Source organism: Ornithorhynchus anatinus, chromosome 18, assembly GCF_004115215.2.
Source record: "Ornithorhynchus anatinus isolate Pmale09 chromosome 18, mOrnAna1.pri.v4, whole genome shotgun sequence".
Classification (NCBI taxonomy): Eukaryota; Metazoa; Chordata; class Mammalia; order Monotremata; family Ornithorhynchidae; genus Ornithorhynchus; species Ornithorhynchus anatinus.
The window spans coordinates 35,487,215-36,630,123 of NC_041745.1; the positions used below are offsets into that span (position 1 = coordinate 35,487,215).

Below are 1,142,909 nucleotides of genomic sequence, written 5' to 3' on the forward strand. Positions count from 1 at the left end.
TACATTACCTAGGTCAAAGGTGAAGTCCCCCTGGATGGGCCCAGGGGACCACTTTCATATCAGGGTGGCTCAGTGGAAAGAGCCTGGGCTTGGGACTCAGAGATCATGGGTTCGAATCCAGGCTCTGCCACTTGTCAGCTGTGTGACTGTGGGCAAGTCACTTAACTTCTCTGTGCCTCAGTGACCTCATCTGTAAAATAGGGATTAACCGTGAGCCTCACGTGGGACAACCTGATTACCCTGTATCTACCCCAGTGCTTAGAACAGTGCTCTGCACATAGTAAGCGCTTAACAAATACCAACATCGTATCATTACCCAAGACTGACACCTACCACCTAATTCACCATGGCTTGCCTCCGATTTAGAGGACTTGCGGGGCGATCGATCGATCGTCGGTATTTATTAGGCACTTACTTCGTGCGGAGAAACGTATTAAGCACTTGGAAGAGTACAGTACAACAGAGTTGGCAAACGGGAACCTGGCCCATAAGTTTACAGTCTGGAGTGGGAGACGAGTGTGAAAATAAATTAGGGGAAATGACAAGAGTGTAAGATTGTGTGAGGGCTCCTACTGCGGTGTGGTTGTCTTCTCTGCCATGGGGGTGGGAAGCGGGATAAGAGCAGGTCATTCATTCATTCGTACTTACTGAGCGCTTACTGTGTGGAAGGGTCTTCTCGAAGGTGCGGAAGAGAGGCCGCATGGCCCGCGGTGGCTCTAGAGTGGGCCGGGGAGGGGGCAGAGGAGACCGCCGGGGAGGAGGCAGAGGAGACCTCCGGGGAGGCTGCTGGGGAGGAGCCTTGAAGGCAGAACAACGGCTTGCATACCCGAGCTGCCACCCAGGGCCCACTGGGGGCAGGTTTGATAGGTGATGGCGTGGGCCCGTTGTTGTGTAGGGATTGTCTCTGTTGCCGAATTGGACTTTCCAAGCGCTTAGTACAGTGCTCTGCACACAGTAAGCGCTCAATAAATACGGCTGAATGAATGTGGGGAAGAGGGGGCCGAGCGTGCACAGAGATTGCGAGGTGTCTCATTCCGCCGTGGAGGGGTGAAGGTGGAGATTGTTGCTCGGGAGGCAGGGCGCACCACACCCAGGCGGGCCGGGAGGCCTTCGAGGAGCTGACTGTTACCGACTAACTGAGGTGGGGTGAGGCTCCGCTTTGGGACATTAGGAGCTAAGGGCCAGGCTTGGGACGGAGAAATACCGAGGAAGAATCGGCAGATGTCGGAGATGGTCCCTACGCGGGGACGGTGCAGGAGGGACTGCAAGGGTTGAAGAGAATTCCCAGGTTGCCAGTTTGGGAAGGGGTGAGGATGGTGCTGCCAGTTGCCACACCAACTCTTCCCAATTGCTTTTCCAGGCAGCGCACTTGAGCGTCTTCAATCCTGCCAAGAATCCTACCTCGTCAACCCCGACCTTGTCCCCCCAGCCTTCCCTTACGCCCCAGAGGCAACGCGGTCGAGGGGAGATCGAGGAACTGGGAGCCAGGAGACCTAGACTTTGCCACTTGCCTGCTGGGTGACCTTGGGTAAGTCATTTAACTTCTCTGGGACTCAGTCTCCATCTGCAAAATGCAGATTCATTTCTTCCTCCTATTTAGACTGTGAACCCCATGTGGGAAGCCTCATTAACTTGTACCTGCCCCAGTACTCAGAACAGTGCTTGATACGTAGTAAGTGCTTAGAAACCATAAAAAAAAATCAAAATTAAAATAAAAATAATACATAATGGAGATTAGAGGAGACACAACCCATCTGAAAAGGTCAGTGGCAGTATAATGGCCGGCGATGCTACGCACGTGATTTTAGTCCAAACCCTTAGCCGACAGTTTAGCCCATGCACACAAGGTTCAGAAAACAGGAGGCAATAAGTAGGTTTCTAAAGATATATTTGCCATGTTAAGTAGATCATATCTGATATATTAAATTTATTCATTTACAAAGTTTTAACAAAAATATTTAGACAGAGTGGAACGCTTAAAAAGACGTGATCTGTTTACTCCGATCTAGTCAGTTTAAAAACTAGAAAACGATGTACGGCACATTACTTTTAAGGCTTGGCCAGTTAAACGAAAACATTTTTCCACAGACCGAGAGCAGCGGCACAGCGGCAATTCAGAAGTTCTCAAACATTTGGGGGAATGATAAAATACAAGCATTTGGAAAAACTGAAGAGGCTGTTGTACTCGATCCTCACCAAAAAGTGCATTTCCTTTTGGCCCCAACTTTTGAAGGTATAAACTTTTACTTAGAGGAAAATGTGCATTCAAGTGATTGTGGCGATTCATTAGAAGAATGTAGTATAAGATTTCAGTTTGCAACTCTGTAAATTAAGGCCTCCGAGCACAATGGTGATACCCATTGTGGAGTGTGGTTTACTTTCCATTTTTCCAGTTGATGATTGAATGGGTTCATGCAGTGAATAATGACTATTTCAGTGTTCAGTACCCAGTGCACAAGATGGGGGGATCTTTGGTGCTGGCCAATAAAAACAAGCACTCCCCATATTTCCTTCTAATGATTCTTTACCTCAGAAAGAAAAAAGGAGTCGTGTCTGATGCTCTTCAAAGTAAAGCATGCAGAGTTCGCCAGAAACCTCTGCTCCTCCCTCCCAGTGACCGCACGGTGGGTTGGCACTGCAGGCCCGGCCGGCCTTCCCCTCTCCCCACCGCTGCTGCCCGGCTGGACTAGAAAGGAGCTCTTGCCCTTTCCAACCTTCCCACCCCGCCACCGGGGGACGAGAGCCCAGCCCCTGAAGCCACGGCAAAACGGCAGCCCTCACACCTGCTGCGCCCAGGCTAACAGGCCACTCTTCCACCGTGGGTCTGGCCCACGTGGGCCATCTCCACATATCTCTAACACAGATCATCACTGACCAACGCTCCCTAGCCCGCCTCTCCTTCCGTTCCGTGGCATAGGTACTTCAACCTGTGTCCCTGAAGCTGTCGTGGGGGAGAGGACGCCGAGACCAGAGTCCCCTCCCCACGGACCCCAAGGCGGCTGCACCGTAGCTCAGCCGCCGACCCGGCCGGCGTGAGCTGCTCTTCTCTCTGGACGGCGGGAGGCCGCCCGTCTGACTGGCGTGTGCTGATGCTCGGCCGGCCTCAGGCTCTGCCGACTCTCCCCGCAGGGTCTTTGCCAGTGCTGGCAGCGCTGGGCACGGCAGACCCGAGCTCAGCGGGAAGCGGAACGGTCCACGCCTCACGGAGCCTGTTACCCCACACTTCTGCCGCCTTGATGAATTAAGCAGAAGGGGACAGAAAGAGATGGGCACATACTGCATCCATCTCAGGTAGTAAGATCAGAGAGGGGTGGACTCCTTAGGGCAGGCCTGCTCTCCAGATGGGAGAAGACACCCAACGGTTGAGGAAAGGGGCTCCTACGATAAGAGGTCGAAACCGTTTGAGGGGACGTCAACGGTCACCGGCAATAGCTGATGACAGAGCATAATCGGGCTGGGGTCGGGCCAGCCTGGGAGGAATGAGTTCTGGCAGAAACATAAAAACAAAGAATACCCAGAAAAACATGTCTGCGAGGGGGCATCTCTGAGTACAGGGGACTGTGTATTAATCACTCTTTCAATTATTCTTGCGCCTGCTTCTCCGAACAGAGTATACAGTCCCCAGACAAGCACCAAAGAAGTGGTCTGTGCTCTCCGTATCCCCCATCACAAAATAACTCCTCTGAGGAACAGTCTTCAAGTTTCAGAGAGAGCAGCTGTTTTTTCTCACAGCAGAGTAAACTGAGGTTACCGAAGCCCCTCGGGCCAGCATCAGGCAGATGCGGTCTCAAAGACCTTTTTATTACCAGAGGCAATTTAACCTATGTACTCCTTCGCTCAAAGAGGAAAAAAAAAAAAGAAACAGCAAAGTGAAGCTGTATGTTCTTGTATGCGCTGTGTTCTTGAATTCACACTCAATTATAAACATCTCAATTTTCTACTTTATACTCCAAAGCAATTACAGCCATTTCAGCAAACATAAACTGTAAACTTTCCCTTTAAAGTAGTAATGACCCACAATAAAATATTTACCTTAGAAAAATACAATATAGACAATAGGTCCTTGGTTATTCCCTGGCATAGAAGTCACCATTTTGGGGCATGAAAACTGTAAACTTTGATCGCATTCAACATCAAACTTCCTAAGGATTTCAGGTATCTGAGGTTTTGGCAGTTGGAGTTCTTGGGCTACAGCAGGTTTAAATTATTGCAAAAGTCTGATATCAACAGATAGCTGAATTCCAGGCAGGAGTTCCTTTCTCTGGCCCACAGGTCCACTACCAGGAGGAAAAGAAAGGTTTCCTGCAATGGACAGTCTGAGTGAAGGCGTTAGAATTGCTCAGCTGGACGATCCGGCCCTGGCTCCCACTCTGACTTCGCTCCACGATCACTCGAGGCATCTGCACGAGCTGAATGGGACTCTTCCCGTCCTTCAGGGCCTGGGTGAGGTTCAGGATCTAAGGAGCACATAAAAGATCGTCATGAGTCCGCGAGTCCCCACCTAAGTGGAGACTTCTCTGAATTTCAAGGTCTCCCAGCCCCGGCGCCAGAGTCCTCCTGGTGTCAGTGATCTTTATTCTGTTGGTCGCCTCTTTTCAAAAATGGAAAGTTGACCCATGTAGACGCTGGAAATGTATAAACAGCGATGGGTGGTCAAGTGTGACCGAAAGGGAGATGCCAAAACTAATAATACAGGATTCTTCAAATTATGCCCAAAGTTGGAAACCAAGTTAGGGAATCGGTGGGGCCACTTGAGACTGTGGGAGGAATAATGCCCTCAGGGATGAAAAGGAGCTAGTCAACAGGGTCAATGAATGCTTTTGTTCACTTTTTTTTTTTGGAGCAGATGGGTCAGAGGAACTGGAGCAAACTGAGGAGGCCGCACAGACTGTTTTAGATTAGATTAATAAACTAAGCGTAAACACATCACTAGGCCTGGATACGATCCCTCCGAGAGTTCTGGAAGAATTGGAAGGGGAAGGCTGAGAAGTCCTGGTGAAATCAAGTAGCCTAAGCATTCGTTACCAACAGTCACTGGACTAGAGGGCTGGTGGATTGCCAGTAGAGCACTCATCTGTAGAAAAGTTTCCAGAGGTGTTGCTCGGAATTACAGACTGCCTCATTCCTCTCCCTGCAAAACTGTTAGAATCTCTAATTACCTTGAGGATCAAAAAGCCCTTAAAAAAAAAAGTCAGTCTTTTGGGGTTTCAGTCAGGGGATAAACACATACCTCACTAATCTGCTACAATACTTTGAGGGAATCAACAAGCATATGGGAAAATGGAATCGGTTGGTCTAATACATTTAGGCTTTCAAAAGGTCTTCAAGTTACCTAAAGGACTAAAGAGGAAACTGGCTAGGAGATGGAAAACCAAAGACCACTTTTCAGGATAAAGTTGCTACTCATTTTCTTAGGGGAGCAGTTTCGTTTCATTCACTCCACTGCTTCTCCCAGAGGGAGGCCAGGCCGGTTTATTAAAGAAAAAAATTTTTAAAAGGGCTGAGAATTTTTTTTTCCTTCTGGCATGACAGTAGTATCATTTTGCTTTAAAACCAGTAGAGAGATCAAAGAATCTCCTCAGACTACTGCCCATATCTGAAGCTGCACTGTTACCACGAGTGGGCTTGGGAAGTCTTATCATGTTATTTGTAGCCTTTTAAAAATGCTGGATACACATTCAGTCGCAAGTTTTTGAGAGGTGGAGAAGAGGACACCAAATAAACCCAAAACTTGGTTTCCAGCTTTTTAAAGTCCCTTAGACAGTAACCTTAGCAGGGCCCATATCTCATCTAAATTTTGCCTCGATTCTAAAGTGCCTAATGAAGTTCTATTTACCCAGTGGACGCTCATTAATTCTATTTAAAACCGCACAAATCAAAAAGAGTTTCATCTACACCAGTCCCTTCTCCAAGAACACTGCAGGTTGATATACATTTTTGGGACAGCAGCCCAGTGGGACCTAGGCAAATGTAATTAGTTTCCAAGGTTAACAACTACTTGAACTCCAATATCCCAAGATAGATGGAAACTAAGTCACAGAAACTACTTCCAAATTCACCGTACATTGCATAAGGTCTTTGTTTTAATGAAATCATAATGCAACACCTAAGCCCACAAGGTTATTGTAATTAATTTGAAAGATGGATGAGAGCTATTAAAATTGCTTATAAAAATGCAGTTCTTTATATTTCAGAAATTAGCATTTCAGAGGTCATGCTGAAAGGACCAAAAGGGTGTCCATCTGTCAGCCGACGAGACACTCCCTAAGCCCTGGAAGTCCAACCCGTCCTCGGTGATACCCTCCTGATAATGGTTCGCCCCTGACCTACAGGATCCACGGCAGCATGAGCCAGTCATTCCATCTCCCGGCCCCTAATTCCTACCCACACATCCTGACGAGTATAAAAACCCTGGCACCTAAAGAGAGCTTATTAGCTGAGATAGAGTCCCAAAATGGTACACAGCTAGCTTCACAAAAACAAAAAGATAACGAGCTTCGATCACCCCCTCCACGGACCCACCGCAGTATCGGAGGCCATAAAAGCGCCGACACCATCCAACACCTGAGCCAGCCCGAAGCTGCCAGGTTGCAAAATGACCGGTCGGATTGTGTCAGAGGGAAAAGTTGCCGGCTGACCGATTCCCAAACTAAACTAAAAGAATAGTTTCTCCCAAACGCTTAAGAATAGTGTTCTGTACACAGTAAATATGCTCGATAAATACCACTGACTGTATGATCTTCCCCTTGACGCTGTTTAGTGCCATTGTTCTTGTCTGTCCGTCTCCCCCGATTAGACTGTAAGCCCGTCAAACGGCAGGGACTGTCTCTATCTGTTGCCGACTTGTTCATCCCAAGCGCTTAGTACAGTGCTCTGCACATAGTAAGCGCTCAATAAATACTATTGAATGAATGAATGAATGATCTCCCTGTAAAGACACTAACATGCCCTACTGGGATGCGTCGATTGTCACCTAAACCCTAGCTAGCAAGCAGCAGGAGCAGCAGCAGCAGCTTCTAAACCCCATCCTAGCCCTCCTCACAGGTCCCAGTGCCTTTCCAATGAGCTACTAACATTTTCCCCTACCGCCCACCTCCCGGATTCCTGACTCCGCAATGCCAAAGCAGAAGGGATAGCTGCTTGGGAGTCGAGGAAGGGGGTACGGTTGGTGGTAGGATGGGTCAGGCCCGTCAGCAGCGGAACCGTGAGCCTCCCACAGAAATGGTTAACCCGATTAGACTGTGAGTCCGTCATTGGGCAGGGATTGTCTCTGTTGCCGAATTTTACATTCCAAGCACTTAGTACAGTGCTCTGCAAATAGTAAGCGCTCAATACATAACTTTGAATGAATGAATGAGGCAGTATGGCTGGCACTCTCCCCTAGCTACCAGCAGGGGCCTGGGGGAGGACACGGGGTGCCACGAGCCAGCTGGAAGGCAGGGGTGCAGCACATTGTGAGGTGTCTGTGAGAATTTCATGTGCAGAATGCTTTTACGTCCAAGTGACCACGGCATCTGACTGGACACCAGGAACCAACAAACTGGGCAGTCTTCCCCGCCCAAGTGAGCCTGCTCTGTTCTCGGATTCCCACTGCTCCCGGGATGCTTTACGTGGTTCTTTGGGCAAAAACTTCAGCTCTAAAGGAAGAGCCCCAGCAGGCACTTCCTCCTTACTGATCCTCTTAATGCGCACTAGATACTCACCTGCCACCCAACACATAATCTTACGAGCTATGTGTTTTTTCAAGCCACCACAGGCATGCAGATGAGAAGGTATCAAAAAATGACACAACATTTACCTAAAGCACTGTGTAAAGACGAGCCCATTAAAAAATTTTAAGAAGCAAACATACCTGCCCTCTCATCACAGACATCTGATTTTCGAAGGTAGCCTTGTCGAATCCTTTATCGGTCTTTAAGAGGCAAAAGGAATTATGAGATCTTAACGTTAAAATCTTAGAAACAAACATTTCTGTGAAGTTCTGCAATTAAAAAGCACTATTTTGGTGCAGAAAAGCCTTCCTCTGTCAGAGATTTCAAGGTTTATCTAAATTAATTCACACGCAAGGTATTTAACTGATCAAGATGAATTCGAAGCAGCGTGGCCTAGTGGAAAGAGCACTGGTTTGGGAGTCAGGGGACGTGGGTTCTCATCCTGGCTCTGCCACTCGTCTGCTGGGTGACCTTGGGCAAGTCACTTAACTTCTCTGTGCCTCAGTTACCTCATCTGTAAAATGGGGATTAAAAGTATGCGCCCCATATGGAACAACCTGATTACCCTGTACCCACTCCAGCTCTTAGAACATTTCTTGGCACATAGTAAGCGCTTAACAAATCCCATAATTATTATTAGTACTTATTTAAATTGATGCAACCAGTGTATTTTGCTTTCAACACAACATTCAAAAGAACCAACCGCTCAATGAAAGTACTGTAAAATACAACCAAATAAAGAGGGCACTTCATTTATTTACTCTTTAAATAAGAATTGTTACTCCGGGCATAATGTGTGTTTTCATGGGAGACCCCAAGTCGGACAGGGACTGTGTCCAACCTGGTTAGCTTGTATCGATCCTAGAACGGTGTTTGACACATAGTAAAGTGCTTAACAAGCATCATTAAAAAAAAGATTTGCATAGAACACTACCGAAGAACTACGGAATGTTCTCTGCACAGTGTCTGGAAACAGACTGATCCAGTGTAAAAGACATGGCTGTGTGGATCTGAGAAGTATCAGTCAAGATCCTATTGCATTATAAACTCCCTGAGGGCAGGGAACGGGCCTAAATTGTACTGCCCAAGCTCTTGGTGCTCGACCCACAGAAGGCACTCAAAAAATACCACTGATTGACTGATTGATCACGCCATGAGTAGTAAAAAAAAAAAAAAATCCTCAAAATGAAACTAAGGACACCCAATTACCCTGCTAGAGAACTGACAGTACTTTAGTTTTTAAATACATTACACATTTTGCTAGATACCTAAAATAATCTCTTCATGAGGAAATCCACGGCCTGGGGGAAGGGGCTAAGAGTCAGAAGACCCAACTTCTAGTCCCAGGTCTGATCTTAGTCTACTGAGTGACTTGGGATACGTCACAAACTCTCCAGGCCTGTTTCTTCATCTGTTTTAGGTCCCTATTTTATAGGGACAAGATAGACTGTAAACCCTACGGGGGATAAAGGACTGTGTCCGGCCTAACAATCTTGAATCTACCACAGGACCTGGCAAATGATAAGTGCTTAAATACACACTATTATTATTTTTAATAACCAAGAGAAATAATCAAAGTCTTATTCCTAATACGTCAATGTTTTCCTCAGGGCAGTATAAGGGCACTCAAAAATAAAAAAGAGTGAAATCTTAAAAAGTAAATAAAATGTGACTAGCTCTATTTCAAAAACTGCTCACCTTAAAAAGCTCATAAAGATCTTCACAGAGATCCTGTACAAAGTTCATGTCAGAGATTCGTGGGAGAATAAGGTCTCTGGTTTCTTCAGAAAAGGGAACTTTGGCTTGCGAAAGCCAAGCCCAGTGAAATGGATCTGAGAAAAGAAAAACATTTTTTTGTTCTTAACCTGGGGGTGGGGGAGAAGGGGAGGGACGTATGCTCTGGGGGAGTCTTCCTTCCTTCCTTGATGTAATGGAAGGAAGGTTATGAGCTGGAAATGACGGCTACTAGGCCCCTGCAGGTCTGTCCCTCTAGCTGCACTTAGTATAGTTCAGGATGCATTTCCTAACTGGAAGGAAGGGTTGTCGGGGGATAACGTAATGCTGCCGAGTCTGAGGTGCATATTTGGAGAAACACCAGAGGGGTGTCGTTGGGGCGTGTCCTGTCTAAAAATAACCAGGTCCCTCTCTGGGCTTGCAGCTTAGTTTACAGCTGCAGAAAATCAGGGAAGGGCTTAGCTACTTTTAGCTACAGTTCAGAGACACTGGTGACACTTCTTTGCCTCTGAAAGTAAACTCGGTGCCACTTTTGCAGTCTCTGCCCCGGCCACCTCTCCCTTCCGCTCACCCACAGGGTGTCGGTGACTTGGAGACTCAATCTAAATGACCTGTTATACATCCACAACTGGTTTAACAGGAATCCGTGTTCAATAACAGACTCTGAGAATGCTTGGTTGCGGCATGTGTCTATTGCGCTTTCTCAGGGACATGAGCAGGAGGAAGTACAGAGAGCTGGTCGTCGGGACAGGGCCAGTGAGAGCTCTGAGGACGGGCCCACAGGGACCAAAAAAGAAAACTGGAATAGCTTCCTCCGGGGTGGTCCACGCCATGGAACTGGGCACTCTTCACAGGCAAGGCCACCTGGTTTTACACTGGTCAGTCTCCCTTCTCCACCAGCCCTTTCTACTTTCTCCCAGCTGGGTGCGGGGGATGAGAAAGGAGAGGACTCTCAGAGAGGATTCTCTGAAGTAGGACACAGAATGCAGCCCCACCCTTCAACTGGGATTTCAGCTCTGTGGTTTGGGTTGGCCACAGATTAAACAACTAACACTTCTAGGGAACGGACCCTAATTGCGCTGCATGTCGGGCATCCACATTTAGAGATCACGGCTGCAGCTGCTGAAGTTGGCTATCCAGTGGCTATCCAGATTGAACAAATGAAACGATTTACAGCTTTAGGACTAGCTGCTTCCCTGTGGCACTGAGAGGCTTTTCAAGGTCGAGTGAGCAAGTGGCCATGGGGGCTTGGAACTGCACGGGTGCAAGAGAGCCACTACCAAGCAAGCTGTGCTTTGGGCCTTGGAAATGTGTCCGGGGCACTTGGAAACTGCCCCCCCACTTGTTTTCCCAAGGCTGAGGACAACTCCGAAAATACTAAAGGACCGAGGGAGGCAGGGAACAATGGATTTTGGGGAACCGGGGGTGGGGGGGTGGGGTGTTAGGCTTCATGCTTCATCTGACCTAGGGCACTTGCACATGAAGAATTTTTTTAAGAGGAGCCTACAGTGAGGGCTCCGGTCTTGCAAGAAGACTTCAAAGCCACCATCAGCCAGGTGACTCCGGATGAGATGGTGGCAAGGCAGGGGAGAGGAGCCCCCGAACCCACCATCGCTCATTTTTGGGCTCTCCTCACTAAACACGGGAGGGGGACACTGAAATGAGGTGTCCTCTTCCACTGACTCTTCCTCTCAGCCCCTTCTACCCCCATTTAACGCTCTGCCCTTTGGGGAAGGAGTGAATGGCCGATACTAGGGATAGCCACAAAATACTTACACGCTCTCCATTCATCCGGATGTTTAAAAGGAAATGCTAGACCATTATCAATCGCAGCAATTTTAATAAGCGATTTTTTACTACCCATCCACTCCTCGTCCTAGGGAAGAACAAAATGGTTTCACCAGAAGATCCTCCATAAGTCCTTTCAAACAATACTTCACTTTGCAATAATTAACTTTAGGTCAGGCTGAATTTCCGCTCTGAAGATCTGAATATACTAGAGTCCCAAGTGGATTTTTATTCCTTCAGATGGAGGAGGGAGAGGAATCTGATGTTCACATGGTGGGGAGGTGGGGCGAGGGGGCAGGTTAAATTAAAAAAACATACAAACAATAAAAAAAGCGAACTCCGGGAACCACCAAAATTGCTTAAGACTTGTAAGGTCATTCTGTGAGCTTTTCCAAATAAAACACCAGTGAAAAGCAGTCTTATACATTATATGTTCCATGATGGTTATTTATGGTATTGCCATAATTAACTTGAAATTGGTGAGCGAACAAAAATTGGCTAGGAAATGGCTCAGAGACTCATGTCAAAAGTATTAATCAGTTCAATTGAGTACAGTAATGACTCATAGATAAGGTAGCCTGGACCTCAGCATATTTCAAATAATGGCCTAATTCCCAACAGCAAAACTTGTCAAACAGAGCTGGCCACTCATTCCAGTCCACCGAAACGGGGGTGGGGTGGGGTGGGGTGGGAGAAATCCCAGCTCCCCAAGGAGCAGTCTGAGCTGGCTTCCCCTCCTAGAATAGATCAGGGGTGGGGGGTGAGGAGGGTGCCCAGGGGAAGACAGAAGGAAGGAATAACGAGATCTAGGAAGAAAAAAGTGAGGTTCCAGAAGAGAGGGAAACCACGTCAGGTGGGAAACGAGGCTAAAGCAAGACGGAAGAATGCCTGAGAATGGAGGAAGAACTAGGCGTGGGTCAAGCCAAAGAGGCTCACGCAGACATTATAGAAACTGACAAACAAACCTGCCTGTTTTCTTACCTTGTCAGAAAAGTGGCTCCCATCACTTTGTTTCTCATAACGGACTAACCAGTTATCATTGCCCCTGTCTTTTAATTCAAAATAAGAAGTCTATTACTTCACTGTTTGGACCAATATATTAACTCGCTTAATTTCAGCAAAAGATCGCATTTATTTAGGTTTGAACTATCAATGTACGAATTATGACCTAAGACAATGATTGGTACCTGAGAAACATTAACAGGCCAAAAACATAGAAGACAACATTCTTATTAGTGGGTGTTCGGAGACTGATACGGTACCAGTATTTCTGGTGATGTAATCCAAGGCAACCAATTTCTCAAACTGCGACTGTAGTTGTTTCCTGGTATTTTCAGGTAAGGGATCGGCTTCAAATTTTCTAAGCCAGTAATCGGCCTCCTTATAACCTTCTACAAACATCTGGAAGGAGCCAACCTGTAATTTTAAGAATATTTAGAGAGAAAAGGTAATGAATATAAGATTGCTTTATACGCTGGACAGTAACGATGTTAACAGAAAAACAGACCAGTGAACATTAATTTAGATAAGCTCTATTCAGTCAGGCACAAACAATTATATTATTTTTCTTACAATGTATGAAGAACACCGAGCACTCAAGAGTGGACCACAGGAGCCCAGTCACTTTTATTAAAACTTTTATTAAACAGGACACCAGTTACTTTGAGACAACGGGAAAAACAAAATTCATATTTGCTCTGTAGTTTTACATTAAGTAAGCTATGAATGTAGTCACTGAAAAGAATCAAGTTATTGAAGCAGCAGCAAGCAGCAGCACGGTCTAGTGGACAGAGCGGGGCCTGGGAGTCAGAAAGCCCTGGTTCTAATCCCGGGTCTGCCACTTGTCTGCTGTGCGACCTTAGGCAAATCACTTCAGGGTGCCTCGGTTACCTCATCTGTAAAAATGGGGATTAAGACTTGGAGTACCCCGGCGGGACGGGGACTGTGTCCAACTTAATTAACTTGCAGCTACCTCAGCACTTAGTATGGTGCTTAGCACACAGCAAGTGCTTAACAAATACCATAAACAACAACAAAAAAATTGAGTTTTACTATTATTTAGCTAATCCAAGCTTCAATCAACTGTATTTACTGAATGCCTATTATGGGCAGAGGGCAGTACTAAGTGCCTGGGAAGGTAAAACACAGCAGAGTTGGAAGGTGTGATGCCTGCCCACAAGAAGTTTACAGTCTACAGGGGGAGAGAGACATTAAGATAGATTACATAGAGAGGGATTAGTACAGCATCATAATATTTACATAGGCTCTGTGGGGCTAGGGTGAATATCAAAGTGCTCATGGAGTACAAAGCGAAGTACACAGTCAATAGAGGGGGAAGATGAGCAGGGGAAGTAATGGACTTAGTGTAGAAAAGCCTCGTGGAGGAGATGTAATTTTATGTGAATATTACAATTGCTTCAGACAGGGTTAAATGAAACATAAAAGATGCTTTGCAGGGTAATGCTGAATTGAAACCACAAACTACTTGAAATCCAGATAACATTAACTGGGACAAGCTGATTTAATGCATCTTCATTCTTGTGAAGGCATCTGTGTCCCCAAAACATTCATTAGGCTCCATATCACACCCACATCTCATTTTGGTTATTCCCTTGCAGAAAGGGGCCTCAGGGCCCAGGTCATACACGGCCCTTTCACACGGCAACTTTACCTTAGGAGGCAGTCCTATTCGATGAAATTTTCTACCCACTGTTGGCACTTTTTCTAAAGCGTATTTTTTGCCTCTTGATTTTGCACGATCTATTGCACTATAGTTGAATGTTTCACTGACAAGCCAGACGATCTGGAAATACACATACAAGAACACAGCTCAAAACCCAGGAGAAGAAGCATCACCTAGTGGAAAGAGCACAGGTCTGGGAGTCAGAGGACCCGGGTTCTAATGTCCGCTGCGTAACCTTGGGTAAGTTAATAATTTCTCTGCACCTCAGTTACCGCATCTGTAAAATGGGGATTAAATCCTACTCCCTACTACTTAGACTGGGAGCCCCAAGTGGGACAGAGAGTGTGCTGAACCTGATTACCTTGAATCTACCCCAGCGCACAGTGCACAGTGCTTGGCACATAATAAGAGCTTAACAAGTACCATAAAAAACCATTATTATTTTCCACCATAAAACAATATTCCTACCTATATAAACCAAGATATCTCAGAGTACTGCATATGTGCACAGTATTATGCCACAGAAGACCTTCACCAAAGGAATCTAAAAGGCAAATAAAATAACAAAACAGGAGACTCTTAAATAGTAAGAATTCAGTTGGCTGATAACTGGAAGACAGATCTATGTTGAAGAAAACATAAGAATAATTCCACAGTATTGAATGGGGTTAAAAAAAAAAATTAAGTGAACAAAATCCTTGTGCAGAGGAGTAAACGGGAATGATTTTGGAAAGAAAGATACAGGAAGGGAAAACTTTGTAGAAAAGGAAAAATTAATTTTGAAAGCTTAAAGCATGTTCATTCTTAAAATATCCTAACAAAAATTAAATGTACTACTGGGAAATTGTGAATATAGATTTAAAAATCCAAAGTTTCTATTTTATGATCATTCTTACAGGTTGCATTTATCCCTGAAGAATAGTGTCACAATTGTTTCTTACAAGAAACCAGTTTAACAACTGATAACTTCTGGGATCCCCTTTGGGTATCATGGCACATTTTATGCCTCAGCGTGATGGTTATTTTAAGTTTGACCCTAAAATACTGTTAGATGAAAATAAAGAGATCACCAATTTACTGTTCTGATGTATAAAGTGAGCCAGTAACCCTGAGTTAGAAAAGGGACAAAACCCATCGGTGTGCAGCTATTCACTTTATTCATAATAATAATAATAATAATAATAATAATAATAATAAAAGGCTTAGGCTACTAGACTTCCAAAGAGCCCGCATACTCCTTTCACTCATATCCCCAATGTCAGCTTCTTTACTTTTCCCCAAATCCTCAGACCTCCGCTTTCCTTCACACAGTCAAATCATCGATTTTCTTTCAAAACAGCGTGCTTCATTCACGTAGGCCTTCCTTCAGAAGCTTGGTCCCAAGACCCCTCACTCATCATAACTCCCTAAGCCCTTAACACAAGTTTTAGACAATGTCAGGATATTTTTATTTCTCCTCCCATTTCCCATTCTCTTCCTCCCTCACCTCCAGTCTGTTGCAAAAGTAGCCAGGCAGGCTAATTCCCACAGATGACTTCAGGCAGTGCATCTACTTCCATTTACCTTGGTTTTAGGGACAACTCCCAGACCGAGTTTCTCATCCACAAGAGACGCACCCGCCTCAGAAAGGTATCCCTGATTAGGAACAAGGCAGCCTCGGCCAAAACAGCATGGGCAGCAGACTTTATGAAAATATTTGGTCCATTTGGGGTTCAGGTGACCATAAGGCTCTTCAGATTTTGGCTTAAACACTCCAATAATTTTCTGAGGAGAAAAAAGGCAAGCGTGAGGTAAATTAGGCTTCGATAAATCCATCATCATATCTATTGAGCACTAACTGCACGCAGAGCACTGTACAACACGCTAGGGAGAGTTCCATATAACAGAGTTGGTAGACATGCTCCCTGCCCACAGGGCAGCCTATAGCGGGGAGACTGACATTAAAATAAATTAGGGATATATACCTAAGGGTTGTGGGGCTGAGGGTATGGCGAATAAAGGGTACAAATCCAGCGCAAGGGTGATGCAGGAAGGGGGGGGGGGGGAGTAGAGGAAATGAGGGCTTGGTTGGGGAAGGCCTCTTTTAGGAGATGTGACTTTAATAAGGCTTTGAAGGTCGGGAGAGGTGGTCTGTGGGACAGAAACGGGGAAGGAGTTCCAGGCCAGAAGCAGGATTTGGGTGAGGGTTCGGAGGTGAGACAGACAGTCTTGGTATTTCAAATCCATCGAAAGGACATATTTTAAAAGGACATATTAGGCATCTATATGCAGAGCACTGTATAAGGCCGTTGTGTGAGTACAACGGAATTAGTGACATGATCCCCGCCCTTGGGGAGTCTAGCGGGGAACACAGACACAACATTAAATGACAAGATAGGAGGAGGAAGTGATCAAGTCTTGAAACTTTAAGTGCTGCGGCAGAGTGTGAGCACCCAAATGTACTGAAGGGCTGAAGAGGAGGGATAAAATACATTCTTATCCTTCCTCAGGCTCATGGCTCCTCATTCTTCAAAACCACCAGCTGAGGACTCATACCCCCAGGTAAAAAAGAATCTGGACTAAGGTTAGCTTCTAAAATTTGATACTTCAAAATGGAAAAATACACGTACATAGGCTATTATTCATGCGTATTCTACTCAACTCTCTGTAGCTCTGAGCCTTTCTCCTTTTCCTCCCTTAAGAGATTTGTTGAAGTGGGGATTCCTTCGGCCATTCTTTTTGCCTGTTACTCATTCCTTCTGAATGGCAGCAGAAAGATTTCTTTTACTTTCTTTCATTTCTTTTACTTTCTTTTATGTATTTGTTAAGGGCTTACTGTGTGGCAAGCACTGTTTTGAGTCCTGGAGTAGATACAAATGAATCATTCGCCTGGCTTTGCAGAAGGGGGAAGAAGGACTCCGCAGTTCTAAGGACTGCCAAGGTTCTCTATGGTGGTTGATCCAGTAGAAAGAGCTCTGGGAATCAGGGCACCTGGATTGTAGTCCCGGTTCAGCCACATATAGAGTTCAAAGTGTGCTGCCTCCCTGCCTGCCTATTTACCTGTTGCACTCCGTGCCTCTGTGGGAACATGACTGGCACAGAATGAAGAACTGGGATATCCCTTCCCAATTTTAAAGAGGACCAGATGAATGGCAATTCCACCACCAGGGATTTTAGCGAAAACAGAAAAGCAAAGCTAAACTGGCCTGTCTCTCATAAATGTTAGGAGGCTCTCCTATTAACAACAAAAGGCTTTGAACATACTGTATTCTGAGGCTAATTTTAGAGCACATTCAACCTCCTGCAGCAGACCAATTGGATAATATCCATGAGAATCTGAGTAGCCGTTTCCAGAGGTAAACATTCAGTACTAAACTTGTGCACTCTTATTTGTAGTCCTTGAAAAATCTGACTTGTAACTTGCAAGGAGACACGCAGATTCAAAAGCACACTTGCTCTATTAGATTTTAACAGTTATTAGTGTGAACATGGTATTCACACTAAGATTCTAGTAATAAAGATAGAAAGGGTTGTGTCGATTCATAAGTCAGTTTATCTGAAGCTGTCTGTGTCTCGCAGAGCCGAATATACAGATTGTTATGGAATAATTTGAAGGATGCCCGACTATGGTCTACCCAAATAGATTTTCTTTTATGCTTGCCCACACTCTCCAAGACTGCTTTTAGTTTGGTGGAAACATCTGCTGTAGAAAAAAGTTAGCCTGCATTACTTGAGAAGCAGTGGCCTACCGGGTAGAACATGGGCCTGGAAGTCAGAAAGACCTGGGTTCTAATCCTCACTCCACCACTTATCAACTGTGTGTCCTTGGGCAAGTTGCTTTACTTCTCTGTGCCTCAGTTACCTCATCTGTAAAATGGGGATTAAGACTGTAAGCCCCATTTGGGACATGGACTGTGCCCAATCAGATTAAGTTGCATTTACCCCAGCACTCAGTAGAGTGCCTGGCATGTAGTAAGTGATTAACAGAAAACACTAAAAAAAATACTCGGGCATTACTGTAGCCTCTGTTTGCCCCGCAGAAGAGACAAAATTAGCCAGACAGCTCTGAAATCAGAAGCCTCTAAGCCATTCACACTTGTTAATCTGCTTTTGAAAGAAAATTGCGACACCATCCCAACCAAGAAGGCGTCTAACCTTACCCTGATAGTCTCTAAGAAGTAACTTGTTCCCAACTTTTGGCAAAGAGTATTCCCAACAGCTAGAATAACCAAAAGACAAACACACTGCTCTTCCACTGTTTAAAAACGCGGGTTTCCTTTCTCACTTCTCCAGGCTTAACCGAGAATTGATAATCTTTTGGATCTTTCTGGAAATTCAATCAGAGGGTTCATTTCAGATCTGTTATTCTAGGATTCCCCAAGACAAAATCAGTTCCAAGATTTATTCCAGTTCACCTGGAACTAATTCCAAAGCCAACAAACTTTCAGGGAGCTTGCCCAAAGTAGACAGACTGGTCCTCCAGTTTTTCTTCTCTACACTAAAGTCCTCAAGGCCAAAACACCCAATTGTCAATAATTTTCTCATTATAATTCTCTGGGGGAACACAGTCTTGTTTAGAGTGCTCAGGGAGAAAATTAGTTACAGAAGCCTGCTACGAGGGAGAGGGAGCGGTTGCCTCCCACCTCCCCCATACAGGTTCCAGAATTGTTTATTTCCAGGTCTGAACCCAGTTGGGAGAACTGGGTAACCTTGATTCAATGAAGCCTGGAGAAGGGAGCTTTGAAAAGCCATTGGACACAGGTGGCTTTAAAAAAAATAAATCTCCCACCACTTAGCTCTTCTTAGCCTATGCATTAGTCCTCTTGCTGTTAACAGCTACTGTGAGTTCATTACCTCTCCTACTACCAGATGTTTGGAAATGCAATTCCTTTGCGGTTCCTGGCAGGGAGAATGATGAAGAGTGAGTATATGTTGGGAAGATTTATATGGTGGCGACCCCATTTTGCCTATAACATTTGCAGAACAACTTAGCTGCTGAGAACTTCTCAGAAGTTAAAGTAAGAGGAGCTCAAGAAGTCATTGAGCCCTTTTAATCTCTCAGCGGATTTTCAGACAGTGACACACCAACCACACAATAAGAGTCTCGACTCGAGTCCCAATCTAATTTCGACCTCATTTCTCCAAGTGTCTGGAAATGAAAGACTTGCTCCTACGCTCTTCTGTTGAAATTGTTTAATGACCCTCAATTTTTCATTCGCAGTTTACCAACAGCATTCACAACTGCTTTAGCATTATTAATGCCAAGCGTTACCAGAAGGAATACATCATTTCAGTTGTGGGGCCAAGGATTAGTCACGAAGACATCCGACGGGCAGAAACCTTATGCCACGGCCCCTACTGACGGATCCCGTCGTACTGCCAGATGGAAGCTCGTTATGGTCAGGGACTATTTTTACTTATTGTTATATTGTACTCTCCCAAGCCCTTAGTACAGTGCTTTGCACCCAATAAGCGCTCAATAAATACAGCTGCATGAATGAATGATGGTGACAAAACAAAAGAAGCTACTTATGGTCCAGCAAGATTTCTGAAAAAGTTAAGCAAAACTCAGTTGAGTGACGGGCAAGACCGTATCAGGACCATTTTTTTTTCTTTCCAGGCTATTTCCAAGGGAAAGGAAGGGAAGGGACATGATGGGTCAATTATATTTCCTTATTCTAACACCTGCCTCCGCCTCTAGACTTTAAGCACCTTGTGGACAAGGAACATATGCCCAACTCAGTTGAACTGTATTCTCCAAACCTCTAAGTGGAGTGCTCTGCACACAGTAGGTGCTCGATAAATACCACCGATTGAATGCTAGCTCTGGATGGCAGTGCCTACCTATGTCATAGAACCTCATGGTTTTCCCTAGCTTCAGAGTTCCTTAGCTGGTGCCTCAGTGTTGTCTTTGTTGCTCTGGAGTCTGGGGCCTGTCGAGCCTGCGCCATCAGGGCCGGGGGAGAGGGAGAAGGTGCGGGTGACAGGGCAGAGACCCAAAAGTTTCAGCCCGAGGAGGACTGCACGGATCCACAGAGCTGGCATCTGAACCGGCACACTAACCTCCAGCGTGCTGGCCACAAACTGGTGATGCTGCTCTAAGTTACCTAGTGGAAGGGGCCCAATTCACTTCTCCCTCCCTCTCTAGGATCTCAATGATCGAATTAATTTTACCCATTGCTTGCTCTGACCCCTCCAAATGGGCAGTAATATGGGGATGGTATAAGACAGGCTAGATATCTAATTTAAAGAAGGTTAAAATCTTTGGGGTGATGAGGCCAGTATAATCGCATGCCATTAATTTAAAAAGATCGGCACTTTGACGACAAAGTGTTTTTAAGGCAAAGTGGTTCCTTATTATACAGACTATAAACACTAGGAGATCAGGGATCCTAACAACTTCCTTTGTACAGCACTCAGTACAATGCCATTTAGATTACACAGGCCCTTCCTTAACTGCTTTTTGGTGATATGGTAAAAGAGCAGAAATGACTACTCAACCCGTTTTAAAGTGATATAAGATAGAGAGATGCTAACCAAATAACCCAAGAAATGTATTTAAGAACTGCCTGAATTTCTATATTGAAAGGGATGGGACAGGTACACTGGAAAAACATCTCCCAGGGGCAAAAAAAGTTAATAGGGGAACCCTATTTAGGGTCACAAGCATTTTGACACAATGATGTCATTTTAGTGTCGAATAAACTTGCTCCAAAGAAATATAAAAAACCCCCAGAGTCAATGTGATATTCAGTATGTCAAGAAAGTACTCACCCCTTTGGGATCTTTAACAAAGTAACTGCCACTTGACCCTTGAGATATTCTTTCTGGAAAGACTCCGCCATCAATTGCTTGTTCTGCCCGTAGAATAATTTCAGCAAATTCTGGATCTTCCAAGAATATGTTCATCTCTGCAGTTCCTCCACAATGAAACAACCAAATCAGAGTTCATACATTCTACTGCATCAAACCGTTCTAAATCAAAAACAGGGAACACAGAAGGCAAGAAGGCCCTTGATCTGGAGTTCAATGGGGGTTGGGGGCAGGAGCACAGAAAAATAGCTTGGGAAGCATTTCCTGCTTAAACCTCAAACCGGCTTTTTCTCCAACTTACTAAGTTTTGGCCATTGACACTTAGGCACTTAACTAAGGCACTGTGACGCTTCCTGACACCTTTGTCTTCTCCCACAAAACTTCTCCACCCAACACAAACAGGCCTGGCTGACCACTCTCTCTCTCTATTTTCTGACCAGTGTTCTCAAGAGGCGTTGATATTAACTATTCCTAGAATTAATCGCTTACTCCTGGCATTAGCCTTCATCTCAACTGAAAAAACACTTTATATTTAATGCCCACACGGGATTTCTTTTGCCACATTAAACAAAAGCACTTCTAAATTTAGTTGAAGGGTAAAGAAATACATTTTCCTAAAAAGGCAACTTCCTTGCCTTAGTTCCTTGAATAAATTTGCAGATAAAACTTGGTGTCAGCTTTGAAATCAGACGTGTCACCCACCTATCATTTCACATGTGAATTGAGAAAAAGGCTTGGAACTTCGCTTTTCACACTAAAGTTCTCACTGAAGGAGGCAGACTGGAGACTCGGGAAAAGATTATTCCTCTAACCTAATTTTGCAAATTAAGTTTTACCATTTCATTACTACCTCACCATCGTTCTCCATAGGACTTTACATGGATCCTCACCCTTTCCTTTAAAGTCTTTCAGAGGGAAGTTCAGACTCTACCTCTCTTCCCTGATTTCCTTCTCCTTACTCGCCTCTTTCGGAGCCCACTTACAGCTTCAAACTTTCTCCTTAGCTGCTCTCTTTGCTGGAACAGTCGTCCACAACCCAAGTTACCAAGCTCTCTCCCTTCCAACGGTCATTTCAGCTTCCAATGGTCATTTTTCTATCCCCAGGAAAATGGGATATCAAAGACGCCCAGCCTCAGCTCCAGTTCTGATAAACCAAGCAGGCTAGTTTCTTTTTCCACCTTGTCTGGCTCAACAAACACATACACTGTTTGGGAGATAAGGTAACCGGATTTTCCCTTTCAGAAAAATAAATGTGGATAGAGCTCCTGAATCCACTGATGTAAAAGCAGGAAAGCTCAACAAAATGGCCCAACTGAGCCCTGGGGGAAACATTACGTCCCAATGCCGGTTCATTTGCTGGCAAGTCGCTTCATCTCTTTACAGATAGAAAAGCCATGCAAAGACTGTAGATGGGGAGAGGGTGAGGTAGAGATGGTGTGAGGCCTATAAATAACTGACGCTTTATGGTCAAAATATTATCATTCCACATTACAACTCCATATTCACACATATGATGGACACTAAAAGGAAGATAGCTCAATATGTTCATTTTAAAAAGATATAAATGGGTCAATGTATTTGCCAGATTTTTACCATCTGTCTACTTGAGTGAATGCAACTGTTCAATTTAAACTGAAGATGCAGCATAAACTTCCCCCCTCAAAAAAAAAACAAAACAGTTTAGGGTTTCCTTAAAGTACACCAAATAAAATTCCCCAAGTTTATCAGATGCTTTGGGGAACCTGTTAAAACGGGATTAAATTAAAATTACAATTCCCCTCCTAGACTGTACACTCCTTGAGGGCCGGATCACTTCTTATTCTAGTATTATATTCTATCATACTCTCCCAAGTGCTGAATACAGTGCTCTGCACAGAGCAGACCCTTAAAAAAAATACTATTAATTGGGTGAACGATCAACTCCTAAAACAAGAGTACACGTGTGATTTGCTGACACGGATATTCACGCCGTCGTGAAACTGCTGTATAGCCCAGGCCACAACCACCCGATGCAAGAATTAGGAGGTTCAAGCCAGGGGTCCCCCAAAATTCAGTAGTGGCAGGGGAAAGAAGTTGTGGGGATAACTGGCAGTTCTGGCCCAGCGTTCTGGGCTCCAGAGAAGCGGGGAGTATAAGTCCTCCGGCCCTCCCTCACCTATTGCCAGAGTTATGCCACATCAGGGCTGCATAAAATGCAGTGAAAACTTTGAGGTTGGAATCTTTCAGGCCCACATGGGTTTAGGATCATTTTACATTTCCTGCTGCAGTCTCTTTTAGCCCCTCTTTTGCCTTCTTCTCTCTCTCTTTTTCGGTATTCCTATTTCCCACTTTTCCCTTCGCTAGCCGGCTTTCAAACTCGAGATGTTGGATGCAGAAAGTTTTAAATTTTCAGTCCAAGGCCCTAGGAGGAGCAGAAAACACAACTCTAAGACTCAAATGTTTTCCCAAAACACCACACCAGTTCCGGGTTTCCTCCTATCACTACATTAAAAAATAAACCTTTATAAGAGGAGCACTAATTCCTTGATGTTCAAAAAAAGGACACCGGTCACCAATGAATGAGGTGCTCAAGAACTGCTGTCTTAGGTGGGACAAAAGCGTGGAGGTTTGATAGTAAAAGACCCCAAATGTCTCAAAGGAAAAGGCCAGGGCTTCTAATCCCCACTTTTTCAGCCAGGTGATCGTCAGTGGTGCAAGTCGGGACTCTCAAGAACTGCTGCCTTAGGTGGGACAAAAGCGTGGATGTTTGACAGTAAAAGACCCCAGATGTCTCAAAGGAAAGGGCCAGGGCTTCTAATCCCCACTTTTGCAGCTAGGTGATCATCCGGGGGGGGGGGGGGGGGGGGGGGCAAATCAGGACGCTGAATAGATGTTGATTTTTTTTTAAAAAAACGTAATTCTTATTGACTGTGGCATCAGGGAAGGACCCCACCTGCTCCAACCTTGTCTGGCTCGGTCTTGACAGACAAAACTGGGCCGAAGGTTAAACTAGTTGGGGGGGGGGGGGGGGGGGAACGACCTGTGGCTATTGGTAGCCCCGTGACCCCCTAGGCCTCAACTAATCACGCAGCGCTTGGCCCAACTTGAAAGTGTGGCTGTTGCCCTCGCTCAAAACGATCGCCTCCCCCCAATCCAGAAGCAGCAGGACCCCGTGGCGAGAGCCCGAGCTTGGCAGTCCGAGGGTGTGGGTTCAAATCCCTCCTCCTTGGGTAAGTCACTTCACTTCCTTGTGCCTCGGGGACCTCCTCTGAAAAAGGGGGGTGAGGACCGTCAGCCCCACGTGGGACAACCTGATGAGGTTGTGTGTGTCCCCCAGCGTTTAGAACAGTGCTCTGGCACGTAGTGAGGGCTCAGTGGCAAGAGCCCGGGCTTGGGAGTCAGAGGTCATGGGTTCCAATCCCGACTCGGCCGCTTGTCAGCTGGGTGACCCCGGGAGAGTCGCTTCACTTCTCCGTGCCTCAGTTCTCTCATCTGCCAAATGGGGATGAAGCCCGTGAGCCCCAAGTGGGACGACCTACCGACCTTGCATCTCCTCCGGTGCTTAGAACAGTGCTTGGCATAGAGTAAGCGCTTAACCAATCCCACCCTCATTATTATTGTATCATCTCCCCCAGCGCTCAGAGCAGCGCTTGGCACGGAGTACGCATTTAACCAATCCCACCCTTATTATTATATCTCCCCCGGCGCTCAGAACAGTGTGTGGCACAGAGTAAGTGCTTAACCAATCCGCCCCTCCCTCATCAGTATTATTATATCTAACCCCGGGCGCTCAGAGCAGTGCTTGGCACAGAGTAAGTGCTTAACCAATCCCACCCTCATTATTGTTATTATTATTCTATCTGCCCCGGCGCTCAGAGCAGTGCTTGGCACAGAGTAAGCCCTTAACCAATCCAACCCTGATTATTGTTATTATTCTATCTTCCCCGGTGCTCAGAGCAGTGCTTGGCACAGAATAAGCGCTTAACCAATCCCACCCTCATTATTGTTATTATTATTCTATCTGCCCCGGCGCTCAGAGCAGTGCTTGGGACAGAGTAAGCCCTTAACCAATCCAACCCTAATTATGGTTATTATTATTATACTATCTTCCCCGGCGCTGAGAGCAGCGCTTGGCACAGAGTAAGCGCTTAACCAGTCCCACCTTTATTATTAAGAGAGAGCAGGTGGTCTCGGGGTCCCAAAGGCCGGGCTTGGTCTCCTGGGTGTGCGGGTTGCGGGGAACCGGTTTGGAGGGTGGGTCCCTTCCCGGGGGGAGGGAGGGTGTTTGGGGGGGGGGTGTTGGGGTGGGGGGGAACCTCCGCTACACACTGGGGAGAGGGGGCGGCCGAGCTGCGGGGGCTCCGGGGAGGGACCAACGGCCGAGCCCGGGGGTTGGGGGGGGGGTGTCCGGTCCTGCGGGGGGGGGGGGGGGGTGTCCGGTCCCGGGGGAGGTGGACGGGGGTCCGGTCCCGGGGGGGTGGAGCGGATGGGGGTCCGGTCCCGGGGTCCCGCTGGGTACCTGCGGTCAACAGGGGGTCTCGGGGGGCCTGCGGGCCGAGTCCCGGCGGCGGCAGCAGCAGCTCCTCCTCGCCGTCCCGTCCGGGCGGGCTCCCTCCTCCTCCTCCTCCTCCTCCTCCTCCTCCTTCTTCTCCTCCTTCTCCTCCTCCATGTTGTGGGGGTGGGGCCGGGAGGCGCACGGCACCCCCGGGGGCGGCCCTCCCGGCCCCGCGCAGCAACGGCTGCCGCTCCTCCGGCCCGCCGGACTCCCCCGCACCCTCCGCCATCGACGCCCCGCTCCTGCTCTCCCTCCCTCCCTCCTTCCTTCCTTCCTTCCTTCCTTCCCTCCCTCCCTCCCTCCCTGGCCCCTGCACTGCCCGGAGGGGGCGGGGACGGACACGGGGGGAGGAGGCACGGGAGGGAGGAGGGAGAAAAGAGGAGGGACGGGAGAGGAGGATGGAGGGAAGAGAAACAGGAGGGACGGGAGGAGGGAGGGGGGAGGAGGGAGAAAAGAGGAGGGACGGGAGGAGGGAGGGAAGAGAAAGAGGAGGGAGGAGAGGGGAGGAGGGACGGAAGGAGGGAGGAAAGAGGAGGGAGGGGGGAGGAGGGGGAAAAGAGGAGGCGGGAGGAGAGAGGGGAGGAGGGAGAAAAGAGGCGAGAGGAGGGGAGGAGAGGGGAGGAGGGAGAAAAGAGGGGGCAGGAAAGGGGGAGGAGGGAGAAAAGAGGAGGGGAGGAGAGAGGAGGGGGGAGGAGAGGGGGAAGAGGGAGAAAAGAGGAGGGAGAAAAGGGGAGTGGGAGGGAGAGGGAAGGGAGGAAGGAGAATAGAGGGGAGGGAGGGGAGGAGGGGGAAAGGAGGAGAGGGGAGGAAACAATAATAATAATAATGTTGGTATTTGTTAAGCGTTTACTATGTGCAGAGCACTCTTCTAAGCGCTGGGGGAGATACAGGGTCATCAGGTCGCCCCACGTGAGGCTCACCGTTAATCCCCATTTTACAGATGAGGTAACTGAGGCCCAGTGAAGTGACTTGCCCACGGTCACACAGCTGACAAGTGGCAGAGCCGGAAGTCGAACTCGTGACCTCTGACTCCGAAGCCCGGGCTCTTTCCACTGAGCCACGCTGCTTCCAAGAGGAGGGAAGGGAAGAGGGAGGGGAGGAGAGGAGGAGGAAGGGGGCAGGAGGGAGAATAATAATAATGTTGGTATTTGTTAAGCACTTACTATGTGCAGAGCACTGTTCTAAGCGCTGGGGGAGATACAGGGGCATCAGGTTGTCCCACGTGAGGCTGACAGTTTTCTTCATCCCTGTTTTACAGAGAAGTGAAGTGACTTGCCTACAGTCACCCAGCTGACAAGTAGCAGGGGCGGAATTTGAACCCATGATCTCTGACTCCCAAGCCCGGGCTCTTTCCACTGAGCCAGAGGAGAGGGGAGGAGGAAGAAAGAGGAGAGGGGAGGAAGGGGGCGAAGGGAGGAGGGAGGAGGCGGCCGCCGGAAGCTTCCCACCGTGAAGGGCCCGCACCCCCTCCTGCCACCGCCTCCCCAGGCCAGACCCTTTTTTATTTTTTTGATTCATTCATTCAATCGTCTTTATTGAGCACTTACTATGTGCAGAGCACTTAATAATAATGTTGGTATTTGTTAAGCGCTTACTATGTGCAGAGCACTGTTCTAAGCGCTGGGGGTGGTACAGGGTAATCAGATTGTCCCATGTGGGGCTCACAGTTAATCCCCATTTTGCAGATGAGGTAACTGAAGCACAGAGAAGTGAAGTGACTTGCCCACAGTCGCACAGCTGACAAGTTGTAGAGCTGGGATTCGAACCCATGACCTCTGACTCCCAAGCCCAGGCTCTTTCCCTAGTTCGGCAACAGAGAGACCATCCCCGCCCGTTGACGGGCATGGTGTCGGTGCAGCGCTCACTCTGTGCCAGGCACTGCCCTAAACTCCTGGGGGTACTTTCTGAGCGCTTAGTATGGGGCTGTGCTCACAGCGCTCGATAAAGACATTTGGATGAATACGGGGTGATGGGGTTGGTTCTGATGTCTCCCTCCCCCCACTTCTGGATTGGGAGCCCTGTATGGGACAGGGATCGTCTCTTTTATTCATTGAGGCCTCAAGGAACTAGCGATCCAGGGGAAATGCTTTAGAAATGTTTCCGGGGTAGAATTAAGAAGCAGAGGGCAAACACTGGGCTAAAATCGCTTTCCTCCATCCCTCCGGCCGAGGCGACGGAGGGCTTCGACACTTGAGTTCAACAGGCAGTTGGCGTACGTGGGTTCAATGAGGTTTATTTATTTTATGGTATTTGTTAAGCGCTATGTATCAGGCACTAAGTGCTGGAGTGGATACAAGTCACAGTCTAAGTAGGAGGGAGAATAGGAGAACTGAAGCCCAGAGAAGTTGTGACTTCACCCAAGGTCACACAGCAGACAGGTGGCACAGAGCCACGTGGTCCTCCGACTCCCAGGTCTGTGCTCTTTCATTCTTTCGCTTGTATTTATTAAACGTTTGCTCTGTGCAGAGCACTGTACTAAGTTCTTGGGAGGGTACAACACAGCAATAAGCAGTCACATTCCTTGCCCACGATGAGCTTACAGTCGAGAGGTCAGGGAGACAGACATTACTACAAATAAAATTACAGATATGTTCACAAGTGCTGTGCTTTCCACTAGGCCATGCTGCTTTTCCAATATGTTCCATGCTTCGGGGAACTGTCCATTTTACAGATGGTAAATTCTGTAACTGGATTCTTTTATACAGTTCAGTAGAAGAGGTAGACCCGATCTCTGTCCTTGTAAGGAGCTTACAATCTAGTGGGGAAGGCAGACATCACACAGACATCACAATAAAATACAAGTAGGGGGAATGGCAGAGGGTAAGGATATGTACATAAGAGCTGGGGGCTGCAGGTGGGATGAGCATCAAAGTCCTTAAAGGGGTCCTGACCCAGGGCATGGTTGTAAACTCTTAGAGGGCAGGAAATGTCTCTTTTATTTATATTATACTCTCCCAAGAGTTTAGTGTAGTACCCTGAACAAAATAGGTATTTGTTAAGCGCTCGCTATGTGCCAGGTGCTCTTCTAAGCCTCGGGGTAGATACAAGGTGATCAGGTTGTCCCACGTGGGGCTCACGGTCTTAATTCCCATTTTACAGATGAGGTAACTGAGGCATCGAGAAGTGAAGTGACTCGCCCAAAGTCACACAGCTGACAAGGGGAGGAGCCGGGATTAGAACGCACAGCCTCTGACTCTCAGGCCGTGCTCTTTCCACGAAGCCACCCTGCTTCTCAGCCCAGTAAATACCAGCACATATAGTAATACTAATGTTGGTGTTTGTTAAGCGTTTACTATGTGCCATGCACTGTTGTAAGCGCTGGGGTAGATACAAGGTGATCAGGTTGTCCCACGTGGGGCTCACAGTCTTTATCCCCATTTTACAGATGAGGTGACAGGCACCGAGAAGTGAAGCGACTCGCGCTAGGTCACACAGCTGACAAGCGGCGGAGCAGGGATTAGAAACCATGACCTCTGACTCCCAAGACCGGGCTCTTTCCACTGAGCCACGCTGCTTCTCTAATGATTCACTGATCAACTGATTGACTGATACACCAGAGAACCGGATGTCTTGTCCAGCATTTTGGCCTCTTGCGTTACGAGACTGCCCTATACGCTGAGAGAGGTCACTAAGCATAAGGAAATAAAAAGGATTCGAATAGCACCGAGATCATAACACTGTTTGACTTAAACAACTCCAAATGAATTCTAATGGTGCTCGATCTAGAAGTGATTTCTATGGAAACGGACAACTAAGTTTATTTTTTTCAAGATTTTAATCTAGTCTCGTAGGCTAGAAGAAAATAACTCAATGTTCTGAAAATAAATTTCCCAGGGGAGGCCATTAAAGCAGCCTTTTGGTTTCCTGTCATACTCCAAATCAGTTACAAGGACAAACTCTATTTGTTTGGGTACATTAATTCTGCTCAATGGCCTTTGTATAAAATGAGGATCAAATTGATGGGACTGGACTCCAGTAATGAAGAAGTTCCAATTTCCTTTGGATGGATTGTCCTGGACATGCAGTGGAAAATTATTATTAATAGTGATTCTTGTTTATTCTCCAGCAGACGCAAGAGAAAAATGGAGGCAGGGAATAGAGTGGTGACAGGCCAGACACTAGGTGTTATGTATGGGATGAAAGTCTTGGAGAACAGGGCCCCACCCTAACCCTAACCCCCACCCGAAGGCCTGTTGCGATCTGGCTCAGCTTCGGGGAAGGGGGTGGGTACCATAATAATTGTGGTATTTGTCAAGTGCTTACTATGTGGCAATCACTGTACTAAGTGCTGGGGTAGATACGAGATCATCAGGTTCCCAAGGGGCTCACAGTCTAAGTAGCAGGGAGGAGGATTCGATCCCCATTTTACAGATAACTGAGGCTTAGAAAAGTTAAGCGACTTGTCCAAGGTCAAATAGCGGAGAAATGGCAGCGTCAGAATTGGAACCCAGGTCCTCTGACTCCCAGGTCCACGCTCTTTCCACTAGGCCACGCCTGGAACGAGCGGCCCGAGAGGCCGGAGTGTGTTCCCGGTTGATACCAACCTGGAGAGTCTAAGGCGGATGGGTATCCTTTGCGGGGGCAGATGCCCCAATCTAACGATCCTGAGAATAACTCTAACGATACCTTGAATTTGTATCACGGTTTTATTTTTCCAAGGTGCTTTCATCACTAATCTCATTTTATCCTCACACCTGGGGATAGAGAGAGATGGAGGCTATTAGCCCCTTTTTGCAGGTGAGGAAAGTAAGACATAGGGAGGTGAAGCAACTTGTTCGTGGTCACCCGGCAGGCTGACAGCAGACCAGGATTTGGAAACTGGACTCTTGCACTCCTGTCATTTACCTGACCTGACAGGAAACTCAAGGAACTTCTGGGCAGTTCAAGTAATTAGTTTTCAGGCAGATAAGGGTCAGGTGTGGGTAAAGAGTAAGCGATGGATACTCACTAAATTGCAGCCTAGAGCAAACCCCAATCCCCTTCAAATGAACAAAGCGATAAAGAGGTGGAGGTCGGAATTCTCTCTCTTGGGGAGAAACCAGAAGAATTGAATGACTTAACTTCGGACATCCTCGCACGGCAGCTTGGCTAGCGGCCATCCAAAACCGAGGCCAGGTTGGGGAAGTTGACCTTTCTGCGGTAACAGGTTGGGTAAGACAGATGTTCTGTGGGTGTGGGTTAACTACAGGCACTGTTTGGGACCCAGTTAAAAACCACATTGATCAACTGAGTGTGACCCTGCATCTTGGGTCCCACTGCACAAGATGGGCCTTGGCCCACGGCTCCCAGTGAACAGGGTCCCTCCCCCGTTAGCCGCCCCCTGCCCAAACTCTCCACTCCCTCAGGGCCCTCCCTGTAGTCCACAGCAGCGGTTTCCTTTCCGCCTCCCTCTCAGGGGAGGGGCGGGCCTGGATTAAGCCACCTCTCTCTTTCCCCTGTGACCTGATCCCCCCCCCCCCGCAAGTTGAGAACTGGTCAGGCCGAGAAGCAGCGTGGCCTAGTGGATAGAGCACGGACCTAGGAGTCAGAAGGACCCGGGTTCTAATCCTGTGCCACTTCTCTGCTGTGCGACCCTGGGCAAGTCACTTCACTTCTCTGGGCTTCGGTTACCTCAGTGGGGATTAAGACTATGAGCTTCCTGTGGGACGTGGGCTGTGTCCACCCCGATTTGCTTGTATCCACCCCAGCGCTTAGTACAGTGCCTGGCACAAAGTAAGTGCTTAACAAATATCTTAAAAAAGGACCCCCAGGGAGATGGCAAGTTGCTCCCAGTCTATCCATGACATTTACTGATCGCCGACTGCATGCAGAGCACTGTACTGAGCGTTTCTCTGACCTCACATCTTGCTCCAGTGTCATTGTTTGCCCATCCTAAGATCCTATGAACACGAGCTCCGCTTCTGAGCAGCTGCAGAATTGGAATTGGAGTCAAGGAGGAAGGAGGCTGAATGTCCAAATAGAAATTCTGGACAGAAGGACATCTGCGGAACAATCGACAGGGGAAAGGTCACCAGAAAACCGGACTGTCCAGGGTACAGCTGGATGCATGGCCATCCTTCCTGCACTAATGATAATGATTATGGCATTTGTTAAGCACTTATTATGTGCCAAGCACTTTACTAAGCGCTGGGGTAGGTACATGATAATCAGCTCAGTAGGAGGGAGAACAGGTGTAGAATCTCCATTTTCCAGATAAATGAGGCCCAGAGGAGGGAAGTGACTTGCCCAAGGCCACACAGCAGGCAAGTGGCAGAGCCGGGATTAGAATCCAGGTCCACCGACTCCCAGGCGCGTGCTCTTTTCACTGGGCCATACTGCTCCTCGCACTTCCAGGGGTGCTTGGGAGCCGTAAAGGGTCAGAGGGTCCCTGAGGTCTGGGCCGGGGCCATGACGCCACCGTTTCGCCGGAGTCCCAGGCCTGATCGAAAACTCCGGAGGGGTAATGCCTCCCCACAGGGGGAACCTTCCCGACGTGGTCCTCGACAGCTGAATTCCCCATCGGAAAACCTCTCCATCTGCATCAGAAAAACGATGTTTGTTCTCTCTGTTTACTCGCTACAGTCTAAGAGATCCATTTTTCCTTCAGTATGTGCACAAAATCCTCATTATTGGGAAAACGTCCCTAATGCCTGATGCAGGGATAACATCAATCTGCCACCAACTTAGTATGATGTATTTTAGCATAATGCAGAGGATTCCATCTAAGAAGGCTCTTTCTTTTCATTTTGTAGTGACTGTTATTGAGCCGATTATAGGATAGTATGTCAATCCTTTCCTCCCACATATGCATTAAAAGAACTTTTATGGAACTGCAATTGTCCTGTCACGGGGAGATGGATCATTTTCATTTTTCAATTATTTGTGCTACAATTTAGGACTTTGGTTAATGGCTTTGCAAGGTCCTGATTACAGAGGTCTTTTTCTTTCTTGATTGGTGGGATAGATGATGTCTTCTCTCCAGCTATCTAATATTTGTATCTCCTGACTGTGAATCTAAATGAATGCCAGAGTCCTCTTTCAGATGCTACGTGAAAACAAAATAATTTTAAAAAAATCACTCTAGTACATTGCCAAAAACCCATGCAGAAAACCAACAAGGATCTGGACAGGTAAAGGTTTATACAAAGTAACTCCAAATCATTGCTGAAAGCAAAAATCCTGTTCCATAGTCTTGCCAGTATTTCTGAAGAAAAAACTTTAGGGTTTTGGGGCAGGAGATCCAGTCAGCTACTCAGACAGGAGAGATTGTGGGATGTTGTGGGGGATACAATACAAGCAGCAGAGCCTAATGGATAAAGCGTGGGCCTGGGAGTCAAAAGACCTGGCTTTTAATCCCAGCCCTGCCACTTGCCTGCTGGTTAACCTCGGGTGAGTTACTTAACTTCTCTGTGCTTCAGTTTCCTCAACTGGAAAATAGGGATTCAATACCTGTTCTCCCTCTACTCATCTACCTCAATGCTTGACACATAGTAAGAGCTTAAGAAATACCATTAAAAAAAAACCAGATTGGACATGCCCTACAAGGGGCTCAGATGACTCTATTCTCTTCAAACTCCAGGGGTGACCCACTGCAGAGGAGGGGGAACTGTCCCCTTCCAAAACCGAAAGAGCACTTCTATGTGCAGAGCACTCTCTAAAAACTTGGGAGAGTATAATAAAATAGAGTTGGTAAACACAGTCCCTGCCCACAAGCAACTTAAAAGGAGCTTACAGTCTAGAGTGGGAAACAGACATGAAAATACATTAAAAATAGGGGAAATGGCAGAGTGTATTTAAGTATCGTGGGACTGAGGCTGGGGTGAATATCAGAGACTTAGAGATGACTGGAGCACTGGATTGCTGTAGAGATGACAAAAGACCCTGGGAGATGGCAGAGGTGACCAAGGAAGAACATCCTCTCCCGTCACCCTCGAGTTAGTCCAATGAAAAGAGCAATCGTCTGGGAATCAGGAGACCTCCGTAGCCTGTAACTGGCTGATGGGGGCGAAGAGGGCGCAGGCACTTGGCAGTGAGCGGTATCCTTATCCACCTTCTCATTTGTTGCGCTCTCTGCCGCAGCGCCAACACACACAGCAAGGACAAGAGGATGTTAATTAATGCTGCAAAACCTATAAGCTCTAAAATGAATCCTTCTGTGTGGGTTGTCAGTCCTGAGCTTTGAAGCCTCAAAGCCTCAAAGGCTCCTGATGAAAGTTGATACCCTCATGATCCTTCTTTTCACCCTCTCCCTACTTCCTCCTCTTTCCCCATCTCCCCTCTCTGGGTGTAACTAATAATAGTAAGAATAATAATAATGTTGGTATTTGTTAAGTGCTTACTATGTGCAGAGCACTGTTCTAAGCGCTGGGGGAGATACAGAGTCATCAGGTTGTCCCACATGAGGCTCACAATCTTAATCTCCATTTTACAGATGAGGTAACCGAGGCACAGAGAAGTTAAGTGTTTTGCCCAAGGTCACAGCTGACAAGCGGCGGAGCCGGGATTCGAACCCATGAGCTATAACTCCCAAGCCCAGGCTCTTTCCACTGAGCCACGCTGCTTCTCTGAAAAAGACCACAGCACGTCTAGCAATACCTGTCCTTTCCACGTAGGCAATCACCCCGTGACTGGAGTTTATGCCCACCAAACCCCATGATAAGCATTATCAAAGACAACAGGCAGATCGCAAACAGCCAATGGGGATGGTTGACCTTTGTCTTGGGCTCAGCAAAGATTAGAAAGTCCTTACGCACACAAATCTCTTCCAGAAGCATAAACACCTGTGCTCAGAGTTACTCTGATTGGACCAACCTTTCTTTCAGCAAAAAGCTTCTAGGTGGGCAGACTGCCAACACACTGAGGGCTCAGGAAAGTCAATGGCATTCACCCCACCCTCAGCCCCTCAGCACTTACGTTCCTATCCATAATTTAATGTCTGTCTCTTCCTCTAGACTGTAAGCTCCTTGTGGACAGGGAACGGGGTCGACCAACTCGACCTACTTGCGGTGTGCTCTCCCAAGGTTTTAGTTCAGTGCTCTGCACACGGTAAGCACCTAGTCGATACCACTGATTGATTCATTCGGTCAGTCAGTCGTATTTATTGAGCGCTTACTGTGATTGAGCGCTTACTGTGTGCAGAGCACTTTATTAAGGCTTAAGGGAGTAATAATAATAATAATTGTGGTATATGTTAAGTGTTTATTGTGTTACAGATACTATACTGAGCTTTGGGTTGGACACAATCCCTGTCCCACATGGTACTCACAATACAACAATAAATAGACACATTCAGTGAGTTTACAGTTGAGAGGGGATTTGCTGGTGCCGTGTAAGACTGACCTTGATCCTGTGTCCCCAGGACCCTTAGCACTAACCCACCCACCCAACTGACAGAGCCTCTTTATGCCTAGACTCCCCAGCTCCCCCGAATCGAGCCGTTAGCCCAGAAGGATCGTTCGGGAGCCTATCTGTGGCTGCATTCCCCGGGTTCCAGGCACCTCAAAGGGAGGTGGCCCTTTCCCGGGCACGGGAGTGGGTGGCCGCTGTCTGGCTGTGTAATCCAGACTGGGAGGGGCCGGTCTATGGAGAACATCTCTTTCCACTTTTGACATCTTCTCCCTCAGCCCCGTCCAGCCACAGCGCTGCATCTTGTCTCAGTGCATGGGGGTCATCACCCCTAGGCTCAGGGGTTCCCGCCACCAGGCCGAGTTGCTTTGGAACCAGAGGGAGTGGGCGGCAGTGGTCCCGCCAGGGACTGAAGTGGATTTGGGGAGGGGGGCAACAGCACAGACGGTCAGTAGGTAGCATCGCTCTGAAGTCAGAGGAGGCTCCGTGCAACCCCTACCCTAGGGCTGGTGATCTCGCCATGGCTGTTTACCTCAACTTGCACTGCTGGATTTGGGGTGCAGGGTAGGTCTATTTGGTCCCCTCCTTGCCTTCAGGCTTTAAGCGCTGTGAGTGCATCATCAAGTCTAATGCCAGTAGCCCGGAATTATCTGTCCATCAACTGGCAGCAGCTGCCATTTCAGCCAGGCCACGGGTCCTAGGGGACATACAGGAAAAGGCAATCTCAGTCAAAAAACCCTTCAAACCATCAGCTTCCAGCCAATCTCTATATAATATGACAAAAAAAAAAAACTGATTGCGCATCCCCATTTCAATCGAATGAAAAGAAACAGTGAACACACGGGTCGGTGATTGATTTGTCAAGAGCTGATATGATCAGGGTGACAGCCCTTTGGTTCCCTTCTCCAGAAATGGAAGAAAACAGGCATTTTTTGACAAGGACAGTACTTTCTACCTCTTGAGAGGAAGGTGAAATATACTGAGCGGAGACTATTTCTGAGCAATAACGACTGTTAATTGATCAGTAGAGTAGCCTAGGATTTGGAAAAGATTCCAAATCTTTTTCTAGAGTGATTCTCACTGATCCAAGAGGAAATTACATTTCAAGTAAACAGGTTCCACCCCACCTCCATCCAAATCATCTGAAAGCAAAGTCATTTTTGAAATATTGCCTTAAGCCTTGGGGAGTAAAATCCACAGGGGAAGCGGGAAGCTGGAAATCTGATAGATTATAAGATCCTTAAGGGCAAGAATCATGCCTACTAACTCTTATGTACTCTCCCAAGCATTTAGTACGGTGATCTGCACAGAATAGGTGCTAAATATATACTGATTGATTGAACTCTCTTTGTAAAATAAATGGCCGTCAGGCACGGACAAATTGCAACTCTGAGTGTTGTCTGAAGGCAGCAGATATAACATTAATAATAATAAGAAGAAGAATAATAATTGTGGTACTTGTTAAGCACTTACTATGTGCCAGGCACTGTACTAAGCTTTGGGGTGGATACAAGCAAATCCGGTTGGACCCAATCCCTGTTCCACTTGGGGCACACAGTCTCAATCCCCATTTTACAGCGGTAACTGAGGCCCAGAGAAGTGAAGGGACTTGCCCAAGGTCCCACAGCAGACAGGTGGCAGAGCCAGAATTAGAACCCTGTGAGGGGCAAGTTGACAGGGAAACACGACATCAGGAAAAATTTATTTTACAAACCCCATTACTTAATTCCAAACACATTCATATCCACTTTGATTTCTTCCTCATTATTTTTATGGTCTTTGCTAATGCTTGCTTTGTGCCAGGCACTGTACTAAGCACTGGGGTAGATCCAAGTAAATCAGGTTGGACATAGTCCATGTCCCACGTGGGGCTCACGGTCTTAATCCCCATTATATAAATGAGGTAACTGAGACACAGAGAAGTTAAACGACTTGCCCAAGGTCACAAAGAAGACAAGTGGAGGAGCCAGGATTAGAACCCAGGTTCTCCTGACTCCCAGGCTCATGCTCTTTCCACTGGTCGGGCTGCTTCTTGTCGGTAACTTAGTGGGGTGTCTATCTACCCCCACTAGATCGTAAATTCCTTGAAGGTAGAGATCAAGTCTACTAGCACTAGTTCACTCTCCTGAGCAGTTAGCACAGTGCACCCAGAAGGGGATCAATAAATACTACTGATTGACTGATTGATCCTTGCCCTCCTCCATCCTGACCCATACAAATGGCTGACCCAGTCTTCCCCTACTGCACGCAGCTGACATTTCAAGGGACTCTGTCCCTGAATAATGATGTTGCTCAAATTACTGTATCGACCCAATGTAACTCAGGAATATGTAACAATTCTGCAAGTATTAAGATCCCCAAAATACCAGAATATACAGTGAATTAACCTGGATTTAAAAACAACTTAGATTTTTGAGATTGAAGATGAAATGGAAGTATTCTGACAAGCTCCTAATACACGAAGCTCCTAATTATTTGACTATTCTTTCTCAACGGGACAGAGAAGCAGCGCAGCTCAGTGGAAAGCGCACGGGCTTAGGAGTCAGAGGTTGTCGGCTAATCCCGCCTCTGCCACTTGTCAGCTGTGTGACTTTGGGCAAGTCACTTAACTTCTCTGTGCCCCAGTTACCTCATCTGTAAAATGGGGATTAATACTGTGAGCCCCACGTGGGACAACCTGATCACCTTGTATCTACCCCAGCGCTTAGAACAGTGCTCTGCACACAGTAAGCGCTTAGCAAATGCCAACATTAACATTAATATCCGACTCAATTCTCTGAAGAACAATCACATTATAAAATCACATGATGCATGAAGCAGTATGGCCTAATACAAGAACAAGAGCCCGGGAGTCAGAAGGACCCGGGTTCTAGTCCTAACTTTGCAACTTGCCTGCTGTGTGACCTTGGGCAAGTCACTTAACTTCTGAGTGCTTCAGTTTCCTCATCTGCAAAATAAGAATTCAATAACTGTTCTCCCTCTTACTCAGACTATGAGCTCTATGGAGGACAGGTACTGTGTCCAATCTGATGATTTTGTATCTTCTCCAGTACTTAGTACAGTGCTTGGCACATAGCAAGTGCTTAACAAATACTATTTGTTAATACTATTACTTGTTAGTACTTGTTAGTACTATTAATGTTGTACAGTGATATTTGTAACAGGCTACTTAACACCTGCTTGGTTTCTAATATTAGCAATTCAGCCACTCTCAGAAATCCCCAGTGTGGCCTAGTGGACAGAAAGAACACAGACCTGGGAGCCAGAAGGACCTGGGTTGTAATCCTGACTCCGCCACTTGTCTGCTGTGTGTCCTTGGGAGGTTACTGCATTTCTCTGGGCCTCAATTCCCTCATCTGTAAAATGGGGATTAAGACTGTGAGCCTCACATGGGACACGGACGGTGTCCAATCTGATTAGCTTGTCTCTACCCCAACACTTGCATGGTCCAGAGTAAGCGCTTAATAAATCCCAATACCAAATCCTCCGATTATAAATCACTGATTGCAGCATTTTCCTAGCTCCCGAAGATGTGTGGAGCTAGTTTTCAGAAATGCAATGGAAAATCAGAAAAAAGAGTTCTCCAATATTTTCCTCCTTGGCTAATGAATGGACTCTCCTAATGTAGGAAAAGTGCTGATTGGCAAGCAGAAATTCTGGCACTCGTGTCAGGAACTTCTAACTAATCCTACAGTGGCCTGGAAGGCGAGAAGGGGAGGAGAAACTGGGGAGAGACCAGGTTGTGGGACTCCCGGGGGAAAATTTCTTATCTTGCTCCAAGTTTGCCCTGATCAGCTGTCTCTGGCCACTCTTCCTGTTGCCTCTGACACAACTCTCTTTCTACCCTCAGTGCCACCATTCATTATTTCCCAGGGCTATTAGACCGGTTTAAAGACGCTGCCCATTTGATATCTTAAATAGTAAAATGTCCTAGTTCTGTAGCTTTGAAATTTTTGCCAACAAAACACTTGCGTTTCCCTATGGCGGGGGAAAGACTGTTGGGAATGGTCAAGCCAACCTGATTGGAGTTCGCTGGATTCATTAATAATTTTGCGATACATCCTATTAAAACTTGGCCATTTAGGAATTCTTGAACCTTCTCGGTCCTTGCCCTAACAAAGGCATTACCTGAAGGGAGGTCAAAATTTTGTTAATGTTAAAATGGTGATGCCATCTACTGGTTTCAGGACCATAAAGATGGTTCAGTTCCAAAGCAATTCACTGGACATTGAGGTTGATTTATTGCTCTTCAGGAGCAAACGGTGACCTGATTTATAGGCCTTGTTGTTTGACGAATTGAAACGTTTTTTCCAAATCTTTGCATTTGGTAAAACTCCCCCTAAATATTTTTCCACCTGCTTTTCATCTTGATTTTTAAATCCATGGAAAAACCGTGATTTTTTTTTTTTAGGTTACATTTTACAGGGACAAGAGAAAAGAATCGATGAAAGATAACTTTGTCCTCCTAGCCACAGAGGGACACGAAAGGTCTTGGCTCTTTCTACTCCATCATTTATCCTGGTTATTAGTTCCCCACGACCCGGGGGGTAGGTCGGTAAGCCAGCATTACTTTCATTTTACAGGCATGGGAACAGAAGCACGGTGAGATTAAGTAACTGGCCAGCACCGAGTCACTAACAGGGCCCCGGCGTCAGGTCTATTATCAATTTCACCGAGGCTCTCCATTCCGTCACTGATTTGTAACGTGACTCAAGGCAAAGGCATCGATCCTCTCTCTGCCTCATCAATAACATACGGTTAATAAAACTTTCCAACACCCCCTCCCGGTAGTTTGTAAATGATTGAATAATTGTAGTTTCTGCTAAGAAGCTCAAATCAAATCAGAGGACTGTTTAAGAACTCAGGGGCAAAAATTAAGCCAGCTGGGTTTCCTCTCCCTGTTTCAAAAAGACAGCGCGTGATTCAGTTCAAACTAGTGGTACACTGCAGAAAAGGGCTGATTCGGTGACTGATGGCTTAGGAGAGAAAACCACGGCAGAGCCCTCTTAGGGAGGTTTCTCAACACTGGCGCACTTGCAGATAGAAAGCTGCTTCTGATGGGGAGGGTGTGGACAGGGAAACCGAATGAACCACAGCCAGTGAGATGTCCGAGTATCAGGAATTTGCCGTGAGCTATTCTACCTTGCTGAATGGTCCTGATTGCCTAAATCCCATAGCACTCAGTTATACCCTGCTTAGTGCTCAGGATACGCTTCTGTAAGCCAGAGCCGTCACTGAAACAGAGCTCCTGGATGTGCATGTGTTTCTCTGGTTACCCGATCTCGATTTGGTCCTCGTTGCTAGGCCCTTATTTATGGTTGGTTTGGCAAATTACCTCACTCGTCTTCCCTACAAGACGCCAAGCTTCTCGAGGGCAGAAACCGGAACACTTATTTATTCATTTTTATTTATTATGGTATTTGTCACTATGTGTCAAGCAAGCATGGGGCTCACAGTCTAAGTAGGAGGGAGAACAGGTATTGAATCCCCATTTACAGTTGAGGAAACTGAGGCAAAGAGAAGTTAAGTGACTTGTCCAAGTGGACAACTGGCAGATCTGGGATGAGAATGCGGGTCCTGTGGCTTCCAGGCCCACACTCTTTCCACTCGGCCACGCTGTTTCCAAGGGCCTAGTACAGTGCTCTCCACATAGCGGGCCCTAAATAGAAGCTGCTGTGGAGTCAGCGGGAGAGCAGCTAGTGGCGGGAGCTTACTTGCGGCAGGGTCGCGAGGCCCACCGAGCCCACGAGCACCTTCTGCGATCGCTGCTGGAGAAGGTACCCGCAGGGTCGGGCCCGTATTCCTGCCCACAGTGAGCTTATAGTCTAGAGGGGGAGACAGACACTAATTTAGGGTCAGAAACATATTCTAATACTGGTTTCTAGGGTTCTCATTACATTCTGAGTACACTCGAGTACTCACCCCACTTTCCCCAAAAACATACAGTACATAAGATTAATGAAAAGGAGTACTGTATTTAGAATTTGCAAATAATGAATGCAACAATAGAGCATAGGATGCTCATTATGTGTGGATGGGTGGTTATTGTACCTGCACACAATATATATTATAGTCATTACTCAAATCTATTAAGCACTTACAACGTACGAGTCTATAGTAAACCTTGGGATAAATACATAAAAATTAATTGAGACATGGTTACTGGCCCACAAGGAGCTCCGAATCTAAACAGAGGACAAACGTGTAGAACAATGGGGATATAATTCTATCAGCAACGAAACAAATTGGATTCAACAATCCAAAAAATTGACAGATAGATGTGTAAAAACATTAACTTCTGGTAACTTCAGCTCCGAGCACAGTCTTTGGTGAGAAACTGCCTTACCCTTCCCAAACTTTCAACTGCAGAGTGTTTCTTTGTTTTGAAGATGTTGCTGCTGCAGATGCGATTCTATCCAAGCTGGTGAGTGTATTTGAGGATTGTTCTCACATTTACACACAAGTCCATGAAAATACAATTGCTCAGTGGAAAGAGCACGGGCTTTGGAGTCAGAGGTCATGAGTTCGAATCCCAGCTCTGCCACTTGTCAGCTGTGTGACTGTGGGCAAGTCACTTCACTTCTCTGGGGCCTCAGTTACCTCATCTGTAAAATGGGGATTAAGACTGTGAGCCCCATGTGGGACAACCTGATTCCCCTATGTCTACCCCAGCGCTTAGAACAGTGCTCTGCACATAGTAAGCGCTTAACAAATACCAACATTATTATTATTATATGTTCTCTGGTCCCTTATCATTCAGGTGAGCATCATTCAGGCTCTGCAGGATGTGCACTTGAGTAGTTTTTGCATTAGCGGTGGATTATTTGTGGTAAGCCACCCTCACTTTCTTGTTAGGTGCCCCTGTGCCCAGTGGTCCACAATGCAAAATGGTTGGCAGGGAAAAGGGGTGCAAGTCTTCAGTCACAGAAGACTTCTGAAATCTCAACAGCTCTGAAATCTCAACCGCTGGTTCCTCCCCGATTTGATAAACCACTTGTAAATATGATACTCAAATTACCTCAGTAAAGGTTCATGGCGGGGGGGGCTTTTCACCTGCTTATATAAACCAGAGGAAAAAGAAAAACCAATGGAGGCTTTGGACCGTCAAGGTTTCTGCCCACCTTCGATTCCCGCACATTCAAGTACTTTTTTAAACAAAAAAGTATTTGTTAAGTGCTTATGATGTGCCAGTCACTGTACTAAGTGTTGGGTAGAAACAAACTTATTTAGGTGGACACAATCCATATCTCAAGTGATGCTCAGTCTTAATCCCCATTGTACAGAAGAGGCAACTGAGGCACAGAGAAGTGGCTTGCCTTAGGTAATAATAATAATAATGAGGGTATTTGTTAAGCACTTACTATGTGCCAGGCTCTGTACTAAGCACTGGGGATACAAATTCATTCACTCAAATCAAGATGGACACAATCCCTGTCCCACGTGAGGATCCCAGTCTCAATCCCCATTTACAGATGAGATAACTAAGGGCCAGAGAAGTGAAGTGACTTGCCCAGGATCACACTGCAGACAAGTGTCAAAGTGGGATTAGAACCCAGCTCCTTCTTATTTCCAGGTCCATGCTCTTGACAGCTGTTCAGCACCCAACAGCTCCTTGAGTACTCTGCTAAGGTTCCCCTGGTCTGGCATTAAGCGCTTAGGACAGTGCAAGCGCTTAGTACAGTGCTCTGCACACAGCGAGCACTCAATAAATACGATCGAATGTTGTCAGTGGTATGACAATCACTTCAGTCTACCTGTAAGCACCCATACAACTAATAATAATAATGATGGTATTTCTTAAGCGCTTACAATGTGCCAAGCACTGTTCCAAGCCCTGGGATAGACACAAGGTGATCAGAGTGTCCCACGTGGGGCTCACAGTCTAAATCCCCATTTTACAGATGAGGTAACAGGCACAGAGAAGTCAAATAATAATAATGTTGGTATTTGTTAAGTGCTTACTATGTGCAGACCACTGTTCTAAGCGCTGGAGGAGATACAGGGTCATCAGGTTGTCCCACGTGGGGCTCACAGTCTTCACCCCCATTTTACAGATGAGGGAACTGAGGCAGAGAGAAGTGAAGTGACTTGCCCAAAGTCACCCAGCTGCCAAGCGGCCGAGCTGGGATTCGAACCCATGACCTCTGACTCCCAAGCCCAGGCTCTTTCCACCGAGCCACGCTGCTTCTCTGAGAGGAAACCTACGATTCAGAAACCACGGAAAAAAAGCCCAACTAAGAGAATTATGAGACACGAAGTCCCGCAAGGTCCAGGTGCGGCCCTCTTGGTCAGACTCCTCCACCGAGGCCCGCTGTCCCCGCTCACTGACCTTCCCGCCCCCACCAACTGCACACGCGCAGTGAGTACCGTGCGCGACCGGCCGGGAGTGGCGCGCCGCCCAGCCAATCAAATCGCGCCCTTGCGGAGGGGGCGGGACTAGAGGGCGGCGCTGTCCTATCGCGGAGCGGGGGGGGTGGGGGTGGGGGTGGGGGTAGGGGGGTCCTCTTTTCCCGAGTTGGCGAGGAGGTCGGAGTAGAGGGGTTGTGGCGCCTGCGCAGTTGGAGGCGGTTGGGCGCCGTCACGTGCGGGATCCGGATCCGCGCCGCGGCTGGTGGTGGTGGGTGTCCGCCCGCCTGCCCGCCTGCCCGCCCGGCCGGGGCCGCTGCCGCTGCTGCCGCCGCCGCCATGAACGACCGCAGCTTCGCGGCGGGAGAGCGGCTAGTGGCGGGAGCTTACTTGCGGCAGGGCCGCGAGGCCCGCCGAGCCCACGAGCAGCTTCTGCGATCACTGCTGGAGAAGGTACCCGCAGGGTCGGGCCCGTATTCGCCGGCCAGCCAGCCAGCCAGCCAGTCAGTCGTCTCCGCCCTGACAGGACCGGCCGGGGCCCGCCATCTCCGCCCTGACAGGACCGGCCGGGACCTTCCATGTCCACCCTGATGACCTGACCAGGGCCCTCCATCTCCAATCTCTAGCGTGACAGGACTGACCTGGGCCCTCCATCTCCACCCTGACAAGACTGGCCTGGGCCCGCCATCTCTAGCCTAACGGGACTGGCCGGGGCCCGCCATCCCCGCTCTGACAGGACTGATCGGGGCTCGCCATCTCTAGCCTGACGGGACTAGCCGGGGCCCACCCTCTCCACCCTGACAAGAGTGGCCGGGGCCCGCCATCTCCGCCCTGACAGGACTGGCCGGGGCCCGCCATCTCCGCCCTGACAGGACTGGCCGGGGCCCGCCATCTCCGCCCTGACAGGACTGGCCGGGGCCCGCCATCTCCGCCCTGACAGGACTGGCCGGGGCCCTCCATCTCCACCCTCACAGGACTGGCCGGGGCCCTTCATCTCCGCCTTCACAGGAATGACCAGGGCCTGCCATCTCCGACCTGACGGGACTGGCCGGTACCCTCCATCTCCACCCTGACCGGACTGGCCGGTGCCCTCCATCTCCGTCCTGAGGGGACTGACGGGGACCCGCCATCTCTGCCCTGACGGGACTGACCTGGGCCCGCCATCTCCGCTCTGATAGGACTGACCGGGCCCCTCCATCTCCACCTCGACAAAAGTGGCCGAGGCCCTCCATCTCTAATCTCCACCCTGAGAGGATGGACCTGGGCCCGCCATCTCCTCCTTGTCGGGACTGGGCGGGGGCCTGGGGGACAGGGGAGGTCGCTGCCCCCCGAGGAGGTGTGCTGGACCCCCATTTCACACCACAACCCTTCCCACGACAGGGCGAGGGGAGCCGTTCTGCCTGATGGCGCTCGGGGCCATGAGACACTTCAGCATGGCTTATTGGAGAGAGCCTGGGCTCGGGAGTCAGAGGTCATGGGTTTTAATCCCAGCCCCGCCGCCTGTTAGCTGTGTGACTTTGGGCAAGTCATTTCACTTCTCTGTGCCTCGGTTACCTCATCTGTAAAATGTTACCTCATCTGTAAATTGCTTAGAAGAGAAGCAGCGTGGCTCAGTGGAAAGACCGAGCTTGGGAGTCAGAGGTCATGGGTTTGAATCCCGGCTCTGCCACTTGTCAGCTCTGTGACTGTGGGCAAGTCACTTCACTTCTCTGTGCCTCAGTGACCTCATCTGTAAAATGGGTATTACTCTGAGCCTCACATGGGACAACCTGATTACCCTGTATCTACCCCAGCGCTTAGAACATTGCTCTGCGCTTAGTAAGAGCTTAACAAATACCAACATTATTATTGTTAAAATGGGGATGAAGACTGTGAGCCCTACATGGGACAACCTGATCACCTTGTATCTATCCCAGCCCTTAGAACAGTGCTCTGCGCTTAGTAAGAGCTTAACAAATACCATCCTCATTATTATTACTATTACATCCCCTCCCTTATTTCCCCTCCCTGAGCACTCTGAGGCCTCCCCCAGCTCAGACCCAGGTGCCTGGGCCTCGTCGCCTCTGCCAGACCGCCCCCCTCCCCATTTCCCATTCCCGACCACCAAAGTGCTTGGCACGTAGTAAACACTTAACAAATACCATTATTATTATGATGATGATAATAATGATTGTTTTTGTTAAGCACTTAATATGTGCCAAACACTGTTCTAAGCATTGGGGTAGATACAGGGTTATCAGGTTGTCCCACATAAGGCTCATAGTCTTAGTCCCCATTTTACAGATGAGGTAGCTGAGTCACAGCAAAGTGAAGTGACTTGCCCAAAGTCACACAGCTGACAAGTGGTGGAGCTGGGATTCAAACCCACAATCTCTAACTCCCGAACCTGTGCTCTTTCCACTAAGCCACGGATCTTCTAACCTCAGTGATGGGAAGGTTTGCCCCTGATTTAGCCCATCTCCCTGAATGCGACCTTTTAATATTGAGAGTAGTAATAGTGGTATTTAAGTGCTTACTCTGTGCCAGAGACTGTCCTAAGCACTGGGGTATATACTAGGTAATGGGGTGGAACACGGTCCCTGCACCACATGGGGCTCATAGTTTTAATCCCCGTTTTACGGGTGAGAGAACTGAGGCACAGAGAAATTAAGTGACTTGCCCAAGGTCACACGACAGACAAGTGGCAGACACGGGATTAGAACCCATGACCTTCCGACTCCCAGGCCTGGCCTCTATCCACTAGATCATCTTACTTGTCTACTGTGGTCTTGTAGTCTCCCAAGCGCATAGTACAGAGCTCTACACAAAATAAGCGCTCAGTAAATACGATTGACTGACTTTGTCATTTTAATCTCATCAGAAGCCCAGGGTAAAGGGGCTAGAGCAGAACCTCCGGCCTATACGTGGTGACAGTGGTGATTTTGTTAAGTGCTTACTCTGAGCCAAGCAATGAGCACTAAAGTAGATAAAGTATTATCAGATTAGAACTTGGAATCCTCAGAAGTTTAGATGCAGCATGGCGCATAGGGCACAGAATTGGAATCAGAAAGTCATGGGTTCTAAACCCGGATCCCCCATATGTCTGCTGTGTGACCTTAGGCAAGTCACAACATTTCTTTGTGCGTCAGTTATTGCATCTGTAAAATGAGAATTGAGACTGTGAGTCCTGTGTGGGACAGGGACTTTATCCAACCTGATTTGCATCAATTTACCCTAGCGCTTGGTACCGTGCTTGGCACATAGTGAGCGCTTATTAAATACCATCATTATTATTATTAAGGGGAAGGGAGAACAGATATACCCATTTGGTAATTGAGGAAACTGAGGCACAGAGAAGTTAAGTGACTTACCCAAAGTTATAATGCAGGTGGGTGGCCCAGTCCTGCAGTTTTTCCACTAGGCCATGCTGCTTTCCTCTACGATTCCTTCTTAACTGCTTTGAAAACCCCTCCTGTGTTTGTGTGCTTAGTCCCCCCCAAAGCTTGAAATACAGGATCATGAGAGACAAAGGTTTGGATAGTTAGAAGGATTAGGTGTGGTGGTTTGCCTTGTGATTACAGCAATTGACCTCAAGCAGCCACCTTCGAAAACAGACCAGGCAGGCTCAGTTAACCTATCTTGTAAAGAAGTCCCGCTGAAATTTATCTTTTTTTTTCTTTTCCCCAAAGGGTAAGTGTCCCGAAGATGGCTGGGACGAAAGCACTATTGAACTGTTTCTCCATGAACTTGCCATTATGGACAGTAACAACTTTCTAGGCAACTGTGGGGTCGGAGAAAGGGAAGGCCGAGTAGTATCTGGATTAGTTGCCCGTCGTCATTTTCGGTATGTTTACACAGGAAGTATGTTGCTATTTCGCTAGGCTTTTAAAGAATATTTCAGTAGGGCTCAGGGCAGAAAAGTTTTATCCTAGTAAAACTAAAGTATGTAAAGATTGACTTTAATTTCCCTAGGTAATCCCCTCTTGGTTTTCTGGCCTAGTATCAATCAATCAATCAATAGTATTTATTGAGGGCTTACTGCGTGCAGAACACGGTACTAAGTGCTAGTAATAATACTTAAGTGACCCAGTTGCAGAGTGCTGAGTTTTGCTACTGCAAGTGCGATTGTCAGACTCAAGTTTGTGTTCTTATTTCACGGCAGTCCAGTAATGGAGAAGACATTTCCTGGTTTTAAAATTTCCTATTCACATTTTATATGGAAAGTTCGCTTTGGGCCACGCAAAATTCCTTCATCAGATTTGCATTTCAAATGTCAGGCAGCCTTTGTAAAATAAACAACCAAGTTAAAATTCTATTTTCAAATGGTAATCTGGATTATCTTTACAACCATGTCTATAGCATTTAGCGGAGTTTCCCACAGACCCTGCTCAGACCCTCCTCAGATGGAGGCTACTCTGTCCCCTCATAGGCTTGGTTGCTCCCCTTTGCACCTTTATACTTAAGATACAGTGACCAGAACAGGTCACAGTAGTCTAGATGTGGGCACACTGTGGTTTTATTAGACAGCCTAAGTATGTTTTTTTCCTATCTGTAGCCTACTTCTCGATGCCCAGCATTTAACTGGCCTTCTTGCCTGCTGTCGTTCATTAGTTCGTTTGTTTATCCATTAGCTCATTCTTTTGGGTCTTCATAGCCTTATTAAAAACGTATCTCCTCCAAGAGATCTTCCCTTACTCAGCCCTCATTTTCTCCCACTCTTTTCTGTGTCACCCTTGCACTTGGATTTAAACCCTTCCCTCAGCCCCGTAGGACTTATGTACGTATTTTACTTTCCCAAGCGCTTAGTACAGTGCTCTGCACACCGTAAGCGCTCAGTAGTTATGATGGAATAAATGAATGAGAATCGATAATTGTATAAATGTCGATCTCCCCCTCTAGACTGTAAGCTCGTTGTGGGCAAGGAACAGGTCTACCAGTTCTGTGATATTGTACTCTTCCAAGTCTGAGTTTAGTGCTCTGCACCCAGTAAGCACTCAGTAAGTATGCTTGATTGATAACACTTGACAGTATCTCCAGAATCTTTCTTGAATCGTGAGTGACAGTTGAGGCTTTTCATTATATAATTGGATTGTTTTTCCCTAGAGAATAACGATGCATAAAATAACTTAGAAGTAAATAAGGCATACTCTAAGGCTGTAATTATATTGACTAAATCTGTCTGAACCATCTAATCAGTCATCAATCCATTGTATTTTTTGTATGCTCATCAGGGTCAGTTTTGTATTGTGTGTTTTAATGATTGAGCCCTCCTGTACTGTCTGTCTCCAGTCCGTTCTTCCCACTTAAACTCCGAGATTGTGAGCCCACAAGGGGCAGGGACTAAATTTAATCCTCCCCTGTGTATTTTCTTCCGGTGCTTAGTACAGTGCTGTGCACACCGTACACACTTAAATATTACTGCTTCTACTATTACTAGGGTCAAAGGAATTCACCTGATGATGTTGGTATTTGTTAAGCGCTTACTATGTGCCGAGCACTGTTCTAAGCGCTGGGGTAGACACAGGGGAATCAGGTTGTCCCACGTGGGGCTCACAGTCTTAATCCCCATTTTACACATGAGGTAACTGAGGCACCGAGAAGTTAAGTGACTTGCCCAAAGTCACACAGTTGACAAGTGTCCCAAAGGCAAAGCAGTAGCTATAGGGGCCAGCTTCATCTGCCCTCCTCCTCCACCCCTGGAGCCCAGTGCTCCGGCCACAGTATCAGCCAATTTGGCCACCGAGGAGGGACGGGGAGAACAGCAGGAGGTGAGGGCTGTGGCAGTGGAAAGAACAAGGAAGAACATTTTTTGCAGGGATGACTAATAGATTTGTTGAATTGTGCTATTTCTGTGGATAAACACTTTAAAAAATGCAGTTGATTTCTTCACTCCAATCTTCTGAGTCTCTTCTTTATCTGCTTGTTTCGTTTAGGTTAATTCATGGAATCGGTAGATCAGGTGATATTGCTGCTGTGCAGCCCAAAGCTGCAGGTTCTAGCCTTTTGAACAAAATTACCAACTCAGTAGTACTAGATATCTTAAAGCATGCTGGTATGTACAAAATTCATATTTTCTCACTTTCATCTGACCAGGAGCAAACCATCTGAATGAACTAATTTCTAGAAGTTTTTTATTTACAGGTGTCCGTTCAGTAGCCAGCTGCTTTGTTGTTCCTATGGCCACCGGCATGAGCCTGACGCTATGTTTTTTAACGCTGCGGCACCGGAGACCAAAGGCAAAATATATTATTTGGCCACGGATTGACCAGAAATCATGCTTTAAATCCATGATTGCTGCAGGTAAAGGAAAAAGATCTAATGTTTTGTAATTGGTTTTCAGTGCATTATTGCTATTGCATATTCAGTGGTTCTGGAGTATTGTTTCAAGTGACTACCTATGACTGAAAATTCAGGTTTTAGTAAATGGGGATGACAAGAAGAACGCACACTATTAGGCTATACGAGGGGAGTCCACCTCAGCATATCATTAGCATGTATTAAAGGCCCACATTTTGTAGACATGACATAATTGAAGACACCTAGTGAGGAGGGAAAATAGCAGAAATAGGAAGTTAGGAGGAAAGTGGCCAATACAAGGAGTAGATGTGACCAAAGTTTATAAAATATGAAGATAATTTCTCTATATAATAATTGCGGTACTTGCTAAGCTCTGAGTATGTGGCAAGCACTGGAGTAGGTACAAGATAACTAGGGTGAATACAGTCTCTGTCCTACAAGGGGCTCCCTGTCCAAGTGTATATTGAGATCATTGTTTGGTCTCCAGATCAGGAGCATCGATGGAGGTCCCCTCTATTTTGTCGCTTGCTTCAAGCCAGCTTGCATCACTAGGGAGAGAACCTGGGTCGTTTTTTGGTGACCTCTTTTAAGTAAACCAGTTCTCAGTTTGATTACTGCTGTCGAGTGTTAGCCAGTGAATAAAATAAAAGCAGCAATGCTTTCCTTCTGGAAAGGAATGCATCTTGGCTGTCCACTGCCATAGGCAGTCATCTGGGTCTAGACCGGCCCCACCATCGCTATGTTCCCAAACTTCGCCTTCTCTTCCCCTTCAGCGGGAGGCATCTGAGGCATTGTATCCTTACCTGAGTGCTATTGTGTAGGCAGGCTTAGCCCCTTTACTGCTGGAACCACACTTCGTAGGTTTACAGTGCCTTTCTCCCTGCCTCCCTCCAAAAGTAAAGCTTGGTTCCCCTTCCAATCTCAATTAGACATGAGTGTTCTTGAGTTCATTGATTTATTCATTCCCTGGAGCCTCGTGGGCAGTGCAAGGCTGTACTGGCAGTCAGTTAGTCACTCACAGACATGTTTTGGGAAGAAGGTGGAGAAGAAAGGAGGACGAAAGAAAGAACTGTGGAGATAGAGGATAGAGCTTGAGAAGAGGTGGGATGTAGGGAATAGGAAGAAAGGCTGGTTCTATGATCAAGAGAATGACAGTTCAGAGGTCACTAATGGCCGCTTAAAATCTGAAGGCTTAAGAAAATTGCAGTGCCAGTCTAATGTGAAATATGAAGAAATGGGCAGGATATGAGGCCTTCCAGGGCAGGAATCATGTTTTTTGCAAACAGTCAATGGTATTTATTGAGCACGTACTCTGTACAGAGCACTGCACTGTAAGCCCTTGGGAGAGAGTACAAAAGAGTAGGTAGACACAGTCCCTGCCTTCAAGCAGTTTACGAGCTAGTGGATCTACATGCATAGGCAAGTATGTAGGAACAATGAGCACAGGCAACATGTGGAATAAATCTGCTAATTTCACCCTTCTGATTTTGTTGTTGCTGATCCTTACTTTTAACACTGGGACAGAGGTAGGACGTAAGGTATGTGTTGTGGCAAGGGGGGGCACCGGCTTTTGTCAGATTTCTAGGAGGGCAATCTTCGAAGCCGGAATGCCAACGCAATAATAGTTTGACCCAGCAATGGCATTTCCTCCATTCTTGAATCTACAATGATGAGACACTAGAGGGAAAGTTGGAGCTGTTAGTTGACACAGCCTTATCCAAGAGGAAAGCCTTTGAAGAGGACATTCCAAGTCCTGTTTCCAGGGTTGGAATTCTGGCTGGATGGATCGCCGAGCTGACCCAGTGATATCGTCGATCACGGTCTTATGTTCTTATGTAATTGAAAACTGTCTTTAGATATTTCACTGGATATTTTGAGCATTTTATTATTGCTGTCTTTTTGGAACAATGTGTAATTGAAAGGGGATCTTCCATTTTCTGAAAATTCAAGTAGATTCCAGTGTTGGATATAGCTCCGTCTGCAATAGTTTGTACCGAATTGCCAAAATACTAAATTGGAATTCCCCATTATCCATGCCTTACCTGATGCCATCTAAGTTTTGATGACAATGATAATAAAATTGTGTGTATTAAGGGATTATTATGTGCCAAGCACTGGGTAGATAAATCAGATTGGACAAAGTTCCTCTCCCACTTGGGGCTCACAGCCTAAGTAAGAGGGAGATCAGGTATTTAATCTCCTTTTTACAGTTGAAGTAACTAAACCACAGAAAAGTCAAGTGACTTGCCCAAGGTCACACAGCAGGCAAGAGACAGGATCGGATTTGGAACCTAGGTCCTCTGACTCCCAGACTCGGGCTTTTTTGAATCAGGCCACACTGCTCCTCATGATATCACCCAAGTATAGTAGAACCTCATTTTAATGTCCTCATTTAGAATGTCAACTGAGTTGGCATTACTAAATGCTTGGCCCTGACAAAGATGCATACTATTTTTATCCTCAGGTAACTTTGGCTAAATAAAGAGCCTCTTTTCCGGTAGCATCAAAAAAAAAAAATGAATCTTTATTCAAGATGCTTTTTCTGGAAATCCCAACCATTGTCGTCCGCTCACTTCTCCCACCACTCCTCCTTCCTTTTCATCCACCAGAAGGGCTGATAGAGGTCAGGTGGAAGGGATAGAGGGGGCTTCTCCCTCATTGTTGACTGGAAGGAAGCAGAAGGACTATTGGGAAGAAAGAGGTAGAGGCAGTAAGGGGAGGAAGATAAAATAATCCCATAATATTTCTCGGTCTCCTGAGTGTCATTATAAGTGGATCAACTACCCTCGAAGAACTATTGAATTTTTTCTAGCTTAGTAGTTTTTCTACGATCAAATAATGATGATTAATTTATTAAGTTCTTACTCTCTGCCAAGTCCTGCGCTAAGCACTTGGGTAGAGACAAGATAATCAGATTAGGCTGCTCTTTGCTCTGAGTTTATAATTGTGTGCTAGTAGAGGCTTTGTTGCAGAGAGATAAGCTAACTTAAAGCAAGCACCTCATATTTTTTCAGTGGCTCTCAAAATCTCAAGGCTTCCGGGTGCCATTCTGAAGTCGTGGTGAACCAAGACAGCAGTAAGACTTAGAGCTGGTATTTCTATCTACCAGCTCTGTGTTCTGTCAAAGTTAGCTTTTCCCAAAGAATTCCAAATCTGAATAATAGTACTGTTTTTATTATCTACATTCTTATTTATGCTCATATCTAAAACACTCCAAAGCCTTGTTTTCTGGCTCATTTGTAGTCTTAAACTGAAAATGACTAGGTGCTATTCGGCAGGTAACCTCCAATTCTCCCTCCTTGGTCGGATGAGGAGTTCAGGGTATTTGACCTAGCTGCTGGCAAAGTGACTTAGCTTGTCTGTAAATCCATCCCGGCTTATCTCACAGGAGTGGTTGAGGGGACAAAAATGAATTAACTGATGTGGTGTCAAGATATCATCATCCTAATCAATACTATTAGAACAGGGTCCTCCTCATTCTCAATTTACTTTTTTTTTTTTAAATCCGAGTTTCATTCTTCTTGTCTTTCAAAGGTATTCGTATAGTTTGGAGAGCATAATTTTGCTTAGATCTGGCCCTAAATAACAGTAGCAATTAATGTGGTTGGTCATTTTCGCAATGTGCTCTTGATTCAATAAAGATTAAATGGGAAAGTCCTTTGTGGCACATACTCTGAGCCCTGCCCTCTGCCATGGCTATTTCATAGTCTAACAATGTTTACACTGTGGTTGACTTGGTTAGGTTTCGAGCCTGTGGTAATAGAGAATGAATTAGAAGGCGATGAACTGCGAACAGACCTGAAGGCAGTGGAGACCAAAATCCAAGAGCTTGGAGCAGAGAACATTCTGTGTCTTCATTCTACCACATCCTGTTTTGCTCCAAGAGTGCCTGATAGGTAAATAATCCATGCATATTATTATCCACTAGGTCGAAACAAATCTTGCTAAAAGATTGCAGATATCCTTTTTTTAAGATGTGCTCAATTAACTCTTAGCAGTAATTGGGTGGAGAGCACAAATCAAGTTATTTACCCTAAGAGCTGCTTCTGAGAGGTGGGGAAGATCATAATGAAATAAGAGAAGAAAATTTATTTTACTTTTTTTTACTATATTAAGTGCTTACTATGTGCCAGGCACTGACTAAGCACTGGGGTGCTACTTCTCATTTTGAGAAGATGTAATGTATATTCATTGTTGCCTTTAACATTTTGGTTGCTTTTTAAAAAAATGGTATTTATTAAGCGCTCACTATGCCAGGCACTGTACTAAGCTCTGGGTAGATACAAGATAATCAGGTTCGATCCAGTCCCTGTCCCACATACGGCGCCCAGTCCTAATCCCCATTTTACAAATGTGGTAACTGAGGCACAGAGAATTGGAGTGACTTGCCCGGTGTCACACAGCAGACAAGTGGCAGAGTTGGGATTAGAACCCAGGTCCTCTGACTCCCGGGTCTTTCCTCTTTCCACCTGGCCCACATTTCTCTGCTTTTTCTCTGATGGATTCCTTCTTCATAGAAAAAAAGTGATCCCTGTCATATTACTAGTACATAATTCTCCTTGTTCTGTCTAATAACAGACTTTTCTTAGGGGCAGTTGTTTCTGCATCCATTGCTAGGTGAAGCGACCCTTCAGTTGACAATTTTTGTCTTTTCACTATTTTCCATAGTCACGGACGAAACCGTTTTGTGATGGGCCGTCATCAGAATTAAACACACACTTTAGGATTCTAAATGCTAACATCCTTCCTCCCAGTTTTGGACCTGCCCAGATGAGGGAGAGCTGCAGCTCCTGCTGCCAAATGGCAACTGGATACTGCCACCCACATGCCAAGAATTGTATGTGGAAGTCCCTCAGAGGGACGGAGGACAAACTCAGCTCTCCCAGAGTGTGTGGGCTTTCGCTCTGAGATCTGGGTGGAATGTGATGGCAGAATTAGGGCACGTTGTGTCGCTATCGCACGATCTGGGTATCTGTAGAAAAGGTGGTGTTCCAGGGTCTGGGCGATCACAGTTGTGCCCTACCTCCTTAGCACGGGATGCTGCGAGGACCAACTCACTTGCCCTAGGAAACTTGGATGTGCCCGTTCTGATAGCCCTCATGGCCCAGTGAGGCTGGGCCCAGCTGAGTCACTCTTCAGATTTGGGCCCTGGATTTTTCATCCCGTCAAGGATTAGGAATCATTTACCTTGTCCCAACGCTGCACCTCTCCACTCGCTGTGGATTGCAGGGCAGCTATTTTTGGGTACCAAAATCTTTTGTCGGCTAGAAGAAGAAAGTCACGTATTTAATTTTGCAAAAAGTAGCACTCACGAAATTTTAATTGGTTCTTAACAATTAATTAATTAGCCCTAAATATGTACAGTTTTGACTACCTCACTTGTCCTGTGTTTTTTTAATATTCTCCCAGCACCTAGAATTAGCAGTGCTAATAACTTGAAAGGGTACAGTGACCTTTTCTTTTGGCATAACACGAAGACATAATTTTGGTTTAAGCACATAAAGACCACATAATTTAACAGTAATGAATGCACTTAAAATTTTACTACACTATAAACAGCTTTTAGTGAAATACTAACGGAACTACCTGTTCTTTTCTTGGACTATATAGCCAATTATTACTTTGCTTCTCTCTACTTGTCCCTCTTTCTGTTTTTCTTGATTTTTTTCTTCCTTCTTTTTTTTTTAAGGTGCCCGTTAAGCAGTTACTATGTGCCAGGCACTGTACTAAGTGCTAGAGGTAGCTACAAGACAGGTTGGACACGTGGGGCTCCCTCACATCCCACACTTCTTTATTCTTTTTTCATTCTGCCACTTTTCATGTCTCCTCAATCAAGCAGTGGTATTTATTGAGTGGTTACTGCGCAGAGCACCGCACTTAAGTGCTTGGGAGAATTTGAAGGCATGTTCCCTGCCCAAAAGGGGCTTACAGTCTCAAGGGGAAGGCAGAAATTAATATAAAGTACAGATTTGTAAATAAGTTCTATGGGGGTGAGTGTAGGGTGAACATCAAGTGCTTAATGGATTCAAGCCGGGGTAAAGAGGGCTAAATCGGAGAAGGCTTCTTGGGGGAGATTTGATTTTTAATAAGACTCTGAAGGTGGGGCAAGTTGTGGTCTGGTGTATACAGAGGAGGAGAGAGTTACGGGTCAGAGGGAGGATGGGGGAAAGGGGTCAGTGATGAGATGGAGACTCCGCGAGCAAGCTGGTGCTAGAGGTGTGAAATGTGAGGGCTGCGCTACAGTAAGAAATCAGCGAAGTAGAGTAGGAGAAGGTGAGCTGATTAACTGTTTTAAAGCCAGTCACTAGGAGTTTCTCTTTGATACAGAGGTTGGTGGGCAGCCACTGGAGGTTCTTGAGGAGGGGGGAGATATGGACTCAGTGGTAGTTTAGAAAAATGATCTGGGCAGCAGAGTGAAGAAAAGACTGGAGCGGGGAAAGACAGGAGGCAGGGAGATCAGCGAGGAAACTGATGCAGTTGTCAGGGCAGGTCCTTCTTCAAAGAGTGTTGTACCTACCCTCTCTTTATTTTAGTTTCTTTTGGTGTTTTCTCTCTGTTTTCCCCATCCTGCTATCTGTTTTCCCTAGTCTTTCTCCCTAATTGGTTCCTCAGTCAGCCATTTTTTATCGTTTCTCCCCGTAATAGCACTAGGTGTTTGCTGTCCACCCACATCCTGCGTTTCTTTTAGACAGCCTAGTTTCTTTCTAGCCGAAGGCCTCTTTGGCATGAACTGTCTCTAGGTTTTAGTTTATTTATTGGTTAGAGGGTTTATGAAGATGAAAGTGTGGGGAAGAAATGCTTTTAAGAAAAAGTGAGATTCATAATTCTCCCTAAAACACATGCCTGAAGATAGCTTATACAGTTTTCTGTGTGGCTTGGAGCACATTCACCCAAAGTATTATCTTTGTTGAAAATGATCTTCCTTTCTCATTTACTGCTTTTCTTCTTCTGCCTTTCATGTTAGGCTTCCCTGTACCCTCAAGCTGTGGATCCTAAATTTTAGTTGGCAGAGGCAATGTGAAGCATGCCGTATCCCAGAAATGTTTTTGGCATTGATTTTTTCTTTTCTTTAATGGTGTTACTTTTTATTACTATGGTCCTTTTCCTCTAAAGAGCACTTCTGAATTTTACATCCATCTTTTCCTTCATTAAAAGAAGGAAGGAGCTTGTAAATCCCAGAAGATCTCATTTTATCTCAAAGTATGCTAAGACTTAACTTTTGTTTAATCATTTAGATTGTGTAGGTTGTTGGCTTTTGGTTTGTTTTTAATTAAATTTTTATGAAAGGGGCCTGTAACTGAAATAATTAAAATACAATCTGTTGGAAAAAAATTGGTCCAAGTAATCTGGTAATATTTAGTTAATTTCAGTGGTTCTCTTTGTATTCACAAGATATAATAATGGATGTTATATAACCAAATGCTTTGAATTAATCAGAAGAGTCAACAAAGTAGATTTTTAGTCTAAATGGTCTCCTGGCAATTTACCTACTTAAAAGTAATGTCACCCTATAAAATCCCTGATTTCTGTTTTAGTGTAAAGGCTATTAATGAAGGAAACATTCAGAATATCAAATTGAGTCGAAATAGGTAAGATTAATGCAAGAATAAGTTCATCCGTGGTATACGTTCTGGTCAGGGTATAAATATAAAATCAAATGATGATATCAGAACTTTAACTTTTTTGCACGAGGTGAATTGTTCCCTTATCTATATTTTATGTTTGTAGATTGGAGGAATTAGCTGTGATCTGTGCTAATTATGACATTCCGCATATAGTCAACAATGCATATGGAGTGCAGTCTTCAAAGTGTATGCATCTCATCCAACAAGTAAGAGACACTTAATATAGATGGTGCATGGAAAAATGTGAATTTATAATATAAAGATTGTGACTTCATATTAAAGAATGTTATCTGTTCTGAATTGTATCAAAATATCCAAATTGCAATGAGACATCTCAAAAGCCGAGTTGGTCCTTCATCAGTACCCTGGACAAGCAAGTTCTGACAGCATTCAAACTTACCTTACCTTCTGGATTCTAAAGTCAGAAGTTTTCCTGTTGCTTTTTTGATTTTCTATAGGAAGTAGATTAGAGTTGTGAGTCTGTTCAAACATATGTTCGGATGACGTGAGATATACTAACTCTGAGTAGTTGGAATCAAGATCATTCCTTCTCTCACCCTATCCCTCCCTCTCTTTTATATCCTGGATAAATGACTGAAGTTTTTGCTGGTGAGTGGAAAAGGAATTGTGCCTGGGTGAAAAGGACAGCTAACGATCTAGGCAACTGGCCACTTTTCTTCCCTCTCTCTGTATAGTACCGAGTGAGGGCAATGACTTGGAGTACGTGACTTGTGGGGCACGTTCCCAGTTGGAATGTCTGAAAATTTGCACACAGATTTATGGGCTTATGGGAAACAAATATCACTTAATTGCCTCCATGTTTTTGCCCCACTTCTTCCACTGCTCCTGTAGGCATTTCACTTTCCTCTCCCCCCTTTTGAGGGTCACTTCTTTTTTACAGTCTCTGTAACGCCCCTTTCTTATTCTTCCTCATCTTTTCCCTCTGATTTTTTTTTCCTCTTTGCCTCCTCTTCACAAGGTGGGCTGGCAGTGATTGGACTATTTGTAATCAATCAGTGGTATTTATTGAGTACTTAGTATGTGCAGAACACTGCACAGAGCATTCGGGAGAGTATAATACAACAGCTAGCCCTGCCTGCACTGAGCAAGTCATTTAGCTTCTCTGTGCCTCAGTTACTTCATCTGTAAAATGGGGATTAATAACGTGAGCCCCATGTGGCTCATGGACAGTGTCGAACCTGATTAGTTTGTGTCCACCCCAGAGCTTAACACAGTGTCTGGCACATAATAAGCTCATAACATAAAACAGAACAAAAAACAGCGGTCCTACGTCTAGTCCTAGGAAGGTTTCAAAACTCTGAGGAGAAATCTGACTTTTCTTTAGCTTGGTCCAACTCTATTCCCGAACTCTTGGCTTTAAAAAGTAGAATATACTTGTTGCTCCCTACCAGCCGACAGTGGTCATCTTATTTTTAGCATCAAGGGGTTTGGAAGCCAGCCTGGATATGGTAGTGCCAGCATAATGGCTGAGATTTGCATTTCATTTTTAGCCTAAAATGACATCTCTGGACCATGGCATTTATTATCCTCATCATCATGAACGTTGTCTTCACCTGTTCATAGTGCTATCTTGAGCCCTAAACCCATTCAGCCTCTGACTTCTCTAGAAGTCTTCACCTCCTTTTAGGCATGAAGATTGTAATGTAAGCTATCTCCCTGGATTTGGAAAGCATGACCGAGGAGAAATATGGAGTGCCCTTGTCCAGAGACCTTTAAAATGGTATGTTAGGTCCCTATACAACTTCTCAGCATTTCTTCCAGCGTATAATTTTTCCATTCTGTGACTTTCCAGAGCCCTGAGGAATGCTCGGAAGCGTTTCTATGTAGTCAGGTGGTTGGGGGGAAAAAAACACATTTCAGACTTTCTAGGAAGGCTTGTACACTGCAAATTAAAGATAGTTTGTTAGGGAAGATCGCATATCCATTAATGAGGAGCATTATTGATCCTCAGTATACCTGGTATTATTATTTTCATTATGTTCCCCTGAGGGAAGTAAGGGATTAAATCAAATTAGTCAACTTTCTCTCTCTCTCTCTCTCTCTCTCTCTCTTTCTCTCTCTCTTTCTCTTTTTTCCTTCCTTGACTAAGCCTTCACTTCCTGAATTTGCCCTCCCTTTTGTGTCACCTTTATAGTCGGTCCACTCTTTAGCTCTTGAGAGTTTCATCCCACTCCACTGCACTTAATGTTCATGGCTATCTGTAATTTATTTCGATTTCTGTCTCCCCCTGAAGTCTGTAAGCTCCTTGTGGGCAGGCGTGTCTGCCTGCTCTACTGTATTGTACTTTACTAAGCACTTAGTACAGTGATCTGCACATAGTAAGCACTCAGGAAGTACCATTGATTGATGGAAGGGCAGCCTTCCTTTTGAAATCCACTCTTGGAGATTTTTGCTGATGCTTCCATCCTCAGGCTGATCTTTTGGCTTTTGAGTCCTCACGGATGTGGAGATAAAGCACATGATAAGGTGGGTTGGATATATTAAGAGCAATAGGTATTGTGGGCTAGGAAACCCAATGATGCAAGTAAGGCAGACTCTCTCTAAAGTGGACTCTAGATATTATCTCTCTTTTACAGCTGAGAACATTGAAGCGTAGAGACTTGCCTAAATGCCCAGACAGCCCAAGGAAGAACCCTGTATGGTTGTTTTCTCACTGGAGCGTGTGCCGATTGAATTTTCATTGAAAGTTTTATTTTATTGGCAGTGGATTGAGAGTATTTTAAAAAATCTGGACTATGGAGGTCAAGAGTTATATGCGTTTAGAGGGGGAAAAAACCTTTTTTAGGAGTTAGCCAAAAATGTGTTCATTCTCAGAGATAGTTTACAGGGTTGGCTTTTTTTGTTGTTGTTGTTTTGTTTTTTAAATTAAAGTCCACTTTAATCACGTAGTTAAAGCTCAGTTCAATTCTTAAAGCAATTATGGAAAGAGTCAGTGTGCCCCAGGGTCTGGACAAGTAAGGTACCAGTGAGTCAGTGAGAGGGTCATTCAAGGGCTAGCTAGCCAGCCGGGACCCATACAGAAAGAAGCCCTCTGCCTCCCCCGGAGTCCATGGAAACAGTGTCATCATTTAATCCCAAGTCTGCCAAGGGCATCCTGCAGCACTTCTCCTTTCTCCCATTTTCTTAGATCAATTCCTAAAAATATCCAGCCCTAGCTCTGCTGGGGCTCCAGCTCCGGCTAAGCCCCTGCAATAGGGCAGTTCTCAGCTGGGAATGGCCACGACGGACAGCCGTGAAGGGCACGCGTCGGATGCACGCCTCTCTCCGGCCCGACGACAGCGTCGGCCGTTGTTTCCGCGGCCCCAGAGAGACCCTCTGGGCCTCATCTGGATTCTGGGATATCCACCCATCCTTTCCCGCTTTCCACCGTCGAGACCTGCCCCCCGCAACCCGCCGCCTCTTCGGCTACCACTCCTCAGTTCCAGTGCGTGGCGACGGCTCCCGAAAAAGAGTACCGCAGATGTCCCGGAGGACACAAGGATGCTCGCTGGAGGGCTGGAGTGGAAAGGGGCCGGGTTCCCTTCTTGCTCCTCAGAGGTGAAGGAAGCAGAGAGAGACCACCCTTTCTACTACCTACAAGTAGTAGAGGGTAGTGATGTTAGTGGAATGGCAGAGCACTCGGTCACCCTCCTTGGACTTGCCAGATTTCATTTTGGGAATCGGCGCTGCAGGCGCCCTTTCACCGACTTAGCTCCTTGCGGGTAGGGAACGTCGTATTATGTCCTCCCAAGCGCTTAGTCCAGTTCTCTGCGCTCTTTAAGCACTCAATAAATACCATTGGTTGAACGATAGCACGGGATTTAGCAGTCAGATGTGGCTTGGTTCGGTTTACTCGATCGGGTGGATGTTCCATTAAAGCTGATAGGCGTGCGTTTCATTTCCGCCGCCCCTAACGAGGGTCTAATGTTTTCGTTCATTTCCAGGGTGCTCGAGTCGGTAGAATAGACGCTTTCGTTCAAAGCCTGGACAAAAATTTTCTGGTTCCAGTAGGTGGTGCTGTCATTGCTGGCTTTAGCGACGCCTTCATTCAGGAAATCAGCAAGATGTACCCGGGTAAAGAATAAAAATTCAACCAATGTCTATGGAGACATAACTGGGACTATTTGGGTACCATGCTAAATTTATTTTCCAAATATATTTTTATGGGAGTAATTTGTCTTATTTCAGGAAGAGCTTCAGCTTCACCTTCCTTGGATGTTTTTATTACCTTACTGTCACTGGGGTTAAGAGGCTATAACAGACTGTTAAAAGAAAGAAAGGTAAGCGTCCTCATCACGTTGCTTTTTATTGAAAGTCAAGAATTGAAAACTTTACCACCAAAATTGTTTGCTTTCGTAGAAGCCACCCGAATATTATGCGTGGAGTATAAATTACTGGTTCGCATTTTGTTATTCCTGTAGAGTAAATAGGGAAATCAATATAAGTAGACAGCTTTGGATTTCTTGCATTGGTTTGAATAGATTTTGTTTCCCGATTAACCTCTCCTCTTTCCACCCCGTGCCCCCAGTCCCCCAAACTGCCCATTCAGTGCTTCCGCATCACCGAAGCTCTCGAGAGCACTTAGGTACATATGTTTATGCTCTATCGCTTTCCCTACCCTGAATGCATTTTAGTGTCTGTTTCCCCCCTAGATTGTAAACTTCTTGAGGACCGGGATCATGCCTATCCATTCTGATGCCTATTACAGTGTCCTACACCCAGTGAGCCCTCAGTAAATACTATTAATGGATTTGTTTTTGGCTCTCACGACCCAGTCCTTATCAGTTCTCTAGGGAGGAAGAGAGGTAAAGCATTTTGATTTTTTTGACCCCTGAAGCCCCCCTGAGGTTGCCCAACGTTGTCATTGAGCCTTCTGCTGCCTCTCTAAAGTGAGACTTTGTGAGAAAGAGTATATTGGGATATTACAGGCACCCATGTCTCCTTGAAGACTGTGGATTTACTTTGACTAATCTGGGCGTTTACAAACACTTTTAAACTCTTGGTGGTTTTAAAAGAAAATTGTGGGCCTGGAAATGTAAATTTCCTTTGTGAAGATATCTGTGGGAGGTGGTGGCTTGATGTCGAACTTCTTTCCTCCTCCTACCTGGTGGAGTCCCACGTGGTTGTGAGGCTTGAGTTTCTGCTTGTGGGCCGTAGTCTACCCTTTCGGTGATGCAAGCTGTCAGATATCCCCCTCAGGGGCTGCTGCACCCCTACCTACGAATTCCAATCAGTACTCCAGCCTCTTCAGCCTGCTTCCCTTGGGTTTAATGCAGCAATCTGTATAATCAAGTGACTTCAACAATAACAGCATGGACTTAATAATAATAATGTTGGTATTTGTTAAGCGCTTACTATGTGCCGAGCACTGTTCTAAGCGCTGGACTTATTTCCAGACATCGGGTTCCCCAGTCAACCTGTACAAAAGGACTTTTCTCAGTTTCTGGTAGGCATTTGGATCTTTCTGGAGTTGTAATTGGTCCTTTCTGTCAGTCCTCAAAAGGTTTCTCTCCATCTTTGTGTGCTCCTGACTCCAGGCTCGTCTGATAGGGCGCCTGGATTCCTTTGAGGGATTGGATTCCCCACTGGTCCAGGAGAAAAAACAGTTATAGGTGGTGAACACCTCACTTGCTCTTTCAAGATGGAGGCCTGCCAAAAGACACATTCTTCCCCCATAGCCCCAGCCCCTTTCAGTAGACTAATTCAGAGGGGCGAGGGAACTCTTTAAGGAGGTTCAGATAGCTGGGCGAGGTGAAGTGTCAAAATAGAAACCCACACCCTTGCCAGTGGGATCGTGAGCTTTGTGCGTCATTGGTAGGGCTTCAGGACAGCGTCCTTGCCCATCTAGGGGGTGGTTGGGGAAGGCTGAATGTGTGCGGGGCTCAAGGATGCGGTTCCCGCTGAGAGAAGATGGTGGCCGGGCTCAGAGAGGGAGCTTGGAGGGAAGTTAATGGGGATTTAGATTATTCGCCCTTTCCTAGTGTTCATACTTGCCATTAGTACGGGTATTTGCGAGTACTTCACTGAATGGCAGGTGGCTTTTGTGTATGAAACAGAGAAGGAAGCCTACTTGAACTGAAGACCAGGGATAACAATTGTGCTTGACCAACCCAGATACAATGATAATTTCTTGATTGCCTAAGCGTGTGTTGTGACTTTTGCAGTTCTCTATGTGTTTAAATGTGTGCCAGGATTCAGAAGCCTCCAGTTCTATTGGCCTTTCTCTGATTTTGATGTTCGCTGACCTTTACGAGTGTTAAAGACTAATTCTCAGAGGACATGACTTTCGAGCATTCAGCAAACAAGCTCCAGGTTTACATGCAACTCTAGAGTTCTAGTCCATATTCTGTGGTCTGTGCAAAGTTGTACATTCTCACGGGCCTGTGGGAGTCCTAATAGAACAGAGCTGTCTGAGTTTTAATCCTTTGGGAAAAAACATAGTATCCCTTTTGACCCTACGTCCTTACCGACTGTCTCAGATTTTCATACTCTTTTTTTTCAAAAAAAAGTCATAGGTTCAATTTGTAAAACAGCCTTTCCGATTTATTCAGAATTTATTTCCACAAGAATGTTCGTTCGTTAGTCTGCAAATTCTCTTTGTGCTTATTCATATTTTCTATTCCTATCCCTCGCTACCCTAGCCATTCCAAGCCTTTTCATAAAAATAGACAAAAGTCAACCATCTGTTAGCCAGTTTACATAAAATCAAATTCCTACGTAACTGGTAAAGTTATGAGAAAATAGAAATCTAGTTCAGTAAATTTTTTTTAAGCATTTGGTGTATAAACAAGTGCTAAATTGCAAGACTACTGTAAAAACCTGATAGGTGCTGGTCCTCTCCAGAGCTCTTTCTCGACTATGCCCAGCTCTTCATACATCTTTGGTGCTCTTTGCCTCCTGAAGTTTTATCTCAATCCTTCTGTGATTTTTGTCGTTGTTAGCTGGATGTCATCCAAACTGCCAGAGATTTCTAGTATGTATCCTATAAATGCACTGATGGAGTGCTGGATTTTTGATATTTAGCATTGTGGATATGGCACCTGTTTTTAAAAAACAACCAGACAGACTTGCAGTATCTTTCCATGGGAATTGGTATCTTATTGTAACTTCCTTTTTCTCATAATGAGCATGTTCTTCCTTTGTCTGTTTTCATTGGCTTTTTGCTCTTGAGAATGACTGATTGGCTTAAGTTATCAGACACTGTCCCCACTCCTTAGAGGAACCACGTCTGAAAAGGAAAATGTTTTGTGTGAACACATTTGGCTTCCTTACATTAATGTGCAGGCCATTCATGTAGACCTTGAGACTTTTCACAGTTTCTAAGGAGTTAAAGTTCAGTTCAGGTTTTGAATAATCATGTAAAATGTTACTCAGCAGCCATTTGTCATAATCGAAAGGAGAAGGCCATCTTCTTGTTTTGAATTCTCTCCTTGACCCCCTCCTATCTGGCTTCCGCCTGCTTCACTCCACCAAAACTCCTCTCTCGAAGGTCTCCAATGACCTCCTCCTTGCCAAATCCAACTGCCTCTCCTCTATTCTAATCTTTTGAGACCTCTCAGCTGCCTTGAACACTATGGACCGTCCCCTTCTTCTGGAAACACTGTCTAACTCTGGCTTCACTGACACTGTCCTCACCTGATTCTCCTCATGTCTCTCTGGCCTCTCATTCTCAGTCTCTTTCTGTTTCCCACCTTCTAAATGTGGGAGTCCTTCAAAGGTCAGTTCTGGTTCCCCTTAAAGTTATCCATCTATACACTCTCCTTTGGAGAATTGACTTGCTCCCATGCTTTCAGCTACCAATTCAGTGTGGGCAATTCCCAAATTTACGTCTTCAGCCCTGATCTCTCTCCCCTGCAGTCTACCGTTCCCACCCGCCTTCAGGGCATTTCTACTTGGATACTTGTATGTCCCGCCAACACCTCAAAATTAATGTGTCCAAAACAGAACTCCTCATCTTCCCACCTAACCTTGACCTCTCTGGGACTTTCCCATCACTGTAGACAGCCATCCTCCAGAGAAACCATCCCACCCCACCCCCGGACCCTCAGGCAGCCAGATCCATCGGATGTGCCCGGGGTGACTCGATTCCTATGGCCTGGAGTGACCCCCTTTATAAAGGATAAATAGTCACCTATATAGAGGAGCAGCATGGCCTAGTGGAAAGAGCGTGGACCTGAGAGTCGGAGCACCTGGGTTCTGATCCCAGAAACACTCTGTACCTGCTGTGGGCCATTGGGCAAGTCACTTAACTTATCTGTGCTACAGTTGCCTCATCTGTAAAATGGGGATTCAATACCTGTTCTCCCTCCTACTTAGATTGTAAGCCCAGTGTGGGATCATCTCGTGTCTTCCCCAGTACTTAGAAGAGTACTTGACACATAATAAGCACTTACATTATATATACCACTTCTTATTACCTCCCTGTCTCACAGGCCCGTAAACTTGGCATTGTCCCCAATTTCTCTCTCTCATTCAACCCATATATTGAATCTGTCACCAAATCCTGTCAGTTCTGCCTTCCCAACATGGCTAAAATTTGCCCTTTCTTCTCCATCCGAACTGCTGCTACACTGATCCAAGACTTATCCTGTCCCCTCCTTGACTATTGTCAGTCCTCTTGCTGACCTCCTTGCCTCCTGTCACTCTCCACTCCAGTCCACACGTCACTCTGACGCCCAGATCATTTTCTAAAAAAGGTTCAATCTAGGTATGCCCATTCCTCAAGACTTCCTGTGGTTGCCCATCCATCTCCACATCAAACAGAAACTCCTTACCGGTGACTTTAAAGTACTCACCTTACCCCCTCCTATCTTACCTTGCTGATTTCCTACTACAACTCAGCATGCTCACTTCACCCCTCTAATGCACACCGACTTGTTTTACCTCAATTCTGTCCATCTCACCATTGACCTCTTGCCCACATCCTGCCTCGGGCCTGAAACTCCCTCCCCCTTTATATGACAGACCATTCTTCTCCCCACTTTCAAAGCCTTATTCATTCATATTTATTGAGCGCTTATGGTGTACAGGGCACTGTACTAAGTGCTTGGAAAGTACAATTCAGCAATAGAGATAATCCCTGCCCACACCGGGCTTACAGTCTAGAAAGGGGGAGGAGGGGGGAGAAGGACATAACATAATAATAATGTTGGTATTTGTTAAGCGCTTACTATGTGCAGAGCACTGTTCTAAGCGCTGGGGTAGATACAGGGTAATCAGGTTGTCTCACGTGAGGCTCACAGTCTTAATTCCCATTTTACAGATGAGGTAACTGAGGCACAGAGAAGTGAAGTGACTTGCCCACAGTCACACAGCTGACAAGTGGCAGAGCCGGGATTCGAATCCTTGGCCTCTGACTCCCAAGCCCAGGCTCTTTCCACTCAGCCTTGCTGCTTCCCATATAATGTTGGTATTTGTTAAGCGCTTACTATCTGCAGAGCACTGTTCTAAGCGCTGGATAGACATCAAAACAAGTAAAGAGGAATCAATATAAATAAATAGAATTATAGATATGTACATATACGCACAAGTGCTACGGGGCGGGGAGCGGCGATAGAGCAAAGAGAGTGAGTCGGAGCAACACGGAGGGGAGGGGAAGCTGGGGAAAAGGGAGGCTTAGTCTGGGAAAGCCTCTTGGAGGAGGTGAACCTTCAATAGGGCTTGTGATTGGCGGATTTGAGGAGGGAGGACGTTCCAAGCCAGAAGTAGGACGTGGGCCAGGGGTCGATGGAGGGACAGGTGAGAACGAGGCGCAGTGAGGTTAGGAGGTTTAGCGGCAGAGGAGCGGAGTGTGCGGGTTGGGATGGAGAAGGAGAAAAGGGAGGTGAGGTAAGAAGGGGCAAAGTGATGGAGAGCTTTAAATAATAGTTATAATAATGACGGCATTTGTTAGGCACTTACTATGTGCAGAGCACTGTTCTAAGCCATCCCCTCTATGAAGTCTTCTTTGACTAAACCCTAATTCCCCCTATTCCTTCCCAGTCAATCAGTCAGTTAATATGTCCCCTTTGCACTTGGATTTGCACCCTTTAAGTACTTGATATTCCCCCTACCCTCAGCCCCAACAGCACTTATGTACGTATAAGTAATTTATAAGCTTATATAATATATAAGCTCCCTGTTGTATTGTACTCTCCCCAGTTCAGTGCACTGCACACAGCAAGCACTCAGTAAATACCATTGATTGATTCCAACCACTGGTTGACCCTAGGCCAGCGGCTTTGCTCGTCATATGACACCAAACGAAAACATTTTTACATCCCTACATCCACTTTCTTTTCCAGTGAGAGCGATCTATGGAATACGACCATTCAAAGCCCGTTTGTATTTGAAAATAAGCGGACGAGGGAGAGGACCACTGGGCCCTCAGCCTGGTTTTGTAGCCCAAGTCAGCAGGATGCGACGGGAAACTCCCAGCTCTATACGCTCGCACGTGCGCTTGCTCCAGTCTGTGGCCCTTTTGAATCGCATCTAATTGCATTCCCGGTTTAGTCCCTGCATCGAAGCTAATCGAAAGGTGCCTCCCTCTAGACCGTAAATTCATTGCGGGCTGGGAATGTGTCGGTTATATTGTTGTGCGTCCTCTCCCAAGGGCCCAGTACAGTGCCCTGCACACAGTTTGCATTCAATAAATACTACCGATTGATTGATTCTCTGTTTTTAAAGGAATGGGTGAGGTGGGTGGAGCTGGACAGGCTTGGGGCCTAAGCAGACCCATCTCCTGCCGTGTGCTGGGAGTGCAGCTGCAGTTTGTATTGTGCAAAAAGGACCTGGGACAGATCGGAGGGGAGGCACATTGGCGGGACACCCCCGTCCCCCCTTTAAGGAATATCAGGAATTCCACTAGTCGGAAATAATCTGGCAATCGTGTAGCAATTAGCTGTAACTAATAGGAGTAATTCTTATAAGAAATGAATAACTTGGGTTGGTGGGGGGACTCTGCTTTTTGTCCCTGAATAGAACATGAGCCTTTAATAACTTCATTCAATAAGCAAGCCTTTTCATTCAAAATCTGGATATTCTCCATAAACCATCATTGTATATATGTAGCATAAGTATTGTTTTTTATTGGATCTGTTGCAGAAATAAGGACCTCTTTTGTTTAAATGTACTTGCTCTTGAACTGTGCAAATTTAATAGTGGTGCTTTATTGGTTCAGCTTTGGAGTAACTGATGCAGAGCTATTATGCTCTCAGCTAGAGCTATTTATATACCAACACTGAGAATTCCTTTTTATGTTATTGGTCCTATTGCCTACTGAAAAAGGAGTCTTAAAATGAAAACAGGATTCTTTTTTTAATTCTCTGTCCTTATTCGCACCAGTGCTATTTTTAGAGGTTATCAAACCCAGCTAGGTCTATACCGAAAAGGCTTTATCTTTTTTCAGTAAAGCCAGACAAGGACTCAGCTTGAAGCTCTCTCTTCCTCACTTCTTCTTCCTTTTCGAGGGGTGAAAGGGTTACCCGGACTGGAGCTTCCCATGTGCAGGGGCTCGAACCCTCTCACCCTGAACCCCCTCGCGATCGAGAGAGACGCATCCACTTCATCGAGGGGAGAGTCGACTGTGAAGTTGACTGAGAGCCTTTTGGAAAGGGAGGTTAAGCTACAAAGCACTTTCCGGCTAGGTGTCAAGGTATTGAGACAAGGGAGGGAGCTTTTCTGGGTGAATAAGCTTTCGGGGAAGAGTTCAGGCAGATTTTTTGCCTTTTTTTTTTTGCTGCAGCACAGTTCTCCTGAACTGGTTATCAGTCAGGTTATCGGCAGTATTTACTCAGGGCCTACTTTCCTCAGAGCACTGTATTAAATGCTTGGGAGAGGACAGTGGGATTATTTGGCATAGTAGACACGATCCCCGTCCTCGGTGCCTTTAAGGTCTAGCAGAGGAGGCAGCCATTAAAATAATGCACTGAGAGGAGGAAGAGGTAAAAGTGACAATAATACAACCTAGATGAGAATCTGCTCTGTGGTGACTTCAGTTGAAGTGACAGCCAGCAGAGCGGATGGATCAAACAATCAGTGGCATCTATTGAGCCCTTACCGTGTGCAGAGCACAGTACGAAGTGCTTGGGGGAGCACAGTACAACAGAGTTGGTAGACACCATACCCACACGGAGCCTGTAGTCTAGAGGGAGGTGAAGAGGGTGGCTTCTCCCATCCAGAAGGGCAGACCAACCTCAGTCTTGAGATTTAAGGACCAAGAAGCTGTGGGAAGGAACCTCTTCTAGGGAGAGTCTCACACCCCACGCAGGACCCGTTTACGACCCAAGTGCCCTAAGTAGAGTGCCAGTGTTGCGCCCTAGCGCTGGAACGTGGCAGGCGGTTGCCCGGCTAGCCGTCGTGAACTCTGCTACTCACGGTAGCCAGTTCTCTTTCAGGACTTCCAGCGGCCCTGTCCACCTCACAGAGTGCCCTTGGTGTTTCTCCGGTCGGAAACCTTGCCGCCTTACGGTGCGCACGGCCCCGGCAGACCTGCCCCTGTCTGCAGAGCCGGGACTAGAATCCAGGGTTCTTGATTCCCGGAGTGTCCTCCCTCCACCGGCCAAGTAGCAGCGCCAACGAAGACTTGCCGGAACACAACTCGAGACGGTGAGGCTTAGCTGCAGGGTCCCGGTAACAGCGGGGACCGACTGGTTAGCATTCAGCTGTCAGGACTAGGGTGGTCCCGTTTGAAAAAGGCCCCCGGGCGTCTCGCACGGCACAGAAGCAGAACTGCGGACGTGCCTCGGCCGCGGGAGTTGCAGCGGCAAATCAGAGCACAGCCTCTCTGGGTTCCTAAGGTGGAAAGAGCTGCTAGCCTTATGAGATCACGAAACAAGAAAGGCAGTGACACAGCTCTCTGCCTCCCTCCATAAATAGATTTAGTGACCAAATCAAGGTCACCTTTAATGTCTTAGAGACTTTAAAGGCTTTATGGTTAGACTGCGCTGTGCTACCTCGGTGGTCTGTTTTGCGGTCTGATGTGAAGTCCCGCTTTCAGTCTCACGTTAGCCTAAGATGCGAAATAGTATGTTTTTCAAAACGACACATAAGAGATTGTGTTAAATTCTGGAAGAAACCTACTTTGGTTCAAATTAGCTGAATTCCTTACATTTCATTTTCTTGTGACTACAAATCAATTTGTAGAAGGCCTGCAGGAATAAAATACCGTCACGTAATTTCAGATTTTCTTCACCCAGCATCCTAAACTGTATTACGTTTGTTTGTTTCAGAAATTTAGCTGACATTTAGCATTGAAGGATACAGTTCAATTTATCTCTAGCGGGGTAAGAGTCTTTTAAAATCAAGTTAAATATAGGACATAGGGCATAAAGAAAATCAATGGCGTTTCATTTCTTTCAAGTAAGAGTTCACTCTCTACATTTGCTTGGGGGGCTTCTAAATTCCCCCATTACAGAAATATTTTATAATAGATGTCAGTTATAGATTTGACCAGAACAAAAAATATTGCCAGTCCTGAAATACCATTAATCTATTTGGGTAGAAAACTGCTTAGCCAACCATTTGTATAGGGAATAGATTTGTGATACATTGCATTTGAAAGGTTATTTAAAAAACAGTATGTTAATGGGAGGGTGGTCGAAGCCTTATATTGTAGCGCTCCGTAAGTATCCCTTAAATAATTGAGACCGGCTCCACTTACCCGATGTGCTCTTAAACTGACGAATGTTCTCCTTTTTTCCTGCCGCTCACGTACCCATCAGCCGTAACAGTATGCTGGATTTTAGTTATTTCAACATCATCTTTATGGTCTAAAGGTTTACAGTTAATATTAGCTACATTTCAAATGGAATTACCCGAATTCAAGGATCATTGCAGTGATTTCATCAAAGCAATATTAGCAAGTGAATTAGAGAAATAGTCAGAAGTTGATCCACCAAAGTGTTAGAAAATCGAGTGGTGTGGAATTCGCAACTTTTTAATGTGCCGCTTTAGCATCGGTAAGTTCAAAAGCATCCTGCAGGGATTGTTACTGTAAGTCTTTAGAGTCATTTCTTCTCCTACAGAAGCAGCCAGCCAAGTGAGCACAAATTAACGACAAATCATGTTCCTGGAACTGTGCTGCTATGACCACATCGGGGAAGATCGTGACAAAAAAGTAAATAGAGTGATATTTTAGTTTCCACTCCCTCTGTGGGGAAAAAGAACACCGAAGCAGCTTTGCGCTTGCCATTTTTATACACTGAAAGGCAAGGCAAGGGATGGTTACGTGCTTTTGGGGGAAGGGGGGATTAAAGGGGTGACGTCTGTAGAAAGCATTCTGGACACTCTCTGCCTGGGTAGGTGTATATTTCTGCCGATCAACACGAGGGGTGGTTGAAAGCGTGAAGGAAGGAGGGCTTTGAAGGAAAAATCGAGCAAATTTGCCTAAGGGGAATGAAGGTCACTTGAGGGGAAATAGGAAGCAAGCGAAATGAAGTAGTCTAAGGTAGTCTGGGGTGAGGGCTTCGAGTAGAGGGTGGAGATCAGCCGATCATTGGAATTTACTGAGAGTTTGCTTCGTGCAGAGCACCTTACTGAACGCTTGGGAGAATATAATTAAAATCCAGTTGGTAATCATGATCCTTGTCCTCAAGGAGCTTACAGTCTCGTGAGAAGCTAAGATCTTGGTCCAGCTGTCAAAAGGAAGTCACTGTGGGCCTCTGACGGAGGAGAGTAGGACGGACGTATTCTATTCCCGAACGATCTTTATTAAGTTGTAGAGGAACCTTTTTTTTTTTTTTAATGGCATGTCTTAAGCACTTACTGCGTGCCAGGCATTCTCTTTAACTTGTCACAGTTATTTTCAGTGGGCGTCTCCTGAAGATTTATCAGCACATCCAACCAGCTTCCATCCTACTGGTAGCGAATAGGTGTGCTCTTTATCATCCCAGTCCTCGATATTCCCGTCCAGCCAGCTAGGCTATCCGCCAGTGCCATTATTGTCCAGTTCGAATATCCCGGAGTTTGTTATTCTGTAGGGGAGAAGAGAAGAGTTCTGGGCAGTTTCTGGGGAAGCCACAGTGAAAATGGAGGTTGGCAGTAGCTGCCCAGGGTTCCCTGGTATTTCTGCTGCTGCCTGTGGTCTCTCCAGTGACATGGCTCTGGGATTTGGGGTCTGCACGGGTTTCCTGCCGCTCAAGCATAATCCTGGGCGGCCAGGGGAAGTGGGGGCGATCGCAGGATTGCATTAGGGGTCCACATACAGGGGAGTGAGAGAAGCCAACGAGAAACAGCAGCCACTGGCTTTCTGCCCGGAGTTGGCAGTGCCTGGGCCAACCTATACATCCCAACATTTTGATAAAGTCCAGATTTTCACGTATTTCCTCTTTTATATTTAATGCTAGTCATGATGATAGTTGTCCAGTTCTGCCATATCAGAGGCATTTCGACTACACGATCAGGGAACTGGGAAACATTTTACCGAGAGCTCGAGCAGGTTGGAAGAAATGGTCGCCCTCTCTGTGGTCTCTGAATGGTTTAAGTTGGAGAGCATACGTTTTCCTAATCGCAGTTTTGTGAGAATGCACTCTCTGTGTAATAGGAGAATTATTGAAGATGGGTGTCATTTATAAACTATACTTCTCTGGAACCAGGATGATTCCCCAAAATAATTTTTCATATTCAAACCCTTTTGCCTTAGTCTTTGAGCCTGGTGCCTGTGAGCCTGGTGACTGTGTCTCTTCACGACCCTTTAAGTGCATGGGCCCACTCTTGCCGCGGGCGCCCTGCATGTGAGTTGTGGTGTTCTGTTGTTGTTTTTTAATGGTACTTGTTAAGCGCTTACTATGTGCCAAACACTATACTAAGCTCTGGAATAGATACAGGGTCATCAGTCCCTGTCCCACATGAGGCTCGCGATCTAAGTAAGTGTTCTGTGACTTTGTGTTTTGACTCTCTAGTTGTTTGCCCTGCTTCATCCTACAGTGCTTCCACAAAGAGTGGAGGAGAGAGACTGAACTGACAGGGAACGTGTCTGTTATATTGTTATAGCGTAATCTCTCAAGCTCTTAGTACTGTGCTCTGCACACAGTAAGCACTCAGTAAATGCCTTTGATTGAGGGTCTTTTCACCTTCCCTCCCTCACTTATTGTTGCTGAAAGTCCACATGCTCCTTGACACTGGAGACATTAAAACTCCTAAGGGCCCCAGGTGCAGGTTGGGTCGGGGGGCATGAAGGCGTTACAGAGGTTCAGGCCGCCTTGTCTTGAAGGACAGTAGGGATGGAGATGGGATGGGCTGGCAAAGGGCAGACAGGGCCTGACAGGAGAGGACAGGGCCTGTGCACACTTCTGAAGGCCTGCAGATTTGCCAAGGCCCCAGCTCTAGTCAGATGAAATCAAACCAACTGAGGTGGATGGTTGTTTAGGCGTAGTGGCTGGGACACCTCTGGATTAGAATGGCCTGGGTCTCACTTCCGAGATGGGATGGCCACCCACGCTCAGAAGGAGCGTGGCTTAGTGGAAAGAACCCGGGCTTGGGAGTGAGAGGTCATGGGTTCTAATCCCGGCTCTGCCACTCGTCAGCTCTGTGACTTTGGGCAAGTCACTTAACGTCTCGGTGCCTCAGTTACCTCATCTGTAAAATGGGGATGAAGACTGTGAGCCCCATTTGGGACAACCTGATTGCCTTGTGTCTACCCCAGCGCTTAGAACAGTGCTTGGCAAATAGTAAGCACTTAACAGATACCATAATTATTAATAGGATGCTGGGAGATCAGTTCCCTGTAGTCCACTGGCAACGGCACATTCTGAGACCACTGTCTAGGGCTAATACCAGAACCCGAATTTCCAACACTTGCAGAGCCCTGGTTTTGAGTGGCCCTAAGAGGCCCGGATTTTAACAGCCTGAGTTTTTCAAAGTTTGCGCGGTTTTTGGAAGTGGTTTCACCATGCAGCTCGGAGTTCCCTAAATATTGATTTTTAAGAGGGCCCTTCACTTTGTGACATTAAAAATCGGACAAAATATGATTTTTGGAACAATCTGACTAGAATTTTGCCCATATGAAAATAGTGTGGTTATAAATCTAAGCTGAGAAAAACACCAATTTTTCTGTTTTTCTTTGTCTCTGTTTCCCTTGCATTTTGTTTTGCCCAGGTAATTTATGAGCAAAGATCATTTTAATAGGTTTTCTTTTCTTATTTACTGCACTGCTCTTTGAAGATGGGGAGAGTGGTGATCTGTCATATGAGGGAGGAAGGAGTTCCAGCCGAGAGTTCGGTTGAGGGGGGCGGTCATCTATCTTGGAAGAACTGTGTGATGGGCACTCTTCTAGGCATCAAGGATAATGTTTTCAGATGTACCACCTCATGTCCCTCACTTTCTCCTCTGGTCACCTGTTATGGAATGCATCTCCATAAATATATCCATTGTGTCGGTCCCTGTCAGACTTCACCGGGGATCCCTTCTTTCTCATCACGTGGAATTTGGCGTAGCCAACTCCGATCTCCACAGTAAGTGCTATGATCACAGGTCAACCGCTGGAGTGTTAGGCTCATGCCTTGTATCGAGATATCAATTTTGACATTTTATATTATGTATTCTTGGAAATCGATTGTTGTGGTTCTTTGGCTTGAAAATGGCTTTTTCTGTTTCAGGAAATGTTTTCATATCTGTCAAGGGAACTGAAGAAGCTTTCAGAAGTCTACCATGAGAGGCTGTTGAATACCCCTCATAATCCTATATCTTTAGGTAAATTTTCATTCTCTTTGAAAGATAACTCTGCTAAATATTATTTGTTATTTAAGCCTGGTTGTGTGTGCCGAGGGATAGTGGGCATATTGTCGCTCAAGCATACTAACTCACATCTAGTATGTGATCAAGTGCCAAGCCTTTGCGGCATAGTGGGCTCACTTCCTACCTTACGGGCGGAATATGGACCTAGTTTCGTATATCCCCCCATTTGAGCTATCATTGCCCACAAATGAAAAATCGACCAACCAGTGGTATTTATTGAGCACTTACCTTTTGCAGACCACTGTACTAAGCACTTGGGAGACTACATTAAAGTGGATAGACCCAATTCTTGATCTCAAAAAATGATTCATACTCGAGTATTTCAGCCTTACCAAGTTATCCTCCCCGAATATGTGACCTAGTAAACCATGACGGGAAGACCCCAGGGCATTTGGCATTGTGGAAATGGACAGCACTGAAGTGCCAATAAGCCACGGTTCAAGTCTCACCAACAGAAATGGATTCTGTTCTTTGACCGTTCTTGCCTGGGTGACACAGAGCTTCAGTGACTTTGTTTACGTTTTCAGCTATGTCACTGCAGACACTGGGATCTCACAGTGACACGGCGGTCACCCAGCTTGGCTCTATGCTTTTTACCAGGCAGGTTTCTGGAGCCAGGTGAGTATAACTCCACTGAATGCTTTGGGGTTTCATTCATTCATCCATTCGGTCGTATTTATTGAGCACTTACTGTGTGCAGAGCACTGTACTAAGCGCTTGGAAAGTACAATTCAGCAATAGAGACCATCCCTGCCCACACCGGGCTTATGGTCTAGAAGCTTCTGTTACAGAAGTTACAGTTTCTGTTTAATGGCATTTTTGTCCTTGCAAATTCTATTTTACAAACCAGATATAGCCACCAAAAAAGTAACGCTCAAATAATACCTAAAACTGCAGAGAGTTCATTCTGAAGTCACAAGATGAAAGAGCCAAAAGAGGCTTTGAAAGATGATTGAAGTTTATCTCTTCTGCATTCAGGAAAAAGGTACACTAAAGACATTCAAAGAGAAATGAACATCTCCAGGCTTAAAAAAGAAAATTCCAGAATAGGACTCTGTAGTCTCTTTTGGTATATGATGATAATGATGAGAGTTGTATATGCTAAGTGTTTTCTATCTGCCCAGCCCTGCATTAAGCACTGGGGTAGAAGCAAACTTATGAGAAGAGACTCAGTCCCTGTCCCACGTGGGGCTCACAGTCTAAGGGGGAGGGGAGTCTCCATTTTTAAGATGAGGAAACTGGGGCGGGCAAGTGGCGGAGTCAGGATTAGGATTCGGATTTTCTGATTCCTGGCCTTGTACCTTTCCACTGAGCCGCGTTACTTTTTGAGAGTATATGAGGATGTTCATTTGAAAACTTTTACGTAGGCCATGATGGTAGCTGCCGTTCAACTTCAAAAGGCCGATGTTTCCGGTATTTAAGCACAGAAATCTGAAGCTTACAGGTAGCATTTGGTAAATAGGCCCAAGCATATTATACTGAGATTGGTTTCTGATTGTTAATTATTTCTTTCAGGGTGGTCCCACTCGGGTCAGTGCAAACTGTAAACGGCTACACTTTCAAAGGTTTCATGTCGCATTCAAGTAATTATCCTTGTGCTTACCTCAATGTTGCATCAGCAATCGGAATGTCAAAGCGGGATGTCGACTTGTTCCTTAAAAGACTTGACAGGTGTTTCAAGGCCTTTAGCAAGGAAAAGAGCAAGGAGAACAATGACCCGGAAGTTAAAATTAATGAAGCTACAGATGAGAAGCTGGAAGAGATGGTCTTAAAAATGGGTGACGTAGACCTTGGCGGACACAAGGATGAGTCGTCTTAATATGTACAGAATTTCTTTCTGTGGCAAAAAGGAGCCGAGAATAATACATTATCTCATTTAAAGTGGGGAAAAAAATGAAGAATTTTGAATTAAGAATTGCCTTGAATTATGTTCAGGGAATGGATTTGGTTCAGCAAATGATGATTTACACGTTGGTTCCTGAGTTATTTGGTAATTTTCCCTTAATGCTTATGAACCTCAAAACGGAGTGGAAATTCTCAATATTTTTCTAATTATTTGAAAAGTATTCAGCTATGCACACTGATTGTAATAGTCCTTCTAATGACTATAAAATTGCCTGTGGTTCTCTTGGAAATTTCAGCTGCTTTCTCCCTGACCACCCTCCATCACTCACCCACTGTGCATGTGCTGGTGAAAGTTCTAAATTGGGAAGGTGCACGGTCACTAGCAGATCACCTTCATTTACTGAAAAGTGGACAGAATGTCCACATGAGAAAAACGTGAATGAATTTTTGATTTCCAAAATAATGAGACTTTCCCAAAGAGGGATTTTTTTGGTGGGGGGGGGGCAGGGGGGAGAGTGCTGGGATTAACTTTTCATGGTCCAGTTGCCCGCCTAAGGAAGCTTTAACCTTGAATGGCACTGGGGCAATCCGGTGTGCTAGCCCCTTCCAGAACATTCCTCAGGGTCTTTCCCAGGGAGAAACTCTTTTGCATGAGATGTCAAACACCTGCTAGTAAGAATAATAATAATAATAATAGTACCTACATTTTCTACAGAGCCTTTCTTCTCAAAGTGCTCGCCCGTTAATTAGTTCATCACCTGCTGTCACCAGTGAGAACACAACCAATTGCAGGGAAGAATTTGGATTGGAGGTGGGAGCTAAAGGAAGTTAGGAGAAAACTCCAAAGAGGGGTGTCCACGTTGAGCAATCTGAAGGGAACAAGCTGTGGGAAACTGGCATTTGTCAGGAAGATTGTGGTTCAGCAGAGTGAAAGTCCCTGAGAACACCCACAAAAGAGCTGCCGAGGGAAGCGTAGACAGCGGTGGGTTCGGAGGGGCAGTTCCTTGCGTTTAAGGTAGGAACAAGTACGAGGTGAGGGAAAGGGGGTTATTTCTGGAGTTAGTTTAAGATTCTCCTGTGCCCTTTGAAACCTTGAACGGAGTGAGTATTGGGATCTGTTCAGAAACAAAGAGTGTGCCAGCGGGATCTGTGCCGATGGAACCTCTCGCTCTCGCATCCTCCTGAACCCTAGCGGCCAGCCCTCACGGGGCAGCGATGGCCAGCTGATCGCCAGATGTTTCCCGTGCCTTCCGGGTGTTCCAAACCCGGGTCAGTCGGCAGTGACGGCAGACTGCCAGAACAGTCACGGAGTGCTTTCGTCTGGAGACCCAACCAGCTCCCTATCCTGGTGGAAATTTGCCGGCGGCCCCGGGGCCCCAGTGCCGTCACGGAGCGTCCGACCTCAACGGCGCCAGAGATATAAGTCGAATGACTATGATTGTCAGCCTTCCCCGAGAATTGCACATCCCAAATCATCGAAACTAACTTCACGAAGCAGCCGTCCCTGCTCCTCTTTTTAGACAAATTGTCACTAATTGCAATCCGCTTAATCGCTCCTTTTGCCGAAGTGACACGGTCCACGGCTTCTTTTCGACTAGCCAGGATCAAGACTCTCTTTTCCTCCAGGGTTTTGAGACTCCTCCAACAGCAAATTGGGAAAATACTCCAAAATAAAAGTAGAAATCTGAAATTCCTAACTGAACGCTCATGAACTTTGTATAAATTGAGAAACTGTGAAAATGCAAAATTTTACAAAGCTCCTACAGTCATCGGAAGCTCGGTTGTTAATGAATAGTTTATTAGGAATTGTGAATAATAACCAGGTTATACATTTTAATCTTGCATATGTATGATTCAGTGTACTTAAGGCAGGCTCCAATAAGATTATTGCATTTTTAAAAAGTAGTAAATCTCATTCCAAACAAACAAATGAGCTCTTGATTCAGGAACAAAAAATGCTATAGTCAGTCCCATGGTTGTTAAATACTCTGTATTACTGAAATGGTTGCAGAGATGTTGAACAGAGTCTACCAGATGCAGCGACATCTCTAGAGTTTAAAATAGGGAATTAAGTAACGTTGCAAATGTACGTGCTGGCATTGCAACTTAATATGCGGGTAAGCCAAAATGGTTTTATAGGAAAAGCGATCCGTGCTGTGTGATCACCGTTTACTTCAAAAAAAGTCCGGAGCCCAGAGACTTAACGAATGTTGTCATCTGTGATGTTTCAGCAGTTCTTGGTCTTCTGTTGCTGAATGGATGATAATTCTAATTGAAGATGAATTACATGAACCCACATGGGAACGATAGATACGATGCAACATTATGCCCGTAGTGCACGGGGTTTGAGCTGCCCTTCGTATTATAAATTTGGGTTTGATTTTTCAAAACAAATTTTAGAGGTGTGGATTTCTGCTCTAAATGTTGGCCATCTTAAAACTTGGTCTCAAGGCCAGAGCTGTGTGAATGGGTGTGTGTGACCTTTGTGTGCCCAGACACACCCCATCCCTTAGGCGGTGAACATGCAGCTCTATTTTCTATGTAAAATTAGAAGTGAAAAATGGGTTCGTCCAGTTGGGACTTTTGTGAGTCAGCATATGGATGAAGGGGCGATAGAGGATATTTCTCCCCATCCCGAACAGAAAGGCCTATGGCATCATGGCTTGGGTCATTGAGTAGGTAACTTCCCAGGTAAAGATGGTAAAAGAGGCTGCGGTCGAATGGCCTTGGAAAGAAAATTGAAGTCAGACCAAATGTTCTCGAGGTCGTCGCTTGATGTCCTTTTCCTTAGAAACCTGTGGAAGATCAGACAGCAGTACGTATTGAGGGCCTACTGAGTGCAGTACACTGCACTGACGGCTTGTGAGAGGACAGTCAAGGTCAAAGACGTGATTTCTGCCTTCAAGGAGCTCTCATTCTTGTAGGGTGGTGCCAGGGTCTTCCTTCTCGGGTTTTGCCGGGAGGAGGATGGATGATGTTCTCCCCACCCCTGAGGTTGTGAGTAAACCGTGATTTGTTTCAGATCTAGGGGATGCGGTGGGCAGCTCAAGTCAGGCAGACGGGTTTATTATAGCTTCACCGTAGGTTATTGAGGGAGATGAAAGGAAGAAGTTTTCTGTGGCGCTGGAGAGCAAATTATCGTGCCCTTTGGACGGTCGGTTCACTGGCGTTTATGGGTCAGAATACAATACTGTTATGGAAGTCCACTGTCCTACATTGCAACTTATTTCACTTGACTTAACTCTTGCTTTAGCAATTCAGAGAGGACATTAAATGGGAAATATTGTCCACCCCAGTGCCATTCAGAGAGTCACTATTATCTGAAAGTGAATATCGATTGGTGGCAACTGTGTTGAATTCTAATGTTCACGAAACTCTTGACTCGCCTTGAAATTTTGATAATCTTCTGAGGTCCCTTTTATTTACTGTGCACAAGCGTGATGCCGTCTCACTTCTGAATGCCTGGGAAACTCAAGAAATACTTGCTTTTTCAGAATACGAGATAGAGAATGAGTGGTGGCTTCCCGTTCAAACACGTCTCCGAAACTTTTAACCCTTTAAAAAGTCAGCTGGATTTTAAGGTGGCTGTGGAGTTTGCAACACAAATATTTTTCTTCACCCTCCTTTGATCCTCATATCCTATTAAGATTTTGGTAATTTTTCTCTAAATAAGATACTTTAAAATTCAGATCTTCAGGAGCAATGAGGTTAATGCACTGATAAGATTTTTTCCTTTAATTTCAACCCTCTTATTTTCACACACTTTTTTTTTTTCAAATTACCCCGGCCTCTAATCTGCCACACTGCACTTGATTTGTACAGAATATACACTTCTGTGTGATATACTCACCTAAAACTGATCACCTCGTTCTTTTGTGCCTTAACTTTCCTTTCGTGCTCTTTTTGGTTTCCTGTAGTGCATTTGTAAAATGACCGCGAGATCTCAGACAAATGAGTATATTTTTGTAATTCTTCACTTAATCTATATCTATATGTATGTTTGTTAATCTCAGGCTTTTTGATAATTTGGGGGATGTTTGTACCTCTTATTTTTAGCAGTTCGTGTCAAAAGTTTAATGTTAACTGAAATGTGCAAAGAGATATTATGTATGTGTGTGTGTGTGTTTACTAAAATCCGAAAGGGTGACAGAGCCTGGCTTGAGAGCTGCTTACACACTACTCATTTTACCAAAATAAAATTTGACGTTCCCCCAGATTTTCTGTGAATGTTGTGTAAATGGATAGTAAAAATGCAACTGTTTATAATAAACAAGGAACTTTAATCTGAATACTGGTGAGGTCAATTATTTTAACCAGTAGTACATATTGAGCACTTACTATGTGCAGAGCACTATACTAAGTGCTTGGGAGAGTACAACAGAATTGGCAGATATGTTCCCAGCCCAAAATGAGCTTACAGTCTAGCTTGCAGCCTGAGACTTGAAATCTACAAATCTTGTAAATCCACAAAGTACAGTCAAAAAGGACATTCAACGATCATCAAAATCTTTGTTCTACTCCTGTCAGAAAACGCAGTTTGGGGCTAGGAGGTTGAGGCATATCCAGTTATTTAGCCTGTCACCTTGCTCAGAAATCCCCAAAAGAGCCAGGATCATCACTTCCAAATAAACGTATATGTTTTCCTTTAATGTGTATTTTCCCTATGTGATTTGGGGAATTAGGGGACATTCTTCTGACAACATGCTTAGAACATGATGCAGTTTGGGAAGGATTAGATGTGCACACGCTAGTCAAGGCGTGAGTATCGTCACAGGAGTTTTCCTTAAGGTGAGATTTGTCAAGAGCGTAACCCTTCCACTCTAAGAGAACTGACTGTATTTAGTCACCACTTAATCACCATTTAGGCACCACTACTGGCAGTGTTCACCATAGGGGATTGTTATCTTGGCCATCATGAGATCCGGCAGCCAGGGGTTTTAGATAAATGCCCAATAGGTGGAAAGCCAAATTTCTGAATGAATTAGAATTAACTCTTGTTCATATAATCGAATAATTCGAATAACCAGTTTATTCAGTTTCATCATCAATGACGTCAACCAATCAAATTTATTGCGTGTTTACTGAGTGCGGAGCCCTGTACTGTGCTTTTGGGTGAGTATAATATAACAGAGTCGGTAGATACGTTCCCTGCCCACGAGTTTGCGGTCTAGAGATTCCTGGCACTGTACTAAGCGCTGGGGTGAATACAAGCAAATCAGTTTGGACACAGTCCCTGTCCCACGTGGGGCTCACAGTCTCAATCCTCACCTTCCAGATGAGGTAACCCAGGCACAGAGAAGTGACATGATTTGCCCAAGGTCACACAGCAGACAAATGGTAGAGGCTGGATTTGAACCCATGACCTTCTGACTCCCAGGCCTGTGCCCTATCCACAATCCAAGCGGCAGAGTTTTGTGCCAGGTACTGGAGGTAAATATAGTTCCTGCCCTCAAGGATCTTACAATTTCTCTTAAATTGTGAAATCAGATAATCCAAAAATTGGTCAGTTTAGCTGAGGTGTTTCATGATGATAAAACACTATAATAATAAAAATCAAGACAGTGTCAACCCTCTTTGAGTGATTGTTGGTTGTAGAAGGTTCTAAGCCTTGGAAATGTCTGAAATAGCTAATCCCTGCCTAATTGAATAAAGGTTATAAGCAATATAGCTCCCTTTGCTTCAGATTCAGAGTTTTTAATCATTTGAATTCTACAGGTTTCATTTTGTTTCCACAAAGCAATCGTGAATTTAACTCGGTTGGATTTGTATTGACACATATTCATCATCGGAATCCAATTTATCTAGCATCAGCCTGGGACCATTAATTCTTGCAGTTCCCCTGTCCGGTTTTGAAATTAGAACAGTATTGATTTCAAGTAACCGTCGGACTGCTTTCTCAATAGACTTTTTTTTTTCATTTCAGAGTTTTTAAAGTTTGAGTGTTCTGTTTTCCTTTGTCTTGAGCTTTCATTTCAAAGTGTTTTTGAAATTCCTTAGGAATCATACCTCCCTGTTTGTGTGTGTGAGTGATCGTACCACAATGAGCAGCCAATTCAGGGTTATTTAGTGAGCACTCTCTGAATGCAGAGCACTGTGCGAAGCACTTATTGATATGACCAAAGCTTCTGATAGAAGTGAACACGACCATTATATTTTCTCTCTAGGTTTGCCAATATTCAGGTTATTTCACAGTAGAATATCGGGTTATTTGTGATCCATGGAGATTATCAGAGGAGAGATTTGGGTTTATCCATTTGGATGGACACAGCCTGAGAGGAGACATGAGTGAGGTTTATAAAATTATCAAAATGGGGACGGTGAACCCAGATCTGTTCACCGAATGTCACAACAACAGAACTAGGAGACACCGGTTGACATTTCCAAACAAAAGGAAAATAGATCACACAGTGGGAAGTTAGTAAAAGGGTGGAGTTTCTTACCTCAGGGAATTATGCAGGTTCAAGAAGGGGTTGCAGCCAGTAGTGAAGGTGAAGCCCATCATAGATTATTTAAAGGAAAAAATGCATTAGCAGGCACATATCTAATCATGAGGATAGAAGTCAAGGAGGGCAACCACCACGTTGTTCCTCCAAACGTTCTTTTGTCATTGTTGAAGATGAGTATTGGGCTGGATGGATATTGATCAGCTCCAGTGTTATTAATTGTATCCTATACAGTCACAAGGGAGATACGACCAAATTCGGGAGCTGATGTTTAGCATTTTGGCCTCTTCAACCTGGAACTAAGTTCAGTGGGTTGAAACCTTTTTACTGAAGTTTGCAGATGTTTTTTTAGTCACTAAGTAATTTGAAAATGGCAGTGTAGGTTTTTAGCACTGGCGACCATTTATCTATTATCTATCTATTTATATTGATGTCTGTCTCGCCCTCTACACTGAGCTCATTGTGGGCAGGAAGGTGCCTGTGGCTATAATGTACTCCCCCAAGCACTTAATGCCATGCTTTGCACACAGTAATTGCTCAGTAGACACGATTGAATGAATGAATGAATTAGTGCTAGTTTTTTTCAGAAACCTCAGGATATCAAGGAGATCGTCCACCTCACTGTTCTTCCATCATCCCGTTGGAGATATTGAGCCATTAGTCTGATTGACCCAATTTATCTCTGATTTTCTAACCCTCTCTTACCAAGCACTGGGTCCCTGTGGTTAATGGACAGAGGGACCATGAGAGAAAGAAATAGAAATAGCATGAATAAGAACTCATAGATAATCCAAAACTTAATTTGAGTTATTTTAAATTTCTCCTAATAAGCCTTTTTAGCAGAATTAATGAAATGATCAAAATGTTGGCAGCAGAACGGGAAGGGAGGTCCAGGTGAACCTAAATTGGTTCATTAACTCTTGGATTAGCTATATTTGAACTGCCCTTGGTTTCAGAGTGGCTCTGTGGATAGTAAGTTTGGCTTGGCCTTATGCCTGACCTAAGTCTAATATAAATCCAGGCCTCTGGAGTTGAAACATAGATTATCAGATATAAATCTAGATTCCCTTTTCATTTGTCTTTTCGTTTGTCTTCATGCGACTGGGGTGTTGAGAAATAATCAGGAAAGGCTAACACGGATTGCAAGCCCCATGTGGGATAGGGGCTATATTCATCCTGGTTGTCATCTTGTTTCTAATCCAGTGCTTTGCACAGCGCCTGGCACATAGTAAGCGCCTAACAAGTACCATTAAAAATTGGTTTCCCCAAGAAGGTGGGGTTTGGGGAAGGTTTTGAAGATTGGGGAGTTGTGTGGTCTTGGGGATTTGGTCAGGAGGGAGTTCCAGAACAGGATGAGAAAGAGGTTGAGGGTGGGAGAGCTGAGAATGAGATACTATTAGAAGTCAAGTGCAAGATGGGTTGAAGAACAGTCATAGATAAGATGTAGAAAGTGTTTGGAAAGCCTTGATACCAATTTTGGCATCTTAATACAGAATGTTTATATTCTAGGTCCATTTCTGGTCATCATGTGGGCGTCTTCCCACTCAATTTAGTATTGCAAGATTTTGTGTCTGAATTTCCCTAGATCAATTAGTGGCATCTATTCAGGGTTTACTCTGTACAGAGCACTGTACTGAGCACTTGGGAGAGTACAGCACAACAATATAACAGGCACGTTCTGTGCCCACAACGGGTTTACAGTCAAGAGGGGACTGGCCCTATGCTGAAGGGTATTCTCCAGTCATCCGCAAACCTTTCCTAATAGGAAATGAAAGAGCGACCACGCCAATCATCCAAAGAGAAATGTAGCCCAGGGAGAAAACTTCAGACTTCAGACATGGTTCGGCTGATCGGAATTAGACACGGAGGGTTCTGAAGGCACCGACAGGAGCCTGGCCTCTGGGAGAGGAGACCAGGTCCGAGCAGGATTCTAGAGTCATTCCACAGGGAGGAGTGGAAGAGGAGTGGGACTTGGAATGGAGCCCTGCTGAGATCTGTGAGCAGAGGTCATGTTGGTCAGAACTTTGTAAGAATAATAGTCGTATTTATTAAATTCTTACTATGGTCTAGCACTGTACTAAGTGTCGTAGCTGTTGGGGCCGAACAGCTTTCTGTACCTGCCACAGTCTTGGAATTTGCGGCTCATTCTGCTAACGTATTGAGCACCCAGGGTGAACTGGGCTAGCTGCTTGGGAATGTACAAAGGAGATATACGTTAAGAATGGTCCTTTTCCTCAGGGCATTTACCATCTAGGGGAGCTTTTCCTAGTGGTAAAGAGCACGTCTTGGGAGTCAGAGGACCTAGTTTCTAATCCCAGCTCCGCCACTTGTCCGCTGTGTGACCTGGAGCAAGTCATTTAACTTGTCTGTGCCTCAGTTACATCGTCTGTAAAATGGGGATTAACTCCTCCTCCCTCCGGCTTAGACTACGAGCTTCATATAGGACAACCTGATTATCTCGTATCTATCCCAGCATTTAATGCAGTGCTGGGCACAGAGTAAGTGCTCAATAAAAGACAAACACAAACAACTAATAATTAACCATCCAGGATAAACACATCAGTGTGGGAATCCATGCTCCTCAGCAAAATTGCTCACATCATCACTTTGGGGGCAGTCTCAGCCTTCTCCCTTCCCCATCTCTATCCGTGAAATCGAAAATTCTAGGGTTCTAAATTGCCCCAAATTTTCAAGCCCGCTCAAGCTTCTCTGGAGAAAAATAGTGGCGGAAGGTGAGGGACATTGGAGTGATGAGACAGAAAATTCCAGAGCAGGAGGTAAGTGAGGTCGGCTGAAACGTTAAGAACTGTACCACTGGGTCCTTTACGGCCACCTCACACTGGTGATTGATGTTCCTTTTCTTTTTTGAATGGTATCTATTAAGCATTTGCTATGTTCCAAGCACTGTACTAAGCGCCTCCTCCATCTCCCATCCCAGCATTCAGTAAAATGCGAGTCACCCCCGCTCTCCCTAAGGGACGGTACCCCTCTCCACAGTGACCTCCCCCTGGAACCTTCTTCGCTGCAAAGCTTGGACGACTCATCTTGGCTTATGTTTCCTAATTATGTGCAGATGGGTCTTCGGACACTAGGAAATGCTGCATTTTTAGTTTGTGTTTACAATCACGGTCTATTTTTCCTTTATGCCTTTCTGTTCGCTCTAAGTGTATTTTTGAGCCAACTGGGTTGTGCGGCTCCCCACGGAGGCCGGCTTCCTAGCCATGAAATTGACTGACGCACACAAAGGCTGCAGGTGCCTCACACATGCCACCAGCTGCTTTTTTTTTTTTTCAGTGTGAGTTTATAATCAGTAAATGGATGGGGATGTTTAAATGCTTCCCTAATACCGATGGAGAGCGGATGCCATTATAACTCGAACTCGGATGGCTACGCAGATGGTGGAAAGAGACATCCAATTTTGTACCCGGCTCTGTTGGCTTTTAACTTTTGAAAAAGATCAGCTGGTGGCATTTGCGGCCATTCCCCCGCGAGGAGCCTGGGTGGGCAAGGGTTCCCCCAACCCCCAGGTCCCGACAGCTTCCCTCTGAATGGGATGCCGCAAGGTTTCTGGCTAGAGTGTAAGCTCCTGCAGGGCAGCGATTGTGTCTACTCATTCTATTGAAGTCTCCCCAGAGCTCAGTACGGTAATCAATCAATCAGTCAATGGCATTTATTGAGCGGTCACAGTGTACAGAGCACTCCATTAAGTGCTTGGGAGCGTACGCTAGAATTCAGTAAAATCTGTAGACACGATCCCTACCTGCCCTGCAGAATCTTCCAGCCCTAGGGTGGGGTAGATTCTGTCAGCTCCTGGAGGTTCTGGAAAACCTAAGGAGCTTTCCCAGGCTGAACCAAAGACTCATTAGGTTGTGAAGACCTTGGAACAGTCCCTGAAACCTAGGACCTTAGTTTGGGCTGCTGGGAAATGGGCAGACAAATGACAGTTGAGTAGCTCTTTTTTTAAAATGGTATTTGTTAAGCAGTTTCTACATGCCAAACACTGTTCTAAGTGTTAAGGTAGGTACAATTTAATTAGGTTGGACACAGTCCAAGAACCACCTGGGGCTCACAGACTAAGTAGGAGGGAGAACAGCTATCCCCATTTTCCAGCTGAAGAAATGGAGTCACAGAGAAGTGATGTAACTTGCTCAAGGTCACACAGCTAGCATATGGCAAAGCTGGGACTAGAACTCAAGTCCTCTGACTCCCAGGCCCCTTGTGCTCTCTCCACTAGACCACGCTGCTTCTCCGCGGCTGTTTCTCGGGGAGCTCGGGGGCCCCGACCTGCCTGGGGCAAGGCGGGCAGGAGGAGGGAAAGGCTTGCCTGCAGTGTAGACATTCATCTACACTGGTATGTGGTAAGTGTTTAACAAAGACCATAATAATTATTATGAGCAAGCGTTCAGAGAGACGGAAACTGCTTCCTCCTTGATGTATCCTCATTCCACCCAGTGATGCCCCCAGCCCCCCCCCCACACAAGTGGATATGGGAATAATAATAATAGTGACATTTAAGTGCATTTCTATGTCGCAAATAGCGTACCCACCTCAGAGGTAGGTACGAGGTAATCGGGTCAGGTTGGGTAATCTTGATTCAACTCCATTGCTTAACATAGTGATTGGCATATGGTAAGTGCTGAATAAATTCCATAACTCTATTGTATTATGCTCTCCCAACCACTTGTTAAAGTTCTCTGCACACAGTAAGCGTTCACTAAATACCACCGACTGCTGTCAAAGGTCTGGGGACCCTGGACCCTTAGATTCAGAATCTAAATAGGAAGGAGAGCAGGTATTTAAAATAGAGTCCCCATTTTACAGGTGAGGAAACTCAAGCACAGAGAAGATAGATTACTTGGTCAAAATCATATAGCAGACAAGTGGCAGAACCAGTTAGAACCCAAGACCTCTGGTAACCTGCTTTTGGAGTTGGGGCATGTCAAACATTCTCCAGGCTTAGCTCCCTGTGGGCAAGGAATGTGCCTACCAACTCTGTTGTATAGTACTCTCCCAAGCGCTAAATACAGTGTTCTGCACACAGTGTAAATGTCAATAAATACTATTGATTGATGTCAAAGGCTCTGGGAGCTCGGAGGCAAAGTAATGATATTTCCTCGGGAACATCTCTAGCCCAGGCCTCAAGCTTGTCCCTGAGCAGATCCAAAATGCTTCTGGGACGACCGTTCCCTGATTGGTCACTGACCGGGCCCGGCTGGGCCCTTTGTATGCCCGGGACAGCTGGCAGGCCTGCAGCTGAGTGAATGAATGAATCATCATCGCACAGAAAATACAAAATGATTTCAAAAGTGGTCCATAGGGAAGAGATAATGATTGGTTTTTCTTTTAGCCCTCGCTTCTCTCCCTCATTAACACTGTGGGTGGAGGAGGGGGAGAAGGAGTAGACCTCATTCCTTCTAAGCCAGCTGTTCCATGAGAAGCAATCAATTACATTTATTGAGCACTTACTGCGTGCAGAGCACTGTACTAAGTGCTTGGGAGAGTCACTATATAACAATATAATGGAGTTGGTAGATACATTCCCTGCCCACAGTGAGCAACCTAGGGGGGTAATAATAATAATTGTGGAATTTGTTAAGCACTTACTATGTACCAGGCACTGTACTAAGCACTGGAGTGAATACAAGCAAATGAGGTTGGACACAGTCCCTGTCCTCCCTGGGGCTCACAATCTCAATCCCTATTTTATAGGTGAGGTAACTGAGGCACAGAGTAGTGATTTGCCCGAAGTCACATAGCAGACAAGTGATGGAGCTGGGATTAGAACCCCTAACCTTCTGACTCCCAGGCCTGGGCTCTTTCCACCAGGCCGGGCTGCACAAGCCTGAGAGTCTGTTCTCATCCAGGCTCTGTCACTTGCTCTGCTGGTGACATTGGCCAAGTGAATTGTCCCCAGGCCCAGATAATATGTGGGGCAGGGCAGGAAGTTGACTACACAAGAGGCCAAGTGGACGGAGGAGGCGGCAGAGGTTCCAGAGGGAAATGATCCAGTGGGGATCACCCAAGGTGGGATCTCTGTCAGCCTTTGGAATTTGTCTTTCCAAGTACCCATGGTTATGGAGAAGAATCTTTCCAGGCAGGACCTGCAAGAGCACTGGTATTGGCCAAAGCAGGAAGAGTGGGCCAAAATCTCCCTTTGCCCCAACCAGGCGTGGTGGAAATAAAACACTAAAAATCTCTGATTTGACACCGGCTTCCTCCCAAGTTCTAGAAGCGATGGACGAGTGTACACCAGACTGCAGAGAGAGGGAGAGACAGAGAAGGATACCAAAATGTGCTGTTTGCATTTTGGAAAGATTTGTGCGCGTAAGTGGAGTGGAAAGGAACATCGAGCATTTCCAGGGACAAGCCAAGAACAACAGAATCCCAGTAGGCGCTCTCATTGCAGGTGCGTTTTGCTATCCTGTTGTACTTGGCTGGAAACAATTTTTAAATAAAAAGGAAAGTGGAGAAGCCAGTCCTCACCACCAAAGAATCCGTCAGTGCATTACTGATCTCTGACTGCATTTCTATTCTGACTTGCCAGTATTAATCCTGGGAATATCTTTCTGAGAATTCCAAGCAGGTGAGCATTTTTTCTTTATGTTTCGGCCCAACATCCGTAGGAGACGGGGTAGGGAACGTGTCGCCTCTCTATTCTGGACTTCTTAGACTGTGAGCAGGGGCGGGGACCGTGTCTAATTCCCACTGGGTATTCTGTCCCAGTTCTTAGCACAGTGCTCTACACACTGTAAGCACTTAATAAATCTTATTACTGCTTTTACTGCCACTGCAAGTCAGTCAGTCGATCATATTTATTGAATACGTACCGGGTATGGAGCACTGTACTAAATGCATTGGAGAGCACAATATAAGAATAGACATATTCCCTGTCCACAACGAGCTAACAGTCTAGAGCTTACAGTCACTGCACCAAGTGGGTGCTCAAATGCTGCTCTTATTACTGGTACTATTACTAAAAACTAATAATAATAATGGTGGTAATTGTTAAGCGCTTACTATGTGCAAAGCACTGTTCTAAACACTGGAGGGATACAAGGTGATCGGGTTGTCCCACGTGGGGCTCACAGCTTTAATCCCCATTTTACAGATGAGGTCACTGAGGCACAGAGAAGTGAAGTGACTTGCTCAAAGTCACACAGCTGGCAAGCGGCGGAGCCGGGATTAGAACTCACGACCTCTGACTCCCAAGCCCGGGCTCTTTCCACTGAGCCACGCTGCTTCTCACTGGTACTATCTATCGTTCAGTCGATCGGATTTACGGAGTGCTTACTGCGTGCAGAGCGCTGTAATACCGATACTGCAATTTCAAGACTCCATTTCACTGGCGCTGGAGAGGTTAAATAGCAGCCCCTAGCCAGCCCGGTGACTATCTGGCAGAGTTGGGTTACGAATTCAGGTTTCCGAATGTCCAGCTCAAAGCTCTGACCATGGGGCAGCTCTTCCTCTTGGTCACGGAGGAATTGTGATCAGATAATCGGAGAAGAGCGGGCTTCAGGATCGGGTCCGGCAGAGACCAGGCGCAGGTACCATCTCTGGCTCGGCCCCGAAGTCCATCCAGCCCGGTGTTCTGTCTCCACCAGTGTCACCCAAGGAGGTTGGCCGGAACCAGAGGTGATTCCCTCCTGGGCCCCCACCCATCATCATGGTTATGAAGGTGACATTTAACACCCCCCCAATTCCCCTGACCTCATGGATCAGTGCGTTTCCTTCCAGAATGGCATAGTGGATAGAACGTGGGCGTGGGAGTCAGAAGGACTTGAGTTCGAATCCTGGCTCCACCACTTGTCTGCTGTGTGACCTTGGGCAAGTCTCTTCACTTCTCTGTGCCTCAGTTACCTCAGCTGTCAAATGGGAATTGAGACTGTGAACGCCATATGGGACAGGGACTATGTTCAATTTAATTTGCTTGTACCCACCCCAGCGCTCAGTACAGTGCCTGGCACATAGTGCTTAACAAATGCCACAAATATTATTACTACCCCATTTTTCCATTTGACCCATTTTCCTCTCATAACTAGCACTAAGAGCCATAAAAAATGGCTTTCTCAAACCACCCTTCTCGTCGATAAGTGTCTATTGGCCACCAGTCTCATTTACTGACTGTCCCCACCTTGGGAGGGGCTTTTCTGCCTGTCTGGGGGGGATTTTGAAGGGGGTGGTCCCATAGGTGAGGGCCAATTTAGATGAGAGAACCACCTCAGACAGGGAGAGATGGGGGGCAGTTGAAAATCAGAAAAAAATCACAATTGTGGGGATTTTGTTTGTGAGGAAGTAGCAGTTGATTTTCCTGTCCCTGGACCACCAAATGCCTGAAGCTGGCTCTGGCTGCACCTTCAGGATTTAGAAAGACAGGAAGTGGGACAAAGAAGCTGGAAGTGGCGTGCAACTAAAGTTGATGTGGAAATTGCTTCAAACTCATTAGTAAATCGATTTGTGGGCCTGTTAAAATCAGTTTTGCCTGGTTTCTTTCCTTGAGAAGGCTCCCAGGATTTCTTTCCAGATTTATTCTTTGTTTTCTCTCCACTCTAATCTTCTTTCCCCTTCTCTCAGTCTCATTTCCTCCATGCTGCTCCTTTCCTCCTTCCCTTGCACTTCCGCAGAACAGTCCAAGACAGGACAGGCAAAGGCAGAATAGCCTCACCCTGGGCCAGTGGGTCTTACCTTGGGAATCTCTCGTTTCCTGGATGCAACAGATATGAAAGGAGGCCAGATAATGCGGGTGCCGCTCAGAGCTCCAGGTACTTCTGGGACACACAGTCTTGGGACAAAGTCCCAGAGATAAAGTATGCACGTGGTGGAATCCACACACAAGTGCTCCACAGTCAGAGACAACTGAATCCCAAGGCCTTTCCAGGACAGTATGTTCAGGTCCCTGGTAAGCCAAGATTCTGGGAGGCCTGGGCTGCCGAGTCAGAAAGGCTTGATAGCGTGCTCCAATATCGCCCTGAGCTTGGACTCCCCTCGTTCATCTTCTCATCCTGGCTCCCATTCACTCCTAATCCCACCTGGTCTGCCTGGCAAAATTCCAGCCAGAATTCCCTGCCTCTCTCCTTTCTCCAGCCGGCAGGGCTCCCATTCCCAGAGCCAGAGAGGGTGAAACAGGCCCTTTCTCCAGAATGGTGGGTCCTGAGGAGAGGTTGCTTGGTTTTCTCGCAACATCTCTGGGCACTCCAGAGTCATCTGTAAAATGGAGATTCAATATCTGTTCTTTCTCCTATTCAGACTGCGAGCCCCATGTGGGACATCAGGAACTGTGACTGACCTGATCAGCTTGTATCTGCCCCAGGGCCTAGTACAGTGCTTGGCCCATAGTCGGTGCTTAAGAAATACCACTATTATTATTATTAGGACCAGGGACTAGATGCTGTGGCCACACCAAATCAGGAACCAGAAGCTGTGGTCACTCAGGAGTAGGGACCGGGAACTGGGGCCTCTCTGGACTAGGGACCAGAAGCTGTGGTCAATATGGAGCAGGGACTAGAAGTTGTGGTAACTCACGACCAGGTATTGGACACTGTGATCCCTCTGTTCTTTGGTCCTTCAGTTCTTCCTCCACAACACTTCCAGAACCCACCCCTTCCTCTCCATCCAAGTGACTCCTTTCTACCCGCACGGAGGTGGACGCCAAGTCTCTGCCTTGGCCTGGAAGGCAGATCTGGAAAGCTGTGGAAGGACAGTGTTTCTCCATGGCTTCCCTCGTGACTGTGGACAGGGAGACACGGTCTATGCAGACTGCCACTCCGTAGTTTTCTGTTGGAGTGCACCTCTCAGCCACTCATCTGAGCACAGACGTGCCAGTGGGCATGGAGAGTTCTTCCCTCGGGGAATCCCCTTGATGCAGGACCTAGATATTTCCCACTGGGGTGGGGTGAGTGGATCCGGCTCAGTTGGGAGGAGCCGGTACCAGGCATCATGGGGGAAACTGGCAAATTCTCCAGCTGCAGCAGTGGAAGACCGAGGGGGATGAACCGAAGCAATTACTGAGCTTGAAGGGGAAAATCGAGCTGGACAAAATCGCTGAGCACAGTAACCACAGGCCTGTGGGAGTTGGGGCTCCGTATTGGGTGGACTCTGATGGATACCTTCACGTTTAAAGTCATTTTTTTCTGGCTTTAAAGCTGCCATTTACTGGCAGCATTTGAACAGGGACATTTTAAACCCTTCCAACCGCTCCACAAATGAACCATGTTCCTGAAACAAACGGTGAGTCGTGGCAGGCACTGGGCCCTCACTGTGTCAATTAGGCTCAATCCGTTTGGCCACCTCTGCTCGTTTCTATGTTGGCTGGGCTCGTTGTGGGTCGGTCATTTATCCTGTAGGAAATTGTGGTTTCTCAGATCTGTGGAGGAAGTTCACGCGGAAGAAATTGAAACCAAGCTGAGCCGTGCCATGAAAGTAAGCTAGACGTCGGGGCCAAGCCATCAACTGCAGGGGCACATTATGCAATTCCTCCATCCACTCGGGAGGCAAAAAGCCCACTCGAGGTGCCCGATAAATGCCAGTAGTCCTGGCAGGAGGGCAAACGCCTCAGCTCGGAAAAGATCAGAAAGGGAAGGAGGTTTTTAAGAGATGGGGGAAGCGATAGAGATGTCCACAAGTACTATGGATGGTATTTAAGTACTTAGGTGATGAGAAAGGGCTGAAATGGTGGCTGGAGGGATATAGCTGTCAGGGTGATGGGAGATGAATCAGGGAAGGCCTCCTGGAGGAGATATGATTTCAGGAGGGCTTTGAAAACGGGGAGAGCAGTGGTCTGCCGGATGTGAGCGGGGAGGGGGTCCCAAGCAAGAGAGAGGACGTGATCGAGAGGATGATGGCAAGAGAACTTTCTTTGCTCCCCATCAAGTTCTTTTCTCTGACCACTTTGAGTGAAGCTCCAGGGCCCATGCATCTCCCCACATCGATTCCCACAACCACATTTTGATTCCCAGGATGGGCCTCAGGTGCAAATATGACGGCCAGCATTTTTCGTGGTCATTGGTTTCTCATCTGGGGCTGTCCTATAAAGTCAAGACCGGGAGGCCAGAAAATCCGTGATTCCAGCAAAATGAATGGATGGCTGCCAGGATCACTCCTTTCTCCTATGAAAAGCCCGAAATTGCTTTGTGGAAATGTGTGGAAAATGCTGATGTTCGGTTTCTATAAATACCTCGCCTCCCGAGTGCCGGGTTTCATTTGAGCTGTTTCCTAGGAGAATCTGAAGGCTTATCGCTTCTATCCAGGGTGCGGAATACCAATGAACTTCTCTTCCAGTCTACCCAGCAACCAATATTTGGAACATTTGTGGCTGTTATGCATTTAATGAGGGAGAGGAACGACTGAATGAGACCCAAGATTGCCCATAAACACGGCAAGACAGGGACCGTTGAAAAGACTCCATTTAGAAAGAGTGGAGAGGAAAGGCTGGTTCCCTCCCTTTATGTCTGGGTGTGATAGGGGGAGGTGTGCGGGTACCGCAGAGATCTATCTATAGCTTTCTATTTATAGCCACCTCGCCAGCAGAACCTTGACAAGCCCCATTAATGACAAGGAGGCATCACCGCATACTCCACCACGTCTGCGAATTACTAAATAGTCGAGTGGATGCGGCAAAACCCAAGGCTACTGTGTCCGGAGATGCCTCCCTCCCCACGCCACCGCCCGGCTCCCTAGGCGAGGGCCGTTTAGCAGCACTCGTCTGTGACGATGCCCGGGAGGACGCTTGACGAGTGGCGGCTTGGACCGTCTCACGAATGGGTTGTGGAGTCACAAGGCCTCAGCCCTGCTCTCTGCTGCTGGTGCCTCTTTAGCCGAGGAGTAGAAAGATGTGGGAAATGGAGTCTGGTTCCCGGACTCACCCCTCCCTCCCCCAACTTCCATCCCACCCGCCATGCTCTGTGCCAGGAAATCCCACCCTCCGTGCCAAGATGTCCCGTCCTCCACAGGAGTAGAAGGGAGGAGGAAACCGATGTCCCCAAGCTGGGGGTGGTGATTCTCTGCTCCGTGGTCTCCCTGGTCCACTGTTGGAAGAGAGTGATTGAAATGGCAGCTCAGGGAAGGGAAATTCACTTGTTTAGGGTCTAGATAGGCTCTAGATCTCACTCTAGATCCTTTGAAGCCCCCTGGTTTGGAAACAGAACTTTAATTCCTCTAAGAGGTGTTGCCTTGGAGTTCAGTCTTCCAGGGGAAGTCATACGATTGATTCCCTTCAAGTGAGAAGCTTTGGCCCACCCACTGTCACCATCCTGAGGGCTCAGGGACAAGGAAGAGGGTTTAATATGTGCTACTGCTTTGAACTCCCAGGCAGAGCCAATCCAGGAAATGGCAAGTATCATCATCATCCTCCATGGTATTTGATGATTGTGGTATTTATTAAGTGCTTACTCCATGGCAGGCACTGTAAAGCACCGGAGAGGGTACTAGGAAATTGGGTTGGACACAGTCCCCGTCCTCCATGAGACGGTCTTATTCCCCATTTTACAGATGAGGTAACTGAGGCACAGAGGAGGTTAGGGACTTACCCCAGGTCACACAGCAGTCATGCGGCAGAGCCGGGATTAGAACCCAGTCCTCCTGCCTCCCAGCCCGTGCTCTATTCCCTGGGCCACGCTCTTCTCTGTTTATTGAGTGCTTACTACGTGCAGAGTACTGTAGTAAATCACTATGGGAGAGTACAATGAGCATGGCAAGCTTAAAGACTGGAGAGGGAGGCACTCGTTAATATAAATAGATAATTATATGCCTGAACCTCAGGGGTGAAAAAGTATATAGACGAGGTGGGAAAGGGTGGGAGGATCCCACCACCATCGGCTCACCGGCTGGGCAGCAGACTGCAAAAAAATATACCCAGGAGAGTAGAGCAAACAGGGGCCCATTTATTCTTCAGTCACTTCCCTCCAATCCAGTGCTTAGAACAGTACTTGGCACATAGTAAGTGCTTAAGAAATACCATCATTAATATTACTATTATTATTAAATTTCTGTGATGTGAGAAAAGAGAGTCCCAGAGGTAGACGGGACTGGGCCTAATGTGCTAATTATTTAGATACTCAGGCCTGGGCTGGTCTCCTGTTGAATGATGATAATAATAATGAAAATTGTATTAAGGGATTATTATGTGCAAAACATTGAACTAAGCCCTGGAGTAGATACAAAATAATCAGGTTAGATATAGTCCCCTTCCCACGTGGGGTTCAGAGGAGGAGGGAGACGGCTATCTTATTTCTATTAATGTCTGTCTTCCTCTCCAGATGGTGAGCTCACTGTAAGCAGGGAATGTTTCTACTACCTCTGTTGTATCGGACTCTCTCAAGCGCTTAGTATAATGCTCTGCAGTAAGTAAATGCCACTGACTGATAGGTTGATGGAATCTCCTTTTGACGATGGAGAAAATGAGGCACAGAGAAGTTAAGTCGCTTTTCAAGGTCACACAGCAGGCAAGTGGCAGAAGACAGGCTTGGAGAAACTTGTGGAGCCAGAGTGTCCGCCTAGGAGATGAAGAGGCCTGGGCATTTCGACTATTCCAAGGTGGGTGGTGATGGCTAGGTTGCCAGAGGCAACAGAGTGGTGAGAGGAGTGTGAGGAATAGTAGCGTGGCTCCGTGGAAAGAGCATGGGCTTGAGAGTCAGAGGTCATGGGTTCAAATCCCGGCTCCGCCGCTTGTCAGCTGTGTGACTTTGGGCAAGTCACTTCATTTCCCTGTGTCTCAGTTACCTCATCTGTAAAATGGGGACTAAGACTGTGAACCTCATGTGGGACAACCCGATTACTCTGTATCTACTCCAGCGCTTAGAACAGTGCTTTGCACGTAGTAAGCGCTTAACAACTGCCATCATTGTTATTAGTAGTAGAAGTAGAAACCCTGAGGCAAAGGAACTACTGCGATCCAACCCTTTTCTCCCACATCCCATCGGCTCAATTCTCCCTTCCCCTCCAGTCTGGGGCAGACCCACCGAGTAATGCCCTGGGGGTGGGAGTGGGGAGGCGGTGCTTTCGGGACTGACCTATGAACGGAGTGTCAAAGAACGGGACGGCAGTCTTAGCCCCTGACCAAAAGGGGACATATGGAGAGGGGGAGAAGCTCCAGTGGGTGCCGCTCATGGAAGGGTCTCTCTGGAGAGACTACAGTGAATTCATTCATTCACTCAATCGTATTTCTTGAGCACTTACCGCGTGCAGAGCACTGTACTAAGCACTTGGAAAGTACACTTTGGCAACAGATAGAGACGATCCCTACCCAACAACGGGCTCAGTGACTGAGTGGGAGGGGAGGCCCCCTACCCCTACTGGATGCTGGGAGCGGCAAATCAGGAACCAAACTCTCTGACAAGACAGGGGAGGCACACATCTTAAGGAAGGTGGACAAACATCCTGTTGCCATTGCCTGGAAGCCTAAATCTGGGAAGTATAACACTATGCAACTGGAAGGCAACCTGGCCTAATGGAAAGAGCACAGGAAAAGGAGTCAGAAAACGCGGGTTCCAGTCCCAGCTTTAGCACTGGGTCACTTAATTTATCTGTGCCTCAGTTTCCTCCTCTGTGAAATGGGGAGTCGATACATGTTCTGCCTTGTACTTGTACATGGGGCCGTGAACCCCATGTGGGACTGGGAGTCTTTCGAATCTGATTATCTTGTATCTTCGCCAGTGTTTATTCAGTGCATTGCACATAGTAAGTGCTCAGTAAGTACTATCATGATTATTATTATGAAGGAAACTAAAGGTGGAGCTGAGAGACCATGTCACGAACTAGATTGGAAGCAGCATGGTGTAGTGGATAGAGCATAGGCCTGGGAATCAGAGGACTTGATTTAGAATCCCGGCTCCTCCGCATAATAATAATAATAATAGTATCTGTAAAGTGCTTACTATGTGCCAAGCACTGTTCTAAGCACTGGGGTAAATACAAGGTAATCAGGTTGGACACAATCCCTGTCCTGAATAGGACTCTCCGTCTTGATCCCCATTTTACAGATGAGGTAACTGAGGGCCAGAGAAGTGAAGTGACTTGCCCAAGGTCACACAGCAGACAAGTGGCAGAGACGGGATTAGAACCCATGTCCTCTCCCAGGCCCTTGCTCTTTCCCCTAGGCGACTCTGTTTTTCCACACACTTTTCTGCTATGTGACCTTGGGCATGTCACACGCTTCTCTGGGCCTCAGTTACCTCATCTGTAAAATGAGGATTAATTCTGTGAGCCCCATGTGGAACGTGGACTCTGTCCAACCTTATTAGCTTGGATCTACTCCAGTACTTAATACAGTGCCTGGCACGTAATAAGTGCTTACCAAATGTCATTTAAAAAAAAAAGGAGGCTTACCGAAATCTGAGCTACACTTTAGGAAATATTCTTTATCACTTAATTCATCTGAACCTAGTAGGCATCGTTAGAGAAGACAATCAATCAGTGGTATTTATTGTACTCTTACTATGTGCAGAGTCCTATACTGAGTAATGGGAAGACATTTTATACTCTTAATCAACATCAGCCACTCTAACAATAACCGAGCAATAGCTCTAATGTGTGATATTGAAAGGACATTTGATGGAGCACATTTATGATGACCTGTTTAATGCTCTAGATAAACATAGGTTTTCTAGTAGATCAAACTTTAATTCACAGTCGTTACGACGTCATTTTCTACAAATGGTACACCATCCAGCTCTTTAGAACACATAAAATTGCTGTATAAATATGCCCCATTTCTTATTTGACTTATTTGATTTAGTTCCAGCACTCTTCCCTACAGACCCACATCTAAGTAATAATATGAGAGAACATCAGGAAATTGTGGGAGAGGGAGATTTTAAGGAAATCCTTTTTATGGCCCATAGACAGCAACTGCAGAATTATTTTGATGGACTTCTGAAATTTAATTGGATAATTATTCATATCATCATCCATGACGTTCAGAGCCGCCTTCGGGTTTGAAAACAGGAGCTCCTGAAGACAGGAGTGGTTTTATGCATTTATTGCCCTTGGGTCAGAGAGTAAAATCAAAGTAAAAACTTTGCTGTACTGAACCAACCCTGTCCTTGGAGAGAGATGCAGGAAGAGAAGCAGTCGTGGACTAGAGGAAAGAGCATGAGCCTGGAAGTCAGAGGCCCTGGATTCTAATCCCGACTCTGCCAATCGCTTGCTGTGTGATGTTGGGCAAGTCACTTAACTTCTCCGTGCCTCCGTTTCCTCAACTGTAAAGTGAGGATCAAACACCTGTTCTCCCTCCTTCTTGTAGTCAGTGAGCCCCATGCAGGACTGGGCCTGTGTCCAACTTAATTAACTTGTACTTACCCCAGCACGTAGAACAGTGTCTGATGCACAGTAAGCACTTAACAAATACTATTAAACAAAAAAAGAGCAGGAGTGGGACTGGAGTCTCTTGGGAAATGTAGTCTTCCAAGATACCTGTGCCTAGCAATGTGGCAAAGGGGCAGGGTAGGGTAGGGTTGCCTAGAGGAAAGAGCACAGAACTAGCAATCACGGGACCTGAGTTCTAATTTCAGTTCCACCACTGACCTACTGATTGTCCTTGGGGAAATCACTTACCTGCTCTGTGCCTCAGACTCCTAATCTGTAAGATGAGATATGTTACCTGATCTCCCTACCTCTTTGACTATTAGCCCCGTGTGGGTTAGGGACTATCCAATCTGAATTGTCTTCGGTTCACTTCAACTCTTTAGAGCAGTGCTTTGGAACAAAATAAGTGCTTAGTAAATATCACTATCATTAATACATTTGCTAGCCGCAGCCTGGGTGCCGGTTACCCAAAGAAACTTCAGCCTCTTTACAAATCAGGGGTAAAGGAAATTGCCCAGGAAAATAAAGGGACAGATTTTAAAATGACCTCATCTTCCAGGTATCGATTGTGCAGATGACAGTGAGCTATTGACAATTCATTTCCCAAGCACACACGTTAAATCTACTGAGGTTGAATTAGGATGGATTAATATATTGACTGAAATTCATTTTGTCAGGGAAAGTGTTAATAAAAGTGTAATTAAATTCCATTTTTGCCTTTTTTCAAGCTGAACCCTAATTTAAAAAAGAATTTGTGTTAAATTGAGTAAAGCCCTGAAAACCCTTATGCTCACCATTCTGAAATCCACCATTAATTTTATCCAAGGATGATTTATCCAAAGACTCGGATGGACCGTCAACAATATCTCTTCCATTCCATACTCGGGAAAAAAAAATCACTCCTGGGCAATCGTCGGTTGCCCCGGCTGCCGCTTTTGATTTTGATTTTTACTGTCGCGATCTTAATGAAGCCCCTATTTTGAATCAATCAATAAGTGGCATTTATTGTACCCCATCTGAGGGTCAAACACTGTGAGAAATATTTGGAAAGAACAACAGAAGCAAGGCATGGGTTTCCAGCCCTCAAAGAGTTTATAATCTATTAGGGGAGCATAGACAAAAAACATCCCCAAAGAATTAGAGCATGAGGAAAAACAAGGATATAGCTGGGAGGAGTGCAAATAAATCAGGATAAAATAGTGGAAACAATAATTGGATGTGAAAATAAGTATATATTTGTATAGTGGTGGCCCACCCTCCTCTGCATCCAACAGAAACTTCTTTCCATTGGCTTTAATGCACTCAATTGGCTCACTCCCTCCTACCTTGCCTTGCTGATTTCCAAGAATCTCATCCACCCTCTTAATTTCTCTAATGCCAATTTAATCACTGTACTCTGAGCTCGTCTATTTCACTGCCATCCCCTGCCCAAATCCTCCTCCTAAAATGGAATTCCCTCCCCCTCCATATATGACAAACCTCCACTCTCCCCACCTTTAAAGCCTATTAAAATTCCATCTCTTCCAAGAGAACAATACCACAATAAACAGACGCACTCTCTGCCCACGACCCACTTACAGTCTAGAGGAGGGGAGACAGACATATATATATAAATAAATAACAGATATATACAGAAATGATGTGGGGCTGGGTGGAGGGAAGAACAAAAGGAATGAGAGTGATGCAGAAAGGAGTGGGAGAAGGGAAAGTGGGTGGGGGGAGGTGGGAGGATTAGTTAGTAAAGACCTCCTCGAGGAGATGTGCCTTCAATAAGAGTAATTGTCTGTTTGATTTGAGGAGGGAGAGTGTTCCAGGCCAGAGGCAGGAGGTGGGCGAGGGGCGGTGATGAGATAGGTGAGATCGAGGCACAGTGAGAAGGTTAGCATTAGAGGAGTGAAGTGTACAGGCAGAGTAGGGATTGTCTCTATTTGTTGTCGAATTGTACTTTCTATGCGCTTAGTACCGTGCTCTGCACACAGTAAGCACTCAATAAGTGATTGAATGAATGAATGAATGAATGAAAGTTACAGTAGAAGAGCAGCGAGGTGAGGTAAGAAGGGGCAAAGTGATTGAGTGCTTTAAAGCCAATGGTGAGGAGTTTTTGTTTGATGTGGAGATGGATGGGTAACTACTGGAGTTTTTTGAGGAGCGGTGGGATGACATGTCCTGAATGATCCTCTGCTCTGCACACAGTAAGTGCTCAATAAATACAATCAAATGAATTAATGTATGGTTTGTTGACCAGGTGTAGTGATCAGGGCTTAGAGTTTCGGTGGCTTTGGCCAAGGCCCTGGTTGGCTGTGGGACATGGGAACAGAGGCAGGAAAGCCCGGTTTTAGCTTTAGCCCAGTGGATGCCCCACTATGTACCAGTCACCCAAAAAGCGGACAGCAGATTTCTCAGTTTTTTGCCCATTTTTGTCTTGGCCTGAGCCCCAGGCTTAAAGCTGGATGGCAACTTCCAGTTATATCTGGTGGTCAAGGTTTCGCTGGCAGGTCGGTCTTCTTCGGGCTGATTAGCCATCCAGACCCCGGCCAGCTCCGCGAAGCGAATCGGTCCAGGGCCGAACATCTGGTCTTTCATCCCATCTTCTTGGATTGTGCTTTCAGGAGGCAGTCATATTCATTGGTGTGCGAATGACAGCGACTCTAAAGCAGCCATCTCTCTCAGAGATTCTGGCAACCAAGTGTTCAGAGCCAGAGCCAAGACCCCGCTGACTGGACCAAATGTTTGCATCCAGCTGATGAGAGCAGTCAGAGCCGAGATCTCAGGGCCTTTGCGATCCCTGCTCTAGGAGAACAGCTTATGCACTAGGCTGCAACCCAGAGTCACAGTGAAGCATCAGTTATGTGTAGTTGGTGGCGCCAGGACCTGTTGAGTGATCAATCCTAGAATCACAGAGCTGGAGGAGATATCGAGAGATCATCTCGTCCAGTCCTCTGTCTCCAGGAAACAGTGATACAGGACAGACGGTGGCTGTTTTTGCTTCAGGAGGAACAGTATGGCACTTTAATAGATGTGACGGTCAACTTTTCAAACATTATGCCCGTGCAGATGGGAACAAGGGCTGAAGCATCTCCCCAGCATTTCACAGGTGGAGTCAGAGTTCACTTGCCTATCTCCCCGGGAAGGTTTCTTCACTGCTCTGTGAGTCTGGCCCTTTCAAGAGCTGAGAATTCTAAAAATAGTATCTGAAAAAACCAAAAGTCACTGGAGTAGCCTTCACCTCTAGGGTAGTCAATTCTGCCAGTACCCCAGGTCCTGCCTGCTCTGAATACCTTGTTTTAAGCACTTTTATTTTTCCAAAGGGCTTTCATATCAATGATCTCTTTTCATCTTCCCAACATCTTTGTGAGGTAAGGAAAGGTAGGAATTACTACTGCCATTTCAATTGTGAAGAAACTGCGGTCCAGCCCCGTAATCCATATTGTTATGTTGATGATTATCGATCAATCAATTAACGGTACTATCGAGTGCTTACTGTTTGCAGAACACTACACTAAGCACTTGAAAAAGTACAATACAACAGACTTGGTAGACACATTCCCTGCCCACAGTGAGCTTCCAGTTTAGATATGGCTGTAAGTCCTCCATAAGTATGAACACTTCCCCTCTTTTCTCCTGCCAAGAGAAATGTCCCACTCTGGGAACGGCAGTCAGGTAAGCTGAGGAGGAGATAGCTAACAGAGTGTGTGCGTGTTTAAAGCCGACAGTCCACTGGACTGGGCTCTGACACCAACGTTGGATGGATTGACCAGTGTCTGTCTCTTCTGGCCCTATCTGGGGACCTCACATAGACCTGCATGAAGAATGGCTCTTGTTCCTCTGGATTTATCTGATTTTATGATTTGTAAATACTCAGAGAAATGCAATGTCCTGCTGCAGATAAGGAAACTCCAGGTGAAGGGTAGGGTTTTCCTTTGAAAGGATGGGATTTATCTCACCCCGGCACGTTAGGCAGATGGAATAGGAGAGTGTGAGTAGATTTGGTATTGAGACAGCCCCTTGTATTGCCATGGTTCATGGGTTTGCCTTGAATCCCCTTGAATGTGTAGTAGGGGAAATTTGGTGCATTTTATGTGAAGAGAGAAAGAGAGAAAACCTACTTCTGGATCTGAGATTGATGCTCAGCTTTAACTGAGAAGCAGGATGGCCTAGTGGAAAGAATGCAGGCCTCGGAGTCAGGAGACTGAGTACTAATCCTGGCTTAGCCATTTGCTGTGTGACAAATGTTGAGCAAGTCACTTCTCAGTGCCTCAGTTTCTGCATCTATGAATTGGAGATTCACTATCCTTTCTCTCTCCTCTTTAGACTGTGAGCTCCATGTGGGACAGTGATTGTGTCTGATCTGCTTATATTGTATCCACTCCAGTCCTTAATACCATGGTTGACACTCAACTGTAAGCTGCCTGAAGGCTGGGATTGTTTTATCTATTTACACTGTGCCGAACAGAGTGCTTAATACAGTACTCTCACACACTAAGCACTCAATAGCTATCTGATTGATAATAAGCCTTTAACCAATACCACAATTATTATTACTATTATCATTGGTCCCAGTAGGCAGAGAATGTGCCATTTTCTGTTGTGCTTTCCCATGGGCTTAGTAGAGTGCGATATAGACAGTTATGGTCCTCTAGACTCTAAGTTCGTTGTGGATAGGGAATGCGCCTCCTTATTGTTCTTTTGTACTTTCCCAAGCATCAGTATAGTGTTTGGCAGACAGTAAGAGCTCGGTAAGTACGACTGAAATATCGCTGAATGAATGGGTGCTCAGTAAGCACTGTGATAATTCACAGGACAAGATATGCTAGATCCAACGCTCAGGGTCCGCCGATGGGGCTGACGGTATACACTGTACTCATGGCCACCCCAGGAGAGCCTCTGAGGATTGAGACGGGGGGAGAGGGAGGCATCGGCCACTGTCAGAAAGACGTCCAGGTTTACGGAGTGTTCCGCAATGGCACTCAGAAAAGCCAGTCCCCGAGATGCACCTGACATGACGTTTAGTATGCCGAGTTGCAATGGGACGTATTGATGTCATACCATCTCCTATTTTGCAGGAATCTGCCCGATTCTACCTTAACCCAGAGCACTGGTCCCAGATTCCCTGATCCCCGATCTGCTCCAGAGCTGCTGAGATTCCTTCCAGGGTCCCGCGATGCACGCCTGCACTTCCGGGTTGGGGAATTCGGTGTCAGAAGATGGCTCAGTGCTGAAAATGAAACTACTAGACAGAAAGGCTTCCGGTGCTTAACCTGTACAAAGCAGGCCTTAGTTACCTCATCTGTAAATGGGAATTTAGATTGTGAGCTCCACGGGGGACAGAGATTGTGGCTAACAGGAGTATCTTGTATGTACCCTGATGCGTTAATACAATGCCTGGCACCCTAGTAAGTGCTTAACAAATTCCATTTAAAAAAGCCCCCCCAAATCTGCGGTTAGACCACCTAAAAACCAGATGGATGGACACCCTACACATGTCTGCAAGACTTGAAAGGCACATTAGTCTAGTTTCATGGAAAATGGCCGTGTCCGCTGGTATATAAGGGAACAATCATTCAATCGATAATATTTACTGCTCCCATCATGGGCAGAGCACTATACTAAGCACATGGGAGAGTACAACAGAGACACAGTACCCTGCCCGCAAGGAGATTACAGTCTAGCATGGGAGACAGACTCTAAACCAAATTAAAGATAAGGAAGACAAGACTTTGGTTTATTCTCTGCTCATTTCCCCACTTCCTCTTCTCCCACTCCCTTCTTTGTCACCCTGACTTGCTCCCTTTATTCACCCTCCCCCCCCAGCCTCACAGAACTTATGTACATATCTGCCATTTGTTTATATTAATGTCTGTCTCCTCCTCAAGACTGTAAGCTCACTGTGGGCAAGGAAAATTTCTACCAACTCAGTTACATTGTTATATTGTACTCTCCCAAGCGCTTAGTACAGTGCTCTACGTGCAATAAGCACTCAATAAATAGGATTGATTGTATGATTGATTGATTGGTTCCTGTAACCCTCCTCACTGTTTTCCAGGGCCCCCATCCCTTCACAAGGCAATATTAGAGACAAGTGGAGATAAAGTCCAAGCTCTCTGCCAACATCTTCTTTGACAAGGTAGAGATAGGGTCCAGGATCTCCCCCATCCTCATCTTCTGTGGCAAGATAGAGATTGAGTCCAGGCACCCCCACTGCCTCCTTCCACCCCCCTGCCATTTTCTGTGACAAGGCAAAGGGAAGCAGGATTAGGACTGGGGTCCTGGATGCGGCAAACAGCCCCGTGAAGAGGCAGAGTAGTGGCTAATGGGATCAGACAGGAGATGGGCAGACAACACCCCTCATTCATCCATTTCACAGAGGTCCTGGCAGGCTTGGTTGACTAATTTTGGTCAATCGTTTTCAGCCAGAATTTCACCGTGAAGTGTTCAAATCTCTTGGGGAAGCCCTTTCTGGCCTCCGTCTTTCTTGGCCAGAAGGAAAAGGTGGTTCATCATCCTCTCTTACAAGATTCCCAATTCATCTGACAGTTTTTAATCATAATTGTGATATTTGCTCAGCACTTACTACATGCCAAGTACTGGGGTAGATACAAGATAACCCAATCCCATACAGCAATATTATAAGATTTGCTCATTCCCCTTGTGGATCTTGGCTTTCTCTCCCTATTGCCAGAGACATTTCTTGAATTAAGTGTAAAGTGGATGCACTAACTGACACTACAGAATTTAAACATTTTCACAAACTCAAATTTGGCTGCTTCAGTGCAATGAAGTGCCTGGTCCCTAATGGTCTGTTTGCTTCTCTTTTTATGTCTTTAAAACTGCAGGAGATCTTGGAACCAGACCTGAGTAGTTAGAATTTCCATCGCTGTGTTGGGATGTATAAGCAGCACTGTTTAACTTACAAACCCTCTCTATTAACTCTGCCATGTTCTCAGAGGCTCAGCAAACCCACACACTCTTCCAGGACTGCAGCCTGTTGTTCAAGACTGAACCAGCCTGTAACATCCTAGAGTGTCTCATTTACCGGGTAACCATTCAATCAATCAATCCATGGTTTTTATTGAACGCCGACCCGTGGCCCATGTCCTACCTCTGGCTTTGAACGCCCTCCCGCCTCAAATCTGCCAGACAATTACTCTCCCCCTCTCCCTACTTCAAAGCCTTACTGAAGTAAGGCCTCCTCCAAGAGGCCTTCCCAGACTAAGCCCCGCTTTTCCTCATCTCCCACTCTCTTGCACATCACCCTTTGCTCCTCCCCCCCTCCCTGCCCCACGGCACTTATGTATATATCTGTAATTTTATTTATTTATAGTGATGTCTGTCCCTCCCCTCACCCCCACCCCTAGACTGTGAGCTTGTTGTGGGCAGGAATTGTCTCGCTTTAATGCTGTATTGTACCTTCCCAAACGCTTAGTACAGTGCTCCGCGCACAGTAAGCGCTCAATAGACACGACTGAATGAATGAAGAGCACTGCAGGGAATGTGTCTATCAACTCCATTAAATTGAATTCTCCCAAGTGCTTAGTACAGTGCTCTGCACACAGTAAGTGCTCAATAAATATGAATGATTGATGAACAAGTACAATAATAATGATAAATGGAGGGAAACCCTTTCCCAACGCCCCAAGCATATCTGTCTTCATTTCTTCAGTATTTGTTTGCATGGGTTTTTATCATTTGAATTTAGGTTTAGCCTTGTCAGTCAAGCAATCAATTGTATTTACTGTGTGTTTACTCTGTTAAGCACTACATTAAGCCCTTGGGAGAGTACAATAGAGACAGTGATAGTGGACACAATTTCTGCCCTCAAGGAGCTTACAATCTAGAAGGGGAGACAGGCAATAAAATAAATTACAGGTAAGGAGAAGATGTGTATAGAAGTACTGTGGTGGACAGTAAGGGCTCAAGTGCATAGGTTATAAAGCAGAGGGGAAATAGCATGGGAGATGAGAGGTTATTCAGACTGTAAACCCGTCAAAGGGCAGGGACTGTATCTGTTACCCATTTGTACATTCCAAGCGCTTAATACAGTGCTCTGCACATAGTAAGTGCTCAATAAATACTTTTGAATGAATGTATGAGTAGATGGGATTTTTATTCCTTCTTTGAAAATGGGGAGAGCAGTGGTAAGCTGGATATATATATATCATATACATATATATATATACATATATATATATATGTATATAGGGTGAGTTTCACTGTTTACAATTTGTGTCTGCTTGTCTCCCTTATTGGATTGTAAGATCTTTCGGGCAGGGCCTCTGTCATTTCTCCTACTGTGCATTCCCAACACCGAATACAGCGAACACTGTGCACCCAGGACCAAAGCAGGACAGCAGGGCTCTGCAAAAGGCTGGTTCTCAGGTCAGGTCTCTGCAAGCAGTGGAAGCTAAATAAATGCCACTGATGATGATGATGAGAAGAAATACAAAGTAGAAAACGATCAGGTGAATGGAACATCAAAACCCTTCTGAATGGCAGATAAAACCTTCCTTTGGTTTCTTCCCACTCTTGTTTGTCGAGAATCTCAGTCAAGCAGGTCCAGACCTATTTGGGCTGGGGATTGGGCTGGGGTAGTAACTGGCCCTAGCCGGAGCCCGGGGGAAGGAGTTCGATTGGTCCGCCCTGGACTGTTGCCGAATCCACCCTGAAGCAGATATGAACCCTTGGGGTATGTTTGCAGTACACCTGGCACTGGGGCCCCGCAGGTCCAGCAACCTGGAATCTGGCTCCTGGTGTTGCACTCCCAGGGCTGGCTGGCTGGCCGCACCGGAGCCGACCCGGCCCCGGGGGGCAGGGAGGCTGGTGGCATCCTCAGCCTGGATTTCCACTGGATTCTGTGACTCATCATGGACAACTCCCACAATGCTTCCGTTTTTTGACACTGTTCTACCCAGGTTTGTGGTGTAAGCACAATAATAATAATTCGTTACATGCGTACTATATGTGTCAAGCACTGTTCTAAATGCTGGGGTAGATACAGGCTAATCAGGTTGGACAAAGTCCCCGTCTCACATGGAGCTCATAATCTTAATCCCCATGTAACAGATGAGGGAACTGAGACACAGAGAAGTTAAGTGATTTGTCCAAGGTCACACAGAGGACAAGAGGTGGAGCCGGGATTAGAACCTAGGTCCTTCTGACTCCGTGGCCCGTGTCCTATCCACCAGGCCACGCTTCTTCACTAATCATCTGGAGGACGGGTCCAGGTCGGGCAACGTAGTCCCAGGCCCCCTTCTTCTCTCCCTTCTCTTCCTCTTCCTTGAATTTCACTAAGAGGGAAATTAATAATAATACTGATAATAATCGTAGTATTTGTTAAATGCATATTAAGTGCCAAGTATTGTACTAAGCACCGGGGTAGAGATAGTCAGAACTGAAAGCATCCCTGTTCCGCATGGAGCTGGCAGTGTAAGGAGAGAAAACGGGTAATTATTTCATCCTCTTTTTGTAGGTGAGGAAATGGAGGCACCGAAAATTAAGTGACTTTCCCAAGGTCATCCGGCAGGTAAGTGTGAGAGTCGGGCTTAGAACCCAGGCCCTCTGACTCCTACTGCTGTGCTCTTTCAACTGGGCACCTCGAATGCAACAGCAGCAGGGGCAGCAGCAGGAGAAGAGGTAGCAGTGAGGGGGGGAGGAGGAAGAGGACCAGCAGGAGCTAGAGGAGGAGGAGGAAGAGTAACAGAAGGAGCAGGAGCAGAAGAGGAGGAGAAGGAGCAGCAGCAGGAGGAGGAACAGCAGCAGGTGCAACAGCAGGAGGACCAGCAGCAGCAGAGGGAGGAGGAGGAGTAGCAGGAGGAGGAGGAGCAGCAGCAGCAAGAGAAGGAGGAGGATCAGGAGGAGAGGAGGAGGAGGAGAAGCAGCAGCAGCAAGAGAAAGGGGAGGAGGAGGAGCAGCAGCATCAGGAGGAGGACCAGCAACAGGAGGAGGAGGAGCAGCAGCACGAGGTGGAGGAGCAGCAGCAAGAGAAAGAGGAGGAGCAGCAGGGGGAGGAGGAGCAGCAGCAAGAGAAAGGGGAGGAGGAGGAGCAGCAGGAGGAGCGGCAAGAGAAAGAGGAGGAGCAGCAGCAGCAGGAGGAGCAGCAGCAAGAGAAAGAGGAGGAGCAGCAGCAGCAGGAGGAGCAGCAAGAGAAAGAGGAGGAGCAGCAGCAGCAAGAGAAAGAGGAGGAGCGGGAGCGGCAGCAGAGGGAGGAGCGGCAGCAGCAGGGGGAGGAGCGGCATCAAGCGAAAGAGGAGGAGCAGCCTCCCAGCTGCAGCGAAGACCCCCTTCCCGGGCCCCCGCCCTCCCCCGCCGGTGGTGAGGGGAGCGCAGGGGTGGGGGTCGAGGGCAGCATGCTCGCCTGCCGACCCTGCTCCAGACACCGCGCTTTCCTCCTGCTGCTGCTGCTGCTGCTGCTCCTCCTCCTCCCGGGCGGCGGCGGCGGCGGCGGCGTTGGCGGTCCCGTTAGCGGGGTGGGGGGCGGCGATGGGTGTGCTGCGGGGCGGGGGGTCGCTGGTGCTGGCGGTGCTGGCGGCCTCGTGCCTGCTGCAGCGCGCCCAGCTCAGGAGGCCGGGCCGCTGCCCCGCCACATGCAGCTGCACCAAGGACTCCATCATCTGCGTGGGCTCCGCCTGGGTCCCCAGGACCGTCCCGGGAGACATCACCTCCCTGTGAGTCCCTCCCTCCATCCCCCAGCCCTCCTCTCCTCCTCCCATCTCATCTTTCTCTTCCTCCCCCATCTCCCCCCTCTTAGTCCTTCTCTGCCTCCTCCACCTCGACCCTTTCTCCTCTTCCTTTTCCTCTTCCTCCCCCTCTTTCTCCCATAATAATAATGATGGTATTTGTTAAGCGCTTACTGTGTGCGAAGCGCTGTTCTAAGCGCCTTTTTCTCCTCCCCCTCCTCTTAATCCTCTTCCTCCTCCTCTACCTTGTCTCTTCCTCCTCCTTTCCTCCTCTCTCTCCTCCTTTACCTCTCCCCCCTTTCCTTTTTACCTTCCTTCTCTTCCTCCTCTACCCTCCCCTTTGAGCTTCCTCCCCCCCCTCCTTCTCCCCCCCACCAAGGTTTCTCCCCTCTCTTCTTCATCTTTTCTCCCTTCCTCTTCTTTGGAAGTTTCCTCCGCCTGGGAAGCTGTGGGATGCCCCGTCCTCCTCCCACTCCCATCCTTCCACCCCTCTGGATGTCTTTGAGTCTTTACTTTTCCTGGGGGAGAGCGACAGAAGGGTGAGGGCATGGAATATGGGTGGTGGTGGTTGGATGAGGGGTGTGTGTGGGTGGGAGGGAGAGAGATGGGGGTTGGGAGCCGCAGCAACCTGGGAGGAGGAATCACATCGAGGTGCCCGTGCGTGTGGAAGTGCAAGATCACGAGTGCGTAAGACTGTTCGAGTTTAAGTTCGCGTAAGTGGATGTAACGGGGTAGGGTCTGTGTCACGGGAGTGGGTGTGTGACTTCGTGTGCGTGACTGAGTTTATGACGATGTGAATGCGTGAGTATGAGTTTAACGGTAGGTGGGCGGTCGTGAGTTTGAGCGTGAATGAGCGTGTATGCGGTTGAACCGTGCTATTGAACGTGTGTCACGAGAGTGTGGTTGGGGTGGTACGCGAGAGCCTGAGTCTGAGTGTGTGTTTATGCGTACAACTTTCTGGACCTGTGGCAACGTGGATGCGATCGTGGCTTGGGGATCTGATCCAGCATTTCTCCGGCCCCGACTCCCCGCCTTTCCCCTGGAAATCGGGCCCCAGGCTTGATGGCACCCTGGGGTGGCAGCTGCCTCCAAGCAGATGTGTTACAAATGCGGGGTCACGGATGGCCAGCTGGAGTGCATGGAGGACTACAGGATGGGAGGAGGGAGGATGAGAAGACCATTTCCTGCCAGGGAGGTTTCTAGTACTTCACCAGCCCCCCAGGGGTCCTCTGGGGACTGTTGGGACCTTTAACCCGCTTTTGCTTAGAAACCCACTAAATTGCATATGCGGACCCACTCAACTAGCCGCTGGAATCCCTGACTAGCTCTCGTATTGACTGGAAATTCTCTTTTTCCCCTTCAGGCCGGTGTTGCTTCCTGCTACAATAACTCACTTGTTCACAGTCCAGGATGCCAGTAGGAGTAGTAAGGACACCTACTAAGTGCTTGGGAGATGAGGCATTGCACGGGGATTTCGACTGAGATTCCTCAACCCTCCAACCAGTCAGTCAGTCGTCTTTACTGAGAGCTCACTGTGTGCAGAGCACTGTGTACTGGGTGCTTGGGAGAGTACAATATAAGAGATTTGATAGACTTGTTCCCTGCCCGCGATGAGTTTACACTCTAGGATGTTGGGGGAGCAAGGCTATTAAAAGGTGCAGGTGTTATTCTTGGAGATCAAGGAGTGAGAAGGTCATGAGAAGCAGCATGGCCTAATGGTTAGAGCTAGCGGTTAGAGTGGTTAGACTCCCATGGCCTAGTCGAGTCAAAAGGACCCGGTTTCTCATTCCGCCTCCGCCACTTGTCTGTTCTATGACCTCGGGAAAGTGAACCCAAGTCAGTTCACTTCTCGGTGCCTCAGTTACCTCATCTGTAAAATGGGGATGAAGATTAAGCTCCATGTGGGACATGGACTGTGTCCAACCTGATTAGCTTGATATCTACCCCAGTGCTTATTACAGCACCTGGCATATCATAAGCACATAGCAAATACCATAAATAAAAAGGATCAGGAGTTTTCCAGTTGTGATGCCCATTCCCCTTTGGGCCTGCATGGTGGGCTGGCCGATTATTTCTTCCTTTCTCTCTGCCTCTTTTTCTCCCTGTCACGTTGGAGCAGTTGTACTAGTCAGTGTGGAGGGCGCTTGGATCAGGGAATGTTGGGAAACTGCTTTGGAAGCCCAGGGTGTTGGGTGGGACAGGGAAATGAGGAAGAGTAGTAGGGAAACGAGGAGGAGTGGGGGTCAGGGAAAGTTGTGTTGCTTGCTCTTGTCATATTACATCATGTCTGACTGAGTGTCCTTAAGGGGAAACAACTGTCTAATGTACAGATGTGGAGTCCGAGGTCCAGAGCGACTCTGGGGTGGTGAATGAACCAGAGTCAAAGTCTCCTGGCTTCCAGTCTGTTGCTTCGTCCACCTGTTTGCACTGCCTTCTGTCCCTCCTCTCTGTACTGTCGGGTTCTGTTTTCCAGGACTCTGCCTCAATGAACTGTTTAATCTGACCTTGCGTCTGCCGGCGGTTTACCCAACTTGAGGCAGCGTCTTCACTGGCCAAATGAAGTAGATGGGGCATATATCCCTAAAATTCAAGACACCCCCCCCCAGACCCTGAGCTATTTAGAGAAAAAGAGGATGAGCTGTGGGATTGAGTGATCCCGATTGGCTGTCTACATCCTCCAGTCTGTAATATATTTTAGTGTGTCTATACCCCACTAGATCGTAACTCCTTGAGATCAGGGATCATGTATACTAATCCTTCCATACTCTCTCAGGAACTTAGTTCTGTTCTCAGTTCAATAAATCCTAATCATTGATCAGTTGGCTGGATAACTGCTCACTTTTCACTTTCCCCTAGAAGACACAGGTGATGACAGAAACAGAGCTCAAGAGGAATGAAATCAACTGCCCAGCTTCTCCCATGCATCCCTCCTAGCACGACAGCGGAGACAAGCATGTCTACTTCTTTGATACCACTTCCCCAGCCCCACTGTACTTACATACGTATCCTTATACTCCGCTAGTTCCCCCATCTGTAATTTTCCTGTCTTCCCCTATAGATCGTATCGCCGACTCTGTTGTACTGTGCTTTCCCAAGCGCTTAGAACAGTGTTCTGCACACAGTAAGCACTCAGTAAATGCCATTGATGGACTGATCGATTGATAGTTCTTGAGTTTTGTTGAGCTTCTTTCCCCCACTCTTTAGGAGCCTGGTGAACGGAACATTTTCTGAAATCAAGGACCGAATGTTTTCCCATTTGCCTTCGCTGCAGCTCCTGTAAGTATGACACCTTCAAGAACTCATAATGTCTATCTAAAACCATTCCCCTCCATATTGGGGTGTCACGCTCTGATACTCTGGCCCCATTAGCGGAGGCGTGGACACGCTCTGCGATTCTGTTTTGACAAGGTGTTCTCCCACGAGTGCCAGGCATCTCTTTGGTCTTTCTTTTCATCTTTCCCAAAGCCCTTTCCAAATGAGCTTGGAACTAAATTCTTTTGAGTGGAGTTTCAGTGTCAGCCCTCCTTGCCAATGCTTGGTTCCTGCCATCAGAACCGAACTCCTCTGGCACCCACCGGCATCGTGGCTAGGGCGTCGAGTCGAGGTTGGCTCAGGAAGACTCATTCCCCAAATAACTCACTTTTGTTTTTTGACCTTAAAATTGGAGTTGGCTGAAAGAGCAGCTCTGGACCATTTTTGCTGATGATGAGAGTGAGATCGTAGCTAGCTCCTAGACCAGCAGTGCCCTGCTCTCTTTATGGAACCAGTAAAATCGCTTCACTCTGCAATCTGAGTAAAACACAATCCTTTGCATTATTTTCTGTTTTGAAATCAGTGACTCAAAATAGAGAAAGGAGCTAAGTGAAGACAAGCAATAAAGATACCATAACATATAAAGTGATTGTTTCAGTGAAATATCAAGAATTTGAATAAAGGCAGACGGTAGGTTCAAAAAGCGTTTGGATTAATTCGTGAGCAAGGGGAAGCAGCATGGCCTGGTTGATAGAGCACAGGTCTGGGAGTCAGAAGGACCTGGGTTCTAATCCTGGCTCTGCCACGTGTTTGCTGTGAAACCTTGGGCAATTCACTTTACTTCTCTGTGCCACAGTTGCCTCACCTGTAAAATGGGAATTGAGACTGAGCCAATGTGGGACAGGGACTATGTCCAACCCCATTACCTTGTATCTATCCCCAAGCTTAGTACAGTGCTTGGCACATAGTAAGCGCTTAACTAATACCGCAGCTACTATTATGTATTTGCCACTGCGCTCTGATGTCTAGCATGATCTTGCTATTCCTAATCATTTTATCATAATTTTGACATTTGTTAAGCACTGATTATGTGCCAAGCATTGTGCCACGCTCCGAGATAGATTCAAGATAATCAGGCCAGACACCGTGCCGTTCTGACACAGAGCTCACAGTCTAAGGGAGGAGAATGGTATTGAATCCTTCTTTTATAGATGGTGAGGCAGAGAAGTTAAGGTGATTTGCCCAAGGTCTCACAGTGGGCAAGTGGCAGATGCGGGATTAGAACCCAGCTCCACGACTCTAACCACCTTGTTGTCAGGGTTGGTTGCTAATTTGGATCATGTAGACCTTTTTTCTCGATTCATAAAAAGGACACACAATGCTTCCACTAGGAAAGAATGAGCTCTCTGTGTGTTAGTCATAATCTTAAACCTTACCGGAACATTTTGTTAACAGTGGTACTCGTTTGCTATCTAATACTTTGAAACCATGAATAAAGCTTCAATTTCTTGGGCCCCTGCTCTCCAGAATTATTTGAGTGGGGCATCTTGCACAGTTCCACTTCAGAATCTGCCTTTAAAAATGGTTGACCTTTGGCTAAAGAATGAAGACTGAAGATTTTCACCACTTGAAGGTGTTTCCAGGTGGGATTTTAGGAACTTCCTAGGATGATCAAATCTTCAGAATGTCAGGCATGACAGTGCTGATCATTAAGCAGTAGATACCAACACTTGTGACCCATGAATTAGGTCCTATTCACAATGTATGACTGGGCTGGTTAGGAGAAATGCCAGCATCTTTAGTTGGGAGCCTCTTGAGTCAGTTTGAGTGAATCCATGATGCCAGTTGAAGCCGCTGGTTATGGTTTTTTTTTTATCTACCTTATAGAAAGAAACTAGATATTAACTGAGCCAGAAGGCTTAGTGTCCTTGGTTCAGCTGCGATGTTTGCTTTTCACTTTCAGCTTGCTGAATTCCAATGCTTTTACAGTCATCCGAGATGATGCCTTCGCGGGCCTGTTCCACCTTGAATACCTGTAAGTTCTCTCATCTGCTCATCGGCAGTGGGTCAAACTAGACGTTTGGGTGAATTGCAGAGATTTTTTTTTTTCTTAGAGAATCTGACTTTACCAAGAACAGGGCAAGGGAACGGTAACTGAGCTGATTAAATCCCTGAATATACTTCGGGGTTCCGTGTGCCCACTTAATTATTGATGAAGGAGGGCTTCAGGGAGGGAGGACAGGGAGCAAAGAAGATGATTATGCAGCATCAACATTTAGTTTTCGGGTCAATATGCTGTAAGCAGAATAGGAGCCCAGCATGGATATATTTAAGCCTCGGCAACTAGCCTCAGATTCGCTGATGCTGGCCAGAAACGGAGACCAAGGCCGTATAGGAAGTGGTGCCTCTTGCATCAGTTCTCCCTTTTGGGGGCTTGAATCGGTCAATCAGTGGTATTTATTGAGTGCTTACTTTGTGCAGAGCCCTGTGTTAAGCACTCCGTGTCCAAGCACTCTATAGAGAAGCAGCATGGCCTGGTGGAAAAAACACGGGCCTGGAAGTCAGAGGACCTGGGTTCTAATTCCAGTTCCACCACTTGTCTGCTCTGTGACCTTGGGCAAGTCACTTCACTTCTCTGGGCCTCCTCTGGAAAATGGGGTATCAGACTGTGACCCCCATGTGGGACAGGGACTGTATCCAACCTGAGTATCTTGTATCTATCCCAGGGCTTAGTACATACAGTGCCTCGCACATAGTAAGCACTTAACAAATACCATTAAAAAAAAGGCCTGGTTTTAATTTCAGTCATTCACCACTTACTTCTTGCTGGTAGGGTTGCCGCCTCCGAACCGTGTCTCCACCTCCTTTTGTCCCCCTTCTCCGAGTTTTTCCCTTCCCCAACTACACACTTTTTTTTATGGTGTTTGCTAAATGTTTACTATGTGCCTAACACTCTGCTAAGCACTGGGGTAGGTAAAAGTTGATCAGGTTGGACACAGTTCCTGTCCCACATTAGGCTCACAGTCTGTAACTGAGGCACAGAGAAGTGAAGTGACTTGCCAAAGTTCACACAGCAGACAAGTGGTGGAACTGGAATTAGAACCCAGGTTCTTCTGACTCCCAGGCCCGTGCTCTATCCACTAGACAACACTGCTTCTCTATCCTTTCCCTGTCATCTTCTTATCTCTTCTTTCCCCTTTCTTGTCCTTTCCCTCTCACACTCTTTCAACCTCCTCTCTCTTAAATAACACACATCCTCTCATCAGGTTGTTTTTTTTTTTTAATATAACATTCAAAAGATTTTGAAAACCTTGCCTACTTTCTTATCAGAAATTTTATTTTTGAACTCTAAACACATCCTGGCTACAACTTTGGCCTAGCCTCTAGTTTTCAAAATGCCAAGAGAGGCAAGTTCCAAGGTAGACTTCTTCCCCGTCGTATTACTCCACAACAGGAGGAAGTGTCATAGGAAAGCTGTTCTTCCCCAGGTCCTGAGTTGCTGGTGGGAGCAGAGTAAGGCAAGAGCAGAGTTTATTAGAATAATAATGAGTACGCTGTGGGCAGGAATCGAGTCTACTAACTTTTCTATTGTACTCCTCCAGGCACTTAATAGAGTGCTGTGTACTCAGTAAGCTCCCAAAAAGATTATTTAAGTGCTTACTATGTGTGAAAACATTGTGCCGAGAGTTTAGGCAAGTAATAGGTAATCAACCCTCTACCACAGAGTATTCATTCTAAGAGATAGAGGTTTTTACCCCCATTTGACTTAAACCCTTTTGACTTATCCATATTTGACAAATAATGAAACAGGTCCAGGGATGTTAAAAGACTTGCCCATGGTTTCACAAAGGGTCAGTGGCAGAACTGGGACTAGAGGCTGGGCCTCCTTACTCCAATTTGATGCCCTCTCCACTATGCTATGCTGAGAAAAGCAGATTTAAGCAGGTGGTCTTTTTGCTACACCATGGTTCTCTTGCCCTTGGATGCTTTTTAAGTGGCAGAGGAAATCTTTATTTTTACAAAGGAGAAAATCGTGCATTCAGCAAATGGAGGTGCTGGAAGAGCAGGTGCAGGGCCAACTGCAGACTTTGTTTGCAGCGTCCTGCCAAGACCCAGCAGTCGCCCATGTACAAAACTGCAGAAGTAAATGAATGTGAATATTACACCACAATTCTTTTAGACCCTTGTTTAGTGCTAGCTGATTGTGACACCAAATGGCTGGTGATCCAAAGAGAGCCCTTGTTTTTTAATTTTTTATTACTTTTTATGGTATTTATTAAGCTCTTACTATGTGTCAACCACTGTTCTAAGTGCTGGGGTAGATACAAGTTAACTCTTTAATTAGGTTGAACACAGTCCCACTCCCTCATGGGGCTCATGGTCTAAGTAGGACTAGGAGAACTGAGGCACAGGGAAGTTAAATGACTTGCCCAAGGTCACACAGCAAGCAATTGGCAGAGCTGAGATTAGTCCTCTGCCTAACAGTCTTGTGCTCTTTCAAACTAGGCCATGCTGCCTCTCACCAAAAGATTTGGTTCCTCTCTTCATGATTGTTTGAAAATCCTGATTGCCCCGATGTTCCGGCAGCTGGGCCAAGCATATTCTGAAGTGATGGACCCAATTCTGCTGGCACTGAACCCAGGCCGTAACTGGCCTCTCACATGCTTCCACAGCGAAAACTCTCCACGCTTTTCTCTCCCTCCTTCCCATGGAAAACTTTATATCAAAATACAGAAGGCTGTCTGCTCTTACCTTTGAGATCATATGAATGTAGGAACTCACCTGTCATATTAGGACTGTATCTAAAAATATCCAGGAAACCTTACTTTATCATCTATGACACAAGTTTCCGTTCTGTTTCTGAAATGAAACTCATACACACACAGACACACCCCCCCCCCCAGACTCACACTGCACTCTGGACTCCCAGTTAATTTGTAGCACCTGTTTGGCTCCCTAATCTATAAATGCTACTAGTTATCTCCCTCTGTACTCTCTACCTCTGTAACTTGCAGTTTTCATACTCTTGTATTTTGAACTTTTCAGATCTGTGATTTGGATCTTCTTCAGATTTCTCTAGATTGAAAGCTCTTTGAGGGCAGGGACTGATCATGTTTTTCTTCTTTGCAATTCCCCAGAGAGTCCAGGCCAGGGCTTCGCCCACGTGGTAAGCTTGAAAGATGGTGTTGCTTGAAGGAACAGGTGAATGAACAGAGACCCTGGCACCACATCCACACCACTGTGATGACATCTCTCCAAAGCCCTTTTTTGTTCAAAGATGATTTCAGATTTGGTTTGGATACACGTTAGTGAAACAATGGGGAAAATATTCGAAGGAGGGAATGACGCTAATGCCGTTGCTTTTCTTCTCAGATTTATCGAAGGAAACAGAATTGAAACCATTTCAAGAAATGCGTTCCGTGGTCTTCGAGACCTGACACACCTGTAAGTTCTTAGGGCATTTTGGAATTCTCGGGCAAGGCTAACTCCCCGATGTTTCTTTGTGAATATTTCTTCCCCGGGCTCCAATCCCTGCTCTCCCTCTCTCAGCCAACCGTCTCTCTGGCTCACAGGTAGGGCTACATGGGAATTCAGACAGTCAGGGAAGTCAAGAGACCGGGATCGAGTAATAGGAGTGGAAGTTTGGATGGTTTTCTCTCTTTTCGGTAGGACCAGACTTGGTTGCAGCACCCGAAAGGTGTATTTGTATGGCTTCTTTAATTTAAGTGAAAATGGATTTATTCTTCTTTTAAAGTGGTCTTAAACTAAATTCCCAGCAGGTGTTCTTAAGTGAAATTAAGGGATTGGAGCTGTGATTCAGTAGGGTAAAATACACTCAAGTTTGCAATGTCACGAAACCAAGTCAGGTGCTAGGAAATGGTAAAGAATCCGGTTGTCCGACTGGGTGAGCTCCAATGGTGAGGAAACACAGTTAGGGCATCCCTATGAGCTGAGTCAGATGGTTCAGTCCCAAGAAAAGCACCCGAGTGGATCCTGCCTGATTCTTAATGACCCAAGTGTTCCTAACCTTGTTGTCAATCTGTTGGCCATTTGGGAGCCAATGATATTCACTGCAGTTCATCTCCTTGAAGTGGTCTATTCGGGCTCAAGAAAGCAAGGCAGATGGTGCCTGTTATCCACAAAATCGGTCTGTGAAGATTGTTGTTTCAATGGGAAATAGTGGTTTCAATGGGAGTTATTGTGTCAAAGCCTTTCAACGCGATTGGGAAGTTCCGAACATATGCACATTCATTCTTTTGGGATGCCACAGTTCTGCTTTTTGGGGTGCTGTATATTGACAGCACTGTCTTAAAAAGCCAAAGCAATCTCCTGTAAAATGTACCTGTTTACTGACAAGTTCAGGCTTCACTCACGCATATTACACTGGCTTTCGGAGGCAGCTGAGGCAGAAATCTCATACGGAAGTCCTTCGGTACTGCAGCTAAAGTACTCAGTGACAAGCTCACCGTGCAGCAGTTCTTTGCAATTAAAAAATTGTATTCTTTTGATTAAATCTGTCCCTTTTAAAATGGTATTCGTTAAGCGCGTACTCTCTGTCAAGCACTTTGCTAAGCACTAGGTTAGATAAAGTTAACCAGGCCAGATACAGCGCCTCTCCCACTTGGGGCTCACATTCTAAGTAGAGGGAGAATACATATTGAATCCCCAGTTCCATAGGTGACTCCTCTGTGGTTTTCATGAAGATTTGGAGTTAAGAGAAAAATGGCTCACGGGTGAGAACAGTTTCTGAGAGACCCCGTCCCTGTATCCTAAACCCCTGAATGGTAGAAAATGTTGTCTTTTGCGTAAATTAAATAGTAACTGAATTCATATTCTCCTTCTGGGCAGATATAAAGCCAAGCTGAAGAAGCCAGTTGAGGAATTAATTGATGAATTTAAGTAGATGGTCGGTCTGGCTCCCCAAAACCAGAGTGGCACTCTACTCTCTCCAAATTCACTGGGTAGTGTTTCAATTGGTTTGGTCATCTAAACCCAGCCTCTATCGGCAACTTTCTCCTTAGTTCAGTAGTGTGGCTTTTTGCCAAAGCAAAGTGGTTTCTTGAATATGTGCTTTACAAGTAGTAAGCACTCAATAAATGCCATTAAATGCCATTGATGGATTGATTGGTCCCCTACCCTTTAGGAACAGGGTGATTAGTCCTCAGCTTGGGGAATGGTTCTTACAGTGTGGCCTGTCTTCCTTCCCTGCTTTGTCTTCATCATGTATTTTCTCTCCTCCACTAGCACAGGTGATCAAGGCTGCTTAACCTACCAGCTTTTGACAAAAGCATAATTTAACCAGTCAATTCAGAGTATCTACGGAGCAATTACTCTGTGCAGAGCAGAGTACACTAGACATGATCCTTGCCCTCAGGGAGTTTACAAGCCTTCCTCTGTAGCCATGAGAAGGATTCATTTAACATGTTTCTTTATGAATTTTGGTTCTGAAAACTCAAGACCTTAAATTTATGAATAGTGAGCTATACACTGTATTCTGATAAATGCTGTGATTAAAGATTTTTTTCAAGTGAAATTATTGAGGGAGCCTAGAAAGGAGATCAGTGAGGGCTTTGTTAAATAACTGTGTTATTTGCTAAACACCTGCATTTTGCAAAGCACTATGTTAAGTGCTAGTATAGATACAAGACATCAGATCGGACACAGTCCCTATCCCACATGGGGTTCACAGTCTGAGGGAGAGGGAGAATAGTCGTTTGATCCCCATTGTGCATAGGAAGAAACTGAGACATAGGCAAGTTAACTGACTTGCTCAAGATCACACAGCAGGCAGGTGGCAGAGCTGGGATTAGAACCCAGATCTCCTGACTCTCAGTGCTGTGCTGTTTCCACTAGTCCATGCTGCTGCAGATATATTTCCAAATCCATATCACAAAGAGTGTGGGTATAACTTCACCCCAAATTTTGTCCCCAGACACCTCATATTTGGAATGCTAAGAAATGGCAGGCTGTGAGAATCATTTTTTTTTGGACACATTTTTCAGGATGCAGTCTGATAGGAGTAGACAGTTGAGACTTACTTTAATACATTCATTCAATCATATTTATTGAGTGCTTACTGTGTGCAGGGCACTGTAATAAGCATTTGGGAGAGTATGATACAACAATAAGCAGAGGCATCCCCCGCCTACAACGAGTTTACAGTCTAGATGGGGCGAGACGGCCATTAATATAAATTACAGATATGAACATAAAAATGTGGGGTTGGGAGGTGGGAAAGAACAAAGGGAAATAGGGAGACACAGAAGGGAGTGGGAGAAGAGGAAAGGGGGGTTTAGTCAGGGAAGGCCTCCTGGAGAAAGTGTGCCTTCACTAAGGCTTTGTGTGGGGGAAAGTAACGATCTTTCAGATTTGAGGAGGGAGGGCACTTCCAGGCCAGAGGCAGGACCAGATTTCAAAAATATCCTCCCATCTGCTCAAAGAATGGATGGGCAATTTTGGTTCACAGCTGATGAAACTGCCATTTCTTAGCATTTGACATATAGGTCTTATGTCACAAATGAGTTTAAACCCACAGGCCCAACCTTCCTCTGCTCTCTGAGAAGCAACATGGCCTAGTTGAATCAGAGGACCTGGCTTCTAATCCCAGCTGTCACCTGTCTGTTGTGTGACCTTGAGCAAGTCACTTAACTTCTCTGTGCCTCATTTACCTGTAAAATGGGGTTTAAGACTATGAGCTCCATGTGGAACATGGACTGTGTCTAACCTGGTTATCTTGTACCTACCCCAGAGCTTATTACAGTGCCTGGCAAATAGTACAAGTACTTAACAGATACATAAAGTGTGCTCAGTCTTTTATTCCAGGGACCTTGGGCCAGGCCAGGAATCGTTCAGGGCCAAGACAAAGAGCCCTGTTTTAAATCATGGGTTTTTGAAGCGCCTTTACACTGAGTGGAAGATCAAGGTGAAGACCACGTTGAAATTGAGCCCTCTAACTTTCCTTTTCTAGTTCTTTGGCAAACAACCACATAAGAGCCTTGCCAAGAGATGTCTTCAGTGATTTAGATTCCCTGATTGAGTTGTAAGTAATGAACATCTTTGTTACATTTGCTTGACATCGGGACTCAGTTAATCATGCTTCCCATCCCTTCTTTGTGCTGGAGCCGGAATCGGGGATAAAAAACAGTGCACGTTGTGTCTAATTAGCGGTTGCTATTTACAAACAGACTTTTCAATGGGATTACATTAAATTAGGCTTCCCTGGCTGCTCTTCCCCTCAATAATGCATGGTTCGTCAGCTATTACTTATTTTCTGGTGTTTGTCACTGTTGTGCTACTCTCCCCACGCGAATTGGGCTTGTGAAATTTATCTTTCTGTAATGACTTGTTTTAGGGCAGGAGGACCTTTGTCAGGCAGGTTCCTAGGCCAGGCAAACCCTCTTTGCATGGGGCTCTGTCTGTTTTGATGGGATTTGGCGAGAGGTTGCAAACTGTTACGGGAGAAAATTTTGCGCTGAATCCCGAATGCCCGCTGCCTGCCAGAGAGCTGAAATGCCAAACACAGAAGAATCTTAAATACAATCCAAGCAATGAGTGCAGCAGTTTATGTTGAATGCTCAGAATGTTTAGAATCATAGCTCAGTTAAATGTGACAGGGTGCTGACAAGTCTTCAGTTTTGTTTGACTACCAACCATTTCAAAAAATGTCTATTTCTATGTGTTTTTTAGAGATTTAAGGGGCAATAAGTTTGAGTGTGACTGCAAAGCCAAGTGGCTGTATTTGTGGTTAAAGATGACAAATTCCACTGTTTCTGATGTCCTGTGTATTGGTCCACCAGAATATCAGGAAAAGAAGTTAAATGATGTCACAAGTTTTGATTATGAATGCACCACTACAGGTATTCAGACTGTATCTTTCTAAGATCACTATAAAGACAAACACTTAGTCTAACTCCATTTTTTCCATCTCATCCTGACCTGGGGATTGGGCCACACAGGGTTAAAAATGATTCATTTCAGCTCCCTTTGGGAAGGCAGGGTCATTTTTAAAATGGAAACCGCAAGCGTGGAGGAGAACCCACAGGTAAAGTTTCATTTGTGGAGAAGGGAACGCCGGCTAAGAGTGGGCTTTTCAAATTCTGCAATGTTTATTCATCACCTGACTCAGATTGCATTAGGGACTTGTCCGGAGTTTGGGACGAAGCTCTGCAGATATGTTACAAGAACAACACCAATCGATCTTACACAGGAAAACGGCGTGTAGAGAGTTGAAAAACACTGTCCTGGCAGAGCCCTCGTTCAAGAAGCCAACACCGGATGAATTTTTTACTAATCAGGGCCAGCTCTGAAAAGCAGTCAAGTGTTGGGAAGTTTTTGGAAGAAAACATAACTAGGAAATTGGTCTCAGATCATGGTGTTTGTTGTCAAAAGGAGGCAACAACAACCACAAAAAAACCCAAATTACTCTGGGGATAGAAAATCTTCAGGGGAGGTTTTTGTTGTTGGTTTTTAAAAATTCAATCCTGGGCAGAGGTTCCAATTCGTATATTTTTGTTCTTAGAAAAGAAAGTGTAAAGATAAAGATTTCACCTAATAATCAAAAAGAGTAAACAACAGTTCACTTGCTCTTGCTGAAAGGGACCCAAGTTTTCACATCTTTCGCAGCAGATCCTGAAGGCAGAGTGTGCTGACTGGGGGACATATGAAATTGCTTCTATGAATAAAAAGATATGTATTGAGACTGATATTATACAAAGAAGCTGAGGTGTGATCATTTAGCAGAGGACCCAGGTCTTCAGAAAAATGGTAGGGAGTGAGAGGTTCCCATTCAGACATACTGGATGGAAAGATTTGACCTCACTGATTACCTTTCAAGTCAGTCTACCAAAAGCAGAAAAAAATGGATTCTAGAAAGATTTATAGGTTTCTGCACAAGTTATGTCTGTGTCCAGCCTGGAAACCAGAGTTCCAGAGAAAACTGTCGCATTTTGCTAGGGGTGCCTGTACTTAATTGGGTTAAAATACCTTGTTTGAAATTATCCAGGATAAACTATCATGTTGCCCATACCTGGGGAAGTTATATGCAGCTTGGAATGACTGTCAGCGATTTGAAACTTCCCCTAAATCTGGAATAGGATAAGGAGATATGGAGATGGGGGGAGATTTTGCTGGCTTCCCAGCCACAGCTAATCCCTTCTTTCTGGTTAAGGAAGGAACAGTTCCATTGGTGTGCTTCGGATTATGACAGTGGTCAGCATGGCACTTCCTGGTAATAGAGAAATACAGTGATTCATCGAGGGTTTTTTTTCTTTCTCCATTATAAACCCATTAACCTTCACAATTTCTCCTGTCACGGGAGCCCACAGCCATAAAGACAGCCCTGTGTCAGGGAGAGGACAAGAAATAAGAAGTTAATGGAACCGAGTCCTTGGAACCAGCCATGCCTTCGCCTCTGTAGTGTTTTATTAAAATTAATGGCTCGAGGAGGAAAATGTATGAGAGGGATGCCAGGAAGGGCGAAAAGAGACCCGTTAGTATCCTGACCACCTTTGTAAGTGTCGGGAGAGGGGCGTAACTTTTCCCCAGTAAACTGTTTTGCTCCTCATAAGGAACGATGATAGAATTTTTCTAGGGGTCTTCGCTCTCCTCGGCTGCTAGACTAGGGAGAAGAGATGCAGTTCTACACTTTCTGTCCTCTAGCCTGAAGACATAATCAATACTATGTTACAAAGTCATTCTGTTCAGGTTTCATCTGTTCCCATTAACCATCCCCGCCTTCCTTTCTTAACCCCAACTTCAGGTCTAATTTTAGGTTGCTGAAAGTAATCCACATCCCTGGAAAGGAGGAGAATTCACCCCCTCTGAGGGAATGAAATTTCAATCCTAATTGTTTTCTGAGGGCCCAGAACTGATAAAATGCAGAAAGAATCCAGAGGCAAAGGTGCCATTTCTCTCTCTCTGAGGGATTAACGTCTTGTATAATTTATTTTGGAAAAGAACTACCAGGAGGCACTGTCCATTCTGTTGAGTCCAGCAGGAGTAAGGGTTGAATTGAAACAGTCTTCACTGACATCATTAACTTAATCCAATGTGAATAGAAGTGGCAGGTCAGACTCCAGAGAACTCTTTGAATACTTTACTCCAGATAAAAGAATTAGTAAATTGCCACCTTGCCAATGGCCACATTCTTTGAGGCAATCTGAGAATAAGTGTGTTCATGCAAAGGGCAGTGTAATTACTAAAGAGGGATTTATTTCAATGTTTCCAGTCTTCTCCCTCTTCCCTATTCTCCCCTCACCCCTTTTCTTTCTTCCTTTATTTATGCCCCCCTTAAGAATTGCACTCACATTTGCAACCCTAACAGACTCTGCAATTGCCAGATAACAAAACAGATCAGATATGTGAAACCTCCTCCTTTCCCATTAACCCCAGGGCCTAGTAGAATTGGTACAGGGTAGAGCTGAGAATCTGAATCTTTTCAGGCTGGTGGATCTTTAGACCATTTAAATGGTTGGACCACTGTGGGGCTGGGGTTGTATATTTTGTTTTCGTTTAGATTTCACTGCACTCTCTCCTTATTTTTGGCAGCTGAGCGTTCTTAGCCTTTTTCTAAAATCTAAGATTTTCTCAGCCAGCTTGAATTGCATGTGGATGGAGGTGAGAGTTAAAGTGTTCAGGGTTTTTTGTCTTGTTTTGTTGTTAATGGGATTTGTTAAGCATCGACTATGTGTCAAGCACTGTTCTGAGAGCTGGGGTAGATAGAAGATTAATCAGGTGGGACAAGTCCCTGCCAACATGGGACTCACAATCTAAGTCAGAGGGAGGAGGATTTCATCTCTATTTTACAGATAAGGTAACTGAGGCACAGAAAAGTGAGGTGATTTGCCCAAGGTCACACAGCAGATATGTGGCGGAGCTGGTACTAGAACCCAGGTCCCCTGACTCCCAGGCCTGAGCTCTTTCCATGCTGCTTCTCATCGGATCAAAATGTGAACTTGGAAAAAAATTAATTATGTGCAAGACTTGTCTTTGGAGACTAGCATATTAGTTATGAAATGGTCCTGGAATTCTCAAGCCATCTCAGAAGTAATTTAAGAATCCAGCTGTACCTTTCATTCAATATTCATTCAATAGTATTTATTGAGCGCTTACTATGTGCAGAGCACTGTACTAAGCGCTTGGGATGAACAAGTCGGCAACAGATAGAGACAGTCCCTGCCGTTTGACGGGCTTACAGTCTAATCGGGGGAGACGGACAGACAAGAACAATGGCACTAAACAGTGTCAAGGGGAAGAACATCTCGTAAAAACAACGAACCCCAGCTCTAAACAAGACATTCATTCCAGTTTTCCCCTCCTTTTCCAAATAGAGGAAAGGTCTCAGCATCATCCTGTTCTTGTTCATGCCCTTCTGTGGTACCTCAAGACCAGTTTAGCAAGGCTGAACCCAGTTTGAGAGGTTGATTTGTACTAGTTCACTGAGCAGGAGCAAAGCCCAGTCGCGAAAGTTCTGATGGTTGTCCCTGGTGTTGCCTGCACAGCGTGTCGACCCTAAGAACCCCATCTTAATTCTTTCCCCGGTCACGAGTCCCGGCTCATGTTATCCTTAGCTCCCCATCACAGCTCACCACACTCAGTTGCCCCCTTCCATCCAGTCGTGGTTCTATCATCAGCTTCCTCCCGACTCTAAGGCCATCTTAGTAGAGGAAGTAGTGGTAATAATAATTATGATGTTTGTTAAGCGCTTACTATGCGCCAGGCACTGTACTAAGTGCTGGGGTGAATACAAGCAAATCGGATTGGACACAGTCCTTGTCCCACGTGGGGCTCAAGGTCTCAATCCCTATTTTTACAGATGAGATATCCGAGACCCAGAGAAGTGACTTGCCTCAGGTCACACAGTAGACCGATGTTGGGTAGGGATTGTCTCTCTCTGTTGCCGAATTATACTTTCCAAGAGCTTAGTACAGTGCTCTGGACACAGTAAGCGCTGAATAAATACGACTGAATGAGTGAATGAAAAGTGGCGGAGCTGGGATTAGAACCCATGACAATAATAATAATAATAATGTTGGTATTTGTTAAGCGCTTACTATGTGCCGAGCACTGTTCTAAGCGCTGGGGTAGACACAGGGGAATCAGGTTGTCCCACTTGGGGCTCACAATCTTAATCCCCATTTTACAGATGAGGTAACTGAGGCACCGAGAAGTTAAGTGACTTGCCCAAAGTCACACAGCTGACAAGTGGCCGAGCAGGGATTCGAACCCATGACCTCTGACTCCAAAGCCCGTGCTCTTTCCACTGAGCCACGCTGCTCTGACTCCCAGACCCGGGCCCTGTCCACTGTGCCACACTGCTTCTCATGTTTCTCCTTTATGCTTTTATTACTTCGACTAGTAATAGCAGTACTAGAATACTAGTAGTAATTGTATTTATTAAGCACTTACTGTCTAGCACGTGCTGTTCTGGGGCCTGGGAAAGGCTGAATGGTTGTCCTAGGGACCTGCGGGATTTAGTCGTCAGTTACCATGTTGGGGCTTCCCCATCATTCTCCTTTTGAACTCCCATGACCCTCTTCTCTACCGCGACTAGGTTCCTTGTTTCGACTTATGTGGATCTTGGCACTTGCTCCTCCTTGTTGTCCCAGCATACATGATCTAAGTCCTGCCTGAGATGAACAATTCTTCAAGGGCTTTTGGCCTGTAAGCTGCTTGGACTGCACATGCACATTTATCTTGGAAGGGTCCCAATCCGAATCACTTTGCAGTCCCAACAAATACCAGAGAACAGAACATTTCATTCTTTCTCCTGTTCTTCCAAATCCAGAATGCACAAGGCCAAGAGGCCACCACTTAAGACTGGGTCCTGTTGAAGAGTCTCCCAATACCTGGGCAGTTGAGGCAAAGACTTGCTAGGAAGTTCGGTGTGGGCAGGAAACGTCTATCAACGCTATCGCATAGTACTCTCCCAAGTGCTTAGTTTGGTGCTCAGCATACAGTAAGCACTCAATTAATACCACTCATTGATTGGTTGAAAGATAACATCATATGGAAGTGTGTAAGTGTGTGTGTGTGTGTGTGTGTGTGTAGAAGCAGAGTAGCTCAGTGGAAAGAGCCCGGGCTTGATAGTCAGAGGTCATGGGCTCTAATCCCAATTCCACCACTTGTCAGCTGTGTGACTTTGGGCAAGTCACTTAACTTCTCTGGGCCTCAGTTGCCTCATCTGTAAAATGGGGTTTAAGACCATGAGCCCTACGTGGGACAACCTGATGACCTTGTATCCCACCCCCAGTGCTTAGAACAGTGCTTGGCACATAGTAAGCGCTTAACAAATGCCATCATTATTATTATGTGTGTGTGCAATAGTTATAGATATGTAATAATCTGTAGTATTTATTGAGCATCTACTGGGTGCAGAGCACTGTACTAAGTGCTTGGAGGTGTACCATGGAGTTAGAAGACGTGATCCCTGACTTCAAGGAACTGTCTATGAGAGGAGACATAAACAAAAGGCTACTCTGAGGAGGAACTCAGTTAAAAACCACTGAAGTTCACTAGTATGCACTGAAACTTGGTAGAATGATAAGAAGAAAATGATTCCATGTGGCTACCAAAAATACCTCTGTGATAGAATCTTCTCCATCTAAATCCACCATCCTCCCTTTTTGTGTTCTTTCCATTCTGGATTTAATTAATTAGCCCAAAGTCTCGTCTGGAAGAAGGGGGGAGGTGTGGGGAGGAGGAAGGTTTGGGAAGGGAGGTGCCATTGCCATTGAAGAGTGTTTGTACTCTTTGCTTCCATTTAAATTTCACAGCAAATTGAGTTGAGTAAATAACAGATTGCACTTGGAGTCTGTAGGGTATTTTAAATTCCTTTTTGAGAGATATGGGTGTAGTAGCAGATTTTTCAGTTACCTAGGGATAGCACAGAGTCCTTGATTCGATTCTTGATGTTTCAGGCCCCTCCACTAGATTCAAAGTGGTTGTTTCCAATTTCTTCAAAAGATTTGAGATTCCTTCATTTTATATGTGATTTCCAATGAAATGGCCCTTTTCTTCCTTCCCCTTTCACTGCAGACTTCTCATTCACTCGCAGTCCGTAGTGAATTTGAGCTGCAAATCCTATACCAACCATTGTCTTGTCAGGATCCCCCATACTGAAATATCCCACTGTGATTTTTAGGAATACCAAACATCTTGCCCTTCCTTTCCCCTCCCCTTCTAGAGTACTGATGATAGACTGGGTTGCAGAATATCAGTTTGACGGTCATTCTAGGGGATCGATTTTGGTCACTGTCTTTAAAATGTCTGTTTCTAGATTTTGTTGTTCATCAGATTTTACCCTACCAGTCGGTTTCTGTGGATACATTCAACACAAAGAACGATGTCTACGTGGCAATTGCCCAGCCTAGCATGGAGAACTGCATGGTATTAGAGTGGGATCACATTGAAATGAATTTCAGGAGCTATGACAACATTACAGGTAGGTTTGTGGCTCTATTGATGATGATGGTGATGATGATGATGATAATTTGTAGTGCCTCCTGAGCACTTTCTAAGTGCTTAAGAACTATGCTAAGCACTGGGGTACACACTAATCAGATGTCTGATCTGATCCACGTGGGGTTCACAGTCTAACAGTCTAAGAGGGTGGGAGAGCAAGTATGTAATCTCCATTTTTAAGTGAGTAAGCTGAAGCATAGAGAAGTCAGGTGACTTGCCGAAGATCACAAAGCAAGCAAATGGTGGAACTGATATTAGAGCCTGGTTCTTCAGATTTATGTTCCCTTTTAAATATAGGCTGTTGATTCAGAGGAGGAAGTCTCCTTGGGGGCAGCTAAGTGTGGTGAGTCTCCCTGCTTTCTGACACCTGGGAGAAAATGTGTCATGAAGAATGCAGAAAATGCTATCTAGAGGCAATCTGTATCCTGTGGTCCCTTTATCCAGGAGTTGTGAGCCCTGGGCTGATGCTTGATGACAAAAGACGACTTCCAGACAATCTGATTTAAACATATTAAGCCCCCATTCCCAAGTAATTTAAACCAGAAAGCATTTAGTATATCTGACTTGAACAAGCTTTTGGAAGAGTTGGTAAAATTTGTAAATATCCCTTCAGGATATCTACCACCAACCCAATTTAAGGAGGATGAATCACAAGATTCCCTTCCCAGCTTTGTCCCCTCGCTCACACTGTTCCCCTGTCCTGGAATTCGCTTCTTTCCCAAATCTGATTGACCACAGCTCACCCCACAGTCAGTGCCCTCTGAAGATCCCACCTCCTCTAGCAAACCTTCTCTGATTAGTTCCTGGCCTCCCAAATCATTCAAATCCACCTGCAGTAATCGCCTCTATAATCGCCAGCAATTATGAACTTCTTTATACCCATCCTGAGCACTTTTTATATATGTTTTATTTGTTGATTCAATTCCTTACTTTTATTGCTCTAATTCTAAATGTTTTTATGTCTTTCTACCATGAAAGTATAAACTCCTTGTCAGCAGGGAGTATGCCACCTCCGTGTTTAATACTTCCCAAGCTCTTAGTACAATGTATCACACCTTCTATTACTACAACTGCTAGTTCTCCAGCCAGTAGTATTACTGCTAGAGCATGGGGTAGTGGATAGAGCATGGGCCCGGGAGGCAGAAGGTCATGTGTTCCAGTCCCAGCTCTGCCACTTGTCTGCTCTGTGATATTGGGCGAGTCACTTAACTTCTCTGTGTCTCAGTTCCCTCATCTGTAAAATGGGGATTGAGACTGTGAGCCCCACGTGGGACAGGGACTGTGTCCAACCCGAATTGCTTGTATCCACCCCAGTGCTTAGTACAGCACCTGACACATGGTAAGTGCTTAACATTATATTAGAAGATAAAGTCCTAATTTCAGTATCCTCCAGATACTATCAATCATCAGTATCAGCAACATTTTTTGAACATCTGATGTGTTTGCAACTCTGTACTAGACTCCTGGGGATGTATAAACCCTCCCGTTGAGAAATCTTCACTCCAAATAGGATGCTCCAGACCCCACTGGGAATGGGGTACATTCAGAGGGAAGACAACAAGTTGATTAGGAAATGTAGTCCGGCACTCTCGGCAGTATCTGCAGTTCTTTTGATTCCCCTTAATTCTCATGGGATCTCAGAGATGTTTCTGGAGCAGTTTGGGGATCAATCAATCAATCAATCAATCATCAATCAGTGATATATTTATTGAGTGCTTATTGTGTGCAGAGCATTGTACTAAGCACTTTGGAGAGTGCAATATAACAATATAACAGAGTCGGTAGACACATTCCGTGCCCACAACAAGCTTAAAGTCTGAGGGAGAGAGGGAATGGCGGGGGAACGAGGGAGACATCAATTCCAGAGGCTGGGACGGTAGCATCTCTGTCCAGGAGACAGGCTGTATTTCCAGAAGCACTCACCTCAGAAGCACTCTGGATACAGTCAATCAGCTAATCGTATTTATTGAGTGCTTACTGTGTGCAGAGCGCTGTACTAAGCGATTGGGAGAGTACAATTCAACAACAGACACATTCCCTGCCCACAACGGGCTTACCGTCTAGAGGACACAGGCTTACACTCTGGACACAGGCCATCAGTGATTTCCTGTGGGGAAACGGGGGCAGGACAGCCCGGGCCTCTGCTTTAGTCTGTGCCCGCAGTGCGTCCGAGGCAGGGTACTGACCGCGGGGATGTGGTTGGTGGTGAAGGCCCCCTGTTTTGTCCTCCCTCCAGTTCTTCTTTCCCGGAGAGAGGTGAGTCAGGACTGAAGCTCACACCGAGAAGACTAAAGCAGCACAGTAAAGTCAGGTGCTTTGCCCAGGTTCCCAGAGCAAATTAGCAGAATCATCTAAGCGGCGCCCCTCTATATGCATTCAGCTGTGCTTCCCCTTCACACAAGGGAGCAGAGGGGGAGACCAGTTTTCCCCAGCCCTCCCCCCAAATCACCCACCCGCTGCACAGCACCCAATATCACTCTCGGGCCCTGAACGAGCGACACGCCTCCCTAAGCATCTTACCGTGGGACACCGGGTGGCAGTCTGCCTTGATGGGTTTATTAGCGCTCTGCAGCTGCAGCTTCCAACTCCCATCTCAGTGGCATTTCGAGATGGGAGACCCCCTAGGAATTTCCCGGGAACAAACCAGCTTCTGCACAGGTTCCGGGACACCGGGCCGCCCAGAAAGTGTCATTTCGCCCCCGAGGAAGAAGGGCCAATAATTACCCTCATCTCCGAATATTGAAAGTTCCCGAGCCCCGGTGCTCCAGAGATGTCACTTCCAATAAACCTCCACTCATCGTCAGACCATCTGGCCTTTTTGTGCTGAACTGACATTCCTGGAAATCATGGCTAGGTGGTTCTGCAAATATGCAGTCAGCACTCTGAGGGCCAGGTGGGAGTTGAAGAATTTAAACCAAAAAAAAAATGTATTTTTTCAATGCACAAAGTAGGGACGGGAGATAAGGGCCACATGCCCACAAACTCGGCCCCTTCGTCCTTTGGTTCAATGCCAGACGGGGACTGTCGAGCTTCCAGAGAACCTCCTAGGGGCCATAGTGATTAAGATTCCACTCAGATTATGCTCGTTGTCTCCAACCTGCAGGGTTGTCTGCCTGTTGTAGTCACCAGTCTGCTCTTTCTACTCTTGCCGCGTATCTGGTGGCACTTGGGGCTTTCTCTGAGTCCACCGATTTACCTCTGTCCCAATTCCTTTTTTTCCTCCTATATTTAAAAATGTTCATATAGACTATTTTTTGCCCCGTCAATTATAATCATGGTATTTGTCAAGTGGTTACTGTGAGCCAAGCACTGTGCTAGGTGCAGTATGTGGGAATTGGACATAGTTCCTTTCCCACAGTCAAAGTAGGAGAGGGAACAGGCATTGAATCCCCATTTTGCCGATGAGGAAACTGAGGCACAGAGAAGCTAGGTGACTTTGGTAAGATCACACAGCAAGCAAGTGACAGAGCCAGGATTAGAAACTCTGACGGCCAGGCCCGTGCCCTTTCCAGTAGACCACACTGCTTCTTGCTTCCCCAGCTGCAGATAACTGCAGAGAGGCGCGTGAGCCTGTCGGTGTTTGAATGGAACAGGTCTCGCCAGAGTGTGGTTGATGGGAGAGGTGCTCACAGTTGGGGCAATCTTCCCCTGGAGTCAGCTGAGCCAGGCCGGGCTCTTTGTTGCTGCAGGGCTCCGCTGACTCAGGGCAGGCTGTTTGCTGAGGTTGAAGGGGTGTTGGCCTTCATATGAGGACTCATCATTGTCATCATCAGTGGTATTTATTGAGCACTTATTGTGTGCAGAGCACTGTACTAAGTGCTTGGGAGAGTCCAAACCAACAGAGTTGGTAGACATATTCCCTGTCCACAAGGAGCTTACATTCTACAGGGAGAGACAGACATTAATATAAATATGACAAGCTGACTTTTAAAAGGCCTTGACAGAAAAATTTTCTCTCCCCAGCCCAAACTGCTCCAAGAACTGTGGCAGTTTTGTTGTTTTTTTTTAGTGGTATTTGTAAAGTGCTTACTATATGCCAGACACTACTAATCCCTGGGGGAGGTATAAGATAGGTTGGACACAGTCCGTGTCCCACATGGGGTTTACAGTCTTAATCCCCATTTTACAGAGGAGGTAACTGAGGCACAGAGAAGTGAAGTGGCTTGCTCGAAGTCACACGGCAGATAAGTGGGAGAGCCGGGGTTGAAACCCAAATCCTTCTGACTGCCAGGCCATGCCCATTTTCTTAGCATCTAAAAAAAAAGGAAAAGATTTCAATGTTAAACATTCTGGAACTTGACAAAATGATCTCAGGGATCCAAGGGGGGAAAGGATCTGTTTCCAATTGAATTCTCAGGATGATTCAATTGAAGGAAAAGAACATGCTGTCAAATCTATTGTATTATGCTCTCCAAAGTGTTTAGCACAGTGGTCTGCATACAGTCTTTGTCAGTCAAACGTATTTGTTGAGCCCTTACTGTATGCAGAGAGCTGTACTAAACCCTTGAGAGAGTATAATATAACAATAAATAGAGACACATTCCCTGCCCACAGTGAGCTTACAGGCTAGAGAAGGCACTCAAGAAGTGCTCAGTAAATACCATTGATAGATTTAAAGAGTTTCCCCACCCCCCGCCCAGGTTTACCAGGTTAACTTCCTCAATGAAATGAATTTAGTTCATTTCAGGTTAATGTGGGGACACAAGCGCCGCCCCCCGTATGATGCCCCCCAGAGCTCCGTGGTCCCCGGCGGTCCCCGGCCCACATTCCGCGTACCTGTACCCCTCGGGGCCTGGCGCCAGTCTGCCACACACTGACCTCCTTCCCCTTGGTTTGGAGAGCAGGCCAGTCCATTGTGGGCTGCAAGGCCATCCTGATCGAGGACCAGGTCTTCGTGGTGGTGGCCCAGCTGTTCGGGGGCTCCCACATCTACAAGTACGACGAGAGCTGGACCAAGTTCGTCAAGTTCCAGGACATCGAGGTGTCGCGGATCTCGAAGCCGAACGACATCGAGCTGTTCCAGATCGACGACGAGCGCTTCTTCGTCATCGCCGACAGCTCCAAGGCCGGCCTGTCCACGGTGTACAAGTGGAACAGCAAAGGCTTCTACTCGTACCAGTCCCTGCACGAGTGGTTCCGGGACACCGACGCGGAGTTCGTCGACATCGACGGGAAGTCTCACTTGATCCTGTCGAGCCGCTCCCAGGTCCCCATCATCCTGCAGTGGAATAAAAGCTCCAAGAAGTTCGTCCCTCACGGAGACATCCCCAGCATGGAGGACGTGCTGGCGGTGAAGAGCTTCCGGGTGCAGGACAGCCTCTACCTGTCCCTGACCCGCTTCATCGGGGACTCCAGGATCATGAAGTGGGACAGCAAGCAGTTTACGGAGATCCAGGCCCTCCCGTCTCGGGGCGCTATGATCCTGCAGCCCTTTTCCTTTAAGAATCATCACTACCTCGCCCTGGGGAGTGACTACACCTTCTCCCAGATCTACCAGTGGGATGGCGAGAAAGAGCTATTTGAGAAGTTTAAAGAGATCTACGTGCAGGCCCCTCGCTCCTTCACCGCCGTGTCCACCGACCGGCGAGATTTCTTCTTCGCGTCCAGTTTCAAAGGGAACACGCAGATATTCGAGCATATCATCGTGGACTTGAGTTTGTGAGGGGGCTAGGAGGGAAGGAAGCCGAGGGGCCGGACCTTCCTCCCCTGCCCGACGAGGCAGCCTAGAATGCACCTGGCTGGGGGAGCACTTAGAAGTTACCCGAGCTTCTGGAACTCGCATTCAAATAAGGGATTGCATCTGCGTGGCTGGCAGCATCCCAGGCCCAGCTCCCCGTTTCTGAAGACTTTAGAAAATGTAATTACGGAGAAAAGCGTGCAGCGCGACAGGGTCTGCCCTTGCTAGGACTTTTCATGAGGACATAAGAAATTGGATCTGGAGGGCAGGGGCTGGGGAGAGCAGATTTTCAGAGCCATCTTTTCAGCGAGACCGCTTCAAGGGACAGTCAAGCGATCTCGCCTCTGGTGATGATTCGGCTGAAAATAGCCCGCCAGCCCCTCCGCAGAGCCACCTCAATCTCCTGAAATGGATGTCCCGGCCCCTCTCTCTTCTTCCTTAGTATAAAACCAAGACTGTTGCTTTAACCCACCCGCCCAGGGGATCACGATAATGGTAATTCACTAGAGCATATTGGGAATGTCTCCATTCGGTTGGGAGTAGAGGGCCGACTGTCGGGCCCGTTCGAGGACTGGGGATTCAGGGTGAGGCCCTTCACGTCTGACAAGGGTTGAATCGCTGGCCCCGGGGAGGGACGGGGGAGTCGCTATCACAAAAAGAGCCACCAAGGCCCTCTCTGTGGGCCTTTGTGGGCTCTTCTCTTTGTGAAGACCACCTGGTTCTCTTCCACTGTGGAGGCTGAATCCTCACAGAGCAGGAGATGAAGGAAAAGCCCGACGCCGCGTGCATACGCACAAGCAGCTATTTCCGGCAACGCCCAAATAGGCTGGCGTGGTCGGAAGAATGTTCCCTATCTCCCTGGCGGTGATCTAGTCCCGCCGCAAAACTCAGTGCGGGGGGCTTCAGCCCAGTGGCTGGTGACCGACATCTTCCCTAGAGCTTGGAGTTAGCTCAAGAGGGAAGCCAAAGACTCCCTTTCCTTCTTCCTTGGGAGGGTCTCTGGGTCAGCACCTCCCCCAGAGGGGCATCTAGTGGAAAATCCACAGAGTCTGCAGATCATAATAAAAGCAGGTGGCTGAGTCTTGTCACTGAGGCATCTCTAGCCCCTGAGTCCTGTCACTGAGGCACTTCGCGCCCCGTTTCGCTTGGGAAGCCAGCACAAGCAGCATTATGGTTTTGCATGCTCCTGCCCTGTTGAAAGATACAAATATGCATCCAGGCAGACTACTGACCTATATCTAATCCTGCGTAGTATTGGACAGTGCTGTAGTTTCTAACGCCCTGCCGCCTGACGCTTTCCACCAGCCCCTGCTTCGCTCATCTACGCCGTGAGGCTTCAGAGCTCGAGAAGTGCTGTACGGGTGGAGCTGGAGCTTGGCTATACGACGGCAGCTACGGCCCTTTAGGGACAGAAACCTCTGGGTGGGGGGGTCGTTCACACCATGTCCCAGGGCAGATGGCGGGAGCCCCAGCAACACCCCGGCCAGATGGGAATGACCAGATTGACTTTTACACCCCATTTCACCCTCGATTCCTACCAGCTGCCCACTCTGTGTGCCCCATTGGCTGCTGATTAATAATAATAACAATAATAATAATAATGATAATAATGATGATATTTGTTAAGTGCTTACTATGTGCCACGCACTGTTCTAAGCGCTGGGGTTGATACAAGCTAATCAGGTTGTCCCTCGTGGGGCTCACAGTCTTAATCTCATTTTTACAGATGAGGCAACTGAGGCACAGAGAAGTTAAGTGACTTGCCCAAAGTCACGCAGCTGACAAGTGGCGGAGCCGGGATTAGAACCCACGACCTCTGACTCCCAGGCCCGTGGTCTTTTCACTCAGCCTTGCTGCTTCTCATACCTCCCGGAGGTGGTCGGTCAGGGCTTCGCAAGGGCGGAGGGGCCAAGGGGGCCAGTAGCCACTCGCCTCCAGGACCGAGCGTCAAAGTCTCCCAGCCCTGACTAGTAGCCCTGCACGCCCGGTCCCTGAGAGGCTGTTTCCTTACACCAAGCTCCCCGGAGAGGTGGGAGTGATGTCACAAAGGCCTTGGGCACCCTGAGTCCCTGCAGGTGAATCCCCGTGGGGGGTGGGGGCAATGTGCTAATGAGCCAGCACTGGTTTCTCATTTTCTCTACGCCACTGGGGGCATGCAGAGAAAGCAAAATTCACTGGAATTTTTCTAAATGCATTTGAAGGTTTGCTCGTTTATCTTTTCAGTGGGGTGATCCTTCTCGGTTTCTTTTACCTTTTACGATCGTGGTGTTTGTTAAGCGCTTACTATGTGCCAAACGCTGGGGAGGTACAGGATAAGCAGATCGACCACAGCCCCTCCCCTACATCTGTCTGGGTTTGAGTTTAAGCCCTAGAGGCCAGAGCAAGTACAAAGCCCCTCTTGGCCGGACGTCAGCCTCCAGTGGGATGGTGACCCACGGGGCCCGAGAACCCTGGACACCCCTTTGCCGAGCCCCCGTGGTTTCAGACGGGACACTCAGGTGAAATCCGGGAAGAGGCTCACCCTCTCACCTAGGCTGAAGAGCAAGCCGGGTAGGGGGATAGTGGTGGGAGTGCCGGAGGTGTGCGAGCGGGAGGTTTTGCATTTCATTAGGTTACACAAGTTCGGTTCTTGGCCCACTGTGGTCTAGGTGCTCCTGAAGGATTTCTCCATTCTCCTCTGATGGCGGTCTCTAGCCACCTCCCTCCCCCCCACCCCCAGCTGCTGGCCGGCACCCGCAGCCAGAAGGGTGGCAGCGAAACCTGGGCTCCCTCGACTCACTTGCAGGCCAGGTTGTGGTAATTACCCCTTGCCGGTCACCCCAAGGACAGCAGACACGGCCTACTCTGGAGCAGATGTCAGAGAGCACTGTGAAAGCCTCCAGGAAGCTTTTTGTCTGTTTCTGCACAGAATTGTTCTCTTTTTTTTATGAGATGTATCAAGCACTTACTGTGTGTTAAGACCTGGATACATACAAGATGATGAAAAGGCACAGCCCTTGTCCCACCTGGGGCTCCCAAATCTATTTTATCCCCATTTTACAGGTGAGGAAACTGAGTCCCAGAGAAGTTAAGTGATCTGCCCAAGGTCACATGGCCGACCAGAGGCAGAACTGGGACTAGAACCTGGGATTCCCGGTCCCGCGAGCTTTTCCATCAGGCCACGCTGCCTCAGACGTAAGAGCTCTTCTGTGCCGGGGAAGGGACAGACTGAGGTTCTGCCAGGGTGAGGTGCTTCCGGTCCTTTATCCTGCTGTCTGATTTCTGGTCAGCCACCGGGAAGAGGGCAGAGGAAAGGGAACTTTGGGCTTTTCCTCTCACCAAAAAGTTTTGCAGGTTCTATAGGGATAAGGTGCAGCTGCCTTGGTTGGGAAAGGTTTTTGCAGTTGCAGAATAATGAGAGAGAAATCAAAGACTTTGGGAGGGGTGCTGATTTATATCTGCAAATAGCCAGAAAATTTTAAAGACATTTTGGACCCCCTGACATCACAGCGTCCTTCCGTCATGATACGTGATACCAAGCATTCCTCCAGGAAATGCATAGCGAGGAAGAGGACGAGGATGATGCGGAAGAAAGATTCATGGTCCTTGAGTGGTGGAGAAAACTCCTCACTGAAGTGAAAAGGCAACGATTAGGATTAGAGTGGGGATTCTGCTGCAGAGATACAAAGCACCGCTTTGACACAAAAGAAGTTTTCTCCCGTCAGTCCTGTCGTCCCTTAGAGATCTCCATTGCCTGTAGCATCTCCTTTCTGTTAGTAAATAAACTATGCATTCCCTCCCATTTCCCTGAGACTATCAGGAATGTATAAAGACTGTGGTAAAATAGCCCACCGTGCCATTTGGGACAGTTTTTATGTATTTTAAAATGCATCAACTTAGGTAAAATACTGTAGTTTATATAAAAGTACATTTTACGGTGTACAAGCTATAATGGGCACATTTTAAGTCTACATATATATATATACATATATATGTGTGTGTGTATATATATATATACATATATACATGTGTATACATATGTAGGTCTTTTTGGTAATTAGATTCAGAAGACTCTTAAATCTGTGTGCTGTTTAAGAATATGAATAAAAAGTAGCTCATGACTAAAATGGCTTCATTTTCTGGTCTGAATGGGCATTAAAATGTCAGTTTTGCTGGGAACACCGAATGGGGTTCAATTTGATGAAAAAAGTGACCCTGGGAACTATTATTACTACTACTAATAATAATGGTATTTGTTAAGCGTTGACTATGTGCCAAGCACTGTTCTAAGCCCTGGGATAGATATAAGGTAATCAGGTTGTCCCATGTGGGGCTCACAGTCTTAGTCTCCATTTTATAGATGAGATAAGTGAGGCACAGAGAAGTTGTGACTTGCCTAAAGTCACACAGCCGACAAGTGGCGGAGCTGGGATTAGAACCCGCGGCCTCTGACTCCCAAGCCCGTGCTCTTTCCACTGAGCCTCGCTGCTTTTTATTATGCTCATTATTATTATCATTTATTGGACAATGAAGGCCTGCATGTGAGATCAGTAAATGATCTTTTCATCCCAGCAGTCAATGTAATCATCTGGGCCCGACGGTGCATCATTTGGCCCCCGAATCTGTGATCGGGTCCCCCGTGAACCTGCAGGGCCTCCTTTGGAGACAGCACAACTGGCAGAAAAGGATGAATGCTCTAAATCGAATAGGATCTCCAACTCCCAGTTCCAGGGGGGAATTCAACTGAATAGAACGAAGGCAGGGAGCAGAGTGGGAGCCCAGTTTTGTTGGACAAAGGGCAGCTTTGTTATTACCTGAGCGACTTGCAAATCAAGTTCCGTTTGTCGATTTTAATGCATCTTTCTCTCTCTCTCTCTCTTGCCCTCTCGTGGCCACTCTATCCGTTCCTGTTCCATTTCCAAGCCCAGCCACGGGAATTGGCAGCGATGGGTTCCTAAGAGCACTGTACTGGGTACTTGCTGAGATGTAGAAAACACAGTCCGTGCCCCCAGAGGATGGGAGAAACCGACACAGAAAGATAACATTTATACAGGAGAACTAGAGTAAGAGCACGTGCACAATAGTGTAATAATAAAAGAATCCCGCTCAAACCCATGAGCACACTTTCATCTGCTCACACACAAGCACTGCAGAAAGCAAACCATCAAAAGTAGTGGAGCTTGAGGCTGACCTGGACTGGCAGTGGGTCACCCTGGGATCCTCCTCGGAAATCATTCCAAAGATCTGTTCTTTTGCTGTGGCTTCATTCTACCCCAGAAAATACCCCCTAGAAGCTGAGGCGCAGCTGACTACAAGCTATCCTCGAAACCGTCTGGTGCGCAAGTCCAGCACGTGCTTGAGGTCACTGGTTGTGAGGTCAGAAGTTGGCTAGGAGTTGTGTGTGTGTGTGTGCAGAAGAGAGAGAAAGAGAGAGTGACAGCAAGGGTGAGCTCTCAGAATGAAAAATTCCACAGGCCCATCTCCAAGTCCCTAATGCTTTGCAAGTGACATCTGCAAACTCACTTTAATAAAACTGCAAAACCTTGGGTTTGTATGTCACGTCATCCGCCTGGGGAATTCAAACAACTGCTCTCTTTGTTTTACAGATGGAGAAATTGAGGCTCCCGGGGCTTCAGTGAACTGCCCAGCACCTCGTACAAGAAGAATCTAGTGGCAGAGCTAGGACTCGAACTCAGGGCTCACGTGGCCCTGGACTTGTCCTGGAGGGAGGAGGAAAGGGGAAGGGCTCGACTCCCCCCTTGAAGTTCGGGCGGGGGGGGGGGAGTGAAACCATGCCCATCCTCAGGGGTGCAAGGGGCAGATGAGTATCCCGGGACATCGTCCCCCTCCCTACTGACCTGGTATTCTCCTCTCCAGTCAGAACTTTAGCAGATTGGATGGGAGAATGGCCCAGTAGCCAGCAACTAGGAAACAAGGGAATGGCTTTTCCCCTTTGGGGAGGCTGAAATGGTAGCCCACAGAGGACTTGCTGAGCTACAGGAGAATTATTGGTCTGTCCCTTCTTAATAATAATAATAATAATAGTTCTGGTATTTGTTAAGTGCTTACTGCATGCCAGGCACTGTCCTATGCGCTGGGGTGGATACAAGAAAATTGGGTTGGATACAGTCCCACTCCTATGTGGGTCTCATAGTATCAATCCCATTTTACAGATGGGGTAACCGAGGCATTGAGAAGTGAGGTGACTTGCCCAAGGTCACGAGCAGACAAGTGGCAGAACCCATCCCGGCCTCTTCAGTCCCAAAACTAGGGAAAAGAAAAAGAACCAAACACTGGGTGTCGACAGAAAGCAGATTCCTGGCAAAACCAAAGGCAGAGTTTAGCTACAAGATGAACCCGTGGTCCACCTACTCCTGAAGCATTTTGTGCAGGTCTGGTTGCTCTGACTAGACAGGGCAGATCAGAGCTGGAGAAACTGCAGCTAAGAGCAGAGGGATGGAGCAGCTCAATCAGTAGCATTTATTGAGCACTGACTCTCTACAGAGCACTGTATTTTGCACTTGGGAGAATAATCAGACTTGAGCCCCACCAGATTAACTTGTGGCTGACCTGACTGATTAACTTGTATCTACCCCAGGGTTTAGAACCTTCATCATCAGTGGCAGTTATTGGACACTTACTGTGGGCAGAACACTGTACTGAGTGCTTGAGAGAGTACAATACAATAGAGTCGGTAGACATATTTTCTGCCCATAGCGAGCTTGACATATAATAAATGCTTAACAAATCCCCAAATCAAATACAAATACCATCCATAACGGGGTTGATAGCTACAGTTCCTCTTGGGGAGTTTACAATCCAAGACATTAACATATATTACTGGTAGGGAGCAACGGAGTTTAAGGATATTATCGTTAAGTACTGTGGGGGTAGGAGTGGAACGACTATCCAGGTGCTTAAAAAAAATGGAATTAGGTGTATAGATGATGCAGAAGTTAGGACGAATAGAGGGGGAAGATCAGAGGTCAATCAAGGAAGGCTTCCTGGAAGAGATCTGATTGTAGTTGGGCTTTGAAGTAGGGAGAGCGGTGGTCCTGTAAGAGAATAGTCTGAAAAGATTTGAGCTCTTCACTCCAGAAGAACATAGGGTAAGTGGAGACCTGTTTGGAGCTGACCACTTCACAAGAGGAGTGGGCAGGGAAAGCCTGGGATTATCATTGTTATTTTTTAATGGTATTTGTTAAACACTGTGTCAGGCACTGCTAAGCACTGAGGTAGATACAAGCTAATCAAGTTAGAAACAGTCCCTGTCCAACATGGGGCTCACAGTCTTAATCCCCATTTTACAGAAGATGTGACTGAGGCACAGAGAAGTGAAGTGACTTGTCCAAGGTCACACAGCAGACAAGTTGGTGGAGCCTGGATTAGAACCCTGCACCAAGTCCTAGAGCGGCAGGATGAGGTACACCCATTAACGCTCAAGGTACAAGGTTCAAAACTACTTCCTAGTGGTGAAGTAAACAAATGGATTTTTATTCCCACAAGATCCAAGGAAGAATAAAAATATCTGTAGGTTCTTGAGGAGTTTGAAGTATTTCAAAGATGAGCATTTGCTAGGGAAACGCCAAGGATGGAGAGGGAAAAGTTAGGGTTGTTAGATAGCACATGCCAACCACGAGGGCTGGGGTAAGCCACCCTCAAGTAGGTCTTTCCAAGGAAAGCAGCATGGCCTAGTGGAAAGACCAGGGGCCTGGGAGTCAGAGGGCCTAAGTTCTGATCCCAACTCTGCCAGTTGTCTGCTGTGTGACCTTGGATAAGTCACTTAACTTCTTTGTGCCTCAGTTTCCTAACTGTAAAATGGGGATTCAACTTCTGTCCTCCATCCTACCTAAACTGTGAGCCCCATGTGGGACAGGGACTGTGTCCAACCTGATTGCCTTGTATCTACCCCAGCACTTACAACAGTGCTAGACACATAGCAAGAGCTTAACAGATACCATAATAAATAGAAAAATAAAAATAATTGTCCCGTGGCCACTGCCGGAAAGAGGATACCGGACTGGATTGTCAGCTGATCTGCACTTGGGAACGGCCTTATGTTCTTATTATGCCCAAATACTGGGGCAATGCAGAGAAGAGAGACAGATCCTGGGCCGGAGGGAAGATTCCGAACCGAAAGCGGGAATGGACGTAAATAGAAACCAGGATATCAGAGACGTCAAGAGGTAGAGGAATGAAATAACCTTAACCTTGAGAAGCAGCGTGGCTTAGTGGATAGAGCATGACGCTGGGAGGCATAAGGACCTGAGTTCTAATTCCATCTCCACCATATGTCTGTTATGTGACCTTGGGCAAATTATTTAACTTCTCTATGCCTCAGATATTTCAACCGTAAAATGGAGATTATTGCCGTGAGCCCCATGTGGGACATGGACTGTGACTAGCCCGATTAACTTGTGTCTACCTCAGTGTTTAGTACATAGCCTGGCACATGGCAGCACTTAACAAATGACGTTTAAAAAATGCAAAAAACCTTAACCCTTTCAAACCCTGATTTTCTCCTTCGTTTTACTCAATCATTCTTCTCCTGACAGGCCGAAATCTCCCTGAGGACAGGGATGGTATCCACTAACTCTCTTGTTCTCTTCCAATGTTTGTTTTGAGACATGTGGCTCAGAGCACAAAGTTTATTCCATGCATCTGCCGTCCGGGCTCTGGGGAAGGCCAGCATATGACTGGAATATTAACATCCAAATTAATAATCATAATACCTTGCTCTTAAGTAATGCCTTTTCTTGAAAGGCCTCGAAATGCCTTTATTATTTACCATTCTTCTTCAAACCAACTTCCTCCCAGTAACCCTGGGACGTCTAAGTATCCATAGCACAGATATAAAAAGAAAATATTTTAAATACATTTGCTATCTCAGGGGTATTCTGTATGGGAAATGTACTGGGGAGGATAAATTGTTATCAGCAAGGCTTTCCCCATCTTGTTTCATTTTTATAAAGCTACCATAAAGAACCCAGAGTAAGTTACCATGAAAAGCTATAATAATGCTAATTTTGTTCCCATTTCCTGGTTTTTTCCACTAGACTTGAGGCTCTTTAATATGACTTTACAATTTTTTTCCATTAATAATACCCTTTCTTTTGGGCTCGATCCTTTTGAAGTTGCATTATTATTTCCCTCTATGACTGACTGCGGCACATTTTGCTTTTTAAAATCAACTCCTGATGCATGAAAGCACGTTCCCCAGAGTCGCGCTGTCCACCCTGAAGTCGAAAAGCTTCCGGAGAGCTGGGACGCATCGCAGCAAGAGAAAACCTCCAGGGTCGGCTGGCCCCCACCCTCGGGGGAGCTGAGGGTCCGTGTGGTGAGGGAAGCTCTGAGAGGAGGAGCCGGGAGGAGGGGGAGGAGGGAGAGAAGGAGGAGGATGAAGACCAGGTAAAGGAGGAAGAGGAGGAGGAGGTGAAGGGGAAGGGCAAGGGGAGAGAAAGGAGGAGGAGAATGAAGAGGAGAAAGAGAAGAAGTAAGAGGAGGAGAATGAAGAGGGGGAGGAAGAGGGATGAAGAAGAAAAGGAGGATGAGAAGAAAGAAGGAAGAGGAGAAGTAAAGATGAGGAGAAAGGCAGAGGAAGAAGAGAAGGAGGATGACCAGGAGGAAGAAGACAAGAGCATGATGAGGAAGAGAAGGAGTAGGACATGGAAGAGAAGGGAGAAGAAGAAGAAGATTTGGAAAAGAGCTGACACTGCCTCCTGAAGCAGAAAGTCGTCCCTTTGGTGAGTTACAGGGATCAGCTGCCTCAGCCCAGGAATCCACGGGGGCAAACCAGACTCTTACCCAGCAGGGGAGGGTCAGAGACAGAGACATAGGCTTAAGGGAAGCAATCAATCAATAGTACTTACTCAGTGCTCACTGTGTGCAGAGCAGTGTACTAAGTACTTGGAAAAACACAGTGTAAAGGTGTTGGTAGACACAATCCCTGCTCACAAGGAACTTATGATCTATAGGGAAGCAGAGAGAAGAAATAATAGTAGTAGCAGCAGCAGCAGCATTTACTGAGCACCCCCTTTGTCTGTGCACTGTACTAGGTGTTTGGGAAACACAGAGTAGCTAAGTGACCCATTCCTTGCCCACAAGCGGCTTACGCTCTTACAGGAGAGACAAATGTCAAACTATTTAAAACTCGGTGGTCAAAAGAAATAACTGAATACACATATATACATTGAACACCGAGGAGAGGGTAAATAAGTTCTTAGAGGAGACAGCACAAATTTCACTTAACCCGATGGTCAAGATAGCTTTTACTGAGACCTAATGTGTACAGAACACTGTACTAAGCACTTGGGAGATTACATTAGCTTTAATAGCCACAATCACCGCCCTCAAGGAGCTCTCAGGCTGTCTGCCAGACCGTGGCAAGGCCAGCGAGTGCTCGGTTTCCTGATGTGGGTAACCATGGTCCAGGAAGCTGAGTGTCTTGGCCCAGAGGTAGAGCCCATCAGGCCCTGCCCCCTTGCCCCAGAGCAGAGCTCTCATGGCATTGACTGCCCCAAGCCCTTCTCCGTGGCCCCGCTAATAATTGTGGTATCAGTTAAGCATATAGTGTGTGTCAAGCAGTGTTCTAAGTGCTGGGGTAGATATAAATTAATTAGTTTGGACCAGATCCCCGACCCACATAGGGCTCGCCGTCTAAGTAGGAAGGAGAACAGGTATTGAATTCCCATTTTACAGATGAGGTAACTGTGGCCCAGAGAAGTTAAGTGATGACAAGTTGTGACTTGCCCATGGTCACACAGCAGACAAGTGGTAGAGCTGGGATTAGAACCCAGATGCTCTGACTCCCAGGCCGGTGATCTTTCCACTAGGCCACGCTGCTTCCCTATCCGCCCCCAGCCCTTAACCCAGCTGTCTAAAAAATTTTTTAGAGCATTTGTTAAGCACTTACTACATGCCAAGCACTGTATTAAGCACTGGGGTAGATAGAAGCTAATCGGGTTGGACACAGTCCATGTCCCACATGGGGCTCACAGTCTAAATCCCATTGTACAAATGAGGTAATTGAGGCCCAGAGAAGTTAAGTGACTTGCCAAAGGTCACAGAGCAGACTACTGGTAGATTTGGGAATAGAACCAGGTCCTTCTGACTCCCAGGCCCTTATTCTATCCACTAGACCACACTGCTTCTTGAACCTGCCTGCATGCATTCTTTACCCTTCTACCTGGTGGCCTTCGGCCCACACCCAATCACAGACACTCCCAGTGTTCCCCCCATCCCCAAAAGAATCTACTCAGGCCCTCCCCTTTCTGCTGGTTCCCTCACTGGATCAAGGCATCAGAAACACTTAGAAATTTTTACACCAACCCAAATTTCCATGGAAACCTAATAAGAATGCAGTAGAAAAGAGGGATATTTCTTTGGTAGCCAGGTGAAGTGTTCTTTGAGGTTCTTAGGCATATTGATTTGTGCTAATTTGCGTGTGTGCATTATTAAAATGACCCGATTTTCCCCTGACTAAAATGGGACATGGGTAGGGGTGCTGGGATTGTGGGGGGATGGTAGGAACAGGGGAGGGACTCTTAGGAAGGAGCCGATAATCAGGGTGAGGCGGGGAGAGAGAAAAACCGGAAAGGGAGACAGTCAGTGGGGACAAGAAGAATCAGAGTGACCTAGTAGAAAGAGCACAGGTCTGGGAGTCAGAGGACCTAGGTTCTAATCCCTGCTATATCTCTCGCATCCTGTGTGACCTTGGATAAGTCATTTAGCTTCTCTGGGCTTCAGTTTCCTCATCTGTAAAATGAGAATTCAAAACCGTTCTCCCTTTCTCTCAGACTGTGAGTCTCACATGGGACGGGGACTGTTTGACCTGATTATCCTATATCTACCCCAGCATTTAATATTGTGCTTGGTATTGACAAATTAACAAATATCACAATTATTATTTCAAGGAGAGAGAGGTGGTGGCAGAAAGCAAGTCAGAGAGAAAGGCAGAGGCATGGGCAGGGGTGACAGACACAAACCCTCATGGACACACACTTATGAAGACGGACATCCTTAGTGGTTGAAGAAGATACCGCTGATGGTGAAATTCACCCGTGAATGCAGTATGACTGAACAGACCAATGTGTGACCCACAGACCCAGCCCCATTGGGCACACAATAAGATTGTCCCTCGTCGTGTTGTCTTGCTTAATGTTTGCAGTACCACCGCTCACTCCGTGATTTGGACCTTAATAATAACAAATATGGTTCTTATCAAGCACTTACTATGTGCCAAGCACTGTATCCAGAGCTGGAGTAAATACAAGTTAGGTTGGACACAGTCCCTCTCCCCCATGGGGCTCACAGTCTAACTAGGAGGGAGGAGGATTTAACTACCATTGTACAGATGAGGTAACTGAGGCATGGAGAAGCTAAATGAGGTAAATGAGGCACAGAGAAGCAGCCGAGTGGCGGAGCCAGGATTAGAACTCAGGTCCTCTGACTCCCAGACCTGTGGGTTTTCCACTAGGCCACACTGCTTCTCTCCCTTCTTCCCCCATCACCTTCCCTCCTTCTTTTTCTCAGTTTCCACCAGCGATTCTGACAATAGGCAGGCTTCTCTTGCGTCCCCAGAACAACCTTCTAACTTTGGTGGTGTTGGGGTGGTGGGCAGGGAGGGGCAGTGGGAGGGTAGGCGCAAATGCCCCTGTGTGGCCGACCTGAGGGTGGCTGCTCCCCAGCCTCGTGCTTGCTGATCCCCTGGGCCGGCCTCTTAAATCATGCCGGGACCGTGACCCCCCTGCCCTGCCCTCCAGTGCCTTTGGATTTACAGTCCCAGTTAAAGTCACATCCGTGAAGGAGGAGGGAGAGAACCCGACTTCTCTCCTCAGAAGCCCCCAAATTGATTTGGCAGTCTGAGTCCTTGTTATATTTTATACTGAGTCTTCTGCGTCAGTTCATTGCATTTTAGCAGTAGCTATATAAAATCCTATACAGTGAAATTATTTGGCCATATTGCGGATGGGTCTGCCACGATCCATCAATGCCACTAACTACCAGCAATAAAAAAAAAATCCTCTTTCTTCCCTTTTCACTGTAATGAATTTTCTAAACTCTGATTGAACCTCAGGAAGGCAGTTCCCTGGCTTTTTAATTTTTAAAGGTCACGTTGTGGAGTTTTATAGAAAGCTCATAGGATTGGTGGAGTTTTCCAATCCTTCAGGAAGTGAGGTTGGGAAGACCCAGGAAGCTCAGGGATCATCTTTAGTGAAAAGGAAGATAGGTGGTTTGAAACGAGCTGCATGAGGGCGGGAGGAGTGCTTTTAATCTCTATTATATTCTCCCATGTGCTTAGTACAGTGCTCTGCACACAGTAAGTGTTCAATAAATACAACTGACCGACTGACATATACTCCCACTGTGTCTGCATTCTTTAGGCGCTCAATTAATGCCATCCATTAGGTGAGTTGTTTAGGGGAGATGTGTGATTTGGTTGGGGGATCGCCAGCAGGGACTTGTTAGAGGAAGATCATATTTGGAAAATAACCTTGGGATTATCCCCGTGCGTTACGGAATTGATAAAGGGAAAAGAGTTGGCATAATTTATCTATCTTTTGAGAAAGTGTTTGTTATGGTGGTTCACAGGAGACTGATTTACAAGGTCAGAAAGCAGACTCCAGAAGACAACTTTTGAAATGAATTACAAATTGGCTTAGGCAGGGGAAGCAGATGGTGTCAGTACGATGAAACAGTTAGGAGTTCAGAAAGGCAGCATTGGAAGTGCAATCTGAAATCGCCAAAAGGGTGGGATTAAAGCAGTAAATCATAAAAGAAAGACAAAATGCTGGCTTTGAGGAAAATTAGGAAAACAATGCCTGAGTTTACACTGTCATTTACTGAGGCAGTTTGGAGGAAGCAGGAGAGAGTAAACTTCCCTAAAGCAACAGGTGTGTAAGCGTGGCAACCTCATGGACAAATTAAATGCCAAAGAGGAAGTGCTGTATCACTAGATTGGATGTTGATTGGATGTTCAATTCCAGTGGGCTGACCTTTGGCTTAAAAAAAGAGGACAGACCGTGTAATCCCACCCCTTTGATCATTTCCCTGTAATTGCACATGCAATTCTCACTTCCAGGGCTCCAAAACAGTGAACAGCTACACAATAAGAAAGGGAAAAATGTTCCCTAGCCCCTGAGGACCTGGATCTAAGTTTTTCCAGATAGAGAAATTAGAGCTCAGTTCCATTAGAAACTTCTCAACTGCAAGAGGTAATTTTCTTTAGCCAAGGCTTGGGGTCTAGGAGAGTCTTAAGTAGCATGTGGATTCTGGGAAACTTTCTTGCCTGATTTTCCAACACTTCAGGTCAATATTAGTGAATTGAGGACCACAGGAGCTGGAATATGAATAAAACTATGATTTTGAGCTCCGGGCTACAGTGTCCAGCGCTATCTTAGCAGTCAGAGTCCTATAAAGCTTCCAACGTCACGGTTATGGCACCTTCATCAGATGAATAATCCACCTGCTCCTACCCAAGCCACGGACAGTCCTGAGAAAATTCTTTCAGGAGATGCTCCTCACCACCTCTGTTCTCCCATAGGCAAGCTGACCCCACTGAAACTCACCCCATCGCAGGCAAAGCTAACCCATCCTTCTCTGTTTCATTGGCAATCCAGTGGGCCATAAAGCCCGGATCTGTTCACTCTTCCATTCCCATTTAAACAGCAGAGCACGGGAAGTTTTTTCCCGTGATCTGGGGTTGACGATTTTGCACTCATTCCCTGCCAATGGGAGCTCACCAGTTCTTCGTCAGGGCCCTTAGAAGCCGCCCACCCTATCGACGTAACAGAAGAAGAGCGTGTTCTGGTTTCCGGAGCTGCTGACTCACGGCTGCTCACGATGCACAAGATGTCAGGCGCTCCCCGATTTGGGAATGACTCTTTTTTCTGTAATTAGGTCCGCTTTGATCTCTTTCATCCCCCGTGGAGTGCAGAGCCCTAATCCGAGGAGCGATTCCCTCCTGGATCACTGCTCTGACCCTTCTAAATTTGCTCATTCTCTCTCAATTCTTCCCAAGTGCCCGAGGCCTGTGTCTCTCCATTCCAGAGAGCGAGATTGATCACCTGGTCCTGACACTTCCCTTGCGCTGGCATTTCCCTGGTGTTTCCAGCTGCCCTGTTGTCTCCATTTCATTCGAAGAGTCACATTGCTAGGCTGTAATTGAATTTTCTAAATTTAGTCCGCAAGAGGCCCAGGACGGCACCTTCACAAATGGGAATCCACATTTAAAACCCTCTTCGGGGACTGACATCTATTTGCAGAGTTGGGGGACGCAAAGTAAGACAAAAGAGCGTCACCCACCATCTTCCCCGCTTTCAATTTAACAGTCTCTAGAGCACGTGATCCAACATGATAACCATAAAGCAGGTCTTGGCCGTCCAGAGCGGCTCAGCGTCCACCAGCTACCTCCCCTCTGTCAGTTCGCCTCAAGTCCCAGAGGGACCCTTCAAGCTTTCCTCAAAGATGTCAAGGCAATCAACTCCACCCTTCTTGCCCTGTTCACTCAGTGGGGGAGGAAGCTGTTTTCCCTTAAACCAAAACCACTGCTGTGATGAAGAGGCCAGGTTGACCGTACGTCCTGGGAAAGCTACACTGAATTCTCCTCAGCCACCCAGGAAAGGGGGGAGACAGGCTCAGGGCCAACCTTTCAGGCTGCTACAGCCAGTATCTCCCAGTGAGTTGCGGCAGAAATGCTGGTGCCTGACACACTGAAGGAAAGCAATGTGGCCTAGTGAAAAAAACACAGGCCTGAGAGCCAGAAAGACCAGGGTTCAAGCCCTGGCTCCACCACTTGCCTGCTGTGTTACCTTGGGCAAGTCACCTAACTTCTCTCTACCTCAGTTTCCTCCTCCAGTGTAAAGTGGAGATTCGATACCTATTCTCCCTTCTACAGTTCCACATCCCGATGTGGGATGGGATCTGTGTCCCTCCTGGTTAGCTTGAATCTACCCCAGTGCTTACAACAGTGCTTGACAAATGCTTAACAAATTTAAAAACCATTAAAAAAACCAAACCAAACAAAACCTGGTCAGTGTCTGCAGGTGCAGACAGAGAGCCATGTTAGGTGGGAGGGGAACTTCCCAGAAGGCAGGGAAGATCTGGTCCTGGCCCTTGAGGAGTTCTCAGGATAACAGGGGAGACAACCAACTCTCACTGAAGAACGTCCTCTTGGAGAGTGAGGGAATCACAATCGATCAATTTTACTTAGTGAGTGCTTACAGTGTACACAGCACTATAGTAAGCACTTGGGAGAATACAAAAGAGTTAGCAGACATGATCCTTGTTCTCAAAGAAATCACAGTCCAGCCAGGGGAGTCAGACACTAAAATAAATTACAGATCAGGGGAAAAAGTAGAACAGTAAGGCAATAGCAATCCAGATGAAGAATCGACTCCAGTGGATGAATATGTAAATAAACAAATGCAGAAAGCATCTGTCTGACCCAATATGGGAGTTTTGTTACTGAAGAAACTTGTTCATGAAGATCGGGGTGATAATGACGTTGGAGCCTTCGGTCGTAAATGATGGATGACAGAAGTTTGGTTTCAGAGAAATAATGATGATGGTGATTATTGCTATTATTAATAATAATAATGGTATCAGTTAAGCGTTTTACCGTATGTCAAGCTCTCGGATAGGTGCAATACAATCAGTTATAGCCCTTTCCCGCCATCGGGCTCCTAGTCTAAGTAGGAGAGAGGACAGTTATTAAGTCCCCATTTTACAGATAAGGGAACTGAGTCAAAGAGAAGTTAATTGACTTGCCTAAATTCACATGGCAGGCAAGCGACAGAGTCAGGATTAGAATCGAGGTCTCTCAACTCCCAGTCCTGTGATTTTTCCACTAGCTACCCTGCCAAAAACCCGTTCAAAGGAATCGAGTGCAGTGTCGTTGGTTTGCACGGTGCCACTCCCATTCTCTCATCCCTCCCAGTTGTGTTCCCGCTGGGAGAGTTGTGTTGTAGTGTTTATACTGTGTTGGATATCATTAGCCTACTCAAAACTGTTTCTTCTGACTGAATCGTGCTGTGTCCACATGGCTAAAAGAACAATCCATAATTCCTCAATGGTGTTCTAGCCAGAATGGTAATGGAAACTCTCATTATGGCAGAATTGACTATAACTATAAAGATAAGCTCACAAGTGCTTACATCCTAGCATCCTTCTCTGCAGTCTTGTATTTTCTTCTGCCTTCGGGACATCTCTACCTGGATGTCCTGCCAACGCCTCAAACGAAACAAGTACAAAACAGAACTCTTTATCTTTCTACCCAAACCCTGTCCTTCCCTTGTCTTTTCCATCACTGTAGAAAACCCCACAGTCCTCCCTGTCTCACAAGCCCATACTCTCAACTTTATTCTTGACTTATCTCTCTCACTCGACCCACATAATCTGTCGCCAAATCCTGTCGGTTCTACCTACACAACATCGCTAAACTCTGCCCTCTCCTCTCCATCCAAACTGCTACCCTGCTCATCCAAGTGCTCATCGTGCCCCACCTTAATACATCAGCCTCCACACTGACCTCCCTGCCTCCTGTCTCTCCCCACTTTAATCTCTACTTCACTCTGCTGCCTGGATCATTTTTCTAAAAAAAAGTTTAGTCCACATCTTTCCAATCCTCAAAAACTTCCCATGGTTGTCCATCCATCTCTGCGTCAAATAGAAACTGCATCAAACAGAAACTCCCTACTCTCTGCTTTGAAGCACTCAATCAGCCTACCCCTTCCTATTTTACCTCACTGATTTCCTACTACAACCCAGTCCACACACTTTGCTCCTCTAATGTCAAGCTACTCACTGTACTCATTCTCAACTATTTGGCTGCTGACACCGTGCCCGCATCCTCTCCTCTGACCTGGAACTCCTTACCCCTTCATACAGGCAGACCCCCAGCACTCTCCCCAGCAGCAAAGCCTCATTAAAATCACATCTCCTCCAAGAAGCCTTCCCCAACTAAACCCTATTCCTTCTCTCTTCATGTCACCTACACACTTGGATCTGTTCCTTTCAGGCACTTGATAGTCACCCTATCCTCAGCCCCACAGCCCTTATGCAGATATCCATAATTTCTTTATGCGTATTACTGTCTGTCTCCCCTTCTAGACTGTGAACTCGTTGAGGGCAGAGAACTTGTCTACCAAATTTATGGTACTGTACTCTGTGCTCTGTGCACAGTAAGCACTCAATAAATACCCTTGATCGATTGATTGAGTGAATGAGTGAAGAAAGAGGGCACCTATCCTTGTCATTTATCTAGCCTTGGGGTTTCTCAAACAACTGTCAGTCATACTCATCCTCCCTTTCTGCCCTATCTAGCGTGGTGCATCTGGTTTTATTCTAGTGAATTGGGGTCTCCATTTTGGCAGCATCTTGCATAAGGAGAGCTAATAAATTAGGATAAAAAAGGATCAGGTGCTTCTGGCCCGGCAAGAAATCTTCAGAACAGTCATTCATGAACTCCTGGGTAGTTATGACAGTGCCTTGGGAGCACACATACACACACACGCATGAAAAAATGTTACAGAATATGGAATGTTTTTCAGAATCAGCAGAGCATGACAGTTTGACAATCATTCTGGAGGAGGCTGAAGTCTCACATCAGCTAGGATTAAGCCAGTTTTGTACAGGGTCAGCAATCTTCATTGGAGCATATGGCTGGAAGTTATCCATGGCTTCTTCTACTAAGACAGCATCTTGCCAAATGATGCACTAGTGGACAAGGAAATGGAAAATTGTTTCGGGTTGACAGCGAATCTTTAAGCAAACTGGAAAAGAGGAGGAACTTCCAATTTAATGGAGTCGTGTTTCAGATCAGTCTAACACTCCACCAGGCAAATACATTGGTCACCTTTAACATGAGGCGATCTGAACCTGCTTTCCCAATTCATTTTGCTTCTCAGTAAGCTTTCTCTGCAGTGTCTGGGCGTTTGGAAACAGGAAACAGCTATTCTACAGTGAACTGAAAGGATCTCAAAGTGGATGAAAGAGACACTTTTGGGGAACAGTGAAGCCCGGTTAAAGCCTATTAGTAGAGGTATGGACATAAGGAATTAAGACAATAATAATAATAATTCTGATAGTTGTGAAGTGACTACTATGTGCCAAGCACTGTTCTAAGCGCTGGGGTGGATACAAGTTCATCAGGTTGGAAGCAGTCCCTGTCCCGCATGAGGCTCACAGTCTATGAAAGGAGGGAGTAGAATTGAATCCCCATTTTACAGATGAGGGAACTGAGGCCCATAGAAGTTAAGTGACTTGGCCATGGTCACCCAGCAGACACGTGGCAGAGTCAAGATGAGAACCCAGGTCCTCCAACGCCCAGACCCGTGCTGCTTCCACCGGGCCACTCTGCTTCTCTGAGATCCTAAGCAATGTCATTAGCGGGTCCGATCCATGGTCCGACCAGCCCAGGATTCTGCCTTTGACAGTGGTACCAAAGGCAGCAGGCAGGAGCACCAACCGGGATCCAGAGAGCAGAGCACGGAGAGAGTAAGTGAAGGAAGCCTGTCAGCATGCTTGACATTCACACCTTGTCACTCTGCCCACCCAGGTCTCAGGTCTTCCTTCTTCTGGATTCAGGCGTTCTCACCTCATCGGCCCCCTGACGACTCCCTAAGGGATCTGTCTACACACCCAACTTTCACACACCCTATCTCCCTTCCTGGAACTGAAGAGTCCTGAGCCTTTCTCGGGCCAGAATTTGTAGGGAGGGGCTTAGTGCATCTGGAAAAGATGATCGCAAACCCCATCTCTCCTGGGGTACTCAGGACTGTGTGGGGGTAGGCTCCTTACAGCTTTCAGAACTAGCCAGTGAAGGCTTTCCCAGGCTGAAGTAAGGCCTTTTTTGGTTCGTGTCTGGTTTTGAGGACTTTAGGCGGTCCGTCCTCAGTCCATCTTCCCCTTTCTTGATGAGATTGTGTGCAGTTCACTTGCACACAGTCACTCAACACACCTGCCCTCCAAAGGGATGGTCTACAATTCTATCGATATTGGCACAAATCTCCCTGATAATTAATCAATCTTATTTACTGAGTGCTTACTGTGTACAGAGCTGGAAAACATGTTCCCTCCCCACAAGGACCTATAGTCTGAAGGAGGAGTTTACTGGCCAAAGGGGATTTACAGCCTAAAGGAAGAGCTTAAAGTCTAAATGATGGGCACTGTACATTCCCCACCTACTGGGTGAAGGAGTATTTCCTAGGGTTTGTTGTGATCCCATATGTCCAAGCCTCAGTGAGTTGCTCCTCCCACTGAGAAGCAGGCTGACCCAATGGGAAGAGCCTGGGACTGGGATTCAGAGGACCTGGGTTCTAATCCCAGCTCAGCCACTTGCCGCTGTGGAAACTTGGACAAGTCATATAACTTCTCTGTGCTTCAGTTTCCTCATCTGTAAAATGGGGATTAAATTCTTCTCCCTCCAATTTAGGCTATGAACCCCATGTGGAACAGAGGCTGTGTCCAAACTTACTGTCTTGTAATTAGCCCACTGCTTAGTACAGTGTTAGACACATAATAAGCACTTAACAAATACAATTATTGGTTGATGCCCTGATCACACCCTTCTTAAGTTGGAAGGGTACATGATTTCCACAACTGGGCAAGACTCCCAGCTATGTAATAATTATGGTATTTTTTAAGCGCTTACTGTGTACCAGGCATGGATTCCCACCCTTCCTATGTGACCTATAGGTCCTATGTGACCCATAGGTGACCTATAGGGTCCCCTATGCACTTGGTTGTGTATCTCTTAAGCACTCTGATACTGCATCCCCATAGCACATATGTACATATCCTTATTTTCCACTATTTCCCCCTACCTATAGTCTATTTTAATGTCTGCCTCCCCTTAGAGACTGGAAGCTCCTTGTGGGCAAGGATCCTGTCTACCCACTCTATTGTACTGTACTCTTCCAAGCACTCAGTACAGCACTCTACACTCAGTAAGCACTCAGTAAATAATAACGATGGATTGACTGTTCAGTGACTGGGAAAGGGCTGGGGAGTTTTCCAGGTGTAAGTGCTTACTATTGCTGCTGCTAATAATAGTGTAGTGATTAAGCACTTACTATGTGCACTGTGCTAAGCACTACAGCAAATACAGTACAATCAGGTGAGAGATAGTCTTACCCACATAGGGGCTCCCAGTCTAAGGGGGAGGGAGAACTGATCTTGAATGCCGATTTTACAGAAGAGTTAACTGAAGCACAGTTAAGTGGTTTTCCCTCTATCACAGAGCAGGTAACTGGCAAGAGTAGGATTAGAATTTGCAACTTCTGGTTCCCCATCCTGTGCTCTAACCATAAGCAGACAGATTCACACAAAAAGCACCAACCACCTCCCCGCCCAGCTTTTTTTTTTTTCCAAAAGGAAAAAGCTCCAGTGAAATTTGATTTGCAGGAAAAATTTCTCCTTAAAATTTGGCAGTTGGGTTTTAAAGAAGACCTGGTTTATGGACAAAGACATAAAGATGTAAGAGCAAGCCTGTTGAAGACCCTCCTGTGGATTGTAAATCTTAGGGAACAGCTTCTCTGGGGGAGATAGAGGATATTATAGATGGGGGAAATGGGGAGAGAGTTAATAAAGCTGTGCAGGTCCTTTTTCTTCCAGAACAAAGCTTTATTCTTGAACAGAAGTCAGGAACCGAGTTAGAATAAAATAGAAGACATAGAGGGATGGTATGTTTGCTCTTCTTTAGTAATACTAGTTGTGGCAGTATGAAAGAAATATGTAAGTATGTATGTATGTATGGATGGAAGGATGAATGAATGTATGGCCTGATCCCCACTCATTGTTTTACACCAAACACTAAGTACAAAACAAACAACACATTCATTCAGTCAATCAGTCAATGGTATTTTTTTAAAAAAAAACAGTATTTGTTAAATACTTACTATGTGCCAGGCATTGTTCTAAGACCTGGCAAAGAAACAAGATAATCAGGTTGGACACAGTCCATGCCCCATATGGGGCTCATAGTCTTAATTTGCAAGTCCAGTTTGCAAGAGGACAGAAGGCAGAGCATGGCCCGCCGTGGGCCCGGGTAAGGAGGGGGCTCTGGCTGTTCCAGCTGTACCCACCCCTTTTTTTATTTTAAGGGTGGGTGTGGGACTGGGATTGCTGTTGCCTATTGTATTGATGATGATGAAGGTGGGGGAGGGCTATTAGGATTAGGCTGGTGGGGCAGAGAAGGGGGTAGAAGAGAGGTTGATTCCAGGATTTCAGAAATGACTTGAATATACACACGGGCGGGGGGGCAAGGGAAGGATGTCGGGGTGTCTAATGGGTTATGACATGACCAGTGATGTGAATATGTTGTGCACTGCTTGGGGTAGGGAAATTGGGGAGGGAATGTCGGGGGCTGATTGTTCTGAGGGTTCTGATCGGTTTGGGGCTGGGGAAGGGTCTGAGCAGGGAGGGGCTTACTGGTTGGGGTTAGGGGAAGGTTTTGGGTTCAGATGGTCTCGGGGAAAGTCAGGCCTGATTTTGGGGTGACTGCTGGACCTAGGGTGAGGATACTGAATGGCTGGGACAGAGGACGCCTTACTGACGGACGCATTGGGCATGTGGGCCTAATGTCGGGTGGCGCATGCTCACCGTCTGTCTGTCTAAACCTCTGTGTGTTTGGATGTTGTCTGTCAGCCCCGCTTCCGCTAGTAAGAGGGCTAGGACACTGTCCTCTCCACCCAGAAGAAGCAATGTGACCTACTGGATAGAGCACAGCCCAGGGAGTTAGAAGGACCTGCATTCTAATCCCAAATTTGCCACTTGTCTGCTGTGTGACATTGGGTGAGTCACTTCACTTCTCTGTGCTTCAGCTAGTTCATCTGTAAAATGGGGGTTAAGAAGGGGAGTCCCAGGTGGGACATGATCTAATAATAATAGTATGTGTCAAGCACTGATCTAAGCCCTGGAGTAGATACAAGGTAATCAGGTTGGACGCAGTCCAATAACCTTGCATCTATCCTGACACACAGGAAACATTTAACATGAGAAGCAGCATGGATCAGTGGAAAGAGCACAGGCTTGGAAGTCAGAGGTCATGGGTTCTAATCCTGACTCTGCCACTTGTCAGCTGTGTGACTTTGGGCAAGTCACTTAACTTCTCTGTGCCTCAGTTACCTCATCTGGAAAATGGGGATTAAGACTGTGAGCCCCATGTGGGACAACCTGATTACCTTGTATCCCTCCCAGGGCTTAGAACAGTGCTAGGCACATAGTAAGTGCTTAACAAATGCCATTATTACTATTATCATTAATAATTTCCAATTTTCAGATGATGTAACTGAAACACAGAGAAGTTAAGTGAATTGCCCAAATCACGCAGCAGACAAGTGGTGAAGTTGGGATTAGAACCCAGGTCCTCTGACTCTTAGGTCCATGCTCTTTCCACTAGACCGCACTGCTTATTGTACACTTATTGTGTGCATAAATTGCAATATAGACAGAGCTGGTAGTTACGATTCCCTGCCCACAAGTAACTTATAGTCTACAGGGGAAGACCGACATTAAAAGATGTGAAAATATTTACAAGACTCAACCCGAGATTCGCTGGGGAATTTCCAGCTAATAGACTTTCTCTCTAAAGAAAACATTTTAGGTTTATGGATGAAAAAGCCCAAAGAATGCGGGGGTGCTGAGTTAAGCGGAATCTATATGTAAATTGGTGTTTTTGCTGGTGATCAATCTTGTGCTAAAAATGGGCAATCGATAAAAAAAAAATCTAAGGGAAAAAACAGTGGTAGACGTTTTTGGTTCAATGAGTCCCCGACACCGAGGACACTGATTCCAAGGCAAGGTTAGCCACCGTTCTGAAAGGACAGGCAGACAAGACACCTGGCCATGCTTCCTTATCTGCCCAGCCTCCCCCCTACGGTTCAGTGCCCCCAACCCTCCAGAATCAGGTAGTCCCCCATTTCAGGGTATCCCTCCGGCCAGAAGGGATTCCAGTTTAGGGAAGAGCCGCTCCGTGGATGGGCCTGCTGCTGCAAAGGTCTCATTCTCCCGCTGCTGGGGCCGGGCAGGCCAACCCTGGGAGCCCTGGGGCATGCTTGCAATGAGACGGAGAAAACTGAAGAGAAATCAAATGCATTAAAAATGGAACAAAACCCTTCCTCCTCAGACTCGATACCAAGACTGGAAGGCACAATGGAAGGAGATAGGATGCCCGGGGGAAAGGCTATATCAGCACAAATGCAGGGCTCGGCGGCCTGCGGGGGGTGGGGGAGGTTTGGCGATATGAAGCTGTTCATCGGCAGACTGACAGATGTATAAAATGTGAACTACTCTGAGATAAGTTCTCTCCACCTACTAAAATGTCCTGGTAATTCATAGGAGGGTGAAATTGTCAAAAAGGAGGAACGATATTTAAGCTTCCAGGAGAGAGCCTAAACTCTCTCTATACCATTCTGCACACACACACACACACGAGCGCGCACACCCCCTCACCCCCAACTTTTATTTATGAAGAGGGTTCTGTCAAAGAGGTTATATGGGTGGGAGTTCCCAAAGAGACCAATTTGTGACAGGCCATTCTTCTTCTATTTATTTTGGTGAGTGTTTACCAGTCTTGGCTACAGGAGGGAGAGTCAAGCAGAGACCTACCCATTCCATTCCTAACTTGGGCAGTGGCTAGCGAGTGGAAGGCAATCTACAACAAGTCAAAACTCACCCGTGCTGGGCAGCAGCCACATGGGAGAGGGTCAAGGGCAGAGACCCGAGTTTGCACTCGAGTTTGCTGCGCGGAAGGCGGGAGTGGTAAACCACTTCTGTAGTTGTATCAAGAAAACTCCATGGATTCACTACCAGAACGATTGCAGATGGAGAGCGGGGCATTCTGGGAGAGATGTGACTGTGGTGTCGCTATGGATCGGAAATGACTCGATGGCATAAGAGAAGACAAGAAGCGCTTTCAATGTACCGAGCACTGTAGGAAGCACTGAGGTAGATTCAAGTAACCAGGGCAGACACAGTCTCTGTCCCACATGCGGGTCACAGTGTAAATGGGAAGGAAACAGGCATTTAATCCCCATTAAACAGATGGGAAAATAAAGCACAGAGAAGTTAAGGGACTTGCCCAAGGACACAGAGCAGCAACTGCCAGAGTCAAGTTTAGTCTTTCCACTAGGCTACTCTTCTCATTTTACACTGGGGACGGGCAGAATGTTCTTTACTGCATCAGTGAGCTCGCCATTCCTCCTAACGCTTTTGAATCGGCCACTGGTCTCCTGATCTTCCTGAAGATCATGGAAAGCAGAGAATGACTCTAATAATCTTGGTGGTATTTGTTAAACTCTTACCAGAGCCAAGCACTCCACTAAGGCCCTGGAATAGATAGCCAGGTAGGACACAGCCCCTGTCCCAAATGAGGCTCTCAGTCTAAGATGGAGGGAGAACAGGTTTTTTATCTCTATTTTACACATGAAGCCCAGTTAAGGTAAATGGCTTCCCCGAGATCACACAGCAGGCAAGTGAAGGAGCCAAAATTCTGACTCCCAGACCTATACTCTTTCCACGAGGCCACATTGTTTCCCAAAGTCTTCTGATGAGTCTTCTGTAGCTTGTAGAATTGGAAGAGTTCTCTTGTGGCTTAGAAGCATAATCTAACCCAGTTTCTAGGCAATAATAATAACTGTGGTATCTGTTAATTGATTACTATGTGCCAGGGTTTGTACTAATAGCTGAGGTAGATACAAGATAATTGGGTTGGATGCAGTCCCTGTCCCACATGGGGATCACAGTCTTAATCCCCATTTTATAGATGAGGTAACTGAGGCACAGGCAAGTGAAGCGATTTTCCCAAGGTCATACAACAGACAGGCAGAAGCTGGGATTGGAACCCAGGTCCTTCTGACCTAGCTCTGTGCTTTTATTCATTAGGCCACGCTACTACCCATGCTGCTTCTAGGTCTGTTGTACACTCAAGCATAGAAACAGAGAAAGGATTTGAGTAAACTGAACTCAGCACGTGACCCTGCTTTGTGCAGATGGAGAAGGGGAAAGGGTCCATCTCCATCGACGAAGCTGCCTTGGAGAATCCTAAGGATCTCAGTGAATTTCTTGGGGGAGCCAATTACACTTAGTAACGGTCAGAGCCCTGGTCGTTTAAACGTCAAATGTCATTTAAACGTCTCGGTGTTGCTCTCTGCATTTCTCTTCTATCAGTCAACTGGCAAAAGCCGTCGTTTATTTATTTACATTAATGTCTATCTCCCCCTATAGACTGAAAGCTAGTTGTGAGCAGGGAACACGTCTACCAACTCTGTTGTATTGAACTCTCCCAAGTGCTTAGTACAGTGCTTTGCAGAGAGTTCAGTAGCGTTCAATAAATGTTCAGCAAATGTTCAATAAATACCATAGATGAATTGATGGACAATTGCTGGATTGCATTTGGCCTGAAGCCACACTGTGATTCAGGGAGTACGTGGCTGACTAGATACTTCTGTAGCCTTCCTAGAAGGATTCTGGTTTGGCTCTTTCTTCCCAAAGAGACTCTTCTTCTCAAAGAGACTGATGAGAATATCTCCACCAGCGTAGAGTGTTTCATGTGGGGTCACAGTGAACATTCTCTTCTGCTGGTGGTGGTCATGAATGATGTCATCCTGGATCTTGCAGGGTTGCAGTAATAATAATAATAACAATAATAGTAATTGAGATATTTGTTAAGTGCTTACTATGTGTCAAGAATTATACCAAATGCTGGGGTAGATACAGCATAATCAGGTCCCACATGGGCCTCACAGTCCAATTAGGAGGAAGAACAGAAACAAAATCCCCATTTTGCAGATGAGGGAACTGAGGAACAGAGAAGTTAAGTGACTTGTCCGAAGTCATACAGTGGGTAAGTAGCAGACTCAGGATTAGAGCAGACTCCCAAGTCCGTGCTCTTTCCACGTGACACACTGCTTCTCTGAAGAAGCGCTGTAGGAGTAATAATATTTATCACTGTGGAGAGATAGCCAGCTACCTCAGTGGGTATCGTTACCTATCGTTACCTTTAGTTTGCCAGATGATCTGGTCATTTCTGAAGGCTTTGGGGGTGGATTGTGGGCCCATGAGGGGAACTGAAGAGCACTATTCCAGCATGGTACTCAATGGTCCATCCTAACCTCCCAAGTACTTAGGACTTACAGAAGCAGCGTGGCCTAGGGAATAGAACTAAGACTTGAGAGACAGAGGACCTGGATTCTAATCCTAGCTCTGCCATCTGTGTTTTGTGTGACCTTGGGAGAGTCACTTCACTTCTCTGTGACACGGTAACCTCATTAGTAAATTGAGGATTTAGACTGTGAGCCCCACGTGGGACATGGACGGTGTCCAAACTAATTAGCTTGTGCCTACCCCAGCGCATAGTACAGGGCCTGGCATATAGTAAGAGCTTCACAAATGCCATTTTAAAAAAAGAAGCACAGAATGAATAGCACTAAGTGATGTCGCTCTAAGATACTAATAAATTTGGCATATTCTGCTGGTGCTGAAGTGGGGTCATTGGAGAGGGGTGTGGGATTCTGAGGTTGTTGAACCATGGTTCGTTGATATTACCTAGCCATGCCAAATGGTAAGCTGTTAATGCAAAGTATTAATGAAAACTGTTAATGCAAATATTGTTCTGAACTACAAGGATACTGATGATGGCTTTATGTTCTTATATACATATGTTCTTGTATCCATAAAACCATCATCAGTGTCCTTCAGAACAGTGTTCCCTCCCAACCAGTATTTTCGTTCTAACAGTGGAAACAGGATGTTAGGTAAAACATGTGACGTTTGCCCTCCTTGACGCCTAGCTCAATGGAAAGAGATCACTCAATCGATGGTATTTATCGAGCACTTACTGCATGCAGAGCACTGACCTGAAAGCTTGGGAAACTACCATTCATTAGAGTTGGTAGACATGATTTCTGCCCTCAAGAAACTGAAAAAAAGACATGTCCTAGAATCCCTTCCCCAAAGCATAATATAGCAAGGCACGCTAATAGCTATTTATTGAGCACCCATTGGTTGCAATGTACGAGAAACAGTGTGGGTTGCTCCTGGGTTCTAAACCTGGCTTTGCCATATTTCTGCTGTGTGGCCTTGGGCAAGTCAAGAAAAAGGCTCCTGGAGAATCAATCCATCAGTCAACTATATATGCGTGTTTACTGTAAGCAGAACGCTGAACTAGGCTCTTGGGAGAGTATAATACACTAAAGTAGGTAGACATGATCCCTGCCCCTAAGCAGCTTTCACTTTAGTGGAGGAGCAGAAGTATTTCCTTTTGTTGGTTTTGATACCCACCCTCTTCCAAGTGGCATGGGATCTGGTGAACAATAATGGGAATTCGGTGAGCAATGATTGTTGTTCACTCTGTCCACCCATTTCATGATTTTGTAGACTTCAATCACACTGTGAGTAGGGAATGTGTCTACCAAGTCTGTTATATTCTACTATCCCAAGTGCTTAGTACAGTGCTCTGCACACAGTTAAGGGCTCAATAGATACGATTTATTGACTGATTGATTGAGCCTTTTTCATTTCAGCCTGAAGAATCCCAACTTTTCCCTCCTACCTTCGCTAGGATGATCTTCCGTTTCCCCCGTCAACTTTAGTGCCTTTCTCCATCCCTACTCCAGGTCCTTTGGAATGCACAGCAAAATGGGATATGTCTGCATAGAATTCAGGGTGCAGACATAGCATGGTTTTAAACAGTGGCAAAATGATCCCTTTTGTCTTTTAATAATAATAATAATAATAATGTTGGTATTTGTTAAACGCTTACTATGTGCCGAGCACTGTTCTAAGCGCTGGGGTAGACACAGGGGAATCAGGTTGTCCCACGTGGGGCTCACAGTCTTAATCCCCATTTTACAGATGAGGGAACTGAGGCACAGAGAAGTTAAGTGACTTGCCCAAAGTCACACAGCAGACAAGTGGCCGAGCCGGGATTCGAACCCATGAACTCTGACTCCAAAGCCCGTGCTCTTTCCACTGAGCCACGCTGCTTCTCTATCTTTTCTATCCATTCATGAGACAGGGTCACAGCACTACCAAGCAAAAAAAAAAAAAACTTTTCGGAAGCACCAGCCAACGCACCATAAATATTTCTTGGATCCTGATCATTTATTTGGTAAGTCACCTTTTCATCCTCCCTTAAAATTTCTTTTTTAAAACCACATTATTCTCCCTCTCTCAGGATAGGATACAGCTGCAATATTCATATGACTAAAGTGGAAAAATAAGTTCCATCTCGCCTAGAAAATAGCCCCCACTACCCCAAAATTCAGAATGACAGGCAGGCACTGCGGCAGTCTCACGCAGGAGCAAAGAGAGGCTAGTGAGTTTTCCCGAATGACAGACAGGGCCTTCTCCTTTTCTGGCCTGAATGAGAGGTGAAGAGTCACAGAAGCCACAGACTTTTCCATTTTCAGCCCCTGGAGTCCAGCAGTCCATAACCTTTGTATCACTGACGGCCGCTTGGGCGATTTTCCAGAGCCCTGGGGCTGTGCCTATATTTGCATAAATTTACATGAATTCTGTTCTGATTCATAGCCTCCCCCCCACCATGCAGAAGAAATAAAATACATATCAATAAAGACGATGGATTTGGATAAATTTAAAAGTTGTATGCTGTTTTCTTTCCCTTTCTCTATTTAACCCCTTCCTCCTGAGTTTAGTCATCCTGTCTTTCTCCTTTTCTTTGTCTCTCTTTCTCATCCAACTTGCCTTTCCCTCCATCTCTGCCCATCTATCTCTCTCTGTCTCTCTCACTCTCTCTCTCTTTCTCTTTCCCCATTTCCATCATTTTCCCTTCATCCCACTCGCTTAATAATGATAATTCCCCCCGTAAGCTCTTCATGGGCAGGTTAAGTCTACCAGTCCTGTTGCATTGTACTTTCCCGGGTGCTCAATACAGTGCTCTGCACGCAGTGAGCACTCAATAAATACAGTTGATTGAACTGTAGTATTTGTTAAGCACTTTCTACGTGCCGAGCACTGTATTAAGCACTGGGATATATTCAAGGAGATTAGGTCAGATGCAGTTCCTATCCCAAGCAGAAGTTCAAATAGAAGGCTAAACAGATTTTCAAACCCTATTTATCAGATGAGGAAACTGAGACGTAGAGGAGTTAAGTCACTTGTCCAAGATTAAGCAGCAGGCTAATTTTTTTTTCTTCTTCTTTTTTTCTTCAGGAATTTTTCTTCCTGACCTGACAGAAATGAGGAAACCAGATCTGAAAGGAAAGAAGAGGTAGTGGGATTGTGTTGGGTAAAGGCACTAAAGCTTGTACTCTCCTGTGGGTGGAATTGGTGGAATAATGGAACTAGGATTAGAATCCACATCTCCTGACTTCCAGGCCTTTGCTCTCTCCTCTAGGCCAAGCTGCTTTTCACTCTGGTTCTCCCTCTCCCCCCGAATACCAACACCAAGTAGTCAGCAGAAAAATATACCTTCTCCTCCCTCCTCCCCCTTGCTTCCTCTGTCCTCTTCCATTTTCCCTCTTCCCTCTTCCCTCCTCGGTTCTCTTCCATTCTCCCTCTTCCCGCCTCCATTTTCCCTCCTCTTTCCTCTCTCCTCCCTCCTTCTCCCTCTTTCCTCTTTCCTCTCCAACGCCCAAGCCAATCACTGCCCGAAGCCGGGAGCTGTCTTGCTCCCTCTCAGGATGACAATCGTCTCCCCAGCCTGCCAGCCAGTTATCAGGCCTCCTCAGTCAATTTGAACACCTCGCCTGTTCAGCGGGGAGCGAACTTCCTTCCACTCCCTGCTGAACTGCTGATTGGCAGCCTGCGGGGCAGGAGGGGAGCTGCGGGCTGTTGATTGATTGCTGCTGGGCGGGAGGGATTACTGAGGTGCCCAGAGGGTGGTGAGGAAGGGGGAGCCTTTGGGGGCTCTGAAGGAGCATGCTGCAGAAGAGCACGAACGGCAGAACCTTTGGCTCTTGATAGAAATGGTTTCCTGGACTTACCAGGAAAAGGATGGACGAGGGGCCTGCCTAGACCATCTTAACCAAGTGAGGGGGAGGAAAGATGGGGGAGAAGGGGGCAACTGCTCTCTATTTCCAAAGGAAGTGGCTGCTAGCAGTCTGTGAGGACTGCTGCTCCAAGAACTGTGTACTATGTCTTCTGGACTATAAGCCCATTGTGGAAGGGAACATGGCTGCCAACTGTATTGTACTCTCCCAAGAGCTTAGCATAGCGCTCTCTGATTAGTAAGTGCTCAGCAAGTATCACTGAGGTGGAGGAGGATGATGACTTGCCCTCCAAGAGCATGGCATGCTGGGATGGGTAGTTTCTGCACCATCGGACATAAAAATGAAAGGATTTTAAACCAATTCCAGCGTCAGGGTCATAGTCAATGTGGCCTCTCAACTGTGCTGTCCAGAAACTATTCTGAATAGCCATTTCTAAAAAAAACACTCCTAGTCCTAAGACGACCATACATCCCACCTACTTGGGATGGTTCCTATTTCATCTCCTTGTCCTGATTTCCTGGAGATGTCCGCCAGGAGGATGCTCTTTGGTCCTCCACACCTGGGGCTCATGAGTCCACTTCCTCAAGGAAGCAGGAATCATATCTCCTGAGCGCTTACTTTGTGCAGAGGATTATACTAAGCCCTCAGGAGAGTATTCATTCATTCACTTGTATTTATTGAGTGCTTACTGGGTTCAGAGTACTGTACTAAGCACTTGGGAGAGTACACTACAACAATAAACAGACAAGTTCCCTGCCCTCAACGAGTTTACAGTCTAGAGCGGGTAAGAGAGTTGGTAGACATGTCCCCTGCCCACCACAAGCTTACAGCCTGGGGGGGGGACAAGCAGACATGAATAGAAATAATTGAATTACGGATATGTACGTAAGTGCGTGGGGCTGAGGGAGGGGTGAATATAGGGTGCAAATCCAAGTGTTAAGGCAACACAGAAGAGATTGGGAGAGGAAGAAATGAGAGGGGGAAGGCCTCTTGGAGGAGATGTGCCTTCAATAAGGCACATAAGAAGGAAACTAGACTGTAGCCTCTGGCCGCGCCAGAAGATAGGGAGCAAGAATTTTTCTTCCTGACCTGACAGAAATGCGGAAACCAGATCTGAAAGGAGAGAAGAAGTAGTGGGATTGTGTTGGGTAAAGGCACTAAAGCTTGTACTCTTCTGTGGGTGGAATTGGTGGAATAATGGAAAAGCGGTCATTCTTTACGGTTGACGGTGTAAACGTATCACAACTCCAGACTCAGTAGGAGTAGTACTTATTTAAAAGAGACTCACTTACCTTTGCCTGGGTGAGATTTAGTTGTAAACATAGTTATTGAGTACTTACTGGGTGAAATGCCCTGGGCTAAGTGCTGGGAAAGGACAAAGAAGTGGCATGTTCCCTGCCCACGAGAAACTTACACTCTAATGGGGGAGGCAGACATAAAAACATTTAATAATAATAATGTTGGTATTTGTTAAGCGCTTACTATGTGCCGAGCACTGTTCTAAGCGCTGGGGTAGACAAAGGGGAATCAGGTTGTCCCACGTGGGGCTCACAGTCTTAATCCCCATTTTACAGATGAGGGAACTGAGGCACAGAGAAGTTAAGTGACTTGCCCACAGTCACACAGCCGACAAGTGGCAGAGCTGGGATTCAAACTCATGAGCCCTGACTCCAAAGCCCGTGCTCTTTCCACTGAGCCACGCTGCTTCTCTACAAGTAGAGTAATCAAAATAAATAATTGCATGCACCTCTGAACAAAACATATATTCAAAAGTGCTGAAGGGGGATTATAAAAAAACTTCATAAGCGCTCGTGAGGGCTGATGAGTTTATTTAGTTTGGGTTGCTGGGAACTAATCAGGGAAGGCTGATGAGGACAAAAAGAATTCCTAAAATAAATTTCCAGGCTCCATTGAGCACTCCTGCCTCTCTCTCCTGCAGCCCAATCCCTTCTCCCCTCTCCCAGGACCTCCCTCTTCATTGGCGCTACAATTTTTCATTTTTCCAGGGCTCTGCCAGTCTTATAGTCCATGCCCAACGAAACACCTGGCCTGCTTCCCCTGAGGGGGAGGTGTGGCGAGTTTAAATGATGACTTAGCCGGGGATGGGTGGAGGAGCCATAACTAAGAATTCGGTCCTCACAGACCTGACCTGAGGATACTTTTCTCTCCCGATCTCCCAGGAGGTTTACACCAGCACATATTAAGTTTCAACTTCTTAAACTGGGCTATTCTGGAGTTATCCAAGCCAGAAAAAAACTCCAACTGTTGTTAAAGTGACGAGCATCTCTCAAAATCATCCAAACATATCTTCCTCACGCTGTACAGGATATATATAAAATAAAAGGCCCTGGGCTAAAACTTCATGTAGAAAATCTGGGTCCCTTAGGAGAGTTTCCCAGAAAATCAGAACAGAAGTTTCTGTGTAAACTCTGTTACCTTGGGTCCATTTAAAACAGGCTAACTCTGGCGTTGGATGACATCTGTATTGCCTTGCATAACTATGCTTTTAGGCCAAAGAGGAGTGTCGGGGGGGTTTAAGGATTTTTTGGCGGGTGTGGTGAGGAGAATGACTTTGAAAAAGCTACCGTATAATTCATTACACTTTTAGTTATTTGGCGTTGTTTTTGACGAGGCACGTAGGAGCTTTCTGGTGGAGGTGCCTCAACATTTGGACTACATTTAATTATTATTATTAGTCACTGTCAAACTAAATAAATGGAGATAAAAACATGGCTTGCAGCTACATCGCTTTGGTGGATGATTTCATCACATCTCACAAACTAAGCAGGTTTGGATAGGGATTTGGGGTGTAGAATCTCCAAGGAAAATGCGGGGTGATGGAGAAGGTGACTCAGTAGGTGGTTTCTCTGGTTGGTTTCCTAGGGAACAGTGGCGCCCCTTTGCATGCTGGAAGGAGCATATCCACTCCCTGTTGGTTCTCCCAAGTTCTTAAGAAAAATGTAGAGGCTCGCATCAAGGAGGGAAGTCGTCCTGCTAGGATGAAAGAATGAGGAGGGGGGCTGGGGAATTGTAAAGAGAAGACTGGCCTTCTTATTTCCCTTGTCTGAGGCCAGTGAGGCAACCAACCGTAAATAACCGGAACCACAGACCCCAGGAACATGGAAGACTGCCAACCTGCTGCCAACCTCCTACTCCTGAATTTCTCCTTTTCCCTCCTGCCTTATAATAATAATAATGGCAATTATTATTATTAATAGTAATAATTGTTAGGCACTTACTCTGAGCTTAGCACTAGGGTAAGATTCAGAATAGTTACAGAATAGTCAGTTCAGACACAATCCTGTCTCTCAGGGGGCCCACAGTCTAAGTAGGAGGGAGAGTAGGTAGCAAATCCCCATTTCACAGATGAGGAAACTGAATCACTGAGAAATGAAGGGACTTGCCCAAGATAACACAGCAGGAAAGTAGTGGAGCTGGGAGTAGAATCCAGGCCCTCTGACTCCCAAGCCCATGCTCTTTCCATCAGGCACTGCTGCTTCTCCGCCATTTCCCGGCAAATTAATCCCATCCCCTATCAACATGTCCAAATCACAGTCCCAGTGAAGGCTTGGGTGGGGAAGAAGGTGGAAACCACAGAGGTTTTTCAGTTATCTGAAGATTTGTTCTAGACATACTAAACTGCATCCCCAGAGTGACAGAGAGTTGCGAGTTTGGGGCTGGTGCCTCTCAGGGCAGGTGGCTAGAGGCGGCCCAGGATGTCCTTTGTGTCAGAGGGGATGGTAGTGGCCAGAGTTCTCTCTTCTCTGGACTCGGGGACAATCGAAACCGTGAGGAGGAAAATGGCCAGTGCCGCTCCTTATGGAATGGCCAATTGGAGCAATTATCCTGTGTTCCTGCACCCTGGGTCGATCAATCTATCAACCAATCAATCATATTTGTTGAACATTTACTATGTTTAGAGGTCTGGTGGGGAGGGCATAATAGACTTGATAGACATGATCCTGCCTGCTTATGATTAATAATAATAATTGCGATGCTGTTAAGCGTTTACTATGTGTCAAGCACTGGAATAAGCACTGAAATAGATATAAGATACTCAAGTCCCACGTGGGGCTCACAGTCTAGGTAGGAGGGAGAACAGGCTTCGAATCCTCATTTGACAGATGAGGGAATTGAGGCACAGAGAAGTTAAGCGACTTGCCCCAAATCACAAGGCAGGTAGGTGGCAGAGCCAGGATTAGAACCCAGGTCCTCTGACTCCCAGGCCTGTGCTCTTTCCACTAGGCCACTCTGCTTCTCTGACTGTCATCTGGTGGAGGTCCATCCATCCATCAATCAATCAGTCAATATATTTATTGAGCACTAACTAGGTGTAAGGCATTGGTCTCAATGCTTGGGAGAACTCATTAGGGTTGAGAGACATGTTCCCTACCCTCAGGGAACTTGCAATTGGGTGGAGGCCTTTCTAGTTCAGTGAGAGGAGTTCTGTACCCCACTGTGAGCATTTCACCATATTCTGCACCTCTGTCCACTTATTCACATACTAAATGTCCTTCACGCCTCTGCCAGAACACAACTGGCAAGGGACAAGAGAGCGAGAAGGGCGCCGACTAACATGAACATTCAAATCAATTCCTTTGTTTGAGTTCTTGGTCTTGAAATCTCAGGACTGAGACTTGTGTTTCTCGAAGGGAGGCTCTAACGTGTGTACCGGGGCACGTTGAAATTCACCTCTGAGTTTATATGATGTAAAAAGGCCATCGAGGGGCCCTTAACCCCGGCTACAACATATCTGCGAAAATGCCGTCCCTTGTCACGTCATGTTTGATGTACGCAGAACCTGAACACTGTTTTCTCTTTTGCCTCCTTGTCTCTCCTCCTCAGGAAGCTTTTGCTAGAAGAGTGGTCCTCCCTTCTTGATAGCAATGCAGCCAAACTGGTCTATTGTTAGCAGTTGACTCGCAGTTTTCAGATGGGATGCAGCACTGTCTGAGGCTTTTGTTTTACCGTGACCTTAACAGAGCTCCTCTGCTCTTCTTGCTTTTGATTTTCCAGTTTCAGCCCTTCCTCCAGCCGTCATCTGGGCAAGCTGCTGTCGCTCATTTTCCTCTCCTGTCCCATCTCTCCCCAGAGTATGGCTTGAGAACCTTCCTTATGCGAGCAACTGTACTAAGATGTTCGACAAGTAATAATGAAAGTAAAAGACAGAATTCCTTGTCCATAATGTGCTCGGAACTTACAGGGCACCACTGCAAAGGAACCGGGGGGACCAATGTGGCCTAGTGGAAACAGCGCTGGCTTGTGAGGTAGGGACCTACATTCGAAGTCGGACTCTGCCATTTACCTATCGCATGAATCTGGGCATGTCGCTTAACTTCTCTATGCCTCTGTTTTTTCATCTGTAAAATAGAGATTCAATACCCGGTCTCCCTTCCCCTTAGATTGTGAGCCCCATGTGGGACAGAGACTGTGCCTGACCTGATTATCTTGTACCTACCCCGATACGTGGTATAATTCTTGGCATACAGAGAGTGCTTAACAAATGCCACAATCATTATTGCTATTACTAGAAAAATTTATTTAACTTGGCATACTCTTTAAGAATTGCCAATCTCTCAACTTTCCTCCTTCATATTTGCCTATAGGACCTGTTGGGAATTCTACTTTTCTTTGTTGGTTAATGGTATTTGTTAAGAGCTTACTATGTGCGGGGCCCTGTAAAAACTACTGGTGTAAATACAAGATAATTGGGCTGAACACCATCAGTGTCCCACATGGGGTTTACAGTCTTAATCTCCATGTGACAGATGAGGTAACCGAGCACGGAGAAGTGAAGCGACTTGCCCAAGGTCGACCAGTAAACGGCAATCGGAATTAATACCCAGGTCTTTCTGTCTCCCAGACCCTTGCTCTATCCATTAGGCCACGCTGCTATCTGTGGTTATGTCCCCGATTTCTTGAAACATCTTGGTTCTTTGGAACGATCCGCACCCGCGAACCGGCCGTGTGACCTAAACCGGGGAAAGCAGCATAGTTTCCGACGATCTTCCGACCGATCTCACCGCCCGGCCAACACCTATTGCCCTGTGGATCTCCTCACCTGTAAAAATGGAGGTGGATCCTTTAGGAAAATACTAATGAACAGGGTACTTGTTAAGTGCTTACTATGTACATCGTTCTAAGCACTGGGGTAGATACAAGTCAATCGGGTTGGACACAGTTCCTGTCCCACAGTTGGCTCACACTCTTAACCTCCACTTTACAGATGAGGGCCCAGAGAACTGGTGACTTGACCACCGTCACACGGCAGACACGTCACACAGCAGACACGTGGCAGAGACGGGATTAGATCTCAGACCCTTCGGGGACTCTCAGGCCCGGGCTCTATCCACTAAGCCACATGGCTGGGTGGGCTGGGATGATAATTACGATCCTATTTGTTGAGCGTTTATTATGTGGCAAGCACTGCCCCTGGGAGGGACCTGGGGGGGGGGGTGGGAGAGGGAGAGGAGGAGGAGGGGAAGGGAAGGGGGAGGAGGGGGAAAGGGGAGGAGGATCGTGGGGGGAGGAGGAGGGTGAGGAAGAAGAGGAAGGTGAGGAAGAAGAGGAGGGGAAGAGGAGGGGGAGGGGAGGACGGGGGGAGGAGGAGGAGGGAGTGGGGGAGGAGGAGGGAGTGGAGGAAGAGGAGGGAGAGGAGGAGGGAGTGGAGGGAAGGAGGAGGGGGAGGAGGAGGGAGAGGAGAGGAGGAGGAAGAGGGGGAGAAAGAGAAGGAGGGGGAGGGAGGGGAGCAGGGGGGAGGAAGGGGAGCAGGGGGTGGAGGGGGAGGGAGGGGAGGAGGGGGAGGAGAGGAGGAGGAGGGAGGAGGTGGAGAAGGGAGGAGGAGGAAGAGGGGGAGAAAGAGAAGGAGGGGGAGGGAGGGGAGCAGGGGGGAGGAAGGGGAGCAGGGGGTGGAGGGGGAGGGAGGGGAGGAGGGGGAGGAGAGGAGGAGGAGGGAGGAGGTGGAGAAGGGAGGAGGAGAAGTGGGGGGAGGAGGGGGAGGAGGAGGAGGAGGAGGAGGAGGAGGAGGAGGAGGAGGAGGAAGGGGAGGAGCAGCAGCCGCGGGAGGGGCCCGGGCGAGGGCCTCGGACAGGTGCGGAGGGCGGGGGCGGCGGCTCGGGCTCCTCCTTCTCCTCCTCCTCTTCCTCCTCCCTTCTTCCTCCTCCCCCTTTCCCTCCCCCTCCTCCCCGGCTCCCGCCGCCGCGGCCGCCGCTCCGGCTAAGGCTGACGCCGGGCGGGCCGGGCCGGGCCGGGCCCAGGAGGAGGAGGAGGAGGAGGAGGAGGAGGAGGCGGAGGAGGAGGCCGCGGGCCCGGGATCTGCCCCCGCCCCCTGCACCTCCTGCCCCGTCCTCCCCCTCCCCCCCCAACTGCGGCGCAGAGCTTAGGGGGCAGGTGTCTGTCCGGGCCCGGGGCCCGGGGGCCGCAGCCATGAGTGTCACCCGGAGCGACAGCGACTGGCAGGGGCTGCTGAGCGAGGTGAGCCCGCCGGGGACCGGCCGGCCGAGGCCCCACACCACCGCCGCACCCCCCGGGGCCGGGGCCGGGGCCGGGACAGGGGCCGGGGCCAGGAGGAGGACCAGAAGGATGGAGGAGGAAGGGCCCTCCGAGCCCCGCCCGCCCGCCGCGCCGCTGCCCCGAGGGGAAGGTGCGGGGACAGGAGGACGGGGCAAGGGGCTCCGGGGGACCCGCCCGGCGCTGCCCCCTGCCCTGCCCTGCCCTCTCCCCCCTCCCCCGCAGCTGGCGGGCAGGGGCCCGGGGCCCGGGGCCCGGCCGGGGGGCAGGGCGGGGGGCTTGCCAAGCGTCTCCCCGGGCCCGGGCCCGGGGGCCCAACCTAGGGCCCCAGAGACACCGACCGACCGGGTGGCGGTCACGGGGTGTGAAAGAGGGAGTGAGTCAGTGAGGTTGCCGAGGGGCAGGGGGTTGGCCCTTCTCTTCCTGCCCGGAGTTTCCATCTCTTCACCCCCAAGCCCCCACAGCCCGGGGAACCGGGACCTCCCGGTTTCAGGGGTGTCCCTGAAGGTGATCACTAGCTGGCCACGCCGATCGCTTTCCCTCCGGCCACGCCGACCGCCTTCCCGCCGGCCACGCCGACCGCCTTCCCGCCGGCCACGCCGACCGCCTTCCCGCCGGCCACGCCGACCGCCTTCCCGCCGGCCATACCGATGACTTGCCCGCCCGCCATACCGACGGCCTTCCCGCCGGCCATACCGACCACTTTTCCACCGGCCGCACCGATCGCTTTCCACCGGCCACACCGACCACTTTTCCACTGGCCATACCGATCGCTTTTCCACCGGCCACTCCGGTCGCTTTTCCCCCGCCCACACCGATCAGTTTTCCTCCGGCCACACCGATCACTTTTCCGCTGGCCACACCGATCGCTTTCCCCGCTGGCCACGCCGATCACTTTTCCGCTGGCTACACCGATCACTTTCCCCGCTGGCCACGCCGATCACTTTTCCTCCGGCCACACCGATCGCTTTTCCTCCGGCCACACCGATCGCTTTTCCTCAGGCCACGCCGATCACTTTCCCGCTGGCCACGCTGATCGCTTTCTCGCCGGCCACACCGGTAGACCTGTAGCCCCAAGGAATGGCCCTGGAGAACCAAATCCAGTTCTGTTGCAAAGTGGGTAACTGAAGCGACCTCCTCGGCCTCACAACCACCCTTAATAATGACGGTATTCGTTCAGCGCTTATGACGTGCCAAGCGCTATACGAAGCGCTGGGATTGATACAGGTTAATCAGGTTGGACACAGTCTCTGTCCTACATGGGGCTCAGCCTAAGTAGGAGGGAGAATAGGCATCCAATCCTCATTTTACAAACGAATAAAGTGAGACACAGATGTTAAATGATTCGCCCAAGTCACCGACAGGCAACTGGCAGAGCCAGGATTAGACCCCGGTCCTCTGATGCTCAGGGCCTGTGCTTTTCCAGTAGGCCAGACCATTCGCAGTCAACGCAGGACCTCTGTGGTGGTCGGTGGGCGGGATTTAAGAGGGAGATTAGGAGGTCAGTCAATCGATCAATGATCTATATCGAGCGCTTACTATATGCAGAGCACTGTACTCAACGCTCGGTGAGAGTTCAGTACGACAGAATTAGCAGACACGTTCCCTGTCCATAATGATCGTACGATCCAGAGGGGGAGGTAGACACTAATATAAATAAGTAATTTATCATATATAAGCTATGTTCAGCAGCTGGACCTGAGTCTTTGTTTTGTGGGGATACTTTCCTAGGAACCCCCACAACTTTCTCCCGGACAGGTACCTGGGTGGAATTAAACGTGGTCCACGTCAGAGCGGGCCCCTTAGTCACTCACTTAGTGTGTGCTAAAGGCCAAGCAGTCCATCCCCCTGCCTTTGGGCTGGCCCTCACCTAAATTCCCCCCAGAATGATGGATATCTCTCCTGGTGTTGAATGTCCTCCTCACCTTTCCAACCGGAAGGAAAGTTCACTCCAGAAAGTCCACGTTTTCCAGCCCAGCCACCCTCTCAGCACCAAACAGAAGTTGGTTTAAAGTGCAGCAGGAAGGATTTGGGATAGACATTATATATATATATACATATATATATAAACGTGGCAGTTGGAGTAACCAATCTGCCCCTCTCTGGACTTTATGAAGATTTTTGTACTCCCATTCTACTGTGTTTTGCTTTTCAGTCATTCGGTATTTTTGAGAGCTTACTCTGTGCAGAGCACTGTACTAAACACTTGAGAGTACAATGATTAGTAGACGTGATCCATATCCTCAAGGAATTTACAATCTAGTGCCTTTTATACTTTTCCAATTCAGCAGGGTAAAAATAATAGTTGTGGTATATGTTAAGTGCTTACTGTGTGCCAAGTACTGTACTAAGCACTGGGGTTAATACAAGATTATCAGGTCCCACAGGGGGCTCACGTAGGAAGTAGCACAGGTATTTAATCCCTATTTTGCATAGGAGGGAACTGAGGCCCAGAGGAAGTGAAATGACTTGCCCAAGATCACACAGCCAACAAGTGGCGGAGCCGGTAGCAGAACCCAGAGCAGAGCCGAGCAGCCCGGAGAGGCAATCAATCAGTCGATCAACTGAGTTGATGGGGAGAAGCCACTCCTGCGATAGTAGGGTCAGAATCTGGGACGACCCTGCTGAATTAGAGAAGTGTCAAAGACACTAGATTGTAAGCTTGGACCTTGATTTACCCGTGTACTTGCTGGGTGTAGCAGCAGTGTACTAAGCAAGTGGTAGGCATGATCCCCACCCACAAGGAGCTTTCAGTCTCGAGGCAAAGCTTCAGGGAGCCATGAAACTGGGAGAAGCCACTGCTTTTGATTGGCACTTCCCGTCTCCTGCTTGGGATGCCCCAAGTCCTCTGCCTGTTTTCTCCTTTCCCACCCGATGCCGATCCATTGATGTGGACGAGTCCCACATCCACACTGACCTTTTTCTACTCTGCAGGCACTCATAGTCTTTCTTGAATGCTCATTATTTTCATTCGTCTTTCTCTTGTTCCTGTTAAGTTCAACATATATTTTCATATTTTCCTTAATGCATTTTACAAGCTGTATCTTAGTCTCTGCAGAAGCTTTTCTCACCTGGCCCTTCCACTCCTTTGCTAATTTTTCCAACAACTCCTTGTTTTTGCCCCAGCTTTCACTTTTGGTGACTTTCCCTCTAGATTTTCCAGCTCCTTCTGGAACTCTTGGTTTAGCCAGCTGTCTTCCTCCCACCTTTCCCAGGTTTCTTATTTTTCCCATTAATATTATTTCCTTGAGGAATGCCCGGTTCTCCTGGGTTTGTTTGCTCTTTATCACTGTCTTCTCTCTGTCTCGTGAGCCCGGGTCCTCTGAGTCGGTTGAAATCGGTAGCCTTAAAATTAATTTTCTTTCATTTGGTCGATCTCACTCCTTCCTCTTCTCGGAATCCTGAACCGTGGCACTTTCCCCCAAGGTCATTTTCTTTCTTCAGCTCCTCGATTGTTCCTTTTTGGCAAACAGTGAATCAAGTTATGTTCTTTCTCCTGGTCCCCAGGACAGTCCGCCCACATTCTAGGAACTCATTGGATGGGGAGGAATCTGCTGTGCTTGCTTTTCCAGACAATGTCAGTCAATCAGTGGCATTTGTTGAGTGCTTACTGTGTGCAGAACACTGAACTGAGTGTTGGGGAGAGCACAATACAACCGAGTTGGAAGACTCTTTTCCTGCCTACAATGAGCTTATAGTCTAGAGGTAGTTCTGGGACCTAATCAAGGGTTGGGGAGAGGTAGTTCTCTAGAGAAGCAGCTTGGCCTAATGGATAGAGCAGTGGCCTGGGAGTCAGAAGGACCTGGGTTCTAATCCAAGCTCCACCACTTGCCTGCCAAGGTCAAGTCACTTCACTTCTCTGTGCTTCAGTTACCTCATCTGTAAAATGGGGATTAAGACCGTGAGCCCCATGTGGGATAGGGACTGGGTCCACCCGACTGGCTTGCATCCAACCCAGTGCTTAGTACAGTCAGCGCTTACCAAATACCACAATTATCCTTATTATCACTGTTATTATTTCCCTCAGCACTACACTCTGCCAGCTTTGCTCAACTGCTGATGAAATCTAGCCAGTTTTCTCTTTCAAGAATAAGGGCCTAGCACGTATACCCACCGAACAGCTCCCTAAGGAATCCTTTAGTTCTCCTTCTGCCCTTCAGGACCAGTGGGTCTCTGCATCCTTCCTATACCTACTACTACTTCCATTCCCAGAGAACTGTAGATCCCCCACCACTTCCCTTTTCCCTGCCCGGGTTTGCCATGGTGTGCACTCAGTACAGTGGTCTGCAAGCGGAAAACGCTCGAAAGAGAACACTGATTTTTTTTTTCCTTCTAGTCTTTTGGTTATGCCAGCCAAGGACTTGAGTCCTAACCCTCTCTTCCTTCAATTCTCAGGTACTGGGAGTAGGGGCTCAGACATTGCTAGTTGCTCTAGATTTTACCCCTCCTTCCTCACCCGACTTCTTTGCCCCTAGTTCATGATCTGTTTCTTTTTTCAGCCCCTGTGCACAGTGCTTATCTGAGACACATCTGGAAGCGTCCTCAATCATAAAAACACCTCGAATTTGTAGCGAGCTTTCATTTGTCCACAGTGCTATCACATCAGTTAACTCACTTTACTTGCAGCACCCTGGTGGGATAAGGAGAGGCAGGTATTGTTATCCCTATTTCGCAGATGAGGAAACTGAGGCCCTGAGAAGTTAAGTGACTTGCTCGAGGCAAGTCACTCCCCACTCAACCCTCCTTTATTCTGTCCTTCTCCAGCCTCTTTCCAAAGATTTTTCCCCCTCCTTGTGAAGGGGAATTGGAGCCCAGAAAGTAGGATGGCTTCCTGGAACAGCCCCTGGCCCAGAGCCTGCTCCAGTTACCTGACAAAGATCCCGGTTGCTTACCTAACCAGACACTCCTCATGATTTACCAGTCGGCGTCCATCCCTGCTGCTTCTGTCTTCCCACCACAGGTACCATGTTTTCCAGCACCAGGCCTGTCCTTCCCTACCAGCCCGACCCTTGACATATGACAGGGACTTTAAGGTTAGCCATGTTTGAAAGTGGGCCCATCCACCCCTCTCCTTTTGAATGTTTGCTTTCCTGATTGCTCAGGAAATGGTTTCTATTTTCAATCATCCTTCATAACTCACTTTGAGTCTTCTGTTTCTCGTGTAGCACAAGGAAACTGTATCTTTGTTTTAAGCCTTATTGCAGTGAACGAAACACATCCGGCTTGGTCTTCACAATCAGAAAATGAGAGTTCTGGACTAATCTTGAAATTCGGAGACAAAGTGAAATAGTTGTAAAGTGAATTTGAAATATGGATGTAAAAGCCTAGCACATGAAAACGTGGCTGGCTTTCGGCTTTCCAATAGGTAAAAAAAAAATAGGCCTAAAAATTATAGAATGTTTTAACGACGGAAAAAATTGTATAAAATTCAAGCAAAATATTCCTGAGTTTTTTTCAAAGTGAAAAAGGCTTCGTGATTGTTCTTGAACTCCTGTGAGGTGAGCTCAGAGCTCATTGTGTACATCTTTGTAGCTCAAACGTCTTATGTCATAGCAGCAGACTAATTCCAGAGTAAATTCATTAGAATTAGTGCGAGCGGGAAAATGAGCACCGCGTGCTATTTTTAACTAATGGAATTCATGTTCTCTCCTGAACTGGGAGATTTGAGTATGCTCTGCTGGCAGTGACAGTACTTGTCTTTCATTAAAACAAAACAACAAGCCCTCACTGAAACCAGAATGATTTTTGCATCAACCATATTTGGTGGGTTTAAATTGAAGAGACATTCAGGGAGCTGGCATTTTGATGTCTTCCAAGAGCTACCCTCCTGGACTGTGATTTAGTAAGGAATTGCCATCCTGTTTGGTGTGATTCAGAGACCATCACCTGGCCCCAAGAGACTGGAATACAGCCACTTAGTTATTCATTCCTCATTATTCACAGAACATTGTATTCGGTACTTGGGATCATACAATAAGAGTAATATAATAGCACCTTGCCTGTCCTCAGGGATAATCCAGTGGGTGCCCAGAGTCACTGGAGAAAGACGAGGACCAGTTTAGAGGTTTCCCCTGGTAAACGGTGGAGCCAGAGGCCTCCCTGGGATCCTGGGTGGATCTGGGCTAAGGATAAGAGAAATGATTTGACCTGCTGAATTGCAAGGGAAGCTAGATTGAAAGCAACTCGAGGGAAGGGATCATGATTGTCAACTCTGTTGTACTCTGCGAAGTCCTTAATACAGTGCTCCTCACATAGTAGATGCTCAGTAAATATTATTGATTAATTAAAGCCCTGGAACTCACCCCACTCTGGACCTGTCGTATATCAGGGTTGGCACCCGCAGTGCACAGATGGCTGGCAAGGTAGGACAAGTGAAGGTTCTGATGGGGAGGCCAGTGGGCATCTGGAGTGGTTCAAATCACCAGGAACTTAGATTTTGGGATCCCTCCCTTACTGTTGGTCTTTGAGCCACATGAAGGCAGGGACGGTGCTTGACCTGGTTAACTTGTTACCCACCCCAGCGCTTAGCATTGTGCCCGACACATAGTAAAGAGTTAATCAATACCATCTTTATTTCAATTAGAAACAAGCAAGGAGTCCCCATTGCCAGTAACAGCGGTAGAGTAGGGCATTTAAGATCCATCCTTCGGATGATATTAAGTGGCTAGTAACAGAGGGAGGCACCGTGGCGAAGTCAGGAGTCAGGAGACCTGGGTTGTAATCCCAGTTAGGCCACTTACCCGCCGTGTGCCGTTGGGTAAGTCACTTCACTTCGCTTTAGAGAAGCAGCGTGGTCTAGCGGAAGGAGCGCAGTCCTGGGATTCAGAGGACCAGGGTTCTAATCCTGACTCTGCCGATTGTTTTTTGTGTGACCTTGGGCAAGTCACTTCACTGCTCTGTGCCTCCGTTTTGTCAAGTGTAAAATGGGGATTCAATGCCTATTCTCTCTCAATCAATCAAATTTACTGAGAGCTTACTATGGGCATAGTGCTGTACGAAGTGCTTGGGAGAATACAGTATAAACAGAGTGGGTGGACATGTTCTCTGTACATGATGAGCTTACAGTCTCCCTCCTACATGGATTGTGAGCACCCTGTGGGGCAGGTACTGTGTCCAACCTGATTAACTTATGTCTGTCCCAGCACTTAGAACAGTGCTTGACACATAGTAAGCATTTAAATACCATAAAAAATTCAAAGTTTCTCTCATCTGTAAAATGGAGATTAAATTCCTATCTTTCCATTGCTTTGGCTGTGAACCCCATGTCTGTGTCGGATCTGATTGTATTAGGTCTATCCCAGCCTCTAGCATAATGCCAGGCAATAGTAAGTGGTTAACAAATGCCACATTTAGTATTATTATTATTATTAAGATGGCTGAGGATGTCCCTTAACTTTGATCTGGATATTAGCACTGTAAAAATATACTCAGTATTAATTCCAATCATCAAGAAGACTAAAGGAGGCACTGTTTTGGAGTGCCTGAGGTTAGGAAGTATGTTCCGTCCAGAGTAGATGGTGTCGATGCTGTAACATCTCTGTTCCTTTGGAATGCGCTACGCCGTTATTTACATCACTGATTTGCCTGTACAGTAATTAACTTTGAATATTCCTATAAGCACACCTGCCTGTGTTTGTCGGTTCTGTCCCCGAGATCACACTTCCCGACGGGTGTTTACGGGAAAGCAGAATTTCAGTTCAGCGGTATCTTCTTTAAAGGGAAGAAGAAAAAGGAGCAAGGAGATTTAGTGGAAAATTTAAACACCTGTTGTTTGGAGAGAGCACCTTTAAAGATGACAGGGTGAATAGGGAAAATAGCTGTTTTGATTACGGGAGTCATTCACCTGCGCACCCGGGAGCCTGAGAAGGCTTCAGACATCCGTGCCGGGCGGCTTGATGCCGGCAGCTTTCGGGCGTTCGGAGGAAACGGTTATCTAGTTTGTCGATCGGACTTCAAAAGCTCAAAATGCATGCCAGGCCAATGGCCACTTTTAGGAGTTTTGTACAGCCCATTGCAGCCATCTTTAATACAAAAATAGATCGCTGGATTTCAGCTTCCTATACTCTTGCTATTGCCAGTTCATCATCAATAGTATATATTGAGTGCTTGCTGTGGGCAGAGCACTGTAATCATCATCATCATCATCATAATAACTGTGTTTTTTTTAAGTGCTTACTTTGTGCCAGGCACTGTTCTAAGCCCTGGGGTGGATAGAAGCAAATCGGGTTGGACACAGTCCCTGTCTCACTAAACACTTGGGGAGAGTACCATGCAACAGAGATATTAGACACGATCCCTCCCCACGACGAGCTTACAGTCTCGAGGAAAGAGGAGGATTCGCCCCATGAAGAGAATCACAGTGTCCTCCTGCCGTATAAATAGTCCAGGCTCCTTATGGGGAAGTATATACAGGGGGAACCCCCTCCTTAAAGTCAGGAAAGCAGAAGAGACAAGGGAAGAAGGAATGAGCTGGTTTTTAAGGTAGGAGATTGAGATGGTGAAAGACAGCATCAAGAGGGGAGGAATTGAAATATATATTTAGCCAAACCTTAGTTATTCAAAATCTCAGTTAACCAAGACTGTCAGTGAATTTCACATGTCCCCCAGCTACTGTATTTCACATGATAAACTCTTCCAATTACCTGAACTCTCGCTTAACTTAAATTTCAGCATATCCCTGGGGCGTTCAGATAATCAAAGTTTGGCTGTCTAAAGAAATACCAGAGAGGCGAAACAGTAGTGAGACAGGGAGAGGGGGAGGAGTAGAGCGGGAGAGAGAGAGAGAGAGATTAGGAAAAAGATGCCGTGAAGAATGGTCTTAAAAATCATTCCACTGCTAACTTTAAAATTGCTGAAACACTGCCTAAAATTTACAAAAGGAAAATCGTACCTGGGAAAGGATGGGGGGGAAGCTCACACCTAGTTTAGGGGATCGTAAAGGAGAGGGGAAGGGATACTACTTGTGTAGTAGTCCCTTGTTTCCGAATGCAGACCGGTGGGCCTGCTCTCCGGCCACTCTGCAGCCCATTCCTGACCACTCTTGTTTAGAATCATGCTCTAGGGTGACTTGGACTTTTTCTGCTCAGTCCAGGAGAGTCAAGAGAGAATCGCTTACCCGCTCGCACGCTGCAACCGTGAAAATACAGTGGGGCACCACTTCTGCCCCCTCGCCATTCTTGGGTGAGCATTGCTCAGACATCATTGCTGTCTTTCTGTCAGTGAAAGGTCACCATCATCATCAGTCATCATCGGTATTTTTTGAGCACTTACTGTGTGCAGAGCACTCTGCTGAGCGCTTGGGAGAGTACAGTACAACAGAATTGGTAAACATGTTCCCTGCCCACAGAGAGCTTACAAGCTAGAGAAGAGCCAGCCAGAGGGTGTGGTGGTGGGAAGACTGGTGGGATCCAGATTGGGGTTGAGCCGGCAGAGTCAGGAATGATCCCGTGGCACCCTCATCCCCAGCTCTTAAGCTTCCGGTGTCAATGATCCAGTGAGATTTGTGAGGTAGGTACCGGGGCTGTAAGCCCTGGAAAAGATCATTCCCCAGCTTTTGGTTTATTAATACTACTATTATTCTTTTCATGCATGATTATGGTATATGTTAAGCGCTTACTTTGTGCCAGGTACTATACTAAGCCCTGGGCACTGTACTAAGGTCTGAGTATTTACTCAGGTGGGGTAGGGTCATCTGATTTTGCTCTCACACATATTTTCATTGCACAGTTTGGGTACAGCCTAAGAGGAGAGTTAGGTAGCGTTATTTATGCTGGTATAGCCAGGAGCATGTCTGTCAACTGTGTTGTATCTTACTCTCCCAAGTGCTTAGAACAGTGCCCTGCCCACAGTAAATACTCGATAAAGATGATTAACTGATTGATAGGTCAGTGGCAGAGCTGGGATTTGAACCCAGGTCTCCTGCTTCCCAGTGCAGCGTGGCTAAGTGGAAAGAGCACAGACCTGGGAGTCGGAGGTCATGGATTCTAATCCCGCCACTGCCGCTTGCCAGCTCTGTGATTTTGGGCAAGTCACTTAACTTTTCTATGCCTCAGTTCCCTCATCTGTAAAATGGGGATTAAAACTGTGAACCCCACGAGGGACAACCTGATCACCTTGTATCTCCCCAGTGCTTAGAACAGTGCTTTGCACATAGTAAGCGCTTAACAAATACCACCATTATTATTATTCCACTTGGTCGTGCTGCCGGTTTAATTTTAAACAGAGGCTTGCAGGCAGGAACAAATGTAGTGTCAGGTGAACAGCAGTTTCATTGTTTGCTCTGGGCAGGCAATTGTTATGGGTACACAAGGAAACCAAAGGGAGGAGACCCGGAAAGAAATATTGAGTCTTTTGCAAACCAAGATACCGGGACCATTTCTAAATCGGTTTCAGGCTTGAATTCTTCATGTTGAGCGAGTTTATGGCAAGCTCGTGCATCCTTCCTGAAGAACAAGCTCTTAATGAGTTATCAGGCATTATCTTTGCAGTGACTAATGAGATCTAGTTAGGCCTACTGGGAAAAATAGCCCCTGATTCATTAATTCATTCATTCCATCATATTTACTGAGCACTTACTCTATGGAAAGCACTGTACTAAGCGCTTAGAGAGTACAATATAACAGTGAGCATTCCCTGCCCACAACGAGTTTACGGTCTAGAGGATGAGCTTGCAGTCTAGAGGAAGCATGTGACGCGGAGGGTTGCCTTAGGGTAGAATCCCTTTCTTGCAAGCCTCAATTCACTCCAACTTCCTGAGACCACAGTGTGGGCTGTCAGCTATCCATTTAATTATTATGATCTTCCTTGTAGAAATTATGAATTTATGGCTGATAGTGTAAATTGGGAGATAAAAGCCACTAAATAAGGAAAATCGTGTGTTTGGGCTCCTTTTATGTAAAAAAAAATATAATTCAGTAAAAAAAGGGTTCAGTGGATGGGTGGATGTGTTTAAATTAACATTGGAAAAATGACCTACGTGCTACTTTAAAAAAAAAAAAATCATATAATTGAAATACAGTTCCGAAGGAATCCATTTCTGCGAGCATGATAAAAATATTTCACGATAGCTAATATACATGCCAAAACCAAGATGTATTTTTACTGAGTTCATTTTATTCATGTCTCCAGTGATTGCCCATACCACACGATAAACAGTTTTTCTTCCTTCAATTAGCAGACATACCCAGACCCAGGGCAGCAGTGGAAAGCCTCTGTTTAATAGTGCTTCCCCAGGCCAGATTGCATAAGACGGTGTCGGTAGATGTGCTATTTAGCCTTGTGCAGTCATCGAGAGGACTGATCTATTTATATCCATCCTCTACATTTGAGTGTATATGTCTATTTGACTGAAAATTCAGTGAATCGATTCTGATGCCACTGCTCGTATTTAATTTCCTGTCTGTCTCCCCCACCCCGGTTCGAATGTAAGCTCCTTGTGGATAGGGAAAGTGATTTGTGTTTCTGTGGTACTTATAGGTCTGAGCCATGAAGAGCCTGAAATCCTGCTGCTGTCTTTGTTTTATTGTCGGTTGTTCTTGCGTTATATAGTTTTGTCTCCTCTTTCCCCCTCTGTCTGTCACCAGTCCCTTTCTCGACCCTTATTCTTAGATTGTGGGGACCTGGGGATCCAGGGAACGAGTCTGTTCATTAAGTATGTATTTCTTTGCTAACTCCCACTATTATATGTATTGAGTGCTTACTCTGTGCAGAGCACTGTATTAAGTGCTTGGAAAAGTACAGCAGAGCTGATAGACAATCCTCGCCCCCAAAGAGCTAACAATCTAGCAATTTGCTTCTACTACTGGTGATTTCCCAAGTACTTATTAAAATACCTTGAACTCAGAGATGCTCAATCAGTACGATTACCACTTCCATTACTTTTGCTACTAAGAAGGAATTGATCTGGGAGAATGTGCAATTAAGACATCCGTTTGTTTTCACTCTCCGAATTTCCCTACCAAGCAAAGGAAGCTTTTGCCTTGAACGTGTTTTCAGATGTGAAAAGCGTGGCCCAGTTTGGTAGATGGTGCCGTATCCTCTGGCTTTTTCCCAGGCGAACCTTTCCCTGACCACCTCCACTTCTCCCAAATGAATTTCCCGAGGGAGGGGAGAGGCTGCCGGTCCAGGTACCCCCACCCCCATCAAAACTGTCAGCCTAACGCCAGTGAGAGGCGAAGGGAGAAGGGAGAGGGGGGCACCTGCTGATGTCGCAGAGGGACCTGCTGATGTCGCAGAGAGACCTGCTGATGTCACTTTGAGTCTGGTGAAATCCTTTCTGCTGATTCCTTGGAAGTCAAAGAATTTATTTTATCCTCCATGTCCAGACCTAATGCCCACAAAAGGCCAAGGCACAGCAGTGCAGCCTGTGTTGTGATGGCTTGGCAGCACTATCTCTGAGAAGTATCTGTTCCAAAGGGGGTGAGAAACACTATTAGGGAGGCCAGGTTGCCCTCTGTCAGACAGACAGGAAAAATCTGCTTCATTCTAATTCAAAACCAAAAGATATTTTTGGTACAGGAACAAATCTTGCTCCTTTCCTTCTCTGTTGGTTCCTGGACATAAGGAATCACCAACTCCACCCTCGTATTACTAATAATATAATCGTGGTATAAAGTGTTTATTATTTACCAAGCACCGCGTTAAGCCCTGGGGTACATACAAGACAACCAGATTGGATACAATCCATGTCTCCCATGGGGCTTACAATTTAAGGGGAAGGAGAACAGGTATTTTATCCCCATTTTGTAGATGAGCTAACTGAGGCACAGAGAAGTGATTTACCAAAGATCACACAGCAGGGAAATGATGGAACCCAGAGTAGAAGCCAAGTTTCCTACCTTCCAGGTTTGTGTTCTGTCCACTGGGCCACGCTGCTTCTCACATATGTTATGTGACTCCACTGTGTGGGACAAAGGCTTTAATTGTGGAGGCTTGGCAGCACCACTATTTGGGGAGCTGAGGGAAAGGCTGTAGAAAATTAGCACAGGGGTTGGGCCCACCACCCGAGGAGCAGGGATGGGCGGCTGGAGATCACCCAGGTGGCTGTTGGGCAGTGACCTGGAGGTGGAGATTTGTGCGCTGGACAGGGAGAACATCTGCATCCAAGTGACACTGGGAGCATCACCATCCGTCATGGGCAGAGACGTAGTTAGATGGGAAACAGGTAGGGACAGGCTACAGCAGTCCAAAAGGAGTCCAATACTTGAGTAAGATGACCAGTATTCGACCCCAGTCCTAGTGACCACAGTAGTTTGCAGTTGGAGTCAGGACTTCCTTGGGGCTTCATAATAATGTTGGTATTTGTTAAGAATTACTATGTGCCAAGCACTGTTCTAAGCGCTGGGGTAGATACAAGGTAATCAGATTGTCCCTTGTAGGGCTCACAGTCTTCATCCCCATTGTACAGATGAGGGAACTGAGGCACAGAGAAGTTAAGTGACTTGCCCACACACAGCTGACACAGCTGACAAGCGGAGGAGCTGGAATTAGAACCCGTGACCTCTGACTCCCAAGCCTGCGCTCTTTCCACTAAGCCGGAGCTGCTTCATGCTAGTGCCCCCCAAGATTGCCATAGTAGTTTGCAGCCACCATCCCAAGACTCTGAGATTTGGTATCCCTGAAAGGTCTGGGGAGCGTTCAGGGTTCAGCGACCAATCCTGCAGCCCAAAGCCAGGCTGAGGGTTAGAGGGAATGCCAAATCCTCACTAGCTTCCTGTTATAGCCCATCTCTCTTTCTTTCTGAATAAGCAGGGCACATACGCATACGTTGGACAACAGCATGTAAAAGTAGATGCAGGGATAAATACCTGTCTCTCATCCTGGATTTGTTCTTAACTTTCCTCTCTGCTGAAACGGAGGAGCTGCTAAGGGAATAATAGCAATGTTTTAGCGTATGTGTCTGTGTATGTCACCTTCCCTGATGGTTCACTCTGTTGAAACTCTGCCTTTCTGGCGAGTACCACTCCCTCCCTCCCCTTCTTAGTGAGGGATATGTTGTGTCAAAGGGCATTCCATCTAGTATCTCTCCTAAGTGAGCGGGACCTTTCGGGAAATGATGGACCATTTCTTCCTCTACATGTAAGGGCTCAGCTTAGCCTGGAGGCTCACAGTTCCCAACTAGATTCTGCACTGGCAGGTGTGAGGGGTCGGGTCTGCCCTCGATGCACCCTACAGTGGCCGGTCAACCCTCTTCAATCAGTTAATCAATCAGTGGTGTTTAGTGAGTGCTTACTATGTGCAGACCGCTGTACTAAGAACTTCGGCGAGTACGATTCTCCAGAATTAGCAGAAACATTCCCTGCCCGGAATGAGCATACAGTCTAGAGGACTAGTGGGCCTAGTGCTTGAAATGATGACCCCACCACATCACTCTCATCCCATGTCCTCCCTCCAGCCAGTACGGAACTTGAAACGCTGTCTGTTCTGCTTCCCCAACTGATGAGGATGAGGGCCGGTTGGGTTCGTCTCTGCTTCCCCACTACACACCGCCGCAGCAGAAGCAGTGGCCCCGTTCCTCAGAATTGCCAGTTACCTTGCCTACACTCGGCCGTTTGAGCCCCGTTTTCCCCAGTTATTAGTAAACTAGGAACCGTCCACAGCAACTCCTTAAACAACAGTGCGCAGGGAGATGGTTCCCCTGTCACTTCACCTCCATTGATGTATCGATTGATTAGAGTCAGTTTATTTCTTACTGGGAGCCGTAAACTCCAGTCTGTGATTTGGCAAGTCAGGGTGGAGCTGATAAATTATAAGAAAGGAAAGTTATTGGGCAGGTGTCAGGGTTGCTCTCTGTCTCTTTCTATCTCTCTCTCCCTCTCTAGATGTACATTTAAGAAGGGATGAGAGAATAAGAAGATGTGCAAAAAATGCCAGTAACTGATATTTTTTGTCTTCTGTGAAATCTCAATGGCTCTTCTCTAGTCTGGACATTTAGATCCTGAGCCCTTTCTTGAGGTATTTACCAGTTGGGAGTTTTGCTCTTGAGAAATCAGTATTGAAGCAGCCCCGTCTGCCTCCTGGAGCTGACGACAGAGCAGCAGAACCCAGAACATCTGAAGGCAGGGTTCCAACCTCATTACTGCCAGGGATAAAATTCACCCAAGGTGGAAGTGTCCTCTGTGGGAGCTCAAATCTGGCTTGGAATTGCTTTTCTTTTCCCTTTTGTTTTTAGAGCTAAGCAATTACTTTAACCAAAAAGAAAAAGGCGGGCCTGCGAATGAAGCAAACTCTCCTTTTTCTCTTTCATTTATTTGAAATTGAACTTAACAAAGTCAATTCCAAGCAAATACTATATATGAGTAATGCGTTTTGTCCATAAAGCAGCATCGACTCAAATGGTTTGGAAGTGCTGAAGCTCTCTCTGCTCTCTATGGATTTGTATGAGAGTCCGTAATGACAAAGTATTCATGTCAGAGGGTATAATGAAACTATAAATTGTTTTCATGAATGCTCTGAATTTGGTCCTTTACAGGACAAATTCAAGAGGTATTTAGTGCCACATTTCACATATGTGAATCACATCAGCCTAGGCTTTGGATTCAATAAAAATAAAGCAAGCCAGTGCTGGCTGTTCGGTGGACAGTCGGAATGGAGAGGCAATTTCGTAATTGTTTGAAGCACAAACTCTCATCAACTGCACCAGAACCATATTTAGGAATCTAGAGTTGGGCAGGAAAATGGATTTTTCAGCCATTATTTTGGGCGGTGTAAGCACGAACATGAATTATCAGCATTTGAAGTCGTTGTTTGGGATGGGACAGCCGGGGATCAATTTCGAGAGATGGTGGTCAGTTAAACTTTTGAATCATCCTGGGGTTTTACTCCAACCGACGTCAGATCCCATGCAGACAGACAGGCATGCACTTGTCTGAAGACTTCGCATAACGTTTCTGTTTGCTTTACAGTATCTGGTGTGTAAAAGGAAGCTAGAAAGTAAGAAGGAAGCCCTTCTAATCCTTTCCAAAGAATTGGATACATGCCAGCAGGAGAGAGACCAATACAAACTCATGGCCAATCAGCTGCGAGAGAGACATCAATCTCTGAAAAAGAAATACCGAGAGCTGATCGTACGTAGTTGTTTGGCAATTTTTCCTAATAACCAGGTGCGCCTCCTTGAACTCTGAGAAGACAGTAGGAAAGATGGGTTCATCTGGAAATTGTGTGTCAGAGGAGCAGTGTTTGTTTGCAGTGTGTCTTCTGTTTGTTGCAATCATTTGAAAAAATTGCTGGTGGGATTAATAATACAGCACAGCTGGGCCAGAATAATTAAGTGTTCTTGGGGAGGCAACGCCGCTGTGAAAGATTTTCTGGGCTAAACCTCACTGACTTCAGTCTGGCCTCCTGTGAGTGGATTCTCAGACTGGGGGCCCTGTTGGGGAGGAGGGGTGTGAGCTACAGCCGAGTCCTTGGGGGACAAGGAGATGGAGGGACAGCATCCTTGTTTAGCAGACCATAGTCTTGTTCCCAGTGCGGGCTCTGCGTGCAGCTATGACTGTCGGTCAGTACAGATCCAGAGAGCCATGTGAGCTCTCCCTTTTGGTTGACACATTTGCAAAATCCTGTTTTTTGTGTTTGTTTATAGGATGGAGATCCATCTATTCCCCCTGAAAAAAGGAAACAGGTAGGACTTCATATTTGTTTCATTTAGTGATTTCTGAAGGAATTGACTCGGTAGACCTCTTTTGCCATGTTACCTCTGATTCCCCCCAGCAACAAATCATTCAGTGGAATTTATTGATCCTGTACCGTGTGCCAAGCACTGTACTAAATGCTCGGGAGAGTGAAATAGAGTAACTAGACTTACTGCCCTCGGTGAATTTACAATCTAGCAGGGAAGAGAAGTGCTAAAATGCATTACAGGTAAGAGAAGCAACCAAATATGCTGGTGTACATAAAGACTGTGGGGTGGGGATAAGGGTGAGTACCTGTGGGCTTAGGGGTCTGGACTCAAGTGCGTGGGGGGATGCAGTAGGGAAGGGAGATGAGAGATTAGAGATGTGATTTGAAGATGGGGAGAGAAGCGGTCTGTTGGATGTGAATGGGGAGAGAGGTCCAGGTAGGAGAGAGGTCATGAGCGAGAGGTCGACGACGAGAGGGATGAGAGCAAGGCGTAGGTTGCCGGTTGGTGTTAGAGGAGCCAAGTGTGCGGGCTGGGAGATAGTGAGAGAGAAATGAGGGTATCTTAGGGGAAAGAGGAAGCTGATGGAGTGCCTTAAAGTTGATGGTGAGGAGCCCAGTGGCCCAGTTTTCAGCCATGCCTTCGGCGGCATATACATGGTTAGCAATCAATTGATGGTATGTACTGAGCGCTTACTGCACTAAGAGTTTGGGAGAGTACAGTTCAACAGAGTTGGTAGTCAGGTTCCCTACCCACAAGGAGCTTAGAGTCTTGAGATTGGTGTGGTTTTTGAGCAGAGAATGTGTCTGTCTATTGTTACGTTGTACTCTCCCAAGCTCTTAGTACAGAGCTCTGCACACAGTAAGTGCTCAATAAATTGGATTGACTGACTTTCTAAGAACCACTTTTAACCACTCAGTTGTTCATCTGCGGTTACAACTGAGCTTTCCCCTCCAGGGAACTTGGGTTTAGACTCCGTTTCCAGCTTAATGAGAGAATCTAGGGTGAGAGTTGGTAGGGTCGCATGGACAGGTAGATAAGAGACAGGTGGATTGGAATGGATACCTTTTCTTTCTCTGTTGTAATTTTCACAGCATCATGACTAGCTAGAGTTAATAATAATAATAATAATAATAATGTTGGTATTTGTTAAGCGCTTACTATGTGCCGAGCACTGTTCTAAGCGCTGGGGCAGACATAGGGGAATCAGGTTGTCCCACGTGGGGCTCACAGTCTTCATCCCCATTTTACAGATGAGGGAACTGAGGCCCAGAGAAGTTAAGTGACTTGCCCACAGTCACACAGCCGACAAGTGGCAGAGCTGGGATTCGAACTCATGAGCCCTGACTCCAAAGCCCGTGCTCTTTCCACTGAGCCACGCTGCTTCTCCAGAGTTCTGATCTCTTAGCATGCCCTTCAGTAATCTCTTCCAACTACTGTTGATTTTTTATTATTGAACACCTATGCATGATGTGAGTGAGTCTGTATACATAGTTACACTCAGAGCTGTGGTCCTTGCCTGCTAGGAGAATGGACTTCAACCTGAACAGTAGACACAAGGTGGTAACAGAAGTGTTCCATTTTCCTTACATAGGAGCACACGTTTGCTCACTTTTTAAAATGTTTCTGCTCACATGCTGCATTTCCATGGCCCGTGACTCAACCTTCAGTTCCAAGTGACATTTACAGGACATTTAATAGAACTTCCTTACAAAACCACCTTGGTGCGGAGAAATTAACTGGGAAAGAAAAAATCTGGAAATGTCGGGATTATGGCCAACTTCGATTGGCTATCAGATTTCACTCATTTTGTTTGCTAGTCTTTGGTGAACGGTTTTCCAGTTTTCTCTGAATTCACCTGCAAGAGCTTTCCGATGAACGGTGCCCTGACCTAAGAAAATCTCGGAATTCGGTGACTCCTGTAGACCTTGACAAGGTGCCTCAGGCACTCTGGAATTACAGAACCAGCGAGGGGGCTCTGTGACTTTGAATTTGGCCCTTCGCCTTCCTTCTTTTAACCCTCTTCTTTGTTTCTGACGTTCTCGAGACTTATTAAGAAGCATCAGTGTTCCATACACTTGAGCCCGCACAGATGGGAGCTGTAGATGGAGTCCCTGTAAGCCTCGGCATTGATGAAGATGCTTGAAAAAAGAGTCCCAGAGGTCTGAAAGCAGGAAGCTTAGAGTCTCTAGGAGAAGCAGCATGGCTTAGTGGTTAGAGCATGGGCCTGGGAGTCAGAAGGACCTGGGTTCTAATCCCAGCTCCGCCACATGTCTGTTGTGTAACCTTGGATTAGTCACGTAACTTCTCTGTGCCTCAGTTACCTCATCTGTAATATGGGGATAAGAGTGTGAGCCCCATGTGGGACAGGGACCGTATCCAACCTGATTAACTTGTATCTACCCCAGCACCTTAGAACAGTGCTTGGCACTTAATAAATGCTTAACAAGTACCAAAACTTTTATTAAATTATTATAAACCCATGCCATAGCTTACATGTCTAGTGAAGGTGGACTGTTCTGAAGGCGAGAACAGTACATAGCATTTACATTGAAAGCCTTTTTAGAAGCTTTGTGAAGGAGAAACACAATTGTTGACTCAACTTTTTCCATCAACAGAAAGACTCCTCGATTCTACTGTCAGGCAGTCGGTCAGTCATATTTATTGAGCACTTACTGTGTGCAGAGCACCGTACTAAGTGTTTGGGAAAGTACAACGTGTTTCTCTAGAGGCAGTCTTGGGCGAGGGGCTTCAACTGGCATATGGTGACCCTCAGCCGCGTGTTCCATAAATAGAATGGTCCTTCGTAGTTGAGGACACCTTGGATGGTGAAGTTCTCCCATGAGTATACAGGTGGTTGGAAAGGCCAATGTGGAACCCACAGTTCCGGTCACATTGGGCACACAAAAAGCCTGCTCCGTTTTGTGTTATTTGACATTTGCGACACCTGACACTTTACCTCGGTCTGCTTGTCTCTCTCTCCTTGGTGTGTTTAATAATCCAAGGAATAAGGACCACTAGGTACAAGAGCTGGGAATAAAGAAGATGCCAAGCTGACCGGAACACTGAGTCACCAATTCTGCAAGGTGTGGCATTTCCCATGTCTTCCGCAGGAAAGGGTGTCAGGAGGAGTACGTTCTTTCAGTCAGTCAATCTGTCAATGGTACTTATTGAGTGGTTCCTTCCCTAAACCTGCAGGAGGTTTTCCTCGGTTTCCAGAGTCTAGCAGGTCGAGTGGCCCTTCTCACCTGGTTCAGTGCTGTGTTTCCTGGGGCACTCAGTAAATACTTCACCAGGAAGATTCCTTTTCAGATGTCTTCATTTAAGAGAATGTAGATGCATGTGTGTATGGACACACTTTTTCATGGTTCTGAGAATAAGGATCTGTGCGAAATCAAAGAGAAATCAGAACAATGCTTGTGCTAATAGCTCCTTATAGGGTGTTGAAATTAAATTTTCCCTTTGATGATAATACGAGCAATACCTCGAATTTGTAGAGGGCTTTCATTTTCCCAAAGAGCTTTCTCGTCAAATTTTTCATTTTGTCCTGACAGCATTCCTCTGAGGTAGGAAGAGACCGTTATTAACCTCTCCATTTTACAAGGAGGAAACCGAAGCCCAGAGAAGTTAAATGACTCGCCCAAGGTCACACAGCGGGCCACTGGGGTTAGCACCCAGGTTTCTTTCCCCTAGACCACACTGCCTCCTGCAGGGGAGCTCTGGGAGGCATAGGGCAGAATGCCCTTGGCCTTCAAACTGTCATAGGACCAGAAATCTCCAGCAAACCTTTTAAAACGTTTCTGTCTCTAAATGGCAATTTCCCCCAATTGAAGGGTACAGGATAGGCTGCTGTCAGTTTCTTCCACATTCTGAAAATAAATTCAGCTCAGTTTTTATAATAAGAAAGCTGTAGGGTTAGCAGAGGTCATCAATTGGCAGCTTGCTGTGAAAAAGGGATTCTTGCAAAGCAAAGCAGCTTTTACCGTATTACTATTATCTCAGCCGCCACCATCCTACAAAAGCAGTGGAGTAGAAATTGCAATTAAATTTGCTATCAATCACCCCTCTCAAGTGTACTTGATGTTTCATCAAACATTTTTTCCCCTGGTTCTCCCTTAATCTAGGGCTTTTCTTTATTGGAGGTGTGGATTTAAGAAGCCCGGAATTGGAAAACTTTTATCACTTGTAGTTAAACATTATTTTCACATCCAGCTTCGGTAATTTGTAAAGATGGCCTTTAAGTCTTTACTTCCCCCTCTCCCCTACTTGAGAAGTTTATTATTATTTTTTTCCGGGTACCCATTCCGATCTATTTACTGGGTGCATCATTTTGACAGCAGTATGAAGTGGGATAACTTTTTCCATGGCTGGATTTCAGAGACGATGTGAATGTAATAAAATGCCGGGATTCTGGAATCAATCCGTGGCATTTATTGAGCACTGACTGTGCGCATAGCACTGTACTAAGCATTTGGGAAAGTACAATACAACCGAGTGGGTAGACCAGTTCCCTGCCTGCAAGGTGCTTGCAGTCTAGAGGGAAAGACAGACTTTCAGAAGATCAGAAGACTGGGCACAGGGAGTCTTATGCTTTCCCAGCTAGTTTTTCCAGTGTGATTTTCACCCAGGTACATAAGAAAATGAAAATCATTAGCAGCAGTGAGACATCTATAGGGCACTTGGGCTCACGGAGGGAAGGTTTCCTTCAGCCTTTTTGAGGCCTCCTCTCTTCCTCCCTTTTCTTACCTTTTTGTCTTCCTTAGACACCCATGTTGGAAGTCAGAGGGGGGAAACGTTTTTCTGCCATTCCTTTTTCAGATATCGCAGGGCTGGTTTGTACATTCCCATTTCTTGATTGGCCGTGGTGGTTGTCGTTATCATCTATCATTTATGAAAACCATCTTCCTGTTAAATCACAGAGGGAAAGGCAGGCTATTTCACGTCATCACTCTTGCAAACTTGTTGCCACGAGTGTCCTAACTAGGGGCAGAAGCTGAAAATCCAAAAGGTTCTTGGGGAAACTGAAAGCACACAGGATCAGGTGCAATGTGAAGCAGGATGGACAACGAGCAGGAGATAGGATGGTCATCCCCCAGATAGACCGACTGCAAAGAGGTTGAGTGCCCATTTCTGCAAAGAGAAGTGGGATCCAAATAGCTATGCTTCAGTCCCTATCAGTCAGTCAATCATATTTATTGAACTCTTACTGTGTGCGGAACACTGTACTAAGCGCTTGGGTTAATCAGTAGTATTTACCAAGTGTTTACTCTGGGCAGAAGACTGTACTAAGCTTTTCCGTGAGTACCGAAGAAGACAGTCCCTGCCCTGAAGTTGCTTACATTCTAGAGGGGAGACACACACTAAAATAAATTATGGCTAAGGGAAACAACTGAGTAGAAAGATAAGTACTGAAGTGCTGAGGGAGTGATGGGTGGGATGACTATCTAAGTGGTTAGTGGGTTGGGGTGAACGTGCATAAGTGCTTCAGTAGGGAGGGAAACAGTGTGGGGAAGTGAGAGAGTAGTCAGGGAAGGCTTCCTGGAAGAAGTGTGATTTTAGCAGGGCTTTGAAGATGAGGAGAGCAGAGGTCTTCAGCATGTGAAGGGAAGGGGAGTTCCAGGCAGGAGAGAGGGCATGAACAAGAGAGAGATGGCAGGAGAGATGAGAACGAAGCACATTAAGTAGGTTGACCTAAGAGAAATGAAGCTGCCGAACAAAGCAGGCAGACTGTGGTGTAGTGAGAGAGGAGGAGCGGAGACAGAGTCCTGGGCCTCGGCACTGACAGCAGAGGAGGGAAGACTTCATTCATTCATTCATTCATTTCAGCGTATTTATTGAGTGCTTACTGGGTGCAGAGCACTGTACTAAATGCTTGGAAAGTACAATATAGTAATAAAGAGAGACAATCCCTGTTCACTACGGGCTCACAGTGAGTCCTCTGTCCAAATGTTGGGGAGTAGAACCTCAGTTCCTGTATAGAGGGAAAGCCCCTCAACAGCTGTGGTCTAAAGACCGGAGACCCTGCTTGGGTGAGGGTACAAACACAAATCGTGAAATCGTATTTGAGGCTGCCCTGGGGCGCCTACTCCAATGGGGGCCATTCTGCTGGGTGGGAGCCCTCTCTCTGGAGTTTTGGGGGGGCCTCTGCTGTGTTTAGCTAGAGAACATTTCCAGCAGATTGATCCTTAACTGAGCATCTTCTAGGACACCGGGAGTTAAAAACAAACACCGTAATAATAATAATAATAATTATGGTATTTGTTAAGCGCTTAACTATGTGCTAGGTGCTGTACTAACTGCTGGGGTGGGTACAAGCAGATCAGGTTAGACACAGTCCCTGTGGGACTCACAGTCTCAATCCCCATTTTACAGATGAGGTAACTGAGGCCCAGTGAAGTGACTTGCCCAAGGTCACACAGCAGACAAGTGGTGGAGCCAGGATTAGAACTCATGACCTTCTGACTCCCAGGCCCGTGCTCCATTACGCCACTGTAACATTCCTACCAAGATTGTGGCTAAAATGACCACGCAAGCGATGATGTCTAATGGGAGAGTACTGAGTATTTTAAAAATCTCTTTTCTAATAAAAGCAGCCCGTTTGTGATGTGTCATGTGGCGTGCACCCGACCCTAGAGAGTAAAAGGAGGAACTTTTGTTTTTCCCTCCCGGCAGACAGTCTGCCAGTTATTTCCTGACATTTCTTTTCCCGAGTGCTGCTATTTTAGACTGATGGTCACGGAGTCCTTCTCAATATCACCGAGACAAAGTGCTCTGCATAGCTGATAAATTATAAGCAGGCACTGCATGTTAGCTTGATAGATTATTATAGTGAATGCGGGTGAGTCATGATTGTTATTTTTGGATAGAAGAATTGTGTGAACTTTTCTCCTCTGTTTTGAGGGCTTTCAAATAGGCTTTTCCTTTTTTTTTTTTTCCTGAGGTGGGTGTCAAGGAATTATGCACCATATCAGAGTACTTATTTTCCACTTTCTAAAGCTACTGTTTTGGAGTTGAGGAGTTGGAGGGAAGGCATAGGTGGGGATTTTCCGTTGATAAGCGATCGAGTCTGTAAGAGAACATTATAAATTCATTTCCTTTAGAGATTCTTTTTTAGACTCTCAATAGCCCTGAGACAGATTTATTCATGAACTTCGGGATTTACCGCCATGTGATTTTTAATTGACTATTGTTTTGCAGATAATGCAAAATTATCTGACTTTATTTTAATAGATTTCTTTTCAATCAACCTGCACGGTAGATAATGTTCATTAATTATCTTACCTGGGACGCTACCTCTCCAGCGCTAGTCTGATGGCTTTTCCTCATATATCACCAGAGACATCTATTGATGTATTTTACCTGGTGCCAATATCACTGGAGTATCTAAATACCCAGGCAGTCTGATTAAGCTACTTTCAATTACCTCTGTGAGGGAGAGTGACAGATTTTGTCTCCACCACCCCCTGAGCTCCTGCCGCTATTGATTAGAAGGAGGTGAGAGGCTAGCGAGGTCTTTCACAAAATTAGGGCGCCGATGAAGAGAGGGCTTCGGCGCAGAAGATGAATACTGCATCATCTCCTCAAGATGGTGATGCTGAAGTGAGCCGGCTGGCATGCCTTTTCTCAGGGACCTCTGGGCCCTGGCCCTCATCAGGCAATGGGTTCTTGGAGCCTGGTGGAAGTGTTTAGTCACCTCCAGACACACGTTCTCTTCCCAGGGAGCCCATCGTGGTTCCACTTTGCCTCTTTTATTTTTTATGGCATTTGTTAAGCACTTACTATGTACCAGGCACTGTACTAAGCGATGGGGTAGATACGAGCCAATCAGGTTGGACACAGTCCCTGTCCCACCTGGAGTTCATAATGTTAATCGCCATTTACAGGTGAGGTGACTGAGGCACAGAGAAGTGAAGCGATTTGCCCAAGGTCACACAGGTGACAAGTGGCAGAGCTGAGAAGTACACAGGTCCTTCTGACTCCCAGACCCGTGTTTTATTCACTAGACCACGCTGCTTTGATTTCCTCAGGTTGCCTCGATTTCATGAGAAGTGGAGTAAAGTTTTTGCTTGCTTTCTCTCTGCCCCACCAGGAAGTGGGGAAGGGTCTACTTGATAATGTCTAGACAATGGTTGGGGTGTGGTAGAGGAAAATGGGAGGATGCAACCCATTCTGGGCCGTTGTGGGGAACATTTGAAGATAAATGGAATCCCCGGTCAAACCTCCACCTCACCAGAGTCATCGGTTTCAATTTAACTCCTCATTCCTGACCTTTAAAAGTCTCCTCTCGGGCTCTCATTTGGGGCACAGAAACGAAGGGCTTATGACTAAAAAGGAGGAGGAGGAATAGCAAATGGCAAGGATCTCTCAGGCTTGTGTTATTGAATGTCACCGTCACAAGGTATGGAGACCCGATCCCTGCCCTTAAGGAGCTCGCAATCTGAGAGGGAAGACAGGTGCCAAAATATGGCACAGGTAGAAGGAAGAAATAGAGAACAAAGATATGCATGTAAGTGCCATGGGGGTGGTGTGAGTGATGTAGGTGAGGAGATGTCACAGAGGTAATGAAGAGACTGGTCTCTTTTCATTGGGGGAGGTGGCAGATTTAGAATTTGGAGGTGAGAGATGAACTAGGGAAGGCCCCCTGGAGGAAATGTGATTTCAGAAGGGTGTGGAAGGTGGGGAGAGCAGTGGTCTGCCGGACACGAAGGTGGAGAGAGTTCCAGGCAAAAGGGAGGATCCTAGCAAGAGGTCAGCAGCGGGAGAGGTCAGTACGAGGCCCGGGGAATAGGCCTCAGAGTCAGAAGGCCACGGGTTCTAATCCCAGCTCTGCCACTTGTCTGCTCTGTGACCTTGAGCAAGTCACTTCACTTCTTGGTGCCTCAGTTACCTCAATCTGTAAAATGGGGATTGAGACTGTGAGCCCCGTGTGGGACTGTGTCCAACCTGATTTGCTTGTTTCCACCCCAGCGCTTAGTACAGTGCCTGGCATATAGTAAGCACTTAACAAATACCACAATTATTATTGTTCTTATTAAGAACTGGACCGTAAGCATCTCGTGGGTAGGGAACATGCCTACCAAATCCATTGTATTGTTTTCTTGCAAGCACTTAGTACTGCACTCTGCACACAGTAAGTGCTCATTAAATACAGTTGATTGAGTGATGACAAAGTGTGCAAGGTGGTGTGAGGTGGGAGAAGAGCGAGGCTAAGTAGCGGGGAGAGAGTAGATTGATTATATAACACTGATGCTCTAGCACGGGACCTTAGACCATCAGACGGTTGCCAGGGTAGCTGCTTTGGTAGCCTCCGCAGTCTCTCTCGCTCCCGTTACTAGCTATTTTTTAAGCTTCCTGCTGAGCTTCTCCATCTGGAGAGATGGTTAATTGGTCAGAACCTTCACCACCGATGGCACAATCCCAGAGGACATTTTCCTATTTCTAGCTGTTTAATCCCTTCCCTGCAATGAGAGGGAGATTGGAATTTGAGGGAGGCGAGGAACAGTAAAACTGTAATAGCAAGACTGGAGGAGGTGCAGAGGGAGGGCCTGGTGACTTGTGGGGGCATTTTTGGTGGGCCTAAACCCCTTCTAGGAAGGCCAGAGTTGAGTTTCTGTTAGGAAGGGGTGACTCCAGTGGGTTTGCAGCTGTGATGTGATGCAAAATAGACAACCCCACCCCAGTCAATATTAAATCTACCCAGCCAACACAAACATTTGCTGGGCCTGGGGATACTGTTGGAAAACGATTCCATTTAGGGCTCATTCGGTTCCATTTAAGGTCTCCCACTGCTGTTCTCTCTACCATCCTCCCTCTGTCCTTCCCCAGACCCAGCCTCGAGCCTACAGTTGTGATCATACCATCGGCGTGCCTCTTTTGGAAGCAGCCATTTTGGAGTAGGAAAGGCAAATTAGGGTCAATTTATATAGAAAGGACCTGGGGAGAGTTTTTCCAGTTTAAGGCCAGGTTTTAGGAGGGCATTGCCCTGCATTCAGGGTGAATTTCCCAGGTCCCAAAGCTTTTCGGCAAAGGAGCTGAGGTTAGATTTCAGGCTGCTTGGCTCCTCGCCTTTGCTGTGTTCCCAAGATCAACTGGGACACTCACTGCGATTGCTCTGTCAGTGCCCGATGTGGCCCTCTGGTGTGGAGTTCACTGCCCAAAGAGTGTTATAACAGGATGTGAAGCGGAAGCGAGGACAGTCCACAAGCTACCTGGGCCCATAAACCGCCATACTGATGCTCTCATTCTCCCTGCTACAAATCTCCCGATGCATAAATTCCTGTTTTTTAAATGAAACTCATTTTCCTGTAACTGGCTTCTAAATATCCCAGGGCGTCCATGGCTAAGAGCATCTGCGACTGTGAGTTTTCCCTGCCAATTTCGTTTTCCTGTCTGCGGTTCTGGTGGCCGACTCTTCACCCTCTGCTGCCGGGCAGCCTTCGATGTGTGCGTTTAATCTCACGGTCCTTCTGTAGTTCGTTTGTGTTCACCTGCCAATGTCCTTAAAAGCAAATCCGTTATTTTGTGGGTTCACTCTTCTGTTTCCTGTTGTGTTTCATTCTGTGGTCACATTTCCAGGCTAACCTTGTACAACTGCTGAGTGACTCTCGGGACCGAAATCATCATCTGGGAGAAGAAATTAAGGAACTTCAGCAGAGGCTGGGAGAAGTCCAGGGAGACAACAAGGTATTTTGAGACCATTTCAAAGAATGCTTCTTTGGGAGTGTGAGTTGGGGTTTGGGATTTAGCGCATCAGAAACATGTAATGCAGTGCTTGACGAAAATTTGTCTTGGGACTTTCTTTTTGCAGTGACAGTTACTGGCTTCACATTTTTTTAATCTTTCTACCATTTCCTTTTTGGGGTGTTGTGCTAAAACACTGTTTTAAACTTGTTTTCAAAGTTTCATTACGCTCAACTCAGTGGTGAATTGCTTGGTGGTTGAAAATGAAATGACATACAGATTCTCATCCATTTGCTCCCCTGTCCCCCTCTTCCCTCCATTCCCCACCTACGCAAATAATGAATTCGTGGCCCAGATGATTTGGAATTATTCAGATTCCGTTTTGAATTTTAAGTAGTCATCCCACTAATTATGTTCACATAACCAATTTATTTTATTGCTAAATTTGGCAATTTGTATGGAACATTGCTCAAAATCCACTGCTCGGTATTAATCAAACTCCCCTGTTGGCAACGTTAATTATAAAATATGAACTCATAAACTCCAAGCTAAATGTGCGCTCGCACTCCCATCTGAAGCTGTGCACAAAAGTACAATTTAGAGAGAGAAAAGATCTAACGAAGTCTGACTCGCCTCCAAAATATGTTGGCCCCCCTCAGCTCGGAGAGTTTAATTTTCCCTTTGGCCAAATCGTGACATCCTATTGGAAGGAAGGAAGATCTCTTACAGGATGACCACCTCCCTAATTATCAGGAACGGAAGATGGTGTTTGTAAGGAAATTGCCCAGTCGGTTCTCCCAGCCTCAACCGGAGATCAAAATTGGTGAATGATCTTTGGTGCCTTTCTGGACTCAGTTGGTAGGACGTTGTTCGGAGTTTTTATTGATTTCCCCTCACCCAGCATCTACCATGACAGTCTGGGTTGACGAGGATTGGCTAGTGGGACCCCCGTAGGCTCCACTGGGAATGTACAAGAAGGCGGGCCAGAATAAGCCACAAGTAGGATGGCCTATGGATAGATCACGGGCCTGGAAATCAAAAGGACCTGTATTCCTGGTTCTGCCACTTGTGTGCTGTGTGATCTTGGACAAGACACTTCACTTCTCGGTACCTCAGTTACCTCATCTTTAAAATGGGGATTAAGACTGTGAGCCCCAAGTGGGACAGAGTGTGTGTCCAACCCGATTAGCTCGTATCTACCCTAGTGCTTCATACAGTATCTGGCACATAGTAAGGGCTTAACAAATACTATCATTATTATTATTATTATTATCTGGCATCAGGGGGAAGGGGTTCCAAGCCAGTAGGAGGATGTGAGAAAGGGATCCATGGCAAGATATATTCAGTACTTAGCTGGATGCTATCAAGGGCTCAACCAATGCAGAATGTTTAGACAAATGTTTCCGCAGTTTGATGGGTTAAAATAGCTGAGTGTGCTCTCTCTTCTTCCATGGTGGGAATGGTGTTTCCCCCGTCGGAAACGTCTGAGTGTGTTGTTTTGGACTCCTGCTACATAACTGAACAAAACCGTTGCCTCATTGGAAGTAGCGAAAAGGATCTAAGAACTACGTCACCCACAAGCCTGTCAGTTTTTCCGTAAACGATTTGAAAACATAAATTTTAAAATAATATTAATTTATCATTAAAGCTGCCACTTGGAGGTTGGGGAGAGAGAAAAATTATGGTTCTGCGAGCCATTTGAATTCACCTGGGCAGCACTCACCATATAAATCAAACACTTCCCCAAGTAAACAGAAATCTCGCCCGTAGCCGGTGGGGGTGAGTTAATGTCAGATGCCCAAATGTTGGTTCTCTAAATTTCATCATTTTTGGGTGATTGAAATTGCATCCAGATTGTAAAGGGCCCTCTGCTTCACCTTCTCCCTAGATCAAGGGGCCGACTCTGGGCTGATAAGTTCCTTATGGGGAGGGATCGGGTCTCCTTCATCAACTCTCTTCTCTCAAGCCCTTAGCACAGTGTTCTGCACACAGTAGCTGCTCAATAAATGCTACTAGATGGATTGATTAAATGTTACTGATTGAAGGTGGCTCTCTCCCAACATGGGCCATGACTCCTGTGCTCCGGTTTGGGTTAAAATCAAATCCATTCTTCAGCTGGAACCCTCCTCTCCCATCGTAGCCTGTCTGCTTTTTCTACTAGCGCTTCTCCCCAGAGGCACCCTTGGGATCTGCCATCGGACCCTCTCTGGCTAGCCGAGGTCTGGACCTGGAGTTTGGGGGCTCTGGGTCAGGGTCATTCGGCGATGGCATTTATTAAGCGCTTACTATGTGCTGAGCCCTGGGCTCGATACTCCATTAAAATGAATTTAAAGGCAGGGCCGGGGTTCTAATCCCCGTGACTGACCTCATAATGCTAGGGTGGGCCTCACTCTTTAAAACACACATTTCCAGAAGGCAGTTCCTGAGATTTAATAGCCAATATTGTATGCACATTAAGCCCCAAATGATTGTTAACATATTTATGGAGGCTTAGCATGTCTCCCTTACATGGCTGTCAAACCTCAATAAACATGTTTAATAATTAATAGGCATTAAGCAAACATAATTGGTTGAATCTAAATTAAACGTTCAGTGGAGCATATTTCAAATAGAGGTGAAACCGCAGTGATATTTTATCACTTAAAGTTCAGGCTGTCAATTCTGCCTTTTGAATTAGCAGAAGAAAGGCATGTGGTAAAAACAATACATGTAGCATGTGGTTGCTTCTGCATCTCGGGTTCTGCTTAGGCTCTACTCTGTGGACCGTGTTTTATTGTATGTAGGTAGGCTGTAGACTGTAAGCCAGCCCCTCTAGACTGTAAGCTCACTGTGGGCAGAAATGCGCCTGTTATGTTGTTTTATTGTATTCTCCCAAGTGCTTAGTACAGTGCTCAGCACACAGGAAGTGCTGAATAAGTATGATTTGTTTGAATGATCGATAGGCATGTATATTATACCTTCAGTTGGTTCTGGCTTAATCTTTTTTTGTTTTGTAATGGTTATTGCTTCCTCATTATAACTGACAACATCATCATCCTACCTATCCCTTAGGCCCAAGACCTGGACATTATCTTTGCTTCCTTCCCCTCTCTCAACCTTTATACTCAATCTGTCACTAAACTCTGTCCATTTTTCCTCTACAACATTTCCAGAATCTGCCCTTCCCTCTTCATCCAAATGGCCACCGTACTGGTCCAGGCTCTTGCCATATCCCGTCTTAGCTACTGCATCCGTCTCCTCAGTGATCTCCCTGACTCTCCAGTGTCTCTCCCCCCTCCAGTCCATTCTTCACTCCATGATTGTCAGGATCATTTTTCTAAAATGTCATTCTGCATAAATCTTCCCGCTCCCCCAAAGCCTCCAGTGGTTGCCCATTTCAATCAATCCATCAGTGGTATTCACTGAGCGCTTACTTCATGCACAGCATTGTTCTAATCCCTTGGGAGAGCATAATAGACTAGACCAGGTAAACACGTTCCCTACCCAAAGGAGTTTACAGGCTAGATGGGGAGAAAGACATTAAAATTCACTACTTAGACTGTGAGCCCCATGCGGCACAGGAACGCTGTGACACCTGATTATCCTGTGTCAACTCCAATGCTTAGAACAGTGCTTGTCACATAGTAAGTGCTTACAAATACCATAAAAAAAGTGTTGGGAGAAAGTTTTGTACTTGTGCATGAGCTCAGACATGTCTTGAATATCATGATGCGAGTGCTCTTACTGTGAGGTTCTTCAGGGCTACAGCCCCTACATCATAGAGAACTTACTGTATATACTCATGTATGTATTTACACATTTTTGACTTAATTAGGCATGAGTCCTGCTGTTCATAAATCTGTTTTGTTTTTCATGTCTCAGACATTTTGAAACTTGGCCTTACTGCCGTTTACTGTTTTTAGAGTAGGGAGGAAAAAGACAATTGAAACGATCCGGTGTTTAGCCTCTACTGAACTATTTGTTAAGCACTTATGATGTGCCAAACACTGAACTAAGCGCCGGGGTAGTAGGTACAAGCTAATCTGGGTAGACAAAATTCCTGTTCCGGATGGGCCTCACAGCCTATGGGGCCATGAGAATGGTCTGAAAGGGTTTGGACTCTCCAGTGTGAATCAGTGCAGGCTTATCACGAGGGAGAGATCCTTCTCCCCTTCAGTAGGGGAAATTCAAAGGGCTTATCTCTGACCAGGACCAGTCCTCACTGTGGTGCTAAATGGGGATGGGTCAACCCCTTTGCTTCTTGGGAAATATACTGTCTCCTTTCCTTCTCTGCATTTCTCTTGCCAACAACCTTTAATAAGACTTCTGGATGTTTTGCACACATACAGCTCTCACCAAAGTCTAACCGAAATACAGCAAAGTCTAGCAGACAGGTAACTCTTCCTGGAACTAAACAGGCAGATGAAGAGAGAGTCCAGAGTCCTGTCTTCCAGCTCTCTCTCCTTCCCTCCATCCACGATTCCCCCAGCTGGAGCTTTCTGAGGTTCCACCTACCTACGCGTTTCAGCTCCCTGCTCTGTGGTGGCTGGCTTGTCTTTAGCTTCTTTCTGACTACTTGTTTTTTGCTTCTTGTTCCCCCCCCCCTCCCCCCCCCCCGACACAAACTGCAGCTCCTGAGGATGACAATAGCCAAACAGAGACTGGGAGATGAAGAGATTGGGGTCCGGCACTTTGCCGCACATGAGCGGGAAGACCTGGTGCAGCAGCTGGAGAAAGCCCGTGAACAAGTAACCTCATTCTCATAATAATAACAATAATAATAATGTTGGTATTTGTTAAGTGTTCTCAGCGCTGGGGTAGATACAGTGTAATCAGGTTGTCCTACGTGAGGCTCACAGGCTTAATCCCCATTTTACAGATGAGGTAACCGAGGCACAGAGAAGTTAAGTGACTTGCCCACAGTCACACAACAGACCTGATGTGGGGGTGGCGGGCTGGCTATGCTCTGCTCCGGGAACCCAGGCAGCTGTTACGGTGGAGAACGAGGAGGACGGTCGAGCATCTTTACCCCTCCCCCTTCTACTGCTTCCACATATGCTTGGATTTAGGCTTTCTGTGGATGGACTGTAAGCTCTTTGTGGGCAGGGAATGTGCTGTTTATTGTTGTATTGTACTCTCCCAAGTGTTAAGTACAGTGCTCTGCACATAATAAGCACTCAGTAAATATGGATAAATGAATGAATGATAGTGGCTGCCCTCACAAGCATTGTCTTGTCAGTGAAGATGGCAGCTACCATTCTGTATATGGCTAGGAGTCTCCTTCCTCCCCTCTACTCCTCCTCTCTTCTCCTTTTTTCCACTTCCCCTTTCCTCCCTCCCCTCTTCCTCCCTTCAACAATGACCGACTCCATCACTCAACTTCAATGCCTCCCAGCCTGCCCCTCTACCAACTCCCTCAACTGACTCCCCCCATACCATGACTGGCAGCTCTATTTGCTTTTCGGTGTTTATAATGTAGTTGGGAATGGTAAGCTCCTTCTGGACAGGGAATGTGTTTACAAACTCCGCTATGTTGTTCTCTCCCAAGCACTTAGTATAATGTTCTACACACAGTAAGACCTCAATAAATATGAGTGATTCATTAAAATACAATTGGTTCTCCCTCGGAATGGTAGGACCAAAGCCAATAGGCATCTTTTGGGTGGTCTGGTATGCAGACCTTGAAATCACTCCATGCATTGATAATAATGATAAAAGTGGTATTTATTAAGCATTCACTATATGCTAAGATAATGAGAACAGACACAGTCCCTGATCCACATAGGGCTTCTAACCTAAAGGGGAGGGAGAACCAGTCATTTTTTTTTCCCATTTTGCAGTTCAAGAAACTGAGGCCCAGTGAGGTTAATTGACTGCCGAAGGCCCCACAGCAAGCGAGTAGTTGAGCCAGGACTGAATGGCAGGTCTCCCTTTTCCCCATCTAGTGCTCTTTCCACTAGGTACTCTGCCCCTTCCAGGTCCCCGGCAGCTGTTCCTCCACCGAGTCGGCGGCACGCCCCGGTTCTCACCTGGCTCCAGCTCAGAGGGTTTCCTTCCCCTGCAGATTGAGTCTCTAGAGCACGACCTGCAGGCCTCTGTGGATGAGCTCCAGGACGTCAAAGACGAGCGCTCTTCCTATCGGGACAAAGTGGACCGGCTGAATCAAGAGCTGCACCATATCCTGGGCGGCCACGAGAACCGCATCATTGACGTGGATGCCCTCTGTATGGAGAACAGGCGAGTGACCGGCTGCGCCCTGGGGACTCCAGCCCCCTGCCCACCTAGGGTTGGAAATGTGGTTGGAACCCTAGTGATGATGATGTTGATAATTAATCGATAAGGTATTTTATTAAGTGCTAGCTATGTGCTGATCACTTGCTGGGATATAGTCAGATCAGGTACAGTCCAAGAGGGAGAGAGAGGATATTTTATCCCCATTTTACAGATGAGAAAACTGAGGCACAAAGGTTAAGTACCTTGCCCAAAGTCACATAGTAGACAATTGGCAGAGCATCCAGGTCTCTTGACCCCTGGCACCATGTTCTTTCTGCTAGACCACACTGCCTCTCCCTTCATGATATAGGAGAAAAAGAAAACCCCTCTGGATAGGAAGTTTAAGGACTTTAAAGAGGTAAGGAATTTGGGAGATTCCTTTGAACACCCAGAGTTTCCTTCGGAAATTTGCTGAGAAGTGGGGAGGGTGGTAAGTTTTGGCAGTTTCATCTCGGTTTTCTCTCAATTTGCTTGCCACAGTCATGGGAATCAGGAGTGATTTGGATTGGTCTCTCAATCAATCAGTGGTATTTATTGAGCATTTACTGTGTGCAGAGCACTATACTAAGCACTTGGGAGAGTACAATACAAAGAGTTGATAGATATGTTCCCTGTCCACAAGGGGCTAACAGGGAGACAGAGATTGATATAAATAAATTGTGAATATGTGTATAAGTGCTGTGGGGCGGGGGTAGGCTGAATATTGGGTGCTCAAGGGATACAGATCCAAGTGCATAGGTGACACAGAAGGGAGAGGGAGTAGGGGAAAAGAGGGCCTAATTGGGGAAGGCCTCTTGGAAGGGCTTTGAAGGTGGAGAGAGTTGGTGATCCCATGCAGACCTCTTCTCTGAGCTCCGCGTGGGATTGTTTTAACGAGCGAATGTCAGGCAACAAGGATGGCTTCCTTTAAAACAGCAGAAGGTTGTAGGGAAGACGGGATTCCTGGATGCTTTGTCTTACAAATACGGATATATTTTTTCTGCATCTCCTTACCTGCTATACACATGCGTGTGTGCATACACACATGCACACACAATCTCTCCTCTCTCTCTTTTTCTTTTTCTCTTCCTGTCTCTCCATGGCATGGCTACATCTGTATTTATCGCTATTTTATGCAAACTTACATATACATGGGGTTTCCCTCCAGATACCTTCAAGAGAGATTAAAGCAACTTCATGAAGAAGTCAATCTACTGAAATCTAACATCGCCAAATACAAGGTAAAGGATTTTTTTTCTCCCTCCCATAAATCTACCCGCTAAATTTTTAAATGTCATAACTGAATTCTAGTGGAATTTATGCTAATCCTGGTTCTTCACAAAAGAAGAAACTTTAGGTTTCACACACATGGCCGTGAAAACTCTCACTTGTGCTTTTCAGTTCAATTCCTCTCTGGGGATTGCATTCCGGACTCTTTCCTTCTAGATTTCCCTGCCATTTTTTCCTAGTTAGGGGTCTCTGTGGTAGCAAGAATAGGCATGTTTCTTGATGTTTCTTGATGCAGAGGGAAAGAGGGAGTGTGTGTGAGGTGGCGGGGCATGGGGAGCGCTGAGATAGCGTAGCCTAGTAGAAGTCAGAAGGATCTGGATTCTAATCCCAGCTCTGCCATTTATCTGTCACTTATCTCCCTCTTAAACCTCTTGTCTCCCATACCCTCCCCCCCCCCCCCCGCCACCCTATCTCTTGCCCCTGATGACCTGACCACCTACTTTATTGAAAAAATCAAAACTATCAGGCATAATCTCCCTAAAATCTCCCCAGCGCCTCCTTCCTCCTGCCCTTCCTTCAATCTCCCATCTTTCCCAGCAGTATCTCAAGAGATCTCCTGCTTTCTCTCAAAATCCACCCCTCCACCTGAGCATCAGACCCCATTCCTTTGCACCTTATCAAAACACTTGCCCTTTGCCATCTCCCTTCCCTACCCGTTACCTTCAACTGTTCACTCTCCAATGGCTTCTTGACTTTCAAACATGCCCATGTCTCCCCTATCCTAAAAAAACCCCTCCCTTGACTCCACAGCTCCCTCCAGTTTTTGCCTCATCTCCCTCCTACCATTCCTCTCCAGATTTCTTGAGTGAGTTGTCTACAGCCCACTTTCTTAAATTTCTCTCGTGCAGTTCTCTCCTTGACTCCCTTCAAACCTGGCTTCTGTCCCTTTCGTTCTATAGCAACTGCCCTCTCATAGGTCACCTATGATCTCCTTCTTGCCAAATCCAATGGCCTCTCCTCCATCCTAATCTTCCTTGACCTTTCAGCTGCTTTCAGCACTGTCAACCACCCACTTAACCTGGAAACACTGTCCAACCCTTGGCTTCACTGACACTGTCCTCTCGTGGTTATCCTCCTATCTTTCTGACCTCTCATTCTCCGGCTCCTTTATGGATTCTCTCTCTGCAATCTCTCATTTCCTCCTGCCTTCAAGATAGCTCTACTTGGATGTCCTGCCATCACCTCAAACGTAACGTGTCAAAAACAGAATTCCTTATCTTCCCTCTCAAACCCTATCCTTCCTGTGATTTTCTCATCACTGTAGACAGCACCACCATCCTTTCTGTCTCACAGACCCATAACCTGGGCATTATCCTTGACTCCTGTCTTTCATTCAACCCACGTATTCAATCTTTCACTAAATCCCGTCGGTTCAACCTCCACGACATCGCTAAAATCAGTCCTTTCCTCTCTATCCAAACTGCTACCACGTTAATCCAAGCGCATATGCTGCCCCACCTTGATTACTTTGTCAGCCTTCTTGCTGACCTTCCTGCCTCCTGTCTTTGCCCACTCCATCCATACTTCACTCTCCTCCCTGGATCTCTTTTCTATAAAAACATTCAGTCCATGTTTCCCTACTCCTCAAGAACCTCTAGTGGTTAACCATCTACCTCTTCATCAAACAGAAACTCCTTACCATTAAATCACTGAATCACCATATTGCCTCCTACCTCACCTTGCTACTCTCCTACTACAACCCAGCCCACGCATTTAGCTCCTCTGTTTCCCTACTCACCGCACCTCCATCTCATCTATCTTGACTCTGACTTCCATTCCATGTCCTGCCTCTGGCCTGGAGCATCCTCCCTCCTCATATCAGACAGACAACGACTCTCCCTTTCTTCAAAGCCTTATTAAAGGCATATCTCCTCCTGACTAAGCCCTCTTTTCCTTTTCTTCCACTCCCTTTTGCGTTGCCCTGACTTGCTCCCTTAATTCATTCCCCTTCCCAGCCCCACAACATTTATTTACATATCCGTAATTTATTTGTTTATGTTAATGTCTGTTTATCCCTCTGGACTGTAAACCCCTTATGGGCAGGGAATATGTCTGTTATATTGTTATATTGTACTCTTCTAAGCACTTACTACAGTGCTCTGCACATAGTATGTGCTCAAAAAATGTGATTGATTGCTGCGTGACTTGGGCAAGTCACTTAATTTCTCTATGCCTCAGTTACCTCATCTATAAATTGGTGATTAAGACTGTGAGCCCCATATAGGCATGGACTGTGTCCAACTTGAATAGCTTATATTTACCCTGGTGTTGAGTAAAGCCTGGCATGTAGTTAGTACTTACCATATATGATTTTTTTTTAAAAAGGCTAAAACAGACCCAAAGCTTCAAGCCTCTGGCACCAGGAAGAAACACCAATCGAGTTTAACATTAGCACAACCCCATATGGTTTCCCAAACTAGTCCTCCTGCTCAAATTAGTTAAGCAACTTTAGTTCTGTTCAGGATTACTACTCCTGCACACTAGTCATGTATAAAACCAGGTCTCCTGCATCACATCCCTTGAACACCCACTGGTCCACATGAGATATGTTTTGCCCAACATTGAGGCATCTGGCCTGCTGTTTGACCTCGGGCCAGTCCCTTAACTTCTCTGTGCTTCAATTTCCTCATCTGTAAAATGGGGATGAAGTGCCCATTTTCTCTCATAGGCTGTGAGTTCCATTTGGGCCTGTGACTGATCTGATTGCCATGTATTTACTGTCTTGTATTCAGCGCTTAGCAAAATATTTGGCATATATAAAGTGCTTAATAGTCGTCATCATTATTTCTGTGCTATTGGCCAGTCTCCCATGGGTGGGGGAGTTTAACTCCTTGTTTCAGGGGTCTCATTCTCCCCAGTCGTAAACCACACCCATCCTGAGGCAGAGACTCCCAGAATGTTGCAAGTGTTTTCGCCAAGGATTTCGTGTACCTTTTAGTGTTCCTAGTTTTCTATGGGAGACTAGGAAGATGTGAGGGCTAATCCCTCTTTTACCACTCACTTGCCGGGTGACCTTTTGGAAGACACTGAGCCTCATTCAGTTCCCTGTAAAAAAAGAGCGGGCGAGAAAGCTGGTGGGAGACATGCGGCCAATATTCGTTCCAGAAATGCAGCGAGGAATCTGACTCTCTTTGCTGGTTGCGGCCCAGTTCATTGTTTTTTCAAGGGTGTGGGACTCAGTGAGCTGGCCGGCCTTGCATAAACTGGAGACAGCCCCACCGGCCCTCCGGGGTCCTGGGGGAACAGCTGAGGTTTGAGACGCAGTTCCACACTCTCTCAGATGCGGAGAGTCATGCTGGTGCTCGCCCTACAGCCAAGTTGAGAGGGGAGAATTTTCATCAGTTTCTAACCATTGTCATTTCTCCCGCTAGCTCGTTGTGGGCAGGAAACATGTTTGGCAACTCTGTTGTATTGTACTCTACCAAGTGCTTAATACAGTGCTCTGCACACAGAAGCCCTCGATAAATACCACTGATGATGATGGTGATGAGTATCATCTTCATCAATGGCATTAGAGAGCCCCTTTGGATACTGAGCTCAGGTGGTAGCATACAAAAACGGCAGACGATGATGCAGTCCCTGAGGTAAGGAGGGTGGCTTACGTCTGCTTGGCAAGTTGGGAAATATTAGGCCGTTTCAGCACCCAGCTTCTCTTCTCCCAGGGGCTCTGTTCTCAGTGATAAGGTTTCTCATCATGCATAGGACAGTCTTTTCTGAGGCCTGTCTCTTTTTGCTGTTTTCCCAGAGCGCCCTGGAGAGGCGGAAGAACTCAAAGTCACAGGGCAGATCCAGTAGCAGCTCTCTGACTGGGGTCCTGTCAGCAAAGCAAGGTACAGCGTGAACCCCCGTCCCTTTCCTTAGGGCCGAGGACTCTAGCCAGAATAATTTCAAGGTCCTTTCTGACCCAAGCCCAAAATGGAGGGCAGAGTTCAGTCCATTTCTCCTGAACCTGAACTATTTAGGAAACAATGGCTCATATGGCCTGGTTAGATTTAAAAGGAGCCCTGCCCCTTAAACGGCTAAGGCCACTCTGAGCCTCTTCTTCTGTGTGATTGGTTCCTTGGAAATGAGTTGTGGATTTCTCAAACAGCCACCTCGGAGCTACTCCACTTGATTCCTGCAGCTGTGGAGGAAATCTGTCCTGATTTTTCAGTCAACCCCTTCCGCTCTCCCACTCCTGTGTCTCTCTGATGCCAAGCTGGGGGTCTGATGCAGCATGCATGGTATTGGATCCCATTTAACTATGTCTCTTGTTCACCTGGAGTATCGATTGTTTGAAGGTGCCCCCTGACACCAAGAATGATTCAGGTTCTACTGTGATGGGTTTAGTGTCGGAGAGTTGCATGTGTTAGAGATTCAAATTCTGACCCTGCCACTTGCCTGCTATGTGATTTTGGCCACTTAACATCTTTGTGCCTCGGATTCTTCATCTCTAAAATGGAGATAAAATTTTTATTCTCCCTCTTCTTTAAACCGTAAGCCTCATGTGGGACAGGGACTGTATCCAACCTGATTATCATATATCTACCCCAGCACTTAGCATATTTCTTGGCACATAGTAAACACTTAAATGCTATTATTACTGTTATTTCCAGCTCACACCCAGATCTGCTCTGTGACCTTAGGTGAATCAGTTAACCTCTCTGTGTTCCATTTTCCTCATCTGAATAAAGGGGATGAAAACACTTGCCCATCTCTGCCTCACAAAAAATTGCTTTCCGATAAATGAGATAATTGGTGATGTCTGTTATGTCAGGTGGGGACAGGGACTGAAAGCACTGTACAAATTTAAGGTATTAAAAGCATTTCAAAAGGTGACATTGGGAGTGCAGGTCCGGAGAAGGAGATTCTACCTAGGTATTGTCCGTCGGTATGGCCACAGTGAAAAGGGAGGAAGAACCCAAGGGGAATGTAATAAAATGAACACAGAGAAGCAGTGTGATTAGTGCCAAAATGAAGCTGGATTTATTCTCACCCACGGGAAAGCTAAAACTGAATATCTGCTTCTCTATTCCTTCCCTCAGTCCAAGATTTATTATCCGAAGACCACGGATGCAGCCTGCCTGCCACCCCTCAGTCCATTTCCGACCTCAAATCTTTGGCGACTGCCCTGTTGGAGACAATCCACGAGAAGAACATGGTCATTCAACACCAGAGGCAGACCAACAAGTGGGTAGTCAGATGCAAAATAGGCCAAAAGGTTAATTCCAGTGGCCATGTGGCGGGAATGGAAAAAAGGATGTCCGGATAGCCATCTCACCTGGGTCTTCAGGACCCCGGATTTGGAGCCTGGTTTCTGGGAACAAGCTCGTTTGGGTGCTAGAACCAGTCGCCGAAAATTAACCATCGACGGTTCGAGCACATCAACCTCTGTCTGCTACGTGACCTTGGGCAAGTCACTTAACACCTCTGTGCCTCAGTTACCTCACCTGTAAAATGGGGATTAAGACTGTGAGCCACATGCGGGGCACCAACATGATTAACTTGTATGTACTCCAGCGCTTACTATAGTGCCTGGCACATAGTAAGCGCTTAACAAATGCCATAAAAAAAATCAACCACATCAAAGCAACTAAAATTGACTGATCCAATCCCTGCCACTTGAATCCTGCTCCAGCCTCCTCTGCCCAGCAGTTGGGGCTCAGATGGGAACAGGGGAAGCTATTCCTATTGTCGTGGGCCTCTCCTTTGGGCAGCGTTTGGTTTTCAGCAACGGGCAGATGGGTGGCAGAGGTGGCTGGGATGGGGATCCCCTGCCCCCTCTGCGAGATCAACACCACCTCCTTCAGAATAAGGGACTGTGAAGGGAGGAGGAGGTGGCTGCCCGTCTGTCCATTTCTCAACTTGTGCCGATGTCAACTTTTCAGGCCGAAGTGGGTTGGCTTTGATTCTTGGGAACGGTGATGGTTGGGAGTAGTCAGCTATTTGCTCTGAGATGATTTACTGCTCTCAGTCCCTCTCTTCCCCCTTCCCTCCCCCGTCCAACCTGGCCCTTCTGTTAGCTGCTGATGCCTCAGGGGTGGATTCTGGCAAGAAAGAATGTGTGAGTTTGAACTGTTTGGTGAATTCTGTGAACTCAGCATTATCAAATTCCCTAGTTTGGTCTCCCAGGGGTTGGGGAGTGGAGCCAACAAGAGGAATTGTTGTGGAAAGGAAGTGTTTTATGATGTCGTTAGAAATATCAGGCCCTCGTTCTTAGTTATGTAGAATCCGCTCCTCGTACCCAAGAATGTCAGCTTCATGAAAGCAGGGATCATGCTAACTAACTCTGTATTGTGAGCACTATACTAAGCGCCTAGGAGAGTTCAGGCTCCCCCCGCCATGCTTGGTACAGTCGCCTATATAGAGTAAGCACTCATTTAAGTACTGTTGATTGATTCAGACTGTAGGAAGCACGGGGCGATGGAAGCTATAGTGAAAGTGGGTCTGTGGAATGTGGGTGACTCAAAGTTTGACCTTTCTCCATCTCCCACCAAAGAAAGGGAAAAAGTAAAACAGTTGGAATTGAATGATTTTTGAAAGAGTGCCCGCAGCTTTGGAGGAAATCAGAGCAGGAGGTGAAAGCACAGAGGGGAAAATGGGAAGCGGCCAAAGATTGACAAAAACATGATAACTTGAAAGCACTTAAGCCTTCCTCCCCGACCTCAGACTCTGGCGAGATGACGGGCAGAGAGGATCCCCAGCTTAACCATGGCCATCGGGGGGGTAGATGGAAAGTGATGGAAAATGCAAACTAAGAAAATTGAGACTGGAAGGAAGATTTCAGCAGAGATGCAAAGCTTTTAGAAAGAAGCCGGTGGCCAGCGAAGGGAGAAGGGGCAATCCTCAAAAGCTGATGGGTAAATCCTTGACAGAAGTTTAACAATTATTTTTCAAAAGAAGAAGGGAAAAGAATCTTAACCAAGGAACAAAGCAACCAGATGTTGAAATTATTACTTTTTCTCAAGGGCAAAGGAAGAAATCAGCATCTCCCCAGGATAGGGAACTTTTTTAAAAATTGTATTTGTTAGGTGTTTAGTGAGCCAGGCACCGTACTAAGTGCTGCGGGTAGCTACAAGTTCATCTGGATGGATACAGTCCCTGAATCGCATGGGGCTCACAGTCTCTTAATCCCCATTTTACAGGTGAGGTAACTGAGGCACAGAGAAGTTAAGTGACTTGCCCTAGTTCGCGCAGAAGACAAGTGGCAGAGTTGGAATGAGAACCCAGGTTCTTCTGACTCCCAGGCCCGTGATCTTCCCACTAGACCATGCTCCTTCTCTGCTGTCTGCAGTGTAACCTTGGGCAAGTCACTTAACTTCTCCGTGCCTCAGATACCACATCTGTAAAATGGGGATTAAGACTGTGAGACCCATTTGGGATAGAGACTGTGTACAACGTGATTATCTTGTACCTACCCCAGTGCTTAGTACAGTGCCTGGCACACAGTGAGTGCTTAACAAATGCCAATTTTTTTTTTTAAAAAAAAAGCCTTTTCCCTGAAGTCTCCAGTTGCTAGGCAGTTTTGAAAGGGGCACATGGCATCTGCCTTCAGCTGCAAGATTTGCAGTGAAGGATACACAGTTGCCTTCATTAATAATAATAATAGTAAAGATGATGATGATGATGACTATGGCATTTGTTAAGCATTTACTATGTGTCAAGCACTGTCCTAAACGCTGGCGGAGATATAAATTAATCAGGTCGAACTCAGCCCCTGTCCCACAAGAGTTCACGGTCTGTGCAGTGCAGCAGGAGAAATGTAGCAGATCCTAAAGCAATCCAGTGGTGTCCTCTCCCTGAACTTCCTGAGTGTGAAACTCTCAATAAGGGGAGAAACGCTTTGGACCTCGACAGCAAACAAGGTCCCCTACCACTTTGTCCTTCCCAGCACGCTCTGACTCCAAGGGTAACTTCCCCTCCGGGAAACGGGACAGGCAGTTTCCACCCATAGAGCCACTAAAGAACCAAGAGATTAATTGCAGGTAGCTGGTGTGGCTGAGTTTTTCGTGTTCAATGCTTTCATTTTTAATGCTGTTTAAGAAGCCCCAAATTTCTTATTTTCTATGGGTCCGTGGTTTGTGACTGGGTGGTTCAGGTTGGAGAAATATACCAAGAATTCTAATGGTTGGCTGTTTCTCCCAGTAATGATTTGCATTAGCAGTAGTGGTCAGATCTGGGGGCAAATTCTATCAAAGCCACATTTCCAAAGAGCACATTATAAATATCGGGGTAGGAGGTGATTGAAACAGCTCTCTTATTAACGCTTGTGTCCCCCTCTAGACTGTTCCATTTTAAAGTCTGTCTCCTCCTCTAGACTGAGAGCTCATTATGGGAAGAGAACGTGCTGCTAATTCTGTTCTGTTGTACTCTCCCAAGCACTTAGTACAGTATTCTGTACATGGTAAGCACTCAGTAAATACTACTGATTGATTGAGTGAGCTCTCGGAATCATTCTTAGCCTGGAGTTAGAACTTCTTCACTTATTTCCAACTACTTGCCCTTCACCCCTTCTTGAAATGGTGACGATCCAACAGGCAATCACCCTGAGTCTCACTAAGAACTCTGTATCCTGTTGTTAGGAATGCAGATTAGATTGGTAGGTAGAGAGACAGACATTAAAATTAGGGACAGGAGAAGTAAAAGAATGTTTATTCAAGTGTTGTGGGGCTGGGTGAGCATCAAAGTGCATAAGGGATACACAGACAAGTATATGGTCAACACAGAGTGGAGGGTGGATGGGGAAATAAAGGGCTTAGATTGGGAAAGCCTCTTGGAAGAGATGAGATTTTAGGAAGGAATTGAAGGTGGGGAGAAGGGTGGTCTGTCGGATATGAAAGAGGGAGGGATTTCCAGGCCTGAGGGAAAATATGGGCGGTGGGTTAGACGAGATTGAGGTACAGAGAGTATAGGTTGGTGTTAGAGGAGTGGACTGTGTAGATTGGGTTGTAGTAGATCAGCAAGATCAGGAGAGAGCTGATTGACTGCCTCCTTAAAGCTGATGGTAAGGAGTTTTCTGTTTGCTGCAAAGGAAGGAATGGAGCTGTGCCCCTTGGGGTAGAAATGGGGAGAATTGAAAGCCAGGCTTCGGGAACAACTCAGTTCTTTATTTTTAGGTTGAAAAAGAGAAGAACTGATTTATTTGGAAGAACTGCTCCAACACCTCACAGAGCTGCCCTAAGCTTGTTGTAGCTCCATCTCTCCAAAGACAAAGAGTTCAACCTTTTTTGTTTTTTAAAATGGTATTTGTTAAGCACTTATGTGCCAGGCACTGTACTAAGCCTTTTTCCTTGCCTCTTGGGAACAGTGTTCAAGAGCATGTAGCGTGTCTGAGCTCCTTAAGGAACTGGCATCGAAAATGGGTGTTTTGATGATTGGATTGCAAACCCATCAGTTGCGGAAGGAGGAATTTGTATCCCAAAGTTGTCCTTCGTAATGGAAGAAGATGAACACTGGTAGTGAAATCCACCTATCAGGGCATGTGAAAAGGTCGATATGAGGTCCACACTCCTGGCTACATTGTGCAGTGAGAAGCAGTGTGGTCTAGTGGAAAGAGCACAGGCCTGGGAGTCAGAGAACCTGGTTTCTAATCGCGGCTTCACCCCAAACCTGCCTTGTGACCTTGGGCAAGTCACTTAACTTCTCTATGCTACAATTCCCTAACCTGAAAATGGGGATTCAATACCTGCCCTCCTTCCTCTTCAGACTGTGAGTCCCATGTGGGCCCTAATTATCTTGTATCTTCCCCCAGCGCTTAGCACAGTGACTTGGACATAGTAAATACTTAACAAATACCACTATTATTACTATTGTTGCGTACAGAAAGTCTGCCCCTTGTTGTGTTGTCATGCGAGACGCTTGTAGAACCTGGTGCTGTTTTCTCTTGCTTCCTTGGTCTCGTTCCTAATGGAGTTTTTGATCAGAGTTGTTCTTTTCTCGCTAGCAATGTACCATGTTGTCTACCCTGGGCAACTGGATCCATTTCCTGACTTTGTTTTCCTGTGTCTTTAAAACTTTCCTCCACCCTCCTTGCTTTCAGAGGTAAAGAAAACACTGCGTGAGATTACTAAGAGCATATTTATTTAAGGGTCGGGAACTTGAAAACAGAGGAATCCCAACAAATAGAGTGAAAATTGAAAGTAATCGGTAAAGACTATGCAGAATTTAATACTTCACTAAGGGCAGGCAGGCAAAGCTGTAAATACCATCCTCAGTTGAAAGAAATCAAAGTTGGCAAAGTCAAAGGGTTTGCCGAGCACTTAGAGGGAATATTAATTAAGAAGAAGCAAATTGATTCAGATAAAGTTAAGAGCCTGGTCTCCCCCCATACCCACCCGGAATTGTCTTTTCTTTTTCCCTTTGGAGTCTGGAGGAGCTGGGTAGCATCACTTTTATACTTCTGATTTTGGCTGTGACATGAATTGTAATCCTGACAATTAGGTTGATTCCCAGTCACCGGAGACCAGAATGTCAGAGAATCTCAAAAAAAAAAAAAAAAAAAGCACACACCCCTTCCCCGCCTCCCCTCCTCCCCCCTCCAAAAAAAAGATCGGCTGAGATTTTTAACCTAGTTTCTAGACTGGAGAGATTTAGCTAAGTTGGAAATGACAAGAAAATCACTTCCCAGCCACCATCGATTCAGATGGGATGGAGGAGAGGAATGAAATGCAGGGTGGGGGTAAAAAGAGTGCCCTCTTTGAGGCCTGTACCTTTTATGTAATCCCCAGAAGATGCTTATCCTAGGGTAGAAGCAGATGTTGCAGAAACTGCGTGCGTTTCTGCTGATAACCTTGTAAATTGGCTGCTAATCAAACATTGATTAGTAATTCATTTGAATCGTCTGGCCCTTTTTACAGGATCCTTGGTAACCGGGTGGCTGAACTGGAGAAAAAGTTGAGAACTTTGGAAGTTTCTGGTTTGTGGAGTCTCCCAGGTGAGTCAAGTGTCATGAGGTCCATTCACCTTGTACCTTCTCCTGGAGACCATCGAAGCGTTGACCTAGAGGCACTTAGGATTTTTCATTTACTGAACAAAGGCAGCGTTGTCTAGAGGGTAGGAAACGGGTCCGAGATTCAGGGGATCTGGATACTGGTCCTCGGTCTGCTATTGGCCTCCCGTGTGTCCCTGAGCAAATCGTTAACATCTCTGTACCTCAGTTTTCTCACCTGTAGAATGGGGATAATAATACCTGCCTCTGATTCACAGGGATATTGGGAGGTCAGAATGACATAAGTAACTTAGGAGTGCTTTGGGAAAATCTAAAAAAAAAAAAAAGCAATCTACAAATTCAAGGTATAATTTAAGCAATAATAATAAGAATGAGGTTGGGATTTATTAAGTGCTTATTACATACTTAGTGCTGGGTTAGATACAAGATTATGAGATCAGATGCAGTCCATGTCCCACATGAAAATCACAATCTCCCTCAACCCCATTTTGCAGATGAGGAAACCGAGGTCCTTGGAGGTGAAGTGGCTTGCCCAAGGTAGAGTAGAATGGAGGCAGAACTGGGGCTCTTACCCAGGTCTCCTGACTCCCGGTCCCAGAGGATATGAATTTATAAAGCCACAGAGATGGGCTGAACAAAGATCTTGTGGTAAATACCAGGACCATTCACATTGATCACCACGATATGAAATACTTGATGTTTGCAATGTCATTAAATGTAAGCGGCAAAGAGCCACAATTCTTTTATTTATTCTGTCGTTGATTTGTGGTTTGCTACATTCTGTTCCTTCTGTAAATCCTGTGGGTCTGCAAGCGCTTGAATGTGTTTGGCTCTCTCTGTCGTCAGAGTCATAAAGCTTGGAGCGGAAACTCCTATTAAGCTATCTTCTGCCGGCAGGGCCGAGAACACTCCTGGGGCCGTTGGAGCCTATTTCTCCATTCGTCCCCGAACTCCGGTTTGAAGAAACTTGTCCAGTGAGTTCCACTCTGTGTCCGGTGGAGATTCTCCATCAGGCATTGAGGAAGCTCCTTCTCAGGCCTGGATGCTCCCGGGAAATTAATTCTACGATCTCCATCCTATTGTGCTCAGCCCAGGGTTCTCCCTTCCATTATTGGCTTTCACCCTGTTTAGAAATGGGGGTTTATCGCCACACCTCCACTTTGCCAGCAGGATGTGAGGTTTCAGTTAACACTTCCCAGTCAATCTCTGTTTCACTTCAACTGTATCCACTACTGCCCTGTTACAGTGGTGATCTAGGCAGTAAGCAGCCCTCTAAAGTTTCCATAATATAAATCCTGAGGTCCTCCAGCCTGGAACCCCCTCCCTCTTCATATCTGACAATCACTCTCCCCACCTCCAAAGACTTATCGAAGGCAGATCTCTTCCCAGAGGCCTCCCCTGACTAAGCCCTTATTTCCTCTTCTCCCATTCCCTTTAGTGTCCCCATTGCACTTAGATTTGCCCCTTTTATTCACCTCTCCTTCAGCCCCACAGCACTTATATATGTATCTGTAATGTATTTATCAATCAATCAGTCAGTTACATTTATTGAGCACTTACTTTGTGCAAAGCGCTGTACTAAGCAGTTGGGAGAGTAAAATATAGCAAGGTTGATAGTTACGTTCCCAGCCCACAATGACCTGGCATTCTAGAGGGGGAGACAGATATTAATATAAATGTAGTACAGATATTTACATTAATATGGGAAGTGGGAAAGTGTCTGCTAATTCTGTTGTACTCACCGAAGCATTTAGTTCAGTGCCCCACACACACTAAGTGCTCAATAAATACGATTGATTGATTGATTGATTGAAATGGGCTCACATTGGATTGGATGGGGGTCCAATGGGCAGAGCAAGGCTCTGAGAGGATACCCATTCTACCATAAAAACCCAGGCTGTGGGCTTTATTGGAAAACCAGTCCATAAGCCATCAACCATCTCCACTAGACTGAGAACTTCACCATCAGCAGTGCCTGTCTTCCCCTCTAGACTAAGCTCATTGTGGACAGGTAGCATGTTTAGCAACTCTGTTATATCTTACTATCCCAAGCGCTTAGTACAGTGCTCAGTAAATACAATTGATTGTGATTGGGTTTGTTTCCTTCAGAGCTATTTCCAACAGAGCCTCCAAAATGTATAGCAACATCAATAACCTAGCAATCAGAGGATCCCTGCCCTGCCACTTGTCTGCTGTGTGATCTTGGACAAGTCACCTAACTTCTCTGAGCCTCAGTTACCTAATCTGTCAAATGAGGATTAAGACTGTGAGCCCGCTGTAGGACAGGGACTGTGTCCAATCTGATTAGCTTGTATCTACCCCAGCTCTTAGAATAGTGTTTGACTCATAGGAAACACTTAACAAATACCATCGTTATCATCATCACCTCCAAGCTCCCAGTTGTCTCTGTTGGCAGACAGAATTCTGGGCTGGATGGACCATTGGTCTACCCCAGTAATGGAACTGTTGATGGTTCTTATCTCTTAGGAGTTCTAATAGTTTGTTTCTCCAAATAACTTTTCTTCGGTGTAACAGCAATGCTGTCTTCTGGTTGCTTTTCTTTTGCTTTTATTGCTTTCAGTTTCAACATTTTCTGTGACATCTCCAGGTAGGTAACACTGCCTTTGCTGTTTGTGCATTGGGGTCCTGATTTATTTAGGCAAAGAGTGCTTGGGAAAACCCATAGTCAATTGGTTTTGGCACAGTACATTAAAAAATGAAGTTTAAAAAATGAACGCTGAGATTTTCTTCTCTGACACTGTCATGCTTAGCTAAGGCACCGAATGAATATTTATTCAGTAACGATTCTTTCTTTCCTTCTTTCTGCTGCCCGAAGGTCTGAGCTACAAAGTTTCCGTGGGATTTGGGAGTAGGTTCTGTTTGAAATGCATATTTTTCTAGCTCATTTTAGCAATGCCCAAGTATTGTCGCTGCATGTAAATCAATGGAAACTGGGATCCTGGACATTCCCATAGTGGTCTGGTTTTGATATCCAGCGGTTAGAGAGCCATAGGAGGAGTGGCTGATTTGTCCAGAGCATTATTTTGTAAAGTAAAACTGGATTTGAAGCATCTGGCAAAACACTTTATTCTGGCTGTGGGTCTTTTACTGACTCTCCAAAATGTGTGGGGAGGAGTCGGGGGAGGAATGCTCATTGTGGGCAGGAAATGTCTGTTTTTTGTTATATGGTAATCTCCCTAGTGCTTAGTAAAGTGCTCTGCACACAGTAAACACTCAATAATAAGATTGACCGACTGACATAGGATTCATTTATTTTATGCATATTTGCAGAGGCGGCTCCCCGTCCATTTATGGAATATGGGCTTAAAGAGGCTAAGATAACAGTAGGTTGTTCAAACCTGGGGGAAAAGTAGAAAAAATAATTCTTTTACCTTCCAGTGCAAGTGCAACTATATTCCAGCTGAGTGGTGCTGTTATGTCTCCATTTAACCTATCATAGAGAAAGTTAGAAGCAAGCTTTTTGCTTTCCAGAGGGGGACAGATTCCAGGTTTTAACCAGATGATCCTTCTAATGTTCAGGAATTTTTTCCGAGTCTCTTTTACCTCCCTATCCCCAGCTGGATTTTGAGAGAATTGGTTTGTCCATTAAATCAATCATTCAATCAGTCAATCAGTCAATCAACCAGTGGTGTTTATTGAGTGCTTATTGTGTTCAGAGCATTGTACTAAGTGCTTGGGAGAGTATAACACAACAATATAACAGACACTTCCGTGGCCTACAACAAACTTACAGTCTAGAGGGGGAGAAATCCATCAGAAGCCCATTTGACCTGACTGAAACCTAGGGAAAACAGGGAAGCCCAGTGCAGTGGGCTTGGAGGGATGGATAAACTTGAGGGTGAAAAAAAAAAATCACAATTTGATTCCCCCTCCTCAGTGGAGGGTGGAGGTCTTGATGTCATCTCGTTGAGATAAAAGATGGTGAATTTGGAATCTACATAGGCTGGGGACAGAGGCCAAGCAAGTTGGGCAGTATGCTGTGAGGAGAAATAGCTTGGGTAGCAAAGGGTATGCTGAGTGATTGGCATCTGGTGCCAGAGGGTAGAAGACAATTTTTCAGGGGCCTTCTGGAAGCATGGTTTGAAGAGAATCTCATCTCCACATGAGTCTCTTGGGCTTCTTGGGAGAGGGCCTTTTAAGAGATTGCAGCCTTGGATTATTTGAAAACCATAGGGAACACAGTTGAGGAAATGAATCGGAACTCAAGCCAAGAGGAGGGACCCAGGGAGCACCACCACCACATCGTTCCTTCAAGCATCCCATTCCAATTGATGGAAACAGAATTATGGGGTGGATGGACTATTGGTCTGAACCAATAATGCCTTGTTCCTGGCCTTTATGGCATGACACATAGACACTTATAGAGTTCTTGGGAACAGAATTGGAAGGACGTGGTGTGTCCACTTATTTCCTGGGATTTTAGTCCCAACCCTCTTGACTGGGCTAGGAGTTCCATCTTTGGGAAGCAGAGAGGCAGAACAATAATAATAATAACAATAATTGTGGTATTTGTTAAGCGCTTACTATGTGCCAGGCACTTCCTAAGTCCTGGGATAGATGCAAGATAACTGGGTTGGACACATTCCCTTTCCCACATGGGACTCACAGTTTTAATCCCCATTTTATGGATGAGGAATCTGAGGCACAGAGAAGTGAAGTGACTTGCCCAAGGTCATATAGCAGACGAGTGACAGAGCCGGGATTAGAACCCAGATCCAGATCCTTCTGACTCCCAGGCCCGTGCTCTATCCAGCCCCTTCTCCCACCCCACCTTCCATAAAAAAACTTCCAGGTTTGGACCACAAAGCAGAATAGGAAGGGGAAGACAAGTGGACTAACTTGCCAGTGACCCAGCTGGCCTTAAAGACCAATTGGCTAGGGGAATTGCGAAAGAATGAACTGCAAACTTCCGGGGGCGGGGGCTGAGTCTACTAACTCTGCTCTAATCGCCCAAGCCCTTAGTCCTGTGCTCTGCACAGAGTAAGCGCTCAGTAAATACCATTGATTAATTGCCGGACTGACCCACAGGAGAGAATGGGGCGGTAGGGCCCAGAATCGGGCAGCAGGGTGCAGCCGCTGGAGCGCTCTGATGGCTGGGTTCTCCGGGGAGAGGCTGGCATTCAGTGATAGGGGGCCTGCAGTTCCCATGCAGCTGGTATGGGGCCAGTCCCGTCCACAGCCTTCCAGCCTTCTTGTTGCCCCCTTTGCCTCTGCCCTCATTTCCCCTTCCTCAAGACATCCTTGGCAGGGCAGGTGGAGCTTTAGGCAGGAATGGGGCATATTTAGATCTGAGGGAGAAGCCACGTCCCTTCTATGTGACCCTCATATCGCCTCCGGGCCCACAGCCCTGTGCTCTGACCTGGAGGGAGCAATTGAGCACAGGAAAGAGGCTTCATAGGGTGGAGGGGCATCGCATTTGGGGTCTTTCAAGGAAGTGGCCTTTCTCCGGGGTCAAAAGCAGGAGCTCATCACTACCCGTTTGTGATTTGGAAGTAACCCCCTCCAGAACAGGGCTTCTGGATCCTGTTGCTCTGGATTTATGGAGGGGGCTTCTGAATCTTGTTGCTGACCTTTGACCTCAGTGACAGGGCATCCCCTGGATTCTTTTCCTTCCCCACCCCTCAAGGTCAGAAAGGGAGCACGGGCCTCTCCTGCTTTACTCTGGTTGGATGGCAACAAGGGGTAGGGAGGGATGGCAGAGCTTCAGTGTGCAAAATCTTCATCACCAACAGAGCAGTCGGCCTATGTCCCGGACAGAGCCCTGAGCCTCCTTCCGACAGGGGGATTTGGCTAACGGCTTGGGCTGGAGGAGCCAGAATCAGGGCGGAGGGGTTGCCTTCTTGGATCTTTTCCCTGATATGGGCAAGAAAGTTCATTTACGTGACGACAGAGTCTTAGCCACCTAGTTCGGGGAGCGGGGTGGATGACCCTGTTGGCTGCTGGGAGCGGAACAAGCCCCATTAGTAAACCGTATCGTAGGTTAAGAGAAAACTCAGCTCCTTCCAAGAAAGAGTTTCCATCTGTTTCCTCTTCCTTTTTCTCTCTAGGAGGTAAAGACACCATTTCATTCAGTGACCCCTCCCTTCCGGCCACTGAGAGATCGAGGTCTCCGCTGCTGAGATTCCTGGAGAGGCCAACCGAGAGTAAAGTGCATCCCAAGGATGGTGAGAGAGAAAGGGACTGTAGGCTGGCAGAGCCCAGCGTGCAGACTCCTGGCACTGAGGGATCGGTGTAATCGGTTCTCAATGCAGACAGATAATTGGCAATGCAGTTGGCCAGTGCAGCTTTGCAGACTGGTTATATGTAAAACCTGCTCACCGCCTCCCTGTCCAAGAAGGGCAGTGGGTGGGCATGTCGTTATGGGCAGGGAAAGTGTCTGCTAATTCTGTTGTATCGTACTCGCCCAAGCATTTAGTTCAGTGCCCCCCCCACCACAGTAACTGCTCAATAGATACGATTGATTGATTGAAATGGGCTCACATTGGGTTGGATGGGGGTCCAATGGGCAGAACAAGGCTCTGAGAGGATACCCATTCTGCCATAAAAACCCAGGCTGCGGGCTTTATTGGAAAACCAGTCCGTAAGCCATCGGCCATCTCCACTAGACTGGAAACTTCACCATCAGCAGTGCCTCTTTTGAATATGAAGGGAGACTACATTTATATAATATTTATATAAATATATTTATATTTTATATTTATAAATATTATTATATTTATATATATAGCCTGGAACCAATGGTGGTAGCGGGTAGAGGGAAATAAACCCCAGCTGGAAACTGTCAGGAGCGCCTAGTGTGAGCCCCCCCAGTTCGCAGCATGAGTTTACTTTCTTTGAAACCCCCATCCAAGGGGAGATCTTGTGGTGGGGAAAACCATGAGGTGCCCACTACAGGGGAATCTGCTGATTAAATTGAGCCATAGGTGGGGGTCTAAGTCCAGCAAAGATCATTAAACAGAGGAGAGGCTGCCCTGGGATTAGCTGGAGCAGAGAAACCAGTTGGAAACAGATAACACCTGGAATGTAGAACTATTGTTTTTTATTTGCCCCAAAGCACTTTCAAATTCTTCGTCTCATTTTACTCTCACAACATTCCTGGGAGACAGGGAGAATCATCAGGCTGTATCGCCCCCATTAACAGATGAGGAAACTGAGCCTCAGGGAGGTTAAGTGGCGTGCCCAACTTCACACAGCAGGATAGTAGTTTAGCTGGAACTAGACCCCAAGTAGTAATGCTACTGATAAAGGAATTTTTATGTGCCAAGCACTGTGGTACTTACAAAATAATCGGATTGGACACAGTCTGAGAGTTCACAGACTGAGTGAGGTAGAACTGATTTATAATCCTCATTTTTCAAATGCAGAAACTTAGGAACAGAAAGGCTAATAGCTTGCCCAAGATAGTCTCTGAGCAGGCATGGCCTAGTGGACAGAGCATTGGCCTGGGAGTCAGAAGGACCTAATAATAGGAATAATAATCATAGTAGGAATAATAATAGTAGTACGTGTAAAGCACTTACTATATGCCAAGCACTGTTCTAAGGCACAGAGGAAGTGAGGTGACTTGCCCAAGATCACACAGCAGACAGATGGAGAATCTGGATTAGAACCCAGGTCCTTCGAAGTCCCAGGTCCGAGCTCTCTCCACTAAGGCACACGGCTTCGACACTTGTCTTCTGTGTGACCTTGGGCAACTCATTTAACTTCTCTATGCCTCAGTTACCTCATCTGTAAAATGGAGATAAAGACTGTGAGCCCCATGTGAAATAGGAACTGTGTCCAAACTGATTAGCTTATATCTACCCCAGCCCTTAGAACAGTACCTGTTATATGGTAAGTGCTTAACACTTACCATTATTATTATTAGAACTGGGTCTCCTGACTTCAAGGCCCGGGTTCTTGCCACTAGGCCACACTGCTCCTAGAAAATCAGAAGACCTACTCTCTCTGTCTCTGAGAGTAGCTCTACAGTTTTGTTTTGCTTTTCCAACTGTTCATGCCTCTAGTCTAAGAGGTTAATCCATTGCTAGGCTGAAAGCTAGGACTCTCATTTTCCAAATACTTCATATACCTGAGGTCCTCTTCCTTTTTCTCCTTTTCTTAGCCAACATCCCCCAGAAACTCTGTCATTTCATCAGCTCCTTTGGCAGCGAGATAGAGCGAGGCCAAATCTGTCGAATTAACCTGACGGCCTCACTGATACAACAGTAACCAAGGTCCCAACCTGTTTCTGCTCACCCGAGGAATTCTGAGGAAAGTCTCATCTTTCATCTCACCTGGACCTGGTCCAGTGATCAGAAGTGGTCGAGAGAGCTCTTTGGGGTTGCCACGGCAATAGATGAGGGGTCTCACCCAGTTCTCTCTGTTTGCAGTCTATTTGTGTGCAGTCTGTATCCCCTGTTCTCTGGCCCAGTGGCAAGGCGTTCATTTGGAAGCTGCCTAGACTAGTGTAAAGAGCCTGGCCCTGGGGGCCAGAGCACCTGGGTTCGAATTCAAGCTCCCCCATTTACCTCTGGGTGACCTTGGGCATGTCGCTTAACTTCTCTGTGCCTCAGTTTCCTCATCTGTAAAATATAATGTTTTTAAGTGGTATTCGTTAAGCACGCACTCTGTGTGAAGCACCGTATTAAGCCCTGGGGTAGATGCTAAATAATTAGGCCGGGCAGAGTCCCTGTTCCATGAGGGGCTCAACGCCCAAGTAGGACGCAGTAGGATTTAGACCCCATTTTACAGATGGAAACTGAGGCAGAGAAGTTAAATGACTTGCCCAAAGTCACACAGCAGGCAAGTGGCCGAGTCGGGGTCGGAACCCAGTTCCTCTGACTCAAAGGCCCGTGTTCTTTCCACTAGGCCGAGCTGCTTTATTACCTTTCTCCCTCCTACCTAGACTGTGAGGCCCAAGGGAGACAGGGACTGCGTCCTTCCTGATTATCTCATATCTACCCCAGTGTTCAGTACAGTGCTTGGCATTTTGTTTGTACCTAACAAATGCCAATGTATTATTATTATCAGACTCTCCTCACACAGCCTTAATCTAGCCTGATACGAAAACCCAAGGCAAATGGGCCTGACCTTGTGATGAGTAAAGTCCTCGGGCCCGTAAAGTGAATCGGCTTCGGTGGCAGCAGAAAGTCCCGTACGTTCAGTGCTCGGGAAGGAGTTGTTTCTGAGGAGCTCCCTGGCGAATGGGGTGGTGGGAAATCAAGAACCTCAGAGCTGATCAGGCGCTGAGGGCGTGCCAGAGGTGGCCAGTGGTAGCGGGCTTTCCGCTCTAACCCGGCGACTCTGGTCTCACACCTCCCGATGAACCTGACACTAGGGAAGAGCCCACTTTGCTTGTGTTCATTCATTCATTCAGTTGTATTTATGGAGCGCTTACTGTGCGCAGGACGTTGTGCTAAGCGTTTGGGAGAGTACAATCTAATAATAAACAGATACATTCCTTGCCCACGGAGAACTTACAGTCTAGAGTTCGGTGCCCCTGTGCTCCCCCAGGTACAAAATTAAACATCTTTTTTTTTTTGTCATTTGTTAAGCACTTACTATGTGCCGAGCACTGTTCTAAGCGCTGGGGTAGACATAGGGTAATCAGGTTGTCCCACGTGGGGCTCACAGTCTTAACCCCCATTTTACAGATGAGGGAACTGAGGCACAGAGAAGTTAAGTGACTTGCCCACAGTCACACAGCCGACAAGTGGCAGAGCTGGGATTCAAACTCATGAGCCCTGACTCCAAAGCCCATGCTCTTTCCACTGAGCCACACTCCTTCTCCTGTGTGGCGCTCCCAGGTAAAAGACTCTTCCTTCCCCGTGGAGTTGTTTAGTCCCAGGGCAGGGGGATCGCGCCTTTTGCCCAGGGACCCTAGGAATAACAGTGTATTTTGCATTTTGAAGAAGGCGGAAAGAGAACAGGGAGACCTTGCCTTGGTGAGACCACACAGTGTCACCAGTCACAGCAATCAGTCAATAAATGATTATTTATTGAGGGCTTAGCTGTGTGTAGAGCACTGCTTGGGAAAGTGCAATATAGTAGACGTGATCCCTGCAAAAATAGACTGAGTCTCAGGACTCCCTCTCCCCAACCTCAGTGGGTACAGCAGTCTGGCTTCTTTCTCCAGGCTAGAGGGGACCGCTGGGGCCAGTTCTTTCTCCAACGGGTGTCATCGCTGCCTGGCACAGTTGCTTCCCGGGGTTTTCTAGGGGGCTCTGCACACACAGGGAACCCAGAGTAGCCTCCAGTTGGGACTGCAGGCCAGTAGACTCTTGCCTCCTGGTGTCAGGCTGCCAGCAGGTTTAGGGGAGAAGCAAATTCAGCTGCATTGTCCTCCTCCTGCTGCTCTTTCTCAAACAGTGGGGCCTAATGGATAGACCGTGGGCCTAGGAGGGAGAAGGACCTGGGTTCTAATTCCATTTCTGCCACTTGTCTGCTGCGTGATTTTGGGCTAGTCACTTAGTGTCAGAGTGCCTCAGTTATCTCACCAGTAAAATGGGGCCCTATGTGGGACAGAGACTCTGTCCAACCTATTATCTTGTGTCTTCCCCAGCACTTGGTATATTGCCTGGCACATAGTAAATGCTTAACGAATACCACAATTATTATTATTGTTAGTAGTACACAGAGAGAGAGAGAGAATGTGTTTAGAGAGTGCTGGGGAGATGCCTGCCATAGTTTTGTCACTTCCAAGCACTTAGTACAGTGATCTACACACAGTAAGTGCTTAAGAAATGCCATTGATTGATAGATTTCCTCTCTCCCCAACCTTGCATGTCCCCAAAAGTCCCCACACATTATTCTTTTATCAGCTAGCCATGGACAGAAATTCTCTTTATTTTACTGGGTTAGAGTGCCACTACATTTGCCAAGAATTCATTAGCCCTTTGTGGCTTTGTGGCCCACATTTTTTTTGGGTAACCTCCCGCGTGGTCCATGCAAAAGAGCGAGCGTAACTGACCGATCTCCAGTTTCATCCTCGATCTCCACCGCTCCCCACTACCTTCCTGGGGATTCACCCAGGCTCCACCTCCAGGAAATTCTCTTGTACTAATGTTCCTTCTGCACGTGGGCCCAGGTTTTGTTTTTTAATAATGATATTTGTTAAGTGTTTACTATACGCCAGGCTCTGTTCTTAGCACTGGAGTAGATACAAACCAGTCAGGTTGGACACAGTCCATGTCCCTTATGGGACTCTCAGTCTTAATCTCCATTTTACAAATGAGGTAACTGAGGTATGGAGAAACTAACAGGCAACTGGTGGAACCAGAATTAGAACTCGGGTCCTTCTGACTCCCAGGCCTGTGCTCTATCCACTAGACAACACTGCTTCTCAACCATGCTGTTACTGGTTGTGCCAGTAGCTGACTCTTCCCCGGTGCTACTCTTGGCTCTCGACCAACGTTCAAACACAATGAATCCGTTGTCTGAAAGTGTGTCAGTTGTCAGCCAAGAGCTTGAAGGGAGCCGCCATTCCAGTCACCCTGGGCTGGAGGCGTCACTTCCTGGAGTTTCTGAGAACACCTGTGATCGGCTGAGAACAGGGGCCTCTGGGTCCACCTTCAGCCACTAGAGATGGGGATGGGTTATAAGGAGTGTCTGCAGGTCAAGCAGCAAGTCACTATGGGAATCCAGTCACAGCCCTGGTTAAAGAGCTTCCATAAAAGCATTAGCAGCCTCCAGGAAGTGAGGGTAAACTCACATCTGAGCCTTCCTCAAGGTAGTAACATGATGCTTATGGCCACGTTGTTGGGTCCCTGTCCGGTAAAGCGTGACCTTTTTGGAACAGGGTAATGGTAAATAGGCCACAAGTCACTTTCACTGTTCTTTGTTTCAGTTTCCTGTGCCTGAGGGTTCCACCGCCTCTAATTCCAACACTTAGGCACATTCCAAGCCTAGGAACAGGCCCAGCACATGGACTGGGCAATCAAAGATGGTGGCCCCCAGAACCTGGGATCCTTGGTTGATCTGGGAACTGCCATCTTGGATGCCACCAGGCTTCTGTAGTACCCCTTTGACACCCAGGAAAAGCGCACACGTATGTGTGTGTGTGTGTGATCCATGATGGTGATGCTTAGAACAGTGTGCGCTAAACTTGTAGTGGTTGAAAAGCTGATTTATCCAGGGTTCAGCTCTGAACCAAAGGCTATTTCATGCCCCTGAAGTAACGGAGTTGTGGAACTGAGTGTTTTTCGAAGAGTCCTTGGCCTCTCTCCTCTCTTCCCCTCCATCTCCTCTCCTGTGGAGCAGGGCTAGGGAAGGTGTTGATCTATTTTAATTGGGAAGGGATGAATAATAATAGTAATAATTAAGGAATTTGTTAAGCATTTACTACATGCCAGGAACTGTACTAAGCACTGGGCTGGATACAAGCAAATCAGGTTGGACACAGACCCTGTTTCACATAAGGCTCACAGTCTTAATCCCCATTTTGCAGATGAGGTAACTGAGCCACGGATAAGTGAATTGACTTGCCCAAGGCCATACAGCAGACAAGTGGCGGAATCATGACCTTCTCACTCCCGGGCACATGCTCTATCCACTACACCATGCTACCGATTGGAGAAGAATTATGGGGACAACCTGAATGCTTCCCTCTTGTTTGGGAATAATGTAGCAGCTCCGATCACCAAAGGAAGATCATGTGGTCTTGTGGAAAGAGGTTGGAGCTGGGTTTCTTGTCCCATCTCTGCCACTAGCCTGCTGTGTGGCCTTGGGGAAGTCATTGACCTCCCTGTGCCTCAGTTTACTCATCTGTAAAATGGGGATAAGATAACCTGTTTTCCCCCGCTATTAAACCATGAATCTCATGTGGGACAGGGCCTACACCCAATCTGATTGTAGTAATAATGATGGTATTTGTTAAGCGCTTACTATGTGCCAAACACTGTTCTAAGCGCTGGATTATCTTGTCCTACCCCAGCATTTAACACAAAGGAAGCAATCAACCAGTGGTATTTTTGAACACTTACTCTGTGCAGAGCACTGTGAAGCACTTAGGTGAGTCTAACTGGCAGAGTTGGTAGACACGTTCCCTGTCCATCATGAACTTACAGTCTAGAGAGAGAGACAAACTTTAGTATAAGTGAATGCTACGGATATGTTCATAAGTGCTGTGGACCTGAGGGAGGAATGAATAAAGGGTACAAATTAATTAAAGTACAGGGGCAATACAGAAGGGAGTGGGGAAAGAAGAAATGAGGGCCTAGTTGGGGGAAGGGCTTTTTGGAGGAGATGTGCCTTCAATAAGACTTTGAAGCTAGAGCTCCTCGGGATCTGCACCCTCCCCTCCACCACCCACTCCCCGTCCCACGACACCAGGTAAGTGAAAAAATGATGTTGCACCTTATAAACGTCGTAACTGAGAAGAGCTTTCTTTGTTGCTGTGCTCGGTTGGATGGTACGTCCTGTCTCGGGTGTCTAGTATCGTTATTTTCTTTTTCTAAAGGTCCAAGAACAGTCCTCAGGCAGAGCTGGACCTGGGGGTGGGGCGGAGGGCGGGGAATCTTTCATTTACTTTCAGTGGCGTGATGGCGCTCTGCTTCCATTTCAGCCGAGCACAAGAGAGAGCCAGAAGACGGTTGTGCTGCTGTCACGGCGGAGTCGAGGGCGAGAACCTTTGGACATTCCTTCACAGAGCAGGGATCCGGTAGCCAGCAAGACTGCTCTCACCTCATGTTGCCCCAGCTGCCTCCTGAGAGAGATGAAATAAACACGCTGGGAAGCGAAGTCATAAAACTGACAGAAGAGCGGGCAGCTGCGGACCCGGGAAAGGAGCGGCTGGAGGATCCCGGACTTCGGTCATCGGGGTCCGATCGGCCAAGGCCTGGCCCCCCTAATGAGGGGGAGACCCCTCCTGCCTCCAGTCCCGATTCCCTTCCCCTCAGCACGCCCTCGGATTTAGGAGGGGGGCCAACCGGGGACGGCTGTCCGCCGGGAGAGGACGAAACCGTCCCAGGGGAGGGTTTCTCGGACACCGTGAACACGTGAGGGATCAGAGAATCGGAGGTGGTGACCGGTGGGCCTCACCCTAGAGGGAGAGTCTGAGGCTTAGGAACGGGCCAAAGAGGCCTCTGATCCCAAGAGCGAAGCGCCTCCAGTCCTTGGCAAACTGTGTGTTTTGATGGTGGCAGAGGCACAGCCCGGTTTAGTCCACACAGGTCTTCCAGCTCCTCTCTGTCATCTCTCCTGTCCACAGCTGAACTGCTGAGAAGACAGGGGATTCCTGAGACTGGGGCTGCCTGTGGCTGGTGCCTCCATCAATCTTCCTGTCACCATTTGCTTAGTTAGAGATAAGATGTTTTTCTGTTATCGCTTAAGGTGATCAATCAGGATTAGAGAAAGAGTGTGAAGCGGGTGGGTGTTAATCAGGGCTCTGGATCCAGGAATGATTACGATTGGGGGGGCTGCGGGGAGTGGGTGTAATCGGACATGAGTGTCTAGGCTTTCTGGTCACCTCTCCAGTAGGAGCTCAGGATGATCATTCCTGGCCCAGGACCTACAAACTCAGGGGGAAGGGCTGGAAAACGGCAGGGAAGAAGGGGTAAGCAGGCCTAAGTCTGCATCCTCTGTTTAGAACTATCCACTTGAAGGGATAGGTGCCATATGTGGGAGTTGTGATTTGGGGGGGGGCGGGGGGTGTGTTTGTGGGGGCGGGTGCCCTGTGTATATACAGTTTGGTCTGTGCAGTGGAATTCAGAGAGGCTTTTTAGAGAAGCAGCGTGGCCTGATGGAAAGAGCACAGACCAGGATTCTGATCCCCGTTCCACCACTTGCCTGCTGTTTGCGTGACCTTGGGCAAGCCACTTAACTTCTTTGGGCCCCAGATTCCTCGTCTGCAAAATGGGGTTCAAAATACCTGTCTCTCCCTCCTCCTTAGTCTGAGAGCCCCATGTGGGATGGGGACTCCATCTCATCTGGTTGTACTGTATCTACCCTAATGTGAACCTCCGGGTGGCTTCCGCACATGACCTCCTAGTCCAGGATGTTTTGAAAAAGAGCCGAGAGCCAGGGGCATGCTTCTGAGGCACTTGTCTGGGAAGAGGCGGGGCAGAAATGTGAAGTGGTTGAGCTTAAAAATTCAGCATATGTGTGTGTTTGTGTGTGTGTGTACCTGACACAGGGAAAGGGAGAGGAGAGACTAGGACTCGGAGTAATAATAGTTGTGGAATTTGTTAAGTGTTTGTTCTGTGCCAAAGCTCGTACTAAGCGCTGTACTGTAATGTATGGAAATAAGTAGATTGGATTCAGTCCCTGACCCATAAGGGGTTCAGGGGAGGGAAAACAGGCATCTCATTTCCATTTTGCAGTTGAGGAAACAGACACACATTAACTAGGGGAGGGAACGCAGGAATCTTATTTTCATTTTACAGGTGAGGAAGCAGACACAGAGAAATTAAGCTACATGGATTTACGGAAAGAGCACTGGCCCGGGAATCAGAGGATCTGGATTCTAATCCCAACTCTGACACTTGCTTGCTGTTTGACCTTGGGAAAATCATCTCTGGACCTCAATTTCCTCACCTGTAAAATGGGGATTAAAAAGTTGTTCTCCTTCCCGCTGTGAGCCCCTTGTGAGACAGGAGCTCTCTCTGACCTGATTATCCTGTGTCTACTCCAGTGCTTAGTGCATAGTAAGCACTTAATAAATACAATTATTATTGCTATTGTGTTCTTCCTGTAGCTTCTGGGGAAGATCATTGAATAGTATGTATTGAGTACTTTGTGCAGAGGACTATTCTAAGTGCTTGGGAGTATACAGTATGGTAGCTTGCCCTCAAGGAGTTTACAGTTCCAATAAAATCCTGCAGCCCCACAAAGCCCATTCCCATATTCCTTCTGTGGCCCCAGGGCTCGCGGACACCGACAGTATCCAAGGAATCTTCCTGCTGCTGGATCAGGCCTTTACTGCCTGCAAATGTTCCGAGTCCCTAACCAGGAATCCGAGCAGCCTACGTGGAAGGAGCCAAATTAAATCAAATTCAGTAAAATGGTAATAAAAAGAAAAATCTCCCCCAGCCCGAGCCCTGCTTTGACACACAGCCTGCCAGGTGCTTGTCTTTCCGGCTCATTTATCAACGGCTGGGATTAAAATCAGCACCGGGACATGGGACCCGGCTCTGTCTGCGCTACGAGGATCACGAGAGTCAGTGTGTGTGCCGGGGTGAGGGATTGCAGGAATGTGCGTGTTTGTGTCTGACTGAAATGCCTGCCTGGGTGTGCGCTAAACTAAGCTGCAAGGTCTTCGGAGTGGTTGCCATGACGTTAAAGTTCTCTCTCTCTCTCTCTCTCTCTCTCTCTCTCTCTCACACACACACACACACACACACACACACACACACACGTCATACTTCCTGCTCCCACCCACCTTGGTTCAGTTGGTACAATGGGAGAAGCGAATTCTCTTTCCCTTGAAACAACTCCATTTGTCTAAAGCTTGTGGCCTGCTGGGTTCTTATCACCGCTGATTTTCACTGGAGACTGGAGATGACTTCATTCTGATTACATCTTCAGGGGAGGTTGGGGAGGGGAGGGGATGGAAAAACACACAGTCCCAAACTCCTTCCCTTTTCCCATCCCCTTCCTCCCATTGTTCCTGATCAAGCAAATCCAAATAGGTTTTTGTGGTTTTGAGCCTAGGTTGCTGGCTTCTCACTGATGGGATCTCATCAGATGCTTTGCTTCTCAGAATCAGCGTGGTGACGTTTGTAGTTGGAAACCCAAAGAAAGTTCCGTTACTAATGAGTTCCTTTTTTGTTGTCTTAAAGCAGTCCCACAGCCATCCCCTGCTGGCAGGAACCGGTCCTGGGTAGTTAATTCTGTTCCACTGGCTCCCCAGGAGAAGATGACATGCAGTGAGAAAAGTTCCAAATGGAAGGATAGGTTTTTTTAAAAAAATTGATGCCCAGGGCCACTTGCTCTGTTTTTTTGGAACAGTCTCGTGCTGCCCTGCCTTGCCCATGCCCTGCTCACACACTTTCCTGTGGCCCCTAGCCCAGCGCAATCCAAGGATTGATCCCTCCACCCCTCACCCATGGAAGGGTGGGGGCTGGAAGTTGCTGTGGCATTTGTGGATATTTTAACTGAGGTCCTATTAGAATGAATTTTTAAATGGAGTTTTCTCCTCTTTCTCCTCCTTGAAGGTCTCCTCTCTCCTTTCCTCTTCTCAGTTTTCTCCTTTCTTCCTTACTCTGTTTCATCCTCCTCCCTCTTTTTTTCCTGCCTCCCTCTCTTCCCTCTCACTTTCTCTTGTCCTCCTTTTTCCTCCATCTTTCTCCTGCTTCTTCTCCCCTGCTCTTCTCCCTCTCCTTTTTTTCCTCCCCCTCTTCCATCTCCCGTCTTCTCCATTTCTGCCTCCTTTTTTCTCTTCCTCTCCATCTCTCTCTTTCTTCTCCTCATCACTCTTGCCTGCTTCCTCTCATGTTCCTAACAACAGTTCCCTGACACTTTCTCCGGCCCAGGAGCTGCCCAAGAGCAATCGTCTCTGTGCCTGTCAGCAGCCCAGTGGCTGGTAGAGTGAAAACCCTCCTTGCTTGGGGGAAATCAGAGCCTGTCTGACCCCCTGGGTCATCACCCTTTCCCTAGAGCTCAACCTTGCAACCTCTGACCTCTGAAGAGCAGACTGTCCCAGACCAATTCTTTGTGGTGCTTTATTTCTGACTTGACTCCGATCAGTTGCCCATTCAGACTTTCCTTTCCTCACCCTGGGCTCTGACTGCCAGACAGCTCCGGGAACTGAGCTGAAAAGCCAAGTGAAGTCATGCACGCAAAACATTTGCAAATCCCCAAACTCACTTTATTTTAAGGCTGGTTCAAGTTTCTAAATTATTTCAAGTGTTGTTTAAAAAATATCAGAGCTTCTCTGGGAAACCAACGGTGAACCTAATTCCTAATTACAGTTTCCCCCACAAAAAAAGGTGTAGCCTCCTCCTCTCCCCCAATCATCTTTTCTCTGGTGCAAAAAAAAAAGTTGATACTTAAAGCATAAAGACAATTTAAAATGTTCTCTAATTTTTCACATCTCTTTACTAAATGAGCATTTTTGTTGCATTGGGCAGTTTGCATAGCAATGAAAGTCTGACTTTTCAGAGTCTTTGTGAATGCAGGGACATATTTTGGTCCTTAGATGAGACTGGGGAAGGACTATTAAATCAAAGACAATTTTTTTTAACCAGCTACTAATTTGTAATTTTATTTAAGGGCAAGAGGTCACTTTTACTTATTTGCAAATTTTGCTTTCCTGGATTCTATAATCACCATGTAACATAAGTATATTTTTGGTTACCTGGAATAAAAGTGTAATTTTCCTGGGATGAGTGATTAATTGTCTTTATTAATTCTGTCAGTCTGCCTCTCCATCCTCCTTCTCGACAGAATAGTGTTAGCATATTGCAGCCATTTATCAGTTGCAATCTGTCCCGTGAAATGATTTGATCAGATGGCAGATGGGAAAACTACTGAAAATGTAAAGATATTATGCTTCCAGAGTAAAGCTTCCGATCCGAAAATCAACTGGCTTATTTGCTGCGTTCTGTTTTCTGACGGATTTCGTCCTTCCTTCTATCGTCCCCGACAAGCCTCATGAGGAAAAATTTGCTGCAGTTTCCGAGGACAGCATACCCTAAATATCCAAACCGAACTCTCCCGATCGTCCGCTGCCTAGTGTTTGCACTGTGCAAACTTTAGCATAGCCATTCCATCAGACACTTCTAATTTTACCCAAAGAAATCAAAACAAACGTGTGTCCCGGTCGTCGGGACAACTGCAATCCCTCTGAGTCAGGTGGGCAAACCAATCAGTTCACTGTCTGGCAAGTCGGAAGGGCGAACTGAAGGAGCTGATCCCAGTGGATGTGAGACGATGAAGATAAACAGGTCACTGTGTGGGCCGAAGGGACAGGCGGAGTTGTGGGAGGGTCTTTCTTGCCCCCACCATGACCCGGCTTTCTGTCCTTTCACTCTTCTTCCCCTGACAGTGTACGTGGAAATGAGGGTTTGGGGGAGGCCCAGCTAGGGACTCAGGGTTTAGAAAAAGGAGGGTTAAAGTACATCAAGAGGTGGGTGATGATGACTGGCTATTCGGATATGGGTCACTGTTGAGAAGTCTCCCTTTCCTCTCCCTCTCCCCTTTCCCCTCACAGGTCCCCCGTCCCAGAGTTCCCCTGCCAAAGATCCAGGCAGGTGGCAGAACCAGGAGGAGCCTTCAGCGGAGAAAAGAGCGCCCAGTAGGCAATGCTTCCCACTCACAGGACCGAGAGTGGAGGAATACATTTCTCCTGGTCCAACCCGCACCTGGCAGAGACTGGAAGGTGTCGGAGGCGGGGCCCAGACAGACTGGTAACAGTTTGATCCGGTTGGAACTGGTTCATGAGGGAAATATGGTGACTGTACATCCCTCTCTAGACTGGTGGGTCTAGACTGGTGGGCCTAGTGGGTAGAGCATGGCCCCAGGAATCAGAAGGACCTGGGTTCTTGTTCCGGCTCTGCCACGTCTGCTGTGTGATCTTGGGCAGGTCGCTTAACTTCGCTGTGCCTTAGTTACCTCGTCTGTAAAATTGGGATTAAGACTGTGAGCCCCGTGTGGGACATGGACTGTGTCCAGTCTGATGATCTTGTTCCTACCCCAGCACTTAGCACAGTTCCCGGCACATAGTAAGTGCTTAACGAATAACCATTAAAAAAACAACTCTCCCAAGTGCTAACAGTGCTCTGCACACAGTAAATAGTACCATTGTTAAATATCGCTGCTTTTCAAACCCAACTGGGTCCAATCAAAGATTTTAAAATAACAGTTGAAGTTGCAGTCAGTGTTAAAAATAACCATTGGTCCTGGTTTCTGACTGGGGCTCAATTTGACTGACGGTTTGGGAGCCGTCGAGAAATGTAGCTACGGAAAGAAAATCGGTGCGAAAGACCGGAGCTAGGAAGTAGTTCAGTGAGGGCACAGAGTTCCGGGTTTTTGAATTAGACAGAACTGAGGTATGGCTGAGGATGATTTCTACGGTCTCGCTCGACAGCGAATCTTAATCTGAGTCTGTAGCTACCGTGTCTCGGCTCTCGGGGCCGTTAGATGCCTCGACTCCCTCAGGAAGCAGGGGCGGGATGTGAATTCAGCTCCAACCAATACTTAGATTGTGAGCCCCGTTTTGGTCGGTGACTGTGTCTGATCGGATTACACGCGTATAACCCATCACTTAGTACAGTGCTTGGCGCAAAGTAAGCATTTAACAAATACCAGTTATTATTAGGCTTGGAGGCTCAACGGTTCTGTTTCTAAACTTATGTTTGGCCCAGTCTGTCGGCCCGCCCTTGGTCTTGCCTTCCCCACCCTTAAAACGGGCAACCTGGTCCTATTTCCCCAACAGCAAACCCTCCTCTTCTCTCGCCTCCGTCCTCCTCCCTGCCCCACCTTTCCAAGGAGACCCTAGGGAAGAGCATGAAACATGGAAATGCTCAGCAGTGTGCTCTGTCAATCCATTTTCAGCCCACTGCATTCCACCCTACCTGAGTAGTAAACACACTCAAGAACCTGACTGAATTGAAAGGTTTAGGCTTGGGGGAGGGAAGAAATTTTTTTTATAACCTTAGGTGCCTACACCTTAGGGGAAATGCCTCTGTTCCCCCCCTGTCCCCAGCCCCCAGACTTTTTGAGTGGGACTCGCAGCCTCGCTCCTCCCAGGTCTCGAATGAGATTTGAGAGTTTCCGTGTCGTGCTGAAAAGACCCAAAATGGTGGTGGCTTTCTGGCCTACTAGCCCCTTGAAATCTGACCCGCCCCCCACTTCCCAGAGAGTTGGTACCTATGGTCTTCAGCCTTGAGTATGTGGTAAGGTCCTCCAGGGTTTCCAAAGAAAAACTAAGTCGAATAAACTGTAAACTCGTTCTGGGCAGGCAACACTTCTACTAACTCTTGTACCGTGCTCTCCCAAGTGCTTAGTACAGTGCTCTGTCCACAGTAAGCACCCAATAAATACCACTGATCAATCGATAGATAGAAACTCTCTTTAATTGTGGGTGAGGAGGAGGGAACAGAGGAGCAAGTTGCCATTTCCATTCGATGCCTTTTATCGTGCAATATAGGGCATACGGAGTTTCCTAAGAAGCAAAGCAGCTCCCAGTGCAGAGGTGAAAGCAACTATTGAGTTGAGTTGAGCAACTATGAGAAGTGCCGCGGGTGGGCTCAGGCCGTCTTGCACTCGCTCTCCCGCCTCTTCTTCCTCCGCTCGTTGATCTCGAGGGCCTTTTTATCCCACGACTCCCGGCCGCAGATCCCGATGACGCAACAGGCCAGCCGCTTCCCGGCGTTCCCGTGCTCCTGGCTGCCCTTGTTCCCACCCTTGCCGAGGTCATCATCCCGCTCGTGCACCACGATGGAGCGGCCCAGGATGGAGTATGGGCCGAAGAGCGAGGCCAGCAGGTTGGTCCGGTAACGCTTGATCTTGCCTTCCCTAGGCAGGAAGTTCCCGAAGTCCCCCGGGTGCTGAGGGTGTGGTTTGGAGAAGGGGTTGTAGTGACTAGAAGCCCCATCACAACCGTTGCTCATATCCCCAAACTTGTGGACGTGGATGGCCCGGCCGGTCCCGTTGCCCACGGTGGGGAAGCCGTTCAGGTCGAAGATGGCCTCCAGCCTTCCGTCCGGGTACTGTTGCCTGAAGAGCACCCGGCCGGTGACCCGCGGCTGGTCGGCCTCCAGAATGGAGGACGGTTTGACCTCGCAAGCCGCGTACACCGGATCCTCGTCGCTGCCGTTGGCCGTCACCGGCTTCACCATGTACAGCTTGTTCCACAGGTCCGTCACCTTCTGGTAGATGGCGTTCACCTGGTTTTCCGGGTCCTCCCCGTTCGCGCCCTGCCCTGCGGCGGCCCAGAAGGCACAGGTGGCCAGGATGAGGGCGGGGCCCAGGGTGGGGGACATGGTGAGCCCCGAGGGGACCCTGCCAAGCGCGAGGAGCGGACGGGACGGGCGGGAGCTCCTGTGGGATGAGGAGGAAACTGGATTTGGAAACGGGGGCATCCAATCGACAGCAAAGAGATATTAACAAATTGGCAGAGGTACAGCTGGGGTGGTGGGCAAGCCCACCTTTCTAGGTTGTCCTTAACCCTCCTCTCTTCTCCTACTTACATTTCTTTTAGTGTGAATCTTCCCCGCCAGTTCGTAAGTCCCTCAAGGGCAGGGATCCTGTCCACCAGCTCTATAATAATTGCGGTATTTGTTAAATGCTTGCTTTGTGCCATACACTGTACTAAGCGCTAGGGTGGATCCAAGTAGATGGGGTTGGACACAGTCCATGTCTCACGTGGGGCTCACAGTCTTAATCCCCATTTTAGAGATGATGTAAGTGAGGCACAGAGAGGTGAAGTGACTTGCCCAAGGTCACGCAACAGGTAAATGGCAAAGTCAGGATTAGAACTCAGGTCCCCTGACTCCCAGGCCCATGCTCTATCCAACAGGCCATACTCTCCCAAGCGCTGATAAATACCATCGATCAATTCTTCACCCACAAAGGTCTTGGGGGCCGTGCACTGGCTAACACCTTCCACGAGCCCTTTTGGCACCCCGATCCTTTAACCATTTTCTGCAAACTCCAAGAGGCCCCTCGCCTTGCTGCAGCTTCCATAGCTGGGATAGGCTCTGCAATGGAATATTCTTCCTTGGGAAATTTCTTTACCTCCCTTTGTAAAAGCCACCCCCTCTGGGAAGTCTTCTGCGATTGCCATCTCCCTGACCGCATCGCTCTATCCGTCTCCCTTAACATTTTCAGTTTTATCGATTCCTTTTCTCTGCACTTGGGCCGTCACCGGTGGCACCTGTGCTTTGGCTCTTGTTCCCGTTGGACATATACACAGTCTGGGTCTGTCCGACTCCCCCGTTAAATTATAAGATCCTCAAGGGTGGAGACTGTGTCCTCTCCTTTTGATCTCGACCTGCACACCACACCACTCAGTCGCCACACGGATGATAGCCATGTGACTGTTTTCTGGATAAATGATGCACCTAGCGGAACACACGAGAACCAACTGCCCTCTCCACCGCAACGCTCCTGCTTCAATAATGCTCCAAACAGGTTGATGTCAATAAAGTGAGTTTTTAAAAAAGGAAAAGAAAGGACAAGAATCCAGTGGGGCTGAACACTGCCGATCGAGAGACAGAAATGGCTACTCTTTCTCCCTCCCTCTGCTGCCCCGGACCAATCTCTCTTTAAAAATCTCTCCCGAGCTCCGCGGCCAACCCAGTGAAACCTCTGACTCAAAGCAGGAGAGCAACAGGAAATATCCCTGTCCTGTTGATTTTCCCTGAGGCGCCGCCAGTGCTCTGCTGGGAAGTAAAATCAGCCGGAATGGCCGGCTTACCTTTCTAGCTCTGGCCGAGGTGTGCTCTCCACCAGGCTGCAGTGGAAAGCAAAGGGCGCAGTGGACTTTGCCGGTTGGCTTCCAGGCGGAGTCTGAGGGGGTCTGGCTGCTGGTGCAAGTTAAGTCACACTGGACCAGGGGTGTGGTCAGCAGGCGGAAGCCCAGCAGGGAAGTTTCTAACTGGACTGCTCCAAGGAAGGAACTGCTGCCTGAGTTCTTGCTTGGCCTGACTTCCTGTTCCCCCTGAGTGGACAGTCTGTTGGGCATTTCCCACGCATGAATTCCCCGGTGTTTGATCCCGGGGTCAGCCTGTGACCTTCAGCGAGCTGGCAGGGAAGAATGTGGCAAGCAAAATACCTTGCTCTGACCTGGCACAATGGCCTCTTTATTGAGGGAGCCTTCATTTCTTCTGCTGCTGAATTCTTTCATTATTGAGGTGCTCTTCAAGATGCCACAGCTTTCATGTGGAAATATTTGCCCCCTCCCAGCCCCCACTGGCATTTTCTCACTGACAGTGATGTTGTTTTGCAGAAATGTTAAATATTATTGTGAAAGACCACAGCAGGATGCAGGGCCCCCCAACAACGTCAGGCTGAGTGATCTAGTGAGGAGGGTCTGCATCTGGAAAAGGGGATTCTAGTCCCAGCTTGGCTTGCTCTGTGCCCTTGAGCAAATTACTTAACCTCTCTGGGCCTCTATTTCTTTGTCTGTAAATTAACATGAGGTGAAAATAAATAATGCCTTTTCACGAGGATAAATGAAATGTTTTGAGCTAAATGAAATGATTGATGTGAGATGGTTTTGGAAAATTAAAAAGTACTATAGAGAGTCAAGGCTTTATCATTATTCTTAAATTATTTTTATATTATTATTATATAGAAGAGGTAGGGGGGTTGGGAATGCAAAAAGACCCATCTCCCACACCTCTGATTCTGCCTCCACCCTGGATGATTGTGGTTTTTATGGTTATGGTATTTGTTAAGCACTTACCATGTGTCCTCCTAAGTACTAAAGTAAATAGGTAATCAGATTGGATACAGTTTCTGTCCCGGATGGGACTCACGGTTTAAAGAGGAGGGAGAACAGGTACTTGATCCTGATTTTAAAGTTGAGGAAACTGAGGTATAGAGAAGTTTAATGACTCGCTCAAGGTCATCCAGCAAGCAGTTGACAGAGCTGAGGCTTGAATCCAGGTCCTCTGACTCCTAGACCCGGGCTCTTTCCACTAGGCCACGCTGCTTTTCCTTGTCCCCGCTGACAATCTCCCTTTCTGGTTTCTTTCCTCTCCTCTCCTCACCCTGATTATCAGCTTTTCCCTGAGAGTCCATTCCCTCTTTCTACCCTCTCCCCCCACCCAAGTACCGTTACCCAAATTCCACTTGAGCCAGAGTAGAGTCTTCAGGAGAGTTCAGCTCACTCCCCACACTCCATTATAGGCTTCCCTGAATGTGAGGGATGCTGGAAATCATCAGTCGCCTTTCCCAGGGAGAAAGGGATATTTGATCTGCTCTCGTGTCCCCAGAAGCCTGCTCAGGTGCCCTGGAGTTCTCAACAGAGAATAGGAACTGTCAGAGCAGCGTTAGCATTTCCTGTCATTTTCTAGTCCTCCAAGACCCGAGACAAGGGACTTCCTGTCACCCACCAATTAGGGAGCCAGTCATCTGGCCTCTCAACTAGTCCACCCTCCATTTCATATGGATCTGGCGCCAGATGCCTTTATGACCTGTATTTTTATTTCCAAACACTGGCATCCCTCTGTCATGGCTCCTGCGCCAAGTTCCAGGCTTCAGAAAGAGCCACGAACCATAAAGAACCATTTTGTAACCTGCTAAATGTATGCAGCAAAACGAATGTCAGCTGCTTTTGACTCCGCAAAGGGAAAGTCCAGCATTCTCAACTGCCGGGTGTGGGTACCCTGATCTCGGTTATAAATTGGGGATCTCAGAACCAGGGGCCAGGATCCCTCATTATATGGGATCTCAGATGAGAGTGTGTCGACTCGGGCATATGCTTACTCTGGCCCGGGGCCCTCGACTACATTCCCAGTGCTTCCCAGGCTGTCCATACGTGACATCAGAACAAAGCCCAGGTTGGAATGATTTAGAAGAGAGGTTTGGTGGTGAGGAGGGCATGTTTTTATCGGGAGAACAACCAGCTAGCTTCATTCCTCCCCGACAGGACTGAAAGAGAAATGGGTTTCCCCTCTTGTGGAAGCAGTGAGGGTTAGTTCTCTGGAAGGGTTAGTCATTCCCTGTGTGTCAGGAGAGTCCTGACTAAGCCAATGAGAGGTGTTCACTCTGGAACAGATGCTGAAGGAGGTGGATGGGTTTTCTTCCCTGCAGCTCTTAGGGGAGAAATCCTCATCTGCCTTGGGTGATTTCAGTTTAACCCTTCCTGATGTCAGAGGGCTGGTAGTAGGTAAGATCACTCTGGAACATCAATAATGATCCATCCATAATTAGTCAATAATAATAGTGGCATTTGTTAAGCACTTACTCTGTGCCAAGCACTGTGCTAAGTGGTGGGGTGCATTCAAGATAATCAGACACAGTCCCTGTCCCACATGGGGCTCATAATCTAAGAGGAAGGAGAACGCGTATTTAATCTCCAGTTTACAGATGAGGAAACTAAGGCACAGAAGTTCAGTGATGTGTCGAAATTCACCCAGCAGGCAAATGGTGGAACCAAGACTACAAACCTAGTCCACAGGATCCACAGGATCCACAGGATGATTTTAGGGCAGATTGCTGGCAGGGGAGAGAGAAGCAAAATCCCCATCTCTGTCCTTTCATTCACCATCGCAACCTTCCCTGCAGTTTAAACGGATCCCAATATTGAGTTGATTAAGTGCTTTCATTGTGTGAAGCTCTGTACTAAGTACTGGGAAGAATCTGTGGGCATTGATTCAAATGCTCTCTCACCCTCAGGGGGCTCACCATCTAAGAGCAGAGAGGGCAGGCAACCAGGGGGAAATGACAAGCTAAATTCAACTATTTAGAAGAAATTATAGTTTATTCCTCAACTCCTTCTCACTGTTCTGATCTGAACCAGCCCCTTCCCTTGCCCATCTCAAGTGACAAGCACCGAAGGCTTCCGGACAGACGGCGCCTGCGCTTTCCTCAAGTGCAAGACTTCCAATAATGGGTGGCCCACACCTTCTCCTGGTGGCCCGTTCCAGATGTCTGTTAACTCCAAAGCCATTTCCTCCATTCAGTCCTGGGCAGACACGGAGAGTGTTGACTCCCTCCTGATGAAGCTATGCTAGAGGCGGACTGGGAGATTGGGGTTGATCGGGCTATACATTCTCCTCAAGCCCCAGTCTCCAGCTGCTCCTCAGCAGCCAAGAGACAAAGACAAGTAGTACAGTTCTGCTTCTCCAGGAGCCTGTCTGTGGGGTTTACTTCCCAGCTGTGCTTTAACCACTTTAACCAAGAGCTGAAGTCTGCTCTTGAAGCATTGGTGCTTCAGCCAAGTAACAGAGTTAATGTAATAAAGCCAGGGGACCCTCAGTGTCTAACTCTGGCTGGCTAACATGGCGTAATGGGAAACTGGCGTCAGGGCAGGCCCAAATTCACCCCTATCTGGGCACTGTAGGTTAAGGCTGGGCATTTGCATACCTCCTCCCCTTCCTCTTTCTCTGGAGCTACTGAGAGGGCCTCTGTGGGTGCGGGTGGTCCCCTCATGGCAATCTAGCAGTTCAAACGAGGTAATGCCCAAATTTGGCAATGCCCAGATCCTGCCAGGGACCGTGAGACCTGGTCCCCTGGATTGTAAGATTCCCTGAGAAACTGTAAACTTCCCAACCTGATTGTAAATGCCTAGATCAACTAGAAGTTAGTCCACTAGACTGAAAGCTCTTCCACTAGACTGTAAACTCTTCAGCCAGATTACAACTCTCCTTCTCGTCCTCCACATTCAGAATTGAAACTCCCACTCAAGACTAAGCTCCTACATTAGATTGTAAATTCCTCACGGGCAGGGATCGTGTCTACCGACTTGACTGTACTTTCCCAAGTTCTTAGTACAGTGCTTAGCACACAGTAAGCGTTCAATAAATGGCACTGATTGATTGATCATTCACTAATAATAATTGTGATATTTGTTTCCTGCTTATTATGCGCCAAGCACCATAGTAAGCACTGGGGCAAATGAAAGATAATCAGGTGGGACATGGTTCCTGACTCACATGGGGTCCTCACTCTAAAGGGGAAGGACAGCATGGCCTAGTGGATAGAGCACAGGCCTGGGAGTCAGAAGAACCTGGGTCCTAATCCTGGCTCTGCCACAGGTCTGCTGTGTGACCCTGTGCAAGTCACTTCACTTGTCTGAACCTCAGTTACCTCGTCTGTAGAATGGGGATTACTACTGTGAGCTCCATGTGGAACACAGACTATGGTGTGCTTAGCTTGTATTTACCCCAGAGCTTAATACAGTGCCTGGAACATAGTAGGCACTTAACAAATACCAAAAAAAGCAGGTATTGAATTTCTATTTTGCAGATGAGGAAACTGAGGTACTGAGAAGTTAAGTGACTTGTCCAAGGTCACATACGCATTCGCTCTCAAAGGGACCTTGCTTCCCTCTAAGTCAATCAATCAATTAATCAATCAACTGTATTGAGTGCTTACTGTGTGCAGAGCCCTGTTCTAAGCGCTTGGAAGAGCACAACAGAGTCGGTAGGCATGTTCCCAGCCCACGATGTGTTGACAGTCTAGAGTCTGCAGTTTACAGTCAGCTCCCTGAGTGCTTGCTGAGGCTGTGGTTCAGAAGGGAAAGGCCCTTCCTTATCAGTCCGTCCCCTCGTTCAGCTATGGTCACTCATGGCCACTCCCACCTTGGGGTTCCCCATCCCTCCAGAGAGCTTTAGAGACTATTATAGAAACCAACCTGATCATTCTGGAGAAAGCACCCCCGACCCCACTGGCACCCAGAGGGAGGGCTGGCTTAAGCTTCTATTTCCCCAGCCCGGATTGGGACCAAGAGAATTTCTCCAGGCAGAAGCCTGAGTTTCGTTTCTAGGCCCCAAGAGGCACAAGTTTCTTTTGCAAAGTCCCTACGTCATACCCGACCTCAAAGGCCGGGACGGCGTCTCTGAAGAGAAGGTTATGGAGAATAATGAAACCGCAGGCTTCAAAGCGAAGCCCTCGGCCACTCCAGCGCGCTTGGCCGGCCACGGGAGGAGAATGGATGGCTCCCGGATGCCAAAGCAATTGCTGGGCAGTGAACTGGAGGAACGGCGGGTGGGCACAGACTTTGCCTCCGGGGCGACCCGCCTGGGGTCGGAAGCGGCGGGGGGGTGGTGGGGGCGGCAGTGCTTCCTTCTCATTTCTCTCCCCTGCTCATGGCTGGACCCCTGGAGTTGGGTGATGGGCACAGCTGACATAATGGGAAATAATAACGATGACATTTGTAAAGTGCTTAGTATGTGTCGAGCACTGGAGATACAAATTGATCAGGTTGGACAAAGTCCATGTCCCACCTGGTGCTCGCAGCCTTAATCCCCATTTTGCATATGAGGTAACTGAGGACCAGAGAAGTCAAGTGACTTTCCCAAGGTCACACAGCAGACGAGTGCTGGAATCGGGATTAGAACCCAGGTCTTCCTGACTCCCAAGCCCGAACTCTATTCACTAGGCCATGTTATTTCTGGATATGGAAATGGAAATGGAAGCCAGAGATCAGTACAGTCCCTGTCGAAAGGAAAGTCCATCACCGCTGCCCAGCCCAGGCTCGTTTATGGCTCTGGTGGGCCCAAGGCGGTGGATCCAGTGGTGGAGAAGTTTGCATCTGCCCTCCATCAGCCTGCTTTCCTCCCTCCAGTGGCCGAGTTAAGAGCGGAGTTGGAGACGGGGTGGGCGATTGGGAGGAACTCTACAGGGAGCCATGACCCTGAGGTAAAGAGACCCCGCTTTCAGCAGTCTGCATGTTTCCCCACCCCCAAAAAATATTAGAGGGAAAAGCTGTTAAATCCTCCGGTTATACAGATTTCCATCCAGTTCCTCTATCAACACTATTATAATGTATTCTCCCAGTGTTTAATACAGTCCTCTCTATACCATAAGCACTCGGGAAATATGATTGATTGTCTTAAGTAAAGATGGAGAAAGGCAGGCCTCAGTCTCACTGCAGGAATCATTCAGGGATCTGAAGATGAGGCTCAGAGGAAGAGGCTCTCTGGGGGAAAGGGTTAGAACCACAGATTCAGGCCCAAGAAAGAGAGTCCGTTAGGGAGAGGGGCCAGACCTAGGAGTCTCAGTGTCCAATAAAAGGATGTCAACGTCAGGGATCTGAGGAGATCGAATCAATCAATGATGTGGAAAGCAGCGTGGTCTAGTGTAAAGAACAGAAAACTGGAAGTCAGGAGACCTGGTTTATAATCCCGGCTCCACCACTTGCCTGATGTGGAACCTTAAGTCACTCAATTACTCTGTGCCTCGCTTTCTTCATCTTTAGAAAGGGGAGTCAATACTTGTTCTGCCTCCTACTTAGACCATTAGTGCCATCTGGGACAGGGACTGTGTCTGACCTGCTTATCTTATATCTAACCCAGGGTTAGTACCGTACCAAGCACATAGTAAGCACTTACTAAACAAATATTATTATTGTTACTGGCATTTTTGAGCACTTACTCTGTGCTGAGCACTGTACTAAGCTCTTGGAAGTCCCCTCTTCACTACTGATATGTCACCAGACATCTTTACGTCTGGTCTTATTTTGAAAAGCACAGTCGCTATTTAAATTCTGTGAGTTTCTGCGAAGAACCTTCGCACATATGTCCTTATGACCCTCTGATTTGCATAATAATAACAATAATAATAACAATGTTGGTATTTGTTTAGCGCTTACTGTACGATAGAGTTGATAGGGATGATCCTCTCCCTGAAGGATTTTACAACCTAAGAGTTAGCAGTCAAGACAAGGGAGGATCTCCTCAAAGCTCAGTTCTATCATCGCTTTTAGGAGGCTTTGAAACACATGTCAGTTTGGCATTATAAGTGGAAGGAGGCAGTGTCCTATAAAGAACAACAGAAACCTATTTGGGCACTGGAGCCCTGAGCACTGATGCTAAAATATACACTGGGTAAATGGGGTGTGGAAAAATCATGACACGGTCGTCCTAATTGCTCTTGTCACGTCTCATGGTCTAGCTCAGGTCCCCGGTCGTTGGCCCCGCTTAAGGGTCTGATGTAGTGAGTCGGCCTGCAGAGGATTCTAGGATGTCAGTCGAGTGGCTGTGTTTTCTACTAGACAGTCCATGTTTCAGTTGGTCTGTCCCCTCTTCACTATTGACATGTCACCAGACATCTTTACATCTGGTCTTATTTTTAAAAGCGCAGTCGCTTTTTAAGTTCTGTGAGTTTCTGTGAAGAACCTTTGTGCATATGTCCTTATGACCCTCTGATTTGCATAATAATAACAATAATAATAACGATGTTGGTATTTGTTAAGCGCTTACTATGTGCAGAGCACTGTTCTAAGCGCGGGGGTAGATACAGGGTCATCGGATTGTCCCATGTGAGGCTCACAATCTAAATGCCCATTTTACAGATGAGGTAAGTGAGGCACAGAGAAGTTAAGTGACTTGCCCACAGTCACACAGCTGACAAGCGGCAGAGTCGGGATTCGAACCCATGACCCCTGATTCCCAAGCCCGGGCTCTTTCCACTGAGCCACGCTGCTTATGTTATGTCTGTTACTCCTGCTGAAGTAAATGCAGGGGTGGGTGTCATCTGATCAGTTCAGAAACAAACAAACAAAAAAACCCAAAACTTGAGAGAATCCAGGAACGGACAGAAATAGAAGCCCTCTTTGTTTCCACAAGGTAAATACACTCAGGTTTTTATTTTTGTTATTTGAAAGAGTTATCATTACTTCCTTATTTATGCAACTCGGGGGTTGGGGTTGGCAAAAGGGTTTCTGCATTTCTCTTGTGCCTTCTGTGGCCGCCCTAACAGTTAATGAGGAGTTAGCCATTAGGACCATAAGCTCCTCATGGTCAGAGACTGCATCTACCTTCTCCTATTGTATTCTCCCAAATGCTCAGTACAGTGCTCTGCACATTGTGAGCACTCAGTAAGTGTCACTGACTTTTTATGGTATTTATTAAGCACTTACTTTGTGCCAAGCACTGTGCTAAACACTGGGTTAGATACAATATAATCAGGTTGGACACCGTCCCTGTCCCATATAGGGCTCACACTCTTAATGCCCATTTTAGAGATGAAGAAACTGAGGTACAGAGAAGTTAAGTGACTTGCCCAAGGTCACCCAACAATCAAGAAGCAGCATGACCTACTGGATAGAGCACAGACTGGGGAGTCAGAAGGATCTGGGTTCTAATCCCTGATACGCCACTTGTCTGGTGTATGGTCTTGGGCAAGTCACTTAACCTCTCTATGCCTCAGTTATCTCATCTATAAAATGGGGATTAAGATTGTGAGCCCAGTGTAGGCACTGATTAGCTTGTATCTACCCCAGCATTTAGTTGCGGTGCCTGCCACATAAGCGGGCACACGGTAAGCTTTTAACAAATACCATTTTTTAAAAAGTGGTGGAATCAGAATTAGTACCCCGGTCCTCTGACTCCCAGGCCCGTGCTCTTTCCACTAGGCCACACTGCTTCTTCATGGATTGGTTGACTGAGAAGGAGAGACCTTGGCTGAAAAAGTTGGGGTAACCACAATTATCCTAGTGGCATATAAATCTTTCTTCTTAAGATTAAGGCCAGAGTGCTAAAAACCGCCGTGCTTTTTATTTTATTCTGGAGAAGGCCCTATTGTTCTGGCTGGATTACTGATCAATCCCGAGAAGGCAAAGTGCAAGTCTTTCCCAGGGATGGGCACACACTTGCCCAGCAGATGTCAACTCCGATTCTCGGGGAAATAAACTCTCTAGGATTTCACCACTTTCGGAGTTGCGGCTCAGACAATAGTGTCCGACTCACACTGAAGTGGGTACCTTCTCCAGGTGGATCAATCATTGCTTCTGGGAAGGGTTTTACTAACTCTGTTTTCTGGCCTTCCTTGCCCCATCTCCACCCTACTTCTCCCAAGTGCTCAGTACAGTGCTGTACACATAGTAAGTGCTCAGTAAATACCACTGATGGGCTATTTGAAATGACGAAGGGAGCTAGTTTGGGGATTAAATCAGAGACTAGATGGGTCCCTGCCCTGTCCCCAGGCTCCTGACTAAGGACTTCGATTGAATTCAGGATGCACGTGAGCAGTTATAGGGAAGTTAAAAAATCCCTGAAACCAGTTCCCTTACATAGCCCTCTGTGAGGCCTGGGGGGATAGATGTTCTATTAGCAGTAGTAATAGCATTTATTGAACACCCACTGGTGGCTATACACTCTACTAAACCCTTGGAAAGTACAGGTGGGAGAAGAGACATACTGCCCTGCCCACAAGGAGTTTACACTCTAATGGAGCAGGTAGACATTTTTATGTAGAGAGGAATCAAAATACATAATTGAATGCGCAACTGAATAAACATTTCTATATAAGTGCCAAGGAGAAGCCTAAGAAGGAACATAAAGGCTAGGGGTTGGGTGATGGGCTTATATGACCCGGGTGCCGGGAATTGATCTGGGAAGGCTTGCTGAAGGAGGATTTCCGGAGGGCTTTGAATATGGGAAGTGTTATGGTTTGTCGGATTTGGGGGGAAGTAAGTTCCAAGCCAGGGGAAAGCAGAAATGAGGTGATGGAAGCCAGAGTTGAGAGCAAGGTAGAGTTAGAAGGTTCACTTTGGAGGAATGAAGGTTGGGGAATAGCCAGTGAAGAGAGCAGATATGTGCGATGAGTTGGTGGAGCCTTGAAACCAGCTGGGAGGAGTTTTTCTTTGATGTGATATGCCAGCAGAGGCTTTGAAGAAGAGAGAGAGGATTCTCTGCCTCACACATTTCTGGATCATGTAGTCCCAGAAGCACTATTCAGTGGACAAATAGCATAACTAGGACTACAGCTCCCAGAAGCCCTGTGGGGGAGCCACGATCATGGAGCTCCATGCCTCTATCACTACTGATGTGAAGTGTCCCCCACTAGGCCTGTGCCATAATGAGGAAATCTGCAAAGGTGGGGAACCTCTCAATCAATCAACCCATCACTGGTATTTACTGAGCACTTACTACGCGCAGAGCGCTGTACTAAGTGTGTGGGAGAGGACAAGCCAACAGAATTAGCAGCCACATTCCCTGCCCATAACGAGTTTACAGTGTAGAAGGGGAGCTAGACATTAACATGCAAGCTAGACATTACTATGCGCTCTCAAGAGTGTGCAATTTCACAACTTCCCTCTCTCTGCGGTGGCCTCTATCTCCATGGGAGCCACCGAAAATATCCTTTGACCTCTCCCCTGCAGGTGGAGGAACTGAGAACTAGAAAGGTCAGCAGAGTGCTGGAACACCCATTTCACTGACTCCCAGGCCAACCAGCCATGTGTTGTGGGCTAACACTGCCTCACAAATACTGCCTTACCAGAGTGGGGCTGGGGTAGAGTCGTCCTCTCAGATCAGTGACCTTTGGGCCCAGAGAAATCTATTCCAGAAATCTGAGAATGTCCCAGATGGCATTCCTCTTCCCAGCACCAACACTCAAACCCGTGTCTGTTCTATTTGTCTTTTATCTACTACGGGACCTGACACAATCCTTGGCACAAAGTAAGTGCTTAAATACCACTATTATCATTACAATCATAGTGTATCATAATATGATTCATTATTATAATTATAAAATAATACCGCTCATTGTACTCTGTGCTGTTTGCTTTTAGACTAGAGGAAATTTAAAAAGGCACAAGTGTTTCTCCATGGCCTAAGAAGCTTTGATGGCCACCTGTAACTGGATTTTGACATTATTTAATCTAAATATGCTGATTATTTTTTATCATGATTTAGGCCCCGGGATCCAGATGAGGTGTTAGCTGTGAGTCTTAATTATGTGATTTTTGTTGTCTTCATTAAGCCCAGATTCTAAATCTTATTTGCCCCCTGAAATTCCAGAAATTCCCATTACTCTTCTGACCTTAACGTCTTTGGGCTTCCTGCAGTTTTCACAATCATATCAAGGAAGTGAAGTGCCCCCGCGGAGAATCAGATGAGAATGACTTACACACTCGGGAGAGTTTGATTCCTCTTTGAAATTCTCTTCTATTTTAATATTTGGTATTTAGTCTCAAGCTCTTAGAAAGTGCATTTCACGCTCCAAGCGCATTACAAACACTGACTAATTTTTAATTGTTGAAGGCAGATCATCTATCAGCAGAAAGTTGTGGCTTTGACAGGGAAAGCGAAAATTGGAAAATAAAGCAGCTATCATTGCTCCTTAAAAGTATCTCAGCTAAGCAAGGAGTTACGCTGCATACACAGTGCTCTGATCGTTTCAATAATTGGGTGTACTCTGCCTCTTTCCTCTGCTCAGACTGAAGAAGCAGAGACTGTACCCTTTTCTAAAATCCTTCTCTTTATTCTTGCCCTGGTTTCTAGTACCAACCCCAAGTCCCACGCCAAGATCGATCAATCAATCAGTCAATCAATCAGTGACACTTATTGGGTGCTTACTGTGTGCAGAGCACTGTACTAAGTTCTTGGAAAAGTACAGTACAATAGAGTAGGTCGACATGAACACTGCCCACAAGGACATTACAGTCTAGAGGGGCAGACAGACATTAAAATAGATTAGGGGTAGGAGAAGTAGTATTAAGCATATTCATTTAAATTTTTTTATGGTATCTGTTGAGTGCTTACTACATGTCAGGCACTTTACTAGTCACTGTATTTAGTGGGGAAGAGAGACCTAAACGTTTGGAAACCTGGATCCTTTTCATGTTCCACCTCTGGTTTGGTGGGTGATCTAAACAGAGGCCTGTTGCTCAGTGCCTCTCTAATCCGGGCTAATTCTCTGGCGCTGAATCCCACAGGAATGTCCAGGGTACTAGCAAGAACTGAGAAGTCTCCTCAAAGACAGAAAGAGAAAGACAACTTAAATATGAGGAACAGGTATTTCAACAAGCACACTGATTGTCCTAAATGGTAGCTGTAGACAGTCAGGTTGGCGAAAATCCAATTAGACCCAATTTCTAGGAAATCCTGCCTCAGGGACTTTAGTAAGAGGGAATCAGAGAATTGAAAAAAGCCTAAAAGCACCTTCCTTTCCCCCTGACCCAAATTCTTAATTGGATGTCTCGGGATGAGGGTATAGAAGGTGAATGAGGTGTCACACAGAAATGAGGGAAAACAGGAAACTTGGAAAACAACTAGCAGTTGTAAGGGGCTGAGGAGGAGTCGTAATCATCCCTAGGCCCCCACCAAGTCCTACCAAGGCATATGCTGGGAATTCTGGATCTACAGTTTATCTGAGAGTCACGTTTGTCTCACGCTGTCACAAACACATCTTCCATCTGTGACTCTTCGGGACAATCTCCCCCAAGTCATCAACAGCCTGTCAAAGTGGAGGATTATGAGGTTACGAAATGTTCTCTACAAGTCATCTTTGGATTGGATTTTTTTTATGAGATTATTGAATTTTTGTCAACAGGAGTGAGTATTAATAATTCTGTTGGATTTTTTTTTTAGTAGGGAAGATGCGAGGAGTCTTTCCCAAAAGATGTCACCTTAACAAAATGCAGTTCTCATTGTACTAGGGAAAAGACTCCTTTGTCACGTAAATGTACGAGTATTTTCGTCATAGGATCAATGGAGAGAGAAGAGGCCGTTAGAGCTGACAGACAGGCATTCTTGGTTGTCAAGAAAACAAGGAGGCATCCAGTTAACCTGATGATTTCACAGTCTATCCCTGGTTTTGTAGGACTACATTACTTCAGACCTTTTCCCGGTCAACAGCATAAGCCACCACTTCCAGAAGTGTGAGATGCATCTCTTTTCTCCCCCTCCCTACCCCTCACCTCTTCCCTCATTCCCTTCTGGACCCTTCCCCATCTGAGTTGTCGATCTCCCCCCCTCCGCAGCCCTCTACCAACCTGCTCCCATGCCCTGACCCCTGATTCATCCCCAGAAAAGAAACCAAGTATTCAGGGGTTGTAGGTGGGGATGAGGGGATAGGTGCAGGGAGGACAGAAGGACAGTCTTAGAGAAGCAGTGTGGCCTAGTGGAAAGACCTTGGGCCTAAGAGTCAGAGAACCTGGGTGCTAATCCCGGCTCAATGCTTTCTCTGTTGTGTGATCTTGGACAAGTCACTTAACTTCCCTAGGCTGCTGTTTCCTCACCTATAAAATGGGGATTCAATACCTGTTTCCCCCTTCTACTTAGGCTGTGAGCCCTGTGTGGGAAGGGCTATTTCTGTATCTGACTATCCTGTATCTACCCCAGTGCTTAGAATATATAATAAGCACAGTAATGTGTTTATTAATAAATCATCATCATCATCTACTTCATTCCTGAAACCAGTGGATTTTTGTCCCAGGAGGCTGGAGGGCCATCCACCTTGCCCTGATTTGGGGAGCCCACTTAATACTGAGTGCCGGGGTTCCTGTTTACAGATGAGAAATGGAATCTATGGATCTAGGATTCAATGGTTTATCCAGTCATCCCAGGATTCCTTGAGCCAAATCATCCCTCTGTGCTTGAGCACAAAGTGGCCCCTGGCTTTCTGGATGAACACCCAAGCCTCGGAAGGCAGTGTAGGGAAATCAAGAAGTTACCTGGTGTGTCGCACAGCTGCCAAGTGCCACGCTCTGATTCTTGGGTACTATCTCCAGTTCCTTCCAACCAGCTGGAACGGATGTCTGGAAAAGCTAACCCTTCTGGGAAAAATACCGGAAGTCAGCCCACCTTGTCTATCTGGGGACGGAGGAGGAGGGTGCGGTTTGGGTTGGATTCTGAATTGCTCTGTCGGGGAATCAGATGGAATCAATCGTATTTATTGAGTGATAACTTTATGCAGTGCACTGTACTAAGCACTTGGGAAGACACAATATAGCAGAGTTGGGAGAGACTTTCCCAGAAGTTTGCTCTCCAAGTTTGCCTTTTGGATACTGGATTGGAATGAATCAAGAGATGGTCACTGGTTCCAGAAGGGAAGGGAACCTGTCACAGATAAAGTGACTTCTCATTAGGGAAGCAGTGTGGTTCAGTGGAAAGAGCATGGGCCTGGGAGTCTGTATACCTGGGTTCTAATTTCTGCTCTGCCAGTGGTTTCTTGTGTGACCTTGGACAAGTCACTTAACTTCTCTGTGCCTCAGTTATCTGCAAAATGGGAACTAAATACCCGTTCACCCTCCTACTATAACTGTGAGCCCCATGTGGTACCGAATTATCTTGTATCTACCCCAGCACTTAGCATAGTGCTTGACACATAATAAGCACTTAACAAATACCCCATATTATTATTATTATTGTTGTTGTTATTATTATTATTTATGCAGGGCTCCCAGTCTAACAGGGAAGGAGTGCAGGCCTTCACTTCCTCTTTTATAAGGAACTGATGACACATTGGAGCACAGAGACATGAAATGACTTGCCCAAGATCACACAGGAGACACGTGACGGAACTAGGAGTAGAATCCACGTCCTTCCCACTCCCAGGCCAGGGCTCTATCCATTAGGTCACATTGCTTCTCTGATTTGGGAAGCAAGACTCGAAAGATCATGAACATAAGAAGGAGTAATGCATAGTGGACAGAGCATAGTGGGTACATCCATGGTATAGTGGATAAAGTGGATAGTGAGTCCTGGGAGTCAGAAGGTCATGTGTTCTAATCCCAGATCCTCCTCATGACTGCTGTGTGACTGTGGGAAGTGACTTTACTTCTCTGGGCCTCAGTTACCTCATCTGTAAATGGGGATTGAGTCTGTGAGCCCCACATGGAACAGGGACTGTGTCCAACCCGTTTTGCTTGTATCCACCCCCATCGCTTAGAACAGTTGTTGGCACATAGTAAGTGCTTAACAAATACCACGGTTGTTACTGTTATTATTATTACCTCCTTCCCCTTCCCCTTGGGCATGTGGACCATCCATTAGATGCCCCTGCCAATAACCAGCATCTGACCACTCCTCGGCAGCTCTGGAGCCTGTGGGCTTTTTTGCCCCTGGCTCTTTTAAGCAAACAAAGGGCGGCACACAAGTTATTAGTAAATACCAAGGCTTAGTTTATTGTAGAAAACTTCAATCCAACAAATAAATGAGCCATCAAGTTTGAATTTATGTAGCATTCAAAACACATTAAAGCCATTTGACCATGACAAAGGCCTTTCTGGCTTTGAATGATGAGGCCAGCACGGCATAATATCCTTCGGATGAGGCATCAAACCGAGGTCCTTTCTGTTTATCTCTGTCCCCCATCAGGGCGGGGGTTGGGTCTGTCGCAGTTTTCCGTAGGGGGCCTGGACAGTCCCGTTCTGCTTCACACTTCCACCCCCTGACACCCCCAAACCACCGATTGCTCTGTTGACCTGAATGTTGATCCAGGTTCCCCGATATCCCCATGTGAAGAGGCTGGAGACCTACGGGGAATCTCAGAGCTCGTTGTGGGCAGGGAATCTTTCTGCTTATTGTTCTATTGTACTCTCCCAAGCATTTACTAGATGCTGGGCACACAGTAAGCACTCAATAAATATAATTGAATGAGTGAATGAGTGAAGGTGTAAAGAATGAAGGTGAAAATAGCTCCAGAAACTCTAAGCATTCTATACTGCTGAAGCTCGTTGTGAGTAGGAATTGTGTCTGTTTATTGTTATATTATACTTTCCCAAGTTCTTAGTACAGTGCTCTACACACAGTGAGCAGTCAATAAATACAACAGAATGAGTATATGCTCTCCTCAGCACTGTTCTTTCCCTCTCTGGACTCCCCACCCCGTCCTCATCTGTCACCCCAGGCTGGGTCCTGCTGCCTCCTCTGAAGGCTCTACCATGTTGCTGGGGACCTTTCGACAACCTAGCTGAGCAGGGCAATCCAAGGACCAGGCCAGTGGCCAATGCTCTGGGCTTACTGGAAGCCCACAGCCAAACCAGCCCAATTTTCACAACTCACTTTAGATTGTGAGCTCCTCGTGGGCAGGGAATATACCCACCAATTTCTGCATTGTATTCTCCCAAGCACTTAGTACAGCAGTACTCTGTGCACAGTAAACACAGAGAAGTAGCATGGCCTAGTGGATAGACCAGGGGCCTGGGAGTCAGAAGGACCTGGATTCTAATCCTGACTTCACTATTTGTCTGCTGCGTGACCTTGGGCAAGTCTTTTAGCTTCTCTATACCTCAGTTACCTCATCTGTAAAATAAGGATTAAGACTGTGAGCCCCAAGTGAATATCTACTCCAGTGCTTAGTAGATAGAGTGCGTGGCACATAGTAAGTGCTTAACAAATGCCACAAAAAAAGTGCTCAGTAAATACCACTGATGGATTGATCTTGCTCCTGCTTCTCCCCTAGTCTTGAGAAGAGCGTTTATATCCCAAAAGGGCTCACGCTTACCAAAAAGGGGCATGTCGGGGGGCATAGCTGCGGGCTGCTCACTGGGCCGGCTCTACAGCCAAACCAGCTTTCTTTGCATCCGAACCATCTTCGTCAGACCTGTCTGCACTGATGCCGCAGTGGAGCTGGGTTTAACGCCATTCCCGGTTAGGCAGTGGAGTTACTGCATCTCTGCCAGTCGGACCAGGCTTCCTCTGATATCCTGGTGAATTTACGACCCAGAATGTTTATGCTTTCTCAGCTCGGGTCACTTTTTAATGGCTTTTATTCATTTATTTTCCACTTCTGTTCATCTGGAACAACTAAACCAGGATTGGGCTCTTAGCCAGAAGAGCCAATGGCCTCCAGTCTGCCTCCAGCCTGCTGTCTTCTGGGATGTAGAGGTGGGTATCTGACCCTCTGCTTTACCTGGGTTCTCCCTGCCCCTTCTTAATGCCTCTGGGCCCCCTTGGGCCTCCCTAAATTTCCGAGCTGTGAACACCAAGACCTTTTTACAGGGGACTTGGAGTCTTTGAAAAAGATAAGAGAGCAGAGGCACTTGGTCCTTAGGGTAGGAGGCCAGGCATCAGAGTGGAGATGACCGGAGGCAGTAAAACTAAATTGTTGGTAGACTGTGGGCAACCTCCCTCCCTGCCACCAATGCCAGTTTCCAGCCCGTCAATATTTCTGCCTTCTTCCTCCTTACCTTCACCACAAGTCTTCTTCCCTATTCCTGGGTCGGGCCCACTTGCTCACATCCTTCCTCTGTCCTGGAATGCCCTCCTTCCTCATATCTGACAATATCTCTCTCTCCCCACTTCAAAGTCTTCTTGAAGGCACATCTGCTTCAGGAGGCCTTCTCTGACTAAGCCATCCTTTCCTCTTCTCCCACTCCCTCTGCCTCACCCTGACTCGTTCTCTTTATTCATCCCTCCGCCCAGCCCCACAGCACTTGTGTACATCTGTAATTCATTCATTTATATCCATTCATTCCATTGTATTTATTGAGTGCTTACTGTGTGCAGAGTGCTGTACTAAGCACTTGGGAGAGTATAATACGACAATAAACAGTCGCATTCCCTGCCCACAACAGGCTTACAATCTTAATGTCTGTCTCCCCCTCTAGACTCTAAGCTCGTTGTGGGCAGGGAATGTGTCTGTAAATTGTTATATTGTACTCTCCCGAGTGCTTTGAACAGTGCTCTGCACACTGTAAGTGCTCAGTAAATGCAACTGACTGACTGGTGACAGGAACTAGGGAGAGAGAAGTGACCTGGGCAAGAGATCCTATCCTGGCCTTGCTTATCACTTCCAGCCAGTAACGCTCTGACTCCCTCTACAGATCTCTCAAATAGGAATCCTTCAGAAATGTGTCTGGGCTTCGGGTTTCCTGCATTTCTTTTTGACTTTGCCACCCCTGCAGGGTAAGGCTAAGAAAAGCGTTGCCCCTAAAATCTCCACAGTTCCCATGACACTGACAATGGATGCCATGTTGGAGGTAAACAAAGCCTTCCATCTGACCTGCTGCTGCAGTGTCACCTGAATCTTTAGTGGGTTTCAGCTCTATCACTGGAGATCATTCGGTGGCTCATTGCTGACCTGAATCTCTCCTTCTTTGCCAGAAAAACAGTCAGGAGGGGGAGTAGGAGTGAAGGGCGGTTGGGAGGAAGCGGAAATTGTATTGAACTCATCCACATACCCACAGTGAATCGCTATCCACACACCCTCTCGAACCTGCTGATATTTTTGTCCTACCCAACTACCTGTGGTAACATTTTCCATCTGTGTTACCAAATTTGACTCTGATTGGCCCCTGATTACTCACTAAATCCCTTTTTAGACCTCCCTTATCTAAGTGTCAACTTCTGTAACTGCTAACTGACTTCCAACTCTTGACCCTGAGCATCCTGGGTTTCCAATCCCCACATCATCCACAGGAAATGGGACTTTGCAATGTCCCCCATCAGACTATCAGTTTATGTCCATAGTGTTCTCCAAACCGCAATCCAGGAGTTGCAGTGGTTTGCATAGCAATGGAGGCCATCGCTTCCCCAGTCCCCAAGGCTGTGAAAATTCCTGTTTAATGTCAAATTTATATGAATAATTGCAATAACAACTTTGATTGTTTACATACAATACATATGTAAAGTCTGAGATAATGGCTTAGTTTACCCACATTATTGAAGTATTTACATATTGAAGGATTAGGCAAACTGAATATTCAAGTAAACTTCTGGTTGTTTATTATTGTCTTTAATATGTGTTTTAGCAAATGAACTAAATTATAGCCAAGTCCTCTAGTATGACCTCCACAAAAGATTCTGTGAATTTCAAGAGCAGTTTTAGTGGAAGAAAGATGAGTCATTGGACCTCTTTGTGTGTGGGGAGGGCAGGGGAGCGGTCTAGTAGAGATTCTATTCAACACAGTCCTGGGTTGGTGATAAAACCCAGACTTGGACAAAAAAATGCAGAAGTGAAAGTTCTAATGCCCTAGGCCTAAATTTTCTTTATAGATTCTCAGGGCTGGAAAGAGGCTAGAGAGGTCATCAGGTCCATTCCCCTGCTTTCAGTCAGAAGTCTCTTCACATTCCAGCTAGATGACTCAGCACTGAGTTCAGAATCCTCCAGAAGCCCCCCTACCCCTTGCTAACCCATATCCAGGTCTTGAAACAACCCTCATTGTCAAGAAAGGCCTCCTTCATTTGAACCTGAAACCCTCAATCTACATTAGAAGGAGTCTTTTTCTAGGCTATCCTTTGAAGCTTCTGGTTTTCACAGGCTTCTCAGCTACAAGGCTCTGTATAGCAGAGTGTCAGCCCGAGAGTTTTATGACTGCTCCGGACTGTAATGACCAGTGTGATTTAAACAAACTAGAGCCATGAGAGGAGGCATAAAGGCAGTAATGGTAACATATAGCAGGGAGTTCCTAGGAATCTGGGTAGGACACCAGTTAAACCTTGGACAAACAGGGCAAGTCCTCAAACCCAAGGACCCAGCAAGGTCATCCTTTTCACAATGCCCTATTCTCCATTCTCATTCACCACAGCTCTGTGCTAAAGATAACCCAGAAATGCTGGAGAGGGAAAGGGACACATGCAGCGTGGTTAAGTGGAAAGAGCACGGGCTTGGGAGTCAGAGGTCATGGGTTCTAATCCCGGCTCTGCCGCTGGTCAGCTGTGTGACCTTGGGCAAATCACTTAACTTCTCTGTGCCTCAGTTACCTCATCTGTAAAATGGAGATGAACACTGTGAGTCCTACTTGGGACAACCTGATGACATTGTATCTACCACAGCGTTAAGAACAGTGCTTGGCACATAGTAAGCGCTTAACAAATACCAACATTATTATTATTATTATGCAGCTACAAAGAGACTCTTGGGAAGCTGTGAAGGGGATGAATTTTGTCTTGGCCTTGAAGAAGCCAAAGACATCCACTAATCAGCACTCTGATTTAGCCCCAACTCTGAAGAGCTTTAGAAAGTTGCTTAACTCTTGTCCTCAGCTTTTTCCATCTGTAAAATGGAGATGTTTGCTGCAAAGTTCTTGGTGATATGAAAAACACACTCTTCTGGAGGAAGAGCAGTTTGACTATCAGAAGTCAGAAATTCTAAGTTCTTTTCGGCAACTTGGGATAAGCCTCATATCTGAATCCATCTGTTTAGAGGGAAAGTCAAAGAAAAGGAAAAGACATTAAGAGAATGTTAGAAGGCTCAAGTAGTGTGACTACGAAACAAGATGGATTTTTATGGGAATTGTTAGATCAGTCCCTTTTCCCCATATTCTCCTTGTGACCTTGATCACCCTCCCCCTATATATACACCAGGCTACCACTCTCCCCACCTCAGAAACCTTATTAAGTTCACATCTCCTCCAAGAGGACTTCCCTGATTAAGCCCTCTTTTCCCCGACTCCCTCTTCCTTCTGTGTCATCCATACACTTGGATCTGTACTTTCGGGTATTTAGTATTCACACCACCCTCAGTCCCAGAGCACTTACATACATATTTGTAAACTATTTATATTAATGTCTGACTCCTCTCTAGACTCTAAGCTTGTTGTGGGCAGCGAAAGTTGTCTACCAACTATCTATGCTATTGATTGAACGTTTACTGTGTGCAGAGCACTGTACTAGTGCTTGATGTCAGGTTTTGTTAGATGTTAGATGAAAAAACCCTAATCAAGAGGATGGATGTTGAAAAGGTGATCAGTACACTGTTCCTCCAAGCTTCCTTTGATGTTGGAATATTGGGCTGGATGAGACAGTGGTTTAACCCAGTAATGGCACTGTACATGGATTTGTGGTCAGACTAATGATCCATCAGCCCAGTATCCTGTCTCCGACATTTGTCCCAAATGATGCTTGAAAGAACCGTCTGATGGTTACCGTCCTTGACATCCATTCTCAGAATGAATGATGCACCATCTAACATCCCTAAATTTCCTCCTAATCATTCATTATGGACCGTTCTTCCCAGGATTTATCCCTACCTTTCCGGCACCTACTGATATTTGACCTGCCAACTTCCTGTGGTAACAGATTCCATAAATTTACCACCTGCTGCCTGGAATGGCCTTTCTTGTAGTCTGTGTTTACCACTAAAATCAATTCTCCCTCTCAGGCATGAGGAGAAGCTGTTGTTTGTAAAGTGCATTGAACCCTTTGAAAATCCCAAACTGTTCAGCAGGTTGGGTAGACTCCGGGGGCTCCTAGATAGCAATATTTCAGGGCGCCGAACCCAGGGGGGTGAGGAATAACTGCAGAACTGTGCTTTGAAGCTTATTCAACACCTGCCTAGAGCACTCCTGGGTCTTGCCACTGTGATTGGAAACACCCATAAAATCACATCTTATTGATTCGAGAAACATAATGGCTTCTCACAAGGAGGTCGGGTATTTTGTGCAAGCATAGTATTCCCAGGTCTCTGCCAAGAGATGGCTGATCCAGAGGCTTTTAGTGATGCCAGAAGGTATAGTGAAGCCTGTCTTTGGGAAAGGGTGGCTTTGCCCGGGCATTATACCCCCATTTACTGCCCAAGAAGGGAAGACCCTGAAAATGGCTGATGAGGCAGTCAGTCAGTCGGTCAGTAGATTGTATTTATTGAGCACTTCTGTAGGCAGATTGCTGCACGCTGTGCTTGGGAGAGTACAAAATCACAATGTGCTATACATATTTCCTGCCCACAACGAGCTCAGAGTCTAGAGGGGATAGACCACGGAAGGGGCATAGGAATACCGGATGTTCAGACACACAAGGAAATCAGATGAGGTGTGTGGAGCACACCCAGAATGTGCCAAGATCGCACATTCCATTTTGTGCAACTGTTCTTAGTTCAGGTCAGCTCAAAGCAGTTGCACAAAATGGAACGTATGATCTCAGAACACTCCTCCAGGGGGGCCGTGACACCACCTCCTCCCCGCCTCGACCCTCACTGCAGAACATTGAGCCCCATCCAGGTCCCCACGAACAAGAGTGCTGCATTCCGGCCATAGCACTCACCAGCAGGAGCCTTGGTGGGCCTGGAAAATAAAAAATACCACACATAAAGTCACCGAGCTCTATCTATACCACCAAACCGGCTGAAATACAGGCTGTCCGGGATAAAACTACAACTGGCCACCCTAACTAAGGACCCCACATATGCATGAGGAGGTGGTGGCGGGTGGGCGGGGGAGGGTTGCACCCTCCTGCTTCCTCCTTCAGAAGGGCAGTCACACACTGGCAGCCTTATTACCCTCATGATTCCGCTGCCCAGATCATTTACTCATATGTTGTACTGTATACATCTCACACCTCAAAAGCCCATTCCTCTCCACATCAACCTGAAAAAACTCCTTACCATTACCTCACTTACCTCTGTCCCTCTCACTTGTTCACTCTTTTCTCCCACCTCACCCCAGTTCGCACTCTTCATTCCTCTGATTAGATCTGAGTGCTTCTGTGTAGGACTACAGACCCCCCAATCCAATCTTTTTCATTTATTAGCTCTTTGAAATCTGCCAGTCACTCCCAAATCTTGCCCTCGCATTCCTCCTCTGAAACCCCCACTTCTCTTTGGCTCCTTTTAGCCCCTGTAATTAATTGTCAATTAATTAATTGTGGCATTCTTTAGCCTGTGGCTAAGCCCTGGGGGAGATGATATAATCAGATAGGATACAGCCCCATTCCACATAGGGCTCTCAATCTAAGAACAGGGATCTAGTCCCATTTTGCAGATAGGGAAACTCAGGGCCAGAGAGGAAAAGTTACTTGAAAAGGTCACAAAGCAGGCCCATGAGAAGTCTCAGGTCTTTTGACACCTAGGCCTCCTGCTTTGTCCATTAGACTGAGCTATCCGTAGGCCACGAGGGAAATAATTTCATTTCTAGCGCACACCAGAGCTGTGGCAGGAAGGATACTTTTAGAGATCGTCCATTTTTCAGACTTCAGAAATTAACTTGTTGGGGCAGCTGGATCCCATTTTCTTCATCTGAACCGAGAAAATCCATATTCAGGGCCCTCAAGCTGACAAAGATCATCACAGTCACTGTAATAACCCATCAGGACCACCTGGTAGCATCCCAGCAGATTCAAATTTATGAATATTGGTTGGTCACGTGCCTCTTCTAATGGTGGAAGAAGAGATTCAGACATCTTATCTCTGGCCCAAACTTTAACTGTTTTATCTATTCTGGGGAAAGAGAGATTTCCTTGGAAACCAAAAATTCGATCTAAGACGAATCCCTCTTTTTGACTGCATTCATTCATTCACTCAGTCGTATTAATTGAGTGCTTGCTGTGTGCAAAGCATTGTACTAAGTGCTTGGGAGAGTACAATATAGCAATAAACAGACACATTCCTTGCCCACTATGAGCTCACATTCTAGAGGGGGAGACAGACAGTAATATAAATAAATGAATAAATTAATTAATAAATTACTGCAGTGGTAGAGAGAGGTAGAAAGGGGCTTCATTGAAATGCTGGGAGATGCGTGAACGGTTCTGGAGTCAGATGATTCTCTGACAGACAGGAACCTGCCCCACCACGGTTCCCCAGCCCAGCCGGAAGGTGGGCCACAGCTTCTGCTCCGTGGTCTCTCTCAAAATGACCAGGTTTAGAAACTTAAGCCGCATGGGCAATCAGGTGGAAGAGATGAAAGTTCTTCTGGATTTACAGGGGCATTTTCCCACATTCAAAGCACGGCAGGTGGCAGGAGAGGATGGGGAGGCTAATTTAGCACAGACTTTCATAAGCAGCATGCGGGTGAGACCCAAAAGGATTGAACTCAGTGGAAAAAAAATAATCTCCAGCAATTTTTTTTAAAGGTGGCTGAGAAGAGATTATTTTATCTTACATCTCCCCTGCTTCTGAGGGAGCAATTCCTGAAATCTACCAAAATGCAACTCTGTGAATTTCAACTATTTTCAGAAACACTTTAATCGGTATCAGCCATTCGGGGAGCAGGAAGAGGAAAAGCATCAGTAAGCTTGTTGTGGGAAGGGAATGTATCTACCAACTCAGTTATATTGTAGTCTCCCAAGTGCTTAAAACAATGCTTTGCACACAATAGCATTCAATATGTACCACTGATTGATAAAATGAAGAAGCCCCCTGTTTCCTGAGGATTTACCTATTTGTGTCAATATAACAAGGAAAATAGAAGACACTGCTGCTTGGCATCCATCCTCACAGACAGGTGGCATCTGCTCCCAAACTCAGGTCTCTGCTCTGCTTACACTGGACCTACTTTCTGGCACAAAATTCCACCGCAGACTTACCAGGAACTGGAAGAGGAGGCATCAGATAGAAGATAGACGGACAAAGCCACACTAGTGTGACTCAAGATAAAAATAATAATTACAGAGGTATTTGTTGAGCGCTTCTATGTACCAGGCACTGTATTAAGCACTGGGGAGGGGTCGACACAGTCTCTATCCTTCAGAAGCCTCTCAATCTCAACCTTTATTTTACAAATGAGGCTACTGAAGCATAGAGAAGTGCAGTGACTTGCCCGAGGTCACCCGGCAGACAAGTGGCAGAGCCGGGATTAGAACCCAGGTCCTTCTGACTCCCAGCCCCTTGCTCTATTCACTAGGACATGCTACTTCTCTCATTGACCCAGCAGGCCACAGGCGAAGAGGTCTGGAAGAAGATGGTGGGCAAGACAGTAAAGTACAGAAACAGATATAAATCAGTCAATAGTAGTTATTAAGCAACTACTTTGCTAAGTGCTTGGGAGAGCACAATAGAGTTAGAAGACAGGGCCCTGTCCTCGAGGAGTTTATAATCCATCAGAGGAAACTGATGCAATCTGAGTTACAAATAGGATAAAGAAGGGAATGGAAATATATGGATAAGTGCCTAAAAAATGACATATGTACAGTGTTATGTGCAGAAGAGTTACAGGAGGTTGTGAGGGCATAAGTGCAGAGGTGAAGCAGAAGTGCAGAGGTTGCAGTTGGGAAGATATGGCCTGAGGAGAACAATTAATTAGGGAAGGCCTCCTGGAGGAGGTGGGCTTTCAGTAGGCTTTGAAGATGGAGACAGCTGTGGACTGGTACAGTTGAAAGAGTAGGGAGTTCCAGGCAGGAGGAAGGGCCTGAGCAAGTGATCAGAGGTGGGAGAGAGAGATGAGAATGAGGCACAGTAGCTTAGCTTGAGAGGAATGAAGACTGAGGTAGTGGGTTAAGAGAGCCGAGAGTAAGGTAAGAGGCAGAGAGATGACAGAGTGCCTTAAGGGAGTTTTGGCTTGATGCGGAGAGGAACGGGTAATGCGCAAAGACTTTTGAGGAGTGGGGAGACGTGTTCAGAGCAACCTTTTAGAAAGATGATCCAGGCAGGCGAGTGGAGCCTGGATTGGAGAGGGGAAAGTCTACAGACAGGGAGACCGGAGAGGAGGTTGACACAGTAGTCTAAGCGGGGTGTGAGGAAGGCCTGGACTAGGGTGGTGGCAATTTGGTTAAAGAGGAAGGAGTGGATCAGGGCAACTGACCTGTGAAAAAGACAGTTGGCAGAGAGAAGTCCGGACTGGCCCAAAGCAGACAGGAAATGGCAGAAGGCTAGATTCAGGGGAGAACCTCTGTTGCCTGGCACTCGGAGCAGGGACCGAGAGGTAAATCTTGGGCTCAGTGCAGCCTGCCAAGCAAAGAATCGCTTCTCGGTCCAGTGAATCCCTAGAACTTCCCCAAATCCCTCCTTGCTGACTAGCTCATGATCTAGGGGAGGGGTAGTGACCAAGTGTAACAGTCACTGAATGAAAGCAGCAGCCCTAGCAAGGAGATGGAGATAAATTCAAAACTCACACACACCACACACAGACACACACATACGCACACCATGACCATAGGGTAGACCAGGGCATTTTCATTCAGCAACGATACAGTGTGATCTTTAAGAAGACAGCTATTTTGTAGGTTTGTCAATTAATCAGCTTCCCCAAGGTCAACAGGGACACCGTGCACTGGATCTGGGTACGAGAAGGTTGGAGGAACTTGTTTTAATTAAAGGATTTATCCCATAATGGAATCCTCAAATCCTGTGAGCGATGTGGCTTGAATGGGACATTTCAATCCCCAGGGGCCTTTTCAGTAACAGCAAAATGACAAACACCTTGACCAAGCAATTCAAGGGAGGCAGCTGGAAGACCAATAATCTCTGCTCCTGGGAAGTCCCGCCCCAGGCCCCCTAGCTGAGGCAATAGAACAGATCAGAGATGGGAGACTCTTTCAGGCTGCTGCTTCCATGGTGGATGGAGGTATGGCTCTGTGATATCCTTCAATGGCTGGGTGAAATGTTTCCTGCCTCGTGTGGAATTTTTTACAGTATCTGTTTAAGTGCTTATAATGTGTCAGGCACTGAGGTAAGCACTGTGGTAGATAAAAGCTAATCAGGTTGGACACAGCCCATGTCCCACAAAGGGCTCACGGTCTTAATTCCCATATGACAGAAGAAGTCACCGAGGCGCAGAGAAGTTGTCCAAGGTCACTCAGCAGACAAGTGGCGGAACAAAGATTTGAACCCAGGCCCTCTGACTCCCAAGTCCATGCTCTTTCCACTTGGCCAGACTGCTTCCACAAGGTGCTTCCATTTACTTAAGGGGAGGCAGGTGAGGGATGACCATCTTACCAAAGAACTGGTTTTGCTGGTTTTCATATCATGCCATCTTCTATCAGGAAGTGATCGAAGGTCGTTGGTATTTCTGGAGTTACCTTGTAGGATTTTTTGGCACTGAAAAGCCGCTTCCCTTTTGTTCTAATGGTCCCAACTTGGCTCGGGCCCAGCCTTAGAGGAGGAGGTCCCCGGAAGGTGATTAGGTTTGGCTTGCTGATTACTTGGAAGCTGGCAACAGGGAGGGAGCAAAGGAGATGGGAAGCCTGCTCTTCACTCTGAAGTTCATCCCAAGGTCCTAGATTCTAGTCCTTCTTTCACAGCTTTCCCCAGAGGCCCTTTTCACTTAAGCCAGAGGCACCCATGTCTGTTTATGGCCTCACCGGCTGAAGCTCAGAGAGTAGGTTCCTTCCCTTAGCCAGTCAACTCCCAGTTGAATACTGGCATTCAACTCCCAGAGGTCTCTCTGTGTGAGGTCCTGAATGTCTTCCATCTTTGGAACTGCTTGTCTTATCTGAAGCCAATCTAGGGTAGTCAATTTGGCTAAGGCTTCCAAAGCTGCTCTCCAGGGGGGTGAAGGAAAGAGGCTTTGTCTTATCTGGTATTTACTAAGCGCTTACTGTGTGGTCAACACTGTGTCTCTCTACACACACACCCCTCCCCAGCTTCCTCCTTCTCCCTGTCCTCAGCTTGTGGCCACTGTGTCTCCTGCTATAGCAAAAAGAACAATAATAATAATAATAATAGTTATGTGCTTACTATGTGCCAAGCACTGAACTCAGCACTGGGGTAGATACAAGATAACCAGGTCCCTCTTGGGGCTCATAGCTTTAGTAGGAAGGAGAACAGGTCATTTTGAATTGTCATTTTGTCATTTTGTCAATTTGTCATTTTGCTGATGAGGAAACTGAGACACAGAAAAGTGACTTGCCTGAGGTTACACAGAGGACAAGTGGTAGAGCCAGGATTAGAACCCAGGTCCTCTGACTCCTCATGCTCTTTCCACTAAGCTACACTGTTTCCCCACCCCTCCTTCCTCTCTGCCCCCTCCTTCCTTCTCCCTGCAGTTGTCCCACCTATTCTTTCAGCTTCAATCTGGAGGTGGGAGCACAAACCAGGAGGGGCGGGCGAGTTGGGGGTCTTTTAATCCACCTTAAGAGCAAAACCTTCATCATTAACCCAGAGAAACAAAATTGTTCAAAGGTAGTAGAGCCATCTCCATCCCCCGGAATTCAAAACCCCAGAGCTGTGTTGACTTGCATCATTTTAAATTGGTCACATGAGGAGCAAATTGTTTCCCTCTCGCCACCTGTGGAGGAAGAAATTCGATGCTTCTGAGAAAAGATGTTCATCTGGCATTTTGCACTCTGAAACAAATGTTGCCACAGAACTATAATCCCCTGGAAATAGAATCCGAAGCGGGAAATGCTGACACCCCCTAACTGGGGCAGTGTGAGCGGCATTGACAGAATATCTCAAATGAATGGATACAGCAAAAAAATGCACTGAGTTATGGCTTTTCTTAACACAGTAGAACCATGTGGCTCTCGGCTGTCTGGGTAGAGGGAAGAAAAATAGAAGAATATCCAGCATGTGGTGGAAACGACTTTGCTGACCTTTGCAGAGGACTGTGTTGTGCCAACTTTGTATAGCGGGCAAAGCCACGTCCCTTGCAAAATAACATGAATGAGAACTGTGTCACATCTGTATAACGAGGCCAACATCATAGCTACATTGGATGTTCCTTCTGGCTTCTCAGCTCCCCAGTTTCCCTACCTCACAGTTCATCAGTTTGTTTAGGATAGTGTAGTCTTAGTTATATAGAATTCCTAATCACCAGCTGCTTCCTCTTATCTATTTTTCTCTTCTCCTGCTCCAACCCAGTACATTTAACCATCCCTTTTATTTTTTGTTCTTTTTTTCCATAACTCACAAGTTTTTTCTTACATGGAAGTTGTCTCTCATTTCCTTTCATCAAATTCTGCCATCCCCTGGTTCTAAAAGACAACCTCCTCTAAGAGGCTTTCCCCGCACCTTTCTAGTCATTCCATTCCCTCCTCTACACTGGCATTCTAGGCACAGATTATTACTCATTTGCTATTTTCTGACTTGTGTTTGAATTTCACCTAACCTTATGCTCTTTATATTCTTAGATATCTATGAATTTAGATTGCAAGCTTTTCAAGGATGGGACTGTGTCTTTCATTTCTCTATTCTCCAGCTGCCTGGCACGGTGTCCTGTACTAAGTAGGTACCCAACAGCTGCTTTTGGTGATGATGATGATGTTGATGATGATGATTTATTAGTTCCTATTTGGAACAGTAGGGAAAATTAATTTGATCCAAATAGAAAAGGTTTAAAGGGCAGTGAGTTTTCCCATTTTGTTTTGTTGTTGTTGTTGCGGTTGTGTGCTTTTTACCTCTAAATGCTTTTGGTAGACTTTGGCCCTTCCCAAATCTGAACTACTGCTGGTCTGAGTCACAGTTACATTTCACTGCCCTGTTTGTAGAAGTCTTTCCAAGTCCACAAACACTAATCTTGTTGGATAATTAAAACAATGTAAATGTCACTTTTCCCATCTTTGACCTTTGGTTTGGGCCTGGGCAGAGGGCTCTGAGTTGCAGAGAAGAAACCTTCCCACACATGTCAACAATTCCAGAATAATTCATTAAGAACTCGACTGCTGATTTTGGCCCTCATGATCAGCGGTATATATCTCTGCTCCAAACATAACCAACCTAATTTTCACGCCGCTTCGGTTTCAAGGCCGTGGGTCTCATCGAGTCTTGGCGTTCTCCTAGCAGCTCTCTCTCCCTCCCATCTCTCTCTGCATGATAACCTTGGTGCTCTCTCATTTGGAAGAGACTCCATTCAGTCCTCTAGGGTTCCTCTCCTGCAGAATTCACTCCCCCCGCCCCCCATCAGGACCAGGGGGAGTCAAGTTCTCCTCTTTGGAACAACTTTCCTCTAATGGGCTGCAGTAGGAGCCAGAATTGGAAGTGGCCACCAGGTCCCCAGCAGTTGAGCAGTTCAGGTGAAGACTATCATATCTGGTTTGGGAAGCCATGGGGATTGCAGATAAAGATGGATGAGAATTGTGACTCCCCTAAGGCGTCCCGTGGGAATTTTGCCCCCAAATCGTGTGTGCGTATTTGTGTGTTTGTGTGTTTTCAGAAGACAACACCACCTCCAGGATCCTAGTGCCCGCTCTTCGCGGAGGGCCACATCACTGGCTCAGCGTTGACTTGGAAGAAGAGCGCCACCTACCGCATCCCCGACCCCTCTTGGAGTTACACCTCAGTTAGAGACTTTCTGCTCACCTTTTTGGGAAGATTTGTTTCCCCCCAGTCATCCCAGCCATCCGGAGAAATAAAAAAACCTCAAAGAGCTATTGAGGCAAGGGTCCTTAAACGTAAAAAAGTAATTTCTCCCAGCTATAATCTCAGGTTTGACCTCTGACCCCTTCCAATTCCATCCCCCTGGATTGTCAACAGAGATGGTGTCTACTTGCTCTGTTGTACTCACTCAAGCGCTTAGGATGGTGTTCTGCACAGAGTGAGCGCTCGACGAATACTCCTGATTGATTGATGAGTAGAGAGGCTCACTTAATGGAAGTGCCCAACTGTTTTTTGATGGAATGAGGAGAGTAATACAATTAGGTAAGGTTCCTAATATTTGTATCCAAGCACTGGTGTGCTTGTATCCACCCCAGTGCTTAGTACAGGGCCTGGCACATAGTAAGTGCTTAACAAATACAGTCAGATGAGCTCCTGTTTATTCCATTATTCTGGGAAGGTATCCTTCCACTGGTTCTTGGACAAGAGAGGAGGGTGTGAACCTGGCTGCCTCCTCCAGGCTATACTGAACCTTGGGCCTTGCTTTTCCAATTTTGGATCTACTCACAAGGGGACCAACCCTATTCGGGACAGTGTGTCCCTCTCTCACATTAAATATCCAGAAATTTCAAATTAACTCAATGATCAGATAAAATGCCCAGCAGATAATCCAGGAGGAACTATCTACAGTGGTCACCAACCTTTAATCTTTAATAACCCAAATACAGATGTTGTAGCAAAAGTTCGTTCATTCATTCATTCATTCGTATTTATTGAGCGCTTAGTGTGTGCCAAGCACTTAGCTAAATGCTTGGGAGAGTTCAATATAACTATAAACAGACACATTCTCTGAGCATAATGAGCTTAGAGTCTAGAGGGGGAGACAGACATTAGTATAAAGAAATAAAAGTGGAAGTGAAATGGCAAAATCTTCCAGCCTGGAGTACAGTGGGGCTGTGCAGAACTCACACTTTTAGATTCCAGAGAGGACAGCGACTCTTCATGGTTTCCATCTCCTCTTCCTCCTCTGTCTCTTACGTCTTCATCTTCCTCAACTTCTTTGAATCCATCTCTTCCTCTGCTTCCGTCTTCATTTCTAAGCCCCTCTCTGCCCTTCCAAATGGCTTGTAATTCATTTTTGTGTGGTCATTGTGGCTGAACAGACACTGACTTTGTGATAATGCCTACTTCATGTATCTAGGAGTTGATTTAGATGAATTGCTGTGGTGTCACAACGGCTTTTCCTCCTGGTGACCAATCGCGCCGTGACCCTTGAGAGAGCCTTGGGCTGAAAAGATAACACACTTGTTTTTGCTAGATAACTCTGCACATCCTCCCTGTTCTCAAGGACATCTCATACCACAGCATCCATACTTAGTTCCACTATTGATCTTCCAGTGTCTTGTCTTGTCCTGTGATTCTGGTGTCCAGATTCAGTTCTTGCTGAGCTGCCTCATCCCATAGTTATCGAGGCCTGCAGTTTTTGCTTAGGTCTAACAGTTCCTAGCCTGACAGACCACATAAGTACTCTTGGGGGCCATGATTCCTCCCTGAAAATCCTGTTGGTATGACATTTTTCACACACCCCACCTTCAAAGTCCTCCTAAAATCACATCTCCTACAGGGGACCTTGCCTGATTAAGCTCTTATTTTCCCTATCTGCCCTCCTTTCTGTATCATGCAGTCAATCGTATTTATTGAGTGCTTACTATGTGCAGAGCATTGTACTAAGTGCATGTATCCAATCACTTGGCTGTGTACTCCTTCAATACTCACCCCAGACCTATAGCACGTATATAAATATCCTTACATGTTACTATTTTCACTACCCGTAGGTTTTTTTTTTAATGCGTCTCCTCCCGTAGAATGTTAGATTCTTGTTGAAGAGATCATGGCTACCGATTCTTTTGTATTCACTTATTCAGTCGTATTTATTGAGCGCTTACAGACCACCTTACTTAGAGCTTGGGAGAGTACAACGCAACAATAAACAGTCACATTCCCCGCCCACAATGAGTTTACAGTTCAAAGTGGGGGAGGCAGATATCAATACAAATAAATAAAATTATAGATATAGATATGTTCATAACCAAGTGTTTGGTATAGTGTTCTGCACGCTGTAACCGCTCAGTAAATACCATAAGTTGATTCAGCTATTTTCACCTTTCTGAGAAATTCAGGTCTGGCGGCTTACGCCCAGGAGGCCAAAAATTCTGAGTTGTGTGACTGATAAGTGTCTGTTAAAGGTTGTATTCTGGGTGTGCTGTAGGCAAAAGTCACTCCACCAAAGGCAGGGATTGTGTCTACGAAGTCGATTGTAGTATACACTCCAAAGCGCTTAGTACAGTGCTCTGCACACAGTAAGCACTGGATAAATACCACTGATTGATCGATTTGGTGCCTGTAGACTTTATCCCGCCTCACCAAAGATGACCCTTTCCCCACCCCAGACCCTCCTTGGCAAACGACGTGACAGCTCAGTGGTCTGGCCTCCCAGCTCACAACAACTCACTCCTGGGGCCTCCCCACAGACAGAAGGAGATTACTTACCTCTTCCTGTTTCCTCACTATGTTCTTCTGAGGTGATGCTGCCCATGGTGAATAGTAATAGTAGCCGCAGGAGATGTATTTTCACTGCTCTGTAACCAATGGACACTCAATAAATGCTACTACTATTAATAATAATAATGGTAACTTACTCTGTGTCAAGGTAGATACAAGGTAATTAGGTCGTCCCACATGGAGCTCCCAATCTTAATCCCCATTTTATAGAAGGTCATCTGGGCTCGGAGAAGTGAAGTGACTTGGCCAAGGTCACACCGCAGACCCAGGATTAGAACACAGGTCCTTCTGCCTCCCAAGCCCTTGGTCTTTCCACTAAGCCACGCCGCTTCTCATGGCCATCACCCTACTACAGCCACAACTGTACTAAACACTTGGAAAGTTCAAAATAAACCCTGGGAGATTACATTCTAATAGCAATACCTTATCACCTCTTAAGCCACCCGTAATTTCCCACCAAGTGATGGGAAAAAAAAATACTGTCCTCTTTGCGCTTACATTTCCCAGTGCTTTATATTAACATTTTTGGAACGAGACACTCCTAGGGAAGAAACGGACACATTTTCTCATTGGTAGTGTTTCCTGAGTTGAGGTAGCTGAGGACAGGATGCATATACAAATGTATTAAATAGATTTCTCAAATCCCTATCTTAGCGTGAAGTTACGTAAGCCCAAGAAACCATCAGCAAAGCTATTATTGGGTCAGAACTGCAGTCCATCTTTCCTGGAGGGACAAGAGGATATGCTTGGGAAACAATGTCGCTTAACGAGAAGAGCCACTGAGAGTCAGAGGACCTGAGATCTAATCCTGGTTTTATCTAAACACTTCATTCATTCATTCAATAGTATTTATTGAGCACTTTGTGCAGAGCACTGTACTAAGCGCTTGGGATGAACAAGTCGGCAAGAGATAGAGACAGTCCCTGCCGTTTGACGGGCTTACAGTCTAATCGACTGTCAAACACTTGTCAAACACTTGTCAAACAATCGACAGTCAAACACTTGTCTGTTGTGTGACCTTGGGTAAGTTACTTAACTTCTCTGTTCTGCAGTTTTCTCATCTGTAAGATGGGAAAAAATCCTACTCCCTCTACAAAGACTGTGAACCCCATGAGGGATGAGGACTGTTTTCAATCTGTATATCTTGTATCTACTGCTGCTCTTAGCACATAATAAATGCTTAACAGAAATAATTTTTATCATTACTATTAGCGGAGAAGAGAGACGACACCTGAAATGTTGGACATTTGTTTACTTTTAGGTTTTGGCTTTGGTTTTTGAATTTCTGTGCGGGGAAGTTCTTTTTCACCTGGCCAAATGTGGCTCCCTGATTCTGGGAAGAAAAGGAGCGGAGAAGGTTGATTACCGAAAACCTATAAGACTTTTTGGACATCGAATGAATTAGGCATAGGTGAATCAGAAATTAGGTGGATTCAATTTTCCCTAAAGTACTATAGAAATTCAATAAATAAATCAAGACACATGTGGGGTTGAAAATTAAAGGAAGAAAATGCTTGAAGCAAAGTGCATTTGACATTTACAATAATGGGGGCTGAGAGGTGCCTTGTGGCAGAATTTGCCTGGACCCGGTTATAATAGCGAATTCTTTGGGTCACTTTATTTGACTTGCTGTATGTTTACAGTGTGTAATGGTATTGGGATAAAATTCAATAAAGAGATATTTGGACGCCAGCTGTGACTTCAGCGTGGCCATTTAGAAGACAAAGTGAAAGAACTGCAGTGCAGCCTACAGCCCAAACCACGCTTGAGTGGCAATTTTGCTGCAATTGTGGCGGTTTCGATTTCTTTCAGAGTTAGCGTTCTTGAAGGGTTCACTTATCTCTCACGATTCTACAGAAAGCTTTTGCTTGCCCAGACCTGGGACCTGGGACTCATGACTAGAACCTGAATTTCTAATCTTCCCACTTTATATCCTCCAACTCTCCCTTCAGCATTTTCACACTCCTTCGGCACGCAAGAACTCACAACTCCCCGTAGCACTTACGTAATTCCTCCTGCCTTTAATTTTCTCAAATGTCAAGTTCTTCCACTAGATTTTATGCTCCTTGAGAGCAGGCACCGTGGCTGCTAATTTTATTGTACTCTCTCAAGTGTTTAGTTTGGTTCCCTGAAGACAGTAAGTAGTTCAATAAATATGATTGATTGACTGATTGATTGACAGGGCCAGTTCTATTAGCCTAGGCATCACTGCCGGCCACTCCCCAACACCCACCTTCAATGCCTCATCTTACCCACAGTGCTTCATCTCCCTCTTCCCTTTGTCATCTCTCAACCCTCCTCTCTTGGCACCTGCTTGGCAACTACTTGGCTCCTGTTGGTCTAGTGAAAAGAGCGTGGGCCTGGAAGTCAGGATATCCAAAATTCTAGTCCCAGCTCAGCCACTGCCTTGATGTGGGGTTTAGTGTTTTACAGTTGTATCATCCTCTCCCAAGCACTTAATACAGTGCTCTGAACACAGTAAGTGCCCAATAAATATGATTGTCTGACTGCGTGACCTTGGACGCATCATTTAACCTTTCTGTGTCTCAGTTTCCTCATCTGCAAAATGAGGATTAGATCTCTGTGGACCCTGCCTCTTAAGCTGGGAGCCCATATAGGTGAAATTCCCCTATAAGTGTGTTTGTGTGACTGAAGAGGCTAATGTGGGCTGCAAAGCCCCAGCTGCACGCTGCATATACAAAGACTGTCCTTTGCTGTGCTGCCGTGTTTACGGCTTGCAACATCTGGTGTTGTTTTCACTTTTGCCTTCTCGTCTCTTGAACCCGCTGAAGATTTTGCCGACAAAGAGCCCATCCTTTCTCAACTGCAGTGAGGCGGGCGGGTCTATCTGCAGACTCCCAGTTTTCAGCTGAGCTGCAGCATCGTCTAAAGCTTTGTTTTACTGTGTCCTTAAAATGCTCCCTCTCTCTTACTTGTTTTCAACTTCCCCAATTCAGCTGACCGAACAGCAGCTGTGCGGGTGACCGGCTGTCGTCCGTTCTCTTCACGTGTCCCTCCCAGCACAGTGGTGTTGCGGTGAGCGTAGCTTCGATGCCAGGAGAATGACTTCATAATAGGACTCGGTTGTTTGTCTCCGGCCATTTGATATTGAGTATAGTCCCAGCGTGACAAGGATGGGACTGCTCAAGAAGCCATGGGAGGCAACAGGCCACTAGAGTATACCTTTCATTCACTCATTCAATCGTATTTATTGAGCACTTACCGTGTGCAGAGCACTGTACTAAGCACTCCTCCCTCCTGTACAGAGTACATGGGAGCCCCATATAGGACAGGGAATGTGACTGATCTGATTAACTTGTATCTACCCCAGAACTTAGAACAGTGCTTGACACAGAGTAAACGCTCAACCGGTATCATAATTATTCATTAGCGTCGCTCTTTCATTCGATTGTATTTATTGAGTGCTTACTGTACTAAGCGATTGGGAAAGTACAACACAATAATAAACAGTCACATTCCCTGCCCACAATGAGTTTACAGTCTAGAGACCTTTAAGACCTTTTAGTTTGGTCTAAAGCCTGATCCCGACTTGCCACCCTTTCCAGCTTGAATGTCTTCTATAATATTTATTGGCCATCTTGTATCTACCAAAGAACTGGTCCCACAATAAACACTTAATAAATATCATGTTGTGTTTGCTCTTTCCACCCACTCTCTACTTCTTCTCCTCTTCCTTCTTTTCTTTATCCTTCTCTTCCTGTTCATTCTCCTTCTATTCCTTTTTGCCCCGGTCTGATTCCCTCTCACTATTCCTACCCACTAGAGTCCTGAGCATGCCACAGAGCATGGCTCTGTTACCTTGGGCAAGTCACTTAACTTCTCTTGCTTCAGTTTCCTCCTAGACTGTGAGGAGCAGAGACTGTCTGACTTGATCATCTTGAATCTTGCTTAGTAAAATGTTGGTACATAGTAAGGGCTTAACAAATACCAATTATTCTTATATATTAATACCAGTAATATCAATAACAAAGTAAATATATTTCTACTACTATCACACTCTCCTTGGTTCACCTGTGGGGAGAGGGAAAGGGTGGGGAGGGCTGAAGACTCCAGGGACAGTGCGTGATGGGGGGTGATAGGAATGGGAAGCCAAAGAACAGAGGGAAAGATAAAGACATGTGGGAACAGAAGGGAGAGGCTGGGACAAGTGGGGGTGGGAGGGGGACCCAAAGTCATCACACTGCCCAATAAGTCCCCTCGTTGTCAGTTAACTGGCCAGGTGTCTGAGCATTTCTCTCCTTATCTTTGAACAAGGCCAAATTCAGGTACCACATAACCAAATGCTGGAAAGAAAGGAGCTCCAGCCAAAGAGAGGACAGCTAAGCACTGGTTTATGGTGTATTCACTGAGCTGCAAAATATGCTTGTTTGTTTGTTGGTCATACCAGCTGCGTTTTACAAAACACCTCCAAACTGCCTTGATTATACACAAACTAGACAGGGCTAATTGCCTATGCCTATTCAATCGCTTCAGAGGAAGCCAAGCTACAGCCACAAAAACTTACTTTGCTTTCTGCAGACATGTGATGCCCTAGTGTGTTTGCAAACACACCAATACACAGACTCTGGAAGCCAATGCTGCCTACCTTGCAGAAGAAACAGTAAATGTGGGATGTCATTCATTCATTCATTCAATCGTATTTATTGAGTGCTTACTGTGTGCAGAGCACTGTACTGAGCGCTTGGGAGAGGACTAAACAACAATAAGCAGACACATTCCCTGCCTACATTGAGTCCGAGCCAAAGGTAGAAATCAATTAATCGATGATATTTATTGTGCAGGGCACTGTTCTGAGCACTTAGAAGACCACTTGGGAGACTTGATCCCTGCCAGATTCAATGAATCAGTGGTATTTATTGAGTGCTTTCTATGTGCAGAGCACTGCACTACGCATTTGGTAGAGCACGGAACAACAGAATTAGCAGACACATTTCCTGCCCATAACGAGTTTATGGTCTAGAGGATCTTAACACCTCACAGCGTCTTTTGATAGTTGAAAAAACAGGGGAACATTCCAACAGTGGGGGAAAGACATAGGAGATTGTAGATTTTTGTCCACTCTTTCGATGTTTTCACTGTAACTGGGGAATGTAGTCTTTGGTAAAAAGGAGGCTGAACCAGACCTTGGACAGCAACTTCTGAGCTCTTTCTCCCTCCCTACCCACTTTCCTTCCTCCCTCTCTCCTTAGCCATTTGAGAGATCTGCTCTCCAGAACTGAAACTAGACCACTTTTTCTATTGTGTTTATTAAGTGCTTGTCACATGCCACCACCGTAGTAAGCACTGGGGAAGATACAAGTTAATCAGGTGGGACATAGTCCCTGTCCCATGTAGGGCTCACAGTCTTAATCCCCATTTTACAGATGAGGCAACCGAGGCACAGAGAAGTTAAGTGACTTGCCCAAGATCGCCCAACAGACGAGTGGCAGATCTGGGATTATAACCTAGGTCCTTCTGTCTCCCAGGCCTAGCATGGCTCAGTGGAAAGAGCCCGGGCTTGGGAGTCAGAGTTCACGGGTTCGAATCCTGGCTCTGCCACTTGTCAGCTGTGTGACTGTGGGCAAGTTACTTAACTTCTCTGTGCCTCAGTTACCTCATCTGTAAAATGGGGGTGAAGACTGTGAGCCTCACGTGGGACAACCTGATTATCCTGTATCTACCCCATCGTTTAGAACAGTGCCCTGCACATAGTAAGCGCTTAACATATACCAACATTATTACTTCTATCTACTGCAGCACTGTTTCCAAGACCTAACTGTAGCGCATGAAGTGCTGTTCCTCTGTGACCTTGGACGAGGCTCTGATCCGGGTGTTCCCTTTTGACCGTGGCCAGACCCTGAGCCAGGCCGGGACACCGGAGTTTGCTCCCTAAACCTGTCCTGGCCCCATCTCACCCTTTGTGGTTTTCTCTTGACCCAATCACATCTCTCATTTTGAGCTGTAGCAGTCAGGTGGTCCCAGGTCTGAACTGGCCTCTTAGGGTTCTTCAGCTGGGGACATCTCTGAGGTTATTGCAGCAGACCCTTTAAGTCTGCCCTTACTTAACTCCATTCCTAGGACGAGGGAGATATTTCCATAACTTTTCTTCCTTTGGGAAGTCCTTTCTTTCTGCTGTTGCCATTTTTCCCAGCATCTATGGTGGTTTTTGTCTTTAACAACATCCATCTCTTCTGTCTCCCCCATTCTTTATTCTCCCCATTTCTCTCTTCTCCCCATTCCTAAATTGCTGCTGGATGGTAAGATCTTTGACGGCAGAGATTGTATCTAACTCTACTGTACTTTCCCAAGTGTTTAGTATAGTGCTCTGCACAGAGTAGGTACTAAACAAAAGCTATTGATGAAGTGCCTTGCTTCCTCAGGATGAATATGCCCAGAGAAGCAGCGTGGCGCAGTGGAAAAAGCACGGGCTTTGGAGTCAGGGCTCATGAGTTCGAATCCCAGCTCTGCCACTTGTCAGCTGTGTGACTGTGGGCGAGTCACTTAACTTCTCTGTGCCTCAGTTCCCTCATCTGTAAAATGGGGATTAAGACTGTGAGCCCCACGTGGGACAACCTGATTCCCCTGTGTCTCCCCCAGCGCTTAGAACAGTGCTCTGCACATAGTAAGCGCTTAACAAATACCAACATTATTATATTTTTAAGAGGGGTCTGTAAGATACTAGAAGGCAGTGGAAAATGTAGGTATTCGCTTGCCTTTGGTTTCAACTTTCTGGTTTTACATAATTTGTTTTTGTGTCGGGATGCCCCAGTGGGAGGTGGGCATTCAGTAAACAGAAAAATAACAGCAGAAGGTAAAACTAAATTTGCATAATATGGATCTTTTGTATTGCTCTCACAAACAGGAAATTGTTTGCCTCTCTGCTTTTTTGGGGAGAGCTGAGAGCAACCAAGGAGCAAATGGGGAAGGATTTGGATTATTATCGGCAGACAGCTTCTTTGTTTATCTTTGGGTTCTTCTACTCTCAAATCGGACTTCTTCTGACCTCAGAGGATTGGGACTTAATAGCTGGAACACAGAACTAAGGGCCAGGAATTCTTCAATTCTAATCCCTACCCTCAGACTGGCTTCCTCTGAGGCTTTGGGTAAATCACACTCTGCGTCAGTTTTCCCACCAGCATTGCAGAAATAATGCTATTTACGTACCTCATAAGAGGTTTGAAAGGCTTAATTAAGCAGCTTGTAAAGTGTTTGGAAGATGGGTGGTGGCTATTGTTCTGATTATCTCCCACAACTTAAAATCCTTTCCTTCACCTTCTTCCAAGCAAGCATTCTTTTTGTCTCAAGTCAAAGTTAAGAAGTCATCTCAGGCTATTTCAGAATGGTCTAGTTGTGTCCCTGATTATGGGAAGAGCTGGAGGTGCAGGGAGCATTTTGGTTCAGTGACCCTCTTTAGAGTGGGAGAGGAGGGGAAGCATCAGCTTCTCCTCAAGCAAGGAAAATGTCTCTCATATTGTGGCTTCTCTGGTCCTGCAGCTGGGAACTCTCTTCCTCCCCTTAGCCAACAGATCACAGCTCTTCCCACAAATGAAGCCCTCTAAAATCCCACCTCCTCCACCAAGCCTGCCCTGATTAATTTCTCAGGGCCTTAAGTCACGTAAACCCACCAGCATTTATGTACTTATTTCTTCTCACCTTCAAAATTAATGAACATATATACTAATTTGATCTTCTTATCATGATTATCCTATGTGTAAATTTTGTTGTGCTTGTCTTCCCCATTAAAGCGCAAGCTCCTTATGAGTCATTTCTTTATCCTTTACCTCTAAACGCTTAGCATAGTGTACTGCACCAAGTGGGCACCCAATAAATATTATTACTGCTGCTGCTGCTATTAATATTACTACCAATAGCAGATGTCATCCCCCAACACTTCCCCAGGCCCAGATCAGTTCTGGAGGTGGCCAGGCCCTGTGGAAGCAGTATAAACTTCAGAGGAGACTCGGTAGAGAAAAAGTCAGGTCCCCCAAATTCCTAGGGTACAGGTTCCAGCTCACTTCTAGTCTGCCAGGCTATGTACATCAGTCGTAGCAGGCCACTTCTTACGGTCCTGGAAACTGTCGAGAATTCTACCGCTGCACCTGCTCATCTTTCCAGAGCCCATTTCGATCTAGAGATGGCTACAACTCACTTGCAGGGGGAGCAATAGACACAAAGACTCAGTCGAAGTATGGGATGGAGATATTGGTTTAGACTGTAAGCTCTTAGTGGGAAGGGATCATGTCTACCAACCCTATTGTACTGTACTCTCCCAAGCGCTTAGTACAGTGCTCCGCGCACAGTAAGCATTCCATAAAAGCCATTTAGTGACTGTGGGGATTCAGGGTGGAAAGGACATGAAATGTTGATTGGTCTGAGGGTCCAATCCCTTCAGATGTTTGAAAATACAGTTCATGCTATGTACCACAGATGAATTCCGTACAGTGCACCTGGAAACCAAAGAGAGGAGGAAAGAGTGAGAGAGGAGGTCAGAAGAGAGCAAGACAGACAGAGAAGAGCAGCAGAAGACAGAGAAAATGATCTAATTTTTGCCATCTCTTTGGAACAAAGCTTTGTTGTTTAAATGAAAGTTCGTCAGGGCCAGCTTTAAATTACAGCCTTCACTGAAACAATATGATAGAGTGATTCCTAGCTCCCTCATAAACAACAATCAACAGTGAAAAACCAAAGCAACAGTGTCTTTTGCTACACACCTGGTTGTGGCGCATACTGATGATCAAGAGTCCTGAAAATTAGGGACTCTCAAGGACACACAACACCTTCCCTCTCTGCAATCCTTTGAAAGACATAAACACAGGAACAGGAACAAATTTCCTATTTAAAATATTTCTGAGACACAGTAAGACTAAGAGACTAGTCAACATTGAATAGTAAATAAGTGATAAGTTCCCTATGGTGGTTAGGATTGGTGTCAGACGGAGCTATGGTCCAAGCAAGTTTTCATAAAGGCACATTGAAAACGAATGCTGGTTGCTTCATTCACTTTGAGCTGATATTCACAAGTGACTCGAGATGTTCTTTCCCTGAAGGTGGGGGAGGTTGGCAGAGTTTCAGCAGCCAAGAGGTCAAGGGTTGGGATGTTAGGCATTATTCTGGGCAGTTACAGCATTCTGTGTCCTCAAGATAGTAAGCTCACTGTGGTCAGGCAATGTGTCTACCAACTCTGTTGTATTGTTCTGTTCCAATCACTTAGTACAGTGCTCTGCACACATAAAATGCTCAATAAATACCACTGATTTATTGATTCATTGATTGAGCAGTGTCATTTAACCTCAAGATCTAAAAGCACTTCTTTTGGGTGCCTGCCCTGGATGCGGTCTGGCCTGTAATCATGACGGTCCCTAAGACGATCTGTCCTCGGGGGATCCCAGCCGTCACGAGGAGAGGGAAGAAGTGAGCCTGGACCATGTGACTCCCTGTTAGCACTTCCAGAACCCAAAAGGAATCCTCTATCAGGGTTCAAAGAACTCTTGAAGCTCTAACTTAACTGTACCAACCCATAGCCTGGTACAATTAAGTTAGAGCTTCGAGAGTTCTTTTCTTTAACCAGGCCAACACCAGTAAAAAAGATTATGTCTCTTGGGGTTCTTACTCTTACTACTGTTCCCCTTGCATTGAACATGTCTGGTTGTTTGTCGGTTGAAAAAATCCTTGCCCCCTATGCAATTCCTTACTTATGAGGAAGGTTGGGTCCTATTTAGCAGCTGCTCTCATACTGTTAGCGGCAGGAATTCAGTAGGTGGTATTTCCCCCCACCTCAGTCAATGAATGAGTAGTATTTACTGAGCATGTATTCTGAGCAAAGCTGTGTGCTAAGCATTAGGGAGAGTACAACATTCATTCATTCATTCAATAGTATTTATTGAGCGCTTACTATGTGCAGAGCACTGTACTAGGTGCTTCGAATGAACAAATCAGTAACAGATAAAGACAGTCCCTGCCCTTTGACGGGCTTACAGTCTAATCGGGGTAGACGGACAGACAAGAACAATAGCAATAAATAGAATCAAGACATCAACAGAGTTGGTAGCCACGATCCCTGCCCACTTTTCCTTTGAGTCAGAATTGTAGGGGAAGAATAAATTCTACTTCATGACCATACGTGAATGTGCCAGTCAGCAGAGTTCCACACTGAATCTGTGTACAGTCCCCAAGGGGTGGACTGGAAGTGTTTAGGAACCAACAACCTCCAGTTTCTGATAAAATGGACCACCCTAAGCTGCTGAGACACCCATGTTCAGCAGTCTGTAGGGAAGAATTGAATTAATTAAGATCAACTCATGGATAATACTCATGTCACACACACCCCTCACGTAGGGGAGGGGGCAAGGTGACACTCTGTTAGATGTTTGTGTCCCAGAGAAGCCAGCTGCACAAATAGATCTCATTCAGGCAGTTTGAGAACCATCTTTCCAGTACACCATCCTCAGAGCGGGCAGTGGTGACAACATTAAATAGGAATTAAATAAGAATAATGTGGGAGCAAGAGGTGAGGTCGGGTTGAGGGGGAACCCAGGATTGGGCTGCCTCCATTCAGAATCAAGGCAATTTTCTACAGTGCCGGGCCATTGGGTGGAGCTTCTGGGGACGGGACTTCTGGGAGTCAGCGCCATTTTGTGGTGTGACTGGGGGCCCAGTCAGAGTTCTGGAAATGAGTAAAAATTTCTGCTTAGCCCACAGACAGTGGTCTGAATTTCCTGGGAGGTAGTAATATCCTGGGTAAAGCCAAACACTAAAGTGGTAGCTGACAGAGTGATTTAGGGAAGAGAGGATGCTGACCACGCTGCTCCCACTGACAGGCCTTGTCCATTTCTCCCCAATCTCACCAGGAGAGACACTAATTAGCTCCTGCAGCTTGATTGCTTTCACCATGCAGTTTTGTGTGTGGGTTTGCTTGCTTTTATGGTATTTGTTAAGCACTTACTATAGGCCAGGCACTGTGCTAAGCACTGGGGTAGATACAAGCTTATCAGGTTGGACGCAGCCCGTGTTCCACATGGCACTTATTGTCTTCATCCCCATTTTACAGATGAGGTAACTGAGGCACAGAGAAGGTAAAAGTCTTGCCCAAGTTCACACAGCAGGCAAGCAATGGAGTCAGAATTAGAACGCAGGTCCTTCTGACTCCCAAGCCCGTGCTCTATCCGCTAAGCATACGGCCTTAGCTACTACTCTGATGATAAGCTTATGTAGAGCAAAGCACTTTGAGTTTCTCAGAAGGAAGGTGTTCTATAAAAGTGCCTCTAATGATGATGATAATGATGATGGTGATGATGAGGTGGTTGCCTCAGCTGAACAAGGGAGAGACGGGCCTCCCCACCGCATCCCGGAAAATAAAAAAGATCGGAATCTTGATGAGCAGTCTCCATGGTGCCCTGGAAGTGCTCTTCCCCTGGCTTCAGATCGGTCCCTCTACAGCTCGGGATTGAGGTTGAGATGGCTCTGCGCCAGCCTTCCCGGGCCACCCTGGAGACAAGAAAGGAAAGTGTCACCCTTCAGATCACCAATTTTGCATTAGCGAATTGCCTGCTGACAGCTTGGCAACCTAATTTGCCCATGTATCTGAGATTTTACAAGGCCAGAAGGCTGCCTTATTGGCTGACAGGTGAGTTCCCCGAAAAGAGTTGAAGCGATCGGGGGAAGGGCCACTGGGTGCCTGCCTTCATTTCTCCTTATTCACAGTAAATTCCTCTCATTGCTTCTAATTGCTCATCCTCATCCCTCCCCCTCTTTGTCCTCATTCCGGGGAATCCCTGCTGATGGATTTTAGATGACATGAATTTCGCAACAAGGGAACGATTATTTTTAATCAGTCGGTCATCCAAATTTCCTGATGGAAAACCAAAGGGAGGGGGACCTTTTACGGGGATTACAAGTGATTGGTTTTTGTTGATTAAAATCCTAGGGTCTTCCTCAACTAAGCAGAGGTGTAGCCTTAACGGATGAACTCTGGAGGGGGTCAGGGTAAGCAACCCAAAGAACTGCCACTCATGGCCATGGAAAGCGAGTGATGGATTTGGTCCCTCTGCCTACTCAGAGCAGGGTGGGTAGTAATCATTGTGATACTCATTAGGCTTTTACTCTATGCCAAGCACTGTACTGAGCGCTGGGGAAGATAAAAGATAATCAGGTCCCACATGAGGCTGACAGTCTAGGTAGGAGGGAGGACAGGTGCTGAATTTCAATTTTGGAGATGAGGGAACTGAGGCATTTTGAGGTTAAGCAACTTGCCCAAAGTCACACAGCAAGTAAGTCACGGAACCAGGAACGGAAATGAGGTCCTCTGACTCCCAGGCCCACACTTTTTCCACAGGGCCACGCCACTTGTCAGCATGGATGCAAAGTCTTGCTATCTCCTAGCACTTGGAACAGTGCTTGGCACATAGTAAGTGCTTAACAAATACTGTAATTATTATTCTGGGAGAGATGTACTCCAGGCCCTCAGTAAATCAATAAATCAATCATTTGATTTATTAATTGGTTGCTAGATATACACGAGTAGCACGAGAAGCATAGCCCAGTGGATATAGCACAGGCTTGAGAGATGGGCGGACCTGGGTTCTAATCCCAGCTCCACCACTCTTCTGCCGTATGACTTGGGCAAATCACTTAACTTATCTGTGCCTCAGTTACCTCACTGTAAAATGGGGTTTAAGACTGTGAGCCGCATGTGGGACGGGGGCTGTGCCCAACCTGATTAGCTTGCGTCTACTTCAGCACTTAGAACAGTGCTTGACACATAATAAGTGCTTAACAAATTCCCTCATTATCCTTACTATTAAATGCAAGGGCGAAGCAGAAGAGAAGAGTGGGTTTAGTCAGGGAAGGCCTCTTGGAGGAGAACTGCTTTTACCAATGTTTTGGAGGTGGGAGAATGATCATCTGTTGGGGTACGAAGAGGGAGGGCGTTCGAGGCCAGAGGCAGAACGTGAGCGGGAGATCAGCGAGGTCAAAGTACAGTGTGTCAGTGAGTAGGTTGGTCTTAGAGGAACGGAGCATGCGGGCTGGGTTGTGGTAGGACAGCAGCGAAGTGAGGAAGGAACTCAATTGTTCTTGTAGGACCACAGTATGTGAGGTTGCCATCTTGGGAGAACTTTCTGTCCTGGATTGGTGCTCTGATGTGTGGCTGAAACTTGGTTTGATCCAGCATGTGGGCTCTGCCCCATTGATACACCAAATGAAAGGTGCTCAATCGATCGATCAAATGTATTTATTGAGCACTTATTATGTGCAGAACACTGTAGTAAGTGCTTGGGAGAGTACAGTTCTACAGAATTAGCAGATGCAATCCCTGCCTTTAATGTGCTTTAGGGTCTAGAGACAAACTTACAAGTCTAAGAAGAAGCGGGAGGGCCAGTAAGGGAAAGGGGCAGGCAGCAGAGGCAGGTTCTCACAATCGAAATCATTGGAATGAGGCACTGCAGCATCCAGAACAATGGAGAAAAACCCAGGCCATTCTGCTGGCTAGGTTTTGGGGTTTTTTGGCATTTGTTAAGCACTTACTATATGCCGCATACTGTACTAAGTGCTGGGGTAGATACACGATGATCAGGCTACAAAAACTACATCTGCGGGTCAATCTCGTCTCAAACCCCTTCTCCAGACCAGACAGCTGTGTTCCTGTGGAGTATTCTCTGAGGCACAAAAACTGTTACAGAAGTCTAATCAACTCAAGTCACCCCTTGACATGTGAGAGAGGCTTGTGGAGCCCCCCTCTTCTCTCTGCTTCCATTTTGGATTCCCCATAGTATCCAAGCTTCTGCATGGACAGTTACTGAGTCCATTGACGTACGGGTGCTTTGCTCTGGGCTCCCCATATTTGCAATAATCGCAGTTTTGACAAGTTTCAATGTGGTTCCATGTTCTGTGCCCATTACTTAAATTGTGAAAACGGGTAGTGCTACATGGCTGGAGTTTTTTTCCTTTCCATTTTTCAAGCTGCCAGATGGGATGGAGCAAATGACTCTAGTACTTGAGAGCTTGAATTTTAAGCGGATGAGCCTGTTTGCCCAGCGTTTTGTTTTCTTTCTCCATCGGCTCTTACACGGTCTATTTGATCACGCCCCAGAGCACACATACGTGCGGCTCAGACGTCAGTGCTTCCCTACAAGTCCTGTGGCTGCTTCCGAACGATTTACGAAGCAAATTCCTTCTGCGCTCCCAACACCATTTCCTCTACCATTAAAAAAAAAAAAATTCCAAGGAAGAAAAACCGTGAAGTTGCACTTGCAAAAAATTTTGAAGTAGAAAGGCTTTACCTTGTGGAAAAAGTGGGGTGTAGTTGGTGACTCTGGAGATGTCCCCACAGACAGCAGTTACCCGGCCTCATCCGCACAGGCGAGGAGAGACAAGTTACGGGAAGTATTCACAGCTTGGTAAACTCGTTCTGGGCAGGGAATGTGCCTGCTAATTGTGTTGTATTGTACTCTCCAGAGAGCTTAGTACAATGTTCTGCACATAGTAAGTGCTCAATAAATACAATCGATTGATTGGTAAGTTTTACCAGATAAGATTTTCAGTAGCTATTTTTAGGCAGGTGGTTAGAGAAGCAGCGTGACCTAATGGATAGAGCCCAGGCCTGGGATTCAGAAGGTCATGGGTTCTAATCCAGGTTCTGCCACGTGTCTGCTGTGTGACAAGTCACTTCACTTTTCTGGGTCTCAGTTACCTCATCTGTAAAATGGGGATTGAGGCTGTGAGCCCCACGTGGGACAAGGACTGTGTCCAGTGCGATTTGCATGTACCCACTTGAGTGCTCACTACAGTGCCTGGCACATAGTAAGCACATAATAAATACCACAATTATCATTATTATGAGCCCATATGACCTTAGAGGATGAGCTCTTTGAGGACAAGGAATGTTTTCCCTTGTTATTTTGTACTTCCCGATTGTCTAACACTGATGGGAAGTACCGTTGGGAAACAGTGTGGCCTAGTGCAAAGAGCATGGGCCTGAGAGTCAGAGGACCACGGTTCTTATCTTATGTGACCTTGTATAAGTCACTCCACTGCTCTGTGCCTCACTTTCCTCAGCGGTATAATGGGGCTTCAGTACTTATTAATAATAATGATGATGGTATTTGTTAAGCGCTTACTATGTGCCAAGCACAGTTCTAAGCGCTGGGGTAGATACAAGGTAATCAGGTTGTCCCACGTGGGGCTCACTGACTTAATTCCCATTTTACAGATAGGGTGACTGAGGCACAGAGAAGTGAAATGACTTACCCAAATTCGCACAACTAAGTAGTGGAGCCGGGATTAGAACCCACGACCTCTGACCCCCAAGCCCGTCCTCTTGCCACTAGACCACGCTGCTTGTCTATTCTTCCTCCTATTTAGACTGTGAACCACAGAGGGAACAGGGACTGTGTCTGCCCTGATTATCTTGTATCTACTCCAGCGCTTAGCCCAGGACTTGACACAGAGTGCTTAAGAAGTACCATAATTATTGTTACCATAAATGTTTCCACTCACATTTTCCAGATGACAAACATGGAAAATCCCACACTGTTAGTACGGTGTGAGCTCTTGACATTCCAGTCTGCGACCTCCATTTACTTCGGTGAAATTAGCGATTTACAGAAAATCTGAAGTACACGATCCCCCAATTTCTCTTTTTATCTCTCACTACTGTGTCACCAAAGCAACCGGCGTGGAGGGTGATTCATAGGCCTGGGTTGTGTAGCCGAATAAATTATTGTTTAAATCCCCATAGTAATTCAGGGTTGGAGCATTCATTACAGGAAAGAAGGACGAGAATAGATGAGGGAAGAAAATTTGGCCCTTAAATCGAGAAAATTGTTCCCACTGAAATGGGTGGCAAAAGCAGAATGCAAAACGCTGTCAGGCACAGGGAGGTGTGGGGTTGAGGGGAGGCAGAGGAGGAAGCAAGAATTTTCAGGAGAAGAGGAGGCTGTCATTTTTTAGGTCCCATGGAACTGACTCTATCTTCCTTTGGGCAGAAAGGAAAGCTTTTTTTAAAAAAACTCTGTCAGCTGAAATACCAGCAGATTTTTTAGCCCTTCCAAATCTGGTTTAGTTTTGACTGAAGTTTCCATTTTGGGTGCTTAACAGAACTCAAGTCTGCAGATTTCACAGGGTAAAGTATTTTAGATTAGACAAAAGAGTTGTAATAACCAACTAGAATACCCAGGCTTCACCAGGGTTATGTGCTTCTCTTTCTTCCTTTCCCCAGCCCTCAAATCTTCCTCACTCAGCTCCTGGATTCCTCCACCTCCTCTCCATTAATCAATGGTATTTACTGAGCACTTACTCTGTACAGAGTATCGTACTAAGAGCTTGGGGAATGCAATCAATCAATCAATCAATCAATCAAAGCCTTATTAAAACCACAGCTCCTCCCAAGAGAGCTTCCCCAACTATGCCCTCATCTCCCCTGCTCCCTCTTCATTTTGCCCTTGCACTTCGATTGATACCCTTTATTCACCCCACCCTCAGCCCCACAGTACTTATTTGCCTATCTGAAATTTACTTTAATGTTTGTTTTCCCCTCTAGACTGTAAGCTCCTTGTGGATAGGGAACATATCTACCAACTCTGTTACATTGTACTCTCTCAAACACCTAATTCAGTGCTCTGGACACAGTAAACGCTCAAGAAATATGATTGATTGATCAATCAATTGTAGCTATTGACTGTTTAATGCATGCAGACTAAGCGTTTGGGGGAGAACAAAAGAGTTAGACAACACAATCCCTTTCTTCTAGGATCTTACAATCTAGTCAGGAAGATAGACACTTAAATAGCTGGAATGTTTTGTCTAAAACCCTGTGAAATTATCCAGATGTACACGGTACAAAACACAGACTACTCAGACCCTCTCTTTGGCTATGAACAGATAATTTTAGCTATATGGAACAAAGGTTTCAACAGCTACTTAGACCAGTTCCAGGAATAAGCACACTCTGTGGTATTGCATTCATTCTTACTGCAATAATAATAATGATAATTGTGGTATTTGTTAAATGAGCCAGAAACTGCCCTAAGAACTAGGGTACTTACAAGATATTCTGGTTGGACACAGTCCCTATCCCACGTAGGGCTCACATTCTTAATCCGATGAGGAAACTGAGGCCCAGAGATGGTAAGTGACTTGCCCAAGGTCATATGGCAGAACAGGGATTACAACCCAGGTCCTTTGATTCCTAGATCTGTGCTCTTTCCACTAGACCATGCTGCTTTCCCAATCCCCCTGAAGTTCCACTGTAGTTCTCTTAGCAAATCTCATGTAGCTAAACCATTACCATCACTCTGCTAGCCAGGGTCTCCTGCTGAAAAGCCACTGCTAGCTTCTTTCCTCTCAACCAATCAATCCATCGTATTTATTGAGCGCTACTCTGAGCAGAACAGTGTACTGAGAACTTGGAAGAGTACAATAGAGTTAATAGACATGATCCTTTTGGAATATATTCTGTCCTTACCTCCTGGCTCCAGGACTTTTACAAACTCTTTTAACTTTTCCTCTTTGCCTAACTCCTGCCCAAGTGGTTGGGAATCTAACTGATGTCATCAGATGAGTCTAGAGGATCCAAATCACAAATATCAAATGGGAACAAGGTGCTTGGAAAGCAGCAATGCTGAAGGCGATGGAGGGATACCAGCCAAAGCAAAATTACATAGGGGTTGGATTGTGATCCTGCATCCAAGGAGAAATCACTGTGTCTTTGGGACAAGCCCTTCAGAAATGTCACAGAGCAGTTAAGTGATAGTCTTTTATTTTCTTGTACTTGTGAGACCATTAGTTGAACTGTTGCTTGCACTTTAGGTTCCCTTAATGCCTGGAAGAAATATGATCTTTGAGAGGAATTCAGAAAAAAAAATAGTACATTACATAACTATATCGGAAGGTGATTTTTTGAAGAAACGTAAAAAAGAACAAGGTATTTTTAACTTGGCCTCAGTGACAATTACGGGTGAGCAAAGTTACAAAATGACAAGGTATGTATTTAAATGGTATTAATATCAAATAAGGAGAGGAGATTGAAGGTCATGTAGGAGTAATAGAATTGCTTAAGCTAGATTGAAGCTGAAAATACTTTTTTATGGTAAGGTCTGTTACTGTATAATACAATGCCAGGCACCTTATAGGCGCTCAAAAAATGTCAATTGAACGAACGAATGAATGATTGGATGGATAAAGGATGAATTGGTATCAAATCCATAGAACAGGTTAGTCCTCCCTAACACACCTCACGCACTTCCCTCACTCCCCATGGTGGAAACATGTAACGGGCGGAATAACAATAATAATAATAATGGCACTCGTCAAGTGCATATTGTGTGCCAAGCGCTGTTTTACGTGCTGCAGTAGATACAAGTCAATCAGGTTAGACACAGTCTCTGTACCACATGGGGCTCACACTCTTGATCCCCATTTTACAGATGAGGTAACTGAGACCCAGAGAAGTGAAGTGATTTGCCCAAGGTCACCCAGCAGGCAGATGGTAGAGCCGGGATTAGAACTCAGGTACTTCTGACTTCCAGGTTCTAGTCACTAAACCAAGTTGAATGCCTGCCTCCACCATCAGAGTGAAGATTTCTCCCTGAAAAACCACCTAAGGCATCTCATTTGGTGGACAGGCTCAGCAGGTACCCTGTAAATAGCTGGCTTTCTATTGAGGAGAAGGCTATAATGGCTACCAGATGGTAAGCTCCGTGGGGCAGGGAACAGGTCTATCAACTCTGGTCTATTTTTCTTTCCCAAGTCCTCAGTACAGGGCTCTGAACACGGTAAGAGCAGAATGAACAGCACCACTGATTGGTCACTGGATTGATATCTTGGCAGTCAACGGCTGGTCTACGTCACATAGCAAGCATAGCATTGGCACGTGCTACAGTCATATGGGTCGTCGGTGGATTTTGTTTGTAACATATCATACATGCCTATCCCAGTGTGCTACACTCTAGCCTGTCTCTTCACCTGTTACACTCCATTCCCGGGGGAACGTGTTAGGCAGGGCAGCGTGAGTGGCACTGAGCAAGCCTCTAGTTCTGGAATCAATTCCTCTGCCCGAGTTTTCGGTCCTGAGGTCCTTGTGACGGTATCAAGCCTCATCCATCATTCATGCCTGTAATTTACTTATTTCTATTAATGTCTGTCTCCTCCTCTAGACTGCAAGGTCGTTGTGGGCAGGGAATGTATCTGTTATATATTACATTGTATTCTCCCAAGGACCCTCTCAAGGTCGCACCTAGAGAGTTTCCAGTACTCTACCAGACTCGACTACAGGAAGGAGAGTCAAGGGGAGGGCTATCCATTCCAATCCTAGCTTGGGCAGTGGCTAGCGAGGGGAAGGTAATCTGCTACAAGTCAAAACTCACCTGTGCTGGGCAGGAGCAGCATGGGAGAGAATCGAGAGCGGAGACTCAAATTTACTGCATGGAAGGAGGTAGGGGTAAATCATTTCCTCATTTTTACCAAGAAAACTCTAAGGATACACCTCCAGAATGATTGCAGGTGGAGATGGGGAGTTTGGGGAGAGATGTGTCCGGGTGTCGCTATGAGTTGGAGATTTCTCTACAGCAAAAACCAAGACTCTCTCAAACTCTTAGGACAGTACTCTGCACGTAGTAAGTGCTCAATAAATTTGATTGTCTGACTGATTGACTGAGATTCCACCCTTTTTTAAAAGATTCATTTTAACCAACTAGAGAAAGAAAATATCAATGTAAATTAGAGCTATCACTCATTTCATCTCCAAGGCTAATCCATACCCTTAGGCATATCCTAGTGAGCTGCTTCTTTGTCACTACCGGTGCACATTTTAGTAGGCCAAAATCCAGAGCAGAAATTGGCTTTTTATGGCAGTATGTCACCCTTGGTTTTTATGTTTATCCTCTTCCTAGTCATTATTTCCACAAATGAATTCAGCAACCGAACAAACATAAAAATAGCAACTACTTTTAATTATCCGAACTTACAAACTACACGTTCTCTCTTTCAGGAGATTCGGGTCAACAGTTTTTGGATCTTAGTTCTCAACTGACTTTGTACAGTTCTTAAGAGTTGGAAATAGATTTCTAGTTGGCTAGCTCCTGGTAGGTCATAGAAATATAGGACTGGTTGTTGCATTTCTAGTTGCAGGCTAGAAGCTGCAGAATTCTTAACCGGGTAGAAATATAGGACTGGTTGTTGCAGTTCTAGTTGCAGGCTGCAGAATTCTTATCTGGGTATGGGTGACCAGTCTCTGTTGAAGTATCTCTAAATTCCCCAGTGTCTCTCACTAACCATTTTTATAATTTTTTTCTCATATTTAACTTAAATCTCATCTTATTGGTTTTTAAAACCCATGCCATTGTTTCATTTAGAAAGAAGTGGGGGAAATATGCCCCACTTTTCCTCATCTCCCACTCCCTTCTGCTTCACCCTGACTTGTTCTCTTTGCTCTTCCCTTCTCCCAGCCCCATAGCGCTTATGTACATAACTGTCATTTCATTTATTTGTATTGATATCTGTCTCCCACCACCACCCACGGATTGCTAGCTCACTGTGGGCAGGAAATGCCACTGTTTATCATTGTATTGTATTTTCTCAAGTGCTTAGTACAGTGCTCTGCACACAGTAAGCTCTCAATAAATATCATTGAATGAATGAATGAATGAATGAATGAAGCTTGTCATTCTCCTTTAAATGATAGCTTTTTTTACCCTGGACACCAGCAACTGGTCATGCCTCAGCATGCTCTTCTTAAAATTAAATATCAGTGATAATAATAATAATAATAATAATGGCATTTGTTAAGTGCTTACTATGTGTCGAGCACTCTTCTAAGCTCTGGGAGAGATACAGTACTAGTAATGATGGTATTTGTTAAGAGCTTACTATGTGCCAAGCACTGTTCTAAGGTTATCAATCTTCCCACGTGGGACTCACAGTCTTAATCCCCATTTTACAGATGAGGTAACTGAGGCACAGAGGAGTTAAGTGACTTGCCCTGAGTCACACAGCTGACAAGTGGCAGAGCCAGGATTAGAATCCAGGCCCTCTGACTCCCAAACCTGTGCTCTTTCCACTAAGCCATGCGCTTCTCAATATCAGTATCAATACCAACTGGATCAATTGTGGTCCTCCTGTAAGCAGAGCTGTACTAGGCACTTAAGGAATACACAAAGGGAGAAGACGCAGTCCTTGGCCTCAGAGATTTTATAATCTAATGGGAGAACAGCATAACAGCAAACCCCAAGTGAACAAAGAAATTAATAATTAAATTAGTGCCTAGTTATCTCATGGAATAACATGCCTAGAAAAAGGTCAAGGAGTTAATTATCTGAGGTCCTTTCCCCTTTATACCCAGGCCCTGATTTTTATCCTTTAATCTTCTTGGTTGCTCTGCTCTGCTCTAGACTGTAAGCTCATTGTGGGCAGGGAACATGCCCAACAACTCGGTTATATCATACCCTCCCAGGAGCTTAGTATGGTGCTTTGCCCATAGTAAGCACTCAATAAATACCATTGATTTTCTTTGCCTTGTCCAGGTTCCCCTCCGTCCTTTAAAGTTGCGGAGTCCTGAGTTACACACATCACCTTAGCAAGTCTAATCAGAGCTGAATTCATTTGGAGGGTCACCTTTTGTTTCTGACTGGCTGTACTCATAATGCGGCATCCCAAATGGAGCAATTTCCCTCCTGTCTCAACAGCATTGGTAGCGTATTAGGGTTAGCATCAAAGCTATGCTCAACTAAATGGAGTTCCTCTAGGTAGTTCCCAGGAGAAGAAAGAGTAACAGCAGGATATCCAAACTGCTGTTTGGCCAGCTGAAACCAGGAAATCGGAAACAAAGAATGTAGAGGAACCATCCTGAGGATATGGTAAAATGAGGTTCAGCTGGGAGTCAGTTGCAAAGGATAAAACAACACTAAGAAAGGAGTGGCTTTTTTTTATCATAAACCTCACGAGGAAAAAGAGACAAGGAGGCCAAAGAGAAAAGTGTCAGGCTTGCAAGTATTTAACACAAAAACACAACAAGAGATGACCTTTTCGGGTGCACAGGGTGGCTGGCAGTGGGTCCCCATTGACCTTCTCAGCCATACGAATGCACCCAAAGGTGAATTTCACTGTCAGGGGTGCCTTCTTTGCATAGGAAGGACAGTTATATATAGCACCCCTTCTAGCTTGTCAGCTCCTTGAGCACAAGTGTTAAGTCTACTAATTCTATTATACTCTCTCAAGTGCTTAGTTCAGAGGTCTGCAAAGCGTAGATGCTTAATAAATACTTTTTGATTGTTTAGTTGCCTTAAAAACTCCCAATTTATTTCCTAACAATCTCCCAGCCTCTCAAAATTCATCACTGAACCATAACCCCTCTCATGCCTGCCTTCCCACAGGTCGCTGGATTATATAACTAACACTGTATGATATAAATATCCAAGACCCACAGACTTTACAGTGGAATAGAGTGCCACACTCCACAAAGGGTAAAAGAGGTCAAGGGCATGCCAGTGTCTGCAGCTGAAGAAGGGGCAGAGATACTCTGTTCCACAGCCCCAAACTGTAGAGGGACTCTTAACTCCTCTCACACATGTTACAGGCCCAGTGGGGATTGGATGAAAATATCTCAACATAACCCATCAATTACTGATGGAGAAAGAGGTCGTTCAAATATCGCTAAACGGTGGGAAGACCTAACACGCTGATTTAAAACAAAAAATATTGCCGCCAGTAGCATCACAGGTATAGGTATTTAAATGCTTTATACCTGCAAGAGAAAAAAATATGATCTGAGTAAGCCCGAGCAACTATGTGTAGTTTTAATAAGTATTCTTCTAACACCATTTTCCTGGGAGTAATAAACACATGGAATGGATTACGTGAAAAGAGACAGAGAGAACATTTTCACAGTACATCCTTTGGTCCCATGGAGTTTCCCTCTAGGAGAGGGTAGAGAGAGCCACTCTAGTTCCTGGTGGAGCATTTTTACCAATGAAAAAACCCCCAACCTCATACCCAGAGAACCAGCAAAGATGTAAAGTTAGATAAATGCCTCTGAGCTGATCTTCATTTCATCAGCAACCACCCAACTGAGGTTTGCAGTTCCAAGAAAACCAGATGAGATCATTTTATTCAAACAGAATAGTTAATAGGGCTCGGTAGTGAAGGCAGCCTTCCCAAAGTAGCCCCAAGCCCAGCTACACTAGAGTGTTTCATATCCGCTCAAGTTCCTTCCCAGACAAGTGTGGATTATGTCCATCGGAATTACGCTTTCAGGCCCCAGGCCCACTAATTAACAGCACCTTCACCCTACAGCCAAGCTCTAGGAATCTCTCACTTGTCCGGTGAGGGAATCCCAGGTTTATGAATGTATTTATAAGGGTTCAAAGATGTCTAGTGAGGTCACATCTCCTCCAAGAGGCTTTCCCCGATTAAGCCTTCTTTTCCCCGACTCCCTCTCCCTTCTTCGTTGTCTACACACTTGGATCTGTATCCTTTAAACCCTTGAAAGTCACCCCACCCTCAGCCCACAACACTTATGTTCATATCCTCAATTTATTTTTTTATACTAATGTCTGTCTCCCCTTCTAGACTGTAAACTCATTGTGGGCAGGGAACGTTTCTAGCGACTCGGTCATTCTGTACTCTCCCAAGCGCTCTGCACATAGTAAGCGCTCAATAAATACGATTGAATGAATTAATCTATAGGTGGGTATATATCTACAGAGGGATGCTTTACCGAGTTACAGCCTGCATCACCCCATGTCCTCAGGCAATGATTGTTACTCTCCAGATTAAATCCTCACAATATAAAATATAAATAGATGTGTAGGCCCTCACTGCTCTTCCTTAAAAACTTAGAAAGTTTCCCTGGCCAATCAGTCTCCTCTCCTCCTTGGTATCACAGCCCTGAAACAAATTCTTTTCTCTGAGACACAGGCAGGTTATCGTGTGCCTCTTAGCCACTCTCATTGAAGACCCTCCCATCAATTAATCAAAGTAATTATCGGACACCTACTGGGCTCAGAGCACCTTACTAAGCCCCCGAGAGGGTCTAATAGAAAGAGTAGGCTCGCTGACAACCTAGGAGAGAGAAAGACAATCAAATAAATTAGAGTTAGAAGGAAATGATAGAGCATAAAGATATGTACATTCCCAAGCCCCTTACTGTTTATCTCCCCTGTCTTTGATATCCCATAAACCCTTAATAGAATATGCAGGTTTGGAGACTCCTCAATTATCAGACCCCTAGGGCCTTAGTTTTCCTCTCAGGCTGTTTCCTGCCTTCATTAGCATCACAGGTGTGCAGCACTACCCCTTAGCCAGATCCTTGTTTTCCTGGGTCCTGATCCCCAAGTTCACCAGAAGCATAAAACTACAAGACCTCAAACTATCTATCATCTATCTATCTTCCTTCCTACCTACAACAGTGTAAGGGGGAGGGAGAACAGGTATTTAATCCTCATTTACAGATGTATTTGTTGGTATTTGTTGAGCGCTTACTATGTGCAGAGCACTGTTCTAAGCGCTGGGGTAAACATAGGGGAATCAGGTTGTCCCACGTGGGGCTCACAGTCTTAATCCCCATTTTACAGATGAGGGAACTGAGGCACAGAGAAGTTAAGTGACTTGCCCACAGTCACACAGCTGACAAGTGGCAGAGCTGGGATTCGAACTCATGAGCCCTGACTCCAAAGCCCATGCTCTTTCCACTGCGCCACGCTGCTTCTCGATGAGGAAACTGAGGCACAGAGCAGCTGCTGAAGGTCACACAGCAGGCAAATGTCAGAGCAGGGATTAGAACTTGAGCCTCCTGACCCCCGGCCCTGTGCTCCAACCACTGGGCCACAGTGTTTTTCCATCTACATCCATATCTATCTCTAAGTGTCGGTGATGAAGAGACCTGAAAAAATTTTGCAAACTGACACAAACCAACAGAGTTAGCCACTTTGGCTTGGGCTGATGTGTGAGAGAACCAAAAGCCAGCCTGTGAACCTGAACAAGATGAAAAGCAATTCTATCAATCTGAACCTACATTAGCCCAGAATGACCCAGTTTCTTCACTGTTCTATCCTGGCCAATTGACATTTTCCACCATTTGTGACTTGTTCCCGCTAATCTCAGCTCCCTTCTGTTGGCTGGGAGTGCTTCATGGAAAAGTGAATGTACTTACTAGACTCTTTATTCTGATGGGTTTAAATCAATCAGTGGTATCTATTGAACATTTACTGTGCGCAGAGCACTCTACTAAGCGTTTGGGAGAGTACAACAGAGTTGGTAGACATGTTCCCTGCCTACCAGGATCTTACAGTCTACTGTGAAGGGTAGACTTCTAAATCAATTATGGATATGTACGTAACTACCATGGGGCTGAGGGTTGGGGGGCTACCAAATGCTGAAAGGGTACAAATCCAAATACCAGAGTGATGCAGAAGGGAGACGGAGTAGGGGAAATGAGTGTTTAGTGAGGGCAGGCCTCGTGGAGGAGGTATAATTTTAAAGCTTTGAAGTTGGGGAGAGTGATTATCTGAAGGGGGGGGCCTTCTAGGCCAGAGACAGGGTGTGGACAAGGGTCTAGGTGAGATACACAAGATCGAGGTACAGTGGAGTAGGTTGGCACTGGAGGAGTGAAGGGAGCACGCAGGGTGGTGAGCATGCTGGGCTATAATAGGAAATAAATGAGGTAAGATAGGAGGGGACAAGGTTACTGAGTGCTTTAAAGCCAATAATAAGGAGTTTCTGTTCTATGCGATGTGGATGAGCAACACTGGGAGTTCTTGAGGAGTGGGGAAAGATAGACTGAACTTTTTTGAGAAAAATCTATGGACTTGGAGTGGCGAGAGACAAGAGGCAGGGTGGTCAGCAAGGAGGCTAATGCAGAATTCAAGATAGGATAGGATAAGTGCTTGGGTAAGTGTAGTAGCATTTTGGATGGAGAGCAAAGGACAGATTTTAGCAGTGTTGTGAAGGTAGAACTGACAGGATTTGGTAACAGATGGAATAAGGGGTTGAATGAGAGAGATGAATTGACGATAATACCGCATTTATGGACTTGTGAGACAGGGAGGATGGTGGTGTTGTCTACAGTGATGGGAATGTCAGGGGTAATGAGGTGTTCAGTTTTGGAGGTGTAAGGTTTGAGGTGTCAATGGGACATCCAGGAAGCGATGTCCTGAAGGCAGGAGGTAATGCAAGAGGTTTGGTAGGGGTAATGAGAAGTTCTGTTTTGGAGGAGTTAAGTTTGAGGTGTCGGGGGACATCCAAGTAGAGATATCCTGATGGCAGGAGGAAATGCAAGACAGGAGGAAATGCAAGATGGCAGAGGAGAGAGGTCAGGGCTAGAGATTTAGTTTGGGGAATCATGAGCGTGGAGGTGGTAGTTTGAGGAGGGAGCAGAAGAGCTGTTAGGAGAGCAGAAATAGTGGTAGTAGTAATAATAATAGCATTTTGTGGACAGAGAAGGTTGATTTCTGTAGATTTCTACTCTCCCAAGTGGCTCTGCACATAGTAAGTGCTCAATAAATACATTAATTGATTGATTAAGTACCCACTAGGGGACAATAAGAAGCAGAGAAGCAGCGTGGCTCAGTGGAAAGAACACGGGCTTAGGAGTCAGAGGTCATGGGTTCTAATCCCGGCTCTGCCACCTGTCACCTGTGTGCCTTTGGGCAAGTCACTTCACTTCTCTGTGTCTCAGTGACCTCATCTGTAAAATGGGGATTAAGACTGTGAGCCTCACGTGGGACAACCCGACTACCCTGTACCTCCCCCAGTGCTTAGAGCAGTGCTGTGCACATAGTAAGTGCTTAACAAATACCAACATTATTATTATTATTATTACACCCTACTTGAGTGCTTGGGAAGTACAAAACAAGCAAGCCATATATTCCCCACCCACAGGGAGCTCATATTTAAATAGCATTAGAGGACGTGAGAAAGGGTGAGAGCAGGCATGAGGAGAAAAATGGTCACTGGGAGCCTAAGAGCATCAGAAAAGGCAGGTGGTGTGCCTTCCTTTTTGAATCATTGATGTATGCTATATGCATGTTTGAGATTTTTTTCCATTACAATTCATGAGTTCAGCCGAAGGAACAATGAATATGACAAAGTATATTAATCCCGATATAAAAAAAAGACTAGGAGACACACATAAAATCAGCCTGCCAAATATTTTACCACCCCTTTTCGTTCTCATCAATGTCAGAGGGCTGCCGCTACCTCTGATAGGCAGGAGCTTAAAAGAGCTAAAGGATCCCACTGCAAAAGCTGAACTCGTAGTTTCCATTTTTATTTCAATTCTTGCATGTTCACAGTCTGGTTTTTTGGGGGCCCTGGGCCTATAGATTTGTGTAAAATATGAATTAAAACCTATCTCAAAACTAACAATGAATATATCAACCAAGAACGTCCAGAGAAGGTACAGCGATGGAAGAAAAGAAAAAAAATGTATTTTAGTTCAGATGGGAAATATTTGATTAGATTAAAATAGTATAGCATTTCTAAAAGCCTTAAAACCATTCCTCTAACACTGGGCATATTCTGTACACGCGTGAACTAGCTAGTTCTTAGTCACCCCATGGTACCCACCCACTTAGTAATAATTATGGCACTCGTTAAGCGCTTACTATGTGCCAGGCACTGCACTGAACACTCGGGTGGATACAAGCAGATCGGTTTGGACACAGTCCCCTGTCCCATGTGGGGCTCACACTCTCGATCCCCATTTCACAGCTGAGGTAACTGAGGCCCAGAGAAGTTAAGTCACTTGCCCAAGGTCACAGAGCAGACAAATGGAGGAGCCGGGATTAGAACCCATGACCTTCTGACTTCCAGGCCTGTGGTCTATCCACTAGGCCATGCTGCTGCATTTTAAATATTCAATTATTTTCATATTCAATTATTTGCATTGATTCCTAAAAATTAACCTTAAAGGGGATTAGAATTTATGTCACTACATAGATTTTTTAAATAAATAGCATGTGGTTGGATCTCCTTATTTTCAAATTGATTCCAGCCTTGAAAGAGTAAGATGTAGGAGAAGAGGGCTTAGTGTTAAAACCTCTTATCTTTACTACACACTTTAGCTTTACATAGACTGTTTCCTCATGATGCTTTATAAAATCTTCAGCCAAAGCATTTATTGAGCAGCTGCTTTGTGCATAGTAGAGTAATATGTGCAGAGGGAAATTACTAAGGAAAAATAAGACATAAGCCAAAATATTTGCCTAACAAACAATAAGAACTTTATGGCAACAGGAATCTGATTTGGTTTAGAATAGAGATGCTTCTTCTTGTTTTGGGCAAGAGAGGCTAAATATTCACTCCTTTTTTTCACCAAGGGTGACACGAAAGTTTCAGCCTGTAAATTCAGATTCAGTTAACATGGGAGATGTACCCAATTAGGTCACTCTTCCAATCTGCTATCAGTTGGCAGGATGCCGTAACGTTGGCAACGGGTGAACAGGTGAACAGTCTCTTTCACAGGCTCCTTCTCTGCCTCCCATCCCCTAACTATGGGTGTCCCTTGAGGTTCAGTTTTGCGTCCCCTTCTTTTCTCAATCTACACCCACTCCCTTGGAAAATTTATTTGCTCACGTGGCTTCAACTAACACCTCTATACTGATGACACCCCAATCTACATCTCCAGCCCTGATCTCTCTCCCTCTGTGCAGTCTTACTTTTCCTCTTGCCTTCAAGACATCTCCACTTGGATGTCCTCTCGTCACCTCCAGTTTAATATGGCTAAAACTGAACTTCTTATATTCCCACCCAAACCCTGGCCTCCTGCTCACTTTCCCATCACTGTTGACGGCACCACCATCCTTCCTGTCTCACGAGCCTGTAACCTTGGCTTCATCCTTGACTCCACTCGTTCGTTCCACCCACATATTCAAGCCATCACTGAATCCTGTCAGCTCTACCTTCACAACATCACCCAGATCCACCCCTTCTTCTCTAATGCAAGCATTTACCCTATCCCGCCTTGATTATTGTATCAGCCTCCCGTCTCTTCCCATTCCAGGCCTTAATCCAGTCTGCTGCCTGAATCATTTTCCTTCAAAAACATTCAGATCATGTTTCCCCACTTCTTAAGAAACTCCAGCGATGGCCCATCCACCTCCACATCAAACAAAAGCTCTTCACTATTGGCTTTAAGGTACTTAATCACCTCACCCCCTCCCACCCCACCTCGCTACTCTCCTACTACAACCTAGCCTGCACAGTTTGTTCCTCTAATGCTAATCTTCTCACTATACCTCGATCGCGTCTATCTCGCCACCGACCTCTCGCCCACATCCTACCTCTGGCCTGGAATGCCCTCCTTCCTTATATCAGACAGATAATTGCTTTCCCCCATTTCAAAGCCTTATTTGAAGGTCCATCTCCTCCAAGAAGCCTTCCCTGACTAAGCCTTCCTCTCCTCTTCTCCCACTCCCTTCTGCACCATTCTTTCTTGCTCCTCTGTTCATCCACCCTCCCATCCCCAGAGCACATAAGGATACATCTGTATATAGCTGTAATTTATTTATTTATTTAATCGATTTATTTATTTATATTGATGCCTGTCTCCCCCATAGACTGTGAGTTTGCTGTGGGCAGGAATGTGTGTTTTTGTTGTCATATACTGTACTCTTCCAAGCATCTGGTACAGTGCTTTGCACACAGTAAGTGCTCAAGAAATACGATTGAATGAATGAAAATGAGAACAGGGTAACCAACTCGTTATCAGCGGGTACTGGGATTTTGGTATCACCTCAATGGATTACATGCTGAATGAATAACTGGATTAGGTGCTCAGCCAGTCAATCATATTTTTTGAGCGCTTACTTTGTGCAGAGCACTGTACTAAGCACTTGGGAGAGTACAGTATAACAGTAAACGGACACAATACCACCATTATTAGTGAATTCCTTGAGGGCTCTGGACCGTGAGCTCCTCGCGGGCAGGGAATGTCTCTGTTTATTATGGTCTTGGACTTTCCCAAGCCCTTAGTTAAGTGCTCTGCACACACCAAGCGCATAGTAAATATGATTGAATGGATGGGAAGGTGTATCTTTTCGCTGCAGCTTGGCTCAGTGGAAAGAGCACACGCTTGTGAATCAGAGGTCATGGGTTCTAATCCAGACCACGCCACTTGTCAGCTGTGTGACTTTGGGCAAGTTACTTAACTTCTCTGGCCTCAGTTAACTCATCTGTAAAATGGGGGTTAAGACTGTGAGCCTCATGAGGGACAACTTGATTACCATGTATTCTCCCCCACCGCTTAGAACAGTGCTTGACCCATAATAAGCGCTTGGGCAGGGATTGTCTCTAGCTGTTGCCGAATCGTCCATTCCAAGCGCTTAGTACAGTGCCCTGCTCATAATCATAATGATGGTATTTGTTAAGCACTTACTATGTGCAAAGCACTGTTCTCAGTGCTGGGGGGCGGATACAAGGTGATCAGCTTGTCCCACGTGGGGCGCACAGTCGTAATCCCCATTTTACAGATGAGGGAATGGAGGTCCGGAGAAGTGAAGTGACTCGCCCAAAGTCACAGCTGACAAGTGACGGGCCGGCATTGGAACCCATGACCTCTGCCTCCCAAGCCCGGGCTCTTGCCACTGAGCCACACTGCTTCTCTGCTGCACAGAGTAAGTGCTCTGTAGAAACTATTAATTAACAAATACTATTAATTAATACTATTGAATCAGTGTGGCTCAGTGGAAAGAGCCCAGGCCGGGGAGTCAGAGGTCATGGGTTCGAATCCCCACTCTGCCCCTTGTCAGCTGGGTGACTGTGGGCGAGTCACTTCACTTCTCTGGCCCCCAGAGAAGTGGCCCAGAAATGGGGATGAAGACCGTGAGCCTCACGTGGGGCAACCTGATGACCCTGTATCTCCCCCAGCGCTTAGAACAGTGCTCTGCACGTAGTAAGCGCTTAACAAATACCAACATTATTAATCAGTGTGGCTCAGGGGAAAGAGCTCGGGCCGGGGAGTCGGAGGTCATGGGTTCGAACCCCGGCTCTGCCCCTTGTCAGCTGGGTGACTGTGGGCGAGTCACTTCACTTCTCTGGGCCCCACTTCCCTCATCTGTAAAATGGGGATGAAGACCGGGGAGCCTCACGTGGGACAACCTGATGACCCTGTCTCTCTCCCAGCGCTTAGAACAGTGCTCTGCCCAGAGGAAGCATTTAACAAACACCAACACTATTATCCTCAGTTTCCCAAGTGCTTAGATGGATGTCTTAAAACTCAGAAGGTGGCCAGTCGGCACCCCTGCTTGGGTGTCCTCCCCCCCCCCCCCCCAACAGCCTCTAACTCTTTGGTCTACGGGCCAAGCCCTTTATTGGATCATCGTCCCCCTCGCTCTACAAAAGGTCGGAGAAAAAGACAAAAGGAAAAAGCAAGTTTTGGGCTCAGTCCCCGGCCTCCCTTCCTCCCCCCAAAGGCCCAGGGCGGGAGAGAGGAGGGAGCAACGTTCCCATCAGCCCTTTCGCGGAAAGGGCGGGAGAAGGGAGCTCGGGCCCCCCCCCTTCCCCCCTCCCCCCTCCGAGCGACTTCCTGGAGGAGCCCCCCGGCCGCGCGCACGCAGCCCGTACGTGGTCGCGCACGCAGCCCGTACGTGGTCACGCCGGCGCGTGCGTCGCCCGGCCTGGCGCTGGGAGCCTGGCGCGCGCGCAGGCCCGGCCCTCTCCGCCGCCGCCATTTTAGCCGCTGGTCCCGCGGCCGCCGCTGCTGCTGCTGCTGCCGCTGCCGCTCGGGGGTGCGGGCGGCGGGGCGGGGAGGAGGGTCGAGCGGAGCGGCCGGCGCGCACCAGCGGCCCTCGGGGAGCGCCGCCATGTCCAAGCGGCACCGGCTGGACCTGGGGGAGGACTACCCGTCGGGGAAGAAGCGGACGAGCGCCGATGGGTGAGGAGGGGGAGGAGGAGGAGGAGGAGGAGGAGGAGGCCGGGGCGGCCACGCGGTGGCGGGAGGCGGGAGGCCCGTCGGGTCCCGCAGGCCTCGGGGCGCGGTTGGGCCCGGCCGGGACCGGCCCGGCCGATGATGGCCGCCCCCCGCCCTCCGCCTGGGCCTGCGGGCCCCGCTGCTCGCCCTCGGCCCCACACACGCCGCCCCGCACGCCCGCCTTCCATGGACATGCGGCCCGCCTTCCGCCGCCTCCTCACCGTGTCGCTCTCGCGGCCTTTCGTCCCTTCGGTAGCACTGATGGAGCGCTCACTACGGGCCCGGCGCCGGACTCAGCAGGGAGAGGCCGTAATAAGAGTAATGTTTCTGTTCGACAGCGGGGGATTCGTTCCTTCAATAGTACGGAGCGCTGACTACGGGCCCAGCGCCGTACTGAGCGCTTGGAGCGGGGCAGCGGGGAGAGGCCACGATAATCATCATCATCATAATGTATCTAACATCAGGGGATTCATTCCTTCAGTAGGATTGAGCGCTTACTACGGCCCGAGCACCGTACTGAGCGCTTGGAGGGGGCAGCAGATGGAGGCCACACTAATAATAATAATGTATCTAACATCAGGGGATTCATTCCTTCAGAAGTATTGAGCGCTTACTACGGGCCCAGCACCGTATTAAGCGCTTGGAGGGGGCAGCAGATGGAGGCCACAGTAATAATAATAATAATGTATCTAACATCAGGGGATTCATTCCTTCAGTAGTATTGAGCGCTTACTACGGCCCGAGCACTATACTGAGCGCTTGGAGTGGGCAGCAGATCGAGGCCACAGTAATAATAATAATAATGTATCTAACATCAGGGGATTCATTCCTTCAGTAGGATTGAGCGCTTACTACGGCCCGAGCACTGTACTGAGCGCTTGGAGTGGGCAGCAGATCGAGGCCACAGTAATAATAATAATCTAACATCAGGGGATTCATTTCTTCAGTAGTATTGAGCGCTTACTACGGCCCGAGCACCGTACTGAGCGCTTGGAGTAGGCAACTGGGCAGCAGATAGAGGCCATAATAATAACTTTGGTATTTGTTAAGCACTTAGTATGTGCAGAGCACTGTTCTAAGTGCTGGGGGAGGTACAGGGTCATCAGGTCGTCCCACGTGGGGCTCCCGGTCTTCATCCCCATTTTACAGATGAGGGAACTGAGGCCCAGAGAAGTGAAGTGACTCGCCCACAGTCACCCAGCTGACAAGGGGCAGAGCCGGGATTCAAACCCATGACCTCTGACTCCCAAGCCCGGGCTCTTTCCACTGAGCCACGCTGCCCAGTGACCGGCCCGCAGTCTAAACGGGGGAAATTCACTTATTCAGTAGTATTTATCGAGTGCTTACTGTGGTGCAGCGCACTGTGCTGAAATGAACCCTGCCCAGTGATGGGTTTGCAGTCTAAACGGGGGAATTCACTCTTTCAATAATATTTATTGGGAAGCAGCGTGGCTCAGTGGATAGAGCCCGGGCTTGGGATTCAGAGGATATGGGTTCGAATCCCGGCCCTGCCACTTGTCAGCTGTGTGCCTTTGGGCAAGCTGCTTAACTTCTCTCTGCCTCAGTTACCTCATCTGTAAAATGGGGATCAAAACTGTGAGCCCCACTTGGGACCACCTGATTACCTTGTATCCACCCCAGTGCCTAGAATAGTGCCGGACACATAGTAAGCACTTAACAAATACCATAATTGTTATTTATTGAGAACTTATTATGCACAGAGCACTGTATTAAGCGCTTGGAATGGACAACTCGGCAACAGATAGAGACCACCCCTGCCCATTGACAGGCTCGCAGTCTAAACGGGGGAGACAGACAGCAAAGCAGAACAAAAACAAGACAACAAGATAAATAGAATGAAGGAGATATACACCTCGTTAACAAAATAAATAACGTATTAACTATACAAATGAGCACAGTGCTAAGGGGAAGGGGGAAGAGAGGGGGAGCATAGGGAAAGGGAGGGCTCAATCTGGGAAGGCCTCCTGGAGGAGGTGAGCTCTCAGAGTTTGAAAGAGAGCTCACTCTCTTAAGCGCTTGTTAAGCGCTTACTTTGTGCCAAGCACATTTGGGGTAGATACAAGGTCATTGGGTTGCCCCATGTGGGACTCACAGCCTTCACCCCCATTTTACAGAGGAGGTAACTGAGGCACAGAGAAGTTAGGTTAATGAGGTGTATATCTCCATGCTTCTATTGTCTATTGTCTTCTGTTTTGTTCTGTTCTGCTTTGCTGTCTGTCTCCCGCAGTTAGACTGTGTGCCCGTCATTGGGCAGGGATTGTCTCTATCTGTTGCCGAATTATCCATTCCAAGCGCTAGTCCAGTGCTCTGCACATAGTAAGCGCTCAATAAATACTATTGAATGAATGAATGAATGAGTGAATGGACTTGCTTAAGGTCACACAGCTGCCAAGCAGCAGAGTCAGGATTAGAACCCACAACCTTTGACTCCCCAGCCCGGGCTCTTTCTTCCAAGCTGCCATGCTGATAAGACCCTCCAAGCCATAGGCCCCGCGGCATGGCTTCCCCCTTCACCCCCACTTTGGATTGTTCTCCAAGAAACATCTACAAGCGTGGCCTTGTGTCCAGGGCCCCGGCTGGGGAGTAGATTCTAATCCCGCCTCCGTCACCTCATTTATTCTATCGTATTTAGTGAGCGCTGACTCTCTGCAGAGCACTCTACTGAGCGCTTGGAATATACAATTCAGCAACAGATAGAGACAATACTGTCGGTATTTAAGTGCTCACTATGTGCCGAGCACTGCTCTAAGCGCAGGGGGAGATAATGGGTAATCAGGTTGTCCCAAGCGAGGCTCAAAATCTTCATTCCCATTTTACAGATGAGGAAACTGAGGCCCAGAGAAGGGAAGTGACTTGCCCTGCCCAACAGCGGGCTCACAGTCTAAGCGGGGGAGACAGATAACAAAACAAGTAGTCTGGCGTCAATTTCATCAAGATAAATAGAATCATAGATATATACACACCATTAATTTATATAAATATGCACAAATATACAAAGCTGATTGGAAAGGGGAAGACCAGAGGGAGGGAGTGGGGGGGATGGGGAGGGGAGGAGAAGAGGGAAAGTTACCTGTCTGCTGTGTGGCCTTGGGCAAGTCACTTCACTGGGCCTCAGTCACCTCACCTGTAAAATGGGGATTGGGACAGTGAGGGAAGGAGAAGGACTTTGTCCAACCTGTTGCTTTCGTTCATTGTCGTATAAGTACAATTAAATGAGTGAATACTAAGCACTTGGGAAGTACAGTTCGGCAACAAGTAGAGACAATCCCTACGCAACAACGGGCTCACAGTCTAGAAGGATTGCCTTGTATCTCCCCTAGTGCTTAGAGCAGCGCCTGGCGCATTAGTAAGCATTTAACAAATACAGTCATCATCATCATGTAATATAGTAGCTATGGTCCACCCGTCCACCCCGAGTCTGGAAATCCAAATATCCCTGCTCAGAAATGCTTAGCGGCATTACTTGACCTTCAGTAGAGAGAACGACAGCCTGTAATTTTAAATAACGTTAACATTTAGGACCTGGTTTGCATTCCGTGTCCAATCGAGTATCCTCTCCACCTGGTATCTTATCAATATGGAGACCTATGTTTTATAAAGTTGAATTTTTTCCAAGTTTGTACTCGGGTCCAAATGTAGCTCCGTGGACATGGAGCCCATTGGTTCTACATAATGGTAGAATCTGGGTATACGAGCATTAACTAGGAGGAATTAATCATTGTATTCTATTTTTTGATGCCTCCATGTTAAAAAAAAAAAAAAAGTTTCACCAGCTAGATTTTTAGGACATTTGAAAAGGGGAGAGAGGTATTATTTAACTGCATTACTCCAACTTTTCTGACCATTCTTTTTGAAGTTCATGGCAAGCATGAAAAGTTTGGATTTTACTAATGGGTAAGTTTCATTTAACTTCATTTTTTAATGGCATTTGTTAAGTGCTTATTATGTGTCAACCACTGCTCTAAGCACTGGGTAGATACAAGTTAATCAGGTTGAACACCCTCCCTGGCCCACTTGAGGCTCTAGCTCTCAAGAGAGTCATACAACTCTCAAAAAGTTTGAGATGACTTGAATAACATGCCACCGAGAACCTATATTCATGCTTTAATAGCTTAAAGCGCTTAAATAGCACTCCGTTAAGATGACAGACACTGACCCTGTTCTACATGGGGCTCCGAGTCTAAAGGGGAACAGCAAAGGAGCATTGGATCCCCGTTTTTCAGATGAGGAAACTGAGGCCCCGGGGAAGTTCAGTGACCCAAGGCCACACAGGAGGCAAGTGGCAGAGCCAGGAGTTAAACTTAAGTCCTCCTGAGTGCCAGGCCTGTGCTCTTTCCACTAGGCCATGCTCCTTCCTACCTGTTTGAGGTGATTCGTGTTTGTGACTTGGGCACTTTCAAATGGAAACCAATTGGTCTGGGACAACAGCTGAGGGATGGAAATGACTTCTGCCATACACTTGGAAATTAATACTTAAAATTTTCAGTCTGGGGGACACACTGTTGCTTAGTAAGGCTGGGTCTGTGCTAATTGGGTAAGTGACTTGAAAGTGAGCTAAAATTCATTTCCCTGGTATGCTTTTAGTACCCAAGTAGAACCATTCAGAACTTGGAGCATTTTCTAGCACCCTACACCTCCATTTCAGTTTGGCATTTTTCCATTCCATAATGTCTTGGAATTTTGGGCATTTGCTACTTTAAAGTCAAGCTTTGAGTTGTGACTTTTACTTCACACGAAGTAGGGCAGTATTCTACCTGTGAACATTTCCAAGACCCGACAGTGGGTAAGTGGTTTTCCTTAGGGGATCATGTGAGTGCCATTGACCTCAACTGCCTCAGGTCCTTTAGGGGAAAGGTGGAAAACTCATCTGGCTCCTAATGTGCACCCCCAAAATAACTGCTGCTGCCAGCTCCCACATTTACCTGACCCAACTTTGAGTAAAAGTGTTTTAAGCACCCTTATTTTTAATTTTAGAGGGTTTGTATTCAGCCCAAGTTTGCAACAATATTATACTGACAAAAGCATTTTTTGTCGCATTTACAAATTTAAAATATTTTAGTTCTGACGCTTTCAAATTAATAAGCATGGGTGTATAGCTTGAGTGATAGGCTAATTGAATGGGCATAGCATGATGATTTGTCTTAAAACTTTGATATGAAGTCTCTATAATTTGGAAACATAGGTGTTTTAATTGTTAACATTCCCCTGTTTTGCCAAGGCTCTTAAAATAGAAACTACAGTTACTGGTCTCATTTTAAAAATACACTTACTGAACAGTGTAGGCAGGACCACAGGTATCTCACACAACTCAGTCATTTGTTTGGGCTGGCAAACTCGATGACAATGAATACTGAGGACATTGAATTAAGTGCAGAGGGAGTGGAGTGGGCAGGAATGGTACTGTGCCAAATCTCCTCTAGAAAGGACTTGAGACATCCCCTGAGACCATTAAGAAGACTTGACTCATTGTGTGCCCGAGGAATAAAGGGTAGGCTATAGTTTGGGTGGTTTTTTCCTTTCCTTTCACTTTCCGCCAACCACTAAGATTTTCGGATCAGTAATGGTGGGAGCACTTGGTGATTGCACTTCAGGCGTCTGAGTCAGTGGTGGCCAAGTAACTTGTAAGACATTGGGATGAGATGGCAGTGATGGTACTTTTTAGAATATAGCAGTGTTGGCCGTGTTAGGGTTGGCTAGTTTTGGAAGGAAGTTTTCATGCAGAAAGCCATATTTTTGGGGTGTGAGGGAAGGAGGGGAGAACGGGCGACGGGATATAGGTGAATAGCACGAGAAACATTGTGACCTAGTGGATAATGCACAGGCCAGGCCAGGCCAGAAGGACCTGGATTCTAATCTCGGCTCTGCCCCTTTTCTGCTGTTTGACCGCGGGCAAGTCACTTCACTTCTTCTCTGGGCCTCAGTTCCCTCACCTGTAAAATGGGGATGAAGCCCCAGTTTGGTACAGGGGCTGTGTCCAACCCAATTAATAATAATAATAATTAATGGTATATTAGTACTTACTATGTGCCAAGCACTGTTTTAAGCACTGGGATAGATACAACGTAATCAGGTTATCCAACGGGGGCGGGCCGCACAATCTCAATTCCCATTTTACAGATGGAGTAACTGAGGCCCAGAGTGAAGTGACTTGAAGGTCACGCAACAAAGTGGCAGAGCAGAATTAGAACCCACATCCTCTGACTCCCAAGCTCGTGTTCTTGCCTACTAGGCCGTGCTCCTTCTGTTAGATTGCTTCAATTACCTTGATTCTACTCCAGTGCTCAGTACAGTGCCTGGCACGTAGTAAGCACTTAACAAGTACCACAATTTATTATTATGAGTCAGCTTAAACTGGTTAGAATTGTGCTTTGGAGTTAGGTTTAATTTTTTTGAGGGGAGCTGCTGTAGATTACCTGCTTGTTCTGCCTCTGGGTTACTGCTGCTTCCCAGAGAGGCCTCATCCTCCAGGCAGCACACTGAGTTGGGTAACTAAGTTGCACACAGAGAGTCCTCCCCATCAGAAGAAATGCTATTAGTAATTCTAGACTGTGAGCCCGTTATTGGGTAGGGATTGTTTCTGGATTGTTGCCGAATTGTGCTTTCCAAACGATTAGTACAGTGCTCTGCACACGGTAAGTGCTCAATAAATATGATGGAATGAATGAAATGAATTACAGCCTCAACTCCTGAGTGATCGTATTAAAATCTCCCTGGTAGAAATAGAATAGCAGTAGTAGTTATCGAACAGTTTGTCACAGCACTGTGCTGAGTCCTGGCCAAGGGCGCACAAGTGGGAATTAGACTTGGGCTCTGCACACCCAGAATGCTTAGTGAGGTAGCTCGAAGTAAAGACTACAGGATGTTTTAGTAGTCTTTTGAGATAAGAAGCAAGCCCTCCCACCTCAAACCTATGTTCTACCCACAAGCTAGAGCATCACTAGCGGGTCTGATCAGATAGAGCTAGCTCTATTAAGATGCAGACCAATTCCACGAGTAACTCTTTAAGGCTTCCATCAGGTTAGTTCTCCAGACATGGCCACCGAAAACATTGATGCGCAAAGAAGAGCTCATTGTGTACCTGAAGGTAATGTTTTAGGCTTTTGCCTAAAATCAGTTCTGGTGATTCTTAATGAGTGGGACCCATCTCAATTCCCCTCAACTTTTCTGATCAATCCCACAATTGATGGTACATATATTGCATAGAGATAGGCACAGTTAGATGTTCCAAGGTCATGGTTTGGGTGCAGCTTTCACACACCTCTCTGCCTTGTCCTTATGATATTCCTGGCTCCAGATTCCCCACAGATTTCAAAACCGTCTTCATAATAGCTGAGAAAACCGCAGCAGTGGTGTTCTTCGACTGAAGTTCTCGAGTTGACTGACCTGATGTTGGGAAACGCTATAATGCCACTTGATATGCACTTAGTAGTTGGGAGCGCCTTGTGATGTTAATTTAGCAGCATCTAAATTCTAAATTTTTTGAATTTTTAGGAAAGATCGGGATCGTGACCGGGATCGTGAAGATCGTGCTAAAGATCGCGACAGAGAGCGTGACAGAGGAGATAGAGAACGGGAGAGGGAGAAAGAGAAAGAAAAGGAATTGCGTGCCTCAACAAATGCTATACTTCTGAGTGCTGGATTATCACCTTTAAAAGCATCGTCACACTCAACACACTCAACACATTCAACACACTCTGGGCATTCGACACACACAGGGCATGCAGGACACACATCACTTCCACAGTGTATTAATCCGTTCACTAATCTACCCCATACACCTCGTTACTATGATATACTAAAAAAGCGGCTTCAACTCCCTGTTTGGGAATACAAAGATAGGTTTACAGATATCCTGGTTAGACATCAATCCTTTGTATTGGTTGGTGAGACAGGTTCTGGCAAAACAACACAGGTGAGTTTGTGTTATGATGTTCCCTTTTCTATCTTAGAGTTCCATTATATTCATTAATACTTGTTCTTTTGAAGAAAGTTGAAACAATTTAACCATAATTTGAAATTTTCTCAAAAGGTGAGAAGTTGATTTTCCTTTTTAAGCTGTCTAGGAATGCAAATACTGTTGTGTATCCCCCTTTGCACTTATCAGTCTTCAGAAAGTTGTTTCTTTTCAAAAAAAAATGTAGTAATGGTCAAATCTTAGTTACCTGTAGACCTCTTTTCTGCATGTTCATCATCTCTTTCAGTTGTTTGCTGTCATTTTGCTTTTCTCTCAATGGTGAAGCCAGTGCATGGAAGAACTCTGCTTCACTCTGACCCTAGTTTAACCCATGTGTGTGTTGTTCAAGATTGGATGGAAAGTGAGGTTATCCGTAGTTGCTCACTAGTTTCTCTTGCTTTCATTATCTGTGGCATGACCTAATGCTCTCTGGGGATAAATGAAAGAAGCAGAATATAGGAAATGCCCATACTGGATTCTTGGGACTAACATAAATATGGGTACTGACCTAAAGCCCCATCTGGAAACCTATTGACTCGTACCTATTACCTTTGCTTGAAAGGGTACAAAGCATTGGTTTGGGATGGAAAATGCTAAGCTTTTCCCTTCACTCCAACAAATACCATGCCTCCTTCCCCTCAGAAGAACCCTTTACAGTCTCATTCATTTGCCAAAGGTATCTGTTAGCTCCGAGATCCCCAGATATGACTTTATGAATTCTGAGAGTACCTCGGAGTTTCCAGACTATATTTTGGAGAGTATGACTTTTGTGACTTGCTGTTTCAAATATAACCTAATCACCACCAGTGCTACTACCATAAAGGAGTAATGTGGGCATGGAGATTATAGGTAACTTCTCTTTTTTGTTGGCTTCCTACTAATTAGACTGGGGATGATCAACTTGTACTCAAATCTGGAATTGGAACTGTTTTTTAACGGCTTAGCTTGCCAAGTTACTGCACTCCCTTGCCTGAGGTCCCCCCCCCCCCCCAATCTTGCCTTTGCTTTCTACACTTTACTGTGTCACCCTCTCCTGAAGAGAGGGATTGCTAGACATAGAATAGGGACTTCAAGAAACTGGTCAGGCCGAGTTAGTTTGGAAGAATCATTGGTTCCTAGCTCACTAACTTGGCGCTTTATAGTAACGGAAGAAGCTCAGGAAGCTATTTTTCTTTAGTTCACCAGTGTGGGCTGCCCCTTCTCCTCTCCTTCCTCCCATCCTCATACTTTTTCTTCTTCCAGTATCAGAAATCAGTTTCTACTAGTAAGCCCTTCCAGGACCTACTGGATACAGAAGCAGATGGCAGAACTATGAGTTCTGTCAGTGCTATCCTCTCTCTTTGTGGTAAAAATGGTTCCTTCCTGTACCAGTATCTTTGGCTGGAGGTCATGGGTTAAGAGACTACCTTGAGTCTGGTAGTAGTTAGAACTGACCCTCTTCCCTATCTGATTCTGCCCCTCTTAGGAAGTTGGAGGGGTCTTGACTGCTTTAATCCTCCTGAAAAGTTGCAGGAGAAAACACCTTAAAATTGTAGTTTTTCTTGGGCAACGCAAATAACAGTACTGTTTTTTAGGCTCCTTTTATTAATTTGCAAGCTGTGAACTTTTTGCTTAATGATTTTTTTTAAACCTCTTGGAACACTGTTTGATTTATAACATTAAAAAACTATTAGTTTTGTAGAGTCCTTTAAAGTATATTGTTAGAAAATAGTATTTAAAAACAGCTACTTAGCAATATGTTCAACTTGAATGAGGTTTATGGTCTTCGAACAAACATTAACTGGCCACTGATTTTTATGCTGTGAGTTACTGTGGGACTGTTATGCTAGACCATGATTTCATCAGTTGCGTATAAATATTCTTGAACAGGCTATGGATCAGTGAATTCTGTTAATTTTCCTGGTGCGTTTTTCAGAAAGCAAAATACTATTAAAATATCTCATTTTGAAATGCATACCTGTACCGTTACGTCATTGATAAACCATAATATAGAACAGTAGCTTCCTTCAGTCTTCAAAATTTCAACTTTTTGAATGAGATTTATTTGTTTTCTGCTTCTGATTCTGGAGCTCCAGTCATTGGACTGAATTAAACAAATTTCTCTTCAATATCATTTGATGATAGCATGAACATATTTTGCTTTGCTCAGTCAACTTAACCAAACGTATCACTCTCGTAGATCCCACAGTGGTGTGTTGAGTACATGCGGTCATTACCTGGTCCCAAGAGAGGGGTAGCCTGTACCCAGCCCAGGAGAGTGGCTGCCATGAGTGTGGCCCAGAGAGTGGCTGATGAAATGGACGTGATGTTGGGCCAGGAAGTGGGTTACTCTATCCGTTTTGAAGACTGCAGCAGTGCGAAAACTATTCTAAAGTAAGTACCTCACAAACAATAAATTGCATGCTTAAGTTGTGTCATCAAAATACCAAAGATGGAAAACTTCAAATATGGGTCCTGAGAAGCTTGCTTCTGAAGCTCCCAGTCTCAGGCTCCTTCCAGTAGGGCTTGCTGCCACCCACTTCTGAATATTTATTTTATTGCGTGAAACTTCGAAGAAGTCTATCATTTTGAAGAATCCTAGTGGATAGAGCACGGCCTGGGAGTCAGAAAGGTCTGTGTTCTATTCTCATCTCTGCCACTTGCCTGCTCTGGGACTTTAGGCAAATTACTTATAACCGCTCTGTGCCTCAGTTTCCTTATCCGTAAAAGGGGGGTTGACACTGTGAGCCCCATGTGGACCCTGCACTGTGTTCAACCTGATTAGCTTCTATCTACCCCTGTGCTTAGTACAGTGCCTGGCATATAGTAAGGGCTTAATATATGCTATTAAAAAAAATTACTGGGAGGATCTGGTTATACCATGGTTGCTCAGGAAAACATGGTTTTGGGATTTTTAATCCGTGTGTCTTCTGTGCTGACACCCTCTTCCTCCCTGCGGAAACTGAGCAAGAGTTATTAAAGCCCTAGGAAAACTGAAGCACAATTGGGGGAAAAAGTGTCTTTGGGTGCTCTGCTGCATCCCCTTGCAGTTTCCTGTGATTTGACACCCTGAGAGGCTGGCACATTTTGAGAAATATGAGCAGAATTAGATTGTGGGGGTGGAGGGCTTACTGCTTCCTGTGGTACTCGTATCAGTAAAAAAAGCCTCCTTTGTCCCTCATTGGGTTTGCTTCTCTTATTTTGGGTTTCCTGTTCCTTTAGTTTTGCCTTTCTTCACAAAAAATGAATAATTGGTACCATATCTTGATGGCAAGTGTAGTAGTGCTGGGCACGAGTACCTTGGGCTTTGCAAGTGGTGATCAACCTGCTCACAAAATCTAATATTCAGATCTTACACAAACATACCCCAACTCTGAGCACAACCACCATATTTTGTTTTCTGTCAAACTTCAAATGTCCCTTCAGGATCTTGTAAGTGTTAAGATTTGTTATGGTAAAGCAGTTTGACAAGATTTTGGCTTAAAAGCAATCTATTTTTATTGCATAAACTTCTTTCGTCATGTAATGTGACAATTCGTGAGAATTGTAATTCATTAAACTCAACTGTCCTTCATTTTAGCGTTTTCCAAAGGCGAAGAGCATCTTTTAGAGCTGCAGTAAGCCATAATTGTCAGGAGTTATTTTTGGCAGTAAGAAAGGGTGGATTTTCAGTTCAGGAGGTTGCTGGCTTTTTGTGTGTGAAGTAATTACTGTAAACCGGTGACAGTTCAGAACCTTAGAACTGCCTTAACATCAGTGATCGGTGTTGACATCATACAGAATCTGCAGATGAGATTTAGAGGGGTTTTGAGGCCACAGGTGTATTGTAGCAAGTCACCATTTTTCTGAGGGAGTGGTTATGAAATTGCCATGGCAGTTGAGGCATTCTTTCTGAACAGTGCCTTAGCTTATGGTCTTGTGGCTCCTTGCAACTGGGAGGTATGAAAAAGGATCCGTCAGTGGTATTGAATGCTCGTTAGGTGCAGAGCTCCAAACTGAGCGCTTGGGAGAGTAAAATACAACAGAGTTGGTACATGGTACCTTCCCTGTTCACCAGGAGCGTCAGTCTAGAGGTTGATTCATTCATTCAGTCATATCGAGCGCTTAATGCGTGCAAAACACTGTAGTAACTGCTTGGGAAGGAACGAGGAAGAGAAGGGTCAGGGAAAATATGTCCAAAGGTAGCATTTTCTGTCTCCCGTTGATAATGAAACTGTGGCTTAGTGTGAAGAAGCCTCTGAGAAGATAAGATCCTGTTTGTGTCTGGCTGAAAAGATGGATGTGTGTCCAACAAACAGGGTTACTTTGTTTAAGGTTGGCCCGTTGCTGTGTTAAGGGCTTTGTAGCTTTTCCAAGGTTCATCGCTTTTCAAGCCTGCGTCTTGGTATCCCAAGTCTTTACGAAGCCCTTGATCCTCCCGGATTGTAAACTTGAGAGCAGGGATTACGTTTGCTTTACTGTACTGTTTAAACGCTTAATTCAGTGCTCCACGGAGTCAGTGCTCAGTAGATACTACTGATCAGGAGCAACTCCTTTGCCGAATGCTGTTACAGGTATTATAGCTAGCCTCTCAATTTCTTTAAGTTTGTACCTGCTGGGTTAAACTGGGTTTGAGATGCTTTTGAAGTGTAATTTTGTAATATGTCAACACTTGAGCCAAGGTCGTTTGGAAGTATGGTAGATAACATGTCTACCACCTCTTATATTGTACTCTCCCAACCAGTTAATCCAGTGCTCAGTGGATACCATTGATTGATTTTTTAGGATGGCTACCCTCTTTGCTCATAAATACTCTCATCTTCACAGTGGACCACGTAGAGTCACTCTGCCTCTGATTCCTCTTCTTTTTCTTAGGCTGGCCTTCGACCTAATAGGCGAAGGTTGGCGAGGACTACTTGGAATCGCTCTTCTAAATCTTCATAACATCATGCGTGTAGTCTGAAGCAGTTGTCTCTGATCTTAAATCAGATTCATTCTGATATTAGAAGAGATTAGGATGAACACATGCTAGTAGTGAAATTTTTTTTGTCATCCTGTGTTTGTTCCGGGGAGGAGGACAACGGGAGTGTATTTGTGTGAGGATACACACGCATATAATGCATTTACGTTAGCTTTCCATTCTGTTGAGCAATTGGGGCATCTAAGACAGATTTTATGCATGCATGCAAGTGTGGTTGCAAATATTAACCTTTTAAAATTTTTTGTATTAAGCGCTTACTATGTGCCAAGCACAGTACCCAGCACTGGAGCTGTACTGTATTAAACACTGTATTAAAGCATTAATAATGCACTTCATCCAGCACACATGCTATTTACAATCTCCTTTGCATACATATATATATATATAAAATATGGTTTTTATGTATATATATAAAAACATGAAACAATTTTCCTCACGATGGAAGATTGAATTCTGAGAAGAGGCAATCAGTGTAAAAGCAAATTCACATAGGAAAGGGTTACTGAAATCCCTTCATGGGTAATTGTTCATCAGAGACATACTTGTTCAAATATTTCAGTTTATCATCAGACAGATCATTCTCTGTTGAGGAGTAGTGAAAATGACCAAATAGAACTCCTTAAAAATGCAGCAAAACATCTTTCTAGACTATTAGCTTGTTATGGGCAGGGAATGTGTCTGCTAATTCTGTTGAACTGTACTCTCCCAAGGACTTGGTACAGTGCTTTGCACGTAGTAAATGCTCAATAGTTACGATTGATAAGATCTTAATACCAAGGGTACTACACCCTTAGTCTGAAGACAGACCTCTGTATTTAAGGAATTATTTAACCCCAATGAGTTGAACGTGCTGCATTTGTGTCTTCTAATGCGCTAGAAGGCAAAGTAGCTTTGTTTAGTTCATGTGATTGTAGTGCAGATGCACCCACTGAGCTTAGCCGGAAGAGGACCGAAACATTTTCTCTTTTAAAACTGGCATCTACAAGGATTCAGTTTACCTCGCCTCCGGCAGAATCAACTCCAGGATAAAGGGAATGATGCTCTATGCTATTTATTACCAATGCCATTAATTTAATTCTATTTTCTGTCACAGTTATATGGTACTTAAATTTTCTAAGAAATCTAGTCTTTTGAGATGGTGCTCTTGGTATGTTTAATTGAACGTCCTTATTTTTAGGTTTTCTTTTCCTGACCCACTTTGGCTTTAGATATTGCATTTCCTGGTTTCGGTTTGGTTTTGGGAAAAGTTGGTTGGTTGTTAGAGGTTGGTTATCATAGACTGAAACCTCTATCTGGATGTCCCAAACAGAACTACTACTCTTCCCACCCAGACCCTTTCCTCCCCATTGCTTTTCTGTCTCTGTAGACACTGCCACTATCTTTTCTGTTTCACAGGCCCATAACCCTAGTGTTGATCTCGACTCAGTGCTCTCGTTCCACCCACATATTCAGTCTGTCACTAAATCCTGTGGGTTCACAACATTGCTAAAATCTGCCCTTTCCTCTTCATCCAAACTGCGACTACGCTGATCTAAGCACATATCCCACCACGACCACTGCATCTGCATCCTGACTGTCCACACACCAGTCCATACATACTTGACCCTGCTTACCCATCATTTTTTAGCCAAAACGTTCAGTCCATCATGTCTTCCCACTCCTCAGGAACATCCAGTGACTGAAATACATATCTACTTAGTTCCAGAAGAGTAGTCTCTAGGTCTTATGGTTTATTCCTTTTAAATTTAGATATATGACTGATGGAATGTTACTTCGTGAAGCCATGAATGACCCTCTTCTTGAGCGCTATGGGGTTATAATCCTTGATGAGGCCCATGAAAGGACACTGGCTACAGATATTCTGATGGGAGTTCTAAAGGAGGTTGTAAGGCAGAGATCGGACTTAAAGGTAAGATCGAACTTTTTTGTGTTTACTCAAGTTGCAGAATAAATCCAGTGGGTTGGAACTTGTAAACCCCGAAGCTTCCTTGAAAATTGTACTGTTTGAGGGATCCATTCAAGGTTTCATCAATACGTGAAGTGATGCTGTCCCTCAATCCATCAATTCTTTTCACCCTAAAGAAATGTTTGATCTTTCTTCTCGTTTCTTTTACAGGTTATAGTTATGAGTGCTACTTTAGATGCAGGAAAATTCCAGATATACTTCGATAATTGCCCTCTCTTAACCATCCCTGGCCGTACACACCCTGTGGAAATCTTCTATACTCCAGAACCTGAAAGAGACTACCTTGAGGCAGCCATCAGGACAGTGATCCAAATTCACATGTGTGAAGAGGAGGAAGGAGATCTTCTACTTTTTCTTACCGGTCAAGAGGTATTACCGTTTTCTAACTTTGTATTCCAAAGGTTTGTTTTTCTTCATACTTCTAAATTTAGTGTACAGAGACATTTCCCCATTTCACAATCTGAAATCTTGGTAAACCAGTTGTTTATAAAGGATAACCCTTTCCTCTGAATAATGTGTAATTCTTCCCAATACCAAGAGTTGGTTGTTAAACTTGCGGTAAGCTCCATCATCTTAAGGAAGCAATCAATTTTTTCTTAAAAAAAAAAAAATTCCTAAGCTGTTGTCTTCAGATTTCGAAGCTGAGGTATATGGCAGAATTTTGCTCATGAGTACAGAGGAAAAGTCTTGAAAAATTGCCTTTGTCAATGCGAATTCCTTATGTTTAGTTTGGTAATCTCTAGCCACGCTTGTTCCTTTCACTGTTAGAAGGAGTGCTGATAGATTGGTCCTCCCAAGTGCTTAACTGTCAGTTGTCAGCCCTTCAGCCTGTGCTCCAAGCCTATGCCTAGCCCCTTCACTCTGATATGTGAGTGTCTGCCCATGTGACCAAAGCTGGTAATAGACCTTACCATCTTATTGAAGGTTTGAACGTTAGTCCTTTAGCCTGGACATCTTTTTTTCATGGTATTTAAGTGCTTACTCTGTGCCAGGCACTGTACTATAAGCATTGGGATAGATAGAGACTAATCCAGTTGGACACAGTCCCTGTCCCAGGTGGGGCTCCCATCTTTAATCCCCATTTTGTGGATGAGGTAACTAAGGCACAGAGAAGTTAAGTGACTTGCCCAAGGCCACAGAGCAGACAAGTGGTGGAACTGAGATTAGAGCCCAGGTCTTTCAGAATTCCAGGCCCATGCTGTTTCCACTAGGCCGTGCTGCTTCGCAAGCAAGCTACTTTTCTACCTCCCACCTTCGAAAGGTGGAGTCCCTTAGGCTCAGTTCTGGGCCCTCTTTTCTTTTCCATCTACTTCCTTGGAGAACTCATTTATTTTCATGGCTTCAGCTATCAAGTACGGTTTCAGTGGGAAAATAATGTGCCCTGATGGAAAGAAATTGAGCCTGGGAGTCAGGACCTGGGTTCTAATCCCAGTTCTGCCATTTCCCTGCTGTGACTTTGGGCAAGACACTTCATTTCTCTAGGTCTGTGTCCTCACCTGCAAAATGAGGATTCAATATCTGCACTTCCTCCTATTTAGATTGTTAGCCCGTGTAGGAGGACGGGGATTGTGTCCAACCTGATTAACTCGTATTTATTTCAGCACTTAGAACTGCTCTGGGCACAGACCCGCTTAACAGATGCCATAATAATAATACCACCTCTAAGTGGATGTTTCCCAAATCTACCTCTCCGGTCCTGACCTCTCTTCTTTTTTGCAGTCTCGTATTTTCTCCTTCCTTCAAGCACTTCTACCTTGCCCTGCTGACATCTCAAATTTAACATGTCCAAAACAGAACTACTCCTTCCTCCCAAATCCTGTCCTCTGCCTGACTTTCCTATCAGTGTAGATGGGACCACTTTCCTCCCAGTCTCACAAGCCCATAACCATGGCACTGTCCTCGACTCAACTCTCATTCAGCCCACACGTTGTACTTCACAAAATCCTCTCGGTTCCGCCCTCACATCTCTAAAATCTGCCCTTTCCTCTCCATCCAAACTGGTACCGTGCTGATCCAGGCTCTCATCGTTTCCTGCCTTGACTACTGCATCAGCCTTCTCGCTGCTCTCCCTGCCTCTTGTCCTCCCCTTCTCAAGTCCATACTTCACACTGCTGCCCAGTTGGTTTTTCTGAAAAACCATTCAGTCCATACTTTCCTCACTCAGAAGCTCCAGTGGTGCCTGTCCTCCTCTGAATCAAACAGAAACTCCTATCAGCTCTAAGGCACTCAGTCGGCTTTCTTGAGCCTAACCTCACTGATTTCTGACTACAACCCAGGCCACACACACATTTTGCTCCTCTAACCAGCCTACTCTGTACCTCGATCTCTCCTGTCCCGCCACCTGCACCTTGCCCATATTCTCCCGTGGGCTGAAACTTTTCCCTCCCCCTTCATATCTGACAGTCCATCACATCACTTTCCCCACCTCCAAAACCTTCCTAAAAACACATTTCTTCCAAGAGGCCTTCCCAGACTAAGCCCTTTATTTCTCTATCCACCCCTACCTTCGGTGTCCACGATGAACCCACCTGTGTACCCCTAAGCACTTTGCCACCCACCCCGGCCCCACAATACTTCTGAAAAATGTCCATATATCTACTTAATTCCCCTATTCCCTTCCCCTGGTAGGCTGTGTGCTCCTTGTGGTCATGGATCTTATCACCTCTGTTGAATTGTATTTTTCCAAGTATTTAGGACAGTGCACTGACAAAGTAAGCACTTAGGTGCATTTCCTGTCTTTCTTACTGTCTTTATCATATAACTCTCTATGTTTATGTGAATTTGTCATTCCGTTTGTCTTATCTACTGCATGGAAGCTCCTGAAGAGCAAAGTCTTTGACGTTTATTTCCACTAATTCCCCTTCCCTTCTCTCTCTGTGTCTATGCAGAGCTTTGAATATTTGCTATCTACATATTACTGTTTACTGACTCTCCTTAGTGGTTTGTGCTGAAGCTGACATGAAATTAAGAACGCCTTTTCTGCCTTTTTTTAGTTTTTGCCTGATAGATCCATTATTTTATACTTGATGTGGTATAGAACACACACAGACATGATTTCTGCCAAAAGAGACCAGTTCCAATTTAACCTTGGGTAGGATGCTAATTTTGTCGTGGTGTCAATATTAGGCATCTTTTAATGCCAATGGCCAGTTGAAAGCAGGTGGCACAAATAGTACTGAGAGTGTACAGGAAGGGGCTTTTATATTGTACTTCCAAAAAAAGTGTTAATTCAGAGCCATTCTGTGCAAAAAGTACAGCATTCTCATTTCTGGTCATCCAGTGTACAAAATTATGTTGGTGTTTAATAAGCTCTTATGTGCAAGGCACTGTGCCCTAACATCCTGTCTTTGTCAATACCCACCCTGGGCTTATTCGTGGTCAGGTCATTTCCAGATTGGCTATTTACAGGCTTGGTGGGTATGAGCCAGTAAATTAGGCTTTTGTTGGGCCTGGTTTTACTTCTGAGCTTCCTAGAACTAAGAAGGGGATTTTAGTTTTATTTGAAATAGGCATTAATATCTAGGTGATTAATTTTATTGATCTGTTGTATTCAGGAAGTGGGCTGCCCCTTATCTCAGCTGAAGCCTTCAGATAACCAGTGTAGGGCATGAAAACATTCTTGTGGATGTATACACATTGTAATGAGGGAGTATAAAGTGCAGCCTCGATTTTTTTTTCTTCATGGTAATGGATTAAAGACTGCTGTTCGAGGCCTTGCATTAGTTCTTGATCAAGAACCAAGGTGAAGGAACTAGAACTAGTGTCTCAATGTAGTTTCCAAATTTTCAACTAGCCAAGTACTGATTCTTCTAGTACTTTATGTGTGTGAAGGGCCAGTTGCTTAGAAATCATTTTGTAGTTCTTCCGGAGAAGACTCTAGAATTGTATCATCAGTCTTTTTCGAAGTACAGTCGCCTCTTGGCTATCTGATCAGATGGATTGATGCTAGATTGATCCAATTCAGAATAACCCCCTCGTAATCTTTCTAGCAAATAACTGACTCACCAGCTTCCACAAATCTTTTATCAGTTTCTATTTCTCTTATGGGGTTATGGAGTAACACTTAGGAGTGCAGTATTTGATGTGGTTGCCTGCCCTGCACACACAGTAAGTGCTTAATAAATTCCATGATTTGATTGATTAGAAAATTAAATGCTAATTTCCTTGGATATAAATCATTTTTTTCATTTCCATAAATGGGCAGCAAGTCTCTTGCATTTAGGAATTTGAAACCGATTGGCCTGGTACTTTAGTGCTTTTTCTGAGTATTCCTACTCCACATGGGTGGCCATTCTGAGTAACTATTGGTGTCTTTGCAGGTAAGATGCCTGCTCTAGGAATAGATAAGTAAAGGCATTTACCTTAACTTAATTTTCATGGTCCTGCAGGTGAAAGAGCATGTGGATGATTGATGATAGTGGATTCTTTATCTCCCATTAGATTTTTCTTGTGGAGCGGGACCTGGCTGGATTCGTACGTTATCTGTCTAGTCTACAAACGAGCTCTGCAACCTACAACGGGTTACAGTGACCTTGCAAAGATTAAATATAAAAAAATAGGAAATATCTTAAAGATTTTTTTTTGCATATGTGCAAATCCAGAGAATAAAGTGGTTCAGAACAGGTTGACTCCCCCCAAAAAATCTTTAAAATGATTATAAGGTGGGATTATTGGGGCCAGCAAAGACAGAGTACTGTCACTTTAAAAGAAATCAGGAGAAATTGTAGACATTCGGAAGAGACACTATTTTTTTTTTCCAAGGGAACCTTCCGATCTCTTATCCATGTAGTTCTTTAGGCAAGGATAGACAACTGCCTATCCTGAGTGACTTGGTCATTCCCTTTCCAGATGGCTGGAGCAGACAAGTACCTTCTGTTCTGGAGATATTCTAGTGGTATACTTATCTGGGGTTGAGTCAGGACGTATCAACCAGAACCAGTGTAGTAGTCTCAATGGGCTGCAGGAACCGTTTGCATTACGGTTTGAGTTTAATAATAGTAGTCGTGTTAAGTGCTTCTTGCATGCCAAGCGCTGTACTGAATGCAGGGTAAGTGCAAGATAATCAAGTTGGACACAGTCCCTGTGTGGCTTAGTGGAGAAAGCACGGGCTTGGGAGTCAGGACGTGGGTTCCATTCCGACTCCACCATTTGTGTGACCACAGCAAGCCACAACTTCTCTTTTGCCTCATTTATCTCATATGTAAAAATGGGGATTAAACTTGGGAGCCCCATGTGGGATAGGTTGATTACCCTCTACCCAAGTGCTTAGAATGGTGCTAGGCATGTAGTAAGCGCTTAACAAGTACCATAATTATTATTACATGGGGCTTACAGTCTAAGTAACATAAGTGTGCCATCACTCCTACACACTGCACAGGTGTGCAAGCAGAAGTAAGAACCTGCATTGGTACGCTCATACCTCAGAACCAAAGGGAGGGAGACATTAGTGCACAAGCAAGACCACTTGAGAATTGGAGTTGCTTTTGCTCCTGCTTCAGGTTTCAGGGTTAGAAATGGGTGCTGCTCAACTGCGTTCCTGGAATTTGCTAATCAGTTAATCTCTCAATCAGTTGTATTTATGACCGCTTACTGAGTGCAGAACACTACTAAGCGCTTGGGAGAGTGCATCTTTTAAAAAGCCTACAGTCAGTCCTCTGAAGAGATTGTACTGTACTATTTTTGAAATTTACAAACTTTGGAGGGACTTGGAAAACTTTTTTTTTTTCCTTAAGGTGGTTTTGAGCCTTAAATATTTTCTGCGTGACCTCTTAGAGGATGTTTTCATATAATTTCTTCTTGATGGTTTAGATGACTAGCCAGTAGGGGGCATTCTAGTCCAGACTCTAAAGGTCTTGAATATTTTACCAGTGTCAATATTTGATTTGTGTGAAAGGCTCACATTTTGCCTGGAAGAGACTTAAAAAGTTAAGATCAGTCTAGGGCCTCCATTTAGCAGCTGCTACAATACTAAAGGAACCGTGTGTGAGCACAGGGTTTTTTATAGGGCTGCTTTTGCCGTATTTTTTTCCCACAACTAGCCAGTTAATACGTTAGTATGCTCAGAATTGTTGAAACCGGAATGCTTGAGGGCATTGCAGAATTTTGTGGGGGTGTCCTAAAAAGTATTTTTCCAGTCGATCAGGGTCTTTTTCTAGGTTGCTTGACTCAAATGGGATACGTCTCTAGGGTAAAATGGCTTAGGTTTAATTTAACTGAAATAGAAAGCATGGGAAATAACTTCACAAATAGATTTTGAAATGACACACTCTAATAAAGCAACTACTTATCATTCCAAGTTCTTAATTGCTATCTTTAGTACACTGGGGCTTCCACCACAGACCATATGGCCATTTAGCACTCTTTTAAACTGCTTAACTACCTTCGTGTTTTATTTTATGTCTGAAGATACCTTAGTTTTTAACTACACTGTTGTTTTCTCTTAATTTTTTTCCAAATCCTATTAATCACATGCCCATTCTGCTCTTTCTTCATGAAGGCATATCCAGGTCCCAAATACAACATTTCTTTGAGTCAAATGGGCCCTAATAAGTTTCTTAGCTATTTTAAATGGACTACTGGATCAAAATGAAGTGATAGATGAGTTTAAATGCCCAAATTCAAATTTGATCCGAGGATTGAGTGCACACAAATACTTGTTTGTAAACTTCTTGGGAAATAGCTATCTAATTTTTCCACAATTCCTTATATGAATGGAATGTTTTTGTATTGTTGTATCCTTCCAAGCCCTTAGTACAGTGCTCTGCACGCAGTAAGCGCTCAATAAATACGATTGAATGAACACATACACTAAGCTAAATTAAATGGTTGACGAGTTCCACTTTTCAGTACAATGAGACCTTGATGTGGTGACCTGTGTTCAATCAGTTGGTGGTATTTATTGAGGGCTTAGTTAACATCAGATAGCAAACAGGCTCACAAATAGGGGTCCTGGTCTGTTGTCCACTCAATATGGAAGCAGTGCTTTGTAACAGCTGGGGCAAATGAGGCTAGATGCTGGCAAAATCCATAGTAGCACTGTGGAAAGACCTAAGCTATTTAAGAAAACGATGAGCAAGGAGAGCAGAGAAGCCCAACCTTGAAGAATACAGCATTACAGGACGTTCTTGGGAGTCAGTAGCTGTACACTGGCTTGCAGCAATCCAGAGTGGGTCCATTCTAAATTTAAGAAGGATTTAAAATCCGAAGAGGCAGAAAATAACAAAAGACTATAAGCTTATCCTTGACTGTAAGCTTGCCATGGATTGGGAGCATGTCTACCAACTCTATCATATTGTACTTGCCCAGGGTCTGCATACAGTGTTTAATTTGTAAATTGATATGAAAGCAACTGCTGCAAATGCCACATGCCAAAAGTTCAGTAAGGATGGTTGGCAAGTATATGTACACAATACTGAAGGGAAATTGGTTGTTTTAATCATACCTGCTTGGTCAGGCAGTGGTTGCATTGAGAAGAAGGTTGGGTGTCCATTCCTTTCTATAAAAACTCATTCCTCTTTGTGTCTGTCTCTCCTATACACCCTCCCCCGCCCCATACCATTATTAGAAGCTCCAGCCATGTCTTAAAAGCCGAGATTTAGTTATTATATTAGTACAATCAAATCAGCCATAATCACGAGTACAATGTTAGTAGCCATTTTAATCAAGTGTTACCATTTTGGAAAATCTTATCAAACTGCTTATATGCTTTTTTTTTAAAAAAAAAAACTGTATTTTATAGGTCTTTAAATCTGTTTTCATTGTAAATGGAAATTGTCATTCCAGGCAAATACCATTTGAGTTGACTAAACTTTGTAATGATTTCGTACAACGATGAACTTGTAAAAATTTTTAAGAGCTACACTAAGACATTGGGTTTACTTCAGGTCTGGTGCCTGAATATCCATGTTGATGCTGGTAAAGGTGTTTGTTCTCATTAGGTACAATGAAGCAAATCTTCCATATAATTGCATTAGTGATACGTGACATTAAAGCTTAATTGGCTTATTTAAAATATCTTGCACATCAATTTCTTTTAGATTGTGAAAATTGAAAAGGTCATGAGTGCAGTTTAATATTCCTGGGTGAGAGATTTCAATTTTAGTACAATTTGTTGAGAATTAATTAGGAAACCTGGCTAAAAGAAAAGGGCTGTTGAATGCAAATAAGACTGTTATACGTTCATTAGAGTACAGAATCCACAGAATTTGGACTGGTGTGTAAATCCCATTGGAAGTTGCCCAGATGAGTTTAAATGCTAAATTGAAAGTATAGTGTCCACTTTAGACAAAGTAGTTTCTATGTACAAAACTTAATCAGAAGAAATACACAGAAAAATGTGTCTTGATTTTTGTGTATGTGCACCTAAATCGTATCTTTTTTTTTTTTTTAAAGGAAATCGATGAAGCCTGTAAGAGAATAAAGCGCGAAGTTGATGATTTGGGCCCCGAAGTTGGTGATATTAAAATCATTCCTCTGTATTCTACACTTCCACCTCAGCAGCAGCAGAGAATTTTTGAGCCACCACCTCCAAAGAAACAAAATGGAGCAATAGGAAGAAAGGTGATAATAGCGTTTTTTTTGTAGCACTTTTAGTGTACGGTAATGACTGACTTAAGTACCAAAATGTACATTTTGGTTCCAGATAATTTTTCCCAAAGTCTAGAGATAAAATGTATTAGTCTTTGAGAAAATGAATTAAAACCAATATCCTGCAAATGCACTGAGCATGAACTAAAATTTGCTTAAGTGCTTGAGAAGTTCAATATATTGCACTCAGTACATATATTTATTACCATATATGGAACAGGAATAACTTTTTAATATATACTTCATGTTTAGCGGGACTTGGGATGTTTCCCAGCCATCTGATAATTTAGTTTTGTTTTTTAGGGATTAGAGTCTCAGTTTGGGGCAGTACCAAGCCAGAATCTTTTGTCAATTCCACCCCAATCCCAAATTCTGAGCCTACATATTCTCATCTGATGGCAGATTTTTCTTATCTTTGCCATTAATGGTTGTTTGTGTTTTCTCATGGTAAAGAACTAACTCTTCCCTTTTGACAATCAGCCCACCATCACAACCTACAAGGCAGAATCTGCGGAGTATGGGACCGTAGGCTTTCTTCCTGCTCTGCTTCCTGCCTTATTAGCCATGGCGCAGTGGAGCTTTTCAGCACTGAACAGTATTATCACCCATGAACACAGTTGCTATTAAGTAATTAAACTATGTAATTGGGCATTAGAAAGGTAAGCAGGTGTTGTTCAAATATGCAGTCAGTATTCCACTCAAGCACATTTTAAGAAGAAACTTAGGTCGCAGTAGTGAGCATGCCTTAGTGGAGGCCAGCCACATGTACACAAACCTCTCTCCGGGCGGATGGGCCTTCTCAAAAGAATGTTTCCCTAATTCCCCAACATGTACTGAAAACATGCATTATAGGAGAATGGGGGTGTTTAGAATAGCTCCATTTTGGAATGGGCCAGAAAGCCTAGTTGGTTCACTTGGCTATCTGTGGTTGAAAAGACAGTTTGATTCTTGTTTAAAAGGGAATTGATTGCTTTCTCTCACTGCTGCTGCAGTCAACTTTGGGGCATCACTGTTTTCCCTTTTGGTCCTTTTCCTTAAAGCAATACATTTTAGCCCCATTTCACCTCATTTAATGATTTGAACCCCAACCTAAACAATTTGCATCATAATTTAAAAACAAAATGGAACTCAAAGTGTAGAGATGGTTCTGGAAATTTAGTTTTTTGTGGCTCAGTTTTCCTATTGGTAAGTAATTCTTGTCTCTCTTCCGTAAATACTTCAAACATTTAACACTTTGTCAATGCAACACCTCCAGTCCAAAGATATGAAAGCTTACTGAGGCAAAATCACAAAGTGAATGAGCTCTGCAAATAGCCTGCCACTCAATTGAAGGCAGAAATTAAATTGGCATAATTTTTGTCTTCAAAAGCGGTTGTGTAGGTGATTGGAAATTGTTTTGTTCTAATAGTTCACAAATAAAGTCTTGGCCCTGAGGCAATTTCAGCTAATCCCTCAATAATTCTAGGATATGTGCCATGACCCTGATGATTTAAGCATATCAATTTTTTAAGCACTCTTCAAATCCCTTCATTCCTTTAGTTTGGCTCACCACCCTTCCTTTTTTAGTTAGCACTTGCTCTGGTTATTAATCATTGGGGACCTCTTTGTAAAACACAGATATTTAAACTCCTGTCTCTTCATAGAGTTGTATCTGTCCGGGGGGCAACAGTTTACTGTTACCCTCCTGTTTTCTGTTACCTTTATGACTCTTAAGCTGCAGTGCTACATCTTTCTGGTTTGTGATTTTTTTTGACCCACATCCTATAATGCCATGTTGTTTCACTAGTCTCTTTTGGGATCTGGTAACTTGATAACACTTTTTGTGACTCATTTGTCTTTCTGGATCCGTTTTATTTTTGGGTTTATCCAGCTAGGCATTTTATTAAATTTATATCTTCTTGCGCATTCTTACACTCTTCTCTCAGCACATAACAATGCATTGTTTAAAGAGCATTTCATCTTTTATTTTTTTAGAGTTTTCTTACTTGCTCTTCCTTTGTTTCCCTGACTGAAAGTTCACTTTTACCGGCCTCTTTTTTTCCTCTAATCTCTTGCTTGTTTCCATAGTTTTTACATTTGTGTAAATGTAAATGCACGTGTCTTAGCTTTACTAGTCGTCTTCTGGGTGTGATAAACTTGAATCCAGAGAAATGTCTTTCCTAAATGAGAAGGCAGTAATTCCCCTTTGCTCCAATAGTACTCTTCATATTTTTGGACTGCCTTTTTGTCTTGATGACATCCTTCTAACTTCTTCATTTGCTAGCCTTGTCCTGATTTGTATCTGACTTTTTTCTGTTGCGCATTCGACAGACTTTTCCGATAGCTATATCCGGACTTGCACATTGCTCAATAAAGGGGGGAAATGGGCCTTGTGAAGATGGCTCCATAATTTTAAAGAGGCGCTTAATGACCCAAGAGCTTAAGATGGTTCAGCAGTACTGCTAGGAAGTTTAGATAGCGACTCACTTAATGTCCTCACCAGAGTGGTAGAACCCCACAAAGCACTTTGGGGAAAGAGGAACTGAACTAGTTTAATTTAAATGAGATATTGTGTTCAGCCGGTATGCAAATAAGGCAGTTGAAGCACTTGTAAGTGTATGGAATTCATTACCACAGGAAGTTGTGCAGGCAGAAAATATAAGTAGCATCAAGAGGGGCTTGGGATACATTCATGGAGAAGTAGAGGAAACAGGAAAAAGTTATAGATGTTGGGTACACCACTGAGGATGGATAAGAGGTAATCAGTTGTATTTATCGGGCACTTTTTGTATCCAGAGAAATGCACCTAGCACTTGGGAGAATGCAAATACAAAAGAGTTGGTGGACACGTTCCCTGCCCACAGTGAACTTCCAGTCTTGGGGGGGGAGATAGATATTAATATAAATTAAGAAATGACAGGTGTACTTAGTGCTGGGTAATGAGGGCAAAGTGAATAAAGGGTGCAGATCCAAGTGCAAGGACAGTATGCAAGCAAATGGGAGAAGAGGAAATGAGGACTCAGTCAGGGAAGGCCTCTTGGAGTACATGTGTTCTTAATGAGGCTTTGAAGGTGGGCAGTGTGATCGTTTATTGAATATGAAGAGGGAGGATGGTTCCAAACCAGAGTCAGGACATGGCTGAAAGATCAGGGATGAAATAGATGAGATCGAAGTACACAGAGTAGGTTGGCGTTAGAGGAGTGAAGTTTGCGGGCTGGGTTGTAGTAGGAGATGAGAGGTAAAGTAGGAGGAGGCAAGGTGATTGAGTGCTTTGAGGCCAATGGTAGGAGTTTGTGGAGGCGGATGGGCAACCACCAGAGGTTCTTGAGGAATGGAGAATCATGGACTGAATAGATTTGTAGAAAAATGATCCAGACAGGAGAATGAAGTGTGGGCAGGAGTGGAGAAGAGACAGGAGGTAGGGAGGTCAGCCAGGGGGCTGATGCAGTAATCCAGGCGGAGTAGGATAAGGGCTTGGATTTACGTGGTTCTTCCAAGCATTCTGTTGCTCCTTTGGAGACAGACTACCAGACAATTTATGGTCCAGTGTCTCCAGCAAAGTGCTGATGCCATGTTGTAGTGTCCTAACCCAACAGCTCATTACCTTGTATTGCGGTGGTCTTTTTGCCCACCCTAAGCCAGGTATATTTCAGGATGCCTGCTGGTTAGTCCATCTCATGGTTGCCTCAAGTGATTACATGACTCGAATGGTCCATTTGTGCAAATCTTTGCACAGGCATTACGATGTGTGCTACAGTCCTGACCACCTACTTGCTTGCTGCATTGAGTGCTGTGGCAGGAGTATGCCTGGAATGGATGAGAGTGTGAATGGTGTCACGTCAACCATTATAACTACAGTCACTTCTGCCATGCCAGTTCTCAGCTCTTAAGTGTCAGGTTGAGGCTCAACTCTAATTCCCAAATGGAGCCTCTCTTTCACCAACGTTTTTTGTAGTCTACCTTTTTGTGTGTGTGATCAGACTGGGATGCCTCAGTGCCCCCGCCTTCAAACCCCGAATAGGTAAACTTAACCGTTAGTGGTGTGGACGGCTGTCTCTCCACATGACTAAAAACTGGGTCACATCCTATGTGTGAATTAAAATGTTTTTTGCACATTTCATTCTTTAGCGGCTTAGTTCTGAATCGCCTGAGAATCTCTTTGCCAGCGAATCTAGCAGTGAATAGCTATTAAGATTTCCTTTAGATTTCATGCTTCCAGATGAAAGAAATATTTTGACAGTATATTTTTGTTTTGTAACCTTGCAGTTGCTCTAGTATAATAATAAATGTTTTATACTTGTAATTATCATTTTTGCAATATTCTCATTAATAGGTTTTTAAGAATTTCATAACTGTTGACACTATTTGCAAAGCTATTGAAGAATATCCTTACCTTGACAGTCAGGAAATAGGCACTTTCAAAACATCTCGACATGATCCTTTGTAACATTACTGATTAACTTTTCTTAGGATCATGTTCATTGTTTAAACAATCGTAAGTGTGTACTTTTCAAATAAAGCAACTTGGAGACTTTTACCATCAAAGAAGTATTGGTGTTTGGACACTCATCTCTTCCTTTCAAATGCTCTAACTAAAATAGAATCCCCACTCAGTTGGTAGTGTTTTTATGAGAGGAATTGGAAACTTATTCCTGGGTAGCTTTTAAAAATATCAGTCTAAATCAGTTGAAATGGCTGTGTGTTTAACTGAGCGGCAACCCAGCAGAAATAAATTTCAAGTTTGGCGTATCTCTATGGTTACATGAGGTTACCTAGTTGATAGAACCAAATTCTGAGATGCTGAGGTCTTTTTTACACACATGCTATGTTCTTTAAAATGTTTAAGGAAAACTGTCAGCTATTGGGAAAGCAAAGTGGATATTGTAGTTGATATCTGAAGTGGAGTATTTTAAATTCTGTTGGTTTTTTTTTTTTTTTAACAGGTGGTCGTATCCACCAACATTGCTGAGACTTCTTTGACAATAGATGGTGTTGTGTTTGTGATTGATCCTGGATTTGCAAAACAAAAGGTAAATGTAGTTTGAGTACTGACCTGGAGAGTATGAAACTCTAAATTTTAGTAATGACAACATTTTTATAAACCCTGTTCCGAAAAGACCCCTAATTTTTTCCCTTCTGCCCAGGTAACCAAAGCTAATCCCAGTAATGGACTGCAGGAATATTGCACTTCTCCAACCTTTGAACAGTGTAACTCCATTTGGGCAATGGGAAGTTAATGAAACAATGAAATTGCCTATAACACAGCGTTAAACTAACTAGAAGAATGAAATGCTTTAGACTCCTTGAAGAACTGCATTGTTGGATTATGCTAGGCATTCTCATCTTCTGTGAAGAGTGCTCTGGTGACATATAACATATCAGGAGCATGTTAATTGTAAATGGGACCCTCCCCAGCGCTCCCCCACTTCGTGATGCTGGGTACTGCTTATCTGTATTTCCATATTTCAGTGACAACCCCAGTGGGAAACTTCTAGAATCCTTGCATTTTTGATTAAATGGTGCCCATTTCTGGTGGTGCGCATTATTTACCTCTTTTGAAATAACAGCTCCTTCTCGTAAGTTAAAATCCCGTTGCAGCCATTAACTTGTCATTTGTGATTTCCATATCTTTCTCTCATTCCCACTCATCTAATAGTGCCCCAAATCCTCTGGAGCATTATGACAGGGAAAACAGAATCAGGAGAACAGTTCCTGGCTAGGCTAATACACTGCCCAGCTTCTGGTTTTTGGTGGGCTCTGGGAACCCTTGCTTGGCCTCAAGTTGGAGATGGGTGGCTTAGAATTTTTTTTTTTAAATCAGAAAATCTCACCGTTCTTTCCAAAAAAAAATGAAATTCTCCTCTCTTCTGCTTATCATTTATTAGGTATACAATCCTCGAATTAGAGTGGAGTCTCTCTTGGTGACAGCGATTAGTAAAGCTTCTGCCCAGCAAAGAGCAGGCCGTGCTGGTCGAACTAGGCCTGGCAAATGCTTTAGGCTTTATACAGAGAAAGCATACAAAACGGAAATGCAGGTAAGACTTAGAGAAACTGTTCTGAGCAGCACATAGGAAAGATTTAAATTGAGTACATGGAAAACAAATTCTCCTCTTTTACCCTCTTTTGTGTGTGTCCAAATGTTTTCCTGTGACTCTTTTCAAATGTCTACCCAATTCATCTTTTATCTCTCACACCTCTGAACTAAATAGGTAAATAAGTATGGAAGCAGCGAGACCCAAGTAGAAGGAGCACGGGTCTGAGGGGGGACCTGGATTCTAGTTCTGGCGCCACCTCATACCTGCCGTATGAACTTGGTCAAGTCACTTAAACTTGTCCATGCTTCAGTTCCTTCATCTTCAAACTGGGGATTCTGTACTTGTTATCCCTCATACTTGGACTCAGCCTCGTGTGGGACCTGGTTATCTTGTATCTGCTCCAGCATTTAATACAGTGCTTGGCTCATAGCGCTTAACAAATGCTGCAGTTACTGTAATAAATTGCGGAAGGGCTTTCTCAAAACAGTGGTGTAATGGAAACTTCCAAAATACAAGTAATGTCAAATTGCCTGGATATTAATGCACAAGAGACCCCATTTGGAAACATAACGTCCAGGAGAATGGAAACCTGGATTTTTTTTCCCCCAAAGTACTTGTAATAATTGGCTATTCTTTTGGTGGCAGAATAATAATAATAATAGGTGCTGGAATATCTAAACAGCAGCCCTCTCCTCTTTAGGGCTCCTGCCCCAGGCATACTTTGTTCAGGTTCAAGTTGTTAGTTTATTATAAACCCCAGCGTGACAGTGAAATATTACTGGAATATTCTTTAAAATGGCAAGGTCTGTCATATCTAATTTTGTTTCATGTTTTTCATTTAATTGCCTTCTTGAAAATTGTGGGAATAATCCCCCATTCGATTTTACCCCTGTCGGACAAATTACTTGTGAAGCGTAGCCTTAGGATGTATACCGAACCACTGTATAAGCACTGAACTGTAGACTCCCGGCCCCTGTCATTAAGTGAAAAGAATGAGAAGGAATTGTATTTTTCTGCCAGGACAACACCTATCCTGAGATTCTGAGGTCCAATTTGGGCTCAGTGGTATTGCAGCTGAAGAAGCTTGGAATAGATGATTTGGTGCACTTTGATTTTATGGACCCTCCAGGTAAGACTATTTTGTCCTGTGCTTTAAGAGTGAGTCTTGTTCCTCTTTTCACCTACACTAGATTCCTGGTTTTATCTGCTCAAACATGTTCATGTTAAGTGATTGGCCCGACCCCCTCTTGCTGACGCACTAATTCACTCCCCTCTTTTTTAAAATGGTGGCTCGTCCTCTTCCCTGCTAGTTGTATTTATCCTCCCCTATCATGCACTACCTTTCTCACAGGTGTGTGTGTGACTCTAGTTAAACAGTTCCCTGTTTAACCCAAAAATCTAAATCCTTGTGAAAGCTCATCAGAGGGAATTGAAAAAATAAGCCTGTCACTATACCGCAGGCAAGGAACAAATGAAAGGGTGTGTGGGGAAATTCTGCAGAGCATCTTTATTGAAAAGTCCATGGATCAGCATTTTAAAACTGTGGACACACAAATTATTCTTAAAATAACCAGTGTTGAACCCAGACCATACTAGCTGAGGCACTCTGGTATATTAGTGCCTGGTTTCCTTTAGATTCTCGTGTGTGATTTGCATAATTTAGTAAATACTTAGGGTAGGTAGAGAGACCTTGCTAAACTGCCCCATGCCCATAAGCAAAGTAATAAATGTTTCAGTAGCTCAGTGAGCAGATATCCAAGATTATCCCTTTGCTTCCCTCACGAGTCGAGGATGCAGGGGCAGAGGAGGCTTTGGTTGATAGGCTGGGGTGGAGCAGGATTGGTGGGAGTGTGGGGGGCCAGGGGCGGTCCCAGAGTGCAATTGTTCTTTTAAATGAATAGTTTTAGATCCTTAATTTACTCAGAAGTTTAGGTTTTTAACTCCAAATTTAGGGCTAACCCTGGAAAAATCCTTCCGAACTTGAATTTTCTTAAGTTTTTTGAAACATTTCTCCTCCCAAATAGGTATGTCAATTGAAGGGTTTTCCAGGTAACTCATATAGTTCATGGATGTGATGAAGTGCCATCTACCCTGTAGTTAATAGTATCATTTGATGTAACAACTGGAAGATTTGGGGGGAATTTTATAATTGTAAATACTTCTGTTTCTGGGAAATATCTCTCTTCCCCACTTAAGGGATTTGGAATTCCCTTGGTTAACTGGTCCCTATGATTGATTTTTGCCAGAGTATGTGTGATTTACAGTTGGAAGTCTCGGATTGGCACCGGAGAGGTGTCTTCAAACCATTGCCGTGTGGCTGCGATGACAGTGGTTTATGTAGTCTGTTTCCTTTTGCAAATGCCCGAAATGGTAATACGACGGTGATCTTTTTAAAACAATTTAAAATACTTTAAAATTTTGCATTTTTTTAAATGGTTGATACTTGCTCTCCTAGAAAATACATTTTTAATCTCCTAACATGGTTAATACTTGAAAACCGAGCCAGATGGCAGCAAGAAAATGTAGGCTTACATTTAGTGGGAGCAAAGAGTGGGCTAGTATTCAAATACATTGCCCGATGTCTTTGTCCATGTGCCATTAGTTCAGTGGGTCATGCTCACTGGAAATCCTCACGTGGCCAAATCTAATGAAGTTTGATCCTGCATTTGCCTCATGCAGGACTATAGAGAGGAGGTGGCAACCAGGGAAATAGGCAGTGTAGGTCATTGAGTTGTGAACGTTTTCATTTTCATTCCCTTTTTTTTTCCCCCACCATATGTACAGAGGGTCTTAAGGTTCTGTGGTTGGTGCTTCGGGCCACATGAGCTGATAGTCATTTCCCTTGAACCAGTAAAGTGCAGTTGTGCTCTGGGCTGGGGGAAATTGAGGAAACATCCAATTCTTAACTTCCTTCAATAAAAGCTCACATATTGATTTGTAACAAGTTTTTGATTTGCTAACCAATTATTTAACCCACTTTGAAAAGAAATTTGAATCGTGTCCAAAACTACTCTAAAGCAAACTTTGGAATTTTATGTGATTCACCGGTTGCTAGATCCCTATAATTGAATTTGATGACAGTTTGTGTTCTGAATTGGGTCCACTGTAGAATGAAAAATGAGATTGCTTTTAATAGTTTGTACTTAGTCACATTTTTTCTTCCTAAAGGCAGCTTGACTAATAGAGTGTTTTTCTTCCAGCTCCTGAAACTCTGATGAGAGCCCTAGAGCTTTTGAATTATCTAGCAGCTTTGAATGATGATGGAGATCTGACTGAATTGGGATCCATGATGGCAGAATTTCCACTGGATCCTCAGCTCGCTAAAATGGTTATTGCAAGTTGTGACTACAACTGTTCTAATGAGGTCCTATCTATTACTGCCATGTTGTCAGGTAATAGAGGGAAAAAGATGACCAAAAAATGGCCCAGATCTCCAGTTTGGGTGGACTTTACATATTTGCCACAAATACGATAGAATTCAATGTATATTTTGAAAGGAGTTAATTTTGCTCTCTCCAAAGACCTCATGAATAAAATTTATTTGCTTATTTTGAAGAAAAAAAAATCTTCAAACTGACACAGTATTTACAAAAGTAAAGGAATTCAATGTGCATGAAGCAGATAGTAAAATAATTGGCTTTCTGGAATGTAGGTAAAAGTGACTAATGGATTTAAAAATATACAAACATTCCATGCCAGTGAAACAAAAACATCAATTAAAGAATTGTTGCTTGTGACTCTAAAGGAGTATTAGTTGTGATTAGTAGTTTTTGGTCTTAAATTTTAAGAGTTTATTTTAAATGGTTTTCTTTACACGATTAGAAAATAGCTATTTTTTCATTAGAAATGTTTTAATTTGAAGTCTAATTTAAATCCAGTAAATAGGATGCTATATTTAATAAGTCCATCTAGAAAAGAATGCCAATTAACTATAGATTAGAAAGTGGTAACAAGAGAATATCAGTTAGAAAAATGAATGTTGTCAAACTAATGCTGTTCTGCATAGCTAAACATTGCTGTTGCAGTAGTCGAATTGGGGTTGTTTTGTAGAAAACTCACATTGGGATGAAAGCTTAGTGTAAAATAAGACGAAACGAGGGAGCGTCACCATAGACAGCCTCAGATATTGAGGGGACTCGACCCTAGTCTACAACTGCACCAGGTTTCAATTTGGTCTGGTAATCAGGTTATTGCTACAAGTTTACTAGTTACAAATGATTTACAATGTAAATATGATACTTTCCTGATTACTGTTCTTTCGAAATCGTTTAAAATTGTTCTAGTCTAGTGTCAGACCTACAGCTTCAGATTAGGTTTTTGGCATATTAATGATGTAAGAACTAGCTAAAATGGCTTTTTTTTTTCCAGTTATGATTGATCAGACTCAGAGCAGATGGGCAGGGCAGAATCTAATTATTTTCACTAAATTGTAGCCTTAAAATGCAGAGGTGGTGGTAGGTTGGTGTCTGCCTTTCCTGTGACTGTTAGGTTTTCCCCAGCTCTCTCCACCCCAAGATTTATTTTAAAGTTTATTAAAAATAACCATAATCCTTAAGGAAGATGGTCATGTGGATTTAGTTGAATTTTTTCAATTATTCATCCCCTCTCCATCCAGTTTAGTAATAGATGTCTGGCTTGATGTGATGGTGTTCCAGCGATATTATGCATCACACTTTGGGAAGTGTGAATTTACCTACCCGGAGCGATCCATAGACAGGACATTCGGAATAAGACTATCGCAAAGAGAAAGGGCCATTGAACACGAGTTGCCCTGCAAACTTGTTATGCCTTCCTTTCCGTTAATTGTTTTTTTTTTAAGGTCTGCTTTACGTTGAAAGAGCAAGATATTTATATTTTTAATCTGCTATTTTGCAAACATCATCCACCAATATTGTAAAGAAAATAGAGACCCAGCGTCCTTGAATTTTTCTACATCCTTTATGAATTTGCTTGCTTTCAATATGTTAAGCTGGACCTCTAACCTTCATAATTTACCATGAATGCTTTTTTATATTCTTTCCTTTGGCTATTTGACATTTTTTAAAAAGGAGAGAGGTTGTGGGAGAGATTAATTTGATATTATATTTAATCCATAGGTCTCTGGGACCCATTAACACCTGAATGGAATAGTTTTGGTTCTTGCAGTGCCGTGGATTTAAAGGCTGTACTTTGTAAAAATGTGTTCAGAAAGTCCCAGGTTGTTCAGTAATACATTTTTATTTTCACATATTGCTCTGAAAATGGAAGTGCTAAAGTGTTTTAAGCAAAGTTGTGTTTTTTAAAAATGCAGTGGGTACTTTGTAACAACTTCTATAGTCTTGTGAAGTTAGGGGTTTAAACATAATTAGTGCTGGGGTAATTTATGTGAATCTGCTGACCCTCGGATCACAAGAGTACTGCCTGTGCACGCTGGATGAACGATCCACTTTCCTACCACTAATTGCCGGCTTAGTTTTTTGGGGATTGGGTTGAAACGCTATTAGGGAAAAAGCGACATTTGCCGCTCCCATTTAAAGGGGGCTCTGAGGATTCCCCCACCAGCCGTCTCAATTGATTTTAAGAATTTGCAAAACAGGGCGGTTTAACCTTCCACCACTACTGCTACCACCGTACCTAGGATTTCTTAATATTTTCTCGTTGGTAAATGCTTCCGCGTACCGGTGATTATAGTAATACCCACCAGTGCTGACCCCGACACTTTTTTTGAATATTTTGACTGTCGCGGCAGACTAGTTGCAGGGATGTTTTCAGGCACGGTGACGGTGAGTTGTATTTTGTGGGGTGGTTTTGTTTTTTTCCTCCCCCTTTTCCCTTCCCCCTCAGTGGGCTGCATCTCGGAAGAGGTGCTCTCTTCGCCAGAACACCGGTTAATGGTAGAGCTATCGGCACTGGTCTTTGAACTAAGTTCTGTTGAGCCCCAGCGATCTTGATGGCCTTCAGAATAGTCATTTTGATGCCTACTTTTAACTGTAGTCGAAAGAATCAGGTGCTCTGTAGCTTTGAAACCCTCTTGTCTTCCAGATGTGGTTAGGTGTTGATGTTCCAAATCAAGGTAGTAAACAGTCCAAGATGCAGTTGGAGGCCATCCTGCCCTGCCCTATGCTCTGTGAACTGACCTAGCTAGGCCTTGTTCCTCTATCTGTGAATGCGTGACTCATCGATATGGGCGTTTGTGTTGGGCCCATACCAACCTTGTTTAGTCCCACAGTGCTTTGTTCGCCCCACGGAGGCCAAGAAAGCCGCAGATGAAGCCAAGATGAGGTTTGCCCACATAGATGGAGATCATCTGACACTCCTGAACGTCTACCACGCTTTTAAACAGAGTAAGTCTTTCTCTCTTGTTGAAGTCTTGTCCGAAATGTCCCATATCCTCTCACGTGTCACGTTGGTTCGAGTGTGTGATGGTCAGTTGACCGGCACAAGTGTAATGGCGGGAGAGAACTTCGATGAGCTTTTAAAAAACAGCTCTGAATGAAGTCATTGGCTCCAGCGGCAGCTGTCGGGGACAGGGATTGCAGATCGCTTGGGTGATAGATGGCTATGTTAGTCTGCATATGATTTCTCTATTCCTCCTACCAGTGGCATTGTAAAATACAGGAATTCTGACGGTATCTTCGTGCAGAAGCATCCTTTCCTGGTGCTTCCAGCTACACTTGGATAATTCTGATTTTTTCAGCTGGAGATAGGTCTTAGGAGACTCTTAGGGGGACTTCAACTCTTAGGGGGACTTCTCTTAGCCCTTAGGTTTTCGGGCTCTAACCTTAGAGGGCACCATTCAGCCATTTATCCCCAACCATTTTGAAATCAGACTTGCAGAGCTGTTTCCTCTAGCCAATCCTGAAAACAGCCTCGTGTCTGAAAAAGAGGGACTAGAACCATCCCTGGCTTAAGCCCACTGGGGACAATTGCCTCCAAACAATTGCCACTGCATTTAGTCAGGGAAGCTCCTGCCCGCTGTTAACTGAGATTGAGGGCTTTGACCCCATCTTCCCTTCGTGTCCCCTCTCTTGCACTCGGTGAAGGAAAGAAGTTGGAGTGTGTGTTGTTTTTTTCTTTGTCTCGATATTTCACTGGATTTCTCTCATTCATATTGGCATGTATCCACAACACTATTAAGTGGTTTAAAATGTAGAGCATAGAATTTTCTTTAACAAGTACATTGTACTTTCCCAAATTGGAATTTCAAATTCCATTTCCCTCTTGGGCCCCTAAACCCATTCCTTATTTTTTGACCTTCCTCTTGCCTTCTAGGTTTGTATCTCCACTGCCTAAATAGCAGAACTACTAATTTGTTCCCTCTGACCTGCAGTATCATTTTATGACTACAGCAGGTGGTGAATTTTTCCATTCCCTTACTAGCACCTCTTCAGTCTCTTGCTACCATTACTGCCGACGTGTTCATTTTTCACTTTGGTCATTCTCTGGCTTTAAAGTTGCTACCTCTGTCACTTTCGAGTCTTCCATTCCTATTGTCTTAGCTCAGAAACTGCAACTGAAGTGAATATAGCTTTCCCGAATCCTTTCCCAGGCACCCGTTGACATCTGTGTTCTGTTGAAGTTCTTTATTCTAGGTGCTGGGCCTTGCCATCGTGCTGTCCTTTTCTTGTTCTCTACCTCTTTTCACTCGGGTTCAGCACACCCGGACTCCATTGCTTCCTTTCCCCAATCAGTGATGCTCTGAAACACCTGACTCTCACCTGCTAGTCAGTCAGCCAGTATTTGAGGAACTTCATTGCACCTACTGCTCTGCTCAGCCCCGCCTTAGGGCTTCCCCTTCTTTTGTTTGCCCCCCCCACCTCAAAATCTCTGCTACAGGCTGAGTTTGGTGTAAGTTCACACCATTTAAGAGAAGTCAAAGCAGGTCATTCTAGTAACATTATGTTATTAAGGAATGCACCTTTTGCCTTAAATGGTACAAGATTAGTTCAATGTTCATCCATTCCAGTCTCTGGAGAGACAGTTTCAAAAACAAAATGCAATTTATTTTAAGTTATAATAATTTCCAGAGATTCTAACATTTCAAGTTTTGACAACTAAATGACTTGGTAATAGAATTTGATCTTAAGAGAAAATGTATGCTCCCCACCCAAGTTCACCTCAGGGGAAAGCAATCTGAAAAAATGCAAATCATTTATAAGCCAAGAAATAAAGGTTGAGATTAATTAACAGAAATAATGATACGAATTTGACAGTAGTACACAAAGACATTGTTTGGGAAGGGGTAGTTGGCCACATGCTGTTGACCACAACTCCTCCACGGACTGCACGGATGATGGGTGCTATGTGCCGGAAAAGCCCCGATAGAACATACTTAGTTTTAGTTTCTGCGTTAATATCAAGATGACATTACATATCTTCCCATTTTTCTGGGCTTACTTTTTCCGATCTGCGTCACCAGTACTGGTTTTGAGACAAGAGATTTTGGATGTGGCTAAAAATCAATCTCTAGCCAATACCCAACACCCCACCCACTCCCGTAGCTAGGACCTATAAACAAAAGGTCTTCCCCGTCTGGTTTTCTTTTGTTGGGTCTCGGAGGGGCTAAATTAGGATCTAGAGAGCCAGCGAGGAAAGGTTGCTGTGTGGTGTTACTGATGGGACTCTGGTTTCCTAGTTTTTTTCTCTTCTGGTAGCGCTTGCCCTCCAGCAGTACAATTCAATTTCTTTCCTTCCTTCCCCTGCCCTGGAGGTGACTGTATTTCCTTTAACCAACTTAACTTGTTCCCCTTTATTCCCCCTCTTCATTTTCCTGGCCAGAATGGTGTTTGGACCTTTGTTCTTCTCTATGCTCTTGGGGAAAAAAGGGATCACCTATGCTTAAGGAAAGTTGATTCTTGGAGATTTATTAGTTGGGGTCGTGATCCTTGATTTTTGCCAAGTCTTTCCCGCTCCCTATCCCCGTAACCTGCAAAAAGCCACTGTTGCCACACAAATTCACAAAGGAACGGCACAGCGAGCTGTTTCCTGAGCACCAACAGGCTTAAAAGCCCATGATTAACGCTCTTTAATGATAGAACATTTCTACTAGGGGCTGATTTTTCTGTTGTGAGCATTCCGGAGCTGCAGTGCCCACAGTGCCCCTCTCGGTATTAAACGAATAGAAGAGGTGAGGGACACTAGGTGGAAGGAATTAGGTGCAAGAAACGGGAAAGTCGAATGGGGGAACATTCGCCCCCGTTCTTTCTGGGGAGAAATGTAAAAATGACCGTGCTCATCTGCATCTTCATGATGTTGATTTCTAGAAAGCCATCATTAACTGCTTTTTCAGTTGAGTACAGCAACAGGAAAATGTAAAAATCCCTTGCTGATTTTTGTTTGTGTGCATTCTTTGTATGTTACTCTGTATCATTGTAGTGCATTTATTTTTTTCATCCAGCTTCAATTTTTCAAAAGTAATTTAAAATATTTTGATGCTTCTCCTTCGTGTCAGAGTCTTAAAAACTAGAACATTTTAACCATTGAAACCTAGTATTATGGCTGGAGGTCTGCTTATTTGACTCATTGGCTCTGACCTGTTGTCACCTGTCTTGGGGCTTGTGGCAAAAAATAGCAAAATGGCCAACGGCGGTGTTATTATCCCTCCTGTAAAAATAGCAGGGGTCCTTTCCTGAGCCCGCTGCAAGAGAAGCAGAGAGGCCTGTCCCCTGAACCCCGGCAGGAGCCCAGCCCAATTTTTACATTAGGGTTCAGTCCCTGTTTGGCATTTTGCAGCAACATCCCAGAGTGTGACCTCCACAAATGGCAAGGTATTCTCAGCCTTTGGTTCAGGTCACAGTATCGCAGGAAACGCTTTCAATAAGATACTTGGTGTTCCTCGCCACAAGGTTCTCTTCAGAGACTTTTTACATTTCATAGAAAAACATGATTTGGCTAGATGGGTTTTATGGTTCATTTGGTTGACCATTCACTTAGTCACAGTTTTATTTATTTCTTTTTAATTATGTAAAATATTCCTGTTTGGATGATTCATGGCCTTTTTTTAATGTTGCAGATCATGAGTCGGTTCAGTGGTGTTATGACAACTTCATTAACTACAGGTCCCTGATGTCTGCAGACAATGTACGCCAGCAGCTGTCACGAATCATGGACAGATTTAATTTGCCTCGTAGAAGTACAGACTTCACAAGTCGAGACTATTATATTAATATAAGAAAAGCTTTGGTTACTGGGTATTTTATGCAGGTATGTCAATGACGGAGGCTCGGGTAGTAAGCGGTCCTGTTGGTTATCTTTGCATTCTGTAATTGACCTCTGAATTTCTCTAAAATTTAAAACTACATGAAACGGGGCTATGAAAATGACTCTTAAAAGGTGGTTTAGTCAGAAGTTCTCTAAGGAGCTGCTATACTGAGGATTTTTATGTGTCTAAGAATGTGCAACCAATTAACCATGTAAAGGCAAAGTTGGCATTACAAATCATGTGTCCTTGAATGTTAGACTTAGTTTTATTAATGTTCTCTAAGTCATGCTAAATGGCAGTTTTGTCCTCAGTTTATAACAATAGCTGGTATTTATTCCTTGAGAAAGTAAAACTAAAATTTAACTTAGCATGTTTTGAAAAACAGCAGCAGGAAGGCCACCTGCAATAGCTCTCAAATTTTTAAATGGGTTCTTTCTCCAGAGTGGTTAAAAACTGCACAGAGGAGGAAAACCTTGATTTGTAAAGTTATCACCTGTGAAAGGTAGAAATTGAGTGGGCTACTTTAATGCTGTTAAATTGGATGAATCACACAAAGTCTCTGGTCTTTGTTTTTTTGTGTACTGCCAGGTAGTGGGGCAAAAGTGATTGAATTTGTAGGCTGGGGCGGCACTATTTGCCTGTCGTGGGCTTCTGAGAATGGGTGGTGTGGAGTTTAATATTGGGCAGGCAGTGCAGGAGCTTTTCATTTTGGAATTTGTGTCTGGAGGGGTGAACCAAAACCAGAAGGTGAACTGCCTCTAGCTACCCTCCACCTACGGCACCATAAAACCCTTCTAGGCTAAAAATCCTCAGGTCTATTTCAAGAAGCATTTATTCTCAAGAAGCACTTTTTCAGAAGTAAATCTAACGTTTCCCCACAGATCCATCTCTGGAAAGCTTTGTATGCAGATGGAAACTTAACCCAGGTCTCAGGAATTCATTCCTCAGTGAATTATGTTCATGAGTGATTTGTGCATGGACTGTCTGAAGAAGAAATCAATCAATCAGTGGTATTTATTGAGCGCTTACTTTGGGCAGATCACTGTTCTTAACGCTTGGGAGAGTACAATACAACAGGATTAGCAGTTATGCTCCCTGCCCATAATGAGAGAGTAAATATTTCTTCTCCCCTATCCCTTTCAATAACTAATGGAAGGCATTTGTGAAACAGTGGTACCAAGTCTCTAAATCAGCATTGTTGATTTAAAAGTGTATTCTCTTTGGGCAGGGATTGTCTCTATCTGTTGCCGAATTGAACACTCCAAGGGCTTACTACAGTGCTCTGCACATAGTAAGCGCTCAGTGAATACTATTGAATGAGTTTTTATTCGGGAATTAATTTTTACCAGTGCCGGTAGCTCGGAGAAACGTTCAGTTTTAGCACAGGGGTCAGATTTTCAATTTGGTTTAAAGTTCTTATTCTTAGATATGGTCCAATGGATCTTTTCATCTGTGCTAATTTTTACAACCACCGTAGTTGTTTTGTATGCAATCGACTGTGGTATTTTATTCTGTAGGAAGCTTTTAAACTATTCAGTTTGAATTTGGCATATTGAGAAGTACCATAATTACTTAATTTTTCCTTTCAGGTGGCGCATTTGGAACGAACAGGGCATTACTTAACCGTCAAGGATAACCAGGTGGTTCAGTTACATCCTTCTACCGTTCTTGACCATAAGCCCGAATGGGTGCTTTACAACGAATTTGTTCTTACAACAAAGAATTACATCCGTACATGCACAGACATAAAGCCAGAATGGTAAGCAGTCATGTAATGTTTTCATATGGTGAATATTTTGCCTGGCTTGGTGCCGATTTGGTGAAAAGATGGTTTCTGCAGATTATCAACAATTTAGCCTTTGGCTCTTTTCATTGACTGCCTCATTTTCATTGAGAGGTATGTGGAGGATAAAGGACAGTAAGGCAGTGTCTAGTAAGATTTGTTAGAATACGGTTAAGTTTTGGCATTGAGGATGGAATTAAAAACCTGACCGAGAAACTCGTAACATTCTGCTTGTATAATATTCATGACACTGTGGTTCAAGAAAAACTTTACCTGTCTTCTGCACAAAATATAATCAGTGAGGATTGTTTTAGTTAGTTTTCCATCTTCGTGGCTTCTTGGTGCCAGAATCCATTCTAATTGGTGATGGAAATTACATCAGCTTGGCCAAGAGCTGTTGGCGGGTCTGACGGGGCTTGTTAGGTGATGTCACTTTGTGCTAAATCCATTATCTATTGAGAGAGTATTTTCCCCACAGTCTTGAGATATTGCCATTTTGAGCTCCCTATTAGGAAAAACGGGTAGATTATAAAGCTTCCCCAGACACCATCAATTTGGATGAAAAACCCAGCAAGAATCGGTTAGGTGGGGCATAACTTTATCCGCTCAACCACCTCGAGCCCCAAGGACATTTCAAGATGTTACCGTGTGAAGCCCCGAGCCCAGGGAGTCCACAGTGTGGTAGCGAAGAGACCGGAGTGTTTTTGGTTTTTCGTATCTTCCCGTCTGGTCTGAAAATCAAGTGCAACCTAATAGGACATGCTTTGAGCACCCAGGATGCAGGATACTAAATCAGACTATTCGAACTGAGTTGAATTTACCTTGTTGGTTTTACCCCATCAGTCAACAGTTGGGGTCCCTTGAGCAGCCGCTCCCCGACTGCCTTAATCGTCATGTTAATGAGCGTTCTTTTTTCTTGTGGGCAGGTTGGTGAAAATTGCCCCTCAATATTACGACATGAGCAATTTCCCTCAGTGTGAAGCTAAGAGGCAGTTGGACCGCATCATCGCCAAGCTTCAGTCCAAGGAATATTCACAGTACTGAATCTAATGCTGTGAACTGAAGCTATTCAGAGGACAGCTTTACAGGATGAATGAACTCAAAGTTCAAGTTGTGCTCTTCACATTGGTTCAATAATGGCCTTTATTTGAAAGCTTTTTAATTTTTCTTTACAGTAAATATTCCATTCTGATTTCATAAATTAAACATTTATGCCTCCCTTTTGTGTTGACACTGTAGCTCATACTGGAAAAGTCGATCAATGTTTTGCAGTTTATTGAAAGTAGTTCTATATATAACAATGTTATAAGCATTTCTTTAGAAATGGTTGAAAATGCTTCTAAAATGTGATTATCGACCATGGTATGCATGATCGTTGTAATTGTTGACATTCCTTTTAGAAGTTGTGAAATGTTACAACTTGTGCTTATGTAGACACAATCTTCGGTCTCAGTAAAGAGGCACTGACTTCAATAAAGTCTATTTATACTAAGTCTGGCCACCGTACTTTAGAATTTTTGTTGTCCTGCTCTGAGAATGGATGGATTCTCATGGATTATTGAAATTGGGTGGACATTTTTCATTATATAGCTAACATTGGTGATTTGGGCATAAACTGGCTGCACAGCTATCATTATTCCAGGATTATCCAAAGTGGAGAATAAAAATTATTTTTGAAAGTACATCGTAGAACTTTGAATACCTCGTAGGATGTGATTTCACTGGACGGTATCCAAATTAACACAGGGTTTTAATCTGAAATTGAACTCCACTGTGATTAATATAATAGTGGTGCTGTGTCCATTTCTATCCAACCTTCATTGCTAAATTTAGCTCAGACTTGCATTACGTTTTTATAGATCACCTTTTTCCTGTACGGATATTCTAAACTCCATTCGTTTGTGGGAGTTGTCATTGCCCAGACCTTTTAAAAATTAAGTCTCAATTTTAGAGTATTGCATGGCCCCGTGTCAGGCAAAGGGGGACAATTTGAAATCTGGTGGGGGGGTGTGTGTGTTTGTGTTTCAATTCTTCAGAGCCTGACATCCCAAAGATTGGGTCATTTCACATAAGGAAAAGTCTGTAGCTTTTGATATTAGATTTTTTTCCGTGAAACCTTTGGTTGCTTTCCAGGAATTTTCAACAGCTAAAAAGTGAGTTCCTTATTTTCACTTAGGCTTATTTTTTTTTAATATTCATAATATGCACACACATTTGCCAGTGCATAAATTATTCTCTGCGAATCCATTTTGGTCCCTTGAGGTATATAGTAACTCCTTAATGGCACTAGAGCTTCATTTAGTAAATTACTGCTCTTGGCACTGAATGGTACTGAAAGAGTTAATGTGCCTAATCGACTCCCTGGGAGTAATTTATGCACTAAGAGAATCTGGCTAATGAGATTTCAAATACATTTAAAATTAGTAGAAAATTTATTCCATCTACGCAGATTAGAGCTTTCCCCTGCTATAGTTGCTGTGTAGTTCATGTAAAATAAAAGCTAGGTATATTAGAAATGATTTAGTAACACCTGGGTCATTCTTAGCCTGTGAGAAAGGGCATTTGTCAAAGGAATAGACTTCTAAAAAAGATCGCAGTGGCTCTCTGCACTACATATGTTCCGTTTTTAGTTCAGTGTGCTTGTCCGAGGAGCCTTTTACAGTGTCTCAACTTTTAATTAGGCCACTTGAATTTATAGATTTTTCATAATTTTATGCTATTATCTGATGAGAATAAAATGAAGATGGGTCGGGTCTTCTATTCTTGACCAAGAATTTTAGGTTAAATTGCTAGATTCAATGAAAATGTTAGGGCTCAAAATTAATTTTAATAATTTATATTCATTTGGGGGAATATTTTAAAGTACGAAATTCCATCTCAGTAAGTTTTGGTTCATGTGTAGGACTAGAAAAATTGTATGACGCGCCAGTCACCAGCCTAATTTAATAGCTGACCATGTAATGCAATAATTGCTTTTCAGAGTTATTTTGAGAGCTCTCTCCCCAGCCTCATCTCAGCCCAGAGTAGAAGGAAGTAGTGAGAAAAAGAACAGAGGAGCCAAAGAAATGTGTATAAATTAGATCAAAAGCCTATTAGATGAAAATCTGACCAGGATGGTGTCCAGTCCAGGGATGAATGAGGCAGGCTCGGCGTGGCTCAGTCAGGCACGTGCGTGGTGACCCTGGGCTGGAGGGTGAATCCAAGATGAAGGAATACGTGAGCCGGCCAGGATTTTGTGCGTGTGTCTCTGCAGATTCTTTGGGGGACCCTGAATGCTGGGCGAGGAGGCGGCCGAGTTAGGTCAAGCAGATACCCGGGGCTGCGTAGATAAAATTGCAATTGCGCACCTTCTGTCGGACTCTCTCTCTCGAGGGGGATGTTTTGCTGCGAAAGGAAGAAATGAGAGGGCTGCCTGCTTTTGGCCCTCTTCTGGGCAGGAGGTGTCGGGGCACCGCTGCACCGGAGGAGCGGAGGCCAGTCAGGCATTCCCGAAAGCGGTGATGTGATCGGAGCCGAAGCCCGATTTCTCGTCGACAGCGGCGACCGGGCCAGCCACTTTCTGAGCTCCATAGCAGTGAGTTAGCGGCTGGAATCGCCCTAGTTTGTGAAGGGAGAGACTATTATAGTAATAGTGGTATTTAAGCACTTACTATGTGCTAAGCGCTGGGATTGATACAAGCTAATTGGGTTGGACGCAGTCCCTGTCCCACGTAGGACTCGCAGTCTCAATCCCCATTTTGCAGATGCGGTAACTGAGCCCCAGAGAAGTGAAGTGACTTGTCAGAGGTCGCACAGCGGACACGTGGCAGAGTCGGATTAGGACCCGGTTCCTTCTGGCTCCAGGCCTGTCCACTGTCCCCTAGGCCATGCTGCTTCCCTTGCAGGGAATGTAACAAATTAATGGACCTTAAGGTATTTTAGTGAGATAACGAGAGGTATGAAAATGCGATATGGGGTAGTATCCATGTTTTGGTACTGAATTATTTTTAAGATAAATTGAACTTTACATAAATTATCTAACTTCCGTTACAGACATTTTCAATATCACCATTAGGCTGATTTTAAATAGAAAACCAGAACCTCGACCTGTCTACCTTTCTCTTCCCACTCCGTAGCCTTAAGGAGAGGAAGCTTAACAGTGCACTGGGCTGAACATGTGCTCGATTGCCCCCAGTGGTCCCAATTTTAGGACATTTATATATTTTCCCAAAATTATCTGGGTTAACCTTTTAAAATCTGGGATTATCCCAGCCAAAACAAGATGTCTATTTGACCTATTTATTTGAGATGCCATTTGCTTATTAGGGGACATCAGTATTAAATTTGGCTTCAGTAAAAATGGAAATACATTTCTTAGGCTTAAAAAGGGGAGAGTATCTCTTAGGTAATATTTTCATGCATCTAAGAGCATCAGTTAAATGAAAATGGACACATGAGAACAACAGAGATAAGGGAGTCATTGGTAACTCTGTATGGATTTTTGATCCCAAGAAATCCTTTCAAGACAGCCTAAAAATTAGATTATTATTTTTTAAATCACTGGGATTTACCAATCTAGAAATTCTCACGACTTTTCCCCCTTGCTGTGGTTGCCATTTTGTATTAACTGGAATAAGTATAGTTTTATGGTTTGATATTATATTAAAAAAATGTGCCACAATAGTGGAATAGCTTGCACCAGGGATGAAAGTAAGGGATCAAATTTTTTTACATAAGATTATAGCTTTTGAATCCATCCATCCCATTGTTAAAAATTAAACCAGAAAACAAGAGACCAGAGTTGTCACTTGGTGTCTTGAGTTGAATTTTCGATAGATGAACGCATAAGGAATGCATAAAGAATCGAGTTATTGATATCTGTCACCTTTATTTCCTTAAGAATGGTCAGAAGGAAATTAAGAGAACTTCCATAGTCATTTGCTAAAGAGAAACACTGTGGCATTTTGTGAAACTCTGAATTCAGGGAAACCGTTTTTTAACATTTAAAGAGGAGTCTTGTCCTTTAATTTATAGAAATTTTACCCAGAAGGATACTGATCGAGATAAAGACGTCGTCCTCGAGTCCTCTCAACTCATTATTGTAATTTCAGCAGTATTTAATACCTCGTGGACGGGACCATTGGCCCCTCTACCCAGGTAGGCGAACTCCACCAAGGCCAGTGTTCCTCTTGTTCTGCATAATTAGGCTTTTGAATTTTGCGGGGGTGGATGATGAAAGTACCTGGTGATGTGTGCTGGTTTGCCTCTGCATATGGTGATGCTGGGTATTTAAAATTGCCTTGGGAATATTTGTTTTTCAGATTTGTGTATTGCTGTGCAGGCAATCCTTAGTTCTGCTTATCGGAAGGACAGAATAAATCAGAATTTACTGAAACGATGATATTGGAAACAGTGACTTGCAAATTCTATCAGCTTGCTTTAGCTGTTTCATGTGACGTGCGGCCTTTAGGAGAGGTTAGATTGGATTCATTGCCGAAGTTTATTTTTTAGGCATTAATAGCATTTTTCCTCCGAAGAGTTCAAAGCCCTCTGTGGAGAACTCCAGCAGCACAAATCATTTTTTAGCTAGGAAGCACTTTTGAACAGTGGGGAAGTAGCGAAGGGAAGGAGACAGGGAGGAGTGAGTGAGGGGAGGTCATAGAATAGAGGAAGGAGTTGCAGAGAGTCAGTGGTATTCTCCGGTTATGTGGTGAGCATAAAAGGTTGACAGACCCAGATGGGGCAGAGAGGAGAGAATAGATTCACAGATAACAAATGTTCTTTTTCCAAAATCATGTGGGCTTGCCCTGCCCTGTTTTCTTGCTCCTTTGGAAATGGGAAGACCTCTCTGCCCAATCCCCCTCACCCTCTTAAAGTTCTGAGAGCAGAAGATTGTGTTGGTGACAACATTTCACTACATTAGGATTCAGTTTTTCCTAAAAGGAAATGGACCATGCCGGACAAATTATGGGGCAGTCTTCTGTCCGGGGCGAATCCGCTGTTAGCATTTATTCGATCAGGGGTTTTGCCCTGGTGGAAAATGCGGAAGTCAGACTTCTGTGTTGATAGACTTCTGTGTTTTTTCCTGGAAGAGGGGAGGAGAGGCAGTGGCCTGCTCGCTTGAGACCCCCACTTCCAGCAGAGGTGGGAACCCCGAGAGCTAAAACCCCCGATGCTCCCAGGCAGCACCGCCATCTTCCGACATCACCCGCAGTGATTGGGGTTTTTTGCGTGGGATTCCAGACCGATGTCTAGACTTTAAACTTGTTGCGGGCAGGGAACGTGTCTGTTGTATTGTCATGTTGTCCTCTCCCTGCACGCACTAAGCACTCAGTAAATACGATTGACTGCAGGGGCTCAGTCTCTCCACCCGGCCCTGCAGTGGCGGGTGCTGAACCTGGGGTTAAGCCCTGACGTGCCCCTACTCCAGGAAGCTCAACATTAGGTTGAGAATGAGGGGAGAGTAAAATGACTAGGGCAGGAGAGAGCCGGGGGGGAAGGGCAAAAGAAAGAAGAAACAGAGGAAAAGGAGGAAAGCAAAAAAGGTAGAAAGAGTGAAGTGAAAGGATGGGGTTGTGGCAGGCATAGGAAAGGTGGCGGGCACGCAGGCACCAGGCTCTTCTCTTCTAACCATAATGGTGCTCACTTAATTAACACTGCTGAGTAGGTGAATGCAATGGGGAGGAGGAAAATGAAGGAGAATCCTAGAATCGGCAAAGCACCCAGCCAGTAATAATAATTATAGTAGTAATAAATCAGTATTTAAGTGCTTACTGTGTCCTGGGCACTGTTCTAAGCACCGGGGTGGATAGGAGACGTAGTCCCTGTCCCACTTAGGGCTCCCAGTCTTAATTCTTCTTTTACAGGTGAGGTAACTGAAGCACAGAGACCTGGGCAAGACGTGACTGGGATTAGAATCCAGGTCCTTCTCATTCCCAGACCCATGCTTTATCCCACTAGGCCACGTTGTTCAGTCTATTGAGTGGCCTGGCTCCTTGTTTGTCGGAGGGGGACCCGGCTACCCCTCTTATTCAAAGCATCGGTCTAGGTCCCACCAGAACGGGTTTTGGCAAGCTGAGATTCAGCCTAACGTGGGTTTTCGAAAGCTGGGGAAATGGAATTGGGAAAGCCCACCCTCCCCTCATGGATCACATAAATGTCCTTCGCTACTTGGCCACTTCTGAAGTTTTGCCAGTCGATGAAGCTGTGCTTCTTTCCGCAGTCTCCCTAATGCCAAGTATTGTCCTTTGGAAAAGATTAATGCGGATTAACGTACTTAATGGTGAAAATGAACAAACTAGTTTCAGAAATACAATATACGGTACTAGGGAGGAAAAATTCTGATATAACTTTGATCAGAACATTTTTGAAAGAATCTTCGTTTAAACCCGAATAGTTTCTCATCGCAACCCAGTTCTGTGTGTCTAATTTTATAATAAATGTGGTACTTAAGTGCTTTCTCTGTGCCATGTAGTTTACTAAACTGTGAGGTAGATACAAGATCGTAATGAGAATGTACAAGCATAACCATACAGCATCTTTCTGTTTTTGAAAAAGAAAGTTACAAAGAGATCATCCTCATTCTCATTGTTGATGCAGTCCCTGCTGTGCACTGAGAACAGTACCTAGGCACCTAGGAACATAAAATGAAGAGTAAGAGAGGGGTTCCTACCTTGGAGAAACTTAGAGTTGAATGGGGGAGAATAAATGAACGAAAATTGCCCGAGTCAAAAGTATAAGCATGGAACTAAATGATATCAATCAATCAGTGGTATTTATTGAGCACTTACTGCGTGGAGAGCACTGTTCTAAGCCCTTGCGAGAGTTGATAGATATGTTCCCTGCCCTCTATGAACTTACAGTCTACAGATCAGTAGTAAGCCATTCAGTAGAGGTTATGGGTAGGAAGCGTGGGCTTGGCTTCTGTGGTACGCTCCCAGGGTGGTGCTCTTTACTGCGTGGGTATCCAATAAATACCATCTATGCATGTGTGTGTTTGAAAAGGCCAATGTGGGACCTGCGGTCCCTGCCAAAATTGCGTGCACTTTTGCTACTTGTATCGTTATGTATCATGTTTGCAGCGTCTGCCACTGTCTCCTCTTATCCTCCTTGTCTCTTGGTCCTTCCGAAGCTTTTGCTTTGAGAGTCACTCTTTTCTCGGTAGTGTGCGATGATCTATCCTTGGCAGTTGACTTGCCACTTTCAGCTGGACTGCTGCATTGTTGGAGGTTTTGTTTGACAGTATCCTTAAAATGTTCCCTTGCGTTCAATTCCCCGACTTCAGCTCTCCATCTAACGCTTGTTTTGGTATCCTGCTGTTTACTCCTGCCCCATCCAATGTAGCTGTGTTAAGGTGAGCATAATTTCAGTCCTAGAAGACTGACGTTAAATTAATAGTCAACAGGTAAAAGACATAAATAGCTCATCCCCTAGTCGAAACTTCCAAAGCTTAAAATCGTTTGCTTTCCAGAAATACGGGAACATTATAGGGACAGATGTGGCAGTGCCCCATATTTCCCCTTCCCTTGATTTCAAGACAATTTCCATTTTCTGTTTTGGGTACTGGCAGGCCAGATTTTCTACTGTTCCGCACTAATGCATTTGAGAGAAGCCCTTAGTGGGGAGAAAATTCTTGAATCCTAGTGCCGGGGGTTAAAAGAGCAGCAGTGACAAGCAGTGAAGTAGTGTTGTCATAACTTTTTGCTTCATTCTGACACCACTGTAAGGGAAATTGGTTTAATTGTCAACGCAATTAATCAGAAGTCTCTTGCAAAAATTACATAAAACACATAATCTTTATTTCCATGGTTTAGGATTTGATTTTGAAGTGACCAATTTTACATTCACAGGAAAACACATAGGAAAAACGGTCTTGCCGTGTTCATGCTCATATGACCCAACAAACGCGACCGTTTCATATCAGTCGGGAAAAATTGAAACGCCATAAACCAATTAATGACAGCCTTCTGACTAAGAGCTTGTCGTGTTCCGTTGGTTTTCATGTCTCCGGGAAAAGCTTCCCTTCTCTTTTTGAATTCAGAAATTCTATTTCCTAGACATCACATTAATGCTCCCAGCTTCATTGCTCCGAGCAGCATAAACAATAAACACTTAAACCAGCAAGCATTTACCAGGCTACATGTAGTGGAAGGTTGCTGTTATGTGAGCTATTTTTTGCATGCTTTGTCAATTCAAATTTTCTACTAGGTTGAGAAACCACTTTGGCTTGCACTGGTGATGGGTTTTATCCTCTAACGATTCAACCTTTTCCATTTCTCAAAAGCGGCGAGTTCTAACCTCAGAAGCCTTGTGGCACTTGGAAACAACATACAACAGAAATAACTTGACTCTTTGGCCCTTAAAATGATACCCGACAAGTTAGAGGTTGGGGAGGGGTGGGACAGATGAGAGGGGATAGACATTTCATGACCCTCCCCTTTCAGAATGACAGTATTTTGCAAGGTTTTTTTTTATCATTGTTATTGTTGGGCAATGGCTGTTTGAGGGCAAAAATATGTGATATTTGAAAATAAGAATTCTGTGCCATGAAAGAACTTTAGGGAGACAGAAGTCGGAATGGTGATATTTTTGATGTTCTGTTGCTAATGATTTCGGTGATTTACTAGCTGATGTAATTTTCGGTATGAAAGTCATTTTAAAGCACTGTTACTGAAGAAAGACTTGAAATAATCATTGATTGGGATCAGAAAATAAAGATCAAAAGATTTAAAGTCTGGTCCTTAATCCCCGAAAAGGCTATGCCTTCTTGTGTTTGAAACTGTGGTTTGATTTCATTTTCATGTCATTTATAGATAAACAGTCTGTACCACTTCTTAAGAGTTCATTTAGAGAACAGAGCTGAACATTCTCTCAAACGTTCAAAAGATGGTTTTCTTGACCTTACCAGGTTTTCAACCTTACACCCCATTGTCGGATTTATGATGTAAATCACATCACTTCTAATCAAATTTATATAGACATATCATCGTGAGATATTGATTTCTGGGTCAGAGGCTGTCAAATACCATGAGGATCTGTGCTAGATGTATATGACATAAAGACTGGGTCTGCATAAGGCAAGATGTATTTTTGGACCTCTTTTGAGGGACAGGGTGAAATTTCCTTTTCTCACTTGAATCAGCAGGAGAGGTGTAGAGGGATGGGTTGGGTCGGGGCATCAGAGGTCTTGGATTCTCGTACTGGCCAGTAGCATACTGTGCTTCATCAGGAAAGCCACTCATCCTCTCTGAGCTTCAGTTTCCACAGTTGTAAAATGAGGCAAAATGTACCTGTCCCCCGCCCCGTTCCTCCCTATCTCCCAGGGAGCTGGGGGGCTAAAATGGGTGAATAATGCGAAGGTGCTTTGGAAAAATAAAACACATTTTTGATGCTGCTGCTGCTGAAGGTATTTGTTAAGCGCTTACTATGTGCCAAGCACTGTTCTCAGCTCTGGGGTAGATACAAGGTAATCAGATTGTCCCACATGGGGTTCACAGTTTTAATCCTCATTTTACAGAAGAAGTAATTGAGGCACAGAGAAGAGACGTGGCTTGCCCAAGGTCACACAGCAGACAAGTGGCAGAGCCGGGATTAGAACCCACGTCCTCTAACTCCGAAGCCCCTGCTCTCTCCACTTTACCACTTGTTATGGTTGCAAGCCACCAACCAGCGAAGCCCCAGGTGGGCAACAGCTGATGTTTCTGGGTTCCCACACCAGCAGTCCCAATTGTAGCAAATAATTAGTACTCTGGCGTGAGCTTGTGTACCTGATTGGCAGGTGGCAGGTTAGAACTGGGGGAGGCCGCGTGGCCGGAGGGAGTCAGACCTGCTCCCTAGACTCGGCTCCACCGTATACCTGCTCTGTGTCCTTGCGCAGGTCACTTAACCTCCCTGGGCCTCAGTTTCTTCACTTGTAAAATACTTCGGCTCTGCTTCGGACTGAGCGCTCCATGACGGAGCGGAAACGTGTCCATTCTGAATAACCTGCATCCACCCCAGCACTTTACATCGCGTTCTGCATAGTGCTCAATAAATACTATGGCTAGGTAGCAAGTCACAGTTTCCTAGACTCCGGCCCTACTCTCTCTATTGCTCTGCCTGGTATTAGATCTATCATTCAGCTCTTCCATCCTTTGAGGACAAGTGATGGAACCTCCTGCCGTGAGCAGTGGATGAGTCTTGATCCCGAGATGTCAGCCCGAGAACCTGCGCAGAGGAATTGATTGTAGTGCTAGTGGCTTGCTCGATGCCACTCGAACTGTTGTCTCGACCGGTCATGCTCTTGCTGCGCTAAGCGAGAAGAAGGATGGGAATGCAGCCAGTTGTGCAAGTTTGCAGTCTTTACCCATTTGAGCCAGCTCCAGCTGAGATCAGGACCTTCCATGGGACGAGCAGTGTTGGAAGGCACATGCGTCGCTTCATTCATTCAATAGTATTTACTGAGCGCTTACTATGTGCAGAGCACTGTACTAAGCGCTTGGAATGTACAAATCGGTAACAGAGACAATCCCTGCCCTTTGACAGGCTTACAGTCTAATCGGGGAGTGAAGGAGAAGTCAAGGATAGATGCGTTAGGCAAAAGTCGGTTTTCAGGCACGGCATAACCAGCGCTGACCTTCTCTTGAACGGTCTGCAGTAGTCCTTGGGCCTCTTGCCTTGACCTCAGAATCTACTGGAAGTGAGAGAACCGGGGTTTGTCTGTTGTTTTCTGTGGGCGTCTCCATCATCGTGGAGCTGCTGCTCTGAGGCGTCTCACAGGAATCCCCTGAATCCCTGCAGCCTGGTGGCGGGGTCAACAGGGGCATTCTAGGAATACCCAGCCTTCCTGCACACAACAAATGCTTAATAAATGCCACTGATTGATTCCTGCCAATTGGACGGACCCTTTGGTCAATCAGGAAGCTTGCGTGAGCCCTGTGCCCTCATCTGTTCCGATGGGAACGCTGCGACACCACTTACTACTTGACAGTTCCCCTTGAGTGGTCGGAAAGAAAAGTCTTCGAAAACAGATGCCCTGTTTAGAAATTAGAGGAAATTTGGATTAGCTTCCCCTAGCCAATATCTGGTTCCTTAAGAAGGACAAGTTTTCATTTTTTCAGTCACTTTTTCCGCGTTTGAAAATCAAATCCACACGGTCTCAGTGAAAAGCGGTGAAAGCGGCTCAGAGGTTGGTTTCCCTTGAATGGTTCATTTTTGAGTGAGTCCCTGCATGGTTTGAGATGTTTATCTCTATTTCAAAATGTCATCTTTTCAGTTATTCTTCATATTGAGTCTGGCTTTCTTTTTAATAGCTCTCCCTGGTACAGAGGAGAGAAACCCTCCTGTGTGCGCCCAGCCTGTGCCCCCCACCCTCTCTGGCTGGGTTCCTCCTGTGGTTGGCAGGCTTCTCTGCTTCCTCGTGCTGCTTTAAAGGACACGAGGGGAAGCTGAAGGAGGGACGGCCCTCATGGCATTGGTAGTGCCGGCCCCGGCAGCTCCCGGCTCCGCCCTCTTCTGGGACTGCACCCCAGGACCAGGCAGGGGCAGATTCAGATTGGGAAGGGAGAGACCATCTTGGAGGTTTCAGTGCAAGGGTCCCTGAGCCCAGTTTTCCTTCACCCTGCAAAGGAAAGGCGGAAGGGGCAATCGAAACCACAAGAGGCGGCGTGGCCTAGCGGAAAGGCCCCAGGCTTGGGAGTCGAGGTACCTGGCTTCTAAACCTGGTTCCACCACGTGCCCATTGTGTGACCTTGGGCCAGTCACTTAACTTTTCTGTGCCTCAGTTTCCTCACTTGTAAAATAAGGATTCCAAACCTGCTCTTCCTCTTAGACCGCGAGCCCCAGGTGGGTCAGACTGTCCCACTTGCTTTTGTGAACCCTAGTGCTCAGTATAGTGCTTGGCATGTAGTAAGTGCCTAACAATTATTAACCTATTAACCTGCTTGAATTAATGATTAGGAACAAACCAACCCTGCACTTTGGAAAGGCAGGGTGAAAAGCATAATGGCAAAACCCGCCTTCAGGACATTAACACCTCAAGCCAAAGTTTGTATGAACAATGCTTTCCCCATTTCCTCCGGTATCTCTCCAAGTGCCAGGGGGTCAAGAGGGAGGAGCTCTCCCCGCATTCTTCTCACCTTTTGTGTTCACTGTTTTGTCACCACAGTGATTTGGGCACCAGACTTGACCCAAGGGAAAGGAATTAGCTTGCAGTTGCTTCCTCTCCGAGGGAACTTGGTTCCCTTTCTGGTTGAAGAGGAAGTGAAGGCCACAGAGCCCAATTGTAGACCTCAGTTCCCTCACCAGATCGGGGGCAGCTAGAGCCAAACAGGTTTAGACTGGAGAGGAATCCAGGGGATGGAGAATGGTCAGGGCGGAAACTGAAGGATGCCAGCTTTTTGCCCCTTTCCTGAGCCGGAAGGGCCAGGTTAGGCAGGTTCCAAGCCAAATCCAGACATGTTCCAGATTGGGGTGCCTCATGTAGACCCCTGGGCTTGGGGGTTTCAAGCCAGAGGGGCACATGGTGGGCTATTGTCTTGGTGAGATTTTACCCCCTTCCCTCCTTTGAGTAGTTTGTGCCAAGTGTATTAGTCCGTGGGCTGTGGCGACTACAAATCTCAGCAGTCTCAGGGGTAACTGCACATGTGTGATAGTAACTCTTCTGTTCACTTCCGCGGGCTGCCTTTTTTTTTTTCCCCTCCTCTTGTACTGAAGTTGGACCTCAGAAGCAGAATTTTTGCCTACCCTGCTGATCCTAGGCAATCAGGTGCTTTCAAGCCATCTGATTCGTTAGTACTGTAGCAGGCCCAGATCTGCTCCTTCATTAAAAACCTCTGCTGCCATGAACGCCTCCTAAACACTTATGTTACCGGAAACTTGTCGTCTTACCCTGGTGTTCTCTTGACAAATAACTTGTCATTGAAGAGAAAGTTCTTTTTTTCCTGGCTCGATTTCTGGGTGCAGCTCGTACTCTTTTTGTCTAGGGATTTTTCAAGAAGCTCCCCGCTCTGTTTACCGGGAACTGTGGACTTGAAAGTGGGAGAGAAGTTCCTGAATCGTATCCTGAATCTCTGGCCTCCCCTCTCCTTCTGACTTTTGGACTCTATGCCATGAGGAGTCTGAAACTCTGCTCTATTAACCACAGTGCCCTGTCCCTACTATTGCACGTTTCATCTTTTCCTTCTATATCGTTTCTGTGCTTTTATTGCTTCATCTTTCCTTATGTGCCTGCAGCCAGACCTCTCTCCCCTCTTTTATTCTTAGCGAAACTGTAAGCTCGTGGTGGACTTGTCATGTGTCTACCAACTCTGTTGTGTTGTACTCTTGTGTGTTTAGTACAGTGCTCTACATACAGTAGGCACTCAATCAGTACCATTGATTGATGGTGAGCCTGTGGGAGGAACAGGGACCGTATTGAACTTTCTCCTGTGTATTTCTTCCCAGTACTTAGTATAGTATTCTGCACAAACTAAATGCTTAGTAAATGTCATTACTAGTTATGCATTCTCAAGCAGTCAAAAGGAGTAATTGGGAGTTTACCACCTACTAAGTGTGCAGTAGAGTACAATAGAACTAGTAGCTATGAACCCTACACCCGAGGAGTTTTCAATCTAGACGGGGCGGCGGGCATTAAGAGGAATTAAAGAAAGGAGGAAGTAATAGATTGTATATGAATGTCCCAAAGGACCACGGGAGTTGTGAGTACGTAGCGGGTACGGAAGGACTGAAGCAATATCCATTCAATCTGAAAAACGGCGAGTCCCACTTCATTTCTTTATGTTTGTTTCAATTAGCATATCTTTGCCTCAGTTTCCTCATCTAGAATATGGGGGTTAAATACCTGTTTTCCCTCCTTAGACTGTTCAGCCTTGAGTGGAGCAGGGGCTTTGTCCAACTTGATTAACCTGCATCTATCCCAGCATTTAATACGGTACTTGGCATATGACAGGTGTTTAGCAATTATTATTATTACCATTGTTATGATTATTATTACATGCCTCTCTTCCCAAACCGAGCCTCTCTGCCCAACTTGCCTTCAGGAAATAGTGTTTCATGCCCCTTTAGAAGAACCCACCAAGCACGTTCACCGTCCTCGCCGATCCCAGATCCACCTGCCACCCTGCACTGCTGCCGATCCATCGGGCCCGGTCCACCCTGCCTCTGGGTTTTCTATCCTGAGCCAGATTACATCGCAGCAGTGTCCACGTGGAGAAATACTGGCTTCCTCTGGCCCTCCAACACCTTTAACAGGCAAGGGAACTTCCAGGAACTGAGCGGGCTGCCCAGAACCCTTGAGTCACAGTCTGGCGGCTGGGCCTCCTGTTGCACTTTTCTTTCTAGAAGATAGAGTTGTACCTTTCGTTCTTTTTTTTTTACGGCATATACAGTCAGGCGTTGTTACAGAGCTCAGAGCACTTTGGGAGAGGAGTCAGTGACTCGGGGAGCAGCAATCATTGCAAAATTTGGTCTGACTCCTTGATGTCCCTAGGGGATGACTGAATGATGAAACTTAAAAGAGCAAATTTTAAAAGTATGAAGAAACAGGCTAATCGGCTGAAGGACAGAAACTAAAAAACAAAGCAGAACGCACAAAAATCAAGCTGGAGGGGATTTAAAGAGTACTGTATTAGTGACACACGATTTGTATGCTTGTGAGCTGAAAATTAACATCAAAAAAGAGGAGGGAGTCTAGAGTCTGTGGAAGGAAATGAAGCATAGAGGTTCATTAGGGCTTTTTTAAAAGTGCTAAAGGTGAAAATCCTGCTTTCCCAGCCTCAACGGGTTTGCAAACATAAACCAGAATAAGCAGAGGTGGATCAGAAAGTAAGGCGGTGGGGGGATGAATAATTTCCCAAAATATCAGATAAATATTAAATAATTAAATACTTTAAAAGCTAAAAGGATTCTCGTGTGCCCAAAGCTCTTAGAATTCATGAAAAATGTGCTGTATTGGGTTGAGTGGAGCAGTAAGGAAGAGTTACGGAGACCATCTGTCTGGATCAAGGCTAGCGATAAAGACGACAGGGAATCACCTCCCGAACTCCTTCCACGGGGAATCGGGGAGGCCTCAAAAGAGGGGGATGCCGTCTGACAGTACCGAGGATGAGGTGATAGAACTGCAACCAGGAAGTCACTCACCTGGATGGCATTCAGGTTCAGGAGAATCCTGGAGAATTTGTTGGTCCGTTAAGTCTGAACCTAATCGGTTATAGTGTGACAGCAATAACAATAATAATATAGTGTGACAGCAATAATAATAATATTTGTGGTATTTATAAACACTGTGTTAGAGACAGTACAGTCAGATACAGTCCCTGTCTCACAAGGGCTCACTATCCAAGAGGGAGAGGCAACGATGTTTAATCTCCATTTACAGATGAGGAAACTAAGGACTTGTCTAATTTAACGAGCAAGCGGTGGAGACGGGAGTAGAACCTAGGTTTCCTTCGTCTCAGGGCTGGGCTCTCTCCACCGGGCCAAACTGCTTTTCCTCTTGGCTCCCAATTCAAGTTACCTATCTGTGGTAACCAGGCTGCCAGCACCGGCTTGGCACACCCATGCAGTGATCTACAAGAAAGTGACGGGCAGTGTGAACTGGAGTGTCTAGATGTTCCTCTTGCTTTGAGAGAAGGGGAACCTGAGCTCTAGAAATAGGATGCTACAACGCCACAGACCTGGGGATGATGCGAGGCCCGGGAGCTTCCCCTCGGAGGCCAGGCTGACACGCCTCCAAACAGCACATTCCTTTTCTGCAGTGATAATGGTAAGATCTTGTATTTGACTGAAGGCTCCATCATCATCATCATTTTCCCAATCGCATAGTTCAGTGTTTTGTACACGGTTTGCAGGGGGCTGCTTTCAGGACCCCTCACCCCATCCCCGTGCCTCCCCCCATCAAGGCATTCAGGAGGGCAAACTGTTCAGGGTCTTTTAATCAATTTTTAGTGTTTGGTTGAGCACTCACAGGGTGCAGAGCACTGTACTGAGCTCTTGGGAGAGTGGGATAGGCATATCAACGAATCAACCCTTCAACAAGAGCAGGCTGGTGGTTCCCCAGTCTTGGGGTTCCCTGGTCTGGTCCAGAACCTGTGAGGTTCCCATCGTCCCTGCCCCATAGCCCAGGAAAAATGACAAAAATCCCCCAGGATCGGAGCAGCCTTCTGCTGACGGGGGCCAGGGAGAAGAGCTGCCATCTTGTCTCCTCCTCCAGAATCCAAGGGGTGGAATGGGCACTCTGCGACTGCCCATCCTTCCTCCAAATCTGGGAGGGCAGAGCTGAGAACTCCAAACTGCAGGGCTGAGTCCTTGGAGGTGATGGCACCCTTTGTGAATCAGGGAAGCAGCGTGGCTCAGTAGAAAGAGCCCGGGCTGGAGAGAGGTCATGGGTTCGAATTCTGGCTCCGCCAATTGTCTGCTCTGTGTCTTTGGGCAAGTCACTTCACTTCTCTAGGCCTCAGTTCCCTCATCTGTAAAATGGGGATTAAAACTGTGAGCCCCAAGTGGGACAACCTGATCACCTTGTATCTATCCCAGTGCTTAGAACAGTGGTTGGCACATAGTAAGCGCTTAACAAATACCCTCATTATTATTATTATTATTTGTTGCCATGGAAATAGGCACCTGCGGTCTAGACCTTTTAGAATAATAATAATTCCAGTGGGATTTGTTAAGTGCTTACTATGTGTCAGGCACTGTACTACACACTGGGGTAGATAGAAGGTAATTGGGTTGGACAGAGTCCGGGTCCCACGGTGGGCTCACAGTCTTAATCCCCATTTTACAGATGAGGTAACTGAGACACAGAGAAGTAAAATGACTTACCCGTGATCACACAGCAGAACCGTGACCGAGCTAGGATTAGAACCCAGGTCCCTTTGACTTACAGACCCGTTCTCTATCCATTAGACTGCACTGCTTCTCCTTTGGAAAACTATAGACTAATGACAAAGGAGCTGGATTTGTGCACTCAAGATGACTGGCTGGTGTGCCGCCGTACGGAAACCCATCAACTCGAATATTTCCAGGATGTGGCTTGTCTGGACCCCTCGGTTCACTTTCCGCTCCCTGACTTTTGACCCTCTCCTTGCCCAATGTTTCCCTGTGAGAGGATTGGCAGGGAAGTCAAATCAACAGAAACTTAGAGCAACTTTTTGGTAACAGCACTAGCCAAAGGCTCAGGGCCAAGGGGAGAGGGGAGAGGTTTTCCAAGCAGCAGGGAATGGAGGAGATGCGAACTCACAACCCAGATGAAGAGTTTGGGGATCATCGATCATCTGCGAATTTCACTTGTCCTTGCTCCTCTTAACTCCCTGATGATAAAGTTATTGATTATAAATTGTTGGTATTCTCTTGAGAAATATCCTGAAAATTGAATTATACTTTCCAAGGGCTTAGTACAGTGCTTTGCACACAGTAAGCGCTCAATAAATACGATTGATTGAATGAATGAAAAAAAATAGACTGTGCCATGGTAGGTCTTCCGATATACTTAATATAATTTTGAGGGCCTGGTTTTGAGAGCTAAAATGAGCCACGGTTGAATGTCACCAGGACATAATGGTAGTAATAGTGATATTTGTTAAGAGCTTACTAGGTCCCAAGCACTGGGATAGGTACAAAGTTATCAGAATCAGTACATTCCCTGCCCAAATGGGGCTCACAATCTAAATAGGAGGGAGAACGATTAGCTCAGAACAGAGAAATGGAAGGACCCTCTCTGACATATTCACAAAGTTATTTCTCCTCTCTCTGTTTTATCATACGAGGTCCATAGGTTTCTTTGTCAAAGGGCATTCAAATATACAGAGGTGAGTAAGAAAGTGCATATTTAGCAAAATGTCTTTTTCGTTTTTATTTTTGTTCCTCGCTGCTGCAGTTGCTTGCGGAGTTGAAAATTGTGACTGCCTTTAAAAAAAAAAAAAGGCTGGTGTACCATCCAGGCTTTTAATAGGGATGTATAAGTAAACAAAATGAGCCAGAAGGATGCTTCAGAGTTGAAGTCGATTGGCTAATGGAGGAAGAACCAGAAAAGGGACCTTTTCTCCCTAAACCCTCATTGCACAACTGGCTGGAATAAATGTAATATGTCCGGCCCTGGCTTTTTGCCACCGTCTGTGAAATAACCTTCGTCTGGGGCTGGGTTGGACGGGACAGGGTACTAGAGAGAAATGGTGGGTTTCAAGAGGGAAACTAGAGTGACCGGTCTTTCGGTTGTATACTGGACAGTACAGATTTCAGCTGGTCTCTCCCTTGCCCAGCTGGGTATGACACCTGGAGGCTTTTGTGTCTAATATTTTAATTTTATGGAAAACAATGATTATAATGGAATTGTGTTTATTACGTACCAAGCCCTGGAGTCAATACAAGATAATCAGATCAGAACCAAGTCTTACAGAGGGCTCAGAGTCTGAGGAAGGGAAAACAGGTGTCTTAACCCCATTTTTACTGATGAAGAATTGAAGTACAGAAAAGTCGAGACTTCATTCATTCAATCGTATTTATTGAGCGCTTCCCCAAGGTCACACAGCAGACAAGGAGCAGAGCCAGGATTAGAACACAGGTTTTCTGATTCCCAGTCCTATGCTCTTTCTACGCCTTGCCCACAATTTCCCTCTGAGCTGGAACTCCCTCCTCGGTTGTATACATCGGACCATCCCTCTTCCCCATCTTCAAAGCTTTACTAAAATCACATCTCCTCTAAGAGGCTTTCCCTGATTCAGCCCTCATTTCCCTTACTCCCTCTCCCTTCCGCATCACTCTTGCACCTGGATCTGTACCCTTTAAGCATTTGAAATTGACCTCACCCTCCACCCCGTAGCACTTACGTACACATCCGTAATTTATTTTAGTGTCTGTGTGCGCTTCTAGTCTCGAAGTTCTTTGTGGGCAGGGAATGGGTCTATCAACTCAGTTGTACTGTATGCTCCCAGGAGTCGAGTACAGTGCTCTGCATGCAGTAGGCACTCAATAAATACCATTGATTGAGAAGCTACCCCATCTCTCATCTTGGCTCCTGCTTCCAAGTTCCCCGGCTCAGACCTGGCCCCTGAGTTTTCAAGGACCTGGGAGGAGAATGCAGTAGCTCTGGAGCCGTAAAGAGAGGTAGGAGATCCCCTGGAGCAACGTTCTAGGATCAGGCATCCTTCTGCAAGATGGCATGTAGGATATTCTTGCACTACCTTGCGTGGTTGGTATGACGGGATGGTCCGTGCACCCCTTGTCTGGAATCCGTGGCGGGGATCGGCAGCCACCTTCATGGCAAGCGTGTCTGGAAGCTGGGTTCCAAGCAAAGGAGGGTTTGAACAAGTCTCCTTCACTGCTCCACTCTGAGAACCTCTGCTTGAACTTCTAAAAACTGAGAGTCAGTTTAATTCAGGGGCCAGCCCCATCACCCCCAACAGGAGAAAGTAAGGGGTAGAAGGCAGAGAAAGGGTCATCACGGCTTCCTTCCCGCTTAAACTCCTCCCGCTCTCCTATTCTGCTGTTCTCAGGAGTCCTGAGACCAGCTACCCCCCGGCTTTTGTTTTCTCTGCTTCTTCCCTCTATCTATTATTCCCTCCTTAGGCTGTAACTATGGCCTGAACAAAGGAAACCGAAGAAAATACAAATGCGTAGAAAACTTGGTACCTCCTGCTTCCTTGGTGATAGTCCCCACCCTTCCAGCCTCCCCCAACCCCCTGTAGTGAGAGATGGAGAGTTGTTTTCCAATCTTCACCCGGAGGCGGGAGGCAGGGAAGAGAAAGCTGTCCCGCTTCCTGTTGAGGAGGGTGCGTGTGCGTGCTATTGGCCGCCTTTGGGGACGGCTGCAACGTACCCTGCCCCTGGGAGAAGTGGGGCTTATAGGGAAGCAGTGTGTCCTAGTGGATAGAGCATAGGCCTGGAAATCAGGAGGACCTGAGTTCTAATCCTACCATTTGTCTGCTGTGTGACCTCGGGCAAGTCACTTCACCTCCCTGTGCCTCAAATACTTCAGCTGCCAACACAGGAATTAAGACTGAGTCCCTGTTGGACAGGGACCGTGTCCAACCTGATTGGCTTGAATCTACCCCAGCACTTAATACGGTACCTGGCACGTAGTAAACGTTTAACAAATGCCATGGGTACGGTTGGGCAGAGAAAGTTGCTGGAAGCTGTGAGCTCTGTTTCCAAGAGGTGTTAACGGTGGGTGGATTTGGGGGCTCACGTGTGCAGGGGTGGGAGGGAATGGGGAGCCCCTCTGGGAAGGGAAAGGGTAGGTTCGGAGAGACGAAGTAGGATGGGTGAGAGCTAAAGAGCACTCTGCACTGCGACTTCTCACTCCCTTCCTCCAGCTAAACCTTCACAAGGTCCCTGGCCCAGGACGGCAGGCCCAGCTCTCTCAGCTCTGGCCATTAGGCCTTCGGGACATGGGTGGAGACATGGACAGGAGGGACGGCAAAAGGCTTGACCTCTCACACCCCCCTCTGGGCGGCACTTGGTTGAATCTTGGAGTTGTTACTTTCTGGCGTTGGCACTGACCACAAAGCAATATCAGAAATTTTAAGAGCTCGTATATATATGAGATATTTTGTGTATGTAAAGTAAATGTCTCCTGGATCATGGCTGAGCTCTCCCACTAACTTGAAAACAACTTCCAAGAAGCATTTGGCCTAAAGTGGGTTGGAGCTGGGGCAGGGGAGAGGGGAGTTTACAAAAGGAGGAAGTATAATAAGAGGAAGGAGGCAGAAAGGTGTTGCGGGGGGGTGGGAGGGAAGGGCGGTGTCGGGGACTACTAAGAGACTGGAGCCCAGGGATTGAAGGGGTAGATTCTGCGGGGAGAGAGAGTTTGGCTGAGAAGGGAGTAGGCACAGAGAGACACCAGGATGGAGATGGTATGTCCTCTAGTTCTCCATAGATTTTACTGTTTGTGTTATATTTCTTCTTAGGTTCAAGGTTCCTTGAGGGCAAGGTTGATTTTTGTTTCACTTTGTCCAGTGTAAGGCCCCTAGCACTTAAATATTTTGGAAGTCGATGTAAGGAAACAGGTCATCGTCCCATCAGGAAGGGAAGATGGGATGCATCTTTATCCTCTTGCATGGTACCCATTTCCATAGAGAAGAACTGTGGCCTATTGGAAAGATCACAGACCTGGGAGTCAGAGGACTTGGGGTCTCATCCCAGCTTCACCTCTTTCTAGCAATTGCGGTCTCTGAAGAGGGTGTGTCCATGGAGTCGCTATGGTCGGAAATGACTCGACGGCATTTGAAGATTTAAGTGCTTATTATGTGCTAGACACTGTGCTAAGAGCTAGGGCTAGGGTGGGTACCAGCATCACTTCATTCATTCAATCGCATTTATTCCACTCGACTACTGTATTATCTTGGACAAGTCATTTTAAAGTCTCTATGCCTCAGGGAATCTGTAAAATCCTCATCTATAAAAGGGGGATTGAATACCTGTTCTCCCAGTAATTTAGACTGCGAGCCCCATGTGGGATAGGGCTGTATGTGATTGATTATCTTGTATCTACCCCAGTGCTTAGTATAGTGCTTGGCACATACTAAGCACTTAGCAAATACTACAATTATCATTACGATTCCGCTGTCCCCAGAAAAGACATCACTTTTACCCACATCCCCAAGAGTTTATTGTAAGGCATCTGTTAAGCGCTTACTATGTGCCAAACACTGATCTGAGCTCCGGCATAGATACGCGTGAACTAAGCTGGACAGAGTCCCTGTCCCTCATAGGCTCACAGTCTGAGCTAGTGCCCCTCCAAAGGAAACGGTTTTATAACCTCAACAATAGGCAAGCCGGGCCTGACCCGTTAACGGTGTACAATTTGAGATTTATGGTGTGACTGGTTTCAGACTTCTTGAGGGGAGCATTGGTGAGGAAAGATGGATTCCCTCCCTCCCATAATAAATCCCCAAGGTAACCAGTCCAGCCGCGCACATTTCCAAACTGGAAGTCACCCTGCAGTTCTGTGATGGATGAGCTCTCCCAGCGGACAGTTGGGCCTGCCACAGAACAGACCTCAGAGCAGGGCCTCGGGCCTCTCCCGCGAGGGCCACGGCCTAGCCAGGTCCCGCCACTTCTCTCTGGAGATGAACTTTTCTCAATGAGTTCACTCGGTTTCCCGAGTCCTCGGTGTCCTGTGGGAGCCATTCCGTCGGTTCCTGGTTCCCGAAGAGGTAACTTGTTTCTAAGCTGTCTGAGAATAACAAACAAAGATCCTCGGGGCCTGGCCCAGGGCCTGTTGGGAGAATACATCCCTCTCAATCAGGGGGCAGGGGTGTGTTCTTGGGCAGCTGGCGGATTTCCTCCACTTGACGGTTCTTCCACGAGGGTTTGGGGAGAGGAGGAATCTGAGAAAGGGACGGGGTCATTGATGACCGTTGTGGCTTGGAGGTTTCTTCTTTCTGACTTCCTGTTTTCCAGAGATGGGGATTTACGAGGCGGGACGTTATCGAAGGTTTAACAATGAAAGGGTTTCCCGCCTGACTGAATTTTGTGAGAACTGGCTCCTCCCACTTTCCCCCATGTCATCTGAGGAAATCTTGGGTGTCCCTTTCACCCATCCAGAATGTACACAGCTCTCAGCTCCCCCAGTCCTATTTCTGCTCCTTCAAAGCCTTCCGTAGACACCTCCGCTAGGAAGGGTTCCCTGATTAATCCTCCACCTTCCTAGTCACACTACCCTCAGTCACCACAGCCTTCTTAGGCTCTCATCAGTGTATCTGTTGATTGATTTGACTCTCTGTGTTTATCTCTATTCACCTGATCTTTTAAGCACTCCGTATTTATCAGTTTACATTTGCTTGTGTTTTCCCATTAGACTGTAAGTGCCTCGAGGGAGGGATCTCATCTTGTACATCTTCCGTATACTGCCCAAGCACTCAACGATGTTCCAGCCACATAGGCTCAGTCGATACTGTTGGTGAGTGTGGTGGTCTGTCGCATGAAGTGAGGTTAAAGACTAATTTTGGATAACCTCCCAGACTAGATCCACTGACTCCATCCTTAGGAAGAGGGGATGCGTGTCCCCCTGTACTGGGGTTAGTCTGGAGTGAGAGGGTTCTAACTGGTAAGGAGGGCTGTCGGGGGCGAGGAATATTTGTGGGAAGGGTTTCTTGGAGAAAGTTACCTTTTCTGACCTGAAGCTGCCTGGGGCAAATGTAGAGTTAAGCACTGATGTAAATGTTAGTTTGAGGTTGTGATTCATTTGGGGGTTAATGTCTGGGGGCCCAGGTATCCCCCAAATCCCCTGCCTAGGCCTTCCCACCTTCTCCACCCTCTAGTCCTTTAACAAGAGTGCCTATACTTGAATGACCCGGCATTTTGGTCTTCTCCAGTCCCCTGCTCTGACCCTTTGCTCCCACTTCAAAGGACCTTATGAGATTCCCCAGAGGCTAGGCCGAATTCCCTGCACTCTAGGACTGGAGGACACCGGGACCAATCAAGAGACATCTCGAAAAGTGCCGTCTCAGGCACAAATCCACATTTTCACAGATGAAACGTAACTTTCCACTGATCCTAAAATACTAGGGCAAAATGTACTGTTTCCTAAACCGCCGGTGAGTGGAAAATAAAGCAGGAAATGAATGCAATGTTAAGGAACATTTGAATCTTGGTGGAAAACGAACCCACCCCATTATTCTCCCCAGGGGAAGATTGAAAACTTCTCGAGGGCAGGTAGCACAGCAGCATGGCCTGGCGGATAGAGCACGGGCCTGGGAGTCAGAAGACCTGGGTTCTAATCCTGGCTCTACCACTTGTCTGCTATGTGACCTTGGGCAAATCGCTTAACTTCTCTGTGCCTCAGCTACCTTTTGTAAAATGGGGGTTAAGACCGCTCTATGTGGCACCGGGACTGTGTCCAACCTGATTATCTTGAATCTATCCCAAAGTAAGTGCTCAAACAAATGCTACCGATTGGATGACTAATTTCTTTGGGAAACAAAATCTATTTGCCATTTATTTACTGGCTTTTTATCATTTGAATCTATACTCTTACTCTCTGACCTATTGGATATTTGGCGAGTTTTAGCCACTGGCCCCCATTAGAGAATAAGAAGCTCCTTGAGGGCAGGAAATCTTGTCTTTTGCTTCTACTGGCTGTTTCCCAGGTGCCTAAAGCGGAAATCCTTCCACAGTAGGCATCTATCAGTGCTGTTGATGAAACAAGTGTCCATCGGTGAGCTGGATATCCGGGGACCTTTCGGGGTTGAAACTTAAAAAAAAAAAAAAAATCCCACAAAAAATATGACTTTAAGAAAGCAGGGTGGACCAAACAGAAAAATGTCAACAAGTTTAATAACAAAGCCAGGCGTACGTATTCTCTATCCTTGCTAGTTCTCCTTTTTTGCTGCTGTTGGGTTTTTTGGGATTTTTGAACGGAGAAGGACAGGATAGGCTCAGGATGGAAGTCGGGAAGGGCTGGTAACTGTGGGTGAGTCCACGGTGTAGTCAGGGCGAATTTTTGTGGGTCTCCTTAAAGTTTGAAAGTGAGCTCCGAGGCCCGATTCGAAGACCGTACGGACCTGCCTTGAGTACATTAAATCGTGCCTCTCCCTGGTCGTGAAAAGGCAGAGCAGGACATCAAATTCCCCAAATCTTGTTTTCTTATCGAAATTCACATGGGCCATTTAAGTCATGCTTCCGGGGGTTAAGGTCGGGGACCGACGCCGTGAGTCTCGGCTCTCCTCAATCGCAGAAAAGAAAACGATGACCTATTTTCCGAAAGATCAGTCGAGACATCACGGAAATCTTCGCAAGCCACCGTATTAAGCCGGCTTTCTGAATTTCAGCATTTTTAGCATCTCACCTTACCGCTTAAGCTCTTCCTCACGGACGGAGAGCCTTTTTTTGTTGTCGGAGAGATCCTCCGTCCCAGTTTCATCTCCCATCTGAAACGGTAGCCTTCGGCCGGCGACGTGACCGGCGGTCGCCGTGGGAATGTTTATATCGCCGAGGAAGGAGCGTAACCTCAGGTGGGAAAATCTATAGAAGGAGCTCTGAACTCTTGGAAAAAATGAATATGTTGGCATAAAAATGTTTCCTGAGAAATGTTGGAAAAATAAATCAGTAAAAGGCTATCTGCCGGACGGGTACTCTCCCGAGCTCCTGGTCCGGCGCGTCCCGCACACAGTAAGCCCTCAGTAAACACCATCGATCGACCGTGGGTACGTACGGGCGCACACACCCGGACACCCGCGGGTCCGGACGTACGTACGCTCCGAGTTTCCCCGCGAGGATTTCACCCGCCGGAGCTTTATTTTCGTTTTTACTGACGACAGAGCGGACGTACCCTTAAGACCCGAATTACTTCTGTAGGCACCGGAGGGGGGAAAGAAGAGGGAGAACGCGGTTGTCGTGAGATCAGATATCATCCGGTCCCGGCGTCCGAGGATGCTCCCGGACGGCCGGTTTTAAGAGAGCGGGGACCGCTCGCTTTTGAAAACGCCTCGAACCGGACACGTCGGCGACTTCGGGCAGGCGCTTCCAGACCAAGTGTTTTAACTCCCGATTCCTGAGAATGACAGAGTGGAGTTGGGGGGGTTGGCGGGGGGGAGAGAAACAGAAACAGACCCATTCAAGTCATCTAGGCTCTCTCTCTCTCCCTGCTGGGGCGGTATCGTTCCCTAAATCCACTTTCCAGCTCTCTCCCCGCCCGGGCCGGTGTGAAGTGGCCTCGGCCGGGCCGGGACGTGGCAGGCCGGGCCCGGGCAAGGGGCAGAGCCGGGGCCCGGGCAAGGGGCAGAGCCGGGGCCCGGGCAGGGGGCCCGGGGCGGCCCAGCCGGGCGGGCGGGTGGCTCTCTGTCTCTCCGTGGATGGGTCTGTGTGCATCGTCGTGTCCCCGAGTGTGCTCGATTCTATGTGTCTATGTACAGGAGTGTCTAGGTGCATGTGTCTCCGTGTGTGCGGGCGTGTGCGCGCATCAGCGGGTCCACGTGTGTGCTCGATTCTGTGTGTGTCTAGGTGCGTGAGTGTGTGGGTCTGTGTGCACGAGGGTGTGCGTGCGTGTGTCCTCGCGTGTGTGTCTATGTGCATGGGCGCGCGTGGGCATGAGTGGGTGCGCGCCCGCGCGGTCCCCCGGTGCAATCGTTCTCAGCGGAAAGCGAAGACACACCGAACCGCCGAATATTTTGGGAATTCAAAAAAAAAAAATATCAGAAATAAAAGTCCCGGGCGAGAGGGCGGCTGAAACTGGGATCCGAGGCCGGGGGCGGGAGGAGGCGGAGCGGAGACGATGGGAAGCGGGCGGCGGAGCGGCACCTGGGAGGCGCGTCCTGCCCCCCCCGGCCCATCCTCCGCGGCCCCTCCGCGGCCCCCCCAAACCCCGTCCGGCCCGCTCCGCTTGGGGGGGGTGCGGGGCGGTGGAGGGGCGGTCCTGGGGGGGGCGGGGGGCGGCCGGAGCCCAGCCCGGTCCCCGGCAGCGCGCCCACGTGATCGCTCTTTGGGTGAGCGCCACAAACACACACACACACAGAGCCACACAACATCCCCCCCCAACACACACACCCACGCACCCCCCCCTACTCACACCCACTCTCCCTGCCTCTGCGCTCCATCCAGCCTCTCCGTCCCCCTCTCAGAGAGCACACACACACACACACCCCAGACACACACCCCAGACACAGACACACACACACCCCCCCGACACATACACACTCAGCAGGCAGAGCAAAACCTCTAGGCGCTGTCAGTCCAAGCGGCGGCGGCGGCGGCGGCGGCAGCAGCGACCAGCCAAAGAAGAGAGAAGAGTTTAGACTCCCCCCCCCTTTGACATTTTTTCCTTTCTTTCTTTTTTTTTTTTGGAGACAGGGGGAAAAAAGGGAGAGAGAGGGGGAGAAAGAGGTTTTTGTGTGTTTTTTTTTTTCCCCTTCTTTTTGATTTTGTTTGCATCCAGAGGATGGCGGGCTGCGGGCTGTCGGAAGATGCCTTCTTCTCCTCCTTCTTTTACAACTACACTTCCTCCTGGGAGAGCGCCTGCAGCCAGGTAAGGCTGCTCCAGACCCGCTGCGGGGGGCTGCCCCCCGCCCCCCCCGGACCCCCCACCCCCACCCAGGGCTGGGCGACGGCTTGGAGGGGTCCCGGGGGGGTCGTCTGGCGGTGTCCGGATGGGTGCCTTTCCGCAAAAGGGAGCAAGAGCCGTCCAAAGGCGGGGGGCCGGGGGCGGGGGGCCCGGGGGGCGCGCGTGTGTGTGCGTCCAGGCCCCCCCCCCCCCCCCGGCCCCCTCCCCACCCTGGCCGGGGCCGCCGCCTCCTCACCCCGCACGACTCCAGCCCCGACAAGGCAACTGGAGCCAAACCTTCCCCAAGTCGTCCCCGCCGCCCCCGGCCCGGGTCGGAAGGGTCAGGGGAGGGGGGCCACCTGCCCCGGCTCGTAGGGGACGGGCCGGGGGTGGGGGGTGGGGGAGAGAGGGGGCCGGGAGGGGGCTTCCCGCTCCCCACCCCCCCCCCAGAAATGGCCGCAGATACCAGTAGGGGGGAGACGGAGTTGGGGGGTCCGGGGGGGGCGGTCCCTCCATCCCTTAACTTTGGCCACCGTGCGGGGCGGTGGTGCTGCCCCTGCCTCGGGCTACGGAGTGGGGGGAGGTCGAGGCCCGGGGGGGAGGGGGGGTCCCGGAGGGTCGGGGACGGGGGTCGGGGCTCCAGGGCGCAGACCGGGGCGTCCAGCCTGGACCACCGAAGCCCGGGAGGATCGTGTCTGGCGGGTGCAAAGGAGCTATGCCGGGAGAGGGGGAAAAATGTCTTTTAATTCAATAACTCGGGTCGTCTGCTGCCCCCACGGAGGGTGGGGGGGAAAGTCGACGGGCATCCGTCACCTACAAACTACACGGGGAAGGGGGCGGGGGGGGGGGGTTGTGTGTGTCTGTGTGGTGTGTGGGGGGGGGTGGGGGGGTGGGGAATATCAACGGACGAGAGGGGGCAGGACGCAGATTCATTCAGTGTCTCTTTCGATCGTCTCTGCTAAGCGCTTAGGGTGTGCAGAGCGCTGTACTGAGCGCCCGGGGCAGTGCCCTCCGGCAATAAAGAGTGACAGTGGCCGCCCGCACCCCTCCCCCGGGCCAGCCCCCAGACCCGGATTCCGCCGCTTGCCAGGCGGAGCGGGCAGGTGGCCAGCCAAGAAAAAAGAAAAGAACAGAGAAGAAAAGAGAAGGAAAAAGAGAAGGAAAGAGAGCGAGCGAGCTGGTTGGGGCGGCGGGTGGGCCGGTCCCGGGCGGCTCGGGCGGCCTCGGTCCGGTGGGGGGCAGCAGGCTCCGCTCGGCGCCTCGACGCCCACCAACCCGCTCCACACCCGTTTCCAGGAAACTCAAACCCCCAAACTAGTAGTTGCTAGTTTAAGGTTTCACCTCAATAGCGAAGGTTCAAGAAACCCCACGCCGCCGCGGGACTTAATAATACATAAAGCCGCTCGGCGGGGAGCCCGGAGGTTTCTCCAGCGGCAGGGGCGGCCGCAGGGCAGGGGCGGCCGCAGGGCAGGGGCAGCAGCAGGAGCAGGAGGAGGCCGGGGGCGGCAGGAGGAGGGCGGGGGCAACAGGAGGAGGGCAGGAGGGAAGGGGCAGGCGGAGGAGGGTAGAAGCAGGAGGGCATGGGCAGCAGGAGGAGGGTAGGAGCAGGAGGAGGGGGGCAGGAGCAGCTGGGCAGGGGCAGCGACAGGAGGGCAGCTGCAGCAGGAGAGGGGCAGGAACAGGAGGGCAGGAGGACGTGGGCAGGAGGAGGGCAGGGGCAGCCGGAGGAGGGCAGGGAAAGCAGCAAGAGCCAGGACGGTAGAGGCGGTAGGAGACCTGGGGCAACAGCTTTCACAGAGAGCGGCGGCAGAGCAGGGGCAGCGGGAGAACGAGGGCGGCAGCAACAGGAGAACGGCAGGAGAGCAGGGGCAGCGGGGCAGAAGCAGCAGCAGCAAGGGGGCAGGACTAGGAGAGCAGGGACAGGAGCAGGGGCAGCAGCACCAGGAGAGCAGGGACAGCAGCAGCAGCAGCAGGAGAACAACAGCAGGAGCGGGAGAGCTGGGGGCAGCAGCACCGGGAGAGCTGGGGCAGCAGCTGGAGAAAGGGGAGGAGGAGGGAGAGGGAGAGGAGGCTGAAGCCCCGAGCAGCGTTGCAATGCTGCTGCTGCTGCTGCTGCTGCTGCTGCTGCTGCAGCGATGTCGAGAGAGAGGGAGAAGCGGACCAGTGCCCTCGCCCCAGCCGGCCTGGGCCGTGGGGGGGGGGTGGGGATGGGGCGCTTTGCCCAAGCTCTGGGCTTTGGGTGACGAGGCCGGGCGGGGCGACGTGGGCAGTCGGGCGGCCCACAGAGTCCCGGCAAACTTCTTAGGCTCCCGACGGTGGGCGGCGGCTTCCACCCTGAGTTCCCGGGCCCGGCGACAGGGAGGCGCTCATCCCCTCGGGGCGCGGGACACGGCGGCCCGACGGCTGGGGATTGTCACAGTTGGCATGGACCCCCCCCCTCCCCCCCCCAGGAACCCTCTCCCCTGGCTTGCCCCACCGTCTCCGGTCTGAGATGCCCCCCTCCTTTTCTCTCCCGTTGGGAGTCTTAAGAGTGGCGGACTCACAGCGGGGAGAAAAAGGGAGACAGAGAGAGAGAGGAGAGAGACCCTAAGGGTGCATGCGAGAGAGTGTCCTGGGCGCTGGATGGAGGGTTGGGGCGCCTCCCCCTCCCCGGCCGGGGTCTGCTGGGCAGCTGGCAGCCTGCCCCCTCTGCCCCCCGCCCGGGGAATCGCCCTCCCTTCTCGGTGCCACGCTGCCCACCAGTCCAGCGGCCGAGATGCCCGAGGCTAAGTTGGTCTGTGGACTTGTCCGGGTCCCTGCGGCTGGGGTCTGAGGACACACAAACACACGCAGACACACAAACACACACAGACGCCCCCCTCCCCCGCCGAGATCCCGCTCCTCTTTCGGAAGGGTCGCGACCCGGTTCTCCGGAGCCGGCAAACGTTGCAGGCTCCTTGGAAACAGGGACGGAGACAAGAAAGGAATCGGGGAAGGAAGGAGGAAAGGAAGTTATTCGGGAAGGAAGGGGGGAGAGGGAAGGAAGGAAGGAATCAGGGAGGGAAGGATGGAAGGCATCAGGGAAGGAGGGAGGGAGAGAAGGAAGGAGAACATCAGGGAAGGAGGGAGGGGGAGAAGGAGGGAGGAAGGAATCGGGGGGAGGGAGGGAGGGAAGGAAGGAAAGCATGGGAGGGAGAGAAGGAAGGAAGGAATCAGCGAGGGAGGGAGAGAAGGAAGGAAAGCATCAGGGAAGGAAGGAGGGAGAGAAGGAAGGAATGAGGGAGGGAGAGAAGGAAGGAAAGCATCAGGGAGGGAGGGAGGGAGGAAAGGAAGGAAAGCATCAGGGAAGGAGGGAGGGAGGGAGAAAAGGAAGGAAGGAATCAGGGAAGGAGGGAGGGAGAAAAGGAGAGAAAGAAGCAGGGAGGGAGACAAGAAAGGAGGCAGGGAGGGAAGGAGGAAGAAAGAAAGAAGGAAAGAATTAGGGGAGAAAGAGGAGGGAGGGGGGAGAAAGGAAGACAGGAGGGAATAGGAGGGAAAGAGAGGGAGAGAAAGAAGAAGGGAGGAAGGGAATAAGAGAAAGACAGATGGGGGAGGTGGTAACCAAAGGGGAGACAACGCCATCGGGTCCAAACCAGTTTCTTTGGGTAAAGTTAGTTCCCCTGGATTCCAACATCTATTTCTGCCAACGGCAGGAGGATGGCACGCCAGTGTCTGTGCTCGGGAATTAGCAAACCAAAGCTCGGAAACGGTCGGGCGAGGCCGAGCTCGCAGGGAAGCCGGGCAGGACCCCCCCCCCCCGACCCCCCCCCCCAAAAAAAATAAGCTGCAAGTGTCCTTCGGGGAAGAGGAGGTCCCGGCTTCGCGCCGGGTGGTCCCCCTCACTCCAGCTGCGGTGGAGTCGTACGGTGGGAAAAGGAAGATTATTTGAAATATCGATTTTCTTTTTTTAGCGGGACTGCATGAACTTTAAGATCAAGTGCAGAAACAAATGAGATCCGGGCATCATTAGGGAAAGAGACCCCGTAGAAGGTTTCATCCCTAGAAGGTAACGTAGAAAGGAGGCAGGTAGCGGTTTCCGATGTAGCCGAGCGCAGGGCAGATGGACGAAAACTAGACCGAGGCCCACGTTCACAGCCTCCCTTGCCGATCTCCGCTTAGCATTCGCCGAGGTCCAACTCGTCCACGGTTAAACCCGAGAGCTATGATGTGACCCAATAAAATGAAATAAAATAAAATCTATTGTAGCCACTGTGTTTCTGAGTTTTGTGGAGCTGCTCAAAGGTACGCTTGCCCCAGAGCGAAGGAGGGAGACTTATTCATGCTTTTTAGCTGAATTGCTGCCAGAAAAGCCTACTGAATCCCTGGTTCGCTAAAAATAGCGATGCTCTTCAAATCTAATTTGTTTTGTTTACTCTACCTCAAAGGGTTTTTTTTTTTAAAACAACAATTTTGTAGGGTTTTAAAGTGCTTATGAAGGGAAGGTAGACCGAACCTCCCAAAAAAAAAATCAAGCTTTTTATTTCGAGATCAATATGATGCACTCTCGACATCTAATACTATGTAAAAGGAGCCTTTTTACAATATCAATAGCAGCTCGACCGAGGCTCACGGAGGAGATCTATTCCTGGCATCACAAGACATTTTGATTACTCTCATTTTCACAAAAACATGATTATAACACCTCACAACATAAACAAGCAAGAGAAAGAGAAGAAAGAGAAGCTTCTTTACGCCCAGATAACTTAATTGCTGGCAATTTGGAAATAAGAAATAGGACAATTACTTGATGAACTGGAAAAAAAAATCCACTTCAGCTACGGATTTTAGGTTTTTACATGGCAATTTATCTTTTTTTTAAAAGCAAGACAATTTATCATTAAGCACCAGGTGTATAGGGGTGAGGTGCAGGAAGAGACCGGTGTGTTGTATGATGTAACTAAACTGCATCTCTGAGTCACCAAAGTAGAAAGCTGGGAAATTGTTATTTTTTGGATGGGTAGATCAAGTTCCAACTAAATACGGATTTTTGAATCCACTTCCCAGAGATGCTGCAGACCAATGTTGAATGGAAAATAAAATTCTAACCGGAAGGCCGAAGCCGGCACCGACCCAGAGGCTCGTGGACGTTCTGGAAGGTTGGAGGGGTTGGGAGAGGAGATGGCCGGAGGAGCGAGTGGGTAGGCTTAAGGAAGCGGGCGGTCAGTCTGGCACTGAAGAAGACTTCAGCACAAAATCAGCCCCCCCCCCCACCCACCCATGCCTCTCGGAAATGCTCATTCCGGGATCAGTTGATCAATCAATGGTATTTATTGAGTGCTTACTGTGGTAATCAGTTGTATTTATTGAGCGCTTACTGTGTGCAGAGCACTGTACTAAGCTCTCAGGGGAGTACAATCCAGCAGAGTAAGTAGATACGTTCCCTGCCCGCAACAAGGATATGTCTAGGTGCGGAGGCAGAACTTAATATAAACGCATCGTATTATTTTGGGGGATGTTTTTCTACACCGTGGTCAGTTCTGCGTTACTTCCAGCACTCTTGCAAACCTGTCTTCATACCTTAACTATGCCAGCTCCTGAAAAAAAAAGTGTGCACTGCCATATTTACTAAAGAGTTTTTTTCCCCATCCACTATAAGAATAGTGGTATTTGTTAAGCACTTACTGTGTTCCAAGCACTGTGCTATGCCAGGATAGATAACAATACAGTCAGTACCATATGGGCTCCCAGTCTGAGGAGGAAAGAGGAGTTGTACTGGATCTCCATTTTACAGATGAGGAAATGGAGGCCCAGAGAAGTTAGATGTCTTACCCACGGTCACAAAGCAGGCAAGTGGTGAAGTTGGTGTTAGAACTCAGGTCTCTCTCTTTTTTTTGTGTGTGTATGTGTGTGTCTGTTAAGCACTTTCTATGTGCCAGGCACTGTACTAAGTACTGGAGTAGATACAAGCTAATAAGGGTGGGCACAGTCCATATCCCGCATGGGACTCACAGCCTTAATCTCATTTTACAGATGAGGAAACTGAGGCACAGAGAATTAATCGTATTTATTGAGCACGCACTGTGTCTAGAGCTCTGTACTAAGCGCTTGGGAGGGTAGAACTCAACGATACAGTGGACACGTTTCCCATCCCCATTAACTCACATTCTTAGAAGGGTGAAGTGACTTGGTCCAGGTCACACAGCAGACAAGTGGCAGAACTGGGATTGGAATTTAGGTCCCCTGACTCTCAGGCCCGTGCTCTTTCCACTAGACCATGGCGCTCCCAGCCCCGTGCTTCTGCCGCTAAGCCAATGCGGTTCTCAACTCAACTCATTTAACTCCCCGAATAGAAAATGAACTCTTAACCCACAAGCCAAGCTAGTGGCTCTCCATCTTTATTTCCCTCCAGGAACATCAGGAGTCTTTATTTTCCCTCAAGGGCCACCTGTGAACTTTAAGAAGTTCTCATGGTTGTCAGATTTAAATAGGGTCGCTCTATGGGTTTTTTTTTCCTGGCTCCTGGAATCACTGGCTTGTTTTAGAATTTAAAAGACAGACTGGGCCCGCCCGTGGGTGCTGCTTGAGCTAAGAATAGTGATAGCACCAGCAGTAGTAGGAACAGCAGCCATAATAGTAGTAGCGGCAGTGGCAATTTTTTTAATGGTATTTGTTAAGCGCTTACTGCGAGTCAGGCACTGAACTGAGTCCTGCGGGAAACACAAGCTCATCAGGTTGGACACAGTCCCCGTCCCGCGTGGGGCTCATGACCCTAAACCTCATTTTCCAGACGAGGCAACCGAGGCCCAGAGAAGTGAAGCTACTTACCCGAGGTCGCTTGCTTGAGAAGCGGCGTGGCTCAGTGGAAAGAGCCCGGACTTGGGAGTCAAAGTTCATGGGTTCTAATCCCGCCTCCGCCGCTTGTCAGTTGTGTGACCTTGGACAAGTCGCTTCACTTCTCTGGCCCTCAGTGACCTCATCTGTAAAGTGGGGATGAAGACTGGGAGCCCCACGTGGGACAACCTGATCACCTTGTATCCCCCCCAGCACTTAGAACAGTGCTTTGCGCATAATAAGTGCTTAACAAATGCCATCATCATTATTATTATTAAGTGGCAGAGCTGGGATTAGAATCTGACTCTCAGACCTGCACTCTATGCGCTAGACGACACGGCTTCCCTTGGTATTAGTAGCACTCACACAATAGCAGCAGCAGTACAAGTAGCAGTAATAATAACAATAAGAATAATGATGGTATATGTTAATAATAATAATAATAATGTTGGCATTTGTTAAACACGTACTATGTGCCAAGCACTGTTCTAAATATAGGGGTAGATACCAGCTAATCAGGTTGTCCCACGTGGGGCTCCCAGTCTGGAACCCCATTTTACAGATGAGGTCACTGAGGGCCAGAGAAGTGAAGCGACTGATGAGGTAATTGAGGCACAGAGAGGGTAAGTGCCGTGCCCAAAGTCACACAGCTGTTAAGTGGCAGAGCTGGGATTAGAACCCACGACCTCTGACTCCCAAGCCCGGGCTCTTTCCACTAAGCTATGCTGCTTCTCTTAATAAAAGTAGCGTTTCCCACAGTAATAGCGGTAGGGGAAAGTAGAAGTGATAGAATTAGCGATGACAGTAGTAGTAGCCACAGTAAAAGGAAAAGGGGCAAACCCCCCCATTTATATCTTTGTCTTTGTTCTGGCTTCATCTTCCGAAGCCAAAAAAGAAAGACAATTAAAATATGTATTATCTTTTCATGTGATTCTACTGTTTTGCAGCCACGCATAGGCTTTGAACCCCTTGTGGGACAGAGACTGTGGCTTGATGAGCTTGTATCTACTATGGTGCTCAGCACAGTGCTCAAAACAGAGTACTGATAAGGGAAGGACCTAGTAGAAAGTGCATGGTCCTGGGAGTCCACAGACCTGAATTCTAGTCTCAGCTCTGCACTGGCCTGCTGCATAACCCTGTGCAAGTCACTTAATCTCTCTGTGCCTCAGTTCCCTCATCTGTTAACCGGGAATAAGACACTTGTTCTCTTTGCTTATTAGACTGTGAACCCAGTGTGGGATAGGGACCGTGTTTTATCTGATTATCTGATTACATAATAAGTGTTTCATAAATGCCGCAATAATAATAATAATGATAAAGTATGAGGCTTGCTTTAAATTCGGGGCCTGCTGTAGCTGAACAGTGAAAACGTTGTAGATTTGGACAGCTCGGAATCCACAGTTTTCTACCCCCAGGTGAGCCGGCTGGGAGATCCTATGATGGGTTGAGTTGGGCTCAGTGTTGAATGTAAAGAAAGCTATTTCTACTTGGAGCAATGGCTGCTATTGCCCCGGGCACCCTGGTGGTTATCAGGCTCTGTCGGAGAGGAGCGTTGGTGACGAGAGAGCTCTTGGGCCGGGGAGGGTAGCCATCGACACTCCCCCTCATTCATTCATTCATTCATTCATTCATTCATTCATTCATTCATTCATTCATTCAGTTGTATTTATTGAGCGCTTAATATGTGGCAAGCACTGTACTAAGCATTTGGGAGAGTACAATACAACAATAAACAGTCCCATTCCTTGCCCACAAGGAGCTTATGGTCTAGAACTGGGGAGACAGACATCAATACAAACAAATAAGATGAAATTACAGATATGAACATAAGTACTAGGGAGCTGGGACAGGAGAAGGAAAAGGAGTAAGTCAGGACAACGCAGAAGGGAGTGGGAGATGAGGGAAAGTGGGGCTTAGTCTGGGAAGGCCTCTTGGAGGAGATGTGCCTTCATAAGGCTTTGAAGGGAGGGGAGAGTAATTGTCTGTCCCTCTCCCTTGCTACCCGATAACATCCATTCTGTGACATTTTCTCATACCGGAGCCGAGTAGCAGCCTGTTCTGACTTCTTTCAGCAACAGCTGGATTCAGAAAATCTGCCCTGTGATGTGTGTGAATGTGGGTGTGGCAGAAGGGTAAGAACAGAAGAAAAAAATCTTGCAAAGGCTTATGGGTGCTGTCAGAGCCACGCTGGGTACTTCCGAGCACGCCTTGGGAAGCTCATAGCCTCCCTAAGACCTCATGGGGTAGAAAGACATAGTCAAATTTCCTCAAATTTCCCCCAGATAGGATGGAAACTACTGTGGATCAGAACCTTCCCAGATCACAGATTCTTGTGACCATTCTGCCCAAATCTGGATGTACTGGTCATGCAAGACTTAAAACAACTTTTCTTGATGGTTCAAAATGAAAATTCAAAATCTTCAAAATCGATGAAAAAACACATTTTTAATTCTTTCTTTAATGTAATGAGACAGCTGAGGTTGGTAGTGCTTAAGCCAGATGTTAAGAATGAGGCAAGAAGAAATGGGAGTGACGGAGCTAGAAGCCCACATCCCGCCTCTGGCCTGGAACACCCTCCCCCTGCAAATCCGACAGACAATTACTCTCCCTGCCTTCAAAGCTTTACTGAAGGCACATCTCCTCCAAGAGGCCTTCCCTGACTAAGCCCTCCTTTCCTCTTTTCTCCCACTCCCTTCTACGTCACCCTGAATCGCTCCCTTTATTCACCCTCCCTCCCAGCCCCACAGCACTTAGGTACTTACCGGTTATTTATTTATATTAGTGTTTGTCTCCCCTCTAGACTGTAAGCTCACTGTGGGCAGGGAATGTGTCTGTTTATTGTTATATTGTACTCTCCCAAGCCTCTCTCGGGATTGCACCTGGAGTTTCCCAGATTCAACTACGGGAGAGGGAGTCAAGCAGAGACATACTCATTTCATTCCCAGCTTGGGCAGTGGCTAGCGAAACTCACCTGTGCTGGGGAGCAGCTGCATGGGAGCGAGTCAAGGGTGGAAACTCAAGTTTACTGCTTGGAAGAAGGCAGTGGTAAACCACTTGCATATTTTTACCAAGAGAACTCTATGATACACTACCGGAATGACTGTGGATGGAGGCTGGGCATTCTGGGGGAGATGTGTCCATGGAGTCGCTATGGGTCAGAAGGGACTCGACAGCATAAGACAAGACTCTCCCAAGCACTTAGTACAGTGTCGAACACGCAGTAAGTGTTCAATAAATGTGATTGAATGAATGAATAAAAGTGGAGAAGCAGACTGAGAGGGAGAGAGAGAGAGGCAGAGAGGGGGAGAGAGAGACAGAGGGAGAGTGAGAGACAGGGAGGAAGAGAATAAGAGAGGGAAGGAGAGAGAGAGAGTGTGTGACAGGAGTGAAGGAGACAGAAACAAGAGTCAGAAATGGGGAGAGCGTAAATGCCTCCATCAACCTAGCAGTGCCCTTGACAGATTGTCACAGCAGTGAACTGCGGTTTCCTCTTGAGAGCCCCTGGGAAAGGTATTGCCAGAGGGCGACAGGGCAGGGTGCTGCCACGGATCTGATTCTCCTCTCCCCTGTTCCTGCATCTTAATCCTATCCTATTCTCTGGGCCAGTAGAAGCAGGTGGAGGGACCGAACAGGGCCCCACCCAAACTGCAGCTGGTAAGGGCCGAGGACACTGTGGCTTTTCCTCAGCACGGGGAATCCTTCCTTAGTCTGCTCTGCCCCTGGGGAAGCAGTGCTGCCAGGGCAGGGGAATGTGGTTCCCACAGGAGGGTGGAGGTGGTGATGGCCTGAGACCTCCTCTCTCCCGGGCAGCAAGGGCAGGTTCAGTTGGATATCTCGTCGGGAAGGGCAGGAATGAGATTTTGAATTTAGCCTAAGATGCTTGTTCACTAGGAACCCGTCCCTCAGTGTTCTCATTCTCTTTTCCAGCGGGGGTGAAGTTTCAATGTAAAATCATTAATGAATGTGGACAGACTGTTGAAAACTGTTCCTGACTTCCTTTCCCCTGGCTTGGCACAATCTCCACGAAAAGGATGGCCAAGCCAAAGGCAGCCTGGGCAGGAAATAGTGTTTCTCCCACATGAACTGAGCCCTGGAAAAAAATTCCAGGTGGAGTTTTCTCCTTTGTCGTGCGATTTGAAAAGCCGTGACTGGATGTTGATTCTTAGGGTTGGGTTGAAATTGGACGGCTTTCTGTTCCCGGATCCAGCCCGGAGAAAGCCAATCACTTAGAATGAAAATAATGATTAATAATTATAGGCGTCCATTTTACGGCTTTTCTTTCTCTAAGTCCGTCATCGGCTTCTTTGTTCGTGGAAATGAAGATGTGTCCTACGCTGTTTGACAGATTCCTGTCAGTCGGTCATTCGTATTTATTGAGTGCTTACCCTGTGCAGAGCACTGTACTAAGTGCTTGGGAGAGTACAGTGTAGCAATAAACAGACCCATTCCTGCCCACAACTAGTTTACAGTCTAGAGGGGGAGACAGACATTAATACAAATAAATATTCCTGCACACCATCGGGTCAGTGCGTTGGCCGGTTCACCTGGACCTTTCCTCGACAGACAGGGAGAAAATCGGTTTTCTCTGGGATGGTTTTTCTATGTGGGTGGATATGATTTTACAGATGTGGACAGATCTATGGTCAAGAAGAGAAGCACCGTGGCCTAGTGGGTAGAACATGGACCTGGGAATCAGAAGGACCTGGGTTCTAATCCTGACTCTGCCAAGTGTCTGCTGGGTGACTTTGGGTAAGTCACTTTACTTCTCTGTGCCTCAGTTACCTCATCTATTAAACAGGGATTTAGTCTGTGAGCCCCTCGTGGGACGTGAACTGTGTCCAACCTGATTAGCTTGTATCCGCACCAGTGCTCAGTACAGTGCTTGGCATATAGTAGGGACTTAACGAGTACCATAAAAAAAGGGGCAGCGTTATTCATTCATTTTCCCTTGCATGCCTATGTCTTGGACATCCAAGTGCTCTGTAGTAATCATTAGCAGAGCCCACAACCTTGTGGAAGATGCTGTCGATCACCCAGGACCAGGAAGAAATAGAAAGGTCGACAGGGGATGGAGACAGGGGACAAAAGTGGACTCACTCTGGACCTCATCACTCATTCATCTGCTGTCGTAAACACATCCGCACACATTCAGACGTACACTCACTCAGACACACCCTCACCCACCAACACACACCCATGTCGAACCCGCTTCTCGCACCCTAGGTCAGAGATGGGCTGGCAACAACCCCATTCCATTTCTATGTGTATCATTTCACGCTCGTTAAAATGAATAACATCTGATGCTATCCTTTACTGTCAAGGTTTTGAATTAGAGAGGATCTCCCTTTTTTATGAGTGCTCATCTCTCTGTTTTCTGTTGCTAATGAACAGATAGAGCCAATGTAGCTTGAGAGACTAAGAGGATATTCACAAGTTCTCCATCCTTTCAGGCAAATGTGCGATTTAAATGGGCTGTGGACAACTTCTGTCTGTCTTCCGAAAAGCAGGGACGTAATGTACATTGCAGCAAAATGATACTTTAGAATGGATGCACGGAAAGTGATTTTTTTTTTTATACAAGGATCGTTTCAAATCAGGAAAGCGACATTTTTTTTTTCCTGTCCGTGATGAACTTACGTCTTTTAGAGGTTCAAACATTATATTGTGATCTTCAGAAATAAAGTTGCATAGAGGAAAAAAAACACATAAAATGTCAGTAGTTACAGCAGGCTTTCTAAAAGAAGAAGCCAGAGAGTTCTTAGCCAGTTGCCTGTCTGAGAGGCCTAGCGGAAATGTAAAAGTGCAGGGTTTGCACTGGAATGAGAATGGGGTTAGACACCCTTTGTACTCATCATCAAGGAAGCAGAACCTTCATCCAGAGAGACCATAGGAAATCAATGAGTACACTTTGCTAGTGTAGAGATAAATGTGTACTGCAGAGGGTATTAAATGAAAGGGCAGCAGTAAAATGATTTACTACATAAGGCAGCGTGACTTTTTGGTCACTTGAAAGGATATTCACTTGAGATAAAATAATTGTAACCAAATGCTTTTTCCTCCTTTAAACATCAAAAAAGGAGAGAGAGAATAAACAATCCGTGGGTTGTCATTAGCAGTGGCACAAAGTAATGTTCTCCTGGAAGAGATGCCGTTTCAGGACTATAAGCTGCTTGTGGGCAGGGAACACCTCAACCGATACTGTCCGCCAAAATAGAAGCAGTGGGATTTAATGGAAAGAGAGCATGCCTAGGAGTCAAAAGACCTGGGTTCTAATCCTGGCTCTGCCGCTTATCAATTGAAGGTATTTATTGAGCACCTACTGTGTGCAGACCACTGTAGAAAGTGCTTCAGAGAGTATTAATACAACAGAGTTGGTAGACACATTCCCTGCCCCAAACACTTACCTGGGCAAGTCACAACTTCTCTGTCCCAGTTTCCTCATCTGTAAAATGGGGATTCAATACCTGTTTTCTCTCATACTTAGAATGTTAATCCTGATTGGGGCAGGGATTGTGCCTGACCTGAAAACCTTGTATCTACCCCAGCACTTAGTGCAGGGCTTGACACATAGTAAATGCTTGACAAACACCATAATAATAATAATAATAATAATCATAGTAACAATGATTATCTGTTATACCGTACTCTTGCAAGAGCTTAATACATTTGCTGTGCATATCGTAAGCTCTCAATAAAGAGGATTGGTTAATTGAATGATTGATATTTGGAGTATGGAGGTAACAGTTACTATCCAAACTGACTGATCACTAGTTCCTGTGTTTCAACATTTTTTGTGTTTCATTTTTATTTTTGCCCAAAAGAAGGTGGAGTTTGTGATTCAGTTAAGCTCCTCAGGACCAGAAGGTCTTACTGAGGGTAGCTAGTGCCAGGAAAACTGCTTTGCTGCTTTCACTCTTTTTTTAAATGGCATCTCTTAAGCACTTACTATGTGCCAGGCACTGTACTAAGTGCTGGGTTAGATACCGGCAAATCAAGTTGGACACAGTTCATGCCCCAAGTGGGGCTTGCAGTCTTAATCCCCATTTTACAGATGAGGTAACTGAGGCACAGAGAAGTCAAGTAACTTGCCCAAGATCACACAGCAGACAAGTGGTGGAGCAGGGATTAGAACCCAATTCCTCCTAACTCCTAGTAGCTCTATCTACTACACTATGCTGCTTCTTCCCTCCCTGACCATCATCAGCTGCTCATCTTCTGTGTCTTCAAACACACCCATATCTCCCCTATCTGTACCCATGGCACTTTGCAGCCATTATCCCCCTCCCTCCTATCGTATCCACCCAAACTCCCCACACGAGTCACTTAGACCTGCTGCTTCCATTTCCTCTCCATCCAACTATTTCCTTGGCCCCCTGTAATAGGCGCCCCCCTCCGACTACCATCTCAGTGCACCAAGGTCACCAAAGATCTCCTTCTTGACAAATCTGACAAATTTTACTCCATCCTAATCCTCCTCACCCACTTGATTGCTTTTAACACTATGGCTTGCCTCTTTCTTCTGGAAACACTACTAACTACCCTTAGTTCATCTGACTGTCCTTTCCTGATTCTCCTGTTACCTCTCTGGCCAGTCCTTCCCAATCTCTTTTGCTAGCTCTTTCTCTGTTTTCCTCTTTTTAACTGTGGATGTCCCTCGGTGCTCTTTTGGGTCTCCTGTCTTCTCAGTCGGCACTCACTCCCTTGGGGAACTCGTCCGCTCCCACAGCTGCAACTGTCTGCTCTACGTGGGTGACTCTCAAATCTACCTCGCTAGGCTGGATTTCTCTCCTCATCTGCAATCTCGCATTTCCTCTTGCCTCGAGGGCATCTCTCCATGGATGTCCTATCCTGCCAGCACTTTAAACTCAATATGTCCCAAACTGAACTCCTTTCCTTCCCAACCCAAGCCTTTCCGTTACTTAACTTTCCCATTGCAGTTGACAGTTCCCCTCATCACCACCCTTCTCTGAAGCCCACGAGGTTGACAATGACCTTGACTTCTCCCTTTCTTTCAATCCCCATATTCATTCTGTCACCAAATCTTGTCTGTTCTTTCTCCTCAACATTTCTAGGATCTGCCCCTTTCTCTCCATCCAAACTACCACTATGTGGATCCGGACACTGATCATTCCCTGGCTTGACAACTGCAGCAGCTTTCTCGCTGGTCTCCCTGCCTCCAGGCTCTCCCTTCCCCTGTCCATCCTTTACTCTGCTGCCTAGATCATCTTTCTAAAGTATTATTCTGTGCCCTATTTATCCACCATATTCTTCTTATACGCCAGTTCCCACAGCTCATTCATCACTCTGCCCCACTCTATTTCTCCCACTGTTGACCTTTTGCTCACACGCTCCTCACAGCCTGGAACCCCCTCCCCTCTCCCTTTGGGTTGATTACTGCTCTCTTCATCTTCAAAGCCCTACTAAAATCACATCTTCTCCAGGAGACCTTCCCTGAATAACATCCACTCTCCTCTCCTAATTTTCTCCGCTATTACCACTTCAGCATTTTTGCGTCATCTAAACATTTGGAAACTCAACCCCCTCATAGCACTTATGTACATATCTTTATGCCCCAATATCCCCTCCTATCTGAAATTGATTTTAGAGCCTGTCTCCCTTGCTAGATTGTAAACTCTTTGAGGGCAGGGAAAATGTATATTAACTCTACTGCATTCTCCCCAGCACATAGTGGCAGTAGTGTTAGAAGTAATAGTATTTATTAAGTGCCTACTCTGTGCAGAACACTGTACTAAGCACCAGGCAAGAGGACGCACATGGGAATTAGACACAACCGTGTCCATCAAGGGGCTCACAATCTATGAGCTCTGCACACAGTAAATGTACTCAGTAAATACTCGATTAATCGTTTGAAGAAGGTAGGAAAACTAGGGCCTGAGGGAAAGGGAAATCGAGGAGAGAGACTTCCTGTCATGAGGAAAAAGAGGTGTGGCTCAAATGCCTTTTGTTCCTTATCTTGTTCTGCTCATTACTTCGGGACCAAACCTGCCAGGGATTTGAAACGCAGCCTACACACCGAGGCTAAGGAACAAAAGGAAAGGCTATTTCGGAACTGTACAAAGAAAAGAGATTAATTCGGTTATCACCTACTCGAGAGGCTGTTAGAACCTATGTCAGTTTTGGTGGAAATGAAACAAAAACCAGGAAAAGAAAAAAAAAAAATCCCTCCCCAAAACCCAAACACACCATCACACCACAGTTTGCTCCAGTTTATTATTTCCAGGGGCAGTTTAGTCCCTAATGCTAACAATGAGTGATTATGATTCTGTAGTTTCGTTTACAGCATAAATTAGCATTTTGTTTTCTGTTACTGCTTTTGAATGAGAAATTATAATGTATAATTTTGCTGAAAATAGATGTTATCATTTCTTAGGATGAGAACAAGCCCACAAACTTGGGCAAATGATAAAAATGGAATCAATTACGTTTCCAGTGGAAATAGTTTACATATCGCCACACAAAGTGGTGGTGGTGACTGGTTATTGTAACAAATAATTAGTTTTTTTGGAACAACATTTATTGAATTCCACTGACAATTTAGTAATTGTTCACAGTTGGTCGTAGCCCTTGCATTTCCACAAAGAAATGTAATTTAATGTAAATTTAAGGCACTGCATTTTGTCTCCTTATGCAATGTTGCAATTAGACTGCAGATTTCTTAATGAGTGGGACCTATTGACCAATTAGAAGCAACCACCAAGACCGAGGGCCTAGATTGCCTTCTTGGAGTTCAGTGGGGAAACAGTGTAAAGCAGTGGAAGGATGTGAGTGTGAATATACGTTGAGGGGGGAATCGTGTCTGCAACAATAACAGTAATAATTGTGGCATTTGTTAAGTGCTTCCTATGTATCAGGAACTGTACTCAGCGCAGTGGAGGAGGCAAGATAATCAGGTTGGGCACAGTCCCTGTCCCATACGGGCCTCACGGTCTAAGGGGGAGGAAGAACAGGTATTGAATTGCTATTTTACAGATGAGGAAACAGAGGCACAGAGAAGTTAAGAGGCTTATTATCCAAGATCACCTAGCAGGCCAGTGGCGGAGCTAGGACAGTATATTGGGTTATTAAGGTAAACACGGATCTCAATACCACTAACTGGAAACAATAGTAAAGCACATAGAGTTATATCCTGTCATGATACATAATTTTTTGGGGGGCCGTTTCTCAGCATGAGGTGACCGAAAGCTCGTTGTGGGCAGAGAATGTGTCTGTTTAATGTTATATTGTATTCTCCCAAGAACTTAGAACAGTGCTTTATACAAAGTAAGTGCTACAAAAATATGATTAAATGAATGAATGAAATATTTCCCGAGCTCTTTTTTTTAACTGGAGTTTGACTTTTGAAAATAAACAAATTCTAGTTCCATTTGAAAAATTCTCAGGAAGGAAAGATCTGAGTTCCTTATGGACTCATTAAACCTTTTAATTTTTAAAATTAAAAAAATTAAGGCTATACTCTAGTGACTACATTCAGAAGGAAAAAGGAAAAGTAGGAAGTGAAGATTTTTGTAAGCCTCCTGACACACTGAGGAGATCATTTATTTTTGATTATTTCTAAAGGAAGAATCTGTTTCTTTCAAGTTCATATGCAAAGAAATACGTTCAACATCATTTTCATTTTAGAACATGAGGCTTAGGAGACAAATTGGTGTTGCATGGAAGAGTATGCAAAGTTGTAGCTTAACGACATTATAACTTGTGTTTTCCTTCAGCGGTTGGGATAGAACGCTATTGTGGAATTAGGGAATGCCTTTTCCACAACACACACTTACTTCTCTGGATCCAACTCGATCCACAGGTCAGCATAAGCAGTCGTGGTGTGGAAATAAATGTTTTTTTTGTTAAGTACCTACTGTGCCAAGCACTGTACTAAGTGCTGGGGTAGAGAAAAGATAATCAGGTCCCACAAGGGGCTCACAGTCTAAGAAGAGGGAGAACAGGTATTGAATCTCTATTTATAGATGAGGGAATTGAGGCACAGAAAAGGAAAGTGACTTGCCCAAGGTAGCACAGCAGGTACATGGCAGAGCTAGGATTAGAACCCAGATCCTCTAACTCCCAGGCCCATGCTCTTTTCACTGGGACTCACTGCTTCTCTTTTGCATATGTGTGTGGTATTGTTCGAAGTATGGATAGTATAACGTGAGTTTTCCACAGCACAAAGCTTTCTAAAAACACACCTGATGGTGTTTTAACAGAATCATCTGTACTAAAGAGGAGGGGAAGCAGTAGAGTGGACAGGAAGAACGTTATGCTATCTCGGATCTCACGCAGCCCGGGGAAGAAACCATCAAGCCAGTTCAAGTTAAATCTTTAAATCACTTAAAATGCAATCTCTGTACATTTTAAGAGGACAATGTATGAATTAGAAAATCTAAAGTAAAGTTGCATTTATAATTTTATGCCACTTCCTCAGGATGCTAAGTTCTTCAGGAGTAAAATTTTCCACTGAGGGGAGAGAGAGAGAAAATCACATAAGAATTCAAGGAGCGACATCTGAATACTCATCCAACAGAAGGAATGAAATATTTTCCATTTTCTTTTATGCAATCTCAAAGCTAGAAAGGTTACATGGCTTTGATGTAAGAGCCAAAAATTTGTGCGAAAGAGATGGAATACTTATTTCATATTTATTAAAAGAGTCTCTTTTATTGCTAATTGATTTCACGACCCTGGGAACAGTTGCATTAGAAATAATTTACAAAGGAAATTTTTTCCCCAAAAGCTGACCCTTAATTTAAGAATGAGTCATTGGAAAAAATGGGTTGATTAGTGGGGCATCAGTGTTCACAAAAGTTTACAAATTCACTACCAAAATGAATATTTGCTTATCTTAGCCTACTGATAGTTTACAAAGATATTACATAACTGTGAGAGGATTAGATCCAACTTGATTCTGTTGGATGCCTTTGCTTGTGAATAGTGAAGGTGGCCTAGTGCAAAGAGCAGGGGTCTGGGAGTCGGAGGACCTGGGTTCTAATCCTGACTCTACTTGTCTGCTGTGCGACCTTGGGCAAGTTGCTTAACTTGCCTGTGCCCCAAGTACTTCATCTGTAGAATGGGGATTAAATCTCCCTCCCTCCAAATTAGATTGTGAGCCCTGTGTGGGACAGGGGCTGTACCCAACCTGATAAACTTGTATCTATTCCAGTATTTAGAAGAGTGCTTGACACATATCGCTTAAATGTTATTTCTAATGACAAGTTCCCTCCAAGACAAGGCCCAGAAATATTGGGTGAGTTCTGGGAGTGGTCCCTGTTGGCTTCAGGATGTTTTCACCTGCTAGAGTTTCACTTTTGGCTACTCTGGATCTGAAAGGAGAAAATATGTTTTTATTTTTCAAAAAAAACATTAATTCAAGAAGAGGTTGGGGATTGAGGCAGAGGTCAAGTTGGAAAGGAGAATTTTGCCATTAAAACATCTGCATGAATCCTGAAGAATACTGATTCCCCTGAAGATCCTGTGTTGGCCCAGGTACTTGGATAATCCAAGTCAAAGTAGCTGTTTTTTATCCTCTCTCCATCTTTTTGGCCAACATTAGATCTAGAGCCAGTAGCCTGAGGTCCTTGGCGGATAGGGATTGTGTCTACCAACTCTATTGTATTGTACTTTCCCAAGTGTTTAGCACACTGCAATGCACTCAGCAAGTGTTCAGTAAATACCATTCATTAATTGACTGATAAAATTAACAAAGGAAAAGCAACCAGTATCAAAGACCGTTTAATTAGAAATCGAGGCTGGAGTGCTGGGTGTCTCAGATTATTTATCTTCCTTTACTATGATTCTTAGATCTATTTGTGATACCAATCCAATGCTCTGATATTTTTTCCCTTTGAGCCAGTTACGAAAGGCATAAAAAGAAATAATTGTTTTCAGAAACAATCTTGGCTTTCTTAGATATTCCCTCATAACCAGATATAATGGTCATTTGAAAGAAAGAAATATGAGGGGAGCAAATTAGTATTGAGCCATAAAAGTACAAGAAGGGGAAATTGGGAGTTGATTTTTCCTCAGCAGATGCCAAATAATTCAGTTTTCATTGAAGAATCCTGCTGGCACACAGTCCAGATACCACATCCCATGTTGGTGAAATTAGGGGAGGAAGGTTCCTAATGATGAGGAAAATGCATTTTTCACTAAAATGTTATTAAGGGTGGGGCATAAAAGCAGGGTCTCAAGCAACTCAGTGGAAGTCTGCTTAATGAAGGGAGGAATTGAGACAGAATCTTTAAATGCTTTATATTACTGGACCGTTGCCTAGGAGAGGAACTGAGTCTGACCTGATTACCGACCTGATTATCTTGCATCTCCCCCAGTGCTTAGTATAGTGTGTGGCACACAGTAAGCACTTGACAAATACCACAGTTATTATTACTGTTGTTCTTTTTATTACTTTGGAGGCACCTTTCCAATTTGGTAGAAAGCTTTAACTTAGAAGCAGCATGGCCTAGTGGACAAACACAGGCCTGGGAGTCAGAGGATCTGGGTTCTAACCCCAGCTCTGCCAATTGCCTGCTGTGTGACCTTGGGCAAGTTTTGTAACTTCTCTGTGCCTCAGTTTCTTCAACTGTAAAATGGGGATTAAAAGCCTGTTCTCCCTTCTACTTAGACTGTGACCCCATGCAGAATAGGGGCTGTGGTCTGACCTAATTAACTTGTACCTACCCCAAGCATTTAGAACACTGTTTGACACATGGTAAGCGCTTAACAAATACCACAAAAAAGTTAGAGGGAGGGTGTTCAGATGAGCAGACTTACTTAAAAAAAAAAGACCATTTATTTGAGGCAAATAGAAGCAAGTGAGATCAAAGAAAATGAGGCGATATCAACTGTTGGATAACATATTAATCTTCATAAAATACAATCTAATTATAGAACACATGGGTAATTTTTAGTTCTTTTCTCAGATGATGCTGAATAATTGCAAATTACTTAGGTATTTAATGTAGGATGATATTTCAAAACTAAGCAGCGGCTGTTATTTTTGTCGCTCTCAAAAAATAAGTGATGGTGTGGTGCAGATTGCCATTTTTGGGTCTCCAAAACTACACCAGCCTTTTGTCATGGTGTGTATGAAGATTAGTCAGTTAACAATCCACAGTATTTCTGATTGGCTGCAGAGTTCCGTACTGAAGTCCTGAGGCAGGTGTAGAGGAATTCAAGAGATGGACCTTAGAGAAATGCCTATTTAATGCAGTGTTCCCAAAGTTAATAGCTACAGTTGATGAATAGCTTGTGTTTTCCAAGGTCACGGTGGCTGTGTTTCAACAATTCCCATACAGGAAACTCATTGTGAACTTTAAGGGATTCTAAATCCATGTCTAAATCCACGGTCTCTTACTCTGAAGATGAGTTCTCCTGAAGTAGATTCAGCTTAGTTTAGGGACATATGCAGGTATTGTTAGGTGTGTAATATGTGTCAAACACTGTTCTAAACGCTGGAGGAGATACAAGCTTAATAGTTTGGACACAGTCCTTATCCTGCATGGGGCTCACAGTCTAAGTAGGAAGGAGAGCAGGGGAACTGAACCACAGAGAAGTTTTGTTATTATTTTTTAAAAATGTCATTTGTTAAGAGCTTACTATGTGCCAGGCATGTACTAAGCACTGGGATAGATACAGTTTAATCAGGTTGGACACAGTCCCTGTCCCACATGGTGGTCACAGTCTAAGACGGAGGGAGGAGGATTTAAATCCCATTTTACAAATGAGGTAACTGAGGCACAGAGAAGTTAAGTGACTTGCTCAGGGTCACACAGTCAGCAATTGGCAGAGCTGGGATTAAAACGCAGGACCTCTCACTCCCTGGCCTGTGCTCTTTTCACTAGGCCATGCTGCTTCTCCAGAGTTGATTATATAATAATAATGATAATAATAATGATGGTATTTGTTAAGCATTTACTATGTGTGAAGCACTGTTCTAAGTGCTGGGGGGGGATATAAAGTGATCAGATTGTTCCACGTGGGGCTCACAGTCTTAATCCCCATTTTACAGATGAGGGAACTGAGGCACAGAGAAGTTAAGTGACTTGCCCAAAGTCACACAGCAGACAAGTGGTGGTCGGCATTAGAACCCATGACCTCTGACTCCCAAATCCGGGCTCTTTCCACTGAGCCACACTGTTTCTCTTTTAAATAGAGAGTTGATTAGATAACTCTGAACATAGATCTAAAGGGGTTCTGAAAAGTTTAACAAGTACTACTCAGTCTTTTTGAGATTATTCGACAAAATGAACTCCCAAGACATAAAAGATCACTACTTTGGAAGAACAAGATGGTCTGCAGTGAGTTTGAAAATGGCATAAGAAAATATATCTTTTCTATTTGACTGTGGACCTGTCCATACAACCAAGACTTTTGAAGAAACCGTTCTTGCATGATGACTGGCATTGTTCCACACAAACGTTTCCATTGGAAAATGGAAGAGTGCAGTGGATGGGATGCCGGCAAGGAAAATTCATTTAAAATTCTTATTTCATTTTCCTGCCCGTAAGTCCTTCTGGTTGAGGGAAGAGAAGTAGATGAAGTGCTATTTTTTTGCCCGAATCATATGATCATTTGTCTCAATCCTGTGCTTTTCTTCGGAAATCATGTGACTCTTATTGAGTGATGAATGGCATTTTTTTCTTGGGCTTCTCCAGGGCCAGGGTCCTTGGCAGCTCTGGCCTGCCGGAGCTGACTAACCACGAGTCCATGCTGGCGCGAATCCATCTCCGAGGTGTCTTTCAGGTCCAGCGGTGGCATCCAGTGATTTAGCAAGCAGGCTCTCCTAAATGAATCCAGAAGGTACTAAAGAAAAATTCTAGCTTGAAGCAGCATGGCCTAGTGAAAAGAGTTAAGAAGGGCCTGGGAGTCAAGAGACCTGGGTTCTAACCCCAGGTCTACCACTGTGTGACCCTAGCCAAGTCACTTAATTTTTTTGCACCTCAGTTTCTTCCTCATCTGTACAGTGGGGATACATTTCTGCTCTCCTTCTGTTGTAAGCAGCGAGTCCCATGTGGGACAGGGACTTTGTCCAGTCTGCTTACATTGTGTCACCCCCCAGTGCTTAATACTGTTCTTGGTACATAGAAAGTGCTTAATAAATATCACTATTATTATTATATTCTCTCTCTTCCTTAAGGCACCCCTAAAGTCAAGGCCGTTTCCTCCGAAAGAAAGGCAGTAGAGGAAGGACAGAAAGCATTTTGGATTATACCACGAACCCATCATTGGGTAGGGATTGTCTCTAACTGTCCCAGAGTTGTACATTCCAAGCGCTTAGTACAGTGCTCTGCACATAGTAAGCGCTCAATAAATGCTATTGAATGAATACCAAACCAAAATACGATTCAGGAGCTAAAATAGCTACCTTGGAGGTGAATTCACTGGGAGGATTAATGTAAAATTCTTGCAAATGTCCTATTTCCTAGGGAAATGTAGGCTATAAAGCATGCCAACAGTGAAGACAGATGTCCCAGAGCCAGTGACCACATGGATCCTCCAAGGGGCCCGTTGCCATCGTTAGGGACAGAATGCTAGACTCGTGCATGGTTGAAAGTTCTTAATATCTGCATTTGATTATCTGAACTGGAACCCAATTTAAAACAAGCCCTTTTAGGAACCACCTGTCCATTATTATAATTGTTGTGACAGGAAATGGCACTCCCGTAATTGGAAACCGTAGGAGATGGAAATTTTAAAAGGGAATTTATCATTTAAAAATAAGTCAATCGGTCTCTGTGAGTCCCTACCAGTGAAACATGGGAAATTTTAAGGCCGATTTCATATCATAATGAAATACTCTGTTAGTCTACTCTTCATTAAGTGTCTCACCACAACAATTGGAAATGTGGGGCTTGTGGTTTCTTAATAGAACAGAACATTCAATCATATCACGGTCATTGCCATGCCGGAGATCTAACATGCCGTCTCTAGGTTTAACATACCATCTCTGCGATGTTCCGCAGCTCACACAATTAATTCCCCACCTGTACAGACCCAGTGTCCGGCTTCATAAAACATGACTTTGCTGTAAAAATAAATGTATGTGACAAATAGCCCCCAGGTTTGCCAAGAAACAGATCACAGTGAAAAAAGTCGAATTATCACCTGCTGTCAACAAATGGATGGCCCGATTTGAGACCTCTATAATTCCCGCCATTTAGGTCATCGTTTGTGGGAGCAGGAATGAAGTGGATCATTCAGAATTTATCTGAGTCCTATAATAGATCTTCTTGAGCAAAGCTGCTTCCTGTCACACTTGTGGAAATTAAAGTTTCCTGGGCTTCTCCTTTGGGAGACCCTGCCTGAAGTGCTTCCTTTGTTCCCTCTCAAGTGCTCAGCACAGTGTGGAGCCCTCAGTAGAAGCTCAATAAGTACCACTGCTACATCAGGTTTGAGTTTTGGCTTCTTTTGCTTTGCAAAGGGTATTCAAATTCTCAGAGCAGAGTTGGAGCCTTGACTCACTGTCTCATTGCCACACTCTCTCTCTCTCTCTGGATGTCTGTGACCCTGGTGCAAGATTAAACCCTCAGGGATGACATCATATGTAGTTTAGGAGATAAGCATAAACAAGCACCGTGGATATTTCTTTAGTCTTCTCTTTCTAGTAGAATTCCCAGTTTTTGTTTACTTTCATTGTTAGAAACATTTTAGCTTCTTGGAAGCCTCTTCATCCCCTGCATGAAAATAAAACCTGGCTGAAGAGAGAAAATATAAGCATTTTTGCATAACTGACAAGCTGAGAAATGCATACTGCTTGAATGGCACAACTCTTTATGCTATCTGAAAAGCATCTCCTCTTTCCTTCTCTGTCTCTCTTCTATTCACTCTCCTCTTCTCCCCGACTTCTCTTATTTTCCCTGCCTCGGTAATTCACCCTCCTCTCTGTCTCTATTTTTCTCCCCCTCTCTCCCACAATCTCCAACTTTCTCTCGTCTCTTTCATCTTCCCTCTCATTTGCTTTCTGTTTCTCCAGCTCCTCTGCTGACCCCCGCCCCGCCCCCTCTCTCTCCCTCTCTTTTTCTCTTCCCCACAACCTCTATCTCCTGCTGAATTTTCTAGAGATGCTGCAGTTCTTGTTTTTCAGATTCCCAGACATCAGGCAACCGGGCAAAATATTCAAGCTTAAACCAACGTCCCCCCAATACGCCGTTTTACTCTTGAAGCTTATTTTTTGTTTTGTTTTATTTCTGGCCAACGGTCAAGGCTGTAGGAGTGATAGATGCTGTGGCAGCCCTGGGGGAGGCATCCACGCAAGGCATGAGACTCGGGGCTGCTTTCTCTGCCTCCCTCCTCCAGTCTTTCCCAGGCCTGTCAATCCATGCGGAGCTCCACTCTGTCAGTGCCAGAACAGCTCCTTTGCACTTCGCTCAATCGTTTTGATTCTCTGCGTTCCACTTTTGTTGGGAGCCAGACTGTCTGGGTCAGAAAGGGCAGATGCCCCCTTCCTCCCCCTCTGCTTGGGACTGACACAGGCAAACATGCAGCCCTCCTTTGTGGTCAGTATCACCTGGTCAGCCCCCTGCTCTGAGCCCACTACCCTCAGTTGGGCGGGGGCACATGCAGAAGCACTGTCGGAGACGATATTATTGACATCCCTTTTTAGGCACTGAGCGGAGCGCGAGGAGTTGTGCCGGGCTGGGCCCGGTATACTCGCCTACCTACTGCCGGTCTGTGCTGCAAAAGCACATCAGCAGGTCAGACCACTTTCTGGGCCGGGGGTGACCTCAAAGTGCCAGCATGACCCAGGGTGGGGAGAAGAGAGAGAGGAAGACACTAGCGGGGAAGAAGAGTGGGAGGAGGATTGCCCAGACACAAATTAGGAAGGAAAAATAACAATACTGGCCAAGGAGTAAAGGTAAATCCCCATGGACCGTATGGTTGTTGTGAGCAGGAAACGTGTCTACCAACTCTGTTAGATTGTATTCTCCCAAATGCTTAGTATACTGCTCTGCACACAGTAAGCACTCAATAAATGCGATTGATTGATCGATTGATTGTTAAAGTTCTGAGAAGACCAGGAGAGGAAGCTAATTGAAAGGATTAGAAGGGGGAAGCATCTTGGAAGGAAGAGATGGAACAAGAGATGGAGCAACAATGTGGCCTAGTGAAATAGGCCTGGGCCTGGGAGTCAGAGGACTTGGGTTCTAATTCTGGCTCTGCCTCTTGCCAGTTGTGTGATTTTGGGCAAGTCACTTAACCTTTCTGGGCCTCAGTTTCCTCATCTGTAAAATGGGTGTTCATTCCCTGTGGGCAGGGAACCTGTGTACCAAATATGTTATATTGTACTCTCCCAAGTGCTTAGTATAGTGGTTTGTACACAGTAAACACGCAATAAATATGACTGATTGATTGATAATTAGACCGTGAGCCCCATAAGGGTTAGAGACTGTGTCTGACCAGTTTATTTTCTATCTACTACAGTGCTGAGCACATAGTCAACACTAAACAAATGCCATCATTATTAACAGGAAACAAGCCATATTTTATTGGCAGGATTTCCTGTCAGGAAGAGGGGAGGGGCACTGCGGGAGCCTGCACTGCCAGGGAAACAGCCTCTTCCTTGATGGCTTCTCTCTGGGGCTGTGTCGTCATGTTGCTTGTCTCGAGGGATAGCAGTTTAGACTAAGGGAAGGTAGACTCTGGAAAATCTCCACACAGCCTTCTCTGGCAGGAGTGACACAGATTTCCCTTCCTAGGCAGGGACTGTAGGAGACCTTTTCCCCATTCATCTTGCACCAGCATCCAGCCTGGTCTTCTAGTTCAGAAGAGCCACACCAAGGAAGGGCATGGCCCTGGACTGACCAGCTAAGAAAACACAGAAATTGACCCAAAGCCATTCTTCCAAGCAAATGACCTGAGCACCGTTCAATCCAACGGGAAAAATGTAACCGCCATCTTCCCCCTCGCCGTTGTCATCCTCAATGGTGATAGGGCAGGGTTTTCACCTGGGTATTCTCTCACGCAGCACTTAGTACAGAACTCTGCACACAGCAAGTGATTAAATAAATACTATTATTACCACTACTATCATGGGTGAGTCAAACAGAAATAGGACTTGCCCTCTGGGAACTCAAGTTCTAAAATGGATGACTGGAAACCGGACAGGCCACAGTAAACAGATGACCAAGTTCAGAAGGGAAGAGAGATGAGTGGATTGCAAACAAAGAATTAAATAATTTGTTGATGGATCAGGAGTTCAATGTGATGTGCTACAGTGCCGTGCTGGAGACGGTTTGGAAGGTATCATGGAAAGACAAGGGAGAGGCCGGTAGACTTAAAATAGACTGCGTAAATAGATTCTTGATAGTCATAGAAGGAAGTATGTCTTGTATCACCTGTCAGATTTTTTTTTTTAGAAGTATAATTGCTTTTCCAGAAATACCATGCAAAATCAGCAGGAAAGGTCTTCCACTGCAGAGCTGTAAAGGTTTGTTAAATTACGACTAAGCATTAAGGAAAGGCACTGGGAAAATTCCCTCCTGTGTTTGCTTCTGAACAGAAAATAAGGCCCGCATTGACTGAGCAGGCTTCCCCGGCAGATAGTCGAGCTTTTGTCTCTCAAGTGTTTCATCCTGGAGCATAATTTTGTGGGAGTTTTATTAATGTGCAAAAATTTGGTTGTAGAAAATGCAAGCCTACTGTGCTTTAAAGGTCACTTGAAAAATTCTCCAAGGCACAGTCTGTGCTTGTGGGGCTGCCAGCTTCGGGCCTTCAGCTTCCCTGAGGGTGCAAGGAACAGGTGCAGCCCGGCTAGGGACATGCTCGTTTGGCCTCGTGCTGCTGCCTTCAGGAAGGGTTGAGCCCAGACAGCTGAGTTTCCAGGCAAATGCCGGCTGGATCTTGCCCCTGAGGCCGTCAGGGGTGAGTTTCTGTGATGTGAACGCCCCTGGAAGGCTCAAGGCGTGGCGCTGACACAGCGGCCTGCTAGTTGCGAAAGGTCACCAGGAGATAATGTCTTTCCCTCGGCCTTTCGGATTTGAACTGGTGACCCCAGGGTGAGAAATTCTGGATTCCATTACCGATCCCCTGAGCCTTCCAGCACTCCCTGATATAGCTCTTACACTGATAGCAATGAGCGGTATGCCGTATCTGCTGTTGAGGAGAAGCCGTCATAGAGTGAAAAAGAATCCTCCAGACAAATCCCGTGACACCGGGGCAGCAATTAGCGGCCCTGAATTTCCTGATCAGGATGTGACTCATTGAAATCACGGCCAACTGCTAACAGTCCGAAACTAAGAACCAGCCAGAACTGACCTCCCTCCGCCCACTCAGAATTAGTCTTCTGTAGCATGGCCCAGTAGAAAGAACACAGGTCTGGGGGTTGGAGGACTTGAGTTCAAATCCTGGCTTCCCCACTTACCTCCTGTGTAAACTTGGGCAAGTCATTTCACTTCCCTGTGCCTCAGTTCCTCATCTACAGAATGGGGATTCAATGCCTGTTCTCCCTCCTACTTAGACTGTGAGGCCCGTGGGTGACTTGATTATCTTGAATCTACTAGAACGCTTAGTACGGTGGTAAAAAGGGAGCATGGCCTAGGAGCCAGAAGGAGCTGGGTTCTAATTTTGATTCCGCCACTTGTCTGCTGGGTGATTTTGGGCAAGTCACTTCACTTTTCTGGCCTCAGTTACCTCATCCGTAAAATGGGGATGAAGACTGAGAGCCCCGTGTAGGACAGGGACTGTGTCCAACCCGATTTGCTTGTACGCACTACAGCTCTTAATACAGTGCCTGACACATGGTAAATGCTTAACAAATACCAAAATTAAAATGCTTGGCATGTAATAAGTACTTAGCAAATGCCACAGTTAATTATTATTATTATTCTCAGTCACTTGAGTACACTTGAGGTGTCCAAAGGAGAAGAGTAGGTTATGGTACCATGTGGGTAGGGGAGAGGTTCGATAGTTGTAGAATATATAGTGGGTAGGAGCTAGTTGGCCTGTTGGTAATGATCCTAACCCTTCAACGGGGGTCTGGCAGAGTTCTCGCTTGCTGGAGGTCAAAGCAGAGTCAGCCCCAAAGCAGCCAGGCTGTTGGGTCTTTGGACTAGTAAGAGGTTTTCTAAAAATCAGGAGGAATCATGTGGGTCTGGGTCTCTGCCAGAGTGGAGTCTGCTTGTGTTTCAACAGTAAAAATCGGGTCACCTAGGGAGCTGACCATGTGCTCAGAGATGGTGGGAGTTGTCGTTGAAGAAGCGAGAGGGCTTTAAGATACCTGTTGGAATCGGCACTCGGCAGGAGTGAGACTCTTAGGGTGTGTATGGCTGCTGGTAAAAAGGGATAATTTATGGCCTCAAAGAGCAAACCAGGATCCTGGGCTCATTTTTAGAGCCACAGATAAGCTGGGGGAGGGCACTCGGTTATATAAAACGCAGTCAAATCATCTTTTTGTCTAGCTCCCTCATTCATAAACCCGGTGCCTGTGGAAAGATAAATTGTTTGAGTTGAGTGTTAATATGTCCCCTTGGCTAACACTACTTTGCACAAGATAATTGGTGTTGGGTAAAGGGCTGTTGATTTTTCAGTTTATTAATACCCGTTGTAGGCCAAACTGAGATTGATTAAGCAACTGGAAATCAACTGCCGAAGTGGTACCTGTCCTCCCCATTCCCACCGTCCCCAAGAACCATCTCATCTTCTCCAGAGCGAGGAGAAATCATGGGGCCTCACAGTATTAAAAATGTTTAAATTGAGTTTTCTAGTATCAGCCGCAAAAGTTTCCCCATGAGAAAGAGATAAAAATGAACAGGGGCACGGGTGTAAAATGCTGCCACAGACTAGGCAAATGGAGGCAATTGCTGTTGAGGAAAAACTAATTATCTCCAGACAGATAGGAAACTGAAATATTTGCAGAAAGTTAAAGAACATCAGATACCATCCTGGTCGAGCTGGCTACATGTAAATGTGGAGCTCTGTCACCAAGAGAAACTTTTGCTCTGTTATCACTGTTCTAATCATGAGAAGGCAAACTTATCCTTACGAAAAAGTTATTTTAATAGACACTGAATTTGCTAAAGGCCTCTTATGGACAATCTACTCAAATGTCCTTGTTCTATATAGTTGGAAAGGTCAAAACGTGTGGAATTCTGTCAAGAGGTTGGACGTATTTTTAACAGAGGCAGGACACCCTGTGATCTCCAACCTGTGAACGGGACCTATTTCTCTCTTACATGTGGAGGATAGTGATGTGGTCTTGGTTTAGGGTTTAGATGGATAATTTTATCAGTTTATGTGACTAACTGTGGAAATTGTACCTGTGTCCCCTAAGCCTTTAAATACTGTCCTTGGTGAACCAAACGTAATTAATAATTATTACTGGGTTTTTGATAAGCACATACTATTTAGACTGTAAGCTCTAGACTGTAAGCTCCTTGTGGGCAGGGAATGTGTCTACCAACTCTATTATATTGCTTGATCATATTTTATGATGATGATGATATTGTACCCTCCCAAGCACCCAGTAATATGTTCTGCAAACAGTAAGCCCTCTATAAATATGATTGATTAGTATCTGCCAAGTGCTGATAGATATAGAATAATCAGATCAGACATAATCCTGGGCCCACAATCTAAGGAGGAGGGAGAATAGGTAATTAATCCTCATTTTACAGATGGAGAAACTGAGGGACCGAGTCTTGATTACGATCACCCAGTAGGCAAATTTTGGAGATGGAATTAGAAGCCAGGTCTCCTGACTCTGTGCTCTTTCCACTAGGTCACACTGCTTGAGTGTGTTCTTTACACCTTCCACATCTAGCAGCCTCTGGATCAGGAATGAAGACGGATTAGCCTGGAGTTAAAGCTGTGTGGTCTAGTGGATAGAGTATGGTCTTGGTTTTAATCCCGGATCCACCCCTTACCTGCTGTGTGACCATGGGCAAGTCACTTAACTTCTCTGTGTGTCAGTTGCCTCATCTGTAAAGTGGGGATTAAGAACATGAGCCCCATATGGGATATGGACTGTGTCCAAATTAATTAACTTGTATCTACCCCAGAGCATAGAATAGTGCTTGACACACAATAATAATGATTAATAATTATGGTATTTGTTAAGCGCTGACTTTGTTCCTGGCATTGTTCTAATCACTTGGGTGAATACAAGCAAATCGGCTTGGACTCAGTCCCTGTCCCACACGGGACTCACAGTCTCAATCAAGTAAGCACTTAACAAACACCATAAAAAACAAGAGTTTATCAGTGAAGATTCGATAGGTAGGTGCTGGTAGATACAGAACGGTGAGAATCTTTCTGGGAATCCTTGGGAAATTTGTGGATCGATGGATGAGGGAGAAGGTGCACTGTGCCTGTCCAAAAAGAGACAGATTAAATTCTCATTAAGAAACCACCCTCAGATGTCCAAGTTTGCAAACTTGTTCTGAACAGCTATCGGGGCAGGCAAAGGGGCCTAGAAAACTTCCTAGGTATGAGTTAAGATCACTGTTCATTTTTCTGCCTTACATGATTTTCATTATTGTGTTTTCTGTGGTGACATTCGTGTTTTGTTTTCCAGGAAGTGTGTGAAGTCTACCACTCTGCTCTTTGATTGTTTAACAGTCCTCCTGCTAGATTATCAATTCGTCCTCTTGAGTGTGGGCACTTCTTAAGGAAGGGGGAGAGAGCTGTGACACAGTCCTAGAAAAAGAGTTAGCCTTAGAGTTAGTGTGTGTGCATTTTCTCTCATGCTATAAGGAAAGTTATTCAGCAGCTCAGACTTTAGATGGAGAAATGTGTTCGGCTAAGGTGATAGCAAGAAAAATGAAGGTGATGCAACTGAATGTACAAACTCCAAATCAGGGTAATCTAATCTTGGGTCTGTGGGTGGCAAATGATATGAACCTGCTGCCCTGGTTTCCATCATGAAGAAGGGAGAGAGCCCTTACATGGCCCTAGCGTCACATATGAATTGATATGTCCTCTTGGAGCTGAGGCTGGGAAGTGCTTTGGACTGGGGAAAAAGAGAAAGTACTACAGGGCAAAATGGCACATAGGGAGCCCCCCGTGGGGCAGTGATTGGGTCTGCTCTGATTGTCTCGTGACTGACCCAAGATTTAGCCCGGGGCTTGGCACAGAGTAGGTGATTAAGGGGCCGGGAAAAACTGCCCTGCTTCTCTGAAGGCAGTACAATTTGGGAGGCCAGGAATGGTGCAGCTCTGAAGACCTTCTGGGCACCTTCCTACCCCTGACTCAGGAAGTGAACTAGAGATGGGGGTACAAAGGATGCCCCAATCTCCCTCTGGCCCAACCGGATGGTCCCTAAATAAATGAAATTGAAGCATAGGGGTCCAGTGACTGTAATTAAATGATGGAGTCACTGGTTGAAAACCACGACAAGCCCAGGGCCAGTCATTTAGGCTGTTTTTGAGATGAATGAGGAGAGGCTGAGCTGTGAGGTGCACAGCTGAGTGGAGACTGCATGTGAAGGTTCAAACTGGTAGGTATATAGTGCCGAAAGCCACCTACCCATTCCCTTGGAGTGGTATTTACCATGTGGCCCACACTGTTCTGAGCATTGGGGTAGAAGCATGATAAACAGTTTGGGCATAGTCCCTGCTCCTCACGGGGTAAGGAGAACAGGTATTTAATTTCCATCTTACAGATGAAGAAACAGAGGTTTAGAGAAGTTAAGAGACTTTGCCCAAGGTTACACGGCAGGCCAGTTACAATGCTGGGATTAGAACCCAGATCTCCTGACTCCCCAACCCATGCTCTTTGCATTAGGCCACGCTGCTTCCCTTAGTGAAGACAAAATGAAGAATTGTCGAGCCAGATATACACACTCTGTTCACAAGTTCCTCTACCCTCTGTGGAGCAGCATCAACATCCTTTCAAAAATCTCCTAAAACTAGCAGCTTTGACTCCTCTCTGTCTTCTGCCCCTCACTCCCAATCCATCACCAAGTTCCTTATGATTATTTCTCTGCAATATTTTTAGTCCCCTAAGCCCAAATCCAGACCCTAGCTACCATACACTTGCACTATGGCAACCGAATACTTACTGGCCTCCCTACCTTCCTCCTCTGCCCCCGCCAATATATGCCACCCCTAGAAGAATCATCATTCTTTAAGCATCGCGTTCCCTCCTCATCGTGGAACTTAATATGGCTTCCAGTTGGCTCTTGAATCATACTAAAATACCCAGTCATTGGCTCTGAGGCTTGCCGCGGCCTGCTTCTTTCCTCTTGGGCTGGTGTTCTCCATCCCAGCCAAACAATTACCGCTTGCCATCAATCATTCCCATACACAATGGGCTGTTTGGCTAGCTTTGTGCATCTCCTAACTGTTTTCCGCTCCCTGCCAAATGTCACCTCCAGAACAAACCACTTTCTTCTCCTGACCACCTCTCTAGAACTCGTGGCCTAGTTGAAAGAGCACAGGCCTGGGAGTCAGAGGATATGGGTTCTTATGCTGGCTCCACCACTTGCCTGCTGTGTGAACTCAGCCCAGCCACTTAACTTCTCTGGGCCTCAGTTTCTTCATTTGTAAAATGGAGAGTAAATACCATTTCTCCCTCTTAGACTGTGAGCCCCATGTTGTAAAGGGATTAGGTCCAACTTAGTTATCTCATATCTACCCCAGTGCACAATCTTGTGCTTGGTACAGAATAGGCACTTAACAAATACCCAGATTATTATTACTATACTATGAAGCCTTTCCAAGCTGACTCCAGCGGGGTCTTGTCACCAAGCCTTCGATTCTACATTTACATATGGTTATAACTGTCTTCCATCTGTCTCTGCAGTTTATTTTTATGGTTTATGTTGTTACTGACCAACTCTGGTATTTTGACTGTTGTCCCAGGAAGTAGAATTTCTCTGCTTATCCTATCCTGCTTTGACTACTGCATCTGCCTCCTCACTGACCTCCCGGCCTCCTGTCTCTCCCCATTCTAATCCTTACTTCACTCGGCTGCAGAAATCATTTACCAACCAAAACGTTCGGTTCGTGTCTCCCCACTCCTCAAGAACCTCCAATAGCTGCCCATCTGCCTCCGCATCAAACAGAAACTCCTTACTGTGGGCTACAAAGCATTCAATCAACTCGCTCCATCCTATCTCATCTCACTAATCTCCTACTACAGCCCAGCCCTCACGCTCTACTCTTCTGTCTCCAGTTTATTCACTATGCCTCTATCTCATCTGTTTTACCACTGAACCCTTTCCCATATCATCCCCCTAGCCTGGAACTCTCACCCCTTCCATATACGCCAGATCGCCACTCTTTCCACCTTCAAAGCATCACATCTCCTCCAAGAGGCCTTCCCCGATTAAGCCCTCCTTTCCCAAGTTCTCTTTCCCTTCTGCATCATCTATGCACTTCAGTCTGTGACCTTTGAAGACTTGGTATTCCCCCACCCCTACCCCCAACCCCACAGCACTTGTGTACCTATCTTTTAATTATATATTATCAATTTCTTATTTATTCATGTCTGTCTCCCCTTCTAAATTGTAAGCTCATTATGGGCAGGGGACAGGTCTGCTAATTCTGTTTGATTGTGTTCTCCGGAGCGCTTAGTACAGTGCTCCTCACATAGTAAGTGCTTAATAAATACTATGGATTGATTGAGTGATTGATTTCATTTGCTTTCTTCCAAATTCCATTTGCTTCTCTGTTATTTTGGGCCAGAGTCTGCCCTTCATGGGAGCCTCTGTGTATTTACATCCATAATTACCATATTAGCCCATTTCACAGAGGTTTTGGAAAAAGTAATTAAGGCTTATATACACATCCTCTCATCTGAGGATATCATAATGTTCACTGTGGTATCTGTAAAGTATTTACGAAGTGTCAATCACTCACAGTTTTAAGGGGAGGGAGAACAGATATTGAAACCCTATTTTACAGATGATGAAAATGAGACCCAGAGAAGTTAAATGACTTGCTCAGAGTCATACAGCAGGCAAGTGGCAGACCTGGGATTAAAATCCAGGTCCTCTGCCGAGTCTTGGCTCTTTCCACTAGGCCACACTGCTTCTACAAACATTACAAAAACTTTTCCTGGCGTTAATGGCACTGACATTCAGCATGGTTTTGATCACATTGGTCTCCATATTTATCTTTTCAGAACAGCACTATTACTCCAAGGTACATATTTTTCAGATCATTATAAGATTCCTGGGGTGAAAACATTGGAAAGGGAAAAATCCATGTGTGTAAGGCAGCCTGGAAACAGTGTGAGCACTTATGGTTTGATTGCCCAGCGTATTTTCAACTCCACGTCTGCAATGAGCAGCAGACCATACTTAAGCCGGAATGTATGGTTTTAAGGTTACTGCCGGTCATTACCGACCCAATAATGACCACAAAGCTATACATTATTGTTAATAGGAACCATTTTTGTACTATTTTCAGTTTTTCTTTTTATTGAGTGGCTGCTGACACCCTCAGAGATTCTTAGAACTGGATTACAGGGACTGAAATGAGGCAATTGCACTGTGTGGTTTTTTTGGGGAAAAGCTGGCATGCATTTTCTGCTTTTCATTCAGAGGTCGAAGTTGAGTTTGAAATTCGCCATTTGTTTTGTGGCTTCTGAAAACCCAGGGGTTTAAGAAACCCTTTTTTTCCCTCTCTAAAGTTGGCAGAAGCTAGGTTTTGGGGGATTTTCATTTTTTCTGAGTCATTGTTTATTTACTGTTCATTCAAACTTACCTATATGCAAAACCCCCTTACATTCTGCAGTTTAGTTTGCTTATTTTTTCCTGAGCAGAGAGGAAAGGAGAGATTTGAATTTTAAATTACATTAATAAAAAACAGCTTGAGCTTTTTATCATATCTAAGATGATTGTAGTTATATCTTGTGAGAAAACAGAAGTAGTTTGAATTTAATTTTTACTTTTTTAACTGGTTGGAACACATCTTCTTTTGAAGTACATGTATAAAACTAAGTAACATTTATGGAGAAACCCATTTCCTCCTGAATGTCATTATTAACTTTATCCTAATTCTATTTTCTCAAAAGGATGCAGGCATACGACGTCAAACAGGGAGAAAAATCAGTAGAATTCCACATCCCAGATCATTGATCCCTGGGTGGTAAATTCTGTCCCAGGAAGGTTGCAGATGATTTGAAAGATATTCAGCTGAACAGCTGGGTAAAAAAGGTCTTAATAATGAAACTGTATTTTGACAGCCTATAGTGTTGAACGAAAGTGCTTCTTTTCTTTGCTTGCTTGATGTATTGTTTTAACTCCTTTCTTATCTATCTGTGTGCTGTGTAGGGATTTCATTTGTCTTTTTCACTTCAGTGCTGTTTTATGAAGGAATGTATTAACATTTTTAATGGGCAATTTTATTCAGGAATTGAAAATCTCAATCTTGAATTAATTATTGTACTTGTCAAAACTAAAAAAAAGTCACTTATCTTGGTCTATTTATTTAGTAACTCTGTAATGACAGATAACTTTTGCCTTGGTTTCTGCAATCATTTTCCAAATGATCAACATTTTTATTCCTCTACAGTTGACATGGAAAGGTTTTAAGAGATGCTTGAGCTTCTCAGCAGTTTGCTTACTGTGAAAAATTCTGAATTCTTGATGGATATCAGTGTGGTGGACCTATTGTGAAATATGATAATTGAAGTGCATGGTATTACAATGTGTCCATTCTAATCTCTGTTAATTTAATACATTTTGTTCCTCCACAAGAGAAATCAGATGTGTAGTGTTTCGGGCCATGTGACTGTACCCTCTTAAAGAGATTTGGGGCATTTGAATAGTGACAGAATAATCGCTTTTATATTTAAGTATATAATCCCCAAGAAGGTTTTAAATCAGTGTGCTAATTGGTAAGTGATACTGTAATTACAAGTATAATCAGGGAAATTTTGAATCCAGATTATTGACTTGCACTCAGGAAATTAATCTACAGAGGTCGAATATTAGATTGCTTGTTTATTAAGTGGGACCCCTGTTGCTACAGCATTCTGATTGGCTAACCCCCTCAATGAAGCATCGTTACAGCTGGATTCAGCAGGTGTCAACAGTTCAGATCTTTGAGTGCTTATTGATCCTGATTCAAACAGTTCATTAATCTAAGCACACATTATATAGATTTTTCAATGTAATTTTGAAAGGGTTGAAAAACCGTATTGAATGATGAGAGATGATACTCAAATTATGCTTTTTATGGCAGATCTTCCTTGAAATTGTGACATATTCAAATCAGGAGAGGCGTTGAATGAGCAGTGGAGAGTGTCCTGGATTTTCCTGGCATCCTGCTTCAGGAACGCATAGTTAATTGTGTAACATCTCCCTCTCTGGGATTCTAGGCACTCTTTCTTTTTGATGTTTGAGTGATCCTGGTAAAATAGGACTCGAGCTGACCTGCAGAAACAGGGGACAACTCAAAACTTGTCGGATTCTATTCCCACTACTGGAAGGTTCTAGGAGTTTAGGTTAAAGCGAGTTTTCTGTTTAACAGGATTAAAGCCAGAATTCTTCCATTTGATCACTAATTCAAATTGTAATGCTCCTTTTTGGAAAAAGGAGGTAGTTATCTGCTCTTTATCTCTTTTACACACGCTCTAGGTGTCATAGCTCATTTATAGTGGGGTTATCTTTGGGGGATGGATTAATTTCCAAATTGTTTAATATCAATGCCATCATAAAAGGCCAGTGATGTGTAGCATTTTAATATGATGTAAAAACTTGACCTGGAATCCAGGTAGTGGGCAGCGTGACAAAGAAGCAGCATGGCACAGTGGAAAGAGCCGGGGCTTGAGAGTCAGAGGTCATGGGTTCGAATTCAGGCTCCGCCACTTGCCAGCTATGTGACTTTGGACAAGTCACTTAACTTCTCTGTGCCTCAGTTACCTCATCTGTAAAATGGGGATTAAAACTGTGAGCCCCACGTGGAACAACCTGATCATCTTGTATCCCCCAGCGCTTAGAACAGTGCTTTGCACATAGTAAGCGCTTAACAAATACCACCATTTATTTTATAATAATTAAGGAATATTTCTTTTTAGAATTATTTGTTAAAGATATACCTAATGGCCACTGGCTTATCTGATGAAAATGTTGGACAGGGAATGTTTCACTTCGTTAGTCTGTTTTTCCCAAGAGCCCAGTGAGGTGCACGTTCAATAGATTTGACTACAACTACTACTACTACTACTACTAATAATTGTGATACCTATTAAGTACTTATGGGAATCACAGTCTAAGGGGTAAGGAGCACATATTGAATTTCCATTTTACAGCTGAGGAAACTGAGGCATAGAAAAGTTAAATGATTTACTCAAGATCGCACAGCTGGCAGGTTGCAGTGTGGGGATTAGAACCCAGGCCTTCTCACTCCCAGGCTTGGGCTTTTTCCACTAAGCCATGATGCTTCTCAGAGGTTTCATTTCGTTTGAGTCCTTTAAAAAATGGTTGTCAACTTCCGAGCTAGTAAATAAAATAGAACGTGAATTATACTCATTGCATGTTGAATCCTCAGGGGATAAACCTAAGAATTCTGGTTTGTTGGACTGAGGCAGCCTTATATCCCTCAATTAAGGTGGTGCAAAAGAAACTGTAACCAAATCCCAGGAGGTAAGAAATTTCCAGAGGGCCAGGAAGATTCAGAGAGCTACTTCTGTCTTTCAGGTTGCTTCATAGTCCTATGCGTTTGGAAAAAGGGGAGATCAGTTTTGGTCCAGAATCAAAAAGCAACATAGCTGCAGCCAATGTACCACAAAATAATTTGTCTCTGAGCATGTGACCTTAAAGCACATTAAAATTTCTAACAGGAAAATCAATCTCTCCCTCTCTGTTCAAGGTTCCATGATGGTGAGGATGAAGGAACAGATTAGATATGCAAAGTTCCGTTATTGTTTTGTCATTGCTTCCCGTAATTTTTGGTCACTTAAGTAAACTGTGATTCCTTTAACACTTTTAAGTAAACCATAACTTAAAAATATCCAAGTCTCCCTCAAGCTTTCTCCATTTTACATATAAATTCCCTCCATCGGCAATGCCTCGGCTTATACTGTGCTTCTAGTCCAAGCTCACCTTCTAACTCTGCCTCACACTCAACTGTCTGCCTCTGACCCCTCGCTTGCCCAATTTTCCCAGCCTGGAATTCTCGCTCCTCCAAATCCATCAAACCACAGCTCTCCCCATCTTCAAAGCCCTCCTAAAGTCACACCTCCTCTGGGAGAGATTATACACTCCTTGATGGCAAATATTGCATTTCCTAAATCTACTCTTTTCTTCCAACCAACTAGTTCAGAACTCTGCACCCAGTAGACACTCAATAAAAACTACTGACTGATGGAGACTCTCCCTGATTAACGCCAGTCACATCAACTCCACTCTGACCCTTTTGATACGAGAGGGAAGAGGATGACCCCATTCCAGTATGTCCTTCATCATCAACGTCATCATCATCATCATCATCATCATCATCATCATCATCATAATGTTGGTATTTGTTAAGCGCTTTCTTTGTGCAGACCACTGTTCTAAGCGCTGGGGTAGACACAAGGGAATCAGGTTGTCCCACGTGGGGCTCACAGTCTTAATCCCCGTTTTACAGATGAGGTAACTGAGGCCCAGAGAAGTGAAGTCACTTGCCCACAGTCACACAGCTGACAAGTGGCAGAGCTGGGATTCGAACCCATGACCTCAGACTCCCAAGCCCGTGGTCTTTCCACTGAACCACGTTATCAAGTGCTAATAACTCACTAATAAGTGCTTGGAAAGTACAATTCAGCAATAGAGACAATCCCTTCCCACACCGGGCGTACAGTCTGAGGGTAAGGAAGGGGGGTGTTGAGGAGTTGGGGGGGCAGGAGGGGAGGGTGCTCAAACATTCGAAATTGAAAAAAAAATTTTTTCCCATTGTTCTTCATTCTGTTTCAGAAGTACTGTACTTTGCTTTACATTAGAGAAGTTATGTGATAACTTCATGTCTAGTAAGTTAAATCTCATGAGAATGATATATTGGCCAGTTGGTTGAAAAATGGGTAATATATAGAACATAGTTCTTCTAATCCAGCAATAATGTATTAAAATAGAGGGAAATAAGGCTTAATCATTTAAACAATTTCTGGTTTATCCTTTAATATTCTATTTTGGTTTTTCATCCATTTAGAAGTAATTTCCAGCATTATGTTTTTCAAGGCTTTTGGTTAATTCTGTAAAATTTGAATGTTTGAACAAAACAGTACATTTTAAAGAAATTCAAAATAAAATTACCACCCCCCACGCCAAAGGTAAAATTTTGCTGGGAGAATTTAACGTCTTAGTTAAATTACTAAAAGTGGTCTATCATTGTAATCAACCAACATTACAGAAAGCCCACAGGACCATGACACTACCCTAGGAACACTGGCCTGCATAATTTTGGTGTTAAACCCAGTCCCTGTCCTCAAGGAGTTTCTAATCTCGTAGGGAAGCAAGGCAAGTACGAAGATAAAGAATGAATACATGAACACAGATTGAAAGCTAAATGCATAGAGCACACATAGTGCAAATGTAGTCATAGAAGTGAGGGTGGGATGGGCACTAGGATTGGTAGAGGATGCTGGAGAAATCAGGGAAGGCTTCCTGGAAGAGGTGGCATTTGAGCTGCATGTTAAAGGGAAGTGGACCAGTGGAGAGGAGGACCAGGGGGCATAGAGCGGGATTGAGCTTTTGAATAAGGAACTGGAAGCGGGAGAGGGATTGCTCTAGCCTGTAGGCTTAGTGGGGACGGAGGATGGGAAAGTTGTGTGGGATGAAGGCAGAGCAGAGGATGGGAAAGCACTTTGGGGCCCACAGGCGGGAAGCCACTGGTGGGATTTGAGGAATGGTGTGATGTGCAGTAGAACACAAAATTAATTACCAAATAACCTGACATTGTTAGTCTATTGATGCAATTATAGGATGCCTTCAGTGCTCTGGAAAAATAATCAAAGGAGGATTTAGAACTGTTCTCGGATTGTCAGTTTTTCATCTAAAAATGTTAATGTTCATTAAACTTTTAATTAAAAAAACCCATGCCATCCTAAATTCTTCTAAATATGGAATATTTAGCTATGGTGCATAAACTTTTCTCCAAGGTATACTGTTTAACTGAAAAAACCTCAGATATGAACCGAATTATGTTTATTTTTTTCCAAAATTAACAATAAATTAAATTGTTCTCTTCAAGATAAAATCTTCACAACACATGTTATCCCCCAAGTTGTCTTCTGGAATGTCAGGTTGTAATTCATTTGTATCTGCTGACATTACCCAGGTCAAGAACAGATCGAGCTATTTACGGACAGCATGAAAGACAGAGTTCTCATTACAAGCCTTCCAAGGCTCTTTCTGCTTGTCCTTCAGTCGTTTTATCCAGATAATTGCTGGTTTTGGAGACCCGAGGGACACCAGGTCTGTTTGATTCAAACCCGGTGGTTGCTTTTGTCGGTAAGTTGGGGTGAGGATGCAGTCGACTCCAATAGGGGCAGAGTAATCTGCCTTTCTGTGGTCTCTGGATCAGGCGAAGGCGATAGGTTGTCCACTAGCAAATGGAAAATACTCAAAATGGGGAAAGGGCCAGCGGTAATTAGAGATTCCAAGCTGCCCAATGAAAGTAGCTCTTCATGTGGGCCCAGTTGCTTCGCAATGATGATGAGGGTAGAGGACCTTCAATTGGCTACCAGGCCAGGAGAGAGCACTGCTGCCAATTTGAACTTCGCCCCGGCCACATGTTTTGCCTGGATCATGTATAACAGCTCTTATTGGAACAAAAGTTCAGAAGGGGCACTAGTTGTACATATTCTCTTTCTCCAGAAAGTATTCTTCCCTTAGTTGTAACGCATGCATGGCGGAAGTTGAGCTGAGTCCTCTTGAGTTACCATGCCGCCGAGAGGGCCCAAGAGGAAGGCGGTTCCAGGAATTCCTAGTGTGGGGGAAAGCAGGGTCAAGCAATCAATCCATCAATGGTATTTATTGAGAGGGGACTCTACCCTTCCACAGTTAGGGAGCTGAAGGCTTTACTTCAAGGGCAAATCACCTGTTGCCTGAGGAGTGTCCGAGAAGCTTTTTTATTTGGTGGTGAGGAGCTGGAGAGGAGCTTTCCCTCTGTGAAGAGACCTGTTCATTGATGGTGGTAAGTCATATGAATATTCCTTTCATTTTCTTCTTAAATCATCCAGGTGCATTTTATCCCATGGGTGAATGCTGCTATTTGTATGCTTGGACTTTCAGGCCAGATTAGATCTTGACAGACCAGACTGCATTTTATCCCTCCCGGCATAAGTAATGAGAAGCAGTGTGGCTTAGTGGAAATAATAATATTGATGGCATTTAAGTGCGTACTATGTGTAAAGCACAGTTCTAAGCTTTGAGGTAGATACAAGATAACTGGGGTGTCCCATGTAGGGCTCTTAGGCTTCATCCCCATTTTACAGATGAGGGAATTGAGGCCCAGAAAAGTTAAGTGACTTGCCCAAAGTCACACAGCTGACAAGTAGCAAAAGTGGGTTTAGAACCCATGACCGCTGACTCCCAAACCTGAGATCTTTCCACTAAGCCACGCTGCTTCTCCAAGGAATGGGCCTGGGAGTCAGAGGACCTGGGTTCTAATCCTGGCTCTGCCACTTGTCTGCTGGGTGACCTTGGGCAAATCACTTAACTTCTCTGTGCCTCAGTTATCTCATCTGTAAAATGGAGATTAATACAGTGAGCCCCATGTGGGTGTTGGACTGTATCCAGCCTGATTAGGTTCTACCTACCCCATTGCTTAGTACAGTTCCTGGCACATAGTAAGTGCCTAACAAATATCATTAAAAAAATACAGCCAACATTGTTTGAAAAGCACCTTTTTTCAGAGAAAAATAAAATATAACAGCCAAATCAAGGATTGTGAGATGAGAAGCCATATTTATCCCTGGCAGAAAAAGAATGAGGGAAATCGTCAAGCCCCAAAGAGTGAAGCCTGAAAAAATTCTAATCCTCTTTGGTGCCACTTTTGGGTGAAGTGAAATGACTCAATTTGTAAACTCTTGAAAGAAATGATATTGATTGAAGGTGAAGTATGACTGGAAAAATAAAATGTTGGCTCAAATTACCCCAAGAAGCCTACAATGAGACTTCATTTGTAATTAAAGCAGCAGGGACTGTGGTGACAAACAAGACATTTAGCAAATTGCAAAAGTAATGGGGCTGACCCTAGAAGGTTCCTTCTTTCAGATAATGGACTGAATCAAAGAACTGATTAAAATGCCATCCCTTCCTTGACCACCACCAGACGCTATCGGTAGTTCCCCTGCTGCAATTATTGGGTCTGAAGTTATATACTAGGCACTTTGGGAGGAGCACTAAGTCTTCCAGACCATTAAAGGACTATTTTTTTTTAAATGGTATTTGTTAAGCACTTAAAATGTGCCAGGCACTGTACTAAGCACTGGGGTGGATACAAGCAAATCGGGTTGGACACAGTTCCCGTCCCACATGGGGCTCACAGGCTCAATCCTCATTTTACTGATGAGGTAACCGAAGCACAGAGAAATAAGTCACTCTCCCAAGGTCAAACAGCACATCAGTGGCAGAGCTGGGATTAGAGCCCAAGCTCTATCCACCAGCCATGCTGTTTCTCACTGCTTTTAAGCAGGGCTGGTTTTTAAAAAACAGTCTGATCTATCAAGAGATCTACTCTGGCCTGCTGGTTGGAGTGGATGAACTCTGAACCAGGAACCTCTTCCAGGGTGATTTCTTCCTCCCACTGTGAGTTTGGATGGCAACCTCTCACCATGCTGTGAGCCCAAGAGCAGCAGTGTGTGGGAGTTGCTAACTGGGCTTCAGGATGGTCAATCAACCGTATTTATCGAGTGCTTACTCTATGCAGAGCACTGTACAATATAACAGTAGACACTCCCTGCCCACAACAAGCTTATGAGGAGTCACTGGGGTTGAAAACTGTGGCACTTCAGCCCTCTTGCCCCTTTCTGCCCACTGGCTCACGGCTGCTTACTGAGAATGGAAAGCTGGTGGGTTGAAATGTTTTTCCCCCTCCTCTTCTCTAGTAGAGCGTTGAGCAATATACCAGTGGATCTTTCTCTGGCCTTAGAGAACTAAGGCTCCTCGCAAAGTGCCTAAGGTAGGCCCTGGGAGAATTGGGCTCGGTACGTGTTTTTATGATATCTCTCTGAGAAGTGCAGGCTCCCTTACAAGTATGCTCATTAATAAGTTGATTAATAACAAGCATGCTCATTAATGCAGACATTCTGGTGAAATTTCAAGTAGGGTAATTACATCCTGTCAGTTAAAATTCCCCAAGCAATTTTCCTGGGGTGGTGGCTAGGAGAAGGGGAAATACTTCACTTCTTGTCCCAAATCATTATGTTCTCTCAAGTTGTTGTCATTTATGGCTGGAAATGTTAGTGGTGTTGTGGTGCTACCTATGAGTTCTGGGCTTTTGGGAACACCTGGGTTCAGCCTCCAATGGAAACTACCAGCTCTGTGATGTACCTTCCCTGGACCAAACAACTTGCTATGATTTCCTCCCACTTGGGACCAGGTGAGCCCCAACCTTTTAAAGGTCTCCGCTAAAATTACAACCTTCCAGGAGGTCTTCTTTGACTAATCTGTCACCCCCTCACCCTATTTCTTTCATTCATTCAATCGTATTTGAGTGCTTATTGTGTATGCAGAACACTGTACTAAGTGCCTGGGAGCGTACCATACGACAGTAAAGGCACATCCCCTGCCCACGACCGGATCATCCCTGCACTTGAGCTCATACCTCCTAAACACCCCCTAAGGCTTGGGCAGGGTGGGCCATGAAAATTGTGCCCAAATAGGGACTCCACTGGTCAGGAGCAGAAATGGGTACACAGGCCGTGTAGAAAGAGAGGAGGGATGATGGTGTGTAAAGGAACATATGTGATCAGGTATCCTCTCTTCCCCGAAATGGTCCCCAACTGCCCTGACTTTTTTTTTTAAGGTATTTGTTACCATGTACCAGGCACTGTACATAGGGGTAGGAAGTAATTAGCTCCCACAGGGGTTCAGTTTCAATCCCCATCTTACAGATGAGGTAACTGAGGCCCAGTGAAGTGACTTGCCCAAGGCCTCACAACAGACAAGTGGCAGAGCCGGGATTAGAACCCATGACATTCTGATCCTCGGGCCTCTGCTGTATCCACTATGTGATGCTGTGTGCCTCAGTTTCCTCAGAGGCCCGAGAGTCAGAATGTCATGGGTTCTAATCCCGGCTCCGCCACTCACCTGCTGTGTGGCCTTGGGCAAGGTACTTTGATTTCTCCAAGCCCCAATTTCCTTATCTGTAAAATGGGATAAGAACCTCCATGTCCATGTGCCTCATGGACAGGGAATATGTCCAACTCACATTGTTTGTAGCCATCCCAGTAGTACAGTGCCTGGCAAATAGTAAGTGCTTAAATACGCTTATTATTACAGAGAAGTTAATCAACTTGCTCAAGGTCACAGTGCAGACAAATGGCAGAGCTAGGATTAGAACCCAGGTCCTTCTGACTCCCAGGTCCATACTCCAGTCACATCCCCTTGTGGAAGTCTGGTCATTAGGACACTGGGATTGTGGTCTGACAGAATCTTTTGTTGGGAGAGACTTTTCGGAAGCCCTGATGTTTCATTTGATACCTTCAAAGTTTTCTTTAGAGTATCCTTTCGCATTAGTGCCGGGGACAGGGACACCCAGGAGTCTGTCTACCATCTTGGCCAAAAGATCTCTCCTCATAGTATGTTAACTCGAAGTGCAGCATTTTTTGATTTTTTTTATCATTAAATGTCAGCTGCCTGCAGAAAACTCAGGAAGAAAATATTTTCAAGTGCAATTTGCAGTTTATCCATGGAGTGTAATGAGCAAAATGGATGCAGCTGCTTCTCAAATCAATCCAGGCAGTGCCCTCAGATTTGGGGTGTCACTGGAATGATGACACCCATCTCTTGCTGTATGCATCAAGACATACTATCTCCAGACTGTCAAAGGGGAGGGGTGAAAATGTGTGTCTGCACTGTGCTCTACAGCACACACAGTTGCCATAGCATATAAAGGAGAAGGAAAAAGTAAGGTAATTCAGTGACATAGTTCCCATCCCAAAGAGAGCTAAAAGAACCATGTCTTAGCCCTTAAAGACTCTGGTTTGGTCACAGAAAAGATCCCCTCACTTCCGATGTGCCTTTTAAAGTACACTCCTGGATTTCTTCAGTGCGATCTGGAGCCAGATGAGTGTTTAGAGTGGCTGTTCTTTGGCTGGTGAAAATGGCACCAGGATTATTGCTGGGACTTCCCCCTACTTCCTCTTCTGGAGGAAGATAGGTCTACAGAGTCAGTGTCTGAGAGAAATTCTCTGACTGCTCACAGTCCTGAATTTGGGGGAGGGTGTTTTGGGGTGTTCACATTCTACTCCGCTCAAAGCCAGTTGCAAAGCAAAATTGTAATGGAGAAGAGTAAGTAAAATTTAATAGATTCACAATCTTGGCATTCAGCAGTGGCTGACCTAGTGTTGTGTTTTGTTTTTTTTTAAGCAATCCAAAATGCATTTGACAAACAGGAAGCCCCTTTTGGTGGTTTAATTTTGAAATCCATCACCCAGATGGGGGTTTTTCCAGTGGCTGTCACAGAGGAAAAGACGGATTACAGTTCCTGGGAAGCAGGGCGTCCTAGATCACCAGGGAGAGAGCAGGATCGGGTTTCCTGGGAAGTGATCATGTGGGGCCTGGGCTGGTTTCTACTGACTGGCCGACCGAAAGTCTGACGTTGTTCCCTTTTGGTATGATGAAGGTGGACATCGCGGCCAATGTAACCTGAGAGTTATTCTCCACTCGGGGTAAAAGCAGTTTTCCTTGTTCGGCAGCTGCATCATTAAAAGCTTGATGACATTTTATATGGAGAACTGCAGTCGTGGCTTATTCCTTAAAATACTTAGGGGAAGCACGTGCCTTTCTAATGAACAAAAAGAGCTCGGGGAACGTTACCTTGTCCAGTCAGTGCCTTATGACCTGGGAACTGAGCCTGGAGGAGAAAAACCGCACGACTAGCACCTCTCTCTTTCTATCTCTTGCTCCCTCTCTCGCCCCTGTCCTCCTTTCTGTCCCCTCCCTCCCCCATCAGAGTCTTTCTGTGAACTTAGAGTGGGCAGATCACTATAAGGCAAGACGGGTGAGTTGCTGAGAGAGATTCCATTTCTCTCAAGGCCATTCATTACTAAGAGTTTTCAAGTCAGGCGAGAGGTGAGGGAATGACCCAGCATTGTTCAAGTCATGTTCTCCCACGTGCTGGTGGTACAATTCCTTGTGTTCAGCAGAATCACTGTCAGTGATGTAATGGGGATTTCTGCATCATTCTTGTATGTCATTCACACAAATAGAGCATCATGGGAGTTGAGGTAGATTGATGTGCACTCTAAGAATAGCACTGATTATAGAACAGATTTTCCCATATCCAGAGCCATTTTTAATTCACTGCCTATTGCAGCTGCCAGCCTGTGGAGATAATTCCTCCTAGCAGAATAGCTCTAGATTATTATAGGGAAATCAAATTTGCATAAAAACATTTTATCTTTCGCACTCTTTTTTTTTTTTTCTTGTCAAAGTTACCAAACAGATACCATCGATTGCTATTGAACTTTTTTGGAAGGGCGGGGGCTTTGGGAGAGAGGAACTATTTAGTAAATACAATTGCGGTAAACAATTCTGTTTTTCCTCAGCCTATGAGGTCTGTGTGTGGTCTAGCAGTGAGGGGACAATTCTGAGGATTTCGAATGCTATCTCTTCCCGGGGCACCATTGCTTCACTGTAGCCTAGTGTCTTAGTTTTGTGGCATTAAGTGTGTTAGACTGCGAGCCCGTCATTGGCCAGGGATTGTCTCTATCTGTTGCCGAATCGTACATTCTAAGTGCTTAGTACAGTGCTCTGCACATAGAAAGCACTCCATAAATACTATTGAATGAATGAAAGTGTTAACTCTGTGTTAAGACTGATTTAAGCCCTGGGGTAGATACAAGTTACTCTTTGTGGGCAGGGAATGTGTCTGTTGATTGTTGTACTCTCCCAAGTGCTCAGTACAGTGCTTTGCACACAGTAAGCACTCAATAAATATGGTCGAATGAAGTTAATCAGGGCAGACGTTGACGTTCACAGTCTAGGAGAGAGAAGGGAATTGCAACCTTATTTTGCAGTGGAGGAAACAGGCACAGAGAAAGTAAGTGACTTGCCCAAGGTCACACAGCAGGCAAGTGGTAGAGCTGGGATCAGAACCCAGATCCTTTGCCTCCCAGGAGCATGCTTTATCCACTAGGCTGCACTGATTCCCAAATATAGAGTTGTCTTTTGTATTGGAAGAGGATAGCCTTAATAATAATGACTGTGGTAATTAAGTGCTTCCCCCATTAGCAGGGATCAACCTACTACCAACTGCATTGTGCTTAGTATAGTGCTCTTCCCAGAGTAAGTGCTCAAATACCACCGATGGATTTTTATGCATCAAGAACTGTACCAACGGCTAGGGTAGATACAAATGAATCAGGTTGGACACAGTCCCTGTCTCCTATGGGGCTCACAGTCTAAGTAGAAAGGAGATCAGGTGAACACACATTGAATGCCCATTTTACAGATAAGGAGCCGGACACATGGGCAAGTTCATAATAATTATGGTATTCGTTAAACGCTTACTATGTGCTTGCACTGTTCTAAGGCAGAGCTGGGATTAGAACCCAGGTCCTCTGACTCCCAGCCTCCTGCTCTTTCCACTAGGCCGCACTGCTTCTTGTCCACGTTGAAGCTGATCTATGAGGGCATTTGTGGCTGTAAAGGGCAATGTGAGACTCAAGTCCTAAACACATGTGCACACCAAAAGATTCTTTTGCTACATTGTCATGCTTAATGTTTGCAGTGCCTGGCATTGTTTTCTCTTTGCTTAAGACACCTTTGCTCAGAGAGGCACCCCTTGGAAATGTTTTTTACTGGCTTATCCTTTGCAATTGTCCTCTGTTTTCATCAGAGGTGCAGCCTTAACTGAGGCTTTGTTTTACTACGTCTTAAAAAGCTTCTTTGGCAACCCCACTGGATGGTGAGGGTTGTTGATCTGAATTCCTCTTTCCTGAGGAGGATTTAGTGTTTCTCCAGACCTTGCTGGTATTCCCAAACCCCACACTGGCCTCAGGGATGTCATCCTCTCCATCCAGGAGATCGACTGATTGATTGGGTTGGACTGGGCCCAATCCAGATGGATGGAAAGCTAAAAGTGGCCTCAAAATGGAGTCCAGTCTGAAGGAGTGGTTCACTTAATGTTCAGTACATTATAAGCCATGACCCATTGCTGGTGAGGAAAACTGACTGCTCACCCTGGACTCCACCCCATCCCACAGCCCAACCAAGTATGTTACCTCAGCTGTCTACAAAGCAGTCTGATAAACCAGAGGTCTGGAGAATCAAGGTTGAGCTGTAATGATAATTCTGACTCTTCCATGTGCCCTCCCTTTCTTTCCTTCCCACCGCATCCCTCTGCATGGGCAGAGGGGAATAACACACCCAAGGGCCCTAACAAAACCATGCAGGTGGGTGTACTCTGCCAATGATTCTGTCCTATCTTTGTCTCTCTCTCTCTCTCTCTCTCTCTCTTCCCTTTTAATGGTATTTGTTAAACATTTACTATGTGTCAGGCTCTGTACTGAGCACTGGAGTAGATACAAGATAATCAGGTTGGACACAGTCCCTGACCCACATCAGACTGTCTTAATCCTCATTTTACAGATGAGGTAACTGAGATTCAGAGAAATTAAGTGACTTGCCCATAGTCATGTAGATAAGTGGCAGAACAGGGATTAGAAACCAGGTCCTTCTGACTCCTGGGCCCGTGCTCTATCCACTAGGCCATGCTACTACTGTTTGTCTTCAAGCACTCATCAAATCCCACCTCATCCAACAAGCTTCATTGATTGTTCTTCCACAGTGTGAATCATGATGAGGAAAGAGGATCTTTCAAGATTCACCTGCCCAAGCCAGACTCTTGAGGTGGGAGAGCTGGGTCACTCCCTGCAAAAGCAGCATGGCCTAGAAGATAGAGCATGGGCCTGTGAGTCAGAAGGATCTGGTTTCTAGTCTCAGGTCTGTCAAGTGTCTGCTGTGTGACTTTGGGCAAGTCACTTAACTTCTCTGTTCTTCAGTTTACTTCATTTTGTAATAATAATAATGTTGGTATTTGTTAAGCGCTTACTATGTGCAGAGCACTGTTCTAAGAGCTGGGGTAGATACAGGGTAATCAGGTTGTCTCACGTGAGGCTCACAATTAATCCCCATTTTACAGATGAGGGAACTGAGGCCCAGAGAAGTTAAGTGACTTGCCCACAGTCACAGAGCTGACAAGTAGCAGAGCCGGGTTTTGAACCCATGACCCCTGACTCCCAAGCCCAGGCTCTTTCCACTGAGTCACCCTGCTTCTCTAATGGGGATGAGGACTGTGAGCCCCATGAGGGATGTGGACTGTGTCCAAACTGATTAGCTTGTATCTATTCCAATACTTAGTACAGTGCCTGGCACATAGTAGGTGCTTAACAAATATCATCAAAAAAAGAGAGCTGGAACCAAGTAAATATCAACAGCAGCTGTCGAGTCCGAAACTTCCTCACTCCCCCATAGCCTAATGGAAAGAGCAGAGGACTAGGATCAAGAGATCTGGATCTGAATCCTGGCTCTAGTCACTTGCCTGCTGTGTGTGACCATGGGCAAATTACTTGACCTTTCTGCGCCTCAGTTTCCTCAACTGTAAATTCGGGACTAGATGCCTTTTCTCCCTCCGGCATAGACTGTAAACTCCATGAGGAACAGGGACTGTGTCCAATTCATATTTGTCACATCTACCCCAGCATTTAGCATTGTGTTTGACATGTAGTAAATGTTTTACAAATATAACCATTATTATTACTGGATCTCCTACTCTGCTCTAACCCATCTCATCTGTAGAGGGCCGGTTTGGCTACCTCTGGCTTTCTCTGTGTCTCTGTCTCCTTTGTCTCTTTCTCTCCCCCTTTTTGCTTCCTCCTTTTTTCCTCACATCATCTGTCCCTAGTAACAGGATGAGTGAAGTTGGAACTATTTTGAGTAAGGGCCCAGGCACCTGTAATTTGATGTGAGGAAACTGGGGAAAAAAGCATTTTTTTTCCATGGCTATATTAATTATTGAGAGAAGCCCCATATATTCAAGAGAAAAAGGAAATGAGGTGTGGATTATTACTACTGTTTAGGGCTGGGTGATTTACATACTATTATGTGTATTAAAATATTTATTTGAATATATGTGATGACTCACAGTAACCTAATTTGGCCCACCAGTAACCTACTCTGATATCTTTGTGACTCAAACAAAGCCAACATAGCAAAAGTCTAGAGGGAATTCTTGAGGGAAAGTCTGTGGGAGTTTTTATCCTCAAATTTCTAGTATCTGTAAGGAACTCTTTTTTTTTTTTTCCATTTCCAACAGGGCCACAGCCTGGGATAATTTTTAAATCTCGATATTATTGTTGATTGACCCCATCATCCAATTGCGTTTTTGGTATTTGGTATTAAGACTATTTATCCAACAATCATGCACGATGCTCATCATGTTTATAAAACATGTTTTTGCAAAACCACTAGTGGGGTCATTGCTGGGTTCTCTAGAGCTCAAGTCTATGGAATACCCTGACTCCTCTGCAGCAAGGCTAAGAACAATAGGGTGGGCTTGTACATAGACCTCAGTTGTCTGGGATCTTTCCTGTGGCACAGGCAGACAGTGAAAGCCAGAGGAAGAAAAAGTAAAAAGTAGGAAACATTACAATCAATCAATTGTATTTATTGAGTACTTACCATCAACATCAGGATGAAACAGCTGACCAAATATTTGAATGTAATAATAATTGCGGCACTGACGTGCCCTCTGTATACCTAGTCTTGGGGTAAATACAATGCCGTCAGATCAGACGCAGTCCCTGCCCTACATGAGGCTCACCGTTTCAGTGGGAGGGAGGACAGGTATTCAATCCTCATTTTACAGCTGAGGGAACTGAAGCACAGGAGACATTAGGTGACTTTGTACAAGCTCATATGCTGCAAGCAAGGAGAAGAGCCAGGATTACAATCGAGGCCTCCTAAATCAGCCCAGTGCTCTTTCCACTACACTATGCTGCTCCTCAGTGAGCAGATTAAGTGTTGTAAGGTTCTAAAAAGGGCAGGGAGCATGTCTACCAATTCCACTGCACTTTTCCAAGTGCTTAGTACAGTGTCCTAAGTTCAGTCAATACCACTGATTTGAAATATATAAATCTATATATGAGAAAATAAACCTAAGTGCACAAGTGCTTATATACCCAAAGGTAGGATCAAAGTTTACCAGTTTTAGGGATGGCTGTTGCTCTGACTTGACTAAGGTGCTGGCAGGGAATCAGGGAAGACTTCCTGGAGAGAGTGAGGTTTTTAGAAAGGGCTTTAAAGTCTAGAAGGAGGCAGGAGGGGGCTAGCGTGAACTCTCATCCTTCTAGGTAGGACTACCCCTGGAGACTAGTGGAGAAAAATGGCCACTAGCCAGGGTGGGCACCACCAGCTCTACAGAATATGGGATACCCCTTTTGGCATTGGAAATAACAGCTGTACACTAAGGTTATGTAATGAAATTGAAAGTAGATCATGTAAAATATAGAAAGGAAAGCAGCATTGCCTAGTGGATAAAGCATGGGCCTGCGAGTCAGAGGACCTAGGTCCTAATCCCGGCTCTGCCACTTGTTTGCTGTGTGACCTTGGACAAGTCATTTTACTTTTCTGTGTCTCAGTTCCCTCATCTGTAAAATGGAGATTAAGATTTTGAGCTCAAGTCTATGGAATACCCCGACTCCTCTGCAGTAAAGGTAAGAACAATAGGGTGGGGATGTACATACATCCCAGTTGTCTGGGATCTTTCCTGTGGCACTGGCAGACAGTGAAAGCCAGAGGATGAAAATGGGGATTAAGATTTTGAGCACCACTGGGATAGGAACTGTGTCCAACCTGATTAGCTCATGTCTACCCCAGCATTTAGAACAGTGCCTGGTACAAAGTGAGCACTTAAGTACCATTTTTTTAAAAAAAGTGTCATGGGAACACATGAAGAGGTTCTTTGTGGAAATCCTCACAACCTAGAGCACATCGTCAGGCTGATCCCTGACCCCCTCCTTTGCTGCATATCCGTTGCTTTCCCCTTGCAGATCCCTAGAAACACAGTTCTGCTTCCGAGACGTGGGACCTGACAGCAGGAGCCAAAGTGGGAGTGAGGCTGGGTGTCCAGTCCTGGATTAGAATCTGACTAGCTCTGGATGGGCTAGTATAAAAGCAGAGAGATGATTACCTTACTGTCAGTGCAGGATCTAGATGGCCTGTTAGCCCCGACTTCCAGCTAATATTTTTGGTCCTGGAGGCAAAGCATACAACAAACCCATGACAGAAGACTGTCCTCCCCATCTTTCTGTGTTCTGTGTAAGCTTCTCCTTTTTCCCCTCCCAAAACCCGCCAGCCCCAAGAGGAGAGGCATTCTCCAGGAACAAAGGGTCTCCACAGTTCTGTAGACTCCCAGACTCTGAAAAGACCCTAGGGTCTCCATCCAGGGCTGAAAGTTCCCAGAGGGTGGCTCTCTGGCTAAACAGCTCTTTGAATCAATCTTATATACTGAATGCTTACTTTGGGCACAGGACTTAACTAAGCACTTGGGAGAGTACTGTACAACAGTTAGCAGGTATGTTCCCTGCTCCCAATGCACTTAAAGTCTAGAGGGGAAGGTAGTCATTTAATTTTAATAAATAATTTACAATTTAAAGATATGTACATATGTACTTTGAAATCTGGCCCTTCCAGTCGTCACTCACCCTTTCCTATGATTTCCCAACCTTTTTGAGTCACCAAGCCATGAAACGTTGGTACCTCTGCTTAGGGCCAAACTTCAACTCTGTTGTAGTGAACTCTTTCAAGTGCTTAGTACAGTGTTCTGCACACAGTCTGCACTCAAATATGACTGGTTGTTTGAGCTCAACTTGGCACATTCAACCTCTGGGAAAATTTGAAGCTTCCTAAGCGCCTTCCCCTGCCCCCGAACTTTAGAAACAAAAGCTGTTCAAGGATTTCACGGTGGCAGCTAATAAGCCCTGGGGATCTGTACTAGGTGGCTTGAAGCAGGGATTTAGGCGTGGGAGGCCCAGTTGGACACTAAAAGTGAGGAAGTTAGGAATGGATTAGAAGCCCAAATAACATTATATAATCACAATAAATTAGTGACTGTCCGATAGTCCTATAATTATCACCCTCAAGTCAGCGTTAGAAAGAGAGCACTGCTTAAATGATTCCAATAGACATTAAATTTCATTGTGTCGAGGTAGTAAAAAGAAGAAAAACTGTTGTAAGAAAGCCCCATTACCGACTGCATGTCAACAGATAATATTAGTTTGCAGTTGTTCAAGGGCTTTAATTAAAGGTATTTTTTGATTAATTTAGTAAACAAAAGCTGATGAACTTTTTAATCCCATTTTTTGAGGCGTCTGAAAATTAAGAAATGTGTACGATGTTTTATTAGCTGTTGTTTTGCACAAGGCAAGGAGAAGCATAGTAAATTAGGTGTATAATAGTGAGATGTGTCAAAGTTTTCCAAACTAAATAAGATTTGGCTGGTAAATTACCTGGCTTGTTTATATTAAGCTGGGAGATCCACTCGGAGATTTGGGTAATAGATGTGCTCTGCAGTTGTTTTAGTCGAACAAATTAAGTTTTAGATTATGGTCCATTTGCTTTTAAATAACAATGACAAAACAGCAACAACTACAATTTGGTTCAGGCACAGGACGGGGAGACCATCTGACTGGAACAGGATCTAGGCAGGATGGTGCTGTGTCTCTCTCTTTACTGTTCTCCCTGGCCGTTATATTAAACCTGATCCATTTCTTCACATCCTCCACTCTCTCCTCTCCTAAAGCCCCTCCCCACCTGCCCCTACCCAGAGAGATTGTTTGTTTTTAGGGGCTTGTCGGTGAGATATTCTTCCTATTCCATGTATGCTCATTGGTGTCAGCAGTTTACTGTAGGATCCACAGTGTTCTGCAGAAGGCCTCGGAGGGGCCTGGATATTAGAAGCATTGAACGCCATTCATGAGGAAGCTAACCTTTAGGCTAAAGCAAAAAGAAAGGACAGAAGTGGGTAGGATTTTTTATTGATGGTGTACTTATCCACTGGGTTTAGAGCTGTTCCTTCTGGATGACTACTTTCTCCATTTGCAGCCAAAAAGACAAAACTCAGTGACCAAAGATAATGGTAATCTAAGCAGAGAGAGGGAGAGATAAATAAAATACTTGCAGTTTTTATACTTGAGCAGTCCTGTTATCCTCTTCAGAGTCTTAGATAAGGAGCTTTGCACAGACTGAGCAAGCAGAGGCTCTGAGGAAAAAATGTGCAGAATTATAAAGATGGATGTGGTTTCTGGAGAAAAGTCTACTCCAGCTGCAGGTGTTAACATCTGGACATGATAGACAGAAAGAGATTGAGCCCTTAGACATTCAATTAGCAGCAGTTTAGCTTGTTGCTCACGAACTATAGGGGTTGAATTTTTGTCTTGGGAATGGAGGAATAATGGCAAAGCATACTTCAGAAGGGAGAAGTCAAACAATGGCATTTATTGACCACTTCCTCAGAACACAGCCTTACTAAGCACTCAGGAGAATACAACAGAGTTGGTAGCTGTGTTCCCTGCTCATAACGAGCTTACAATCTAGAGAAATGGTAGAGAGTTGCAACTGGTGAAAAATAGCTTGCCACTGCAGGGAGGAGTGTATAATAAAAATTTGGTATTTGTTAATTACTATATGTCAAGCACTGTAAGCACTAGGGTGGATAACGCCAAATGAGGCTCACAGTCTAAGTGGGAGAAAGAACAAGTTTTGAATCTCCATTTTGCAGGTGAAGGAACTGAGGCATGGAGAAGTGTTGCCCAAGATCATCCAGCAGGCCAGTGGTGGAGTTAGGATTAGAACCCACATCACCTGACTCCCACGCTCGTGTTCTTTCCTCTAGGCCACATTGAATCTTTTGATCTTCCTTTTGGATCTGTGTTAGGCAAGATATTGTTGTTCCCATTGCCTATCAGGTAGGTCTAACTGCCGTCTACAGAAACAACTCAGGGACAGGAAGGAGAATGTCCTTGAAGAGAATGAGAACTAACAACCGCACAATATCAAGTCGTCTTGTCTTTTCATTTTTCCTTATGCAAGTTGCTTGGGAAAGCAATTAATAATTCATTCAATAATATTTATTGAGTGCTTACTATGTGCAGAGCACTGTACTAAGTGCTTGGAATGTATGTAAGTTTAATTATGCCTCAAGAGTTGAGGAGTGGCTTTTTTCCAAGCAAAAGATTTGTAAGGAAAGAGAATCAAGGAGGCAAAAGAGAAAACAGCGCCAGGCACTGCAAACACTCAGCACGAGAGCCTAACAAGTCCGCTGTGGGCAGGGATTGTCTCTATTTGTTGCTGCATTGTACTTATTGTATTTTACAGTGCTCTGCACACAGTAAGCACTCAATAAATATGATTGAATGAATAAACAAAGGACAGCCTTCTAGTGTGCCCAGTGTGGCTGGGGTTTATGCATTCTGCCTTCTAAGCCACCCCTGTCCCCCCAGCCCAAAGGTGAATCAGTCAGTGGTGTCTTAGTCACATATGAAAGCAACCTATATATATAATAATAATAATAATAATAATGTTGGTATTTGTTAAGCACTTACTATGTGCCAAGCACTGTTGTAAACGCTGGGGTAGATACAGGGTAATCAGGTTGTCCCACGTGAGGCTCACAGTTAATCCTCATTTTAAAGATGAGGTAACTGAGGCACAGAGAAGTTAAGTGACTTGCCCACAGTCACACAGCTGACAAGAAGCAGAGCCAGGATTTGAACCCATGTCCTCTGACTCCCAAGCCTGGGCTATTTCCACTGAGCCACGCTGCTTCTGACTCAAGAATTTCTCAGACACAAATCAAGTCGGTGTCAGGTGACCTGTGGATTGAGAACTATCATTTTTTTTCTTTAAAAAGGGCCTCCCCAATGTATCAATTGTTTAAAAGGCAGTGATTGTCTTCTATCTCTACTGTACTCTTCCAAGTCATTAGTAGAGTGTACAGGTGTTTAATAAATGCCAATGACTCAGTGGCCAGAGCCAAGGTGGGAGGAAGCGGGAAGCCTAAAATAAAAACACTGGACATTAGGCACCCGATCCCGTATTTGCAGCGTGGCTTAGTGGCAAGAGCCTGGGCTTGGGAGTCAGGGGCCATGGGTTCTAATCCTGGCTCTGCCACTTGTCAGCTGTGTAACTTTGGGCAAGTCACTTAACTTCCCTCTGCCTCAGTTCCCTCCTCTGTAAAATGGGGATTAAGTCTGTGAGCCTCACGTGGGACAACCTGATGACCTTGTATCTCTCCCGACACTTAGAACAGTGGTTGGCACATAGTAAGCGCTTAACCAATACCAACATTATTATATTTGCTATCAGACTGGGGACAGAAAGCCACCTTACTCTAATAGCCCTCTGCCTCTTTGGCCACAAGGATCACAGAGAATCAGAGACAAAGAACCTGCCAATCCTTTACTCTGTACTTCGGAAGTGTCTTTTCTATAGTGCACTACTCCAAGTCAGTGCTTAATTAATGGTGTTGCTACTCTCCTAATACTCTGTCTCTTGTTCGGCAAGTTTCAGATGGCATGTTGAAGTATAAATGAACAGCAATAGAGCAATTGAATAACCAAGCTTCCTTGAACCTGCTGGACTGTTCTGCTTGACCGAATTGAAAAAAATAATTGATTTGAGCAACTTTGCATTTACAACTTGTTTCTGCTTATATCCTGTATATATTTGGTCTAAGAATGACACTTTGCTCATAGTTTAAAGAATATTCAGTTTATTTCTTGTGTAGTCTGTTAAAAGTAATTTCCTTTTCACATAGTAAATCTATGGGACAGTTGGTTTTTCTAAAGCAATACAATTCTTCAGGGAAGAAATTTCAATGATGAAAATGAAAAAAAAAGTTAAAATAGTCATAATTTACTGTTTCAGAGTGTAGGACAGCTGTTTTCTGCCTCTATCTGTATTCTAATAAGTCTTTTAAATGAAGAGATTTATGAGATTATTTTAATTTTGATGTCTTTTTAATGCATCATGCATTTTAAATACAACCTATTTAATAGTTTTTGAGATTGAGGAATTTAATTTTATTTTATGCTGCAGAAATAAATGTATTCTCAGGAGACTGCACCATTATTATAGATTTTAAAAAAATTTACATAACTGCCATATTCAGCTAGAGAACCAATGAACACTGGCAAAATATAACTCAACCAAAGAACTTAATTTAGGGTTTGGAGACCATCAATTTATTGCAACTTTAGAATTCAATAATTTTTCTTGTGGTACACTAACTCCTCTATAAATAGAAATTGTATTTGAAGAAGTAGCATGACCTAGTGGATAGAACAATGGCCTGGGAGCAGAAGGACCTGGGTTCTAATCCTGACTCCACTTGTCTGCTGTGTGACTTTGGGCAAGTCACTTAACTTCTCTTTTCCTCATTATATCATCTAAAAAATGGATATTAAGACTGTGAGACCCATGTGGGAAATGGACTGTGTCTAATCTGATTAGGTTGTATCTACCTCAGTGCTGAGTACGGTGCCTGGCACATAAGTGCTTAACAGATGCCAAAATAAGAAAACATTTTCACCAATAAGTAAAAGTTTTCTAAATGGAGAAAAATTCATGAGACCCTGAGTTGGGATACAGGTGTTTTATGTGGCATGACATTTATTTAATGGGGCTCGGAATGAGCATATTAAATCATGAGGTGGAGATGTTTGCCCATGATAATGTAAGGGCAGCTTTTTTAGGGGAAGAAAGGGAGGCTGTTTGGCACTTGAAGCCATCCGTTTCTTTCAGTTCTTAGGAGAACCATAATTCACGGTGGAAACTACCATCTTTTGGAATGAATCACAGTCAATTTTAGTGACTTCTGTAGGCCAGTAGAGTGGCTGCCAATTACAAGTTAATCATCATTACCTCAAGATCCTCTATTGCTCTGTCTTGATTAGCACCAATGATCTGTCCCCAGTAGGGGAGGTGGGGAAAAAGATGGCATTGTCTTTTGAGCTACTTAATAATCCCCTCCACCTTGAAACAGGAGTATGGAGCAATCATTTCTTTTCTTGTTCTCTTTTAATCTTTCTAAAAGGCACAGATACCACTCATCAAGGATGAGTTAATGCAAGCAAGAGGAAGAACTAGATAACAATGTTGCTTTGAATGCTTGCTAGCACCTTTATTTTTCCGAAACACTTTCAAATGAGTTACTTAGTGAATCTCACAAATGCCGATGGCATTGGTGAGGAATGATGTTTCCCTTGAAAATATTATGGGTGAAGTGGTAAAACAGTTTTTATAGGGTATTTGAGTGCTTACTTGAGTCAGTGTCCTGTTCTAAACACTTGGGTAAGTACATCAGAAGTATGAAATACGATACCTGCCCACAAGGAGTTTACGGCCTACTTGGGAGACAGACATCAACGCGCTTAGAAATGGAGTAGTCACTGTAAATAATTGTCCAATTGATTTTACATATACATGTTTACACAAGTGCTGAGAGCATTTAGCATTTATTTGTAGGGTTGATCAAGACTCGGGGAATTGTAAGTTAATTGGGGAAGATTTTTTTTTCTTTGAAAAGTGGCATTTTAGAGGGCTTTCGTCATCCTCATTAATACTATTTATTGATAATAAACTTGTATCTACCCCAGCACCTGGACCAGTCCTTGACACATAGAAAGCACTTAACAAATATTACTGTTGTTACTTTTGTTGTTATTATTATTATTATTATTATAAGAGCAAGTAATAATAATAATAATAATGTTGGTATTTGTTAAGCGCTTACTATGTGCCGAGCACTGTTCTAAGCGCTGGGGTAGACACAGGGGAATCAGGTTGTCCCACGTGGGGCTCACAGTTAATCCTCATTTTAAAGATGAGGGAACTGAGGTCCAGAGAAGTTAAGTGACTTGCCCACAGTCACACAGCCGACAAGTGGCAGAGCTGGGATTCGAACTCAGGAGCCCTGACTCCAAAGCCCATGCTCTTTCCACTGAGCCACGAGACATGATCCCTGCCCTCAAGGAGGGGTTTTAAACATGGGGAGAGCTGTGGTCTGTCAGATTGAATGTCCAGCCTCTAAATCGAAATCCTGGGTCCTAATATCCGGCATTACAATCACACAGGCTGTTAAACTGCGGCATTAGCATCAAGGAATGGCATTTGAAAGAAAAACAATACACCGTTTACCCTTTGGATCTGAAAGTTCCAACAATCGATATAACACCACACATTTTATTTTTATGTTGCATCCTATAAAAAGTAGAACATAGGTTGTTAGGCATATCCCTGCATTGGCAAGGGGATAAAGTAGGTCTCTTTGATCTATGATTCTCTAGAAATATTACATCTGTGCAGTGTAGGGAAATTAATGTTGTTCGAAGAGCCTTAACTTTTTCATTTTCTGACTTTTTGTGTATTTAAAATTGCAGCCTTAATATTTCATTACCCCAGGTCCTTCCATTTAATTTACTAGATTTTTTACAAGTTCGCTGGAATATAGACTTTGACAAGGCAAAGGTCTACGGAGTCTAGACATTTTCTGGCCTATTAAGGAACTGTTACTCTAGCATCTTTAGCATACATTGCATCCTTTATTCTTGGAAGCAGCATGGCCTAGTGGATAGAGCATGAGCCTGAAAGTCAGAAGGACCTGGGTTCTAATCCTGGCTCTGCTGCTTGACTGCTGTATAACCTTGGGCAAGTCATTTAACTTCTCCGAGCCTTGGTTACCTCATCCATAAAATGGGAATTAGGACTGGAAGTCCCATGTGGGATGTGGACTGTGTACAACCTGATTAGCTTGTATCTATCCCAATGCTTAGTTCAGTGCTTGGTACATAGTAAGTGCCTAACAAATGCCATTTTAAAAAAAAAAAAGCAAAGCCAGATTCAGGCGATAAATCAATCAGTGATATTTATTAAGCACTTACTATGTGCAGAGCACTGTACTAAATGCTTGGGAGAGTACAATACAACAGAATTAGCAGATACGTTCCCTGCCCATAACAGGCTTACAGTCTAGGAGGCTTCCCAAAGATGGTGGTTGCCTGAACCTAACGATAATTGTGGTGTTTAACTCTTACAAAATGCTAATTGAGGATGAAATATTTACCGATGGAACAATCGAGATGTAAGGTACTACTATAACTCTTCAATAAGAAGTGTACGTACTTAAGACATTTAGACTTTAGTATAATCAAAAAGGTTGAAATCTTATGAAGAACTATATTTCTTTTGCTTGTGAGTAATAGTGGCCAGGCACTTTATTTTCTCTTGATGACTCCAGAAGATAGCAGCGTGGCGCAGTGGAAAGAGCACGGGCTTTGGAGTCAGGGCTCATGAGTCATAGAGCCTCACTCTAGGCTTCAAGGCTCTCCATCACCTTGCCCCTTCCTACCTCTCCTCCCTTCTCTCTTTCTACCGCCCACCCCGCACGCTCCGCTCCTCTGCCGCCCACCTCCTCGCCGTCCCTCGGTCTCGCCTATCCCGCCGTCGACCCCTGGGTCACGTCCTCCCGCGGTCCTGGAACGCCCTCCCTCCTCACCTCCGCCAAACTGATTCTCTTTCCCTCTTCAAAACCTTACTTAAAAATCACCTCCTCCAAGAGGCCTTCCCAGACTGAGCTCCTCTTCCCCCTCTACTCCCTCTGCCATCCCCCCTTTACCTCTCCGCAGCTAAAGCCTCATTTTCCCCTTTTCCCTCTGCTCCTCCACCTCTCCCTTCCCATCCCCACAGCACTGTACCCGTCCGCTCAACTGTATATATTTTCGTTACCCTATTTATTTTGTTAATGAATTGTACATCGCCTTGATTCTATTTAGTTGCCATTGTTTTTACGAGATGTTCTTCCCCTTGACGCTGTTTAGTGCCATTGTTCTTGTCTGTCCGTCTCCCCCGATTAGACTGTAAGCCCGTCAAACGGCAGGGACTGTCTCTATCTGTTGCCGACTTGTTCATCCCAAGCGCTTAGTACAGTGCTCTGCACATAGTAAGCGCTCAATAAATACTATTGAATGAATGAGTTCAAATCCCAGCTCTGCCACTTGTCAGCTGTGTGACTGTGGGCAAGTCACTTAACTTCTCTGTGCCTCAGTTCCCTCATCTGTAAAATGGGGATGAAGATTGTGAGCCCCACGTGGGACAACCTGATTCCCCTGTGTTTACCCCAGCGCTTAGAACAGTGCTCTGCACATAGTAAGCGCTTAACAAATACCAACATTATTAAGATGCAAAATCCAACTTTCTGTATCTGTGTCATATTCTCTCTGATATGACACCGGATTGGGCACGTTCTCACCTCGCAGAACTCGCTGGCTTTGCCCCCACCCGAGACACAGTTAACCTAACAGTTTCTAGTAGAGACAGTTTTAAGAACAAGGAAGAGAATAGTGAAGACATCTGTGCCCTAATAATAATTATGGTATAATATGGTAATATAGTATAATTATGGTATAATAATTAAGTGCTTACTATGTGCCGAGCACCGATCTAAGTGCTGGGGAAGATAAAAGGTAATCAGGTTGTCCACGTGGAGCTCACAGTTTTCAGATGAGGTAACTGAGGCACTGAAGAGTTAAGCATCTTGCCCAAGGTCACAGAGCAGACAAGTGGTGGAGTCAGGATTAGAACCCCATGTCCTCCAACTCCTAAACCAGTGTTCTTTCCACTAAACCATGCTTTTATGGGTCGACTGTGGTTGGTAAGCAGGCGAAACACTGTCAGGGATGCGCAGTGAGGGAACAGTGGCAGGTTGCCAAGGGCCAAGTTGGTTGGGGGGTCGGACCTGTGTGAACAGAGAGGAACTCGGAGGCTCAGGAGCTAGGGGAGGAAAGAGAAATGCTCCTAGCTCTGGAGGTTTGAATGAACTTTAGAAGCAGCGTGGCTCACTGGAAAGAGCACGGGCTTTGGAGTCAGAGGTCATGGGTTCAAACCCCGGCTCTGCCACTTGCCAGCTGTGTGACTTTGGGCAAGTCACTTAACTTCTCGGTGCCTCAGTTCCCTCATCTGTAAAATGGGGATTAAGACTGTGAGCCCCACGTGGGACAACCTGATTCCCCTGTGTCTACCCCAGCGCTTAGAACAGTGCTCGGCACATAGTAAGCGCTTAACAAATAGCAACATTATTATTATTATCACTTTATCAATCAATGGTATTTGGTTAGCTCTTGCTGCTGCTACTAATGTTACTTAAGCTCATATGTGCCAAGCCCTGTTCTAAGCACTGGGATAGATACCAGTTAATCAAGTCGGACGCAGTCCCTGTTCCGCTTGCGGCTCATACTCTTAATCCCCATTTGACAGATGAGGGAACTGAGGCCCAAAGAAGTTAAGTGACTTACCCAAGGTCACACGGCAGACGTGTGGCGGAGCTGGAATTAAAGAGCATTGTGCTAAGCACTTGGGAAAGTACAGTCCAACAGACTCGGTAGATGTGATCCTGCCCACAAGGAGGGCAGTGAATTATCTGCCGCCCCCACTATCACGAACAGAATGCCGGGGTGGGTGGCCCACAGAGCTAACCCAGAAGAACAGTAGGCCAGGTCTCAGGTTGGTAAATTCCCGTTGGGGTGTGGCCACACTGGGATCCCAGGACGTGCAAAACGAGGGGAGAAAGCAGATCTTCTCTACCTCTCTAAAGTGAGAACCAGGAGGTCAGGCTGCTTCATCAGGATCATGACAATCCATTTCCCAGAATGCAGCCAGGAGCACTGGCTCACTAAATAGAAAACTATGTTAATACAGTATCCAGTGTATCATTTGGAACCCTTTGAAGTGAGGAAAAGCAGAAATTACAGTTCTAGTGGCAGTAATTCTCCCACATTGCATGTGCCATATGGAGGGCTTCTGAGTATTAATTAGACTATTAAACGTTCCGCATTGCTACGAAACCAAGGCAAGGTTTTCCCCCCTCTATTTTTAGCTCCAGAAAACAAAGGGTTGCCTTAAAATCACAGCCTAAGCAATTTCTGTTCATTCTCAATTATCCACGCTAATGGAGGGGAGCCACTGCGCAGATAATTGAAAATCCAAAAGAGTCACTCACCTCTCTTTCCAAGCTTCTTTGCAACTTCTCTGCAGGCCTCAGGATTGCTGAGCTGGATTTAGAATTAGTGGGGTGCCACCAAAAAGTGACATGGATTTACCCAGCAGCTGCACTGGAGAGAATCAAGCTTGACTACTAGTGAGATCTGTGCTTTTTTTTTTTGCAGGCAACCAGGAGTTTCCAGGAAGGGGGATAAAGGTGTGCTCTGTATGTATGTGTGTGTGTGTGCGTGTATAGGGGAATGGATGTCAATCTAGAGTGTGGATTGGAGAATCATTAGATTGTAAACTCCTTGAGGACACGGAGCTTGTCTTGTCTTTTTTCTGAACTCATCCACTGCTCAGCCTCCAACAGGTGCGCAATACTAGTACTCAGTGCTCAATACTATTGATAACGCCAGTGAAAGAATAGTGTAGTCTTCAGCTGGAAAGATGAAGATATCTGTGCAAGTTAGTAACTTGGCCAAATTGAAGACCTCACATTTTACTCATAAATAATGTCAATATCAAGTTGGAACCTATATTGAATCATTTTAACCTTTTTAGTATGGTTTGCTCTATAACCTTACTCTTCCATTTTTATGTGTAGATTATTAATTTCAAAAACAACTACTTTATCTACTTCCAAAGACATTTTCAATTCATTTCCTTTCCTTAATGGATTGCATGGTATTTCCCTGGACTCATCTCTCTCCAAATCTTTCAGAGCCCAGCAGACCATGATTTTTTGTTCTTTTGTCCTGAATCTCTCACCATACTCCCTCTTCTCCACGACCTGTAACTCTCTTCCAAGTTGTCCTTTTCCCGCTGTCTCAGTTGGGTGAGTTCAGAAGTTGTGTGCCCTTTCCACAGAAGAGAGGAAACTGATTTCTGCCTCCCTTCTGACAAGGTGATTTGGTAGCTGATGGGAAGCAGAGGGGCTGCTGAGCCCTATAGGAAGTCAAAGATTTTGAAACAGATGAGGATTAGATGAGCGATTCTACTCTCTGAGTGCTGTCCCCTCAAGAGATAACTGGTCATCTTTGGAATTCTGGGATGGTTTGAGAGTGGGAAGAGCATGCCTGTTGGGTCTTCTTGAGCAGGCTCTGTTACCTCATGGAATAGTCTAGTACAGGCCTCTGGAATTCCTTCACTCTCTATGGCCTTAAATGTTTTCTCTCTCACCCCCAAATTGAGGAACTTGACAAGATACCACTCCTAAAGGAGGCTGTAGTTTGGTCTGAAATGGTGAAATCCTTGATATTCATTATGGAGCCTGAGGGGAAAAAAATAATAAAAAAAAACCCCTTCAAAGGCCTTGCTGGATTCCTAAGATCAGAAAGCTTCTCACTGTCCTCCTTTCTTTTAAAGCACCTTTGTATCTCTGTCTTACCTAACAGGCCTCCAAGCAGGCTGGGTATTTGTATGGTGAAAATTCCACTTGCAGTTTCTAGGTTGGCGAGAGGGAGGTCGGGGGAGAAATGGGCACTGTCATCAGAAATAGAACATTAGGCTGGACTGTCTGTTCTCAATTATGCATGGCTGATTGCCCATGATCCTCCTGTCTCCCGCTGCCTGTCTGCCCATCACCTCCACCAATCAGCGATGGGAGACAAGAGCTGAAACACAAGTCATTTGATCCTTGGTACTTGTTAGTAGCTCTGGTAGGAGGTTTGATGGCAGTGGGATGTAATTTATCTTGACCTGCATTCCTGTGGTAATTAAGAATTGACTGTGTGATTGTTGGCGTCAGAAGTCCAAACTTATTTCGTTATACTCGTGGTGTGGGAAGGACGTGGAGATCAAGGGTGATCTTTCTGACCGGGGATAGCTTAATGGCACCAGATACATGTCAAGATAACTTTGAATCAGCAAACCGATCGTCCCCTTAACTTTTTACTGAGGCCAACAGGTGGCCTGGAGAAGTCCCCATTGAATGGGATGAAGATAGCAGTAAGACTATGGAAAGAGTTTAGTTCTAGGGCCTCAGAACTCTCCGAAAATCAAACTGATGAGAATACTGGAACCTGCAGCGAGAGTTGGTTACTCCTTCTGACTGAAGAAGCCAAACTAGAAGGAAAAAACCCACAAGCCTAGGGCAAGAAATTCCTCCCTGGGATCAAGACCAAGATGTTCCCAAGTCAGAAGTATGGAGCTGGCCACAGCGAAATTGGTGACTGTGTGCTCGGTTTCTCCCAGGAGAGTGGGAGTTCCCATGTCCCTTCTTGGGAGGCAATCTCCCCTCTGCATCAACCTAACCCTGACTGCAGGGGAGAATTCTGAAAAGGCAGGGCATGCTTATTAGTTCTTATTCCATGGTGTAGATGGGAGTGAAATTGGTCCCTTTCTGAACACAAACAGGTAGAGAGAGAGAGATAAGCCACCAATGACTTGAATGAGCCAGTCCTCCAGAAAACATCTTGCACTCCCTGTGTTTGTTTTTTTCTGGAGGCATACTGTATTTGCTAGTTAGCATGTTAAGAAAACAGTTTTGCAGTGCATGCATGTTGGGTTTCAACTACCGCCCTTTAGTTTTGCAATTAAGAAATTAATTAAAGTACTATTCAGTTTCCTGCACATTCGATCAGGACCAGGGCACCTTACAAGATTTCTCCCCCTCCCCCCCGCCATTATGTGGTGCTATAAATTGTATACTGCAAGCTTACATATCCAGTGATATTAAAAGTTGCTTTCCTTCAGAGAAGAATGACAACACTAGTAATAGTATTAATTAAGGACTTAATGTGTGCAAAGCACTGTACTAAGCACTAAGGGGAGCAGTGATCAAGTATAATTGTAAGCAGGGAAATTTGAATTGTCAGAGTTCCTTAACATCTGATATGAGAATAGAAAGCACTAAAAATTGAAGGTGAATGCAGATGAAGGAGAGGCTGGGGGAAGAAAGAGGAAAAAGTTACCTTTTCTAGGTTTGTCCTTGGGTTACTAAGTATTTTTATTGCTTCTCCAACGTTCCCTTTAACCTCTCTGGATGGGCTTAGTGGCAAATTTTGGAATTTCATACCTGAAAGTTGAGAGTATTGGAATGAAAAATGACTTCCTTGGCAGAATGCTGGGTGTGAACTTTACAGTTTTATGCAGAAAGTCTCAAGAAACTCTCTCTTTCCTGAAGATTTCGATTCACATCTGACCCAAATCACTTTTATTCATGAAAACATGCAGCATTCCCTTTACTTTGCCATGAAAGTGCATTTGAGCTAGTTGTGGTAAGGTGGCTTCTAGGAGGACATCTGTTTCTTTACTTTCCAACTTCTCTTCCCTTTCCTCTCTTCAGTCTCCCAAGTCCCCTAACACCCCTGAAAGGTGGAAAAAGCTACGAGAGAAAAATCAGTAGCATTTGAGTGCTTACTCTGTGCAGAACCCAGTACTAAACATTTAGGATTGCATGGCATAACAAGTATATATAATCCCTGCACTCAAGGAGTTTAGAATTTAGCAGGGGAGACGGACACTAAAATAAGTGATAGGCTGAAGTAAAGAGACTGTAGATGTTTTCATAAATTCTGTGATATGTGTGTTACCCAGCTGCTTAGGGGATGCAGAAGTGCTATAGGATGGGGTCTTGTCTTATGCTGTCGAATCATCTTTGACTCAGAGCAACTCCATGGACACATCTTTCCCAGAATAGCTACCTCCATCTGCAGTTGTTCTGGTAATGTATCCATAGAGTTTTCTTGATAAAAGTATGGAAGTTGTTTACCATTGCCTTCTTCCATGCAGTAAACTTGAGTCTCCTTCCTCAACTCTCTCCCATGTCACTGCTGTCCAGTACAGGTGAGTTTTGACTTGTAGCAAATTGCCTTCCACTCGCTAGCCACTCCCCAAGCTAGGAATGGAATGGGTATGCCTCTGCTTGACTCCCTCATGTAGCCGAGATGGGTAGAGTACTGGAAACTCTCCAGGTGCGATCTTGAGAGGGGATAGGATAAGGTAGTGAGAGATGAATCAGGTAAAGCCTCTAGAAGGAGAAGTGATTTCAGGAGGGCTTTGAAGATGGGGAGAGAAGTGGTCTTCTGGATTTTTTTTATGGTATTATGTGCTTACTATTCATTCAGTTGTATTTATTGAGTGCTTACTTTGTTCCAGACACTGTCTTAAGCACTAGTGTAGATACAAGCTAATCGGTTTGGATGTAATCCATGTCCCTCATGGGGCTCACAATCTTAATACCCATTTTATAGATGAGGTATCTGAAGCACAGAGAAGTTAAGTAATTTAGCTAAGATCAAAGGGATGTGAAGGGGTAGGGCATTCCACTCTATTTATTGCCATTGTTCTTGTCTGTCTCCCCCGATTAGACTGTAAGTCCATCAAAGGGCAGGAACTGTCTCTATCTGTTGCCGATTTATACATTCCAAGCGCTTAGTACAGTGCTCTGCACATAGTAAGCTCTCAATAAATACTATTGAATGAATGAATGAATGAATAAGGAGCCAGAGGTCATTGGAGAGGGTGGTGAGAATATGTCATAGTAAGTTGGCTTGAGAAGGAAAGGAAGAAGGAAAAAATAGAGGGTAATTTCTTGGTGGGTTGCATAACCCTAGCCTAAGGCTGATCTCACCCAGACTCTTCCAATGGGTTTCAAGTAAGGAAATTTGCCAAAATGCTGGCTTTTTTTTCCCCCTCTGTTCATCTGAAGCCACTGCTTTGTTAGAATGAGGTCACTGTCTGAGAATAACCCAAGGACTGTAAACTCGATGAAGGCAGGGAACATCACTACTAAGTCTGTTATATGGTAATCTCCCAGTTGCTTAGTACAGTACTCTCCCTCCCATTCCCACAGCACATATGTGTATATCTGTAATTTATTTATCTATTTATATTACTATCTGTCTCCCCCTCTAGACTGGGAGCTCACTGTGGGCAGGAATCTGTAGTTGTATTGTACTCCCGAGCTCTTTGCACATAGTAAGTGCTCAAATATAATTGAATGAATACTCTGTACACAGTAAATACTCAAATGCCACTGACTGGTTGTAAATCTTGTGCAAGGTGGTAGAGACAGTCCTGAACCAAGTTCCTACCTCTCGAGCGGCATTCAGCCGGTCTGAGCGTGGCTTTAGGAATTTCTGGGTGTGTAATCCTGTTAGTTGAATTGCTGTGAGCACTCTGTACCAGAGACCTCACAAAGCAGGAAGAAAATGAGCCGGTAGTGGTGGGAAATGCTTAAAAATAGAATCTAGGGCAAACAAAAACAGACATTCGTATTTAGTCAGATCACCGGGAGATGAACCAAATCTCCATAGCCCAGGAAATCATCTGTTTTTTGAAAAGAAAGATTTCAGGAAAACTATCCAGCTTTTACAGGTCTCTCCTGAAATATAGATGGTTGCTCAAATGTCTCAATAAAAATGAAATAATTTTTCTCTTTAATAAACACTCAAGGAAAACAGCAACAACAGCACTACTTCTTTAGACAAATAACCCTGGATAAAGCATGTGAAAAGGATATCAGGCTGACTGAGCAGTGCCCTGGCTCTAAATCAAGTGTCAAAGGTCTGTGTTTCTATATCGGGGCTTATATTTTGACAAGGCAAATTGTGACCGTGTATAAATAAATCGTTGGTTGAGACTGCTGGCACCAGAATGGTTCCGAGCTTAGCCGGTTCAGAAGTTGGATGTTGGAGGGTAAGCAGATGGACAGATCCTTGGTTTTTCCCTAAAGTAGAGGTTATCTAAGGCAACCTTGGGGCCATTCTAAATGATTTACTTAAACTGTAAACTTCTTGTGGGCAGGGAATGTGTCTTACAACTCTTTCGTACTGTCTCAAGTGCTTAGTAAAGTGCGTTGCACTCAGCCAGCATTCAATAAATACCAATGATTGATTCATGATTTTATCTGTTCACAACCAATATTTTCATATATTCTCTATTTATGAACCTGTCTGTCAAGTTCTGAGAATCTCCTGGGTACCCTTCGGGCTTTTGGTTTCACCCTGTCCTCAGTCCCAAGGCACTAATGTACGTGTCTGTGAACTATCTATATTAAGAAGCAGCGTGGCGCAGTGGAAAGAGCACGGGCTTTGGAGTCAGGGCTCATGAGTTCGAATCCCAGCTCTGCCACTTGTCAGCTGTGTGACTGTGGGCAAGTCACTTAACTTCTCTGTGCCTCAGTTCCCTCATCTGTAAAATGGGGATTAAGACTGTGAGCTCCACGTGGAACAACCTGATTCCCCTGTGTCTACCCCAGCGCTTAGAACAGTGCTCTGCACATAGTAAGCGCTTAACAAATACCAACATTATTATTATTATTATTATTATTAATGTCTGTCTCCCATTCTAATCTCTAAGCTTACTGTGGGTAGGGAACATGTCTACCCACTATGTTGTATTCTACTCTCCCAAGTGCTTATAGAGTGATCTGCACATAGAAAGCACTCAATAAACACCATTGATTGGTAGCACTAAGAGTTAAAGGTAGGTTGACTGATTAAATCCTTCTATGAGCTCAAATTAGTCAATCATTTTTATTGAGCATTTACTGTATGTAGGGAACTATACTAAGTGCTCATGAGAATATAATAATAAACAGACTCATTCCCTGCCCATAACGAACAAAAATGAAGTGGGGGGGGGAAGGAAGGCAATTAAAAAAATTGTTTAGAGTGTAGGCTCCAAGTGGGCAGGGAATGTCACTTCTTTGTGTTCTTTCCCAAATGCTTAGAATGGTGCGTTGTTCTCGGTAGATAATTGATAACTACTAGTGATGGAGGAAGTGAACAGGGTTAAGTTTAGACTAGATGCTTTCCTTTTGAAGCATTGGGAAATTAAATTCAAGAGTAGTGGTGTGGCCTAATGGAAAGAGCTCAGTAATGGGAGTGAGAAGTCCTAAATTCTGTTACTCCTGGGAGTTGTTATCCTCGGAGGGCCGGTGACTCATTCATTCACACGCATTCAATCGTATTTAAGCACTTACTGTGTGCAGATCACTGTACTAAGTGTTTGGGAGTGTACAATATAACAAACACACATGCCCTGCCCACAAGGAGCTTACAGTTTAGAGATGATGCAACACCACCCTGTAAAGATTCTCGGAAACGGCAAGTAGCAACTTAAACTCTGGAACGTTAATACTGTAAAACTGAATCGAGGAGGTCTCAGAGGCAGCCTGTTACAGCTTTATTCTCTGGTGAGGGAGGATGCCACAAGGCTACTCAGAAGCAGCAAATTGCAACTTTATTGCCAACGTATTGAAGAAGGGCACCACATATTTTGTTATTCAGTAGGTCATCTCTATCGGGTCAGAGTAAGTTGTAGAGAATCACACCGACTATTATGATCTACTGCTTATTTGCCCTCTCCCTCAGGTCCGTTAGTTGCTGGTGTCCTCTGCTACTGGATCTCTTCTCCATCTGTTTCCTTCTCTGGTTGGTTTGGTGGGCTGGTATCCCCCTGTCTCTGTGGGTTCCCCCTCTTCCCCCTTCCCCCCATCATCTGGTCTCATCCAGTTTGACTTGCGGTAGGTTCTCACTTCCATGCCCCCTATGGTGACTTCTCTTCTTCTTGTCATCAATATTTTGCAAGTCTAGCTTTTCATCTTACACCTGGCCTTCTGCTTAACATCTTATCTGCATTCCTGGCATTTTGCCTTCTATCCTTTAAATAAACCTGCTTTTGACCTTCCATTCTGTGGTATTCCCTTGGCTTTCATAAGTTTTTTTTTTTTTAAATGGTATTTAAGAGCTTACTATGTGCCAGGCACTCTACTAAGCACTAGTGTAGATGCAAGATAATCAGGTTGGACACTGTACTTGGGGCTCACAGTCTTTATTTTACAGATGAGGTAACTGAGGCCCAGACAAGTGAAGTGATTTGCCCAAGTCACACAGCAGACAAGAGGTTGAGCCCGGATGAGAGCCCAGGTCCTTCTGACTCCTAGGCCCATGTTCTATCCACTAGGCCATGCTGCTTCTGATGATGAATAAATCTACATCCCCTCTCCTTTGCCCTCCAGGTTCAAATCCCAGCTAGGCCATTTGCCTGCTAGCTGACCTTAGGAGAGTCACATAACTTCTCAGTGCCTCACTTTCCTCATCTGTAAAATGGGATTAAATACCTGTTATTCACCCCCCTTAGACTTGGAGCCTCGTATGTAATAAGCACTGTCTAATCTGATTGTTTTTACCCCAGGGTTTAGCATAGTGCTTAACAAATATCTTAATATTATTTTCATTATTATTGTTATAATTGCTGTTACTATTATTCAGAAAAAAACCCTAAAGGAACCACTTCTCTCAGTAGGTGATTAGCATTTTGCATTTATTACCACAGGAACTTGTATGAGCTGAAAATATCAATAGGCCCTAGTGAAGCTTCAATAAATTCATGAGAGTTTCCAAATGAGTTAATAAAAGGAAAGGTAGGGGCACAGAAGGAAAAGTTGGGGTGTTAGGTACTCCATCCCTAACTATGAGGATGGGTGTCTAGAAGGACAATCGTCACACGGTTTCTCTGATACAAAATACTGGAATGAATGGACCCTAGTTTTGACCAGGATTGGCATTTTTCATGTTTTTATATATGCTTTTTCTTGGTAAAATATACTTTTTTAGCTTCTCTTCCCCAACTGGAAGTTTTTTTATCTACTGCTCATTCGCTAGTATAACAACAGTGCCTGAAAAGCTGCAGAACAATGAGGGATGATTAGATTTGTTCATGGAAGATAACACTAGCATATAGGATGGCTTTTAGGGATAGATGAGATACAGGAAATGAAATAAAATAAATACAGTGGCAGCTGACTAGTTTCTGGGTAACGCTGGATGGATTTAATTAATTGCTAATAGAACAACTGAGCCATGAATTACTTAGTCATTGCCATTGTTTCAATTTGGTGATTCTCTTTTTAAATACTGATTCGTTAGGAAGAAATCAAATGTCACTGGGCATGGAATGATAGAGAAACACATTTTTATGAATACAAATGATGATTTTTCCACCCTCCCAAAAAAAGTTATTCTGTCAAGAATTGATCATAATTTTCAGAATGATTTTAGTTGCAAGCTCCTAAAGAGATGGGATAGACAATTACAAGAAAAATCTATGTCCTTATTAAGTTGTATCCCTTCTGTTGTATATCCATTTTGCCAAAGCTTGGTGGAACGCCTTATGACAAAATGGATAGGTGGAGAGTGTTAGGAAGACAATGAAGACATGAAGTTCCCACTTTATTAATAGTATAGTGATAATAAAAAATGATACGTGTTTATTACATGTCAGAGCTCTGTGTGCTGGGGTAGATATAAAATAATCCAAAAGGAGTTTAGAGCTCATGGGCTAAGAGGGAAGGAGAGCATGTGTCTTATTGTCATTTTGCAGATGTGGAAACTAAGGTACAGAGTGGTCAAGTGACTAGCTCAAGGTCATGCAGCAGTGGCAGAACTGACATTAGATTCTGCGTCTCCTGGGCCCAGTCCTCAGTTCTTTTCACTAGTCCCATGCTCTCCTTCTCAGCACCCCTTTAACAAATTTAACTGTTGGTCCCAGCTGCAGGGAATTTATGCTTTCCCGAAACTGGAGTTATTTCTTCTCTCTTGCAGCATCTCCATGGGGCTGATCCTTCTACCCGATTCAAGTCCAAATTCCTCTTGAATGCACCCGTGTGTGTTGTTTTTTATTTTTTCTTACATGTACATTATCATGTAGTAGCAGATTCAGTTTACTTAGGACCCACTATATGAAGAAGTGTTTCCTTCTGTTTGTTTTGAGTCTTTATCACCCTCAAGCCTCAGCGGATGCCTCCGGTGATATGAGATTTAGTGAGCAACAATTGAGAGCTTGCCCGATCTCACCCTTCATAGCTTTGTAGACTTCAACCTTGATCCTTCTCAGCCTGTCTTTCTAGCCAAGCACTAGCCTCTTCCCCCACTTTTTTTTTATTTAAAGCACCTACCATGGGCCAAGCAGTGTCCTGCGTAGACTAAGTGCTCAATTGATGCCACTGATTGAACTCTTGCTATAACACACACACCTTGATCGGATCTGTGCTTTTGCCCATGACTTCCAACATCACTTTCTGTTCTCTCCCGGTAGATAAGCACCATTGGAAGGGCATTCCCTGATTCCTAACAGGGCTCCATCTGAAGGGAGAAACCCTCTAGGTTGTAAGCTCCTTTTGGGAAGGGAACATGTCTACCAACTCTGAGTTGCATACTCCCAAGCACTTACTACAGTGCTCACACACAGTAAGCACTCAATAAATGCTACAGATTGAGGAATCAAAATCTGTACATTATGGAAGAACTGAGTGTAGTAATAATGCTATTAAGCACATACTGTGTGCCAAACATTGTACTAAGCACTGGGATAGATTCAAAATAATCAAGTTAGGTAGTAATCCCGGTCCTACATTGGGCTAACAGTCTAAGTGGGAGGGAGAGCAGGTATTGAATACTCATTATATCGATGAGAAAAAGGAGGCTCAGAGAAGTTGAGACTTGCCCAAGGTCACACAGCAAGCAAGTGGCAGAACCAGGATTAGAACCTAGGTATTTCGATTCCTAAGCTCGTGATCTTTCCAGGAGGCCACAGTGCTTTTCGAAACTCTAGTGGCACAACTGCCTTTTTTTTTCATTTCTTTTCTCCTCTTGATGTTGCTGAGCATTTGGTTGTCCTTTTTGTTGCCGCTGCTGCCCATTGGACCAATGATTGAAAAGAACAGTGAATAAAGGACTCCAGCTGTGTCGAGACTGATAGCTCTGAGCCTGTCATCAAGCGGTTGTGATCTGGCTGATTTTTCTCCGCTGCATTACCTGGCTCACACTGAAACCCATCTACCATTTTCTGACCCACTCACTCAGCTTTTTGAAGTGTGTCTGCCCTTTATCCCCATCTTCATGGGAACAACACTATTTCAGAGCACAGTTCCTTCTACAAACTGAGATTTACTTGTGCACGCCTCTCCTAGACCCTTTTCAAAGGCATTAAACAAAAACCTGTCTGAGCGCTGATTCAGGGGGCTCCATTATTTCCTTCCTCTAAACTGTAAACTGTTATGGGCAGGGACCCTGACTGCCAATTCTGTTCTACTGTTTTCTCCCAAACGTTTAGTACAGTGCTCTCCACATAGTAAGAGCTCAATAAACACCACTGATTGACTGATTTCCTTCCTATCCTTCGTTTCTTATCTTTTTTTTTTAACAGCATTGACTCTCCATGACAAAAATCCCCTCTAATCCCAAGATTACACAGGTTTTGTTTTTTTTTTTTTGAAAATTTTTGGTATAGCATCTTGTCAGAGGGCTTTTATAAATCTAAGTTGATGATATCCCTAGTGCTCCTTATCCAAAAGATTGTAGGTCCTTTCAAAGAACTCCAGCTGAGGCTCACCCCATCATTCTCAGGGCAAAAACCAAGCCACCGCCTGCTGCACAGAAGTTAGACTGGAGATGTGAAGAGGCAGTCAGTGGGTGTATGTGAGGCTAGGGGCACCTTTTGCCTACAGACAGGCCTCAGACTGGCAATGGAGTGGTCTATTTGCTGCTCTGCTTATCCCTTGCCGCCCAGCCCTCTGCTTGGTTTTCTCTGCCTCTTGCATCAGCTCCCACAGCAGCCCGGCATGGCAGCTGACTTGCAATTGTAAGGCCTTGTGGGAGGGTGTGATTTGACGTTGTCCCAGCTGGGACTACAGTCTTGCACATGTAGTGCCACATTTATTTATTGAACGTTTACTATGTGGAGAACGTTTACAATCACATTTATTGAACGTTTACTATGTGGAGAGCACTGTACTAAACTCTTGGGAGTACAGAATAAAAGACACATTCCCTGCCCACAATGATCTTACAGTCTGGCCATGGTTTGTCAGTCACCAGCTTGGATTCCACTGGCGACTGACAATCAGTATAATTTACTGAACACTTTTTAATGCTATTTTTAAGCACTTACATTGTGCTAGGCACTGTACTAGACACTGGGGTAGATGTAAGGAAACATGTCTAAATTGTTTCTTGAATCCCTCCCAGTGCTTATTACGACGTCTTCACAGACTAAGCTCTTAAATACAGCAACAGCAAAAACAATACTGCTAATAATAAAGATGTGTGGACAGTTTTGTAGTTAGCCTGAAACTTGGTTGTGGGAATATGATGATTTGGGTTGGCGATTTGGCACCCGAAATGATCTGGTTTATGCATTCTGGATAAACACCTTTTAATAATAATGTTGGTATTTGTTAAGCGTTTACTATGTGCAGAGCACTGTTCTAAGCACTGGGGTAGATACAGGGTAATCAGGTTGTCCCACATGAGGCTCACAGTTAATCCTCATTTTACAGATGAGGTAACTGAGGCACAGAGAAGTTAAGTAACTTGCCCACAGTCACACAGCTGACCAGTGGCAGAGCCAGGAGTCGAACCCATGACCTCTGACTCCAAAGCCCAGTCTCTTTCCACTGAGCCACGCTGCTTTTAAGCAACGTTGTATTCCTACCAACAACACCCCAAGTTGTTATATGTTCTAAGGTCACCAATCCTGTATGATAAAGAGGTTGTCCAAACCCTGGCAGTATTACTTAGTATAGCAGTAAAAATAATTTATAGTCCATTTAAGTTTGGGCAGTAGCTGCAAAAATGATCCCATCAACAAAAGTGAAATGGGTTGAAGAGGCAGGTTAAGGAATTACTTACATTGCTGTCTGAACTATTCAGGGAGGTTGTTCATTCAGCAAAAGCTCAAAATCTCCTCTTAACGTTATCTGTCACCAAATCCCATCTGTCCTATCTTCACAGCATTGTTAAAATCCTCTCTTTCCTCTCCAGCCAAACTGCTAGCATGGTTATTTAAGCTCTTATCCTATTCTGCCTTGATTACTGAAGCAGCCTCCTTGCTGACCTCCCTGACTCCTGTCTCTCCCCACTCTAGACCATGCTTCACCTTTGCTTCCCAAAACACTTTTCTACAAAACCATGCAATTCATGAATCCCCACTATTCCTCAAGAACGTTCAGCAGTTGCCCATCCACCTCCACATCAAACAGAAACTTTTTACAATTGGCTTTATAGCCCTCAAACACCTTGCCCTCTCCTATTTTACCACACTGATTTCCTACTGCAACCTAGCACCTTCACTTTGCTCCTCTAATACCAACCTACTCAATATATTTCAATCCCATGTATCTTGCCACTGATCCCTCAAACACATCCTGCCTCTACCCTGGAAGTAGACTCCCTCCCCCTTCATATTCATTAGACTATCACTCTCCTCACCTTCAAAGCCTAATTTAAAATCACATCTCCCCCAAGAGGCTTTCCTTGATTAAGCCCTTATTTCCCCTACTCCGTCTCCCGCCTGTGTCACCCTTTCAGTTGGATTTGTAGCCTTTATTCACCTCACCATCATTCCCACAGCACTTACGGACTTAGCTGTAATTTATTTTAATGTCTCTTGCCCCTCTAGACTGTAAGCTCCTTGTGGGCAGGGGATGAGTCTACCAAATCTGTTAGGATTCTCCCAAGTGCTTAGTACAGTGCTCTGCATATAAGTGCTCAGTAAATCTGATTGACTGATTTACTGTGTGGGAACTGACAGTCAATCGTAGTAGGTGCTTTGTAGCATACAATGAAAGAAGAAATAGCCCCTACCCTAGAGGAGTTGTTATAATCCAGAACAAGAGGAGGATTGTGTGGCATCTAGGCGAACCCCAGAAAAACAGTTTATTGATAAAAGTGGAGAGAAATTAAAAGTGGAAAGAACACGGCACTGGCATTCTTTTAGACTGTGAGCCTGTCTTCTAGACTGTGAGCCCTTTGTTGGGTAGGGATTTTCTCTATTTGTTGCTGAATTGTACTTACCAAGCACTTAGTACAGTGCTCTGCACACAGTAAGTGCTTAATAAATACGATTGAATGAATGAATGAATTCAGGAGATTTAGGTTCTAATGCTAGTTCTGCTGGTCTCATGCTGCATGACCTCAGCTGTGTCACTTAACTCTTTTGTGCTTCCATTTTATCATCTGTTAAAGGGGAATTAAATACTGTTCTTCCCTTCCCCTTTGACTGTGAGCTCAGTGTGGGACTGTTGAATCTGATTATTGCATCTATCCCAGGACTTAGCACATATTAAGTGCTTAACAAATACCATTATTTGTCTCAATTATAGAAATTAATACAAACTGAACTGTTGAGGGAAGAGCACCTGAGAAATAGAGATAGGTAGCTAAGTGCTTGAGGCAGGAGTAGAGTAGCAGGGTTGTATTGTCTTAAAGATTTGAGAAGCAACATGGCCTAGTGGAAAGAGCATAGGCCTGAGAGTCAGAAGAGCTGGGCTATAATCCTAGCTTGGCTACTTGCCTGCTGAGTGGCCTTTGGCAAGTCATTTAACTTCTCTGTACCTCAGTTTCCTGATCTGTAAAATGGGGAGTCAGTACTGGTTCTCTCTCCTACTTAGAATGCCAGCTCTGTGTGGGACAGGAACTGTGTCTGACCTGATTAGCTTGTATCTACCACAGTGCTTAGTAGAGTACTCAGCACAAAATAAGCATTCAACAAACACCATTATTATTATAATCATCATCATTATTAGTTTTTGTTCATCACACCTTGACTTGTGTCACAGTTTCACATCATTTATCTCATTTTTTCCCCTTACAACATCCCAATAGAGGTAGAGAAAGGCAGAAATTTTAGTTCCATATTGCTGATGAAGAAACTGAGACCTCAAGATATTTTATGAATTTCCCGAGATCATACAGCAGGCCTATGAGGGAGCAGGGACCAGAACTCAGGTCACCTGACTTCCTAACTCCTAATCTGTACTCTTTCCACAGTGCAAAATATTAAATGTGTGTAACTTTTGAATATGGCACATCGAATCCAAGAGTCATTTTTCAGGATATTGTCTTTGAAAGGCCAACCAAGCAAATATTTTCAAGACAGGGATATTCTTAGAAAGGTATAGTGTGATTACTGACAGGAAATCCCCTAGTGGAGTGTGTCTAACTTTGTTATAAATAGCCAGCCTGCCCCCTTTTTTTACTGGAAACACTTAAATGCACATGGAGAGCCATGTGCCATTCCACATGTACACATGGCCATTCCATCCTGGCAAAACAAAATGAGAATTCTCCGATTTTGTTTTTGCAGTACATTTCTTCTTAGTGTTTTGGTTTAAGGCAGATGGACTGGTTCAGAAGATTTTACTTTCTAAAGCTCAATCTACGCAAAAATCTTTAGCCAAGTCAGGTTTTTAATCGCCATGTTAGTCATCCTGCTGATTACATAAGGAACCCTGTAGGAGCATCGCAAATACCGTCAGCCTTTGGCACTAGAATAACAATGAGGATGAAGTATTAAAAACTCCGTCCTGACCTCATAAAGACAAACACGGAGAGGCTGATACATAGAGAGAGATCATTCCGCTGTTTGCGGTTGAATATGTCTTTACATTAATTCAGCTCATTTCTAAGACAACACACTGGAAGAAAGCATAATTTGAATTAATTATTTGCCCATATGGTGTGTTCCTGATGTCAGCTAATGCTACATTAAGGACAGACATGCTGGGCACACATTAAATAATAGAGTAAATATTTGTATTGTTTGTGATAAACTGATTCCTTCTGTGGACATTTCCTGGACCTTTGTAAACAACTCCTAGTGCAGGTAGATCAGGCTGGGATTTTGCCATAAATTTCAATGCTACAATGAGTGCTGTTTAAATTAGAATTTCTACCCGCTAAACTTTTGTAACTAGAAAATATTTAGTAACACTTTAAATAATAGAATAAGCATTATGGTATTTTATTGTACTGAATGCTGGATGGTTAATATTAGCCACAGCATTTCACTTTGTTCCAACATAGATGTCACAATAATTTCTATATATCACTGTAAGCCATTAGTTACACAGTTCTTTCAGTGCTACCAAAATATTTATATTTTTCCTATAAACAGTGAGTCTAACCCTTGACAATAGATTGTATCTAGGGAATCAGGTCACAGTGCCATCCAGGCTAGTTGTGCTCTTTGGCCAAATTGGGAAGCAGTTGAATCGCCTCGATTGTGGACTGTTGGCTTTGCAACAATTTCATGTCAAAGACTGTATTTGAGGGTGATTGTACCTGAGTGGTCAACATTCTTGAGTACATATAGTTGTTCAGTGAATGTTTTGCACGAACTCCTGAACACTTTCATTGACAGCCTGAAAAAGATTTGAAGTTCGGCTTTAACCATGTGGCCTAGAAAGAGCACAAGCCTGGGAGTCAGAGGACCTGGGTTCTAATCCCGACTCTACCATTTATCTTCTGCATGACCTTGGGCAAGTCACTTAACTTTCTTGTGCATCAGTTTCCTCACCTGTAAAATGGGGAGTACCTGTTCTCCCTCCTACTTAGATTGTGAGCACCATATGAGACAAGGACTGTCTGACCTGATTAACTGGTCTTTACTCTAGTGCTTACAATAGTGCTTGGCACATAGTAAGTATTTAACAAATACCAAAAAAAAAAGGACCCCCTATGTGTGTTTGCTAGGTTTAAAACAAAATGGATTTGGACCAACACTTCAGGTTGATTCTATCCCCTACATTCATTTGCAACATCATGAGTTGGAAAAGAGCATGAGTCTAGGAGTCAGGAATTCTGGGTTCTAGTTTAGCTGTGGTGGCTGTGTGATTTTAAGAAAATCAATTAACCTCTCTGTTATATCAGTATCCTCATTCATGAAATAGGGGAAAATAATACCTAACTCTTTTTATCTCTTATAGTGCTATAGATAAGACAAAGTTGGATAATTGGTGCAAAAGTGCTTGGGAAAAATTAAAGCTCTTTATAATGCTAAGGTGTTTATTATTTGTTATAACAATAATGATTTTATTAGAGAAAATGTGTTATCCCTCCTGTAAATTGGAATTATGTCCAGACAAACTTCACCAAAGAAAACGCAGTGTTTAAAAAGGAAACCTTTAAACAGTGGGGGAATGCTATAGGATTGAAAAGGCTCATCAAGGATTTTAATTGGGAAATTGTCTATCTCTAATTACTAAAAGATTATTAGGGTCTTTGAGAGGCATATTCTACAGAACTGTTCTTGAAGGCTGTTTAGAAATGCCAGATATTTTCAGATATCCTATTACTCCATTCTGTTTTCTGAAGAGAGAAACATAACTTGTAAATTATTGGAATCCAAAGTATCCCCACTTCTGGTTCATTTTTAAGCATTGATATACATTAGTAGTAGTAAATCAATTTTTAGAGATTAATATACATAATAGTAATCAAAATTTATTGAATGCTCACTGGATAAAATGCCCTGTATTTAAGAGTTTGGGAATATACAAACAGATATGCAAGACACATTCCAATTGCTCTCCCTACCTTCAATGCCTTATTGAAGGCACATTTCCTCCAAGAGGCCTTCTCTGATTAAGCCCTCCTTTCCTCTTCTCCCACTCTCTTCTGCTTCACCCTGACTTGATCCCTTTATTCATCCCCTACCCTCCCAGCCCCATAGCACTTATGTGCATATCTGTAATTTATTTATATTAATGTCTGCCCCCACCTCTAGACTGCAATCTCGTTGTGGGAAGGGAATGTGTTTGTTTATTGTTATATTGTACTCTTCCAAGCACATAGCAAGTGTTGGATAATAATAATTATGGTACTTGTTAAGTGCTTACTATATGCCAAGCACTCTTCTAAGTCCTAGGGTAAATACAAGTTAATCAGGTTGGACACAATCCCTGTCCCACACAGGGCTCACACTCTTAATCCCCATTTTACAGATGAGTTAACTGAAGCTCAAGGTCACACAGCAGACAAGTGGTAGAGCCAAGATTAGAACCCAGGTCCTTCTGATTTGCAGGCCCGGTCTCTATCTACTAAGCCATACTGCTTCTGTGATCGACCGACTGACATTCCCTGTCCACAAGAAGCTTGCACTCTCAGAAGGCTGAGACGACAGTGATAGATTCAGTCAATCAATCAGTGGTGTTAATTAAGTGCTTACTGTGTGCAGAGAACTGTATTAAGTGCTTGGGAGAATTCAACAGAGTTGGTACACCTTGTCCCTGCCCACGAACAGGAATAGATCTGGATTTGATCTGAAACTGTTTTGGGCAGGGATTACGTCTACCAACTCTGTTGTATTGTTCTCCCCAGTGGTTAGTAGAGTGCTCTGCACATAGTAAGAGCTCAGTAAATACTACTGATGGTGATGAAACAAGAAAACACATAGAAAAAATTAGAAATTCAATGTAGTTGTATTCGTCAACAGATTAGTTTCATTTTTTAAAGGTGACAGAGAAAAAAATCTGGGCCAGTCCCAAAAGAGCATAGAAAAGTGAATGAATAAATTCACCTGGGGTAACATATCACATCTGGGTAACATTTAACTGTAGGATTTGAATGGGAGGAGAAGTGAAGACTAATGATTCTGTCCCGTAGTTTCCGAGCATTATCATTCACCTTTACTCAGGGTTTGGAGAGATGCAAAAGTGAAGATCAAAACAAAACAAAAAATCCACAACAGCAAAGGAAGGTAATTTGCCTTTGAGTTCTCCAGGCCAGAATCCTTATTTCGTAGAAGTAATTCATCAATGAGTAGGGGGTGATGGGTATGCAGGGGAGGATAGGTAGGCAGCCGGCTCACCGTCCCTATGGAGGTGGGAAGAGATGATAAGGGCTTCTGAGAATAAAACAACTTGAGAGAGTTTCTTTAAAGAAGCTTGTATAACAACAAAGCTGGAAGAAGCGGGAGCATTATGTTGGATCTTTTTTTGCTATTGAAGTCTCACAATGGCAGGAAAAGATTCTTCTGAGCACCAGGGCTGGCTGGGGCCTTTATTCCCTATCTGCAGGGATTGTTTCCTGCCACCAGGACCATAGAAGCTGTCACTTCTAAAGAGAGAGAAGCATGTGTGTGAGAGAGCAAATGTCCCCGCCTAAAGCCCATTTCTGAGCCTCTGTGCTATTCCTGGATTTTAACATGGGGAAGCCAGGTTGATTCGACTGATTGGCAGGAATCTTAGCTGACTTCAGGAAAATTCCCTTTGGGATAAGAGGATCTGTGTCGGGGTCCTAACAAAAGATCTAGTTTGTTTTGAATTTCTCTTTGGGTGGTCTATTGAGAGGCCAGTTATCTAGTTTTCTGTAAAATAGACCAGTCTTTAGTCTGCCCCCTGTCCAGTTCAGATATGGCCCTGGATGCCTTTATATCCAGAATTTTCATTTCCAATTACCATTCTCCCTCCATCTTACCTTTTGCTCTCAAGTCCTGAAGCTCAGAAGTGGCATCCATGTTCATACAGCCCTGGGAAGCCAAAACAAAGGTGATGGAGGAAGCGGAGGGGTTGGCTGTTCGGCCCTAGAGAAATGCTTTAGATTTAGGTGAACTCCCACAAAATGACATACAAGATGTCACCCTGTTACGTACATAACAGAACATGTGACATCACATGGGGTTCAATATTTGGGGACCTAAAGGGCCTTCAGGAACCACCCAAGGGGTCTTATGTTCCACTGATATCAACGAGCCTACTTTTTATACAGAAATAGTGATTAATTTGGGGTTGTGCTTCTTTGAGGAGAAAGTCGTGGTGCCTCTGGGATGTGGGATTTTTTTTCACTACACCTATATTTCCATTATGTTGGAGAAGAGATTTCAATGTGATCAATAGGCAAAAATCCCAAATGAAACACATAGAATTCTATGGCTTCTTTTGGATGAGTTTGCTAGGTTTGTCTCCATGAGATAGCCATTAGAGAGAGAGCTATTTCCTACCAGCTTGGGGAAGGAGAGTATGAAGTCCTAGCTAGTTGTTGTTTAAAATCCTTTTAGTTTTGAGTCATGGAAAATGGGGGTCTGGTTGATTTATGGCATCTGTCCTTCCAAGCATTTAACACTTCTCCCCCTTGTTGCCCCATTACATTTGATACTTAGGCTGTCGGACAGCATTTTCATTTCTTCCTCTTGGTGTTGCAACCTTCTCAATGCCTCCGCTTTGACACAGCCAACTTGTTTAATCGCTACACGCCAGGCGGGGCTGTTTTTCGAAGCTGTCTCCCAGCTGTCCTCAGCTGTGCCATAGCCCTTGAGTTGTGGCTTCACTGTGTCTAGAGTTTCTCCATTTCAATTCATTAGCTGTCTGGGTATCCTGTTGTTGTCATAGTCATCACGTGTTGCTCATTGGCGGGGTGATGTGAAGAGCATTGCTTTTGTGTGAGGAACCAACTGCACCTCAGAACCTCACTATGACCTTATCTTGTCAATTGGCCTCTCGGTAAGCTTTATTTAGTGGTAACAGAACAATTACTGGAGGGGCACCTATTCCATGGCAGATTTGTGCATGAGCACAGAAAACAATCTCTCCTCTCAAGGAAGTGACTATATTGTCTCTATCTCCACTTAAATCCTTTCCTAATTACATTTGTTTTATCTTCTCTGTCTCTAGATTGTCTTGTTTAGCTTGGTTGGCAATTAGTGTAGTGTTTGGTCAAGCTTCATAAGCTGGAGAAAGGATGGTTGACGGGGCTTTCTAATTTTTTTTGGCTTCTACTTACTGCTCAAGCATCAGAAGAATAAATCATGTCTATTTGTAAAAGAGGGCAAAGGTATTTGCAGACAGAGCCGTGAGGCAGCCAATGTAGTCTTTTTTGGGTTGTCATATAGCCAAACTGAAAAAAAAATCCCTGATTAGCTTCCTATATGGTAAACTGATGTTGTTTCTTCCTTTTGGTTAAAATGTCCAGAATTTGCTTCAGTAACATCATTATCATCATCAGTAAATGGATAATGTTGATGATAATTGTGGTATTGTTAAGTGCTCTCTAAGTGATAAATGCAATGCTAAGTGTGGGGTGAAAAAAGAATGATCAGATCAGACACAGACCCTGTCCTATGTGGGTCTCACAGTCTAATGGGGAAAGAGAACAAGTATTTTTATCCACATTTTACAGATGCAGAAACTGAGTTATAAAGAAGTTAAGTGATTTGTCAGAAGATACACAACAGGCAAGTGGTGAAGTCGGGCTCAGAATCTAGGTTCCTTGGTTCCAATCTGTTGCTCTACCCACTAGGCAACACTGCTTTTCATTGTTTGGATGATAGTTTTAAATGACTGGGAAAAAGCTTTGTTTTAAAGAAAAAAATCCCATCAGGTCAAATCTTATGAAGTGATGTAATATGAAAAAGTAGCAAATAATCCCCATGATGTTGGGGGAAAATCCTCTTCTGGGATATTTCCCCTTGGTTCTTACACAACTCTCAGATCCAGAGTTGTCACACTGGCTTTAAGCTCCCTGCCAGGTCAAACAACCGAGCTTCTGTTGGTTCCTTCCCTTCAGTGGGTGAGAATTCATTTATTCAATTGTATTGATTGAGCGTTTACTGTGTGCAGAGAACTGTACTAAGCGCTTGGAAGGTACAATCCCTATCCAACGACGGGCTCACAGTCTAGAAGGGGGAGACAGGCAACAAAACAAAGCAAGTAGACAGGCATCACTACCATCAAAATAAATAAATAGAACCATAGATAAATGCACATCATTAATAAAACAAAGCAATAAATATGAACAAATATGCACAAGTGCTGTGGGGAGGGGTAGGGGGTAGAGCAGATAGAATGATTAGGGGCAATGGGGAGGGGAGAAGGAGTAGAGGGAAAGGGAGGGCTTGGTCTGAGAAGGCCTCCTGGAGGAGGTGAGCTCTCAGTAGGGCTTTGAAGAGGGGAAAGAGTTAGTTTGGCAGATGTGAGGTGGGAGGGCATTTCAGGTCAGAGGTAGGATGTAGGCCAGCGGTTGATGGCGAGACAGGTGGGAATGAAACATCGTGAGGAGGTTAGTGGCAGAGGAGTGCAGTGTGTAGGCTGGCTGTAGGAGGAGAGAAAGGAGGTGAGGTAGGAGGAGGCAAGGGGATGGAGAGCATCCCTAGCAAGAATTCCAGTGTGGGGGGTTTGGAGGCCTAGTAGCAACGGCTTATAGGCCATATCTTTTGTCTGTCACTGCTCTTCACACTATTTATTCATCTCGGGTGTGTAAGTGTGGCTGGGATTGTCAGGAAGATTTCACGGAGCTAATGGGTCAGAAAACCTCATTTGAGAAGCAACGTGGTCTAGTGGAAAGAGTACAGGCCTGAGAATTAGTGAAGTGACTGTTCCTCATCCCCTTTAAACTGCTTCACCTCCACAGCTAGAAACCCATGGGGTCACTGACCCTAGTTGCCTGCTCAGCCCGGGGTTAGCGACTATGCTTGACAGGCACTGGAGGTTTGTTTTTCATCAGTGAAAGAGAGAAAAACTTCAGCCCTGCACCATTTCCCACCACCGTTACAGGAATTCAGGGTTGAAGGAGTTTAGGTTGCTATCCTTTCTCCTGAGTTCACCTAGGTTCAGACAGGCTTATGCAAATCTATCTTCTCCTTCTCTTTCCCCATGCCTACTTGTCTCTCCAGCTCACTCATCAGCCTCTCTGTGGTTGGTGGAATAACCTCCCTGTGAGTGAGGAAAGACATCAGGATAGACTTTTGGGGAAAATGGGGGTTGAAAAAAAATTGATTTTCTTTTTTTAAAGAGTCACTTGGGGCTAGTTTATAGATCTGCCTGAGTTAGACAGACTTTGTTTCGATTGCTGGCAATGGTAGATGGATTTCGGAGTGTGTGGCATGCACCCGAAATCCTCCTTTTGTGTGCCAGGTATTAAATGGTCTGGAGAGTCTAGTGGAAAGAAGATAACAATATCAGTTAGAAAAGAAAAAAAAACAACAAGGCACCCTCTTCTCATTTCTTGGCACCATCTGTTGTGGAAGAGTGGATGTTTTTTAAAGAGAGAGGTTTGGGGTTGATTTGCTGTCTGTTTAGATAGGACACTGTAGATCACTTTAAAATTCTTTGATTTTTAATCTTAAAAATAGTCACAGGATAAATAGTGGCTCTGGAAATTCACTTTGCTTGAATTTTCTCTCCCCTGATTCTCTTTTCTATCCCCATCCTCCAGCCCTCTTTTTTCTGTAAAACCAACCACTTCTTCAGTCTAAATCTTGTCAAGCTTCCAAACAGTTTAGAATATCCACAGCAACATGCAAAGTGTCTTATGTGGTTCGCTGGCCATTCTGTGGCCTGTATTGAGCGTTCATTTCATTGCAGAGGATTGAACTAGGTAGGTAGGATGGGGAATTGGAGAGGAAGTAAAAAACACTGTCCAGGCTTATGAGCTTATGTGTTTCTTTTTTCCCTGACAGACAAAATCGATATTAGAGAAGATGAAAAATGGATAACATAGTAGTGAAAGCAACACTATACTGGGTCAGACCAATGGTTCCAACCAGTCTACTATTCCATCTCTGACAGTGGCAACAAAGGATGCTTGAGGGGACCAGTTGATCGTTGTTTTAGACATCCATTCTTCATGGTTAAGGAGAAACCTTCAACCAGCTTCAACTTTTCCTTCTAAAATCCCAGCATGGACAGGTGTTCTGTGAATCTTAACTTAAGGAGATTTTATGTCTGCTCAACTTCCTGGGAGCAATTAATTGTTACCTGCTCCTTCACCTGCCTCCCTTCTGTAAGAGATTCTTATTTGTAGAGAAACAGCATGGCTTAGTGGATAGAGCAGGGACCTGGGAGTCAGAAGTTCTAATCCCGGCTCTTCCACATGTCTGCTGTGTGACCTTGGGCAAGTCCCTTAACTTCTCTGAGCTCAGTTACCTCATATATAAAATGGGGATTAAGAATGTGAGATCTACATGGGACAGGCACTTTGTTCAACCTGATTTAACTTGTATCTATCCCAGTGCTTAGCACAGTGCTTGGCACATAGTAAGTGTGTAACAAGTACTATTATTATTATTATCATTAGTATTATTATTTGTAATCAGGATTGTACTTAGGCACTGTGTGACCTGGGACAAATCAGAAGAATGGGGCTATTTGTTGCCTAATTGTACTTTCCAAGTGCTTAGTACAGTGCTCTGCACACAGTAAGTGCTCAATAAATATGATTGAATGCATGAATGAATGAAATGGTGTGGGGGTATGTGGGAGGAGAAAAGGTTTAACTACTTCAAGACTGTGAATGTGAACCACTAGTTCTGGGGGCTGGTTTGGTGCTGCTCTATTCAGCAAGACTGGTGGACTTGTTAGGGGAGGAGAGGAGCCCCTCCTGCCCCCCAAAGTACTCAGTCTGGGATAATTATCTCATTCACCCTACAGTAGAGAAAGCTATACTTGAAAGGCTTTGAATAACTTTGCTGCATAAGTCCTCTTAACTGGCTTAGTTGAAAAGTTTGGTCTGGGAGAAGTACTTTTTAATAAATTTGCTCTCTGTCCTGACCATTGGCTTGGGAGGACAAATATGAGAAGTTGCTTTTAATCAGTTTTGTCCATTCAGCTTCTCTTTTCCTCTTGGTAACTGACCTTCCTTCAGAGTAGAAGCTATAACTCCTTGGTTAGCACTCCAGAAAGTGGGAAACAGAATGATTTGGCCAGGGGTTATAGCTGCTTTAAAATCTGCTTGTCCTTCTAAGCCGAGTCCCAACATTTTGGTCTTCCATGAAAAACTCAGGAGTTCCAGGTATCCCTGACCTGGATGGTTGGAGTGTGTGAGTTGGATGGTGGGAAACCCCAGTGCAATTAAATGGTTTTGATTATTGTTACTAAGGAATAGAGTTGCAACCTCCCCATATTGTGTGTGTGTGTGTGTGTGTGTGTGTGTGTGTGCATGTATGAGTATTCACATGTAAAATTGTCATTTGTATTTGAAGACACCACTGACAGTGAAATTCACCTATGACTGTGTGTGTGTAGGTAAAACGGCCAGTGCAGGATCCACTGTTCCACTGCACTGTTTACACTGAAAGACTGCCCCTTTGAGGGCTGGGTTGTGTTGTCTTGCCAAATGTTTATAGCACCTGGTACTGTCTTCTCTTTTGCCTCATTTTCTCTTGTCAAGGAAACTTTTGGTGGAAGAGAGCTACCCCTTTCTTGACAGCAATGCACCATACTTCAGCATTAGAATATATGCTCTCTGTGGGCAGGGGAGTCACTTTACTTCCCATGTTCTCATGTTTATTTCTCATGCTCTTGGTACAGGGTGCCTGAATTCAGTAGGCCCTCGGTAAATTCCATTGCTATTACAGCAACCAAAGATGAGGAATTGAGGTTTGGGGTAAGAATCAAGAGGCACCCATCCCATTGTACCCTTAAGCATTCTGTTGCCTGACTGTCAGACGTAAACTTTTGGGTGGCTGGACCATGGGCCTGACCCAGGAATGGCCTTACTTGTGTTTTATGGGCATCTGCGGATGCTCGCCAAAAAAAAAAAAAAAAGCCATAAATCACCCCTTCCAAAGTGTGCTATTCTAAATTCACGAGCAGTATTGATGGATAATTTATGTAAATGTATACTGGTAATAATGCAAAAGAGACAGGTCTCCGCCTCGGAGAGAAGGTTTTAGCTTTGCACTTTGTTTTTTTAAATGCATTCAGTTTGTATAATAAATCAGGGCAGAGTTCACGGCATCAAGGATGCTTCTGGGAGCCGATGGGCCCCACTGATCATATCTTTCCCCCTCAAATTGCAACATTGACATCCTGGGTGGTCATCCTTTATATCGGAAAAGATTTCAAATAGTCTTTGCTGGAAGACTGGCTCTTAGCAGGGTTTTTTTTTCTTGGGATTTTGTCATGTTCTTTAATCTTTATAATAGTATTGGTCACCCGGTATGAAAATCCTTGGATCTTCTGTTAGATCATTACTCAGCTCATAGATGCAAATCGGCTCTCTAAACTCAATCTGTAGCTCTCATATACCAGAGAGGAAAGAGCAGAGGGCGAAATGAACAGTGCCACGGCCTAGTATGGAGGGGTTTAAATGTGTGTTATTGACGTTTGCCCGGGGCATATAATAGACACAGTTTCTGTTGGGGCACTGGACCAAAAACGATCATCCATGTTCCAACGTGTTTTTTCCTTAGTTTTTATCTTCCTTAACACTGGAAGGAAATTCAACTGTCACTGCAGAGCATACTGGGAAAAATTGCAGAACACCCGGTTAAATTGTCCTGGTGCTATTAATTTTGTCACCTAGACCTTAATAGGCTTTTTTTATGGTCATTAAAAAAAGTTTGTAGACCTAATGTGTTATCTCTCTTTACAGTCTCTTATGCTGTGTTTAATCAGTGTAATAATAGGAGATAATTAAATACCATATTCCTCAGTTCTTAAGATATTAGCATTATTACTCCTAGAATTACAGAGTTCTGTAGAAAACCTTGGATGCTGTATATCTTACTCAAAGCATTTTCAGCAAAGAGTTAAAGCCCCCAGATTGACTTTTTGGTGGTAAAGTCACACGACATTCCATATTCTAGCTCTGCCATAGAGAACAAACAGCAAGAATAAATCACCTACTTGGATCTATCTCACTTGCACAAAAGAGACCAACTTCTCTTGTGCAGGATGATTGAGACGCCTTGAAAAACAATCCAGTGCCGGAATGACACACACATGTCTGAATGCTTTAATTTCTTTTAATTAATGATGATATCTATTGAGTGCTTACTATATGTCAATAACCACCATTTTACAGATTACAGTCCTTGCCCTAAGAAGAGCTCAAATCTAAGTGGTAGGGAAAGCAGGTATCATGCCCATTTTATAGATGAGGAAGCTGAGACTCAGAGAAGTGAAGTAATTTACTAACTGGTACCCAGCAAGTAATGGAGCTAGGATCGGAGCCCCGGTCAAGAAGCAGCATGGCTTAGTGGCAAGAGCACGGGTTTGGGAGTCAGAGGAGGTGATTCTAATCCCGGCTTGACCTCTAGTCTGCTATGTGACCTTGGGTAAGCCACTTCACTTCTCTGTGCTTCAGTTACCTCATCTGTAAAATGGGGATGAAGACCTTGAGCCCTGCATGGGACCACCTGATTACCTGGTATCTACCCCAGCACTTTGAACAGTGTTTGGCACATAGTAAGTGCTTAACAAATACCAGAATTATTACTACTATTATTAATAGGTCTCCCGGTCCCCAGTCCTGTGCTGTTTCCACTAAGCCATGCAAATTATACCTACATTCAGCAGGAGACTGTGGAGAATTTTGAATTTGGCTAAAGTCAGTTCTCATCAGACACACATTTTGCAGAGAATGGGATGGTAGAATTAAGAAACATCTTCCCCGTCTAGATTGAGTGTGACACCGTGTTGGAAGAAACGGTTATGCACATACAGATGGTGCCAATCCAAGTGTGAGTACTATAATGTGAGTTTTCCTCAATGTGGGGTTGTCCAAGAACGGAAACCCCACGTTACAGGCTGTAATCCTGTAATCTAGCATGAATACGAGTTGGTCATCGGAAACTCCAATGTCAATGACAGAAACTTTCTAGACATTCAACATCCAGCAGCAGAAAGGAGAGTTTATGGAAGGAGATGGTGGAGATGAGAGCCAGACTCCCCGTGGCTGACACCCTCGTGGCCCCTTCTCTGAAGCTCCCTTATGTTGATTCTCTCTGCCCCTCTCTCCCTTTCTAGGTGCATTCCACCATATTTCCCCTTTCCTCCTCCCCATTGCCTCTCCCTGTCATTTGATGGGATCCTTTGGCTAGTTCTTCCCCTTATTATATTGCTTTCTGGATTCTGTCTTCCTTTAGAATGTCAGTGTTTGATTTCCTGTTGAGGCTATCGTTGATGAGCATAGTTGGAGAAAGGCCTTCTGTAAATAAACCAAGGAGCAGGAGGAGTATTTATTTTCTACCATCTATTTCTGGAATATTTGTAATTATTTCTGACACATTGGGACACATTTTTAGCATGTCTGTGGTCAGCAAACAGGATGCAAGATTTGCAGATCTCTCCCTTTATTTCGTTAGCATCCAGGCTGTCAACGCACGAAATTCAAAATCTTGTTGCACTTTTGAAAACCCTTCATTTTATTAATGGGACTGGGGAAATAATATGTTCATCTTGATCGTTTGGAAGGGAGTGTAAAGCAATTTGACCAAGTGGACACGTTGAATTCCATTCAGTAGTGTTTGGATAGCTCTCTCCACCCATTCCTTTCGAATAACTCGCTTGGGCAGTTCAGTGGATAAACAAATACAATCCAGACTGATGATCCCACATGCTAATAGTGCTTCCACTTGGCTGGGGATATGGTGTTTAGTAAGTGGATCACAGATCACGGAGCTGCCGTTAAGGGCTTTCTGTCAGTGGGTGGGGCTGGAGGCTCAATAGAGATGATGAGATGACCTTCCTTTCGCAAACAGGTGGCTTAGGCACCAGAAGCACTTGGGTTTGAACAAATCCAGAGTGAAAGATGAAACCTTCCCTTCCATCCCTGCTCTGGTGAAATATTCTAGCAGAATTTGAGCTGTTCCTTTCCCTTTTCTCCTCATTTTACCAGGAAATATATGGGGGAGTATATTGTTCACAATGGCAAGAGGCATTTAAAAGTTCAGTCCTTGAATAATTTCATAATATAACTAATATGATCAATGGGTGGAGGGATCGAATAGGGAATTACTGGATGAAAGTGATGAAATTAGGGCATTTTAAAATGAATTGATGCTGGTATTAGGATGTTGTATTTTGAAAGCCTTTTTGGCATTAAAAATACATTTGGATTAATATGTATGCTTCCAGCAAAGCTGAGTTTGAAGTAACTGTGGGTAGTAGGAAAAGTTAGCAGGTCATGGCTAATGAAGAATTTGGGACTGAGTCCTTGGGTTTAGGAGCACTTAACATAGTGGATGGAGCAGGGGCCTGGGTGTCAGAAGGTCATGGGTTCTAATTCTGGCTCCGCCACATGTCTGCTGTATGACGTTGGGCGTCACTCCACTTCTCGGTGCCTCAGTTACCTCATCTATAAAATGGGGATTGAGACTGGAGCCCCATGTGGGACGGGCACTGTATTCAACCCGATTTGCTTATCCACCCCAGTGCTTAGTACAGTGCTTGGCACGTAGTACTTGCTTAACAAATACCATTATTATTACAATTATTATTCACCTGCTGAATACATTCCACTTGGGTGCCCTAAGGAAGCTGGAAAAGCCTTCCAAAAACTCCTCTGTCTTTTGGAGAAGGCTGTGGTGGTCTGAATTTGGTTCCCCTCTGAACCAATGGCCACCATCTGTACAGTTCAGGGGCTGACAGAGACTTTTGCTTTAATTTTCAGAGAACTGTCTTGGCTCATCTCTAGATTATAAACTCACTGTGGGCAGGGAGTGTGTCTATTTATTGTTGTATTGTGCTCTCCCAGTGCTCAGCACAGTGTTTTGCATTCAATGAATATGACAATGAATAAGATGGGATAGGATTGCCATCTCCTTCAGGGCAAGAATTAACTATTACTTCTATTGTACTCTCTCAAATGCATAGTTCAGTGATCTGCACCCAGAAGGCATTCAATAAAGGCAACAATGATCGAGAAAGGAAGAATAGTGATTTCTTCAAATCTCAAGACCCCACGCTCTATCAGTCAAACTGGAAACAAAAGCAAACTGGTCCCCAATAATGGAATCCCCACACTCCACACAGAGCTGGCAATCTCTGTTTTTATCCTTCCACCTGATCCAGATTGTGACATTGGTGAATGGAAGAGAGATCATGGCTTGCCTTCAAATAATGTCATCTGGAACCTTCTCAGGGAAATCCACAGAACCTAGAGAGTGTCACTGGAGGTCACCCCTGATCCCTTGGCCCCTCTTGCTTCAGAGTCATTGTGCTCCCCTCCCGGGTCTCTGTCAACAGGGGGACCACTTCACCCCAATAGGCACTTGCAAGTGTATTATAGAAGTTGAAGACCACTGTCTCTGCATTCCAGGAGCTTACAAACTAGAATGAACCTTACAACTATGACTTATTTTTTTTGGATGTATCTAGTATTCCAGATGGACGATTGCTCTTGGGATTGCAAATCAATTGGCATCAGAATTTTAATTCTACATTATTTCGGTTGCAAATAGTGATTTTTTTTTTGTATCTAAAGGTGACTCAGCTCCAATGAGTTCCACAATCACTGTCTTGAAATTGTAGGTAATTAAGGTTGAAATATCTATTTAGGAAGTGATAAGGGAAAAGAGAAAGATACATTCTCAGATTATTCATTATTAGCATCGTCATCATCCACAGCTTTTATGGAGTGCACATGTGGCCGTTGTGCTAGCAAAATAAGTTATGCCAAGCTGGTTCCTGCTCTCTAAGGAAGCTGCTCACAAAATTTTACAATTGCTATAAGCCAGCACATACAGGGAGAAGATGAACTGTCTGAACATTGACAAATCAATCAGGTTAATTGTGTTCAAGCAGAGTGCAAGTATTGCTGCTGAGATTCACAAGCAAAAGTTTACTGAGGGACATACTGAATGTGGGAGTGTAGAGTTTAAGGGAGAGTTGAGCCTGGGGAGGTGGTGGGGAAGTAGTGATAATATTAAGTCCTTACTGTGTGCAGAGCACTGTACTAAGCACTGGGAAAGAATACCCAGGTGGGAATTAGATACGGTTTCTGGCCCTCGAGGGGCTCACAATTTAAAGAAGGGAAGCAGTGTGGCTTAATGGAAAGAGCGTGGACCTGGGAGTCGGAGGTCATGGATTCTAATTCTTGCTCTGCCACCTGTCTGCTGTATGACGTTGGGCAAGTCACTCCTCTTCTCTGTGCCTCAGTTACCTCACCTGTAAAATGGGGATGAAGACTGTGACCTCCACGTGGGACAACCTGATTACAACCTTGTATTTACCCCAGAAATAAGAACAGTGCTTGGTACATAGTAAGCGCTTAACAAATGCCATCATCATTATTATTATTGTTCCAGTCCCAACTGTGCTGCTTACCTGTTGTGTGATCTCAGGCAAGTCGCTTAACTTCTCTGTGCCTCAGTATCCTCATCTGCAAAGTGGGGATTCAATAACTGTTCTCCCTCCTATTTAAACTGTGAGCCTCATGTGGGACCTGATTATCTTATATCTATCTCAGTACTTACCACAGTGCTCGGCTTAACAAATATCATTATTAGTATTAATGGAAAAGAGGGAGTGGGGACTGGAGATTGACACATACGGAGAGATGAAATAAAATACTAACCCAACATGAAGACAGAGAGTAGTAGGGCACTGTTGGTTAGAGGAGCAGGATTTCAGACTCCTCGTGGCTTAGAGACCAGTCACAACTGCGGGCATAGTGATCACTACTGCAGCAGCCATCTCTGCCTTCCTGAGATTATGTGGAGGAGGTGGTGCCATATTGAGGCTGCTTTTCTCTACCCTCCTGGGGTGGTGTGAGGCAGGCTGGGATGGAGACTCCTTGGCGATATGGAGGAGAGCTGGGATCTCAGAGTGGAGGTCTTAGAGAGGAGGAAGTCAAGGGTCCTGGATATCACTGCAGGAAAGTGGCAACTACAGTGGATCTGCACAACTTGAGGCCCAGGGTGCGCTCAGCAGTGGCTCAGATCCTCATGGCTTGTGGTGGGCAGGGCATGCTGGGAGTCACGGCAGGAAGGCAACAGCCATGGTGGATTCCTGTGTACATCTGGTGGAGAGCTCCTGTACAGGCTTAACCCAGATGTACAGGATAGGCTGGGCATCCGAGAAGGGAAAGGAGTCATGGTAAGGCAGGTGACAAGAAGGAAGGGAAGCTGGGGAGGAGAGAGAGGATTTTCACTTCACTTCCAGTTAGTCCAAGAAAACTTCTTGGAAGAGTCCCTGTGGTTGGGATACATTTACAACTGAGGAGTGAAAAAGTTGAATGAGGCCAGTGATCACCGTGGGGTTGAACTTCCCCGGTTTCACTTGAACAAATACCACAAATCGCTCGTGGCCATTTATCCCCAATCAGCCATAATCCCAGCATGCTCACCTTAGGTCATGTTACACAAAGCATCCCCGCACCGCTGCTTTCCACATTTATCAGTGTGTAATAGCATCCTTATCTTAGGCAATCGTAAGATTTCTCCCTAACATAAACTGTTGGCAGGGCAGCGAGGGTCAATGGCAACTGCTAAGCCCTCAATCTGACCCAGGTAACCTATTGGAACTGCTTACGGGTTCAATGGAATTGATGTAGTAGCTCAGAGGCTGTGGTGCCTGAAGATACGGGCTTGGGTTTGAAACTGTAATTTTCTGGGCCGGAGGAAACCATATATTATATCAAGGTAATGTGTTTATTCTCCAGTGGAGGATGCAAGTGAAAAGGACTCTTTTCCATGACTTTAACAGGAGAGCTGGACGTCCTTTAGACGGGAATCCTCTAGCCTGCTATGCGCCTGCAAGAGTGACCTGTAGAATTGGGCACAGGCTTAAGAGACTGAGAGAGACCATAGCCAGGACCTCAGCCCCATTATGCCCTCTAACCACTGGAATAAGCCAAACAGGTTCAGTAGGGAAGATGTTTTAGAAAATACATTTTAGCTGCTTTCGGGTTGAAGCGCCTTATTCTAAAGCAGTTCAGGGAGCTCTTCAGATTGAGAAAATCCTGAAAGCCCCAAGTGGCTTACAAACATTTCTTTTAGGGCACAATTTCTTTAAATTCTGAGAATGGATTTCTTTTAAAATCTGTGGGCCTTGGCCCTATTTCTTGTAGCAGGAGAAACCGGATCCTGCGGAATAACACATTAAAATCTTGGCAGGAATTTATGCAGTCCAGCGAGGCCCAACTGCTCCATTTACAGAGCTCTCGTGTGGGTCGATCGGAGCCTAAATATTCTGATTTGGGACCGTTTTGATGTTCTTTTGCGGTTGCCTTCATTGTTGCAAAGAACTTTCCATGATTTAGTCGAGAGTGTGCTCGTATAGATAAAACTTCCGAACCTCCACTCTTGAGGCTGGCAAATCTATAGACATCAACCACAGGATTTGGATATTGGGCATAAAGAGTCTTTCGGTTTCCTTCTTAGAATAAATGTGGCCACTCATTTCCCAAATTATGTATTTTATGTCCTGCCACTCAGCATTAATATTTACTAAAATCACCCTAGAGAAAAATGAAATCAGCCTCTTCTTAGTATATCCCCAACCTGCCTACCCTCTATACTCTTGTCATCTTCCCAAGGGGTGAATCACCAGAGGTCAGGAATCACTTTATTATTGGTATTATTATTATTATCATTATCACTGTTATTATCATTAAGTGCATTTTTAATGGTAGTTAAGTGCGTACTATGTGCCAAGCATTGTTCTAAGTGCTTGCTATTTGCTAAGCGCTGCAGTGAGGCTAGGGCATGTGCAAAACAACCAGATTGGATATAGTCTCTGTGCCACATGAGATTCACAGTTTAAGAGGAAGGGAGAGTAGATATCTTCTTCCCCCTGGGTAGATGAGGAGTCGGGCCCAGAGAGGTTAAGTAACTTGCCCAGGGTCACACAGCAGCTGGGATTAGGGCCCGGGTCTCCTAACCGGTGGACCCTGACTCTGTCCATTAGACGGAGCTGCCTCTCACTAACCAATCATGAATGGTAGTCATTGAGTGCTTACTGTGTGTGGAGCACTGTGCTAAGCGCTTGGGAGAATGCAGTGCAACAGATTTGGTAGACATGTTCCCTACCTCTCAGTGAGCTAACAGTCTAGAGGGAATTTACATTCTCCCTAGGTAAATACTCTGTGTTGTCTCGAACAATGCCATAAACACCCAGTGCAGGCTTAAATATGTATATGATGACCATGGGGCTGGTGATGTGTTGTGTTTTTTTCCTCCTCCTCTTTTCCACTTACCACCTACAAAGAAAAAGTCAATGTCAGGATTACTTCTGCCTCTGGCATCCCAATGCAGAGTTTTTACTCTTCAGATCAGGAAGGAGAAAAAAAACTAACATTTACAGAAACATTTCTGTTGGGGAAAAAAGTGCCTGAAGTCTCACCAAACAGCTGTCAGCGTCGTCAGGATGAAAGCTATGTTTTGACTATGTCAGATTCCTTCAGCAGAGCAAAACTATCAACCAAACTCCAATCCTGCCAAGCGGTTCTCAAAAAACCCTTTTTCAGACCCTTCCAAACACCCTTGTGTCCTGGTCTTCATCAGATCCAATCCTGAGCACTCCCAATTTAAAAAAGTGTTTTCAAATTTCAAAATAAGTGGCTTCTGTCCTCAATAAATCTCTTTTTAAGGGCTGCTGGACCAGACACTGGATCTCATCTGCCCCTAACTCTACCGCTAAATGAACTGTACAGAATTCCAGTTGGTATAATTCATGGCAAGCTTATACTGGGCAGCAATGTCTGAAAAAACTGTTGACATTTTCATCAGATCCATGTTCTCTATTAATCTCCCATCTATTCCAGAAGGAAAATAATCCAGCCCAGCCAGCAAACCTACTGATTTGAGTACCTTGGACAGAGGTTGATTATTTTCTTTTACTGACAGAAGTCCAGAGTTTCTCTTCGCAAGTGTGGTAGTTACAAAGAATTCTAATAAGCCTCCTGCTGGGATGTTGTCTGTTTTCAAGTCTCTTTCTATTTGAGTTGGAAAGGAATCACAGTCAGTTGAAATACCAGTCTTTTTGGCAGTGGCCTTTGCAGAACTGAACAATTCAATCCAATGCCCATCATCACGTATTACAGCTAAATTATTTCAGTCAAGTTACATGGAAGAGGTTGGCTGTAATTTTCAGTTTCACCAGCTTTGGCCAAATATTTTATCTCTTCCTCCTTCCACATCTCTGTGGGTCCCCTTTTCTTGTGAAGGGATAACTCTTGTTTTAAATGAACCTCAGGGGTCCCTAGATTTGCATTTGTTAATCCAAGAAGGCGATGTTCTGAAACTGACAACCTCCTTTAGAAACCCCTACGTACTCTAGTTTTAATGCTAGAAGTTGGTTCTCCTGTTGCTAGACTGAGTTGACTCATTCTTGAAGAGCGTTTCCTTGGAGTCACATTGCAAGGAAATTCAGACAAGTGATATGCTTGTATCCTCCTTTGGCCATGAATTCTTTCTGCCTTGAAATTAGTTTTGGCTTCCCATTTGGGAGAAAATTGTAGCTCGGACCTGCCTCCAGTTTTATCTAGAAGAGAAATGAGTCAAATCAATGAAGAATTGCCAGATTTGCCATCATAGAATTAAGCCTGTAATAGGACAAAAGGTTTTGAAAACATTTGGATTGACAATCAGGTTGCATTTCCTTTATTTCTGCTAAGAGATTCCAAGTATCAAGCTACAAAGGTCTTCTATTCCACAGAATGCAAAGACAGCTTTTTCCTTTTCTTCTGTTTTTAGTAACGTGATCTTTGTCCCACTGTTGAATGGTCTCTTTCAGGTGAGAGACATCCACTCTCGAAAATTAAATTCAGAGTGTTCCCCTGCTGAGATGGTTTACATGGTAGCTTAATAGAGGAATTTTCTATACTTCAGTGATATATTACCTTATACTTGCCTTGATAGCACAGATTTTACATCAAGACGTGGTTCAGCACTGGGTCTGCTGTTCATTCTGGGAATGAAGAATAGGTGAGAACCCATCAACCTGGTCGAGCTCATGACCTCGGAAGAGCGGGTTCTGCCAATAATCAGAATGCGTAGCTCCGGATGAATATTTGAGGAGTATTTCTGGGAGATCATTAAAGTGACATTGACCTTCTTGTTCTAGCTCAGATTCTGTCTGAATAACAGATATTGAGATTTGGTGGTCTATTACCATCTATTACCAGGCTGTAGAAATTGACCCAGGGCTAAAATCTGAAAGCATTTGAGAGTCAGTCAGCATTTGGATGTTTTCTTGAGGTAGGGAGTGTGTTTTTTGTGCAGGTACATCTACTTAGGTTTTCTAGAATTCCCAGTGCGTGTTAAAGCTCACATCCTCCCATCTGCTTGGAACTCTCTCCCCTTTCACATCCGGCAGACTACCACTCTCGCCGTTGTCAGAGCCCTTATGAGATCCCATCTCCTCCTGGAGGTTTTCCCTGATTAATCTTCCAAACTCAATGTGGGCATGCAATGTGTCTATTTACTTTTATATTGTACTGTCCCAAGCACTTAGTGCTTGGCACACAGTCAGTGCTCAATATATACTATTGAATGAATTTCCCCCTCCACCTGCCACTTCCGCACTTCCATGTCAGCTAGGTACTTGGGTACCCCTCTTCTCTTGCCTACTAACCCCTGTTCCACTTATATACACTTCATTACGCTCTTGCCTCTTCCCACGTTAAACTGATTTTACTATCTGTCTCCCCTGCTAGAGTGTAAATTCCTTGAGGATAGGAATTATATACTCAATTGTACATTCCCAGGCACTTGGTACGTGCCTGACACAGAGTAAGCACTCAATAAATATAATAGATTATTTGGGAATGGACTCTATAGGCCAGATCTTTTTTTGGTTTAATTTTGAATCCCCTGGTTGGCATGAGATTTTTCAGTCAGACTACTATTACTCAGTCCAGTGTTTAATCTGACACCAGGGTTTAATTTGGGCTGGCACCTCTGGTCTTGGCAGTTTATAGCCCTGGCACCTCTGGCCTTGCTGTTTCACTTTACAGGTCTGGAACCTTGCACTGTGTGTGTGTGTGTGTGTGTGAGAGAGAGAGAGAGAGAGAGAGAGAGATAGAGATCTGGCACCTATTTCATTGCAAATGAAACATTCTGTCTCTCTCTCTCTCTGTCTCTCTCTTTTACACAAACACACACACACAATTTCCCTTTGGAGGCTCTTGGGATGCTGAATTTACTCTCAACTCAGCACTGATGCTGTAAGGTCTGGCTGTGACATAATTAGTGATGTTTAGTAAGTGCAAAATAACAGGACACAAATAGATCAGAAGTTGATTTCCTTCTTGTGGGTTAAGACAGGGCAGAAGGGAGCATAGAATAGATCCAGGAGAGTTAAATGTTCTGCCCCAGCTTCCTGCTCTTAGTCAGGGGGAGGCCTGGCTCCCATAGAAGTCATGTGGAAAAAATCCGGGGAGCTTGGGGATTATAAATGCCATTGATCTCACACCCCCTCCCAAGTCTCTGTCCCTGTGGGTGCAGCTATGCAGGGAGACAAGCATGATCTCTGGCAGCAGATAATGATGCAAATGGTGAGGAAAGGCAAAGAGATCAATATTTTGCTGCCCCGAAACCTAAGCTCCACACTGACCAAACCCACTCCTCACTGCAGAAAAAACAGCCCCTTTTATATGGTGCTGTGAATCCTGCTTCTCTAGCTTCATGGGGAAGGGGAGAGGGTGATGGGTTTTTTCTGGGTTTGAACATCTAGTAAGATGCTCAGCTGCAAATACTCCAAGTTGAATGCATTCTGTAAAAAAAAAAAAAAAGGTGCTCTCTTTAATCCATTTACATGTTGTTGCCTTTTAATTTCATGGAGTGTCACCTTGGTCTTGCACTGTAGCTCAAGATAACTTAAAGGATCCAGCCAGCATGTTCACAATCACTCATTTCACAATCACTTCATTCTAACTCCGTTCCATCTCATACACCTCCATTTTCACCAAGTAGCTGCCATCTTGAACCCCTATATGTTCCTCACTGACGCCTCTCCTTTCAGCCATTCCTCTTTACTTGTCATTGCATAATGTAATGACTTTGCTATAATAATAAACTAGCATTTTTAAACGCTAAACACACTGGGGTAAATACCTGATAATGAGGTTGGAAACAGTCCCTGTCCCCCATGTCCAGAGTCTAAGTGTAAGGGAGAAGAGGTATTTCATCCCCATTTTCCTGATGAGGAGATTGAGGTCCAGAGAATTTAAGTGACTTACTCAAGGTAACACAGCAGGCCAAGTTCAAGGTGAAGGTAGTAATTTTAATCAGATGGTGGTGGGGTGGCAACCTTTTCCTCTATTCTTTTCCCATCCCTCATAATGTGGCAAGCGATTATTATAGTTTTTTATGACTACTTGCATACTGAATGGGAATCATCATCCCTGTCAGACAGTCCTCCATGATCTCGCCATTTGTTTCTGAAGAAGTTATAACTAATGTACAACCCATAAGCATGTGCAAAACCAGTGACCAAATTTATCTGGCTTAACGTACCTTACTGGGCTTTTTTCTTGGGCCATATTACCTGCCAGACTTTTAGCCAGATACTGAATTTCGATGAGTTGCCCAAGCTTCTCCTATTGTTCCCCAAGCTTTTGACTAACCTATGGAATTTGGTGTCATCAGCACATTCTGTCACTTAGCTGTTGCTTCCCGTGAGAAATCATTAAAAATAGATAGAACAGTGGCCTCAGTACTAATCTTTCAGCCACCCCATTACTTCTTGCTCTCCATGCGGAGACTGGGTCATTTAATTCCAACCCTTTTGTTTCATATCTGTTAACCAGCCTTTAATCGTGACAGAACTTTACCTCTCTCCCTGTGGTGAGTGCTTTTTACAATTCCCTAATGGCCTCCAGCAAGAGACCTGACCAATAGCCTTTATAAAGTCTACTTAAATGATCCACACCTTTTCATTTTTATCTCCTGTTTATAGATCTATATAGAATGGTCCTTCATTTTCAGAGATGTGGCTACTCCCAGACAGAACCTATCTGCACATGTCATGAAGAAAGGGGGGGGGGGGCTCTCTTTGAGCCAGAGCTTTATAAGCAATGAAAGTCAAGGAGGCCACTGAGAAGAACAGCATCAAGTGCTAAAAACATTAAATATTACACAACAAGGGCAACCTTTTTGTGGGCACAATAGGTCCAGAACTGTGTCTGCTGCACTGGATTTCTCAGCTGCATTCATAGATTCATTTTGCCATCAGTGATATCTTCTTCAAATACATAAGACATCTATACATTTGGGTGAGGTTGGAAAACTGGTGTTGGACTGTGGTGTGCATCCATCAGGTCACAGTATGTAAGGAGCACTTACTCTATGCAGGGCACTGTAATAAGTGCTTGGGAGAATATAATAGAATGGGTAGAGTTAGCAGACATTGTCACTAAGGAGCATGTAAAGACAGTGACCTATTTCAAAACTGCTTTTTCCATTCATGGTTCGAGTCCATTTTCCAGACTGCTCTTTGGTATTCCAGTTTTGGAAGACCCCCACACAGGGAGAGAAACCTCTATCAGCACTTAGAACAGTGCTCAGCACATAGTAAGTGCTTAAATACCATCATCATTATTATTATTTTTATTATCCCAACTGTTGTCTGAAAGACCGGGCTATGTGCTGCTGTATTTGCCTGGAAGCCCACTGCTCTTGCACGTTATTTGAGGCTGTGCTTCACTATGTCTTTAAAATATTTGTTCTGTTTTCCTGGTGTGTGTGTGCTTTCCTTTCATTTAGCCATATAGTAGATACTTGGGCATCCTGTCCACCTCTGTTCTCTCCACATGTGCCTCATAGTGGATTCATGCACTTGTGAGCATTGCTGTGAGTTAGCACTGTTCCAGGATTTCCTTGTTGATAATCTTTTCTACCATTTGGTGTTGAGTATGGTATGTGGAGAGTACTGGGAGAACACAGAGGCATCAAGCTTCATATTAAATTGAAGGTCTAGAAAGTTGTGACTGGTGGTAACCAGACTCCTTTATGACCCTGATACCTGAACTGACAACAGAAGACCGTTGGGAATGAGGGTCTGCTCCCTCTGGTAGTCTGGACTGGGGAGACTGTGTCCGAACTGGGATTTGGATTTGGATAACTGGCTGAGCATTTAGGTCCACTGGGCCCATTGGTGTCCATATCAACACCGTTAGAAGCATCTGGTGAACATTTGAAAAAGGGAAAAGATGCAGTCCCTGGCTTTGAGGAGTTTTCAGTTCAGTGTGGGGGTGGAGAGGAAGGAGATGGGTGCCTGCAACAAAAATGAACAAATATAGCATGAAAGTGAGAGAGTAAATATAAATTATGACCCAAGGGAATGAATCAGCCAATAACACAGACAAAGACGTATTCATTCAGTCATTTAATCAATGGCTTATTTATTGAGCACTTATTGTGTGCAGAGCACTAGGAAAAGTGCTCTCCACAGGCTCTCCACAGATCCGAGAGCTAGGATGAATTAGGTCAAGTCCTCGGGCTGTGCTTCCCAGTCACATTACGAATTGGACATCCATTCCCTGCCTTGGTGTCACCTCACCCCTGGCTCACAGTGCAGAGGAATCTGTTGATCAGTTAGTCATATTTACTGAGTGCTTATTGTGTGTAAAGCAGTGTACTAAGTTCTTGGGAGTGTATAATATACAGAGTTGGTAGACATGTTCCCTGCCCACAGAGACTGCCAATATGATTGGCATCAATGTTCTACTCATTGCGCTTGAGTGTGAGCCAACTATACCTCATCCAGGTATAAGAGAGGGCAGGCTAGTGGGGAGGTCATGATGTGTTGCTGGTGTGGAGGTGGAGAGGGAGTAGGACATGCCCTTCGCTGGCCTGGTAAATACATTTCTTCAGGTGGACAGAAAGGCATCGGTTTTGGAAACATCACTCTGGCTGTCACATTGGTAAGCCATGAGGACTTTGAGGTGTTTCTGGTCCAGATGCCCTGACTCAGTTTACATAGGGTGCAGGATCACACCATAGCAATCTGGTGGGCCCATTCCAGCCTGAAGCAGTCCCCTAGAAACTCATTCCAGTGTAAGGTACAGCCCCAGGGTGATAGTAAGGAAGCAACGTGGCCTAGTGGAAAGAGCCAGGACCTAGGAGTCAGAAGACCTGGGTTCTAATCCTATCTCTTCCGCTTGCTGGCTGCGTGACCTTGATAAATCATTTAACTTTTCTATGCCTTAGTTTCCTCATCTATAAAGTGTAGATTCAGCACCCGTTCTGCCTCCTACTTAGACTGTGAACACAGTGAGCAACTTGGACGCTGTCTGATCTGATTATCTACCCCAGTCCTTAGTACAATGCTTAACAAATGCCACTTATTAATGATGATAATAATGATGTGACATTTATCAGGAGCTTAGTTTGTGCTAAGCATTGGGTAGAATCGAGGATAATTAGACCCAGTTCCTCTTCCATAAGGGGTACATGATTTATTGTAGCCCCATTTTAGGAAGAATAGTCCCAGAGAGACAAAATGACTTGGGCAAAGTCACACAGTAGTCTAGGATCAGAACTGGGACAAGACCTTGGGTCTCCTGACTCCCAGGTGCTAAGCACAATGCTCTACGTACAGTAAGCACTTAATTAATACCACTGATTAGCTCTCAGCCCAATGTCTTGCCTTGGGAGAAGTACAGGGGAGAGTGCCTGAGGATACTTGGCAGGTTCAGGCCCCAGAAAATAATAATATTAATATTAATAATGTATTTAAGTGCTTACTATGTGCCAAGCACTGTACTAAGCTCTGGGGTAGATACAGCATGTCGTAGTGGTTAGAGCACGGCTCTGGGAGTCAGAAGGCCATGGGTTTTAATTCCAGTTCTGCCACTTGTCTGCTGTGTGACCTTGGACAAGTCATTTCACTTCTCTGTGCCTCAGTTACCTCATCTGTAAAATGGGGATTGAAACAGTAAGAGACTGTGTCCCACCTGATTTGCATGTATCCACCCTAGTGCTTAGTATAGTGCAATGATATGTGGTAAGTGCTTAACAAATACTGCAATTATAATTATTATTATACAAGATAATCATGTAATCAGCTCCCATATGAGACTCACAATCAAAGTAGAAGGGAGAGAAGGTATTGACTCCCCATTTAGCAGGTAATAACGTTGGTATTTGGTATTTAAGTGCTTACTATGTGCAGAGCACTGTTCTAAGCGCTGGGGTAGATACAGGGTAATCAGGTTGTCCCACGTGAGGCTCACAGTCTTAATCCCCATTTTACAGGTCAGGTAACTGAGGCCCAGAGAAGTGAAGTGACTTGCCCACAGTCACACAGCTGACGAGTGGCAGAGCCAGGATTAGAACCCATGACCTCTAACTCCCAAGCCCGGGTTCTTTCCACTGAACCACGCTGCTCCAGTAAGGAAACTGGAGGACAGAAAAGTGAAATGACTCACTCAAGGAGGACAGAATAGTGAAATGACTCGCTCAAGGTCACACAGCAGGTAGCGCAGAGCAAAACCCACATCCTGTGACTCCCAGGCCTGTGCTCTTTCCACTAATACACACTGCTTCCCTACTGTAGTATCTCTTGGTCAGTAGGACCGGGGACATCAGTAAAGGCCTATTTCAGATGTGTGCTGATCGCCTAGCAATCAGTCAGGACACTGTTCCCCTGGACTGGTATGAAGAAGATGGAGGAGATCTCTTGACCTAGAACCCAGGCACTTTTCCAGATCTGCATTGTGCTTGAAAAGGGGGACTGAGACTCTCTCTTTCTGTGGAGAGAGTGGGAATGGGTAGGAAAACAAGCATACAACTGCCAGTAGCAGGAGTTGAGAAAGTTGAAATACATAAATAGGTGAAAACAAATTGTCGTATGTGGATTGATAGATATCACTGATCTATAAGTCAATATGTGCATAATTGTTGACTGTGACTGTGAATACTAAAGTGCAACTTGGGGTGGGTGGAAATTAATCACGGACAGCTTCCTGCTGGAGGGAGGATTTTGGGAGGGCTTTGGAAATGAAGAGAACTGTATGCTCACTGTGGACAGGGAATGCATCTGTAATATCGTTGTATTATTCTCTCCCAGGTGCTGAATACAATACTCTGCGTGCAGTAAGCACTTATAAATAAGACCGACTGATTTGAAAGGGGAGAGAGTTTCAGGCTGGGGTTTCAGGGAGTGAATTTCACCCAACCAAAACTGTGTGTGAAGTCCAGTTCTACAGTGTTGATGGCCACTGATGGGTTAAGTTTGTGCTCAGTTATAGGGCTTCTATGTAGCCACTGGGTTGGATTATAGTTTCTGTTTTTCCTCTACCCTCTCTTCTTGGGCTACCAGTGCTCCCTGAATATCTTGTCTGGATTATCAACAAAGGAAATCTGAGGAAGTTGTGTTGCCCCAAATATGTAGCCAATGACGAATGGTAAAACTTTCTTGGACCAAATGCCTTTGGACATTTCTTCATCAGAGCTCTCTGGGGCTTGCATCTCTTTTTGCAGGTCTGGTACAAACTAACCTTTCATCATCCTATGTTGTCCCTTAAACTCCCAACAAGAGGGCAGCCTCCCCTTCACTTAATGAGGCTGCCCCTCCCCTTTCTCTCTGGCCTCATTCTCCAGCCTGAAAACTGATGCAAATACTTTATTTAGTTTCCCTGCCATCTTTTTATCCTTTCTGAATATCTCCTTTATGTTGTGCTAGTCTAGCAGATTCTCTGATCCTCTCGGAAGTCTTATTTCTGATGTACTTAAAGAATTTAGCATTATTTGTTGTTCTGTCGTTGGCTGTTTGTTTTCAGACACCCATTTTAATCCTTCCTAATCTACACTTTACATCTCACCTGCTAAAGTTTATTCTTTGCTAAGCCTCACATAGAATGGATTTCAATTTTTTAAAAGATCTTTTTTCTTTGGTGTGGAATAAGCTTCATAGATCTTGATGCTTAGCAAGATGGCATTTGTTTCCTGCATTTTTCTTCCGTCTTTTTTTTTTCCCTCAGTGTTTTCATTTTGGTGGTTCTGGCGAGGCTCTAATAAGGCTGCAAGCTCTTGGTTAGTCTGGATTTTATTTCTTAACTTCCCTTTTCAGGTTGATTCTGACTCCTTGTTTTTAATATCCTGCACTGTCCAAAATGTGCTATTGCAATAACACTTCTCAATAGAATTGTGGTGAAGCTATTCAAGTTCATTTTATTGTGGGAGGAAGTAGAATACAGTCTGATGGTAAATTCAAATTCTTTATTGTTTATGAATTTTCAATTATCCAAAGACCCAAATCATTGGATTGACTACCATGAACCTGGAATAGATGAGACAAAGGGAAATGAGCAATGAATGGCATTTTATTGAGCATTTTACTATGTACAGAGAGCTCTACTAAGTGCTTGGGAGAGTACAATAGAGCTGGTAGACACAAACTCTTCCCCGCAAGGAGCTTACCATCGAAATGAATACAAGTCAGCCTTATTCTTTGCTGATGAGAGAAGGCTATTTTACTTTAATAGCCTATTTCAGACAGAAAAAGAGAGGCAAGCATAGCATCCGGGAGACAATCCTGATGAATCATTTTTCCAAAACATCGATCTGTGTACGTCTCATCACATGCCCCAACTCCTATGGTTGCCCATTCCTCTCTGCATCAAGCCACAATTCCTGACCGTGGGCTTAAAGACATGCTCATCCAGCTCTCTCTCCCCTACAATCCTTAATCATCCCACTACTTCCCACCTCATGCATTTTATTCCTCTCAAGCCATCCTACTCTACTGTTTCTCATTCTGCTCCCTCCCGCTGCTGACCTCTTGCTCACACCTTCCTTTCTTCTTGGAACTCTTTCTCCTTTCACTTGACAGATCGCTGCTCTCCCCATTTTCAAAGCTCTTCCAAAATCATATCTCCTCCTGGAGATCTTCCCTTATTAATTGTCTATCTCCCGACTCTACTTCTACTGCAGCAATCTCTTCAGCCCTTCCATGTCACCTAAGTCCTTGGGTCCTCACATCACCCCAGCCTCCTTTGGACTTATAAAATATGCATATGCTTACACTCTATTGCTTCCTCCTTCTTGTAATTTTTTTTAGCATCTGTCTCTCCTACTAGATTGTAAACTCCTTGAGGAAAGAGATCATGTTTACTAATTCCGTTGTATTCTTTCAAGTGCTCTGCCTTCAGCAAATACTCAACAGAATTGACTGATTGAAAGAGGACTTGTAATTCCCAGGATATTCACTGGAACTTCTTAACCATACTGGCCTCCTCCCTGCCTTGCCCATATCAGGAGATTGGGAAAATTAGTGAAATAACATTTGCCTGTGCCATTCTGCTAGCATATTTCATCTAATGGCATCAGTTCTTTTTAAACAAATCTTTTCCTCATGTGTATGGTTGTGTTGTACAAATTGCCAAAGAACAAAAAAAAAAATAATGGCTCTGAAAAAATTCCTTGATCTCTCCTTCCCAGAGACTGTTTTTCACTTACCTTTAGCTCTTAGGAGATAAGTGCTAATAAGAGCCCTTTAATAGTATAAGCAACAAATCTCTGAGTGTAAGGATGCAGAGGGCCTATTGTAGTCAGTCCCACAGTCCTAGAGTGATGGGGCTGAGCCCCTACTCTCTGAAGAATGGGGCAGGAGACAAGTCTGGCTGTCAAACTCCCCAGGATCTTCATTTTTTAAAAAAGGAAGTTCGGATCTGGAGGAGGAGGAGTGCTGATTTTGTGTGATTGTAGGCTGAGGACTGTGGCAACGTTCACTACTTTTTAATGGCATTTATTAAGCACTTACTATGTGCTAAGCCCTGGCATAGACCTATATAAGATTATTAGAACAATGCTTGGCACATAGCAAGCGCTTAACAAATATCATGATTATTATTATTAGATACTGTCCCTTTTCACCTGGGACTCAAAATCTATTTTAGCCTTTTTTTTACCTTGAGGAAACTGAGGTCAAGTGAGGTTATGTGATTTGCCCAAGGTGAAAAGAAACTGGAAGGCCTCCTGACTCTCAGTCCTTGGCTATTACGACTAATCCATATTGCCTCATTAGTGGCTCAAACCCTTTCTTTTCTGAACCAGCCCCTGTGCTTTTACTAGTTCAATATGCCTTTCTTTTTCTCATGTCCAGTGTACCAATGCATTTCCCTTCCAAACCCCATGATGACATTTTATTCTTCTACATGCCTAAGAACTAGGTTGACTATATTATTTTTGAGACATTGTAGACTTTTAAAAAATTGCTTGGGGCAGTCTAAAAAATCCCAGTTGTTCCAGCTAAACTGGGATATACGATCAGCCTAGCTATAATTTCTAACTTTCTGGTCCTTCTTAGGGCTTTTCCTAGTGACCAGACCAGATGTCTCAAGGATCCTTTGAGTAAAATAATTCCATGGTTCTATTAGAGGTATAAGTCAAATTCTTCTGGTCAAAAAAAGGCTTGGCCTTGGGAATCGTTGGTTCCGGAATTGAGAAATACTCCCAAGTCTGTTTGTGATGGTTATTCTTCTTCTCCAAGCAAAGGAAAGAATACAGAATTTATTCTCTCTAGCTACCCAGAGGGAAAAGGAGTTGGGGTTCAGCAGTTTCTGGTTGTGCTGTGCCAGAAGATTTCATTTTTCAGGAAGACCACTGCGTTACTTGTATTTGCTAAGCACTTACCATGTGCCAAGCACTGTACTTGGTAGAGACCAGAAAATTAGGTCAGACATAGTCCCAGTCCTACTTAGGGCTCATAAGTGCCTACTTTGTAAAAATGCCAGGCAGGATATTTCATGATTTCCAAATCCTCTGGAGTTATTAGTTATCCCCTACAGCAACCCACCCACTTCATTGTCAGTCTGGTTCATTCATTCATTCAGTTGTATTTACTGGTGCTTAATGTGTGCAAAACACTGAACTAAACACTTGGCAGAGTACAATATAACAATAAACAGACACATTCCCTGCCCATTACGAGCTTACAGTCTAGAGGGGGAGACAGACATTAATCTAAATAAATTACAGATATGTACACAAGTACTATGGCTTGTTAAACTAATTTTGCTTTGAAGGGGGAACTGAGATCGAAAGACTAAATCTGTCATTTGCCCTGAGGGTCAGAGCAGATAATAGGGTCAAAAGGCATTCTCAAGGATTATGAGTTTGTCTTCTTCTTGGTCCACTGGGCTAGACTACTTCATTAGGCTGCCTTCTCTGTGTTGACAGATAACTTTTGCTCTGAATTCCTTGCTTGCGAGAATGTGAGTTTGGAGTAGGGCGGTCCCTGGGGATACACTATGAAGTGCTTCCGGGGGAGACCAACTTGGTTCTATGGTGACCTGGCCTGGTACCATGGCCTCTCAGTCCACGGGAGAGGAGATCTGACCTCTTTAGTACTCAAGGTGCTCAAGTTGGGATGGTTCTTATGTGGACAACTTGAGCTTGGTCCAGAACCTGGCACCTGCTTTGTGAAGAGGGCAGTGGTGTGAATGACAGATTTCGCAAATGAAAGGTGGTTCCTGGGTGAATTCTGATTGTCACTGCTTCTGTCCGCCTTCTAAAAAGGATTTTCCCCTTCAGCCTAAGATCCTCCCATTGACTGTTCTTTGTGAAAGATTTTTACTTCACTTGTTTCTCTCTCTAGGCCTTAAGTTCATCTCTAGACTGTAAGCTCATTGCAAGTGTGGAGTTGGTCTTCCAACTCTGTTGTGTTATACTTTCCCAAGTACTTAGTACAGCACTCAGCACACAGTAAGCACTCAACAAATACCTTTGATAAATTGATCGATTTTTCATTTGTTCTGCCCAGAACAAGGAAGCTGAGATAGGTCAAGAATTATCATCCTCCTTAACAAACAGAATTAAATTTCTGGGGCCTGCTGTTGATGTTGTTGAAAACAGCTGGGTGAACTCTATGATAACTCTTTCTTTGCTTTCTCTTAAAAGCACAAACATTCCAAACAAACCATAATCCTCCAGCTAGTCCATGAGAAAGTCCCAGCTGCTTTGCACATAGTGAACACAGAATCTCAGGCTCTCTGCTAGCAAGCATCTCTTCCCACTCCTCCTCACCCCTTGCTAGATGACCAAATTCCCTAACACCAAATTTTGTCATTCCTGACTACTTATTCCTTTCTTGCCTGAAGTGAAGGAGAAAGGAGTGTGCAGAGGCATAGGGAAAGCTTAGGGTATCTGTTCAGAATCTAGTGATTTCTCTTCACATCCTTATTATTGCATCCAGGACCAGAACCTCTTCCCATACTTTCATTTTTTTTTCAGATGTTAATTGAGAAGGAGGAAGGCCTGGTAGAGTAGAAAGTTAAGTTTAGCTGGATATGGAGAATGGAGAACCCCTGGTTTTTAAAAGCATAGGAAAGAAACAATAATCCATTTCAAGGTTCCTTTTTTTTTGTTCCTTTCTGTACAACAATGTTTATTAAGCCAGATGATGTCCTCTGCTTCAAAACATTCATATAGGGAAAAAAAATTGAAGAATTGTGATTAAAATTGATTTTTTCCCTTTGGGAAGTTGGCATCAAAAATGGTTACCTGCTCATTTATGAAACAGATTTATTCTGTTGACATGGAGGCTCGTTTGAAATGTAATTGAATTTCTGCTACCTAATGGAAAGTGACAGTTAACAGTATTTATTTTCCATTTGTGTCTCAGCAGATAACATAACACAATTTTGATTTGTAGTTAGCTTTGGAATCTGAGATTGTTCTATCTCTGTAATTGAAAAGATGGGCGTCTGATGGTCCTAATAGAATCCTTTTTGTTTTTACACAACCAGTAAAGGCAGCATTGATACAGTAAACAGCCTCTTTTCTATTTCGTTAATGGTTATATTCAGATGTTCTTTTTGCATCATGCCTTTCTTATTAGGCTCTAACACATCTCTCTGTGATGATGATCTTTCCATTCGGACTGGCATTTGTATCTCTCTTCCACCCCCGACACCTAAATTTCTCTAAATAACCTCTCCTTCCTCCCCACCCTGTTTATTCAGAAAAATAGCTTGTACCTTTTTCAGGTAAAAATGAATATTCTTCAGGAGAATTTGAATGATGCTAGTCTTTCAGGCTTTTCTTAGTTTATTGCTTTGAGATTTGCATTCTAAAGATGAAGTTTGGTCCAGCTCAAACAAGCCTCTCCCTTTTTGAATGTAGACACCTCCAATGCATGCCTCCCTACTTTCTACTTTTGTTTGATTTCTGCTCCAAAACACTCATAAGGAAAACTATGAAGAACTGAGATGCAATGGAATTTCCACCGCTATTTAGGAAATTTAGATTCAGGTCCGTATTCTTCTCGTCTAGGTCTATTTCTTCTGGCTGAGGCAATTTCCCAGGTTGTGGGGGCCATTTGGGGGAGGGCGGGAGAGAGAGAAAGAGAGAGAGGGAGAGAGAGCACACACATAAGCATAGAGGGCGAGAGAATGTGCACAGGCTGAGGTAGCTTGGTCTATTTGGTGTGGGAGCCAAGACATCTACATTCCCTTCTGGACTCTATCTTACCAACTGGACCTGGGCTGTTTACTGACCATTTATACCTGAATTTCACCAGCTGTAAAGTGAGAAGAGTTCATAAAGCACATTGGATGACTAGATAAAAGATCTACCGAGGCAAAGACACGATGACTCAAAACAAATTACCATGTCTGTTACATTTCTCCCTCCATTGCTCCAACACACCATCACTGTGCCCCAGCTTTACCCTGGAGATTAAGAACATTAATAGGGCAGGATGAAAACTTATATCTGCTTGCACTGGTCACTCACAATAATAACTTAACAGGGGAAACAGAATTAAAGCTTATAACTTCCCCATCAGTTTTTATATAAAGTGATAGATTGCCTCCCATACCACAGTATACCAGAAGGGAAATTCTTCAGAATTAACTTTCAGTTGTATAAACAGCTATGCAGCACCTAAACCAAACCTTTACTACTCTATCAGATCTCGTAACCATTATGCTTATTCTCTCATCAGGCCTTTCTCTCCTTCCAACTGTCAAATGAATCAAGAGGGATTTTTATGAGTTGGCTTGACTCTTCGTTGGTAAAGGGATATATGCCTGTACAGAGTGAGTTAAGGGATCTGGAAGAAAACAGAAGAAAGCAAGTGGCTGTAGCCACTGCCAGGATATCATTTTTATAAAGTGAATGGGTTTAGTGCTATGATTAGCATGCCAGGGACAGGGATTTTGGAAGAGTTATCCAAGGTGGTTCTTGCTTGAAATTATTTTTTTCCAGCATGTCTCCTTCCTTGTCGAACATAAAACTTCTTCATTAAGCAAAGACCTCGAGGAAACCTTCGCCAATAATTCTTCTATTAGACTGGGATGAGTAATGCTGCGGTAGGGTGCTGTAGTGACTCTACCTGTAAAATGAAGTTATGGGCATAGTGAATGGTTAAAGAATCCAATTGTTCCAGGGTCTAGGGTTAGTTACTTCATGGTGGTAAGTGCAACTTTTTACATCATTAATGAGATATATACTGCATTGCAATAATGTTTGCACAGCGTAGGTCTAAGTGCATTGTGGCATCTCTACCAGTATGAAAGTTAAGTCTTCTCCCAAAGTGCTAGTTTACTGTTAGGAAGTAAGGAGTCATTGGGAAAATTGGACACTGGAACTGCAAAGTGTTTTGACTGTGAGGAAATCAAGCATTCTAAGTTAGTGTACGATTTTCCGGGTGGACACTATTACAGGAGGAGTACAGCTCTTGTCAACCTGACACGGGAGCAATCAATACGGTTAAAAGTTTGAATTGTACATAATAAAAGATTGAAGGTGAAATATTCCAAGGATCATAAAATCCAGGAAAACATACCATTCAGGGTGTCGTCTTTGTGGTGAATGGCATAAATATCTCCATTTAAATGTGCAAGGAATGAATGGGGCCTAAAAGTGTTTTATGTTTTTGAATCAAAATGGCAAGAGAAAATTAGCTCGTGGAACTTTATTTAGGACTGAAGATGTACTGAACACTATAAACTTTCAATAGACTTCCTCTGATCTACTTAGAATCTCTGAATTCAGGATTTCAGTTCCAAGTTTGGGAATGAATCCTATTTTTTTCTTTTTTAAGTGAAACGTTTTTGCCAGATCCTCTGAGTGAGTAATCTATTTGGGGGAAAGTAGGGCAGGCTGGAAAGTATGTTAACTCTCCAGTCCACTCTGTAGCCTTTAGTAATTAGTTTTCAGGGTGCTCAGTGGTAGTTTATTGGCCTGGAAGAGTCAGTAGTCCTCTGAGAAATGAGTAGTTTACTCTTCACTAATCAGTGCGATCAGGTCCATTAAGTATAGCATTGATAATGAGAAGATCAGGTTGAGGTCACAAACTTAGAAGTTTTTTGGGTAGACTGGAAACTGATTTTTTTTTAATACATACATATCTTGATTATTTTTCTCCTATCCGTATTTTATTTCCCTGTTAGACTGTAAGCTCTTTGAGAGCAGGAATCCTGTCTATCAATGGTATTGTTCTCTCCCAATCACTTAGTATATTGCTACGCACAAAGTAAATGCTTGATAAATGTCATTAATCAATTGCCTATCCCAATACACCGTAAGCTCCTCGGAGGCAAGAAATGTTTGCTCACTCTATTGTGTACTCCTAAGTGCTTAGCACAGTCTTCTGCACTTAGTAGGTGCTCCCTAAACTCTGTTGATTTAAATTTGAACCATTTAAAAAAGACAGATTTCTTTTTTTTTTAAAAAAACCCTCTTCTCTCCACCCCCCTGCTCTCCAACTCCACCCAGTAAGCCTCAAAGCAATAAAGAGTAGTTTTCCTTCAAATCTGACTGGACTAGTTTTTATCACTATTAACCTGAAGGTTGCCCAGTACATGTTGTTTGTATGGTAAAAGAACTGTTTCATCAACTGAGGATCATAATTCAGACATAAAAAAAGAGTATATGACATTTTTACCTTTCTTTTTTTCCTCAATAATTGTACAGTTTGCCATCCAGCATTGACAAATGGAATATTCACTTTTTGGATTATTCAGGAGAACTGTCTACAACTCTTCTCAACCATGGCCCTACCATCCTCCTCACTTCCTCCCATACTGCGGCACCTCCAGCCCAGTGTCACTGTCCCCAAGTCTCCTTGATTTGAGATTGTTACATTCTCTCGTAGCCTAGCCCAATCGATCAATATTTTATTGAGTGCACACTCTGTACAAAGCACTGTACCAAATGTTTTGGGAGAGTACAATAGAGTTTGTAGACATCCCTGCCTTCCAGGAGTTTTCGGTCTAGTGGGTACCTATCTTCTCCAATATGCAATTCATTTTCCCACAAGAGCCAGCTGAAGCTTCAGCTGACACTTCCACCTTTTCTCATCTCATTTATTTAGTATTAATGGTAGGGCAGTGACTGGAGTAGACTCCTCTTAGCATTCTGGCTACCAAACACTTGATCTTGAGTTTCGCTGAGGTTATCAAGCTCTTAGTACAGTGCTCCGTACATGGCAAGCTCTCAATAAACTCCATTGATCGACAATGGTGCTATGAGAAACAGAGTAGCCTAATGAAAAGAACATGGATCTGGGTTCTAATTCCAGCTCTATTACTTGCCTGCTGTGTGGCATTAGGTCAGTCCCTCAACCTCTATAGGCTTCAGTTTCCTCAATTGTATTAATAAATATTGTGGTATTTATGCTCTTATTGTGTGTCAAGCACTGTACACAGCAGACAGGTGGTAGAGCTGGGATTAGAACCCATGACCTTCTGACTCCCAGGCCCATGCTCTCTCCACTACACCATGCTGCCAAATCTAAAACAGGGATTCAATACCTGCTTGCTCTCCTGTTAAGATTAAGAAGCTCAGGTGGGACAGGGACTGTGTCTGACTTGGTTATTTTGAATCAACCCTGGCAATAGGAACTGTGCTTGGCACATGCTAAGTACTTAACAAATATATTATTAATGTTGTTGTCCTTATTGTTATAATCATTAAACAGGATTTGAGGACTATTCAGAGTCTGGGCAATGCCTCATTTCAAAACTGAAAGACATAATCTCTACCGTCAAGTGGGGAAGTCATTCAGGAGTGGGAGTCAGGAGTACTGAATTCTAATCCTGCCTCTTACATTTGCCTGTTGGGTGACCCTTTTACAAGTCACAACTTCTCTGTGCCTCAGTTTCCTCATCTGTAAAATGCAGATAAAAATCCCCTTAAAATCCCTGTTCTCCCTCCCTCTTAGGTTCTGAGCCCCATGAGGGATGGGAGTTATGTCTGATATGATTATCTTGTATCTGTCCCAGCACTTAACACAGGTCTTGGCTCATGGCAAGTGCTTAATAAATGCCATTATTATTATTGTTATTCAAGAAGCCCTCTTTCTGAGAAAAGTACTCATAGGTTGTCAATTTTCCTTTAATGCAGGACTCACATTCTTGAAGAAACTTACGTGGAGAAATCACATGAGTCCATGTGAACTGTTTCAACACCACATCACGTTCTAGCCTTACAGATGTGCATTGTTAGCAGAATGATTTCCACTTCCTCAATAGAGTGCCAGCCAAAACACATCATGAAAACACACATTATGGTAGAATTGACTGTGTGGCAGACCCAAATCAAAACAGATGCACACAAATGAAATGCTTCCTCCCAGGGCTTAGGACAGTGTTTGCACGCAGTAGATGCTCAGTAAATACCTCTGAATGAATGAAAGGATCTCAAATCTTTCTGGATTTGGCTCTCTACTTGTGAGTGGATCTGGTCAAAATGGTGTTTTCCACAACTGTAGTTGGGAAGTGAATGGATTACCCCATTTATTTTCTGTTTTTCCTTAGTCACACACTGACAGAGTTATTTTTAAAGTAGAGGGTCGTCCTTCCAAGGCAACATATAGGTCTGTGATCTCTAACTTCGACCAAAGGCCCTGCCCTCCACCAAGGATGTTCATATTCTCTCACCCTTGACCCAGATGAATGCTTTGGTACTGGAAGGTTTACAGTCCAATGTTTGGAAACAATTAAACGAAATGATTTTCCTTCTCGTGCTCATATTAATGACTTGAATCATTCCTCATACCATGCAGAATCTTTGATAAAAATAGGTAAATAAAAATGGAGGGAAGTGTAATTCTGTTCATTGACTTGGGAACATAAAGGCCTCTGGTGAGTGTTATAAATCCACATACTGCCTCCTAAGAGCGAGACTTTGTATTGGATCTCTAGGTGAGCTGAAAGATTTGCTAACCCAGAGGTAAAGTTGCTCACTCCTTATCGATTACACCTCTTGAGGAGCATCATATAATATGTTAGTTATGAGAATGGCATCTACATGTAGATTTATAAACATGTTCAGTAAATGTGCTAGTTTCAGGTGGGAGTATAACAATAATTGGTATTTATGATGACTCCTCTCAGTGTTCACAGATCTGGTAAAAAAAGTTGAAAGGTGATGGAAAATAAAAATTGTCAGTAACACATTTAAAGTGGTCTCAATGTAGGGAAAGAAATGGCTTGTTAGAATAGACTGAGGGTGACATTTGTGCATCTGATTAGTCTTATTAGATAGAAATGCAATCCACCCTTAAAAAAACCAGGAATGAGTCATCAATGAGTATCGATTATTTGGTGAATTTTAAGAGCTTGAAATCAATCACTGAACTTCCCTAATTGCTGAGTGCCTCTCTGGTACTTTGATCTTTGGAAAAAGAAGGAGGGAGGGAGAGCAAAAGCGGAACTGAAGCCAATAAGTTTTTCATACTGCAGAAAATCAAGAAATGATCATTTTAAAAGGAGAAATTCCTGAATTGTTCCACAGATATTTTACACTGCAGTTTATTATAACAGATCAAACTGAACATTGGTATAATTCATTCAATCGTATTTAATTCATTCAGTCATATTTATTGAGCACTTACTGTGTGCGGAGCACTGTACTAAGTGCTTGAAAAGTACAATTCAGTTTGTCAGTTAATTTAGGCCATAAAATGTTTCATAGGTCCTTAGAGCTAAACTTGTGGATGGTCTAATTTTCTGACCAAAGCTTGAGCTCCTGTCACATCTAGATTATTAGATCCCATGTTTCAAGGAGCCAGAATTGCCCCATTCTCAAGCCTCTGGGTGCACCCACCCTAGCCTGAGGGACCCAGCTGTACCTGTTCAGGATGCACCCATCTGCTATGGCTGGCCCCAAATCAGGCTGTCGTCCCAGCACTGGTGAGAGGAAGAGAAGCAGGAGTTTGGGATTGAAATGAATCTCTGCCTTCCAGCCAGTCATTGATATTCCTTTGTGGGACTGTCCCATGAGACTGGGCATCAGCAGCCATTCTGGGCTTTGGCTTAAGAGTTGGATCTTAGTTTCCTCTTTCTCCAACTCTGTCGCACTGGATTAGCCTCTTGGGACATCCAGCCCAATATTCTGTCTCCGATTGTGTCAATCTGGGCACATGGAGAAAATGTGGACAAGGCGTCCTATGTGGCAACTAGTCTCATGTCTAGTGTACATTCTGACCTTCCTAACATATACTCCTTGGTAGACTTTTTCCGTCAGCAGTGCTGTCCTTATGTGAGGAAAAATGTTGCAGACTGCTGTTCATGGGGCAGATATCAAACTCGGTTTAGACTACAATTCAGTTTGTCAGTTCATATTAAAGGTATTCTTAAAAAAGGGATCATTTAGGCCATAAAATGGTTCTCGTAGGCCCTTAGGGCCATACTTTGTTATGGTCTTATTTTGTTATATCCATTTTGGGAAGTATGGATGTTTTGGAAAGATTCCTGGCTGGGTATTTCTTTGAGGCTCTCTTTTGGAAATGGAAGACCAAGTAAGAAAGAATGGTGAATTTGGAAAAGGGGTCTAAAGAGAGCTCTTAGAAAATTTGAGGTCAACACATAGTAATATCTCACAACAAGAGTGTGAAGTCAATTCAGTGATCTCCGAAAGGAATTAATTTGAAGAACTATTTACTGTAGTAGGATGGTGGACAGTCATCCATTTGGAATCCCCATCCCAAGTGGGTATGGTGCCAGATGCCTTAAGTCTGATATTCCAGTTTCTTAGAGCCTTAACCTTCCTCTGTCTTGGCCCTTAATAAATTGGAAAATCAGACTTAAGGCATCTGGCTTGGCGAAGCTTGGAATTGGTGCCCAGGTTTACAAGGATCTATGAAGAGCATGCAGCAGTTTGGGAGAAAGATGCAGGGTGGATTCAGGAGTGCCCCTGGAGAAATAATAATAATGAAGATGTTTATTAAGCAGTATGTGCCAAGGATTGGGATGGATACAAGATAATTAGATTGGACAGTCCCTGGCTAACATTGGCTGTCAAGTAAGGAGAGGAGAAACAGGTATTCATTCAATAGTATTTATTGAGCACTTACTATGTGCAGAGCACTGTACTAAGTGCTTGGAATTTACAAATCGGTAACAGATAGAGACTGTCCCTGCCCTTTGACGGGCTTACAGTCTTGTTATCCCCATTTTACAAATAGGGAAACTGAGGCCCAGAGAAGCTAAGACTTGTCCAAGGCCTCACAGCAGGCAAGTGGCAGATCCAGGAATAGAACCCAGTCCTTCTAGTTTATAGGTCCATGCTCCTTCACTTATGCTGTGTTGTCTCTCCTGAGAGATGCTTTAGGTTTGAAATAACTCAGTGTTCTTCTTCCAAGTGATGTTATACTACGTGCAGAGTGTTAGTGCCTCGTACTGCCTAATGTCCTGCCCTCTAGAGTCCTGCCCAGGATCACTCAGAGCCGTGGCAAGAACATTTATACCTGAAGTTGCCAGGTTGATTGTGTTGTTTCACTTGGGTTTCTTGGAAAATCCGGTATTGGCTCCTCCTCATAGATGCTTTTCCCACAAATTCCTATAATGTTTTGTTTCACCTTAATTCTGGGCACATCTATTTTCATCCAATTCATCAGATGAACAGCATCAATCCGCTCTATTTATATTTAATCTATTTATAAGCTCTGAAAGGGAAAGGGTATATTTGGCAGTGCAAAACAACTGCTATTTAGCGATCGGTGAACGTCAAATGAGGTTTGGTTTGGTTAAGCATCCAGCAGTTGTGAGGGAGCGAGAGAGGAGATTGCTACTCTTCCTTTTCTCCTATTTTAATGTCCCGACTGAGAAAGTATCCTTTTAAGGGGAGAGCACAGGTTTTGCTTTTATTCCCCCAGAAAGTATCTTCACATTTCTATAGGAGCTCAATTCCAAGTCTTGGTGCAACGACTAGATGGTGCTGCACGCATTAGAGAGGTCGCGGGTCAGAGAGGATGGGTTTCTGGGAGGGCAGAGCCCGTTCACTCTCCCATGGTTTCAAGCTGGAACGGAAACTTTTCCTTGTCTCTCCCAGACCACTGGAGGCTTTAGTGCTCTGTACTGGGTCACACCAGTCTCACTGGTGCTTGTACTTTCCCAAGCACTTAGTACATTACTCTTCACAAGTAAGCACTCAATAAATACTATAAATTGAATTAGGACTCGGAAAATTTGAACTATAAGAGTCCAGGGACCGAACTGGGGATGAGGCCAGGAACTCTCTGACCCTTGTACTGAATATTCTATGTGACCGTAAGAAAGTCATACACCACCCTCCCCAACATCTTTCCCCTCCATCTCCTTCTCTCTTCTGATGATGATGGTATTTGTTAAGCACTTACTAGGTGCCAAGCACTGTACTAAGTGCTGGGGTGAATGCAAGCAATCAAGTTGGACACAGTCCCTGTCCCATATGGGGCTCATGGTTTCACTCCCCATTTTACAGATGAGGTAACTGGGGCACAGAGAAGTGAAGTTACTTGCCCAGGGTCACACAGCAGATAAGTGAAAGAACCACCATTAGAACCCAGGACCTTCTGACTCCCAGGCCTGTGATCTTTCCACTATGCCATGCTGCTTCCCTTGTGCCGCATCTTTTCTCCCGGTAAAGGTAATAAATAGTATTTATGGAACACATCCTCTCTGTAAACTCCTTTTGGGCAGGGACTGAGTGAGCTAAGTGTGAAAGGTAGATTACATTGGGCCCGGGAGTCAGAAGGACCCGAGTTCTAATCCTGTTCCACCACTTTTCTGCTATGTGACCTTGGGCTAGTCACTTCACTTTTCTGTGCATCAGTTACCTTATCTGTAAAATTGGGATTATGACTTGAGCCCTCACATGAGACAGGGACTGTATCTTGTCTGACAACCTTGTATTCATCCCCGTGCTTAGGTCGGTGCCTGGCAGATAGTAAGTGCTTAACAAATGCCATTTAAAAAAATATATCAGCAAGGCAATGTAGGAGGGGGAGAATTGGCGAGTGTTTTAAAGCCAATGGTAAGGAGTTTTTGTTTGATGTGGAGGTGGCTGGGCACCCACTGGAGGTTCTTTGAGGAGGGGGGAAATGTGGGGAGACGCTCTCTCTCCATTTCCCCTGCTCACCCCCTCTCCCTTCCGCCTCAGTTTCTCTCCCTGTAAAGTGAATTAATAGTATTTATTAAGCACATCCTGTCTGTAAGCTCCCCTCTAGACTGTAAGCTCTTGGAGGACAGGGAGTGTATACTGTATTCTCCCAAGTGCTTAATGATTGATGGATTGATTGTAAAGTACTGTACTAAGCAGAAAAGAGAAGAGTAGAATTAGTTCTCTACCCCACTGAGCTTATAATCTAAAGGGCTGCATGATTCACTTTGGACCAGTGTTCCAACAATGATTTCTAGCCCAGAGGGGAAAGGAGCTAGATAAATACAAAATATTTTAGATCTTCCAAGTGTCCTTGTGAGGACGTAGAGTGAAAAATGGAGGCACCCAGCAGTTGTGTGATTTACTCTGCTTTCTCTTTTATGCTAATGGGACAGGTTTATCTTTTCCTGCTTATTTCCAAATTTACAACCTCAACTCTGGTCTATAAAGTAGTCTCCCGGTCCGGGAAGAGAAGAACCGGTTGGACATATCATGAGCAAAGAACCTGTAAATGTAGTCTAAGGGGGAAGGTCTTGAGGATGCATGTGGAAGGAGATTAATTCCTGGTATGCATGGGCAATGTGGAAATCATGAGTCATGATCCACTCAAGCTTTGGAACTTGTAATTAGTTTTTTTTTTTATTTTGGTCTTAATGTTGAAAGGAAGATGTCGCTGAATAATTATTTAGGATTTTTATAGTCTTTTCCTCCTCTCCTGTTGGTGCATGTCTTATTTCCACAGAAATGCTGGCAGCATTCTAAGGAAATTTATCTCTGCACTCGGTGTTAGTCTCTCATGTTGCCTTCCTGTCAATGTTCTGAGTGTGAAGCACTATTAATTATTGAAATGTCATAAAACACATTTGAAAAAACGAATTTTTTTCTACAACGTTTATTTCTGGATTTCGGAAAGGTATTTGGGTTTGGATTCCTTTTCCACACGGAACCCTGCATATTCTGGCCAGGGTGGCCTGGAAGGGAGGTTTATGAGCTCTGATACGGGTACAATGTCTTCGGGAAGGTCATGGCCAAAGAGTTATAATAATGATGGTATTTAAGCACTCACTATGTGCCAAGCATTGTTCTAAGCATTGGGGTAGATACAAGGTAATCAGTTTGTCCCACAGTCTTAATCCCCATTTTACAAATGAAGTAACAGAGCCACAGAGAAGTTGTGACTTGCCCAAAGTCACACAGCTGATAAGTGGCGGAGTCAGGATTGGGAACCCATGACTTCTGACTCCCAAGCCTGTGCTCTTTCCACTAAGCCATGCTGCTGAACACCATCCTTCTAATGAAGTCGATAGTAGTGGAAGAAGGTGATGAAAGAGAACCACTCCTGGAGACCTCAATGCCTGGGGAACCAAGGAAGGCCCTCCCTAATCACCTGCTTCTCTGTTGCTTCTGGTTTCAGTCCTCTCGACTGTAAGCTCCTTGTGGGCAGGAGCAGGGCAGGGCAGTTGTCTAACAACTCTCTTACATTATACTCTCCCAAGCGCTTTAGTACAGTGCTCTGCACACAGTAAGTGCTCAATAAATATGATTGATTCAAGGTAATTTCTTGATTGGCCGAGTTGAGCATTATTTGCCACAGTAGCCATATCCCTTAAGGGTTTTGAAATATCTCCAAGGGTCCTTGCGGGCATCTGGTCCACAACATCTATGATAAAGAACGGAGAGGTTCCAAGTTGCCTCATTTGTTGAAGTACCTTCTTTACCAGGCAGGTCAGTCCAGTAAAGATACTGGATCAAAAATTCAGAGTTCGAGGAAAACGGGTTCTTACTGACTTTTATCTTTAGCACACTGGGCCAATTTATTGAGGTAAAGTCCTCTTCCCCATGCTTTACGAATCCCCGTGCTTTACGAATGCCATCTCATCAATGATGGACAGGTTATTGAGGTGGTTGTGGTTTTGTACTGTGTTCTGCACACATTCCATGCTCAGTGGGCACCCTTAATGGGCCCAACCAATCAATCAATGGTATTTATTGAATGCTTACTGTGTGCAGAGCACTGCACAAACCATTTGGGAGAGTGCAATACAACAGAGTTGGTAAGCAGGTTCCCTGCCCACCAGGAGCTTATAGTTTAGAGGGGGAGGCAGATATTGAAATAAATTACAGATATGAGCGTAAATGCTGTGGGGCTGAGAGTGGGGTGAATATCAAGTGCCTAATGGGTACAGAAATAAGTGTGTAGGTGGCGCAGAGGAAGAAGGCTTAGTCAAGGAAGGCTTAGTCAAGGAAGGCCTCTTGGAGGAGGTGAGATTTTTAATAAGGCTTTGAAGATGGGGAGAGTGATGAGCAGTCATATGAAGGGGAAGAGAGTTCCAGGCCAGCGGGAGGATGTGGATGTGGGGGCAGTAACATTATTATTAGGAGTATTATAAGTTCCTACATTTACATCGAGGTGCAGAGAGTAGGTAAGTGTGTCCAGTGGGCTGTAGAAGGAAATCCATCAAGGTAAGTTGGAGTGCAGAGCTGATGGAGTGCTTTAAAACCAGGGGTATGGAATATTGATTTGATGCAGAGGCGGATGGGCAACCACTGGAGGTTCTTGAGGTGTGGGAAGGCTTGGACTGAACTCACCAAAAGTCTACAAGCCCCAAAGACTTAGGTTTCTATGATACCCAGGTAGCTACCAATATCTTTAACAACTCTGGATTAAGAGTTAGGATTACCAGATGAGTTTGTTATCCCTTTGAATCAAACGTTAGAATTATCTCTGCACAAAAGTACAGTCTGTGTCTCTGTATCACAGATATGGCAGTCAAGGAGCACATTATTCTTCCGTTCAACATCTAGCCCTTAAAATATTTGGAAAGGAGAAGAGGAGGCCATATGGACTCCTAGTAATTTAGCCCAGTGGACTAAAAGCAGAACTACTGAAGTTGACCTTATGCCTAAACCTTTAGCTATTTCATCCATCACCTGCGGTTGGAACTCCCCAAGGACTCAGTTAATTCTCCGATTAGCCTTAGTTCCTTACTTTGAGAACATTAACATTTGAAAACTTTTGAAATATAAAAGTTTTGTGACAGTTCTGTACAAAGGAACTTCTATAACCGAAAGGGTCATTCACGAAGGAACTGTTATGCAAACATAAAAAAAGGAGCGAGTTTTCTGTGGCAGAAGAAGAGCTAGTGGTGACTCACCAGACTGGAGGAAAGAGGGAAATGAGTTTTTTGGTTTTTTTTTTTTTAATTGAGTCAAGGTGGGTCAACTCTGCTGGATTTTTACATTACTCTACTTCAGGTTTTTCAACTAATTGAGAAATGTCTATGGTCCTCATTTTGGGGCATCTGTTAGAAAATTGTCAACACAAGCAAAGAAGGTCATTCTTAGTGATGAGTAGTGAAATCAGATGATGGATTGACGTATTTCTCACCAGCCATCAGAAATATTCTGGAGGGTGGGGTGATGGAATGGAATAAAACTAGAGATGGAATAAAATTAGTAATAAAATCTAAAGAAGTGGTTTATAAAAACACATATTACTTCTCTGTTCTCCCTCCCCTTTAGATTATGAGCCCTATGTGGGGCAGGGACTGAGTCTGATAATAGCAATTATAATAACTGTGGTATTTGCTAAGCACTTACTATGTGCCAGTTCTGGGGTGCATACAAGCAAATCAGGATGAACACAGTCCCTGTCTCACACAGGGCTCACAGTCTTAGTCCCCATTTTACAGATGAGGGAACAGAGGCACAGAGATATTGTGACTTGCCCAAGGTCACACAGAAGACAAGTGGCGAAGCTGGGATTAGAACCCAGGTCCTTCTGATTCTCAGATCTGTGCTCTATCCACTAAGTCACACTGCTTCTCTAATGTGGTATTTGTTAAGGGCTTATTATGTGTCGAGCACAGGTTGGACAGAGTCCCTGTTCCACATGGACCTCAACCGTCTAAGTAAGAGGGAGAGTTGGTATTGAATTCCCCTTTAACAGTTGAGGAAACTAAGGAGAATAGATATTGTACCCCCCTTTATCAATTGAGGAAACTGAGGCTCAGAGAAGTGAAATGACTTCACCAAGGTCACACAGTAGGTAAGTGGTGGAACTGGAAATAGAACCCAGGTCCTCTGACTTTCAAGCCTCTTTCCATTAGGCAACAATGCTGATCTGATTGTATTGGCTCTACTAAGGTTTTCACCCACAGTGCGAGGACTGGGTGATTCAGTTAGGCATTTTCCAATATCTCTGAGTGATGTGGCTAGGCTGTGGTGTGTTGGATGGCTCTACAGGGGTATTGGAGGGGGACTCATGCTTAAAGACTAGAAATGTAGAGAATACTCACATGGATCAGACTCCAAATGTCAGGAGTGATTTAATGCCAACCTTCCTGAATGGAGGAAGTGTCCTCATAGGACTCTTCCAGCCTAGTGACTCTATAATTCTATCGTGACAGTGTTTCAAAAGAAATAAAATGCCAATTAGATCTTCAGCACAGTAGTAGATGCTTGCTTGTCCGTGCCTCAGAGAGCCATGGGAGAATTCCAGCAGCCACCAGTCCAAAAGCCCAAAGTCCCTAATGACATTCCTGAGAATGTGGATGGCCAACATCTTTCCCAGCAGGTGGAGAGAAAGTAGGCCTTGCAGAAATACCTGTAATCCAGAGGCCCTTCAACTTGGGGGATCTTTCTCCAGAAGCCAAATGCTTTTTGTTGTGGAACTTCAACAGAAAGAAAGGGGAGTATGAGAAGATCAGGGAAGAAGGAGGGGTTTAGTGTGAATTAGCTCAAGGGATTAAATGTGGTTCTGGTTGGGGGATTTGTGAGGGTGGGGCGTAAAGGGATGTGTGGGTCATAAGAAAAGACAGCAGATATTGGAAAAACTACCCCATTTAAACTTTGTCCCTGACACAACCTTAAACAAAAGCCTAAGCTAAAGAAATGGTGGAGAAATAACCCAATTCAAGTCCTACATTTTTTCCCTCTTTGCAAAAAGTAAATTGCAAGAGAAGGTTGATCTGTCAAGGAAGAAGGACCTGTTCAGTGGGTGTGTTTTATTTATGTCAGAGCTAAATGTCCCATAAATGAGTGTGTGTGAAAGGAGACACCGGCCTCACATTTCACTGTCCTGTGAGACGGATGGAGAGATCATCACAGCAGCACTCTGGGAACCAGAGTTGAGGCTGTACCTAGGTATTTTTGCACCCATGGCACCCCCTTACTCTGGCCGATTTTCTAGATGCCGGCCTAGCCATCACTGAGGGGTGGGAGATCTGAGGGAAGACAGCCCAAATCTGCTTTCTGCTTTGTCCCCTCTCTGCCCATCACCCACCCTTACCAGTGCTGGTGGGAGAGCAATAACTGGGCCCAGGAAAGTGCCTCTCACCACCTCAGGTGGTCTCCGGCAGAACTGCCTCAGGCCGAAGTGGTACCCAGCACGTTCTGTTTCAGATGTATTGGGATGAGTGAGTGTATGGCTGTGACATGATCAGGGCAGGCTGGTCAGTTGACCGGTTTCATTCTGGCAGACTGGTTAAGAGCCAGCCCATTCTCCCACCCCTGGCCGAGATGGACACATCACCAAATGATGTCCTTATGTGTTTGCTTTTCTTAAAAAAAACTCTGTCCCCACTCTCCCTCCACCAACTTCTGCTACCGAGTTCAACAACTTGGAAGCAGCACCTATGTTCGCAGACACCAGGGAAGAAAATACAAAGACTTTGGAGCAAGTGGTGTTAGGGGGCACAAGGTGGAGGCCTTTGGACCTCCCTACCACTGAGATATTCTCTAGATTTACGGGGACTTGGGATCCAAATTCTTCCACCAATGGCTTGTATTACATCATTACGTTATGCTGCGTGCTTGGCTCAGTGGAAAGAGCATGGGCTTTGGAGTCAGGGCTCATGAGTTCGAATCCCAGCTCTGCCACTTGTCGGCTGTGTGACTGTGGGCAAGTCGCTTAACTTCTCTGTGCCTCAGTTCCCTCATCTGTAAAATGGGGATTAAGACTGTGAGCCCCACGTGGGACAACCTGATTCCCCTATGTCTACCCCAGCGCTTAGAACAGTGCTCGGCACATAGTAAGCGCTTAGCAAATACCAACATTATTATTATATTGTTCACGTGCATGTTTCATCTCCAGGATTTTAGTGTGCCATCAGTGGATAGCCTCAACCAGAAGCATCCAGGGCAGGATGCGACTGTAGATTGTAAACTCCCCCTCTAAATTGTAAGGTCCCCCTCTAGACTGTAAGCTGACTGGGGGGAGGGAACGTGTTTTTTATACTGTTATACTCTCCCGAGAGCTTAGTACAGTGCTCTGTACACGGTAACTGCTCCATAAATACGACTAAGTCAATACTGTGCTTCTGCCTTCCCTCTGCCTTGGCAGTAGACAGAATGAAGTGGTCAGGGACTGCCTTTGGCCTTTAGACTGCCAGTTTAACCTGAAAGTTGGGTTCTTATCCAAGACAAGTGAAGCAGGATGCATTTAACAAGATTTACAGAGGACCTTTTCAGAGAGTGTTGCAAGCTGGCTAGAAGCAGCTGCTATCTTTTTTTCTGGGGAGGCAGCACTCCCGTAGAAAAGCTCTATTGAAGATGGCTAAATTGGAATAAAATGCTGCTTCTGCCAATCTGACCAACTGGGATTTTCCTATGGCTGCATTTAATTATCCCCTAAATGTTTTCATGGTTATGTTTGCTGTAGCTCTGTGTCTCAACACTTTTATGCATTGGATCTTCATAATCCACTTAGGTGCAGGATCGCAGGGTGGATGGGAAGAATCAGTGGAAACTTTTTGGCTACTCGAAGGGCACCCATTTTTCTTTTTGGAGAACCTTAAACTGAAGAATGTATGGATCAGGACATTGGCTTTGGCAGCATGTGCTCATAAATACTGCTATAAAGCTCTGTTCTTCAATCCAGGAGGCGAATGGAGTTGTTAAAGGCAGTTGATGAGGTAGCATCTGTTTGGGTAACAGTTTTATGCTGCAGTAGCTCTGTGCTGATAACATTAATAGAAATAGCATTTTTAAGCTGTAAATTTGATGTAAAATCCTAAATTTGACAATAATTGTGTTATAAAGCAAAAATTCCAATTATTAAGGGGTCTGTGCCTCTTCTTCATGTGAGAGGCACCACAATTCTTGCTTATACCTGCCCTAACAATTATTATTATGATGCATCCTTTAAATTCCGCTTCATTTTTTTCCCATTTTCATAACAACTGCATTACGTTGTGACATATCTTTTCCAGATATTTTGCTTGAATAAATAAATAGGATATTAAATTCAACTGGGGTATTAGATTATAAATTAGTTCTGTAACAGGCGTCATAATGTTATTTAGATTTTCAGTTTACCCAGACCTTGTAGCAACTCCCCAGAGCTCTGCTACAGAATTAGAAGTAGACATGAGTTGATGTAAGAAAATTGGTTTTTGTAATATGCTGATGTCAGTAGAGTTTTGCCGTGTGTAAAGATATTTAAATGAACATTTCTACTTACCTTTATTGTGTGGACCGAAAGATTGATAATGGTTTCAAATGACTGATTTATTGCTCAGGCTACATGACAATACATGCCTCCTCCCGAGGAAAAAAAAAAAATCTTTTTCCCCAGAGCCTAAAAAGCCCAGGTTGTAGAAATCACACCTTCTGCTGTTGGAATCGAGTTTAACTCATGAAAATGATTGCCAAGCTCATGCCTACTTTTGACTTGGATTCAGGGTCAGGAGATATTTCATTTCCAAGCTCAAATGTTTTCCAAGCATAGAAGCTCAGTGGTCTACTGGAAAAATCACATGCTTGGGTGTCAGAGGACCACGGTTCTAATCCTGGCTCTGCCACTGACCTGCTATATGACCTTGGGCAAGTCATTTAATTCTTCTTTGCCTCAATTTCCTCATTTGTAAAATGGGTTTCAAATGCCTGTTTTCCTTCCCCCTTAGACTGTGACCCTCTAGCAGGGACTATGTCTGATCTGATTGCATCTACCTCAATATTTGGCACAGTGCATGGCACAAAATAGACACATACCAAATGGTATTTTTTCATATTGCCAGTCACTGGCTAGAAAGTCAGTGGTGGCTCACATCTATCTAGGAGTGGGTTGGCTCAAAGAATGCTGTCAGCCCCTCTTCAAGCTGTTGTGAGGGAATGTGCTTCTGGGCAACCTGTTCACCCTTGAATTATTCAGGGTGTCCTTGTTTTGGTAGCCACAGCTTCAGAAAGCCCCGATGGTGAGCGGCAGCTGGGTGGTCTTCAGGCTGAGACTTCTAGAGGAAAAGGGACAGGCAAACAATGCCGCTTTTTATCAAGCCGGAAAAAAACAACAACAAACAAACCTGAATTAATAAACGAAAAAGGCTGTACCCATGGTTTTTAGCAAAAGTAAATGCCAAGTGTAAAACAAATTAATCTAACTTCTGTGGCGTGACTAAAAATACCCCGCTGAGCTAAGCTGGACTCTTGGTTTTCTCATGGCTTTCATCTGAATACAAGAAGGTTAATGTCCCATGGGGATTCTTAATGCACAAATGGAACAGGCGGAACCTCTATTTTTAAGGTCTCCGAAACCACTGCTGGAAGAATAATGAGTGGCAAATGGAAACCCAACACTAAAATAACCAGTCCCCGAACTCAGAAAACGCCTCTTCTTTCGGGCAAGCCACTTGCCTGATTCCACTTGTCTTTTTCATAAAGCATTTCATTAGAAGTTCACAAGCCTTGGCATGTTTATCAAGAAGACCCTCCTGGAATTTGTATCCTGTGTCTGGCAGCAAAGCCAAAAAGCCTAGAAGAACCGACTTTTTATACCTGCCCAGCCAGAAGTCAGAGTTGGAGGAGTTCCTTGATGCTGAAATATTTCTTTTTTTTTTTTTTTTAGAAACAACAGACAAACCGAACTCTTATCCTTTGCCCCTTGATGTGCACTTTATTAGAGAAGCTGTTCTCTGTTTCCAAAAAGGAGGAACATTTGCATTTAATGATGCAGGAGATGCCATAGTAATTTCATGAGAATTACCCTTTCCAATGAATGTTAAACACCTAAGTAAAATCCCTTGAAAGTGGCCAGAAGATAAATTAGAGTGGAGCTGTGCTTAGGTAGAACTAAATTTCCTTCCTTCCCTTTTTAAAATGGTTTTTAATTGATTTGCCATACTTTTTAAGTTAATAATGAATACCGTCCCTGCGTCTGCATGATCAGTCTTATGAATCAGATCTATGGTTCGGGAAAACGGCCTCCCCTTTCCAAAAGACAGTGTTTTTAAAGGACGATTCCTGCTTATTGTGCTAATGGTAATGTGCTTGCTTCATGGAGATTTTAATGAACAGATCAGTTGGTTGGAATGGATCCTCCACCTGAGACAAGGGAAGGACAGGCACTGTGATTCTGGGGTGTGAGTTGGGCCTTGTTCACAGGTGCTGGGTGCACAGGAAGTGATGAAAATCATGTTGCTGGGGAAAGAGAGAAGCTAAGTACTCTGAAATCTCACAAAGGGGGAGGAAAAAACAGGAAAAGGCAATAGTTAAAATGAGAAAGTTGACAGGAACAGAGAACAACGATCTCTTAAGCTCCTAAAGACTGACTGGATATATGCTGTGACACTATCCTACTCTTCAGCAGCTACTTCCCCAACTCCACTGCCAGGTTCCCAATGGAGAGGCCATCTGAAACCTTCACTGAGACAGTTACATTCAAAAAAAGAGACTGCTCTCATCTTTTCTTGATCCTCTTTCTCCTCTTGCTCTTCTCTGTTACATTGTACTCTCCCAAGTGCTTTCTACAGTGTTCTGTACACAGTAAGCATTCAGTAAGTATGATTCATTCATTCAATTGTACTTACTAAGTGCTTACCATGTGCAGAGCACTCTACTAAGAGTTTGGGAAAGTATGATACAGCAACAAAGCGTGACAATCCCTCCTCACAATGAGCTCACAGTCGGATTGATTTCTCCTGCTCCTTTTCTTCCTCTGTTTCCTTCTGAAATTACAAATCCTCCAGGGGGGCTTCCCCTATTGATTTGCGTGGTTCAGTGGAAAGAGCACGGGCTTGGGAGTCAGAAGTCGTGGGTTCTAAACCCGACTCTGCCACTTAACTGTGTGACTTTGGGCAAGTCACTTAACTTCTCTGTGCCTCAGTTACTTCATCTGGAAAATGGGAATTAAAACTGTGAGCTCTACGTGAGACAACCTGATTACCTTGTATCTACTTAGTGCTTAGAACAGTGCTTGGCACATAGTAAGCACTTAACAAATACCAAATTATTTAGTATTATTATTTAGTCTTCCCATTTTATAATCCCCGACTGCCATTTCAGCACTTCCAAGCCCTCAGAGCACTTAAATGCTCACAACTCCTTGTAACATTAATGTGCATATCTTCATGCTCTTGGTGGTGAGTGGCAAGAATGTGTAGGATCTCATCAAATCCATGGGGAGAAGGAGAAACAATCTTCATGTGGGGAGCGAGTGGGGATAGGGAGTAGGGAAATGGTGGTACAAGATAAAAAAATGAGCAACAGGGAGATTCTCGATGTCATTGCCAGCCATAGTTAACGAGTTCGTCTGCCTGAGATGGTAGTGTCAAAAATAGGGATGATTTTTAATATTACTAATTTTTACCTCAACCAATCTATTATGTTCTTACCCCTGAATTATCCAACATCATCATGAAACTCTCAATATTTCCTCCCGGCACAATCTCTTGTGATACTACATTCTATAAGGTGCTCTCTGCTCTGTGAAAGATGCTATTTTATTTTCAGTCGTGTTGAGTTTGTGTTCTCTTGCCCCAGTGTCGTGGGATTTGGTGAATGGCAATTTCTTGTACACCCTATTGACACCCTTCATGGCTTTGTAAACTTCAATCAGGGATCCTCTCACCTTGTGTATTTGCAGAGTGAAGAATCCTAATCCTTCAGTTTGTCCCCAGATGGAACCGATTCTCTTGATCATCTTAGTTGTCTCTATACCGCTTTCTATGATGTCACGGCCTGGACAGCTCACAGGAGGGCCAGAAACCCCAGGCCTGAATAAAGTGGCAAAACTAATCTCAGGCATTTAATAGAAAGTGCTAAAGGAATTCATTTTCCCATGGTGGGATGGGGGAGAGAAGCAGTGTGGCTTAATGGAAAGAGCACAGGATTGGGGTCAGGAGGCCCAGGTTCTAATCCTGGCTTTTCCACTTGTCTGCTGTGTGACCTAGGGCAAGTCACTTAGCCTCTCAGTGCCTCAGTTTCTTCATCTGTAAAATGGGGATAAAGCATCTGCTCCTTAGACTGTGAGGCCAGAATGAAATGGGACTGTGTCCAATCTGCTAATATTGAGTCTACCCCAGCTCTCAGCACAGTGCTTGATGCATAGCAAGTGCTTAATAAATAGCACAATTATAGGAGAGGAGTGATATTGGCAAGTGGTCTCCTTAGGTCTGCTGGGGAGCATAGGGATCACAAAATTGCATTCCAGTCTCCAACTAGTAACCCTGGCTCACTACAAAACTATAATTAAAATGATCATACAGTGTAATGATTTCTAATACATTTCAGAGCAAATCACCATCTTCTATTTGATGTGATGTTCATGTTTACTACTGTAATTACTAATTTGAAATATAAGGCAGTAATTTTTATTAGTGTTCAGTTATATGTAATTATGTCAAATGTGAGCCTGCAATTTAGATTGAAATGTATTAAGTAATGAACGTACAAAATGATTATATTGTAATGGGACAACCTCGTGACTGTATTTTATTCTCTTGTAGATTTTTTTCCTCCACCCTCATTATTTGAAAAGAAGTCCAAATAGAAAGAGGTCATAGCATTTCCAGCTCAGGATTTCAAGCTCTTAAGTGTACATATGGAATACAAAATAGTGTCTGTGACATGCATCTTCGAGCTCTTGGGTTTATCATAGTTTAGGAATTAGTGTAGCCTAGTGAAAAGAACATGGGCCTGGGAGTCAGAGGCCCTGGGCTCTAATACTGGCTCTTTCACGTGCCTGCAGTGTGACTTTGGGCAATTCACTTAACTTCTTTGAGCTTCAGTGTCCTCAGCTGTAAAATAGGGACTAAATGCAAATCCCTCCTATTAGACTGTGAGCCCCATGTGAGATGGGGACTGTGCCCAACCCGATTATCTTATCTACTCCAGCCCTTAGAACAGTGAGTTAGAGCTTAGGAAATATCATTAAAAATGCTTATCCTTTGCAACTATACTCATACTCTTTGAACTATTATATGATTAGATATTTTCATCCCTTTATTTTCCCTATAAGACTGTTCTGTGGGAAGACTCTACCATTTCTAGACTGTAAGGTCACTCTAGGCAGGAAACGTATCTACCCACTGTTACATTGGACTCTCCCAACTGCTTAGTACAGTGCTCTGTGCACAGGAAGGACTCAATAAATACCACTGTGTCTTCTTGTGTCTTGTGTCTTCCCTAGTGTGTGGTCCAGTGCTCTGCAGGCAGTTGTTGCTCAGTAAATGATGATGATGAAATGGAAAAGATTCACACATAAGCAGTAAAATCACATCCACCTTCCTTTAGTCTGGAGTTTTCAGCTCTCATCATTCAGAGTATTTTGAAAGGAAGAATCTTTTATTTAAAAACTGTGAACATTTAGTATGGCAAAAATAATATCCAAGTATCACAAGCCTCCCTGATTTTTGTATCAGATTATTTTTAAAAAAGGAAAAAAATGAACTGCAAGTATTTTTAATGTCCATGCTCCTGTGTATAGTAATCTGTAGATCCATACAAACCATCTCTGCCTCTGAATATCAGGTGCCTGATATTGGAAAACCCCCAAAAGACAAAAATTTCCAGAGTATTCAAATTAATCCTTTAAACCAAAATGAAGTATCCTAAAATGTGTATTGGGCAATTCATGCTGTCTCTCCAATCCAGATTCTTTAAATACTGACTAGAGTATATGTCACTGATGAGTTCATTTCCACAGAGAAAGTTTGTGGCATCTAGGAATGGAATTTCAGGTAGTTTTCTGTTCCTGGGGTGGTTTTCCAGGAGGTCAGCTTTATAGAAGAAAAAAAAAAAACCAAAACCCGAAAAACCAATTGTCTAGAAGACTGGTTTACCTAGGTACCTTGTTGCCAAAGTTGAAAATAAATCTTACATTCTAGTTAATATAAGAGGAAGAAAAAAGGTTTGGCCTAATATAATTCTACTGTGTTTTCTTGAAAGGTTAAAACATGCAGGAGTGCAAAATTCTATATATAGTTTTCTGCCCTTACAGTTTAACAAAGCAAAACGCACATTCTGTCAGAGTGCAAAGCTGTTTTAAATACACATGGTTTGAAGAGATTGGAGTAAGGCCCTCTATGTGTTTTACAGAATACTGACTCATCTAGGAGTCCTTTACCGATTTAAAAATGGATCTCCTAAGAACAGTTAAATATCACCTATGTTTGTAGTTCACTAGACAACTACAAAGGTAATTCTTCTACAAATACAGATGGTGCCCTTATGAAAATTCCGTGGCAGTAAATAGATGCCAATTGAAATAATATGACATTTTGATGAGATGATAAACTAGAACCTAGAGGAATAGAGGACTTGGGATGCTTTGGAAGTTTTCATAGTGTCTCCTTTATAGCTTATTTAAACTTGATTATTCCTAGTACCAGAGCTTTTCCTCTGGACTTTTTCATGTTAAATCACCGGTTTCATTGTTTCGTGTTTAAAACCTGAGACACCGGTCAACTTTACATCTTGAACTGTCAACCTTCCTGTCCTGCTTTTTTGGGTGAATTGCTTACCTACAGACAGATTAAACAACTGCCTATTGAGACCCAAAGGCTGGACTGTGCCAGTGGATATGGATGGGAAGATTATTGATTACAAGAATTAATTGCCAGGATCTTGGCAAGCTGTGATTAGTTCACTGATGAGACTTTTTATGCCATGGGAGATATACTGAGAGAATTTTTCTTCCTGCAGTCAAAGACTGAAGAGAAGAAAATGATATTGGGACTAGGGCACAGGGGACTGAGACGGGTGTTTGAAAATCAGCATTATATCTCAATTGTCACCTTTCCGTTCGTGGGTAATGGATATGTGGGAAATGTTGTCCAACCTTTAAAAAATGAGAATTGAATAATCCAGCAATCAGCGTAATATATTCCGTTATGGCAGCAATCAAGTCAAACAGCCATGGGGTCAGAGTCATTTGGGGAAAAAAAGGGCTGATTAATGAAGTTTCAGGTATCTAGAGTAGCCTGCTACCCCTTGGTTATTTGAACTTTTGAGGTGTTTGGAGATGAGAATGCTTGAGAACCTTAAAGGTAATTATTCTAAAAATATCCCAGTTTGTGTTGGTCTTCCTGCCAAGGCTGAGAGTCCATTTAGATTTTTAGTGTTAGGATTGAGGTGTTTGGGTTCCCGAGTCCTCATCAGAGCCTTGGAAATGTGTGCGTATGTGTGAGGGGGTGTGTGAAGGGGTGTGAGTGTGTGTGTGTTATGAGAGAGAGAAAGAAAGAGAGAGAAAGAGAGGGCTTCATTGACAGTGGCAGAAAGGAGGGGTCAGGAGCCAGAACATAGAGCAAGTAGAATTCAGGGGAGCCCTTAGGCTTGGCATGTGTTGATTATTGGCTTTACTAAATAATAGGATGCCAAAAGGAATTTCCCCAAGAAGGAGAATCCCCTGTCCATTCCCCCATCTTAGCTTATGTGTTAAGTTTTAAGATAACCATGTATTTAGGCAGGTCTCGAGGTGGGAGAATTCTTCTCATTGAACAGATCCATTTTCAGTGCCAATCCATTGATTGTGGGCAAACAGAATGCTGTGGTTGTCCCCTTTAGTTAAGCTGGAGATCACTCTAGGTGTCCGTCTCAAAAATAACTCAGTATCGCCGGCTGTGTTTCTTTTCCCTTTCTGCCCCAAATCCAGAAGTCTGACCATACAAATCCAGTGTGGCCTTGTGGAAAGAGCCTGGGCCTGGAAGTTCAAGGACCTGGGTTCTAATCTTGGCTCTGCCACTTACCTGATGTGTGACTTAGGGCAAGTCACTTAACTTTTCAGTACCTCAGTTCCCTTATCTGGTGTTCCTACTTCGAATGTGAGTCCCTTGTGGGACAGGAAGTGTGTCCAACCTGATTAACTTGTAGTTAGAACAGTATTTGACATATAGTAAGTGCTAAAAATGCTATTATTACTATTATTATTACTACTGTTATTGTTAATGCCAATGTCCTTACAAAATGCCTTTTCCATTGACTTAGGGGGAGTGGGAGCTTAATCTGTTGGGCAGAGCTTAGGGTTTCCTGCTTTTTTTTTTTTTAAACATTCTTTCATTAGGTATTCTAAAAACTGTCCCCTAACCTCCACTGCTTCCTCTCCTAGCCCACCTTCCTTTTTTTTCTTTCAAAGCTAATGGAGATGCAGGAAAAATTAGCTTAGATTTTTCTCTCTGATGGAAGATTATGTAGAATCAGATTCAAAGAAGCCAGACACGTTCCAGCATTTTACACAGAGCTCGGAAAATCAGAAGTCTAAGTTTTTCTGCAACTTGGACTCTTTTCTTTCTTGTATGCTCTAGATTATGTCCTTTGCAGATTGGGGTGTGCATAAACTTGTGCTTAGCTCCCAAGGACTCACTGGATTGGAAATTGTTTGAGTAAGTTTACTGTGGGCAGGAATGTGTCTTCCAACTCTGTTATATTATGTTTTCCCAAGTTTAGTACCGTGCTCTGCTCACAGTAATAGCTCAATCAATATGATTAATTGATTGATATGAGGAAAGTGTCAGCAACTGTTCTTCCTTTAAAATCTCCCATTCTCACTGCTCTTCCTTTTGCCGCTGAAGTTACATGGACCAGACTCTGTGTATAGAAAACACAAAAATGTAGCCACTCTCTTGTTTTCCTTTACCATCCCACTTTCCCCATGACACACCCATCAGGAACACTGAGGTAGCTAAATAAGGTGAAATTAGTTTTCTTTGTTACCATCCCAGTGTGGCCTAGTGGAAAAATCCCACTGGGTCCTTCTGACTCTGGTTTCTAATCCTGGCTCTGCTCTTCCTTTCTTTTTATTTTGCCCCTCCCTTTTGCCCCTATTCTACTCTGCTTCCTCTTCCTGTTCCTCCCATGACCCAGCTCATCACTTGCTGGGAACTACCTGTGGGCCAATCAGAGCACTTGATGCTGACCCAAGTGGACACAACTCTGACTGGCTATAGTAGACAAGAGTACTACAAAGTGGAAATTCACCAGTGGACCTTTTAGAGCAGAACTCTGGCCTGGAGGGAGACTTTAGTTCCAGACATTGAATTAATCAATGGTATTTATTGAGTGCTTACTGTGTGTGAAGCACTTCTACTAAGTGCTTGGGAGAGTACAATACAGCAGACTCCTGCCCACATTGAGTAACAGTCTAGGGGATGATTCTGTTGAACTTACCATAGTGATTCAGGAATGTAGTCAGGTCTGATTATTTCCACAAGATCTTTATGCCTTACCTCCATTCAGCCGTAAGACTTTTTTTTCCTCCATGGGTCAAATACTTTCCATGATGAGACTAGTGATTTCAACATGCTGAATTTTGAGTCATGTGTTTTCTCAGGATAATGGGTAGGAGAGGAGGACAATTTCCCTTTACTTAGTTTCAGAGGAGAGCACAAACACTGTTCTGTATTTGATACCTTTGCCGGACTAATTTATTATCCTTCTTAACAATAATAATTGTGGTATTTGTTAAACACTTACCAAGTGCTGAGCTCTGTGCTACACACTCAAGTAGATATGATGCAATTAGCTCTGTCACAGTCCGTATCCTACATGGGGATCACAATTTAAGGAGGTGGGAGAACTGATACTAAGTCCTATTGTACAGATTGAGGTGACTGAGGCACAAAGAACAATAATTGTGGCACTTGTTAAATCAATCAATATATATGTATATGTGCTAAGTACTGTATTTAGCATTGGGGTAGATGCAAGATAATCAGGTCAGAACAAGTTCCTCTCTCACCCTGGGCTTCAAAGACTAAATAGGAAGGAGAACAAGTATTGGACCTCACTTTTACAGATGAGGAAATTGCTGCCCATAGAAGTGAAGTGACTTGTCCAAGGTGATGGAGCTGGGTTTAGAACCCAGGTCCTCTGACTCCCAGCCCAGTTCGCTTCCCATTAGAACATGCTGCTTCTAATGATCGGGGGCCAATTTCTTTGAGGATTCATATTTGAACAGTATCTAGCACAGCATTTCAATCATAAGGGCTTTTAAATACCATTTGATAATCAAATACTGCACACATCCCACCTGGCTGCGTCTATACACACCTATACAAGCTAGTTTGCCCGCTTACAGAGACACACTATCCCATCAGTCATAGTAGTTAAGCACTTACTATGTGCCAGGTACTGTACTAAGTGCTAGGTAGATTCGAGGCAATCAGGTTGGATATAGTCCCTGTCTCACATGACGCTCAAAATCTTAATCTCCATTTTACAAATGGGATAACTGAGGCACAGAGAAGTGAAGTGGCTTGCCCAAGGTCACGGAGCAGGCACATGGCAGAGCCAGGATTAGGAACCAGAGTCAGAAGGACCTAGTGGGTTTTTTCCACGCAGCCACACTGGGATGGTAACAAAGAACACTAATTTTACCTATTTAGCTACTTCAGTGTTCCTGGTGGGTGTGTCATGGGGAGGGTGGGATGGTAAAGGATAGCAAGGGAGTGGCTACATTTTTTTGTGTTTTCTATACGCAGTCTGGTCCACATAACTTTAGGAAAATGTCTTCAACCCAGATTGTGTCAGTCATTCTCTTCTGAAATGTAAGCAAATTCTACCAGTTTAGGAAAAAAAGAGAATTCCTATAAGCATGAGTAGAGCATGAGTCTAGGAGTCAGGACAGCTGAATTCTAGACACAGCTCTAACTTGCCTGCTAAATGACCTTGGTCAAGTCCCTTAACCTCTCTATACTTCAATTTCCTAATCTTTGAAAATGAAGAAAAAGTAATTAATCTCCCATCCTCAAGACTGTGAGGTGCATGTAGATGCGACTGTATCTCATCTGCTTATACTCAATTCACCCCACCATTTATTACTGTGCTTAGCAGTTATTTAACACCCTTACCATATACAGACCATTATGCTTAGCACTTGAGAGAGTACAGTACAATGGAGTTGGTGTACACAATCTCTACCCTCAACGAATTTACAGTCTAGTGGAGGAGCCAACAGTATAGTGGACCTCAGTAAATCCTTAACGAATTACAACTATTAATTAGGCTCTAGCAGTCTGCGTGAAAGACAGCAGAGTCAGAGACAGAGATGGCCAGGTAGTATTTCACCCTACTTCCAAGAAGAGGACGAGTGTGGAAAAAATGTGTTTATGTATGCCTGCATATTGCTATACTCTTATGTGCGTAGTCGTGTGTCCCCATAGCATCCAGGGATACCCCAAATCTATATCCAACGTGCCATTTTGGGCCCCCTGCAATGCAAAAGAAGGGCAAAAACATTCTCCAAACAGCCTTAGGTGAGGTCATCTCTTCCCTCCTTGGCTCATTCCAAATGAGAACCTGATCCTCTGGGAATTCAGAGCTCCGTGAAAGGCATTTTGCCAACATGTTTTTTGACAGAACGGTGGAGATTAAAGCACTTCTAGCTCTGATTGGATTACCATAGCACCAGCACACTTTAATCTCTAGGCTGCTGCCACTTTGGGGAGAGGGGTGGGGGGACAGTGATTGAGACATGTGGTCTGGGTCCTAGCTGAAGAAGCGGATGACTGCACTTAGCCATTTAATCTTCCAGCCCGGTGGCTGGCATGGAGGAATATTTAACCACTGCAGCGGAGATAAAGAAATAGATGCTTAAGTGCTGGCCCGTTGATAACTTCTTTGCAATTTGGATTCTGTTGTACTAAACTTTGGCAAAATGGGCTCTTAACAAGAACAGCTCAGCGGATAGGACTTGCAGAGCTCTGGCCGAGAGTAATTCAGACAAAAAAACAAGCTTAAAAAGGGGGACGGACTCGGATCATGCATGGATGCAGAGAGCAGGAAGGGAAAGGCGTGGAGGAAGGATGGATATGCCAGTTGGAAGAAGAAGCAATTAGAGGGAAAACGGAAAGGGAGAGCGCACTAGGGAAACGGGCAAATCTGAAAATGGATGAAATTGAAAAATATAGGATGATTACTCAATTACAAAATGTCAGCAGTTTGACAGCCCCAAACAAATAAGCACGCCTTTTCCATGAAGCAGTTGGCTTCCCAAGCCAAACAAAACAAAGCATATAATGACTTAAATATAGCTTGGCTGGAACTGTTTCTACATTGGCAAAGTGTAGGGTACTATTGGCCAAAATGATGGGGAATACAACACTTTCTATACCAGCACGGTGAATTATTTGCAGGATCGTAGGCATTATTCTCCGGAATTTGGCCCATTCTATGGTTCCCTTTGCCAGAGAGAAATTACATTCCTTGTTGTTGGACTGTTTCTTTGAGAAGGGGAGATTTCAGCAAGCAATTTTTGTTGGGCTTCCCAGTACCCAGCTTGTATATATTCAAAGGGAGGGTTGCCCTTTGAAGTTGGAAGAGAGAAGAAAGTCGAACAGATATCCAGCCTGACACAAGAAGTCCAGAGAATGCTATAGGAGGAAACTTGGCTGAAGGGACGGGTGATTAAGAAGGGGACATATATGGAGACAGAAGGGTAGAAGTCTTTGAAGGTTAAATGGAGAAATTTGAACTTTAAGCAGAAGAAGAGGGGCAGTGATTAGAGAATGGAGGAGTTAAAGATAGAGAGTATTGGCAAAGGCATTTTGGAGTGATTGGAGTAGGGACTGCGGAAGGCCAGAGAAGAAGAGTATTGCACTTGACTTGAAGGTCCAGGTTCCTCGCAGGCAGAACAGAGCAAATCCCGCAAAGATTGCTCAGAAACCTGTGCACTGTCGATTGACTTACTTGGATGTGCAATTATTTTGAAAAGTAACCTTTGCTCTCTTTCCAAGGTGTGGGTAACGGGTCTGTTTTTGAGTACCTGCATGTTTTGATGTGTAAGCCATACACAGAGAGAAGTGGTAAAACTTTCTGGAGAACAGTCAAGGTGGAATTTCCTAGCTCTTATGTTTTGCAGCCTCTAGCTAAGATAGCTAATGGATGAAGATAAGCCTAGAGACCCTAACTGGGGGATGGGGAGGGGAGGGGGAAATGACATTTCTAAGATTTTTGTCAGGAGCCAATTTAAAAATAAATGTGAATTCAATATGTTCTATTAATGCTGGAGGTTGAGTGATATACCTATGCAAAAAATGCCCTCTTTTCGACTGCAATTTAAAAAGGGGGTTTTGGAGGTAGTAAAGAGCCATATATAGAAAGAGGCATATGGTAATGTGACAACCATCCCCGACAAAGCTATTGAAAACATACCCCTGCTCGACTCTCCCGAATTAACATCATAACCTATGTCAGTGACTCACTATTATCCTAATATCTGTTTTTGGATTCTGTCCAGTCCCATTAGATATCCCCAGGTTGATTGCTCTCTTACTCGTGAATGTTAATTGCTTCCAAATCTCTTTGGAGTTCAAATGCTTGGGAAAAAAATACTGACTGGTAAAGCTGCTAGTTTTATTAACATGGCAGTAAATAAGAAATCTGTTTAGAGATTTGAGTGAAGTGCCTGAGACGCGAGATATAATAAACTGCTGATCCTGCACATTTCTTTTCATGTCTCCCCCATGTTAGTAATGAGAGAGTCAGAAAAGGCTCACTGCTTTCCAACATTTAAATGATATCAACATTGTCTGTGCAAAACCAGTCAATTTTTTTTTTTTTAAGAGTCAGATTCCAACTTCTCGCCTCCGGTATTCCCATCTGCCTGGCATTCAGTGGGGTCTGCTAAAATATTGTGTTGCCTTGGGGGAATGTTACTGTGTAGCGGGTGGAGAGTTTTTTTTTCCCCTTAATTGTTTGGCTGCGTGGGATTTAAAAATAACAAAACACGATTTTTCCTCGACGTGTAAAATAGGGTATCAAAGTCACTTTAAAATGATTCAAATCAACTTTCTTTTTCATGTCCAATTAAACTTGGATAACTCTCTTCTGATTATTTTGGTTTTTTACAATTCTAGTTGGATTAAAGAGTGGCTTTCAGTCCTTTTCATAATGTTTCCAAAACACTGCTGTCTGTACATAAGCAGCTGCTTGGTCTCAAGGCACACCTAATTGTGCTGCAGCAGGGGGTGAAAAGATCGCTGGGTAAGATTTCCTATCCTTTTTAACATTGGGGGAAACAGATTACTTCAGAAATGTTAGATTTTTTGGGAGGACTTTCTAAGTGTTAGAAATGTAAATGGCTTTTACTTCTTGTTCCCCCACTATTGCTCTTCTTGATCCCAGACCACCGATTCCACTAGATTGTAAGCTCCTTGAGGGTAGGGGTCGTGTCTACAAACTCTACTTTACTCTCCCAAATGCTTAGTTCAGTGCTCTGCACAGAGTAAGAACTCAGTAAATTTTATTGATGGATTGATCACCCCTCCCAATGTGCCCCCAAATCCCCATCCCTAAAATGGGGATAACAATACTTACCATCTGCCTTTCAGGTGTGTTGCGAAAATCATTGAACTAATATTGGTAAAATTGGAGATCCATGGATGAAAGGTACTTTGTAAGTATAAAGCGTTATTGTCGTAATATATTCTGTTACACCAGTCAAACACCTGTTGTCTGTTCATATCTTATTAGGAGATCAGTGGCACCCATTTCACACTGATAATCTGACTTCCAGGGATTTACTATTTAAATTCCATCCTGTTTATCATTACTGCCGGAGGGAAGATAGCATATAAACAATTTCAGACATCTCTTTCTAGATGATGTAGAAGAATGACCGCCCAGATGTCACATGCTGATATCCGAATTGTGAGAGTAAACCAATGTTGAAGTCCATCTTGGTTTCTGAGTCCTCTCTCCCCAGATGACTAAGGCCATATCTGAACCGAATGACCTTCTGTTTCACACTCACTTGTACAGTGGAGCAACGATTTCTTTCTAAGATTACAGAGCACAGATGGCTTGGAAGCATAGACAAAGATCTTGTCTGAGTGGATTGGTGATGGTGGGGTCCTTCCCAAAATCTGGGGAAACTTCAGAATTGCTCCTCGAAACAGGCCCATGTTGGCAGGGCCAGGGATGGGGTGGATGGTTGGATGGGTGGGTGGCTCATTCATTCATTCAGTCGTATTTATTGAGTGCTTATTGTGTGCAGAGCACTGTATTAAGCACTTGGAAAGTACACTTCAGCAATAAAGCCAGACAATCCCTGCCCACAGCGGGCTTACCAGTCTAGGAGGTGGGAGACAGATACCAAAACAAGTCAACAGGCAATAGCATCAATATAAATAAATAGAATTATAGACAAATACATAGCAAAACAAGTAAACAGTCATTAATGTAAATAAATAGAATTTTAGATATGTACATATACACACAAGTGCTGTGGGGTGGAGGGTAGAGCAAAGGGAGTGAGTCTGGGTGATGGGAAGGGAAGGGGGAGCTGAGGAAAATGGGGGGCTTAGACTGGGAAGGCCTCTTGAAGGAGATAAGCCTTCAGTAGGGCTTTGAAGGGGGGAAGTGTGATTGTTTGGTGGATTTGAGGAGGGAGGGCATTCCAGGTGAGAGGTAGGACGTGGGCCAGGGGTCGACGGCGGGACAGGTGAGAATGAGGCACAGTGAGAAGATCAGCACCATAAGAGTGGAATGTTCGGGCAGTTTGCAACTGAGTTAGGGCAGAATAACAACTCCAGTCATGTAATGGTTTGTTTGCACTTCATTTTGCTGGGTGCTGAGCTGTTTTGCTGACAGAAATGGAGTGGAGGGAGAAGACTTGCTAACCTCAGGTCATGAAAGGCTGACCACATTTCGTAGGGCCACAGTTTCCACTGTTTCTGGAGAAACAAATTAAAATGGTTCATGGCTGTTTGAAAGTAGTTCTTTTGCTAAAATAATCTTATATAAAATAAGGCTACCCAGTTACCTTTATTTTGAGACTTGGGGAGTGTGGATTGGTATGATGGGGTTCAAGCAACAGCATATGAAATCTTCCCTCTAGGAAGGCTAATGAGGTGGATTCACACAGATCTGAATATTTTTTCCTTCTTTGCCATAAATGCACAAGGAGAAATTGATTTCACTTCAGAAGTTACACCAAGGAGAATTGATTGTTGCATGTGGGTCTGCTTCAAACACACATATGCGTTCACCACTAATGATATCATTCAGTGCACACATGCTAATACAGAGCTTTGCACACAGTAAGAGTTCAATAGATATAATTGATTGAGTGTCTGGGCAGAATATTACCATCCCGTGAGCATCCCTGAACACACCTGGTCAGGGAGATTTTAGAAGTAGGTTCTGAACAAACCACCAACATCAAGGAAAATGTAGTAAATATGTGAAGGTTCAGCAGAGTGAAAGAATTGATGAGCCAGTATGTGAAAAGTGCACTGTGATCCTCAGAAAGAAATGCTCCCCGCACAAAAACAATTTAGTTCCTCAGATTGGCAGAAACAAGACATTTGGTTGATTTTTTTTTTCCTTTCAAACTTGAAACTTTTACATTTTGGAATATATGACAGCAGATTTAAAAGGTGAGATTACTAGAGAATGAATGGAAAATTTACAGAATGTTTAATTTTACTGACTCCATATGATTATACTTTTATTATATGCTAAAATGATTGATGCGTTAGAAGATGATTTTTTTACAGCATATTTCTATTGCTGTATTGGTGGAATGTTTCGGATTTTAATGTCCAATATGTAAACCCTGAGGGATCTGTTCTTATAGAGCAAATGAGCACAAATTTATCTGTGTTGAAGCTATTGACAAGATGCAATTTACATCCTTGCTTTATATCTATGAACAATATCTTTGCTGCTTTGAAGTTTTAATAAAAATTTTGCATGAAACAAATGATTCATGGAATTTAGAGGGAATGCAGATTAGCAGAGTTTTTCACTGACATATTCCCTGTCTGCACTGGGGTCATCCTGAGGATGCGGTTTGTAAATCAGAACGGCAAGACCAGGGGTCTGATTGGCTTTAGATTTCTGAAAGAAACAGTCCAAAAATAGGATCGTTTCCATAATCCCAGAGAAAAAGGCTAGAATCGTAAGAAGTAATCAGCTGTGTGAAAGAATAAATTTTGCACTTCCGATTTGCAGAAATCTTGTCAATTGCTACTGTGCCTGAACACTTGTTAATACAATAAGATAATTACATAATTAAATACACCATAGAATTTCAATAATAGAAAACTTTGTTTTCTCATCACAGTATGTAAGTTGCTGCTGTGGAAACTCACACTTGGTACTTGGAGTAATACTAAATCATTCTCCTCCATCTCGTTCGATGCCGCATTCTGTTGCTGCTCTTATGCTGAGACACTTTCCTTTTGGGCTATTTTTAGTTGGCTATTTTTAGACAAGGTGAAATTAAGCAGGAAGTTCCCCCAAGCTTCTGACTTCACTTCTCTGTGACTGTCGATTCGGTTCAATCGCATCTTCTGCGACGCCCAAGGACCTGATGGTTAACTGGTGAATCTGAAATGGAAGCAGACTGTTCTTTGGAGTGAGCGATTTGTGAGCGAGGCACGCTAGGCATCTCTCGTGTGGGTGTGCGTTTTTGGTCATGAATGGTGGTTTGTGCGGTCTCATTCGTGTTTGGAACGTTGCAAGTGTCGTGGTCATTCTGGCCTGATCCCCACTGAAGCAGATGAACTGTACAATGCTGTTTTGCCGATGGCTATTCAGGAGGGGGCCGGGAGGAAAAGGTCAGGGTGAGCCTGCCAGCTCTGAAGAGCTGCGTTTGACTGCTACTGGGCTAGGATGCTCCTTTTTCCGGGGTGTTTTCTTCTACTGGTAGCGTTGTTCCCTGGTCCTTCTAGAGTAAGAGGTTGGGGAGGTAGGGAAAGATAGGGAAAGTAGAAGATCCTGGGAGTCATGCCTAGCCTTGGAACTGTAGGTTAAGCAGACCCTTGGCTTTGCAGTCCAACTGGGCACCATGCAGTGTGGGTGCCAGGCTATTTAAGTGCTTACTATGTGCCAGGCACTGTTCTAAGTGCTGGGGTAGATACAAACTAATTAGGTTGGACACAGTCCCTGCCCCATGTGGGGCTCACAGTCTTAATCCCCATTTTACAGATGAGGCAAACTGAGGCCCAGTGAAGTGACTTGCCCAAGGTCACAAAGCAGACTGGTGGTAGAGCTGTGATTAGAGTCCAGATCCTTCTGACTTCTGGATCCTTCTGACATCGACACATATGAGAAAGGGCAGCCCAAGGGGCAAAAATCCCTAGCAGTGTATGGATACCACAAATCTCATCAATGCCCAGGGATAATGGAGAGGTGAGTCTGGGCCCCATGGGGTCAAATTGGTGTTGAGGCACCTAGAATTCTGGCCAGTGAATGATTCAGTGAAGAGGGCTCTCTTGGGAAGTGGCAGGTAATGTGTGACTTCCCTGCTAGTTTGTAAGTTCTTTGAGTTCAGGGATCATGTCTACTAACTCCGCTGTACTTTCCCAAGTGTTCAGAACAGGGTCCGACACATAGTAAGCTCTCAGTAAATACCATCGACTGATTGGTAGAGTTGTGTTGGGGGATGCTAAGTAGATTTCCCTGGATTGAGATGAGAACTCGAGATGGAACTAATGGCAGATACAAAGGAAGTGAAGGATGGAAAGCCCAGGGGTCGAGAGTTTAGCTGATGCAAATTGGATTGAAAGCCAACCACGGCAGGTTGCTAATAAGAACACAGCCCTGATCCCAGTGACATTGGAGGTAGATACATTTTGGTCTTCTATGGCAGGCGGCCTGAGGGAGGAGAGGCCGGGTTTACAAAGTCCCACAAGGAAGGTCATAGTAGTAGTAGTAGTATTTATTAAGCACTTGTGTGCAAAGCACCATACTAAGCACTGAGAGAGAATACATAGGTGGAAATTAGACACAGACCCTTTCCCTCAGAGGGGTCACAACCTAAGAAGGCGGCAGGGATTAAAATCTGCCAGACTTCCTCTGTAGCTGTAGGAATGGAGAGGAAAGGCAAGAGTAAGATATGAGGCAGTGGATGGATGACAGGTATCAAAGAGGATGCCAAGGTAATGGGCATGGGAAGCTTCAAAGAGTAGAGCCATTGACAGTGATGGCAAAGCTGGAAACTGGTGAAACCTTTGAGGAAAGATTTTTAAAAAGGTATGGTTTTAGGCAGGTTCAGTTGACAGGAAGGATGGGAAAACCAAGTGGCTATGTCCTGAAGGCAGAAAGAGTTTAGTATAGAAGGTGAGAGAGATAAGGCATAGGTTGGTAGCCAGGAATGTCCTGCAGGCAGTTGGGAATTAAAAGTGCAGGACCCAGAGAGTGAGGTTTGAGGATGAAGAGTCGAGCTCTCAGGACTGAACCCTTGGAGGAATTTCTCAGTTCCTCAGGAGGAAGAAAGAGAGAATTAAGCCAAGTGGGGAAACTAGGGGTCTGGAGCTAAAGTCAGAAAAACTTTCAAGGCGGTAAATTAAGGGAGTTAAGGAGGCACATCCAAGGCAGCAGAGAGATCTTGGGGAGACAGGAGACAATTGTCACATTCCTCTGTGCCATATTCCCCAGCACCCAGTAGGGGACAGACATAGTTTATATTTAATCTTATGGACGGGATCAGAGGGGCAGTGAGTAACTCTGGTCAGATTCAGAGTAAACGAGTAATGAAAAGTAAGCATAGGGTTCCATTCAAGACCCCATAAAATTATTTTTCCAAAACAGAATTTAGCACAGGCATTTCTCCCCATCGTGGGCCACTGTGTGGTGGTTTTGTCCACCTTGTTGTGCAACTGGGAGCAGGTGGAGAGATAGAGGTGGTCATAGAGGGAGAGGTAAGGTGGGAGGGAGGACAATGGGGAACAAATAGGAGGTTTGGGGAAAGGGACCATGTGACAGGTGAGGAAGATGATCTTTGCAGAATCCACTGGGAGATGTTCCAGATGCAGGAGGAGATATGAGACTGTAAAGTAGTTGAGATGAAAGGACTTGAGAAATAAAAAGAGCGGTAGCTGAAAACCAGGGGAATCCATGAGCTCCTTGAGAGGAAATGGATGTAAAGCACATCCAGATTGCAAGGAGCTTGAGAAAATAGTTTGTAGAGGGAAAGTGGAAGCAAGTAGTTCAAGGAGATGAGCAGGAAGATAGCAAGGAGAGAGGCATTTGCATTAATGAAATAAAATAGGTATGTGTTTTTCCTTTTAGAATAGAAGTTTTTCTTCCTTTTAAAACAGAGGTTTTCTAGGTATGAAATGTGCACATTAATGCTATTTTCAGGCATGCAGGACAAACCCCCAAATCCTCATTGGCTAAGCTGTTTTTGAAGGATGCAAGCTGAAATTGTCTCTTCCACGGAAAGAGAGATTTTTTAAAGCTGTTCCCTGAATATACATTCCTAAGAGACCCTTTGCATCAGAAAATCATTTGAGTGGTTTCTATATGAAAAAAATGAAGATCCCACAGAGTTAAGGACCCTTCACTCTCTCATTTAGGATATTTCTTTCAAAGCTGTCAATCACCTCTTTAATGGTGTGGCTGAATTTTGTTTATGTGTGTGTGTATGCATGTGCAAATAGAACACATGTCATCTATGATAACGAAGTTTGGGAGGTGTGCTACTCATTCGAGGACTGAACAGGATATTTTAAATGTAGCCACCAATTCCAGTGAAACCACCCTTTCATTTTTACCGCCCTCTAATATTTGTGAGAACAAGGCTCCTGCCATAAAGAAAGTGTATTAAATGGCAGTTTACACACATTTCACAGCGTTTGGGTTCAAGAAGGACAAGAAAATTGCATTAGTTGATTAGAGGAAGAAATGTGAGATTGTTGGAGAAACTGCCATTCTAACAACGTTAAAACTCTCAATAAATCAGTAGAAATAGTAATGGCATAGGCATGGAAATCATTTGACAATTCAGCAGCATCTACACTCCGTTCACAAAAAATATATTCCTACTGCCATAAAATGTAAAAAAGCTCAGGAAAATAAGGGTATTTTTGAATGTAAATGTAACTTTGAGAGGCATAGTGGATTTTGAAAAATGGTAAGTCGGTGGAGAACCATATTCTGTTGGCCCTATTTATTCTTCCCGAGCTTGATTCAAAAGAGCCTTTAGAAATTCACAAAGAGAACATTTTTGTAGATTTTATTTTCTGCACACAGTTTATTTATGTATTACCGCTATATTATTATTCAAATTACCCAAAGTTTCCAAAAATCTTTTTACACACATCATCTTCCATGCTGTTTATTTGTGAAGGCACCTTTCATCTAAGGTTCTTACAAGTACCTTACTATACAAATGTTTTCTAATGGCATCAGCACGTGCTAGGCATTCTTATTTTACAGATGAAAAACCTAGCTGTAAAGCAGGAGGCAGAATAGTTTAGTGGAAAGAGCACTCGACTAGGAATCAGGGGAATTGGCCTCTGATCTCAAAGTGTCATTTAGGTTGTAGCAAGGACTCCAACCTCTCTGTGTCTCAGTCTTCACATCTGTAAAGAGGGGATATGCTTCCTGCCCCTCTTTGTCTTCCAAGGATGGATAGGTTAATAGAGTGAAACTGAAAATAACTGTGAAATACGTTGGATTCTTAAAGGCAAAAGCTGGGGGATGACAAGGCGGCACTCATCTCATTCTCATGATCCATCAATCAATCAATCATATGTATTGAGCGCTTACTGTGTACAGAGCACCGTATGAAGTGCTTGGAAGAGTACAGTATAACACAGTTGGTAAACATGATTCTGCCCACCAGGATCTTACAGTTTGTCGGGGAGACTGGCATTAAAATAAATTATGGGTATGTACGTAAGTGCCATGGGGATGGGATGAGTATCAAGTCTGTAAAGGGTACAAATCCTAGTACAAGAATAACACAGAAGGAAGTAGGGGAAATGAGAATTTATTCTGTGACTTGCCCCCAAAGTGCAGACCAGGCAAAGACCTCTGGTCTTCTGCTTCTCTGACTGATGTTCTTGCCACTCAGCCCTTTCCACCACTGAGCAGGGTCGGCTACTTTTTGTGGGACAAATTTAACTGTGGCTGCTATTACCCATTAAGCACCACAGCACACCAAGGGACAACCTTTTTGTGGGTCCAATTGACTGGAACCACTGGTCTCACATTGTCTTTTTCTGTCGCATTCAGTCAACCGTATTTATTGATCACTTACTTTTGTGCAGAGCACTGTACTGAGCACTCGGGAAAGTACAATATTATAGAGTTGGTAGATATAATCCCTCCCCATGAAGAACTTACAGTCAACAGCTAGGGGAAATATTAGAGTATAAGGACACTTACATAAGGGCTGTGCCACATACGTGCTCCTGGGAGAACTTCATCTTCAGTGGTGTCTTCTCCAATTACAAAGATGCAGGACAGCAAATATTGCCCGCTGTAAAGACTGTAAATTTTTTTTAAATGGTATTTGTAAAGTGCTTACTATGTGCCAGGCACTGGACTAAATGCTGGAATAGATACAAGTTACTCAGGTTGGTCACTGTCTATGTCCCGCATGGGGCTTTCACTCTTAATTCCCATTTTACAGATGAGGTAACTGAGACAAAGAGAAGTGAAGTGACTTGCCCTAAGGTCATACAGCAGACCAGAAGCAGAGTTGGGATTAGAACCCAGGTCCTTCTGACTTCCAGGCCCGTGCTACTTCTCTTAGGCTCGGAGTTAGGCTCAGATTTATGGAATTGACTGTCCACTTTTAATATACCCATCATAGGGATTAGAAAATTGGTTGCCTAAGAGTTTAGTGTAAATTTTAGCTTGAATGATTCTATTGTCAAAATGTTAAGAAAAAAAGTGGAATTTTCTACTTGCTTTTCTTCCCACAGTGTGGATAGTGGTTAATCATAGCCAGGAGATTCTCACTGGGGTTGGGTTTAGGATTTAGACATGGGAACCTGGCTTCTAAAACCTTTGAGAGACTGAACTGCAGATCTGCATCCAAATGTAGCTTCCTTTTATCCACTATCACAGCACACATCAATCACTTTTGATAAATGTTTTTGGTGTCTAATTATTCTCTTAGTTTGTTTTATGAACTCATTTTGGTAATAACAATAAAATACTCCAGGTGGTATATGTCTAATGGCTTATTTGCACTTGTTAAGTGGTTAAGATCACTTGACCTTAGGGTTTATGCTTTGTAACATCACACATGATAATCACCCTGAGGAGCACTACTGTGTCTTATTTCCTCACTAGAATTACAGATATTCCTCCTCTTTTGCATTTTCAAATCAGTTTCATCTATTAACCTTGAAACATTTCACCTGCATATATCAATAATTGACAAACCCCTGGGAAGTATGGAGTCTCTCCATTTTGTGGATAAAGAAATTAAGCCACAGAGAGGTTACGCCTACTGCCCAAGGCCACACAGGAGATCTGTGATCAGAATTCAGATTTCCCAGTCTGATTCAGGTTCCTAGTCTGTTTCATCCACAGGCCTGTCCATTCCTTTAAGGACCTTGCCCTTGAGAATAGTTTCATTTGCAAATACTGTTCTCTACTTTCTTCACTGGAATGACAGACTATTTGTAGAATCAGAACCAGGACTGAAGCCTGTCCAGTAAAACCAAGGTTTCCAGAAGGAGGATGAGGTCCATAGTGCCGAAGATAGCTGAGAAGTTGAAGAGAATTAGGACAATGTGGAGTCCATTAGATTTGGCAAGGAGGAGGCCACTGATGTCCTTGGGGAGAGTGGTCTCAGAGAAGGGAATTGGAGGGTCAAGAAGGGAATTGGAGGAGAGGAAGAGGACATCATTGAACCTCTACGTTTCAAGGCATCATTACAAGATGCTGAATCGATCAAGAAGCTATGGTCTCTCCACCATTAGATAAGATTTTTGGAATGAAGAAATCTTGCATCCATTTTCCCCCAAATGGATGGATTTCTAAAAGTGATATAAGATACTTAGAGAGAGGAGTTCAGAAGAAGTAAGCCTGTTACAAAGCAAGTAGAAGAATACTGACAACCTAAACTGGACAAATCTTTAGCTAAATTTGAAAAACCAGTTCCACAGTGGAGATCAAATTGCTACTTCTACAGTTTTCAGCAAGGATTTATAGTTATGACAACTCTATAGCGTTGAGATATGTTTTGAATTGCTTAAGCAACAGCTTAGTGATATATAATACAATTATATATAGCATAGAAGGGAATTTCATATTATATTTCCCAAGGTCTTAAAATGGATCCCATTTAGTCTAGGGAAGACACCCCCTTGATATAGCCCCATTTTCAAGAAATATAATCCTACTGAGTCATGGAGTTTGTCTGAAATTACAGTGAAAGTTGGAGGAAAAATATAAATATAGTTAGTAATAGCAAGAGTAAGGAAAAGTGAAGTAAGTGAATCATTAATAAATTAGAGTAAAATGGGTACATTCTAAGGGTGTTAAGGATGACTATTGAGATGATATGAATGAGGCTGATGGAAATTATCTGGAGCTGGGTGTTTAGCAGGAGTTTCTGAAAGCAGGAAGGCTGTGGTCTGGCAAATTTGAAAGGGGAAAGAGTACAAGGTAGTGGCTAAGTTGTCTAGTATTGGGTTTACCAATTACCTCAGACAACCAGAGACTTCAATTTAATATAAAAATCGTGGCACATTCCTTCACACTTATGTTTACATTGGAACTATTTTGAAAGGGTTCGTACATTAACCACATTAACAGTTATTCACTGAGAGAATCTATGGCATTGTATCAGAACTAATAAGGATAAAGGGTGAGGCTGTGGGTGTGAAACTGGGCATCTTGTGGGTGGGTAACCGGAAACAAACCATGAACTAATAATACAACACTAAATTAGCCACAATTTAATTAAATACGATTTATGTTAAAGTATCTGAATTAGGGATATGATCCTATAATTACACAGAGTACTTGAAGGAAAGGGTAGATATTTATAGTCTTCTTCCGCCTCTCTCCCATGAAGGGTTCCACTGCTCTCCAGCAGCTCCTATCTAACCAGTTTCCTGGTTTAAAGGGTTTTCTCTTGTTCTTCTTTGAAAGGGATTTGTCTGCATTAGCCAGCAGGGCATAGTATCCAAATGGAAAGACCCAAACTTTGCCCCCATAGTTGAGCTGTACCAGGAAAATGTAGGATTAGAAATGAAAGTGCCGAAGCCCCCTTGCGAGTTCTTTTGAAGAGGGGTGTCAGCTGATTATAATTAGAAAGCCAACACCACTGAAGATCTACCGCCCAGCAGCTGAGTCAAGGAGATGGAACATTAAAAGATGGTAGAGGCTGATACTTTCCCAGGGTATGAACTCTGTGTTCCAGAAGTGAAATGTCACATCCCAGAAAGTTCTGGAATTACGGATCTCAGTGTCACTTCTCACTACAGGCCCTGTTCACATGATGCAAGTCCTGTTTATCTGACCTGACCTAAAATAAGATTCCCCAATGCTTTATTTATGAGATCTGCACCACCATCCCCATGGTGTAAGTAACCTTGGGGTACAGATCATTTGATCACTTCAATTCACATTAACTACCTGTTTCTAAATGGGGAAAAGCATTTACCAGGCTCTTAGACACAAAGCAGCCAGGAGTGCTGTCACTAGGTCTGCTTGACATGTAATGTGATCCAGCTGTTGAACTTTGTAGATTTTTTTGCTTCTAATGTAGTCCTTTTTTTTTTATTCTTTAAATGAACCCTGGCCCTATTCCAGGAGAGCTAAGGCCGAAACCAGATATCAGGAAGTGAAAGGGAGAGCTCTACATTTCACCATGGAAAGTTAAAGACATAGCGTTGGTCCGCAGAGATGTCATTTTACATTACGAGAACATTTAGCATGCCAACTCTCCCTGTCTTAATGTATGAAACCTACCACCCCATAGACCTTCATTCATGACATAATTTAGAATATCTCACGTGGGAGGCTGAAGGAAATAAAATTCACCAGAATATTGGCAGTTTCTCCAATTGGGTCATCCTCTCTCACCTCTCTCTGCACAGTAAGCACTTAATAAATACTATTAATACTACTAGTTCTAGAATCTATAATTCTATAAATCACCCCCCACCTCTCAACCCATTTGGCTTTCTTGCAAAGTTGAATGGAATTGAGGGAGTGAAATTTGAGGCATCAGGGTGAAATGAGCATTTTCTGGTTAGACCTTTGGTGAGTCTCAAAGTAGCATTTCCATAAACTTTAAGCCTGTTTCAGGAAGAAGGTTAGAGAATTGCAGTTGCAGTAATTGTCCCTGGCAAGATTGGAGAAGTTTCCTTTATGAAAGAGCTAGGACAACGGAAGCAAAAATAATTTTCATAGGGAGAGATTTATGGAGATTAATAAAATGATTGAAAATTTGAATAAAAGTCAGCACACTTTCCTGAAGACGTTAGAACCTGTGAGTTCTGATCTCAATGCCTTAAAGTAAGACCTTGAACTACATTTCCTACAAAGACCACTTCCAGTAAGAACTCAAAAATAAACCAGAGTTATGAAATAGAATTCCCTTCTCACAACTCTCCTTTAGTCCATTTCTCTTATCAACTGCAGCCCACAGACCATATTAAAATTTAGGCCTAGTTTGCCACTCAGTTGTATGCAAGGGGAACGTGGATTTTTTTTTTAAATCAAATTTCTCACCTCTGAAGCCCACTCCTTAGGAGCCTCTCAGAGGAGAGTTGCTAGACAATTGTGAGGAACTAAGATTATAATTTCTGGCACATACTGGTTGGGGAAGGATAGAGCCCATGTTTTATGTCATGACAGTGTGGCCTAGTGGAAAGAGCACAAGTCTGGGAGTTAGAGGACTTTGGTTCTAATTTTGACGGTAGGCAGGGAATACACCTACCAACTCTCCTGTATGGTGCTCTCCCAAGTGCTTAGTGCAGTACTCTGTACACAGGAAGTGCTCAACAAATACTATTCACTAATTTTTTTGCCCCTTGCTTACTGTCCCAACTTCTTTTTGCCTCAGTTTTCTCAACTACAAAATGGGGATTAAATACCTCTTCTTCTTCCTACTTAGTCTGTGGGGCCTTTGTGGGACAGGGACTGCATCCAACCTGGCTATCTTGCACCTACCCAGGCACTTAGTTAAGTGCCCATAGTGAGTGCTTAATAAATGGGAAGCAGCGTGGCTCAGTGGAAAGAGCATGGGCTTTGGAGTCAGGGCTCATGAGTTCGAATCCCAGCTCTGCCACTTGTCGGCTGTGTGACTGTGGGCAAGTCACTTAACTTCTCTGTGCCTCAGTTCCCTCATCTGTAAAATGGGGATTAAGACTGTGAGCCCCACGTGGGACAACCTGATCCCTCTATGTCTACCCCAGCGCTTAGAACAGTGCTCAGCACATAGTAAGTGCTTAACAAATACCAACATTATTATTATTATTAATAAATGCTGCAATTATGATTAGCTTTGGCTTGAAGGGATTTGGGGGAGATTTTGAGCAGAATACTAAATAATTGAGTGAAATACCTAATGATTATCTGATCTACCATTCCCCAGGAGGAGATTTCAGACTGACTTTTAACTATTGAGCTTTTAAGAGACATATTGGAGAAATGTTTATTTTGAACAGCTGGGGCAGGGGAGTGAAAGAAAACTATTCAAAATGTAATCTTGTGGAGACTGAAGCTGAATTAAAGTCTATTGTTTAATAGCTCTCACTGATCTAACCTGTGAAAGCCAAATTTGTTACTTCACAAAAAAATTCTTTAATTTCAAAACCATCAGTCTAATTTGCATTAGCATCTTTAGGCATCTACTGCCATTGATTTAGTACTATCCATCACTGGTATTTGAGTGCTTACTATGTGCCAAGCACTATACTGGGTGCTTGAGAGATTACAATTCAACAGAGTTGTTAGTCACTTTCCCTGTCCACAGGAATTTAGGAATAATACATAAAAAGTAGAAGTCTCTGACCCCAAGGAGCTTGCAATCCTGGGGAGGAGGTGCTTGTGTTGGCTTTTTAAAAATAAGCGTAGGGATTTAAATTCCAAATTTTTTAAATGAAATGGCTGAAATCCATCATCCTTCCACTAAGGACTAAGTTAAGGGAAGATATTTTCCTGTTCTTAAGATTGCCCATTAGCTTTTGGATCAAAAGCTCATTTTGTTCCTGGAGTTAAGGAAAGTTTTTCCAGCAACCCCAAGAGACACCAGTTAATTGACAGAGGATGAAACATTACACCCCGTTTTGGATGTTGGTCCAATGGAAAGAGCTCAGCTCGGTGAATTGGGAGACCTGAGTTCCACTCCAGGTTCTGCCCACTGGCTCTATACCATAAGTGGTGAAGATTTATAACCAGAGAATCACCTGAGGTGTCCCGATCCAGCAGAAATCTAGAAAACTATCTGGCTAATTTGAGCAGCACAGACTACAGTGATTCGCGAAGCATCTACCTTCAGGGATATGGCACTGACACTGTGTTCCAGTCCCCTTGGCCATAAATTGGTCTTGAACTTAAATAAATATACCTTTGTTTATGGTTGTTGTTTTTCCCCAGTGTTCCGCACCCCTACCCATCTACTCACTCTGTGGCATGTTAAGCCCCAGTAGGAGCAGATGAGAGTGTGAGTGGCACTTTAAAAGCAGTTCGCATTATAGCAAAATCCTTTGGGCTTGTGCTCTTTTGTTGTCATTGTAGAAGAAATAGTAATGGTGCTAGTGGTAGCAGCAAAACACTGTACTAAGCACTGAAAAAGCAGTACACAGATAAGCAATAGACAACAGTCCCTGGCCCACGCAGGACTTGCAGTCTGAGTGTGTGTGTCTGTGTTGGTGGTGGATATTATAAAGAAACATGAAAGAAAAACAACCAAGACAAGGAGGACAATACATCCCTCAGGGCAGAGCTAAGTTTCAGTTCAACATCCTGCAATAATAATAGCAATAATCATTATTATCGTTACACATACACACAAGCAATTTCTTTGATCATCCAGTGTGCCAAGCGAGCTGGTGGATTGTAAGCTCCTTGAGGGTCAGGATCGTGTTGACTAACTTATATTCTCTCACGATATTAATATGATGCACAGAGTAAGCATTCAGTAAATACCACTGATAGGTTGATAGAACATTCCCTGATTCCCTAGCAGTGCTCTTGCCAAAATGCATAGTCAAACCGTTGTTATTATTGTGGTCAGTAAAGCTCTCACTCTCTGTCAAGCATGGCTCTAACTGCTGGGGTAGATAAAAGTTAGTCAGAGTAGACTTAGTCTCTGCCCGACGTGGGGTTCACAGTCTAAGTTGATTATGGCAGAACTGAGTGTACTGTACTTTCAAGATTTTTGAAGACTTTAACAATTACATGAAATGGAAAAAATTAATCAGTTTGTGTTTTAATAAATTGAATTGCATCATGTTTACCTCAGCCTTGTAGCAGTTTCCCCTCCCCTACAGGGGCTATTTTAATTAACAGCATGAATTTTGGTTAGTTTAATTTATTCTATGAATGTACAATAATACTCCTTTGTAAGGGTTTAGACATAAGCCGCCAGCTAATTAGCGGTAATATTTTAACAACAGCTGAGAAGGCAAAGTATCCTGAGAAACATGGCTTCTTTATCCAGACCTACAAGATATTTATTGGTGTCTTTCTTTACCTCTTCTAGCTGAAGGCAACAGAAAGAGGAGTATAGTGTGAGGATCACATAATTAAATGAGAAAATAAACATTTAAATGTTCCTTGCACCTGACAAATTGAGCTTCTTAAGGATCTGTGTACAGCAACCTCCGATTTAAGACTTTGGCAGGTCGGCATCTAACTCTTATCAAAGTTAATTAAATATTCCCTCTATGTTCAGTACAGAAGTTTCTTGAAACCCAAGTGTTGGCTAATCGTGTCATTCTAACATATTTACTTTTGAAAAATTCTTATGAGGAATACTCACTTGGTAAATTTGATTTCCCCCAAATGGAAATTTTACTTTTCCTCCTTCCCTATTCAATGACGCTAGTGTTGGTTTGAAGAAAGCTAATGTGATATTGTAATACAAAGCAGTAACTTGAATTCAGGTTTGTAGTATACTCTGTAATGTTCGGCAAATGAAGCCAGTTGAGTGATGAGTTTATTAACTATGCAAGCATTTCCTGGGTCATTTAGTGGCTTTGGACAAGCGACTTTAATTCTCTGAATCTCAGCTTTCATTCTGAAAAGGAGAATGTCGATGTTAGAGTCTCGTTGGGTCTCCCATTGAGAGCAACAGATGAGCCTCGCTCTGAGATTTGAGTCCATCAATCAAACAATCAATGGTATTTATGGAGTGCTTACTCTGTGTCAAGCATTGTGTTAAGTGCTTGGGAATATACAATGCAATAGAGCTGGTGAACAGGAATCATGATTCCTGTCTTCAGTTAATCAATCATGTTTATTTGAGGACTTACTGTGTGCAGAGCACTGTATTACTCAAGGAGCTTACAATCTTGTGGGAGAGACAACCACCAATCAATCGGTTGTATTTATTAAGCCCTTACTGTGTGCAGAGTACTGTAGTAAGAATTTGGGAGAGTACAATATAGCAGAATTCGTAGGCACATTCTCTGCCTGCAGTGAGTTTACAGTCGGGAGGTATAGTCAGACAAATTATGGATATGTAAATAAGTGCTGCAGAGCTAAGGGAAGGGTGAAAAACGGGGGGAAATCCGAATGCAAGGGTGACATAGAAAGGAGTGGGAGAAGAAATGAGGATTTAGTTGGGGAAGACATTAAAAGAAATTACAGAGAAGGGAAGTGTGTCTGTTGTTGTACTCTCCCAAGCATTTAGTACAGTGCTTTGCACACAGTAAGTGCTCAATAAATACGATTGAATGCATGAATGAATCAATGGAAGTGGCAGAGTATAAGGATAAGTAGACTGTAAGCTCGTAATGGGACAGGAACAGGCCTGCTTATTCTGCTTATTGTACTCTCCCAAACAGTACAGTGCTCTGCACACAGTAAGTACTCAATAAATACTGTTGATTGATTGAAGTGCAGAAGTGCTGTTGTGGTCAATGTAGGGTAAGTATCAAAGTGCATAGGGGGTACAGACCCAAATATTTAGATGGCACAGAAGCTGAGGGCCTGAGCAAAGGAATTGATTCTATTGCTAGTGGCTTGCATAGCTCCACTTACACTCTCTTGTCTCTCCTAGTCATGTTCCTGCTAGGACACAGAGTACCTTGAGCAAATGGGTTAGTGACAGAAGAATATTAGTTATCCTATTGCTCAGAGATGTGAGAAATAATCACTGATACCAACATGGTAGGGGATTGAAACATCCCAAAATACCAGGTTGGATCCAAGCATTTTGTTCACGGTTAGGTCTGGGAGGGAAAGTGGTGCCAATTAAGCCCACAGTCAACTGCCATGTCCGTCATCCCATTGTCCAAACATCACGGTCTGGTAATATGGGCCCTCTTGAAATAACATGGCAGATCATGGTGAATTTCTCAGCCTCAGAAAAACATCTGATGGTTGGAATGGGAAACAGAATGGCCTAGTGGAAAGAACATGGGCCTGGGAATCAAGGAACCTGTATTCCAATCTCAACTCTGCCAGTAGTCTGCTGCGTGACCTTGGCCAGGTCACTTACCTTCTCTTTGGCTCAGTTTCTTCAACTGTAAAATGGGGATTCAAAACTTATTCTCCCTCCTGCTTAGACTATGAACACCATGTAGGGCAGAGACCGGGTACAACCTGATAAACTTGTATCTTTACCAGCACTTTGAACAGAGCTTGACATATGGTGAGCATTTCATAACTACTAGAAATAAATAAAAAAAAATAAATGAATTGGGATGTTGTTGAAAGGCTACTGCCTAGTGGATATAAAACTCTCAACCTCTTTGGACCAAAATCCCAGCACTGTTATGGCGTGGTGGGGGGAGGAAGCACTAGGTAAAGGGTAGATGAAGAGGGTTGTCACATGACAGGCCCATATGAATTAAGCCGCATTTGATATGCCTCAGGAATTGAACACCTGACCACATGTATCTCCAAGATTGCCAAAATCTCATCTGAATTAATGAGGCCTGCCTGAATGAGGAATGTATAGGCTGGATAGCAGTAGCATTAGAAAATAAATGAATGTTATATGAGAAAAATACTGTACATAAAAAAAGAAGCTAGGAGTGTTAAAAAGCCAGTCTTTTCCTTTTGTCTCTTTCTTATTTAAACAATGAAACACCAAGGAGAGGGAAGAAGCTGAGGCTCTTTTAAAATCTGAGAATAAAAAAAAAATCCAAGGCTGGATTTCTTTTGACTAGAGGAAACAATAGGCAGGAGATAAAAATTGAGGTTCGCACCGCAAGAAAACAGCAATTGAATGTTGCATTCGATCATAATAGACTTCCTGACTAAATGCATAATCTAATAATGCTATAATATGGAGTTACAATGGGCTTCGTGAATTGGAATTGGATAGAATTTAAATATTTTTGGCACCTGCCACACACATCCCTAATAAAATCTATAATTTCCTGAATAAAGTCAGAACAACTTTAGTGATCTAAGCTGGGAAGAAGGGTAAGAGGCTATTCCAGTATTAATGCTAATTTAGTGTACGTCTGGCCAGTTCTATCAGTTCTATGACTTCCCAATTTCTTCTTTCAAAGTGTTTAAAGCATAGAGAAGGTTTTTTTTTTGTGGGGGAGGGGGAGGGTGTGTGGCGAGTGCGTATGTATATGTATATATGCAGGGGAGGAGTTTAAGGTGAATTTTAGGCATAATTGTCTCTTCCAGCTCCAAAGTATTGAGTCATCGTGGTCTTACTGCAGCACATTTCCAGTGCACTAAGGATCACGCGTATACATTTAAAGACGCTTGTGTTTCGGGTTGGAGATGTTAATGTGTGGGGGAATGGCTCACTGTGTTACTGAAAGAAAAGAGTAGATTATAGTAACTCACGGAAGCTTCTTTGACCTGAGTATCAGCCATGAAAGTTTAATGTAATCTTCTCTAGTGAACCCAGCAGCTGTACAGGTGTAAATGCAAGCCAAGGTTGACACAGTGTTTGGCATAGGAGGGAGAGAGAGCCTGTTCCGTTTTTATGCTCAAGACATTTAAGAGTTCCGTAGATGACAAACTTTAATCTTTTTTTTTAATAAAAAAAATTCTGTAACTGCAAATGCACTGAAAATACAGTATTTTACCCACTGAGAAGCTACAGGAAAATGGGTTGGGAAGAGGAGTAGAATGTTTGGTAATGAGAAGCAGTGTGGCCAAGTGGATAGAATACGGACCTGGGAGTCAAAAGGACCTAGATTCTAATCCTGGGTCCCCACTAATCTGCTGTATGACCTTGGGCAAGTCTTTTAATTTCTCTGTGCCTCAGTTACCTCATCTGCAAAATGGAGATTTAGACTGTGAATCCCATGTGGGATGTGAACTGTGTCCAGACTGATTAGCTTTGATGTACCTCATTGCTTAATACGGAGCCTGTCCAACAGATACCATTTAAAAAAAATGGTCCTTATGGAGAATCAGCAATTTCAGGATAGAGAAGCAGTGTGACCTAGTGGAAAGACCATGGGGCTGGGAGTCAGGGGACCTGGGTTCTAATCCCGGGGCCTCCACGTATCTGCTGTGTGAACCTGGGCAAGTCACTTAACTTCTCTGTGTCTCAGTTCCCTCTTCTGCAAAATGGAGATTCAATACCTGTTTTCTCTCCTAATTAGACTATGAGCCCCATGTGGGACCTGATTATCTTGTATCTACCCCAGAGCTTAGTACAATACTTGACATGTGGTAAGCACTTAAGAAATACCACAGTTATTGTTATTATTATTATTAGTACAGGCCTGGAAGTGAGGGGACCTGCAGTCCAATTCCTGCTTCTTCCACTTGCCAGCAGCATGACCTGAGACAATTCGCTTCACTCCCTGTGCCTCAGTTTCCTCATCTGTAAAATGGGGCTTCACTACCTGTCCCTCCTCCATCTTACATTGTGAGCCACATGTGGGATAGGGATTCTATCCACCTGATCTACTCCAGGACTCAGTGTAGTGTCTGAAACACTGCAAGCATTTAACAAGTTCAACCCTTATTATGAGAGAAAGGCCGTTATTATTATGCTGGGAAGATACATCCAATTTGGGTTCTCCTGGGAAAGTGATGGGCAGGCAAGAATTGTGCTAATGTGTGCCTACCTCTCCAGACTGTAAGCTTATTGGGGACAGGGAACATATTTACCAACTCTTTTGAATTGTACTCTCCCAAGTTCTTAGTACAGTGCTCTACACCTAGTAAGCACCCAATAAATATCATTGTTCGAGGGAAGTTTCAGGATCCACCTGGTTAACACAGCATCCTGAGGGGGTCTGTGCAGCTGCTCAGGACAGTGTCGGCATCCCTCGGTTTGGTGGCTGCCCATGGGAAGGATCAGGTCCGCGGGCAGTGACTGAGATGCTTACCCACTAGCCTGCTGTTGCCAATGTGGAGTTGGTGCCTTCAGTGTGCCACCTCACCCCAGGCCCATCCTTTCGAGCCTACATTTAGAGAAGGCACAGCCCCAGTGGCGGGACTTCTTTCTGTTCCTGGCACATCGCAAGCGCTTAACAAATACCATAATTATTCTTATTATTTCATCCCAGATGAACCTGTTGGGACTGGCAACAGGATTCCTGGACTCTTGAGGCTTTCAATTGTGGCAGGGTCCAGAGGAAACATTCCTTTTTGAGAATTTCTCTTTCCTCTTGAGCTGTCACCGTTGCTAACACCCAGATTCCACTGCCTGCTTGGGAAATGCAGGCTCTTTGAGAGCTGAGTCACCTGGTGTTGATCATTTTCTTATCAGCTTCGGATGGGTTTAGCTTGCCTTTGCCCCCAGTCTCATTTAATTAGATATAAGCCTACCCGAAAGTCAATCCATCCGGTCTCCTAACACCGACTGCAGTTTCTCTTTTGGCTAACCCTCTCTTTCTCCCTGTGATTGAGGCGGTGAAGGTTTATAATTCATTTTGTTCCGCCATTATTGATTTGGTGGCAAGGGGCCAAAATTTGAAATTTTCTCTCCAGGTTGCTCTTGCCCTTGGTTGACAAAGACATTGCAGAACAAGGAAGGCGCGGGGCAGGGAGAGCTGTGGCAGCGGGGATGGAGGGGTCCAGTTCCAATTGTGCGAGAAGCTTATTGTTAATTACTGAGATTTCCAAGGGCAGCTTGCTCTTCTCATGCAGTGTCTGGGAAAAATCCTCCTTACAAGCTTTCTCTGAACCGAGAATGGGCTTGAAAGACCATTGTGTGCTCCCGCACAGGAATAATTCCCTCATAAAGGACTTGGGTAGAGGTTTTCAAGATCCCTTTATGAGAAAGATAAACGATATGAAGCGACGAGGAGGGCCTCCTGGCCCCAGTTTGGGAGGGGATTTCCTTTCTTGACTTTCCAACTTTTTAAAGTGACCACTGCACCCGATCCACAGTCTGAACTGGTATGGACAGTATGGCATAGGGCAAGCAGTCAACTTCCCTTTTATGAGTGGAGATTTGGGGTGCAGAAATAGGATGAATAATTTATTATTTTTTAAAGTTTGAAGAATTCCCCTAAAAATTTCCTGAAACACTAGCTTTTGTTGAAATTGTCCTTCACATAACTCACATAGGTCAACATCCAAATGGCAAGTTTTTCTTTGTTATTGGGATTCCTTCCTTTTTGGCAGTTGGCATTGAGGTTAAGTGATTAGCTGGGAGGTCAGTGTCTTGACTACCTGTTGATATATCTATATCTATCTATATGTTTATATACATTTATTTAGTTGTAAGGTATGCACATTTGTGTAGGCATGCTGGGGCAATCTGGCTTGGCTAGTTTAAGCCCAAACCATAAAAGAATCCAAATCCTGGTTTGAAGTGAGGGAGCTAAATAGAAGTGAGAAAAATGACGAGAGCTAAACAAAATTATACAAGGAGTGCAGAGAAAGGAAAATCCTGCAAGGGAAAAAAAAAAGGTTTATGGTGTTTAAAATATTTACCAAATTTTCTAGTTATCCTATTCCCAAATGCATATCTCTTGCTGACAGTGGAGATACAATTTGCTACATAATTTAAGTCCACTTTAGCAGAATTATGATGATTTTTGAAGCAACTTCCACGTTAGGAGAAAATGAATGAAATTTTAGAAATTAACCCTCGTTTTCTTTTATTGAAAGATGCAGATTGGAAACATCCTTGCTACGTTCAGGATTGTTATTTCATTTAGGTCATAATTTAATGGTGTCTGAAATTTCTGCCATGTTTCCATTTTAATAGGCTCTCTAGATCCCTGAATGTGCAATTGCAAAGAGTTACATAGTTAAGGTGCTGAGGTACACTAGATTTATGTAGCAGGCCCATTTGCTGTCTGGGGCTGGTGGTGTTACACCCAATACTGCTAGACGAAGTTTTAAATCCTAGTTTGGACATTCACTGAATTATGTGTATTGGCTTTTTCCTGCCTTTTAAAATTATTAACCCAATAAACTTCTACTCTCTGTCTCAGGCCAAGATTTTGTGCTGCTATGAATCGTTACATCAAGACCATTTGTAGTGAACTCTAGACTGCATCCCTTCCGTTTTGGAAGTATTTGCCTACCGAGCTCTTGAACTATTTTGTTTTTAGAGCTAGCTTTTTACGATATTGCAAATTGCTATTATTTTACTATATAAAGTTTTTATAAAGTGTTTCTTTTGGGCACAACACTGTAATTGACGTTAGGCCATTTACATACTTGTGTGATCCCCACCAAGGACAGGGACCCCATCTAATTCCTACGTGGGTAGTCTCTCTGAGGGTTTAGTACGGTGCTCAGCACACAATAAGCACTTAATAAATACTATTACTACTACTTTTATGTCACACAAAAATTGAGTCAAGGCTCAGAATCAGCTCAGAAATTAAGTGGAAGAAGGTAGGCATAGAGAGGGAGTATAAAATTCAGTCAATTCAGAAAAAGAGATTAAAATTCCACAATTCGTGTCAAAAATAAAATGTATTGGAATTTATCGCAGCTTTGGAAAGAGCAGTCTTTGGGCAACTCACCAATTCAAGCAAAAACATACTCTCCTTCCTAACATTCTGCCCCCCTCCTAGCCCAGTGGCACTTACGTATTTATCTGCAATTATTTATTTCAATTAATGTGTGTCTCCCCATCTAGTCTGTAAGCTCATTGTGGGCAGGGATTGTGTCTGTTATATTGTTCTAGTCTACTCTCCCAAATGCTTAGTACAGTGCTCTGCACACCAGAAGCACTCGATAAGCACAATTGACTGACTGAATCTTGGCAGAGGCTGGAGCTAATCTCCCCTAACACTGAGTCGGAGAGGAAGCCCTCAGTCTAGTCTCTATTGACCTCAGGACTATCTTCACCATGCCTATTGAAACACATTTACAGACAGTCTCTCTCCGGCATCAAGTAAGGCACATTTACCGGAAGGAAAGAAGTTTTGCAAGAAATTACAAAGCCATCATTTCCTTTTCTCTTTGGATAATTATTTTAATGACTTGGATATGGGTTAGTGAAAATATGTCTCTGCTAGTACTATCTCATACCACCTTACCTGACTGATACTTTGCATGCAGAGAGTCGCTGCAGTTATGACTCAGGACATCTGTTCTCCAGTGCCCTGGGAACTGAGTTGTTTTTTGTGTGTTCCTTTTGGAAAAATAAGTTTGTGCATGGGGGAAGTATGTATGTGTGCATGGATGAAGGGTGGTTGTGTGTGGAAAGAGCGTAGATGTGGTGTTTCATAGGAAACCATACAGAAGAAAGGTTCATTATTCATCACTAGGATACTGATTTCAGCCAAGATAAGTCCTCCATTTAGAATTGAGTGAGATTCTTTAAGTGTTCTTCCTGTGGGCTACATGAAGTGAATAAAGACGTTGTTCCCTGACTTCTCTAAGAAAGTTGCCTCTCCTGCATTCTTCAAAGGGCATTTGCTGAGTGACCAGATTATTGATCACTGCACTGTTGAATTTTTATATGCCATTTATGATTGCTCCCATGATATAGTCAAATATTCAAGGTAAATTTGATCAATGTTTCTTAAAAAGGTCAAATACTTCTACATAATGTTAGAGTGAAGTCATTCCAAGATGTTCTCTATGCATCTAATGAAGTCACCAATTTGGAGACAAGTGTTGACAGAGGAGTTTAAAAAAACATGGTTCTGCACCATAAGGTATCCTAAGCAGAGCTCTCCCTTACAGGGGAACCATATAATCCAATGGACCATTTCACTGGGAATCAGCCAAATAATCACAATTTCTTAGTCATATTCTACAACAATCTTTTTGCTAGTGAAATGAAAAAGTCAGGTAGTAGAATTGGGAAGACTTTGTGTGGCAATGATCTGGCTCGTTTACATCCCATATGCTAGAATCTTGTGAGGGGCCAAAGAAGAAAGAATTCAAAGATGGTTTTTGGCATCTTGGAAGTGTTTTTGGAGAAAATCCAAGACTGGAAAATAGGAGAAACAAATGGAAAATCATTTATTGTTTTAAAGTTTTTTTTAAAACCCACCACCCTTCACAGAACATAGTGCTACTGTCTTTTCTTAGATAGTCCTTTTTCTCCCTCCCAGAGAATAAATCTAGATCTTTTGCTTTTCTTCCTCAAATTTGCCACACCTCTTCACAGCAAGTGCTCACTATATACCATTAATAACTATGATGATGACCTTTCGCAAATATCACTGCAACTGGAATGTACTGGACAAGAAGTGGGTGGAATGATTCCTTTGGCAAAATTATGCTAATCAGCTAAACGTGTCCTGAATGATAGAGTGGCTTTATAATGAAATGCACTGTCTTACAAGGGTAGAGTTTGTGGGTGCTACTTCCCAGAAAAGAAGGTTGTTCATTCAGCCAACTCTCCTCAGCCCCACCCCACCATCTTCCTGCCCTGCTCTGTTAGCTCTGGGACCTGAACCCAGGAGACAAAGTTTATGACCCCAGAGAAGCTGCTCCAGAAGCCCCTGGGGCAAGCGGCAGGGTTCTGGGACTCTTGACAAAGTGGAGCGGAAGCTTTGTGAGACCCTGGATGTGAGACCCTCTTCCCATCAATCCCCCTGAACTGGAACCCCCATTAATGCCCATGTTAAGATCAGGAGTTCCCCTCCTCCCATGCTCTGATATTAATCCGGGTATCACAGAAACTGTCCTCCAGTGAATTCCCCACACTGAACAGGTCTGATGTCCAGAGCTGAGTTTAGGCCACCTCTTGAAACCCTGGCCATAGGAGAACTGAGAAAAAAAGTTGCATTATTGTTGGATAATTTGACTTTCTCTCTTCAGGTTTAGAATTTGAATACAGTCTGTCTCCTTCCAAATTCCATGCTCATGCAAACATGGGGACTTGTTATAAACCTGTAGGCATGCAAAGGCACCTATGGGTAATTAAATGCACCTGCATTTCTAAGTGCAGTGTTGTAATCAATAATTTCAATGGTCAAAACAAGGATAGGACTGGTTAAAAAGATGTAAATCGCACCTCATTTGAAAGTCAGTCTGAACCTCAGTGGAGTTAGGAGGAAATTAGTTCACTTTGGAGCAGGAGTCAGCTCTGATGAACCCTGAATCTACCTGGGAATCCAACGGATATGTTTAAAAGGAGTCATCTACTCATCAGGCGGAGCTTGAGAGGAAGGAGAGTTGTTTTGCTGAACCATCCTTCTTTCTAGGAAAATCATGTCGGTGGATTTTCAGAGGACATGTAGTATTAAATCCCTGGATATGAAATCCACTAAGGCCGATAAAATCTTTGGCCTTACACGAGTTGCAGTTCACTTAACAGTTGCTAGGATTGGATGCGATTTTCCAGCACAGCGTCGTTTTCCATCGTGCAAAATTGTAACAAATGTATTTTACAGTCGTCCAGGTGGGGATGGAGCAGTAAAATTTGCCCACTACTGTTGCATTGTTTCATCCATTAATGATTAGGAATAATGAGAGAGTACGATGTAATGAAACCATGAAATGATGTGTACCAATTCTGTGGTATTCTCCCAAGTGCACAGTATAGCGCTTTGCACATAGTGGGTACTCAGTAAATGCCATTGGTTGATTAAAAGCCTTTAACGGTTAAATCGTCATTTCATCTTTAACTTATCCTCTTGGCCTACATAATTTAGGTTTCATGCTAAGCAAGATCACTGGCTCTTCTCAGAGGAAGCCCTGCTGTAATTTTGGGAACCAATTCCCACTGGATCTCTTCATCAGACAGGTGTCCTTCCTTCTTGGGTGCTTTCTGCGTCTGCCTGGATGTGCTACCTTTAGCTTATCTCTTTGTTTGCTTTAGTTCGATGTCTCCCCTTAATATCTTGGTGCCTCCTATTGTTGTTTGCTAATTATAGTTAGGGCTGCCTGCTTGTCAACCTTGATTTTTAGTTGTCACTGAAGAGTAGACAAATGTCATCAAGCTCGGCCATAGAGTTTCAAATAGGCTTTAACTGGGAAGAAACAAATGATCTCTTCTCTCACTTCTTCACCAGAGGTTCCACCAGCTGAGTGTGAATTTCTCAGGAACATAGCATTATGGTACTCGAATAAGACAATCTGCAAGTTCTTGACCCAGTTTGTTGGGAAATCTAGTGTCTCGGATTCCTCACTCCCCAACCTTCATCTGGTCCAGGATTTGATGGTAGAAATGAAAGCTCCAGATTGGAAGGATGGTTTTCCCAGCAATTCCCTGTATTTCCTCCTAAGGGTCCTCCACTCATCCTCTCAATTTTCCCAAAGCCTTTCCTTAGTGAGGAACGATGTGGCTTTAGGAGTTCTGGATGTTTTCAAAAAGTGTTTGGAATTTTGCCTGAAGGTGGCCAGAATATTCACTATAAAAGTTCAAATGCTGTAGCATCTGTGAGATAGCCCGTGTTTCATAATCTTTCTCTAGAAAAATATGGGAATGTTCCAAAAATATTGTTGTCGGCAGATAACCCTCAAATATAACAAGAATTTCTCTCTGCTTTTGTGGCTCAAAATGCTCCATTTGTTATTTTGTATCTTCACATTTTCCCTGTTCTTGTTCTTCTTTCTAAGTGTTTGTTATTCCTTCCCAGTTTAATAGTAAAAGAATAACAGTACTTTGTATTTATGTAAGATTTCTTGCAAGTAATTCAAAATGCTTTGGGGGAACCATTTCTTCCTTCTGAGAGCCCCTTCATTGTGCTGGACACCATGGAGCTAGGGGATGTCTATTCTGATTGAAAACTGAGCGATATTTTATGAATACAGATTGAATCAGATTGTACTCATTTTAAATCTTAGAATCATAAGTCTGAAAGGGACAGGGAATGGAGGTGAATGAGCAGTTAAGAGGGGGATCATCTATTCCTTCTTTAAATATTTTCAAGTCTGGAAAATCCATAACCTCCAGAGTTTAACCATATTGGTGCCTCTCCAAGGCCTGTTTCTGGTGTTTTATCACAGGGGTAGACAGGAAGTTCTTCCTTAGTAAGAATTTAGGAAATGCCAGTGGTCCATCTAATCTTGAATTCTGTCCCTAGCTGTGATAACAAAGGACTTGGAGGAACACTGTGATGGCTGCCCTTCTTGACACCCAACTATATGCCCAAATTGTACCATCTTACCTGCTTAGTTTTTCCCATCATGGGCCGATCTTCCATGAAGATATTGAAACCCTTCCTGGGCTTTCTAGCATCCTTGACTGTTCCCTTTCTTTGCTAACATGCCTCTTGTCCCATCATAGGCTACTATAGAACTCTTGTTCATATGATTACATAGCTCCTAATTGAACTTATTGATATTTTTCTGTTTGCACAGTTTCTTGGAGAAGCAAATCCCATATGTTTACCTCCCTTTGTAGGAATAAATGTTTCATTTTAGTTGGTGTTGACCCTACCACCTTTAACCTCATTGTGGACAGGGAACATGTTATATTGCACTCTCCCAAATGTTTAGTTTAGTGCTCTGCACGCTAAACTGGTGATTTCAAAGAGCAGTCCGCAACAGCTTCCAGCTTTCAGTGAGAACTCAGCCCTTCAACATGCTGTTATAGTTTGGATTGTTTTCGCTAGGAACATTGCCTTGAACTTGCTCACGATGAGATTCATCTGCTGTTTTCCCACTTGAGTGGCATTTTACCTCCCTAAAGATCTTAGGGCCATCTACAGACTTGGAGATTTTACTCCACACTCCCTCTTCCAGATCGTTTATGTTAAGCAAAACTGGTGTGAGCCCTGGACAGCTAGTATTTTCTGGAATATAGGGCTGCAAAGACTCAAAGGTGGGGATCAGTGAAATGAAACCTTTAAGTACCACCGCAACTGCTTTTTCAGTTCCAGCTCTGCCCTTCCTTTGAACTGGGACAGAAACACTGATGACGGCAGGGACAGATAAACGGCAACGTGTTAGAGGCATTCAATAGTACAAAGACCCTGAGAATGCTAAGGGATAGCAGGTTTGCTTTTGTAGTGAGATTTCACCGGTGAGTGGAGAAATCCCCTCCTGTAACCATTGATCCACGTGCCACTGTCTGGCATTCGATAGGGCTTCAGTTTAAAGTCACTGCCAGATAAAAGACCTGAGAACAGATTGTGCAGAGAAACATGCATCACATTCCAAAGGGTTGGAGTGACGCAGAGATTGAAGTGGTCTCTGCCTCACTGGATCCCTGACTTAATGGAAAAAATGGACAAAGTCGCTCCTTCTCCTTTTCACTGAGCAGAGCTGGCAGTCTTGCACTGACTAATTACAGCAGTCTCACCCACATTCACCTGTTTGGGCTATTTCCAGACTTTACAGTTTCAATGATTTAAATAGCATCTGGCCATAGAGAATGACCATTCTTGGGCAATTTGTGGTATCTGAGTGAATTAACTAAGAGCAGTTGATTGCAGTGTTCCAATTCCATGTTGGAAATGGTGATCTGGATGGCCTATCTCGTAGGGTTTGTCGTTATTCCAGTGCAAACGTAATTCAAGAAGGCCTGTTTCGAGGAGAACCAGCTAAGCACCATATTTTATACTGGCCTTTTTCTTAAGGTTGTTTTTGATGTAAACCCAATGAGACTGTTTGGATTTCTGGAGCAGTGTTCTGTGAGCTGCCACAGAATTTCGGTTTTGTGAGTGCTCTGACAGGAAGTAAATAGCTTAAGTCAGATTCAAAGCTATTTGGGTCATTGAGGTTTCAACTCTAGTGAGGACAGAGACTCGGTGCGAACAAAAGGAATCCAGTGAGTCTAATTAGACTGCGGGAACTGGAGGACTTCCATTTTGGAATTCTGAAAGCTAAATTGAGAAGGTAGATTATGGGTAACTGACTGATTCTGAATGATGTGGGGATCATAAGGAAAGTGGGATCCGTAAAAGAAAATAGTGGGAGAGAGGGGATAGTAAGTCCTGTCAGATTTCAATTGTCTGCTGTCCTTGAAATGGAGACTGTGGGGAAACTACAGGCCTATCGTGCACCTTTCCAGAGCAATGACTTTGAGAAGACCCTTTAGATCTTAAATCGGAGAGTTAACAGACCCGCTAGAAATGATTTACAGAGACACCACCCAGAAACCCTCCCCCCATCACCCACCAAGCTCCAGGGATGTGGTCAGACTCGAGAGAAAAATCAGGGAAAAGCAACGAGAAGCCACGAAGGTCTGGTGGGACCAATTTACAAGGAGAGATTAAAAGTACTAAATTTGCGTAATGCAGCTAAATGAAGACTAATGAGGGACATGCTAATTATGTGCAAACATCTTAAAGGTATAAGCCCCAACAAAGATACGTTATTAATCGTATTATCAGGCTACACAAACACACACCAACACACATCTATATATCTATTTGGAGATGCACCAATATCTACATACAAATGCATATATAATTATAAATAATAATTACGGTACTCATTAAGTGCCTAGTAAGTACCAAGCACTGCACTGGGCACTGGGGTAGTTACAGGTTAATCGAGTTGGTCACAATCCTTGTCCTACATGGGACTCACTATCTAAATAGGAGGGAGTAGGATTTAATCACTGTTTTACAGGTGAGGTAATGGAGGCAGAGAAAAGCTAAGTGACTTGCCCAAGGTCACACAGCTGACACACAAAGCAGAGTTGGGATTAGAACCCAGGTCCTCTGACTCACAGGCCCATGCTCTTTCCACTAGGACATGCCACTTCTTTCATTATTATCATTATTATTATTATTGCTGTTGTTTTTATATAGGATAATAATAATATATGACAATTGTGATATTTGTTGAGCATTTATTAACTATATCCAAAAGCCTCATACTAAGCACTGGGATAATAGCTCAGACACAGTACCTGTCCTGTATGGGACTCATAGTCTAAGTAGGAGGGTGACTAGGTATTGACTTCCCATTTTACAGATGAAGAAACTGAGATGCAGAGAAGTTGAGTGATGTCCAAGGTCCCACAGTGAAAGACTTGCTGGAGCGGGGTTCAAGTGTCTCTGTTAAGTGGGGAGATGCAAAGTAGATGATAGATAATCTTGAGCAACAGGAGAGCAAATACCAAGGCTAAGAAAAGAGGTGATCTCTACACTATCACCGCACCAAGGCTTTCTTCTACGAAACAGATCTGAGAACATTATCTAACTTTGGCTTCACTGAACCTCTCCTCTCCTGGATCTCCTCTCATTTCTCTGGCAGTTCCTTTTCAGTATCCTTTGCAGGTCCCTCCTCTGTTTCCTATCCTTTAATAGTGAGAGCTCCTCAAGCCTTGGTTCTGGGTTTCCTTCTATATCTATTTATACCCACTCACTCATTCACTCCCATGGTATCAACTACCATCTACCATTTGCTGATTCCCAAATCTCCCTCTCCAACTCTGATCTCTCTCCTTTTAAGTATCGCATTGCCTCCTGCCTCCAGGATATATCTATTTGGATGTCCTGCCAACACCTCAAACCTAACATGTCCGAAACAGAACTCTTCATCTTCCCATCCAAACCTTGTCCTTCCCATCTCTTTCCCATCACTGTAGACAACATTTCTATTTATTCTCCCTGTCTCACAAGCCCATAACCTTGGCATTATCTTCAACTCATGTCTTGTTCAGCCCCTACAAAATCCTGTGAGTTCTACCGTCACAACATTTTTTTTATGGTACTTGTTCAGTGCTTCCTTTGCATCAAATGCTGTTCTAAGTGCTGGAGTAATAATAATTATAATTATGGTATTTAAGCTCTTACTATGTGCTGAACACTGTTCTAAGCGCTGGGGTAGATACAGGGTAATTAGATTGTCCCACGTGGGGCACACATTTTTTAATCCCCATTTTTACAGATGAGGTAACTGAGGCACGGAGAAGTTAAGTGACTTGTCCAGAGTCACACAGCAGACAAGTGGAAGAGCTGGGATTATAACCCATGACCTCTGACTCCCAAGCCCGTGCTCTTTCCACTAAGCTACGCTGCTTCTCTGTGGGTGGGTGGATACAAGTCAACTAGGTTGGAAAGAGTCCCTGTACCATAGGAGGCTCACAGTCTCCAAAATCCATTCTTTCCTCTCCAGCTAAACTGTTTCCATGCTACTTCAAGTTTTTATCAGATAATGCTTTGACTACTGCATCAGCCTCCTTGCTGACCTCCATGCCTCCCGTCTCTTCCCTCTCCAATCCATACTTCACTCTTGCTCGGAATCACTTTTCAAAAAAAAAAAAAATCAGTCCATATCTCCCCACTCCTCAAAAGCCTCCAGTAGTTGGCCCATTCATCTCTGCTGTAAGGCACTCAATCAGCTGTCTCTCTCCTACCTAATCTCTATGATCTCCTACTACAATCCAACCTACCTGTTCCTGTTCCAACTTGCACATATCAATCTACTTACCATACCTCAGTCTCATATATCTCTACGCTGACCCTTTCCCACCTCCTCCCCCTAGTCTGGAATTCCCTCTCCCTTTATATTTGACAGGCCACCACTCTCCCCGCCTTCAAAACTTATTAAAAGCACACCTCCTTCAAGAGGCCTTCCCCAGCTAAGCCTTCATTTCCCCTACACCTTCTATCTTCTGATATTATTTATTTTAATGTCTGTCTCCCGCTCTTGACTCTAAGCTCCTTGTGGGCAGGGAACATGACTACCATCTCTGTTATATACTCTCAAGCACTTAGTACAGTGCTCTACACACTGTAAGTGCTCAATAAATGCCTTTGCTTGATTGATTAAATTATAAAAGAGCACATCTGTCACTGATGGTATGATGTCATCTGTTACATCATGAAATTGATTTCCCGGTGGAGTTGGAGGAGGATGCTTCTTGAAACCAAGAAAGAAAGGTAATGCAGAAAAGCCAATTGAATTGGGAGAAGGTGGGATGGGAAGGTTCTCCTGAATTTTTTCTATTCTTGATTCTTTGAGGTGAATTCTGGTGTAGTCAGGCCTTGGCCAAACAACTTTCTGAAGGAAGAATGGAGTTTGCCCTGTGTGGAGGCTGGCAAGGGCTGGAGCAAAGGAAAAGGAGGGAGATAATTGGGAAAAGAATAGTGGTCCGACCATGATTGGGAGAGGGGGATGGAAACAGTGGAGAGAGAATGCCAGGGCAGACAGGGAAATGCTTGAGGGGACTGGCCATATTAAGGAAAGGATTTGGAAAAGCTCAGTCAACGAGTCTTGCATTTCATAGCAATGGGCCTGCAAAATGACAGTGACTTTCCTGTTGTTACCTCTTGCAGCCTAGGGCAATTGCTATAGAAACAGAAGAGCTTTCTTCATTCCTGAAGGCACCACCACAACAGTCATAAGTGAAATCAGAAGAATTTTCTTGTTTTCTGAAAACATTTTCAAACCCGTTGCCACCAAACACACACACACACACACACACACACACACTTTCGACCTCTCCCCCTTCACATCCTAGAGATCACTACTCTCCAAAGCACTAAAATCACACCTTTCCTCCAGGAGGCCTTCCTGGATTGATCTCTCATTTCCCTAGCTATTTCCTCCTATACAGTGTCCCCTGTGCCCTAGAGTCTGTACCTCCTATTCACTTAGGAACTCACCTTCCCTCTTCCATCCACAGTGCTTAAGCACAGATTTTTAAACTGTTTCTTCCCCCATCTGTAATTTATTTTAATACTTGTCTCTTCACTAGATTGTGAGCTCTTTGAAGACAGGGATTGAGCCTTATTAACTCTATTATACACTATCAACTGCTTAATATAATGCTCTGCACAGAGCAAATGCTCAATAAATACTACTGATTGATTGGTGTTTCCTTTCCTGTTGCTCTTCTCTCTCAGACATATATTACCTTTCTTGTTGCATGAGAGTGTGCCTCTAAAATGGGAATCCCTCTTTGTTCCTTTGGCAAGTAGCTCAGTCCAAACAAAAATGTGGCGTCCTACTTTCAGATCTTGGCTTCCTTGGAGTGAGTAATAAAGTTGAGAAATTGAAGTTTGGAAATAAGGTTTAGTGAATGCTTGCCTTTCTCAGCCTTCCTTCCTTCCCATAAGAAAAATAATACTATAATAGTATAATAGTATACTAATAATAATACTAATACTGTACTTGCTAAGCACTTACTATGTTCCAAGCACTGTTCTCAGCTCTGGGGCTGGTAAATTAATCAGGTTGGACACAGTCCCTTTCCCACAGTGGGCTCATACTCTTAATCCCCATTTTACAGATGAGGTAACTGGGGCCCAGAGAAGTTGAGTGATTTGCCCAAGGTCACACAGCAGATGTGAGGAAGCTGGGATTAGAACCCAGGTCCTTCTGACTCCCAGGCCCATGTTCTATCCATGAAGCCACGCTGCTTCTCATCTGTTCCTCTCTTTCAACTTCCCTTTTCTCTCCCCATTTTTTTTTCTTTTTTCCTCCTCATCTTTCTCTTTGGTATCCTTTTCTTTACTCACATTCTCTCTTTCTTCCTTTCCCATTCTCACCCTCTCTCCCTACCCCCTCTCCCTCTCCCTTTGACCCTCTTTTTTCTCTCCCTCTCTTTCTTTCCCTATCTTCCTCCGTGACGCTGTCCCTCTGTGTCTATGTCTCTCACCCTCACTCACCCCTCCCGCACCTTGCCTTCTTCCCTCTCGCCTACTCATATCTCCTTTCTTGAGGCAGACAGAATCTGGCACAGCTGCAGGGATAACTGAATACGGAGCCCTTCGTTTCTCCAGACCCATCCCCTTTGTCTCTCCCAGTAATGAGAAAGGGGCCTTAAGTCCTCCTTACCTGGTCAGCCCCACCAGTATGGGCACAGAAGTCAGAATCCACAGTATTCCCTACCTCCCTTAGCCTCAGAGGATTTGATTGCTCTTTCTTGAGCTCTTTAACTGGTGACAATCCCTTTGATGGAAGGGACACATTTCAGGAGTCATATGCAAACCCCTGGCTCTCCCCAGCCTTTCTTAATTCTTAGGAAAATAATTTGAAATAATGCTGTTGTTTTCAGGGAAGCATGTCATTTGTTTTACCGGTCTGTAGTTGATTAATTTGCAAATGATATTCCCAATAAAGTGCTTAGAAGTAGATAATTACAACTATATTAACAGTTACCGGGGAAGCAGATGGTATTCTGAGGAGCTGCCATGTAGAATTAGTGCTGATGTTCTACTGTAATGTACCATATACCCCAGCAACCCACAAACAACAAACGAAAATCCTGCTGATATTCCAGATTGTAAGTAAATTGTGCTTTTGCTTCACATTCCGTTCTTCCCAGAATTTTTATGGGTGTTTTCTCGATAGCTACTGTGCTCAGTGAGCTGATGATTTTTATGTTTAGTTACATAACTCTCCAACTCTATAATTCTGAATTACCTTCGTATTAAACCTACAAGAAACAAGTTTTGAAACTGTTCATCAGTGTTTCTCCTATCAAGCCAGATATTTTAAAGCATATATTATCTCTGTACAAACATATAATTTCAATTTCTTAAATTACCTGAGCCAAAATTCCGTGCAAAATAATCAATTAAGACTTTTCTGAGGCTGAGCAATCTCAATGCCTCAATCTCTCTCTCTTTCTCCTTCTTGCTCTCTCAGGAGTCCTGTTAGCATCCATATATTATTGTGCCGTCTTATCACAACGGGTTCATTTTTCTGCTTCCAGCTATCAAGCGAATGGCCAGAATGCCATGACAGCCCTGTCTGTTCATCCAGCTATCCCTCAGTAATTTTCTCTCTTAAGTAGGCCACCAAAGTGTAAGCATTAACACACATGAGGTCATGAGGTCGTAGTGAAATATTCATGCATACCACTGGTTGGTTAAGAGTTTTCAATCTTCAAGGATTGGATGGTTCACTAAGTGCAGTACCTAAAGAACAGAAACAGAGGAAGTGTAGCTATCAGCAGAGTTGGGAGGCATGGGGGGCCTGAATGATCATTTCTGGAGGATGGGGGAGATGTAGTGCGGTGTTCTGACGCCACCATCTTTTCAGGGGGTTCCAGGGAAACTCCTGGAACAAATCCAGATGAGGAGAACTGGTAATGGGGAATGAGAACTGTTTCTGTCGATCAGTCATATTTATTGAGCACTTACTGTGTGCATAATACTGTACTGAGTACTTGGGAGAGAATGATACAATAATAAACAGATACACTCCCTGCCCACAATGAGCTTACAGTATAGAGGGAGCTAACAAATGATATCTCCAGAGGGTAGGTGGGGAGCACTGCTGAGAATAAAGCAAACTGAGAATATGGGACGTTTTGCATTTATGCCAAGATTGTTATACAACACCGGCCCATGTGGACTCCAGAGAGAGGCCGAAGAGTTCTTGGCTGCTTTGATGCTATGGGGAATTTCAAGTTGATGCTAACTTTGGGTAGGGAGTTTCGATTACTGGAATAGCTCCTGGTTCTCTTTGGCACATTTTTACATTTTCCCAATTTTCAAGGGACAAGAGCCCTTTCCTACGAAAATTAAGGATGTGACCGAATTAGGATGCGTCATGATGAACGGGATGAAAATAGCCAATTTTGGGGCAGGGCGTCATGTCATCTTGTCACTCTCCCCTCTCACCCTCTCTAGCCCTATCACCACTTGACAGGCACTTTGGAAATTTTCACTCAAAAGAGGAGGTATTCTCAGGGTTTGGGAAAAAGCTGGGAGTGCATTAGGGAAGTATAGAGTGAATAGAAGGGGAAATCAGAAACGATTGGAGGTGGAAGTTCAGCTTCCTGTCACTTGTCTCCGTTTCCCCTCCATTGGAAACTCTTCCGAGTTATGAAAGAGCCTCAAATGGAGGAGTCTTCACTTCAATGGCTTCCGCCCTCCTCTAGCTCCTCGCCTCCCCAATGGGAGTGGTATTTGACAGTTATTAAGAGCTCTTACTGTAACACCCTTAATTTGAAAAGTTTTCATCAATTTAAGTTCATTTTGAAACTACTTATTTGGAACTGTAGACAGACTGGGGAGAATTAGAGGGTGAACAGGAGGGTATGAAGCAAATGTTCAGGGAATACTCTGAATTGCACTTTTTGGGGGTAGTTTGAAATCAGCAGAGTCCTGAAGGTGAATTTCATTGGAGCAAATGCTCTGCTAGCCAATCTGTGATGCAATGTGCTTGGTGTTGCTCAAGACAGTTTGCCTCACTCCCTGCCCCTTGAGGAAAAAAGTCACCCCCAGTGAACTAGGGGGAACACTGTTCCACTGTTGAAATACCTTATTTTGCAATAGGCAACTATTTCCTCAACTGAAACTTTGAAATAGGATAAGCAGGAAAGATATAACGTGGCATGACTGTTTAAACAGTCCTTTACTTTGTGAATGTCGATCCCGTGTATTTTTGCCCAGTTCCAGACATTCGCGGGTTTATCCTGAGACGGGGTTATTATAACTCAAAGTGAGACAGCTAGGACGTGGCGGGGTAGGTATCACTAGCTGAAAGGGTCAGTGCGGCCCCTTGGTTCACAAGCCAGCCCCTCGATTTCTGGATCCTACAAGGTATTGACTGGGACTATTCTTTCCCAGGCAACCGGGGAGGGGTTAGCAGAAAGCCCAAGAAAGCTGGAATGTGAAAGGATTGTGTTCGATAGGCATGGCTGTTTTTTTTCCTCTGTCCGTCTGGAAGATCATTAGGCTTTTCATTTTATATTAAGCAACCCTCGATCAAAGATAGATGATTGCCTGCTGTTTAGCGATGAATTGTTCCAGCTGTTCTGTGATGATATCAGACGTCTGATGTCTCCTACAAGTATGTAGATCATGTCTAATTTTAACGTCCTGTGGTGAGCTGCAGTGAGCTGCAGTGTTGACATGATCTAATGCAGAGGACCAAGGTAGGACGGTGCAGTGTAGAATCTGAAATTACACCTGTTGAATCCAGTCATGTTGTCTTTTCTTTCCTTTTTTTTTTTTTTAACTTTGGAGTTGATGCACAACCCATCAAGAGCATAGTGAACATTTGTAACTCCGCTGAAACATCTCAGAGGTCACAGCTAGAAGCTGGAGAAGCAGCCATGCTACCTAATGTGCATAATTATATAATGTTGTACTCTGGGAGAGAATGGGGAGGTGTCTTCCTAACCTTGATTTCCTGCGACTCCCAGCACGAGGGTCGAAAATTCTTAAAAATTTATCTCACGACCGCAATGGCTGGAAGTTAATCATTGAGATGTAAATTCTTCCCTTGACTCTTTACCATATCCTTTGCTATAATGCAGTTTTTCCATCACTTCAAGTTGCAGGATGTAAGTGAACTTAATCTGGTTTCAGCCTTGTATTTTTACCTTATTTTCCTCTGGGCATTTTAAAACAAACAGAGATAGACTTTCAGAAGAAAAATACGCTTTGCTGGGGTTTAAGGATGTTTTTCTGGGAGTTCATGCCCCAGTCATCTCTAAACCAGCCACGGCAATGCAGGGGTCAATTTGGCGAGCAGGGGGGTGAGGGTATTTTCAGCTCCAGGATTTGATATAAATAATGCTGGATGGCATCATTATTCAAACAAGTACAGCCACGACTTCACTTTCAATTTCTGTCTTGTTTAAAAATGAGTGATTTTCCTTTCAGAAAATGGCTGATGATTTGCATCTTGGCATCAAAAAAATGGAGAAAATCTTTCACTGTTTTGTGACTCACTGATGTTGTGTGCTTTTCAAATTTTCAAACACCTCAAACCTATAATTTCCAGAATGTTTTCTAAAATTGGAATTACCAGTTTCAGCTTGTGTGTGTGTGTGTGTGTATGTGAGTGCATGTATGTAGATTTTAGTTTAACCTAAACCGGAGGGTCTAATTATAATGCGTCTTTGTTCAAAAAGCATGTCGCCTTTCAACTTCATTGAGTGCCTTCTATTTTTGTATTAATGGAGTGAGTGAATTGGGGTTTTACCTTGCCTCTTCCATTCATTGATTGATTTTTTTAAGCTCCATTCAGCATTGTAACTGCCTAGCACTCAGTGATTTGAAAGCGCTTTCACATTTTTATTATTTATTTCTCACAATTTCTTAGGGAGGCAGGTCAGCATCATTATCCCCGCTTTACGGGTGAGGAAATTGAGACACAAAAGAATCAAGCCAATGTGTCCCCAAGTCCCCACTGGGTCACACCCTTTCAACTTTGATGACAGTGCTCTAGTTACCGTGTTTATGCTGCTTCTCACACGTATGGATTTTTCTGGTTCCATCAGCTGCACTGTGTCTTTGCTCAAAGAGTCACCCCACCTCTAATTGCCGCACGACAAGTTGATCTGTCTCTGGGCTTCCCAGAATCCCACAGCTAGCGAACTGTTCTGTCGCCTTCTGCCCTCTGCAAACATCCTACCCCAAAGGCACAATGTTGCAGGAAACACCACTTTTGGGGTGGATTGCCTGGATGAATTTCGAGGCCTGCAGTTCTTGATCCACTTTTGCCATTTACTCATATCCCCAGGCCATCATGGACACTGAAAAAGTGGTCCAGGTATTGGATTGTGATGTCTGATTTGGAGATTGAGATTTGCCATCCTTCTTGAGATGGTTTCTACTTCTACTGTTTCTACTTTTGCTTCGTTATCATCTACTCTTGCTTGGGGAGGAGAATTTGATGATCCCTTTCTATTATACTTTCTCCCGGAGCCTATTTATAGAGGTCGGACCTTGTTACATCAACTACATTCTTTCACCACCCCACATTTAAAACAATGATTGCTCACAAGGAAAAATAATAAAGCATCCAAACATCATAAGATTTCATGACTAGAAGAGTCTCAAAGAGGCTTCCTAGTCCAGTCCCCTTGCCTCCAAATTGTAGGACTCCTGAAGCACCCAAATCCATGCTTTTTGCTGGTACATTATCAACAGGTCCTCACTCTGATCGCTTTATTTTTTTACTATGGAAAATTCACGAATCCTAAGACAAAGTGACCTATAAGAATAGTAATAATAAGTATTGCATTGATCGAGATTCCTGTGTGCTAAAGTACTAGGGTATCTACAGAGTTTTCAGGTCAGACACACTCCTGACGCATATGAACCTCTCAGTTGTTCCTCATCCCCATTTTACAGATATGGAAACTGATGACCTGAGAGGTTAAATAGTAAATAGCATTTGAGCTCCCACTTGGTGAAACACACTCTTTTAGGCACTGGGAAAGTACAGAATAATACAGTTACACATTCCCCTGCCACAAGGAGCCCACCCTTTGTCCATGGTATCGCAGCAGACCAGTGGCAGAGCTGGAATCAGAATCCAGGTCTGCTGGTTCCCAGTCCTGTGTTCTTTTCACTAGGTTATAGGGCCCCATGAATGATTTAGGCTGGAATCTCCGTTGGGAACAATTCCTGCCAGCAGCCAGCGGAGGAAGCTGCACCACGAGGGTGGAGGTAATTGGGAAGCAGCATGGCCTAGTGGAAATGCATGGGCATCATAGTCAGAGGACCTGGGTTCTAATTCCGGCTTCACCACTTGTCTGCTGGGTGTGACCTTAGGCAAGTCGCCTAAACTTCTCTGTGCCTGGATGACCTTGTTTGTAAAATGGAGATAAAGACTCCAAGCCTTATGTGGGACAGGGACTGTGTGCAACTTGATTATCTTATATCTACCCCAGAGCTTAGTACAGTGCTTGACATATAACAAATGCCATTTAAAAAAAAAAATCATAAGGCCAAAAAAACTGGGTCTTGGAGGCCACAGAGTGGTCGCAAGCATCTTGGAGAGCTCAGACAGGCCCAGGGCCCAGGACAGAGGCTGGGGTTCTGAGTATTTCCCTTTTGTGGACACACGGAATTCACATTCTCCCCAACTCATCCTCTCCCCTTCTAGACCCAGCTGCCTTTGCTTGTGACTCTCAACCAATTATCTATGAGAATAATGATATCTGTGGTATTATCAACCAATTATCTATGAGAATAATAATAATTGTGGTATTTATTAGCACTTGCTATGTGCCGAGCACTGTGCTAAGTGCTGGAGTGGATACAATAAATAAGATCAGACTCAGTCCCTGTCCCACAGGGGGCTCTCAAGAACAGACTCCCTGAAAAGTTAAGTGATTTACCCAGGGTCACCCAGCAGTTAAGTGGCAGATCCATCAGGTAGTGCCTAAGTATCCTGACTCTTGTACTTTTTTCATTAGGCCACACTGCTTTTCTGGTTGCTTTAGGGGTCTTTCCACCTCCCTGCCCACTGGGCCTTTCCTACATAGTGACCCCATCCGCCTTCGAGGTTGAGCTGATGGCTGACCATCTTGGCTGCTGTTTTATTCTGTGTTAGCCACCTCTAATGCCATCCCCATCTCCCTTCCCTCCCACTCTCCTCTCCTTGTCCCTGGACCATTTTCCCTTATCTCCTGGGGAAAGAGAACTTCACAAATTAGCCGATTTTGCTAATCACCAGCCTTCTTCCACACTCCCCTGTTGGAATTAGAGGAGGACCCCCATATAGCCCTTAAGTCCAAAGAACTTCAAGGACCTTGAACCCTTTGTCATTAATCCTCGTGGCCCATCAGATTTCCTCTGGGGTTTCACCACAGTTACCTGGCCCTCCGTGATACCCAGAGAGAAGGAGACCAGAATTTCTCCTTCATCTTTTGAATTTTCTTGCCTTTCATCTTGAAAACCTGATCCTTAAACAGGTCTGGATGTCAGTGTGTCTAAGAAGCTTTGCCATTTGCCCACAGAGAAAAGACGATATCTCAAACACCAAGCATTTTTAGTGGATCGCTTACGGGTCGGAATGGTCGGATCCGCAATGCTCATCAGTCTCTGCTGACGCTGCCTGAGGATTGATGTGTGTTCTACCATCACTGATGGCAAGCCTCCTTTATTTAAACAAAATAGAGCCAGGGAAGCCTCGGCTCTCTTGAGTGGGTGGAGAGGCATTCTGTCATTGGTGGGCCACTCTGAGAGAGGTCCAGCTTTTCTTCCTCAATCAATTGATCAATCAGTGGTATTTATTGAAGGTTTATTTGAATGTACTAAGATCTTGGGAGAGTACAGCATAAATGGGGTAATCAGACACAGTCCCTGACCTCAGTCCATCAATCTATGGTATTTATCGAGTGCTATCTTTATGCAGAGCACTGTATTAAGAGCTTGAGAGAGTACAGTACAACAGAGTTGGTGGACGCATTCCCTGTCCACAAGAAGCAGCATGGCTTAGTGGGTAGAGCATTGATCTGGGAGTCAGAAGGGCCTGGGTTCTAATCCCACCACTTGTTGCTGTGTGACCTTGGGCATGTCACTTCACTTCTCTGAGCCTCAGTTACCTCAACTGTAAAATGGGGATTGAGCGTGAGCCCCATGTGGGACAGCGACTGTGTCCAACCTGATTAACTTGTGTCTACCCTGGTGCTTAGAACAGTGCTTGGCACATAGCAAGTGCTTAACCATTACTATTAATAATTACTATTAAGAAGCTTATGGTTTCGAGTCCACTATTCATGTGGGAAAGAGGCTGATTTTTTCTAAGGTGGGGGTCCCTGAAAATATGGTGGGAGTCAGATAGGCCTGACTGTAACCCCCATCTGCCCTGGCCTGTCTTTTTACCCCTCACAAGTCCAGTCAGAGTTGGAGTCACTCTGAAGTAGAGGTATGGAGTGGGGCTCATCTGAGAGCTCATAGCTACTTTGGAGGAATAAGGGGATGTTATGTCCTTCTCAGCCCCTCTTCCTCAACACCATGTTTAATCCACCAGAGGGGATGCAGTGGGAGACTCTTCCATTTACCCCCCAGCTCATTTTGGGCGCAAAACGTATCTGTTTATTGTTATATTGTACTTTCCCAAGTACTTAGTACAGTGCTCTGCACATGGCAAGCCCACAATAAATATGATTGAATGAGTGAATGAGTGGCATCCCCAGATGGAGGTGGGAGGGAGGGAGGGCAAACAGAGCCTGTTTGTCTGAGGTTTCTCCATTAAGACAAGGCCTGGTCCGGGGATCATCACTCTCAGTGCAGGAGGAGTCTGGCACAGATTCTATCAGACCTAGGTCTCTCTCAAGTTCAGCATCTCGAACCAACAGGGGTTTCTCTCCACCTGACATCCCTAACTGATACCCGTGCTGGGCCCTGGTCATGGTTGGTGGTTTGCCACATGATGGGGACTTTCAGTTCCCTTCCCATCCTTGCCCTCCCTCTCCCTCGCCCCGGCCTTACCCAAGATCAACCGTTGTGCAGAGTGCTGGACTAAGTGCTTGGAAGAGTACAATATAACCAAGGTGATAGACACATTCCCTGCCCACATTACATCCTAGAATGGTGGAGGATCTCCTTGGAGTGCCTTCTTGGTGGGGATAGGGTTGTTTATCAGGAAAGACTTCTTCACAGCAGGGAAGTGGAACAAAATCCCCACTGGTCAGGGTTCCTTTCTGGAACACCTCCAGGAAAATGAGGTGAGTTCAGATTGCATGATAGTTACCCATTCAGTCCCGTCCTTTAAGGTGAACTGAGTGGGGGGTCTGGGAAAGGTCGAGTTCTTTGGGGAGAGGGCAGAAGGGGGAAATGGGCCAGCCCCCACCGCAGTGCCCTGCATTTGGGGAAGGGACAACTTTCCACCCACCCCAACAGACAGAGATTGGCAGAGAGCTGATATACGTGGACAGTTCTGCAATTCTCTGGCACCAGACTGGAAGGCTAGGTCAGTCCAAGACATTTAATATTTATTAAAGCACCCATGGTGAGCTAGAAGCTGGCTGTCAGGGTTTCAGCTTCAAGCTCCAGTAACCCTCCATCCCTCTGCCTCAGCTGAAGGCTGAATGCAGTGTACGAGAACGAGGCATGCATGTGTGCCGTTATTTACTAAACAGCACAGTAATTAAACAACAAGCTCGGCGCAGCTCTCTGAGGGAATGAAATAAAACCACCGGCTTATTTAAGCCAAAGATCTGGAGACGACATGGGCAATAGGTCCCTCTTTTCCAATAATCAAGATGGGGGATATCCACAATAATCAATAAACCTCTTAGAATGGCTGACACTGCGAGGGAACAGCTGCTGGGTGGAATGATCCACCATTTATCTTCATTTTCTTCCTCCATTACAGTGCTTGTATTAACGGGGTGGGCAGTGGGGAGGTTGTATTTTCAGTTTTACTAAGGTCACATCTCCTCCAGGAGGCCTTCCCGATTAAGCCCTCTTTTCCCCGACTCCTTCTCCCTTCTGCATCGTTGGTGCGTTTGAATCTGCGGCCTTTGTGCATTTGATATTCTGCCCTTCCCTCAACCCCACGGCACTTAGGCACAAAATACTATTGAATGAATATCTATAAATTATATTTTATAAATGATTTGTTTATATTAATGTCTGTCTCCCCCTCTGGACTGTAGGCTCATTGTGGGCAGGGAATATGTCTGCCAACCTTGTTGGATTTACTCTCCCAAGCGTTTAGTACAGTGCTCGGCACACAGCACTCAATAAATGCCATCGATTGATTACAGAAATGAAGGTAGAAATTGATTTTTCAACCCCAAAACTGGAACTTCTGTCATTAAGGCTCATTTCTCTAATCAGTTTATCCTTGACAAACCCTGACGTACATGGGGCTGCCTTGTAAGCACTGAGTTTTCTCATGGGATAGGGGTGAGTGACATAGGTTTAACGGTAATAGCATTTATTGAGCACTCACTGGGTGCTAGAGATTGAATTTAGTGCTCAAGAAGAACAAAACCAGCAAGTGACCTATTCCCTTCCCACAAGACGCTAAGGGCGGGGATTACATCTATTGACTTTACTGTACTTTCCAAGTGCTCATTATAGTGTTCTGCGCACAGCAAGTGTTCAATACATACCACATTCATACTAATGAGATGAACCCAGATTTATGGAAATAATTACTGGGCCACATGGCCAGAGCTGAATGGAAATGTGAATGGCTTAAAATGGGAATCAGGCTGTGGGACTAATAGGGCTATTATAAGGCAGGCTCAGCTGTCTTTACTGTGCCTCTTGGGACAGGCTCTCACCTTGCCCCCTCCAAAATAACAAGATATTACCTTGTTGATTGCCTACCTCATCTCAGCATGATCTCACTTCACTACTCTAACACGAATTTACTCACTGTATCTCAATCTCATCTACCTCGCTGCGGGCCCCTTCCCCACACCCTGGAATTCCTTCCCCCTCCATATCTGACAGATGATCACTTGCCCCACCTACAAATCCTTATTTAAATCACAGCTCCTCCAAGAGGCCTTCCCCAACTAAGCATTCTTTTCCCCTACTCCCTCTCCCTTCTGCATCACCCTGACACTTGGATTTGTACCCTTTATTCAGTGCACCCTCAGTCGCCCGGGACTTATGTATATATCCTTAATTTATTTTAACGTCTGTCCCACTTTAGACTGCAAACTCCTTGTGGTCAGGGAACGTGACTGCTATATTTAACTCTCCCGAGCTCTTAGTACAGTACTCTCTACATAGTAAATGCCCCCAAAATATTTTTGATTGATTTTTTTTTTCCCTAGAGAAAACTCTGGAAGAGACTGCTGTAAGTCCCATATGGGACAGGAACTGTATCTGATCTGAGTTCTTATATCTTCACTGGCATTTAGTGCAGTGCTCAGTACTTGATAAGTCCCCAACAGATATTATTACTATTGTAATTTTTTTATTATGATTGTTACTATGATAAAACAGCACTTGGTAAATGTATCTGGAGCAGAGAGCTGACTGCCTCTGCCCAAGAAGTCTGGCCAAATTCTTAAAATGTTTTTAGTCCACAGAGGGGATCTTGCAGGAGTGGGGCTTCTGGGGTTTGGAGACATCCTGTAAGATATTATTATTTTATTATTACTATGTTTATTAAGTGCTTACTCTGTGTCAAGTACTGTTCTAAGCTTTGGGGTAGATTCAAGTTAATCAGATGGGACACAGTCCCTGGACTGCATGGGACTCACCAACTAACTAGGAAGGAGAAGGATCGAATCCCAAGGGGTGGGTTCAGGGCAGGGCAGAGACCGTATTAATCCTCTCCTTCCCCTTTGGAAAAATACAAATGTGCGGTTCATTCCGCAGGCATATACCCAGAAGTCCCCCGGGGTGGCCCTAGAGAGGAGAGCCATGCAGGTAAAACATGACCTTCCCCAGACCTAATCCCTCTGGAAACTACTTGCAAGGCTGGACAAGTGCAGTCCCAAGATGAGCTCACTTTGAGAATCATTTATGGCTCTCTGTTGGTCTCTGTTCTCTAAAAGTTCAGACTATTTTAGACCTTCAGACTCACAGAGTCAGCTGGCCAGTTGTTTGGCTTTATATTGGACAATCTGGTTTTCATCTAGTCAGGCCCCTCTCCAATTCTGATACGGCATTGGATACACTTTTTGGTCCGATGGCTTTATTTTCGCCACCCGCGTCTCTCCACTGCTGCAAGTTTAACATCACAGACGTTGTGTCAGGCTTCATACTGACTTGGGAGAACACAAAGTCTCTGTAGCAAGAAAAGGAGCAAGGGTTTGCCCTAGTAAAATCTTCTAGCTTCTGCAAATTTCTGTGAAGAACGTTTGCCCTCATGATACCATTACGTTATATCACCTTAATCTAATATCTGCTATTTCTGGGTTGGCCAAGAGATGTCGTATCCTTGAGTGGTATCTGTGTCTGCCTCACTGTAGAGGACTCCACTAATTCCCCGGATTCTTAATCTATTTTAATGTCTTTCTCTTCCTATAGACTCTAAGCTTCTTGTGGGCAGGGATCATGTCTACCACCTCTATTGTATTATACTTTCCCAAGCGCTTAGTCCAGTTTTCTGCAATCAATCCATCAATTGTATTTATTGAAGGCTTACTGAATGCTGTACTAAGCACTTGGGTGAATACACTACTGTAGAGTTGCAAACAGTAAGCAGTCAATAAATACCATTGATTGATAGTGTTCCCGCACAGGTTAACTAGGCAGGCTCATTCTGCGGTCCCTAAGCTTCAGGAAACCAAGACTGAGAAGCAGTGTTGCCTAATGGATAGATCACGGGCCTGGAAGTCAGAGGACCTGGGTTCTAACCCCTGCTTCTCCACATATCTGCTGTGTGACCTTAGGCAAGTTGCTTAGCTTCTCTGTGCCCCACTTACCCTATCTGTAAAATAGAGATCAAGACCGTGAGCCCCAAGTGGGACGTGGACCATGTCCAACTTTTTTAGCTTGTATCTACCCCAGCACTTAGTACAATATCTGGCACATAGTAAGCACTTTACAAGTATCTTAAAAAAAAAAAAAGGCTGTCACAGCTGCTCTAACTCACGAGCATGCTTGTACAGCTGGAGTAATAAACACTTTTGCTCCTTTAGCGTTTCAGACCCAGAGAGTCACTTGCTGGCAGCTCTAAAGGCCTCAGGCTCCCCTTGTGTTTAGTCGTGAGGTCCCTTCTGCCAAAACTGCTCAGCGGGACCCAACTGGCAAGGTGGTGTCTTCCTGCTTTATTTCGAGGGTTGAAAATCATATTCCCAGCATTTATTTACTGCCTCACTACATTTGTGTAAAAAAATAATTTCTCCACAGAAAACTAAACATTAGATGAATTGAGGAAACAATCTCTTTTAAAAATCATGTTAGCAAAGAAGACTTGTAGTTAAGGCGGCACCTATTCCAACTGAGGAAAATAAATAATTTGGAGGCACTAAGTCTGGCCTGAAAGAGCCCTTCAGTGCATTTCCAGAACGAGAGGAGTAGAAGGGCAGTTTTGCCCTCACAGTGATTTGTGGAGGCTCTTACTCTCCATTCCTTCTCTGCCATCTTTGTTCCCAAGTATTTCTGGTAAGTGAATAAAGAAGCCTGAGGAGACTATAGCTCCAACAAGCCATGGCAGTGTCTGAGCCCAGTGTTCCCTTCTCCACAGCCCCCTCGCCTTCTCGCTAGCTCTAGCACTTGCCAAAAGTTGTGACACTAGAACACTCAGGGACAGCGAATCTCTGTCACAACTTTCTTTAGGGTGACCAACTTATGGAAGTCTTAGCATCTAAAGTCTGCCTGCAGAGAATCTCTGCCAGGTAGCAGAAGTGCAAACCAAGGGCTGATGGTAAAGAAAAATAGGAAGAGTCTGAAAAAATATGTGAAGGAATATGTAAAGATACAAAAGCTGTACAACTCACCACCACTGTACCATCCCACCTCTCCCCGAGAAACACCCCGTCCATTTCTGTTGTCTGCACTGAATTTATCATCACCGGCGAGCTGCAAGATGGAGGTCAAATTTCATTTTGGCCCTCAGCTTGATAAAAATGACCTGCGAAAGGTAGGTGACAGGCTGTTATTTTATGCACAGGGAAATCTCAAGCATCAGATTGCAGCTCCTCTCTTTCCTCTTTTCCTCGTGGAACTGATACTAGTTTTCCTTGGTGATGGATCACAAGGGGGCTTCCTGATTTGTTGAATGGGTGGTCAAGGTTTCAAACAGGAACAATTCATTTCCACCTGGCACTCTCGACTGTCCTTGGCCAAGTTCTCTACTGAATCACTAAGAAGTCAGAAAAATGCCAAGAGTTCACCCGTGGCATTTGGATACGCCACTTCTTTTGCTGGTAGCTGATTTGCCTTCTGAAGCATTCTATTGATAGCCATTAACACTTCTTACACAACGAAGTTCCCCCTTGTTCCAATAGCCTTTATTATGTGCACATTTAAAATGTGAGCACCAGATAGTGGGGCAGGAATAACGTTTGACGGTTAGAATTCAAGAGCAATTCTTTCTCTCAAATTGATGGTATTTGGGAATCTCCAGCAAATAGAGACGGTAAAGGATTAGGCTCCGGGATCGAGAATCCTTTAAATTTCCAAGTTCTTAACCTTCACCGTGTCTTGCTTCCTACATCCTGTTTGCAATATTCCTCTGCCACTTTTTCAGGGGACGTGGTGGTCGAATGACACTACTGCAATGCAGCCTTCTTCCCACGAACGGTCTCTTATGATTCAGGACGACTTTGGGTTTGCTTGGGAAAGATCATCGCAAGGGCTTATCTTGTGTAATTGTTATTACTGCCATCTGCACTACGGTATAATTACCTCTCAAAAATGGCGGACCTCTCTTTCTGATGTTTAAAGACAAATATTAGGTAACGGAATCATCCAGTCTTAGGCTCCAGAAATGAAGCTCAGAGAAAATGAATCCTATATTTACAGCATGAATTAGTCTTTTTTTTTTTTTTGTCCCTGGGAAGGGTAGATGATGATTGATTTTGCTTGCGGGTTCTCTTTTTACACAGAGCGATGACTGCCCCAGTGGATTTAGAGTTTGTCCTTATCCTAGTCCAATATCTCTCCTCCAGAAGAAGCAGGATGCGGATTGTGGCATTCAGCAGAGCTACACTGTGTTAATCACAAATAATGGGGAGTAAATTCTATCATTGTACTAGAGGCACACAGGATTGTAAGGAGAGAAATGAGAAGAGATGGATTGTAGAGGAAGCCCAGAAGCCCATCCGTTCAAGACCTAGCAAATGATCTTCTGTTCCTATTCAGTGTTCTTCCATGCACCTCTCCCCCACCCCACCCCATTTTAAATAAGATGTTTCTCCCAATGTTTTTCTAAGGGTATTTGTTAAGCAATTACTCCATGCCAAGCATTGTAGGGAAGATGCAAAATAACTGGGTTCGACACAGTCCCTGTCCCACTTAGGGCTTGCGGTCTTAATCTCCATTTTACAGACAGTAACTGAGGGACAGAGAAGTTGTTACCTGCCCAGGGTCTCAAAACAGTCAAGTGATGGAGATGAGATTAGAACCTTGTTCTTCTGATTCCCAAGCCTGTGTTCTTTCCACTAGGCCACGCTGCTTCCCCACTCTGGGGTTGTTTTATGGCTGAAAGTCCTGCCATAGATCAATCAATCAGTCAAGGCTTTTTTTGAGTACTTACTGGCTACTACAAGCTTGGGAGAGTAGACCAGAATAAAATTGGTAATAATAATTATGGTACTTGTTAAGCACCTACTATGTGCCAAGCTTTGTTCTAAGCTCTGGGGTAGATGCAAGGTAGGCAGGTTAGACAGTCTCTGTTTCACATAAGCTCACACTCTTCATCTGCATTTTACAGATGAGGTAAGGGAGGCCCAGAGAAGTCAAGTGACTTGCCCCGGGACACACAGCAGACATGCGGCAGAGGGCAGAGCCAGAATTAGACCCCATGACCTTCTGACCCCCAGGCCCATATCTATCCATTAAGGCACGCCCTGCCCTCTAGAAGTTTACGATCTATCTTGCAATCTAAATGAAAATGTCTGTAATATTTCTGTTTGCAGTCACTCTGTGGAGACATTCATTGTTCTCTGAAGTGTCAACCTTAGCTTTGGATTTTACCACCCTTTGTAGGTAAAAACACATGGGGATCAGTTTTAGCAGAATATGCCCCTACAATGCAGGTGATGGGAAAAATGAGGAGACAGAGGTCGAGTGGAAAAACACAGATTTACTGATAGGGCAGAGAAATAAAGCATGACAAGACCATGATGGTTTGCATAAGGAATGAGAACAGAATTTGTGGCTTTTAGATTGCTCTTTAAATCCCTATTTGCATGCTTATCGGGAAACTCATTTGCATAAGTAAAAAACTAGCCAAAGTGTTTTTTTTCTTTCCTTTGAATTCTTTAACAGCCAAAGTCAGATACAGTTACATTGATCCACTGGGCCTGCTGGGCTTTTTCAAAAACGGGGGATACCTCGGACATGTGACACCCACAAGGACTAGAGAGGAATGTTAGCCCGAGCATTCTGCTTTAAGGTGACGTGGCATAGAATCCCACTATTAGTGAATTCTGGTTTTTGGTGAAGTGCAAGCCAAGTGCAGGTTGAAAGAGGCAGCACTGTGCTTCCATGCTTCAGCTCTGGAGGAATCTTGGGGAATTTACCTCTCCCTCTCCGTCTTCCATCCCACCCCCTCCCTCTCCAGACTTTGCCCCCAAGAGAGCTGGGCTGACATCTCAACATAGAGATGACATCTCACCAGTGAGACCCATCAAGAGCAACTGGTTCACTTGCCCATGTGGCTTAGGGGTTTGTGCCAGCCTGTTACTGAAGAACGATCATTCCATCGATTTGTTGAGAGAACAGGATGATGTATAGATACTTTTAAAAATAAACGTCTCTTGTGAATTTTGAGGCTGGCTGCTCCCTTCCACCGTCCCAGTAAAAAATCCCTCCTGAAACAAGCAAGGCTGGGTCCCCCATTTCAACAACTCCCCACCCAGCTCTCTGGCAGAAAGTGTCCTTGAGGCATCCTGGGTGAAAGGATATTGTCTAAATAGTGGCTCTCTCCACTAGCTGTGAGCTCATCTCCAAACCCTATTGCACTTTCCCAAGCAATCATTACAGTGTTTTGCCCACAGTAATGCTGGAAAAATGTTATGATTGGCCATTACTGCCCTTACATCTTTCCTCCGCAAGATAGACCTCTTCTTCAAGGCGAGGACAGAAATAATTTGGAATCCCTTCTTATGGGGGTAGACTTCTTAGGTCCCCAGTTCAATCCCGAGACATCAGATCACATGAAGCTAGGCTTCTCAGTTTGGTGAAAAGAGGGCCATTGCCTCACTCTCTTCAGGTCCTGTGCAAGGCTGAAGGGAGAGAGGAGGCATCACCTATTCTTTGAAACTGTGCTTCATGGTTCCCTGTTTATTTTAGGGTTGTTGCAGTGAATTCTTAAATAAACACACTGAAGTCATGACCTTGGGAAAGTCACTTTTCTTTCCTGTGCCTCAATTTTCTCATCTGTAAAATGGGGATGAAACACATTCCTCATTCTGTGTCTAGCCTGATTATCTTGAATCTGCTCAACAGTTGGTACAGTCCTTGGCATCTAACAAGCACTTAAATACTATATTCTTTTTTTTATAATTAAAGAAGAAAAGCCAATCCGCCCATATTTTAGAAGCCACCTGATGCTAGAAAATCACTAAACATCCGAATTTCTAATGCAATTTAAAGTCACCGAAGCTTTTGCATTTAATATCTCTGTAATTGATCTAAGCATCTCCTTTGGCTTTCTCTTTTCTAATAGACGGATACTGTCGAAAGCCATATTTCTAATTTGCATGTCCAAATTAGTTTCAACTTACTTATATTGAATGATAATAGATTTCTTTTTCATATAATTAATGTTGTCTGCAAACGTACCGTGGATTAAATTTATCATTGTAAAGATCTTAAGATTTTAATATTTTTGCAGAGGCATAAATACAGTGTGGCTATAATTATTTCATTATGTATGTACAAAAATAGGATACAGCAAAAAGTACATGCTTTCCCTTGCTGATTACTCTTAATGTCTCCCAAATTTCCTGATTTACCATATTCTCTAAGGATGTAGATTTTTCTAATTGAAGTACAGTAATTTGCATATTTTTAGACCTTGTTGACACAGTTAATTGATATGTCATTACTTATATCATCCTGCCTGTAGTTTCCACATTTTATTCATAGCAGACACACAGTGATGCTGTTTTGGGGAAGGATTCATGAACTATTACTGCTGATTTTACATCTTCTTTTTCTTTTGCTTACCTCCCACTCACGTCAGACCAAAATGAACATTTTGGTTCATTTGGAACAGAACTGGCAGAGTTCTGTTTCAGATATTTGATTTTCACGAAGACAATCTTGGCATATCCGCTAATAGAACTTGAAAAATGGCAACAAATAAAGACTCAAAATGATAAGGTTTGAGCAAAAGGGAGAATTACCCGTTCCTGACCCGAGGAGGTAGTGACGAATTCACGGTCAGTGAGATTCTATGACTCCTCACCTTCAAGCAGAATGTTCAGGCTAACATTTCTCTCTAGTCCTAACAGCCAAGATATTGCCATTTCTCTTTTGGGCAGGGAATTTGCCTATCAATTCTGTTATATTGTGATATTGTGCTCTCTCAAGCACTTAGTACAGTGTTCTGCACACAGTAAGCTCTCGATAAATGTGATTGTTCGATCAATTGATTGTGGGCCCTGTGGATTAATGTAACTGAATCTGACAGACGTTGTAAGAATTCTTTTGAGGCAAAGCCTTACTAACATCACATCTTCTCCAAGAGGCCTTCCTTAACTAAGCCCTCATTTCCCCTTCTCCCTTTCCCTTCTGTATCACCAATGTACTTGGATCTGTACCCTTTAAGCTCTTGATATTTGCTCCACCCTTGGCCCCACAGCACTTACATACATATCCATAATTAATTTCAATAACTGTCTCCCCTTTAGACTATGAGCCCCTTGTGGGCGGGGAACATCTCTACTAGAAAGGGAAAGTCGTGATGAAGGAACTGTCCCCTGGTACCTTAGTCACACTTAGCCAGTGTCACCATTTCTTTCTTAGAAGACGTGCAGGTTGGCTTTTTTCTTTCCAAGTCTGGTTATGTAATTTGAGCAGCCCTCTGAGAAACTGTCCCCCCACTTCAGTCTAGAGATGGGGCATCGCATAAACTTGACTACACTCGTTCAAGGCTGGACCGCCTAGTTTGGTGTGCGTCCAGGACAAGACCGAGTCCACTGTGACCTCTGAAGGCAATATTGTTATATACAAGTGGAGCTGTTCTTGTCTCTGTTGCAGGAGAAAGCTCCCCTCACATTGTCTGGATGGGAAATCAACACAGAATCTCTCTTCGCTCCCATCAGTGTAAGTTAGTTCCTCTCCTGAAGGAGAAGGGTCTGGTGACATTGGTCTTGTGGATCTTGGGGCAGTATAGTTCCCTGGCTCTCCCAACCCCTTTTTCTTAAGGTATTTGTTAAGCCCTTACTATATACCAAAAACTGTACCAAGCACTGGGGTAGATAAAGCTAATTAGGTTGGACGCCGTTCATGTCCCACGTAGTGCTCCCAGTCTGAACCAACATTTTACAGATGAGGGAACAGGGGCACAGAGAAATGAAGTGACTTGCCTGAGGTCACACAGCAAGTGGGTATGTGGTGGAGTCGGGATTAGGATCGGGTCCTTCTGACTCCCAGGCCCATGTTCTATCCACTGGGCCAGCCAGTTTCTCACCTGGTGGCATATTAGACATTCTTCTTTCAGGGCAAGGTGTGCTACTGAGGTTCTTGTCACTTGAAATTGTTATTGTTCCTGCCTCTGAGTCTCTTTTGCAGCCACGGAGAGAAACAGGCATGAAAAAATCTGGAGCCTGAGGTTGTGGACCCTAAGGACAGTTTCTGGCCTGTAGCTCCTAGCTGCCCAGATAATAATAATTATTATTAATAATAATGATAATAATGGTGTTTAAGTGTTTACTATGTGTCAGGCACTGTACTAAGCACTGGAGTGGATACAAGTAATTGGGTTGGACAAAGTTCCCTTAGACTGTGATCCCCATGTGGGTCAGGGACTGTATCTGATATGATTGACTTATGTCTATCTCAGGGATTAGCACAGTAGTATAATAATAATGATGATGGTATTTTCCAAGTGCTTACTATGGGACAGGCACTGTTCTAAGCACTGGGATGGGTCCAAGCTAATCAGTTTGGACCCAGTCCCTGTTCTACATGGGGCTCATAGTCTTAATCCCAATTTTACAGGTGAGGTAACTGAGACACAGAAAAGTTAAGTGACTTACTCAGGGTCACACGGAGGACAGTGTCCCAGGTGTTTAAAATGTTTTAAAAATGCCACAATTATTGTAGTTATTATTACTCCCGTGCAAATAGTGGGCCTTGTGAAGGAAAAAAATGCTTTGCTTCTCTGCCCTGGCCTCACACAAGACACATCGCATCAAGAGCAACTGATTGTGCAGGTCCGTTCTTCAGCAAGCAACCACCCTTTGTAACTGAAACATTGATTTTAAGAAAAGTCATCCTGGTTTAGCTAGAAATAGGTTCCTGCCCGGAAGAGTCTGACAGTCCACCTGCAGTTGACCTGCCTTTGTTTCCCCAGTGAGTACCAGCCTTTCCTACTTAATTACTGTTCATTACAATCCATGGCCTAATGGACTAAGCCCAGACATGGGAGTCAGAGGACCTGAGTTCTAAACACGGCTCTGCCACATGCCTGCCGTGTGATCTTTGGCAAGTTGCTTAACTCCTTTGGTCCTCTGTTCTCTCCTCTGCAAAATGGTGAATCATACCTGTTCTCCATCCCTCTTAGATTGTGAGCCCCATGTGGGACTTGGTGATCTGGTATCTACCCAAGTGTTTACTACAGTACTTGAGCAGAGAAGCACTTAACAAATAACTACTCCTACAAGCCGGGCAGCCATGTACTCTGGTGGCTGGTAGCTTCAGAGGGCTAGAAGGGGCAACTCACACTCTGCCTTAAGACTGTAAGCTCATTGTGGGCAGGGGATGTGTCTGTTTATCATCCTAGTGTCCCCTCCCAAGCACTTAGTACAGTGCTCTGTACACAGTAAGTGCTCAATAAATATGATTGACTGACTCATCCTCTCTCTTACATTCACACACACACAGACTTTCAGAGGTACATACACATCAGTCTTTGTCTCTTACAGGTACATAAGCTATAATATCAAGCGTGACATTAAGATGCTTACATTTGAAAGAGAGTTTCCTCTTCGTATCGCCTCTGCGTTGCCTGCTGGGTCACTAAGACTTATGGCTACTATGCACTGCAGATGATTTCATCATTTGGTCGGAGGTCAATGACAATACTAAAATATAACACTAGTTTATGAAAATTAAAATGCAATGTGCTCTTCGCACATGATTAAGGCAGATGAAGGATGCTTCTAATTTGCCCATGTAATCTTTAGTTGGTTGAATTTTTTTTACTGAATGCGAATGCCACATGGGATACTTTACCCCGATTCAATAAAAAAAACAACAACCCAAAACCAAAAATACAAGAATACCAAAGCACAGTAGGGAAGCAATAATCTCAGCCAAAGAATCTATTCTGTACAGCAATAAACATGTAATAAATCATAAATCTAAAGAGCCTAATCTTTAAACTGAAAGTTGGTGGCTATTACTTCCTGCTCTTTGGCCTGGCAGGGAGAGGAATTCTGCTTGGAGATTCTGTCCTTCAGTGAGCACTGCAGCTCGATATTGATTGGTGTATTGTGGCCACAGTAATTTCAGAGGTGAGCATTCTGGGGGCTGCCGGTTCAATCTCCAATCTAGGCAGATTGCTAATGTTCGCTCCTTTGGAAAATTCCAAGGTTTGCTGGATAATAATGGGATTTGGGCTTTCCAGTTAGGATGATAACACTCTTTTTTAAAGTGAATGATGGGAATTTTCAAAAGGGAATTATGATTTTTTTCAATGGGTTTCACTGCTTCAACCTGAAGGAAGTTGTATTATTTTTTTGAGGGGCAGAAATATCAAATTCACTGGAGCCTGCCTATTTATATTAATGTCTAGCTCCCTCTCTTTACTGTAAACTTGGTGTGGGCAGGAAACGTGTCTACCAATACTGTCCCAAGCTCTCGACAGTATAATATAAACTCTTAGTATAGTGTTCTGCATGTAGTAAGCACCCAATAAATTCCATTGATTAACTGATTTAGCCTATATATCTGAGGTAAAGATAAGAAGACAAATTTCAAGAAAAATAAATGTCTAGATCAGGGGTTTGAATGCATAGTTTGCTGAAGACAATCACGTCATAATCACTGAATTTCACTTAGGTGACACACTATACTACCCTCTAAGTACAGAACATGGTTCCTGCTCTCAAGAAGCTTCTACTTTAGCCAGGGAAAGGATAAACATGGATCTAAGTGTCCATTTTCCCCCTTTTTTCCTTCTTTTCATTCCCCTCTCTCCTGTATTTATCTCCACATTTCTTCCACCTTCTCTCCCTGCACCCTGCTATTTTTCACTCTTTTCTCACCCTCTTCACCTTGCCTGGTCTCATCCTCCATAACTCTCTCTCCCTCCCTCCCTCTTCTTCCTCACCTTGCTCAGTCTCCTCATGCCTTCGCTTTTTGATGTTCTGAGCTAGGAAGGAGCCTTTCTGGTTGTCTCTGAGACTGTGAGCCCATTGTTGAGTAGGGATTGTCTCAATCTGTTGCTGAATTGTACTTTCCAAATGCTTAGTACAGTGCTCTGCCCACAGTAAGCTCTCAATAAATACGATTGAATGAATGAATGATTGGCCAATTGTTGTGCAACATACTCCTGTGTGTTTGTGAGCTAGTGTGAAATTGGGAAGTGAACAAAAGGAGGTGTGAAAATGTCTGCTGGAGAAGGAAGGTAAGAGAGTTCTAGAATAATGCATTCTGTAGCAAGGGATTTCTGTTTTGCCTACTTTGTATCCATTTTGTTTCTTTCTCCCATAGCAGGATCTTGCAGTATTTCATCAAAAAACACCCCATATTTATGAAGCAGAAGCTTACTTGTACCTTGCCTTTCCACTTTTACCTAAGCAGATCCGTTCCAAGATTAGACTGTGGTGACAGTGGTAACAAGGTCATTGGAAGAAGAATAAAAAGGGAAGAGCAAATAAAGGAAAATCTTGCAAAGGATTATATTTGTTTGCATCTCCTGATTATGGCACAATAATAATAATAATATTTTTGAATTTACTAAGAACTTTGTGCTGCATTGTAATAGATTCGAAGTTATGATATTGGGCACAATCCCCGATTGCATTTTACAGATGAAGAGACTGAGGCCCAGAGAGATGAAGTGAGTTGTCTAAGGTCATGTAGCAAACCATCTGGGGAGCTGGCACTTCAATCAATCGTATGTACTGAGCACTTACTGAGTGCAGGACATTGTACCAAATGCTTGGGAGAGAACAATATAACAAGAGTTGGTAGAAACGCTCCCTGCCCACAAGGAGCTTACAGTCTAGAGGGGGAGACAGACTTTAATATCCATAAATGATGCATATGTACTTAAGTGCTGTGGGGCTGAGGGAGTGGTGAATGAAGACTCTAAAGCCAAGTTTAAGGGTGATGCAAAAGGGAGTGGGAGAAGAGGAAATGAGGGCTATCTGGGAAGCTGCATGACCCGGTGGAAAGAGCACAGGCTGGGAGTCAGAAAGACCTGGGTTCTAATCCAGGCTCCACCATTAGTCTGCTGTGTGACCTCGAGCAAGTCACTTCACTTCCCTGGGCCTCAGTTTCCTCATCTGTAAATTGGAGCTCAAGATTGTGAGTCTCTTGTGGGACCTGATTATCTTGTATCTACCCCAGCGTTTAGTACAGTACTCGGCACAAAGTAAGCACTTAACAAATTCTGCAATTATCATTATTATTATTATTATTATTTCCTGGCCTCCAGTTCCATACACTTTCCACTAGGCTATGTTGCCTTCATTTTAGGAAAGGGCACCCAAATCAAAACACTGATAACATCTACTCCCAACTAGCCATGCAGCTTTTTCTAAAGAAGAGAATGTGCTTAAAACACTCTTTAGGTGATACTTACAATACACCTTAGTCCAATCCAAAATATAAATTACAAACTTTGGGAAGAGTGTTAACTCCTTCAGATCAGAACAGGACAATTTAGCATGTTGTATCGGTGTTTACACAGTGTAAATAGACTGATGCTTGAGATTTTCACTTAGTGTTCTGAAATCTATCCAGATATTAATAATAATGATGGTATTTGTTAAGTGCTTACAATGTGCTAAGCACTGTTTTAAGTGCTGGGGTAGATACAAGGTAATCAGGTTGGACACAATCCATGTCCCCCATGGGGCTCACAGTCTTTATCACCATTTTACAGATGAGGTAACTAAGGCACAGAGAAGTGAAGGGACTTGGCCAAAGTCACACAGCAGACAAGCGGTGGAGCTGGGGTTAGAACCCATGACCTTCCGGCTCCCATGTCTGTACTCTTTCCACTAGGCCAAGCTGCTTCTATCAGGAGGATATCAAGCTCCTCTTAGGAGTTGGGTGTGGAACTGTGGCTTCCATTTTGTAGTTGAGAAAATCCATTGTGTTAAACTGTGTTTTCAAAGTTTCACAGATTTTAAAACCAGAGGCAAAAAAAGATGTTTGGCCTCTTGATTACTTCTGTTTGGAAAGCAGAATACCTTCTTTTGTTCTCTCTTCTTATCTTAGGAGTCTAAAAAATTCAACTAGTAGGAACATTTAGAAGGTCTCTTCTATAGAAAGAAGAATCTCCAGAGTTGATGGTAAACACCATTTTATTATAGAATTAATAGGCCAGGCTCAATAATAATGATTATAATAATAATAATAACAATAGTTAGACACTTACTACTGCCAAGCATTGTATGAAGCTTCAGGGTAGATACAAGATAATCAGATCAGACACAGTCTCTGATACACATGTGGCTCACAGGCTAAGATACAGGGAGAACAGGTATTTAATCTGCATTTTAAGATGAGGAAACTGAGGCACAGAGAAGTTCAGTGACTTAACCAAAGTCCTATGGCAGAGAAGGGATTTTAACTCAGGTCTCCTGACTTCTTGGACCATGCTCTTCTACTAGGTCTGTCTGCTTCTGATAACTTTGTGGGAGGATGATTCATAATGGGTGAGTAGAGGGGAAGTTAAATTAGAAGAGGAAAAAGGTAAGAATATTAGGAGGTCTGTCCCTTAGGATCACTAAGCAGGAAAGCAAGGACCCGATGATTCCTCCAAGCCCCATGCTGCTGTTCTTGGGAACAGTTCTGTAGTGGATGGGCCATTATTCTGACTTAGTAGTGACATTGCTTATGCCTTTACGTTCTTGGGTATTTACTCAAATACTTAGTTCAATTAAAAAAAAAAGCGTTAAGCTTTTTTATTTCAAGCCTTTTCTAATACCTCTTCCTCATAACAATGAAATAGATGCTTTCTTTATAATGTACAGCGTTTCTAGAAAACGCATAATTTCATAATCATTCAATTGTCTCTGGAATCATTTATTTTTATTGTCTAACAAAGGGTTCTTTGTTGGGAGCTTCATTATCTGCAGAAAGATTTTATTATTTGTATCAAAGCTTATATTAAAATGCCAGGGCTGACAATACCTTTCAATGATAATTTCTGTGTAAACATTGTGTGTCAGGTAAACGATCTGCATATAAATGGTCATTTCAGATGGTGCAGGAAGCAGGCAATGTTCTCCAACAAATTTTGAACTTTACTTTCTGTGGTTAAGCAAAATGTGACATTCCAAATAGGGAGGCATTCTGGGTGATGGTCAGCAAAGACTGCTAAGAGGTTTCAGGGCTTGTTTTATTCTCTCCTTTTCCTTCAGTTGTGCATTCTTCTGTGCATTTATGGGGCCACATAAATAACAATAATGGAAAAAGTAATAGTAACACAATCAGATCTTGTAGACCAAATGCAGTACAGACATTTCTTTTAAAGTATATTCCCACATCTAGGGATTAGAATAGTGTGTTAGGAATAATGTCTCAATTTGTATATCTCACTGTGGGGAAAATCAGTCAAGCAGCGTGGCTCAGTGGAAAGAGCCCGGGCTTAGGAGTCAGAGGTCATGGGTTCGAATCCCAGATCTGTGGGCAAGTCACTTAACTTCTCTGGGCCTCAATTACCTCATCTGCAAAATGGGGATCGAGACTATGAGCTCCCCTTGGGACAGGGACTGTGTCCAATCCAATTAGCATGTATCCACCCCAGCGCTTAGTACAGTGTCTGGCACATAGTAAGTGCTTAAAAATACCATTATTATTATTATTATTATGTAGGTTTATCAGGTTTGACAGAGTTCCTGTCCCATGTGGGCTCACAAATCTCAATCCTATTTTACGGATGAGGTAACTGAGAACCAGAGAAGTGAAATGACTTGCCCAAGGTCACACAACAGACAAGTGGTGGAGCCGGGATTAGAACCCATGACCATCTGACTCCCAAGCCCAGGCTATCTCCACTATGCCAGAAATACTATTGTAGTAGGTTTTTGAATATAGGGAGAGTGGCGGTCTGTTGGATATGAAGTGGGAGGAAGTTCCAGACAGGGAAGAGAACTTGAGCAAGGGGTTGACAAAGTAGGTAGGTTGGTATTGGAGGAGTCAAGTGTGCCGGCTGGGTTGGATAGTGGGAAATGAGCCAAGTTAGGTAGGACAGGGAGAGCTGATTGTGTGCCTTAAGGTTAGTGGTGAGACGTTTCAGTTTGATCCGGTGATGGGTAGGTAGCCATTGGAAGTTTGTCAGGGGTTGCAAAATCCCATTACTCGGTCTAGTAATGCCCAACATGCCCCGCTTTATCCACATGTTGACATTCACCCGTGCTATAACCTAAGGAAGAATCCATTGACGTACAAGAAGAAAGATCAGGATTTGAACTTTGTTAGAGTGCTACTCTTTTTTTTAAATAACATTTGTTAAGCACTTACTGTGTGTGAGCTCTGAACTAAGCACTGGGGTAGATAGAAGCTGTGAGCCTGTCTTCTAGACTGTGAGCCAGTTGGTGGGTAGAGATTGTCTCTGTCTGTTGCCAAATTGAACTTTCCAAGCCCTTAGTACAGTGCTCTGCACACAGTAAGTGCTCAGTAAATATGATTGAATTGAATTGAGTTCAGGATGGGCACAGTCCTTGTCCCACATAGGGTTTACAATCTTAATCCCCATTTTGCAGATGAGGTAACTGAGGCCCAAAGAAGAGAAATGACTTGCCCAAGGTCACACAGCAGACAAGTGGTGGAGCCAGGTTTAGAACAGAGTCCTTCTGATGCCCAGACCCATGTTCTATCCATTAGGCAACACTGTTTCTCATTCTTCCCACACATACACACACACGCTCCTCCCCATTCCCTGAGGTGACTGCATTTTGGTAATGGGTGAATTGAGTCCTTTGTGTAGCTGACTTTAGGGTCCAGAGAAATCCTTGGCAACGAAAAACTCTACATTGTAGATGGAAGGGGTTATTTTTCTGATATTGCTGGGAATGGGCCAAGGTGTTTTCTTTCAAAACTAAAAATTATGGATTGGATGAAAATGAATTTCCAGAGGTCTTACTTAAGGTTAACACGGGCCTATTCACCGTAAAATTAAAAGAAAAAAATAGCCCCCCACAATCACATTTTAAAATTCTACATAAGTGCCAGGACTCTTAGCACCAAGTGTTATAATCCCTTTATTACGGATGGGATGGATGGGCCTCCTTGGTTCCCAAGGAGACGTTCCATTTTCTCACGTAAATAATACATGTTTTTTCCCTGTAATTACCTGATAGACTGGAATTGCTCCTTGGGATCCATTCTAATCTATTGGGTAAATGATATGTTTTCTAATGGCATTTTTCCTCAGCAGTGCAGTTTGTGAACTAATGATATATATACTGAAAGCTCAGTGGAGCACTGTGGGGAAGCAGTAGTTACTTTTTTATAAAGTTTTAGACAAGGCCAGCTTCAAGAAAGAGAGTATCCCGGCTCAGTTCATCACCGAAGCTAAATGCCATGTAATAGTGTTTGGAAAACTCTCTCGGGGGCTGACAGAAGTGGATCTCACGATTGTAAACTTATTAAGGGCAGGGAACATGTCCACTAATTCTGTTGTACTCTTCCAAATGCTTAGTACAGTGCTCTGTACATAGAAAGAGATCAATAAGTATCATTGATTGACTGATCGATCTCAGGATGGGAGCCGGATTTTGTTTCAAGTCTAGTTTGATTTGTAGAAAAAGCACAGGCCTGGGAGTCAGAGTAACTGGGTTCTAATCCTGGCCCTGCCGCTTTTTTGCTGCGTGACCCGGCACAAGTCACTTCACTTCTCTGTGCTTCAGTTACCTCATTATCTGTTGCCGAATTGTACATTCCAAGCGCTTAGTACAGTGCTCTGCACATAGTAAGCGCTCAGTAAATACTATTGAATAAATGAATGGCGGGGGAGACAAACGTTAATACAAATAAATAAGATTACAAATATACACATAAGTGCTGTGGGACTGAGAGGGGGATGAATAAAAGGAGCAAGTCAAGGAGACGCAGAAGGGAGTGGGAGAAGAGGAAAGGAGGGCTTAGTCAGGAAAGGCCTCTGGAAGGAGATGAGTCTTTAATAAGGCTTTGAAGGGTAGACTTAGTAAATTTTGTAATTATTGTTTTGTAAATTTATGGAGGAAGTGGTTTAAAGTCTAGCTCTCTCCCAAATCTCTCTCCCTTCCCCATTTCTTCCCAAGCCCCCTCCTCTTTAGGTCATTTCATTGGCTGTCTCTCTCCTGACCTAATAATAATATTAATTCTGGTACTTAAGTGTTTACCTTGTCCCAAGGACTAGGTAGATTCAAGATAACCAGATCCCTGTTCCACATGGAGCTCACAGTCTGACGGAGTGAGAACAGGCATTCATCTTCATTGTACAGATGAGAAAACTGAGGCACTGAGAAGTTAGGTGACTTGCCCAAGATCACGACAAAGAAAACTGTCGGAACTGGAATTAGAACCCAGGTCTTCTGAGTCTCGGGCACACAGTCTTTCCACTAGGCCACGCTGCTTCTCTAAATTCTGCTTCTATCCTAAATTTGATGTCTCATTAGAAGAGATGAGGGAAAGGAAAAGGAGACCAAAATGGAAACTGGCCTCGCTGTGTCTCCACGGAAGGAGGGAAGGAAACTCTGCACCGTTTTCAGGATTGAGGGCAAGGAGCCGGAACCGGCAAGGGGAAAGTGCCATGTTTGCATTTTAACGATTTCCTCCCTATTGATCGTGAAGGGTTAGGCTGCCTGCCCGCCTGCCTATCGGCAGCGAGCCTGTCGTCTGAGCGGAGCTCACACATCACCGTCAGGCTTTGGCCCTTCAAGATAAGAAGAAAATTATATAGAGAGTTGTCCTCTGTGCTTCAAGATGACACTGCGGACTGTGAACTTTACCCATGTGTGTGAGTGCGGCTGAAATACTGAATCTCATCTGTGTGGAGAGATCACCCTTTGCCGGACTGGTGCGTCGGCTCCGGTTTAGGTTTCCGGTGTGATCATCCTGGACCCCTCAGTTCGAGAAGAAGTCATGCCCCTCGTCCCCTTCCCCTCAACCCCCCCCCCCCCAGGCCTCTCAGCAGCCCCGGAACCTGGGCGGCAGCACTGGGGTTGGGCAGTGCTCTCCTTCCAGAGATTTTCTCTGCCTGCCCAGTGGTTGAGGCTTCAGGGGATGCCACGTTTCTGGAGCCTGTTTTGCCCTTGGCAGCCACAAGACCCCAGCTCCCAACGAGGGCAGAGGGACAAGGGACCTTACCCTCGTGTTCCTTGGTCCGGGAGGGCTTGGACTACCGGACCTGACAAGTGAGAGTCAGGAGCATCATCAGAGGGACCTCTGGACCATTCCACTCCAGTCTTCTGCCCTCCCCTGGGTCACCCTTCCTGAGGGGATGGTGGGGCAGGACTGTTCAGTCCTGAGGCTGCTGAAATTCTTTGTCTCACCCCCATGAACACCAATTCTAGCTTCCTGGGCTTGAATCCTTTCCCAGACACAACTGACACCCATTTTTGACCATATGCAGCATGGCAGCCTGAGCAGAGCTGGGCAGGGAAGGGTGATGATGAGTTAGCCCGGCCGGGCGTGGTGATCTCTGCCCCTGGAGGAGGTGGACCTCTGCAGGCTCCTGCGGGCCCTTGCTGGCGCTTCAGTGAAAGCCAAGAGGCCAGGAGCAAATGGGGGCACTGCAGATGCTAGCAGAGACTCAGTGTCCATTCCGGGCGAAAGGGCCACTTTCCATGGGAATCGTGTCTATTGAGTCTGTTGTAGTCTCCCAAGTATTTTGGACAGGGCTCTACACACAGTCAATGCTCAATAAATACCAGTGATGGATCGATCGATTGAGTTCCCCATGGCATCCCCAGCCAGTGCGTAATTCAACACGGAGGAGCAGCATGGCCTAGGGAAAGAAGCAGCATGGCTCAGTGGAAAGATCCCGGGCTTGGGAGTCAGAGGTCGTGGGTTCTAATCCCGGCTCCACCACTTGTCAGCTCTGTGACTTTGGGCAAGTCACTTCACTTCTCTGTGCCTCAGTTCCCTCATCTGTAAAATGGGGATTAAGATTGGGACCCCCACGTGGGGCAACCTGATCACCTTATATTCCCCCAGCGCTTAGAACAGTACTTTACACATAGTAAGCGCTTAACAAATATTATCATTATTATTGTTAAGGGAAAGAATGTGGGCCTGGGAGTTAGGAGACTTGGGCTCTGCCTTTGAACTGCTGGGTGACCTTGATCAAGTCACTGCACCTTGCCTCAGTTTTTTCATCTGTAAAATGGGAATTAAAAAATGGTTTTCTCTCTCCCCATTAGAATGTGAGGCCTGTGTGGGACAGACTGTGTCTGATTTGATTGCATTTTATCTACCCCAGTGTTCAGGACAGTGTTTGGAACATAGTAAATGCTTAGCAAATATTATTAGCCCAACACCATCCGCCTTGGGTAGCTTCCCCTCCCACAGAGAGAGAACCCTGTCTCCTACATCTTGAGAAGAGTTGATCTCGTTCGGCCCTTAAGCTGCTGTGTTAGCCCTGAATAATGGTCTTTTGGCATGTTTTCCATTTTGGAAATAGTGAGAGCACACACCATGAATTCAAGAATTTGTGGCATCCGTCCCTAATCAAGAGAAGATTCTGCTTGTCTATAACTGTCTTCCTGTCAGCAGTTCCCCGAAAGCTCAAAAGGTGGCTTCCTCCATCAAAATGCCACCAGATGCCTCAGAAATATCGGAATGGGAAGGTGTCAGAATGTCACTCTTTCATCTTCAGGGATCCACGCACTGGCTAGGGACTTCTCCAGCACATCCTTTCCAGTGGCTTTCCATCAGTCAGTATAAGTCTACCCACAAAAGCCTAGTTTACTGTTGGGAGGTCTTGAGAGAGTAGAAGGAGGACCAGTTGCTCAGTGGATTGTGGGATTCATCACCCTTTGGACACATCCCATCCTCACATCCCTGACTCAGAGTGGGGTTTGTGGTGCTTCATCATTGCCATTTGCTTTAATTGCATTCTGGACCTCCTGAAAAGTTCTCGAGCAGGCTGGCCCATAGGAAACTGTGATTGACTAGTTCAGTGCATGTTAGTAATTTATATATGAGCAGAGAACGTGTCTGTTAACAACACTGTACTGTACTGTCCCAAGCCCTTAGTACAGTGCACATAGTAAGTACTCAATACATACCACTGGATGACTAATTATTTAAGCAGAAGAGCTATTTCAGATGTGTATTTGTTGTGACTGAAATTCTTAATAATAATAATAATAATAATAATCATGGTATTTGTTAAGTGCTTACTATGTGCCAAGCACTATTCTAAGCACTGGATCAGGTTGCCTGTTGTGAGAAGAGTGAGTGTGGTCTTCTGGACAGAGTAGAGGACTGGGAGTCAGGAGACTCAGAGTCTAGTCCCAGCTCTGCCACTTGCCTGCTGTGTGAGAACTTGAGCAGGTCACTTAGCTTCTCTGGGCCTCAGTTCCTCATCTTCAAAATGGGGAAGAACTACCCATTTTTCCTCCCTCTTAGACCTTGAGCCTCATTTGGGACAGAGACCTTCGGATTATTTTGAAAATACCCTAGCACTTAGCACAGTGATCGGCACTTAGTAAGTCCTTAACAAGTAGTCATCATCTTCATTAAGAGGTACAGGACAGAGAAGGACCAAATTATCCCGGGCCCACGGGTGGGTCGACCTGCAGTTGACATCACTATCCACTATCGTTGCGTTACAAATAAAAGATGGAGGGCTAAGTAGGAGCTTCTCACTTCACGGTACCTTTTATTGGATTTCTCTTCAGTTCTAATCATCCAGTGTATTTAAATGAGTTTAAACTACCGAGAGCTCCTTTGCTCCCCTTAATTCTCCCATCTCGGTGTAGGGGGACGAGCGGGGAAGGAGTTGGTATCAGAGAGCCCAGTGCTGTTTCTCGGTAAGGCACGGACTCCTCCCCATTGCTGCTCTGCCCCCAGTCCCCCACCAGTACACAAGCTTTTTGAAGCTGTAATTTCCTGATCTCTTTCCCAGAAGGCACAGCCGCGCTCAAGCTGATGTTCCTATGCGCCCTCTCCCAACTGTGAGTGACTAACTGATTTTTCACTCTTCACCACCAGTCAGTAGTAGATTGTTTGGGCTAGAATTAGATGGGCACAGGTGGTACCACCTGCTGCAAGTTTTTTTAGCTTTTCTTATTTCTTCAGCAGCTGTCGGTTTTGCTCTTTTAACAGTGTGCTCAGCAGAGGGGTGGGCATTGGAGGGTAGCACAGTGGGTTATTGATAGTTGCATAATTTTCAGAGCAAAATAACTAGGTTAATGTGGAGTGATGGTTGACATTTTAAGCCAACTGAAGTCAGGACATACGGGTATTAAAGGTTGCCCGCCCCTCCTGGAGTCAGCTGTCCCAACTGGTGCTCTTCCCCAGTGTTTTTAACCACCCATTTTCATAAGTGTTTATGTATATATTCACATGCATTTATGAATTATAAATGATATGATTTATATTCTATGTTAATAATTGTATATTCATGTCTGTCTCCCCCTTAGACTGTAAGCTCGCTGTGGGCAGGGAATGTGTCTGTTTATTGTTATGTCGTTCTCTCCCAAGCGCCTAGTACAGTGCTCTGCACACAGTAAGCACTCAATAAATATGATTGAATGAATCAATGAATTGCTCTCTATATTAGAGACTTAGATGTTTATGATATACTGTTTTTGAAATCAAAATCATGGCAGTGCATTAATGAATTCTTCCCCCTTTTCTTTTTGAAAGAGAAGTGGGGTTTATTAATAATAATGTTGGTATTTGTTAAGCGCTTACTATGTGCAGAACACTGTTCTAAGTGCTGGGGTAGATGCAGGGTAATCAGGTTGTCCCACGTGAGGCTCACACAATCTCCATTTTACAGATGAGGTAACTGAGGCATAGAGAAGTTAAGCGACTTGCCCACAGTCACACAATTAAGACATTACTATGTGTCTAGCACTGTGCTAAATACCAGAAAATCAGATTGGACACTGTCCCTTTACCACACTCTAAGAAGGAAGGGGCTTGCATATTTTATCCTCATTTTACAGAGGAGGAAACTGGGGCACAGTGAGGTTAAGCGACTTGCCCAAGGTCACACAGCAGGCGATTGGTGAAGCCAGGACTAGGACCCAGGTTTCTCGATTCCCAGTCCAATAAGCCATACCGCCTCTTCATCTTCTCTGTGAATCTTTCCCTAGGAAAGAAAATTATGCCGATTCACCTTCTCAAATTTTTCTTTTTTAGCAACACCCTTCAGCCTCGTACTCATTTTTAAGCTTTGGCTGTAAAAGTGACCTTCCACTCAGGGTGGCTTTTAAGTGCAGGAGGCCACACAAGCAAACCCAGGATTTATATAAATACGGGTCACGCTTCTGGTTTGTTGCATGTGGATGAGTGAGGTGTGGGTGGGGCAAAATGAAAAGCAAAAATTGCAGGTCTTCAGGTTTCACACTGAATGCTTCTGTTCACTGGATCTTGGACAGTAGGGTAGAGTTCAGTTGAACCTTAAAATTAAATGTGGAAAGGGAGAGGTCAACTCCCTGGGGTCAGCTATGGTTGCTGCCGCTGCATTTTGGGAGAAAGCGGTGGACATACCACAGCAGCATGTTGTAAATGATGTATGAAATGAAATTTCCCGGCTCACCCGGAGCACAGGGGGAAGAGAGGCAGACTTTTACAGCCGCTGCTGGGTTCGGCTGTTTGCTGGAATTTTTCAGTTTCAAGTCATCCAAAAGTGATTCCCCCAATTCTATCCCACCGACAGATGACTGTGGTTTTGCTACTAAAAATGATTGCCAAGCGAACTCAATTGTGGTCGCTCAACTCTTTTCCTGCAGTGGAACTCTGCTTCCTAGCAGCCAGAACACCTGCTTAAATCTTTATATTTGTCTATTCTTTTAATTAAGAGATCACGTCAGTCGGGGAAAAACCAACATGCCAAGATCATCATCTTCTACTGCATGATGGAAACAATGCTCAACCGAAGCAGAGATAGTAGACCGAATGTGAAAAGTCGTCGTCTGCTTCTGACCTCTCAGGCTCAGGAATTTCTTATTATCGTGAAAACTGGTCTAAAATTAAATGAAGAAGGGGAGACCAGATGAGATGCCGAAGATCCATTCTCATCTCTGACATACTGATGCAACTTAAAGACACTGGCATCCGTGGCTGATCTTGGAAGCCTGCCCTTCGATTGGGCTGAGGCACCTTTCCCACCTGCTGACTTTCCTGAGAGAGTGCCACTTAATAATGATGGAAATGTGGTCCTCAACTTCTATTTTGTTTCCACTGGCCCAGCCGTTTGTTTAACTCTGACTGATAAACAGGGATCGGTAACGTGATTGGCCAACTTTGACATCAAGTGGGCCTAATGAGACCTTGCGAACATCAATATTGCTACAGTATTGTAATGTATTTGCTGGCCTTTCACAATCAGGAAAAATATTGCTGTCAATTAGTCAAATAATTCAGTCCCATAACGCCACGGCAATTATTTCATTTTTACCGCGGTAAGGGTAGGACAGCCGCTTCCTCATTTTTGGAGAGGTTGGCATTTTTTTAATTGATGCTTAGTTTGAATACATCTAGTGTCAGTCAACTGTTGTTAATAGGAGCTATTATAGCATAAAAGTGCTGATATTTTAAATATAGTTGGTCAACCCCAGCAGGACTGAATACATAGAGTTCTTTGGCAAGGTTGTATTAGTCATTCAGCATCGGTGCTGAATTTATGTTGTTAAATTCATTCCGGCTATTGAAACTTGACAACTAATTTTGGATAAGAATGATTGGAATTGATAAACCCTCTTATTTTTGGAAGTGGCTGTTTTTCAAAACAAATCTTTTATCTAGCATTGTACATAATTTAGTGGAAACATACAAAGAAATCTGCATTGCTTGGAGCACTGAGCAGAGGGAAGGAATTCAAATAAGTAGGTCTCTAATTTTTCACAAAGAAATAGAGTCTGGCTTAAAGTGCATTCCAGCTCACCCATACAATGCACATTTATTAACCTACAAGGCTAAACTATTTTCAAAAGAGGAGAGGGAGACGTGACATGTTGATTTTTTTTCTCTCTGTATCTGTTGTTATTAAGATTCTACCCTGTTAAAGTGGAAGAATGTGCAGTCAACTTGGCACTGGGCAACAGAAATGGATAATTGAATCCACCTAGAGATGCACAACCCCCCACCCCAACTCCATTTTAGCTAAACTTAGTTTCTACCTGTGCTGTTGAGGAGGAAAATGGAATGGTTTCTTACCTCTCTGAACGGTGAAATAGCCCAAGGGTAAGGAGTCCAGGAGGGAAATCTGGATAATCCATATGCTGGATTATCAGCTCCTGGATAATCAAGGCATGGTGGCAATTATTCACTCATTATTCAGGAATGAAACCAGAGTGGCTCATTTCAACTTTTGGAACCTCTAAACTGCCGCTGCATTAGTTTGCTCTATTTTAAATGCAGAATCCAGGTCCTGAAACTTAGGCTTTGTTCTAAAATCCCCCTTGCCTTGCCTCATCCATAGCTTTGATATGAGATTTTACTAATAATCCCATGAACGCACATCGGTGCTCCCTTTCAGGCAATTGGAGAAGTGAATGAGAGGAAAATAAGGCGAGGTGGAAATCCAGGACACTAGCTGAATCTGGTCTTGGAATGTGTGCGAGCATGTGATGACATTATAACAGTGGAAGTGCTACTGTGCCATGGTTTTGACCCAAAAGAGTGTACTGACCCCAGAACTGAGTCTGAAGAATAGCTTTTGTGGGACTTGTTAGGGCTTATTATGGGGGCAGGCTCTGAATTCAGGGCTAGGAGAATAATAATCATGGCATTTGTAAATCACTTATTATGTGTCATGCACTGTTCTAAGTGATGGGGTGTATACAAGCAAATAGGGTTGGACACAGTCCCTATCTCACATGGGGCTCGCAGACTTAATCCCTCTTTTACAGAGGAGGAGTCTGTAAAGTCACAAGGTCACACAGCGGACAAATGGGTAGTCATAATACAGTCAGATCGGACACAATCTCTGTCCCTCATGGGGCTCACATTTTAATAATGTTGGTATTTGTTAAGCACTTACTATGTGCAGAGCACTGTTCTAAGCTCTGGGGTAGACTTACAGGGTAATCAGGTTGTCCCACGTGAGGCTCACAGTCTTAATCCCCATTTTACAGATGAGGTAACTGAGGCAAAGAGAAGTGAAGCGACTTTCCCATAGTCACACAGCTCACAAGTGGCAGAGCGGGATTCGAACCTATGACCTCCGACTCCCAAGACTGTGCTCTTTCCACTGAGCCATGCTGCTTCTCTAGGGCGGGTGAACAGGTATTTCACATTTTACAACCCAGGTCCTCTGACTCCCAGGCACGTGCTCTTTCCAATAGGCCTCACTGCTTCTCATAGAAGTGAGTGACATACTGAGAGCAACTTCTCAAAGAAGTGACACTTTCCCTAAACTTCCTATTAGTTTACTGGCAAAGGGACTCCAGCCTAAGACTAAAACTGTACGTAGCACCCTAGATCAGGAGGTGGCTGCCAGGATCATCATCTCAGTAGTTGCTGGGGTCTTCACCGTCCAAATGCACCAGCTATTTTGGGGATTCTCGCCGAGCCGTCCTTCCCGCGAGATGCTCTAAGCATCTGAAGCCGGAAGCCTCCTCCCCTGGTGACATAGCCTCAACAGGCGTTCCCTTACTTCTGGACACTTCATTCTCCTCCCTGCGCCTAGGTGTGGCTCAGAGTCCAGTATTTTAGGATCTGAAATCCATGACACCAGCCGGTCCCCTCGATTGACGAGGAGCAGATCAAGTGTCCGCCACGAGGGAAACCTGAGGACCCGACAGCAGCTGCGGTTGGCAAGGGGCCATCGGCCCATCATCAGGGCTCCAGAAGAATGGCATCTGCCGGCCAGAAATCCCCGTGTGCAGTACTCTGACAAGGTGAGTGTCAGCTGACCTGTTCAGACGGGAACAAAGAACCTGGGACCAAATCCCCGCTGACTGTAGACGAAACTGCTGATCATTTGCAACGTTAAGAAATGTGGATCCTGAAGATTTTCCACAATCAAGTATTGGCTTGGCTGTGTGCCGATGGGGCCCACAGGAGATCGTCAGCTGAATTTAGGCTTCCCTCCCCTTCCAATATTGACGCTATGATGGGAGGGACTTCCCGGAATGGACACTGCTGGATGTTGGAGCCAGGAATCAAAATCTTAACTGTTGAATTCTCGAAGAAAGACCGGTTGTGAATTGGGTCTTCATCTGATATGAACATCAAAAAGCCTAGCATCATTTTTCACATTTCCATGCATCCTTCCTGATGTTGGGTCTAGCTTGTCATCCTGTAGATATCTTTTTTTCTAGTATATGAGAGGAAGTCTACCACCTGTCTGGAAAAATTCTGCTCAACGAGTCGTGGAGAAATTAAAGTTCACCTCCCAAATTCATCATATAGGATATGGATGTAATCTTATTCTTTTGAGAAGCGGTGTGGCCCAGTGGAAAGAACATGGGCCTGGGAGCCAGAGGACCTGGGTTCTAATCCCAGGTCCACCACTTTCTTGCTGTGTGACTTTGAACAACTCAACTTCTTTGCGCCCATTTCCTCATCTGTAAAATGAGAATGAAATACTTTTTCTCCCTCCTGCTTACATTGTGAGCCACATGGGAGACTGGAACTGTGCCCGAAGTGAATTATCTATCCTAGAACTTAGTATGGTGCTTGGCACACAGTAAGCACTTAGCAAGACCACAATTATTATTTTTTATTAGACCATGTTCCACAAAGAAAGGGCATATTAATACAGCCCCCTCTAGGTATCCCCCCACTGAAGGCCTAGTCAGCTCTGCTGATGGGAAACACCTCTTTGGCCTCTTACCTCAAGTCCATCCACTGCTCTTCCTCAGCAATGAACACTTCCTTTTTGGTGTTTGTAGGTAGAAATATCTGACAATCAGCCAAAAACAAAAGCCCATTATGGTTGGAGTCTTGTTGTTTCCTCTGCTCAGGCTGTTGTTTAAGTTTTTTAAGTTTCTGTCTAGGGAAAATTTTTGTGGCTCATAAACCTCTTGAAGTTAGGAAATTATACCACAGATGGTGTCACAAAAGGAGCTCGAGTGATACAAGTGGCACAATATTGGAACACAATGTTATCGGGGTTGTAAAATGTTTATTTTAGATCACAAAACAAAAGATCCTTCCTTGCTCCTCAAGTCCCCACATAGTTTGAGGCAGGGGAGAATGACTTGTTTTTGCAGTTACCTGAAAAGTGACAATAACCTCACATATTGGAATTGAGGGGAAAATGCCTTGTGAAGGAGGCTTTAATTGAGGCAGGAAATCTCTCCCAAGAATAGAATAGGATGGTGTACAATCTAGCATTTTTAGTAATGATCACTGTGAAGAATAACCAAAATGCATTATGGCAGTTTTACCCAACTTTTAGACTGTTAGGTAAAATTGCAGGAAACTACAGTTTGGATAGTTGTGTGGCACCATCTTGAAGGCACCAAGCATGATTGGAACTTTTCCCTGGAATTTAGAGGTTTAACCGATTTCTTCTCACTTCCACTTGATGTAATTCTGGGCTTTTATTGGTCCTAAACCTCTGTTCTGATCTGGTCAGGCAAAAAAAAAAATCATCTGAAACATGAAGTGGCAAGTCTAATCCTTTGTATTTAGGATGATGAAGAGAAGCAATATGTGAAATTCACTTAAAACATGATTTCGTGTTCTAATATACATTCTGAATTTATAGGGAACTGACTTGTGCCATTTATTCAGAGAGCAAAAATACATATGGTATGAGGTTGAATTTAACATATCCTAATAGCCACCAAGAATTTCCCAAGCGATTGATATTTTCCTACCTTTTCAGCTATACAAAATGAAATTTCTAGTTTCAGTTGAGTTCATTCAAGGCCCCAAACAGAAAGATGCTACTTGGGATTTTGGGTTGCAAGAACAAAACTAAGAAAGCACTGTTTTGCTTCCTTTAGTGAACCAGTTTGCCTACTATTCTCTAATGCTGAAAATTCTTCCCTGTGCATAGGCAGACCATAAAAGGTAAGACCAGTGGCTATCCAGTTCCCATCATCACCCACATGCTAATGTATTAAAAAAAAATCATTCAAGCACTTGGAAAATATGGCTTGTATTTCTCCTGCCGCCAAAACAGATACATTCCCATACAAAGAGGTCCAGACCTACTTTGGAGCAGGTTAAACCTGAGGGATGAGTTTACTGAGGGAATCCAGGAGCTTGGAGAAACACAGACAGAGACATACAAAGAGAGACTGAGAAAGAGTTAGAGTTCAAGAGACAAGAAACACAGTATGACAGAAACAGAGACGTTTAGAGACAAAGATAAAGAAATACAGTCAGATGTAGTTGCAGAAACCAAGAGATATTGACCAAAGGAAATAGTCCCAGAGATACAGTGATGGTCATTGAAAGAAACAGATGGCCAGTAGAGAGTCTGTAGACAGAGAAATATTAAAGCGAGACAGTGCACAGAGAGGAAGAAGCAGAGACAGAAAATAAAAATCAGAAACAGGTTCAGTAACAGCTGCATAGAAAGCATAAGGATAGAGGCAGTGTGGCATGATGAGACACCAACTTATGGACGTGAAAAATGACTGAAAGACAGAGATAGAGACAAAAATGAAAAGATGGACATAGATCAAGACTGAGTCATGGGGTTCAACTATTGAAAAATGAGTCAGAAATTATTTGAGAAGGAAAATAAAAACCTGGAAAAAAACAAGAATAGGGTAAATGGCTAAACAGCTAAAACTCTGCTGATTTATTCCCCACCCTTCAGTGAAAGGAGTTGATTTAAGGTTTTGTTGGCTATGTGATTTTGATAAGTTGCTCCACCTCTCTGGACACTCCAGTTTGTCTGCCTTCAACTGAGTTAAACCACAGTTTACCGCTCCTTCCAGAAACAGAAGTTTGCATTTTAACTGCTGGTCCCTCATATTGCTAGAATAGGAAGAGTACTAGTAGCAATGATAGGATTATTTTAACACTGTACTAAGCACTGGGAAAAATGCACATGTGAGTGTTAGCTCTTAAGGGGAGCGATCACAGTCTAAAAAGGCAGGAAAGGGATTGTTGGTTACATACCTGAGTAAAGATGAGACAATAAAAGCCAAGGGTGATGATGATATAAGAGATTAGAGTTACAGAATTTCAGGCTCTTCGTGACTCAGAATCCAATGTTCAGAAGCAGATTTACTCCTCCATTTCCTTCCCTTGCTCCTTCCAGACACAACCTGCTGCTACTTTTTCCATCCCTTAAAGGATCTGGAAACATACTCTTCTGATTTGCTTTGGAGCCAATTAGGTTTTATCATGTTCATGACTGGGGAGGTGTGGTGATCAATGAAATTCTGATCAAAAGTCTTAAGGTCCTTGAGAGGAAGGCAGCAATGTGAATACCATATTTGTGTTCTGTAGGCCATACCCCAGCACCAGGGAGGTTTGGGGTTCTTAGCTGTGGGATCTGTGGAGTCCTAGGGCTAGCAGTAAGTGCACTTGGAAAGCAGCTGATATCTCTGGAGGACCATGTTACTCTTTGATTATCATCATTGGCAATAACCGTGTTGACACTTATTAAGCACTTAGCAATACTATACTGGGTGCCTACGCCCTTCTGAAATCACATCTCGACCAGGAGGCCTTCTCTGATTAATATCTAATCTGCTCTTTTTATATCTTTCACCTGCCACTTTGTCCTTTCACATCACCTAAGTTCTTTGAGTATTCATAACTCCCACCAAAGCACTGGTGTACATATTTTACATACTCTATTACTTTCTCCGACCTATCATTTAACAGATGCCTTCCCAGCTAGATTGTAAAGTCCTTGGGGACAGAGATCATGTATACTACTTCTCTTGTACTCTCCCAAATGCTTAGACCAGGGTTTGGCCCAGGGTTTATTAGTCACTCAACAAAGACAATTAATAGAGGGATTGACTGTGCTGGACATCTACTGGGTACAGAACACTGAAGTAAGCATAAGGGAGCAACAAAAAAGGAGATCACTCAGTCTCTGGTCTCAAGAAGCTTACAGCTCCCAGGAGACAGAGGTAGAGCCAGACATAGAGGGAAATGTGGATGCTATCAAGTATATGGAATTAATGAACTGATATTCACAGAAATTCATTCAATCATTAATTCAATCATATTTATTGAGCGCTTCCTGTATGTAGAGCACTGTATGAAATGTCCAATAGAGTAGTTGGTGGGAGGGATCTGACCAGGAAGGTGAGGGAGGAAGAGGGAATTAGACTGTGCGCTCACTGAGGGCAGGGAATGTGTCTGTTTATTGTTATATTCTACTCCCCTGAATGCTTAGTACAGTGCTTTGCACACAGTAAGCACTCAATAAGTACAATTGAATGAATGAGTCAGAGAAGTTGGAGATGGGTGGTGGGATGAGGTGGGTTGGTGATTGCAGTTGCAGAAATAGCTAGTGATGTTCAATTCCTCAGCCTTAATGGGCACAGATGCTCAATTTTCCCAGTTGTCCTCTGTGCATGAAGAACTCCAGTTGAAGGGGGATCTGGATTTTGATCAGAGTCGACAGCTTTTAGTTCGCTAAGTGACGCTAACTGAGTGTTTACTGGACAGATCCCGGTATGGCTGGCCCTCTCCTGATCCATCCACCTGTGTTGTCTCTCGGCAGTTCTTGGCTTTGGAAAGAAGGGGCAGGATGAGGGTGTGTGGGAGAAGGATGACTTCCATTTGCTGGGGAACGGGAGGCGGGCCTTGATGCTCTCAGGTTCCCCTGTCACTGTTCACTCGGTCAGGACAGAAAGGTGAAAGTTGTAGCTGCTGCTGTGGCTCCAGTCCCAGAATTCCATCCACACTTTGCTTGGCCTAACCATGTGATCCATCTCTCCAGTCCTGATTGGGTGGGGTCTTGTCAGAGAAACAGCGTCGTTCAGTGGAAAGAGCCCGGGCTTGGGAGTCAGAGGTCATGGGTTTGAATCCCAGCTTCACCACCTGTCACCTGTGTCATTGTGGGCAAGTCACTTAACTTCTCTGTGCCTCAGTTCCCTCATCTGTAAAATGGGGATTAACTGTGAGCCTCACGTGGGACAACCTGATGACCCTGTATCTACCCCAGCGCTTAGAACAGTGCTCTGCACATAGTAAGTGCTTAACAAATACCAACATTATTATTGTTATTGTCTACTTCCACCACTGTCAGTACCTCACACCTGATCAGTCAATCATATTTATTGAATGCTTACTGTGTGCAGAGCACTGTACTAAGCACTTGGGAGAGTATACTATAACAATAAGCAAATACCCTACCCGAAACAAGCTTTCAGTCTAGCGTGGGGGAGATAGACTTAATATAAATAAATTACAGATATGTACATAAATGTTGTAGGTCTGGGACGGGGGGATGAATGAAGGGAGCAAGTCAGGGTGATGCAGAAGGGAGTGGGAGAAAGAGGAAAGGAGGGCTTAGTCAAGGAAGACCGCTTGGAGGAGATATGCCTTCAATAAGACTCAGAAGTGGGGAAGAGTAATTGTTGGATATGAGGAGGGAGGAAATTCCAGGCCAGAGGGAGGATGTGGGGGAGAGGTCGGCAGTGAGATAGATGAGATCAAAGAACAGTGAGAAGGTTAGCATTAGAGAAGTGAAGTGTGCCGGCCAGGTTCCAGGAGGACAGTATCAAGGTGAGGTTGGAGGAGTCAAAGTGATTGAGTGCTTTAAAGCCAAGGGTGAGGGGATTGTCAGGTGTGGCTTTGTTAGGGGTGGGAAAGGAAGAGAGAGCCTTGAGGGGGTGGGGGACTCTGATGTGGGAATTTGGCCTGAAATAATAATGATGGTATTCGTTAAGCACTTACTATGTGCCAAGCACTGTTCTAAATGCTGGAGTAGATACAAGGTAATCAGGTTGTCCCACGTGGGGTTTACAGTCTTCATCCCCATTTACAGCCTTTATCCCCAAGTTATATGACTTGTCCAAGGTCACACAGCTTAACAGTGGCAGAGCCGGGATTTGAACCCATGACCTCTGACTCCCAAGCCCGGGCTCTTTCCACTAAGCCACGCTGCTTCTCAGGGCTTTAACCAGGCCTGAGCTGGATCTGCTGAATAGGAGGAACCCGGCAGGGGAATTCATTTAGCACTTTCAATCAATGAATCGATGAATCAGTGGGTATTTATTGAGCACTTTCTATGTGCAGAGCACTGTACTAAGTGCCTGGGAGATTACAGTACAACAAAATTAGTGGATCCCACCCCTAACGAGTTTACAGTGTTGAGGGGGAGACAGATGTACTTACCCCACATTCTCCAGTTTTCCCATTTTGGCAATGAATGTGTCCTTGTTGGGTGGAAGGCAGAGTCCTTTCTAGGTGATTGCACCCGATTCTGTAGAGTCTTGTGATATTCCTAGGCACTTCGTGACTGAGGTTCTGTTAGACAAGTACATAAAAATTAGACTCATATCCCTCCTGTTCCATCCCCGGTGAAGAACGATCCCCTTTAGGGTCGAACCAGGCAGTCATTCTAATGGCCTCGGCAACGATGTCATTAGACTTTATGGTAGATGAAGTGTGCGTAGAAAAAAATTTACAGCAGGGGTTATTTTAGTGTTTATGGGCCAGGGAATGATTGACATGGGAGTAAACAACTGAATAAATATTTCAGATTGCTTTCCAGTAACCACTCTGATTTCTTTTGAAAACTTCTGTTTCACAGACATGGTTTTTGAATGTGCATAGTTTGAATACGTGTATTTGTTGATGATAGGAGTTTCATTTCAGTAATAGTTTCTGTTTCCCGCTTAGTGGCATTAATACAGATCAACTGTCATCTTATTTTAATGCGGAAGGAGAGTTCTAGGGGTTGTGATGCTGGAAACCCTCCGAGTGATATGAAGGCACCTTATCGGGAGAATAGCAGGGCAGCTGTTTTGATAGAGCCCTGGACCCTAACACTTGGTCTGGTCCAGAGACAACCAGCACTAATTATGGTACTTTTTAAGCACTTACTATGTGCCAAACATTGTTCTAAGTGTTGGGTTAGGTGCAAGTTAATCAGGTTGGACACAGTCCCTGTGCCAGAAGGGGCTCACAGTCTTAATCCACTAAACGGTGCTGCTTCTGTTGGGAGGTTGTGGGGTTTCTCACAGGGGGAGGGGAGGGAGAGACATAGCTGTGCATTGGTTAACGCGATGGGCAAGGATGTCAGCCTGGGAAAGAACACCCCCAAGGTGAGATCTATGGTGGTGACTCCAGCTGGACTCGAATTCGGCCCACTGACTCTGGGCAGGGCCTTTCCCAGCCCTCGGGGTTTGGATCTAGATGCACCCAAGCTTACGCACAAATGATTAGACTGTAAGCCCGTGATTAGACTGTAAGCCCGTCAAAGGGCAGGGACTGTCTCTATTTGTTACTGATTTGTACATTCCAAGCATTTAGTAGAGTGCTCTGCAAATAGTAAGCGCTCAATAAATACTACTGAATGAATGATGTTTCTCTCTTCACTAGAATCCCCTCAAGGACCTATGCCCTTTTTTTTTTTTTTTCAGTGGTATTTGTTAAGCACTTACTATGTGCCCGGCACAATATTAAGTGCTGAAATAAATACAAGATTATTAGGTTGGATGCAATCCTTGTCCCATGTAGGGCTTACAGTCTTAGTCCCCATTTTGCAGATGAGGTGACTGAGGCACAGAGAAGTTAAATGACTCATTCAAGGTCATGCAGCAGTTAAGTGGTGGAGGCGGAATTAGAACCCAGATCTTCTGACTCCGTAGCTCGTGTTATCTCCCCTGGGCCTTGCTGCTTCTCACTTCAAATCCAAAGTGGCAGCATCCCCAATCGCTGGACAGAACGACGAGACACGAGAGTTAGTGTCCTTTCCCACATGAGATCACTACAGACCTAGTCAGTCATATTTATTGAGTGTCTGATATAACAGTGTAACAGACATGTTCTTTGCCCACAACAAACTTGCAGCCTAAAGGGGAGACAGGTATTAAAAATATAAATAAATTACAGCTTTGAACATAAGCGTCATGGGGTTGGGGGGGGGATGAATAAAGGGAGAAAGGGCAACACAGAAGGGAGTGGGAGAAGGGGAAAGGAGGGCTTTTAGACAGGATAGGCCTCTTGGAGGAGATGTGCCTTCAATAAGGCTTTGAAGCAGGGGAAGAGTAACTGCCTGTTGGACCAGCCACCCACTATTGAAGTTTTTCTGTGCTTTGAACATTAGTCTTTAATGATCTGAGAAGCAGCCTCGCTTAGCGGAAAGAGCACGGGCTTGGGAGTCAGAGGGCATGGGTTCTAATCCTGGCTCTGCCACTCGTCTGCTGTGTGACCTTGGGCAAACCACTTCACTTCTCTGTGCCTCAGTTACCTCATCTGTAAAATGGGGATTAAAACTGTGAGCCCCACGTGGGACAACCTTATTGTCCTAGTGCTTAGAACAGTGCTTGGCACATAGTAAGTGCTTAACAAATAGCATAATAATAATAATTTATGGAAAAAATGCAAAGCAAGGGACTCATTTTGGAGTCAGAGGTCATGGGTTCGAATCCCTACTCTGCCAATTGTCAGCTGTGTGACTGTGGGCAAGTCACTTAACTTCTCTGTGCCTTAGTTACCTCATCTGTAAAATGGGGATTAATACTGTAAGTCTCACGTGGGACAACCTGATTACCCTATATCTACACCTGTGCTTAGAACAGTGCTCTGCACATAGTAAGCACTTAACAAATACCAACATTATTATGGTAACTGAGGCAAGTACCTTCACTTGCCTTTTCCTCAAATTGCACCTATCTCTAATCAATCCATAGTATTTATTGAGCACTTGTTTGTTTGTTTCTTATGGTAATTGCTAAACATTTATTTTGTGTCTGGCACTGTTCTAAGCACTAGAGTAGATACAAGTTGATCAGTCCAGATACAGTCCTTGCACCACATGGGGTTTACAGTCTAATAGGAGGGAAAACAAGTGTTTAATCCTGATTTTACAGATAAGGATACATTGTCCCTCCAAAGAGCCCTCAAGGAGCTTAGAGTCTAGCAGGGAGGACTCCCAGCCTACCTGCTTGAGTTTTTGGGAGAGATGAGGCTTTCCCATTTGGCAAACTTGTTAATAAATGCCATCTGCTTCCATTCTGCTCTTCAGACAAAGAAGGCAAGCATCAAACCAGAGCTTCAGTCTTTCCTCTAAACTTGCTATGAGACGTTTTTGAAGAATGGCATATCCATCGTTGATTATGAGGGATTCTTTTTAAACACTAAGAAGTCCTTTTTTCACCTAGCACAACAGGGATAAGGACACAAGCAAGGATTAAATTCCCTCCACTTTCTACAAACTCTGCGGATGCCGTCAATTATATGCGATTAGCAAACTGGCTTAGAAACTTAAAAAAATACGCTGCTTTTCCTTAGACTATGAGTGAAGATGAAATAAAATTCTCTCATCTTGTTTGTCCTGTTGATTCGTTGAATGTGTATCGATTAAAGATCATAATGCACAATTTGTTTTTCATCTCAAGTAAGGATATTCTGTATCTGTCATACCATCTAGGAGTCATTGATTTACTACACTCTGTAAAACTGTTTTGTACCAATAGTTGCTGCCCTCCATGTTTCTGAAGGATCTTTGAAGGATGTTCATTCATTCTGCTAGGAATCAATGAATTATAGCTGAGTGGAAGTCCTTCCTATTAGGTTTTCTGTAACTCAAGAAAAATTAGATTTTAGATACAGGTGGAAACTGTTGAATGTGTAAAGAACCTTTTAATTTCTATTATTTCACAGGAGCACATGGCAGGAGACTCCCTAATACATATGTATCATCTTTAGTTTACTGTTGGCAGGCATATGACTTTCCCCCGCTAACTTATGTGGGATACTAGAAGAGACTGCATTGCCTTTTTATTCAGAATGTTTTTTGATAGCTGCTGTATCTTTTTAAAAATTCTTTTACAAGAATTTTTATGTATAATGGTGGATTTGCTGACATTAGGAAGTGGGTACAGATTGTAAAATATTGGAATCTAAATTCTAATGTGGTGAATTTGATCCCCGATTGAAAAAAATAAATTAGTGGCAGAGCTACTAATAAGTACATAAGTTTAATTTCCAGTTTCTTCCCGTCTTATTTTGATTAGACAGTCAGTTCAACACTGGGGTGGGGGTTTCTCCATTTCTTTTTTTTTTTTTTTGGATTAACGGAAACTAGATGATAAACTAGCTTTTTAAGTTTGTTTAAACTCCTAATCCCAGGACATTGCAAAGCCCAATTTCTTTATTCATTCATTCAATTCATTCAATAGTATTTATTGAGCGCTTACTATGTGCAGAGCACTGTACTAAGCGCTTGGAGTGAAGAAGTCGGCAACAGATACAGTCCCTGCCGTTTGACGGGCTTACAGTCTAATCGGGGGAGATGGACAGACAAGAACAATGGCAATAAATAGAGTCAAGGGAAGAACATCTCGTAAAAACAATGGCAACTAAATAGAATCAAGGCGATGTACATTTCATTAACAAAATAAATAGGGTAATGAAAATATATACAGCTGAGCAGATGAGTACAGTGCTGAGGGGATGGGAAGGTGGGGGGAGGAGCAGAGGGAAATGGGGGGAAAAGAGGGTTAAGCTGTGGAGAGGTGAAGGGGGGCGGTAGAGAGAGTAGAGGGAGAAGGGGAGCTCAGTCTGGGAAGGCCTCTTGGAGGAGGTGAGTTTTAAGTAGGGTTTTGAAGAGGGGAAGAGAATTAGTTTGGCGGAGGTGAGGAGGGAGGGCGTTCCAGGACCACGGGAGGACGTGGCCCAGGGGTTGACGGCGGGATAGGCGAGACCGGTAATCTTTAGTTAAATTGCTGTCAGAGTTTTGGTCTTAGAAGAGATTTGGATTGCGGATCAGACAATCAGATCTGAGACACTTTGATTTATGAGGAATGACACTTTTAGTGTTGCTAAATTTACATACTATTTCAGCTTTACCACGTGTCCATTCCAGGGCACTAGCTCTGGGGCTGCCAGTGATCAGAGAGGAGTTCATGAGAACCACAGGAAAATGGGGAAATACTTTAAAATAATTTTAAAAGTTAGAATGGGAAGGGAAATCAGGTGAGGGGAGAAGCATTTAAAGAGAGTTGGGGGAAAAGTGGGAGAGGTCGAGGGTTTGAGGGCATTTCTTCATCAGGCAGATTACCCAGGAAGGGTCAGCAGGTGCATTTTACTTCAATCAATCAGTGGTATTTATTGAGCACTAACTATGTACAGAGCACTGTACTAAATGCTGTAAAATCTGACTCCATATAAACTACTCTAGCTATTTTGCTCATTTATAATTGAGACTGTAAATTCCTTGAGGTCAGGGAACATGTCTACCAACTCTGTTGACCGTACTCTCCCAGATGCTTAGAACAGTGCTCTGCTCACATGAAAAACTCAATAAATACTATTGTTTGTTTGATTGAGTTACACAATTTTGGGGAATTCTAGCAAAAATAGGGTCTCTGACTTGGTTCAGGAACTAATTCTCCACTTACAACAGCATTCCTAAGAGAAAAACTGGGTCCTATTTACATTTCAACATGACACAATTTATTATTTGTAAGTCCTAGGATTTACTGAAGTATATATGAATGTAATATCTTCATTATTTTAGAATCATGTGCAAACTTCAACAGCTAAAATTTGTATATTTATGGCACAGCCTACAAAGTAGGGATTGTATCTCTTGGTTTTGAACAAGTGAGAGCAGCTTCCCCTTGGCCTGCAAAATTCATTGTCAATCATATCTTAAGGAATTTAAAATTTTTAATGATGGTAATAACAATAATAATAATTGGGAGGGCGAAATATTAACTTGAGGGAAAAATCAGAAGATAGGATAATTTTATTACAATTCTAGATAATACATCAACATTTCCCATTTATAAACCATTTGTCAGTCTGAATTGCACAGAGGATAATTAAGGTCTCTCAACTAATCCATAGTATCCAAGAAGAGGAATTATTTTCTACACATCCAGCCAAAATATCACTCATATATATGTTTAGGAGTATCACTCTGAAATAATCCTATATCATTTGGAGCAAGTAGATTAATCATGGTATTTGTTGAGCCCTTTCTATGTGCCACACACTCTACTAAGCACTGGGCTAGATTCAAAACCATATGATCAGAGACAATTCCTATCCCACACAGAGCTTGCTGTCAAAGTGGGAGGGAAGTTGGGCTTTTAGTCCCCATTTTACAGTTGAGAGGACTGAGGCACAGAGAAGTTAAGCAGCTTGCACAAAATCTCAGAGTAGGCAAGTGGCACGGCAGGATTAGAACTCAGATCCGCGGATTCCCAGGCCTGTGCTCTTTCCATTAGGCCACACTACCTGTTCTAAAATAAGGTGCTAAGAGGGAAAAACTGGTAAGTGTAGTTCTCATCCCCCAGCTTTCATCATGATTCCCAAGGTAGTTTGTGTTCATAGGATCTGTGCACCTGATATTTTATTGTGTTGGGAAAAGTTTTCTTCTGAAGTGAAAATTTCACCATACAATGACAGCAGTGTGATCTGCCCTGCAGCTTAGTATCTGCTGGAGTCTCATACCATCTACCCTGACCCCACTGCGCGATACAGACTTCCTCTAAGTGGAAGGCTCCGTGACCTCTATCAGTGCTCAATCTATGGAAAAGATGCTGACCAGGGCTGGGATCCTTAATGGGTAACTCCTTTTATGTTCATACCAATGCCGTGAATAGAGAGGAACAAGGAGTGGCTTTGCGGTATTGTAGGGAAAATGACCCTTTTAAATCCGACGGATGGAGATATTTGGATATGTAGTGGAAAAGATGTGTTTCAAGGCTTTTGAGATGCTTGGTTGGAAGTATTATAGGAACATAATTTATTGTTATTAAGAATGTATACAGCACTTCATCCTGGCAAAATGCTCTTCGGTAATTACATATATTGAAAGTAGTCACAATACATTTACCATTTACAAGTGCTCTGAGCTTTTGTGAAATAAAGAGCTCGCTAAGAGGAGACATTGTTGTTTGAGTTCTCCGCCACCCCATGAGGCAGGTTGATGTGTCTGTCCCCATTTTACAGATCAGGAAACAGAGGTCAGAGAGGTTAATGGATTTCCCAGATCAATCCCTCAGGGTGTCTGTATGGTGGATCCAGAATGGTCTTCGGGATCTGGGGCGTTGGGCCCACTCCCTTGGACAAGTCTCTTAACCACTCTGCCCTGAAATTCCCTCCTCTGAAAATAGGACCAAGAGCTCCAATCTTTCTTTCTCCATCACATCCCGGCTCCACCACTCGTCTGCTCTGTGACCTTGGGCAACTCACTTCCCTTCTCTGGGCCTCGGTTACCTCATATGTAAAATGGGGATTGAGATTGTAGCCCAACATGGGCCAGGGACTGTGTCTACCCTGATTTGCTTGTACCTACCCTAGTGATTAGAACAATGCCAAGCACATAGTAAGTGCTTAACAAATGCCATAATAATAATTATTAATATTATCACAGGAATGCCATGAGAATGAATTGGTCACCTCAATAATTATTATTTATATTATTGCTAACAATTTTTAAGCCCTCGCAATGAGCAGAGAGCACTGTACTAAAGGCTGCTGTGTGACCTTTGGCAAGTCAGTTAACTTTTGGAGAAGCAGCGTGGCTCAGTGGAAAGAGCACGGGCTTTGGAGTCAGGGCTCATGAGTTCGAATCCCAGCTCTGCCACTTGTCGGCTGTGTGACCGTGGGCAAGTCACTTAACTTCTCCGTGCCTCAGTTCCCTCATCTGTAAAATGGGGATTAAGACTGTGAGCCCCACGTGGGACAACCTGATTCCCCTATGTCTACCCCAGCGCTTAGAACAGTGCTCGGCACATAGTAAGCGCTTAACAAATACCAACATTATTATTATTAACTTTTCTGCGCTTGTTCTTCTCTTCCCCTTAGAGTGAGTCCTAAGCTGGGTGGAGCGCATGTCCAATCTGTTTATTTTATTTTATCCCCAGTGTCTAGTACAATGCTTGGCACATATGTGCTCAACAAATAATCATAATAATAATAATAACTATAATAATATCATTTTTAATTATACAAAAATTAATTGACACAATCTTTGACCCCCAAGGGCATCAAAATCAAAATGGGGAGGACACAGAGACATTTAATACAACCACTACAATCTTGATAACAATACAACTGAGACAAGAATTCATCTCTGAAAAATTCCAAGAGGGAAATACGTTAACTAAACATTATGAGGAGAGACTGCCCCAGGTCCATTTTTAAGGATCCAGGCTAACGGTCCTAAGAAAGCTGCATCACAACTTTCCCAACATTCTCAGCTTTGTGAGGGAGGGTGACACCTGCCCATTGTCTAATCCAGCAGCCTGGAAGGCTTCACTCCCGTGGTGTCCACAGCTCCCAGACTGCCAGTGGTGTGAGACTTTGGTTGGTGTGTGACTCATCTTCTCCCCCTGCCCCTCCTTCCTTCCGCTTCCCATGGCATTGGGTGGGAGGAGGGAAGCTGTCCCCAGGGCCCTGTTAACAGGGAGGGGCTAGCCTGACCATGGAGTTTGTAAAACTGTATCTGTATTGGATTGTTGATATGATCACAGTACTATGAATTAGCATTCTTTGTTTCTGGGTTAAATGTCCAGTCTTTATGTTAGCTGTGTTTAACATACTAGAGACCTGCAGTGTAATATTTTTATGGAAAGAAACTAAGTGCCTCTTTCTTTGCTTCAGATGGTCACATCTTTAGATCCTGAAGGGAGGGATGCAGCACGTTCTCTCAGGAGTCCAAATGCAGCAACAGATTTTGCCTCCAAGCAAGTAAGATATGTCATAAAAACAAACAGCTTTCCTCCACCAGCTCTGTTCTCCTTTGAATTTTTGATGCCACCGTGGTCATTTCAAGATAATACCCTGGAGTGGGAGAGGTCTTTTGTTTCCCCTTTTCCGCCCCCACCCCTACACCCTTCCCTGGGAACAGCCCAAAATCCACTAAGCCTTTTCCAGTTGGGCTTTAATCCTGTATATCCTTACTGGAACTGCATTTCTTCCCATTCCCGGTCTCTTCACCTGTTATCCCTTGATATTAGGTTAAGAACTGGGTAATTTTGATGAGTTAAGACATTCCCAAAATTCAGCTGTGTCAGGCATGGATGCCCTCTAGCAGTTGAATGATAGTGAGGTGACGCTCCACTTTTGAGACCACAGATCCACTCCCTCTGGTTCGCTGGGCACCTAGAACTTCGTCTCTGTCCATAATGAATCTCAAATATATGCACTCCACCTCTCCCTCTTTTCGGGGGCATTTATATCAGAATTAGCAATCCCCTGGTGGGGGGAGGGATTTTAGCTTGCTTTCTCATTTTCTCAGTTCCTTACCCCACCTCCTTCACTTCTCTAAACATCCTTGCCTCAGCAACTTCCAGTGGCCGTAAAGGTTATTTGGAGTCTGTATTTAGTGATGAGCTTTCCTGTGGGTCTCCTGGCTCCTATTAGTCCCTCCATTATCTGGAGAATTATTCGATACGGCTTGCAGACACACACAAAAGGTCTCTCTTGCTCAGGACTTCTTGCGGAAAGCCGTGTTAAGTGTGAGGAAGGGGTTTCTGTTCTCCCAAAGACATCTCCCTCTTGCCAAAAAGTGCTGTCTTCTCTCAAGAGTAAGTTCATTCTCTCTGGGGAAGGTGAAAGAATACTGGGTCACATTCTCACATCAGGAGCTTGCCCTCAAAGAAAGGGATTCTACTTTATCTTTCTTAGTCAGCGCTCCTATTTTTAGGCCATTGGTTTATTACAGGTCCCTTCATTAGAACAAGGTCTCTGCACTCTTCAGGAATCGGACAATCCGTCAGTGATCCCAAAAGTCACTGCAAAAGATGGTGGGAGCACCTCAGTTTTAAAAATAGACATTTTTTAACAGGTTTACCTTGATGAGGGGAATCTAATGGCAACTCTTTGGATGGCCTGCATCACACTAGGGTTTTTGACCCAGTTTTGAACAAAATAAGATTTGTTCCGATCAATGGACTTTTGATCTGATAGTTACCATGAAACTGTTGAATAGCTGAATGTTACTCGTAGCTCTCTGCATGTGATATTTACAGTAGGATTTGTGCTACCCCTAGATTTATTTTCATTGCAGGCTTCCACTAGCATCACTCAAGGTTGTAGGTGGCATGTTTTCCTTGCTTCTGCTCCGTGGCCCATTGATTCTTAAAACCAAATGATTAGCAAGATCCAGAACAATTTTTGGCTCTTGGTTGAGATTTTTACACACATTTATGACCATGGACAGATGGTTTTCCAGTACTCAAAGCACCATCAGTGACAGAAATGTTCCATCCCCTGGAACTTGAGAAAGACCCCATTTCTGGAACAGTTCCTGTTGGGTTCCAGGCTTGTTTCTTTGAAGGGCACTGCTTCTCAGATTTAATCCTGTGGATAATTGAGCTGTAATGGGCTTGAGCTTTACAGACCTACTTTTTTTGAACTCAGTTCCAGCATTTAAACTCACAAATGAAGACTTCCCTAGTGAGTAGTTGGATGCGCCGTTTATCTGATTTCTAAGCCCAAGTGTTGATTAACACATACAAAGTCTAGGAATGCATTCCCACCTAGGTACATTTTACAGAGTAGATTTTTGTATGATCAATCAGTGGTTTTTAGTGAATGTTTACTCTGTGCCGAGCACTGTACTAATTGCTTGGGAGCACTCATTAGGTTTTTAATAGTCATGATTCCACACTTAAGGGGCTTAAAACCTAGCAAGGGAGATGGACACTAAAATAATCACAAGTAGGGGAAGGAACTAAGAATAAAGAGATGATAATAGTAATAATAATGATGGTATTTGTTAAGTGCTTACTCTGTGCCAAGCATTGTTCTAAACACTGGGGTAGCTACAAGGTAATCAGGTTGTCCCACGTGGGGCTCCCAGTTTTCATCCCCACTTTACAGATGAGGGAACTGAGGGACAGAGAAATTAAGTGACTTTCCCAAAGTCACACAGCTAACAAGTGGCGGAGCCAGGGTTAGAACCCATGACCCATGACTCCCAAACCCGTGCTCTTTCCACTAAACCATGCTGCTTCTCCCTTCAGTGCTGTGGGAGAGGGCCTGGAGTGAGTAGCTTAAGTGTTTAGGGGGTAAGGACTTGAGTGCATAGGGGTTGTAGTAGTGATGGTGGGGGGAATAGGGTGAGAGAATGAGAGATTAATCAGGGAGGCTTCCTGGAGGAGCTGTTATTTTAGAAAGGCTTTGAAGATGGGGAGAGAAGTTGTCTGCAGGATGTGAAAGGGAAGGAGCTCCTGGTAGGAGAGAAGACAAGTGCAAGAGGACAACGAGAGCTACATTGACTGCAAAATGGAAAATACCAGAGTCCAATGGGTTGATGCCCATTGGAGATATTTTTTGTCCTGATATCTTTTGTGCTTCTTGGCTGATTTTTTGGGATTATACAGGATGATAATATGTTGGCCAATATCAGTGGTCTTGTTTTTTGCATTTAAATCTCTTTCTCTTAAATATTCACTAAGCCTATCAGCTTCAACCTGCATCCTTCTTCTCACTACATAGTTCATGGGGTAGTTAAAGAGAAAAACTAATCAGTCACACATTGATTTGGAAGCTTGTGACTTGGATCCAGATTGTACCAAAGTGAGTAATTAAAATGTGTGGGTTTGTAACTTGTAATCTGAGTTTGAAATGTGACTCACTAGACTCTGGGTCCCGAGTCCTTTTGGAGAAGGAGAAATATGCTAACGAGAAAAGCCCAAGCTCCATGGAGACCACAGGCATAAACGTAGTTTGAGAAACAAATTTGCCTTCCTAGATCACAATGACTGGCCAAGAAATAAAAGTGTTGGGAGATTTTAGACGGAGAACAGACACTGCCCTATGAGTTAAAAGGGCCATTTTCAAGAGCATTATTCTTGCAGCATGGGTGACCCTTGAGGTGACTTCAGACAGGGTGAAATTTATTTTGAAACATTCATTAGGTCCTGTGCAATCAGAACACCCAGACTAGGTTCTGGATGTTCTGAGGCAAAAAGTTGAGTAGGGCCTACCACCGGTGACCCATTAGCCCAGATGTTAGCCATGTTGCACCCCCTTCAAACATTTTATACAAACCTGATAATGACCACAAGGTCTAACATGTTTAAAGCGTCTTAAACATGTTAAAACCTGGGTTCTAATTACGGCTCTGCCACTTGCCTGCTGTGGGACTCTGGGCAAATCACTTAACTTCTCTGTACCTCAGTTACATCATCTGTAAAATGGGGAATAGGACTGTGAGCCCCATGACTGTAATCCAATATGATTAGCTTGTATCCACCCCAGTGCTTAATACAGTGCCTGGCACATAGTAAGTGCTTTAAAAAGCACCATTGAAAAAAACAATAGGAGAAAAATACTTCAGATAGTATCAATACCACTTGAAAAACAGTAGATTATAAACTTCTCAAAGGTAGAGATCATGTCTACCAACTCTATTGTACTCTCCCAAGCACTTAGTACTGTGGTCTATACACAGTAAGCACTCAATAAATACCATTGATTGAAAAGCCATGGACACCTAAAAAGGGTATCTAGCTCGTGACTAAGGCTGACTCTCTCTCAGAGCACCATATAGCTTCCTGTTGGGGTCTTTTTACCAAATAATAACCTTGTGTTCTAAGCCAGGAATGTATTTCATGGAGCTGAGCAGTTTATTTTTTGGTTTAATCAGGGCCAGGAACAATTCAACTCAAAACAAACTGACTTTAATGATTTGGGAATGGAAGGTTTGCCTCCCAAATTGACCTTATACGTTGGGTAAACAAGTGCTTGTTCGATATGCGTTAGCATATTTTTAAGGCAGCTTCTAGTTTCAAAGACATTGGATTAATGCCGGTAGTTCATTGGGCTCTGATTATGATGCTTCCGCGGATCTGGAGCTGAAGCGTGTCAAATGCCACGGAAGATCCTGTGTTCAGATAGAGACGTGGTAAGCAAACTGGGTTCTGAGATGCTGAGTCTGCTGTCTGACCCTCTGATGAGAAGGAGAAGGTTCTAAATGTCTTGAAAATTCCTTCTGGCCACAGTTTAGAGTGGCCCAATCTATAAAGTGGGCAGCATATTTATTGGATTAGTTTGTCAAAGTCCCTCGACTGGTTGAGTCTTGCCAACTCAGAGCCTGGGGTTGGTGAGGAGGGACAGGTTAGGGTTTTGGTCTGTCTTCTCCTGGCAGTAGTGTTTGGTTGGACTCCAACCACACAGTGTCCTGGCATTGCCAGAAGACAGGAAAATGAGTCATCTTCCAAAAGTTCTGTGAGGATTTTAGATTGAAGGCAGACAGGATCATCAATTATTACATTTATCACAGATGTGGCTATTTCTGAAGTAATGGGCTTTGTTTTCCCCAATAGAATCATCATCCAGTTTGACTGTAATGCTTTTGTTTGAGGGGGAAAAAATAAGCTTTTATTTCATATTGGAAGAAAAGGCTTCATTGTTCAAATAGCACTTAGGGAACGAGAGCTTGAAAAAAGCTGTTTGCTTCCCCACACTGATTCTCCAGCTTTTCACTCCCTGTTTGTGGCTTAGAGACTTTCAAGGTACATTGAGATTTGTGCCTGCACATGGAAAAAAGCCAGAATTTTCATCTAGTCCATTTATTTTACAAAGTTCTCATGCCCACCGATAAACAGTTCTTTTCAAAGGGCCACGAGCCAGCTTGGTCCAGTGGACTGAGTAGGAAGCCAGGAGTCGGGAACTCCGAATCCTGAAAAACTGGCTGTCCCTTTCCAGGCTGGGTCACCTTGGACAACTCTCTTAAGGTGCCCTTGTTTTTTCCTTCTCATCTGTAGAACTGAGGAGGTCTGCTTCTTGGAGCTAGAGAGGGTAATAACTTTTTTTGACAATATGAATATCCAAGTGGTAAGAATTGTTATGGTTATTCTTGCATGTTCTATTATTCTGGTTTTGCAGTTGTGAGAACCTTAAGAACAATGCTGTAGACATGCTCAGTTTACCCCCCATCTTAGCGTATTAGCTAACCATGCTGTCACTTGTCACCCCATCCAGTTCCCTGTAAAGTCTAGCAAAACGATCCTGGTTCACTAATCAATAAGTCAATTGGTTGATTAAGAAGCAGCATAGCGTACTGGAAAGAGCATGGGCCTGGGAGTTAGAGGACCTGGGTTCTAATTCCTGCTCTCCCATACCTCTGCTGTGTGACCTTGGGCAAGTTATTTAACTTTGCTTTGCCTCAGTTACCTCTTCTGTAAAATGGGGATTAAGACTGTGAGCCCCATGTGGGACACAGACCGTGTCCAACCTGATTATCTTGTATCTACCCCTGTGTTTAGTATGATGCTTGGAACATAGTAACCACTTAACAAATACCATTAAAATCAATCAATCAGTAATATTTATGGAGTGCTTACTGTGCAGAGCATTGTACTAAGTGATTGGGAAAGTACAATATAACAGACTTGGTATAAATGTTTTGTAGCCTCAATGAGTTTACAGTTTTGAGAGGGAGAAAGACATTAGTATAAATAAATTGATTAAATTATGGATGTGTACATAAATGCTATTGGTCTGAAGGAGGGATGAATAAAGGGTGCAAATCCTAGTGCAAGGATGATGCAGAAGGGAATGGTAGAAGAAGGAATGAGGGCTTAGTTGGAGAAGGCCTCTTGGAGATGTGTTTAATAATAATGCTTTGAAGGTAGGGAGAATAAACATCTGTTCAATACGAAGAAGGAGGATATTCCAGGCCGGAGGCAGGATGTGAGCAAGCGATCAGTGCAAGATGGACGAGATCTAGGTACAGTGAGTAGGTTGGTATGAGAGGAGGGAAGTGTGCCACTGTTCTGTAGTAGGAAATCAGGGAGGTGAGGTAAGAAGGGGCAAGATGATTGAATGTTTTAAAGCCTATGGTTGGGAGTTTCTGTTGTTCTGTTTGAAGCAGAGGTGGATGGGCAACTCCTGGAGGTTCTTGAGGAGTGGGGAAACATGGACTGAATGACCTGTGGAAAAACGATCCGGGCAGAGACTTGAAATATGTACTGGAGTAGGGAGAGACAGGAGGCAGGGAGGTCAGCAAGGAGGCTGATAGTTTTAAAGTGAGATAGAATAAATGCTTGAATTAACGTGGTAGCTGTTTGGATGGAGAGGAAAGGGTGGATTTTAGGGTTGAAGGTTGAACTGACAAGATTTGGTGACAGATTGAATTCGTGGGTTGAATGAGGTAAATGAGTCAAGGATAATGTCAAGATTATAGGATTGTGAGACAGGGAGGATGGTGGTGCTGTCTACAGTGATGGGAAAGTAGGGGGAGGACTGGATTTGGGTAGGAATCTGAGGAGTTCTGTTTTGGACATGTTAAAAAAAATTGATGGAATTTATTGAGTACTTACTGCGTCCAGTGCATTGCACTGTTCTTAATGCTTTGGAGAGTGCCAACTGAGTAATGGACGTGGTTTCAGCTCTCAAGGATCGTTCAATCTAGTTGGGGAGATGGATATTAAATAAATTCCAGAAAAGGGAGGCAACCAGTTCTAATGGGGTGTACATAAGCATTGTCGGGGGGGGTGGCTCAGGTACTGTATCCCAGTGGTTTTCCTACATGCCGATCCTGGCATTAAAGGAAAATTCACATCGAAGAACTCAACTTGTCTAATGTGCATGCATGCAAACCTGCGCACACAACATTTTCTTCTGACATGGGGGCACACCGTGTGTGTCTGGACAGGCTCGCAGTGTTGCGAGAACATTCCCTTATTTCCTAGCACCGTTCTAGCCATAATTGGAATAAAGTGGCAGAAATAAGTGTAACTTTTCTCCGTGACCCTCTCACAGGGAACTGAACCTTCTGGAGTGGTCTGAATACAGACCCCCAGCTCCACGCCACCATTGCCCTGGAGTTCTTTAGGGATGGCCAAGGTGGGTAGCCTGGTCCAGCCTGGAGGGATCTTTGGAGTCGGCGACATCACTGTGCCGCCATTGACCGTGCAGGCAGCTCCAGCCGGTCCCTGGTTCCTGGTGGGAGAGGAAGGTGGAGCTGCTGTTCTGGGATGGGAGAGAATTCTGGGTAGTGGTGGTCTCTTCAGTCATTAGCCTCACTTGCTCCCACATGTCTGCACCCCTTTCCTTCAGCTACGCTCTCACAAATTCTTCAGATAACTCCCCCATCAATTTTCTCCAGATATAGCGGTATAGTCCGTGCCAAGTTTTAGACATCATTTCGTCATCATAGCGGTCGGGAGCATAAGGCTGGGTTTGATTCAATGAGATTCACCCAATCTTTCCCCAGAGGAACCACCCTTGCCAATCGACTCTGTCCTTGTGTCAGGTAAAGATTCTTTTTGTCCCTTTGATCACAACCTGAACACACCCTTGTTCTTCAGAATGTCCCTAGGTGAGTTTGAAAGTGTTTCTCCTGTTCTGTTCAAAAAGATCCTAGTTCCTCCTCTGATATTGATGCATAAAGAATCAGTCTACTGCACCCCTCCCCTCCCCCGCCCCCACCCAGTATATATTTAAATTCTGAAGGAGTAATCAAAATTGCACCATGTTGTGCGCAATTAAACCCTTGAAAGGCAAAATAAATTTGCTGGAGCAAGAGCAGATCACATCCCACTTCTAGCTTGAATGAGACATTTTTCAGTTCAATTACAAGCAGGTGAATTTTACCTCAAACACATTTTTCAGGGTTGGAAGGATGTCCGTAAGGACAGGGAAGAATCAAGTCATTTAAACTTAATGTATTGGAGGAACTAGGCAAATGTATAGTAAAATAGAATACCTTGGAGGTGGATCATCTTAAATACAATGGAAACATAATAAAATAATAACTTTTTACTATGTGCTAAGCGTTGGGGTAGATACAAGATAATTGGAGTGGAGCTCACTGTCTAGGTGTAGGGAGAGTGGGTATTTAGTCCCCATTTCACAGATGAGGAAACTGAGGCAAAGAGAAATGAAGTGTCTTGCTCAAGGTCGCACAGTAGACAAGTGGCAGAGCCTGTAGTATAGAAGCCATATTGCTTCTCTAACAACACCTTAAAGTCAAGGATCATCTTGAAAAATAGGTAATGGAGTTTGACCTCTGCCATTAACATAACCTTCGGTGGGAAAAGGGAGGCACCATAAAGAAAAATGGAATGATTTGAAATCTGCCCTCACCCACTGAACTCCTTTAATTAAGGTGGGATTTGCAGTATGCATTTTGATTGTCCATTAATGTAGCCCCAGAGAAAACCACTTTCCCCAGGACATAGTCATTTCTGAAGGCACAATGTTTATTTTTCACAGAACTACTTCTGCCTCCCCATGTAATTTACATTATGGGGACCCAGTGTTCATTGTCTATGTGTTGTCTGAGCTTTTTTTTAATAGTCAATTAGAGTGTTTTGCAAAGAGTTTGGAGCTGTATGCTTGGTTCACGGAGGGGTGAAAGAGACAAAGGTTGACATTGGATTGCTCCACAGTGAGACGACAGCCGATCGGGAACTACTTTAACTTAGCTGTTCTGAGAGCTTGGCTCAGCCCAGAGGGCTCATGTAGAATTATAGTGACATAGGACTATTGTGGTGGGAGTTAAGAAGTTAAAAAAATTAAAAATGCTATAATGAAGGCACATACTTCACCACAATTGAGATTTTCTTCCCCTCCGTTTGACAATACATTTCTTAACCTGACCAGAAGACAGAGGCTCAGGAATCAGCACAAGAATCATTTGAAAGGGAGGCTTCTAATAGAAAGGTCCCCCCGGATCTCCTCCCTGCTTCCCCCCACCAAAAAAAAAATGGTAATGGGGAGAGAAAAGGAAAGCAATAGAAAAAAGGCTTCAGTTGTCAGAGGTAATCCAAAATTTTACTTATATTGAGACATGAAAAAGCATGGAAATGTAAAACCTAAGAAACCCTGCCTGAGGGAAATATTGGGTTTAGAAAAACAGCGAGTCTTTGATTTATTCTCAAATGGATCGGCTTTCTCAAAACTTGGAAATACATTTTATTGGATAAAGCATTGACAAATCTCATGACATCTGGAATATGGGGATCTAATTGCTGATTCAATACCACTGTGAACGTGCAAACATACTTCCTGACTGAAAGGTTAAAAAGGCAGCCAATGGAGTAAGCTTTAAGCATCAAAATTAAGGAATTTAGATGGAAATGATTTGGCAACGTTTATTCCGAGCTTACTTTAAGGGCAAAAAAGAAGGAGTCTGTTTAGGAATGCAGTAGCAAATTTTCCTCAAGTCTATGGCCCCAGTTGCACGAGGGTCATTTAGGCCGTAATAATCTCAACCGGAGCGTATGGAATGACAGTATTTAAATGTGATCTGCTAACAAAAACCCCCAAAGATCTTCTGTCTTCTATTGTGCATTTGCTCAATTGTACATCAGTTGAAAACCGGAGGCCACAAAGACCTCCCAAAATAACAACAAAAAAATGGGATTTCTTTCTCATCTTGAACTTCATCATTCAGGAATTGAGCAATTCCTTCTCAATAGTTTGCTCTTTCCTTTGGGGTACATTTCTGGTCACATGACATGGGTCAGAGACAATATTTACTCTTGCTGGCTTTATTGACGACTCTGGTCTTGCTTCTCCCAGGGTTTAGACTGACCAGGCAATCCTGCACAACTCTTAGAGCTAATTGGTTTAGGGGATAGTATTTGTTCAGTTAGATTGTGTTCTGAGAAGTCAGATTATAATTTAAAGGAACAATTCAAATTCCCTTGTAGCGTTGGTTGCTGGGCGTGCGAAGTGACTGTTAACTAGTGTAGAATGACTCCCAGAGAGATAGAATAAACTTTTTGGAACCATTCTACAGCCACTAGTTTCCCCCAGTCTCTGTGTTCAATGACGCTCTCCCAAAACAAAATTCCTGATAAGAGAAGATACAAAATGAAATCAGGGCAAACCTCGTAGCCCAGTAACTGCCACACAATTATCCTGCCTGTCAGATGAATGAGTTATCGGGAGGAATACATCTCCCAGGCCCCAAATTATGGCAATTGCATTCTGTGAAACCCCTCTTCAACGAATACCTGCTACAGAAATAAATCTACTGCAGAAATGAATTTGGTTTTCACCACAGCTAGGCATTTGTAAGGGTTCCACTGTATTGTGCTTGCAAATAACATTTATTACTGTAGTGTAAATATGCAAGAGTTCATTTTAATAAAAAGTAAGTCTTAAAATAAGATAAACCCATGACTAGACTTGCATTTGAAGATTTAGAGTGCATTCATCTGCTGTTTTTCCATATAAATATTCATTGGTTTACTGCTCTCAGGTGTTGGAACTTTTAATCTGCATTCAGATGGAGGCACTTTAATCAGAGAGTTCATAAAAGCCTTTAACTTTCATAAAAAATCGAGTAGTAGATAGAACAGAGGGTGCTAAGGCTTCAAAAAAAGCCAAACTGCATCACTGGAAAAAAAAGTAAACACCAAATGCCGTTTTGTGCCATAATATCAATATTCTATTAAAAATAAATCTCTCACTGTTAGACCGAAGAGTCTGGAAAACCTGTCACTTTGCTGCAGTCTTCAGAGATGACTGATAATGGGTAAAAAATCCCATAGCATCTGTTTACCATGTACCCACACAAACTGTTAGGAATGTTTTTAAATGTCAGCAGTAATGTATGCTTGGGTATTAGCGCTCACAGAGTAACAGTCCACGAAGACGGGCCCCTGTCAGGCTGGGGGCTGCTATAAATTAGGCGAGTCAAGTCGGCGAGGGACCGGCGGAATACTTTTAAAGAACTGGGCTTGCCCGTAAAAACCTGCAAGTGAAAGCAGGCGTTGAATATCTGAATGCCCGGGATATAGCCGTACAGGATTATGGAGTGAGTTTTCATCTGCAAGAAGGTTAACCCTCAAAGACTCTGAAGTTAAGGTCAGGAGGAGAAACAACATGAGTTAGATGGTATTTTGCATTAGTGGGATATCAGATTTCTTTGGGTAACTGAAGCATACATCAAGTAAAGAAAGTCATTGAGGTGCAATTGCTGACTAAACAATGTTAGTGTGACAGCATTGTTAGCAGCTGCTATATTGCCTGAGAATCCTGCACTATTTAACTACTGCGTGTTGTTTCTGCAAAGTCATTGAAACACAAGCCACTCTTCAAAATGAACTTCGCAGCAGTTATAGGTTTCATCCACCACTAGGTAATGGAAGTTTTACGGCTGTGCGTTTTTAACATGAGCATCTCCCTGGTAGTTGAATTATCACCCGAACTGTAGAAGGCATGATTAAGAGAATCAAGATTTGACTCTGCCTCAATTAGGCAAAAAAGATTTCACCATCTCTCATAAAAGTTTCTTACTGAAATTTCAGGTCTGAGGGTGATTAACCTTGTTGTATCCAAAGAGGCATTCTTACTTGGTGACCCCAAACTCCCAGATTATAAAGGATCACGGGGAAGATAAGGCCAAGATAACACCTCTGATCTACTCCAAGACGGCTTGAGGAAATGTAAGTCGGGCACCTTGAGGTAGAGCAGTCAATCTATCAACTGTTAAAAAGCTGAGGTCATGGGCCCTTTTTAAAGGTTGGCTCTGCTTTGTCACCTGTCTAAGCAAGCAACTGGGAGCTTACTGAAGTCCTCAGCCTTATATTGCCTAGGGACATTTGGAAATAATTTCAGCATTGTCTTACGGTGACTCTGTGGTAACCATTTTTTTTTTTTGGTGGTCTACACTACAGTAGTAATCATAACATATATTTAAGCATCTGCTAGTTGTTGGGTTAGATATAAGGCATGAGATTGGATACAGTCCCTGTCCCTTGTGGAGTTCACGATCTATGTTTTCCCCATTTTAGAAATGAGAAAACTGAGGCCTGGAAAGGTTAAGAAACTTGTCCAAGATACCACAGAAGGCCAGGACCAGAGCTGGGATTTGCACCTGGGTCTCCTGACTCCTAGTCTTGTGCTCTTTCCACTAGGCCATCTTGCCCATAATGATGTAGAGCCCACTCGTCAGAGCTTTAAATGAAGGGAGAGAAATGGAGAGCCAAAAAGATTAATAAAAAATTCAATATAAGAGCACTGAATATATGGTGAGGGAGCCAAAAGTCTCTGAGGTATGAGGAGGTTTTTCCCCTTCTAATTATCCTCCTCCTGTGGCCAGCTATGTGCCAGGGATCTAGTTAGTCAAGTGAGGGGTGAAAGGAAGCTCATACCCACCCCCATCTCTACCAGAGATACTGTCAGTCATCTCTTAATATGGGTCCTAGACAAATGTTTCTTAAAGACAGGATGGATAAGAAGTCCCTTTGGGAACCTGGATCCTCTTCACCAACAGATATGGGTACCATGGATTGTTTTTTCTGGTTGGTTTCACTCAGAGCAGGGCAGTAAATTGCTCTGCAGATAATTGTCAGTGAATTACCACCCCGACTAAGCAATTATTAGAGTCAAAGCATTTGGCAAGCCAAAATTCGGGGCCCGTGTGACCATCTTCCCAGTTCTGCTTACTGTTTCCCCATTAAATGGGGTGAAAATGGTGAATGTCAATCTTTGGCCTCCAGCTGCCTAATTACAATCCCTGCTGCCTCTCTGGAGAAGTCTCTGGGCCCTTAGCCTTTATCTTCAGGCAGGAAGCTAATCCAAAACACAGTGCTCTGTTTCCTCAGAGTCTCACTTAACAGTAGAATAGTCTGGTGATTTAACATTTCTGAGTCTCATGCTTTACCTGTCCGGTCCTGGAGAATTGTAACCTCTCCCAACTGAGGGTGAATTGATTGCCCTCCTCACTCCAGTATCTGGGACAGGATTTCTTTACTACTCTCTTGCCATCCCAATTTTGTTGCTACCCATCTCTCACCTGGTCACTGGATTTAGGACTTTCCACCAGTTGTAGCCTCCTAACCCTTCCACTCTCATATCCTGCTTTACCCCAGTTTGACTGTTCTCTTCTTGCAAATTATTACTCCAACAGCCACTGCCGTTACTGATAATAATAACTGTGGTACTTATCCAGTGTTTACTCTGTGTCAAGCACCGTACTAAGTGCTGGGGTAGGGTCCCACAGGGGGCTCGCAGTCTAAGTAGGAGGGAGAACAGGTGTTAAAAACCCCTTTTTGCAGATGAGGGAACTGAGGTACAGAGAAATTGTCACACTCCAATCTATCGCACATGCCTTTCCTCCCCGGCTCCTTCCACCTCCAGTCTATCAAACAATGTCCCCTCCAACTTTAAAGTTCTCCTCAAAATCCACCTTTTTCAGGAGGTATTTCCTAGTCAGCTCACCCCACTGGCCACCCTTAACCCTTCTGTACAGATCAGTTTATCTATTTCACTTATTCCATTCATTCAATTATTTTTGGTCATTTTTATTGTTTATTAGCTATATCCATGTTTTTTCTCTTGCTGCCATTATATGTATACAACCTGTTTCTGCCTTTCTTCCCTATTAAATTGTAAGCTCCTTGAAGACTTGTATTTTACTTTGATTGCTTCCAATTGTCTACAAAACATTCAGCATACAATAAATGCTTACTAAATACTGATGAATAACTTGCTGGATAATGGACAAATTTACTCTCCTATTTGTCCCTGAATTTCCATTTCTACTACCAAATATGGTAGTCTCCTAAGAATTTAGTACAGTTGTGGTACATAGTAAGTGCTGAATAAACATGATAGTATGAGTGATTCTATAACATGGGTTGATCTAACTCCTCCCTTTCATATGACCTGTGAGAAACCCGGAGCCTTCATGTGGATAGGCTTGGTGAGACACATGATTTTGACTGGGACCATAGTTAGAGGTGATGGAAGAGCTGGGATTAAATGGAAATAGAGAAACCGCCCCTCAAATTCCTCCTACCCTCTCTCCCAGCATCCTGGTTCAGTAGTTTCCCTCTCCAATGGGAGCGTTCCATGTTTTTCCTTTATCTTGGTGCCACTACTGGCTCAGATTTAAACCCCAACTTCTTCTCTTTTCTTACAGTGGTGGTGCTGAAAAAGCATTGGGACGGACAAAAGTAAGGCAGAGAAGGAGAAAGGGCAAAATGTGCGTGTGGCCTAAATTCTGAGTGATTATGGGCTGGCCCTCAGCTCTCTGAATGTCAAAAAGGGCTCCTAGCACCCTTCTTTTGACAGAGAGGCAGATGGGCTGGCTAAGCAGTGGCATTCGAAGGAATTCCTCAGGAACAGGTGGGAAGAGCACTGCCATAGGTTGGATTCAGGGAGACAACTGGCTGTCATTTTTGCTTTGATGATTGCTTTCCTAACAAATCCCATTGGCTCAGCTGGCTCCATTTATTGGGGCTAGCCCTGGCCATGCCCCACCTCCTCCTATGGTTTGACCTGCTCTCCTGAAACGCGGCGTGTTGAGTTTCACTGATCCACAGTGATTTACGAATTGTAACTGCCTGACTTCATCCCACTTATTTAGAAATCAGAGCTTAATTTGAATTGGTTTAGCTTCACCTTGCTCAGATCCTTTATCGAGACAGAAGCTGACATTGGTGGGCGAATGCATGATTTTTCAGTGAAACAGGAAGTTAGGAAATTAGTTATTTCAAAACACGTGCAACATGGCTTCCTGACATTTCTGTGGTGCCGGCCCCAGACTCCAGGGGGCTGCCACAGCATTGGGTTTCACTAGGTTTAGGAATCCTCATTTTATTGACACTCTCGTGGCAGGGGTCAGAGGGTCTCCAGAACTGGAGACTCATAAATCACTGGGTTTGGATAATCCTTCATTTTCTCTATCCCAGAATCTGGGGAGCAGGTGTTCGGGTTTTCACGACTGTGTGAATTTGGGGCAGGGGGTGCAGACATTTGGGTTTTAGTAATTCCGTGAATTTGGAGCAGAGATTCCGTACCCTCTTGTGTAAAGTATTTACTTTTAGTAATTGCAAGGATGAAGGAGCTTTTCTTAAATTGTTCAGCTCTTTTGTGTTTACCATAAATCTGGATGGTGATATGATCAGCAAGCTTATTTACTTCTGAATATATAAAACATGAGTAAAATATCAACTACAGGGTCTTCTTTTCAAATGTCTAACATCATAGATTAAATATGATTCTACAGACACAGTGGTCATTCAGCCTGGTATCAGATATTGATTAGCAATTTATTTTGCGGCAAGTTATTCATCATACCAAGTATCTGCATATCCCTCCTCATATTTTGCTTTCACCTTGTGCTAACTTCTCAATGTCATTGAGGATTAGATCCAACCCACAACGTTTTGTTATTTTTTTCTTCTTCTTTGAGAGCAGGCAATATCCTGGATGAACAAGGATGCTTCTCTGTCTCAGTTGCAGCAGCGGTTTCCCACATGGGAGTGCAGATCATGCTGGAGAGACTGAATGTAGAGCCTCTGTAAGCATAAATGGGATGATTTTTCAGGAAGTGATAACTTTAAAAATGTATGCTGTGTACCACTGAATGAAGACAGATGTGTTGATTTATGTTCTTCTTAAAATAACAGGCAAGAGAAAGATCAGAATTGCGTCTGGAGAGAGAATCATGTGTGATCCAACCTAAGCGATACTATTAATTTATTTTTTGATTCATGAAATTTACCTAATCATAATAGCGGCTTTTTTTAATGGCATTTGTTAAGTGTAAGGTACTATATTAAGTACTGGGGTAGATTCAAGTTAAGTTGGACACGGTCCGGCCTCACAGTCTCAATCCCCATTGTAAAGATGAGGTAACTGAGGCACGGAGAAGTGAAGTGATTTGCCCAAGTTCATACAGCAGACAAGTGGCAGAGCAGGGATTAGAACCCAGGTCCTTCTGACTCCCAGGACTGTGCTCTATCCAGTAGGCCATGCTACTTCTTACAAGCTATTCAGGTTGGACACAGTCCATGTCCCACAAGGGGTTCGCAGTCTTAATCTCCATTTTACAGATGAGGTTGTTGAGGCATAGAGAAGGGAAATGACTTGCCCAAGGTCACACAGGAGGTCAGTGGTAGATCTGGCATTAGAACCCAGGTCCTCTGACTCAAAGGTCCATGCTTTTTCCACTAGGCCATGCTACTTCTCAATAGCCTCAGTGTTCATTGCTTTTTTCATTGCAAAGATGTGTAAGTGCTCTGTCTTTGCTTGCAGTTAGAACTAGATTATAGGTTGCAAGATCTCAAGACAATCTAGACTAGTAGGAGCTCAATAAATACTATTGATTGATCGACCGATTGATGGTAGATGGAAGGCTTTTCGGCTTCTGTAAGTTTTGGGATCTGGTAGCTAGAATAAATCAATTAATAGCATTTTCCGAGCACTTACTCTGTGCAGGGCACTTGGGTTAGTAAACACGATCCCTGACTGAAAGGTTTAGGGAGATCTTTTAGTGAAATAGTGGAGCAATTGGGAAAAGACGTTAAGCTCCTTGAGGGCTTAGCTTGAGTCTACCTATCCTGTTGTATTCTCCCAAATGTTTAGTACAGTAAGTTCAGTAAATACCATTGATTGACATACTCGGGGATTCTCGGTTTCCGGAATCAAGACCCCCATCTGCCTTGTGTGGAGATGCCGAGATATCGGTCAGACTCAGCCCACATTTTCCTTACTCTGGCTCCCTCCCTGTCCCCAAAAACTGAGAACTCCACGGGGGAAGCTTTTCTTTCTGTTTCCTGGCTTGGCCGGAAGCCAGAGACAGCAGAAAGGAACCTCACAAACAATCCCGTTCTTGCCAGATTGGCAGCCAAATTGTACCGTCTTAGAGATGCTCAGTGGAACTCTTGGCAAGGTATCCTGTGGCACGGAACTTGATCCACTTCATTTCCCTCCCCCATCACGGGGAATGGTGCTTCTTAAGAGTGTTTGTTTCTCCTCCAACTCTTCTATTCTCTTATTTTGAGCCTTCACAAGAAGTACACTGAGCCTTGAATCTCTCTGACGTGCCATTCCCCCTGCCCCCCTTTTTTTCCTAAGGAAACTCAAATTTGGGCTCATGATGCTAAAATCCCCCTTGTGGGATATTTGTATGTCCTTCCCCAGACAAAATTAACCAAGGAGTGAAATCTTTGCAATAGGTGGTATTATCAGAGCTTATTTGTAATGAAAATATGATGTTTCAAATCTAAACTCAGGAGTGTAATGAATGTCAGCCCATATGTTCTCCTCCCACATAAGGCTGCGGGGAAGAGGAGAAGCTACTTTGGAAAACACACGCACGCACACGATTGATGGGGGCCTGAATCTCGCTGCCTTCTCCTTCCCAGGCACAGATGGAGCTCGGCAGCAAGAACACAGGACAAAAGGAGAGCGAGCAAGATTGCATTGGCACGTGCAGTTTGAAGGTGCCCAGGCTGAGAGTTCAAACTAGTGAATCTTAGACCAGAAATATGCCACTTTGCAGCCTTTGTGGTCACTCTATCCTTTAGGGGCCATAACTGTCCCTTTTCTCAGTTACTGCCCTGTCTTCCTCACAACAGTGCTCTACACCCTTTGTAAACAAGGACCTGGCAGTTGAGGAAAGACATAACAGAGTTTCTGATGGAATTTCCTGGAAGAAGAAGCGTGGTCCCGGGAAAAAAAGAACTGACCTGGGAGCCAGAGAACCTGGGTTCTAACCCCAGCTCTGCCACTTACCTGCCATGTGACCTTGAGCAAGTCATTTAGCTTCTTTGTGCCTCAGCTGCCCTATCTATAATGGCCTGCTCTCCCTCCCTCTTATTTTGTGAGTGTCATTTCATACAATCTGCTCTTATTGTACCATACTAGCATTTAGTATTGTGCTTGGCACTTAGGTAATGCTTTAATAAATACCACAATTGCTGTTATTTCCTATAAGGGTCTATTTTCTCCCACAGGAGGATAGGGGTGAGGGTGGTGGGGTAGATTCAATTCCTATGCATTTATTCTATCTCCCTGAATTGGAAGATTAGAGACAACTCTCAGAGAGATTTTCCAATTCATCCTTCCCAAGGTCTGAAGGTGTTGGCCCTCCATAGTATGGATTACTACTAAAAACATATCTCTTCCAAGAGGCCCTCCCTGACCAACCCCTCATTTCCCCATCCTATTTTTCCTCTCCTTTCTGTTAACTATGCACTTAGGTCTATACCTCTTAAGCACTTTGATGTTTGACCCGGCCCCATAGTTCTTATTCTCTTCTGCTTTCCTATCATTTTATTCATTTTATTTTCTGTCTCTGACTAGATTACAGGGTGCTTGAAGGGAAAGATCATATCTACTAATTTTTTTGAATTATACTTTCCCAAAGACTTAGTTTAGTGCTCTGTACACAGTAAGCACTCAATAGATAGCAGGGATTGATTGGATTACTCCAGCTGTAGCTGGCTGGGTGGGATGCAAGTAGTCGTTATCATCATCAAGATTGTGTACTAAGTGTTTATATTACTTGCACTAGGCATTTGGAAAAAAAAAATAGAACTAGTATCTTCCCACACTGAGCTCAATAATAATAATGTTGGTATTTGTTAAGCACTTACTATGTGCAGAGCACTGTTCTAAGCGCTGGGGTAGATATAGGGCAATCAGGTTGTCCCACGTGAGGCTCACAATCTTAATCCCCATTTTACAAATGAGGTAACTGAGGCACAGAGAAGTTAAATGACTTGCTCACAGTCACACAGCCGACAAGTGGCAGAGCTGGGATTCGAACCCATGACCTCTGACTCCCAAGCTCATGCTCTTTCCACTGAGCCACGCTGCTTCTCTAGCTCACTGACTGGAATGACAGGATAGAGATATAGGAGTTCTATGAAATAGAATTCACTCTGTAACAGTTAACAGTCATGTATTCCACTCTATATAGAGAGAATCCTAAATGTCAACTCTTAGGGGATTGCGGAAGAAACAGCCTGAAAAAATGAACTTTACAGTATTTGTTAAGCGCTTACTATGTGCCAGGAACTGTAGTAAGCTCGGGGATAGATACAAGATCATTGGATTGGACACAGTCCCTGTCCCATATAGGGCTCACAGTCTTAATCATCATTTTAAGATGAGGTAACTGAGGCATAGAGAAGTTAAGTGATTTGCCCAAGATAATACAGCAGACAAGTGGCTGAGCCAAGATTAGAACCCTGGTTCTTTGACTCCCAGGCCTGTGCTCTTTCCATTAGGCCATGCTGCTCCCAGTCCTCCTTTTCTTTTCAACTTCTCTCACAGTCCCCCTTTTGCAAGAGTATGACATCAATCAATCAATCATTGGTATTTATTGAGTGCTTACTATGTGCAGAACACTGTACTAAGCACTTGAGAGAATACAACAGAATTAGCAGACTCACTCCCTGCTCATAATGGGCTTATGGTCTAGAGGGGGAGTATATATATTTCCCAGTTGGGGAATCGAACCCCTGTCTCCCATGTGGCAGGTGGGAACACTAACCATTCTACTAATGAGGATATATATGTATGTGTATATATATATTTATATATGTATATATTCCATATACATATATATTGTCATTAGTAGAGTGCCACAACACAGGAAATACTTTCTAAGTAGCCAAACAATGGCTCTGTTATGCTCTCCACCCTTTAGCAGCCTGCGTATAGGTCACTTGGCACAAGTGGTATTGGCAATTCTGAAAGGATGCTATCTGCTTCATGGTACAGGATTGGGAATGCTATAGAAAGAAAGTCATAATTGCATACTTTTATGGACTCAGAAAAATTGCTTCCAAAAATGAATTTTTCTTCCAGCCCCCCTTTCTTCCAGCCCCCCTTGGGGATGGGAAACCGTGGGTGGGGTGACTCATGAGATGAATCAGGAGATGGCAGAAGGCATTTGAGACAGGGAAGTTGGGACCTCTTTTGCCTCCAGGAATCAACTTCCAATTTGCATCCCTCTCAGCCCTCCTTTGGGTCAGTTGCTCACCTTTTCGCTGCCTCTGTTTTTGAGGAGGTGGAATGGAATGAATAATAATATCTCCCTTACCTGGGGTGGTGACCTTTAGCAATCAACTCTTTCTGAAGTGCCGGAGATGAGAATGCACTATTATAATTGTGATATTTGTTAAACTCTTACTATGTGCCAAGCCCCGTGGAAGAAGAAAGATAATTTGATCGAATGCATTCCCTTACCCACAGAGGGCTCGCAGTCTAAGTAGGAGGGGGGACAGGTATTGAATCCAATTTTTACGTATGAGAAAACTGAAGCAAAGAGAAGTCAAGTCACGTACCCAAGGTCACACAGGAAGCAAGTGGCAGAGCTGGTATTTGAACCCAGCTCCTCTGACTCCCCAGCCCGTGTTCTCTCTATTACGATGACAACTCTCTGCTTATTGTCATATTGTACTTTACCCAGCACTTACTACAGTGCTCAACACAGTAAACACTCAATAAATATGGCTGAATGAACTATTGTTTCTCTTACTCCGAATTGAGAGATTCTTTCATAGAGATTGATGTGGCAGTCAGTGATCTGGAAAAGATGGGGAAACTAGCACTTGGAAGCATGAGTGGATACTCTGAGGTCATCTAGGCTGTGAGCTCGCTGAGGTCAGGGAATGTCACTGTTGTTGTATTGTACTTTTCCAAGTGCTTAGTACAGTGTTCTGCAGAAGGTAAGCACTTAATAAATACAATTGAAGGAATGAATGAATAGACCTATCGGCCCCCCTGTTCCTTGCCTTCTATAAATGATTAAAGATGAGAATCCTGTCACTAAGACTTGGGCCAATAGTTCTCTAGGAGTGCCTGGTTTCTTGAATTTGTAGCTTAGGCATGTATTTTAAGTAGTTCACTGTGCAGGTAAACAGCCCTAGAGTACCTGGATCTCTAATCCGTCACTTTTCCCCCATTACGTTTGTCCATTTCAAGCATGAGAAAGGATAGATTTTTCATCAAGTGCAGTCGGTTCTACTGTCACAACATCTCCAGAATCCACCCTTTCCTCTCCATCCGAACTGCTATCATGCTGATGCGAGCATGAATCATTTCCCTCCTTGACTACTATATCAGCCTCCTTCCTGCATCTCCTGTTCTCCCCTCTCCAGTCCATACTTCACTTTGCTGCCTGAATCATTTTTTCTGGAAAGAAAGTATTGAGTCCTTATCTTCCCACTCCTCAAAAACCTCCAGTGGTTGTCAATCCACTTCCGTATCAAATAGAAACTACTTACAACCGTCTGTAAGGCACTAAATCAGCTTTCTCTCTCCTAACTTCTCATTATTCTCCATCTACAACCCAGCCCACACACTTTGCTCCTCTAACCCCAACCTACTCTCTGAGCCTCCATCTTGTCTGTCTTGTTATTGACTCTTTGCCCATCTCCTCCCTCGGACCTGGGACTCTAATCCACTTCCTATTCAACAGGCCACAACTATCCACACCTTCAAAGCCCTCCTAAAATCACATCTATTTCCCTCTACCATTCTCATGGGACAGGGACTACGTCCTACCCAATTTGCTTGTATCCACCTCAGCTCTTAGTATAGTGCCCGGCACATGGTAAACACTAAACAAATACCACACTTATTATCTGTAATTTTTTTATTTATTTGTAAAATGTTTACTATGGTGTCAAGCACTTCTAAGCATAGGGGTAGATACAAATACAGTCCCTGTCCCTCATGAAGTTCATAGTTTAAGTAGGAGAGAGAACACTTTTCATTTGAGGGAACTGAGGCACAGAGAAGTTAAGTGACTTGTCCAAGCTCACACAGCAGACAAGAGGCAGCATCAGGATTAGAATCCAGGTCCTTCAACTCCTAGGTCCATGCTCTTTCCACTATTCATGCTGCTTCCATTCAAACCTCTGTTTCCCCCTCTAGACTGTAAGCTCCTTGTAATGGTGTCCACCAGTTCTATTGTATTTTGTTCTCCCAGAGCTCTGCACAATAAGCATTCAGTAAATACCATTGATGGGTTGAATGAGACTCTACTAGAGTCTGCCTGCAGATGTTAGTCCCAAATGCTCACACAGCCCCACAGTGGCAAGACTATTATTATTATGATTTTTATTATTGTGTTTGTTAAGCACTTACTATGTGTCAAGCACTGGTCTAAGCACTGAAGTAGATACAAATTATTCAAGTGGGAAAGATACATGAAATGTGACCCAACTTCCTTGTGTCCCTTTCTTGTGGTTTGTCATTAAGACAAACAGGATGGTTTCCTGCTCCAAAGAGCCAGTCTGTTAACGAGAGCTTGCCTAGGAAGACAATGCCTAGGAAGAGCTCTCCCAGATGAACTCCTCGTGAAGGAATAAATGGTCTGTTCAAGGTTACGTTGAAGGGGTCGTTCGAACCGGTGCATAAGGGACACCTTCTGTTAAGAGCTAGATGACGATGAATTTGCTGTCCCCCTTTGTTATTTTCGGGATGCACAGACATTTTTCAGGTTGGATCCTATTATTTTGAAATTCCTAATAAACAGAAGTGACTTGGAAAATGTTACATTGCACTGACCTCTACTTAATTTTCTAAGTGAGTGGAAAAAAACTATTACTGAACACCAGGCAACACTTTAAATATCCCCTGTGTATATGTTAGGCTTATAAATAGATGCTGATGTGGCCTTAGAGTCTATTTGCACCAGTCCGTATATGGAGAAAGGCTTGTTGTAGATACATTTCTGTTCCTGAGAATGGCAGAAAATGGTTCATTTATGGAGCATTGTGGTTCTGGAGACTAAAAGTTAAAATTCTGTCGAGTTCTAAATATAAAATTCCACCGTGGTTTGCCTTTTGTCAAGCTTCGAGTAAAGCAATTAGAGGAAAACAATATTCTGTTGTTGTTTCTATCTGACTTAAACAGAGGGCAGTGACGTGAGCAGAGGAAAACAAAGCTTTTGAAGGTACCCTGGTACCAAAGGAGTATCAAGGAGAGGTGCACCTACTTAACATTTGGGAGTTTTAAAAATTGCTTTCAAAAAGTCAAACACCAGGAATTTATGCAACACACAGCTGTTCTTTGTATTTCTACTCTCCTGGCGTAGATACAAGAAAGTCAGAGAGCTGCTGGAGTCCCTGACTTTGTACATAAATAATAGCAAAGTGCTAGTTTTTGAAATGCTTATAGAGCTCATTGGCTGTGCATTCGAGCCAAGATGCTAACAGTTTATATGTTCCACAGGTGACAGGGAGAGCGATCTGCAGGCAGGACCCTCTTGTAAACTCAGTCTGCGGGACAACTCTCAAGAGTGTTGGTTGCTTTCTGGCGCTCCCTCGCTCTTTGAGTTACAGCGCTAAGAGCCAGGGTGAGTGATGGGTTGGCTTAACCCGACTGTGCTCTGGGCCCTGTGGAATGCCGGAGAGCGCACAAGGGAGAGTGTGGGATAGGAATGTTAGACGTCAGGCTCAAAAGGCGATACTACTACTACCGGTAATAATAATTGTGGTATTTGCTAAGCGCTAATAATAATAATTATGGTATTTAAGTGCCTATTATGTGCCAGGCACTGTACTAAGTGCTGGGGTGAATACAAGCCAATTGGGTTGGACAGAGTCCCTGTCCGACGTGGGACTCTTTGTCTCAATCCCCATTGACTTGCCCAAGGTCACACAGCAGACAAGTGGCAGATCTGGGATTAGGATTCATGACCTTCTGACTCCCAAACCCGTGTCTATGCACTACGCCATGCTTCTATTATGTGCCAGGCACTTACTAAGCACTGGCGGGGGCCGGGGGGGCGATGCAAGCAAATTGGATTGGACACAGACCCTGTCCCACATTGGGCTCATAGTCTTAATCCTCAGTTTACAGATGAGGTAACTGAGGCCCAGAGAAGTTAAGTGACGTTCCCAAGGTCATACAGTGGACAAGTGGCGGAACTGGGATTAGAACCCAGATTCTTCTGACTTCCAGCTCTGTGCTCAATCCACGGGGCAACACTGCTTCTCTACCAGAGGTGGATATGCCCTGATTGGCACCTGTTACTCAGGGGATGATCATGATGGTGACGATGATGATATTACCACCTCATACCACCTTTTATTCCCAATGAGGACCAATCAATCAATCAATCAATCAATCAATCAGTCAATTAGCATTTAGCAGGGGCGTACTGTGTACAGAGATCTGGACTAACTGCTTGGGAGAGTAAAACACAACAGAACAGGTGGGCTTGTTCCCTGCCCACAAGGAGTTTACAGTCTAGAGAATCAGGTAGAAGCTAGGAGTCTTAGTGCAGAGAAAATTGGAAGATTGAAGAAGACCAAGGCCTGGTCCAGATGAAGCAGGAGGGAGCCAGGCAAGGACTTGGAGGCAGGGAAAAGAACTGGGTGTGACCAGGCCACTGGAAAATAGTGGTTGTAACACTTCTTGATGGATTCCAGAGTCTACTGGGAATCAGGATATTTTGTGTGGATCTTGAGCTTTTTGCCTAAAAAGCTCAAGGTGTGAACCCCCTGTGACTGTTTCCATCCCTCTCCCTCTATCTCTGCCCGAGTCCCCAGGTATATCAAGGGTGCTCTAAGGAGGATTCGAGGGTTCTCTAGGGAGGAGTCTGACTCCTACTGAGAACGGCACTCATCACAGCAGTAAGGGAGCAGAGTTAAGAGGGAGTATCCCCACAGTAGAGACCATTAAGCCCTGGAATGGGTTACCGATAACAGGACGGAGAAAAGGATGGGCTTTTTCCCTTCTAGAGTATCATGAGGATGAGACACAGTTGACCCTGAAAAGGCATGCTGTCACAGGGCAGGGAGTGACTCACTCTCTTTCTTGAATGACTCTGCCATATTGGCTTTGCTCTAAGAGTCCTCCTGTAGGAGAGATGAGATGGGTGCCTTTCTGAGCTAGGATTCTCCAAAGCACCCAATTTCCTTGCAATTGGAAAGTGGTAAACTGAGAATAGTACTGTCCTCCAACATGAGCCATGAGTATAAGTTCAAATCTCTGCTATCTTGGTTAAAGTTGCTGAAAAATCGATGCAGTGCAGTGTTCATCAGTGTCTGCTGATGAACATAGAGCAGTCCACCAATCATCACCCTTCCCTATTCCACATTGCTTTCTGGATGACTGTAGACATTTTCAGAGGTCTTTTCCCAAGTTAGCCAGTCAGCTCTCCTGAGCATCTTTATAAAGTTTTTTTCAAATTCTCAGTGCTGTTGCTCCTGTAAGTCAGATGACATCCCGAAGCAGGAATGTAGAACTTCAGGATTCAGGATAAGCTTTTAGCCTGGGACTGAAAACTATTTAAGCGCTCACCTGGACCGATCACTTTAAACCAAAGAATTCGTTTATTGCAAACCACACAGTTTACCTAACTCGAGAAAACTGAATTTGCATTGCGTCTTCTGCCACGGAATGTTTGTTTAAATATTATGCCCGCCCCACCACACTTTTATTATTTACCGATTATAGAATGACATCATTACTTTTCCTCTGAATTTTTAAAAATGACAATAGTGCAATTAAATTTCCGAATTCATTTATATTTAATTGTGCTTTTGGTCTTAATGTGCTACTGGAAGATGTTTCTTTTGGAGGCTGTTAGTTTTCCACAGAACATGAAAGAATCTAAAGGTATATCGAAGAAATATATTACATGGGCCAGACAAAGTCTCATTAGTGTTATTTATAGTATGCTGAAACCTCATTAGGGGAAGGTATGCTGGATTCAAAAATGCATTACCGGGAACACTTTACTTTTTGTAGCAGAGAAATTGCTTTTATTGTGTTGCTTTGTCACAACCGTAGTGGCTCCTGGACGTTTCAGTTTCTTAAAGTATGAAATAAATTAAGTTAAAAGAATAAGAGTAATTAATCTACCACCAAGTATAACCTCATTATGGCAGGAAAAGAGTCCCCAATTGGTTACAAAGGAATTTCTATTTCCTGGGCACCTTCTTCTCCACCCCTCCCCTCCCCCATTCATTTATAACTTGTATCACTTCAGGTACAAAGCAGTATTTTTCAGGATAGCAGTTTGCATCTTAAACAGGAATCGTGTGCTTTTAGTTTCTTGCAAATCAGGGATGAGTGAAAAGTGAGGTGCAAAGTCACAAATAGCCCAATTTAGGGAGTTGTATTTCTGCTAATGAGAGCTATCTATCCAGCCCTGCGTAAATACAGTTCAGAAAGCTGGCCGGAGACTGTGATGAGCAGGTAAACGACAGCAGAGGCAGCCTCCCTGAGTTGTCACTGGATGTGGGCTGTGCCCCTCCCTGCACTCCTGCCTTCACTTACAGCACAAACTGGAGAGGTTGAGGTTGTTTCTTAACATTGTGGGATTTGAGATCTCTTCTCTTCCCCTGGATTCCCATCTCCCACACTGGCGCGAATCATCAGTCCCTCCCTTTCACTTGCTGCTGCGGTTGGTCCCTGGCCTCTCTGCAGGGACCACCTCTTTAGACTGTAAGGGAATGTTTCTATCAACTCTGTTAAATTTTATTCTCCCAAGCGCTTAGTAAAAGGAGTGTTCCAGGCCAGAGGGAGGATGTGGCAAGAGGTCAGCGGCGAGATCGGCAAGATCTAGGTACAGTGAATGGGTTAACATTAGAGGAACAAAGTGTGTGGGCTGGGTTGTAGTAGGAGAGTAGCAGCGCAAAGTGGGAGGGGGCAAGGTGATTGAGTATTTTAAAGCCAGTGGTCAGAAGTTTTTGTTTGTTGCGGGGGTGGATGGACAACGACTGGAGGTTCTTGAGGAGGGGGGAAAAGGGACAGAACGTTTATTGTAGAAAAAATTATCTGGGCAGCACTGTGAAGTATGGACTGGAGTGGGGAGAGACAGGAGGCAGAGAGGTCAGCAAGGAGGCTGATACAGTAATCAAACCTAGATAGGATAAATGGTTGGATTAATATCATAACAGTTTGGATGGAGTGGAAAGGGCAGGACTTACTTTGGGACAAGCACTGTGCTAAGTAAACACTGGGGTAGATATAAAGGAAGCAAATCGGACACAGTTCCTATCCCTTTTGGGACTCACAGTCTAATTGTAAGGGAGACAAGTATTTAATTTCCATATTAGAGATAAAGAAACCGAGGCTGCCACTTGTCTGCTGTGTGACCTTGGGCAAGTCACTTAACTTCTCTGTGCCTCAGTTACCTCATCTGTAAAATGGGGATCAAAAGTGCGAGCCCCATGTGGGACAATCTGATTACCCTGTATCTACCCCAGAGCTTAGAATAGTGCTTAGCACATAGTAAGCACTTAACAAATCCCACAATTTGTATTATTATTAAGTAACTTACCTAAGGTCATACCACAGGCACATGGCGGGGTTGGAACCCAGGCCTCTTGACTGAAACTTCAAACAAAAAAGAGGAGCAACTCAGCATTGCACATGTTCACCAGAGATTGAAGGGGCATGCCAGGAACCGAATCTGGCAAATTACGCTAAATGACATCCAAACTTGGTGCCAGTTGGAAGCTTTCCAGAGGCTCTCTGTTCCCTTGGGTGTGGAGGTTTGTCAATGAGATTTATTGAGGAGTACCCACGTATTCAGAAAGTACTGATGAGGCTCTCTCAGCACCTAGCTTTCCCTTAACTTCAGTCGGTTAAACTTCTCTATGCCTGAGTTTCCTCATCTACAGAAAGATGATTAAATCTATTTTCTCCCTCCTACTTAGACTGTGAGCCCCGTGTGGGACATGAACTCTGTCTGATCTGATTAACTTGTCTCTATCTTGGTGCTTAGAACAATGCTTGACACATAGTAAGTCCTTAACAAATACCATAATTTATTATTAGCATTCAGACGCTGGAAAACCTGGTCAAAGAGGTGGAAATAAGAAAATGCTGTAAGCCCCTTGAAGGCAGAGGTTTTGTTTTAAGCCAAGTATTCCCCTTATTATCTAGTACAATGGGTCGCATAAATTTAGAACTAAAATATACTAGTGCAGGATGTGTGTACTGTATCCCCCGATTAGACTGTAAGCCCGTGAATAGGAAGGGATTGTCTCATCTGTTGCCAAATTGTACATTCCAAGCGCTTAGTATAGTGCTCTGCACATAGTAAGCGCTCAATAAATACTATTGAATGAATGAATGTACTAAACTTTGAGATCGAAGCAATTACATCTGGATGTTAAATTGTAGATAGGATTCAAAATACGTGCTACAGAGTCCAAGACCACCACTCCATTCCACTTACCTTCATTCCTCTTCTTTATCCTGATTTATACTTCCTTCCTCTCTCCCTTTCCACTTCTCTCCCTAAACATAGCTTTTCTTCCTGAACTAAATTTGTTACCATACCTGTGCTTTGGGATTTAATCTTTCTTCCCCATGGTATTGTTTTGGACAGGTCATGCTGGAGATAGAAGTCTTAAAGGTGACTTTTCGCACCCTTACCTTCCCACCCCTACCCCCAGTCCTGGCCTGGCTTAATTCAATCTAGACTCTTAATTGTTTCAGGGTTGCAATTTTCGATTGCAAAATGGGTGTTTGATGAATAATATTGTCAGCAGGACAGAGCGCAGTGAAATCTCCCCTGAAAAGTCCCGTCTTTGACAAATAGACTGCAGCACACCTCCTAAACAGGGTGTTTGCTGGTGGGAGACCTAGGTTGGACGTGTTGAGTTTCTTAAGCAGGAGCTGCCATGATCTGTGACCCTGGAGACAGAAGAGAGGGTACCGTGGATTTCTTCCCTCCCTGTGGCGAGGTGAGAAGCAGCCGGCGTTCAGCTCTGACCCTGTGATCTGAATCCGATTCCATGATTCCTGCTTCTGTCTCATATGATGCCTGGGCTAAATGCAGCCTCACCACCACCCTGAGTCCCAGTCTGAAAACTAGTGTCCACAGGTGTCAAGCAAACAGTCACCACCCCCCTGGCCTGTCTCTTGCCTTGGAGGAAGTACATTTTTCCAGGTAAGAAAGCCCATCACTGGTGCTAGCTGCCACTGGGTCCAGAATCTGATCATCTTGAATTAATCCCAGCATTTAGCACATAGTAAGTAAATTTACTAACCTCTTCCCCCCTCCCCATTCCCACCTCTCAACAGGGTGCTGCTTTTAAGATGCCCTCATTTGAGGCAGCACTTTTGACCCCAATTTACTAGGGACCAGCAACAATAGGAGGCACTGGAATATAAACGTCCATCCTGAGTCTGCCACTTGTCTGCTGTGTGACCTTGGGCAAGTCACTTAACGTCTCTGAGCCTCAGTTACCTCATCTATAAAATGGAGATTAATGCTGTGCGCCCCGTGTGGGACAAAGACTGTGCCCAACCTGATTAATTTGTATCTACCCCACACTTAGAATATGCCTGGTACATAGTAAGAGCTTGACAAATACCATTAAAAACAAAACAAAACTCCATCAGCTCTATGACCCTTCTGACCACCCCACCATCTCCATCTCTCTACTTTATCTTTGGACTATCACTGACCTGTTTCTTTCAAGGGGACACCTCCCTAATCAGATCATTCAATCAGCCATCTTAGAACTAAGGGATTTATCAGTCTCTTCCATTTATTTGTTCATTTCTTGATTGTGTTGTAACTCTGTTTTTCCTCTTGGTCTGAGTGCTTGTTTATTTTTGGAATCTGCACTTCTCCCCATTACATTGTAAGCTGAAGATCAGAGACCTGGCCTTCTACTTCTACTGAATGATAATTGTGGTAATTGCTAAGTGTTTGTTATGTACTAAGCCCTTACTTAGCACTGAGTTAGAGAAAAGATGATCAGTTTAGAAACACTCTCTGTCCCACACGGGGCTCACATGCTAAGTAATAATAACAATAATTGTAATAATTGTATTTACCAAGCACTTACTATGTGTCAAGCACTGGGGAAGATATAGGGTGATCAGGTCAGAAACAATCTCAGTCCCACAGTCCAAGTAGGAAAGAGAAACAGGTATTGAATCACCACTTTACAGATGAAGAAACTGAGGCACAGAGAAGTTAACTGACTTGCCCAAGGTCACTGAGCAGGTAAGTAGTGGAGTTGGGATTAGAACTCAGCTCATCTGACTCCCGGGCCTGTGCTGTTTCCACACTAGGCCATACTGCCTTCCAAGTGCCTCGTGATTGTTCCGCACAGAGTAAGCAGTCAATAGAAAATATGACGATGCTAATGATGTTGATGATATACCTTAGCCATGACAATCAAAGCACTACGTAGGTTTCACGTTATGGCTGTTTTGTTCAGTTCAACCCAAGGAGGCTCAAGAAAAAAACAGTAATGGTGAAACTCAGCTTCCAAAGCTCTCCTCCAATCGTCTCTCTCTTGAACTGCAGTGTGAAAGTGCTCCCTTGTGTCGCTAAGTGCCTCGGAGTTTGATACAATATAGTCCTTAAAAGATTTATTAGATTTTCCATCCTTTTCTACTGTGCATTGTTAGTGTTACTAATCTTCTTCCATGGGGGATAGAGCAGATGATTTGTTGCTCGAGTGTCTGTGATGATTTGTGAGAAATTAAACTCCCAGCATCAGGAAGTTGACCTCCAATCTAGCATTGATCATGTGGATAAACCAGAAATGATTAGGTGTCTGCTTTCTGACCATGTCTAGAGAGAAGTAGAATACTTGTCAAGAGAGGATTTTTGGTGTCTCCTGAAGATATTTTCTGTGGTAAGCAGCCATTTATGGGGGACAGAGAGACTATTTAAACTGGACCGAAGTGCTGATTTTTGGTTTGAAGAGTAAGAGAGAGTTGATCAATAACCATTTTTCAAGTATATGGGAATAATTTGTGTCAGACCATCAGCATAAGTAATGCTTCCCTGTCCATGTCTCCTTTATAGAAATAATGCTCAAACTGTAACAGAAACACATATGATGTCAGATGCAGAAGTCCAAGCACACAGTGTGATATAATATTGTAAGCTCCATTTGGAGACTGTGTACATATCTGCTTGCATACGAAACCCCTACTCACTCCAGAGCTACACTCCCGTGCCACAACTGAGCTTAAGACCTCAGTGAGTGGAGGCATGGTGGAGGGAGATTTGGTGCTGAAATGAAAGACAGTGGACATAAAGGGGTCCAGACTATCTGGCATATAATCATATAATCATCTGAATCCCCTTGATTTTATTTATTGCTATTGTTTATATCTGTCTGTCTCCCCCGATTAGACAGTAAGCCCGTCAATGGGCAGGGACTGTCTGTATCTGTTGCCGATTTGTTCATTCCAAGCGCTTAGTACAGTGCTCTGCACAAAGTAAGCGCTCAATAAATACTACTGAATGAATGAATGAATGAATGAATGAATGAATGAATCACTGGCCACCCTACTTGGTTGGCCGGAAAACATGCTGATTCACTAACCTACCTCTTCTGACCCACATTGCCTTCTCCCTAGTCCTGACCTTAGTACAGTGCTTAAGCGCTTAGTACAGTACTCTGCACACAGTAATCGCTCAATAAATATGATTGAATGAATGAATTAATGATCTCTGTCCACTTTTCTGCCCAACACTTCACCTCCCACCCTAAATTCCTCTCTTCTCCAGAGGGTCAGGCAGCCCACTGGTCCCAGTTTTCCCAGTGTTTGACCTGCTCTGGCTCTGCCTGCTCTCCCCCTCCTGATTTCCTCATCAAACAGGTCTCTCCTTTTTCTAAGCTCCTTCTTGCTACCCTGGACCTTTCACCCCCCGACCTTTCTGGCTCTCTCTAGAGAGGCTCACCCTGCTCTAATCCAGGGTCCCGAACAAATTTTTGTGTTTCCCTTTTTAGAAAAATCAAAACAGTGTAGGTCAGGGAGAAGCAAATCTATCTCTAAAAGTTCTGTGTTTATAGACAATTTCATCTTGAGTGGTTTTTGCATAGCCTCCTCAGCTGATTTTTGTCTTGTTCTAATACCTGTGAGACGCAATGTTGTAAAGAGAGCTAAAAATAGGGGCAGACTCCCCCTTCCCATTTCTGTGGCCTCAATTTTCCTGGAAAAAAGATACCCAAATTGTTTTTCCAAACACAGACATGATGCTGGTGATACACTGGTTCAGGTCTAAAGATATTTGTTAATATCAGGTCAAAAATGAGGGTAACACATGGATTCTTTGCCAGAAAAATGTGGAGGGAATTTATTTATGGAAAATCGTAGTCTCTGCAGAAGAATTGAACGTTTGGTGCTGTTTGTTTTCCTTGAGGTCCCACAGGGACGACAGTCAGACAAAGTTACTGGAGCAGACTTTAGCACCACACAAACAGGATACAATGGGGTAGGAGACACAGCCAAAAATAACATACCACAACACGGAGCAGTTGTACTCTCAGTTTGCTGACCAGGACCTGTAAAAGAAGAGATTTAGGGCATATGAACAGCAAATTAAGTGAGTGGCTATTGTGTCCTAAAAGGGGAGTTATTCCAAGGGGCATCCCTGCCAGCTATTTGTCTATAGTCCAGTCACATGCTCGGTTGGAGGTCGGGGGTACTAACAGGATGATGGATTTCTTCTTTTTTGTTTTTAGCATAGGTAGCTGTAATATGTGCCAGGGGAAAGGGGGGAGGAGGGGCAGGACCCCCGAGGAACAGTATCCCTTGACTCCAACGTCCCTCAACCCGGAAATCAATTTGGACCATTTCCTTTTGGTTATCTCAGAGCCAAGCTTTCACAGAGATTTGTATCTGGGCATGAACTCTAGGTGAGTCTGTGATGGGAGCAGGCATGGATTCTTCCTGGAGATGAACGAGTGGTGTGGCTGGGGGAGATTTTGGAGTGCTTGGGAGAATGTTTACAAGTTTGTCCTGCTGCTTGCGTTTGGTGAATCTGCGAGAAGGCTCTGGCCTATTTTTATTTTACAGGGATTTCAAAAACAGATGAATTCGAGTTATATTTATTCTCCTCATTGAGGAAAACGCAGAGTGTGTCCAAACTCCGAGAGGGTTGGTAGTCACTATAAGTGGTGTTGGAATAAATGGGCATCATAATGAGGAGTGGAATCTTTAAAGTCATTATTCATCCTCCCACTCTCCCCAGTCTCCCGCTGTCCCCAGATGACTCGTCTCAGCCCCCACTTTCTCTAGGAAGGAAGGAAGCCGCAGCAGCAGCAACAGCAAAATGCTGAGGGCAGTGGAGAGACGAGTCTTTAAGCCCTGTAGAGGTTTTGCCTGCTGAAATAAAAAAATAAAAGCACCCTTTGTACCATTCTCTTTGACTAATTCCAACCAACTCGATTCTTCCGAATGCCAAAGTGAAACAAAGGAATTCGACTAAACCCAGCTTTCTTTCCCTGTGAGGTAGTGTGTGATTCTGTGTATCTGCTCTTTGAAAGTAGAAGATGTGGACAAATTCAAGGATCAGTAGTCCCTGCTGGGTTACTAGAGAGAAAGTAAACGGTGAAGATAGGAAAGTTTGGGAAGTTAGATGGGTTACTCCTAACCATGTAGATGGATGCCAAGGGCTGGGGGGTAACCCTCACAACCTTTTGCCCCGATTGAAGACAGGGCACTTAGCTTGTATGGACCATTCCTCTAATCCAGGGATGGCATTGTGCCTGATTGCAAGTTCCTTGAAGGCAGGAACTGTGTTTCCATTCAGTGTCAACCAAAGTGCTGAGGGTATTTATAGGCTCATATTTATGTGTATAGAGAACTGTACTAAGCTCTTGGGAGAGTACAGTATAACAGAACTGGTAGACACGTTCCTTGCCCACAAGGAGCTTACAGTCTAAAGGGGGAGACAGACATTAATATAATGATAATTATAATAGTAGTATTTGTTAAGTGCTTACTATATGTCAGGCACTGTACTAAGCACTGGGGTGGATATCAGCAAATATAAACAAATTAATTATGGATATGACATAAATATCCATAGTAAATTATCAGGAAAAAAGACTAATAATAACAAATCTGTAATGATAAATACATAAAGTTAACCATAAATAAATTACTGAAATGAGTCATTATAGGTGTGGATCCGTAACCTCGTTGACTATCAATTCATGGACGGCAGGTAATATACCCATAGTTGTACTCTCCCAAGCAACTTGTTCAATACTCTCTGCATTGTAAGTGTTCAATAAATACCACTGAATGAGTGAGTAGTGTTTCTCTGGAAGTCTGATGTCTGGAACTGGTTCAACAGACATCAGACTTCCGGATACTTAAAACTTGGAAAATGGCTTTGATGACAAATCATTGTCCGTGACACGATGGTCTTTTAAGTCAATCAAACAATCACTCAGTCATATTTATAGAGTGCTTACTGTGTGCAGAACACTGTACTAAGTGCTTGGGAGAGTACAACACAACAATGTAACAGACCCAATCCCTGCCCACAAGGAACTTACAGTCTAGAGAGGGAGACAGACATTAATATAAATAAATTATGGATGTGTATGTAAGTGTTTTGGGGCTGTGGGGGTTGGGTGTGAATAAAAAGGGCAAGATAGGGTGATGCAGAAGGGACTGGGAAAGTGGAAATGAGGGCTTAGTCAGGGAAGGCCTCTTAGAGGAGACTTGCCCTCAATAAGGCTGTGAGCATCATGTGGGATATGGACTATGTCCAATCTGTTTAGCTTGTATCCACCCCAGTGTTTAGTGCACTGTCTGACACATAAGCACTTAACAAATACCAAGTCCCATTTTACAGATGAGGGAACTGAGGCGCAGAGAAGTTAAGTGATTTGGCCAAGGTTGCACAACAGATGAATAATAATAATAATGATAATAATAATAATAATGATGGTATTTGTTAAGTGCTTACTATGTGCAGACCACCGTTCTAAGCGCTGGGGTATACAGGGTAATCAGGTTGTCCCACATGAGGCTCACAGTCTTAATCCCCATTTTACAGATGAGGTAAGTGAGGCACAGAGAAGTTAAGTGACTTGCCCAAATGACAGAGCTAGGATTAGAACTGAGGTCCGAGGTCCTTCTGACTTCCAGGCCCATGCTCTAAATGCTAGGCCAGGTTGCTTCTCCGTGTGAAATGTGGAACATGACTGTGTATTCAGTCATATTTATTGAGGGCTTACTGTGTGCAGAGCCCTGTACTATGTGCTTGGAAAGTACAACACAGCAATAAAGAGGGACAATCCCTGCCCACAATGGGTTTACAGTCTAGTCTCTGCTCCCAGCACTGTCATTTAATTGTGTCATCCTGATAAGAAGAAAATTATATTGGCATTCTCAAAATATAAAATAAGTAAAATTAAGGATATTCCCTTCTGACTCCAAACAGTCCTCTTAAACTTGGAAATAAATAACAATAAACAAACTCATGATTTAATCAAAAGGTATTATATCCTTCCATGCAGTGATCCTTTCAACTCAAATCCCAGGAATTATAAATTATTCCAAAAGATGACTTCTTTTCTCCCTAACTGCTTCCTCCATTTTTACCCCAACATCAGAAGTTAAAAGTCACGTGTTAATGTAGATCCTTTGTCTTACCTTTAAATTATCATGCTTTGGTGGTTTGTCAGATTCTTCATGTTATTTTAACATAGTTTCTGTGGTTTAATTTATTTTTGTTGGTAAAGATTAATCATCACTCATTTAATTCTAGGGTTATCTATTGATTCTTTCCTTCTCATTTGGTATTTTCTGACATTTTATAGCACTCAATATTGATTTATATGAAATCAGTAGTCTAAATGTCCAAAGGAACAGTTTATTCACTTGTCATTTACTGTTTTTCTCAACTAATAATATCACATACGCTTGTTTAGCCAATCTTGTAGGGTCTAATGGTTAAGTTTTCAAATGGAATGACAGCCAGCTCCCAAAGAAATGAAGAATTTGAGAAATTGGGTCTTCAAGTTGCGGGTTAGAAACACCCTTGTAATGACTTCTTAGTGAATTAAGGAAGGCACCTCCCTTTTCGTCCCTTGAGGTTTAAACAGAAGAGGAAGGCTATTCATCATTAGCCTCCCATATACCATTTCCTTGTTCAGAAAGTCCCCTTCGATGTACTTAGTTACATGAGTAAGACATCCCAACTTTGCCTGACCAAAAGACAAGGAGTAAAGTTTTCAGGAATTCAGGGTGAAAGAGAGACAGACAGTTCATTTGAGGAGAAACACTGATGAAGGGCTCATAGTAAGTGTCCTGTTCCTTCACACACACTTAGGGTAAGGACAATACCAATACCAGACTGGAACAATTTCTTTACCTTGATCTGACCAACTTAAGGCAATTCAGAGTGGTAGAAAAGTAACCCTGGACTCTGAGTCGGCAGTTCAGTTTTTCATGGTCAAGTCAGAGCCCTGAAAAATGGAATTCACCACCTTTCAGCTCAAATTCCTTTTCCGTATTTCCAACTGGCCAAATGCTGTGACCTAGGTCCAAATTGCCTAAATCAGTCAATCAATCAGTGGAATTTATAGAACACGCGTGGAGTGTTAAGCACTGTACTAAGTGCTTGGGAGAAAACAACAGTAGGATAAGTTTCTATCAAAAACTGTTTCTGTGGACTAATGCCATTCCTCATTCCCAGTTCCTTCTGTGCCAGGAGGGTTTTTAAAAATGATTAGAAATTGGGAAATCTTGCAGGCAAAACCTCAGTCTCTTATCTTGCCAATTTTAGTATATGGTTCTTCAGGCGGTTACTGAGGTGATTAAACAATAGGTAGTAAACACTGTACCACTCCCCCAAGCTTCCCAACTCTTTTAAATGCATACTCACCACATAAGATGGTTTACAAAGTAAACTCTATGAAAGTTCCATCTTGATCTCTCTTTGTGATAATTCTGACTAGGCTCAGTGTTCATTCAGGCAACTATCTTTCTATCTCTGAGCAATTGTAATACTAGTGACTGTGTCTAAAACATTACAAAGCTAGATACAGTGTGTAATGCAATGAGAAAGTGAGATCTATCTTAATACTGAGTTAAGAGGAATGATGCATGAAACTTCTTTACCTGGTTGGACTTAGATTTGATTCTTAGCAAATCAGCCACAGATTCATATGTAGAGAAAAATTGAGGTTCTCATCTATATTTTGTTTTTTATTAGGTTATTTTGCTTCAGGCCCAAACATTTCAGGGTAATTCACACACTGTGGGTGAAGTCATCTGATTTCCATCAATAAACGTCTTCCGATTTCTCCAGTTCCTAAGCAATTGGTTCTGTTACATAATGATAGAAAGACAAGGTAATGCTTTGCCGTAATTAATTGGTGTCTCCGTGGCATAGATTTACACATGTGTTAATATTTACAATTATAGGCAGACTATTTCTGCCTTAGAACAGGTGGCCCTAGATTTTGAGTTTTATTTTGACAGTTACTTGGGATCTTCCAGTGTGCTAGTTTTAATCCAACTTTGCTGTGCATGGTATAAGAGCAAATGACCCTCATTTTGACTATCTCTGCTGAACTTTACCTGGCTTCTATCCTTTCCAAGACATATACTCCATTTTTCCTGGGTTTCATCCTTTGCAAAACCACGGGAATCGTAAGACAGAATGACTCACTGTTCAGGTACCAGGAGGTATTCAGTTATTACATGTGAGTCTTCTTTGCTCTTGCCAATGGCTGGTTGTCAGAGGGAAAAATGTTTCGGGAATTTTCAGCCAGGTTTCCTGAGCTCCTGTAGAGTCATTAAGTCATGGGGACCAGAATTCCTGCTGGATGTCTTTCCTGCAGAAAAGAGGATGTGTCGCATGGACCAGTACGGTTAATAGTAATAATGATAATAGTATTTTGTTAAGTGCTTACTTTGGGTCAAGCACTGTGGGGTTGATAGAAGATAATCAGGTTGGACACAGTACCTGTTCCACATGGGGCTCGCAGACTTAATCTCCATTTTACAGATGAGGTAACCTAGGCACAGAGAAGTTAAGTGACTTGCCTGAGGTCATACAGCAGACAAGTGGAGGAGCTGAGATTAGATCCCAGGTCCTTCTGACTCCCAGATCCATGTTCTCTACAATAAGTCATGCTGAATCTCTAATTTAAAGAGGATGGCTGACAATTTGTCTCTTGGAGAGCATAGGCCTCTTCCCCTCAATGCCAGAGGGGTGACAAACTTGGTTGGGGGAGGTTGGGAAGGCACGATTGCCTTCCGTCATTTTTGCCTCATGTTTCTTCTGTTTTGCTTTCAGAAAAGCCACACCAGGGAAAGTCCATGAAAAACTTTCACTTCACCAAAAGCATTAAGAAGCTTCTTCCTGCTTTTTCCCTCTCTGCACCACACTCTCCCAACACAATGCTCCTCCATTCCCCTTGAATTCACTCCTCCCTCAACCCGAGTTGGACAGAGGCCAGTTGGCCGCTCCGCGGGCGACGAATTGTCATGGTCTCTTGGCAGGGCGTCACTTGCCTGCCATTACTTTGTGCATCTCCAACTTCATGGCGATTTCTTTTATAGTGGTGCAGACTTGGAGTTAGCCCAGTCAGGCGAGCGATGCAGAATGCTGATTTTGCTCATTTTCCTGCCGGACTGCCTGCAGGAGGAAGAGAGGCTGAGACAAGGTTTGGAGAACTAGCATACTCCTTCAAGAGGCTGGACATTTTGAAAAAAAAAGTTTTGCATGAGTCTTTGATATTTGGAAACAACCCTAGGCCCTGTGATGAGGAGGCTGTTGAATGTAACTGTGGAAGGGCAGGAGGCTGTAGAAAGAGTCGTGATTACTGCTAAGCGCTTACTATGTTCTAGGCACTGTACTAAGTGGTCGGAAGGATACAAGCAAAACTGGTTGGACACTGTCCCTTGTCCCACATAAGGCTTATAATCTTAATCCCCATTTTACAGATGAGATAACTGAGGCACATAGAAGTTAAGTAACTTGCCCAAGATCACACAGCAGACAAGTGCTGGATCCGTGATTAGAACCCATGACCTTCTGCAACCCAGGCCCGTGCTCTATCCACTATGTAATGCTGCTTCTCAAAGTCTGACCCATGGGGAACAGGGACTACGTCCAACCTGAATAACTTGTATCTACCCCAACATTTGGAGCAGTGCTTGGCACATAGTAAGCACTTAACAAGTACCATAATTATTATTGCTAAGCATTTGGAAGAGTACAGTATACTACTAAACAGGCACATTGCCTGCCCACAACAAGCTTTGCTTGAGGAGATGGGATAATAGGTAATGTTTGGCCTTTATCTCTCTCTAGACAGTCATCTCCCTAGCAGGATGTAGCCCTTCAGAACCGTGGCACCATTAGCAAATATTATTAGAATGCCAGTCTCAGGGAAGAGCTGGTGTGAAAGCACATGTCCGAATCAGTATTTCCTCTGAGTGATGTGCCCTTCCCACCTTGGATTTCTGTACCAAGAGGGTTGAACACTAGTCGGCTGGCCGTGGAGATTGTCATGCCTCAGAGGCTGTGCTCAGCCGATCCCCAACGCCATCTGGTTTGGGCATGGCCTAGTGGACAGAGCACGGGCCTGGGAGTCAGAAGGATGTGGGTTCTAATGCCGACTCCGCCATTTGTTTGCTGTATGACCCTGGGCAAGTCACTTAACTTCTCGGTGTCTCAGTTACCTCCCTAAAATGGGGATTAAAACTGTGAACTCCATAAGGGACAGGGACTGTGTCCAACCTGATGATCTTGTATCTACCCCACTGCTTAGAACGGTGCTTGACACATAGTAAGTGCTTAACAAATACCATCACTATTATTATTAGTCTTGATGTTCCCATATACTCTCTCATATGAGACACTTCATGGCAAATGCATTGTCCTTTGGTGTGACATTTTCTTCAAGACAGTCTGCCCCTGAGCTACTCTTGCTGCTGCTTTGGTAGGTTCTGTTTATAAGGTGAGTGAGAGAGCCAAGCTCACGCCCAGTGGAAAGTCCCGAGAAGACAAATCGTATGAGCTATAGATGAAATGCCTCTGAGAGAGGATTGGGTTTTGGAAGAAGACTGGATGAAAGACTTGCAGCAGGAAGTTACCTGGCAGTTGAGTGGTGATCCAGCCTTTGAGAATGCTTGAAAGTGTCTCAGATCTCAGCATAAACAAAAATCCTATAGGCTTTTCAGTTTAAGAATAGGTGGGACGTGTAGCTGGACTTTCAGGGCAGTAGAATCTGAAGGCCTCTGTGATGGGCTCAGTTGACCTGATTATCTTGTGTCTCTCCCAGCACTTAATATGGTGCTTAGTATAGGCTAAATGCTTACCAAATACCATAATCATTATTATTATTATCATTATTGTTATTATCATCATCATTATTTGCCTTTCTTTGCAGCCATACTGATGAGATTTTAAGCCAGTGCACTCCAAATACCAAGCAGCAAACAGGGTTTTATTAATCTGGGAAGGTTTCTAAATGTTTATTTGCTTAATAATGGTTTTGGTGTCTCCAGGATGCATGAAATATAGGCATGTTTTTGAAGTTATAAAAATTAAATCTGACACCCATTCTTGGTTTGCGTTTAAGGTATCATGATGGGGATGTTGACTGTGATCTATTTTCTTTTATGGGACCATTCGTTAGTGCCCGTGTTCTACTGAACACATTTTAGGGAGAAATTGTGCTGCAGATACTACTGAGGCAAAAGGAATTATTCTGATGGAGATAGGAGGGGGGGCAGCTTTCATTAAAATATGCAGAGCGTGGTGCTTGCAACTGACAATACCTAATTGAAATTAGCAAATTGCAGGCTTCTATTTCCAAAGCCCCCAACTAAATCCCTCCCCAAATCCCCTGAATGGCTCTGATTACTCTTCTTTACATTACACATCGCACACCTCTAATGCACATTTTTACACATCCACTTCATTGCCGTTTAATTAGTTAATGATACCGAAGAGCGATGCTTCTACCTTGTGGAACTGATAGTTTGCCCCAGTATAAAATGGCATTTAGTTTCAACTCAGTCCATCCTGGGAAGCTAAATAAAAGCCCAGGTGCAGGATAAAAATGCTCCACAGTGCAGATTTTTTTTTCTAGAGATGGAAAATACTTAAGCATATTTTTAACACGATTTTCTCCCCTTGGATTTGATACCCTTTTACAATGTGAAGTGCAGCCGTGCTCTTAAGGAATATGATCTAGTCTGAAGGATCCAGTGTTAAGTTGGCTTGGAAATGTGATTTTATTACCTCCCGTGAAATTGGAGTTCTCTGAAGGAGGTGCCTTCGTCCTGGACTCTAAGTAAGCAATAGGGAGGTATCTGCGTTTCAAAGGCAGCTGCGAGAAAGGAAGTCTGGGGCGGACTATACCCATCTTCAAATAAGGTGGGCGATCTTAAAATGTTTATGTTTTTGTCCAATTGGTAGCGCACCCAAACTGGCAGCCTCCACAGCAACTTTTCTGGCAGGTAATTCTATGCAGCGCATACACACATGCATGCACACACATGCACACATACATACATACACAAACACACACAGACACACCCTTTATCATTTCTCTCTAAAGCTGACGTGGCTGGAAAGCCTCTTGCCTCGCTTACCAGCCCTTCCGTTCTGAGACCGCACCGACCCACCGTTAGTTGGCTAGGCTGCTACTTCCAGGCCTCTCCTTGTCTCTGTCGCTCCAAGTTTGCCTGCTGGCCTGTGTGTTGGAGCAAATCGAGCCAAAGCACCGGCCCCCCCACCCCCAGCCACTGTCGCTTCTCAGGACTGGGTGGCTATGCCACATTGCTTCGGGATGTGTTCCCTGGTGGGCTCGAGCAATTTCTCCAGCACAGCTTGCTTCTTGGTGGTCCCACTGCAGCTCATATTTCAGTCCTCTCGAGGAGACAAATTATCCCCCAAGCAGTGGATGGGGAATCTTGTTTTAAAAGTGATTTTCTTTAACCATTTCTCAGATGTAGTCAGAGCTGAGTTATTCACTGGAAAAGTGGTCAGGAAGAGTCTGGGTAAATAAATGTAATCCACCCAAAATCCAGAATCCTAATCTTCATAAATCAATCAATCATATTTAGTGAGCATTTACTGTGTGTATAGCACTGTATTCAGTGCTTAGAGGAGTACAATAGTTGTTAGGCATGATTCTTGCCCTTGAGGACTTAAAATCTAGCAAAGTCAACCTCCTTCTTCTCATTTATAATACCCATCTCCCTTAAAGTTCTCTTCTCCACCTCGTAGCTGCTTCCTGAATCATCAGAGTGGCTTCCAACAGTAACAACGATTGATTTGAGTTTTGTCTCTGTCCCTCTGTAATCTATCCTCTGGTGAAAGAGCAAAGGAATAGTGAAGTGGCCAGGAGGAAGAGCAAAGCAGCAATGAAATGGCCAGGAGGAAGACCATAGAGGGGTAACCTATCAATGTGCTGGATAATCAGCATATCAATCATCAATTACTGTATATTAAACATCACTCCCCGCTTGTTCCACTACTCTTCCCCTCTTTCCTACACTGGACAGGCCAGGACCACCAAGACATTGTTCTTGGGAAATCCCGTTAAAGTTCTGAAGCTGGAGAACTAGGAAAGGCTTCTTCAAGTTTTATTTTCCAAGACCATCTTCTTCTTTACCCTTCCTTTCAGTTACTGCTCTCACCCATGGAGTCACTAGATGGAGTACGCAGCATTTCCAAGATCAAATTTAAATTTGAAATCCCAAAGAAACATTGTTCTAGCCAAGGTAACTATAAAGCCATGCAGTGTTATAACTTGGAATCATCCTAGATGGCTCTGCAAGAATGGATGAGGGTCGGTTCAACTAGGGCAATGGTCTTGAGTTCAGTCCCTGAGATGTTGTGCAGATCACTTAATTCCTATGATGCTGTTTCTCCACCTGTGCCTCGTGATGATTATATTCATCTAAGGAGGAGACTGGTTCGTTGGCAGTCCATGAAGAGACAATGCTGTGGCTTAAAGTGGGATGAAGGGAAAGGAGAGTTACATCGGAAGGCAGACAGTGCCCTAAGCATTGATTCAGGACATAGTTAAAATGTCTCCCACCTGTGTTCATTCAATCGTATTTATTGAGCGCTTACTATGTGCAGAGCGCTGTACCAAGCACTTGGAAGGATGGGCCTTTGGAGGAAAGCAAGGAATGCTTTCAGGTGGCATTACCTTCTTCAGTGTCCAGAGAGAGCAATTCTCTGGAACCCGAATGCAGTAGGAAAAAAGAGCAATAAGGGGATTTCAGCCATTCAGTGGTATTTACTGAGCACTTACAGAGAGCTAACCTCTGGACCAAATGCTTTAGAAAGAGAAGGGGAGATTTTTCTTTTTCTGCATTCCCTGGGAGCACAGTGCTGGTCTTTGCAGAGTTGCAAGGAAGAAAGAGATCCAACATCAGTAGAAACACTCAAAGAACTGAAAAGTATCATTTTGTACTACTTTACTGTGGCATCCAGGAAGGAGCTGTTCAAACTCCACCCCCCTAGGGAGGGCAAAGGAGTTTCCTTCTACCTCCCTCACAGTTTTCCAGTGAACTGCATTCAGAGAAGGGGTGGCTGGCAGGCCCAAGGCTAGATGGGGACATTTGAAAAGTGAGCAGATCTTGAAGAGGTGCCAAAAGCAACTTCTCTCCAGCTCGATCCCCTGCATGCCCTAACCATTCCCTCTCTGGGCAGTGATTGGCAGGGGTTAAGCTTGGGCAGTTCTTTACTAATGGCTGTGTGCCCAAGGGTGAGGAGGGCAAGTGACACATTTCTTCCTGGCGCTTACCCTCCTGGTTGGCCCCCACCTCTCCTTGCAAGAATCATTAGATGGATGCCGTGGGCATTTCTCCATAGGTTTATTGTAGTCCTTGGGTGGCATGTTGACCTCACCATTGTTCATGACTTTCCATCTTAGTGGAGTTTCTTTTAGAATAACAGATTCATGAAGAGTGTGGAGGGGGCACACAGATTTTCTATGGACCAAACCACCCCATCCCACCAGAATTGATCAGGGCCATCCACTTTGATGCTTGAAGTGGGTAGGGTCAAGCAGAAGGAGATGAATCTATATATATTGGGCGTTTAACACGTGATATTGGTTACCATAAGAAACTTGCAAGAATAAAAGTGGAGTGTGTTCGAAAGGGATTTTCCTTAGGATTAATTTCTGGACAAGAGTTCAGTAATATGTTACTAGAAGGAAAGTTGAGGATGCTAAATGGTCCATCCCTAACCTTTAATGTAGCTGCAGCCTATCCCCAACTCTCAGAGACAGAAAACTGGTTGTACGAACCAGTCCACATTGAACCCTGTCATATATGTCCTATATAATGTTTGGTGATGTGTAACAGTTGACAAAACATCTAGATCGTAAGCTCCTTTTTCATGGGATTTGTTAAGCACTTACTACGTGCCAGGTACTATTCTAAGCGCTGGGGTAGATACAATTTAATTAGGTTGGACATAGTCCGTGTCCCACACTGGGCTCACAGTCTTAATCCCCATTTTACGGATGAGGTCACAGAAACCTAAGTGACTTTCCCAAGGTCACACAGTGGAAAAATGTCAGAGCCGGGCTTAGAACCCAGGTCCTTCTGATTCCCAGACCCGTGCTCTAGCCACTAGCCTACGCTGCTTCTCCTTGAGGGAAGTGATCTCTCTAACTCTATTGTACTCTTCCAAGTGCTTAGTACACTGAACTGCACAGAGTAAGCAGTCAAAAAATACTGAATGAAATATATATCAGCATGTTAACACACCTACTCCTACAATTGAGTTTGATTATTCTGTCTGCGAATCCTTAGGGTAAACTTCATCCATGTCATCTCTCAGTGTTTGTCAAAGTCAGTGGCTGTCTGCTTCACTAACCCTATCACCTGGAACACTGCTCCCCAAGATACTCCCACCCAACCCATCTCTTTGTGTGACATTGAGAGGGTGCAGCTACCCCGATGGCCGGGTTAGTTGGCAGGGGGTGAGTCCATTGCAAGGGAGGGGTTATAACAATAATAATAATAATAAAAAGTAATTAGCACTATATGCCGAGCATTGTTCTAAGCACCGGGGTAGATACAAGATAATCAGTTTGTCCCCCATGGGGCTCACAGTCTTAATTTTTGAGATTATTATTGAGAAGCAGCGTGGCTCAGTGGAAAGAGCCTGGGCTTGGGAATCAGATGTCATGAGTTTGAATCTTGGCTCTGCCATTTGTCAACTGTGTGACTATGGGCAAGTCACTTAACTTCTCTGTGCCTCAGTTACCTCATCTGTAAAATGGGGATTAAGACCGTGAGCCTCATGTGGGACAACCTGATATCCCTGTATCTACCCCAGGACTTAGAACAGTGCTCTGCACATAGTAAGTGCTTAAGAAATACCAACATTATTATTATTATCGTTATTATTATCATTATTGTCAATAATAATAATCCCCATTTTACAGATGAGGTATCTGAGGCCCAGAGAAGTTAAGTGTCTTGCCCAAGATCACACAGCAGACAAGTGGCAGAGCTAGTATTAGAACTCACATCCTCTGACTCCCAAGCCCGGGCTCTTTCGTCCTGGGTCACGGAATGGGGAGGGAGGGGGTGGTGTTGTAAGTAGCACATTCCTGGCTCCAAAATTGTCTGCTTATAGTTGAGAGAATGGAATTGTGACAATTTGCTTCCTTGCTTTGCTGTGGTTTGGATGGAGAGAGAATAGTGCTCATTGGTAATGACTCCTCCGTATCTAAAAATACTTAATTTACAACTTTACAATAAGACCAATTATAAGACCAATTTATGATAAGTGCCCTTAACAACATTCTCCCTTGATTTCCTTACATATTTTGACATGTATTTCGTAGAGAGCATTTTTTCCATTTCTTCCTTGAAATTCCTTTCTTTCATGTTTGATTTTCCTTACAGTCCTTTAGAGTTGCGCAACACAGCGTGGCAGGGAGTGTCAGTTATGTATTGGTCTTTTTGCCTAGATTCACACACAATAATATGACCGTACCAACCGTCATGGCATCTTCTCAGAGAGACAGATAAGGCAGGTATAAGTCTATATATTGATAAGTATATTTGGCTATATTGAGTATAAATGGAGTGATGTTCTTTTATATATAACTCCATAGTTATGTAGCAAAACCAATAACTGTTCATTGGTGGATGCCAAATTGATTTCCTTCCACTAGTATGTGAAAATATTATCAGGAATATGGTAGAAGTCAAGGATGCTGGGAAAATTAAAGCTTTGGAAGATGCAGTTTATCAAAGAAGTTTTTTTTTCTGCCATTATAGAATCTATGCCTTCCAAAACAATGGCTCTTGCAAGCTTCCTCTTTGCTCACTGTAAATTATCCTGTTGCCTTTGAAAATGGTTAGGGTTCATTTATGAAGTCAATAAAATAAAAAGGTTTATGAGTAGGTATCTTATCTCCACATATCATCCAGTCATAAGATTGGAAAGGATTCTGTGAGCATTCCCAATCTACCTCTTCCATTTTTCCTCTCCGTATTCAGGTAGGAACACACCCAAGCAGTCTCAGACAGATGATATTGCCTGGCTTCTCCTCAATATTTTTTTCTCATGTCTAACAACCGCCATTCTTTAGACATTCTTCATTTTGTCTTGCTGCAAAGGAAAGCTATTTCCATGGGAAGCCAGTAGCCAAGCGCTTAGTATGGTGCATTATAGGTGTTCATTAAATATCATTTCTTTTCCTTGCCGCCTCCTAAAGGTCACCCTCCTCCATATCACAACACTTGAAGGCTGATGTGAATTCAATCTCAGATTTCTCTATTTACAGCCTGAGTAATCCTAGCATCTTAGTCATTTCTTATAGATATTAATCTCTAACTGAGAAATCCTCTTTTCTTCACCTCTACATCCTCTCCAAATTCTCCATGCTCATCTCAAGTTGTGGAGTCTAAAACTGGATCCAGAACATTGTTCTTCTCTGACTAGTGCTGAATAGAAAAAGCACTCATGATGCTGCTAGATACAAACTGGAATTGAATGATGAATGCAACCATTTATTTTACTTCTCTTGTCATCTCCCAGTATCATGCAGGCTTATTTCTAACATTGCATGGCATTGCATTTGATAGACTAAACAGTACTTGCATAGAACAAGCAAACTTCCCATTTACTTGAGGCCTAAAAATATACTTAGATCTGCCTTGGGCCAATATCAAAGATTGAAAAGCTAGAGAAGCAGTATGGCCTTATGGATAGAGCTTGGGCCTGGGAGTCTGAAGGACCTGAGTTCTAAGCCTAGCTCCTCCACTTGTCTGCTGTGTGATCTTGGGCAAGTCACTTAGCTTCTCTTTGCCTCAGTTACCTTATCTGTAAAATGGGGATTGAGACTATGAGCTCCATCTGGAACATGGTCTGCGTTTAACCTGATTAATTTGTATCTACTCCAGTGCTTAGAACAGTACCTGGTATATAGTGAGAACTTAATAAATGCCTTAAAAAAGGCCCCATCCATCTGAATTATCCAGATAATCCACAGGTGTAGACCAAGTTATAGGCCCACGGTCTTTCCACTAGGCCATGCTGCTTCTTTAGTTAACTCGTGTAAAGCGATTAATGCACAATATCAAGTGTGATTTGTCTTTCAAGGGAGATGATAGTTTGCAAACTTGAATCAATTCTTCCTCTTGGGAGGATAATGCCTTTGTGAGAAACACAAGCAGGTGTGATCAAAAATATTCCTCTGGGGTTTCTGTCTTTTACTTTATACTCCACCTTGTCCTCCTGTTTGCTCTGCAAGAATAGTGATTTCGTGTCATCCATTGTTAATGGCTTCAAATTTTCCTTCAGAGAGTGTCTCTAGAAAGGCTAACCCTTCGCTTTTCTGAAGGATGCTTGAATATCATCTTCCTAGAGCTGCCGAGATAGGCGCTGGAGGGTAGCTGTAAGGCACATCAGGGCTAGAGAAACCCAACTCAAAAGAAAGCGGAGAAAAATGACAGACCTTGGGCACCTGAAAAGACAGATCTGCTTTAGGCCGAGTCCTCTCATGAAAAATGTCAAGAGAAGGGAGAAATGCTCCTGTTGTAGCAGCTGTTTGGTAGCGCTGATTCTCTCTGTTGGCACGCTTGGATCTCAAAAGCCACAATTTTCTATCTAATTCACTACTCAATCATTCTGTGGCCTCTGTCTCAAGCTCAATTTAAGCTCTGTCCCTAGCACGCAGAGCTACTGTACTGCCGGGAAAGAAATGCTTTCTTGGAGGGGATGGAGGAAGGAGGAGAGGGATAGTGCCTGCCTCCTTAAAGTCATTAAGCGATTCCAAGACCATTTGGGAACTCTCACCAAGGTCTGTGGCAAAACCAATTAAAAATAGGCAATTTCTCTTTTAGCCTTCTGCAGTTTGATTATCACCTCCTGTCAAGGTAATGGGAACAGACGTGGCCTGCCACTTCTGTTTAGATTTTTACCTCTTACAGACTGGGGGAAGAGACAGAGTTACCCTTGGCTGTAGGGCTTTATGTGGCTTTGAAAACACAGGCACTGCCAACCCTATAGAGGTAGCTTTCCAGACTTTAAAGCGGAACTTGATTGACAGCTTCCAGCTTGCCTCTTTAAAAGGAGCAGCTCTGAAGAATAAATATGACCATTCTTTTGTGAAAGAGTCTTGGAAATTAGCTGGCTGAAGTAATGTGTGAATTCCCATGTTAATTCCCGTCCCATGATCTGTAGAAGTCTTTCTTAAAGCTTGTAAACAATTTTGTCTTCAAACTACTGAGTGTTTGACATGAATAAATTCTCCTCACACGTGGAAGAAGAGAGTCGAAGCTGTAAAGCAATTCAAAATTGTTTTTTTTTTTCCTCCAGGTAATAAGTATCTTCCCTTTTTTTCCCCCGCAAAAATGTAAGTGCTGGGTGAAAAAACAACATTTTTGTATTTATTATTGCGGATCACAATGCTCCAGGCACTGATTTCTTATAGTGGTTGGAGTCCAGCAGGGCTATTACACAGTCAGTAATCCATGAATGTACTGCAGAAATATATAATTTCACATAACACTTTTAAAAAGCTTTTCTTTATTTTGAACAGTGCTGGACTTAGTTTGCTTTTTTAAAAAAAACAGGAAAGCTATCTCTCCCAATTCATCTATCGCTGAAATCTGATTTATTCAGTGTGTATTGGGTCTTATCAAATAACCTTTGCTCTGAATCTGAGACTCACATTAATGACCTAGATGTGTTTTCTTGATTAACATTTCAAAAATAAATGATCAGGATACTCAGGGTGCAAATCTTATTTTGAATGGAGGCACTAATCCACAAGTGACATTAAACTATCGGATGTCTTAACGCCATTATTTTCCTCTTCTGTAATATTATTTCCAACTACAGAGTGATATTGTTCTTTAAGAAGAACACAGAGTATTTTTCATATTTGCCAATCTCCCATGGTGATTTATATACATTTAAGGCTGATTTTTTAAATGTTTCATACGAACCAGAACTGAGCAGTATAGGGAGCAGACAATACAATTTGGAAAATTTCCTTGTGACTCTAAATATGTTGCAAACTGTACTTTTCCATGGTCATCATAGCCTCAGAGAGGGGGTAATTTGGGTGAAGAATATTTTCAAAATTTATTTCCCAGTTTCTCACATTGTTGATATTAAGCTATAGTTTGGTTCCTGTGTCTAGACAACAAAATCATGGAGCTTCAGGAAAAGTCCCACTGAACCAGGGCCGAGTCTTGTGCTGAAGGTTGGGTTTTCTTATATGCCTATTCAGTCATTCAATCGTATTTATGAGAAGCAGCGTGGCTCAGTGGAAAGAGCCTGGGCTTCGGAGTCAGAGGTCATGGGTTCGACTTCCGGCTCTGCCATTTGTCAGCTGTGTGACTGTGGGCAAGTCGCTTAACTTCTATGTGCCTCAGTTACCTCATCTGGAAAATGGGGATTAAGACTGCGAGCCTCACGTGGGACAACCTGATTACCCTGTATGTACCCCAGCACTTAGAACAGTGCTCTGCACATAGTAAGCGCTTAACAAACACCAACATTTATTAAGCTCTTACTGTGTGCAGAGCACTATACTAAGCACTTGAGAGAGTACAATGCAACAATAAACGGACATATTCCCTACCCACGATGAGCTGACAGTCTAGAGGAGGGGAGACAGACATCAATACAAATAAATAAATTACAGATATGTACCTAAGTGTTGTGGGACTGGCAGCGGGGAAGAGCAAAGGGAACAAGTCAGGGTGACCCAGAATGGAGTGGGAGAAGAGGAAGCAAGGCTTAAGCTGGGAAGTTCTTTTAGAAGAGATGCATCCTCAGTAAGGCTTTGAAGGAGGGGAGTGTAACTGTCAGATTTGAGGAGGGAAGGGTGTTCCAGGCCAAAAACAGGATATAGGCTAGGGGCCTGAAATAGGTGAGGGGAAATAGGTGAAGTAGTCTGGGTTGTAGAAGCAGAGAAGCAAAGTGAGGTAGGAGGGGGCAAGGTGATTAAGTGCTTTAAAGCCAATGGTGAGGAGTTATTGTTTGATGTGGAGGTGGATGGACAACCACTGGAGTTTCTTGAGGAGTGGGGTGACATGTCCTGAATGTTTTTAGAAGAACAACCTGAGCGGCAGAGTGAAGTATAGACTGGAGTGGGGAGAGACGGGATGCTGGGAGGTCAGCAAGGAGGCTGATGCAGTAATCCAGGCGGGTTAGGATGAGTGATTTTATATAATGTGGTATCAGTTTGGATGGAGAAGAAAGGGCAGATTTTAGCAATGTCGTGAAGGTGGGACCAACAGGATATGTGGGTGAATGAGAGGGAGGAGTCAAGGGTAACGCTAAGGCTACGGGCTTGTGAGACAGTAAGGATGGTGACGCCATCTACAGAAATTGCTATCTTATCTGTAACTATATGAGGATGGGTTCCTAAACTCACAAATACACTTGTTTTTGCCTCAAGAAATTGAAGCTGGTGACGCCTAATCTAGAGTCTTCTGGGCGCTGTCACCTGGGATTTCTCCACACATGTACAGCCCAAGGGTGAGGACACCCTTCTACAGGTGTGGTAACATCAAAGATAGAATGGGGGGGGGGGGAATTCAGTGGCACATTGGAAGCTTTCTGAGGCCTACAGGTCCCTCAGGTATGTTGGTTGGGGATGTCTGTGGGGAGATGCAGTTTGGGGAATACTAGTGGGTCTGCCTCCTTCGCTCCTGTGTACAAGCCGCAGAGCGTTGCTGGTGGAAATCTAAATATCAGGCTGATTTCATCCACTTCAAGTTTATCCTTGCGTGCTTTAACTCTGCCCTCTCCTCTGCCTGGCAAAACTATTACTCCACCCTTATTGACACCCATGCCCATTGCCTTGCCAGTTGTTCCAGACATATAATTCCCTCCTCAGGTCCCCTGTCCACTTGCTTCCCCCATCCTTTGCCCCCATTGACCTGGTCACCTACTTCATCATCCAAATTGACACTATCAAACGTTATCTTCCGAAAATCTCCCTCATCCCTCTCCAGCCCCTCCCCTCTCCTGCCCCTTCTCTAGAGCACAATCTCTAGAGGAAATCTCCTGCCTTCTCTCAAAATCCACTCCCTCCTCCTGTGTATCATACCCCATTCCTTTACACGTCATCAAAACACTTGCCCCCCCACTTCCCTCCCAGCTGCCATCTTCAACTCTTGACTCTCCAGTGGCTTCTTCCTCACTTCTTTTAAACATGCCCATATGTCCCCTACCCTAAAACCCCCCTCCCTTGATCCTAAGGCTCCCTCAAATCATTGCCCCCTCTCCCTCCTATCATTCCTCTTTAAAATCCTCGAGAGAGCTGTCTACCCCCCGCCTTCCTCAGGTTCCTCTCCTCCAATTCTCTCCTTGACCACCTCCAATCTGGCTTCCGTCCCCTTCACTCCAGAGAAACCACCCTCTAAAAGCCCACCAATGATCTCCTTCTAGCCAAATCCAACTAACTGCCTCTATTCCATCCTAATCCTCCTTGTCCTCACAGCTGTTTTTGACACTTTCAACCAATCCCTTCTGAAAACGTTATCCAACCTTAGCTTCACTGCCACTGTTCTCTCCTGGTTCTCCTCCTATCTCTCTGGCCACTCATTCTCAGTCTCATTCACGGGCTTCTCCCCTCCTCCCATCCCCTAACTGTGGGTGTCCCTCAAGGCTCAGTTCTGGGTCCTCTTCTTTCCTCCGTCTACACCCAGTCCCTTGGAAAACTCATTCGTTCAAATGGCTTCAACTATCACCACTATGCCGATGACACCCAAATCTACATCTCCAGCCCTGATCTCTCTCCCTCTCTGAAGTCTAGCATTTCCTCCTGCCTCTCTACTTGGATGTCATCCCATCATCTCAAACTTAATATGGCTAAAACTGAACATCTTATCTCCCCACCCAAACCCTGATCTCCCGCTCACTTGCCCATCACTGTTGATGGCACCAACATCCTTCCTCTCTCACAAGTCCATAATCTTGGCAGTATCCTTTTCTCCTCTCTCTCGTTCAACCCACATATTAAAGCGATCACTGAATCCTGTCAGTTCTACCTTCAAAACGTCACCCAAATCCTCCCTTTCCTCTCCGTCCAAACTGCTGTCACATTAATGCAAACACTTTTCCTTTCCCGCCTTGATTATTGTATCAGCCTCCTTGCTGACCTCCCTACCTCCTGTCTCTCCCCACTCCAGTCCATACTCCATTCTGCTGCTTAGATCATTTTTCTTCAAAAATGTTCAGACCATGTTTCCCCGCTCCTCAAGAAACTCCAGTGGTTGTCCATCCATCCGTGCATTAGACAAAAATTCCTCACCATTGGCTTTAAAGCACTTAATCACCTTGCCCCTCATACCTCACCTCGGGACTCTGCTACTACAACCCAGCCCACACACTTGGTTCCTCTAATGCTAATCTTCTCACGGTACCTCGATCTCGTCTATCTTGTCGCCGACCTCTAGCCCACATCCTACCTCTGGCCTGGAATGCCCTCCCTCCTTATATCAGACAGATAATTGCTCTCCCCCACTTCAAAGCCTTATTGAAGGCACATCTCCTCCAAGAAGCCTTCCCTGATTAAGCTCTCCTCTCCTCTTCTCCCACTCCCTTCTGCTTCACCCTGATTTGCTCACTTTGTTCACCCTCACTCCCATTCCCACAACACATATGTAAATATCTGTAATTTATTTATTTATATTAATGTCTGTCTCCCCTTCTAGACTGTGAGCTTGTCGTGGGCAGGGAATGTGTCTGTTGTTATATTGTGGTCTCCCAAGCATTTAGTATAGTGCTTTGCACACAGTAAGTATTCAGTAAATATGATTGAATGAGTGAATGGTGTGTATATTTTTGTGGAAAGTTGTTTCAGCACAGATTCTTCACCCAAAAGTTCCAAAGAAATCCTCTGAAATGAGTAAGAGGGTTGATTTACATCCTGAGGCCGGATCAATCATCAGTATTTATCAATCGTGACACTAAAGTAAGTGATTGGGAGAGTGTGGTAGAGGTCAAAGACATAATTTGAGAAGTAGTGTGGCCTAGTGGATACAGCACGGCCTGGGAGTCAGAAGGCCCTGGGGTCTAATCCTGACTCCACCACTTGTCTGCTGTGTGACCTGGGGCAAGTCATGCACTTCTCTGTGCCTCAGTTGCCTCATCTGTAAAATGGGGATTAAGACCGTGAGCCCCATGTGGGGCATGGACTGTATCCAACCTGATCATCTTATATCTATCCCAGTGCTTAATACAGTGTCTAGCACATAATATACACTTAACAAATGCCACAAAAATTCCCACCCTCAAGGAGTTTACAATCTAAAATGTGTTGGGAAGCCTCAAGTTGTGTCAGTAATGAAAGGAAAGGGTGCTTGGGGCTTGCACAGAAAGGGGAAATGTAAGTGGGGAAAATCAAATGAGAAAAATGGGGAAAAAAGGAAGCCTGAAGGAGGTGAACCTGTTAGGTGCATTGTACTCTCCCAAGCACTTAGTACAGTGCTCTGCACATAGTAAGCACTCAGTAAATACCATTGATTGATTGATTGATTGATTAGATGACCCAATGGATTACCTTTTCTCAAGGTTTTGAATTAATTTTCTCAGTGAATCTTGAAGTGGCCAGTATCATTCACCTCCACACTTGATGTTGCCTTTCTGCTAAACCTGAACTGCATGAACAGGAAGCTCCACTGAACTTCCATCTACCTGGCTTATGGCTTATGGTGGCGAATGACAGCTTCCGGGGGTGACCCAGTGACATTCCAAAACACCAGCACCTATTGAGATAATTACATATAGCTTTAAAGTGGGCCAGCTTTAGGGCTTGTGATGCCTGGAGGCATAGTGAATGGAGGGGTAGAGGGTCTGAAATCATCACAACACAGTGGGAAAGTAGGTTAGAGCTGTTCACATTGGGTTTCATTTGTTTTTTTTAATGCTCAAATGTTGAATTTTCAAGATAGCAAAAGCCAGTAATCATGCTGCCAGTTATAAGTGGGTAAAAGCTCTAATAAATGGATTAGATAGTATTGTAGAAGGATAATGTACGTATATTAAATTATAAAAATTACAAACATAGAGCGCATTGGATAAGCAGGAACACTCCACTTAGATTCGACACCTCTTTCCATTCACTTGTAGCCTTTCTCCTCCTCATTAGTCATCTTAACCTTGGTCCTCTCTAATGGTTGGTTTCTCACTCCGTCGGCCTTTGAGTACACACAAAGCAAAAGCCCCTCCATTTTTCCCTGGCACTTTCCTGAACAACCAATTCCCGCTAAGTTTGTCAGTTGAGTCATGAATAGCGTCCTCTCAGTTATTCCAGTCACTCATGACTCTGAGCTGAGATAAATCAATCAAACAGTGGTGTTTATTGAGCACTTACCGTGTGTATGGAACTGTACTAAGGGCTTGGGAGATACAATCCAGTAGAGTTGGTCATTGCGATCTCTGCCTACAACCCACTCCTCCTATTTAATTCCTGTATTCATGTTTGTGCCCCTTCTGCTTTCCTTCTCGTACCGTTTCCCACTCTAGAATTCCTGAAGCCTTCTCTAGATCAATGGAGATTTCATTTAACTTATGGCTTATGACTTCCATCCCATCAGATGAAGGTAGCAAAGGCTACAATATCACAGGAATGAGGAGGGGAAGGCAAGCCAGAGAAAGGTATCTTGGAGAGCTCGCAGAGGAGAGGCAAGGGGGTGCTAAGAATCCCCCTGGTCAAATCTCTTTCTAGCCCCATCATTATCATCATCAACGGTATTTATTGAGTGCTCACTGTGTGCAGAGCATTGTACTAAACTCTTGGGAGAGTACAAAAGAATTGGTAGACATCTTTCTGGCCCACAGTGAGCTTGCAGTCTGGAGGGAGACAGACATTAATATAATTTTGTATTGTCAATATTATAGTAAATATATTTTTATCTAATATATTTAATATGCTTTATAGGTATATAATTTATAGATATGTACTGCTCCTCTTAACTTCTTCGATTCCACTCATTCCTGGCCCATAGCAGATGGCTCCTGTTGGATAGAAATTCTTCACATAGTTACCAGAGATTCTGATAACCGACCAACATCCTTGCTGTATTAATGTAGTCCATTAGTCTTAGAAGATACAACCCTTTCGAAACCAGTTTGAAATCCTCCTCTCTAAGATGGACCGTGTCCTTCAAAAGATAACATCCACTTCTTAGCAAGATGGAGTTTCCCTCAGCTGCAGTGACTTATGACTGAAGAATGCAATATTGTCGGCGGAATCCAAAACATTCTCTTCCACTGTAATTGCAGAATCAGGAGGTCAGGGAGAGCCTATGAGAGCTCACAAGCCAGGGTAGGCAACTCATCTCCTGCAACTCAAGCCTTTGTTAGGAAGATTGGTGCCTTTGCTTTTCTCAGATGGTAGACTTCTAGCATTTTTTTATTCTTCCTGGGGCTGCCAAGGGCTTGCTTCCTCAGTCTTTAGTGTCTCTGTTTCTTTGTCTCCTGGAGTTTGGTCGTTTTCTTCTTCCGGTGAGGCCAGGGCTCTAGCTAGTTCCTCATCTCTAGTCCCACAAAGAAGGATGGCAGGTTGCCTGGGTTGCCCATTCTCCAGCCTCCCTTCTTCCCAAATCAATCAGTCCACCAATTAATTGTATTTGTTGAGTTATTACTATGTGAAGAGTACTAAAATAATAATAATAATGATGGTATTTGTTAAGAACTTACTGTATGCCAGGTACTGTAAGGTACTTTACCGTAGAGAAGCAGCGTGGCTCAGTGGAAAGAGCATGGGCTTGGGAGTCAGAGATCATAGGTTTGAATTCCAGCTCTGCCACTTGTCAGCTGTGTGACCGTGGGCAAGTCACAACTTCTCTGTGCCTCTTCCCTCATCTGTAAAATGGAGATTAAGACTGTGAGCCTCACGTGGGACAACCTGATTACCCTGTACCTACCCCGGCGCTTAGAACAGTGCTCTGCACATAGTAAACGCTTAACAAATACCAACATTATTATTATTATTACTGTAGTAAGCGCTGGGGTGGATGGATACAAGCTGGAGTGCACACAGTCCCTGTCTCACATGGAGCTCACAGTGTTTATCCCTATCTTACAGATGAGGTAACTGAGGCCCAGAGAAGTGAAGTGACTTGCCCAAAGTCACACAGCAGACAAGTGGGGGACCCAGGATTAGAACCCGTAACCTTCTGGCTCCCTGGCCCGTGCTTTATCCACTACACCATGCAAGCGCTTGAAAGAGTACAGTATAACAGAGTGGGTAGGCATGTTCACTGACCACAAGGAGCTTACAAGGGCAGCCATCCACTCTCTTGCAGTCAGCTCTTGCTATCCTCTGAGACTGTCTGATACACCAGTTAGTATGATCTTCATCATCCCCTATGCTCTGAGGATAGGAATTCTATGACATCCACAGGGAGTGTAGGCTAGGCCCCTCTTAGTCATTAATAATTATTATGATATTTGTTAAGCACTCGCTACATCTCAAACACTGTTCTAAGAGACCTGAAATATAAGTTTCCTGTGAGTTTAGAGAACCTTTTTAAGATTATGGGAAGCCAGTGACTCCCCTAGACTCACCCAGGCATTCCTTTTAAATTCTATGAGAAGACAATTTCTAATAATTAATAATAACCATATAATTATTATCAATAATAAAATACTACTAGTGATATTTGTTAAGTGCCGACTTTGAGCCAAGCACTGTATTAAACACTGGAATAGATACAAGATAATCAGGTCGGACACAGTTCCTCTCCCACATGGGGCTCACAGTTTTCCTCGGGTGAGGAAGAACAGGTACGGAAACTTCCCTCTTCATCTAGCGTATGGGGTGTGAGAATCTCCATGATAATTAGAGAAGAGGGGAAGAGAATCTGTAAGAAATCTAGCAGATCCCAAGTCATATGACGTCTGAGCCTGGATGTGTAGAGGCTAAGTGCTGCCAGGCAGTTTCTGTATTTTATTGAGGAAAGGAGAACACTAGATAATCGGTAGCTAGCCTCCAGTGGAGGAAGTTGGAGTGCACTGTTAGAGAAGACACGCTCAATTGGCTCAAATTGGAATGGAAAAGAACAGAGCTGGAGAGTTTGAAACTTTTTGGGAAAATGGAAAAGAACAAAGGTGGGGGGTTGGAAATGGAAGAGGGTAACTAAATGCTAGTGGACTGGGTTGGGGAAGGTGCCTGAAGGGAGACCACCGCAGTCAATGTTTGGCCTGATTTTTACAAAAAATCCATTTCTGCATGCATTATTGTTACTATTCTTTTGGTGCTTATGAAGTGTTTACTATGGGTCAAGTACTGTTCTAAGTGCTGGGGTAGATGTAAGTTAATCAGGTTGTGCATAGTCCCTGTCCCACATGGGGCTCACAGTCTAAGTAAGAGGGAGAACAGGTATTTTATCCCAATTTTACAGATGAGGAAACTGTGGCACAGAGAAATGAAGTGACTTGCCCAAGGTCACACAGCAGACAAGTGACAGAGGTAGGTTAGAACCCATATCCTCTGACTCTCAGGCTCACGCTCTTTCCGCTAGACCACACTGCTTCAATTTTAATTTCTTTCTGACAGCCCAGAAATCAAGGGTGAAGCTGGGTAAGGGAATGCCTTGAGATTCTAGTTTAAGGTTAAAGCCGCCCCAAAATACTGTTGCTCCGTAGAGTCCTTCATCGATATCAGCATCAACAATATTTTCTAAACTGTGCTGTATGCATGGACAGTACAAGACATGTTGGGAACAAACAGAAGTCGAAGATGTAATTCCTGCCCTGGAGCAATTTCAGGAGCAACAGTAGGTATGAATTGATGACCATCCCAGAGAGAAGAATGAAACTAGCTACAGATAACAAGCATACATAAATAGATATACCGATGGTGAATTAACGCTTAGTCCACGAGAGGCTGAGGGGGTGTCATGATTGGGATGATGGGGGTATTAATCAGGGAATGCTATTTAGAAGAGGTAGCCTTTTAGAAGGGGAGGGAGGTGGTTGTGCTGTGCTTTTGCTGAACCTTCCCAAGAACTTAGTGCCAGCTATTCAGGAGGTGCTCAAAAAATACTATTAACATTATTCATCCCTTCATCCAGTGGTATTTATTGAGCACTTACTGTGTGCAGAGCATTGTACTGATCCCTTGGAAAGTACAATTCAGCAACAAATAGAGTCAATCATTACCCAACAGTGGCTCACAATCTAGAATTACTTGGATAGGTAGGGCACTCTAGGTGCCAGAGAAGGTCTGGTGTGCACCCTGACTCTTTTATTGTAGTGGGCCTGTGAGTGGTCCAAGGCAGGGGAAAAGGAAGGCAATTACTGGTTCCAAATTAATAATTGTGGCATTTGCTAAACGCTGACTATGCTCCAGGTACTGTACTAAGCTCTGGGGGGATGAATACAAGGAAATTGTACTGGACACAGTCTCTGACCCACAACGGGCTCATAGACTTATGGACCCCTTATTAAGTGGGGAAGGGGGACACCCTTCACTGCTGGGATGGTGGGACTGCACTTGGAGCATCAAGCCTGAGATCTCACAGACCAAAGGACCAGAATCAGGAATGGAAGGATTTTGAAATGAGTGTGCCTGATATAGGAGGGGAAGAAGGATTATGGATCTCTAAGGTATATCTCAGGTAAACTCTTCCTATCTGAAATCAGGGAGGTTTTGATTAACTTCACGATGGTTTATATCTGGTCAGTCTCCCAAAAGAAAAAAAAAAGATAACTGGTCAAGCACACCAAGAACTGAAGAGACCCTTGTAAGGAATGAATCTCTTGTTCCAGGGGAATAATCTAGATGACCTGTCACTCTTTTCCATCTGTAATTTCTTTCGTTTCCGGGCCCTAAGTACTCCTAGTGTTTTGCTTTGTTTTTCAGAAGCTAGGAGGACTAATGGAAGACAGAGAGAGGTTTGTTTCTGTGATCTTTTTACTTCTTAATACCCTATTTCCTGGCCTATAAAGTACACTAGTGTATAGGACAAAGGAAGTTTTTAAGGCAGCCAGACAGCTATTCACTGTATATATTTTGGCTATTACATAATAAGATGGAGACACGTGCAACAAGGGGTGCCCAAATTATTTCCTGATGGGCCAGTCAAAGGAAACAAATTTCAACAGTGAGTCATGTACCAGATCCTCACCCAAAGGTTAGGAGGCAGGACCTAGACTAAAGTCGGCAGAAGTGGCATTTGAAGACTGGAATTACTAATTAATGACCTTTATTCAGCACCTTCTAATTATGGACTCACAGGGAAGCAGCACAATCCAGTGGATAGAGTCAGAAGAGCTGGGTTCTAATCCCAGCTCCTCTGCTTGTCTGCTGTGTGGCCCAGGGAAAGTCACTTAAATTCTCTGTGCCTCAGTTTCCTCATCATTAAAACGGACATTTTCCCTTTAAACTGTGAACCCATGTGGAGCAGGAGCTGTGTCTTATCCATTTATATTACTTCCACCCAGCACTTATCAAGTTCCAATGAGGAACAGCATGGCCTAGTAGATAGAGAACTGTCCTGGTAGTCGGAAGGACCTGGCTCTGTCACTTGTCTGCTGTGCAACCTTGGGCAAGTCACTTGACTTCTCTCTGCCTCAGTTACTTTATCTGTAAAATAATAATAATATTAACAGTGGTATTTGTTAAGCACTTACTATGTGCCAAGCATTGTTCTAAGTACTGGGGGAGATACAAGGTTATCAGATTATCCCAGGAGGGGTTCATGGTCTTAATTCCCATTTTACAGATGAGCTAACTGAGGCACAGAGAAGTTAAGTGACATCCAAAATCACACAGCTGACAAGTGGTGTAGCCGGGATTAGAAGCCATGACCTCTGACTCCCATGCCCAGGCTCTTTCCATTAAGCCATGCTGCTTTGGGGGATTAAAACTGTGAACCCCATGTGGAACATGGACTGTGACCAACTTGATTAGCATATACCTCCTCCAGTGCTTAGAACAGTGCTTGGCACATAGTAAGTGCTTAGCAAATACCATTATTACTTAGTGCAGTGCCTCAAACATAGTAAGCACTGAACAAATACCATTAAAAAAAAAGTCATGGTAGATACGAGTTAATCGGATCAAAATCCCTGCCCACAGTGCACTCATAGTCTAGGAGTAAGGAGAGCGGGGATCTCCTCCTCAACTTACAGATGAAGAAAGCGAGGTACGGACTGATTGTACTACTTCCCCAAGATAGCACAGAAGGAAATTCAGTAGGAAACCTGGGATTAGAATCCAGGTCTATTGACTTCCCGAAGCTTGGAACTGGGAAGAGGAGAGAGAGAGAGAGAGAGAGAGAGAGAGAGAGAGAGAGAGAGAGAGAAAGAAAGAAAAAGAGAAGCCAGCCCACCTTGGACTCAGAGTCCCCCTGGACTCCTGTCCTTGTCTGAGAGGGCCAATCTCGCCACTGGAGTCGGTGAAATTCATACTCTTAGCTCCCCATTCTAGTATCATTTATTGCTCTCTGGTTCTATGGAGACTTATAGATTCTGAGAGGACAAGGTCAATTATCTTTAATTTATCATCAGTTCAGCTGAAAAGTGTTTATGAGCTTTATGCTTCCTAAACTAGAGACACTGGTCTGGGCATAAAAGGGAATTTAATTCTAGGATCCCGGAAGGTGAAAAATGGATTCCTATGTTTGAATATGCCTCGTCACTTTTGGTATTGAAGAGGAGAGGCGTTCTTTCCTGATGATCTGTGTGGGCTACCCCTGAACCTAAACTGTGAAAAGAGAGTAGCTGTTTAGAAGGCACAGAATTGTTTAAATAGTGGTTTTGGTGTGTGTGGCTCACGGGTCTGGCGGTTTAGCGTCTTGACAGTATAACTTCCACCTCAACTCCAAGCAGGCCCCTTTTGTCTTACCTTCCCAATCCTTCCGGTGTCCTCTGTCTGGAGGGGCGAAACCAGAGTTAGAGGCTATTCATTTCAGGCAATCAAGATGAGCTGGGAGGGAGCGGTAGATCTGCTGCATCATCCTTCTTGCCTTGTCCAGTCCCCAGAATGTCACCTTGCTGACATGCCCTGGTGCCTGCCTCTTCTCAGCGCACTGAAGCTGTGTGTCAGCTTCCCGCTCTGGGAGTCCTGGAGGGCCGCACAGGCTGTTCAGAGCTGAGCCACCAGGTAAGTAACAAGTGGCTTAGGACGGGAGCAGATGTCTCTCGGCTTCTTTCCCTGGCAACGGGAAATGTTTGTGCCGGCCTCCCCGATTCTCCACAGAATCTTTTTCTCTGCAGTTGGAATTCGGAGAAATCAGTGGTTGACAACAGAGAGCGAAGAGCCCAAGATCAGAGCTCCAAAATGGGCATGGGGACTTTTAGCCAGTGTCCTCTGGAGCTGAGTTCATCCCAAGCCATCGCAGACTTCCTTGATTAGTTTAATTGGAGGACAGACGGTCTTCCACATGCAAAAAAGCTGACAGAAGGATCTAATTCCCCAGCCCTTCCCTCTAGCTAAACCTGTGATTTGCAAGCCCATACTCTCAGACAGAAACGCTATTTGTACTTTTGACCCTTGGAAGGTTTCCATCCAGCCCGGTTCCAGGCCATTTTTCTACAAAAAGAACCTGATTTTAGCCTCTCTGCAAGCCAAACATGGAGGTACACAAATCTGCATTAGCTGAAATGTCTTTTGGTTTCTTATGTTTTAGGGAGAGAGAGAGAGAGAGAGAGAGAGAGAGAGACAGGTTTTTTTGGCAGCTTTAATCTATGCATTCACTGAAGATTTTATTTATCTTTATAAACCATATCAAACACTAACTATATCTTTTTATGCCCTGACTACTTAGAAATCACTGTAGACTATCATGGTAAATGAGATGCTACTTTGCGTTAAATGTGTTTTGTTTTTCTCAACAAATTAAAATATTTGGAAAATTGGGTTTTTATATTAATAACGTCTACTATAGAAGCTGATAAATGTGAGATTAATGGCTAAAACAGTCATTTCAGATGGATAATTTAGATTTTTATCATTTATTAATCATGGAAAGTAAACCTGCTGTATAAGTAATTTTAGTTTTATCAAGAAGATAAATTGTTTGAGCTAATGAATGTATAGATATCCTATGCCAAAGGCATTCGGAGTAATCTGTTAATCATTTAACTGTGTCATGGCATATGCTATTTCTTCATAAAGCAATTAAAACACATAACTTTCTCCACTGAAATGTATGTTGGCCTTCACTGCCTAAGGCAAATGAAAATGGCATTTGTCTTAGAATATGTTTCAGTGTTACAGAAACAAAATTTGGTGGGCAGAGTATCTTCCAGCCAAAAAAAATGGGCATCGGTAGATGTCATTGAATTAGAGAGGCTGGCTCAGTGTCCAGTGCTCAGGGACAAAACCCTTCCAGGGAAATGCTATTCTAATGAGGCCGGCTTTCTGAATCGGAAGTACATCTTGACCTGGATGGGTTCTGGAAGCACAATCACAAGAACACTTTCCTCCTCCCAATGCCCAGGGATTTACACCTATGTCTCCCATTAGTGTTAATGGGAGCTTCCCGCCTGCAAACGGTGTGCTTATAGGTGGAAGAACACACCCCTGATTTATTTCCTTGCTCAATTTATCTGGCATCCAGAGCTGGTTAGAGGACAGCGTTCACTGAGTTTTGATTGTGTTCTACTGCCATTATGGTAACGGGAGTTTGTGTCTGTTCTTTTCATAGGTGCATATTTCAGCTATTTACACTTTTTTTTTTTGGCAGAGGCCAGTTTTTTTTCTTTCTCCCAAAGGGCAAACTCATTCCGTTCATCTCACTTATTGGAAGGTTATTGATGCCATGAGGTGTGAGGAATCTTGCATCCCCCCCTTTTAATAATAATAATGTTGGTATTTGTTAAGCGCTTACTATGTGCAGAGCACTGTTCTAAATGCTGGGGTAAATACAGGGTAATCAGGTTGTCCCACGTGAGGCTCACAGTTAATCCCCATTTTACAGATGAGGTAACTGAGGCACAGAGAAGTGAAGTGACTTGCCCACAGTCACACAGCTGACAAGTGGCAGAGCTGGGAGTCGAACTCATGACCTCTTACTCCGAAGCCCAGGCTCTTTTCCACTGAGCCATGCTGCTTCCCAAAAATAATGTTGGTATTTGTTAAGCGCTTACTATGTGCAGAGCACTGTTCTAAGCGCTGGGGGAGATACAGGTAATCAGGTTGTCCCACGTGAGGCTCACAGTCTTAATCCCCATTTTACAAATGAGGTAACTGAGGCTCAGAGAAGTGAAGTGACTTGCTCACAGTCACACAGCTGACAAGGGGCAGAGCTGGGATTCAAACCCACAACCTCTGACTCCCAAGCCCGGGCTCTTTCCACTGAGCCACGCTGCTTTTACAGCCCTCACCCCCAACCTCGATTTGTGAATGGAATTTTCTTGTGAATGCAGGCTGCCTCCACCCAGAATTCATTATACAGCTGTGCTGGGAGGGAGCTTACACCATTAAGATTTGAAGTTTAGTTGTCCTATGGAATGATGGGAGATATAATAATAATAATCGTGATATCTGTGAAGCACTGACCATGTGCCAAGCATTGCACTAAGTACTCGGATGGATACAAGATAGTTATGTCAGGCATAGGAGTGAGAAGTGAGACATGATCACTTGAGGTTGTGGCTCAAGTCAGGACCAAATCTGGTATTGGAACCTGGGTATCTGACTTGGATTTCTGACTTCCAGTCCAGTGGGAACGCTGTCGTTCTGGACACTGAGGGCAGCATGCTGGATGGGGCTGTTACTTTTTGCTGCCATTTCTCAACTTGCTCTGCCTCAGTGTTCTCATTTGTGAAATGGGGCAAAATACCCATTTCCCCACCCACTTGGGCTCGGATCCCCAGATGGTAGAGGGACTGTGCCGAATCTTGTATCCCCCACACTGAACGATTGACGCGGTGGTTGGCCCGCAGTAAGTTCCTAATATTGCAGTGTATCTTGCTGGTCTTCCCCATTAAAGTGGCATACTGCGCACTTGGATACCCCACCTCCTTCCTTACTGCTCTGGTCTTGCTCTTCAGCATCCCACCTGAAACCCAAAGTTCTTCTCTTCCAAGAACCTGCCAACTCTTCCCTACTCCTCCTACAGAGCCAGTAACGATTGAACCACCGGAGACGTAGAAGGGCACCGGGGATCCGTGTTCGTAAGATACATTGGGTTCCCCTACTCCTCCCTCCCCTCCATTGAAAGTCCTTCTCTGTTCTTTTTCCTTCCCTCCTGAGATCGAATCCCAGAGGACCCCGATCGTAGCCCTGGTCAGGCAGGCTGGGTCCCGCTAGGCAGTGAGAGTGGTCTTCTCTTCCGAGATGGGGGGACTCGAGACACAACCTCTACCCCCTGCACCACCCCCGTGACTGTAGCTGGCCAGTTCCGAGCGACCGGGCCGCACTGGAATCTTGAACGCAGACTCCCTGCTGAGTAGCATTTGATACCAGCAGACTGCCAGGCTGACCCCCCCTGATGTTTTTAATACACAGATCCATATCAGCATTATGAAGTTCCATATTAATATGATGCTAAATCGGGATTCAGATGATAGAAGGGGAAAAAAACATTGAACCAGGTCACCAGTGAAAATGAAAGCCCCAGGCCTGGAATAGCAGCAGTGTTGCAGGTGAATATTGAGATGCACTAGCAGTGGGGGTGAGCTTACACAGCATCTGCCTGCATTATGTCTGGTTCCAGCCCAGTGCTCCCTCTCCCCTCTTTCTCATTGAAATCAGCGTCTATGGAAGCTGCAACGTCATAAAAATGACATGCGGCTGCCCCTTCAGAGGTCTGTCACCCCAGGATCTCAAAGCCCTCTCCGGATGCTATTAAAATGTATCTCCAGGATCCTGAGGGAGGATGAGGAAGAAATATTATCCCAATTTTACAGATGAGGAGACTGAGATTGGATGCATAAGTGACTCGGCAGATGCACGAGCATGAGCATAAACTCACATACACACACACACACACATATGCATTCAAAATTATCTTCCAGAAATGTGTTCTGGTCTCCTTTCTCCTACTAGATCCCTCAAATGCAGTGTTTCCTATGCCAGGGCTCTCTGTCTATCCAAAGTAAAAGAGAGTGCTTAGTACAGTGCTCTGCACATAGTAAGCGCTCGATAAATACAATTGAATGAATGAGAGAATATCGTGGACTAGCAAGACGTAGCAACAAAAAGTTTTCTACATTCTCTGTGAGCTTTAATCTTCACCCTTCCTCCAGGGATTCGATGTCAGTTCACTCTCCAACTCCAGGTATGCTTAAGTTCTTGGCAGCTATGCCAAGAAAGGCCAATTAAAGGTGTCCCTTAATGATGCTGGCTTTGTTGATCTGGGTGTGTTGGGTCCTTTGGGGATTGGTTGGTGATCGTTTGATCATTTTAAGACAAAGATGAGATGCGGTGGTGGGATCCTTGCTGAAAATGATGAGTAGCATGTCAGAGTGGAGAGGACCTAGAGTCAGAAATAATAATAATAATAATGATGTTGGAATTTGTTAAGTGCTTACTATGTGCAGAGCACTGTTCTAAGTGCTGAGGTAGATACAGGGTAATCAGGCTGTTCAACTTGAGGCTCACAGTCTTAATCCCCATTTCCAGATGAGCTAACTGAGGCACAGAGAAGTAAAGTGACTTGCCCACAGTCACACAGCTGACAAGTGGCAGAGCCGGAATTCTTACCCATGACCGCTGACTCCCAAGTCCGGCAAGAAAGAAGTCTTGAGACTGGCTGAGTTTACCATGTGCCTTCGGTGTCCCGGGTCACATTCTGAATCAATCAAGCACTCAATAAATGCTGTTAATTGAATACCTACTGCATGCAGAGTGCCATATTCAGCACGTGGGAGAGTACGAAATAATAGAGTGGCAGTCAAGATCCTGGCCTTCAAGCAGATTACAATCTAAGTGGGATTGTACCTGGGCCCTTCCTGTGGTCTTATAGCTCATGTCCCTGAGGTGTTGCAATTAGGGAAACTGTTTGGTCCCTCTTTGCCTCAGTTTCCACCCAGAATAGCTGGTTGTGCCCCAATTTTAAGTGGACTTAGTGTCCAGTGCATAGTATGTTGAATTGCATCCTGGAGCACTCAATAAATACCATTATCCCTACTAGAGTGCTCAGGGTTTCTCCGATTAATGGCAGTAATATATAGTAATAGCAGTAGTGTTATTTGTTAGGGTCTTAAATGGGCCACGCACTGTCCTAAGTGCTGGTATAGAAATAATATAATCAAATCAGACTCAGTCCCGGCTCCACATAGGGCCACAGTTCCTGCTCCACACGGGGCCAGAAGTCCAGGGGATTGTGATAAAGCAGCAAATCTGTGAAGGAACATTATTTAGGTATTTGTGTCATTAGCTGGATTTCACCCCAGAATCAAGAAGCAAATGTTTTCATGAGCCCAGGTCCTTGAATATTTAACCTGTTCAAAATCCCATCACTGCCATTCATCCCCTGTAGTAATGAAGTCAAAATTCATCTTTTTAGAAAACAAGAAATAAATCCAGGCAAGAAAATCATCGATTTGGTGAGCATAAAGAATATATTCACAGTGACCCAGTGATGGCATCTTGGACCATGAGCTTTACCCACCGGGACCGGTATAGCTAGAAAGGCAGATGGAGCCGGTGTTCCCTCAGTGAGCACTAATGATGATGATAATGATAACAATAATAATAATAATAGTTGAGTGCTTACTATGTGCCAAGCACTGTTCTAAAAGCTGTGGCAGATACAAAGTTAGTGGTTTGGACGCAGCTCCTATCCCACATGGGGCTCATAGTCCTGGTAGGAAGGAATAAGATTAAATCCTCATTTTCCAGAAGAGGAAACTGAGGCACAGAGAAGTAAAGTGGCTTGCTGTAGGTCACACAGCAGACATGTGGTAGAGCTGAAATTAGAACTCAGGTCCTCTGACTCCCAGGCCTGTGCTCTTTCTTCTAGGCCACGCTGCTTCTCACATGAATGACCATCTCCCGCTGGGCTGCTGTGTTCACTGTTTGTAGCATCTGGTGCTGTTTTCCAATTTTCTTTTCTTGATTGCAGTGCACAGACCAATTGGTCTGACACAGTTGTCTCCCAACATTCTTCTGTCAAGCCGTAGTCCCTGAAACTGGGTGACTCCATCCACTGCGTCCTTAAAATATTTCTCCTTTTCTCTCCCCATTTTCAGTCACCCCGTTTCCGCCACAGAGTGCTGAACTGTGGGATTCTTCCCAAATAAAATCTGAAACAATAGGAGAAAGATTCAACACAATAAGGCCATCCTAAGTAAAATACCCTAAATTAGAATAATTCAAGTCAATTATTAGGCCGTCCTGACAACCCGTCAACAAAAATGGCCTACAAAAGCTGGACTCGTCCCGAGAACCTTGGATTTTATTCTTTTATTTTTAAGGCACCAAGGAACCCAATGAATTTTTGGCTCTATTGGCTTCACAATTTCATTAAAGATACCAAACATTTCAACTGCCTCCAGTACCATTAGCTAAACAGTAAAACAGCCTTGGACAAATGTGAAAATGGGTACGTACCAACTCCAACAAAAAAACGATAATAAGCTATAGTGACTAAAAATTCCCCAATGTAAGGAACTGGCGTATTAAAATGAATGAAAAATTATAGGTATTGCCAGAATAAACGGCTTGAAATAGCCTTTAACAATGTAAATTTTCTGCAATGGCACTCTGTGTTTGGCATGCAAAGCGAAATAGTAATGGCACCTCTATTCTGTGCTGCAATACAAACACCAGCGAGCAACTGAAACTCTTTTCGGGTCTATTCCCTTCCACCCCTTCTTTTTTGTTACCTACTGGCCTTCAGTTAAAATTCAGCATTTCCCAGATTCTTGACGCTTGAAGCCAGAGGCTTCTGGTGAGGTCAAGAGTCTGTTAGAAAAAAGAAAAAAACAGCTTTCGTAAATCAGCCTTTTTTCATAAGGCAAACTCTGAGTGTTCTTAGGTGGCTGCATTAAGGCCGACCTGAAGGTATTCTAGTGAACTGAAGTGGCTGAGCACATATAAGCATCCTCCAAACCCTGTTCAATCTCTAGTCCCGGTGTAAAGGAGTGCGGGGTGCTTTCTGGGACTTGGAACTAAATGGTAATTTTAGGTCGGGCTGCTCCAGATTCCGTGGTCTACTGGGACTAGCGGAGGTAAAATGGGGCCTTCTAAAGACCGCGGAGACGCAGGTGGGAGATGGTAGTGAGGGGAGGGGGCAGGATCCTTAAGGAGCAGCGAACCTGCTTTTCAACATGCACTGGGTGTTGAAGAGTTCCGTGGGCTCCTCTAAATCGGGGCCGGTCACGCAGACTCCTAGCGGGCTTTTTAGGGAAGCCCATCCTGAGCCAGGGCCTGGGGCTGAAACAGCCACACACCGAGTCTGGCTGTTTTAATTTGGGCCAGCAGAAGGGTACAACAAGCAGGTTAAGAGTGGTGAAATTATTGTTTATCTTCTTCTTCTCTTGCTCTCTTTCTCTCTACTGCGCCGCTGCCTCATGAAAAAAAATCAGGGTGCTTGTCAGAAAGATGAATAGCTAAGTGTGAAGTAAGAAAACTGTTCCGTTGTTTCTAGTAACATTTGAAAACAGTTTGCTCTGCTTGTCACACGAACAATGCAGTCTGTAATAACACTTCAGTGGCCATTAAGCCTTTAGCGGCAAAGGCTTGGAAAAACAGATGATAGTTGCTGTGGATTTGTATTGATACTCTGTATAAATTCTGAGAGATACCGATAATCCAGGAATCTTGTGCGGACAGCTGCCGCTGCAGATTAAAGGTCAGGGAAAGAGTAGCATTTAAACAGCACATTTTGTGCTCTCAGACACGTAGTCCAGGCTGAATATTGTGCAGGATGTTGCTGACCGAAGGCCCCGGAAGCTTGTGATGGGGTATAAGGACAGGGTGGGTGGACTGTGAAAGATTCAACCCTGCCCTGGACTGAAGAGATTTTTGGGGATGATGGCAAATCATCGGTCAGTCAAAAGCATTACTGAACACTTAGTCTGTGTTCAGTACTGTTCTGAACACTTGGGAGAGTGCAATAGAAATCAATTGATCTGTGGTATTTATTGAACACTTACTCTGTGCAAAGCACCATACCAAGCAGTTAGGTGTAAGCTCGTTAGGGCAGGAAATGTGTTTTATAGTACTCTATCAAAGTGCTTTGTACAGTACTCTGCACACAGTAAGTGCTCAATAACTATGATTGAATGACTGAATGAAGGAAAGTACAACACGATTGAGTTGGTAGACAAGATTGCTACCTGAGAAGAGCTTACGACTACGGAGTGGCTGCGGGAGGGAGGACGGTGAGACACTAAAATAATTTGCGGGTAGAAGGAAGCAATAGGGTTTAACAAAATGGACATAAATGATACAGGAGGTGGGGAGGAAGTGGTGAGAACCTGGAATATTGAAGTGCTATAAGGAAATTAGGGTGATTTACCCTAGAACACAGGTTTTTGGGGCCCCTACCCTAGGGCATGGTCCCGAGACTTGATCCACCAGTCAATAATATTTATTGAACACTAACCCCACCAGAGCACAATTCTAAGTATTTGGAGGAGTACAGTAGAGTTAGTAGACAGTGCCTGGGACATAGTAAGCTCTTAACAATTATCACAATTATTATTAAGTTGGCCAGTGAGGAGCCAAGGGTCACGGTCATGGAGGTGAAGAGGACGGTAAAATTAGTGGAATGTTGGCATTAGTGTTGAATAGTTCCTCCTCTCTCCCTTCCTGTCCAAATCTGGCATCATCAGCGTTCCACATACCAATTTATACGAAACCCCACCCGCTTTGGGTTGACCCTGGTGACAGTGCCAGATCTCTCTGACCGTAGGTCAAGGCTGCGTTATCTCAGGAACGCGCCTTTTCAGCGCGGTCAGTGTGGATAGCCAGAATGATGGATGGAGAGCAGGCTGTAGTGGCAACCCAAGGCCAGTGGAGACTTCATACCAGCATGGTCTTCTCAGCCTCGGGAAGCTCGACTTATTCTTCCTTCCGACACATCTAAAACATTTTCTTTGGCAAGTGAAGGCTCCCGTATCATCCTACCTAGAAGCCATCTTTACATATACTCAGTGTGGGATGGACTGTGGTCACCCGTCACGCGGATAGAGTCTCGTCGTCCCCGGTGACGACTTTGAAAATGAGACAATTCTTCATATAGGTTTGGGCAAGCAATTCGAAGATTTAGGATTTGTAAATTAGGGGAGCGAGAGAAGCAAAGTTTCCTGGTTAGAGTTTTTCCTCCAAAAGGTGCAAAATGATCTCTGCCAGGCAAACTGACAACTGTTCCCTAACACTGGAGCAGAGGAGGCGAAACCCATCTCCAAGCGGACATTCCGCGGGAAGTAGTGTTTCGAACACAGGCCTTTTTCCTGTTCGTGTTTGTTAGCGTCTAGGCAGCAGAAATAAATTAGCTTGCAGGCTTCAGTAGAGACTGTTACCAATGTCCTCTGCCAGGTATCGTGCAGAGTGCCAAATTAGAATTGATTTCTCAATAAAATTGAGTTCAACCTTCCCAACATAATCCAAGGCAGAAATGACAAAAATGCTCTCACTCATTTTTCAAATTTTTTATCATTTTCAGTCCGCTTCTTTCTTGGCTATTTTTCCTCTTATTATGGCCATTAGCCTTTGTGAGATGTCTTTCTCTTGGTTCCCGGAGCTGCCTAGCTTCCTGGCTTGTCCCGCTCTTGCCAGTGCTTGCTGAGAGAGTCAGGGGGAAAACAGTAGGAGCAGGGTGCATTCGCAACAGCATTTGGACTCAATTCTCCCCTTTAGCAACAAGGTAAGGTGTCACTGACCCTGGGTTGGCCGTGAGAATTTCCTCTCACACCTGTGAATCCCAAGCGCAGAGCACAACCAGCTGCTTACAGCCCTTTTTTGTGTGTGTTTTGTTTCCACACTCACAGCACGTTGCTTTGGGAACCACCGGCCAGCCAACCTAATTAAAACAAATTTTTCCAATTGTGGAAGCAATTCCCGAAATGCCGCACCTTGCCACGATCACGCTGTGCCTGTTCGGCTCACTACCTGGATCCAGGGCCCGGAGAGGCTTCCCTTACGGCACAAGAAATGAATCCTTCTAATATGGCTCGGATTCTGAGATTTAATGCGGGCATCAGATGTCTGAGAAGGCTCTTCTGAGAAGGAGACGTGAACAAATGCCTTCCCTAGAAAACGCTAGTCTCACATTGCTGCGCTTGCCACGTTTCAGCGAGTCATAAAATGATTTGGGTGAACATTGGCCTTTTTTTCTGGTGGGTAAAATTAAAGTGCTGGCTGAGACCCCGATAAGTAGAACCAGGCTTATTTGTTATGAGCACAATGGGAATTGTAGGGCTTCCTAAATGTACAAATTCTTCTTTTTTAATTATAATCCCATTTAGTAAATTGAAGGTGAGCAAAGAAACACAAAGTGGAATGTTTAACCCTTTGTTCCTCAGCCCACGATGAGCTTCTTAATTGAATGAGGTGAGAAGATAATTCATTCATTCATTCATTCAATAGTATTTATTGAGCGCTTACTATGTGCAGAGCACTGTACTAAGCGCTTGGGATGAACAAGTCGGCAACAGATAGAGACAGTCCCTGCCGTTTGACGGGCTTACAGTCTAATCGGGGGAGACGGACAGACAAGAACAATGGCACTAAACAGCGTCAAGGGGAAGAACATCTCATAAAAACAATGGCAACTAAATAGAATCGAGGCGATGTACAATTCATTAACAAAATAAATAGGGTAATGAAAATATATACAGTTGAGCGGACGAGTACAGTGCTGTGGGGATGGGAAGGGAGAGGTGGAGGAGCAGAGGGAAAAGGGGAAAATGAGGCTTTAGCTGCGGAGAGGTAAAGGGGGGGATGGCAGAGGGAGTAGAGGGGGAAGAGGAGCTCAGTCTGGGAACGCCTCTTGGAGGAGGTGATTTTTAAGTAAGGTTTTGAAGAGGGAAAGAGAATCAGTTTGGCAGAGGTGAGGAGGGAGGGGTGGTCACTGAACAAGTTGGAATGAGAGTTTGGATGGTCAGTTTGGTTGGAAACAGGGTAATGGATGAGGAATTGGCACCCTCATAGGGCATGGAGAGAGACAATTTTCCACTGCTATACCTGACTATCTGATTGTCTTGTTCCTACCTCGGCATTCAATACAGCGTTTGCATAACTCACTAATAAGCAGCATAAATCAATCAATTAATCAATCATATTTATTGAGTGTTTATTGTGTGCAAAGCATACTTCTAGGATGAAGCGTAATGAGTAGATATACAGAATTATGGATTTTATTGCCTCCCTTTGCAACCCAGGAAGGTGAGATTATTTTTTCTCCTCCCCTTTTGACTTCCTTTCCCTGTAGTTTTTTTTTTTTAAATCCAGAGTCTTATTTAATTACGGGAGAATTATTTTTTGTTTTTGTTTGACTATTAGCTCTAAATGACCCAGTTTGAAGGAACAATAAAAATAATCCAAGGCAAATCTAATGTGCTGTATAACTTGAAATTTCAATCAATCCACCATAAGGCATTTATTGAGCACTTAGGGCTTTGGAGTCAGAGGTCATGAGTTCGAATCCCAGCTCTGCCACTTGTCAGCTGTGTGACTGTGAGCAAGTCACTTAACTTCTCTGGGCCTCAGTTACCTCATCTGTAAAATGGGGATTAAGACTGTGAGCCCCATGTGGGACAACCTGATTCCGCTATGTCTACCCCAGCGCTTAGAGCAGTGCTCTGCACAAAGTAAGCACTTAACAAATACCAAAATACCAATATGTGCAGAGCACCGTACCAAGTACTTGGAAGACCACGATGCAGTGGAATTAGCAGACGTGTTCCCTGCTCATAACAAGCTCACAGTCCAGAGGAATTGAAAGATGGAGAGGGTGAGGAAGGGCGAGGCAGACAGACAAGGTGAGAGAAAAGTGAGGGGAGAGAGAGTGAGAGAAGGCAGAGGAAGAAACCGGCATATTGTGAAGCTATTAAAAAGCCAGATGGCACAGTTTCTTTGAGAGCCCTGTTTTGTTGTTGAGACTGGGGAAACCACTTCAGCGGGTCTACTTTTTATGGGTTGCACAGTGTAGAAAACTCTTGCAAGGGAGTTGGAGGCAGCTCAGAGTCTACTTGAGAAGCAGCAATGCCTAGTAGACAGAGCTCGAGCCCGGGAGTCAGAAAGACCTGGGTTCTAATTTTGGCTCTGCCACTTGTCTGCTGTGTGACCTTGGGCAAGTCACTTCACTTCTCTGGGTCTCAATGACTTCATCTGTAAAGTGGAAATTAAGACTGTGAGCCCCATGTGGGACAGGAATTGGTTCCTACTCGATTTGCTTGTATCCACCCTCATGCTTAGTACAGTGCCTGGCACATAGCGCTCAACAACAACCACAATCATTATAATTATCATTACTTCACTCCATTAAAATGCAGAGAAATATGCACCAGGCCAGAGTTTGGTGCTATTAACAACTTTTGGAAGAGAGCACCCATCTGAACACCAATCAACTCCTTCCTTTGAGTTCTATCTTCTCATTAATAATAATAATAATGATAATTGTGGTATTTGTTAAGCCCTTATTGTGTGCCATCCATTGTACTAAGCTTTGGGGTGGATATAAGCAAATAGGGTTGGACGCAGTCCTTGTCACACGTGGGGCTCACAGTCTCAATCCCTATTTTACAGATGAGGTAACTCAGGCACAGAGAAGTGAAGTGACTTGCTCAAAGTTGCACAGCAGATAAGTGGCCAAGGCAGGATTAGAACACATGACCTACTGACTCCTCAGTTTGTGCTCTATCCACTAGGCCATGCTACTTCACCCCAGAGAGAAGGGACGTTAAACCATATTCTGAATTATATCCAGAGTTGGAGATTCATTAACGTCCATGGATAATAGTTTCTGGCACATCAAGAAATGCTTCCTCGTGTCTGACCTAAATCCCTCCTGCTGTAACTGATAAAGTCAGTAGAGTCTTCCTGGTGAATAGCCTATTAACAAATGAGAAGCAAGTGGAGGAAGCTTCATTGTAGGGACAGTAAAATTGTAAGTAACTGAATAACTTTATGTCTGCCTGTCTTTTTTATTATATTGTAAGCTTCTTGAAAGATTGTATTTTATTCTTCCAATGTCCTTGTAGTAATATCGGTATTTATTAAACACCCTTTGAGTGCAAGGCACTGTAATAAGCACTTGGGAAAATACAACAGAAGCCTAGGACATATTTCCTGCCTATAAGGAGCTTACACTCTCATTCATTCATTCAATCGTATTTATACACAATTATGGTATTTGTTAAGCACTTACTATGTACTAAGCACTGTACTAAGCTCTGGGGTGATTTCAAACAAATCAGGTTGGACACAGTCCCTTTCCCATATGGAGCCCACAGTCCCAATCCCCATTTTCCAGATGAGGTAACTGAGGCACAGAGAAGTGAAGTGATTTGCCCCGGGTCACAGAGCAGACAAGTGGCAGAGCCCCGGTTAGAACCCATGACCTCTGACTCCCAGGTTCGTGCCACTAGCCACTATGCCACTCTGCTTCTCTGGGTTTATTGTGCTTACTGAGTGCTAAGCATTGTACTAAGCTCTTGGGCGAGTACAGAAACAGTGTGGCTTAGTGGAAAATGCACGGGCTTGGGAGTCAGAGGTTGTGGGTTCTAATCCCGCCTCTGCCACTTGTCTGCTGTGTGTCCTTGGGCAAGACACTTAACTTCTCTGTGTCTCAGTTACCTCATCTGTAAAATGGGGATTAAAGGTGTGAGCCCCATGTGGGACAACCTGATCATGCTGTATCTACCCCAGCGCTTAGAACAGTGATTGGCTCATAGTAAGTGCTTAACAAATGCCATCATTATTATTATTACTATTACAGTATAACAATAAACGGCAGGGACTGTCTCTATCTGTTGCCGACTTGTTCATTCCAAGCGCTTAGTACAGTGCTCTGCACAAGGTAAGTGCTCAATAAATACTATTGAATGAATGAATAAACAGACAAGGACACGAAGATAGTTTAATCATTAACTTTTAAAAATGGTATTTAAGTGCCTACTTTGTAGTAAGAACTGTGCTAATGTCAGGGTAGATAAGATAATCAGATCAGATACAGTTCCTACCCCACATGTGGCTCACAGTCTAAGAGTGGGTAAGATATACATGCTATTGAATGGAGGAACAATTTCACAGAGAAACTTCTGCAGGAAATACTGGGGGCAGTTATTTGAAAATAACAACAATAATAATAATAATAATGTTGGTATTTGTTAAGCACTTACTATGTGCCAAGCACAGTTCTAAGCATTTGAAGCCAGCACAGCAGTGTAATTTCTCAGCCAATACTTAGAGTTCTACAAGAGTTCTACAAGAGTTCTACAAGTTCTACGAGAAGCAGCGTGGCGCAGTGGAAAGAGCACGGGCTTTGGAGTCAGGGCTCATGAGTTCGAATCCCAGCTCTGCCACTTGTCAGCTGTGTGACTGTGGGCAAGTCACTTAACTTCTCTGTGCCTCAGTTCCCTCATCTGTAAAATGGGGATTAAGACTGTGAGCCCCACGTGGGACAACCTGATTCCCCTGTGTTTACCCCAGCACTTAGAACAGTGCTCTGCACATAGTAAGCGCTTAACAAATACCAACATTTTTTTTTTTTTTTACAAAAGTTTCGATAGTTTTTATCCTCCTCTTTAGGGGAAAAACCCTTATCCCTTCTACTATCTAACCAAAGTATCACTTACAGTTGAAACTGAAGCTCAATTTCCTATCACTCCTCCACTTCGGGCTACTTTTACTACTTTGGAAGCTTCTGAACATCTAGTGGTCTGGCTGGCTGGTCGCCCAGCAGGTGGGCTGTCTGTTGGTGGGGATGGAAATGATTTATTCTGGGAATGCTGACTTGATTGCTGTTATTGTAAGTGATGTGTGTATTTGTGAGGCAGGAATGTGTTTCCAAGTGTCTTTCCCTATTTCCACTCCCAAAGGATACAAAAGCCAACTCTTGGCTTTCAGAGGCCACTGGGACCGGGCTGCATTCTGATCAACGGCGTTTGCCTAAGGGCTGCTGGGGGGAAATGGGGTAGAGAGCAGGGGTTAAGGATTTTCTGGGGTTTCATGGCACGTGTGGCTCTCCTCTGGTTTCTTCAACACTTACGTACGCATCCTTATACTCTGTTTCTTCCTCTGCCTGTAATTAATATTAATGTCAGTTTCTCCCTGCTAGATTGTAAGCTTCCTGAGGGCAGGGATCGGGTCTACCAATCTATTGTATCGTGCTCTCCTAATCACCCAGTACACTGCTCCGCACACAGTAAGTGCTCTATAAATGCCACGATTGATTGACTAATAGGAGAAGCAGCATGGCATAATGGAAAGAGCCCGGGCTTGGGAGTCAGAAGTCGTGGGTTCTAATCCCGGCTCCGCCACTTGTCAGCTGTATGACTTTGGGCAAGTCACTTAACTTCTCTTTTGCCTCAATTGCCTCATCTGTAAAATGAGGATTAAGACTGTGAGCCCCACCTGGGACAACCTGACAACCTTGTATCTCCCCTAGCACCTGGCACATAGGAAGCGCTTAACAAATACCATCAACATTATTATTATTATTATTATCATTATCTTTAATTCCCAATTTACCTAGTCTCTGTTAAGTGGAGGAAGTTCTCTCTGCACTTTCCTCTCAGAGCAAGGGAACAATTATCCTTCCTGTGGGCTTGGACCCTCATCAATATGGGAGGCAAAAAGCAAATTCCAAAGGCTCAAAAAATGGCAGGAAGTGAGAAGATTCTACAGGTGATTTGTTTTGCTTTGCTAATACTCAAATCCTATTGTAGTTACTAACTGGTTTTATAGACTCTCTATATATCTGTTTTTATACCTCTAGACTGTAAGCTCCTTGTGGGCGGGGAACATGTCTACCAAATCTGCTGTATTGTACTCTCCCAATAACTTAATACAATGCTCTTTGCATAGTAAGTGCTCAATAAATACCATTGATGGATGAATGTATTCATACCGGAAAGTCTAATTTTCAATTTGTCTCCTTCGACCGGTAATGGACATAGGACTGGGCACATCTAGGTCCAGGATTTTTCATTTTCTGCCTCTAGCCTCCTTCTGCCCATGTGGCTCCCCCGCCAGGTCCCCCGTCTTGGAAAAAGTACCTTTGCTCAGTGGGACTCGGAGGGGAATGTTGAGACTCTGGAACAAGTGGGAACCGGGGTATAGAACAATCCCAGTTAAAGCTCAGAGTTTGGGCGAATTTGCAGGACTTTTGCAAATGATGCTGATAGCGTTATTTGATTGTACCATGTGCCCAGCTTAACCCATGAGACATCAACCTGTGCCTCTTTGCCCAATATCAGGGAGGGCCGTCAGTGTCCACCCTATCAAGCCCCCGGAATAGAGGGTTTGGTGAGGCGAGATTGCCAATTTCCTAGCTAACGAGGTGGAAAAGTCTATTTGCTTCTGTTGGAATGAGTGTGTTTTCAGGCCGAGGCTGTTCTCTGTCAACTTGTTGCACAGAGCAAACTCCCTTTTCCTTATCACCATCGCATGTGACCAGATTCAACCCTTGACTGAACACTGGGGTGGCTGCAGTAACTTGGTACGGAGCACCGGGACCTGGAACATGGAGGGACATGAGGACCTCCTTCTCCAAGTACTGTTCTTAATCCTTTCTTTGTCTTTAATAAGCACTTAATAAACTGCCTAAATTGTGCGTAGTTTGTGTCCCTTGCACCGTGCCATGAGGTGCTGAAGGTGGGAGCCACCACTTACCTTCAGCCATCCATTGATTCCTTCAGCCGGGTTAACAGGGAAAGTTGAATTAGACTTCTGCAGAAGTACTGAAGAGTGAAGGAGGGGGTCAAACTTCTTTACAACCGAGGATAAAGTTGAAGCGTCCCTGATTGAATGTGTGTCCACTGCCCTTTTCGTTTCCCCCCATCCTTCCTCTTAAATCCTTATGTTGCCATGGTCTGTTCCAGATTCAGTCCCTGGGGTAAAACTAAACCTTAACCCAACCCTCTGCTTCCTCTTAGCCCAGGGCTACAAGTCTTGCCATTAAGCATGTCATTCTGGTGAAAAAGAAAAAAACAAACCCAGCAACAAACCTTGGCTTTATCCAGCAATGTCCCATTTGCTGTGTTATCCAAATAATTGTGTCACTTCTGTGTCTGGCTTCATTAGGGCAAACCGGCCATCCCAGGCTCCCTGGAGAAGACGGAAAAGGGGCACTTCTGTCTCCCTTTCTCTGGGGATAAGAACTTCAGTTTTTCAGAGACTGATTTATTTCTGGGAGAGATTCCCGGGAGTGGCTTCCGCAAATCAGAAGGCTTGTTTTACCCCATTAGCTAAGTGTCCTCTGGGGAGAGGTTTTTAAAGTGCTAAACATAAAGGAAGCAAGACTAGGTCAGCTCAGCAGGGCTATCAGTGGGAGTCAGGAAAGACCAGGAGTCAAATGGGAAATGAGGAATGAGGCGACTGAACTAGTACAGGGGATGAGTCACTAAAAGTCTAGGAGACTAAATTTGGCTCTGAGGGGCTACTGCAAGAATCAGGCAGAAGTGTGGAGGAATGGAACTTCTGAGAGTTCTCAGATGAGCAGCAGCATGTCACAGCAGATAGAGTGCGGACATGGGAGTCAGAAGGTCATGGGTTCTAATTCCACCTCCACCACGTGTTTGCTATGTGACCTTGGACAAGTCACTTCACTTCTCTGTGTCTCAGTTACCTCATCTGTAAAATGGGGATCAACACTGTGAACCCCACATGGGACAGGGACTGTGTCTAACCTGATTTGCTTATACCCACCCCAGTGCGTAGTACAGTACCTGGCACATAGTAAGTGCTTAACAAATACCATTGTTATTATTATTATCGTTACTAGTAACTTCTGGGGCAAAAAGTGAAGTTGTGTCCACTATTGGAGCACCCAACAAGGCTAGAGAATCAGAGAGAGAAATGGAAAATAAGATTAAATTTAGCCAAAAAGCACTTAAGTAGGTGGTGAGGTGTAGAAGTGGCGTGGCTCAGTGGAAAGAGCCTGGGCTTATGAGCCAGAGGTCATGGGTTTGAATCCTGGCTCTGCCACATGTCAGCTGTGTGACTTTGGGCAAAGTCACCTAACTTCTCTGTGTCTCAGTTAGCTCATCTGTAAAATGGGGATTAAGACTGTGAGCCTCACGTGGGACAAGCTGATAACCCTGTATTTACCCCAGCACTTAGAACAGTGCTCTGCACATAGTAAGCGCTTAACAAATACTAACATTATTATTATTATTATTATAATGTAGAGGAAGCATCAGTGCTTACTTTTAGACCAGCGGCCAGGAAAGACAAAGTCTCATGAAGTGAGAAACCCAACAATTAAGGAACTCTGATGAACTTGAATTAATTAACAATGACTTTACCTCTGTCTTTAGCAAAATTAAAGAAAAAACCAATAAGAAGATTAAAGGAGTAAAAGTCAAGGAAGATTTGGAGAGGGGAGTTAAAAAGGCTAAGAGGAAAACAAAGAATGGTAGACCTATTGAATGGCAGTATATAAATCTGCAGGACAAGATTTTCTATTTTCAAGGGTCCTTAAACCATAAATGGAGAAATAAGGAGAGCCAGGACAAGTCTTTGGGAAATGGTGATATAAATATTAGAGAATTGGTGAAGGGCATAAATCCTTAAATAAGGCTATCTGGCCAACTATTAAACTAATTAAATATAGGGACTGTGGATAACATTAGAACACAAGGAAGCTGTGATTCAGGGAAACCAGACCTGATATTAGCTTAGATTCACAATTTTGTTCCTTTTAGTTGTATCATTTCCACATGATTGGTGGCAGATCTGTTAAAAAATAATACATCTATGGTGTTGCAGGTGAATCTGAAAGGATTTAGAAGAGGGAGAAATTAAAATTGAGAGGAGAAATAGTAAGTGATAGAGGGCATTTTAGATCCTCAATGACTGCGGCTGTTTGGATTTTTGAATTTATAGCAAAATGTGGTTTGTGAATACAAAATGGGAAAGGATCAGGTAGTTCAGAAAGGAGATTCAAATGTCCCGAGATTTGAGGAATCTGGGGAAATTTAGGTAGGAAAATACAGTCCTAGATTCCAAATGGAAATATTATATTTCCAAACATTAGAAACAGAGCCCAGGTGACTCTGAGATGCTGAAGAAATTCCAGATTAAATGTAGCATTGTTGGGAGAGGTTAATACTAGACAGAAGTGTGCTAGAGATTGTGTGTGTAGATATGTGTGTGTGTGAGTGTGCGTGCACCCACTCCTCACTCCCCATCATGTAGAAGGAAACAAATTGTAAAGGAAAAAGTCCAAAGGATGACTAAGATGATAAATGGATTAGAGGGCATGACTTACTGTATGAAGAGAGATTGAAGTAATATAACATAGATAGCCTAGAGAAAAAATAGCAAAGGGAAAGAAAAATTGCTAATATTTATAAACACCTGAGAGGCTGCAGTGTGAGGGGGACACTCCTTTTGAAATTGTAACCCATAAAAACACATTCCTGTTGTGATCTGAAGCTATGCATTCCACATCTACCCTGTTCATCAACACCAAAGCACGAAACCAGGGGAACGAGGTGAGAAATGCTGCAAAGAAAATGAGAGAATCCCTTAAGGAAAGAAAGAACCATCAGTTCTATTTGCTTCCCAGCTTAGAAGAAATATCTGATGCCTCTTCCCCTTTTCTCTCTTTCTCCTTCTGTTCTTCCTCTGCTTCTTGATCATCTTCCCTTTATTCTTCCCCTTTCTTCCTCTCTTCCCCCTGCTCCCCCTCCTCTTTTCCAACCTCATCCACCCTACAAGATTTTTCCCTGTAACCTCTGCCTTTCCAGTTTTATCCCTTTCCCCACTTCCCCCCTATTTATTCCCAGGTCCCTAACAGCAGGTCAATGTCCTAGTGGTGCGGATGGTGCCCCATGGAAATTTCTGGGTCTGGAGACCCTTGTGAGGTCCCTCAATTCAGTGGTCATCTAGAAAGAAGTCTCCTGCAATATGACCAGTCTAGGAACTTAGCCTTGGAACATCCCCATCCTGTGTGTGTGTATTTGTAGGTGTTCGCACGCATATGCATGCAGTGGAAGATTGGACCTCTCAAGGCTCATCGAAAGTGGACCCCAACAATCCCTGCCTGACCTGGAGTCGAATAAGATGGGGGGAAAGTGGGCGGAAAACCTCATCCCGCTGGTTGGGATGGAGCACTTTTTTTGAGCAATTTGGCTTGTACCCCTATGTGTACCCATCCATACTCAAGCACAGCTACATAGTACCCTGTTTATAAAACTGGTTAAATAAAAGCCTTAGTTTTCTTATCTCTCTGCTCCACCACCCAAACTGGTCTATATGAGGGAAAGCACTTTGTTTAATGGTTTCGGTGTCTTTGGGTTGAATTTGTTGTCTTGAACTATCTTTGTTTGCATGCATGAGTATGTGTGTGTGTTGTGCGTGTCAGGGAGAGTATCTGTTCTTAAATATCAAAGCCTAGAGAGTATAGAGGAGGAAAGCGAGGTGTGAGGGAGGACACATGAATGCATCTTTCCTTTGATGAATCTCTGTGCAACTTTCCGAGAGCACTTAAAGTAATGTCATCTGCCTTGTGGGCTTCTTGGAAATTTTAATTGATCATGATGATGCTGATCTCAGACCGCGATGGTCTGCATACTAAGATTCAACTTCCTGCTGAGTCACTCAGGGAAATCGAAATGAGAGAAACCCACCGGTTAGGTCAGGCTCCTCGAAGGAGCTGCTTGGTTTTAGGAGAGATTTGGAATCCCACCTACTTTAAGCTGAACACTTTTCCCCTCCTGAACCCAGATGTGCAGTAAAGTACAAACGAGGCACTTCTCTTGCCTGCGGAGTGCCATTAGACCTAGGCAAGCAGGCTTTGGCCCACCTGCTTGGTTTTCAGTATAACGTTCCCACTGCTCCTACTCCCTTCTGCATCACCCTGACTTGTTCCCTTTATTCACCCCCAACCTCAATCCCACAGCACTTATGTACTTAACTGTAATTTATTTGTTTATATTAACGTCTGTCTCCGCTCTAGATGGTAAGCTTGTTGTGGGAAGGGAGTGTGTTGGTCAGGGAGTGTGTCTGTTATATTGTTGTGTTGTACTCTCTCAAGAGCTTAGTACAGTGTTCTCAATAAATATGCACAGAGTAAGCTCTCAATAAATATGACTGATTGATTGATTGATTAAGTCCTGCCTCAGCCCCCTGGCAGCATGTGACTAAAGGCTATTCTGTGGAAAAACCATGTAATCTAGTTGTTTGTTGTTGTTTTGTTTTGTTTTATGGTACTGGTTAAATGCTTCCTATGTGTCAAACCTTGTTCTAAGTGCTGAGGTAGGTACAAATCAATCAGATAGGTCCCTGTCCCGCATCGTGCTCACTGTCTAAAGTAGGAGGCAGAACAGGTATTGAATCCCCATTTCACAGTTGAGGAAACTGAGGTACAGAGATGTTAAGTGACTTACCCAAGGTCCCACTGCAAACAGTTGGCAGATAAATCGGCACAACTGGAATTAGAACCAGGTCCTCTGACTCCCAGGCCTGTCCTCTTTCCACTAGGCCATGCTGCTTCTCCACTACTGGAAAGAGCAAAGGCCTGGGAGCCAGTGGAAGGGTTCTAATCCCAACTGTTTCATTTGCCCGGCATGAGATTTTGGTTAAGTCACTTAATTTCTCTGTGCCCTCATTTTTCTCATCTGTAAAATAGGAATTATTATCGCTGAGTCTGTGCCAACCATTGTACCAAGCTCTAGAGTACACACCAGATAATCAGGGCAGACACAATTCTGCCCTGTTTGAGGTTCATAGTCTAAGCAGTAGGGAGAACAGGTATTATTATTATTGTTTTTATTAGTAGCAGTATTATTAACCTAAGTTTGGCTCCTTGGGCTCGAGGGCATTTTCCCTGTTAGGGGGATGGGCCGTCTTCTGATGCGAGGAGGCAGCTCCTCCATTTGAGCCCCCGGGATGGTCCAGGTCCTCACATTTAGTGCTCAAGGAGACCTCTGCAAAGGAATAGGAAACATTTTTACAGCAGGGTAGGAGGTTCTGAAGCATTAACTCCTAAGTTGAGCATATCCAAAATGGCCACCTTAATGCAGCTTCATGGGCTCTGTGAATCTGCCCTGCTTTTGACTGATAGCATTGTGTTTTCCAATACTTTCTGCTGTGCTTGCAGGCATCACAGTGGATTTTTCAAGAGACCCATCATTGTACAGCTGAGATTAGAATCTGGCCCTAAAGGTCTTTTGAAGGAGTGGGGCTTTGTGAGAAACTACAGACCAAGACGGCCAAGTGGCATCTCATTTGCTTTCTATGTAAGTGAGCACTCACTAAAGCTGAAAAGAAGCAAACTGGTGCTATCGAATGACAAACTTTGTTCCCCTTGGTGGTTGTGGAAGAACTTGCTATAATCGACTGCCATTTTGCTAGAAAGAGCTACAGCCCAGGAGTTATGGTGACATCTATTAGAATTCAATTAGTGGTAGTTCACTGACCCAAATTAACATTCTTTGTTAAACTGAAGCCAACGTATATGTATGCCGATTTCAGGCCAAATGGACCTGCATGGATGAGATGCTGAGGATAGACGTCTGTTGGCAATACCTTTTGGAACACAGACAGGTTTTAGGCTTCTTAATAGAGCTGCATGTATGTGGTTGGTAATTAAACAATGGAAACCTCACTCAAAGGAGAGAGGGACAGAGGCTATGAAAGAGAGGGAGAGAGAGATAGATGGAACAGTGGAGGAGGGAGATGCGATGGACTGAAAACAGAGAGAGAAAGGTAGGGACAGAGATGGACAGGTGGTGGGGTGGAGAGAGAAAAAAGAGAGGGAGTTGGGAGGGGTGGTAAAAAGGGTGGAACAGGAATGAGAGAAAGATCAAAAGGGGATAGAGAAAGAAACCTAGTGAGGTGACAGAAGTGGGAGGTAGAGAAAGAGAGAGAGAGTGGAGGGAGGGAGAGATAAAGAAAAAGAAAAGCCACCTGAGTCAGTCAGGAACAGATTTGCTATCCTGTTTCCAGGAGATTGCTAGCCATTGGCCCTTGTAATCCATTCTGAATCTTGTCCATCCTGTCGCTTTCTCGAGGGAAAAAAAATATTTGGTGTTATTCAATGGTCCTGAAATTCACCTGCTACATAGGAGCAGGAATTATCAAAAGAAAAATCTTTGGACAAGCAATTTCTACATTGCTGGTGACAGAAAGTAAATTTGGACTTTAAAAGGAACTAGCAAACAGAAAACTCTAAAAGGAGAAACATAAAGAGGGAGCTTCTTTTTGGAGAAACTCATAAATTTAAGGTGTATAGCCCCCCCTTTTTTTTCTTAGATCCAACAACATACAGTAAATCAAAAAAGAGGAAAATTAAAGATCATTAGCCCCTGGAGCCTTACAAAAAACAGGTGACTTTGCAGGTTTGTAAAACTCATAAATCTGCACTGACACCCTGGTGCTTAATCCCAAATTAAAATGAACAGAAGAGTTCAAATGTCAGCAAAAACCTGAGAATTGTCAACTTGGTTTCTCTTGCCCAAAACCCATTTTTACAAAAAGCACATTTAAATAGCCTTTGGAGATCCAGGATCACTTGAACACTGAACTTAATGTGGTGGGTTTTTTTTTTTATTTAAAAATGTTTATCACAGGCATAAGCAGCTGATGCACTATTTGAAGTGAAATTTATTTTTCATCACAATTCATGCATGTTTTCTATTGGGGTAACTTGGTATATACATTTTTAATATTATGAATACTCCAGTGTTGTTAAAAAACAGCTGAATACATATTAGCATCCTTGGAGAACTCACTTCTAATGCTGAGTGTGCCTAGTAGAAGATAAAACTTCAGAAAATCTGTTTTGGAGATTTCTGAAGGCATTTACTTAGCAACAGCCCAGATGGTTCTTGGAATTTTGAATAATAATTTTAAAGAGTAGGTAAAATCACGGTACAGATTTCATTGTGGACATTGGAAAAAAATTTCATGGTGCATGTGATAAATGCTTATTCAACATGAAAAACATTGAAAGAAGCAAAATTAAAGCTGAACTTTCAAGTAAAATCTATGTTATGGATTCTCTGTTTCAAGTTGCCTTTCAGTCTTATTATAACTTATGATCCTCATAGTACAAACTTCAAAACAGTCTATTCCTGTCAGGGGTAGGGTCAGTGGATAGGGTGCAGAATCTACTTAATTTTAGAATGATTAAGGTTCTCTCCTCTTGAATTGAATAATTGGTTCCTTAAGATTGTCATGCTTAGGAAGGGCATACTTTGCTGAGGCAAGGTTTTCACTATCAGCTAAATGACCTGCAAACTCCTGCCTCAAGGGTGAAAATTTAGTGGAGAAGTCCCTCATTCTTATTATCCTCTTTGCTGTCTACCATCATCATTTATTAACTGTCCACGGAGTGCAGAGCATGGTAATGACAGTGGTATTTATTGAGTCTCCACTGGGTAAAAGGCCCCCAAATAAGCGCTTGGTTGTCACGGCCACAGGAGACAGATGAGAGCCTTCAGAGCAGATGCTTAGTGTCTCTGTTCTCTGTCTGTGGTCAACATCAGCTATTTCTACCTGCAGGGAGTGAATGAGGCGTTGGTCTGGTATGGGAACCAAAGTGCTTAAGAAGCTAAGGCTAGTTAGGAGAAGGTAGTTTGCCGAGGGTGTGTGGAAGGCGTAGGGGAAAATAGGTTAGTAGCTTGGGGTGACGTTTCCAAGTTTGAGAAGGCAATAGAAGTTTTGGTGACGTGGATATTGAATGAAATTTCGGGGAAGCAGATCATCTAGTAGAAAGAGAGCAGGATGGGAAGTCAGGCAACCTGGATTCTAATCCCAGCTGTGCCATTTGCCAGCCATATGACCTTTTATAAGCCACTTAAATTCTTTGTCCCTCATTTTCCTCATCTGTAAAATGGGAATGATACCTGTTCTCCCTCCCTTTTAAACTGTAGCCCCCCATTTACGGCAAGAACTTGTTTAATCTCCTTATATTTTATTTACCCCACTGTCTGACATATAAAGAGTGCTTAACGAATACCACAGTTGTCATTATTATTCGGTAGGTCTATTAAAAACTTCCAATATGACCTCACCACAAAAACCCTGCCTGTCCAGTGGTCTGCCTTCTTACAAACGTGCCTTGGGCTGCTCAAAGGGTAACCTAGCCTGAAGAAAAAAGTGGGGAAAGAGCTTGGAAGTGAGAGGAAGACCACAAGTTACTATCGGACACAAAGTGCAGGTAACAGACAGAATAGCCTCTAATCAGCAGTTAATTGTGAAATAACTAATATTCTGAGCACATACTATTCCAGGAGGGAAAAATAAATGCTAGAGGGATTGACATGTCTAGCCGTGGCTAATCTTTTATGGCTTCATGGAGTAGATGGGTTTTCAATAGAGCTTTGAAGGAGGGAAGAACACCATTTGAAGTGGATGGGATGAACATTCCCATACTGGGCGTGGGAGTAGCATATTCAGAAGCTAAATCACAGAAGCTTTTCTCTTGTTAGGTTTGTATTGATTCTGGATTTCAAGAGATTGACCTGTGTAAGAGCCTACAGGTCTGACAACTTATTTTGTGCCCCAAGTGTTAGCGCAGATAATATGTGAAGAACCTGGAGAAAAGAGCTTGATGAACAAAATGTTGAAGACATGGCAATTGGAAAGGGAAACCAAAGAAAGTAAAGATCTTCCGCCCACACGAACCCAGTAAAAGTAGGCTTATGTCATATTTTTCTCCTGGTTTCAGGTTTAGTGTGGAACTAGGAGAGAAACATCTGTAACTGCAGCAGCACATTAATACATTGTACTGAACTCATTATAGTAATTAGACTGCATTTGAAGTTTATTAGTGGACTCACTAATGTACTCTTAAAAAGCTTTATTTGGAAGCAAGTCAATATCTGAAGCCAACAGACCTCAAGAGTTTGTGCCTCGTATACAGACTCTCACATAGAAAATCATGTGATCAATTTTGATGTGGCTGTTAATCAATTACAGTGACAAAGAGATGATTTGAAGTCAATTTCCTGTTTATTGCTAAATTAGCATTTGATCACCCATGGTTATTATGGTTTTTTAAGTGGTCAGGTTTTCTTGCGGCAAGAAGCCGACCAGAATTGGTAATAGGAATAATCAGCTGTTGTTTTTCGAATGTAATTCAAGAATATAGAGTCTTGGGGGTATGTCCCACCCATGTCTGTCAGAAGGGGGTGTGTGTGTGTGTGTGTGTGTGTGTGTGTGTGTGTGAGTGTGTGATTTTTCTCTGAAAAGTTCATAAAGTTTGTTGTCCATGCTGCTGTGACACAATCTCCAACTGTATCTTTTCCTATTGAAGAATGATGGCAAGAGAGTGGAGGGAGGGAGCTGCTAGGCACTGGGGCCTGATTATTATTATTATTGCAATATTTGCTAAGCGCTTACTATATGTGGAACACTGTACTAAGATGATCAGGTTGAAGGAAAACTTATTAGGGAGGGAATGAATATATGGAGAATGGGAAGAAATTCAACCTGATAAAACCTGAATCAATCTAAATCCAAGTGATGAATGAACCCCAGAAATTCAGGAAATGCAGAAGTTACAGTTAGCTCTGTGGAATGGGATACATTAATTTCGGTAACAATTTAAGGAATCAACATAGTGCGATCATTTCATAAATCCTGGTTGCAAAGTGGAAAGGTTTACTGTCTGAGCTCTCGCCTAGTGTTATTTTATGGGAAAAGCCACAAGTTGGAAATATGAATATATTTATCTGGATTCGTTAAGAGCATCCACTCACTGCCTTAAATCCACTAGGTTGGCACCAGCTGCAGCATTACCTTGGGCTCTTGGTGGTCTTCGGGGGTTGGTTTCAGGGACTTCATATCAATTAATCAGATAATCAATCAATATATTAGTGGTATCTACTGAGTGCTTACTGTGTGCAAAGCATGGTAACAGATGCTTCAGAGAGCACAATAGAGTTGGAAGACATGATCCCTGCCCTCCAGGAGCTTACAATCCAGTGGGGGAAACTGACATTAAAATAAATAACAGGGACAGCAACGGAGTCTAAGGATCTGTGCTTAAATGCTTTAGGGTGGTATGAATACCACCCTCCCTCTCTAGACTCTTAGCCCATTGTGGGCAGGGATTGTCTCTCTTTATTGCTATATTGTACTCTCCGAGTGCTTAGTACAGTGCTCCGCACACAGTAAGCACTCAATAAAGAAGATTGAATGAATGAATGAGTACCTAAGTGCTCAGAGGTGGGATTTAGTGCATGGGAGAGACAGAAGGGAGTTAAAATAGGGTTGGGGGATGAGGCCTCAGCCAGGGAAGGCTTCCTGGAGGAGATGTGATTTTATTGGGTGTCAAAGATGGGGAAAGAGGTAGTCTGTTGGATATGAAAGGGGAGGGAGTTCCAGACAGGAAGGAGAGTGTAAACAAGGAGTCAACAACGAGAGAGACGAGATAGAGGCATAGTAGTGAGCCTGTGGGGTGGTGGGAAGGGATGAGGACTGTTGGTGGGATTTTGCTACAGTAGGGTAAACCCATTCCTTCACTTTCCTGGAATGGTAAAGATCTAGGAAACCAGGGACCCTCCTCTCAGGGGTGCTACCCTGGGCCCAACCCTGTGATGGCCCGGTGAGTAGCGCTTCCGGGATCTCCAAAGTGCACTTTCTTCATCTATTTTGTCAAGTTCATTTTAATTATATCAAAATGTATCTATGTATAGCTGATCTAATGTTCAAATTGGATGCTCTTAATAGTGAGGTGCATCCACGCTTATAGGTGTTACTGATTAGACCAACATGTGGTTGATGATCCTTTCTAGTAGGCGGATGGAACGACTGCCTCTTGCCGCAACTGTTGCATTTGCAGTCCTCAGTGCTCGGTGAGGTTTCTGTTTCTCCCTCTTGGTGTCACGATCTTACTGGAGTCTCTGTTCTGAGACAATTACCCTCTTTTGAATTGCTTTACGCCAGGCTGATCCGCCCTCTGCTGTTGTCTTCCAGCCCTCTGCATCTATGCCACATCATTTGAGATTTGACTTCAGTTTGGCGGCAAATCATTTCTGTCCACCTTGTTTACCATTTCCCCATAAGATAAACCTTAATGGTCAGCTAGTAAATGAATTGTGGTCTATTCTGTCAATGAAATTTCATCTTTGCTGTGAAATCTCACTGCAGTTCTTGGCTGTTGAGGCTTTACTGAGATGCATAGAAGATTGCCCTGACTTGCCAGGAGAAAGGGGAAGATGCAAGGAAAAGGAGGGAATTAGACTGGTCCAGCTTGTGGAGGTACAAGATGAAGATTAATAGTAGTGGTGGTATTTGTTAAGCGCTTATTATGTGCCAAGCATTGACTAGGCACTGGGGTAATAATGATAATAGTAATTATGGTATTTGTTAAGCACCTAATATATGCCAAGCATTGTTATAGGCACTGGGGTAGATACGAGGTAATCAGGTTGTCTCATGTGGTGCTCATGGTCTTAATCCTCATTTTACAGATGAAGTAACTGAGGCACAGAGAAGCCAAGTAACTGAGGCACAGAGAAGCTAAATGATTCACCCAAGGTCACACAGCAGACAAATGGCAGAGCTAGGATTAGAACCCATATCCTCTGTCTCCCAGGTCCATCCTCTTTCCACTGGGCTGTGCTGCTTCTGGTTTCTGCCTCACATCAGGTTAGATACAAGATAATCAGATCCCAAAAAGTTCCTGTCCTTCATTGGGTTTATGGTCTAAATAGGAGAGAGAACAGGTATTGAATTCACAATTTACAGATGAGGAAACTGAGACACAGAGGAGATGAGTGACTTGTCCAAGGTCACGTAACAGACAAATGGCAACTGTGGGATTTGAACCGAGGTCCTCTGACTCCCAAATACACGTTCTTTCCACTAGACCACGCTGATTCTAGTTTCTGCCTCTCATCAGCTTATGCAATATTTCAGTCACCTATATCTGGAGGTTTCTGGGATCCTCTTGTAGGTTTCAAATGGAAATTAAACCCAGCCTTGGCCCACTGGCCAGTGCGTCAGAGAAAGTTAAAAGGGCGAAAGGGACCCAAGGATCAAACTACAAAGTGATATTTGTTAAGCTCTTTCTATGTTTCAAGCACTATACTAAACACCGGGGTTGATACAATTTAAGTGGATCGGAAACCGGTATTTGTGATGGCTGGTTAGTCCTGGTACTGTCCTGTACACCTACATAATCCTTCATTATTGTTTGATGAGATGATATGTAAAGAGGTAATCTTATCTTAAGTACTCTGGGTTTGAGCCCAAGTATATACATAAATATGCATATGTACTTAAAACTATATGTGTATATACACTTTCAAGTTCCATGGAAACATTTCTGAATGAATTCTGGCATGTAAGAAATAGTGGAAGGAGCTTTTGGGTTCACAGAATAGTCTTCCAAAGAAGTTGTTTGGGGTAAGAAGACCAATTAATTTGATTCATCTTCCTTCTTTGTCACCCATGTACTTGGATCTGTCCCCCCCCGAGTACTTTATAATTCATCCCACCCTCTAAGCCCTTGATATTCACCCCACTCTCAGCCCCTCAGCATTTATGTACCTTGCCTAACACTCCATTTTCCCTAGCTGTAATTTATTTGAATGTCTATCTCCCCTCTAGACGATGAGCAGGTGCTTGTTGGCAGCGAACTTGTCTTCCAACTCTATTGTACTGAACTCTCCCAGGTGCTTAGTACAGTGACCGCACACAGTAAGCACTCAGTGAATACCACTGATCGATTGATTGATATAAACCACTTTTTGGAATAAGTAGCCAGGTTTCCATTTGGGTTTAGCAGCATCTCATAAGGCAGTCTGCATCAACAACTTCACACTTAACAAGAATGAAGATATGGTCACTCACTCTACTTCCTAACGAGCCAGGAGCTGGGATTATTGCCATTTTGTTATCAGTAGCATTTCCAAGTGAAAATCTGCCAGAAAGCATTTTGAAGGTGCCAGTAAGTGACTGTTTAATCTAAACAATCCCACCAATGGGTTTCTTCTGGGCTTCTTCGCCTTTCTAAAGCCGTTCCTATGAAGTTCACCCCAGTCAGCATCATACCGAGGGCTAGGATAAGGCTGAAACCATGACCTTTGTATATTTTAAAAATTTCCATTCATTCTCTGCAAAACATATCGAAAGAGCTCATATAAATTTCACCATATAAAGCTAAACTGAATTCAGTGTAGGCAAAGGGATTAGCATTCATTAGAGTTGAGGGTATTCTCTTCCCAAACTCAAAGCCCATAGGTCAGTCACAAGAAAAGTGACTTACAAATGTCCAATAAATACTCATTGCTGGAGACCAGGGATGAAACACAGAAAGTGGAAGGCTTTATCGGAGAAGTTGATTTAATTTCAACTGCACTGGGGTTAAAAAACCCCCCACCAGAAACCCCCTCTGTGCAGTACTGGGGAAAGTCCTTTCTTCTCCCCCTCACACTATTTCCCCCTCTGTATGTAATCTCTTAACTAGCAAAGTTGATGTATGGATGCTATAAGGACAACTCATAGGCGTGAAGTATAACACCTACTCCAGATATGGATTCTTAACTTTCAGAATCTTTCAGTGTTAGACATGGCTGTGTTTTGCTCCAGAAGGGAGAGGGGCAAAGGGGATGGAAGTAGTGCGGCTTAGTGGAGCACAGGCCTGGAGGTTGGAAGGACCTGGGTTCTAATCCTAGCTCCACATTTCTGCTGTGTGACCCTGGGCAAATCACTTAACTTCTCTGGGCCTCAGTTACCTCATAAGTGGGGATTAAGAATGTCAGCTGCATGTTGGACAGGGACTGTGTCCAACTTGACTAACATGTATCTACCCCAGTGTTTAGAACAGCGCTTGGCACATAGTAGGTGCTTAACAAGTACCATAATAATAATTATTATTAAGGCAATTATTGGAGAGTTGTGGGGTCAACTTTGGGAATAAGACAGTGAAGAAGGTTGGAGCAGCAGACCAAGGGCTATGAGGAGAGGCAGAGTAAAAGAGAGAATGAAGCTGTCATCATTAAAGGGCAATATCAATGGTTTCTCTAAAGATAGTATATAGCCAAGAAATATATTTTTTCATAGAATTCCTAGGATGAAATTAATTAATAAGGGTAAACCCAGGAGGTGTAACACATTAACTTCTCAAATTTAACTTATTTATGCTGACTGTAAACCTTGCTCAGTAAATACATGCATGAACGTGAAGGGTATGTATATTGGAAGGTTCTACTTTGGGGGAAGTCTTCAGATGGATAGGATAAATGTTCTAGGTGATTTCAGCCTCTCTTTCTCTCCTCATTTCCTGGGACAGAGAAAACTCTGGTTCAACCTGGAAGATCTAACCCCCTTTGAAGTAATTTGCAACAAATCGAATACCTAATGATATTCGTTAATCTCTCTGGTAACATTTAATTCAGTTCTCTTAAATAGCTCAAACTGATTTTTCCATTAATCGATAGTAGGCAGTCAGGTACACCACAAGTGTCACATGCAATTCAATGACAACATGCTATACTTTAGAGGTTTCCACAGTTTCATGGTAAATTCTAGTCTCTCATTGGATCTTTCCCCATCTTCCTTTGTAGATGAATGTGTATATTATAGAAAGCCTGTGTTTGGCCACTTTTACTTTGCCCAATAATTATGTAGCAGGGAACAACCGTTTAGGTATCTCCCACTGAGTTTCGGGGCTAAACTTTTTTTCCAACTCCATTTTTTCATTTTTTTGGAAAGACTTTTTATCTCCCCTTGTTTATTCTTTTACCTAAAGGACTGAATGGACCTTGCAGTTTTCCTCCGAATCAAATGAGTCAAATGGAGGAGTGGAATCACTGCTGGGATTTAGCTGGTTCTAATCAAATTCCTGCAAGTTTTTTTCTTTTTTAATGGTACTAAGCACTTACTATGTTCCAGGCACTGTACTGAACGCTAGGGTAGATACAAGTTAATCAGTCACTTAAATTCTCTGTGCCTCAGTTACCTCATATGTAAAATGGGGATTAACTGTGAGCCTCACATGGGACAACCTGATTACCCTGTATCTACCCCAGAGCTTAGAATAGTGCTCTGCACATAGTAAGTGCTTAACAATACCAATATTATTATTATTATTATGTTGGACATGGTAATTGTTTACTTTTATTACTGTGTCCCAATGGGGCTCACAGTCTTATTCCCCATTTTACAGATGAAGCAACTGAGGCCCAGAGAAATTAAATGGCTGGCCCAAGGTCACACAGCAGACAAGTGTTAGAGCGGAGATTAGGACCCAGATCCTTCTGACTCCCAGGCCTATCTCTATCCACTAGGCCACACTGTTTCCGAGCTCTCCTAGAGGAGAAGGAAGACTCTATTCTCTGATAACCTTGTCTCTATTCCAGTGCTTAGCACAAAGTAAGTGCCGTTTAATAAATGACGCTTGAGAGCATCTTCTCTTTTCATCTTACCTGTTTTTTCCATATTGATTATGAAAAAAATCAAGCTCTTCTGTCAGGTTGAAAATTACCCAGTTTTTTTCGGCATACTTAAAGCAAGGATATACATGGGTATTGATATCTTCTAAGGCAAAAAAAAGTTCTCATTTTAACAATACATTATCCAGATCCCTTTGTTCCCCTGCCCCTCTGCAGAAACAACCAGTGGAGATACCAATTCAGACCCCACCTCTCCCCATCTTCAAAACCCTCCTAAAATCTCTCTTCTTTCTACAATTCCAAATTGATTCTTACAACCTGGAAGTGTCTCAACCCAACTGCCATCCCTGGCACTTATAGCATAGAAGCAGCATGGTTCAGTGGAAAGAGCTTGGTAGTCAGAGTTCATGGGTTCTAATCCCAGCTCTGCCACTTGTCAGCGGTGTGACCTGGGTCAAGTCACTTAACTTCTCTGTGCCTCAGTTACCTCATCTGTACAATGGGGATGAAGACTGTGCGCCCTATGTGGGACAACCTGAGTAGCATGTATCTACCCTGGTGCTTAAAACAGCGCTCAGCACATATTGCTTAACAAATACCAATGTTATTATTATTATTATTATCTAATTGCTGTGTATCAACTCCGGCGCTTGGTACCTAGAAACTACTTAATAAATACCACTATCATCAAGGTGGAGAGCTGGGCTAAATGCTTTCTAATTTTCCCCTTTTTGGGAAAGTTTAATGCAAGTTTCAAGTTGCTACCTGAATACAAGTTGAGTGGAAATAAATCATCTACTATAATGTATTCTCTCAAGTACTTATTAGGTGCTCTGCACAGAGTTAAGCACTCTATAAATACAACTGATTGTTTGATTCATTCATTCTCGGAGCACTATGCTCTTTAGTTCCAGAATCACCATTCATTTCTACATTGTTCTCCAGAGATTTATCTGCTTTCAAGAGATGAGGGAGAAGAAGAGTTTCTGCAAAGCAAAAAAAAAAAAAAACCAACAACTCCAAATCAAAACTAGGATCCTGGAGAAATAGGCATTAGAGAGGGTTAGGTCTGGGTTAGCATATAAGGTGAAGAAGATACCAGTCTGGTCACTCTAGGTGGGAAACGGTTGGGCTCAAAAGGGTTGGGTCCAAAAAAGAGGGCAGCGTCAGAACGGACATGTGGAGAAGAAAAAATGCAAATGAGAAAAAGAGGTAGAGAAGAGGGAAAAAAGGAAAAGAGGAAGGGGTTCTATAGTCAGAGGAAATGACTAGTTTCCAAGCTCATTGTGGGCAGGGAAGGTGTCTACCAACTTCGTTATATTGTACTCTCTCAAGAGCTTAGTACAGTGCTCTGCACACAGTAAGCACTAAGGGAATACAGTTAATGACGACTGAAGGTTTGAATGCATCCCAGAATCTCAGTCGTTTTCACCTCAGTTCAGAAACTCAGTGGGAAGCCTGGATGCAGCAGGATTTGCCTGCAGGGTTTGCGAAGGAGCTGAGGAGGAGCTTCCTGGCTCTAAGCTTTAGCTATGATCTGTGCTATTGATAACATCCAGATAGGCAAGAAATGAGCCCAATCAATCATGTTCCCTTTTTCCTCTCTAAGGAGGGACAGAAATACCAGCTGCTGTCTCCTTCCAAAACAAGGGGCACTAGGCAGGGAGGAGTCAGAGGTTGAATTGGGCATAAAGGCACAGGGGCCTGGTGGATTCTTCTTTCTTTTTCACTATCGCACCTGTTTTGTGTGCAGTTGAGAGAGAACACCAACTGCCCAGAATCAGCCCTTAAAGACTCAAGGGGCTGGGTGAATTGAGAAAATGCAGGACGTGACCTGCTTTCGCACTCTGGACTATCACTTCCTACACTCTCTCATCACTACTTCACTCCTCTCACTACAGGACATGCATTCTTGGTTCTCAAGAGCAACTCCAACACCATTTTGGTGGAGGTGAGGGAGGAGGGAAGTCGTGTGGCCTAGTGGATAGAGCATGGGCTTGGGAGTCAGTAGGACCCTGAGTTCAAATCCTGGCTCTGCCACCTGCCCACTTGAGACCATGGGCAAGGAACTTAACATCTCTGGGCCTCTTTACCTCATCTGTAAAATGGGGATTAAGACATGTCCCCATCTGAGACATGGATTGCATCCAACCTGATTAACTGATATCTACCCCAGTACTTAGTACAGTTCCTGGCACACAGTAAGAGCTTAAGAAATGCCATTAAAAAAAGGTGGATGAGTGGGAATTTTTGATCTTATTCAGGTTTGTTTTAGAACTGCCCCCATCCAAGAACCAGGTTGATATTTTGAACATCAACTTCTCTTTCTCATTCTTGACATCCTGCTTCAACTGTTGCTTGAGTCTATGCCATCTGCACTCAATTTTCCTAAGTCCTTTGCCTATAACAGCATGTAGCACAAATATCCATCTGTTAAGGGGCGAGGTATTAGACGGAGGTGACAGACAGCTCTAAATAGGTATTAGAGATATGTCAAACTAAGTTAAATAGGAGAGTTTAGGCAAATTTTTTTTTTATAAAAAGATCACCCATAGAATTTTTCTGTCACCACTCAGGACTATCTAGCGAGGCAGGAAAAAATAAATCTGAGGCTTCATAAAACCTGAGAAGTTATACCAATAGATAAATCTCTACCATCCTCTTGAAATAGAGTGATCTAATCAACGCATAAAGATAATTATTTGCATTCAACTGTACACAGAGTTTCCCATATTCTTACATGAGAAATAATGTTAATGAAATACATACTTTTTCTTATTCTTTCTAAGTTCTTGGCACATAGAAAACACCTAAATCCCACAATTGTTACTATTAGTATTATTACCTAGTTTTCATATTTGGCCTTTTTTACAGTTGACTTAATTTATCTCATTTAGCATCTGAACAACAATACGCTTGGTAAACATCATTGTCTGACTCATCACAGTAGGTGGGCAGTATTTTTGAGAGACCAAAGAAGACTAAAAGATCCGAGAAGAGTAAAATATCACTGGGCACTGGGTGTGGAAGACCTCTGTTGACACATACAGGAAAAAAATTAGACTGCTTCTTTGTGATCTGGCTGTTTGAAAATCCGTTGTCAGAAGGACTTTAATTTATCATTACTAAAAGCACTAAGTAATATGTCATTACCTCTATAACCGTACAAGATAATTAAATACCATATACTTTAAGGAAACAAGCCAGGATCAGATCTTATTTGCATACGATATGGACAGATTAGGTACAAGCTGCCTGTTTAGACTGTCACTCTGTATTATATTAGCAATTAGATAAATGCTACAAAAGCGTTAAGCACAACAAATATTTGGCAGTAACTCTCTGTCCTTGCATTGTGCTATAACACATTACTTTGCTTACTTAGTAGAGATAACTCAATAAACATCGAGGAAAGGGAAGGATTTGGCTATGACTTGTTAGTTGATTTTAAAAGGCATTCAAAGTCCTGATTCAGAATTGAGCGAAAGGGGCTGTACTTTAAATTACTGTGATATTCCTTAAGTGCTTACTGTGTGCCGGGAACTGTACTATACGCTGGGGTAGATACAGGATAATTGGGTTGGACCCAGTCACTGTCACACATGGGAGCACAGTCTTAATCCCCACTTTATAGCTGAGGGAACTGAGACACAGAGAAGTTGAGTGACTTGCCCAAGGTCACACAGCAGACAAGTGTTAGGAGATTGGATCCCGGTCTTCTGATTCCCAAGCCCGAGCTCTTTCCACTAGGCCCTGCTATTTCTCCTACCGGAGCAATGAAGGATGTAGATTGGGCCCAAGGGGGATGGTTTTGATGGAGATGAGAGTTTTGAGACTGGGTTGAGTTTCTGCTTTGGGGCCCTCTAAAACAGGAGAGAGTTTTGTTTGACACATGGGCTGTGGCTCTTCCTGAAGGCAGGGGAAAGGATAAAATCACCATGACTCCTGCACTACAAACACCTGTAGGTCTGCTGCTCCCGCTTCGGATGGGAGAGAGGAATATACATTTCCCAGAAGGCCCAGTGTGAGAGCGATTGTAGTTTTTCATTTCTATTTGGAAAAATGGCACTGGGATCAATTGTGTAGGGCACTGTACAACAGCTGAGGGTTCATATAGAGGAAATAAGAGATCACAGTAGATGCGAATTGATGAACATATAATTAAGAGTGAGAGCTAGATATCAATAACAGACAGAAGTGAACAAATGAATCAATACCATGTTAATACACAGGAAAATACATGAATGCTGATATGGCTGATGGGATTGGAAGGATAGGACGGAAGGTCAAGGCTTGTAAGCACAGTGTTTTACAATCATTTTTATTAGCTATCCCTCACTGAAGTACAGCAAGCTATGTTTGTATTCCTCTGCCTTATTCTCCACTGAAACGGAGGGTCAGAGAGGTAAATGGCTACTTATTGGTCCTAAAATATATCAGCCATTGAGGAAAAATAACAGTACAGCTTTCCCGAGTCCACAGCCTGTCGAAACAGATGAATTTCTACCAAAGAAACGCATCTCTGTACTGTAGAATACTTGTGGTATCTTACTCTGCCGTCACAACTTTTAGAGTTTACGGTTGAATTACTGGGCTTTTATTGCACTAGAATCCATGCAGATCCTTTTTTTAGGTGAAATATGACAAATGGCACTTTCTTTTTTCTTACTATTAATATTATCATCATGGTTATTCTTATCATCCAATAGCATATGAAGAGGTGTACTATGCCCAGAGCACTATACTAAGTGCTTGGGAGGGTACAGTCGAGTTTGGAGACAAGACCCCTGCCCTCTGTGAACTTACAATTTAGTGGATTATTATTATTAGGTTTATTAGTAGTAGTAATAATGATAGTCATAGAAATGCCACCCATTTCCTCCCAGTGACTTTTTGAATCAACAAGAGATTCAAAGGAGCTGATGCTTCTGGTGTGCAGAAGGGATCTTCTTTCAACAGGGGAGTCACCCCCACCCTTCCTCCAGACCACAGAATTCTCCTTTATCTCAGAAAAATGTCCCGGATGGAGTGCCTTGTCACTTAGCCTTCTGTCTCCATTCTCCATATACGTACCCTCATTGTAACTTCTTTTCTTGTTTCTTTTCATTCTCTTGTCCCTTTCCATGCTCTGCCACTTGTCAGCTGTGTGACTGTGGGGAAGTCACTTAACTTCTCTATGCCTCATTTACCTCATCTGTAAAATGGGGATTAAGACTGTGAGCCTCATGTAGGACAACCTGATTACCCTGTATCTACCCCAGCGCTCAGAACGGTGCTCTGCACATAGTAAGTGCTTAACAAATACCAACATTATTATTATTTCCATGACTCCATTGTTATGGGCACCAATTCATCATGCCAGGGTAGATTTATTCCCCCTCTAGATTGTAAACTCATTTGGGGCATTTTGGGAATATGTAAACTTCTCAAGGGCAGGGATCATGTCTACCAACTATATTAAACTCTCCTAAGCACTTAGAACGGTGTTCTGCACAAAGTAACTGCTCAGTAAAGTGCCTTTGATACTGTTGACTACCCTCTTCTCCTGGGAACATTATCCGACCTCAGCTTCACTGACACCGTTCTCTCCTGGTTCCCCTCCTATCTCTCTGGCCTCTCAGTCTCAGTCTCTTTGGCAGGCTTCTCCTCTTCCTCCCACCCCCTAACTGTGGTAATCCCTCAAGGTTCAATTCTGGATCCTCTTCTATTTTTTATCTACACCCACTCCTTTGGAGAACTCATTCACTCCCATGACTTCAGGGTTTGGTGGAGTACAGTACAACAGAGATGATAGACACACTTCCTGCTAAAAGGAGATTTCATTCAATCAGCATTTAGAACAGTGCTTGGCACATAGCAAGTGCTTAACAAATTACCATTATCATCATATTTATTGAGCACTTACTGTGTGCACAGCACTGTAGTAAGCATTTGGGAGCATACAGCATAAGAATAGACACTTTCCCTGCCCAAAATGAGCTCACAGTCTAGAGATGAGCTTACAGTCTAGGACTTAATGTCTAGAAATTAATATAAATACGTAAAACATGGGTAAGTACATAAGTGTTGTGAGGTTGTGGGTAGATGAATATCAAGGGTTTAAAGAGTATAAAAGGTAAGACATACCTTGTGTAATACCTGTTTCAGGAGGTGTCTCAGTACCACTGTTCTGTCCTGTCACTTTTTACCTGCTTCCCAACTCCTGCAGATAGGAACATTGTCTGAAGGTGTGATTGTCTAAGAAAGGTAATGGAAAGCTCTTTGCTAGACGTTGTCACCATCTTCAGTGGAATTTCCATAGGGACTCTGAAATGGGAAGCAAGTTGAGGCATTTTAACCGAGTAAAATTGCCCTGAATGTATTGATCCTCACAGGGAAATGTAGCCTAAGCCCAAGCCCGTACAGTGCCGGGCACATAGGGAGCACTTACCAAATACCATAATTACTATATTTGATGGAAATGAGGTATGGTGAAAAGATGAGATCCTGAAGAGGGAAACAAGAGGAGGAAGGGAAAATTGGTGACCCTGGTCAGGAAGACCTTGGGAATTTGTTATCGTGGCCTCTTCCATTGTGCTTAAAATTCACAAGAAGGACAAAATATGGGAATTTTCATTGTAGGCACCTAGCTATCAATCAATCAGAAATATTTGAGTTTCTAATGAGTCTGAAGCATTAAACCAAAGGGCTTGAGGGAGTAGAAGCAAAGCAAAAAGCTTGCCCCTGACCTCAAGGAGCTGGCAATCCAATAGAGGAGACCGACAAAAATGATATATGAACTGTGAGAGCAGCAGAAAGAACCAGAGCAGAAGAGGAAATAGTACAGTTATATCAGGGTAAAGTAGCTGAATAAACAACTGAATATATAACTATGCATATACCTACACCTTCAATAGTCCTAAGGATAATAATAAATACATGAGTGCTAAGAGTGGCTATTGGGTTGGTCCTCCCACGAGATTGTAATCTCCTTGAGGGCAGGAATCATAATAGTAATGATAATTATGGTATTTATTAAGTGCTTACTATGTGCCAGGCACTTTACTAAATGCTGGGGTGGTTACAAGCAAATCAAGTTGGACAACATAGTCCCTGTCCTGCAAAGGGCTCCCAGGCTTCATCCCCCTTTTGCAGTTGAGGTAACTGAGGCACAGAGAAGTGAAGTGACTTGTCCAAGGCCACACAGGAGACAAGTGGCGGAACCAGGATTAGAACCCATGATCCTCTGACTCTCAGGCCAGTGCTCTATCGACTACACCATGAATCATGTCTACTGATTATTTTGTATTCTCCCAAGTTTTTCAGTCAGGGTTCTGCATAGCATAGATGCTCTACAGATATAATTGATTGATTGGTAGATAGGGTTATGGTGGATTCATCAGTGGAGGCTTCCTGGAGGAGATGGGTTTTTAGGAGGACTTTGAAGAAGGGGAGAGCTGTGACCTGGCAGAATTGTAGAGGAAACAGCAGGGGCAAGGGGTTATAAGTGGCAGAGCTGAGAGACTGTGACTGTGACTGTTTTTGCTTTTTTAAATGATATTTATTGTTACTATGTGCCAGGTACTGCACTAAAAGGTGGAGTAGATACATGACAATCAGGTTGGACACAGTTCATGACTGACATGGGGCTCAAAGATGAGGTAACTGAGCCATAGAAAAGTGAAGTGACTTGTCCAAGATCACACAGCAGACAAAAGCAGGAATTGGGATTAAAACCCAGGTCCTCTGACTCCCAGGTCCGTGCTCTTTCCGTTAGGCCATGCGGCTTCCCAGCTCAGGGGTAGCAGGCAAAGAGAGCATCTTGCACCAGGAAACACGTTAAGCCTCTTAAATGGTTTCTTATGAGGGTAGAGAGCATTGAATGCAAAGAGGAAAACATAAGAAAATAAATAAAAGCTTCTGAGCCGGTTGGCATCAATATTACACTTATAAAATATAACAGCGCCTGCTGACGCTGGAGAATTAATGATAGGTGAAGTCAATATTAATTGTCTCTCTGAAAAGGAGGAAAAAAAAATCCTCAAAAATGAAGATCAATTCAATCCCCCTGCCAGTACAATATTGAGTCTTTTCTCTAAAAATAATAAAAAAAAAATAAAAATGCCATTGACAGGATTATTTAGAAAAGCGTTTACTTACTCCTCCTAATGGAAAACCGTGATAATGATCTTTGAACAATAGGTTTTAGAAACATCAGCTTTTGGGCCGTTCACTGCTTTTTTCCAGTCAATACTGCAGTTTTTCTTCAAAAAGGAAGCACTTCTCAGCGAGGAGTGTGTGATACCCAATCTCCCTTATAGAATTTTTTTTTGCATCTCAGATGAATTATTAAATGCAAATTCAGCAATGCAGGAGAGGAAAAAACAGATTATTTTCCTTTGAGTTTGCTGATTAGTCAATTGCTTAGTTCATAGAGAATGCCACTTGTGTCAAGTTTCTGTATACTTTCATAGGACTGGAGGATGATACTTACCGTATCTCAAGTGAATGATTTTTCAATTAGCCTGCCGCTCTTGGCTGTATTCCCTGATCCGTCCTTTGTGGGTGATGGAGAGCAAAGGTTTAAGAGGTTTTGGACAATTTATGATGTTTGGGAGCGGTTGTTTGTCAAGAAACAATATCGGGAACAACTTTTATGTTCAATTTTAGTCCTGGGTCTTTTGTTTATCTTTATAGCACGCTTTTTGGAGGTGTTAAAGCTCCTTTTAAGGTAGTGTTCAGAAGCGGGGTGGGGGACAAAATTCACCTGAGCAGTGTTAAAAGATCAAGCTGTCCAGGAACACACAAGGGTTCCGATGATCAAGATGTAGGCTCTAGTGTTGGGTAGATTGTTTTGCTCCACCAGAATAACCGGGAGTGGAAAGAGCAGAAACGTTTGAAAATGAAATCATACGGCCAGTGAACTATACAGACATTGTGCCCGTGCTCGGTTATGAGAAGTCTTGCTGACATTTGGAAAGTAGAGACCTGTGCCATAGTCTTAAGGTTGACTGGCACATAAAGGCAGCGTTCAGCCTGATTGCCTTCTTCCCTCTCCCCACTGAACCCCCTTTTCTCTCATCCCCTTGCTTCAAATCGAATCAGCTAGAAAGTTTTCTCAAATAGTTATGGGCAGAAACACTTGCTGTAGTTTTCAAAATATGACTATCTGGATGGAAATGTGAAAAAGTAACCCATGACATTTTAAACACTTTCACTGCCTCTTGTTGGAAAAGAGAAAATTGTACCTGTTCAGAGAGGAGAGAGAAGCGGGGGAAGGGAGGGGGGAGGAAGAGGGAGGGAGAGAGAGAGAAACCGAATGGTTTCATTTCAAGGCTTTATTGTAATGGTTTGGTCTAAATCTCCATGGATTTTGTAAAAAATTGAAATAATGTTTGCATGGAGCACATGATTGCCATAAATATCTATTTATATTCATACCTCAGGAGTAGGCCAGGTCCCTTAATTTTCCTCATAAATGGAAATTTATTTTTGCGAATGGAGGTTTATCATTTTTATGATGCTACAACTTGACCCTAAGAATTCTGGTATTTTCTCAGACTTCCAGCTGAATGACTCTCCTAGAGAGAAATAGAGTGAATAGTAGTGTGTGTGCATGAACCTGCATTCTAGAAAGACCTTTTATCCCTCCAAAGGGTTAAAGCACATTCATGAATATGTTATGCCTTTAACTCCAAGCTCTACAAGAGAAGAAAATTGCCATTTTTCTCAAACTCACTAGATTCCCAAATATATCCATTCACATTCTTTCTCCATCAGTCCAATGTCTCATCTCAGAAAAAATACCTGTCTTCCCAAGTTCCTCGCATCTTATCACAGGAACACCAAGTTCAGTATCAAGATTACCTGCAACAGTTTGAATTTTATTTTCAGGCCATGGTTGCCAGTTGCTGACAGTGATTTAGGTGCTAGCTTTTCATTTTGAGTATGGGGGGCAAAGGAGAAATGGCTTTCAGAGAGGGGGCAGCTTGGGAAGGCAGACAGAGGGAGTGCTCATAGGACAGAAAAAGTGGACACGGGATTATTTCAGATAAACTCAGAAATTCTTGGGTCTTGCTGGAACCCTGAGTTTCATGAGGATGGAGTCTGGTCCTCCAAAGCAGTGGGAGCAAAAGTGGTTATTTTGCCCCTGCAGTTTGGAAACACTCAAGGGCTAGCAGGCAACATTGCTTGCTTGGAGGTAGTGCCTATGCAAGATGTCAGGCCAGTCCTCTAAAGACAACCTTCTCACTCTCCCTCCATCACGTCTATCTCACTGCCAATGTCTCACCTGCTTCCTGCCTCTGGCCTGGAACTCTATCCCTCCTCAAATTCTCTCCCTCTCTTCAGAGCCTTATTGAAGGCACATTTCCTCCAAGAGAATTTCCCTGACTAAGCCCTCTTTTCATTTTCTTCATCTCCCTTGTGTCACCCTGACTTGTTCCCTTTATTCATCTCCCCACCCAGTCCCACAGCACTTACGTACCCATCTGTTACATTTATTTTTATTAACATCTGTCTCCCCGTCTAGACTGTAAGCTCATGTGGGCAGGAAATGTGTCTATTATCTTGTTATATTGTACCCTCCCAACTGCTTGGTACAGTGGTCTGCACACAGTAAATGTTCAATAAATATGATTGACTGACCGACTGAGGGGCAGCCAGCCTAAAACCGTGGATCCTATTAAAGTGGTGTGAGAATTGAGGATGCCGATATAAGGGTTGAGTTCTAACTGTTAACATTAAACCTCACCTACTCTAATCTTGGCCCCTAAACCATTGCTAGAAGAAATGGGAGAGGGGCAAGGGATGGGGGAGGTAGAGGAGGAATGAATGAATATGTCAAATTTGACCGAGTTTATGCGTTCATTCATTCAGTCGTATTTATTGAGTGCTTACTGTGTGCAGAGCACTGTACTAAGTGCTAGGAATGCACAATTCCGCAACAGATAGAGCCATTTTATTAGACTGGAGAGAGTACCAGAAAATCAGTGCTTCCTTGTGCTGCAATACAGGGTCAGTTTGAGGTGGCCATGGATTTTATGGACTTGAAATTCCCTTGTCCTGATAGTTCCCCTTTCAGCTCTGGAGATTTCAATCTGCTAGTTGCTGGAGCTTTAGCAGCCCTCTCTGATGGAGTGAAATAGTATTTGTCAACATTTGGTAGGGGAAGAAACTGAGGTGAGTAGAATTACTCATTATCTTTTCATACCTGTCTCCCATTGTAGAGTGTAACCTCTTAGTGAGGAGGGGCTATATTGTCTTTCTGTTGTATTTCCCAAACATTTATTTTGGGACTTAGCACCCGTTGGATGTTCAATAAAAATAAAACATTGCTCCTACTTTACTTTAGAATAAACATACACATGAATTCATTTACCTTCAGTTTGCATAACTATGGAGTCATCTTGCCTGGCCAATACAAGACCTGCTGGTAATGAAGCCAATACGATTTCCACTATTTTCACGAAGTTTCTCCATTTTACAAAATCAGCGTAAGAAGTTTATCCTTCAGGCATGGTTTCCTATGGATAAATTGTGCGTGAATTGTTTGATTTGTCTATTAACACTAGTTGAACTGAGTTGTCTTAAGCATAGTTGCTTGGAAAAATTTATTTTCTACTGCTCCACTTTTTCCTTATGCGTACATGCACACTCACATACACACACACACAAATACACAGAGTCACAAACATTTATCCATGAGACTTTGCATGGCTGAAATTTTAGCTGTCCCAAACTCTGTATCATCACTGTCTTTAACATCAGTAATATTTATTGAAAGCATTTCCTGATTCACGCCCTCAATCTCATCTTCTCCCTTCAGTCACCTCAGCACCCTAGGCATCAGCTGTCTATTTATTGGTAGTTGATTTATTTTTCCTCTTGTGCTTATCATTTATATCTCCTCTCATGCTCTTTTAACTTTTTTCATCAACTCATGTTGGCTTGTCTTCCCCTTTAGATTAAGCTAATACTGCTCGTAGGGAAACAGTGTGGCTTAGCACTTGCTGCTGGGCTGTGTGACCTTGGACAAGTAACTCATCTTTTATATGGCTCAGTTTCCTCACTTGTAAAATGAGGATTCAATGCCGGTTCTCCCTCCCCCTTAGACTGTGAGCCCTGTGTGGGACAAGAAATGTGTATGACTAGATTATCTTGTGTCTACTCCAGTCAGTCAGTCAAATGGGATTTATTGAGCTCTTACTGAGTGCAGAGCACTATACTAGCATAGCACTAAATATTGTTTTTGGCCCACAGTAAACACTTAATAAATATTGCAGTTAATTTCTTCTGGAGGGCTTCCTGCTCCTGGTACAGTGCTCTTGACAGGGTGAGCACTCAGTCAACTCTGCTGATGAAAATGATGATGAAATTTGAGAAGTTGAATTTCATATTTTCCTCATTTTACTGATTGCATTTGGCCTTAAAAAGGAATAGAAAATTATAAATAGGGATAGAATTGCAACTGGAGTGTAGATATGTAAATTTATCTCAGCCTAATAATGATAAATATGATATTGGTATTTGTTAAATGCCTACTCTATGTATCAGTGACTGTTCTAAGCACTGGGGTAGATACGAGCTAATCAGGTCGAAGATGGTCCCTGCCCCACATGGGGCTCACAGTCTTAATCCCCATTTTACAGATGAGGTAAATGAGGCCCAGAGAAATGAAGTTACTTTCCAAGTGCTTAGTACAGAGCTCTGCATGCAGTGAACGCTCAATAAATATGATGGAATGAATGAACGAATGACTTGCTCAAGGTCACACGGCAGACAAGTGGCAGAGCTGGAACTAGAACCTATGACCTTCTGATTTCCAGGCATGTGCTCTATCCACTAAATAGAAGCATTAGAAAGTTATCCACTGTTCTGACCTGAATCTGTGGCATGTCAGGCCTCATCTGGGAATGTTGTTCTCTCCACATACCTATCTCCAGGAATCAATCAACCAGCCAACAGTATTTGTTGAGTCCCTAGTGGGAACTGTACTAAGTGTTCAGGAGACTTCAACGGAAGCAAAACACATGTTCTGTGCTATCAAGGATGCACATTTCCTTTTGTTAAGGGTGATAATAATAATTGTGGTATTTGTTACGCACTTATTTTACGCCAAGCACTACTCTAAGTGTTGGGCTAAATACAAAGGAATCAGGTTGAACACAGTCCTTGTCCCTCAGGGTGCTCACAATCTTGATCCCCATTTTACAGATGAGGTGACTGAGGCACAAAGAAGTTAAGTGACTTGCCCAAGGTCACACAGCAGATGTAATAATGGTGGTATTTGTTAAGCGCTTACTATGTACAAAGCACTGTTTTAAGCACTGGGGGGATTCAGGGTGATCAGATTGTCCCACGTGGGGCTCACATTTTTAATCCCCATTTTACAGATTAGGTATCTGAGGTCCAGAGAAGTTAAGTGACTTGCCCACAGTCACACAGGAGACATGTGGCAGAGCTGGCATTAGAACCCATAATCTCTGACACCCAAGCCTGTGTTCTTTCCTCTAGGCTATGCTGCTTCTCATGTGTTCCCCGCTTATATAATGAGAGAGATAAGTGGACAAAATTTACTGATCAGTAATAGAAGCAGGGAAAATACAAGGAATGAGGATATGACAGGCATAGTAAAGAGAAGCAGTGTAGCCTAGTGAATATTGCTCCTCAGACCATGCTGTTTTTCAAAGCCTGAGACTGGCTTGTTGCAACTAGGCAATTAATCAGGGAAAGCTTCCTGGAGGAAGACCTAGGGTGTTTCTCCCTTTTAACAGGGCATTTGCTGAGATTACACAGCCATTCATTATGACAACTTTTATGAGCAGAGAATATCAGTACTCTGTGTCGTGTTCTCTCAAGTGCTCAATACAGTGCATTACACCCACAGGGCAATAAAAATGCTACTGTGAATGCTACTGTTACCTTCTATTACAATTAACCAATCATTCATATTTATTGACCAGTTACTGTGTGCAGATCACTGCACTGAGCACTTAGGAGAGTACCATACAACAGAGTTGTTAGACACATTTCCTATTACTACTACTGAATTTATTTATTTAGAAATGTGGGAAAGCTAAAACCTAATCCAGCAGCCACGATCACAGTCAAATCTCAAGCCCCACTCGTTTTTCTTCAGCCACAGACATGCCTTTCCCACACATCTTCCTCCTCTTCCACCTCCTCATCAAGTTCTGGAAGTCTGAGAGAGACCTCTACAGCTAAAAGTCTCGCTGAAATATTTACAAGGGCAGGAGTCAGGGGATGTGGCATACCTCAATTAATCAAACCTCATTCCAGTTATGAAACAAAGGAGAGAATCTGACGCAACAAAATATATATGAATTCTGGGGCAGTTGCTTGGATTCTAGTGGACTCCGTTTTATTCTGGTTTGCTCTTTCCTTTCACCACAATCAGGCGTCAATCTGTTTTCTCCCTGGGGCTGGTTCTTAGGTAGAGAACACAAGATCAAGAACTGGGTGCCAGCATAAAAAACCAGGTTGGGCCTGTTCCTGAGCTAATCAATGTATCTGCCACAGCCTTGTGACTTGTCTGAGGTTGGTGACTTTTGGAGGGAGCCAAGATCTCTGCCAAAATAAAGATTTTCCTGTATTTCCCAATCCCCCTTTGGGTGTCCTTTCTTTTTCAACTTTTTGAGGTTTTTTTTTTCTTTTTCTTTTGTGTTGTGGCACCAGACTTGAATGCTGATGAAGAAACACTTGGTCCCTCACCAAGTACTTATTTTAGGGTAATTAATATTTGGCCCAGAAGTAGTACCTAACAACTGTGACTTTCCCGAATGGGAGATGGTGGACTTTTAGCCTGGCATGGGGGTGTGTCTTTAATGCATTTGGGTTTGTTTTTTTTTCTGTCAAAGATTTATTTTTCCAGTGGGGCTCCATAGGATAGTCATAGTTCTTGAAAGAAATAGAGGAAGTCATTGGCGAACTGCAAACACCCTGGAGGGTGGAGTTGGGCAAAATTGCTCCTTGTAGCCCCCAGAAAACACTCTGGAGTTTGTGCTGAGTCTTGACGGTGGAGGGAGAAAGTGGAAGAGGATGCCTCTCCCTGTAAGCTGGGCTATTGTCATTCCAGCTAGCCAATTCTCCCCTGGATGCTCTTTCTCCCTTGACGTTGGGCTTTCTAGAAGCTGGGCCCTCCTGCCTGTTTCTGGATTGCTACTTGCATTTTTCTTTGCTGCAGCCATTTCAGAATCCCTTGAATGGTTTCCACTTCAGCTAAAGGTGAAAGGCAGTACCTTAGTCTCTTCTTCTTTTGACCCCTGGGTGGAGTACAATAATACTAATAATACTAACATAATAATAATGATAATAATTGTATTTGTCTCTTTCTCAAATGGGTCTCACAGTCTAAAGGGGAAAGAGAACAGGTATTTAATCTCCATTTTGCGGTTGAGGACACCGAGTCACTGGGAAATTAATGGATTTGCAGGTCTCACAGCAGGCAAATGGCAGGGCTGGGGTTAGAACCTACTTAGCCACACTGCTTCTCCTATCTCTTCTAAACTCTACATATAATATCCCCAATGATGTTACTCTTTTGTCAGGTAAAAGCCTACATCTCAGTGGCAGATTCTGTTCACAGCCCTCTTGCCTGTCATCTGGCTGGCTGTTCATTAATGTGGTCACAGGACTCAGATCACACCCTCTAGAAATGGGCTTGAGTTCTGGCTTTACCATCTGCTCAGTAACGCAGGAGAAACCTCAGTTATTTCATCTGTAAAATGGGGATTAAATCCTACTCCCTTCTTAGACTGGGAGCCACTCGTGGGATGAGGACTACATCCATTTTCTCAAATCTGCCCCAGCACTCAGTAGAGTCCTTGGCACATAGTAAAAGTTTAATTAGAACCATTAAAAAATGCACTTCACCTCTTTGTACCTTAGTTTCACCTTCTGTAAAATAGGAATATTGTCACCCACACCCCATCAGCATTCTTAGGAGCATAAAGTGAGGAAACATGGAAAATTCAAGGTGGAGTGATGCTATAGGAATTGGTTATAATTACAATCCTGCCACCCAATAGCACACTGGGGATAGGATACAGCCTTAACTGGGAGTCAGGAGACCTGGTTTCTACTTCCAGCTCGGCATGCTGGGTGATCTTGGGAAAATCACTTCACTTTTCTGTACCTCAGTTAACTCATTTATAAAAGGAGGATAACATATCCAATCTCATTCTCTCTTAGCTTGTGAGTGCCATGTGCTTTGAACTGTGACTGATTATCTTGCATCTGTCCCAGCACTTATCACAGTGCGTGGCACATAGTAAGTACTTCATGTATATTGTACTCCTTTTTATTTTTATTCCATCCACTGATGTCCAGAAGACTGATTCTGACAATACCTCACCTTATCAAATATATATATATATATATATATATATATATATATATACAAGCAGCATGAGCATGGGTCTGGGAGTCAGAGGACCTGAGTTCCTATCTCACTCTTCCAATGCTTACAGTGCTTGCTGTATGACCTTGGGCAAGTCATGTAACTTCTCTGTGGCTCAGTTCTCCTGTTCTCTCTCCTACTATGAGGACTGTGAGCCTCCTGCGGGACAGGGACTATATCTAGCCTAATGAACTTGTATCTACCCAGAGCTTAGAGCAATGTTTGACACATAGTAAGTGTTTAACAGATACAGTGAAAAAAGTGTAATATTCACAGTATCATTGAGTGAATATTAATCTATTGTGATTATATTTGCACATGTGATATATGATATACCTATAAAATAGACAATCACCTGTAGGACAAAATTAGTATATTAATGAACATTTTGTCCCCTTGTCTTCACTAAACAGATTTCTTTCTCCTAAACATGTCCAAGGCTAGATATGAACAATTGCCGAGCTCGCAATGATTGCTCTTTTTGCTTAAACAGTCCCCGCAACACTAGTTTCTCCCTTATTATTGTAATGTTCTTTGACGAAAGAGGTGATATAAAACCACATTCTATTTTAAGTAGCAAGGAGCTGAATGCACCAAAAGCCCAGCGCCGGATTTCATATTGGATACCTCATTAACTTAAAAACAGAATCGGAATGTAAATTATAACCCTTGTTATTACTCATAACTACAGTTCAGATGATAACTTGGCAGTTTTCCCACTGCTCTTTTATAAACCAGTAACCTCCAGAATAAATTATACATCATACATAATACATAATTGTCCTTAAAAAGGCAATAATTGTTCTAAAAGGTACAGTTTGCAGTATATTTCGCATGAAATACTGGATTCGCTGCATAGGCGGCTTTGGAGTTTGGCTCCTTTCCTCTCTCCCCAAGTTTTCTGCCTTTCACCAGTGGCTACTGCATCCTTGGTCTTCAGCTCGTGTTGACACAGGTGTCATTTACACTTTGATTTTAGGGGGCACAGGACCCTTCCCCTTAGGTAGAACTTCAGGACAGAGGTATTTTGCCAGGAGATCCTCATGAAGCTGTTTGTATCTTCCCGTGGTCAGCCCAATCTTTGATGTTTTCTCCCCCAACATGAACACATTTTATATTAAAATTTCACCAATGAAATGGATGCGGCCCTTAGGAAATATATGGAGTAGGTCGGATGAATAGATACCTCAGTCTATAGTTAGAGGCTGCAGTGAATGTGACCAGTGGTCACCCGAGGTGCTTCTCTTAATCTTGAAATTGTGCTGCCATTTCTATCTGATGCTTCTTCACCCTACTACTCACACTATTTGAATGTATTTTGAAAGTCTGTTTCTCCACTTTAGTCCATACCTCATCCTGCTGTCCATGTCATTTTTCTGCGAAACCATTCAGTCTGTTTCCCCGCTCCTCAAGAACCCCCAGTTGCTACCCATCCACCTCCACATCGAACAGAAACTCCTTGTCGTAACCTTTAAGGCACTCAAAGTCACCTTGACTCCTCCCACCTTGCCTCGCTGAGTTTCTACCCCAACTCAGCCTCACACTTAGCTTCTCTAATTCCCACCTACTCATTCTACCTCAGTCTTTTCTGACTCACCGCTGTCCTCTCACTCATGACCTGCTTCTGACCTGGAATATCCTGCCTCTTTCTTGGAACACCCTCTGTCCTCATATTTGACAGATGATCACTCTCCCCACCTTCAAAGTCATATTATAAGCATATGAGGCCTTCCCAGACTATGCTCTCATATCCTCTTCTTCCACTCTGTTCTGTATCACCTTTGCTCTAAGACTTGCACCCTTTATTCGCCCTCCCCTCAACCCCACAGCACTTATGTACAGATCCGTAATTTATTTATATTATTGTCTGTTTCCCTCTCTAGACCATAACCTCATTGTGAGAATGGAACATGTCTACCAAGTCTGTTGCATTCATTCATTCAATTGTATTTATTGAGTGCTTACTCTGTGCGGAGCACTGCACTAAACACTTGAGAAAGTACAAAAATAAGCAGTCACATTCCCTGCCCACAATGAGCTTACAGTTTAGAAGGGGAGAGAGAGACATCAATATAAATAAAAAAAATATGATATGTACATAAGTGCTGTGGGACTGGGAGGGGGTAAGAGCAAATGGAGCAAGTCAGATCGATGCAGAAGGGAGAAGATGAAGAAAAGTGGGACTTAGTCTGGGAAGGCCTCTTGGAGAAGATGTCTCTTCAGTAAGGCTTTGAAGAGGGAGACAATAATTGTTGGCTTTGAGGAGAGAGGGCTTTTCAAGCCAGAATCAGGATGGGGGCTAGGGGTTGGTGGGGAGACAGGCGAAACAGAGGCACAGAGAGGTTAGCACTAGAGGAGTTAAGTGTATGGGCTGGGTTGTGGAAGGAGAGAAGCAAGGTGAGGTAGAAGGGGCTGAGGTGATGGAGTGAAAGTCACACAGCTGATTAGTGGCAGAGCTGGGATTAAAACCCATGACCTCTGACTCCCAAGCCCGGGCCCTTGCCACTAAGACACCCTGCTTCTTATATCCTACCTTGCCTATCACATCACTCTCCTCGCTGACCTCCCTGCATTTTGTTTCTCCCAATTCCAGTCTGCTGCCCAGATCATTTTTCTAAAAAAAGCATTCAGTGCACATCTCCCCACTCCTTAAGAAACTCCAGTGGTTGCCCATCCACCTCCACAACGAACAGAAACTCCTTACCCTAGGCTTTAAATCACTCAACCACCTGGCTGCTTCCTATCTTACTTGGCTAATTTCCTATTACAATCCACCCCACGTGCTTCGCTCTTCTATCACCAATCTCATACGTCAGTCTTGTCTATCTCTCCACCTTCCCCTTGCCCACCTCCTTCCCCTGCCCAGGAGCTCCCCTTTCATATTTGACAGATGATCACTCTTCCCACCTTCAAAACCTTACTAAAATCACATCTCCCCCAAGAGACCTTCCCTGACTAAGCTCTCATTCCCCTCTATTCTCTCTCCCTTCAATATCACCTATGTACTTGGATCTGTACCCTTTAAGCGTTTGATATTTACCCCACCCTGAGCCCCACAGCACTTATAATGAGCTTACAGTCGAGAGATGAATCAAGGACAACACCAAAGTTATAGGCTTGTAAAACAAGGAGGATAGTGGTATGGTCTACAGTGACTGGAAAGACAGCAATAAGATACTTGGGCTTCCTGCTTTTTGGACTGGGAGTCCCACATGGGATAGGGTCTGTGTCTGATCTGGACTTGGATTGTATCTACTCCATTGCTTAGCACAGCTCTTGATACATGGTAAGTGCCTAATGAAAGGCCTTTATTATCATAATAATATTATCTTATATTTCTATTTATTTATATTGATGCATATTTGCTTGTTTTGATGTGTCTATATCTATAATTCTATTTATTTATATTGATGCCTGCTTACTTCTCTTGGTGTCTGTCTCCCTCCTTCTAGACTGTAAGCCCAGTACAGGCAGGGATTGTCTCTCTTTATTGCTGAATTGTACTTTCCAAGCTCTCAGTACAGTGCTCTGCACACAGTAAGTGCTCAATAAATGAGATTGAATGAATGAATGAATGTACATATCCATACTTTATTTCAGTGTCTGTCTCCCCCTCTAGATAGTAAACTCCCTGGAAGGGAACCTGTTTTCCAACATTGTTGTCCCGAGCACATATTTCAGTGCTCTACACAAAGTCTTCAATAAATACCAAAGATTGATTGATTCTCCTCATTTTAGAGTAGCCCATATCAAATATACTGGGATGATTTGAATGATGTGTTTTATTTGCCCTGTCCTTAACCTGGAAGTATGCCAGCTGTGGAGGAAAATTTCCAAACTGCAAGGACCTAGAGAGGAGGAAATTCAAAGCATGAAGGTAGTAGCCTGAAGATCTGGATTCTAATCTCTGCTCTATGATTTTGAGCAAGCCACTTAACCTCTCTGGGCATCAGTTTCCTTATCTTTGAAATGAGAATAATATGCGTACTCACCTTACTTAGATGGCAACCCCGTTTGGTGCAGGAAACATGTCCAATCTGATTATCTGGTACTTACCCTATTGTTCAGCCGAGTGCTCTGGCACAGGGTAAGTGCTTAAATATCACATTAATAACATGGTTCTTATTAGGCAATAATAATCATATTATTATTAAAGAAGTCAAATGAGCCTCAGTTGGATCTCAATATACTCCCTGGAAAAATTCAAACTCCTCAACATATGAAATCCATACCAACCTCAGCTATGGGCATGTCCTTGAAGTCCTGATTTATTTATTCTACGTTTTGACTGGTTTAGCTGAGTTGATGGTGGTAGACTACAAGGGATTTTTTTGTAGATCGAAAAACACCAATCACACTTGAACATACGGCATAGCCATGTTTGTCATACTAATGGACTGATTGACTATTCAGAACTGCAAATTTAGTGATGTATTATCATTGAGTGATGTATTATTTAATATCATTCAAGATCTCTTCATAACCCACTTCCAGGGATGAAGCTTCTGCCCGGGGAATGGTACACAAAGGAAAACAAAACAAAAAAAATCACATTTCAAAATCAAGTACTTTTTTCCTTCTTTCTTTCCGTCTTCATTTTCCTGTGGTAGTTTTGAAATGTGAATATTAGTTTGTTAATGCAAGACTGGATGGAAATGTCTCTGCGCTTTGCAATCAAGCTCTCAATTAATTCAGGATACTCCTTCATATCTTCTCGTACAATAGAGTGCTGAAAAAACTCAGTGAGTCCTTTGTCTTCTGGATTTTTTTTTTACCCTTTTTTGTTATTGATGGACTCCAGGACACATTGCAGCAAACATTTCACAGGGAAGCTAGTGACACAATCATAATTAATGCCAGAAAGTTAGGTGAAGGTCTTACCGTATTAAATAAACTAGCTTTTCTGAGAATGGAAAGATAAATGGCGTGAGAGTTGAGAAGAAAGTCACTATAAAAATGACCTAAGATTTAAGATATATAAACTGCGGGAAAAGAACCCACATATTTTTATCAATGCTGAGAAAGGTGGCTATTTTTCTGTGACAATAACAGAATAACAACGTCTTCAGTTAGCAAATAATTGCACAATGGTGCGATCAGATGCCTATAGATGTTGCAAGCAGAAACTTTACCTAGCTTTGTTTGGTGCCTTTCAAATGATTAAATTCTGTCCATCAAAGGCGACAGTCACATAAAAAGCCATTAGGCATTAGATCTTCAGTGCAGAACTCCTGAAGGACAACCAAACTGGAATGCAAGCAGGGACTGGTCAGCAGCTGTGTGGGGCTCTCTCATTGTTAAAATGATGCTGCCATATTTATAATGGCATATCACTCATTAACTCAATTTAGCAGTAAATTTTAATAATCTGAAGGCGAAGGATTTATTTTAGGAAAGAATACATAGAGAAGCAGTGTGGCTTAGTGGATAGAGCATGGGCCTGGGAATCAGAAGGATCTGGGTTCTAATCCCGAGTCCACTACATGTCTGTTTTGTGACCTTGGGCAAATCACTTAACTTCTCTGGATCTCAGTAAAATGGGGATTAAGAGTGCGAGCCCCATGTAAAACAGAGAATGTGTTCAAGTTAATCAAGTTAACTAGAATAGTGTTTAGCATATAGAAAAGCACTTAAGTACCATATTATTATTATTTTTAGCATTTTTATTCCAAGTCTTTATCAGCTGTCAGGCATTGCCTTCGAATTGCAACTTGAAGGTTGGTGAACAGTATGCACGTGAGAAAATGGGAAATTTTGGCTACGGAAAGTTAACCTTGTAGAAAGAGCATGGGACTGGGAGAGAGGAGATCCAGGCTACAGTCTCAGCTCTGCCCCTGGCCTCCTGTGTCATCTCAAAGCAATGTTGCCTAGTGGAAAGAGCACAGGCCTGGGAGTCAGAGAACTTGGCTTCTAATCCTGGCTCGGCCACTTGTCTGCTGTGTGTGACCTTGGGTAAATCACTTCATTTGTCTGTGCCTCAATTTCCCCACTAGTAATTTGGGGATTAAGTCATCTACAGGATTAAACCATCCAGACTGTGAGTTCCATAGGGACAGGGACTGTGTCCAACCTGATAATCTTGGGAGTCAGAGGTCATGGGTTCGAATCCTGGCTCTGCCACTTGTCAGCTGTGTGACCGTGGGCAAGTCACTTAACTTCTCTGTGCCTCAGTTGCCTCATCTGGAAAATGGGGATTAAAACTGTGAGCCTCATGTGGGGCAACCTGATGACCCTGAATCTACCCCAGTGCTTAGAACAGTGCTCTGCACATAGTAAGCGCATAACAAATACCAACATTATTATTATTATATCTACCCTCATGCTTGGCATGGAGTAAGTACTTAACAAATACTACAATGACTACTATCAACATTATTATTATGATTATCCTTATAATTATTATCTTGGGCAAACCACTTAATCTCTCTGGACATCACTTTCCTTATCTGTAAAATGGGGATGATACCTACTCTCCCTGTCTCCCCAACTCTTAGACTGTAATTCTCCTGTGGAGCAAGGTCTGTGTCTGATCTGGGATCTACCCCAAGCCTTACCATAATGTTAAATTAAAAACACTAATGAGAGAAATTTAGCCAAGAACTTTCAGTGCTCATGGTACAATAAAGACACTCTCAAGGTCTCACTTGCTCCTTTGCCTTCTCTCGAGAGCTACATAATATTCCAGGTCCATAGTGTAGGAAGAGGTGCACCTAAGTGTAGACAGGCTGAAGTTATAGGCATCAGCTCCTTTCGTAGGAACGGGTTCTTCTCCCTCTGTCCCTCTCCCCACAACCAACCCTCAGTTTATTTTCTGTTTTTATTTACCAGACTCCATTCGCCATCCTGTCAGCTGGAGGGTTTTGGGTTGCATTGTATTGAGTTGTCCCTGCTGCCTTGGCTGCTTCTGTAGGCAGATAAGCAGTGAGGCGAGCTATGTGCTGCAGAGCTTAGGTCCAGAGGATGGCTCCATGGAGGCTACGTATCTCCTAGTTTTTATTTACAATGTTGTTACTGCAACTCGAGGGGAGAAAAAGGACATTACGCAGAGGGGTTTGATCAAGCACCCCCGCAACTCTGCTGCAGGCCAAGTGAGAGAAACGAGGCTGAACATAGAGTAGTAAGGATTCAGACCTGAGAGAGCATAGACTTCCACATCATTCAGGGTGTTGGATGCTGGAATTGGTCACCCAAAGTCATGGGGAATCTCCTATCTTGGAACCGGTCTTGCTTGGAGCCAAGGAATTGGACTAAATTACTTCTCAAGTCCTGTGATGAATTGGATAATGATGATGATGGTATATATTAAGCCCTTACTATGTGCCAAGCACTGTTCTAAGCTCCGGGATAGATACAAGGTAATCAGGTTGTCCCATGTGGGGCTCACAGTCTTAATCCCCATTTTACAGATGAGGTAATTGAGGCTCAGAGTAGTTAAGTGTCTTGTTCCAAGTCACACTGCTAAGTGGTGATAAGTGATAAGCTGATAAGTGATAATGACATGCAAGGTGAGAGATTCAAGGGCCACGTTATACACACTGGCTTATTTTTAAAGCATTTACTCTGGTTAAATAGCATCCAATTTCTTCAGTCTCATCCTTAACTTAATTATTTCTGTTTATTTAATATGAATATGAAACTCCCATTGTGGTGCTTGTCTCTTGAGCTGGCGGCTATAGGTTTTCTTGCTGTTTAGCAATAATAATAATAATAATAATAATTCTCAGCTGAGAATCTGACACAAGAATCCAGCAGCACTACTCTGTGGGGCTATTTCAGAGATCCTGGTGATATTCCCGGGTTTTATTTCTCTCTCTGTCTCTCTGAGGTAGTGAGAAATAGTAGTCTTTGTAGTTAAGCACCTTTTCTATCCACTAGAGTCTTCATATATCAATTAATCTCTTAACATATATTACAATAGCACGTTGATTATCTGAACATCTGTTACCCAAACTAACCAGTTTTCCAAATCTAGATGAGTGTGATTAATAATAAAACCTTCAGATAACTGGATAAATATCAGTACGCACCTGAACGAAGTAGCCAGACACAATTTTGTTCAGTTTTCTGAACTGACCACTATCTGAACAAGCCCCCGATTCGTTAGTTTGGATATTTGGCTTTGTTCTTTTCTTATTGAGGGCCAGGATGTGATTGGAAGGTTTCTAATAAGGAAATATTCCCAGAGAGATTTCCAATCTGTCAATTTCTGTCTGTCATACCGATTTTTCCCTCTGAATCTATCACTGCAAGGCAGCTGCTCGGGAGGTGAAATCAGCCCATGGTTTAATAGTGCAGAGTAACTCAATCCAGAAATGACTGAAGATTGACAGAATGAAATTAATCAGCTAGAATTTATGGTGGAACTGGACGTAATTCTCCTTCCTTGCAATAATCACCGGTTTCATTTTAAGAGCTCCAATTAGCCCAGATCTTAGGCTGGACTTACCCCCTAGTGTTTGCGGGGATTGATTCTGTACTACGCAGACCACAAACTGTCATTTACTAAGTTCCCTGGGACATTTCTGGAGAATGAGTGGTCTTCAAGGGTGATTGCCAGGCCACCCTTGAAGCCAGCCCACACTGGCTTGGGCTGCAAAGACCGAGATAATTGCAACTGTAGAAGTGAAGAACTTTCTTGTGATAGAGAATGGAGGGCTTTGCAGATCTCTGCAGGGACCACAGATCCCTTAAATAACAAATAGTGACCCAAGATCATTTTAATCTGGTTTGTTTAACTGGTATAGCTTGGTCTATCATAAAATAAATGACTCCGTGCCTATTAATATTGTTTAGAGATTCACCAAAACTCTCGTGGAAGTTCTTGCATACTTTTCCATTATTATTATTGCTAGGGGTGAAGATGTTGATGGTGTTGTTGATGATCGATCCGTAAGTCGGTCAGTGGTGTATATCAAGGGCTTGTCGCATGCAGAGCACTGTACTAAGTGCTTGGGAGGGTAAAATGGCAAGAAGTCCTCCAACCCCTTTCTTTTAGCTATTATCCCCAATTCAGCCTGGAGGTCCAAGGCTGACAGAGAAAAGTTCCGGCATGGAAAAGGGTGGGAATCCCACCTGGAGCATCCGGCATGTTTGGACCCACCCTCTGGGACAGCAGTTTTCATAAGGGATTCCAGACCAGGCCCAGTTATAGTTAGGAGATGTTTGCCATCATTCTTTATGTATCAACTGATTGTATTTATTAATAATAATAAGAAGAATAATAATGATAATGATGATGGTATTTAAGCCCTTATTATGTACCAAGCACTGTTCTAAGTGCTGGGGTAGATACAAGGTAATCAGGTTGTCCCACGTGGAGCTCACAGTCTTAACCCATTTTACAGATGAGGTGACTGAGGCACAGAGAAGTTAAGTGGCATGTTCAGGGTCACACAGCAGACAAGTGGTGGAGCCGAGATCAGAACCCACATCCTGTGACTCCCAAGCCCATGCTCTTTCCACTAAGCCATGCTACTTCTTTTTTACTCTGCTTCTATTGAGTGAACACTGTACTAAACTCTTGGGAGAGTGCAACGGAGTTGGAAGACATTGTTCCTGCCCTCAAAGAGCTTACAATCTAGCAGAATTCTCAGCTCAGAACGCTCCTGAGAGAAGAGTTACCCACAGGTATAAGGAAATCTCCACATACCCATAATTTACTTATTTATATTGATATCTGTCTCCCCACAGTTTCTAGCTCACATAGGAAAACCTTATTACCTTATATCTACCTCAGTGCTTAGAACAGTGCTTGGCGTGTAGTGAGTGCTTAACAAATTCCATCATTATTATTATTATTAGAGGGGAATTATGGTATTTATTAAGTGCTTACTATGTGCCAAGCACTGTTCAAAGCAGTGAGGTAGATACAAGGTAATCAGGTTGTCCCATGTGGGGCTCACAGTTTTAATCCCCGTTTTACAGATGAGGTAATTGAGGCACATAGAAGTTAAATGGCTTGCCCAAGGTCACACAGAAGACAAGTGGTGGAGCAGGGATTAGAATGCACGTCCTCTGACTCTCAAGCCAGTGTTCTTTCCACTAAGGCACGCTCCTTCTACCACAGTGGTGATAGTTTGGACTGAGCTGTCCACATTCTCTCACCCCAGTGCCCTAATGTCCCATGAGGCATCTTGCGAGATTGTTGATAGGAAATCCATTCCAGGCCTCCCAGTTATCTGAAGTCCATTTCCCCTTTGTAACTTTTTGGCACATCTGGCAGTAGGTAATGACAGCCAAAAGAGAGGAACAAGTTTTGGTTTGTGTGGGTTGGAAGATGCTAGGACGCTTTCCCACATAATGAAGGATAGTAATGGGGTGCGTTGGCTTTTCTTTTGAGCATCTCATGGTTTCTATGGAAAACTCACCCATTCAATATTACTGTCTAGTTTCTTTTGTTGCTGTATTTAGAGTAAACAAAGCTAGGAAAATGTTGCCATGGTCATTAAAAGCTGCACCTTTGGAAGTTGTAATTAAAATTGAGAATATGCCATTTGTAATATGCCATTTGTTCTTCAGTTTTTATACTTCTTCCCACTTGTTCAGTGTTGAATTACAAGGTGATTAATGCACAGACGTGTCAGAATGCACATAAAAAAGCCCCAAAATGGTTGAATAGCACTTCTTGGGGAAGTGAAAAGAACTTGCCTGATGTGAACTTGGCCAAATCACTTCATTTCTCTGTGCCTCAGTTTCCTCATCTGTAAAATGTGGATTCAATATTTGTTCTCCCTCTCCCTTAAAGTGTGAGCTCCATATAGCAAATATTACAGTGATGATCAGACAATGAGCAATTACATGTGCAGAGCAGGGTATTAAGATCTTGAGAGAGTACAATGCAACAGAATTAGCAGAAACGTTCCCTGTCCATAAGGAGCCTATAGTCTAGAGGAGGAGAACAATGCTAGCGATATTATTAGCATTAATATTGTTATGATTGGGTATAGCCCAGCTAGGCATCTGTTGGTGTTGAGAGAGGTTTTCAAATGCAGGAGTTCTGCAACCTCCTGGATTTGAACCTCTCTCAGCCAGTTTGCCTGAAAAAAAATGCCAAGTGGTAGTTTGGGGTGAGTGAACCACGCCCCTTTCTCTTTGGTGAAGAGGCCACTTGAGGAAGAGAATAGATTTTCTTGGGAGACTCTGTGAGAGATGGCCGGCTTTGCTGATTATCCCTCTCTTCTTAGACTAATAGATTTATTCTATCTCTCTAGATTACCCAAGGAGCCCTGTGTTTGTGTACCACACGCTAATTAAAGGCTGATATCCAGCTGTAGTAGTTTACATTTCTTTAACAGCTTTTATTGTGTTGTCACATGAAGTTAGCTCTGTCTGAAGACTGCCAGAGTTTACAGCAGTTAAGACTTTTGAAGGAGATTACCATAATTACAAGCGATCAACATTCAGAGCTTCCCTCCCCCTCCCTTGCACAGTTTATCACATAGCGGGCTGGAGAATGAACATTTGATGATTGTGGCTTTTTAGAGAGCTTGATTTGGCCTATAAGGAGGTGAATTTTCATCTGGCTCATGGTATGCGTTCTCTCCAAATTATAACATCACTGTGCCATTTGGGGGACAGTCAGTTTCAGGATGGTGCCTATATTTTTACACAGCGGTTTATAACTCTGCAAACAGTTATAAAAGGAATGCCTGGTAGAAAAATGGCATTTTGATTTCTCCTACTCTCTCTCTTGCAAGAATAATCTATAACTCGGAACCATCATTTGGTGTACACTACAAACAATCTCTAAGATGTGTTGGTGAGCTAAGGGTTAATACCAAGAAATAAAGGTACGTCTTAGATGGATGGATCTTTTTTTTTGCACTAATTAATAGCAGAGTTATAACAATGGAAAGTCATTACAATGTGATGGTATGCTTTCTAAATCACATTTATCAAATATTGTGCAGGCCGAAGCCCTATTAATTATTGTGTATTTTTAACGTGATGTATAGATTTCCTTTATCATTGTTCGAGTGTGAGGATGTTTAAAAAGGGAAGGTGTATTGTTATCTCCATTTAAAAAATACTGAAGTAAAAAAGAAAACGTAGTAGGAGCGGTGCATTTTTATGTCAGAAATAACCTTTATGTGGGTCTCTTCAGATAAAACTGTGGATATTGGGAATGAAAAGGGAAGATAAGTAGTTCCCTTATTCATCTTAGTCCAAAATCTATTTTCCTTCCTGCTGGTCGTTGGCACTGTTTGTTGATCTGACATGGTAACAGAGGATCAGATTATCAGAAAAGGAGACTCCCTATTTAATAATTACTTGGAGAAAAATCAAAGCATTTTTCCCTCTATCTCCCCATCACAAAAACTAAGTAGTTGTTAAATTTCAAATCATGTCGTCTTCCTGATTTATCATCATATCATGGATGCACTAGCTGTCTAGCACTGGAGAATCCAATAAGTCCTGTCACACAAGAAGAAAAGCGAAAATCCTATTGGATAATGGTATACATTCTCCCCTACGGTGATTTATTTCTGTCACAAGGCTTAATTTTATCACGAGGCAGATGCTCCGTCTATATCAATGCAGTGCATTTCTGCATTCATTTCTTTCATCTAAAGGGTGGTACCTGGTGTATTTCCAGATGCATTTCGGCTTTATTTAGTACAGGAAATGAGCAGCCCCGGTTTAATCACGTGTGGGATTTCCAGTTTGCCGCGAGTTAAAATTCTCCTAATAAAGTGAGGCCGAGGTGAAGAGGCATTATATAAAATTAAATTCCACAGAGTATGGTTATAGGTGCAGCTGGTGGCCGTGTTAGAGATCTCCCATACGTGTCAGAGCAGTGCATGTCAGAAGGAATAAGCGGAGCTTAACCAAGTTATCAGCAGCTCCACGGGATGAAACCATGACAGGCTTTGTCATGAGTTAATTTTACCAGCCGGGCCCTGGACCATCTTGCTGTCTTTTAGAAAACGGCCCTGGGTTTCCCCTGCTTTTTTTTTTTTTTCTTTAGGAAACAATTTTTATTTGGTCTGAGTCATGGCATCTCAGCACCGAGCATTTTAATGGCATGCTTGTGTCCCATCCGCCCTAGCCCTCCCTCCAATCTGCCACTTAATATAGACTACACTCTCCTGAATAATCATCTTTATTCTGTGGGGCAGCTGAGGTCCACAGGTTGGGCTGTTTCGCCAACTGTCATTATACCGCAGGATCAGGCGGCATCTGCGTATTCACACTGCCGGTTCCAAGCCGCCCGCAAAAGCCGAACTGTTTTCTTCCGACGCAAAGAGGTCCCGGGGAAAGATTGTCAGATTGCTGAACTTTTCAATCAGCTCAGGATTTATGCGATTCCCATTTTGACATTCAGCCTCGAGGACCATCCACTGTCAGCTGCTTCTGACAAGTGACAGACGAACCGTGGCTTCCTGGAAGTTCCCCAGCTCTTCCTCTCCATAAACTACCCCCTCCACCTTTCCTTTCCTCCTGGTCCTCCCCAGCCTGTTATTCTTTTTTTAAAATCAGTCGCGGTTCCCGACTTCTTTCTGGGACATGGAGCGCGGACAGGTTAAGGTATGTTCTGATGCCAAGTTTAACCGATTTGCATTTTCAGGGTATCACTGCAAGCCAACTAATAGGAAAGGAGACCAAGTTAATGGCAATTCTCTAAACAGCTGTTGTACCATTCAGCTTCACTACTTCAGTTAATTAATCAGCACCTTGCTGGCAACTCTTGGGGAGATACTCGTTAGATACTGGTTGCAAACAGACAATGCTTTCATATCAAATATGTTCAACACCATCTAATACAGTGATGACTTCCATAAAGGGGGCCGGGGACTAACGGGGATTCAGAAAGGAATCTGAGAGGAGACATTTGAGATTCTTGTGTATATACTGGCGGGCTGGAGGTGTTGCATATGCTGCTTTCTTTGTTGTTTTGAAGCTGGCCTACTAAAACGTGGGGAAGAGAATCTCTAGGGCTTTCTCAAAATCACAGATGCGTTCTTTTGTCATAATGAAAATTGCTCAAAGTGTGTCCGTGGATTGATGTTCAGATGTATACGATACATAATAAATCAAACTTTCTAGTTCTTAATTTCTTTCAGGATAGCAAATTGGGCATTTTAAAAAGTCGGATATTCCTCAAATAAAACAGCCATTAAATTAAGATCAAAACATTCAAATATAGAACACTGTCGGAGCCTCTGGCATTCAGTGCGATGGCTATTGACTCAAAGCTTTTCCCCATCCTATAACAATCTAAAGAGAAGCTACTACTTCTTATCCTACCTAGCAGCTCAATAAAAGCATAAATATTTTATGAATGATAATGCACAGAAACCTTAAACCAACAAAATTACATCTATATATGGCCAAGATACAGCCCATTTTCTTACTCTTCCAAAATTGTCATCCGTCGGATTAGTTTCAGGTTCAGCGGAAAACTAATGCTCTTTACAATTTCCTGTTATTCCAGGTGATCGCCATTGATTGGCCAAGAAGAATCATTTAATGTAGTCTTTCCAGTCACACCTTGTCCTCTGGCCTTTATTTGCTTCTCTCTCTTAACCCTGCCATCAGGAAGAGTAAATTGGAATAAAAGTCGCTATATATTTGCCATCCATTGGGCTATATTTGTTCATTTAATCTTTAATATGGTTTTACTGACTTATTCAAAATGATAATAGGCCTCCCATTACTTACATAATTGTCCTATAAATCTGGAATCATTGTGAGGTACAGTTTGGTCCATTTCCATAATTTTATTCCTATTTGCATAATTATTTGAAAGGTACAAATATTTTCTGATCCATTCAGAGGGCTTCTTGTGCTGGGACTCTCCTTCGAGACCTCTTCATTTCTACAAGCCTATCTCTAATAATACAAATCCTAGTTTCGATCCATTGTTGGCATTCCTGAGGTCAAGTAGCTGTAACTTCGTCACCAGAGTTTGGAGTTGTATGAACCTATTTCCGATGTCGACTTCTCCCATCGGCCTATATGTACTGATATCGGCAATTTATACCATCGACTCTTTATGAATCCTCTAGTATGCTAGGAAGAGCACTGTTCAGGTGGCAATACTCGAGGGAACAATAAAGAGAAATGTCCCTTTTAAATTTGCTTTATGGCCCTGAAGCTTTATGTATTTACTTGCAAATTCGGTATGAATCCAAGCTACTCATCTTGAACTCCTGTTGTTGTCTAGCAAGGCCCCGGTTGGTGGATGAGGGGGTGAGTTTTTGCATGCCTTCCCTCCTGATGTTGCCACTGGTCGTTAGCCTGGTAAAAAATCTGTCCCGGAACTGCTGTGGTTGTGCTGGCTTCACACAGAGCTGGGTACTTTTTAATCCCATCTAATCTGCAGAACAAACCTCAGATAAATAAGGACTTCTGCCTAATCCGACTTCTCAGGTGAGATTTAAGGTTTGATTTGGGCTATAAATATAGCCCTTCCTTGACTTTGTTCCCTTTAGGACCCATTGATCTTCTGATCCACTATCATATTGCTCATAAGAAGTCATAGGAGATGAAGAGGAGCGTAAGAACGTAGTGTGTATCTTTGCAGGGGCTTTACTTTCCTTCTGTGTTTCCAAATAATGACTTGTTTGGATTATATTTACTAAATTCCATCTATACTTTATAGCACTGGCTTCCTGAGCATCGTATTTTAGGGTTGATTTATATAGTGTGGCGAGGGGAGATAGTTAAGAAAGTTCAAGAAGTCCCTCTCCTAGAGGGAAGGACAATAATCTATATTCATGCCTGTGAGTACTCTAAATTCTGGGGAACCTTCTGGTGTATTGTTTGGAGAAAAGAAGGGAATGATGAAAACTGCGGTGTCTGTTCGGCACTTACAATAATAATTACTGTGGTGTTCGTTAAGTGCTTACTATGTGTCCAGCACTGGGGTTGATACTAGCAAATTGGGTTGGACACATTCCCTGTCCCACATGGGGTTCACAGTCTCAATCCCCATTTTACAGATGAGGTAAATGGGGCCCAGAGAAGTGAAGTGACTTTCCCAAGGTCACACATCAGACAAGTGGTGGAGCTGGGAATAGAATCCAGATCCACCCGACTCCCAGGCCCGCGTTCTATCCACTTGGCATGCTGCTATATGCCCAGTGCTGTTCTAAGTGCTGGGGTAGATACAATATAATGAGACACAGTCCTTGTCCCACTTGGGGCTCTTAATAGAAGGGTCAACAGTCAGTTCTTCACATTTATTGAGCTCTTACTGTGTGCAGAGCACTGTACTAAGCACTTGGGAGAGTACAATATCACAATAAACAAGCACATTCCCTGCCCACAGTGAGCTTAGAGTCTAGAGGGGTAGACAGCCATTAATATAAATAAATTACAGATACATACATATGTACATAAGGGTTGTGGGACTGCGATGGGGAATGATGTCGGTAACAGGTAGCAAACCCCTGTTTTATAGAGGAGGAAACTGAGGCATAGGAAAATTAAGTGACTTGCCCAAGGCTGCAGGGCAGGCAAGAGTGGGAGCAATCATGTGTGCTTTCTACTTGGCCACACTATTTCTCAGAGAAAGGGCTCACAGGGGACCAATTATGGATCCTACCTCACCTCCAGTTAATACTACCTTCCCATTTTAGAGATTAGAAAATCAAAAGGCCAAAGTAATGTCAGGAAGCCCCCAATCTAGCTTCTGGCTTATCACTGGCCAAATGGCCATTGACCTGGTTGTTTACCAGACAGGCCTGTTTTCACCTGGACCAGCCCCTTTCTGCTACTGATGTTGAGCCAGTTGCTTTTATGTCTGTTTTTTTCATTTTCAGCTCTGAATCTCCCTCCACAGTGGCTCCGCCTGTCAAGGTCTGCGGCTCGCCAGAGTTCATATTCATTCATTCATTAGGTTGTATTTATTGAGCGCTTACCGCGGACCTGGAAGGGGATCGCAACAGCTATAGAGAAAGTTGTGAGGGGTGCTCAGGGATCCCCCACAGATAAATTTTCTGGGGATATGTGAAATTAGTGTCTTTCTGTAAAATGAGAAGCAGTGTGGCATAGTGTATAGAGCATGGGCCTGGGAATAGCACGGGTCTGGGAATCTGAACATCATGGGTTCTATTCCCGGGTCTGCCACTAGTCTGCTGTGTGAACTTGGGCAAGTCACTTCCTTCTCTGTGCCTGTTACCTCATCTCTAAAATGAGGATTGAGACTGAGCCCCACATGGGACAGGACTGTGTCCAACCCGATTTGTTGTATGCACCCCAGAGTAGTAAGCACTTAATAAATGCCATAATTATTATTATTAACAATATCATCATGCTATGAGAAACAGCTGGCCCCGAGGCCTATGGCAAGGAGATTTTAGCAGGATCAAGGCCTAGTGGAAAGAACAAGTGCTTGGGAGTTCTATTGCCTGGGTTCTATTGCCTGCTCCACCAGTTGCCTGCTATGTGACCTTGGGCAAGTCACTTCACTTATCTGTGCCTCCAAATGGAGAATAAGACTGTGAACCTCAAACGGGACCTGATTATCTTGCATCTACTCCAGTGCTTAATGCAGTGCTTGGCACATAGTAAGTGTTTAATAGATGCCACAGTTATTATTTCCCTCTTGACTCTAAGCTCACTGTGACCAAGAAATGCTTCTACCAACCCTCTTATATTGCATCCACTCAAACATTTAGTTCAGTGCTCTGTACACAATAAGCACTCAGATATGATTGATTGATTGAAAACATTATCCAAGATTGAAGTCCTGAAAGATTTGCTCAGTTTTAGTTCTCTTGAGTGGATTCCCAAGGTTCCATTCCCAGGAGGGACTGCTTCATCCATGAAACATGGATCTATTGACCCCTTAGTTGAGAAGAAGAACAAATAAGGTGATTCGGTGTCTAGTCCTGAATGGGATTTTTGGATATTGGGCAGGTTACTTTTGGAAACTTGCAAAGTAGTTTACAGTTATTTCTATCTTTCCTGATGAGGATGGCTAGAAGGGTGGGTGAAGCAATCAGATCTACATTTTGCATTCATCTGGGAAGGATTAGCTATGAACTTCAGAAGATGTCTTCGTTGTTTAAGGATCCCTCCTGATGAGGCTTGACTTGAGGCTGCTGAATGGCAGCAAAAGCCTAGTGGAAAGAGCATAGAACTGGGAATCTGGAGCGCTCGGTTTTCAGTTTAATCAATTGATTAATGAACCAATCATATTTATTGAGCATTTGCTGTGAGCAAAACAGAGTACTAAGAGCTGGGGAGTGTACAATATAACAGAATTAGTAGACACATTCCCTGGCCCACAGCGAGCTTACAGTCTTAGAAAGGGGTACAGACATTAAGGTAAATAAATAAATTACAAATATATACATGTGTTGTGTGGCTGAGGGTGGGGTGAATAAAGGATGTGAATCCAAGTGCCAGGGTGTCTGCCACCTGCCCTACTGTGTGACCTTGGGCAAGTCACTTAACTTCTCTGATCTCCCAGTTTCCTCACCTATAAAATGGGGATGATAGTATCTCTCCTCTCCCTACTTCACAGGGAATATGTGAGGATAAAATGAAATAACTGTGTGAGAGCACTTTGGAAAATATCAAAAGTGCTGTATAAAAAACACAGAATTACTTGTGTGGTCTGAAATTGGTTAGCATGTTCTCTAAAGATATCTAACAGCCATTAGGAAGGCATTTTTGCTAAGGGTCAAAACTTGCACTACCCCTTTACTAACTTTCCAAGAGCGGAGTGACATGACTGTGTAGTGGTCGCTTCAGCTTTCATTAAAATTTGTGTTTGCCCGTAGCTTGATTTCTTTTAGTCCTGGCCTAATTTCTTGCTGCTTTGCCTGGTGAAGGTAATATGCTCCCCAATGTGCCTGAGTTACTCTCAGGCAGTAATTTACACACGAGGAGGATCTGACTGAAAATACATAAAATGCTCTGAGCTTCTCAGAAGGCAAATGCTGTATAAATTAAAGATTATTTTTTAATTAAAGGAAGAGATGCTGTTTTCATTGGCTCCCTAAATCTTTGAAGATTTGGCCCAAAGAAGTCTCCAGACTTCCTTCTCGCTAGTTCGCCTGAAATGCAAGTCATGGGGAGAGTGGTTTGAAGCTGAAGTAGAAAAAGCTGTAAAGGGAAATGGAGTGATTTTGATACAAGTGGGTATAAAATTAATGGACTGTATCAAGCCTTTCAATCACGCTGCTTTCTCTCTCTCTAAAATTTTTAAAAATATGAACGTGCAACTTGTCCAAGGGGGCCAGATTAATGACACCAGAGTCAGTTGCCCTCTGTTTATCCAGGAATCTAGAAAAAGGCTGGCCGAGGATGGCGGTAAAGACTGCAGTGGAATCCGAGGCAGCCATCCGTCCTAGCAACCACCTGCTGGTCTATGGTGCTGCAGACCAGAGTCATCACTATGCTGTGTGGTCACGTTGGCCACTAATGGGTTTTGTAGTTAAAATTATGGCGTGCCCTAGTTCAGTAGGTTGCACCCTGACCAGCCCTCTGGGTTTTTGCACTCAGTAGGGACGAGCAAATGTGAATGGCACTGTCCTAGCCACCGTAATCAATTCCTTCATACGGGTTCTTGGTCCTGAAGTCGACGTGACAGGATCAAGCCTTGTCCACCAATTATGAAGGGAAACTCTACCCCCTACATCATTTATCCCCAACACAGTAAAAACTCAAAGACGTCAGCAACTTGGAGTAATAAGTAATAATGATACCAGTTGCTACCACTCCCTGAGAGGTCTGGTGGAGAGAAGACAGGGACAACTCACTCTACATCAGGTACCTTTTATCCCACTTCTTCCCAGAAGGTTTTAGCAAGAAGCTGTCAGTCTGGGAACCGAGTTTGGGTGATTACATGAGTGGGGCTTTAACAAACCCATTCGTTTGCATAATCCCTCTCCTAACCAGCATAGTCAGCTCCCCTTAGCCTTCCCGAAGATGATCTCACCGGCCTAAACTGTCACATCATTGGGTCCCCGTGCCATTGGTCGGATTCCGTGGCCTCTCGCTGGTGGTCAAGCAGGAAGTTGGCATTCCTCGGTTGTCAAAGGTGCCCATTCATCACTCTTGGTCCCTTTTCCTGATCCGTCATCTTGTAGCCTTGTGGTCCAGAGGTGACGGGATGGGGGATATCCCCCAGATAACAATGTGTTGGGGAAACATAGGGTCAATTCTGACTTCTACACCTGACTCTGCCACTTACCTGCAGTGTAACCCTGGACAAATCACTTAATTTTTGTGGGTCAGTTCTAAGCTGCGACGGGGTGGAGTTCAGAGATGTCCTCATTGGCAGAAGATCCAGGGACGGTGGGGGCTGCACTCTGTGGCAGGGAGTGGGGGATGTGCCATGACCCCTAACGTTGGGGTGGGTGGAGGTGACTGAGGTCCACAGTGGAGCCAACTCAGAGGCTCCTCTTAGCCCTGCAAGGCTCTCCCCGGACCCCAGGGATGGCAAAGCTGCTCGACTGTCCCCTTTCAGCCCGCAGAACTGACCAAGTGGCCTAGAGCTCCTCTGCACCACCAACCTCAGCTCAAATTGAGGTTTGGAGCAGAGAAGGAGAGAAGGAGCAAGAAAGATCGGTGCGGCAGGCTGAAGATACCTTATGGTGGTAGGGGTTCTATGAACAGGACTCCGTGGCTTCTTTGCAGAGGGGAAGGTACATGTTTGATGACAGATGGGAAGGCAAGGGGCAGGGACCCCATGTTGGCTCCATGGTGAAAGCAGTCTGGGGCTCACCTCTCTGTCATGGAGCTCGAACCTGAGAAAGGCAAGTGTAATAATGTTGGTATTTGTTAAGCGCTTACTATGTGCAGAACACTGTTCTAAGCGCTGGGGTAGATACAGGGTCATCAGGTTCTCCCCCGTGGGGCTCACAGTTAATCCCCATTTGACAGATGAGGAAACTGAGGCACAGAGAAGTGAAGTGACTTGCCCACAGTCACACAGCTGACAAGGGGCAGAGCTGGGATACAGTGGATGGTTTTTGTTGAGGGTCAACGTCTGTTCTAAATACAAGTTAAACAGATTGGACACAGTCCCTGTCCCTAAATGGGGCTCACAATCTAAATAGCATGGAGAAATGGTATCGAGTCCCCGTTTTACAGATGAGGAAACTGAGGCACAAAAAAATTAAGTGATTTGTCCAGGGTTACACTGCAGGTAAGTGGCAGAGTCAGGTGTAGAAGTCAGGTCCTCCGACCCCACAGCCCCTTGCTGAGGAGATTAGCCCACAAGGAGGAGAATGACAGTTTTAGAGCCAGGTTCCAAAAATGCCCCACTCTTCCAAGGTCCCAAAGAGTGAAAATCTAGAAGGTAGAAAAACAATCCTGAGCTAGAAGATTGGAGGATTGAGGAGATTAAGTTGAGTCATTAGAAGAACCCCATTAAGTGGGGAAGATAGTCATAATGGTAGTTTTCTTCAGATTGCTAATTATGGAATCAATTTTGATGTTTTGACAACTTTCCCATGAGGACTTAGATATACTCTCAAGTAGGAGGCCTCACAGACCCACGTTCTATTGATTTAGGTTCAATTCACCATTTCCTTTGACCATCACAGTCAGACACAAATTATTTTCTTTACTCTTGGGCACCTCCGTGATGCTTGAGAGAATTTGTGGAAGTCTCGGTTTTACTTCTGCTTAGAGAAGCAGCATGGCTCAGTGGAAAGAGCCTGGGCTTGGGAGTCAGAGGTCATGGGTTCGAATCCCGGCTCTGCCACTTGTCAGCTGTGTGACTGTGGGCAAGTCACTTAACTTCTCGGTGCCTCAGTTACCTCATCTGTAAAATGGGGATTAACTGTGAGTCTCACGTGGGACAACCTGATTACCCTGTATCTACCCCAGTGCTTAGAACAGTGTTCTGCACATAGTAAGCGCTTAACAAATACCAACATTATTACTTCCCAAATAAAAGAAATTTCAGATTTAACTCCCTTATGGGATTCTTTCTCAAAGTGGAAAAGATGAATCCAAGGTTTCACAAGCAATGGATTTTCACTCATTTATGCTCTTGATTTATCTGTTCTTGGTTGTTGGGCGTTATTCAGGTTTGTTCCCAGTAGTTAATTCACAGGGAGGGACTTAGGGTGCTTAGATGAAGTCCAGGCTCTTGGTAAGGAGTTCTAGATAAATTTGAAGAAAGTTGTCCATAGGACAATATTTTCTTAAGTCATCAGTCGCCTATTGTAAGGATATGTTTTATTATATTTGGACATAGTCTGGGGAGGATCTAGTAACAACTGATAATGTCCTCGTAATGGAGAAAAGCTTCTCTCAATCAACCAATCAATCTGTCAGTAGTACTTATTGAGTGTTTACCATGTGCAGAATACTGTTCTAGATACCTGGGAGAGTCTAGTGAAATTATCTTCTTTTGAACCTGGTTTCTAATTCTGCATTCTAATCCCGGCTCCATCACCTGTCTCCTCTGTGACTTTAGACAAGTTACTTAACCTCTTTGGGCTTCAGTTCTCTCATTGCAAAATGGGGATTCAGTACCTCTTTTCCCTTCTACTTAGACTGTGAGCTCCATGTGGGATTTGATTACCTGGAGTCTACCTTGGAACTTAAAACAATGCTTGGAACATAGTAAGCACTTAACAAGTACAACAATAATAATAACTATTATTATTATTATTCCTAATAATAATAATAATCAACCTTTGGACCCAGAGTTTCCCAAAGAGCTCTTCATGTCAGAAAATTTTCCACAAAATAATTTAAAGGAGCCCAAAGAATTCTCCCTCTTCTCCCTTCCTGGAACTCCCCCTCCTTCATATTTTTCAGGTCAAAGCTCTCTTCACTTTCAAAGCCATCTTAACATGTGACCCCCTCCAAGTAGCTTTTCCAATTAATTCTCAACACCTCAAGTTGTGTCAACCCAACAGCTACCTTTAGCAGTGATGGATTTATACGCGCTCTCAGTAATTTTGTTTGTATAGAGTGTACATGGCTTGTAGAGTACACATCTCTTAGGTTTCTCCTTTAACTCCTTGCAAGTTCTTAGTAATAATAATGATGGCGTTTGCTAAGGGCTTACTATGTGCAAAGCACTGTTCTAAGCGCTGGGGAGGATACAAGGTGATCAGGTTGTCCCACATGGGGCTCACAGTCTTAATCCCCATTTTACAGATGAGGCAACTGAGGCAAAGAGAAGTTGTGACTTGTCCAAAGTCACCCAGCTGATGAGCGCCGGAGCCAATGCAATAGTGTGGCCCAGTGGGAAGAGCATGGGCCTGGGAGTCAGAAGACCTGGGTTCTAATCCCAGCTCTGCCAATTGCTTGCTGTGTGACCTTCGGCAAGTCACTTAATTTCTCTGTGTCTCAGTTCTCCTGTTCTCCCTCCTACTTAGACTGTTAGCCGTATCCAACCTAATGAACTCGTATTACCCCAGACTTAGTGTTTGACACATAATAAGCACTTACCAAATACCATAAAAAGTGCATTGCATTCAGTAGGTACTCAATAAATTCCACCGCTGCTACTATACCTATTTAAAAGTGAACATTCAATTATTCTTCAGTTTCACCCTGCTGTTCTCTTGCTGCTATCTACTATTGCCTAATTTTTTCCTCCCACTAAATGCAAATTATTTGCATCCACCTATCTTTTCCATTATCAATCTGTCAAGGATATTTACTGAGTGAGTACTGTATGCAGACCACTGTACTAAATGCTTGGAAGAGTACAGTTTAATAGAGTCGGTAGACAAGATCTCTGCCCTAAAGGAGTGTGCAGTCTAGATGGTAAGCCCCTCAAGGAAAAGACCTCTGATTTTTGCCGGGGGTGTACTCTCCCAAGTTCTTAGAATGGTGCTCTGCAGAGTAGGTGCCCAATAAATACAACAGATTGATTGATTGATTGTAACTCAAATCTCCAGTCTTTAGCAGATGTGTTGCCCTCTCTGTAGGGAGCCAGTCTTCAGCTAGACCAGCTGTGTTCACACCATGATGAACTGGTAGATAGATGGTATTACTTATGGGTCTTGAAGGCGGATGGCAGTTTTCTTATGGATAATGTAGTATTCTAGTAATTACTGTAAGAAAATGATCTATCCTAATGTGTATTAATTCTGCTTACTATAATCTAGTGTGCGTTATTACTGTGGCAAGGCTAGGCTGTTTAATTGCTGCATTAATACATACACTGTGCATATTATAGTAACCGTAGCGTTTATATAGCATAATTTACTACTTTGTGTGTATTGTTACACTGTTGCCTTTAGAGTACCTGGTAAATTATCCGCAAAGTGTCCCAATTTCCCAGCCTAGTCGCGGAAGTGAACGTACAATGTCTGTGTCGAAATCTTCATCGAAAAAACCCATGTGAAAACAAATCCATCCGATTTAAAAAATATCGGTGCCTACTCTTAGGAAATTAAAGATCAATACCCATCTCTTACATTGTGAATACTCATTAGCAATATCACAGTGCCATTCTACCTTGTCCAGCAGTGGTTAGGCTATCAAGACAAACCATACACTTAAAAATGACAGACAGGTGATGTAGAGCCAAACTGCTACAGAAATCATCTATTATTGATGGGATCTGGTGTTAACGGAGGATTGAAATGTGCATTATTAAAAGAAAACTCTCCCCAAATTGCTGCATCTATTAATCTAAAAGTTCCAAAGGTATCAGGAGGCACAGTAAAAGACCTGAGAAATACTTTGATAAATAGATAGTTGCCATTTGAATTTTCAAGCTTTGCTCAGAGCAACTAAACCAACACTGAGCTACTGATGGGCAAGTACTGTCCTGGGTCAGACCCCCTTCTCTGGGCCTTTGCGTATAGCATGCAAAGCCAATTATTTGGGAATGATTTTCATTGCTGGAATCCTTGGGAGGGTGGCCTAATGGAAAGAGCATAGGTCTCAAAGTCAAAAACACCTGGATTCTAGTCCTAGTTCTGCCTGCTGTGTGATTCTGGGAAAATTTCTTAACTTTAATGAATACTAGTATTGCTATACTCTTTCTTGCTTAATTTCCTGTTCTGCAAAATGGGGATAAGATACATGTCCTCCCTACCTTTTAGATTCCCAAGCCCCCATGTGGGACAGGGATTGTGTCAGATCTGAATATCTTGTATCTAGCTCAGTGCTTAGCCTCTGGTATCTAGCTCGGTGCTTAGCACAGTGCCTAGCCCCTAGTTAAAACTCAATTAAATTATCGTCATAGGTGGATTTTAGTCTAAGGAAATGGGTTTATATTAAAGTAGGAAAGGAATCAGTTAAAAAACTCCTTGACAATCAGGTGATAAACTATCAGAAAAGACTTTCTCTTGGAGAGCTTGAAGAAAAGAATAGAGAGCCATCTGGATTCGATGGTGTAACTATACACTTGGCTGGAGGCAGGGAGTAAGCTGAAATCACAACTCGAAGTTCTTCCCACTCTACAATTTGGTGATTCCATGATCTTCTTAGAATGATTTATGGGAAGAACTTTTGCAACAGGGTGGGGAGAGGATGGGCTACGTGATGACAGTCAAGTTCTGTCCCATCTTAAGATTTTATATCCTATTGTCATTTATCATTGAAATGTTTTTTGCTCATTTGGTCAAAATTAGATTTTCCAGTCTTGGAGCTCATCTTTTGCTGATATCCCGAATGCTATAGACAATTGTTATTGTGTGGCCTCCAGGGTATAAGAAAATGGTGGGAGATGTCAGACCAGCAAAGCCTAAGGGAAATGAATAGATTACAGTGGAAACGCTTCTACATTACATTTTCTTAATCATTTTTTCCCCATTTCAACTAGAAACAGATCAATCAATGGTACTTACTGAGTGCTTACTGTGCGCAGAGCAATATACTAAATGTTTGGGAGAATACAACCAAATTCTATGACACATTCCCTACCCACAACAAACTTTCACTCTAGATGATGAGAAGGAAACAGAAGATTCTGGTATTTTTGAATTACTGTCTAGCTAAATTTTAAATGTGGGTATAGAAACTGTAGTTTAGTATTTTACATCAATCTGGTTTTCTCCCTAAGTGTGTGCAGTTTCACCTCTCTCACATCTTTTGAGGCATGGAAAAATCACGCAGTTATTTATTCGGTCATATTTATTGGGCACTTACTGTGTGCAGAGCACTGTACTTAGTGTTTGGGAGAGTACAATACAACCATAAACAGTCATATTCCCTTCCCACAACGAGCTTACAGTATAGACGGGGGAGACAGACATTAATACAAATAAATCAAATTGCAGATATGTACATAAGTGCTGTGGGGCTGGGAGGGGAGAAGAGGAGAGATATCAAGTCAGGGTGACAGAAGGGAGTGGGAGATGAGAAAAAGTGGGGCTTAGTTTGGGAGGGCCTCTTGGAAGAGATGTGCCTTCGATAAGGCTTTGAAGGCAGGGAGAGCAATTGTCTGTCAGATTTGAGGAGGGAGGGCATTCCAGGTCAGAGGCAGGGCATCGGCTAAGGGTTGGTGGTGAGACAGGTGAGATCGAGGCACAGTGAGAAGGTTAGCGCTAGAGGAGTGAAGTGTGCAGGCTGGATTGTAGAAGGAGAGAAGTGAGGTGAGATAGGAGGGAGCAAGGAGGTGGAGTGCTTTAAAGACAATGGTGAGGAGTTATTTGATACAGAGGTGGATGGGCAACCACTAGAGCATTTTGAGGAGTGGGATAACACATCCTGAATGTTTCTGTAGAAATATGATCTAGGCAGCAGAGTGAAGTATGGACTGGCATGGGGAGAGGTACAGGAGGCTGGGAGGTCAGCAAAGAGGCTAATGCAGTAACCCAGGTGGGATAGGATAAATTATGGTATTAACACAGTAGCAGTTTGGATGACGTTGAATGAGAGAGAGAGAGCGAGAGGAGTCAAGGATAATGTCAAGGTAATGGGCTTTTGAGGTGGGAAGGATGTTGGTACCAACTACAGTGATGGAAAAGTCAGAGAGAGGACAGGGTTTGGCTGGGAAGATAAGGAGCTCTGTTTTGGACATGTTAAGTTTGAGGTGACAGGAAGAAATCCAAGTAGAGATGTCTTGAAGGCAGGAGGAGATGTGAGACTGGAGAGAAGGAGAGACATCAGAGCTGGACATGTACATCTAGGTAACACCTGCATAGCAAGCAGGTTCCTTTGAAGGCTTGGTTGAGCTCAACTCTCAAATGAACTTGGAGTGAACTCTGGAAAACTATCCAGTCTGGGGAGGTTATCATCTTCTCCTCTGTCCAGGAGATCCCACAAGTGTTACTATACTGTCATTTTCTCATTTTGGCAGGAAATGGTAAAGGGAAGAGTTTGAGGGCATCGGGTGGAAGGAGGAGGAAAGCCAAGGTAAATCCAGTGACCTTCTGAGCTATATATATCCTCCAGAATCTGATACTCTTCATGATTGTGCCACACTTCCTGTATTCTTAGTGAGTTAAGAAATGTGTCTGGCTCTGGAGGGGAAGGAAGGAATTGTATCATTTTCTAAAGGAATTTCGTTTGCTTGATAACTCTCCTGGCACTAGGTTTGATGAAGAAACATCAAACTAAGGAATGTATCTATCCCTGTTATCCCTGTCCTATTCCACAGGTGATTGAGTTGACTATATACAAAATATGGTTTCTTTCTTTCCAGAACTTAAATTCTGATGGCCTTCAGCTCCTCCTTTTCCTCTGCCTCATCTTTCTCCATCTCATACTTTCCTCCTCCTCCTGCCTTTTATCCTCCTCCTTTCCCTCCTTATCCTCTTCCTCATCCTCTTTCTCTTCTTTTCCCGCTTCCTTTTCCTGCTCCTCGATCTTCTTTTCATTTTGATCCTCCTCTTCCTCCTCCTCCTCCTCATCATCATCAAGAGTGTGTATCCAGGGTACCGTGCACTTTCCAAGAAATTATGTGACTTACAAAATTTCAATTAGGAGCACAACCTCTGCTACTGACCTTTGATTATGAGAATTAAGCCTGCTATCTTTTGCTTTGGAATATCATAATCAAATGCCTTTTAATGACACCTGCACAATGGACTTCTTCCAAACAAACTGCTAAAACTGACAGCAAGTGGAACAAAAATCAGAGGAAGGGAAAAGAGCCCATTTTCATGCTTTTCTTTGATGTACAATTTTATGAGTTTCTTAATGACACACTTTACACAAGGCATTCCTTTAACTAGTTGATTGAATAATGTGTTGTAATTGAATAATATTCTGTTGAATAATATTGTCTTAGGTGAGTGATTACATATACAATAATGATGCTTCAGACTAAACTACAAAGGTTTGGATGACAAGTATACTACATCAGCGACTCAAAAGGAAATCCCTATCCTCAGAACTCATCTGAAAATAGGTGGCTAAGTACTTAGTAAATAGAGACCATTGGTAACCTTGTAAATGTATTTTCTGTTCACTGTTACCTTTAACCAGATGCTACCTCAAACCCTAGAGCCATTTACAAATCATTTTACCTTGAGAACTTGAGTCCTAAAAGCAATGTATTTAAAGTTTAATTGATGAAGATTGCTATAAAATGCAGAAATATCTCTCTATTTTCCCTTTGCTAATCTCTACTAATCTCATGTAAATATTTTAGAGACTTTTTACTCTGCCTTAAGGTATTTAAATTAATTCGGTGTGGCACTCCAGGGAAAGCTTTCTTTTCCCATGTTTAATGTTGGTATTTGTTAAGCACTTACTATGTGCCGAGCACTGTTCTAAGCGCTGGGGTAGACACAGGGGAATCAGGTTGTCCCACGTGGGGCTCACAGTCTTAATCCCCATTTGACAGATGAGGGAACTGAGGCACCGAGAAGTAAGTGACTTGCCCGCAGTCACACAGCTGACAAGTGGCAGAGCTGGGATTCGAACTCACGACCCCTGACTCCAAAGCCCGTGCTCTTTCCACTGCACCACGCTGCTTTTGGGGTCTGTGCGGAGGGTTCAGTGGATGCAAAAGGTGAGCAGGAGAAAGCAGCACAGATCTCTTTTCTCTGGAAGAATTTCTTGAGCCACCTTTCAATTTGGAGGTTTGCTTCTTCCAAGAAACCCATTCTCAACCGAGATAAGCCTGGATTGCCAGAATTTAATAAGTCTTATTCAGCATCCATAGTTATTTCTGTACCAAAATTTATGTTTGCGATGTCTCGTTGACCATAACCAGGAGGGAAAAAGAGCTGAGCCTGGCATTCTCTCCTTATGTCTTGCTGTTCCACAGTATTTCAGGGGGGTTATGAGTATTTAAGAGTTTGCATTTAGAGTGCTCATTATTTCCAAAGGAGCCCATAATGATACTTTACCCTTTCATCTCAGTTACCTTTCATCTCAAGCCTCAGAGCTCTTTACAAACATCAATCATTGTCCCCACACTCCTCTGAAGTAAGTTCTTTGCTTGATTCTCCCATAATTTGAAAGGTTCAGCTTCATGGGGTCAAGAGGGACAAAAGAGTTCCAAATTAGAAAGTCCAGGGGAGTTGGGAATGTTTATAGATACCTTTGCCCTAAGCAAATCCTGCAGAGCTGAAACTCCACATCCTTCAAAAGAGGTAGGAATCGAGCACTTGAGAATTCTCCCTGTTACAAAGTACTAAAGGTTGGCATGTTCACATGGTGAGGGTGAGGCAGGCAGAGACACTGTGGGACAATTGGCAGAACGTAGGTGTGGGAGGCAGGAGAGGTAGGGGCTCTGGTCCTTCCCCATCTATTGGCCAGCCTTGTGACCTTTAGAATAGGTCGTCACCACTCCTTTCTTCAGTCTCTTTCTCTGTAAAATGCAGATAATACCTGCCTTTCTTTGCCTCACAGGGTGAGGACCAGTGAGACAATGGGTGTGAAAATGTTTTGGAAAAATAAGTGGCATCATAAAATTTAGAACATTTTAACTGCATCCGTTTCTATTGGGAAATTTATTAACCAAGAACGTAAAATAAGGATCCCCAAATATGGTTCATGGAAATGTGGGGGAAGGGTTAAGCAACAAGGCTTTCCAGTCTTCTAACACTTCAATTAGCAATTAGCCTCATTTCTGAGTGAGAAGCTTCCTCAAATAGGTATGGTCATTATCATCCATTTTGGGTCATGGCTTGATCTCAGTTCTGTTGGTAAAGAGGAGTTGCAACCCAGCCACCACCCACTGGGACTTCAACCCCTCCCATTCCTCTCTGTGACCAAGAATTAGGGAGACATGGCAGTGGCATTTCATCCTACTGTTGCCCAGTATTATAACCACAAGGGAGTCTATGTCTGTTTCTTGCTAGTTTTCATTTTATGTGACTCCTTGCTTCCTGATTTGGGACTCAGATTCATGGAAAAACTCGAAGCAAAATCATCTTAAGATCCTAACTTTATTTGATGGCAATTTACTGAAGTCTAACACGGCATCCTGCAATGTCTAAGCAAAATGGAGGATTGGATTTGGGATGGTCTGAAAGTCATCGTGGATGATTCAGGCAAGGAAGGTTTAGAGAACATGTCTCAGGGGGAAATGGACCTGCAGTTTCTGTTAAGATGGTTCCAAATTCATGCAATAATTGTATAATCTTCTGCCTCTCTAAGTTTTCATAGCCTAGCCTAATTAATTAGTACTTGTTTCTCATTTCTATCCAGGACTGTACCTGAACCATCCAAGACAGATGTGGGCTAACCCCATGCTTAAAGAATTCTTCCAAGAGGAAGGATTGAGTAACTCATTCTAGGATATTTTCTTCTCTAATTGGCTAGAAATCTGACTCTTGCTCATTTAAACTCATTTCCCCTTTTTTTGTCTCCAGTGAGGAAGGAGAACAATGGTTGAAATAATATTGTTGTTGGTGATGTTTTTAGTACTTGAGGGATCTTGTACAGAGTCACACATACTATCCACGGTATTTATTGGGCACTTACTATGTGCTGAGTGCTATACTAAGTGCATATGCTGTACCAACTGAAGTCAAACTCACATATTCCTGTTGACTCTGAGATTCACTTTCCAAGATTCTTTATCCTTATGAGTTTTTTTCCTCCCTGCTTGAGTGGCTCCCTGCTTTGACTACTGACCTAGCTGGTCTACTAGGAGAGTAGATTGATGGAACTCAAAATGTGACTGTCAAATCTGCCGCAAGCACAATCAGTGGAATCTAGACCGCCCCCCTTGGTAAAAGCCTCTCACAGTATGATTAGTTTCATATGTAGATTTGTAGTAGGAGAGTAATCATAGTGGAAATAGTAATAATGTCTATAGTAATAGTGGTGGGTAGTGGTAGTAACGAAAGCATTTGTTGAGCGTCCACTTGGTGCAGTACATTATATTAGACACTTGGGGAGTGCAGAATAAATAAGTAGCACGTTTTCTGCCCACAAGGAGCTTACACTCTAATGGCGGAGACAATCATAAAAACATTTACAACTAGAATGGTCAAAATGCATACCTGAATACACCTATATACATGTCCTCTAAGGAGGGCATAAATAGGGAAGCAGCATGGCCTATTAGAATGAGCATAGGCCTGGGAGTCAGAGGGCCTGGATTCTAATCTTGGCTCTGCCCCTTGTCTGCTTTGTGACCTTGGGCAGGTCACTTAACTTCTCTGTGTCTAAATTATCTCATCTGTAAAATGGAGATTAAATCCTCCTCCCTGTGTGGAACAGGAACAACATCCAACCTCATTAGCTTGTATCTACCCCAGCACTTAGTTTCGGTACCTGGGACAGAGTAAGTGCATACAAAGTGCACATGTTTTTTAAAGGTTCCTGAGTGCTAAGTTGGTTGATGGATTGATATCATTCAGGACATTGGGAAATTAATTGGGGAAGGTTTGGTAGAGCAGGTGGGATTTTAAGAAAACTAATTGGAGAATGCTGTGTTCTGTCTGTCATGTGTAGGGGGTGAGGGATGATACGAGGGTGTAGTGTGTTAGATGAAAATTATGCCAAAACATCAAACGTATGGGGTCTCAGAGCTGATGCCTTGTTATCTTCCCCCAAATTTTGTCTGACAGCTATGTTCATGTGAATCAGGTTCATTCCACGGTGCAGGTAGCAGTGAGCAACTGAATCCCCTGCTTGTAGGGAGCCTTCCTGTGTGTGCTTATCGGACTCTTTTTGGGACACTAAGAACATAGCCTTTTGTCAAGTGGGAGACAACTAGTGAGACCCCTGAGGGACAAGGACCTTGTCTAATTCCCATCTTTCCTACTGCATAGTACAGTGCTCTGCACACAGTAAGAACATAATAAATATTGTGAACGCTATCACTTCTACTAGTAAAGCTGCACACATATTTGCAGAAAAGAGGAAGGAAGCTGAGGGGGAACTGGATTTGAAGAGAGCAGAGAAATACCCAGAGTTCACTCCATTAGTTATTTCTCCTGCTGGCTGCCAGGAAGTTCAGACTCTTCAGCCACTCACATTCTGGGTCCCATGTTTCCAGTGGCCAAACGTCTGTGAAGTACGTTACAGTTGAAATGTTCTCCTGCCTCCACAAAAGGACCAGGCAGATATTGCATTGTAGAATTAGGTTAACAAGCGATAGCTCAATGCCTAATGTTTTGCATTATTGCTTCTTATCTTACATTCAGAAGAAACTTAAAGATACACAAAGTTGTAAACTAAGCTTGCTTTATGAATATAGAGTCTGAATAGCAAACCTAATAATTGTAGTCATGTAGATGCAGAAACCATTAATGTTTCCCGTGCCCTGTGGTAGGAAGAAATATATTAAAAATTGATTTTTGGTTTCTGCCTTTGTCTGTGTAACATTTATAATAAAGGATCTGGGAGAAGTTATCCTTTAAAATTGATATTTTGAAGCATTTCAGGTTTGTTGGTGCTAAATGAATTGTTATGAATGGTTTTATATAACAAAGAAAAAGGTCAGCATATGAATATGACTATTTCAAAAAGGGTGCTGTTAGCACCAGCAAAGATATTCAGCAATTTAATATGGAAAGTATTTTTGATGACATCATTTCTAAACTTAAAATGTACTTTCAATGTTAGATGGGGGTACAAATGTATCCAATCCAGAAAAATATATAGCAGTGGATTTATTCTCCATTTCTGTGGTTTGCCCTTCTTTCTTCTATCCTTTCTCCCTCCCTCTTTTTTTCCCCTCTCATCTTCCCATTCTGTAGTAATCAAATATTGCTTGCTCCTGTCCTGTAGTGTGTGTGCAGTAAGCGTTGAGACATGTATTTATATTACTTTTTGTTGCTGCGATTCTATCATCAGTTTACACGTCTGTAATTGAAGAAGGCTCTGTTTATCCAGGAAAAGTGAACTTTGAGATGTCTGATGGCTGCTTCAGCTCCCATACATAGTGTATTGAGCAAGCGGTCTTGTGGCTTTTTTCCCACTTTAAGGCAAATGTATTTGAGAGAGAGAAAAAAAAACACCCCAGGTATTGTTGATATTTTAGCATCTAATAGATATAATTCTAAAGCATTGAAACAGCATGATGCTCTTGCTGATAGTTTTCCATTAATCAAATGCTGGTTTTCCCCTGGTTTTTAGTTTAGCAAATAGGATACAATTTGGGAGAATGGAGTAGCACAGACAAATGATTGGATTTATCATAGATTTTATAATTCAGTAGACCGCTCAGGGAAGATGCGTCCAGATAGAAAAAGAGTGTTTGATTCAATAAAGCAGCAGAGACTTGAAGGACTAATTGTCAAGCCAACTAAAATGTGTAAAGAATGGCATTTTATGTGGCATCATTCATCATATTTTTAGAGAGAGTGGTTGATGGATTAATAAAACATTGTAAATCCTCTATGCAAACAAAGGGTTTATAATGAATGGACTCTGAAGGTTCTGCTATAAAACAAGTCGAAATAGAAGCAAGAACGAAATCCAGCAAAGCACAGTAGCCGGTTGATATGGTTCCAGGCAAGCAAGACTTTTACCAGGAATAGCTTGAGCTAGCTTTTTTTTCCCCTATTTATGCAAACTTCTCTTTACTGTAGAGGAAGAAAGGTAGCTTTTTCCTTTTAACAAATAGCTTCTTTTTGACAGTACACAAGAACTGCAGACTGGAGGATGGTGCACATTTTATAGATCCAGCTAGTGAATCGGATCTGAGTGGAATCTTTCCCTAAATATTTGCTGAAAGTTTAGTAATTTGGATGCAGGTCACTACCCCCGATGTAAAACGCTTAGGGTCTTCATGATACTGCCTTAGCTGCTGCAGTGCTTTAGAAAAGAAGATGAAATAATATCAATAGCACTGATCATTTATAAGGAGGTTTACAATGAGAAGTACCAACTTTTACTTTACAGAACTTTGTTTGCAAAGAGACTTACAACTGACCCCAGAGCTATGTACCATGACAGTCCCATTTTAACCCTGGCTTAAAAATTACTCTTTTTTTTGGCCAAAAGCTATTCATCTCTTTGGTGCCATTGTTTTTTATTAGTTGTAGGATGATTTCAAGTTGAATGTATCTTTGAGATTTTTTGAGATCCTTTTGAATTTAGGTGAAATTCAGTTCTGGTATGAAATTCTATTTGATTTTCTTTCACTTTGCCCCCAGAATGCTTTTTCACTTTGTCTAATTTCCTTGTGTCAGGTTGATAGGATTATAATTTTCATTGAAGAAGCAGAGTCAAATTCTCTGAAAATAAGAACACATATCAATGCTGGCTCACAGTAGGAAATGTTTGAAGATAAGATATTGTTAGCTCTTGATTAATTGGAAGTGGATTATCCACTTTGTGGATTATCCATGGGAGATTTTCAGCAGCTGGGAACCTGATTTCCCTCAGCCCTTCGCTCACTCTGTGACCTGCTCTGAACCCTCTAGCCGATGCACTGAACTCCAGCTTAGCAGAGGATCTTTTCGAAGCTCTTCATAAAACAAGTAAAAGTCAAGTCAGGATTGTCCACGCTAATGGAGGGGCAGCCTCTCAAATTCCCCACTGATCCAGGACCATTTCCTGAAATCACCTCACCGGGTCTGAAAGCCACTCCTCCCTCTTCTCTTTGTGGGGTCAGAGACATCTCTTGTCACTTCATTTATACGTTGTTTTTTTTGTATTAGACTGTGAGCCCAGAGTGGAATAGAAACTATGAAACTCTGCTGATGTGAGTATGCTAGATATGACCCAGTACTTAGCACAGTTGAGAGTCCCAAGGACCTGGGTTCTAATCCTAGCTCTGCCTCTTGTCTTCTCCATGATGTCAGGCAAGTTATTTTACTTCTCTCCCAAGCTCTTAGTACAGTGCTCGGCACACAGTAAGTGCTCAATATATACTATTGGCTGACTGACAACTTCTCTGTGCTCAGTTACCACCTCTGTAAAATGGGAACTAAGACTCTGAGCCTTACGTGGGACATGGGTTGTGTCCAACCTGATTAGCTTGTGTCTATCCAAGGGTTTAGTACAGTGCCTGGCACAAAGGAAGGGTTTAACAGATGTCATCAAAAAATGAACAAACCCCAAAACCATAGTGAGCACTTAACAAATACCACAGTTATCACCACACACCTCCACTAGCATGGGCAATCAAGAGCTGATGCTGTTGCTTTTCAAAAGCACTCTGATAAAAGATTCCCCATTAAGCTAGAGCTTAATGCATCTGCAAGTGTGTTCAGTGATAAATGTTGATCCGTTAAAAACCTCTGGGTGAAAACTGCTGCCTTCTACGTGGAACTTGAATAGTTCCCACTGTCCTTACTAAGGTGGCATCTGAACATTGTAATCACCTGGCATTTATTAGGCACCTCCATGATACACGGCCCTCTGAATTCTTTATCGAGTCATCCTCACTGTGTATCACAGTTGTCTTATTTTTTTCATTCTCCCAGACCATTGGCATGTCTTCGCCAAACCTGAATAAGAGCCTGGAAAAATGTCTTTCATTGTCATTTAGTTTCCTCTCCTAGGGGTTGCCCACTTTGAATCACAATGTGACAATCAGTTTCGTGATTTTAACGTTCAGTTTTCCGTCTGACATCAGACCATCATGGCTTAAATGAATTTTTCCTATCCCATGAAAGGTAACAACCCCACCAATCATTTCCTGTGCTTTCATCGCAATTTTTGATGTCATTTCAGACGTGCAGGCAATATATTCAATTAGGAGCACTTTAAAAATCCTTTTTACTAGTTGTAGTTCCATCTGCAGGGAGTTACTCTGTAGAATAAATTGGGTGTGAAATTTGGCTGTGCAATGAGAATTCAGTTCCGTTAAAGTGAAGGAGGAGGAGGCATAAAATTCAAATCATGCAGAGAATGAATGCTTTATCTTTAAGGAACATATAAATAGACATCAAACACTGTAGAAATGTAGCGGGATTTCTCTTTTTTTAGATACAAATTTGCGAGAGTTCGTGGAACAACCAATTTCATAGCAAAAACTTTCCAAGGAGAGATTATGCATGTCCTATCCTGATAAGACTGTCCAAATATGAATTTTATGATGCGGTTCTCTTAGAATTCCATCCTTTTACCAGAGTAGTCAAAGAATGAAAAATAAAGTGTTAAAGCATTTTGAATGGCTAAGTGAAAATGCAAAACACCTAAGGAAGCTGGAAAACACTGGAGCACCTGATATCGGGGCTAATTTCCAACACTGTCTGTGACAGCCAAAAAAAAGGTGCCTTTTCGCCATAACACTAGGACTGCTGTGTCCATTAAAACTTGCTCACAGTAAGCAAGATGGGGACAAAACAAGAGGATCTGTCGATTAAAGAACATTTTCTGAGTCTTTATTCAGAGCATAATCCAGTCGTCACGAACGGTCGCATTTGATTTTCCTGGAATTTTTCCAGAGTGAATCCTTTTAGGAATAGTTATAAAAATGAAGAAATGGCTGCCTGGAATATTAGAAAAATATTTTTCTAATAGTAATAATGAAGACGAGGGCAACCTTGGATCAATCAATGGAATTTATTGAGTGTTCACTGCGTGCCGAGTACTGTACTAAGCATTTGGGAAAGTACACTACAAAAGAGTTGGTAGACCCAAGCCCTGCCCGTAAGGAGCTTCCAGTTGAGAGGATGAATGTGGTTCTTTCTTTCCACAGAAAGCAAAGCACCTTTGCATATATATCTTCATCAACACCCATAGCCTGGCATGGAACAGGTATTGAACATCCCTGTTTAAGATGAAGAAGTTACACACTGTACGACAGAGCAGGAGTTAATATGTAGGTCAATAAAGTCTACCCAATGCTCTTTTTACAAAACCCACGGACATAGGCAGGATTAGTGTTCTATCTGCGGTCTCTGTTAGGGTGATTTTATCTGGAGAAATATTTTCCAGGGTAAGATCGCAAGGTGCCAGTTTAACACATCTTTACAGTTAGATCTCCAAGCACTCAATGACCATTTGTTGTTAAAACCTGCAACTTGTGTGGTTGTGTTTTAATCCCAATTTCAGGGGGCAGCATTAAGGATATGAATGTCTTATAAGGCCTCACAACAGCAAGGTGGTGGAGAAAGCAATAATTCCACTTTCCAGCTGCCATCACTACCCAATGTTTCTGCCGTAGCAGGAATCGGCAGCCGGGCACATAAATCATGGTATGAAATATTGAAAGTGCTAGATTCGGACATGTGTTAAACAGCTTGTTTTGTGCAAAGTTGCAAAATAACGTGGCTGCATCAAAGGTAGCAAGGTTCACTGGATTCCAGTCTGACCATTAACTCCTTCGGGCTCTGCTTCCTCAGCACCAGTCGAAAGAAAAAGGCTGGGCCGGTGTGCCAAACCATAGCTGCCTGTGGGGAGTTGTCCAGCAAAGCTTGGGTGGAACTGCCTCGGGTCTTTTCTTTCTGGTTAGTTAGAGTTATGATAAGTTAACTCTCCCTCACTCATCCTGCCTCTCCAATCCACTTCCCCTCGACTCTCGTAGCGGGACTCTGAGGTATGGCTTAGAGCACACGGGTAGGAAGTCTTCAGTGATTCACAGAGATCTTCTTTGTAAGCACACTTGTATCAGAGGAAGGCTCGGTGGCGGTATTCAGTCAGCTCTTTTGGAACGATCTAGGGGCCGATTGTGCTCTTGGTAGTTCCACGGGAACGCTTCCTTGGCAAAGAAAAGTCAGTTGGCACCCTTGTGGCATGCTGGCACTTGGGGAACTGACGGGGTGGGTTTAATTTTCAGACAGAGCAGCAAGGACAGAGTTTCTCCTTCCCTATTCTAAAAGAGGACTCAGCAGGGTCCTGTACCCCACTCAGAGTGAGGGCCAAAAGGCAGAAAGAAAGCTATTTCCAGTGTGTGCCGTTGGGTCGACTGCCTGTTGAGAGCGTGATTTGTGTGTGGAAGTGGCTGCAGGGAGTCCAGTTGAGGTTGCTAAATGTCTGAGACAGAGGCATGGGAGGCCACAATGAGAGAGCCGATTGGGAGGCCCAGAGCAGGTGCAACGTGGGTGGGAAAATACAGTCGACACATTTTACCACTGTTACACAACAGGAGAAAACGGAGGAATTCCAAGGAGCAGCAAGCAAGCAAAAAGACTGCCTCCGTACCTTCCGCCTTCCTGTTTTCCCCAAGTTCATTTCCCCCATGACATTTGTGGCCTTTCCTTGGAGTTGTCTGAGGGCCCAGCCTGGGGCTGCGGTCCAGCCGGGGACCCTGGAGAATGCCCCAGACTTCGACACGTTGTCTTTTCCTGCGGGGTAAGGGGGGGAAACAGTTCTGCCTGTCTGGGCTGCTCGCTCATTCCATCCCTCAGAGCCTTGGCAGCCCCATCCCGTCGATAATCCGCAAATTAAAAATTCAATAAGTAGCTCCTAAAAGCATTCTAAAAAGTGGGGACGTACAAATTAACATGTTAATAATAGTTTCATGCTGGGGTGGTTTCTGCTGCTTATTTCCATTTGTTTTATTTGGAATCGTAAATAGGCCATGGGATGCTTTGCTATATTATTCTGCACGGAGTGTAGCACACAATAGATCTTCAGTAAATATTCATGATGCTATAGATGATCTTGGGGATGGACCTCATGGTGACTACTAGAGACAGCGCATTGGATACAGTGGGTTTTTTCCAGGATTTTCCTTGAACCTAAATAGCAGGCATATAACCCCACTAGTAAAATAAGAGTATGTGGAAATTGAGGATGGGTATGATGTGAGCTTTTTATTTTTGTTGAAAACCAGGACATCAGACCTGCTTGGAAACCTCAGTCCTTTCAGCATCTGACATCCACCTTTTCCCCTCCATCCACACTGCTACACCTTATTACAGTTGCTCATTCTATCCTGCCTGGATTGCTGCTTCCTTGCTGACCGCCCAGCCTCCTGTCTCTCCCCACTCCAGTCCACACTTCACTCTGCTGCCCAGATCATTTTTCTTCAAAACCATTCAGGACATGTCACCCCACTCCTCAAAAAACTCCAGTGGTTGCCTATCCAACTCCGCATCAAACAAAAACTTCTCACCATTGGCTTTAAAGCACTCCATCACCTTGCCCTCTCTTACTTCTCCTCGTTATTCTCCTACTACAATACAGCCCACACACTCTGCAACTCTAATGATAACCTTCTCAATGTGCCTCGATCTCACCTATCTCATCACCGACCCCTTGCCCCCGTCCTGCCGACGGCCTGGAACATCCTCCCTCCTCAAATCTGACAATCGCTCTCCCCTACTTCAAGACCTTATTGAATGCATATGTCCTCTAGAAGGCCTTTCCTGGCTAAGCCCCCTGTATCCTCTTCTCCCACTCCCTTCTGCATCGTCCTGGCTCGCTCCCTTTGTTCTTCCCCTCTCCCAGCCCACAGCGCTTCTGTACATATCTGTCATTTATTTATTTAAATTAAGGTCTGTCTTTCCCTCCCCAGACTGTAAGCTCGTTGTGAACAGGGAATAATAATGTTGGTATTTGATAAGTGCTTACTATGTGCAGAGCACTGTTCTAAGCACTGGGGTAGATACAGGGTCATCAGGTTGTCCCACGTGAGGCTCACAGTTAATCCCCATTTTACAGATGAGGTAACAGAGGCACAGAGAAGTTAAGTGACTTGCCCACAGTCACACAGCTGACAAGTGACAGAGCTGGGAGTCGAACCCATGACCTCTGACTCCGAAGCCCAGGCTCTTTCCACTGAGCCATGCTGCTTCCCTAATGTGTCTGTTTACTCTTGTATGGTACTCTCTCATGGGCTTAGTACAGTGCCCTGTAGACTGTGAGCTTGTTGTGGCAGGGATTGTCTCTTTTTAATATCGTATTGTACTTTCTCAAACACTTAGTACATTCAGTGCTCTATACACAGTAAGCGCACAATAAACACGAATGAATGAATGCTCTGAACAAAGTAAGTGCTCAGGAAATATGATTTAATGAATGATTGAAGGAATCTGAGAGAGTAGAATGGGGGAATTTCAGGGCGGGGGGCAGTTAAAATTCCTCAGCATTCTGGAACATCCAAACCTATGAGGCCCATCACTCTCTGGAACCAGAAATGAGTGCATATTGAGCATGCTCCAGCCTGGATGAAGATTCCAAGCATTTAAATGAACAAAGGCAGCAGGAAGCCAATGTAAAAAAGCTGACCAGTGAGCTGAGATTGTTCCAATTCAGGAATAGTTGTGTCTAAATTTGCCCAGGGTAGTCTACAAAATCCAGGACTTTTCTGGCCCTTTTGGGATGTACAGTCAGCCGCCCTAATGTGGAACAGGAAGACACTTAAATGATTTTCATTTTAGGGACAGTAGCTGTATTGACCGGTTTTGCATCATTTGTGTCGCAAATGATAGTAGCCATGGCATTCATTTGGGCTTACTCTACTTTATTTAACAACATTGTTTACATTTAGGCCATGCAAATTACACACGAGGAGTACTTGCTCAAGAACATCCTGCTGATAATTGTCTGGAACACTGCAAATGTTTGGTAATTTTCTCCTCTCAGGTGGCTGTTCTCTATTCTTGTTTGGCATGTTTTATTGTGGGGTGGATTTACACTGTGCAGTTGCCATAAAAACTGTTTCCAAAAGAAACAAGAGGCATGGAGAGATAAAAAGCAATATAAAATGCTACTTTGAGATTTATTTCTATCACATTTATGGAAGATGACAGGCAGCATTATGCTGCCAAAATTAGTTGTCACAGAGTTGCTGTAAATTTAGCAAGATAGTAGTTGGAACAGTAGGCAGAGAATCTGAACTCCTGGGTCTTATATCTTACTGGCCAGATCAACCCCAGTGAGCATTTCCTAAAAGCCTGGCAGGCAGCCGGTCCCCAAGCACCTGGGCTCAGCAGTGTTTTATGGCAGACAAATTCCAAAGCACATACTGTTTCACTCCCCAGGTTCCCCTGGCGAGGATGGAGGATAAGGAAAACAAAACCCTTAACAGCTCAAAGCAGAGGTTTCCCAAACAGGGTTAATTGCTACAAAGTAGTTTCAGACTGAAGTCTTAATTTTGGCATTCCCCTCCCATACCCCAAACTGTTAGCAGTTTAAATCAAGTCTATTCTGAAGCACTTCTAAAACTGATTCTCCCCTAGCCATTCCGGGACTTCTAAAAGAGTCCACTGACCAGACCTCCTGCGGGAGTCAGTGGATGCTGGAGCTGGTAAATTCAGAAAGATGGTGTGATTGGGAGGGACCCCAAACCTCTTCTGAAGACATCCGTTTGGCAAATATTTACACGGGGCTATGTTACTTAGTCTTGTCTCCCCAGAGTTTTGGGGCAGAGTTGGGTGATTCTGGAAAAGCTGTTAAATTTGCTTCCATTTCAGTTTCTCTGAGTCATTTGGATTGACGGAGCAGTTCCTTTGTGGAGAGCACTGTACTAACTGCTTGGGAGAGTTCAATAGACTTAGTAGACACAGTCCCTACACTCAAGGAGCTTAGAAAAGAGACGTTAAAATGTATTACAGGTAGGCGGAAAAACAGGGTCTAAAGATATGCACATAAGTGCTTTGAGAACAGGGAGTGGGATGAGTACCCAACAGCTCAAGAGAAGAGGACTCAAGTGCATAAATGAAATGCCAATAGGGAAGAGATGAGAGTTGGGGGAGAAGAGATGAGGACAAAGGTTTACCCTTTTCAGTGGTGCTGTGGCACAGAACTAATAATCGTGAGATGCTTTGATCTGCTCAAAGCTAGGATGGAGAGGTTATCCACTTATCTATGCAATGCGAATCATAAATCAGATTGAAAATATGTAAGTTTGATCCTCCAAGATGCCTGTATCAGGTGAGCAGTCTGAGAGTTCACACGTAATACTTTCTGGTGAAGAATGACTAGTAAAATGGATTCAAAAATAAAAGGTTTTAAAAGACATTGTGTTCCTCTTACATCGCTTCGGTTGGTGATATGATACCATTCATGATAATGGCAACGTGGGAGTCTAGTGTGTGAAAGTATTTTTAAAAAGAAATTCTCTCCTTGCTGTTTTTCCTGGCTTAGCAATCATAAAAAAGCCCTCACTGTTGAACGTTTCTTCTCTGCTCCTTGAGCCTATATTTTAGAAACTGATTGATTGAAGTTTATTCTGGGCTCCTACCACTTCAGGATCACAAATGTCACGTTTTGCTAAGATGGTCACCACAGAAAGAGGCTGAGAGGTGCCAGCTGTAATTTAAAAACTTGATTTTTCAACTATACCTTACAGATTATTCCTGTTGAGAAACCCTTTTTCCCTCCTGGACATGCCAAGCGCTATGCTGAGAGAAGGGAGGCGAGTTCCTTTTTGAATAAAAGGTAATTTGTAGGTAGGAACAAGGCCAACCACCTCCTTCCTTTCCTGGAGGTTTCTCTCTGTAGCCCGTTGTTTGAATCTTCAGGGGTGCAAACTGCTTATTATGACTGACACTCACGAAGACCCTGGAGGGCATGCTCTCTTTTCACTATTACCTTAGAAAAGGGACTTCACAGGCCAGAATAGAACATGTTTCTTCAGCTGTTTTCTGAGAAACCAGGTTGAGGCTCAGGTGTGGAAACACTGCCTTGTTCTTAGGTCCTGAGGAACTTTTGATATTGGTGTCTTTTGGGGGTAACCCTCTCCCCGATATATAGAGATGTAATTGATATTAACATCTTGATCATTCAGAGTTTTCATCCAGTGTAAAGCCCTGTACTGAGATTCCTGGGAACTCATAGCAGAAGTAAAATATGTAGCCCTGCCCTCAGAAGCTTACAATCTAATGGGGAGACAGGATGATTTGCTCAACCTACAATAGGTTAGTAGATTAAATACCTACTACCAAGGCCAAACACAAAAAAGAGCGATCATAAGAAAAATCAACTGAGATATATATTTATAATTTATCTTATAATTGATAAATTATTCATTTATATTCATGTCTGTCTCCCCTGCTAGACTGTAAGTTCATTATGGGCAGGGAAAATGTCCACCAACTCTGTTGCCTTGTACTCTCCCAAGGAGTGCTTAGAGAAGCAGCGAGGCTTAGTGGAAAGACCCTGGGCATGGGAGTCAGAGGTCGTAGGTTCTAATCCACCTAAGCCACTTGTCAGCTGTGTAACTTTGGGCAAGTACCTTCACTTCGCTGGGCCTCAGTTACCTCATCTGTAAAATGGGGATTAAGACCCTGAGCCCCACGTGGGACAACTTGATTATCTTGTATCTACCCTAGTGCTTAGGACAGTGCTTGGCACATAGTAAGCGCTTAAGTGCCATTATTATTATTATTACTCTCCCAAGTACTCAATGCAGAGCTCTGCACACAGAAAGCACTCAATAAATACCATTGTTGGTGATGATGGTGATGATGATGATCTACATAAATATCCACTTCAGTAAATAGTTTTCAAGTGCTGATAGTAAAGAGAACCCTGTAGAGAAGTCTAGGAGTGTGTCAGTGATATAAAAGTGCCATCCCTGTCCCTAAGAGTTTATTAGAAGTTTTATCAATTCATCAGTGAGTAGCATTTGAGTGCTTACTATCAATCGGTCATACTTACTGTGTGTCGAGCAATCTACCAGGCCCTTGGGAGAGTACATTAGAGCTCCTGCCTTAGATGAGCTTGCGGTGGGGTGGTGGGATCAATGGCAAGAAAACTATTCATTTCATAGGCATAATAATGAGAAAGCTAGAAGAATAAGAAACCAAACCACCCAGAATCTAGAGCAGTGTCCCAGCACCCTAGTAGGCCCCTAGGTCAGAGCCCTAGATTGATCACATTTCCCCCAGTCTTTCTGATGTTAGAATGTCTTAAGACCAATGTTTCTGGCCACCTGCAGCTGCAGAAGAGGGCCTCCGCTCTCGAGGTAATTAGAAGGAGGAAGAAAGAAGTTCTGGCAAGAAGGATGTGAGATTCTGCCATTGTATACAGCTATCAAGGAGGGGCACTCTTTGCTGTGAGCGTCCTATTGATATCTGCCCCTTTAACTTCAAATGATAATATTCGAGAACGGTCCTACTGCCTTACTTGTGACAATCTAGGATTGAGTTGGCCTCTAATGATAAAGATAATAATAATGCTGATGGTATCTGCTAAGCACTACTATGTATCAAGCACTGTTCTAGGCCCTGTGGTAGATACAAGCTGATCAATTTGGACGCATTCCCTGTTCCACGTGGGACTCACAGTCTTAATCCCCATTTTACAGATGAGGTGACTGAGGCACAGAGAAGTGAAGGCACTTGCCCAAAGTCACACAGCAGACAAATGGAGGAACTGGGATTAGAACCCAGGTCCTTCTGACTCCCAGGTCTGTGCTCTAGCCACTAGGTCATGCAGTTTCCCTAAGGTATTGGGTGATGAGGCTAGTACAACCTTATTGTTTTAACTTCCCTATCTCCTCTCGGGAGTCAGGTAAGTTTAATTTATGTAAGCAGGGCACTGAATGCAGGGGTCTTTTGGAAAGGACATAACCATTTTCCAAAGCATTCAGTAGATGGTGACTTGTGTCTTTATTCAGAAATTAAAGTGCTTGTTTCTAGTGCACATTTCCAGTGCTCGTTACCTTCATGGGTCACATTTCTTGCTGCCAGTTTTCATCTAAGGTCTTCAGAGTACTCTATTATCAACTAGCTCAAAGGTCCAATTGTTGCCCCTAGGATTCTCCATCCTCCCTTTTGGAAAAATGCATTTCCAGTGAATTCTCCGAGTTGAAAATCTCATCATCATTGAATAATGTTTGAGGAGTTAGGTGGCCATGGCAGTGGGTTGGCCCTAGAGACTGGCCTGTAATTATTGGCCACAATTTACACAGTAAAAGGCAACCTCTTATTCCTTACATTTGATTTATACTTAGTTAGGTGGCCTTTGGCGGTAGGGAGAGTTGGCGTTAGTTAATCTCAGCCTGATTGTGGATATGCTTTGGATGAACTGAATTCAGGTTGCAATTACTCTATATGAGAGCCTGGGGAGGAGTTGGGGATAAGGCAAGGATTATCTTGGAAGCCCCTTGATTTGCGATTGAGAACTTCTTTCTGAGCTATGTGTGCAAGGATATGGCACACACATTTAAGTGTGGCACTGAAGTGTTCAGCAAGTTTCAGAGAAGCTTGTGAGACTCCAGAGTTTGAAAACTGGGGCCTTTGTTTCTTTCAAATCTGGAGAAATTCTTCTCAGAGTAAAATTAAATCTAAAATGCTATTATGCTGACAGACCTATCACTGTTGTGCGATATCTTCTCTGGTTATGCAGTATTGTGTTAACATGAAAATGGTAAAATAGTATAATTGCACCTTTTCTTGGCTTATTTTTATCTACTGTGTTGCAAGATATGAAAACTAACTAGGAAAAAAAAAGTGTTCCCATAAACCTTTTGGTATTTCTGCTATAAAGTGGGATTAGCGGTTAATTTAGCTAGAAACGTAATTAATGTAACTATTCGTAGATATTTTCTGATACTGAATTTTGGTTCTTAGCTGATAAAACTGATAAAGCTAAATAACACAGGAGCTTGCTATTTACTCCCAAAGAGTAGGGAATAGTTCTGAATTTACTTACTAAACTATTAATGCTTAAGAATGGAAATATTAAGCTTCTCTCATTGGAACAAGAAATACTGATTTTAATGGAGATCCATACCTTTGCCAGGAATTTAGGCAGATAAGCGAGTGAAGCCAAAGACACTGTAGATGGAGGCTGGGATTGTTGGAGGTAGAGGCGACAGATTTAATTGAGCACGCCCATTAAAGCTTACATCTCCCAGCCCACGCTGCTGGGGCTTTATGCCAGAATAAGATCATTTTTCCTATTTAATCAATGAAAACTAATCACTAGGGGAGCTAGCAGAACCCTGGCCCTTGAAAGTCAAACTCTAGCACCCTCCCCCCCACCCAAATATCTCCAAGTTTGCATTTCCAGTCTCAACCTGAGTTCTGTTCTTCTAGTCTCTGTACCCTACTGATTTGGGGTTTTATTTTTTATATTTGCACTTGCTTGTATGCTGTTTTTTCTTTCATCCCTCTTTATGTGTATCTGGTCAGGTCCCTCCCACCACTTATAATCTTTCATTCTTAGATTCTGAGCCCTTTGAGATCCAGGAATCTGGTCTAATTCTCACCTCTGAACACTTACCCAACACTTAGTACAGTGTTTTGCACGCCATTAGCAATTAACAAATTCTATCGGTACTACTACTATTAATAATAATAATGTTGGTATTTGTTAATCGCTTACTATGTGCCAAGCACTGTTTACTACTACCACTGCTATGCTACTAGAGAAGCAGAATAGCCTAGTGGATAGAGTATAGGCATGGGAGTCAGAAGGACCTAGGTTCTAATCCTGATCCACCACGTCTGCTGTGTGACCTTGGGCAATTCACTGAACTTTTCCATGCCTCAGTTACCTCAGCTATAAAATGGGGATTGAGACTGGGAGCCCTCTGTGGGACAGGGACTGTGTCCAACCTGATTATCTTGTATCCACCCTAGGACTTAGTACAGTGCCTGGCACATAGTAAGTGCTTAACAAATGCCATTATTATTATTATTACTTCTGATTTGGTAGTGGAGACCAAAGCTCCCTACTTGTGCCCCAGTTACCCCAGCTGTGACAAGCTATGAGGGGTTGAGGTTTTGGGTTTCTGTCACCCCTAAAATTACAGCTGGATAAAGCTAGTCATGCAGGGTCTTGAGTTGAAAGGGCTGAAAACCATTTGGTAACAACCTGAATTCAAGATGCAGGAACAGTTAGATTACACGGCATTCTATGTGAAAGGAATATGATTTATTATCTCATTAACCCAACACTGCAGACTCAGTTGCTGAGGCTGACTAAGCAGTGGGAGGAGAGGCTTAGATGTGTGAGGTCCTTGGGTTATCGTCCTGTGCCATTTGGGTTACCTACTGACTACAATTACTCCACAGAACCCAACCCAGTCCTCCGTTGCTCCTTTCTGCCAAGCCAAAAGCTTTCCAAATGGGAAGAACAGAGAGGGGTGAGCAGGGCAGCTGTGGAGGAAGCAGGCTTGTTCGTGTGTTTATCTTTTTCTTTTTTTTTCAATCTTATTCCAATGAGTGGCTGTTGAATTCCACTGGACAACCCCACTGGGGGTAAATAGTTGCTCCTTTAACAGGAGATTTGCCCAAAGGCACATAATGGCTTCTACTCCCTGTGGCGAAAATGGACCTTCATTTCCCTAAATAATCCTAAATCTACATCTCTTATCAACGCAGATGTTTGCAGTTATGTTTCGGATGAATCACTTAGGTGAAAAGTTACTTTGGTCTCTGTGTTGACGCACTGGCTAAAATCTGTTTGGGTCAGCTCGGGTCAGTTTGGGCCAGGTTGGTGGGCTTCACTAGGTGCCAGCTATCCAAGGGGATCCAGTCTGGCAGCTGTAAAAATCGGCATGTTCTCTGCCCAGGGGGTGGACAGGATGCTGTTACAGTTCCAGGCTAAGTGTGTTGATCGTGAGGATCTCTTCTCTTGAAATAGCTGTTCCGGACCCAAATCTGCACGAGCTACATTTTACCCACTACCCACCCTGTGATCCGCAAGGGGGAGGATACGAGTCATAGAGCCTTGAACCTCTAATCCTGCTATTCAGCCTACCCCGGGAACTCTGGCATCCATAGATCTGTCTGATTGGCAGAGCATTTTGGGCAGTTTCCAGGGGCATCCCCTATCCCCACTACCTGCAGCCTGGCAAAAAGATGAGGAGGAAATCCAAAGTCCTGGGCCGCTGCTGTCAATCAGGCGGTTCTCTGGGTCCAAGAGTGATAGATACAGGACACAGTACTCCCATGGCCAAAGGCCCCGATCTTAATGGGCTGGGACCAGCAAGTTTCTCTACCTTGGGTTTTATTTGGGACGGAAACAGCTCAATGCCACCTCTTTTCACATTTAGATGAAAATGAGGCTGGAAATATTCCTGTTGCTAATTTGTGGATCTAGATTTTGGGGTAAATGAATGCTGCTCTGACTCCACACTGGCTCAGCTGCCTGAGGGAGGGAACATAAACCAAGTTCCCAACTCCTTACTGAGGAAGAGACCTCTAGAGGGTTTTGCTGCCCAAGTGGTACTCCCTAGAGGGTTTTGCTGCCCAATTCGTACTCCACATATATTGGGTTTGCATTCCATCGTGTGCTCCTTCGAGCCCGACGATAATTACCGAAGCGTACAGTGAGGGTTCGTTTCTCTCTTTATTGGCTCCTGTGCTGGCAAATGATTTGAAGACTGGGCAGCTAAGGTGCATTTTTGTCTGACCAGGTGTCCACTCTTTTTCCTACTGAGTTCCCTGGTAGCGATGAACTCCTCCACTAAGTGAGCTAATTTTGAAGGACCATATGGTGCCTAATGCCTTTCCTTCGATCAATGCTGCTACATTTGCATTCATTCCCCTAGTAGCTTGGAAATTAGGGATGCAGGAGGGGAGAAAGAGGAGTTTGAGGGAACAAGCTTTCATTCTGTAGGGGACCCTTCCCCTGAAGTCTCTTTCTCTAGGTCAGAATGAGATTTTTTTCCAGGGATGTGACTCTTTTGGTGCCCTTAATACTTGCTGAAATGGCTCTAGGGTGGATTTCACATTTCCTCAGCTTGCAAGTCTGAATCCTCCCTTCTAAGCCACTTAACTAAATGAGTGGTGAAATCATAGGAGTCAGAAGATCTGGGTTCTAATTCCAGTTCTGCCGCTTGTCTGCTGTGTGACCTTTGGCCAGTTCCTTTTTGTGTGCCTTGGTTTCCTAATCTGTAAAATGGAATTTAAATACTTGTTCTAGCTCCCTTAGACAGTGAGCCCCATGTGGGACAGGGACTCTGTCCACTCTGATTGTATTGTGCTTAGCACATAGTAAGCACTTAACAAATTTTATTATTATCAATATTCTTGTCAATATTATCATCATCAACATCATCTCCTCTGAGCTCTAGAGCCCAGAACTTTGCACAGTGCTTGACACATAGTAAGTGCTTAACAAATCATCATCATTATTATTATCATCATTATCATTATTATTACTGCAGTTCCTCTGGTCTGCAGACTTCCAAGGGCCTCAAACCAGAAATACAAATCTTCTGTTAAAATGTAAATCGCACAGTGAACTACTTTCCTCTTCCGTCGCGACTGCCTCCATCATTTGGAGAAGAGAGAGGATGAGCTTAAAGAGGCATGTTGATTACACTTGTATGGAGCAGACTTTGCTTTTACAAGTGTTAAAGTTGAGGTTTGTCAAAAATCTCGCTTATTGTAGTTCCACAGAATGATGATTATACAACCTAGGGTGTCTTGCGAAAAGAGGTTGACCACTGAGGTGGGCCCCTTGGGAACACACATTTTCAAATGACTCATGTAGTAATTAACTTCAATATAAATTCATTACAGATAGAAGAGCTAAATTCAAATTCAAATTTCTATAATTCGATTAAATAAACTATTAACTATTAATAAACTATTCTTAGTCTCGGCAAAAAAAGTTTGGTCTCAGACACTTCAAACTCAATCACTTGGGAAGGGCAGGGCAGCATACTGGAGAAACGAGGGAAGAAGAGAGGGGGAAATTCCCCTTTTAATTTTTCAAAGCTTGCCATAATTGGTGACTGGCTGACTACTTCTCAGCCTAGCCAGACCCAAATCCTCCCCAGATCAATCAGTGGATCAGTGATACTTATTGAGCACTTACTCTGTGCAGAACACTGTAATAAGTGCATGGGAGAGTACAATATGACAGAGTTGGTAGAATCAGAAGTTTCAGTTCCTAAAGAATGCTGGGAAACTCAACCGCTAGAATGGAAAGGATTCTTGGAAAATATTTCCTCCTCCTTCAGGCTCTTTTGACCTCAGTTCCATGTTCCATATGTTCCTGAATATTTACACAATCAAGCTTGGTCAACAGGGTGTTGTGCATAAGGTGACCAGATATCGTGATTTAGATGGAAAAGTCCCCAAATTTCTTTGTCTGCCTGCCCTCCCCCCCGCCCAACCGGCTACTCTAGGTTTTTTGAGACACCAATATATCATGAAAAACCTCAAGGAAAAATGGCCGATGAGGTAGGGGCTGTATAAGGAGCAGGAGGAGGCGGGGGAGGAGGTATACGTGGGAAGATATTGGAGGGAGGTGATGATCCTCCTATAAGTTGTGGGACACTACAGCCAGAGTCCTGTAGGGTTCACACTTGCCTTGTGGCCCCAATGGAAGCCCAGCTCCAGGTGGGGCAGTTTAATCATGGTTAGTCCCGTTGTTGCTTTGGCATCTGAGGTGGAAGCAGCTGTGGATGGACTGGTCGGTCTGGGTTGGGTCTAAGCCAGGGCACTGGCAGAAGCGATAGAGGAGGCAATGGTGGAGAAACCCAACACGTGCTTCCACTATTCTTCTCCCCTCTTCCCTTCTTCCCCTGGCCCTCTGCTCTTTTTCCTACTGTTCTTCATCCTTCTCTCTCTCCCCTTGCCACCATCCCTCCCCTAACTGCAATGTATTTTAATATCAGTCTCCCCCTTCAAACTTTGGGTGGGATCTTGTCCTCCAACCCTGTTGAATTGTACTTTCCCAAGTGTTTAGTACAGTGCTCTTTACAGAGCAAGTGCTCAATAAATACCACACTGATTAAATTGATTGGTTGATTGATCTGTTGTTCCTTTTCCTCTTCTGCTTTCTTTCTCCCTATGACCCCTTTGATCTTTCACCTTGTGTTCCTTCCCTTCTGGCTCCACTTTTTCCTCATTTCTTTTTTTCTCTTCTTCCACCTCTATTTTTTCTTTTCATTTTTTGCTAGCCCCGATCCCTTTTATGGTCATTGTAGGTGTACAATGCACATCACCCAAAGAGGGCATTGTTGAGTGAAAGCCCTGGGGAATGAGGAGAGGGATTCAGCAGAGGAGAGCAGAATTGTCTTCAATTGCTGAAAATAGCCAATAAGGAAGAGGGAGTACAAAGTACAAGAATAAAATTAAGACTCAGGCCTGTGCTTTCAGAGCTGTGCCTTGTGCCTTGCTCTCTTCCTTAGACCTGTTTCTCTCTCTCTCTATATATATATGTATAATGTGCATATATATATATGTAATTCTGCAAGAACAACATGAGTTTCTTAAATAATGTGTTCACATGAAGGATGGCAAACTTAATTACAAATGCCACCTCTATAGGCATACACATTCAGTCTGTATCTAGATGCATTGAAATCATTAACTATACATTTAGGGAAAATAAATTTAGATACCCAAGCTTTCTTAATCTTGTAAGCCATGTCGAACCCAGTCAAACCACTACATTGCATGATGCACTTGTCCCTCCAGGCTTTAAATGGATGTTATAGATCCCACTCCACGAGACTTTGTCTGCATAGAAATCTGCCTAAGATTGCCAAAAGGAATCAAACTGATCTGGCTTAGCTGCTGTAAAAAAGGCTATCTTTTCATATTTTGCAAGTTCTTTTAAAGTGTTATTATTCTAATCCACTCTATTAGGTGTTACTGGCCTTTTCCATGTTGTCAGAATGAGTCTCTTGGCATCCTTCACAGCTAGAAGAAACTGAAGTTTATACCAGTGTGAAAATAACATGAAGATAAAATGTAAGCTGCAGAGCACTCAGTGTCATGGTCAACTCAATCACAATATTCAGTAATGAAAAACCTTGCCCAGCGCCATTCCTGGGCCAGACTGGTGGGCTATTTAGACCAGGTTTCAGTCTCTCATCGAGGCAAAAGATACCTGAAGGGAGGGTTGCCCCATTGACATCCCTGCAGATACACCATTTAACAGCCCGAACTTTTCCATCTCTACCCTTTACCTTCCCCCACATAGCCAATAATGTACAGCTCATCCATAATTCAATTTAAGCCCCTCTTGAACCTGTTGGTTATTTTCAGCTGCATGGCTTTTAGTGGTATCCAATTCCCAGAGTTTATATCCCATTTTGTGAAGAAGCATAGAAGAATGTAAGAAATGCTGTTAGTGACAGTTTACCCTACGTTCTCATTTCCTGCCAAATGTCCATGTACATCTCTTTGAGACGCTTCTCTTCTTAGAGAAGCTGCATGGCTTAGTGGAAAGAGTACGACCTTGGGAGTCAGAGATCATGGGTCCTAATCCTGCCTCCGCCACTTGTCCGCTGTGTGACTTTGGGCAAGTCACTTAACTTCTCTGTGCCTCAGTGACCTCATCTGAAAATGGGGGTGAAGATTGTGAGCCACCCATGGGGCAACCTGATGACCTTGTATCTACCCCAGTGTTTAGAACAGTGCTTGGCACATAGTAAGTGCTTAACAAATACCATCATTGTCATCTTTTTGGGTCCACTTAGGCATTCTAGCTGCTAACCGCTGGTCTCGCCCTACCTGAAAGAGCCTCATAATCTGTCACGAGTATGGGATTTGGGATAAAAAAATAACATTAAATGCATTGTCTCTGAGTCGCAAGAGGTATAAACATCAGGATGCCAGGATGTACTCCACGTTAGTCTTATTCTTCTAGAATTGGTTGGTGTCTGCCAGTCAGTCAATCAGTGGTATTTATTGAACACTTACTATGTGCAGAGCACTGTACTGTTTAGGAGAGTACAGTACACAGAGTTGACAGGCACATTCCCTGCCCACAGCAAGCTTACAGTCTACAGGGGGAGACCGACATTAACATGAAGAAATAATATGTAATATGCTATTTAAATTATTTACTTATTGTCCGAAAACAACCAGTGTCAGCACATGTTTTTGAGGCATCCTTGAGTCAGTGCTCCATCTGATATTGCACTGATGTGATTCTACAGATCCATGAAAATCCTTTGCAGAGTGAACCCTGCTGCCTTAATTATTGTTTTCAGTTTGCTCTGAACCTCAGTCTTTGCATTGTTTTTACTTCATCATTTGTGCAGATTAGAGAAAGGCATCCAAACTTTATTTATGTTCCAGAATGGTCATCTTCTTTTTCCTTCTCTAGGAATACGGAGTTAAATCCTGGAGATGGTTTCTTTACATCGGTAGTTAGTCCTGTCATGAATAATAATATTGATAACTAATAACTTGTATTGTGTTTTGGGTCCTGGGGAGTAATTAATTTTTATATTTTAATGCCATCATAATGAATATGTTTGTTTTTCATTGTAACACCACTTTCAAAGCATAAAGCAAATTCGTTTTGTATTCTGGGTAGATGCTGACTGAAGTTACAGAGATTTTCCAGGATAAAATTAGCATTTATTAATGGCAACATAAATATTATTGGGTATTTTAAACACATTTAAAACACATCGATAAAGAAATTTAGAATGCTGAGTGATTCTCATATGGAAAAAATGCTGCAAGCAGTCTCTATTCGGATCTTGTTCCAAACTGAAATTGCATGTGGTTGGATGTTTTTGTTACCTTTGCAATTGAAGTGAGTGTAACTTCTCAAAATAAAGAAGATGCTATTTTTCCAGAAAATAATTTTGTCACTGCCTTTTCCCACTCTCTCTTTTTGTTAGCCACACTCTTTTTCTCCTCCAGCTAAATCTGATACACAGTGACACAGTGAAAGGAGCAAAACTATGAACTCATGTGCTGCTGATGTCTCATTGTTGGGAATAAGACAGATGATCTCTTGGCATGCTACCTACATACTAAAATAGTTTAAGATTTGGGCAGATTTCTTGGATTCTAACTATTGTAAGCACCTGCAATTAGCCCAAGTTTAAAATATTATTACATAGAGAAAAGGTGCAATTAGGAGCAACAAAATCAAACCATTTTCTTGGTTTCTGAGGCAATGAGTTTATTTTGTTGACTTCCTTCTAGAGAGAAGAAGTGTGAAACTTAGCTCTTCCATTTCTGATTTTAACTTTATTCCATTCTCCAACCTTGTCTTAGTTAACAAAAACAATTGTCAGAGTTGTTCAGCCCATTTTCTTATAACTCAAAGTTGCAGTTTTTAATACTAATGCACTCTTCTGCCTTCCAGAGGCTCTGAATTACTAAACAATGTAAAGAAATTCCCAGGAAGTTTAAAAAATGTAAAACGCCCAACATCTATCTATTAATAGAGAATTGCAAATATGAAACAATTATCCCAGTAGTCATTAAAGAAATGAGTATTGCTAAAAACAAATATGTGTTGTGTGACTAACATATGTCTGGGATCAGATTATTAACAAATGTGCAAACATGCCAGCAGTGGAAATCCCCACATATTACCGAATTGCTAGAGTAGAAAAATTTCACCTGCATATATTCATAATCATATAATAATTATGGTATTTGTTAAGTGCTTACTAGGTGCCAGTCACTGGTGAGCATTTTCTATAGGTCCACACTTTATTTTCTCTCATGACTTTTTTTTTCCATTATAAAAATGATCAGAAATTTGAGAAAACAAGTATGCAGAGTAGTGCTGAAGGTACATGTCTAGGGTGTGATAGTGATATTGGATTTTGTTTTAAATTATTGGAGACAAATTGATCTTATCTTTTCAATAATGATGTGAAAAAACATGTTTCCTAATAAAAGTTAAAGTAAATACTATTTTTAGATGATGAGGACCTTGAAAATGATGGATTTATAGAAATTGAAAACACATGGTTATTGTCCGAAGTGATATGGCTACATTTCCATGAGGACTTGGGCTAGCAAAATTTTATTCTTGTGGAAGTTTGAGTTTTTCACTTTTGGGAAATAAAGTGGTTGGTCATCCTGATTCATATTTAGTTCCTAGACTGACCCATAGCTGGAGAGGGATTCAGGGAGGGGAGATTAACAATGTTAAAATCTCAAAAATTAGAAAACTCAAATGTTCCTTTATTCCGCTATCTTGGAACCAGTACAGGATTATTTTTCTGTTTTGTTTTATTGTCTGTTTTATCATGCTTGTTAAACGCTCACTGCGTGTCAAGGACTATTCTAAGTGCTGGGGTAGGTACAAGTTAATTAGGTCAGACACAGTCCTTGTCCTGCATGGGGGGCTCACGGTCTTAAGAAGGAGAGAGAGCAGGTATTGAATCCTTTTTTTATAGTTGAAGAAACTGAGGCACAGAGAAGTTAAGTGACTTGCCCAAGAGCACACAGCAAGGAATTGTCAGAGCAATTGGCAGAGCTGGGATTTGAGCCCAGTTCCTCTGACTCCTAGGCCCATGCTCTTTCGGCTAGGCCAGGCTGCTTCTCTGGTTTCCTTGATGTGCTTTAGTCAATCTAATTGTAAAAGTTCAAGGAGATGGGGCCGCCATCACCGGACAGAAGAGATAGCGCTAAAGTCTAATAGCTCATCATGTTCGTTTGTCCTGGAAGCTGTGTAGAGGCATGGTACATTTGGGGCTGACAAAAACGGAGATTCATCAAACTATCTGCATCATTATGTCTGGTTCATTGTTATACTGTAAGTGGTTAAAGCCAAGCCTACATGAATATATAATGGGTTTCTTCCTCCACTTCTGTAGCATAGTAATACATTATACTAGTGAGCTCCTGAGACATTTATTCAAAGAGAAATGCAGAAAGTAATTTAGAAATGCCAATAACGATAATGCAATTACAGTTGTTAAACATCTTAGTTCACCAAACAAATCTTGTCTAAATGCACCTCCATATTTCTTTGGCACAGTTAATTAAGTATATATCTAGCACTTTTAGTTTGTGACCCAATCAAGAACGAAATGCATAAAAGTATAAAATATGTAGAGATTACCCTCCAGTCACTCCCATTTGGATTCATCAACTGTTGCTTCTGGAAGTAGAACTCTTGGGCTACGAGAAAACTGACTCTGTAAATTCCCAACTGCAGGCATTAGGAGTTGACAGTTTATGGAAGTGTAACACAAGTGTAACTGCTATAGCTACTCCAGAAAATCCCCTGTAACAGCAGTGAACATCCAGGCTATGAAGTATTTTGCTTTTCTAACCTGGACTTTGGTTTCAGAATACCTGCTTTAAACCAGTGTTGTGCGCTCTTTCTCTCTCTCAAACACACACATGCACACACACACCCACTCTCTGTCTCTCTCTTTCCATCTCTCCCTCTCCCCCCATCTCACTCTCTCTCTCCATTTCTCCTAAAGAATCCTGCAGCTTTGGGAGATTCTCTTAATTACTTTAATGAGAGATGCATGCTAAATGAGAATGCAATGCGTCGTATACAGTTGTACTCTTGACTTTTCATTATGTACATGCGGTCAGGATATCTCGTGACAAGCAGGGAAACATGACATGCGTCATGGGACAAGGATGATCGAAGATATAAACTCCTTGGGTAAGTGTACAGAAAGGACAAAGTGGCATAAACAGAAGGACATTTTGATCTCGGGATTCTTAAGAGATTAACAACTGGATAGCTCCTTGAGTTTTTGTGAATGACTCTTTAAATATTTGCACATGCCATTGGAGATTTGATATAATTGTTCAGACCTTTGAAACTTTGCCTCAGTTATGTAAATAATTTTTGGGGGGGAGGTGGCAGGCCTGGGACAAAGGAATGGAGGAGAATTGGTTATCTATGAAAGGTGCCAGATTGTTGCCTTGGAAATAACCATTATCACATGAGTGTGGTAGCCCTGTCAGGAGACAGGAACCAGGGTTGGTCAGTAAGACTAATGAGACAAGAGTAAAAAACTGGATTTGAAATGGACAACAATAGAAGCATTTTGGATGGTTTGGGGAAGGGAAGGTTTAGAAAAGCAGCATGGTGTAGTGGATAAAGCACTGGGCCGGGGAGTTAGAAGGTCATGGGTTCTAATCCCGGCTCTGCCATTTGTGTGACCTTGGGCAAGCGCTTCATTTCTCTGTGCCTCAGTTACCTCATCTGTAAAATAAAGATTGAGACTGTGAGCCCCGTGAGGGACAGGGACTGTGTCCAACCCTATTTGTTTGATTCCACGCCAATGCTTATACAGTGCCTGGCACGTAGTAAATACTATAATGATAATGAATACCATAATAATAAGGGAGATTATATGGGCCTTCTCCTTATGTTTATAATAGCTAATGGCAAGAAGACTGACTGAAGATGGAAAAACAATCTAGAAAGCATTCTGACAAGAAGTTACTTCATCATAAACTATTGACTTTACGGATGGGGGTAAAGATTAAAAAGTAGATTTGAGAGATCAGTGGTGTTAATTAAGCACTTACTGTATGGAGAGCACTGTACTAAATGCTTGAGAGAGTACAAGACAACAGAGTTAAAAGACACATTCCCCTGCCTACAAGAGGCTTACAGTCTAGAGGGTGAAACACACATTAAAATGAATTATGGGTATGTACCTAAGTATTATGGAGCCGATGGTGGAGTGATTATCAAGTGATTATAGAGTACAGACCCAAGTGAATGGGTGACACAGAAGGGAAAGGTAATAGGGAAAAGAGGTCTTAATTAGGGAAGGTCTCTTGGAGGAGATGTGACTTTTAATAAGGTTTTGAAGGCGAGGAGAGTAGTTGTCTGCTGTATATGAATGGGAAGGGATTCCAGGCCAGAGGGAGGACATGGACAAGGAGTCAGCAGTGAGAGATAGATGAGACCGAGGTAGTGTGAGTAAGTGTTTGAGGATTGAAACCTGAGGACTAGGTTATGGAGATGTGGTATAGGGAGAAGTTGTATGAATTTTTGGCACACTGGAAGTATTAGTTAGTCTGGAACAGAAAAATAGAAGAGCGTGTTTCAAGAAAAGTTGATCTGAAATAGGTTCACTTCAGAATTATTAAAGTTCCTTTTGTGGTCTGAATCCACTTTGGGTCCATGGACACCTCATAGCTATCATTTCACTTTATTTGTCAATACTGGACTTTCTACGGAGCACTTGGTCGTCTGCTCTAAAATCTGTTTCAGGGCAGCCATTATTAGTTGAAATGGAAGACCTTTTAAATATGCCTTCGTTTAAACATGGACACTTCTTTAGAGTATTCATTTGAATAATGTGCTTCATTTTCTGGGTCCTTTCAGTAGTACTGTGCATGTGAAAAAAATAAAAACAGATCTGTGGTGTGGAAATAAGTGAAAGATGGGCATCTTGGTCACTAATGGAACATTTTGCCTAATGTGGTCCCCACCCCGTTGTCTCATGCAGAGTTTCTTGCCCTTGAAATAGTGCTGTCCTGTTGTTTAACCTTGTAACACCACTTCAAACGAAGGATCACAAATAGAACATTTGAGACTCCTGAAGTATGATATGGTGGGAGAAAATGGAGTCCATTTATTCAAAATGGCGGTGTGTCTTTACTGGATTAAGTGTGAAGTATCCTGCTAACAGATGGAATGAAAGATCACATGGCACATTGAAATAGTCTAAGGATAACCCCAATGTCCTGGTCAGTGTTCCTTTTCTCAATTAATGCCATTGCTAATTAACTGGCACAAGTGTTCCCAGCCCATATGTGGCTAAACGCCTGCTGGCTGCCTATACGGAGTCGCTTGCTGTAGGCGATTTAGTGCTTTGTTTTGTGCTCTGGGACATGGGTAATGGAAAGGCCCCAGAAGAAATGCCGATAGTTGCAAGTGTTATGGTGTTTTACTCCTTTTGTACACATTACTCTAAGTCTGCCTGCAAATTAGAAATTATATTGACTTTTTAAAAGATGAGACTAGGTCTGTTGGCTGGCTCCTCGTGGTGCTATGTAGTCCATCAACGGAGCCTGCATCTGATTCCCAAACAGATAACGAGGGCCTTAGAGAAGGTGCCCATAGCGTAAACCTGCCTAAATGCCTGCTGCTCCATTCGGGAACCATCTTGTCTTGTGTTCAGGGATTATTCCTGCCCTGAAGGAATGTTTTAATCTAGAGGGGTTCAATCTGTCGGTTCCTGGGGTCCATCAAACACTGTAGAAGAGAGAATCATTACGAGAGACGATAAGAACAAAGGACGCCCTGGCAAAAAGCAGTAGGAGTAGCCGCAGTGCCAGATAGTGATGAGAGACTGCTTTGCTTACTGCCCCAGACTTTGAGCCATTAAAGAGCTGGAGCATTTTGTCATCTGCTCTCACCCTGCTGCTGATGCTGCTTTCTGCTTCACTAGAGATCCGCTTGTGTGAGCCTGAGTGTGGGTGTGTCTGTGTTGGGAGAATGTGTGTGTGCGCGCATAAGTAAACTCATTCTATAGGAAATAAACGTTTAAATAATTAGTATTCACCTACAGAGGGGAGTATCGAGCATTGTTCGGGGTGGCAGAACTGTCCTTTCTGAATGAAAATATCCAGGAGGGAGAAGGGGAAAACCCCAACAGTGTGTTGCTTCAGCCAGGGAGGGAATAAACCCCTTCTCTCCCACTTTGTTCTTTATGTTCTGCGGGGCTCCTGTCAAAGAGAGGAACATAATGTGCAGTGGAACACTGCAATGGATTGAGAAATTCTTGCAATTTTCCTCTTGTCCGCTCCCGGCCTTCCTAGGCCAGCAATCATGCAGCTCGCTGTGGTGGAGTTCCTGCAGCCTACCACATTGCTATAATGCACCATGACCCTCAGCCCGTGAACTTCAGGAGCACTGAGGAAGCAAGCGTCTTGGGAGTTCAGGGCAGTCCCTTCTTTACATAATCATGAGAGCATGGCAATGCTGCATGGTTATTGACGCCCCCCCCCACCCCCTATCACAGGCTTCCATGCAAGCAATGGGCTCAGGGCACGACAGAATGACTTGGGAAGGTTGAATTTATCGTCAGGAATCCTTCTTCTCTTTACCTCTCCTCACTGCTTCTTTCCTTCCTGCTTCCTGGCACCGGTAAACCTCCAGGGAAAGACGAGTACTGTAAAACAGTGGCTTGTTGAGTTTAGTATATTACCCACTTCGATAACCCATTTAATCCCAACTTTCCTTAAGCAGATAGTGAACAATTGGGCTCTGGGGAGTGTGTGTCTTTTTTGTCAGAATCTATTCATACTTGTGCAACGTGGATTTTCAGGAAGACCATCTTTCCAACACTTGTAGTTGTGGGTAGAATATGGGCTTTTATGACTTTTACTAAGCAATCTACTCACTGTACCGTGATCTCTTTTGTCTTACTTCTGACTCCTAACCCGTGTCCTCCCTTGCGTCTGAAACTCCCTCCCTCTTCATGTAAACCACCATTCTTCCTACTTTCAAAGCCTTCCTAAAATTACAAATCCAGGAGGCCCACCCTAAGTCCTCATTTCCCCTACTCCCTCTCCCTTAAGTATTGCCTTTCAACTTGGAACTGTACCCCTTTAAGCACTTGATAATTACCGCACCCTCAGCCCCACCACACTTATATACATATATGTAATTTATTTTAATGTCTGTCTCCCCCTCTAGACTGTAGCCTACTTATCCGCAGGGAATGTGTCTACCAACTCTGTTGTCTTGAACTCTCCCAAGTTCTTAGTATAGTGTAGACCTCTGTGTATTAAGTGCCCAATAAATACCATTGATTGATTGATTAAATCATCATCAGATTTATTGAATTCTAGTTCTGGATAAAATGGTCTAAGAGGCACCTGACACCATACAGTCAAAGTCACAATGCCTGCCCTTAGAGAAATTTCCCTAAGGAATTAAAGGCAAGAAATATTCAAAGCTGTCATTCCCACTGTCTATTCATGGTAGGGGTCACCTCCTATCAAGACCTGCTTCCATCCCGGCAGACTGGTGTTGAGCTCCAAACCTTTGGGACAGGATCTGTGTGAAAAAAAAATGCTGAGGTATAGAGGATTCCCTGAACTTTCTGAGCATGCTTTATTTTAAGCCTGTTTTGTTTTCTGCATGTGCATGTCGTACTGTATTTCTCCACTTTTCACCCAAACATTATTCTTCTGGCAGGCTTCTGGCACCACAGAATGGGAAAGAATTTGTCCTCAGTGTTGAGTTAGAGTCCTGGGACTGGGAAATCCTCCTGGTCTGTATTTGTGGTAGTGTGCAGCCATTCTTCAAGTTGAAGGGACTTTAAGCGGCTGAACATTACTTTTGGCAATTGTTAGAGCCAGCCCAGCACTGGCTGGAGTGGGGCTCAGCTTGATGGGAACGAAAAGTGAATTTCTCCTTTGTGCTTACATTCTTAGCTCCCTCTTGATGAAAATAGAACCCGCTTTAATCTTCCCGAGGCTGATGGAAAGATATCTCCCAGACTGCAAGTCAGCGTTTGCGCACACGATGGTTTGGCGAAATCTATTTTTAAAACTCCATAAATTCCACTCCTAGACAAACAGGTCTTTAAGAAACGTGCTTCATAATGCTTTGTCTTTTCAAGTAAAAAGTCCCTTCCTTTTTTTTTTTTTATAAAATTTGCTGTCTTTCTGGGGAAACAGCCCTTTGAATAATGGGAAATGCTTTTAAAGGGATCTGACCCAGTGTTCCCAATCGGCAGAATCCCAGATCCGACTCCTTTGGCTCCGGCCAGCTGTTCAGGGCTATTTGGCCCTGGCAGCTTCGGGTCTCCGGCAGCTTGGAAATCACAACTGCCGATCACATAAGGATGATCATCCTGGCGATTGCGTCAGCAGCGTTGGAAATACGAACTAGGAAATCAGGTTAGGTCTCTTTTGGGGTTTTGTTCCTTTCTTCGGGTGAAGGGGGTGGTTGGAAAAAGATGTGTGACTCTGTCCCCTATCAGGGTTTTTCAAACAGAGTTGACCTTAGAGATGCTGGGACTGTTAGATTAGCTTTAAGAAGAATTGTGCTATCTATGAAGTGCTTACTCTGTGCCAAGTACTGTATTGAGCGCTGAATTGGATGCAAGATAATCAGGACTGGCCCAATCCCTGTCCCATTCATTCATTCATTCATTCATTCATTCATTCAAGTATACGTATTGAGCACTTACTGTGTGCAGAGCACTGTACTAATCGCTTGGAGAGTACAATATATATGGAGTCCATAGCCTAAGGCAAAGGGAGAAGCTACATACAGTGTTGGATAGACCTAAAGATGAAAGGATAGGTGTGGAACGGAAATGAGCTTTCATGGCTTAAAAAATGCTCACAAGAGAGAGACAATCAGTTCAATAATCAGATAATCTCTTCTGAATTTAGAAAAAAAAAACACCTTCTCTTCCCCACACCTGACATCTGGATTCTGTTTTATGCTGCTTGAGGGCAGGGACTGAATTTTTTCTATTCTGTGCTCCAATAGTACCTGGTGCTGTCCTCCGCACATAGTAGATGCCAGTAAATGCCACTGAGTGATTGTTGCAACTAGATATGCTGTGTTTAAGTTGACTCGAACAGAATGCCACCAAACTGAGAGAACTTTATGTCCAGGTGAGATTCCTTTGCAAGAAGCAACTTGCAGTCCCAACACAAACTGCTTATGTAAATACTGGACTTCTCTGAGGAAACCTGACCTTTCGAGTTCACCAAGATAAAATGGGAGGTGATTATGAAAGAATTATGATTTTCAACAAGTAGCGTTAGATGGGCCTCAGCATAAATTCCCAAAGGGACCAATTTAGTAGTATTAAGTGTTCTAAAGCCAAATGGGATGCAGATAAAGCAGAACGCTACAGCTTCAAAATGAGGGTAGGACTGAATTTCCAATGAATCTGAGTTTTATCCGGGTTCCTAAGAAGAGAAACCTTGCCCTACACCTCTTAATGATTAGGAATGTTTGAAGGGTAAAATGCCTGCATTCACTGAGTTATAAGAAGAATGAGAGCATAGTGTTGTTCTTCCCACAAACTTGTTCTGATGGAGCTCCAGCACACAGATTTGATAAGAAAACAAGAATATTTTAGATGAAGAAGAACAAGTAATTGATGGTGACCTTCATCTGTAAGGGTGCTTTTGAGGTTGGTTTTCTGTTAGTTCAACTAATTTCTTGTTCCCATGATTTTCAGTTGGTGCACAAAATCTCTATTAAGGTATCTGGATTCTAGATGACCGGCTTTAGTCGAAGTGTGAGCACTTTTAGGGCAACTTACATAAGTCTATCCTGAAGAATATAGCAATGGTCAGGGAAATGGCTTCTAAAAAGAAACCCTAATGAAAATGGCAGCGAGAATTTGAAAATGATGCCGTCATGGTCAAGTAGAATAAAATTCAGAACTTAAGCAGTGTTATTTCTGCCTCAGATCCATTGTCAATCCAGCCCAGGGTGCTGTCTTTAAGAGTGGCAATAATTTGCTAAGAAGAACAGTGTAATAGCTGCATTCATTAACATCAATCCTAATGTTTAAGGATGTATCATATGGCGCCCCTAACTTTTACATCTATTTACCCTGATTTAACATCCAGTAATACTTTGTGGACCTGTCATCCGTAAATTTATCTGAACATCTATTGAATCTACTGGTGTTTTCACTCTGCACAACTTGCTAGGGTAATAAATTCCATATTTTTACCATCCACTTTTTATTTGGAAACCTTTTAGCTGCCGTTTGGTAATGTCTCATCTTTGCAAGGGAAAGATTGCAAAGATTGTATGGTTTTCTCGAAAAGCCTGTTTTTCCACAGTTTAAACTGGTTGGCTCTCTTACCCAGTTTAAACTGGTTAAAAAAAAAAACAAACTTTGAAAATTCTCTGAGCTAAGCGACCGTGGTTTATCACTTAAATTCAATTAAGAGTATTCTGAATAGCTCTACTAAAATTACAGGAAAAGGTTTCAGTAGTAATTCCTTATAGAGGAGTAACTGTGGACATGGGAAGCTCCTCACTGGTGGCTTTAGTATGCTTTGGGTACCTTTAGGTATAATTTTGCATAACATACATCCATGGCTGTGATATGTGTAAGATCTAATGAATGTAAGGTCTACTTTATGGTGACATTCTGCCCCTGGGAATGTAAGTGGGACTCATAAAGCTAGAGGGCCTTTGAATCAAGACTCCTTCTCAAAACAAAAACCCTGGGTGCCCTCTGACATGGAAATGGGTGACCAAAGCCATTATCCTGTATGAAATGAGCCTGTGTGACAACAAATGTATGCTATTGTTGTGGAGTTTACAAGCCCCTTCAGGGATGAAGTTAAAGGTGGGTCAATGTTTCCATTATGTCAGATTATCCCGGTTTCAGACCTTCATAATTGAGCAAATTTAATGTGTGTGTCGAGCCTAAATATAGAAAGTACGTTTCTTTATCTTTTTTGAAACAGTGTAAATTGGTTCAGCCATTTTAGTCATTAGGCATTAGGCAAAATCTATTTTCAGAGATTTCAGGATGTTTGTTTTGTGCCAAGGTCTATCTTTAACAGGCCTTAATTTTATAAGGCATCCTAATTGCAGCTAGTATTTCGTCTCTGAGGACAGAGTTGTTTGTGTCATTTGGAGTATATTAGCCTGAATAGTTCACAGTTAGCTGCAGCATGGCATATTGTTTTCTGCTACTGATTCGAGATAAGAATGTATTAAACGTAACAAAATGCCCAACTGGATCAGACCCATAGAGTAGCTGTTGAAAGATGCTTATGGTTTTTCCCAAATCATTTTCAAACTTGTTAGTGTTCTTTTTCAGTCAATCATATTTACTGACTGCTTACTGTGTGCAGAGCACTGTACTAACCACTTGGGAAAGTACACTGTGATAATACAACAGACACATTCCCTGCCCACAGCGAGCATACAAATTTCATAAGCCAACCTGCTGGGTGAAGAGGTGCTTCCTTTTTCTTCCTGTGAACCTACCAACCTTAAATTTCAAAAGAGGGGTTGGGGAGGGAAGTCCTCTCCAGGCCAGATTGGCTCTGCAATTTTTACCAGTAGGTCTGGTAAGAAGCAAGAGGAAGATAAATTTGAGGAGTGGAAACTCCTTGGTTTGTGTCCACTATATCTTTCTCCAAACTGGTTCTGAGCAATTCTTGTTTTAGGAAAATGACAGAGCAGACAGAGGAAAAGGAATTCTGTGAGCTTCTTGGAGCTAGATCACACCAGCCCCCTGGGCGCTAGCCAACATGATTTTCCCAGAATCCCAAGGGCCATATAAACCTTAGTCTAATTCAGTACACCCTTCATAATTTTATAAATTTCAGACCCCATTCAACCTTTGTATTCCCAGATTAAAGAGTCTTTATCTTTTCAGGCTATGCTCATACACAAGTCACCCCAATTTCTCTGATCATCTTGGTAGTCCTGTTCTGTCCCTTCTCCAGTTCTAATAAATTGATCATTAGTACTTACTCAGCACCTATTGTATGCAGCGACTAAACTAGGAGCCACTGGGAGAGTACAAAGGTTTTGGTTGACAAGATCTTTGTCTTCAAATTCCTCTTTGTCTTCAAATTATTTATAATCTAGTGGAGGAGACTAAAGTAAATTACAAATAGGCGGATGTAGTAGAGTATGTAAGAGAGATACAAAAGCCAACTCTTTTAGGTCTTTCATAATCTGTGGTGGCCAGAACTGTGTACATTATTTCAGCTGCGGCTGGACCATAGTCATCCTTAAATCTTGTCCAGTCCTACACTCTTAAGCTTGAGAGAGATCTGAATTACTTAGGAAGGGCTCAGAGGAGAGAGTATGAATGATTAAAGGCTTGGAAAATGAGACACATATAGAATGGAGAGAATTCCCCCTCTAGACCATAAGTTCGCTCTGGGCCGGGAATATAGTCTACCAACTTTGTTGTATTGTACACTCCCAAACGTTTAGTTCAGTGCTCTGCACACAGTAAGCACTCAATAAATATGATTGGTTGGATTATTTTCCTAGAGAATGATTTCCAAGGACTGAATTTATGCTGCCTTTCAGATTAATGTGGAGCAAGTGTTGTATTGGGTTAATACGGAGCAGGGAAGCAGCGGGTCCTAGGGGAAATTCAGTAGGCTCCTTGTGGGCAGAGATTCTACCAATTCTATTGCAGTGTACTTTCCCGGTGTACCTTTAGTACAGTCCTCTGCACACATTAAGCTACTCAATAAGTATATTTGTGTGATCAATTGATAAGATTGAAAGAGCTCAAGCATGGAAGTGAGAGGATCCGCATTCTAATATTAGCTCCACCCCTTGTCTGCTGAATGACCTTGGGAAAGTCACTTAACTTGTCTGTGTCTCAGTTTCCTCATCTGTAAAATGGGAATCTGATTCCTGCTCATTCATTCAGTCACATTTATTGAGCCCTTAATATGTGCAGAGCACTGCACTAAGTGCTTGGGAAAACACAATACAACAATAAAAAGTCTCATTCCCTGTCCTCTATGAGCTTACAATCTGGCGGTGGGCGGGGAGGTGTGGCAGATATCAGTACAAATAAACAAATAAATAAAATTGCAGATATTTACATATATGCTGAAGGGTTGGGAGGGGGGAAGAGCAAAGGGAACATTTGCTTTCCTACTTAGATTTTGAGCCCAGTAGGGCGCAAGAGCTGTGTCCAACCTGATTAACTTGTATCGCCCACAGTGTTTAGAACCCAGTAAAAGTCTTAACAAACATCACCATTATTATTTTATTGTTAGGATGTTATTTTAGGTTAGTATTGAGTGAATGTTGGTTTTGGGTCATTATGAAATGGATGGTGTTCAGGTTAGTATAGAGTAGTAATAGTAATATTGTTTTTTAAGTGTTTTCTTTGTGCAAAGGACTGGGTTAAGCCCTGGGAAATAATTCATGGGTGGGAATTAGAATAGGTCCTTGGAGTGAATATTTTCCATCTCCACTAAAGATCGAAGCCGAAGGGACCTTAAAATTTAGCGGAGAAAGTTAGATGAGGTCTGTGTTCCCGGGGAATGCCCCATGACTTCCCTTGGTCATCTATAATAACCAGGTGGACACTCTTTCTGACCCAAACGATTTAAGCCTAAGGGCAGAGACTACTGACGTTCTTTCCATCCCTGTGATTCCGGGATAGTCATGTTTGAAATGTACTTTGAGTTCCTGTACTGCATTGTAATTACTATTTGTGACCCAGTGCACAGTAATATCCCCATTTCAAAGCATCGCCTTTTCATGAATTTGTTATTTTTGCCCATCTGTCAATGAATTAGTCTTTAATTTGGGCCGAGCCACTTCAGTATTTTAAAACAAACAAACAAACGTTTTGAAACAGTAAGGAGAAAGTGTCATTATGTATGTTAATATGTTTACTCCGTTTTATTTGGGGGATTTTGATATGCAAAATCCCATTGAAATGCAGGGCAGGTTTTCTCCATTGATTTCAGTACTAAAAATAAGATGCCATCATGTTCTTCTTTTTTCTTATGTAATTGTACGATGCAAAGCTAAATGGTAAGGAAAATCGAATGCTAAAAGCAACATTGGGTAAGTTGCCTGGGCAGTCATCACCATGGACCCTGTCCAGCCTAAAATAGCCTCGATGAGCTTCTAAAAGCCAGCAGCTGTGGAGGTCTCTCCACAACTCTAAGCGGAGAGCTGCCAAGCTGCCACAGAATGCGTCAACAGCAGCCAAAGGCTGACCTTTCCAGTGGGGCAGACCCACTGACTCCATGCAGACAGCTTCTCTGGTGGGGCTCCTGCGAAGGCCTTTCAGGACAGGATAGAAGGAATCACCGCTTTCCCATTTCCATCTCTGCCACCCTCGCCCCACTTTTTTCTCTGTCATCCCTCTGCTCCCTTTCTTCCACCTTATCTTTGAAAATACAGCCAGAGACACTATAAGCTAAAGCAGTCAAGGAATATCACTGAACTGAGGGAAAGGGATGACTTCCTGAGAAATCAGGCAAATCTCCCCAAACACGTGAAATTCACTATAAAGACATTTAATCTGCTATGAAAACGTGACCCTACTCAATCAGTCTTACTATGGAGAAGTCCCTTAAAGTGCTACAAAAGGAAATGTTATTTTGTGGAAACTCCTGTTGACTCAGGGCAGAAGAGCACGCTAGAAGAAGCTTTTGCATGGTCTTACCTCCTTTGTTGTCATTTTAACTCCCCAGAAACAAAGCTGTAGGTTGTACTGGGATGAGGAAGTTGGAGTGGCTTGTTGATGGCCTCTTCTCTGATCCATGCAGGGCACCAATCTTTGGTCTTTCCCCTCCTGCCTGGCTCACAGTGCCATGGATAATTTCTCTTGGGCCAGGCCCTCTGCCTGTTATGCTCACTATATATCATCATTTTGACTTTTCAAAGTCCTTCTGAATTGATGGAATGCCTGTCTCCGTGCTGCCCTTTGGGACTCTGTGAAAGGCGAATAGCCCTAAATGATGAGAGATTGCATAATCATGTGTACTGTGGCATTGCATAAAATATTTCCCATCCAGAGCTTGCCTCTTCCAGGAGGAAGAAAATTAACTCTGGTTCACTGCACTAACTCTTACAGGCCAATAGGGTGAGCACAGGCGATTAGTGCATGAACCAAGTGGCACCACCTTTGGGTCAATCAGTTAATAGTGGTTATAATAATATTATTATTTATTGAACGCTTACTCTGTGTCGAACACTATACTGTATATTTGGGAGAGTTCAATAGAGTTAGTTGACACAATCCCTGCCTTCAAGCAGCTTACAGTCTATTTGGGTTGACAGAGCCTGATGTTGGGCAGGGATTGTCTCTATCTGTTGCCCAGTTGCAGCGTGGCTCAGTGGAAAGAGCCCGGGCTTGGGAGTCAGAGGTCATGGGTTCGAATCCCAGCTCTGCCACTTGTCAGCTGTGTGACTGTGGCAAGTCACTTAACTTCTCTGTGCCTCCGTTACTTCATCTGTGAAATGGGGATTAACTGTGAGCCTCACGTGAGACAACCTGATGACCCTGTATCTACCCCAGCCCTTAGAACAGTGCTCCGCACTGTTAAGCGCTTAACAAATACCAAAATTATTATTACATTCCAAGTGCTTAGTACAGTGCTCTGCACACAATAAGAGTTCAATAAATATGATTGAATGAATGAATGAATGAACTAGCACGAGCCTAATAGGAGGACCTGGGCTCTGCTGTGTAACCTCAGGCTTGTCGCTTTGTGCCTCAGTTACCGCATCTTGAAAATGGGGATTAATACTGTGAGTCCCAAGTGAGATATGAACTGTGACAAACCACCCGTTAAGCTTGTACCTGTCCCGGTGCTTAGTAAGTGCCTGGCATATAGTAAGCATTTAATAAATAACATTAAAAAATTGTGCCTTAAAACTGTCACAAAATGAGCAGCTTACACCATTTTCTTTGGAAGACCCTGGCACAAAATTCATAGTGTTGTGGGAAGGGAAAGGAGGGCACAAGTGGACCAAATAGAATTTACACCCCACTGTGAGAGTGAGTTTCTTTCAATGAGTAGAGGAGGGACAACTCATTAGAGTCTAGGGCTGTGAAAAAACATGCTTAGGTTCCTGGGGGAAGAAGAAAGCCGGGTTTTGTTGATGATAAGGGGACAGAAATTTACCATCAGACAATATCTAGGAAATACTCTAGGTTCTGAGTATGCTCAGATAATTCTGAAGTACCGTTTCTGAACTACCAGTCCCAGACTTAGCACATTCAAAAATCTATTTCCTTTTGGCTCCTCCCCTCACATATGCTGTTGAACCCAAAATCTTATTTGGAGAAAGGTGAGCACTAGATTTAACCCCAGTTCCATGCCTGACCTGTCTGCTATGGAATTTCAAACAAACTTTTTTCAAATCCCTGCCCTAATGTTCTTGTCTGGAAAACAGGGACTACTGCTCATTGATATCTAGGTAGTTATTTCACAAGAAGAATACAAGAATTCATGGGACTCATGTTTGCAAAATACTTCTAAATGCAGTATAACACTAGAAAATCCCAAACCCACCTGTCCTTAAGGTTGAACAAAGGACACTTTAAACATTTCTGTTCCTTTAAAATAATAAGCACCATAGGCATAATAAGCAGAATGGTGATCTGAATACTTCATCAGTTCAATGGAAGAAATGTGGCATAATAGGACGAGGATGGGATTGAGACTCAGGGGACTTGGGTTCTAATCCCAGCTCTGGAACTTGCCTACTTTGTGATCTGGAGCAAGACACTTAACTTCTCTGTGCCTCAGTATTCTCGTCAGAAAAAATGGGGATTAAAAACCTGTTCTTCTTCCCGGCTTAGACTCTGAGATCCATATGGGTCAGGATCTGTGTCCTACCTAATTAATTCTGTCTTGTTTTGCATGTAATAAACACTAAGCAAATACCACAATTATTGTAATTAGATAATTTTATCTGCTTAATACAGAATCTAAATGCTAAAATGACCTTATTGTTACAATGTGTAGGCCATTATTATTCATTAATTCAATTGTATTTATTGAGCACTTAATATGTGCAAAAAACTTTACCCAGCACTTGTGAGATTAGCATATGACAACAAATGGACACATTCCTGCCTATCATTATTATTATTATTGTTAATAATAATGAAATATGCAAACTTCTTGAATTTATATAGCACCATGGCAGTTTAACCTTAAGAAGTAAGGAGAGACAGGGTGAGTTGACAGAGCATGAGTATATCATAATTATCCTCAGTTTTTTAGATGAAGAAATGGGGGCTGCAGGCCGGGAGTTTCTGGCTTAAAGTCACAGTCAGGTGGTAGAATTGCTGGCACTAATTTAGCTCTACTTTTCTTTGGTTCTACTGTCTTTCAACTAGACCATGCTGCAGATTGACTTCAATGCTCAAAAATACTTTAGCTCTAGAGGCTGACTATATTGGTCTATCTCTGGAATTGAGGAAACACACACAAACACACACATACTTGTAATTTATTTATTGATACTAGTGTCACAAGCTTCGTAAGAGAAGCTTCTCAGAGAATGTGTCTGTTTATTGTTGTATTGTACTCTTCGAGCACCTAGTACAGTGCTCTGCACACAGTAAGTGCTCAAGAAATATGATTGACTGGCTGACATATGCAAACATATGCACATACATATTCCCTTGCTATAGGGAACTGGTGTGTTGGAAAATGGTGGACAGTTTGGGTTTGGTTCAAGTTATTGTGTTCAGATTTCCTCTCAAGTGGGAGATTTAAGGTTTATCTTCCTGTCTGTGTGCTTTCTTCGTGGTCCATATTGAGATCAGATTCTATGAAGATTTCCAGGAGAAAGGCAAGTCTTTGCCAGGGCCTTTTGAATGTTAATAATAATAAAAATGGCATTTGTTAAGTGCTTATTATGTGTTAAGCACTGTTCTAAACTCTGTGGTATATACAAGCTAATCAGATTGGACACAGTCTCTGTCCCACATGGGGCTCACAGTCTTAGTCTCCATTTTACATGTGAGGTAATTGAGGCAAAGAGGAATTAAGTGACTTGCCCAAGGTCACACAGCAGACAAGTGGCAGAGCCGGGAATAGAACCCAGTGTTGAGCAGCAGAAATTCATTAGTCCTCCCTTCTCCCTGCAATTTAGGTGAACTGTTCCCAGTGGATGACACAGATCACATTTTACTAGTAAGGTCTATGGCGTGGCTAGAGGAGTGAGAGTCGGGATCTTCAACATTAAGCCAGACCACAAGAATGCAAGCAGATCGCCAGCCTGGTATCTACCCAAATAGAAGCAGAGGAAAGGAAAAGGATAAGATGACTCCGAGGTGATGTGACACCCAGTTCAGGGATAGGCCACCTGTTCCAGAAGGCGATAAAAGGCAAAGGGAAAAAACACTATATGTCCTAAGACCTCCCTTGTTTTAACAACTCAGAGAGAGTGGGTTATCATTTAACATTTCTCTGGCACTGACTCCATTCTGAGAAGGGGAAGAAATAAATAAAATGTCTCGCCTACAAGTTAGGGGCACAACTACCATTCACGAATTTTCCAACTACTGTACAGAGTCCAATTAATCAAACTGACTGTGTCTGAGTTTGGCACACTAACGGTAGTTTGGGGTGAGAATGAGGGGTGGGAGGGTGGGGAGTGATGGATACTCTCAAAAAAAGTTGGGCTCATTTGAAGTATTATCTACTGGTGAAGTCAGTTGCGATTCGGCTTGGAGGGACTAAAAAGTGCTCTGTTAAGGTCGTGTAGTTCCCACCACCTCCCTGTGAAAGGTTGAGACCTTAACTGTAACTTCTGAGAGGGCTAGATGTTTATTTGATGGGCAGCTGTTTCTGGAGATGTCTGTGACTCTGTGCCTGCCCTGCATCCTCTCTGCCCTAACTTTCCTGAATGCTAAGTACTGCCCTGTGGAAGTTCAGTGCAAAACTAGGAGAGGGGGCAAGGGCTTGGAACAAGGGGATGTAAAAAAACATCTGAAATTCTTACTGTCAATCTGGTGGATTTTCAACCTTCAGCATTTCCTAGGAATTTGAACTGGTGGTATATTATTCCTCTCTGGACAGGATACTTGCTTTAGGTCAGTCATTAATTGGTCTTGTCCTGTCAGATCCAATATGAAAGAGACATTTTCCCGTGACCAAATTCCCTTATAAAAAATAAACTTCTCCCTTTCATAGATGCCCCAAACTCAAAGCCAGAGTTGATAAAATTAATGAAAGTGCTTCCAAGTGATAGATGTTATTTCTCTCCCTATTGTCAATGTTTTACGTCTTGATTTTCATCTATGCTTTTTCTGTCCCGATTTCTCCTTAATCTAGGGCCTTCCCTGAAATGCAGAAGTTTTCGATATATGTGTATGTTTGTGTGCCTGTTTCAGAAGGCATCCATTAACTTCTGGCTTTACTCCCCTTCCAACCTTGCTTCTTCCCTAAAATATTGTATTTTTTATTATTGCTAAGCACACATTATGTGCCAAACATTGTATTAAACACTGGAGTAGTAAACAACGAGATAATCATGTGGGAGGCCAGTAGCTGTCCCATTTGGAGCTTGTAGTCTAAGGAGGGAAAACAGAAATTAATTGTTTATTTTACCAATGAGGAAAATAAGTCACAGAGAAGTTAAGTGCCTTTTCCAAGGTCACACAGCAGGCACATGGCAGATCCTGGATTAGAAACCAGGTCCAATGACCCCCTGAGTCCCTGCTCTTTCCACTGGACTTCAGTGCTTTCCCTCAGCTCAGAAGAGTGATCAGCCTCTCATGACTCTCTGCTCCCTATCTTTGTTATCCTGCTGCCTTCTGAAGGCTCTAGAGGCTTGCCTATTTGGCTGAGACCAGGACCTGAAATCCAAATGTTCTTTCTTACCCTCTGGGTAATTTGATATTTGGAAATATCTGCCCAACAGTAACGGCTCAAAAGCAATAAGACTCAGATCTCACAGCAGCAGCATTCTGCCGCCCCCTCTTCTTAAAGTAGAGGAGCTGTAGGCGTCTGCCAGAGAAACATTATAAAATGTAGGAACATGAATAAATAAACTATAATTCATTAGCAGAAAAGTTATGTGTCTCCTCTTGCTCATTTTCTGATTTTAATGTCCTTATTCCTTTTCCACTTCAACCTCCTCCCTTACTCTTAGCCGTCTGCTTCCATTTTCTTTGTTTCACCATCCACAGGATAGCCTCTATTTTTTTTAACTTTTGTTTTTCTGGTGAATAGGAGTCTTCCCCTCTGATTTGACAAAATCCATTCTTTTACCATCTTCTAAGACCAACGGTGAGCTAGCTGACTCCTTTCTCTCAGGTCAAAGCTTTGAAAGTTTAGGTAGAAGGAGGCCTTTTGGGTGACAATCAGCGGAACTTACTGAGCGCATACTGTGCAAAAACTGAACTCAGTGCTCGGGAGAGTGAATGACAGAAGAGTTGGTAGACAGGTTTTCTGCCCACATACATAAGAACATAAGTATTATCAGTCTAAGAATGGGGTGAATATGAAGTGCTTAAAGAGTTCAAGCTACAGTATAACTGGCATTCTATACGTGATCCTCTCCAGGGTTGAGGCTAGAGGGAGTCGGTCTCTCAGGCCATTATGGGCAGGGAACCAGCCCGCTTGCTTCTTATGTATCAAGCACTTATGTTCATATCTGTAATTTATTAATTTCTATTGTCTGTCTCCCTTTCTAGACTATAAACTCACTGTGGGCAGAGAATGTGTCTGTTTATTGTTCTATTATACTCTCCCAAGTGCTTAGTACAGTGCTATGCACAGAGTAAGTGCTAAATAAATGCGACTGAATGAATGAATGTGGTGTGTTTAGAACACCTTTGGTCCACACAATCTACAGAGCTTAATTAGGCTTTCTAAATGTTGGGGAATCAAACTCATCAAAAGCACTTTAATAACACCATGATTTTGTAGAATGCTCCTTTTCTGCAAAAGCGCCTCAGGTTATGTTTCTCATCTGTCATGACTGCATCCTTATGAAGTAGGGAGAGGAAGCGTTATTTTCCCCTTTTATTGATGAGGAAGCTGACACACCGAGACACCCAAAGGTCCATTGACTTGTCTATGGCCACAATCAAGCTGTCTGTAGAAGTGGGACTGGCACATGCCTCTTCTGAACCCCAGTCCTGTATTCTCTCCATTGGACCATTGGAGACTGAAAGAGACTGCCAGTGAACTAGATCGGGGACCCCATCCAAAGATGAAGAGAATAGTCATGGGAGGGAGAAAGGAATATAAATAGCAGTGTTGGTTGTGCATCAATCTTCTTAGAACACATGGATCTCCCCATTAGTCATGTCACTTTTGAAAACGAGGTACAGCTAGGTACAAAGGATGGAACAGAGGGAGTATCTTCTGATATTTGCACGTCATCCTCCTACATCACTTAACGCACTGATTTTTTTCTTCTGCACATCTCCGTCCCTTGCAGTGGTCTCTCTTCTTCCCACTTTTTGTTCATTTACTTCTTCTTCTTGTGTTTCCCCCCTTTGTTGCTCTTTCTTCTCCCTTCTTCATCTTCTATTTCACCCTCTTGCTGCTCGTTGTCCTCCCCTCCCTTCTTCCTCATTTCTGCCAGGTTCTCTCCTCTCCTCCAGTTTGCGATTATCACCCATCTTTGTGCTTAAATGGCGACTTGCTGCCCTTCTTCTCTCATCTCGGCAGGAACAAGAGAAATGATGGCTTCCCTCAGGGTCCCTGCCCCCTTCTTCCCCATTGCCGTTCCCTGCATATCCAACCAACGGGCGCCGGGCCAGATGAACCCGGAGTCAGGCCACATCGTTCCTTCACATGATTGAGGTCTCGCCTGCCAGTCTCCTTGATACTGCCCGCTTCGCTCTCTCTGCAACTCCCCTCCCCTGGAGGCCGGTGCTTTACCTGTGGACCTGGGGCTATCCACGGTGTCCTGAGCCAGAGAGCGTACCAGGCCAGACTCCCTGGGTTACTGGACACAGTGCCTATGCATACTGGGCTGGGCACTGACCAGCAATGACTATCTAAGTCAAAGTTCAGCTGAAGGGCAGTAATAGAGCCAGAAAGTCATGCGTCTCTCATGTTGGTTAGTGTGTCACTTTGAACAGCTCTTATCTGATATTATTATGACTAACCCAGTGCTGACAGCATGGAACAGATTACAAGGGCCATGTGATGATTATTTAAGGCATTGCCGAGTACAGCACGCGCCTAACATTAACTCTTGCTTTCCAGAAGAGCCCCACATGTAAATGAGCCCCATGGGGGCCGAAGTAGGGGATGCAATAAGAAAGAAAAACTCCCACCCTCTTACGCTTCCTCTCCTCTTTCATTTAAAATGTGGTTTGAGGAGCCGATTATTTGATCCCTGGGCCAGTGGTCTATGCAGCTTCGGTACTGAAAAAGTAAAAAAATAAAAAAAAAAAAATCAATTGCGGTCGTTGTTCATATTTCAGAACCTTTTTTACACCTTGTACTTATAAAATCCTGGAGCCTTTCTCGTGGTGGTTGATCTTTAAGATATTAGAGAACTGCTCTGAAGGCCTAGCTGGAGAAATACACTTTCAGTGTTGGACTTAAATGTCAGCAGCGAGAAGGTGATACTCTTAGAGATATAATGATTGGCACATTGAATGGCGCGAGGCCAGGACAAGGAACACTATTATTTATTATTTATATACTGCCGTAAATGTGCATTGCATTGTTCAGTGGGTGAAAGGGGCCAGAAGAGGAGGTGACATGTGGCCACTTGAGAATTACAAGCCCCCGAATAATGTAAGGAACAACTGCAGGGGGATGTGGGGTTGCTCTGATGGGAACAAAGGACTGAGTAAGACATCTCTGGGGCCTTTTTGATTTCTGAGAGTTGGGAGGTTTTCTTCAAATTCAGGGGTCCAGAAACGAAGGGACACCACTGAATTGTCGGAAGGTGTGGCCCCGTTTGAATGTCGAGATTTCGACAAATGTGTTGGATGTTTCTTCTGGTTGGGGTGAACAAGGTTCTTGCTCCAAACCTATTGACACAATAAACACATGATGGACATTCTCAAAGGTGATGATGAGTTCACCGTCAGAGAGAGGCGAGCGGGAGCCGAACAGCGTTGGAAAGGGTGAGAGATGGATGGGCAGATCCGGATTTACAGATGACTGGGCAGAACTAGGGTTGTTCGGTTTCTGATGGGACCTCAGAATGAAGCCAGGATTGCACATTTCACTTCCTCATTCCCAGCAAGAGATCTGAATGGCTGCATTCAGTTTCCAACATGGGTTTTCTACTCAATGGCCTGGGTACTGGAGTACCTGAAGGTAATAATTAAAAAAATAATAATGAAGGTGCAGATGGCTTTGTTTTTGTCCTACTGAGGCTGGAAATCTTTTTCTGGAAAATTAGTGATATGGGTTTTCCAGGTGTTATTAATGACAATATCATTAATAATAATTATGGCATTTGTTTAGCACTTACTCTGTGCCAGTCACTGTACTAAGCTCTGGGGTGGATACAAACAAATCAGACTGGACACATTCCCTGTCCCACATGGGGCCCACAGTCTTAATCCTCATTTTACAGATAAGGTAACTGAGGCACAGAAAGTTAAGTGACTTCCCCAAGGTCATACAGAAGACAAATATCAGAGCTGGGATTAGAACCCAGGTCCTTCTGACTTCCAGACCTATGCTCTATTAGACCACATGGCTTCTCTGCTCAGCTCCCTCCCACGGAATTCCCCACCACCAGTGGAAGCTGAGACTACCTATTATGGGGGTGGCCACAGTAGAATGTGGTCTACTGAGTCCTAGAATGAAGCCCAAGAAAGTCCTGGCAGATATGGCCCTATCTGGTCTGCTTTTGATAACCCTCTTCTCAAATATACGGAGTCCCCCTTAGGAAGGAAGATGGTCATCAGGAAGTGCTACTCCGCAATGTGATGTGAACTTGCCATGAACTGAGTTTTAGTTGCAAAGTTGTTTAGGGTAAAATCAAGGCCTAAATTGGACAGCACCTCAGATCTAGATATTTTCTCACCTATTTTATTATACACACACTTGCACACGCTGGTTTATTTTTGCTAGGATTGGGGAAAAGATGCTATTTGCTGACTTGGGACTTCATTTACTTTTTGAAACAATAAAACTCAAGAAAAACCTAGAAAAAAGTTAGAATCTACTTTCCTGTATGACAGTGATAGGTAAACTTCAAGAAGTCTATTACAAATGTATGCATCCATGATTTATGCTGCTACATCTTTCAACTTCAGAGAAATTGGACTGAAACTTAATGGGAACAGCCTTGTCCTTCTGATTTTTTTTTTACCTTCTTCTGAGGTAGTCATGATATTATTCCACACAGCTAGCCTCTCACGTGATATTTTGCTTGTAGTCCAAAGCAACGTTGAAAAGTAGTACATGAAAAATGTTCCATCTACTCTCCGTCCTCTCCAGTGAAACAAACTAGTCTCGTACAATTTTTCATTTGAGTGCTGGACCTAAGTATAGGTCAATTTTTCTCTTAACCGAATCCATTTCATCTCCTCTCCTGGCCCACAAGATATGTTCCTTTAATGGCTTCATCCTTATATGTTTTATTTTGAGTGGCACTTATAAACTATCGCTTAATGTGGAGCAGATGTATTCATTTAATAGTTTACTTTGATGGCTCCTTTAAGAGGCTTTATAATCTTTATATTTTACCTTTGGGTTGGGAATTTTATGCTCCTTTTACAGGTGTATTACCTTCATCAGATGTTTTCATTTTAAGCTCTTGACTTATAAACACATGGCCTGCAGGGACTGGTGTGCAGAAAATTTATTTGTGTACAGATTTATTCTTCGTTTCATTTTTTTTAATTTAGTGCAGGAGTTCACTGAAAGACAGAAGATCAGTAATGACAATTCATTAGGAAAATGAAACCTTTCTGAGGGCAAAATCACTGTTTCTTGTAGTCTCAAATGTACGTGCAAGAGTTTACCGACAGAGATCGACATGATGGGAAAGTCAATTAAAAATGAAATGCTTTAGAGGCTATTTTGAGTTCTCCAGGTTTGCATTTGAAAAGAAAAGTGTGCACACCCTCTGAGGATTGGGGCAAATCAGGCTGCAGACCGCTCTGCAAATTCATGCTTTTTTTAGACTAGCAAACTTCTCCTCCAATACCCCACTGAACCTGTTGTACTTGTCCTCACTGAACTGCATCTCCTTTGCAGCCAGGTTAGTCAGTCATAATTTTTGAGCGCTCCCTGAGTACAGAACACTCTCTGAAGCACCTGGAAGAATACAATATAGTATAAAAGACACATTCTCTCCCCAGAACGAGCTCAGAGTCTAGAGGGGGAGACAGACATTACTATGAATAACTTAGGGATGGGGGAACCAGCCCAGATCTGGTCAGCAAAGAGGTGAATGTGGCAAAAGCTGTCTGACGTGAAAATAGCTTGTCTAATCAGTGGGATTTATAAACGGCCAATCTCCTGGGCTTCCTTTTAAGAAAGTGGAAAAGGGGGAGTCCAGTGGGCAGCCTTATGATCAGGCATGATTGGGAAGACACCTGCAGCGCAGGCCTTTGGGCAGATATTCAGAAGGTGACTTGCTCCAGTGCGTTCTCACCAAAGTTCTGTCTGAGGAGAGATTAAGAGGAGAGGATCCTTGCTCTGCAAATGGAAATTTGGGATCTGCACAACTGCTGGAAGTGAGGAAATACTTTCTCGTAAAAACCCTGTTGCCTCTGAAAAAAAGGACGGGTAGTCTCTTAGGTAGGAGAAAGCCCCACATGGAGGAGAGTAGCTTAGGAGTTTGAACTCTGATCTTATTTAGAGCCTGAACAGGGCCCAAGTTGTTTTGCTGCATGAACCGAGTTTGATGAGGTCAATCTCCGATGGGTAATAAACCTCACCTGAAAACTCCCCTGAGTGATTCCATGAGCTTGGTATTTTTTTCTAGCTTATGCCCATTAGGGGCCAGACCTGAGCTAACATTGAAGTCAAGTCTTTGATGAACAGTAAGTGCTTAACAAATATCTTAAAAAAAGTGACCCTGACTTTCAAACACTGACTACCGCACTCTGCACACAGTAAGAGCTCAATACATTCTATTGATTGACTCCAGACTGGGCAGAAGTTTATTCATTCAATCATATTTATTGAGTGCTTACTGTGTGCAGAGCACTGCACTAAGTGCTTGGGCAAGAGCAATATAACAATAAACAGATATATTCCCTGTCCACAACGAGCTTCCCTCTGGGGTGAAGGTTGAGCTCCCGGGCAGGATCCTGGGGGTCAGATGCCCCAGTTTGCCCTCTACCACATTATCTTTCCACCCACTCAAAACAGCTCCACTTTCAGAAGCCAAATGCCCAAAAGTGGTGGAAGGGGAAAAGCTGCTAGCATGGCATTTTGGAGGGAAACTGCAATTCCTTTCATTAAAAGGAAAGAAAAACACATTTGTGGCCCATTTGTATTTTCCAGGGGGATTTTTGTCAGACGCACACAAAATCTGAGACTCATTCGTTTCATGGAATCATTCTGAATTGTGGCCTCAGTGCAATTACAGCATGCATTCTTTTAAAAAAAAGTATATTGCCTGGTGTGAAGATAATCAAAAGGCCATTGTAACATTGTGGAAGGGAATAGTTTTCCCCTGAAATAACAGTTGATTTAGGTCTTGGCTTAGTCGGTAATTCTTCGAAACAGGAGGCATCTAGGCAGGACTGCATCCGGCACCTTATTCCACCTGTCTGGCTGCGGTCTGCATCAGTGGAGGATGGTAGGGAGACGTCTGCTGAACAAAGTGCTTTGAGCTCCTTGAACAGAAAGTGCCAAGCAATTTCAGACAGTTCTTGACATGCAATATTTCAGCTTTACATCTCATTTCAGTTTTACAGCATACTGGTCTTTGGCTTTACACACGTCTCCTTTACGGCATTAGCTGCATTTACCACTTAGAGTACGAGACTTCACCGGAGCGAAGAAGGAAGTGTCAACTCTCCCTATATCCTCTGGGATTCTGCCTGGTGATTGAGAAACTCCACCGCTTCCCTTTCCCCTCTTTCTACCCACTCATACTCCAGCTCTCCATCCCACCCCTTGCCAGGCAGAATCAACCAGGAAGATTGACGATTTTCCCTTCTACTTCTAGTGAAGTAAAAGGCAGCAACTGTATAATGGAATCTCTCCAAGTCAATATAAAAAACATGAATGTATCTATATTAGTGATTTGTAATCATTTTAGGACACAATTCTGGGTAACTTTTGTAAAACTAGGGTCTCTGAACTTGGTTCAGAAACTAATCTGCCATTTTCAACATTGTTCCAATGAGAAAAATGATTCTGATTTAATACATTTCAAATCCATAAGTGGTGTTCATGAACTAATTATGACCTAAGTCCAAGGGTGGCCTGTAGGGCCCCCTCTAGACTGTGAGCTCATCGTGGACCGGGAATGTGTCTACCAACTCTGTTGTATTGTACTCTCCTGAGCGCTTAGTACAGTGCTCTGCACACAGTAAGGACTCAATAAATAGATTGATTGACTAATTGATTGCTATTTTAGTATTTGATCTCTAATAGTTTCACAGCCCAACAAGAGTGGATATCAGGGTTAAAAAGGCAGTAGCCCCATTGCTCCCTAAGTATCTTTTGAGAAGCAGCGTAGCTTAATGGATAGAGCATGTGCTTGGGAGTCAGAAGAACGTGGGTTCTAATCCCAGCTCCACCACATCTGTTGTGTGACCTTGGGCAAGTCATTTAACTTCTCTGTGCCTCAGTTCCCCCATTGTAAAATGGGGATTAGGGGTGTGAGCCCCACGTGGGATTGGGACCACGTCCATCCTGAATGACTTGTATCTACCCCAGCGCTTAGAACAGTGTTTGGCACATAGTGCTGAACGAGTGCCATTGTTACTACTATTTTTATTACCTCTGTCGGAGGCAGAGTCCTGGGATCACTGAACTATTGGTCTGACTCAGTAATGGTGATGCTTATGGAGTTTCAGGAAGCTGGCATAATGGGAAAACCAACCACACCAAAGCCAAAGTTTTGGGGGGCAAGGCATGAACAAGGAAGCCAAAACACGTTAGACGATACATCAACCCCGACAGTTCCATCCAGTATTCTTGGGTTTTACCGTATCAGATTGGCTACTAGTTGAAACAGACAGGGAGTGCCATGGTGAATGTGCTGCCATAGACACAGTCACCGTTAAAAACTTTTTTTTAAATGATAAAATCTCAAAGTACTGTCTGAGATCAAATGCAATTAATCTTCCTTAACGGGGCTCGCACACTACTTTGTTAGGTGAAAGTTGCCTTTATCAATCAAACAATCAATCAATGCAAGTGGAAATTGCAAGTGAGAGGTTCAACAAGTGACCGCCTCTAGCAGATGAGCATACTCATCCCTTTCTAAGCAAGGGATCCCAGATTCCTTCCCAGATGGAAATTGAGTTGGACGTGTTTTCATTGATGCATTCTGTTGTAGTTAGGAAAAAACAAAATGTTGGCAGAAACCTCTGCGTTAGACACAACGCATGTGTCAGACTTCCCCCAGCCTTTCTCCTCTCCTTCTCTTCCACTAGAGACCAGCTTTGGGTTTTCACATCTTTTTACTCTGAATAAAATGGAAAATGAACTAGCCTAACAACGAAGCTAATCCTCTTAAAACAGCATGTAGTTAGAAATGAGACTGACCAACTGGACAAACATATCTGCTCCACTGCAGTCCCCTCAAAGCAGCTAAGTCTTTATACTCATAGTACAGATGATATATATGGCTGTATTTGTGTCTTGGCAGGAAAGTGTGTTGGTGCAGAAGGTTTTCTCTCTGATGTGCTGATATGTTAAGTAAGCCTTTTTGCTCATGAATACTAAAGCCAACCGTCATATAATAACACATAAATAGCAAGGATATTTCCAACTTGCAGCCTACCCTTAATTTCTGATCCTAGAGGGGCAGACTGTTTCTGGGTATGTGATATTTTCCCCTGCCTCCCTTCAGAAAGAAGTGCAGAAACTAAGGCCAATTTCTAATTCACAGAATATGCAATCTTAAAAAGGACAGAGCACATTTGTTTACTCCCTGTTCAGCACTATTGAGAGTAAATTCCAGGAGAATGCCACACTAATGGAGCTTATCTCATTAACCCCCTCCTTCCCACATGCTTTTATACACTGCGGTGTGTGTATTTTGAAACACTTCCACTGTTGTCAGAGAAACGTCAAATAATACAATGTGCACTGTGTTCCAGCTCTCTAATGATTTTAGTCTGCCTTCTCGGCTAAATACTGTGTTGTGTTTCAGATACGAAAGGGCTTCTCAACTAATGACTATTCCAAACCAGTGCTGAAAGTGGAAATAAAAAAATCTAGTTTTTTCATTCAAAATAGTTTTCCACTACTTTATGTCCCCCTCAGGGGTTGTCATTTGTGATCCTTTATTCAAGCTCTTATTTGTGGTTATCTGAGGACAAGACTTATGCTGTTTTTTGGTTTTTTTTGGTGGGTACAAAGTCTCAGAGAGCTTAATTGTTAATGTAGGCCAAGAGATCTGAGCCAGCATAACTATTCCGACCCACAAAACAAGGTGAAGAAAGAACTATAAATTTTCCCGTCTGGGTTTCATGAGCTGCAGCTTGTGAAATCTTACGCTGGTTTACTTATGGTTATCAGAAGGAAGAGAAAAATCTCAATTTTACCTTTTCTGTCAGTGAGTTGGCGAGTTGTGCCGTGGTGTACGCAATGCCCACCGTGTTCTCTTTGCTTCTGGTACGTACCCAGGGTTGGTCCTGGGACTGGAACCAGCGTTCGCTCACCAGAGATTGATTTCTGACTTGGGCAGGCTTAGCTGGGCCCTGCCTGGTCTGTCTAATCACTAGGAAAATCTCCTTTGCCTAATCTGGGAGAATATCCTGCCTCCACAGCCCAAGTTAGTTCAGGTGCCAGTTTGGGTTATTTGGAGCCCATGGCAAACTGAAGTTGGACCACAAGAGGGAGAAATCCATCAGCTGGTGACTTCCCTGTGGCACACGGTCACCAGCAGTGGTATCACGCAGAGTTCTTTCTTCTTCATTGTAGGAAGGGAGAAGGATGATGAACTGGAAGCAAGAGGGGTAAGAGGGTAGAATAAGGTTGAGGAGGCTCAAGGACTCTAAATGGTAACACAAATCTGATCCAGGTGGGGTTTCTGAGAGAGTGTTAGGGGATTAGGCTAGCTCCTAGCTCATTTGTCACCTTGAATAATCCAGTATCAGAGAGGTTAACAGAGGCACATTTCAGGTTGTTTCCAGAGAGGGTAAATGGCATGCAACCAGAAATGGTTAACATTTGTCCTTAAACTTATGCCTCTCTAGTCCTTTGTAAATTGATTCTGGTGGATCACAGATCATAGTAGTCAGCAATTAAAAAGAGAAGGGTAAGAAGCATCATGGCCTGGTGGAAAGAGATCGGACTGGGAGTCAAAGGACCTGGATTCTAATAGTTCTGCCAGTTGCTTGCTGTGTGACCTTGGGCAAGTCACTTCACCTCTTTGTGCCTCAGTTTTCCTGTTCTCCCTCCTACTTAGACTTTGAAGCCCATGTGGGACAGGGACTTGTCCAACCTAATTAACTTGTATCTACCCCAGTACTTAGAATGGTGTTAGACACCCAATAAGTGCCTAACAAATACAGTAAGAAAAAAAAAAAAGAAGACCTATTTGATTATTCAGTCCTGTAGACTGTAAGCTCCTTATGGGCAGGATACATTTCTACAAACTCTGGGGTTTGTATTTTTTTGTATTTGTGCCAGGCATGTACTAAGAGCTGGGGGTAGGTACAGGGAAATCAGGTTAGACACAGTCCCTGACCCTTGAGGGGCTCAGGGACTTAATCCCCCTTTTACAGATGAGGAAAATGAGGCACAGATAATTTAAGTGCCTTGCCCAAGGTCACAGAGCAGACAAGTGGTGGAGCCAGGACTGGAACCCAAATCTTTCTGACTCCCAGCCCCGTGCCCTACCCACTAGGCATATTGCTGTTGTATTTTACTCTCCCAACCACTTAGTGTAGTGTTCTGCACATGGTAAACACTCAATGAATAGCATTGATTGGTTGATTGATCAAGGAAATTTTTACCTAGCAAGGTAGTGAATGACCCCATTAAGGACGGTTAATGGTATTTGATCTTAGACAGTTACCATCGTATTTGAGATTTTATCGTTTTTTGAAAAACTAAAAGTTTCTCATAGACTGTTGGGACTCCTTCCTATACCAATCAAAAATTAAGGCTTATAAAATGATGACACTGACCTTTGCAGACAACCCTCCTAGACAATTAAGTGTTCAACAGAGCACCTCTATCCCTTTTTCTTTTGGTCTCTTCTGGATCATTACGGCTTTGCAACAGTGGCACCTTAGATGTAGTGAACACTTTGGTTCTGCTACAGTCACTGTAGCTGGGTTTTCTTATTAGCAGTTGGTTTATTATGTGGAGTTAATTTTAACATTGCAAGCCATGTCCCATTTACTTTACCTGCAGCCACTGCCCCGCTAATCTGCTCTATCAGCACATGAAAGGGAGAAAGCCTTCTGTCAATAACAATATTCCATCTGGGGGTCCTGACCAATTAGGATAAAGACTGTCAGTCAAATACCATTTTCCATAGGTGAGAGCCAGCACTCTCCTTATTGACGGAGGCACCGGAAGAGCAGTCTTTCCCATTAATTACCAGGACTTTGGGTGCAGTTGAACAGTAATAATAATAATAATGATAATGGTTTTTGGTAAGCCCTTACTATGTGCCAGGCCCTGTACTAAGTGCAGAAGATCAAAGTTGCCCTTCTTGGGGAATCAAAATTCAATTTGGAAAAAGCTCCTTCCTGTTTCAGTGTAAGCTGGTGGTTTGACAGACACCCTCCACACCCTGATATCAGACACAAGCACCCCTTTTTTGTGCATCGGTATGTTGAACTTTAAACTGCTTTTGTGTTGTGGGCCTCCCAAACAAATTTCACCAAAGAGTTAATGGTATACTTGAAGAGGTTAAAGGCCAGGGCCTTATACACCGTAACCAGCTATTCCCCTCTGGGGCCCCCACCCCAGAGTAAATCTGCTAGGCAGCTCCATGAACAAACTCAGCTATCCTATAAAATTGCTATCAGCAGGACTCCCTCTTCCCAGGCATGCACATTTGCTCTGAGTCACGAAATGAATTACAAAGAAATTTATGGTAAGAGAAAGTCACAGTATTACCGATGTACTCATTTTTGTGCATTTGCAAATCCTCCTTCATTTAGTCACTAACTGGGAGTCAGAGGGCCTGGGTTCTAATACTGGCTCTGTCACTTGCCTGCTGTGTAACACTGGCCAAGTCACCTAACTCCTCTATGCCTCAGTTTCCTCATCTGTAAAATGGGGACTCAGTAGCTATTATCCCTCCTACTTGGACTGTGGGTCCCATGTGGGACAAGAAGTGTGTCCGACCTGATGACCTTTTATCTACCTCAGTGCTTAGTGTAGCGCTTGGCACATAGTAAATTCTAAACAAATGCCATTATTATTATTATCTATTGATTATAATAATAATGGTATTCATTAATAATTGTTCACTCCACTGGCACAGAGTCTCAAAAGTCACCAGTGACATCAAATCAAATCAAATTGGCTCTATTCTGTCTTAATCCTCCTTATCTTCTTGGTCATTTTCAACACTGTTGATCCTTCCTTAGTCCTGAAAATATGAAATATGAATTCATCTTAGTTTCACTGACCCAGGACTCCCTTGGGTCTCCCCCCATCTCTCTGACTGCTCCTTCTTAGTCAAACCTCATTCTCTGGTTCTTTGTCCACCTTTCAGCCACTAACTGGGCGGGTCCCCTAAGGGCTGTGTTTTGAGTTCGGCTGTGTTTTGGGTTCCCTCCTTTTCACACTCCGGGAAAGCTCATCCACTGGTATAAGGATAACTCCTAAATCTATCTCAAGAGGCCCAATGGTTCTCCTCACATATCATCTCGCTTCGGGACATTGCCCCATAGATCTCCCTCCAGGACAACTCTCCAGGGATGCTCCTTCAGGACCTTAAACTAAACTCCTTATCTTCCCTATTCAACCCACTCCCAAATCCCCCATCCCTGATGATAACATACTATCCTTTCTGCCCCTTAGTATCATCTTTGACTCCTAGATACTTTTTTAATGCTCACATTGAGTCTTTTGCTAAATCCTGCCGGTTCTTCCTTTCATCAACTTTCCCCTTCTTTCCAACCGAGTGCCCATCATCCTGGCTCAAGCTTTTGTCACCTCCCAATTAGTTTACCAAATAAGCCACTTTTTGGGTCTACCTGCCTCCAATATCTACCCACTTCACACTATACCATACTCCCCAGCTCAGATTGTGTTCACAAATTTTTATGCTCACCTATCTCCCCACCTCAAAAACATTCAGTGGCTACCCATTTCCCTCTGGATCCAGTAAAATGGTTTGTTTCAAGCCTTTCCATCAGCTTGTTCCTTTTGTTTCTCTTCTCTCTTCACCCTCCCAGCTCACACACATTATAAGTGACATGATCCTTGATCTCAAGAAGCTTTCAATAATAACACCTTGGTTGGTAGAGCACTTTGATTCACAAAGACTCTAACATGCATTATTTCATTTTTCCCTTCAAATCTCAGGTTAGGTGAATGGACATGCCAGGCAGGTGTGTAGTGATCGGAGAGGGCAGAGACTGTGGAAAGATTTAGAAGACAAGAAGCAGGTTCAAAAACTGTTGCCAGTAGTACTGGGGCAAGTATACTAGTATGGGTTATGCTAAGAGACTTTTTTAAAAGTGGTATTTGTTAAGTGCTTACTATGTGCCAGAACTGTATTAAGTGCTGGGGTAGATACAAGCTAATCAGGTTGGACATAGGTCATGTCCCACGTGGGGCTCACAGTCTTAATCCCCATTTTACAGATGAGGTAACTGAAACAAAGAGAAGTCAAGTGACTCACCCGAGGTCATATAGTAGACAAGTGGCAGAGCCAGGGCTTAGAATCCAGGTCCTTCTGTCTCCCAGGCCCACGCTCTATCCACTAGACAACGTTGCCACTTACAGCTTGATGAGGACAAATCTATCTGAATATATTGATTTGGGTAGCATTTTTGTCATCTTCTTTTCCATCTTACAATTTCAAGTTTTGTGAGGGGAGAGATCCTCTCTTATTGTTAAGTTATCAGCTTCTGTGCTCAGATCTGGCCATAGGAATTGCCCCCAAGCTCCAAAACTGAACAATTCATCTTCCCACCCAAACCTTATCCTCCCCTTGACTTTCTCATCACTGTAGACAGCATCACCATCCTTGCCTATCTCACAAGCTTGTAAACTTGGCATTTTCCTTAACTCAACTCTCTCAGTCAATCTACATATTCAATTTGCCATCAAATCCTGTCAATTCTACCTTCAGAACTTTGCTAAAATTCATCCTTTCTTTTCCACCCAAAATGTTATCTCTTTGATCCAAGCACTTATCCTTTATTGCCTTAACTACTATATCAACCTCCTTGCTGACCTTTTTGCATCCTGTCTCTCCCCACTCCAGTCCATAGATTCACTCTCCCGTCCAGATCATTTTATGAAAAAATTGTTCAGTCCAAGATTTTTCCACTCCTCAAGAACCTCTGGTGGTTGCCCATGTATCTCCACATCAAACAGAAACTCCTTACCATTGGCTTTAAAGTACTCAATCACCTTGCCCCCTCCTATCTTACCTTGCTGATTTCTTACTACAAACCAGCATGTTCACTTCACTCCTCTAACATCAACCTACTTACTCTCTGTACCTCGATCTCATCTATCTTGCCACCAACCCCTTGCTCACACCCTCCCTTTGGCCTGGAACTCCATTCCCTTTCATATCCGACAAATGATCACTCTTTTCACCTTGAAGGTTTTACTAAAATTACATCATCTCCTCAGTCAATCGATCAATGTCATTTATTGAGTGTTTATGCTATACAGAGCCCTGTACTAAGCGCTTGGGAGAGTACATACAAAACAGAGTAGATTGACATATTCCCTGACCAAAACAAGCTCCAAGAGGCCTTCCTTGACTAAGCCCTCATTTCCCCTACTCTCCCTTCTGTGTCATCCTTCCAGCTGGATTTGTATCTTTTATTTTATCCACCCTCAGCACTTATGTAAATATGTGTAATTTATTTTAATGTCTGCCTCCCTCTCTAGACTGTAAGGTATTCCTGGGTAGGGAACATGTCTACCAACTCTGTTACATTGTGCTAATATAATTTTAAGTGTTCAGTGCAGTGCTCTGCACACAGTAAGCGCTCAATAAATGTGATGGATTGATTGATTTCTCCCTGGTAATCATCTCATTTTATCTCCATTTCTAGTACAGCTGGGCATTCAAGTAGATGTTTAGATCCCTGCATCTTTATGAGTAAATATAAGTGCATCATTATACACAACCTTATTGTATAGTAGTTATTAATACACAGCTATGACCATCTTACATATGTATATATGTATGCAAACTCACCCATGCACACATGGTGTCATGTTAGACAGCAGAAACTCACCCAATGACCCCATTAAACATTATGTCCTGGATGTTACTTCTAAGATCAATGCTATCTATCCTCAGTATGAAACGTGGGAAGACAGCATGTAGATTTGGTATTTACTAGGCAGCGTTCATATAGAGGAGAAGCTGGGAAGGGAATGCCCTTCCCCATTAGCCGGGTCTAATATTACTGTCTGGGCATGTACTTTAGGACTCTATAGACACATTAATGTATACAACTGAGGGAAATTTTTCCAGCCAGAGTGGAATGTGCTTTCTCCTGTTATGTCAGGTGGTGGTTGTCGTGGTAGTTAATTACCAGAACAGTCACATCCTACGTGGGAGAGCTCCACTTTGCTCCTGGGAAGGGGGATCTAGTCTTTTGTGGCGTAAATTCATAAAACAAGCAGTAGTGGGGGGAAGGGGTGGGGATACCGGTGTCATTCGACACTTGTTTTGTGTGTTTTATGTGAGATGCTTGCTTTCATCATTTTCACTGATTTTGAGTTACCGAATTGGGAGAGTGATCATCTTTGTTGTTGAATTTATCGGATCAAATGCTCACTCAAAAGACGTAACAAAGAAAATGATCTTTACTCAGGAGGGCTGATGACAACACTCTGAAAAGATTCCAAGATGTAGGTGGATGTGGTGTACAGATGTAATTATGCTGGTACCCAGTATCTTGGATAATCTTCAACAGGTACCACTCCAATTTCATAGACAGACCAAAGCTTATAATAATAATAATAATGTTGGTATTTGTTAAGCGCTTACTATGTGCCGAGCACTGTTCTAAGAGCTGGGGTAGACACAGGGGAATCAGGTTGTCCCATGTGGGGCTCACAGTCTTAATCCCCATTTTACAGATGAGGGAACTGAGGCACAGAGAAGTTAAGTGACTTGCCCAAAGTCACACAGCAGACAAGTGGCCGAGCCGGGATTCGAACCCATGAACTCTGACTCCAAAGCCCGTGCTCTTTCCACTGAGCCACGCTGCTTCTCTAAGCTTCTAGATGCCTGTGATGGTCAATCAATCATTCGTATTTTTTGAGCACTTATTGTGTGTAAAGCACGTACTAAGCACTTGGGAGAGTACAATATAACAGAGTTTGTAGACTCGTTCACTGCCCACATTTGCTGACAATGATTTCCAGTTTGTCTCCCAAAATGAGGTAAGATGCCTGATTTCTATTTCTCTTAGCCTATAGACTCCGTGTGGGGCAGGGACTGACTGTGTCCAGCTTGATTACCTTGTATTTGCCCCAACACTCAGCACAAATGCTCAACACATACTAGATATGTAATAAATGCCATAGTACTGGAGAGGTAGCTGGCCTAGTAGAAGGGGCATGGGTGTGGGAGCCAGGAGCCATAAGTCTGTATCCGAGCTCTGCTCCTAGCCGGCTGAGTGACGTTGGAGAAGTCAGCATGGCAGAGTGGATAGAGCATGGCCCTGGGAGTCAGAAGGTCATGGTTCTAATCCTGCCTCCTCCACTTGTCTGCTGTGTGATCTTGGGGAAGTCACTTCACTTCTCTGGACCTCAGTTCCCTCATCTGTAAAATGTAAAATGGGATTGATACTATGAGCCCATGTGGGACAGGGACTATGTCCAACACGATCTACTTGTATCCACTCCAGTGCTTAGTATGTGCCTGGCATACCTGAGATACCTGCTCTCCTTCTTAGTCCTGAACCATATTTAGGGGTTGTGTTGGATCCGATTAATTTGTATTTACCTCGGAGCTTAGCACATAAGTCAGTCAGTCAATGGTATTTATTGAGCATTTACTGTATGCAGAGCACTGAACTAAGCACTTGTCTTGTCTTATGCTGTCGAGTAGTCTCCCGACCCATAGCGACACCATGGACACATCTCTCCTAGAACGCCCCAACTCCATCTGCAATCGTTCTGGTAGTGTATCCATAAAGTTTTCTCGGTAAAAATATGGAAATGGTTTACCACTGCCTCCTTCCATGCAGTAAACTTGAGTTTACTCTCTCCCATGCTGCTGCTGCCCAGCACAGGTGGGTTTTGACTTGTAGCAGATTGCCTTCCACTCACTAGCCACTGCCCAAGATAGGAATGCAATGGGTATACCTCTGCTTGATTTTCCCTCCCACAGTCGAGAGTGGTAGAGGACTGGAAACTCTCCATTTGCGACCCCGAGAGCGGTTACTAAACACCTGGAAGAGTACAATTCAAAGGAGTAAATGCAGATAGATGATCCTGCCCTCCAGGAGCTTACAGACTAGACTAAGTCTAGACTAGACTCAGACTAAGTATCTAGTAAATGCCAAATTTATTATTATTAATCATGCAAATTAGGCAAAATAGTTTAGGAACCAGATGCACTTGAAACTATGCCCTGTGGGATGCACTGAACAGTTTCCCTAGTCTCGGGTTTTGGTGGGTAGGAGTAGAGATAGGTTCTGTCTGCATTCTGAAATTCAGCTAAAATATTCAAACATAAAAATTTCTTTCCTCTGTATCTCTCTCCATCCAACAGTCCTTCCAACTTGATCTCTGATTTTGTTAGCAGGTTGTGAGTATGTTTTTATTTGCCAGAGGATCTTCACAACAGTCATTCAATCATATTTATTGAACACTTACTGTGTTCAGAGTACTGTACTAACCGCTTGGGAAAGTACAATGCAACAATAAACTGATCCATTCCCTGCCCACAGCTATGTGTCCAGATTTGGCAAAAAAAACCCCAAAACTAGAGTTGGAGTTTGGCAAAGTGGTTCTTTTTGTCCTGCGCTGGTTCTAACCTGCAACAAACACTCTAGCAAAGAGATTTTGCCCTACTGCAGAAGGTACCTTCTTCCAAATGGGCAGTATGAACCCCAACTTACAGCCATTTGGGGTGATTCATTTCCCAAACAGAGCTTGGTATTTGGGTTGTAGTACAACTTGAATTTGTTTTTCATTAATTCCACTTGTTGAGTCATCAGTTTAATGTAGCTTTGTTCACTGATTTGCTTAAACAAATAGATTTTCCAGTTTTTGTGCTGTCAAGGCAGTGTGGCCTAGTGGAAAGAGCAAGGGACTGAGAATCAGGAGACCCCGTTCTAGTCCTCTCCACCCCTTTGCTTACTATTTGGCTTTGGGCAAATCACTTAAATTTCTCTGTGCTTCTACATTTTGGTGAAAATATCTACTTTCCCTCCCTCATAAACTGTGAGTCCTCTGTTAGATGGGGACTGTGTCCAGTCTGATTATATTTTATCTAGAGTTGTGATCCAGATAAAAGATGAGAAAAAAGACTAGATAAAAGGACTAGACTACAGTCCCTCTAGACTGAAACCTCAATGTTGGTAGAGAAAGTGTCTACCTCCTCAGTTGTACTTTACCTTCCTGAGTGCTTAGTACAGTGTTCTGAACACAGTAAACACTCAGTAAGTGCCATTGATTGCTTGGCACATTGAAAGCCATCATTGAGGACCTGCAGGTCTTCACCTCAACGGCTGTTATTTTCTCTTGTTGACAGGATGCTTTGATTTTAGTCCATAGTGATGCCCAAATAGAATGCTCATTTTGTTGCTGTTTTTTAAAACAGTAATGAGTGTTTAAGCATGGTGGGATGGAGTGTGGCGAGGTGCTCTAAGTGTATTTTTTAAATATGACGTTGAGACGGATATTCCAACTTCAGAAGAAGAGTGAAAATCGCACATCTTGGATATTAGGATGGGGAAATGGGACTTCAGACCTGATTTTTCTGCCCATTCTTTGAACTCCAGTTTGTTACTCTGCTAAATCACTATGGAAACCTGCATGATTGAAAGAACAATGTTCTGTAAATATTAATGAGATGATTAAATCGCACATTGGATATATACATGAGGAAAGATAAGTGCCATTATATAAATGCCAAGAACTAATCCTCAGCACTACTGGTACTTGGGAAACTATCGACTTTCTGCCTTCCTCACATTTTTCAGAATTTTCTCAGGAGAATCATAGCCCCATGATGATTCTGTCATAATTTTGCCGTACTGGGTCTTCTGTAGCCTGCCCCACAAATGTGCCAATAGCAATAACCAAAACTGAAAATGAGAAGCAGCTCTCTTATCAAGGAGCATGGCTTTCTAAAATAGATACTGAAGCAGAGAAGAACTAAGAGTGGTTTTTGAGGAGTGTTGACCTCCTTTCATGCCACTTACTGTGAATTAAAGCTGTGAGTGAGAACTAGTTTGGGCTTGTGGTACAGCACTTACAGCAACTGCTGCCAAGGAACAAGATTTGTGTTTCTAAGGAGATACAACAAAAGAAAATGCTTTAAGAGCCAGAGGCTGTCACCGTGCAAAAGTATCTATGTTCAGAGAGGGAAATGAAAGCTGAATTAAGTAATTTTATACCCAGGTTACAGAATGCTCTCATTCTAGTAATCTTAAATTCAAAAGCAAATAACCATGTGGGGTTTAGCATTTCTCAAAGTCAAACTGGATATGATCGGTTATGACCTGCTGCACGCATGTGACCCTCTGCTAGCCTGTTCCTTGTATGCTATTCCTCTGGGAGCTATTAGAGATGAGGAAATTACATAGAACGGGGATATGGTCAAACCTTTGGAACTAGTTTCCGGGGTGCGGGGATGGAACGGGGGACATAGCGATCGGTTTGCAATCGCCACAATGGTGAATGCCTAATTCCTTACAATCGGGACTGCAAATTGAGAGTTCTGACCTAGGGACTATCCTGAGAATTTACATTCACTTCCTTGGTGACAGGGCACGAGGATGTTTTACAAAAAAAAAAAAGGATCATGCAATAGACTGTCGTCACAGGACCGAAGTCACCCGAGCGCAACGAGGAACAATTACAGGACTGCTATATTTATATAGTGCCTCTGTGGCCTGTTTTTTTTTTCCCAGAGTTGGAAAGGGAACCACCTGCCCTACTGCTGATGTCAGATGACTCCCTGGGGAAACAGGGCCATTGCAAAGCACATGATACTCTGCATATTTGCTTTTAAATCCGTATCGGATAGCGGTGGGGTTTCAGATTTTCACCCCTATTGTGGATTTCATTTAGCGGTAGCTCTCAGGTGCCACTCTCTGACATCATGCCCTTGTGAATGGAAAAGTAACACCCTAAACCTTAACTTCAAAGTCCTGTGAACCTAGGACACAAGTGTTTCGCAGAAGTTGGATGAATGATCGTATATTTTGCGACGGCCATCTCTGGATTGGGTTTGGAAACTGGGTTATCAGGATGTGGTATCTGGAAGAACCGTTATAGTGAATGTATAAAATGATCAGTATTGCTATTAATATATGCATTACCCAGTGTGGCTTTTGTACTTGCCCAGGGAAGGATATTTAAGGAGTTCATTAATTGTCCCATGTTTTAGGTGCAAAGGAAGTATTTAAGCCTCAGTAGAGAGGCAGGCTTACAATGCAGCTCTCCGGCTCCCTTTGAAAGCATTGGGTGTAGAAGGGCATTCTAACCATGGCACCTGGGATCTCAGCCATTTGTGACAACTAATTTTGGATCTCCCCCATTGGGTATGCAGTCCCAAGCGTTTGGTTCCTATCTGACTATGCCAGCGTTGCATTCCAAAACAGAGGCTCCCTGAACCCCAGTGGGAATTGGGCACGCGTTTTTTAGCTAGATGGAATGAAGCCGACAATAACGATAACATTGATGTTAATTATAATGATAATCATCATCTGATCTCAAATGCAAAGAGCACTGTTCCCATGCAAAATAGGGATGAGGCAGCGAGACCCTAACTGCTGAAATTGCATGGTTGGGGCACATCAATTCAGTGATAAATTTGGGACTTGGCCTGGGATGTTCCCCTCCTTCTTAAACCATTGGGACCTCGCTTCTGCCAAATATGAGCTGTGTTAATATTAGGTATGCTTCTTAGTTTCCTTTCCTCTAATTCTACCTACCGGGTAATAGAATGAGATAGGGCCTCTTTGTTCATCTAATCTATCCCCCTACACTAGTGCACCATTTCCCTTGGAACCATTAAAAGTGTTCTAATATATGATTGATATTAATTGGTTTTCTGTAAAGTACTAGTCTCCTTAACATGAGCTGAACTAGAAATAAATATATTGCCACATATTAACATTTTATTAGTCGAGAAGAAGAATACGCTTAACGTACCTATGTGAAATAGAGAGTACAGGCTTCAGATTGAATTAATGCCAGCTGAGTCTGGAGATTAATTTTAGTACAGAATATGAAATAATATGCCATAACATAACCATGTTTACTGATTCATTTTTTGGCATGAAAAGCTGAAGCCATATTATAGCTGCAACCTCAGTCTTTTTCCTTTGGTGAAAGAAATGGTACATTAAGAATTTGAAGTGGGGTGCCAGGAATCTTTAGGAAGAGCATTTTCTAACAGGCCCAAGTTAGAAAAAAAAAACTTCTCCAAACTAGGGCATCCCAAACTTCCTCGTTGTCTCATGAAAACTGTTTTATACCGTGATGAGATATACTTCATAAACATTTTTATTACATTAAAGGATGTGACTTTCTAATGTCAGGCCACTTCCATTCTACTTCCACTGGTATTTCTGATATAGACCGGTACTATATCTTCCGACTTATAATGGAATATCTTGGCAATACCTTCTATTCAGCTTGCAAGTATTATAAGGGGCTTTGGTTTGACAATGCTTAGCGAATTTATGAACCACCCTTCACAACTTCATTTTAAGAATTAGCTTGCTGGTAGTATCACCTCCATGAAGAAAGCATTTCAATGCCCAGATCTAAAGAATGAAGCCTAGATGATTTGGTAGTTATGTTACTCCATAACATCTGCAGTGGTATTCTCAATACAAATCACAGTAGAGTTTAATTAAAAGGTGATTGTACGATCTATCACAAACCTGCATTAAGGATGTGGATGCCAAGAAAATTAAGTTGACTAAGTACTGATAATAAAATTGATTTTTTATTGAATAGTTTTTATTCCTGTGGCTATGTTTTCCATTCTTCCACTGGTGTCAGCTTAAGATAAAATCTTTTTAGAAGATCATTTGATACTTTGTGGTTGTTCTCTTATTCCCTGGCTCACAGCATCCTGTCAATTTTCATGAGCCTTTGGGTTGGGCAAAACAGAAAATTCTTGAAAGATTTTTGGCTCGGGTAATCTTTCTGACCAGCATGAGCTATAGAAAAACAAAAGCAGTGTTCTGCACTTGTTTCTTCTAGTTTCTCCAATGATATAGCCAGAGCACTACCAGCATGAGGCTGATTTTATTTATTTTTTGAATGTAAGTAACATTCTCAGAGATGCTAAACAGTCATTTGATTTCACCTGCACTTGGTCCATAGTAAGGACTTAATCAATGCTATTCTTCTTCTATAATAATATTGTTATTATTATTATTTGGGATGAGACTTTAAAGGAACTCACCTTCTTAAACAAAGGCATTATTTTAAACATGAGCTCCACCATGCCGCAATTCAACTGTGAGCTATGAACTCATTGGTTGATATGCTCTTCAAGAAGCCATGGTGTCAACTATTATGAAGTAAAATAAAGAGAGAGCAAACAGTGAAACTATAACAATATCCAATAAGAAGACAATTTCTTCAGTTTCTTCAGCTATTCTTTTGAAGAATTTGCACTGCTACTTTCTCAGCACTAGTTGTGAATAATGGGTTAATTAACACCATTAGTTCTGCAATTTTAAACCTTCCTTTCTGGGACATTATCTGCACCATTTGTATTTTTTCAAATCTGTAATCTACAGCGAGGAGGACATACAGCTGCTTGTCTATAATACCAGCTGAACATGTAACATGCACTGCAATTCATAACACACCACAACAGACAACTCCTGAAATGCATTTGCACACTCTTCCCTGTTGGGTAATGTGATAGAGAGAGAACACAAAGAGCACACAGCCGAAAATACCCCTAAGAAAGCTCTAAAAGCTTGCGTTCCATGTATGCAGCCTTGTGTCGATGTGTAAAAGGTTAGGTTCTGTCTATTTTTAGGCTGGCTTTGCCTGGGAATTGATCTACTATAACAAGTGATATAAAATTAAGTCTTGCCGTTGACAGATTCAGTTAAAAAAATTCCATCAGGTTTGAATGAAATATTTAGGGGGGAAGAAGATACTCTTATCTTCTCCTTCCCCCCTCTCCCCACCCCAGAAATTTTTATGGTTCCCTAGTTAGAAAGTTATATTTTATGTAGCTCTTTGAGACCCCCATTTTCTGCTTATTGGAAAAGTACATATTTGACCTCCTGGGAGCAATATCTACAATCTGTTGAAAAGAGTTCAAGAAAGTTGAGTAGAAGTTTTTTTGCTGTTGCTGACTTCAGTCAAATCTGCACCCAAATGGTGTTCCGGTTAATAGATCCATTCACTTGGTAGTGTCCAGGTAAGATTCAGAGCAAAGTGGAGTGAGAATTACCGAGGGCAAAAATCACATCGAGAATTACCGAGGGCAAAAATCACATCGTTCACGTTGCAGCTTAATGTTTACCCAGGCTTCCTCCTTCCTCACTTTCTCCAAAGTTTATGCTTTAGTAATTGCTGTGCATGCTGCAGCTTTGAATGGAAGTCTGCAAACAATGGGATATTCTATTGAGCTGAAGCATAAATCTGGCTTCCTCTCCCTAAACTGGGTTGTATGTGAAAAGGAAACAGCTGGAGATTGCCCTCCAGGAATCAATCCCCTGGGGGTTGCATCCACTCTCTCCCTTGGGTATGCATTTTTGTTTCAGTCCATTTGCTAATAAGATCTTGATGAAGTACTCTTTGCTCACACTCAACTTACTTCTCCCCCTTTCCCACTTTCTCGCTTCCTCCTCTGGGTTGACAGGATCTCCCTAAGTTTCAAAGAGTGAGGAGCACAGGCCAGGAAGTCAGAAGATGAGATTTCTAATGCCGCTTCTTCCAGGTCTCCCGTGTGACCTTGGGCAAGTCACTTCACTTTTCTGTGCCTGAGTTTCCTCATCTTAAAAATGGGAATTAAATCCTACTCCTTCCTACCTAGACTAGACAGGGATTATATCTACCCCCGTGCTTAGACCTGTGCTTGGCACGTAGTAAGCGCTTAATAAATTTTATTATTATTATTACTGTTACCATTATTAGTCATTGTATTACATTGTGAGTGTGAAGAATTTTCAGTTTGGCTGTCTCATTCTATGAAACTGGCAGATGAACGGGGCAAACTGAGGATCGTGGAGGACCCATTCGGCTTCCAGTGTAAGAAGAACTTGAAAGACATAAAACAAGTGTCTCAGTTGGGTGGCAGGTGTGTTGCAACCTCAGACAAATGACACCATACCATATTTTGTGTATGTGTGGACAGATCGAAAGAAAAGCCTTTAGGACCGAATGTTGGCCTGGATGCAATGTGCTGTGTCATTGGTCAAATTTTTCTTGAAGGAGGTAAAGAGTTGGCAGCTTTGAGGGGGCAGTATATAGCATGTCCTAATAATATTCTCTCTGAGCAATCCAAGCTTCTGTTTGGGCTACTAACTCTAAAAGAGGGGCTGACCTCCCACCTTCAACCCAAATTTCATCTCATCTTGAGCTGGCTCATTTTACAGTGCAAAATTACTAAATGGTAGCAATATTTTTTTCTTTTTCCTTTCTTCTTTTTCTCCCCCTCCTTCTCCTTCTCTTTCAAATTTATTGTCTCACCCAAGAGAGAAAAGCAGAGTTAAAATCTGAGAATGACTCAAGGAGTGCAAAGCCTTTGAAGCATGAATTGGGCACCTGAAAGATATTTAGATGTTTAGGAAATTTCCAGGACAGTTTTGCCATTTTGCTTTTTTACCCCCTTTTTAAAATGTTAATTTCATTTTATCAAGAGAAGTGGTTACAATCCAGCCTCTTGAGGCAAGGAAATTGGGATTTTTTTGATAATGCTTCTGCCCTGAGTGATTCTGGAGAAGTCACTTTGACTCTGTGCCTCAGTTTCTTCTGGGGTAAAATGTGTTTAACAGCATTTATATCAGAGAGGTATTTCAAAAGCTAAAGAATAAGCTAGTTATAGAAACTTTGTTATTTGGAAGGAACGTGATTTGCACATAAAAATTACCATAAATTCTTACCATTGTAAGCACAAAGTATTATTACATGAACTTTTCAACACTAACATCATTTGTCTCAAGAGCAATAGTTCACTTATTGCAGATTAGGTCCAATTCACAGAAACTAATGAGTGCAATGAAGTTAAATGGAAATGTGAATGCTGAACCATATTTTAAAAAGTCTAAGCAGAGCAAAATCAGATGCTTAAGACGGCATTTTATTATCTCTTGTTACTATCCATAATAGGTAAATCCTTTGCTATGTGTTAGTAGTCTAAGGTTAAATGACTATACCTCAGAATAAGTTCCGTGTTCATCTTGGTTTTAATATGAAAAATGCCAAGAGCAGATTTGGAGGTCCAAGGAAGAAAACCTGACTGTTCCACATAGGAAGGTTTTATTTGAAGATGAGAGATGTGTTGGCTGCCTGTCATCTTTAGTTTATTAAAAAAAATTTGCTAGGAGGCAGTGTAACTGTCCACTGACGTCTCCTCTGTTCCCTTCCTCAGAGGTGCTTCATTCACACTGACTTTATCATAGCAGTTTTGTGTTAAACAAGATTTGATTTTAGAGTATTTAAAGGTTAGTGATCTCTGCCATACTCTGTTCAAACTTGGGCTTACTTCGTTGCTATCTTTTAGAGAACAATTCCCAGAACAGAAATTGTTTGTTCTGGAGATTTGAAGGCATATTTTTCTCTATTGATGATCATAATGGAAGTAGACTGAAAAAGAATATAGGCCAACAGGCTGCTGATGATTAACATGCTTTAAAGTCTTTCTGTTAGAAAGACATTTCTGGACAGAAGGACAACTGGTTTTTCATCACAGTTGAGTTGCAGTCATTCCCATGAAGATTCACTCTGCAAGGAGGCCCTGCCATTAGGATATAATAATACTAATAATAATGGTATTTGTTAAGTGCTTTCTATGTGCCAAGCACTGTTCTAAATACTGGGGTGGAATCTTGTTTCCTTTTCTTACTGGACTTAAAGACACATAAAATTTTCAGTCTCTCTTCAACTCTTGGAAATATTTTAGGATTAAACTTCATTCGTATAGTTGAAAGCTACCAAATAAAGACATCATCTCAGAAATAATCATAACTAACCTCCTGGGCAAATTCTTTGCTTTTCTGAATTGTAGCAAGAACAAAAATCAGGCTTTTCTGGCTAATTATGTAAACTCTGAAGTTTAATATCCTGTTCAAATGAAACAGTAACCTGGCTAGGTTTTTATGAATTATTCAAATTTAAAAGCACAAGGTCTCGATTGAGTTCTTGGAGAGTCTCTCAGGACAGCTCCTTGCCCATCAGTAAGAGGGAGTGGATTTGGCAGTGCTTTCTTACACATAAGGTCACTGGACAAGTGCATGGCTACACCATTGGTAATAAAATATCGACAAATCCCCATTTTTAAAATGAACATAAAATTGGGAGTGGGATGCATTCAATCATATTTATTGAGCCCTTACCATGTACAAAGCACTGTGCTAAGCGCTTAGTGGTCTGTGGAGGAGCTGGGATTGAACTTAAAATTGAGTTCTAGTGTCAGAACTCTCCATATGCAATGTTGCATCTAGATTTAGAGAGAATGGTGCTTGGAAATCAGGGAGGGAAAGTTAAGGAACAGTGGAAGGGGTGGGAGGCATTGGGGGAGGATTTGAACAACCAGTCTCAGTGATCCAGAAGTGTGAGGGTTCCAGGAGAGGCTAGACAAGAGGGATTCTTCTCAACTCTAAGCTCCTTGTGGGCAGGGAACCCATCTACCAACTCTGTTGTACTGTACTCTCCCAAGCACTTAATACAGTGCTCTGCACACAGTAAGTGCACAATAAATATCATTGATTGGCTGATTGATTCCCTAACTCCTCACCTGCCCGGGCATGCCACTAAATTATTCACCCTAGCACTCACATGTATTTCTTTCATGATTGATTTACTTTGTTATTTAATTTTACCTACTCTTTTATCTATATATATGGGGAGGGGCTGTGACCTAATGAAAACAGCATGGGACCAGCAATAAAGAAATGTGAGTTCATGCCCACCTCTGTCACTTGCCTGCTATGTGATCTTGGACAAGTCATTTAGTGTATATGTCTATATGTACCTCGGTTTCCTCATTCTTTAAATTGGAGTAAATGAGCTGTTCTCCCTTCCTCTTCGACTGTGGAGCCAGAGTGGAATAGGGACTTTGTTCTATCTTATTCTCATGTATTTACCCCAGTTCTTATTACTGAGATTGTCCCAAAATAAAAGCTCAGTAAATACCACCATTATTATTTATACATTTGTTAATGTATCTGCTTGTATTTCTCATTAGGCTGTAAGATCCTTGATGGCAGGGGTTGTGATATTTTAATTCTATTGTATGATCTCAAGCACCTCTTTATGGTATTTGTTAAACACCTTCTATGTGCCAGGCAGTGTTCTAAGCGCTAGGGTAGATACAAGCTAATCAGTTTGGACACAGTCCATGTCCCAGATAGGGCTCCCAGTCTTAATCTCCATTATACAGATGAAGTAACTGAGGCCCAGAGAAGTTAAGTGACTTGCCCAAGGTCAAACAGCAGACAAGTGGCAGAGCTGGGATTAGGACCCAGGTCCTTCTCCCAGGCCCATGCTGTATCCATTCGGTCATGCCGATTCTCTGTATAAAACACCTTATACAGTGTTTTGCAATCACAGGTACTTAATAAATCCTGCTATTGTTAATGATGATGATGTAAGACCAAAAACTGAGTTTCGCTTAAAGTCCGACGGATTCGACGGGAAAGAATTCATACAGTTTACAACCAAAGATAAAGGAATGTGACCGTTTCCTTTGGTGGGGATTGTGACTTTGAGGCTTCAGTCTATATTCCAGTGTGAAAGGTATATTGTACTTTCCCAAGCACTTAGTACAGTAGTCTGCACAAGTAAGCACTTAATAAATATGATTGATTGATTTGATAGTATAATAATGTGAAGAACCCTTAGTGAATGCATTCTGAGTGATTGCCTGTGAAAAATCAACATTTTTCCTGTTTTATCTTTTTTGATAAGCAAATCATTTAAACTTAGAGGGGATTATCAATGAAGAACTTCTTTAAAGCTCTTCAGTAAGGAAAACTGAATATAAAGCCATCTCTTAGTTTGTAGAGTGTGTTTATCAGTTCACTTGCTAATTTGATGGAACTGAACTGGAATGAGGTGGCAAAAATGCAAAAACACAACACGATCAGGGTCACAACATCAAAAACAGCAATATGAAATGTTCCAATGTAAATACATTTCTATCAAAGGTGTGAATGGAAGTATATAAGAAATGTAATGGACTCTAGTCAGAGAACACAATTAAAAGTAGGTATTGAATGAGACTATGCCACCAAGTGTGGAATTGCTGATAATTAATAGGCTTCAACTCCACTCTGGGAGATCAGGTGGACAACGTTATTTCACCAGTTGGCTGTGGTGAGAGGTCAGTTAATGCTCTTTGCCCTAGAATTTAAGAATATCCTGCATTTTTTATCATTAAATCAGTATCTACTGGGGATTTTTGTCTTGTGGCCTTAGTAAAACAATAGTGTAAATTCCATTCTTCTGAAGTCGCAAAGTATTTTTCATCTTTTTTAATTAAACAAATTTTGTTTGTCATTTACTGTTGACAGAAAACATGACCATAATATATGTTTTGCAGCATAGACGTGGCAGTGATGTTCTGGGTATTTCTTCCCCACGCCACTCAGTCAGCTGTCAAAATGACCACATAATCCAAGTATTTCCTTATAACTTGTTGCAGATATCACAGTAGACATGTTCCCTTTAGTATCCTGCCAAGAAGGGACTACTTTTTGAATTGAGAAGCAGCATGGCTTAATGGATAGAGTCAGAAAGATCTGAATTCTAATTCCACCGATGCTACTTATATGCTGTGTGACCTTGGGAAATTGCTTAACTTCTCTCTGCCTCAGTTACCTCATCTGTAAAATGGGGATTAAGACTGTGTGCCCCATGTGGGACATGGCCTATGTCCAACCTGATTAGATTGCATCTACCCCAGAGCTTAACGCAGTGCATGGCACATAATAGGAGTTTAAAAATTACCCGTAAAAAATGTAGTTTCCGTTTATGTCAAGCTCATTGCCTTATCCTTATTTATTTGGCATTTGAATCGTTCATTCCTGCATACCACAAAAAGCAGTGCTCCTTAAAAAGAAAACAACGAAAATGTAAATGTGTAACTGTATGTAGTCACACACACACACCCACACACACACACACAAACTGACTTGCACACCAAGACACCCGTGCAAGGAATTATTGTTCATAATATATTTTGTAAGGGGAAGGGGTTAAACCAGGCCATTTTCTGTTATGGGAAACATTTTCAAACCTTTCTGGTCCCCTCAGTTTGTTATGTGTTCAATCTTTTGTTTCATCATAAAACAATCACACCTGCCGCAGCCCTTATTGTCTCCAGGATAGTTGCTGTAAAAAGCGTAAGAAGGAAATACTTCTGTTAAGAGTGTGTCTCTGTGTTTGCCTGGATCACAGGAGTTCTTAGTTTCAAACCAAAAAATGCACAGGGCAGGCTAGTGGGATTGGACTATCGTGTCTCTTCAAAAACGCACCCGCAGGCGGTTTGGAGGAGTGAGGTGCAGAAGAGGAGATACACTATAGGACTTTTTGGAAAATGCAGACGAGAACACAAGCTGTTCTGGACAGAACCATAGCAGTTGCATTCGATCACCTTCTCGTCCAGAGAGTCAGCAAGGGAAATTAGAGGCAATTAGAAAAAATCTGAAAGGGAAATTTTAATTCTGACCAGTCTGATCCTTAAGTGAGGCTCCCCACCAAACTGCAGCAGCGCTTTTGGACCTGGGCTTTCACACTGACCCTGGCCCGGGCTCTTTTATAGGAGGTTTTAGTTAATTTCTTGAGATGCACAAAGTGTCCGGCAGATAAAGCCATTCTGAAATTTCCAATCTAGTAAATAAAGAAGTGGACAATGACTAGTAAAACTGGATCGTGTCACAACCCTGCACTTGACTGTGGGGAGGCAAATGCAATTAATGAAAATATTTAGCCTGCCGAGGCGAGCAGTCTCCTTCCAAGTGTTCAAACAGAGGCACTCGGAGAATCCACATTTTAGCTCAGATTACAGTTGCTTTACTCTTTCTTTTGCAATAAAACAGAGCTTTGTCACTTGCTTGTTTTGGAAAAAAAAATAAATTAAAAAAAGATTGGAAAGGATTTTAGGTTATTATATGGCAAGCGCTCAGTGGAGGGGCGGGGCTTTAAATCTGATTTTAATCACAGTGTGCTACTGAAGCCTCAAAAGGTCCGAGTGGTTTTGAAAAAGCTCGCCTCCACTGAGGCAGAAGTCTGCCTTCCGAGTGACGTCACGAGTTTTAGCAGCAAGCGGTACAAGAGGAGGAAAGCTGGGTGAGTGACAGCCCAGCCTACTTTTTAATAGCTTTGTCATGTGACTAGGAACAGTAGTAAGACAGGTGCCTTCAGTTCACTCTCAGTAAGGGTCTAGTTGCCTGCATGAGTGTATGCTCTCTGTGTCACTGTGGATTGTAGTTTAAAAAGCCTGACTGCCGTCATTCAGAAGCTGGATGGCGTGGGACATGTGTAACCAGGATTCTGTATGGAGTGACATAGAGGTGAGCTGGATCTTACAAACAGCGCGGGAGCTTTGATGTGGATGCAAAAGCTTTTTTTTTTTGAGGAGAATAAGTTGAAAAGTAGACCGGGCAGGGTATTTTGGAAGCGAGTCTGAATCTTATCTTAACTCGTATAAGTTTGCTATTTTAAGGTTACTCTCAGATGCCTTGAGCAAATCAAGGCTTAGCTGCTGTCATCAGTATCTCTTGCAGTTGGAAACTATTTTCATGTGCCTTTGGCTTTCTTTCCAGTCATATGCAATATTTATGCTCTAAGATATTGATAGGAATCAGAGTCTGAAGTCCTTCCAGTGGCACTTAGTGGCCCTGTTGGAAACATGCCATTTCTATTTACAATAAGATGAAGACGAAAAAGTATGAAAATGAATATTTGCAAATGTCGGTGTCCTCTGACTGTTTATTCAAAATTTGGGATTTTTATTTGTCAGCTGCAAAACGCAGTAAATCTGAGTTACTTACTGAGGCTCCCTTTTTGGCCGCTTTGACGACAGAATTAGGAGGGGGGATATTACTTCTGCTCCTCGTGTGGGATTGAAACCTGGGGCTAAACAGCCACAGTAGTGCCGATTTTCCATTAATCCAGAAAGTGTAACAAATGGTTAAATCCTACTGTATCACCGAGACAACAGGCTGAGTCCTGAGAATCGAGTTTACGCAGGACTCCGGGAAGAGCTGCTGCTTCTGCTTGTGTAAAAATAGATGGCAATACATCAAATCCACAGCTTCTACTGGCTCCAATTCATAAAGGGGGGGAAAAAAAGCCAGCAGTTCCCTGGTAATCTCTGGAGTATAAAGTGAATAGCAGGGATTGAGGATTTCTGCATGTCGGCATTCAGCACAAAGGAATGTGATCCAAAAGTTCTGAAAGAGACTTATGAAACAAGGGGAACTTTCTGCGGATTCTCGTGAGCCGAACCTAAAATTGAACTGCCCAGAGGATCTGAGCCTGTAACGGCGAATTGGGAATAAGGACTTGGAGTTCTTCCTCTGGGAGACCGGGGGCACGTGGGGTGAGGGGGAGAACGTCTTGCACGTGATTCTGTTAAATAAGATGTCCATGTGGGGCGGAGACTCCCATCTAAAACGAGAATAATTTTCCTAAGGTTCTCTCCGCATGCATTTTTCCGATCTAGCGAAGCATGTCCCGGATTCTTAACTCTTTCTGCCACACTCTAGAATGTTGGTAGCTTGTGTTTTTGCCTCTGAAGATTCTCCTTGCACATTGGAACTGCTCTTATCTTGTTTTGATTTCTTGGTAAAGTGGAATAGATATGGATAATTCATATGTCCTGTAGCTATTATGAGTCAAGACTGTAAGTGGATGGCTTTCTGGCTCCAAAGTCATAATTGTTTCCGAGTAGCTGGAGTATCCTGTGGGTTGTTGCCTGGCTTATAGCAAGGGGCTCAGCTGCTGTAGTTTCATTTTTCCATCATGTATTATTCCTGATGCTGCTCAGAACTGATTGAGGTACCAGATTATATGGAAATATTGAAGGTTTATTTAAATCACTAGAGTTTCCTGCAGTCATTTTAAGATCGTGGCCGAATGGATCATTTATGGTCATACCTTTATTCTTAGGGGACAAACGGTTAAAACCCAATGCTAATTGTGTGGCAAAAGGATTAGTGGTCGCTTGAAATTTACCAAGCGGCTCCTGTGTTTCTCTTCTCACATAGCAACACGCGAGAGTTCCTTCCCGCGTGTAGTCACGGCTCTGGGGAATCACCCGGACCCAACTAAAACGTTACGAGCGGCAGTTACCCGGCGTAGCTTTCATTTTTGGAATCCCTAACGTTTGCTGTCATCTTAAAACATATCCTGCCCTTTTGTACGTAATGACAGGACGGCACATTAGTTGATAAAGGCCTATATCACTGGAGCTACTTGGTGTCCCTAGTGTTTCACAGTTTAATGGGGGTGAGGTACAGTAAGGTGGCCAAGATTGATAGAGACAATCCACGTGACACGTATTTCATCAAGACTGTCGTTATTTACCGGGTTTCACCCCCTTGACTGTTTTTTTTTAAGTGTTAAAAATAAAGAGCAGATTATTTTTCCATTAATATAATTAATGTGGCCCAAGTCCAGTCTTTCTTCTTCTTAATTTACCATCAATGGCACAAAAACCTCCAAAAGGTTAATGGAGAATTATACTTAATTATAATGATTCATTATCATCAGTGCAGTTAAGCTAATTTATTGTCTGCTCCTTAACGAAGAAAAAAGTCTGTTAGGGTGAAGAAACGTACGATAATTAGCCTTTTGTGTTTAGTGACTGCTTTATCCTCTTAAATCTTATTATAAAATTAAGGCTACAGTTGTGAAATAACTGTCGTGGTTGTAGAGAGGCAGAGGCATGCATCTCTGTAATTGCAATAAAGCGCACCTGTTACAGGCATACAGTATAGGGAAACGGTAAATTTCAGCCTGTCAGTCGAGGATAGTTATAAGGCTTGGACTATTAAACCTGGCACCCTCCAAAGGCCAAAAATAAATTAACAACAGGAACACTAGCTGCTAATCTATCTCAGATTAACAGCACATTGCCAAATTCAGAAACATCGATTTTTTTATTATTATTATCACATCAACATTGGCAACAGCATATGCATTTCACTTTGACTAGTAGGGCTTTTCAGACGAAAGCATCAAGAGGACAGCGAGGAACCCAAAGCGGCAGATTTTATCCAGGTTTCTGCTTTGTTTTTGAAAGAAGTTATAATGCCCACTCCACTGAGATGGGAGTATTTGCCCAAGGGATGCATAATGACATTGAGTCCCAAGTCAAGCTGGCACTTGAATACTGGAAGGCCCAAGTTTTGGGCCTCTGACTTCCACCACAGAAACCTGAGCCAGATGCTGAGATTCTGCCTATTCCATCCCAAACTGAATTATCCCTAAATGAGTTCACGTAGTTCATCTACCACTCATGAAAGGTCATCTCCTTGTCTGTGGGCTGTGATGTCGCATGTGGAAAGTTGCCAGCACAAAAACTGGGTGAAACTACTTTCTAGGCGAGGACCAGGAACAAATAAAGATCAGCAATTGTCCTATCTTAGGACCTGACTTCAACTGTCCTTAATTTGTGGAAGTTGTGAAATTTTCAGAAACCAATTCAGGTGAAAAGGAAAGCAAATGAATAAAAGTACAAGATGGACTCAGGCTATGGTTCTTTCTCCACCCAAACTCTGTTAGCCCTTTAGTGTCTTGTCAGCATCTAAAAGTTTTGTGGAAGAAGTGCACTGAGTTATTGAGTCCTTACCTTTACTGTGGTCCGAGATCCAGCGCCCAGAATGATGCCCGCTGTCATATTGCAGGATATGAGTTGTGCCAATGCAGCTTTCTGGGAAAGTCAGGGAGATGGCTGCATAAAATATATTTTATTTAAGGTTCATCATTCACAAGTGAATCTGTGCATTGACCGTAACCTTCTCCGATCTGCTAGCCCCGTGTCACTGTGGGAGGTGGGGAATTGGCGGGGCCGGGGGTGGGGCTTAAGGAGCGAAGCAATGCCACCCTAGTAAATGACATGATGGACCTCGCGGTGAGGAAGCCTGTCCCCTGGACAGCCTTAGGGTGAGCTGAAGTTTGGGGTTTCTTATCTCTTTTCCTCGAACTGGCTGAATTGAGAAATAACAGACCCTAGCTATTAAGCCAGTTGTGGTGTCTACTTCACTGGGACAGAGACCCACTGTTATCTCTCGAACCTTTTCTGGGCAATTTCTGACCACTCACTGCTGTCGTTCAATGAGTGTCATAGCTAATTATGGATCCTGTTAATTTCCTTACATTCCAGTCTAATTATAAGTAATTTGGGTTCTCTTGGAACTTTTTTGTGATTTTTCAGAGGCGTTGATCTGGACTCCAAAGACATCAAAATTGCGTTATTGGTGCAGTTTGCAAGCCCACTGCCAAATGTCTCAATCTGTCCTCTCTGCTCTTTTCTCCAGCTAAATCCCCATTCATACACTTCCCTTCTTCAACATAAACTTTCTAACTCTACCACACTCCAGTCTTCACTCCCTGTCCCATGCATAAGCTGTTTCCCCTGCATGAAGCTCACTCCTACCCCAAGCACACCATGTCGTGTTCTTCCCTAAAAAGCCAACTCCTCCAGGGGGTGTTCCCTCCCTTTCTGGTATTTCATCATCCACCTTTATATCGCTTAAGTGTCGATTCATTCTCTTTTCCTTACTTCGTTTCTTTCTTTGGGTTCCCACTTCTTCTGCTGCATATGTTTGGTCCATTTCTGCCTGCTGCTCCTATTTGATTGCCAGCTCCTTGAGGGCAGGGGCCATGTCTTCTACTTCTACTGTATGCTCTCAAGTAATAATAATAATGTTGGTATTTGTTAAGCGCTTATTATGTGCAGAGCACTGTTCTAAGCGCTGGGGTAGATATAGGGTAATCAGGTTGTCCCACGTGAGGCTCACAGTTTTAATCCCCATTTTACAGATGAGGTAACTGAGGGACAGAGAAGTTAAGTGACTTGCCCACAGTCACACAGCTGCCAAGTGGCAGAGCCGGGATTCGAACCCATGACCTCTGACTCCCAAGCCTGTGCTCTTTCCACTGAGCCATGCTGCTTCCCTAGTATAATGCTGTCCACACAGCAGTTGCTCAACCAATATGGATGATGATAATGGTAATTGTTAATCACCTATTATTTGCCAAGCACTGTACTGAGCACTCGATAATTTGGTTGTACAAACTCCCTGCCCCTCATGGAGCTCCCAACACAGAGTCCCTTCATAGCTGACAGTGACTGGGTTTCAAGCTACCCCTGTGTGTTGGGTTGCAGTCTTAGAGTATTGGGTCTGACCCATTGCCCCCGATGGACTGCAAGCATTCACAACTGGCCCCGTGACCTGCCGAAACCGGAGATGCCAGCAGCTCACTGAGTCCAGCTGGGGCGGTGGTAGCCCGGTGGTTTCGAGATGATCTTTGGGGGAGTCTGCTGTTTGGGGCAGCTGGGTGGCCCCGTGATCCTCAGGCTCTCCTGGGGAGGCACAATGAAGGTGGCTTTCTCTTGGGGGTGGCTTCATTGAGTCCTTTTCTCTTCACCCACTTCTTTCTGCATTGCCCTGACTTGTTCCCTTTATTCATCCCCACTCCCAGTCCCATAACACTTATGTCCATGTCGAATATTATTTCTTTTTATTAATGTCTGTTGCCCCCTCTGGACAGCAAGCTCACTGTGGGCAGGGAATGTGTCTGATATTGTTATATCATATTCTCCCAAGCGTTTAGTACAGTGCTCTGCACACAGTAAGCGCTCGATAAATCCATTTGACCCACTCCCTGGAACAAGGCTGTGTGCGGGAAAAGTCAGACATCTTTGGAAATGTCTCTACTGTGCCTGGCCAGGACTGAAACCCCCGAAAGAGGAAGACTGGGAGGCAAGAGGACAATAGCTTTTTGGCAGCTCAAGCAGGCTGGTCAGTTGAGCCTCTATGACAGATCCAGTCCAGGCCATATTCTCTGGGTAACTTTCCAGTTGAAGCAAATGCTGGAAGGGGCCTCACGGCCTCACGTGGAGTAGCATAGACCTGTGAACTGTGAAGGGCTTAGTGTCGGCCGTGCCGATGTGGTGGGGAACCCCCAGTGCAAATTCAGGTGTGAGGAAAGGGATTTCGCTAAGTGGAAAAATCCATTTCGAGGAGTCTGGTTGCCGCTTGATAGGTGCAACAGCTGTCCTATGGTGGCCTAAGGGACAATCCAGGCATTCATTTTAGGGAAATGATAGATTGTAAATCATTTTTATAGTCCTTTGGGGTTACTTGGTTGGCTTTTTGTTTCATTCTCACAAGGTGCTTATTCTGGCCATTCACTGGGGAGTTCTAAGGTCCAGTCTATTTCCTCAGAAGACACAGGGCTAGGAAGTGATGATGGCTTCCTTTGCCTGGTCAAAGGAGTAAAGGCTCCAGGAAACTTTTCCGCCAATGAAACCTCCGGGTACTATGATGACCAGCCTTGGTGGTCTAGGCACATTCATTGAGGCTTAATTCCTATGGCATGCCGTTATCTTGTCTTGTTTTATGCTGTCAACTCATTTCTGACCTTTAGCGATGCCGTGGACACATCTCTCCCAGAACGCCCCAACTCCATCTGCATTTGTCTGGTAGTGTATCCATAGAGTTTTCTCGGTAAAAATACGGTAGTGGTTTACCATTGCTTCCTTCTGTGCAGTCAACTTGAGCTTCCACCCTCTGCTGCTGTCCAGCACAGGGTAGTTTTGACTTACAGCAGATTGCCTTCCACTTGCTAGCCACTGCCTAAACTACAAATGGAATGGATGCGTGGCTTAGTGCAAAGAGCACGGGCTTGAGAGTTAGAGGTCGTGGGTTCTAATCCCACCTCTGCCACTTGTCAGCTGTGTGACTTTGGGCAACTCACTTCACTTCCCTGTGCCTCAGTTACCTGATCTGTAAAATGGGGATTAAGACTGTGAGCCCCACATGAGACAACCTGATTACCTTCTATCTACCCCAGTACTTAGAATGGTGCTTGGCACATAGTAAGCACTTAACAAATACCATCATTCCTTAAGCTCTTAGTACAGTGCTCTGCACACAGTAAGCACTCAATAACTATGATGGAATGAATGAATATGCCTCTGCTTTACTCTCCCTCCTGCAGTCGAGACTGATAGGGGCTGACATGCTATTAGGGTCAATAAATTCCTGGAGTTAATGAAAATTTGTTTTTGTTTTTTTCCTCACTCCTTTCCCCACCTCCCAACAGTGTGCTGCTCTGGTTGGTGAAGACCAGCCTCTCTGTCCGGACCTCCCAGAACTTGACCTCTCCGAACTAGACGTGAATGACTTGGATGCCGACAGCTTCCTGGGTGGACTCAAGTGGTACAGTGACCAATCGGAAATCATTTCCAATCAGTACAGCAATGAACCTTCAAATATATTTGAGGTAAGGCAAACCTGTGGCGGGATATTTTTCTCAGTGCTTCCTTTGACCCCGGGGATGACCGTCTCCTGAAAATCATTGTTAGGAATCCTTGGTATAAGAGAGACCTACACAACCATCTTCAAAAGAGGCTGTTCAACATAATCAAACAACTTCCTATTTTCTGGGATAAAATGATTGGAAACCAATGCAATCCTTATAGAAAAGAGAATGAATGTTGCAAACTCCAGCAATAGGGTGAATTAAACTAGGTTGAATGACAAAGGTATTGGGAAATAATTAGTGACAAAGAAGAATGAAAATGCAAAGCTGTTTGTTCTCTTCTCCCTTACTTCCCACAGAAAAAGACAGTGCTGAACAGGGTGTATTAACTGATCCACAAATAAATTGATAGGGAATAATACATTTTTCATAAAGAAAGGAGTGGATGCCGGGTAGACAGCTTTCGGATTTGCTTCCTGGCCGTATCAAAGAGTGGTCACCCTTGATCGGGTTTGTTGGCTTCCTTTGTTTCTCTCTTTCATCAATCTGGAGCTCAATCTGTCCTGTTTCCTGGTGCCTCTGACCACCCAAACATTACTTTCTTTCAGATTCCACTAGGTAGAGCACCCTCTCTCTCTACTACTTGCCTCTATCCATTGTCAGTTTGATATTCGGGATGACTTGTAAGGAAGAATTTGTTCCTCTCTTCTTCACTCTACATAAGCCTAGCATGAAACATCTCAAGCCCAATCTAAATTGGAACAAATGGAGCAAATTGAATTCTTTCTTATAAATCTGATGGTTATAGATTTGAGGGATGGAATTCTCCCAGGAAGTAGTACCTATTCCCTGGAAAAAATTCAGTTACTGATCAAATAGATTATTTACTCTGTGCCCTATCCCTCCTGTGTCACCCTGGCACTTAGATTTGTACCCTTTAAGTATTTGATGTTCACCCCACCCTTGGGCCCACAGCACTTATGTTCATATCTGTAATTTATTTTAATGTCCATCTCTCCCTCTAGACTGTAATCTCCTGTGGGCAGAGTACATGTCTACAAAATCTGTACCCTCCTAAGTGCTTAGTACAGTGTTCTGCATGCAGTAAGTCCTTAGAAAATGCCACTGATTGGTTGATTGATTGATAGATGATGATAATAGCGAAGTGTTTAGCCTACCCAACTCCTCCTTAGTATTGAGAACCCCCTACAGGTGGAGATAAACTGAGTGGCTTGAATGAATTAAATTTACCAGCTTCCAAGGTTAACTTTCTTTAACAGTTAACATTGCATTTAGGGGTAACAGTGATTTCCAATTTTGCTATCACAAAGGGTAAGATTTGTAGTAAAAGTATAGCAGATGAAGTCTCTCAGAATGTATAGTTAGAATTAAGGCAACTGAGTTCAGTATCCTATCATTGGTGACACAGGTGAGAATAAATAACCACAATAATGAAAATTATTCCCCGGCCAGATTGCTCCTCACTTGTCCAGACAGGGGCGTACTTGCCTTTTCAGAATGTCTGCGGTAACCCGTTGTCTTCCATCACCACTAGGGAAACAATAGAGGAAAAAAGACTTACTACAGAGTGAGGAGTTTAGCTTAGACACTAAGGAGAAGAATTTCCTAACCTGGAAAGTCATTGCATATGTTATTAGGGACCAAGGGAAGATTTGGGATCCTGCAGGGAATGCTCTTACATGTTTGGGATGTTTTAAGAATAGATCTGAAGGTAGGAACTCAACCAGTGACTCTTTAAGGCCACTGTTTGCCCTAGTTTTTATGATAGACAGTAAGCTCATCCTCTAGATGGTAAGCTCATTGTGGGCAGGGAATGTCTGATTACTGTTATATTATACTCTCCCAAGTGCTTGGTACAGTGCTTTGGAATAATAATAGTATAATATTAATGATGGTATTTGTAAAGTGCTTACTATGTGCCAAGCATTGTTTTAAGCACTGGGGTAGATACAAGGTAATCAGATTGTCCCACGTGGGGCTCACAGACTTAATCCCCATCTTACAGATGAAGGAACTGAGGCACAGAGTAAGCACTCGATAAATACGATCGAGCGATAGGTAAGACATACAGTCATCAGGAGTAAGAGCCGTGTAGACTATAAACTCACTGTGGGCAGGGATTGTGTTTGTTGTATTGTACTCTCCGAAGTGCTTAGTACAGTGCTCTACACAAAGTTAGTGCTCAATAAATATGATTAATTGAGGAGTAGAGAAGAGAAGGGATATTTTAACATTTTTAATCATCTTAATTTAAAGTCTCCTCAGGTTCTATGGCCCCACTAAAAATTGCCACCTTTTTCAAGGGGGGAGAATCAGGCTGAATAGAAACCTGGTGGGTTTCAGAGCAGTACCGTCTGATCAGATTCAAGCCCTATATCACTGTGTTTTCATAAATACTGCTTTGGCAGAAGCCACACAAATGTGGCTTAGACTAGAAGCCACACTGAGGACAGAGACTCTGTCTAACTTGACTAACTTTTTTCTACCCCAATGCTTAGTACAGTGCTTGGCATACAGTAAGTGTTTAGTAATAATGACAACAATGGTGGTATTTATTAAGTGCTTACTATATGCCAAGCACTCTACTAAGTGTTGGGTTAGAGAAAAGGGAATCAGCTCAGACACAGTCCCTGTCCTACACGGGCTCACACTCTAAGTAGGAGGGAGAACAGATATTAAATACTTATTTTGCAGATGAAGAAACTGAGGTACAGAGAAGTTAAAGGTCTTGTGCAAAATACCACAGGGATTTAAAAGTCAATATTTCCACTTCCTTGCATCTCTATAGGCTCCTTTAATATAGCTGTTGTGCATCTTGATTGAGATTTTGGTCTTGAATCCTTGCTTCCAAAAAACATTAAAAAGCCGATCTATTAATGGTCTTGTCCAAAGAATGTTAGGTAGCCTCTGACTACTTGGAGCTTTGAATATCCATTTTAATATTTCTGGCAATGAGGAACAGACACCTTAAAAATAAAATGCAAGGCTCATTAGTCCCAGTCCTGTCCTGTAGGCTCTGCCACCCTCTGTTTACAGAGATGTTTGGCCAGACTTTTGCAACTGTTGGTTGATCCACTGAGAAAGTTAAGAAGGAATGGTACTAAAATTCTTCCATCTGAATGAACTTTTAATACCTACCCGAGAGCAGAAAGAAAGCAATAAGTCAGTTATTAGTATGCTTCTGAAAAGTGGAGGCTTTTTTTCAAATGGCAACAAATGTTTCAACATGCGTCGGTACATGCAGGTTGAGTAATCGGGTGCACAAACAAGTGTTCCTGCTTGCACAACAACGATTGAATGTGTAAAGGCAGGTGCCAATGGTTGATTCAGCCACAGAGTGGTAGGACTGTTCCCAAGTCCTTTAGGCCAAGCCTCAGGTGAGTGTGATACATCTGTAAGGAAAACAGGATGCTGTCCCTGGAACGGCCACTAACATGATTTAAGTTTCAAAATATTGCCAAAGAACTTCCTTCCTTCACTTTTCTTTGTGTATTGTTTGAAGAGAAAGAATAAAGGGCTTTTTTATGGACCAGCGATGGGCAGAGATGTATGGTATGGGCTGGGAAATCTGTAATCTGCCCTTCTGGATCAATCTGGACTGTCTTGCCCCTGTTTCTGTTTGGCATATACTTCACTGTTTCCAGAGTAATAGTGAGGCTGGGCCTTCATTCATTCATATCTGGGCTCTTTCCTCTACGGGTGGTCAGAGAGAGCAGACCCATTGTGCTTTAATCTAGAGTTGGTTGCTTCCGGGTTGCTTTAGGAGAGCCTCTATTCACACAGGGTAGAGTGCAAGTGGCCTACCACTTTCCTGGTGAGGCTTTTTTCAGAGTTCAGTATGTTTTAAAGAGAACCACTATTGTAGGGCTCTTGCCGGTAAGGAACCAAGACAGTGCCGTGAGGCTGGTCTAAAAGAGCATGACATAGAAAACTCGACTCATTACTTCCACAGGAATTTTGTTACATTCAAGAGAGATTTGGGATGTCTTGAAAACCTTAATCCTAAAGGAGGGCTAAGACCTTCAGGGGATTGTCATCATAGGGTTGGGAATGAACCTCTTGGGAACGTCTGGTCCGTTCGCTTCTCCCCCAGGTAAGATGGCTCTTAAGCTATCACAGGAAGAATGCTTCCCACTTTTTCTGAAAAATCCAGAGGGAGATGGCATAGCCTTCCTTAGTGATCACTCTCTGGTCTGACAAATCTTACATGAGCTCAGGAAGCTCTGCTTAAGAAAAGCAGTGATCGTGGAAATGAAGTTGATAATTTGTTGACTCATTTAAATTTATAGGGCTTCATGACCGTGATAATTTAGTGGAAGGAGACATCAAATAGTAGCAACCTTTGGATTCTGGCTTTGGTTTTATGTTAAATGGATAAGAGCTCTTTTGAAGCAAAATTATTCTTCAGTAAATGTGGGGGTGAACAAGAGTGCCTGTCTTTATGCTTCTTCATTTGCTAACACCTGGTTTAGCCTGGGAACATCTAGTTTATCATCTGATTCCCTCCCTCCCCAGTGCTGACCATTAGAAATTGGTGACCAAGGAGTTTCTCCCCTTGGGTTGGGTATGTTGACTTAAAACTCTTGCTAGTCAGAAGACACTTGATGCTGGCTGCCAGGTCATCTTTCTCCATCATTCAACACCTGATGGTTTGCTTTGGTATGGCAGCAGAATTCCGAGCATTACAGTCATAAGGAAACTATATCAGCTGCTGTTTCTCATGGCACCTGCACTGAATTTTCAGAATCAAGACTGTATGGATGTGTAGTGATCCAAGGTGTTAGGCAACAATTTTTGAGTTGTTCAAAAAAACCCCAAAGAAACACTGATCCTGATTCTACTGGATCTTGGGTTAATCCTTAGCTCCAAGGAGGAACTAAAAGACATATTTCTTGTGGTTATAAAACAAGGGGCTAATTGCCTAAGGTGTGTTTGATTGGGTTATGGATGTGCTTGGACACCCCTATCTGATAGTCCTCCACCCAGTTGAAGAGGTTGATTTATGACCCACTAATGAGTCCCATCCTCAAAGGGGGGGACAGAGAGGCTGCTGCAGGAGGGAGGGGAGTGGGGATTCCAAGTGTCCCACTATTCTTTCCCCCGACTCTGCTCTCCTGTCACTAGACCAGTGACTATGTAGTTGAAACCATTTAGATAATGGTGGAGGTGCCAAGATTAAGAAGACTGATTATCCAGTCATCTTGAAGGACTTGGCCTGATAAACGGGTCGTAGCTCAAAATGGCGTTAATCCTTCGTGGAACTTTTCTTTTTTTCAGGCCTGAGCCAGTTCTCCCTGGCAAGAGAGTTCATTCAGCTTCTGAAGTGCCTTACTTTCAAGCAGGGAGTAATTCAGAAACTTGAAGGACTCTAACTCACAACTTCTCTGGGGTTCTTAGGAATATTAAGGTTCAGAATGCCGGGACAGTGCTCAGAGTATAATATGTGTATAACAAATGCATGTAAATTAACTCTCCATGCAAAATATAGGTATTATAAATGTCCCATGTGCTCGAGCAAGCCGATGAATAAGAATGAGACAAAAGTGGAGAAAAGTGACAGACTGCATAAAGGACACCATGGCAGCATCACAAAAAAGTTTCTGCTTTTTAGCAAGACCAAATAGTCCTGACAATTTAGAAGCTATTCACTCCTTACAAAATTTTAATCACTCATTAAAAAAAACCCACATTGCCTCTGATATAAATGATCATAGAGCCTGCTGTGCTTTTTTTTCCAAATCTCAAGTTACTCTTAGGACTGCACTACATGTGTTATATTTTGAAAGCTAAATAGGCTACTGGGCTTGATTGTGGTCTGCCAAAGATGCTGAATTACAAGTAGCAAGAATGAAAAAGAGAAAAGTAGCAAGAATGGGAGAGGAAAAAGGTCTACAATGCAACACACACTTGGCAAAGGGAAAAATTGCAGAGATAAAAGACTTGTTATCCGTTTGAAATGGTTTGCCTGAAGATGATGATAGGTGCTCTTAAACTTCATCGGCTAATTTGCGTAGTTTCAGATTCTAAATGCTCCTACGGCATTTCGTGGGCCAGCCCCAGTCTGTTACTACCACAAGTTATTCATTCAAGGTTTGCAGCCGGATGGATTAATGAATTACTAGAGCTTGCGTAAAATGACTTGTCCTGACTTTTAAACAACCACCGATGTTTTCTTTGCCAGTCTTGTGACTGGTGTTAATGGGAACCGAACCTCTATAGATTTTTCTGAACTGGTCTCTTCTAGCATTCTTTCCACTTTTTAATTTTCTCCCAAACTAGTTGCCCAGGGCGGTCAGTTCAAGGAGATATAATCTTTGGAGAAAGGTTGGGGGGGTGGGGGGGGCGGTCGCGGAGGAGAGCTATAGTAGTCAAATCTGTGATGGCTGATGCCCTTCAGAGCCAAATCAGCATGATTTATCAGTGCTATCTATTCCTCACAACAGCATCTAGAGGTGAGCTGTATGGTGCACCTCACACAATATGCATAACTAGAGCTCTGAACTTTGAAGAAAAGCCTCAGAGCTATTTGCAAAGTGCGGGCGCTTAGTGAATACTAAATTACATTTAGGAAATAGTCTTCCGCTACCAGTTATACTTCATTTTTATTCTTGACACAGACACCTAAATCAGAGAACAGTAACATTTCAGAGATTATGGAAGCAGTTTGGGTATGTTCCAACACTATAATAGGATCAGAATTTTAAGGCCTTTTTTATTATTACCAATAGTCACTTAGTTTCTACTGCAGTGTACTTTGTAGGGAATTACAGCTTTTACTAAAAAGATTAAAATGCTATTATGCAAATGATTGCAGTATGTTATTATGTTTACAAATTAACATCCATGGCTCAACACACAAATTAACTCAGTATTCCATCTATATTATTAAGGATTTAATAAAGTAACTGTTGATAAAAACGGGGAGCTTGGAATGGTTAATAGGAAGCAATTGTGATTTAACCCATCATGAGGACCAAGCATTATGTTTAATGTTCTAGATGGTATAATGGCAGAATAAAGCTTATCAGAGTACTTAAGAGAACCAAGAGTATGACTGAGGCCTTAGTGAGGATGAACTAAATAGCTTTGGGCAGTAAGATGTAGTGGACAGCATATCAGTAAATACGCGGGAAGCACAAGAGCCATCTAAGCTAATAAGTAGTTCGTTGCATTTATAATTACTGTATGTTAAGTGTTTTAGGCGTTCTAGGCACGTCTAGCATACTTGGTAACCTGCATTACTCTAAAATGTGACTCAGAGCAAATTTTATGGTAGCAAATGGGATTTCACTGCAGAAAGCATCACCAGATGACAAAAGAGGAGAAAGCGGAGTTCAGACGGAGATGGCTTTACAAACAGGGCTGCAAATTGCTATTCCTAGCAGTTCATGAGAAATCATAAAAGCAAGCAGATAAGAGCCACCCAGGTCCAAGGGAAATGAATGTATGTGATTATGCTATCTCACCGGAGAGATTTAGAAGAGAGACGGACACCACCATCGGTTTAGTACGACAGGAAGCAAAAAGGAAGAAGATGCAGATTTGGGATAGGCAACTTTATAAGAATAATAAATAAAACAAAAATAGAGCAATAAAAATGTTTTGAAAGGGGAAAGGATCCCCAATCCCAAAGGAGTCTGGGAGAGGATGTCACAAAGCAAAAGGAAGAGTATTATATGGGTACATAAAGGGAGAAAATGTGAAGCATCCAAAGCAATATCATTTACTTTTTCTAAAGGTTTTGGCTTGAAATCTGCAGCAAAGTGTAAGATTTGCAGATACGATAGAAGTGAGAATTGCCGAAGCTCTGTACCATCCTGAAAATGCAAAATTAAATGCTCTTAGCAGGGACTTCATGGAAGCAGAGCCTAAGAAATATTTATACAGGATGTAAGATACTACAAAATCCATCAATCAATCATTTTTATTGAATGCTTACATTGTGCAGAGCATTGTACTAAGAGCTTGGGAGAGTACAATATAACAAAGTTGCTAGACATGTACCCTGCCCACAAGGAGCTTACAGCCTAGAGGGGAGACAAGCATTAAAATAAATCACAAGTGTGCATATGAATGATGGGAGGCTGAGGGTGGAGTGGATAAAGGGAAGAAATCCAAGTACGAGGGTGGCAGAGTGGGAATAGGAGAAATGAAGACTTAGTCAGCTAAGGGTAGTTATTCATTCATTCAATCATAATTATAGAGCTCATACTGTGTACAGGGCACTGTACTAAGCACTTGGAAAGTACAGTGCAGCAATAAAGAGAGACAACCCCTGCCCACTGTGGGCTCACAGTCTAGAGGTGGGGAGACAGACATCAGTACAAGTAAACAGGCATCAATATAAATAGAATTATATGTGTGTGTGTGTGTGTGTGTGTGTGCGCGTGCACTGTGGGGTGGGGAGAGGGGAGAATAGCAAAGGGAGCAATTCAGGGTGATGTGGAAGGGAGAGGGAGTTTCAGATTTCAGTCACAATTCCAATCAATCGATGGGATTTTCTGAGTACTTAGTGTATGCAAGACACTATATGAAGCACTTGGGAAAGTACAATACAACAAATTTGTTAGAAACAATCCCTTCTCACAAGAAACTTACGGTCAGAAGTGGGAGACAGACATTACAATAAATTATAGGTAGGGGAAATGGGAGAGTATAAGGATGTGTACATAAGTGCTGGAAGGTGGAAGTAGTCTTATAATCTCCCATTTCCCCTATCTATAATGTATTTTACTCCAAATGGCTCCTCTGCTGTTGGTGAAGTATGCATGAAAATTTTTTTATCTAGCCTCAGCAAGAGATTTATTATTATTATTACTAATAATAATGATAATTATCGATAATGATAATTATTACTATAATAATAATAATTATAATCATTGTAGTATTCATTAAGCATTTACTATGTGTCAGGCACTTTGCTGCGCACTGGGGTAGGTTCAGTACAATCAGGTAGACACAGTCTTCGTGGTTCTTCATTCCTCTGCCCTTTGGGAAAAATGGGGCTGTTTTTTGTTCTTCCGAATCTGTCTTTGGGGGAATTAATCAATCGTACTTATTGAGCACTTACTATGTGCAGAGCACTGTACTAAATACTTGGGAGAGTACAATACAATAGAATTAGCAGACAACTTCCCTGCCCATAACGAGCTTACAATCTAGAAGGAGTTTATGGTCACAGTCTAATGGGAAGTGGGCCTTTGGGAAGTGGGATGGAAGCAGAGACCCAATAGGAAAGATTTGACCAAAAACAATTGCTGTGAGAATGTATTGTTTGCTGGCTTTCGTGGCCTTGAACCATTCCCTGTCACATGAAAACACAAATGATTCTACACAATCCTGTTATGTCGGCTTTCTGGGTCACTGGCCAATATTCGACTGGCACGACCAAGGTTGAAAGTACTCTCTGTGTCTTTACCCAGCCTAGTGGAAGTGGGTGTGGGTGGGTGCAAGCTTTTTGCAAAAGAGAAAAAGAATCCAACACTAGCCTCAAATGGTGGTAAAATAATTAGTCCAGTAGACAAACGTCTTGGCTCCTGTTTAAACAGGCCTTTAAGGACACTGTGTTCCCACCAGTCACATATCTAAATACAAACTCGTGTCAGCTGCCATGCAGACAAAAATGTAATGGTCTCCTTTCACATAGGTCATCGTAAATCCATTTTGGTCCCAGGCACACTGCACATCTGTTTTTGTGAGATGCAGCTTCTTAAGGTGGCATTTAGACTTCATAAGCACACAAACAACCAAGCTATAAATTGCCACCGCTAGAGTTATTTTGAATAAGTGTATACTGTTTCAGATTTATATTGGTGAGGCTTCATAATATTCACAGTGAATATATAACACAGATCAGTTCAACAAGCATGAAATTGTATGTTGTCAAGTTGTCACATAAATAGAGCCATATTCTGGCTCACGATAATGTTGAACTAAACATTTTTTTCCCTTAGAATTGTCAAGAGGGTCACAAAACCCAGGGAGGTAGCGCTTCCTTGGGGGAAACCTTCCTTGCTGTTGCAAAGTCAAGATTTAGTGAGGATTGCCGCCTCCCTCCTCCCCCTCCAGCGTGAGATGTCTGCCTTTCCTTGGAAGAATGCTAATTAGCTAAGCCAGCGTCATGCTCAGGGCCAAGCTCGATGGCTCTTACATGCCGTGGTTCTGTGAGGGACAGGTAGAATGTGGCTCTCTTTGTAGTGTACGGCAGGACTAATCGCTATGAAAATCCCTAACTTAACTCTGGCCAGACCTCACTCCCTACCTTCTCATCCTACTTAACATCTCATTCAGCAACACGCCAGGAAGGGAGAGTGGACTCGATAGTTTTCCTTACACTGTCCAAGAGAAAATGGCATTAAACAGAACCCACTAGACTAAATTAGACATTTCCCGAAAGAAGAACAGAAAGACCTTACATCCAAATAGCAGGCTCAACAGCTGGACTTAGTACTCCCGAGTAGCTGACTCATTCCGCTGTCACTGCTGTGTTGATGGAGCTGGTGAGTCTGGAACACAGGGAAACAACTTTTTAGGTTTTTTCCTTAGAAAACTTCCTAAACATATTTTTTTTAGTTTTCCTGAAGTGAAATTGAATCCCGCTTACATTGTAAGGGTTCTTTTTTACAATTTCATACTCTGAAACCGTAGCAGGAGAAATTATATCATTAACAAAGATTGTTGACAGAATTTATTGAGCACTGTGGGCAGAGCATTATATCAAGTGGTTGGGCAATGCCACTTACTTGTTGTGTGACCTTTTTTTAAGGGGTGTTTGTTAGTGCTTACTATGTGACTATGTGCCAGGTACTGTACTAAGCACTGGGGTAGACAAAGAGCTATTCAGGTTAGACACAGTCCATGTCCCCATTTTCAGATGAGGAAACTGAGACACAGAGAATTTAAGTGGCTTGCCCAAGATCACACAGCAGACAAGTGGTAGAGCCAGTATTAGAATCCAGGTCCTTCTGACTCCCAGGCCTATACTCTACCCACTATACTGAGCTGCTTCTCTTGGGTGAGTCACTAACCTCTGGAAACCTCGGTTTTCTCTTCTGTAAAATGGGAATAAACTACCGGTTCTCTCCCTTTTCAGACATTGAGCTCCAGGCGGGACAGTCTGATCTCATTAGTTTGTATCTGTCCCAGCACAGAGCACAGTGCCTAGTAGAAAGTAAGTACTTAATACATGCCATCTTTATTATTGCAATCCAAGTATAAGATCATTTCTGTCCCTTAAAACCTAAAACTTCAGTGTTGGGGAAAGGAGTACAAAACCAGCCATTTCACATCAAATCTCTAGTGCAATTTGAGGAAGATTTCCCATATATGGGCACAAAGCAAGCAAACAGTGAAGTCACTGTCTTCTCATTATGTATTCTTTCCCAAGGAACCTAAACTTTTTCAGGGCTGGATACTGTCTGAGTACCAACAGGAAAACTGTGCTAACAACACTGAGTATCTAATCAACACTGAACTGAGTGCTGTATAAAATGGAATCTTTGTTTTTGAGGAGCGCCTGATCTCTTGGGCATAAAATGATGAATATACATATCAGTCGATAGTGTTTCTTGAACATCTACTGGGTACAGACCCCTCTACTGAGCTCTTGGGAAAGTGCAGTGGAGTTAGAAATGCAGCACCTGTCCTCAAGTTGATTATAAATCCAAGAGGGGAGGATGGCAATGCAAGCTTTTTACAAAAAGATGGAAAAGGAGGAAAGAGGAATGCTACAATTATTGTTAGCAGGGTGTATAAAAGACCAGGATAAAAGTTGGATGGACAGGACCTGGGAAGGTGGAACTGATTAGAGGATGGCCTAGGAGAGGTGAATTTTCAGGAAGGTTTTGAAGGTGGAAATATCTGACTCCTGAAGTATTAGAAGGAGGAGGGAGTTTCAGAAGGAAGAAGGAATGGGTAAGGGGACAGAGGAAAGACAGTCAAAAATGAGGCACTGTGAGAATGTTGACTTGGGAGGAATGAAAAGGTAGAGTTGTGGTGTAGATGAATATGAAAATAGTAATAAAAACTGGTGGTAAAATTCTTCTTCATAAAGTGCTCTGCATATAGTCGATGCACCCAAATACCATCAATTGATAGGAGATAGATCAATATTCAATAAATAAATTCATAAATAAATGCTGAGGTGGCTGATGTGGCTATCGCGTGACCGGGTTGGTGTGGGATCATTTTAGTGTCAGTGGGGTTTCCAGGAATCATCAGTGCTAGGAGTTTAATAAATTACAAGGTAAATACATGGCTGCATCCCGAGCGTTCTCTACAACTGTCTCATCCTGGCCACACCTCTGGGTGGACATTTAGGGTGGGGAAGTCACCTAGCACACCAAGTATCTTAACTCACAATAAGGGCTGGGTTAAGTCCAACAGCAGAGGGGTGACACTGAAAACCAAGACAGATCTGCAGAGGTCAGGAACAATTTGACAGAATTAAGGTACAAGTGTCTCCAAGGCAGAATCTACTCGGGTTACCTGGGTATGCTGGTTTTGAGCAGCTCTAGCTCTGGACAAGATTTTTCGTGGCACTCCCCTTTTCTATGTCTCCCTTGGGCCTGGTTCTAATCTCCCAGGGCAAGACTCTTGGAGACAAAGATAATGCAAAATATAACTACATTATGCCCCTCCTGTGAGCTGTCTTGGACAACACCAATAAAAAGTCTTACTCAATTAAGTCTCTTCCAAAGCACCTTAATAATCAAACTGAAATCTCTGAGCTCTGACTGAGAATGTTATTACTGACTCTGGGTGACCCCCAAGCAAGGAAAATGTTCCCGTTCACTCAATTACAGTAATATCCTCCCAAATGGTCTCGCTCGTACAAACACACCTTTCCAGAGGACTTCAGGCCCCCGGTGTGTCATCTCAATTGCTAAAATGTTAAATTGGAGCTCATGCTTTCCAGACATCATTTCCCTGACTATTTCAGGTCCCCTGCCCGCATAAGGTTTTTCCAGTAATGTTCACACTCAACACTTCCTTTGTGGGGACTTTGATTTGGAGGATTAGAGTAGCATATGGCCTGCATGAGATCCTCATTCCACCAGGTTTCTGATGAAGGGTTAATTTCTGAGCAGATTCTACCATCTGACCTTACCTTAACCAATAAGCTCTCTTCAGTGGCTGTTCCCCAGCTCTCTGTCTTCATTTCTCCCAAGTCAACCTTTCAACAAAGTCTCACTCTTGACTCTCTTGCTTCCATCCCTTTGCTCACTCTTTTCCCCTGGTTTGGAATTACATCCCTACATCCCTCTCCACAGACAGATCCCATCTCTACCCACATTTAAATGTCTCCTAAAATTCTACTTCCCCAACCAATTTTTCTGCTATCATTTCCCAGTACTCTTAACCATATCAAATCATCCTTCACTTGTGAACATATTAATACCCTCCTTAGCACTCATATGTGTGTGTACTCAAATATTTATTCCTACCACTATAATTGAAAATATTCTGATGTTCATCTTCCTCATTAGAATATAAGCTCCTTATGGGTAGGGAATGTGTCACTTCTTTATTCTGAAATTCCAAAACCACTAGTATGGTGCACAGAGCAAGTTAGTGCTCATTAAATACTTCTACTATGATTGCTATTATACCTACTTTTGCTAGTCCTATTACTGCTAATCCAAATCTTTAGTAGACACCAGGCATACTGTAAGTGAATTTTATCCAAGGGGCTCTTATTTTCTTTGGCAGATTTGAGAGTCACACCGATGACAAAGTCACTTTCCAGTTTCTTTAAACCTTGGTAGTCCCATCTATACTGCTGAGTGATTGCATCCACCCTAAAGGAATTTGTGTCAATTTCTCCTGGGAGAAATCCGGTCTGCGCTTAACCCCGCTGCAGTAGTTCAAACTGAGATTTTGATAAAGACATTCTATCCTCAGACATAGAAAAAGATGTCCTTCTTTCAGATCCCTTTGGAAGTAACTGGACGTTGCCTGTATCCGGGAGATAACTTAGTCCAACTATCCATGGAATGTGATCCATGCCCTTTTTAATTTCTCATTGAATTATAACTACATCTCCTCACTGAGTCAGCAAAGAAGATGCCTCCAAAAGCACTTTCGACATGTGTTGTGGGGACACTTTTGTTTCTGTAGTGAGGACCGCCTAAATGCTTATTCCACTTCTTTTCTCACCCCTTCTTATTAAGTAACCCTTCCCATATTTCTCAGCTGCCACTGAATACTCTAATCATTATGAGTTTTAATGGAGGTACTGGAATAACTCCATGAATAGTCCATTCTTCTCCTTTTTTAAGATTTAGAAAAATAACAGAGTCTAGGTATTCTCCCTACTTGCTTCCTAATGATGTACTAATAAAAAGGAGAGTGCTAGATGGCACGATGGTACTACCCACATACTATTCAGACTATTTCCTTTCCCTAAAGAAATCAGCTCATAGAATATCCTCCCATAGGAAAATGATGGTCTTTGTAGAATCTCGGCTCTTTATGTGCTTTTCCTTGAATGTAAGACTCCCTTTCGTGAAAGAGTTGGTCTCAAAGATCAAGGCCGAAGGTTTTTAGCTGACTATTAATTAAATGTCAGGAGTCCTCCAGTTTTTTCAGGATAAAAGCAAATGTATTTGTGTAGCTCTTCACCCCAAGTGCACCACTCGATTATCTAGAGGAAGATCTCTTCAGTCCTGAAAAATGTTATCGGGGAATCTCCAAACCTGTGCACCCACTTCTAATAAATGCTGAAGTACGCTTTGTTTTAGTAAAAGGGATTATAAACAGTGTGGTGGGATCGAAGTCACTGCACCTCCATTTCCTCCCAAGGAAATAGAAAATGTATAGCTCTCCAAGTTAGACTGCTCAAGGTTGACACCTTAGTATAGCTTCAGATGAGAAGGAGGAATCTACAAGTTTGAAGAGCTCCTACCCTAGCTGTTGTTGGCCTCAGCCCTCCCTTGAATGATTCTTCTTTGGAAATGTGACTGTTTTTAATCTCAACTGCAACATTTTATCCATGGCTAATCTTGCCTGTTGCTAATATTCTTCTTTTGTTTTAAAGCTCACCTCCTTTCCTTTTCCGGCTGAAGTTTTCCTCGTCTCTGACTTGTCATTTCATTCTGTGGCGGTCTTCGTGGCTTCTGCCTCAGTCCCGATCCTGTCCATTACCCGCCTTTTAGTCATTAGATTGGCCCCAAATTGCTAAATTGATCTAATGCTCTTGACCTTCAACTGCCAGAATTAAAATGATTCCAAGTTTTGCCCAAGGCTGATCGTCCAATTTCTGATTGGCTGAATTGGTCAAAAGTAAGGCAGAGGGCAGCGAGACCCTTACAGCTTGGTGTTTTGGGGAAGCGAATCCCATGATTTAACTGCCATTTGGGCCTATAGAACTCTGATTTCCCAGATTAATCATCTCCATATCAATGCGATTTACAAAGACTCTTTTAGGTCTGGGTTGCTGCTAGAACAAGGATCTACTTTGAGCCTTCTGAAGTTACCTGTCTCCCTCCCTTGTCCACAGAGTCCAAAAGTTTCATTAGCACAAGAGAAAAGTAACCCTACTAAATTAGACTAAACAAGTTCAGGTTTTAAGTCCAAGTGGATTTTTTCATTCGCTTCCAGATAGTGTAAAATAATAACAGTTATATATGATTGACTAACTGATTACTGACTAGAGGAGAGAAGACGGAAAAGTGCCTTAATTGTGGGCTTTATATATCATTAACAAACATTTATTGAGCACCCAGCAAACTAGTAGTGTGGGATAAGTTCTATAGAAGCAGCATGCCTCAGTGGAAAGAGCACAGGACTGGATTGATTGATTCTTATCCCCACTCCATCATTTGTCTGCTGGGTGACTTGAGTGGCTTAGTGGAAAGAGCATGGACTTGGGAGTCAGAGGTCGTGGGTTCTAATCCCACCTCCGCCACTTGTCAGCTATGTGACTTTGGGCAAGTCACTTCACTTCTCTGTGTCGCAGTTACCTCATCTGTATAAAGGGGATTAAGACTGTGAGCCCCACATGGGACAACCTGATTACCTTGTATCTACCTTAGTGTTTAGAACAGTGCTTGGCACATAGCGCTTAACAAATGCCATCATTATTATTATTTAGGCAAGTCATTTAACTTCTGTGCCTCCATTACTCATGTATAAAATGGAGATTAAATACCTGCTCTTCCTCCCGCTTAGACCTAACTGAGAAAGGCACTGAGTCTGATCCGATTGTATCTATCCCAGAGCTTAGTACAGTGCCTAGCACATAGAAAGTGCTTAACAAATCCTGCAGTTATTACTGATCAGTGATTCTTTCTTTTTTATTGGGCATTGAATGTGGAAATGGTTTAAGTGGCAGTGTGGGGAAAGCTTAAGGCACACCACAGGAAACAGGTCATCTGTGGGGATTCTTGCCCTCTCTAAATGATTTTCATAAGGAGAAACAGCATGGGCTAGTGGATAGAGCTGGGAGTCTGAGGGACCTGGGTTCTAATCCTGACTCTGCCACTTGTCTTCTGTGTGACCTTGGGCAAGTCACTCATCTTCTCTGTGCCCCAGTTTCCTCATCTGTAAAATGGGAGGTTAATACTGTGAACCTCACGTGAGACATCGACTGTGTCAAACCTGATTAGCTCATATCTACCCCAGCAGTCAGTGCAGTGCAAGGAACATAGTAAATACTTGACAAATACCACTTAAAAAAATAGGCATTGTGGAATCTCCTGCAGGCTTTTAAAAATAGGTTCATTTTTTATCTATCTGGAAAGGGAAGGGTGCGTTCCAGCCTCAGGGCTGGAGGATGGACACAATGAACTCTCTAAATCCCTGCCAGTCCTGTGACTCTAAAAGGAAGATAAATACAATCTCAGAATAACTGTTTTTCATGTGTTGGCTAGGGGAGTGAAAGTCAGCATGTGGTTGGTTTGTAAGAGAAGCTATGTATTCATCTCCTAACTTTCAAAAGACTAACAGTTCCTGTATAGACTGACTCAACATGGGAAGCAGCATGGCCTCTGGGAAGCAGCATGGGCTAGTGTCCAGAGCATGGACCTTGGAGTCAGAGGACGTGAGTTCTAATCCCAGCTCTGCCACTTGTCTGCTCTGTGACCTTGGGCAAGTCACTTGACTTCTCTGTGCCTCAGTTACCTCATCTGTAAAATGGGGATGAGGACTGTGAGTCCCATGTGGGACAGGGACTATGTCCAACCTGATTAGTTTGTATCTACCCCAGTGCTTAGAACAGTGCTGGGAACATAGCACTTAACAAATACCGTAATTATTACTTAATATATGAGTACATGTGGCTGACACCCATGTCAGATTCAGGTGTGAATTGGGTTAATCCAACATGTTTTAGTGTGTAAATATATTTACGTCTTATGAGGACACCTGAAGTCCACCTTCCCAATACAGACGATTGACTATTTCTGCCCCTTCACTTTATTGTGACCCAAAGAACAGCAACTTATAAATGATCCGACAAAAGTTCAACCTCAGTTAACTGTCCAAAGAGGAAGATGAGGCTTTTGAAAGTATAGTGATAGTAATAGTATTGTTTAAAGCTTTCCTTTGTGCTAAGCACTGGGAAAGAGCCTGCAGGTGGGAAAGAAGCAGTGTGACTCAGTGGAAAGAGCATGGGCTTGAGAGTCAGAGGTCATGGGTTCGAATCCTGGCTCTGCCACTTGGCACCTGTGTGACTTTGGGCAATTCACTTAACTTCTCTGTGCCTCAGTTACCTCATCTGTAAAATGGGGATTAAGACTGTGAGGCTCACATGGGACAATCTGATTACCCTGTATCCACCCCAGTGCTTAGAACAGTGCTCTGCACATAGTAAGTTCTTAACAAATACCAACATTAATTAGACATGGAACCTGTGCCTTGAGGGGCTCACAATCTATGAATCTAGAAGGTAGAGAAGAGCTGGAGAAAGACATATCAGGAGCAGTGAAACACTGAACGACATAAAGGACAAACACGCAGGACCTGAAATAAAAACAAATGTCAGTAGAGAGCAGTGGTTAGAGGAGCAGAATTTGTGTTCCCACCATTCCTAACACACGGACCCATTCAACATAGTCATAATTTTAAGTGGTGCAAAACACACATTTTCTCTGCAAATCATAGTAATGATGTCGAGCCATTATAAAAAATGAGTTGATTGATGAGGTTTAATTTGGTTCAATAATTTTAGCAGCTAAACCACCGCTGCCGTATCTTGTAAGTGTGAAGCTCCAGGGTTGGACATTGAAGGTGTGTGTGAATAGGACAAGAACAGGTTAACAGATAAAAGTACCTGTGAGTGTTTCATGTGTTGGTAAACTTCCTTGACTATTCTCTCCCCCGGATCGCCGACAGCAAAGACGGGTCCTGAGACAGAGAAGCAGAAGAGCTGCAGAAGAATTTCTGTGACAAGGTCTTCCCACCTCTTGCTGCTTTATGTGCTATAATCACATTTTAAAAAATCTTACTGGAGCTTTGGTTTCTGTTAGTATGGACAAGGAATCAGGTTATTCCATCTGTGCTTTCAAGTTGATTTGGTCACTTTGCCCAGTAGACAGAGATTGGTGGAGCTCCTTTCTGTCAGTTCTTCAAACATAGGAAATTGCACACTACCTCTAATTTATTGAGAAAATGCAGTTAGGTGTCCTTGTTCTTTTCCTTTTGGGAAAAAAAGGAAAAGAAAAAAGGGATAGAGAGATGAGAGATGGATGATTTGCTCCCTGCTTCTTTGATGGAGTTAGACGTTTACAGGCAGAAGGAATATTTTTCTCTGTTCAACTCTGAATTCAACAGCTCATTAGATTTTAGTAAAAATACCTGTCCTAAGTAAGGAGGATTTGCAGGTGAAGTCCCTTCCACCCCTACCCCACCAGTCCAAACTATATCTCTGAGACCAAAAGTGACAAATAGAATTGGAAAGCAATTAGTCAGCTGAAGCAGACGGAACTTTTTAAAAAGCTCTAAAATGACCAAAATTGGAAACATATTACAGTTATCTGCATTCACAGGGCAGAACAAGTTTGGTCATATTTAAGATAATTCTCTAGTGCTGGCTATTTTTAGTCCAAGGGTAAGCTTCTGTAAGAGCCTTTCAACACTGCATCCTTTTAACCTGGCGTAACAAGCTAAGCCAATAAACTGTCTGATTTCCGTCGTCCACGAGGAAGAGAGATAGCTAAAACAAACCATTTGTGGGGAAAATGTTCAGCCTATCTTGTATTAAGAGCTTTCTTCATATAGATTTTTGAAACATCCCAATATTAAGTGTTGCTTGTCAGAGACCAGGATGTCAGGCTTTGCTGTTTTGAAACTGTGGGAGCATGGATATAAAAAGAGGATTTTATAGACCCAGTCTAATGGAAATAAACATTACTCCATTACCTTCAGTGAAACCAAATCTTTACAGTTGAAGCTCTCATTATTAATGTGTATGAGAAGAAAAAAAACATTTCCAGGTTTTTTGGCTTTTTTGTTTTATTTTATTTTATTTTTTCAAGGAAAGAAAGCTGCACCATGCAAAATGAAAATTTTCTCAAGGCTTTCAGCTCAGGGACTTTGCAGTCTATAATTTTATAGAAAAAAGCAAAGAGAATGCATTTTAAAAACACCCAATGGATCATTCCACCCTTTTTCCCCCTTTTTCATGGAATAACAGGTCCATGTGGTATTCTAACTTTTTCATTTTCTGGTTTTGCTCTCTTGCTTGTGTAATCATATAGATAGAGTGATAGATTATAAAATAGATTATAAAATGGTAAGGCGTGTTTTGGTGTTTCCATGGCAATAAGGCTAAGCCTGGCCTCCCAAAAGGACAGAGGGAGTGAGTACAAAGGCCTTGCCCTCCCTCGTACTCATTCATTCATTCAATCGTATTTATTGAGTGCTAATGCATACTAAGTGCTTGGGAAAGTACAATACAGCAATAGAGACAGTCCCTGCCAGATTGAGCTCACAGTGTAGTTGGGAGGAGACAGACATCTATACAAATAAATAACATCAATATAAATAAATAAAAATGCAGATATCTACGTAAGTGCTGTGGAGGGGAGAGGAGAGAAGAGCAACGGGAGCAAGTCAGGGTGACGCAGAAGGGAGTGGGAGATGAGGAAAAGTGGGGCTTAGTCTGGGAAGGCCTCTTGGAGGAGATGTGCTTTCAGTAAGACTTTGGAGTGAGGGAGAGTAATTGGCGGATTTGAGGAGGGAGTCCATTCCAGACCAGGGGGAGGATGTGGCCCCGGGTCAGCGGCAAGACGGGCTAGATCGAGGTACAGTGAGAAGGTCAGCACCAGAGGAGAGAAGTGTGTGGGCTGGGTTGTAGAAGGAGAGAAGCAAGGTGAGGTGGGAGAGGGCGAAGTGATGAATTGCTTTAAAGTCAATAATGAAGAGTTTTTGTTTGATATGGAGATGGATAGGCAACTACTGGAGATTTTTGAGGAGGGGGGTGACGTGTCCTGAACGTTTCTGAAGAAAGATAATCTGGGTAGCAGAGTGAAGTATGGACTGGAATGGGGAGAGGCAGGAGGTTGTGAGGTCAGAAAGGAGGCTGATGCAGTAATCTAGGATAGGATGAGTGATTGTATTAACACGGTAGGAGTTTGGATGGAAAGGAAAGGGCGAATTTTAGCAATGTTGTGAAGGTGAGACACAACCTCACCAACCTGTTGTGAAGGATTTGGTGACGGACTGGATATGTGGGCCCCCTGATTCCACTGCCGTATAACAAAGATCTGTGTTGGAGTGGTATAGTGAACAAAAGAAATAGTGAGTCATAATTTTTTAAAAGTGTTATTTGTTAAGCACTTACTATTTTCCAGACACTGTACATATTACTACTACTTTTGAAAAGATGTCAGGGCTTTGGGTCTTTGATCTATTGGTTTCTCATCCTCTAGGGCATGGTGGACAGAATGCTGGGGCTATTTTGGCTGGGCGGAAGGTTTCTGGGCTGCAGGAGGGTGGTGTGTGATCTTTGATCTTCTTCAGTCTTCATGTTAATCTTTAGCATGAGGCTGACTGGGCAAAGGGTTCCCTGCTGCCTTGTACGTGCAATCCCAGACATCCATAGCAACTGCTTAGCAATGATAGTCCTGAGGTTGAAACTTCAGGATAATCTCTATACTTCTGGTCCTCAACTGCTTCCTTCTCTGCAACGTAACGCCAGCATTATCATTTCTCTGGTCTCTCCGCCTCATCTTCTGTCTGTGTCTGCTGTAGATCCGGTCTGGACTTTGGTGGTTTCTTGCTGGCCTTCAGCCTCCGTTTGCTCCAAGCCACGGGGGACTGTTGGTGCCAGAATCACTTTCCAGCCTCACAGCTTCCAGCATATCACTCCACTACCCACAGATCTCTAAAGGCTTTCCGGGCGCCTCTGGATCTAAAACAAACTTCAAATGCTTGCCTTGGTGGTCTCTTGTCTGCTTTTGTCTCTGTTACAACAGGTTACTATCTTTTGCTTTCTTCCTTCCTCATTCAGTTCTTTCTCTCTTGGTTCAAGTTACCCAAGGATTTTAAAGCCACCATATAATAATAACTGTGGCATTTTTCAAGCACTTACTATGAGCTCAGAGCTAGGTAGTTATAAAGTTCAGACACAGTTACTGCCCACAGTACATCTTATGAGATCAGACACAGTTTCTGCCCCATAATACACCTTATCCCCATTTTACAGATGAGGAAACTGAGGCCCAGAGAGATGAAGTGATTTGCCCAAGCTCCCATGTATATATCAGTGGCAGAGGTGACATGAACCTAAATCTCTTGACTCTCGGTCATGCTGTTTCCACTAGGCCACACTGTCTCCCTATCTTCTTTGCCATATCTTTCTACCTTGAAAATGCAGCTCAATGCTCAGTTTCTGTAGGAAGGTTATCCTAGTTTTTCTGCCAAACTACTGACTAAATCTCTGAAGAATTCTTACCTCTAACAATGATTAAACTAGTATTTTCTTATTAAAATTGATTGCTGGTCTCTATTAAGTTGGCAGATACTCCAGGGACAGAAATCAGATGACCAGAAACTAGACTAATTCCTGTCTGGATTCTGGGGGAAGTAGCTTGGCCTAATGGAAAGGACACGGGGTTGGGAGTCAGAGAACTTGGGTTCTTATCCCGGTTCCACCACTTGCCTGCTGTGTAACCTTAGGCAAGTCATTTTACATAAAATAGAATTAAAATACCTGTTCCTCCTCCATCTTAGTGTGAGCTCCATGAGGGGTAGAGTTTGGGTCTGATCTGCTTAGCCAAGGTTTAGTACAGTGCTTTGTACATTGTAAGTGCTTAAAAAATTCCATTAATGAATAATAATAATAATAATAATAATAATCTGTGATATTTGTCCCCAAATGTCTGATCTAGTGTATCACCCCCTGAGGTCACTCCATTATTACTGTTGACTAATTGGCTAAGACTCAATAAGGGTAAGAGGAAGAGTTTAAGTTTAAGTTAAGAAGGGTTGTCTAAGAGGAAGCATATCTCTGGGAATCGGGTGTATACCCTAACTAGATTAACCGGTAACATATTGCAGTTAATGTTTAAATCCTTCGCTTCTAACCCTAACACTACTCCTTCTCCTCCTCCTCAATAATTCCCTATTGGAATAAGGAAGCAGAATGATTCTGCAAAGGACAAACTGCCTGTGTTCCTGCCCAATCCAAAGTTCTATCCTGCCATTCCATTCCCTTCTGACATCTCTGTGTGCCTGAGGGAGAAATGTTGGGAGCTCTGCCAACAACTTGATTGTGAACTTGATGGTGAATTTGTGAAAGGTTAAATGCTAACCTTGACCATTGCAGAGACAGATAGTCTAGTGGACATCAAACAATCTTTGAGAGTATTTATGGAGCACCCACTGGATGCAGAACATTGTACTGAGACAGCCCGATTGAGTAAGTCAGGAGCCTTATAGTCTTGCAGTTGAGAGAGAATTTCCCTCCTGGAGCTAAGACATGGTCGTGATTTTGATACCAAGAAGGACTGAAAACAAACCAGTCTTATATAGGAGAAACCCTTGGTCCACCAAGAATCCACCTATAGATCTTTGGGAAAACAATGGTGTCAGGAAATGGTGGTCTTTTATTCATCTCACTTGTGTGGATGGATAGAATATTATCTTCCAAAATGAAGTACAGCTTTATGTTTATATATATATATATATTCATATTATATGTATATAAGTGTATTTGTTAAGTGCTTACTAAATGTCCAGCACTGTAGTAAGAGCTAGGGCAGAAAGAAGTAAGTCAGGAGGACACTGTCCCTGTCCCACCTGAGGTTCACAATCCAAGATGGAAGGAGAACAGGAATTCAATCCCCATTTAAGAGATGAGGCAGCTGAGGCACTAAGAAGTTAAGTGACGTGCCCAGGGTCACACAGAGGGCAATTGGCAGAGCTGGAATTAGAACCCAGGTCTCCTGACTCCCAGGCCCATGCTCTTTCCACTAGACCACACTGCTTCTCATGCACCTTCTATGTAATTGTCTGAAAGTGAACTTCAAGAAATGATCATTTGCCTCCTTAATCCTACCTTGGCTTTGAAATTCCTAATTGCATCCTGGATTAAAATAGTTTTGTTGATTAGGAGACCTGTGTCATAGCTTTACCACCTTTCATGGTGGTGAAGCATTTTTCATCTGAGATGCAATAAATACTTCCGTGAACTCCCAGAGTGATGTGGACTAATGATATGGGATAATCTTAAGGTCCTGGAAAGTCTACCTGAGCAACTATACTTATGGAATTACAGGGCTCAGATTTGCTGATTGTTTCCAAAGCTTTGGTTAGGTCAAATTTTCCATTTCAGATTGCTTTTTCTTTGCTTCAAATAATACATGTTTTGTGCATTGATTTATAAGATAAAGTGGTTCCCACTTTGCATTTCTTGTTAGGTTTACAAAACAATGTTTTATTGCTGTCTAAACATTAGGTTCTTCCAACCACTCCCACTGCAAAAGACTGAGAAAGCCTTGTTATGAATGCCTTGCCCTCTGTTTGAAATATTTGGTGTTAGAGGTCATGGTTATGCTCTGCTTTTGGTGAAAAGTCAGGTAAGGCATTAGGGTAAACCCATTGACATTAGTTCTCTGAAGATGAATGTTTTAGGTTCAGCTGCCATTCTTGGTGTTTGCACTGATGCTCTTCCATTTGTGCTTCTGGCGACCCTGGCTAAGCGAGAGTGATTGAAATATAGTTGCTTTGACTAGGACCAGCAGATAAACAAGGTATTGAACATGCACTTATTCTTCACTTACTCACCTCTTCCTATCCCACTCCGTTGTATTTCTTGAGTGCTCGGGAATGTACGAGAGAGTTAGTAGATGTGATACCTGCTCTCAAGAAGCTTATGGTCTAGTGGGGAAGCTTACCATCTTTCACTCCACTACCTTCATCCAGAATGCTTCTTTCCGGTCTCTCAGTTCTGTTCACCCACAGCCCCAACTTCACTAAGAATAGTTTTCCTCAAATATGTAGCTCTTTTCTGTTGCAGAAGGCAAATCAAGCCACCAACGGCGGGGGGGGGGGGGGCACTTGTGGGATTTGAGATGCAATGATGCTACGTGCTTTTACACTGGACATACAGGGTAATGTGCTGAAATCATATGCACCGTTTTGTGGAATTCTGTCTGGAGTCACTTGGGTGTAGCACATTTCTCCTGGGGGGACCCCTAGCTGCCCCCTCACAACTCTCCCCTCCCCATCACACATACACACACATACAAGTGTACTTGCAGAGAAACAGTGTGGACTAATGGAAAGAGCACAGGGCTGGGAGTCAGAGGACCTGGGTTCTAATCCCAGCTTTGCCAAGTGCCTGTTAAGTGAACCTGGGCAAGTCACATAACTCATCTTTGCCTAAATTCTCTCATCTAAAAAATGGAGATTCAGTGCCTGTTTTCCCTCCTACTTAGATTGCGAGCCCCATGTGGGACCTGGTTATCTTGTATTTACCCCCAAACTTAGTACAGTGCTTTGGGTAGGTATGAATACTACAATTATCATCACCATCATTATTATTTACACATGAACACACACACACACACACACACTTGCTCCAGACCCTTTGCATTCCTCTCGCAGGTTCATACGAATACTGGGTCCATATTCAAGTCATAGAACTCAGCAGCAGGAGACATGGCAGAGGGCAGCTGGACCTTAAGATAAAAACGCCAGACATAAATGCATCAGGTGCCCAATCCATACCAACAGACAGACCGCGAATACCGAGAGACAGATTCTGACAGTGGCTCACTAGGTGATTATTCTGCTTGTAAATATTTTTATGTCTATCTGCCACATGAGAGTGTAAGCTCCTTGTGGACAGAGAATCTGTCCCTTGCTTATTTTGTACTTCCTAAGCATTTAGTATGGTGCATTGCACCCAATGGGCATTCAATAAGTATGACTTCTTTAATACTACTATCTGGAAACTGGACTGTGCAATACAAAACTAGATGACTGACCAGCCTACCCATGCACTTTAACTCCATTTTCATGGCAGGGGAGGAAGGAGAGGTGGGGATTCCTGGAGTACTCTTTAGTAAAACGGGAGACTCGAGTTCTTTGACTGTCATATTTCTGGCCCAATTTGGTGGGGAAATTGTCTCATGGGATAGCTGGGTTCCTTGTGGTCAATCACCAAGGGAGACAGCCAAATAAACCAGGATTCTTCAAACCAGCTGTTCAACTTCTATAAGATGCTGATGCAAACTTAAATATGCCTTTTATAAAGGGCAGGAAAGCAATTGTGTCCCCAGTAAGGGAAGACAAGAAGAAGGAGGAGGAGAGGATTAGGGAGCGGTGAGATCAAGTGCTGAGTTTTGGAAATGGGCAAGAGGTTTCTAAAATGCTTCGGAGATCCCACACCCACTCTAAACCGGACCACCCCTGAGAATGGCAGAATACAAAGTACAATATTGAATCTCCATCCATTCTCTAGTACTCTGAATGGTTTTTGCCTCATTACTCTATAAACACCACTGGGCAGCCCCATCCTGTTGCCTAGTATATTGCTTGGCCCACATTGGATGCTTAATAAAGACTGTTCTTTAGTTCTTTGCTCTGAGTGGCTTCACCGGTTGATCATCGTCAAACCCATGCACTAGTAAATAAGGTTATCCCTTGGGTATAAGCTCCTCATTTAAACAGTAAGATTCTTGGAATAGGGAATGTGTCTACCAACTTTGTTATTTTGTACTCTCTCAAATGTTCAGTACTGAGTGCCCCCAGTAAGCACTCAATAAATATCCTTGGTAGATTGATTAATGATTGGAGTCCAAGTTACCAGGCCTTCTGGAGACTCAATTTATCCAGCTATCTCAGGAGGTACTTGGTTTAGGTTGCTTTCCCCAGGAGAAGGAAGTCCTAATGAGCTCCTCAAACTAAAAGTCAACTTTGTAGAACAAAAGGCATTTCTCTCACCTACCTAAGCCATATGAGCAGACACGCCCTGCAGAAGGAATGTTTCAAGAGACTTTTTTGTAAAACAAGCACAGCTGTTTTTGCTGCTGTCCTTCCTCACTAACTGGTATAACTGCCTCTCTCTGAGTTCATCTTGTCCTAGGGTCTCCGGCAGTGTGAGAGGCAGGGACGGATATGGGAAATAACCAGCTCTCACTGCCTCTATTTATGTTGATATGTTTAGAGCATCAATAAGTCTGTAAGCTTTATGGCCAAGGGAAAATGAAAAAGCCACTTGTTTGAGGAGCCATCAAGAGCACATAATTTTAAAAGACAATGCTAGAAGGAGAAGTATATTTAATCTCTATAAAGAAATGTAGTCTTTGAAAAGAAGAAGTCCCCTTCCCGTGGGATTTTTCTGCAGACCCAGTAGCTCTGTGTAATGTAGGAGGGTTTCTCTAATGCAGCTAGAAGGGGGGAAACCAGGAAAACATTTGACATGTTTGGTGAACCGTATTTTGCTGATGATGTTTAATGCCCGAGTTCCAGAGGAATGGGAGACAGGCAGAAGGGGTTTACACTAAAGCAAAGCTCAGGGGAGAGAGTTCTTGCTAAATATTCCATGTACTTTTTTTTTAAAGTCTGACCCTTTTAAGCCACTCCTTTTTCCGATTCTGGTCTCATGTCTTAGCACCGAATAATTGAGGAATCAAGATACTGCATAAAGTTAAGGGCCCCCAATAAATAATTTGATATCCCTGAGGTAAGAACCGTTGGTCACATAATAACTGGCACCAAGAAACACTGATAATCAATCAATCGATCAGTCAGTAATATAGTGGACTATACCGGCAGGGAAAGTTTTGAGGTAACAGGTCAATTCTGTTGTTCATCTGAACTGCAAATTTTGGAATCCTTTAGTTGTCTTGAGAGGTGCACTGCAAGTGATGGCTTTGTAATAACATACAGGGAACTGGGTTTGTAGATCTGGTCATCAGCAAAAAGACTCTCATCAATCTGCAGAGGGCAGGGCTTTACGTTAGGGATGCTGTTCCCTACCCCAACTTTTCCAGACATCAGGAAGAACACTGCCACTGCTTCTGTGCCCTAGGATCTTGTGTGATCTTGGGCAAGACAGTTTACTTCTCTGTGCCTCAGTTACCTCATCTGTAAAATAGGGACTGAGACTGTGAGCCCCATGTGGGATAGGGACTGCATCCAACCCGATTTACTTCATCCACCCCAGCACTTACTTGGCACATAGTAAGCACTTAACAAATACCACAATTATTATTATCATTATTAGGACTCAGTGGCAGGAGTGGAGGAAGAGGAAGGCCGAGTGTTATTTATAAAAATTTCAGATGCAAAGGCATCCTGGTACCAGAGAGGGGACATTCATGTTTTGTTGCTTTGAATTTGAACTGGCTTTTGCATTCCTTTCCGTCTTCCTCCAGTTTAGAAGAACGATAAACCAACATCAATCAGTGGCTCAAACACATTTATTGAGTGCATTACTGTGTACAGAGCACCACACTGAGCACTTGGGAGAGTACCGTAGAATGCATAGACATGATCCCTTGCTTTCAAGAAGCTTGCAATCTAAATATAAATTAAGAGAGGAGGAAGCAATAAAGCATATATTGCTACCCAAGTTGTGCTCCTTGGCATTCATACTAAAAGTGTGCTGTAGAGCACAGATCTGTTTGCCACCTCAAAATATAATAATGGTATTTATTAAGCATTTACTATGTGCCAAGCACTATATAAATGCTGGGGTAGACACAAGATAATCAGGTCACAGTGTCCTCCCATATGGGGCTCACATTCTGAGTAGAAGGGAGTAGGATTTAATCTCCATTATTCAGATGAGTTAACTGAAGCACAGAGAAGTTAAGTGATTTGCTCCAGCTCACACAGCAGGCAAGTGACAGAGATGGGATTAGAACCCAGGTCCTCTGACTCCCAGGCCCATGCTCTTTCCACTAGACCACACTGCTTCCCTTTTGGAAGTGATTGTTACTGAGTTTCATAGTTGCTCTTCTGAGGCCACAGTTACAGCACATCAGGAACTTGTCTACATTCTCAGCAACCCGATCAATTGCCATAAAAGTTTATGGGAAGCCCAGATATTTTCACATTGTGCTGATACATCTATGCTCCAGGACTCAGGGAAACCTGGGTAGCTTAACAGCAAGTTCAAGTCCCAGGATAGACCTGTTTGGGAATAGCAGAAAAGAATTCCTCGATCAAAGGAATGTTATCTAGTTAAAAATAATTAGCCCTGATAAAAAGATCCCTTATCACCATTTCCAGAGCATTAATAATGAACAGAGTTTTTGAAACCCAATTTTCATCTTCATTTTTTAACATTATACAAGGTGGATAGGAGATATAGACACACTCATTTTTTACTTTGGGGGTTTGGGTAGAAGGTATATTGTAAGATGTGTGGTTACTTTTTTAAATTTGATTATAAACTTTAATTTTGTCATCTTCATCATGAATCCATACTTGTCAAGTATCCCCTAGAGACAGGGTCCTTTGTCAGGTCCTGTTAAAACCCACTTACTTTTTTCTTTTAACCAGTTTAGCTTCCTTTATAATTCATTGTTGTTAATGGTATATATTAAGTGCTTACTATGTGCCAGGCACTATACTAATCACTGGGAGAGACACAAACTAATCAGATTGGGCATAGTTCATGTCCCACCTAGGACTCACAGTCTTCATCCCCATTTTACAGATGTGGGAACTGAGGCACAGGGAAGTGAGATGACTTGTCTGAGGTCACACGGCAGATGAGTGGCAGAGCCTGAATTAGAACCCAGGTCCTTCTGACCGCCCCCCCCCCCCCCAGGCCCATGCTTTATCCACTAGGCCATGCAGTTTCTCCAGGCTTACGAGACTTGGTCCACCGGGCCAATTATCAGAGACACTGAATTCATAACTGTCATAATTTAGATAGAATTTTCTTCTTTATGCATAATAAACGGCAATCGTTTGGTCCAGTTCCATTTCGTAGAGAAGGACAAGAACCGGAATTAAGTGAAATTTCACATTTTCTTCCTTACAACTTTCTTCTCCCCAACTAGATTGCAAGGTTCTTGAATATGGGGACTGCCTCTTCTACTACTAGTATAGGAGGAGGAAGAGGAAGAGGAGGGGGAGAAAGAAGAGGAGAAGAAGGAGGAGGAAGAAAAGAGGTAGAAGTATAATATTTATGGAGTGCACATTGAATGAAATGCACTGTACTTATTGCTTGAGTCATGTACCCTATCCACAAGGACCTTACAGTTTACCTGGGGAAATGAACATAAAGATATTTTCAACTAAAGTAGTTTCTCCCAAGCACCTAGAATGATGCAAGTGCATAGTCGGCACTCCATAATTTCATCGAATGATGACAGAACTCACCTCAGGAGAATCAAACCAAAATGAAGCTAGTAACCAGTTTTAACTTTACTTGGGTCAAATAAAGCTCTCTCCACATTTCTAACGGTATTTTCAGAAGCTGCGTGGCCTAGAGGAAAGAGCAGAGGTATGGGAGACAAGATCTGGGTTTGAATTCAGGTTCTACCAATTGTCTGCAGTACGACCTTTGATGAGTCACTTAACTTCTCTGTGATTCAGTGTCCTCATTTGTAACATGGGGAAACTGTTCTCCCTCCCCCTTAGACTTTGAGCCTCATGTTAGGCAGGAACAATATGTAATCTGATTATATTAAATCTATTGCAGTGCTTAGGACAGTACTTTATATACCACTGTTATGATTTTTTTTACTCCTGTTGCAGTGGTTGTTTCTAAGAACTCAACTTCCTGCACTGAGAACCTCTGTGCTAGTGTGAGCTGACTGGGACAGGAATCATTCTGACAAAGCCCTAAGTCCCTAGAAAGAAATGGTTTTGATGAAGAGCTGAAATAGGCCATGTCTTTCAGGACCAAATCCTTTCTCATTTCCCTCCCTCATGTTTCTTAAAAGGGTAGCTATGTCCTGCTTCCTTTTAAATCCAAAAAAGAGGGGTCCGTGTACCCGCATTCTCTGTGGAAATATTTCAGGCCTGCCTTGGGATCAATTCACTTGTGATCATCTGTTCAAACCCATAATTTTACACATGGGATTGAATATGGCTCTGCCATTTGCCTTCTGCGTGACCTCGAGTTAGTCATTTAACTTTTCTCTATCTCAGTTTCCCCATCTGTAAAATGGGGATCAAATGCCTGCCTCACTCTCCTTGCACTGTGAACCCCATGTGAGAAAGATGCTTTATGATCTGATTGTATCGACTCCAGTGCTCAACACAGTGCTTGACACATGGTAAGCACTAACAAATACCACTGTTGTTATTATGTTATATGGATCTTTTGAGTTGGGCCTTGGGAGTTGGGCTTATTTGATAGCTGCTGCCTGGAGTGCTGGAACCTCCAAACAGTTCTTCATTACTATGAATAATTATGGCATCAATCCCTGCCTACAACGAGCTCACGGTCTACTATTATTACTATTGTACAATGCCTGGCACATAGTAAATGCTTAACAAATACCATAATCATTATTACTGCTCCTGCTATCACTTCTGCCTGGTTCTGGGAATACCGGCCCAGGAGTGGAGACTGGAAGGGTCAGTAATTCAGTCTGCCGATCACGTCGTTTGAGGTGGATGGGTGGGCTCGGGGGTCAGGCTGTGGCACTAGAAATATTCCCCTTTACTACACAGTCCCCCAAAGCCTTGTATAGTTGCTAAGGGTTAGGTAGGCCCCAGGGAGATTCCAGACCTGAGAAATCTTGCCCCCCAGAAAAAGTCTTTCAAAAATGCACCTTATCCAAGGAGACCCGTTAACAGATTGATAACTCTAAGCATACTTTTTAAGCCTGGGTTACCACGAGTGAATTGAAATCATTATAAATATGCTTCAAAGATCAGTAAATCAATCAGGGGTATTTATTGAGCACTTACTGTGTGCAGAATCCTGTACTTTCATGGGAAGGACAGTACAACAAAGTTGATTGTCGTGATCCCGGCACACAAGGAGTTTATAGTCTACCAATAGAGACTGGTATGAAAATAGATCAGGAATAAGAGAAATAGTGGAATAGAAGAGTATTTATATAAGTAGTGTGGAGGTGGGGTGGAGTATCCAGTGTCCTTGGAAGACTATGCCTTGCCCCTTTGATGCATTCTATTAAGGTATTCTGCATTGAAAACTGAGTGGGGGAAGCAGTAACATATATGTAAAAGATTAAAATAAGATAAAATCAGGTAATGCGCTTTATCCTCTACATATTCCCGCTGAGGCAGATAGCAGAACACAAACATAGGCACACAAGCACACATAAGCACACACACACAGTTACACAAGCCTGTTGCTACGAACGTCCCTGGTGAGAACTAGTATAGAAGGACAACTCAAACTGTCAGTGATATATGCTGAGCATTTACTATGTGCAGAGCACCATACTAAGCTCTTAAAGAGAGTTCAATGCAACAGAGTTGGTAGACGTGATCCCTGGCTACAAGGAGCTTCCACTAGAGACCAGGAAATATTTGCCTGCCTGTTCGGCCCTGTTACAATGCCGTCAGTATGGTAATGATAAGATAGTTTGAAATGCTTTTGCAATGTCAAGTTCTCTACAAATTTAAACATCCCTCTGGTGAGCTCTGTCCTGCAGAAAACATAGGTAATGCATTTATTTAGTAATCAGCAAATTACCTTATGTAGTCAGTAAATGTTGAGGCCCGGGCCACTGATAAGATCATTTGCTTTCAGGTGTTTTCTCAATATTGTGCTCAGCATCAAGTATAAATTGAATAGAGTGACCTTTTGATACTGAATCAAATTGACTGCGTTTCCAAAGATTCTGTGGTTTCAATTACCATAAATTTTTGATATTGGGTCCACTGCCGGTACACTAGTTTCAGCATAACAATGTCTTATCATTGGGTCTGTTAACAGTCAGAAGCATGGTAGTTTGTCCTCTCTCCCTTGTGTGTTTGTGTGTGTGTGTTGGGTTTGTGTGTGAGCATATACGTGTATGGGGTTGAGGGGCGGGTGCTTGCCCGACACGTGTGTGTGTACACCCGTGTTCACATTCAAAGCTTCCTGTTAAGGGTGGGAGAGATATGCATTTTCCACAAATTCAATCTAATCATTTAATAGCTTGCCAAATGGGAATGATTTTTGGTCAAATGATGTAAAATGTGTTCTAGGTTGCTAGCTGGATTCTGAGTTTGTGAGATTGATAAGTCAATTAGTAGTTCCTCAGTTTATTAGCAACTTAATTGTCAGAATGTAATGGAAACTTCTGAACTGCGACAATTCATTAGAAGCAGTCAAACATGTGACTATCTCTAAAAGAATATTTAATGATCTCTTTCTAGAAAGTTGTATCGTATTTTCAAAGAAATCTGAATTTTGGCCATTTCGGGGTATAAAAGCTACTCATAAAAGTTGTGAAAAGTTCTTTAGAAAATGTTTGTGTTTTTTAATGCCACTTCTTCTTTGGTATAAGTGCAATCCTACATGAATGAACTCCTCTGGGGTTAAAGTACCTCCTGATGTAGAGAGCAGATTATGGATTTCAGGTACATTTTGTAATCCAACACTGAATATGGGAAGATGGGGGAATTATAGACTTGACACTGGTATCATTTCCATGATATTATCCCTGCCCTGAACCTTCCATTTATTTTCTCCCAGGTTATTGGGAAGTTTTTTATAAGGTTAGAATTTCCCTTTACCAAGCCAATTTGCCATAGATTCAGAGAAAAGCCAACGTGGTTGGATGCCAAAGGGTGTGTCCCAATTTAAGTGATCAGACTCCTGAAAAGAAAGACCAGGAGGGTGGGAGTTTGGTATGTTTTATCCTGAGAGAAGATTTCATTGGCAATGGAAACTAATAGCAGCATGGAAGCAGCATGGCTCAGTGGAAAAATCACAGGCTTGGGAGTCAGAGGTTATGGGTTCGAATCTTGGCTCTGCCACTTGTCAGCTGGGTGACTGTGGGCAAGTCACTTAACTTCTCTGTGCCTCAGTGACCTCATCTGTAAAATGGGGATTAAGACTGTGAGCCTCACATGGGACAACCTGATTACCCTGTATCTATCCCAGCACTTAGAACAGTGCTCTGCACATAGTAAGGGCTTAACAAATACCAACATTATTATTATTATTTTTATAACTACAGGTCTCATTTCCCCTATCTACTTTCCCCTCTGTGTCGACTATGAACTTGGCTGAGTACCCCTTAAGCATTTTGATTCTCACCCTACCCCGTCAGCATTAAGTACATATCCTTATACTCCTCTACTTTCCCTATCTGTAATTTAGGGTAATGTCTGTCTCCCACTGTAAGCTTCTTGCAGGCAGGGTTCATGTCTACCAACTCTATTGTGGTGTACTTTCCCAAGTGCTAATTACAGTGCTCTGCACACAGTAAGTGTTCAGTAAATACCATTGATTGATGACTGATTGATTAATGTCTCCCCTGCAATTTGCTCCTCTGTAATAACATAAACATGGACCCCGAATCACTTCACCGCCAGGCATTATTCTTTTTAAAGGTATTGGTCTGATCTGTCTCCTTCATCCCTAGTGATCATTCAATGGGAATAAATCAATAGGCGAGCAAAATTTAGGTGTATCCCCAGCAGTATGAAATCATACTGTTAGAGAGATGAAACAGTAGTGTAGATTTTGTGGCAGGTAACACTGAACTTGGGACCAAGAAAGTGAAATTCTAGAACCTGCACATCCCTGGCTACCAATCAAGGAGATTGTTTATAACAACGTAGTGACCCTGTGGCTACACACAGTCTGTAGAATGGAGTGGGTAGTGGGACAAGGTGTGAGTTGGAACCAGAATTCACTCAAGTTATGAGACAATCCAACCCGGCAAGCCTGACGTCAAGGTCCCTTTCATCCAAGTCACCGTTGAGGCAGTTGCTGCAGGCTTTGGGGTTCAGAGCATCCAGCACCAGAGTGCTCTCCTGAAATCTAACCTGGCGGTCATCAAAATTTGTACAATATGAGCAGTTTATTCTTGAAAGATAATATGAGTAATAATAATTGGGATATTTGCTATGTTCTCACTATGTGCCAGGTATTGTACTAAGTCCTGAAGTAGATTATAGAAACTCAGATATAGTTTTGCTCTCTTTATATACATATATATCTGTCCAAGTTCATCAGTGGTGAGATTTTAATAATAGTTTTGGGTGCAGCCAATGAGACCAACGGGTCAGACCAAAAGCCCTTCCGCAATGTAGATCTAAACTCCTTGTGGGCAGGGATCGTGTCTTCCAACTCTATTTTATTGTACTTTCCCAAGTGTTTAGTACAGTACCATTGATTAATGGATTGACTGTGTGCTCCATGCTACACGTCTCTGGTTGAAAGGGCTCCCTTCCCTGAAATTCTGTGGATCCCCCATTCTGCTTTCTTCACACTTCCCAGGCTGCTCTTTTGACAGTACCTCACTCTTTACTCTCCTGCCTCCATCTCCTCTCTCAAACCGTTCCCCTGACTAAGATCTCTTTCCTTTCACAAATCCATCATACCATGGTCATCCCCACATTCAAAGTCCTCTTGAAAGCCCACCCTTCTTTGACATGCCTTCCCTGATTAAGTCCCAAAAGCTCACTGTGGGCAGGGAATATGTCTGTTTACTGTTATATTGTACTGTCCCAGGTGCTTAGTACAGTGTTCTGCGCACAATAAGTGCTCAATAAATATGATTGAATGAATGAATCTCACCTCATAAATCCTTTAGCCACCTCTACCTTTTATACATACTGCTTACACTCATCATCAGAACTTATGTATGTATGTGTTTATTGTTTATTTTGTTTATTTATTTGTACATGCACTCATTTAATTACTCAGCTTGTAAATGTACTTTTATGGTGGTTTCCTCCATTAGGGTGGAAGCTTTTTGTGGGCAGGGTTTATGTCACTAGCTTGTTTTGTACTTCCCAAGTGCTTAGTACAGTGAACCCAGAGTGTGCTTATTAAATATTACCACTAATGTTAGATGGAGTCTTCAGAAAAGCCCGGCACCCTCTCTTCCCTCAGTGAAATAACCGATGGCTTCAGCCAAAATACATGAGTCCATCTAGCAGGCGTCCAGATATCCAGAACTTTCTGGAACCCTGCCGGCTGGATCTCAAGCAAAGAATGTGGTGCCATTTATCCTTTTCATCCAGATCTCTTACTACCAAAGCTGCCAACTCACTCTAAATATGAGCAAATGTATCTTCAAGGTTTATAGAAAACTCCTCCTAGCATGAAAATGTCATGCAATCCGTGTTATTTATCAAGTGCTTACTGTGTGCAGAGCACTGTACTAAATGCTTGGGAGAGTACAATACAAACAGAATTGGTAGACATGTTCCCTGCCCACAGTGAGTTTACAGTCTACAGGGAGACACAGACCTTAATGTAAATAAAGAATTTCTGGATATGTACTTAAGTGCTGTGGAGCTGAGGATGGGGTGAATATCAAACTTCCAAAAAGTACAGATCCAATTTTGATTGTCGCCTTTCTGAATGAAGCATATGCATTTCAGGTTTCCCACAAGAAGGTGTGTATGAAGCCAAAAAGAAGGCTCTCGTGAACTTTTTGGAACCTACCATACAAACTCCTGTTTTACAGTTTGTGGTGAAAATAGATCCTACCTGGGGACTCAATATGGAGGAAGGGGATATTAGAACTTCTCATCTCTCAGTGTCTCCAAAGAAGACTAGGCCAAAGGTCTTGGGTAAACAAATGCCATCTGCAGCTAGTCACTGGTCTTGGAAATACATTTTTGCCAACGAGTATGCTCAGTGAAAGCTAATTAGCAAGGGGGCCCATCAAACTAACATTTAACTCCAAGGGTATTTTTCTACCCAGGATAAGAATCTGGCCTTTAGAATGGGAAGGTACTATTGGATCAATAGCTAAGGAAAGTCTGCATTTCAGTTGCCACTGTTTTTGCCACAAAGAGGGGCAGTGGGAGATACTTGCCAACCTCAATCAAAAAGAATCAGAAGCATTGCCAAGAGTAGGATGGGCCAATAGTCCATTCAGCCCAGTGTTTGGTTCCTGGCAGTGGCAGCCAGAGAGGTTTGGGAAAAGAGTGTAATCTTTACCCTCCTTGACATCCACATCTGGGAATTGAGATTTATTTGTGATTTGCAGTGGGATTGAAAAGGTAAGTTGCATCATATTTGATCCCCATCATTTGCTCAAACAATTTTTTGCACCCTGCAGATAATGTTCGTAGATCCAGTGGGGTCTGCAGAAGTTCCTCCCGCTGCTGTTTACACCCAATCGTTTTCACCCTTGCCCAAGATAAGGGTGACATCAACCCGACAAACAGAAGTAGGACATTCGCGTGCAGAGGTTGACGTCAGCCAGGGGAATCAGGGCTACTGGGTAAAGGTTATGTAAGGTTTGGGGACAGGTTTTGCTCATTCTTGGCTCAAACTGTTCCACTGCCTTGCTGAGTGATCATGACCATAAATGCAGGGAAATGATCCCTGCCCTGCATTCCTTTAAACCCCTGAAGAAAGGATTTGATTTTGGAAAATGCTGAATTTCAGAGAGTTTTTTTGTGGAGTTTTATATATTTATACATATTATTATCATATTTGTTAAGTGCTTAGCATGGGCCAGGCACTGAACTAAGCTCTGAGGTAGAGAAAAGTTAACCAGTTTGGACACAGTCCCTTATCTGCATGGGGCTCAGTCATTTTACAGATGAGGTAACTGAGGCCCAGAGAAGTGAAGTGACTTGCCCAAGGTCACACAGCAGATAGATGGTGGAGCTGGGATTAGAACTCTGGTCTTTCTGACATCCAGGCCCAGGCTTTATCCACTGGGCCATGTTGTATGTCCTCCTGCACCTACCTGCATAGCGACCTTACAACAAGGACTGAAACCGTCAAGGGCAACCCCAGTGACTTTAGCAATACCCCTCAACCAATGTGACAACCTAAATAAATCTGAGTGATGTATTTATATTTTTAAGAGGGGATTTTCTTAATATTACTTACCATCTGCAGTAAGTACACGGGGACTTTTACCTCTCCTTGAAGGAGTATTCCAAATAAGTACTTATATGTAGCAGCCCAAGGAGATGCTTAACAACCTGCTTTCTGTCTGTCTCCTCCCATTCTCCTTTTCCCAAGGATACCCAGGGGGGGAAATGAAAAACAGAGTTATTTTCAACTCCCCAACATGTCTTGTGGTTTGCACGGGCTGAATGGCAGTCGACAAGTCTTGCAAATCATTTTCATCCATCATGTGGTCGACCCACCACAAAATTGATGGACCACAAAATTTGCCTAGGCCACTGTCAAGTGCTCAGCACTGACCCCATAGCCTTTGATGAAGTACTCTCTGTCCGTGTACTGGGACACACCACATTTGAGAAGTTCTAGAATGGAGTGTAGAAAGCAAAAAAGAACCAGTGATAATGTCTGCAGCCCATCTCAAATGACAAAGATGATGGGAGTTTCCTCTAAATCCCATTCAGTGGGTGGAGGTAAAGGACGGGAGACCAGGAAGGGGAGAGCAGAGAATAACTAGAATCCATGTGGTCATCTCTCTGTTCTGGCAGCATGTCCCAAGATGCATTCTGATGGAATGATTTGGGCCAAGGTATGTTTTAACACTTACAGTCAGTCATATTTACTGAGCGCTTACTGTGTACAGAACACCGGACTAAGTGCTAGGGACAGTACAGTATAACAATCTAACAGATCCACAGTGAGCTTACAGTCGAGAGGGGAGACAGAGAGTCTCACTTCATCCTTTATTCACAACACTGCATTTATGTAATTGATTGTTGTATCATAGTTGGAGTCATAAGCCCATTTCTTCAAAAGGGTCTCATTCCTTTATAAAACTTCAGGTCTATCGATCACCACCAGAGAAGCCCTCTGAGCTAGGAACTGGACAGATACCATTATCCTGGAATTTGATATAGGAGGAAATTGAAATCCAGAGAGGTTAAGTGTGACCCTTTCACCTGGACTGATCTTCTGGAAAACCATATATACCTAGACCCCGAGGCTGATTAGAAGAATTCTGTTCCCTCCATATTGATGATTTCTATAATGAGAAAGCCAGTATCCTCTTGCCCTAATTCGCGATATGAGAGCTGAGATAATGAAGCTGTGATTAAATGGCTATTAAATCATTTTTTTTATCCAACAGGGATCAAGTGAGTGTGAGAATTTGGAGACACCAAGGATAAACTGCACTCGTACAAGAGGCGGAAAAAATCACAATCACGTTTCCTCCTGCCTCACATTTAAATACTTCTTTCACACCACAAACAACTTTGCCTTTCTCCATTCAGGTTACCACTGACAGCTCTTAGGAAAACACCAAGTAGAGTGTCTAACTCAATTTGGTCATTAGCTGGGCAGAAGGTTGGATCCAGATGGGGACTGCCCCTTCAAAACAGCAAAACTGAAATGTGGACAATGCGTGTTGGCCTGTTTTATAGCTGCTCCCAATCGCTGTCAAGGAGCATCCATTTGTGTTTCTGATCCAGAAAAGAGCTCAACCGTTCTTTAGTAATTAAGGGTTGATCTGCTATACCCTCTTTTCCCCCCACCTTGACTAACCACCTCCCCTTTCTGTATCTAATAAATATAATCCTAGTAAAACAGTAATTTCAGATCATTAGGAACAATAGCATAGTTAGACCTTTGAAAGGTTATCTTGCAATGTCATTTCCTGACTAATGTGCTCCTGCTGCCATGTCGTTTGTGAACAGACATGTGTTAGCAGGAGAATGTGTTTCATCTGGGGTGACTTTGATTTATTTGCTCTGTAAATTGGGACCGAAGCAATAATGGAAAGAGACATTAATTGTTTAACAGAGTCCTCTTTGTCACATCCGTTGCTTTCTCTGGGGAGTTTGATTGTTGAAACTTGTACAAAACTAATTGAAATTGCTATGATGAGAACCCATGTCCACTCAACTTTTTGTTCTTAAATGTCAGTACGCTTGAATGTCTGCGGCAACCACTAAGAAGAAAGAGTTAGCTGCAAAGATCAGGCTTTCTTTTAGACTCACAATATTTAAAATCTACAGTAGTAACCCTTGATATATTTAAAATCTACTGTAGTTTTTCTTGCTTATTCCAAGAGCAACATTACTTAGCCACATTGTGATAGAAGAATTCACAAAGTCAACCTTCGTCACCATCACCAGCAATGAAAAGAGAGATAATAATAGCATTTAAGGCAAGTTTTAAAAATGAGTTATGCTCTTAGTGATTCCCAATATTTCTGTTATTGTAGTACAGGTGTAGTGTCTAGGATTTATTCAAAGAGTACATGGCAACTAGTTCATTTAAATGTAGTTGGGCATATTTGCTTGACTGATTTTTTTCTATTTGTAAACCACTGTTTATATTCTTTCACAAAATAAAATGAAGAATCCCTGCCATTCATAATGTAAATAAAGTATGAGAAGCATCATCACATCAAAGTAAACACAAACATAAACATAGTAAAAATAAAGTATGATAAACATAATCCCCTTGTAGTAAACAAAATAACTTATTTGTTAGTCATTATTATTAAAAATTCCCTTACAGCTATTTGGACTACAGTGGAATAGGCCATCATAAAAGTTTAGAAAATCTGCTTGACTGCTTATAAAATTAATTTTTAATAGCTAAACACGAAGTTGGAAGATCAAATTTTTCTCTTCCTTAAATGATGTTCCAGTACTCATGGGACTTTTCTAAGCAGGTTAAATGAATCTGAATAATTTCAGGATAACTAAAATACATTGGTTTCATTGGAGTTATGTTTAAGTGAACAACTCCATATTGGTACTTTAAAAATGCTTTGTAAAACTAAAAACCTTCTAAATGCTTTGTAATTCTTTAGTGGAAAGTGACCTGAAACTTCAGAATCATTTTTAATGTTCATCTGGCAACAATAAGCACAATAAACTGATATCTCTCATCTCTCTCTAAATCTCTCTCTTTTCTCTATTTTTATCAGTTGAGCATGAAAAAACTCTTTCACAAGTTGATGTTATTTAAATGGGTTAAGTCTGACATTACTTGATTATTTTATTGGATTATTTTCTGTTGAAAGCTGGGCAATTGGGACACTGTTGCTAGTTCATAAGCCTTACTGTTTTCTCTGGTCTGCCATGGGAGCAATTGAAGAACAAAGGGAAGAAGGGTGGGTTTTGGTCCTTGGCATTTTGTAAAATCTATTCTACAAGTTCCAGAGTGCTGTGAGATCTAAATTGAACAGTTACTGAACATGCTTCAGTCCCGATGTGGTAGCCCAATCACTTGAACTAATGAAGAGCAGATGGGAGGTCTGTGCTAGTTAAGATGACCTATGGCATCTTTCTAAAATTCGCTAGCACAGCCTACAAGTGATATCTTATAGTTATTCAGGCAACAAAATACTGAGTTGTTTTTATTTTCATATTCAGCTGAATTGTCCAAATGTTAATGACTAAGTAAAGATATTGCAAACAAACTGAAAACATGAAATCTTCTAGATTAACAAAAATACCACCCGCTTTTCCCATGTTGGGAAGTTCATTAACGTGTACACAAAAGTAGGCTCTACCTTGAAGAATTGTCACATTGTGAAATCAAAACATTTCACTGACAATGTCAACCTCAGAGACTGGTGGGCAATAAATTCATTGAAATGGAAAAGGAAAAGCCCCTAATCCAATCTTTAATATGAATGTGAAGTGACTATCCTTGCTCTCTAAATGCACAGTGGTGGAAACCTAGAATTTTTGCCTTTTGGTTTTAAGAATTTTTTTCAGGGGTGAGGGGAGACAATATTTAACGTGAAAATAGAATTCAGACGTGATAAAGACCTGCTTAATTTCTCTAGTAATACAATTTGATTTTCTGATTAGCTGTCTTATTCTGTGATTCTTGTAATTTTGTCAGGTCAATTAACTAGAGCTCAGGGCCAGTGAAGGCAAGGCCGGGCTGGGCTGGCTTCATTAGATGTCAGCAGCTTAGGTGCATTTTGTAATACAATCTGTGCGGGGTAATTTAACCTCAAGTTGTTAATGTCATTGTGAACAGATTTTTTTTTAAAGGTTGTGGAGGAAGCCAGGAGGGGTAAACAATGCGAACTGCATCTTGAATGACAAAGATGGCTACCCCTCCCAAAACGGGCTCCATCTAATGGTTTCAAAGCCCGGTTATATTGACACGTAAACAGTCATGGCACATTTAGTTAAAGTTATTTTAGTTCAGCACAGATTAATCATGAGTCTTTCCCTCCACCCCCCAATACCTCCCTTTTTCTCTTTGTGCAGAAGATAGATGAAGAGAATGAGGCAAACTTGCTAGCAGTCCTCACAGAGACACTGGACAGTATCCCCGTGGACGAGGATGGATTGCCTTCATTTGATGCACTGACAGATGGAGATGTGACCAACGAAAATGATTCTAGCCCTTCATCCATGCCTGACGGCACCCCTCCGACTCAGGAGGCAGAAGAGCCGTCTCTAGTAAGAACCCTTCCTACTGTTAAACGGGAATTGGGGGTGTCACTGACTACTGGCTGCATGGGTATAATGTAGGAATGATCTGGTTTGGACTTTTAATTTAGACGGAAGCTGGAAAAAAACAAAACGAAACACATGTACTACTTGATGGTGATTGTTCCAAGCTTCTCTGTTTTTGAAGAAAATTAGAAACACTTCTTTATTTGAGTCAGAGATTTAGTATCTTAGAGGGTGACAGCTTGACAAATTGGGATGTGTGTTTAATTCCCTTATTCCTTCTTGTGTGTATGCTTGTATATCTGCCTGGGTCATTAGCCTTTCCATCCGATGTCAGGAGGGAGGCCCTCCCCTCCTCTCCTTGTTTAGCTAGATATGATCTTACAATTAATTCCTTTATTATTATTATTGCCATTATTATTATTAATAACAATAACTAATAATAGTGCTGTTATTTTTATCAGTGTCATCATTTGGCCTAGCAGCACTTGTCCCTGCTAGTATATGCCCCATTTTCTGCACTCTAGGGTTCCCCCCACCACCACCCTAGACGTCACTGTGACACTTCAATTTGGGGAACACTGTTGATTCAGTATTTGATCCACTCACTAAACCTGTGCTGTTGGTTTAATCTTGTGTTCTTTTTTTTATATGTTCTCCTTTGTCCCACGATTGGCAGGGAGATAACTCTCCTCATTCCCAGTGGACTAAAATCTGATGAGGGGGTGGAAGCAGAAAGGGATTCCTTAAGAAGAGACTCATTGCCTTTGCTCTGCAGCAAGTCCATGATCTCCATCCTCTGACTCCCTCTCAGGTTCCCTTTCCCTTGGGGTCATGTGGGGGATTGGGGGGGGGGGGGTGGGAGATAGTCCCCACAGCTATGCGAACTGGACTTGCTCCAAACATAGGTCTCAGGCAACTTCTAAGAGTTTCCAAGCAGGGATGAAAAGGCCCAAAGTGGTGGCTCTCTAACGTCTTAGCTCTTGGAAGGCTGTTCCTTTCCCTGTCCCCAGCTCCTGCTAAAATCCCACCCCCCAGTCACAAAATGAAAGGTTGGTACTTCTGGAGTCTCTCCCTGGGTCGTTTAAGCTCTCTCTCGGCAACATCAACCCTTTTTCTACTCAAGAGGTTTCTATACCATTCTCTCAGTGTTACCGGGCTTCGCTTGTTCAGATTGATGTCGCTAATTTGAAGTAAATATGTAAAAAATTCCAATAAGTTATTCTAATCCTTAAAGATGCATAACTTTTCTTTCTTTTCCCCCTTCCTTGATATGTTTATAGCTTAAGAAGCTCTTGCTGGCTCCAGCCAATACTCAGCTAAGTTATAATGAATGCTGTGGTCTCAGCACACAAAACCATGCAAACCCTAATCACAGGATCAGAACAATCCCTGCAGTGGTTAAGGTACAAACTTAATCTTTGTAATAAGGCAAAAAATAAGTAACCAAGCATTTTATGCTGTCGGCAGCAGAGTAAACAGTTGATCTATGCATTCGTCTGCCTACATCCTGCAACTGCTTCAAATATGGGAACCGATAGTGAGTTAGTTCCGAAAAATGGCTCCAGAGTTCCTTTAAAGGCTGACTGGTTCATTCGTGCTTTCTCTCTTGGCCGAATTAACTGGCAGGCTCACTGTCAGTTACCCTTTGCTCACCCTATTAATCTAGGTAGCGTGAGCGAAGCACAGAAATTTGGTGGGGGGATTGACGTGGTTTATGAGTAACTCTTAAGATGCTGGTTTTCCCTTTTGCCAGCTGCCTAGCCCAAGAAAGATGCTATTGGAATCTCAGCAAGAGTTCTGAGCAGTCATTAATTGGATGGGATGCTGGCAATGACATAATTCTGTTAGCAGGCTGTATTAAACAATGTTTGTCTTTCCATTCACTGTAACTGAAAATGGAGCGTTTAGGGGTACTTAAGAGAGTTGTGAATACTGGGCTCAAGCAATCAGCAGCAAATTAAGGTTTAAACCAGCTTATTTTTTTTGTTCACAGTAAAGGCGCTGTAGGGTCTTGTTAGTTACATGTTGCTGAGTAGGAACATTGAAATGTAGGAGAAATGAAATAAAAAGCTGCATAAATGTCATTTAGGAATTTTAAATGTAATTTTCCTTCCTTGTTCTGCAAACAATTATTCACAGCTCATAGATCTAGTACACTTAGGCTGAACACTTCATTGAAAATCTCATCTCTTCAGAAAACCTATATCCATTCTGATAAGGTTCAGTTCACTAATTTCAGCTTTTTTTTTATTACTCCTTGTTTTTAAGACTGAGAATTCGTGGAGCAATAAAGCGAAGAGCATTTGTCAACAGCAAAAGCCGCAAAGGCGCCCCTGCTCAGAGCTCCTCAAGTATCTGACCACGAATGACGACCCGCCTCAGACCAAAGCAGCAGAGAGCAGGAGCAGCAGCCAAGACAAATGCACCTCCAAAAAGAAGCCCCACTTGCAGCCTCAGACGCATCATTTGCAAGGTAGGCTCGGGCCTGGAGGACATAGCGTTGACGGGCAGCCGATTCAAGCCCTTGACAGGGACTGTGTTGAGTGCGGTTCCTCTGTTCCGTGGGTTCCTAGCTGTGTGCGGTCAATTCCGAGGTTCTTCAGCACAGAGGGAAGAGCAGACTCTCCCAGCGGGCTCCTCATTGGAGGTTAAACATATCCTACTGGTCTGATTTGTTCTCTAAATCACAGTCCGCTCCCACCCCTGGCAATTTTGACAGGGAAGTTTGGCGGCGTGGCGGGGGGGGCGGAAGAGAAAAATGCATCGGTCAAACACTGCAACTGCAAAGAAGTGCATACCAATCTCTGCATTGCTGCAAAAATCGAAACTCTAAGTCGGCTGGGCAAACCAGCTCATTACTCAACATATTCTCCATCGTGAACTTGCCACCCGGAAGAGACGATAAATAGCAACGTTCCTGCTCCTTTCTGGGCAGTGACTGCATCCTTCCCATTGTGGAGAACGTGCTAGCTTATATGTTTATTTTGGAACTTACTTCTGCACTTTGGGGTTTTAAAAAAAACACCCAATAACGAGCACGAAACTGTCCAGATAAATAGACAGGCTGATTTTCATTAATCTCTAGTAGATTGAGAACTCAGCTAAGATTCTAGGCAGCCTCTGAGGGAAAAACTGTGAGATTTTGGAAACCCTTACCTGGTCAGTGAGTATTTTCTCTGGGTTGTTTTCATTTTTTTCCCCTTTCCAAAAAAAGGACTATAAACTTCTAGGCCGCTGGAGAGCTTATGTAAAATGACTGTTCCTTTCAAATATGCCAGCTTCCGCTTTGATACCGCTTCTAGGGTCAGTGTGATACAGCGGAAATGGACCCTTATCCTGAAGAGGCAGTTCTAAAGCTGTACACTGTTTTTCTTTTGTTTTCCCTAACTTCCACCTCCAGCTGCAGGTTCCCACCCCCTGATCCCTGTTTTGAACCATGATTATTACATACAGGTATGTGGTTGTTTTTTAAAATTAAAATATTTTTCCCCAAAGGAGCAAATTCTGAGCTGCTATCTTGGTCTCAGCCCCACCAGAAGCAAGGGCAACAGGGGCAGGCCTTTATATTTTTAAATAGTCTCCTCCTCTCCCATCTGGTTTTCTCTAATGAAGTAACTTCCCCTTCATCTCCTTTTTGCCATCCAGACCTTCAATTGGTATTTGATAAAATGCCTTAAAGTGTCCCGATGCCTCTGTCACGTGATCAGGGACTCTTCATACCTGATTTTTAACAGCAGAACCTAATCATTCAATTAGTGGGAGAAGCAATAGAAATAGAATGGGCCTGGGAGCCAGAGGACCTGTGTTCTAATTCTGGCTCTGCCACTTGTCTGCTGTATGACCTAAGGCAAGTACTTAACTTCTCTGCCCCTCAGCTACCTCATCTGTAAAATGGGGATGAAGGACTGTGAGTCCTATGCTGAACAGGGACTGTGTCCACCTTGATCATCTCATATCTACCCCAGCACTTAGTACAACACCTGATGCATGGTAAGCGCTTAAAAAATACCATTAAAATTTTTCTTGTGGCATTTATTGGCCACCAACTGTATCCTGAGCACTGTACCAAGTCCTTAGGAGAGAACAGTAGGTATAGAAAACATGATTATAATAATGATAGCATTTATTAAGCACTCACTATGGGCCAAGCACTGTTCTGAGTGCTGGGGTAGATACAAGGTTATCAGTTGTTCCCCGTGAGGCTCACAGAATTAATCCCAGTTTTACAGATGAGGTAACAGAGGCACAGAGAAGTTAAGTGACTTGCCCAAAGTCACACAGCTAAGTAGTGCAGCCGGGATTAAAACCCGCCACCTCTGACTCCCAAGCCCATGCTCTTTCCATTAAGCCACGCTTCCTGACAGTAAGGAGCATACGGCCTAGCAGCGGAGACAGGCATAAAATAAATTACTGGTATGAGGAAGAAGAAAACATAAAGTTGACTATTGGATAAATCAGCGCTTAAATAGCAATGCCATTCGAAATCACGGCATTTCTGGGAATCTTGCTGGTGTCTCACTGCAACATCAAGCAGAGAAAGTTAACGTGAGATGACAAAGCACGCTGGTCTAGGCCTAGAGGTTGTGAAGTCAATTCACTAGCTTGTACGTTTCCAGTTTGTGCTCCAGTGTTTGTTTAGGGGTGTCAGAGGACATTCCTGGCAATACGATGAATGGAGTAAGCCTGGGCACTGATATGTTGCTTTTCCAGGGATTGGGTTGTTTAGTTTATCCTTCCTCTCCCATCCCTGCATCATCGTTTCATTTTCAGAAAAAAAAATGCTGATCAAATTCAAATTTAAGTGGCTGTAGTGGAGTAAATCCATTACTCTGGTGATGTCACTACCTCTTATAGAGTCAGTCAATTGTATTTATTGAGAGTTCAACTCTGTGCAGAGCATTATACTATACTAAGCACTTGGGAGAGTATGATACAACAATAATGTTGGTATTTGTTAAGCGCTTACTACATGCAGAGCACTGTTCTAAGCACTGAGGTAGACACAGGGGAATCAGGTTGTCCCACGTGGGGCTCACAGTCTTAATCCCCATTTTATAGATGAGGGAACTGAGGCACAGAGAAGTTAAGTGACTTGCCTATAGTCACACAGCTGACAAGTGGCAGAGCCGGGAGTCGAACCCATGACCTCTGACTCCAAAGCCCGTGCTCTTTCCAGTGAGCCATGCTGCTTCTCTAATAGAACAGACACATTCCCTATCCCCAGTGAGGTTGGGTATTTGTCAGAGGGTTACTGCCAAAATTCATCTTGACCCATATTAATAATATAAATAAATCACTCAGAGCTATTTATTGAAAGCTCTACTATGTACAGTATGCACTTCAGTTTGTAGAATAGTATAGTGTACATATAATATGTATTTATAGAATATATATGTATATACACACACATATATATGTGTGTGTATATACAAATATGTTTATGTGTATATATGTGTATATTATGTGTACCAAAGTTTTATAGTGCATACTCTTTTAGTGCATATATATACTATACTTCAGTGTACAGTGTATATACTAAGCACTTGTTATAATACAATAGATGTAAAAGACACAATCCCTCCCTCTTGTAGTTTACTGTGAAACAAAGGAAAGGAGGCAAGCAAAATAATTTGCAGTTAGAAGGAAAGAGAGAATGGAAAGATGGAGAAATGAACAAACATATTCTTAAGTAGTAGAGTAAGTAAATTTGAATATGTGCCAAAGTGCTGTGGGTGACTGTAAATAAATACATAATTCCTGAGGTGGGAATTGAGAAGATCTGATCTGGGGAGGAAAGAATGAATCAGAACAACCCCCCTGGAAGAGGTGGGATTTTGGAAGGCTGTTGAAGATCTGGGGGAACCGATGTCCCCTCCAAGCAGATTTGATAGGAGAAGGAATTCTAGACAAGAGAAAGGGCAAGAGTAAGGGATTGAGTTAGGAAAGTTGAGAACAAGAGACTTTGGTATCTTTCTCTTGGGAGATAACGTAGACCTGAAGTTGGGGAGTAACAGGTGAAAAGTCCAGATGAGTAAGAAAGAGCTATTGCCGAAGTTTTTGATTGATGCAGAGGGTGATGATAGTGATGGTGTTAACAGAGACAAGAAATTTAAGAAGAAGAGTGTGTTTAGGAGGGAAGATACAAAGGTCAGATTTAAGCATATTCAGTTTAAGGCGCCAGCAGAACACCCAGGAAGAGATGTCTTGGAGGCAACAGGAAATATCAGGCTTTGATTGTCTCTTAATTAACACTGTAAAACAGGAGATAGGTTGAGTTAGTGAGGAAGATTTAGGAGGCCCCTGCTGGGAAGTGATAGTGGAAATTGTGTGAGTGGGCCGGTCAGTGCAGGCTCATCCGAGCCAGGTATTCTCCTGAAAGTTTTGCTTTCTTTTAGCCCAAGCAATTACTGGCATGTGTTAGCCCCATAATAATGCAAACGGACACACTATCGTAAATTCTGTGATGCTCGGTTTAGTGAGTGAAACATTTCTACCACCTGCCCTTTCCCGTTTGGAGGATTTAGCTTTGTTAAATGTTGTTTCTCCTGCTGCCCCTTTCCTCCTCCCTCAGATCTGTCATCTTCCAAAGTCTGGAATTTGGGGTATCTCTGTTACACCAGATTGCGCCTCCAAACTCTCTGTCACATCGCAGCTCGTCAGCCTCTGTTACCTTAGGTTCCAGTTTGGCATTCTGTGCCTGGGGGTATTTATGTTCAGCATATAATTTTGAAATATAGTCTATCTCATGCTGGGTCATTATTTAATTATCTTTAAACAACTACTTAAAATGGGGCGGATTATTTTGAAAAGGTTGCCCGTATTGGAAATTCTCGAAAAACTTTCACAGTCATACCCCTTCATTAATCTGAAAATGAAAAAGCTAATCAATCGAAGTAGCTAATTTGTGGAAGACAGTGTGAGGGATGGTACTCCTGGATGTACCCTGGATAGATGATATCAGAGCATTTACTAATTTCAAAAAATTAATCAAATCCCACAACCTGAAATTGGTAAATAAGATTTATCTTGTAGAATACTTTATTTGCTTCAGATTAATTTGGAAGTCAAGAACGCTCAAGAATTTGAAAAGATCATAGCTCTTGCAACCATCTGATTGCTTCAACGGCCTTGATATTTACCGAGCACACAAAGGTCTGACAAGGCAGGATGGGCTAACCCCTTATCTTCTAGAAGCATGTACGCTTAGGAGAAACATTGACTACCCATGCACAACTGTTCCTAGTTCCTTTTGCCACTTTTCCATATCCATGAGCTGCCATGGGAGAAGCAATTCTCCGACAATTTTGCCTGACCTCGGTCTTCCTCAATGGGACAGGCCTACTGAAGCGGGTGGGATTTGATGGCAGCTCGGAATGAGGGCTGGCAAGTTTGTTGTGATCCTCCACGGGTCTGAGCAATTAAGTACAATATGAGCACCGTAGCTTAACATTTCGTTGTTTGTCAGGTGGGGAACATTTGGGGTTTAAACCCATCTTCCAGCCATCTGTGCCTGTAGCCGTGATTTGCCATAATCCATGGAATAATTTGCTGTGACTCGGATGGAAATTTGGCCTCCCAGAAGCAACTGATTCTCAGTGCTGGATAGAAAATGACACATTGTAGGAGTAAAACGAACTGAATATTCATAGCGTTCTGTTGCCTTGCAGTTACTCTGCTGCTTTCATTCCCAAGCAAACCAGGCACTGTACTCTGAGTTCAATGGGGAAAATGTTATTTCCTTCCCATGGTGTGGTGTGAACAGGGGTGGACTTGTCATTTTGTGGCTCAGCTGATTGCTGCTCTGTAGTTTAAAGAAACATGCAGCTGGACTGTTGCTGAGGCCAGCTCAGGCAGGTTCGTTGCATCATTCATCCATTTGCATTGGGAAAGTATGCGTACTTGAACTTTGCATGAGTTATTCCAGATTTGTGAGTGTTGAATTTTTTTTTCCTGAAAAATTTCTGCACCCCTAAAATTGGCCAGTCTAGGAGGGGTATTTTACAAAAGGTCCCTCCTTTTTCTGCACTTTGAAATGAGAATTTATAGGAACGACGATATCTTATAGGCAATCCTGAGTTTACCGGGCAGGTTTTCAGCTGGTAGAGTGGTAGAATAAGTATCTTGAGCTTCCTCAATATTTCACAATTAGTTTCTTTCTTCTCTCCCCTTCAGCCAAACCAACAAGTTTATCACTTCCTCTGACCCCCGAGTCACCAAAGTAAGTATTAAGAGATGTAACTATTTTCAAGGGGGGAAAGGGGTGCTATTACATTTGCCTACAGCAACTCCATTTCAGCTTGTTTTTATAAATGTGCCCTGTCTTCCAGTGATGCCAAGGGTTCCCCATTTGAGAACAAGAATATTGAACGAACCTTAAGTGTGGAACTCTCTGGAACTGCAGGTAAGCACCACTTCTGCTGCTACAGCATCCTTTTGTTTACTTAAAAAGCGCACAGACCCAGGAGAGGTGGTGTAATGTTTTGTTGGTCTCTGCTCTCTCTTTCAAAGGAGGCCTAGCCCAGGGATCAGAAATGGGATGATAAGTGAAACTTCAAAGAGTTTTTGAAAGAAATGTGTACTTGGTATTCCTCCTCTGTTTTTAGGCCTGTGGTATTTTTCAAAGGAAAGGCGATGTACTGGTGATGTATGCTTTTCAGTTAAACAGATGAGAGAAAATGTATTTTATGGTTGAGACACAAAGGTCTTGTGTTGCTACAGCAAAGAAGATTTGACAAGTGCGCTGGATTTCTACTCGCATACCCTGGAGAGTTGATTTAAACGCTCATGTAAATCGTCCTTGTCCCTTTGGTTGGCATTTGAACTGCACCACTGAAATCCTGGCCTTCCTGAGTTATAGTAATAATATTTATAATAATAAAGGTGGTATTTGTTCAGTGCTTGCTATGTGCCAAGGATTGTACTAAGCACTTGGGCAGATACAGGATAATCGAGTTGGACACGGTCCCTCTTCCACACGGGGCTCACAGCTTAAGGAGAAGGAGGAAGAACTGGTATTGAATCCCTGTGTTACAAGTGAGAAAACTGAAGCACAGAGAAGTTAGGTGACTTGCACAAGGTCACATAGGCAAGTGGCAGCTATCGGGATTGATAATAATGATGGTACCTGTTAAGCACTTACTATGTGCCAAGCACTCGTCTAAGCACTGGTTTAGAACCCAGGTTTTCTGTCTTCCAGGCCTGGGCTCTTTCCACTAGGCCATGCTGGTGGTCATTTTTTTGATGAGGCAGTTGGTACTGCCAGGGAAAGAAACCCTTCCCACCAGAGATATGGGTCACACCTCTACTTGTTCCTTGAATCTGGTTTCCTACTTTGAGACTGGCAGATTGCTTCTTGGGGAGAGGCCTAGTGCCTGCTTGCAGCCTGTGGTGGTGTAGCCGACCGATGTCCATTGGTGGGTAGTCGCTAATTCTGACTTTTTCAGTGGGAACATCTGGCATCATAAACCCTTGTCCTAGCCTTAATTGTACCTCACAGGAAGACTGAACCTGCCTTCTGTACTCTTTGACAAGCATCATTTTATGTATTTCAGAGGGAAAATGCCAGGGGCTCCCGGGATGGGAAAGGGCTAAAATCGATGCTCTTTTTTTCCATTTCTCTCAGCAGGGCCTCTAATGGAAGTTCTCACTTCCCAGAACCAATGTAGGCAAGGGATGAGTAAGCACAAGGAGAGGCATGGGTGCATTTTTCTCCCCCACTCAACGCAGGGGCTATCCTATTGGAAATGAGAGATTCCCTCAGGTGTCCACCCTGTGGGAGTATGGCATTAGTGGGAAGGCTACTTCCCTCTCGAGCAGCAGCTCCTTTTAGATGAGGAGCTCACCACGGCCAAAGTGGTTCCCCCCACGTGAAGAGAAGGCCACCATCATATGGGACTGATCCTGAGTTTGCCAGACCACAGGTTTAGAACTTTTCTTTCAATTTGCCCGTTGCTGTTGGAGTCCTCTGTTGGGTGGGGATGTGCCATCTAACTGCAGGATAGCAATATTTAAGTTGGTTCTATACTGTTAATTCAAGTCATCCCAGAGCCTGGCCTAATAAAAAGGGCATGGTCCTGAGAGTCCGAGGACCCGGCTTTTAATCCTGGGCTGTAACTTGCCTGCTGTGTGATCTTGGGCAAGTTACTTAACTTCTCTGCCTCCGTTTCTTCATCTAAAAATGGGGATTCAATACCTGTCTACCTTAGATTGTCCCCATGTGGGACTTTGTACAACCTGATTAGCTTGTAGCTATTCCAGTGCTTAAAACAGTGCTTGACACATAGTAAGCACTAACAAATACAATAATACTAGTAATTTTTCAGTGTTTACTCCCATAAACATGATATGGGAACTGTTGGAAATTAGATACTTTTCAGGATATTTCTTGTGTGTTTCCCTGACCCCTATTTCTACTCCCTCTGTGCCAGACCAATTTCATCTTCTCCTGGCCCTCTTCCTTACTGCTGGGCTTTCCACATCTCTGCTTCCATCCCATAGATCTTTTTTTTTTAATAGTATGTGTTAAGTGCTACCTATGTGCCAGGCACTGTTCTAAATGCTGGGGTTGATAAAAGATAATCAGTTTGGACACAGTCCCTGTCCCACATGGGGATCACCATCTTGATCCCCATTTTACAGATTATTTAACTGAGGCACAGAGCAGTTAAGTGATTTGCCTAAGGTCACACAGCAAACAAATGGCAGAACTGGGATTAGCCCATCCTCTTTCCACTAGGCCATGCTCTTTGTTTCACCATATCCTGCATATTAGATTTTCACTTTTTGCTGTCACACTCTTACTTAGGATGAGAACTCCTTCTGAAATCTCCTTTTCTCTGCTACAAGTTTCCCTTGCTACTTTTTTCAAAGGATTTCTTTCTTCTCCCTCCAAGAAAGACATCACGTCTGTTTTTCTTGTCACCTGTCCCCAGATTGTCGCTGCCTCTGCTGGGGAAAATAATTCCACTCTCTGGTACTCAGTGTATTCCCAGTCCTGTGATGCCCTAGGACACTCTATGGCATGTTTGTAAATGGTAGTCAAGGAGAAAGTTAATCTTTTCAGCCACTTTTTAAGATAGCAAATGCAAGTGGACTCTGTTTTCTTTCACAAGGATCCCCAAATCTATACTCCAAGACATGTGCAGGCACTTTCATCCCAACTTTTTCACTAAACACCATTTACTTAAGCTGCTAAGAAGCGATCATTTAGTCAAGTTTTTCAGGTAGTTCTGAAAGGAGAGATTCAACTCCAACTCCAAACAAGAAGTTTACAGGCTAGTAAGGGAGATAGGCTATGAAAAATTTACAAATCAGAATAATTTACAAGTTTGCCAGTTACAGTATTCCTTCATTCATTCAATTGTATGCTTGTTGTGTTATTGTTATTATTGTTGTTATTATTGCTATTGTATTATTATTCTTGGGAAGCGCAATATAACAATAAACAGACACATTCCCTGCCCACAAGGAGCTTATAAAGCAATATGGACAAAAGTAAGGTGAGAGGTTCTGGGTGCAAAAAGGGCTGAGAGGGGCAAAAGTGCCAGGAAGATAGTGGAGAGGTAGTGGCCTGCTCTTTCTTGCGTGCTGTGAGGTGAGGATTAGGGATGGGGGTGACATACTCCAGAAAACTGCATATCTTAAACCTGAAATGCTGAAATCAATAATCTTTGACGGGAGGTGACTTCCCTGGCTTTCTGCCGAAACAAGACCTATCCAGCTCTTTACTGGATCAATTTCCCATTTTGCATTCATTGTCTTTAGTGGCTTTCTATAAAGTTGTTCCTGATAATCCTGTTTCTAAATTCCTGTGCTTGAAAAATAAAATGCCCAAGGACTATCAGGGCTTGACACAAACCTCTCCTGAAGAGGCCTCTCACTGCGAAGTAAACCAGCAGATCAAAGCATCATTGAGTATTCAGCGTTTTTTTAAAAAAACAGGAGGAGACTGACTGCATAAACGAAATGGTAGGTGCTTGGGACGGAAAGACCTTGGTAAGTCATCTAACCCAGGACCCCACTTCAGAACCATCTGGTTTGGAAGATCTGCCTTAGAAGCCTGTGCCAGTGCTCAAACATCAGGGGGTTCTTGTTTACCCCTAACTTGAATCACTCAGTCACTATCTGCACTGGGTTCTTCTCAAAATTCTCTGGATAAGATCCTATCCAAAACATTGGAATTGTTAATAAATTGTCCCTCAAGATCCCTCTTCTCCAGCTTGAATACTTCCAGTTCCTTCCATCTTTCTTCCTAGGGTGTTTTCTCCTAAGCTTTATGATACTTCTCTAAGTCCTTTTTATTTTATCCCTTGGATCAGACGGAAATTCCCAGGTATTCCTTGCACAGTGTTTGTTATTCTAGTTGAGACTAAACTTGTCCACTTTTCTCATGGTTTTTTCCCCTCACACTTCAAACGCGTCTGAGTCAACATGGCCACAAGGCTCAATAGCCACACAAGTTCTTGGAGGCGAGTTATTGTTTTAACATACAATTTTATAGCCAGATATACACTATTTTTGTTCTCCGTGGGGTTTTTTTTAAGAAAGTAGAAATCAGGGGGCAAATAGAAGTGTGTAGCAAGCAGAGTATGGTCTCATTCAATTAAAAACACGAACCCGAAAGCGACAGTGGCTTTAAAGCATATCCTGAAAAAAAACTTGTCTTTTACTTTAAAAAAAAAGGCTCTCTGAAAGGATGATTGTGAAGTGTGTACCACTTCTAGCAGATTTGCTGTGCAGAAGTACATAAGTGTGAGTGATGTAGAGGTACTTGTTTATTATAGAGCACATTTCAATGCAGTGATCATAAATATTGCTAAGGTTGTGCTCTGTTGAAATATGACCTACATACTCTTGATTGTTTGTGTTACGTGATTTGTCTGACACCCATTACATTGTGGGTAATGGTAGCCATTTGTCGCTGTGCACAGCAGGCTCTTTTGACAAAAGAAAATAGGCAGCAATAAAAAAGCTATAGTCTGAATTACATTCAGCACAGGGCTGCTCTGCTGAGAGTTTGTGCAAGTGTGTTAACAATGCTCTGAACTGCGTCTTGTCAGCCTTCAGCCCATAATGGCCATCTGTCCTTACATAAATCTGTCAAAACCCGCTAAGTTCAAGAGAGAGTACAGCACATACCTTGCGCGTCCGACACCGACAGGTACATGGTGGCAGAGAAATCAACCGGCATGAAAATAATCCAGGGGTTCTGGGAGACATTAGTGCCACTGATTTAAGTTCCCCGTCTGAAATGAGATCACAGCGATCAGTGTAAAGATGAGGAAAGGTGCTGGCATTAGTGAGTGCGGGGCAGAGTTCCTTTTCCTCCACATCAGTAAGAAGACTTAAATCTCAGCTCAATTGGGCAAGGGGAAAATCAAACAAGTTTAGGTGAAATAAGGATCCCCTTCTCCCAGCTGAGAGGTTAGGAGCATTTGGGGTTCACTGAGAAGCAGCGTGGCCTAGTGGAAAGAGCCTGGGCTTGGGAATCAGAGGTCATGAGTTCGAATCCCGGCTCAACCACTTGTCAGCTGTGTGACTGTGGGCATGTCACTTAACTTCTCTGTGCCTCAGTTACCTCATCTGTAAAATGGGGATTAACTGTGAGCCTCATGTAGGTCAACCTGATTACCCTGTATCTACCTCAGCACTTAGAACAGTGATCTGCACATAGTAAGTGCTTAACAAATATCAACATTATTATTATTATTACTAAGGGATATGCATCTCCAGAACCTACGCATCTCCAGTCCTGGTCAAAGCAAGAGCAGAAAATGCAGGAAAATAACCTGTTATTGTAATAATGATGAAAGCATTAAGTCATTATGCCACACACTGAGGTCGATTTAGAGATCAATGGTTAAGGCACAGTCCCTGTCCCACATGGGGCTCACAGTTTAAGAGGAAGTGAGAGCAGGGATATCCCATTTTACAGAGGAAGAAACTGAGGGGGTTGTGATTTGCCAAAGATCATACAACAGGCAAGTGGCTAGGCCAGGATTAAAACTCACTTCTTCTGATTCCCTTGCCCATGAACTTGGTCTACATAGTTTTGCCAAGTAGAGAAGCTGAGATTGATAAATAGCTGGAAGTTTAGAAGTTATCAGGCTGGAACCCCTGTCCTCCCCCCTCTCCTCTGGACATTTTCCCATCACCTGTTGAAAAAAGCAGTCCTGCATTATTCGAGGGAATTAATGGGAGTGCTAGGGTGGAGGAAATCCGTTTTCAAGATTGAGGAGGAGTTGGATTCAGTAAAAGCTCTAAATGAGAAACTGTTGCTAGTGTTAACTGCTAATCTTTTGTGTTCATATAAATTCTGCCCTCTTTTAAATAGTGACTTGAGTTAGTGTTTCTGAAGTTTGGGGTTTCGTTTTATAAATATAGAAATTCCATCATTATCAGGGATGTCACACACTTCGTTTTTCTTCTGGAAAGCTGGATTGTTACTTATTCATCAAGTGAGAAAAAGAACCAACAGATTTTGCCACTCTTCCTCGAATCACCTGTTCTTGTATGAGGTGCGTTCCAGGACATCTCCCTTTTAAAGTTTCCATCTCTATACCTATTGCTTTTTGAGAAGCAATCTGACCTCGTTCAGTGCTCTGCACACAGTAAAGCTCGATAAATACCACTGATGGGAAGAAAACAGGATTGGGAGTCAGGCGCTCTGGCTTCTAATCCTGGTCCTGCCAGCTGCCTGTTGAATGCTCTCAGTTCCCCAGTTACCTCATCTGTAAAATGGAGATTAAATAACCATTCTTCCTCCCCTTTAAACTGTGAACCCTCATGTGGGACAGGGCCTCAGCCTGATGTGAGTGTATTCTGTCTTTCCCAGCTCTTGGTACATAGTAGGCAAGAGATTAGTCCACTACTTTTTTTCTTTGAGTGGTCTAGTTGAATATTTAGCCAGATGGTGAGGGGAAGTTGCCACCTGATGGGAGCAAAGAGGGAGAGTAAAGAATGAAGCAGGAGAAGGGGAAGTAGATCTGATGGGAGGATCTCCCATCAGGCGGAAGAATCAGGTGTAATAAGGAAAGGTGGGGATTACAGAAGGTGGAGATCCAGAGGGCCCATTCCCATGAAAGCCAAGGTCTTCAACTTCCTGCTGCTGAGGTAAAATCAGGCATTTGAACAGGCTCTTAGTTCCTGCTATTTTTTCCAGCCTTTTATGAGAAGTCTCTGTTAGGGGGAAGGGGCGAAAGCTTCTGCCTCTTCATTGCAAAATTTCACCTGATTTCCTCTGGCCTACTTGGCACCATTTCTGCAATCTTTAAAAAGCAAGGAGAGACTCTGAACTTGAACTTAAAACATGCATTTTGCCTAAAGTCTATCCTCAGGCAGGTTAGTGACCTGCAGAATTCATTTTGCTGACTAGCATGCACATATCCACCTAACAAAAAAGGTATATTCCCAACCAAAATGTACTTACACAAACCCCTAAGCTGATAGTCAAACAAATCTGAATAGGTTCAACATTTTACTTTCTCCTGTAAATAGGGTGATCATAAATCCTTAATTACTTGGGACAAAGCTAGATTTCTTTAGGACAACCTAAGCGATTATAGAAAAAATACTATGTATGAATGACCCAGCCTTGGACTCTACTGACTATCCTATTTTGAGCTGACATCCAGTAGGTGGACTTCCACATCTGGGCTGGAACATGCTCATTTTATACCCACTTTAGGGTCCATAGCATTCTGGGACTTAGAGTACAATTATCCCAGAATACTGGGGAGATTAAACCCATACTTCTCTTACTCTGAGAAGAAAGGGGAAGCCAAAGAAGCTCAGCATGGTGTCCCAATATACCTGGATTTCAACAGAAATGAGATGGTCCCCTCAAGCAAAATACTCCTTTGCTAAAAACGCAGTACTATCTACTTAAGAGCAGAACTTAGTGTGTAGAACTGTTGCACCCAAGGGAGAGAGATGAGACAGTCTTCTGCCATTCTGTAGGGAAGCATCTGAAATCTTTTCTAATTTCAGTTTATTTATTAAATACATAGGTTGCTGAAGCTGAGATGAGCTTCCATCCCTCAGCCTCATAACACCCACTTACGTTCAGCTCTAAATAAAATGGTCGGCTTTGGCTCTGTATTTAGTGTTACTATTCACTTAGGGTTCTGTTGCAGAACCATATTTTAGACAGGATGTATTAGTTATGCTTACAAGAATGTATTATACCTACATTAGCCATGGTTTACTAAGTTAATGAACTGTGGAGACAAAGAATCATTGCCGTCAAGTTGCGTAGTTTCTGTGTCTCTTTGCGTTAGTGCACTGTGTGTTACAGAACTTACTTGGACGACATCTGTTTAGTTTCTCCAGATTTCTTTCAGCCGACTCCTTTTACCTGTTAAGTGATTTGCCTTCAGAGGATAGATTTCACCTATTGGACCAAGAACTCCGGGCAGCAGTGTCTACCATTACAGTCCCATCGTGCGGACAGCTGTGTGGTCACCCGGGGCTTTCTCCCAGAATCCCTTGCCACTTTTTTTTCCTGCAGGGTAAGCCGTAGGGGTCCTTGAAAGGAGATCAGGGGAAATATGCCTCGAGGCTATTGGCAATGTGTTCATCTTGGCTGGGAAGCTGGAACTGTTGTTAGCTATGGAGTTTCAAGCCCTAACTATCCCTGCTGTGAGGTTGTGGTATTCTGTTCTATCCATTCTTTGGCTCAGAGAGCATTTCCTTTTTTAATATCTTGTCCAGGAGGAGGAAAGTGATTTGGTTTCTTTTCCATTTTTCCCCAAGGAAAAATCTCTATGAGTCATGGATAATTTATGAGAAAGTGTGTGCTCTCTATATTTTTCGTAAGAAAAAAATAAAACAAATTTCCCTTTCTCTTATTTAGGCCTAACTCCACCTACAACTCCTCCTCACAAAGTCAACCAAGATAGTCCTTTTAGGACTTCTCCCAAGCCGAAGTCCTCATGCAAGACTGTTGTGCCACCGTCCAAAAAGCCCCGTTTCAGTGAGTCTTCCAGGACCCAAGGAAATAATCCCAATAAGAAAAGCCCGGAGCAATCGGAGCTGTACGCCCAGCTCAGCAAGAACTCCGTACTGTCCAGCGGACATGAGGAGAGGAAATCAAAACGACCGAGTTTGCGGCTGTTTGGTGACCACGACTACTGTCAGTCGCTCAATGCTAAAGCCGAAATCCGCATCAACGTACCGCAGGAGCTCCAGGACTCTAGACAACTCGAATATAAAGATTCCTCATCTGGATGGCAGTGGCAGATTTGTACTTCTGCAGATCAAGACCAGTGCTCCACGAGAGAGACTTCACAGGAGAGCAAGCAGGGAGCCCCACGCAACAACCGCAAGCAGCTTCAAGACCAGGAAATCCGCGCTGAGCTGAACAAGCACTTTGGTCATCCCAGCCAGGCTGTTTTTGATGACGAAGCAGACAAGACCAGTGAACTGAGGGACAGTGATTTTAGTAATGAACAATTCTCCAAACTACCTATGTTTATAAATTCAGGACTAGCTATGGATGGTCTGTTTGATGACAGCGAAGATGAAAATGATAAACTGTGCTACCCTTGGGATGGGACACAATTCTATTCATTGTTTGATGTATCGCCTTCCTGCTCTTCTTTTAACTCTCCATGTAGAGATTCAGTGTCTCCACCCAAATCCTTATTTTCTCAAAGATCCCAAAGGATACTCTCGAGATCAAGGTCCTTTTCTCGACACAGGTCATGTTCCCGATCTCCATATTCCCGGTCAAGATCAAGGTCTCCCAGCAGCAGATCCTCTTCAAGGTACCTGATGCCCATACCGTAACCACCATGGGGCTGGAGAGTTGGGAGCTCGCTAAACCTAACGTTGGGCTCTTTGGCCAGTGAGACGCTGTCTTGACAAGGCTGTTTCCCCCATCGCTCCTCTCCCTCCTCCCTTAAATCCACCAGCCCTCTGCCTAGCACCAGTCAGATCAGAGCAAGCAATTTGTAAGAAACTTGCTCATCTAACTTTTTCCATTACCTGGAGGACTGCCCTATGCCAGGAAAGTCGAGATTCTTGCGAGATAAGGCTGACAGTGTACCGGACCCAGTGCTCAGTGTTAACATCAATAAGAGACACTAAGAGAGAACTCATCAGTCCAGGTCTCTAAGCTGACGAGATGATCACAAACTGTCACTCGGAAATCTCCCTGGTAGCCAGGAAGGAAATGCGAGTTTATGCAATATGCAGCTCTGGAGAACTCACAGGAAGGCTAATCAATTCAGCTTAAATGGCAGTTGTAAATGGGTTTTTTTGTTTTTCTCCCCTCTCTCAGATCTTGTTACTACTACGAGCCAAGCCACTGCAGACCCCGAGCTCCGCGGAGATCTCCTTTACACGCAAGATCGCGCTCCAGGTCGCCCTTCAGTCGTAGGCCCAGGTGATTCTCACATTTGATTTTCCTTTGACTCCTTTATTCCCCGGGCTAGATAACAAGATGCCCCAGAAATGTATTATTCATTTTGCTCCGGCAAATGGAGGTGGTTGTTTTAATGATTAAGTTACATTTCCCAGGTATGACAGCTACGAGGAATATCAGCACGAAAGGCTGAAGAGGGAGGAATATCGCAAAGAGTACGAAAAACGGGAGTCTGAGAGGGCCAAGCAAAGGGACAGACAAAGGCAGAAGGCAATTGTAAGCAGCATGGCAATAACTTTCCTTTTCTTCTGAAAGAGGGTTTGTGGGGTGGGGGTTGATGGTTTTGTTTTTTCTCTTGGTCGAGGAAAAGAGCTAAAGCTAAAGTGGTATCTCTGTTTGAATGGGTTCTTCCGGACTGGAAATCACCAGTGCCTCCATGATGTCTTAGCATTGCTTTTCTGTAGGAAATGTATCATTTTCATATCATTTTCCATTTGGGCATGGCCTCTAAGCATTCTAGCTCCCTTGATCTGCAGCAGAAGGCAAACTCTCGAGAGCCAGGGTATTGTTACCCCTATCAGACTATAAGTCCTGAAGTCTCCGTGCTTACGGAGTTTCAGTAAAAAGAGGGCAGATCTGGAACCTCTTGGTCACCAGATTAGGCCTTTTAGGAGAGGCCCTATAGATGGAATGGACAACTTTGAGTTTTGCCTAGAGCAAGATTGAGGGGATTGAGGGAGTGGGCTGGGGTTGAAGAATTCATGGGTTCACTGATTCCAGTCATTTTTTCTGTTAATATATACTTCAGACCTTAGGGCTCTTCACTGGTTGGTCCGTGCCTTTCAGGAGTCCTAATTGTTTTACTTTAAGGGTTTAAAATGCAGGGGCCCTAACAGCTGGAGCATCACGGCTTGGCTCTTTTGCCAGGTTGGAGAGCAGAGGGATGGAACTAAATCAGTCTTTGACTATCCAGTCAGTTAATGATAATAATTATAATAATAATGATATTTGTAAAGTTCTCACTAGGTTTCAAGCACTGTTCTAATAGCTGGGGTAGATACAAGCTAATCCGGTTGGACACAGTCCCTGACCCACATAGAGCTCACAGTTTTAATCTCCATTTTACAAATGAGATAACTGAGGTACAGCTTAGTTAAGTGATTTGCCCAAGGTCACACAGCAGACATGTGGCAGAGTCGGAATTAGAATCCAGGTCCTTCTAACTCCCAGGCCCTTGCTTTACCCACTAAACCAGGCAAGCAGTAGGACAGAGAACCAGAGATAACGGCAGATGAGGGATCCACTCTGAAGTGTGAGGTAGGGAGTCTCAAAAGGGTAGAGGAGGTGGGGAGTAGGGCAGTGGTGGTCTGTAAGGACCCTTTTCCATAGTGGGGGGAGTTAGGGGCAGCATTCTCACACTCCATGGGCCTGCCACCCTTGGCTGTGTTCCCTGAAGTATATAGAGACCCTTAAGGCTCTCAGACATCGGGAAGGAGAGAAGCCCACCCTACTCCACCAGCACCCCAGTATGCCATTCGGGACAGCTGAGCAGTTCAAGAAGTACTGAGACTTTAGTCTCACCCCGTATTTTCAAAACGTATGATTAGGGTAACCAGAGGTCCACCTGGCACCTCACATTTCTATCGGTGAAGCACAGATGAAGTGTCAACATGTCTCTTTTGAACCTGCCACTTTTGTAAAGTTTCTCGACTTCTCGGTTTTCACCTCAATACTCCACATTCTTAATTAAATACTGTGGATTATTGAGGTTATACCTCTGATCTTTTTATTCCACCCTATGTAGGTACGGATGAAGATTTTTCATAAATAAACCCTCCCGATAACTGACATCCACTCCATTTTATGAAACCCAGGCCCCCTCAGAACTGAGAATAGCTCTAGAAATCAGAGATAAACAATTCATGAGCAGTGAATTGCTTTCCCAAATGATTAAGGCCCTTAGAGAAACACCATTTTTGAGCAGCCCTAAGTGGTGAATGTTACTCTAATTATGAGAAGCTCATAATAATGTTTTTCTGTTGTTGCTTCTAATGAATAAATGAATCAATCAATCAGTAGTACTTTTACTGAGTGCTAACAGTGTTCAGAGCACATATTAAGGTTTGGGAGATTGCAGCATTTATGATGTATTCCCTGTCTTCAAGGAGTTTGAAATCTCTTGGAACTAAATCCAATTCTGCCCAATTTGGAAAGAGGAGAAACTCAGCTACTTGGATTGATATGAACAACAGTGTTCCAGTCTAGGACCTAGTGGTGTTTTTGGTTTATTTAACCCCATTGCCTCATAGAATCCCACATAGCTCAAGTTATCCTACCGGCAGAGCTGAGTGATACACCCTTCCAAACAAGGAAGAATCCCACAGTGTGTCTGACTTCCTCCAAATTTCTCCAACTCTGCAGCACCCTGTCTTTCTCGACCTGGGCAGGTTCAAGTTACCGAGCCATTGTAGTAATCACATGGGCTCCTGTTTTGCCTTTTTATGTCTGAGTTGCCCACCACACTAATTTCCCGTGGAATTTGCCATCCAAATCCATTTGCAATCTGCCCAGTCTTTTGCAAAGAAACATGAAAATGAAATGTCAGTTGGAAATACTGAGCAGAAATTTATTAGAGGGTATGATATTTAAAAACCAAATCTTTAGTGCCGGGCCAGTAACTTTTCAATTTTATTCTGCTCATCCAGGATGACCTAGCACACTTTGAGAACCAGGGGCAAGTCATGACAAATGGCAGCTCCCCCATCTGAAGATTCTTTGGCATTGGAAGTTTCTTCCATTGTTCTCTATAGTCGTTTACCTTTCACTAAAAATTATAAGTTCGTTTCTGCCAAATGACTTCCTCATTCAGGTCAGCGTGTTGTTAGGCAAGACTTACTGAAAATGATTTTCACCCTCTAAATGCAGTTGAACCTCAATTATCCAAGCCGCCTGAAGCCAGGCATAATTGAGACAACTGATAATCTGGATAATCCTGAGAGATGTTTAAATTGATTCAAATATAGTATGTGCTGCATTAAAACCCACAGTCTGGAGTCGGTGAGTCACGGGGCCCTGGTTTGGCTGCTGGAGAAACCCAAGTTGCTGTTTGTAAACACCAATCCCATTTCTACCTTTATCACAGCCAGAGGGGTTGGCTCAGGGATGTCTGTTTCTCCCAACCAAATGGTTGGAATTGCCAACGATCCAGGCAACCGAGTTCCCTCTGTATTAGGCCTAAAAGAATGTGGCCCTCCCATCATTCTCTCTCAGTGATGGCTTTCTTCTACTCAAAGCTTCCAGGTTTGGGAACAGAATGAGAACAAAGGACTTTCTCTTTCATCACTTATAGGCCTCCAGGAGGCCTTCTCTGATTAATCTCTAATCTCCCCACTTATTATCCCACAACTGACACTTCAACCCTTCTGTTCAACCTCGCTAGTATTTTTGTACTCACATACTCTTCTTCCTATTTGAAATTTATTTAAGGGCCATAGATATTTAAATAACCTCCCCTACTATCTTCCACACAATCTCCCCCACTAGATTGTAAACTCTTTGAGGGCAGGAATTATATCTATTAGTTAAACTGTGCCCTCCCGGATTCTTAATATGGTGTTCTGTCACAGTTTGAGCTCAAAAAAACCTTTTGACTGATGGATTATTGTCTTAAAATCCATGCTGCGGTCTTGATAAATCCAAGATGGGGTAGATGACAGTGAAAACCAAGATACAACCAGGCACAGATTCTGTCTCAGATGGTGGCACTAGGACACTTGAAGGAATCACACAGTGGTTAATCTCTGTGACATCTGCCTTGATGGTTAGGGATGAGCCATCTAACATCCCTCATCATTTCTGGTGCTTCATCTTCTTCCTATGAGCTTCTCCAGTCACTTCTTGAATATGCTGATACTTTCATCCTGCGTAACTTCTTCTGGTAACAGATTCCCTACATTTGCCACCCACCGTGTGAAGAAGGGTCTCTTAAGTTCCATATCTCATTCTCACCTGGGTATTCTTTCCCAGGGCTTAATACAGGTAAGACCTTAATAAGTGCAGAAAGTACACAGTAAGCACTTAATAAATACTTGGCTTTGTTTTCACTTTGCTGCTCAAAACTTCAAAGTGGGTACCCCCTTATCCTGCTGTGGGATTTGGTGAACCATAATTCAATCAATCGTATTTATTGAGTGCTTACTGTATGCAGAGCACTGTACCGAGCACTTGGGAGAGTGCAATATAACAGAGTAGGTAAAGTTCCCTGCTCAAAACGAGCTTGTAGTCTAAAGAGGAATAATAATTGTGGTATTTGTTAAACGCTCACTGTAATTTTAGGTTCATCCCATTGTACCCCTCATTGGTCCCTTTGCCTTTTGCATTTTTTAATTTTACCAGATACTAATGAGGACATTTTTGAAGTTGATTTGCAATTCACTCCTGTGGAGTCAACTTGCAGATTCTGAGGACAGTAACGTAGGTGCTACTTTAACTCTTGCAACCTGAGGATGAAACCGAAGTTGCTTTTCTTTTTCATTTTCCAGAGTTGATCTCTTCCCCATTCCCCAATTTTGTATAAATGTTTAGTAAAACTTCTTCAAAGCCAATAATCGTCTTCCTCTAAATAGAAAGTAGTTCAAAGCAACAGCCAACCCCCCAGGTGAATAAATGCCCCACCGTTCTGTAATAATAAATATCGGATAATCCAAACCCGGTTAATTAGGCAATCTGTTTTTGTCGTTCTCTTGTATTTCTAATTAATGAGGTTTTACTCTACTTGCAAATGGAACTCTATCTGTGAATAAATCTTCAATTTTTCATCAACCACCCCTTCTGGGAATTGAGGGTGTAAGATATTTGAACTACATCCTATCTGCCTGGAATTTGTAAACCAGGCTGTAAATCTTTAAAAAAAGAGATTAAAGAAGATTTTCAGTACTTCTATTTCTAGAAGACTGATTCACCCAAAGAGGCGGATAATTGTTCAATGGGTGGGGTTTTTTTTTTTTTGTTTGCTTTTTCTCCCATATCTCCTTCCCTTCAGAATGTTAGATGCTAAAATAGAAAACAAAACTTTCAGGGACTGTTCAGGTAGCCAACAATTTTTGATCCAAATTTGAGTGTTTTTTTTTTTAGGGATTACATGCCACCATATAAAATTACAGCACGTGGTTGTATTCCTAAAACAACCTTGAAGGCCAAATTGTCTGTAACTTTTCTTTTTTCTAAAGAAGCTAAGTGTAGGCCTATGTGACCATTAGATGTTAAATTAGGCCTTGAGAAAACAAAAATGGGTTTTAGTTCTATATTGCTTTCCACCCAAAGAGTACAAGCTATCAATTTATGAGCAGCAGAGATCCAGTATTGTGGATCTCTATCCTATAAATGAGAAAATGAAAGATGGATAGGTGTTGGGAACTACACAGATATTATTAGTGATTGGCACCTATTGAAGAGCTCATCTTTGGTTTCCTGATTGAATCTTCTTCTGCAGTACCTTCTCCCTACAACAGGATGGACCAACGTCAATGATGAAATGAACTTCCTGTTCCCTTATTCTAAGTCATGATGATGCATGCATGCTTTTAAGGAAATCACTCAGAGTTTATTGAAATTCAGTATATATGGTAGATTTCAGTTCTAACTCAAAATTCCATGAGTTAGTAGTTTTTATTATCCCCTTCATGGCTTTTCTAGCAGTCCCTTATAATTTATTTAAAATCCTTTCTTTTTTTCCTAAAAAAAATCTAAATGACAATCAAACTACAAAACTCTGACCATGAATAAGAATCCATCAACCCTGTTGCAGGGAAGTTGAGCTATAGGTGAGTTCCTCTGGCCTAGAAAGGTAAATCTAGTTTTATCTAAGTTAATAAAATAGAATGTAGTGCTATGTTCTCATTGTTAAAGTGGGCAAGACTGTTCTATTATTATCCTCACCATCAATTCATATGTATTGAGTGGCCATAATGTGTTTGGTGCTGCAGAGCAGGCCAATTACAGTTTTTTGATTGAGATATACCATCTCCATGAAAGTGAATGAGAAAGGCTGCCCTGTTCTGTGATACTCCAACTGGTCAGTTATTTAAGCTCAATAGCTGGTGTCAGTGGAACTGGGTTATATAAAGTGTTTCAGCCGAGTGAAACCTTTCATTTGGTGAGGCACTCAGAAAAAAAGTCATTCCTCAGTGCATGCAGTCTGCAGTCCCAAAGTTTAGAGCTATTTGAAATTAGACATGGAAAAGCCTGGTTGAATCACTCAGCCTCTGTGTGCCTGGGTCAGGCTGTTTCCAACAATAAATGATATCATTTTTCTTACAGTACTGCCAAGTTGAAATCCCAGGGAAAGACCTCAGAAGGTCATCAAGCCAACCCTCCTGCTTCTGGTCTTATTTTTAGCCTGTCTTAAAGATCTCCCACGTATCTTCGTCTACCACGTAAAAACCCTAGCTTTCATGTCTTTCAAAAGTCTAATCGGAGAGCACAGTGGCATAAACCCATTTACCTCACCTGTTACCAGTGAAGGAAATAATTATTCAGCATTCTCCTTTATTACCTGCATATTCTGGAATATAATTATTAAATTACTCCTCAATCTTCTCTTCCACAAGACTAAATCACCAGTGCCCTCTTAACCTTGTTTCACTGAATCCAAAGAACAGTTGTTTTTTTTTCCTCCTCTCTAGTTATAGATTTAATTTTTTTTGTTGTTGTTGTTTGGGGCCAGGCTTCAACAATCTCTTCTTTTGAAGGGAGGCAGAGTATCAATTGATAATGGTTTTTTAAATTGCTAAGGAAATGATAAAACATCCATAAGTCTGTGAAAGTGAAGTCAGACAGCTGGGGCCTTGGTCCTAAGGTTACATGACAGAAAGAGAAAAAGGTGAGAGACAATGTACCTTTTGGGCAGGAGTGCCCTCCAAATTTGTAGCCAGTGGAATCTGTATTAAATCTTCAATCAGTCATATTTACTGAGCACTTCCTGGGTGCAGAGTGCTAATACTAAGATTTGAGAAATCAGTCCCCTTGATCTCTGTTCTCAAGAAGATTAAAGTCTCGTGGAGAAGATAAACACTAAAATAATGTATAGATATGAAGGAGAAGGAAAAGTGCATATGGTTATGAGTTAGTACTTCAGTAAAAGGGTATGTAAGGTATATGGAGTTAGATAAATGCTATGAATGTTGAACAACATTTGCTTGACAGACATTAAAAAATTACTTCACCGGCAATCTTGAAGCTGAGTCCCTTTCTTCCCCATTTTTCAGAGGAAGAAGTCATGTCCCAAAGAGGCCAAGTGACTTTTACTGGGCAAGTAAAGTAGTTTATATCCACAATAGATCAAAACCACAGGACTGCCGAGATCCAGCCACAGGTGTCAACTTTGAGTGTATGAGCAAAGAGGGGGGATGGTTTATGGAGGTGGGTACTGGGAGATAACAGATGACAAAGATCTAACAGGTCAGAGAATCACCATTTTAGATCTTTTCAGCCACAGCTGGTAGCTGGTGGGTCTTGTCAGAGACTTGGGATGAACAAGGCTTGGGAATCCTGTTCAAAAATCAGTGAGGGACATTGCTCCCATGGAATTGGTACTTAATGGATATATCCCTCTCCCTCGTACATAACACTTATCTATAGGAGTGGGTCAGGGGATGGTCGGGGAGAATGGGAAGGAGAGTGAAAAGGAGAGACTTTTGTGGGGTGAGAAAAATAAAAACATAGTGAGATATGCTAGAGCAAAATTAAAATAAGTATTCTGGATAGTCTAGCTTTATGTTTATAGTATAGATGGTATGTCTTATGGGTACATGTTATACATAATTTTCCATGCATCTACTTATGTGGAGATTCAACACCACGTCTAATACCCACATTAATGAAAACCTCTCGTTTCTCTTCCAAACAGGAAGAACGTCGTGTGATTTATGTGGGTAAAATCAGACCTGACACAACCCGGACAGAACTGAGGGACCGTTTTGAAGTTTTTGGTGAAATTGAGGAGTGTACCGTAAATCTGCGGGATGATGGGTAAGAATTCTCAAGATTATTTCCTGTTTAGAAGCTGCCTTATGTAAAAAAATTATGGCAGTAAGATTACTGGTCTGGGCAGTGCAAGAGTAAGTGCTGTGACAGATGACATGTTGAGTTCAAAGCCTTATTTATTTTCTTTCATCCCTATTTATTAATCTTTCTAGTTGAGATTTCCTGTCCTAGAAATAAGTATTTAGCTGTCTGACAGGACAATCATCCTGATAAATGGATGCAGTACTTTGGGTATTTGCACTAGTGTCAGACCTGCGATGTCATACGAACTGGAAAGGGTTACATATATGTACGTTAATATCTTTGACCAGTTCAAAATCGGCCTTTTTTGTCCATTGCAGAGACAGCTATGGTTTCATCACCTACCGCTACACCTGCGATGCTTTTGCTGCTCTTGAAAACGGATACACTTTGCGCAGGTCGAATGAACCTGACTTTGAGCTGTACTTTTGTGGACGCAAGCAATTTTTCAAGTCTAACTATGCAGACCTAGGTATGGATTTTATTGTACATGGGGTGAAGAGTACATAATGTAGAGCTCGAGATGGAGCAAACGTGGCCTGTAAACACCTTGGATTGTGGCTTTGCCTTCTCAGATAGAATACTCTGAATACCGATTTTCATTTACAGAAAGCTTCAGTGGCTTAGAGGGGAAAACAAGTTAAAGAGGCAGGAGCTTTTCAGCCATATAACAGATTCGAGACTTAGGGTCGTGGGGGGCAAGGGCGGGCAGGTGTACGTTTGTGTGTGTGTGTCTGTGTGTGTGTGTGTGTATGTATTCCTTATGTCCTGAATCAGCAAGCATTAGTTCCTTTTGAGCAATAACAGTGTTATCGTAGTTTATAAAAGCTTTGTGTTATTTTTTTTTACCAATTCATTAATCTGATTCAATATGTTTTCTGTCTTGCAGTGTTTAGGGGAAAATGTATAATTCAATAGCTGCTTTTTCCACCATCAGTTATTTTCTTTGGTTTAATTTGTGTCTTCAGAATAAACTCACACCTGGCACAGTCCAGTCAGAACAAACCTGTCAGGCGTATTTTCTGATATTAAATCACAAAGCCAAGCATTGCTATCAGGGCAGTTCACATTAATTGGTCATTTTTTAATGAACTAATGACTGTAATCGTTAAAATTAATATCTAACCCACACCTGGGCATTAATGAAACTTATATCTGCAACCCTTGGCTTTCTGTAAAAGAAAGAAGCAGATGCAAAATGTATGTCTCTTTTTCAACTCAACCGATGTCTTCTCAGAGTAATTGATATAGGTGATGTTCGTTGTTCAGAATGAATATGCTATAATTCACTTTGCTGGCTAAATAGATAGTGTAAAGCCAAAGAAAGACAGCTGACTGTTGGTGAGATATAGGACTAGTGATGAAAATATAAAAGGTGGAAAGTCATTTTTTCAAATGTTGACTGATATAAACAGTAAAGACAGATTGAAGTCTTGAACTGCTTTGACTTCTTTTCTTCAGTGATGAAGTCAGGGGTGTTTCCAGTCTCTCCAATCATCTAAATTTTAAAATAAGCTGCTTAAAAGGGGGCCTTCTGGACATGACTCATCTCTAAGAATGGGCTTTTGGTGATATTTACAAATCAAACTGGATTCTCCTGAAATATTTCTAAGGACATTTCTATTACCCTTTATCTTCCTACCTTCCAACTAACAGAGAACTTTTCCTCTTCCTAAACTGGCCCTGGGTTTCTTAGAGAGTGGATTTCAGTGGTGTTTGGTGATTTGTTAGGTCCTGCCCCACTCAACCACAAAGAGAATGCCTCCTTAAGGGAGTAAAACGGGAGTTTCTCTGTGAAAGGAGGGCAGTTTGCAGTTATGCTACCTTTTGAGTTTACCTGAATAGGGGTTGCCTTTTGATAAGAAATTATGTTAAAGGTAAAAGCTGCTCATTTGCATATAAGATGGTGGGAGTCCCTAGTTTTACTGAGAGGAACTGGCAAGCCCCAAGAGCAACCTTTTGTATTCCACTTTCTAAATATCCTAGAACAAGATTTGGAGAGAAAGATTCATTCACTGATTCATTCAGTCATATTCCTCAAGTACTTACTATTGCCAAGTGCTGTAGTAAGTGCTTGGGAGAGATGCATCATTGTAAATTAATATGGTGTCTTTATTCAGTCAGTCAACCAATCCACAGTATTCACTCATTCATTCAGTCGTATTTTTGAGCGCTTACTGTGTGAAGAGCACTATACTAAGCACTTGGAATGATTTATTGAGTGCCTGCTGTGGGAAGAGCATGAAGCCTAGTTCTTGGGAAAGCAACTCCAGCACTGTCCGTACTGTTCCTCGGTTTGCTTCTATGCCATGACTTACCGTAAAAAGCAAACACCATTCATTTCACAAAAAAATAGAATGAATGTGACTTTTCAAGCTTCCCTTATGAAACAAAATGTATATTAGGTTTTTGAATTGAAGACCGTATGTATTTTGTGATCACAGCTTCCTGTACCGTTACTTCCGACAATCCAATCTGTCCGTGACACTGGCTTGGAGTATTAACATCATTTGAAAGTGAATCCCCTGAAGTTTTGAATTTTCAAAGTGGGACTGGTCCGTCAGTTAGTCGATCCGTAGTATTTACTTAGCACCTATTTACTGGGTAGTATTTACTGAGCAGAGCACTTTACTAAATGTATGGGAAAATACAAGAGAGTTTACAATCTAATGGGCTAATGGCTCTCCGACAGATTGCTCTTTCTCTCCCTTCCTCACTGTAGACAGGGAAAGTGTCTGTTACATTGCTATACTGTACTTTCCCAAGCACTTAGTACAGTGTTCTGCACACAGCAAATGCTTAATAAATACAAATGACTGACTGCCTGACTAAAACTGAACAGGAACAGTGGAATGCGGGGATCAGTCCTATCCTCTACCTCCAGGTTGAGAAGAGTGGGATGGGGAGGTCAGTCTTCAATCAATAGTATTTAATCAATCAATCATATTTATTGAGCACTTATTTTGTGCAGAGCACTGTACTAAGTGCTTGGGAGCGTACAATACAACAGAATTAGCAAAAACAGTCCCTGACCACAAAGAGCTTACAGTTTAGCGGGTTACAGTCTACAGTTTTCACCTCTTTTTTCAGATGGAAAATAATGAGAATTGGAGGGTGAGAGGGGTTAGTTTTCACCTTTTATTCCAGGTTCAGAAGAGGGGGGACTGAGGAGTTCAGGCCTCACCTCTACTTCCAGGTTGAGCTTACTTCTACTTCCAGGTTTAGAAGAGTGAGACTGGGGGAGACGCATCTGTCTTCACTTCTTCTAGGTTCATTGATTCATTCAATCATATTTATTGAGCCCTTATTGAAGGTTCAGAAGAGTGGGATGTTGGGGGTCAGTTCTCATCTCTACTTTCAGGTTCTATTTCTACGTCTGGGTTGAAAAGATTGGGATGGAAGGGGTCACTCCTCATCTCTACTCCAAAGGTTAATGATGGAGCAGCGTGACTCAGTAGAAAGAGCACGGGCTGGGGAGTCAGAGATCATGGGTTCAAATCCCGGCTCAGCCTCTTGTCAGCTTTGTGACTTTGGACAAGTCACTTCACTTCTCTGTGCCTCAGTTCCCTCATCTGTACAATGGGGATTAAGACTGTGAGCTCCACATGGGACAACCTGACTACCTTGTATCCTCCCCAGCAGTTAGAACAGTGCACATAAGAAGTGCTTAACAAATGCCAACATTTTTAAGAAGCAGCGTGGCTCAGTGGAAAGAGCCCGGGCTTGGGAGTCAAAGGTCATGGTTTTGAATGCTGGCTCTGCAGCTTGTCAGCAGTGTGATTGTGGGCAAGTCACTTCGCTTTTCTGTGCCTGTTACCTCATCTGTAAAATGGGGATGAAGACTGTGAGCCCCATGTGGGACATCCTGATTACCCTGTATCTACCCCAGCACTTAGAACAGTGCTCTGCACATAGTAAGTGCTTAACAAATACCAACATTATTATTATTATTATGTAGGCCTTTCAAAGTCCCCTTTGTGGCTAATCCATGACCTTATGGTCAACAAGACCAGCCTCTGAGTGGGGGTTGTTGTAATTTGATGAAATCCATATGTGTTTGACCTTGTTTAATCTTCTCGTGTCTCTGGCAAACAACTACTGACCGGGCAGGGGGGTTTGTTCATGCCATTTCAGATTCAAACTCAGATGATTTTGACCCCGCTTCCACCAAGAGCAAGTATGACTCCATGGATTTTGATAGTTTACTTAGAGAAGCCCAGCGGAGCCTGCGCAGGTAACATGAACCGTGGCTGAGGAAAATGGAGGGAACGTGAACACATCAGGCCCTTCAGTGACGGACTAAGAAATCATACGGAGGAATTTCTCCTACTTTACACTCTGTACAAAAAAAAAAAGGTTTACATGAACCCAGCTGCTGAAGAGGGAAGAGGCAAAATGGATATCCAGTAAGCACATGTTTATCTGTGGGTGTCAGCTTTGCTTTTCTGGGGTGTTGATTGTTGGGGGGGAGGGGGAGGGGTAGAGGGGGACCGACAGGGAATTCTAAAAATTCAGTAGAGAGAGTGCAAGTGTGCACAACTTGAAATGGCAGCAGTTTCATAGAGATACACTTCAAGCCTTGAGCTTTCAAATGTGTGCATCGTATTTTAAGAGAAAAAAGGCAAAATAAAAAATGAAAACACCCTACAGTACAGTAGTTGAGGTCTGGGTAACAGACACTGCATTCTAATTTATAGAAAGTGAAACAAGCTTCCTCTCACACGATAATGATTATACGACAATCCTTAAGGAACTTAAGGTCCCACAGATAGCTTATCTTTTTTCTTTTTTTGTGTTTTTTTTTTGTGGGATACGGGAAGGGTAGTAAACAGAGGGAAATGAAATGCTCAAACTTTCCTAAAATGTGAAGTTTCTGTAGTTCATATTTCAATCCTGACACCCATGTAAATGTCCAGACTGTTGATCTTCCATAGCAAAATTTCAAACCCTTGTTTAATGGTCAAATGTGCAGCTTCTTCGGCAGTTGTTTCTGATGAGCGGACATGGTGTTACATTATTAATGAGAGTTGGAGAGTGCTATCTGGGTGTGTTCAGATAGTTCATTGGCTACATTCTAAAATGTAGTTAAGTATTTACAGATGTTAAATGGAGTATTTTTATTTTATGTACATACTGTATGACAATGTTCTTTTTTGTTACAGCTATGCACTGTAAATGCAGCCTTCTTTTCAAAACTGCTGAATTTTTCTTAATCAAGAATATTCAAATGTAATTATGAGGTGAATCAATTACTGTACACTAACATATTTAGAAAGCTGAACTTATGCTTATATATATTTGATTGTAAAAAAGACAGTGTGTGTGTTTGTTGAGTGCAAAAAAAAAAAATATCGATGCTTTATGCACATTCATCCCTTCTTCGGTGAGCTTCGATCTAAGCATCTTGTCAAGAAATATCCTAGTCCCAAGAGGTATTAGCCCCTTCTGCAAAATTTTTCCATACTTTCCTGTCGCTCGTTTTTCTTTTGCAGTTTTATACACTGGATTTGTTAGGGGAATGAAATTTTCTCATCTAAAATTTTTCTAGGAGAGATCATGATTTTATGTAACGTCTCAATGGATAATCATTAAGAAATGTTTTTATTTTATGTATCAACAGTAGTTTTGGAACTAGAGGTCAAAAATCTTTTTAAAATGCTGTTTTGTTTTAATTTTTGTGATTTTAATTTGATACAAAATGCTGAGGTAATAATTACAGTATGATTTTTATGATAATTCTGTGTGTCTGAAGACTATCTTTGAAGCCAGTATACCTTTTCATTGGCAAAGTTTAATGATGGTATTTATCTATATTTTTTACAGTTATGCATCCTGTATAAATACTGATATTTCATTCCTGTGTTTACTAAAGAGACATATTTATCAGTTGCAAATAGCCTATTTATTATAAATTATGAGATGACTAAAATAATAAAGCCAGTGGAGATTTTATACCTAGGATGCATGACAATTGTCTCAAGTGGGAGTTAACTGCTTTTGTTTGGAAAATTCAGCTTTTGCAGAAGCAGTGTTTCTACTTGCACTAGCATGGCCTCAGATATGACCATGACATTGTTCTTGATGGCATTGCTTCTGCTAAATTAAATATAAACTTCAGAAAACTATCATTCTGAGCATCAGGATTTCATCTGAATATGGAGGCCCTGGACTGACTTGGAGACCGTATTCAAGTTTATAAATTGGTATTCTACTACCGTTTGGCAATCGCAACATCTTTTAAAGATATGGCACACCTACCCGTCTAATCTATTCCCTTCCCCCGACCGTCTTCCCCCAAAAACACCTTCTTGGAAAACTGATCTCACCCCCAGGCCGATGCAGATTTTAATAGCTGCATTCATTTATCACCAGCATATTGTGTTCTGAGAGATTCCACTGTCTGTCCTGTCGGATGCTTGCTTGATTTTTTGGCTTCTTATTTCGAAGTAGGTAGAAAGCAATAAAAAAGAACCTCGTTCCCAGGTTCTGCGTTACAACAGTAACATCTTTCATCCGCCTAATTGTTCTGTAGGTTAAAATGCCGGTATTTTAACTTTGTGTGAACGCCAAACTAAAGTTTACAGTTTTTCTTTCTGAATTTTGAGTATCTTCTGTTGTAAAATAAAAAGAATATTAAAAGCAATAAATTATTTTTAAGAAATCAATATTTAGTATATCATATTATGTGCTCAAGGACCAGATGCATTACCTATTTTGCCTTTAAATTTTTGTGATCAAATTTTAAATACATTCTATATCACCCTGGATCACTGACATGAATAAAACATTTGTGTGTGGTTTTTTTTTCTTTTTTATGCATTAAAAAAAACCCACCAACAACACAGACTTCATGTCAGGGTTCGATTTTTTTTTTTCCACTGGCCTGACGAATATTCTCACCATGAAGATGGCTTTCCTCCATGGACTTCAAATTACATATGAAATTAGTGCAAAGAAAGGATCATGATCATCCGAATAAAGCTATTTGTATCTTACGCAGACTCGGTGGGTAGCCCATCAAAATGTAAACTCAGTGTTTCTTTTGGGGAATTTTTTTCTGAAAGAACATTTCAAATTAGCACACATACCACATTATCACTGGAGGAAAATTGCAGCATAGATCTGTATGTCTTTTAGATGAACTCTGTGCCATAGCTTTCATGCTGTGGTATCACATCTGCAATATTGGTAACTGAACGAGTGCTTAGAAACGTTGGTCGTTTTAAGAGATGGAATGGAGTAATACCTGCGCGATGCAAAGTGATCTGGAATCCAGACATAGAGAGACCCTAAAATTGGAATTGAAGCAAAAAAAAAATCAATCTGAGCAAAGCTACTTAGAACAACAGTTGGGCTATCGGCATCTAAAGCAGCGCAGAGGGGGAAGTTCGTGCTCTTGGGTCTCGTGGTTGGGTCAGTTGAAAAAAGGAAACCTTTTCATCCCTTTAGATGTAAGCTTACAGTAGGTAATGATTATGTGTCCTTTTTGATGGCTGTAATGAGAACTTCAATCGCTGTAGTATAAGATCTGATCTATAAATGACCTAGAATAGCCATGTGATATAATGTGATGATTCTAAATTTGTACCTATGTGACAGACATTTGCAATAATGTGAACCACTGATTTGATGGAGCTACTGTAAGATTTGTAGGTGAAAGTGTATTACTGTTGGTTGAACTATGCTGAACAGGGAAAGTGAGCTATTAGTTAAGCCCTCAGCTGGGCTAGTTTCCACCTGCCAATTCTACATGTACTGTTGCGGTTTTATTCATTGTATGAAAATTCCTGTGATTTTATTTTTTAATGTGCAGTACACATCAGCCTCACTGAGCTAATAAAGGGAAACGAATGTTTCAAATCCACTTCTGTTTTTCTTATTTGTCATAACCAAACTCTTGGCATGTTTCCTAGCTGGGTATCTATTCCACTCTCTCTCGTTGTCTTTCTTTTATCCCTGTTTTTCTTCATTCTTTCTCCGTCCCTCTGGCCTCCCTCTTTTCTTCCTTTTCATCTTTCTTTTTCTCACTTTCTCTATCTCCCTCTATTCCTTCCTCCCTTCTTCTCTCCAACTCTCCACATTCGCAGTAGGGCCAAGCTGTAATGTAAGACCGCCCTGATAAATTTGCCCGGTCCCAAGTCAAAGTGCAAAGGCAGGCATCGAAATTTCAAAAATGCAATCTACACAGCGAAAAACGACCCACGCCTCTTTTCCACGGATAGCTCAGTTGCAGTATTTGTGCCTCGGTCAAGCTCATTTTTAAGCACCAGCCATTGCCCCAAGGGAATATTTAGCTAAACATTCAGCTTAGGAAACAATTCTCCCCTAGAAGGACTGAATGGCTCTCAGGGACTTGTAATGGTAGCTCGTCTTTCATTCGCAAGTCATCAGGTTTAATCTGGAACAAGCCGATAGCCACGGAAAATTGTTGCGGCATGACAGCTCTTTCCTTATGCAATGGGATGGAGTCAGAGCATGAACTGCGTTGCCACCCTGCTCCCCACTTTCTGTCCTTTGGAACATAGTCGAGGCCAATCGGCAGCCCCCTCGTAGGTAGTTTCTCGGGTGCTACCTACGCTGTCATTCTATCAAGACTCTGAGGGGCTTTTGGCTAAAGGGCCCTGTTCTGTCGACTGGCAAATCATCGTGAGTGTTGAATGGGCCTCCATTAAGCACTTAGTGCAGTGTTTTGCACACAGTAAGCGCTCAATAAATAGAAGTGAATGAATTGAATGAATGAATCCCTCCCAGGATCTCTACCGGTCTTTTCCTTGGTTGTCATCATCGAAGTTAGACTAAAAGGAGATTTACTTTTGAGAGAGTTAGCTGGTTGTGTGGATTCTCCTTTGGTGAAGGAGATGGTGAGGGTTTAAAGAAGGTTCAGTTATTTCGGGCAATATTGGTACATGCTACCTAGAGGTGATGGTAGCCCACCAAATGCCAAGTGCCTCCATCTTTGCTGTCAATAATGGTCCAGTAATTACAAAAAAGAAACAATTCTATTGTTAAGACCAAGAAATAAGAGCCTTGGTCACAACAAACAATAATTCTAAGCTTATCAAAACCACCTTTGTAGTGAAAAGATGCCATATGAAAAGGAAAATATGGTTTGGAATGGCCAGAATTACTCTTTAGTGAAGAATTTTTTAGCTTTTTCATAGGGCTCTTAGCTACTCATTATAATTGATAGTACTAACACTAGTTGATATCATTACACTCATTAGGCATCATGTTAGTTATCCCGCTGTTATTCAATATTAATTATAAGGGGCTTTAGCCAAACTACTGTTATTTGCTTCATAATTACTATTTATATTTACTTATATTTAGCAACCCACATTGATATTCCCAGTTTTCAAGCAAACGACACACCATTATAAATCAATCTTCTCTCCTTTATCAAACAGCAGAAAGTAATAAAGAAGGTCACAAATAGTACAGTAGTTCCTTGGAGGTTTGTAACATCATGATTTAAACCTCAGAAAGATTTAATCAAAAGTTGAATTAATCCCTAAGGGGAAAGATTCTATATAGATTCTATTGATAGACCCAGAGTAGCCCATTTCCGCCTCACCATAGTGTATTTGTTAATATGTTAGGACAAAAGAAAGTGGCTTCCCCAGGGGAGAAGAAAATGAAATTTCCTTGAGGCTAGAAAGTGATTATACACAATACCCCAACTTTCTGTGTATCCTCTTTTCTTTCCTTCCCTTCCATTGAAACTGCTTTCATTTCATTCCACCTGGCTGTAGTGCTGATCCTTCCTGTCCACGTGTCCTCCGTATCGATGGCGTAGACTTGTCTGTGATTCCGTCTGTCCTGTGAAGTGAAAAGCACCGGCGGCCCATTGAATACTTCCCTCCAGCTCTATAACTGGGTGAGTCACAAGGGCCAGATTCCAGCCTGGCTCCGGCCAAAGCAGGCAAAGTCACCTTGATGACTTCTCAGCCCGTGAGGAAACTTAGAGTCAGAAAAAGCTGCTGCCATTGAACGGATAATTGCAGGCTTCCTCTGAGGAGAGACGCTGCCATTTTACTCTAGACAGGCTGGTGGGATAAGAGCAGGTCCGGTATCGGCACTCTTGCTAGCGGTCAAATCCTCCTTGACATCGATTCCTAGTTTTGCAGAAAACTCCAGACTTTGCACACAATAAGTGCTCAATAAATACAATTGATCGATTAATAATGGGAAATTACAAGATGCTGTGCCAACTTTACATATCTGCAGAGGGGACTTAGCAATGCAAGATTCTGGGTCGTCATCTGGAAAAATAGAACGGAAACATTGACATTATCCTGGCCTGATAGGAAGTAAACATTGGGGTTCCATCAGATTTGGATTGATCAATCATATTTATTTAGCACTTATTGTCTACCGAGCACTGTACCAAGCGCTTAAGAGAGTACCATACAACAGAGTTGGTAGACACATTCTCACCCCACAGACACCTTATGGTTCAGAGGGAACAGAGACATACATCCAGATTCTCTTTCTAAAATACAGAATTTGTTCTGGGATGCATTTTCAACCAACTGACGACCAGATGAAAAACTACCGCGAATGGGAAGAAAAGAGGCAGGAAGTTGTAAAATGCTAAATTATTTATTAGACTGGTTAACTGGGCAGAATTCACTAACGCTGTTCTTATGAACTGTGTCCTTCAACCTCTTTTAAATTAGCTTTGAATAAAAATAATCAAATTGTTAGTCATAAAGTTAGCACAAGATCCCCCAAAGCAAAGCATTCAAGACACCTCCAAGGTATCCTCACATTATTGACTCTGGCATTGTGAAAACCAAGTTCTTTCCTCATGCTAATGCTTGTTTTATTTCCTAGTTGCTTTGGGGCTTATTCCTGCTGTGGGTTAACAGTGAACTTAAAAGACCCTTCTCTGCTGAAAAGAGATGTGATGTTTGTTTCTTTTTAACTATTTAATAGGGCTGCAGTTTCCTAGTATTTCTCTCATTAATGCATCTTTTTACCTAACAATGGGCCCTCTCAGGACACTTAATGTTGAATGGCTGGAAGATGAGTGCTGTCACTGAATAATGATTAAATACACACCTTCGGGTTATTGAATTGGCCTGGCAGTCCATGACGTGAAAGTGTTTAAAGTCCAGAGACTTTCTACTGCATCCTCATGCAGAGAGCATTCCTGACCCCTAGCTCTGGTGGTACTGTGAGGGATCGTAGTAAATACCTCATTTCCCCTGCTCCCTCTCCCTTCTGCATTACCTATGCAATTGGATATGTAACTTTTAGGCAGTTGATATTCATTCCAACCTCAGTCCCACAGCACTTATGTACATATCTGTAATTTATTTTAGGTCTGTCTCCCCGGTTACATTGTAAGCTCTCTGTGGGCAGGGAATACATCTAACGCTCCATTATATCACATTTTTTCCCAGTGCTTACACTGTGAACACTCAAAAAATACTGTCGATTGATCGACTGATTGATATTTATTGTTTCCTGTGTGCAGAGCATTGTGCTAAGGACTAGGAAAGAGTATTCAGGTGAGGTTTAGACATGGACTCTGACCCTCACTGGACTTATAATCTATAAATGCGGATCAGGGGAAGGACTGGAAATGATTCATTGTGATTGGTAAAAAAAAGTCAACCTGGTCCTACTCAGTGGCTATCCTTAGAATAAGGTGGGTTGAGGTACTTGCCCCATGATCTATGGGGCAAGGGACCTACCCCTCCCAGCAAGTGGCAGAGCGGCTCAGTTTGGGACCAAATTAGTTCTAGAACCAAATATTCCAAAAACTAATTCTGGTATAGGAGTAATTTAAGGGAGGAGCTTTTTATCTGGCATGTACTCCTATATTGCCTACCCAACTTTCCTGAGTAAATCTAAAAAGGTACAAAGGAAAAAGAAGTAATAAAGAAGCTAACCAAACTTTTTAGCATCCCGTGGGCTTTCTATATTTTGGGCAGAGATTTCTATGGATCCCTTCCGAAGTACGAAGCTGGTAGAGGAGAATATAGAGTGGTTAAGGCAGTGATTTATCCCAGAGGTAAAGTCTATTCTCAAGAATGCTGCTTCCCAGGCAGTCTGCTATGGAGGAGTCAGCCAATCAGCAAATGGCAAATGCTGCTCTGATGTTTGCAGGAGTGGGTGGGTCCAATCCAGAGTGCATGGCCTCAGCTAGTCCCCCGATGCTGTTTCTCCTGGCTTTCTGATGACCCAAGGATAGCACCTTAATATAATAAAAGAAGCCGGTCTTGTATGTGTTGAAATTGCTAATCACCAGCTTTCTAATTTCTTTGGGTATTGAAGTATCTAGTGCATTTGCACCTCATACACTGGGGAAATCTTCCAGTTGGTCTTCTGGGGTCCAAGTTGGCTGCCCTCTCATGAACTCTCAAATGAAGGCAAAGAATTTATGACTTCCCAAAACTCAAAAAAACACATGCTTCAACGAGCCATATTAATTCATCGTGCACTTTCACACCCTTGAAATCAGCCTCTAGAAGGCTAGACCCGGAGCCTGGATGGAATTATGGAAGTAATGATGTTCAAGAAGATACTATGTCTGTATCTTGCCCGAGCTAGGCTGTTTAAATGATTGAAGGGCAGCCTTGCTATCTAAGACGATGATCAAATGGGACTCCAAGTCAGCCCCTGACCCAGGCTGGACATTTTCCAGGTTTTCTGATGGAGAGATTGAAGTGTTGCAGAAAGAAGCATGGAAAATTCCAGGCCTAGAATAACCCGTTCGACGTGTGGCACATTCATTCTGTTTCTCAAGATGCACCCTTGTGTAACAAATCTGTTATTACCCCTTCTTTCACAGCAACGGCAACCTCCTCATCAGAAGGTTTAACACATGACACCCATTAGCCCACGACTATTCTGGTCTGCAGGAAACGGAGTGAGAAGAGCCTGTTCTGGTGAAAGGCCGGAAGACTTGAAACAGAGATAATAGCTAAGGGACTAGAAACCCCTGGTTAAAAAAATGAGCTACAGGAAATTTTGAGTTGGGCATCATCCTTAATTGAAGGCCATAAAGGATGTGTAGTATTCCCCATGGAGATCCAGGACTCCGGAGATTTGAAACACTTGGCTCTTAATGATAAAACAAAGGTGGAGCTAATTCCATCAATCAGTCAATGAGCACTGTACTAAGTGCAACAGAATGAGTAGATGTGATCATTGCCCTTGTTCCTTTTACTGAAAAATATTCAGTCCCATCCACACAAAAGAATTGAAGAGACTGTGGATGGTGAATTACTTCAGAGCAACAAGAAGTGGGGCTTCCCCCAGGTCAGTTTTGACTACAAATTACCATTGTCCCTCCATTCATTTGCTACAGTTGGATAGACACTGTGTGTATTGGGGTGGGGGGGAGGGGAAGATGGGAGGGTTAGTGGGAATTTGTGTGTGTCTGCAAATTACATGTTGCTGATAATGTGCTAGAGTTGCCTGCTTATGGCAAGCCAGTTGCCTAGAACAAAACGTTTACCTGTGCTCAGCTGAATGGGCTGTGCTGTTCCTTGACCTTGTAATTTAGGATTCCTGGAATGAAAACACTGTATCATCCTGTGGTGGGAACAACCCCAGGATATCTTCCTGAATGGAAATCATAATCTAGGGAGGTCAACGGAGTCTGTTAACCACTCTTGAGGAGATCCACTGAATCTTGGGCCCTTTCACCACGAGAAGCCAGTTGTTTGTATAATGGCAGTGTGAGCAGGAAAGAAGAGCAGATCAGCCCCACCTCGGTGAGGCAGAAGGAGTTTCAGTAGGTGATGATTAGCAAATTCATTCATTCTATAGCATTTATTGAGAGCTTTCTGTATTCAGAGCACTGTACTAAGTAAGCACTTGGAAAGTACAATTCAACAGCAAAGAGAGATGATCCCTCGAGCACTGGCCCATGGTCTCCAGGCCTAAAGCAAATCAGGCCTGAATGTTCACTGTAAGTTCCTTCCCTTTTTGCTCAGTGTCCAGGGAAGATGGGTTTGTGGAGCACTTGTGGGTGATTTTGCTGTACCTGTTTCCTTTAGCCTTTTTGAAGTAAAGAGCAATAAAGAAGGGGGGAATGGCTAGGAAATGGCTGGGCCACTATGAATGAGCCAGAATGAATTCTGAGCACCATTTGTGGGTCTCATGGCTTTGGAGAAAAAAAAAAAAACAAGTTCTGGTCATCTCACATTCTTGCTGATGAATAACTGCTGACTTCCTTGCCTAATCTGCCTGCCCCGGGAAGATGTTTGCCTAATTTGGGAAGGAAAAAAAATGCTTGATCATAGTTCATCCTTGTTTCACTCATGCAGTGATATTAAGTTTTTACTGTGTGCAAAGCACTGTACTCTCCACTGGGGAAAAATAGAATAAAGGAAAAATAAGACTGGGTCCTTGGCCCACAGAAGGCTGACAGTATAAAATGAGACTGTCCAAAATTCAGTCATTCCAACAGCCCCAACTAAAGATTTCCCAAATGGATTCAATGAAGTTCCAGATGGGCACTAGGGATGGGTAATGTGGTCTGGATGGAGAGCGTGGCTCAGTGAGGTAGTGGCATGGAGAGGGCTGATGTCATGCCCAGCTGCTGTTTGGAAAGGAAGAACAATAGTCATTCTGCAATGTTGCTGAGTTCCTACTGACTTTTTAAATTAATTTTTAAATTACTGTTATTGTTAATGTCATTTATTAATGTTATTGTGGCATTTGGAGGTTTGTCTGTTTCATTACAAAGGTGTTTTTTTTTTAACTTCGGCAGCCAGAGAGGAAGATCATTCTGCCTTCCTAATTGTAATCTGTGTTTTTTTCAAGCATACCCTCCTAAATGCAGTTCCTTCATACCCGATTTGCTTGTGTCCACACCAACACATAATAAACACTTAACAAATACCATAATTATTTACCCTGACTTTCTCCTTTCTTTCAACCTCCCTCCCACTCCACAACACATGTGTATATATCTGTAATTTATTTGTTTATTTATATTAATATCTGTCTCCCCCTCTAGACTGTGAGCTTATTGTTGGCAGGGACAGTGTCTGTTATTCACTCATTCATTCAATCATATTTATTGAGTGCTTACTGTGTGCAGAGTAGCGTGGCTCAGTAGAAAGAGCCCTGGCTTGGGAGTCAAAGGTCATGGGTTCGAATGCCACCCCTGCCACTTGTCAGCTGTGTGACCGTCGGCAAGTCACTTAACTTCTCTGTGCCTCAGTTACCTCATCTGTAAAATGGGGATTAAGACTGTGAGCCTCACGTGGGACAACCTGATTGCCCTGTATCTCCCCCAGTGCTTAGAACAGTGCTCTGCTCATAGTAAGCGCTTAACAAATACCAACATTATTATTATTACTCTCCACTGGGGAAGAATAAAATTAAGAAAAAATAAGACTGGGTCCTTGGCACTCAGAAGGCTGACAGTATAAAATGGGGCTTTCCAAAATTCAGTAATTCCAACAGCCCCACTGGGAAGTACACTTGGGACAGTACAATATAACAACAAATAGACACATTCCTGCCCACAGCGAGCTCACAGTCTAGAAGGGGAGATAGATGTTAATCTAAATAAATAGATAAATACATAACAGATATATATGCAGATATATACATATGTGCTGTGGGGTTGAGAGGGAGGATGAATGAATGAGCAAGTAAAAGCGGTGTAGAAGGGAGTGGCAGAAGAGAGCAAGGTTTAGTCAGGGAAGGCTTGCTGTATCGTACTCTCCCAAACAGTACAGAGCGTTGCACATAGCAAGTGAATACGATTGAATGAATGAATTATTATTAATATCCGACAGACAGTGACTCTCCCCACCTTCAAAGCCTTATTGAAGGCACATCTCCTCCAAGAGGCCTTCTCTGACTTAACCCTCATTTCCTCTTCTCCCACTCCCTTCTGCATCTCCATGCAGAAGGATTGCTCCTTGGATTTGCTTGGATTTGTTCCTTCTATTCATCCCCCCTCAGCCCCACAACACTTATGCACATACCCGAAATGTATTTATATTAATGTCTGTCTCTTCCTCTAGACTGTAAGCTTGTTATTGGCAGGGTATGTATCTACCAACCCCGTTATATTGTTATACTGTACTCTCCCAAGCACTTAGTAAGTGCTCTGGGCTCAGTAAGCGCTCAATAGACACGATCGATTGATTCCTGAACAGAGATGACAAAGGGAAATGGCCAAGACTCCTACACTCCTTGGCTGACACCCCATGGGCCTAAAGGCTCTCCATTCCAGACTCCAATAAAAGCTTTGTGCTTCAGCCTTCTTGGAGAATGGGAAAGGTCTTCTCTCTCCTTCTTCCCCTCTCCCCTCAGTCCCTTAGCGGATTGCTATCTAAGAGTCAGTATTGCTATCTAAGAGTCAGTATTGCCCAGCAAGCCCCTTGCGTAAACACAGAAAGGGCTGACAAAACTCCCTTTGGAAGCCCTAGAGAAGACTGTTTACTGATTGGATTAAAGATAACCTGTAGCTGAAGCTCAGTGAACAGAGCTGTTTGCTAATTGGATTAGCAGAGAGTTTATGTAAATGCCCCAGGCTAACTGCATACCGACTGGGAGTTCTCAAACTCTATAAACTCCTTCTCCACACGGAATCAATGGACCGAATCTCTTAGAAATGGCAATTTCTAGAGTGGAATCAATGGACCAAATCTCTTAGAAATGGCAATTTCTAGAGCTTTGGGGGTAAATAATAATAATGTTGGTATTTGTTAAGCGCTTACTATGTGCAGAGCACTGTTCTAAGCGCTGGGGTAGATACGGGGTAATCAGATTGTACCACGTGAGGCTCACAGTCTTCATCCCCATTTTACAGATGAGGGAACTGAGGCACAGAGAAGTTAAGTGACTTGCCCACAGTCACACAGCTGGCAAGTGGAAGAGCTGGGATTTGAACCCATGACCTCTGACTCCCAAACCTATGTTCTTTCCACTGAGCCACGTTGCTTCTCTAAGTGTGGGGAACAAAGGTCTTATCGGTTTAAACAGTATCTTTGACTTCCTACATACATCATTCTGTCCTCACCCTGGGGCCACTAAAGGGAAACATTGTTTAGGGTCCACCTGTGCAAAGTTGAGGGTTCCATGTCTACCCTGCTTAAGGGGTGGGGGCAATTACTTTCTGGCTGGTCGAATACATTGTTTTGAAAGTAGATGGAAGCCTCGCTAGACCAAGTAATGGACTTCCTCCAGCAACTCGCTTCTCCCAGTATTCAGGTGGAAGGAGAAGCTTAAGCCACAGCGGAGGACAGTACATTTTGTTTGGAGAGGGATTCAGACTCAAAGGAATAGATTGAACTTTGTCAAGTTACCTACCTTTTTGGTCCTCGGGCAAGACTACCACCTGAGATAATTAAGAAGCTCTTTGTTTGGATAATAATTATTCTATTGTGTTGATTTATTGTCTCACTTCCAAAGCACACTGTGCTATATCTTTAAGAGAACACCTTCTTCCCTAGTCTATGCAGGATTACCTGCTCCTGCACTATTTCCTTTTCAGATGTGCCATCTGCTATTTTCATACATTTATTTTGCTTCCCTTCTCTTTATCTTAAAATTCCATTTTCCCTCCAATTCTCCAACCTCTTGGAGGAATAAGGGTGCTTGTTTATCATCAAGAATATGTCTACCCCTCTATACACTAAACTCACTGTGATCAGAGTACGTGTCTACCAACCCCTTTATATAATACTCTCCCAAGCACCTTTCATTCATTCATGCAATAGTATTTATTGAGCACTTACTATGTGCAGAGCACTGTACTAAGCGCTTGGAATGAACAAGTCGGCAACAGATAGAGACAGTCCCTGCTGTTTGATGGGCTTACAGTCTAATCGGGGGAGACAGGCACACAAGAACAATGGGAATAAATAGAGTCAAGGGGAAGAACATCTCGTAAAAACAATGGCAACTAAATAGAATCAAGGCGATGTACATTTCATTAACAAAATAAATAGGGTAATGAAAATATATACAGTTGAGCGGACGAGTACAGTGCTGTGGGGATGGGAAGGGAGAGGTGGAGGAGCAGAGGGAAAAGGGGAAAATGAGGCTTTAGCTGCGGAGAGGTAAAGGGGGGATGGCAGAGGGAGTAGAGGGGGAAGAGGAGCTCAGTCTGGGAAGGCCTCTTGGAGGAGGTGATTTTTAAGTAAGGTTTTGAAGAGGGAAAGAGAATCAGTTTGGCGGAGGTGAGGAGGGAGGGCGTTCCAGGACCGCGGGAGGACGTGACCCGGGGGTCGACGGCGGGATAGGCGAGACCGAGGGACGGTGAGGAGGTGGGCGGCAGAGGAGCGGAGCGTGCGGGGTGGGCGGTAGAAAGAGAAAAGGGAGGAGAGGTAGGAAGGGGCAAGGTGATGGAGAGCCTTGAAGCCTAGAGTGAGGAGTTTTTGTTTGGAGCGGAGGTCGATAGGCAACCACTGGAGTTGTTTAAGAAGGGGAGTGACATGCCCAGATCGTTTCTGCAGGAAGATGAGCCGGGCAGCGGAGTGAAGAATAGACCGGAGCGGGGCGAGAGAGGAGGAAGGGAGGTCAGAGAGAAGGCTGACAGGTCTCGGTAACGGATAGGATGTGTGGGGTGAACGAGAGAGACGAGTCAAAGATGACACCGAGGTTGCGAGCCTGAGAGATGGGAAGGATGGTCGTGCCTCCATGGTGATAGTGCTCTGCACACAGTAAACATGCAATATATAAGATTGGTTGATTGATTAGTTTTCTAGAGAAGACTGTTCATTATTCCTAGTATGACTGTTCTATGGATAGTCAACCTGCATCTCTCTTCCAAACCTTGTTGAACCTCGTTTGGCCCAGAATTAGGCTGTAAACGACACTCTTGAATGTGTGTTCAGTGGAGAGTTCTCCCTTTCAGACTGAGCTGCACAAATCCTGGGACTTAGAGGCTCATTTCCCAGTAGCAATAGTCCCTGCCTAATGGAAACTTGCTCTTAGGTTCAGCTTCCATACTACCAGTGTTTTGGTTTTGCTCTATGTTTTAGTGGGGTTGACAGATAGCTGTCCCGGAGAGACAGCAAAGCCACTGAAACAACAGTGGCTCTTGGGTGACCGTACCAAACATTTGGCCAGGGCCCTTGGATGAGCCCAGAAGGAGCCAGAAGTGAGGAATAAAGAGGGGTGATGGAGAAGAGTGAATATTTCTGTGAAGAACCCAGAATGACACCCATAAATGATGGTGCTTGAAGAGCATTCTTGGAGCCTCTACATCTGTCTTCCAGTCTTATGAATCCCCACTGGAATAATAATAATTAATTATAATACTAATCATAATGCTATTTGTTAAGCACCTACTATGTGTCAAGCACTCTTCTAAGCACTGGGGCAGGTACAAGCTAATCAGGATAGACACAGTCCCTGTTCCACATGGGGTTCATAGGCAAATAGGAGAGAGAACAGGTATTGAATCCCCACTTTACAGGTATGGAAACTGACACACAGAGCAGTCAAGTGACTTGCCCAAGGTCACACAGCAGGCAAGTAATGGATCTGGGGTTAGAACCCAGGTCCTCTGACTCCCAGACCTTTGTTCTTCCACTAAACCATGCTGCTTCCCTGGTATACTGAAGGAATGCCACATTACCAACCACTAAAGAAGCCATTGTTTTAAATGGGTTCTTAGAAAAGTAAAAACAATGAGGAGAATGAAAATCTGCATAATTTGAAATTTGGGCAGTGTAACCTAACTCTCGGGAAAGAAATAAAACAATCTGCTGGAAATAGAACAAAATCCATTCCCAAATCTTCCCGGCAATTTTCCTGAGTCCACCCAAACTCTCCCAGCTTGTGCTAATCGTCTCTTCATCATACTCCTACTTCTCATTTTTTGTTTCATACTTATCATGTGGGTTCACGCCTAAGTGCATTATGCATTAACTTTTAACTTGGAACAGCGACGGTCCTTGATTCACTCAGTCATCCTGTTATTGAGTGGTTATAAAATTGCTCCAAGGAAACTGAAGCAATTTTACAGGAAATGGTAAAAATAACAATGTCAGATGAAAGCCCTGCTTGTGCAGTTCATTTGTTTGCTTGAGAGAAGGGGATTCTTCTAGTTAAAAAAAAAAAAGAAAAAGAAAGGAAAAAAGAAAGGGGAAAAAGAAAATCTCCCAACTAATCTGACCTGAAGGCTAACTGTGTGCTTCTCTTTCCCACATGCCTATGCAGGAACATGCAGTCTTTAAAGTGGGCTTTGGATCGCCCCTAGCATTTTAGACATTCTTTTCAACCCTTCTCACAAAAGTAACAGATTAAACTAGTTACCAGGAAAGGAGCATGTTTCAGCACTTAAGTTAATTGAACTGTTACAAACTAAATATGATTCGGAATTGTTTCTGTATTCCAAATCATTTCATGAATGCAGATAAAAATGGAAAAAAATTACCGAATCATTTTGAAATGTGTAAATCAGGCACACGGTGGTGACATTTAGCTCTATGACCTGATAGCTGGGCAGTACGGAAGTACCTTTAAAACTTGGCGGGTTGTTAAAACTCTCCGATGAAACCTCTGAACCACTGCTTGATGAGATATTCAATAAGTGGATGTCAGGTGCAATCAAATGGGGGAACTGTCCACCTTATGGTTTTACTCCCAGTTTGCCCGGAAAATAATCTTTTTCTAAATCCTTTCACAGGCCACATAAGCTAGGGCGTTTTGGAAGGAGGCACAGGTTACTAGGTAAATTGCAGGGCGTTGTTCTGTGGGACTTCGTTAAGAGTTCAGTTCTATATCCTACCTAGTCTGAGAAAACTCAATCCTGCACAAACATCTTTTGTTTTATAGAGCCTTTGCTGTGTCCAACCTGATTCGCTTGTATCTACCCCAGCACTTAGAAGAGTGCTTACCACATAGTAAACACTTTACAATTACCGTCATTGTTATTGTCATTATAATTGTTATTATTATTATTCACCTATATTTAGCTACAATTGGCCAGGTGGAAGAGGAGATGTTGAAGAGCAGCTCAGCAGGTGGCCAGTTACTTTCATTCATTCATATTTATTGAGCACTTATTGTGTGCAGAGCACTGTACTAAGTGCTTGGGAGAGTACCATATAACAATAAACAGATGTATTCTATTTATTAGATGCATTAGAGAAGCAGTGTGGCTCAGTGGAAAGGAAAAGGGCTTGGGAGTCAGAAGTCATGGGTTCTAATCCTGGCTCCGCCACTTGTCAGCTGTGTGAGTTTGGACAAGTCACTTCACTTCTCTGAGCCTCAGTTGCCTCATCTGAAAAATGGGGATTAAGACTGTGAGTCCCACGTGGGACAACCTGATCACCTTGTATCTCACCCCCAGTGCTTAGAACAGTGCTTTGTACATTGTAAGTGCTAAACAAATACTATCATTATTATTTTTGTTATTCTGCCCATCGCGATTTTACAGTCTAGAGGACTAGCCTACTCCTCCCAACCTGAAGAATGGGTTGTCTGCGATCAGGTGGAAAATGCCTGTATTTCCTATCCATTCTGCCTCCCTCCAGACTAGGTAAAATGTGAGATAAACTGGGAGTCCCTCTTTGTCTAAAGGGGCAGATGGTATCCCTGCTTGGTCCCTCTTCATTTTTATGATGAGGCAAACATCTACTATTCTGGGTGTGGTCCTGGAGAACACAGAGTTCTGGTGAGCAAATAGTGTGTAGTTTTCCACTCCTCCACCCTTCCCCACCTCCCAAGCATGAAACTGAGCTTTATATTGCTGTCCTTCCCCACCGCGAATTTTCCCAACAAGGAGGCTGCCAAATAGCTGCAGGTTTTTCAGAAGCAGCATTATATTCTTTCTCCACTTGGTTTCTCACAGGAAATTGGCCTGCCTTAGAATAAGACTGGACAGGCCAAACAGTGAGAACAATAACAATGGCATTTCTTGAGTGCTGGGTGCTGAGCATTGTACTAAACTCTGGGGTAGATACAAGGTAATCTCTGTCCATGTCCCACATGGGGCTGACAGTCTAAACTGGAGATAGAAAAGGTATCGAATCCCCATTTTACAGATGAGGAAACTGAAGTGCAGAGAAATTAAATGACTTTCCAAGGTCACGCAGCAGGTAAATGTCAGAGTCAGGATTAGTCCTGTCTCCTAGGCCCATGTTTTTTCCACTAGTTCACACAGCATCTCGAAGCCCTGGAAGCTCGGGTCTCCTGGAAATGAATAGATGCACTGGGCCCTGAGAGAAATTTTTTCCAGCTTCCCAAACTTCCATCCAACATAGTCCTGCAAGGATGCTGAAGCTAAATCTTCAGTGGGCTATTGGCAGTGGAGCTTGGAAGCAAGCATCGTGTGGTTTACAGTCCTCTAGGGGAGGCTTTTGGTGCTGGCAATTAATAATTATGGTTCTATTAAGTCCTTACTCTCTGCCAAACACTGTACTAAGATCTGGAGTGTATACAAGATAGTCAGATTGGACCCACGCCCTGACCCACATGGGATTCCCAATCTATGGGGGAGGGAAAGCAGCACCCTCCATTTTACAGATGAAGAAACCGAGGCCCAGAGAAGTCAAGTGACTTGGACAAGGTCACATAGCAGGACGGGGCAGAGTTGGAACCAGAATTTGGGTCTCCTGTCTCTCAGTCCCATGCTCTTTCCACTAGGCCGGGGATTGATGGAAAAAAAAATCATCAGAAGCCTCTGAGTTTGATAAATCTCTCCTACAATAAAAGACAACTTCCTTTTGTTTCCAAAGTCTAGTTGTTTCCTCTGAAAGCCAAACTAAAGCAGACCTCTTAGGTCTGGGTTTTGGAGTGGGTTTTTTTTGGAAATTGGTATTTCTTATAAGATTCTTGGAACATAATCAAATTTCCCCTAGCAGTACAAGGGGCAGAGAGTCCCAACCACCATGAATGAGGGGGATTTTGCTTGGCATGGGACACATGTAGGCTTTGATATGTATTTTTCTCCTGTAAATTCCCTTTTCGATCTGTTTCTGCCTGGAATGTCTTCCAAGATTGGCCCCAATTTAGTACTCATTAGGGGTGCCCAGCATAAACTAAATGAATGTTTTGGGAATCACCTCCCTTAGACCTGAACACCCCTCTGACTGACAGATAATACTCTGTGTATTTGAATCTGGTTTATTAGCCTTAGGCAGTCATTAGGGCCCAGATCTATGTCCTATTCTACTGATTATTATAATCCCAGCTCCTTCAAGAAGTCTTCCCCAACTAAGCACTCATTTCCCCTACTCCCTTTTCACCCCTTTGTTCACTCCACCCTCAGCCCCACAACACTTATGTACTGACTGTTACACTATACTCTCCCAAGTGCTTAGTACAGTGCTCTGGACATAGTAAGCACTCAATAAATGATTGATTGAATACAGATCCATAATTTATTTTAGTGCCTATCAACTCCCTCAAGGCTACAAATCCCCTGTGGGCAAGAAACACGTTTACCACCTCTATTGCCCCCTACTCTCCCAAGCGCTAAATTCAGTGCTCTGCAGGCAGAAAGAGCTCGGTAAATACGATTGATTGATTGGCTTTTTGGTTGAGTGGACTGGGAGGCAAAATTGACTGACTTTCTTTTCCTTCTGTTTCTTGTAGTGGGGAAAGGGAAAGGTGTAGGAGGGGGCAAGGAGACCAAGCCCAGAGGGTGTGAACACAAACAATATTATCAGGATGGTTAACCCCTCTGGGAGTATAACAGTCCATTAAGTGAAATGAGAACAGTTCACACCCAACTCTACTAGAGATAAGGTTCCAAGGTTTCTGTGCTAGCAGCTTGGTGTTTGTGGTCTTTTACAGATACTGGTTGAAGAAAGTTTGGCTCTCCTCTGCAGTAAGATAATTGGATTTGGGCTGTAGAAAGAACTAAGTAGAAAGATCAAAGTTAAGCTACAGATTAATCAATCAGTCAGTGGTGTGTGCAAGAGTAATAATAATAATGGTATTTGTTAAGCACTTAGTATGTGTTGAGCACTGTTCTAAGCGCTGGGATAGATACCAGGTTAATAGGTTGTCCCATGTGGGGCTCAGATTTTACAGATGAGGTAACTGAGAAGTTAAGTGACTTGCCCAAAGTCACACAGCTGACTAGAGGTGGACCCGGGATTAGAACCCACGATTTCTGGCTCCCAAACCTGTTCTCTTTCCATTAAGCCATGGCAACTTGATAATCTTGTATCTACCTCAGTGCTTAGTACAGTGAGGCTAAACTGTAAGCACGTACTAAGCGGTAAACAAATACCAAGGGGAAAAAAAGGACAATATAACAGAGTTGATAGGTGCAAAGGACTGAAGTCTTGGGAGAGTACAATGGAATTGATAGACATGATCCCTGCCCTCAAGGAGCTTAGAATTTAGTGGGGGAGACAGAAACTTAAGTCAATTACAGAGGGGACAAAGATCAGTCAGGCAGCTGCTGGGAACAATTTGGACTCCAGAACAATCATGCAATCAAAGAATCATACCTACAGGTAAGCAAGTAGGATAACTCCATCTAAAACACTATACAGAGTTTAGAAAGAACCCCCCTAAATGTTAGGGAACCATAAAGGCTTTGTCTCATTTCAAATGAAGATTCTTCTTTTTTTGAGGGTGCTTTTAAATGACAGATGGAGATATATATATATATATATATATATTACTGCCCTTATAAGCTTTGCTATACAGCATTGTTAAAGAGTTACTGACTAATTGGTCAATCAGTGGCACATAGAAAGTGTCCACTATGTGAAGAACATTTTACCAGGCTGTGAAATAAGTGTTTAAAGGTCAGTCTTTTGGCTACAACGTTGAAATCTTCCATCTGTTTTCTTGTCCCAGGACACCGATTCTGGATCCTTTGGATTAGATAGGTAAAGTGTTGTCAAATTCACTAGCATCTTTACAAAGGTCACACTTCTGTAGATTTTTTAGTTCTGCAAAAATTGAAAGAAAAAAAAAAGAGAGCCATGGGTCAAGTTGGTGGAGAGCTTCCCAGAGACTCCGTACCTTGGGCAAAGTTCCAGAGGACTCTGCCGTGGGTTTAATGAGCCAGGGATTGGCTGCAGGTGAAAAGCACCAAGGTCGTGGTGATTTCTGCTGAGCACAGGCGTTCACTCGAGCTGGAAACCTCGGAGGAGAAGCACATAGGGACTCAAACCAAAATGAAATCCCCAGAGGTCAGCTCCTTGCTTCCAGAACCCCCATGCCTTGGGTCTGTCATTTCTGTCAATGCCTCGACCAAAAACAATCACATTCTTCTACTTTCCCTTTTGCTTGTCCAAAATGAAACCCCACTCTTCCTGGTTTCTGTTTTCCATGGGACCGATTTTAATTAGGCTTTTAACAAGCCCGGCTTATCTTCCCTTGAACCCAAAGCATATGAGGAGCACCATGGCCTAGTGGAAAGAGTACAGAGTCAGAGGACCTGGGTTCTAATTTTGGCTCTGCAACTTATCTCCTGGGTTACCTTGGGCAAATTATCTAACTTCTCTGAGTCTCAGTGCCCTCATCTACAGAATGGGGATTCAATACCTGTTCTCTCTCTTGTTTGCATTCTGAGCCCCATGTAGGACCTGATTATCTTAATAATGATAATAATAATGATATTTGTTAAGCACTTACTATGTGCAAAGCACTGTTCTAAGCGCTGGGGGGATACAAGATGATCAGATTGTCCCACGTGGGGCTCAGAGTCTTCATCCCCATTATACAGATAAGGTAACTGAGGCACAGAGAAGTTAACTGACTTGCCCAAAGTCACACAGCTGATAAGTGGCAGAGCTGGGATTAGAACCCATGACATCTGACTCCCAAGCCCAGGAACTTTCCACTGAGCCATGCTGCTGTATCTACCCCAAAGCTTAGTGCAGTGCTTGTCACATAGTAAGTGCTTAACAAATGTCATTAGTATTATGACTACCTCTTGTTATAAGAGTTCCTTTTTTGGAGGTTTTTTTTTAAAGAATACTGGAATAAAGATGCTTATCTGAGCTCACACAGGCTTCAGAGGGAGCTGAATGACTTTGGATGAGCTGCATTGTGGGGTTTTGGTTTTTTTCTAGGCTTTGTTAAGCACTTATGCTCTTATTATGTTCCAGGCACTATACTAAGCACGGGGGTAGATATATGCTAATTGGGTTGGACACAGTCCATGTCCCACATGGGGCTCATAAGTTTTATCTCCATTTTACAGATGAGGTAACTGAGAGGCACAGAGAAGTTAAGTACTTTGCCCACGGTCACGCAGCAGACAAGTGGCAGATCCAGGATTAAAACCCTGGTCCTTCTGACTCCCAGGCCCATGCTCTAACCACTCGGCCACAGTGCTTGTCATTTTTGCCAGAGGCAGGTAGGTGCCCAACAGACATTGAAAACCACAAGCATCTCACCACAGCAAAACACAGTTTGTGTGTGCAAAACATGATTGGAACTGTGGATCCCCCACTGGCCTTTTTACATGCATCCACTGGTGATTTTCAACATCAGTGGCATCTTCTTCAAGTATTAAGAACATCTTTGTAGATGCACGCATACGTTTACTGCCATAGATAATGATATCATTGTTAGTTTAATCATCACAACTATTCTACTACACTAGTCCTGTACAAGTCTTAAATCTTTCCACCAATCAATCTATCATGTTTATTGAGTGCTTACTGTGTGCAAAGGACTGTACTAAGAACTTCATAGAGTACACAGAATAAGAGAGTTGGTAGTCACTTTCCCTGCCCACAGTTTGCTTGCACTCTAGAGGGGAAGACAGATATTAATATAAATAAAAAGACTGTAAGCTCATTTCTAGACTTTAAGCTTTAAGCAAGGAATATGTTTGTTTAGTCTTCCATTTTACTCTCCCAAGTGCTTAGTACTGTGCTTCTTACATAGTAAGCACTCAATAAATATGACTGAATGAAATTACAGATATGTACATAAGTGCTGTGGGGACACCATCTAAGGAGTTTACAATATCTAAACTGTTGATTATAGTTTAACTTTCATAACTGAACGGCCCAGCCTAGAGGTGTCTAGGTTGAAAGTCAGCAATCCCAGAGGTGCCAGAGATAAACCCCATCAGACTATGGTCTATATTAGGCCCTGAGTTTCAAGACTAGAGGCAGAAAAGCAGAAGGCCAAGCTGTTGTACTCACTGGCATTTCCAAATCCTATTTATTACTGCATTGAGGTGAAGTTTCCAGATAAAAAGTCCCTGATAGGTTGATTCTTGGCAGGTCACAGAAAATAAAGAGTTCTAATTGGCTCTGAATAGGTCAACTACACACCCTACTTTATATTTAACACCCTCTTTAACTCCGGGTAGAAAACTCGGAAGGGAAAAAAGCCTTGAATCAAGAAAGACAAGATGGTAAAAGAACTCTAACCTCGTGTGGACCAGTCCCCGGAATGGAGTGGAAGGCCAAGCTCGAATTTAAGAGCAAAAACCAGTTGAGTGTGTGGGGAGGATGTTGGCGATGATGCCTTTTAGATCAAGATGTCTGCCAACTGGTTGTGTGTCTCCTCCACGAGATCCTTGGAACCAGTTGGTGTGAGAGGCTTAGAAGAGGAAGTTGCCCTTGGAAAGAAGAGATTGAGTGCTTGTTGTACCAGACAACACATGTAGACTATTTCAGGAAAAGAGATTATTTGAGGAAACAGATGGTTAAAAGCAGTGACAGGAAGGTATTGTCAGCCCAACAGCTTTTTCTGCCCTACCTTTTTCAGAATTTCTCTGAAGCATTGAGACTCTTCAGACATTTTGGGTTCTTCCTAGCCGCTCAGCCAGAGAATTCACTTATCTTTGGATAATTTGGCAGTAAGGACAGGCTCCTGGAGAAATAATTCTGTGTAGGGGGCTTTGCCTCACCAGTTTACTTGGTTTATTGTAGACATGGCCCCCAAAATAGGCGTGGCTCAGCTCCCTTGTTGAATCTCCACAATTTGGTCTCCTTCCCATTTCTAATTGCCTTCTGTCATCTGTATGTTATGAATAGCTCCTATAAAGGAAAGGGGGTTGGGAGAGGAGGGGAGGAGGTCAAACCATTGGGTTACAGTTGGTTAAGATCTGCACTTTTCACTCATCCGGGCTTTCCCTCCCCTCCATTAGCACAGATCATTGAGCGTTGTCTGTAGTTACGCTGGTGTAATTTTAACTCAGTTCGTGTACAGGAGATTGATTAGGAAGGGCAGAAGGATGGCCTGGGGATACGTTGGCCTGTGAGGAGGAAAGAACTAGGCAAATGAGAAGTTAGTGGAGAGAAACTTTACATTTAGAAATGAGCATTTGGAAAGCACCAATGACTCTGATGTTCTTGCTGTTTCCCCAGTTCAAGAGTATGAGATGTTCTATCCCTGATGGTTTAAACAGGGGGGTCTGGGACAGGGTTAGAAAGAAAGCCCTGTTGAGGGGTTAGAAAAAGAGCAGAAAAAACAATGGAAAACTGATTGACCCAGTGTGAGGAATTGAGAAATAGGCTACTAAGTTAGGATTCTTATTCATAACAAATCCCCAGTTATTGCCACTTTAATTTGGTTTTCCTGAAGTGCTCATATGTCCCTGTCTGGCTTGCTGGAGTTGTCAGCTATGTGCCTTCTCTGTCCAGGAGAGCAGGAAGGAATCTGTTCTTTGCTATGGATCTAAGAGTCTCCCTGTGACATTGTCCCTATTCCCCCATAGAGCTTTCAGCCTAGGTAGGAGGGAGAACAGGAATAGGTATTTAACCCTCATTTTACAAATGAAAAAACTGAGGCACAGAGAAATGAAGTAACTTGCACATGGTCACACAGCAAGCTAATGATGGAGCTGGGATCAGAACCCACATCCTCTGCTTCTCAGGTCTATGCTCTTTCCACTAGGAGTCTACCTGAGCCAGCTACAGGCAGAACTGGGATTGGAGCCCAGATACCCTGATTCCCAGAGCTATTCTCTTTCCACTGGACCAACATCAGGGCTCTCAGAACACTGAAGGTGAAAAGGATACTTCCTGTTAGACTCTCCTCCACAATCGTGTCTGCCCTGCTTCCAGAAAAATCACCTGCCATGTTCTTTCTGACTTGAAATGCAGTTTGGTGCTTGGCAGAAAGATAAAAGATACTTAGACTGTGAGCCCCCTGGGACGCAGGGATTAAATCTGACCTGCTTCTCTTGTATCTACCCCATCACTTAATACAGAGTAAGTGCTTAACAAATATCACACTTATTAGTATTATTATTATTGTCTTCAATCCAATAGTGCTTTCATTACCTCTGTTTTGCTCTTGTATCTTTTTCTGGATCTCTCTTCTTTCACACAAAACATTTTGCGAGCATCTGACTGAATTTCATGGAAGAAAATAATCCCTGAGCCATGGATTTACCCATTGAGTAAATACGGAATCACTGAATCTTCCTACAGAAATTTCCGAGAAGTTGCACAGGCTGAAAATCTGCTTTTTTGGAAGCGAAGGGGAGACTATGATTGTGAGGGGCATTGCTAACAGCAGGTAGAAAACATTTCTGGATTCCACCTGGGTTTTAATGACCTTAACGATGTCTGACTCATTAGACAACTAATGATAGGAGGATTTGTTATTTGCACTTTTTGCATGCAGCTTTGAAGAACCGAAAAGCAGTAGGAAGGCTGGGTAACCCTCACATGGTTACGCTAAGCATGTGTTGCTACTGTTAGAGATAGAATCCTGAGTCACGTAGACTGTTAGGATGACCTACTACAAGTATGCTACCTTAATAATTATGATATTTATTAAGTGCTTACTATGTGCCAGGCACTGTACTAAGTGCTGGGGTAGAAACAAGGAAATCGGGTTGGAAACAATCCCTGTTTTACGTGGGGCTTACAGTCTCCATACCCCTTTTACAGATGCGGTGACTGAGGCACAGAGAAGTGAAATGATTTGGCCAAAGTCACACAGCAGACAAGTGGCAGAGTTGTATCATCTGTGTCCTGAGGGAGGTTTGCTCTGGACTATCATGCAATTTGTAAGGTTCTTTGCCAGAACAAGCCCAATATGATGACCAGGTCCTGTAAGTAAAAACGACACTGTAAATCCTTCCTTACTGTAGACCTCTTCTCATTTATTCCCCTCTTGTGTTCCTAGAAGATTTCCTTCTTCCCTCTATCCTCAAATTGATCTCCTCTTCCAAGCCTCCCCACTCCCACAAGCTTCCCTCATGATACCGCAGGGTCATGTACTTTGATAATACGGTTGCATGGGCAATGGCTTTATTATGGGGTATGTTTTTCCTATAGGCTCATATGTTATAAATTGGATTCCATCCCAAAACTTCTGGAAAAATAGGATGAAATTTCTTTATGCATTATATTCTGTTACATTAAGCATCACTAAACTATTGTTTAATCTTTGTTAAAGTAATTCAAAGCATAATACCAGAACATTAGCTAAATGAGGAGTTGTACTATGATTATGAATCTTTGCAGGAGGCTGCAAAAAGTAGCACTTGTTCTGCTGACTGTGGTTTTTCAACTTTATAGTGGCAAATTTGTTCGACTTAGATTGAACAATTGCCTTCTTCTCAGCTTCTTAAAGTATCTTGTAACAGGCCATTTCTGAACACCTCTCCCCTCCTTTGAACTCCTCTATCCACTCCTCAAATCACTTTAATGAATTTGCTTGCTTTATTTAAATTGATGCAAAACTTCTCCATCCCCAAATTTTAGCTGGTGGTGCAGAATCCATAACTTCTTCAGCTGCTTTGACACCTTGCAACGATGCACTGGATTGTCAAAGTATGCAAAGATATTGAGAAGCAGTGCGGCTCAACAGAAGGAGCAAGGGCTTGGGAGTCAGAGGTCGTAGGTTCTAATCCCAGCTCCGCTGCTTGTCAGCTGTGTGAACTTGGGGAACTCACTTCACTTCTTTGGGCCTGAGTTACCTCGTCTGTAAAATGGGGACTAAGGCTGTGAGCCCCACGTGGGTCAACCTGATCACCTTGTATCCTCTGCAGTGCTTAGAACAGTGTTTTGCACATAGTAAGTGCTTAACAAATACCATTATTATTATTATTATCCCTGGGTTTATTATGGAGTGGCTGGAGTGTGCATGGTTTTATGCTTCTATTTTTCCAGTGAAAAAATGTCCTGTGTGGCCTCTTAATTGAGAGACTTCCTGATTGACAACTGCTGCCAGGACCATTGTTTCCAGCAGGCTTGGCCTCTGAAAGCTTCTCCAGTCAGCTCTCCTTCCCACAGAATAGTGGCAGGGGAGTCACTAGAACCTAGAAAAGCCTGAAAGAGGTGGAACGTCTTAACACCAGCACTGGGATAGGCTTGGAGACAAGAATAGAAATATTTAATCCATCAACAGTATGTTTTGAGGGCTTAGTACGTGCAGAGCACTGTTCTAACATTTGGGAGACTACAATATGGTTAGTAGACACGATCCTTTGACCACCAGGGGCTGACAATTTAGTAGATTTAACTACGAAGCATGGATCTTGGCTTCACTGTGCAATTCCCCATTTACATCAAGTAGGTGCTTTACATAAGCTTTGACTCATGCATTCAGGCTTCAAGCACAGTTTTTCCACTCAGACTGCTTTTCCTTGCCTTACACCAGTGCTATAGGCCTGTGTCTGCAGTGGGCAAAATCAATATCTGATGAACTGAAAGTCTCCAATCTATTCGTTGCTTAATGGTACAAATGTCCGCGGCCTCATTTCCAAACAGACGAAAGGATGATGTGCCGCTTGCTGTCTTTGTCTTTAAAAGGAATCCTGTGAGCACTTTGTTTGAAGCCATGTAGAAAAGGTTTCTTTGGCTATGGTCATCTGATTAGTCTGGTAGTCTGTCTGTCTGACAGCTACTGCTGTCAGCTCTGGGCTGCCCCTCTCACCCCACTGCCAGCCTGCCTGAGCTCTGGGTGCTGTCATGACAGCCCCCGAGACAAGGAAAGGAGCCTAGAGAGAAACTTGACATGCTGCCAACAAGTTAGACGTTCGGTTGCTATGGTTTCTTTGGCGGACTCTAGCGTGGGACTATAGTTGTGTGACTTGAAGAACTTTAACTTTGCATCCTCGATGTCTTCCTCGCAAATCTTTTTTTTTTTTTTTTTTGTACAGAACCTTTAATTTGCTCTGTTGCACTTGCAGGACCAAAAAAAAAATGACTAATTCTGGGTGGGGAAAAGCAGGCTTTGATTCTTTCTCTTCATCTTCTTCCTGACTGATGGGGGAGAGGAGAATCAATACTTGTCTCTCATGTCTTAGACAGTCCTGGATCTGCCTGACAGTCTTTGATGGAGCAGACGCCTGGCCACTTTCTGCTATTGACCCAACAAAATCATCCCCAAGCCTTCAGACAAGAGATCTAAGTGTCCATCGCCCCTGTTAGTTGGTAAGCTCCTTGAGGGCAGGGATTGTGTCTAGTTAGCCCATTGTATTACATTCTCCCCAAAGCTTAGTGCGGAGCTGTAATACTATTGATGATGGGAATGAGGAACAGGAAGAGGAGGAAGAAAGGATGGGAGAGGAGAAAGGGAGGAGTAGGTGGGGGCCGGGGGGGAGGGAGGAGGAGAGGAGATGGAGGAACTAAAACGTTGGTTTTCCTGACCCTGGAGTTTGGAGAGATGAGGTCTCTTTATACTTTTCGGGATCATACCATTGACATGAGAAGAGCACTCAAGAAAATAAATACCCACTCTATGACAAGAGAGAAACAAAAATAAAAACTAGAGGAAAAGTACTTCAAAGTTGCTCATTCAGAATTACTAGTTTCCATCAATGACAATTTCAAGACATCAAATATATTCTGGAGCAACTCGTCAAAAAAAACCCACTCTCGTTGCTGATATTCTCAGAGGTTTTCTAATAAGATCAGGGTCAGTGATGGGAAATGAGCAGGAAGATGAATAGGATGTCAGAATTCGAGTGAGTTCCAGAAGAGTTATCTCAAATTCCCCAGTAACTGGTGGTTCAGAGGCTTTGTCTCTAATGATATGATTTGTGTGTTTTAGGAGAGGGCTCAGGGTTTAGTACAATACTTTGCACAGAGTAAAAGCTCAATAAATACTCTTGATTGATTGATTTCAGCACTGCATGTGGCAAGCCAGTTGAGGCTCACCAACTAACACTATACGACATAGAATTATACAATAGAATTAATAGACACAATTGATGGCCTCATAGAACTTACGAACCAACACAGTTTAACCATGCTTTTGTGAGCCCCTTAGAAATCAGCAATTTCTCATGCTTCTTAGAGTTTGGGGAGAGAGACAGCTCTATTTACTTGTCAGCTGTGTGACTGTGGGCAAGTCACTTAACTTCTCTGGGCCTCAGTTACCTCATCTGCAAAATGGGGATTAAGACTGTGAGCCCCACGTGGGACAACCTGATTCCCCTGTGTCTACCCCAGCGCTTAGAACAGTGCTCTGCACATAGTAAGCACTTAACAAATACCAACATTATTATTATTATTATTATTATTTACTTCAAACTGTCTTGATATCTGCTGCTCCAAGCTCTTTTTTATGAGGAAAATCCAGATTAATAGTTTCAACCATCTGACTATCTATTAGTATTACATACTGCACATCCTGTTGAAGTTTTCAGAAATTGTTGAAGGAAATGCCATTTTAACAACCCATATGTCCTTGGGTTTTTTTTTCTTTGTTAAATATTGCTATCTCTTCTCGTTGCGAGCTAATATATTAAATCTACTAATGGCTATTATCATCATCTTTGTTCACCAGAGTCCCTCAGTGGCTATTTTCATAGCTCACTTTTCAACCTACTTGTTAAAGGATAATTTAGGCCTTTAATCTTGCTGGGCCATTGAGGGAGGTAGATTGGGAAGGGAGGTTAAAGGGCTTGAAGGATAGTGTTATGATTATTAGCCTTGTCTATTTATTTAATTTTTGTGTTAGCAGCAAATGGTTACCAGAAGGGCAACAAGGGTTGTTCAAGTCATTTAAAATAAAATAAAAGTTGAACCAGAATCCACCAGGGGTAAGCAGCTCTCTGTTTCTAAACGAAGCACCTTAGGAGGCCACATTTAACGCCTTCGAACTATCAGAGTTCTATTCATTATCGAAACCCACGAGTGCAAATCAAGTCAGTGACTGTGATCTGGGTTGCTCTTCTCACTCTCCACACTCTAGAGGATAGAGGTCTGCATTGTCTCAGAAAATTCTGACCAATATTTCAGAGATGAACAGCCCCCTGTGAAATTTTCTTCAGGACTTTTTTCTGCTGTCTGAGGAGCCCTGCGTTTCTAGCAGTTTAGAATTTTGCTGACTCATTTCTGGATTCTTTCATCTTCTGGATTCTTGTCATGTATCATAAACCTTCAGCTTATTGAGCTACTCCCTTCCCCTTCCCAGGACCCAGGGAAGGCCTGTTAGGACACAGAGAGGTTCACAAACACAGAGGCTTTGTTTAGCTGTGCTTTGTAATTTGGATTTGGAAAAAGTAATCTTTGTGAAAACATTTTTCAGGAGAGTCATTTCTTGGGATGGAAATTTGGGAGTCAAATGGATTCAGCATCTTCATAAAGTCCACTTCTATGCAGGCCTGGCACTGACTGGTCCAGATTTCGGATAGCCTTAACCACGTGTCCTGGGCCAACTCCTGCACCCTCCTCCGTTATGTCAGAGTGCCTGAACAAACCTATATTTTCAGTTTACTAAGTTAAAGAAATGATTCCAATTTGAACCCTGAACTAGACTTCATAGGCACCCATTGCCCCTAAATTTCCCAATCCATTCTTAAATTCTGGTGAGATCCACGGCTTCAGTCCTTACCCATCCACACAGTACTATATATGAGAGCACTGCATGCTATTACTAAACTGACATTTCAGCCAAATCGCTTCTTTGACTAGCGAATAATTAAGAACCTACTCTAACCCCCGTCCCCCACCCAACCTCTCCCTTCCCCATCCCCAGCAGCAAGCAGGATTCTTGGCTCTTCTCTTTTATTAGTCTGGAAATTACTAGCTGCTTGAAAACCCATTTCAGAAACATAAAGAGTGACAGCAGCAGCCATTGAAGCAGTCTTGTATGCGAAGCCTTCATATTCAGAACTGACAGTACTGCAGCATATTTCCTAGGCTTACGAACAAGGCTAGAAAGGCCAACTTCCCCTTCCACACTGATTACAGCAAGCCTGTCAGCAGTCACTGCCACAAGGGCCTGTTAGTCTTCAGATTTTCACCTGTTTTCCTCCAACACAGAAGATGAGTCACTCTAAGTTGGGGAGGTAAGTACCAGCCTGGTCTCGCTGACAGATTTCCCCAGGATGCCTTTGCATCAGTTATGTTTTGATATTCCTAAAGTATTGGCTTGCAGTGTGTTTAACTGCTGCCTATCTGTTCACCCAAGAAAGGTTTACACATCTTGGGCTTGTCCATTTCCTCCTGTGGAGAATCACTCTATTACCTGTAAAGTAACTGAGCTCTTAAAATGCTAGCTCCTGAAGAGTGTGTCCAGATATTTGTTATAGCCAGTCAGTAAGCACTCAATAAATACGATTGATTGGTTGATAGTTTGGCAGTTTTAAAGAATGAACTAGACAAACCCTTAACAAACCCACGGGCCACAGATGAAGAGAGGACAAGCTAAAATGCATGACTACGGACACCCAAGCGCACACTGATAATCACCATTATACATCAAAATGTATAAAAGAAGGCAAAGAACACTAACGGAAATACACACCGTATTTCCCCAGATATCCATAAGCGCTAAAGGAAGATAATGAAAGCTATTTTTATGAGCCTTTTTATGAACCCAGTTGTTTTGCTATTGAAGGTGTGGGGCTGGAAACTCCTTTCTTAAACTGTAAGCTCCTGAGAGCACTCTCTGAGAACAAACAATTCTCAGAGTGAGCCATATACTGTGAGCATACAATAAATATTTGTAAATGGTGATCGGAGAAGGGATGAGAAGGTAAAATATGAAACAAGGTGAGAGCAGAACAGAGCAGTCTGGCTTGCCTCAGTGGACCACCTCAGAGTCCCTAATGTTAGCGAAGAGTGAAGTAAAACATGTGTGCAGATGTAGCGATATTGCTTTGTGGGCATCAGAATCATATTTATAACCTGGACACCTACTCCTACCTGAGTTTCTGAGAAAATGATGTTAGCCCTATTTGCCCAGTTTCTTGCTTGCAAAATGAAAGTGTCATTTTGAGCCCTTCGAATTATTTTCTCAGATTTTTTTGTCAGATTTATTTTGTCAAATTTTTTAAACCAGAGACCCCACAGCCATCCTCTTTCTCTCGAGGAAACACATAGAAGGTCACCAGCCAACTAGATGTGCCTGTATTTGCTCTTCATTTTCCTTTTCAGTTGCCTTTTGGCATCCCACCCTTTCCCTGATCAAACCCTTTCTCTCTGACATCCAAAGTTATTCTCGGAACCAATTTTCCAATATTCTTATGTGTGAGTGGTTGGAGGATGAGGGAACGACATTTCCATCGTGTGACATCTCCCCAAATTAAGGAAACCTGGCATTTGAGAACTCCAGGGATTCTGAGGAGTAACTGGGTTTGATGCAGGGATTTTCTCTATCTGTTGCCAAATGGTACATTCCAAGCCCTTAGTACAGTGCTCCGCACATAGTAAGCGCTAAATAAATACTATTGAATGAATGAATGAATGTTTACGGAGATGGTTATATCCATCTGGACTGGGAACATGTGATGCTTTGTTGAAGTTCACATTTGCCTCTGTTGGTGAATTTCATGGCCGACTTGAGGTGAGCTTTCCTTCTAGCTACAGTTTCCTTGCTGGCCTGTGGAAAGGGAGAATATCACTGAATTTGTTTCTCGATGCATCTGGGAATGGTGTGAGCACAGTTTAGAAGGTCAGTTAAAATCTGACCATTCAAGCAGACGTTGGTCTCCACGTCTGATTGTTTGCTCTTTAAATGAAGAGAAAACAGTGTAAGCAGGGCTCGGTACCTCTAAGGAAGCAAGATTATGGCAGCTACCCAGAGAAATCTAAATGTTTGTGCAGCACTGTAATTTAAAAGAAGGGAACACTCATTTTTCATCTATTTAATAACTAGCATGCAAATGAATAGAAGCCCATTTTTTGGTATTGTATTGCTTCTCTATTGAATTAAATCTTCACCCAATTGAAAAGACTCATCTTTTTCTGTCAATCATCTCAGCAGCTATTCAACAGCCTATCAACATGACAGAATTTTTGCTTGTTGAACATTATTTTTCAGCTGTGCATTATAGTGCAGTGCTGTTGCTAGCCCGCTATAATCAAAGGTCTGTCAACATTTCCTAGTGGAAACCCTCTCACATTTTGTTTCTAAAAGGATCACTTCTCAGGTTTTACATTTACTTCAAAATGAAACAGGATGTGAACCTTCTTGATCCGATTCCTTTCTTTTTCTTTCACCAACCCTTTAATGTGATTATCCAGGTTTGGGCAAACTGGATCCTTGATCCATCACATCTTCTGGAAGATACACGATTATTTTAAGTTGCACCAGGATGAGAGGGGAAATATGCTATGGAGATGGCAAAGGAGTAAATTATTTACCATGAAAGACCTTCAGGAGTATCATATTTCCTCAGAGAAATAGGAGAAACAAGTATCATAAAATTCTGACAAGATTTTTCCCATCTTTCAAGGTGCAACCGTTGAGAGTTAGGAAAGGCCAAAGTTTATTGTGACATCATGCAGAACTCTTTTTGCAATGTGGCTTAGTGAGTAAAACACAAACCTTGGAGTCCGTAGGACTTGGGTTCTAATCCCGGCTCAGCCACTTTTCTGCTGCATGACCTTGGACAAGTCACTTCACTTTACTTCACTTCATTTTTGTCCTTAAAGCACTCAATCCCCTTGCTCCATCCTACCTAGCATCACTACTTCAAGCTATAATCCAACCTGCACAGTTTGCTCCAGTATTGCCAACCAACTCAATGTACCTCAATCTCATCTATCTCACCACCAATCTCTGGCCCACATTCTGCCTCTGGAGAGGAACACCCTCCCTCCTCATATCCAACAATTGCTCTCCCCATCTTCAAAGCCTTACTGAAGGCACATCTCTTCCAAGAGGCCTTCCATGACTAAGCCCTCCTTTCCTCTTCTCCCACTCCCTTCTGTGTTACCCTGGCTTGCTCCTTTATTCATCACTCCCCCAGCCCCATAGCACTTATGTATATATCCACAGTTTCTTTGTTTATATTAATGTCAGTCTCCCTCTCTACACTGCAAGCTTGTTATGGGCAGGGAATGTGTCTGTTATATTGTTGTCCTGTGTGTGACCTTGGGCAAGTCACTTATCTTCTCTGTGCCTCAATTACATCATCTGTAAAATGGACATAAAGAATGTGAGCCACATGTGGGACAGGGATTGTAACCAACCTGATTACCTTGTATCTACCCCAGTGCTTAGAACGGTGTTCGCACACATAGTAAGCACTTAAAAAGTACCATAATTATTAGTATTACAAGTGCTTAGTACAGTGCTCTGCACAAAAGAAACACTTAATTAATACAACTGATTGATTGATTGATACAGGGTACAGTCCCAGAGTTCTCTGTGATTTAATGCTAAATAATTCAGATACTAGGCATCAGCTGCTTAGACTGAATTCTTCAGGATGACTAGACTGTAAGCTCCTTGTTGGCAAGGATGATATCTACCAACTCTGTGGAACTGTACTTTCCCAAGCACTTAGTACAGTGCTCTGCCCACAGGAAACCCTCAATAAATGTCACTGATTGATTGAGTTGTAGAGCCAGCCCCTCAATGCCAGGCACCTGGCTACTTCCCAGTAGCTAGGCATTCTTATATCATTCACTAGATTTACTTGAAACACTCAGTACAGCTCTATTTGGGAAATTTTTCCTCAGAGCCCAAGTCGCATCCAACCATGGTGGAGAGGGTGACACAACCAGAAGTTAGGACTGTGCCACCAGTGTTCAAGGTTTCTCACTGATGAGGACTTCGGGAGCTGGACAGAGTCAGCAGGAATCCTGAAAATAGTTGGCTAATGTGAGCACTTTGGCTACTGAGTCAGTCTGTCAGTCAGTCAATCATATTTATTGAGTGCTTACTGTGTGCTTAGCAATGTATTAAACACTTGGAAGAGTACAGTTTAACAACATAACAGACACATTTCCTGCCCACAATGAGCTTACAGTCAAGAGGGAGAAACCCACATTAATAGAAATAGATAAATGACAGATAGGTACATAAGTGCTGTGGGGTTGGGAGTAGGGGATGAATAAAGGGAACACATCACTGTGTTGTTACCTGGCACTTCAGGGGGCATCGGCACTATGATAATGGTATTTGTGAAGTGCTTCTTATGTGCTAGACACTGTACTAAATGTTGGGGTGGATACGAGCAGATCCGGTTGGACGCACCCTGTCCCATCTAGGGTTCACAGTCTTAATCGCCATTTTACAGATGCAGCAACTGAGACACAGAGAAGTGAAATGACTTGCCCAAGGCCACACAGCAGACAAGTAGCAGAGCCAGGTTTAGAACCCATGACTGCCTGCCTCCCAGCCCCATGCTCTATCCACTATGCCATGCTGCTTCCCCACTGGGGTCACTCTTATACATACAGTTCTTGCATGCATTTTGCAACTCAATCATATTTATTGAGTGCCTACAGTTTAAAGGACTGTACTAAGCGTTTGGGAGAGTACACTGTAATGGAGCTGGTAGACACATTCTCTGCTTCTCAGGTGGGCTTGTAGGAAGAGATGGAGGAGGGGAAGATCTCACTTAGACTTGACTGAAAGAAAGGGTAAACAATTGGGATTTGCTCTGAAGACTGCCTAGGATCCAGGGGAAAGTTTTGAAGAGGAGAAATTCAGAGTGAGAGGAATCTCTCACAAAATGTCCCCAGGAGAGGAATGTAGGCCAGGACATAGTTGCATTTATTCATGTTCTTATCAGAAATGAATGTGAATATCAGCTCCCATTTTCAGTAGTGTACTTTGTGCCTTCCTTGGATAGTAAACCTGATTTCTGCAAACAGCAGGTAGAATGGCCAGGGCTCTCTAAATTGGGCCTTTTCAATTTTAACTCTTTTCCTGTCGAATTTCATCACACAAAAGCAGGCCTGCAGCAGGGCAGTTAAAATCCCTGGTGTGGTTCGGTTCAGGAAGGCAGAGTTAGAGGGGCAGCTCGTGGAGGAAAAGGAAAGGAACCAGGGCTATTTATAGCAGGAGGAAACACAAGTTTCTTTTATTCCTTTGAACGTGAGTTGTATTTCTCTTGAAACCCTTCCAGTGTTATGCAGAAATCCAAAGGTCAGGAGAATAGGCACCTCTCCCTGTGTTAGAAAGCTCCCTGCTTCTGTTTTAGACCCAACATGCCTACTTAAAAGAAAGGTTTAACCACCCTCTGGTTTCTAAATTAGTTGGAGGCTGGTACAATTGGAGGATGCAAATGAGGGTCGAATGCATCTTGGAAGAGGTGTGGGCTCTTCATTCCCGTAAAAATTGCTGGGAAATCCGGTGAGAGAAGGGGGAAACAATGTGGAAGCCCAGGAGCTTAGAGAAATGAGCCCTCCATATCCTGAGGATCCCATACCTGAAGTTTGCCGTCAACTGAATGAGAGCCAGGAGCTTACTAGTAAGCCAGGACAGCAAAGGGACCATTTAAGAACAGAGCAGTAGCTTTTCCTTGCTTTTGTGGCTTTGAATCAGCTCCCTAACCTAAATTTCACATAGTTATCCCTTTGCTCCCTCCTCCCTCCGATACCCACGTATCAATCGCTCCTTTCAAGTTGGACCGACACATGGTCCCTAAGCTGCTTTTCTGCTGAGGCTTTCAATGTACCATACTTCATCCTAGAAAACAACTTGAACATTTATATACTAGCAACATGGCCTAACACTATCATTCTGTCATTAGGTCTCTGACTACGGTGTTTAGTTCCTGCTCTCCTCAGTACAGAAATTAGCTTGAATGTTCCTCTACTGACACTCTCCTCCTCCAACTCATGTTTTAATTAATAGGCATTTTTATGAGACACCATACGACTGTCATCTGTTGCAAATAGATTATTTTTGCTCTTTTGTCATAGCCATTGAACCTGCATCTGGTTTACTTACATATCCGATAGATCTGAGGAGAAACACAATTTGTTCGGTTATTGACCGTTATACCTGAAGAATGATTAATTTGATGAAAATGGAGTTCAGTAATCGTCGCAGCTATATCATTTTAACATGGTGAAGTACATAGGAAGAAAGTAATTAGATAGAGACTACCTTATGGATGCTCCAGAGGATCTACAGACCTGATTTTTCATACTCTGGCATTGTTCATGAAATGCTGATTCATCGTCATCATTCTTCTCAAATATTATTACCTCCTTAGGACACCGCGTTACAATAGGTCTTGTAAAATTTTTCCAGGTATTGAGGAGATTCAATCCCTTCCCCTTGAGGAAGGCAAGATCATTATGATTATTGCTGTTATTATTATCATTATGGTAATCAGTAAGTGCTTACTGTGTGTCAAGCACTGTGCTAGATAGGTACAAGTTAAGCAGTTTGGACACAATCCCTGTTCCTCATGGGGCTCAATAGGTTTCAATCACCATTTTACAGTGGAGGAAACTGAGAAGGAGAACTCAAGTGATTTGCCCAAGGTGATACAGCAGGCAATTGGCAGATCAGGGATTAGAATACAGATCCTCTGACTCCCGGGCCTGTGGTCTTTCCTTTAGGACATGCTGCTTCTCAATATCAGTCTCCACACTGGAAAGCAGGCAGGTCGGTACAATAGGGTAGATACTCTGAAAATCAGTATCTGCTCATAAACAAATGTAATCTTCAAGACAACCCGTTCCCACTCACACACACAGCTCAGCCACACACATACAGCTCAGCTGCACACATACAGCTGACCCCTGATGGTTTGACATGAGGAAAAGGAGCTGGTGGCACAGATAAATCTTGCTTTGGCACAGTGGAGAGGATTTTGTGGAGAAAATAGAGCATGAGGTTATGTAAAACAATTAGTCCATATATACATGAAAAACTTTCATATATTTGAAGCTGGTTACTGAGAAGCTATTTCTTCTTTAGATTAACAGCTCCATTTTCTTTAACAAATTTCTCTTAGTTTAAATCATTTATGTTGCTCTTTTGAAGATCATCTCCAATTTCTCCATTTATGCTTTAAATGGTGGTGATGAGAAATGGACATAGTATTCAATTAAAGCATTGAACACAACCGAGTAGCCGAACGATTGTATACCTTTATGTGCCTTATTTTCCCCTACAGCACAGTACATATCTTTAAACTTGGTTACTTCCCCTATGTGTAATTTATTTTAGTGTCTGTCTCCCCAACTAATTTGTAAGCTCCTTCAGGGCAGGGATTATGTCAACTAATTCTATGGTACTCTCTCAAGCACTTAGTACAGTGCTCTGCACTGAATTAGTGCTCAATAAACACTACTGATTGATTTTCAAGTCTCCCTCCCAATACAGCATCATGTTTCTCTGTATTTTATGTCATTTTCAGCTAGTGGTAAATTCTCACTCTCAGATCTTTATGTCACATTTATCCTAGACAGTTTTTCTTTATCCTATATTTTGTTTTTTGTGCCCAAGTGTTTTAAAATGATCCTTGCCTCTATTGAAAGTTGTTATGATTCTTGAAATCATTTTTAAATTGTATCACGACTCCAATTAATTTTATTCTTCTCTTTAAATCCTGAACCCCAGTTTATGCTATCTTTAAACTCGATGATCCCATTTTCAATTTTTTTTTTTAATGGGGTTGGTTAGAAGCACTTACTATTATCCAGGTGCTGGACGAAACCCTGGGGTAGATGCAAGATAATTAGGTTAAACCACGTCCAAGTTCTACATGGGCTCACAGACTTAATCCCCATTTTACAGATGGGGTAACTGATGCACAGATAAGTTAAGTAAATTGCATAAGGTCACACGGCAGACAAGTTCCCTCACACAGATCATTGCGATTGATGTTGATTACAATCAGCCCAAGGCTGATCTTTGGGGAGACCCACTAGGATCACCCCTCCCCACGTTGACATGAACTATTGATGACTAGAAATAAAATCAAGTTGGCATGGCTTAGTAGAAAGACTATGGGCTCGGGAGTCAGAGGTCGTGGGTTCTAGTCCTGGCTCTGCCACTTGTCAGCTGTGTGCCTTTGAGCAAGTCATTTAACTTCTCTGTGCTTCAGTTAACTCATTTTTAAAATGGGGAGTAAGACTGTGAGCCCCACAGGGGACAACCTGATCACCTAGTATCTATCCCAGCACTTAGAACAGTGATCAGCACATAGTAAGCACTTAACAAATACTATTACTATTATTTTGAGCACTTAGAACACTGCTCGGCATATAATTAGCACTTAACAAATACCATCATTATTATAAGTTCTTGTGGTCAGGGAATGTGTCTCTCATACCAACTCTGTTATATTGTACTCTCCCAAGTGCTAAGTATGGTGCCCTGCACAGGGTAAGCACTCATTGCATATGGTTGATTGATTGATTGATTGTTCTCTGGATATGCCACGCAGTCACCCACGTCGCCATAGTGGGGCAAGGCCAACTCCTATCTCGCTGTCAATGAGGAAACAGGTACTGGTGAATCTTGTAGGTTAGCCTTGGCATATAATTAGGAGGAAGGGACTCAGGTAATCCACTTTAAATTCTTAATTCTCTTCTCAGTTTGCCCGGTGAGCTAGTCAGTTGACTTTCCTTAACTCACTTGGGAAATACATGCTCACCCCCTTCCCTAGCTTGTGCTTTGGCAAAGGCTGATGAGAGAAAGTTTATGAAGAACCTGTAGTCTGAGGACCTCTGTTTCTGTGGGAATAGGGAATCTGCCAATAATGCCACTACTCTGAATCTACCCACCTAAGTTTAAGACATCGTCTTCAACATTATGGAGCAGGAAGAAGCAGAGCTTTCTCTGCTCTCTAGTCTCAGCTCAAGGGTTAATGAATGCCTCTTTGTTAAAGATATACAAAGGTTGTAGGAAATGCAGAAGTCCCTATCGGCACCCATCATTCCAAACCCTTATCATTCGATGGAAGTACAACCTGAAAGTAAGAACTAAGAGCCTTTGGAGCTGCAGTTGCTGAAAGCGGAGCTGGAAGGATGTTTCCTTTCAGCAACTCAGTCAGTCAATCATATTTATTGAGCACTTATTGCACAAAACACTGTGCTAAATGCAGGGGAGAGTACAATATCACGACATAGCAGACACATTTCCTGCCCACAGTGAGTAAACTTTGCCGTGGGTCAGAAGCTGCTGTTACGCAGCTGTCGCCATGAACGGAGATGTGGGCTGCAGTTTCTATAGTTGAAAGCACTGCTCACATAGCCATTGACCTATGCCCACATTTTTTGTGCTTAGGGCATTTAGCCTTTTACAATTTCTTTGAACATTTTATGAGCTCATCCATTCCACTTTTTTCCTCCCACATTTAGACAGGGCCAACGATCCTCCTGATTGCTCAATCATTCTCCCACATCTTTGCCAAAAATGACTTCTGTTTGGCCTTAACCTGACTTTGAAGAGGTGGGAAACCCATAGGTAGGTTGTGTGGCTTTGTGGAAAGAGCATAGGATTGGGAGTCTCTGCTCTGACCTTCTGACTGACCTCTTTTATCTCATCTATAAAATGGGGCTAGGATACCTGTTCTTTTAGATTGTGAGTCGAATGTGGGACAGGAACTTTGTCTGATCTGATTATCTTGTATCAAACCCAGCACTTAGCATATACTAACTGTATACTAGATATCATGATACTAAATCCTGGGTTCTTCAAAAAAAGTCTAGAGTGCCCATAAAGACACCTTGTTTCACATAATCAGGGTTGGGGGGAATTTAGAAGTCAGGTAGCCCATACTCCTTCATTACCTTCATTAATCCATTTTTAGATGATTGTCAGTCCTTTTAAAGCTCGCCTCAGACAGATCTCATGCCTCTTTGGCAACTGGAAGATGGTTCACTAAATTAAGAAGATCATCAATTATAATCAGCTCACCCACTAGAGTATATTTGCTCATGAACATGTTTCCTCACCCAGGATTTTGTTTTCTGTAGGTTTGAAAGAAAGAATAACTGTATCAAGTGGGAGTGAGTTTCAGTGTCAGGAAACATGTGCCACCTTGTTAAACTGGACATTGGAGCTGTAGGTGCTGGAGAAAGGGAAGTGGAGTAAAGACAGAAATCCTAAAGGTCTGTCTCTAACCAAATTTTTACCATTGAGCAGCTATCACTTGAAATGTGAAACTTAACTCTTCTTCACAACTGACTCAGACATTCCAAAAAGCATCAGGAGGGATGCTCTTTTTGACATTTGGGAATTAATGGAAAACAAAGTTGATAATTATGTGATGGTTATTTGCAATTCTTATCTCCCCGCTCCTCTTCCATCTATCCACCCACCCATCCGTCCACCCTCCCCCTCTAGGCCTTAAGCTCATTGTGAGAAGGGAATGTGTCTATTTGTTTTTATGTTGTACTCTCCCAAGTGCTTAGTTAAGTGGTCTGCACACAGAAAGTGCTCAATAAATAGCGATTGAAGGAAGGAGTGCATAAATGAATCCATCCATCCATCTATCCATCCATCCATAGGTTCTTTTTTCAAATAGGAAATACTAAAAGATAAGCAAGCGGGGGATTTTTTGAATAAAGAGTATTGGTGGTGTGGATGTAGCAATCCAATATATCAACATAGTATTGTACTGGCCCAAGCACTTTGTACAGTGCTCTGAACACAGTAAGGGCTCAATAAAATCGAATGAACGAATGAATGAATCACTGGCAATAGTCCAAAGGGCAATTTAATCTCTCAAATAAATTAATAAGACAGTTTCTTTTATCCTTTATTCTAGGGTAATATGGAAATCATATTGAGTGAGGGATTTCACTCAAATTATATGGTTGTTTAAGAGCAAACAAACTCTGAAATACTTCTGCAACTGAAGACAAGGAACATTCTGAGAGACAGCCCTAATTAAATAGCATCCTCAACTCTTAAGAGTTTTATTTAGTAAACACCTTGAATTGTAGTTAGAAACCAATAGGCAGACTACAGATTGCTGAGGTCCAGCTTAGGACTTGAGCTCAAACAAACTTTTATGATGATTGCCTACTGATATTGCACTTGCTGAGATCATGTGGCATCCTGGATAACAATAATAATAATAATGATGGCATTTGTTAAGCACTTACTATGTGCCAAGCACTGTTCTAAGTGCTGGGGGTGATTCAAACTAATCAGGTTGTTCCACGTGGGGCTCACAGCCTTAATTCCCAGATGAGGTAACTGAGGCCCAGAGAAGTGAAGTGACTTGGCTGAAGTCACACAGCTGACAAGTGGCAGAGGCGGGATTAGAACCCATGACCTCTGACGCCCAAGTCCATGCTCTTTCCACCTAGCGTCGCTGGTTCTCCGAGTAAGGTAGTGAAGATCCAATGCCCAGATTGTACACTGGGTCAGGGTACAGATCTATTCACTCTATCAGCCACGTGTCCATTCATCTCTCTTGAAGCTGTCCATTATTTAAAGTCTATGGTCTACACTGTGCAAATACAACACTCTAAACATGGTTTTGGTTCAACCGACACCTTTCGGGTCTGAATCACCTGAATTAGGAGGTGGATTAACATGTTATTGAATCCAGCAGATATGCCCAGTTTTGGGTGAACGTGTCATTTTGAAGTTGAGTACAAACAATTTAGAGAAGAGCTGAGGGCTGGAGAAAGCACTGTTCAGATGGATTAGAAAAGATTTTTATGAACTTCCTTTTTGACAGCTAGTGCCTGGCTTGTCATGTGGCTCAGATTTTAGCTTGTTAGATTGGATGCCAACCCAAGGTAGGACGAGTGAAGGCGCTTACTGATAGAGATGTGGCAACCTTACTTTGTTATGTTAAGTGTAATTAGCAGGTAAATTTGTGTTTTTCCACCCAATTTACTGAAAGAGAATGGTATATGTACTTGTTAACGTACGTGTTATCAGATATAATACAAATGGTCGAGTTCTGTTCTAAATGGGATATTGGTGGTAATTCCTTGGAAAAAAATAACTCCACAAGAAACCTACAATGTCTATGATGAGGACTGCGATGTCCCCAGGTGTTTCATCTATTAATGAATGTGATTTCTTTCAGGGAAGAATCATGTCCTCCATTTCAGGTTGATCACCAAAGTCAAATTGCATTAAACGTTCATGCTGTTTTCCAGTTGGCAATTCTAATCTGTCAGCAGCTGTCTGGAGAGGACATCTTTCTGCTTCATGCCGGGGGTGGGGGGTGGGGGAGGGAGAAGTCTGAGTTGAGACATCTCACCAAGTCCCTCAGTTAGAACAATCAAATGTCGGCTCCTAGACTTCTCATTTTAATGACCAAGCTGGTAGCATGCTGCGTCATTTCAGAATCCCCCCCCAACCCTGTTAATCCTAAAACATCAAAAGGTACACATTTTCTCCAAAAGAGATGTAATGCATTTGAGTTAATTATCATACAATTACAGTAATGGAAAAGAGAAACCTAATCAAACATGAACAGCTTGTATAACCATTAACCAGGCTATGGTGAACCATTACTTAGCTCTGACTTATGCGATCCATCAGTGGCTTCAAGGGCCTCAGTTAAGTAATGCTTAAATCATTTCACAGTCATTGAAAACTGAGGTGAATGGCAGCAGTCAGCCATGCATTCGTATTTTAATTGTTTAGTTGCTGGGCTTTAGTGGCAGGGAGTTAGGCCAACTTTCTTCCCCCACCGTCCCTTCCCAAAGTTCCAGGGGCGATGCCCTCGTAGGAAAATATGCAAAGACAACATTTTCCAGGCGTTCGATCTGGCAGAATAGCTTCAGGCAAGTTTTATGATCTGAAAAGATCTATCTATGCCCCCAGAAATGCTAATAGTGCTCTTGGGACCCATTCTTTGAACCATTTTTCTATCGGGCCCACTCTATGGCTCTTACTCAGGATAGCAAAACTTTTAAATATGCGCCTGATTATACTTGACAGCCAATTAAATCCTTCCACGGGTGCTTCTGTTTGGTACTGAGCTTATTTGTCTCTGGCTCTGAGACCGGGGACTATTTAGAAAAGGTGGCAGGGAAAATTAACACTCTGAAAATCAATCAGAATTTATTAAGCATTCGCTTTCTGTTTGTCATTGTACTATGGGTTTGGTTAGTTCCAGCCCTCAAGGAGCTTGCATTCTAGAATAATAATGTTAATAATAATGTTGGTATTTGTTAAGCGCTTACTATGTGCAGAGCACTGTTCTAAGCGCTGGGGTAGATAGAGGGTAATCAGGTTGTCCCACGTGAGGCTCACAGTTAATCCCCATTTTACAGATGAAGGTAACTGAGGCACAGAGAAGTTGACTTGCCCACATTCACACAGCTGACAAGTGGCAGAGCCGGGAATTGAACTCATGACCTCTGACCCTGAAGCCCAGGCTCTTTTCCACTGAGCCACGCTGCTTCGGACACTGAAATAGCATGGCGTAGTGGACAGAGCACAGGTCTGGGTGTCAGAAGGTCACGGGTTCTAATCTCACCTCTACCACTTGTCTGCTGTGTGACCTTGGGCAGGTTGCTTCACTTCTCTGTGCCTCAGTTCTAATAATTATGGTATTTGTTCTTACTGTGTGCAAGGCACTGTTATAAGCACTGGGGTGGATGTAAGCAAATCAGGTTGGACACAGCCCCTGTCCCATGTGGGGCTCATCACAGTCTTAATTCCCATTTTACAGATGAGGTAAAAAGAGGTCGGGATTATGCCACCAGCGGTCCAGGTTTCTCATTGCCAAGGTCTTCGGGAGCTGGACAGACTCAGCAGCAATCCTGAAAGTAGCTGGCTAATGGGAGCACTTTGGCATAGAAGCAGTGTGGCTTAGTGGAAAGAGCCTGGGCTTGGGAGACAGAGGTCATGGGTTCTAATCCTGGCTCTGCCACTTGTCTGCTCTGTGACCTTGGGCAAGTCATTTAACTTCTCTGTGCCTCAGGTCCCTCATCTGTAAAATGGGGATTAAGACCGTGATCCCCATGTGGGACAACTTGATTACCTTGTATCTACCCCAAAGCTTAGAACAGTGCCCCTCATTGGGCAGGGATTGTCTCTATTTGTTGAGGAATTGTACTTTTTAAGTGCTTAGTACAGTGCTCTGCACATAGTAAGGGCTCAATAAATATTATTGAATGAATGAATGAACAGTGCTTGGCACATAGTAAGCACTTAACAAATACCACCATTATTATTATTATTATTACTGAAGCAGTCTGTCAGACAATCATGTTTATTGAGCACTTACTATGTGCAGAGCACTGTACTAAGTGTTTGGGAAAGTACAATATAACAGACACATTTCCTGACCAGTGAGCTTACATACTAGAGGGGGAGACCTACATTAATATAAATAAATAAATTACAGATATGTATATAAGTGCTGTGGGGTTGGGAGGGGGGTGAATAAAGAAAGCAAGTCAGAGGTTTGCCACCTTGGCACTTAAAGGGGCATTGTCAATATAATAATGATAATGATAATAATAGTATTTACAATAATAATAATAATAACGTTGGTATTTCTTAAGCACTTACTATGTGCAGAGCACTGTTCTAAGCACTGGGGTAGATACAGGGTAATCAGGTTGTCCCACGTGGGGCTCACAGTTAATCCCCATTTTACAGATGAGGTCACTGAGGCACAGAGAAGTTAAGTGACTTGCCACAGTCACACAGCTGACAAATGCTTACTATGTGTCAGGCACTGTATTAAGTGCTGGGGTGGATCTAAGCAAATCGGGTTGGACACAGTCCCTGTCTCACACAGGGCTCACAGTCTTAATCTTCATTTCACAGATGAAGTAACTGAGGCACAGAGAAATGAAATGACTTGTCCAGGGCCACACAGCAAAAAAGTGGCAGAGTCAGGATTAGAACACATAACTTTCTGCCTCCCAGGCCCGTGCTCTACCCCACCTCTGCCACTTGTCTGCTGAGCGACCTTGGGGAAGTTGCTTCATTTTTTGTGCCTCAGTTATAATAATTATGGTATTTGTTAAATTCTTACTAAGTGCCAGGCACTGTTCTAAGCTCTGGGGAGGATACAAGCAAATCAGGTTGGTCACAGTCCCAATCCCAAGTAGTCAGAAGGTCATGGGTTCTAATCCTGGATCCACCACTTGTCTGCTGTGACCTTGGGCAAGTCACTTTACCTGTCCTCAGTTACCACATCTGTATAATGGGGATTGAGCTGTGAGACCCAAGTGGAACAGGGATGTGTCCAATCCGATTAGCTTGTATCCACCCCAGCGCTTAGTGCAGTACCTGGAACATAGTGTTTAACAAATACCACAATTATTATTATTATTATATACAGATAGAATGAAAAAGAAGGAAGGGATTAGGTACATGGGTTTCACATTGAGTGAGGGATTTCACCCAAATTATATGGTGTCTAAGACCAAACAAACTCTGCCTGCGATACTTTTGCAGCTGAGAACAAGGTGCATTTTGAGAGGCTGCCCTCAATTCATTCATTCATTCAGTCGTATATATTGAGCACTTACTGTGTGCAGAGCACTGTACTAAGCACTTGGAAAGTAGAATTCGGCAACAGAGACAATTTCTATCCAACAAAGGGCTCACAGTCTAGAACGGGGAGACAGACAACAAAACAAAACAAATGCTAAATGAATAGCATCCTAAACTCTTAAGACTTGGATTTATTAAGTAAACCCCTGGAATTGTATTCGGAAACAAATAGGCAGATTGCTGAGCTTCAGTGTAGAACACAAACCCAAACTCTTAAGATGACTGCCCACAGCATATTGTGCTTGCTGGAGTCATGTGACATTTATGTACATATCTGTAGTTTATTTCTATAAATCTGTCATTTATTTATTTCTCTTAATGACCGTCACCCCTCTAGACTGTAAGCTCCTGGTGGGCAGGGAACTTGTCTGTCAGTTCCGTAATACTGTACTCTCCCAAGTGCTTAGGAATGTAAGTGTAATCAAAAACTGGAAGCTGAATTTCCACTGTGGTTAACAAAACTTTAGTTAAACCTTTGCAGGAGAAGAAGCAGAAGCAGTGGGGGACCCAGTGACACAGAACACTCCTGTAAACCCAGGTGCCCTCTAAGAAATTTAAAAAGACAGTCAGTGGAAGAAGCAGACCAATAGATATCCCAAAAGGTAATCTCGACAAGCATATGAAACACAGAGGGACACACCACTGAGACCAATAAGTCAATCAATCCATCAATCAGTCAGTCCGTCAGGGGAATTTATTGAGTGCTTACTACCTGCAGAACACTGTACTAAGGGTTTGGGAGACTACAATACAGTAGAGTGGAAGTTAGAGTTACATTCCCCGCCCATAATGAGCTCACAGACTAGATGGGGAGACAAACATTCATATAAAAAAAAAAATTAATATACATCATTTAAAGATGTGTACATGACTCACTCCTTTTGTTCAACCCCTGTCCTAGCCCCATAGCACTTGTGTACATATCTGTAATTTATTTACTTAGACTAACGTTTGTCTCTCCTTCCTCTTTATTGTAAGCTCATTGTGGGCAGGGAATGAGATTGTTTATTGCTGTATCATACTCTTCCAAGTGCTTAGGACAGTGCTGTGCACACAGTAAGTACTCAAATAAATAAGATTGAATGGATTAGTGCAGTAGGGTTAAGGGTGAGGTGTATATCAAATACCCAGAGGTCATAGATCCAAATGCAAAGAAGGGAGAGCAAGCCAGGGAAAAGAGGACAATCAGGGAAGGCCTCTTGGAGGAGCAGTGGCTTTATAATGCTTTGAAGGTGGGGGAAAGTGGTGGTCTGGCAGTTGTGGAGGGGGAGGAAGTTCCAGGCTAAGGGAAGGACATGGGAAAGGGATTGGTGGTGAGATAAATGAGATTGGGGCAGAATGAGTGAACTGGCAATAGAGAAGTGGAGTATGCGAGCTGGACTTTAGTAGGAGTTCAGTGAGGTGAAGTAGGATGGGGAGAGCTGATTGAGTACATCAAAACTGATGGTAAGGTGCTTCTATTTGATGCAGTGATGGATGGGCAGCCATTATAGGCAATACAGTTTCAGTAAATAACCAGACTCATACTTGAATTATTTAGTCAGACCTCTGCTTTGGCATCGGAAAGATGCTTTTATCGGCAATGATGACTGGCACTAGTTTCTGTCAATGAAGTTTTTTTTTTTTTTATAGTCCTGACCAAGTGTTGCCCAGCCAACTGTGGGACCACTACAAATGAGCTTGGATTTCAATGAAAATCCACAGAGCCGTGCTAATGGGATGTATCACCAGGCCCGCAGATAGCTCCAGTGTTGCTGTGGTTTACTTAATTCAAAGGGACATTTCATAATTCTAGCTGAATTGAAATCACTGCTCAGATGAAATTTAGGAGCAAATTGCAGGGAACTTGTCCTCTGGGGGCCGAGAAAGACTATGTCATTGCTACCATTGCTAATGGCCACTGATGAGTTTTCTTTAGCTTGAGGAGTAATGCAAGGACTCAACGAGGGGAGCATTTCATGGGTCGAATGACAGGAACGATCACGTTTTCAGACACTGAGGTGGCGGATCTCTAACGATCAGAGGGAGACTTCAGCTTGCTATTAGACTAATGGGCAAAGCGCTTTCAGGAGGAGGATGTGAGAAAGCAGCTCTCCTAAGGAGGCCAGCTCTGATTTTCCTCTCCAACCAGGTCTACGCCGGCCTGGAGGGGAGAAATTCTTAGGCCGAGGAGCAGCCTCCTTAAGTCAGCCTCCCTAGATGACTGAAAGATAATGTCCTCTTTGGCCACCTCCCATCATTTCTTTCCCTGAAGCCCAAGGTGGGAGGCAGGATTTGGTGAGATGGCTTCTCCTCCCTTTGGCTAAGATCGTGTAGTATCTGTTCTTATCATTTAATATCTGATACGTCCTCTCTCTGAGGACAATATACTCAATATACTCTATCTGCTAATGTTGGTGTTAAAACCAACAAAAATAACTGTGGTTTTTGTTAAGCGCTTACTATGTGCCAAGCACTGTTCTAAGCACTGGGGTGGATACAGGGTAATCAGGTTGTCCCACGTGGGGCTCACAGTTTTAATCCCCACTTTACAGATGAGGTAACTGAGGCCCAGAGAAGTTAAGTGACTTGCCCAAGGTCACACAGCAGACAAGTGGCAGAGCCGGGATTAGATCCCACATCTTTGGACTCCCAAGCCTGTGCTCTTTCCACTAAGCCGCGCTGCTTCTATAACAGCATGACATATTCTTTGCCTATGAATGGCTTAAGCTTAAATGGAGGAGACAAATATAAAATATTTATGAGAAGAGTGATCAAAATATAAAAATTGAGTAGACCTACTTAGATAGATAGATACAGTCCTGTAGACTGTAAGCTCCTTTTAGGTAGGGATCATGTCTACCAACTCTATTATATTGTACTTTCTCAAGTCCTCAGTACAGTGGTCTTCCTGCAGTAAGTGTTCAACAAATATCACTCGCTGATTGATTGATGAGGGCTAAGGTGGATGAAGGCTGAAAGGAGCTAAGAAGTTCTGAGTGGGGAATCAAGAATTAAAATGGGTCTTCATTCAATCATATTTTTTGAGCACTTACTGTGTGCAGAGCACTCTACTAAGCGCTTGGAATGCAGAATTTATGATGTACTGGCTCTGCCCACCTCTCCCAAGCTCATCCTAGGTCTCTCCCTCCCTGTGGCTTACTGCCAAAGCCCCCTAAACCCCAAAGCCCCCTAAGCCCCTGAGAGCCTGGTCCCTGTGGTCTTGTTCCACATGGTACTGAACCACCACGTCTGGGCTCTTTGGATTTTCCCATGTCATCCATTAACACACTGGAACTGAGGTTTTTGGGGGATAGCCAAGAAGCCATCAGAGAAAGCGTGTTACATTGCACACGTTAAGGCCGAACTCCATTATCTCACAGGTCGCTTCCATCAGTGATTCTGATGCTTTCTGCCGATTGTCAACCCTTCCTTCCCTGTTGTGGGAAAAAAGATGGGGAAGTCCTTATGTCCATATCTATAATTTATTTCTATTAACGTACGACTCCTCCTCTAGACTGTAAGCTCATTGTGGGTAGGGAATGTGTCTATTTATTGTTATATCATACTTTCCCAAGCGCTTACTATTGTGTTTTGCACACAGTAGGTGCTGAATAAATACACATGCATGAATGAATGAATGAAAGAAAAGAGCCTTAAAACTGCAGCCTCTATAAGCTACTTGTGGGCAGAGAATATATTTACCAACTCTGTTGTATCCTTATTAACAATTGCTATTATTATAATGACATTTGTTAAGCGCTTACTATACGCTAGGTACTATACTAAGTGCTGGGGTGGATACAAGTAAATCGGGTTTGATACAATCCCTGTCCCACATGGGGCTCACAGTCTCAATTCCCTTTTTACAGTTGAGGGAACTGAGGCACAGAAAAGTGAAGTGATTTGCCCAAGGTCACACAGCAGACAAGTATCAGAGTGGGGATTAGAACTCATGACCTTCTGACTTCCCGGCCCGTGCTCTACCCATTATACCATACTGCTTCCAATGTTCTGCACACAGTAACTGCTCGATAAATACGATCGATTGAATAATGATGACCTAATCTCTAATCAACAGGCATCACTACCACTAGGGGAGTTTAAGCTGTCAGGGTAAGAGTCTCTGAGTCACTTTTTGTGCCATTCAGGATAACTCTGGACTATTAAACCTGATCACAGGGCTAAGCTTCATGGGAGGACTGTATTATCTCAATATTTACTCCATGTTACTGGAACAAAAGTTGTACTAAGTCTTTCTTTCTCCATAGGAAACACTTCCTCTTCATGGATGTGAGACTCTGAGTTCATTTACAAAACAAAACCTCTGCTTACAGAGAAAACAAGCAGTAGCCTCTCAGCCTCTCAGCCACCTAAGGAAAGACCAATCAATGAATCTATTTCTTGAATTATTACAGTGGGCAGAACATTGCATTAAGCTCTTGGGAGAGTACAGTTGTGTAAGTAGACACAATCCTTGCCCTCAAGAAGTTTACAATCTACCTGGGAGATAGGCAGTAAGATAAATTCCAGTGAAAGAGTGGTCATCAGGTACTGCTTTCTCGCTGAAAAGGGCAGGAGGAAGCTGAAGCTGGACAAGCAATTTGCTCCAGCCAATGAGACCAAGGTGACTGTGTCACCTTCTCCGGACCCCAGGACTTAATAATAATAAAAATAGTATTTGTTAAGTGTTTACTATGTTCCAGGCATTCTGCTAAACCCTGGCTAGAAACAGTATCATCAGATTGGTCACAGTTCCCTGTTCCATGTAGGGTTCCTTCCTATCGCAAACTGCCCCAGCTAGGGTGTCAGTTTCCAGCCAGAAAGGCGGGTGCTTCAGGACTGGCACATCCGGGTTGCATAATAATGATAATAATTATGGTATATGTTAAGCACTTACCACATTCCAGACACTGTACTAGGCTCTGGGATGGATACAAGCAAGCCAGGTTGGATACGTTCCCTGTCTCATATGGGGCTCACCGTCTCAATCCCCAATTTGCAGATGAGGTAATTGAGACACAGAGAAGTCAAGCGACTTCTCCAAGGCCACACAACAGACAAGTAGTGGAGCCAGAATTAGAAGTGGAGACCCTGGTCTGGTTGGGGACTGTGAAAAAGACAGGAGTGGAAGGCCTACCTTAGCCCCAGAGCAGCTCTGGCTACTGTCTCTGTCCTTCCACAGGCCACTCCAGCCCCAGCTGGTGCTTTTGCTTCTGCTGGCGGTCTCCTATAGCCCTGGCCTGGCTGGATCTCGGCCAGCATCAGAGACACAGGACCTCACTCCCCATCTCAGCTTCTCACGCTCAGGTCAAGTTTCAGTCTCTTGACCTGAGTGTGAGGAGGCCTGAAATCTACCTGCCTATGGAGCTGAGAGTGCCTACGTTTGCACTACGGACAAGTATCCCCATCTGGGAAAAACACTGCTTTGAACCAAGTAGCCCAGTTCCATCAGCTTTCCCGCGTTAAAATCAGTGCGGCATTTGTTCTGACTTCACTATGTGCCAAGCAGTGGGGTTGCCATGCTGCTCCTCTATTTATTCATATTAATTTCTGTCTCCCCGTCTAGATTAATAATAATAATAATGTTGGTATTTGTTAAGCGCTTACTATGTGCAGAGCACTGTTCTAAGCGCTGGGGTAGACACAGGGGAAACAGGTTGTCCCACGTGGGGCTCACAGTCTTCATCCCCATTTTACAGATGAGGTAACGGAGGCACAGAGAAGTGAAGTGACTTGCCCACAGTCACACAGCTGACAAGTGGCAGAGCTGGGATTCGAACCCATGACCTCTGACTCCAAAGGCCGTGCTCTTTCAACTGAGCCACGCTGCTTCTCTTACAGATTGTAAAATCACTGTTATATTGTTATATAGTTATACTGTGCTCTTCCAAGTGCTCTGCACACAGTAAGCATTCAATAAATATAATTGATTGATTGATAGAGCGACTCTTCCAAGGTAATCAGAGTGGACATGGAGCTCACAGACTTTGGAAGAGGGGGAAAAAGGCATTTAATCCCCATTTTTCCAGATGAGGAAAAGGAGACACTGAGAGGTTCAATAACTAGCCCAAATCACGCAATAGCCAAGTGATTGCAATAACATTAGTACTCAAGTCAACAGTCTCCCAGGCCACCCTGCTATTTCCACTAGACTACTCTGCTTCTCACCTTTGGTTCTGCTTTACTAATCCTGCAATTTCTTTCTGTTCCTCTTTGGTGACTTGGTAAAATGATCACATTCTATGGTCTTCCCATAAGCTCTCTAGAATTCTAAGAGAGCTTTCCCTCGCATCACCCTTCTGCTCCTTCCTGCATATTGATCATTTGTTCTTCATCTTTCAGGGCTAACTTTCTGGAGTACACCTAGTTTTCTTCGATGTCTTGACCTCTTTTTTTCTATTGACTCTATCCTATTCTTTTTTTAATGGTATTTGTTAGGCACTTAAAATGTGCCAGAAACTGTACTAAGCACTAAGGTAGGTATCATTTAACTAGCTTGGATAAAGTCCTTGTCCCACGTGAGGCTCACGGTATTAATCCCCATTTCACAGATGAGGAAACTGAGGCACAGAGAAGTTGAGTGTCTTGCCCGAGGTTACCGAGCAGACAAGTGCCAGAGCCAGGACTATAACCCAGCTCCTCCTGACTCCCAGGCCTGTGCTATTCATGCTCAGTTAAAATTTGTTTTCCTAAAGTTCACTTCCTTTATCTTACTGACATCTCTCTTCCCTTCCTCTTAGTATCCTGAAAACTCACCTTGTGAGTGCTCCTTTAAAGTTTCCATCCCCCTCTAGACTCCTGGCAAATTATTCTCTGTTAGTAAGAATTAAATAGTGAGGGACACCTGTCCTAATTGATTCTTTTGCTTCATGCACTAGGACATTGTCCCCAGTGTAATCCAAATATTGTTTTACAATCTGTGGCCTGCTGAATTGTTTTACAAGCAGAAAAGCAATTATGCCCCAGATTTCAGCCTCTCTTCTAATCTATCTCAAACGATAATGATTATCATATTTATTGAACAATTTATTTGACAAGCACTATGCTAAGAACCAGAGTAGATGTAAGATAAGCAGATCAAACACAGTCTCTGTCCCACATGACTCACCAAATAAGTAGTGAGAAGAGCAGGTGTGTATCCCCATTTTACAGATGAGAAAATTGAGGCCTAAACCAGTTAAGTGACTTGTCTGAGGTTACACAACAGGCCAGTGAGAGAGCTGACTCCTGAAAGTGGCCTACTCTCTCCTCTAGGGTCACACTGTCTCCTCTCTAATGTCTTTAACTTACTGTGTGCAGAGCACTGTACTGAGCATTTGGGAGAGTACTATATAACAAGATAACAGACATAGTCCCTGCCCCTAGTGAGTTTACAGACATTAATATCAATATTACAGATATATACATAAGTGCTGAGGGACTGGAAGTGGGGAGGAATAAAGGGAGCAAGACAGGGTGACAAAGAAAGGAGTGGGAGAAGAAAGGAAGGCTTAGTCAGGGAAGGCCTTTTGGAGAAGATATGCCTTCAGTAAGGTTTTGAAGGTAGAGAGAGTAAATGTCTGTCGGATATAAAGGGGGAAGGCCAGAGGCAGGATGCGGATGAAAGGTCACAGGTGAGATAGATGAGATCGAGCTACATTGTGAAGTTTAGTGTTAGAGGAGTGAAGTGTGAAGCCTGGATTATAGTAGGAAAGTAGTGAGGTGAGGTACGAAGAGGCAAGATAATGGAGTGCTTTAAAACCAATGATAAGGAGTTTCTATTTTATGCAGAGATGGTTGGGCAACCACTGGAAATTCTTGAAGAGTGGGAAGACAAGGCCTTGTAGAAAAATGATCTGGGCAGAAGAGTGAAGAATGGATTAGAGTGGGGAGAGACAGGAGGCAGGGAGGTCAACAAAGAGGCTGAAATAATAATCAACGCTGGTTAGGATAAGTGATTGGACTAATGTGGCAGCAGTTTGGGTGGAGAGGAAAGGGCGGATTTTAGTGATGTCGTGAAGGTCTGACTGACAGGATTTAGAGATAGATTGAATATGTGTGTTGAAAGAGAAAGAGGACTCGAGGATAATGCCAAGTTTACGGGCTTGGTGCTGTCTACAATGATGGGAAAGTCGGGGGAGGACAGGGTTTGGTTGGGAAGATAAGGAGTTCTGTTTTAGACAAGTTAAGTTTGAAGTGACGGTGGGACATCCAGTTAGAGTTTTCTTGAAGGCAGGAGGAAACATGAAACTGCAAGGAGGGAGAGAGAGAGAGATCAGGACTGAAGAGGTAGATTTAGGGATTATTCGCTTAGAGGTGGTAGTTAAAACCATGTGAGTAAATGATTCTTAAAGGGAGTGGGTATAGATGGAGAATAGAAGGAAACCCAGAACTGAATCTTGAGCAACACCCACGGTGACGTGATGGGAGGCAGAAGAGGACCCCAGGAAAGAGACTAAGAATGAGTGGCCAGAGAGTTAGGAGGAGAACCAGGAGAGGACAGTGTCAGTGAAGCTGAGGTTGGATAATATTTCCAGGAGATGGAGATGGCAGACAGTTTTGAAAGCAGCTGAGAGTTCGAGGAGAATTAGGACCGAGTAGAGGCTGTTGGATTTGGCAAGAGGGGAGATCACTCGTGACCTTTGAAACGATCGGGAAATGATTCACGCGATAGCATATTAATGCAGACATGATGGATCCAGGGTTTGAATGAAGATGGACTGAGGTCTCAAGCATCTCAGCCTCTGGTGGAGGAATAATCTGACCGAACATAACAAGATCTCATCTCAGGCTATTGATGTTCACCGTCAGTAGATGCCTCTTTCTTTCCTGCAGAAAGGGTGTTGGAAGAGCTTTTCTTTTATATCCCCTTTCCTCTTGCTTGGAATCCATACACGCATCCTTGTCCATCTGCCGTGAAACATTTGTTCCCCTTTAGAGCTTCTCCAGCCCCAGCTCCCAGACTGGAGTCCGGGATTCTAGCCTGTTGGAAAGAAGGCATCGATCGTCGCCAGGGCATAGATCAATGGGGGAAAGAGCAGGCGGGAATCTGGTGGGCTGGTATGGCTTTGTGCAGGCCGCGGGGCCTCCGGGACACATCTGCAAGGCTGAGATATTCATCAAATTCCGGGATCCATGATTTTCTTATTTTCTAAAACAACGCCGTCTCTGACTGGTGGAACCAGATGCTCAGTGCAGCTGGTTTCACCTATTAGCTCTTTAATCCATCCTAGAAGCTAGCTCTGCTTCAGTAATAACAATGTGTTCAATCTGGATAGATGTGCAAGATGCTGGCTTGACAGAGTTAAATTGCTGAGGAAATCCCAGATACCAGTTCTATTTCTTAACATCAATACATGCCCCCCCGCCTCTCCACCCCAGATTGTATTTTAAGGTATGGAGCAATGTTTCCAACTACTTAATTTCAATCAATCTCTCAGCTTTCCGTAGATATTGAAAGACTCTTTTCATGTTGTTTACTTTAGCACCATTTGCTTTTATTCTCCTCACTGTTCCAATAATTGGGAAATGGGAAATACACTAGAAAGGTGTGAGTGAATAAGATCTAATGGGTCCGATGCAGCTGATGCTACATGAAATGTATAGGGGTTACAACCCATGTCAGAAGGAGACACGCTTTTATGAAGAGCATATATTTGAACAATTGCAACTAAATGCTGTCATCCTAAACCCTGATCTCATGAACAACTATGATAACAGGGCCCTTAGAAGAAGAATAAGAAGGATTCTTAGGACGTGTGCTCCCTGGTGGATTTTAGGTCGCCTGTGTCGGTCTTGCACATGGTTTCAGAAAACCTGGGTCTGGAATCATTTCGCTTGTCACCCATGTTTACAAATGAGGACCCATCCTTTACTCCTTAAATCTTTCTCTCCCCTCTTCTCCCATTTCTTAATCCCATATGCCTGGGTTAAAGCTGGTGAATGAATTTCACTACATGTCTGCTCACAACAAAATTAATCTACTTCCATTAAGTGCTTTGGAGACCCAAAACAAACAGACAAAAAAGATGAATTGAATGCAAAACAATTCAGCCCTCCCTCTTGATTTCTACTAAGCCCTGGCCATATGAGCTGGGGCTAACTAGCACGTTGCCTCCATATGACTGCTTAAGTTAGATTTGAAACCATTAGGTTGCATGCTCCTTGAGGGCAAGAGCTGCATGTTCACTTCTGTTGTGTGTCCCCAAGCACTGAGTATGAAGTAAGAAGAAGCAGCAGTAAGTAAGAAGCAGCGTGGCTCAGTGGAAAGAGCACGGGCTTTGGAGTCAGGGCTCATGAGTTCGAATCCCAGCTCTGCCACTTGTCAGCTGTGTGACTGTGGGCAAGTCACTTAACTTCTCTGTGCCTCAGTTCCTTCATCTGTAAAATGGGGATTAAGACTGTGAGCCCCACGTGGGACAACCTGATTCCCCTGTGTCTACCCCAGCGCTTAGAACAGTGCTCGGCACATAGTAAGCGCTTAACAAATACCAACATTATTATTATTATTATTATTATTATAAGTTCATACTTATGAGCGGATGAAGTTAATGATGCTGACGAAATAAAAATCCACCTCTCTGGATGGGGAAGGTTGAAATGGGCATAGGGCAATGGGTACTAGGCAAAAGCAGGGCTGGCCCCAGGCACAGGATTGTCTTGGGGTGAGGAAATGTTTGCTGTCCCTTCCCATTTAGTGTGATAATAATAATAATGTTGGTATTGTTAAGCACTTGCTATGTGCAGAGCACTGTTCTAAGCGCTGCTCTGCATTAGAACCCATGACCTCTGACTCCCAAGCCCAGGCTCCTTCCACTAAGCCAAGCTGCTATGATGTCATGGTAATAACTCCAGAATTAACAGTATGGTCTAAGTGCATAGAGCACGGGCTTGGGAGTCAGAGGATGTGGGTTCTAATCCCGGCTCTGCCACTTGTCTGTTGTGTGACCTTGGGCAAGCCACTTAACTTCTATGTGCTTCAGTTAGCTCATCTGTAAAATGGGGATTAAGACTGTGAGCCCCATGTGGGATAACCTGGTTACCTTGAATCTAGCCCAGCTCTTAGAACCGTGCTTGGCACATAGCGCTTAACAAAAACCATCATCATCGGCAGTAATAATGATAATAATAACTGTGGCATTTGTGCTGGGGCAAGATGGCACAGTCCCTGTGCCATCTGGTCTGGTGACTAGTCTGAGTTTAAAATAATCCCCTTCAGTTGAGGAGGGAAGAAATGTGGCCTACTGGAAAGAGCACAGGCCTGAGAGTCAGAGAACCTAATATTTGATACCTCTGGTATTCGTTAAGCATTTACTATGTGCCAAGCACTGTACTAAACTCTAGGTAGATGCAAGATCATTAGGTCAGACACAGTCCCTGTCCCATGTGGGGCTCAGAGTCTAAGTGGGGCTCACACTCTGCCACTCGTCTGATGCTTGGGAAAGTCACTTAACTTCTCTATGCCGCAGTTTCCTTAATGGTAAAAAGGGTATAAAAAAATCTGTTCCCTCACCTACTTAGACTGTGACCCCCAAGTGGGAAAGGGATGATGTCTGACCTAATTAACCTGTACCTATCCCAACACTTATGACTGTGCTTGACACATAGTAAGTGCTTAACAAATACAATTATGAACAAAAAGGGTATCCTTGAAAGCAGAGGCAAATGCGTGCTCCTGGAGGGTGTCAGGGGACAGGCTTTGGCTTCTAGCAAACAAAATCCCTCAGCTCCTTGACTTGACCCAGCTGTGCAGTAGGGATACAATTCTTCTGAATTGTAGATCCAGAGAACAGAATAAGAGCCCCTCGCCAAACAACTAAAAGTTGGTCAGGGGCAAGACAGCTCTTCCACTAATCCTCTCTTCTTGATTTATTTTGTCCTAGCCTAGACTCTCCTACATTCCTTTTTTGGTCAACTATTCACATCGAAGGAGGCTCTAAACCTCAGTTTCTTCATTTGCTTCTTCTTTTAGAGAAGTAGCATGATCTAGTGGAAAGGACATGGGTCTGGGAATCCGAGGATTCGAATCCCAGCTCTGCTATGTAGCTGCTGTGTGAATTTGGACAAGTCACTTAATTTCTCTTTGCCTCAGGGATTAAATATCTGTTCTCTATGCCCCTTAGACCATGAATCCAATGAGGGATGGGAACTGTGTCCAAACTGATTATCATGTATGTAGTAGAGTGCTTGCTGCAAAATAAACATTTGACGCACACCATAATCATAATTATTACTGGAGATAGCATGATTACCACCTCCCATATGACATGTAACAGGACTATTTTGAAGGGAGGTGCGGTTATATGTAAAAATCTTGCTTCTCCTCAAGCTAGTCTTATTACACATATATACACATATATATGTGTATATATATATATCTGTGTGTGGGTATATATCTACATATAATGTCCTTATATAGATATGTAGATATATTTTTACACTCCAAAATAACCCAGGGGTACCATGGGAATAATTTATTATTATTATTCAATAGTATTTATTAAGCGCTTATTATGTGCAGAGCACTGTACTAAGCACTTGGAATGTACAATTCAGCAACAGATAGAGACAATCCCTGCCCATCGATGGGTTTATTAATCTAAGCTATTCTTATGCTTATCAATTCAAGCTATTGTGTATGGAGAGTTTTGGCCTCTTCTGAAGAGATAACTTTGCACCCTTAGGCATCATTATCACACTTCCTAAGAAAGTGATTTTTCAAAGAAAATGAGCATCTCCAAAAGTAATACTATTTTTCTCACAGTAAATAACATTTTTTGCCTACAGATATGATTCATGACAAATGAAGGTCGAGATTTCAGATTCATTATAGAATTGAAGTTTCAACGTTTTTTGGAGATGTCACTACCCTGAGAAATCCAGGGAAGAAAATCACAGAACTTGTTTTCTTTCACCAAAATGAAGATTGCTAATTGATATATTATTAGGAGACTTAGCTGGGAACCTACTATAGGAAAAATATTTTGCTGCGATCCCAAATGGGGACCCTGACTATGAATTTCAGAGCTCATAATTAGGTTAAATATTGTATGATGGATAAAGACGGCATCGGCTTTGGGTAGGGAACTACTGATTTGTGAGCAAGATACACATTTATGCCCTATTTGAGCCTCTGGCTAATATGACTATTCACATCATGTCTTAGAACTTCAAGGCAGATTATTAAAATTGAGCCTAAAAATTCACTCTGGGGTTCCAATATTTATTAATGTGCCAATGACCACTTTAAGGGTGTATCTATCAAAATCAAATATGGTTTTTAGCAGGACCCTTGAAAAATTGCTGAAAGATCCCCTAAAATATTGCAGCTATTATTTTTTTTAAATTACAAGAAAATGCTCTGCCATTTCAAACCATTTATCTCTGTTAACAGGACATTATTTTAGTTGGATAGATCATATATACCCATCTGGCCTGCAGTTTCTTCATTTACTGGGGTAATAATAGCGAGAATCTTTCGTCTGTCCCTCTTGTACCGACATGTCAAATCTTTAGCTGCATCGCCTTCTTTTGATGTAGGACATGACGAGGAGAGAAATTGGGATTTGGTGACAATACGAATGCCTCTCAGGGAACCAAAATTGGAGTGTTAAAGAAAGCCACGCCTTGGTAAATCCACAGAGACAGTATAACCTAGTAGAAAGCTCTGCCACTGGTCTTCCATGTGACTCTGGCCAAGTTACTTAAACTTTCTGAGCCTCAGTTTCCTCACCTGTAAAATGGAGATATGATTCCCTGGTCTCTCACCCTTTTAGATTGTGAGGCCTATGTGAAGCAGGAACTGTGTCTGATCTGATGATCTTGTATCCTACCCCATTGTTTTCCACAGTTCTTGTCACATAATAAGGGCTTTAAAATTCAATAATTAAAACACCAAGTTTGCCTTACAATATGATATGCCATCCTCATTTTTGTTACATTCTTAAGTCATAGTTTTGGTTTTGATAGATTTGTAAATGAATGTTCTTATTCCACCCCAGTGTTTACCACAGTGCTGGTCACATAGTAAGGGCTTTAAATTCCTTAATTAAAACACTAGGTGCCTTGCACAATATGATATACCATCCTCATTTTTATTACACTCTTAAGTCTTAGTTTTTGTTGTGATAGATCTGTAAGTGAAATGTTCTCTTCAAACTGCTCTTACCATAAACCTGGGGAAGAGAAACACACACACCCACACATAAAACATAGCTCTTGGTTTTCTAAAATTATACTACCATGATGAGATTCTATACTAATATTAATAATAATGTAGCTATTTGTTAAGTGCTTACTATGTACCGAGCTCGGCTCTAAGCGCTGTCCATCCTGGTGAGTGTGACAGACAAGGCCAGTGTGTAAATCATCTTTCCTCCCACACTGTTTGAATGCTAACCTGGATGTGTGAATGTGCTTGCCATGATTGAATTTTGCAAAATCCCTAAAGGTGTGGCCAGGGTGAATTTGGAATTTTTGTTCACTATAACCCACCGTATCCAGTCGAGGGGGATTCCATGGACATTTAAGACTTTTTGATCTAAGACAAATGAAAGGAGATATTTTTTCACACGGGGGTGGTAAGCCCAGAGGTTAAGCGTCCATAGGAAGCTGTACAGGCTGAAAATATCTAATACAAGAGTCCCATCAGAGGTTACTAGAAGAAAACATAGGGCGATACGAGGCAGTGAAAGGGATTTTATATGGACCTTTCAAAATCAGAAGCCTGGATGTCCAACAGGGCATCCATCTCACTGTTCTCCCACTGTCAGAGCCAGAACACCAGCTTGGGTAGACAGTTGCTATGACATAGTCTTATGTTCCTATATGCTATTTGGCGATGTTGATAAGCAGTTTTCCAAGACAGGGCAAATTAAAGTGAAAAATCAGATAATTGACTGGAAGCTCATTTGTAGCTTTTGATTTCCATGCTTTTGGAACTTTGGAAGGGTTGGTCAGGCCCTAGATAGTAGTGTCAAGAGCCCTGGCGTTGGTTCTCAGAATTTATATGGAGATTTCTGTGGGATTGACAAAATCTTATCTTCCAGTACTCTGGATAACTGCTTTTTCTACTGCATGGACAGAATCTGCTCATTTTTGGCAATTTGATTTACTTTTTATTCAATCTTTATTCACACGTTTTCTCCCAGGGCTCTGTAAATACTGTGACTAAAACCATCCAGGGTAGTTTATGGCCGATCCTATTTGGAGTCAGCCTTGACTATAGAACACCATGGAGAAGCTATACCTGGTAAAGTCACCAGTCTTCTCTCCTCATTAACTCGTTGAATCAGAAAATTCTGTGCCTGGGGGAATCCCTTGTAGTATTCTGGGGTTTCTGGCCACGTTACTTTTTCAAGAATTGAATGATTATGCTATTGGGGTAATAGTGTAATCCCTGACAGGTAACTTCTTTATTGGAGGAAGATGAATAACAACTGACTGCAGCACCAGCATCATCCTTAAAATCTAGAAAAAAAGGTGATGGTGTATCTTGCATAACACTTGTCTATAAAGCTGATGATTCATCATTCCCTGAACATTCTGCAGGAATAATACATTCATTATGTCATGGCCACCAAATCTTCACGAGTTTAATAGCTGCTGCAGGCCTATGGTACAGAAGAAGCCTCTGAATTAGGATGATTCAGTGGCTTCCAATTCATCCCCAATAAGTGGCTGTCAAGATAAATGAAGTTCATCAAATCGCAATGAAGACCGTATAACAACCTTGCAGGAATTCTAAACCCTGGGACAGGTGCCATGTCTAACTAGGCACTATGCAGCAACTTAGCAGGCTGTGACTTTGCAGTAAATGTTGAATAACAACAATATGATAGTCTATTTGCTCTAAGCCATTTTCTCATCAGTGGGAATTAATGCTTTCAAGTTTTAAAAAATCGTCAACGAAACCACGGAAATTCACCAAAGTCATAAAACACCCTTCGAAGTTGCAGCCACAGAAAAGGCCTTTTTGGAAGAGAGGAAACAAAAGGGAGACACATATCACGCGCACCCAATTCGTGTGAAAAAGAAAAAGCCGATTTAGGTTTGACTCTAATTAACACTCTCGATATCAATTAGTTTTCCTCAGCCAGTCACTGCGTCGATTGCCCGATTTCCCTCGTCTTGACCCAGAGGATAGAAGCCAGTACACAAAGACACTCACCACAGACCCAGCTCATTCCTTTTTGTTCGGGCAGCGCTTGTCACTGCAGGCGAGCAGGGATTCACCTTGTGAGCAGAGAGCGATCCCTGTCACTGACTCTGCCCCCAGAACTGCATTCCCCCCGCAGCCTGGAGAGCGTCATCTCCTCTGGTGAAATTCCTCAGCCGGGAAATGTCACCCCCAGGTACCCACTCCCTCATTCCAAACCTACCGCTGAACCCCCTTCTACTCTGGGGCTGGGGAAGAGCGCAGAGAAGGGAGGAAGAAGGGGGAGGGGAGGGGTGAGGAGAAGGAGAAGGAGAAGGAAAGAGGAGGATGTACTCTCCTCTTGTTTAGATTTTACCTGTGTGTTTGGCCTTTGGGCCCTGGTCCATTGGAGGTTGTGATGATCAGTGTTACCAGTCTTATTCTGTAGGAATGCTTTCCCTTGAGAGTCAAGTTAGTATACAAATGCAATGGTGATTAATGGGAAAATATCCATCTGGTATATCCTAGGAATCCTGAGCCCTCAGAGTAATTATTATTATTTTGGCATTTTTTCAGCACCTACTATGTGCCAAGCACTGTACTAAGCCCTTGGGAAGATAAAAGATAATCAGGTTGGACACAGTCCCTGTCCTACATGATTCTCACAGTCTAAGGAGGAGGCAATAAAATTGAATCTCTATTTTACAGACGGAGTAACTGAAGCACAGAGAAGTTAAGTGATTTGCCCAAAGTCACATAGCAGCTAAGTGGCAAATTTGGGATTAGAACTCAGGCCCTCTGACTCCCAGGCCCATGCTTTTTCTATTAGGCACTGTTGGTCAAAAAAACTGCAGTTGAAGTTCAGTGTCTGTCCCAAAGGGATTTGATCAGCTCTTACTAACTAGCCTATCTAGCCTCACTCCTCTAACAGAAACATACTCATCGAAACTCGAGCTCATCTCTCCTGCCATCAATCCTTTGTTGTTTTTTTTTTGGTGGTATTTGTTTAGTGCTTACTATAGGCAGGACACTGTTCTAAGCACTGGGGTAGATACAAGGTAATTAGTTTGGACACAGTCCATGTACCATATGGGGCTAACAGTTTTAATCCCTAAAAGATGAGGTAACAGACACAGAGAAGTGAAGTGGTACGCTCAAGGGCACAGAGCAAACAAGTGGTGGAGCTGGGATTAGAACCCAGTCCTTCTGAGTCCCAGGCCTGTGCTCTATCCACTGGGCCACACTGCTTCTCCTCCCTTCCTCATGCCCTTCCTCCTTTCTGGAACTCCTTCCCCCTTCACATCTGACAGATCACCACACCCTCCATCTTCAGAGTTCTACTAAAATCATATTTGCTCCAGGAATCGTTCCCTAACATCACTCATCTCATCATCCTATTTCCCTCCTTTCTGCATCACTCAGGTACCCCACAGCACTTGTGTACGCATCCTTATACTTTGTTGCTTCTCCCCACCTTCAATTTATTTTAGTGTATCTCCCCTACTAGATTTTAAGTTCCTTGAGGGCAGGGATCATGTCTACTAACTCCATTCATTCAATCATATTTATAGAGTGCTTACTCTGTGCAGAGCACTGTACTTTGTACTTCCACTCCCAAGTGCTTGGTACAGTTCTTTGCACCCTGTAACTGCTCAATAAATGCCATTGACTGATTGGTTGACTGGTGAATTTCATGTGACCTATTGCTAGTCATATGATCCTGGAACCTCAAACTTTACAGGTGATCTGAATTTGGGCGACTTCTATTTCTCTTTCTGACAGGATTGATTTTCCATTCCAGACTCTAGGCTTTATTTTGGTGATTAATTCAGTTTTGCTTATTGAGAATTCATACTGCCCAGTGGGGGCAGGTGAGTTTTTGTCTTTTTTAATGGTATTTAATAAACACTTACTATATGCTAGACAATGTAATAAGTGCTGGGGTAGATCCAAGTTAATCAAGGTGCCATAGTCCATGTCCAACTCGGACCACACGGTCTTAATCTATATTTTACAGATGCGGTAACTGAGACACAGAGAACTTAAGTGACTTGCTCAAGGTCACGCAGCAGAGAGTGTTGGAGCCGGGATTAGAACCCAAGTCATTCTGACTCCCAGGCCCGTGCTCTATCCTCTAAATCAAGCTGCTTCTCGGCATAGCCTAGTGGAGGGTGGATAATGTGCTCCAGAAATCTGAAATGCAACAGCCTGGAAAAGATTTCTCATGTTAGCAAGGACTCTGCTTCCTCTTTTTTTAAAAAAATAAAATGACTAGGCCTATTTTCTTCCTAGTGTGATTTGGCATTTCAAAGTTGTAATGTGTTTGAAGGAGCCTTGGGTGTATGACCTAGATGGTATCGCCCTCTCATTCCTGTAGAGGAAAGGAAGCAGCATAATATTGTCATTCAGTGACAGCCAATTTGACTGCTTTTAAGTGTTTTTTTCTTCCTAGCAATAAATACTCCAGATGGGGATTACCTTTGGCTAGTCTGATCCAAAATCTGGAAGATTTTAAGGAATTGGAAAGTATATAGCTCAGCTTTCCACCTTCATCCTGCTGCTTTCATAGACTCTGCCTTGCCTATCTCTGCCTTAGACAATTCATAAAACCGGAGTCCAAGATGAGTTCTCTGACTTCAGGATGAGCTAATGACCTTGATATTAAATAGATTGACAGGAATTGCTGGATAGAATATTGCCGCATTATCATCATTAGCCACATCGTCTACTCTCCCAGCTCTGCTGTATGATACTGTCCCAAGCTCTTAGTATAGTGCTCTGCACTCAGTAACTGCTCAATAAATATGATTGATCATCTATAGAATGTATTAAGCACCGACTGTGTGTGGAATTAGGTACCTGGAGACCCCTAAGCAGAAGTATAAGACATAATTCTGATCCTCAATCCATTTTTTTCTCTTCCACTCTCTGCACCCAATTTTCTTTCTATTCACAAGATGGGGTTCAACATGGGACACATATGTAACCTGAAGTTGCTTATAATCAACTTATCTTCCTATGCATTTGAAACGTAGCATATGTGTTAGACCTATTCCTGTCCATACATATCAGAGAACTACTGGTTCCTGGCCCCCTAAATTTAAAAAAAAATTGGTTTGCTTTGTTTCAATCAAGGATAGGATACATATGTCAATAGTTGCAGCATAATTCATGGTGAAAGATTATTCATTCATTCAATCGTATTTATTGAGCACTTTTAATTTTAGACTGTGAGTCCGTTGTTGGGCAGGGATTGACTGTCTGTTGCTGAATTGTACATTCCAGGCACTTAGAACAGTGCTCTGCACACAGTAAGCACTCAATAAATGCAATTGAATGAATGGAGTGCTTACTGTGTGCAGAGCACTGTACTAAACTAGAGTACAATACAACAATATACAGAAACATTCTCTGCCTTCAACAGTTTAACAATCTAGATGGGGAGAGACAGTCATCAATACAAAAAAATTAATTACAGATAAGCCCATAAGTGCTATGTATCTGGGAGGGGGGAAGAGCAAAGAGAGTAAGTCAGGGCAGGGTGGAAGGCAGTGGGAGGTGAGAAAACGTGGGGTTTAGTCTGGGGAGGCCTGTTGGAGGAGGTGTGCTTTCAATAAGGCTTTGAAGGAGGAAGAGTAATTGTCAGTTAGCTCAAAACCACCCACTCCAAAATTGGTGCTTCTCCCCCTACCAATTGTAATAGGAATCACCCAAGCCCTTGGGGTCCCACTCTGCAGCTGGCAGTTCCGTTTGGGCTGTAATTCTTAAATTACCATATTTACTTTCAAAATTGCTCCACCCAAATTTTTGAGGAGGAAATGAAAGATTCTTTTTTATACCATCTAATTCTATGCAACTATAGCCATATGCTGGGTAGGTGGAGGAGCAGGGTGAGATTGAACAAATCAAGTAGAGATAGTTAATTCGTCAAGGCTGAGTTATCTTCAGAGTTTGCAGAACAGAAGAGTAAGGGTAATAGGACAAGGCAGGTGAGGGTAGTTAATTCATTAAGACTGCCACAAGCCCAAAGCAGGAGGAGCAGAAGGATGAGGGTAGTACAGAAGTACAGTAGGAGTTAGTTTACTCAGTGGTTATTGTATTCAGCACTTAGGAACTGCCAGGAACAACTATAGAAGCAGGAAAAGACAAACTGTAAGTAAAGAAAGGAAACTGTCCTTTTACCTTCTCCTTCCTTATCCCCTTCTTTCTTACTATATATTATATGTAGTTATAACCTTCTTCTTATCCCCTTCTTTCTTACTATATATAATATGTAGTTATATCTATAACATTTTAATATTAATCTTCTCTCCCAGACTGTTAGCTCTTTATGGATAAGGAGCATGTCTGCTAAATCTGTTATATAGTCCTCTTCTGCTTAGGACATTGCTTTGCATACAGTAAGTGCTCAGTAAAAACAACTAATTGCTTGACTGATAATTTCCTCCTTTTTTCTCTCCTATTCCCTTTAATGATAGATTTAAGGTACTGTGTAATAGCCCCTACTTTGTTTTAAGCTTGCAAAAATTGTGCCAAAAAGTACATATGTGTGAAAATCTTGTAAGCAAAATTTTGAGGAGATCCTTTTTTTATGGTATTAAGTGCTTACTATGTTCCATGTACTGTGTTAAGCACTAGGGTGGATGCAAGCTAATCAGGTTGGATACAGTCCATACTCCACGTAGGGCACATAATCATAATTCTCATTTTACAGATGAGGTAACTGAGCTCACAAACTGGAGAAGTGGATGAGCTCAAAATTAGAACTCAGGTCTTGAGACTTCCAGGCCCCTGCTCTTTCCACTAGGCTTCACTGCTTCCCATTGTCCTTGCCATACTGGAGCTAAATAGGCACTTGCCCTTTTTAAAAAAAATGGTATTTAAGTGCTTACTATACGTTAAGCACTGATCTAATTACGCATGAGGCTCACAGTCTATGTAGGAGGGAGAACAGGTATTGAATTCCCATTGTTTAGTTGAGGAAAGTGAGATATAGGGAAGTGACTTGCCCAAGGCCCCAAGCAGGCTAATGGTGGAGCAGGAATCCATGTCTTCTGACTCCCAGGCCCACATTCTTTTCAGTAGACCATATTACTTTCTTGTCTTCTCAGTGTTGACTTGCTGAGAAGTGAGTAATCAGACATCAATTTTTAGACACAGAAGAGAGGTAGTTACACCACAACGGTTGTTGAGGGGAACAGCTCTTGAGGCTGGCAGGAGTAGGATGACCTTCAGGTTGGTTATGCCTTTTGCTGCAATCCAGAAAGCTCCTTCCCATCTCTGCCAGAGTTTCAGTGAGGAGCCACCATGGAGGCCACCTCAAACAGATTTTGGAGCTAGAATGGTGAGCTGGAAGTCTGCAAGGAAAACCAGAAAGCCGAACAGCTCATCTCCCAGAACTGGCTTGGAGGATTACCCAGTTTAGAGTCAGTCATGATAGTCACTTCACCTTGGGACTAACGGTTAATGGAGTTAAACATGCCACAAATATTGGTAGTAGTTGCATCAGTTGCATGGAGCAGGGGTTGGCCAATGTCTTGCCCACACAATAGACCATGGCTTAAGGAGCAGCATGGTGTAATGGATATTTACTTATTTCGATGCTATTGATGGCTGTCTACTTGTTTTGTTGTCTGTCTCTCGCCTTTTAGACTGTGAGTCCGTTGTTGGGTAGGGATTGTATCTCTGTTGCTGAATTGCACTTCGCCGAATTGTAAGTAAAAGTGCTTACTACAGTACTCTTCTCAGTAAGTGCTCAATAAATATGATTGAATGGAGGACAGGCCTGGGAGTCTGAAGGTCTTGGGTTCTTATCCCAGCTCCGCCCCTTGTCTGCTATGTGACCTTGGGCAAGTCACTTCCTTCTCTGTGCCCCAGGTACCTCATCTGTAAAATGGAGACTGAGACTGTGAGTCCCATGTGGGACAGGGACTGTTTCCAACCCGATTTGCTCATATGCAGCCTAGTCTTGACTATAGTGCCTGATACATGGTAGGCACTTAACAAATTTGACAATTATTATTATTAAGGGACCAATGTTGAGAAGCAGTGTGGTCTAGTAGGTAGAGTACAGCCAGAGAGACAGAAAGACCTGGATTCTGATCCCAGCTCTGCTACTTGTCTGCTGGATGACCTCGGGCAACTCACTTAACTTCTTTGGGCCTCAGTTGTTTCATCTGTGAGACTGTGAGACTTATGTAGGATAGGGAATGTGTCCAACCTGATTACTTTGTATCTACCCCAGTGCTTAAAACAGTGCCTAGCACAGAGTAGCTGCCTAACAGATACCATTTAAAAAGAAATTAAGAGACCAGATATCCCCTAACAACTTCTTCTTTCTATAAGGCTACCCCTTATACTCATACTCTGATCCCTCACATTTTAGAGAGATCATGTGGAATCAAGGATGGCCCAAGTTTCAATCAATCATATTTATTGAGTGCTTACTATGTGCAAAACGCTATACTAAGAGCTTGGGGGAGTACAATATAGCAGAGTTGGTAAACACATTCCCTGCCCACAGTGAGTTTACAGTCTAGATCTGGGTTCAGATCACCCCAACCATGCTGAAATAGAAATTAGAGAACTGCTTTTTCAAGAAACTGCCTCAATCTCTTGTCTATATTGCCTAGGGAGAGCTGTTTTGTTAATAGGTAATATTAGCAGTGACAGCATTTATTAAACACTGAGTGCAGAGCACTGTACTAAATGCTGGGAGAGTATACACAGGTGGGAATTAGAAATAGACCTTGCCCCTCAGGGCCTCACAATCTAAATGTGGGTGGTGGTGGATTGGGAAACTACAAATATATTAAAAGGAGCCCCAACCTTCTAAACCCCAGAAAACAAAGTAGCTTTCAACCCAGGGCCACAGTCAGTGAAATGGCATCACAACCCAACTGGCTCCTGACCAGGGAAGAAATTAAGGCTCGGACATAAAATGTCCTGGGACTGTGAGCATTTGCAAGTGTTTCACTGAAAGCAGGAAGGGTTTCTCTGGGAAACACAAGTGTCCAGTCTTCTCTAAAGGATCTAGTCACTCCTTCCCCCAATAGGTTAATTTTTTCCACAAAGGACAGCCCTCCTCTAGGTTGTTAGTATTTTTTTTATGTTTGAAAACTGACAAATTTAGCTTAGCCCATCTAAACGTTCAAGGCATCAGTACCACAAAGAGGAATATTGAATTAAGTTGGAATTTATTGAATTTAGGGCAGAACTAAATCTTGCTTTACCACTCTGCAGACCTTATAATTCTCCTCACTTGCCTAATCGTCTCACCCTTGTTCTCAACAAATATTTAATAGCAGAGAGCTGTGAGGAGATCTCCTAGAACTACTACACTATGATGCATTAACCTCATTAATTAAAACTAACTTATAATTAAGAAAACAAATGAACAAAGAACATGCAGTGGCCTTGATTTATTGTCATTTTTCTTTTTGCTCGCTTGCTAATTCTCAAAATTCAATAATCTGCATTTGGTCCCCCAGTCATTAGTATGAATTAGCAAGACTCCACTGTAAGTCGCCAGAGGCTGAGTTTTGATAAATGAAGAAGGGATTTTAAAGGCGATCACTGCAGCAAACCCAAATTGCTGAAAGAGATGCCTTTTCTCATTTGCTTGGGTCTCATTAAGTGCCCGATCCCTAATCTGTGCCAAAAATTCTCTTTTTTAAAAAAAAATCTGTATTTGGTCTCAACTTTTCCTAAACCTTGAAAACCACCAAAAGGGAGTAGGGATGAAGATTTCCAATCAAGTGGAACTGATCTGATTCTGGTCAAAACTGCAGCAACTGTATTATTTTCATTTACCTGGTAATTTCTCACACTGCAGGTCAGGAAGGTCATGGGAAAAATTTCTCCCATTCAGTTAAAATTTCTAGTGTCAACATTTTAGCAATATCCTAAGCCTGGTAGATTAGGTAAAAGCAATATGTTGTCACTGAAGTAAGGCTTTCAGTTCAGTTCAGCAAGATACATTGAGCAAGAAACTGGCACAATACAATATTTCCCAATCTAAGGGTAGGGATGTGCAGGGATTGGGGACAAAAGCTCTGTGGCCTAATGGAAAGAGTATGGGCCTGGGGGTCAGAGGCCCTGACTTTTAATCCCCTCTCCACCACTTGCCTGCTGTGTGACTTTGGGAAAATCCCAACCTCTCTGGGCCTCAGTTTCCTCATCTGTAAAGTGGGGATTCAATACCTGTTATCCCTCCCTCTTAGACTGTGAACCCCACAAGAGATGGAGACCATATCCAGCCTGATTATCTTGTATCTGACCCAGAGCTTGTCACATAGTAAGCATTTAACAAATATTTTTCTTATCACTGTTGTTATCAGTAACAGTAACAATGATAATAATAATAATAAAAGAGACATAGATGCAGGAGTGGTAGAGTTCTGAGCCTGAGGGAAGAAGAAGAAAACAATAGGGCAGGGGACATGTCTACCAACTCTGTTGTATTCTCCCAAGAGCTTACTACAGTGCTCTGCACATAGTAAGAGCTCAGTAAATACCATTGATTGGTAGACTATTCAGAGATTGCATAGTGGATAGAACACAGGCCTGGGAGGCAGGAAGTCATGGGTTCTAATCCCTGCTCTGCCACTTGTCTGCTGTGTGGCCTGGGGCAAATCACTTCACTTCTTTGTGCCTCAGTTACCTCATCTGTAAAATGAGGATCTAGTGTGAAACCCACGTGGGAGAGGGACCGTGTCCAGCCCAATTTGCTTGTATCCACCCCAGCACTTAACAGTGCCTGGCACATAGTAAGAACCTAATAAATACCACAATTATTATTATTATCTAGAGTGGCCTAGTGGAAAAAGGTCAGTCCTGGGAGAGAGGAAGGATTTTTGCTATTATCTCAGCTCCACCACTTGCCTGCTGTGTGGCCTTGGTCAAGTCACTTGACTTTTTAGCATCTCAGTTTCCTTAGTACCATGGGGATTAAATGTGTTCTCCCTCCCCCTTAGACTGTGAACTTTCTGTGGCACAGGGTCTATATCTGATCTGATTATATCTACCCTAACACTTAGCACTGTGCTTGGTACATAGTAAGACAGAAATATAATTCCTGTAATATTGTCAAGTCCTTCCTCTCTGCTCCCTATCTTTAAACTTTTATGACCTACTAGGATGCTGAAAGGGAAATCAACAGTGCATGTTATGTGGCAAATGGAAATCATCAAGGAGATTGTAGAATGAACAGCTAGAGAACTATTGGGCTTCTCCAAATGGTGGAAGAAATTCACATCTGCTGGTTTTCCCCCTTAAAGAAAGAATAGTAATAATTACGGTATTTGTTAAGCACTTACCATGTGTCAAGCACTGTTCTAAGAACTGGAGTAGATACACTTAACTTCTCTGTGACTCAGTTACCTCATCTGTAAAATGGGGATTAAGACTGTGAGCCCTACGTGGGACAACCTGATTCCCCTGTGTCTACCCCAGCACTTAGAACAGTGCTCTGCACATAGTAAGTGCTTAACACATACCAACATTAAATTGATACAAAGTAATCAGGTTGTCCCACGTGGTGCTCACAGTTAATCCCCATTTTACAGATGAGGTACCTGAGGCACAAATAAGTGACTTGCCCAAGGTCACACAGACAAGTGGCAGAGCCAGGATTAATAATAATAATAATAATAATGTTGGTATTTGTTAAGCGCTTACTATGTTCAGAGCACTGTTCTAAGCACTGGGGTAGATACAGGGTAATCAGGTTGTCCCACACGAGGCTCACAGTTAATCCCCATTTTACAGATGAGGTAACAGACACAGAGAAGTTAAGTGACTTTCCCACAGTCACACAGCTGACAAGTGGCAGAGCTGGGATTTGAACCCACATCCTCTGACTCTGAAGCCCGGTCTCTTTCCTCTAAGCCACGCTGCTTCTTGAAGAAGTAGAAGATCCTGGAGGACCCATACAGTGTCTTTAACTTCATTGATACCTCTCGCACTCTGAAGACATTAAAAAATACTTCTGAATTGATGAATGGAAGCTAATAAAAGCCAATATTGAATGAAAGACTTTGTCAATCACTCAATGGTAATTGAGCATTTACTATGTACAGAGCACTGTAGTAAGCGCCTGAGAGAGTGCGATACACAGAGTTGACAGACACATCCCCGTTGAACTTACCGTCTAGAGGGAATAGACTTTTATATTCATTCATTCATTCAATAGTATTTATTGAGCGCTTACTATGTGAAGAGCACTGTACTGAGCACTTGGAATGTACAAATCGGTAACAGATAGAGACAGTCCCTGCCCTTTGACGGGCTTACAGTCTAATCGGGGGAGACGGACAGACAAGAACAATAGCAATAAATATATGTTCATAAGTACTGTGGGTTAGAGGGTGGGGCAAATATTAATTGACTGAAAGGTCATAGATCCAAGTGCTTAGAAGGGAGAGGGAGCCGGGGAAAAGAGAGCTTAATCTGGGAAGGCTTCTTGGAGGAGGTGTGACTTTAAGCATTAGCAATGCCTGGGAGTGCACCAGAAAGTGGCACAGTTAAGAAATCCTAGCTGGCATGGCATCTGATGCCACGGACCACCGTTGCACCCACTGCCTCAATTTCTAGATTTGGAGCAATGTTCCAAAAAATCAGATGACAATCCTGGTCCCCATCCACCAGGCATTCTGCCTTAGCTTGAGCAGCAGGGGTCCTGGAGAGGAGGGAAGTCAGAGAGACCCTGAGAAGTGGACCGGAAACCTTAGGAGTGAAGGTTGGAATAGTGACTCCAGTCCTTCAGAAATTCCAGTCCTTGCTCCCCTCTCTTCCCTCAGGGGTCTCCACAGAAAGACGCAGAAACCATTTTTGATTGTGACGTCTGCCTTGAGGGCTTTTAGGCTGTCAGTTCTCATTAGATTGGTCAAGATTATAAATCCTCAATGTATTTAACAATGTCTACCCTCAGGACTAGGTAGGGGAACTTAAAATACTGTCCCATTCACCTGATTTTTCTGGTAAGCTTCAACTACAGACTATGGTTTGAAACAGTGTGTGGACAATTTGAATCACAAGGGACCAGTCATGGGGCCCTGGGATAAAACCAATCATCTTCCTGGGTGGATACCCACCCGCTCACTCCCCCCAAGAGGCCACTTTGCTTGGTGGACTGTGCTGCTTGGGACCGTTGTCTTGAAAATATTTCTCTTTCCTTTTGTTCTTTCTTAGAGCTAATTTCCAAATTGATGGGATAAATATGTTCTTGTTTAAGTTCAATATACCTCTAATATGCTATAAAACTCATTTTTAAAAAAAAGCTCGCAAAAATTGCCAACCTGAGCATGCTCAATGAATTGAGTTTAGTTTTTGATGACAAATCTATAATGAAACTTTCTTTGCTTTAGGGAGTTCAAAACAAAAGGACACACTATAGATCACAATGGATGGTCAGCATATGGAATCCATTCCCTCAGGAAGATGAGCAGGCTAAAAGCATCAGCAGGTTCAGGTAGGATTTTGATAAATTCATGGACAAGAGGTCAGTATTGGGTTGCTAGACGGGAGAGTTTGCTATCAAAGAAGACTCAAAGGATTGAAAAATATTCTAAGCTCCCTGTGGACAGGGAACATTTCTACCAAATCTATTGTATCATACTCTCCCAAGCACTAAGTACAAGGTTCTGCACAGAGTAAGTACTCAATAAATAACATTAATTGATTGAAAGATGATGAGTAAATTGATGGGCTCATGGAAGGAAACACTGGGGATTCTGGCAATGAGGGAGGATGTCAGAGAGTGAAACCTTCTCCTGGTTCTCCATTCACTGTGTTGCAACAGTTCGAGCTGGAATAGGGACCATTGATGATTTGACTTGGTGATGACACCACTTATGATCTTATGCTCTTAAGTTTGGGATCCAAACTCTGTTGTGTATCTCTTTAATAAAATAGCACGTCTTTTTTCTTCAGTGGAATTTGGTCCCATTTCTTTGTCTTTGTTTCTGATTTATTTTCTCTTTAAGAAGCGAAATGTGAGGTTCATCGCCTTTCCTGAATCTTGTGATTTTCTCCCAGTTTTGCCGAACCCCCACTGAGTCTTTAAATAAGGAACGAGGAGCATTTTGCCGGGATGAACCTAAGCGCCTCTTGTCAGCGATCAGGTTTAGAATTTGAAAAACGCAGCTGGAAAATCCAATCAGAGCACCACACAACTCTCCCAATTTTAGTGCGAAAGGACTACCAGAGCGCAGAATGGGAGATAAAGGTCAGGTCTGTTATCTGCGCAGCAGCACTTGAATGGCTGTGTGGGGCTGTGCATTTCAATCGTAAATGTCTTGGTGGGTCGAAACATTAAAAATAGCTTTCTTGCTAATTCCCTCCCCAACCTTAATGACAAAGGGGCTAACTTTTAACTCTCTGCCCAGGGAGTGGAGTGGGGGTTTTAAGGAATTTCTCTTGGATGGAAAGGCTGAATACATGCAGACTAGATGATGCCATTATAAACATCGGAGCTGTTAAATTCTAAAAATCAGAGCTTGTAAGGAAAGGCCTGAGACCCTGATTGCAGTGTAAGCGGGTGCAGCTCTAATAGGCTCCAGACACTACTAGAATAGCAGATATCTGTGTCTGACTACAGAGGCATATATAAGAAAGAAAAGACAGATGGTGTACTTAGGGGCACTTAAAATCTGATTGCATGGGTTGATAATGAATGTTTAAATATGGTATGCCCATAAAATCAGATACCTGTAGACAATACTGGAACGAGGCCAGGTCCAGGGGAAAAAATAAGGGGGCTTTGAATTCTAGTTGTTGTTTTTGTCATTACTGTGATGGTTTATTTGTGTAAGAACGTTCATAGCTTTCTCAGAGCCTAATCATAATCCATGAAACTACAATCAGTAGCATTATGTTCACCAAGAAATATCAATTAGGCACATCTAGCATTAACACAAAGGGGCAGGAAAAAAAATCACTTTTTTTTTCCTTTTAGGCAGAAGTAGCCTTGTGTTTTTTTCAAATGGGATGAAGATTGAACAAGGCCTAGAAAATATTTTGTGACTGGACAAAATTGAAGAAACATTATTTGCTGAAATAAGAGGGAAGCGTCACCTTGATCTTTAGGCTTTGGTGAAGGAGAGCCTTTGTCCTTCAGTTTTCATTTATCCACCCAAATAAAGTTAAATAGTGCTGGCCTTATTCAGTATGTTCTGCTGGCTCAGTAGCCTATGGATTTTTTCTGTCCCCAGGTTTGAAATCATGAAAAGTGAAAAATCTGAATAATTTTCCCAGAATTGGTCTCAAATGGGGAGATCATCTGCCAAAGAGAGCTGGGAGAAGCATTCTCATGAAAGTTCCTGGAGGGCAGAGAATGTGTCTACTAGCTCTATTGTATTCTCCCAAGTGCTTAGGCACAGTGCTCAGCAAAGAGTAATCACTTGATTGACTGGGAGATTTTCCAAAGCTGAGGGGCATCCTTCATGGGGAAAGTAGACTAGATCAGGAGCAGTAAATAAATGGGACCTGGCACCTTTAGTGCCTTAAATGTTGAATGTTAAACCTGAAATTGCAACCTTATTCTTAAAGGAAGATGAGAAGCCTTCCAATGGGGAGATTGGTGGCATAATGGAAATGAGTGATGCCGAGGAATCCTGAGTAGGCTCTAGCACCAGAGGAGATGGAGGTGGCAAGCTAGGATGGAGAACATTTCAGGATCCACAAGAAAAATTTTCTTAAAATGATAGGGGTCTGAAGGGGTGAAATTCCCAGGGATGAGAGAGATTCCAGCTTCTTTGACATGCGTGGGAGAGCCTGCAAATACGAGTCAAACTTGTACAATTCCCCTCCAAGCGCCAAGTGGCTACTGCTCTCGCCGTTCCCATACTAAGAATAAAAATGAATGTAGGATTGGATCCACTTTATTTTTAAAAAAAGATAAGAATCTGCAAACATCAGTGTGTTTCTCTGATCCCAAAATAGTTTTTGAGAGAGAAGATGGTTTAGATGAAAATAAAAAGCCTTTTAATTTACCAAAGTGGGGAAAAGCCCGCAGTAGGCAGCTGTGACTAACACTATTAAAAGTTGTTCTTTTGTAGATGACTTTCCTGTGAGGAGGAAATTTTCCCAACTGTATTACTAAGCACTTCGGGGCCCACTTTGGCCCCAAGAAAATCTGGTCTTTTTATCCAACCAATTTGTTCACTGACTTTATTTAGTCATTTCTTGCTCACAAAGCAGCCTCTGACTCTGTGACCTTTCCTGTCTTGTTGACTTTCCAGCAGGTGGTGGGACCAAGGGATGGGAAGTGTGATGGTCCCCCTGAGAGGGATATGTCTGGTCACATTAGCACTATATGAATACATATAATGAATAGCCTGCCCCGAAGAAGTCCAACTGCATTTTAGACTGTGACCAAAGAAGCCAGCCATTCCAAATATCTGGATGATTGTTGTTGGGGGAGGAGAGTTTGAATAACACAGAACTTTCTGGATTGAACTAGGCAGTGAGCAAGAAGCAATTCCAGAACCAACTGTCAGGTCTCTTAATACTGTGGACCTGACACTGTGTGGCTCCTCAGACTAGAGGAGCTTGCTGTTGAAAGTCAATTTCAGATGTCACTTTCTAGTGAATCAATTGGGTCTTTGCAGATTAATTATTTACTGCCAGAACCTGGATATTTCCCCCTCTTTGGTACTGTCATCACAAGCATGCTGATGATTATGTCTCCATTATCATTGTATTATCAGATTTTATTTGTCAGATTATGCCACAAAATAGTGATAGTCTTCCATTCACCCTTTAATTGGAAAGGAGTAAATTTTCTAGTGGAAGGTTGATTTCTCTGACATCTTCCGAATCCTCAGGGCTAGAAATCTGTTTCCATTCATGCTCAATATGCTTCCAGAATTGGAAATAAGAATTCCACCTAGTCATGACCAGGATATCCTTGGCTTGATGCCATTTGGTTTTACATTATTAGTATAGTTTTATGAGGATTATGGCTAAGGGCAATAGAGCAATTGAAAGACAGAACTGAAAGAACCAAGAAGCTCAGATGTCATAGATGGTAACTGCAGAAAGGAATTTTTGTGTGGAAATGAAATTCTGTTGAGGAGCTTGCTATACCTTCTGCTCAACTTGTTTTGCTGACTTAAGAACTACTGGGAGCCGGTTTGGGTTGTACAAGAATGAAAAGTGGTTTTGATCATCTGAGCCAAAGTGCTTGCTTGTTGCTTTCTGAGGATGACTTGCTGGATATTCCAAGCCTCTCTGATGTGGTTTCTTTGAGAGCTGAGGATATCCTGGTTATTTAACCATTCTTTCCTTTTCTTATTATGTGAAGTAACCTGCGAGGGTATGGATTTCACTAGCCCAGTGGACCGTCATATCTGTCGGCCACTTGTATTGCAGCAATAATTCTTACGTTGATTCTTCCATCTGGTCCGGAAAATGTGGACCATTCAGCACCACCCACTACTGACCCCTCTGAGCGGCTGGGGTGGGGGTTGGAGGTCGGGATTCATGTACATTCATTAGTGGTCCACCTCCCTGAGTCTTCCCGTTCCAACTATTCTGCTTTTGTCTTGAGAAGGAATGAGATGCTTGAGCCATTTATCACTGAGTTCCAGGATCATTTTGCATAAGCTCCCTTTGGAATTTTCCACGCTAGCTACTCCATCAGTGCATAGAACTGTCTCTGGCATATGGCTCCAACTTCAGTAGAGCAATTCACTGCCTTTAGAAGCCCTTCAGGTCAGCGCAGGGAGGCCCTAATCGCCTCTGGGCTGAAGAAACTGTTGTTAGCAAAGGGGGCTTTTGTATTTTATGGCTCCAGCTCCACCACTTCTTTCTCGCTAAAGATGCTTTAGGAAGCAGCACCTCTTTAAATATCTTTTGTTGCACTTTACAAGCAACCTAAGATCCATTTAGCTTATTTTCAGGAAGACTCTGAATTCAGGTAAGCCCATCTCAGTGAAGACAGATAGCTGTCTCCTCTCTGAAGGGTGTTTCCAGTCATTTGTTAGAAAGGAAATCATCGTCAAATTATTTATGATTGTGAAACCATATCCCTAAATCCCAGAGTAACTTAAGCATTTGAAAGGAACAGAGAGTCCACATTTTCAGGCAAATCTATTTTCTATTTTAAGCTTTGAAGACAGGGTTTTTCAGGAAGGTGCCAAACACCCCACCTCATTTCCAAGAATTGGGAATGTTACCAGGGCCCAGATCTTGGTAAAATAGACATGTACACAGAGATTCCAGCACTGTGAGAAATGGCCAAGTTGAAGTGGTCAGGAAACAGAGCTAAAGGGACTAAAAGCTTTTTAAACGTGCTCATCTGATAGAGGACCTTATTTGAAGTTAACTTGGATAGAGCAGAGGGCACCAAAAAATGATAAATGGGATGGATGAGATTATAGAGCGTAGGAGCAGAGATTTAGAAAAATAGGGTTGTTTGGCCTTGAGGGAGGTTGATTCTGAAGCAAATTGATTGAAATATCTCTAAGTGGGAAGGGCTATGATGCAAATAAGTTTGGTGATCTATTTTAAGGGACAGGTTCAAGCAGAAGACTGCAGATGGGGGAATCAGGAGGTATTATTTTGTAAAAACAGGAGTTGTTGCAACCCAGCAGAGCTCGGGACATTTTCCAGCTGAAAGGGTCAGGGTCACTTGTGATTTATTATTATTTTTATGTGTGTCTCAAGATGTTAATGAATGGTTCTCCAGTCAGGCGCAGCTTGAAGCTGGGATGCTTCATTGAATTATAACCTATTCCCCCCAAGTCTTGAAAATAAAACTTCCAAACATTGCATAAACCCTCTTTACTCTTTGTCTCTGTACACTGCCTGCCTCCTAAACTCTCTGGTCCCTCTCTTCCCAGAGCTTCTGGTGACAGACAGCCAAACTGTCTCTAGTTTTTCCTCCCCACCCCCTGGTGGACTTTAACAAGTACCTACTAAGAGCTAGGCACTCTTTTATGCACTCCAACGCTGACATTTCCTCACAATTCTAGTTGTATACTTTCAAACCTAGCCTAGGGACAATGAATCCCTTGTTTGTGTGGTTGGTTGTTGATGACCTCTCACTGTCTTTTACCTACCTCCAACCCCCTAGATGGACTATGTCACCTGAAAACTCTTTTTCTTTGCTAAATTCTGGCTCCCATCTTCATTAGCCCTAGATGCTAGTTAGATTCATGTTTCCTTGGGGTCCCAGTCCCCAAGCTCCCCACAGTGAGGCAGGGAACGTAGCTTTCAACTCAGTTATAGTGTACTCTCCCAAGCACTTAGTGTGGGACTCTGCACACAGTAAGCGCTCAATAAATATGATTGATTAATTGATTAAAATGGAGCAGAACAAAGAATGGATTGGGTAAGGAGTGGCATTAATAAGATAAACCTTTAGAATTGCTTCAGTGAACAACTGGAAATGCTTGTTCAAGAGAGGAGGGCTGCAGTGGTATCCAGAGGGCTCAGAATCAAAAGTCCTCATTTCTACTTCTACCCTATCAAGAGTGCTACCTTATCCCTCGGATTTCTATAAGCCCCTCTGCACAATGAGTCCAAGAGGGTGTCGGTGTTGGACAAACTTTTCAAAATGTTCCACACGATCATGGCATTGAAGAAGACAATATTACAATCAGTTAGTTAATATTTGTTTTTGATAATGCCCCCTCCACCTTTTACTCAATTGCTGGACCATGGGGAATTTTTCATTGTTCATAAGCCTGCCCTTAGCCTCTCCCATAGATTTAAAGGTATGTAGGACAGGGTTCTCCCTCTCAAGATAGCACCTGGAGAGTTTCCAGTACTTTACCAGTCTCAGCTAGGGAGGGAGAGTCAAGTAGAGGCATACCCATTTCTAGGTTGGGGAGTGGCTAGTGAATGGAAGGCAATCTGCTACAAGTCAAAACTCACCTGTGCTGGGCCGCAGCAGCACGAGAGAGAGTTGAGGGCGGACATACAAGTTTACTGCGCAGAAGGCAGCAGTGGTAAACCACTTCCATATTTTTACCAAGAAAACTCTAGGGATGCACTACCAGAACGATTGCAGATAGAGGTTGGGTGTTCTGGGAGAGATGTGTCATTTGGGTCGGAAATGACTCAGCACAAGAAAAGGACGGGGTTGCTATATACGCTTTTCAAGCACAAAAGATCCAAGGCATAAGGTCTGGTCTTACGTAAACACTGGCAATCCACAGAGTCCATCCCCCTTAACTAGGGTCGGGAAATGATTCAATCATATTTACTGAGTGCTTACTAAATGTAGAGCACTGTATTAAGCGCTTGGGAGAGTACATACAGTAACAGTATAACAGACACATTTCCATCCTACGGTGAGATTAGAGAAGTTCTTTGGTTCCCTACTCTTTCTAGCTTCTACTTCCTCCTTTCCCTCAGATGTTTAGACTTCACAATGCCAATTGTTTCCTTGATGGAATTGATACCCTGAAGTCCAGGTAGCTTGCCAAGATAGTTTCTCTCTTGCCATCTCCAAAATGCATAAGCCAAAAGACAAATGTGAATGGCAGAGAGGGCCAATTAAAAGTTGCTGCTAATAAAGCAGAAAAGTTGAGAATTGACTCGACTACTTGATCAAAATTGGCTCTGGAGTTTTGGAATTTTGATTGGCACCAATCCAACAGCACTTCCCAGGACTCCCCAGAATGCTGGGGAGGTAGTTGGCTGGAGCTTTCCTTCTGGGATGCATGTGAACAGTGCCATTTCATCCTTCTTTTCCCAACCAAGAAATCTCCCTTGGTTGTATTAGAACAGCAAGGCTTAGAAATGGAGCCACCTGCTCCAGGATCTTTGGGGATTGGATGCTGCAGCTTCTGATAATGCTTCAGGGTGTGGGTGATTCAGAGGGAGACATAGAGTTGCAGCACCTTGCCGTCATACAGAATGCCTCTCCTTAATAGGGGTAGTTGTAGTCACAATGGGAGCATTTATTGAATGCTCACTAGGTGCTTGGGAAGTACAGTATAATGAAGTGACACCTTCCCAGACCAAAAGAGTTTATTGTGGAAGAGATAAAGATAAAAATATTTACAACTTACAAAAGGAAGCTTAAAGTCTTCAGTCTCTCCTGTGCACTTTTAAGTTTCCAACCACTCTGTGGATATCATCCAAGTGAATCCTGTCCTTCCTGGCTTCCCCGATGGCCCACATGGGAAAAAAAGAAGCTGAACCTGCCCTAGGAGAGGGAGTGGGATGTGAGTTACGATGGCCCTTCCCTGCCGCTGCTGGTTCTTTCATCTTCCGAGGCTGAGCTGGGATGGAGTTGGGTGAGGGGAGTGATGATGGCTTGCCCAGTTGCCAAGATGATAAGGCTGTGAGCGATGGTGGGATGCCAGGGGCCTAAAGGGCATGGGGTATGTCAAAAACTAGAGGATGGTCTTCTGCCCTCTTCCCCCAGGATATTCTCTCTCTTTCTGGGAGCCAAAAGAACAGAGCTAGGCATGTCACGAAAGGGGTCTCTGTCACTTCCCCTACTGAGTAGCTTAGCTCAGAAGCAGCATGGCCTAATGGAAAAGCTCAGGCCTTATAGTTAGAGGACCTGAGTTCTAATCCAGGGTCTTCCATTTTCCTGCTTTGGGACTTTGGGCAATTCACTTTACTTCTCCATGCCTCCGTTTCCTCATCTGTAAAATGGAGATCTGATACCTGTTCTCCCCCTGCTACCTAGACTGTGAGTCCCAAGTGGTACAGGGACTCTAGTCAACCTGATAAACTTGCATCTACCTCGATGCTCAGTACAGTTCCTGATCACCATAAGCATTAACAAATACCATAATATCTGCCAAACCAATATCTGTCAGAGTGGTGATTACACTGGAGAAGGGGGTTGATCCCAGCCATGACATTTCTCACTTTCTGCTGCAGTCAACAGCTGATGAGAAGTGACTGCCCTCTGAGCCTGCAATATGAGCAGGAAGCAGGAGTATACTGAAGCAGCATGGCCTTGGTGGAAAGAGCCCGGGCCTGGGAGTCAGAAGACTTGTGTTCTAATCCTAGCTCTGCCACTTGTCTGCTCTGTGAGCTTGGGTGAGTCATTTAACTTCTCTGTGCCTCAGGTCCCTCATCTGCAGAATGGGGATTAAGACTGGGAGCTTTAGGTGGAACAGGGACTTTGTCCAATCCTATTTGCCTGTATTCACCCCACCGCTTAGTACAGTGCCTGGCACATAGTAAGCACTTAACAAATATCACAGTTATTATTATGTGCTGCCCTTAGGTCAAAATATCTCTGTCTGAGGGGATAAATTCCGGGCTGAGGGCCCTTTGGCTGCCCTGAGATAGAACCACTCCTGCCCATCCTCAAAGAGAGAGAAGAAGCTATGGTGGATACCTCATGTGAAAAAGTCAATGTAGCTCCCTGGAGAATCCCCATCTCTGGGAATGTGTATACCAACTCTGTTATATTGTACTCTCCCAAGCGCTTAGTACAGTGCACTGCAGACAGTAAGCACTCAGTAAATATTATCTATTGTTTTTGGTTTTGGGTTTTTTTTTTTCCTCTCTGCCATTCAGTCCACTCATCCAAGCAGCTGGTGAAGTTATCAGCTGATGGGAGGTGAGGGTTGGGGGGGCATGTGTTAAGTTCAGGCTGCATCATTAATGGACAAGAGGAAGGTAGAGACCTTCCATGGCTGCCATCCAATGATGAACCCTAAGCTCTTTCCCATTTATGAGCAGGAGTCATTGGACCAGATGGGAGAGACATCCAGATTCTAGTTGTATTTATTTTGATGGTACTGATGCCTCTCTACTTGTTTTGTTTTTTGTCTCCCCTTCTAGACTGTGAGCCCTTTGTTGGGTAGAGATTGTCTCTGTTGTCGAATTGTATTTTCCAAGGGCTTAGTACAGTGCTCTGCACACAGTAAGCACTCAATAAATTCGATTGAATGAATAGTTCAGGACATAACTATATCTTCTGGCCGTTTGTAATGTACCCTTCTTTAGATGCAGGTGCTATGGGTGTTCCCCTCCTCATAGCCATTTGGGTATATATGTAAACCTGGCAGAGGTGGCCTATACCAGTTGGCACTAGGCAACCCCTTCCTCTTCACAATCCAATCTAGATCAGTGCCTTTCCTAGTATTTGAGAACACTGTCCTGTGGGGCTGTGGGGAGCGGTTGGGTGGGAAGGGACTAAGTGTGACCTGGTTCCTCTCTCTGCCTCAGGAAAGGTACATCCTCATCCCTTCCAACAATGGATTCCTTGAACCCAGGAGTTCTGGCCCATGGGTGAGACTAGATGAGAATTTCATTTCTAGATGTAAGACTTGATTGGACATTCCTGGTGCTAAGCCCTCCTGTTGGGAATTAAATGGCTCTCTCATGGATTAGTGGATAGAGCATGGGTCTGGGAGTCAGAAGGACCTGGGTTCTAATGCTGCCCCGGGCATCTGTCTGTTGTGTTACCAAAGGCAAATCACTTAATTTCTCTATGCCTCGATTCCCTCATCTGTAAGATGAAGTTTAAGACTGTGAGCCCCAAGTGGGACGTGGACTGTGTCCAAACTGATTATCTTGCATCTACCCAGCACTTAGTTCAGTGCAGGGCACAGAGTAAGCACTTAAATATCATAAAATCTTTTTAAAAAATCTGATCTCTCTCCATTAGTGCCTTCTGCCCTTTTAGAGTTGAGTTTGGCCAATTTCAAGGGTGGAAGTTGGTGACCATGGAAGGTCACACTCTGGAATCAAGATGGTGACTGGACTCCACTAGGTCTGAGATAAAAACGAACATCTTTTGCCTAATTCCTGCTTCTCACCCTTCCTTCTCCCTGCCATAAGAGAAGCCTAGAGCTGGAAGAGACTTCAAGAAATCATTTAGTCCAGCCCTCTGCCTCTAGGCAGGTGAATGATAAAACCATCCAGGAAAATTGATGACTTGGTCTTTCCTCAAGACTCTCTAAGGGAAAGCCCACAGCCCCCCTTGATACCCATTCCAGTCTTGTGTTATCCTGAAGACAAGAGGTACTTCCTTATGTTTAACCAAACTCTCCTGATGCAGACTTGGCCTGTTTCCTCTTGTTCCTCTGTGGAAACAGGGAACTGCAAATCATATTCTTCTACAAAAATCCTGCATAGCTGGAAAGGATTTATCAAGACACCTAATTGCCAGGGACAGCTTCACACATTTGGCCATTCTAAGGTAGGGGAAAATTCACCACCCCCAACCCACCCACAGTGATGATATTTCGGTAGGCTGCGGGGAGGTGGTGTTATGCTAGGCATGCAGCATAGTGTAATGAAGTCACAAGAAAGCCCACCCATTTCTGCCCCAACTTCCCAAACCTAGATGTGTTCTCTGGGAGGACCCCTGCCCTTCCCAATTGCTCTAAAGCCATTGTGTTCCCACTCCCAGGCCCCTGTTCACACAGGAGCCAATTTCCATCTCAGGAAGAGGGATGCTGGGAGCTTTCAAATATTCAGCTACACCAACTGCTCTGAGGCTGTTACCTCACTGGTTTATCATCTGAAGTCAGCTTTGTTCTTTGCCTTTCCTTTTTCAAGTTTAACAACTCCAGTTCTTCAGAGGAAGCTCTTCTCTGACCCGAGCAGGTCCAGAGACAGCAGAACACCATTTAACCAAACAAGTGAGCAAGCGAGACCAGGTTAGCGGCACTCCAGGGTAAGTGGTGCAGAAATAAATGCTCAGCTAACCTTCCTGACTCTTCCTGAGTCAGTTTTTTTAAATTCAGAATTTTCTTTGCGCACTGAAGCATTGAACAAAACCCAAACAGGAATCTGCAGACAGAAGAAAGGCCAAGCCAAAAATTATCCCACCAGACCCACATAGTGGACCTAGAAACAGGTACTGCCATTTTGGGCTGTATTTTCCTCTTGAACATGCTTTGCAAAATGAAGCATTTAGCAGGTCCATAATGAACACAGCCAACATGGTAGCTTGGGATAGAAAGATTGTTTGAAAGTCCCCTTTCCCCTACTGAAGGGTCAGGATTAGCTACTGGTATTTTCAGTTACCAAAACCTTAGTCCCAATTAGTCTGGAAAATTGACATGCTGTCATACCGAATAAGGATCTGGCCAATGCGGAGGAGGGCAAAGAGATTATTTGCCTATCAACTTTCCATGAATCTGTCCAGTACCATGTTGGCACTATCTGCTGATTTGTGATATCACTTATGATAGATCATTTTTGGTTGAAGTTATGCATAGCCTGCATTTCTCCATGTAGTATTTGGGTTTTTTTTGCCTAAGAATACCTTGGCACTTTCCCTATTCCATTTCATTCTGTTTTAATTTAACATTTAGGGATCATTTTGAATTTTATTCTTATCTTCCAAGGGGTAAGGAATCTCTAATTTAGTGGTATTGGACAGTGCCTCCTCTATTACTTGTTTCTTTTCAATCCCAGGGAGAAAAAGGTAAGGGTAAATGAACATTAACAAGAAGACAAAATAACAAACCATTAAAATACTTTAAAATGGCATTTCAAGAACGCTATTTTAAGGTATTGTGCTATAATCTTCCTCACGCTCACAAGTAGGTCTGTAAGTCTGTGAGAGGCATCATGACCTAGTAGAAAGAGCATGGCTCTAAGAATCAGCAGATCCAAGTTTTAGTTCCAGCTCCACCACTAGTCTGCTGTGTGACCTTGGCCAAATTGCTTAACTTCTCTGGGCCTCAGTTTATGCGTCTGAAAAATATGGATAAGATAAAAGTGTGAGTCATGGGTTGGACAGGAGCTGTATCTTAATAAGTATCATAACCCCTTTGCTCCCCCTCTCCTCCCCCCCATTTGTTCCTCCCCCTTCCCCTCCCCTCAGCACTGTGGTCATTTGTATATATTATTTATTACCCTATTTATTTTGTTAATGAGGTGTACGTCTCCTTGATTCTATTTTCTTGATGATGTTGTCTTGTTTTTGTTTTTTTCTGTTTTGCTTTTCTCTCTGTCTCCCCTGTTTAGACTGTGAACCCGTCATTGGGCAGGGATTGTCTCTCTTGCCGAACTGTACATTCCAAGCGCTTAGTACAGTGCCCTGCACATAGTAAGTGCTCAATAAATACTACTGAATGAATGAATAAGATGCCTGGAAACTGGGGGCAGCTTGTCCCATATGGTAGATTCAGAGTTCAATTCACCATCATAGCTTAAGATATGTTAACACCACTGTGATATTCATTACATAATAATAATAATATTTGTTAAGTTCTTACTATGAGCCAAACACTCTACTAATGGCTGGAGTTGACATAAGATAATAAGGGCCCACGTGGCGTTCAGAGTCTAGGAGGGGGAAATTGAATAGGCATTTTATAGATGAAAGTCTGAGAAACAGACTAGTTAAGTGACTTGCCCAAGGTCCACAGCAGGTAAGTGGAGGAGGTGGGTTTAGAACCCAGATGTTCTTCTTTGTAGGCCCATGCTCTTTCCACTAGGCCATGCAACTCCTGAACAGGGAGACAAAACAGACTGAGAAACACTATTGCAGGAACCAGGCATGCAAATTTAACCCACTTTTTGTTGGTCGCTGATGGCATCACAAATGAACCTCAGTTTGATCATAATGAATGATATTTATGGAGTATTTACTATGTTAAGAGCATTAGAAAGTACAATAAGAAAGTACATTGTTAGATGTGATCCTTGACCACAAGGAGCTTATAGTCAACAGGAGAAGATAGACATTAAAATAAATTACAGACAGGGGCAATAGGGTATGGGGGTATGTACATGGGGGCGGTGGGGCTGAAGTGAGTATCAAAGTGCTTAAGGGGTACATCACCAGGTGCATAGTTGATGCAGTGGAAAAGGCAGAAGGGGAATGAGGGCTAAGGGAAGGCCTCTTGGAGGAAATGTGATTTTAGGTAAGAGATTCGGAATGAATTCTGTCCCTCGTTCACTCCTTATTGTAAACTCTGGATTTTTTTTTTTCCCCTACACCTATATCTTGAGCCCAGAGTGCAGAGCAAACAGATCAACACTGGCACTCACAGTCCCTCATCTGGGCTCAAGAGATGTAAGTTATTGACCTTTGTACTTAGTTAGATTTCATATCACTTAACATGCGTGGGGAATTTACTTTCCCAAAGTGTTCTCATTAATGAGTTATTGCACAGGGCGTTCCAGAGAGTCAAGACCCACTCTACAGATGGAGGAACTCAGGTACAGGGAGCCCAAGTCATTCCCCGAGGTTACACATTAAGTCAGGGCACTTAGGTACAAACTGGATCATGAAGTTCCTTCTGCTTAGTCCAAACAGTTTGCTCAGTTTGTTTTCTAATGGGAATCTCTGCAGATACATTTGCATTAGGCTTAGTTCTCTAAACATTTTCTCCGTTGACTACAAATCTACAGTCACGATTTGGCAGAATTTTCATCAGCCAGACACATAGCCCAGGGTCAGGCATTTTCCTGCTTCCAGATCACTTGTTTGGCTGTTGAATTGAATTTTTATCTGATTGTCTTAGATTGCAGAGATGGTGAGTTCAAATTCTGTTTAGCTTTGAGTTTTTATTAAAAATCCCTTGTAGCCTTTATTTGCTTTGAATCAAATGGATCGGTTGATTTCAAACTGTAATACGTGGTATTTAATTAGAATAATTTTAATTTTTTGAGGGGAAGGTCAAGGGGGAAATGAATCTTCTGGGCTGTCAGTTAATTATGGTACTTGTTAAGCACTCATTACATGCCAAGCACTGTTCTAAGCAGGGGGTAGATACAAATTCATGAGGTTGGACACAAGCCCTGTCCCAAGTGGAGTTCACATTCTAAATAGGGAGTAGGATTTAGTTTCCATTTTGCAATGAGATAACTGAAGTACGGTGAAGTTAAGTGATTTGCCCAAGGTCACAGAGCAGACAGGTGGCAGAGCTAGGATTAGAATTCACATCCTCTGACTCCCAGGTCTGTGCTCTTTCCACTATACCATGCTGCTTCTCCAATCGTCACCCCAATTTTTGTTCATGACCTTAGATCTTCTGATAAGCCCAAGTTTATGGCCTGCCTGAGCCTCCTATTCAATCTTGCACCTTCTTGAAGACACTTCTCTTTCATTAATGGGAAGATATGGGGGAATCTTCTCACCCAACAAGAATGAGACGTCAAATCCCTTTAGCTGGAGACTTAAGACAAAGTCCCCTAGTTGAGGTGTCTTTTAGGTAGGAGAGAAAGGCACATTCCTGTTAAGTCTGAGTTCTTAATAAACATTTACATCAAATTTTCCAATCAGTTTTTCTGTTAATGTAATTATCATTGGACTCATTTGTCCCTGTGCTCTGAAACAAAGAAAGCTCCATACGGTCTAATCCAGAGTAATTTTCAGACAAAGGCAATCTGTGGTTTTCTTAGCTGAAGGAGGGGATCAGGTCTATCCAGACCTAGGTACTCTGGCTCCTAGATTTGTCTTATTTTGCAAACAGTACCACTGGTTGCCAAGGTCATATATAACCACACCCTTTTCCTCAGCTCCTCCTCCTCTCCCCATTGCCCTGACTTGCTCCTTTTACTCTACCCTCCCCCCTGCCCCCCCCGGCCACAGCACTTGTGTATATATATACATATGTATAATTCTATTTATTTATATTTATGCCTGCTTGTTTTGGTATCTCTCTCCTCTCTTCTAGACTGTAAGGCCGTTGTGGGCAGGAATGGTCTCTCTCTATTGCTAAATTGTACTTTCCAAGTACTTAGTACAGTGCTCTGCACACAGTAAGCGCTCAAATACTACTGAACGAATGAACAGGTGGCAGCTTTTTTTTATGAGCACAATGGAGCTGCGTGTCCCTTGTCCTTTTCAGACATGCAGGAGCATACACAAACACATATGCCCGCCCGCCCACCTCATGGCCTAGTGGAAAGAGATCGGGCCTAGGAGTCAGAATCTAGGGTCCAATTCCCACTCTGCCACTTGTCTGCTGTGTGACCTTGGGTAAGTCACTTAACTTCTCTGTGCCTCAGTTACCACATTCGTAAAATGGGGATTAAGAGTGTGAACCCCATGTGGGACAGGGACTGTGTCCAACCTGATTAGCTTGTATTTACCCCAGCACTTAGAACAGTGCTTTGACACATAGTAAGTGCTTAATAAATATCATCATTATCACACACACACACACCCCTAGGTGAATTTCATCATCAGTGGTGGCTTCTTCGAATCCAGAGGACCATTATGTATGTTGAGACTTAATGGTCAAATGGGGAATCTGATTTTTTCCATATGGAATTATTGCTCTGTGTGGAAAATGTCCATGGAGAGCTGACAGAAGATGGTCTCTGGCCATCAGCAGCACTGACCATCATTGTTACAGAGTGAGCTGAATAAGCAGTGAGCAACTAGAGGGTCGACATGGCAGTTTCATAGCTCTGCCCCTGAATTGCATAGAGATTTCAAACAGAACACCCTGAGTCTCAGCTTCCCCATCTGTTAAATGGAATCAATAGTAAAGGCCCCTATCTCTTTGAGCAAGATACTGTGTAGGCGAAGTAGATCACACCTGCAAGTCCTTTAAGCTCCTTGGAGAAAGTCGATGTATGATTACAAGGCATTTTTGTGTTTTACAGAGCTGAGAAATTGCAATTTCATTACCTAAATTTGACCCTATTAGAGGCAATTTAATCTATAAATCCATACAAGGAAACTCTAAATTGGAGATGGTGGAACGGTTTAGACTCAACTGTGCCTTGGCTATCCTGATGATTTAAATGGCTAATCATTTTCCTATTATGATCTTTAAAACTATCACTTTATGTCTGAACTGGCTTCTGCTATCCATGCACAGCTTATTTCACATGGGAAATGTTTTTTGATAAAATGTAATGTTCTGATGTGCAGTTCCAGGATGAAGTATGAGTCCGTGGTTTGTATTGCATTTGTATGCAGCAATGTTAGTTTAGGACTCTTACCATACCAAATGGAACAACTCAGGTCTATAATTGCTTCAGGAGAGTCTATCACCTGTTTATCTGCCTGAGGTACCCAAAGGGAATCTTTCTGGGGCCATTGAAAATATATGAGACCACAGATGGAGCACAAAACTATAAGGCTCTGGCTGTATAGTTAATATTCAAGCAGCACAAACTAATTCAACTCTGAGAGCCAGGATTGGAATTGAATGCTTGCTTTAAAGTGTTGATATTAACAGAGCGATCAGTTTAGGAGAGGCTATTTTACAGACAATAAATAGTGTATTAAAAAGGAATTAACAGAATGTTTCTAAATATGCACACTTGAAATGAGATCATTCATCGAATCCCTTCATGGGTCAGTGTTACCTGAAATTCCAAAGACTTGACCTACTCCGAGCAGTATTTGCCCACCATGGCCAAGATTAATTGTTAGTATAATTTGCCTGTAGGTCAAGAGACTCATGTCCTACTTGTAGCTCTGCCTTTGATCTGCTGTGTGACCTTGGGCACATCACATGACATCTCTGCTTCAGGGATGGATTCTGGAGATGTGGCGGAAGGCTAAACTGAGAAGATTTTCTGGCAGACTGAATAAATGAGTTGAGAGAGAGGAGTCGAGGACAGTGTTGAAATCTGTAAGCTTGAGAATTGGGGAAGATGGTGGTGTCATCAACTGGGAAGAGAAAGTTAGGTGGAGGAGAGGATTTGGGAAGGAAGATGAACTCAGTTCTGGACAAAATGCTAGAGGCGCAGTCACACACAGCATGGGACTCTGAGTCCAGAGACTGAGGTTCTTGTCCCACCTAGGCTACTGGCCTTGAGACAAGTCATTTATCCTCTGTGGGCCTCAGTTTCCACATATGAAAAATGGGGATAAGGTAGACTGTGAGCCTACTGAGGGACAGAGACTGCATCCGATCTGATAACCTTGTATGCCAATTCTGTGCTCAAAAGGAGCACTTACTAAATGCCACAAGTTTGATTATGGATGACTGTTCTCACATCCACCTTCAAGATTAGGGAGGGATTCTCTGATATTCCGAACTTTTCCTTCTCTACCTCTTTCCTTAGTTCTAGTAACCCATGAATTTACTAGAAACGGTCAGCTATCATCCCTTTTTCTAAGATTCATCTCAGTTTCTAGTAAGCAGGGGATTACACTAATAATGAGTAAAACCCCTCAGAAAATTGCCAGTGTGCCACTCTGTGTTTCTGGAGGCATAACCAATGAGAATGTTTCTGCTAATTCTCCTCCATTGTACTCTCCCAAGTGCTTAATATAGTGCTTTGCACATAGTAAGCACTCAATAAATTGATTGATTATTCACTGAGCACTTACTGTGTGCAGAGCACTGTATTAAGACTGCTTAACTCCACATAACTCCATCAATGCCAAAATGTCACCGAGGACCCTGGGGCCTTGAATAGGCTACTTTCTGTCTCTTGGGATCTCAGCTCAGGTCAGGATCCTGAAGAGAGAATTGCCTTTTGCCAGGCTTAATTAAGATTCCCTCACCAATGGGGACATGGGTAAGAACCACCTAGTTAAAAAAACAAAAAACAAGTGACGTTATACACGTTCTATTCTTCACTCAATCGGTGATATTTATGGAGTGCTTATTGTGTGCTGAGTACTGTACTAAATGTTCAGGAGACTACAGTACAGCAGAGTTGGTTGACATATTCCCTGACCACAAGGAGGGAAGCAGTGTGGCTTTGTGGAAAAAGCATGGGCCTGGAAGTCAGAAGACCTAGGTTCTAATCCTGGCTCTGCCACAGCCTGCTGTGTCTCCTTGGTCCAGTCACTTAGTTTCTCTGTGCCACACATTCTGCAACTTGTCAAATGTGGATTCAAAATCCATTCTCCCTCCTACTTAGACTTTGAGTCCCATGTGATATAGGGATTGCATTAGACCTGGTTAATTTCTCTCTACCCCAGGACTTGCAATAATGCATGATTTTTAATAAGTACTAAACAAATAACATGAAAAGGAGTCCAAGTCCATAGGAGGATCTTACAGTCTAGAGTCTATTCTTCATTGGTTTTTTGCTCCTGTTCTCCCTAGCTAAAACCTCTCCTTTGGTGATGTCACTGACCTTCTCTTCGAGGATTTACTTATCCCACCTGATGACTGAGGTCCCCTTCACTCAGCAGAGCGTGATTAGGTGGCCTGACTCCTCCAAGCTAAAGCCAGATTCATAGTGAAGCTTTACCCTGAAAAACTAGGCTTGAGTTTGGTAACAGGGAAGGACCCAGAAAGTCCTACCTCAAACCCCCTCATCTATTATTGGAACTTGAACCAGCTGGGAAAACTACATCTTCTGAACTCAGTTGCCATGTAGCTCAGTGAGAGAGAGGCTGATTGCTAAGGTAATCTGGGGTAGGTACTTGGTTCTCATATTTGCCCTGTCATTATGTTTCTAATTTTAGAGTTTTTGGTATTACATCCCCAGCATCTCAGTACTGGCCATTAAGAGGAATTCCTGGGAAGGTATTTTTTAAAAGAACGAGACTGTTGCAATCCGGTAGGAAATCCACAATGTTAGATTGTAAGCCCGGTGTGGGACAGTGACTGTATCCAACCTGAATATCTTATGTCTACCCCAGTGCTTAGTATACTGCCTGCCATATAGTAAGGTTAATTATAAATTATAATTATTAAAGGGATTTTTTTTCTCTCCCAGACTCAGATGCTGGGAAATTTCATGATAGTGTTCTAAAACCATTGGGCAGTATTGGGGAGGTAATGTTAGCAAGCGCTCAAAACGGTGCTCTGCACACAGTAAGCGCTCAATAAATGCTATTGAATGAACATACATATGTAAAGCTAGGGAAGAAGTAAAGAGGATAATGTTTGAAACAGAATCTCCCTGATCACCAAAGCAACAATGATACAGATAAAGAGCTAAGCTTTCCTGGGACAGCTAGCGGGAAACTTATAGGGATAAAACAATTAGGCATTTGAGTTTGCATAAAACAGTCAATTAGTTCTTAAAAAGAACAAAACTACCCACAGAATATACATATCTATGTATAAATGCAATTATCTAATTCCAGCAGGAAACCCTAAATGGGTGTGAGGAGCAACATGAATTATAGACAACTGCGTCTGATCAGAGTGATCCAGGAGGGCTAAACTGACCTGATGGGAAACCATATTTTATTCCCCATCTAAGACAGCCATCTAATGGGATGGGGAAATACAGTGGTCTCGAGATTTTTTTCTTGGATCTTGGATTCACCTTGGTTTCTAAAACACAGTCTTACTGTTGAGGCAGCCCTGAAGAGATGTCATTACGGCCCAGACAATCGGCTCTGACTCTGGGGTAAGCATAGGTAGGTTGTTTGCCTGCAAAGGTTGTTCCTCCAAAGAGTAAGATGAGGTCAAGGATAACTTTTGAGCTAGTAGGTCTTTAAGAGATGGAATGTTTGGGAGGAACAAAGGAAGCTTAGGGAAACCTGCTTGAGAACAGGTGTGTGGGCCAGATCCATTTGTAAAGAGTTGAATCCTATGAATGAATAAGTTATTTATTATTGCATGAAATGCACAGGGATTGGTTTATTTCTCTGTGGCTCTACAAAATGATACTCATGGCATGGAATGCAGAGGCTGGGAGATCTTGTTTCCTGCCAGCAGTTTGTTTGTTTTGCTGGAGCTGGTGTGGAATCCGCCCTATCACACCATCCTCATCCCTCCTTATCTCACGTGAGAGCAGTTATGTACTCACCGGAAAACAACAGCTTTGATAAGGAGACGGCATGATAGGATGGGATGACAGGCCGCTTTCACTTTACAAACATGTAGTGACTGTTAGGAATAGCAGTTCCTTTTTCAGAATTGATTTATGGCCACCAATTTCTCTGTTTGTAGCATCCTACAATCAGTGGCAATATCAATAATAATAATAATAATAATGTTGGCATTTGTTAAGCACTTACTATGTGCAGAGCACTGTTCTAAGCGCTGGGGTAGACACAGGGGAATCAGGTTGTCCCACGTGGGGCTCACAGTCTTAATCCCCATTTTACAGATGAGGTAACTGAGGCACAGAGAAGCTAAGTGACTTGCCCACAGTCACACAGCTGACAAGTGGCAAAGCTGGGATTCGAACTCATGACCTCTGACTCCAAAGCTCATGCTCTTTCCACTGAGCCACGCTGCTTCTTGTGCTCTGGGAATGCTCTGGGAATAAAATCAATCAATCATACAATTAATCAGTGGTATTTATTAAGATCATACCATATTCAGAACACTGGACTAAGTGCTTGGGGGAGAGTACAGTGCAAAAATGTTGGTAGACACATTCCCTATCCACAAGGAGCTTACAGACTAGAGGGGGAGACAGATATGAAAATAGATTAAGGGTGGATATCTACATAAACGCTGTAGGAATGGGTGAAAATCAAAGTACTTAAGGGTTCCAGACCCCGAAGGGTGGTAGGACGGGGCAAGTGAGGGCTTAGTCAGGGAAGGTCTTTTGGAGGAGATACGATTTTAGTAGTGTTTTAAAGTTGGGAAGAATGTGGTCTATTAACTATGAATGGAGTGGGAGTTTCAGGCCAGAAGGAGGATGTGGGTAAGGGGTTGGTGATGAGAAGGACAAGACTGAGGTATTGCGAGTAGGTTGGGCCTGCGGGTTAGGTTGTAGAAGGAGATCAGAGAGGAGGGGTAGAGCTGATCAAGTGCTTTAAAGCAGATGTAAAGAAGTTTCTGTTGAGGTGGAGGTACATGGGCAATGATTAAAAGTTACCTCACTGTCCATCTCTCACTTCTCCTGCTCTTTATTTCAGCTACACTACCCTCACATAGCTTGTCTTCTCCCGCCCTCAGGTTATTGTGCTTAATCTTCGCCCCTTCCAAGAATACCTTCCCCTTTTCTCCTCTTTCGATCTTTGTTTAAGTTTTATGTAAGGAAACTTTGTGTAAGTTTTTCCTCTTCCATCAGCTCTTACCTACCTGTCTCCTTTCAGTCCTGTAACTTCCTTTCCACCTGATCCCTTGTTCTCCAGAATAATTTCTTTTCCCATGCCTAAACGCTTAGCACATGTGTGTATGAGAACCTAGGAATATAAGAAATGTAATATCTGGGCCAGAGTAATGGTCCAGCCAGTATCAGCATCCTCCATTTGGCTGATGCAGCCGGGAGAGTGTGGATCAATTTAACTTTCCTCTCTCTTCTCCTACCTCTCCCTTTCCTCCCCTACCCTACTGTTCCTCCTTCTCCTTCACCTGCTTCCCTCCCCCCTTTCTAATCCTTTCTCTGCTACTATAATAATAATAATAATGTTGGTATTTGTTAAGCACTTACTATGTGCCGAGCACTGTTCTAAGCGCTGGGGTAGACACAGGGGAATCAGGTTGTCCCACGTGGTCCTCACAGTTAATCCCCGTTTTACAGATGAGGTCACTGAGGCACAGAGAAGCTAAGTGACTTGCCCACAGTCACACAGCCGACAAGTGGCAGAGCTGGGATTTGAACTCATGAGCCCTGACTCCAAAGCCCGTGCTCTTTCCACTGAGCCACGCTGCTTCTCCTGCTACTATCTGTTGGTTGACCAGAATCGAGTCATTTAACTTCTCTGTGCCTCAGATAACCTCATCGGTAAAATGGGGATTAAGACTCTGAGCACCATGTGGGACATGGATGTTGGACAGTGTCCAATCTAATTGCCCTGTATCTGTCCTGCGCTTAGTACAGTCCCTGGCACATAGTAAGCACTTAACAAATGCTATTTAAAAAAAAAAAGAAAAAGAAGATCTGGGAATATACAAACTTTTCTGGCCCTTACAACTTCACTGGGGATTAATGGGGAGGTTGAATACAAATGTTGGTTTCATTTCAGAACAGGTCAGTGCAGGGTGCTTTTAGTCACAAAAGGTATCTTTTTTTCTTCCTGACTGGAGAGTGCTGGACTTTGGAACAGAGGTGAGTGGCCTGGGTGTGATGGACATTTCAACATGAATGGTTGTAGTCTGGAGGGATCAAAGGACAATCTCGACCAATCTTTGTTTTGCCACTTGATCTTCAAACCTCTGTACATTTCAAGAGAAACCTAGTTGGTGTGTTTTTCTTTAATGTTTTTCTAGTACATGGAAGTCTGTACTGTGCAAACAGAGAAGACCAGGAAAGATAACATTTGCTGTTTTTCAATCCAGAAAGATAAATAAGGCCTATGCCACGAAAGGAGAGCTGGCAATAGGGGGCTAATGTGTTCCTTCCTAACAAGATGAGGAAATGAGATCATCAGGTTCAGGGTCTTTTATGGCCATGAAAATGAGCACTGCCTCATGGGTCTTGGGCCCTAAAATAAATTTGCCAGTGAATCTAAGAAAAAAATCAGACAGCGGGGCTTAAAGGAAAATTTTGTATTTGTTGTCTTGCCTTTTTGTTCCTCTAGTCTTTGGGAGTGATATTTGTGATAGAATAATTATGATTATTGTAATATTTGCTAAGCACTTACTATGTGCCACCAAGCACTGTGATAGACAAGGTTATGTGCTTAGAAATGGAATCTGTTCCACCTAGTGATCACTTCCTAAAGGAGGGGGAGAGGAGGTGGTATCTCCATTTAGCAGATTAAGAAACGGAGCTCCAGAGAAGTAAAGAGACTTAACTGAGGTCACACACCCGACAAGTGATGGAACCTGGATTGGAACCCAGGTCTCTCTTATTTTTTATGGTATTTGTTAAGTGCTTACTACGTGCCAGGCACTGTTCTAAGCTCTGGGATAAATACAAGGTGATCAGGTTGAATGCAGTCCATATCCCACATGAGGCTCACAGTCCTAATCCCTACTTTTTACAGATAAGGTAATTGAGGCACAGAGAAATTAAGGGATTTAACCAAGGTCACCCAGCATACAGTGACAGAGAAGAGATTAGAAACCAGGTTCTTCTGACTTCCAGGCCCATCTTATAAACACTAGGCCGTGCTGCTTTTCCTGATTCCCAGGCTTATGTACTTTTCACTAGGTCACACTTTCAGCTGAACAGCACATTTTGAGTGTCTGCCTACTGTCTGAGGGGTAAATTGGGAGATGGATCCTGCCGTTGGCCCACTGGAAAGTGCACTACTCTGGGAATCAGGGAATCAGAGAAGCAGCATGGCCTAGGGGAAAGAGCATGGGCCTGGGATCAGAGGACCCATGTTCTCATCTCAGCTCTGCCACATGCCTGCTGTGTGATCTTGGGCAAGTCACTTCACTTCCCTGTTTCTCAATTCCTTCCCCTGCAAAATGGGAATTCAACATCCGCGCTCCCTCCTGCTTACTCTGTGAGGCCCACATGGGACCTGATTATTTTGTAGCTACCATAGCACATAGTGCAGTGTTTGGCACATAGTAAGTATACAATAAATGCCATTATTATTATTATTGTCATTATTATTACCTGGCTTCTAGTCCCAGTTTTGCCTTTCACTGGCTAACTTGGGCAAAGACCGCACATGCACTTCACTGCATGCTGCACTCCTGCCTGCTCACGCACTTGGGGCACTTTGTCCTCCAGTGGGAAGGATAACTAACAGGAAGAGGGAGTGTGAGCCAGCACTATGCAAGAAATTTTAGGATAAAGGCTCGTCCTCCGTTCTTGATGTGAAATTTGATCAGGAACTTCCATAAGCTTGTTAGAGTTTCAGTTTAATAGGGGAGGTAGGACAAGCCCCCAAATAAACACAATGAGAAACTCATTTTGGAATGTAGTATGTTTGAAGTGGCAGAGAATCCCATTTGAGATGTCTTGGTACCTGGAACAGATATGACTCTGGAGAGGAGAAGAGCATGGGAGAAGAAATCTGAGAGTCACAAATGCAGAGATGTTAATTGAAACCATGATTAGCTCTCTCAGGGAGTGTACTTGCTTCTTTTAACTTAGAGCTATGTGGCTTGGAATAGGAAGTGAGTTGGTTAAATGTGGCTCTGTATGATACAGACTTCGCAGACCAATTGAATTATTCACAGACCTAATATTTTAAAAAAGCAATTTAGTCAGCTATGTTGAAGGCATGAAAATTGAGGGGGCTTGGGAAGAAGAGCCTGAGTTGTCATTGTTTGCAACAATTTTCTAGAATCTTTTGTGTTCTGACCAACCTGGGTTCAATCAATCAATAGTATTTGTTGAGCACTTACTGTGTCCAGAGCACTGTACTGAGCACTCGGGAGAGTACAATATAAGAGAGTTGGTAGACATGTTCCCTACCCACAATGAGCTTACAGTCTAGAGGGGGAGAAGGGCATTGATATAAATACATAAATTATAGATATGTACAGAAGTGTTTGGAGGGGTTAATAAAGGGTGTAAATTCAAATGTAAAAGTGACATAGGGAGTGGGAGAAGAGGAAATGAGGACTTAATAGGAGAAGGCCTCTTGGAGGAGATGTGTTTTCAATAAGGCTTTGAAGGTGGGGTGAGTGATTTTCTGTTTCTGTTGGAAATGAAGAGGGAAGGTGTTCCAGGCCGGAGACAGGACATGGGCAAGGGGTTGGCAGCAAGATAGATGAGATCAAGGTACAGTGAGTAGTTTGGCATTAGAGGAACGAAGTGTGCGGGCTGGGTTGTAGTAGGAGGTCAGGGAGGAAAGGTAGGATGAGGCAAGTTGATTGAGTGCTCTAAAGCCTTGGATAGGGAGTTTCCGTTTGATATGAAGGTGGATGGACACTGCTGGAGGTTCTTGAGGAGTGGGGAAACACACACTGAACCTTTTTGTAGAAAAATGATCCGGGCAGCAAAGTGAAGTATGGATTGGAGCGGGGCGAAATAGGAATCAGGGAGGTCAGTAGGGAGGGTGATGCAGTAATCAGGGGTTGGCTCTCATTGTACAAGTCCAAACCCCACCTTGGTAAACAGACTCTGTTCTCATGAAAACCTGGCATTTTAGGGCCTTTCTTCGATACCCATGTGGTCAAACGGACAGGAATAGCTGATCTTGGATTAAGCACAGGTAGGTAATCCATAACAGATTTTTACACTCTTCATAGCTTCCTTTGTCATGATCTTCCCTAGGCTGCAGAATCCTCTGTCCTCAAAAGAAACCTGTTTCCAGGCTCCAATGAGCCAGGGCAGCTTCCCATGTCTGCCTACCTGGACTGGAGCTCCCATCCCTGATTTGTATTATCTGCTGCGTTGGTTTAACTGCACTAATGCGGAGAATCAGTGTTGACTGTAAAAATATTCAGGCAATACATCTCAATCTTCCCATGCCTCTTTAGGCTCATATGATTTGATTTTACCTCATGTCAGTAATTTTGCTAACCCAGTGGTCATGTACTGAGTCTAGGCCATGGCCTTATTTTATCCCTCTTCCACTTCATTAGCCGCTCTGACTTTCTTTCATCTGGGGCTCTGCTTGTGTGTCTAATTAGATTTGGAAAGGTCATTTTCAGAAATGCCAGATTTATCCCTGCGATCGAGACCCCAGTTGGTGATGCTAGGTCTCGTTGGGCTTTACCTCTGACCCAGTGTGTGAACTTGATATTGGTCTGTCTAAGATGGGAAATTTCCAAGTTAGTTTGGCTCTTTATTTCCTGGCTTTCCTTTAGGAGGGTACCTGAAAGTTCTAAATCTTTCAAGGATTACTAGATAGCTTGAGACTGAAGTAAAGGATTGCCTGTCTAGAAGAGACAACTTGTAGAAAATTTCACTCAGTCTTCTAATCTTGTGTTCTCTGTTTGAAAAACTGTCCCTGATACAAAAGTGGAATGACTTTTAAGAGGGGTTGAAGCAGTCCCCGAAAATCCTCAGCCCGGTGCTTAGTTTAGTGCTCTGCACCCAGTAAATGCTCAATAAATACAGTCCCTACTGCTACTTCCTCTGAGACAGCAACCCATTAGTGGCATTTGATTTTTTTTCTCCTCTAGCCTTGCACAAAGTGGTCATATCATTGTCTTAGCCTTCAGAGTCCAGTGGGCCAGCTGCTAACTTCTGAACCAGGGATCCATTCAGTTTTAAAGATAGAATGTGCAGCATTAACCATTCTGTTTAAATTGACATAATCTCAATCATTCTGAACCAGCTGGCTGCCAGATTTGTGTGTTTTTGATTCTGTTGCACTTAAGTTATCAAAATGGTGCTTTATAAAGACCATTTGATGTTCAAGAAGCCTTCTAAGTACATCACGTGATTTGGAACTGCTGACTTAGAGGATCTATTTCTTTTGTCAGTCTTAAATGGGTGGCAAATGCAATCTGATGCCATGATACTCTTCAATATACTCTGAAGCAAAGGTGGTGGAACTTTTAGCCCAATGATTCTCACAGGGTGGAATTTCTACTTAGGTCTCTTGAATATTTTTGTGATAAAATTTTTCCCAGTTTTCACCTTTTTAATTGAGATTACCAATGTTCTGTCATTTTTGAGAAACATTGCCACAGATTGTTCTAGTCAACAGACTTTGCAGAGATAATAGTGAATCGTCAGACTTTGTCTCTTTGGTCCCTTAAACTGAAAATTCCATCTTCAGGGTTGAATAGGAATATAGCTGCTTTCTTCTCACTCTGTTAACATCTTACTGGAATCTAAACATGGGTGCCAGTGCCTTGGGGAAGTGATTTTGTGACCCATTTTCCTTTCTGGCAGTAGAAACAGTATTCTATGCCAGTAATTCAACTAAGGAGCCTAAGAACTAAAACCTTTAAGAGGATGTCTACCCACAACAACCTACTTCCAACCATCTCGAATGGCTCTACCATCGCCCTTTGTTTGTGAAAACCATGCCCTTTCTCTGAACCTAACAAGGAAGTTGTCAGGACATGTGTTTTGTGTTCTTCTTGAAGGAAGAACATCAAATGACTCTTTTCCAAGGATTTTATCCCACCCAGTTCAGATAGTCCAAGGGAGTCTCACAAATATGTAAATTGGAAGACGGGAAGCAGCGTGGCCTAGGTGGATAAGCACAAGTTCGGGAATCAGAGAGCCAGGGTTCAAATCCTGGCTCTGCCACTTGTCTGCTACATGACGTTGGGCAAGTCACTTAACTTGTATTGCCTTAGTTACCTCATCTGTAAAATGGGGATTAAGATTGTAAGCCCTATGTGAGACATGGACTGTTCAACTCTATTAGCGTATATCTACTCCAGGTCTTAGAACAGTGTCTGGCACCTAGTAAGTGCTTGACAACAACAAAAAGGACGGTCACCTCGTGGATTTGGTTACAGGAGAAGCTCAGCTCAATCAATTGTACTTATTGAGCGTTAAGATCCTGCTTGATTTTCTTGGGCCAAGTCTATACTAGATCACTAGATTCTGACCTTTGTTGACTTAGTTAAAAGCGATTGATTAGATTTTTGAGAAAGACCTATCAGAGTGTGTTATTAGGAGAGCAATGTCTCTGTGTGTTTGTGTGTGTATTCAAATCTAAATGGCAACTATTAGCACATTCATTGGTATTGAGCTGGACTAGGGAAGGAAGAAGTGGCTGAAAAGGAAGACTGCGGAGATCCTGCCTACCAACTCTGTTTCACTGTACTCTCTCAATCACTTAGACAGTGCTCTGCACACAGTAAATATAATTGACTGATGATCGATTGAAGGCTCCCCGAACCTTCTACAGTCTGATAGAGTCTGAAAATGTCACCGAAATGATCATCTAGAGTAATCGTCCAAAGCTCACTGCATTTAGGGAATATATAGAGACCAGTGTTCTCTACCACTGGAGAATAACGACCAAGGTGTCCAGTTGTAATCTTATGATGGTTTCAGGGGATCTTAAAGGGCTTAGAATGGTGATGAGTTGGTTCATCTGGAGCCACGACATTAGGATTAAAAGAATTTCAAAGTAGAAGAAACCGTGTTGAAAAGGGCACTACTGGGGATGACTTTGAGGCAGCTGGTGCGCGAAATGTGATCATCATCTGCAGGGCAGGAGACAGGACAGGTCATTCAATTGATGGTATTTATTGAGTGCTTACTATGTGAAGAGCACTGTACTGAGGTCAGTCAGAATGGGCTAAGGTTTCTGGAGATATGAAGGAATGACAGGTTCATTACAAAGCATGCAGCTGGAAAACAAAAGCTGCCTTTGTGTCTCAGATCTTTCCCCTCTGGTATGGATGGCACGTCATGGAACAATTTCAGAGATGGAGGAAGCCCAGAAAGACAGCTATGTGAACTTCCCTGTTCTGAGCTGGTATCGAGTTTGGACTGGCACTCGCTTGCGCTGAACCTCAAGTTTCGGTCGCATCATGAGTCATTCCTGGTAGTGGATACTTGTTCTAGTGTCTAAACTTTGATCTTCACTTTTGGTAGCAGAAACAGTTTGGGGTCTGCAGTGACTTAACCAATGTCAACAGAAGTGAATTGACAACACAGTTGCTTAATGGTGGTTTCATTGTGCCTGGTACTTGTCGAACAAGCATTAACCTGTCAGCATCATCCTTACCGAATCAGCCTGCCTCAGGACACCTGGGATAATGACAGGAGGGAGGGATAATAGATATTTTGTTCTAATTTTATAGGTGAGGAAACTGAGGCACAGAGAGGTTGAGTGACTTGCCAAGATCTCACAGCAGGCAAATGGCAGAGCTGGGATTAGAACCTGGACTTCCTGACCTGGTCCTGTGCTCTTTACATAAAACCAACCTCTTTTTTCTAAAAGCATGATTCAACATCTTTCTGTCACAGGTACCCGAAACAGTTGTCATGGCTTCTTGGCTGTGTAATTTGTTTCTGGAGTTTTGGCACCAAATTCTGCAGTTGGATTTTACATTCAGTCATACTTATTGAGTGTTTATTGTGTTCAGAGCACTGTATTAAATGCTTGGGAGAGTTCAGTACGACAATAAACAGACTCATTTCCTGCTCATAACGAACTCTTTGTCCCCCAAAGCTGTGGCTGTGCAGATTCCATGGTAATAATAAAAATATTAAGAGCCTCATATGGGCCAAAGCATGATTCTAGTGTTGTAGTAGATGGAAGCTGCATTGCCTAGTGGAAGAACAGGGGTCTGGGAATCAGAAGGACCTGATTCTATTCCCGGCTCTGTCACTTGTCTGCTGTGTGACCTTGGGCAAGTCACTTCACTTCTCTGTGCCTTTGTTACCTCATTAGTAAAATGGGGATAACACTATGACCCTTATGTGGGACGGGGACTATGTCCAACCAAATTACCTGCATCTACTCCAGTGTTTAGTACAGTGCCTGGCACATTGTAAGCACTTAGTAAATATCACAATTATTATTTTTATACGAATAATCGTATCAAACATGGTCCCTCTCCTACATAGGATTTAAAATCTAAGAAGGAGGGTGAGAAGGTATTTTGTTCCCATTTTACAGATGAGGAAACAGAGGCACAGGTGGGTTAAGTGACCTGTCTAAAGTAACACAGCAGAGCAGGAATTAGAGTCTGAGTTTCTTAACTCCCAGTTCCATGCTGTTTCAATTAGGCCATGCTGCCTGCAGAATATTAATAGCAGTCAATAGCTATTAATTCAATAAAAGTAGCAGCCTCTCCTGTTGTAATATAATTTCTAATTGTTTTGGAGACTGCGAGAGAAGTTTCTACATTTGTACACTGACAATTGTGTAGGCTACGAAATGAAAACATGCAAAATGAGAAGAAAATGAGAAGCAGTGTGGTCTAATCACAGACTTGGGAGTCAGAGGAGTTCTAATCCCACCTCTGCCAGATGTCTGCTGCATGACCTTGGACAAGTCACTTAACTTCTCAGTGCCTCAGTTACCTCATCAGTAAAATGGGATTAAGACTTTAAACCCTATGTAGGAAAGGGACTGTGCCCAATGTGATCATCTTACATCTACCCCAGCACTTAGTACAGTGCCTGGCCAAATTGTACATTCCAAGCGCTTAGTACAGTGCTCTGCACATAGCACTCAATAAATATGACAGTGAATGAATGAATGAAGTGTACTTAACAAATAACATTATAAAGGCCAGCAAGAACAGAGAAAAAAATTGCCAGCTTTATATGGAAAGAAAATCCTTCTTTCCCCTCGGAACAAGTTAAACTGAGATGGGGGTAGTACCATGTGACACCTTTCCTGAGTGTGAGAGAGTGAATCAGAAAATTTGGTAACCAGATTCAGAGAAAACTGTGGGGTCTTTTTACCTACTATTCAGGGCTCCACTGGATTTCACAGCAAGATTTACAGGCCCAGAGGTTTGTATTGCTGCTGGAATAAACTGGTTCCTTGAATGGGAGACTTTTCAGGCCTAGTTAGTTGTTAAAGTGTAATTCCCCTGTGGGCAGGGAAAGTGTCTCTTTTTGTGGATAAAGTGTCCCTCCCTCGCTAAAGACTCATTTACAGGGGGAGCAGGAGGTGTTTATTTGATAAATTTTAGTTAGGGATTCTGAACATTCTTGAGTGTCGGGGGGGAAAGCGTCATTTTCCTTCATACCAACAGTTCAACTAGAAGGAAGACGTTTTTTTCCAAATATTCTCTAAGATTCAACCGTTGGGCTAAAACATGAAGAGCTCTGGCTCAGGATAGTTTTAAAGCCAGGGAGAGGCAAATAGGAGCAGAGTGATGGAATGGAAGCTGCCTTGCAAACTGATTACACACCCCCTGCTACCAGTGCTCTTTACTGTAATCACTTTCCCCAGGACTGAAATACAGCCATCTCCTGGGTGAAATGTGGCAGTTGGTCAAAAGCCAACCTTCCTAAAACAGACTGTTTAGGAATGGGGGTCATGGAAATTGGGTCACCCAGGAGGGTAGACAATATTTAAGAATCTGAGGTTTAGTCCCAACTATTTTTCTTTCAATAGTTGGTTGGGTCACCTTGAGCAAATCACTGACACTCTTTCCATCTTAGTTTTCTCACCTGTCCTTTGGAGATACATCATCTGCCCAATTCAGAGTCATTGGATAAATGAATCAAAGTACTGAAGACCAAGTACTGAAAAATCTACAATTTGAAAAGTTCCATGTGATGGAAAATGATCTGCTCTCTAGTCTCTAAACTCCTTGAGGGCAGGGATCAAGAGTGGACTACTGGAAAGAATATGGGCCTGGGAGTCAAAGGACCTGGGTTCAAATCCCAGCTCTGCCACTTGCCACTGTGTGACCTTGGGCAAGTCTCTTAACTTCTTAGGACCTCAGTTTCCTCATCTGTAAAATGGGGATTCAGTGACTACTTATTCACCCTCCCATTTAGACTGTGAGCCCCTTGTGTTTCGGGGACTGTGTTTGACCTTATTAATGTATCTCAACCTCAGTGCTTAACACACAGTAAGCATTTAATAAATGTGATAATAATTTGAGAAGCAGCATGGCCTACTGTAAAGAGCACAGGCCAGGGAGTCAGAACACCTGAGTTCTAATCCCAGTTCTGCCACTTGTCTGCAGTGTGACCATGGGCAATTTAGTTAACTTCTCTGTGCCTCAGTAACCTCTTCTGAAAAATGGGAATTCAATACCTGTTCTCTCTTCTACTTAGATTGTGAGCCCCAAGTGATGATCTTGTACCTATCCCAGCACTTAATATCTCGCTTGGCAAAAATAGCATTATTATTATTGTTATAATTATTACCGAACCTGTTGTAATGTGCTCTCCAAAGCATTTTTTACAGTTTTCTGCACACAGTGCTTGATCAATTGATCAAATCCTTTTTATTCTGACTTGACTCAGAGGGCTCAATACTGAAAACTTATTTGAGATGCTCTGGGTAGCAATGTATTCTGAGAAGGTGTGGGGTTTTCAGTTTGCCCTGAAGAAGCCCTTTATGTGGCAAAATCTCCCAGGAGAAAGCTTTAGCCGGTAGTAGTATCGATCTAGGAGACTTTTCTCCCAGTGGGAAGAGAGGTGTTTTGAACCAGCACTGATTACAGACGGTGGACTAGCTGTAGCCAAGAATTGGACTCATAACATGTGCCCACAAGCATCCACACACATTCACAATCACGTTCATTCACCCACATACACAAAGTTTAGGTGGCTCTCTGTGAAATCAGGCCATAAGGCCTCCTGTTTCTGTCCGGGTCATTGGGTAGGCAGGACTTGGATAAAATAGGTTGCATTATCCAATTGTTCATCACTTGCTATGCAGATGAGATACTTGATCGGCATAGTGTCTGCTTCTTAAGAGGGATGAGATCCTTGAGGAGGGATGTTTTTCTCCCTTTTGTGTGAATTGATGTTTGATATATACTGAACTTGGATGAGAGAGGGAGAGGAGAAAGGAGATGGTGGTGGTGGTGGTGTGGGGAACATGGGAGAGAAAGGTATCTAACAGATAAGCAGCAAAAAAAGGTTTGAATGTACATAAGGATTCCAAACTACAACAGAACTCAGAGCATAAGCTCCTTAATAGATGTGCTAAGCTCTCAAAGGAGGCGCACACAGAAACTGATTTTTTCCCTGCCCCTTGGCCAAATCCCATTCCAATAATTGTCACATTTATTTTCAGAACACTCTCTTGTTTGGTAGTTTCTTGATCTTTGGAATTTGAACTGATGATTAGTCAAATGACAGAACATTGGTGTAAGCTTAGCATGTACAAAATGATGGCAAACTAGAAGTTTACTTTTCTCAAATCCTGGAGGGGGAAAGGAAGAGTGTTTGGCATTTAATATTATTTGTGGACTAAAGGACACATCAAAATTTCAAATATCTTCTCTCTTTACAAAAACAAGTGTGATCTAAAATAAGCTGGAGAAAATCTTTAAATTAAATAAACACAGTGTCAGTCTGTCTATCTTGGTGCCAATTTTACAATGCTCATTACATCACGTTAATGTTTAGGTCATTTCAGGTGAACAGCTCTAATGCTATAATACAAATGCCACCCATAAATGCTGCTTGAATTTATTTTTCCGGATCCCCTGAGGAGAGGCTGGTTATCAATGCCCGCAAAAAAAGTTACTCAAATAAAAGCAGATTTATTTAAACATATAACCCACTGCCACGCCAGTTCCCAGAATGTAATGGGATGATGCTCAGTTTGGGAATTTTAATATTTTAGTAAAGAATAAACTTAAAAATTCAATCAAAAACTGCTTATGAGCCCAATGAAAGCAAAGTACCCAATAAAATCCTGATAGTTTTAATAGTACTTGTTAGAAGGGTTATTTACTTAGCTCTAAAGGGTCTACATGGCAATATACACACTTCCAGGGTTCTGCTAAAAGGCTCGTTGGCTTTCCTCCCACTGCAGAGAGAGTGGGAATTTTGCAAAACATCTGGTAGGGAAATTGTTGGATGCAGCCCATTAATGTCTGTCTACCCCTCTAGACTGTAAGCTAGTTATGGGTGGGGATGGCATCTATCGACTCTGTTGTATTGCCCTCTTCCAAGGTCTTAGTATTCATTCATTCATTCAATAGTATTTATCTTAGTACAGTGCTCTGCATATGGTAAGCACTCAATAAATATCGATGATGATGGCGGAAAGGGTAGCCTCCAAAGACCCTCCTGGGTAAAGAGAATCACACGATATAACAAGTGTTACACCACACAGACAGCATAATGGGATGATAATAATAATGGTACTTGGAAAGTGCTTACTATATGCCAAGCAGTGGTCTAAGCGCTAAGGAGATACAAGTTAATGAGGTTAGACACAGTCCCTGTCCCACATGGGGCTCACACTCTTAATCCCCATTTTACAGATGAGATAACTGAGGACCAGTGAAGTGACTTGCCCGAGGTCACATGGCAGATGTGTGGTGGAGCCAGAATTAGAACCCAGGTCCTTCTGACCCCCAGGCACGTACTCTTCCGCTAGGCCTAGCTGTTTCCTGCTGCTGATGTTATAGATGCCATTTCCCAGAAGTATGCATATTCCTCTGATCCCAAGAATATTTTCCTGGGGTGAGCCCTGAACCCTCAATTTGGTCTAGAGCCTAGACTTTCCCCTTGCTGTTCAGTGTGAAGTTTGGTGAAATTTAGTGACAGTCTCTCTTTAGTGAAATGTAGTGAAATTTATTCTTTCTGTAGGGAGAGCAGCTAAATCCTGGAAACAATGAGATTTTCAAAATCAAACTATTCAGGAGAAAGGCCAGCTTATCGCCAGACAATTGGCCACCTTATCGCTATTACCCACTCCAGATGTGCTTGATGCGGGCTTCAACTCCTTTTTCAAAGTCACCGTGAACAGACCTGCCCCCAAATCAAAGAATCACTGAAAGCGATGGAACGCTTGCAGAGACTTAAAACTAAGATGGGAAGAAGTCAAAATCCTATGTGGTCTTTCAACTTTGGGGAGCTGAGGCAATACCACCAGACCCAGAGGCATCGGTACCATCTTCAGTAAGATGGATGGGAAAGCAAGCTATGGAGATTATTAGTTTTCTTGTTTTCTAGTTATCTTCTCCACCAGCCGCCCATAACACTTTGGTAGATACATTAAACTTATTTCTGATATCTACCCCAGGGCTTACTACAGTGCTTGGTTCATAGTGCACACTAAACATATACTACCAAAAAACCTCTAATACTAAAGTACTTATGTACCATGACGTACTCGTGTACCATGATTAACTAGTATTTATATCGTCGTGTGGCACAGTCCTTGGCATATAATAAGAACTTAACAACTATCTCTCTTCCCACCTTCAAAGCCCCACTGAGAGCTCACCTCCTCCAGGATGCCTTCGCAGACTGAGCCCCCTTTTTCTCTGCTTCTCCTCCCCTCCCCATCGCCCCTACTCCCTCCCTCTGCTCTATCCCCTTCCCCTCCCCACAGCACTTGTGTAATTTGTACATATTTATTATTCTATTTATTTTAATGATGCATATGTATCTATAATTCTATTTATTTTGATGCTATTGGTGCCTGTCTACTTATTTTGTTTTGTTGTTTGCTCCCCATTCTAGACTGTGAGCCTCTTATTGAGTAGGGATTGCCTTTATCTGTTGCCAAATTGTACTTTTCAAGAAGCAGCATGGCTCAGTGGAAAGAGCTCGGGCTTGGGAGTCAGAAGTTGTGGGCTCTAATGCCGCCTCTGCCACTTGTCTGCTGTGTGACTTTGGACAAGTCATTTAACTTCTCTGTACCTCAGTTACCTCATTTGTAAAAATGGGATTAACACTGTGAGAACCACAGGGGGCAACCTGATTGCTTTGTATCTCCCCCAGCGTTTAGAACAGTGCTTGAGACATAGTAAGCGCTTAACAAATACCGTCATTATTATTAGTAGTAGTAGGAGTATAGTGCTATGCACACAGTAAGCGCTCAATAAATATGATTGATTGAATGAATGAAATACCATTAATATCATTATTTATTCACCCATCCAGGTTCCCATTCTCTTTCCCTCCTGTTGATATTGTCTTTGCTACTCTCCCCCTTTAGACTGTGGGAGCTCCTTGAGGGCAGAGATTGGGTCTTTTATTGATTGATTCATTCAATCATATTTATTGAGCGCTTACTATGTGCAGAGCACTGTACTAAGCATTTGGAATGTACAATTCGGCAACAGATAGAGACAAGCCCTGCCCAATAACTGGCTCACAGTCTAATCTCTAATGTACTCTCCCAAACCTTTGAAACAGGGCTCGACTGGCAGCAGGTGTTCAATAAGTACTATCGTTGGACCTATTGGTTCATTGATCATGCTGCTATTCAGTGCAACCAAGTTCCTGGCTGGGCCTTCTGGATTAGTTAGCCACTGCTAGCGGTATACCTACATTGCTGACATAGGGCAGGTTGAAGTGAGGAGATCACACGTGGAGTGAGATTAAAAAAAAACAACAACCCAACAAAAAACTCCTAGGGATACTGAACTTCAAACATTGTGGCCCAGCTTGAGGAATTCTGGGAAAGTTCAACAGCAGCTGCAGGGAAGACAACCTAGTGGGCACAGCTAGGGATGGGGCATCTCTCTTTGAGTAAAGCTTCCAACCACCCGTGAGTTGAAGAAGAGACACAGCAGGGCCAGTATCTCAAAAAGTGGTCGCGAACTCAGACCAAAGGCTCACTCTGATCAGAACTCTCCTCGATCTTTTCCACAACACTTACACACAGGCCAATGCCGTCAGTGAGATAATCTTCAAACATGAAGGACAGCGAACTGCTCACTGTGGAGCTGGCCAGAGGTAGACCAGCAGGATGTCTTAGTTCTGTGGCATTTTGCTGACTTCCCAGTAAAATGGTCTTCCTTTCGGGATTTTAATGTGCTGTGTTAGGAGTAAATTACATAACGGATGCTTTGGACTGTCTCTCCTCTGAACTGATTCTATAATACATTCTGCCCTTCTCTGAGAGGGTAATTAATGGGGTGTACCATGTTATCCGTGTGAGACAATTTTCGGAGATGGCATTTTTCGCTGGATATGTGTAGCCCAGTGAATTTTTTGTTTTCCTTTCTTAGTATTCTGGAAGACCTAGTAAAGAGTCCAAAATCTTCTAGTTCCAACGGAGAGAAGCCTTCCCTAATTAGTTTATATGGAATTTCATGCTAAGGTGTTATGGCCATTAGCCATAGTTGGCAGGCCAGCAGAGGGTGAACATGTAATGCAAAGGTGACGACCATAGCATGCAGGAGGACGGCTCTCTGTTTCCCTTGATTGGCTACCACCTCTCCACCCATCTGGCTCTGAGTCTCATAGCCTTTTCTGCCTTGAGTGAATATTAGTTCTCAGTTGGGATGAAAGATAAAAGGAACATCCCCTTCACCCTTGAAAAAAATGGGTGTGTCAAATTATTTCTTTATTCTGCAGTGGTAGAAGTTAGTAATATGCCTTGCAGTTGGTAAAATAATCATTTGTCTGAAGAGTAAGCTTGCTGAAAACAATGCTCTACTTTTAAAAGATCCCCAGCGTACTATGAAGTGAATAGTCTTCATAAAACGTCATCCTCGAGAGTCAGATAGTCTTCCCTCCTCAATTACTGAAGTTTTCTGTTCTCTCTGAGGATGGAGTAGTAGACGTTCAGAGGAATAAAACACCACATTGCAATAGTCCTGTGTCTTGGCTCATTCACTAGGACTTCTAAATTTTAAATTCCTGCACAAGGATACTTCCCAGAGATCCAGGAATAGGGAGTTAGGAAGAAAAGCATCCCATTTCCAGAACTATTCTTGGTTGTTTTGAGACCATCCCGATTGTGAGTGTAAGCTCATAAGGGCAGGAATCATGTCTGCCCTATCTACCGTTCTCTCCTTAGCGCAAAGTCTGTTATTCTGCATAGAATGAGTGCTCAATGAATACTACTGATTGATTCCGAAAATCTGATCATTTTAGTTTGGATATGGACTATAGCAAGCCTGAGAGAATAAGTAATATAAATATGGAATCATAGACTCTTGCAGCTGGAAGGAAGCTTGAGATACCATTTGAGCCATCCCTCTGCCTCCACTCAAGTCAACAACTGAACCACCCAGGGCTAGTGGAAAGCTATTCCCTAAATTTCCCCAAGACTAGAGATGCAACAGTATCCTTTGGGAGCCTTATTCAGAGTTCAGTCATCATGATAAACAAGAAGTTCTTCCTTTCATCCAACCTAATTCTCTCCTGTTTTAATTTAAACTCAGTTCCTATTTTGTTTGGTTTCTAGTAAGCAGGGAGAATTTGAAGACACTTGGTTATTTACTCCTTCAATCATATTTTCTCTAACCAATCCCAATTCATTTTCTTTTCCTCAAGAAATAACAAATGAGATTGTGTTTAGTAATGGGGTGATATTTCTCCCTAACATATGGAGGAACTTGACAAAGAAAGAACTCTGGGTTATTAGGAGAGAATTTCTTAGAAGTTGCATTAAAAAAACCCCTGGCATCTGCAGTAGTTTTAATTATTAGAGTGCTTTGGAATGATATGTTTAAGGTTAATTGGTGCACAGAACCCAGATGAGGCAATAGTTTCTTGGAATATCAGTTATTAGAACCTGATTTTAGCTGAAGGTATTGTACTTACAAATGAAAAGTGACCACTCACTGTATTTAAATATGGGATGGATAAAGCTGTCCAGAGTGAGTGGTTTTAAAGTTGTGTGATCAGGTAGACCTGCCCTTTCTTCATAAGGCAGGTATGACACAGTTATATGACTTCTGCTGAAGATTTCAGATTGGGCAATTAAAAGGACCTGATGGCCATTTGTGGAATCCTACACCCATTTTGCCGTCAGCCCATTCCCTGCTCTCTCACTGCTGTAATTCCATCTTTCCCCTAACAGAACTGCTATTTTTAAGGGTACTTTCCCCCATATTACTGATTTGTATTCTGTAACCCTACCAAAAATGGCAGGGTTGTTGGAGTGTAAACCACTCTCTGCTTTGCCTTGGGCTGTCTGGTTTGTTCAAGTTACTGAAGAACAGAAATAGCTGTGGGTTTGGCAGCTTCAGTTCCTCTTTCCTATGGGGAATGCTCACTCTTTGGCAATGAACATTTTCAAATGCAAATGGCCCTTCAAACGAGATCTGTCCTCCTCCTTCCAGCCACTCCTAAACCACCACCTGCATGTGTGCACATTCAAAGCCAGTCTACTTGCCCCATATGCATCTCCTCCAGTGTTTTATTTGACAATCTGTTTCAGCTTCGCAAGGGAGCTAGCAAATTATGTATTGCTCATTTTGTCAAAGTCATCATTGATGACAATTCCGGCATCAAGAGGCTCATTTTATTCTGCAGATGTTTTTTCAAATGGAAGATAAATCATGGTTTTCCATCTCGTTTTGTGTTGTGCTTCTGGGAGCAACGGAGGGCACAAATAAAAATCCTTTCATTGAAAAAAAAAATTAAATAAATATGAGGACTCTAGAGGATCACCACTTCATGGGCTTCAGATTTGTCGAGCACACCGTTAAAGGTTATATTTAGCACCAGTGTAACAGACAGGGGAAAATACTCAGCTGTTTATATAAGGAGAATGGACCATTTCATTCCCCACTGGAGGGCAGCCCAAATTACATTTACCATTTTTGTCTAATGCTGAGTTGCTCTGCAATCCTTCTGCACCTTTCAATAATAATAATTATTATAACAATGCTAATAATAGCATTAAGCGCTTACGATGTATCAAAAACTGTGCTAAACATTGTGGCAGATGCAAGATAATCAGATAAGACAAAATCCCAGTCCTACATAATAATAATAATACTAGTATTTGTTAAGTGTTTATTATGTGCCAGGCACTGTACTAAGAGCTGAGGTGGATATAAGCAAATCGGGTTGGACACAGTCCCTGTCCCGCCAAGGGCTCCCAGTCTCAATCTCCATTTTTACGGATGAGGTAACTGAGGCATAGAGAAGTGAAATGACTTGCCCAAGGTCACGCAGCAGACCAGTGGTGGAGCCGGGATTTGAGGGATTGTGTTTATTGCTGGATTGTACTTTCCAAGCACTTAGTACAGTGCTCTGCACACACTAAGCACTCAATAAATATGATTGAATGAATGAATGACTCCCAGTCCCAGGCTCTATCCACTACACGTTCCCAGTCTAAGAAGGGAGGGAGAATAGGTACTTTATCTCCATTTTGCAGAAGAGGAAACTGGGGCAGAGAGAAACTAAGTGACTTGTCCAAGGTCCCACAGCAGGCAGGGGACAGAGCCAGGAGATCTACAGAGGGGAGCCCGTTTCTGACTGAGGGAGAGATTCATCTCATCGGTGAGATGTGAGAAGATTTGTCAGTGTCCTCCATCGTTGGTGGCAGACACAGCTGCCAACTTGCCATTTTGAATCCAGGGGCAAAAAGGGAATAGGGACTTTGTGGGGGAGGAGGGGGGTGGGGCAGCGAGAACTGGGAGCAGACACGCTTCAGAGACTTCAGACAGCCACCATTTTGGGTATTTCCAGTCCTGACATGGAACCTTCTTCAGGCCTTGTCAGAAACCTGGGATGAACAACCTGGGAGTGTCTCTCACAGAGCTGTAGGGGTCGGTGTCCCATGGCATAGGCATCCAAGGTAGCAGAGCTGACATTCTAAACAGCACAGTGTCCTTTCTAGTACCCATCACCCTTTGACTTACAGACAGAGGTCTAAACGAGAGCTTCAATTAAAAAGAAAAATGAGAAGGAAAAAAGAGAGTCTGAAAAGAGGAAAAAGTGTCCCCCCTTCCCCTCCCACACAAACTCTTCAGCAACTATTTTGGATAATAGCATGTAACTTTGGTTCTATTTGGATTAAAACCTTCCCCCAAAATAAATTAATAAAAAGCTTTAAAATCATTCGGCTCCAGGTTGTTCTGAGGGAGTGAAAAGTGTCACACCGTTGTGCACTTGATTGCCTCACTTCATAGGCGAGCCCCCAAGGGGACAGCACATGAAATTCTCTTCCCTAGGAGTATCTCCAGGAGGCAGGGCTATTTTTTCTGTGTCGCAGTCCAGGCGATCACCCAGCAATTTCTGCTAGCAATCCTCAGAATTTATGCATCAGTATTGCCATTTACCATTTAAGGGAGAGATCCCGTCTTATTTCCCAATTGTTCTTCCATCAGGTCAGAAGAAAACATGAACTAATCGATACCTACGGTGTCTGTAAAACTGGGTCGGTGCAAGCGTTTTAATGGAGAGATGTGTTTTTTTTTCTTCCATTTACCTACTTCCCTGTGATTTAGCATTAAGAGAGGTCAAAAAAACCCCACACCAAACAGAAAAGCTAATAAGTTTTAACAAGCTCTCAACAGGCTGGTTAGAGGGGCTGGGAAGCTTGAATCATGAATATATGAAGCAGCAGGTATAGCCCAACGAACACAACCTTCAGATGGATCTGAAACAAGAAACACATTTATTTGCAATTTTAGTTCAGGTTTATTTGAACTATCTCCCCCCCACCCTTTATTGGAAAACCATTTGGATCCACTGTACTGATTTGATTTTCTTTTTCTCTGTTTCATTCTACTGTTTCCTTGCTTTAGTGATCTCCTTTGTCTACTGATTGTTTTTAGGGACGTCTTATTTTTTCCAAATAGTAGAAATAGTAAAATAACAGCCAGCAATATTGTTAGAGCACAAATAGCCCGAGACAGACTGTAAAGTCTCTGGTGATCTCAGAACCGTGGGGAAGGCTAACAAGTTCCAGCAACTGCAGCAAAATTTTCTTAAGACAGATGCTTAGATTTCAGCAAGCCGACCCCTCCAACCTCTGCTCTTAGTGAAGTAGCTTTACTTCCCCTAATTCTGAAGGAAGCCTGATGTTGCCCCACCTAGCAGCATCTAGGATTTTGGTGTATCTTTTCTCGCTCCTTTCTCCTTTAAAAGGAGCACGATGTGATGAGCTCATGGGGCTGATTGTCATCTTCCAGATTTTCTCCTCTTTGAAGTGATTGCAGATGCACAGTTTGAGAGGAGAGGTGGTGGGAAGACAGGCTGAAGGCCCCCTGGCACTGCAGGCACTGAATTCAAAGGATCTGCAAGGCAAACTCTTAGTTCATGCTTTTTAGAAGGGAAAAAAAAAACTGGAATCATCTAGAATGCAGCACCGCAATAATACTAATCATAGTGGTGGTATTTGCTAAGTGCTTAGTATGCACTGAACACTGTACAAAACAGGGATAATAGTAATAATAATAACGGTATTTGTTAAGTATTGACTATGTGCCAGGCATTGAACTAAGCGCTAGGATGTATACAAGCAAATAGAGTTAGGCACAGTACCTATTCCATGTGGGGTCACAGTCTCAATCCCCATTTTACAGATGAGACAACTAAGGTATAAAGTGAATAATAATGATAATTATGGTATTTGTTAAGCACTTACTATGCCAGGCACTGGACTAAGCACTGGGGTGGGTACAAGCAAATTGGGTTGGACACATTCCCTGTCCCTCCCAGGGGTCAAAGTCTCAATCCCCACTTTTCAGATGAGGTAACCAAGGCACAAAGAAGTGCCCAAGGCTCCCCAGCAGACAAGTGGTGGAGCTGGGATTAGAACCCACGACTTTATGACTCCCAGGCCCATGCTCTATCCACTATGCCATGCCGATAGATAAAGTATCCATCAGATCGGTCACAGTCTCTTTTCCACTTGGGGCCCACAGTCCTCAGGGATTCTTATCATCATCAAGGCTGCAGTTTGAGCCAGAGCAGCTCGCACTTCTCCATCCCCTTACACACAGCTCCTCATTCAGCCCCACCATGGCAACACTTTTAAATGTCTACCCACCCCTCCTTTGCCCATCCAAAGAGCCCCACCTTACCATAGCAGTGATGATATTTAAAACCTCCCCAATCACCGTCTTAGACTGGGGGCCCCATCTGGGCCGGGGAATGTGCTCTATTTGATTAATGTTGTATCTACCCCAAAGCTTAATTACAGTATTGGTGCTTAGAATTTAATGAACGCCACAGTTATAAGTATTATAAAGGTTAAGAGGCCGTGATAACTGGGGGCCTATCTCTTGACATCAGCCTTCCCTTACCATGCTGTCTTTGAAGTTTTGTCAAAAATGACCTCTGAAATGAATAGAGGAAGGTGGCACAAAATAAAACCTAGTTCTTTGTTTTGAAGGGTGTTGAAATTTGGAGACAAAATTGCCATAGACTAGAACAGAGTCCTAATTTGCAGGTGTTTACAAACACCTTTCCTTTCTGCAGTCCCACAGTGCTAAATTTATACACCCTTCAAAATACAGTAGAATCAAGCTCAGTTTACCGAAAATCTTTTTTGTTTACAGTCCAAACTCATTATATCACTCCTGGTTAAGACCAGCCCCATCTGGACCTCAGAGTATCTCCACTTGATAGATTTTTTTCACTGATACTTGATCCCATTTCCTGTTACTCAAAAGTGTCTCAAAGCTTTGAAGCAGAAGAGGGTCCATCTTTGAAGCAAACCAATAATTCTTCATCAGCGGCATCTGTGAAAAGATCAGTATTTTGCTTCCCAGAGGTCCTCCACTGAAGTGACCTATTCACGCCTTCATTCATCTGTATTTCTTGAGCACCTGTGTGTGGAGCACCTCTGTGTAGAGCATTGTATGAGAAATTTGGGATAGTACCCTAAAAGAAAAAGCTACAGCTCCTGCTTGCTGGTTAGTTATAATCTCATTAGATAAGCAGGTAGACAAGTATATAGTATATATGTACTATTACTCTATCTGTATTTACACAAAGTGGTAACAGAAAGACATACATAAAATCGGAAACAGCGAAAGTGTGGATAAAACTTATTAAATGAATACAAAAATGGCTCAATCTAAAGTATTCAGTGAGTGTCTACTGGGTGCACAACACTATGCTAAGTGCTTGGGAACTCAGGTGCTATTGGTGGTTGATGCAACGTTATCACCAGAACCTGGTGGAATGTTGGGAAATGTCTTCGAGGAGGTGTGTTTTTAGGGGCCTTTGAGGATGGGGAGGACTGAAGCCTTGTGGATTTCAAAAGGAAGTAGTTGAAGACGGCAACATGTAGAAAAAGCAATGGCTCTGTGACTGAAGGGACCAGAGTGAGGGACAGTAAGAAGTTTTACTTGAGAGAAGTATAGAATAAGAGGAGATAGAAAGAGAGGAAGATCACCAACATTAGAATAGTCCAAGGCATGACTTCTACTTATTCATCTGTCCATTTTGTTAATTTAATTTTAAAAAAAAGTTTCTGATTTGGTTTTTGTTTCCTTAACTAAAAAGAAAAGCCACCATTTAAAAAAAGTTTACATTTTATGAGTTTAGCTGTCATCTGGGCTCAAAGATATTGCTCCTAGCAACAAGCTTTTATCATCAGAGTGCATGTGGCTGCTGAGACCATTGTCTGGCTGACGATCTGTCTGCATCATATGCATACAAAGACGATCTCTTTCTACCCACTTGCATCTGTTACCCCCAGTGCCTGAAGCCACTTCCATTCCATTATCCCCTCTGGTGTGATGATGGATTATGTCTACCTACTGAACTGTACCCTCCCAAGTCCTTAATATAGCACTCTGCAGGCTGTTCTATCCTCTGCCACTGTCTGCCTTTGGTCTACTACTGTGTGAAAGTTTTGCCACATTATTCTTGGAAAGTTTATTTATCCAACTGCTCAATACTGGTGACTACTTGGCTGATGCACTAGATTCTCTCCCAAAAAATATAAATATAAGTACAAATAGAAATGACTGTCTAGAGAAGCAGTGTGGCCCAGTGGAAAGAGCACGGGTCTGGGAGTTGGAGGACCTGGGTTCAAATCCTGGCTCTGCCATATGTCAGCTGTGTGACCTTGGGCAAGCTTGTTTTATGGTGCTTATTAAGTGCTTACTATGTGTCAAACACTCTTCTAAGCGCTGGGGTAGATATGTTAATTAAGTTGGACAGAGTCCCTGTCCCTCATGGGACTCACAGTCTTAAGTAGGAGGGAGAACAGGCATTGAGTCACCTAATTTCTCTGTGCCTCACTTCCCTCATCTGCAAAATAGAAATTCACCATCTGTTATTCCTCCTACTCAAAGTGTGAACCCCATGTGGAATCTGATTATCTTTATCATCTACCCCAGTGCTTAGTTCAGGGCTCAACTCCTAGTGAATGTTTTAAGAAATTCCATAATTAATATTATCCGTCCAAATAACTGGTGAATTCAGGGCTTACTACAGTGCTTTGCACATGAAAAACACTTGATAAATGCTATATTACTATAACTACTACTAGATTGAGCCAGACACATTCATTGGTCAACACTCACAAAGCAAAGTGGAGCACAGAGAAAACGAGCCTGTTACTTCAACCAATGGATTCCTGTCTCCTTCAACTTTCCAGTATTTTGGGAGAGGAGAGATTATTTGAGACCCAAATTGTCTCGATCTACTTTGTGAGCAGAGTTGTCGTTTTATCTGCTCTCTGGATGAATAGAGTCACCCATTGTAGTCCTATTCAATCAACACACCACCCCTTCCCTGATACACACTACCACCCTCTATTAAAAAAAAAAGTCAGCAACATCCTTTACGTCAGGAAGTGAAAGAGAGAATTATATTGAGACAGTGGAGGACATTTGAAAATATAATTACCCAAGTGGAAGTAATGAAATCAGCCTAGAAAATTTATTCTTGCCTTTCCTCACTTTAGATTACTCTGAACGAGAAAGTTAAGGAGAATAAAAAAAAATTCTATGTTTTCAAATGGAAGAAATTGGAAAAACTGTGTTGAACTGACTGTTTATTAAGATTGATCATTCAGAACTTTGAGAGTTGTCCATCATAAATTAACAGCCCATTTACTGGGTACACATGCATGCTACTTGATAATATTTTATCTCTACTCCATTAACATAGTTTTCACCCATATAAACGACATGCTTCTTGACATATTTTTATTTAGTCCTTACTATCTGTCTACTTATCTAAGCCATAAGTACCTTAGCAATATTTTTATTCCCCCATTTACTGCACTCCCATCTATGTTTAAAAACTCTGTAGTACTGTTGTAAGTCATTCCCTCTTGGTTGTAGATTCTCTGAACTGGAAACCACCTAGGAATGGCCTTTTGTAAAAGTCCTTGGTAAGCATAGCTATTCACATTTCACAATGGCAAAGAGTGTTCTATGTCATGTTCCTTTTAAGCAATTACGGGTTGTCTTACAACTCTTTGTCCTTACGCTGCCTAATTTGTAATGCACAGGGTCCCTTTCCAAAGAAAACAGATTCTGCTTCTGTTTATGAAACTAGCCTCTGATGTTAAAACAGATAGCAAATAGATTGGTCTTTTATAAGTGGTAATTACAATGATAATGCTGAACAAGATACGGAGGTGTTGGTGAAAAGCAAATGAACTAGGCTTAAAATTGTAATCATGCCGCCAAGTATAATATTTTAAGCCTGTTCATTAGAGTTAATACAGTTTTTCTGGTAAAATAAAAATCAATGTGAGTGACCTTAAGCAATTTTATCTTCACACAGGAAGTGGTAAGCAAATGGAATTTGTTGCCCCAGGAAGTTACAGCTGAAAGTATCAGGAAGTTTAAGAAGGTTTCATGAGTGAGAGGAAATGTTAGGGAAGTCAGAAGAGTCAAGATCTTTAAATAGAACGGGAATAATATTTTCATGGTGGGTTAACAGAAGTATAAATTGGAATGCTAGCTTATTCTAACTAGGAGGGATAGGTTGAATGTAAGCTCCTGGAGGGCAGGGAACCTGACCCTCTTTTCAAGATCTTAACTAGATATAAGGATGATAGGTTCATGGAGGATAGGTTAAATGTAAGCTCCTTGAGAGCAGGTAACCTGATCCACTTTTCAAGATCTTAACTTGATATGAAGATTAAGAGAGGGAACAATTGGGGTGTTAGTTTACTCTCACTAGGATGGATAGGTTCACTGTAAACTCTCTGTGGTCAGGAAACATGCCTCCACTCTTTGGTTTATTTTCCCAAGTGCCCAGTGCTATTTTGCTATTATGCCCAAGTGCGACTACATTAAGTTGAGGGACTATCACACTATTCCTCCAAGAATCTTGTTGCCACTGGCAAACCCCAAAGGCTGGATTGAATGAGCCACTGGTTGTATTCTGACACTTGCAATTCAAAACCTCTGATATTTGGAAAATGTGAGAACGGGGTGACGAGTTTAAGGGTTAAATGATTAAAAATGAAACATCAGTAGCAAGGAACAAGCAGCAGAACAAGAAGTCCACTGGGATCAGCTTCATCTTTCTGTAAACTATCATTTCAGTGTCTTCTCCACTGGCCAATGGTGAATGTCTTAATCAAAACTGAAACCCCGCCTCACCTCTTGCCTTTTGCTACAAGCACCAGAGAGAAATATTCCCTAGCCTGACGCTGTTCTTTCAAAAGTGGGTTAAGAAATGCAATCTGATCCATGGGAGGAAAAATAAATAGATGTGGTTTTCTTTGGAAATATCTTGCTGCACGTGTCAGCAATCAGCCAATGCCAGTCCCTCAATGGATTAAAAAGTCCCTTGCCACTCAGTTACACGTCTGGCACCTTTGCTCTTCTGTTCACCTCTCAAATGACACAGCTAGCAAGAAAGGCAATCTTCTTAAAGGCGGGAGCAGCCTGGGGTGATGTATAGCATCTCGTGAGTGTTGCATTCATTTTCAGCAGTTGGCAGGAATTCCCCAAGGCCGAGCACCTAACATTCTGGAAAGGTGATCCTGGAAATGCAAAATGTATTATTTATTTTCAAATAGACTGTCCTTCTGTTGAGGAGGTGGTATGCGATGGTTACCTGCTGATGTGTGACTGGATCTCCAAGTCTCAAGCAGCAAGAACTAGAGATGCTTTTGATCCTGCTGTTTATGGTAGAGATTGTGTTTACCCCCCCAGTGCCCCTGGCTGAAGTGTTGAATGGTTGGGTGATGAGTCCTTCTCTGTGATTCGCTCCTGGAAGACAGTGGACCATGCAGAGCATGGCATAATGGATAAAGCATGGGCCTGGGAGCCAGAAGATCATGGGTTCCAATCTTGACTCTGCCACTTGTCTGCTGTATGACTTTGATCAAGTCACTTCACTTCTCTGTTACCTCATCTGTAAAATGGGGATTGAGACTGTGAGGTCCATGTGGGACAGGGACTGTGACCGGCCCAATTTGCTTGTATCCATCCCAGTGCTTTGTACAATGACTGGCACAAAGTAAGTGCTTAACAAATAAGACTATTGTTGTTATTATTATTATCATTATCAACTTATCATCTCAGAGAACCTAGGTTTGTTGAGTGTCAGGACACTATGCCTGGCTCATCTTTTTGGGGGCTTCCATTATTTGTGGAATATAATTGTGCCCTGCCACAGGGTGATTGGCCCTGTATAGGTTCTATTAAGTTGTACTCTCCCAAGCACTTAACATAGTGCTCTGCACACACAGTAAGTACTCAATAAACACGATTGAATGAACTAGTGAAAGGATGAAAGATGCAGAATATGTGGCAGAATCAGGCCCATTGTCAGTCTACAGAGCTGAGATTCAAGCAGAAATTCTTGACCATTGTCTTGAAAGCATTAAACTCTCCCCCTCCTACTTATCTACTCTCTTTTCTCACTACACTCCAAATTGCATCTTTCATTCCTTCTGATCCTCTGTGCCTCTTTTTTGCTCACTCAGTTTCCTCTGCCTGATGCTCCCTCCATTTTCAAATCCACCAGCCTACAGCTCTCCCCACCCTCAAAGCCCTTCTGAAATCACACCTACTCCAGGATTTCTTCCTTGATTAATCTCTAATCTCCCCACCTTCAGTCAGTCCTTCAGCCCTACCCAGAAGACCTATGTAGATACCTTATATATTTATTACTTCCCCTTTCGGTAATTTATTTAAAAGACTGTCTCCCCTGCTATATTAAAGCTCCTTATCCACAGGAACCATGTGCTAATTTCTTTGTACTCTCCCAAGCACAGAGTAGGTACTTAATATGTACTATTTATTGATTTCATTGATTGAGCCTGGCTTCCCCCTACAAGAACTCAGAGTCATTAAGTTATTTTCAAGAATCTCCACATGGGCATGTTAAAGAAATGGAAAGTGGGCGCTCAGAACCTGAAAAATCCTTTCTAAAATGAAGACACCTCTGGGTTATAGAAAGTGGCTTATCTTATATCCTCAAAAGAGAAATACATGGATCTTTTTCTTGCTCACTTTTCATTTAAAATCATACTTGTAGCCCAGACCCCTCCATTTAAACTTTGCCATCAGATTCTAGGTTGGAGGGGCCTGATAAGCTTTTTCGAAGCAATGATTTACAATAATACTTCATTAAGCCCATTTCAGATGGAATTGACTGCTTTGAGGCCATAGCTAATACTTTGGTGACAAGCCAATGTAATGAACTGGAACGGAATAATATGCATCAGTTAGTTGAGTGGGTTCAATATGGCTATTCACGACATGTAATGGTTTCGATCATATGGTCTTGATCCTGTTTTAAACCTGATATTTTAACATCTCAAGAGTTAATCGTTGCAGGGAGGACGTATGAGTCTGAGGCACAACAAGAAGTAGCATGAGGCTGGAAAGATGCTGATTTTTGGATGTGTATTAAATTCTAAGAGGATCCAACCATAGAGGATATCACTTACTCTCCAGTAAAGCTCAGGATTGCAGAAGGAAAACAGATAATAATCATTCTGGTTTTGTTTCTTCATATTTGAAATTTTTCCCACTAACCAGCTCCAGCATGAGCGCAAGGTCTGTACTGGGTAAACCTAATGGAAAATTGAAAAAAATAGTACAGCTTCTTCCTGGGCATTAATGGCACTAAAGACATCTGCTTTGTTGGCCAGCTGATAAGAGGATTTTATACTAAATCTTTCTGTTGCAATTCAACACAGAAGGGCTAATAGTATCAGATTCAGGCTGGGCCTACAAGGTATTCTGGTCATAAGCTCCTCAAGTGAGCATCCTGATTGGCCAGAAAATCTACTTGGTTGACAGCTATGAGCCAGGGGTCCAACCTGTTTTGCACATCTTCCAGCATTCCGCTTGCCAATCTACCTGGATTCTGGGTCCTCCCTAAGCCTCTCCAAAGTAGCAGTGGGTTGTATGGGAGAGGATGGAGGTTGAAAAAGTCTGAACTGGCCTATTTCAAATGGATGGGATGATATAGGATTTCTGGAGTGGGAGCAAAGGTAGAAAGGGAACTATAAGCCTTCAAAACTGTGGGTCTCATCTGCATGGTATTATCCCTGATGAATAGGGATAGTCACTTGGAGTCAGGTCTGGCCAGATAATGGGATTTAGACAGAAAAACATACTTGACCTATACAAGCACAACCTCGGTGTTTTCAATTTTTGATGAAACCAGTGCTTCGACCAACAATATCCTCTTTGGCCAACAGTAACAGGTACTAAATGGGTTGCAATGAGATTTGCAAGTATCTAAGAGGAAGCTGAACCTTGAAAATGGATGATGGAGAGACCAATTTAGGAGAGACAACAAGACTAGACAAAAAGCAGGCAACCTACTACTACTTTGGGGGGCTTAAGGAGAACCTGGAATCCAGGTAGATTGGCAAGGGGAATGCTGGGAAATATGCAAAACAGGCCGGACCCTTGGCTCTTAGCCGTCAACCAACTAGATTTTCTGGCCAATCAGGATGCTCACTTGAGGAGCTTATGACCAGCTCAACCTCTGCCCTGCTTAGCACTTTCAGGTCATAGAAGCTGTGAGAACAACAGAATGTTCCAGATAGAATATTTGTCAAATGGGCCTGCTGCAACAGGTAGAGTATATTAGCAGGAATGAAGATTATAAAATAGAGTTGAAGACTATCCCCAATCATCTTATAGGAACATTTGGGCCAATGTTATTAACTAAGAAGAGAAATTTGCCCCCAAATAGAGGTCACTGTGAGGCAGAGAAACAAGAAACATAATAGAATGTGATCGAGGTGCTAATTACATTTTGAAGAACTTTGATTGAGGCACCTGTTAATTCACTCAGGCTTTAATTTTGCATATGCAGAGCACGTTCTCTGCCAAGACAACTCAAAGTTGCATTTCCATATGTGTGGGAATCAATATAGGTGATGGAATGCAGCAAGTTCAACTGTCTACTCAATCTCAAAAACTGGCTTACATAACAAATATACATCTATTCAATAGTATTTATTGAGCGCTTACTATGTGCAGAGCACTGTACTAAGCACATCTAGGTGGAGGGAGAGGAGATACTTGGTAGCCAAATGATTGGGAACTTATGGGAGAGGAATTTTCTCTAGTGATTTCTTCTTAGAACCAGGGCCAGAAGAGACACTTGGTTTAAAACCAGCAAGACCATCTTCTTCTTAGCAAAGTCTTTCAATCAATCAATCAATCAATTGTATTTATGGAGCACTAACTCTGTGCACAGCACTGTACTAAATGCTTGAAAGAGTACAGTGAAACAACATAGCAGACACATTCCCTGCACCAAATGGGAGAAATTATGCCCACGTAGGAGGAGACAGAATTAATATAAATAAATTATGGATGTGTATGTAAGTGCCGTGGGGCTGAAGGGGGTGGTAAATAAAGGGAGCAAAAGAGGGAGGGGAGTGGGAAAAGAGGAAATGAGGGCTTAGAGAAGGTCACTTGGAGGAGATATGCCTTAAATAAGGCTGTGAAGGTGGGGAGAGTAATTGTCAGATATGAAGAGGGCAGACATTCCAGGCCAGAGGCAGGACATGAGCAAGAGGTTGGAGGTGAGATAGACAAGATTGAGGTACAGTGAGAAGGTTGGCTTTTACAAGATTCAAGTGTGCCAGCTGGGTTGTAATAGGAGAGCAGTGAGGTGAGGTAGGAGAGGGCAAAGTGATTGAGTTCTTTAAAGCCAATGGTAAGGAGTTTGTTTTTAATGAGGAGATGGATGGGCAATCACTGGAGGTTCATGAGGAGCCGGGAAACATGGGCTGAATGATTTTGTAGAAATGTGATCCAGGCAGCAGAGTGAAGTATGGATTGGAGTGGGGAAAGATAGGAGTCAGGGAGGTCAGCAAGGAGAATCAAGGTGGGGGCAAGGTGTCAGTGAAGCCAAGGTTGGTTAATATTTCCATATAGTAGTTCTTCTGATACATCCAGTTGTGGACTGTCATTTTCTATAAACCTATGTGAAAATTTGGGTTGTTCTTTAGACGGCTTTCCAACCAGGGCTAAATGTGGCTGTATCCCCATTCAAGGGTGTTATAACCCAAAGTAGGTCTGCAAGCAAAAATGCACCATATTAGCAAAAACTCTGCATTCTGCATTGTGGATTTACATCGAGATTAAGGGCAAAGGACACTCTCTAAAATGTAGCTGAATTTGAGGCTATTGAAATGCCACAGCAGAAGAACACTGAGAGTATCCAGCTAATGTGCCTTTCCTATGTGTGCTCCTGTGACATTTAGTAATCCGTTCAAATGCTCTACACATTCAGAAGGCAGCTTCTGGGCAATTCAGGTGAGATAATAGAACAAGTAGGCTAAGGAAGTTTAAAAAGAAGCCTATGTATTTAATAAATTTAATCTAGCATTGGCTTAAATTTGAAGTTTAGAACCTTCCTTCTTTCCTCCTCATGATTTAGCTATCTTCCCATTCACTATTTTAAATGAACATCAATCACATACATTCTTGGAGCTCTCTCAGATGTTAGACTCCAAGCTGGATTTTCCTTATTTTATCCTTATTTCAGAGATGAAGAAACTGAGGCCCAAAGAAATTAAGTGACCTGTCCAAAGTCACCCAGAAGGCAATTGTAAAGTAGGGACTACACATTTTTTATATTTCTGAATGCCCCTCAAATACTTAGTACAGTGCTCTGAAATCAGTAAGAAGTCAAGAAATAATGTGTCTTTCAATCAATCAATTAAGGGTATTTATTGAGAACCTACTATGTAGCCAGCACTGTACTATTTTTTCGGGAGAGAGCAATACATTAGAGTGGGTTGATTCGCTCCCTCTCTTAGATGACATTGTTTGTTCAAATTAAAGACTTCTATCATGTTGTGCTCAACCTGATCTTTCTTTAGACTATTTCTTCAGTATTAAACTAGGACAATATACTTCAAGGCCTGCATTGAAAATATGAAACGGATAGAATACTTTTGTTGAAAAAAGAGAGGGTAGTATATTTTTTAATACATTCACCACCTGCATATTTGTGCCTGATCTCCTCTAGTATTGACAGAGTTCTAATATAAAACAATTCATTTAAGATGGTGGCACAGCCATGTAATTTGTAGGTGTGGACTGCCTAAACATTAGACAACTTGATGGAAAAAAGTAATTCATCCATTACAGGGATTTTTATTTTTCCATCTATAGCATTCTATTAACTGTGAGAACTACCTGAGAAAGATTGAAAAGCAGGAAAAATAAAACAACAAAAAAGTATGAAAAATGTTTAGCTAATCAAGTACTTATTAGTGAGGATATTGATTTTTTTTTTTAGTTAATTGCACAGGACCTGTATTGACTTTCAGTGGGAGCTTTGATCCATCCTGGAGATCAAAAAAAGAAGCATGCATTGAAATCTTGCACAGACACAATATGGCCTCTTCCAGTAATTCATAAGCTTTGACTATGATATGATGTGAGAATGAATTATAACTTTTTTATGTCACTAGGGGGACTAACTTTCTTGTTTCATGCTAATACTATATATTTCATGCTTAAAAAACTGCAATAACACTGACTCTACAGATATATTAATTCACATCCTATTGTATAGAAAGAATGGTAGTGAAAAATAGAAATCATTGCAGGTAAGAATGGCAATATCATGTAGAAGACCATACAGACCTAAAACAATACTCACATCCTACAGTTTGATGATAATTTTGGTTACTACAATAGAACACTTTTGAATTTATCTGGGAAATAAAATCTCTTTAAATGCTGTTTGGAATTAGATTTTGTTGGGATTGTGAATAGTGAGCTCAGCCTTGTAATTAGCTCTAAAACGGAAAAACCCACAAATCTCATAGTAGCTTTGCAGTGCACTGCAGTCTTTGAATAGTAAGGAAATAAGCTTTCAGTTGGCAGAATTCCAACCCTATTTCCGTCATCTATCTAGCTAGGTATCTCCTCCATGTGTAATCTCTTATATTCTGATGTGTTTGTAATGAAAAAAATAATAATAATAATTGTATTCATTAAACACTGTACTAAGCTCTGGGGTAGATACAGTTTATGCACACTGGACAGAGTCCCTGTCCCAAATGGGATTCACGGTCTCAGTATGATGGAAAGCAGGTGTTTAATCCCTATTTTGCAGACGAGAAAATTGAGGCACAGAACAGTTAAATGAGTTGCTCAGTGTGGTGCAAAAAGCAAATGACAGAGCCTGGGATTAGAACCCAGTTCCTTTGACTCCCAGGTCCACGCTCTTTCTACTAGGCCATGCTGCTTCTCAAACTGATTAGTGGCTCACATTGAATAACTTTTTTCCCCCTATTATAAAGCAAACTTGTTTTTTCAAGTCTCTGTTGTACTTTTCCAAGTGTTTAGTGCAGTTCCATTATAGCCAGTGGGCTCTCAATAAATACCATTACTACTACTATTAGTAATAATGTAATAATGGTATTTGTTAAATGCTTACTATGTGCCAAGCACTAAGTGCCAAAATAGATACAAGGCAATCAGGTTGTCCCCCGTGGTGCTCGCAGTCTTAATCCCCATTTTCCAGATGAGGTAACTGAGGCACAGAGAAGTTAAGCGTCTTGCCTAAGGTCACACAACAGTCAAGTGGCAGAGCAGGGATTAGAACCCACCTCCTTGGACTCTCAGGCCCATGCTCTTTCCACTAAGCCAGGCTGCTTCTACTATTACTATTACTAATAATGATGGTATTAAGCACTTACTGTGTGCTGCTACAACTCAGCCTAAGGAAGGTTGGACTGCATTCACTCAGCGGGCCAGAAAATTTCCCAAGATTTCAGGCCACGATGCTGATGATGGTGGTGCAAATTGGGTGTTGGTGATAATGATGATGTTGGAATGATTGATGGTGACGATGATGGTGATGCCAAGACGATGGTGATGATGGTTCCGGCATGATGATGACGACGATGGCAATGCTAAGATGATGCTATTGATGATGGTGGTGATTTGGGCTGGATCCACTTCCTGCACTCCAGAAGGCTTCCCAGCTACATACCGTTAGCTGATGCCGCCTGGTTACTTGATGGTGTGTTACCACTAATTGCCTCTTTTCTGATCTCCCCCTTGCCTACCACTGGTCCCAGGAGCCATGTATTAGGAACAGTGATATTTGGGCTTGATCACTACCTTCCCACTCGGTGAAGTTTTCAGAAAGACAGACCAGGCAAGAGAAATTACAATCCATTTAGCCATAATGTTGATTTTTGCTATGAATTTTGGCTATAAAAATGTTCTTTGCAAATGCGAATGTGTGCATGCGCCCAGCATTAGCTATTCTTTCATTCATTCAAACACATTTATTGAACTCTTACTGTGTGCAGAGTGCTGTTCTAAGCACTTAAGACCTGGGATGAGTGCTACAGAGTGTGAAGAATGGTACCACTGTGTTTATACAAGAAACATATGTCCATCTCCTGGGAGTCAGAAGGTAGTGGGTTCTAATCCAAGCTCTTCCACTTGTCTGCTCTGTGACCTTAGGCAAGCCACTTAACTTTTCTGTATCTCGGTTCCCTCATCTGTTTTATGGGAATTAAGACAGTGAGCTCTATGTGAGACAGGGACTGTGTCTGAGTTAAATACCTTGTATCTACCCCAGCACTCAAAATAGTGCCTGGCACATAGTAAGTGCTTAAGAAATACTGTAATAATTATTATTACACTGGGACAACTGGAAGCTGCTCGAGGGCTCTCTGTGCTTGGTGGAGGGGGAGGGTGTTCACTACTTCCCACTGATAGTCATTTCCCCTCCCTCTCTCTCTCCAACACACACACACACACACACACACACACACACACACACAATTTCAGCTGTATGAGCTGGAATTTGAGTTGTACTCTAAAAATTGAATGAGAGAGAAGATTCATTGCCAGGAGTCCCCTGCCCCTGCTACAGTTTCCCTGGCCTGCTCCCAAAAGACTCCAGGGTTGTCTGTCCAGCCACTCTGTCACCTCTTTGCCAGGCAGTCTCTTCTGCCCAGCTGTTCCACAAAGATTCCCTGGGCTGTGCCATGCTGTCCTGAGCCGTGTTTGTAGAGATCTGCTAAACCATGTTGGATGTTGGACTGGTCTAAGATACATTAGGTCTGTTGTGCCGAGCTGGAATACGCTAAGAAGAACTGACTGGATTCAGTGATGGATAAAGAAAGGGGTGAAAGAAGACTTCAAAGTTGTGAGGGTGGGTACAGGGAGGAAAGTAATAGAATTATAATAATGTATTTTTAAGTGCTTACTATGTTCTAGGCTCTATGTTAAGCACTGGGGTATATACAAGATGATTGGGTTGAACACAGTCCCTGTCCCAGATGTGCCTCACAGTCTTAATCCCCATTTTACAGATGAGGTAACTGAGGCCCAGATAAGTTTAGTGACTTGCCCAAGGTAAAACAGCGGATATGTGGTGGAGTGGGATTAAAACCCAGATCCTTCTGCCTTCCAGGCCCATGCTTTATCCACTTGGCCATGAGGAGTTGTGATTGTTGAGAAAGTTGGAGGGAAGATTATTTTTGAGGGAAAATATGGAACTCAGTAATTAGGTTTTGAGGTGTCCTAGAAACAAGAGAAAAAATGAAACTAGAAATTGATGTTGGAGTGCGATGCGCTAATGCACTTTATTATTTTTTATTATTATGGTATTTGTTAAGCATGTACTATGTGTCGAGTATTGTTCCAAATGCTGGGACAGAGACAAATTAATCAGTTTGGACACAGTCCCTGCCCTAGGTGGGGTTCGTCGACTAAGTATGAGGGAAGGACAGGCATAGAATACCCAAATTTACAGGTGAGGAAACTGAGGCACAGAGAAGATGAGTAATTTGCCCAAGATGACACAGCAATCAAGTGGCACAGATAGGATTAGAACACAGGTCCTCTGACTCCAAGACCCATGCTCTTTCCACTAGACCACACTGCCCTGCAGAAGGAGAACTTCTTGATTTATTCTGTCTCCGAAATTGAGCTTGCTTTACCTTTCAGTTGTTTTCTACAGGATGACGGCAATATTCGTAGGGTCAGTCAGTCAGTGGCCACCCTAAGTAGGGATCATCCCCGTACCCTCTTCCCACTCCCCACCTTTTTAGGAAGCCCATTCTGTTCTTGTCTCTGTTCTTGTCACTTCCTTTTTAATTCAAACATGTAAAAAGTCTTTTTAATATAGGCTCCCAGGTGTCATTCACTTCCTCAAGTGCCTTTTCTTCCCTCCATTGTTCTCTTAATTGTCACTTCAAAACAATTAGCGGTACATTCATATGCAAATGAGTGCAAGTGCTTATGGGATTGAACGTGAGGGAAGCCTTGGTGCCTTAATTCCATGTGAAGACCAGCCTATAGGCGCTGAAAAACTACGGAAGCATCCCTTTTGTTCTAGGACTCAACCGATGGAGGCAGGACTTTTCAATAATCCTGGAGCAAATGTTCCTCCTTACTCCTTGGTTGTGACGAATATTGGTCAGGCTGAATCTCTCATTCAGCTCCTACTAACCTTATTCTTACTTGTTCATGATCAAGGACCTGCCTCAAAAAAATAATAATCACTAAGGTGCAGGGGTAAATGGACTATTTTTCACCTGGCAAATAAAACTTTTATTTTTCATCTTCTATTAAGAGAGACTCCATTGTTTCACTCAAGCCACTAAAGAAACACTGATGATAAATCACAGGCAAAAGCCTTATGAATCATTTCTAGAAACATTTTTTGCTGTTTTTAGGAGAAACCTGATATTTTCTGGAACAGTGACACTCTATTAAGTAAAGATGTATTTGGAGTCAGTGTGGTACAAATCCTTATGAAAAGTAGTTACTGTGCATGCATTAACTCCTTTTTCAAGCTCAATATTTCAGCCATTCACAGTGTGGTAAAACACAGGAAGCAATTAAATTCAATATTCAACTGCCAAAAAATTGTCTTTAATTGGGGTGGTTTATTTTCTCCACATGAAAATCTGGTTATTTTGGTCTTCCTTAAGAGTTTTATGCACCTGTAGAAGTGCTGAAAGTCTCAGTTGGTCCCCACTGGTGAGAACAAATATGTGATCCGGTGAAAAAGTGTCCTTTATACAACCTACATACCACCAAGCAACTAATCTTCATCTTTCTAGAGCTTGGAAATAGGGCAGGTTCCTGGAATCTGAAGAAGAAAATAAAGGACATCCATCTTGCCATAATTATTAATCAGGCTATTATTAGCAGGTCAAATGATTTAATAGCTACAACCAAGTGGGGAAAGACAAGTTTCAATAATTAAATACTAGAGATTAGGTTTTAAAGAAAGTGATTTTCTAAAATTTGACTTCTAAGAGTTGTTCTTTTTCAAGCAAATGCATCTACTTCTGTGTCATTTCTTCCATTCTATGGAATTAGTGTGTATTCAAATTTCAAGGAAAATAATCTTTATGGGGCAAAATATATTGTGTTGAGCTGATTTCATTTTAAGAAATACTGAACTGGTCATCCAAAATCAGCCTTACAAAATTAAATGGTGCCCCAAATCTAAAAGAAATTGAGCAAGACTAAGAGCAAATCAGAAAGCAGGCTTAGTGGAAATGTAATTAACTCTCGTTCTCCTCCCTGTGTCCTCTCCTCTCCTTCTTTTCCTTCCCTGTTTCCTCTATCTCTGTTATCTTCGGATGGACATTTTAGAAGATATTACACTACTGTAAATTCCCAAAAAGAACAGGTATTAGGCCTTTGGTCTCTTAGTCTTCAACTCTACTTAGTCTGTGGTCCTTGGCCACCCTTTGAAATCTTCCACAAAGGATACCACGACCACCCTCCATTTTTGCTGAAATTTGTGGCCTGATAAAGTTAATGGACTGTCACAGTCCTCAGAGGCAGATTTCCCAGAATGCCAGCCAGAATAGGGATGGGCCAAGAGTGGTTCATTTACCAGTCAATCAAAGGTATTTATTGAGTGCTTACTGGGTGCCGAGCACTGTACTAAGCACTTGAGAGAGTATAATACAACAGAGTTAGGAGACACATTTCTTGCCTACAAGGATTTTCAGACTTGAGGGGGAAACAGATATTAAAATACATTATGGATATACATACATATATGTATATATTTATGTGTATGTGTATATATATATATATATATATATATGTGCTGTGGAGCTTAAGCCCTTGGGTACTCACCCCAGCTCTGTAATACTTAGGAAAATATCTTTACACTTTACTATTTCCCCTATCTGTAATTTATTTTAACTCAGATCACCTGACTCCCTGGCCACACTGCTCTTTCCACTAAGGCATACCGCTTCTCCGTTGGCACAAGCTCTTTGCTTATGAGTCTGAGCTGCCCCAAGTATTGAGGTGGGGTAACATCAGTTAGATTGGAAGGCCAATACAAATTTGGCAACTAGAAGAATGCTTTGGAGGGACATTTTAAAAAGTTGAAAATGTCTGGGGGTGAGAAAACCATCCTAAAGTCTATTTTTTTGGTCAAGAAAACTGATATAAAAAACCACTTTCATCTTGTGATCTCAGAAAACTCCATCTCATTAATTCTCATCACAGGAAGCATCCATGATGAATGTGAGCATTTGCACAGACAGTCACACCCACCTGGAACAGCTTCCTTTTTCCAAAATGCCAAAGCCCATTCCTTCCTGCCTTTGAAAAGCAACTCAAAATCACCTCCTCCACAAGGTGTTGTCTCCACGGAGCAGAACGTGATCCCAAGGTTCTATTTGTCCCCAAATGTTCATTATGTATTCATTATGCTTCCTCTTCAAGGTGATACTATTGAGAGCCGTATGGATAGGTGTCTCCTGTTTGTCCCCGTCTCTCCCGTGCCACACACCAGAAGGGCAAGGATCATGTTTTCTCTCTGGTATTTAATTCACATTGTTTGGCACAGTGTAGAATGTTGGGGTTAAGTGAAGAGGTTGAGAGTTAGGAGGCTGCATGAACTGGTGAATCAGTTATTGGGAGAAAATAGAGGGTGAGTAGGAGGAAGGGAGAGAGAGAATCCTCTGGTGGAGTTGGTGCTAATTTCATTTGAAAGTTTAACAAGAAATGCTTAAGGAATTTATTTGCTGTTGCTGATAGAGTTGCAGCAAAAATTACTTAGGGGATCATTTACTTTAAAAGTTTAAATTATTTATATTAATGTCTGTCTCTCTGCACCCCACCAAAGATTGCAAGCTCCCTGAAGCCAGGGAATGTTATACTGTATTCTCCCGAGCACGGGCTTGGGACTCAGAGGACATGGGTTCTAATCCTGCCACCACACTTGTCTGCTTTGTGACCTTGGGCAAGTAACAACTTCTTTGTACCTCAGTTCCCTCATCTGTAAAGTGGAGATTAAGATTGTGAGCCCCATATGAGACAGGGACTGTGTCCAACCTGATTACCTTGTATCTAGCATCTAGTCCAGTGTTTAGGACAGTGCTTAACACATAGCAAGCATTTAACAAATACCATAATTATCATTATTTTTACAGTGCTCTGCACTCAACACTCAATAAATATAGTGGATTGATTGATGAAATTCAAACATTCTCTGAAAGAGAGGGTCTTTTTTAAGCACACCCAGTTCCCCATTTTTGATCACTATTGTGTAAAGCAACAAATCATCATCATTTTTTTTTTTTGAGTACTCACCGAATGCAAAGAACTGTGAGAAGCTTCAGAGAGACAAAGCAAATAAGAGACCCAGTCCCTGATGTCACTGATCTTTTAAGATGTCAATCTTAGGGCAAGGGTACAAAGTAAAATGACCTGCACACCCAAATGACCTCCACAAGGAGCTCCTGCACAGCAAAATGCAGAGTTGGGTTGGATGAGTTGGTGTTGGGTAGAGTTGAAATGGGGAGACTCTTTGGAGCTTGAAAGGAAGGACTCAGTTTAACCAAAAGAAAGTGAGAGTTGGGAGGAGACATTTCTGGTTAGAGAAATAGCTTAAATCCCGCCGGGTAGTCTCCATAACAAGGGCGTTGAAACTGCAAAGCAGATATGTAGGAGTGGAGATTTCAAAATAAGGTGTGGCAGAGAAGGTGTACATGGAGTAAAGAGGGGCTGTTTGGGCTGGATGGCTTCAATGCCCTGGACAAAGGTCCTTCTGTTGCAATGAGGAAGAGATAAACAGAAGGATTTTCAGCATCATGAGGCAATGGGGGAAACATCTTATTTGACAAGGGTAAAGAAAAGATCGTTCCCATTTTCCTACTCCCCTGGTCCTGGCATATGGAATGCTTAAAAAGGAGCACGTATTTAGAATGGGATTCCTAGAATGAAGCTTTAAAAAGTCAGAACAAATAGCACATTCAAGAACCTATTATCTTCAACAACAGAGCTCCCTCTCTGTCCTCAGCACATCCAAGCATCTCTCTATTAAGTCCAGCACTCCCTGTTTTTTTAAACAGATAAATCCCCCAAAGCAGAGTTCCTTAATAATCCTTTTACACTTTCTCCTTATCTCTCCCTTTGCCTCTATTGTTTGATTGTGCCACTTACACAAGGTTAGTCAAATTAAACATTAGCCAGCTCAATTCTAGCTGGAGAACTACTGACGGTATCTGAGAAGATAAATATCCACAGACTGGGGTTTTGAGATTGCTTCATTTCTGCCTTGATCGTTTCAAGCAAATGTGCCGCCATTTTCTGGAGTTGGGGCTGGTATCACATACCAGCTCGGGCAGTATTGAGTGTAGGGGAGATGGACATGGGATGATGTGGCTTTATTTCTGAGATTGCCAGTCTCACCAAGTGACAGGGACCGCATCTAATTTCCACCTCCTAATGGTTAGCATAGTGCTCTGCACTTAATAAGTGCCCAGTAAATTCTACTACAAGGCCCCAGCGGGGGCTCATGAACAACTCGAGAATATCTCTCAATCTAGTATTGAGGACTAACAATTACTCTTCTCCACTTCCGAGCATTATCTCCTCCAAGAGGCCTTCCCTGACTCCTTTACTTTTCTCCAATCCCCTTTTGCATTGCCCGACTTATTCCCTTTATTCATCCCCCCTCCCTGACCCTCAGCACTTATGTACATATCTGTCATTTATCGATTTGTATTGTCTGTCTCCCCCTCTAGATTATAAACTCACTATAGGCAAGGAATTTGTCTACCAACTCTATTATAGTGTACTCTCCCAAGTGTTCAGTACAGTGCTCGGTACCCAGTAAACACTCAATAAATACAAATGATTGATAGCATTGCTCCACAAACCTCTTAATTTTCCAAAAATCAGCACCTCCCTGCAGAGAAATGGCTGACAGCACTCTTATTCCTAATCCCCAAGGTAACCACTTCCATTACCATCATTGCATCAAAAACATGGTGGCATGCTTGGCTTAGTGGAAGGAGAATGGGCTTGGGAGTCAGAGGTTTGGGTTCTAATCCCAGCTCTGCCACTTGTCAGCTGTGTGACTTTGGGCAAGTCACTTAACTTCTCTGTACCTCAGTTACCTAATCTGTAAAATGGGATAAAGACTGTGAGCCCCACGTGGGACAACCTGATTACCTTGTATCTACCCCAGCGCTTAGTGCATGGCACATAGTGAGTGCTTAACAAATATCATCATTATTATCCACAGTGGTAAGCAGATACCAGGCAATGTTGCCTATTGGAAGGAGCCTGGGCCTGTGAGTCTGGAGACCCGGGTTCTAGCCCTACCCCTTCCACTATCCTCCTGGATGGTCTCCAGCCTCAGTTCCCTCATCTGAAAAATGAGGATAAGTTGCCTTCTCTATATCCCTCTCAGACTGTGAGCCCCATGTGGGGAAGAGATCTTGTCTGATCGGATTATTTTGCATCTACCTCAGAACTTATCATAGTAAATTCTTAATAAATACCACTGTTATTATTAGATACTACGGGTACTGTTGACAAGAAGGTGAAAGAACCTGAGTAAAACACACCTGAGAAAGAGATGCCCTGGGGTAGTTCCTTACAGCTTTAACACTTACTCCAGGACCCCAGGCCTTCCTGTAGGTTGGCCCCAGAATGACCATGCAGCATCACAAAGTATCGTTGCTTTGCCAATTCACTGCCACCTGGGAGACTCTTTAAGTTACCAGGTAATGTCATCTGTGAAGGTCAGTTAGGACAAGCAGACATATGCATGCGTATGCGCACATACACACATATGTAGTGTGTATAGTGTAGAGTGTAGCTGCATAAATGGGTTATTCTTATATTGTACTCTCCCAAGCGCTTAATACAGTACTCTGCATACAGTAAGCGCTTAATAAATATAACTGTTTGACTGGCTTCTATTTTCTCCCAGGGGCAACTGGAAGAAAAGGATAGTGAGGATTCAAGGAGGTTTTCTTCTCCGAGTTAAACACCAGGCACAGTTTCAGAGATAGGTACCCTTTCAGTACGTGAGAAACAGAATGGCCTAGTGGAATGAGCACAGGATTTGGAGTCAGAGAACCTGAATTCTAATCCTTCTCTGCCACTTAACCTGCTGTGTGACCTTGGGGAGGTTATTTAAGCTCATCATGCTTCAGTTTCCTCATTTTGAAAATATGATTAAAATACCTGTTCTCCCTGCCTCCCTCTTAGACTGTGGGACTGTCCAACCTGATTATTATTATTTTAATTGCATTTGTTAAGCACTTACTATGTTCTGGCACTGTCCTAAGCAATGGGGTAGATAGAAGATTGTCAGGTTGGACACAGTCCCTGTCCCACAGAGGGCTCACAGTCTTAATCCACATTTTACAGATGAGGTAAATGAGGCACAGAGAAGTGACTTGCCCAAGGTCACACAGCAGTCACATGGCAGAACCGGGATTAGAACCTAGGCCCTTCTGACTCCTAGGTCTGTACTATATCCACTGGGACATGCTGCTGCTTGTGTCCATCCCACTGCTTGGCACATAGTCAGCACTTTAACAATGTTGTTGTTATCATAAATAACAGTGGTATTTGTTAAGCGCTTTTTATTTGCCAACCACTGTTCTAAGCCCTGGGGTAGATACAAGGTTGGACACAGTTCCTGTCCTACATGGGGCTCACAGTCTTAATCCCCATTTTACAGATGAGGTAACTGAGGCACATTAGAAGGGAAGCGGCTTGCCCAAGGTCACTCACCAAACATTGGCAGAGCCGGTTTAGTACCACATCGTCTGACTTTCAGGCCTGTGCTCTTTCCACTAGACCACGCTAGGCCAACCCCATTAGAATAAGGATAATGATAAGTGGTCCTTGTTAAACACTTACTATTTGTCAAGCACTGTACTGAGTGCTGGTTTAGATGCAATATAATCAGACCAGACCTTGTTCCCGTCTCACAATGGGGACCCAAATCTAAGAACTCCATTTGAAATTGGTAATCCCAGCTCAATAATTACGTAATTAAATCCTGAATATTAAGAATAGACACTGTGCCAAATACTGTGCTGAGCACAGTACAGAAGTGCTGCCTCGAGAAAGCCCAAGAGAATGATTCAAAGCAAGCCAGCGCCCAACACTGCTAGGTGGTATTTGCTCAAATTTTTATGTGTAGACTTGGGCTGGTTCCAGGATAACCGAGATTTACTGGAGATGAGAAATGAGAGGGACACCAGATTGCCTACTGGGACGTATCTATTTCCCGGACAAACTTGTGAATCGGTGTACTGTTGGGTAGCTCTCTTGTTCATTCATTCAGTTGTATTTATTGAGTGCTTACTATGTGTGGAGCACTAATAATAATAATGTTGGTATTTGTTAAACGCTTACTATGTGCTGAGCACTGTTCTAAGCGCTGGGGTAGACATAGGGGAATCAGGTTGTCCCACGTGGGGCTCACAGTCTTGATCCCCATTTTACAGATGAGGGAACTGAGGCACAGAGAAGTTAAGTGACTTGCCCACAGTCACACAGCCGACAAGTGGCAGAGCTGGGATTTGAACTCATGAGCCCTGACTCCAAAGCCCATGCTCTTTCCACTGAGCCACGCTGCTTCACTGTACTAACTGCTTGGGAGAGTACACTGTAGCAATTAACAGACACAGTCCCTGCCCACCATGGGCTTACAGTCTAGAGGGGGAGATGGATATTGATATAAATAAATAAAAGATATGCACATAAGTGCTGTGGGGCTGGGAGGGGGGATGAATAAAGGGAGCAAGTCAGGGCGATGCAGAAGGGAGTGGGAGAAGAGGAGAGGAGGGCTTAATCAGGGGTTCGGTACGTAAGGGGGGAGATCCTCAGTAGTGTCCTACTAGAACTAGCCTCATCTGGACCACCCCCCACAGATTACTCTTAATCCTTTCTCCAAGTCTTTAATGAAGATAGAGACAAAGATGTCGCCCTTCCCACTTCTCACCTCAGCCCCTGGATCAGTTTGCTACCCAAACCAGCCCCTGTGTTCTGGGACAACAAAACTCTCAAGGTTCACTCAAGTTGATAATAATTATAATGTTGGTATTTGTTAAGTGCTTACTATGTGCCAAGCACTGTTCTAAGCACTGGGGAGATACAAGGTAATCAGGTTGTCCCACACAGGGCTCCTAGTCTTCATCCCCATTTTATAGATGAGGTAACTGAGGCCCAGATAAGTTAAGTGACTTGCCCAAGGTCACACAGCTGACAAGCAGTGGAGCTGGGATTAGAACCCACGACCTCTGACTCCCAAGTCCACGCTCTTTACACTAAGCCATGCTGCTTCTGTTCTCCGGCCTGGGCACTCTCTGAGGCTAGGATAAGCTCAGGGCTGTGCAGGGCTGCGTTAGTAATTGGGCCTGATCAGGGTTTCTAGCCTTCTTTAGCAAAGCCATCAAAAAATCGACATCTTTTTCTCCAGTGGCTCCCAGTCCCCTGAAATGGGAAATTAAGGAGGGGCAGAACTGTCAGGATTTTGCTATTGAATCCTATGGTTCAATGTTGAAACTTCCTTTACTATATTGTCCTTGACACTTTGTGGGGGTGGGGGACTCTTCGCCCCCACCTACACATCCCCCTCTCCCCCCGGATTCACTGTGGCCACCCTGATTGTTGCCAGCTGAAGCTTTAGCTTCATCGTTGAGCAAGGGTCTCGTGGTGGCACAAATGCTGAGCTTTGTCACTGGAAAAAAAGATCATATATTTGTCGGGGAAGAAAGTGAGCAAACGTATTCAGGCTGGGATGCAGGTCAGGAGAATCCATCCCTATCATATTTTTAAACACAATCTCTTCTACTGTAGAAGAGTTGGGTGCCAGGTCGAAAAGGGTGTGAAGCAATCCTGCTCCATTAAAGCGCCTGGGAAGTGCCGAGGGGGATGGAATATATCACTCTCCTCGTGGGTAAATCAAAGGAAATGCGACTGCCTTTAACTCTAAGACTTCACCTACTATAGAGCTCTTTCCATCCAAAGCCAGTATTCTCTCCCGCCTCTGAGACGGGGTCCATCGACCTGAATCTGCTCTCGTCTCCATCATAATAAAAGGTATTTCTGGGAGCTAATTCATCACTTGCCTGTAAACTTTGGCTTTCCATTCATCTGGCTGCACTCCTAGAGAGAGGGGTTTTCTAGGTCTCTGATCATCAGCCAGGAATTTAGGAGCTATGGAATTAGGTTCTTTTTCTGACATTGGCTACCACTGCAGCCCCAAGCAAAGTTTGGTCCTTATATCTCCTTTTCATAATCAGTGAAACAGGGGTCCTCACCTGAAAACTCTTTGTCACAGACAAAGCTAAACTCAGGGAGAAAATAGTGTGTACTGGAAAGCGAATCACCCTGTCTCCCCTGATTGATACCTCTCTCCCTTTACGACGAGCTCCGTGTCTTTGAAAACAGAGCCTCTCTGGCCGGTCATTCTCGGTCTCCTTCGCTGGCACCTCCTCCCCCTCCCATCCTTTAACTGTTGGAGTTCCTCAAGGGTCAGTTCTCGGCCTTCTTCTGTTCTCCATTTACACTCACTCCCTCGGTGAACTCATTCGCTCTCACGGCTTTGACTACCATCTCTACGCAGATGACATGCAGATCTACATCTCTGCCCCTGTGCTCTCCCCCTCCCTTCAGGCTCGTATCTCCTCCTGCCTCCAGGATGTCTCCACCTGGATGTCGGCCCACCACCTAAAACTCAACATGAGCAAGACTGAGCTCCTCATCTTCCCTCCCAAACCCGGTCCTCTCCCAGACTTCTCTATCACCGTGGATGGCAGGACCATCCTTCCTGTCTCTCGGGCCAGCAATCTCGGTGTCATCCTTGACTCGTCTCTCTCATTCACCCCACACATCCTATCTGTTACCAAGACCTGCGCCAGTTTCACCTTTACAATATCACCAAGATCCGCCCTTTCCTCTCCACCCAAACGGCTACCTTACTGCTACAGGCTCTCGTTATATCCCGGCTAGACTACTGTGTCAGCCTTCTCTCTGACCTCCTTTCCTCCTCTCTCGCCCCGCTCCAGTCTATTCTTCACTCCGCTGCCCGGCTCATCTTCCTGCAGAAACGATCTGGGCATGTCACTCCCCTTCTTAAACAACTCCAGTGGTTGCCTATCAACCTCCGCTCCAAACAAAAGCTCCTCACTCTAGGCTTCAAGGCTCTCCATCACCTTGCCCCTTCCTACCTCTCCTCCCTTCTCTCTTTCTACCACCCACCCCGCACGCTCCGCTCCTCTGCCGCCCACCTCCTCGCCGTCCCTCGGTCTCGCCTATCCCGCCGTCGACCCCTGGGCCACGTCCTCCCGCGGTCCTGGAACGCCCTCCCTCCTCACCTCCGCCAAACTGATTCTCTTCCCCTCTTCAAAACCCTACTTAAAACTCACCTCCTCCAAGAGGCCTTCCCAGACTGAGCTCCTCTTCTCCCTCTACTCCCTCTGCCACCCCCCCCTTCACCTCTCCGCAGCTAAACCCTCATTTTCCCCTTTTCCCTCTGCTCCTCCCCCTCTCCCTTCCCATCCCCACAGCACTGTACTCGTCCGCTCAACTGTATATATTTCCATTACCCTATTTATTTTGTTTATGAATTGTACATCGCCTTGATTCTATTTAGTTGCCATTGTTTTTACGAGATGTTCTTCCCCTTGACTCTATTTATTGCCATTGTTCTTGTCTGTCCGTCTCCCCCGATTAGACTGTAAGCCCGTCAAACGGCAGGGACTGTCTCTATCTGTTGCCGACTTGTTCATCCCAAGCGCTTAGTACAGTGCTCTGCACATAGTAAGTGCTCAATAAATACTATTGAATGAATGAATGAATGGTTTGTAGCTGCGTTCAGTCAACCTGGTTTTACCTCAGGACAGAGAAGAAAACAGATGGCTCTTTGGTGATAATAGCTTTATGTGCTGGAGCAGAAGAAATGATGTCATGATTAAAATAGGTGAATTCTGTTCATGATAATAAAAGTGATATTTGTTAAGCGCTTACTATGTGCCAAGCACTGAGACAAAGCCAAGAAAATTGTGTGGGACAGTCCCTGTTCCCCACAGTGGTTTTAGTAAGAGAAGAAGAGGTATTGATTCCCCAATTTACAATAAGGGATACTGAGACCAGAGAAGTTAAGTGACTTACCCAAGGTGACACAGCAGGAATGTAGTGGATCAGGTATTAGAACCCTGGTCCTCTGACTCCCAGTTCTGCAATCTTTCCACTAGACCACTCTGCTTCTGTTGTCTTGGGACTAAGAGGTATCTGGGTATATCCAGAACCCAAGCCCTCAAAGATATTCACCTTATTACTTCTTCCTGAAGTCAGTCCATGAGTTCATTATTACATTATCTCAGTATAGAGCTCTGCCCAAAATAGGTACTTAAGAAATATCACTGTTACTTTTTTTTTTAAAAATATTTGTTAAGTGCTTACTATGTGTCAAGCACTATCCTAAGTGCTGAAGTAGGCAAAAGATAATCAGGTCAGATACAATCCCTGTCCCCCATGGGGCTCACAGTCTAAATATTGAATCCCCATTTTACAGTTCAGGGAAATTGAGGCATAGAAAAGTTAAGAGGTTTTCCCAAGGTGACACAGTAGGCAAGTGGCAGAGGTGGGGTAACCCAGGTCCTCTGATTCCAAGGCCAGTGTTCTTTCTACTAGGCCACGCTGCCTCTCTAATAGTAATAATAATGATAATGATGGTATTTGTTAAGCTCTTACTTTGTGCCAAGCACTGTTCTAAGCGCTGGGGGGGGGAATACAAGGTAAACAGGTTGTCCCACATGGGTCTCACAGTCTTAGTCCCCATTTTACAGATGAGGGAACTGAGGCACAGAGAAGTGAAGTGACTTGCCCAAAGTCACAGAGCAGACAAGCGACGGAGCTGGGATTAGAACCCATGACCTCTGATTCCCAAGCCCGTGTTCTTTCCACTGAGCCATGCTGCTTCAGTATTCCACTATTAATTATTTCTCTAGACTAAAATTATGTAAACAGGACCCATTGTAAAAAATGGTAAGATTGCTGCTTCAGTTGCAAATCCTGTTGGCCTGTGTCTTAGGGAAGAAAAAAAGCTGCAGAATAACAAATGGTGCAGAGATTGACTGGAGTAAGATCGATGCGGAAATGTTCCTATTTCCCAAAGTTTGTATAGCTCTTCCTCCTCCCATCCTTTATGCCACTGGAAATTCACTACAGAAGAGATTCTTGTTTTGTCTGTAGGCTATACAAGCTTTGAAACCAAGACCCAGTCAGTCAGTGGAATTTTTTGAATGCCTACTGAATGTGTTGTACTGTACTAAGTATTGGATAAGATACAATGGAAGTAAAGGCATGTGTTCCCTGCCCTAAAGGATTTATATTTTAGTCAGGGAGTTAGACAAAAATGATTTACAAATAGTGGGAACAGGAGGAAGGACAAGGGTAGAAGAGGTAGAGGACCCCATGAGGAAAGGCTAAAGAATCTGTGATTAATGGCATGTTCTATGTGCACCCGGCTGGGAATAAAAGCTGCACTTGCATCCTTCCAGACTCTTCCTTTGCTGCTGAGAAAAGCACCATGGTAACCACTGCCTTCCCTCCCGTCACCGAAGGGCCCTGCTCCCAACTCGCTCTTACATGCTCTTGGTCTCCTCATTGACCACTGAGATTTTTGAGCCTATTTTGTCCATTTGTTTTTGTTTCAAAGTTTCATCACTTCTGTTGTGTCTGTCTCCAACCTCTTCTCCCTTCTTCAATTTTTACACTGTGAGCCCCACAGTGGACAGGGACCGTGTTTAATTCTCACCCAGGAAATTTTCTTCCAGCACTTAGTACCGTCCTCTACACACAGTGAGTGCTTAAGAAATACAATTAGTACTAAATGTACATTCCAAGCGCTTAGTACAATGCCCTGCACATAGTAAGTGCTCAATAAATACGGTTGAAAGAATGAGGACTTCTATATCAAAATTATTGATGGTCGTTGGAAATAGTCCTCACCTTTTTCTTCTCCCAGTTGTAGCAGAATTCATTCAGTCAGTATTTATTGAGCGCTTACTATGTGCAGGGCACTGTACTAAGCACTTGGAATGTATAGTGAGTACTAGTTGTATTTCTTAAGCACGTTTACTGAGTGCAGAGCACTGTACTAAGCATTTGGAAGAGCACAATACAACGATGCATAGTCACATTCCCTGCACACAATGAGCTTATAGTCTAGAAGTGGGGACCAACTATTTCTCATTCAGTGAAGGTGGTGGGTTACTACAACCGTCCTCCATCTTTGCTCAAGACAGAGTGAGATGAGATGGGTTTAGGCAGTCGGTTGGGGATGAGGTGGTTAGATGTGATGACAACACTCCTGACGATGCAGGTGGTTTAAATATCTGAGGGAGGTGTCCAGGAAAGAACAGAGTAGACTGCCATCCATCAAGGATGGTTTAGTGTGGATCCTGCTGACACTCGGGCTAAACTAGGTGATTATTCTTCTTCCAACTGTTTAGTTCTATGATTATCTGATCATCACCTCATGTTTATTAATGCCCATGCACAGCTAGCATTAGCCTGGGCACTCTTTTCAGTCAATGGATTATACTCAATTGCTCTGTGAATTAATTTTTAAAACAGATATATAGGTGTGTGTGTGTGTAAACTGGGAGAAGTGAGATGATGCAATACAGAACAAAATATATCTTTAAAAGCATACGCAAGGAATACCCTTTTCCAGGAAACTAATGGCTAGGCATTCAAGGAGGAAGAAGCAAGATAAGAGGAAATGACTTAAATGGAGTAAGTTTTTCTGTCAGTTTTTCTAAATTTCAGGCAGATTAAATAAAACTGTACATGTTTCAAGGGAGGGTCAATCAAATGATAGCATCTACTGAGCATCTGCTGTGTTCTGAGGACTTTGCTAAGAACTTGGGAGTGTGCAGTAACAGTAAAGAAACAAGTTCTGGCTTCAGGGAGCTTACTGATGGGGACAAGAAACAAGCAAACTCAACAGGGTTATACGAGAAGGGCAAGTGAAAGCAGAAGAGAGGACAGAAGGACCACAATCAAGCAGTGGGGGTTAGTGGAAAGAGCACAGGCTTGGGAGTCTGAGATTGTGGGTTTTAGTCCCTGATCCTCCACTTGTCAGCTGTGTGACTTTGGGCAAATCACTTAACTTCTCTGTGCATCAGTGACTTCATCTGTAAAATGGGGATTAAGACTGTAGGTCCCACGTGGGATGACCTGATTGCCTTGTATCTACCACAGCACTTAGAACAGTTCTTGGCACGTAGTATGTGCTTAACAAATACCATCATTATCATTATTATTATTATTATGTCGGTATTTGTTTATATTTTGTTGTATTTGGGGAAAAACAAATTTTTGATGAGGTTTCTTTCCCTGGATATGAGAACACAGGGCAGAGAATGTGTCTCATTCTTTTATTATTTTTTCCCAAGCACTTAGTACAGCAAATTGCTCCCAGTAAGTGCTCCATAAATACCATTAATACTATTTTCCAAAGCACTGTCAGTGTAAGCCATTGCCATGGTCTCAGTGTACCCTTGAGGGCCAGGAATGTTATCCAATTAATTCATTCAATAGTATTTATTGTGCGCTTACTGTGTGCAGAACACAGTACTAAGTGCTTGGAAAGTACAATTCAACAACAAAGGGAGACAATTCATTCACTCACTCATATTTGTTGAGCACTTACTGTGCGCAGAACACTGTACTAAGCACTTGGAAAGTACAATTTGGCAACAGATTGAGACAATCCCCGCCCACAGTGGGCTCACAGTCCAGAAGGGGGGAGACGGACACCAATCCAATTCTCACCCGTGTATCTGCCTAGTTTTTAGTACAGTGCTTTGCACAAACTGAGCACTCAGTAAATCCAGTTAGTAGTTCTGCCTTCCTCAGTGGATCATTTGGTTCAGCAAAGACCTGGCAAGCCCCATTCACTACCCAGCCATCAAAAATGACCACCATCCAATGGTCAAAGGAGCAGGAGCAGAATCAAACGAAGGCTTGCCGCTCACAGGGAGGCACAGCTCGGCCAGGCGGACCTGGTCAGCCTTTCTACCACAGCCCTCGACCGTGAAGAGCTTACATAGAGATGTCTTGCCTTGAACTACAGCTCCAAAAAAACCACTGCTGAATTCAGACAGTTCACGGAGCCAACAAGGAGTCAAGATCAAAACCAAGGAGATGTGGAATAATTGCTCCAACGGAGATAGCAGGCCCCAGTGGAGCGAGGGCTAGATCTGGGGTGATTTAAAGCAGTCATTTAGAATTAAAGCCTCCTTTTAGCCAGCAATCCTTTGGAAGTGTGCGATACAGAGCGCCTGTAGTTTTGAGATAGATGCAGAAAATTTAAAAGTTGCTAAGTAAGAGGTTACTAGCAGTTTTCAGGAGGAGCAGTGATGGCTAAGCCTCTAAAAACCTGAAGGGAAGCTCGTATGATTGGATTTTAGGAAAGGAAAGTATTGCTAAGGCAACAAAATACACTTTCTTAAATGAGAAAGCGAGGAGCTCCTCACTAGCGGCTTGTCTTTGATATATGAATTCTATATCCCAGCCAGCAGGTCGGTGCAGCAGTGGCTAATTTAAGGTGATTTTTATAATGCACCTGGCTGTAGCATGCAAATTACAGGGCCTTGTCAGTTGACACCCCGCCTCAGAGCAAGGATTGTGCAGGGAAATGAACGCCTGGTATTAGAGCCACATTTAATCACTCATTTGGCTTGATTTACGAAAGCTATTGTCTTTCTATTTTCTGTTAAGGAATTATTAACGGGGAGAACCTTGACCCTGAATGCCGCAATATGTAGGATCAATTTAAGGAACAATATAGATCATTTTGATTTTTTTTTTTGTCAAATGGCACCATTAGACTTGCGCATTAAAAAAGTATATATTTTCTGTTTCCAGTGTGCAAGTGATACATAGGCTGCCGTTAAGCCAAAGGCCACCAGAAAGGCAAGGGGCGGAATATGAATTGGGAAAAAAGAAATGATCTTTAGGCATTTTCACCAGCGGCTTATAGCCTGCGATGGGCTCTATAGGCTCGGAGTTGTTTTTCTTGACTCGTTTGGAGAAAACCTTATCACACCGTTCTTGTGTAAAGTCCGCTTTGACCAACTTTGACCTTTAATGAATGGCCTGGCATTTCGTTGGGGAAAGAACCTTTGGTGACAGGTCTTTCTCTCTCATCTCTTTCCTCCTTGGCCCATGTCTGTGGAGAACAGCATGCCTCAGTTCTTTTTTTTTCGGCGGTGGGGGAGGGGGTGTTAACCCTGTAGCTGGTTATATTAGGTTTCTGACCTTAAGAAGCTCCCAAACTGTTTTCTTGCCACCCATCAGGATGATACCATTAGGAAGATGGAAGGGACAAGGCAAAAGCACCTGAACTGACTGACTCACCACCGCCTTTCTCCCTTTATGGTAAAACCCCATCCAATATCTCAAACCTAAAGAAGTCATAATAAGATGATTTCATCAGTGAGGTGGCAGGAGGTATACCCAACACCATTATATAATAACTGAGGAGAGTTCTCATCATAAAAGAGAACAAAGCACATTTTTGCTTTGGTATCAAAAATGGAGAAGAGAGATGTATGTAGTGATTTTGTACCCCTCATCCAATACCTTGAAGGAAGGTGGGGGTCTGAATTCTATGAAATCTACATTTTCTCCTTTGAGCAAGGTTTGATCCTTGGAGAAAATAGATAGCATTTTCCCCTTTTGGCAATTACTGTAAGGCTGAAGGATTCCAAGGCAGTAGTTTACAATTTGGTTATATATAACATGCCATCACCATCCGTACTATGTATGTAGGGTGGCTATTTCCCATCTATAGTCCAATAAAATGTGCTCTACAGTTCCTTGTTCACTCCAGACAGAATAACATTTACAAAATTTCACTCTCCTTTGCATAGGTTGCTTAGAGAGATTCTGACTCCAGCCCGTCAATACTTGTAGCAAAGGAGGGCAGGCCGGGAGGTAGAAACTGCTAGCTAAGCTTTTTTAGACATAGTGTTGTTCTAGAAGTGGAAGTCAAAAGGACCTTTTGGAAGACCAGCAGATCTTTCATCCTGGTGGACTAGAGCCAAAATCTACGTGGAGAGTGAGAGGCTTTCGTCTCCTGGGACATTTTTGAGAAGTCAATATCTTATCGAATGTTAAATTCATGTAGGCGAATCAAAGTCAGCCTCATCAAAGACAAGTGTCTCTAGGCAGTAAGGCCCTTCTAGACTGCAGACCGAAAGCTCATTGTGGGCAGGGAATATGTCTACCAACTCTGTTGTATGGTACTCCCCCAGGCGCATAGTACAGTGCTCTGCAAAGAGTAAGCTCTCAATAAATACCATTGATTGTAGGCAAGGAGCATGTCTCCTGACTGTTGTTTTCGGCTCTCTCAAACACTTAGTACAGTGCTCTGTACACAGTAAGTTTTTAATAAATGTGTTGATTGATTGAGAGCTCTGTATAGCAGCTGACCCTGGATAGATAATTCAATTTGCCTGTATCCACCACAGAGATTAGTACAGTGCCTGTCATATAGTAAGCACTTAACAGACACCGCCATTATTACTAGGTGCGGGTAATCCCCAGATGAGGACGCTGGCACTCATATAACCTTTCCTAGTTGGACTAAGGAAGTCTTAGGTGATTTACTCTAAACCTGGCTGTGATTTACAAATCATTAAATTTTGTCACCTTTGACATATCAATCCCTCAATAGTACACTGTAAGCACATAGGAAAATTGTTTTACTGTCAGCTTCCTCTGTTAGGTTGTCAGCTCTCTGAGGCGTCATGTCTACTAACTTCAGTGTAGTCTGCTAGGCACTCTCCCAGACAATGTAATCTGCACAAAGCAGGAGTTCTATAAATACCATTTTTAATGGTATTTGTTAAGCACTTAGTAGGTGCCAGATACTCTATTAAGTATTGGGGTAGGTTCAAGCTAATCAGGGGTAGTAGCATAGCCTAGTGGGTAGAACAAGGGCCCGAGAGTCAGAAGGACATGGGTTCCAGTCCCGGCTCTGCCACTTGTCTGCTGGATGGCTTTGGGCAAATCACTTCACTTCTCTGGCTCTCTGTTACCTCATTTGTAAAATGGCGATTAAGACTGTGAGCCCCATGTGGGGCAGGGACTATGTCCAACCTAATTTGCTTGTATCTACCCCAGCGCTTAGTACAGTGTCTGGCACATAAAAAGCACTTAAGAAATACCAAGGTTATTATTAGTATTAATCAGATTAGACACAGCCCATGTCCCACTTGGGGCTCACCGTCTTCATCCCCGTTTTACAGATGAGATAGCTGAGGCTCATAGAAGTTAAGTGACTTATCCAAGGACACACATTTGACCTGGTGGATCCGGAATTAGAACTCAGGTCCTTCTGAATCTCAGGCCTGGACTTTATCCACTAGGACACACTGCTTCTCATTATTGATTGTAGAACACTATACTAAGCTCTTGGTAGACAATTAAGGGACACTGTCCTTGTCCTGAAGGAGCTTACTTTCTAATGGAGAAGAGAGAAAAACATAAGCCTTTTCACACATAGCTAGAGGGCAGGTAAGCAGCATTTTAGTAGTGGCTCACAGAATATTGGATAAATAAATAAGACTAAATCAGTGTTTAAGGTAGGTGATTAAACATAAGTGTAGGGGTGATCGTTTTGATAGAAACCATCTGGGAAGTTGGGACTTCATTGGACAAGTCATCCTGGAGGAAGTGGGATTTCAGAAAGCCACTGAAGGGAAGGAGAGCTGTGGCCTGGGGGTTTGAAGAGAGTGAGGAGTTCTAGGCAGGGAGAAGGGTTTGATCAAGGGATTAGAGCTAGGAAAGTTGGGATAAGGCACAGTAAAAATGGGTCATGGGTTCTAATTTCAGCTCTGCCACTTGTCTGCTGCCTGACCTTAGGCAAGTCACTTCACTTCTCTGGGCCTCAGTTCCCTCGGCTGGAAATGAGAATTGAGATGGTGAGCCCCATGTGGGACAGGGACAATATCCAACCTGATTTGCTTGTATCCACCACAGTGCTTAGTACAGTTAGTACAATTCTTAACAAATATCACAATTATTATTATTATCACTACTATTAAAAATGTGTGTAGGAGGAGCAGAGAGGGAAAGCTGAGGTGTAGTGGGAGAAGAGAGCTGATGATAAACATTTCAATTAAGCAAAAGTCACATTATAGCCAAAGGAGTAACTGAATAGAAATATTTGCATGAGGAAATGAAGTTTTTGTTTGTTGACAGTTTATTTTTCTTTAACTCTTAGCAATTTGGTAGAGAGGGTGAGAAAGGATCTATTTTCCTTACACAATGACATTACAGTATTATAAATGAAACAAATTAGATGCTTCCTCCAAGAGATTTTAAGCTTTTTTTTGGTTTTGTTTTTTAGTTTTTCTATGTGATTGTAAACAGCATCAGCATCATTTCAACGTGTCTAGCATTTATAGGCTGAGTTTTAGTTTAAGGCAGCACGCCATTTGACTTTCACTATGGAAAAGTACCAGATCCGTTTCGAAGATTAGAAATATTGGAAGGAAGAGTTTTCAGAGGGAATGACAAATTCATTAGCTAATCTTTCCTCCGGATCCTGGTTGACATTTCAGAGTTAGGAAAAGGAAATTAGACATTTGGGGTAAAGAAAAACAGTAGTAAAAGGCAGTGGGAGTAGGCGTTCCCAGTACAGATTCTAACTTGAATTATATAATTGACTGCCTTGTCTTGAAGGTTAGAAACTTCTTAGGTATGGTGAAGTTCTCGGCATCGTGTCCATTGAGATCTCCTCTGTAGGAGGTCTGGAGTCTGTTAGTTGGTAGTATTTATCGAGTGCTTACTCTGTGCAGAGCACTATGCTAAGTCCTTGGGAGAACACTCCCTCCCTGCCCACCAATACCCCTCTATTGGGAAGCTCCTTGAAGTCGGGAATCGGGTCTACTTCCGCTATAGTACTCTCTCAAGTGCTATTCACAGTGTTCTGCACAGAGTAAGGTCTCACTAAATTCCACTGATTGTGAGAAGCCCTGTCCCATGTCAGAAGTTTACCACCCTAAATGGCCAAAGGTTGGAAAGGCTGTGACTGTTTCAACCGAGGATGGAACCACATCTACATGGAGCAGTGAGAAGCTGATACAATTCCCTCCTGACAGTGACATACCACAGCTTTCCTACTGTTACTGTGATCTTGTTTCTTACTGAATTTGCCTGCTTATTTCCTGCTTATTGAGTCTGTCTTCCATCCCCCTGGGTTGGCATCTGAGTCGATTTATTGGGATCTCTCTCCAGCACTTTGTACGGTGCTAGGCCCAAGTTAATAATTTAATGGCTGCAATAACTAATAATAATATCCAAAAATCAGAAGAAAAAAATCACTTCTAAATAAGCATTTTCTTCTCTGTAGAGTGCAATTTCTCAATAACATAAAATAGCATGCAACTAGTTAGCAAGTGAAGTTTCTAAAATGTAAATTGCAGTTTGTACAGAATGTATGTACTGAGTTCAAATTGGACACTGGGACTAACATTTATTTTAAACACTGGGGCTGTGGAATCTCCAGTGGTCAGAAGAGGTCAGTTCATGCCGTAGATTATCTCTGACAGACAGCATTCTCCAGGGCATTGACAACAGGATTTGCTCAGAGGAAAAGAGTGCCATCTATTGAATCACCACCTCTATTTCTGTCAGCATTTGTATTTTCCTGGGAGATCTCTCAACCAGAGAGCTTGTTCTTGCTTAGCTCTGAAATCTGATCTAATTAGAATGCAAGGTGGTTTGACTACAGAGACAGTAGAACATCCCCCCTCCACCCCCCAGATCCCCTCACCTGCAAGTTTCTTCTTCAATATTCATGCCTTAGGTCACAAGAATAGCATGGACTTAAGTGAAGGCAGGAACAAAATGGTCAAATCAGTGCCATAAGTGTATGCAGACATTTAAGTCCTACAAAGCTCTATGTTTAGACATTGAGCAGGGATTAATGACATGAACATATATAAATACATACCCTCTCCTTGGTATGAATTGTGGAGAAGGAAGACTGGGGGACGAGGAGTAAAAAAAAAAAGAGAGCAAGGGGAGTGAAGGGAAAGGGGGAGAGAGAAAGAAAGATCTGGATTCCATTGTGGGTGAGAGTGGGAATAAAGGCACAGAGAGGGGAGAGATGTGTAGAGACAGAATGGGCACTTGAGAGGGAGGAGAAGCCTACAAAAGGAGGAAGTGGAAGGAGTGGGTAGAAGAGGTTCTTCCTTCTCTCCTGCACCACTCCTCCAACACTTACTTTCTCTTCTGATGCAGCTGCCCTCTCTAGAATCGATCAAGACCAGCTCTTCAGTAATGGAGAGACTGAGAGGTAGAAAGTCGCCCTGGCCCCAAGCTCCCTGTTTCAGTCCTACAATGCACCTGGAAGCACTAGGAAACAATGTATGGTCCTCTTTTCCTACTTTGCCAGGAAGTGTTTGGAGTTTACAGACCTAAGGGGATTGGCATTAGGCTCTCGATGTCATGGTGCGGCCATGTGGTCTTACACTTGTGGTGACACCCCTATGCCTTGTCTCCTTATTGCAGCTTCTTGGATGACCTGCCACACTCATTCTTCCCCACCTATTCATTTGTGTTGCAGTAAGCATTCTTGTAAAATCTTGAAGATTTGCTGTATTCCAGGTCCTCCTTGCACTTGATCCTTTTCTGCCTTTATGTCCTCCCAAGAAATTCAACTCAGCAGGTTACGAATATCACCTAGACAGGCATTATCCTGACAGTGCTACTCTTCTTGAGTGCATCCCCAAGAAACTGGGCAAAGGATTAACGGTTGTCTTTCAGAATCAGCCCAACACTAGAGATCATCAGTCAATCCATAGAAGCAAAGCCATGCATCAATCCACTCCAGGAAATGGTGGGCACAGATTTTCTTGGGAAATATCAAGCTGAAGGCCAAAGTTGGGGGTTACGTGTCAGAATCAGTTCAATGCTAGAGATTGCCAGTCAGGCCACAGAAGCAAAGCCATGTATCTATCTGTCCTAGGGAATGGCGGACATATCGAGCTAATGGCAGAAATATCAAGCTAGAGGCCAAAGTGGATTTTCAAGTCACACAAGAAGCAGTACCCTCTGCTGATGGACAAAGGAGTCAGCAGTTAAATCAAGAAGGCCATCAGGTCCCTTAGGAGATTAGTAGATATGGCACCAATGTTATATTAAACTTCAGGAAAAACAGGCATAACGAGAGGTGGTGAGCGTTAACGTAACCTACCTGATGGCTAGGAAGCTGATTTTATTTCCACCAAAGATCTCTCATTCCTTCTGGGTTTGTTTTTCCAGCTTCACTTGCAAGCTTCACTCAGGAAGCAGGATGGTCTAATGGAAAAAGCAAAGGCCTGGGAGTTAAAGGGCCTGAGTTTTAGTCCCAATCTGCCAGTTGCCTGCTGCGTGAATGTGGGCAAGTCATTTAAGTATTCTGTATCTCAGTTTTCTCAACTGTGAAATGAGGATTTAAAACACGAGGCCAAGTGGTTAAAGCATGGGCCTGGGAGTCAGAAGGACTTGGGTTCTAATCCCAACTCCACCAGTTGCCTGCTCTGTGACCTTGAGCACGTAACTTCACTTCTCTGTGCCTCAGTTACCTCGTCTCTTAAATGGGGATTAACACTGTGAGTTCCACATGGGACATGCACTACGTTCAAGCTGATTAGCTTGTATCTACCACAGTGCTTAGTATAGTGTCTGGCACATAGTAAATGCTTAACAAACACCATTTTAAAAAAAAGTTCTTCCTACCTAGACTGAGAGCCCCATGTACAACAGGTACTGTGTCCCACCTGATTAACTTGTATCCACCCCAGTGCTTAGACTAGTGCCTAACAAATACCATAAATAAAATCATAAATAATAAGTCTCTTTGGCATTATGGATTCTTTCCGAACATGTTCTAAGTGGATGTAAAGCCTCAGGGCTGGACTGCACCACAAGGTTTTGAGAACAACACTTAGAACAGTGTTTGACACCCAGGAAGCACTTTAGGAAAACCATAAAAAAGGGCCATCTCTAGGTAACCTTGTAGAAGATAACCTCATCCAGAAGATTAAGGACACAGGATCTTCCTGCTTCTTGTCCATATACAGCTTCCATCCAACAATCAGCATCTTGTGCAAAAAGCTAATCATTGGCTTAGAGAGCAGAATTTTGTAAGCAGTCTTAGCACGTGGCTGCCATATTTTGTATCCACTTTTCAGGAAATGGCTGATATGCTCCCGTTACACTGTTTTCAGTTCTTCCTCAGCAGCCTGTGATAGCCTCATCATCTTCCCCCACCAAACTCTCAAGAGCAAAATAGTTTTCTTTCTTTGTGAAAGCAAGGAAGGCTTAGAACTTTGGACACTGAGTGAAATAGTAATTGTTCAGGTTATTGTGAGATCCAAGATAAAAGGCAGCTTATGACTCCCGGATATAGGCTTTTCTAGTGAAGATTGAAAATGGCATGCTAAAACATAAGCTGCTTTGAAACTCTCAATCAATCAATCATAGTTATTGAGTACTTACTGTGTGCAGAGCATTGTACTAAGCGCTTGGAAGGGTACAATATAATAGAGTTGGTAGACTCGTTCCTTGTCATGGAAACTCTGGGTGGAGGGAGGAAGAGGAGAGTGGTTTTGAATGATGAACACTCTGCTCTAACATTAGATTTGAAATACCAATTCTCTTTCATGAAAAATCCTAAGAAAACAAAGTAAATTCTTTTAGTTTGGCAAAAGTAGGACACGTCAGAAACAAAGTGGGAAAGGACCAACTCAATTCTTTTTCCTATAGTCTATAATGTTTCCTGCTTATTATGTGATCTTTCCAGCTCCCTCAAGTGCAAAACAAGAGGGCTTCACTGTAATGGAATGTTGATCCAGATTTGTATAATATACCACCAAGCCAGGGAAATTGAGTGGTAAAGTTCCGTGAGTCACAGTGGGAACAGAATAGCCGAAATAATGCAGGAATATTTTTTACAGGGTCTTATTGAGCACTTTGTCCCATCCAATATTTTGTAATGATTTTCCACCACTTTCTTTGAGGTCACCTGTAATGTTGACAGTAGTCAAATTTATCAGAAAGTGATTTCATGGAGGGTTGTGGGGAGCAGGAGAATGGGAAAAGGAAACTCACTCCAATCAGAGAAACTTCCTGGCATCCCTTGCTTGCCGTAATCCTTATATCTTTTCCAAGCCATTGAGTAGGCTAGAATAGCCAGATTTCCTTCTCTATCCACCAAATCTGAGAAGTGTTCATTCTTCAAATGCAGCTCAAAATCCATTACTCTCAGAAACTCTCCCTCCTTAATGTATAACACAGCCTCCTATCCAATATAATGCTATGCTCCTTCCTACTTCTACATCTTATATTTTTCTATGCTTGAACTGTAATTTCTGAATAGAATTATGCCATTTCTACATGTATGTATCTTGTCTCTTCCACTGTATTACCAGGTCCTTGAGAACAGCTACCATGTCTTTCATATTTCCTAGAAAAATAAAGTGTTCAGTTCCATGTATTCAGAGGGCATTCAGTAGATATCACTAGATAAACGTGAAGATTAGAGACTCATAAAAATAAGCTAAAGTGGCTAAGCTGAGAATTCATTAAGAGGGAGGAAAAATATGCCAACCTCCTGAATTTTTCAAAATTCCTTCTGTGGGTCATAAAGGATTTGTGACCAGTGTTTGCTGGGAGTCAAATGAATGGATTTTGGAAATAAATTATAAAATCTTTTCTATATGGGTCACTGTGGTTAATCCAATATTTAGTGCCCTGGGGTGACTGGACTCTGCAGGTGTTAAGTGAGTGGGTTGGAAAGACTCTGTCATTCGGATGCTAGCAGTATCCTTAAACAGCTGCTCACAGTTACCAGGTGCTCAGCTCTTTTGAGAGGAAACATTAGAGGAGTTTTCCCCTGCTGTGTGAAGGTTTATGCACCGATGGAGGGGATGCATGAAGGAAAATGCTGCGGAGAGGGAGAGAGATGAGGGCGGAAAGCCAGATGGAAGGCTTTTGTAGATTGTCTTATCTCTGAAGGTCCCCAGGAGCTTGGAAGTGGCCTGGCTTAGTGGATAGATCATGGGTCTGGGAGTCAGAGGGACCTGGGTTCTAATCCTGATTGTCTGCTGTGTGACCTTCGGCAAGTTGCTTTGCTTCTCTGTGCCGGTTACCTCATCTATGAAATGGGGATTAAGACTGCAACCAACCTGATTATCTTGTATCTACCCCAGCACTTAGAACAGTGCCTGGCACATAGTAAGCTCTTAACAAATATCATTAAAAAACTGGCATGTGCAGTGTGTTTGGAGGGAGGAGAGAGATGTACAGTAGACAGTAAAGGGGCAAAGAGGTTCAGACAGTGGGTCCCTGAAGTTTAATGTTTGTCACAGGTGGGGTAAAATTTCCCAGATTCTGGGAGGTGGCTTTGTGTTTTTGACTTGGATTGTTTGGGAATTCCTAATAGAGCTGAGGAAAGCAGAGATGAAGAAGCTTATCAAGGGCAGGACTGTGACTTTGATTAAGGTCTCCCAAGCACCTAGTACTGTGTTCTGCACACAGTAGACACCCAGGAAATTCTGTTGATAAATTGATGTAATAGATTCTGCTTGAGGCATAATTTCCTTCTAACACTGAAGTTTTCTAGAATCTATCAGTGGTATTTACTGAGTACTTACTGTGTGCAGAGCACTGTACTAAGTGCTTGGGAACATACATAACAACAGAGATGGCAGTCACAATTTCTGCTCACAGAAACTCGTAAGGGCTATCTCATGCTGACCTTGCAACTTAATGCAATCTCTAGTCTTAGAGATAAGCAAGGCCTTTTTGGGGTCTTTCTCTGTCCAGATTTCAAGATGTTAACCAAAATCATTATGGATGGAGTTTGGGACTTTATGCCCCAAATCATTAATATGGATATGAAAACACTGCTATAAATCACTCTCATGGGTGTCAGTTCCTGAGTTTTAAAGGAAACAGAAACTAAAACTGGTCAAGTCAACTGGTATTTTTCAAAGTCTCTAATAACTTATCAAATTCCTAGGGACTTGAAAGATTTATAACACACGGGCTGTATACTTGGTGCATTCCAGATGAGAAGGTATTGGTGTGCTTAGAAGTGAGTTGGAAGATGTGCTGCATTGAGTTTTATTGATTTTCCTCTTTGCTTGTACAGTTTTTATTATGTTCCTTTTTCTATTTCTCGCTCTCTTGAAATTCTGGTTTTAGTTATTTATTTTCCCTCTTTTTTTAAAAAAGGTAATAGGTATTTAGCCCTCCTGCATGTTTAATGTTGGACCAGGTTCTAAAATAGGAAGTGGCCTGCTGAACTTTGTTAAAAAAAAAAAAAAAGGGGGGGGGAGAAATCAAACAATGCCAGCAATGGAGGGGTTAATGTTTCCTTCAATGAGAAACATCATCACGTTTCTACCAAGCTTCCGAGATCCTCTAATTGGGGAAACCAATTAGTGTTTTAGGTTTTATCTCTGAAAACGCTCGCTTGGAGGTTGTACCCAGACAGAAAGACAGCTTTAAATATTTTCATTCATATCCTACCTCTACTGCTTTGTCTGTGAGCTATGTCCTCTGATGACTTCTTGGCATAAGGCCTCCTGCTATGAGACTGGATGATTGAAATACAATGGAATTTTGGCTTGTAGCTGTGGAAGCTCAGTAATTTCTGCAAAACAAATTTGTGGTTACTCTCAACCTCACTCAGATCGCTTTAGTCTTAATTAGGATGTCCTACTCCTTTGTATTTATCAAGTGCCTTTCTTCCAAAGATCTCAAAGTTCTGGACTCCTAGACTCATTGAAAGTTGAAGTCGTGCTTTGGAGTTTGGCCCGTGGCAACTGGTCAACTTCTAAATTTTCAATGTCGTTCAGCTTCTGGTGAGTTCACGTGATGGATTAGAGGATTGCCTGGTATTCTGCCGGAGCTTGAAACTGATGGAGAATGTCTCTCTCCCAGTTCAGATAAATGATTCGAACCCATATGATAAAGAGGAAGTCATCTGTTCATCACATGGCCCCAGGAGACTGAGTCTAACTTTTGAATTCTGGAAGGTCTACTACACTTGTGCCAACCGCCGTCTATGTTACCAGATGCAATGTGCAGATCAAACCCTACTTCTCAGTCTGAACACGGGATGGAGATGAAGGATGGAGGTCTGAGGATTTCCAGGTTAAAAGTTGAATTAAAGGTGAATGCAGTCTTTGCATTTCTATTCCAGTTTTACTGAAACAGAAAGTAACTCCTCAAACTGCTGCTTTTTCAACAACAACCATGGAATAAGTCAAGGAGAGTGAGAACCAGGAATTTGGGGGTCAGATTTTCTTTCAGTGGATCTATGGATCCAAGTGCCAATTCAGCATTTCTGCATTAACTAAGCACTTTTGTATACATTGCCAGTGCCCTATCACTTAAGAACAAACTCGTGCACATATCCCTTTCTCCAGTCTGTAATTTATTTTAGTTTCCCTCTTTTCTCCAACCCCTAACCTCTCAGAATGTAAACTCCTTGGGAACAGGAATTGGGTCTATGAAGTCTAACGTACTCTACCAATGCTCTGCAAGCAGTAAACACTCAATAAATCCCACTGATTGATTGATTTTACCCCCAAACTGATTGGTACAGTCCAGTAACAGATTCATCTATAACTTATCTCTGAAGGGACAGTGTGCAAACACACACACACACACACACACATGCACAAAACATGTCTGGCATAACATTATCCCCTCTGTCCTTTTTGATCGCTATTCCTCAACTTGATATCTTCATTACTAACAAGCCAGTCTTCTAGCAGTACCTCACTTGAACTCCCTCTTCTGCCCTCTTGCTCACACTCTTTCCCCAACTTGGAATTTATCCCTCCCCACATCATAGAAGCCAGAGCACTCCCCTCCTTCCCCACATTCAAACTTCCCATCAGAATTCCATCTCTTCAATAAATTTCCTCCATTTAATCTCCCTTCACCAAGAGTCACATCATCCCTTCAGCCAAATCTAGCACCTAGATATTTATTTAGACCCTTCATTAACACCCACGCATATTTGTGTACTCAATTATGTATTGCTTCTTACGTATTATTGTTAATTGTTTCTTCATATTTGTGCCTCCCTGTGATCCGCTCTTGTCCAGGTGACCAGATAGGGATTAATTCGAATGATTAGTATCTCCACATGGGGATAATTCTATCTCATATCATGCACTGCACCTCCTAAATATCTTTAGGAAGCACACTTCCTTAAAGGATTAATACAAACATTCACTTAAACCCTGTGCTCTTTCTTTCTCCTGATTGCATCCAACTTCAGGAACTTTCTTCCATACAAAGAAGGCAGGAAGTAAAAATTGTCCAAATTCTGCCACATCTGCATGTCAAATGAAATATAATCACTCCATTAGACTCAACAGAAAGCAATGACTTCCTGCCAAAGAGTGGAATTCTGGGACAGTAAAGCAAATAAGGGTTTGTCGAAAGCCTAGCATCGTGCTGTGATTATGCTAATGTGCAAAGGATGAGCCACATATCAAATTTCCCACTTCTGCCATAAGATTATCACCGGTTTAAAACTCATATAAAGGGGTATATGCTAATAAACTGTGAAATTCTAGGTGTTTGGGCAGAGTGCTTTACAAGTCCTCAAAGGCATAATTGGCCTCTCCTAGAAACCACCTCTATTTTCTCAGCACCACTTTGCTTCTGAAATGGAGCTAATAATACAAAACAACCCTTTGAAGTTTTAAGCCTTGAAGATATCCTTGGCTGAAAGACCTGAATTCATGCATCACTGGGCATCCCTTTGCCGTGAGAAGGAAGAGTTCTGGGGAAGAGGGCAGAGGGAATCTGCCATTGATAGAGCTTTGGCCACTGAACATTGGGGGGGCTGCTTTTTGGCTTCATTTCAGCAGCAGTGAAGTGCTGAGCATTATGTGCAGGCAGCCATGCTGCCTAATCAGGCTGGGCCAAATAATCCCCTTTTTAGCTGTCCCTTGTCCCCTACCAGTGGTGAAGGAGATCCTCTTGGGGATGTTGTGGGCAAGGAAGATGTCTGCCAACTCTGTTGTATCGTACTACCCCAAGTGTTTAGTACAGTCCTCTGCGCACAACCAACGCTCCATAAATACAACTGATAGACGGAAGATCTTAAACTGCTTACTGCCCTCCAACCTCTGGGCTGTATTTCTGCCTAAATTGCAAGTCCACATTAATTCATTTATTCAATTGTATTTATTGAGCATTTGGGACAGTATAATACAGCAATAAACAGCCTCATTCCCTGCCCACAAAACTTACAGTGTAGACTTGAGGAGAGAGACACCAATACACATAAATAAAATTACAGTTGTGTACATGCGTGCTGTGGGGCTGGGAGAGGTGAATAGCAAAGGGAGCAAATCAGGATGACGAAGTAGGGATTGGGAGATGAGGAAAAGTGGGGTTTAGTCTGGAAAGCCCTCTTGGATGAGAAGTACCTTCAATAAGGCTTTGAATTGGGGGAGTATAAGAGTCTGTCAGATTTGAGGAGGGAGGGCGTTCAGGCCAGAGGCAGGACACGGGCTAGGGGTTGGCACTGAGACAGGAAAGATCGAGGCACAATGAGAAGTTTAGCACTAGAGGAGCGAAGTGTGTGGGCTGGGTTGTAGAAGGGGGTGAGCTAGGAGGGGGCAAAGTGGTGGTGTGCTTTAAATACACTGGAAGTATGCAAAGTATGGAGTGAAGTATGGATTGCAGTGGGGAGAGACAGGAGGCTGGGAGGTCAACAAAGAGCCTCTTGTATCAGGACCATGCTGAAGTAAGCATGGAACACCATGGCAGCTTCAGTTGCCTTGTATCAGCATTCAATTGGCTCAGCCTACTTGGAAAATTGTAACAGAACCATAACAAATGTTTCCTGCCCGCAAAATATTTACAAATGAGGTAATCAAAATAAATTTGATCATATTTATTGAATATTTACTGTTTGCAAAGCACTATATTGAGTGCTTGGGAGAGTACAATATAACAACAGACACTTTCTGGTCCACAGTGAGCTCACAGTCTCGGCTATATAATCCATCATACACATCTACATGAGTGATGAGGGTGGATATCAATGAATACAAATGAAACTCCTAGAGGTGCCTGATGGGCTGATGTGACACCTTGAAATCTAGGCTGGGTTGAGCTGAAGGGACTTTGGAGTTAGTACCATCTGGAGTTCTATAGTTCCCAATGTAGTTCTCCACCTGAGATATTTGTGATGTAAAGAGTCCATCGAGCCTTTTCGTGCTCACTTTTTACATCCACCCAGAGAGCTCAGATACACTCAATTCTCCAATAACCCAGCAGCTATGTTCTTGGCAAAACCCACATTAAGGAATACTCATTTTGAAGTACGCACGCGTGAGCAGTGTTGTGTGCATGCACTCAACTGTTTCTTTTTAAAGCACACTGCATTCTATACATCTCATTGCCAGAACATTCCCTAATTCTCCCTCAGCTCTACCCAAGCACAAAGTGAAAGGATGCTTCTTGGGAGAACCAATTGTGAAGCAGTGATTGGCCTAGTGGAAAAAGCCTGGGCTTAAGGACCAGAGGACCTGGGTTCTAGTTCCCGTTCCAGCCTGCTGTGTGACCTTGGAAAAATTACTTGACTTCTCTGTTCCTTGGTTTCTTCACCTGTAAAATGAGGATTCAATTCCGGTTCTGTTTCCTAGTTGACTGTGGGCCTTTTGTGGGACAGGGACTGTGCCCACCTGATTAAGTTGTATATACCCCAGCACTTAGAACAGTCCCCTCCCAATAAGCCCCATTTTTTAAGGATATGCACCCAGGCACTGGGAGGACCAGGGTCGTAGTTAGTGATGTAACTTAGCAAATCAGAATTCAAGCATTCTTGTGGTGAAAGACTATGACGGTTGGCTGGAAAAAAAAGAGACAGGGTGGCTTAATGGATAGACCTCAGGCCCGGGAGTCAGAAGTACATGAGTTCTAATCCCAGCATCCCAGCTCCTCCACTTGTCTGCTGCGTGACCTTGGGCAAGTCACTTCACTTCTCTGGACCTCAGTTGCATCATCTGAAAAATGAAGATTGAAACTATGAGCTCCAAGTGGGACATGGACTGTGTCCAACCATTAGCTTGCATCTACGCAGGGCTTAGTACAATGCTTGACATAGAGTAAGCAGTTAACAAATACCATTGAAAAAAAACATGCATTTGTTCAACATGATCCCATTTGCTGAATGATCACAGGGTCACAGGCTGCATTTTCTATTTTGGCAATAGTTTTACTCGTAAATGATGGAATGTGGTAACTGGAAGTCTGTTGTAATCTAGTACTGGCTGCAGTCTGTGGTTACTGAAGTTTAAAAGAGCGACGACCTCCGCAAATCAATGCCAAATTTAATAAAAAATAACAGAGAAACACTAATTGCTATGTCTGTCTCCCACTCTAGACTGTAAGCTCACTGTGGGCAGAGGCCGTGTCTACCAACTCTGTTGTATTGAACTCTCCCAAGTACTTAGTGCACTGTAAATAGTAAGTGCTCAGTAAATACCACGGATTGATTGATTCAGATGGACTAGTTCTTGCATCAGCAAGATGCTTTGAATTATATATGCCAACCACAATAAAAAGCTGGCTTGCCTTTTTAATTACTATCACACTTGTCAAGAAGGGGAGACGTACAATATGTGGCCACAATATGAGCTTTCTGGGCACCAAACAGGAATGGTGATTCTGGATTTTCTTGTAGAAATGTAATAGTAGTACCTGGTTTTCTTTTCAAGGGTAGAGCTAGCTATGGATTAACTCATCCTCAAAAGATAATTTTTTGAAATATTTGAGTAATGTTCACCGTCTCATAATGGAATGTATCAAAACGCTTATCCGGACTTGTTGCATCAACAAATCTTCAGCAGGAAATGTGGAGGGCAGGGGCATCATTTGGTAGGCAAATCCCTAAATGAGTACAGCAGATGTCCACGCTGTCTTAGTTTATAATGCAATGTGTGTAGGAATGAGTGGTGGATTTTATTGGTGACAGGGGGTTAGTATGTTTGTACTTTTCTAGACAGCACCTTCACACAGAGATGAGTTCTTGTCGCATTGGGTCCCACGTCCAAGCGTGGCTTATGGTTTTGACACCGAATGACTGGTTTCTGTAGGAGAATGTTTGTGCTGAACTGACCAGCATGCTAAGTGTGAAACCCTGGATTATCCCACCATCTGGTCTGGACAGGCGGTATCCTCAGCCACGTGATACTGCCTGGAACAAAAGATACTTCTCAGCCATGGCTCAGAACAACAAGCAAGAGGCTAGGGAAGGCAGGGGTGAAAAAAGAATGACAATCCCTGGAATGTTAGTCAGGAATACTCAAGTAAGAACCAGAGAAGAGGACAGATGAGTAAGAAGGCTTGAGGGAGTGAAATCATTCAGGAAAAGTCACGAGAAAACAGAATAAAGCACAATTTCAAACAACCAGCACTCTGTTCATGTCGGGACATGACTGGCAGAGAGTGTGTGAGTGGCTCTGCAGAAGCCACTGACATCAGGATCAGTTTCTTCTCCATGGTCCTTGGTCCCCAAATCTCCAGAACAAAGCTCCTACTCCTTTCACCGAGACCACTCCATCATCACTGTGGGAGGAAGAGGAAGCTGATGCACTAACTGGGCATGTAGCAATCACAAACATGGAGGCTTGTCATGGGCAAATGCTCTTTCACCAGAACAAGAGGGAAGGTGGCCTACGTAAGCACATGTCATGACCTGACAGTTGGCTGTCGCTGCCGTGAAGCTCACGAAAACTCCGTGAGTAAGGTGCTCCTGGTTACTGTTCCATTATATGCAGCGACAGCCAAGAGAGTGATTCTTCATTGGTCTGTCATCTTCGGGCATGTGGCAGATGCACTGGAAAGAATTTCCTAGACTCTAAGGAAACTTTGGAATTTTAGAATTTAAAAAAGGCAAACCATCAGTCTCCAGCAGGTTACTGCTGTATAAAAGCCTGAAGAAACAGCCTGGACCTCATAAAATATATGCAGTGTGAATTGATGCAGGCATGCATCATCGGGGTGGGTGCAAATCAAGAAGCAGGCAGTCATTTGATGGATCTCACCACTGTTTTGCGTTCCTAGATAGATTGTCCACAGTGCTCTCATGAACATCTCACAGGAGAGGAAAGCCAGCACATACAGCAGTAATACCCAGTAGGGAAAGTAGATTGATTGCATGGGATGGAACTTGATTTAAGATTTAAGGATAGTTTTCAATACCCAGGTCCCCACTTTAGTGCTGTGCATGCAGAAAATGCTTTGTAGTATGCCTTAAAATAGAAAAAACAGTGTTGTACCTGGGCCCTTCATCCTCTAGATATTCCCCTGCTTGAATGTGGCAAAGTCTTTCTTAGAAACTTCTTCTTATTATTATTATATTTGTTAAGTGCTTACTATGAGTCAAGCACTGGGTTGACAATCCCTGTTCCACATTGGGGTTGCAGTCTAAGTAGAAGGGTTTACAGACATTGAATCCCCATTTGACAGATGAGGAAATGGAGACAAAGAGAATTAAATGACTTGCCCTAAATCACACAGCAGATAACTGGCAGAGCTGGGATTAGAACCCAGTCCTTTGACTCCCCAGACTGTGCAGGATAATTTTAAGCACAGAAAACTGGGCCACACTGAATGCTGAGAGCCAGATACCACTTCTACACAGAGCATAGATCTTTAGTCACCTAAAGTCAAGCAACAGTGTCCCTACTCTGATGTGGCTCAAGAAGAAATGCTTTAGGTAGGTGTCCTAAGGACCATCTCCTAACAGGTATTGTTTGGTGCTGGGTGATTTTAAGAGCAGTCTGCACCCTTCAGAAAGTCCAAAAAAATAGTGTTAGTGCTTTAGTTCAATCTAAGCATTCTCTCTCATATTTAGTGTTTTTACCTCCTTGTTTACTTAGCCTCATTTTATACATTACATGTTTACACATAGTCATTGTCCTGTTTATATCTTCCCTTATGTAGATTTTTTCTTTCTAGACTTTTGTGTCTATGTATGAGACTATCCATTTTAGAATGATATTTATTAAGCACTTACTATGTGCCAAGTGCAAAATAATCAGATTGGAACCAGTCTCTGTGTCACAAAGAGCTGACGGTCTAAGATGGAGAGACGATAGGTATTTTATCCCCATTTTGCAGATGAGGGAACTGAGAGCAAGAGAAGTTAACTTATTTGCCTTCTCAGAGCTGGGAAGCGCTGGAGCCAGGTATAAAACTCAGGTCTCCTGACTCCCTGCCCCTGGGTCTCTTTCCACTGGATCCCGGCTGCCTCCTAGAAACCATCACACCTTTAGATGAGCCATGAATGGAAACCCTGCCTTGCGGCTTTGGGCCCTGAAGAATCACTGAAATTGATCCTTCCTTCTGAGTTTCCTCAGCCACAGGGAGGAAGCCCCCTATGAAGACACAGAAGAAGTGGGCTCCCGACATTCCCTCCCTGATTCTCCGTTTGGTGGCCTGGCTGGTAGTTGTCTGGCCAGATGCTCAAACTCAAATCCAACCTTTAAGCTGCCTGGAGGCGGCATTGGGAAAGACATTGCAGCAACTGTACAGGAGCCAGAAATCCTGGCAGTGGGTATACTAGGCCCTGACCCTTGGCCCAACCCCAGGTGGGCCCTCAAATGGCCCAAATGGTGCCCATGGCCCTGATGAAGGATGTTACATACCATACGTTTGCCACACAAAGAGAGGGGGCACGTTTTCCCCTATTCTCTTCATCCCAGTCACTTGTCCTCATAAGGACACTTCATAAACTTACAACAGCTCATTCTTCCTTCCACAGGGAGGAACATCAGGACTCAAACCTTTATAACTGAAGTGGAAGAAGTTTGTGTGATTATGTTCATCAACCAGCTGGCACAGAATTGGGGAGAGTTACTAACACCACAGACAGGAACAGAATTCACCACCTTGATTATGCAGAGAAACAGACTTTCAAAATTCAAAGTTCAACAGGGTCAAGTAGAAGGAAGGAACAAAATCCAAGCACCACAAATTCATGAGAGCCCAGGTAGACATGGAGTCTGCAGAAAACGGTCTGAGGAGCCTAGTGGCCCACAAGCTGACTATGAACCTGTGATGGAATGTTTTCGTGCCCCATGGATATAATAATAATTATGGTATTTAAGCGCTTACTATGTGCCAAGCACTCTTCTAAGTCCTGAAAAACCTGGTTAGATGCCACGAAGTAGGTGGTAATGCCTTAACCATATATGTGTTGCAAATGCCACTAGGACCTCTTCCATCCTTCTCAAGGGGAGTGCCAGCTTTCTCTCCTTTCATACAGCATGTATTGACAGAAGCATCAGTCAAGCAAAATGCTGGGGCCAAGTTCATCTCCGTATTTTTAATATGATTTGGAGAAACTGGAGAGATTACAAAGAAAAGAGGCCAAAATGATTGAAGGGACAGAAAATAGGTACTAAGAGGGCAGGGAAAAGGAATCGGATTGGTTTGCCTTGAGAAGAGAGGTTGACGAGTGATTTAATAGGATTCAAGTAGATTGAGGGAGGGATGTCATTGAGGAGGAGGCTGACTGAGAGTTCTCCACTTCCACTGAGAACTGATCAAGAGAAATGGGTTGAAGTTGTAGGAGGAAAAATTGCATTTGTAAATGAGAAACGATCGATTACTTGTAAAAGTGATAAAATACTAGAAGAGACTACCAAGGAAGCCATGGAATTTTCACCTCCATTGGAGTTCTTTAAGATTGACCATCACCTGTTCCAGATGGATCAGTGACTAATCTCTTCGGGGACAGGGGGCTGGACCAAATTCATTCGATCAATTGTATTTACTGAGCACTTACTGGGTGGAAAACATTGTACTCAGTACCTGGGAGAGTACAATACAACAATAAACAGAAACATTTGCTGCCCACGATGAGCTTATATATCCTCTGGAGATTTTTTTGTCCCTGTAAAGTAGGCCCAATCCTCTCTCTAAACTTCTTAATTACTTATTCAGGCTTTCTGAAAGCAGTCAAGCCAATTCTAGGTCAACTACCTGGCAATGGGGGCACTGCACCACTATGGCTTCCAAGAGGGGCCTCCCGTGGCCCGGGCTGCCCGCCTCTATGCCGGCCTGTGCGCCCACCTGCTGGCCGACCTATGGGGGTAGTTCATATTGTCCACACCTTTCTCCAGGGTTGGAATATTTCAATCCATCTCAATCAGCCCATACAAAGGGATTACCATTAACGGGACAATGTTCACTCGAGTGAAGAAGTGCCAAAGAGGCGAGAAAAAAAGACGGAAAGTAAATGAAGCGAACATCCGTAATTAGGCAAACGCAACTAAATAAGCAGCGAAAATCAATGAGACAAAAATGAAACACTTGATTTTCGCAGCCCTTTGAGCTATATCCACATGCTTCTTTTCTAGTCCTTCGTTGCCAGCCTAAGGTAAGCTCCCCAGTTGACTGACCAAGACTCTGGGAATGCCCACAGGGACTAGGGGCTCCAATATACATGGGAATAATCCAAGCAGGGTGCTGATATCCCTGGGATTTGACCACCCCAAAGTGACTTGAGAATAGAGGGGACAATGCAGAACCTTGTAAGACACCTGGAGCCTCTTTAATAGCATTTTCAAAGGGAACATTGGCAGTTTTCACTTCCCATTGTGTTGTGTTTCAATCAGTATTTATTGAGCACTTATTGTTGGCAGAGCACTATACTGAGAACTTGGAGAGTACAATGCAATAGAGTTGGGAGATATAATCCCTGCCTTTAAGGTACTTAGGGTCTTAGTGGTCACCCGAGTTCAATCAATCGATCAGTCAATGGTATTTATTGAGCTCTTACTGTGTGCAGAACACTGTACTAAGTGCTTGGCAGAGTACAATACAGCAGAGTTGGAAAACATATTCCTTGCCCTAAGTGAGTGACTTAAGCCACTGTGCTCCCACTACCCTCTGCCCCGCCCCCCCACCAACAGGTGCACACACACACACACACACACACACACACAGCAAAAGACCTCCATAAATCCCTGGGAAGACTGGTGGCTGTGGATGTGCCCTGAACTCTGAACCCCAAGGAGCCTGAAAATCTGCTTCTGTAGCCACAGCGCATTACTGATTTTGTTTTTATTTCATGTATCGATCCTAGTTATGTTTTAGTGTTTCATCTTCCATTATACATCTGTCTCCCGACTTTCTCCCTTCTCTGACTGTGAGATGCCCGAGCAATGGAGATCATGTCTAAATTCCACCTGTGTATTCTCTTCCAGTGTTTAGAATAGTGCTCTATTCCCAGTAAGCACTTAACAAATACTGTTACTAGTACTGCAACAGACCAATGTTTGTTCCACCCCAGTATTGTATTTCCACCAGGGACAATAATGGGGAAGTTGTTGCCCTGCTGAACGACTATTTTAACTCCTGAATGAGCCATTTTTGATGAGTCACGAGAGAGGAATCAAAGACCTCATATCCAGACCCTCCTTGCATCTACACAAACACACAGCTTCCTTAGAGAACAAATTCCATCCCTCGTGGCAGAAATGGTTGCTTCTGTTTGATTTGAACCGCTCCCTTCAAGCTTGAAAACATGCTCCTTCCTCCTTCCTCCTGGTATTGTGGGATTTGGAGAATGATAATTCCATATTGGTTCTGTCCACCCCCTTACTGATTTTACAAACCTCAATCATATTCCTTTCAGCTTTCCTCCTTCCACACTTGGAATCCTCATCTTTTCAATCTACCCTTCTATGGAAGTTGCTCCATATAAACAGCAAAACACTGTTGACGATTTGGCGGCCCTCACCTCAAAACGAGTGAAGCAGTGAAACCTCATTTGTCGCACATAAATTAGCGTCACCATTGTCATTGCCCAACCAAGTGATAGCTGATTCTCTTCAGTGTTATGAGATCTTATGGGAAAGATCCCCTCTGAGAAAAATTTAGAAATGACCTGCATCTTGGGTTGCTAAAATTCCTTAAATTGTTTTGGATCATTCAGTTAGTTGCGGGATGGGTATTTTAAAATTCGTGAGACTTCACATAATGTGACATGTCATCAAAGGAAGCATATAGAGACAAAATTAAAGGTGTCACCAGCACCATGCTACTATTACTGCTATCACTAATTCTTCCTCTACTAATCCTATTGCTTCTTCTACTTATCCTCCTCCTCCTCCTCCTCCTCCTCTTCCTCCTCCTCCTCCTCCTCCTATTACTAACATTTATTGAGTTCTGGGGGCAAATACAGAATCATTAGATCAGACAATCCCCGATCCACATGGGGCCCATAATCTAAGTGGTTGGGAGAACAGGTATACTATCCCAATTTGACAGATGAGGAAACTGAGACTTAGAGGGGCCAACTTATTTACCAGTGGACACAGAAGTCCAATGGCGGGTCTGATTTCTAAATCCCTTCCTTCCAAACTCCCCATCCCGCCTTTTTTACACAAGGCCATGATGCCTCTCAGGGCTGTCTGCTCTTTAGACCAAGATTCCACTTCTGAATCCACTTCTGAATGATTGTACCCTCATACTTAGACCTTTATGGTGGTTCGCTTGTTTAAATTACTGGGCTGGGCACACCAATTTGATGAAGACTTAGTACCAAGCTTGCAAATGAGCGTTTGGATTTGGATAGGGTAAACAGTTAACCTTTGTCACTTTAGTTGGTTGAAAAGACCTTTCCTGGTCTCGACTGTGGCTGGAGTTTTGGGAGTTGTTTATTTTTCCCTCAACTCTCATTCTGTGTGTCTTCTTTAATCAAGAAGAGATCAAGTCGACTCGATGGCCAACCTTGTCACAGCCCTGCTGATGGAACTCTGTGGAGTCTCACTGCTTTGCTTGGCATTCAATGTGACGGGGAAATGGAAAGCTTTGGCATTGAAGAGTCAGGGCGGCACTTAACGTTAGCAGTGTCAGAAGGGAACACTATGCAGATCTGTACACTTCAACCATGTCTAGATGCCCCAGGGAATTGGAAAAAAAAAAACCCAACCCACACCTCACAGCATTCAGCTGTGTTATACATCACAACCGTGAACACAACTAATCTTGGACTAGGTATTAAAAATAAAGCACAAGGACTCTGAAACATGTATTTTGGTAGTAGATCAATATCCCAAGTATATCAATATTTTCTCAATGACAGCGTCAAAATTTACTGACAGCTAAATGGACCAAACAATTCTTTTCACTTGTCATATAACTATTTGGCAGCTGGTGGGGAAATTTTCTTGCCACTAGCTAATTCATCTTTTAAAGTGAATTTTTTAAAAAGTACATTTTGAAAGCAGAAAAATGGGTGAAAGCAAAAGTTTGCCTCAAATATGACAAACTAGGTGGAAATCTCCCTTCGCCAATAATAACTGGGCAACAAAGACATCGAGGGGATTAAATGGGTTACTTTCAGAATAACTTGGCAAAACACAGAGCTCTAAAAATGATAAATAATGATATAAATCGCCAATCTAATATAATAATAGAAAGGATATTTCATATGGCATTTTACTTTCAAATGCATCCCAATGTTTTACAGATTCAATTATAGATGCGGCATTATATTATAGAGCTACAGAACTTATTGATAGATAATACAGTGCGTTGGTTATATATTTATCCATATCTATATGTTCAATTTATAGATATGACAATCCACAGCTCCTGGAATTCAGAAAGCAGGATCCTGCCCTAGAGTAAATGTAAGGGAGGTCTCCCCCTCATGTCAGGAAGCAAAGGAGGGTGTTGTCTGGGGTTGTTCTATGTGAAAAAGGGTCCCAAGCCTTCTCCTGCTTAGGGTCTCTGGGAAGAGCTAGGAGGAGAGTAACTGGGGGCTATCTTGGGAAAGGCAAACAGATCCTCAGGCCCAGGGCCGAAGTTCCTCCTTTCAGCTAAGGCTCTGCTGAATAGGTTCTCATGTTGATCTTATCAATCATTTGATCAGTGGTATTTATTGAGCACTTACTGTGTGTGGAACACTGTAATAAATGTTTGGAAGAGTACCGTAGATTGGTAGACACATTCCCTGTCCTCAGCAAGCTTACTGTCTAAAAGGGTATGTCTAGATGTTTCTGGTCTGCTGAAGATCGGTTCCATTGTCCATCCACAGGCTCCAGTCAAAACTGACATGATACCCATGGCTTCTGCTAAGCTCCTCCTCTTGCTGTCTCCCTGAGCATGCTCAGAGGTCTAAATGTTGGGGTCTAAATGGAAGTTTATATGTTGTCTCTGAATGGTGGGTTTGGAAATCTGAGTTTCCTGACTGGATAGGGAGTGGGGTCCATTTTCTAATAATAATGACAATAATAATTAGAAGAACAATAACAATAAATTGTTAAGTACTTACTATGTGCCATCCACTGACCTAAACATTGGGAGAGGTACAATACACTCAGACACAGTCCCTGTACCCCATGGGGCTTATGGTCTAAGGGGAAGGGAGAACAGTTATTTAATCCCCATTGTACAGATTAGGAAACTGAGGCACAGGAAGTTTAGAGAAGCAGCGTGGCTTAGTGGAAAGAGCACAGACCTGGGAGTCAGGGGACGTGGGTTCTAATCCCGGCTCGGCCACTTGTCTCCTGTGTGACCTTGGGCAAGCTGCTTGACTTTTCTCTGTCTCAGTTACCTCATCTGTAAAATGGAGATTAAGACTGTGAGCCCCACCTGGGACAACCTGATTACCTTGTATCCACTCCAGGGCTTAGAACAGTGCTTGGCACATAGTAAGCTCTTAACAAATACCATTATTATTATTATTGTAGCTCTTGCCCAATGTCGCACAGTGTGAAAGTGGTAGAGCCTGAATTGGAACCCTAGTCTCGTGACTCCCAGTCCTGTGCTCTTTCCATTAGGGAATGCTGTTTCTCCATTATTTTTTCATCTCAATCTAGTAATGGTATTTTCTGAGTGTCTGCTGAGTGCAAACCAATGTACTCAGCATTTGGGAGAGCTCAACAGAAACAAAATATGCATTCCCTTCCCTTAGGGTCGATTCATTCTATTCTCTTGCAGTCTATTCATCTCTTCGTTTTCCTGCTTTATGACCACTGTGACCCTGCTTCAGACATCTTTTTCCAGGTTTTTTCAGAATCGTTACTCAACGCTTTGGGTTTTATTTTTAAACCTCCAGAAACGGGGTTCAGTGACTCCTCACCTATTTCCCTCATCAGCATTAGCTAAGCAGCTGTTGCATGGTAAACTAAAAAGGAGCAAGCTGAGAGGGAAGAATGAAAGATTTAAAGGTATAATGAAGTCCAGTCTCAAGCAATTGATAACAGCAGGAGATTGTCGAGAGAACTCTGCCCCAACAGACCAACCTGACATGAGGCAATTATGTTGCTTTCCTTGATGATGATGATGATGATGATGATGATGATGATGTGTCAAGCACTGGTCTATAGTACTTGGATAGATACATAATAATCAGATTGGACAGAGTTCCTGTCCCACTTGGGACTCACAGTCTAAGTAAGAGGGAAAACAACTGAGTTTCCATTTTGCAGTTGAGGAAACTGAGGCACAGAGAGGTGAAGGGAATTGCCCAAGGTCACACAGCAAGCAACTGGCAGAGCCAGAATTAGAAGCCAGGTTCTCAGACTTCCAGGCCTGTGCTCTTTCCACTGGGCCATGCTGCTTCTGGATCAAAGACATCACTGAGCTCAGCATGTCAAGAGGCAGTGACAGAAACAAAGGCTCTGCTGAGGCAAAGCAAAAGTCTGTCTTTTTCGGGCAAACAATATGGCAAGATGTGTCCATCAAGCATTGTGGTCTTATGGATAGACTCTTCCTATCAGTAATAATGATAGTAATTGAGGTTTTGGTTAAGCACTCACTATGTGCCAGGCACTGTACTAAGCTCTGAGGTGAAGATAAATAAATTGGGTTGGACACAGTCCCTGTTCCACATGGGGCTCACAGTCTTAATCCCCATTTTTCAGGTGAGTTGACTGAGGTGAGGAAAAATGAAGTGACCTGCCCAAGGTCACACAGCAGACAAGTGGCAGAGCCGACATTAGAACTCAGGTCCTTTTGACTCCCAGGCCCGTTCTCTGTCCACTAGGCCACGTTGCTTCTCAGTCGCATCATCTTTCAACACCAGAGACAGCTAACAAATATTGTGTCCAATGTGGCACGGAACTAGCACTGGGAGGTGGGCTGGTTCTTTCTGGGCAAGGAATCAAACTAATCTTGTGCCCCAGTGAGAGCCACCAACAGCAACTTAGTTTGCAAGAGCCCCATGACTGTAGTTCAAAACAATCAATAGTCTATCTTGTCTTGTGCCGTCGAGTCATTTCCCACCCATAGAGACGGCTAGGACGTATTTCTCTCAGAACGCCTCGCTCTATTTCTGCAACCGTTCTGGTAGTGGATCCATAGAGTTTTCTTGATAAAAATATGGAAGTGGTTTACCAATGCCTCCTTCCGCGAAGTAAACTTGAGTCTCCGCCCTTGATTCTCTCCCATGCCGCTGCTGCCCAGCATGGGTGTGTTTTGACTTGTAGCAGGTTGCCTTCCACTCAGTAGCTACTGCCCAATCTAGGAATAATAATAATAATGGTATTTGTTCAGCACTTACTGTGTGCTAAGCACTGTTCTAAGCACTGGAGTAGATACAGGGTAATCAGGTTGTCCCCTATAGGGCTCACACTTTTAATCCCCATTTTACAAATGAGGTAACTGAGGCAAAGAAAAATTGAATGACTTGCCCAAGGTCACACAACAGACGAGTGGGGGAGCCAGGTTTAGAACTCACATCCTCTGACTTCCAAGCCCGCGGTCTTTCCACTAAGTCATGCTGCGACTCTGGGATGGAATGGGTATGCCTCTGCTTGACTCTCCCTCCTGTAGCAGAGACTGGAAGAGAACTGGAAACTCTCCAGGAGTGACCCTGAGAGGGGCAATCAATTGTCTATACATGTGGAAAAAGACTCCTGGCCAATCAGTCAATCAGTGGGATTTACTGAGCAGTTACCCTGTGAGGAGCACCTTACTAAGCCCTTGGGAGAGCATAATACAAGAGAGTAGGTAGTCATGTTCTCTGCTCACAACAAGCTATAGGGGGAAACAGATATTAATAGAAATAAATTATGGATATAGACATAAGTGCTGTGGGGCTGAGTCCATGACGGTAAACTTGTGAAGGGGGGATGTGACTGCTAACTCTGTTGTACTCTCCCAAGTGCTTAGTAAAGCGCTCTGCATGAAGTAAGTGCTCAATAAGTACCCATGATGATGATGACTTGTATGTTCAGGGGTGCCTACCATCATCAGCATGGTATTTATTGAAGGCCGTGTGCAGGTTATGAGGCACTTAGAGAGCATACATTCAAGGTAGAAGGAAGGTTCAATCCTTTCCTTCAAAGAGCTAACCATTTAATGGGAAAGACAAGCAGCCATAAATGTAAAACAATCAAAATAAAGAGAGACTAGATTTAAAAAGTGAATACAAGTGAGTAACTGAATGAAAACAGGTAAATATAAAATTGCTGGTATGGCTGATTGGATGGAATAGACTGTAAAGTCCTTGTAAAAGGGATGGTGTCCGCCAACTCTATTGGATTGCACTCTCCCAAGTGCTTAGTACAGTGTTTTAACCACAGGAAACATTCAATAAAGACCATTGATTGATTAATGGAAACTGGGATTTTGTGAGGCTAAATTGGGGGATCCCTCCTAGAAGAAGTAATTTTTAGAAACACCTATGTAGGAACATCCCTGAATACAAAGGACAGGTTAATATATATTATACATAGAGGCACCCAGAATTATTTCCATACATCTGCTCCCTGCTCTCTAGGAATCTACAATCTAAAATGGGCAATATTGGCACACAAACATATATTGAAAAATACTGAATCGTAAAATTACCTCAACAATGAACAAGTTATTTCCTGGACATGAGTTATGCATGAAGGAGAAATCACAATTTGGTATGGCAATTCATTTTTTCTTGTTGTTAGTCTTACCTGAGGTGGATACAAATGTCAAAAACTGGAGGGAGGAAAGAGGGAGACCATGTGGAATCTTTTTTCACCCTGGAACAGGATCCTCAGATAATCATCCAAGCAGAATTTGAACTCTGAACCACTTGAAGATTGCCCAGCTCTAATTGATACCTCTGGGGCTCAGCTCTGCCCCTTCAGCCTGGTAACTACTGCCTTCTAAGAGGTTCCTACCATGGCAGCTGGCAGCAAGAATTCTGGGTGATTGGGTAGGTTGGTCGCGGGGGGACGAGACAGAAGTTTCTTTGAAGTGCCTTGTGCCTCAGTGGATCTAAGTCCTCCAGCACAGTTTAGGCTGGCATACATGTGGCGCCTCCTTTGAAATGACACCGCGGCCGTTGAGAGAGATCCAAAGCTGTATCGAGTTCCGCCACCATGCCAGCTGGTGGGGCTTGGCAGGAAAAGGAGATTCCTCTTAGTGCTTAGAGGTCGCGAGAGGGTAATACGTCCAGCTGAGTGGGGTGAGGATGGAATAGCTATGGAAGGGGAAGGAGAGGGGTCAGAGAAAAAGGCCCTGAACTGATACGCTCTCATCTTCATTTTGAAAGACCGACTTAGTGGGCATCGATCGGGGTGACCCTCTCCGAGGCCAGGCAGGGCCCAGCCCTGGTGGAGCAGCAGACACTACAAACCACAGCTAAGCTTTCCAACTGGGAAGTCATGTCTTGAATTTCTAGAGTGACTCCATTTTCCCCAAGTGCTCTTATATCGGTTATCTCATTCTCTCCTTGCCACAGCCCTGTGACGTAGAGAGCATGGGGCTCGCTTCCCCATTTTACAGTGAAGAAACTGAGGCTCAGATACGTTAGGTGTCTTGCCCAAGCCCGCAAAGCAGATTAGAGACCGAGCTGGGGTTAGAAACCGTGCCTCTGTTTTTTTCCAGTGGACTATGTAGCTTTCATGGCAAATATAAAAACAAGTGTAGCCTGTATGAGTCATACATTTATACTATATATCCATATATCTATGTGTGTGGGGGCATGTGTGGATTACAGCATGGCTTAGAGGAAAGAGCATGGGCTTGGGAGTCAGAGGACGTGGGTTCTAATCCTGGCTTCACCATTTGTCTGCTGTGTGACCTTGGGCAAGCCGCTTAACTTCTCTGTGCCTCAGTTCCCTTATCTGAAAAATGGGAATTAAAGAATGGGAGCCCCACATGGGACAACCTGATTACCTTGTATCTACACCAGCACTTAGCACAGTGCTTGGCACATAATAAGTGCTTAACAAACACCATCATCATTATTATTATTATATACCAGTCATTCATTTCTTTCATTGACTATAATGGAATCATTTGAAATTCATTTCAGTAGCCATCAGTAGAAACAAGGGCAAGCATTTGTTAATATGAGAAGATTAGAAACCGACATCAATTCATTCATTCATTCAGTCGTATTTATTGAGCTCTTACTGTGTGTAGAGCACTCTTCTAAGCACTTTGGAGAGTATAACTATAAACAGTCACATAACCTGCCCATAATGGACTTATTAGTCTAGAGATAATTATGGCATTTAAGTGCTTACTATGTGCCAGGCACTGTTCTAAGTGCTGGAGTGAATACAAGATAATCAGGGTGGATCCAGTCCTGTTCCACATGGGGGTCACAGTCTCAATCTCCATTATACAAATGGGGCAAGTGAGGCACAGAGGAGCAAAGTGATTTGCCCTAGGTCACACAGTGGGCAAGTGATGGAGTCAGGATTAAATCCATGACCTTCTGACTCCCAGGTCCCAGCTCTGTCCACTAAACTATGCTACTTCTCACGTGATTAACTATGATACACCAATACCCATCTGCCAGTAAGTTTCTCAAAGTTGGGGCATGTCTTATTCTTCATTGGAACATCCTTGCAGAACAATGCTTTGCACAATAGAGATGCTCAATACATTCTCCTGATTCAAATAAAACTCTCTCAGAACTGGGGTGCAGGAATAAACAGGCTTCTTGAGAAGATGTGCTCATTTACCCAGCATGTCTTTATGGAATGGAAAAGGTGATAATCGTTTTTTCATAGTATTTTTAATACTGTACTATGCTATACTTTTTATAGTATTTGTTAAGTGCTTATGTGCCGGCACTTTTCTAAGCACTGAGGTAGATACAAGCTAATCAGGTTGGACCCAACCTGACAGCTGGTGCCTCTATGTCCGGTATTTTAATTTTATGCCACTTGCCTTCCTCTCGGATGCAGTGCCTCTCTTCAGAGCAATCTGAGAAGGGAACATGGGTCAAGTGTCCCTCTAGAAAAAGCATTCTAGGTTCAGGCAAATTTGATGTACGCAAAATGGGGCATATGTCAACATCACATTACACTGGAGTGCCTGGAGCAATGGATATGATGTCATAGGATTGATCAGTACCCAGTATTCTCTAGAGATATCATAGACTACTCTAATATTTAGGGAAATTCATATATGGAATTGGCTTAGGATTGCAGTCAGGGAAAGATGCAGGCTGAAAGGGAGCTCCAAGAGTCTCTTGGTCATTATTCTGTCACAGTTTCGTCCCTTCAGACCATCTCTGACCTCTCCTTAATAATAATAATAATGTTGGTATTTGTTAAGCGCTTACTATGTACAGAGCACTGTTCTAAGCGCTGGGGCAAACACAGGGGAATCAGGTTGTCCCACGTGGGGCTCACAGTCTTAATCCCCATTTTACAGATGAGGGAACTGAGGCACAGAGAAGTTAAGTGACTTGCCCACAGTCACACAGCTGACAAGTGGCAGAGCTGGGATTCGAACTCATGAGCTCTGACTCCCAAGCTCATGCTCTTTCCACTGCGCCACGCTGCTTCTCCTTCCAAGAAAAGTGCAAAGCCACCAATTTGAGGAGGATCCCTGCCCTGGATATTCAGCTGAGCCCATGCAAACTGGGCAGCACTGATAAGAAAGCTACCGCGGGAGACTATAAGAAGGAGCTAAATGCAGTTTCTTCTGTTCAAATCTGGTGGTGTCCCACTGGGATTTGCTTCCTCACACTTAAGCAAAGTTTCTTAATGACTTTAGTGAAAATAAGTGGCCAGAGCCTTCCTTCAAGTATCATCGGAAGCACTGCCTTTTCAATAGCTTAACCTCCCTTAACACCAATTATTGAACTATCCCATCCAAGAAACTGCTAAGCTTGCAGGGCCCAGCAGAACTGTGACACCCTTCCTTTCTGTCTGTAATAAGACCACTTGCCAGAAGCCCTAGGTGCTAGACAAACACAGTGATGAGGTAAATAGGAGGGGGAAGGGGTATGAGGGAAGAATCAGGTTCTGGTTATCCTAGTGAAAGGAGCATGGGATTAGGATTCAGGAGATCCAAGTGCTCCTCCATTAGCCTACTATGCTACCTTGGGCAATTTCCATAACTTCTCTGTGTCTCAGTTTCTTGATCTATAAAATGGAGATAAAACACCTGCTCTCCCTCAGTCTTAGATTATGAACCTCTTGTGGGGCAGGGATTGTCCAATCTATTTATAGCTACTCCAGGCTTTAGAGCAGAGCTTGGCAAATATTGAACTTAATAAATGTCATTCTTATTACTGTTACTATTATTATCATCATCTCAGCTGTGCACTGATTTGCTGTTGACCTTTGAAAAGTCATCTAACCTCTCAGTGCCTTAGTTGCCTCTTCTGTAAAATAGGGAAGAGTGTCCTGGGCTTTGGAGATTTCCCTTATGCTCCCAGGATGGCAGTGGGTTAGGAGATTGGAACTGGATGCTAGACAATCTTGAAATCCCATATGTCATTCCAGTTATGTGTTGACACTATGGCTTCCAGTTGGTCTGCCACTCTCCAGAGTTAGATTGTACCATGCAGAATGGGGTATGAGAGGAATTTTCTACCAGAAGAATCCTCTCCACCAAATCCCTGTCCTCACAAACTCTTGTTCACTGATACGACAGAGCAGCTGAGCCAGAGAGAAGTCATGGGCTTCTAGAATGTTCCCTGTTTGATCCGAGACTCCCACAAGAGATAACCAGAACCCTCCTCTCCAAAGCCAAATGGGATATTTGAAAGTTTAACCTCTTTAAAGTCATCTCAGAAGATCCCAATGCAGGTTTAGAAAAATTAGGAAGTGAAGGATCAGCTCCACAGGAGATTGTGAGTAATGTTTCACAACAGGAATCTGGCAAATCTAGGGCAGCAGATCTCCCATTTGGGGAGATGGGGAGAGCTCTCTAACCTAGAAGAGTGCGCTCTGGTTTTGTTCAGCTCTACTCACGGAATGGATCCCTCAATCTCCGGAGAACTAACTGGCTTCTCTGGAGTTTGTGTGGGCCATGGAGACTGTGGATATCGACATTCCCCAGGTAGCTTCAATTCCCAGTTGACCATGCTCCACACTCAAGTGCTGCTTTGTGAAAAGCAATTGGCCTAGTGAGAAGCAGCATGGCCAGGTGGAAAGAGCAGGGGCCTGGGAATCAGTGGACCCAGGTTCTAACCCTTGCTCTGCCACTTGTCTGCCACATGACCTTGGGCAAGTCACTTAATTTTCTGTACTCCAGTTCCTTTATCTGCAACATGGGGATTCAATACCTGTGCTCCCTCCTACTTAGAATGTAAGCTGCACGTGAGACCTGATTATCTTGTATCTACCCCAGTGCTTTGCACATAGAAAGCGCTTAAGAAGTACCACAATTCTTATTATTAGGTGATCTGTCTGCTGAACTATTTCAAAACAACATCCACCAGGGGAGACAGGCAAGAAAAGGTGTAAAGCAGAAGAAGACAGAGTCACAGGAAGACATGGAGAAAGTTCCATGGGGAGCCAAGGGGAAGGTGACCTGTCCAAAATAGGGCTCAGAGGGAAATAATAATTGTGGTATTTTTTGTGTTTACTGTGTGCCAGGCACTGTACTAAGCGCTGGGATGGATATAGGCAAATCAGGTTGGACACATTCTCTGTCCCATGTGGGGCTCATGGTCACACAGTAGACAAGTGGCAGAGTTGGGATAAAAACCCATCACCTTCTGACTCCCAGACCGAGAAGCAGCTGGCCTAGGGGAAAGAGCACAGTACCGGGATGACCAGGACAACTGGATTCCAATCCGGACTCTGAAACCTGTCTGCTGGGTGACTTTGGACAAACTGCCAAACCCTGGTTTCTTCATTTGTAAACTGGAGATAAAATACCTCTTCTCCCCTCCAATTAGACCATGAGCCTCATGTGGGACAGGGACTGTTTCTGGTACGATTGCCTTGTATCTCCGCAGCACTTGGAGCAGAGCACTTAACAAATTACCACAGTTAATATTATTAAAGACAAACCTGGTATACTTCTGGGGCTAATCTGCCTCTAAACCGTTGTCCAAGATGTTTCTGCATAGAACAGCCTCCTTACTCCCATTCACAATGTATTTCTACCTTCCTTGAAATCCCAGTTCAAGATACACTTCCTCCAGGAAATTGTATATATAGAAACACATGTATATGTCTTAGTTTGCCATATCCTGCTTCTTTAGCAGCTCTATCAACACCACCTACGTGCTACATTCAACATCAAATGGCAAGGATGTGTCACAGTAATTCATTGCCTCCAGGTCTCAAATATACAAAACCTAGATCTTCCTTATAGGAAGATTTAGTTGACACATCCATCCCACACCTACGAGTAAGAATAGCAATGAACATTTTGCTCCGAGAGAGCCCTTGGAAATCACAATGATAATTCTCGAGTCCCAGCAGGTCCAGGTGGACCCATTGTAATCAACTGGACCTGGGTGCTGGGTGGTGAAGACTCCCAAAGTTGTTTGATAGTTTCTCTGGCGATTTATGTAACAAGAGAAGATTTTCATCACCCGAGATATTTACGAATGAGAAACCAGCTTCTTCCCAGTAATAAAACATGTTAATTGGAAAGCTGTGGGGAGATTTTCTGCCAAAAGGCAGTGAATCTTCTTAAATATTAATGATGCCCTCCTGCCAGACCTTATAAAACTGCTACGACTTTGGATGCTGCTAGAATTGAAGTTTTATGCCCCTTTATCAAATACTTGATCTCCATTTTAGTCTTCTCTCCAGAAATAATGTGTCCCAGCCTCCCTGGGGCTCTCAGACGTCCCTGCTAACAAGTGAAGTGCTCCAGGAAGCACATACCAGCAGCTTGGATCCGACAATGGAACCTCTTACTGTTTCACTGTCCTCAGGGACCACCCATAGCTCCTTGGAAACTTCAGTTAGGTCCTGGACCCCACAAATGAGCAGCTTTGATCCTCCAAAGAATGTGGCTCAGTATTTAGAGTCAGATGACTTCTCTAAGGGAGAGAAAGTCTTTTAATTGTATGCATAGATGCAGATACATCTCTATTTTATACGTGTGTTTACTTGCAAATGCACTAGAGTTTCCAAGGATATTTACCCCATGGATAGCTCAGTTTACCCTGAGCTATCCACACTAGGCAAATCTTATTGGGTGAAGCTTAATGTGAAAAAGAATTGGTTGTGTCATGGCCAACGAAAAAGGTAATTTTCTGAAATAAAAGGGTCTATTGAGCATCGCTTTTAATTTGGTGGTACAGTTTTTTTACGCTCTGTAAAATCTGCAACTTAAGACAGTAAAAGAAAGGAGGAGAATTATTTGTTGAAAAAGTGAAGAGGTCCTTCTGCCAGGCAGGACCATGGCAGAGTTGAATCAGAAGTTCAACAGACTTTAAAGAGGTAAAATGGTTTGCAAATGCATTTACTTCAAGAGCACAGCTCACAGATTGAGGGGTCTGACTCATTATAGAAAAATTTTAATGTTCATGCATTTTGTGTGGTAAAATGTGTGAATTCAGGAAGGAATTTAATTTGATGAGAAAAATTTGTTAGCTCATGACAACCCAGGAGAAACTTCATGGAGAAATGGGATTTTAGGAGACGGTAGAAGGAGAGGGAGGGTGGTTGGTGGGTCTGGAAGGAGGTGTGATTCACAAACTTTTGCAGGAAAGCTTGAGGTGGAGTTTGGAAAATTAAATCTCCCTCCCTCCTCCTTCTCCCTTACTTCCCCCTACTCTTCCTTTCTCCTATTCACCAATAAACAATGGAACAGGGATCTAAAATGAGAGAAAGATTTAGTGCATTTCCTTCTGGTTTGGTGTTTTGCCTTCACAAATACTATTATTCTTATTTTTGTTAATCAGTGGTATTTATTAAATGCTTACTGAGTGCAGGGCACTGAAGTAAGCACTTGGAAGACTACAATACAACAGAGTTGGCAGATACGTTCCCTGCTCAGCGAATTTACAGTACTAACACTCCAGATTATACTAGTAGTTGTTCTAGTCAGAGAGGCAAATCAAGAATTTGCTTCTATTTCACTAGAAGAGGAACTGGTATAATCAGAAATATCAGTAATAAAAACAATAAAAATGATATTTGGGAATCCCTTACTCCATGCCAAGCACTGTACCACACGTACTCTGGGGTAGATACATGATAAACAGGTCAGACACAATCCCTGTCCCAACATGGGGCTCATAGTCTAAGGAGGAGGAAGGACAGGTATTGAATCCCAGTTTATGGCTGAGGAAACTGAGGCACAGTTGAGTTAAATGACTTCCTGAAGGTCACACAGGTGAGTGGCAGAACTGAGATTAGAACTTGGGTTCTCTGTCAGGACGCAATGCTTTTTTCTGTAATAGTAATGGTACTAGAAAGATCCCGAGATTAGATTACAAGGGACAGTAGACAAAGGAAACCTCCGCAGGCAGATGCCTTTGAAGGGCAGCAGAGTTCATAACGAGGACAAAATTCTTGCCGCGTCTGACCATCCTATGAACCTCTACCTCATGTTTAAAAAGCTTATCTCAGTTAGAGGAGTGAAGCTTTTCTTCTCTGTCCCTCTCAAGTGAAAACCGAGCTCTGAATCAGTTGCTTCAGATGAGGCGCTGGATCAAGCATGGAGTAGTGGATAGAGTGCGGGTCTGGGAGTCAGAAGGTCATGGGTTCTAATCCCGGCTCTTCCACTTGTCTGCTGTCTGGCCTTGGGCAAATCATCGCACTTCTCAGTGCCTCAGTTACCTCATCCGGAAAATGGGGATTAAGACCATGAGCCCTATGAGGGACCGGGACTGTGTTCAACCCGATTGGCTTATATCCACCCCAGCTCTTAGTACAGTGCCTGGCACGTAGTAAGTGCTTAACAAATACCCCAATTATCATTATTTTGAAGATTAGTAGAGTTCTTGGCTTAGGTCTCGGAAACAAGGTGGGAAGGCAGAAGCAGAAAAGTAAAACTGGATAGTTAGGTGGTTTGATGATCTATACTGCGTCTCGCAGAAACTACATTAAAGGGTGTACTCCATTTACTGTTATGGACCACCTTCTTTCACCTCAGGGATTTGAACGTAAATGCTGCATTATTAGTTTGTGACTGAAGACTGCAAGGCAAAGTGGAAAATTTACTGTTTCTCTCCATGCTCCTCAAGAAAACAGCCGCAGTGCATGAAAATACTAACTCAGAGGACTTATACATTGAAGTGTGCTCTAATATCTCTTAAAAGGTTGCTTTGTTATACATGCTAATGGGATAATAATAATGATGGTATTTGTTAAGCACTTACTATATGCCAGGCACTGTTCTAAGTGCTGGCGTAGATATGAGGTAATCAGGTTGTCCCACTTTAATCCCCATTTTACAGATGAGGGAACAGAGGCACAAAGATGTTAGGTGATGTGCCCAAGGTCACACAGCAGATAAATGGCAGAGCCGGAATTAGAACCCACATCCTCTGACTCCCAACCCTGGGCTCTTTCCTCCCCTCTAAGCCATGCTGTTTCCAATCAGCATGGCTTGAGCCCTTCATATCCTGGAGGGATATTCTAAATTGGGCCACCCCCCGCCATAGGACACTCTCAGCAGGGATAAAACTCTGGGGCTCTCCAGGATTGCAGAGAGAAGCTGTTATCTCTCTTGCTGCTCTGAGGAGGAGTGTGCTCTCTTTGACACCTGCTGTTTTCTTCTTTCTCACTTTTGTGCCCGTGTCTTACATATCTTACATCTCCTCTCCTCACCCCAGTCCTATCCCCCATCTGCAGCTAAGGGAATTATTGGATCACGTCTTTTCAAATATTTTGTGAGGGCAGGGTCCATTAGCTGAGGGGCTCAAATTGGGATCTGAGGTTTCAGCTTAAGGACCATGTCAGGATTCTAGCTGCAGGAGCCATAATTTATACTTGGCCTTTTCTCAGCATCCTTAAATGCAGCAGCAGCAGCAGCAGCAATGGGGACATTATTTGAAAGCTTTCTGTAGGTAGAGAGCATTGTACAAACCATATCCTGAGTGTCGAAGGCTGCATTGGAGAAATACTGGCCAAACAACCTTTCTTGTGCTCTCCGAGTGAAAGGCTCTGGATGAGGCACTTGAGAACATAAACAGAAGTAAAAGACATGGGACCTTCCTTTAAGGTGCTTACAATCTAAACTAGGAGACACAAGTGGACACAAATTACCAGATAAACATTAGGTAAAGAATGAGGGCATGAGGTAAAACAGCAAATAGAAACTAATGGACTATTCTACTGAGGATGGAAAGAGAATTGAGGCAAAAGTTGTTTCCTTGGGTTATTGGGTTAGAAACATACTTTTTTTTTTTTGTCTATTCACAAGTCGGGCAAGACAAAGTGGTGAATTGCTTGGGATCAGGGTTTTTTCTTAACTGAGGTAAAACCCCGTGAACACTCCTTTTAGGTCTTGAGGGGAAGATAGTCTGTAAAATAAAAATTCTAGTCATCCTAGATCTAGGAAACTTTCCTGTTAATGGTTTTGAACTTGAGCACTAATGAAAATGAAAGACTCTAAAATGAACATAAACAGAAAATGAAATTCTGGTATTTGTAAAAATGGAAAGAAGCGACCTTCACAACCTCCTCAAAGCTCTCTTTCTTCCTCGAGTAATTGAACATTCGTTCCATCCCAAGTTTAAACAAACGGCATTAAACCATCGCCGACCATTAAGCAGAGAGAATGTTGCTTTTTCTACAATAAAAGCAGAGCTATTGTAATTTGTCTGTTCTGGAGAGTAGATTTATGTGCCGAAGAGATACATGTAGATGCATGGGGAAGGGGCTTATTTTGTGACGTGCTCGACAATGAAACAGTGATCGGGCACTGTATAGGAATATATAAGTAATTTTATGGAGTATGTCTCCTCCCTGTGTGTCCCCGGAGACCTTAAAACTCCACTTCTCCATTTCCTGGTCTTGGCTATTCCATGAAGTGTAGCACATATAATATTTTTCTCTATTGGAATATCTAATTATGAGTCTGCTGTTCATGAAGGATGGGAGCATAATGCAATGTAACATATCGTTAAGGAGTGCCGCTGTGGTTGTAGTATTTAAGACATTAGCAGAACTGACAGTATGAAGAGGAGAAGAAATAGTAGGTTGAATGTTCTATGTATACGTTCATATTTAAAAGGTATTCAGAGCAGCTGTGAAGCATGTGAAAGATTTCTCGGATGGGAAAGCGACAAATTTTCCTAATTTTCCTAAATTTGATCTCTGCTGGTTCTTTCCCCTGAATTTGCCAATTTTGGGTGTAAGCTCAAAATATAAACTGACTCAGACTTTAAAATGTAACTAGTTGTACCTCATTTCTATTACACTGAATTCATTAATACATTTAGGGAGAAACATACACCTCCTTAGTGGAAGAAATGTTAACGAAATTGGTTGCAATTTTGTAACTCAGTATCCAGTGAGCTGTATATGGAATGGGACTGCACTAGTAGCCCAGACTTTATGGCATAAAGCTATAGTGATCATTACTGTGGAATATATCATTTTGCTAAGGGAACTCCCAGAATCAATCGATCAATCGTATTAACTGAGTGTTTATTTTATGCGGTGCACTTGGGAGAGTACAATAGAGTTTGCAGACATGTTCCCTGCCCACAATGAATACACAGACTAGGACTAGAGGGGGAGACAGACATTAATATAAATAAATAAATTTCAGATATGTTCTTAAGTGATGTGGGTCTGAGGGTGGGATGTATGGCCTAGTTCATGGGCCTGGGAGTCAGAAGGACTGGGTTCTATTCCTGGCTCTGTCATTTGTCTGCTGTATGACCTTGGGAAAGTCACTTAACTTCTTTGTCCCTCAGTTACCTCTGTAAAATCAGGATTAAGACTGTGAGCCCCCCGTGGGATAGGGACTGTGTCCAACCCAAATACCTTGTATATACCCCAGCACTTAGTACAGTGCCTGGCACATAGTAAGTGCTTAACAAATACCACAATTATCATAATTATTATTATAGATCCAAGTGCATAGACAAAGCAGAAGGGAGAGGGAGTAGGGGAAAAGAGGGCTTAATTGGCGGAGGCCTCTTGAAGGTGATGTGAATTCAAGGATCAAGTAGTCATTTTACAATTTACCACTTACCATTTTACCATTAAAAAGGAATTTTTTAGTCCTACTTTCCATCCTGTGTAACTTGCAAATTTCTAATTCCAACCAAACTCAGTATCAATCAATCAATGGTATTTATTGAGCCCCCTCTCAGAGTCACACCTGGAGAGTTTCCAGTACTCTACGGGTCTCAACTACAGGAGGGAGAGTCAGGCAGAGACATAGCCATTACATGTCTAGCTTGGCCAGTGGGTAGGGAGTGGAAGGCAATCTGCTACAAGTCAAAACTCACCTGTGTTGGCCAGCAGCAGCATGGGAGAGAGTATGGGGCAGAGACTTGTTTATCACATGGAAGGAGGCCATGGTAACCCACTTTCATATTTTTACCAAGAAAACTCTATAGATATGCTACCAGAACGATTGCTGATGAAAGTGGGGCATTCTGGGAGAGATTTGTCTATGGTGTCGCTATGGGTCAGACACGGCTTGACAGAATAAGACAACAACAGCAATTTATTGAGTACTAACTATATGCACAACATTGTTCTAAATGCTTGAACAAATTCCAGATCAAATTCAACAAATCTCTTCAACTTATCCAATCAATCAAGAGATTGGCAACATCCAGGAAATGACACTAGAAGAGACTGGAGACCCACGTTCAGGGAGAGAGATACGGGGAAAGTCCTATAGACAGAAAGACAAGCTTGCGACTCTGAAGAGAGAACATTTCCCAATTCAGCAGCTGAGAGCAAGGGATCTGTGACCGGCCAAGCCAGGTTGTACCCTCCCAAGAGTAAAATTCCCAAAAGCTTCCAGAACTGAAAGCTACTCACTCCTCAATATACCTCCAAAAGGGACAGCAGCTTTACAAAGCCCATCAATCACTCATGTGATGACATCAGCTAGAGAACAGTCAATTAAGAGGAGGAATTGGAGAAGAAGGTGGGGAGTAAGAAAGACTGAAAGAGCCCCAGCATTCATAGAAGAAGTGAGAACATAGCTGCTCCCACACAGAAAAGATATATATGAAGGTCCCCAGGAAGCCTAGAGGCTCAGCAGGGTGAAATATCGAGGAAGATTTGTGAATGGTATACCCATAGGAACCATTCATTCATTCAATCCTATTTATTGAGAGCTTACTGTGTGCAAAGCACTGTACTAAGTGCTTGGGAGAATACAATATAATAGTAAGCAGATACATCCCCTGTCCACAATGAGCTCACAGTCTATGGAGGGGAGACAGGCATTAATATACATAAGGCTGTTGTGGGCAGGGGTTGTCTCTCTTCATTGCTGTATTGTACTTTCCAAGCGCTTAGTACGGTGCTCTGCACACAAAAGCAGCGTGGCTCAGTGGAAAGAGCATGGACTTTGGAGTCAGGGCTCATGAGTTCGAATCCCAGCTCTGCCACTTGGCTGTGTGACTGTGGGCAAGTCACTTAACTTCTCTGTGCCTCAGTTACCTCATCTGTAAAATGGGGATTAAGACTGTGAGCCCCACGTGGGACAACCTGATTCCCCTATGTCTACCCCAGCGCTTAGAACAGTGCTCGGCACATAGTGAGCGCTTAACAAATACCAACATTATTAATAAGCACTCAGTAAATATGATTGAATGGATGAATGAATGAATAAGTACATAAATTAAAGATATATACATAAGTCTCTAGGTGCTGGGAGGGGGGATGAATGAAGGGAGCAAGTCAAGGTGATGCAGAAGGGAGTGGGAGAAGAGGTGAGGAAGGTTTAGTCAGGGAAGAGGAGGGTTGAGTCAGGGAGAGGAAGGCTTAGTCAGGGAAGAGTAGGATTTAGTCATAATTTGGCTATGCCCTGCCAAGAAGAGCATAGTCATGTTCCAAGGAGTTCGGGACTCCTGAATTTAAAGGAAGAGAAAGTATGAAAAGCACTGTGGCCTAGTGGAAAGAGCTTGGGCTTGGGAATCAGGGGGCCTGAGTTCTAATCCTGACTCTGCCACAGTCTACTGTATTATCTTGGCCCAATCACTTAACTTCTCTGTACCTCAGTTACCCCACTTGTAAAATGTTAATTACATCCTTCTCCCTCTAATTTAGGCTGTAACCCACAGGGATTGATTAACTTGTATCTACCCCAACACTTAGAACAATGCTTGGCATATAGTATGCACTTAACAAGTACCGTAACTATTATTACTACAAGATAACAATAATAGTAATAGCACTTAATCATATCCTCTTTAGCATTCCTGTGACTATGTCTGCTTGATTTATTTATAATATATTTATATTTGACCCACCTAGTTGTAGGTTGCTTTGTTTTGTTTGCTTTTTAATTTTAATGTTTGTCTCTTCTACTAGCGTATAAGCCTTTTTCAGGCAGAGAGTACATCATTTTGTTATTCTGTACCTGCCAAGCACCTAGTACAGTAACATTATTGAGTACTTCCTTGGTGCCAAACTTTCAGGGAGAAATTAGGTTACGAGGTCAGAGAGAGTGCCTGTCAGGCTAATACTGTATTTTATCTCCTGTTCACAGATGAGGAAAGTGAGGCCCAGAGAAATGAAATGATTTGCCTGAGGTCACACAAGAGGCAAGTACAGAGCTGGGATTAGAACCCACTTCTCCTAACTCCATTAAGCCACACTGCTTCTCTTAAACAGTGGCAGAAATTAAATGGACCACTAGTGGTCCTTTCAGGTGTCCTAGCCATGAAAGGATTCCTACTACAGTTATAAACAGCTGTGGGCATGAAGACCCTAGTGTTATAACGCCTTCTGACATTAAAACTGACTGATGAGTCACAGAGTCCTGGCACAAAGCGGAGATAGGTGATGAAATCAGGGGGAGAATCGAAAGCACTCAAGGCTCATTAGAATCTGGAGATAAGCTGCTCGGGATGGATTTTTTTTAAAAAAAGGAAAAAAGGCATGGTTTCTCCATGACTTTTCCCAACCTAAAAGAGGGATTTGAACAGCTTTTGCATTGTACTTGGGGCAGACTGACATTTAAAAGAAAACAAAAGAAACCTTCCTCAACTTCCCCCTTCCATTTCACAGGTGTTTGCTCTGCCAAACCCCTTCACACTCCTTTTGTACTGAATGCATGTGCAGCGGATATATTGGGTGCTTATCTGCTCCATTAAGAGATCTGCTCTAGGTATCAGGGGTGCCAGAGTGTCATATCTGCTCATTACTACACAAGTGGAGAAAACTCAGTTTGTTTGTCTTTTCTTAAAAGTCATGGAAACTATCCAAAGCAGACCCCTGAAGGTCTCCTGCAAGCCACTGCAGATTAGATCATCAATAATAATAATAATGTTGGTATTTGTTAAGTGTTTACTTTGTGCCAAGCACTGTTCTAAGTGTTGGGGTAGATACAAGGTAATCAGGATGTCCCAGTGGGGCTCAGAGTCTTCATCCCCATTTGACAGATGAGACCACTGAGGCACAGAGAAATGAAGTGAGTTGCCCAAGGTCACAGAGCTGACAAGTGGCAGAGCCGGGATTAGAACCCATGATCTCTGACTCCCAAGCCCGGGGTCTTTCCAATAAGGCACACTGTTTCTCCAATGGAGACAGTGTCCCTTGCAAGCCCAAACCTTTTTTGGTCAGTGATCCCAGTCACTTGTTGCTCTTTTCATATAATGTCTTATTGTTCTGTTTGTTTTCTCAGCTTTCTTTAAGTACCTTAAATGCTAAGATGATACAACCTATTACATCCTGAAGAGAGGATCCTCCTGGGCCAGACTATGGTCATACTAGCTGTCTATCCATTTGATTCCTCTTCAAGTACAGTAACTTTATTGACATGGCCAGAAAGACACTGGCTGTCAAAGTTCATCAATCAAACCTCGGTGTGTAGAGATGGATGTTTAACACTCATTTCCCTATTTGTATCCCCAGTGGCAAGTTTCTACCCACAAAAAAGCTGCTTCTGTCTTTTTCTCATTCTCAATGAGCCCGGTTCTTCCACCTGGGGAAAGTGAGTCAATGAAGATAGCAGAATGAGGGAAGGCTCACCTAAGCAGATCTAAGGGTGCTGGTCTGTATACAAAGCAAGGATGTTTAGTAGTGTCCAGTACTTACCAAATCAATCAATCAGTCAATCAATCAATGGTGTTTATTGAATCCTTACTATGTGCAGAGCACTATTTTAGCGCCTGAGAGACCAGAGTATGAGAGAGTTGGGAGACATGGTCTGAATGTTCCTGTAGACTATAAGCTCGTTGTGGACAGGGACCATGTCTCTTCCAAGTGCTTGGTACAGTGCTGTGCTTGTAGTAAGTGTCCAATAAATACCACTGATTGATGACTGATAGCTTGATTGAATGTCCTTAACACTCAACAGTGCTGATTTAAATTCAAAGAAAACAGGAATTCTAGATCTGTCTTAGCTCCACTGAGTCCCAGAAGGGTTCTATAGAGGAGGGCCTGTACTGGACTTCCTGGTGCTGCTTTATTTCAGGTGGCTTAGGGGTACCTTAGACATGGCTCACCTCCAGGGAGAATAATATCATGCTGCCAAAAAATCGCAATATCCTGGGAACCATCACAGAATTGGGAGGGCATTGAGATGTGTGGTATTAAAGTCCCCCAGCATTCTAGAACATCAGGGTGCAGTGAGACCTAAAGTGAGCCTTTCTGAGCATTCTCCAGTCTGGACACGGTTATCCAGGTATTTAATGTGAGCAAGAGCAGACAAAGGTTGAAGCAAGGCAAACTAAGCAGCTCACTTAGAATAGTCCCACTTCCAAGACATCTGCATGGTTTTCAAAAATGGCCTGGGCCAGTTTTCCAAACTCCCAAACTGCCCCGGCTAACTGAGGACAGGTGCTCAACCAAAATACAGGTCACCCATTAAGTTATGTTAAACTGCATAGATTTGCAGCCTGGTCACACTCTCTCTCCTCTTTGAAGACATCTGCTTGAATACTACTTATTTTCAACCTTCAGTTGATGGATTGATATAGAAATCTAATTACGTCATTTGTTTTTCCACTCGTTCTCTCTGTAGCCTTGTAGATTCACTCTTCGTGCCAGATTGAATCCGAGGTGATTTTGAAGTCTAATAAAGCAAGGTAAATATCTTTCCTTGCTTGGATTATTTTTTCACATCTTTGTTAATATGCAGCACTAGGGGAAAGATGAAGTCTGCAGTTCATTTTCAAGGGAGGAATCCAATTTGGCTTTTATGGATGTTTCTGTCATTGGTCAGATATTGTTTTATTCTTTCACAGAGGATGCGGCATAATGGTTTACTGCTGTTGCTGCTAATGCAGATGTCTCTAGCTGTTTGGGTTGAGAGCATTTCCGTTTTTATGTATTGGAGTAATTAGTCCTGCTGACCATATCTCAGGAAGTGTCTGGATTGGAGGATTAGGATAAACATCTTCAGTCAGGCTTCCTGAGTGGGATCAATGCTCAGCTTTTGCATCTCCATTTGATATGTTGTTATCTGGGCCACAAAGGATTTCCTTGGGTTCCGCTCTCCGAGGGTCTCTCTCTCTCTCTCTGCTTGGCTTGTGATGGGTGGGTCTTAAGGTGTGGGCCATGATGATGAACACATTTAATTACACATTTAATTGCATATTTTGAGAGCCCATTGATCTTTAGGACTTCTGAAAATGTTCTGCCATGATTAATTCCACTGGATTGGAGTTCTCTGATTCTCTCATGGGCCACTAGTGAAGATGTGAAAAAATGCTAGCCATAACAATTCCTTGAGTTTAGACCACGATCAGCACCACAATGGGACAGTCCGAAAGTCTGTGTGGCCCAGAATTCTCTGATGCCAAATAGTCCTTGGGAGAGGGACGGTGTGGTGGTTACTTTCCTCATTAGTCCTCGTAAATAGGCAGGGATGTGCCAAACCTAATAATCTCCCTAATAACCCAGCATGGACCAATTCCCCCAAATCCATTTAAGCATTCTAGTGCCTTCTTCCCTCTTTCCCCTCTAATATCTCTACTTTTTTCCTTCTAGTAACCAATTACGGACTTTCTGTGATTTTATTCCAACTCTTCTTGAACCTATTGATTCTAAGGGTCTCAATTTGATCCGAATGATCAGCTAAGCCCTGAGATTCCTTGTGGCACGAGTGCACAGTTCATTCCAGAGAAGCAGGACAGCCACATTCTCTCAATAGGTAATCAGCTTCATGCTGTGCAGTGGGAGAGCAGGTATCCAAATTAAAGAAACATATATTCAGCAAAGAAGATCTTGCCTAACTGAGGTCACAATCCTTCTTGCCTCATCAAAACCAACTCATCCAAGTGTCTCTTGGAAATCAACCCCTTCTGAACAGGTCAAAAGCTTTAGAGACATTTCTGAAACTAGCTGTACTCTCAGCAGCATTTTTCAGACAGCTTTGCTACCATCCCTGGCCTCATACATCTCCTGCCAGAAATCCTGGCAAAATACAACCTGTTTTCAGTAAGATGTTCAGGATCTAAATGGAAGTGGTTTAAATGGAAAATTTACAACGTTCCTCCACTGATTTACTGCTCTATCTCAGATTTGTGGGGCAATAGCAATAAGAGTAATAATACTTGTATTTGTTAAGTGCTTGCTACATGGCAGAGATTCATTCATTTAAATCGTATTTATTGAGCTCTTACTCTGTGCAGAGCACTGTACTAAGCGCTTGGGAAAGTACAATACGGAATAAAGGGATCCTATCCCTGCCCACAACGAGCTCACAATCTAGAGGAGGGGAGACAGATAGCAATTCAAGGAAACAGACATCAACATAAATAAAATTATATTTATATATATATGTATGTGTGTGTGTGTGTGTGTGTGTGTCTGTGTGTGTGTGTGTGCTATGGGGCGGGTGGTGGGGAAGAGCAAAGGGAGAAAGTCAGGGTGATGCAGAAGGGAATGGGAGATGAGGAAAGGTGGGGCTTAGTCAGTGAAGGCCTCTTGGAGGAGATGTACCTTAAGTAAGACTTTGAAGGGGTGGACAGTAAATGTCTGGTGGATTTGAGGAGGGAGGGCATTCCAGGCCAGAGATAGGACATAGGCCAGGGGTCGGCAGCGAGACAGGTACCATTCTAAGCACTGGGGTGGCTAAAAGCCAATTGGGTTGGACACAGACGTGTCTCATTTGGGTTTACGGTCTCAATCCCCATTATACAGATGAGGTAACTGACGCACAAAGAAGTGAAGTGACTTAACCAAGGTCACACAGCAGACGTGTGGCAGGGTCGGGATTAGAACCCATGATCTTCTAACCCCCAGGGCTGCACTCTATGCACTACGCCACATTCCTACCTGGGTGTGCTTACTCAACTGTAGTCTCCGATCACTTAGTACAGTGCTTTCCCTATTATAAGCTCTCAAGAAATATCTTTGATTGACTGATGTGTGTTCCTCACAGATGTCTTTTATGTCCCACTAAAGTTCTTAAACCAAAGAGACCTAGAGAAATTGAAAACGGAGGTGTTCATTTCCCTGTGGATTCCATTGTTTAAATCTCACACAACACCTGAATGCCACCATTCCCTGACTGCCTTTATTCCCTGGTGAGGAAAACCCTGGCAGGGATATCCTGCACGAGGGACGAGAATATCTCTGAGACTTCGGCACAACTCACATTGGTTCCAATCTGCAACAGAAATTAAACTCCCAACAAAAGAGCAATTCTCACCCTGCAGGATGAAGAAAAGAATGTGCTTAGGACAATGGCAGGAGCATTTTGAAAGAAGTTGGGGTGGAGGGTTGTATCATGTGATGCGCCTTCTACTCTCTCTTTTTGTTCGCCATTTATAGAAGTTGAATGACAGGAAAAGCAAGGCTCTTGAGCTGCCAGAAAAAAAAAAAAAAACCACTGTGGGTAATTTTAATCATTCTCTCAAGGCTTTAAATATCCTGTTTAGCTTTCAAGCAAAAAGCAACCTTCTCATAGAGAAACCAATCCAGGATGTGGCTTCAAGGAGTAATTCTACCCCTTTTGTGTTAAAGTACCTTAATGAACAGAGGAAAAAAAAGATTTGCATGAATACTGCTTATAGAAAGCACTTAACATAATAGTCTCTCTAAGCCCTCTTGAGTAAAAATGGATACAACAGATATTATGCCTCATTCTCAAGTTGGGGAGGCCACTATAAGCTCTGTGTCTTTTAATTCTACTCCTGAGAGTCAAGTGACTTCTCTCCTATGATTCCCCAGATGACGGTGACACTTTCAAAATGGCCTCTCACCATTCAACTTTGGAGTCAGTCACAAGAACTCACATATACGATAGGGAAGCCTAGAAGACTGGGGCCAAGCAAACCGGGAGTTTCCACTGCACACAATGCATTGTTGTTACCCGCTCTTCTGCCTCCAGCTCCACGTTGCCTGCCAGAGGGACCAGATAGTGACATCACTTGAAGAGATGAGTCATGCAGGCAGCAGAGAAGAATAATTGGCAGCAAAACTTTCTTTGGATTCCAGACCATCAGTGATGCTGACTTCATCTTCTGACTAGGCTCCAAGACATGCCATAGATTCAGAAACCGTTTTTCAGCTTTAGAATTCATGTTTGGTGGAACCTTTGGACTCTGGAAATACGCCCCATAAAATGGAGATTGGGTACCAAGCCCTCCTCAATCAAAACAAGACTTCATCTTTACCCTGAATACTGCTTCCTCAATGCAGGCAGCCCCCTGAATTCCTGTTAAGGTATTTACGTGATAATGATTGGCTCATATGAATTTTCATTTGCATGGATCTTAATCTGCATTAGTCTACACACCTTTATCGTTGAAGTTCTTGGCTATTTTAAAGGGGCTCACCTTGTGGTTTTTTCTCCTGCCCTTTTCCCTTTACTCCTGTATTGTTGTCCATCTTTCCCACTTCGGTGTCTCTTGAGTACAGGGACTGTGTCTTAGTCTCCTGCTGCAAATTCCCCAAATGCCTTACCAGTCCTTATCAAACAGCAGTCTCTTAATAGTTGCTTCCATGGATTCTGAGACGGGATGGAGTTGTGGTTCTGAATTCAAATCTACAAAATCAGGGGAAGTGGTAGAGCTTGAAAGTGAAACTCATCATCAGGCCAAAAGGGCAGGAGATGAGGCATGAGACAGGTTGACCTCCCCATTTGCCAGGGAATGTCATCTTCAACTGTTTCAGGCAACTCTATCTATTTTTCTCTATTGACTCCCGTCAGTCTTCAATCGAATGTGTGTGTGAAGATTGCATAACATCATATTCAATTGTACCCTTGAAACCACACTTTTCACTTCAACTAACAACCTGTCCTGAGTGGCAGATGCCCTTGCTAAATGGTGTGAAAATGACATTTCTCCCCCCCCTTCTTGGACAAATTTTCTCTGGGGAAACATTTTGGAGAACAGACACTTCTAAACTACATTCTGTCACTTGAAGGACTTGTTGATGGTTGAAAACAGTGTCTATTGTCAAGTTTCCCAGATGTTTGCTCAGTGGGCTTGATCTTTTTAAACTATCTAAGTGATGGTCCCAAATGCCAAATGTTCATTTTCAAAATTAAAGCTTGTTATGAATTACCTGCCAAGTGCATTGTGTCAAGAGAGGCTGAATGGATTAGGAATTTTGTCCATTGAGAATGAAAAACAACAGAAAGGAGGTGAGGTGTTACCATCCTGAAGGCACAAAGAGGAATTTTAAATACGGGTTAGTAATTTACAGAAGTTATTACCTCAATACGGATGACTTACCTTACTGGGGGATCCCATTACCTCTTGACACATAACAAGTGGTTGGCCCCATTACAGACTTTTCAAGAATAAAGCAAATAATGAGTAAATAGAGTAGCAGCTTTGACTCCTAGATCCTTTTTTACTTCAGTAAGACACATTAGCCAGGTCTGGATGAGGGAAGTATATTTACTGAAGCATCCAGTTTAGACCCAAATTATAGCATTTAACCCCAATCTAACAATGGAAATTGCACTGCACAGGCAAGATTAATGTTTTTTTGCCTCCATCTCTGAATCCTTTCTGGGAATTCTGGTTGAGCTGTTCTATCCAATTTTGAGAGATCATTTCAAACTTTTCAACCACCCTCAAGCCCCGTTTCTTCACCCCTTTAGCACCCTGGGTGGTTTCAGATTAATGGAGATATCAGACAAACACAAACCCAGAAATAGTCATAAAGCACAGGTGAAAAAGACCTAGGATATAAAGATATGTTTGAGTTCTAACAACAGCTACACACATTACCGGAAAAGCAGTGTGGTCTAATGGAAAGAGCACGGACCTGGGAGTCAGAGGACCTGGGTTCTAATCCAGAATCCACCACTTGCCTGTTCTGTGACCTTGGGTAAGTCATTTAACTTCTCTGTACACCAGTTTATATCTATGAAATGATCTATTAAATACCTGTTCCCCTCCTACTTAGACTGGAGACTCATGTGGGATAGGGACTGTATCCGATCTGGTTATCTTGTATCTATCCGAGTGCTTAGTACAGTACTTAGCACACAACAAGTGCTTAACAAATACCACTATCATTATTAAGTGTTAGAGATTAGCTGGAATGATAGGAGAAAAACAGTCCGCTATAGTTAAAAATAATGACTGATCCATTTTTTTCTGGAAAACATTTCTGAATCTACCCAGCCTTCAAATGTTCCAGAACCATTTGGAAAAAAGTCATTTACGTTGGGGGATTTTAAGAGCGGCCCTGATTTTCTTATATACGTGCTGTGTTCAGTGCCCAGGACAGAGGCTATGTTTAGTCCTGGAAAATGATTCATCCCCTGAAACCTGGCTTCCCATCAGGCAATGAAGAGGGATCAGGAAGAGCCACCATCTTTAAAATCAAATCCAGAAGGAGAAGGCTGAAAAATGCAATCGTCCCTGTTAGAGGAGTCTGAGGCTTATTATGCTCTGTACTCTAGCAAATGTTAGTGCTATGCTTGAAAACCCATTTCCATTATCAGCCTCTCTCAATTGATTGTGACTTTTTCCAAGTAAAAAAAAAAAATATATATATATGTTTAGGCTAAAATTTTCTATGCTTGATTCAGCACAAAGAGGTTTTTTGAAGGGAGGGTTTGAGCTGAATTACTTTGACTGCCTTTGAGCAATGCAGACATGGAAAAATGCATTTCTTCTTTTTAAAATTGTCTTTCACCTCCAATTGCTGAGAAATGTCTGAATGAACAAAATTCCAACTTGGAAGCATCACAGTCCTCGGTGTGTAAACCAGCCCTGCAAAGAGACACTTGGAGTGTTTGGTGAAATTCTAGGGGTTTGAATTATGGGTGTAAGCCTGCTTTGGAAACAACTGCCAGGCAGTTTGTAGGGAGGAAACTGACTGAAGTGGCCTTAGGACGGAGGCCATTGGCTGCCCGGTGCTCAGAGAGCTATACCATTCATCTCTGCGGCTGCAGTAAGTACCACGGAGGAGAAGGGGCAGTTTTGCATGGAGATTTTGTCCACATAAAGATGCTTCTTGGATTTTCTTCAAGGATTTTTCTTAGGGTGAAGGGCAAAAGGCCTTGAGAAAAAACTTCCGGTTTGCAAAGCTTCCAGGGAAAAATCAAATTCCCTCTCCTTGTCCTGTAGCCACCAGGTGCCATGGTGCTCAGGCCATTACTCTGCGGTTGGCAAATTATCAGGGTGCCCTATGCTATCCGAGGCAAGTCTGTCGGGTAACACATTCTGACTTAACCGACAAAGGTAGAGCTCTAAAATGTCAGAATCCTGTCTCAAAACCATCTCCTTGTCATCGATGCAAAGGAGGAAGCTTCACCTTTAGTGCAGCGGCCTACCTAGAGACTGCAGTGGAGAAGGCCAGCAAACGGGGAGAAATTGACAGGAGACTTGAAGTAGACAAGTGTCTAAAAGAGGAGGAAATGAAAGCAGCATCAGAGTTGCAAGCACTAGCTACAGAGGATAGTCAGAATCTGTTGTTCATGCATCACTCTTAACCCCACACACGTTTGTAGGCAGAAAGCACTGTCAATTGCACTATTTTTTAATGGAAATGACAGATAAATGGACTTTAGGTTTTTGTCGCCCTTTAATAGAGAATTAGAGGTATCATATTTTGGGATATGTGCTGAACAATCCGTATGAACATAAGATGCTTCTACATCTAAAAAGGAAGAGAGTCACTTAAATTGACAGCGAATAGGCAGAGACAGAGAAAGAATGCAGTACTCTATAGGCAGAGAATTCTAACTTCCTAAAGTTTTTTTCAGAGAGAAGGAAGAATTAAACGAATCAGAAATCAAAGATTGAGAATCATCAGTCTTGCTGACAAAGCAATCAGTGGTTCCCTCAGAGCAAGCACAGAATTTGTTGAACAAAGCCAAGAGATTTAAAACAAAGCAGTCTTTTCATTTAAAAAAATAGATTAATAAACTTCAAACAACATTTTGATTTAACAGCTATCTAGCATGCTAAGGAATCTCAGCATTTAAATATATATATATATAAATCTCAATTTTTCAATGTAAAAATTAATAATGGATTTCTCTAAGACCAAGACCCTCTCCAAACTCCACTGTAATTCTCTAGGAAAGCATTAAATGAAAGCATTTCACTTTAGTTGAAAATCAATGACACTTCAATGGAGCATGCATCTTCAAAATATTATGTGTTTGAGAGTCATACAGTTCTTTAAGTAAGGCATGAGGCTCAGATTTCAGAAGCACAGTGCTAATTCGGCATTGGAGAATTCCAAAGAATCTATACTGACAAGAGCAGAGGTTTAGAAATCCTGCCCAAACTACCCCCGGTTCCCTTGGAAATGCCACATAAAGGTGAGAAATGTGATGTTCAGCCAGAACACGATACAGGAGAGATAGGAACTAAGAGGAAATGTAGTTGGAAATTGCCAAATAGGAGACGGTGCTTAGTAGTTTAATTCTTTCTCATTTATTCAGAAGGGTAGAAAAGGCACTGAGGAGTAAGCAGGTCTTGCCATGAGGGGAAGTCCGCTATATGAGCCGAAATCACATTCCTTTGCCTGGCCCTGAATCTATCTCAGATTTGGAATTTTTTTTTATAAAGTTATAATGAAGTTTCTTGATTGCTTTAGTTGCCCCATCCACAACATTAATGAGTGCATGTACACTCATTTGTTTTGATCGCTCTAGTTATGTGTTTCTCTCTTGTTACATTGGAAGCTCCTTACAATGTAAGGAGCTTATGGGAAGGGAACACATCACCCCTTTATTCTGAATTTCCCAAGCATTAGAATAAGGCCTTATACCATGTGGGCAGTCAATAAATTCTGCTGCTGCTCCTGCTGATACTATTATTAGTATTGCTACTACTATTAATTGGGGAAGGTTGGGGTTGGGATGAAAAGGCGGAAAACGGTGATACTCTGGACCATTTAAATGAGTTGGTCAAGACTATGGCAATCCGTTGCTTAATTCAAGAGTTCATCCGACTCTTCACATTAAGACATGAAACGTCAATGAGAATTCTGTGTCTTGGAATAAAATTGCCCTAAATTAATACCCTCCCCTCAGGGTCACAGCTGAAGAGTTTCCAGTAATAATAATAATGTTGGCATTTGTTAAGCGTTTACTATGTGCAGACCACTGTTCTAAGCTCTGGGATAGACACAAGGGAATCAGGTTGTCCCACGTGGGGCTCACAGTCTTAATCCCCATTTTACAGATGAGGTAACTGAGGCACAGAGAAGTTAAATGACTTGCCCAAGGTCACATAGCTGACAAGTGGCAGAGCCGGGATTCGAACCCATGACCTCTGACTCCAAAGCCCGTACTCTTTCCACTGAGCCACATGTACTCTATCAGTCTCGGCTATGGGAGGGAGAGTCAAGCAGTAGACTACCCATTCTATTCCTAGCTTGGGCTAGCGAGTGGAAGGTAATCTGCTACAAGTCAAAATTCACCTACGCTGGTCAGCAGCAGCACGGGAGAGAGTCGAGGACAGAGACTCGAGTTTACTGTATGGAAGGCAGCAATGGTTAACTGCCTTAGTATTTTTACCAAGAAAACTCTATGTATAAACTACCAGAACGATTGCAGATGGAGAGTGGGGCGTTCTGGGAGAGATGTATACGTGGTGTCGCTATAGGTCAGAAATGACTCGACTTAAGATGAGACAAATGCTCTCACTAGTCATTCTTCCAGAGTTCCTGATGAGTCTTCATAGAGCACCTGACTAATTACTAACCCTATCCCTGAAGGTGACTTCATGTGGATCTATGGGGCTCACAGTCTTAATCCCTATTTTGCAGAGGAGGGAACTGGGGCACAGAGAAGTGAAGGGACTGCCTAAGGTCACACAGCAGACAAGTGGCGGAGCTGGAACTAGAATCCAGGTCCTTCTGACTCTCAGGCCCGGGCTTTATCTCCTAAGCCATGCTGCTTCCCTCAGAGCCCGTAAGGAGTAGGTAGGAGGCTGGTGTTTTGTGGTACTAGGCAGGATTTCCCAGTATCCTCTCTGCAAATCTGTAACTGTGGGACAGAAACAGAGGCTTCTGAACCTATCTCAGGAGTTAGGGTTGTGCAGCCACTCACTTGACTCACTTTAGAGATATTTTCAACTACAAGAGGTGGGGGGACTCACTCCCAACTTACCGCTTGCTCTCACGAGTATACCTCATTCCTGTTCTGGCACCAAGAACGAGGCTCTCCATCACTTTTTCTCTTATTGACCATTCCCCTTAAACCCTCTGTGCCCATTCTTCTTGATTGTGAAGACTTTGAAGTTCTGCATAAATCTTTGATTTCATTTCAACTCTTGGATTCTCCTTTCCTACCCTCACCTTCAGCTCACTCTAGAGTTCCTCTTCCACAGTGTGTGCCCGATTTCTGCACATTCTTTCGTGCCACTCCAAGTGAAGGATTTCTCTCGAAAGAATATTCGTGAATTTCAGTGATATTTGTTAAGAGCTTATTATGAGCCAGGCACTGTTCTAAGCACTGGGTTAGATACGAAGTAATTAGGTTGGACACAGTCAATGTCCCACGTGGGGCCCACAGTCTTAATCCCCATTTTACAGATGAGGTAACTGAGGCACAGTGAAGTGACTTCCCCATTGTTACAAAGCAAACAAGTGGCAGAACTGGGATTAGAACCCAGATCTTTCTGACTCCCAGGCCCATCCTCTACCCACTAGGGCATGCTGCTTCTCTTCATGTTTGCTTCATTAATAGTCCCATTGTGAGCCACCATGGAATTACTGATGGCTGACACCTCACTCGGTTAGTTGCTCTTCGAGAGTTAGGTTCTTAATGTAAGCTTTATGGAGCACAGATCTGTCTCTATCTGTTCCTTATTTATTGCCAGGTGCTCAGAACATCTATACCACGGGAGAAGTAAAAATGACCTAATTACCAAAATCTTTAGGGGCATGAACCTCAGAACTGTATGAAGTTATCAGTTCGCTCAGAATGAGCAAAGCCCTAGGAAAATGAAATGGCCCTTGTGCTACTTAAGGAAGGTCCAAAGACAGAAGTTCTTCACCCTGAGGCAAAGGTTACCCCCAAAAGCAAGGATCTTGGATTAAGAACCATACCTGCTAACCTTCAAGGGGAAGTCTGTGATTTTTAAGGGTGGGCAGGGAAGGGAGAGGAAGAGTACTCTCTTCACGATCACTCATAGCTCAAACCATCCATTTGCAGGTGGACATCCAGGCCCCTCTAAGGAGGATGAGGTGGAAGGAGGCCGAGTGGAAGGAAGTAGCAGTGAAGTAGCATGCTGCATTTGGACTCTGTTGCTAGGGAGAAATTTCTGCTAGACAGTGGCACTTGCCAGCAGCAGGTATTTACATACTCTCTATGCACCTACCCTAATTAAGTAAACATATAAAACAGTAGAATTTAAAATCAAAATCAGTGGGTGAATTAAACTTCTAGTCAGGCAATGTGATTTGTTCTCTTTACTTATGGGCACTTTACCAGGACATTTATGAAAATAAATAGGTTACAGGAAGGGTAAGTGGGAAATGGTATGGCCTAGTGGATAGAGCACAGGCCTGGGAGTCAGCAGAACCTGGGTTCTAGTCCTGGCTTTACCACTTGTCTTCTGTGTGATCTTGGACAAGTCACTTAGTGTCTCAGTGCCTCACTTCCCTCAGCTGTAAAATGGGGCTTAAGCCTGTCAGCCCTGTGTGGGACAGGGACTGCATCCAACCCTATTATCTTGTATCTACCCCAGCTCTTAGAACAGTGCCTTGCACATAGTAAGGACTTAACAAATACCACAGTTATTATTATTATTACTATTAGTGGTTAGAGAATGGGCAGGGAGCCAGAGGACCTGGGTTCTAATCCCAGCTCTGTCACTTGCCTGCTGTGTGACTGTGGTTAGCTTCTCCATGCCTCAGTTTCCTCAACCTCAGAATTCAGTCTCTTCTGACTTTGACTGTGAGGCCCATCTGGGACAAGGGCTGCATTTGGCCTGATTAACTTGTATCTCCCCCAGTGCTTAGAAGAGTTTTTGTCACATAATAAGCACTTGGCAAATACCATAAAAATAAATTCATGTTAAAAAGGCAAACATTTAAAAACAGACAAAAATTTGAAAATGTGGAAGTGAAGAGAAAAGTAGGGTGAGAGGCTAGATATGGAGAGGCCACTGGGGAACTGGAGGTGGGCAATTAGAACCGGCTGGGAGAAGTTGAAAGAAAGTATGGTTTTGGACAGAAGTAAAAGGTTGTCATTGAAAAGTTCACCAGCTTATTTGGTCATTGTTCAGCTGTTCTTCTTTGACTTTTAGTGATATAATAGGACAAGAAGGAGGCGGTTGGGGCTGGTTTCAAGAAGCGGCCTCCCTCTCAGGAAGCTTTGCCAAGTTTCTGTTAAACATCTCCCATTATTGAGGAGACCAGTCAGAATCACTCATCAGCAATTCTTCCAAATAACAAGGAACATGTATTAAAGAGGCCATGAAGGAATTTCTAATGAGAAAAAATGTTCCTACTTTTTGAGAAATTAACTGCTCCAATAAATTGCAAAGATAAAGTAGGAAAAGTTATCACAATAATGTCTGTTGTAATAAAACTAAAGTGTTCAGTTGATAACAGTTAAAATGCCAGAAGGTGAAGTAATGAAATACTGTTCTCCTCAAGGCCCCCTTTGTCCCTGTGCTGAAATAGAATTCCGATGCGCATTTATATAAAGGTTATAGAGTATAGATACACAAAAATGTACTTGCACTCCATATTCATTGGCCACGAACACCCACTTAGATATACAGATATACATCTGCATATATTTTAACAATCAGACGATATTCAAATGAAACTTCAATGCAAGTGAAATAAAATAGTCCTGCACCCTGAATCTATTATCCAGGTAGAAAAGGAATGAAAGGCTGCGGTGAGGTGAATCAGGCAGGATGAACCACTTTTGGATGTTTGGATGGTAATTTCAAAGATCCCAGTACAAAGATTGAGTTCCTGCAGGCTCACAAAACTCTCCTTGAATTTCCCCCACCCAGGCAGGCTCGAGATCCCAGTGCTACTTGTAGCTCAACAACTAAAGGAGCAGAAGACAGTGACAGTGAAGGTGACTCTATCAGGGTAATGAGAAGAGGGGGTAACACAGAAGAGATATTCTGGGGCAGAAGTTGTCCCTTGCTTACTGTCATTTCCTTAGAAACAGCTCGGGTGGACTGGCAAAGCCACAGGGGATGTGAAAGGAGAGTCAACAAGTGAGAACTTTCCAGCAGCAAGTTTGAAAAATTCAAGACACCTCCCCTCCCGCCCTCCTCCTGCCTCACAAGACCTCGACAGCCATTAAGATAGCAGCTCTATGCTAGCCCCCAACAAACAGCAGAAGGTGAAGCTGCAAAGCAATTCCGGCTCCCACAAGTTCAAAAAAGAATGCATGAAGTGCACGGTAAACATAACCATATTCTGCTAATTAAGTTTTTTTTTAAAAAAGCCGAACAATTATACAAGAAATGAAGGAAGTTAAAATCAGCCCCTAACTCCATAAAATTGAGAGTGAAAAGGAGCTGAAACCATGACTAAAACAGACCTCAAAGCTCAGCAGCCATCTGTGCTACCCATCAGCTGTTATTAATAGGAATCCCCGTAGCAAAAAATAAAAATGCAAAATCTTAAGACTGTGTGGTAGCAATAATAGATTCTTTTCTGGGATTTTGGTCTTTGCGTATGGGTAATTATAACTTTAGTTAAACATTCCCAGGGTAGCAAATTCATGTCTTCTCTTTTTGTTACATTAAAACAACAAAAGTGGTGTTATTACTCATTAAAGGTCGATTTTAGACTTTCTTTGGTTTTCCACATTGACAGCCAAATGAGTGCAGATGTGAGGCTGGAGGGGCATCCACTTTGAGCTGCTCATGGGAGCTTCAGCCTTGAACTTAGATCAGCGACCTTTGAGTATTTGGTATTCACCCCACCCTCGGCCCCACAGTTCTTACCTACATATCTATAAATTATATATTCTAAATTATTTTTATTATTGTCTCTCTCCCCCTATAGATTGCAAGTTCATTATGAGCAGGGAATATATCTGCCAACTAGGTTATATGGTACTCTTGTGAGAAGCAGCATGGAGTAGTGGTTAGACCCCGGGTCTGGAAGTTAGAAGGTCATGCGTTCTAATCCCCGCTCCGCCACTTGTCTCCTGTGTGACCTTAGGCAAGTTACTTCACTTCTCTGGGCGTCAGTTACCTCATCTGTAAAATGGGGAATTAGACTGGCTCACACAGAAACAGTGCATATAGAAAGCAGTGTGGCTTAGTGGATAGACCACGGGCCTGGGAGCCAGCGGCACCTAGGTTTTAAGCCCAGCTCTGCCACTTGACTGCTGTGGGACCTTGGGCAAGTCACTTCACTTCTCTGTGCCTCAGTTACTTCATCTGTAAAATGGAGATTAAGACTGTAAGCCTTATATAGAGCAAGGGACTGGGTCTAACCTGATTAGCTTGTATCTACTCTGACACTTAGTAGTGCCTGGCACATAGTAAGTGCTTAACAAATACCATAAGAAAAATCAGTCAGTCAATCAGTGCTATTTATTGAGTGCTTACTGTGACAGAGTACTGTATTAAGCACTTGGAGGAGTAATAATAATTATAATTATGGTATTTGTTAATCGCTTACTATGTTCCAGGCACTGAACTGAGCATTGGGGCGGATATGAGCAAATTGGGTTGGAAACAGTCCCTGCCCCACTTATGGTTCACGGTCTTATTCCCCATTTTACAGATGAGGGAACTGAGGCCCAGAGAAGTGAAGTGACTTGGCCAAGGTCACACACCAGACAAATGGTGAAGCTGGGATTAGAACCCATGATCTTTGGGTATATGTGTTTCCAAGTCCCTAGTACACTGCTCTGTTCACCAAAGGTGCTTAATAAATATTGGTGTTAACCATGATGGTGATGAGTGATTTGATATTCTTTTCCCGAAAATTTTCTTCAAAAACTCCAGAAACATTTGAAGACTTTTTTTTTTAAAGATGGAGGGGTTAAATTTAATTTTTTGGCCAGAAGTGAGACTCAGTGCCTTAATGATCTCAATTCAATCTGGAATTCTAAGACCATGATTTTTGAACCAGTGCTCTACGGGATATGAGAAGAGAGATAGTGAATTAGAAAGAAATGGACCTTTTCCTAATTGTGCTTCAGAAAGCCAAGTTTCTTAGGGAGATTAAGGCTGAAATTCTTTCCTCCAAGAAAGCTACCCTGTTGCTTTTACACATTGGTTAGCTTGAATCTTTATTTACCATTGTGTACACCAATCCCCAGGGGCTTAAAAATGCAACCTGCTGTTTTAACAAGGTTTTCCTTTATCAGACATGCAAACCAATTTCTCATTGTTTTTCATGACTACCAAGCTCTAGGAATTGATTTTGTTTTTATCTGAGAGCTCGTTGGAAGAATTCATTTTGGATGAAGAAAAACAAAACAAGCAACACAAAACAAGAAGCACCAAAGGTTTGGAAAACAGCTAAATATTGGAAAAGCCATTTTGGTTTTTTTTTGGGGGGGCGGGGGTGTTTGAGACGTATATACCTTCAGGCTCTGTTTGGTATAATTCCTAAGTGGAAACTTTAGCTAGGGGAGGCCTATATTTTGGGGCTTCATCTTCCCTAGTTCTTTTGACCCTGGAGAAACCATTAATTAGACTGTTCATTATCAACACCAGCATTTATTGAGCTCCTACTGTGTGTAGAGCACTTTGCTAGATAAAAGACAGGGTCTCTGCCTGGGAGAAGGTTACAGTTAAATAGGGAGAAAAGTAGACTTCAATTGTCAAATACAAAAGAGGTTAAAAATATAAGGAAATAGATATGATTCCAAACAAAAGTAATTTATTTGTTAACAAATAAGCCATATGCACATGAGTGGCACAGTATATGCAGGAGTATGACAAATATGACATGAATGCTATGGGGACGGATAGTGGTGCCAAGATCAGAGAGATGGGGATTAATCAGAAAATGCTTCTTGGAAGAGGAGGGTATTGAGGGTTGGGAGGCAACAGGTAGACATGAGGAGGGAGTAAGCCCCATACAGGACCATAAACTCAATTTAGGCAGGGAATGTTTCAAATAATAATAATAATGTTGGTATTTGTTAAGCACTTACTATGTACAGAGCACTGTTCTAAGCACTGGGGGAGATACAGGGTCATCAGGTTGTCCCACGTGAGGCTCACAGTTAATCCCCATTATACAGATGAGGTAACTGAGGCACAGAGAAGTTAAATGACTTGCCTACAGTCACAGAGCTGACAAGTGGCAGAGTTGGGATTTGAACCCATGACCTCTGACTCCCAAGCCCGTGCTCTTTCCACTGAGCCACGCTGCTTCTCCAATAATTGTGGTATTTGTTAAGTACTTACTGTGTACCAGGCACTGTACTAACCATTGGAATAGATACAACCAAATAGGGTTGGACACTGTCCCTGTGCCACGTGGGGCTCACAGTCTCAATCCCCATTTTACAGATGAAGTAACTGAGGCATAGAGAAGTAAAGTGACTTGCCCAAGGTCATAAAGCAGACAAGTGGTGGAACCAGGATTAGAACCCAGGGCCTTCTGACTCCCAGGCCCATGCTCTAACCATTACGCTATGCATGCTATCTACCAACTCATATTGTTATATTGTACTCTCCAAAGTGCTTAGTGCAGCGCTCTGCACACAGTAAATGCTCTATAAATCTGATTGATTGATTGAAAAGCAGGTGCAAAGGGATGGCAACGATACACATGAGGAAAATGCTGTATTTTTGAAGGAAAAGTGGCATTTCCAACTCACTGGATCTTCAAAGGTTGGCAGCCTTAGAAGACGATCTAACGAGCAGTCATGGTCCAAGCTCTGGTGGAGCATCACCACTAAAGCATTAGGTCCTTCCAAGACCAGAGGAGTCCTCCTCCTCCATCACCACACAGGGATCCTACCCTCCGCAGTAAAAGAAGGCAAAGCATCTGTGTTGCACTATTTCAGCTGCTCCTCCATCCCCCCAGATCCAAAGAGTTACCCTCTCTTCAGTGTCTTCTGGGAATTCTGCCCTGTTAAGGAGGTGAAAAGGCAGAGCAGCAGCATCACATTGGGGACATTGGAATTTCCCATTTCCCATCGGAGGCTCCTTTGTAAGTTATTCTAGCTCTTGTCATTTTTGTTGTTGTCCTTAGGTTCTCATGCTGTTTGTCTGATTTTGTTATTTCAACCTTTCCCACTGTGTTCATCACCTCCCCTCTTTCCCTTGACCTTAGATGGTATGTTCCCTGTGAACCAGTCAGTCAATCAGTGCTATATATTGAATGCTTACTGGGTGCAGAGCACTGTATTCAGCACCGGGGAGAGTACAGTACAGTAGAATTGGTAGAAGTGCACATTCTAGTTGGGGAGACATATTCAAATAAATTAAAGTAGGGGAAGATGTCTACATAAATTTTGTGGGGAAGAGGTGGGTTGAGTATAAAAATATTTGGGAGATTACAGACTCAAGTCAAGATGACACAGAGGTGAGGGGGAGAATATGCTGTGGAGATAAGAGGTGAGTGCAGGAAGGCTTCTTGGAGGAAGTATTTTTTCAGTAAGGTTTTGAAGATGGGGAGAGTGGTGGGTCAGATATGAAGGAGGAGGAAGTTCCAGGTAGGAGGGAAGACGTAGACAAGAGAGCAGAAACCATGTCTGAATTCTCATGCTTGGGTCTTTCCCCAACAGTTAGTTCAATAGTCTGCACACAGTAGGTGTTTAGTAAATACAAATGAATGAATGAATGGTGTGAGCTTGAAGAGGGCATTCAGCTGGAAATTAGTGGATACTCTTCAAGACCTCCTACGAATTCATGATTAAGGAAAGTCTATCAAAGAAAGAACAGGGTATGGTGTGAATTTAGGATCTTTGAATCCTATTTGTTAACTCCACATCTAGAAACCTAAGATTGTGTGTGCTGATGTCTTAATTTTGAGCCTCTTATGTCTAAAAACCATTAATGAAAATGCTTGTTTCAAGTTCCTACATTCTAGCATTTTGAAGTAAGTTTTCTAGCCCAAACAGGTCATGATTGGCTATCACTGTCCCTTAGGAAAAGGCCCGGGCTGAAGACAAATGCTTATGACCTGGTATTTACCCTCAGTGGGTGTTAAGGTAAGATAGGATTGCCAACCTTTTCCCACCTAGTCAAGTTCCTCCCAGTTTATCTCAGAAAGTTAACATTCTCTCTAACTCTTATCTAGACAAATAATATGGAGGAAGTAAAAGAAATGTGCATATAGGGGGAAATAGTTGAGTTATTGTTAGCTTCTTTTAAGACCTGAGTGTCACACATGAATATAAAATAGGCCTATTTATCAGTCCTCTCCATTCATATCCCTGTTTTCTTTTGAAATCTTTTATTGAGTCTTTGAAACAAAGTTCTTTGCATTATCTACAAATTAATAATACTCAGGCGTTGGTTTGAACAATTATTTCGCGAACATAGTGAGGCAGCCTGGACAGCTGATAATCGCACCATTTTCTACTTCGCCATAATTTTGCAGATCTAATATGTGTTTGGGCAAATATTATGATATTTCATGCATTTAAAGCCTCCCTTCTGGGGCCTTTAACAGAGGCTCAAAGCAGCAGTTCATCTTCATCTTTAACGACCTCTTGTTTTTACTGTAGTTGACCAACTACCACCCAGTCCAAGATGGAAGGTTGATATTTGAATATTTGACCTTTAGAAGCCAGGAGTCAATTTTCTCTTAAAAACAAATTTACAAGTTTGGGAATTGGAAAAGACGGGCTTTTTAATTTCTTAGGGAACCGATTAAACTGTCCCCAGAGCACTTATTTTATGTGTTTCTATCTTTTCACATATAAGTTGACTAGATGATCCATTGGTCTAAATGCAATCTTCCATTTAAATTATCTTTGCCACATCTAGTAATTTGTTCGGAGATGCCAGCTGGAGAGTAGATCTGGAACTTTATAACGTGCTACAATTGTTCATTTTGCGAGAGGCGCAATTGGAGGGGCCCTCCAGAAGACACAGAGATTGCGTTAAAGCATTGTGCAGTCTTCGTCATTTGTACACAAGTCTGTGGAAGGGCTTTGAATCAAGAAAACTTAATTTTGACAGGCCTGATATATAGTTTATTTTGGTTAACCAAAAGGAACACATACATTTTCTACATTAGAGAAATTTCCATTATTTTTCTCTCAGCCATGAAAATCGATTTTGGTGTGATTACACTCAGAGACTGCTTGATGTGCCTCTGACAGTACAAAATGGATAGAAACGGTGGGTGGTGTGGAATTTAGGATACTGTGGTTAGCTGAACTCTAGTCTTAAACTGAAAATAGTAAGATTAAAACACCTATTAGAGTATGTTGTGGGAAAATGAACTTGGGGAATATATTTTGTAATGTGGCTAACACGGCAGAAAGGATTTTCATCATCTCTCATGGTTATTGTAAACACTGTTATCTATTGAGTGGAAGGTCACCAGCCCTCATCAGAGAGGCTCTTGGTGGTAAATACCAGTGAAACCTAAACACCAATGGACTTTTGAAAACAGACAGAATCACACAATCGCTGAGAAGTTTGTAGAATATCTATTTTCACGAGTTGTCTTTTCTATCAAAAGTGACACATTTACTTTCAATCTAGCAATTCCTTCTTCATAATTAAAGAAACCCCAAAATGACTCTATTTTGAAGATTTTGAAAGCATTTAAAAATGATCAATTATGCAGAAACTGGAATCCAGCAAAACATCTAAGCAAAGTATCTTCTGCTTCTCTGCTTTCGTACAAATGGGATCCTTGCTTCCGTCCCACGAACCGTAGATCCTACTGCAGCATTTGGCAGTTTGAGTGGATATATCTCCAGTGAACACTTAACTCCTTTGGTCTAGAAATCAGGCTGTATATTTTCCTAAATTGGTTTTCTTTGATAGCATAAGAACTTGCTGATTTCAACTCAGTTCAACTTTGTATTTCTGTCTCTTGTCCCAAGCCAAGAATGCAGTGCAATCCTTTGTCAAATAATATGTAGTTTACTGGATTTTGGATATTTTCAGATTTGATACTAACTGCAAGAGCAGCTGCCCAGGGTGGTTTATTTCAGCCCAATTTAGTGGAAAGACATTTTTCATCCAACTCTTCTCAAAGGTTGTTTTATTATTTCTCTGCAAGATATACCTAGTTTTTTTTTCCCAAGAGTCACACATTCCTAAAGAAATTTATTTCTTATTTGTGTAACTTACAACAATTGGCACTATGAAACCAGTCTCCCAAACCTTGAGAGCAGAAATGGGATTGTGACTCTTCATTTCCTTATCAACCTTCTGGTTAATTTGGTTTCTTATCCTCTTTTTCATCCAAAGTTAACATCTGGACTTGATGTCCTTCCTCAGACATACCCTAAACTATATATTCACTTAAGTTTTAAAATCATGTCAGTGGAGAATATTGAGGAAAACTGAGGAAACCTAGTGACATCAAACCCTAATAATATGTTTTAAGAACCAATAGATATTGATTTACTCTTCAGTCACTCTACCCCTCATTTAAAGTAAATTCTCCAGCAAGTCTATTTGGGATGTTCTAAGATATCTTTTTTCTCCTTGATAAACTCCTAGTCACATTAATAGAAATTTTGTGCATGAATCAAGGGGAAAAGAAAATCACCCCCTTAGGGTTGGGCTTTTAACATACTGGGTGTGCAAATCCTATTATTTTGACTATACATTCATTCATTCAATAGTATTTATTGAGCGCTTACTATGTGCGGAGCACTGTACTAAGCACTTGGAATGAACAAGTCAGCAACAGATAGAGACAGTCCCTGCTGTTTGACGGGCTTACAGTCTAATCGGGGGAGACGGACAGACAAGAACAATGGTAATAGAGTCAAGGGGAAGAACATCTCGTAAAAACAATGGCAACTAAATAGAATCAAGGCGATGTACATTTCATTAACAAAATAAATAGGGTAATGTAAATATATACAGTTGAGCAGACGAGTACAGTGCTGAGGAGATGGGAAGGGAGGGGGGAGGAACAGAGGGAGATGGGGGGAAAAGAGGGTTAAGCTGCGGAGAGGTGAAGGGGGGGTGGTAGAGGGAGTAGAGGGAGAAGGGGAGCTCAGTCTGGGAAGGCCTCTTGGAGGAGGCGAGTTTAAAGTAGGGTTTTGAAGAGGGGAAGAGAATTAGCCTGGCAGAGGTGAGGAGGGAGGGCGTTCTAGGACGGCGGGAGGACGTGGCTCAGGGGTCGACGGCGGGATAGGCGAGACTGAGGGACGGTGACGAGGTGGGTGGCGGAGGAGCGGAGCGTGCGGGGTGGGCAGTAGAAAGAGAGAAGGGAGGAGAGGTAGGAAGGGGCAAGGTGATGGACAGCCTTGAAGCCTAGAGTGAGGAATTTTTGTTTGGAGTGGAGGTTGATAGGCAACCACTGGAGGTGTTTAAGAAGGGGAGTGACATGCCCAGAGCGTTTCTGCAGGAAGATGAGCTGGGCAGCAGAGTGAAGAATAGACTGGAGCGGGGCGAGAGAGGAGGAAGGGAGGTCAGAGAGAAGGCTGACACAGTAGTCTAGCTGGGATATAACAAGAGCCTGTAGCAGTAAGGTAGCCGTTTTGATGGACTATGAACTGCTCATCTAATTATCGTTGCTTGTCCTGCATATGGATCCCTCGATATCATGTGGTAACACATGTATATGGTTCTGGACCACTTTTATGTAACCAAATGCTCTGGCTGTTTTGCGGCATCTTTCATCCTTTATGCTTTGGAAGCTATAATAGAGTGAGGTAGTCTGCTATTTTGCCTCTGTAGCTTGGTAACAGCACTAATCCAATGACATCTCTCTTTCTCCCTGGCTTCTGAGGCTTACTCCTAAGGAGATGGTTGCTGTCTCTTCTGTAAGTGAAGGAACATACTGTTCCCTTTGCTCAGAAAGGAGACCAGGGCATGACATGGGAAATAAATACCTCCCTGCCTTCAGGGCATTCACGGCCCAATACGACGCAGGGCAACTGGGAACACGTGTATTGACCAGCTCCGGTAGGCTAATGGGTGGTTTGGTTATGACCATCTGAGTGTTGAGGAGTACATTATCAGCCTCTGACTAAGCAGGTGAAGGCAGCAGCAGGAGGTCCTCAGTCCCACAATGCTAACCTGGTTCCTCACTATGTTACTTTATGAGAGTTGGAGCAACTCCACCATCCTAAATAGGTCAGCCCGTTCTCCCTTTTCTGTCTCCTAATAACAGAGCTGCTGTATCCGTTGAACCCACTGAAAATTTTGCCTGAGGTTCCCCAAACCTGCATCGGAGAAGTACTCAGTATAGCTGACATGACAGAAAATGGCCTATTTTCTGACCTTTGCTCCAATCTCCCTTATGAAAATTCACCCTCATGGGATGGACATATATGGAATGAAGGAGATGTCTGTGTGATGCAAGACAGGACAGAGAGGATTTAGCTTCAGCTTCCACTTTCCAGGGCCAAACATAGCTTTGGTTTGACTCTCTCCCAGTGTTTGAACAGTGTCCCAGTGTTCAAGCAATTCTCCATTCTCCACTTTGCCACACTTAACTCGCTAACCCTGGAGGAGAAGTAGTCCAGCACTGAAGATTCAAGATGAATTCCCCTCTCCCTCTTATCCTTTTTTTTGCCTCTCAAATTCTTGATCTGATTTCGTCCTCTTTCACCTGTTGATTCTTGCTTAGGCGACTTCTCATTGTTCTCCATTTCCTTCTCATTTCCCCTTCAACCTTATCTTATTAGCCTTCCTGGGATGTATTTTTCACTTTTCTCTTCTACCACCAGTGGTCCTGCTGCTCTCTCCTCCCTTGGCATGTCTATTGCACCCTTTCCCTTAGTCATGAAAGGAAAAACACATCATAAATGTCCTTGATTTATAAGCTCCTTTCTCCCAAGGAGCTTAAAGCATTTTACAGATATCACCTCATGAATCCGTCCAATATCTCCGTGAAATAGGCAGGCGGATAGCATTACCATCTTTGTGATACCGAGGTAAAAACAGCCCAACTGTTGGTGTTCTGAAAATAGACATTGCTCTCCTGGTTTTCAAGCTACGGCTCAATACTACAGGGGCTCCTCTCATTGCCTACCAACTCTGTTGTACTGTACTCTCCCCAGCACTTAGTACAGTGCTTAGTAATAGTAAGCACTTGATAAATACCACTGATTGGTTGAAATTGCTTGTTTCCTTCAGGGGTCTATTACCATGACTTTAGAAGGTGGAAGGGGATAAAAATGATGAGATGTCAATCACCCGACTCTAGTCTGAGTAGGTTTTTAGAGTAGGGGATCTCCCTCTATTATCCCCCCTCTTCAAGGCCACTCTGACCAGAAGTATTTTGCAGTAGATTGTAGACTGTAAGCTCTTTCTGGGCAGAGATCATGTCTACCAACTGTGTTATATTGTACTCTCCCAAGAGCTTACTACAGTTCTCTGCACACAGTAAATCCTTCATAAATGATTGATTAATTGCCTACAGGAACATCTGGGACTTCCTAGTCGTTAATTGACTCCCTCTCCCCAACTTCAGCTCTTTATGAGTCCCAACAGGGACAGCTCCATGGATCCAATAGCCTGTAGGAGTTTGACAAGCAGGAGAGGTAGCACAATCTCAACTCATTTCATATGGCTATTTCTATCTCTGGCTGCTCTGGGCATAAAGGAGAGTCAGGGTCAGTACTTAGTCAAAAATGCCTATATATGCTGCTTCTTGATTAGGCAGCTGCTCATTTTGTTCTCCATCTCCTTCTCTGAATATGAAGGCAGTTCATATTAGGGAGACCCCAGTAAAGTGCAGGCACATAGTAAGTGCTTAACAAATACCATAATTATTATAAATGGCCAAGATTATCTATGAGAAGTTGCTGAGTGGCTGAGAAGGCCAGTGTGGGATCCACAGCCTTCGTCTCATGGTACAAACCCAAAAAAGATCATGTTGTCATGCTTAATGTTCCCAGTACCTGGCACTCTTTTCAGTTTTAACTCCTTGTCTGTTATTCCTCACGAAGTTTTGGCTGCAGCTTTCTTGATAGCACAGTAGGCAGTGCTGATCTACCCTCATCAACTGACTTCCAACTTTCAGCTGGGATGCCGTGGCATCTGAGTCTGTTTGACCGTGCCCTTAAAGCATCTCCTCTGCCTTCTTTTCTTTTGGTTTCCCAATTTTAGCTTTCCCTAGAGCATTCATTAGGGTATCCTGATGTCGCATATTCTCTTCGCGTGTCCCACCCAACTGGGTGAAGGTGAGCAAATCTGCAATTCTAGGGGACTGACTATGTTCCAGCACTTCATAGTTCATGGTCTTGTCTTTTCATCTGATACTGAGAATGCCCCATCAGTGATGCTGATGGAACTGTTTAAGAATCTGTACGAGTTGCCTTTATGGGATCCAGGGCTCATTGTCATAGGGAAGGCTGTAGAGTAAAAGCCCTCAGAGCTGTAGTTAAAGCCTTTATGAAAAACGAACCATATGTTCCTTGCTCACACTTTAAGGGGAAAGGGGCAAGTGTAAAATTTGCTATTATTATTGACCACAATTCTAAGTTTCTGGGCAAAGATTTTGAAATCACCCAGCTTTTCTTAGTTCGTCCTGGCTGAGTTTAAGTTCTTCTCTGTCCTCTTTTGTCAAGTTAAACTTGATAGATTTTCCAGCTCTTCATTAAGCAATATCTAAATCATAAAGTAATAACTATCATATGACTCTTGCATAACTATCTGTTTCTAAAAGAATTATAGCAGTGCTGACTCTTAATGACCACTTAGCACCACCAGACTACTGTGAAACCACTCTGACGTGATTTCCAATGGTTCAGCCTGAATGCGATTCATCCAGCTGAATTGATCTTCAGCTAAAGGTCAAACCAAATTTTCCAGGAAAGAATGAAAATTCTTTGATTGGGGGGGTTGCCTGGTAGAGGTTATCTATTAGTTCAGGGTTCACTGGGCTTGCTTTTTATTGATGCTATGGAAAGGGAATTGCACTGGGCACACTGACAGGGAATTTGACACAATGTTAGTCCCTTGTTATGTCAACAAGGGATCTTGAGAGATTGGGCCTGTGGAGTCCTTTAGGGAATCCAATTAAAAACCAAACAGCAGACAAGGACAATTCACTAAAGCCATGGCAGTGTTTGACAGATCAGCATGGTCAGCCCAATAACATTCATTATTCTGGGGTTCTCCTGATTAACGAGAATGTAAGATGCATACGTTTCTTCACTGGGTGACTTAACCTTTCCAAGTTCTGTTTTATTGCTCTTTGCAGCAAGAAAACGGAGATGTAGAACTCGGAGGCATTATGTTAGGACGTAATTGTTATTTTACATTGGAGGATGAATATTACCCAGAATTCTCTCAAACCTCATGCAAGGATATAGACTTAAATAAGCCATAGACCACCTGTAGGAGCCAATTTACTGAGTCACTGAAAAAATTCCCCCAAATCCACCTGGGTTCCTTATGCCGTGAAAGAGAATCTGACTCTTTAGTCAACTGATGCTAAGGATATCTGATGCTAGTTCTTTTGTTGAAACTCACTGTGGAAATTAGATTGCCAATATGCAGGTATTTTTTTTTCCTCTGAAGGTACCCCTTTAGGCAGACTGGGAGAATGTTCAGCTGACCTGTCCTGCTCAATTGACCATTTCCACTGTCAACTTGGCATCAGCCCACCAGTAGTACAGGGACTGCCCTAAGCCTTCTGCTGAGTGACTGTGGGTAAGTCACTTCACTTCTCTGTGCCTCACTTACCTCACCTGTAAAATGGGGTTTAAGACTGTGAGCCCATAGGAGACAGGGACTGTGTCCAACCCAATTATCTTGTACCTACCCCAGTGCTTAGTACAGTGCCTGGCACATAGTAAGCACTTAACAAATACCACAGTTGTTATTGTTATTATTCTTGTGTGACAGTAGGATTGGAATACAGTGCTGGAAGTGCAAAAGCCAGCAACCCTATCAATCAGGAAGGTGTGATGTAAACTCCTTCTCTGGACTGGGACTCCTTGTGGGCAGGGACTGTATCTACCAGCCCTTAGATTGTCCTCCCCTAAGAGTTTAGTACAGTGTGCTGCATACAGTAAGTGCTCGAAAAACTATGACTAATTGAAATCAGAGGTGAGTTTGGGAAAAGAGAAGGGGTGATCGTCTCCAAAAACAGTGGACTTGGCTCTGTGGCTCATTCTTCATTAATACTGGGCTTGTGCCTAACGTTAAATTTGTCACAAGAAAATTTAGGTCCCAAATGAAATTTCCTGTGGAGAAATTATTTATGGGGTTGGGTCACAGCCAGTCTGTTGGATAAGAGGAGTGGCTCTCAAGTTCTCTAATCAGATCTAGCAAGGGGATTGCAGGGAAGGAAAGGGAAAAACTACATGATTCAAAAAGCAAAGGGGCTGGTTTACCTCTATTTCCCAGAGGCCATTGGGACTTTTCTAGAGAAGTTTTCCTTCTGGGTCAGGTGTGGAAAACTGGGGTGGAGCTGGGGAGGAACTGTGATTCAGGAACTGCCACCTAGAAGGGAATGCTATTGTTGTACTAAATTTTCCTAAGTATTTAGTACAGTGCTCTGCACACAGTAAGCACTCAATAAATATGACTGAATGAATAAATGAATGAATAGAAAGGTTTTAGCAAATAATAATATAAATAAATGAATAAATGAGATGGGATGGAGTTTAGTGTTCATAAGGGATTTCCCAAAAGAAAAGGCTCTCTCTCTCTCTCTGCTTACTGCTTTGTCTCTATTGGCTGAAACTTTGCTCTGTGTTTGGAAAGAACTCATATGATGCATTTTCTCTGTTTAACAAATACTTGAGGTAAAATAGGCCATGGACCTAGCAATTTACTTTTGGGATTTGTGGTTCCAGCCTTTTCCCAAAACAAAAGACTTAACCTAAAAGAGGCCATACGTTTTGAAGATCTGACCCCAAAAACATGTTAAAAAGCTCTCCATATCTCTCCTCACTCCTGGATCTAAAATTGCACATCTTCCTCTGTAAATTCCCCTTGAATCTCCTTCTAAATTCATTTCTCTATCTGTGATGAAAGTATTATTTGCCAGCAACTATGTTCAGTCAGTATCAGAGCACTTCAAAAGGTTTACTATTTTGGACACCTGGACGAGTCCCTAACTCCCCTATTCCTTTTGAATGCTCTTTGCTTAACAGGGATGATGTTTATGATTATCAAAGGAAAAAAGACAAGCTCTTCCTCCAGATCTCTAAGCAGTTGTCTTTAAAAGATATTCGGCTATTCTGTCTTTTCACTTTCAAGCTCATACTATATCCTTTGTCCAAACAACCTAGTCACCGGTCTCATTTCTCACTCTAAAAAAACCCACCTGAAACAGAACGTGCTCCAGGTCCTTTTATTTTTTACCTCTTTTTTCTATTTTGGCTGCCTTAGCATGGAAACCCCAAGGAGAAGACATCGAGTTTGGGAAGAGATTGACCTATTATCCTACATGTCCCCAGAACCAAAGTTGCCATAGAGTTCCTGTCATGAGCTTTCCAAATCTTCCCACCTGAGGAAATTCTGAATGGAAGAATCTGTCTTCTGGGGTTCCTCCACACCACGACTGCTTACCCCCAGGCGGAGTTGCTAGAACCACCTTTTCACCAGGTTTTTCCTGAAATCACAATCGTGAAATATTTCAGTCATTTTCTCATCTATTTTATAGGTATATGTGCATAGGTGTATGCAGGTGTGTATAGGATGCTATTTACAGTCAGTGGGAGACTTGCAAATATATTTTATAAATATACTGACTAGATGAACTGCAGTCAAGCAGAGAGCAATCTGTGATGTGCTACGAAAACCATCTTTATTTTCAGAAATGAAAAACCTTCCATTTTAATCAGAATAATATGTCCCAAGTCTTGATGTGCTTTAGAATGAGTCAATCAATGATGTTTATTGAGTCCTTGTAATGTTCAGAGCTTGGGAGAGTACATTTATATAGAAAGTCCTTTGGGATTAGAAACATTTTATATCATGGGCCATCAAATGCCTGAGATAATCTCATGGAAACAGTCCTCTCTGATTGGATAATTCTACTGCAGAATTTCACTCCCCCTGAGTGTACCATCCACATCTTCTCCTTCATAGGTTGCTGTATTCAATCACTCAGTCAATAGTATATATTGACAGCCTACTGTGTGCAGACCACTGTACTAAGCATTTGAGAAAGTCAGAAGCCAAAGTCACAGTCCCTACCCTCAAGGGGTTTACATGAAAATATAGGAATTCATAAGATCGTATGACATGGTGATTTCTATTGATTTAATCATTATAAAGAGAGGCAAATCATGATAGTGTATTTGGTGCATTAGTGACCCATGTTGGCTGTTTATGATACCAAAATAGATATGTGTCCTCAGAGCAACTTGGTGATCTCGGGCAACTTGGTGAGTGCAGCCAAGATCAGAATTTTCTCTACCAATGTAGGGATTTTTTTCACCCTTTGCCACAGAACGGACACCATGAATCCAGAGGGAGGAGTCACTTAAAGAACACAAGAGTGACCAAAAAATCAGTGGGAGAGCTGTGCCTCAGAAACAGGTACTTTGAAAATGGGATCTTGTTAAGAACAGGGCAATCTCCCATTTTTCCTCCAGGTATGACCTCTGGAAATCTGGTAAGAGCCAAGTATACATGTATCTATGTGCACCGCCCCCTCCCTCTACCTCCCCACTCACACACCCACCACCCAACCCTAAACACATATACAGCAGTTCTCTCTTCCAATAAGGGTCATCAAACTTTTGAAGCAAATTTTAGTGACCGCCTGCCTTTCCCAGGCCAGAAATAAGATTGCGAGATATTCTCCATATTTGTCCCAAAACAGAGGTTTCTAGCCCTGGATGTGAGGGGGACGCCTAGAGTCGGGGAGAAAGAGGAAAGATCCAGGTGGTGCATTCTGGATGAGAGAGACATAGTAGTAGAAATAATAGCGAATCGAAACAGTCCAACGAATAGGACTAGGAAAAAATTAGGCCAAGCTTTAAAGAAATTTGGCCGTAGCCAAGAAAGAACAATAATCCTTATTTAAAATTGCGGGTTTTGTGTTGTTACACCTCTAGTTTACTCAATTTCACCTCATCATTGCTGTGACATTGCTAAATATGGAAGAGCTGCTATAAAGTTTTGCGCACACTTCAAATTATTGTAGGTTGATAGCTTTTTTCACTATCTGCATGACCGCTCTTAAAGGATACAAAGTACGTCTGGGAGGAGTTTAATGCATGTGTTGAGATAAATCACATGTCCTGTTTGCATGTACAACTGTCATTCACCCTAACCGCAAGTCAAGTTCTAGGATTGGATTGGCTCTATGGACTCAGATAAGAAAAGAAAAGCCTCAAATGAATTACACCCAGAGAGGAAAAAAAAGTCAGGACAGGTCTTTTCCTCAGCCTCAGCTCCTTATATTCATCTTTCTAGCCGCTATAAAAAATAGCTCCTTTTCACCAAAATATTTAATTCATGAAGAATAAATGAAGACATTTAAAACTTTATATGAAAAGGTGAATATGAATTATTACTTTTCATTCTTCCATGTATTCATCAAAATTATTTCTTAAGTCATACCAACTTCAATAGAAATGGAATCACCCTGCGTCTGACCATTCCCTGTCATTCTGTTGACAGAGTTTTATGTACATATCAGTAGGAACTTAAAGGAAGGTAATACAAATATGGAGAATATCTCACAATCTTATTTCTGGCCTGGGAAAGGCAGGCAGGCACTGATGGAATAAATGCTTTCCTCAAGCACCAGGGTTTGCATTCTTCCTTGCAGAAAACCCCACCTTTTACTTTATTAGTCAAAAAGCTAGTAAACATTGATAAATACCTTGAGCATGATATTTTAAATATTCGACTACTGGTCCGTTGCATTCATTGCGCCTAATTGGTGAGATTTTCCTCTACATCGTCTTCAGACCAGTGCTGTTATTCCTCTTCTTAAAGTTCATTTGGGAATGTTCTTCTTACATCATTATTTTTAGTTGTTAGCAGGAATGCTTGCCTGGCAGATCTGCATCCCTCATAGCTCTTCGATAGCATTGAAAAATAACTCCACAGTGACAAACAGCCATGGGCAAGTCACCCTTCCTGCGTTTTCCACCCTTTTTCCCTTTCTAAGAGAAGTCCTTGCACGGAAGAGCTTGGCAGAAGTAAGTGAGACTGGAAGCCAGTCGTTTTGACTGCTAGTTTCCAACACGTGTTTTGACACAAGCTTATTTGTGGGTGTGTCTATTTTTGTTTGTATGTATGTAATTTTCCCGTTTCCTCCATAAGCTCCCAGTGGTTGGTTACTCAATGTCTTGACTGGCCAGGCACCGGATCCGAATGAGGATTTTACTCTATTCCTTCAGCTGGTAAGTGACGAAAGACAATAAAATATAATTTTTTCAATGGGATTTGTTAAGCACAAGCTATGTTCCAGGTACTGTTCTGAGCACTGGGGTAGATACAGGCAGCATGGCCTAGTGGATAAGAGCATGAGCCCGGGAGTCAGAAGGATCTGGATTCTAATCCTGCTCCTCCTTTTTGTCTGTTTTATGACCCTGAGTAACTTGCTTTACTTCTCTGTGCCTCAGTTACCTCATCTGTAAAATGTGGATTAAGACTGAGCCCTGTGTTGGACAACGCTGTATCCAACCTGATTTGCTTGTACCCACCCCAGTGCTTAGAACAGTGCCTGGCACAGAGTAAGCACATAAAACAACATTATTATTATTGTTAATTGGGTGGCACACAGTCCATGGCCCACATGGGTCTTCCAGTTCTAATCCCCATTTTATAGTTAAGGTAACTGGTAAGTGATTTGGCCAAGGTTACGCATCAGGCAAATGCTGGAGTCAGGATTAGAACCTGGGTCCTTCTGACTCCTAGGCCTGTGCTCTATCCACTAGGCCATGCTGCTTCTCATGAAATATTTGAAACTTACTTGAAATAGGGTCTTGGATCTACTTTAGCAGATGTGTGGAGGTCCCAGAGGTTGGGGAGAATGGTATCAAGGGTCACAGTGGGATTCTGAGTAATAAACACTCTGGACATGTCACCCCCCTCCTTAAAAATCTCCAGTGGTTGCCTCTCAACCTTTGTATGAAGCAAAAACTCGTCACTTTTGGCTTCAAAGCTCTTCATCCCCTTGGCCCCTCCTCCCTTATCTCCCTTCTCCCCTTCTCTGCTCTAGCCTGCACATTCTGCTCCTCTGCTGCCACTAACCTTGTCCCTTGGCCTCCAGGTTGCCTGTCCCACGATCAACCCCTGGACCACGTCCTACCTCTGGCCTGGATTGCTCTCTCTCTTCACATTAGCCAAACTAGCTCTCTTTCCCCCTTTCAAAACCTTACTGAGAGCTCACCTCCTCCAGGAGGCCTTCCCAGACTGAGTCCCCCCCTGCTCCTCCTCTCCTCCTCCTCTCCCCATCGCCCCTACTCCCTCCCTCTAATCTACCCTGCCCCACACCACTTGTGTATATTGTACATATTTATTATTCTATTTATTTTATTAATGATGTGTATATATCTATAATTCTATTTATTTTGATGCTATTGATGCCTGTCTACTTGTTTTGTTTTATTGTCTGTCTCCCCCTTCTAGACTAAGAGCCTGTTGTTGGGTAGGCTTTGTTTCTATCTGTTGCTGAATTGTACTTTCCAAGCGCTTAGTACAGTGCTCTGCACACAGTAAGTGCTCTGTAAATATGATTGAATGGAGAGACTTGATTGTTAATTGCACATCTCTTGTTGTAGCTCTCCCAGGTAGGATGTGCCTTTCAGCCACATCCCTATGCTATCTGGGACCAGTCCAGACCTCTCTACCAGTCCAAAGAGCACTGACCTCCCACTGGTAGATAGGGAAGGGGAAACTTCCCCTGCAACTTAAAATCACGGGACACAGTGGAAATCCCAGATAGGGTTTCTGTCAACCTGAACCACAGAGGGCTTTCCCAGCATCTATCCTGAGAATGCCTAAACCAATCAATCAATCAATCAATCAATCAATCACTTCCTTAAAAGGGAGAACCAGAAGGTGGCCTGCTCTGGTGCCTGAGATTCCCAAAGTCCCTCTGTGGTTCTGGAGAGAGATGGGGAATGAGACTTCTCCTCAGCACCCTTCCTTAGCAATGTGTGGGTGAGTCCCTTGAGACCATGCATCTCTGGTCTCTGCAGCCACTAAAGAGCCCCATTCAAGTGCAGGTTATTTGTCTCACATTTCTGCGAGACAATGTGTCTTCTCTTCCTTTGCTCCCCGTTCCTTGCAGGTCCCTATTGAAAGAAGTAAGATGTTGGGAGGTGGTTAGGGAGGGGGTGGGGTAGACTGTCACTCAAGTTTCCCATTTCTAGGAGCACCCACATTTCACTTTCCATTTTATCATTTTTAATATTAAATTTAATTTCCATCTTAAAATGTTTTTTCTTCATCATTTTTCATCCAACTTTTCTTAAACTTTTGACAAAAATAAAATATGCCACACTTAGCTGTTTTGATAGAAAACAAACTGCATAGTTCAGAAAATATAAAAATGCAAAAGATTGATGTTTTTCACTTTTGTCCCAAAAGGGCTCTAGCTTTTTCCTGGCCCAGGGCCTCAGAAATATTTTATTCAGGCCTTGCTTCCCTCACCCTCACAGGAAACTTATCTCGCACAGTTTCCTCATTTGTTAAAGGATAAGGACTTTAAAATAGAATGAAGGGGAGGGGGGGGAAGCAAGAGGTAAAGAAGGTTGTACACTATCAACATCTCTATTTACTGAACACCTACAGTGGGCAGAGCACTGTTTCAGTCGCCTGGGAGCATGCAATACAAGATCACCCACAGTCTCTACGGTATTGGAGAATCGGGTAAAGAGGGTGTAAGTGATGAGAGGCCAGGAGCAGTTCAAAAACATCTTTTCTTATAGCAAGGCAGCCTAAGTTGACTAGCAGGAAGGAGAAGACTCAAGCTTTCAGATTTATACTTGCTGGTATTCCTCCTAACTGGTTTCAGGTGATCTATGTAGACAGCTTTCTTGAGTAGAGGTAAGTTCTTGTCTCCCACATGTAACCAGCTGAATTGATTTCAGACTAACTAGGAGCCCAGCACTATTAACCACTGGGTCTATTGGTTAAACTGAATTTTTTTTTTCCTTGAAAAGTACTTAGGTTACCAGTAACCTGTTAAAATTGAATGCCTTTGTAAAACCGAAAAAAGAAACAAAACAAACAGTCTTTATAAATAAATTAAAATTCTAACTAAAAAGCTAATTATAAGCGTATTTGTTTTGTTTGAGGTAAGGCACATCTATTATCATAAAGATAATTAACTCAGTCTGACAGATCTAATAAAAGGACAAGTTTAGCATGGGCTTAGCCAAAAGCCCAAGGCAAGCAATTTTTATAATTACTAGTTATTGTAACTGGGCTCAGAGAAAATGGTCTGTGATATTTAAACAGTAATGTTAATTTGCATTTAGACCTGTTTTTTTTTCCCAGAATGGGATAAGTAAAGGACCAGAAGAAGTAAAAGAAACCTCAATAACTAAAAAAAAAATAAAAATAATAGAGGACCAATAATGGATTCCTCTTCACAGAGAAACTAAACTCTTTTATGTCTAGATAATTAATACCCTTACAAGGTAAGTGCTTTAGTAATCACAAAACAATTAAACAGTTTAACACAATTTTAGCATTCAGGAAATGGCAAATTTTCAGTTTAAACTGATGTGTCAAAGCATCCTGTGCTCAGTGCTACTTTAAAACTGTAAATCATAGATCTGCTTTGAATGCTGTATTTGTCATCAGTGTTGTGGTTTGGGTAGTACAATATAAGAAAATGATGGAAACTAGAAAAGTGACAATACTGATTTTTAAAAAGCAATTATGTGCTCCCCCAGATCCCAGTAGAAAAAGTGAACCTGCAGAAGATTGCCAATGGGCAAGAGGTGGAACTACCTGATATCTTCTGGGCAGAAACAATCTCAGCCTTTCAACCAGACCCTTAGCAGAGCAAAACAAATCAACATGTTTAAAGGAGGAAGATACTTTTTAGCTGCTCCTATAATAAAGTTGTAGAAATAAGTAATGAACGACTCCAGAAATAGTTTGGTAACCCATGACTCTATTTATTACCATTGTTCTTGTCTGTCCGTCTCCCCCGATTAGACTGTAAGCTTGTCAAATGGCAGGGACTGTCTCTATCTGTTGCCGACTTGTTCATTCCAAGCGCTTAGTACAGTGCTCTGCACGTAGTAAGCGTTCAATAAATACTATTGAATGAATGAATGAAAAGTCAAAAAGCACTTAAGGTTCAAACACCTAGTAGTCGATCATCTACTTAATTATGTATTATGGATTTTCACGTAGAATTAGCACTGTCCATTTTGTAAATGTGTTCTATGATTTCTCAATGTGATCTCCCTTTCCGGTTTCTGCCAGTGAAGTGAATAGTTAACCAATCCACCTAAGTAATTGCATTTACTGACACTTCTTTCAGAGGTAAGAAAGGAAAAAGTTTTTTAAAAAACTCAATTGTTAATTAATTAGTGTGCATCCTGACTGGCTACCTCTTAGAAACAACATTTTTTAGGTATTTTTTCATTTTTCTTTTTATAGTATTTGTTAAGCACCTATGTGTCAAACATTGTTCTAAAATATAGAAAATAAACACTTATGTAAATTTTCCAGGCAAGAAAGACTGTGACAATCTACATTTCCACCCACTCCCATTCCCCCTACAAAAAAAACAAACAACCATCAAGGTTCACCTCCGGTGACTTCTCTCAAGAAATCCTTTGATAATGTCCTCAAATATAACAGGTCAGTCCATTTAGATAGACTTCTTTCCTATCTCATTTTGTAGTATTTTATCAGACTCTTCAATAGCATCAAAGCACAGAAGTTCAGCCAAACTTCTTATCCCAGGACCACAGGCCCAAACGAAGTTGGACAGAGTGATAAAAATTCCACCTGTGGCTAAGGAACAGTGTAATTACACAAGAAAATACAGCATAGCAGCCAGTCCTGGGAGTGCTCTTCAGGGGATCGGTGATCTCTGCCATTCAAAGAATTACTGCTCCTAAGATCCATTGTTACCGACTGTTCCTACCTGAGAATTGCACCAGCGAAATCTTATACATATCAAATCTTATCTTGTACATATCTTACACGTACCAAATCTTATGCATATCAAACGTTTTTCACAAAAATACAAAACTGAAAGCTGTCACCAAATTTTGCATTCTGTACAGGGCTGGTAAAATCACTACAGATAGCTAGGACATAGCAAAATGCTCAACCACTCTCCCCTTTCTCTGGTCCTGCCTTTATTCCAGATATCTATGGAGGAGAGAAACTGGATTTGTTTACTGAGGCATTTCTCTTCAAGGTTGGGCGACAGATCAGCCTGCCTACAACAGAAGCAGCAAAGGGAGAAAGAAAGGAGAAGAACTGATTGGAATCCACGTACCCAACCTTTCTCAGTTTATGGGTGGGTAGGGACCAAAACTTCATTTGTTCAGATTGCCAGAGGGTCACTGAGTTAAGGCAGGGTTCACTTGTCTGAAATTGGAACCGCTTTAATTATTATTTATATAGCACTAGGAGGGAATAAATGTACATTGCCCCGTGCGTTGGAGAAAGCTGTGCTGAGCAAGGGAAAAAGTGTTTGCCCTGAAAATTTCACATTCTAAAACCACAAGCAGTGTATTATCAGATGGGTTGACCCTGAGTGGGTTGAGGGTCATCGTTAAATAGAATATTTCATGAAGTAGGTGTGTCCGCAACCTGTCCTTTTGAAGAAGGGAAGGAGAAAGCTGTTCGGGAAGGGAGGGGCAGAGGGAGGTGGTCCCTTCACTAAATTGTTCCAGGCCAAGGTATAGATTTGACAGGAAACTCCGGGAGATGTGTGGAAAGAAATAGGGATGGAAGTTTGAGTGGATCTGAAGGAGTGGCTGTGGAGGAGGAAATGAGCCTTGTATTTTACCTAGTAGCCAAAATGCAGAGAATCCTTCATAACGAAAGAGCTAGGAGGTTAAGCATTTAGAAGACTTCCTTGTGAACATGATTAAAAGATTGCATAGGGTGACCTGGGATCCCCCCAAATTCTCACATGCTCTCTGAAAATCCCCATTTAATAATAGATATGGTTTCTTTCTTTGGGCTAAGTGCTGAGGTGGAAGCAAGGTTAGCAGATTAGACACAGTCCCTGTCCCACAAAGGTTCCCCCAATCTATCTTTACAGATGAGGAAACTGGGACACAAGGAGGTTAAATGACTTCTACAAAGTTCCACACCAGGCCTTCGGTAGAACAGGGCTTAGACCCCGGCCTCCTGACTCCTAGGCTGTTGTTACATTTGGATATTCAAATATAGAATTTTGTTTCTTTAGGATTTCTACATGACCTGGAAATAAATTTACTTCTCTGGAATTTAAGCATCTGTTTTTTTGGAAGCATCAGAAATAAGCCAGCAGAAAGCTGGATGAAAAGCATCTTTTGTTTAAACTGTGACTCAGGCCTGGTAAATGGAGAAGTATTATATAAAGATTGAGAATATCAAAGCCCTTTGTTAAAAAAGCCCCTCAAAGTACTGATAGCATTTCATGACTCCATGACTCTGTAGCTAAGTGTGTCAGAGTTGATGGAGTCCTGACCCATCCACGCACCATTACAACTGGAATAAAACAAGAGTGAAGCATAGACTCAATCTTACTCCAACCTAGTCTATGAACAAGGACACAACAAAAGATCCTGAACTGTATCTTCAAATATGTTCCTGATCCTCTGGGAGAGTCTCGCACCTCAAAAGGCGAGAAGCAGCGTGGTCTACTAGATAGAGTATGGGTCTGGGAGTCAGAGGAACTAAGTTCTAATCCTGGCCCTGGCACTTATTTTCTGTGTGACCTTTGGACGTCACTTCACTTCTCTGTGCCTCAGTTACCTCATCTTTAAAATGGGGGTTAAGGCTGTGAGCCCCATGTGGGATAGGGACTGCGTCCAATCTGATTACCTCATAATTACCCCAGTACTTAGAACAGTGCTTGACACACAGTAAGCACTAAATAGATATTGTGGCTATTAATAATAACAAAAGGTTAAGAGCATTATCAAAATAAATTTGAAGTTTTTATGCTGGAAGTTCTGCGTATGAAGATGGCTGTATGCAAAACATGGTGATTTCCAAAAATGATGGATTTTTTAAAATTAATTGCTTAGTACAGTGCTCTGCACATAGGAAGCACTCAATAAATACTGTTGAATGAATGGATCTGTTTGAAGACTCACCAGAGCTGAAGAAGATTGCGCTAGGGAAATCTCATGCAGCAGAAGATTTTCACTAAAGATACTGAACTGAAAACTGTCACCAAATTCTCCATACAGCCCAAGACACAATGATGTACTGATTGGCAAGGAAATCAAAATGAATCAAGAAGGCCACTTTGTCTTTTGGGATTCTAGATGTCACAAAGTGACATCAACTGAGTGTCCATCTTCTTACCAAATTGCAATTTAATTTAATACTTGTATTTGTTTAGTGCTTAGTATGTACTGAGCACTGTAGTCAATCATATTTAATGATTGCTTACTATGGGCAGGACACTGTATTAAGCACTTGGGAGAGTACAGTATAGCAATAAACAGCTGCATCCCCTGCACACGGTGAGCTTACAGTCAAGAGGGGGAAGTGTACTAAGCACTGGAGTCGATACAAGTTCAACATGTTGGACACAGTTCCTATGAAACTCTTTAAGCAATGGAAAATTTCAATGTCTGATTGTGGGCATTTGGTCAAATTCAGATCTGACATTATGAACATGCTCCCAACCTCACCTATACGCCAAATGCAGGCCACGTTAATGAAGACAGAGTACAGTTTAGTCCCCTACCCTTGAAGTCACATGCAACCTATCTATGGACTGCTGGAAAAATCACAATGGTAGGTAGAAATCAGAATTCAGAAAGCCTTTCTTCCTAACCTAAGTATCTAGCATGTGATGAAGCACGATCACAAACAGCAACAGGGCATGAAAATTCACTGAAACTGCAGCCAGAAGACTGGGGCTTTACAGTCCTATCCATAAACAAGGCAAATGTTCACCCTTAGGCCTGCCATCTGTAATTAGGAAGGAATTATCAGGTCAATACCTTTTCACCCAGGTCAAACGGTGGATTGGAAAAAGACAAACTGGGGCCCTATAGACAGAGTGCAGTCATTATAGTGTATTATTAATCATCTTCACAAACACAAAATGAAATGTCTTCTTCATGAGAATAGCATATTTTCTTTGCTTATGAATTGATCCTTATTTACTCCTCATGGGAATAAGTTTTTTTCTTCTGATGCAAACTGGCTTTAAACTACTGATGTGCTAATCTCTCTCTAGGAAATTCCAGGACTCATTGATTTGTGGGCTGCATAGGTATTAATCTACCTTGGTTGGAAAACTGAAAGAAGAGACCATTAATTAAATCATCCTGAGGTTATTTTTCAAAATATTAATGTAAGCAGTGACAGAGACACCTCAGAGAGTTCTAACTTGGATTTGCTTTGGATAAACTTATAAACTTTGTGAACTTAAGTTGATTTGAGGAAGAATATAAAAAATCAATTTTACCTGAGGAAATCTAGGCACCGGAGAAGAATTGCCAGATCAAATAATGACTAAATGGCACTTTTTCCCTTTGAGCATTTTATGAAACAGGATTTTGAGCTCTTTAATGGAAAGCCTGTTTAGAAATCCTGTGTTTTTACTGCATATTGTTATTTCTTTTATTACTATAATTCCCAAAGGTTGTCAAAATAAGCACTTGAGTACTCAACTTCATCACCCTTTGCCCTTACGTATATATCTCTTGACTCTATTACTTCCACCTACCTGCAATTTATTCAAGTGTCTGTCCCCTTCACTAGATTGTAGCATGGAGATCATGATGACTAACACTATTGTACTCTCCCAAGCGCTTACTTCGATGTTCTGTATGGATTAAGTGACAGATGGATTGAAGTATGAGGTTTCACAAAAAAAAAATGTGTGAGAACTTTTAGCATGATCTCATTCATTAAATAAAGAAAATAAAGGCCCAATATGAAACTCCCAGAGAGAATAGGTTTACATTCAACACATTTTTTTTTGTGGGTTAATGTGAATCTCACTGGTTGAAGTAGATGATTTTTTTCTCAGTAAGTTTCAGATAAAAGTCACATAACCGTTCATAGGGGTAACTAAACTGACCCTCAGTCAAACAGTCAAAAATTCAGTGGAATTTACTGAGCTCTTACTGTGTCCAGAACACTAAACTAAGGGTTTGGGTGAATACAGTACAAAGGTGTGGGTATAGATATCCCTTCCCACAAGCAGTTACTTAGACTGTGATTCCAGTGAGGAACAAGGGACTGTGTCCAATTTAATTTTTATCTACGCTTAGAAAAGTGTTTATCACATAGTAAGTGCATAACATCCTACCTCTGGCCTGGAACGCCTTCCCTCCCCATAGCAGACAGATACTTGGTCTCCCCCATTTCAAAGTCTTATTGAAGGCACATCTCCTCCAAGAAGCCTTCCCTAACTAAGCCCTCCCTCCTTCTCTCCCACTCCCTTCTGCATCACTCTTACTTGCTCCTTCATTCATCCTCCCTCCCATCCTTACAGAATATTATCTGTATATATCTGTAAAGTATTTATTTAGCTATTCATTTATACTAACGCCTGTCTCCTCTTCTAGACTGTGAGCTCATTGTGGACAGGAATGTGTATGTCTGAACTCTCCCTAGTGCTTAGTACAGGGCTTTGCACACTGTAAGCATTCAATAAATATTAATGATTGATTGCATGATTAACAAATAGAATAAAAAAGGATCTTACAGACTAGAAGGTGAGACAGACACTACAATAAATTACAGATGCATATGTAGATAAGTCCTATGGGGCTGGGGAACAGAAGAGAAGGCATAAATCAAAAACCATGTTTTTGTTTTGGGGTGTGTGTTTTGTTTTTTTTTTAAAAAACCATCAAAACATTATCCCAAGAAAATACACTTTTTCTTTCTCTTTTAGAATGTGCCTGGTTGAATCCCCCAGTATTCTGGGGTCTTGCTCAGTATATCTTTAATTTGGATCCCACAGAATTCTGTGACCAGGAACTCTGGCACCTCAGAATTCTTTAAGGCTTAATTTGAGCATGTATTCAGCATGCCCCAAGTCCAGAGATGGAAAGTCAAACATTTCAAATGAGCAAAAACACCTGAGAGTGACTGGTGACTGGTATACTGATCAGGCTAATCATCACAGATCTAGTCAATCATATTTATTGAAATTACTGTGTGCAGAGCATTGTGTTAAGCTCTTAGAAGAGTCCAATATAACAATAGACACATTCCCTGCCCCCTATGAGCTTACGGTCTAGTTCTAATTCCAAGACATTTGGAAAACTGAACAAAGGACAATTTACAATTTACAAATAGCCAGGACTAACTCTATCTTGGCTAAACTGGGACACATGAGCATCATTAATAGCATCAATCCAGGGGTAGGGGACTCTATCCTGGAAGCCAGAATCAGACAGAATAGTTCATCACAGAAGAAAAGGCCACACTTTCTCTAAAATGTTCTAACTTTTCAGCATGACCTAGCACAAGCCTGGGAGTCAGAAGATCTGGGGTCTAATTCCAGCTCTGCTACATGTCTACTGTGTGACCTTGGTCAGGTCACTTAGCTTCTCTGGGCTTCAATTTCCTCATCTGTAAAATAGGGATTAAATCCTCCCTCTAGACTGTAAACTCACTGTGGGTGAGGAATGAGTCTATCGACTCTGTCATACTGTACTCTCCCAAACATTTAGTAATAATAATGTTGGTATTGGTTAAGCGCTTACTATGTGCAGAGCACTGTTCTAAGCGCTGGGGTAGATAGAGGGTAATCAGGTTGTCCCACGTGAGGCTCACAGTTAATCCCCATTTTACAGATGAGGTAACTGAGGCACAGACAAGTTAAGTGACTTGCCCACAGTCACACAGCTGACAAGTGGCAGAGCCGGGATTCTAACCCATGATCTCTGACTCCGAAGCCCGGGCTCTTTCCACTGAGCCACGCTGCTTCTCTGGTAAGCATTTTACATTTAGTAAAGTGCTTAAGTACTCATTAATGTGCTCAGTACACAGTAAATACTCAATAAATACCATTGGTGATGGTGACATATGAAGGCATGGAGGAAAACACTGATATCTTACTCAGCTGTACACCCCTGCTTATGCAACAGACCATCACAGAGTGGAAAGGTTGCAAGATTAATTTCATACCTCCAGGTACTCTTTCCTCTATATTCATATCTGAGATGTTGGTCACCTAGATCATAAAATCACTAAACAGATAAAGGGTCAAACTAAACAGTCCAAAAAATCTCTAACAATAGCTTCTTTCAGATGAGTTACTGTATATGGGTTCCATGAACGTACTGTAGAGCTAAAGCAAATACAGGGATGACTAAATCTCTCATTTCCCCATCCTGTTTTCCCTCCCTATTGTGTCACACATGTACTTGAGTCCCAACCCTCTTAGATCTTAGTCTAAGACCACAGTCACACAGCTGACAAGTGGCAGAGCAGGGATTCGAACCCATGATCTCTGACTCCTAAGCCTGGGCTCTTTCCACTGAGCCACGCTGCTTCTCTGGTAAGCACTTTACATTTAGTAAAGTGCTTAAGTATTCATTAATGTGCTCAGCACACAGTAAATACTCAATAAATACCATTAGTGATGGTGACATATGCAGACATGGAGGAAAACACTGATATCTTACTCTACTGTACACCCCTGCTTATGCAACAGACCATCACAGACACCTTAGGTAGCCCCCCAGTCTCAAGGCCTATTGCACTTACGTTCACATTTTGATGAATATCTTAAGGATTAATCGGGGTTTGGGGAGATCCCAGCTTTCATTTATAATAATGTTGGTATTTGTTAAGAGCTTACTATGTGCAGAGCACTGTTCTAAGCCCTGGGGTAGATACAGGGCAATCACGTTGTCCCACGTGAGGCTCACAGTTAATCCCCATTTTACAGATGAGGTAACTGAGGCACAGACAAGTTAAGTGACTTGCCCACAGTCACACAGCTGACAAGTGGCAGAGCTGGGAGTCGAACCCATGGTCCCTGACTCCGAAGCCCAGGCTCTTTCCACTGAGCCACGCTATCCATTCCTTCTCACTGTTTGGGTTCAAAGATCATTCCCGGGCAGTTACTACAGAAACAGCCCCATCCTTGTTGTTCCGGGGGACATCTAGCAAGAGCGGCTCCATTCCCAGTGTCCTTTCAGGGGAAGTCCTGCCCTCCCAGGCAAGAGGAAGTCCAACCCTGCTTATTTCTCCTGCCCGCACCCCCTTCACTAGTGCTGGTGAAAGTTGCTCTTAAAGGACTCTGGGAAGTGTTGAGGTATGAGGTCTGTTTTGCTGGCCTCATAGCTGCCAATCAATCATTCAATCATTTTTTGAACATTTACTGTAATAAGCACTTGAGAGAATGCAGTGCAACAGAACTGGTAGACATGTTTCCTGCCCACAAAGAGAAGCAGCCTGGCCTAGTGGAAAGAACATGGGCCTGGGAACCAGAAGACATGGATTCTGATTCTGGTTCTGCCACCTACCTGCTGTGTGACCTTGCGCAAGTCACTTCCCTTCTCTGTGCCTCAGTTACAACATCTGTAAAATGAGGATTAAGACTGTCTTTCCAAAGGAAACATGGACTGCACCCAACCTGATTGTCTTCTATCTATACCAGCGCTTAGTACAGTGCCTGACATATAGTAGGTGCTTAACAAATGCCATTATAAACGAGCTTATAATTATAATTATATTTGTTGAATGCTTACTACATGCTAAGTACTGAACACTACATGTGTATGGGGCTCTCCATCTAAGTAGGGGGGTATGGGATTTAATCCCAATTTTACAGATGAGGAAATTGAAGCCCAAAAAGGTTAAGTGACTTGCCCAAGGTCACACAGTAGGAAAGTAGTAGTAGTGATTAGGGGCCAGGTCCTCTGACTCCCAGACCTATATTTTTTTCCACTAAACCATGGTGCTTCCCAATCTTTAAGGTATAGCTTGGCTTAGAGGATAAAGCACGTGTCTAGGAGTCAGAAGATCATGGGTTCTAATGCTGGCTCTGCCATTTGTCTGCTTTGTGACTCTGGGCAAGTCATTTCACTTCTCTATGCCTCAGTTACATCATCTGTAAAATGGCGATTGAGACTTTGAGCCCCACGTGGTCTAGGGACTGTGTTTAAGCCGATTTGCTTGTATCCATCCCAGCACTTAATACAGTGCCTGGTACATAGTAAGCACTTAAATACCATTATTATCATTATTGTTATAATAATAAAGGTGCAGTGACTTCAACAAGCTCCCCAGATCTCTGAATATGAGCTGAAGACTCCATCCATATTGTTTCTTCAACAATTGTGAGGTAATTATTTGAACAAGTAAATTGTTGCAGAGAGAATAATGAGAGTCACTAGGGTATAAATTCAGAATTCAGACTTTAGTTGTGTTTGTGCTGTACTGGATTCAGCCAGGGTTTTATCCCATGTGCTTTCAATCCCTGCTTTCTCGGTAATGACAGAGAAACTGTATATGCTACTCAGTAAAGACGGATTTGTCTGAGTTCCTGCTAAATCAATGTTTATTCATTGAAATCTATTTTATTGTTTTTTCAGAGAAAACTAAATGGCAGTACTTTATGGGTGGAGATTTGGCAAGTCAGTATCTGTGCTCGTTACCAGCTGGCACTTCCCCAAGCTTCGTTTACACCATTTACTTCATTGGTGGATTGTTTCTCTCAGCCTGTGCCTTCTTTTGGACAAGTTAGACTCCCTTTGTTCATTTTATAATAGAGAGCAGGCCATTTCCTATCCTGCATCAACAACAACCCTCCATCAGACACCCTGACTTACATTTTGGGGCCCCTGATAGTCCTTCTGGGTAAATGTGGGAAAGGTTGAGAAGACTGATGCATGACCAATAAGGCCACCCCTAGTTTTGGGCCAATTTAAGCAATTATCCAGGTCTCTCTCCATAAGGAGGGATTCCTTCCCTTCCAGCTAGCATAATTTTAAAAAGTTGTTGCCATGTTGGATGATGGAGTTGCCTGTTGACTAAGCCATTAGTTTGCTTCCCATTGAATAAGTACTCTGGGCCTTCTTTCTTGGTTAAGGCAACTTGGGCGGGTGGGGGTGAGTGAAAAAAGTGGTGGAAAGGGATGGAAGGGAAATGATGCCAGCATTCAACTTTGTGGCAGAGTGTCTCTCTTGAGCACAACACCACAGCCCCCATGGAACTAATAGCTCCAGAGTCTCAATCCCCTTAGCGAGCCATTTAATGAAGGACTTCTGGACCACTTAGAGGTTCCACTCTTTAAGCCTCCCACCCATACCAACAATCGATTCCTCCAGAGTAGGTGAGTTACCCCAAGTTCCATACCATCTAAAGACTACCCTGATCTCTAATGATTTCTTCTATACTTTGCCCAGATAGATATTGCCACAGAGGCTACCTCTTCCAGAGTCTGGTGGTGTTTTTCACTCTGGTCCTTCGACTCCTGGTGTTTGCTCAGTAAGAACTGGAGCCCTTCAAGCCAGCTGAAAAATCATTTCCCCTTTAGCAGCCCCTATCTATCGCACTTGATGTTGATAATTCTTTCTGCACCAAAGGGACAGAAGTCAGAATCACCTGAATCGTGGAATGGACAGAGATGTCCACCACTAGAAACTACCCTATATTGTCTCATCCAAAGAACCTTGGAGTTCTCACAATAGATTTTGTACGACCAGTCTCTGGACAGATATCCTAATAGTCACTGCCTTGGGTAGTCACAGATGGTCCTACCTGCTTCTTGCAATTTGGAAACATTTCCTCCAAGACCAAGAACTAGTTGTAGTGATACTTTGTCACCTCCATGGAAACAAATAATAGTTTTTGTCCATCTATCTCCCCCGATTTGACTGTGAGCCCGTCACTGGGCAGGGAATGTCTCTATCTGCTGCTGAATTGTACATTCCAAGCACTTAGTATAGTGCTCTGCACATAAGTGCTCAATAAATACTATTGAATGAATGAATGAAATAATACCTTAGAATTTGTCATGTGGAAATTGATGAAGCAAACTGCTGTAAGGTAAATGGTACCTAGGCACTTTATAGGGTGGAGAAAAGCAATCATCTCTAAGACCAGGAGTACTTACACTACCCTTTTGCCAATGGTGGAAGGATATATGCTAAACAGTATAGGCACTGATCTTAACTTCCATTTTCACACCCAAACATGACTGCATTTTTTAGTAGCAAAACATTTCTTAGTAGCAAAACTTTTGTAGATGAAAGACTGCACTCATCCATATTGCCCACCTGAATCCAATCAGAATCTAACCCCAGTCCTCATCAGTGCTTTTATTAAGTGTCTATTGTGTGCACAGCACCCAACTAAATGCTCTTCTTGTCTTAAGGTGTGGAGTCATTTCCCACCCACAGTGACACCACAGACACATCTCCTCCAGAGCGCCCCGCTCTCCACCTGCAATCGTTCTGGTAGCGTATCCATAGAGTTTTCTTGGTAAAAATATGAAAGTGGTTTACCATCGCTGCCTTCCGTGCGGTAAACTCGAGTCTCCACCCTCTACTCTCTCCCATGCTGCTGCTGCCCAGTATGGGTGAGTTTTGACTTGTAGCGGTGCTTGGGAGAGTACGATATAATAGAGTTGGTAAGCTCGTTCCCTGCCCACAGCAAGCTTACAGTCTAGAGGGGGAGACAGACATTAATATAAATAATTTATAGTATATAATCTAATTCTTAAAATCTCTGAATACACAGAGCAAAATATCTTTTCAATTAAAATTTCATTGAAAGTGACTCGTGATTTTTCCCAAGTTTTTCCACTGTCTCCGGGACCAAAACTTCCCAAATAGCTGAACCAAGCAATCATATTTATTGGAAGCTTACTGAGTATAGAGAATTGTACTAAATGCTTGGGAGAGTACAATAGAGTAAGTAGATAGGATCCCTGCTGTCAAGGGGCTGAGAACTTTTCATAACTGGGGGACCAAGTTAAAAGAATCTTACTTTGAATTTTTAGTGTTGATGAATCAGTTGTCTTTAGGAATTACTTACAGATTTTGGTTGACTTTTTTTTAAAAAAAAAAAACCTGAGTCAAGTAGCCCATTCTAAATATAAATGCATATTCTCAATCAATTCCTCCAAACAGAGCAGGAAACATTAGTCTTCATGAATAGATGAAATCATGAAACCACTCTTAAAAACCCCAAGATATTTTCTTTACATTTTGCTCTGTTAAAAGTGAAGCTTTGCTCAATGGATATTACCTTGAAAAGGTATTATTGCAATGAAGTTTTTGAAAGAACTGTAATAATTTCAAGGGTTTTTCCCCCTAATATGATGATTCAGTAACAAAAGGTTTGAATTCTCTGTTGCTCAGTTCACTGAAGTTATAAATAAATACAGTATGGAGCTGTAACGTCAGGACTCATCAAACATGTGGATGATTTTCCCATAAATCAAACCAAGTTAATTTCTTGATGCCTCAGACTTGTCTCATTCTTTTTTTCTCCATTTATAGGGTCTCAGCTGGGAATGCTGCATCTGGGGAAGTCGGGTGAGGAAAAGTGGGACAGACTTAAATGGGCTGCTTGTCTTCTATTTTTCTGCAGCTTTTCCCCACAGACCAAAGAAAATTGTTTTCACCTCTGGTTGGAAAAGTGGTCTTTTCATCTCTGTTTTATGCTTCTCTTATTGTCACTTTATATTTTATGATATATATGTATAGAATTATGTTTATAAATACTTTTAAGTCACAGAACTCTTAGGGTCATCAGATATTAGCTCTCCTCTCCTATCTAATGAACAGGGATTGCCTTTATTCCTCTTTTGGGTTTGTTTCATTTAAAGAACAATTGTCTAATATTGCTTACTGTATATTTTACCCATTAGATTGTAAGTTCCTTGTGGGCAGGGAAAGTGTCACTTCAGTATTCCGTTTTTTCCAAAGGCTCAATACAATGGTTGCTCAATGAATGCTATTTCTCTTTCTTCTTCTACTTCTTCTATTCGTGGCTTACTGGAAAGAGCATGGGCTTGTGAGTCAGAGGACATAGGTTCTAATTCCGACTCCACCACTTGTCTGCTGTGTTACCTTGGGCAAACCGCTTAACTTCTCAGTTCATCAGTTACCTCGTTTGTAAAATGGGGATTAAGACTGTGAGCCCCATGTGGGGCAACCAGATTACCTTGTATCTGCCCCAGTGCTTAGAACGGTGTTTGGCAAATAGTAAGCACTTAACAAATACCATTATTATTAATACTATTACTATGTGAGTCAATTACTATTATATTACTATTCTACGTGAGTCTAAATTTTGTCATTGACCTGAATTGCAGTGGGGTTTCAAGTTATCGTCATCATCATCATCATATTTGGCTTACGAGGTATCAAGCACTTTTTAAGCACTGATCTAATGCAACACAGGAAGCATTAGCAGAACCCACCGGTGACAAAGTTCAAGCTTCTACTACAGGCAGACTTAAGGACCAGAGACTGAAAGAGGAATAAGATACTTTCTTGGGAACTATATTTCCTGGAAGATGGGGACCTACACTTCCCAAAATCATTCGGGAATGAGAGTGAATTCATTCATTCATTCAATAGTATTTATTGAGTGCTTACTATGTGCAGAGCACTGTACTAAGCGCTTGGAGTACACAATTCGGCAACAGATCGAGACAATCCCTGCCCAATAATTGGCTCCAGTTAATGCAAGAGAGGGAACTCTCTGAGGCTGACCAGAAAGCTGAAGCTGTAAGAAAAGCAGCGTGGCTCAGTGGAAAGAGCCATGCTTAGGAGTCAATGGTTATGTGTTCTTATCCTGGCCCCAACGCTTGTCAGCTGTGTAATCTTGGGCAAGTTACTTAACTTCTCTGTGCCTCACTTACCACATCTGTAAAATGGGGATGAAGACTGTGAGCCCTACGTAGGACAACCTGATTTCCTTGTATCTACCCCAGCACTTAGAACAGTGTTTGGCACATAGTAAGCACTTAAATACCAACATCATTATTATTATTATTGTCATACCTCCTCCAAGAGGCCTTCCCCAATTAAGGCATCTTTTCCCTAGCTTGCTTTTCCTTTTGTACCATCTACACACTTAGATCTGTTAGCTTTGGACATTTGACATTCACCCCACTCCTAACCCAAAAGCACTTATGTATATTTCTTTAAATTACATATTATTTATTTATATTAATGTCTGTCTTCCCCTCTAGGCTGAAAGTTCATTACGGCCAGGGACCGTATTTGCTAATTCTGCTGTATTGTACCCTTCCACGCATTTAGTACAGTGTTTTGAGCATAATGAAGATGCAACAAATACTACTGACTGATTGATTCATTCTTGGAGAACAGAGTCTGAAAATTAAGTTCTTCCTCTCCTGAAATGGAGTCACAAAAATCCCCAATGAATCAATCAGTTATTATCGAGCGCTTACTTAGAGCTTGGGACAGTATAACACACCTTAGCTGGTAGACTCATTCCCTGCCCATATGAGTCTTGAAGGGAGACAAACACTAATATAAATTAGTTTCAGGTGTGTCCTGATGGACTATGACTAATAAATCCTGCTAGGGTGGTTTAAAATCTAACATTCTAAATTTAGAATGTCAGAATGCCCTGACTCTAATCCAGCCTGATCATTTCATTCTTCATACAACTGCTCCACAGTCTCCCCTCTGCCTCCCCAAATGACCCAGTAGTGTTTACTAGGGAAAAGGGCTATGGTTTTTATTAAGGTAGAAAAGCTTCAGTTTATTAAGCTTGCTCTTAGGAGTTTCCTTGTGCCCCACCTTAAAAAAAAAAAAGAAGAAAAAAACACAAAGAACAACAAAATAACAAAAAAAGCCTAAAAAAGTTGCCTTTAAACCTTTACCAAAAATGTAATCCCTTTAACCATATATTACTCAAAAATTGAGTATAAAATTGAATATTTAATGATTTTCCCAGATTTCCAATAAATAAACCTCTAAGAAAAATGGTAGCCCAAAATTAATTTTCCAGAAAGTAATGAGTAAGTGAAAACAAAGATGATACGGTACGCCTGCCTGACGTTTAACTCCACTGTTTGCTCCTACGAATAGTATAACCCTCCACAATGCCTCCTACTGACAGGCATAATATTACATCATTTTACTAAATATAACACTTAAAATCACTGCTAGAGTTTCCAACCAAATAGAGATGTTAGCTATGCAACGAGTTGCTTTAGGAGTGAAGTCAACTGTGGTTTGTTCATGTGTGTGTGCTCATGTATGAGTGGTTGTGTGTATGGTTTTGTGTATGTTAGTGTGGTCGTGTGTGTGCCCTTTATATTAGGTGCAGCCTAATGCCTGAGTATCAGAAACATGAACTGACCATAAATGCTCAAAGCACAGGCACTGAGCTGTGACATCTCAGGGTCCAGCTACTGTCACTGAACCAAATGCTTGTGGTCAAGGGTGGTGATCCTCCATCAGAGGTCACCTAATACTTGGCAGCCTTCCACATCCTTCCTGCCACAGAAAGTAAAGCAGTGAGGCAGAAATGAAAGGAGACTGTAGATCACCAGTTGCCATGAACCTTTTGCAGGACATGTAAGAACATGCCAGCTAATTTTAGCCAAAAGTCATGTCATAATGTAGATCAAATCCTTATCTCAATTATTTGTCCCTGAGAGAGAGATTCTGGAAAAAAATCTGAATCAAATTCCTTTAGGAAATCTGATCCAAGCCAGAGAATGCCTGCAATCTTAACTTTATGTTTCCATTTTCTCTTTTTCCACTACTGCCACACTCTTTACAGAAAAAAAGAATTATCAGTCAGAACCTGTAGTGATTCAATCCAGAAGTCAGAATAAAGATCCCTCCAACTTCTCAGCAAAGGCTGTCGCCTTCCAGGGGTTCTTGGGTCTCCAAACTTCCCATTCTATTAACTGAAGTGCCACTGAGAAAATCAGAGAGACTGAACCCTGCTCTCTTAGACCTTGCTGAAAGCTTTGTGCCCTGTGCCTCTACTGTGACTCTCCAGATGCTCTCTCTGCCTTCATGAACAGGAGTCTATTTTAAAGACTTCTGGGTATTAGAAAAGTATATTTCCAGTAACACTGTTTTCTTCCAGACCTATTTTATTTTCTGTTTGGACTTTTTTTTTTTTTTTAAGAAAATCCAAGAAATCTTTGATGAGATACTCTGAAAGGATACTCCACTAGGTTGTAAACTTTTTGGGCCTGGGAGCCAGAAGGTCATGATTTCTAATCCCGCTCCTCTACATGTCTGCTGTGTGACCTTGGGCAAGTCATTTCACTTCTCTGTGCCTCCAGTATCCCATCTGGAAAATGGGGATTGAGACTGTGAGGCCCACATGGAACAGGGTTTGAGTTCAACCTGATTACCTTGTATCTACTCCAGTGCTCAGTACAGTACTTGGCACTTAGTAAGCACTTAACAAACACCATTATTATTAACTCTATTTTACTCTTCCCAAGAGCTTAGTACCTTAGCATCAATAAAATATACTGAGTAAGGTTTAAGCTCTTCTTCCTACTATCAGTAAAATTATTTGATGTTTGTCTTCCCCATTAGATTAGCATAGTGGATAGAGCACAGGCCTGGGAGTCAGAAGGTCATGAGTTCTAATCTCAGCTCCACCACTTGTCTGCCATCTGACCTTAAGCACGTCACTTCACTTCTCTGTGCCTCAGTTACCTCATCTGTAAAATGAGGAATAAGACTGTGAGCCCTATATGGGACAGGGACTATGTCCAAACCAATTTGCTTGTATACACTCCAGTGCTTAGTACAGTTCCTGACACATAGTAAGCACTTAAATACCATTATTATTAGACTGCAAGCTCTTCGAGGGCTGGGATCAGGTCTTCTACCAGAATTGAACCCTAACAGCAGTTAGTACAATGTTCTTCATACAATCAATAATCACAATCAATCAATAGCATTTACTGAGCACTTATTCTGTTCAGAGTCCTCCACTAAGCACTTGGGAGAGTACAGTGGAGTTACTAGATCCCTACTTTCAAGGAGTTTACAATCTAGCAAGAGTTAATAGTCCATTAGAATCTTGAAAATCGGTCCCACTCCCACCCCTGCCCTAAGGGGATGTTCAAGAGGACAAAAGTCAGGGTGGCACTGAGATTTGCATTTCTTTGAAGCATTTGAAATCAATCAACCAATCAATGATATCTAATGCTTCCTGGGTGCAGAGCACTCTATGCATCAGAATCAGTAAATTCATTCCCTGAAAAAGATGAAGATTCTGTTGATCATAAATCCTGCTGAAGGCAGAGCCACTGGAGTAAGACATCATTCTTCTGTCCCTCAGGCCATCTTATCAGCTTCTATGCCTCATTCCTAGGTTGCAGGGGAATTGTCAGCTTCAGCTTCTATGAGCAACCTCATCAGCTGGGATGCTTCAAAGGAGTTTCTTCAATTAGCATTATTTTTCAAACCTCATTTTTTTCTCTCTCTCCCACCCTCTCTTTTTTGCTATTCCTTTCTGTCCTTTCTCTCTTCCTTTCTTCAAGTTTTCCCTTGACTAAATTCAATCTCTGTCGAAAAGATCTTTTCCATCCTAGATAAGGGCTGATTCAATATCCTGTCTCTTGCTGCCAGGAGGAAAGACTAAGATTGAAGTATTTTAGGGACTGGAAAACTCAGACTAATCCCGAATTTCCTAACAGTTCTGAAGCTAAAGGATAAGATAAGGTTCTCCAGCTTCTTAAGTCATCATCATTATCCCCTGACACTTATTGAGCACTCGAGCTTTGAAGCCGTCATGGTGTAATAGGAAGTGCACAGGTCTGGGAGTCACAAGACCAATCTTACTAGTCCCAGCTTTGTGACTTGCTGAGTGACCTAGGGCAAGTCATTTAGTCAGTAATGGCACTGCAGCCCTGCACTCCTTCAGCCTCTCCCCACTCCGGTCCCTTGCTTCACTCTGCTGCATAGATCATTTTTCTAAATAATTGTTCCGAGTCCATCTTCCCACTCCTCAGAAACTTCCAGTGGTTGCCCATCCATCTCACGTCAAGCAGAAACTCCTCACCATCAGCTTTAAGGCACTCAATCAGCTCTCTCCCCCTCCTTCATTTTCCCTGATCTCCCCCTACAACCCAGTCTGCACACTTCGCTCCCCTGACACCTGCCTACTGACTGTATCTAGATCTTGTTTCTCTTGCCCACACCCTCCCTCCTGTCTGGAACTCCCTCTCTCTTCATAGCAGACAGATCACCACTCTCCCCATCTTCCAAGCCTTATCTCCTCTGGAAGCCTTTCCTGACTAATGTTTCTTCCTCAAACCTAACTCCCTTTTGCACTGCCTATTCACTTGCACTCCTACCTCACTGATCTCCTACTACAGCCCAGCCCGCACACTTCCCTTGACTAACACCAGCTTATTCATTCTGCCCCTATCTCACCTATCTGAGCACCGACTCCTTTCCCATGCCCTTTCTGGGCTGGAACTCTCTTCCCCTCCAGTTACTGCAGACCACGACTCTGCCCACCTTCATAGCATTATTAAAGTCACATCTCTTCCAGGAGACATTCCCTGATTAAGCACTCTTTTCCTGGGCTCCCTCTCCCTTCTGTGTTGTCTATGCATTTGGATCTGTGACATTTGGGCACTTGATATTCATCCCCACCCTCAACTCCACAGCACTTACGTATACATATCTATACATTATGCATTACAAATTTTTTATATCAATGTCTGTCTCCCCTTCTAGACTGTAAGCTCACTGTGGGCAAGGAAATTGCCAACTCTGTTGTATTGTACTCTCTCAAGAACTTGCAATAGAACTCTGCACATAGCAGATGCTCAGTGATGATGACGACACCTCTCACGGCACTTGTACATATCCTTATACTCTGCTGCATATCCGTTCTCATTTATTTTTTTGTCTGCCTCTCCTAATAAATTGTAATCTCCTAGTGGGCAGGGCTTCAATCTACCAACCCTAATTGTATTCTCTCAAGTGGTTAGTACACTGCTCTGCATGCTATAATTGATTTCTGTCAGATATGTTAATATTTGTCTCCTGCTCTAGACTGTAAGGTCATTATGGGCAGGGAAAGTGTCTAATTATCTTGTGTTTTACCCTTCCAAGTGCTTAAAACAGTGCTCTGTACATAGTAAGCACTCAATAAATATGATTAAGTGCTCAACTGGTAGATTGATTGTTGGTCCAGTGAATAGAGCATGACCTATGGGGTTCCGCTCCTGAATCAGTCTTGAGTTGAATAAAATGGATGCAGCGTGCCCATGCATTTCACAATTGCTACACCCCTGTCTGCCTATTTGCTCA

General features: G+C 43.7%; 7 protein-coding genes, 2 long non-coding RNA genes, 1 other non-coding gene and 1 pseudogene across 15 annotated transcripts; 7 read left to right on the forward strand and 4 right to left on the reverse strand.

Annotated features, from left to right (window-relative positions):
• Nucleotides 1–1,871: 1,871 nt before the first annotated feature.
• On the reverse strand, nucleotides 1,872–25,301 carry PI4K2B (phosphatidylinositol 4-kinase type 2 beta). Its single transcript, XM_029046416.1, has 11 exons — nucleotides 25,208–25,301; nucleotides 20,671–20,816; nucleotides 18,751–18,795; nucleotides 15,481–15,681; nucleotides 13,906–14,037; nucleotides 12,497–12,650; nucleotides 12,216–12,283; nucleotides 11,223–11,322; nucleotides 9,411–9,544; nucleotides 7,853–7,912; nucleotides 1,872–4,457 (listed from the first exon to the last, which is right to left on the reverse strand). Exons 2-11 carry the CDS (start codon nucleotides 20,803–20,805, stop codon nucleotides 4,278–4,280), a joined length of 1,209 nt encoding a protein of 402 aa, XP_028902249.1. The 5' UTR covers nucleotides 20,806–20,816; nucleotides 25,208–25,301; the 3' UTR covers nucleotides 1,872–4,277.
• Nucleotides 25,302–43,237: 17,936 nt separating this feature from the next.
• SEPSECS (Sep (O-phosphoserine) tRNA:Sec (selenocysteine) tRNA synthase) lies at nucleotides 43,238–80,660 on the forward strand. Of its 2 annotated transcripts, XR_003766114.1 has the most exons (12): nucleotides 43,238–43,366; nucleotides 46,582–46,736; nucleotides 48,826–48,944; nucleotides 49,034–49,192; nucleotides 52,932–53,085; nucleotides 56,918–57,020; nucleotides 60,759–60,888; nucleotides 61,003–61,094; nucleotides 74,388–74,481; nucleotides 75,054–75,144; nucleotides 75,377–75,511; nucleotides 76,042–76,128. XR_003766114.1 is itself a non-coding variant. In XM_029083385.1 (11 exons), the coding sequence occupies exons 1-11, from the start codon at nucleotides 43,253–43,255 to the stop codon at nucleotides 76,343–76,345; spliced, it is 1,515 nt and encodes a 504-aa protein (XP_028939218.1). In that variant the 5' UTR covers nucleotides 43,238–43,252; the 3' UTR covers nucleotides 76,346–80,660. The 2 variants fall into 2 exon arrangements, 1 of the variants encoding a protein (XP_028939218.1); XM_029083385.1 differs by lacking the exon at nucleotides 75,377–75,511 and having other exon boundaries at nucleotides 76,042–80,660.
• Nucleotides 80,661–109,586: 28,926 nt separating this feature from the next.
• On the forward strand, nucleotides 109,587–136,261 carry LGI2 (leucine rich repeat LGI family member 2). The gene is made up of 8 exons (XM_029046453.1): nucleotides 109,587–109,771; nucleotides 112,988–113,059; nucleotides 114,999–115,070; nucleotides 118,409–118,480; nucleotides 122,004–122,075; nucleotides 122,723–122,892; nucleotides 129,312–129,476; nucleotides 134,341–136,261. The coding sequence occupies exons 1-8, from the start codon at nucleotides 109,587–109,589 to the stop codon at nucleotides 135,156–135,158; spliced, it is 1,626 nt and encodes a 541-aa protein (XP_028902286.1). The 3' UTR covers nucleotides 135,159–136,261.
• A 37,206-nt stretch (nucleotides 136,262–173,467) lies between these two features.
• CCDC149 (coiled-coil domain containing 149) lies at nucleotides 173,468–234,138 on the forward strand. Of its 3 annotated transcripts, XM_029046546.2 has the most exons (13): nucleotides 173,469–173,575; nucleotides 189,514–189,675; nucleotides 190,191–190,229; nucleotides 200,802–200,909; nucleotides 205,517–205,633; nucleotides 206,950–207,122; nucleotides 208,306–208,378; nucleotides 212,173–212,257; nucleotides 213,452–213,596; nucleotides 219,263–219,339; nucleotides 222,191–222,223; nucleotides 225,423–225,539; nucleotides 232,919–234,138. In XM_029046546.2, exons 1-13 carry the CDS (start codon nucleotides 173,528–173,530, stop codon nucleotides 233,353–233,355), a joined length of 1,614 nt encoding a protein of 537 aa, XP_028902379.1. In that variant the 5' UTR covers nucleotides 173,469–173,527; the 3' UTR covers nucleotides 233,356–234,138. The 3 variants fall into 3 exon arrangements, with proteins under 3 accessions (XP_039770598.1, XP_028902379.1, XP_039770597.1); XM_039914663.1 differs by lacking the exon at nucleotides 222,191–222,223 and having other exon boundaries at nucleotides 173,470–173,575; XM_039914664.1 differs by lacking the exons at nucleotides 222,191–222,223; nucleotides 225,423–225,539 and having other exon boundaries at nucleotides 173,468–173,575.
• A 6,206-nt stretch (nucleotides 234,139–240,344) lies between these two features.
• On the reverse strand, nucleotides 240,345–242,866 carry SOD3 (superoxide dismutase 3). The gene is made up of 2 exons (XM_003428558.4): nucleotides 242,714–242,866; nucleotides 240,345–241,335 (listed from the first exon to the last, which is right to left on the reverse strand). The coding sequence occupies exon 2, from the start codon at nucleotides 241,275–241,277 to the stop codon at nucleotides 240,543–240,545; it is 735 nt and encodes a 244-aa protein (XP_003428606.2). The 5' UTR covers nucleotides 241,278–241,335; nucleotides 242,714–242,866; the 3' UTR covers nucleotides 240,345–240,542.
• A 63,965-nt stretch (nucleotides 242,867–306,831) lies between these two features.
• On the forward strand, nucleotides 306,832–349,936 carry DHX15 (DEAH-box helicase 15). Its single transcript, XM_029083104.2, has 14 exons — nucleotides 306,832–306,964; nucleotides 314,513–314,933; nucleotides 317,155–317,348; nucleotides 321,664–321,823; nucleotides 322,031–322,249; nucleotides 330,272–330,439; nucleotides 335,389–335,475; nucleotides 336,331–336,480; nucleotides 337,501–337,609; nucleotides 339,681–339,872; nucleotides 342,681–342,803; nucleotides 346,472–346,662; nucleotides 348,250–348,419; nucleotides 349,370–349,936. Exons 1-14 carry the CDS (start codon nucleotides 306,894–306,896, stop codon nucleotides 349,485–349,487), a joined length of 2,373 nt encoding a protein of 790 aa, XP_028938937.1. The 5' UTR covers nucleotides 306,832–306,893; the 3' UTR covers nucleotides 349,488–349,936.
• A 26,260-nt stretch (nucleotides 349,937–376,196) lies between these two features.
• PPARGC1A (PPARG coactivator 1 alpha) lies at nucleotides 376,197–902,514 on the forward strand. Of its 3 annotated transcripts, XM_029083445.2 has the most exons (15): nucleotides 376,302–376,359; nucleotides 519,601–519,665; nucleotides 604,930–605,016; nucleotides 826,163–826,342; nucleotides 868,031–868,225; nucleotides 869,503–869,625; nucleotides 870,491–870,695; nucleotides 876,395–876,440; nucleotides 876,550–876,623; nucleotides 885,075–885,987; nucleotides 886,503–886,607; nucleotides 886,742–886,862; nucleotides 894,493–894,614; nucleotides 894,971–895,122; nucleotides 898,785–902,514. In XM_029083445.2, exons 2-15 carry the CDS (start codon nucleotides 519,648–519,650, stop codon nucleotides 898,886–898,888), a joined length of 2,445 nt encoding a protein of 814 aa, XP_028939278.1. In that variant the 5' UTR covers nucleotides 376,302–376,359; nucleotides 519,601–519,647; the 3' UTR covers nucleotides 898,889–902,514. The 3 variants fall into 3 exon arrangements, with proteins under 3 accessions (XP_028939279.1, XP_028939278.1, XP_001514399.1); XM_029083446.1 differs by lacking the exons at nucleotides 519,601–519,665; nucleotides 604,930–605,016 and having other exon boundaries at nucleotides 376,197–376,359; XM_001514349.5 differs by lacking the exons at nucleotides 376,302–376,359; nucleotides 519,601–519,665; nucleotides 604,930–605,016 and adding an exon at nucleotides 819,246–819,396.
• Nucleotides 902,515–947,404: 44,890 nt separating this feature from the next.
• On the forward strand, nucleotides 947,405–947,562 carry LOC114805581 (annotated as a pseudogene).
• Nucleotides 947,563–1,064,968: 117,406 nt separating this feature from the next.
• LOC114805575 lies at nucleotides 1,064,969–1,065,096 on the reverse strand. Its single transcript, XR_003753547.1, has one exon. It is a non-coding gene; the product is annotated as a U6atac minor spliceosomal RNA (small nuclear RNA).
• Nucleotides 1,065,097–1,114,970: 49,874 nt separating this feature from the next.
• Nucleotides 1,114,971–1,123,648, forward strand: LOC114818204. The gene is made up of 4 exons (XR_003766040.2): nucleotides 1,114,971–1,115,220; nucleotides 1,117,976–1,118,064; nucleotides 1,119,805–1,119,884; nucleotides 1,123,392–1,123,648. It is a non-coding gene; the product is annotated as an uncharacterized LOC114818204 (long non-coding RNA).
• Nucleotides 1,116,858–1,121,902, reverse strand: LOC120638995. Its single transcript, XR_005661077.1, has 3 exons — nucleotides 1,121,729–1,121,902; nucleotides 1,119,359–1,119,881; nucleotides 1,116,858–1,117,132 (listed from the first exon to the last, which is right to left on the reverse strand). It is a non-coding gene; the product is annotated as an uncharacterized LOC120638995 (long non-coding RNA).
• Nucleotides 1,123,649–1,142,909: the final 19,261 nt, after the last annotated feature.

Excerpts from the sequence above, each read along its gene's own strand:
- CCDC149 (XM_029046546.2), top strand. The coding sequence starts at position 173,528 with ATGAGTGTCACCCGGAGCGACAGCGACTGGCAGGGGCTGCTGAGCGAG. Across the intron at positions 200,910-205,516 it reads AAGTCCAGGGAGACAACAAG|CTCCTGAGGATGACAATAGC; the intron begins GTATTTTGAGAC and ends CACAAACTGCAG. Across the intron at positions 225,540-232,918 it reads TAAAGTGCATCCCAAGGATG|CCGAGCACAAGAGAGAGCCA; the intron begins GTGAGAGAGAAA and ends CTTCCATTTCAG.
- DHX15 (XM_029083104.2), top strand. The coding sequence starts at position 306,894 with ATGTCCAAGCGGCACCGGCTGGACCTGGGGGAGGACTACCCGTCGGGG. Across the intron at positions 314,934-317,154 it reads GTTCTGGCAAAACAACACAG|ATCCCACAGTGGTGTGTTGA; the intron begins GTGAGTTTGTGT and ends TCACTCTCGTAG. Across the intron at positions 346,663-348,249 it reads TTACTGGGTATTTTATGCAG|GTGGCGCATTTGGAACGAAC; the intron begins GTATGTCAATGA and ends TTTTCCTTTCAG.
- LGI2 (XM_029046453.1), top strand. The coding sequence starts at position 109,587 with ATGGGTGTGCTGCGGGGCGGGGGGTCGCTGGTGCTGGCGGTGCTGGCG. Across the intron at positions 115,071-118,408 it reads CTGTTCCACCTTGAATACCT|ATTTATCGAAGGAAACAGAA; the intron begins GTAAGTTCTCTC and ends TTTTCTTCTCAG. Across the intron at positions 122,076-122,722 it reads TTAGATTCCCTGATTGAGTT|AGATTTAAGGGGCAATAAGT; the intron begins GTAAGTAATGAA and ends TGTGTTTTTTAG.
- PPARGC1A (XM_029083445.2), top strand. Across the intron at positions 870,696-876,394 it reads TCAGACGCATCATTTGCAAG|CCAAACCAACAAGTTTATCA; the intron begins GTAGGCTCGGGC and ends TCTCCCCTTCAG. Across the intron at positions 895,123-898,784 it reads GTCTAACTATGCAGACCTAG|ATTCAAACTCAGATGATTTT; the intron begins GTATGGATTTTA and ends ATGCCATTTCAG.
- PI4K2B (XM_029046416.1), bottom strand. The coding sequence starts at position 20,805 with ATGAACATATTCTTGGAAGATCCAGAATTTGCTGAAATTATTCTACGG. Across the intron at positions 15,682-18,750 it reads AACATCTGGTAGTAGGAGAG|AAAATTATTGGAGTGTTTAA; the intron begins GTAATGAACTCA and ends TTTTCTCCTCAG. Across the intron at positions 12,651-13,905 it reads GAATAGGACTGCCTCCTAAG|GTTGGCTCCTTCCAGATGTT; the intron begins GTAAAGTTGCCG and ends TTAAAATTACAG.
- SOD3 (XM_003428558.4), bottom strand. The coding sequence starts at position 241,277 with ATGTCCCCCACCCTGGGCCCCGCCCTCATCCTGGCCACCTGTGCCTTC.
- SEPSECS (XM_029083385.1), top strand. The coding sequence starts at position 43,253 with ATGAACGACCGCAGCTTCGCGGCGGGAGAGCGGCTAGTGGCGGGAGCT. Across the intron at positions 43,367-46,581 it reads TGCGATCACTGCTGGAGAAG|GGTAAGTGTCCCGAAGATGG; the intron begins GTACCCGCAGGG and ends TTTTCCCCAAAG. Across the intron at positions 53,086-56,917 it reads GCTCCAAGAGTGCCTGATAG|ATTGGAGGAATTAGCTGTGA; the intron begins GTAAATAATCCA and ends TTATGTTTGTAG.